Source organism: Diabrotica virgifera, chromosome 1 (assembly GCF_917563875.1).
Source record: "Diabrotica virgifera virgifera chromosome 1, PGI_DIABVI_V3a".
Classification (NCBI taxonomy): Eukaryota; Metazoa; Arthropoda; class Insecta; order Coleoptera; family Chrysomelidae; genus Diabrotica; species Diabrotica virgifera.
The window spans coordinates 98,155,506-99,308,938 of NC_065443.1; the positions used below are offsets into that span (position 1 = coordinate 98,155,506).

Consider the following 1,153,433-nt stretch of genomic DNA (forward strand, 5'->3'; position numbering starts at 1 on the left):
CCTGTCTTCTTTTGGTCTGAATATGTTTCTTTCAAGTAAGACGTTGGTCAAGATGAAGGTCAAGGTATTCAGCGTCTGTTACTGTTGCTATTCGTACATTTTCCATTCTTACAGGTGGGCATGTGTTGTGGCGGTTGGTAAACGTTATTTGAGATGATTTTGTTTTGTTTAGGTTTGTTCGCCATTTTGTGTACCATTCATTGAGTATGTCCAGATAGTGTTGCACGTCTTGTGAGCCTTGTATGGGATTATCATTTACAGCTAGTATTGCTACGTCATCAGCAAAGGAAGCGATCGTAGTATTATGAGACTCTGGTATATCGGCTGTGTAGAGTGAGAAAATCAGCGGCACGAGAAGACTACCTTGCGGAACTCCGGAGTTAATAGGACAGAGTTTGGATTGTTGGTCTTTGATTTTTACAGAGAAATATCTATTTGATAAGTAGGACTTGATTAGGAGGAAATATTTACTAGATAGTGCTAATTTTACTTTGTAAAGCAGACCTCTGTGCCAAACTTTGTCAAACGCTTGTGAGATATCTAGGAATACAGCGTTGCAGTATTTGCTTTCTTCGAGAGTTTTTAATATTTCATTTACTATTCGATGGACTTGATGTGTAGTAGAGTGATTTTCCCGAAAACCAAACTGATGTTCTGGTATTAATGTTAGGAATTCATAATCTGCGTATATTCTTTGTAGCAAATCTTTCAAAAACTTTGCTAACGATTGGGAGTAGGCTGATGGGTCGATAAGATGTTACTTCATTGGGCGCTTTGCCTGGCTTAATGATCATTATGATTTCTGCAAATTTCCTTATTTTTGGAAAGTATGATAAGCTTAGCGTGCGATTAAGCATAATAATGGCCTTACGAGGAAGTTGTTTTAGTACTTGTGCTGAGATTAAGTCATAACCTGGAGCCTGGAAAGTCAGAAATAAACAACAAAACTAAACTCAGAGTATATAACAGCATAGTAAATCCGATAGTGACATATGGGCGGAAACATAGGTTGTGCAAAAGAAACATGAATCAATGATAAACGCGACCGAGATGAAATACATGAGAAGAATAGCTGGAGTTACGAAGTTTGATAGATTCAGAAATGAATATATAAGAAGAGAGCTGGAATAAGAACCGATAATGAGGAAGATCGAAAACAAACAATTAAGCTGGTTTGGACACATACAAATAATGGAGCAAAAGAGACTTACAAAGAACGTACATAAAGCCAAAATGGGAAACAAAAGAAAAAATGGAAGGCCGAGGAAGACATGGATGGACAAGATCCAGGATATAGGTGAAAGAAGACACATGAGTATGAGGGATATGGAGGACCTGACTACCAATAGAAGCGCTTGTAAAAAATGGTTAAAATGCGAAACCCGACATCCGATGCCCTGAAAGGCTCTAAGGATTATGAGAAAGAAGAAGAAGATTACTTCTTCGATTTAAGCAATTTTGACTTTTCTAGTAGGAAGACATATCTGGTGGGGTTAATCTTCTATATCTGTAATAAATTTCCCTTCGTTCTCTGGAACCTCTCTGTTGTGCGATTGGAAAACTGTGTGACTATGTTCAGTGAAGGTATTAGTCTCTTCGTCACTTCGGGACCAGGTGCCATCATTTTTCTAATCGGTGTTTTAGTTAATGGTTGTGTTTTAAGATTTTAGACAATTTCTATAAGGAGTATTTCTTTTCTTCAGAGCTTGGCAGGTTTTCCAGAAAAGAGTGTATTTCTTGCTCTTTATGTTCCTGCAGGACCTTTTTTAATTGGCTGGTTGCTCTGTTGTATTTGGTTTTGTCTTCTAGGGAAAGGGTGGTCTACCATTTTTTTCTAAATTGTAATAATTTTTATATAGAACCGGTATCAACTCTTTGTATAATAGTCCATGTGGTGAGACCGCTCCCGTCTGGAAAAATTTCTGATTCGGTTTCTTTGTGAATTCCTATTCAAAAATGTCCCCTTTAAACAAATCTGAAGGGTGCCGGGCGGAATTTTTGGGCATAAATTGTTTAAACAATTTTTTTAAACAAATACAAAAGATTACGTTTTTTTGCTCTAGAACATAAATTTTTAGATTTTTGGGTCATTTTAAACAAGAAAGGTATCTTGTAATTTTTCTTAAAAATTGATGGTTTTCGAGTTATAGGCGATTTAAAATCTGAAAAATGCGAAAATACGCATTTTCAAGGCTTAAAAACTCATATTCAAATTAGTATTTTTGAGGTTGCCAGATACTTAAATTGAAGACTAAATATTCCGCTTCAAGATTCTGAATAGTGATCGCGTCTAACTTTAATTTATACCGTTGTTTTTTAATTGTTAAATATGCGTGTTTATCCGATTTTTTTGCCGGTGCGGCGCGCTTCGTTTCAAAAATCTCCTATTTTCCTCCAAAAAATATTTTTTCTAGATTCTTTGGGACATTCTAAATAAAACAAGTATCTTGACATTTTTCTCAAAAGTTAACAGTTTTAAAGTTATAAGTGATTTAAAATCCGAAAATGCGTTTTGTGTCATTTTTCGAATTTTAAATCGCTTATAACTTAAAAACTATTAACTTTTGAGAAAAATGGCAAGAAACTTATTTTATTTAGAATATCACAAAGAATATAGAAAAAATATTTTTCGGAGGAAAATAGGAGATTTTTGAAATGGAGCGCGCCGCACCGGCAAAAAAATCGGATAAACACGCAGATTTAACAATTAAAAAACAACGGTATAAATTCAAGTTAGACGCAATCACTCTTCAGAATCTTGAAGCTGAATGTTCAGTCTTCAATCTAAGTATCTGGCAACCTCGAAAATACTAATTTAAATATGAGTTTTTAAGCCTCGAAAATGCGTATTTTCGCATTTTTCAGATTTTAAATCGCCTATAACTCCAAAACTATCAATTTCTGAGAAAAATTACAAGATACATTTCTTGTTTAGATTGACCCAAAAAAGCTAAAAATATATGTTCCAGGGCAATAAAACGTGATCTTTTGTATTTGTTTAAAAAATTGTTTAAACAATTTCTGCCCAAAAATTCCGCCCGGCACCCTTAAGATTTGTTTAAAGGGGACATTTTTGAATAGGAATCCACAAAGAAACCGAATCAGAAATTTTTTTCAGACGGGAGCGGTCTCACCGCATGGACTATAATGATATATTATCAGGTGAGGCTTCTCATGTGGCTTGTTAATTTTTTACAGTTAAATGTTTGACTGCTTCTTCTATATCTTCTATATCTTCTGTATCTCCTATATCTTCTATATCTTCTATATCTTCTATATCTTCTATATCTTCTATATCTTCTATATCTTCTATATCTTCTATATCTTCTATATCTTCTATATCTTCTATATCTTCTATATCTTCTATATCTATCTTCTATATCTTCTATATCTTCTATATCTTCTAGCGAAAAGCATAAAAAGACAGCTTTTCCAGAACTTACTGATGCCATGTAAGGGTTTAATGTGTCTTTGAGACAAGAGCGCGAGGTATACGAGGACCGAACAAAGAGTACATTGGCTGTGTGCATATAGTTTATTCATAGCAAATCTACTGAAGTCCCTAGGACTTCAATAATAATTAATGGAGGACGTAAAATAATCCAGTTAGATGCATAACCATTATATAACAAATAGATTACTGTCTTGAATTGTTCTTGATCTCTGTATCTTCTATACCGGTAATCAGTATCCTACGAAAATATTAATATATTCAACAGTTATTATTTGAGTAGTTAATCAATTTTTTACAGGAAAAACACATCACAGCATTACTTTTACTAGTACAATTATAAAGAATAGTTCAATAACATCTCGTAACGCGACAGTTCGTAACCCGACAAAGGTTAACGGACAATTGGTAACGGCGTTAGTTCGTTACAACAATTACAACATTAATTTTTTTTAGCAAATTTCGAATTTAATTACTGAATTTTTACAAAAAAGCATTTTGCATGCATTCCTGTACTAAAAGTAATGGCACTTTTTTAAAACAACTTGTTTTTAAATGAATTTCACATATATTTTTACATTATATTCTTGCTAATATATGACAATTAAAGGATTTTAAAAAAAAAATTTAATTTTGAATTATCACTTTAAAGTAGTAGAACTAAGTGTGACAAATAATGAAATAAATAAAAACAGTTTAATAATAATGTATTTACTATAATAATTATAGGGGAGTCAATATAGAACGAAAACTTGCATTGTTTCGGAAAAATTTAAACAAGCTTATATTTTTCTTTTTTTGTTAGTTTATATACATGTTAAACTAAAAAGTTCTACTTGCAAATTTAGCCGCTAACTGTTTAAACAATAACATTTTTTTATATAAATAATTTTAAAAATATCGTTAAATTCATCATTTTGCTTTGATCAAAAATGTTTCTATTTTGTTTTTGAAAATGCTGAATCCGAGTCTGCTATTACAATTTAAAATTTACGAGGAAAAAATTTCCTGTAGTTGGCTGTATACCATTTATTACAAAAAAACATGAAATCCTTTATAAAAGGTATATTTGTTAAAATACCTATACAGGGCTACATCATAAAACAAACAGAACTATTTTTCAATCGCTTGACCGATCATCATCAGTGTTTCTTGAATCAAACATGCTAACCACCAAAGTAAAAATATTAGGGTGAAAACCCTTTAAAATTAATCCGTCATGGGAACATATAAAAATGATGTGACTTTACACATGGATGTACAAAATATCCAATGTTTCACGCTCGAGATACCATTGAGCTTAATTTGACTTGTTCACACCATGGCTGTGTGGAAGCAAGTGACATACTTTTCTTTTAATTTTTTATTACTGTATCTCTTATCATTTTCAAGTTACATGGGGAAAAACGAAGATTTTTAAGAAAATTTAAAAATACGCTCTATAATTTGATCTTTTTTTTCAAAAAACATTTATTTTAAACCCGTCCAACTTTTTAAACATAGAAATAACACTATAATAAAAGGTATTGTAGAAGGAAAACCATGCATTTACATTTTGGTGGATGGGGGTTAAAATTACTTCTCATTTTTTCTTAAAATACATTAGTTATCAATTTTGCTTGCAGCATATCTCACTTAGTTTTAATGTAATGGACCTTTAATGTAGCTCGTTTTAAAGGTCTTTTTAAACACTACAAAAGTTACTAGTAGCATTAAACATTGTTTTAATTGGTATTTTTCGGTTTTCATATTACGTTTTTATCTTTCTTAATTCTCTCAAAAAGTTGTTTATTTAATCTTTAAATTAAAATAATTTAGTGCATTATACTCATAAAGTGGTAGTAATTCTGTAAAACTACGAAGTTTTCAAAAATTATATTTTTGTGACGTATCATTCTTGAATTAAATTTTTGAGATTTTTTTTAATAAAATATCGTTTAGTAACATATTTGAAAAGTAAGTTGTGCAAATTTTAGACTTTTATAGGTATTAATTAGTTACACATTTTTAATTAATTTTTAAACAAAATTCATGTAAGTCTCATTTTTTGTCCACACCGTAGTTATGCCCATTTTTTTTATTACAACTAATACAAAAGGTCCTTTTCTCGTTTGATTTTTTTCGTAAGCAAATTTTCCATTGAGTTTTCATTATTAAAACAATTTAGATTACTGGATTATATTTATTTGAAGACATAATTTTAAAAATTTATTTCTCCACGAAATATTATGAAATGTGTAAAAATTGTTTATCCTGATGCTCGTTCGTTAAATTAATAAACGTAATGTCAATTGTAACAACTTTAATAAAAGTTAGTTTTCACGTTAAAAAAATGAACAGAATAATTCAATTTTGACGTTAACAATAAATGTACCTTTACGAATATATGTATAGTTACGAACTGTCGCCGTTACGAATTTTCCGTTACCATTTGAGGGTTTACGAACTATAGCGTTACGAGAAATCTTGTCACAGTAAAGAATACATTGGTTTTAGAAAAATAATAAATAATATTGGCGGATGAAGTAAATCTTTCTTAGAGGCAAAATGTATCTCAAAAAATGTCACTGTTTCCTGCTTCGACTACCAATACTTACTTCCTGGACTTCTTCTGCAATATCTTAATATACAAGTAAACAACTTCTACGTGAGCTGATTGTTCTGTTTTCATTATTATTCATTTCATGCAAAGCATACCCATTCTCAGGCAAACGACATCGCTTTAAGCCAACTATAGACATTTTAATAACGCAACTTATCAAGAAACGAAACCAAAACAAGTAGATTACTGCAGTTTATTTAAAGTTAAAAAGAGAATGGGGTTAGCGAATGTAGCCGAAAGTAGAAAATGTGTAAAATTGACGATAATGCCTCCACCCTAAGAGTCTTGTTTGTACAGGTTCGGATTTATTAGAATTGGTTGGAGAATTCGCCCTATCAATCTTTTAAAACATCCAACTTAGTTAGATGTCATTTGTCTGGCTTTTTTCTTTATTCCGGCTGGCTTGTTAAAATATTGTTCTGTTTTTGTTTTCGGTTCAAACTTTTTTTTTGAATTTTATTCAATTTATTTGTAAATGGAAAAAATGATGGATTATTTGACGAAACTCTATACATACTGGATTATCCTCTTATTATTGATAAGAGATAGCAGTTTGAATTCATCTAAAAATATTTATTTTAGTTTAAAATCTACAATATAGATTAATTACAAACATAACATAAGTAATAATAGGGGAGGAAAGTATGCTAAATTTGCAGTTACTCGATCGTTATGGGGACCTATTGGGTTGGGAAGAGCAGGTCCTAAAACCAAAAAAGTTAACTTATGTTTTCCATAAAGTGGAGGACTTTACATTTTGTAATTTAATTTTCTATTTCGAACAATCGTTTTTTTCGACTATAGCGCCATCTATCCATATTTCGAAAAAATGTCTCGAATAAAAGTTTCTTATTTTTATGCAAAGAATCCAAATCTGCAATAAAACTTGGGGGCTCCTATTTAAGATTTTAAAGTAACCCTCCACCGCACCTGGAGGGTCCTATTTAGTGCTATTCGATAGATTTTTCAAAAATATTGAATACGTGTATTTTGCAGTTTTTCGATCAGATGTTCATTTCACGAAATATCGCGGGGTTCGTATTTAAAATTTTAAATTTACTCTCCACCCCTCTCCCTGGGGGTCCGTGTTTAGTGTCATTCGATAGATTTTTGAAAAATATTGAAACGTATTTTTTAGTTTTACGATCTGCCGTTCATTTTGCGAAATATTCGCATTTTTTGTGAAACTTTGTGACCCGTCTAATTCCTTACGCCCCCTCAAATCGTCAGATTTTTTAAATATATACTGTTTTGCATGTTTGTACTTAATTACCTTATCTTAATCTGACAATGTCGAGTTTTTCTAAGCATAAATTTTTTTCAGACCCCCCTTAACGAACTCCCCTGTATTAAGAGCCAATATATGGTAGATGTACATTTACAGGGTACAAGGTTTCTGCCCATGTGATAATCTGACTCGCTCGAGTAACTGCAAAAATCCCCGCTTGGGCTCCCCTACCATAATAACAAATAATACACTAATCTAAAAGTAAATCAATAATGTTATTGCTTGTAACTATTAGTTAGACAATAATTGTGTCATACAACTTACAAACTAATGTCAATAAAATATCAATTAGACAGTCATGCAACCTAAAACTATCTTTTCTGTAATCAACCGTGATAGTCATGACGTCAAATCAATGTTGGCTGCTCTGAAAAAGTTTCCAAACAGAACAAACATCTGTCAGTGTCAGTTGAATTCACACGTGGTGTCTGCATATATATAATAACCTGTAGATTAGGCTAGCTATGGGCCGCTCTGTGCATCGAGGTGTAACGCCGATATCAAGAACGCCATTGGTCAATATTCATTTTGAGTGGTCTTTGTCCTTCATATGAGCGGTACCGCTAAGTAAAAAGATTGATAGACCACCGATCGACTGCCGCGCGTTACGATTTTTTGCTTAGAATGCCTTGTCTATGGTTAACATGTCTCTGGGTGTCTGTCGCAGAAAGTGTCGCCAAGTTTTATTTTCGTTGATAATGGTAAATGTTAATGTGTTGGGTACCCGATTGTAACTTGTAACCACTGCTCATAGAGAACTTGCAGGTTATTTAAGTTTCCGAAAGACACTGATGTGTAAAAACAATGATTATCGTTTGATGTTTTAAGTACTAAAATATTTAAAAATCTATATTAACGGTATAATGGCACCATATTTTTATGGTGTCTGAAGAACAGAGTAGAACTACTCGTTAATATGTTCGTGCTACATGGTGCTACTTTTATAAAGAAGATAGAGAAAATGTTCCCACCATATTTCCAAATAGGACTGGGGAAGAGTCTAAAGAAATGCAGTACTATGTAGTGTGTATATCCTTGATTTTGTGTAGGGACATTTATAAAATTAAAAGCAATTTGCAATGTTAAGTCACAATGACGACTTTTCGTGGATTTCAGCTGAACTAATATCGAGGGTGTTTTTCTTCTTTATATTTTTATTGGCCTGTTATATTGTGGGTTTTTAATGTCAAATCGTTGTCAAATTATGAAATTTGACACGCGCGCAAAAATATTCATTGTTTATTTTTACAAATTGGTGACTAATTCAGGGTGTTTAATTGGGAAAGTATCATACGTTAAACGTAGAAGGAGGACAGTTGAGCGGTCTCAAAAATACCATACTTAATGGGTCTTACTCCATTAATAATAAAGATACTGGGTGTTTTATCTATTTTGCCATTTTATTAATTGGTTCATAACTTTTTAACCACACTGTATATGTATTTTATATTTGGCACGCAAATATCATTTAAGGTGTACAATAAATTAATTTATTTACAATTGTAAAAAATCCAGGTCCAGATTAAAAAATGTTGGAAAAATATTACAATCCAAAAACAACACCCTGTACATTAAATTTTTTAAAATTCATTTTTCAGTTGAAAAGAGGATGAAAATCTAAATTTAGTGGTATATTTTGAATTTTCGGCAAAATGATTTTTCTGGTCAAATTTTGAATTTGAATTCTGAAATTATGTGAATTGCGAGAGCTCTAAGTAGAAAAAAAATTGAAATACAGCTTACAACTTACAGCCAACCGCACTGTATATTGATTTTATATTAAACACGCGAATATTGTTTTAGGTGTCCAATCAATTAATTTATTTACAATTATAAATAATCTAGGTCCGGATTAAAAAATATTGTATAAATATTCGGACCCCAAAAAACACCCTGTATATTTTTTTTTTAAATGGATTGTGCATTTGAAAAGAGGATGAAAAACTAAATTTAGTAGTATACTTTTAATTTTCGGCAAAATGATTTTTCTGGCAAAATTTTGAATTTGAATTCTGAAATTATGTGCATTGCGAAGCTCAAAGTAAAATAAATTAAAATTTGACTTAATTTTAATTAATACCATTATTTAATCTAAATTGGTAAAATATTAACATTTGCACACATTACAATAATTTTTGATGGTGGTAATTTTGAATAAGTACTTTAGTTTTGAATAGTTATTATGCTGCAAATTTTCGCTGTTTTGTTATAATTTTTAGATACTTTGTTGATTAAAGTGATGTATTCTTTATTGACCCATTATAATTTATTCATTATTTAAAAATGAATATTCGCCATAAACTATTTTTCACACATAATAAAAAACACTAAAATATTAACATTTTACCAATTTAGATTAAATTATGGTATTAATTAATATTAAGTCGCATTTTAATTTTTTCTACTTAGAGCTCTCGCAATTGACATAATTTCAGAATTCAAATTCAAAATTTTACCAAGAATATCATTTTGCCGAAAGTTCAAAGTATACCACTAAATTTAGTTTTTCATCATCTTTTCAAATGCAAAATCCATTTTAAAAAAATTTAATATATAGGGTGTTTTTGGGTCGGAAAATTGTTACAATATTTTTTAATCCGGACCTGTATTTTTTGTAATTGTAAATAAATTAATTGATTGCACACCTAAAAGAATATTCGCGTGTTAAATATAAAATAAATATACAGTGCGGTTAACAAGTTGTAAGTTGTATTTAAATTTTTTTCTACTTAGAGCTCTCGCAATTCACATAATTTCAGAATTGGAATTCAAAATTTTACCAGAAAAATAATTTTGCCGAAAATTCAAAGTACACCACTAAATTTAGTTTTTCATCCTCTTTTCAACTGAAAAATCCATTTTAAAAAAATTTAATGTACAGGGTGTTGTTTTTGGGTCGGAATATTTTTCCTATATTTTATAATCCGGACCTGGATTTTTACAATAATAAATTAATTTATTGCACACCATAAAGGATATTTGTCTGCCAAATATAAAATAAATATACAGTCTGGTTAAACATTTATGACCAAAAAAATGGCAAAATAGATAAAACACCCAGTATCTTTGTTATTAATGGAGTGAGACCCATTAAGTATGGTATTTTTTTAGATTGCCTAAGTGTCCTCTTTCTACAGTTAACGTATGTTACTTTCCCAGTGAAACAGCCTGTATCAAATTTTTTATAATATCGAATCTTCACGTGTCAACAAAGGTTGGCCTCGATATTGTAAAGCATCGATCTTTGCAAGTACCAGAAGATCCTGCAGCACAAGAACATTTTAAAATATATTTTTTTATGTGTCTGCCGAGTAATCAAATATAACATTTGCTTCATGAGGAGTTCTAAACAAATCACTGGTTTGCACACACAAAAATATTATTTCTATCTTGCTAGGGGTGTTCAATGTTATTGCTTTATACAGTAGGTGATTAGCATCAAAAAAATTTTCACTTTCTTCAAGTTTTCGGCTCCCTTCACCGATATTATTAATAAATTGACTAATTGTGATAAGACATGGACTTTGAGAATTCAAATTATTTTGATTAATCGATGGGATTACTGGCTTTTCCAATTTGAAGATTCCATGTTAATAATATAATATAACAATTACTCAACAATAATATTACCATTGCTTTTTACCCAACAATTATTTTAAAACATTTAAATGCAAACAATGAATATTTTTTCGCGCGTTTGAAATTTAAAAATTTGACAGCGATTTGACATTTAAAACCCCCATGCAGGCCAATAAAAAGGAAAGGAAGAAAAACACCCTCAATGTTAGTTTAGCCGAAATCCACGAGAGGTCGCCATTGTGACTTAACATCGCGAATATGATATAACTAACAAGGATTGCGTCTTTATAAAAAATGTGTATCAAATAAAATCAATAATAATCGGGTCATTCCACGAATGTACGACTATTTTGGTTTATCGCGACAACGACTATTTTAGTGTGCAACATAAGAAGTACGAAAGTCAATGGCTCTAATAAAATTATTCCAATAAGCAATAATATAATTTGCAATTTAGTTTCGTGCTTCATATTTTGCACAGTAAAATATTCGTTGTCGAGATAGTCCAAAACAGTCGTATATTCGTGGAATAGGGTATATTAGTCTTTTTTCACAAGTATAAAATGTTATTTTTTTGTTTTAGTGTGCAGACTTACTTATCAAATCAAAAATGTTCCTCCCCAATTTGTAGTTCTCTTTGTTGTATTCAAATAATGGATTGTAGACCATCTACATCTTCAGTACCACCTGAAAGTCAACCAGAATCATCTCACTCAAGTGGTATCATATCAAGTAGTGCACAACAAGACGCAGAAATGTACTTTCTTGAACAAGAGAATAATTTTTTATTGTATTATTTTTTTAACCTTCCTCTGTATGTTAAATGTGTCATGTTCTTGACGTAATTTTTACAGTACTTCACAACTTAACTGGAAGAATTGAAAGAATTGTTCGTTATTTATTTATTTTTATCTAATGTACAGGCTAAACTAGTATTTTTATTTCCTATTTAATACAAATCAGCTCTGATTAATTTTTTTATTATTTATATTATCGGGGAAATTAATCAATATATGGGTGGAGGAAATAGAAAATTTGAAAATGGAGGTAAATGTAAAGAAAACGAAGACCATGATAGTAACCCAAAAGAAAAGGGAAGAAATAAACCAAACGATATTTAGGTGCAAAAACGAAATAATAGAAACAGTCTCGACGTTTGAATACCTTGGAGTAATAATATCAGAGGATGGAAAGATAGATCAAGAAATCTCATACAGAGCGAAAAAAGCAAATAAGATCTACTATGCACTAAATAAAACAATATTTGGAAAGGAAGAAATAGATAAAGAAATAAAACTTAAGGTATACAACGCAATCTCTGTGCCAACTTTAATATATGCAAGTGAGACATGGGTAAACAATGCAAAAATAGACAGTACAATAAACGCAGCGGAGATGAAGCAGCTAAGAAAAATAGCAGGAAAAACGAAATTGGACAGAATAAGAAATGAAGATATTAGACAAAGACTGAAACAGGAATCGATAATAACCAAGATACAAAAAAGAAAATTAAAATGGTATGGACACATTAACAGAATGGACCAGGGAAGACTACCAAAGCAGGTGATGGAATCGAAAGATATGGAAAAAGAAGGAAAGGGAGGCCAAGGAAGAGATGGATCGATCAGATTATAGAAATTGGTCAGGAAAAAGGAAAAACACATCAACAAATGAAAGAGTTAGCAAAGGACCGCAAGAAATGGAAGGGATGGATAGAAGATGAATAAAACCTCCGACGCCCCTGAGGGGCATAAGGAGTTTCGAGAAAGAAGAAGGAGATATTATCGGGGTAGCGAGAAAGTATGGAAACACGGTAATTTCTCGGAAACCGCTAAAACGATTTTTATAGATTTTGGTGGGTAAGGGTCCTTTTTTCGGCCGATATTATAGTGGTAATTACATTGTTGTCAAATCTTCCGTTTTTCTGTACATCTAATAAACTTTCTTATTTTAAATGGAATATCCTGTATAATTTTTACGTTTTAAATTCCTTAAGAAATACTGATTATTTTTCGTGTTATAGGTATTCCCTATATCTAAATGCCGTAATCTCGGAGTTATTGCTATATTTATATAAAAAAAAAACAAATTTAAATAAATTATAAAAATCAAACTGTTTCGCCCGATTAGACATTAATTTTAAATTCTTTGGATCATTGGGAACAAAAAAGGTCTTTTGTAATTTTCTTGTAAAGTTAATTGTTTCCGAGTTATAAACAATTTAAAACATGAACCAAATTGAAAAATTACGATTTTCAAGGTTCAAAAACACAAGAAAAAAAATGATTTTTGAAATTACGACGTACCTAAATTCACGTTCAAACTTGCTTCTATCAGCTCATTATAAGAATCTTTGGCACGTTTTATTCTAAAACATTGTTTTTTTAATTGTTAATAAAGCGGATATGACAGGAGGGTGATCGGGCTGGATTAACAACTAAAAACAATGTTTTAAGATGAAATAAGACCAAATCACTTATCGGTATCTGATACAAAAATATTGTTTATAACTCGGAAATGATTACCTTAAGAAAAAAATGACGAAAGACTTTTTTGTTCCCAATGAAACAAAAAACCTAAAATAATATCTACTTGGGCCGAAAAAAATTAATAATATTTTTATAATTTGTTTAATTTTTTTTAATAAATGTGGTAACAACTCTACGGCAAATAGGTACAGGGAATATAACATGAAAAATAATCAGCATTTCCTAAGGACTTCAAAACGTAAAAAATATACAGGGTGTTCTATTTAAAATAAGAAAGTTCATTAGATTTCCAGAAACACGAAAGATTTGACGACAATGTAATTACCACTATAATATCGGCCGCATTAAAAGACCCTTACCCACCAAAATCTATAAAAATCGTTTTAGCGGTTTCCGAGAAATTATCGTGTTTCCATACTTTATCGCTACCCTGTATAATAAAATGTGTGTTATTTTGATTCTATTTTGAACTATTTTAGCTAACGTTGCCTTTTAAGCTACCGAGGATAAATAATTTAATTTGTATACTCTTGAGGAACTTCGTACATGTTTAACAAGATAATATTTAGTGAAAATTTATCAAGACATGCCAGGTTAATGGCGGTACGGTAATTACCCTAAATATACATATACCTACTATTATGTTAATGCATACTTATAGACCGGAACGGAGCATTAATAAAAAAATTAAAGTATTTAAAAATTTCGAAAAACATCGATTTTTTTCTATTTTCTTTGCTTATGACTTTAAAACGATTTATTTTGGAACAAAGTCGTAGGGAAATAAAATAAAGATAATTGAATTTTGTATGATAAACGACTGTTTAAAATGTCTTAAATTATTACCCTTTCTGCAAAATAGCAATAAATTCAAAATAAGGGGGCAAAATAAGCCTGTTTTTATTCAATGTTTTTCAACCACTTTGGTTGCACTTGGGACTTTCGTAATTCGCTTAGAAAATTCTTACAACATACTTAAATCGTTCACCAAATTTCATTAAAATCTACCTGATAGATTTTGCAGAATAATTTTGCAATCCAATTTTTTTTTAAATTTCAAATTTCTTAAAAACTTTCTGAAGAAAATGTATACCATTTAAGCGGCCTCAGCACTGTTTTGCACTAGTAGAACCTAAAAGAAAACGTTTGAACACTGTGCCGTCACTTTTTAGTGACACATGCGTCGACAGTGGCGCATCAAACTTTTCACTTATGGACGGGATAAATAAATTAAAAGTTACCCTTCCTCACTCACAGAATTAAATTGTTTTCAGTTTTTTAAGTCCTATGTGATTAAAAAATAAGACTCAGCGTCATTTTAACCCACCACCCTCTTTCCCCTTCCCCCACAATCAAAAATTTCATTTCTCTTTTTTATTTTTTTTAGGTGAAATGCAATCAAATTTAAAATTTTAAAAAATTTACTCGCATAGTTGAGGCCTTTAAAAACATGTATTTATTATTTTTTTACAGACCCTAGGTTGAGTATACATAACCTCAAAAAAAATTTTTTATTCGTATTCTGAAAAAAAGCGTGTAACTTTTTGTTTGGTATGGCTGCACGTCTAATTTTTTATTAATCTTATTTGTTTTATCGAACACTATATCTCCAATTTTTTTCAGATTTTTCCGTAAGGTTCGCCACCTTCACAAATAAAAAAACTCTTATTTTGAGGGTTTTTGGGGGTTTTAACGTGTTTCTCCTCCTTTGTGTCATACCTGCAATACTCGTGTCACCGTCAAACACATACTAGTTGAGTGCCAGCTATACACGAACACTCGAAGACAACATAAACTGGATGAAGACCCAACCGCCACTCTTAGTGATAATAGTAACTTTAATAATGTGGTAATGTTTCTCAAAGACTCTCTGTTATACTACGCCATATAAATATTGTTTTTTATCATTTTGCTGATATTGTAATTTCTTAATTTAAATTCTTAATTTTCTTAATTCTTCTAATTTAAACATATTGTAAACCTTACTTTTGTAACCGTGTCAATGGCCTGCGTTACTGAGACACGTTAATTTAAATAAAAAAACGTGTTTCTCCCATTTTAACTATGATAAAGGACTCACTTACTTTAGTTTACATATTTATAGCCTATAAAAAAACATTGATTTGAGCTATTTTTATGTCTATAAAATAGGGAGAATCCCCAAAAAATTCCTAAAAACAGTTTTCCGGATTTTTGAATGAATTTGATTTTTGATGTAGTTGCATATTATTAAAACATAGTTTTGAATTCTAAACAACTTTTCATAATAACAATTTTCGATACTCTGAAATATAGAGGTACCTTACTCTTGGTCGAAATTCATATTTATTGACATACCTCGTATAAAATGTATAAAATTTGACATCTGATGGTTTCATCTTAGTTTTTAGACCATTCAGATCATTTTATCAATAATACCTTTTTTTTTTAAATTGATACCTAATAAAAAAGTTTCCCATGTAGTTTCAAATTACTCAGACATACTGTATAAGAGCTTATTTTTTTTTTATTTTCCCATTGTAACGTCAGATTCGGATTCAGCATAATTAAAAATAAAATAGAAACATTTTTTCAATGTCAAATGATGAATTCACCGACTTTTTTAAAATGATTTACAAAACCAATAATTGTGATTGTTTAAACAATTAATAAACAATCAGCGGCGAAATCTTTGAGTATAACTTTTTACTGTTACATTTTATAAATTAACAAAAAAGTTTTAGAAAAATATAAGCTTGTTTAAATTTTTCTCATAAATAGTCCATTCTTTCACGGTTTTTGCCCTAAATTTTAAAGAACCGCTTGGATTGACATGAAATTTGGCATACTTATAGCTTACATGTCAAAGAAAAAAAGTGATATTGTGCCGATGTGTGCTTTTGCCCTGGGGATGACTTTCACCCCCTCTTGGGGGTGAAAAAATATATGTCCAAAATAAGTCCGGAAATGGGTAAACTGACTAATTTTAATTAACTTTTGTTCTATAGAGCTTTTTCGCTACGTCAACACTTCGAGTTATTTGCGAGTGAATATGTTCATTTTTCAACAAAATAACCACATTTTTAGACGGTTTTTCGCAAATAACTCAAAAAGTAAGTATTTTGTCGAAAAAAATGTTCTTAGCAAAAATATAGCCTATAAAAAATTCATATTCACCAAATTTCAAATAGAATATTTCGACGTGAAATATCCAAAAAATTAAGCACTTTTTGGGAAAAACCCATTATAAATTTTTTAAAGTATTTAAAAAAAGCTTTATTTCTGTTTTTACGAAAAGTTTCTAGCATTAAATTTAAGCAAGTTACGCTCAAAATAAAGTTGGTCCATTTTGTTTTTGCAAAAAAAAATCGGGAAGACCACCTCCTAATTAGCAACTTAAATGAAATTAATCGTTACCGCTCCACAAATTATTTTACTGATGTTGTGTTTATATGATCTGTAAGTTTCATTGATTTAGGGCCAATTTCTCATATCGAGTTCAACTCCAGTTTAACCTGAACTTCTAGTAAACGTCAGTTTAAAGTCAAAATCGTCTTTCTCAATTCCCGTTCAACCGATGGCAGTTTAAACTTGAACGATGCTTGAACGGTGGAATTCGGCCGTTCAAAGATTTCAGAACTCAGTTCAGATGATTTCATGGACTACTCATGCGTTGTATTAACACGAAACGCTGTCATAATATAAATATATCCTATTTTATTATATTAAGCCTAACGATAAACGATAACATTATTTGTGTTTTTATAATATTTATTTATAATTATTAAAATGACTATTGGATTATAAATACTTAAATTTAACTTTATTCAAAAACAGCATAAAAAAGGTAGTTCAAAATGGCGACAGGTTTTTACCTTTTGCCATCTATTGGCATTTCTCGAAAGCTGTAGAACGAGCACTGACATGAACGCGCAATGAGAAATGCATTCCAAACAGAACCGGAGATCACCCGTGAACCCGGTTCAACTGAACCATAGATTAACGCAGGTATGAGAAATCGACCCTTAAAGTGCTTATTTTTAAAAAAATTTGGTTTCAAAGTCAAATTTTTAAAAATTTAAATTTTGAAAAATATACTTTTTTTCAGAATAACTTAAAAATTGTTAGAGATACCAAAAATCTCGAGAAACAAAAAAAGTCAGATTTGCTTTTCTGAATATCATGTATTTTTTTGTTTTTCTGTTAGACAAAACTTTATTGAGATTTGGTGTTTCTAAATTTGTATACATTCGTGATCAGTGACTCGTTCAACCCCTTTTAACTACAGCCCTTTCAATAATAAGGACTGAACCGATGAAACTTACAGATCACATAAACAATATATACACGAGTCAAGAAACTTGTGAAGTCGTAACGATTAAGTTCATTTAAGATACTAATTAGGGGGTGATTTTCTCGATTTTTTTACCAAAACCAAAAGGGAATAACTTTATTTTGAGCGTAACTTGTTTAATTTTAAACACTTTAAATAAGTTATAATGAGTTTTCCCCGAAATGTGCTTCATTTTTTGGTTATTTCACGTTAAAGTATTCCATTTGGAATTTGACGAATATGAACCTATTTTTCATTAGCTATAACTCTGCTTCTACTAGGTGTAGAGACGTGGTATATACACCACTTTTTTAAATTTTTTACAGGCTATATTTTTGCTAAGAACGTTTTTTCGACAAAATACTTACTATTTGAGTTATTTGCGAAAAACCGTCTAAAAGCGTGGTTGTTTTGTTGAAAAAATGAACATATTCACTGCCAAATAACTCGAAAAGTATTGACTTAGTGAAGAAACTCTATAGAAAAAAAGTTACTTAAAATTAGCCAGTTTATCCATTTCCTGACTTTCTTTGGACGAATATTTTTTCACCCCCAAGAGGGGGTGAAAACCACCCCCAGGGCAAAAGCACATTTCGGCACAATATCACTTTTTTCTTTGACTTGTTAGCTATGTGTATGCCAAATTTCATGTCAATCCAAGCGGTTCTTTAAAATTTAGAGGTTTTGCAATATTTTACCGTTAAAGAACGGACTAAAATATTGGCAATATCATTTTAAAGTCTTCTTCTTAATAAAATTATTTTTTCAAGTTAAATTGTGGCTTATTTCCCAATTAGAATAATAAATAATTATTAATGATTATGTTCCAATAAAACGGAGTTTTTTATTTATTTATATGGCCCGTACAATATAAATAACGTTGGACGTCATCCGCGTCATAGCAAGAAGTAACGTCACATGATACCAACACAGAATATTTAAGTCGTAGGTCTGTTCCTTTTTAGAATTGTTTATCCAAGTACACTGGAATTACAGCCACTAGACATATTTTATTACTTATATACACCTAGAAATTATATTTGAAGATTGCTATTATTGTTAACTTAAAAAATATACACCATAACTTGTTTCATTTAATTTGTATGAGTAAATTATAAAGCGTTTTTATAAAGAACATTTTGTCCGGATCGCAATGTAATAATTGTGATCGAACGAAGTTTTGTTTTTGTACAAGTATTTGTTTTATTAGACTCATTGTTTTTATTATTTACTTTAAGAGAATATTAGGTACCTATTTAATTCTTTTTTTTTTCTGTTTTTAATGATTTTTTTTTATCTATAGTGAATATTAATTTATTTTGTTTTTTAATCCACTTGTGCAATAATTATATGATAAAATATTTGATTTAAAATGAATTCAGAAATTTTTTTGCAATTTGGCACCGATGTCAACAGTACTTCACAACTCAACTGGAAGACCTGGAAGCATTATTTCTTATTTATGTGTTTTCATCTAATGGTATAATATAATTATTATCTGACGTGGATAAGGACGTGCAACGGTATTGATATTGTACCAACATATACTTTTCCAATACTTCCAAAATAAGATAAATTAGAAATTTACTCTCCTTTTATACAATGCTCTTTTTATCTTATCGTACAAGAATACAGAGACATTCTCACATCTATTATTGTTCTTACGATACACACCTTTATTTTTTAAATTTTACTTTTAAAATAAACGAGGCAGTAAGTTTTGGCATAATTCCTTTATTTAATAATAAACCTTTCAACTGTAACGTATGTTTACGACTGTCCCCAAATAAAAAAGCAAGCAACTCATAACTTTACTTTTTACGTTAAGAAATTTGGATTCCCTGCGTTCCAGACATAGCCACATTTTCTTTGTGTGTCCTTTTCTAGGACCATAAACTTGTCGACGGTCCAAAATTGGAGCCCTACGCGATAACCTTAAAGTAATATATTCAGCCAGTATCAGGTGGTACAAAATTTACTATATGACTCTCGGTTTTGCTGATTATTTGCGAATGGGAGTTTTATATTTAAAAGTATTTTTGCTTTTATCTCCTTTTCAACAAATAGGCTTGGATCCCGCGTACCAATAATAAGTTAATTAATAGCAAACTGAAAATTTTTAATAGCTTAACGGTGTCTAGTCGGACAAAGTTTGATGTATGGGAATACTGGAACAGGGGAAGTCTTAATTATGAAACGTGTCATCCTGACAAGTTTATGATTGTCAAAACTAGCAGGTTGTTTTTAAGTTTATTCAATAGGAAACCTACGTCCGACACGTAGAACATGTCAAATGACAGGAATTATGTTGGTGGTAAGTAGCAGCTTGATTTTTAAATGAGAGTTTAATGAAAGGCTAACAGATCAATTTTAAGTTCTGTCAAATAATATGCATGGGACGTTTTCGTAGTCTGACATTCGAAACCTACCTGTAACATTTTCCACAATTAAAACTTCCCTGTTCCAGTGTTCCCGTACATCAAAGTTTGTCCGACTAGACACCGTTAAGCTATTAACAGATTTTTCAGCTTGCTATTAAAAAACTTTTTTTTGATACGCAGGATCCTGGCCTAAAACGTTTAAGTCAAAATGATAGAAATAAAGTGAAGCAGAATTTTGGTTTCACAGAATGTACATTTATATAGCCCGATCAAAGAACAATCTGAACCCAAAAAAATAAAGGAAGGATGAAAATTTGGGAATAGGTAGTTGAAATTGTCTATTATTATATAAGAAAAAGTTTACAATTCTACATCCCCTCCATTTTACAAAAATGGAGGGGAATACCCCCTCTCGAAAGTGGAAAATATTTATTCAAAATAAGACCGGAATTGGATAAAATGATTAATTCTTAACAACTTTTGATTTATAAAGTTTTTTCACTAAGTCAATACTTTTATTTTTAAGTTATTTGTGAGTGAATATGTTCATTTTTAACAAAAAAAAACATGTTTTTGGACGATTTTTTGGAGATAACTCAAAAAGTAAGTATTTTATCGAAAAAAATATTCCTAGCAAAAATATAGCTTATAAAAAATTGAAAAAAATGTTTATGCATGAGGTCTGTAGACCCAGTAGAAGCAGAGTTATAGCTAATGAAAAGTAGGTTCTTCTTCGTCAAAATTCCAATTCGAATGTTTCAATGTCAAACAACTCAAAAACGGAGCACTTTTCGGGGAAAATTAATGTCAGCTTTTTTAAAGTGTTTAAAAAAATGTTTGTTTTTGTTTTTTAAAAAACTTCTACATTAAAAGTAAGTGAGTTATGCTCAAAATATTATTGGTCCCTTTTATTTTTTTGGTAAAAAAATCACGAAAATCACCCTCTAATTAGCATCACAAATAAATTTTATCATTATTACTTGACAAGTTACTTTGCTTATGTATTATTTATATGATCGGTGAGTTTCAAAGTGCTTATTTTAGAAAAAGCTGGAGTTACAATGGCTTGAACGAGTAACTAATCACGAGTATAGGCAAATTTTTTACAGCCATAGCATAACCAATTTGTGTCTGACAAGAAAACAAAAAATCAAAAATTTTCGGAAAAACAAAACGTACATTTTATTACGCTTTGAGATTTTTGGTGTTACTAGATAATAATTTTTAAGTTAGTTCCATAAAAAATTCCATTTTGTTCAAATGAGCACTTTGAACCAATGAAACTTATAGATAATAATATAAATAATACATAAGTAAAATAACTTATGAAGCGGTAACGATTAATTTTAGTTGAGAAGCTAATTACAGAGTGATTTTCGAGATTTTTTTACCAAAAAATAAAAAGGACCAACAATATTTTGAGCGTAACTCACTTACTTTTAATGTTTTTAAGTTTTTTTTAAAAACAAAAATAAACCTTTCTTAAACACTTTAAAAAAGTTGTAATTAATTTTCTCCGTAAAGTGCTCCGTTTTTGGGTTATTTTAAATTGAAATATCCGATTTGGAATTTAAAAAAGAGGAACCGACTTTCATTAGTTACAACTCTGCTTCTACTGGGTCTACAGACCTCATGCATAAACCATTTTTTATTTTCAATTTTTATAAGCTATATTTTTGCTAAGAATATTTTTTTTGTTAAAATACTTACATTTTGAGTTACCTGCGAAAAACCGTCCAATAATATAATATAAAAAGGAACGTATTCACTCGCAAATAACTCGAAGGGTATTAACTTGGTGAAAAAACTCTATAGAACAAAAGTTACTTAGAATTAGTCACTTAATCCAATTTCGGACTTATTTTGAACGCATAATTTTTCACCCATGGAAAATATTTTTCATCCCGTATTTTCCAATTTTTGTAAAGTGGAGGGGATTTAGAACTGTAAACTTTTTCTTATATAATAATAGACAATTTCAACTACCTATTCCCAAATTTTCATCCTTCCTTTATTTTTTTGGAGGTTTTCGTAACATTTTGTGTTCCCTGATCGGGCTAATATTATATAGTTTAAGATGAAATTTAATTAACTTAATCAAAAGTTAAAAAAATTTAAATTTTATTTGCAAAATATATAAAATAATTTTTATTTCTGAGAATTTATATAAATAAATTAAATAAAGTCTATTATAATAATGTCTCATTATATCAAAGACATTTATCTTTAATATTTTATGTTCTATGTTATTATATTTCACTATCATTTAGACGACAAGTTTGTAGTCTTTTTTATAATATTTTTATACGCTAAATCGATTGTCACTAGTCGTGATAAACCAAGCTTAAACCATGTTCCGACTTTGTTATTAATAAATTATTGCAAAAATAACGGTTTAAAGTACGTTGACTCACGGTTTTTGCTTTAAGTTTTAAAAAACCACTTGGAATGACATGAAATTTGGCACGCATGTAGCTAACATGTCAAACAAAACAAATGATATTGTGCCGATGTGTGCTTTTCCCCTGGGGGTTTACCTTTAAAATAAGTCCGGAATTGGATAAACTGATTAATTCTAAGCAACTTTTGTTCTATAGAGTTTTTTTTCACTAAATCAATATTTTCGAGTTATTTGCGAGTGAATATTTTCATTAAAAAAAACACCAAATAACTCGAAAATTATTGACTTAGTGAAAAAACTGTATAGAACAAAAGTTGCTTAGAATTAATCAGTTTATCCACTTCCGGACTTATTTTAAAGGTTTCTTTTTTCACCCCCGAAAAGGGGTGAAACTCACCCCCAGGGTAAAAGCAGACATCGGCACAATATCACTTGTTTTGTTTGACATGTTAGCTACGTGTATGCCAAATTTCATGTCAATCCAAGTGGTTTTTCTAAAATTTAGGGCAAAAACCGTTAGTAAACGTACTATAAAGCGTTATTTTTGCAATAATTTATTAATAACAAAGTCGGAACGTGGTTTACGCTATAACGACTAGTAGAAATCGATTTAGCTTATAAAAATACTATGAAAAAGACTACAAACTTGCTGTAGATAGCGCATTTCGAGCTTTTCGGTGAATAAACAATTATTTTGTTATTAAAAAAATAAGAACATATATTTTGAGTAATGGCGACTAGTCGCATTGGTTTCAGAGCCAAAAAATACACCAGAGAAGACCTTAAAACTATCAATTTATTTACAGGGCTTCTAATAATTCCTGAAAAACACCTAATTACACCATAATTTGTTAATAACAATTAAACGCACCAGATTTGGGCTTCCAGACCACTTCCATTGGATTCAGTAACCCAAAAAACCTATAATACCACCATCAAATCGCGGCGACCTGAAAGTGCCCACGCGACCCCCTATGTTGCGACTAGGCTAAAGCTGTACTTACTGCGTCAATAATAAGTATACTTTTCAACATAAACTAATCAGAGGATTTTATCAGATTACTTGTGTAACATTCAGTCGTCGATCTCTTCTACACTTCCTTCAATAAGAATTTGCAGTCTTTCGTCTCTAATGATTATAATTGGTTCTTTAAGACAATTTACAGCAGACGAGCTGTACTCGCTAAGAGCATTTATCAAATTTATGCGAATTACGCGATTTCGTCTTCCAGACGTCGCTTTATAATATATTGAGAACTGTCAAGGGGCGATATTAATTGCTAAAGGAGGAATTGATATTTTATAAGAGTTTCAACCATAATAAAGTTATATAATTTTGAGAGTTTTGCAGTGCGCCTTTGCATTTAAATCTTTTGCGGAAGTTCCCTTTTAATAGTTAGGCAAAGAATATTACTCTTAAAATTAATAACGATTTGTTGATGAAATAAGAACGGGGAAGTTTCTGAAATTTTATTGAACAAATAGGAAAAAAAAGAAGTTTACTTAGAAGAAAAAATATTTTTAACATAGAATAGAACGCATATTCAAATATGCTGAATTTTTTAGGGTAAATTGGATATGGGATATGGTGAATTCACACTTTATTTTGGGTAAATAGTATTTATTAAAGTTCCCTATAGCTTGTAACATAGTATAAAGTTAAGAAAAATAATGGGGCTGTAATTTAGAGGCTGTAATATAGGCTTATCTTTGGTAACCACATTTTAGAGAAAAGAAGCACGCACTATTTTGATGTTAAGTTTATAGGAAGTATAGAATATGTTTACAATATCTTTATTGGTTTTTTTATCTCAATTTGTTACGTTATGAATATCTAAGTCTAAATATAAATAATATGTAAATATAAGAGATGTTTACTTTGCTACCTTCTTAAAACTGTATATATTTTACAACTCTGTATATGTAAATGTGTTAAGTGCCATACGATAAATAAAATAAATAACCTGTGCATGAAATTGCTCTATTCGAGCGTTTTTCTTTGGTCTAAGTTTTGTAACCATTTTTGGCTGTTCGACATCACTACTAGAATTTTGTGCTTTTAGTCGTTTTCGAATATATTTTTGATCTTTAACATTGTAATTATTAGAATCTAACAAACTATCGTCTGAAGAATATGATCAATATTTTGTTTCAAAATAATACCTACTTAATACATTAAATTCTGATGCGTGGGTATCAGTATTGGGCGTGTACTGATTTATACTTGTGCCTGATAATGTACTGGATGGGGTTGATCTTGAAGAAGCAAACTTACATAACTTATCTTCGGCCTCAGAGTCTCTGCCAGTATCTGCAACTTATAAGTTTCACCGCTTCTCATTTTGTTTAAATTATAGTTTTCCATTCCTCAAACAAGAAAAAACATGAAATTTCACATTTCATGTATAAAATTAATCAGGTAAAACTTTGTAAATATTTTCGTTGTCGAAAATAAGTACAACTAGCTAATGTGATAATCAGAGGGTATAACGTCTGAGAAACACTTAATAGGTTTGTTCCAACTTGATACAAATCCGTTATTGAATAGTTATCCGCATGCGCAATAACGAATAATTATGCGCAGGAACACATTTTCCGTTACTGGGTATACTCGTAACTGTTCAAGAACGGTTTTGTATCGGGTTGGAACAAAACATATCAATTTCATGATCATCTATTGTTTTATAATATAGTTACAAAGTCATGTAAAAAGTTGAAATTTTTTTTATTTAACAAAATAGTCACATCAACCTCTGAGGATATTAGCGACATTATATACTGTTGTAGAATGGGTTTTTGGAAAAGTTTAGAGAATAAATTTATATTATGGACCACGAGATCGTAGATTTTCTTCACCCTGTATATGACCAAAAATTGTATGAAGTATAATTTAGTTAATAAACAGTACTTTTTCGGGGAAGGCGAAATCGTTAATGTGGTTTTCGTTAATGGGTTTTTTGAAAGGATTTACAGACACGGGTCCAAAAATATTGGAAAGTGCATGTTATTTCGTTTTGTAAACATCAATAGGATTTTTGTAAATAATTCGTAGAAGGTTTAAACGATAAACAAATTTTATTGAGTTTATAATGTAAGGCCATTTGTTTAGTTTTTTGAAAAAACGATATTAATTTGATGTCTCTTAGAGTTTTAACAAAATGGAAACTTGGATACAAATTAAGTTGATTTTCTTAGAAAAGGAAAGTGTGAATGTTTTGGGTAGAGAGGTTGTTTTTGATTGGTAGAGAAAGATCGATGGAAGGGATAAGAATGTGGAATCGGAATTTCAGAGAGAAAAGATAAGGACTGTGTGATAAACATCGGGAGAGAGCAGTCCAGTTCTTTAAAAAGTGAGAAGTCAATGTAAAGTGGTGAAATCGGCCTTTGCGAGCAGAATCAAGTTGAAACGAAATTGTTGATCGGTTGAGAAGTAAAATTTTCCTATGTCCGAGGAAGATTCTTTTGTTCTGTCTAGAGCGAGAAGCTGATTGGTATCTATTTGCACAAGATATAGAGCAAGGAGAAAATTGAGTGGAGAATTCGAGCGAGTCCTGGTTTTGTTTGTTTTTTGAAGCAGTTTGGACGAGAGGGACCTTTTCGCAACATCAAAAGAGTACGTGTGGGAGAATCAAGGACAACGCAATCTGGAAAAAGAAGGAGTGAAGAATCAAAAAGATTAGTCAAATCATTTGTCGAAACGGAGAGAGCTTGTTTATATCCACACCATATGCTCATTTTTTTGTATTTAACTGTTCTATAACTCAGTTAGTCATTCCAACTTTAAGTAATCAATTCAAAAGGAGAAAAGTAAATTTTATTAAATTTAGTATGAATAAACAATAATTTATTTAAATAAGTTTTTTTGTTAAAACCAGGAGACTTCAGAATTAATGCTTGATTTATTAAGTAAGAAATTTTTGCAACAAATTTAGATTTTAGTATTTTTTTCAAATCTTATTTATACGGCATATTGGATAAATAAATAATAGATTACATTTATATGATATTGAATGTGTTTAATTTCCCTGTTTTTTCCTGGAAGCAGTAAGTAACTAGAGATACTAGAAGCCACAAATCAAAGATATTTCGTCGAATACAAAATTAGCCCTGAGAATAAAGTTTATTAGAAAATTTAATTTGAATTTGGTTTCGTTTTTACATAGGCAGAAATTAAAATAATTTATTAATAAATAAATTAAGAATGTGATAATCAATCTAATAAAAGAGATAAAGTCGAGCATAACAATACATATACATGAGACAGTTTACTTACAAATGTTAAATCTTGTTAAATATATTGATATCTTTAAGGAATTTTACCAAATGTTCAATTTTACAATTTTCTCCTAAGATTTCATTTGTTGATCCGATGATGTCGTTGGTCTGTATCTGCAAATGGTATCTTGGACACTCTAGAAGTACATGCTTAACACTTAGTGGAATATTACAGTTGTTACATAAAGTGGGATTAGTGATAATCATTAAAGTGATAATCAATCTAATAAAAGAGATAAAGTCGAGCATAACAATACATATACATGAGACAGTTTACTTACAAATGTTAAATCTTGTTAAATATATTGATATCTTTAAGGAATTTTACCAAATGTTCAATTTTACAATTTTCTCCTAAGATTTCATTTGTTGATCCGATGATGTCGTTGGTCTGTATCTGCAAATGGTATCTTGGACACTCTAGAAGTACATGCTTAACACTTAGTGGAATATTACAGTTGTTACATAAAGTGGGATTAGTGTGACCAATTATAGGTATGTCCGTGGGTAAGTCGGGTATGTTCTAGATGAAGACAAGTAACAATGACTTGATGAGTTCTGTTGGGAATTTGAGATTTCCACGGTTTTACAAGCGTTTTCATTTCGCGAAGTTTTGAAGTTGAACTGTTCCACTGGTTTTGCCACAGATTTTCGACTTTTACTTTAATAAATGATTTTAAATCATTAACAACTACATCTTTCACTAACCTCGCAGTTTCACTGTTCTTTGCTTAAAAAAATTGAAAAATAATTCATATGTCAGACACATGCACGGTTCTATGAGATTTGTACGCGGGTATGGAAGTTTTCATACTCGTGTGGAAATTTAGATTTGTATCCTTTGTTTATCCTAAATGTTATAACACCTTATCTGTGGTCCAGTATTGTCTGCCTACTAAAAATGTCTTGATGGGCCCCTAGACGAGAAGCAAGAAGTATTTTCCTAATCGTATTTTCTTTTATTAATTATCCGTTAATTTCGTATTAAGGCGGAGACACATATCCGCGCCACGAACTCCGCGCCGTGTGTGCGCCGCGCGTTCGTGGCGCGGTTAATGTTCGTTAAAATTTTTCATTTTGACGATCCAGAGGAAACTTACGAACATTTAGTAATTGTAGATAATCATGTCTCTGTCCTGTACTTCTACTACATTTTATTTTGGTATTGTTCTGAAACTATTTTCTTGTGTCATCTTATGCAATTTACTATTTTATGTGGAATAAGCCACAGTTTGGGAACATTTCGGGAACTACCTTTTTCGCTTCCCGGCAACACAAATATAATGGTAGGGGAGCCCAAGCGGGGATTTTTGCAGTTACTCGAGCGCGTCAGATTATCATATGGGGAGAAACGTGGTACCCTGCAGATGTACCTCCACCATATATTGGCTCTTAACACAGGGGAGTTCGTTCAGGGGGGCCCGAAAAAAAATCTATCCTTAAAAATACTCGAAATTGTCAGATTAAGATAAGGTAAGTTAAGTACATGAAAAAGAGTCTATATTTCAAAAATATGACGATTTGAGCGGGGCGTACGGAAATGGGCGAGTCAAAAAGTTTCACAAAAAAAGCGAATATTTCGCGAAATGAACGTCAGATTGAAAAACTAAAAACTACGTGTTCAATATTTTTCAAAAATCTATCGAAAAATACCAAACTTGACCCCCCACGGAGAGGGGTGGGGGGTAAATTTAAAATTTTAAATACAAATCCCGCGATATTTCGCAAAATAAACATCATATCGAAAAACTGCCAAATACACTTTATCAAAATTTTTGAAAAATCTATCGAATGGTTCCAAACACGACCCCCCACGGCGGAATGGGACGTTTCGGCGTCGCCGTTTCGGCGTGGCCATTTCGGCGTGGCCGTTTGGGCGTAGAGCCGTTTCGGCGTAGGCCGTTTCGGCGTAGGCCGTTTCGGCGTAGGCCGTTTCGGCGTCGGCCATTTCGGCGTCAGAAATTTTATTTTAGTTGACTAAATACCTACATTGAGGTTTATTGGTCAGGCAATTTTTTGGAAAAAAATCTTTTAATATAGTTATTTAAATACATTGGAGTTCATTGGTCACACAATTTTAACATTAATGGTCAAGTAGAAAAATAAACTAAATATATTTCTTTTATAAACATTTTGTTATATTTTATTCTGCAAATACCTATATTGGATTTTTTATTAATGCATATTAATAATAATTGCTGTTCTCTTAATTGTCCCAGAGCTAATTAGATGATAACTGACATTTTTCAACTTTAATTAGACATACATTATATGGTATATAGACGGAGAATTTTAATATTGTTAAAATATCTTTTTTAAGCAAAAATATTTGCAGAATGTATATTTTTATAACCCTACATGGGGATGGCCCGTTTCGGCGCCGGCGATTCGGCGCCAGCGATTCGGCGTCGGCGTTTCGGCGCCTGCCGGTTCGGCGCCCGCCGATTCGGCGCCCGCCGATTCGGCGCCGGCTGATTCGGCGACAGATACTTTGGCAAAGTGAGAGAGAAAAAAAATAGTTGTTAATGTATGATAGTCTGAAATTTTCTTTAACAAAAAATGTAGAGTCAGGAGAACAATTTTCGACATTTTAATTTTAGAAGATGTAAAATAATACCCGAAAGTTAGGTTTGGACCGAAGGGTTAGGTCTTCCTCCTTTGAAAATTGTACTGTATAATATATAATATATATAATATATTAATTTTTTAATTAATTATGTGCAATTAAATAGCTTACATTTACAAAAGTTGGAAAAAATAACATTTAATATATTTTTTTAGTGTGGTATAGATATAAATCAAGAGCCTCTTAAATTTCTAAAAAAGTAACGTAGGTATAATCTAATGTCTTACTAATAGACTCCAATGTAGGTATTTAGTCAACTAAAATAAAATCTCTGACGCCGAAATGGCCGACGCCGAAACGGCCTACGCCGAAACGGCTCTACGCCCAAACGGCCACGCCGAAATGGCCACGCCGAAACGGCGACGCCGAAATGTCCTAGACCCCCCCCACGGAGGTGAGGTGGGGGGTTACTTTAAAATCTTAAATGGTAGCCCCCGTTTCTTATTGCAGATTTGGACTGTTTGTATAAAAATAAACCAACTTTTATTCGAAACATTTTTTTGAATTATGGATAGATGGCGCTATAATCGGAAAAAACATTGTTGGAAATGGAAAATTAAATTAAAAATATGGGAAGTCCCCACTAAAATGGAAAATTTTACTTAACTTTTTTGGTTTTAGGACCTAATAATCACAACCCAATAGGTCCCCAAAGCGCTCGAGTGACAGCACATTTAGCATACTTTGCTCCCCTACCATAATATATCTGCTTGTTCCTACAACCAGAAACAAAATTAGAGAACTATAGGTACTTCCAAGTCATGCGTTACCTTTTTCGTTTTCCGGTAACACAATTGTAATGTATCTGCTTGTTTCAACTGCGTAGGTTCACTAGAAACGAAATTAGAGAACTATAGGTTCTTCCAAGCCTTGTATTAACTTTTTCGCTTTCCGGTGACCCAATTATAATATATCTGCTTGTTCCAACTCAGTTGCTTCACCAGAAGCGAAGTTAGGAAACTATAGGCTCTTCCAAGATGTGCTTTACCTTTTTCGCTTTCCGACGACACAGTTATAACATATCTACTTGTTCCAACTCCGTTGCTTCACCAGAAGCGAAGTTAGAAAACTATTGGGTCTTCCAAGTTGTCCGTTACCTTTTTGGCTTTCCGGTGACCCAATTATAATATATCTGCTTGTTCCAACTCAGTTGCTTCACCAGAAGCGAAGTTAGGAAACTATAGGCTCTTCCAAGATGTGCGTTACCTTTTTCGCTTTCCGAAGACACAATTATAACATATCTACTTGTTCCAACTCCGTTGCTTCACCAGAAGCGAAGTTAGGAAACTATAGGCTCTTCCAAGTTGTGCGTTATCTTTTTCGTTTTCCGGTGACCCAATTATAATATATCTACTTGTTCCAACTCCGTTGCTTCAACAGAAGCGAAGTTAGAAAACTATTGGGTCTTCCAAGTTGTGCGTTACCTTTTTGGCTTTCCGGTGACCCAATTATAATATATCTGCTTGTTCAAACTCAGTTGCTTCACCAGAAGCGAAGTTAGGAAACTGTAGGCTCTTCCAAGATGTGCGTTACCTTTTTCGCTTTCCGGCGACACAATTATAACATATCTACTTGTTCCAACTCCGTTGCTTCACCAGCAGCGAAGTTAGGAAACTATAGGCTCTTCCAAGTTTTGCGTTACCTTTTTGGCTTTCCGGTGACCCAATTATAATATATCTGCTTGTTCCAACTCAGTTGCTTCACCAGAAGCGAAGTTAGGAAACTATAGGCTCTTCCAAGATGTGCGTTACCTTTTTCGCTTTCCGACGACACAATTATAACATATCTACTTGTTCCTTGGTCCAACTCAGTTGCTTCACCAGAAGCGAAGTTAGAAAACTATTGGGTCTTCCAAGTTGTGCCTTACCTTTTTCGCTTTCCGGTGACACAATTATAATATTCCGCTTGTTTCAACTGCGTTGCTTCACCAGATACGAAGTTAGAAAACTATAGGTTCTCCAAGTCGTGCGTTACCTATTTCGCTTTCCGGTGACACATAATATATATCTGCTTATGAATGTTTTTTTGATATTGATAACTATTTCCGGAATGTCAAATAAACGTCAAATTGAAAGGCAGTTTATTTAGAAGTTCTCCTAAAAATTATTAATTTTTAAGATTTTTTCTTAACTTTTTGAGTATTACGAGTAGTATAAAGAAGTACTAAACCAGTGATCTGTAAGAAAGTGTGAAATTTAGCGCCTAGAAGTTAAATTTCAGAAAACAAATAATATGGAAGGTATACCACCCGAACCTCCAGATAAAGGTAAATTTTATGTAGAAATGGAAGGAGATGGGATGATGGAATATGAGGAATTAAATAAAAATAACAATAGAGTAAATAATAAGGTAACAAACAAACAAAACCAAACAAGTAGTACTATTGAGGTAAGTAACAAATTTAGTTGCAATAACGATGAAACTTTGACAAATTTAAATCAAACAGATAAGTCAGGTAAGCAAAATTTAAATAAAGTAATAAATTTAAGATTAAAACATAGATATCAATTTGGAGATAATGCACCTTATATAGTACACACAGAAAATAAAAACGGTAACATTGGTCGATTACACAGGATCGGCACGGCCCGTTTGATTTTAAGTGCAGTACCTGAAATTGAAAATAATATCACACAAATTACAGTAGTTGGTAGAAATAAAATCAAGGTAGAACTAAATAATTTTACTAGTGCTAATAAATTAATTGATTCTCAAATTCTTAAAAGCAAAGAGTATGAGGCATATATTCCAACGTTTTTTACTCAAAAGAAAGGTGTTATAAAATTGGTAGATAAAGAGATAGAAGATAATGATTTAGTATCATTAATTAAACCTAGATTTGGAATTAAATTCGAAGTATTACATGTAAAAAGAATTATGCGGAAAGTGATTCAAGATAATGGTAATACTAATTATGTAAAAACAGGAACCGTAATTGTCACTTTTAAAGGTCAGTCTATACCAAAAAATGTAATAATAGAAAAAATGATATACGAGGTGGAAAATTATACACCCAGAATAATCCAATGTTTAAAGTGTTTGAGATTTGGGCATATAAGTGCCCAATGTAGAGGAAAAGATAGGTGTGAAAGATGTGGCGAAGAACACAACAAATCTAATTGTTCCAATCCGAATAATTTACTTTGTGTATTGTGCAAAGGAAAACACAGCGCTACTGACAAGGGAGCAGATTGTACAGAAAGACAAAAACAGGAATATATTAAAAAAATTATGAATAATGAAAATATAACATATTATGAAGCTAATAATAAATATAAAAAATGTTATTCAACAGTAAGTAAAGACCAAGAAAATACTTCAAATAAATATACAATATCTAAACGAAAAAGATTAAGTAGTATTGATTCTAGTAGTGTAGATAAAGAAACAATGGAAGCACGCAGAAAAATTTTGCAAACACCAAGAATACAAAGTCAGCCTTGTTATAATTTTAATAATCCCATTTATTCTAACACAACACAAACACAAAACGATAATCAAAATAATATAGGAGAAATAATAGTAAACTTTATTTCAGCAACATTAAATCAAATTAATCACAATTTAGATAAAAAAACGTTGGAATTATTAAAAAACAATATTTCACAATTATTATTACCTCGTGATGGCTAACGTTTCATTTCTTCAATGGAATGCGAGATCAATTAAAACAAATAAGGGTTATTTAGAAAAATTCTTGTATGACAATAAAATAGATATAGGATTAATATCAGAAACTTGGTTAAAAAAAAGTAATTTTATTAACTTTACTGGTTATAATGTCTTTAGGAATGATAGAGATGATGGATATGGTGGAGTAGCCATCCTTTTGAAAAAATTAATAAAATTTTACAACAGTCCTACTTTTCATCAAATTAATGACATAATGTGCAATAGCATATCAATTAAAATTCAATCCGGAAAAAAGTTAAACATTTATTCAATATACGTAAAACCAAATCTTAAAATCACTCTAAATGAATGGAAAAAGTTTTTTAATAGTCTAGAGAAGCCTTTTATAATTGGTGGTGATTTTAATAGCCACAATTATGTTTGGGGTTGTAGTACTGTAGATACTATAGGAAAAAATCTGTTAGAAGCTATTGAGGACTGTAATCTTGTAATTTTAAATAATGGTAAAGAAACTTTGATGCGTAGACCGAATAGCAATAATAAATCTGCAATAGATCTTACAATATGCTCAGCAAATATTAGTCATTTTTTCGATTGGGATGTTGTGGACGAGACATTAGGATCAAATCATTTTGCTATTATTATTAAGTCAAATATTAATGTTAATAAAGCGGAATGTGTAAATACAAAATTCCAATGGAACATAAATAAAGCGGATTGGTCTCTTTTCTCTTTTATCACTGATAATTTCATGGAAATAGATAATAATTTAAATTACCAACAATTTTTAAATAAATTAAACGAATATTGTAAGATATGTATACCGGAGAAGAGAACAGGGACTAATCCACGATTTAGAAAAACTTGGTGGAATGACAATTGTAAAAAGGTAATAGAAGAACAAAAACTAGCTTTACGCAAGTTTAAACTACAGTCTAATATACAAAATTATATAAATTATAATAAATGTGTAGCGAAAACCAAAAAAGTTGTATTAGAGAGTAAGCGTAATGCATGGAGAAATTTTTGTAAAACTTTAAACAAAAATACACCAATTAAAGATATGTGGAATCAAGCCAAACGATTACAAAACATTTTTAAACCACAAGTAAATCCAGTGACTGAAGGAGAATGGGTTGAGGAGTTTTTAAGAAAATTATGTCCAGATAATATATTTTCAAAAATTAATGTAATGGAAAGAAAAAACTCTATGCATCCACTTTCAATTCCATTTAGTTTCTGTGAATTAGAAATAAGCCTTGAGAATAAGAAAAATACTTCTCCAGGTATAGATAATGTACATTATATTATGTTGGCCAATTTACATCAAAAAGGGAAAGAAACACTATTAAATTTTTTTAATCAAATATGGTTATCAGAAGATATTCCAGATAACTGGAGAGAGTACCGGGTGATTCCTATTCTCAAAACAAATCGGAATCCTGATTCAGCAGAATCTTATAGAGGTATTTCATTGAGCTCCTGCATAACAAAAACACTGGAAAGAATGATAAAACTTAGGCTCGAAAGTTGGCTAGAAAAAAACAATAAATTATCACAAACACAATTTGGATTTCGAAAAAATCATTCTACTGTGGAAGCTGTGAGTCATTTGGTAACAGATATAAATTTAGCGTTTACGAAAAATTCTTCAGTAATCGCTCTTTTATTAGATGTTGAAGCAGCATACGACAACGTTAATTTAAATATACTATATAACAAAATGATACAAATAGGTCTGCCAGAATGCTTCTGTCAAAAAATAATAAAATTGTATGACTGTAGAAAAATTTATATATCGGTAAATAATAACACATTTGGTCCAAGACTAGCGATGGGTGGTTTACCTCAAGGAGGAATATTAAGCCCTTTGTTATATTTAATTTACACTTCTGATATAGAAAAAAATTTAAACTCAACAAAAATTTTACAATTTGCAGATGATATAGTTATTTATCAAGAAAACATTAAAATAGAAAATGCAGTCAAATCCATTGAAGAAGGAGACAAACATATTAAAATATGGAGTGAATTACATGGACTAAATATATCTGATTCCAAAACCAAATTATGTATTTTTACAAGAAAACGAAAAGAAATACCCAATCACATCTTAATAAACAATATATCCTATCCTGTACAAAGTTATGTAAAATATTTGGGTATTACTCTGGATAGACAGCTTCTCTGGAAAGAACATATAGACCATATAGTTAAAAAAACAGAAAAAGGAATAAACCTTCTTCGATTCGTATCACACTTACGTTGGGGAGCAGATCCAAATATTTCTTTGTTGTTATTTAAAAATAATATAAGAGCTATATTCGACTACGGATCAATATTATACAGTGACGCATCACAGTGTCATTTAAATAAAATAGACAAAATCATTAATAAATCCCTTAGATTGTGTATAGGAGCCCTAAGAAGTACACCGATAAATAATCTACAAGTTGAATGCTGTGAAATGCCGATGGATATAAGGCGAAAATACTTGGCATCAACCTTTTAGTTAGATTGTATGAAAAAAAGGCAAGTTTAATTTCCAAAATACATCAACTGTTTTTAGCAGACTTGACAGAAAAATATTGGATAAAAAAGAAAACTCTAAATATGGTAGATTTATATTCAAAAATGACAATATATGATAAACAACTTTATAAATATGACATAAACCCAAATTATAATATTGACTTTAATAGTATGGAACAAGTTCAGGTATACTTTTTAAGGGACTATAGCAAGTTGCCTATATCTTTAAGAAAATTAGTGTTTATCTCCGACAGTTCACAAATGTTCAAAGATTATTGTATGCTATATACAGATGCATCAAAAAATATTGAAGGTGTGGGATGTGCCTATTGGGATAGCAGTAATAAAATTAGTAAAATGTTTAAACTAAATTCTATTATGAGTATATACACAGCTGAATTAATAGCGATAATGGAAGCACTAAAATATTTATCTAATATAAATCATTCAAAGTTTATAATTTTTAGTGACAGTAAAAGTTCTCTTAGTAAAATTAGTGCTATAAATCCTAAATCAAAAGTGAACTACATTGAATTATATATCATAAATAAAATTAAAGAACTTCAGCAACAAGGAAAGTCTGTTAAGTTGGCATGGGTTAAAAGCCACTGTGGAATAACTGGAAATGAAATGGTAGATGAATTGGCTAAAAACGCGGTGACACAAGGAGTATTAACCCATTATCTTTGTACGCCAAAAGATATTGAATCAAATTTATTCAAAGAGATTAAGAAAGAATGGAAAGAAAGGTATATTGATGAAAACGTAAATACAGGAAACCACTACAGATCAATCAGAAACTATATAACGGATAAACCTTGGTTTTCTAATATGGAGTCGACAAAAGATATGATAAGAACCATATGCAGAATGAGATTTGACCACTGTCTTACTCCATCATATTTATTTAAAATTAATATAGCTGATAGTCCACAATGTATTTGTGGACAGTTGGGCAATCTACAACACAAAATTGTGACCTGTTCTCTTATCTCTAATAAAGTTAATATGTTTTTAAATTCACTGTATTCTTTGACTGATGTCCACCATCCCATTAATTTAAATTATTTATTAACATTAGAAAATAATGAGTTGGTATACCGACTATTGTATAAACATATTTTAGATATTAAGCTTAAATTGTAATTGTAAAATATAGAGTAAGTATTTCTTGTAAATTGTTATATGTTAAAAGAAAAAGAAAAGAAAAGAAAAAAAAAGAAAAGAAATATAAAAAAAAAATAATAAAATAAAAATAAAAAAAAAATAAAAAAATAAAAAAAATAATAAAAAAAAAAGAAAGAAAAAATATAAAAAAGATATATAAAAAAAAAATAGAAAAAAAAATATAATAATTAAAAAATATAAAAAAAATATGTAGATAAAAATGAATGACGAACTTGGACAGTCCATAGTAAAATAGCTTTCGAATGAAGTAGAGGGCTAAAGAAGAATGTTGCAGTTTTTGCTGTGGAACTCTGAGAACATCATTTGGAAAAAAATTAATAAAAATATATATATATATAAAAAAATTATTAAAAAAAAATACAAAAATAATTATTTATTAGTAGAATTGTTTATTATATTAGTATTAGTTTTAGGATAAGATACGAAAAAATGACTAATAAAATAAAAAATAGTAAAATTGGCGAATGGATTTAGTGTCCGCAGTCATATAAACCCAAACAAACAACAAAACTATTTCCGAAGTGAAAGTCGAAAGGTCAAGTAAACTTGATTTCAAACTCCAATTGTGGCTTATGCCCAAATAAAATAGTAAATCTTATTTTTAATACAGACATGTTATTTTTAGTACAACAATGAACTAACATTTTTTAAAAAGGTCCGCATGTACATTTTTTTATTTCAGCTTCTATTTCCGTTCAGATCGGATTTAAGTTGTTTCTTTAAATTAAATGGTTCTTTATTAAGGATCCCACAATAATGATTTTCCACGGTAAACATCAATAAGTTAGATATTTCCTTCCGACAATTCCGACCATTCCATTACTAACAAATATTCAACTCATGCGCGCCAAAACCAACAAACCACTCACAAACCCGTCCAAATACGTATTTAGATCGTGGTGCGCCGTGTGCGTGCCGTTTGTGCGTCACTTGAAAACACGTACTAATCTGACGAATACGCTGCGCGCGAGCGGCTCGCACACCGAGCAGAGCGCATATGTATCTCCGCCTTTAGGGATGGGATTGTGTATTTGTCTCACTGGACAATCTATGACAACTGGCTAAATGACTAATGTCCATGTCATAAAAAATCCAGAAAAAAATTGCTAAACATTTTTCCATTCCTTGATAGGAGAGGACACTCGAAAATGAAGCTATCGTTTTAGCCGACAATTATTTATTCTCAGGAAATGGATCTTCTTTTGGTAATTTTGATGGCATCTTTCTATTTCCAAGTCGTATCTGGGTACTTTGTTTTTATTTTTAATTTATTTCATGTTTTTGATGTTGTTTTGTATTCTATTGGATGTAAGATTTTTAATTGTCATGGACGTCTCGTATTTTAAGTTTTGACAATTGAATTTAAAAATAAATAAATCCATATTGGTAGGGGAGCCCAAACGGGGTTTTTGCTCGTCAGAAAATCACATGGGGAGGAACCTTGTACCCTGTAAATGTACTTCTACAATGTATTGGCCCTTAATACAGGGGAATTGGTTAAGGGGGTCCGAAAAAAAAATATCATTAGAAAAACTTGAAATGGTCAGATTAATAAAAGCTAAGTGAAGTACATGCAGAACAGTGTATATTAAAAAAGCTGACGATTTGCGCAGGTCGTAAGAAAATGAGTGACTCACAAAGTTTCAAACAAAATCGAATATTTCGCGAAATGAGAGTCAGATCAAAAAACTAAAAAATATGTGTCCAATATTTTTCAAAAATCTATCGAATGATACCAACCACGACCCCTCACGGAGAGGGGTCGGGGGTAAATTTTAAATTTTAAATAGGAACCCCGCGATATTTTGCGAAATAAACACCAGATCGAAAAACACTACACGTACTAAATATAGGCCTGGATCCCGCGTACCAAAAAAAGTTGATTAACCTTTAACTACACGCGCTGGCGTACTTTGTACGCCAGATAAAAGAATTCTACTGGAAATATATTTAAAAATTTAATTTTTGACCTTGCTTATTTTTCTAACCTATCACTGGAATGTGCTTTACAATTTGGTTTTAGTTTCGTTATAATCGGCGTTCGGGAAAGATCGTAATTTACATTTTATTATTTGTTGTTTCCGGTGGTGGACAATATACCCCAGGATTATATTACTATAAGTCGTAATATAAGTAAATATTTTAATTGTTTTTTAGTCATTATGGCAAAAAATATATTTTTCTTTGTAAACAATACTTTTTCTCCTGTAAAAAATCACATTTAAAAAAATGTTTTATTAGTAATTTTATTTATCATGGAATCCAGTTATTCCATGATTCCAGTTATAAATCCCAATTGGCTTACTGAAAAGGAACTCCAAGTATTCACTGATGCCGAATAAGGTTTATAACAAACAACTAAGTGTATTTTTTCAAAAAAAATTAAACAAATCCGCTGTTTTGAAGTGTATTTTCTTAATGTTGTTCTGAAGCTATTTTCTTGTGGCATTTTTATAATCAAGTATATTCAAATGGGAAATAAGCCACAATTTTACCTAAAAATGATTTTATTAACGTTTCGACGCCCAAGTCGGGTATTTTGACAACGACACCCGACTTAGGCGTCGAAACGTTAATAAAATCATTTTTAGGTAAAATTGTGGCTTATTTCCCATTTGAATATACTTGTGTATTTTCTTGTGGCGTACAAAGTATGCCACGCGTGTAGTTATGTTATAACTTGATGCGCGGGTAGTTAAAGGTTAATAGCAAGCTGAAATTTTGTTAATAGCTTAATGGTGTCTAATCGGACAAACTTTGATGTATGGAAACACTGGAACAGGGGAAGTTTTAATTGTGAAACAGGTTAAAAATTTGGAACGTCAGACTACGACAACGTTCCATGTATTTTGTCGGAAAGAACTTCCAATTAATTTGCTACCATTTCACTAAACTATCATGCAAAAATCAGACTGATATTTATCACCAACTGGGCATTTTAATAACTCCAACACGAAGAACATGTCAAATGACAGGATATATTATATTGGTGATAAAAGGCAGTCTGATTTTTGCATGAGAGTTTAGAGAAACGGTAACAAATCAGTTAGAAGTTCTGTCCGAAAAAATACATAAGGCGTTTTCGTAATGTGACGTTACACATTTTTAAACTGTTCCACAATTAAAACTTACCCTGTTCCAGTGTTCCCGTACATCAAAGTTTGTCTGACTAGACACCGTTACGGTGTTAACAAATTTTCAGCTTGCTATTAATCAACTTTTTTTTGGTACGCGGGATCCAAGCCTAATATTTTTAAAAAATCTATCGAATGACACTAACCCCCCTCACGGAGGTGGGGAAGGGGTTACTTTAAAATCTTAAATAGGAGGCGCATTTTTTATTGCAGATTTGCTTTCCTTACATAAAAATACGTAACTTTTATTCGCGATATTTTTTGAAATATGGTTAGATTGCGCTATAATCGAAAAACACAAAAATTTAAGATTAAATTTAAGAAATGGAAAGTTCCCACTAAAATGGAAACTTAACTTTTTTTTTTGGTTTTAGGACCTAATCTTCACAACCCAATAGCGCTCGACTAGCTGCAAATTTTAGCATACTTGACTCCCCTACTATATTTTTTTCAAATTTTATTATTTCAATATTAGTAAAACGTTAAAACGTCCGGAGATTTCTGGAAAATGTCTCTTGTAGAAAACTACAATTTCTGCAATTCTCGGATTAGCTTTATACTTCGTTTACTAAAGTTTATACTTATTTCATGGATTTATTTGTTTATCTCTGTAACCAGCTGTATAGTGAATTAGTTCTAGTCCAGTGCGGTATTAATCTCATCAGTCTGTTATCGCGTTCATCCAGGATGATGCTGTCGCCATGGAAACTTCAAGGGATATATATCTTTGCAAGTATGCATTTCAAGGTGTTGGATTACACTCAACTACGAAATATACACGTTCAGGTTAATCGTATTCCATAATATCATTTTGCGAAAACGTGACTTATATATAAATTTTAAACAATAAAGCTGCTAAGCTCAATACTTCCAAAATTATATTTTATAAATTTAAATTTTATTCCCTTATCCAGATCTTATTACAAAAATTTACAATCAACTTCAGATATTGCAAAACAACACTTTAGTGTTGAATTTTTGAGATTTCCCCATGTGCGCCTGTTTAAATATACCTACAAAACTTATTTTAGTCGGTAGTATACCTGATACCTGTAATCAATATTCTTTTTAGGGCACAGTGGCGGATTTTCCAATGAAACACCAACCAAAAAGCATAAAAAATATAAACCCAAAGTTCATAAAACATTGTATATAAGACGTTAGTTCTTAGTTTATTTTTTTTTCTAACTTACACTGGGGTCCAACCCCGTGCTCCATCCTGCTTTATTAGAGTTCCTAAGAAAGAAAATATTCATATTAAAAATAAGTTATAAAGTTGGTAATAAATATGTTTTCTGTAAATATAATATAACGATAACACATGTTAACATCTGTGCTCGCTTTCCTTTTTGTTTCCAACATTTTTTTAGTCTGACACTTCCAAAACTTGCAACTTTCCACTGCAAGAAATCGGCCTTAAAGAGCCGTAAATTAACCCTAATAAAATACAGATTTAGCTCAGAACTGCTCTTTAATATTACATCACCCATAAAGGTCTAATTACCCTCAAAGTGGGTGACGGGCCTTAGATCCTTATTTGATGAATACTTCTTGCGGTTGAAACATTTGCTAAACTCCAGAAGTTACTGCGTTGGAAAATATATGAACTTGGGGCCACTTCTGGCGGAGTTTTGGCTATTTTGAGACAATCTGTTTTATTTATGACACCTCTTGAATGGAGTTTCCGGAAATATAGGAAAACAAACATCTCGTTAGAAGTTCAGAATGGTTAATAATATTCGAAAGTTCAATAATATCGTTAAAATTTATTTTATTTAATGACTACTATAAAGCATATACTTCGACAGTTATAGACAGTAATAAAATCGGCAATATACAGGGTGTACCAAAAATGCAGGTCATAAATTAAATCACATATTCTGAGACCAATAGTTCGTTTGAACCTAACTTACCTTATTAAAAATGTGCACATCAAAAAAGTCACAGCCCTTTGAAATTACAAAATGATAATCGATTTTTTCAATATATCGAAAACTAGTAGAGATTTTTTATTGAAAATGGACATCTGACATTATTCTAGCAGGAACATCTTAAAAAAAATAACAGTGAAATTTGTACACCCCATAAAAATTTTATGGGATTTTCTTCCTCTAACCCCCCCGCCCCGAAACTTTTGTCTACGGTTGAATTGAATTATTTTTGTGGAACCATTAGCTAAACAAAATGTTTTTTAAACTTTTTTGCCTTCTAGTATTTTTTATATAAGCCAGTTTTTATCGAGATGCGCAGTGGTGTCATGGTGTGGGAACGCGTGGGAACGCCGTTCCCGCACTGGTCAAGAAAAGAAAAAAAAATAATAGAGAATTTAGGTTTTGTAAACAAAAATTAGCAGTGCGTTCCGGCACTGCGTTCCGGCACTGCTAATTTTGCCATGACACCACTGGAGATGCGGCTTCTTTTTTAATATGTTTACATAACAATTTTATGGTGTTTTTGTTCCTTTAATCCTTTTCTTGGTAAACCGATATAAAAATTTGAACTGTGTTTTATTTTTATTAATGCCCTTCTAGAATTATTTAAAAATTTATGAAATAAATATTTCACCTTTAATTTATTCCTTAGTACCGAATTTGAATTTGTTACAAATCTGTTACATTACCAAGAATACCATACCCCTTACTACCATTGATGGTCCATGCATTTTTTAAAATTTGAACCGATTTATCAGAAAAAAGTTGAAATTTCTTTTATCTGAGTTCATGGGAGTACTCCCGCGTCACAACACCCCCTTCCCCATATTAAATTTTAGGAAAATATTTTTTTTAAATAAAAAAAAATGTTTGTAATTTTAAAATATACTTATTTATTTATAAAATATAATTATGGTGTTCTAAATAAAATTCTTTTAATTTAGGTAACTTCTTATTTGTGATGATATGCGTAAAAACAGTTTCGTTTGCCATTCAGATAAAGTGACCTACCCCTTCACATTTTGTGCACTGAAAGGAAGTAGTGCCTGACTTACAAAAAATAGAAATAATTTTGTCTACCCTTTTTTTTTAAAGCAAAACAAATAAAAATGCATAGAAATATTGCAGTGATAAAAAAAAATAAAAAATTTACATTGTGAAAAAAATATAACCGTTACTTGGCAACGTAACAAATTTGCTCCAAATGTTTGACGGGCGTTTTTTAATAGTTCAATAAACAAAAAACCAACTAAAACGTACACGCACTATTTATAGGATAATTGAATAATACAAAACAATCACCAAAATAATAAAAAAACACCTTTTTTGTATAAAAAATTAAAAGTTTTTAAAATGAATGGAGAACCTTCTCGAAAATGCAACAGGTGACAGATGGCATCAATTAGAAGTTGTCAGAAATCGGTAATAATAAAGATATAAGTTAGCTATTGCCAACTACGGATAGTTTTATATTATTAGTACAAAATATAAGTAACAAAATGCACCTCAAGTCACGTAGAACTTACCTAGGACCTAAATTTAAAAGTATAAAAAAGGCACTATACCTATCTAACGTACTTAACAGGTTTGAAATTTGACTATCTGAGCGGCACCAGGAATGTTTTAAGAGGATCGGAACGTATTTTCGGCTGCAATGCTATTCAAATGGGGATTCATTTTTTTCAAATCCTGAGAAAACTAATAAGTATTTTGGAAAAATTTAAACGCAGAATGAAAGATTACGTTATTAGCGAGGGCCGAAAGTCCCTGAGAACTTCTACAATGTTTATTTTAATAAGTTACAGGGGTGAAAAAACTAAGAGAAAATTTAGTGTGATTTTTAAATTCAAATATCTCATTCAAAATAAACTTTTTATTTATTCTAAGGGACTTTCGGCCCTCGGTAATAATTTAGTCTTTCATTCTGCGTTTAAATTTTTCAAAAATATTTATTGGTTTTTTCAGGATTTGAAAAAAATGAACACAATGCCGTGGTAATATTTTCCAAATCTGTCTTTGTCTTACAACGCACTCAACCGAATATAATATTGTCAGCATATATTGTCAGTCAGACACTGACAATCAGTGACAATTTTAAATATTTGACATTGCATCGGGAATATTTTGAGAAATTGATTAAATATTATTGATATATAGTGTATTTGATAAATAATTGATTTAAGACGTGAACTTAATAAAAAGTTATTTATTGTGTATTATTTGTGAAAGATCCAAGCAGAGAATACATCAGATATATCCTGTGATTAAAGTATTTTGTTGTTAGAGATGTTCAAAATTGTAAGCGTTCCAAAATAACAACATATTATTAAAAAATCACTTTAACACTTTTCCTCTTTTCTCGATTGATTATTAGTTTTTGTTGTACAAATAAATTATTACAATCACTGAAAACATAGTTAGTGAAAAAATTATCACATTTATTAACTGAATTAATAATTTGCAATTATAAAAATAACAGTTATCCAAGAACATTCAAAAGCCATCTCTTTAAATTAATTATGACATTTTCAAGTAGAATGACATTCTAGTAATGTTTACATATCCACACCAGTGTGAATTTTACTACACGTAATTTGCCGTGTAAAGACAGAAAAAGTAGGGATACACGTAAAATATTTGCGAATTATGTACCCATAGCCTTAAAGTTATAAACAATTTTTTGCTAATAAACAAATAGAATATTTTATAAACAATACGATGGTAATATTCGAACCCACCGGTCAAATAAACGTCAAATTGAAAGGCAGTTTATTTAGAAGTTCTAAAAATTATTAATTTTTAAGGTTTTTTCTTAACTTTTTGAGTATTACGAGTAGTATAAAGAAGGACTAAACCAGTGATCTGTAAGAAAGTGTGAAATTTAGCGCCTAGAAGTTAAACTTCAGAAAACAAATAATATGGAAGGTATACCACCCGAACCTCCAGATAAAGGTAAATTTTATGTAGAAATGGAAGGAGATGGGATGATGGAATATGAGGAATTAAATAAAAATAACAATAGAGTAAATAATAAGGTAACAAACAAACAAAACCAAACAAGTAGTACTATTGAGGTAAGTAACAAATTTAGTTGCAATAACGATGAAAATTTGACAAATTTAAATCAAACAGATGTCAGGTAAGCAAAATTTAAATAAAGTAATAAATTTAAGATTAAAACATAGATATCAATTTGGAGATAATGCACCTTATATAGTACACATAGAAAATAAAAACGGTAACATTGGTCGATTACACAGGATCGGCACGGCCCGTTTGATTTTAAGTGCAGTACCTGAAATTGAAAATAATATCACACAAATTACAGTAGTTGGTAGAAATAAAATCAAGGTAGAACTAAATAATTTTGCTAGTGCTAATAAATTAATTGATTCTCAAATTCTTAAAAGCAAAGAGTATGAGGCATATATTCCAACGTTTTTTACTCAAAAGAAAGGTGTTATAAAATTGGTAGATGAAGAGATAGAAGATAATGATTTATTATCATTAATTAAACCTAGATTTGGAATTAAATTCGAAGTATTACATGTAAAAAGAATTATGCGGAAAGTGATTCAAGATAATGGTAATACTAATTATGTAAAAACAGGAACCGTAATTGTCACTTTTAAAGGTCAGTCTATACCAAAAAATGTAATAATAGAAAAAATGATATACGAGGTGGAAAATTATACACCCAGAATAATCCAATGTTTAAAGTGTTTGAGATTTGGGCATATAAGTGCCCAATGTAGAGGAAAAGATAGGTGTGAAAGATGTGGCGAAGAACACAACAAATCTAATTGTTCCAATCCGAATAATTTACTTTGTGTATTGTGCAAAGGAAAACACAGCGCTACTGACAAGGGAGCAGATTGTACAGAAAGACAAAAACAGGAATATATTAAAAAAATTATGAATAATGAAAATATAACATATTATGAAGCTAATAATAAATATAAAAAATGTTATTCAACAGTAAGTAAAGACCAAGAAAATACTTCAAATAAATATACAATATCTAAACGAAAAAGATCAAGTAGTATTGATTCTAGTAGTGTAGATAAAGAAACAATGGAAGCACGCAGAAAAATTTTGCAAACACCAAGAATACAAAGTCAGCCTTGTTATAATTTTAATAATCCCATTTATTCTAACACAACACAAACACAAAACGATAATCAAAATAATATAGGAGAAATAATAGTAAACTTTATTTCAGCAACATTAAATCAAATTAATCACAATTTAGATAAAAAAACGTTGGAATTATTAAAAAACAATATTTCACAATTATTATTACCTCGTGATGGCTAACGTTTCATTTCTTCAATGGAATGCGAGATCAATTAAAACAAATAAGGGTTATTTAGAAAAATTCTTGTATGACAATAAAATAGATATAGGATTAATATCAGAAACTTGGTTAAAAAAAAGTAATTTTATTAACTTTACTGGTTATAATGTCTTTAGGAATGATAGAGATGATGGATATGGTGGAGTAGCCATCCTTTTGAAAAAATTAATAAAATTTTACAACAGTCCTACTTTTCACCAAATTAATGACATAATGTGCAATAGCATATCAATTAAAATTCAATCCGGAAAAAAGTTAAACATTTATTCAATATACGTAAAACCAAATCTTAAAATCACTCTAAATGAATGGAAAAAGTTTTTTAATAGTCTAGAGAAGCCTTTTATAATTGGTGGTGATTTTAATAGCCACAATTATGTTTGGGGTTGTAGTACTGTAGATACTATAGGAAAAAATATGTTAGAAGCTATTGAGGACTGTAATCTTGTAATTTTAAATAATGGTAAAGAAACTTTGATGCGTAGACCGAATAGCAATAATAAATCTGCAATAGATCTTACAATATGCTCAGCAAATATTAGTCATTTTTTCGATTGGGATGTTGTGGACGAGACATTAGGATCAAATCATTTTGCTATTATTATTAAGTCAAATATTAATGTTAATAAAGCGGAATGTGTAAATACAAAATTCCAATGGAACATAAATAAAGCGGATTGGTCTCTTTTCTCTTCTATCACTGATAATTTCATGGAAATAGATAATAATTTAAATTACCAACAATTTTTAAATAAATTAAACGAATATTGTAAGATATGTATACCGGAGAAGAGAACAGGGACTAATCCACGATTTAGAAAAACTTGGTGGAATGACAATTGTAAAAAGGTAATAGAAGAACAAAAACTAGCTTTACGCAAGTTTAAACTACAGTCTAATATACAAAATTATATAAATTATAATAAATGTGTAGCGAAAACCAAAAAAGTTGTATTAGAGAGTAAGCGTAATGCATGGAGAAATTTTTGTAAAACTTTAAACAAAAATACACCAATTAAAGATATGTGGAATCAAGCCAAACGATTACAAAACATTTTTAAACCACAAGTAAATCCAGTGACTGAAGGAGAATGGGTTGAGGAGTTTTTAAGAAAATTATGTCCAGATAATATATTTTCAAAAATTAATGTAATGGAAAGAAAAAACTCTATGCATCCACTTTCAATTCCATTTAGTTTCTGTGAATTAGAAATAAGCCTTAAGAATAAGAAAAATACTTCTCCAGGTATAGATAATGTACATTATATTATGTTGGCCAATTTACATCAAAAAGGGAAAGAAACACTATTAAAATTTTTTAATCAAATGTGGTTATCAGAAGATATTCCAGATAACTGGAGAGAGTACCGGGTGATTCCTATTCTCAAAACAAATCGGAATCCTGATTCAGCAGAATCTTATAGAGGTATTTCATTGAGCTCCTGCATAACAAAAACACTGGAAAGAATGATAAAACTTAGGCTCGAAAGTTGGCTAGAAAAAAACAATAAATTATCACAAACACAATTTGGATTTCGAAAAAATCATTCTACTGTGGAAGCTGTGAGTCATTTGGTAACAGATATAAATTTAGCGTTTACGAAAAATTCTTCAGTAATCGCTCTTTTATTAGATGTTGAAGCAGCATACGACAACGTTAATTTAAATATACTATATAACAAAATGATACAAATAGGTCTGCCAGAATGCTTCTGTCAAAAAATAATAAAATTGTATGACTGTAGAAAAATTTATATATCGGTAAATAATAACACATTTGGTCCAAGAGTAGCGATGGGTGGTTTACCTCAAGGAGGAATATTAAGCCCTTTGTTATATTTAATTTACACTTCTGATATAGAAAAAAATTTAAACTCAACAAAAATTTTACAATTTGCAGATGATATAGTTATTTATCAAGAAAACATTAAAATAGAAAATGCAGTCAAATCCATTGAAGAAGGAGACAAACATATTAAAATATGGAGTAAATTACATGGACTAAATATATCTGATTCCAAAACCAAATTATGTATTTTTACAAGAAAACGAAAAGAAATACCCAATCACATCTTAATAAACAATATATCCTATCCTGTACAAAGTTGTGTTAAATATTTGGGTATTACTCTGGATAGACAGCTTCTCTGGAAAGAACATATAGACAATATAGTTAAAAAAACAGAAAAAGGAATAAACCTTCTTCGATTCGTATCACACTTACGTTGGGGAGCAGATCCAAATATTTCTTTGTTGTTATTTAAAAATAATATAAGAGCTATATTCGACTACGGATCAATATTATACAGTGACGCATCACAGTGTCATTTAAATAAAATAGACAAAATCATTAATAAATCCCTTAGATTGTGTATAGGAGCCCTAAGAAGTACACCGATAAATAATCTACAAGTTGAATGCTGTGAAATGCCGATGGATATAAGACGAAAAAAACTTGGCATCAATCTTTTAGTTAGATTGTATGAAAAAAAGGCAAGTTTAATTTCCAAAATACATCAACTGTTTTTAGCAGACTTGACAGAAAAATATTGGATAAAAAAGAAAACCCTAAATATGGTAGATTTATATTCAAAAATGACAATATATGATAAACAACTTTATAAATATGACATAAACCCAAATTATAATATTGACTTTAATAGTATGGAACAAGTTCAGGTATACTTTTTAAGGGACTATAGCAAGTTGCCTATATCTTTAAGAAAATTAGTGTTTATCTCCGACAGTTCACAAATGTTCAAAGATTATTGTATGCTATATACAGATGCATCAAAAAATATTGAAGGTGTGGGATGTGCCTATTGGGATAGCAGTAATAAAATTAGTAAAATGTTTAAACTAAATTCTATTATGAGTATATACACAGCTGAATTAATAGCGATAATGGAAGCACTAAAATATTTATCTAATATAAATCATTCAAAGTTTATAATTTTTAGTGACAGTAAAAGTTCTCTTAGTAAAATTAGTGCTATAAATCCTAAATCAAAAGTGAACTACATTGAATTATATATCATAAATAAAATTAAAGAACTTCAGCAACAAGGAAAGTCTGTTAAGTTGGCATGGGTTAAAAGCCACTGTGGAATAACTGGAAATGAAATGGTAGATGAATTGGCTAAAAACGCGGTGACACAAGGAGTATTAACCCATTATCTTTGTACGCCAAAAGATATTGAATCAAATTTATTCAAAGAGATTAAGAAAGAATGGAAAGAAAGGTATATTGATGAAAACGTAAATACAGGAAACCACTACAGATCAATCAGAAACTATATAACGGATAAACCTTGGTTTTCTAAAATGGAGTCGACAAAAGATATGATAAGAACCATATGCAGAATGAGATTTGACCACTGTCTTACTCCATCATATTTATTTAAAATTAATATAGCTGATAGTCCACAATGTATTTGTGGACAGTTGGGCAATCTACAACACAAAATTTTGACCTGTTCTCTTATCTCTAATAAAGTTAATATGTTTTTAAATTCACTGTATTCTTTGACTGATGTCCACCATCCCATTAATTTATATTATTTATTAACATTAGAAAATAATGAGTTGGTATACCGACTATTGTATAAACATATTTTAGATATTAATCTTAAATTGTAATTGTAAAATATAGAGTAAGTATTTCTTGTAAATTGTTATATGTTAAAAGAAAAAGAAAAGAAAAGAAAAGAAAAAAAAAAAAGAAAAGAAATATAAAAAAAAATAATAAAATAAAAATAAAAAAAAATAAAAAAATAAAAAAAAAATAATAAAAAAAAAGAAAGAAAAAATATAAAAAAGATATATAAAAAAAATAGAAAAAAAAATATAATAATTAAAAAAAATATAAAAAAAATATGTAGATAAAAATGAATGACGAACTTGGACAGTCCATAGTAAAATAGCTTTCGAATGAAGTAGAGGGCTAAAGAAGAATGTTGCAGTTTTTGCTGTGGAACTCTGAGAACATCATTTGGAAAAAAATTAATAAAAATATATATATATATATATAAAAAATTATTAAAAAAAAATACAAAAATAATTATTTATTAGTAGAATTGTTTGTTATATTAGTATTAGTTTTAGGATAAGATACGAAAAAATGACTAATAAAATAAAAAATAGTAAAACTGGCGAATGGATTTAGTGTCCGCAGTCATATAAACCCAAACAAACAACAACAATATTCGAACCATTACCTCAAAAATTATTACCTATCAAACAGTAAGTAATTTTCTTCATTTTTTTTAATCCGAAGTAACTCGAGTAGCGCCACCTAACTAACGCATTATTAAATGCAAAAAATGCTTAGTTTTGTTATAATAAATTAATTAATTTATAACAAAATAGAACTGCATATTTTTTCCTGTGATTCAATTTATAATTTATAATTTATTTATAATCCAATTTGAAATTTTTATTGGTATTGCTTGCATTTAATACGCTATGTCTAAGAAAAATAAAACTCCGAAACCACTATCAAAATACTTTCTCTGAAGTTTATAACAACATCAATAGTTTATTACGTTTTTACCTACGTCTAAAGAAAATTTTATTAGTACATATACAAGGAATGAGATGCAGTATTAACAAAACAACTCACACCACGTTATCATAAAAGTTGAAAAAGAAAATGATATATAGTTTCCTACTCCGTACTTTTACTAGTTTTACTTGAACAAGTTATAACGAGTTATATTTTTACTCGTTCCGTTCCCGAATCCAACTTTATATCCTCTAAAATTTTTGATGCCATACATGCACACTGGTCATAAACTTTGTTTTAAAAAGTTGTAAAAGAGGGAGTTATCAGAACAAGAGGTTTACGGCCCTATTTATGGCTGTCTTTTAAGGGGTAGCGTTTTAAAAAAATATATCTGGTAAAGCTTGTTTTACGATTCTACTCTATTACATAGTTGCATAATGATGTAAGTTAATATAAAATAAATTTTTAACTTGAAATCGTCCATCTGACGATACTTGTTTTATTAAAACGTTTTTATGTGAAATAGTCCAAGCTGTGGGTGAAAAATAAGTCGATTTCAGGATATAATTCAGGAATTTTTGAAACCTACTAGGTGTTGTAAATGACGATGGCAGGAATAACTTCTACTAAAATGTAACCAAAGATGTGCGGTTTTTTATTTATGACGTTTTTGATTTGTTAAATTTGCAATTTTTAATGATTTTTAATGTTGCAGCTTAGGATATTCATTTTACAGAAAAACTTTTAAATAGAAAATTGTAGCAAATTAAAAACCTACAATTTGAGCTATGGCAAGTTTAATTTTGTTAATAAGTTATTGCAAAACAGCCGGCGAGAAGTCCAAAATTGCCGTTTTTGCAATTGCATTATTTATTGTAAAAATAACTTTAATGTATTTTTTAATGCTTTAAAATGAAGATCTTCTAATACCAAACAAAAAAAAATTGTAGAGCCCGATTGGTGAACTTGTTGCTTAGATATTATAACTTGTTTATCCCAAGGGGTCAAATGTCCAAGGCTATAACTTTTTCAAAAAAAATCGTAGAGAGTTAATCCAAGGTCCATTCTCCTTGGAAAGACTTATATTTTTAAAAATGAATAACCATTTTCAATTTCGTTGCAAAACGAAAATACAGCCGAACCATATTCCAGTCCAATCAGAGAGTGCTGCAAGCACCTCTACCGGTTTCGAAACTTATTAGTCTCTCATCAGGAGGCACATATGCTGCTCTCCCTGATCCAACCAAAACAAACCCCAGCGTGCAGTCCCGAATTGCAACGAACGAAATGGCATAGATGCCCTAGCGGCAACTGCTAGCAAAAGATTAAGTTTTCACTCTAATGGCATATAACATATCCCACCAGAATGAAAACAATGGGAACCTTCTCTGGTTACACCTCCGAGGCTTCTACAATTTGCAAGCCATACGGATGCTGAGACTAAGGAAGATGAGGGAATTCTACAATTTACAATTCACGTCACATCTGCTCAGCGCGGTAAAGTTCCAACGAGACTGGTTCCCTTCATACTCCACACAGAGTAAATGTAAATCAAAAATGAATAACCATTTTCAATTTCGTTGCAAAACGAAAATACAGCCTAACCATATTCTAGTCCAATCAGAGAGTGCTGCAAGCACCTCTACCGGTTTCGAAACTTATTAGTCTCTCATCAGGAGGCACATATGCTGCTCTCCCTGATCCAACCAAAACAAACCCCAGCGTGCAGTCCCGAATTGCAACGAACGAAATGGCATAGATGCCCTAGCGGCAACTGCTAGCAAAAGACTAAGTTTTCACTCTAATGGCATATAACATATCCCACGATGAGAGACTAATAAGTTTCGAAACCGGTAGAGGTGCTTGCAGCACTCTCTGATTGGATTGGAATATGGTTCGGCTGTATTTTCGTTTTGCAACGAAATTGAAAATGGTTATTCATTTTTGATTTACATTTACTCTGTGTGGAGTATGAAGGGAACCAGTCTCGTTGGAACTTTACCGCGCTGAGCAGATGTGACGTGAATTGTAAATTGTAGAATTCCCTCATCTTCCTTAGTCTCAGCATCCGTATGGCTTGCAAATTGTAGAAGCCTCGGAGGTGTAACCAGAGAAGGTTCCCATTGTTTTCATTCTGGTGGGATATGTTATATGCCATTAGAGTGAAAACTTAGTCTTTTGCTAGCAGTTGCCGCTAGGGCATCTATGCCATTTCGTTCGTTGCAATTCGGGACTGCACGCTGGGGTTTGTTTTGGTTGGATCAGGGAGAGCAGCATATGTGCCTCCTGATGAGAGACTAATAAGTTTCGAAACCGGTAGAGGTGCTTGCAGCACTCTCTGATTGGACTGGAATATGGTTCGGCTGTATTTTCGTTTTGCAACGAAATTGAAAATGGTTTTTCATTTTTGATTTACATTTACTCTGTGTGGAGTATGAAGGGAACCAGTCTCGTTGGAACTTTACCGCGCTGAGCAGATGTGACGTGAATTGTAAATTGTAGAATTCCCTCATCTTCCTTAGTTTCAGCATCCGTATGGCTTGCAAATTGTAGAAGCCTCGGAGGTGTAACCAGAGAAGGTTCCCATTGTTTTCATTCTGGTGGGATATGTTATATGCCATTAGAGTGAAAACTTAGTCTTTTACTTATATTTTTATATTCTCATGTAAATAAATGCGTATAACATTTTTCAACCTTTTATTTCGGGTAGGAAATAAGGGGGTAAATTTCGTTATAAACATTTAGAACTGAAGCCGCCCCTGTACATCCTATTAGTTTCTGTACATCCTCTGAGTACCCTGTACATCCTCTGAGTTTTTTAACTTACAGGTTATTGTTGCTGAAGACAAAATAAAAATTCAAAACAAAATAAAATTTTCTACGACAAACTGAAATCAAGATACTTGTTTTTGTTTTTTTTTTTAAATCGTAGTGACTTTATTTATAACAATTAAGAAATTATTTCACAGTCATTGACTAAAGAAAGACTTATAGTATCTTAAAATAAAATTATTTTAGCCGAAAATTACATTTAATTATTAAAAATGGTTTCTAAAATGTAGTGGAGATTTATTTTTCGTTACGATTGTGATTTATTGTGTAGGTTGGCCCTTAGCAACGGGTAGCAACTTATAATACATTGAATCACTGTTTTTGCTTTAAATTTTACAGTACCGCTTGGATTGACATGAAATTGGGCAAACACATAGATAACATGTCAGAAAATAAAAATGATATTGGGCCTCTGTGTGCTTTTCTCCGGGGGGTGAGTTTCACCCCTTATAAAGGGTGAAAAAATATATGTTCAAAATAAGTTCGAAAATGGATAAAACATCTAATTCTAAGCACCTCTTGTTCTGTAGCATTTTTTCACCAAGTTAATACTTTTCGAGTTATTTTTGAGTAAATAACTTCATCTTTCAACAAAAAAAAAACACGTTTTTAAACGGTTTTTGACAAATAACTCAAAAAGTAAGTATTTTATTGAAAAAAACATTTTCATCGAAAATATAGCAAATTAAAAATTGAACAAAACAATGTATGCACGAACTCTTTACACCCAACAGAAACAAAGTTTTAGCTAATGAAAAATAGGTTCATATCCGTCAAATTTCAAAGTGAAGTATTTCAACTTGAAATGTCCAAAAGATCATGCACTACTTGGAGAAAAATCATTACAACTTTTTTAAAATGTTTAAAAAACATGTATATCTGTTTTTAAAAATGTTTATAACATCAAAAATAAGCAAGTTACGCTGAAAATTAAGCTCTTTTTTTGGTAAAAAAACTCGGGAAGGTTACCCCTTAATTACCATCTTAAATCAAATTAATCATTACCGCTTCACAAGTTACTGTGCTCATGTATTATTTATATGATCTGTAAATATCATCAGTTCAAAGGGCTTATTTAAAAAAAAATTGGTTTTAACATAAATCTGTTTTAATTTTTAATTTTGAAAAAAATATTTTTTTTCAAAATAACTTAAAATTTATTAGTGTGACGAAAAATCACAAAGAGTAAAAAAACGTAGTTTTGCTTTTCTGAATATTTTGGATTTTTTGCTTTTTTGGAAGGCAAAAGTTGGTTAAGACATGGCTGTTCTAAATTTGCATACACTCGTGATTATTGACCAGTTCAAGTCCTTTTAACTACAGCCCCTTCAAAAATAAGCACTTTGAACCGATGAAACTTACAGACATAAACGACACATACACGAGTAAAACAACATCATTCTCTTTGCCTTATCCCTACACTGAACCAAAAAAGTGCGTAAATATAATGAAAAAAACATTGATTCAAAATAGGGAAGCATTAATTTTCGTCCAAAGATTAGTATCATTGGTCCAATGTAAGTAGATACATTAACTAATGCTCAAAAACATTAATTTTTATAAATTAATACGTTCATTCAATGTACTTTCTAGTTAAGAATCAATGTATCGGTACATTGAATCTATGTACCGATCGTGGATTAACTCTCTACGATTTTTTTTGAAAAATTATAGCCTTCGACATTTGACCCCTTGGGATAAATAAATTATAATATCTAAGCAACAAGTTCACCAATCGGGTCCTACAAGTCGGACCTTTATTTTATGTTTGGTTTTGAAAGATCTTTATTTTAAAGCCTTAAAAAAATACATAAAAGTTATTTTAACAATAATTAATGCAATTTCAAAAAACGGCCATTTTGAACCTTTCGCAGGCTGTTCTGCAATAGCGTATTAACGAAATTAAACTTGCCATAGCTCAAATTGTAGGTTTTTTAATTTACTACAATTTTCTATTTAAAAGTTTTTCTCTAAAATGGATATCTTAAGCTGCAAAATTAAAAATCTTTAGTAACTGCAAATTTAACAAGTGAAAAACGTCATAAATAAAAAACAGCACAAAATTTTTGGTTATATTTTAGTCGAAGTTATTCCAGCCATCGTCCTTTACAACATCTGGTAGGTTTCAAAAATTCCTGAATTATATCACGTTTTTTCACCCACAGCCTGGGGTAAAACCAAAATTGCCATTAATGGATAGTAATAATTATAATTAAATTTCAAGTTCATTTGAGAAACTATTGTGCACAACAAAATAGAGCACATTCTAAATATTCCTAAAATTATAGAAAAACAAAAAGAAATAGAGATATATTTGTGTTTTCTTAAAAACACCAAGCCCTCCGACAACCTAAAATGGTATAAAATGTAGCATATTTTATTATACTTAGTAGGCCAGGCTAATAGGGCAAAAATATGCCCTGTTCGTGACACTTCAAGAGCCAGGGTACTGAAGCATTTTTCCGACAGGTAATATCTATAAGAACAAATTGTAACTATTTACTGCGTTAGATCTGGCAGTCATTTTTATTTATAAACAATTTAGTGTCAAAAACGGCCTTTTTTCTTGTTTTTTTTTTTTTTTAATCAATGGAAAACATTGAAACTTATGGTTTCTTTAATACAAACATCTTCGAGAGCCTTGAAAAAGCTTTAAAATGACGTATCATAAATAGTCCAGAAAGCCACTGCGCATCCGCTAAGAAAAATATTCCGATTCGGATTTTTTGCACAATCTTACTCAAAAAGGATCCCTTTTAACAAATTTGCATGTTGCCAGGACCAAAAGTGGGTCAACAATTTTTTAAACGTTTTTTTTTTGTTTTTTTCCTAAAATTATTTTCTTGCATGGAACAAAGTTTTTTTAGGTTTTTTGGATCATTCCAAACAGAAAAGGTTTTTAGTGACTTTTCTCTAAAGTCGATAGTTTTTGACATATAAGCGATTAAAAATTGAAAAATTGCGAAATCGGCCATTTTTAACCCTCAAAAATTATGTAAAAAACTAAAAATTTGAATATTGCCAAGGTAGGTAGATATTTTATAAACATCGATTGATGAAATCTCGAAGAGTTTTTTGCAATACAGTATTCAAAACTTCTTTGTTTTTTAATTGCTAATCAAGCGTGCGCGACACTATTTTCCACCCACCGTTGCATGCTTATACAGTATGGTGCAAATGAAAAGAATAAATTCGTTATTTCGTAAACCGGTGACTTTAAGGAAAAATCCCAAAACTGGTCGATTTTTATTTTTAAGCTATGATATTGTGGCATATATGGTATACTAGTGACGTCATCCACCTGGGCGTGATGACGTAATCGATATTTTTTTAAATGACAATAGTGGTCGTGTGCTAGCTCATTTGAAAGGTTCTTTAATTCTGTATTCAGTAATATAAACATTTACATAATAATTTATACAGGGTGTCCAAAAAAAGTTTTTAATGAAATTATTTGGAAAAAAAAAGAAAAATATATGTAATTTATTTAATTCAAAATACATTTTTCTGTTGCCAGAAAACTAAAAAAATGTTTATTTCACAAATAAACATTGCTTTTCGATTAAATTCAATGTTCAAGCCAGCTCCCGCCAGCCACCTGCCTCTTGGAAGTTTGAACATTTATTTAATTTAATTTTTTAATGTGTACTTAATAACTGTAAAATTATATTAAGTAGTATAACTCACGCCATTTACTTGGTCTCTGTTTCTGTTTTTGTTTTGTTTGTAGTTTTTTACTATTTTTTGTTTTTTATTGTATTTTTTATTTTGTATAAGCTTTGTCCACAAATTGTTAAAATTTTTTGACAATAAAGCATACCTTACTTACTTACTTACTATTTTAAGCGAAAAGCAATGGTTTTTTTGTGAAATAAACTTTGTGTTCTGATTTGTGAAAGCAGTGAAATGTATTTTGAATTAAATGAATTACATATATTCTTCTTTTTTGTCAAATAATTTAATTTAATAAAATTCTTTTGGACACCCTGTATAAATAATTATGTAAATGTTTATATTACTAAATAGAAAATTGACGAACCTTTCAAATGAGCTAGCAAACGACCCCTATTCTCATTTAAAAAAATTATCGATTACGTCATCACGCCCAGACAAATGACGTCACTAGTATACCATATTATGCGACAATATCATAACTTAAAAATAAAAATCGACCTGTTTTGGTATTTTTCCTTAAAATAGCCGATTTACGAAATAACGAATTTATTCCTTTCATTTGCACCTTACTGTATACACATGCAAGTTGATTAGCAATTAAAAAACAAAGGAGTTTTGAATATTGTATTGCAAAATCTCTTCGAGATTTCATCAATCGATATTTAAAGAATATTCAAATATTCAATCTACCTTGGCAATATTCAAATTTTCAGTTTTTCACATAGTTTTTAATGGTTTAAAATGGCCGATTTCGCAATTTTTCAATTATTAATCGTGTATATGCCAAAAACTATCAACTTCAGAGAAAAGTCACTAGGAAAAAACCAAAAAAAGTTCAAAAAATTTTTGACTCACTTTTGGTCGGGGCAACATGCAAATTTGTTAAAAGGACTCCTTTTTGAGTAAGATTTTGCAAAAAATCCGAATCGGAATATTTTTCCTAGCGGATGCGCAGTGGCTTTCTGGACTTTCTACTCATTAATTGTTAATATAATTTCAAAAAAAAGGTCTAAATTCCAAAAAAAATTAATTTCGCAATAACAATTTGTAAAAATGAATGTAGAGCTTTGAAATTGTTGTCAAATGAGGACTCTTTGGTGCTTAATATGTGATAAAAATTTCAAACCGATTAATTTAATTGTTTAAATGTTATTCAAATTGTTTATCCCAGAGAGCTTTGTTTGGCAATAACATAAGTAAAAAAAAAAATGATTTTAAAACCATTCTACAGGTGTCAGATGAAAGACCATGAGCTAAACTTTCAAATTGGTTTAAAAAAGTGAATAAAAAATGGATTTATTAGTAATAAAATAAATAATTATACAAAAGTGTCTTCAATTTTTGCTTATATACTTTTTGAATAACTTTTTTTTTAAATCTATTTCTTTAACCTGTTTTAGGTGTACAACTACCAAGTAATGTTATGTGCAATAATTGATAAAAATTGTAATAAATATGTATAATTTATTATATAAAAAAATAAAGTTTATAAGGAAAATTTGAGGATACTTTTGCATAATTATTTATTACTAATAAATGCATTTTTAATCACTTTTTTTAAACCAATTTGACAATTGAGCTCATGCTGTTTCATTTGACATCTGCAGAATAGTTCTAACGTCATTTTTTCTGACTTATGTTATTGCAAAAAAAGCTCTCTGGGATAAACAATTTAAATAAAATTTAAACAATTGAATGAATCACTTTGAAATTTTTGTCACATATTAAGCACCAAAAAACCCTCATTTCAGAACACAAAAATTTCCAAGCTGTACACTAATTTTTACAATAGTTATTGCGAAATTAATTTTTTCGCAATTGTATTACCAATAAATGAGTATATCAAACTTTTTAATATGCTATTTTAAAGTTTTATCCACGCTCTCGAAGATGCTTGTTTTAAAATACCATGAGTTTCACTATTTTCCATGGATTTGAAAAAAAAAAAAGAAAAAAAGGCTGGTTTTTGACACTAAATTGTTTATAAATAAAAATGGCCGCCAGATTCTCGCAGGAAATAGTTACAATTTGTTCTTATAGGTATTACCTGTCAAAAAACTCTTCAATACCCTGGCTGTTGAAATGTCAAGGAAAAAACATTATAACCCTGGACTATGAGGAAATGGTTACACCAAAACATCTAATTTATTTATAACAATAAATGTATGTTAATAATACCGCTAATGTAAGAGTTAACGTGGTCTTGAAAAACTTCAAAATGAAATATGAAGTTCTTCATGATATACATATATAAAATCCCCCATTCTATGCAATAATATGTGTATAGCAAACACTTTATGCGTCAAGTTTTTTAAGAATGGTAAGGTGGGGCATCTATAGGAGGTACAAGAATCAAAATCCTACTCGATTATAATGCTGTCTGCAGCAGAAGAACTGGAACAAATTATGAATAATCTGGGCACGGTGAGTACGGCATATAGTTTGAAAATTAATATTTTCTTCTCCATTACCTTCTCCACGGACCTCTATTTTCCTGGAATATGCTCCTGTGATAATTTGACTTTGATATAATGTTTCATAGAAACTTTCCACTATATGTCTGTAATTGTCTGGTGTATCTGAGATATTGTGCAACTTTATGATATATTATATAGTTACTTAAAATGATATATTACGTTATATATAATATTCATATATTATACTAGAAGCACTAACTATGGGAATAAAAGTAAGTGGTCGGCCAATCAATAATATCGGTTCGCAGACTACACCGTTCTAATAGCGGAATATCTTGAGGATTTGTAACAAAGGGTTGACAGGGTGGTAGAAGTCAGTGAAGAAAATGAATTATCCCTAAACACAAAAAACACAATTTTTGGTGATTGCTCCTAATACAAAACAACATCCCAATAGGACCAAAAAGCCATAACAATACATGGGAGATAATTAAAAAAAGAGTGTGTGTGTACTTGGTATGCACGTAAGAGGTTATACTTCCATTATATAATTTCAAAGAAATAAATATGCTTAACAGGTTATTTGTATTTTATTTAAATATTAAACTTTCTTACCTACCACTTTTAAAAAATTTTTATTAAAACGATAGCAAAAATAAAAAAAAAAGAATATGAATCGTCCGGGATTTGAACCCGGGACCTCTCGATCTCCGGTCACACGCTCTTCCACTGAGCTATATTCCCTTCACTTTGACAGGTTACAAGATTTTTCTTACATACTGACAAATTTAATAGACCAAGTGAAGTATACAAAAATAAAAGACTAAGTTTTTCGACCTAATGAAAATATTTGTAAATTAAATATTTTTAAAAGATTTTTAATTGAAAAACTTATTGGCCCATCTTCCTGGTGACACCTCCAAGGCTTCTACAATATGCAAGCCAAATGGATGCTGCAGTGAAGACAAAAGGAAGGAAGTTTACACTATGAAATTCACAACCCCCGTCTGCAGCTTGGAAAAGTTCCAACGGAAAATGGACCTAGTTACTCTATAGGAGTAATACTAACATAAAAATAAAAATATATACCATTTTTATTCAGTTGCAATGCGAAGCCAAAACTGTCTTAATTTTCACCTAGATCAGAGAGTGCAGCCAGCACTCTTATCGACGATTTCACCTCTTGTTAGAGACAAAAATACTTTAAATATACTTACTATTATTATAAAATATCTTATTCCCGAGGAAGACAAATCCAAAGATTCAAAAATTATAATAAATAATACATTTACTAAAAACACTAATATATCCTTTTAATGACTTATTTGCGCTGACAGCGCTGATACATACATATCTTGAAAGATTAGCAACGAACTACATACTGTCTGTGTGCGCATGCGCCCGGTATTATAAAATTTAACTCTCGATCGTAAAGAAGTTTAACTTCAAAAAGTTTAAAACTGTAAATACCTGAAAACAATAATTAATGAAAATAATAAATACATAGAAGGGACTTAAACAAAATGGACAAGAAATGTTTTCATCATACTAAAAAAGTATTCTGTAGCCCCGACATTACAACTCCTTTAAAAATAAGACTAATGGATATATATGTACTAAGTATTCTCCGTATTACTTTTGGATTGGATGCTTGGACATTAAAAAAGGGGTTTTGGTAAGTGTGAAAGCTTTAAAATTATTATGGGCCTATAGAAGAATATTACGAATAAGTTGCATGGATAGAGTTATGAATGTCGAGGTATGATATATCAGATCTGTTTTATTAATGTTAGCTTCATGTCTAACCTTTTCTAATATTATGATAAACATGACTTCTTTGACCTTAAAGATTTATGTTATACTACTGTTTATCTTGACTTTATTGACTCGAATCGTCTTTGACTCGATCGAAAGTCTCTTTAAAATTATTGAAATAAAGCATCGTGTCGTTATTGTATTCGTAACTCTCAGCCTGTATTTCTCGTAGTGTGAACACCTGATATACAGTACAGTCTTTTCTAAGTTCACACTGGTATCCTCCTGTGCTTCTATCAACCTTCGTTGTTAATCTGTTCTTAATATGCATACCCAATATTTTATTCGCTATGTTGAGCAGCGCTGTGCCTTGATAATTCTGACAGTTCTTGATATTTCCTCTTTTTTAATAGACCATGGTATTGCTTTTTTACATTTCTCAGGTAGTAATTCTTGTTTCCGTATACCTTTAATCAGTTTCTGGATTTTATCTGCTAATTGATGTCCTCCAAATTTAATCATTTCAGCCATTATGCAGTCGCTTCCCAAGTTTCGTTTATTTTAAAATTCTCTGTGTTCTATTCTAAATGTTTTATTTGCTAAATTCATTGCTTCCTCGTTGTTGTCATCTGTCTGTTCAGTTCATCAAAATATTTCCAGAGCTCTAGTACCTCCGGTTCTTCCATAATCACTCATCCATAATGTACAGTTTTCGGAAGCTCTCGTTACTCATTATTTTATCCCTTGGTACAGGTCCTAATTTGAATATTTTTATAGCTTTCCTCTATATTTTTTTATTTTTAGCTTCATAATGTTTACTTTTTTTCTCGTGGTATTTTTTGGTTTTATTTCTTTGCTCGATGTTATTTTCCTGGACTTCTTTTGTCCTATTGTTTATCATTTTTAATCTTAGTCTGACCCGTTCTTCCAATTTTTGTTCACATTCCTGATCAAACCATGATTTTTGTTTTTTTTTCTTGATGTTGTCATTGGTGCTGGACATATTTGTTGCTTCTTTAATTACGTCTTTTAATGTTCCTCATATGCATTCTACATCCCTTTTATCCACTATGATCTTTAATTTTTAGTAATTTGTCCATACAACGTTTGCTCACTGTCTGTCTGTAAATACCGAATTAATGTTATAAATAATCAAAATGTATTCATGTATTTAAAAACAACAGAATAAGGACAAAATTCATTTCAACCTAAAATTTGGACCAAACTTTGTTTTAACAAAATTAAGTTAAAACTTTAAAAAGGGTAAACCCTGTAGTTGGCTGTATACCTTCGATAAAACAACATGGAATTAAGTAAACACTTCTGTTGTATACCTATTATAGGTATATGAATTTATTAAAATTAGTAAAATTTATCCACGAGGGAGTGGAAAATATACAAAACGTTTTCAGTCAAACTGACCATCATCAGTGTAAACGTACAGTGTACAAGTAATTGTAACTAGCCACTTCAGTAGGGGTCTTCTTCTTCTTGTGCCACTCCTATCGGAGATTGGAAATCATCAAGGCTACCCTGACTTTGTTTACAGCTGACCTAAAAAGTTCATTAGTGGTGCAGCCAAACCACTCTCTCAAATTCCGCATCCACGACATTCTTCTACGGCCTGGATTCCGTTTTCCTTCTATTTTTCCTTGCATTATATTTTGAAGTAATGCTTATTTATGACCTCTCATCAGGTGACCCAAATACTCGAGTTTTCTTCGTTTTATCGTTAACAAAATTTCTGGGTTTTTTCCTATCCTTCGTATTACTTCAAGATTTGTGATTCTTTCAACCCAACTTATCTTCAGCATTCGACGGTAGCACCACATCTCGAAACTTTCAATATTTTTTATGTTGTTCTGTTTGAGAGTCCAGGCCTCTACACCGTATAATAGCGTGTTAAATACGTAGCCTCCTAGCATTCTTAATCGTAGAGGGATGCTTATATCTCTGTTGCAGAAGAATTTTCTCATCTTTATGAAGGTGGCCCTGGCAATTTCGATACGTCTTTTTATTTCATTATTTTGGTCTCCAGTTTCGTTTATTAAAGTTCCCAAGTATTTATAACTTGATACTTTTTCAATTTGAATGCCGTTTATACTCATATGTGCTGGTTGTGTCATGATTTTACTGAAGACCATATACTTGTTTTTTTTTATATTAATGTTTATGCCATAATTGTTGCAAGCAATATTTATGTTTGTAAGTAATCGTTGTAATTCTTCTACTGTTCTTGCAACTAGTACAGTGTCGTCTGCGTATCGAATATTATTTACAACCTCTCCATTGATTACGATTCCTTCATTTGCTTGCAAAAGGGCTTCCTGACAGATGCTTTCACTATATACATTAAATAGCAGTGGTGACAAAATGCATCCCTGTCTTACTCCTCTACGTATTTCTATTGCTTTTGATATCTAGTTTTCTATTTTGATGTTAGCTTTCTGATTCCAATATAAGTTGAGAATTATTCGCAGATCTTTATTATCTATGTCTTTTCTTTCAAGAATGTCTCTTAGTCTATCGTGGCGTACTCTGTCAAACGCTTTTTCAAAATCGATAAAACATGCATGTACTTCTTGATTAACGTCTAGGCATCTTTGTGTAAGAACATTCAAACCGAAGAGAGCTTCTCGAGTACCTAGTCCTTTTCTGAACCCCATTTGTGTATTACTAATATCTGACTCCAACTTTTGATAAACTCGGTTGTGGATGATTTTTAGAAATGTCTTTAGTAGATGGCTCATTAAAGATATTGCTCGATGTTCTGAACATTCTTTTGCATTGGATTTCTTTGGCAGTGTAACGAATGTAGACAGCAGCCACTCTTGAGGTATAATACCAGTATTGTATACTGTGTTAAATAAGTGCAATATTATACCTATTGATTCATCATTCAAGAGCTTTAGTAATTCAGTAGGAACCTCATCGGGTCCATTTGCCTTTCCAGTTTTGGAATTTCTAAGTGCCATTTCTACTTCACATTTTAGGATTTCAGGTCCCGTTTCACCATTTACCTTGTCAATGTTATTTCTGTTGTCCTCAAACAATTCTCTTATGTATTCACTCCATCTATTAATTTTTTCTGTTAAGTCTATAATAATATTTCCGTCTTTGTCCTTAAGCAAACTTATTCGATGTCTTCTTTGGGTTCCTGTAAGTTCTTTTACTTTTTCATGTATATTGAATGTGTCATACTTTCTTTCATAGTCTTCCATTTCTACACATTGTTCTTTAATCCATGATTCTTTGGCCTTCTTTATTTTGCTTTATGTTCTTAACAACCTCTCTGTATTTTTCTGAATTATTCTTCAATTTGCGTCTTTCATCCATTAGTTCTAGTATGTCTGGTGTCATCCACACCTTATGTTTCTTTGGAGATTTGGTTAGGTGTTTCTTTCAGTAGGGGTAAAAACCTCTAAATAACATTATTGTTACACTATATAATAAAAAGTATTCGACATTAAGTCGACGTCTTAAGATTTTAAAGATCACATGTGGATGTACTACATGCTTGCTCGAAAATTGTACAAGGTCTTGTGTTCAAGTAAGAGGTTAAAGACCAACAGTTGTAAAAATAAGTTACTTTTTGCACAAGTAACAAAGTTTTCATGAAATGACCTACAAAACTCTCTTCCTTTGATATAATTTCCAATTGCAATGTATACATAGACAATAAAAGTCTCATTAAGTTTGCAACCATGTTAATAGCAGTAAGAATATATTCTCCTGTATATAATAATATCTAATGTGTAAGCACTACGAGTCTATTTTAGGCCCATGGCATGTTCTTTTATGGTAGATCGGACTCTTCTATTAATTTTTGCTTTATTAGTATGGTATAACTAGACCCAAACCCAGACATCCAAAGTGAAAGTTATCCTCCAACACCAAATTGTTCTATATGGTCCACATAATGTTCAGAAGAAAGTCACACCATTTTGAGCGTCGGGTTTGGGGGGGGGGGGAGAGGGAGGAGAAATCGGTAAATTCGTAGTTTATTACGTTTTTCGTAAATATTTCTAAAAATATACGATCTAGCATAAACAACCTTTTATACCAAAATGGTCTTCATTAAATTTGAAATAAAAAATGCCCTATGCATAATCCTTCTAAAATGAACGGTTTCAAAGTTATGGAGGTTGTATAGTATAATTGGTCCAGAAAAAGGCCTAACCAAAACATCCAAAGTAAAAGTTTTCCTCCAACACCAAATTGTTCTATATGGTCCACATATTGTTCAGTAAAAAGTTACACCATTTTGAGCGTCCGATTTGGGGGGAGATGTGGGAGAAGTCGGTAAATTATTAGTTTTTTTAAGTTTTTCGTCAATATTTCTAAAACTATGCTTTAGCGTAAACAGTTTTCTATAGAAAAATGTTCTACATTAAATTTAAAACGAAAAAGGTCCTTCACATAATTGTTATAAAATCAACGGTTCCAGAGTTACGGAGGGTGAAAAGTGGAGGTTTTCGATACTTATTATATTTTTTGGGCAATTTCCTACTGATTTTCTGTAACAATATTTTGATTTATAAATCAAATTTGCTATTTGAGTGGCCGATGGTATGTTAGTGATAATCCCTTGAAGAAACGTCAACCTCACCACCCAAAATCATCATCAATTGCCCAAAAAATATAAAAAGTATCGAAAACCTTTACTTTTCACCCTCCGTAACTCTGGAACCGTTGATTTTATAACAAGTATGTATCGAACCTTTTTTGTTTTAAATTTTATGTAGAATATTTCTGTATTGAATATTGTTTACGCTAATGCATAGTTTTAGAAATATTGACGAAAAACCTGAAAAAACTACTAATTTACCGACTTCTCCCCCACCTCCCCCAAACCGACGCTCAAAATGCTGTAACTTTTTACTGAACCATATGTGTACCATATAGAACAATTTAGTGTTGGAACAAAACTTTTATTTTTGATGTCTGGGTTAGGCCTTTTTTGGACCAATTATACTATACTACCTCTGTAACTTTGGAACCGTTCATTCTAGAAGGATTATGCATTGGACCTTTTTTATTTCAAATTTAATGTGGAACATTTTTGTATAAAAGGTTGTTCATGCTAAACCGCATAGTTTTAGAAATATTGACGAAAAACCCAAAAAACTACGAATTTACCGAATTCTCCCCCCTCTTCCCCCCAAACCCGATGCTCAAAATGGTGTGACTTTCTTCTGAACATTATGTGGACCATATAGAACAATTTGGTGTTGGAGGAGAACTTTCACTTTGGATGTCTGGGTTATGCCATCTTTTGGATCAATCTTATCATACTATATGCATAACCTTTTCTATTATTATACTAAACATGATAAATGATAATGGATTACCCTGCCGCACTTTTTCTTTGACCTCAAAGCTTTCTGTTTTATTACTGTTTATGTTGAATTTATTTACCATCTCTATAAGCTTTGAACCAACATCCATATCTTGCAATGCTGTGAATAGTTCCCTTCTTTACACTCAATAGAAAGCCTCTTGAAAATCAATGAGATGAACCATTGTGTCGGTATTGTATTCGTATCTTTTGACCTGTATTTCTCGTAGTGTGAACACCTGGTCTGCAGTACTTCTGCCTTTTTTGAGTTCACACTGATTTTCTCCTAACTATGCTTCTGCCAACCTTCGTTGTTAATCAATTTTTAATATGTATACACAATATCAATTTTACTCGCTATGTTGAGCAACGCTATGCTTGGATAATTCTGACATTCTGCCATATTTTCTGTTTTGTGAATAGGGCATAGTATTGCTTAAGTCCATTCCTCAGGTAGTAATTGTTGTTCCCATATACCTCTAATTAGTTTCTAGAGTTCATCTGCTAACTGATGTTCTTTAAATTTAATCATTTTAGCGGTTATGCAGTCGCTTTCTGGGCTTTCGTTCATTTTAAAAGTCTCTGTTTTATTCTAAATGATTTATTTGCTAGATCCATTGTTTCCTCGTTATTATCGTCTGTCTACTCAGTTCCATTTAGAAGCTTATCAAACTGCTGCTTCAAGCGTTCTAATATCTCCGATTCTTCCATAATCATTTATCCATTACTTTCCTTACAATGTTCAGTTTGCGGCTGGTCTCGTTTTTTATTAATTTTTTATCCATTGGCAAAGGTTCCTAATTTGATTATTTTTATAGGTTTCCTCTATATTATTCAGCCTAGATCCATAACGTTTACTTTTTTTTTCTCTTAGAATTTTTGATTTTATTTATTTGCTCGATGTAATTTTCCTGCGCTTCTCTTGTTCTTCTGGTTATCATTTTTAATCTTAGCCTAGCCCGCTCTTCCAATTATTCTTGTTCACGGTGTTCATCATACCATTCTTTTTGGTTTTTATTTATGTTGTCATTATTGCTAGAAATATTTGCTGTTTCTCTAATTACATCTGTTAATGTTCCATACATGCATTTTACACTCCTTTCATCCAGTATGCTTTTTAATATGGTTGTTAATGATTTGTCCATACAACGATTACTTACTTTTTGTCTAAAAATAACTAATGGTATAATTTACTTAAAATGTATTCATGTATTTCGAAACAGAACAGAACAGAATAAAGATAAAATTCATTAAAACCTGAAATTTAGACCAAACTCTGTTTTAACAAAATTAAGTTAGTTTTTGCACGAGCAACAAACTTTTCATCAAATGACCTACAAAACGCTGTTCCTTTGATAGAATTTCCTATTGCAATGTATACATAGACAATAAAAGTTTCATTAAGTTTGAAACCAAGTTAATAGCAGTAACAATATATTCCCCTGGATATATGACCCAGAATTAATCTCATACACCAATTTGAAAGTTTTGAAACCCAGATGAAATCCTGAGTTAATTTAAAATTAAACTTCTACAGCAATATTTCCGGAAGGAGGGTAGATATATTATCTATGTATGTTCTATTTGTTGGATGGATCTGAAACATTTTGTAATTAACCATCTGATTAAAATTTATTATTCGCATTATCTGACACGACACGTTAGAGTTAGAAAGCATATTATCTTGATTTTGGATCATATAAAATGATTAAGGTCTACTGTCTTTTTTGTTTTTTTAAAATAGTCGACAAGAAGTTTGCTAAGAGCATTGAAAAACATTGATAACAATTAGTAAAAAATTGCAAATTTTTTTCAACAATATACCGGGTGTCCACTTATATTTTCCCCCATTTTAACTGCCTATAACTTCTAAACGGCTCAAGATAGAAATATGCGGTTTTCGCTGATATGTTTTATTTTAGTAAAAGTTTTGTCTAAATGGACTGAATTTTTTACATCGCTTTCAAATACGAAAAGAAAAATGGCGGATTTTTGAAAAAAACGTTGTTGACTTTTTTTAATAGAACACCCAGTATATTTTCTTGTAAATTGAGAGATAGGTCATTCACCTATCCAGCGATATAAAGTTTTTCAAAATCGGTTGTCAAATCACTGAGTAATTAATTTTTAAAATGAGAGGTGCAACGTGGATATCACATACCTAAATAACATAATTAAGCAAATTGATATTATGTTATGTGATTTCCACATTGCATCTCTCAATTTAAAAATTAATTGCTCAGTCATTTGACCACCGATTTAAAAAAAAAAGAACGTGTGTGTACTTTGTACGCACGTAAGAAAATATTCTTCTATTATATAATAGGTAATTTACACGAAGTAAATATACTTAAAAGGTTATTTGTACTTATTTTATTTAAAAATCAAACTAACTTTCTTATCTACCACTTTCAAAAAAGAAGAATATCTTCAAAAATTATATAATAATATACTTGCAATCATAAAATCTATAAAAAAAATAAAAAAATAATAACTTGCTTGGGGCTTGAACCCACTTCACGTCTACCGCGCCGTACGAAAGTTGACGCCATTTCAAACTGCACCAAACTCTCGTATACGCCATGTGGGAATATACACAAACTAAACGTTTACACCATAAATTTATATGAATTTAATAAAATTATTAGTTTGATTTTTGTCGAAATAAAATACAACAAAATATAGAGTAAGAAAGCGATATATGAGATGAAGATTTGTAGAAAGTTTGTTCGTAATCAGATTATGTAAATTAAAACATTGCCTACTAATAGGTAACTACATTATTTTGTTTACATTTTCCAAATAGATAGGTATTGAAACTATTAGGTATTTCCAACTGAAACATTTAGAATTACGTACCTGCGGCTTTTCAAAACTATTTAAAAAGTCACTATAATTATAAATTTGATTTTATTTCTGTCCACACATCAATAAAAACTAATATTATACAATATTTTTGTTTACCGATAACGTCCATATTGAACAATTATTGACAGATCATTTCAAAATTTCAACACCCAATCAGAGCCCGTATAACAACTAATACCATACTGTCGGTGTGCGCATGCGCACGGATCAATCAAATTTTACCTTCAATCGATTCGCCGCTAAAGAAGAATATTTTCCAAAAATTATATCGTTGGATAGGGAAATGACCGTTTTTTCGAGTTTTTAGGAAAATGACCATATTTTATATCGCTTTTAAATAAAAAATGGCGGATTTTTGGAAAAAAAACGTTCTTGACTTTTTTTATTGAAACACCCAGTATATTTTTTTGTAGCTTGAAAAAACGGTCATTTACCTATTCAGCGATATTAAATTCTTTGAAATCGGTTGTCAAATGACTGAGCAAATAATTTTTAAAATGAAAGATGCAATGTGGAAATCACATAACATAATATCATTTTGCTTATAGTCTGGGCTGATTATCGGAGAATAGGCCATTTTTGGGAAAAGTTATTTACCAGCAATTTTATTGCTGGAATCGAATCTTATAATTGTATATATTATTAATATAGATATGCAAAGTCCGCAGATCGTGTGCTACTTTTTTTATAAACAAAATGGCGCCCGAAAATCGTGTTTTTTTCAATTTTTGCTCTATAACTCCAAAGATTTTAACTTTAGACCAAAAACACCCAAATAAAAATTCACCGTAATTAAATTCTTCATAGAGCCGTGTTTTTTCCGGTTTACTTCGACGAAAACTTTCCCCGGAAAAAGCGGGTTTTTCCAACAAAATCTTTAATTTTCAACTAAACTTTTAGATAAGTAGTTGTTAATCAATAATTAAATACCTTAGTAAGGTAAAAGCCCTTTCTGTATATATTATAATTCCAGAAGCAGATGGAAATTGAATGAACAGTTTAGCAACAATTAAAATGTAAATTAAAAATTCACGGTCGCTATAATAACGACAATAATTATGATGCATAAGAATAGCTATGATTTTTTCATAAAAAGACACTATACCTATCTAACGTGCTTTACAGAATTAAAATTGGACTATTTAAGCGGCCTCAGGAATATTTTAAAATTATAAACAATTTTTTGGCTTATAAACAAATACAATATCTCGGGAAATATTAAACTAAATTAAATTGTGAAAACGGTATTCCAAAGGCAGCGGCAGTACGCTTCTTTTAAAAGAAAAAACGTTTAATTATGACGAGCAGTTCCTGAGATACAACCGGTCAAATTTGAGCGAAATTTACGGCAAAGATATAAACAATAGGATCATAATTTTCAAACCATCACCTTTTTATTTTTGTCTTCTTTCTCCACACCAATTTTCATATCTTTAAAGTCCTCATAACATATATTATTATAATAAAAACTCTCGATAATACGTGTGAAAATTGCCAAAAATAGCAAAATTCCAATCAAAAATTAGGTTGGAGAAAATGTAACCCTCAAAGTTCAAAATCAGTATACGTTAAAAAAATGCATTTTCTCGGCTTCCCATGGAGCAATTTCCTTCATTCTTTTTTTGTTCCCAATTAACTCGAGTAGAGCCATCGAACTAATGCATTATTAAATGCCAAACTTGCTTTTCTTTTGTTATAATAAATTAATTTATTTATTATAACACAATATTTTAATTTGTTGAAATAAAAATTGTTTAAATAATTATACAGCTTTCAAATGAGAATATTTATGTTTTTAAATTTAAAAGGTACACTTGTAATAAGTTTATCTAAAAAAAAAGCCTACAACTGGAAAAAGTATGTAATTTTCTGTTCTTATAAATAAATTAATCTATTATAACAAAACAAAAGCAAGTTTGACATTTAATAATGCGTTATTTCGATGGCTCTACTCGAGTTATTAGGGAAAAAAAAATAATGAAGGAAATTGCTCCATGGGAAGCCGACAAAATGCATTTTGTTAACGTATACCGATTTTGAACTTTGAGGGTTACATTTTCTTCAACCTAATTTTTGATTGGAATTTTGCTATTTTTGGCAATTTTCACACGTAATATCGATAGTTTTTATTATAATAATATATGTTATGAGGATATTAAAGATATGAAAATTGGTGTGGAGAAAGAAGACAAAAATAAAAAGGTAACGGTTTGAAAATTATGATCCTATTGTTTATATCTTTGCCGTAAATTCCGGTCAACTTTGACTGGTTGTATCCCAGGAACCACTCATCATAATTAAACGTTTTTTCTTTTAAAAGAAGCGTTCTGCCGCTGTCTTTTGAATACCATTTTCACAATTTAATTTAGTTTAATATTTCCCGAGATATTATATCTGTTTATAAGCCAAAAAATTGTTTATAATTTTAAAATATTCCTGAGGCCGCTTAAATAGTCCAATTTCAATTCTGTGAAGTACATTAGATAGGCATAGTGTCTTTTTATAAAAAAATCATAGTTATTCTTATGCATCATAATTATTGCCGTTATTATAGCGACCGTAAATTTTTAGTTTACATTTTAATTGTTGCCAAACTGTTAAACATTCAATTTCCATAGACTTCTGGAATTATAATATATATGGAAAGGGCTTTTACGTTACTTAGTTATTTAATTAATGATTAACAACTACTTATCTAAAGTTTAGTTGAAAATTAAAGATTTTGTTGGAAAAACCCGCTTTTTCCGGGGAAAGTTTTCGTCCAAAGTAAATCGGAAAAACACGTCTCTATGCAGAATTTAATTGCGGTGAATTTTTATTTGGGTGTTTTTGGTCTAAAGTTAAAATCTTTGGAGTTATAAAGCAAAAATTGAAAAAACACGATTTTCGGGCGCCATTTTCTTTATAAAAAAAGTAGCACACTATCTGCTGACTTTGCATATCTATATTATTAATACATACAATAATAAGATTCGATTCCAGCAATAAAATTGCTGGTAAATAACTTTTTCTTGTATTTTGCTAATTAGCCCAGAGTATTAGTTATGTCATTTAGGTATGTGATATCCACGTTGCACCGCTCATTTTAAAAATTATTTACTCAGTGATTTGACAACCGATTTTGAAAAACTTTATATCGCTGCATAGATGAATGACCTTTCTTTCAATTTACAAAAAAATATACTGGGTGTTCCATTAAAAAAAAGTCAACAACGTTTTTTTCAAAAATCCGCCATTTTTCTTTTCGTATTTGAAAGCGATATAAAAAAATTCAATCCATTCAGACAAAACTTTTACTAAAATAAAACATTTCATCGAAAACCGCATATTTCTATCTTAAGCCGTTTAGAAGTTATAGGCAGTTAAAATGGGGGAAAATATAAGTGGACACCCGGTATTAGTCGTGTAAGTTTTTATTCCGGGTTTAAGTTATTTTTTGTTTGTTTCTTTTTGTTGCTTTAAAATTTTATTTACGTTTGTGGGTTGATTCATTTATCGAATAAAACGAATAAAATTCTGATTACATATACTTTATTGGTTCTTCTTCTTCTTCTTCTCGGATCATCCATAGCTATCATAATTCACTGCCCCTCTCTAGAGGGAAGACGAATCCTGATTAAACCACTCACGTGGGTTAGGAATCCATGATATTATTCTTTAACCAGCATGCCTCTTTTGACATATTTGACCCTGAATAATAAGATGGAGGACTACATAACGTTCTGGGTGTCGCATAACGCGTAAACTACTTACGTTTTCGTATTTTTACGAATTTCACTACTCAGGTTAGTTTTTTTTTAAACTTTGTAATACCTCTTCGGAAAAAGAAGTGTGGGCCGCCGTACAACTTCTTGGCTTAAAAACCTACGCCAATGGTTTGGGAAAACTAGCACTGAACTATTTCGTGCGGCTGTAAATAAGACAATGATTGTTAATATGCTGGGCAACATGAGAGCCAACGATCGACAAGCGGTCTCGGCACCTTAAGAAGAAGAAGAATACCTCTTCATTTTTCGCTCTGCCAACCCAACTTATGCGTAGCAGCTTTCTCTACACCCACTTTTTGAAAGCTTGAAGTTTATTTAACCCGTAACTACTGACGTGAATATTTGAGGACGTAGATTCTGACATGCGGTATGTCATACTGTTGCTTATTTTCATCTGTTTTCAATATAAATTTGTCTTATATCACTGTATTATAGAAGGAGAGGCAGCGCTGAAAAATCTCTTTGAATTTACTAAAGCTAGATTTTTCACAGTTGATTATTGTGAGTGTGTAGAGAAACATACTGCGGTCGGTCAAGCGAAACATAGAACAGGGGCTACTGAGAGTGTATCAAAGTTGCTTGCCTACGAAGGTAATTAAATCCATTTACTAAGGCTGAAAATCAGTACACACATTCTAAATTAAATATAAATAAAAGTTATTATAGTCGGTCAGCTGTATGACGGGACAGAGCCGGTTGGTCGGCCCCAATAGTCGATTGAGGAAATGAAGCATTTTGGCTCGCAATTTTTTCTTCCAGCATGGATTTACTTGAAATTTTTACAGAAGGTAGGGAATAATGCAAGGATCATTTTCTATATCATGCTGCTGTCATACGCTAAAACCTTGGGGGTGTTTGCAACCCCATCTCGTTGGTGGGAATTTTTAATTACATTTTAACCATGTAATTAGATGGAAAAAGTGATTCTAAGAAAAAAATATTTTTTATATTTTCTTCGTAAAACTAATATTTTTCGAGTTATTCGCGCTTGAAAATAACAGTTTTTCGACGAAAAAATCGACTTTTTTAGAGTGTTTTTTGAGAATACCTCGAAAAATATGCATTTAATAAAAAAAAAACTGTTGATATCGAAATTGTAACTTTTAGTAAGACAAACCAAATTCTTTTCGAATAATATCTTTAAGACCAATACAAACCGAGATACGGCATATTAAAAGTTAGCTTTTTTCGTCAAATGCATAATTTGACATATTCAAAGCCAAATAATGGGAAAAAATTGCATTTTTCGAGAAAAACTCAAATAATCTCTTTTCAAGTATACAATTAGACCTTTCAAAAAAAAGATAATAAAAAGTTTCTAGCATGAGAATTAAGCTACTTATAATAAAAAAAATGTCGGTACCTGCTTTTCTCTACGAAACAATCAATGAAAACAACCCCCTAACTACCTTCCTAATTCAAAATTGCTCTTCACCTTTCTGTAGTTCCTTTTATATTTATATTATCAATACACTCAAGGAGTTCGACATATTTAAAATGCCTAATTTTGGAAAAATTGGAGTTTAAAATAAATTGATTTTTTGCAATTTGGTACTTTTTACCTTTTACTTCAAAATATCTCCTAAAATACTGAAGATACGAAAAAAATTATAAACTAATAAATTGTAGCTTTTTTAATGACTAAAATTACTCTGTGCATATATTTTTATTAAAGTGAATAGTTAGCCAGATATAGTTGTTTAAAACCTCTATTTACCATCAAACACCCCTTATTCGAGCCCTTTAAACCCGCCCCAATTAAAAACTAAGGGATCCTACAGAATGTAATTTACACAGTCTTATAGCTCTTTAAAAATCCTACAAAAGTGTTTTTGAATAAACTTTTATCGCCAAAAATATATAGAATATTTTTCGAGGAATTCTCAAAAAACCCTCTAAAAAAGTCGATTTTTTCGTCGAAAAACTGTTATTTTCAAGTGCGAATAACTCGAAATCTATTAGTTTTACGAAGAAAATGTAAAAAACATTTTTTTCTTAGAATCACTTTTTCCATCGAATTACATAGTTAAAATGTAATAAAAAAATTCCCACCAAGGTTTTAGCGTATGATAGCGGCATGATATAGAAAATGATCATTGGACTATTCCCTACTTCTGTGAAAATTTCAAGTAAATCCATGCTGGACGAAAAAATTGAGAGTCAAAATGCTCCATTTCCTCAATCGATTATTGGGGCCGACCGATCGGCTCTGTCCCGTCATAGTCCAGGGCGCATCTGTTTTGAGATGGACGTTGAGAGGTGACTCAAATTTTTTTGCAGGAATTGCTTGAAAATGACTCAAATAATAATATTTGAGTTATCCTCCCACTCAAAAAGGTCCGAAACATTGTTTAAATAATCAAAATGTCAAAATATGAAGGAAAAATTCGATTTTTTTCTTGGTTTTTTGATTATAACTTTAAAGGTATTCATTTCTGAGAAAAGTTGTACTAACATGAAAGTTGCGTAATTAAATTTACTACAACATAGAGTTAGCTAAAAATTTTAAAAATAGTCACCATTGTTGCAAAATAGCACTAATTGCAAAAAAATCATACAAAAACAAGTATTCGCATTTTACGTTTTTAAACCATTTATGCTACACGTAGGACCTTCGTATTTTACCCATAAAAACTTTATGATATAGTAAAACAACATTATAAATTTCATTAAGATCGGTTTAACAGATTTTGCAAAATAAATTTTGCAATCCAGCTTTTGCAAAAAAAATCATTTTTTCAAAATGTTTCAGAACTGAAAATAAAGCAGTGAAATTTTTTGTGCATATAGAAGTATACTGTACCTTTCATTTCTTCTTCTTCTACGGCACTACAGCCCAAATTGAGCCTTGGCCTCCTTTATTTTTTGCCTCCACCCTTGCCTGTCTGTGGCTGCTCTTCTCCATACACGGACTCCTAAAAGGGCTTGTGCGTCGCTGTTTACTGTGTCTTCCCAGCGCTTTCGTGGCTTCCCAACCGGTCTCTTTCCTTGCATTCTAGCATTCAGTGCTCGTTTTGGTAGCCTATCCTCTCCCATTCTTATCACATGTCCGGCCCATTGCAATCTTTGTAATCTAATGAAGTCTGACAGGGGCGTTTCCTTATAAAGTTGATAAAGCTCGTTGTTGTATCGACTTCTGAAGATTCCGTTTTCCCTCACAGGTCATAGTATTCTCCTAAGTACTTTCCTTTCGAATGTGTCGAGTTTGTTTTTGGATGTTTCTTTCAGCACCCAGACTTCACTGCCATAGCATGTTATTGGTCGAATTAAGGTTTTATAGATTCTCATCTTTGTATTTCGGTGGACACTTTTTGACCGAAATATATGGGAGAGGGCAAAATAAGCTCTGTTTGCCTGCGTTATTCTCTTCCTTATTTCTCCATCTTCTGATCCGTCGGCATATATTTCTACTCCCAGGTATGTAAACTTTTCAACCGTTTCAATGTCATCTTCATGTATAATGTTTTCTGGGACTATATTTCTTCTCGTCTGAGTCATTACTTTTGTTTTTTCTGTGTTAATTTCCAGACCTAGCATTTTTGTTTGTGTTTTTAACTCTGCATATGTTTCCTGTGCTCCTGTCGATGTTCTACTCATAATATTAATATCGTCAGCATAAGCGGCCAGTTGAACCGTTCGGTTGGTCAGTAGATTTCCTCGTCCAGTTTGCATTTGCCTAACCGCATACTCCAGTGCCAGGTTAAACAATGTTGGGGCCAGCCCATCTCCCTGTTTTAGTCCCTGCGAAATGTTAAAAAAGTCTGTCCGGTGGTTTTGTATTCGTACACATGCCTGAGTTTCATGCATTGTGGCTTTAATGAGTCTTATTAACTTGTGTGGTATTGCCAATTCAGCCAATATATAGTATAGTTTGTTTCTTTTGACTGAGTCGTATGCCTGTTTGAAGTCTACAAACACGTTGTGAACATCAATATCGTGTTCCCATGCTTTGCTCAAGATCTGTTTTACTGTGAATATTTGATCCAATGTCGATCTTCCCCGTCGGAAGCCCGTCTGATACTCTCCAATAATATTTTCTGCTAGTGGTTGGAGCCGCTGGTTTATAATATACGTGAGGACTTTATATGCTGTACATAGTAGAGAGATTCCACGGTAGTTTTTACACTGGAGTTTGTCTCCTTTTTTATAGATCGGGCATACTATACTTTTCTTCCAGTCGTCGGGTATTTTCTCTTCTTGCCATACGTCTCTGATGAGCGCGTGGATGTGACTTGCTAGGTGGTCGCCACCTACCTTATATAGTTCTGCTGGTATTTCATCAACTCCCGGAGCTTTATTGTTTTTCTGGGCCTTAATGGCTTCGAAAACTTCCTCTATGGTTGGAGCTTCTACTCCATTCTCTTCTACGTAGATCATACCCATTTCATCTTCCATGTCTACTTGAGTTCCAAGTAGTGTCTGAAAATAATGCTTCCAGGTTTCTGTGACTTTCTGTTGGTCACTGATTATTTGCCCACTTTCATCTTTACATAGACTTGTTTGAGGTTTATACCCACTTTTTATCTTTTTTAGGTATTCGTAAGCCCCTCTAATTTCGTTGTTTTTGAAATGTTCTTCCATTTTTTCTATTTGTCCATTTTCATAGGCTCTCTTTTTATTTCTACATGTCTTGTCTGCTTTCCGTCTTGAGACTTCAAATAATGTTCGTCTTTCCCGTGTTCTTCTTGTTATGTACATTTTGTGTGCTTCATTTCTTTCCTCGATTGCTTGTCTGCACTCGTCATCAAACCATGCTGCTCTTCTCTCCTTTTTCTTGTTTCCCAGGGTGGACGCTGCTGCTTTCAGTAGTGCTGTTTTGATATTAGTCCATTTGCTCTCTATGGAGTGCAGTTCTAGCGTCCTTAACTCATTTGCGACTTCTTGTTCGAACTTCTCTTTACATTCCTGAATCTTCAGTTTTTCCATGTCCAGTTTGTTTGTTCTTTGTTGTCTTTCGTTTCTTTTGCTGTTAACTCTGCATCTAAATTTGATTTGTACCTTTCATTTGCAATTTGCAAAATTAAAATCGATTAACTACCACGGCGTCAGAAATTTTAATTTAAATAAACGTAAATTTTTGGTGCTACGCGCAGGACAGCGGTGTTCGATTCACACAAGTTGATTTCCATCATAATTTCTTCCAATCTTTATCTAATATATTATTTTTTTACTATATATTTTGTTGTATTTTAATATTTTAATTCTGTCCTGGGCGTAGCACCAATAATTAATGTTTATTTAAAAAAATTCCTGACGCCGTGGTATTTAATTGATTTTAATTTTGCAAATTGCAAAAGGTACAGTACACTTCTATACGCAAAAAAAATTTCAACTTGCTATCTGCTTTATTTTCAGTCCTGCAACATTTTGAAAAAATGATTTTTTTTGCGAAAGCTGGATTGCAAAATTTATTTTGCAAAATCTATTGAACCGATCTTAATGAAATTTACAATGTTGTTTTACCATATCATAAAGTTTTTTTGGGCAAAATATGAAGGTCCTAGATGTAGCATAAATGGTTGAAAAACGTAAAATGCGAATACTTGTTTTTTATTGTTTTTTTCGCAATTATTGCTATTTTGCAACAAGGGTGACTATTGTTAAAATTTTTAACCTACTCTGTATTGTAGTAAATTTAATTATGCAACTTTTATGTCAGTACAACTTTTCTCAAAAATGAATACTTTCAAAGTTATAATCAAAAAATTAAGAAAAAAATCGAATTTTTCCTTAATTTTTTGACATTTTGATTATTTAAACAATGTTCCGGACCTTTTTGAGAGGGAGGATAACTCAAATATTATTATTTGAGTTATTTTCAAGCAATTCCTGCAAAAAAATTTGAGTCACCTCTCAATGTCCAAATGTACTAATATTTTTACAGATGCGCCCTGGTCTATCATACAGGTGACCGACTATAATAACTTTTAGTTTTATTTAATTTAGAATGTGTGTACTGATTTCCAGCCTTAGTAAATGGATTTAATTACCTTCGTAGGAAAGCAACTTTGATACCCTCTCAGTGATACGCTTGACCGACCGAAGTATGTTTCTCTACACCCTCACAGTAATCAACTGTGAAAAATCTAGCTTTAGTAAATTCAAAGAGATTTTTCAGTGCTGCCTCTTGGTCTATTAGTTTTTTACATCAACTATTTCATGATTCTTCACACTGCTATAGAATAGAATACTGCTCCAAATAAAATACACTTTATTTTTTCAAGAACATTATGAACGCATGCATAATATATAGTGTGACCAACTAGCCCGAAAAATTCGGGACATGGCCCGAATTACGAAATCGTGTCCCGGCGTCCCGGACAAGGCTTCCGGGCCATCCGAATTTTCAACGTTTTGGTAAAATTCTGTTTTGAAATTTTGAATACATTATTCTTCTAAGAATTCACATCAAATTGAATTGGTTGGACGAAAAAAAGTTGACAATTTCTAGAGTCTAATACACGGTAATACTAATACCACATTCAAAACGCATGCATTTTATATCGTGTTACTATAGTTCTACGAAAACTCAAACTCTGGACTTTTTCCCGTTTCTGTATTTTAATTATCGTCTTCTGAAAAGAAGATTCAAAAACATGAATATCAAATAATGATAATTATATTTTTATATTAACCTAAGGTTCTATTTACATGGAAATTCAACATCAGCTGATTTTCTAATTTGTCCTTTTTGAGAATAATTTCCGTGTTGGGGTCGAAACGTCAAAAATTAACAAAAATGTTATTATCATTACAACCCATCCTGTCACCCTGTTAAAAATTTTTTAATGTTGTTTAAAAATAATAATTATAAAAATGTTAAATAGTCAATAAAATTATGATATCAATATGTACTATACTTATGTAAAAGAAATGGCCCAATTTTCAATGAAAAGTCCCGGATTTTAAGTATTTTTTCAGCATTTTCCCGAATTCGACTGAATTGGAGTTGGTCACACTAATAATATATGGAAAAATGGTGGATGTTCTTAGAAAATCCTTTATAAACTGAATTACAAAAAAAAACTTGAGTGTTGGTAACTTAGAAATAATAAAAAAAATGAATAACCATTTTCAATTTCGTTGCAATACGAAACTACAGCCGCATTATATTCTAGATCAATCAGAGATTTCAGCTAGCACCCCTACCGGTTTAGAAACTTATTAGTCTCTCATCAGGAGGCACATGTGCTGCTCTGGGGACAAACCCTGACGTGCAGTTACGGATTGCAACGAACTAAATGGCAGGGATGCCCTAGCGGCAACTGCTAGCGAAAGAATATGTTTTCAATATAATAGCACATAAAATAATATTAAAAATATTACCCTACATCGCACCAGATTGAAAACAATGGAAACCTACTTTGGTTACACCTCCGAGGCTTCTAAAATTTGCAAGCCATAACAGATACTGAGACTAAAGAAGATGGGGGAATTTAAAAAAATAATAGAATACTCTTGAGAGCAGTTGAAAGTAGAACAACCGGATGAAATTTCTTCCACCCTAATAGCGAAACAATAAACTGGATTGCTTTTAAATCTGGAAAGTAAACACTCACATGGGGTACGTGATACCTCATGAAAACTTTATGTCAACGTAGCTCAAAGACTAAACCATATTAAACTGCAGCAGTTCAGACCAGGTACGATTACACACCACTTGAAGTTACACAGATGGTGTTGTAGGAATCTTTTATAAAGCAGGTTTTACAATAAAATATATTTTTTGGGCGCGGTACGAAGGTGTACCGCATATCAGTGGTTAAAGGTTAATAGCGATTTTGTGTGCGCCCAGCTTTTAATTTCAAACAATATTGTAATTACCACTTTATGTTTAGAAGAGCTGCATCATACCGATGATTCAGAAAAAAATTTCCTGTTTGAAGGCATCTTTAGAGAAAAATGTACAAAATATTACATAAATGTAGGGAATACCTTCTTCTTCTTCTTCCTTCTTGTATGTACGCTTTAAAGTATATTTCTTCTTCAATATTAGCCTCCTAAATTGCTTAAGTTATCGCATTATCTTTTTCTTGGTCTGCTAATACTTTTTCGTCCATTTGGTGACTTATCTCGTGCTATTTGTCCTCTGCCATTCTACTAATGTGTTCGTTCCACTCCTGTTTTCGTTTTGTCACCCATCCATTTATGTCTTCTACATTGCATGATCTTTTTATGTTTTCGCTTCTCTCCCTATCCAACAGATTTTTCCCTGATATTCGTCGGAGTATTTTCATCTCTGTTGTTTCTAGTAGTCGTCTTTATAGATTCTTGCTTTTGTGTCTTGTCTTTGGTGTTTGTTCTTCCAGATTGTGTCATTAAGAAATTCCGCCGCTTTACTTGCTTTTAAGCTTTGTTGTCGTATTTTCTCTTCAACATCTCCGTAACTGGTTATATCTACTCCCAGATATCTAGGTTTCTTATTTTCCCATTAATTTCGATTTTACATCGTAGTGGGTATTTAAATGTTGTCATACATTTGGTATTTTCTGCTGATATTATCATATTGTATTTCTTGGCTGTTGTATTGAAGATGTGTTAATCTTTGGAGATCGTCTTCTGTCTCGGCGATTATTGCGGCGTCGTCTGCATAACATAATATTTGGATTTCTTTGTTCCCCATTCTGTAACCATGACCTTTACGTACTGTTTCTATTATTTCGTCCATTATTATATTAAAAAGCAGTGGGCTTAATGAGTCACCTTGTCTGACTCCGCTTTGTACTGGTATAAACTGCGTTAGTTTTCCGTTTATCTTTGCCTGTATTCGATTATGAAAGTAGATGTTTTAGATGGTTTGTATAATATGGATTGGAATGTTTCTTCTATACAGTAAATGTAATACGCCTTCGACTTAAATGCGATCGAAAGCCCTTTTCAGGTCTATAAACATATATTTGCTGGTGATTCTCAATTGCCTTTTCTGTGATTTGTCTCAGTACAAATACGGCATCTACGAAGGATCTTCCTAGAATATGCTACCTGAGACCTAGGGAATACCTGACACTACCAAAAAAGGACAGTTTTTCTTTTTTGTTTGTTCCTACTCTATCCGAGATTTGATATCATCAAGGTTATTTGGAACTTTTTTTACAGCTGTTCTTTTTTGCTGTATTTTTTTCAGTATGTATTTTTTTCAGTATGCATGTACAGCTGTATTTTTTTCAATAGATAGTTCGTTTGTGGTGCAACCAAACCATTCTCTTAGATTTCTTATCCAGAACATTCTTTTGCATGATGTCGGATTCCTTCGCCCTTCAATAATTCCCTGAACTATATTTTGTATTTTTTCCCCGCATTAAATGGCCCTAGTATTATTCCAATTTTCTATTTTTTATGGTCAGTCGGTATTACTTCAGCCGTTTTTTCATAATATATAAACGCCGTAATACTTGGTCGTTTGTGCCTCGGTCAATCAAATTAATTTTAATATTCAGCAATAGTACCACATTTCGAAACTCTCAAAGTTTTTTATTTATTATGTTTAATAGCCGATTCTTCCACTCCGTACAACAAGATACTAAATACATATTATGTTCTCAACATTCTCATTCGTAGAGAGAGACTGATATTATCATGATTATCACACAGTTTCTTTTCCTTGTATTTGCATTAACCTCTTAAGTCCGTAGGTCCAGCCAGATGGACAATATTTACTAATTTATTACACGGTGACTATTCGGGTTGGGCATCGCTGCGTCCTATATTGCAGCATATTAGACTTCCTATTTATCAGTAAAATTTACTTGTTTGAAAAATTTGACAACAGCGCCTACTTCAGTAGTTTGTTGTTACATGTGGTGGAACTTTTTTAAGTTGTGGTGGTGGTTTCACAAAAATACACTAAGTTGTAGTGTTTTTCTGTACTTTAAAGTATTGACTGTTTTTAATGTATGTTACTTGATGATTGGACGTATTTGTGGTAAATATATATTTGAAAATAATTACAACTGGACACGTTAGCGGTCATCTAATCTTTTTGTCCAGCATTTTTGACATTGGGACTTAGTTAGCAAAATATGTTACCATAATCATGTTTTTTAAGTTTAGTTACAGATAGTAAAAGGATATTGATAGAACGTGCATTGGAGGCTATTTTGACAGATAACGATTTTTTCGTCAGTGAAGATAGCGATAATGATCAAAGGAAATTGATCTACAGAAATTTAAGCTGTATGTTGGAAGGTCACTAGCTCTAGGTGGTAAGCCTGCAAGTGGGAGAAAAGCTAGTGCGTCTATTTCAAGAGAACCGGAGACATCTGAAGATGAAGTGCCCATAATTCCTGTAAAAAGATCTACAGTTGTCCAGTTACCGCCTATAGATGTAAGAAAAACCAGTAATGACCATTTGCCAATATGCTCTGTCAGCAATAGAAATTCTTACCGCGTTGTCTAAACCTCTTGGATGCACTAAGAAGACGAGATTCTTTTTTACAAAATGCAAAATGTATATGTGTATTTCTCCTGAACGAGAATGTTTTTCAGTTTCATACTTAAATTATATGAAAGCAAAGTCTTGATGTCCATTATGCTGGACCTGTCATATTATGTCTGTCAAATAATTTTTTTATAGTTTTTATAGATTTTTCTTTTCTTGGGGCTGAAGAGGTTAAGTTTGTATGAAAATTGACCTAGCAATTTCAATACATCTTTGGATCTCGATATCTTGATCACTTTTCTCTTTTTCGTAGCTCCCAGTGATTTGTAATTATTCACCATTTAAATGTAGTGTTATTTATAGTAATGGCTGTATGATGAATTATTGTATGTGTTCCGATATTCTTTTTAACAGCGCAGTATCCGAAAAACATAGAAGAACACTAAAATCCCACTACAGCAGAACCGCCCACCTATACGGAGCCCCAAAATTATACAAAGAAAAAGTACCAATTTGCAGCAGCATAGTTTTAGTGCAGTCACTGAAGATGGATATGAGCTATTACCTCCGATTTGGTTGAATCTCCATCGATTTGGATGAAAATTGGTGAGTGGTTAGAGAATATCTCAAGGAACAAAGGTGTCATGGTGCCAACTTGCTCTTTTATCCTGGGGGTGGATGCCACCCCTTCTCGGGGGTGAAAATTATTTTATTAAAAATAACCGCATAATTCACTAGAGGGACTAATTCTAAGCAAAATTGGTTATATAAAGTTTATTAAAGATTTTATTTTTTTCTGAGAAAAATGCATGTTTTTAACCGATTTTTTATAAATAATTCAAAACCTATAAGTTTTTACAAAAAAGTTACTACAAAAAAGTTATTATTACCAAAATTGAAGATAATAAAAAATGAAATAAATTCCTTACTAGAAAAACCTTTTAGTGTTAACTAAAAGTGAGTTATAGGTAATTGAATGTATATTTCTTTCGGCGACTACCCAAATCTAAGTATTCAAGCTTAAATAACAGGGAAATGATGCATTTTATAAATAAACTTATTAAACATTTGTCAAAATATTTAAAATATCTATCAGATGAGCCCACGAACAAGTTAATAGCATTAAAATTTATGCTTCAAAAATTTTTCAAAAGTTATCTTGTAAAAACTTTTTCAAAAAATGTTATTGTTTTTTTTAATACCTCCGTTAATTTTGAGATAATGAGATTCGCCTAAAAACTATTTGAAAGCTAAAACTAAGGGCTTTTAAACCACGTTGAATTTAATATTTTGGGCCCCTTACTTTTTTTTAAATAAAAGGTTAAATTGCCCTGGTTACTTAAACGTTACTATCTCGGTTATTTTGAACCCTGCAGAAATAGTAAAAAAGGTAAAATATTTGATACAGTATAAACTCAAATTTGGTTATATATCATTTTTTTCGTATATTGAGTATTTTTTGAGTTGTTATTAAAATAAAATAAAAATTACGATAATCTGAAACATTCTGATTTTTTAAAACTATATCTTTTTTTCAAAAATGTGCGTTCTAAACTGGTCAAAATTTTTAAAATCATTACTTATGGTAATATAAAGAAACTTTTGTAAGGATTTCTATAAATTTTAATTTTTATTATTATTTTATTATTTTTATTATTATTATTTTTCACTTTTTCCAAAAGAATTCCAAAGGGTGCTCTTATTTTTATCATAACTTGCTTAATTTTGATGCTATTAACTTCACGTGGAGCTCATTTGATAGGTATTACGAATTACTTTGACAAGTGTTTTATAGGTATATTTTATAAAATGCATCGTTTTCCCGTTATTTAAGCCTGAGTACTTAGATTTGCGTACTCGCTGAAAAAAATATACCTTAAATTACTCATAATTAACTTTGAATTAACATAAGTGTAGTGCTTTAAACGAGAAATGTATTCATTTTTTATTATCTTTAATTTTGGAAGTAATTGCTTTTTTGTAAAATCTTATAGTTTTTGAGTTATACGTGCAAAACAGCTTTAAAACATGCATTTTTTACGAAAAAATTAAATTTTTGATCTTTAGTAACTCAAAAAGTATTGACTTATATTAATAACTTTATATAACAAATTTTAGTTAGAATTTGTCTCTCTATCGATTTATGGTATTATTTTTAATGAAATAATTTTCACCCTCGAGAAGGGGTGGCATCCACCCCCAGGGTAAAAGCGCAAGTTGGCATCATGTCACTTTTGTTGAAGTATCCTCTAACTACTCACCAATTTTCATAAAAATCGATGGAGGTTCAACGAAATTGGAGGTGAAAACCTTCAGTGACTGCACTATTTCCCTTGCAGCAAGCCGTTAAAGTTTTCCCTAGATATATTATGTAATACAGCCATTAGCACGTAACACAACATTTATAAATTATTCTGAGCCAATTTGGACAATATGCTAGTTCTCAGTTTGTGAATCTGTTCTTGTTCTCCAACTTTAAACATCTTAAAGGAGACTCTCTTGTAGGTTTTGGTCTTTTTATACATGTTTATTTTATTTTATAAACTCCACTCGATTATTCACATTATTATTCCATTTCATCTTCTATTAATTTATAATCAAAATATCCAATTATGTGGCTCAACTGGGGACATACGATTTTGTGTTTAGTGTATTCGCTCATACAGAACGCATTATATACATTAATGCGTTGTAGTTAGTAAATGTCTACAACGATTTCAGGGAGCACCTCTAATTATTAATTTAACTTGTCATTAATTACGACCTGAGCTTAACGTGCACAAGCTGCACGTGTTGCAGCTTGTCAGTACAAAGATGCGGTTTTGTAATATGAAGTTAAAGGTCGCTTTTAGTTTGCATAACAATTGTATTTGTTTTCGGTAATTATTTAGGAATGCTGAATAGGAATTAACCGCCATGCTAAAACAGGAGTTTGTTCTGCCATGCTAGATGCATGTTTAACTGTAGTGACGAATAACTGATTGTTATATATAAGTATAATATAATATCCTTATGCATTGGTGTTTAACATTCATTTTTACAGGATATCCCAATATTTTTTTGAGATTGTAAAATAAAATACTTTATTCTGTACTTACACTAAACACGTAATAACAAAATGATGATGTGGTGATTTATTAACTTCTAAAAGGCATTTGATCAGGCTAGTCACTTTACATTGATCGAATTTTAAGAGACATTGTCTTGCATAGCAAAAATGTTTGCATTATTGCAAAATTGTGTTGTAATCAAACATCAGTTTTAACAGACGGTTCGAAATCACAGGATCTTAATATTAAACGAAGATTAAGACAGGGATGCCTTTTGTCGACCCTGCTTTTAACATTTACTCTGAAAGAATTTTCAGAAATGTACTTTCGGAAAAAACAGTAACTAGTAAAAATAAATTGTTTAAATACTTACATAAGAAAACACCCATTAGCAAATTGTTCACTTGACTCACTACGCTATAACGCGCCAGTTATAATTCTTCTCAGGGGCTTTTTTCAGTGTGACTCAAGTGACAGAAAAAAAGGCACGTCCGTGATACATACACATGTATAACAGTTATTCCAGTTGTTGATAGATGGCGCTATAATCGAAAAAAAAAAGATTTGGGTTTACTGATTTACTGATTATTTACCTATTACATATCTATACGACTGGAAAATCTGGAAAGATCGCTCCTTGTCGAAGAACACCAAAATAAGATTAGTACGTGCCTTAATTTTTCCCATATTTAATTACGGATCCGAAACATGGACAATGAAATCGGACGACAGAAAAAGTATTGACGCCTTTGAAATGTGGTGCTGGAGAAGAATGCTTCGGATCTCATGAACGGAACACAGAACAAATCACTCAATCCTCCAAGAGCTTAATATTCAGACTCGACTTTCCTCTATTTGCCTCTCCACCGTCTTAAAATTTTTCGGCCATATTGCAAGAAGAAGTGATGATAATCTTGAGAGACATAATTTCGGGAAACGTTGAAGGGCGCAGAAGTAGAGGTCGCTCACCTACTCGATGGACGGATCAAGTACAGAAAGCCAGTGGAAAAACATTCTCTGAATCCATGAGGGAAGCTCAGGGCAGAAGCCGATGGAAAGAGATAGTTACTCGTATTATAGGGAATCACGACACTCAGCAATGAGGAAACGACTGAGGAGGAGGATCTATACGACCATAATTTAAAACTTTTCTCAGTCTTTCAGTGTGTCATTAAAGATGTAATTTATGGATTTAAGAATGTAGAGAATCATATTACCATAGCATGACATTTTAATTAAAACTGACAGTTGTCAGAATCGTAATCCAAATTTGGTATAAAAACAAATCAATTGTGTTTATTTTATTTATAAAAAGGTATGTTCTTTGATTTGTATAGTTTTATAAATTGTACAGATTATAGTCGTATAGATAATACACAAATAGTTTTTTGTTCGATTATAGCGCCATCTATCAACAACTAGAATAAATGTTATAAATGTTTTTAATCACGGACTTACCTTTTTTATGTCACTTCCAACTGAAAGAAGTCGAAAAACTGTGACGCACTGAAAGATGCCTAATAGCAGAATGCTAAAACACGATACACAAACTACAAATACTTAGGAACATGGATAACATCAAATGTAGACCAAACCAAAGAAATTAAGACACGTATTGAAATAGCACGTGCATCATTCATTAAACTTAAAAAGTTTCTTTGTTGTCGGGATATAAGGTTAGAACTACGCCTAAGGATGCTTCGATGTTACGTGTTCTCTACTCTTCTTTATGGCTTGGAAGCGTGGACGTTGAAACAAGTCAATTTAAAGAAGTTGGCCGCCTTTGAATTTTGGTGTTACAGAAGAATCCTACGAATATTATGGATTCAAAGAATATCGAACGTGGAAGTAACTAGAAGGATAGGAAATCAACCGGAAATAATACTAACTATCAAAAGACGAAAACTTGAGTACTTGGGACATGTAATGAGATGGCAAAAATACTCATTATTACAGCTTATTATGCAAGGCAAAATCCGAGGAAAGCGAAATGTGGGAAGACGAAGAACATCCTGGCTTAAGAACTTACGGGAATGGTTCGAATGCAGTAGTGCAGAGATATTTAAAGCGGCAGTCAACAGGGTCTGCATTGCCATGATGGTTTCCAACCTTCGATAGAAGATGGAACTTAAAGAAGAAGAAGAAAACACGATATATTTCAACAACGGATAACGGCAGACTACTGACCGGGGTAGTATAGCCCGGTTACAGATAAATGAGAAATTTAAAGAGATAGACCAATTGGTGTATAAGTGGTATTACCATTTGTACACCAATTGATTTATCTCTTTAAATTTTTCATTTATCTATAACCGGGCTATACCTTTCTATCGGAACGGCCACATCGAGCGTCATGGACGGGAGATGGTTCTTGATAACTGGTCCCCATAAGACATCCAACTCTAATTTATGGCTCCTCGTGCCACATCCCGGGCAACTGCATTGGCCTGCAGGCTAAACTAAGTGAGGGTAACCAGATATGGTGAAATCTACCGAATGATTGCCGGTATAAGCAATCCCACCACTTACTGGCTAACGGCTTCGGGCGGATGAGCTAGTATGTGGAAGGGCACTCTTTTGTCCTGAGAGCGAGAAGTCGGTCTCGAAGGCGGATGAACCAAGGATGGTCAACGGTGGAAGGATGCAGAAGGCAACGGGGAACCACTGCATTAAAGACTCATAGAGTACCCCTAGTTAAGTCATTACGGTGTACACCAAAAATAGTGGAAACTCTACTGATCATGGGAATCGGATACCAAGATTCGGCAGAGAGAGAAAAGCAGAAGACTACAAGGCTCACTCGGTCGTAAATCTGCAAAATCCTTGTACAAAAATTCAGAAACCAACAACTTTAAGAGTTGCAACGTGGAATGTGAGAAGTTTGTTCTCTGCAGGAAAACTGGATAATGTTGAACAAGAAATGAGTAGACTAAACATCGATGTTTTAGGAATCAGCGATACACAATGGCCAGGATCTGGGAAATGTTCAACACGAAATGATGGCGTATTTTATTACTTCGGAATCGACAACAACACCCATCGGTACGGAGTTGGAATAATCATTTCAAAGAAATGGAAAAATTCTCTGATTACGTGTACTCCTTACTCAGAACGCTTAATATTAATACAAATTAAAAAAAGACATAAATTAATAAATCTTATTCAAGTCTATGCACCAACAGCAGATAAAGATGACGATGAAATAGAACAATTCTACAACGACTTAGAAGAAATGCTGAAAGAAATAAAAAAACAACATATTAACATAAAAATGTGCGATCTTATTGCCAAGGTCGGTCAAGGTAAAGTAGGAGAACATGTAGGAAACTATGGACTTGGAAACAGAAACGACAGAGGAGATCGATGGATTCAATTTTGCCAGAGCGAAGACTTCGTAATAACAAATACCCTTTTCAAATTACCTCCTCGGCGATTATATACATGGACATCTTCACAACATACCAAAGAAAAAATAGTGAGAAATCAAATAGAATATATTCTGATAGCAAGGAGGTATCGTAACGCTGTTAAATGTACTAAAACGTACCCAGGAGCTGATATAAGCTCAGATCATAACCCGGTAGTTACTGTGATAGAGACGAGACCAAAAAAGATTAGGAGACCACACAGAAAGACACTAGATTTAGATAAACTTAGAGACAAAAATATACGACAAGAAACAGGAGAAGAAATAAATGAAAACCTCAGTTCAGTGCAACAACAAATTAACGATACAGATTATAACGTTAACCAAAAATTAAAGTACATAAATAAAGCTATACAAACGGCAGGAAAGAAACATCTGACAAAAACGACAACAAAGAACAAGGGGTGGATGACATAGGACATACTAGACTTGATGGAACAAAGAAGAAAGATGAAGAATTGCCTAGACAAATACAAAGAAATAAACAAACACATAAAAAAGAGAATAAAAGAAGCCAAAGAGGCGTGGATTAAAGAACAGTGTGAAGAAATGGAAACCTATGAGAAAAAGTACGATGCGTTCAATATGCACAAAAAAGTAAAGGAGATAACAGGAAGCATAAAGAAATGCCAAACAGGTAAACTTAAAGACAAAGATGGGAATCCTATTGTAGATCTAGCGAATAAAATAAAAAGATGGACAGAATACCTGAATGAATTATTTGAAGACGATAGAAACAACTTAACTCAGATAATCAATTCAACTGGGCCAGACACATTGAAAGAAGAAGTAGAATACGCAATAAGAAACGCTAAAAATGGAAAAGCAAACGGACCTGATAAAATCCCTACAGAACTGCTGAAGCTTTTGAATGATAAATCCGTAACCATAATATTGCATATATTCAATACAATATACAGTACTGGTATAATACCGCAAGACTGGTTGCTGTCTACGTTTGTCACCATACCGAAGAAACCTAAGGCAATGCAATGTTCAGATCATCGAACAATCTCCTTGATGAGTCACCTGCTTAAAATATTTCTTAGAGTCATCCACAACCGAATCTATCAAAAACTAGAAATCGATAGTAACGATACACAGATGGGATTCAGAAAAGGATTAGGTAAAAGGGATGCTCTCTTTGCCTTGAACGTTCTAACACAGAGATGCCTAGATGTTAACCAAGAGGTACACGCCTGCTTTATAGACTTTGAAGAGGCCTTTGACAAAGTACGCCACAGTAAACTCAAAGAAATCCTGGAGAGTAAGAACATTGACACCAGAGACATACAAATAATATTAAATCTGTACTGGAATCAGCGAGCTAATATAAAAATGGAAGACCAAACATCGCACGAAATAGAAATACGTAGAGGTGTACGACGGGTTGTATATTGTCACCGCTCTTGTTTAATATCTACAGCGAACAAATATGCCAAGAAGCTCTCTCATATGCAAACGAAGGGTAATAGTCAATGGAGAAGTTATCAATAACATTCGATATGCTGACGATACTGTGATAATGGCAAGAACAGCGGAAGATCTACAACATCTAGTTGAAAGTATGAATGAGATATGTAATAACTACGGCATAAGGATGAACGTCAAAAAAACCAAATATATGACCTTCAGTAAGAATCCAATAAATGACACTAGTATCACAATAAACGGTACCCAACTTGAAAAAGTAAACGAATACAAATACTTGGGAACCCTTATTAATGAAACAGGTGACCAAAATCACGAGATAAAAAGACGTATTGAAATTGCCAGGTCTACTTTTATAAAAATGAAAAAATTATTTTGTAATCGTGATATTAGTATTCATCTACGAACTAGAATGTTAAAATGCTATGTATTCAGTACTTTGCTCTACGGTGTTGAGTCATGGACTCTTAAACAGAGGAATATTAAAAATCTTGAAAGCTTTGAGATGTGGTGCTACCGCCGTATACTAAGAATAAGTTGGGTGGATAAAATACAAATGAAAAAGTAATACGCAGAACAAATAACGAGCCAGAAGTTCTACTGAATATAAAAAAGAGAAAACTTGAATACTTAGGCACCTGATGAGGGGACAAAAGTACACATTCATACAAAATATAATGCAAGGAAAAATCCAAGGACGAAGAAATCCAGGCCGTAGAAGAATGGCCTGGATGAGAAATTTGAGAGAGTGGTTTGGCTGTACCACTAACGAATTGTTCAAAACAGCAGTAAATAAGATTAGAATCGCCCTAATGATATCCAATCTCCGATAGGAGAGGCACTCAAAGAAGAAGACTGACTACTTTGACCTACGAAAATACTTAGCATCGTGACTCTTCTTTTATACAAAATATAGAAAAATTGTTTTAAGTGAAATTTATTTTCTGAAACAGCGGTAAATTACCGCGCATGCGTGAAATGACATGTTTAACCTATTAAATGTTGATTTAATCTAATATGAAGTCAATATATAAAATGAAGAAAGTCCCCAAAACCCCCTAAAAACTGGTTATTCGGATTTTTGAAGGTATCGCACGTTACGAAAATATCCGAAAAACCAAGATCAAACAAAAACCATCCCACAAAAAAAAAGTAATACGCTTTTTTCAAAAAAAAAAAGGATATGTAAATTCAGCCTACGAGTCTATAAAAAATATAAATATATGTTTTGTAAAAACTATGCATGTGATTTTTTTAAATTTTTAGATTGATTGCATCCCATCTAAAAAAAAACGAAAATAAAATGACAACGTAAAAACATGAAAAAAAGTTGAATTCTGGGAGTGAGGGCAGTTTGACTATCTTAACAGAGGCTAACCTTTATTTGGTTTATAGAATCATACTTATTTTGGGCATCTAAACTTTTTTTGTTAATGATGAATGTCTTTAACTTGCGTTATTTAATAATATCCTTTGTTTCAGGTTATGTTCATCCCAAATCACACACTCGCCATCCACACACATCGAGTGCCCACAGAAGGTCCATCCGAGCTGACATCCGAACAAACCTAAGCCATGACGATGTCGAATATTCCGATGTATATTCAAAACAAGGCGACCAGCTCGTCCTGGAATGTGCCGTAAACATCAATTTTAGCACCAGCATTTGGTTAAAAGACGGACAAATAGTGCAAACGATTCTCAAAGACAATACAAATAACAAAAGAGTGATCGGACATAGATTTTTAGTGGACGTTAGTGGAAATTTATTAATAGACAATGTGAGGTTAGAGGACGATGGGAAGTGGCAATGTGAAGCGGAGGATGCGTTTGGCTTTGTTGTTCAGGGCAAGCCAATACAGTTAACGATTCTAGGTGAGTTTTTACATATTTTCAAAAATCTTTTTAACCTACCACAAAATGAATCTTCTTGAGGTTATAAATTTATAAAAGTTTATTAAGGGGATGGGTACGTATTTTCGACTGCAATGCTATTCAAATGGAGATTCATTTTTTTCGAATCCTGAGAAAACTGATAAGTATTTTTGAAAAATTTAAACGCAGAATGAAAGATTTCCTTCTTACCGAGGGCTGAAAGTCCCTGAAAACTTCTATGATGTTTATTTTAATAAATTACAGGGGTGAAAATCTAATGTTCTAATTTCAAATATATCATTAAAAATTTTTTTTTATTTATTCTAAGGGACTTTCGGCCCTCTATAATAATTTAGTCTTTCATTCTGCTTTTAAATTTTTTAAACATATTTATTAGTTTTTTCAGGATTCGAAAAAAATGGACACCATGTCCGTGGTGATATTTTCCAAATCGAATATTCGCCAAGGCAGTGTTTATCTAGATATTTTGAATATTTTTAGAATCCACCACATATTTGTATACAGTTAAGTACGATTATTATCGTCGTGTTAATAAACTGAAAATTTATTTATAATTTATATTTTTAAGTATATTTTGAAATATATTCATAAAGAAGCCACATCTCGATAAAAGGTGTCTTATTGAAAAAATACCAAGAGGCAAAAAAGCTTTAAAAACACTGTGTTTAACTAATCGTACCACCATAATAGTTTAGTTGGAAGGTACACAAACATTTGGGGGGTTTAAAGGAACAAAATCTCCATAAAATTTTTATGTAAACATGTTAAAAAAGAAGCCGCATCTCGATAAAAACTTGTTTGTCAAAAAAATTCTAAGAGGCAAAAAAGTTTTAAAAACAAAACCTTGTGTTTAGCTAATGGTACCACAACAATAATTTATTTGAAACGTAAACAAAAGTTTGGAGTGGTTGAAGGGCACAAAACCACATAAAATTTTTATGGGGTGCACAAATTTCACTACAATTTTTTGAAGTTATACTTCTTTACGGGCGATATGAGGGTGAATTTTTATATGTTAAAACCTATGATCCGGGCGCATGCGCATTATAACTTTGTTCTGATTGGATGTTCAAATGACATATCAAAAATTATCCAATATGGCAGCTGTAGCACAGCTGTGGTGTGGACGGTTGACGGTTTGGTTATGTAATGTATGGTTGTTGCGTGTTAAAATTTGTGGTAAGAGAAAAAACAAAGGTTAGTTAATAGTTATACTGCCTATTTGAAGTTATACTTCTTTAGGCGCGATTTCATTGAGAATGAAATTTTAGTAATCTGCGCACACAGGCAGTATGGAGTTCGTTACTAAATGTTTTAATGTATGTATTTATCAGTCCAGAAAAGGTGTGGAAAGAATATATTAGTGTTTTTAAATATATTTTTCTACAAACGTGTTAAAAATGCAATTTATAGCACTCCATAGGAGCGTTAAAAATGCTACTTTAAAGCACCCGTGCTTTAAAAATTTTAAGGCACTGCAGTTAAAAGTGAATTGTCAAATTGTGAAACGTCAAAATATTTATATGTCATTTAGTAACATTAATAGATATTAATAATACCTATTTACGAATGTTTCTTCTAAAATTTAGGAATATATTAATTTTATAATACATTTAAATATGTAGTAGTTTTCTTTACAATTTTTACTTACCAATTTGTTTTGTTTATATCTAATATCGCCGTTGTCTAGCAAGTGTCTGCGTAGATTAGCGGTATGCGGTATGTGTATTTAGCTACGGACCCGTTAGTACTTGGTTCAATTCCCACATAAGGAATTTTTTTTTGTTTATTATTAATGGGTATTGACACCTTAGACTATTATTATATAGACTTATAAATGATTAAAAATAATTAAAAATAATTAAAATAATTAATCGGGATGTTGCCCAACTATTTACCGGGTTGCAAATTTATAATAATTGCCTATTTCAAAATGCACTTTTGAAATGAATTTTTCTTATGCACAAATGCAATTTCAGATTTCTTATTCATTACAATAGTTCACAAAATCTCCTGACATTCTCACAAATCCAACGCACCAAACTGCATTAAAATCCGTCTTACTGCGCCAAAAATCGAGAGTAAGGCCTTTTTTTGTGCTTCAATGCCTCGATTAATTCGGCCAGAGATCGAGAGGTCGTGAGTTCGAATCCAGTGCAATCTTATACTTTTTTTTATTTTTTTGAAAGCGGTAAGCACAAAATTAGTTTGGTGTTTAAAACAAATTAAAACAAACTGTTTAAAGTATATTTATTTTTAAGAAATCATATAATAGAAGTATAACTTCTTACGTGCGTACAAAGTACACACACATTCTTTTTTTTAATATGTTCCTGCCATAATAATTCCTTATGTGCATTTTCAATAAAAAATCTCTAATAGTTTTCGACATATTGAAAAAAATCTATTTTCATTTTGTAACTTCAAAGGGCTGTAACTTTTTTAACGTGCACATTTGTACTAAGGTAAGTTAGGTTCAATCGAACTATTTTTGGTCCTGGAATATGTGATTTAATTTATGACCTACATTTTTGTTACATCATGTATACCTCATTTATCATTGTATCTTTTCTATTTAGTTGCATAGCAACTCCTTAGAATAGCTCAAGACAGAGACAGTTTTGCCATGTTAATCGCCAACGTCAAGGGGACTTGATAGGGCACGTTAAGAAGAAGAAAATCTGTTTTAATATCAGAGAATTTAGATTTGCTCACAGACGGACATACAGACAGTCATGAAACCGGAGGTATATATTATTTCTCGTCGTATTCTCGTCTTGCTAAGGCGCGTCGATTAATATATCTCTTGTACTATTTCCGTGACTTTAAGAGAGCACTTTCGCTTGCAACTCTAAAATCAGAAGTCCTAGGTAAAATTTTTCATCTTTGTTACTATCCTAGGGTTATGTTATAAGTAGAGAGCGGAATATATGCAACACAACATTACCAAAATATGCGCATATATATGCATTACTTTTACTACAAATATGCAGGTATTTTTTCTAAATTTGTCTAAATATGCAAATGCATATTAAAAATACTCAAAAATAAAACAATATATTAAGTCGTAAGATCTTCAGGAAAGTTGCCTTCAAAAATACGTACCACTTTCCTCAAACAATCGAAGCCCTCATTTTTTTCTAAAACATTTTTTAATTTATTTCTAATTGTAATCCCTGTATTTCCGGGAATTTTTTGACAATGAGCAGAAAAAGTGTTAACAAGATTAACCGAATCACTTAATTGTAAATTCCTTTGTTCTAATGACTGTATTAGATCTGGTAAAAAACTAAAATTAACTTTTATGAACATAAGTTCTTTAGCAATTTGTACGTTACTTAAAGAACAAAGTACGTTACTTAAGCTGAAGAACAAAAGCGGAATTGTCTACAATTTGATGGATTTTTGTATTTTGATGCTTCTCTCTATGTCCGTCTTTATAGAAGTAAAAGCGAATTTGTCGAATAAAAACACTCTTTCCAGAAAAATTTTTTTGTGGGACATGATGCTTTTCTTTGTCAGTTCCTCATTTAAAAAATGGAATGTGAAAATGAATGTAACTTACGATTTTGGAACAGGCCTTGCAAAATACTTTGTCTCCACTTAGCTTTAACTCGGGAAAACACTTTATCCAAGCACTTTTTTGAATGGTAAACATATTTAAATTTAATATATACCAATCACTTCAAAAACACTAAATACGATACAACATTTACTTTAAACAAATGTTGGCCGGAAACTGACAAAATAATTATTAGACCCTTAAAAGCAGGTAGGTACCTACGACTTGCTACGCTAATAAAATAATATTTTTCTGGGAACACCCATAATTGTTAAATTCAGGTAGTAATGGGAAAGTCCAGATGAGCGATAGATAGATAAATAATGAGCTCGTTCATATCGAAGTTATAAAATTCCAACTAAGAGGGGAAAATTTTAAACTTTTATATAATTTATTTTTAAAATATGCCAAATACATCGTGTTTAGCTTAAATATGCAATGTTGTGTTTGTTGTCTGAAAATATGCAACATATGCATCTATATGCACTTTGCATATATTCCGCTCTCTAGTTATAAGCTTTCATTCGACACCTCATTTACCATTCTATCTAGTCTAATGACGAAAAAGTTAGGCTTACAAACGGACAGACAAACATGGATAATTCAACGTTTCCACATTTTTTCAAAATAGGTGAAGATTATGTCGACTCAGACAAAGGATGTCTACTTGAAAATATTAAGGTGGTATGACACAATGTTAAAATTTATTTAATTTTTAGGTACATTTACCGTGACTATTTCAAAACCAATTTTCAACTTATGGGTATGTACTTACGTAAACTGTAAACTTTCTAGTTTAATAGTATCTAGTTAAAATATCCAAAGAAAGTAGTAATTTTTTTATAACTATACTTAAAGGAACCCATGTCATCACTTACTTGGTATATTGTCCTAAAAATTGGATTTATGTAATAATTTTTGAACTTCGGTACAAAATAACTACCATAAATGATTAGCAATGCAATAAGCTTTATTTTAAGCAAAGTTCAATATTCACACTGCCATAATTTTTAAAATAACTGTACCTAAAAGTAAAAATTATAGTTAAAAACTGCAATCTATGGATTTTGTTGATATAACCGTAACAAGTTGGCATTATTCTAGTGATGAATTAGTTCGGCTATCACTTAATAGATGAGAAACTGAGTTCACGTGTCATTTAGTAGATGGCAGCAGTGATGTATTAAATGGCGACAGATGCGCGTTTGCCGGATGTTAAAAAAATCTACAAAATATTGAAAATGAGTTTTGTAACCATGAAAACACGAATCACGTGGTTTTGTTTGGAAATGTGGCCCCTTCCCCTCCAGTAAACATTTTGGACTTTGTTTGAGTTTCAATCATGGTTGTAACCCCTCTGTGGCTCAGTGGTAAGAACGCCTACCTTTGGACCTAAAGGTCGTGAGTTTGAATGGAATCACCTTAGTGGAGAATTTTTCATTTATTAAAAATTAACAAATGAAAATAGTTTTTCTCCTTGTGGGATCGGTACTCACCGGAGGGACCGCAGACGTTCGGATACAATTAGCGTCTCTTTGCAAAAACAATGACGTCGACTTTGCTAAGTACCAAGACATTTACTCAACACACACTACACATTACACTTGGAACTACATTACCTTTGAACAGTCGTCAACTTGAAATGGGATCAAAAAACCAAAATACGATCTAGAATTGAAAAGGCCAGAGCAACATTTAACAACATGAGAAATATATTCACCAAATTTGACATTATATCCCACTAAAAATACGGCTGCTAAAATGATATATTTCCAATCTTGCTGCATGGAGCCGAGGCCTGGACAATAACGGAAACATTAATGAAAAAGCTAGAGGAATTCGAAATTTGGGTGTACCGACCTATCCTCAAAATATCCTGGACGACTCACACTAGCAACGTAGAGGTACGGCGCCGAGGGGAAAACAAAAATAAAAAATGTCTTTTACAATTAAGAAACGGAAACCTGAATAGCTCGATCATATTATGAGACATGATAAATATCGTATATTGCAACCGACAATACAAAGTAAAATAGAGAGCAAACTCGGACCCAGAAGAAGAAGACACTCATGGCTTCAAAACTTACGCCAATGGTTTGGACTAACGTGCCAATGCCCGCAACGGACGAGGCACATGAAGAAAAAGAAGAATAATTTAAAATGAGATATTCTTCCTCTTTTCACGGTGCCTATCCGTTCCGGATGTTGGCGATCAGCATGACTATCCTAACTTTGCTTGCTGCTATTCGGAATAGTCTGTTTGTCGATGTATTGAACCAGTTTCTTAGATTTTGAAGCCAAGATACTCTTCTTCTCCCTGGCCCTCTCTTCCCAAATACCTTGCCCTGAAGAATGAGTAACAGCAATCTCTGTTCACTCGTCATAACATGGCCAAGGTATTCTAGTTTTCGCTCTTTGATAATAATGCGTGCTAATAATCTCGCATTCCTTGCCCATTGCCTATTCTACGTAAGACCTCAACATTAGTCACACGATCCATCCACGAAATTCTTAAAATGCGACTGTAATACCACATCTCGAATGCCTTGAGTTTTCTTAAAGAAGCTTCAGAAAGAGTCCAGGCTTCTACGGTTCTGATAATAGAAATTTTGCTACCACTACCAAGTGGTAAATCGTGACTTCTGAAACGAGACTTCATCATTATGAACGCTAATCTCGCTTTTCCTATGCGTTGGTTTATTTCAATAGAGTGGTCCCATTGGCTGTTTATGTTGGTACCAAGGTATGTGTAGCTGTCCACTCTGTCAATTGGTTGTTGGTTAACCGAAATAATATATTTCGCTCTTACTGACTACCATTACTTTCTTTTTTTGTATTGAAATCAAGTTCATGTTCACTACTTATATCTTATATGCGCATTGCAAATCATCTAGGCTCTCTGCAAAAACTACTGCGTCGTCGGCATATCTAATGTTGTTTATATCTACCATCTAATCCCGTTTCCTCCAATATGTTTATTAGTATGAGCTTATCATGTTGCACTCTATCAAATGCCTTTTTGTAGTCGATAAAACAAATATATAGGTACGGCACAGTTGACATATCTGCACCTCTACGTAAACACTTGGGCAGTCAATAGAGCCTCTCGGGTGCCTAATGGCAAGGCATTGCGGAATCCAATCTTTGTCCATGATACTTGTTCTTCGAATTTTTTGTATATTCTGCTGTGTATCACTTTTAAAAATGTTTTAAATAAGTGGCTCATTAGGCTAATTATTATTCTGTCTTCGCATGTTGAATTGAGAAATGAAATTAAAATGTGAAATTTTCCGAGGAAAAAACTTCCCCTGTTAACATTCAATATGAAAAAAAAAATATATTGCAGTGACGCTGTTTTTCAGTTGACTTACGTATTTTACATTTATTAAAAATAATATTTTTATAAATAATAACTCGATCTTCATTCTAAGAATTAGCATAATCCTTTTTTGGTCATTTAGATAGGTACTTACTTGTATTTCATATAAATGCAAATTTCTTTATAAGTTTTAAATAAATATTTTTGAGCAGTTAAAGAATTATAGTAATACCGAGTTATCCGCAACCGTGAGGAGAAGAGACGACAGACGTTCGTTTATGCGTTGCAAGTGACCTTGAGGGTTTTTGTTAACTCTGTTATACTGTACGAATTGTCGTCTTTAAATACAATATTAAATTATAAACTATTTCCAAATGAATGAACGTTTAGTATATATTAATGAGAATTTATCCTTGGCAGGTAAAGAAAGGATTAAGAACTGTGGCCTGTAAATACAAAGTACGATTGAGAGCGAACTGAGCCGAGCGTAAGTTGCAATACGTGGCATCAATGCTGTGTCGTTCAGAGAACTAAATTTAATAATAAGATATATGTACATGCTGCCATCTATTCAAAGACTTGTTAAACGTTAGTTTACATAATCACCACCTATTTTGACTGCAGTGTGAACATACCCCCTTAAGCTTTAAAAATAGTTGATTTTCTGTTGAATATCCAACAAAAACAATTCCTTTTTAATCAGAATATGACTTTTTTACTTAAATCTGTTAAAAATATAAAACGGAAATTCATTAATTAACTAAACTTTTGTTAGCAAAATCCCAAAGCTTATCTTCATTAACACACACGAGTTCAAGATGGCGAGCCCATCGTAACAGGAATTGCAGGGCGATAACGAATTAAAGGAACAGAACAACAGGATAGAATGGCATACGGAGAGTGTGGATTATCTACGACTCAGTAGATTATAATTAAAATATGTATTTGTGCATATAAATGTGACTGGAACGAATGGTCGTGAGAGGATGGAGGTTGGGGATGCTGGGGGCATCGCCTCTATTATGCATGCGTATACGAATACGACGATACTATCTTACTATCTTGCACAGGACAGATATTTAATTTATTTGACGAGCGGGGTAGCGTAAAATTTATACTGACATTTGAAGCAATTGGCAATAGGAAGGGAAAGTTTATGGAAATTGCTTAACCTTTAACTACCCGCGCATAAAGTTATAACATAACTACACGCGTGGCGTACTTTATGCGCCACAAGAAAATACACTTAAAAACAGCGGATTAGTTTATTTTTTTTTAAGGCTATGGGTACATAATTCGCAAATATTTTACGTGTATCCCTACTTTATCTGTCTTTACACGGCAAATTACGTGTAGTTAAATTCACACTGGTATGGATATGTAAACATTACTAGAATGTCATTCTACTTGAAAATGTCATCATTAATTTAAAGAGATGGCTTTTGAATGTTCTTGGATAACTGTTATTTTTATAATTGCAAATTATTAATTCAGTTAATAAATGTGATAATTTTTTCACTAACTATGTTTTCAGTGATTGTAATAATTTATTTGTACAACAAAAACTAATACTCAATCGAGAAAAGAGGAAAAGTGTTAAAGTGATTTTTTAATAATATATTGTTATGGAACGCTTACAATTTTGAACATCTTTAACAACAAAATACTTGGATCACACAATATATTATCCTGGTATTCTCTGCTTGGATCTTCCACAAATAATACACAATAAATAACTTTTTATTAAGTTCACGTCTTAAATCACTTATTTATCAAATACACTATATGTATATCAATAATATTTAATCAATATTTCAAAATATTCCCGATGCAATGTCAAATATTTAAAATTGTCACTGATTGTCAGTGTCTGACTGACAATATAATGCTGACAATATTATATTCGGCTGAGTGCGTTGTAAGACAAAGATAGATTTGGAAAATATTACCACGGCATTGTGTTGATTTTTTTCAAATCCTGAAAAAACCAATAAATATTTTTGAAAAATTTAAACGCAGGATGAAAGACTAAATTATTACCGAGAGCCGAAAGTCCCTTAAAATAAATAAAAATTTGATTTGAATGAGATATTTGAAATTAAAAATCACACTAAATTTTCTCTTAGTTTTTCACCCCTGTAACTTATCAAAATAAACATTATAGAAGTTCTCAGGGACTTTCGGCCCTCGCTAATAACGTAATCTTTCATTCTGCGTTTAAATTTTTTAAAAATACTTGTTAGTTTTCTCAGGATTCGAAAAAAATGAATCCCCATTTGAATAGCATTGCAGCCGAAAATACGTACCGATCCTCTTAAATACACTTAGTTGTTTGTTATAAACCTTATTCGGCATCAGTGAATACTTGGAGTTCCTTCTCAGTAAGCCAATTGGGATTTATAACTGGAGTCATAGAATAACTGGATTCCATGATAAATAAAATGACTAATAAAAAATTTTTTGGAATGTGATTTCTTACAGGATAAAAAGTATTGTTTATAAAGAAAAATATATTTTGTGCCATAATAACTAAAAAACAATTGAAATATGTACTTATATTGCTATTTATATTAATATAATCGTGGCATATATTGTTCACCACCGGACACAGCAAATAATAAACTGTAAATTACGATCTTCCCAGAACGCCGATTATACCGAAACTAAAACCAAATTGTAAAGCACATTCCAGTGATAGGTTAGAGAGATAAACAAGGTCAAAAATTAAATTTTTAAATATATTTGCATTAGAGTTCTTATATCTGGCGTACAAATTACGCCAGCGCGTGTAGTTAAAGGTTAATTGCACAAAATGTACTGGACTTTTTTCATTTAGAAAAAAGGAATAAGTGTGTTTTATTCATACCTATTTTTGAAGTTATATTCCTGTAGGCGCGATTGAGAGTACAGTTTCATAATACTGCGCGCATGCGCACACAGACAGTATGGCGTTTAGTTGCTAAATCTTGCAAGTTATGTATAAATATATCAGTGCAAGAAAAGTTGTGAAAGAATATATTAGTGTTTTTAGTAAATTTATTTATTATTATTTTTGTGCCTTTGGATTTGTCTTCCTCAGGAGTAAGGTGAGTATTATTAAAACATTTTATTGTACATTTATTATACTTCACCTTGTCTGTTTGTTACCATGAATTGTCATTAGGTACGTCCGAACCGATACTATGTCCGAACCGATACAGACACAGTCCTCGTAGCGTATTTGGTATAGCATTCGGCCAGAGATCGAGAGGTCTTGAGTTCGAATCCGGAGCAATCCTATACTTTTTTTTGTTTTTTTGAAAGCGGTAAGCACAAAATTAATTTGGTGTTTAAAAAAAAAATAAAACAAACTGTTTAAAGTATATTTATTTTTAAGAATTCATATAATAGAAGTATAACTTCTTACGTGCGTACAAAGTACACACACATTCTTTTTTAATTATTTAGGATATTTAATATTAAAAATGGTATACAGCAAACTATCAAACCGTAAGTTTCCATGGGAACATCAATGCAAGAACAACTTAACGACAATGACCAAAGACTGATGATTGCCATTTGCAAATTTGCGGTTTCTTTAAACACAAAGACATTTACAAATATACGGGGACCTAACCAACTCGAAATGTAAGTGAATATCGTGAGTTCTTTGAGTATCGTGCCCAAATTTTATGCGTGCGTATCTTCCATGACAATTCGCCGATATTGTTCCCGATCTTGCGCGGCATGTAAAAATAATAATTCATCTACTGATAAGTAAGCCCGTCCATTAACGAAGGTTTCGGAGCCATGGATATTTTGCCCTACCAATTCCCCTTTTCACCTCGATCTTTCAATCTATAAGGAATTACAGACCTTCGCGCTGTGTCATCTGCATATCAAATCTGATGTTGATAATAGTTTCTCCCCAATTCAAACTCCACATTGCCCTTCCAGGGCCTTATTAAATATTGTTTCTGAGTAAACGTTAAACAAAGTTGGGGATAATACACAACCTTGTCTGACACCTCTTTGAATGCAAACTTTGTCTGTTTCTTTGTCTCTTACCAACATAGAAGCTTCTTGATTCCAATATAGATGTAGTAAAAGTATTAGATCTTTATTATGTATTCAAATCATTTCTAAATAGTGAAACTGCCTATCATATTGGACCCTACTTCTTTTCAAAATCCATAAAGCAGACATAAATTGGTTTCTGTAATTCCTAAGATTTTTGAAGGAATGTTAACATTGAGAGCAAAGCTTCCCTGGTTCCCAATACTTCTCTGAGATCATTGTTTCTTCACATTTCTGCTTAATTCTTTTAAGAATTATCTTCAGAAGTAGTCTGGGAAAATAACTCATGAAACTAACCAGTCTAAAATCTGTACATGACGATGAATTAGAATACTAAATATAATTAGAAGATGAATATTGGTGGCATTATTTCAGTTTCACATAATGTAGTTATAAATGTTTGTTAGTTCTGAGACATTAAAGTCATCTAGAAGTTTGAGCCAGTCTGATGATATTCGGTCAGAGCCCTGGAGATTTCCCATTTTTGCTTTGGCTTAATAATAGGACCAGTATTCGTATATTTTGCGGTGTTAAGTGGTGGACTCGTATCCAAGAAGAGCTCCTTTATGTAATTAGTCCATTCTTCCTTTGTTGTTTTCGTTTAAGTCGGGAATTATTTTACCTTTTAAGTTCCTCATAAAGTGAGTTCTTTTTCTCTGAGCGCAGAATTTCTTTTTGAGAAGTTTTGAAAAGTTTTTTTGAGAAGCTTTTGTGTATATTAAACTTGTCATGTTTTCTTTGTAGTTCCTCCATTTCAAGACACCTTTGTTCCATCCAGGCCTCTTTTGCTGGGTTAAGTTCATATTTTATTTATCGATACATTTGTCTATGTCGAATATTATCTTTATTTTTCCATTTTCTTCTATGTGTGTGGAATAAGGTCTAGTATTTTATCGCTTATCCTTTTTCTTTATTGGGTCTTTTTCTGGTTTCAAAACTAACTTCGTTTGCGATTGTAACCATGGCGAGATTCATTATAATCTAGATTTTAACCGATATTTTTTTGTTTAGAACTTTACAGCTGTTTTTTAATCTCACAAGTTATCTTATTTCCGAACTCATCTGCTATTTTCTGTCTTCCTGAGCAGTCAAGTATTAGGTTTGATTGAAAAATGGTAAAAGCAAAATCATTCGTCGTGTATTTTGATCTGAGATCCGTTTAAGGTGTCTACTATCTGGTATTTCCGAAAGTACTTACTCAGCTGAATGGTGTTGAATTTGCCTTTTGCCATTATTTTTATCTTATCTTCAATAATTTAAAGACCAACTTTAATAATTCTTCTCTCCTAATTCTCTTACAAGTCAACTCTTCGTAAAAGATCCAGCATTTACATAATATGTAACATATTATGCTCATATGAACATATTATGTTCATTTGCTGCTATAAGTGTAGTGTCATTAGCATATTTGCTAATATATATATTATATTGCAGATTTTTCTACTAGCCACCCTAATGCCATAGACCCATCCTTCTAAAGCTATCGTGATAATATTTCACCATAAATATTAAACATGTCAGGTGACAATAGGTATCCTTGTGTACCCCCTCTTTCTGCTCCTAATTGGCTTGTCACGAGGTGTATCGGTGCACCCATCTCTATTAGAAAAAATCAAATATTTATCCAGCTTACACAATGAATGCCTTCTTGTAGTCAACAAAGCAAATTATCATAGGTAATTGAAATAATGGTCAATCGTTGGCCTGTCAATTTCCACCACCCACATTACCTACTTTTTAAAAGTTTTACAAAAACAAACTTTTTAAAAATTTAGTAAAAATTTGTTTTGTTACAAAATAAATTATTAACCCTTAACTACTCACGACAGCACCAAAAATATATTTTGTTGTAAAACGTGTTTTATAAAAAATTCCTAGAACACCATCTGTGTACCTGCAACTGGTGTGTAATTGTACCTGCTCTCAAATGCTGCAGTTTTAGTATGGTTTAGTCTTTGAGCTACGGTGACGTAAAGTTTCCTTGCGGTATCACGTACCGCATGTCAATGTTTACGTTTATATTGTTAAACGAAGTCCATGGTATCATCTCGCTGTTAGTATGGCAGCAAGTTCATCCAGTTGTTCTATCTAACTGCTGTCGACATTATTTTACTATTTTTTAGTTACCAATACTCAAGTTTTTTTGTAATTAGGTTTATAAAGGATTTTGTAAGAACCTTCATGATTCATGAAAATGCGTTCATAATTTTCATGAAAAAATAAAATTGGTTTTATTTGGAGCAGTATTTTATTATATAGCAGTGTGAAGAATCATTCTGTATTAATGTAAAAAAACAAATACAGTGATATAAGACAAATTCATTTGGAAAACAACGGAGAAATGTCCTGAAACATCCACGTCAGTAGTTAAGGGTTAATCAAAAATTTTTAAAAACCATTTCCGGAGTGGAATACGAAACGTCAAAAGCAAATTTCCATTACAACCAATTGATCCGATATAAACAGTATTTAATGAAAAATTGGAAAGGAAAAATTTCTCTAAAATACATAAATAGCTGAACGCCCAGGAGCGGATCTTAAAAATTCATAATAGGGGGGACAGACTTACCTCAAATACAGTGATGCCACAGCTGCCGATTTTCGGAAGATCTACCGAGTACCTGTCAAATCTACCGATCTACCTAATTCACCTTTTTTCTACCGAAATATCATCAAAATTCTTAATTTTCAAATTAATCTGGCAATTTTTTTCCACCCAAAAATCAAAATTATTAGAACATTTTTTTGGGGATAGATTTGGCAGAAGAGTTTAGTCAATTTTCAATAATTCTTGAATTGCTTTTACTAGCTTGTGACACAATGTGCGAACCAGCAGATACGGATTTACCGATATCAATTTTATGACCAATCTTTTGTCCTTTTATATTATGATTTTGGGAGTAAAATGTATCTACCAGAATCTGAATATTGAATACTGAAGGATTGTGGCTTATTTTGATATAGAAGATAATTCCAAACTAAAAATAGTATTTATATTAAAATTTTAAAACAGGAGAAATTTATTTTGCACCTTTTTAACTTACAGAATTTCGACATAACTAAAGAATATTAAAATTTTTTCTCGTTCGCAATTGCTTCAATATCCGACATTGTTTTGTTTTTAAACGATTATAAAGTGTAAAAAATCATGTTTTTACCTATAAAATATACTTTTTTTTTTATTTACAATTTGCTTCAACCACAAGGGTTATTAGCAATGAACTGTATTTACATCAAATTACCAAATTTAGGTATATTAAATTTGGTTAATGAGTCCTATAGTACGTAAAAAATTAAGAGTCTTACATGAATTACTTTCACTTAAACAATCTTTAATTGTAGTTGGTAACTGTTGATGTTGCCGTTCTATAACGTAGAGGGGACAGTCTATTATTATATGTTGCACTGTTAGTTCACTATCACACACATAACACATCGGAGGGGCTTCCTTCTTTAATAAAAAGTCGTGGGTGATCTTCGTATGACCAAGTCGCAATCTGGACATGAGCACTTGGTCTCTTCTCTTTGTAGGATGTTTCGACGGTGATATACTTTGTTTGATTGTTCTTAATGTAGAGTTTGATTCGTTCCAATTTGTTTGCCATTTTGTCATGATCTTTTTTTTAAAATATTGCTTTAGATCAGTATGAACGCAAGTAGTTATGATGTCTGTTAAGGGATTCTCACTCGCATTTTTTGCTAATGTGTCAGCTTTATCATTTCCACTTATCTCGCAATGTGATGGTACCCAGAGGAACTGAACTAATCTTTGATTTTGTTGGCATATCAAGAGTTCCGCCTTAATTAAGAGGAGGATAGGATGTTTGGGGTATACCCGCCTCAAGGCCGTTAATGCACTTAGGGAATCGCTAATGTTTATTGAGAATTTGATGTCATGTGTGTTAACAAACTTTAATGACTGGAGGATAGCAAAGAGTTCAGCTGAGAATATGGAGGTTTGGGGAGGGAGCTGGTAGGAACTGTTATAGTTATCTGTTGTGAAAGCCGCTCCTACTCCATTTGCAGATCTGGATGCATCGGTATAAATATGGATGTGATCATTAAAACCATTTAATATCTCTAATAATCTCTGATTGAAGATTTTTGCTGGTGTGTCACCTTTCTTGAATGCAGATAGGTTTGTATTACAAGCAGGGAGAGCAATTGTCCATGGTAATATGTGTTGGCTGACTTTAAAAGTATTGTAAGTGTGTGGAATTATTGTGTCTAAGCTCTGTAACGTTGCTCTCACTCGATGATAAAACGGAGGATCCAATCTTTTCCCACAATTAAATGTCGATGGAAATCTATCTGTAAATGTGTTTTTATAAACAGGTACATGTGGGTTAGTTGATACTCTTAAGGCATACATGAGGCTAAGGTATTCTCTCCTGAGTTGAAGGGATGGTTCGCCTGATTCAACATACATACACTCAACTGAGCTTGTGTAGTGTGCTCCCAGTGCAATTCTAATTGCTGAATTATGAACTGTGTCTAGCACTTTCAATAGTGAACCTTTGGCTGAGTTGTAGGCAACAGCAGCATAATCTAGTTTTGAACGAATTAGGGTTTTGTATACAGTCATAAGAGTTTGGAAATCGGCACCCCATTGTTTATGAGAGATACTTTTCATTAAGTTAAGGCCGTTTTGAACTGACAGACGGAGAGAGTGGATGTGGTCTTGCCAAGATAGTCGGCTATCCAGTTTTACTCCCAAGAAGTTGATCGATTCTGAATACTTTATTGGTAAATTTTTTAGGAAGAGTTTCGGTGGATTTACTTGTTTCTTTGGAGTTTTACTGAAGATCATTGCTTTCGTTTTAGTGGGTGAAAATTCTAGGCCAGTAGTATTCGATCAATTCTCTAGTTTGTAAATGGCTTGCTGTATATGGGTCGTCATTGTTGATATATTTTTACCACGACAGAATATAACAAGATCATCAGCAAATAGACGGGCTTTGACTAATGGGCTAAGTGACTTAGCGATGTCATTGATGGCAATAAGGAAAAGTGCAACACTAAGAGTAGACCCTTGAGGAATACCGTTTAATTGGATTTTAGAGTCTGAAAGAAAGTTGTCTATTCGAACTTTGAAGTTTCGCCTATATAAAAAATTATTAATAAACTTGATAATATTTCCTTTAATCGACCAACTTGACAGGATTCTTATGATATCTGATCTCCAGATTGTATCATATGCACGCGTTATATCAAAAAATACAGCCAGACATTCTTGACCACATCCAAATGACTCATGAATTACAGATTCAATATCCACTATGTTGTCTAATGTAGATCTGGACTTTCTAAATCCACTTTGTATAGGGCTAAGTAGCTGTCGATCTTCTAGGTACCACATTAGTCGGTTGCTTGCCATTTTTTCAAGTACTTTGCACATATTAGATGTTAGGGAGATTGGTCGGTAAGACTCTGGGTCCGATTTATTCTTGCCCTGTTTAAGAACTGGTACAATAATGGAATCGTACCAATCAATGGGGAAAACATTATTTGTCCAAATGAAATTATAAAGATCCAAAAGATATTGTTTTCCTTCCGTTGGCATAGCTTTTAAAAATGTCGTAGGGATGTTGTCAGGCCCTGGGCTAGTGTCTTTAACTTTGTTTAAAGTTTCTAACAGTTCATCCATCGTAAATATGGCATTTAGAGGTAAATTATTGTGGTCATCAAGATTTATACATGCATTATTAAATTTATTTTTATGGGCTAGGAAACTTGTAGATAGATTTTCGTCACTGCTATGTTGTTGGTATACGTTTGCTAGTACGGAGGCTATTTCTTGCTTAGTTGAATAAATATGGTTATGATGTTCTAGGTAATGAATGGTGTTAAATGATTTTTTCCCGTACATTCTGCTTATCATTTGCCAAACCTCAGAAGTCGGGGTAGATGAATTTAAAGATGATACATAATTTTTCCAGGCTTCTCTCTTACTCTTCTTTAAGGTGTATCTACAATACGCCCTTAATCTTTTGAATTCTAGCTGGTTATTTAAAGTTGGGTGCCTTCTTAATTTATAAAACGCCTTTTTTGACTCTTTAATTGCTGCTTCGCAGTGGGAATTCCACCACGGGACTGGAGCACGTTTTTTTGGAAATTTTGAATAACCTATGGACTCGTGAGCTATTGACGTTAAAAACTGTACGAGATGGAGTACTTTGGAGTTAATATCAATGTCTGTATCAAAGGGCTGAACCAACTGAGAAATTTTTTGTGAAATTAAAGAGGAATATAGAGACCAATCTGCATTTTTCAGACACCATTTATTGGATGGAATTGATGAGGAGATATGGTTATTGTTCGTAATTAGGATAGGAAAATGATCGCTTCCATGCAAATGGGATGTCACATCCCACGACAGAGTTGGTTGTAAGACAGGGTCACAGAGGGATAAATCTATTGGGGATCCATTGCCGGTGGAAATATTGAACCTTGTGATTCTTCCATCGTTAAGGATATTCATATTAGAATCTGTAACAATTTGTTCGATTTTACGTCCCAAGGAATCTGTTTTTTTACCTCCCCAAAGTATATTGTGGGCATTAAAATCGCCTAATATAATACGCGGTTCTGGAATTTGATTGAAGAGTTCAGTTATTTCTTTTATGGACGGGTCTAAGTTCGGAGGAAAATAAATATTACATATATTGACTTTGTGGGGGCCTTTTATAGATACTGCTGTTGCCTCCAACTCAGTTCTTAAACGTATTACTTCGGTATTAAATGAGTTATGGACATATATTACTACTCCCCCACTAGCATGGCTAGCAGTTATTCTGTTCTTATAATACGGAGTATAGTTTCTTAAATTATGACAGTTATCTTCTTTGAAGTGGGTTTCTTGTAGGCATATTACAGATGGTTTAAACTTAGCTATAATTAATTTAAGTTCTTCTAAATGGGTGTAATACCCATTTAGGTTCCATTGCAGTATACAGTTGAATGTTGTATTAAATTTCAGCAGAGGCGTCGCTGCTGTATTCACTGTGATCAGTAGAGAAAGCGGATAATAATAGCTGTTTATTAATCTTAGTTTTTAATCTTGTACAGCGACTTTTCAGATACTTGGGAGTTAATGCTGGATGGATTTTAGTTAAAAAATTGAGTAGTCCTTCGATATCTTCTGTATACGTTTTTGCAATGCTGAGAGGATCTGCAGAGCCGTATGCATTTTCAAAGAAATCAATTAGTTCTTCCTGGGTTAAATATCCGTTGTCAGAATTATCTTGGAAAAAAGAACTAGTGCATTTAATAAGATCTTCTGCTAAAGTCTTATTATCTTCAGGAATAGTTTTTGCTTTCTTAGATTTACGCAGAGGTTCTTTAAATGGGTTCTGGTCTACTGATGTTGAAGGAGACGTTATTTCTGACACCGCTCGTTTAGACGATTGAGTGTCAGAGGGTATAGGAGGTTGATTTTGGCTGTGATTATTCATTTCATCATTATCTGGCTGGATAGGTGTTTGAATGGGATTTGAATCAAATAGAGAAGTATTGGTTGTTTCTTTTGATTGTGGACTGGTGGATTGTTGCGAAGATTGTGAAGGATGGATAGTTGGCTGGGCATCTGTTATGATAGGGTGGCAATTTTGGATATAATTTGGTTGAGCAGTAGGTGATGAATTTTCGATAGATGTTTGAGTGTTTGTATTTTTTTTGCACTGAGAGGCTAGATGACCTTGTTCTTTACAAATGTAACAAGACTGTTTTTCAAGTGAAAAATAAATTCGATAATTGATTTGTTCATAGTTAATTAATATAGACTCAGGAATATTTTCCAGATTTTTAGGAGAAATGTAAGTATAACGTCGGAAACTCAAGATATGCTTAAATAAAGAGTTAGTTGTACCTATTCTTAGAAAATCCAATGGAGTTATTTGATGAATTGCAAAATTTTGTAGTTGAGTCTCTATAATACTGTGAGGTATTGATGGGGGGACATTAGAAATTATCAGTTTTTCGCTTGGTGTGACTAACTTCCTGGCTTGGATACGTTCCTGATTGATTACTATTGTTCCATTATCTGTTCTTAAAAATTCGGTGACTGTTTCTTCAGTAGTAAAATATACGCAAATACGATCATTTACAATCCTGGAAATGGCGAGAATTTTATTGGGATCGACTTTAGTTGCTATGGCATTTAAATAATCTTCAATTTTTGTATTTGGAAGTGAATTGAATAAAATGGCTTGGTTTTTGCTTGCGAATTTTTTGTTAGGTTGAGTCAGAGCGGTTGAATATAATTTTGATTGATTGGATGGATTAATGACATCTTGAGAATTTTGAAGTTCAGAAGATCTCTCCTCTGAAATTTCCTGCATATTGGGCCTATGTTGCCTGATTACGGCCCTTGTGCTTGGACAGGTTCATTAGTAATTAAGCTACTTAATTACCTCGTTACTGGTATTTATAACCGTTGTTTACTGTTTGTTGATTAAAAAATAGTAATAAAGATGATCTAACTTACAGTTTGATCCCAAAATCGGATTAAGCACTATATAATACACTATTATACCAACTTTGATAATTTTCTAACAAGTAAAACCACCTTAATTTTGATAAAAACTAAGAGCTAATCGGAAACACTGTTTACTAGTTAAGAAACCAGTTTCGAATCCATATAAAATATACTTGTATCAACAATTATACAGCTTTCAAATAAGAATATTTGTATTTTGAATGTTAATAGGTACACGTGTGGTAAGTTTTTTAAAAAGTATGCGACAGGAAAAAATATGCAGTTTTATTTTATTATAAATTAATTAATTCCTTATAACAAAACTAAATCATCCTTGATATTTAGTATTTTGCTTTAATTAGACGGCTCTCGAGTTACTTTGGATTAAAAAAAATGAAAGAAAATTGCTCTATAATACCTAGAAAGCCGAGAAAATACATTATTTCAGGTATACCGATTTTGAACTTTGAATGATTTTTATGATGAATGGTGATTATTGATCATTATATTATGATGATGAATGTAGTTTATTTTTGAATACTCGTACTAGTCCATTCATTAACAGTAAAATATTGCAAAACCTTTAAATTTTAAAGAACCACTTGAATTGACTTGAAATTTGGCATACACACAGCTAACATGTCAAAGAAAAAAAGTGATATTGTGCCGATATGTGCTTTTGCCCTGGGGGTGGTTTTCACCCCCTCTTGGGGGTTAAAAAATATTCGTCCAAACAAAGTCAGGAAATGGGTAAACTGGCTAATTTAAAGTAACTTTTGTTCTATAGAGTTTTTTCACTAAGTCAATACTTTTCGAGTTATTTGGCAGTGAATATGTTCATTTTTTCAACAAAATAACCACGCTTTTAGACGGTTCTTCGCAAATAACTCAAATTGTAAGTATTTTGTCGAAAAAGCATTCCTAGCAAAAATATAGCCTATAAAAAATTTAATAAAATAGTGAATATATCACGTTTTTTTATTTAGTAGAAGCAGAGTTATAGCTAACGAAATATAGGTTCATATTCGTCAAATTCCAAGTGGAATACTTTAACGTGAAATAACCAAAAATGAAGCACATTTCGGGGAAAACTCATTTAAACTTATTTAAAGTGTTTAAAAAAAGCTTCATTTCTGTTTTATAAAAAAAAATTCTAGCATCAAAATTAAACAAGTTACGCTCAAAATAAAGTTAGTCCCTTTTGGTTTTGGTAAAAAAATCGAGAAAATCACCCCCTAATTAGTATCTTAAATGAACTTAATCGTAACGACTTCACAGGTTTCTTGACTCGTGTATATTATATTGTTATGATCTGTAAGTTTCATCGGTTCAAAGTCCTTATTATTGAAACGGCTGTAGTTAAAAGGGGTTGAACGAGTCACTGATCACGAATGTATGCAAAATTAGAAACACCAAATCTTGATAAATTTTTGTCTAACAGAAAAACAAAAAAATACATAATATTCAGAAAAGCAAATCTGACTTTTTTTGTATTTCGAGACTTTTGGTATCTCTAACAATTTTTAAGTTATTTTGAAAAAAAGCATATTTTTCAAAATTTAAATTTTTCAAAATCTTACTTTGAAACCAAATTTTTTCAAAAATAAACACTTTGAATCGATGAAACTTACAGATCATATAAACACAATATAAGTAAAATAATTTATGGAGCGGCAACGATTAATTTCATTTAAGTTGCTAATTAGGGGGTGGTCTTCCTGATTTTTTTTGCAAAAACAAAAGGGACCAACTTTATTTTGAGCGTAACTTGCTTAAATTTAATGCTAGAAACTTTTCGTAAAAACAGAAATAAATCTTTTTTTAAACACTTTAAAAAAGTAAAAATGGGTTTTCCCCAAAAAGTGCTTAATTTTTTGGATATTTCACGTCGAAATATTCTATTTGAAATTTGGTGAATATGAATCTATATTTCATTGGCTATAACTCTGGTTCTACGAGATCCAGAGACCTAACGCGTACACCATTTTTTCTACTTTTTTATAGGCTATATTTTTGCTAAGAAAAAGTGTGGTTAGTTTATTGAAAAATGAACATATTCACTCGCAAATAACTCGAAAAGTGTTGACTTGGCGAAAAAGCTCTATAGAACAAAAGTTACTTAAAATTAGTCAGTTTACCCATATCCGGAGTTGTTTTGGACATATATTTTTTCACCCCCAAGAGGGGGTGAAAGTCACCCCCAGGGCAAAAGCACACGTCGGCACAATATCACTTTTTTTCTTTGAAATGTAATCTATGCGTATGCCAAATTTCATGTCAATCCAAGCGGTTCTTTAAAATTTACAGCAAAAACCGTGAAAGAATGGACTATACCTAAAGTATCATTTTATATACATATTATACGGTATCAAAAGGATTGATAGACGATTCACGACTATTAATCTCACTGCTCGTTCTTTACCATAAAGATTAACCTTTCTACCATCAATGGGTAGGTACGCATGGATTATCTAGTAAAATACAAATTTTTATATCTTTATTGTATCGCAAATTTGAAACGTGACTTTTCATGAGATAAGGTTTATACCCAGTGTAATGTATTTGCATTTTAAAACCGGTACCCAAACAAATGCGCTTGCAGATTATTTTTTAGAGAAGGGTATTTTATTAAATTTTGTGACTTCTTTCAATTCTTTGGAAGCGGTTGTCGTGTAAGTTGTGTAATAATGTTGGCGGTGTAATAATGTTGTACTGATGGCTTAAAGTTTAGAGTTAACAAAAAATAATAATAAATAATAAAAAAACACTTATAGACTAAATACAATAGGGGGGTCCATGAACCCGTTGACACCCCTGTATCCGCGTCTGTGAACGCCTATTAATTATAGTATAGTGAGTTACAATAAATGGCAAATATATGACTAGTCTATCACATATTTTAAACTAACCCAGTGTATTACATATGAAACTAAAAATATGCGAAACTTGGAAGTTATACTTTGTTCGGCTTAATAAAAACTTCCTTCCGTAAAGTTTAGCCTTTTAATATAGTAACTTTCTCATTTATTACATCATTATTCACAGGATTCATCCACTGCATAACTAATTCGAAGTCACGTCGTTACAAATCTTCTTCTTATAATTCACTATCTTATGGAAACCGTGTCCAAACTTGGAAGTATTCCTCAAGGCGGCATATTAATCTTTCACATTTGGTACGTGCGACGTCAACAGCGACGGGTGTCAAGATATGCCCGACGCCAACACGACGTGCATAGCGTTGTCTAACAGTAAATACAAATAGCACTTACTAATCTAAACTAAAAATATAAAGTTTCTACCATTGGAAAAATTTAAATTGAATTAAAGGGTATCAAAATAATTATCGCAATTTAATAATAAAAGATGATATATGCAGACTGGACTATGAAAGCTGGATAATATTTGTTCTGTGAAAACCTCGGATACTAAATTACAGCCGGAGACACGATTTGTTTTTGTTGAGGCATTAATTTTTATCTATACATACAAAAAAAGGATACTTACTTCGTTATATAAGTATAATTATGTTCTACAAATTTATTTATTTTGCTCAACAGGCCATGTAGGCCCTGGGCGTGAATTACACAATTACATTTTTTTACTATATACAATATACAATAATAATTTGTCCATTAAAAAGTACATTGTATAAATATATACATACAGGGCAGGTGAGTCATGAGAAACTGTACATACTCCTACGTCGTATAGAGGCCCCTATGGGGAATAACAAATGACCATTAAAAAGTGTCTGCTCTCATTTTTTACTAATATACAGGGCGGGTTTCGCATTTTGACAGAAATTTATATTTGTCATAATTTTTGAACGGTCAGATCGATGTGTCTCTTATTTTGGTAAATCGTTACACTATTACCAACTAATCAACTGATTTATTCAAACTAGAAATAACTCAGGTCCGGCTTTAAAAAATTATTTCGTTTGGGTATTAGAAAAAATTTCACCCTGTATACGCTTTTTGAAAACTCTAATATTAATTTTACAAATTAGACAAATAGGCAATTAAAATGACATATTTATTTTTTCCCCATACGATTACTTAATTTTTTATAAAAAAATCAAAATTTGACTATGAATTAAAAATTTGGTAAAGTGAACCATAGATTTAAAAAAATTAACTTTTATTACAAAAATTAATTTTTTTAAACATATATTTGATTTATGTTGCCACCCAATCAACTGATTTATTCAAACTAGAAAAAATCAGGTCCGGCTTTAAAACATTATTTCGTTTGGGTCTTAGCAAGAATTTCACCCTGTATACGCTTTTTGAAAACTCTAATATGAATTTTACAAATTAGACACATAGGCAATTAAAATGGCGTATTTATTTTTTCCCCACACGATTACTTAATTTTTTATTAAAAAATCAAATTTGTCAAAATCGCAATTTTATCATAAAAATAAAAAAAATTAAACAACGTTTTTCTTAAAATTAAAAGTTTCACCATTTTTTTTTTCTATAATACCTCTAGATCTAAAACTCCCCATAACACTTCTCTTTGGACTCTATAGTTTAACATAGACGTGATCAAATAGATAAATTTTAAATTTTTTCACTTAATTTTTGCGATTTAACTTTGCAATTCACGAAGCTGCACCTTTTATTTTTAAAAATTCATACCTTTTACGAGAAGAAAACTGAAAGTCTACAACAATTTTCATAGTCTTCACAATGGTAAAAGATCTGTGCTGTAAAAATTTCAGAAAAAAAAAATTCAAATGGAACGTTGTAGCGAGTTAAACCGTTATTTCATCTTTTTTTTTTCATTTTTAGGTTAAAATTCCGATTTTGACAAATTTGATTTTTTAATAAAAAATTAAGTAATCGTGTGGAGAAAAAAGCCATTTTAACTGAATATTCCGGGCCTGATTTTTTTCTAGTTTCAATAAATCAGTTGATTGGGTGGTAACAAATTAAATATTTGTTCAAAGAAAATTAATTTTTCCCCTATGGGGAATAACAAATGACCATTAAAAAGTGTCTGCTCTCATTTTTTACTAATATACAGGGCGGGTTTCGCATTTTGACAGAAATTTATATTTGTCATAATTTTTGAACGGTCAGATCGATGTGTCTCTTATTTTGGTCAATCGTTACACTATTACCAACTAATCAACTGATTTATTCAAACTAGAAATAACTCAGGTCCGGCTTTAAAAAATTATTTCGTTTGGGTATTAGAAAAAATTTCACCCTGTATACGCTTTTTGAAAACTCTAATATTAATTTTACAAATTAGACAAATAGGCAATTAAAATGACATATTTATTTTTTCCCCATACGATTACTTAATTTTTTATAAAAAAATCAAAATTTGACTATGAATTAAAAATTTGGTAAAGTGAACCATAGATTTAAAAAAATTAACTTTTATTACAAAAATTAATTTTTTTAAACATATATTTGATTTATGTTGCCACCCAATCAACTGATTTATTCAAACTAGAAAAAATCAGGTCCGGCTTTAAAACATTATTTCGTTTGGGTCTTAGCAAGAATTTCACCCTGTATACGCTTTTTGAAAACTCTAATATGAATTTTACAAATTAGACACATAGGCAATTAAAATGGCGTATTTATTTTTTCCCCACACGATTACTTAATTTTTTATTAAAAAATCAAATTTGTCAAAATCGCAATTTTATCATAAAAATAAAAAAAATTAAACAACGTTTTTCTTAAAATTAAAAGTTTCACCATTTTTTTTTTCTATAATACCTCTAGATCTAAAACTCCCCATAACACTTCTCTTTGGACTCTATAGTTTAACATAGACGTGATCAAATAGATAAATTTTAAATTTTTTCACTTAATTTTTGCGATTTAACTTTGCAATTCACGAAGCTGCACCTTTTATTTTTAAAAATTCATACCTTTTACGAGAAGAAAACTGAAAGTCTACAACAATTTTCATAGTCTTCACAATGGTAAAAGATCTGTGCTGTAAAAATTTCAGAAAAAAAAAATTCAAATGGAACGTTGTAGCGAGTTAAACCGTTATTTCATCTTTTTTTTTTCATTTTTAGGTTAAAATTCCGATTTTGACAAATTTGATTTTTTAATAAAAAATTAAGTAATCGTGTGGAGAAAAAAGCCATTTTAACTGAATATTCCGGGCCTGATTTTTTTCTAGTTTCAATAAATCAGTTGATTGGGTGGTAACAAATTAAATATTTGTTCAAAGAAAATTAATTTTTGTAATAAAAGTAAATTTTTTTAAATCTATAATTCACTTTACCAAACTATTAATTATTATTCATAGTCAAATTTGATTTTTTTTTTAAGTTAATTAATCATGTGGGGAAAAAATAAATATGCCATTTTAATTGCCTATTTGTCTAATTTGTAAAATTCATATTAGAGTTTTCAAAAAGCGTATACAGGGTGAAATTTTTTCTAAGACCCAAACGAACTAATGTTTTAAAGCTGGACCTGATTTTTTCTAGTTTGAATAAATCAGTTGATTGGGTGGTAACATAAATCAAGTATTTGTTAAAAAAATTAATTTTTGTAACAAAAATTAATTTTTTTAAATCTATGGTTTACTTTACCAAACTTTTAATTCATAGTCAAATTTGATTTTTTTATAAAAAATTAAATAATCGTGTGTAGCCCAATAAATGACCGTTTTGGAGTGTAATTTCCAGGGGCAACTCCGAATTGCATGAAAATTTGGATTTAGGTTCTACTTACCCTCCACTTCAAAGTTGAATTTGTGGCGTTGGTTGCTTTTACTTGTGGGGTGACATTTACCCCTTCTCGGGGGGTGAAAAACGCGTGTTTAAAATAAGGCCGGAAATGGATAAATTGACTTATTTTAAGCATCTTTTGTTCTATAAAGTTTTTTACGTAAGTCAATACTTTTCGAGTTATTCGTGATTTAAAATGTTGATTTTTCGATAAAAAAAACTACGTTTGCGTATACGTGTTTCTCCAAAATAACTCAAAAAGTAAATATTTTATCGAAAAAAATATTTTTAGCAAAAGTGTAGCCTATAAAAAAAACGAAAAAATGGTGTACCAGTAAAGTCTACAAATTGAGTAGAAGCAAAGTTGTAGCTCATGAAAAATACGTTCTTATTCGTCAAACTCCAAATCGAAAAATTCAACGCCAAATCACCGAAGAAAGAAGCGTTTTTTGGAAAAATCTTATTTGCGTTTTTAAAGTATCGAAAAACAGCTTATTATTTGTTTTCTACAAAAGTTTACAGCATCAAAAATAAACGAGTTACAATGAAAAAAACGTTGGCCCCTTTTTTTGGTAAAAAAATCGTGAAAACCTCCCTCTATTTAGCACTCTAAATGAAATTAGTCGTTTGGCTTTACCATCTATTTTAATTGTATGTGTATTGTTTATATGATCTGTAAGTTTGATTGGTTTGAAGTGCTTATTTTTAAAAACATTTGGTTTTATAATAAAAAAAAAATGTAAAAAGTTTTGAAAAATTTAATTTTTTCAAAATAACTTAAAAAGTATTAGTGATAAGAAAAATCTGAAAGAGTAAAAAAATGTAGGTTTTGCTATTATAAATATGCTAGCTTCATTTTGTTTCTCCGTAAGACAAAAATTGGTTAAGATATGGCTGTTCAAAATTTGCATACACTCGTGATTAGTGACCCATTCAAGCTTTCTAAATTATAACCCTTTCAAAAATAAACACTTTAAACCGGTGAGACTGACAGATCATATAAAAAATAGATAGGTAAGTAAATTTTTTGTAAAGCGGTAGCGATTAATTTCATTTGGGGAGCTAAACACGGCGAGATTTTCATGATTTTTTACAAAAAAAAAAGAGGGCCAACTTTATTTTGAGCGCAACTCGCTTATTTTTAATGCTAAAACTTTTGTCAACAATTAAAACAAAGCTTTTTATAAACACTTTAAAAAAGTTTAAATGGGTTTTTCCCGAAAAGTGCTTAATGTGTCGGTGATTTCACCTTGAAATATTCGAATTGGAATTAGACTAATAAGAACGTATTTTCATGAGCTACAACTTTGTTTTTATTTGATTGATAGACTTTACTCATACACCATTTTTTTTTGTTTTTTATAAGCTAAGTATACTTTTGCTAAAGATATTTTTTTCGATAAAATATTTACTTTTTGAGTTATTTGCGAAAAACCGTCTGAAAACGTAGTTTTTTTTTTTGTCGAAAAATCTACATTTTTAATGGCAAATAACTCGAAAAGTTATGTAAAAAACTCTATAGAAAAAAAGTTGCTCTTAGTCAGTCAATTTATCCATTTCCGGTCTTATCTTGAACGTATGTTTTTTCACCCCCGAGAAGGGGTGACTGTAACCCCCCAAGTAAAAGCAACCAACGGCACAATTTCAACTTTGAAGTGGAGGGTAAGTAGAACCTAAATCCACATTTTCATGCAATTCGGAGTTGCCCCTGAAAATTACACGGTATCGCCGAATTTTCCGTTCATTTACTGGGCTAGTGGGGAAAAAATAAATATGCCATTTTAATTGCCTATTTGTCTAATTTGTAAAATTCATATTAGAGTTTTCAAAAAGCGTATACAGGGTGAATTTTTTTCTAAGACCCAAACGAACTAATTTTTTAAAGCCGGACCTGATTTTTTTCTAGTTTGATTAAATCAGTTGATTAGGTGGTAATAGTGTAACGATTGACAAAAATAAGAGGCATATCGATCTGACCGTTCAAAAATTATGACGAATATAAATTTCTATCAAAAGGCGAAACTCGCCCTGTATATTATTAAACAAGGGGAGCAGACACTTTTTAATGGTCATTTGTTATTCCCCATAGGAGCCTCTATACGAGGTAGGAGTATGTACAGTTCCTCATGACTCACCCTGTATATAGCTCTCATTTTAAAGTTCATGGCATATTCTTCTGTTACAATTTCTCTTGCGCTCTTCTTGCCACTTCTCTCCATTCTCTTCTATCTAATACCTTGTTTCTCCAGTTATCTATTTTTAATTCACGTAAATCTGCTTGGACGCTGTCAAACCATCTTTTACGGGGTCTTCCTTTCCTTTTCTTCCCGACTGGTTTCCTGTTCAATATCATCCTTGTCATTCTGTGATTTTCCAATATTTGCACATGTCCCAGCCATCTTATTCTATGCGCCTTTATTATTACGGTGATTTTTGGTTCCATATACAGCTCTTCCAACTCTTTATTTGTCCTTCTTCGCCATCCCATTTGTGTATTTATGCCTCCGTAAATTGATCGGAGAATTTTCCTCTCCCATCTTTCTTATCGTTCTTCATCTGCCTTTCTCAAAACCCATAATTCATCTCCATATACAACCGTAGCTCTAATCACTGTCTTGTAAATTCTTTCTTTTGTTTTTCTTGAAACAAACTTAGACTTCATTAGGGATCTCAGCATTTGGTATTTCTGGTTGCCTTTTGTAATTTTGGATTCTATTTCTTTATCTTCATGTCCATTTTCCTTTACTTTCACACCAAGGTAGGTAAACTCTTCCACTCTGTCAAAACTGTATATGTAATCTTTCTCCCCTTGTATTTTTATAGACTCTTCATTGTCTTGCTGTGTATCCCCTATTATCATGTGCTTAGTTTTCTTTTCATTTAATTTTAGGCCAAACCTACTCGCTTCTTTTTCTATCTTTTTCACAATTCTTTTTAATTCTTTCTTTAATTTTGCTAATATTGTTAGATCATCCGCGAAAGATATCTATTGCTGTTCATTTTTAAATATGGTTTCTTCCATTTTTATGCTGCAATTCTTCATTATTACTTCAAGAACAAGATTAAATAACGTGGTTGACATCGGGCCACCTTGCCTGAGGCCTTGTTTGATTTAGAAGTCCTCTGGGACGTCTTTTCACACTACTTCACTTGTCGTTTTTGTCAACGTCATTTCAATCAAGCTAATCAATTTTTTGGGAATTTTTAATTCTTTCAGAGCACAGTACATATCTTTTTTTATTTATACGATCATATGCCTGCTTGAAATCTATGAACAGCGTATACAGGGTAGTTTTGTACTCATAGCAATTTGCTTGTAATTCTTTTAGCGTGAAAATCTGATCTATTACCGAACGATTAGATCAAAAGCCTGCCTGGTACTCCCCCACAGTATCCTTCATGAATTCGTTCAGTCTTCCACGTATGCATTGTGGTAATTATCTTATACCCTGTCTCTAGGAGTGCTATTCCCTGCTATATATTGTAGGGTCCGAAAACTATAGCACATAAGTCAAAAACTATAGATTTTCAGAAATCGAATAAAACTGTATAAAAAAATAATTCAATATTTCTTAAAAACATTTATTGCATTTTATGAGAGTGTGTGTAACATCCTTACTTGTAGCTAAGTATGACTCTATAAAAAAGTATGGAAAATTGTTTTTCCTGACTTATGTTAAAAAAAACACAAGTATATATGACTTATGTCTAACAGCACAACTAGGAATTTTAGTTTGTTACAACACAATATTTTCTTCCATCAATCCATACTAGCTACATTTTCCTTACTAGGTAAATCTGTATAAAATTTATGGAAAACATTAATTTGGTATTATTGTTAGTAGAGAAACTAGTCATCTTTTTGTCTTTTGATATAGTTAAAGGCAATAGTGATATAATTGGAATGTTATTAGGTATAAAGGATGGGTGCGGCCCAAAAGATTAACTGTCATCAACACGCTTAACTTCAGGCGCAACTTTGATATATCCAAAAAGCATAGGCCCCAAATTGGATACGACCTATCATATTCACAGCAACTTGGATACATAATATTAACAAAAATAAATATTTAGAATATTATAGAAATTGAATCAATGATGTATCAAAGTTACGCGTGAAGTTAGGCGTGTTGATGATAGTTGAGATTTTGGGGGCGACCCATAAAGGATGCCCTCCGTCTTAAATGTATCTTGTGAAAATTTGATTCCATTTGTAAGGTGTCTTTGTAAGATACCATTCCAAATTCCGTATCATAGCGGAGCCACCTTTTGTCCAACCATTTAAACTGCTTTCCATCTACATCTTTATTCCTTAATACCAAAGTAAAAGTCTAAAACTCCAAAAAGTCACTATTTCCACAACTTAAAATTTGTTACTGCTGGCCTAATAAGTTGACTCCAGTCATGAGGAAGATATATTTGGATTTCTGTTTTCTTTTTTCTTTCTATTATTCCATGAACTGTTTAAATTCTAAATGGCTATGTTCGGGAACCATAAATTGATGGTTGATTCTCTCTACTGTAAGTTATGTACAGCCCACGTAAACATAGAACCCACGTGAGAATTTCTATTCTGACCTCCACAGGTATCAGAGTAAAATATTACACTTCTTGTGTTATTAGGTAGGTTTGTTTGAAGATGTTTAAAGACACAAGATGCAATCTGATTCGCTCCTCGAGCAGTAGTAGATTCATACCACACATATCTTAAAGCTCTTCTAGTCTTATTGGTATGTACGGTCAAATTGAACGTCCACAATTGACGTTTATAAAAAGCTACATAAGAAGTCAATGATAGAGTCTGTAAACACTGTTGTAGATCACATGTATTGTATTCTTTTTCTCATGATCATCTTTCAGTGCGTCACAGTTTTTAGATTTCTTTCTAAAGCATTAAATTGTATGTGACAGAAAAAAAGGCACGTCGGTGATTACTTCTAGTTCTGTGATTATTCTAGTTGTCGATAGATGGCGCCATAATTAAAAAAAATATTTTTTTTTAATTAGATAATAATATTACAAATATAATCTGTATAATTTATAAGACTATACAAATCAAAGAAAATACCATTTTATAAATGCAAGAAACACATTTGATTTGTTTTTATTCTAAATTGAAAATAAAATGTGACAACTGTCAGATTTAACTAAAATGTCATGTTAGAATAAATGTCATAAATGTGTATTATCACGGACTTACCCTTTTTCCTATCATTTGTGACGCACTGAAAAATGATCATGAAAAGGACAATATGCACTTGTACGGTACTATCATTTTGATACATGTGTGTGTCGTTTTTTTTAGATTCGTAAGCTTGATCTGGCTTGATCTGGTCTGAAGGAGGTTTGATAGACAAATAGTTGATATATTTTGGTGATTGTTAGGAAGGAAGGCAAATACTTCTTTGATGTACTCTTTTGGTGTAGTGACTTTCTTACGACGGAAGAGACAAGATATGGTTTTTTATTTCCTTCCTTTTGTCCTCGGATATTTTATTTTTAGGTACAGTTGTTCCACGTATATCATTAATTTTTGTACCATCTACTGAAGACCGTTTCTTCATTGCTACCCCCTACAAATAGCTTAACGCACTACATCTATTACAACAAAATATTTATACGTCTTCATACGAAATTTCTGTTTTCAGGGTCTATTTCGCGTTGTCTTTGAGAAGCTTTTTCTTCAATTTCTTTTAATGATGCCATGTAAGCAGACCTTTTTTTGTATGTATATACCCATTACCCAATATCATTCCAATATTCATTGAATATCGCTTCTCTCTTAGCCATGTTTTAAGTAGGTACCTAAAGTTAAATATCTGTATATTCTTAAACAAGGAAGACGATAACGTCAAGTACTTGATGTACCTAACAACTTAACTTAGCTTATAAATCAGCAAAACTGAATATATCAGTTGTACTTTTTCACATAAGTCAACTTATGTTTTTTATAACGTCTAAAGATTTATAGTAATTGAAAGGTTGAAAAAGTACGCTACTTAAAATCAATGTGAAATAAACGTGTATGACGTATGTGCTTGAGTCAGTCGGTGGAGAAAAAATATATGGAGATGTGCATGTACAAAAAGAAAAATTGGTTTTTTTGACTTATGTGCTTTAGTCTGCCGGCACTAGAATATATAGCAGGGAGTGCTCTAGGAGTGCTATAGTGTTCTACATATAGGTATTTCTTAAACCTTAGAAGGTTATTGCAACGTATTCGATATATGAATGAAAAACCGACGACCAATGGAATTAATTAGAAGTCGCATTTATTTCTCAACGCGAAATAAATGTAGAAAGGAAGTATCCGACTCAATTCGCCAGAGAGCGGGATAATGATAACTACGCTCAACACACATAGTCGTTGGCTAGGATAGGGATTTATCGACTTCGCACAACTCATCAAATCGACGGGAAAAAAGAACGTCAAAAATTGATGCCCTTGATACGGAAAATTGTAGAAAAATGCTGCACATATCTTTACAGCTCATATCCGACAAACGTTTCTTTTTTTTTAGCCAACTTGACATTAAAAACAGGCTATCGACGACATATCTGTGGCAAATTCTACAGTTCGTTGGTCAGGTAATTTGCAGAGTGACGATCATTTTTTATGAGATTCAGAATTCAGCAAGCCACACATTCTACGAAACTCTTAGAGTAGCTGAAGATAGAGACCAATGCAGAAAATTTGTTGGTAGTATTGTAGAAAATCACGATTCACACTAATGGGGAAACGGCAAGAGGAAGAGAGGGGGTATTAATGTATGTATTGTGCTTTGTGTATGTAGTAGACGGAGAGCTAGAGGCGAGAAATCATCGTCATAAGTAATATGGAGTTTGGCATGTGAAATGTGTCTATTGTATATTGATAACTATGACCCCTTTCAGGCTGACACCTCAGTGGATACAGGAAGTAGCAATAAGGGATGAAAGGGGAAAGTTGGTGCATTCATTAAATGTTTTCACTTTCTATTTTGTTAAACATCCATCGATTTGCATGAAAATTGGTGAGTAGTTAGAGCATAACTCAAGAAACAAAACTGATATGGTGCCAACGTGCGCTTTTACCCTGGGGGTGGATGCCACCCCTTCTCGGGGGTGAAAACTATTTTATTAAAAATAACCCCATTAATCGATAGAGGGACAAATTTTAAGCAAAATTTGTTACTTCTAATTATTAAAATAAATCAACACTTTTTGAGTTATTAAAGATCAAAGATTTGAATTTTTCGTGACATAAATGCATGATGTAAAGCGGTTTTTCGTGAATAATTCAAAAACTGTAAGTTTTATCAAAATAGTTATAATTACCAAAATTGAAGATAATAAAAAATAAACGAGATTTATTATTCGAAAAACCTTTGAGAATTAATAAAAAGTGAGTTATAGGTGATGGAATGTATATTTTTTTGGGCTAGTACCCAAATCTATGTATTCAAGCTCAAATAACGGGAAAACGGTGCATTTTATAAAATATATTTACTGAACACTTGTCAAAGTACTCAAGAATACCTATCAAGTGAGCTCCAGATGAAGTTTATAACATCAAAGCTAAGCAAGTGATGATGGAAATAAGAGAACCCTTTCGAGTTTTTAGGAAAAAGTGAAAATTAAAACACGCTATTTATATATTTATTTTGAAATTTGTTAACAGGATAATTTTTAAAGGAATTTCGGGAATGAAGTTATTATTATAATTTATTATCAAGTTCGTTTTATTACAATTTAAATATAACAAGTTAAAAATGCGAGCATTATTATAACGAAAACTTTGTTTTTTATGTATTTAAATTCCTAATATGGAAAATTGCTATTATGAAAAGTTGTTTAGAATTAAAAATTATGTTTAATGTGCAATTATATCCTACTATTTAAATATTGTGAGCTATAAAGGCACTTTACTGAGCGAATTTCTTGAGCGAAATTGACATTTTTTACACATCGACTAAAATCGGTACAATTTTATATAATCTTATGTTTATGATTGCATCTTGGATTTTAGACCGTGCAGATCTTTTTATGAAGAATAATTTTTGTTCGTAAAATTAATAATAAAAGAGTTATAAATGAAAATGATGATTGGTAGGTATCTCTAATTTGAGAAAAAAGTTAAATATTTTCTTTTTATTAGAAGAATGTAGATAATAGTTACATTATTATAATAATTATTAATTATTTAATTATAATAATAACAACTATTGCATATATTAGAACACAGTTTTTACTTCCAAACAATTTTTCGTAGTAACAATAATTTACAACAGTGTGAAAAAAAAGGTACTTTAATCTTGAGCGAAATTCATATTTTTTAAAATACTTCCTATAATATAGATAAAATTTGCTATCTGATGATTGAATCGTAGGTTTTAGACGATGCAGAACTTTTTATGAATTATAACTTTATTTCGTAAAATTAAAAATAAAAAAGTGTCCCGTAATATATGTGTCCAACTTAAGTAGACACACTGTATATTATACAATATAATATACATCATACATAAATCATTGGGTAGACAGCACCAAAAATTTGTAACCTGCCATTTAACATTACTTACATTAAAATTAATAAGTAATATTTATTTATTTGATATTTCAATTCTTTTACAGTTTATATGAAGTAATATATTTTTGAAATAATATGTATGTTACTAAAATATTATTTTTATATTATTTCGATATTTAATTGAATTTTTTCTATCGGTATAAACTTAGTGGCGGTTCTAGCCAGGGGCAGGGGGGCAGCTGCCCCCCCTACAGTTTTTACAGTACTTTTGTACTATAATTTTCGTTAAAAAGGCACGTTATCTTGTTTATTCACCGGTTGTGTTCCCTTGCCCCCCACTTTTTTTGGTCTAGAACCGCCCCTGTATAAACTGAATATGTACAGAAACTGAGGGTGTCCAATAATGGGCACATTTGACATAATATTCAAACACATTCTTGCTATATTTTATATAAATGTCTTAAAACAATTTTAAAAACTTATATAAATAATATAATAATTAAGCTCCAAATTTTTGGAGCCTAAACTTTGAAAAATGTTTGTAGCATAATGTTTAATGGTATCAACTTTTCCGGGAGCTCATTTGATACATATTTCTAAGTACTTTGACAAGTGTTCAGTAAATATATTTTATAAAATGCACCGTTTTCCCGTTATTTAAGCTTGAATACATAGATGTGGGTACTAGCCGAAAAAAAAATATACATTCCATCACCTATAACTCACTTTTTATTAATTCTCAAAGGTTTTTCGAATAAGAAATCTCTTTTATTTTTTATTATCTTCAATTTTGGTAATCATAACTATTTTGATAAAACTTACAGTTTTTGAATTATTTACGAAAACCGCTTTACATCATGCATTTATTTCACGAAAAATTCAAATCTTTGATGTTTAATAACTCAAAAAGTATTGATTTATTTTAATAATTAGGGGTAATAAATTTTGCTTAAAATTTGTCCCTCTATCGATTAGTGGGGTTATTTTTAATAAAATAGTTTTCACCTCTAAGAAGGAGTGGCATCCACCCCCAGGGTAAAAGCGCACGTTGGCACCATATCAGTTTTGTTTTGAGGTATGCTCTAACTACTCACCAATTTTCATGTAAATCGATGGAGGTTTAACAAAATAGGAGGTGAAAACCTTTAATGACTCCGTTAACTTTCCCCTTTCATCCCTTATTGCTACTCCCTGTATCCACTGAGGTGTCAGCCTGAAAGGGGTCATAATTATTAACATACAATAGACACATTTCACATGCCAAACTCCATATTACTTATGACGATGATTTCTCGCCTCTAGCTCTTAGACTATAGATATGGATGATGTTTCTCTTACCTTCTATCAATCCAATAATACTGGTATATTTTTTTTGCTGACTTCTTCATTTAGTATTTACATCTAAAGCGTGCTTCCTTTTTCTGATGGGTTTGCTACACATTTCTCTATATTAAGTAAAATGAAGCTGTATCTATAATTTTTTCTTTTTCGTGTCTGTTTCTGTAATTACTATTGACGAAACTTTACATTGTACTCTGTGGCCATGGTTCAAGGCACCTTAGCAAATCTGTGGTCTGTCTCTTTTTTTGTATATTTCTTGCTCGTTTATTCTGATACTTAGTGGTATTGCAGATTCTCCCACGTAAAAATTGTTGCATTTACAGGGTATTTTATAGATTTAGTTTTTTCTCTCTATCGTGTGTTGTTCGGTTTGGTTTTGATCAGAATAGATCACAATGTATTGATTATTTTGAATTTTGTTTTGATGTTGTATTTATTTCAAATCCTTTTTAATTTTTTTGCTAAGCTCTTTACTTTAAAAAATTAAAAAGGATTTGAAATAAATACAACATCAAAACAAAATTCAAAATAATCAATACATTGAGATCTATTCTGATCAAAACCATACCGAACAACACACGATAGAGAGAAAAAACTAAATCTATAAAATACCCTGTAAAAGCAACAATTTTTACGTGGGAGAATATTATGGTATTGTTGTCATCATTAAATTCCTTCTTGTGGGTGCTTTTCAATTGCTTATGGTATTCAGATGTCTAGTTTATTTAACTTTGCTAAACTTTCTGTTTATAAAAGACACAAATGACAATGTGTAATCATCATTTGTTAGTATGTATATATATTTATATGTTTGTTTCTGCCTAACATGTATTTTCGTTGAAGCAGGTATTTTGTGATCTTATCATTTATAATGAGTTATTAACTCCCTTTTTGATGTTCATGTTGTGATTTGAGTGGTAATTTAAATGCCGGTTTATGTGGTCTGGTATTTGCTTTTGCACTTTGTAACTTTGCACTTTTTGCAAGTTTGCTAGGATATCAAGACATCTACCCCGCCATTCAAACCCCTATCTTAGGAACCAAATCATTTCCTCAGACGTTGTCTTTTTTTCTTCTAGTGCAGACTCCACTATGAAGGTTGGCTATAACCATTGCGTCTCTATCTTATGCTTGTCTGAAACGCGTCTGAGTGTTTAACCCGGTTTAGTCGAAAATGTTTTTCAGCCAGGATATTTGTCGTCTACCAGGAACCCTTTTTCCTTCGATTTTAGCCCTCATAATCAGCTGTAATAACTCGTATTTATTATTTCTAAGTACGTGCCCCAAACATGCTGTTTTTCTCTTTTTAAAGGTGGTCAAATGTTCTCTGTCTCTTCCAATTCTGTGCAACACCATTTCGTTGACAGTCCACCAACATTGACAGTCCAAGCTTCTAAACGTTTTCTAGAATAGAGTATTAAAAATGTTTAGTAGGGATGGCGGATTTTGACAAAACACCGGTTTTCGGTTATACCGTTTTTTTTTGCTTACGGTTTAAACTGGCGGTTATAATCTGCCAAAAAAAACCGGTTTTTGGAAAAACCGGTTTTTGGTTTTTCTAATCCAATAGGTTACAAAGTTACATTTACAATACAATTTAGTTTGCGATACTCCATTCGACTCAATATCAATATGATCAAAATTAGTACTATCGAAAGAACATGTATTACTTTTAACACGTTTGTGTATTTGTAGAATAGGTACATTTTAACTCACTTAATACTTCCTGTATGAGTGTATCGTTTTGAAAACGTAGCGAAATTCTTGGAGATTTGTATTCGTAATCAGTAATTCGATATTCATAGTCAGAGCATTATTTTTGGTAATCAGAAAAAGTCATTCCCCACTTTCAATGCCAAAAGTGTGAAAAATAGATGATGTTTGCGTCTAATTCAACCAGATCACTTCTTATGTAAATATTATGATTACAAATACCTTTTCAAGGAAATATTATAATAAAACTTAATAATTGTTTCTGGCTGATGTGAGATTGCACTTTCAGTTTGCTTCTGTATTTTATAAAATAAAATAAAATTTGAATTATGGTTTTGTTTGGAATAATTACTTGAGAATAATAATTATGATTGGGATCCAAAATAATAGCTAACCTAATCCTAATCACCGTAAAAACCTAATAACCGGTTTTTACTTTAAAAAGAAAAAACCGGTTATAACCGGGACAAAAAACAACCGCTAAAACCGGTTATTGCGAAGTAAAAAACCGGTTTTAGGTTTAAACCGGTAGGTTTTTCCCATCCCTAATGTTTAGTTCTGTGGTTGTTCCACCACATCACACAAATGCAACAAGAAGACAGCTTATTAATTATTAATTTATAGGAATAAAAGGCAGATATCGAGCATATGTGCAGTTTAATTAAATCTTGCCCAAGTATACTTTCACTACTCAACATTATCAGGGGCATCTGAAATAAGCCAAAAACGCCATTGTAGCAAACGAAATAGGTGGAAAAAACTTTGACAAAAACAGGAAGATATCCCAGCAAAATGCAACATTTGTTTGGCAAGAAATTCTTTAAAATTGACAACTAATATGTACATTAGGGTGAATCGAAAAAATAAAAGTTGGAAATGTTATATCTAATAGCATGAAAAATTTGCTAGTGTTATTGTTTAGCACATTAGTATATTTAATTTTTTTTTCTAAGCGCATTTTCTGCCCCCCCCCCACGACCTTGAATTTTATTAAATATCTGATTTTTATGAAAATTTCAATTTATATTATTTGGAATAAAATATGTGCTAACTCGATCTAAGATCAATTAAAGGAAACTGAAAATGTTGTCAATTACAAATTTAAACGATATTTAAAGTTTTATTTATTTTTTCAGTCTCCCCAACCCCTTTGAAATGTCCCGCTTCGTGAGCCCGTGCGTGTAACTTTCACTTATGTTTGGTGCAATGCCTTACTTTGTTATTATTGTTGTTTGTAAATTAAACATTTTTAAAATAGATAAACCAGAGATAAACCAGGACCATGGGAAACAAACTCAAGATGTGCTGTGGACTGCCCCATTTTTGGGCAACCATCAAATATACCTGAAAATGTTTTACCGAAATACAAACAAGCGATGAAGTTTTGAGGTTGCAAGAGGATAAAAAAACTCAGCAAGAAATAGCCAGAATTTTCTGGTATTGCCGAACAGGTTGCAATTAAATTGGAGGAAATATGGAAACGGGCTTTAAATCCAATAATTTAACATACAAGAATTATTCAGCTTTTAAAAGCCTATCATGACAAATATATGAAACTTATGAAACCATTTAAGACAGGCAAAACAGTCAATTTTACAAAAATAAAATTCAATGCTTTAAGAACAAAAGTAAAACTACACGTTTCGATCTTGCAGCATGCAAATGTGTCACTCTGATTAATTGTCTTTGTAGCAAATCTCAAAAAGTGCCTCTGGATGCGCGAATTTCTATTAAATCAAAGAGGTCCCAGATAAATGGTGATAAGCTCGATTGATAGGGAAAACAGGAACAAATATAATCAGAGAGAACAACGGTAAAAGAAAAAAGTTACCGACGCAAAGAAAAAACTTTAGCTCAAGTAAAAAACAGTACCAAGTTTTATGGTCAATCGATCGTGGAAGAACACATAACATTTGTGCATGAGCCAGGGTGCAGATATTTCGGATATGGGTATCCGCTATCTGGTATATCAGCAAATATCAAATCCAGCTATTGAATATGACGAAACAGTCGTAAATACTGGCGTTAAGGGTGATGTAATACGTCTGTTAGAAGAACATCTTAAAAAACCGCTTCAGTGGTTGGTATGTCTGCGACATTCAAAAGATCTACCCCTTCGTTTGACAAAAAAAAAAGTTTGCCAGTGACAAAATTAAAAAACGTGAGGGCCTTCAAACTTTCTCCCATAAAAATTTTTATTCAAACGACTACTTTGAGTTAATTAACTAACAAGAATATCACCTTACAGAACCACCTATATTCTCTAGATTTTCGAGTGACAATCTGCGAGATTTTACTAAGAATCCTAACTTAGACCCTTTTAACATTGAGATTGAGAAATATCACTGCCACAAACAATGTGTAGAACGATGTGTCAAGCTTGTGACACAAGCTTCTCTAGTAGTTTGTCGAGCGCATTCGAGGGATGGATTTATAAAAACTCGAATTGATTCCAGAAAAACTATGCCTCACTTTAATGCTAAATCGAAAGACATCTTCGAATAGAATGCTTTTACCATATTTTTTTTGTAATATTTATATACCTAATTTTGTACTTGCTTTATATTTATTTTAGTATTAAAAAACTTTGGTGACATCAGGGAGACGGATAAGTTAGGCTATTTTGTTATAAAAAGAATGTTTTAGTATTCTTTTCTTATAAGTAAAATTTATATTCTATTAAGTAAAATTTTTAATTTCTTTACGAAACCAGAAAATATTTTCCAATTTAAACCGAATTGATTTATTCAAGTTCTATAAGATATTACATTTCCCTTACAAAAGAAAATCGTATATTAATGTATTTTTTCTAAATTTTAGTTGCCGTGGGGGGCAGAAAATATTTTTTTATTTCAACGTAATTTTACTAAAATACTAAATAGTGTGTTAGGCAACTTTTGTGAGCTATTACATTTTCATTTCGAAATAAAAATCTTTTTCCTCTGCTAACATTTTTTCAAAATTTTTAATTGTCTTGGGGGGGGGGCAGAAGATATTTTCCAATTTCGAAAAAATTTTACCAAAATACTTAACAGTTGATTGGGCAACTTTTATAAGGTATTACATTTCCATCGCAAAAAAAAATTTGTTTTCGCCTTATAACATAAAGCACACACTGGACGAAGGACAAACAGATCAAAAATTAATTAAATTATGCTGGGTACTACATCTTGGCAAGTTGAAAAATGAAAGAACAATGGATGACAGTAAGTTCCTTGTTTTGACGGGGCACGCCAGGTGTCCCCAACACGACTCTACCTTATCGGCAGAAAGATAAGGTAGAAATATGTATGTCTTTGTACCCACTTTAAAACGCTCAAAAAACGATATATGACTAAAGCAAGATTCAATAAGATGTACAGACTATATCTAAAACTATATCAGTTCAGTTATAGTACAAATTTTTATACAGTCGAACCCGCTTATTAGAATACCTCTTAAAGGTTTAAGGAATAGAAATTTGAGGTCCCGAAACATTTATAGTAGCAACCTATGATCGGTTATTAGAATATCCCGGTTATAAGAATACTTTTACGTGGCACAAAGGCTATTCCAATAAGCGGGTTTGACTGTATTTAAAATCCGCTTATTTATGACATAATTCTAACGTGCCATGTTAACGTGCTACGTTAAACACTATGTACATATACTCTTAGAATTTCGTATTTTAACATTATTTTATGAAACAAACGAACTTTAGTCTTAAGCACTTTATAAAAGGTGTACTTTATTAATATAATAGTACTCAGTTTGCGATGTAAACAAACTTCTCTTTGATGTTATAAGGGAATTCTCTTAATAAGGTGAACTCTAAAGACGGCTGCAAAATTTTAAGCATTGTGTAACTTGCCGTTACATTCTCGTACTCGGAACAATACCTTTTCATCGGTTTCCACGTAATAATTTTAGTCAACGCAAGGCTCCAAACTAGAATAGAGTAATTAGATGGTTTCGTAGTTTACTACGAATGCCTTGAAACTAGTAAAGATGAAATCAAGATGTTTGGTGTGACTGAATTTAATAATGGTTACCATAGTTGCAACTGTTCTATCAATATGCATTCAAATCTATTGTGTATTTTAAACAAGAATAAAATACCGCTAAACGCCGTAAAAATGAGTGACGCATACAATATTCCAGCTACAAAAGATCTGATATAAATATTACGTTGCGTGAAAATGTATTTTCATTTTGATGCAAAACAAAATTCTAGTTTTATTTTGAAAGATTTTTTCATAATATTTCCTAAATTTGAAATAAAACGCGCCACAAAAGAATATCTTTGATACACTTTGCATTTTGAGGCTCTTTTGTGGCGCGTTTTGTTTAAAATTTAGCAAATATTATAGAAAAAATCTTTCAAAATAAAACTAGAATTTTATTTTCCATCAAAATGAAAATACATTTTCGCGCTACGTAATTTTATATCAGTTGTTTTGTAGCTGGAATATTGTATGCGCCACTCATTTTTACGGTGTTTAGCGGTTTTTTATTCTTGTATTCAAAGTTTTTATCAAAATGTATGAAGTTGAATGTAATGTTTCTCGATTAGACGTTAAGCGTTATAAATGGTCGCATTTGTCGCATTCTCTCCCAAATTAATGATCTATTGGTTACGACACCAGACTTGTGATAAGACAATCCGAGTTCATATCCCAGCCATCCTAATACTTATGGCCGGCAAATGAACTCGAATTGCTCGATATAACTTAGCGTCGTAACCGCTACAAGCGCTCTATAACTTCTGAACTGCTTAACCGATTTTGATCATTAAAAATTAGTTTGAAACGTATTGATAAGTAGTATCTGATGCACTCAAGGTCAAGTATAATAACTATATAATGTATTATAGGAATTATTAAGCTTGAAAAACCGTTTTTCCCATAAAAAAATAGATTTGATCATAATTATGAAGCTTATAACTTAAAAATTCGAATTTTCCCAGATATGAGGTATACACTGTTAGACGCGTCTAGAGTCCTCCTACAAACTCTCAGTTATTGCCGCAATTCGTAAGTTGAAATTTTGAGTAATTGTCGAAAAACCAAAATTTTTAATTTGTTGAATTTTTCATTTTTTCGGCTATACTGAGCCGTGTGTAGATATGATCTTGACAGCTTAGACACCATATAAAAGCTTAACTCAACGCTATTGATTTGATGTATTTTCGGTTTTCCTGCCTCTCATTGAACCTATGATATATACGCCCAAAAAATATGCCATTTTGTATCTACCTAACCCTACAGCTGGCTTATGGGTGGTCAAATGTCACAAACTACACCTGTTCTGAATCGGCCTGACACCCTCTTGAAACACAAAAAAAAATTCAGATCGGTGTAACTTTTCCACATACATACATACATACATACATACATACATACATACGTATCCACAAATATTTTCCTCGTTTTAAATAAAAATTGAGTCATATTTCTGAGCTCGCTAACTTTTGAATGGTATAACCGATTTTCAAAATTTGATATGCGTTGGAAAGGTAATGATCAGTAATATCAGAAGCCGCAAAGGTCGGACTAGAATTTTCAAAATTCGGACGAGAACGAAAAACAGACCCTAAATGGGAATGGCCGTAAAATTCACACCCTTGGCCCAAAATGGAGAGTTGACATATGGATGGGAGAGTCTTTTCCTAAACTTTAAGATGGAATTTGGCCCAATTTTCAATTCAGTCAGATTTAGGAAATCGAAAATTTCGTGTATATATTATAGTGTCGCATGTAGGGGTATTGTGCGCCACTGACGAGAACTTCCGTTCTCTGGTAATTCTAGAAATCTTAACATACAATATTTAAGAGAATTGTTTCTCATTAGGTAAGAGTTGTTATAATATAGAAAACATCGCTAATTTATTTATTAAGCATAAAACAGGCCTTGTAGGTCTAGGGCTAATATGTATACAATTCTGATTACAATTTATTTTAGTCTTATAAATTTTATTTAATTTCACTTCAGTCTTTTACACCCTTCCACCACCACCCATTATCTCCTGTCCAATGCTATTTCTTTCCATATTTCAATGTTACTTTTCCTCAGGTCTTCGTACACACTGTCCTTCCGTCTTTTTGAAGTTACACTTCTTTACGCGCGATATGAGGGTGAATTTTTATATGTTAAAACCTACGATCCCGGCGCATGCGCATTATAACTTTGTTCTGATTGGATGTTCAAATGACATGTCAAAAATTATTCAGTATATCGGCTGTGGCAAAGCTGTGGTTTGATTATATATGGTTGTTGCGTTTTGAAATTTGTGTGAAAAGAAACAACAAACAAAGTTAGTTAATAGTTATACTGCCTTTTTAAATAGGTTTCATATATATTTTTGGACTTTTGGACTATTTTGGACAAGGACTCATTCTAATTTCGTAAGTAGTTTTTATTATAGTCATATTGTAATTATACATTTGGATTAGGTTGGAATAAATTTATTTTCTCAAGAATGGGGATTTTAGAGAGAAATCCGAGATTAGGTCCGATTTTTATTTTTAAATTATGATTTTTTGGCGTAGATTTATTTATCTAGTAGTTATGTAATGCTTTGATTTACATGCTTAATTTGATTACCAACAAAAGTTCTACCAATCTTCATCTAGTACATTGTTTTCTTACTGTTTTGTTATATTTTAATATTTTCTTCCACAAAAATCAAACTACATAATTTGATTTAAATTCAGAATAACTGTCAAACAGTAAAACGTTCAGTTGACCTATTTTTCCACATGACAAATAATGAGTAATTGGATGAGTGAGTCTAGGCTTCGATTACGAATCAAAGCGTCCCCAAATTCGCGGGTTCGAATCCCGATGCAAGTTTTTATTTTTTTATTTTTTTATGCATTTTATGATTGTAAGTATATTTATTATATAATTTTTTTTCTTCAGAAAATGCGTATTTTAAATTTTTGCCAACAATTATTATCGTTCAGAAATCATTTTTTCTTTGTGGCATTTTTCAATGTGTTTGTGTGCGTTTTATTCTTTTATTTTTTTAAATTTTTGGTATTGTCTTAATAAAAATTTTTGGAAAGTAGTAAGTATTAAAATTAGTTTAATATTTAAATAAAATATCAATAAACTGTTTAAAGGACATTATATCAATTTCGTTAAAATCACATAATATGTAATAGAAGTATAACTTCTTACGTGCGTACAAAGTACACACACATTCTTTTTTTTTGACCTGCCATTCCTTCTCTTTTGTATTGGTCTTCGTAAGAGTATCATTTTTGGCATTCTTTCATTTCCCATTCTTTTGATGTGCCCCAAATATTGTATTCTCGTTAAAATTATTATTAATTAGAATAGTCATATTTTTGTAACTTTTCTCCTAAACGAATTTCGACAAAGAAACATTTCAGACAAAGACAATGTTGGAGTTGCATGCGTAATCATCCTCTTTTTCTTTATATTATAAACTCAATGACATTAGAAGTGTTACACCCAGAAGAAATATTTTTTGAACCTAATTTTTTGGCAACATGGCAAAACATCAAGAATGAAATGATAACGTTTGCAAGAATGTTCATTAACACTTAATAAAAGAAAATAATATTGTTGGGCGTCCCGTAGCTGAAAACACTTCTGTACACGTCTAGGCATTAACAAAATGGGATGATCGATGTCTGCTTCTGGCAGGTCGTTCCAAGCAACTTGAACTTCATGTATTAACTGTGCCAGATTCTGCGAAGGATAATGCAATGTGGACAGTCTTCTTTCCATCTTATCCCATTCATGTTTGATAGGATTTAAATCCGGTGCACGGAGCGGCCACGGTAAAACATTTACAGCAGCTTCTTAGAGAATATCCATAGTTTAACGAGCAATATGGGGACGCACGTTCTCTTTGACGTTTGAGAATAAATAGACCTGGTGGTGGTAACACGAAGTTCAGGAAAAAATAAAATAGAAAAGAATATTAAATAAAAAATGACAAAAAATATACCCGACACAGGTCGCCAAAAGAGAAGCGAAAGTAACAGTAGCAAAAGCTAAAGCAGATGCGTATACCAATTAATATATTATTCAACTTGACGGGAAGGCAAGGGAACAGGGAAAGATAAAGATAGATAGCCACAGTTAACCACACATAAGTTAACCACAAGAAAAATAGCCAAAATCAAATACCTCGGTCATATCATGAGGAAGAGGAGGAGATATGGACTGCTGCAAGTAATCTTAAGGCCCCCATTCGCGTTGAGATCGGTATCTATCTATTAGGGGTCGCGGTCGCCAAGTTCATGAAAATTTCAAGATCTTTTCTGATGGCCAGAAGATCTCTTCTGGCCATTTTTGATAATGACTGGTAGTATTTTTGTGTCTTCAACTTTAATATATTATTTATATAATCTTAGAATCTCCTGACCTACGCTTATTTATGCTTCATTAGGTTTTCAATTTCATGCTTCCTAGATTGTTGAAGTTATCATTATCAGATTTTTAAATAGGCAAGTAGGCTTTTTTTTAGGGCTAAGTGTTATTGGATTCTGTCGATCATTCTTGGATTTATTAAAGTAGTTAGCTTTAAATATTTCTTCAATTTTTTTTACTGCATCTTATTGTAAGAGCCTTCCCCAAGATGAAGAGGAAAATGCCTCTACTTTATGCCGAGGATCCAAAATAAGAACTGTATAATATAGTACCTAAGTATATCCAATTAGTTGTGTTATAGTGTTTCAGTATTGTATATGTCTCGCAGCTTGAATGCAGAAAATTAATTGATCTTCGGTAGCGTCCCTATCAATTTTATTATCAAGTTAATGAGCCCATATTTCCAGTTTGTCTAAAAGTAAATTTATTGGAATTACTACCAATGGGAGTGTGCAATATTTTTTCCCTTCGAGTATTAAAGAAAGTGTTTTAAAGCTTCTCAGATACTGATAACATTTGCTGATCAAAACCTATTCTTTATCTAATATCTTGCAATGATTTAGTTAGATTTTCGATGTTATCGCAAAATATAGTTAAAGTATTTTTTACACTTAAACCCCATGTTAGCATCTCGAAAGTTAAATGCCATTTTGTAGGCACCTCTAATTTTGGCATAGTCATAGTATAATTTAAGGCCTGACAAGCACTGTTTAAGTTGCATTTGTACTGAGTTCTTGATTTTTTTTTAGATATTTATTTAATTTTACTCACAGGAGAGTTGAAATCTAAAGCAGTATAATTTATATCATTTTCTACTTCGATCTTATCCTACAAATTATCAAAATTCTTTTTGATGTCTTAACTATTTCGAACTGTTCAATAACTTTTATCGAATCCTGGACAGCTATGTTTAGAATATGTGCGAAACATACAAGATGCTTATTTTATTAGCATGCTACGTAATAAAAAGTTCGCCGTGGAATCACCGGACCGGGTAATCAAGAAATTTCAAGATCTTGAAATTTCTTGGGTCAAGACAAATATAAGATGTCGAGAAAACGTCAAGACAAGATTTTTTAGAATTTCTTGATTTTTTCTTAAGACAAAAAGTTGTTATCAAGACAAGATTTCTTGTGTTGTCCACCCTAGTATCGATACAAATGTCGGAAGTATCGTATAAGATTTCCTGGCTGACAAATCTACGTACGTGGTTTAACACAACAACCACCAATATTTTCAGAGCAGCAGTGTACCAACTACAGATTGCCACGATGGTAGCCAACATCTGAAACGGATTGCCACTACCAGAAGAAGAAGGTTATCTGATATGAAAATAATCAAATATCTACGGTCATAAATTATAACTTCGTAAAAATTTTCAGTTACTTTTAGACGGATTTCAGTTGCTTCTTTATATTTTATGACCGTTTCTTTATCAATCCATAAACTTTATCCTACTATAATTTTTTCCATTTTCTTTTCAAGAGTACCTACCTACAAAATTCAAAATAAAAAAGTGTTCAGACAAAATAAATCATGTTAACAATGAAGAACAACGAAGCGATAATATATATTAACCGTGTAACATTAAACTCACGATCTCTGATTTAATTTAGATTAACGCCTTTTTTAGTCGTTTCCCGAGAAGTTGCGTGTGGCTTTCTAACCTTAAAATAATATAATTTGTAATCCGATCCCCAAACTCAACACGCATTCCACTGCTGGTTTACAAATAACTTTACACCTACTTAATCGGAAATAGATATGCGTGACTGAAAACATTGCTGCCACTGTTTTCTGTTAAGAGCGGTCATTGTCTACGGAAATCCATCCCAGGAATTATGGGTTGTTCAATCGATTTGTATAACTTAACAGCAAAGGATCGATTATTACTCAAGTACTTTGGGCTAATTAGCAAAATACAAGGAAAAGTTATTTACCAGCAATTTTATTGCTGGAATCGAATCTTATGATTGTATTTATTAATTATATAGGTATGCAAAGTCCGCAGATAGTGTGCTACTTTTTTTATAAACAAAATGGCGCCCAAAAATCGTGTTTTTTTTTTAATTTTTGCTCTATAACTCCAAAGATTTTAACTTTACACCAAAAACACCCAAATAAAAATTCACCGTAATTAAATTCTGCAAAGAAATTTTTCCCGGAAAATGCGGGTTTTTCCAACAAAATCTTTAATTTTCAACTAAAGTTTTAGATAAGTAAATGTTTATCAATAATTAAATAACTTGGTAATATAAAAGCTCTTTTCATATAGACACTAATTCTAAAAGCTCATGGAAATTGAATAAACAGTTTAGTAACAATTGAATTGTTAATTAAAAATTGACGGTTGCTATAATAACCACAAGCATCATGATACAAAAGAATTACTATGATTTTTGTATAAAAAGACACAGTACCTATCTAATGCACTTTAGAGAATTAAAATTGGACTATTTAAGCGGCCTCGGGAATATTTTAAAATTATAAACAATTTTTTGGCTTAAAAACAATTAGAATATCTCGGGAAATATTCAATTAAATTAAATGATGAAAACGGTATTGGAAAAAAAATGCGTTAAGACGCTTCTGTCAAAAGAAAAAACGTTTAATTGTGATAAGTGGTTCCTGAGATACAACCGGTCAAAGTTGACCGGCATTTACGGCAAAGATATAAACAATAGGATCATAACTTTTAAACCATCACCTTTTAATTTTTGTCTCCTTTCTTCACACCAATTTTCATATCTATAAAATGCTCATAACATATAATTATTATAATAAAAACTATCGACATTACGAGTGAAAATTGCCAAAAATAGCAAAATTTCAATCAAAAATTAGGTTGGAGAAAATGTAGTCTCAAAGTTCAAAATCGGTATACATTAAAAAAATGCATTTTCTCGGCTTCCCATGGAGCAATTTTCCTCATTCTTTTTTTGTTTCCAAGTAACTCGAGTGCCCAAGGCCTACATGGCCTGTTGAGTAAAATAAATAATAAGTAACTCGAGTAGAGCCATCTAACTAACGCATTATTAAATGTCAAACTTGCTTTTGTTTTGTTACAATAGATTAATTTATTTATAAGGAAAGAAAACCACATATTTTTTCTAGTTGTAGACTTTTTATGTAAACTTACTATAAGTGTACCTTTTACCGTTAAAAGCACAAATATTCTCATTTGAAAGCTGTATAATTATTTAAACAATCTTTATTTAAGCAAATTAAAAATTTTTGTTATAATCAATAAATTAATTTATTATAACAAAACAAAAGCAAGTTTGACATTTAAAATAGTGTTAGTTATATGGCTCTACTCGAGTTACTTGGGAACAAAAAAAGAATGAAGAAAATTGCTCAATGGGAAGCCGAGAAAATGCATTTTTTTTAACGTATACAGATTTTGAACTTTGAGATTACATTCTCTCCAACCTAATTTTTGATTGGAATTTTGCTATTTTTGGCAATTTTCACAAGTAATATCGATAGTTTTTATTATAATAATATATGTTATGAGTATTTTAAAGATATGAAAATTGATGCGGAGAAAGAGGACAAAAATAAAAAGGTGATGGTCTGAAAAGTATGATCCTACAAACTGTTTATATCTTTGCCGTAAATGCTGGTCAACTTTGACCGATTGTATCTCAGGAACCACTCATCACAATTAAACGTTTTTTCTTTTAGAAGAAGCGACCTGTCGCTTCTTTTCCAATACCGTTTTCATGATTTAATTTAATTTAATATTTCCCGAGATATTCTAATTGTTTATAAGCCAAAAAATTGTTTATAATTTTAAAATATTCCTGAGGCCGCTTAAATAGTTCTCTTTCAATTCTGTAAAGTACATTCGATAGGTACGGTACAGTTTTGTACAAAATTCATAGTTATTCTTATGTATCATAATTATTGTGGGTATTATAGCGACCCTAAACGACATCGCACACATCTTATGGAAAATATGTCACTCAAATTCAATAAAATTTATACGAATAGATTCGTTTTAAATTAACGGTCAAATCTTATCATTGCGCCAACTCTATATTTTCAATAATAAGAGCAGAAATTTATATAAATAAATCTGAAATCAAATGGGTACGTACTGTTATATTTCTATTTGATATGAAAATTAAATTTTAATAATTATAAACAAAATTCAATTTATTATAAAATATTTTCAATTTTCTCAACCACGGGCATATAAATTTAGAACAACCTGTATACAACAAATTGTTATATTTAATTTTAAGAAGTGATTAAAAGAAACTCGGGACAATGCGCTTAGAACAAACAAAGTGAATGGCGCGTACCATTATCGTTGTTCGCGGAAGGTTCGATCATTAGTCTATGCTAAATAAAACTCAAGTGAAATCGATAATAGGTCATTATCGTAGTTCGCGGAAGGTTCGATCATTAGCTTATGCTAAATAAGACTCAGTTGAAGTAGATAATAGATCATTCAATTTTGTAATTAGTAAAAAGTAATTTTAGAATGGGAATTAACTATTTTTCTTTTGAAATCCATTAAGCATATTTAGAAAGATTAAAAATTGGTTTTGAGGAATACTGCGAATGAGAGTTGGTGGTGGAAGTTTGATTTGTGAATCTGGAAGGGATATTTAGAAAGTAGGGGAATGAATGACAAATAGAGATCAGAATGTTTTGAGCTGTCGAGAAGTGAAGTCCAGTAGTAGACGGTAGTGTACGGAGAGTGAGAAAGCCGGTGTAGTTCCGTGAGTGTGGAGTATCTATCGTGGAACGAGAGGTAGGCCAGGTTGAGAGTAAAAGAACCTCCTTGAGCCAAGAGTTCCCGGTAGCTGATTGCAGTTTCGAAAAAGGTAGAACACAGCATCACGACAGAAGCAGGAAACGAGAGCTATACGAGCTAGTTTCAGAGGAGAACATTACTGGAAGCCAGGACGAGGTTTTGATTGCAGCCAAGGATAGCAGGAAACGGGTCTTGTGTGAAGACATTCTCAGTTCACCAGAAAAAGGTCAGTCTCATTTGTTTGGACATGAATGTATGGGTTTCTTCGTATTAAATACCACATTTAAAATTGAAGAAACATAATCAATAATATCAGAAAAGCGTCATCAAACTTAAATAGAATTGTTGCTAATAAATCATAATAGTTAAATGTTAATAAAAACTTTCAATTGGAAACCAAAAGGAAATAAGATTCCCATGTGTAAATGTTATGTTTAAGAATAATAAGATATAGCAAATATTAAGCAGTGATTGCCATTTAAATAAAATAAACAATATTTTGATTACAATTGTAACCCATATGTGTTATTATTTTACTCTTTTCTTTCCTATCCCGATTAGGAACCTTTGAGAAATACTTAGAAGCCACGTATGTAAGTAATTAATTTTATAAAAAGCCCTGAGATTGAAAACATATTGATATGTGATCTGGTAAATTAATTAGATTATTATTAATGCATTGATTAAATTAAATGACATATAAAAATATTATCTCATATCAATAATCAAGATCACATCAACTGTCGTCCAACGTGGAAAGCATTGTAAAGTATTTCTAGTGGCAAATTTGAAGGATAGAAAGAGTAAAGCCGGTATTTGAAAATTTATATGCCTGTGGTAAAAAGTGAGATACTTACATTTGATAACATAAAATTTTAGATCTATTTAGGTACAAATTTTACATAACTGATTTAATATTTTATTTTTACGATATTTACATTTGATATATTTATTGACAATTTATAATATTTGGGTGAGAAAAAGTCGTCTTGGTAACATACTAGTAAAATTTCATATTTGGCGGGGATAGTACTTCTTGAAAACAAATGTCTGTGACAAGAAGCCAAAGCAAAGACAACAAAAAACAAAAAGAACATTCAGACCAAGAAGATATTTTAGACACGACAATCACGGCATCAGAACAGCAAGAATTATCAGGAATAGATAAACTATTACAACTGATGCAACTCCAGTCACAAAAAATGGATGAAGCAAAAAGGACAATGGATAAAAATCAGGAAGAAACATCAAAGAAAATGGATGAAACACAGCAAAAAATGGATGACAATCAAAAGGAAACAAAACAAGCAATAGAAGAGAACAATAAGAAAATAGAGGAACGCATAGAAAAGTATGAAAAGGAAATAAAAGGATGTTTGACAACAATGAAAAGCGAGATAGAACAGCAAGAAATGAAAATTAAAGATCACATGCAAGAACAAGAAATTAGAATGAAGGACCACATGAAAGAACAAGAAATGATAATTCAAAACAAAATGGAGGTGTTAATGAATGGCCAGAAAAAGGAACTAGAAAATTTGGAAAATAAGTTAGAAAATGCTATTCAAGTAGACAGAGAAGAACTGGAAAAAAGAATCACAGAAATAGAAAAACAAGTCACCGAAAACAGGACGCAACAGAATGTCGGAGAAAGAAGAGAAATGGTTATACATAGCACAGATGACGTGAAGATAAGGTTTGGCGGGGATGTAAGAAGATTACACCCAGTGCCGTTCATAAATAGCCTGAAAAAGAAAATACAGCACATCGGAAATTTCGAAACAGCAAAAGAAACTATCAGAAACCATCTCAAATATGAAGCAAGCCTATGGTTCGATAGCAAAGAAGAAGAATTCGGCAATTGGCAACAATTTGAACAAAAATTTTTGAATTATTTCTGGGGAAAAGTCGAACAATTGGAAATTAACAAGGAATTGCAAAATGGGAAATACAATGATAGGATGGGTGTATCAGAAAGGACATATGCTTTGCAAATTTACAATAATGCAAAACATTTACAATATAATTACTCATCGGAACAATTAGTCGAACTGATTGCAAGACATTTCGAGGAAACGCTGGAAGACCATATCACATTGCAAAACTACAAAGACATAGATAGTTTATGCCAATTTCTACAAATAAGAGAATCACGTCTAAGAGAAAGAAAATCAAGAAAGTCGCGAGAAGATTACAGGCCCCGAGAAACACAAGATTACAGAGATAGAAATCAAAATAGGAGGGACTATACAAGACGAGATTTTAATCCCAGAAGGGAAAACGAAAATAGAGACAACGGAAGAGGAAATTATGAACAAAGAAATAGGCAATGGAATGAGGACAGAAATCGAGAATACCAGAGTAGAAACATCACACGCTCAAATCAAGAAAACAGAAATAATGGTAGACAAAATGAACAGGGATATCGAGAAAACCGAAACAGATCCGACAGACCAAGAGAAAATAGAAGAGAGGTAAATAATACCCAGACAGAAGAATATGACGGAGAGAGAAATTATGACGAAAATATAAACAACAATGAGCAACCGGCGTCTTTTCACGACGGCGCTCACTAAAAACAAAAAAACAAACAGGAATCTTTTGTCACCCCAAGGAGTTTATTAAATTGGCAGGAAACAACGAAAAGAAAAATGAAATTAATTTAAAATTTGTGGATGGATTTATCAACGAGACACCAATTAAAATTATGATAGATACTGGATCGGAAATAACATTGATCAACAGAAAACTAATAGAAGAAGTTAACTTAACAAATTTAATTTACAAAATACCTAGGGTAAATTTAGTGGGCGCAAACAAACGGACATTGGCAACTATAAATGAAGGCATACGAGTAATGGTACGACTGGGTAAGAATATGTATGCACTACAATGTGTAATAATGCCAAATATGTCACATGACATGATAGTAGGAGTTGACGAATTGGCAGAAAAACATGTAGTGATAGATTTTAAAAATAATACGATGAAACTAACAGAAGAAAAAGAAAAGGAACAGGACAACGAACAGGAGAAACAAAATACGGACGAATCAGGTAAAGAACAAACAGTGGAAATGAATTTGGCAACGAAGCAAGGACAAAGAAGAAAAGGGAGAAAAAGTCAGAAAAGGATAAAAGAAAATGAAACCTGTGGCTCCTCAAAAGAAGAGTTGAGCCCAGAAGAAGAAAATTTGAGAGTATCAGAAACAAAGGAAACCTGGGATTCCTCAAAAGAAGAGACGAGCTCAGGAGAAGAAGAAATAAAGCTAAAAAATGAAAGTGAAAAGAATATGATTGAAACAGTGGTATTTGAAGAGGAGGTATATGCAAACGAGGATGCAGAATGCATGGTAAACATGTGTGAAGAATCTGAAAAAAAAGACAGAAAATTGATATGTGGAGAAGGGAAAGAAAAAGAATTGCGGTTGATGTTAAGAAACTACGAAAATTTGATCAATGAGGAAAACAGAGTTGCTAAAAAGTACGAACATTCATTTGAGGTGAAAAACTTGGGAAATTTTCGATCAAAGACTTACCCGATTCCATACAAGTATCGACAAGAGGTGAAAGAAGAAACAAATAAAATGTTGGAAGATCAAATCATCGAAATATGTGATTCACCGTATGTTAACCCGATTGTGATAGTAAAGAAAAGCAATGGAGAATTGAGATTATGTTTAGATGCCAGGAATATCAACCAGCACACTGTATCACAATATGAATCACCTCTAAACATCGAGGCCATTTTTGGAAGAATCACCGGGTCACACATATTTTCGAAAATTGACTTAAAACACAGTTTTTGGTCGATACCGTTAGCTGAAAAGTGTAGAAACTACACCGCTTTTTCTATTGATGGTATTGTCTACCGGTTTAAGGTAGTGCCATTTGGATTGCAGAGTGCTTGTGCTGCACTCGTCCGAGCTCTACATACCATTTTGAATGGCCATGAAGATTTCATAGTTCATTATATCGATGATTTATTAATTTTTTCACAAGATACTCAGAGTCATCTGGAACTCATAGAAATAATTCTGAAAGAATTGGACACAGCGGGATTGAAATTAAACATTGAAAAATGTCAACTTTTTCAAAAAGAAGTCATGTATTTGGGTTTTCAATTGGACACCAAAACAGTAAGATTAGCCGAAGACAGAGTCAAGCTCATAGATGAATACCCAAGACCAACGAATTTGAAAACATTGAGAGGTTTTCTTGGCACGATAAATTATTTTAAAAAGCTGATTCCCGATTTGAGCCAAAAGGAAATCCCTCTGATAAAATTGCTTAAAAAAGGAATAAAATGGAATTGGAAAGAAGAACAGGAGGAAGCTTTCGAAACATTAAAACGAGAATTCGCAAAAGGAACGAAAATATACCACCCTATTTACAATTTACCTTTTATACTCCGAACTGATGCGTCCATACAAAAATTTGCAGGAGTTCTGTCTCAAATACAAAACGACCAAGAAGTGCCGATATGTTTTATATCTCGAATGACTAAAACACATGAGAGAAAATATAGTGTTACAGAATTGGAGTTTGCCAGTGTACTATATTGCGTAAACAAATTGAGGTTTTACTTATTGGGAGCAAAATTCACAATCGAAACAGACCATGCAGCTTTAGTACATATCATGAAGAATAGATTAGTAAATAATAGAATACATAGAGGCATTCTATTATTACAGGAGTATGATTTTGAGTTCCGATATATAAAAGGAAAAGACAACATAATAGCCGACGCTCTAACACGGGATGAGGACACCGGAAAAAAGGAAACAATTACTCTACAGGTGGGACTAAATAGATTAATACAAGAAGAAGGGATATATTCATTAAATGAGATAAGGACAAACCAGGAAGACCTAGAGGAAAGAGAGAAAAGAAGAGCGGAAGTAGAAAATAACATATATTTTAAGAGAATAGACGGAAAGGAACTATATTTAGTGACACAGACATTGGCCGAAAAGATAATAAAGAAATTACATGAGGACAATGGGCATATCGGTAGCAGAAAAGTTTGGCTCGTTTTTAGGGAAAATTACATCAGCCGACAGGATTACCGCATTGCAAAGGAAATTACCCAGAAGTGCGATGTATGTCAAAAATATAAGAGTCGGAATTTCAAAAACGAAAATGTTGCCAAAAATATTGAAGCCCGAAACAAACTAGACATTGTAGCAATAGATATGTTAAGCGATCTAATTATGACCACTAAAAGGAACAAACATATTCTGGTAATGGTGGATGTGTTTTCAAAATACGTAAAATTATATAGTTGCCGCACCACAAAGGGGGAAGAAATATTAAGAAAAATCGACAATTTTATAGCCATAGTAGGAACACCAAAAAAGATTCTACTGGACAATGCAACGTATTTCCGAAATGATCGTTTCAAGGGACAACTTCGAGAACGAGGAATAGAGACAAATTTTGTCAGCATCAGGCATCCACAGAGTAATCCGTCGGAACGATTCATACAGGAAGTGACGAAATTTCTTCGCATTGCAACAGATGGTCAACATCGCCACTGGGACAGGAAAATGGCGGAAATAGAAAGGTATCTAAATACAATTCCGAGCACAGTAACAAAAGAGACCCCAGAATACATCATGAAGGGTGTACTGCCGATAAGGCCATGGGAAGACCAAGAGCCAAAAGAATATCAACAGGTGATTGAAACCGTACAGAGAAGGTTACGGCGAAGCAACGAAAAATATATCCAAAGACAGGAACAAAATAGAAAAAGAAGACCAGTGACTTTCCAAAAGGGTGAAAAAGTACTCGTGAGGGCATTACGAGTATCAAATCTTCCTGGGGGCATTTGCGCAAAGTTGATGCCTGTTTTCGAAGGCCCGTACATCGTAAATAATGAAAATGGGATAAATAGTTATGAGTTGAGGCACAGGAACTCGGAAAAGATCTGAGGAATTTATAATATTCACGATTGTATACAAATATCACGAATAAAAGACAGAATTACATGAAGTAGATAGTAAGTTAGGATATAAGACGTAGATTAAAGTAAGGAAATATACAGGGAGTTGGTTTTGCCTCGAGAAAATTTATTTAAAAATGCAGATAAATTTTATCGAATACAAGGCGGGGATTTGTTATATTTCTATTTGATATGAAAATTAAATTTTAATAATTATAAACAAAATTCAATTTAATATAAAATATTTTCAATTTTCTCAACCACGGGCATATAAATTTAGAACAACCTGTATACAACAAATTGTTATATTTAATTTTAAGAAGTGATTAAAAGAAACTCGGGAAAATGCGCTTAGAACAAAGAAAGTGAATGGCGCGTACCATTATCGTTGTTCGCGGAAGGTTCGATCATTAGCCTATGCTAAATAAAACTAAAGTGAAATCGATAATAGGTCATTATCGTAGTTCGCGGAAGGTTCGATCATTAGCTTATGCTAAATAAGACTCAGTTGAAGTAGATAATAGATCATTAAATTTTGTAATTAGTAGAAAGTAATTTTAGAATGGGAATTAACTATTTTTCTTTTGAAATCCATTAAGCATATTTAGAAAGATTAAAAATTGGTTTTGAGGAATACTGCGAATGAGAGTTGGTGGTGGAAGTTTGATTTGTGAATCTGGAAGGGATATTTAGAAAGTAGGGGAATGAATGACAAATAGAGATCAGAATGTTTTGAGCTGTCGAGAAGTGAAGTCCAGTAGTAGACGGTAGTGTACGGAGAGTGAGAAAGCCGGTGTAGTTCCGTGAGTGTGGAGTATCTATCGTGGAACGAGAGGTAGGCCAGGTTGAGAGTAAAAGAACCTCCTTGAGCCAAGAGTTCCCGGTAGCTGATTGCAGTTTCGAAAAAGGTAGAATACAGCATCACGACAGAAGCAGGTACGAGAGCTATACGAGCTAGTTTTCAAAGGAGAACATTACTGAAAGCCAGGACGAGGTTTTGATCGCAGCCAAGGATAGCAGGAAACGGGTCTTGTGTGAAGACATTCTCAGTTCACCAGAAAAAGGTCAGTCTCATTTGTTTGGACATGAATGTATGGGTTTTTTCGTATTAAATACCACATTTAAAATTGAAGAAACATAATCAATAATATCAGAAAAGCTTCATCAAACTTAAATAGAATTGTTGCTAATAAATCATAATAGTTAAATGTTAATAAAAACTTTCAATTGGAAACCAAAAGGAAATAAGATTCCCATGTGTAAATGTTATGTTTAAGAATAATAAGATATAGCAAATATTAAGCAGTGATTGCCATTTAAATAAAATAAACAATATTTTGATTACAATTGTAACCCATATGTGTTATTATTTTACTCTTTTCTTTCCTATCCCGATTAGGAACCTTTGAGAAATACTTAGAAGCCACGTATGTAAGTAATTAATTTTATAAAAAGCCCTGAGATTGAAAACATATTGATATGTGATCTGGTAAATTAATTAGATTATTATTAATGCATTGATTAAATTAAATGACATATAAAAATATTATCTCATATCAATAATCAAGATCACATCAGTACATAAGTTAGAGAGAGAAACAATATTTTAAAATACCCAAATTGTCGGTACTCCATAAATCAGCGGATTAGTTTCACTAATCCGCTTAGGCCCAGCGGGGTTTAAGCTCTTTTGAATAGCACCCAGAGCAATAGTGATTGTAACTGACACTTTTACTGACTCCAAAAATGTGATTTCGATAAACTTTAATTGCAATTTGCGCCGTAATCAATCATAATTAATTAAGATGTGTGCGATGTCCTTTTTAATTAACAATTAATGCTAAACTGTTCATCCAATTTCCATCGGCTTCTGGAATTATAATCTATACGAAAAGAGCTTTACATATGATATAAAGATGATAAACAATTAATTATCTAAAATTTTAGTTGAAAATTAAAGATATTGTTGGAAAAGCCCGCATTTTCCGGGTAAAATGCTCGTCGAAGTAAATCGGGAAAAACACGCCTCTATGCAGAATTTAATTACGGTGAATTTTTATTTGAGTGTTTTTGGTGTAAAATTAAAATCTTTGGAGTTATAGAGCAAAAATTGAAAAAACACGATTTTCGGGCGCCATTTTGTTTATAAAAAAAGTAGCACACTATCTGCGGACTTTGCATACCTATATTATTAAAATATACAATCATAAGATTCGATTCCAGCAATAAAGTTGCTCGTTAATAACTTTTCCCAAAAATGGCCTATTCTCCGATAATCTGCCCAGACTAAAAGAATATAAGCAAAAAAGACCCTGTTCGGAACTTCGAATAATCCATGTATCTGACAACTTTTTCTGTTATTCTAAACCTAAAGGAAGAAAAAATATTTGTTTCCTGCGAAGAGTTCGGAACCGTCATTAACTATTAACAATTTAGTGCAAAAAACGCATTTTTTTCGATTTTTTGCACACTATTAGAAAGCTAAAATTGACATAAAATTACAAAATTTGATTATTTAGAACAGTATTTTTCAATCTGTGGGTCGCACCCCCTGTGGGTCGTTCACAAACGATTCTGAATAGCCGGGTTTGCAAAGCTTACCTTTGGTAGAATTTACAATTTTTATTACCTCATTATTTATATCAGAAGGTACTACCTGTCGATGAAGAAAACAGGTGTCCAGGATATGTTTGGCATTATCGATTTTATTTTGCAATGAGTTGTTTTGCCATTCATAAATTTAACGCCACCGAAACTGTTTATGTTCGGTGTACCGTTGATTTTGATTAATCATACAGGGTGATTGATTAGTGTGAGGAAGCTCAGTAGATCTGTTATAGTAAAAATTACAAAAAAAAGTTGTTGACAAAAATTGTAGGCATCTTTAAACTCCACATTTTAAAATTAGTTACAATCTTACAGGGTGTTCCATAAGATGGTGGCAGACCAAACTTATGTTTTTTTAAATGGAATACCCTGTATTTTATTTTAAATTTGAAATCTGCTTCACTTCCACATCACAACAACGTAAATTTTATTATGTTATACCGAGTACTTAAAAAGTTATAGCCAATATTATCTGAAAATCGTATCAAGTTTAACTCCCTGTATAATTAAAAAGGAGTATAAGAACATTGATCTATTGCAACCATAGTTTTTTAATAATTGTTAAAAATTATAAGACATATTCGTTTTCATAATATTCGTTAAATCAAATACAGGGTAAGTCAAAATGCAAGTACATTATTTTCTTGGTAATTTTAAATAGAACACCCTGTATTTTATATCACTATCAAAAAGTACTAATATCGTACTTCAAATTTTATGAAGTACTCCCTATACCCAAAGTTATCAGTTTTCTAGATATTTTTATTTTTCCATCAAAGTATTAATTTGGTACTTAGATATTTTAACGTTTATCAATAATTATTGTGAGTTGGCCATGATTGATTTGTCAGAAACTGACAGTTTGACATTATTGTTTATTAATTCAGTAACGAAATAACGACACAGAAAAGAAAACAATTTATTGATTATTGTAAATAAAATTTATAAAAAATAACCGACGGAAAATTAAAAGAAAAATAACAACACAAAAAAATAAAAAACAACAGTAATTTTAACTTATCTTCTAACATGCAAAACATCTATGCATACTTGAAAGCGGTCATTGAAAGAGTTGCTTACATTACTAAGCATTTGTAAAGAAATATTTTGAAATACAATTTGGATTCTATTTTTCATATCATCTCTTGTTGTGGAGGTATTTTATATACTTAGTTCTTAACGTAACCCCAAAAAAATGAGTCCATTTTATTGAACTCTGGTGACCTTGGGGGCCACCTTACCGGTCCATCCCTTCCGATCCATCTTTCACCAAACTGATCATTAAGTTCACCACGTACTAATTCGTTGTGGTGCGCAGGAGCACCGTCATGTAGAAACCACATTTGTTCACGTATATTAAGTGGAACCTCTTCTAATAATATCGGTAACTGATTTACGATAAAATCTAAATAAATCTCACCATTTAAATTATCTTCAAAAAAATATGGTCCTACTACATTATTACCGACGATACCTCCCCACACATTTAGAGACCATCTTGTTTGACTATGTGTTACTATCTCGTATAGATTACTTGTTGAATAGTAGTGAAAGTTATGCCTATTAACAGAACCGTTTCGATGGAATGTAGCTTCATCACCAAATAGGACATAATCAAAAAAATTTTCTGAAAATCATCATTATTTAGTTCTTTGTGCTTTTGAATAGGATAAGGGTGCATCTTGTTTTTAGATAGAATGTTTTGAACAGAGTAGTAACTAAGTTCTTGTTCATTGGAAATACTCCTTATACTTGTGTGTGGGTTTTCTGTAACTGCCATCAACACACTCATTTCGTTTTACTCTGTCACACTAGTTTTTGTTCATTCATGTTTTTCATAATTCACTGAACCAGTGCGGTTAAATCGATCTTTCAATTTTTCAAATGTATCTTGTCTAGGTTGCCGCCTATCTGGAAGCCGTCCTTGATAAATTCTAGCTGATAGTAATGAATTTTTATTGCATTCCCCCAAAATCCAGATCATATCTACCATTTCATCAGTAGTAAAATTCATTATTGCTAATTTAAATTGAATTAATTACTGAATTACTAAATAATAATTGTTGCTAATTTACGGTGTACCCCAATACTGAATTAATAAACAATAATGTCAAACTGTCAGTTTCTGACAAATCAATCATGGCCAACTTACAATAATTATTGGTAAACGTTAAAATATCTACCAAATTAATACTTTGATGGAAAAATAAAAATATCTAGAAAACTGATAACTTTAGGTATAGGGAGTACTTTATAAAATTTGAAGTACGATATTAGTACTTTTCGATAGTGATATAAAATACAGGGTGTTCTATTTAAAATTACCAAGAAAATAATGTACTCGCATTTTGACTTACCCTGTATTTGATTTAACGAATATTATGAAAACGAATATGTTTTATAATTTTTAACAATTATTAAAAAACTATGGTTGCAATAGATCAATGTTCCTATGCTCTTTTTTAATTATACAGAGAGTTAAACTTGATACGATTTTCAGGTAATATTGGTTATAACTTTTTAAATACCCGGTATAACATAATAAAACTTTACATTGTTGTGATGTGAAAGTGAAACAGATTTCAAATTTAAAATAAAATACAGGGTGTTCCATTTAAAAAAACATAAGTTTGGTCTGCCACCATCTTATGGAACACCCTGTAAGATTGTAGCTAATTTTAAAATGTGGAGTTTAAAGCTGCCTACAATTTTTGTCAATACCTTTTTTTTGTAATTTTTACTATAACAGATATACTGAGCTTCATCACACTAATCAATCACCCTGTATATTGACTCTAGTGTCATCTAACGACAAATACTGGAACTATAAACGTAACACTTTTTGAGATAATATTTTGCAGTTTAATTAAACTCTTGGTGCCATAAAACCGTTTTCATTTTTTTTTTTGAGTTGTGACACTATTGAACGGAGGTGCGATATTTATATATTGACTAAAGTCCGGGACAAACTGAACGACGTGTCGCATTAGGATTTTATAAAATTAGATTTTGTATAACAGAATAATTAAATCACCAGACAGAATTTACATATCGCTGAGAAAATTTAAAATCTATATATATATTGTTGTGATCTTGATTATTGATATGAGATAATATTCTTATATGTCATTTAATTTAATCAATGCATTAATCATAATCTAATTAATTTACCAGATCACATATCAATATGTTTTCAATCTCAGGGCGAATTATAAAATTAATTACTTACTCTCGTGGCTTCTAAGTATTTCTCAATGGTTCCTAATCGGGATAGGAAAGAAAAGAGTAAAATAATACACACATATGTGTTACAATTATAATCAAAATATTGTTTATTTTATTTAAATGGCAATCACTGCTTAATATTTGCTAGATCTTATTTTTCTTAAACATAACATTTACAAATGGGAATCTTGTTTCCTTTTGGTTTCCAATTGAAAGTTTTTATTAACATTTATCTATTAGGATTTATTAGCAACAATTCTATTTAAGTTTGATGAAGCTTTTCTGATATTATTTATTATGTTCTTCAATTTATAATGTGGTATTTAATACGAAAAACCCATACATTCATGTCCAAACAAATGAGACTGACCTTTTTCTGGTGAACTGAGAATGTCTTCACACAAGACTTGTTTCCTGCTATCCTTGGCTGCGATCAAAACCTCGTCCTGGCTTTCAGTAATGTTCTCCTTTGAAAACTAGCTCGTATAGCTCTCGTACCTGCTTCTGTCGTGATGCTGTATTCTACCTTTTTCGAAACTGCAATCAGCTACCGGGACACTCTTGGCTCAAGGAGGTTCTTTTACTCTCAACCTGGCCTACCTCTCGTTCCACGATAGATACTCAACACTCACGGAACTACACCGGCTTTCTCACTCTCCGTACACTACCGTCTACTACTGGACTTCCCTTCTCGACAGCTCAAAACATTCTGATCTCTCCTTTCAGTCATTCACCTACTTTCTAAATATCCCTTCCAGATTCACAAATCAACCTTCCACCACCAACTCTCATTCGCAGTATTCCTCAAAACCCATTTTTAATCTTTCTAAATATGCTTAATGGATTTCCAAAAAAAATAGTTAATTCCCATTCTAAAATTACTTTCTACTATTTACAAAATTTAATGACCTATTATCTACTTCAACTGAGTCTTATTTAGCATAGGCTAATGATCGAACCTTCCGCGAACAACGATAATGGTACGCGCCATTCACTTTGTTTATTCTGAGCGCATTTTCCCGAGTTTCGTTTAATCACTTCTTAAAATTAAATATAACAATTTGTTGTATACAGGTTGTTCTACATTTATATGCCCGTGGTTGAGAAAATTGAAAATATTTTATATTAAATTGAATCCTTTTTATAATTATCAAAATTTAATTTTCATATCAAATAGAAATATAACAAATCCCCGCCTTGTATTCGATAAAATTTATCTGCATTTTTAAATAAATTTTCTCGAGGCAAAACCAACTCCCTGTATATTTCCTTACTTTAATCTACGTCTTATACCCTAACTTCTTGTATTACTCTAATTAGTCCCACCTGTAGAGTAATTGTTTCCTTATTTTCAGTGTCCTCATCCTGTGTTAGAGTGTCGGCTATTATGTTGTCTTTCCCTTTTTCCCATATCATTCTTCTGTCTTTTTCCTCAGATTTTTCACATACTTTTACCGTGCATTCTGCATCCTCGTTTTCATATGCCTCCTCTTCAAATGCCACTGTTTCGATTATATCTTTTTCGCTTTCATTTGTTAGCTTTATTTCTTCTTCTCCTGAGCTCATCTCTTCTTTTGAGGAATCCCAGTTTTCTTTTGTTTTTGATACTCTCAATTTTTCTTCTTCTGGGCTCAACTCTTCTTTTGAGGAGCCACAGGTTTCATTTTCTTTTGTCTTTTTCTGACTTTTTCTCCCTTTTCTTCTTTGTCCTTGCTTCGTTGCCAAATTCATTTCCACTGTTTGTTCTTTACCTGATTTGTCCGTATTTTGTTTCTCCTGTTCCTTGTCCTGTTCTTCTTCTTTTTCTTCTGTTAGATTCATCGTATTATTTTTCAAATCTATCACTATATGTTTTTCTGCCAATTCGTCAACTCCTACTATCATGTCATGTGACATGTTTGGCATTATTACACATTGTAGTGCATACATCTTCTTACCCAGTCGTACCATTACTCGTATGCCTTCATTTATAGTTGCTAATGTCCGTTTGTTTGCGCCCACTAAATTTACCCTAGGTATTTTGTAAATTAAATTTGTTAAGTTAACTTCTTCTATTAGTTTTCTGTTGACCAATGTTATTTCAGATCCAGTGTCTATCATAATTTTAATTGGTTTCTCGTTGATAAATCCATCCACAAATTTTAAATTAACTCCATTTTTCTTTTCGTTGTTTCCTGCCAATTTAATAAACTCCTTGGGGTTACAAAAGATTCCTGTTTGATTTTTGGTTTTTAGTGAGCGCCGTCGTGAAAAGACGCCGGTTGTTCATCGTTGTTTATATTTTCGTCATAATGTCTCTCTCCGTCATATTCATCTGTCTGGGTATTATTTACTTCTCTTCTATTTTCTCTTGGTCTGTCGGATCTGTTTCGGTTTTCTCGATATCCCTGTTCGTTTTGTCTACCATTATTTCTGTTTTCTTGATTTGAGCGTGTGGTGTTTCTATTCTGGTATTCTCGATTTCTGTCCTCATTCCATTGCCTATTTCTTTATTCATAATTTCCTCTTCCGTTGTCTCTATTTTCGTTTTCCCTTCTGGAATTAAAATCTCGTCTTGTATAGTCCCTCCTATCTTGATTTCTATCTCTGTAATCTTGTGTTTCTCGGGGCCTGTAATCTTCTCGCGACCTTCTTGATTTTCTTTCTCTTAGACGTGATTCTCTTATTTGTAGGAATTGGCATAAACTATCTATGTCTTTGTAGTTTTGCAATGTGATATGGTCTTCCAGCGTTTCTTCGAAATGTCTTGCAATCAGTTCGACTAATTGTTCCGATGAGTAATTGTATTGTAAATGTTTTGCGTTATAGTAAATTTGTAATGCATATGTCCTTTCTGATATACCCATCCTATCATTGTATTTCCCATTTTGCAATTCCTTGTTAATTTCCAAGTGTTGGACTTTTCCCCAGAAATAATTCAAAATTTTTGTTCAAATTGTTGCCAACTGTCAAATTATTCTTCTTTGCAATCGAACCATAGGCTTGCTTCATATTTGAGATGGTTTCTGATAGTTTCTTTTGCTGTTTCGAAATTTCCGATGTGCTGTATTTTCTTTTTCAGGCTATTTATGAACGGCACTGGGTGTAATCTTCTTACATCCCCGCCAAACCTTATCTTCACGTCATCTGTGCTGTGTATAACCATTTCTCTTCTTTCTCCTACATTTTGTTGCGTCCGGTTTTCGGTGACTTGTTTTTCTATTTCTGTGATTCTTTTTTCCATTTCCTCTCTGTCCACTTGAATAGCATTTTCCAACTTATTTTCCAAATTTTCTATTTCCTTTTTCTGGCAATTCGTTATTTCCTTTATTTTGCTTTTGATTTCTTTAATCTCTGTCTCTTGTTGTCCCATATCGTTCTTGATCATTGTCAAACATCCTTTTACTTCCTTTTCATACTTTCCTATGCGTTCCTCCATTTTCTTGTTGTTCTCTTCTATTGCTTGTTTCATTTTTTGTTGTGTTTCATCCATTTTTTGATCCAATTTTTGTTGTGTTTCATCCATTTTTTGTTGTGTTTCATCCATTCTTTGATCCACTTTATCCATTTTCTTTGATGCTTCATCCATTGCTAGTTTTGTTTCCTCCTGATTTTTATCCATTGCTTGTTTTGTTTCCTCCTGATTTTTATCCATTGTCCTTTTTGCTTCATCCAGTTTTTGTGACTGGAGTTGCATCAGTTGTAATAGTTTATCTATTCCTGATAATTCTTGCTGTTCTGATGCCATGATTGTCGTGTCTAAAATATCTTCTTGGTCTGAATGTTCTTTTTGTTTTTTGTTGTCTTTGCTTTGGCTTCTTGTCACAGACATTTGTTTTCAAGAAGTACTATCCCCGCCAAATATGAAATTTTACTAGTATGTTACCAAGACGACTTTTTCTCACCCAAATATTATAAATTGTCAATAAATATATCAAATGTAAATATCGTAAAAGTAAATTATTAAATCAGTTATGTAAAATTTGTACCTAAAGAGATCTAAAATTTTATGTTATCAAATGTAAGTATCTCACTTTTTACCACAGGCATATAAATCTTCAAATACCGGCTTTACTCTTTCTATCCTTCAAATTTGCCACTAGAAATACTTTTCAATGCCCTCCACGTTGGACGACAGTTGTTGTGATCTTGATTATTGATATGAGATAATATTCTTATATGTCATTTAATTTAATCAATGCATTAATCATAATCTAATTAATTTACCAGATCACATATCAATATGTTTTCAATCTCAGGGCGAATTATAAAATTAATTACTTACTCTCGTGGCTTCTAAGTATTTCTCAATGGTTCCTAATCGGGATAGGAAAGAAAAGAGTAAAATAATACACACATATGTGCTACAATTATAATCAAAATATTGTTTATTTTATTTAAATGGCAATCACTGCTTAATATTTGCTAGATCTTATTTTTCTTAAACATAACATTTACAAATGGGAATCTTATTTCCTTTTGGTTTCCAATTGAAAGTTTTTATTAACACTTATCTATTAGGATTTATTAGCAACAATTCTATTTAAGTTTGATGAAGCTTTTCTGATATTATTTATTATGTTCTTCAATTTATAATGTGGTATTTAATACGAAAAACCCATACATTCATGTCCAAACAAATGAGACTGACCTTTTTCTGGTGAACTGAGAATGTCTTCACACAAGACCCGTTTCCTGCTATCCTTGGCTGCGATCAAAACCTCGTCCTGGCTTTCAGTAATGTTCTCCTTTGAAAACTAGCTCGTATAGCTCTCGTACCTGCTTCTGTCGTGATGCTGTATTCTACCTTTTTCGAAACTGCAATCAGCTACCGGGACACTCTTGGCTCAAGGAGGTTCTTTTACTCTCAACCTGGCCTACCTCTCGTTCCACGATAGATACTCAACACTCACGGAACTACACCGGCTTTCTCACTCTCCGTACACTACCATCTACTACTGGACTTCCCTTCTCGACAGCTCAAAACATTCTGATCTCTCCTTTCAGTCATTCACCTACTTTCTAAATATCCCTTCCAGATTCACAAATCAACCTTCCACCACCAACTCTCATTCGCAGTATTCCTCAAAACCCATTTTTAATCTTTCTAAATATGCTTAATGGATTTCCAAAAAAAAAAATAGTTAATTCCCATTCTAAAATTAGTTTCTACTATTTACAAAATTTAATGACCTATTATCTACTTCAACTGAGTCTTATTTAGCATAGGCTAATGATCGAACCTTCCGCGAACAACGATAATGACCTATTATCTATTTCAACTGAGTCTTATTTAGCATAGGCTAATGATCGAACCTTCCGCGAACAACGATAATGGTACGCGCCATTCACTTTGTTTATTCTAAGCGCATTTTCCCGAGTTTCGTTTAATCACTTCTTAAAATTAAATATAACAATTTGTTGTATACAGGTTGTTCTACATTTATATGCCCGTGGTTGAGAAAATTGAAAATATTTTATATTAAATTGAATCCTTTTTATAATTATCAAAATTTAATTTTCATATCAAATAGAAATATAACAATATATATAATATATTTTTTCGGATAACCCACTACGTGTAGCATTAAAATGCAAATTCAATCAAACTTTTTAACACTTTGGCGGAAAATTTGAAATTTCAATAAAGCGAAGGAGCAAAAAACACCTCAAGTTTAGCTGATTACACGCCTTTCAATTTTTTTGGTCTATTTTTTTTTCAGCAGATAAAATTTGGCGCATAAGAGATAGCTGCTTTTAAACCCCTCCCAAAAATAAAATGTTTAATACGCCAAAAAAGTAGTTCAAACATCCCAAATCCCCTTTATACATTCGTAGAAAAATTCACTGAATCTAATGATATATATAAAGTCTATTTTAGAAAAAGTGGAGTATTATACATTTTACCTTTCAAGCGTCGATATATTGACTCTAGTGTCATCTAACAACAAATACTTGACCTATAAACATAACACTTTTTGAGATAAGATTTTGTAGTTTAATTAAACTCTTGGTGCAGTAAAACCGTTTTTGTTTTTTGTATTGAGTTGTGACACTATTTGAACGGAGGTGCGATTTTTATATATCGACTAATGTCCCAGATAAACTGCACGACGTGTCGCATTAGGATTTTATAAGATTAGATTTTGTATAACAGAATAATTAAATCACCAGACAGAATTTACATAACGCTGAGAAAATTTAAAATCTATATATATTTTTTCGGATAACCCACTACGTGTAGCATTAAAATGCAAATTCAATCAAACTTTTTAACACTTTGGCGGAAAATTTGAAATTTCAATAAAGCGAACGAGCAAAAAACACCTCAAGTTTAGCTGATTACACGCCTTTCAATTTTTTTGGTCTATTTTTTTCAACAGATAAAAGTTGGCGATAAGTCTGGTTAACTAAAAGTTTGAACAGGACGGTGATCTGTGCCGACACCGTAAAATATTTCCCTTGTAAAAGAAATCCTCAGAATTGATTTCGATTGAATCGGTCTTCGAAGTTTTTACGAAAGCCAATAAAGTTGGATGCCTGAAAGAGACAGCTAAATATTGTTATGTCGTAAAGAAAATATACAACTTTTTGCAATGAAACATTGTCTTTGTCGTTATCAAGGTTTTTGCTGCAAAACAATATTTCATATTGGTCATAGAGTTTAATATCTTGTAATGATGGGAGGTAAGTTTATTTTATATAACCAACATATTTTATCAGACGATCAGCCACCAGACAGCTCCACGGACTATTGTGGAATAATAAAGTAACAAAAGAAATTAAAAGAAGAATTTATAAATATAAAACAATAATAGAAATTACTGGGTTGTTGTACGGCGCCGACCGCGACCTCTGGGAAATAAACTAAAGAAACAAATCAAAAATGAAGGCCATGGAAATGAACTATTCGAAACAATGTTGCCGGCTCACTAAGCTTTGTTTTTAGACCAAGAGGAGTAAACTAAAAACACAGATTCACACCCAAGAAAGTCACTAGAAATATGACCAAATACATCTTCTTTTTGGTTGATCATATCGGCCTTTGACGGTAATCCATAAATATTATAATATGTCGCTAAAGAGCTCTAAAAACAACTGTATTTTATATAAAAACAGACTAAATATCTAAAAATTAAATTAATAACGCAGAAAATACAAAAAATCGCCTATACAACTTAATTAACCCATGAAATGCCAAAAGTATCAAAATTTCATAAATGTCATTAGTGCCTAAATTTAATAACAGTGGAGTAAACTTGCCTGAGGTTGGTAGAATTGGAAACAAGCTTTACGGCGCGGGAAATTTGAATTACTCCTCTTGGTTTAAAAACAAACTATAGACTTAATACAGTGAGAAAAGAAGATATTATGAGACAAATGGAAATTGATCAAAGCCAAAAACTTACTGGTAGGGACACCTTCATAGAATGCCTGAAAATAGATGGCCAAAAAAAATTTGAAAATGGACTGCGCCGACTAGAAGAAAACGAGGTGAACCAAGACATTTCTGGAGAGAAGATGTCAAAAATGCAATGACCGCCAGAGATATAAAACTGAAGATTGCCGCGACAGAAAGCGCTGAAAAGCGAGAAGCGGCTCCGGCTCTAGAAGACTCGGTTCTTATATAGGTATATGTACAGGTTTAACAAAACAAAATTTTATATCAGGTGGCAGGTGGTAAATAGGTAGAAGTGTACTTTTGAAGTGTGTAAATTAAATAATTCCTAGCTGAGCACTTTCGGCTTATAAAGCCATCTTTATAGCTATGCTACAATAAAAAGGTCTCTAATGAATAATTGATTTTAGAATTCAAAAGTTTAACTTACGTCAAAAGGTTCAAAATACCACAATGAAGAGAGATGGATCCCATGTACGATATAAAAAACTTCTATTTCTTATGCAGTTTTTTTAATTGATGGAAAAAAAACTTGTCTGACTGTTGAAAAATGCTCAACTTTGCTGTTGTTTTTGAGGTCGGAAAAGTTAAAAACATCTATTACAAGCACAAGGGACTTTCACACGAAAAATTACATTACATATAACGAATATTTGATCATGGTAAGGTCAAGCAACCTTACCGTCTGAAGTCTACGGTGTCAGCATGCAGAATGACGTCATGTGGCATGGAGGCTTTTAATGACAGCCGACACAGACCAGGGTGTGCTCGTTAAGGTGCTTTCACTTTTTCTCATATCAAGTGACAGTTGTTGACATAATATGACATTTTAGCAATGGAATTGAACAACTTTTCAACAAAGTCTGTAGTTACATAAATCTAGTTTTTAAAAAATATAATGAAATAAATACATATTCAGAAAAGACTTAAGGTTCAAGATAAATCAGTTGACAAGTTATCCTTCAAAAACTCAACCCAAATCTTTTTTAAAATAGTACAGGATGTAAAGCAGCTTGATGGTGAATTTTTTTAGGTGTACTATGGGTTTCTCGAAGATGGAAAATAAATTATATAAAAAAATTTTTATATAACAAAAACTAAAATCTTCTTAATAAATGATGGTCATCTGAGACTCTTCAATTTGTTAAAATCTCCTTGTTCTTGATGTACTTATCGATGACGAATGCTGACATCATGGAAATATTTATCTTATCTGTAGCAACACGGAAAAGCTCCACAGATTTTGCGTTGAACCAGGTTTTGAGATTCTTTAACCAGGATGTTCTTCTTTTTGTAGCAAATGGAGAACTTACTCTGAAGTGGTTGAGAACTATGGAAACGAGTAAATAGAACGAGGGTCTATAGTAGAGGAAAAATGTACCCCATTGCTGTGGTTGCTTGACGGCTACTCGCGTTTTGGTTGGGGAGCTGAGTACGTAGGTTCGTTTAATGGGTTAGAGGATGAGGAGTGCTAAATACTGATAATGATAAAGATACTTACAAAGCAAGTTCCTAATAATATTTATTTGCCGCCTTTTTCAGGAACTTCCGAAAAACCCACTTATTATTCTTCTTACCTTTTAGTCCAGTGTGAACAAAAACTTTTTTTATGGTTAATACCTTTCAATGGGATATCCTATCTAAAGAATAAGTAAAACCAACACTTGTTATTCAATGTGTTTATTCATATTCAATTACATTAAATCGTTACCCTTTTAAAACATTTAAAAAAGTGGGTATGACACTTGATAAAGACCTGAAGTCAAAATAAAGACTTTTTAATTTTAAAACAAAATAAAATAAATTTACCTCTTAAGATACATCTAAAGAACAGAAAACACAAACTGTTCCTTTACTTTTTACTTTTCATACAGGAGACAGATTTTAATAATTCAAAATAAAATCATTCAATAATGTTTACAAGTGTAAACATTTGACATTTGTGATATATCTAAAAAATGGCGGGGATACAGGGATGCATAACCATAATTACTGGTGGAATTTTCTACTATTACGCAGTATTGCTTCCATGCCAATAATAAATTGCAACACGAAGTTTCAACTGTTTAAACCGACTGGACACCGGATTATTTCTTGTGGCCGCTACAAACCATCATCCACTTCAGAAAATACTATATCCCAATTAGTTTGGTCAATTTCTGTGAATGGAGAAAGCTTTTGCGATTTCAAATCACTTCCTTCGTTTACATGATCTTTCCGAGTTGACGGCTCTTCTTCAACTAACTTCCTTTGTCCTTCTTTTGGCTACCGGCATTTCCACTTTCTCATCTACCAATAGAAACTCGGAATTTTATTCCTGACCTTATTTGATTATGTAAACAATAAGTTCTATAGGATGAAATTTAAAAGTTATTGCCTAATGGGTATATGCAATTCTTCATACAGACAGATTTCTTCATACAATACCAGTTTTAGCTATTTAAGAGAACAACAGATGGCTCAAGGTCAAGGGTACAGGTACAGGTCCGTCTTTAAGGATTGGCTCTTGTAAAATTGAAAAATTGGAATTCTAATAAAAAAATGTAATGGGGATTTGACATAAAGTATTTAATATCTAATGAAGGGAAAAAATAATTAAAAAAATATGTAATCAGTAGGAAGCGGATTTTATGCTAAATGCATATTGCATGAATATTTCGCATATTTGAGAACTTTACTAAATTTTGCATATTTTTAAAAAAACGTGCATATTTTGTGCCTATTTAAAAATATTTAAGTCCCAAAAATAATTAAAATTTTTTAATTCGACACAAAATATTTCCCCGCACAGGATGTCGTATCTATTAATTCGAGAGCTACCTGAAGAGAGACGGTTCATTCACTGCCTTTTCATTTTTTCTTAGAAAATACCGGATCTTTCCACAAAGTACTTATAGTGCTTATAGTACGCCTTTATAAAATGATTGTAGGATGTTAAAAGGCAGAAAGATGTTAAAATTATGCAGTATGGTTTACCGGGAAATCCGAATTTTAATTTACTTTTATTATATTTAGTACAATTTGTATCCCAATTTAGCAGGTACCTATAATTCTGGTGATTCTTTTAAATCCCCTATTGGTAAGAGAATTTACACCTTTAACCATAGTTTTACGATTTTCTAAAAGGAATTGAAATATTTGTGCTTTAGATCAGATCCCGTCTTTAACCTTCCGATGACCAAGCGGGGGAAATTGTGACCCCAGCGTATGTTTTTCTTTAATAAATTCAAAAGTATTTTCAATTTTTAACTCATTATTTCTTTAATTGACTTTAATATCATTCTAGATATCCTCATATTTTGAAATAAAAAAAATTCCCTATATTTTACGAATAAAAAATATATCCTGAAGTTGATGTTAAGTAAAATAGCGTCTATTATGTGTATGATGTCGACTTTGCAAAGTAAGAAGACACTTACTCAACATACACACTACACATTATGACACTAATACTCATGTTGTGACTGGCTGAATGGCATAAAGTCCATGCCATAAAAAAACTTAATTTTTTTGTTAATTGTCATTTTTGACATTTTTGACTTGGGGTCATTTTCCCCCCCTTGGTCATCCGTGTAACAAAAAAAGGTTGGTCATCGGAAGGTTAAACGGCTTTAAAACTTTGGAGGACATATTCGAAATTTTTAATGGAAATTATTAATGGAAATTTAAAATTATTAATCGAAATTTTTAATGGAAATTTTGAAATTGATTTTGGTGCAGAATTTTCGGCTTTAACAAGTTATTTTAAATACGCCCCAATTACTTCTGTTGATGTTGAAAGCAGTTTTTCAAGTTATAAAAATATTTTATCTGATCAAAGAAAATTTTTTCTCGTAAAATATAGATTTTTATTGATGTTTTATTTTAAATAGGTAACTATTGGCATCAGTTTTTGTAAAAAATGTGAATAAATTGCATATACTTACAAAAAATAATGATTTTATTTGAAAAATAATCAGACTACCCCCTATAAAAGAACCCCCTAAAATAGAATAGAACACAAAATTTGTGGTTTCTCGAAATGTGTATTTTTTGAATTTTTGTGCATATTTTGCGCATATTTCGTAATCTTTGACTGCATGTATATGAGCATATTTCATCAAAATTGATTGCATATAAATTTGCTCCCTAATAATCAGAAATTATTTCTGCGACTTTCTTACTGTACCTCGTTTTCCAAAAATTATTCCTTGCAGTATATGGCTTATAGGAGGGCATATATGGATTCATTTAGCATAGTGTGTCCATTTAGTATTGTGCTTTCGAGATTTGATGGTGGTGAGTATCTCTCGATTCTTAGTCGTCGAAGGTGGATATATCTTTTCCGATGCGTGCTCTTATCTCTTGGTTGTTGGTCCATTCTTCTTTTATTATGACACCGAGGCAGTTTTAGTGCGTCAGTCTTTCTACAGGGGTTTGGTTGACGAAAAGTTGACCTTCTTTTATCTTTTTCTTGATAATATTCATAAGATTTGTCTTCTTTGCGTTGATCTGTGCCGACACCGTAAAATATTTCCCTTGTACAAGAAAACCTCAGAATTTATTTCGATTGAATCAGTCTTCGAAGTTTTTGCGAAAGCCAATAAAGTTGGATGCCTGAAAGAGACAGCTAAATATTGTTATGTCGTAAAGAAAATATACAACTTTTTGCAATGAAACATTCAGCCCTGTGATGGATGACCGAAGTTATCGTTAACGTAAAGTTATCCTGTAGTTATGTTATAACCATCGAATTGGTGTGATGTATCATACCTAACTTAACTATTTGCGTTATTTCTTGACAGTTCTTGAGTTATCATCTGGTCACTTTATAACGCGACGTTAAACCTCAAGTTATGAGATAACTCTGTAGTTATGCAAGGTTAGGTTCATCTTTTGACTTGTTTTTAGACAGAAATCAAGTGAATTTAGAAGCTAGTAATTTAATAATTAAGAATAGAAGGGTAATACAATTTTAAAAATTATACAAAAATCAAATCGAGCGATATAAGTTGAAAGTTTATTTTAAGTACCTACTGAGCTTTCTATCCAGAGTTGCCAGATGATATTTTATAAATCCCCCACTTAGAAACTGAAATTCCCTGAAATTGAAGCTCAAATACCCCAAACTCCCCAAATTTAAATTGTTGCCGCATTTTAATTAATTATTAGTCAAATGAAGAGAACAGTAAAGCAAAATTCATACTACAATATCAACGAGGGCCATGGAAATAATTCATAGTTCCTATCGTCTTCGATTATATGGGAGTATAATATACAGTTCTATGTATATACATTCGCAAATTTAATTTACCATGACCCCTTAAAATCATCCATAATTTTCCGCCCCCAAAAAATCCCACTACAATTTCTGCTTAGAAAAATTTCAATAGACGCTTTCAAATTAACCCAAAATTTTGGGAAAATACACCAATATGGCAACCCTGTTTCTATCTCCCATTTGAAAGCAACTTAGAAACACCAAGGAACCCAAACAGCTGTTTGCTGTTCGGTCATCGGCGGTAGCCGACGACGGGTATGTTCGGAACAATCTCTCGCGCTCACTCCAATCTGTAATCTGTACTATTTGTATATAAAGTTCTCTTTGTTGCTTCAAAATTTGTTCCTCAAAACTTCTTTCTAATATAACGTTGATGATATAACTATCTCATAACTGCGAGCGATACATCACATCAAATTTTACCTATATAATTATGGGCACGTTATTCCTGAGAGTTATCTTAACTTTAACTCAAACGTTAAACTTAACTTCGGTCATCCATCACACGACTGATTATCTAAGCTTTTTACTGCAAAACAATATTTCATAGATATGAGTCATAGAATTTAATAACTGGTAATAATCTGCCCTGTGATGGATGACCGAAGTTATCGTTAACGTAAAGTTATCCTGTAGTTATGTTATAACCATCGAATTGGTGTGATGTATCATACTTAACTTAAATATTTGCGTTATTTCTTGACAGTTCTTGAGTTATCTGGTCACTTTATAACGCGACGTTAAACCTCAAGTTATGAGATAACTCTGTAGTTATGCAAGGTTAGGTTCATCTTTTGACTTGTTTTTAGACAGAAATCAAGTGAATTTAGAAGCTAGTAATTTAATAATTAAGAATAGAAGGGTAATACAATTTTAAAAATTATACAAAATCAAATCGAGCGATATAAGTTGAAATTTTATTTTAAGTACCTACTGAGCTTTCTATCCAGAGTTGCCAGATGATATTTTATAAATCCCCCACTTAGAAACTGAAATTCCCTGAAATTGAAGCTCAAATACCCCAAAGTCCCCAAATTTAAATTGTTGCCGCATTTTAATAAATTATTAGTCAAATGAAGAGAACAGTAAAGCAAAATTCATACTACAATGTCAACGAGGGCCATGGAAATAATTCATAGTTCCTATCGTCTTCGATTATATGGGAGTATAATATACAGTTCTATGTACATTCGCAAATTTAATTTACCATGACCCCTTAAAATCATCCATAATTTTCCGCCCCCAAAAAATCCCACTACAATTTCTGCTTAGAAAAATTTCAATAGACGCTTTCAAATTAACCCAAAATTATGGGAAAATACACCAATCTGGCAACCCTGTTTCTATCTACCGTTTGAAAGCAACATAGAAACACCAAGGAACCCAAACAGCTGTTTGCTGTTCGGTCATCGGCAGTAGCCGACGACGGGTATGTTCGGAACAATCTCTCGCGCTCACTCCAATCTGTACTATTTGTACATAAAGTTCTCTTTGTTGCTTCAAAATTTGTTCCTCAAAACTTCTTTCTAATATAACGTTGATGATATACCTATCTCATAACTGCGAGCGATACATCACATCAAATTTTACCTATATAGTTATGGGCACGTTATTCCTGAGAGTTATCTTAACTTTAACTCAAACGTTAAACTTAACTTCGGTCATCCATCACACGACTGATTATCTAAGCTTTTTACTGCAAAACAATATTTCATAGATATGAGTCATAGAATTTAATAACTGGTAATAATCTGCCCTGTGATGGATGACCGAAGTTATCGTTAACGTAAAGTTATCCTGTAGTTATGTTATAACCATCGAATTGGTGTGATGTATCATACTTAACTTAACTATTTGCGTTATTTCTTGACAGTTCTTGAGTTATCTGGTCACTTTATAACGCGACGTTAAACCTCAAGTTATGAGATAACTCTGTAGTTATGCAAGGTTAGGTTCATCTTTTGACTTGTTTTTAGACAGAAATCAAGTGAATTTAGAAGCTAGTAATTTAATAATTAAGAATAGAAGGGTAATACAATTTTAAAAATTATACAAAATCAAATCGAGCGATATAAGTTGAAATTTTATTTTAAGTACCTACTGAGCTTTCTATCCAGAGTTGCCAGATGATATTTTATAAATCCCCCACTTAGAAACTGAAATTCCCTGAAATTGAAGCTCAAATACCCCAAAGTCCCCAAATTTAAATTGTTGCCGCATTTTAATAAATTATTAGTCAAATGAAGAGAACAGTAAAGCAAAATTCATACTACAATATCAACGAGGGCCATGGAAATAATTCATAGTTCCTATCGTCTTCGATTATATGCACCGAGAGAACAATTTCTTTTCTCCTAAAACACCGATTTCTTTGAGCAATATTTCTTAAATGTTAACATATCCTATTAACTTAAACATACCGGTTTACATATAAAGAAACTAGGTTTTTAAACACAACTCAATAATTTCTTACAGATAATTTCTTCAATACTAAGAAATGCATTATTGGTTACATTTAATTTTCTTATCCTAAAGTTTTTATTTCTTAAATTGAAAACTACAAATATTTTGCAGTATAAGAAATATAATGTTAAGTTTATCCATATTTATATTTGTGAACAAGAAATTTTCTTGCAATCAAATAAATATTTTAAACCACAAGAAATAATTCTACAGAAATACCCTCTGTAGTAACTGTGGTTATAAAATAAAAACTTTGTCATTAATGCCAAAATGTTACTTGCAAAGAGATTTTCTTCCACAAAGGAATTGCGCAGATTAACTATTTATGATTTAGTCGTCAGTGTTTGTCAAGATGGCGTGATATGTTCATGTTCATATAGATGGATGTTGGATTTATTGGTGTACTTTAAAAATTAACGGATATTTTGAAGGTACGTACATAGGTATTAAATAAAAGTAAATTGAGTAATTTAAGATGTATTAATAATATTGTTGCGTATCCGAATGGTTAAAAAATAAACATAATAGTATCTTTATATGCTTTTTAGGTATAATGATGGACGACTCTGAAATTAAGGAGCTTATTATTCTAACTGGGAAATATGCCACAATTTAAAGCTGGGACAGAATGATATAATATATACATAGCTTCATACAATAGCTTCAGAACAATATTAAGAAAGGAGTTACTAACCAACTGCGGGGCCTTCCAGAAATGGTAGAACTTCATACATGTAAGTACCTTTTTAAAAATGTGTATACTTATGTTTCAACTATAATAGGTTTCTTGAATGTATCGTCTTCTATAAAAATATACAATACAACGCTATATCAAACATGGCGGGTGCAACGCTGAGGATTTTTTCTGTTAATTTATTTGAGATAAAGAAATCAGTTAGTCTAAAAGAAATATAGGTTTATGGTTAAGAAATGTTATTGCCGAAAACCGTGAATTAGTTAATATGTATTAAATGACTTAGATGTAAACTAATAATACTTTCCCGTAATAAAATTTCTTAATAATTAGGTATGCTGTCTCTTTTAGATTATAAAATTTAAGAAAATTACATATTATTATGTCTGCTTCAATGTTTTACATTGGTTGTATTTTCCCTCTTGTTTTAGCTAAACAATGTTTATTGTGTGACTTAATATTATACAGATAAATAATTAATATTTCATTAACAAAAAGAAAAAAGTAAACAAAGATGTGTAGGTTAAATAATGCCATGTTTGAACTAAATATGATGGATTATTATTAGTATTAGTAGTTCTTATGTGGGGCCGTGTATTTGTTTTTTTTTTGGATTTCCTAAATTTGTCAAAATAAATATCTATATCTTTATAAAAAAAATATTATTAAAGTAAGTTTACTCTTTCTACATAACGATTTTGTTTTAGTGAATTGCTGATATACAAAGTGCTATTAACAAAAGAAAGAAAATTTGAGGAAGTTGGATTTGCCTCTCCATCCTTTTATTGTTGTGTAGAAGCCAGTGGTTTAAGAGTGGAGAAAATATTTGTATGTAATAATAACGTTTTATATCTTGTTTTATTAATAAATAATGATTTTACCTTAACACAATGATTTATTTCGCCGTATGTAATATCACTTTATTTTCAAGAAATATTAACTTAATTCTAAATATACGTTTATCTCTGCGAAATATATTTCTTAACATTAAATAAATTAATTATTAATAGTAAAATAATAATATTCCTTACTAAGAAATATTATTGCTCAGAAAGAATAGTTTTCTAGTGTGTAGAAAATATATTTTTATGACTAATAAAATTAATTAACATCAAGTGTAATTTCTTTCTGATAAATGGGTTTGAAGTTTGCCAGAAAGCGATAGTTCAATCATGTTTAAGATATATTTCGTTGGCTATAGTAGAATTTGTTTGAAATATTTTAGAAAATTATATCTTACATACACAGATATATTTCTTAGGCAATATGCCAAGTCGATCTTTCTTAAATATTAATAAAGTTTCTTTATGTCAAAATTTTTTTTCTCTCGGTGTGGGAGTATAATATACAGTTCTATGTACATTCGCAAATTTAATTTACCCCTTAAAATCCCATGACCCCTTAAAATCATCCATAATTTTCCGCCCCCAAAAAATCCCACTACAATTTCGGCTTAGAAAAATTTCAATAGACGCTTTCAAATTAACCCAAAATTATGGGAAAATACACCAATCTGGCAACCCTGTTTCTATCTACCGTTTGAAAGCAACTTAGAAACACCAAGGAACCCAAACAGCTGTTTGCTGTTCGGTCATCGGCAGTAGCCGACGACGGGTATGTTCGGAACAATCTCTCGCGCTCACTTCAACTTGTACTATTTGTACATAAGGTTCTCTTTGTTACTTCAAAATTTGTTCCTCAAAACTTCTTTCTAATATAACGTTGATGATATAACTATTTCATAACTGGGAGAGATACATCACACCAAATTTTACCTATACAGTTATGAGCACGTTATTCCTGAGAGTTATCTTAACTTTAACTCAAACGTTAAACTTAACTTCGGTCATCCATCACACGACTCAATGGAAGGTGCAATATTTTTTTTCTACGACCGTTTAAATGCTCATTATTCAGTATTTTGAATAGATAATGAAGACCTAACACAAATGAAGACCTTGGGACCAGAAGGGGACAAGCCACAATTTCGTCAAAAATGAGTTAAAGTAGAAATCGCACACTTTAAGGCCATATTAATGTCCCAACAGAAGGAAAGAAGCCACAATAGTAATCAACATGGCGGCGGAATAATCCGGTGCATGTAAATGGAAAATAGACGTTTCTGAATTTGATTCTGAACACAGTGACCAAGATCCGTTTTTAAATGAAAGCGAAGATGCAGATGTCAAAGACTATACAGTATGCGTAAGTAGCAGCGATTCCTAAAAGATAAACTTAGGAACGGTATGTTTATTAAATGTGTGGCTTGTCCCCTTATGTTATAATTTTCGAACCTAAAAATATTAGGATTGTTCTAAAGGTTTTTTGTGGCTTATCCCTTTTTAGTAAAATACTTACTTTATTGCAGGAAAATCAATAGGTTTATACCCCATAGATTTCTCCAGGTGTCTTGCCAACTCCAGAAAAGAAGGCGCCTTCTAGATGGAGACACAAGGATAGCCAACGACATAAAGAAGTAAGCGCAAGATCAAAAGAAATATAGGTTACAAATATATAAACACAAAAGGGAAGAAAATAGAACCAAAAAAATTAGGTGCACCTTGCGGTTGCACAAAACAGTGTAGACAGAAATTGGTGCTTGCCAACAGGTTCTACCAGATACTGAAAATAATGAAACACTGGAAGACACTGAAGATTTGGACCCCTTTTCAGCTATTGAAAATATTGACAACTGAATTATTTTATTACTGAATTTTATGTTCATTTTTAGAATATAAATTTTTATACAAAAGGGGATAAGCCTCATATTTTTTTCAAAAAATGTTCAAAAACTCAAAAACCTTTAAATAAACATTTGTGTTACTTTTACTGTGTATTTAATAGCATATTTCCAAACGATTATGGGACTTACTTCCGAGAAAAATGTAAAAATTTGATTTCAGGATTTAAAAATAAGATTAAAATGATGTTTTCTGCAAAGTATTGTTTGGTGGCATGTCCCCTTCTGTACCCAAGGTCTTCATACAATTTTTTTACTAATAAAAACAAGGTCACAGAAAAAGTATAGAATTCTACATACAACCCGAATAACATACTAATAGCCCAGTCGGGATAGCATTTGACCTTGCATTAAGAGCTGCCCCAAATTTTATTTTTATAATCTTTAGGGAGGGTCAGTAATAGTATAAATTTAAAATCTCGACTGAATTCCGCCGTTGCGTTAGCCGCCATCTTCATTTTAAACGAGAACCGTTTTTGCTCAATATCTCCGCCATTTTCAATTTTTTGACAAAAAGTGTAGAAACTGAAATTGTTGAAAATGCGATTTTCTATAGTTTCATTTATTATAATTTTTTTCGTGCGGTCGATATTTTCCGAGTTATGAGGGGAAAATAGTGACAGTTGTAGCATAATTATTATTTTTTTTTTTTTTATTAGAAAAAGAAGTCGCATCCACCAAAAGGTTATTAGCGACGGAACAAAATATAAATAACAAAAGTAAACAACTACAGGTTGTACAGAATGTTTATGGATTTTAGATAATTAACTATATTGTCGCAGGAATAGTTTTGACCTAGAGCCTGTGGTAGAGCGTTTGGGATCTTGTAGCGCTGTCTTTCTTGGTCATATTTACTACAAACTATTAAAAAGTGTTCGACTGTTAATCGGACATTACACTGATCGCATATAGGTGGATTACTCTTTGTGAAAAGGTAAGAGTGCGTTAACCTGGTATGTCCTAGACGTAAACGCGCAACCGCAATTTGTTCTCGTCTATTGCGCGACGATGGAAACCACTGAGACACATTATTTTTTATTTTATTTAACTTAGAATTAGATTGAGACCACTCATTTCGCCACAAACACAACACTTTATTTTTAAAATAAGCTTTTAAGTCACTGGAAACACACTTGTCTATCGGCTCCGAAAAATCACTTAAAATTGCCTCTCGTGCAGTCCTGTCAGCTTCTTCATTTCCTGTTATTCCGACGTGTGAGGGAACCCATACAAATTGAACGCTTCTTCCATGTTCATGAGCTTGGGAAAGCTGGTATTTTAGCAACTTTTCAAAAGGATGTTTCGGAAAAATGTGTTTTAATGAGTTTAGAGAGCTAAGGGAATCTGTTATGATCAGGGCTTTGGTGAGTGTAAGCTCGTTAAGAAGTTTCACAGCACGGTATATGGCGTAGAGTTCAGCTGAAAATGTGCTACATGCTGGGGGTAAACGAAAAAGAAGATTGTTTTCTGAAGAAACGATTGATGCCCCCACACCGTCTTCGAACTTAGACGCATCTGTGTAGATTTTATGGTAGTCGGGGTACTTATTTATGAGGTCCTCGAACTTGGAACGAATCAGAGAATGGTGTGTATTAGATTTATCGAAATACTCCAGAGATGCATCACAGGTTGGTAAATCGATCAGCCAAGGCTCGGGGTATTTAATATCCGAGGAGAAAACCTCCGGAAAATTAATGTTGAGGTTTTGAAGTATGGATTTAATTCTTTCGTAATATGGTTTTTTAGTATAGCGAATATCTTGGAATATGTTTACATATTTGTTTGTAAAAGTGTTTTGATATATTGGCTTTGAAATATTGCAAGCAACTGAGGCTGCATGTGATAGAGCGAGGTACATGCGGCGGTGATGTAGCGATGGTTCTCCTAAAAGAGCATAAATGCTGGATACAGGCGTAGTTGGGAAAGCCCCTAGGATTAATCTAAGACTTTTATTATGAATAATATCTAATGATTTCAGTAGAGATTGATTAGCAGTGGAATAGGCAATTGCTCCATAATCTAGCTTAGAACGTATTAAAGATTTATACAGGAGGAGTAGAGTGGATTGGTCTGAGCCCCAGTTTTTATTACAGAGAGATCTTAATACATTTAATCTTTTATTACAGGAAAGGATGAGTTGTGAGATGTGATTTTTCCATGTTAACTTTGAATCGAAGATTAAACCCAAGAATTTGTGGTGATCTCTAAACTCCAGCTGTTTCTCATACATTCTTAGGTTAGGAGGTTGTGGCAAGGGGGTTGAAGAGAATACAACTCCTATTGATTTTTCTATTGAAAATTGAAAACCTGTAAAGTTGGACCAATTTTCGAGAGTATCTAAAAAGTTTTGAAGAATTGACGACATTGAGGAAATATTTTTACCTTTAATAGATACCACTAGGTCATCAGCGTATAAACGAGCCTGTAAGGGTGCTTGAATGTTTTTGATGATGTCATTTATTGCTACCAGAAATAGTGTTGGACTGAGTATGGATCCTTGGGGTGTACCATTTTCCAAACTATAAATATTTGAAAAGATATTATTTATTTTTACTTGAAAAGATCTGTTATTTAAAAAGTTTTGGATGAAAGCAAGGCAGTGACCTTGAATATTCCATTTATGAAGTTGTCTCAAAATGTTGTACTTCCAAGCTTTATTAAATGCACGTTCTAAATAAAAAAATATAGCAACACATTTTTGGTTTGTAGCAAGAGCTTCATGTATTTCACTTTCCAAGTCTAAAATGTTGTCTGTGGTTGACCGATCTTTTCTAAAGCCATTTTGTTCGGAGATTAAGAAATTAGAATTTTCTAAAACCCATGAGAGCCTGGAGTTAACAATATTTTCTAGTAATTTGCAGATTGTTGATGTCAGAGATATGGGTCGATATGATTCTGGGTCATATTTAGGTTTATTAGTTTTTAGGAGAGGAATGACTATTGCATTTGACCAAATAGCTGGCCATTGGTGGTGAAGCCAAATTCTGTTGAATATGTTTAAGACATACGTTATGGCTGAAGCAGGGAGATGTTTCAGAAATGCTGAAGGAATATCATCAGGCCCAGGACTAGAGTCCTTCAAGTTAAGAATAGATGAGTTTATCTCTTGAAGAGAGATGGGATGGTTTAATGAATTATTTTGTGCTTCAAACGGATAAATGGGATTTTGTTCGGCGAATTCTTTGGCTTTGAGAAAATTGGCGGTATACTGTTGATTCAATGAGTGGCCTTGATAGATTCTTCCAAAAATGTTTGCAATATCGCTGCTCGATGTTATGAAATTATTATTTTCTTTTAGCCCCGTGAAGTTATATGAAGTGTGTAAACCAGATATTTTCCTAACTTTGTTCCAGACATCAGAGAGGGGGGTATTGCTATTAATTTCCGATGTGTATTTGTTCCATGAAGATCGTTTAGCAGTTTTGACAGTTAGCTGTGCCCTTGCTTTTAGCATTTTGAATTTTAATTTATTTTCGGGTGTTTTATGTTTTTTGTATCGGTTTAGGGCTGATTTACTTTCACGGATTGCTGTAGCACAACTGTCATTCCACCATGGTACAGGACATCGGCCTTTAACAGATTTAGATTTACCAATAAATTTGTGGGCGGCGCTTAAGATAAGTTGATTAAACTGCTCTACATTCGAGTTCACATCGTCTGTTATATCCAAACTGGAAATATTATTATCGATATATTCGGAGAATTTTTGCCAATTTGCATTTTTTATTCTCCACTTAGATATGAATATGGGACCTGATGAGGGATAATTATGGTTTCTAATTAGGATTGGAAAGTGGTCACTACCATATGTATAGGTTTGAGCATCCCAACTGAAACAATGAGCTAAATTTGGGTCGCAAAGAGTTAAATCGATGCATGAGGAATACCCTGTTGAAATATTGAACCTTGTAGGGCTACCATCATTAAGAAAATTTATATTAAGTTGATCTAAGATATCGGCAATACTTGAACCTCTGGCAGATGTGTGATCTGAACCCCAAATTATGTTGTGAGCATTAAAGTCGCCTAGAATTATACGAGGACGTGGCAGTTGCTCTAATAACCTGCAAAGGCTATCAGAACTTACTTGTATGTCGCAAGAAAGGTAAACATTGCAAATAGATACTAAACTGGTAGATGTGATTCTGATAGCAACGGCCTCCAAATCACTGACTATTGGAATTTGTACCGCCTCGATGGATTTGTTTACTAGTATCGCTACACCACCGCTTGCACGACCTGCATCTGTACGGTCTTTGCGGAAACAAGTGAAATGTTTTGAATTGTACAACTGATTGGCCTTTAAGTTTGTCTCCTGTAGACAAATAATATCTGGAGAATATTCAGATAAAAGAAGCTGTAGCATAGGGAGACGATGGAAAAATCCATCAATGTTCCATTGAAGTATCGAGTTGAATGTTGTTAACAGATTCGGAGTTAGATGATACTGAGCAATTATCTACAGAAGAGTCACTGTCTAAGTCAGAAATCTCTTTCCCTAAATGTTTATGAAGTTTCTTTTGAAGTTTTGTAAACTTAGTTTTTGTAGATCTATCATTTGCATATTGATAGCTGCTTTGTAAAAGATAGAGTAAACCAGGCATATCAGTTGTAAATTCTTTAACGACGCTAATAGTGTCGGGGGAGCCTTGGACATTATCAATCAGTAAGGACAATTGGTGGTAATTTAAAACGAATGGTGGGGTATGATTATCAATAAAATGTTCAAGAGTTTCCCGTGTAGATGGGACTTTAGATGAGCGCGGTTTTTTTGGTTTAGAAGATTTGGGTTTTGCAAACAGATTTTGTGATGAAATTGCTGAGTCTGAAGGAGGAGTATCGATCTCACCAATACTGCGTTTTATGGAAGAACTTGCATTTTCGCAAGTGCTATTAGAGTTTTCACTTGGATGTTGTGGCTTTATTACCTTTGGAAGTACTGGAGCAGACTCATTGGTAATGACAGAAGTCGAGCTTGAAGTTTTGATTGTAAGATTGGTTGAAATGGTTGTTTCGGAAAATTGTGGTGATGTATCAGTTTTATTGGAGTTTTCTGCAGTTGTATCTAATGGAAGAGGTGCTGATAGATTGGAGGATATTGCTTTAGGAGTTTGTGAAAACGGTATTGCCGCTGAATGTGGATGACTGAAAGTGTTGCTATGAGTAGGAGTATTAGTAATTTCTTGGTCATGGAGATTTGTAGGTGTAGGTGATATGCTCGGATTTGATAATGCATAACTTGATGACTGCTGAGTGTTTGGTAACTTGTGTAATATACTTGTTGGGTCTGTTTGATTTGGTACTTCATGGTTTGAATCAATATGAGTTGATTCCGTTACTGAACTGTTATTGCATTGGGATGATATGTGTCCTGTATTTTTGCAAATAAAGCAGGTGAGTGTACCTTGTGACAAAAATATGCGGTAAGGTGTTTGGTCGAAATTTATTAGAATAGAATCTGGAATTGGTGATGTTATAGGGCTTACATAAACTTGCCTCCGAAAGCTCAATATGTGACTATATTCGGGAAGAGTTGAGCTAATTTTCAGAAATGTTACTGGGGAAATAAGCTTTAAACCAATATTCTGTAATTCTTCAACTAATACTTGATGAGGAATTGACGGGCAGACACCAGACAAGACTAGTCTTTCTGCTGGAGAGACAAGTCTCCGTGCTGTTACAATTTCGCCGAGTACTTCTATAGAGCCATGTTGTTGCATGAAATTATCTACTACGGTTTTGTTTGCCAAATACATGCAGATTCTATTATGAGATAATCTAGATGAAAAAATAATATTTTTTGGGTTGATTATTGTGCCCAACGGAATTAAATAATCCTGCAGTTTAGCATTATCGATACAACTAAATACAATTGCTTGGGTCTTACTCGGAAAAGAGTTTGAAGCGGCTGATGCATAACTGTTTGTGATATTCGAACGTTGATTTACTGGACTGGTTAGATCGGAAGGTGTGTTTACATTGTGTGAAGTCATTTTAGCTGCGGTGGCGAAAGCTTCAGTCCGGCTCTGGTAAGTGACAAACCAACCGCATGCTAGCTAACCTCACAAAATGATTGAACGTTGGTGTATATTTATTATTTGACGTTTTCTTTTCACAATAATAAAGTAATAATTACGTATAGATAACTTACGTAGTAGTATCTAGTAGATAAACACTTTAATTTTAAAAAACTATTTAATAATACCACTTGTTTTTAGTAAAAACTAGGAGTACAATATCAGTACAACTTCACCATACCTTGCCAGGGCCGGTCTCCGTAGCATAATTATTGAATTATTGAATTATCTCGTGTATTATTAGTTTTACAACAAATATATACCTATACAAAAATGAAGAGAATTAAATTTTGCATAATTTTAATGCCGTACATTTTTTTTTGTTAAAATCAATATTTAAGGTAGTACGTATGTGGTAAAGGTGGGAGCGTAAGGCCTGATTGATTTTGTAGCAATTGTTTTTGTTCAACATCTCCGCCATTTTCAACTTCTCGACAAAAAGTGTAAGAACTGAAATTGTTGCAATTACGATTTACTACAATTTTTCGAGAGAACCAGTGGCGGGTCTACAAGGGGGGGAAATGGGAAAATTTCCCCAACAGGGTCCAAAATTTAAAAAAAAATTGTTGAAACATCACAATATATTAGCTGACATAAAACTTAAAACATCGTCAGACAAAATCAACCAATCAAACCCGCTAGTTAATAAAATTAAGTGAACTTAATGCATATAATGTCTTTTTATGTCTTTTATATACTTAGTTTGGCTGATGTTTCATTGGAAGTTTCAAAAATTGTATAAAATATAATTCTCTTTATTTTTGTTTATGTACAATTATGTCGTAAAGTTAATAATAAATGAGACAATTCAATAATTATGCTTCCCCTCCGCTTCCATTATTTTCCCCCTTAACTCGGAGAATATTGATGGTATAAAAAAAATTGTGCCAAAGAAATTGTAGGAAATTGCATTTCCAACAATTTTCTTTCCTACCATTTAGGTTGAAAAGTTGAAAATGGCGGAGATATTAAGCAACAACAGTTCTCATTTAAAATCAATATGGCGGCTAATGCAACCGCGGAATTCAGTCGAGATTTTAAATTTACACTACTATTGATCTCTGCTAAAGGATAGAATTATAAAATTTGGGGCAACTCGGAAACAAAATTCAATTCAATAATTATGCTTCCCCCACCACTTTTTACTATTTTCCCATGTAACTCGGTATATATCATCCGCATGAAAAAAATTGTTAAAAAGAAATTGTAGGAAATTTTATTTTGAACAATTTTAGTTGAAAATGGCGTAGATATTGAACAAAAACAATTGCTATAAAATCAATCCGGTCTTACGCTCGCGCCATTACCGCATACGTACTACCTTAAATATTAATTTTAGCAAAAAAATGAAAGAGATCAAAATTGTGTAAAATTTAATTCTCTTAATTTTTGTATAGGTACATATTTGTGGTAAAACTAATAATAAACGAGATAATTCAATAATTCAATAATTATACTCCAACTCTCACTATTTTCCCCTCATAACTCGGAAAATATCGACCGCACAAAAAGAAATTATAATTAATGAAATTATAGAAAATCTCATTTTCAACAATTTCAGTTTTTACACTTTTTGTCAAAAAATTGAAAATGGCGGAGATATTGAGCAAAAACGGTTCTCGTTTAAAATCAAGATGGCGGCTAACGCAACGGTAGAATTCAGTCGAGATTTTAAATTTATACTAATATTGACCCTCCCTAAAGATCAGAAAAATAAAATTTAGGGCAGCTCCTAATGCAAGGTTAGGCCTGTTATTCGTCTAACCCGACTGGACTATAATATTAAATATTGAGATAAACTAGATAGGCAAAGGATGCAGCCGTTACTTGATGTACGTTTATTTTATATAACAAAACAAAATTGTATCTGTATAATAAAACACTAAAATACTTCTTCTTGATGTGCTTATCCGTGACGAATGCTGGTGATCAGCATGGCAATCTTTATCTTATTTGAGTACCGCGAAAAACCTGCAATGTTGTGTTGAACCAGGTTCTGAGGTTATTTCACCAAGATGTTCTTCTTGTTCTCGGGCCTCGCCTTCCAAATATTTACCCGGCAGGTTGGCTTGTAGTAAGGAATATCTGGATCTATTTCGCATAATATGTCCATTTCGAGTTTTGATGGTGGCCAGTACCTCTCGGTTCTTTTTCATTGAAGGTAGATCTAGTTTTGCTGATGCGCGCTCTTATCTCTTGGTTGTTGTTCCATTCTTCATTTATTATGATGTCGATGTAGTGGTAGTACGTCAGTCTTACTACAGGGGTTTGAATGATGTAGAGTTTGCCATATTTTCTCTTTTCCATAATAATAACGATAAGCATTGTCTTCTTTGCGTTGATCTGTGCTTAAGGGAAGTATTTAAGGTTTTGAGTGTTATTTAACAAGGATATTCTTCTTTTTACTGGACCTCGCTTTCCAAGTATGATTGTTTGTAGGATGGCTTACAGAAGGTCATATCTAGATCAATTTCACATAATGTGTCCGAAGTATTGTGCTTTCGAGATTTGATAGTGGTTGAAGGTGGATCTGGCTTTTCCGATGCGCGCACTTATCTCTTAGTTTTTTGTCCACTATTCTTTTATTTTGGTGGTTTTTTTCCTTAAACTTTAATAAGTTCTGTGGCCTTAACGAAAGTCAACAATTTTCTTATTGGTAGTTTCAGGATCTCTTCTGACTCAAATTTCAAGTCCAGTGTCGTCCACTGGAGGAAGCAGACGTGCGAGCGGAGTCGAAGAGCAGCCAAGAGAAAGCTGACGGAGTGGGAGTGGCTTGATTGTTAAACTTCTCAGTTCAGCCGCGAATGTAAACGCGGCAACAGTCGAGCGCTTCTTACTCTCTTAGGCGAGAAGCAGAGGCAAAAGCGGTTCACAACAGCAGCCTAAGAGAAGCAGCCAAAGTCCCGAGGTACGTCACAGAAATATTCCTGTTCAGAGAGCTACAACAGGTGAGAGTCACAGAAATGATGACAGACAAGGCAAGGGTCAAATTCGCGGAGCTCGAGCACCACCCAAGCCCCATACTGCGAGAAATGCTAGGGTATGACGCTTTTTACCGACGGAAGCACAAACGTCCTAAACAGCAAATAGTGGAATAAAGTAAAGGAAATAAATAAAGAGAGACACAAAGAATATAGTGAAAGTAAAGTGATAAATAAGTAAAAATAAAAAATAGTAGATAGTTCGTAGCTCGAAACCAACACCACGATCAGGTAAAGTCAGCCCATAAAAAATAGAAGAAAAAGGCGCAAGCCACCAAAAAAATATAAAAAACAAAAAATAAGGCGCAAGCCACCAAAAAAATATAAAAAACGTAAAAACAAAAAAATACTTGAGCACCAAGCCATTGGACTGAGCTCAGTGGGGCAAGTAAGCAATTTTTAGTTGCGCGGATAAGTAATTAGAATATAAAGGCATAGAGCGCTTCACGCTGGCCTAGTTTTAAATTCGATTAGGGCACCACATTGAAATCTTATTACCCAGGATTCCATTATGAAGAGCATTTGGCTACAATAGTTGTGCCGTCAGCGTGCTATGGGGGGGGGGGGGGGGGAAGGGATGGCCTGGGGCATTGGAGCGAGGTGGGGTGATCCCTGTTTTTACTCGAGTCAAAACACCTCGCCCCAATGAATTGTTACACCCGAATGTACTTTTTCGATAGGGTGGACATCTCCCACAGGTCGGGTTAAATCAAATTGCTTGCTTGCTTGCTTGCTTGACTCAAATTTCAATTGATCAGTGAATTTCTACCTTACATCTTTTAGCAAATTGCAATGCCACAGTATGGCAATCTCTTCTTCCATTTCACATTGTCTGCACTACGGTCCATTCACCTTAGCTAGTTTGTATAGTTAGTTTTTGAAACGGCAATGTCCAGACACTATTTTAGTGACCATTTTAATCTCTCATTTATTGAGGTTCAAATTTTTCGAGATTTTTTTTATCAATATTTTAATTATTTTTTTACTCTGGATTTTCCCTTGAGTGGCCCTCCATTTCTTTTGATGATTTCATATACTACATTCGCTCTCGCGAGATTTTTTTTGACACATTCGGAATAGGAAACATACAACACAAAAATTCCTTCCTCACATTATTAACTGCTAAAATCAACTCAAATCAACTTAATCTTTCATTAAAAAAAGAAGAATTAATAGAAATAGTGGGAGTGTCTACTAATCTCATAAAATTTTGTGAAATTTATTTCTACAAAATATTTTTATTTTGTACAATAAATAATTTTCTCATTTGTTATCAATACATTATAATGGTGCAAATAAATAATTATTGATTGGCGTAAGGTTTATGTTATTTTTATGTCTGTTTACTATTATGTAATAATATTGGATATGACCAGGTCTGTTGGTTTTGTAGTAATTTTCAGTCACTTATTCTGACAACTGAACTTTTCAAAAAAGAAATTACTAACGTCAGTGTCAAAGTGAATCTCGATAGAGTGAATTGTATATCTAGTCTGTGTTGATTATCGGAGAATAGGCCATTTTTGGGAAAAGTTATTTACCAGCAATTTTATTGCTGGAATCGAATTATAAGATCCTATATATTATCTAATAATATAGGTATGCAAAGTCCTCAGATAGTGTGCTACTTTTTTTATAAACAAAATGGCACACGAAAATCGTGTTTTTTTAAATTATTGCTCTATAACTCCGAAGATTTTAACTTTGCAACAAAAACACTCAAAATAAAAATTCATTGTGATTAAATTCTGCATAGAGACGTGTTTTTCCCGATCTGCTCCAACCAAAATTTTTCTCGGAAAATGCGGAAAATGTTTTCCAACAAAATCTTTAATTTTCAAATAAAGTTTTAGATAAGTAATTATCTACCAATAATTAAATAATTTGGTGAATTAAAAGCCTTCTTGGTTTAGATTATAGTTCCAGAAGCTAGTGAAAATTAAACGAATATTTTAGCCACAATTCAATTGTTAATTAATAATTTATGGTCGCAATAATAACCAAAATAATTATGATGCACTGATTAAACTTTGAAATCTTATAAAGATGAGATGCCTATTTAACATTGTGTCGACTTAATATAAATTTTTTATTTTTTTGCATAATCTTTAAATGTTTAAAAAAAATAGTTATAAACAAATTAACGTTTCTCAGAAAGTTTTTATTATATTATAATTTTAAAAAATAGCTAAAATGCGCATTTTATATATCTTGAAAATGGATGCTTTAAAACTTTTTTGCAGTCATTTACAAAAAAGTTATGAAACAGCAAATTAAAGATACGATTACTACGGTGTTTATAATTTTTTTAATTCTTTCAAAGTGTAGAAGTGAGTTTAAAGTACAAGCTAATTATTTACCGAAAAATATCGGTTATCAGTTTAATGGTTATATTTTAATTAAAGATTATAAATATATTTTTTTGTAATTTACACGCGCGAAAGTAGAATAATACAGTACTGTAGCTAAAATTTTCACTCGGAGCGACGACCGGCGGCCGCGCGACGTACACTTTTAATAAATAATGTATGCTGCGTGTCAGTCGCTTCGAGTGAACATTTTAGCTCCGACTCTGTATCAGGCCTACTTTTGCGCTAAAAATTACAAAAAAAGTATTTTTAACCTTTGATTAAAATATAACCATTGAACTAATTTTTGACATCCTTTGTGAGTAATTAGATTGTACCATAGACTCACTTTTAAGCTTTGAAACAATTAAAACAAATTATAAACAACGGAGGAATCATATATTTATTTTGCTGTTACATAACTTTTTTGCAAATGGTTGGAAAAATTTTTTAAAGCATTCATTTTCAAGACCTATGAAATACGCATTTTAAGTATTTTTAAAATTAAAATATAAACAATTTCTGAGAAATGTTAATTTGTTTATAACAATTTTTTTTAAACATTTAAATATTATGCAAAAAAATGAAAAATTTATATTTTGTCGACAAAATATTAAATAGGCATCACACTTTTATAATCTTTCTAAGTTTGATCAATGTCTCATGATTATTTTGGTTGTTATTGCGACTGTAAATTGTTAATTAACAATTGAATTGTTGCTAAAGTATTCGTTTCATTTTCACCGGCTTCTGAATTTATAATCTATACCAAAAAAGCTTTTATTTCACCAAGCTATATAATTATTGATAAATAATTACTGGCCCAAAAAAATTATTTGAAAATTCGAGATTTTGTTGGGAAAACCCACATTTTCCGAGGAAAATATTCGTCGGAGCAAATCGGGAAAAACACGCCTCTATGTAGAATTAATTGAAGTGAATTTTTGTTTGAGTGTTTTTGGTGTAAAGTTAAAATCTTCGGAGTTATAGAGCAATAATTGAAAAAAATACGATTTTTCGCCGCCATTTTGTTTATAAAAAAGGAGCACACTATCTGCGGACTTTGCATACCTATATTAATAATATATAGGATCTTATAATTCGATTCCAGCAATAAAATTGCTGGTAAATAACCTTTCTTTGCACTTTACTAATTAGACCAGCGTATTATAACTATTTTTTTTTTCAAAATTTAAAGATTATGCAAAAAAAGAAAAATTTATATTTTGTCGATAAAATATTAAATAAGCATCTCATCTTTATAATCTTTATAAATTTGATCAATGTATCATGATTATTTTGGTTATTATTGCGATCATAAATTGTTAATTAACAATTGAATTGTTGCTAAAATATTCGTTTAATTTTCACCGGCTTCTGGAATTACAATCTATACCAACAAAGCTTTGATGTCACTAAGTTATTTAATTATTGATTAATAATTACTTACTTAAAACTTTATTTGAAAATTAGAGTTTTTGTTAGGAAAACCCGCATTTTCCGAGGAAAATTTTCGTCGGAGCAAATCGTGAAAAACATATCCCTATGCAGAATTTAATTGCGGTGAATTTTTATTTGAGTGTTTTTGTTGTAAAGATAAAATCTTCGGAGTTATAGAGCAATAATTGAAAAAAATACGATTTGTCGGCGCCATTTTGTTTATAAAAAAGTAGCACACTATCTGCGGACTTTGCATACCTATATTATTAATATATAGGATCTCATAATTCGATTTCAGCAATAAAATTGCTGGTAACTAACTTTTCCATGAATTTTGCTAATTAGCCCAGAGTAATCAGCCATTTCTGGACCTTGTATTCAGATATATCTAATCTTGAAATAATATCCGACCTGTTCTTGGCTGATTTGATTTTTGACTAATGCTACTTCCCAGGTTTTTGTCATTGTTTGTTTCCCATAGATCTAGTTATATTAATATTTTAAACATTTTATTTGACTGTTATGGCTCTTTAACTATACCTTCTCTCTAACTAACATTGTTAAGCATATACTAACTGTAACATTACATCACATTTCTCAAAGCCGACCATATTAATTAAATTTACGAATGTAGCAACTGTAATTATACGAGTACAAATTAGCCTTGTTCTGCATCTAACTTTACAGAAAAGCATTTATGCACCAAATAGGTGTGTATATTTAAGTAGTTTGGGCTACATTACAGTTAGAAGTTGCAAATAGCAGCAAAATATGAAATATTATGACACGGTTATCTTATAAATACAAAAATGCAAAAGTTATCTTTACAAAGGTAGGTACAATTTTACTATTTTATTTGGGAACAAGCGACAATGAGTGTGGAAAAGAAGGTGATCTACTACATATTCTCCTCGAATGTTTCCATCAATCAGTAAATATAAACAAATTTTATGATAATCTAAATATATTAAAAATTCCATTTCCCGTCTACCTGAACAATTTGAGTTTTTCTGAAGATATTTAATTACACTAAAATCAATCAACATATCAAAAATTGTAAATATAAATTGTAGCAATAAAATTAACCCAGCATTTAAGTAGTTTTTTTAAAGCCTGTAGATTAAGTAATTATTTTATGTTATACTTGAAAAAAAAATGAAATAGGGAAAAAAAGGGAAAAAAGCAAAAAAAATGAAAAACAAAGCAAAAAAAAGAGACACAAAAATAAGAAGATGTAAACCTCCGAGATGTTGAATCGGGTTTATGTCTCAGCGTAGTAAAAAAAAAACTATAAAAAAACTAATAAAAAAATGAAAATAAAAAAAAACAGATTAAAAATATAATTAAAAAAATACAAATATAAATACAAAAAAATATATATGTATTGTTATGATCTGCTTTCTATTACTTTTATATTAATTATTATTTACTTGATCAATTATTTAATTAACGCAAATCATACGCAAAAATTAAGAAAGGATCTCAGGGTGCCTTTTTATAATATAAAAAAATGTCTAAATTATCTTATGTTATACTTATCTTCCCTCTTGGTTTCAGTATCTCTTAGTTGATCCTTATCGGGATAAAATAGGAAAAGGAAATAAATAGAAAAATCATAAATAAAAACATACAATTACCTTTATTATCAAAAGCAATGTTCTGTAAATTTATCAATTAACTTCTGTGGGCATAACTGTCAAAAAGAAACTTTTACCATATAAATTAATCTAATTCAAACAAATATTTATCGCTTTGTTCTTGATACCATTAATAAAATAAGCTAAACAAACAAATTTGCTATTCGCAAATTACTTATACTTCCTATTAAATTTTTGAAATGTTGGAATCTTAAAATGCATATGCTTTTACGTAAAAAATTCAACTGCTGATTAAAAAAAATATCATATAGGTTATTGACTGACCTTTTTGATTCACACACAATGATGTCTCCTCTTGACCCAAACAGCTCCTCCTTGTTGATTATGTTAGGCTACCAATCAAAGCCCTCTCCGTTCTCAGCAAACAATCCAGCAGGATACCAGCAACTATTTCTTCAAAAACACAAGTCAGGCCTCTTTTTTGCCAGTACTCGTTCAGTAAACTCCAAAACTCTCTCCTTTCTTTCTCTTAACAATAATCTCCTGAGAACCAAGTATCTTTTTTATTTGGTGTCACAAATAATTTTTATAATGACAATTCTTGTAACTTACTCTCTTGGACTGTACATAATCAAAGAGGTATTTCTTCTCGATTTGATTTGTCTCTCGTACCACTTTTCGGCTACTCCCACTATCAAAACAAAACACTGGTACTTGCGGCTGAACTACTCACGAAAACTTTTGACTGCCCCTTTCGGATACCGGTAACACAATTAATTCCTCTTTCCAAAACTATCTCAACATTCAAACAAAACTTTCCCCATTCCAAATTTCCAAGCCAATCAGAAACATTTCTCTCTCCACCTCCCTGTTTCAATCGAAAAACCCAGTTATTCTTTCAAACAATACTTCTACTCAAAACTAATGACTTTTCAAATTATCTAAATATTCCTGTCATTAAACAAACATATTTAAAATTCCAATTCTCTTTACCTCTATTTTTCTAAAAACTAATAATTACATCTACCTGTGGTTTTACCTGTTCCGTAATAAACAATCGGTTTAAAATTATAATCCGAAATAACTTTCACTTCACTTTTTATTTACAAAAATGTTTTTAATTCTTCTTGGAAAAATTCATTAAGGAGAAACCATTTTGCGTTGAAAGTTAACTTCTAATAAATATTTACAAATCAATATACAGGGTGTATCAAATGTATGTGCCCGCGTTATATAAAAAAAATTAAAATTTTTATTCTATCTTTGATTGATAAATTAAAACACAATAACATCCCCGCCTTGTTTTGAGATAAAATCGTTTTTAATAAGTGCAACAAAAAAAAAATGATTTTCTCTCGACAACAACAGTTTTCTTTTATGTCAAAATATTTATTCCCGCCTGAAAAACAATTGCTTCCTTTGTCCCAGTGTCTGTACTTATATGGGATTGGGTACGTTTTCGATCGAAAATTTCCTACATCTTTAACCTCAAATGAATGTTCATACTTTTTGGCTACTCTGTTTTCTTCATTTATTAGATTTTCATACTCCCTCAATATTACACGCCGTTCCTTCTCCTTTTCTTCTCCACATGTCAATTTTCTTTCGTTTTCTTCCTATTCTTTATACATGTATATTGCGTATTCTGCCTCCTCCATTTTGCATACTTCTTCTTCAAATAACAGTTTCAATGGTATCTCTCTCCCCTTCTTTTTATATTCTGATCTCTTCTTCTTCTGGGCTCATCTCTTCTTTTGGGGAATCCCAAGCTTCATTTTCTTGTATCAATCTTTTTTCTTCTTTTTCGTCTTCTGGGCTCATCTCTTTTTTCGAGGAATCCCAGGCTTCATTTTCTTTACTTATCTTCTGCATCTTTCTCCTCTTTCTTTTCTGTCCTTGCTTCATTGCCAAATTCATTTCCACCATTTGTTTTTTGTCTAAATGATCCTTTTTCCGTTTCTCATGTTCCTTGTCCATTTCCAGAATGTCCTGTTCTTTTTCTTTTGCTTGTTTTGTTTCCTGTTGATTGTCATCCATTTTTTGTTGTGTTTCCTTCATGGTTCGTTTTGTTTCTTCCTGATTTTCTTGCATTTTATCCATTTTCTTTGATGTTTCTTCCATGGCTTGTTTCGTTTCACGTTGATTTTCATCCATTTTTTGATCCATTTTTTGTTGTGATTCATCCATTTTCTTTGATGTTTCATCCTGATTTTTATCCATTTTATTTAATATTTCATCCATTTTTTGTAGTGTTTCCCTTTGATTTTCTTCCATTTTCTTTGATGTTTCTTCCTGATTTTTATCCATTTTTTGTAACTGGAGTTGCATCAGTTGTAATAATTTATCTATTCCTGATAATTCCTGTTGTTCTGATGCCATGATTGCTGTTTCGAAAATTTCTTCTTGTTTTTTGTTTTCTTTGCTTTTGCTTCTGGTGGTCGACATATCCTTAAAAGTTATCCACGCCTGATACGAAATTCGAAAATACCTTATATGCTGTCGAGACGAAAATTTTTCTCTCCCCAAATATAATCAATTTATCACACAAATTTTTAAATATCTCAAAATTCAAATCAATCAAAAATAAAATAAATATGTAAAATTGTACCTAGATAAAAAAATAACTCAAACAAATGTTTTATAAATTGTAAATATATCAACTTTTTCCGACGGACAAATAAATTTTCCTTCACCTGTTTTTCCGTTTCCTATCCTTTCAAATTCACAACCAGAGATACTTTAATGCCTTACGTTGGTTCTCCATTTTGTTATGATCTGATTTCTATTACTTTTATATTAATTATTATTTACTTGATCAATTATTTAATTAACGCAAATCATACATAAAAATTAAGAAAGAATCTCAGGGTGCCTTTTTATAATATAAAAAAATGTCTAAATTATCTTATGTTATACTTATCTTCTCTCGTGGTTTCAGTATCTCTTAGGTGATCCTTATCGGGATAAAATAGGAAAAGGAAATAAATAGAAAAATCATAAATAAAAACATACAATTACCAATTACCTTTATTATCAAAAGCAATGTTCTGTAAATTTATCAATTAACTTCTGTGGGCATAACTGTCCAAAAGAAACTTTTACCATATAAATTAATCTAATTCAAACAAATATTTATCGCTTTGTTCTTGATACCATTAATAAAACAAGCTAAATAAACAAATTTGGTATTCGCAAACTACTTATACTTCCTATTAAATTTTTGAAATGTTGGAATCTTAAAATGCATATGCTTTTACGTAAAAAATTCAACTTCTGATTAAAAAAAATATCAAATAGGTTATTGACTGACCTTTTTGATTCACACACAATGATGTCTCCTCGTGACCCAAACAGCTCCTCCTTGTTGATTATGTTAGGCTACCAATCAAAGCCCTCTCCGTTCTCAGCACACAATCCAGCAGGATACCAGCAACTATTTCTCCAAAACACAAGCCAGGTCTCTTTTTGGCCAGTACTCGTTCAATAAACTCCAAAACTCTCTTCTTTCTTTCTCTCAACAATAATCTCCTGAGACCCAAGTATCTTTTTTACTTGGTGTCACAAATAATTTTTATAATGATAATTCTTGTAACTTACTCTCTTGGACTGTACATAATCAAAGAGGTATTTCTTCTCGATTTGATTTGTCTCTCGTATCACTTTTCGGCTACTCCCACTATCAAAACCAAACACTAGTACTTGCTGCTGAACTACTCACGAAAACTTTTGACTGCCCCTTTCGGATACCGGTAACACAATGAATTCCTCTTTCCAAAACTATCTCAACATTCAAACAAAACTTTCCCCATTCCAAATTTCCAAGCCAATCAGAAACATTTCTCTCTCCACCTCCCTGTTTCAATCGAAAAACCCAGTCATTATTTCAAACAACACTTCTACTCAAAACTAATGACTTTTCGGAAATTATCTAAATATTCCTGTCATTAAACAAACATATTTAAAATTCCAATTCTCTTTACCTCTATTTTTCTAAAAACTAATAATTACATCTGCCTGTGGTTTTACCTTTTCGGTAATAAACAATCGGTTTAAAATTATAATCCTAAATAACTTTCACTTCACTTTTTATTTACAAAAATGTTTTTAATTCTTCTTGGAAAAATTCATTAAAGAGAAACCATTTTGCGTTGAAAGCTAACTTCTAATAAATATTTACAAATCAATATACAGGGTGTATCAAATTTATGTGCCCGCGTTATATTAAAAAAATTAAAATTTTTATTCTATCTTTGACTGATAAATTGAAACACAATAGTATATACAACCAAAACTGTATTATTTAGATAATAATTGTAAAATGTTAGTTTTGTAGTATTTAGAGTTAGAAATACAGAAAAAATTCCTCTGATTGAATAAAAATTGTTTGTTTTTAAAATAACAAAATATTTGGCTAATTTGCTCGGCCAAGGCCATCAAATTCACACAAAAAAGCGACAATTTAAGTTTGGCGTTTAATTTATTTGACGTTTCGACTTCGGAAATCGTTATCAAAATACAAAACATTATTTTTAACACTTTAACTGCCATGTGTACCATATATAGACACATGTAATTTTAGTTCGCTGCCATGTGTACATATATTGGACACAGGTTTTATCAGCGTTTCAGCCATGTGTCCGTGGTTGGTACACATTTACCGTATATTTAAATGGGAATATCATTGAGTCTGACGTAGAACTATAACGTTTAAAAATATCCTGGAATTTTTTTAATTTTTAAAAGTATAAGAGATAATAAAATAAAAATAATTATACATTAACTTTTTTGTTTTTATGACAGTAGAGCATATAATCAAAAGTAACATATAATGTAGTATTTTTTAACTACAAAATTAGGTACTGAGAGTCAATTTTATTGTACATGTTTTAGTTATTTTTTTTGTGAAAACATGGTTGGCAAACAAACATTCTAAGCACATAAAAGGGCTGTCTTCACATCCGTTGCATACCCGTGTTATTCATTTTGTATTTTTTATAGCATAATTTCGACCATGGAGTTCAGAGTTTTTTTTGTAACAAATCGTGCATCTGCCTCTTTTGTTCAAAGCATTTTGAGTAAGTTCATGTTTGGCTTGAACTTGTACGGGAAGAAGTACTACTATGTACTTTGTAAAAGTCAAAGTAAAAGTACTACTTTGAAGAAGTTGCATGCACATATTTTCTTTTAATTTTGTAACTGACATTTTGCTTTGGTTGATGTTATTGAAAATAATTAGAGTATTCACCAGTGAAGTACCAGTAATAATCTCAAATGCCACTTTTCTGTACCATTTGACAGACTTTCGTAAGCAGATTGAGTAAGCTGTCTTTTGATTTGACATGTTCACAAATGCTTTTGCGTTATTGTAAAAACTTAATAATACAAACAAGCAACAAAACTAAACAAATAGTGAAGGAAACAATACAACTACTAGCGGAAAACAAACGCCATACTCAGGAATACTAGAGCAAGCAAGCAAGCAATTTAATTCAACCCGACCTGTGGGAGATGTCCACCCTATCGAAAAAGTACAAGATCTTGGCTGCTTTTCTTAAGCTGCTGTTGTGGACCGCTTGTATCTTCTTTTTGTGGGTGTTGCATACTTGTCCCCATGCGAGAGATGCGTATGTTAATACCGGTAATATTATGCAATTTATTAGTCTTAACCTCGTTTTTAGTCTTAGTTTACTTTTTCTTCCTGTGAGTCCTCTTAAAGCTGCTCTCGCCATGTTGGCCTTCTGGACTGTGGCTTCTACGTGTTTTTGAAAGGTTAATCCTTTGTCCATGATGAGTCCGAGGTATTTAGCTTCATTTTTCCACTGGATGGGGTTGTTCAGCACCGCCAGCTGTTCTTCTGGCTGTTGTCTTCCTTTCTTATATAGTACCGCTTGCATCTTTTCGGAGTTTATGACTATCTTCCATTTTATACACCATTTCTCGATGTCTTCTAACGCTGTTTACAGGTTGGTCACTGCGATGTCTACGTTTCTGTGTTTGCCCGCTATCGCTGTATCGTCGGCGTAGAGGCTCATTAGGGTACCTGGTGTTCTAGGTACGTCAGCGGTGTATATTGTGTAGAGCAGAGGTGACAGGACCTCTTCCTGTGGCACTCCAGCCTCCTGGTTTCCGAGCTCGGACAGGACTTGTCCTATCCGAACCCTGAAACTTCGGCCGCCTAAGTACGAGGAAATCAGCCTCGTCATCGCTCCGCTGTACCCATAACCTCGCATTTTGTATATGAGCCACTTGTGCCATACTCTGTCGAAAGCTTTGCTTACGTCCAGGAATGCTGCTCCAGTGTACTGCTTGTCATTGAATCCAGCTGCTATGTACTCAGTTAATCTGAGTACTTGTAGCTCGTTGGAGTGCTCTGGTCTGAATCCGAATTAAGCTTCTGGGATAACTTCTAATCTGATTGTTTCCGCTTGCAGTCTGCTACGGATAATTCTTTCCACTATCTTGCTGATCGCTGGGAGTAAGCTGATTGGCCTGTAGTTCTGCGGGAATGTGTGGTTCTTGCCAGATTTTGGGATCATGATGACATGGGCCTCTTTCCATCTGTTCGGAAATATATTTTGTATCTTAATATCGCGTTCACTATGTTTGTAAAGTACACTATAGCTCTTATAGGCAAATACTTTAAGGCTCTATTTGTTATTTCGTCTAGACCAGACGCTTTTCTCGGTGAACTAGTTCTTATATGTTCGTTGATTTCTTCCGGTGATGTTGGGGGAATGATGTCTTCTGGGTCCTCTGGTCTTTCTTCTAGCTCTTCGACTTCTTCCATGAAGTATACGTCCTCGTCTTGGTGGAAGTTTAACCTGCATTCTCTTTCAAGTGTAGACTTCATCACCTCTGCTTTCTCTTCTATGGTAGACACCATGCCGTTTTCTCCATGTAATGGGGGATGGGTTTTCTATCGCTTCCCATCGTTTTCTGGAGCTTCCAAACATTTTTCATGTTTGAGTCTAGTTCTTCCATCTCTTGTACAAAGTTGTCCCATTTTTCGCTGCGGTGTAGTTGTAAAGCCGTTTTGACCTATCTGTTTAGTGTATTTTCCCAGGTTTTGTCTACTTGGTTTCTTGTTCTTCTGGCTATTTGCTTCGCTCTATTTTTTTCCCTTATCAAGTCTTGTACTTCTTGTCTTGAACCTTCCCGTGTGGATCTCGACTTCTTCCTCTGTTGTGCTGTTTCTAATTGCTTTTTGGATGATGTTTTCTAGCTATAGGACTTTTTCTTCTATTTGCTGAGGGTTATTTATAACTGGCACTATGTTTATTCCTTCACTCACTAGTCTTTTGTAATTCGTCCACTTTATTTTCTTTTTTATTTTTTCGGCGGATTTGTTTCTTCCCATGTTCCTATTTCTAGTAGAATGGGGTTGTGATCTGTTGTTCCTTCATTCAACGTGATTAGTTCAGCTTGTAGTCCTAGGTTTTTGACTACAACGATGTCGATATGGGTGGGAAATCCATTTCCTGGGAAGTGTGTTGGTTCTTCTGGGCCCATTGCCACTGTATCTTCGTTATTTTCTGTTCGCAGCTATATCGTTCCAGTTGGGAGATCTTTCATTTAGGTCTCCTATTATTATGGATGTTTCAGCGATGTTTAGGAACGCATCTAGGTCATCGTCCATTAGTGGGTCTTGCGGTCTTACGTAGGCTGATGTTATGCTGATTGCGCTTTGCCTCATTTTCACTTCTATTGTTGTTGCCTCCATGTTTACCAGTGCTGGGGTCGTGAATCGGGTGTATTAAATTCCCTTCTTGACTAGGATGGCCGTTCCTCCTGATCTTTTTGTGAGGTCGTTCCTATATACATCGTACCCAGGAAACTTTAGATTAAAGTTGTTTGTAAGCTTGGTTTCCTGTATTGGTACGATGTGCATCTCGTATCTGTTGGCGAGTTCATCCATGATGTTTTGATTTGTTGATATGCCGTCCGGATTCCAGGAGCCTATCCTCAAGTATCCCCTGTCTGCCTGCATTACTTCTATGTCTGCCTGGTGCCTAGGATCACTTCTTGGACTACCTTAGTCACAATGTCAGGAATACTAGACGAAGCAACGAAGCACTAAATAGCCCAAAAATTTTGTGCAGTAAGATGAATCGTCATGCAACTTTTTTCATTCGATTCGAAAGAGTGTCAGACAATTTTGTGAACTAAATTGATGTTTGGCAAAAATTTTTGTTCATGAGAAAATGAAAAATTTAGAACTTAGAAAATGTTGACGAAAATAAGTGTAATCTTTATACTTGGGGGTTTCGGAGGTAACTGAACACGAATTTCATGAAGGCGATGGTCTCCGAGGTACCAGGTGCCCAGGGTGGAACTCATCTCTTGAGACGATCGAATAATCCGCTAAATGAAGATCGGATCGAAAAACTGAAAAATACGTGTTTATTATTTTTCAAAAATATTCATATACCACATTCCACGAATATACGTCTGTTTTGGATTATCGCGACAACAAATATTTTACTGTGCAAAATATGAAGAACAAAAGTAAATTGCAAATTATATTGTTGTTTATTGGAGTAATTATTAGAGCAAAATACTTTCGTACTTCTTATGTTGTACACTAAAATATTCGTTGTCGCGATAATCCTAAACAGACGTATATTCGTGGAATACACCATATATAGAAAAGTACCTAATGTCTCAAGAGCACGGTTTTATGCTGAACAAGTCAGTAATACAAATTTATTTATTTTTGCAGACCATGTTGCTGACACATTAAGCACTAAATTGCAACTTGATACGGTATATACGGATTTTAGAAAAAATTTTGACCGCGTTAATCATGATGTGTTACTAAAAAAGTTATGTACATATGGCTTGTTTAATAATTTTATTGAACTCATCAAAAGTTATCTGAAAAACAGACGTTTTGTAGTTCGACACAAAGGTAATGTATCAGTAATATTTTACGCCAATTCCGGAGTTCCTCAGGGTTCAAATTTAGGACCTCTTCTCTTTATTATATTCATTAACGACCTTCCTTCTATTTGTAAATATACTGAGTGTCTTTTATTTGCAGATGATTTAAAAATATACAAAATTATTCAGCCAGTACGTGATTGTATTAAGTTATAGAGATACATTAATAGTATTTACGAATGGAGTATAGTTAATAAGTTAGAGTTTAATATTAATAAATGTAAAGTTATGACGATAACTCGGTTACAGGAACCAGTTATTTTTGATTATGAGTAGTTATGGGAGGTGAGAGGTTGGCTAGGGCTACTGAAGTAAAAGACTTGGGAGTAACATACAATCAAGGTTTTTCGTTTGGAAAACATATAAATCAGTCGATCTCAGCGGCAAACAAATTGTTTGGATTTATTAGAAGACAGACAATGGCATTTACAAACAATAATACAATAAAATTTCTCTATTTTACTTTAGTGCGACCTAAATTGGAATTTGCAAGCGTAATATGGTTTTGTGAGTATATGTCAATGTCAACACTTAAATAATTAGAAAAGGTACAAAATAAAGTTCTTCGGTATTTGTATTTTAAAAAACACAAAAAATGGCCTGATTATAATTCTGTTAGGTCAGCCCACTTAAGAAACGAGTTTAAAATATTGTCTCTAGGACAAAGAAGGAACTTAATGGTAATTACGTTTATAAACAATATAATTAACACCCGTGTTGAGCTGGCCCCCCCCCACTTGCAAAAATTAAAAAACAAATAGCCCTGATTTATGAGCTATTTATGAGCTCTCATATTCCGCAAACTAAAAATTTTGAGCTCGTTCCACTGAGCAGGAATTTAATACCCTAGTGGGGGGGGGGGCTGAGTCAGCCCCCCCCCACTACTTAAAAATAGGAATATTGAATCGGTTTTTGCGGCAGAATTACGAGCTATTTATGAGCTCTTGAAATTATATAGTTTCGATTTTTGAGCTCATCCCCTTCACCCCCAAACAACCCTTTAATTGATTTAACTTAAGAGAAAGATGCTGAGAAAACTTAAAATATATCGTATTGCGACTATAATTCCTATAGCTTATATACTCTAAGAAAAAACTATTAAATCAAGAGCATTTCGATTATTGAGCTACAACCCCTTCGCCAGAAAACCACCCTATCTTCCCGGCTTAAGAGAAAGTTGTATTTAAAATGCGTTAAACTAATTATTTGGCGACTACATATCATTTAATAATTTATAAGCTTCCAAATTACGCGCATTTAGATCAGTAAATTGCAATTTATTTTGTATAGTGCAGTCACTGAAGGTAAAAATCAACTAGTACCTTCGATTTCGGTAAATCTCCATTCATTTTCACGAAAATTGGTGAGCGGATTTTGATACTATCAACTTTTTCTGCATCTTATTTTTCATAGGTATTTCTAACTACTTTGGCAAGTATTTAGTACCTAAGTGTTATAAAATGCATCTCTTTCCCGTTATTTAAGCTTGAACCCTTAGATTTTAACAGTCGCGGAAAAAAATATACATTTAATTACCAGTAACTTACTTTAAATTAACATTAAAGGGTTTTTCAAGTAAGCAATTTATTATATTTTTCATTAGCTTCAATTTTAGTGATGAAAACTTTTTTGTAAAAACTTACAGTTTTTGAGTCATTTATGAAAAATCGCTCTAAAGCATGCATTTTCTTTCCAAAAATTAAAATATTTTATCTTTAATAACTCAAAAAGTATTGATTTATTTTAATCACATTATATAACAAATTTTGCTTACAATTTGTCCCTCTCTCGATTTGTGGGGTTATTTTTAATAAAGTAATTTTCACTCCCGAGAAGGGGTGACATATACCCCAGGCTAAAACCCCAAGTTGTTATTGTCAATTCGTGAAAATAAATATAGATTTACCGAAATCGAAGGTACTAGTTGATTTTTACCTTCAGTGACTGCACTATAGAAAGAAGATGGCAATTCAATAATTGAGATGCGTATATTTTGCAAGCTCATAAATTATTAAACGATATGTAGTCGCCAACTTATTAATTTAAATTATTTTAAGAACAACTTTCTCTTAAGCCGGGAATATGGGGTCGTTTTCTTGCGAAGGGGTTGTAGCTCTATAATCGAAAGACGCGTGATTTAAGAGTTTATTCTTAGAATATAAGCTATACGAATTAAACTACTATTAACTTTTTTGTAAAAACTTAAAGTTTTTCAGTGATTTACAAAAAACCTTTTCAAAACATGCATTTTTTTCACAAATAATTAAAATCTTTGATCTTTAATAACTTAAAAAGTATTGACTTATTTTATTAACTTTATATAATAAATTTTGCTTTTAATTTGTTCTTTTATTGATTGGTGCATTTATTTTTTATAAAATAATTTTCACCCCCGAGAAGGGGCGGTATCCACCCTCAGGGTAAAAGCGCAAGGTGGTACCATGTCACCTTTGTTTCTTGACGTATCCTCTAACTACTGACCAATTTTCGTGAAAATCGATGAAGGTTCACCGAAATTGAAGGTAATCGTTGATTGTTACCTTCAGTGACTGCACTATACAAAATAATTTGCAATCTACTGATCTAAATGCGCGTAATTTGGAAGCTTATAAATTATTAAATGATATGTAGTCGCCAAATAATTAGTTTAATGCATTTTAAGTACAACTTTCTCTTAAGCCGGGAAGATAGGGTGGTTTTCTTGCGAAGGGGTTGTAGCTCAATAATCGAAATGCTCTTGATTTAATAGTTTATTCTTAGAGTATATAAGCTATATGAATTATATCCGCAATACGATATATTTTAAGTTTTCTCAGCATCTTTCTCTTAAGTTAAATCAATTAAAGGGTTGTTTGGGGGTGAAGGGGATGAGCTCAAAAATCGAAACTATATAATTTCAAGAGCTCATAAATAGCTCGTAATTCTGCCGCAAAAACCGATTCAATATTCCTATTTTTAAGTAGTGGGGGGGGCTGACTCAGGGTATTAAATTCCTGCTCAGTGGAACGAGATCAAAATTTTTAGTTTGCGGAATATGAGAGCTCATAAATAGCTCATAAATCAGGGCTATTTGTTTTTTAATTTTTGCAAGTGGGGGGGGGGCCAGCTCAACACGGGTATAATTAACAATAAGATTAACAGCCCATATATACTTTCACTCATTCCATTCAATATTGCTCCTCGTCGGACACGATCTTCATTAATGTCCAATATACCTCACAATCTTGTTGCAACAAGTTCTCCCCTTACTAATGCACTTAAGTTGTTAAACAATTTAAACAGTTTAATCGATGTAGATTGGTCCTTGTATCGGACAAAGTTTTATAAATTGATACTAACTCAAATTTTAAACACCTCTGTGTAAAAAAATATTCACGCCTCTACAATGCTGAAAATAATAATGAGATAATTTGTATAATTTTTATATAACTCAGAAAGTCATCTATTTAACAATATAGAATTGTAAATGTATATTTTTTTAGTTATGTAATTAGACAGTTAGTCTGTATGGTTAATAAATAAATAAATAAATAAATAAATAAATAAATAAATAAATAAATAAATAAATAAATAAATAAATAAATAAATAACCCTCCACTCCACCTTTTGGAGGTGGGGTGAGGCATACAAAAGATAGAACGAGAACAATAGAGCAAGCCACTGAAAACTACACAGGCTTAAAATGTTTAAGGCCAGCTGCACTCGGCGTTCATAAAATGATCAAAATTAAAGAGAGAGATAATAAGGAAGAGAAGGACACATATTAAATATCAGAAGTAGTCGAATACTTCTACAAAACCTTGTACTTGCACAATGCCAGAATAACGAACCAACAAAAAAAATGTCAAAAAACAAGGGATCAGAGGAACTGCCAAATATAGAGAAGTGTTTGAAGTAGTCTAAAAGAGCTAAAACTATAAAGCTTTAGGACATTAAGGGAATGGAAACTGATCCTAGAGTAGACCAAGACTAACTATTGGTTGTAGAGCTAATTATGATGAAATTTTTCTGTTATTATTTTTTAAGTCAACTACATGTCTTATTTTATTAAAAAAACATTGATTATCTAAAGTTTATTGCTCTCAAAATTTTCAGGCGAATCATGAAAATTTGATGAACTGAGAACATCATGGATGAGGAAATATAAACGCAGGTCTCAGACAAACGAGTGATATAATGCACATAACAGAACAAAATTGAAGATGACCTGGTCAGGCTCTTAGGAAACCAGATAGTAATATTAAAAAACAGATTTGAGCTGAAATTCCATAAGAAGCGTGAGGGCCAGATAGACCCCAACATATCTAGAGAAAAAATATTGACGAAGCATTGGGAAGCCTTGGTTGCGAGCTGATAAACCTGGTTGGGAATAAAGGCAAATAGTGGAATTTCTTGGATACCCCATGATCTTAGGAAGTAAGAGGAAATAAGTCAAGTCAAGTATGGTGCACTAAATGGTTTGTGGTAAAGGTTTAAGTAATAATTACACTTAATAAAAAATTTTTGGTACTTTTTGTGCTAAAACTAATAATCGTATGTCTCTCAATCTTCTTCTTCTTCTGCAAGTACCACCTTGACGACGTAGGTCGGCAATCAACCTAGCCATTCATATTGTAGAGGCAGTTGCTCTGAAAAGTTCATTCTACGTGTATCTACGCTACATTTTGTCAATTGAAGGACTTGAAAATTAACTTGCTTGAGAAATTGCTTTTATGAAAAAATAGCGCCAGGCTGACACTTTTAATCATTGCTTCATTGAATGTTATCAGTATCGATTGAAAGGTATATTATTTTAGTTATTTAAAAAAGAATTAATTTAACTCAGAAAATAGGCTGGTGCAATATTTTTGACAAGCACTGTAAAACTAAATAATAATAATATGTCACAGTACTGCAAATATACGATGACTGCAAAGTTTAATTGTAACATTCATTACAGTACATTATCACCATATCCTCGCTTTTTTAGTCACATTTCGATTGAAACACATATGACTAAAATAATCGTGTCCACATTTATAAATCTATGAAATGGAAAATGGTCAAATGCAATATGTGCTATATACCGAGTTAAATTTGCCAGTGACCTTATTATTGAAACCGAATCAGAAATTAACATAACTGCGTGTAATTATAATTATATGTACTTCAACAGCGCGACTATACCATCGACAATATTACACTTCGCTGTAATAACACAATTTAAATCAACATATATTAGTATTTTATAGCAGGAAGATCATATAGTAGTTGGCCTAAAACAACAATTATTTAGTAATGCGAAATAACATACAATCAGCTTCGATATTGTACTGAAATTTGTGACTTTAATTAGTTTAAAATATTATACAGCAACCGCCAATCTACTTAAGACACGGGTACATTGAGGTAATTTAGTCCTGACCCTTCACTTGTTGCACTGTTTACTTTTATGTCTAGTGACGTCTAGAATGTCAAAAATTGAGTAAAAACCATTATAGACATAAAAAGTTGACAGAATATAGATCAGCTGTATTAGAAGTTCAAAGCTGTCATTGTATTAAAGTAGTAACAGTTATAAAATATTGTAATATTTTTGTTGTTTAAATACATTTTTTTTAAAGCGTAAGTTTTTTTTAAGTAAGAGTAGTAATAATTAACGTACTTATATTTTGTATGTAAAAACAATAGGGAACTTGCACATTTTTTTATTACAGAATATTGTTCAGTTTTGTTACAAAATGAGATTTCCAAAATTTCACCCTTTAAAAGCTCATAATAACTTAGAAGTACAAGTTTAAAGTCTTCTGTATTTTAAAATAGTTCAAACGACCCGTGACGTCACATAGTTTAACTTTACGGTTATATTTATATTTATAGTTATATTTAGGTGTATTCTTTTTTCTTCTTGGCCTCCACCAACTTGGGAAACATATTCCCAAAAGGGAAAAATATTTATATTCTAATGACATTTATCGTATGTCATTGTAATAATATATACCACTTTGTTGAGATTGGAGTTTGATACAGTTTTTGAAGGAATGGAAAGAAGGTTTACTATGGAAAATAAAAGAAAACACCATAAGAGTTGTTTAGTGCTTTTTCTAAAAGTACAAGTTTTCTATGGATTTATAATAGTTCAATTGATCAAACGTATTTTCTACTGACGTTTATAACGTCTAATTTAAAATTATATACAATTTTGTTTACTTTGTTGGTGCAAAATGTAAACATATGACGTCACCATGCATTTTGGGCTACCTGCAATAATTTGAATTTAGAATCGTCTTTAGGGGCCAAACGGAACACAAAAACAACTTTTGTATCTTTGACACATGTTTTCAATTATGTTACGTTGTGATTTATAACATTTTTTTCGAATTTAAAACTGTTCCACAATTAAAACTTCCCCTGTTTCAGTGTTCCCGTACATCAAAGTTTGTCCGATTAGACACCGTTAATCTATTAACAAATTTTCAGCTTGCTATTAATCAAATGTTTTTTGGTACGCGGGTTCCAGGCCTAGTAGGGTAAACTGGAAGGAGGAAGGTGTAGCCATACAACCGGAAGACCTGGTATGTTTAAGACTCAAAAACATCTAAGGGTACAAGAGCCGGTATTATAATGACATCAAAGCAAGAGATACAATTCCCGGTAGAAAAAAAAGTTCTTTAAAATATGGAGAAAAATCCGTGATTCAATGTACTATATAATAGTCTAGGCGCCAAATAGAGGTCACCGTGTCATTTTCAATTCTGATGGACAAACTCAACGGTTTCTTATGGATTTTTGGCTGCTGATTACGAATTTCGAGGGGGGATTTCGATTCGTGTGGTCAAAAATTGTTATAAACAATTTAATTGTTTATAAATTGTTTATAATGCTCTGGCTCATAAACTAAAAGAAATTGAAAAAAATGTTTCAAATAAAATTTGTTCCTTAATAAAAAACGAAGAAAAAACCGTTTACTAAACTTAAATCCGACTATCAAAACTCAAGTTATTGTAAAATTAGTGCACAATGCAAATTTCAAATTGCAAAATAAGTATTTTTCGAAGCTTTATCGATCGTAACTCGGCTTCTACGTATGCAAATGAGTCCTGTAAGGTGCCCTTTTAAAGCTTAATTAAGAGGCTTCCAAACAAAGTTGTTAAATTATTTTATCTTCATTTGTTTTAGAGTTATACCCGTTTGAAGTTATAATTTTCTCAAACAAATTGTAAATTAATTTGTTTATAAAGGTTTCAAGCAAACTTGAGCTATAAACATTTATACTTTAATTAACAATAATGATAAAACAACACAAAAGAAACAATTTGAGCTTACGAAAATATTCGTAAGTCTATTTTTGGCTAAGATGTCGATATTTTAATGGCGCGCTATGAGGCGCAAGATTGGCTCACAGTCAAGTAAGTGTGTATTCTTCGACGCTTTATCGATCGTAACTCGGCTTCTACGCAAGCAAATGGGCCAATATGTAATATCCATATAAAAATGGATCGAGTTCTTTTGCAGCATCATCATTGCATATAAAACGAGCATTTATGATGTGGCGGCATACACACAATTGACGGGCCTTGATGATGCTGCAAAAGAACTAGGTCCACTTTATATGGATATCATATAGATAATTAGACTCTGAAGCCTCAAAAAGTTTTAGTTTTACTGCCTACAAGAACAGACTTGTACCACTAAGTAACTGTTACAATTTCGCTACGAACTTATGCAGATGAAAAAAAGCTGATATTCCCTCTATATCTCTATGCAGATTTGCAGATGCATGAAAAAAATGTTTGTAAAAATAGTACTAATAAATAATATCAACTTACTTTTTAGTTATACTACTGAAATATTAGTTTTTAATGTTTTTTTCTCATTTAGTGCAAAAATAGAAGACAAAGTAAATAGAATGAAAGGTGATACGAGGTACAGTATGATGATTTAATTATAAGAATTATATGATAAAATTTTATTAGGATCTTCAAAAATGAAAAATGAAGATAACGTATGTATACATAGAAATTATAATTTGCATCGAGAAGTTAGCGCGTCCGCCTTTACGCGGTGAGATGATCTTGCGCCTCATAGCGCCCGCCATTAAAATATCGACATCTTGGCCAAAAATAAACTTATGAACATTTTCACAACCTCAAATTGTTCCTTTTGAGTTTTTCTATCATTATTGTTCATTAAAGTATAAATGTTTATAGCTCAAATTTGCTTGAAACCCTTATAAACAAATGAATGTACAAAATTTTTAAGAAAATTTTAATTTCAAACGGGTATAACATTAAAATAAATGAAGATCAAGTAATTTAACAAACTTTGTTTGGAAGCCTGTTAATTAAGCTTTAAAGCGACAACTTCTAAGACTCATTTGCACGCGCAGAAGCAGAGTTACGATCGATAAAGCTTCGAAAAATACTTATTTTGAAATTTACAATTTGCATTGTGCACTAATTTTACAATATCTTGAGTTCTAATTGTTAGATTTAAGTTTAATAAACGGCTTTTTCCTTGGTTGTTATTAAGGAACAAATTTTATTTGAAACATTTTTTTTTCTCTCTTTTAGTTTATGAGCCAGAGCCTTATAAACAATTTATAAACAATTAAATTGTTTATAACAATTTTTTGACCACTCGGATCGAAATCCCCCCTCGAAATTCGTAATCAGCAGCCGAAAATCCATAAGAAACCGTTGAGTTTGTCCATCAGAATTGAATATGACACGGTGACCCCTCCGGCGCCTAGACTAATAAACAATGCAATTTACTTGGACTCAATATACATAAAAATATTTCGAAAATTAAAATTTTTAAAACCAAACATTTGGTTTGATTTTATTAATGGGTTTTGTGTTATCTCTTTTTGTATTTACTTTGATAAAAAAGCATTTTCGGATTAAAATGTTATTAAATTTTGATCAGTAACGATAGTATGCAACAGATTATAATTAAAATGTAATATTTAAATGTAATTATTAAAATCACACAAAATTTTACGCCGTAATTATTAAAAAAAGTTTGAATATCCCTATTTATGTACAAATTAATAGCCAAATACAAGGCAATAGAAATATCAGTAATTCGGCTGATTGAACACAGATATGATTAACATTATATTAATTAAATATGCAGCAATATTCATAATTAATTCATGTTTACTCGTTTATTGTCAATACACTACATTCAGACAATAGAGACTGTGTTGTCAAAGCACAAATAAATTTTGAGTAATTCAAGCCAATTTTCCATTAAAGTTTGTCTAAGTTTGTAAGTATGTACATGTAAATAATATGCGAACAGGAATATTTACACCTCGTCTACCTGCAATTCTGTGATATGTGTTTCATTATTATTAGCTCATCAGACAGAACTTTCTGGTTAAGACGAAGTAAAAATAATATTTTTTGTATATCGGTCGTTTGAGGGGATGTTGGCAACATAAAACACCACGTTTGCCGAACGGGTTACAACAAATCAGGCAACAAATTGGGGGTTACATAATTGGAAACGATCAGCCAAAAACCGTAAAGTGTGGAAACAATTGGGAGAGACCTATGCCCAGCAGTGGATGTAAATTGGTTGAATGATGATATCGGTGGTTAGTACAAAACCATGCAGTCCTTTACTGATTAGTGCAATCTGGATTCGATAGAAGCAACCTACAATTTGATACTACTACTACTATCGGTTTACAGCGTTCTCCGACGCCTTCCGACTCCTAACCGCCATTCTTCTCTGTTTAACCATAGACCTGGAGGTATTTCTCTTTCCTCGAGTTCTTTTTCAATTCCCTCCCTCCAGCTTCTTCTTGGCCTTCCTCTTTTTCTTCTCCCTTGTGGTGTCCATGCCGAAATCTGTTTAGGGATCCTGTCATCTGGCATTCTCTGTACATGGCCGTAGCATACCAGTTGTTTTGTTTTTATGTCATCAATTATTGTATGTATTACTCCCATCATTTCTCGTATTCTCTCGTTCGGTATCCGATCTCTTCTTGGTTTGCTTGGTGCTCTTCTCCACAAGTCCATTTCTGTTACTAGTAACATTTTCTGCGCTCTTTGTTTCAGTGGACAAACTTCACTGCCATATGTGATTATATTTTTAAGTATAGTTGTAATCACGCGTTATCAAAACGAGCGTTAAGCGCCTGACATGAAAACGGGGCCTTAGCTCATTCCCCATATCTTCCACGATTTTTGAAAAAACTCACACTCTTTCGTCATGTAAAATTTGAAGTTTTCAGCATGGAATTGGAATTCGAAATTTTTTAAAATTTCGGTAAAACTTTTAGATAACTATTCGGCAGCAAATATTTCTTGGGGAATTTTTGTCCGGGATTTTTTGTGGGGATATTTTGTCCAAAAAAATGTGTGGGGATTATTTGTCCGGGATTTTTTGTGGGGATTTTTGTCCGGGGATTATTTGTCCGGGGATTTTTTGTCCGGACCCCTTTTAAATAGATTAGAAGTCTTTCTGTTTTTCAATTGTTAAGGACATCTGTAAGTATCCCTTTCATTATAGTAGTTAGATATCCCCATCATCCCTAAACGTCCTACGACCCAGCTTCTCCAAACTAGAACTAAGACCTGAGCGCCGTACGATTTAGTGCTTGCTCTTCTCACAAGCCCCTTATATGGACCCCCTTTTCTAAAATCAAAATTTCGTTCGTTTCCTTGTTTTAATTAGCTCCCAACCCTCTTCACAGTGAGCATTACAATTTGTTACAACGTGTATAATTACTTAAGTTATTAATTCATTTAACTAATATGATTACCTTGTCACTAACTATGTATCCAGTGACTATATTAATTTATAAATATACTATAGAATAGAAACTAATAGTCGAGTAAAGAGAAAAAGTGATTTTAATAAAATCGTTACTTTGGAAGCCTTGTCAACTATTTAATAGTCTTGTTTGTCACTGTTTTGTCACCACATTCTGTTCGATTGAGTGCATTGTATGGCAAAGATTTTAAAATATGGAAGATATTTGGAAAATATCACCTCGGACTTTGTGTTCATTTTTTCTCGAGCCCTGAAACAATTAATAAATATTTTTAAAAATTTTAAGCGCAGAAGGAAAGATTACATAGTTCCTCAGAATAAACAAAAAATTATTTTGAAGGAGATATTTGAAATTATAGGTCACAATAAATTTCCTCTTCTTTCTTTTTTACCCCTATTACTTATTAAAATAAACATTATTAAAGTTTTCAGGGACTTTCTACCCTTGGTAATGATGTAATCTTTCATTCTGCGTTTAAATTTTTTAAAAATATTTATTAGCTTGCTCCGGATTTAAAAAAAATTCTTAACCCGGCATTGGTCGCTAGGTAGATTGTTACGCGAGTAGTCGCGCGTGAGATTTTCTCTCACATATCCAAATTTTGCCTTTTTTTACAAAATAAAATTTTTAAAACAGCTTTTAAACTTTTTTATTAACTAATAATAAGAAAAAAATAATATAACATAATATACAGGGTGATTGATTAGCGTGAGGAAGCTCAATAGATCTGTTATAGTAAAAATTACAAAAAAAAGATACTGACAAAAATTGTAGGCAGCTTTAAACTCCACATTTTAAAATTAGTTACAATCTTACAGGGTGTTCCATAAGATGGTGGCAGACCAAACTTATGTTTTTTTAAATGTAACACCCTGAATTTTATTTTAAATTTGAAATCTGCTTCACTTCCACATTACAACAATGTAAAGTTTTATTATGTTATACCGGGTACTTAAAAAGTTATAGCCAATATTACCTGAAAATCGTATCAAGTTTAACTCCCTGTATAATTAAAAATTAGTATAAGAACATTGATCTATTGCAACCATAGTTTTTTAATAATTGTTAAAAATTATAAAAAATATTCGTTTTCATAATATTCGTTAAATCAAATACAGGGTAAGTCAAAATGCAAGTACATTATTTTCTTGGTAATTTTAAATATAACACCCTGTATTTTATATCACTATCGAAAAGTACTAATATCGTACTTCAAATTTTATGAAGTACTCCCTATACCTAAAGTTATAAGTTTTCTAGATATTTTTATTTTTCCATCAAAGTATTAATTTGGTAGATATTTTAAAGTTTACCAATAATTATTGTGAGTTGGCCATGATTGATTTGTCAGAAACTGACAGTTTGACATTATTATTTATTAATTCAGTATTGCGGTACACCGTAAATTAGCAACAATCATTATTTAGTAATTCAGTAATTAATTCAATTTAAATTAGCAATAATGAATTTTACTACTGATGAAATGGTATATGATCTGGATCTACAGAGTAGTAACTAAGTTCTTGTTCATTGGAATAACTCCTTATACTTGTGTGTGGGTTTTCTGTAACTGCCATCAACACACTCATTTCGTTTTCCTCTGTCACACTAGTTTTTGTTCGTTCATGATTTTCATAATCCACTAAACCAGTGCGGTTAAATCGATCTTTCAATTTTTCAAATGTATCTTGTCTAGGTTGCCGCCTATCTGAAAACCGTTCTTGATAAATTCTAGCTGATAGTAATGAATTTTTATTGCATTCCCCCAAAATCCAGATCATATCTACCATTTCATCAGTAGTAAAATTCATTATTGCTAATTTAAATTGAATTAATTACTGAATTACTAAATAATGATTGTTGCTAATTTACGGTGTACCGCAATACTGAATTAATAAACAATAATGTCAAACTGTCAGTTTCTGACAAATCAATCATGGCCAACTCACAATAATTATGGGTTAACGTTAAAATATCTACCAAATTAATACTTTGATGGAAAAATAAAAATATCTAGAAAACTGATAACTTTAGGTATAGGGAGTACTTCATAAAATTTGAAGTAAGATATTAGTACTTTTCGATAGTGATATAAAATACAGGGTGTTATATTTAAAATTACCAAGAAAATAATGTACTTGCATTTTGACTTACCCTGTATTTGATTTAACGAATATTATGAAAACGAATATGTTTTATAATTTTTAACAATTATTAAAAAACTATGGTTGCAATAGATCAATGTTCCTATGCTCTTTTTTAATTATACAGGGAGTTAAACTTGATACGATTTTCAGGTAATATTGGTTATAACTTTTTAAATACCCGGTATAACATAATAAAACTTTACATTTTTGTGATGTGGAAGTGAAGCAGATTTCAAATTTAAAATAAAATACAGGGTGTTCCATTTAAAAAAACATAAGTTTGGTCTGCCACCATCTTATGGAACACCCTGTAAGATTGTAGCTAATTTTAAAATGTGGAGTTTAAAGCTGCCTACAATTTTTGTCAATAACTTTTTTTTGTAATTTTTACTATAACAGATATACTGAGCTTCCTCACACTAATCAATCACCCTGTAGATAATAATATAATAAAATAAAAAGAAGTAATCGGAATTAAACAAATATTAATCAATCTCCTTATCTTGATAATTTACGGCACAGCACACAAATATAACAAGAATGCTCTGGAAAAATTGATTGATGACAATAATTACAATTTTTTTTACACTATTTCAGGTTTTAAATGCCAAAATAAAATTAATTTTTATGTACAGTTCGTAACGCGGGTGGTCGCTTGATGAGAGAATGTCTCACTTGAAGTGCGCTGACTCAACAATTGGGTGATATTAGGTCAACTGAGTCACTATCTAAGCGGACGAGTCTATTAGATTGTCGAGGGAGGATAGTTAGGAGACTAGAAGGAACTACAGAGCGTATAATTTCCCAGAAAAAAAATTCTGTGCAATTTTCTGAAACCGTGAGAGAAAATCTCATATAGCGACCACTGGCGGGTTAAAGGACTTAAAAAGCATTGGAACGAAATTTTGCGCCTACAATCTTAAAAACTGTTGATAAGTATGGAAATAAATTGTTATAATACCTTAAAATGCAAACACATAGTAAAATAAATCACTTGAGAAAGGCACTCTGCCTAAAGAGCTGTAGTCACATATAGTCGAGGAAATGAAGCATTTTGGCTCGCAATTTTTTCGTCCAGCATGGATTTACTTGAAATTTTAACAAAAGGTAGGAAATAGCCCAAGAATCATTTTCTATATCATGCCGCTGTACGCTAAAACCTTGGGGGTGGTTGCCACCCCATCTCGGGGTGGCAATTTTTTATTACACTTTAACCATGTAAATCTATGTAAAGACTAATTCTAAGAAAAAAATGTTTTTTACATTTTCTTCGTAAAACTAATATTTTTCGAGTTATTCGCGCTTGAAAGTAGCAGTTTTTCGTCGAAAAAATCGACTTTTTTGAAGGTTTTTTGAGAATACTTCGAAAAATATGCATTTAGTCAAAAAAATGGCAGATACCAAAATTGTACCTCTTAATGACACAAACTAAATTATTTTTCTATAATATCTTTAAGACCAATACAAACCGAGATACGGTATGTTAAAGTTAGCTTTTTTCGTCAAATGCATAATTTGAAATATTCAAAGCCAAATAACGGAAAAAATTTGCATTTTTCGAAGAAAACTTAAATTATCTTTTTTCAAGTAAACAATTAAAAATTTCAAAAAATAATAATAAAAAATTTTTAGCATGAAAATAGAGCGACTTATGATCAAAAGAATGTCGGTACCTGCTTTCCTCTACGAAAAAATCAATGAAAATAACCCACTAACTACCCTACTAATTAAAAACTGGTCTTTACCTTTCTATAATTCCTTGTATATTTGTATCGTCAATACACCAAAGAAGATTGACCTGTTTAAAAGGCCTAATTTTAGAAAAATTGAAGTTTAAAAAAAATTGATTTTTTGCAATTTCGTATTTTTCACCATTTACTTCAAAATATCTCCGAAAATACTGGAGATACGAAAAAAATGATAGATTACTAAATTGTAGATTTTTTAATAACTAAAATTATATTGTCCTGTCCACACATTTTCATTATAGGGAACAGTTAGCGAGATATAGCTATTTAAAACCTCTATTTACGAGCAAACACCCCCTTATTCGAAACCTTTAAACCCACCCCAATGAAAAAGTAAGGGATCTAACGCAATTTAATTTACACACTTATAGTTAATTAAAAATACTACAAAATCATTTACGAAGAAACTTTTTATCGTTAAAAATGAAGGAGCTATGTATATAAAACAAATTTTTTTTTTCGAAATATTCGAATAGTCCGCTTATGGAACATTTTCAATGCATGTATAATACCACATAACTAGTTCGTACACTGGAAGATGACTTAAAAACTATTTGTATTTGTACTTCTACATATTTGTAAATTCGTATTTTTGTGTAAATAAATGTTTTTGTAATTCATTAATTCTACTTTTTTTCTGTATAGGTCTATTAAATTATCTACTTATAAAAATTGTAATGTTCTTAAGGGTGGTTTTTAAGGGACGAAATATTATGATATTACATCCTAAAGCGTAAAACAATCATTATTTTTAGCCAATCAAAACCAAATTTTACCCATATTAAAATTTACAACGTTTTTATATAATTTTTGACAATAAGGGGTAGTTTACACCCCTAAAAATAATCGACTCCCTTGAGCATGTTATAGAATATGAAGTATAGGGTGAGATGATCCTAATCACAATTTTTTATGTAAATCGATGCAAGCCGAAATTATTCTTTTAGGATAAGTGATTTTTTATATATAGCTCCAAGAAGGGTGGATTTAAGGGCTAAAATATTATGATAGTATATCTTAAAGCATAAAACACTCATTATGTAACTAACTAAAAACAAATGTTGACAATATTAAAGTTTAAAATATTATTTTATAATTTTTTACAATTAGGGGTAGTTTTAACCCTTAAAAAACCACAAGCGTACAACGGCTCAATATAGAAAATGAACTAAAGGGTGAAATGAGCCTAATCTCAAATTTTTGTACAAATCGATGCTGGATGAAAAAATTGCGAGGTTTTGCCATTTTTTCAGCTTCATTTCCTCGACTAATATATTAATTGTTTAATAATAAATTTTGTGGAAGTGTCGAAAGCAAAAGTTTTCTCTCACCGGCACAAAATTCCGCCACTCAAAATTTTTGATTAAGTTTGACAATTTATAACTTTATTATTTGTGCTCCCATTTTCAGGATTCTTACTCCAGTTTGTAGGTGCATGTATTGATATCGTTTGGTATTATTCCGGTAACAAAAAGTTTTGCTTGAATGGCATTATACAGGTGTGAGTGAAAGCCTTGTATTTTCTCCTAACTTTAAAAAATTCTGTGGAAAAATGAAATAGCTGAATTTGTTTCATGGTCCTGTCATATTATCCCGGTGCCATCACTGAAATTTTGTGTTTTAAATTATCCGAATATCTCTATTATTGTAAGAGCTGTACCATTTTTTGTAAATAAAAACACTGATTGACTCATAAAATAGAGGTTGGATTGATAAGATTAAAATGGCCCGCATGCAGCCCAGATCTCAATCCTATTGAGCATTTATAAGATGAACTGATTTGACGTCATCCTAGCCCTCCAGAAAATTTGGTACAGTTATGGCCCTGATAGAGGAATATCGGGCTATTCCCCAAGCAAAAATAACACATTTTATTCGATGCTAAACAGATTGCGAGCAGTCGTTGCTGTAAGAGGTGGACATACCCGCTATTGAATTGTTTTGTTTTGTTGTTTATTTAATATTGTTTTGTTAGTTTTAGTGCGTTTGATATTTTTAATTATGGTAGGGGACCCCAAGCGGGGATTTTTGCAGTCACTCGAGCGCGTCAGATTAGCATATGGTGAGAAACCTGGTACCCTGCAGATGTACCTCTACTATATATTGGCTCTTAACACAGGGGAGTTCGTTAAGGGGGGTACGAAAAAAAAATCTACCCTTAAAAAAACTCGAAATTGTCAGATTAAGATAAGGTAGGTTAAGTACATGCAAACGAGTGTATATTTCAAAAATCTGACGATTTGAGCCGGGCGTAAGGAAATGGGTGAGCCCCAAATTTTCACAAGAAAAAACCGAATATTTCGCGAAATGAATGACAGATCGAAAAACTAAAAAATATATGCTCAATATTTTTTAAAAATCTATCGAATGATACTAAACACGACTTCTCACGGAGAGGGGTGGGGGGTAAATTTAATATTTTAAATACGAATCCCGTGATATTTCGCGAAATGAACATCAGATCGAAAAACTGTAAAATACATTTATTCAATATTTTTGAGAAATCTGTCGAAAGGCACCAAACACGACCCCCCATGGATGTGGGGTGGGGGGTTACTTTAAAATCTTAAATAGGAACCCTCACTTTTTATTGCAGATTTGGATTCCTTACGTAAAAATAAGTAACTTTTATTCGAAACATTTTTTCGAATTATGGATAGATGTCGCTATAATCGGAAAAAACGATTGTTGGAAATGGAAAATTAAATTAAAAAATGGCAAGCGCCCACTAAAATGGAAAACTTTACTTAACTTTTTTTGGTTTTAGGACCTACTGTTTACAACCCAATAGGTCCCCAAAGCGCTCGAGTGACTGCACATTTAGCATACTTTGCTCCCCTACCATTAAATAAATTTTCAAAGCAGTGTTTTTACTTACAGCTTTTACAAAAAAAAGAGATATTCGGATCATTCAAAGAACAAAACCTTAGTGATGCATTCAGGCTAATACAAAAAGAGTATGAAACAAAATCAGCCCTCTAATTTTTCCACATAATTTTTTAAAGTTAGGAGAAAAAACACCGCTTTCATTCACACCCATATAATGCCATCTAAGCAAAAAAAAATTTATTACCGGAATAATAACAAACGACAGCAATTCATGTAGCTACAAACTGATGCAAGAATCTTGAAAATCGGTAATCGGTGTACAAATAACAAAAATTATAGATTGTCAAATTTAATCAAAAATTTTTGGTGGCAGAATTTTGTGCCGGTGAGTGTAGTTGGAGTATATACTCCAACAAGTATATGCTCCAACAACAACACATGATGAGGAAGAAATTGATAACTTTTATGATGACATCACCACAGCAATGGAAAACAAAAATATAAAAACAACAATCGTTATGGGAGATTTTAACGCAAAAATCGGAAAGAAAATGGAAGACTCAGAAAACAAAATAGGAAACTACGGACTTGGATCAAGGAATATTAGGGGCGAAAGACTACTAGAATATTTGGAACAACAAAACCTTCATGCAATAAATACATACTTTAATAAGAAGCCAAACCGAAAATGGACATGGGTCTCCCCAAATGGGGTGACAAAAAATGAAATAGACTACTTCCTCTGCCAAAATAAACAAATCTTCGAAGACGTAACTGCACTTAATAAATTCTCAACTGGCAGCGACCACCGCATACTACGAGCCAAAATAGAAATAAGCAAACCAGCGACGCAGAAATCTAGAAGAAAACCAACGGCTATTGACCATAGCAGAATAAGACAAAACGCAGAAGGATATAGACAGACTTTAAGGGAAAACTATAATCAACAAGTAGCAAAGGAAGAGTCAGAAATTAATAAGATCAATGAAGAAATGAAAGAAAAACTCTTGGAAGCGGGAATGAAAACTGCCAAAAAACTAACAACAAAAGAAAATAGATTAAGTAGCGGGACAGTTAAATTAATGGAAAGTAGACGAAAACTAATAAGCGAAAACAAAAGAAACACAGTAGAATACGTAGAACTAAACAAACTTATTAGAAGAAAAGCCAGAGAGGATCTAAGAAAACACACTGAAAATGAAATCGAGAAAGTAATTGAGAGAAATAAGGGCCTAAAATGCTTACGACCAAATTTAGGGAAACCACTACTCATTTCAATAAAGGATGAAACAGGACGGGAAGAGAGGAGAAAAGATAAGATATCAGAAGAAGTAGAAAGGTTTTATAAAGAACTATACACCTCAAAGAAAGACGCAAACTTCAACACTCAGGAATATATCAAGAAAACAATCACGAATGTAAACTCAGAAACACTACCAAAAATAGAAAATTATGAAATAGAAGCAGCACTGTCACAATTAAAGAACAACAAAGCACCAGGACCAGATGGAATCCTTGCTGAAATGTTGAAAGAAGGGAAAGAAGAAATCTTACAAACATTAAGAAATCTGTTTAATCAGTGTCTACATAAAGGAGAAATACCCGACGAATGGAACGAAAATCTTACAATCCTGCTATTTAAGAAAGGCGACAGAAAGGACATAAAAAATTACAGACCCATCTCACTGCTGTCGCAAACGTATAAACTATTCATGAGGATTATCAACAACAGACTAACACACAAATTGGACTTGTATCAACCCGTAGAGCAGGCAGGATTCCGAAAGGTTTATAGCACCACTGACCATCTTCTAACAATTAGGACACTAATAGAAAAAGCTAACGAATACCATATAGATCTGCACTTAGCGTTCGTTGACTACGAAAAAGCATTTGACAGCGTGGAAATGTGGGCAATAGAAAAAGCTATAAACAACTGTCGAATAGATTCCAGATACAGAATGCTAATACATAATATATATAAGAAAGCAACAATGACAGTACAATTGGAAGAAACCACAAAACCCATACCAATTAACAGAGGAGTGCGACAGGGAGATGTTATTTCTCCTAAACTATTTACATTAGCACTGGAAGATGTTTTCAAAACAATGGAATGGACAAACATGGGAATAAACATAAATGGAAAGAAACTAAACCACCTAAGATATGCAGACGATGTAGTAGTCATAGCATCAAGTTTTGAAGAACTACAAACCATGCTAACCGAACTAGCAAATGAATTCGAACAAATAGGTCCAAAAATGAATTTTGCCAAAACAAAAACAATGACAAACACACAAGACAATAGAAACGTAATACTAAACGACACCACAATAGAAGCGGTTAATGAGTATATATATTTGGGACAGATTATAAAAATAAATAAGGAAAACCAAACAGCGGAGGTAAAAAGAAGGGTCAGATTAGCCTGGGCAGGATTTGGAAAATTAAAATGGGTCCTAAAGAATAAAAAATACAACAATACTTAAAAACAAGAGTGTTTGACCAGTGCATACTCCCAATTCTCGCATACGCATGCCAAACATGGACCTTGACCAAGGCAAACATGGATAAAATAATAAAGACACAAAGAGCCATGGAGAGAGCAATGTTAGGAGTAATAATAATAATATCGTATGGCATTTTTGCCGGGGAGATCCTTTCGGATAGTTCCAGCGCCAATTACATCTTTAACCCTGTTTCAAGTAACTAGTGTCGATGTACACTAGCCCAGGGGGACCGACGGCTTAACGTACTCTCCGAGGCACGGTGAGACGGCTCGTGTCATTATTGGAAATGAAAATGGCTTGTCTTTGGCAGGGATCCAACCCACGTCTACTGGCGTATGAGGCCAGCGTTTATGCCGTTACCCACGGCCGCTCCATGTTAGGAGTAAAATTGACAGACAAAAAGCAAAACAACTGGGTCAGAAATAGAACAAAAGTCAAAGACGCAGGTCAACATATAACCAGGCTAAAATGGAGCTTCGCAGGTCATAACGCTAGACAAACGGACAATAGGTGGAATAGCACGATAAAACAATGGAGACCATGGACAGGAAAGAGAGCAAGAGGACGACCCCCAGATGAGATGGGGAGACGACATTAAAAAGATAGGAGGAACGCACTGGAAACAGAAAGCACTAAACAGAAGCGAATGGAGGAAACTGGGGGAAGCCTATGTTCAGAATTGGATGAATTAAAGGGCAAAAGAAGAGTGTAGTTAGATAAAATGAACTTCCATCAAGTAACAGTCGAATCCATCAATTACCTTACTGCACACTTTAGAAATATAGAACCACTAGAATAAATATATTTTGCTGCTATTTAGACCCTATTTTATTTTCCTCGAGCAGGTGGAAATGTTATCTGAAGACATAAATTTCTCTTCTAAAATTCTCAAACCTCATTACCAGCAGTTTGTTTGAAATATACCTACTTTATCGTGTTTCAAATGTCTCGGAACATAAAACTGTAAAAATTTAAGTACCCAGATATGGACTTGTTATTTATATTTCATTGGTTAGCCCATAAAGAGTTAACACGCAGATAAATGGCGTGGAAAATGTATTGACAGAGTTTTTCATGGGAACGTAACCCGTAACAGTAATATACTTTTTCATTGTTATGGATATTTTTAAATTATATTGTGGCTAGTTACATTTACTAGAACTCTATAGGGTGTAACAAAAGGCAGGATCGTTAATACCCGGGATCGGTCACGCTGTTCGCAAAATTATTTATCGCGGATAAAAACATTTAATCTTTTTCCGTGATAACTTAATGAAAAATTTGGTAACATAGCTTTCTACTCGTAAGTGCCTCGAGGAAGAGTGTAGTAATGCGTATGTTGTCCAAGGGTACCGGACAGAACTAAATTTAATAGGAGTATAATAATTATTGAAGTTATACTTCTTATATCAGAAGATGAAGTTATACAGATCTGGAAAAGTGTCTCTAAGAACAGCAGAGTTGATTATTAAAATATGTACCTGGAATGTGAAGACAATGTATCAGGCTGGAAAAATTCATAATACCATTCAAGAAATGACCAGACTCGGAATCGGTATAATGGGCATAAGCGAAATGAGGTGGCCAAATAGTGATGCTTGTATTGTTGACAACCATATGGTATACCACTCAGGAAATGACGAGGTCAACATATATATGGGGTTGGAATAATCGTGTCTCCCCAATTACGTCAATATGTTACAAATGTTATACCTATTTCTGAAAGATTAATAATAATCCAACTGAATACTAGCCCCGTCAAATTAAATATATTACAAGTGTATGCCCCCACGAGCGATAAACCAGAAGAAGATCTGGAGCAATTCTATGAGTTGTTGATAAAGTCACTTAAACGACTTAAAAAAGAAGATATAACTATTATTATGGGTGACTTCAATGCGAAAATTGGTGAAGGGAGAAGCGGTGAATTCATAGGTGATTTTGGTCTAGGACAGAGAAATGAAAGGGGAGACAGATTAAAACTATTTGTAGAAGAAGAAGAATTTGCAATACTAAACACATTCTTCAAACTACCACCAAGACGCTTGTACACCTGGGTCTCCCCGCAAGATCAACCAGGAAACGTAATACGGAATCAAATTGACTACATAATGGTGAACAAGAGATTCCGTAATGGATGCCTATCGGTTAAGGGTTACCCCGGTGCTGACGTATCATCAGATCATGTTCCTGTTGTTGGTAAATTTAGGTTTAGATTCAAGAAGGTTGCAAAAAGAACAGCAATAAAAAGTGCGATATGAGAATACTAAAAGATAAGAAAACAAAAGAGACAGTCGCACAGATTCTTGCAGAAAAACTAACTAATATGGAGCAAACATATAATGCCGAAGAATCACTCCAAAATATATGTGAAACCTTTAACAGCATCAGAGAAGAACATCTAATAGAAAAGAAAGAGATGAGAAAACGTTGGATGAACAACAATATACTACAACTTATGGAAGAAAAAAGAAAATCAAAAAACAACAAAATAATGTACAACACGATTCAGAGACAAATAAGAACTGAAATAAGAAAGGCCAAAGAAAATTGGTTAAAATCACAATGTGAAGAGATAGAGTCGTTAGAGCAAAAACATGATACGTTTAACATGCATAAAAAGGTGAAACAAGCAACTGGTCTTCAGAAATCCAACACAGCTAGCAAATTGCGAGACCAAAAGGGGAATATCATCACAGACAGAAATCAAGAAATCTGCATATGGACAAAATACATACAGGAACTCTTTGATGATACTAGATCCGAACAACCTCCATCCTACATATGTGATGACCACTTACCAATCACATCAGATGAAGTGGAAAGAGCAATATCACAACTAAAAGATGGCAACGCTCCTGGACCTGACAATGCATATGCTGAACTCATAAAACTATTTAACACCGACGGTACTCAACGCCTAACCAAAATATTTAACGACATATATTTAAGCGGGGTAATACCAAAAACATTGTTGAAGTCGACGTTTGTTGCTTTACCAAAGAAAACAAAGTCCGTATCCTGCAGTGATTTCCGAACCATCAGCTTAATGAGCCATATTTTAAAACTATTTCTAAAAATTATACACCAAAGGATATAGACTGTGCGAAGAAAAAATCAGCCGAACACAGTTTGGTTTTCGAAATGCAGTGGGTACAAGAGAGGCTCTATTTAGTATACAAGTGCTATTTCAACGATGTAGAGACGTAAATTGCGATATTTATGCATGTTTCATTGATTACCATAAAGCGTTCGATACAGTAAAGCACGACAAGCTGATGGAGATATTAACCAATATTGGAATTAACACCTGTGATTTAAGGATTATCAGCAATCTGTACTGGAATCAAACATCCTCTATCCGGACAGAGGCAGGAGAATCCGACGATATCAAAATCAAACGTGGGGTCTGTCAGGGATGTATACTATCCCCCCTGCTGTTTAACATCTACTCTGAGGAAATCTTTCAAGAAGCAGTGGATGATGTTGAAGCCGGAATTCGAATTAACGGAGAATGTATCAATAACATAAGATACGCAGACGACACTGTGGTATTCGCTGACAGTTCTGAAGCCCTAGAGGAGTTAATGAACAGAATCGTGGAGGTCAGTCAGAGATACGGACTTTCACTAAACACTAAGAAAACAAAATGTATGATTATCTCTAAGAACAAACAGCAATTTGGACGAATCAGTGTAAATGGTCAACAAATAGAAATAGTAAATACATATACCTACATTGGTACGAACGTCAATGAAAATTGGGACCATTCTATAGAAATCAAATGTAGGATAGAGAAAGCAAGATCTGCATTTCAAAAAATGGCAAAGTTGTTCAAATGTCATGATTTGTCGATACCCATAAAAGTCAGATTACTACGATGTTATATCTTCCCTATACTGTTGTACGGAGTTAAGTCGTGGACTCTCACAGACGCCAGCTGCAAGAAAATTGAGGCTTTTGAGATGTGGCTTTATCGTCGAATCCTGAAGATATCTTATACCGACCACATTACTAATGAGGGTGTTTTGCTGAGAATCCAAAAAGAAAAAGAGCTGTTAATCAAAATAAAAACAGCCAAAATCGAATACCTCGGTCACATCATGAGGAACAGTGAAAGATATGGACTTCTACAACTGGTCTTACAGGGAAAAGTAGAGGGAAAGCGAGGACCAGGAAGGCGGAGGATTTCGTGGCTGAAAAATCTACGTACGTGGTTCAACACAACCACTACAAATCTTTTCAGAGCAGCAGTGGGCAAAGTACAGATTGCCATGATGGTCGCCAACATCCGAAACGGATAGGCACTACAAGAAGAAGAAGATACTTCTTTACGCGCATATGAGGGTGAATTTTAATAGGATTAAAACCTTTGATCCCGGCGCAGTCGCATTACAACTTTGTTCTGATTGAATGTTCAAATGACATGACAAAAATTATCCAATATGGCAGCTGTATCACAGCTGTGGTACTGTGGTTTGGTTATGTATGGTGTATGGTTGTTGCGTTTTAAAATTTGTAGGAAGAGAAACAACAAACCAAATGTTAGTTAATGGTTATACTGCCTTTTTAAATAGTTTTCATATTATATTTTTGGACTTATTAACATAGACGAGATGATTGTTGCATGTCAATGTGAAAGCCCATCAAACTGTGACCAGTATGAGTGCCGCAAAATTACTGATAAAAAACCTATTACCTCGAAGGCGTAGAGAACTGTGGATAACAACAATCAACCGGGACGATATACGATCTCGCTTATTCAAAGCTAAAGAATCTTACACTGGTAAGTGTTTTAAAAATAGTAGATAAAATTTTGTTATGATATTGTCAAATTGCGAAACGTCAAAATATTGACATTTAATTTATTAACATTAATATTAATAATACAACTTTCGCAATTTGAAAAATGTGGTGTAAAAGGTTTTCTATTATAATTTTGTGTCTTTGGATTTGTCTTCCTTGGGCGTAAAATAATAAAACATCTATTTTTATATTTCACTTGTCACCGTGATGTGTAAATATGTATATCTGACACGTTAATAGTATGTGCCTTGACGGTCTTGTTGGTAGAGCATTGGACCAGAGATTGAGAATTCGCGAGGTTGCGGCTTCAATTCCCGGACGATTAATACTTTTTTCGTTTTTTTTTTAATATTTGGCATTGTTAAGTTTTGGTTAAATTTTGGTAATTATTGTTAATTTTTTGTATTGTAACTGGTGTAGGTATATTTATTTCGTTGAAATTATATTATAATAGAAGTATAACTTCTTACGTGCGTACAAAGTACACACACATTCTTTTTTTTTGACTTCTTTTAGATAAAATCTAACGACGCAAGTGAAAACGTACTCAAAATTTTTTAAGTGTAATTTTCCAGTTTAATCTTCTAGTGTTGTGTCAAGAGTCTTTTGGTACTTAACCCTCGCAAGACCAACCTTTCAGTAGAAACAGCGAGGACCAAGGAGGGTCAATAAATGTCCACACATAAATTAATCAAAAACGTGCTTCTTTATTTAAACTAATTTAAAAATAACACTTTTATATTATTCCTAGACGTTAATGGAACAGTTAAAAGATACGAATTTCTAATTTACCCGGAGTCTTCGGCTTCAGTGGAATTGGCATCATCGTAGGATACAGAAACATTTTTGACTTCTTGCTGTGCTTACCGCATACATACTAGTATTTTGAACAAACTATGGTTGTTTTTGCTCACTTATTGGCCGTTTTTCTTTTGGATTTTGCTAATTTGACACATGAATGATATCGTCCCTTTCCATTTTGGGAGGTTGTTGAAGGTAATCAAGGGGTTTATTTATAGTGCACTGTCAAGTTTTTATAGAAGTATGAGGAAATTAATTAAATTACAGAAATGCTAATTATGCCATCTAATAGGGCAGTAGTACGCCCACAACTACTAAATATTTGAGATTTTTAGGAACAAATTTATTTAGAAAATCAGATGTAATGCAATGTTGTGGATACTTTTTAACCCTCCTTGGTCCTTCTAGGGTTAAATACCTATACATATCTAAGCGATCCCTATTTTAACCATAAATTAACAGTTGTAGGCACTTTTCGCAAAAATTAGCCAGAATTATTTTAGCATTTGTTCCGTTTTCGTGTATTAGCCGATCAGGGAACGCAAAATTTTACGAAAACCTCCAAAAAAATAAAGGAAGGATGAAAATTTGGGAGCAGGTAGTTGAAATTGTCTATTATTATACAGTATGTCCCTGTAAGTTGTATCCATATGGAAAACTTTTTTATTATTAATTTTACGAAAAAAAGTTATTCTTCATAAAAAGCTCTGCTTGGTCCAAAACCTACAATTTAACCATCAAATATCAAATTTTTTGAATATTATACGAGGTATGTCAAAAAGTTTGAATTTCACTCAAGAGTAAAGTAGCTTTATTTTTCACAATATTGAAAATTGCTATTATGAAAAGGTGTTTGGAATTAAAAACTATATTCTAATATGCAATTACATACTTCTAATTGAAAAAATTTTTTTGAAAATTTTTGGATAACTAGGTAACATTATTTTCAGTTATTTCAATTCAGATAACACTTTTATTATTAATTTTACAAAAAAAAGTGATTCGTAATAAAAAGTTCTGCCTGGTCTAAAACCTAAAATACAACCATCTTATGTCAAATTTTATCAATTTTATACGAGGTATGTCAAAAAATATGAATTTCGCTCAAGAGTAAAATACGTTTATTTTTCACAATATCGAAAATTGTTATTATGAAAAGTTATTTTGAATTAAAAATTATGTTTCAGTATGTAATTACATCCTTATAATTGAAATATTCTGAACTATAAAGGTACTTTACTTTTGATCTAAATTTATTTTTTTGACATACCTCGTATAAAATTGATAAAATTTGATATAAGATAATTGTATTTTAGGTTTTAGACCATCCAGAACTTTTTATTAAGAATCACTTTTTTTCGTAAAATTAATAATAAAAGAGTTATCAGAATTGAAATAACTGAAAATAATGTTAGTTATCCATAATTTTTCAAAATTTTTTTTTCAATTAGAACGATGTAATTGCATATTAGAATATAGTTTTTAATTCAAAACAACTTTTCATAATAGCAATTTTCAATATTGTGAAAAATAAAGCTACTTTACTCTTGACTGAAATTCAAACTTTTTGACATACCTCGTATAATATTCAAAAAAATTGATATTTGATGGTTAAATCTTAGGTTTTGGACCATGCAGAGCTTTTTATGAAGAATAACTTTTTTCCGTAAAATTAATAATAAAAAAGTTTACCATATGGATACAACTTACAGGGACATACTGTATAAGAAAAAGTTTACAATTCTACATCACCTCCATTTTACAAAAATTGGAAAATACGGGGTGAAAACTTTTTTCTCATGGGTGAAAAAATATACGTTCAAAATAACTCCGGAATTGGATAAAATAACTAATTCTAAGTAACTTTTGTTCTATAGAGTTTTTTTACTGTGAATACTTTTCGAGTTATTTGCGAGCGAATGTGTTCATTTTTAACCACAAGAAAATGTTTTTGGACGGCTTTTCGGAGATAACTCCAAAAGTAAGTATTTTAGCGAAAAAAAATATTCTTAGTAAAAATATATAGCTTATAAAAAATTGAAAAAAATGGTGTATGCGTGACGTCTGCAGACCCAGTAGAAGCAGAGTTGCAGCTAATGAAATGTAGGTTCTTCTTCGTCAAATTCCAAATCGAATTTTTCAATGTGAAATAACCAAAAACGGAGTAATTTTTGGGGAAAATTAATTACAATTTTTTAAATTGTTTAAAAAAACATTTACTTTTGTTTTTTAAAAAAACTTCTAACATTAAAAGTAAGTGAGTTACGCTCAAAATATTGTTGGTCCCTTTTATTTTTGGTTAAAAAAATGGCGAAAATCACCCCTTAATTATCTTCTCAAATAAAATTAATCGTTACAGCTTTACAAGTTACTTTACTTATGTATTGTTTATATTATCTATCAAAGTTCCATTGCTTCAAAGTGCTCAGTTTTTTTTAATTTTTTTTATTAAATTAACTTTGATTAAATTTGACAAATAGGAAAAATTTTTTTGTGTACACCCTGTATAAATAATTATGTTAATCAAAAATGAATCACCATTTTCAATTTCAATTATGTTAATGTTTATATTACTGAATAGAGAATTAAATAACCTTTCAAATGAGCTATCACACAACCCCTATTCTTATTTAAAAAAATCATCGACTACGTCAGCACGCCCAGATGGATGACGTCACTACTATTATATATATGCCAAAAAGTCCTAATTCAAAAATAAAAATCGACCTGTCTGAGGATTTCTCTTGAAATTTGGCCATTCTCGAGATAATGAATTTATGCAAACTCAAACGTCCTCACTTATACTACAGTGTCGCGCCCGCTTGATTAGCAATTAAAAAAACAAAGGGGTTTTCGATATTTTATTGCAAAAAACTCTTCGGGATTTCATCAATCAATGTTTAAAGAATATCTACGTACCTTGGCAAGATTGAAATTTTTAGATAAATGTCCCATTTAGGGTTAAAAATGGCCAATTTCGCAATTTTCAAAATTTTCAATCGCTTATACAGGGTGTCCAGAAACTCTACCGACAAACGAAGACAGGAGATTCCTCAGATAATTTTAAGACAATTTAACCCAATTCATCTACTCCGAAAATGCTTCCTAAAGGAGCTAGAGCTATTTGAAGATGGCGTCTGTTAATTAGTTTTTCTTAAATATCTCCAGAACGCTTCTATTTAGAAGAACGAAAATTGGTACAGATATTTATCTTTCAGGGATGAATCTATTCCATTAATTAAAAATTTCTAGTACTGGTCATAGACGTCCGTTTTGGGTAGGGCAACAGTTATATTATCGTATAACTTTTTTGTTTTCAGTTTTTAAGCATTTTTGAGTCTGGATTATTAAAACGTAAGGTATTATAGTACTAAAAGATACTCTTACTTTAAGTCGATAGGATACACCGTTTTCTAGAAAAATTGATTTAAAAACTTTTCGTTGTTTGAATATCAAAAAAAAATTAAAAAAAAAATTATTTAGAAAAACGGAAATTCGTACATTTATTTATATTCCAGAGATGAATCGATTTTATTAATTGTGAGTTTCTAGTATCAGTCATATGCGTCCGTTTTGGGTAGGTCAACGGTTATTATGGCATACCTTTTTTGTCTTTAATTTTTAAGAATTTTTGACGCTAGATTATTAAATTATGAGGTATTCTAGTACTAAAAGTTACTCTTGCTTGAAGTTGGTAAAATACACCGTCTTTTTTTAAAAAAAATTTTCAATTTTTTTTTTAAATTCAGGAAACGAAAAATTTTAAATTGATTTTTCTAGAAAACGGTGTGTCCTACCGACTTAAAGCAAGAGTATCTTTTAGTACTAGAATACCTCACAATTTAATAATACAGTATCAAAAGTGCTTAAAAGTTAAAGACAAAAAAGTTATGGGATACAATAACCGTTGACCCACCCAAAACGAACGCCTATGACTGGTACTAGAAGTTCACCATAAATAGAATCGATTTATCTCTGGAAGATAAATATGTGTACCAATTTTTGTTTTTCTAACTAAAAGCGTTCTGGAGGTATTTAAGAAAAACTAATTACAAGACGCCATCTTCAAAGAGCTCTAGCTCCATTAGGAAGCATTTTCGGACTAGGTGAATTTAGTTAAATTGTCTTAAAATTATCTGAGGGATCTCCTGTCTTCGTTTGTCGGTAGAGTTTCTGGACACCCTGTATAACAAAAACTATTAACTTAAGAGAAAATTCACTAAAAAACTTTTCTGTTTGGAATGATTCAAAAAACCTAAAAAAAATTTTTTCGATGCAAAAAGAATAATTTTAGGAAAAACTCCAATCTTTCCCCTCGCCTGGCAAGGTCTTATGCTCTTCAGAATCGCCTGTCATTGTACACATTTCTTCTAAATGACTTAGTCAAACACATACTTAAATTTAAACCTTACAGGAGAAAGTTTATTTTACCCCCTTTTGCACTTTTCGATTCACCTGGTAGATACACGTGCACCGCTGATGCCTGCCAGGTCATGATTTTTAGCCTTGGTGTGCTATGAATTATCACTAGACAAATTTCTAGCCTTACAGGACGACCGTTAGTCGGAGGGTTCACTAGCTCTTAGACTATAATATTCTCCAAATCTATCTTGTCTTACAACGCATCGAATAGAATATTGTCAGCATATTGTCAGTCAGACAGTGACAATCAGTGACATATTTAAATATTTGACGTGGCTTCGGGAATATTTTGAGTTGTTGATTAAATAATGTCGATAAATAGTGTATTTGATAAATAATTGATTTAAGACGTGAACTTAATAAAAAGTTATTTATTGTGTATTATTCGTGGAAGATCCAAACAGAGAATACATCAGGATAATATATTCTGTGATCCAAGTATTTTGTTGCTAAAGATGTTCAAAATTTTAAGCGTTTTAATAATATATTGTAACAATATATTATTAAAAAATCACTTTAACACTTTTCCTCTTTTCTCGATTGAGTATTAGTTTTTGTTGTACAAATAAATTATTACAATCACTGAATACATAGTTAGTGAAAAAGTTATCACATTTATTAACTGAATTAATAATTTGAAATTATACAAATAACAGTTATCCAAGAACATTCAAAAGCCATCTGTTTAAAGTTAATCATGACATTGTCAAATACAATGACGTTCTAGTAATGTTTACATATATATACCAGTGTGAATTTTGCTACACGTAATTTGCCGTGTAAAGACAGAAAAAGTAGGGATAGCTGTAAAATATTTTCGAATTATGTACCGATGGCTTTAACGTCAACGTGGGAGTGATAGAGAGGGATGCACTATCAAGCATGCTGTTTATGCTAGTTGTTGAGGAAGCCTCAATGCATAATATTCTACTATTTATAAAAAATTAAAGGCTAGTACATGTCCAGATACACAAGATATAAAAGCAACAAAGAACAGTAACTGAAAGAAAAAGAACAGTCAGAACATAATTTTTTGGATGACAAGGAAAACGATCTGATAACTATTAAAAAAAGGTAACGGAAATTTAGGGCAGAAGAGAGGGCTGAATTAAACCCTTATCCGGGCAAGGTGGGTCCAACGGGCCCGAGACGCCAATTATTTTATCATAAACTGATAAAAAAAATTTATTGAATTTTATGCATAACTGAATTTGTTTAGAAGTATGTTTCCTTCAACGTAGTCATGAGATATTCAAAATATTCATTATCATTTTTGAAATTATTGCGTCGCAAGAATTTTGTCACGTAAAGGGCCAACACGGGCCCGTCGGGCCCTATTTGTATTTATACCTTAAGTCTAAATATTTGTTACAGAAGTTAATCTGGCAGTCAGGTAATGTTTTGTGGATTATCTAAACGACTTTAATGGTTCCGGAAAGCCAATCTTCTTCTTCTTTGGTGCCTCTCCTATCGGAGATTGGATATCGTTAGGGCGATTCTAATTTTATTTACTGCTGTTTTGAACAATTCGTTAGTGGTACAGCCAAACCACTCTCTCAAATTTCTCATCCAGGACATTTTTCTACGGCCTGGATTTCTTCGTCCTTGGATTTTTCCTTGCATTATATTTTGTAGGAATGTGTACTTTTGTCCCCTCATCAGGTGGCCTAAGTATTCAAGTTTTTTCTAAGCGTGTAACAAACAATGTAAACATCTCTTTGATGTGAACATCAAATGGATGCTTACAATAGGTGTTTTATCCATTCTAAATGAATATTATAAACTGAGAATCATTGTTGGAACGCAATAATATTGTTAGCTAGGTACCTATACATATTTTGAAATGAATAATGCATCTGCTATCAGTCTGTTGATATCGATGTTAGTGTCGACAACTAAGCCCCTAAAAATAAATAAATTACTAATCTATTGTTATTATTGTTTGTTTTAACCTAATACTTAATAATAATTTAATTTGTCATATCAATTTGCCATTCTAGTTGGGAATAAGCTAATCTTGTGGCTTAGTCCCAACTAAAATAGTATCTAAATTTATATAACAAAGTATTAATTTGTAAAAGTAAAATAGTAATATTCTTCTGACTTATGCGTTTTATTTATTTTGTAAAGATTGTTTTTGTCGGTACTTTGTGCATGAGCTGCTAATTACCATAATCTTTTCTCAGAAGCGTTTTCACAAAATAATGAAAGGCAACAACACCGTAATATTTTTCCAGGATGTGCGTAAACATCGACCCCTCTTTTTAAATAAAATGACCTGGTACATTTACAAAAGTTTTTATTTATTTAGTAATTAAGCCTTTATTTGGCTCCAAATGTATATTACTTGTGAATAAATATTTTTTCTACAAAAGTTTTCTTGCATTTCATTATTTTGTGCAAATCCTTCAGGTAGGTCGCACCCTCGAGGCAGACCGCATACTATAGTAGCACCTTTTTTTTAATCTAGACAATTTAAATTTAACTTTAATAAAACATCAAAACAGAATATTAGAAATATATGGGTAAATATGAATAGTACATTCAAGAACAGTGGTGGGCCCAACGGACCCGAGTTGCCCGGTTACGTAAGTAAAATGTGTTGCCCGGATAAGGGTTAAACGATATAATCAGATAGATAACGACCCATCCAGGGTTAGGATGCCAAAAGCAGAAGACGGAGATGAATAGATTGAATCTTTTAAATTATACTTATTTAGGCCCGACTGGGAAAAATGTTGAGAGTGAACTTTTACGATGCTCACGCACATGGAGAGAAAAAAGTAACAGTCTAAAGTTAGTTGCTAAAACTTTCATAAGTTACATATCAGTGCAAATAAACAGTGTGAAAAAATAAAAAAAATATATTGGTATTTCTGTTAATTCAATTATTATATATACGCCGGTGATAGATATTTACTGATAAATTATTAGTAACAATATTTATGTTGAATATTAGTGGTACACGTGCTTTTAACACAGTAGTCGGGGAGGCAAGTTGTTTTTTGAAACGTTTATTCAGCAATCTGTTAGTTATAAAAATTCTAACAATAAGCGTCTTTGGGGTTTAAAGTAAAAAAAATTACGTTAGAGAGGTCAGTCCAATGATTGGATCTCTAGTATGGAACAAACATTACATTCCGATAATATGAAACATACAAACATACATTTCACATTTACAAACAATACATATATCTAAAATATAAACACAATTACGATGAGTTATAAAACTGATTTATAAATAAGGTCCAGTGGATTTTTACGTTTTAGTCTGTGTTTGTTGACTATTATCAAGCAAGTTTATTGCCAGGGCACTTGGATGGCTTTCTAGGCGTTTTAAGTACCGAACACTGCACTGAACTATCACTTCACTGATCGTAGGTACTTCTAAATCACAATAAATGTCTTTGTTTGACACGAACCATGGGGCGTCTGTTATAGAGCGTAACACTTTGGATTGTAATCTTTCCATTATGGATATGTTGGATTTTGCTGCTGTACTCCATAGCTGGATCCCATAGGTCCAGACCGGTTTGAGTATTGTATTGTATACCAACAGTTTGTTACGTATAGACAACTTCGATATTCTGCCCAGTATGCAATAATGTTTACGAAATTTTAAATTTAACTCTTATGGCTTTTTCCATATATGTGTTCTCCATGTCAAAGTTTTGTCCAGGTGCATACCAAGATATTTAACGCTTTCGACTTGTGGATTTGCTGTGTTATTTATTTATATATTAGGCGACATTTTGTAAATATGATATGTTGTGATTTTGTTTCATTGATCTTTATTCGTCATTTCTTTGTTCACTTTTCAATGTTCGTAATATGCCTTTGAAGAGATTCGGTAGCTGTTGCGGGATTTTCATCTGTGACTAACATAGCTGTGTCGTCTGCGATTGTTGTAGTCGTTACATTTTCGTTTGTTGGTATCTCGTGTGTTAATATCAAATATAATATGGGACCCAGAACACTACCTTGAGGGACTCCAGATCGTATAGGGTAGATTTTTGATGTATCTGCTTCATTCTTGACACGGTAGTATCTTTCTTCTAAATATGATTTTAGTATAGAAAACATTGAATCAGGAACGTTCATTTTTATTTTGAAGAGCAACCCTTTATGCCAGACATTATCAAAAGTCTGACTGACGTCAAGAAAAAGTGCAGAACAGTATTTTATTTCTTCAAAAGTTTTATTAACTATATCAACAACTCTATGAACTTGTTCTATTGTTGAATGCTTCTCTCTGAAACCAAACTGGTGATCCGGAAAAAGATTATTATCAGTTACTGATAATAACTGTATTATCTTCATTAGCCTGGTCGCTATTAGCTTCTCAAATAGTTTAGCTAGTACCGGTAAGAGACTAATAGGACGATAAGAGGTATGTTCGTGAGCTGGTTTGCCATGTTTATGGATCATTATTATATCAACAATTTTTCATTGTGTTGGTACAATTTTGAGACTTAGTGCGACGTTGAATAGTTGCGTTTACACCTTTATCTGGTAACTCTTTTAAGATAGTTCCTGTGTAGTAAGGTCATAGTGAGGAGCTTTTTTGGTTTGTAATCTATATTGAATAGTATTTTTTACATCTTTTTGATACTGGTTTAATTTGCTCACTTGGCTGTTGGATTGTTGCTAGAGTTTCATAGATATCCTCATCTTCTGTAGCACTGACAGAGGGTAGAGTTTAAAAAATTTCTTCAAGATATTTTCCAAATGCCCCTGCTTTTTCTTGATCTGTTCTCGACCATGAGCCATCTGGATTTCTTAATGCTGGTATGTGTTTACTGGGTTGTTTTAATTTCCTGGTGGCCTTCCAAAGTGAATAATTGGTATCTGCTGTTGGTGTTAAATTTTGAAGCTAATTTTCGATGTAGGAGTTTTTGTGGCAGCTGTCTTGCGGCTCTATTGTAGTTTATTTTGTCTTGATGCTGCCTTGTGTTTTGTCATATCTTTCTTAGTCTCCTCTTCTCTTTAATTTGGTTTCTTATATTAATAGGATTGTTTATTTTATTGTGTATCTTTACATTCTGGAGTGGCATTCTAGGCAGCTTCTTGGAGAAGTGTAGTTAATTCGTATACTGCCAATTCAAGTTCATCTTTTGTCTTTAGAGGAAATTAAGGTTTATTGTTTGATATATTTCTTCCCTGAACTCATTCTAGTCGGTTTTATGATTGTGAAGTTTTGCTGGACGTTCCTTCTCAACAAATCTTGAATTTAGCGTCGCTATTACAGGGGTATGGTCTAAAGCAACTTCATAATTTGGTACAATATTTAGATAGCCTTCTCCAAAACCTTTGCTTACAAAGAAGTCAAGACAGTCCGGAAGTCTACTAGGGTCAGTGGGCCAGTAAGTAGGTGTGCAACTAGATAAGTGTTTGAGAACAGTAGTTCCTGCATCACTTAAAAGAGGATTCTACCTCTACCTGGTGGAGAAAGTCGCCAGCCCCAACTCACATGTCTTGCATTATAGTCCGGCAAGAAATATATTACCTAGTGAATTAAAATAATTAGCAAATGATTTTTATTTGGTGGATAGTTTGGTGAAAGATATGGTGCAGATATTGCTATTTGTCCAAGCCAATCTTCAATGATAATACTATGATATGAAAATTTGCAGTTACTGGAGAGTTATGGGGACCTATTGGGATGTAAAGATTAAATGCTAAAACCAGAAAAAGTTAAGTTTTCCATTTTAGTGGAGATTTTCATTTTTTAATATAATTTTTCATTTCCACCAATCATTTTTTTATTATAGCGCAATTTAGGTATCCATAATTCGAAAAAAATTCTCGAAATTACTTATTTTTACTAGGGATGGGAAAACCTACCGGTTTTAATCTAAAACCGGTTTTTTATTTCGCAATAACCGGTTCTACCGTTTGTTTTTTGTCCCGGTTATAACCGGTTTTTTCTTTTTAAAGTAAAAAATAAATACGGAAGCAAACTAAAAGTGCAAACTCACATCAGCCAGAAACAATTAAGATTTATTATAATATTTCGTTAAAAAGGTATTTGTAATCATAATATTTACATAAGAAGTGATCTGGTTGAAGTAGACGCAAACATCAGCTATTTTTCACACTTGACTCCTGACATTGAAAGTGGGTGAATGACTTTTTCTGATTACCAAACATAATATTCTGAATATCGAATTACCGATTACGAATACAATTCTCATACAGAAAGTATTAAATGAGTTAAAATGTAACTATTATACAAAAATATAATGTGTTAAAAGAAATACATGATAATTTTTTTTTGATGGTAGTAAAAATAAAAGATAATTGCATTATCCAATTTATTTTTAAGTAAAATATTTATGTTGATATTATTTTTTTTTTAATTCCATTTGAAAGAGTCTGGGAAATTTTTTATAAGTTGAAATGGTTGGGTTAAATTGTATATTATTGCAATAAGTATATATTAATCTTACGCTATATTATATTTAATAATAATCAGTAAATATATAATAATAATAAAATAATAAATAAATATAATAATTAATAGAATAAAATGGTTTTATTAAAAATTGGGTTTTGTTTATATTGATATTGATGTTCTGTCGATAATACTAATTTTGATCATATTGATATGGAGTATCGAGTCGAGTGGAGTATCGAAAACTAAAGTGCATTGTAAATGTAACATTGTAACCTATTGGATTAAAAAAACCAAAAATCGGTTTTTTTTCGCCGGTTATAACCGCCAAGTTAAACCGTAAGCAGAAAAACCGGTATAACCGAAAACCGGTGTTTTGTCAAAAACTAATTTTTACATAAGGAATCCAAATCTGCAATAAAAAATGAGAGCTCCTATTTAAGATTAAAGTAACCCCCACCCCATCTCCGTGGGTTGTCGTGTTTGATATTATTCGATAGATTTAAAAAAATATTAAACACGTATTTTTCAGATTTTCGTTCTGATGTTTATTTCGCGAAATATTCGCTTTTTTTCGGGAAACTTTGTGACTCACCCATTTCCATACGTCCCGCTTAAATCGTCAGATATTTTAAATATAACTGTTCTACATGTACTTAACTTACCTTATCTTAATCTGACAATATTTCTGAGGATAGATCTTTTTTTCGGACCCTGCTGAACGAACTCCCTTGTATTAAGAGTCCATAATATAATAGAGGTACATTTACAGGGTACAAGATTTCTCCCCAAGTGACTTTCTGACGCGCTAGAGTAACTGCAAAAATCACAAAAATCCTCGCTTGGGCTCCTCTACCACAGTATTTTAGGGCATTTATAGATTTGAGCTTATTTTTCGTCTCATGTAGAATTTGCATTCAAATAATTGTTAATTGTATACTTTGTTTAATATTGTTATTTTGAATAAGTATTTTACTGGAATAATATTTATACTTATTATAAATCCTTAAAGGAAGTATAAATATAAGTGAAACTCTGAAATACTTATTTACTAGCCTGAGAAGTTAGCATTAATTTCAGATAAAAAGTAAACATTGCTCACTCTCTAGTAATATCATTCATAGTTTATTCTGCATCAAGATGTAACTTCGCCCTGACAAAGCAAGGAACTTTTAAAATAAATATAAATAGAAGCTGTTCCACTGCAAAGAATTCTTATCTGAAATTAACCAGTGGAAGACTAGTCTCTCGAGTCGAATAAATATTACTTTTTTGTTTCCTTCTGGTGAAAATTAACTTTTTGATGGAGAGCAGGGCAGTTGAATTAAAAAGTATCTGTTTTAGATCAAACTCTTATATAATAGAAATGTTGATTTTATTATTTCTGTAAACAAATTCATTTCTTAAATAATTTGTTATGCAAAAATCCAAAATATTTTTCAATTCTAATATTAGTCTGGGCTGATTTTCGGAGAATAGGCCATTTTTGGGAAAAGTTATTTACCAGCAATTTTATTGCTGGGATCGAATTATAAGATCCTATATATTAATAATATAGGTATGCAAAGTCCTCAGATAGTGTGCTACTTTTTTTATAAACAAAATGGCGCCCGAAAATCGTGTTTTTTTTTAATTATTGCTTTATAACTCCGAAGATTTTAACTTTACAACAAAAACACCCAAATAAAAATTCACCGTGATTATATTCTGCATAGAGACGTGTCTTTCCCGATCTGATCCGACGAAAAGTTTCCTCGAAAAATGCGGGTTTTCCCAACAAAATCTTTAATTTTCAAATAAAGTTTTAGATAAGTAATTATCTACCAATAATTAAATAATTTGGTGACTTAAAACCCACTTTGGTTTAGATTATAGTTCCGGAAGCTGGTGAAAATTAAACGAATATTTTAGCAACAATTCAATTGTTAATTAATAATTTACGGTCGCAATAATAACCAAAATAATTATGATACACTGATCAAACTTTGAAATCTTATAAAGATGAGATGCCTATTTAATATTTTGTCGACAAAATATATATTTTTTATTTTTTTGCATAATCTTTAAATGTTTAAAAAAATAGTTATAAACAAATTAACGTTTCTCAGAAAGTTTTTATTTTATTATAATTTTAAAAAATAGCTAAAATGCGCATTTGAAATATCTTGAAAATTAATGCTTTAAAACTTTTTGCAACAATTTGCAAAACAGTTATGAAACAGCAAATAAACATACGATTACTACGGTGTTTATTATTATTTTTAATTCTTTCAAAGCGTAGAAGTGAGTTTAAAGTTCAAGCTAATTATTTACAAAAAAATAACGATTATCAGTTTAATGGTTATATTTTAATTAAAGATTATAAATATATTTTTTTTGTAATTTACACGCGCGAAAGTAGAGTAATACAGTACTGTAGCTAAAATTTTCACTCGGAGCGACAATCGGCCGCGCGACGTACACTTTTAATAAATAATATATGCTGCGTGTCAGTCGCTTCGATTGAACATTTTAGCTCCGACTCTGTATCAGGCCTACTTTTGCGCTAAAAACTGCAAAAAAAGTAATTTTAATCTTTGATTAAAATATACCCATTGCACTAATTTTTGACATTCTTTGTGAGTAATTAGATTGTACCATAGACTCACTTTTAAGCTTTGAAACAATCAAAACAAATTATAAACAACGGAGAAAACGTATATTTACTTAGCTGTTTCATAACTTTTTTGCAAATGGTTGAAAAAATTTTTAAAGCATTCATTTTTAAGACCTATGAAATACGCATTTTAAGTATTTTTTAAAATTAGAATATAATAAATAATTTCTGAGAAATGTTAAATTGTTTATAACAATTTTTTTTAAACATTTAAAGATTATGCAAAAAGAAAAAATTATATTTTGTCGACAAAATATTAAATAGGCATCACACTTTTATAATCTTTCTAACTTTGATCAATGTCTCATGATTATTTTGGTTGTTATTGCGACTGTAAATTGTTAATTAACAATTGAATTGTTGCTAAAATATTGGTTTCATTTTCACCGGCTTCTGAATTTATAATCTATATCAAGAAAGCTTTTATTTTACCAAGCTATATAATTATTGATAAATAATTACTGGCCCAAAAAAATTATTTGAGAATTCGAGATTTTGTTGGGAAAACCCACATTTTCCGAGGAAAATTTTCGTCGGAGCAAATCGAGAAAAACATGCCTCTATGTAGAATTAAATTGGGGTGAATTTTTATTTGAGTGTTTTTGGTGTAAAGTTAAAATCTTCGAAGTTACAGAGCAATAATTGAAAAACGTACGATTTGTCGGCGCCATTTTGTTTATAAAAAAAGTAGCACACTATCTGCGGACTTTGCATACCTATATTAATAATAAATAGGATCTTATAATTTGATTCCAGCAATGAAATTGCTGGTAAATAACCTTTCTTTGTACTTTACTAATTAGACCAGCGTATTATAACTATTTTTTTTTCAAAATTTAAAGATTATGCAAAAAAAAGAAAAATTTATATTTTGTCGATAAAATATTAAATAAGCATCTCAACTTTATAATCTTTAAAAGTTTGATCAATATATCATGATTATTTTGGTTATTATTGCGATCGTAAATTGTTAATTAACAATTGAATTGTTGCTAAAATATTCGTTTAATTTTCACCGGCTTCTGGAATTACAATCTATACCAAGAAAGATTTGATGTCACTAAGTTATTTAATTATTGATTAATAATTACTTACCCAAAACTTTATTTGAAAATTAGAGTTTTTGTTAGGAAAACCCGCGTTTTCCGAGGAAAATCTTCGTCGGAGCAAATCGTGAAAACATATCTCTATGCAGAATTTAATTGCGGTGAATTTTTATTTGGGTGTTTTTGTTGTAAAGTTAAAATCTTCGAAGTTATAGAGCAATAATTGAAAAAAAATACGATTTGTCGACGCCATTTTGTTTATAAAAAAAGTAGCACACTATCTGCGGACTTTTCATACCTATATTATTAATATATAGGATCTTATAATTCGATTCCAGCAATAAAATTGCTGGTAAATAACTTTTCCATGAATTTTGCTAATTAGCCCAGAGTATATGTAAAAACATGAACAATAACACATATTATTATTTAATAATGATAAGTGATATTATTCCTTGTTTTGTTAACTTTTTAGCTTACTGTTTTTACGAATCCTAATGAACTATCTTAAATGGGAAATAAGCCACAATTTTACCAAAAAATGAATTTATTAACGTTTCGACGCCCAAGTCGGGTGTCGTTGTGAAAATACCAAATGTTGTATTTGTTCGTTGTTGCTTAGTAAAAAATTCTTCTAATAATTTATTTAATATGACTCATTTATATCGGTAATTCAGGCATGTATTATACATTTTAAAGTAGAAGACTTTAAAATGATATTGCCAATATTGATGAGTTGCGTTCCTGGGATGACTTTACTAAAAGATAGTTCATTCGATTACATGAAATTAACCCCAACTCATCAATATTGGCAATATCATTTTAAAGTCTTCTACTTTAAAATGTATAATACATTCCTGAATTGCCGATATAAATGAGTCAGATTAAATAAATTATTAGAAGAATTTTTTACTAAGCAACAACATTTTTGTTTATTTAGTATTATTTTGTATTTTGACAACGACATCCGACTTGGGCGTCGAAACGTTAATAAATTCATTTTTTTTTTGGTAAAATTGTGGCTTATTTCCCATTTAAAATAGTTCATTATAAAAATGCCACAAGGAAATAGCTTCAGAACAACATTTACGAATCCTCTTTAGGTATGAACTGACACGTATCAAAGTTACCAAGTCGTTTTCAAATCACCAGTAAAATACTTCTGAACGTTTATAATAACTTAAGGGCCTGAAATAACGAAGACAATAATTATTATCCTACAATAGAAATATATGTACGAAGTACCTAATTTTCGCAGATAATATATTATATATGGCGTGGTCTATCGTGTAAAATATTGTTGTAGGACCTCTAAAGCCTCGGTTTCCTCGAAAGCGGCACCGACAAACTGAGAACGTAACACTGCGATGAATGACGTCATAAAAAACTGTACCATGCAAAATAATAGCGGTGGTTTCCAAGGATGCGTTGGAAGCTACCGCTTGCTGAGTTTACACATTCCATTGGCGCAGTGAAGAACCTTGAATTTTTCACTAGTAATACCACTAGAGGTCAAATTATTTCCGTAAATTTTTTTGAGATCATGAATATTTTGAAAATTTCCCGAGTCGCAGACGAGGGAAATTTTCTAAAAATATTCATGATCAAAAAAATTTCCGGATATTAATTTGACTTCGCGTGGTATTCGGTAAGAAAATTCCACACCAAATTTGCATTTGAAAATCCAAAGCTGCATGAACAGATTAATAGCGCGCCATAGCTTTGTCAGCAATTATTTAGGCTTTCAAATTCGTAATTTCTACTCATTGTAGTTGCATGGGAATACCATTTCAAGATAGAAAATAGTATATTCTTCAATTTTACATAAGTTTTGAGTAATACAAGTGATAGAAAATGAATCAAAACTAAATTATGTAAACAAATAAAAACCAGTCTGTCAAAAATGTTCTGTTATTGTAAACGTCAAAAAATGTCCACTATAATTCGCTGTTGGGTACCCCACGAGCAAAAAATTTCCGATAAAATACCTCCGTTGCCATGGTGATCTGTCAAAATAACGTATTTTGATTGGTTCAAAATTACAGGTGTGGAATTTTCACCGTAATCTGACGTTATTCATCGCAGTGTTACTGTCACAGTTTGTCGGTGCCGCTGTCGAGGAAACCCAGCCTTAAATGATTTCAAATGTTTAAAATTTAGCTGTTACTCTTACTTCAGCAGTTTTATCTATCTTGAATGCATTCCTTGACTATGGATATAATTCTACCTTCAGTTATGGTTCAGTTTCAGTTCAATTAGCAAATACAAGAACATTGTTTTGTCCATCATTTATTAGCATGCTTAGTTGTAATGTCTGCTTAATTCGAGATGATATTAGGGGAACTCAATTTGGGCATCATCCTTAAACTGTTTTTTTAAACAACCAATACTTTGTACAATACAAACGTAGTTCCTTGAAACCTTCCAACTAATTATATGTCTGAATACATTGTGTTGCTTTCTGAACATACGATGACCTCTATAAACATATGAGGCCATCAGAAAAGGAGTATAGATATATAGGTTCAATCTAAAACCCGCTGTTTTTCTCCCCTTCGCATTGAGTATATTATATAGTATATATAAGATAAGAAGCAAGAAGACTGTATTAAGATCTCTTTACACACGTAAAATAAAACAGAGAATAGCATAATAAGTACATTTATAAAAAATAAATCATAAATCAGGAAAAGCCGACATAATAGTTATTAAGGGAGCAAGGGTATTATAAGGATAATAACGCTTGAGGTCAATGGTGCATATACCGAGGGCCTTTGGCCTGAGGGATATACGTTGACCGAAAGCGTTATTATCTATAATACAGTGGTGCCTTCAACGTTTAATGTCCGACTAAATTATTCTTTATATGCAAAAATTTGAATGAATTTTGAATTATTTAGTTTTCAAATAAGTACATTTACCAGCAATAGTCGTAACGTAATTGTGGTAACCATAGTTTTACTTAAATTGTTATTTGTCAACTTGACAGTATTTAACTAGTTATTTAAATTTAATATCCTATGGTGTTATTTTTCAAAATAACGTCCTGAGGCATTATATCATACTTAACTGACTTCGAAATCGAAAATAATATACCAGTCGGACATTAATGCATAAAATGGTACAAAAACAATTAAGTAACCTTGAATAAACTAATAATAATAATGAATAAAAAACAAAGGCATACAAAATGCAAGCAATAAAATGCAATACAATAAAATCAGTAAAAATATAAAATTATACAATATAGTAAAAAACAAATGTGTTTAAAATAAATGCGCAAAATGTCTTAACAAATTAGCAGAATGTTCTTATCGGTAAAACTGTAAGAATCACGACATAATGCGAAGTAGTTCGGCACAACAAATAATGTATATACCAATATTAATAAAAGTAATGGTTTTTGATACACCACAGTAACATAAGTTTATATACCTTGAATCCGCTCGTGCGATGGAGGGTAGTGGTTGCTACTAAGCAGCGAAGACACCACTGTCTTGCAGAAGATCAGGAAAACAAGTGAGTTTTGATGGTTCGAACTATTACGAGCTATTTATGAGTTCTTGAAATGCTATAGTTTCGATTCTTGAGCTCATCCCCTTCACCCACAAACAACCCTTTAATTGATTTACCTTAAGAGAAACATGCCGAAAAATTAAAATTGATCATATCGCGGATATAATTCCTATAGCTTATATATTCTACAAGAATGGCTTATACTTATACTTATACTTATACAAGAATAACCTATAGCTTATATACAAGAATAAATTCTTAAATCACGCGCATTTCGATTATTGAGCAACAACCCATTCGCAAGAAAACCACCCCATCTTCCCGGCTTAAGAGAGAGTTGTACTTAAAATGAATCAAATTAATTATTTGGCGACTACATATATTATCGTTTAATAATTTATGCCAAAATACGTGCATTTAGATCATTAAATTGCAATTTATTTTGCATAGTGCAGTGCAGTCACTGAAGTTAAAAATTATTACCTTCAATTTCGGTGAAACTTCATCGAAACACAGGTGACATAATACCACCTTGCGTCTTTACCCTGAGGGTGGATACCGCCCCTACTAGTGGGTGAAAATTATTTTATTAAAAATAACTCCACAAATCGATAGAGGGACAAATTATAAGCAGAATTTGTTATATAAAGTTATTAAAATAAATCAATACTTTTTGAGTTATTAAATATCAACCCCCCCCCACTAAAATATTAAATTCCTGCTCAGTGTAACGAGCAGGACTTTAATTGCGGAACCATTTTTTAATTTGCGGAATATGAAATCTCATAAATAGCGTATTAATCAGCGCTATTTGTTTTTAAATTTTTGCACGTGGGGGGAAGGGGGGCAGCTCAACACGAGTACATAAGTATACATTCATTGACGCAGATCTTTTGTAAATCGTTAGAATTTTTATAGACTATGGGACACATTTTTAATACTTTATTAACTTGTGGTATAATATGATTTGCCGTATAAAAAGTATTTTAATAATTTAGTAATATTCTTAAAAAATTCGTAGGTAAGAAAACAACAATATTTCATTGAATTTACTTTTTGCCATTCTTCATAAATGTTGTTTACATTCATGGAACCGCAAGCCCAATCTACTATTATACCTTATTTCGTTTTCTGGGTCAAGTTCACCCTTACCTTTCAGACTTCTCTATTAAGAGAGAGAGTGAGTTAGAAGCCAGATCATTTACCTCAAAGGTAAAACGGACCTTTCCTGGCACGAAAGGAAATGTTGAAAATGTGGTATTACGTAAAGTTACGTATCTCTTTAGCTTTGTCGGTATAGTCCAGGAATTAAAAATGTGTATAACATTATACAAAATTTACAGTCGAGTAAAAAATGCAGAGAATTTTAATAGATACAAATAAATAATTTAATATACAAAACCTGGACCAAAATTCATACAGTAAACTACAACAAGAATAAAAAACCGCTAAACGCTGTAAAAATGAGTGGCGCATACAATATTCCAGCTACAATATATCTGATATGAATATTACGTGGCGCGAAAATGTATTTTCATTTTGATGGAAAATAAAATAATAGTTTTATTTTGAAAGATGTTTTCCATAATATTTTTAATTTGAAGTAAAACGCGCCACAAAAGAGTAACTTTAATACAGTTTGCATTTTGAGGCTCTTTTGTGACACGTTTTACTTAAAATTTAGTAAATATTATGAAAAAATCTTTCAAAATAAAACTAGAATTTTATTTTCCACCAAAATGAATATACATTTTCGCGCCACGTACCTAATATTCATATCAGCTCCTTTGTAGATGGAATATTGTATGCGCCATTCATTTTTACGGCGTTTAGCGGTTTTTTTATTCTTGTATCAGAAGTTTTTCAAAGTTTTTTATAAATTAAATGTATGAAGTTGAATGTAATTTTCTCGATTACACGTTAAGCGTTGTAAATGGTCGCCTTTGTTGCATTCTCTCCCAAATAATCTAGTAGTTACGACACCAGACTAGTGATAAGACAATCCGAGTTCATATCCCAGCCATCCTATGTAATAATTATAGCAGGCCAATTAACTCGGATTGCACTATCAATCTTAGCGTCGTAACCACTACAACTACATAAACCATTTCGGCGATAATGGTTAAATGGTTTATACTTTTGGAGCTCGACTTCTGAACGGCTTAACCGATTTTGATCATTAAACATGAGATTGAAACGTATTGACAAGTAGTATCTGATGCATCCAAGGTCAAGTATGATAATACTTATTTGATCATACTTAGGAAGCCTATAACTTAAAAATTAGAATTTTTCATATATGAGGTATACACCGTTAGACGCGTCTAGAGTCCTCCTACAAACGCTCAGTTATTGGCGTAATTCGTAGGTGGAAATTTTCAGTAATTGTCAAAAAACCAAAATTTTTAAAGTTTACTTTTTCAGTTTATTGGTTATACTGAGCCGTGTGTATGTCTGATCCTAACCGCTTAGACACCATTTGAAAGCTTAACTCAACGTTATTTTTTGGTATATTTGCGGTTTGCCTGTCTCTTCTTGAATCTAAGATATATACGCCCAAAAAATATGCAATTTTGTATCTACCAAGCAATATAGCTGGCTTATGGATGGTCAAAAGTCACAAACTACAGTATAGCCGGTTCTGAACCTTCCTTGACCCCCTCTTGAAACACAGGAAAAAAATGTAACCAGATGTAACCAGAAAGCAGTTTCTTTCGACGAAAAGTCTTGGATTTAGAATATTGTTTATTGTTTTATTTCAATTATTTTCATTTTAATTCTTTTATTACAGTAAACTTTGCATCTCGGTCTTTTCGTCGTATTCCTAGTTTTACTCGAGATGTCGCTGTTTTGCGTCTCAAAGTTGGAATTACTGCATCTCGGTGATTTTCCTTAAAAGGTATGCTTGTTGATTTTTGTTTCAGAGTTGGGACTGCATAGCTACACTTGAAGCATTAGATGCAGAAACAGCTATCTGTAGATGGTGGTCCAACTCTGAATCAAATTAAAACAAAACTGCCTTTCCCCCTTGTTCTTCTTTACGCAGATTTTTGAGTACTCTAGACTGTCTTTCGGCACTTTTTCCTAGACGAAAAAGGAGTAGATACGTGACCGTTGTCCTTTCTACTTTTTTCTATATTCGTCGCCTCCGTGCTTATAAAGCCGGAGATTCAGGATGTAACCAGAAAGCAGTTTCTTTCGACGAAAAGTCTTGGATTTAAAATATTGTTTTATTTCAATTATTTTAATTTTAATTGTATTATTACAGTAAACTTCACATTTGGGCCTTTTCGTCGTCTTCCTAGTTTTACTAAAGATGTCGCTGTTTTGCGTCTCAAAGGTGGAATTACCGCATCGCGTCGATTTCCCTTAAACGGCAGGCTTGTTGATTTTTGTTTCAGAGTTGGGACTGCATAGCTACACTGATGAAACATAAGATGCAGAAATAGCTATCTGTAGATGGTAGTCCAACTATGAATCAAATTAAAGCAAAACGGCCTTCCCCCCCCCCCCAGAAAAATAAATTCAGATCGGTGTAACTTTTCCGCATACATACATATCCACAATATTTCCTCTTTTTAAATATAAATTGAGTCATAGTTCTGAGCTCGGTAACTTTTGAATGGTTTGACCGATTTTCAAAATAATGATCAGTACTATCAGAAGCCGCAAATTCCGGACTTAAATTATTGAAATTTTTGGGAGTTTTGGGGACAAGAACGAAAAACAGACCCTAAATGGGAAGGGCCGTAAAATCCACACCCTTGGACCAAAATGGAGATTTGACATAAGGATGGGCGAGTCTTTTCCTAAGCTTTTAGATGGGATTTGGTCCGATTTTCAATTCAGTCAGATTTATAAAATCGAAAATTTCGTGTATATAATACAGTGTTGCATGAAGGGGTATTGTGCGCCACTGACGAGAACTGCCGTTCCTTGGAGAAGGAAATGTGAAGAGATAGGAATTCCAATCAGGGACAACTTCTTGTACACATTAAGTTTTGCAAATGACCAAGTGGTAATAGCTCAAGATGAAGAAGATATGTCCTATATGCTCCGAAAGCTAGAAGATGAATACACAAAAAATGAACTGGAAATAAATCTAGAAAAGACTGAATACTTAACAACAGAATAAGAACCTGTCAGAAACTTGGAAATGGACGATGATAGGGAAGTTAACGGCACTGAAAATTCAAATAATTACGATTAGCGCAGAAGAAATAACCAGCAGATTAGCACAGACAAGAACATGTATTAAACAAACAAACGGGGTATTGTGGGATAGACAGATTACCAGAAATACAAAGAAGAGAATATGTAACAGGTTGGTACGTAGTATAATGACCTATGGAGCAGAAAATTTGGTAAGAGATAAACAAAGGAAACAGGTCGAAAATTACAGCAACTGAAACGGAGTTCTTTAGAAGAAGCTGCAGAGTAACAGGAATATATCGAATTAGAAATAAGGAGATAAAACAAAGAATGTCACTAGAACAAAACATCCTCAGCTACATCGAAGAAAAACTTTTAATTTGGTGTATACATGTGAGAAGAGCAGATCGTACAAGGTAAATGTCAAAGATTTCAGATTGGAGCCCAATGGGAAAGAGAAAAACAGGTAGACCCCGAAGATCATCGAGGAATGAAGTGGATAAGGCCATGGAAAGACGAGACCTTAGAGACGGAGAATGGCAGAAAAGAAAGGGCTGGAGACGTTAGCTGAAAAAAGGAAAGCAGAGACAGCTGTAAAAATCCTTACATAGATAGATATTATAATGAATAACGGTTATAATAAAGTACACTTCAATAAAACCAGGTCTAAAGAGATAATTTAAAAATTGGTAATGAAAATCATGAATATGTAGACCTATTAGGAAAAATAAATTTATCCAGGTCTTGGTAAGAAAAAACATATAGACTGCAGCCGGTATCAAGTTGATAGCTGCCGCCAGATAAAAATCTTAGTGCAACTAAAACCTAAAGTACAATATAAACCTACTGGAATATGTATTTTGGCTGTACTTAGTTTGTTTCCGTTAAGTGCTGAACTTCTTGAGTTAGTTGGGATAAATTCGAATACCATATCGACCACACTTCGTACTAAATGTTTCGAAAGGCGAACATTTTAATAAACTTTTTGTCGCTTAAATCAAAAGCATTTATTCTAGGATAAAACTGACGTCGAGGTTGATCAGAGGTAATTTCTGCTTCTTCTACCACTTCCATCGCCGCTAGCATAGCTAATTCATCAAAGTTGTCCATATTTATTACAAAATCCTTCAAAATGCAAAAAACAAACGAACAATTTGTTAATTATTATTGTTTATGTTTGATGACATGAAGAACGCGCATATGTCGATGTCGAGTGGGTCACCACCGCTCGATGCTTATCATTCGACATATTATGTCGAACACGAAATTTCGAGAATAACAATCTCGATTGCAAGGGCAGAAAATCGAGATATCGCCGCTTCGCAAGAACGTAGGCTTAAGTCAAAATTTGACGAAATTGACTTCTTTATGCAGATCTATTAAAAATAAAAGTATCTATCGCGTGAATAAATGACCTATGACGTTAATAATACCAGTCGCTAAGATATTGCACCAAGTGTCTATCTACTTAACATTTTCGTACGAATACAAGGACGACCGATCTTATTCTTACGATTAGTTTTTGTGAAAATTCTCTCTAAAATAAGGACACATTTTCGTACGAATACAAGGACGACCGATCTTATTCTTACGATTAGTTTTTGTGAAAATTCTCTCTAAAATAAGGACCCTTTTTTAGTTAGGTCAGAGTTTTAACAAAGTTGAAGTAAATGTTTCAGAGGAAAAAAGACTCAAATGTAATAGGGTTTATAAAAACACTTTAAAAATTTATCTAGTTATCAGAGATTGTATTTAGATATAGTTCTAATAAAATTGTATAGGTAATTTCTTTAAAGTAACAACTTATTCGGAGTTATGCTCATAATCATATCCATAAAATTTTAAAATGCCTGTCCTCTAAAATCGTCTTTTTTGAGTTAAGCCTACGTTCTTGCGAAGCGGCAATATGTCGACTGCAAGCTATGTCGAATGAGCTGGAGAATAGAGCCCCAGGTTGGTGGTTCCTAACAGATTTCGAATCTTGAAAAGGTCACAAAAGCGAAAAACCAGGCGTCCGGACTTAACCATCTTTTCTTCGAACTGCTTAAATTAGGTAATGAACACCGAGAGATATATAAGCATAGAAGAACACTCTATTTAGAAGAACACAACATCTAAACAAGCTATGTACACACAGCCTCTTCAGAAGAACGTTAAGAGTACTTTGTAATAAAGTTACTAACTTACACATTTCTTTTCAAACCAAACATAATATCAAGTCTATCTTTATTCAAACCAAACAAAACTGACAAATAAAAAATAAAAAATAATGTGTGTGTACTTTGTACTCACGTAAGAAGTTATACTTCTATTACATGATTTGAATGAAATCAATATATTTTCAACAGGTTATTTGTATTTTATTTAAAGATTAAACTAATGTTTACTTACTACTTTCCAAAAATGTTTATTAAAACAACACCAAAAATAAAAAAAAAATTAGAAAACACACGGACTCGAACCGGGGACCTCTCGATCTCCAGTAGAATGCTCTATCACTGAGCTATACTCCCATTGTTTTTACGGATTACAAGATTTCCAGACATAGTGACCAATAGATCAAGTGAAGTATAAAAATACTTTAAATATTATTTACTAACTTGTTCCCGAGGAATACAAATCCAAAGAGACAAAATTATAATAAATATATAATACCAGAGAACGGCAGTTCTCGCCAGTGGCGCACACCTACACCCCCTACACGCGACACTATAATATATACACGAAATTTTCGATTTTCTAAATCTGACTGAATTGAAAAATGGGCCAACTCCCATCTTAAAGTTCAGGAAAAGACTCACCCATTCATATGTCAACCATCGATTTTGGTTCAAGGGTTTGGATTTTACGGCCCTTCCTATTTAGGGTCTGTTTTTCGTTCTCATCCCCAAAACTCCCAAAAACTTCGAAAATTTAACTCCGACCTTTGCGGCTTCTAATAGTACTGATCATTACCTTTCCAACGCATGTTTAATTTTGAAAATCGGTTATACCGTTCAAGAGTTACCGAGCTCAGAAATATAAGTCAATTTTTATTTAAAAAAGGGAAAATGTTTGTGGATATGTATGTATGTGTGTGGAAAAGTTAAACCGATCTGAATTATTTTTTCTGTGTTTGAAGAGGGGGTGAGGGCCAATTCAGAACCGGTGTAGTTTGTAAGTTTTGACTACTCATAAGCCAGGTATAGGACTTGGTAGGTACAAAACGGCATATTTTTTGGCGGTATATATCTTCGGTTCAAGAAGAGACAGAAGAACAGTGAATACACCAAATCAATAGTGTTGAGTTAAGCTTTCAAATGATGTTTAAGTTGTCAGGATCAGAGATACATAGAGCTCAGTATAGCCGAAAAACTGAAAAACTAAACTTTGAAAATTTTGGTTTTTCGACAATTACTCAAAACTTCAACCTACGAATAACGCCAATAACTGAGCATTTGTAGAAGGACTCTAGACGAATCTAATGGTGTATACCTTATATCCGGAAAAATTCTAATTTTTAAGTTATAGGCTTCATAAGTATGATCAAATCTATTTCTGATGGAAAAAACGGTTTTTCAAGCTCAATAATTCCTGTAATAGCTTCAGTTATCATACTTGACCTTAGATGCATAAGATACTACTTGTCAATACGTTTCAAACTCATGTTTAGTGAACAAAATCGGTTAAGCCGTTTAGAAGTTATTAAACTACAAAAGCATAATCCAATTAACGATTATTCCCTAAATGGTTTATGTAGTTGTAGTGGTTACGACGCTAAATTTGATCTGGCAACGGGCAATCCAAGTTCATTCACCGGCCATCCCAATATTTTTTTCAATGTGTTTTGAATATAAAAAAAATCTAGTGTACATTCGATGGACACTACATCATTTGGGAGATAATGCGACAAAGGCGACCATTTATAAAGCTTAACGTGTACTCGAGAAACATTGCATTCAACTTTATACATTTAATTTATAAATAACTTTGAAAAACTCCTGATACAAGAATAAAAAACCGCTAAACGCCGTAAAAAGGAGTGGAGGATTCAATATTGCAGCTACAAAAGATCTGATATGAATATTGCGTGGCGCGAAAATGTATTTTCATTTTTATGCAAAACAAAATTCTAGTTTTATTTTAAAAGATTTTTTTATAATATTTGCTAAATTTGAAGTAAACGCGCCACAAAAGAGTTTCAAAATTCAAACTGTATCAAAGTTACTCTTTTGTGGCGCGTTTTACTTTAAATTGGGCAAATATTATGAAAAAATCTTTTAAAATAAAACTAGAATTTTGTTTTGAATCAAAATAAAAATACATTTTCGCGCCACGTAATATTCATTTCAGATCTTTTGTAGCTGAAATATTGAATGCGCCACTCATTTTTACGGCGTTTAGCGGTTTTTTATTCTTGTTTCATAAAAACACTAATATATTCTTTCCACACCCTTTTTGGACTGATACATACATAACTAACTTAAAATATTTAGCAACGAACTCCATACTGTCTGTGTGCGCAAGCGCTCAGAATATAAAAAATTCACTCCTAATCGCGCCTAAAGAAGTATAACTTCAAAAACTTTAAATCTTTAAAGGGCATTTAGGAACCCATAGATATATTAACCTGTAGATTAGGCTAGAGATGGGTCGCTCTGTACATCGAGGTGTAACGCCGATGTCAAGGACGCCATTGGTCAATATTCATTTTGGGTGGTGTAGCCATCTTTGTCCGTCATATGAGCGGTATCGCTTAGTAAAAAGACACGAGAGCCCGCAGGGCTCGAGTGGCTATTGTCGCATGGCAACAAGTTTGGGAAACGAACCGGAAAATTATTTTCTTATTTATTCTTACTATTGCGTGATATTCGAAAGAGTTTTTTTAATATTCACATACAAAATTCAAGTCTTTGTAAATAAACCTTCAGTAACATTTATCACAATTATTAATGTTTTACAACTTGTCAAAGTATTCTTATTGTAGCTCTAAAGATGGCTTTATGAGCCGAAAGCAATCAGCCAGTAATTATATTGGTACACACTTCGTAAATACTTTTGTTTTCTTCTTTTTCTTCAGATGCAAATCCACTTATAGAGTTAGCGATCACATTTTCCATTAACTCTCTGTTTCTTGCTATACTTATTAGAGATTGAACATGGTTAATCCCTGTCCATTGCCTTATGTTTCGGCGTCAGGACATTTTCTTGCTTCTCATGCAAGAAAATGTCTCTTAGAAATTCCTCTCTTGCCTTCAATTTTATCCTCGATTATAAGTTGAAGGAACTGGTATTTTTCATGTGACCTAGATACGCCGTTTTCTTTTTCTTGATGGTTTCGAAAAGTTGGCGTTCTTGGTTGATTCTTTTAAGGGCTTCTACATTTGTGACTTTCGCCGTCCATGCTATCTTTAGGATTCGACGATAAAGCTACATTTTGAAAGTTTCTAATCTGCTTATATCCCTTGGTTTGAGTGTCCAGCCCTCTTTGCCATATATCAGCACTGACCATGTACGTAGCACTTATTATACCTTAATCTCAGTTGAAGATCAAACTCTTAACAGGTCACTAACTTCCTGAATTTTACGAAAGTTTGTCGAGCTTGCTCAATGCGACATTTTACTTCACTGTCCGATACCCCGTCTTCAAAAAACCACGTTCCTAGGTATTTAAATTTGCTCATTCTTTCAATGGACTTGGTATTCAGTGTTATGGTAGGGTTTTCAAGTGCATCCAAATTTCTGGAGATGACCATGAATTGGGTCTTTTTGGTATTAATCTCTAAACCCATTCGCTTACTGTGTTCTCCGATTATAGTGACAAGTCGTTGAAGATCGACTAGTTGTCACAAATTAAGACATCATCATCAGCATATCGTATCCTGTTGATCCATACTCCATTCACATTGATTCCCATCTCTGCATCTTCCAAAGACTCTTGCTTCAGAATAAATGTTAAATAAAAGAGGGGAAAGCACACATCCCTATCGAACACCTCTTCTTATATGTCTGGTTTTGGATATAGCATTGTTTATTTTTAATTGTGCCGTTTGATACAGTACAAGTTTTCAATGCATATTCTTATGTCTTTTTGGTCAATACTTTTCTTTTCACATTCATTCAATTGTCTGAGTATCTGAATTAGGCCAGGAACCAAAGCTTTTCAGCTCGCAATTTTTACAGAATGGATCGACTTGCTTGAAAATTTGAGAATAAGTAGTGGATAGTCCAAGGATTAAAATCTATATGATTCCGAAAGGCGCTTTTACCATGTGGGCGGTTGCCACCCCATCTCGTGGGCGGAAATTTTTTATTATATTTTGACTGCAAAAGTTAATAAAAACATTCACTCTAAGCAAAAAAAGTTCCATACATTTTTTTTTGATAAAATTAATAGTTTTTGATTTATTCGCTATCGAAAGTGTTAGTTTTGTCTAGACAAATCAATTTTTTTCGATTTACTCATTTACGATTCACTCAATTTTTGCCGTAGAAAAAATTTTTTCAAACCAAGTTCTTGGGAATTAAATAACCTACAATTTTGTATTGAACATTTTTTCGTATCTCTGATGCTAATTTTTCTATTCTGAAGAAAATGGCATTTTGTACCAAACTACAAAAATTCTTTATTCGCTTTTAACTTCATTTCAACTTAACTTATTTTTTTTAAACTAATCATTCTAAGCCAGTTAAACTTTTAAAATCTATTAATAATACACAAATAAATAAGAATGAATAAGGTCAATGACTAAAAACACCGCTAACTTAATGCTTCTAATTTAATTTCTCCTTTTTTTTTCAAAAAAATATATTGATTTTTTAACCGTAACTTTTTTATTTTTTATCTTAGAAAGTTTGGTAAAAAATAATTTTGTAGGTTTTTACAAGATCTATAAGCTTATTAATAGTAAATATTTTTAAAATCCTCAGTCGCAAAAAGAGGTGACTTTGAAAAGATTGGTAAAGGTGGTTTTAGCATGTTATTACAAGTTTTAATTGTCAATAGCTCACTGAATTCCTGCCGTATAAAAAATTTTTGCAAACCATGTTCTTGAGAATTAAATATGCTACAATTTAATATTCACACATTTTTTCGCATATCTGATGATATTCTTGCTATTCTGAAGAAAATGCCATTTTTTCCAAACTACAAAAATTCGTTATTCGTTTTAACTCCATTTTATCATTCTAAGCCAGCCAAACTTCTACAACCTATTAATAATACATAAATAAAAAGAACAAATAAGGTCAATGACTAATTTTAATTAGGGTGGTGATTAGGGGGTTGTTTGCAATCACTTTTTCGCTGAAAAAAAAAATAGGGACTGACATTCTTTTCATTGTAAGTCACTTAATTTTTGAGCTAGAGACTTCTTTTTATTTCTAGAGATAAATATTTTTAAGTACTTTAAATTAGTGTAAACAAGTTGTTCTCGAAACATGCATAGTTTTCCCGTATTTTGACTTTGAAACTACAATATATAGCATTTGACGAAGAAGAGCCAAGATATAATAAAGTATAGCTCGATTACTATTGGTCTTAAATAAAATTAAAAAAAAACGGTTTTGTTTATTTTTTCAAAAGGTACATTTTTGTTAAGTAAAGTTGTTTTGATAAAACGAAAACTTTTGGACTTATTAGCAGAAAACTTATTAAAAACATTGATTTTTTCGATATAAAACTAACACTTTCGATAAATCGAAAACTATCAATTGTATCAAAAAAATGTATAGAACGTTGTTTGCTTAGAATGAACGTTTTTACCAACTTTTGCGACTAAAATATAATGAAAATTTTCCATATGCGAGATGGGGTGGCAACCACCCCCATGGTAAAAGCGCCTTTCGGCATGATATAGATTTTGATCCTTGGACTCTCCACTACTTATTCTCAAATTTTCAAGCAAATCGATCCATTCTGTAAAAATTGCGAGATTTTGTTCTATTTTAAGCTTCATTACTTATACTAAATTAAAAATAATATAATAATATAACATGATTAGATTGTATTTCTTACAGCTAAGTTTTGTAATTAGTTTAGCGAGTGTAACAATTTTTTTCCTAGTAAATACCGCGGGATCCTATTTTAAAATATTTGTAGTAAAATCACAAATTTTGGTTTTTCTCCGACCTCCCATGGTCTCGAATGCACGCTACACAGTTGCATTTTGCATTCTGAATAGTCCTTCGATCTGACTTTCTTTGCCTCTGAATACGTTACCCAATCGTAAAACGTGATGAGCTGGGGTTAAATAAAAACGAACTTTGCTTTTGTTACGTTCGAATAAGCTTTCTGATTACAAAGGAAATTTCGTCCTTTGCCGTACTAGAGCGGGAATAGAATGGATTTTTAACTATGTCCTTTTATTTTTGATGGAACGTGGATACTAAACACAAATAAAATAGCCACAAAGTAGTTTCTCATGTATATTACCAGAGTATTTCTAAAAAAAGGTGTTAAAGTTTTTTATGACTGTTTGCTAAATATTTATTTACTCCACGTTCTCAGTAGAGAAGCACTTCTTTATTTCTTCAGAAGATAAGCTGGTGATAGTGTTATAACGTTATTTCAGCATCCCTGCTTCGTCAGACAGTCGAGCTAATACAAATTTATACGCTGAACGGCCAATGAATGTCTCCAGCTTATTTCCCACTTCAGGTGGTCAGCGTGCAAAGGGTTCATCTACTTTTGTGATCATAAACATAATATCGTTTTCTGTCCTTTCCACTGTACGACATTTGCAAACGTCTTTTGCTATCGCTGTGATTAATAGAAAAGCCAAATATTTGGCGCAGGAGCACTATTCGCCATTTCGTAGAATAAGATGGGCTTGCAGTTTTCATGCTGGAATATTATTGTGAACAAAATAATATGCAGTAGTCATAAAGCAGATTACCGAAAACCTATAAGAGTATAGCAGACTATGATTTCTACATCTGATTGATTGGAAAGAAGCATTCTATAGAGTGTTGTTACAGTCTCACTGTATTGAGATATAATCCATCATTGAGGATCATATCATTCGTAAAATGAGGTTCTCTATGCCGTCGAGAAAGAGTGCGACGTACTGGGAGAAAACTGGCAATATTGTCTTACACATAAATTCTCCCTCTCTCTCGTCCCACTGCAACGCTTCATTGCTCAGTGTCGGCCTAGCATCCTTCGAAGGTGGAGGTCACGGTCGCTGTTATCGCCCATCTGTAATACGTTCTTTAAATTCAAAATGGATTTCACATATTGACATTCATTGTCAGTTAATCCGTCAGTATGTTTATGGGTAAAAGTGCATATCTGTTCAACAGGTTCGAGACACAAGAAGGCGTCAAAAAAGAAGAATAAAGACATAAAATGGAGACCAGATATAAAAAAATTAATTAACATTAGTCTACAAACAATATATCGAATATCGAGATATCGCTCAAATATTGAGTTAGAACCTACCGTGAAGCTATAAATGCGTTAATTAACAAGTAAATTTATAGAGAGAAAGAAGAGAAATCTCTTAAAGAGGTAAAGAAGAAGAACAACAATAGATTTTCAACAATAGATCCTCTTCTATTTTATTCTTTCGAAATTTTTCCTAAAAGTATTTTTCAATCCTCTCTATTTCTAGCTCTATGTTTGGCTTCTTTCCATCTCAGGCCAATTAATTCATGATCTCTTGGTACAGTTCTTCTTCAGCTATTATCGGGCCTTCCTCTTCTTCTTCTTCCATCTGGTTGGTATTCGAGTACGTACCTGTCTGGTTATATTATTTTGGTCTTTCCTTAGAGTATGTCCAATCCATTTTCATTTTCTTCTTTTAATCATGACTGCTATTTCATCTTGTTTAATTCTTGAAGAGAACTCTTCTGTTCTGCGGACTCCAAGTTCCTCAAAGGGTTATTCAAGTTCCACCTAGTACCTTTTTTACCACTTATTTTCTTCATGATATTGCACCCGCACTAATATAGAGGCACAATTCAAAAAAGAAGATTGTTGGGAAATCGCCTTTAAAGATTCTGGTTTCCAATATTACAGTTATTTTTTCAAATAACATGCTTATTATTTAAGTTGTAAATGTGAAATTTGGCAGATTTGTTACTTCATAATTACACAATAAATAGCCATGATAAAAAATAATAATGTAAATAAATTACATTAATTACATATAATGGAAAAAAATAGTTTCAAATTAGTCCCATATATTAAAAAAGAACATAACAGAAATAAGGAACTCTTTAAGTTTGATCCCTTATATCAATGATTCCCAAAGTGGCCCATGTGGACCCCCAGGGGTCCACGAAGGACTCAACGGGGGTCTACGTTGGCGTGAAATAAAAATGGGGGTTCACAAGTTATAAGTGGGGGTCCACGAAAATTTTATAGTGATTTGGTATTTATTTAAACAAATTTCCATTTTTTTCTTAATACATCAATGGAAATCAATGGAAAAACATTGTTTCAATAGTAGGGACACAAAAATGTCATTATAACGCATTATAATAAGTTATTTTGATTAAAAATTTTATTTTTGTGTAGAAAACGTCAAAATACCGTTTTTTATATTTTGCTCCATTCCCAAAAAACATGTCCTTCGATTTGACTAAAAATTTGCCCACACAGCTTTTTGCCAAAACACAGGACTTCAAGTGGTTAACATTTTTTTTATAGTTTTACAATATAAAAAAACGCGTGGAATAATATCAGTGTCAAAAATATAGGCGTCTACTTTAAGTACAATTAACTTGGAAAATATCGACCGTACGAAAAAAATGGTTAAAAAAAATTGTAATAATTATTGTATACACGATTTATTTGGAACAATTTGAGTTCCTAAAATTTTTGTCGAAAAGTTGAAAATGACGGAGATATTGAACAAAAACCACTGCTATCAAACCAATCAGGTCTTATGCTCGCGCCTTTACTGCGCCTGGATTTTAGCAAAAAAAATGAAAGAGATTAAAATTGTATAAAATTTAATTCTGTTCATTTTTGTATAGGTATATTTTTGTTATAAAACTAATAATAAACGAGATAATTCAATAATTATGCTCTGTCACTATTTCCCACCATAACTCGGAAAATATCGAAGGCACAAAAAATTTATAATAAAGGAAATTACTTATAGGAAATCATATTTTCAACAATTTCAGTCCTTACACTTTTTGTCGGAAAGTTAAAAATGGCGGAAATATGCAAGATCAAATGCTAACCCGACTGGACTATAAAATTTTGACTCTGATATTAGTGCATGAAACTTTTCTTGTATTGTAAAACTGTACAAGTTCTTTTAACAACTTAAAGTCCTGTGTTTTGACTATCTCTGGGCAAATTTTCAGCCAAATAGAAGAACACGTATTTTGGGAATGGAGGTAAATGTAAAAAACAGTATTCTACAGGTTTTCTACCCTAAAATTTGATCAAAAACATGTTTTAAATAAAGAAACTTGTTATAATGCCTAATAATCACATTTTTGAGTCCATTCTATTAAAACATTATTTTTTCCATTGATACTTTACGATAAAAAATGCAAAGTTTAAATAAATTCCAAATCACTGTAAAATCGCTTGGAATGATATTTTGAGAAAAAAAAACAAAAAGACTGTTCGACCTTCATTAATGTCTTATTTTTTTCCACCCAAGTTCCCCCCACCACCAGGCAATTTTCTAGACCCGCCACTGATGTGCACAGCTACGAAATACCATTTCTGCTGGGGGTCCACCGAAACCAGTAAATTTTTTAAAGTGGTCTACGAGAAAAAGTAGTTTGGAAACCTCTGCCTTATATTATGAATGCTCTGTCACTGTTTATGAAAAATAGCGATCTATTAAGAATTATACCCAATTACATGTATTTATTATATTTTCTATAATATAGCGGCTCAACTAAAAACTGTTCTATATAATGCAAAATGTTAAAACACAAACTCACGAGGATATTCGTCATAGAAAGACTTGTTACCGATTGCTACCTTGTAGCAGTAAAAACAAGAGGTGGGCGGGAGAGTAAGAGCTCTCTGTCAGCGCTAACCGGTAGAGAATTTCATTTTGTGTCCATATCATTTAAAATCACAGTTTACACAAATTTTGAGTTAGACCCTTATATTACCGAGGGTGCGATATGATCTGTTATTATTAGGAATAATGTTGGGGAGAGTAGGCATTCTTGTTTAACACCGCTTAGCTATATCTTTTACCATTTCTCCCGCATGTTCCAATCTGGTTCTTTATCCCTTTTAGAATAGTATCATCAGGTTGATGTATGTATTTCATCAGTAGTCCATATAGTTCTAGAATCATCACATTTATTCTCTGATATACTATCGAAGGCCTTTTCGAAGGCAAACATTAGGTATATTTATATTTTTTGCCATTCACTAACTTGTTCCAAGATAATTCTTGGAGTGCAAATGTGGTCGATGGTGGAGCGCTTAGTGCGAAAGCCTGCTTGATTGCTTCTTAGTTTCTTGTTTAGCTCTGACTTCAGTATATTCAATATGATGTTAGACATTATTTTAGATGTGGCAGTTAGCTACGTGTTAACCTTCCGATAACCGTCCTTTTTTGTTACACGGATGAATAACGGGGGTAAAAAATGAGCCCAAGTCAAAAATGATAATTGACAAAAAAATACAGTTGTTTTAAGAAATGTAATAATGTATTCGTAATTTTAATGTTACTATTCTATCAATAAATTATAAATAAACATTAGTAAAACATATTTTTAATTACAACTGAACAAAAACAGGAATCATTATTCTGAACTTAGAACTAAAGAAATTTTCAAATATGCACTAATTACGTCGCCACAGTTTTAGCAAACAATTTTTTTTTCAATATTGAAATGTTTCTTACCTTCAATTCCACAATAATAGACGGTATTAATTAATATAAAATTGGAATATAGGAGGCCAAGGGAGTTCGTCTTTGACCCCAAATTCAGAAAATATTTTTCGTAAAATATAGCGAATTTTTGTTATTACAAAATATGAGGGTATCTAAAATGATATTAAGTCAAATAAAAAAAATAATGAGTTTAAAATTGAAAATATTTATGAATTTATTAAATAAAAACATGCATTGGGGTCCAAATTTACCCTCCTTGGTCATCCGAGGGTTAAGTAGCAAGAAGATATGTAGAGAGAGAAAGAAGAGAAATCTCTTATAGAGAGAAAGATGAAGAACAAGAACATATTTTATTTCGAAAGGTAATAAAATAAATTTCTAATTTTACCTTCTGTTAAAATTCCGAACTGCCATTCTTCTGTGTTTAACCATGTAGTCTAGTCGCAACATAGGTGGTCCCGTGGGCAATTCTAGCTCGCCGTGATTTGATGGTGGTATTATAGGTTTTTTGGGGCGCTGAATCCAATGGAAGTGGTCTGGAAGCCGAAAAATGGTGCGTTTAATTGTTATTAACAAATTATGGTACAACTAGGTATTTTTCAGGAATTATTAGGAGCCCTGTAAATAAATTGATGGTGTTAAGGTCTTCTCTGGTGTATTTTTGGTCGCTGTTCGATGTTCGATGTTCTTATTTTGTTAATAACAAAATAATTGTTTATTCACCGAAAAACTCGAAATAATGCGCTATCTACAGCCTTTTTGTGGTCTTTTTATAGTATTTTTATACGCTAAATCGATTGCCACTACTCGTGATAGCTTAAACCACGTTCTGACTTTGTTATTAATAAATCATTGGAAAAATACCGGTTTATAGTACGTTTACTCACGGTTTTTGCTCTAAATTTAAAAAAAAAACTACTTGCATTGACATGAGATTTGGTATAGGTTAGGTTAGGTTTACACGTAGTTAACATGTCAAACAAAACAAGTGATATTTTACTGATGTGTGCTTTTGCCATGGGGGTGAGTTTCGCCCCTATTCGGGAGTGAAAAAAGAAACCTTTAAAATAAGTCCAGAAATAGATAAACTGGTTAATTCTAAGCAATTTTTGTTCTATATAGTTTTCTCAATACTTTTCGAGTTCTTTGCGAGTAAATATGTTCACTTTTCAACAAAAAAAACACGTTTTTAGTGGTTTTATCAGCACCTTCGAACTAATGAGTAACTAATAAGTAAAGCAACTTCTGAAGCGGTAACGATTAATTTCATTTTGGACGCTAATTTGGGGGTGATTTTCCTGTTTTTTTTACCAAAATAAAAGGGACCAACTTTGTTTTGAGCGTAACTTGCTTATTTTTGATACTAAATACTTTTTCAAAAAACAAGAATAAAGTTTTTTTACAAGCTGTAAAAAAGTTTTAATGAGTGTTCCTCAAAAACGTGCTTCATTTGTTGGTTATTTATGTTGAAATATTCGATTCGGAGTTTGACAAATATGAACCTGTTGTTCATTAGCTACAACTTCGCTTCTGCTGGGTCTACGGATCTCACATTTAAAACATTTTTTTCACTTTTTTATAGTTTATATTTTTGATAAGAAATTTTTTTTAAAACATACTTACTTTTTGGGTTATTTGCGAAAAACTGTCTAAAAACGTGTGTTTGTTGTTGAAAAATAAACATGTTCACTCGCAAATAACTTGAAAAGTATTGACTTAGTGAAAAAACTGTATAGAACAAAAGTAGCTTAAAATTAATCAGTTTATCCACTTCCTACTTATTTAAAATGTTTTTTTTCACCCCCGAAAAGGGGTGAAAGTCACCTCCATGGTAAAAGCACAGATCAGTACAATATCACTTGTTTTGTTTCACATGTTAATTACGTGTCTGCCAAACTTCATGTCAATCCAAGTGGTTTTTTAAAATTTAGAGCAAAAACCGTAAATAAACGTACTATAAACCGTTCTTTTTGCAATAATTTATTAATAACAAAGTCAGAACATGGTTTAAGCTATCACGAGTAGTGGCAATAGATTAAGCGTATAAAAATACTATGAAAAAGACTACAAACTTGCTGTAGATAGCGCATTATTTAGAGCTTTTCGGCGAATAAATAATTATTTTGTTATTAACAAAATAAGAACATATTTTGAGTAATCGTGACTAGTCTTATTCGATTCAGCGACCAAAAATACACCAGAGAAGACCTTAACACCATCAATTTATTTACAGGGCTTCTAATAATTCCTGAAAAATACATAATTTTACCATAATTTGTTAATAACCATTAAACTCACCATTTTATAGCTTCCAGACCACTTCCATTGGATTTAGCGAACCAAAAAACCTATAATACCACCATCAAATCATGGCGAGCTAGAATTGCCCACGGAAACCCCATGTTGCGACTAGATTAATAGAACTAGAGGGATTTATCTTTCCTCTAGTTATTTTTCAATTCCCTCACACCTGCTTCTCCTCGGCCTTCCCCTTTTCCTTCTTCCTTGTGGTGTCGCCGCCAAAATCCACAAATTTCTAATTTTAACAAAAGAGCCAAATATTCCGTGGCGTAATAAGTTCCGACTTCACCACTTGCATCCCTTTGAAAACCGAACAGTATTTATGAACGAGATGTGCAGATAAATCTAATAACCCTATTTTTATGTGGAAGTAACTGTTACTTTTTCAAAGTAAATGTGACACACGGAACATTAGAGGTTATATAGACGGACGAAGCTGCAAATGGTAATATCTCCCTTATTGAAACGAATGACCGGACCGTCACGCGAACTCTATAAATTACTTTTATTGCTCTGATGTTATAAAAAAAGCTTTAGTGAGCAGAAAATGCAGCGAGCTCTTATCCGGATATTCAAATGGGAGCACTTTGAAAATCTACCGTATTATTATAGAATTACAACATCGGTGGAAAAAAACGGGTACGTGGTAAAATCTTTTATTTTCTTTAATCGTAAAACGTACTATTATTCTTTATAGGCCAGGAACTGACCATTCTGGAGTGTAATTTGCCTCGTCACGATGGATTTGCTTGAGTAAATTAGGATTAATTTTCCTCTTGCCCTCTACTTATTATTGGACTTGAGCAACCAAGGTTGCTTTTACTTAGGGGGTATGGTAGTAGGGGTAGTTACCCCCTATGATGGGATGGATTAACTCGAACACTATTACCAGATATATATTTACTTATTGATCACTAAATATACCAGTAACGAGTTGGTGGACAAAGTCTATATTCTAACTACTTGATGTCTGAATAATCAATAAAGAAGAATGATCCCCAATACTTTTTCCTTATCTATAAATAAACTCGTGATTGCTTTATTATGACTGCTGACACCGAATTCCCATGAAATATTAATAATACCAAAATAGCTGACTAGGTCTTTTCTCGAAACGATTGCTCCACATTGTGACATCAATGTCACCTAATTATTCTACTATAAACAATAATGTTTGGATACGACTTTTAAAAATTAAACCGATGTGAATTGTTCTTAACATTTTTGGATGCTAATATAAATCCTGTACATCCCTATCCTTACAAGAAAAATTTTCTGAGAGATGTACATTATTTTCTCTGCCCTTCCGACAAAGAAGAAAATTTTTCTAGACAACTTCTAGCTGATTACTGTGTTTTAAAGAATTATACAAATTTATACAAATACAAAATACAAATACAATATAACAATACACAATACGAATACAAAATATACAAATATAAAACTTATTACACAAATACATTTGAACTTACTTTTAATTATACTTCTTTCACTTTTAAAACAGTTATTTTGATTTTCTGGCCTTTTACATATTCTTCTATTAAAATTTTCCCTTTTTTCTTCCTCTTCTTCTTGTCCGGTACTTTACTAATACATATTTTTATCTTCTTTATACTTAGTACTTTCCTCATAGTGTACTATTAAACATATTTCTTCTTCTTCTTCTTATTTCTTCATTATCATTTACTTTATATTTCATATATCTTCCTTCATATATTCATATTCATATAATTTATCATAATTCTTCATTAAACTCATATTTACTTTATATTTTTCTTCTCTAACCCATACCTACTCGGTGGGTAGTTTTTCGCAACTTTAAATCCTTACATTTGCTTCCGGTCCTTTTGCACGTCCTTAGTCGTGAGAAGGTTTGTTCAAAAAAAAAAACAAAATGGATAGTTGTGTGCTTAAAAAAATCTTCTTCATCTTGCATCCCTAAATTCCTGTCTGATCCGAACTGCTCAGTCTTGATGAGAGTCGGTTAGTTTCAAAACACGAAATGAGCATGCTAAAATCTTCTGATGTTCATTTTGTACCTTTTTTCTTGACAAGAGTTGGTTTTTTATTGTTTATATTGTCTTTAGTTAACTTTGCTTCTAATATATTTAAAATCATTTGTCTCCTTAATTCATCATAAAACGTTAAAAAAATCATATTTACATTAAAATTCAGCCGCTATTAAAAAAATTTAAATCAAAAACCTTATCGGTATCTAAAAAACTCAACATTCAATAATCAAAAAAAAAGTCCAAAGAAAGTGCTGATAAAAATAGACTATATTCTGTTAAAGAAAAAAAATATGAAAATCTCCTAAACCTACAGAAAAATTTAAATCCAAATACTAAATCTGTTTCTGGACCAAAAATTTAAATCTTACTACTAAATCTGTCGCTGGGCCAAAAATTGAAATCCTAGTACTAAATCTGTGTCTAGGCCAAAAATTTAAATCCTACATAATACTAAATCTGTTTCTGGGACCAAAATTGAAATCCTAAGGCAAGCCGCACACCAAAGAAACATGAAACGAAAAACATGAAACATGACACGTAAAACATGTTTCATGAAAATAAAACACTGCTAAACAAATCTCAAATTCCGCCTACCAATGAAACGAGTGTGATTGATGCTCATGAAACATTTTTATTTTCGGAGAGTTTCATAAATGGCCCGAATTATATTTGTTTAGCAGTGTTTTATTTCCATGAAACGTAATTTACGTTTCATGTTTCTTTAATGTGCGGCCTGCCTAATACTAAATCTGTTTCTGGGACAAAATATATTAGCATTTATATAATAATTTTTCTATAAGTAAGTTTATAGTTATTATAACTAATCTACTATAAACAATAATGTTTGAGTAAGACTTGACTTCTAAAAATTAAATCGATATGAATTGTTCTTAATATTTTTGGATGCTAATATAAATCCTGTACAGGGGTAAAGGTGCCCCCTCTTAGTTGTGGAAACACTAGTTAGTTTAACATACGTTAAAAATAAATTCGATAATGGATCTGGTATTATAAGCAATTATTGTTTCATAGATATTTTTCTCGAAGTAAACACACTTTAAGTTATTTGCCAGTGAAAATGTTTATTGTTTCAAAACAAAAAAAATACTTTTTTATGAAGTTTTTCACAAATAACTTAAAAAGTAAGTAATTTACCGAAAAAAAAACATACTTGGCAGAAATGTAGCCTATAAAAAGGGACAAAAGTGGTATATGCATAAAGTCTGCAGATCCAGTAGAAGAAGAGTTTTAGCTCATAAAAGTAGGTTCTTATTCGTCAAATTCCAAATGGAATATTTCAACGTGAAATAACCTCATCAAAACTTTTTTATCAAGTCTTAAAAAGCTTTATTTTTGATTTTATAAAAGATTTTTGTACCAAAACTAAGTAAGTTACGCTTAAAAATAAAGTAGGTCCTTTTTCTTAACCTTCGGATAACCAAGCGGGGGAAATTGTGACCCCAGCGTATGTTTTTCTTTAATAAATTCAAAAGTATTTTCAATTTTTAACTCATTATTTTTTTATTTGACTTTAATATCATTCTAGATATCCTCATATTTTGAAATAAAAAAAAATTCCCTATATTTTACGAATAGAAAGTATATTCTGAAGTTGATGTTTAGTAAAATACCGTGTATTATGTGTAATTCCAAGTAGTTTTACGCTAATGACGCCGACTTTGCAAAGTAACAAGACACTTACTCAACATACACACTACACATGACACTAATACTCATGTTGTGACTGGCTGAATGATATAAAGTACATGCCATAAAAAAACTTAATTTTTTTGTTAATTGTCATTTTTGACATTTTTGACCTGGGGTCATTTTTCCCCCCTTGGTCATCCGTGTAACAAAAAAAGGTTGGTCATCGGAAGGTTAACAAAAATATGTGAAAATCACTCTCTAATTAGAATCCTAAATGAAATCAATCGTTAACGCTTTACAATTTATTTAAGTTATGCATTGTTTTTATGATCTTTATGTTCACCAATTCAAAGTGCTTATTTTGTAAAAAAAAATAGTTTAAAGTAAAATTTATTTTTGAAAGTTTGACAAAAATGCTTTTTTTAACTTAAAAGTACTTATTAGTAATACAAAAAATCTCTAAGAGTAATAATATATAAGTTTTGCCTTTATGAATACTTTGGATATTTTAGTACGTTCTTTGAAGGTAAAATATTGCAAAACCTCTCCTGGATTGACATGAAATTTGGCATACACATAGCTAAAGCGTGTGATACACACGCGAGCAAGTACGCGAACTTATGGCTCGGCGACCTTTTTCGCGTATGTATCACAGCAAGTACGCGTACTTTAAGTCCACCGAGTAAGTACGCCGTCGATCCAACAAGTTTGAAATCTTACTCGTAACCCGTGCGTGTATAGTATTTTTACTACAAAAAAATACTATATCACTGCCACGAGCCGCGAGCCTCGAGCCATCATGTTATTGCGTTGTAAAGTTACACTTCTTATATTTTCACTAATCAAGCAAATTGCCTAGAAATAATTCAAACGTTTATTGTTGAAATGAGACAAGTTACATTTTATAAGTTTTGAGAAAACCGTAAAACACTATTTTAAGCTTTTTTGATTATTTGTTTTTGAGTAAACCTAATTATTTATAGGCTGTTTTATCCTCCTGATGAAAATATTTCCCTCTTATCTATGATATTTTGTTTGTTACCCACACTTCTAGATTTTGTCTTTTTTTTATTAGTATTAAAAATATACAATACGATAGGATACGATACGAAGTATATAATACGATAAAATTCCTAAATAGCACAAAGCATCTTCTCTCGACGACATCGCAATGAGTTATGAGTAAGTCTGCCGTGTATCACCGACGGCGGCGAGCCGAGTAAGTCCGCGATCTTTAAACCCGCGTACTTAAAGTTTGCGTGTGTGCTTTTGCCCTAGGAGCAAGTTTCACCCTCCTTTTTGGGGTGAAAAATATATGTTCGAAATAAGTCAGGAAATGGATAAAATGACTAATTCTAAGCAACTTTTTTTCTATAAAGTTTTTTCACCAAGTTAATAATTTTTGAGTTATTTGCGAGTGAATATGTTAATTTTTCTACAAAATAACCACGTTTTCAGACGGTTTTTCGCAAATAACTCAAAAAGTAAGTATTTGGTCGAAAAAAAAATTGTTATCATAAATATAGCACGTAAAAAAGTGAAAAACATGGTGTATATATTAGGTCACTATACCTAGTAGAAGCAGAGTTATAGCTAATGAAAAATAGGTTCATATTCGTCAAATTCCAAATCGAATATTTTAACGTGCCATAACCAAAAAACGAAGCACTCTTTTGGAGAAAACTCATGTTATTTTTTTAAAGTGTTTAAAAAATGCTTATTTTTGTTTTTTAATAAAATTTTTTAGCATCAAAAGTAAACAAGTTACGCTCAAAATAAAATTGGTCCCTTTTTTTTGGTAAGAAATCGAAAAAATCACCCCCTAATTAGCATTTCAAATGAACTTAATTGTTACCACTTCACAAGTTTTTTACCCGCGTATGTATTGATCATATATGATCTGTAAGTTTCATCGGTTCAAAGTCCTTATTTTTGAAAGAGCTGTAGTTAAAAGGGCTTGAACGAGTCACTTATCACGAGTGTATGCAAATTTAGAAACACCGAATCTTAACCAATTTTTGTTTTACAGGAAAACAAAACAATACCAAATATTCAGAAAAGTAAAGACGACTTTTTTGTTGTTTAAGATTTTTGGTATTTCTAACAATTTTTAAGTTATTTAACCCGGCACCTGCCACGTGGGGTGCTACCAGCACCCCATAACACATTTTTATCAAATACTTGGTATTTTAAGATTGGTAACCGAGCTCTGCGTCATAGTAGCTTTCTATAATATTATATAGCATATATGTGTTAGTGTTTGAAGTGGTTATTTAGTGTCATTCTGAACTTATAGCTCTAAAGTCGAATTGGGGTGTCATCATTCGGCACTTTAAGTTTTAAATTTTTTTGGATTTTTGATAAACAAGTCAAATTTACATTTTTTATTGAAATAACTGATTTAAATTATTAATATAGACTCTATACTCACTAAATCTTAATTTTTTTAGATATTTTACTTGACTTCATTTATTATGGGTTGGTACTTGCTAATTTGCTTATAACACCTTTTTTATTTTATTTTTTAACTTTTATAACATATTAGTGGCTAATAAGTTAATAAAACATGTTTATTTATATTCTTGTGTTACTGAACACATTATTTTGTTTTTTTAAACAAGTAGATCACAGAAAATTTTTAAGGGGTGCTGTGAGCACCCCACGTGGCCGTTGGCGCCTTGCAAAGCCACGTGGCAAGTGCCGGTTTAAAAAAAATTTCAAAATTTAAATTTTTAAATATTTTACTTTAAAACCAATTTTTTTTAAAAATAAGCACTTTGAATCGATGAAACTTACTAATCATATAAACACAACATAAGTAAAGTTACTTGTGAAGCGGTAACGATTAATTTGATTTAAGTTGCTAATTGGGGGGTGATCTTTGTGATATTTTTTTGCCAAAACAAAAGGGACCAACTTTATTTTGAGCGTAACTTACTTACATTTGATGCTAGAAATTTTTTTTATAAAAACAGAAATAAAGCATTTTTTAAACACTTTAAAAAAGTTTAATGTGTTTTCCCCAAGAATGATTCATTATTTTGATATTTCGCATTTAATTATTCTATTTGGAATTTTTCGAATATGAACCTATTTTTCATTAGCTATAACTCTGATCTTTTGATAGGTGTAGAGACCTAATTTATACACCGTTTTTTCACTTTTTATATGCTATGGTTTTGTTCAGAATATTTTTTTCGAAAAAATGCTTACGTTTTGAGTTATTTGCGATAAACCGTATAAAAACGTGGTTATTTTGTTGAAAAATGAACATATTCACTTGCAAATAACTCAAAAATTATTGATTCGGTGAAAAAACTCTATGGAACAAAAGTTGCTTAAAATTAGTCAGTTTATCCATTTCAGGACTTATCTTGGTTTACCCCCGAGATGGGTGAAACTCATCCCCAGGGCAAAAGCACACATCGGCACCCTATAACTTTTTTTTCTTTGACATGTTGGCTATGCGTAAGCCAAATTTCATGTCAATCTATGCCGTTTTTTAAACTTTACGGCAAAAACCGGGAAAGAATGTACTATTTTTGGTTTTCTGTAAGACAAAAATTGTTTAAGACGTGGCTGTTCAAAATTTGCATGCACTAGTAGTTATTATTGAGTCGTTTAAGTTTTTTTAACTAAGTACAACTGTTTAAAAAATAAGCACTTTGAACCGTTAAAACTTTGCAGACCATAAACAATATATGGATTAATAAGGTAAATTGTAAAGCAATAACGATTAATTTTACTTGGAATGCATTAAGAGGTGGAATTCATGATTTTTTTTTTCGATTAAAAAAAGGGACCAGGTACAAATTTTATTTTAGCGTAACTTACCTAATTTTTATGCAAGAAACTTTTATAAAAATAAGAATAAAGCTTTTTTAAATACTTTAAAATGTTGAGTTTTCAAATGATTAGTCAAAATAATTAAATAAAGATTTTACATGCATATACCTACTTATTTAAAAGTGGGAACCATGTGACTTGGAGGTTATGTATTAAAACGAAGTCAAAAATAATATTCATAAGATATAAAAAAAAAATATCAACTGCAAATATGAAAGAAAATTTGTAGTAACCTTAGAGAGGATTTAAATAATATAAATGAGTTTAGAGATTGAAACATCAGCTTAAGTAGGCAATAGATATTAAAAATCAAGTTCCCGTTTTTATTATTTTGAACTAATACTGACAAACGGAAGAGTTGCCAACTGACAAAATATTTTATATCAACTTTTGAGTTTATAACTAGGGGTCGACAAGACAAGAATTCTTGTCTTAACAACAACTTCTTGTCTTGTCTTGAGAAAAAATCAAGAAATTTTTTTAAAAAATCTTGTCTTGACGTTTTCTTGGCATTTTATATCTTGTCTTGACTCCCGGGGGGAGTCCAGATCGAAAATCTAAATAAATGCAACATATTAGAAAACCAATGGGTTCCGATCAGTAAATTTTGTCAGTATCCGAGAAGATTTAAAACACTTTCTTTATAGGCCAGGGTAATAAGACAAAAATATACCCTGTTCGTGACACTTCAGCAGCCAGGGTACTGAAGCGTTTTTTCGACAGGTAATACCTATAGGAACAAATTAGAACTGTTTCCTGCGTAGGATCTGGCGGCCATTTGTATTTATAAACAATTAACTGTCAAAAAATGGCATTTTCCCCTTTTCTTTCAAACCAACGGAAAACAGTGAAACTTATGATTTTTTTAGTACAAATATCTTCGAGAGTATAGAAAAAGCTTTAAAATGACGTATTACAAAGTTTGATATACTCATTTATTGTTAATATAATTGCGAAAAAAGGTCGGAATTGCAAAAAAAAATATTTTCTCAATAACTGTTGTAAAAATTAGTGTACAGCTTTGAAATTTTTGTCAAATGAGTGTTCTTTGGTGCTTAATATGTGATAAAAATTTCAAAGCGATTTATTCAATTTTTTAAATTTTATTCAAATTGTTTATCCCAGAGAGCATTTTTTTGCAATAACATAAGTCAGAAAAAAATGACCTTAGAACCATTCCAAAGGTGTCAAATGAAAGAGCTTGAGCTACATTTTCAACATGGTTTAAAAAATTGAATAAAAAATGCATTTATTAGTAATAAATAATTATGCAAAAGTGTCGTCCATTTTTCTTTATTAACTTTTTGAATAAATTTTTCCAAAAAAATTAACTTTTTTACCCTGTTTTAAGTGCACAACTACCAAGTAATGTTATCTATATCATAATTGATAAAAAATTGTAATAAATATGTATAATTTCTTATATAACAAAATAAAAAGTTTATAAGGAAAGATTTACGATACTTTTGCATAATTATTTATTAATAATAAATGCATTTTTTATTCACTTTTTTTAAACCAAGTTGAAAATATAGCTCATGCTCTTTCATTTGACATCTGTGAAATGGTTCGAACGTCATTTTCTTCTGACTTATGTTATTGCAAAAAAAATGCTCTCTGGGATAAATAATTTGAATAAAATTTAAACAATTGAATGAATCGCTTTGAAATTTTTACCACATATTAAGCACCAAAGAACCCTTATTTGACAAAAATTTTAAAGCTGTACACTAATTTTTACAACAGTTTTTTCGAAAATAATTTTTTTTGCAATTCCGACCTTTTTTCGCAATTACATTAACAATAAATTAGTGTATCAAACTTTGTAATACGTCATTTTAAAGCTTTTTCCATAATATCGAAGAAATTTGTACTAAAAAAACCATAAGTTTCCCTGTTTTCCATTGATTTGAAAAAAAAGTAAAAAATGCCATTTTTTGACACTTAATTGATTATAAATAAAAGTGGCCACCAGATCCTACGCAGGAAATAGTTACAATTTGCTCTTATAGGTATTACCTGTCGAAAAAACGCTTCAGTACCCTGGCTGTTCGAGTGTCATGGAAAAAACCTTATTACCCTGGACTATTAATACTCGAAGGCGCGAAGGGGAAAAATATTGCCCACTTCCATTTGTGGTAATTAGGGTAAACTTACTTTTGGACAAACTGGAAATATTGGGCTCATTAACTTGATAATTAAATAATTGATAGAGACAATACCGACGAGTAATTAATTTACTTCATTCAAACTGCGAGAGATAAAATATTGAAACACTATAACAAAACTAATTGGATATACTGTATAGTTCTTATTTTGGATCCTCCGCATAAAGTAGAGGCATTTTTCTCTTAATCTTGGAGAAAGCTTCTACAATCAGAGGCAGTACAAAAATTTGAAAAAAAATTTAAAGCTTACTATTTTAATAAATCCCAGAATGATTTACAGAATCCAATACCAGAGCACCTAGACTGAAAAAAGAAGATAACGAATTTGATTTAGATATTGCTTACCTATTTAAGAACGCTGACAATGATAACTTACAATCTTGGAAATATGAAATTAAAAAATACATACATGAGCCTAGGTCAGAATATACTGGTCTGAGAATTTACTTGATTGGTGGAGAAGACACGAAAATATCTACCCGTCATTATCGAAAATGGCCAAGGATGTTCCCGGAACGCCAGCAACATCTGTATCTGCGGAAATGCTATTTTCAAGAGCAGCTTTAACAATAACAAAGCCAAGAAATCTGCTAGGCGTTGACTCCATGAGAAGTGTTATCTGCATTAATTCATGGCTTATCAATTCCGATTTAAAAATGTGCTAAATTTGTTATTTCAAATAAAATCTAGTTTGCAATTTTATTTTCAACAAGATTAGGTACATATGTAAGTATCATTAATTATTATTTTTAATTTACATTTTTGTAAATCGTTTTAGCAAAAAAGTGTTCAATGAATTAAAATATGTTTTGTTAGGTTAAAATAATGTTGTCTTTTTCACAAATAAATACGTTTTAAAGTTTTCATTATTAGTCAAGATATTTCATGATTTCTTGTTTTCTTGACAAGAAATCTTGGAATTGATATAAAATTTCTTGTCTTTTCTTGAAATCTCAAATTACTTCTTGTCTTGATCTTGTCTTGAATCAAGACAAGATCAAGACAAGATCTTAAAATTTTCAAGAAGTTGGCGAGCCCTATTTATAACGTTACATTTTCTCTAGACCTAGAAGAGACTGTATTGTATACCATAGAAATAGTCACCGCAGCGTAGACCTTTTTTTGGCTTTAAATGCAGAAAATTTAGTAATTAGGTATTTTTCAGTTTAATGAGTCATTAATTTTAAATTTTGTGTTGTATAACGTTGTATTAAATTTTATAACATATACAGCATTATTCAGCATTATCCGGTCAGCTATTGTAAACAATTTAATGGCAAAACAAACTTTTCGTATGACCTAGTTCAAAAATTTTAAATTCAATAGACGATTCGATCAAAAATTAATATTCCCCGTGTTTCAGCACGACACAGCACGTGATATGGATATTTTTCAAGCAAAAACTGAACCAATAAATGATAGTGCAGTCAATGAGGGTATTTGACTCCGAATTCCAACCTACTGCATCAAGTTAGTTGATAGTTTCACTGTAAGTAGGGAACATCTCAAGAAACAAAGTCTACCCTATATCCTTTGGAGGTTTTTCCTTGGGGTGGTTCTCTCCCTTTCCCGAGGGTGGAAAATTTTTTGATCAAAATAACCACGGAAGGGGCTAGAGAACCTAATTCTAAGCAAAAATTGTTCCATAATTTTTTTTGAAAACTCGACATTTTTGAGTTAGTCGTGGTTTAAAATTTGCCATTTTCATTGAAAAATTACACCTTTTAAAAAAACATTTTTGTAGCTTATAAAAAAGGTCCAAGAAACTCATTTCAGAACAAACATGCTCAAATCTTTGTATTCAACCTGAAATAACAGAGAAATGGTCGATTTTAGGGGTATATTGCTACGAACTTTTGTAGTGATTGAAAAAAAAAATTAAAATATGCACTGCTAAATGTCGATCACATTCAAATTAAGAGAGATAAGAAGAAAAAATGATAAGTAACCCCTCATCCACCAGAATTTAAATACATCGTTTTCCTTCTACAATACCTTTGACTGTAGTGTTATTTCTATGTTCAAAAAATTGGATGGGTTTAAAATGATTGGTTTTTGAAAAAAAAATATCAAATTATTGAGCGCATTTTTAAATTTTCTTAAAAATATTCCTTTTTCTTCAACTAACTCGAAAATGATACGAGATACGACAAACAGATACAGTAAAAAAAGTTTTTTCAGTTAACAATTTTGTTTTGTCTTTCATTACTGTATCTCTTTATCATTTTTGAGTTACGTCGAGAAAGAGATTTGTAGGAAAATTTAAAAATTCGCTCTATAATTTGATCTTATTTTATTCAAAGACCATGCATTTTAAACCCATTCAACTTTTTGGACATAGAAATAACACTATAATAAAAGGTATTGTAGAAGTAAAACAATGCATTTAAATCTGATGGATAAGGGCTTAAATATACTTTGCATTTTATCTTAAAATAAATTAGTCATCAATTTTTTTTGCACCATATCTCGCTTAGTTTGAATGTAATAGACATTTAACCCTACGTTAGGCGCGTCGCTATTACTGACAAGCTAAGGCGCGTGGTCTACAATTGTAGACCAATAGTTTTTTGTCGTATAATACCGGATTTTGACAAAATTAACAAATTAGTGGTTAATAACATGTTTATTTATGTTCGCAATTTGATATTAGATATGTTTTGTTCCTTGGCTTTTCTCATTTTGACAGTGGTAAAATTAAAAACGAGGTCTTTATTCGCAAGTAAATGAAAATGGTCACAAAAATAAGCTCAATTTAGTAAAAAACACAAATATTTTTTATCTTTGAACTTATAGAATGACCAATAGGGATAAATAATAAAGAATAGAACTAAAAAGTAAAAAAAGAACAAAACTATTAAATGGTCAAAATGGCACAATTTTGGTCCGTCAAACATTCAGTGCAAATATCCCCAAAATGATCCTTGAATGCAAATGTGTCACATCTTTGGCATGCCCTTCTTGTTGACATATTGCAAATTCATGCACAAATACAACATCGTCCCACGTAATTTGTTGGAATATTAGGGGAAGGGGGTACGACTTCTTAGTTTTCTTAGCAGGGAAGGCATAGTTGATCCATATTCAATTTGCTGTTTGATTAGTTACCATGCTAAGTTTTCAATGAAGTCGCTTCTTGAAACGTTTTCATTTATGTTATTAGCTTTATATACACAGCAGGCTACATATTAGCTTTATACAGAGAGAGTCTGTAAAGTGGAATAAATTCAATATCTCAAATACTAATTGTTTTTTTGGAAAATGCTCAGACCCGTCGATTAGTATTTCAAATTGTCCTTTTTGACATTCAATAAAAATGTATACAGGGTGTCCCAATTTAGAGATATGACGTCATCGTCGATTTTCTTAAATGGCAACACTGTCATTTTGATAGCTAATTTGATAGGGTTTGTAAAGTTATACATAACTGCAAAATATCAAATTTTTATTCTCTACCATTTACAAGATAATAGAAAATAACAAAGTTATATCTATAATTTGGAATATATTCAATAATTAAAATACTAACTGTTTTTTTGAAAAATGCTCAGACCCGTCGATTAGTATATCAAATTGTCATTTTTGACATATAATAATAATGTATACAGGGTGTCCCAATTTAGAGATATGACGTCATCGTTGATTTTCTTAATTGGCAACACTATCATTTTGATAGCGTGTGTAAAGTTATACACATCTGAAAAATTTCAAAATTTTATTCCCTACCATTTACAAGATAATAAAAAATAACAAAGTTATGAAGAACAAGAAGTAATCAAATAATAATTGAATTTATTTATTTCAATTAAGCAAATGCTCATAACGTTGCCCATTGACAATTTGACAATAATTGAGGGCAACATTATGAGTTTTTGCTTAATTTATTGAAATAATTAAATTCAATTATTAGTTGATTACTTCTTTTTCATAACTTTGTTATTTTTTATTATCATCTAAATGGTAGAGAATACAAATTTGAAATTTTTCAGTTGTGTATAACTTTACACACCCTATCAAAATAGCTATCAAAATGACAGTGTTGCCATTTAAGAAAATCAAAGATGACGTCATATCTCTAAATTGGGACACCCTGTAGATATTATTATTATATGTCAAAAAGGACAATTTGATATACTAATCGACGGGTCTGAGCATTTTTCAAAAAAACAGTTAGTATTTTAATTATTGAATATATTCCAAATTACAGATATAACTTTGTTATTTTCTATTATCTTGTAAATGGTAGAGAATAAAAATTTGATATTTTGCAGTTATGTATAACTTTACAAACCCTATCAAATTAGCTATCAAAATGACAGTGTTGCCATTTAAGAAAATCGACGAAGCCGTCATATCTCTACATTGGGACACCCTGTGTACATTATTATTGAATGTCAAAAAGGACAATTTGAAATACTAATCGACGGGTCTGAGCATTTTCCAAAAAAACAATTAGTATTTGAGATATTGAATTTATTCCACTTTACAGACTCTCTCTGTATATACAACTAAAAACTGGAATGCGCTTAGTCGCGTGGTCTACGGTTATAGACCAGTGCTCTTTGAATAATGGTAAAAAAATCATGCAAACAGATCGGCGGCGTTTAGCAAACTGAAGAGTAAGTTGGAAGTATTAGTGACAGCTACTAAGCGGGATGGGGGCGTATGTGCAGTTTTATGCAATTGGCGACCACTTAAAGGAGAGTGGTCTACAATTGTAGACCACGCGCCTAACGGAGGGTTAACAGTGCTCGTTTTAAAGGTTTTTTTAAGGACTATAAAAGATATTTGTTGCATTATACCCTTAAAATCGACCATTTCTCTGTTATTTTCAGTTTAACACACCAATTATCAATAAGCATGGACCAAAAAAAAAAATCTTTTTCCACCTACCATATCTCTTTTTGTATTACAACTAGAAAATTTATGAAAAAGCGAATCTCTTCGATTTTTCAGAAATAACAAAAATATTAGGTCTGGATCCCGCGTATGAAAAAAAAAGTTGATTAATAGCAAGCTGAAAATTTGTTAATAGCTTAAGGGTGTCTAGTCGAATAAACTTTGATATATGGGAACACTGAAACAGGGGTAGTTTTAATTGTGGAACAGGTTAAAAATTTGGAACGGTCACAGCACGAAAACGGCACATTTATTTTGTCCGACAGAACAGACTTAAACTCTCCGAACAGAGATTAAACTGTCATGAAAAAATCAGACTGCTATTTATTACCTGTCATAATTCCTGTCATTTGACATATTCTACATGTTCCACTCATTAAAACGCCCATTTGGTGATAAATAGCAGTCTGATTTTGGCATGAGAGTTTAATCTCTGTTCGAAGAGTTTAAGTCTGTTCTGTCGGACAAAATAAATGTGCCGTTTTCGTGCTGTGACCGTTCCAAATTTTTAACCTGTTCCACAATTAAAACTACCCCTGTTCCAGTGTTCACACATATCAAAGTTTATTCGACTAGACACCCTTAAGCTATTAACAAATTTTCAGCTTGCTATTAATCAACTTTTTTTTCATACGCGGGATCCAGACCTATATGTTATATAGTTTTTGTCGTTAGATGCATAATTTTTTAGGTATTCGCAAAAAAACCGTACTAAAAGATGACATTTTTTAATGAAAATGGCAAATTTTCAACCACGAATAACTCAAAAAGTATTGAGTTTTCAAAAAAAAAAGTTATAGAGCAGTTTTTGCTTAGAATTAGGTTCTCTAGGTACTTTCGTGGTTATTTTGCCCAAAAAAATTTCCCCCCTGAGAAGTGGTGGATAGAAAAAGTTTCTACCCTCAAAATAAAAGCGCACATCGGCATAAGATAGACTGTGAATAAGGAGATGAGTAGAGGCTATTCCCAAAATTTCATTAAAATACATGCTGTTTTTGCTCTCGTTGACTGGCGTATAAATAAATATGTGCGAGGGCAAATTCACAGAAAAACTAATATTAGCTTGCTGTATTACTGAAATATGCGAGATATTAAACAATTATTAAACAAACATTAAATACAAAACAAATACAATAACTAGTTAAAAAAATATAGTGTATTTGAAAAATATTTTTCACTTTAAAACGTACCGGGTGTCCCAATAAGAATGGCTCTTGGCCATATCTCAGGAACCGTTTATAGTACAGCAAATTTATAACAAAAGTTGCCTCGGAAAAAGCCTTGAAATTATTTTCATAATTTTAAGTCCACCGCTAGAGGGCGAAATATCAAAAATTAAAAAATCAAATTTTTTTAATATTACTGTTACTGTCACCGGTAAACGACGTTAAGGAAATCAAAGTGGAAATATATAGAAACAAGTAGTGCAATATGGAAAAACAACGAAACATTTTAGAAACATTAGACTTAAATTTGTGAAATCAAATATGCCCAGAATTTTATGAAGAATTCGATGATTGGCATTCCAGTGCCCTTTCATTAGGCAAATTTTGTAAAATTTTAATTTTTTTATTTTTGATATTCAATTGCGCCATCCAGCGGTGGACCTACAATTAGGAAAATAATTTCCAGGCTTAATTATTTATATGGGAAATAAGCCACAATTAAAATGAAAAAAATAATTTTATTAACGTTTCGACGCCCAAATCGGGTGCCGTTGTCAAAATACAAAATATAATTAAAATAAACTAAAGTGTTGTTGCTAAGCAAAAAAATTCTTCTAATAATTTATTTAATCTCACTCATTTATATTGGCAATTCAGACATATATTATACATTTTAAAGTAGAAGACTTTAAAATGATATTGCCAATATTTATGAGTTGCGTTCCTGGGACGACTTACTGAAAGATAGTTCATTCGATTACATGAAATTAACCCCAACTCAAGAATATCCGTCATAAAAAATTATAGCATGTGATATGTCTCTAAAAAGACAACCAAATGCAACGACAGTAAAATTCTCGCGTTAGAGACTTCATAGTAAATCACAAGGGAAAACCAGGAAAAACCCTGTGATACTATCCCGACATCGTAAGTATTTGGTCTTACATTAATTTACTCTCAAAAAATAATACCAAATTCTGACTTGTAACATGTTTAAATTATAAATAATATTAATAATACTAGATATATAAGTAATACTAAAATATAAAATATGTACTAGCTCGATATTATTGACTTACTAATCTTGGTATTTTCTTTCTATTGACTTCCTCTTTCAGTATGGGTAACCACATCCTACTGCATTCTACCGAGGAATTTGCGACACAATTGGTTTCATTTAGCATAATTTTTTTCATTTTAATTGTGGCTTATTTCCCATATAAATAATTAATCATAAAAATGCCACAAGGAAATAGCTTCAGAACAACATTAATTTCCAGGCTTTTCCCGAAGCAACTTTTGTTATAATTTTTTTTTTTCACAAAGCTGTAATATAAAAGGTTTTTTAGATATGGCCGAGAACCATTCTTATTGGGACACCCGGTACAATCAGGTGCACAAAAAGGGTCGATTTAAAGGGTTAATTAATTTTAATTTTAAATAACTTTTTCATAAATAATAGATTTCCAAATTCATACACATTATACGAGGAAATAGAACTTAGCAGGTCACGTGGCTCGAATGACAGATAATATTTGGACAATCAATGGAGATCTATGTCCAGCAGTAGATAAACGAGGATTGAATGATACGAGGAAAAGCAAAATTGCTTTTATATCATCTAGGTTCGGCATACGCCGTGCTAAAGTAGGCTTTTGGTGACCATCTTCGAATAGATGAATCAAGCTGCAGATGGATTGACTGCACGTTGAGAAGCCGTATGGTATACGCAATGTTGCTGTCATGTTCTTCTTTTTTACGTGCCATCTCTGCGACGAAGGTAGGCAATCATCATTGCTATTCTAACTTTTGACACTACAGTCCGAAAGAGTTCAGTTGAGCTGCATCTAATTCATTCTCTGAGATTTCTCAGCCAGGACATTTTTTTTTACTTATGCTGCGCCTCCCTTGAATCTTTCCCGGCAAGTTTATTTCTGTCACCGCGTGTTATATGACCCAAGTTTTTCAGTTTTCTTATTTTGATGGAATCCAGTATCTTCCTGCTCTGTTCTCTATTATTCGTGGTACTTCTTCGTTAGTTACTGTCTTTCTCCAGAAGATTCTCAGCATTCTTCGATATGTCCACATTTAAAATGCTTCCAATCTACTGAGACATTGTTCATTAGGAGTCCATGTCTCCGCATCATACAAAAGAACAGAAAATATGTAACACCTTAGTACTCGTTTTCTAAGATTTAAGCTGAAATCTCTACTACATAATATTTTTTTTATTTAGCTAATGCCTTGACAAGTAATGGCCATTGGCATGGTAGGTACGGTAAATTTTTCAGTTAGGTACCTAGTGTCATATGTAATGTGTGTGTTGAGTGTCTTGTTACTTTGCAAAGTCGACGTCATTGTCTTTGCAAAGAGACGCTAATTGTATCCGAACGTCTGCGGTCCCTCCGGTGAGTACCGACCCCACAAGAACAGAAACTATTTTCATTTATTAATTACATAATATTTGTTTCATATTATTGAAGGCATTTGTAGCCTTTTCTATTCTAACTCTGATTTCCTTGGTATAACCGTTTGTTTCGTTAGTGTTTGTCCCTAAATAGTTATAATTCTGAACTTGTTTTATCGTCTTACTATTTTCGTATAGATTGATGTTTCTAATATTTTTCATTGATATAACCATGAATTTTGTTCCATTGGAACAGACATGTCCTCCGGGGCTGGGGTTGATACGACCATGTGTATGTGTGGTATAATCGTTTGTTTCATTAATCCTAAATAGTTATAATTATGAACTCGTTTTATCGTCTTATTATTTTCGTGTAGATTGATGTTGTAGTATCATCGCAGGTACGCAAAGACTGTCCAGTGTCCACCGTCAACAGTGGGGAATATTTTATCGCCTTTCTCATTACTCTCAAAACCCTCAAAATCATTAACGGAAAAATTGAGGAGGACACAACGTAAAATGGAGAGATGAATGTTTGGATTAAGGTTAAGAAATAGAATAAGAAATAAGGTAGTTCCTAGACCAACCGGAGTAAAAGTTATTATCGAACAAGGCAAATATGGGCGGGACATGTTGCAAGAATAAAAGATGGCAGGTGGACAAAAAAATTGCTTTATTGGAAACCACGGGAAAACAAGCGAAGCCGGGAAAATCCCTAAATAGATGGACCGGCCTCTTAAAAAATTTTGACCAATTGGATAGGGGAGAAGCAAAACAGAAGACGATGGAATTATCTGGAGATCTATGTTAAACAATAAATAAATCACAGCTGATTGATAATGATGATAGTTCAGAATTTTGCGATAATTTTGTCCCACTTAGTTGTACTCATTAAATTGACTTATACAGTGTGTCAATTTGAAAAGTTGCCACCCCCTAGAATTTGGTCCCTACAGAAAATCTAAAAATATGCAAAAATACGTCAAATTTATTTGTGAGGGGGACATTTTGTAGACCACTTTTCAACTAAATTACATCAACCCTATAGCGGGGGCGGACACAACCCCCAAAATTAATGGAAAAGGGGGTTGAGTGATACCTCATTTTGAGGGTCATTAAATTACCTTTTCAAAAATACTACATGCCTTATATTTTTTTTCAGTACTTTTGGAAAAATCTTGGACTCAATACTCTAAAAACTGTTGGAGTTCTGAACTCGATACTTAATATCTTTATGGTTTTACTTGATCTTGCCAAAAATACTTCATAAAAATACTCTAAACACTTTAACACCCCAAAAAAATTCAATTTGGAGTTCAATACTCCAAAAAATTTTTGGAATTCTGAACTCAATATTTAATATCTGTACGGTTTCATTTGATTTTTCCAAAATTACTGAAAAGAAATATAATGTATGTGGTATTTTTGAAAACATAATCGAACGATCTTTAAAATGAGATATCACTCAACCCCCCTTCCCATTAAAGACTTTGAGGGTGGTGTCCGCCCCCGCTAGAGTGTTAGTGTAATTTAGTTGAAAACTGATCTATAAAATGTCCCCTCACAAATAAATTTGACGTGTTTTTGTATATTAGTAGATTATCTATAAGGACCAAATTAAAGGGGGTGGCAACTTTTCAAATTGACACCCTATATGTTATTCAGTGTTAAGCAGTAAGTACTGCTGGACTGCTCAAAACCGTATACATGTTTTTTAGGTTTACTTCTAAGCTCTATACTATAGTTTATATTGGTTAGTAGTCTTCTGTGCCAATTATTATTAAAAGTAAAATCGATTCACTTATCTGAGACATAACTGTCTAGTGACGTTGGTAACTGATTTTTTGGGAAGTTAGGTTGCTATACGTGACTGTAAATTACTACACAACCGAACATACTTGCTCATCGTCAATATTATTAACAGTAAACAGACATAAATAACGTAAACTTTACGCCAAACAATAATTATATATTTACACCATTATAATGTATTGATAACAAATGAGAAAATTATTTATTGTACAAAATAAAAATATTTTCCACAAAATCTTATGACTTTAGTATACACTCACACTATTTCCAATATTTCTTCTGTTTTTTAATAAAAGATTAACTTGATTTGAGCAGTTAATAGTGTGACGTAGACATTTTTGTGTAGTATGTTTCCTATTCCGAATGTGTCAAAATGAATTTCGGCTGAACGAATTCAGTATACCTACCTATCTGCTCATTCCTGAAGCACATTAGTACTTAGTTCATAATAACTTGACTTTAAATAACATTTTATAGGGCATAGGCGCAATATGTCGCCTGTCAAAATGTTTAATGTGATTTAAATATATTATTTTTTCGAATCCTGAAAAAAATAATAAGTATTTTTGAAAAATTTAAACGCAGAATGAAACATTACGTTATTACCGAGGGCCGAAAGTCCCTGAAAACTTATACAATATTTATTTTAATAAGTTACAGGGGTGAAAAAAAAAAAGAAAAAATTTAGTGTCACTTTTAGTTTCAAATATCTCATTCAAAGGAACCATTTTGGTTATTCTAAGAGACTTTCGGCCCTCAGTAATGCAAAATTTTTATTCTGCGTTTAAATTTTTCAAAAATAATTATTAGTTTTCTCAGGATTCGAAAAAAAATGAATACATTTAAATTACATTGAACATTTTGACAGGCGACATTTTGCACCTATACCCTCAACTTGGTAAATTATGGAACAACTCGGTTTTTATTGTAACCTAAAAAATCCGTTTAACTTCTTTATATTTTACCTGCATCCTACATTGCTTTTATTAGGTTGGTCATAAATTAATTTATTAAAGTTCAATACCTACTCGCAATAGACTCTAACTTGTTCACAGGTATCACGTAACGGAATGGTTATACTTTATGGATAATTCTCAAAGTAAATCTCAATAAAGAATATCGCAGAGAAAATTTCAAATGCAGGTATATTGTCGCAGTAAAAGATATAAAAGGTATTACACAGTTATTGTTATGTGCCTTGCAGAATTGTAAAAATGGCTTGGAAATACGAAACTTTTTTGATTATTGCAATAGCCGGCGTTATTGGATTTTCTGTAAAATGCTTAAGAGCCTATAAACCTTTTATATTTGGTAATACTTCGATAATTGTCGCAATATCATTTATAAAATATAGAAAGAAAACCGTCATTTTTTTATGTAAAAGTGGTTTCAGTTAAGTTGGTTGAAATTTTGCAGAGAGGTTGCCTTGGTCGCACCGATTAAAAAATCTCAGTGCTCGAAAAATCAGTCTGAATCCATCATCATTGTTGCTATACAAAAATGTTTAATATTAGTTTAATTTGAGTCACGCGGTATATTAGTTTTAAGATATAGACTTAGATATAGATATAGATAAAATTTTTTCCTAAAATTCAATTATCTGTACGGATGCCGATACCTGCTTGCAAACTAACTTTCTAAATATAATCCTAATGCGTTCTTAAGAATTATATCAATAACAGTACATATTTAGAAATTCTTATCTCTTAGTTTTTGTTTTCCAAAATTCCCAAACAACCCAATTCACGAGAAAGATGGCTGACGTAAGCTTTAACCAAAAAAGGAAAATCTGAAGGTCAAGCAAGACGGTTGCGATGAAAGGGGGTTGGGGGTGTTCCTGTGTTCGGAAGAGTACAATTGGAAGAGCCAGACGGGACAGTCGAACAGTTGGAGCTCAACGCTCTCGGTTCCACGCAAACCGGACTCTTGAATACGTGTTGAGTAACTAGTGCCAATTCTTTTTATGTTTTCGTGCTCATAGTGCGTTTATTGAGCTATCGCAAGCAAGCTATCAGCGTCCAAAATTTCGTTCTTGTAATTGTTTTTAGTAAATAGACTTAGTGAAAACGTTCTTTTCGCATATTTCATTTATCCCAAAGCTTTGGGTGGTCCTTCGCATAAGTATAGAAAAAGTAAAACTATTTCCCTAAGGAAAGAAAATTCAGTTTACTCACAATCGGTTAGTAATTTATGGATTTCTAACCTTTGAAGTAATCAGGAAGCGACTTATTACTTACTTTACTCTCCCAGCTAGCCGGGAAAGTACTTTCCCGGCTAGCATCTGTCACTTTTCTACCTGCAAATGTCAATGTCATTTTTGATTAAAAGATTGTTTAGAAAGAATAGAATCCACTCAACATTTATTTAATTAAGAAACAACAACAACAATAACAAAAAGAAAACTATTTGGAATTATAAATATTAATAGTTACATTCGAATTATGATTACTATTAAAGTAAGACCGTGTTGCTCAAAATTATGAGTTTCAGAAATAGATTTGTCAGATTCAACAAACTTGTTTTGTTACCTAGCAACGATCTCACAGGTTACTTAAAATAATTCATCTTATCACATAATGAAAATGGATACAGATATTTGAAACGAAATTATTATTGGTAGATTGTGAGTATTAGAAATCCATAAACTACTAACCGATTGTGAGTAAAATAGTATACAAACCTCGCGGGAACTCATTCTAGCCTCGCGTCTAACCTTTCCGCTCGGCTGAAATAGAGTACTTTCCCGCTAGGTATGTGATATACTATTACCAAGGGGAAAAACCATGTTTTTTATGATATTTTTTAATTGTAAGAAGTACACACATCAATCGGACATCCTTAGAAAAAATTTAAGAAGTTTAAACGTTTACAGTCCCTACAATGTATCTGTTGGCACTGAGTGACAAATATATTTTTGATTCTCTTTTCTTTTTCCTATATCACTATAAAATTTAGTTGTAGAATGACTAGGCTTGTAACCTTAAATGCCTTTCCTTTTAATTGCCTACCTTACCGTGTGGGGTGGGTATATAGGTAATCAATAATTATTAAAAAATGCTAAGAATAACCCTTGGATGAGAAAAGTGTGACCTTATCCCAAAATGTTTAAGATTAATTTAAAAAAATCACTTTGAAAAAAAAATGTTTATTATATTCTTAACAAACAGGTCGGTCAGGCTTAGATAACCTTAGCTGTAGATAACTTAGATAATACATATTATGTATGTACTCTTACTTTGTTTCTGGCCGCATGGTCTAATCCTAAAGTAAATAAAAAAATATTTGGGTGTTAGTATCTTCGTTAAGATTTTCATATGTGTCAAGAGGCTGATGGGTCTATAATTTTCTAATTTAGTAAAATCATCTTTTTTCTAGAGTAGCACGTAGTGTAAAATATAATTTATATTTATGTAATTTTAATAACTTAATTAGATTTATACTTACTATTAAATACTAGGTATTTAATGATTAACACCTTTTTAATTTTAACGTTTTGTATAACACTCAGATTAATAAAAAAAATATTTTCAGATGCTCCCAAGAAGGCCTATTTGATGATCGACAACCGCATCCTAGATCCAGGCAATCCATTTATTCCGGTTAAAGAAAACTCCGACCTTACCGTCGCATGCGTAGTAGACGAAGGTAACCCCAAACCTCAACTATACTGGGAAATCACCCTAGGATCCTCGGCCTTACTGGATATCCCAGAATTACCCCTTGAAGTGCTCAATTTAACAGAGACGATACGAGACCAAAAAGTGGGTGCCAGAACTGATGCCAGACTTGGAAGGGTCCTACGAGGACACCACAATGCCACTTTAACTTGTTACGTACGACATATTGCATTGGACAAACCACTTAATGCTTCGGTCCTCTTAAATGTTCAATGTAAGTATTTTTGTTTGTATTATTTATATAAGTAATCTATTTTTTGAAGTCAATAATTCTAATTGATCCGTATGATGTTCTTGCACTGTCCCGAAATAAAATATATCGTGACGTGAAATATCGCGACGCGTGCAGTAACCTTGCGATGTACAGTAAGATACATTATAATATATACATACACATATATCCAAAAGTTTGGAATATTGGAATATTTCACATTTTTATTGGTTTTTATATATAAACTCTTCTGAATAGTTAAACATCATTTTGCTTCAATTCTCATCAATACTAAATAAATCTCAAAACCAGATAAACGATACGCAAAAAATGATTTATTCTCTTGGAGTAAAAACTTTACAATGTACCACTTATATTTAAAAATAAATTAGTAGAGAAAAAAATAATTTTTAATATAACTAATTTTCAGTATTTCCTCCATTCGCCTGTATGCATGTCTGTAGATGATTTGGCATGTTGCCAATTAACTGGTCGAGCTGGGCTTGGGAAATTCTCTTTCATTCTTCCTGAGCAGCATCTTTTAGTTCTCAAAAACTAATAGGGATACGGTTTCGCTTCTTGATGCGTGTTTTGAGAATGTCTCAAGCATGTTCAACGATGTTCATATCGGAGAAATTCGAGGGCCACTGTAATATGGATATTTCTTCTTGTTCCAGAAAATTTTGTACTGCTGCTTTTCGATGAGGAGGTGCGTTATCATGCATAAACACAAATTCATCACCTACTGCCCCTCGGAATAGACGCATGACAGGATTTAAAACTTCCTCGATGTACGCGGCCCCAGTGACTCTTCTCTCCAGAACCAGCAGTGCTGTCCGTGTACCACTCATAATACCACCCCAAACCGTAATTCTGCCACCTTCAAATGGAGCACGCGGTTGGGCTGTTTTTAGTCGGGCTTGTCGTCCTGGGGCCCTCCAAACCAGTGTTCTTCGCGAATTAAAAACCAAGCCAATTTTTGAGTCATCAGAGGACAGCACGTTATTTCAGTTAGAACTATGATGCATTTCTCTAGCCCATTGCAACCTTAACATTTTGTGTTGGTAGGTTTGTTTGGGAACACGTAAGGCTCTTCTTTGATACAAATTTAGCGCATTTAGTCTGCGTGTTATTGCTAGCCGCGAAATATTCAGTCCTTGAAGCCTAGCAATTTCTCTGGATATACTACTTCTAGATTCTAGAAGATTTCTTCGAGCTGTCAATTTTATCTGCCGGTCTTGTGCTGCTGTTGTACATCGACTTCTGCCACTTCTGGGGAGATCCTTCACGACATTTGTATCTTGGATTTTTTTTTAAATTTTTGATACAGCACTCTGAGTAACATCAACAATATTCGCGATATCACTTTGAATAAAGCCCTGTTGTAACAAAGTAATTACCTACTCTAGATCTGTCAAAGTGAGATATCACGTTTCTAGGAATTTTGTGAAATGATGTGTAAATACGCTAATCAGTTGAATGTGGCCAAAATGATACAGAAACGATTCCAATTTTTTATCATTTTCATTTAAAAACGCTCTAGAAGAATATTAACAGCAGTTTTGAAACCACCATAGGCGTAAATATATTATTTGTATGTATTCCAAACTTTGGACATGTGTGTACATACTAGGCTGTTCAATAAGCTTTGTGGTTCGAAAAGAGAGCATTGTTACTAGCTTAATTTTATTTTGTTATATAATATACTCTTCATAAGAATGTGTGTTAAGTTTCAGTTCAATCCGTCAATGCATTTTTTATTTAAAAGCCGTTTAGTATCCATGTGTCATATTATTTTTTTACAAGCGTAACAATGAAGTATCGTGCAGTGAGTGAATTTTTGTTTTTGGATAAAAAGCACAGAAAATTTATGAACGAATGTTGAGAGTATATTATGAGGACTCTTCCCCTTCAACTAGCACAGTATAAAGAAGGGTTGCTGAATTTACAAGTGGTCGTACAAGACTTGAAGACGATCAACATCATGGACGTCCAAAAGCAGTAATAATATCAGAAATTGTAAAAAAAAAATACAGGATAAAATTTACACGATACAGGAAAAAATTTAGTTGTTGCCCTAGGGATCTCATTGGGCAGTGTAACCAGTGTTTTGAGTGAAACATTCAGTATTAGAAAGCTGTGTTCATAATGGGTGCCACATTCGCTAACAACGAAAAAAGAAAACACATTGGAGTGTGACTTTCTCAGCAACTTTTAAAGCGTTTTCGAAAGGATAAAGTAAATTTGGTGCGTCAATTCATCACTGTGAATGAGACTTTGGTCTATCATCATGATCCTAAATCAAAACACGAGGCTAACGTGTGGTTTAAACCTAGTTCCTCGGCTATGTTGAAGGTGTTAGCATCATTTTTTGTGATTAGAGAGGAATTTTGTTTGTGCAAATTACTTGCAAACTGATAAAACAATAAATTCTGGATATTAGTTTAACCGTTTAGACCTTCTGAAGGAAATAATAGCCTGTTTTCATAAGAAAAATTTCCTTTTGCATCAGAACAATGCACGGTATCATATTAGCATTTTAAAAATGGCTAAAATCCATGAATGAAAGTTCGAGTTGTTGGAGCATTTACCGTATTCATCATATTTGGCCCGTAGCGACTTCCATCTGTGTAAATACCTAAAAAATTCATGCGTGGAAAGCGTTTTTCATCAAATAACGAGGTCATAACAGCTGTGGATGCGTATTTTGCAGTTCTTCCTCAATCTCAGCTCAGGGATGGAATTTATAAATTGGAATCTCATTTGAACAAGTGTATTGATGTTTAGGGAGATTATACTCAATAATAAAGTGTATTTAAAGCCATGGGCGTCCATATAAAAATTTTTAGAAGGGGGGCAGACGTGAACATTTTGCGCATTACTAAGATCTAAGATTTAAGATTCAACCATCATATATCAAATTTTATGAATTTCGATCAATTAAGTAAATATCTTTATAGTTCACAACATTTAAATTAGAATGATGTAATTGCACATTAAAACATAGTTTTTCTAAACAACTTTTCCTAATAGCAATTTTCAATTTATTATGAATTCAAATACGTAAATAAACAAAGTTTTCGGTATGATGATATAGTTATTTTCCTAACAAGTCCAGAAAGTCATACTTTTCCGCACGCGACTGCAGTTTGCCAACGACGCGAAGCGGGAGTTCGGCAAGCAGTCGAGTGCGGAAAAGAGACATTCTGCAAGAGTTAGGAACAATGTTTTTTCTATGAGTCTTTAAAAAATGACCAAATCTTACTCAATTAATTTAATTAATATGAAAATACATACACAAATTAATTCTTTGACAAGGCTGTCAAAACCAAACTTTCAATATAATTAGTTAGCATGACGACGATCTTGGTTTCCATGATGATGATTCAAAATAACTGTTATTGTCTACCGATTTGACTTTCGAATATTATGTCAAAATAATTTTATTTCATCGAATTGTCGCGTTAATTTCATTAAAACAGGAACACAATAAGATACATTTGAAATAAAATAGTAAATAAAATCTAAATATTAATTTTTTGTATGTATTATAATTATTTAAGGCCATATTAAAATATCTACACGCGTACGGAAAAGTAAAACGCGTGCGGAAAAGTGAAACGCGTGCGGAAAAGTAAAACTTTCTAAACTAAAACGCGTGCGCGAAAGTAGACATTTTTGCACGCTCGTAGAAAATAGTTATTTTCCTAACAAGTGCAGAAAGTCATTCTTTTCCGCACGCGACTGCAGTTTGCCGAACGACGCGAAGCGGGATTTCGGCAAGCAGTCGAGTGCAGAAAAGAGACTTTCTGCAAGAGTTAGGAACAATATTTTTTCTAAGGGTCTTTATAGTCCTGTCGCCAGGGGGGGTACAACGGCCTCGTTAATTCAGATGGACTTACCCAAATTTTTTTTATGTATTTTGACCCGTAGAACACGAATTTTTTGGGTAACAGTTGATCCGGATGTCGATAAGATTGTTATAGACCAAGAACTTGAGGAATCAAATAACAGCGATTTTTGGCAAAAAAAAACAATATTTTGTATTTTTTGGGTCATTTTAAGCAAAAAATATTTCTACAAGTTTTTTAGTAGGATGCACAGTTTTCGAGATAAACGCGGTTGAACTTTCAAAAAATCGAAAAACTGCAATTTTTAAACCCGAATAACTTTTGATTAAAAAATAAAATAGCAATTCTGCTTAGCGCCTTTGAAAGTTCAAGTCAAATTATGTCGGTTTTGATTATTTGCATTGCTAAAAATTTATTGTGTTATTGCTAAACAAAGCTACAAACAACTAGTGCGTGAGTGATGTTTCTATGATTTTTCATTTAAAATCGAACGAGTAGGTAGAATAGGTACTAGTGCAATCAAGACTATTTCTACGTTACATGCGTTAAAACGCATGTAAAAGCACGGGAAACCCTACGTGTTTATAGCTTTGTTAAACAATAAAAAAATAAATTTTTACCAATGCAAATAATCAAAACCGATATAATTTGACTTAAACTTTCAAATGCGGTAAGCAGACTTGCTATTTTATTTTTTAATCAAAAGTTATTCGGGTTCAAAAATTGCAATTTTTCGATTTTTTTAAAGTTCAACCGCGTTTATCTCGAAAACTGTGCATCCTACGAAAAAACTTGTAGAAATATTTTTTACTTAAAATGGCCCAAAAAATACAAAATATTGTTTTGTTTTGCCAAAAATCGCTGTTATTTGATTCCTCAAGTTCTTGGTCTATAACAATCTTATCGACATCCGGATCAACTGTTACCCAAAAAATTCGTGTTCTACGGGTCAAAATACATAAAAAAAACTTGAGTAAGTCCATCTGAATTAACGAGGCCGTTGTACCCCCCCTGGCGACAGGACTATTAAAAAATTACCAAATCTTAATCAATTAATTTAATTAATATGAAAATACATACACAAATTAATTCTTTGAAAAGGTTGTCAAAACCCACGGTTATTAGACTTTATTACGGTTGTCTTGTCCGACGGTGGTGGGGAGACTTATATTTTTGACTTTACGTCACAAGAGTTTACATTCCCATATTTTTAATTGATTTTCGATCATTGAATGTGTGTAATTGTGTATATATGTGTATTATTTGTGTTATTATGAAATATTTAGACAAATAGTACACATTTTATCTTATACCGGGTGGTGAATCGTAAAAAGGGCCATAGGAAACTCAATGTAAAATTCGGAATTGTTGAATTCCTGCTTCCCTAATTATTTTACATCAAAAGTCATGAGAGAATGCTTGTAGAGAATTAAAATCTGTATTAAAATCAAAAGTTAAAATTGTTCTACGATTTAAATGCATTCCAAAATTTTGAAAAATATGATACATTTGCCACAATAAGTATGCGTGTAAAAGTAAGGCCACACGTTACTATTTAACTGACAGTGCTCACACCATTGACTGAATAAAAAAATCTTTATTATTAATCCTTTCTCCGCAACTGAGGGTATCTTATCAACTGTATTGTTTTTAAACAATAGAGATGATAAAATAAAAATATTGACAGTTCAAAAATGTGAACATTATTGCATTGTGTGTGGCCTAAGTTTGGGCTGAAAACTAAAATGTATTACATTTTTACAAAATTTTGGAATATGTTTAATTACGTAGACCAATTTTAACAGTTATTTCCAATACATATTTCAATCCTCTACAAATAGTTTCTAATGCCTTTTGATGTAAAATAATTATTAGGGAAGCTGGAATTCAACAGTTCAGAATTTTACATTGAGTTAATGCAAAATTTTGACGCATGTCAAAATTTTCAATGTGTTTTAATTGTATTCATTTTTTTCGAATCGTGAGAAAACTAATAAATATTTTTGAAAAATTTAAACTCAGAATGAAAGACTACATTATTACCGAGGGCTGAAAGTCCCTGAAAACTTCTATAATGTTTATTTTAATAAGTTACAGGGCTGAAAATAAAAGAGAAGTGTGATATTTAATTTCAAATATTTCATTCAATAGAATCTGCTTGTTTATTCTAAGGGGCTTTCCGCCCTCGGCAATAATGTAATCTTGCATCCTGCGTTTAAATTTTTCTAAAATACTTGGTTTTCTGAGGATTCGAAAAAAATCATATTACGATTCAAATGACAGTAAACTCTCGTGACGTAGTCTCACCCTTAATGTTCATTGGTTAGTCGATTTAGGCAACCGTAGTAATGTCTAAGAACCGTGGTCAAAACCAAACTTTCAACATAATTAGTTAGCATGACGACGATCTTGGTTTCCATGACGATGATTCAAAACGACTGTTATTGCCTACCGATTTGACGTTCGAATATTACGTCAAAATAATTTTATTTCATCGAAATCTCGCGTTAATTTCATTAAAACAGGAACAAAATAGGATATATTTAAAATAAATTAGTAAACAATATCTAAATATTAGTTTATTGCATGTATTATAATTACTTTAAGGCCATAATAACATATCTAAATTAACACGCGTGCGGAAAAATAAAAACTGCGCGAGGAAAAGTAACACGCGTGCGGAAAATGAAACTTTCTAAACTAAAATGCGTGCGCGAAAGTAGACATTTTTGCAGTCTTGTAAAAAAATAATATTTACAGCTTGTTACCAATAAAGTTACCAATATAAAAGTTGTATGCTTGTCATAAAGCAATAATTTTAAGGTTTCTTATTTACTACTAATTTGATATGAAATAACTATTTTTAATAGCGATAAATAAAATAAACTGCTCGTCAAAACTTAGGGATATAGAACATTTTGCTCATTTTCATATTTAATTGTACGCGAATAAATTAACGGATTCAGTTAATTCTTTTATTATTTTTGATTTTTTTAGTATTTTCACAGTTGTGCAAAGGTTTACTCAAACTTCTTTTTTGTACTTATACCGGGTGGAAGAAAAGAAATATTTTTCTTGTATGAAGTTTATGACACCCTCTAGGTAGGACAAGGTACAAATGCTAGTATACATCGGAATCGTATTGTAGCCTTGTGTTTTGTGAACATTTTGTTTTTTTAATGTCCCTGATATCTTTAGAAATAAAGAAAATAGGTGGTTTTACTCTTTAACATGTGTTTTAATTGAAACAAAACTAATTTAACAATAAAAAAAACAGTTGACAATACTTAAAAAAAAGCACATAACGTATGTAAATTCTTTTTAAAGTAAATTCTTTTCTTTTCGTAAGTTCTTTTCAACACCTATAAGAGTTATTTGCCGACAATGTAAGCGATATGCACAGCACAACATAAGAGAGGCGAGATTGTTTAATGGAGGCTCTGTGATGTTCTGGGATGGAATTTCCTTAAAAATAAATAGGGATTTGGTATCTACGTGGAGGCTCTTTAAATAGCGAGAGGTACATTACACAGACTTTTTTCTTTAAACACTCTGTTCCTGTCGCACTATTTGTAGGAAATAATTTCATCTTAGTGGTATGATAAGACATGGCCTCCTCACGTATCGCATATCGTCAGTTAAAACAATATTAAAGAATAAGACCGTCTAGTTTCTTTGTTATTAAGAGCATAGGCGCAAAATGTCGTCTGTCAAAATGTTCAATGTGTTTTAAGTGTATTCTTTTTTTTTCGAATCCCGAGAAAACTAATAAATATTTTGAAAAATTTAAACGCAGAATGAAAGAGATTACAGTATTACTGAGGGCCGAAAGTCCCTGAAAATTCTTTAATGTTTCTAAATTTGGTGCAATATTTAATTGCAAATATTTCATTCCAACGAAACTTTTCATTTTATTCTAAGAGTTTTTCGGCCCCCAGTCTTTCATTCTGCGCTTAAATTTCAAAAAAATAGTTATTAGTTTTCTCAGGATTCGAAAAGAATGAATATATTTAAAACATTAAAAATTTTGACTGGCGATATCTTGCGCCTTTCCCCTTAAAGATATCAGAGAAATTAAAAAAATAAAATGTTCGCAAAATATAAGACTATATTGTTCCGATGTATACCCACCATTGTACCTTTTTCTCCTTGCAGCTTGTCTCAAACGTTTGTTTCAGTTAAAGCACATGTTAAAGAATAAAACCGTCTATTTTCTTTATTTCTTAAGATATCAGGGACATTCGAAGAACAAAGTATTCACAAAACGTAAGACTAAAATAAGATTCTGATGTATGCTCACATATTTGTACCTCGTCCTCCCTTCAGGGTGTCTCAAATACATTTTTTTTCTTCCACCCGGTATAAGTATGAAAAGAATTTTTAGTATACCTTTGCACAACTGTGTAAATACTAAAGAAAAATCTAAAAGAATAAAAAAAATTAGCGGAATCCCTGAATCTCTTCAAGAAAAAATCAACTATGAAAATTAGCATAATTTTCTATATCCCTAATTTTTGACGAGCAGTTTATTATGGTTTCAATTTATTGACATTTGTCAAATCAAGAACAAAACTTTTTTTTTATTTTATAATGGCTTTGGCTTAGACAATTAGCCAGACTATTTGTTTTTGTATGGTATTACAATAACAATTAATTTAATCATCTAAGCCTACTTATACGCTGTGAGCTCGTACGTAGAGGGGATATTTATAAATTCGCTAGCGCCAGTAGTGGCAAGTCTGTAAACGATTACCGGAAATTTGACATAAATGTCAAAGTGATTAATTTAAAATTAAAATTAAAAACATTAATTATAAAAAATATTAGTTGGTCAAAGCTGTGGTATATATTTTTACCTTAAATATACTTACGTTTAAATTATGAATTTACGTTTTTTTAATGTTCCGTAATATGTAATTATAAATTAATCTATATTATTCTTAGCGCCATCTACACGATAATTGTGAAAGTATCCGAAGTAGGAAATTAAAATTTCATCAATAGAACGTCAAAATGATTAGCAAAATCTTAAAAAAATCTATTACAATTTAATCACTTTTTAGCGTTGTAAATATTAAGCGATAACAATTAAATAATAAATTTAAAAATTACCGGTGAAAGTTGAATTAGTAACCGCTAGGAGCGACACCAGCGAAGCTCAGAGCGTATAATCTAAATTTACAGTGTGTTATATTATTCATGGATACATTTTTCAATTTTGTGTGATATGTTTAAAATTATTTAATTTAAATTTACAGGACGTTACGTATTTGTAAAGACATTTTAACGTCTGCTTATTATTTGAAAAAATAATTTCATTTAAATTAATAGGTAGAGGGCAATTTAGATCAACTCACTCTTCATACATTATTTTAATATTTTGTCTGTACTGTCCATACTCCAATATAAGGTGCTGTAGATCTCCAATTCCACCACAGGCGCAATATGGGTTATCACTAGAACAAAACTATATTGCAGTTTTATTAATGGTAGGGGAGCCCAAGCGAGAATTTCTGCAGATACTCGAGCGCGTCAGATTATTACATGGGGAGAAACCTTATACCCTGAAAATATACCTATACCATATATTGGCTAGAAAACCTCGAAATCGTCAGATTAGGATAAGGTAAGTAAATGTATAACAGTGTATATTTTAAAAGTCTGATGATTTGAGCTGGGCGTAAGGAAATGGGTGAGTCCCAAAATTTCACAAGAAAAAGCTAATATGTCGCGAAATTAATGACAGATCGAAAAACTAAAAAATACGTACTCAACATTTTTCAAAAATCTATCGAATAATACCAAACACGAGTTCCCACGAAGAGGGGTGGGGGGTACATTTAATATTTTAAATACGAATCCCGCGATATTTCGCGAAATAAACATCAGATCGAAAAACTGAAAAATACACGTATTCAATATTTTTGAAAAATCTATCGAATGACACCAAACACGGAGGTGGGGTGGGGGGTTACTTTGAAATCTTAATGGGAGCCCCATGTTTTATTGCAGATTTGGATTCTTTTCGTAAAAATAAATAACTTTAATTCGAGACATTTTTTAGAATTACGGATACATAGCGCTTTAATTTAAAGAAACGATTGTTGGAAATGGAAAATTAAATTAAAAATGGACTAGTCCCCACTAAAATGGAAAACTTAAGTTAACTTTTTTTTGTTTTAGGACCTACTCTTCAAAACCCAATAGGTCCCCATAACGCTCGAGTGACTGCACATTTAGCATACTTTGCTCTCCTACCATAATATTTAATATAAGACTGGTTTTATTTCAAAAGTGTAAACAAAATTTTTATCATAATCCCGATAATATCTTAAATATATAAAGCGTTTCTTAGTTCTAAATGTTATTTGTGTAGGTCGGTTTACTGATACTAAGTATATTGGAGGATTAGTATTGGTTCATTTAAAGGTTATCCTACATCAGCTAAGGGATGTTTACTTCGAAGGGGTTTGTGATTAAATGGCAACGTCCACAACTTCCCGTTGACACAATAGACAAATATTTGCTACTTAGCTCGTCGATTGAACACATTATCTTCAGTTACATGGAGATATCCACTAGTTTCGGTATATTAGACCAGTCTATCTGTTCAAAAATCATTGATTTCACGTAATAAATCTTATACAGATATTTAAATTTTCTAAAACTTATATGAGGGACTGATCGGCGAAGTCGTACAGCTGAAAAGGAAACCTGCCTAAAATTTTTAATACGAAAAAAATAATAACGTGTGATCCAAAATTATTGTCACCATAGGTGGCTCTGAACGACAGAGAGAGCTATACAGTGCATGTCTATTATTAATTCAGATATACTTTCCAGTTTACGTCAACTTTGACAGATACTTTGACAGGTACCTACGTCAACTTGAAAAACACTATAATTGAACATAAAAAGTAGCAGAGGAAGCAAACTTTTAACTTTATACGAATTAAAAGGTCTTCAGATAGGGTATCTTTTCAAAGTGTTTTCAATCTTTATTCTTTGTTTGGAAAAGTGATCATAACAATACTGAATATAGCCGCGGTTGGCCATGATGTCACACTCCGGCAGTCTTTCAGATTAAAACAAGACTTACGTAATTTTTTGCACAAATAGCTTTGATCCCAATAATTGTGAATCGCTCGTTATAAATCACAATAGGACATAATTTAAAATATGTATCAAAGCAGAAAAAGTTGTTTTTGTCTTTCGTTTGGCCCCTAAAGACGATTAAAATCGAGAGAAAATTCAAATTATAGCAGGCAGCCCAAAACGTGATGGAAAACTCAATGATCATGATGTTATATCATTATAATGTTTGAAGTTCGCTCCATAATTATTCATTACTTTTGGTATTCGTTTATTTGCTGTAATCATTTTATGGTGTAAAACATTTTATCTCATTTACAAATCTTTAGATAGTTGCTGTGAACTATATATTTCATTATATTTGAGTGTTTTTGTTAAGACATTTTTTTAAATGACCGGTTTTTCTAAAGGGTAGTATGATAACTTACCCATTATGAACATAAATCTTTACTATTTTGATTAGTTTATCTTAATGTTATAGTAACGTACAGAAAAATATCGTATAGGTAAATGTCATTCAATATGTAATGTAGGTACATCTACCAAAATACACCAAGTTATATTTTCTTTTTGTTTAAAATACACTTGATTTATTAAAAAATACTATTAAGCAGACAACAGACATTAAATACTTACATCAACATGTTCTTCACATAAATGAAGACTTTGATCTGAAATGACTTTAATGTCCTTTCAGAATGTATGTAACCACTTTTTCTAATCGACTGGAAATTTTACTAAACATCTTATTGTGAGTTTTAATGGTGTACTTTAACACAAAATGGTTCTAAACAACACTTATAGTATTTACTTTCATTTTTCATAGTAAACACACACAATTCAATACTTTCACTTCAAAAACTGTATTCAACTCCAAACTCCAATGTACACAACGTGGTATATAATTTTATATTAATTTGATATGAGAAATGTCATTATAAAATATTATGTTATGACCTCACAAGATTTCGTGCGCAAGATATTCTTTTCGGTCGTGAGGTTTTGTGTCGTGAAATTTTGGAAATCTTATTTTTAAACGAAACTGAACCTTATTATGTAGTAAAACAACAAGTTTCCTATTTGCCTGGTTTTTTTACCAATCTTAAAAAATAAAAAAATATGTATTATTTATATTACATTTTAGAGAAAACGGTTCAAATAAAAGTTGTAGAATATGAATATAAGTGACCGATATAATTGCAAAAAACTATTATTTTTTTAGTAATTTATAAAAGTCAATAACTTTGGTTTTTGCATAATGACTTGTAACATAACTACTTGAAATTGTGGCAGTTAATGTGTTGGCAAATTGTTCAACCAGATCGACCAAAGTGTTGATTATCTTTGAGACTGAGTACCATACCCTTTCATGGCTACAGCCCATTAATTATTGTTTTTATTCATTGATTGTGACTTTAGCACCCCAAGAGAGCAGCATCCTGGTCTAAACCGTAAGTTAATGAACTTAGGTTATATATTATGTACTTTTGAATCCATTTCCACTATTTTGTCCAGAATCATTTCTTTTATGTATCTTAGGTGATCCGTTAAAAAAGTGTCTGGAGTATTTCTACTTATGGCTGATATTTTGATTTTCGGTTCAACCCCTATTGACTTTTATGGCTTAGCAGTGGGCTTTAGTGCTTGCTGTCGAGTCTCATTTCATTTAAGTTCTATCCTTACAACCAGAAGGTACTTAAAGATTTTCATCTCTGTTACTTTAAGCTTGCTTGACCTCTTTCGGTGCTTCTTGAGCTTTGTTGGTATGTTTCTCTTTGTCTACAATCAAACCATACAATCCAATATTGACTGATGGAGCGAACCATAGTATCAAAGATCAACTTAGCGATACGGGGCATCCAGAAAAAAGCGTGACAGTGAGCTACGTTGAACGACTCCTAATCTTAATCTAGCCCCAGTCTCTGTTTTGGTTATCCATATTCTACTCACTCGTGCTGACCTCGCAGATACAGCGATTAAAACCTTGACTGGACCAAATGATAAAAAGAAGAATTTTATTAGCTGGCAGCTGAAAAGCACGTGGCCATCGAAACAGAAAAAAAGAAGAACACTTGACATAAATCAACTGTCAGTCAAAATTTGGTAAAATTGTTAAAAGTAGTTATTTTCGATAAATGATTATATTTTTGTGAAATTCATCACCATATTGTTCCCCTTTCTACAATGGACACAACTGGACCTACAGAATTAAATTTATGTCAAAATAATATTACAAAATTTTCAAAAAGTAGAAAAAGGTTTCAATATTTAAATGAAGGCATTACAAACGAAAATTGTAGTTACGATGTTAATACAAATCCGTTATCGTTAGAAGATGATATTAAACAGCAAAGTAAGATAGTTAACATAAACAACGGGTACAGTTTCTACAATTATAAGGATCACAATGAAGACACTTATGCAGATTCTCCAGATAATATGAGCAAAATAAAAAGAAACCTACACAACGACATAAATGGAGTTAAAAAATTTCACACTGAGTTTATGAAAAACAGAATACTGTATAAACCTGTAGAAAAATTAATTGAAGATGTTGTTGGACAGCAATCACACTTAAATACTTCGGTGCCTAATAGGAATACCAGTTCTTTTCCATCCAAATCACGTAGTGGTGTACAGTGTAATAGTAGTTTTAAATGTATTCCAACCATCAGTCCTTCAAACAATACTGATTTTGACTATCCTCAAAAAACTAATTCTTTTAAAGATTTGGTGTTTCCAGATGACCTTATGACCAAGCATTGTGAGAAACCTTCATCCAAAACATTTTTTAATGATCCATGTGTACAGGAAAAGCTTTTTCAAGAAAACCTTCGAGCTAAGATTTTATTAAATAAATACTTTAGCAAAGATGAAGAAGACTTGTGTCCTCAACCTCTTTTAAATAACGAGATAGAAAATGAAGCTTTGACCTTGATAAGAAATGTGTCTGAGATGCTTAATGAGTATAAAAATTTTAGTAGCTCCACTGAAATCTTTATTGGTAAACCTAAAATTGGTGTAAAAGATAACAAAAAATTTCGTTCTTTCCATAAACCTTTTGGTTACAAAAATACTTACAACATAAATAACACTTCTTCAAAGGATAAAACGAAAACCCGAGACGCTTTGCCAACAGTTAGTTTGCACAGTTCTTGTGATGGATGTCACTTTATTGATACCAGATCTTTGTATAACGAGGATCTATTTCTGTATAAGAACGATAGCACGAAGCTTGAGAAGGATATATCGGCTGAAGAGTTTTCACCTTCAATGCAAGAACGACTGATGAAGAAAAGATGCAGTTGTGCATGTGTAGAAAGCAATTCTGATACTTTTCGGCATTCTAATATCACACAGGGTAGTGGTGATCAACCAGATATGAATTTCGATGACTATGAATATAAAAAATGGTTAAAATATAACAACTGGATTCACTACACGGATATGACTATTACAGAATCGAAAGCCTCATCTTCGAATGGAATTGTTGATATTTCCCCTTCTCAACGATTTCGAGATGACTCTCTGTATTTACATACAAATCGAATATGGCGACAGAAAAGTAAAACTCGATCTTCCTATAACTTATATTCATCTCAGTTTAATCAAGTCATTCTTTACGAGCACGTCGTCATATTTACGTTTTTTCACTACATTCTAGATTTATACTATATTAGAAGGCATCGAAGGTTAAGTCTGTATGATAGATTCTTGCAATTTCTTTTTTTCATAATGTGTTTTTATGTTGTAGTTCTTATAGATCACACCGGTATTGGGAATTCAATTTCTAATATTAAATTTTTTAACAAAGTTAATAAATAAAACAAATTTGTTGGACAATTTTAATTTTTTATTTCATATTCGTTTTATTGTACATCATTCCCTTATATAACAAATTTTCGTAGATTTTCAGCAAGCATATCATTCGATAAAGATAAGCAGAATATGGACAGCAATGTCAGAAATAGCCAGACCAAGAAAATGAGTGGATCTAACTTAAAAATGTGCTGATATAATCATATGTACAGGTAAAGATAGGAAACATAACATCGATGTCCATTAGTATAACCTCAGGACTTAGACAAGGATACCACTTACCACCGTTGCTATTCAATTTGGCCTTAGAATATATGCAATCAGTAAAATATCGCCTGAGCTGTCAGGGAGATTTGCGAATCGAGGATCAAAACTATTGTTGGCCTTTGCTGATGATCTAGATCAGCAGTTCTCAATCTGTGGTACATGTACCACTGGTGGTACATTTCATTATTTGAAGTGGTACACAAAACACAAAACAGACAAAATAATCACCACTATTATAGTTAATTAGATCACCTAGCTAAACAGGTATTTCAGTTAGGTGGTACCAAAAATAATAAAAAGTATTTGGTGGTTTATGACTCAAAAATATTGAGAACCGCTGATCTAGATGTAGTCACTTACAAGAGACGTGAGAGAGGTGTTTTCTTAACTAGAAGAAACAACAGGTAGGTAGGTACTCTGGGTTTCGAATATTTGAAGAGAAGGCGAAAAACGTGCTAGGAACCAAAAATCCAACACCAAGAGTTATGTATTATACAACCTAACTATTAATGACCACAATTTCGAAGTAGTAAAAGAGCTTAAATATCTAGGGACGGTAATCACAGATGACAACCACATAGAAAAAGAATAGTTGTGGGGAATAAAACAATATATTTCCTATCATCATTATTAAGATCTAAGCTGCTAAAAAGACAATCTAAATTAAGACTGTACATGTCAAAGGTTCGCTCAGTCGTTACATATTATGGAAGTGTAACATGACTTTACATTAATGGGAAATAAGTTGCTGCTGTTTGAAAAGAAGGCTTTCAGAGCGATATTTGGCCCTCATTACTTGGCAGGAGAGAGGAGAAGGCGTCGCAATACTGAATTGGTGCCTGTATAGTATCGAAAACATCGTCAGACATATAAAAGCTAACCGGCAGGTTATGTGGTAAGATCAGAGGAAGACAGACTGTTAAAGATAATGTTTTTGGAGAAGTGGGACGGTAAAAGATGAGTTTATCGTTCCAGAAAAAAATGGAAGGATAATGTTGACATCGATTTATCCAGGATTGTGGTACAACGGGAAATTGAAGCGCAAGATCATAGAAGATGGACGGCGATAGTGGATGCGGTGAAGACCCACCCTTAGTTGTTGAAGAATCATTCTATTCATTATTCATTTGGTAGTGGGTAGGAATTTCTTTCTTCTAGATAGTCCTATCAGGGAAAGTGAATCAATCCTTGCTAGTACTAGGAAACTAGAACCTACATTTGTGTTCCTTTTAATTTTATTTTAAGACAACATAACCACAGTATATAGAGGGACAGTACAACCACTTCTCTGTCGGCGCTTTGATCCCAAGAAGTAATACCGGCAGTACGCAATTGGTATTTCACCAGTGGTGAATGCACGTTTTCCCTGTTATCCGTACGTTTCTATGCGACTAGCAATGCGAGACTGGGGCAAAAGCGACTGCGAACATTGCGCAGTCGCCATGCGCGACCAAAGATTTTACTTGCAATTTTTCGGAGAGTGGTTCTACTGTCCCTCTTTATACTGTGACATAAGCAACTTCGACGGGGATGATTTTGTCATCAATTGTTATCCGATTATAGTACCTGTTTATCAATAAAGGACCCCGCAGAAACCTTACGGGAAATGGCTCTCTGTCAAATGCTCTGAAACTTTGGGTTTTGGTAGTCCTTGATGTGTAGAACAGAAGACTCAATGGGCGCGTAGCTCCAAAAAATCATGTTTTTAAGTTATAAGCCTCTGAAGTTATAGGTACAGTGAGGACGTTTGAGTTGGAATAAAATCATTTTCTCAAGAATTGACAACTTTGGAGATAAATTACAAATCAGGTCGATTTTTATTTTTAAATTATAATTTTTTGACATATATATCATACTAGTGACGTCATCCATCTGGGCGTAATGACGCAATCGATGATTTTTTTTAACCCTCGTAAGGCGGTGCTTAGATTCTTACGTAAACAACGGTGCGGGGTACCCATCTGTATATCCATTTTTTTTATATGTGAACGTAGGGGAAATTAATTTGAAAGATAATTAGGACTTATTTATTATAGTACGAAACATAATTCTACAAAAAAAGTATTCATTTCTTCTTAAAAAAAATTATTATCATCGTAAGACAAACACATGAAATTTTTCACAGAATGAGCAACACAAAGTTTTTACACACAATACAGTTTTGTCTGGGCTTTCGGTCTTTTTTCTCTGACATAAGTAACACCGACCTTGTCCCGTAGCTCTGTTAGCTCCAGGTGGAACATCAGAAACGTCCAATTCAGGATACGAAATTTTCATCATTTGCAGCCAAAAGTCATTTTTTTTAAAAGCACGTAAACGCAAAGAGTTTTAAATGCTCTAATGGGTGGAATACGTTTAGAATTGAATTTAATACGAATAAAAAATGGACAAAAATCAAAAAAATTTATTAAAAAAGATAGGTGAGAAAAACGAGGTGTGGGGTACACCTGCACCCCGCACCACCTTACCAGGGTTAATAAGGATAGGGGTCGTGTGATAAGCTCGTTTAAAAGGTTATTAAATTCTCTATTCAACAATATAAATATTAACAATATTGTTTATACTGGGTGCCCAAAAATTTTTTTTTAATTAAATTAATTGAGACAAGAAGAAGAATGTATATAATTTATTTAAAGCGAAATGCATTTTACTGTTATCCGAAACCAGAAAAAAATGTTTATTTGATAAATAAATATTGTTTTTCGCTTAAATTTAATATTAACGCTGCCATCCACATGCCTCTTAGCAGATTGAACATTTAATTTAAGCGAATGGGGTCGTGTGATTGCTCATTTGAAAGGTTATTTAATTCTCTATTCACTAATATAGACAGTTACATAATTATTTATACAGGGTGTCCAAAATTTTTTTGAACTAAATTAATTGAGACAACAAGAAGAATGTATATAATTTATTTAATTCGAAATACATTTTACTGCCGTCAGAAAACAGAAAAAATGTTAATTTGAAAAATAAACATTGCTTTTCGCTTAAACTAAATGTTCAAACTACTAAGAGGTAGGTGAGTGGCAGCTTTAATATTGAATTTAAGCAAAAAACAATATTTATTTATCAATAAACATATTTTCCTGTTTTCGGACAACAATAAAATGTATTTCGAATTATATATAATCTTTAGACCTTCTACCCTCTCGGGTGTAGGTATTAACGTGTGCTCTGTTAACAGTGCACAAATCTCTTCCATTGTTTCCTGTCCTGTGCCATCGCCTTTGCTTCGTTCCATGCTATTCCTTTTTTGTCCAGAATCCTTGCCATCACTTCGTTCCATGTCTCTCTCGGTCTTCCTCTACTTCTTTTTCCCTGCACCTTCGTTTCCCATATCTTTTTAACTGGTACTTCTTTCTGTAGTCGTTGTAGATGCCCCCACCAACTTAATTGTCTTTTTTCAACATACTCCATCATTGTCTCGATTTTCAGTTCTTCTCTTATGTAGTTATTTCTTACCCTATCCCTTCTAGTGACTCCTTGAACTCTGCGTAGATACCTCATTTCTGCTGCCTGTATCTTACTTTTCTGTTGTCTATTTAGTACCCAGGATTCACATCCGTATGTAAGTACTGGTCTGTATATAGCCTTAAATACCTTGATTTTCGTATGTTTCGATACTTCTTTCTTGTTAATAATTGTTTTTCCTATTGCGTGGTACAGTCTATTCACTTTATCAATTCTTTTGTTGATCTCAGCTCCCTGTCTACCTGTTTCTTCAATGGTTACTCCCAAGTACTCGAATGATTGTACCTGTCTAATCTCTGTATCATCTACCTGGATATGCACATCCTCTCTTTCTTTAGCTATTACCATTACCTTCGATTTCTCTTTGTTCATAGTCATACCATACTTTTTTAAAACTGTGCTCCATGTTTTTACGCTTCTTTGTAGCTCGTCTTCAGTCGCTGCTAAAATTACTACATCGTCGGCAAATGTACAATCTGCTATCTCCGTGCTTTTCAGATTTCTATACCCTATGTGTAATGGTCTGACTTTTCTCGGGCTTAACTTCCCCCTTGTCTTACACCTTCAGTTGTTCTGAACTGGTCAGATATCATATTTTTACTTATCACACGGTTTCTAGTGTCTCTGTATATTGATTTAGTTACCCGTATATGTTTCTCTGGTATGTTTCTGTTCTTCAGACTTTCCCATACTTTTGATCTAGGTACTTTGTCGAATGCTTTCTCCATATCGAGGAAACTGAGATACGTTTTTTTCTTCCTAGATAATCTTTTATTTATTATATCGTTTAACGTAAAAATGTGATCTTGTGTACATCTACCAGGTCTAAAACCACTTTGCGATTCTTCTAAAGTTGGTTCTATTATTTTTCTCAGTCTACCCTCTACTATTAGCTCATAAACTTTCATCACTGTACTTAGCAGAGTTATTCCTCTATAGTTGTTGCAATTCTTGTTGTCTCCCTTTTTATGTATAGGTACAATCAGACCAATCTCCCAGTCTATAGGTATTTGTTCGTCTCTCCAAATCATTTGAAATAGTTCTAATAACTTTTGTAGTCCAATATCACCCATGTTTTTGATCATTTCTGCCGTAATTTGGTCATGACCTGGTGCCTTTCCATTTTTTATCTTCCTAATCGCGTCAGTTAATTCATCCATTGTAATGTTTGGTATAGATTCAACTTCTTGTTCGCCAGTTCTTTCTTCATCTTCTTCATTTGTGTTGTGAGGTTCGTGTTGTAGTAGTTTCTGAAAATATTCTTTCCATCTTTCCATAATGCTAACTTCATCAGTCAGTAGATCTCCATTCTGATCTTTTATTGATGTTACTTCTTTATGTTTATTACCTCTTATTCCTTTTATGACCTTATAAAATAATTTCTGATTGCTTTTACTATCGCGTTCTAATTTGTCTCCAAAATCTTTCCAGGACTTTTGTTTTGCTGCTACTACTATATTTTTAACTCTTTTCCGCTGCTCTCTATACTGTTTATAATTTTCTTCTGTTCGGTTACCTAGATATTTTCTCCACATCTCCTTTTTCTTGCGCGTGCGTCTTCTGATTTCCTCTGTCCACCATGCTGTTAATTTCTGTTTACTGTTGCTTTTGTGTATTCCACAAACTCTCTCTGCTGTTTTAATAATTGTGTCTTTGAATGTTTGCCACATTTGTTCCACTTGTAAGTTTGCCCAATTGTTCCTTCCTAATTCTTCGTTCAAAACATTTACATATTTGTTCGCTAAAGTTTTGTGTCTTAATCTGTATGACTTGATTGTTTTAAATTCTTTTGTTATTGCTCTTTTGTTGTGATCCTCTGTTACTTCGTCTTTTATTGTTGCCACGAGTAAATAATGATCACTACCTATCTCTGGACCGCGTCTTACTCTTACATCAGTGATTTTCCTTCTGTTTTCTTTTTCTATGAGCACATAGTCTATTATGGATTTTTCACCTCTGCTAAGTTCTTCCCTTGTATACTTATGAATATCTTTGTGTTCATAGAAGGTATTTGTGACGATTAAATTGTGTATTTGACAGTAGTCGAGTAGTCTCTTGCCATTATTATTTCTCTTTTTTTCCCCATGTATTCCAATTACTGCTTTGTACTCATGATCTCTCTGTCCTACTCTCCCATTAAAATCTCCCGCTACTAATATGGATCCTTCACTTCCTTCGGTCGTTATTGATAGTTCTTCCCAGAAAACATCTTTTCGTTCTGCTCTTTCGTCTTCATTCGGCCCATACGCCACTATTATACTTTTGTTTTGTTCATTGCATTTAAATTCAATTACCATTATTCTGTCGGATATGGCCTCCCACTTTTTTACGAACTTTCTGTTTCTGGAGTGTATTATACATCCTACTCCTGATGCAGCTCTTTCAATTGTGTCGACCCCACTGTATAATAACAAATGTCCATTTTCTAGCTCTATTTCTCCTTTACCTTTCTTCTTAGTTTCTGTCAATGCAAGAAAATCTAAATTTGCCTTTTCAAATTCCATTTCTAGTTCCTTCTCTTTGTTATACAAAGTTTTGATGTTCCAGGTTCCTAGTTTAATAGCTTTTGTCACTCTTGTCTTGTTCTTCTCTCTATAATTTTCCTTGTTATTGGTTGACCTCTTTATTTGTTCCTTCGTAGTATTGGATGTTCCATGTCCTTGCTTGGTCGTCATCAACGTCTCTCAGTCCGATTTGCCAGTTAGTTTTTTGTATGGATTGTTCTTGGGTATTTGTTGCGTATCTCAGGAGACATTTCCGTTTTTCCCATCTCAGGAGACCTTTCGCTGTATGTTCTTCCTGCTTTTGATCTTGCATTATACTCCTTATCGCCATCTGTCACGACTTGTTGCTCCTCTTGCTCACAACCTAAGCTCTCTGTTGTATAAATTTCATCATTTATGTACAATTTGTTGTATACTATATTTGCCTTATAACCTTTTTCTCTCGCTTCTTTCATCTGCTTTCGTAATATTCCTCTCTGAATCTGAATTTCTTTGGGGTAGTCTTCATCTATGAATATGTTAGTTCCCTTTAATTTATGAGTTGCCTTGATTATCTCCCTTTTTTTATTCCAATCTGTTAGCTCTATTAGCATCGGTCTTGTTTTATTTGCCGTTTTCTCTCCAATTCTTCTAATTTCACTTATATCCTTTTTTTCATCAAATTCGATATCCAGTTTTTCAATAACTTTCTGGCTTTCATTTTTCATAATGGATGTATCCTCATTTTCTGTTTCCCCAATCCCGAAGATTACTATTTCCTTTTTTCTTATTTCTCTTTCTAGGTCATTTATCCTGCTTTCTTGCATTTTCAGTTCTTTCTTTAGTTCTCTATTTTCTTCTTTGATTACCCGGTATTCTTTCTTAATATTTTCTACTTCCGACTGTAGGCTATCTATTTTCTTTTCCATCCTGATGTCTCTGTCTTCCATGCTTTCCAGTTTTTTCATTATTTCCTCCATAATTTTCTCCATTTTCCTTGTTATTTCACGAACTAGTTTTTTTCTTAAAAAAAAAAAAACTTTGAGGTAAAACCCACACAGCCAGTTACAAATTTTGTAGAAAAAGGGCAAGGATTGACACAAGGATTACACTCTTCTCGCCCAGGGGCCGATCAGGGCATTTTATAATAAACGATCAAAGGTAGGCCTCGGATAGATAAGGTATATTATACATTAAGGAAAGACATAAGGTAGCGGCAAAATGGTATTATTAAATTTTTATTTTTGTTATTTTGACGAAATATAACAGACGATAAATAAATTAAAGAATACAATAACAATACAATAACAATAAGTAAATTTATTTTCTGAACTTATTTTAAACCAGCGAATAGAGTGTTCATCCGAATTCGCGTAATGCGATAATAATTTTCGTCCAGTTCAACCCTTCAGAGGCCCAGTTCTTCTCAGTACCAATTATTATCTACGTAATTTGCGGCAGAATTGCCGAATACAATATAACACCAAGAGTTATTTTGGAACGCTTCGAGGATAGGTTTGTCCACCTCTATATTGTCTACTAAATTTAAATAATATAATGTTACACCGAAAGTTATTTGGAACTTTTTGAGGACAGGTTCCTCCACCTCTATATTAACTAGTTAATGACTTACTGTTTACTATTTTTTTTTCTTTGGTATCCGAAAAGTTTGTACGGATTATTAAATATTATTATATATTTTGTACTTACAGTTTTCAAAAACTATATTTATTCTTCTCACCAGTTTCTATACCTTTAAGCACATTCACCATTAATTTATTAACGTTTAAAACACTCGTATTACCCAAGGATTGAGTTGAAACTACGGAGCGATTTAAACACACCTTGTCACTTCTACTAGAGATGGACGAGTCGTATTTCGAATTAAATAAATTATATACATTTTTTTTTGTCTCAATTAATTTAATTAAAAAAAATTTGGGACCCTGTATAAATAATGATGTTAATGTTTATATTAATGATGAGAGAAGTGAATAACCTTTGAAATGAGCTTTTACACGCCCCTTATTCTTATTTAAAAAAATCATCGATTGTACCATCACGCCCAGATGGATGACGTGACTAGTATGATATATATGCCAAAAAAATTATAATTTAAAAATAAAAATCGACCTGATTTGTAATTTATCTCCAGAGTCCCCCATTCTCGAGAAAATTAATTTATTCCAACTCAAACGTCCTCATTGTACTTATAATTTCAGAGGCTTATATCTTGAAAACATGATTTTTTGGAGCTATGCGCCCATTGAGTCTTTTGTTCTACACATCAAGGACTACCAGAACCCAAAGTTTCAGAATTTCAGAGCATTTGACAGATAGCCATTTCCCATAAGGTTTCTCCGGGGTCTTTTGCGGGCGATACTGTTGCCTACAATTTTGCTGAGATATACAGTCTGTTCCAACGAAAATTTGACCCCCCTCCCCCAGAAACTCAGAAACCAAGAGCTTCTTCAAAATTAAAAAAACACTTTAATTTTTAATGGTAGGGGGAAGAATTTTCATGAAAAATTCATGCCCTCAAATGTAACTCCATACTGGTCCGCATCGACCCCCACTTTTTTTAAATAGCAAGTGTGGTCGAGTGGCATCATTTGAAAGGTAATTTGTTTCCCTTAACGACGCTCTATTTTTTTATTTGCGTAATAAGTTTAAAGATAATTTTGGACTTAACAAATTTATTCTAAATTAGTTAAATCCAAAATTATCTTTAAAGTTCAAATTCCGCAAATAAAAAAAATAGAGGGTCCTATAGAGAAAAAAAAATACCTTTCAAATGATGTGCCCCTTGACTACACTTGCTATTTAAAAAAAAAAGAATGTGTGTGTACTTTGTACGCACATAAGAAAATATTCTTCTATTATATAATAGGTAATTTAAACGAAGTAAATATACTTAAAAGGATATTTGTACTTATTTTATTTAAAAATCAAACTAACTTTCTTCTCTACCACTTTTAAAAAAGAAGAATATCTTCAAAAATTATATAATAATATACTTACAATCATAAAATCTATAAAAAAAAATAAAAAAATAATAACTTGCTTGGGGCTCGAACCCACTTCACGTCTACCGCGCCGGACGAAAGCTGACGGCATTTCAAACTAGACCACATTTGCGTGTACGTCATGTGCGAATATACACAAACTAAACGTTTACACCATAAATTTATATGAATTTAATAAAATTATTAGTTTGATTTTTGTCGAAATAAAATACAACAAAATATATAGTAAGAAAACAATATATGAGATGAAGATTTGTAGAGAGTTTGTTCGTAATCAGATTACGTAATTTAAAGCATTGCCTACTAATAGGAACTACATTATTTTGTTTATATTTTCCAAATAGATAGGTATTGAAACTATTAGGTATTTTTAACTGAAACATTTAGAATTACGTACCTGCGGTTTTTCAAAACTATTTAAAAAGTCACTATAATTATAAATTTGATTTTATTTCTGTCCACACATCAATAAAAACTAATATTATACAATATTTTTGTTTACCGATAATCTCCATATTGAACAATTATTGACAGATCATTTCAAAATTTCAACACCCAATCAGAGCCCGTATAACCACTAATACCATACTGTCGGTGTTCGCATGCGCGGGAATCAATCAAATTTTACCCTCAATCGATTCGCCGCTAAAGAAGAATATCTTCAAAAAACTGGGGTTGATGCGGGGTAGGGAAAGGGGGACGACTTTTGCATGAAAATTCGTCCCTCTTTCGATACAAATTGACATGTTTTGTTTTAATTCTGAAGAAACTCTTGGTTTCTGAGTTTCTGGGGGAGGGGTCAAATTTTCGTTGTAACACTCTGTATATTGCCAGGCCACACTGTTGCCAACAAAATGGCTGGGCTGTTATTGTCAGTATTGGAGCCGTGAACATATTGATCAATTAGAGGTATGTACTTTAATACGTCAAATCTATAGGCATTGTTTATATAGATTTAATAAATAAACATATATAAACAATGCCATAGGTATAAGGAGTGGGCCAAATAAAAGTGTCCACCTCGATATTTGGCAATATTTATTATATTTTAAGAAAATGACGAAACATGTCGATTTTTGATCTAAGGGGGCACATTTTTACTGTACATACATCTGTCATTTGTCAACCCCCTCCCTTCCATATTCCCCACCCCTTATTTTTAAATAGCGAATAGGGGTTGTGTGCTAGCACTTTTGAAAGGATATTCAATTCTCTATTCAGTAATATAAACTTTAACATAATTTTTTTACAGGTTATCCAAGAATTTTTTTTTAATTAAATTAATTGATACAAAAATAAAAAGAAGAATGTATGTACAGTAGACTCCCGTAAGTTTGGCCTCGGTTATTTCGGTCTCCGCTTAGTCCGGCCGGCTCTCTGCCTGTAGCAGCCACCAATATTTTTCTGAAAGATTTTTAAAAATCATCGGTGACCTAAACTTAAGCCCAGAGCAAATAGACATCGTCGACGAACCTGGGTTGAATTTTAAGCTTCTGCTCAGAAAAACCTTTGCACCCTGAAAGAAACATCTACTGCGGGGTTTAAAGTTCGTTTACGAATTTGTTCCCAAAGTGAAAAAATATTTGACAAAATTAAAACTGCCTATCAAAGCACTTCTACTTCCTGACAACGCGCTTACTCACCAGGAAGATATTCAGTGTGAGGATGAAAAATAAGTTAAACTGCTATTCCCAATCTTCCTAAGCCGATAGATCAAGGGGCCATTGAGTGCTTCCAGAGGAAGTATCGCCGAAAACTGCTTTCTGAAGTTCTTTCTAAACTGGAGGCTGATGACAACTTAGACCTAGAAGTGCTGAAGTCAGTTAATATGAAGGATGTTGTATATATGTCGGCCAAGGCATACGACGAAATACCACCGTCGACTTTTGTAAAGTCTTGAAAAAAACTTTGGCCAAATATAGAAGATAAGATTGACCAAGCAAACACAACAGCAGATGAGCCAAACAACATTCTTGTTAACGAACCTGATGACAATGCAGCTCTATTGCACGACCTACAGCAACTACCGAACTGTGGTCCCATTGTTGAAGAAAATGTTTTAGAGTGGATCAACTTTGAAAAGGAGCTACACAACGAGGTTTTGAACGACGACGAAATCGCCGAGTGTGCCATTCGCCAGGAAAATGAGAAAGATAACGACGCAGATGCTGCTTAGATAGAAGAGGAAGATGAAGAAAATAAAATAACATCAGCAAATAACATCCTAAAATAAGAGAAAAAAGAAGCAACTGCCATCGATGTAATATTTATTAAAAAGTGGCGTGGCTTTGCACATAAAAAATCATGGGAAAAGAAAAAAATGTAGATTTTTTTAAGTGTTTACGAAGCCAAAGCACCAATGTACAGTAATATTTTTAAATTTTATTAGGCCTACTTACAGTTCTGTAGGTATTGTTTTTTAGTGTTTTGTAACCTTCTGTCTTTTCATGTGCGTTAAATATATGTCAGAGTATCCCTCTGTGTTGTATTCTACAGAACGTGCTAGTGTTTTGTGTTTGCTAGATCCGTACAAACAATAAATGGGCATTTTTTAGATAGACATCGGTTAGTTCGGCCACTTTTAAGTTCGGCCTAGGGTCCAGTCCCGAGGTGGCCGAACTTACGGGATTCTACTGTAATTTATTTAATTCAAAATACATTCTACTGCTATCACAAAACAGAAAAAAATGTTTTTTGATAAATAAACATTACTTTTTGCTTAATTTCAATGTTCAAACTGCCACCCATCTGCCTCTTGGTAGGTTGAATATTGAATTTAAGCAAAAAACAATATTTATTTATCAAATAAACATTTTTTTCTGTTTTCTGTCAGCAGTAGAATGTATTTTGAGTTAACTAAATTACATACATTCTTCTATTTGTGTCAATTAATTTAATTTAAAATTATTTTTCTTGGACACCCTGTATAAATAATTATGCCAATGTTAATATTACTGAATAGAGAATTGAATAACCTTTCAAATGCGCTAGCACAAGACCCCTATTCCCTATTTAAAAATAAGGGGTGGGGGATGTGGAAGGGAGGAGGTTGACAAATGATACATGTATGTACTGTAAAAAGTAGATCCCCTTAGATCAAAAATCGGCCTGTTTCGTCATTTTCTTAAAATCTAATAAATACTGCCAAATATCGAGGTGGACACTTTTATTTGGCCCACTCTGTACTATATTATTTTAATTAAAACAACAGTCATACATTATATATTTTATTTATTAGCAATTTTAAAAACAAAAAGTAAAATAAACAATCAATAACAAATAAATTACATGAACAAGAATAACCAAATGTTTTAAAAAATCAGTGTAAGTTATTTTAAGATATTTATTATTGATTAAATAGATATCTCTTCTTAAATTTGCATGATAGACTTGCACCAATCGACATGGACTTATGTCATTGGTTTTTTGTAACGAATCGAAATTGGATATGTCTAGTATACTATTGATTTTTTTGTTAGCATCATTATTATTAAGGATAGCCAATTTGAGCATTTTATTACTTTTACATCGGTTATGGTAGCTGTTTGAACATATTTTTATGAGTACACTAACTTTATATTTGTTACACTGATAGAAAAGCAGCAAGTGTCTGGTATATATCTTTAACCATTTAAAGATGTCTTCTTTTGTATCATATACACACTTATCGGTAGAAACAAAATGGAATAATTGGAGTTCACGCTCTGAATATATAAGCAATTTTCCTAAAAATAAATTTCTTATAAATAACTTTTTTGAGCAATTTTAAATTTTTAAATTGTTCTATGAGGTTTTTTGAGGTAACGGTAACTTACATTAGTCCAGACCCCTTTTAACAAATTTGTATGTTTATGGGTCAAAAAATTTTTAAACTTTTTTTTTTGTTTTTTTTTCCTAAAATTATTTTTTTGCATGGAACAAAATTTGTTTAGGTTTTTTGGATCATTACAAACAGAAAAGGTCTTGAGTAACTTTTCTCTAAAGTTAATAGTTTTTAAAAATTGACAAGGAAAAAGTTTTCCTGTAGTTGGCTGTATACCATGTAATACAAAAAACAGTAAAATCCTGTATAAAAGGTATATTTAACTCATATTTAACTCATTCACTTGCCGTCATACTTTCAATATGTGAACAAGTCAGATCCACAGCTCAGATGTTACCTGGGGCAGATTAACAAAATATTTTAAACATCCACGCTTAATGTAGCATTTTAAACCAATGTTTCCTTGACGGACTACTTTTACTGGGCTTTGACCCACATATTGTTGTTAAATAATATCTTGGTGGTTGGCATGTACATTGCACGTAAGCACTGATAATGACTGGTAAACCAGTCGAAACTAGTTATGTGATTTTGATGTGGCCCTTTTGAGGGATTTTAAATATACCTTTTATACAGGATTTTACTTTTTTTAATAGTTTTTGACATATAAGCGACTAGAAATTGAAAAATTGCGAAATCGGCCATTTTTAACCTTCAAGAACTATGTGAAAAACTGAAAATTTGAATATTGCTAAGGTAGGTAGATATTCTTTAAACATTGATTGATGAAATCCCGAAGAGTTTTTTGCAATACAGTATTCAAAATTCCTTTGTTTTTAATTGCTAATCAAGCATGCACGACACTATTTTATACCGACAGTATGGTGCAAATGAAAGGAATAAATTCGTTATTTCGTAAACCGGCGACTTTAAATGAAAAATCCCGAAACAGGTCGATTTTTATTATTAAGTTATGATCTTGTGGCATATATGGTATACTAGTGACTTCATCCGTCTGGGCGTGATGACGTAATATATTATTTTTTTAAATGAGAATAGGGGTCGTGTGCTAGCTCATTTTAAAGGTTCTTCAATTCTATATTCAGTAATATAAACATTTACATAATTATTTATACGGGGTGTCCAAAAAAATTTTATTAAATTAAATTATTTGACACAAAAAAAGTAGAAGGACACCCTGTATAAATAATTATGTAAATGTTTATATTATTGAATAGAGAATTGAAAAACCTTTCAAATGAGCTAGCACACGACCCCTATTCTCATTTAAAAAAATCATCGATTACGTCATCACCCCCAGATGGATGACGTCACTAGTATACCACAACATCATAACTTACAAATAAAAATCGACCTATTTCGGGATTTTTCCTTTAGAGTAGCCGGTTTACGAAATAACGAATTTATTCCTTTCATTTGCACCATACTGTCGGTATAAAATAGGGTCGCGCACGATTGATTAGCAATTAAAAAACACAGGAGTTTTGAATATTGTATAGCAAAAACTTCTTCGGAAGTTCATCTATCGATGTTTAAAGAATATCTACCTACCTTGGTAACATTCAAATTTTCAGTTTTTCACATAGTTTTTAAGCGTCAAAAATGGCCGATTTCGTAATTTTTCAATTTTTAATCGCTTATAATATGTCAACTAAACTATCAACTTTAGACAAATACCACTAAAGACCTTTTCTGTTTGGAACGATCCAAAAAACCTAAAAAAAAACTTTGTTCCATGCAAGAAAAAATAATTTTAGGAAAAAAACAAAAAAAAACGTTTAAAATTTTTTACCCACTTTTAATCCTGGCAACATGCGTTAAAAGGGGTTCTTTTTAAGTAAGATTGTGCAAAAAACACGAATCGGAATATTTTTCCTAGCGGATGCGCAGTGGCTTTCTGGATTACATAGAGGAAGTCTTAATTGAATAGGAATCTTTCAGTTATTTGCCTAATACAGATAGGAAGACAGAGAACCTGAGCAATATATCTTATTTAACAATATTCAAAATCAGCTAAGATCGCTATAATCTAGTAATTTAAGCATTTAGGAGTTTTTAATGAGTTTCTTTAATATGAAAATTTCCATCCGTTGTAACCCCTGATCTAACATAACTGGGGATCTATTTACTCTGTTCCGCTTCTTTAAGTGCTGTCTATAAATCGGAGGCTGGATATCATCATCACTATCTTTACTCTATCTACTTCTGCTCTAAAGATTTCCATGGAACTTCATTTAAACCAGTCCCTAAATTATTTAGCCAAGACACTCTTCATCTTCCTGTACCCCTTCCTCCTCGTATCTTTCCTTGTATTATCAGTCTTAGCAGTTCATATCGCTGTTCCCTCATTACGTGTCCAAGATATTATAACTTTCTTATTTTTATTGTGTTTATTATTTCGTATTCTTTGCCCATTTCTCGCAATATTTCCGTGTTAGTTGTCTTCTGTGTCCATGCTATTCTAAGCATCCTCTTGTAACACCACGTTTTAAAGGACTGTAGCTTATTTATGTGTTATTGCCTTAATGTCCAGCTTTTAAGTCCCTATTGCAGTATCGAAAAAACGTAGCATTTAAGAGCTCTTACCCTCAGTTGTAATGTAGGTCTTCTCTAGAGAGAATTATTTTCATTTTTACAAACGCATTTCTTGGCAGAGGATAGGATAGTACGAATAGCACGAGACAAGTCACCAAATGGACGAAGAAGTATTGGCAGACCCAGAAAAAGATGGTGCGATAATCTAAACAATTTAGGAGGCTAATATTGAAGAAGAAACAGGCCTTAAAACCTATATACAAAAAGGAATAAGAAGAAGAAGATGAAGAAGAAGAAGAAGAAGAAGAAGAAAAAGAAGAAGCATTTCTTGCTATTTCTATCCTGGCTCAACTTCTGTTATTTGGTCTGGATCTACTGATTTACCATTTTTGCTGTTTTTAATGCCAGTTTAATTTCGTCTTTTAATACCGTTAAAACCATATCCTCTTCTTCTTCTCTTTCCATCTGGTCTGGTTATTGTCTTTGAATAGTTCATTGATATATTATTCTGTCCATCTCTTTAATTTGTTGTTAGTATTCAACACAAGTTTCCCATTTGTATCTTTCAGTATTCCCGGTTTGCTTGTTCTATTGATAAATCTTTAATTATTTTATGTGTGATAAAACTATCATATATTCTGTGGTACCTATTCTTCTATTTCTGCGTATTCTGCATCATGATATGCGCCAGTCGTAAACTTCTAATTGTCTGCTTCTGTTGTTTCTTCTTAAGTTTCTGTCCTCCTCAGAATCGATGGGACTGCCTGAATTTTCTACTATGTAGTTGTAATACTTTGTATCTTAAGTATATGATGTTCTCTGGACAGACTGAAATATGTATAAGACGGCTTTGGTTTTGTTTTGCAACTAAATGAACATATTTATAAATTTTTATTCGATATAAAAGCTATTTTTTTGTATAAAGTAGGTCAAAACAATTGATATGGTAGTAATAAAAAATCAACCAATATTGATATAAGGTGTTATTTGTCTTCTCAAGAAGATGGGTTTTATACCTCTAGGTTTCTATTTATGTTTTTGGCACTTCATTGTTTCAAGCCGAATGTGATATCTTTAGATCATTCTTACCTTTAACCGGTACTCCTCGCAGTATATATATTAATCGGGAGTCAACGTGCTTTATCGAACTGGATTCAGAATTTCTGTCACGTCTGGTAAGTACCTTATCATTATTCATTTGCTTCGTACTCTTACTTTGCTCATACTCTGCCAGAAACTTTTTATATGCAGATTTATGCGGGGTAAGAATACTTTTGTCAGGTTTGTTAGTTTGGCTGCTAGATGCTGCTTGATTTGTTGTTCTGTCTACAGCGTTTGTAGTAGAATGACTTGTATTAGGTTGGTCATTTTCACTGGTGAATGCTTGATTATTTTCTACTTGAATTTCATTTAGAAGTGAATTTACTCGATTACTTTGACCTATGGAAACTTGGTCTTTTTGAAGCTCCTCTGGTTTTTTATCGTTTGTTGCTTTGGAGTGGTCATTTTGTAGGATTAGCACTTTATTAGTTTCTTTTTGATTGCTTGTAAATAAGTTTGAAGGTTTTATACGTTGAATATTCTGACCAGGAGAAAACATTTGTTTCTCCGTTTCCTTTTTATGCTCTAATGGCTTCTCAATAATATAAGTAAACGAACTTCTTTTTATTTTCCTTGGTTTCTTGGATTCTTGGTTTGAATTTCCTTGGCTTGTGGATATTTTATGATTTGCATCTTCTGTGTTATTGACCTGAACTGGATTTTTGCCTTTAGATCCCGTTCCATTATTTACTACAGGTTGATTTCTTTGGTCTACGATTAGCTTATGATTTTCTACTGCACTGTTGTTAAGCTCGGCTTTGGTTAGATCTTCAACTTTTTTTACGGGATTGTTTGCTTCAGCTTTTTCAATTGCATTTTTTTCATCTTTTTGTATCTTTTCCTGTGTGTCTTTTGTAAGTACTGATACTCGCTTTTCCTTTACAGGCATGGATGTTTTAACAATTACAGTGCTATTTTTTGCATTCTTTTTCTTTCCGAATTTAAAAAACTGTAGAAAACTAAATTTTTCTCTTCTTTGTGGTTGGATATCGACAATTGACACTGGTTCAGACCTTACCCACATACATTTTTGTTGCTTTTGCTCTTTAGTATAAGCCGGGCAGGGTTCGATTTTTATATTATCTTTAACTTTGTTATTATTTTTTTGTTTCGATTTTTGTTTTTGTTTTTTTCTTTTTAAACTGACTTCAATATTAACGTTAATATTTTTCACATCTGTACGACTTTTTACGGAGATTGCAAGCGGAATTTTTTTGCAGGGCTCTTTAATGTTTACACAGTGTGTTTTAGAATTGGATTGGACAATATTTCGACAAGTTTCATTTGAGTAATTTTCTAATACTTTTTTGGTTTCGTGAAAGGAATTTTCGTCTTTTGAAAAATTTGCATTAGGATTGTTATTTTTAAAACAGTTCATGCTGCCGTGTCGTCGGCACTCAACTTTAACAAAATATTCTGTTTGACAAGTTTTCTTACAATCTTCGTTTTCTTTAGTTTGACTTTTATTTAAACAGTTTTCTAAGTTTATTTGCGTACCACATGTAAAAGTAGTTGAGCTAGAATTAACCATTTTGTTTGGAGAGGTATTCCCATTTTTGAACCCAGGAGCATTTACATGTTTATTTGATGGTGAATCCAGTTTTTGACATTTTATAGAGTTTAAATATTCTTTTTCTTCTGCTAAGAAACTAGACGTATTATGTGAAACAGTAGTTGAGTTGGAACTGCCCTCTTTATTTGGAGAGGTATTTTCATTTTCGAACCCATGAGCATTTAAATGTTGATTTGATGGTGAATCCATTTTTTGACGTTTTATCGAGTTTAAACTTTCTTTTTCTTCTTTGGCTAATAGATTAGACGATGATATCCCAACATCCTTAAATTCTGTAAATCTAGCAGTATCATGATACTTTTTGGTACATCTTATTTTATAATTTTGATAATATTGACACGGTCTTTTCTTCTCTGCTTTGTAATGTTGTTCGTGATAAGATTTCATTGGTCTTTGTATATTTGGAGAAACACAGTGCACACCTCCTCCATACCAAGTTTGTTTACTATAGGACCTGCGTAAACAATGCTTACATTTAAAAATATTTCCATATTCAGCTGGTACGTGGAAAGCATTTCCATATTTTTGATAATTTTCTTTCTGTTCATATTCTTCTTGGTTATTCATCGTCGTCTAGAAAGTATATGCAGGTTCGGCAAATGGAAAACAACCTACGAACTGGTTGGTGAGGTAGTGTCCGATGAAGATTAAGAGAGTGCCAAAAATGAAAAATTTAATGCAACATGAATTTGGCAGAAATTTGGAAATGAAACCTTGACCACTACTACAGTGACAGCACTGACACGTTAAACTGGAATCATACATCGTTTCATTTTACTTCAGAATTAAAATAGGTGTATATAAATGTAGTTTTGTTAATTTACTGCAAATTTTGACAAATATTCGGTAGTTTGACAAAAATATTCAACCTTGTCCATATATTATGTCAAATGTGCTATATCAGAAACACACAAGATGGAGCTAGATCGTTATATTCTTCTTCTTTTAGTTTCTTGGCCTCCACCTCTTAGGTACTTCGCCAGTACTCGTATGTAGACTGTAATTGGAAGGGAATCCTCTTTACAAAGGATCTGCTTTTTTCCATACTTCCTTGGTTAAATTCATTGTATTATGACTGCCAAAAACTATTTTATATATTAATTTAAAAATTTGTTAAAAATTTATTGATCCTTCTTAAGGTTTGGTCATTAATATTATGTAGAAGATTTTGTATTGAAATGGGATTGGACTTCCTATAACAAGTTCGTTATACAGTTCAAATTGATTTGTTTGTTAATTGGGCATTCAAGTTACATATGAGTTACACTTTCTATTTGTCCACATTCACAAAAAGGAGTATCACTACAATTGATTTTAAACAAATGGTCTGATTTGAGGCAATGACCCATTCGCATCCTAATAATTGATGTCAAGTGCCTTTGATCCACAAATGTGAATTTGTGGAACCAATGTTCCATATGGCGAACAATAACTAAACTCTGTTCGTTTAACTAAGACGCATTTTGACAGATTCAGAATAGGACACATACATCACAAATATTTCTACCTCTCGCTATTAACATCTCAAATAAACTTACTTTTTTGGGACTATATACTAAACACATGGCCGATCACCTGGTCCAGGAAACATCTTTCTTGAACTTCTGTAGGCAGGAAGCCCCTGTCTGATAAACAGAATTAAACAGATTATGCTGCTATTAATTGCTGCTGCAACCAAATACAGACACCATCTGATTGGAAGAAGGCTCACTGTTTCTATTTTTAAAAAGTGTAATAGAAAAGACCCAAACTGTTATTGAGGCTTAAGAGTATATAGTACTATGTGCCGCCTGTTTAGCAAAATATTAAACAATAAAATTAGACAGAACATAAGTCATGAAATAGGAGAAGATCAGAGTGGATTCACACCAGACAAATCTTGTACAGATAACCTTTTTGTTTTGCAACAACTGGCAGAAAAGTTTGTATCCGTAGAAAAAGAATTACACTTAGCCTTTGTTGACTTAGAAAAGGAATATGACACGGTTTCTAGAACAAATCTGTGGAAAGCCTTGAAAGACATGCATATTGACAACCACTTTTTGAAGATTATCGTAGAAATGTACAGAAATAATACAGTACAGGTTTGAAAGGGAGAGATTTTGTCGCACTCCATTAATGTAATAAAAGTCCTTATAGTCCATGTGGTGACACCGCTCCCGTCTGAAAAACATTTCTAATTCGGTTTCTCTGCGGATTCATATTCAAAAATGTCCCCTTTAAACAAATCTGAAGGGTGCCGGACGGAATTTTTGGGAAGAAATTGTTTAAACAATTTTTTTAAACAAATACATAAGATCACCTTTTATTGCTCCAAAAGGGTCGTTCATATTTTTGGGTCATTCTAAACAAGAAAGGTATGTTGTGATTTTTCTCAAAAATTTACAGTTTTCGAGTTATAGGCGATTTAAAATCTATAAAATGCAAAAATACGCATTTTCGAGGCTTAAAAACTCATATTTAAATTAGTGTTTTTAAGGGTGCCAATAACTTGGATTAGAGTTTAAACATTCCTTTTCAAGATTTTGAAGAGTGATCGGATCTATGTAACTACAATTTAGACCGTAGTTTTTTAATTGTTAATTATGCGTGTCAATCCGGTTTTTTTGCCGGTGCGGTGCGCACTATTATCAAAAATCTCCCATTTTCATTCGAAAAATATTTTTTTCTAGATTATTTGGAACACTCTAAATAAAATAAGTTTCTTGACATTTTTCTCAATAGTTAATAGTTTTAAAGTTATAAGCGATTTAAAATCAGAAAAATGATAAAAAAACACATTTTTGCATTTTAAATCGCTTATAACTTTAAAACTAGTAACTTTTGAGAAAAAAGTCAGGAAACTTATTTTATTTAGAATATCCCAAAAAATCGAGAAAAAATGTTTTTCGGAGGAGAATAGGAGATTTTTGAAAATAGTGCGCGATGCACCGGCAATAAAACCGGATGGACACGCATAATTAACAATTAAAAAACTACGGTCTAAATTGAAGTTAGACCCGATCACTCTTCGGCATCTCGAAAAGGAATGTTTAAACTTTAATCCAAGTTATTGGCACCATTAAAAATACTAATTTAAATATGAGTTTTTAAGCCTCGAAAATGCGTATATTTTCGCATTTTTTAGATTCTAAATCGCCTATAACTCGAAAACTGTCAATTTTTGAAAAAATCACAAGATTCCTTTCTTGTTTAGAATGACCCAAAAAACCTAAAAATATATTTTTTGGAGCAATAAAAGGTGATCTTATGTATTTGTTTAAAAAATTGTTTAAACAATTTTTGTCCAAAAATTCCGTCCGGCACCCTTCAGATTTGTTTAAAGGGGACATTTTTGAATATGAATCCGCAGGGAAACCGAATTAGAAATGTTTTTCAGACGGAAGCGGTCTCACCACATTGACTATTAGACATGATTGTATTATGTCTCCTCTTTTGTTTAATTTGTATGCTGAGGCAGCCTTTATAATCTGGAAGAAGAGATGTGGCGGAATGGGTATTCCAGTTAATGACAACACCCTTTTCTCTCTTAGTTTTGCAGATGATCAGGTCGTGATAGCTCAGGATGCTTTCGATCTAGAATTTATGATAAAAATATTGTATCGTGAGTATAAAAAATGGAGACTCCAAGTGAGTCTAACAAAAACAAAGTATTTGGTATTAAACAGCGAGGCTCGGTTTCAAGTCCTTGCCAATGATGTCGTTAACATTAATCAGGTGAAAACATTTAAATATCTGGGTGAATTGTTTGACAAGACCGGATTGGGGGGAGCAGAGATAAAGCAGACAATTCGGAAAGGCAGGCAAATAGTGGGAACCTTGAATTCATTTTGGTGGGATAACAATATTTCTAATTAAAACAAGAAAAGTGTGGGCAGAGCAATAGTGTAGTGGGTATTGTGTTATGGCTCGGAGGTATGGACTCTCAACTTAGATCTGAAAAGAAGGCTACTAGCCGTAGAAATGGACTATATAATAAGTGCAAGAATTCGAAATAGCGAAGAAGTAAGAACAAGAATGAACGCTGAAGAAACGGTAGCAGATAGAATAGAAAGAAGGTCATTGAAATGGTTTGGACACCTAATAATAATGCCGGAAGAACGATGGCCTAAACAAATATTTCAGTGGCGACCACCAGGAAGACCGTGAAGGAATCGGGGTAGACCGCGAAGGTCATGAAATGAGAGCGTCAGGAGATCGATGTATGAGCGCAATTTACAAGAAGACAATGCCTTGGACAGAGAAGTTTGGCAAAGGATGACGGGAGTACGGCAAGATGCTGTTAACAATTGAATAATTATTGTACAATTGTACCCGTACATAGATATATAGTATACTAAACACATACAAGTTTGTGGAATTTATTTCCTCACAATATTTCTATTTTTATTATAAAATCGCCGCTTCAAATGTTGATTCTGAGAGAATGGTTCATTCTGCACACAAAGTGCTAATAATTTTTTTTTAATTATCTTAGCTACATTTCTTACGCCTTACATATTCTTGGTAAATCGATGTTCCGTTTTCAACTTACAAGAGGGTAGGAAGAAGCTCGGGGGTAGACTGCCGTGCTAAGCCCAAAGGCGGGAACTGATTTTTTATCGAAAACGAGATTTTTGTATTTTTATGTAAAATAGGGTATTTAGTATATATTTATAAAGTTTTTGGAGTTGTAGAAGCATTACATTTTAAATAAAATTGCAATTTTGTTAGCGGTATCTACACTTTTCAGTTAAAATACTAAGCCATTTGGCGGCAAATGTTAAATACTATGGCGTTTTGACGGTATCTGCTACAGTTGCCGTCCATATACCTTAGCATATTGCACTTACCGCTAATCTACTTTCAAGAATGCTACGCCTACATTTAGAAACCGCCAAATCGCCTTATTATTACAAAGTAAATTCGGCCTAACTTTACAATAAATTATTGTGTTAGTTAAAAGAGTTGTGTGTGTGTTCACAAAGAGGGGATGGCATTAGATAGTTAGTAAAAGAAATAATTAGCGAGGATGGTAAGAAATTTTCGAGTTTATTATATCTATTGAAATGTATTTTCATTTTTGTTTATAATATTTCAAGAATTAACCAAATTATACTGTCCTAAACAATATGAATCTGCCCCAAGTGGATGATTTTTTATATCTTGCATTAGGCAGTAAGAGATTTTCATATTTAAAAATATGTCTTTTTTTTAATTAGGTTTTAAAAACGTAATAATATATCCACACGCTGTCCACAAACATTTTTAGAAAACGAGACTTAAAATAGGTATTATGTTTTTTTAGAAAATCAAGTAGAGTCGAGTAAGAGTTGTGAACCACGAGGTGATACCACTGAAGACAATATTGTAGAAAGAGAAAAATTTATTGTAAAGCAATTACAAGAGGTGAAAAAAAACTATGTTCAGCCTATACAGGCGCAAGGTTTGTTTCATACTTTGTTTCAAGGTTTGTTTCAGTTATCTGTATGTTTCAACCCTTTGTTGGTCGTACATGGAATTAGAATTAGCAGTCCCATTGATTGCATTTTTTTTGTTTAAATACAAGCTAATATCATTGTTTAACTAGATAATATCTAGTAGTCTAGTTATACAATGCTATTATAGATGCGGGATTGTAGATTTGGGATATCTTTATTTAATCTTTTGAGAATTCTTTACGTAAGTTTTTTACAAAAATGCTGGTTTTATTCCTTTATAAATTTTCTAAGAATGCGTCAGGTACCTGGATAATAATCCAAAAATTTGTTTGCATATTTTAAAAATCTTATATATCCCATAATTAGGTATTTTTCGGTCTAAAACACAATGGTCATCATATTTTAATCATAACATATAACTAGTTTGTACAATACAACTAATAAAATGTTAAAATTTGCCCTAATTACTGTAAATTATGGTATTTTCCCAAATATAATATTGTGAAATACCCAATAATATAACAATACATAATAATATTAGAGGAGGTGTCGGCGATCATAAAAATCTTGAAGCTCTATAATAACTCAGCTGTGGGAGCACGCCAAATAGAATTCTATTTTAGTGACGTCACGTTGCCTAGCAACCGTCGATTCTCCCATTATGAAATTCTATTTTGTGACGTCAGCAAAATAGAATTCTATTTGGCGTGCTCTGGGCCCAGGCCTGTCGTAAAATAGCAAACCTTTGTCGCTAAGAAATAAAATAAAAATAGCTGAGAAAGTCAAAAGTATGGTTTACAATCACACTCACAGTTGAAGAATTCTTTAAAACGCTTCAGCAGATGTTTAAACATCTATAACAATCTGAACGAATTCTGTTTAGTATAAGTACAGTTCTGCCCAAATTATTAGACGCACTATAAAAGATTTTATAAAAAATGTTAATTATGAGGTAATACCATTGTATTGTAATACTAAATAGGTTTTGTATATGTACCAGACACAAATTATGTTGTTTGGTGGTCTATTAAATTGTCTATATTGAATCACAAATAGAACATTAATATTAATGAACCAATATGTATTTACTGACTCTTGACAGAAACAGATATAACTACAACTAAACATTGTCAAATTGTTGTTGTCATATTGTAGCTCAACAAAATAATAACATTTAATAGTACTTTAATTCTTTCAATTTAATAAACTGTAATACACAGAAAAGCTTTTTATTTCATATCAATCACAACTGTAAACCACATACCGCTAATAGGCTTAGTTTTATAGTAAGTTTTGATAAAACGTTTTAGCGGTATCTACCTCTTTTTATATAAAACTTTGTTTTAAAATATAATTAATGGTTCCCTTAATAAATTGGGGCATATATCCATGCATAAAAACTATTAGCTAGTCCATAAATCCCTTACGGGCCAAAATTTTAGCACTTAATTTTGAAATCGATTTTGCCACCATTTTTTGAAATGTTAGTTACCGCCTTTGGGCCTAGCACGGCAGTAGAAGTGGCTATTTTTTTTGGGACAGTTTGTATATTATTGGACCCTAATATTTATGTGTAGATTTTGGCAATGGATCCGAGCATCACATGTAACACTGTTGCCATATCCTCTATTTTTTCATACGATCACATTATATAAAGTTGCATTTAAAAAATACCTAGTATATACCTAGTATATAGTTTGCATTTAAAAAAACACCAATTAAGTAAAAAATTTTATGTTGTTGTTTTCACCAATTTTCAAAAAACTGAAACCTTGAATTATCCACGTCCGTCCGTCTTGTCTGTTTGTTTGTAAACTCAATTCCTCCGTCACTATACCATATAGAATGACAAATGAGGTGTCAAATGAAAGCTTATAATCCAAGGATGGAATGTGAGAAATTTGACATAGGCTGTCTGTCTGTCTGTAAGTCCGACGGCGAATATAATTCGTTCGTCACTATACCAGGTAGAATAACAAATCAGGTGTCAAATGAAAGCTTATAATCCAAGGATGGTACTAAAGGTGAGAAATTTGACATAGGCTGTGTGTCCGCCTATCCGTCCGACCGCGAATATAACTCCTCCGTCATATACTTCGTCCTAACCTCAATAGTATTCGTCCTAACCTCAACGGTATTATTTACAGAAGTTACAATCGCGGTTGGAGGGGCAGATATACAGACAGCCTAGGTCAAATTTCTCATCTTTATTACCATCTTTGGATTATAAGCATTCATTTGACACCTCATTTGTCATTCTACCTGGTATAATGACGGAGGAGTTAAATTCGCGGTTGGACGGACATACGGACAGACAGCCTAGGTCAAATTTATCACCTTTAGTACCATCCTTGGATTATAAGCATTCATTTGATACTTTATTTGTGATTCTACCTGGTATAATGACTGAGGAGTTATATTCGCGGTTGGACGGACAGATATACGTTCAAATTTATCACCTTTAGTACCATCCTTGGATTATAAGCTTTCATTTGACACCTCATTTGTCATTCTACCTGGTATAATGACGGAGGAGTTGAGTTTACAAACAGACAGACAGGCGGATGGACGGAAAGACGGATGTGGATAATTCAAAGCTTTCACATTTTTTCAAAATTGGGTTCAATTTAAACGTTCTTATAAAATTATTATATTATTGTTGTAGGTACATTTAACATTGATTGAAATTATGATGAAAATAAAAAAAAAAGTATGGCAACACTGTGACGCACAAACATAAGATTCAGCTGTAGGTTACATATACCTCGTCCAATTTACTTACCGTTGCACGTCATCCGCGCCATAGCCTGTGACACGATACCAACACGAAATATCTAGGCGGTAGGTGTGTTCCTCTTTAGAATCATTTTGATTCTAAAAAAGAACACACCCACCGCCTAAATATTTCGTGTTGGTATCGTGTCACAGGCTATGGCGCGGATGACGTGCAACGGTAAGTAAATTGGACGAGGTATAGGGTGCACTAACATACAAGCTGTCCTTTTTTTGCATGTTTTTTGGGGTCCCAAAATTGGCATTTTCACCAAAATTCAATTTGTTCTTGTAATGTTTAGATATTAAATCTCTGACGACTGGACCTATTAATTAAAAAAAAATGTATGCAAAATCGTATTTATAACACGAATTACTCTTAAGTACCAATCAAATCTACCAACGTAATAACTTGACAAATTGCCAATAACACTCCGACTATATTTAATCCATGTACTTTCTTAAAACACTAAATCTCTGGTGCTATTCACAGATTTACGACTTTCCCCTTGTCTTTAGGCCGTGTGTTTTATCTCCAAAACTAACTCAAGATAATTAAACCGCTCGTACTTAGGGTTGCCATTTATTTTGTGCTCGACATAAAAGATGCAAATGATTCCAATTTTACATCTACTAAAGCACAACACTTACCTGAAAAATAACATTATTATCAGTTTAACTAAAATCCCTCTTTGTCTTTAGTATGTGTTTACTCGTCAATATTATATTGGATGTTCCTATATTTGACCGACAAGACTCTACTTTATAGATCAAATAGACATTTCTTTATTAACTTTCAAAAATAGATACCGCAGAAAAACGCAGTGCAGTATTCACAGATTTAAACAAAATATTCAAAAGAGAAGTATGCATCCTAAGAATAGGCTCTATTTACAATTTCAATTTACTTACAATAAAATAAACGTAACAAAAAGTCTTAAAAGCATAAATATGCTTGTTGATTTAATTTGTCTAATATTGACAGGTTTATGTTTATTGTTTTCTTTTACAAATCATTATTTTATTTTATTTTTACAGTTTCTATTCTAATTTCTATGTTTTTTTTTCTAGTATAATTTAAATTTAATTAATTGTTACACAACTTTTTTTTTTGTTTTACCCAAGCAGTATAGTCGATACGCTAAACTCAGACACAACTGGCTGGTGATTTTAGTAAGTAGTTTTGCCAATTTCGTAAAATTGACAAAAAAATATTTACTAAATAGTTAATAATTACTAAATAGTTAGTAATTTGACCAATTTTGGCAAAATTCTCTTAAAACAAAAAAATTACCTACTAAAATCACTAGCCAGTTGTGTCTGAGTTTAGCGAACCGACTATAACTAATTTTTTATACAAAAAAAATTTTTTGATATTTTTAAAATTTATGGGCAATTGATTGTATATTCTTGGAGTAAAATATGTAATTGACCGTTGCGTGATTGTTTTTAAAGTGTGAAGACATTAGACATTCAACTTTCTTCTTGTTTCATAATTTGAGACTTTTACTTTAAGAGGAATTTTAGTTTTATGAATATTTTTAAGTAGCTCTAAGCAGTACAATTGCCGAACATCAAGAACCTGAGTTTTATGAAAAAGTTGGTCTGAGGGATATGTTTTTCGTTTTCCATATATTAGTTTAAGAAACCATTCTGAGTATTTTGAAGGGTCACCAGATGGCAATGAGCTACTCCACCCCATCCTAAAATCCCATATACAAGATGAGATTGTACTAGAGACAGGTAAAGCATTTTAAGCTGTTCAATATCCAAAAACTCTTTTAAATGGCGGAATTTTAGTAGCAGTCCTCGTATTTTTCTTATAATATTTTTTATTTGTAAGTCCCATCTAAGGTGCCTGTCAATTATAACCCCTAAATATTTTATGAACTCTGCTTTAAATATTTGTTGTTTTTTATTTATTTCTAATGAACTAAAAGTAGGCAGAGAATATTTATATATTGCAAAAGGTATATATTTGGTTTTTTCATAATTTAATGTGAGTTTGTTTATTTGCAACCATGTTTTTATAATTTTGAAGTCTTGTTCTGCTATAATTTTAAGATCTTCCCAATTTTCGGCCTTACAAAAAATTGCAGTGTCATCAGCAAAACTAATTATGTCTTCAACAGTTTTTAGTTTGAGCATGTCATTAACATAGAGTGTAAAAAGTAGGGGACCTAATAAGGTCCCTTGCGGTATGCCATAATTAATTACTTCAGGATCACTTTTGACACCATCAATTTCTACAAATTGTTTTCTGTCAGTTAAGTAACTTTTTAGTAATGTCAAAACCCGTCCTCTCAGACCATACTTCTCAAGTTTTTTCAACAAGATCTCGTGAGATATTGTGTCAAACGCCTTAGAGAGATCGACGAATATGCATAAACTACGTTTACTGGACTGAAAAGCTTCTAATATTTGTGATGTTAGTTTACAAATAGCATCTTGTGTCGATTTTCTTTCTTTAAAACCGTATTGGCAATCCGATACTACACTAAACCTATCCAAAAAACTAACTAATCTATTTTTTTTTAATTTTTCAAATATTTTAGAAAAAACAGACAACAAAGAGACTGGTCTGTAGTTAATCACGTCTTCTTTACTTCCTCTTTTAAACAGAGGTGTGATTTTGCCTATTTTCAGACATTTTGAAAAGCAACCATCCTGAAAACATGCATTAAGGTGAAACAGTAGCGATCAACAGGTAGCGAAAACGCGTTCCAAGATTGCGGCTGTAGTTTTGAATATTTTTTCGAGATATTTGGCACACGTATTCGTAATATAATAAATAATGGCGGTACAGAGCCCAATTTGAAAAATATATTAATATGTGGAAATTACTCTGTAATTAAAGAATTAAATACAATATTAAAAAAACGAGCTTGTACCGCCATTAAGAAGAACAAAAAAATACACTTTCTTTAAATAAACTTTTTTATCCGATGCCTAGATTTTGTGTCATTTTGGAACTACTAATGAAATAAAAAATTTTAGTAGTTCCAAAATGACACAAAATCTAGGCATCGGATAAAAAAGTTTATTTGAAGAAGGTGTATTTTTTTGTTCCTCTCAATGGCGGTACAGGCTCGTTTTTTTAATATTGTATTTAATTACAGAGTAATTTCCACATATTAATATATTTTTCAAATTGGGCTCTGTACCGCCATTCTTTATTATATTACGAATACGTGTGCCAAATATCTCGAAAAAATATTCAAAATTACAGCCGCAATCTTGGAACGCGTTTTTGCTACCTGTTGATCGCTACTGTTTCCTCTTAATGAGAAAAGTTAAAGGAGTAATTAATAATTTCTTCCTTAATTTGTTTGATAGTTTCTGTCTTGATCCCATCCCAGCCAGGAGATTTTTTGTTTTTTAAAGATTATATTGCATTTATCACTTCTCTTTAGTCAACGAGATACAAGTACATGCCATGTATTAAACGAACTCTTCTTCTTCTTCCTGCTTCCTTAATAGGCTCGCGCCTGTTCCATCTTCGGATGCCTCCTCATCATATATCCAGGTTGTCACTCCATCTTTTCCTTGGCCTTCCTATACTCCTTTGGCCGTTTGGTGATCTATCTCGTGCTATCTTTACCAGTCTCGCTTCTCCCATTCTGTTTGTATGGTTATACCATTCTTTTTTTTTTCTTTTCAATGTCTAGTCAATTATGTTCTCACTATTAAAGCTTTACCTGAGGTCTATGCTACGTTGTCTGTCCAATAATGATTTTCCTGTGATATCTCGGACTATTTTCATTTCACACGTTTCCATCAGTATTTTTGTCCTTGTGATGTCAGGTCTTGTTTCCGCAGCGTAAGTCATAATTGGCCTAACTACTGTCCTATAAATCTTGACCTTTGTTAAACAAACTCCAATAAAAACTCCATGGTGGCGTCAGCTTCACTAGCTGCAATAGCCGCAGATAACCTCACAAATTTAACGTGCCAGGCAGATACTTTAGAGATCTATAAAAAACTTAGATCTTCATTAAAAGAAAATATCAAAAACAGACTGAAAACTAAGTTAGAGTTTTATTACTCTACAGAACAAGATGGATTTAGATCGAGATATAGCACTAACGACCACTTATTAGTGATAAAGAACCTGATAAAGAAGTCTCCAGAATACAAAAAACCATTGCCATTGATATTCGTGAAATAAGAGAACGCATTCGATACCATAAGCCAGCAGAAAATGTTAAAAGCCTTTGAATATCTGAACAAGAAACAAATAATATAAACAGCGAGGAATACTTGATTCCATACTTGTAAGAAGGCAGATCCGCGATATGGTGCGCCGGTTATTAAGTGTCTCTATGAGAAATCGAATCCATTTTTAGTATGTCTTATAAATATTTTTACTACTAAAACTACTACTTTTACTTTCACTACTGAAAAAACCCGCGTTTTTTGGGTGATCTAAGCAAAAAATGTTGTTACAAGTTTTTTCGTAGGATGCATAGTTTTCGAGATAAACGCGGTTGTCACATGCAATGGTGATCGTAAAATTCTCGCGCTAGAGATTCCATAGTAAATCACGAGTGAAAACCAGGAAAAAACCTCGTGATACTATCCCCATATCGTAAGTATTAAGTCTCACTTTAGTTTACTCTCAAAACTAATACCAAATTCTGACCTTAATATGTACAATATGGTATTTTAAATTATAAATAATATTAATAATAAATAGATATATAAACAATACTAAAATATAAAATATGTACTCGATATGCCATTGACTTACTAATCCTGGTATTTTGTTTTTTCCTCTTTTAGTATGGGTAACCACATCCTACCGCATTTAGCATAATTGAAGCAGCTTATTTGATTTTTCTCTTTTTTCTAACTGTTTCTATCAAGACTATACTTGAATCTCTCCACTGAACTCTATGTTCATTATCCCATGCGTGTTAACATAGTTGAGATCTATCAAATTCTTTATTTTTAACACAAGACTGATGTTCACTTATTCTAACCTTTAAATGGTCTTGATGTTTCACCTAAATAAAATTGTTCGCATTCACAAGGTATTTTCTAAATACAATTCTTTGTTCTTTCTGGTTCACTGTTAGATTTAGTTTTAGATAGAATAGATCTCAACGTGTTTGTTGTTATGAATGTTGTTGAAAATTATTTCCTATTGTTTTAAATTTCTCGGATAGTCCTTTTATATATGGTATTGATGTTTTTCTCGTATTATTATATAGTATCACGAGGTGTTTTTTCCTGGTTTCCCTCATGATTTACTATGGAATCTCTAGCGCGAGAATTTTACGGTCACCATTACATGTGGTTGTCTTTTTAAAGACAGATCACATGTTATGATTTTTTGTGACGGATATTCTTGAGTTGGGGTTGATTTCATCTAATCGAATGAACTACCTTTTAGTAAAGTCGTACCAGGAACGCAACTCATAAATATTGGCAAGATCATTTTAAAGTCTTCTACTTTAAAATTGTACAATATATGCCTGAATTTCCGATATAAATGAGTCAGATTAAATAAATTATTAGAAGATTTTTTTTACTAAGCAACAACATTTTTGTTTAATTCATTAATATTTTTTGTATTTTGACAACGACACCCGATTTGGGCGTCGAAACGTTAATAAAATCATTTTTTAAGTAAAATTTCATTTCTCATCAAAACTAGTTAATGGCAAAAATGCCACAAGAAAATAACTTCAGAACCACATTCATGTACACTCTTCGGATGGTTATTTGTATATTCGCTTTTTATTTAGTTAGTTCAATGTCAGATGTGCCTTGGGTAAGAATCTCGCACTGCCTCGACAAGATTGATGATCAAACTGCCTCTTATTTGCCAATATACATACTATTTTTAAATCAATTATTTTTACACGCAGAAAAATATAAATTAAAAATATCTTTTAAATTTAATAATTAATTAATCTAATTGAAATAATGCCACACCCTGCATTGTAATGTATTCTTATTGGGTGACCTTGATTTTGATCTTTGCTGATTATAAATTTGTTACAATAGTTTTATACTTATGGAAATATTTACTGGGTTAAAAGCATGTCCTACACATAACTAGCAAGCAAGCAAGCATAGTGATTTAACCCAGCCTGAGAGACTTGCTCACCCCTAGAGAATGACATTCGGGTGATACAATTCATTGGGGCGAGGAGGATTAACTCCCGTAAGCAGGAATCACTCCACCCCGCTTCAATGCTCCAGACCATCCACTTACCCCCCGATAGCACTCTGATGCGCTATAGGGGCTCTCAATCAGCAAAGTGCTTATCATATGGGAGTCTTGGGTACACGGACTCCCATATGAAATCCTACCCCGATCAATGCAGGCCAGCGTGAGGCGCTCTATTCCCGCTATCTCTAGTGACTTATCTTCGATCTGTTTTGCTTGCTCGGGCGCCGAGTCCCCGCTCTGGGCTATGTCCAGTTCGGCGACTCGGCGCCGAATAACTACACATAACTGTGTATACTCTAATATAAAAATTTCTTATATAAATCTAGATAGGTAGTAGATGAATTCGTCCGTCGTCTAGCCCCTTTCTATTTAACGTAAGTATGTTGGTTATTGATTATCCTGACCTTTATAATATAACACGAAACATTATATATTATCATCAATATATTACAGCTCTGGAAATGTATCATGATCTAATTAGAACAAATCGATGACCCACCCAAGTTTCAGATACTGCACATTCAGTAGTATTAAACATTTCGAGTAAAAGAGCAATGTTGAGTATGTCTTCCCACTTTTAGTCAACTTTTAATTCTTGTAATGCCAGAATTGTTTCTTGGATTAAATTAAATATGGAGAAAGTCTCCAAAAATTACCGAATCACATAATTGTAGTCAGCAAGAAGTAGGAGCTAGAGTTTTATGTAGATTATTTTTTTCACCTGTCAAATTCTGACATTTTTGCTTTTTCAGCCAATCACCACGCTTCGTTCTAGCCAATCATTGAGTGTAATACTGATAAAACAGCCTCTTCCCTGATAAAACAGTCTCTTCCCTGATAAAACTTAAGGTACCCTAAATTTCACATAATACGTACATACCTGTGTTTACTAACTTAATTTATGAACAGCCCTGGTACATAGATATTTTAAAAACACTAACCACGATATACTCAGATTTTCTACAGTTTTTATTTTCAAAATAAATATTTCTAAACTTTTCATAAACGTCAAACAGAACCGATGTATACCGTACACAGAAGACAGAACTAATTCTTCTATTTTGTTGCCGATTTCAACAAACCAGTGTTATCACATAAAAGGATTCGAATATTTACAACGTAATATTTTGGAACAATAGTTACTTTTAAAATACACATTATATTAGTAGAGTTAGTAAAATAGTTCTAAAATTACATTCTCCTATTTTATTATTACAAAAACACGGGTGAATAATAATTAAATAAAATGCATTCACCTGGGGGTTAGGCAAAACCAATTACACCACTGCACTGTGGTGAACTCACCCAGCGTAGCTGGGTAAGACCACGAAGCAAGTAGGCCGCGCAATTTTGACCGATTTAAATTTTCGCGATTTAACATCGTCATAATTTAATTTAAACAAAATGGACGTTAGCGTTAGATTTGGTGACAATAATCATGAACAAATTAAACATTTGTTAAAAAACAATACGCCTCAAAATACAATTAAGACAAAAAGGTCTGTTTGGACAAAATTTGAGCAATTTTTCACAGTAAGGAACTATCAGTTGAATGATAATACAAGTATTCAAGAAATTGCAAAAGTTCTTGAAGATTGGGGAATGAATATGAAGAAAATGAATGGTGAAGATTACAAGGAATACTCTGTTAAAACTTTTTGGAATGTAACAGCCAAAATGATTCAAGAAAAATATTTTTCAGAGTTTAATATAAGTTTTAACCCGTTTATCGACATTGAAGTTAAGAAGGCAAGAGACGTGAGAAATTCAAAAAGGAAAGAGTTACAAAGTCGTCCCGAAAAAAGAAAAAGTGCTATAGCGCTGGATGAAAAAGAGTATTTGAGTATTATAGACTCGTGCGTTGAAAATAATCCGCTAGGATTAGAGATGAAATTTTTTCACGTTGTCTCTTACGAATTAGCATGGCGCGGTGGTGAGGGTGTTCATTGTAGAATTGATTATTTCAAATATGAAATAAATAATGCCGGCAAAGAAACAGGAAGGATTGAATATAATCCAATTTTTACCAAAACAGGCCAAGGTGGTCAAAAAAGTGTTCGGATTCAAAATGGCTGACACCAAACATTAAAGATCCAGAAAGGTGCCCAATAAGACTATATAAAAAAATCATGGAGAAGCGTGGTAAAAATATTACCAGCGATAGATTTTTCCTTACCCCAAATCCATACTGGCAAACAGGTAATGGAATATGGTATAAAAATACTCCCGTTGGACCAAATGAAATGGCTAAATGGTTGAATCTTCTTCTTCTTGTGCCACTCCTATCGGAGATTGGAAATCATCAAGGCTACCCTGACTTTGTTTACAGCTGACCTAAAAAGTTCATTAGTGGTGCAGCCAAACCACTCTCTCAAATTCCGCATCCACGACATTCTTCAAATGGTTGAATAACTCTGCAAAAAAATGCGGATTGGACACACAAAACCGAAAAATAACAAATCATTCAAGCCGATCCAGTGTAGTATCTCATCTTGTTAAGGCAGGAAGTCAAGAACAGGAGGCAATAAAAATAACTGGACATGCCACAGCTTCTTCGTTAAAACCTTATTTACAAGTTAATGAAGAACATCATAAAAAAATTATTAATAAACTTAGAACAACTACTATAACTGAGTGCATTGCCAGTACATCAACTGCGACTGTAATTAATGATACTGAAAGTGACGACAGATTAGACGTTACGAACGACATTGGAAAATCTCCTATTAGTTAAAAAAATCGTGTTTTTAATAATTGTTCATTTTCGATTTAAACAGTTTTTTATGTATTAACAATATAATAAATAAATTGGTTTATTTTTAAATCATAAAATAATTTATCTATAACCTACTTAAGACACTTATCCTAGTTGTCTTAAAAATATTTCACAGATGCCCGTATTTACTAATAATACATATTGGTTCACAAAACAATCTTTTCAAATACCACTCGTCCTCTAAATTTTGCTTGATAAATTTTTTCGTTTTCATACTTAAACTTCTTTATTTAGGGTAAAATCACTCAAACAAACCGAAATGGATAAAATCACTCGTCCTTCGGACACGTGATTTTATCTTTCGGTTTGTTTTCGTAATTTCACCAAATAAAGAAGTTTTCGTGAAAACAAAAAAAATTATCGATAAAATTTAGAGGACTCGTGGTATTACCTTTGAAAATACCAAATTTATTCCAATTAGTAAATATTCAATTTTAAACATCCCTTTACTCTCTCTACCGCTATCCCTTTTGTCTATGTTTTTTGTCTTTAGAATTTGGACTATTTTTCTTGTCTTGCTCCTTAAATGCTTTTTCAAAATCAACGTTAACATACACATCCACATTTACACCCCTTTACCTTTAAGTTATCATAGTAAAAGCAAATAACGCCTACAAATTTTTAACATTACTCCAGGTATTTATTTATTTTATTACTAGAGATTCCATTGTAGACGAGACGCTCCATATAAATAAAAGATGTAAATAAAACGTCCTCATGACCTATAAAGTCTCTCCCACAGAATCACCTAAATTTAGATGGACGTATGCTATTCCCAGGAAAATAAGGAAAATATAGCTCTTAGTATTCTACTTTGTAAAGTATTTTGATGTTTCGTTTTATAAGTTTGAATTGGTTATTTTTATTTTTATATAAAAGGACTACGAAAAAAATTGGCTCTAAACCACATTTTTTTTCATCAATCTATTTTTCTATCCCATTCCTAATTTATCCTTGTTCAATGTCATAACTATAGCAACTTTTTAAGGATTCATTTAAAACGTGTTTTTTCAAACATAACTCTACACCCCAGACAAGTAATACTTGAGATATGTTATTACTTGTTTAATAGCTTACCCAAAAAATGGCACAAATCTCACCGTCATTAAAATCTTTTATCAAGAAATTCTAACAAATATGACATATTATTATTTCGAAAGTTTCTTATTGACTCTTCAAAAATCGAGAACGGCTGTCGCAGCATTTATACAGGGTGTTTGGTAAAGAATGGGCCATAGCTTAACCTTAGATTCCTGAGGTTAAAATAGGTAGATTTAAGCTACCTTACCTTAGTACAAAAGTTGATAATAACCGAAATACAGGGTGTCAAAGTTAAACTTTTATTTTATTTATTGTTGAATATTTCCTGACAGGCATTTGACAACAACACGAAATTTGGTAAGTAGCGCTGGTACTGTCCACCCTATTAAATTATGTTAAACAAACGTTTCTGGCTACTACCAGAGGCGTACGACGGGGGAACGTGAATGGTTGACCCTTCCCAAATTCTACGCCACTGGCGGAATTTTTTGATTCTCCAATACTTTCTATGTCAATAACTTGCTCTTCATGCGTAACGATAAAGCCATTAGTTTTCGAGATATTTGAAACTAAAAAAAAGGAGCCATAATACATTAATCAAAATAAGTGTGCCTTTTCATTTTTAACTTCAAATATCTCGAAAATTAATGCCTTTATCGTTACGAATGAAGAGTATATTATTTGCATAGAAAGTATTGGAGAATCTTAAAATTATGTTAAAATAGCAGTTTCATCAGTGGCGTAGAATTTGGGAAGGGTGAACCATTCACTTTCCCCTGTCGTACGCCTCTTGTAGTAGCCAGAAACGATTATTTAACATAATTTAGTAGGGTCTATAGTACCTATACTTTCTACCAAGTATGACATGGACATGTCAAATTATTTTAAAGTATTCTTTTTTTTTAATTTATTATTTATTTAAAACTTTAAGAAATATCTGTGCCCGGTACTATAAAACTATTTAACATATCCTTATGATACTTAACAGAAAGTTCAGGTGCTGTACATCCTACTAAATTATGTTGAATAATCGTTTCTGGCTACTACCAGAGGCGTACGATAGGAGAAAGTGAATGGTTGACCCTTATAAAATTCTACGCCACTGATGAAACTGCTATTTTAGCATAATTTTTAGATTCACTAATACTTTCTGTGCAAATAATATACTCTTCGTTCGTAACGATAAAGTCATTATTTTTCGAGATATTTGAAGTTAAAAATGACAAGCACACTTATTTTGATTAATGTATTATGCTCCTTCGTTTTTAGCTTCAAATATCTCGAAACCTAATGGTTTTATAATTACGAATGAAGAGTATGTTAATTACATATACAATATTGAAGAATAAAAAAATTGCACTAAAATAGCAATTCTGCCAGTGGCGTAGAATTTGGGAAGGGTAAACCATCCACGTTCCCCCATCGTACGCCTCTGGTACTAGCCAGAAACGTTTGTTTAACATAATTTAGTAGGGTGGACAGTACCAGCACCACTTACCAAATTTCGTGTTGTTGTCCCATGCCTGTCAGGAAATATTCAACAATAAATAAAATACAAGTTTAACTTTGACACCCTGTATTTCGGTTATTATAAACTTTTGTACAAAGGTAAGTTAGCTTAAATCAACCTATTTTAACCTCAGAAATCTAAGGTTAAGCTATGACCCATTCTTTATCAAACACCCTGTATAGTCGGTTCGCTAAACTCAGACACAACTGGCTAGTTATTTTAGTTAGTAATTTTGCCAATTTGATGAAATTGGCAAAAAAAAATAATTACTAAATAGTTAATAATTACTAAATACTTAGTAATTTTGCCAATTTTGACAAAATTGGCCAAAAACAAAAAAATTACCTACTAAAATCACTAGCCAGTTGTGTCTGAGTTTAGCGAACGGACTATAACAGAAAATAATGGAATACGCTATACAAATACCTATTTTATTGCAGTGTATTTATTAAAGAAGCTATTGCAATAACACAGTATCGCAGAATAATCACAGATTCGCTATCAGTATTTCAAAGTTTAAAACAGGTCTATGCAGCTCATACTGTACAAAAAATAAAATTTATGCTACATTGTATGCAAAACAGAAATATAAACATTCACTTCATTTGGGTACTATCACACATAGGTATTTCAGGTAATGAGGAGATAATTATGTCCTAGCACTTAAAGCAGCTAATAACCATGCTAATGACTAATGACGAAAACATTGATATAGTCCATCTCAGGGGCACTTTTCAGTACGTCACAAGTGACCGAAAAAAAAAGGTAAGTCCGTGATAATACACATTTATAACATTTATTCTAACATGACATTTAAGTTAAATGTGACAGTTGTCAGAATCGTAATCAGCCAAATATAAAAAAGGTATTGCAGTATAACCCTTTTATTTGCAATTTGGTACAAAAAAAATAAATTGTGTCTATTGCATTAAAATGGTATTTTCTTTGATTTGTATATTCTTGTAAATTCTACAGATTATAGTCGTATATATAATTCGTAAATAGTTTTTTATTCGATTATAGCGCCATCTATCAACAACTAGTATAAATGTTATAAATGCCTGTGATCACGGACGTACCTTTTTTCTATCACTTCCAACTTAATGCGTTATAAATAAATCGAAAAACTGCGACGCACTGAAAGATGCCTCTGAGAAAGAGTATATTATCAAAAGAATTCCAGTCACAGATATTTATTTAAATATATATCAACCAATATTGTATACAAGTTAGGCAGCGTTGTTGGGATTCTAATAGTTCAAAGCATAACAAGATCAAACCTTATATCACTTTTCGGTTTCAGTTCCCAGAAAAAAGAAGGGACCAAGTGGTCATAAGTCGACTAATAATTGGGTATACAACATTATCCCACAAGCACCTAATAACCAAGAGCTACCATCAGACCGCTCATACTGTAGATATCTGATAACAGACCAGCACATACTTACAGAATGTCCCGCATACACGTATAAAATAAGCATCAATAATATTTCAGAAGAACCAAGTCAGCTTGAAAATATATTAAATTCTAACTTATCCAATACAATTTTATTTCATAAAATGTAATAATCTTATAGTTTATAAATTTGAATAAATATTTGTGTAATAACTTATATTATACTGTATTCGTGCAACATCCGGTATTAAGGTTAAAACGGCTTTATGTAAATTAAAAAAAAGTTTTTTTTCATACAAATAGTATTTTGGTGACCTAAACCTATTTTATTGAACATTAGGATAATGTCAAAAATTCTATATTTTTTTCCATGAGTATATAATAGATACCTCATAGAATGGGAATATTATATTCTTCAATTTTCTCTGAATCCTAAATTCGCGTGTACTACTCTGTGGTGTCCCATTATTTGCTGTGATGTTTTGTGATCAATGCAGATCTCCTCTTTATCAAATATGTTTATTTGTTTTTGCAGTTACGTTTATCTTTTTCTACATATTTAATGTAATTTCCGACCATGCCTGGGCGTTTAGCTATGGGCTGAGCTAAAACGAAGATTAAAGGATTCCAAATAAAACATCGATCTCACGACTCGTTACCGTAAGAGACAATATGCAGCTGGTAGATCCATGTCGAAATTGTCCAATTGTGTGCATGTTGTTGTTTGAAAAATAGGAGTTCTCCATTTAAACGGTTACCTTCAGGATGGATTTTAACGAACTTTTTGTTATCATAAAGCCAATTAAATCATCTGTTACACTTTACAAATATTTTTTTAAATATTTATTTGTGGATTATAATATTCTTATTGACCGCCCTAAATGACCTAACGAAAGGTGTGTTTATTTCTAGTCTCAACAAAATTGCAAATTTTGTGCAGAAAGAGTAATGGTTTATTTATAAATAGTTCAGTGACAAGTTTATTAGATACCAGTAACTGCATCCATCGTATTATTTTTGTTTAACATAACGTGGTAAAGCAGTTTTGGCTAATTCTTATTAGATAACATCAATAAAGTATGATATAAGCTACAATTTATTCCAGTTTTGTTACTAGTTTAATTACATGCTTAATTACTGGTCAGGCCCGTATTAGTTTTGAACACATGTCTCGTGTTAAATTTAAAAATGGAACCTAACATTCAAAGTCTCTCTTACTCGCAACATGTACAAAAACTGCAGACAAATACCAATAAAACCTATTCATCAGCAACTTCTACACCTTTTCCGTCGAAACTGCAAGCGATTGTCTTCAGCGCCTTAGAGAATACGAAGCTGCAAGATTACTTAATTCCGTTGGGCAATCTAATTCAACCAAAAAATATTATATTTTCGTCTCGATTATCGAACAATCGGATATGTATGTACCTTTCAAGCAAACAACTGGTGGACGAATTTATGCAAAAGCATGGACAAATAAAAATCGAGGATAATATTGTACAAGCTAGAAGACTGATTTCTCCAGCCGAACGTATCGTTTTATCAGGCGTATGTTCCAGTATACCACACAGTTTGTTAACTGATTATTTACAAAAAATATGACTTAATCTTCTCTCCCTAGTCACCTTCCTAAAAATCAGTTCTAATCTTCCTGAATAAAGTCATATTTTGTGCTTCAGAAAACAAATATACCTACGTTAGTCCTCACAATATCTCCTTACCCGACTCATTACTTTTAGACTTCGATAATACAACATATCGAATTTTCTTAGAAACTATGACCTGTTATACCTGCAAGAAGTCTGGACACAACGCCTCAAACTGTCCCGATAAAATGGAACCAATAGCAAATTCAAATAACAGTCAACCGATCTCTTTTTTCTCACCCGAAACTATGCCTCAACCTACAGCTACAATTCTATCTCACGAACAAATAATATAGAAGAAAGTCATGAAGTTAGCACCATGGACATCTCCATAGACATTAATGTCGACCTTCAGTCGAAACGTAGTATCAGCGAGGTTCTCACTTCTCCAGAAACAAGTCATACAGAAAAACACTTTACTGTACCTACATCTAAACCTAAAGCCAAGAAGATTAAAAGCGACGAGGAGCATGTAGCATCGAAATTGTCATAATCATATGACCTTGAACCTGTCAAAAATTTTATCGAAAATCATTCGACCCCTGAACCTTCTTATTGGCAATATTACTGGCGCGAAAAATCCTATTGATATCATTATTCAAGATTTTACTCCCGACCTAATGGGATTACACCATATGTTAACTGAAATTTAAACACAATTGAAAAACAGACCATCCAAACGTTTTATCAACACTCTCAGAAAGAAAATCCTACGACATTTGGGTAACGAAGTCTCTGAATCCGAGGGCGAGTCATCTCAGGTTAGCCAGTAAACTTACATTTTCATATAATAAAATTCACAAAGCTACTGGAGTAGAATACATTTTTCCATCGACTACTAACCTTTCAGTTTTTACCTTTTATTTCTGAATTTTCTATTGCGATTTTATCTGCTAAGCTCTACGCAGTGCTCAAAGCTATCATGAATATGAATTCTAATGACATTTCTAATTCAGTTAACTTAAGTGACTGACTAAGCGCTCTTCAAACCCTTAAACAGATCTATCCCAAATGTGCTATTGAGAAACACATAAAATTTGAACTGATGCAGGCTCAAGGAAACGCTAGACGAATCAGATTTTTATAGATACCATCCCACATTGGCATTGCAGGCAACGAAAAAGCCAACCAGTGCGCGAGTGAAATTGCCGTATGTGCTGATATAGAAAAGATGAGTGCCGAAATACCGCGAGTGATATAAAAGCTTACATTAAGAATCGTGTTTTGTGCAAGTGGACATACCTAATGTATAAGTAATTTATTGGGCACTAATTATTCAATGGAAATTATTTCTAAAATCCATAGGAATATTTTATAGAATTAAGCTTTGTATTCTGTAGCCGCCGCTAATCACCATTAAGGTGGATGCGGCTATACTTTCTAATTAAAAAAAAAATATTCTTATTATGTGATAACATTATAAACAAATTTGCAACGCCATTTTCGTCAAAAAATTAATAATGAGTGGCTCATTGATTTTCTAGAGACTTAGCGACTCTATACGGGATTGATCGAATTAGTATTGCGAGAAACAAATCCAGATCCTTCTTTTGGCATGCAACAGACCTTTTACCATACAACACACATTTTCGATGGATTACAAATTAGCCGACCTTGATGACCACTCTAAATCATGAATTCCGTGGTTTTACGGGCAATATGAGGTTGTCTGCTTCTAAATGATGAATGTAGGTTTTGTTTGAGTGGCTCTGATGGGCGCATACGGGTAATGCATTTTCGAGGTGAGAGGCGAAATATAGACTTGGGTGGCGAATGTCATACATCAAAAAAACTAAGCATTACCCGTGTTGAGCTGCCCCCCTTACTTGTAAAAATAAAAAAAATAAATGCAATTTATGAGCTCTCATATTCCGCAAATTAAAAATTTTGAGCTCTTTCCACTGAGCAGGAATAGTCAGCCCCCCCCCCCCCCACTACTTAAAAATAGGGATATTGAATAGATTTTTTCGGCAGAATTACGAGCTATCTATGAGCTCTCGAAGTGATATAGTTTAGATTTTTGAGCTCATCCCCTTCACCCCCAAACAACCCTTTAATTGATTTAACTTAAGAGAAACATGCTGAGAAAACTTAAAATATATCGTATCGCGGATATAATTCGTATAGCTGATATATTCTAAGAATAAACTCTTAAATCACGCCCATTTCGATTATTTAGCTACAACACCTTCGCAAGAAAACCACCCCATCTTCCCAGCTTAAGAGAGAGTTGTACCTAAAATGAATTCAATTTATTTTTTGGCTACATATCGTTTACTAATTTATGAGCTTCCAAAATACACGCATTTGGATCATTAAATTGCAACTTCTTTTGTATCGTGCAGTCAATGAATGTAAAATAAACTATTAATTTAATTTCGGTGAACCTTCATGGATTGTTACAAAAATTGGTGAGTGGTTAGAGACTACCTCAAGAAATAAAGATGACATAGTGCCACCTTGCGCTTTAACCTGAGGGTGGATACCACCCCTTCTCGGGGCGAAAAGTATTTTATTAAAAATAAATTCAAAAATCGATAGAAGGACAAATTATAAGCAAAATTTGTTATATAAAGTTATTAAAGGAAATCAATACTTTTTGAGTTTTTAAAGATCAAAAATTTAAAATTTTCGTCGAAAAAATGCACGCTTTAAAGCAGTTTTATAAGTTATCATTACCATAATTGAAGCTTTGAAAAACCTTTTATTATTAATTAAAAGTGAGTTATAGGTAATTGAATGTATTTTTTTTTCGGCGAGCACCTATTGGCGGGAAAACGATGCATTTTATAAAATATAAATATTTAATATACGCTTGTCAAAGTACTCAGCAATATTTAACAAGTGAGCTACTGACGAAGTTGATATCATAAAATTTAAGCAAGTTACAATAAAAAGAAGACGACTCTTTAGAATTTTTTTGGATATAGCGAAAAATAAAACATACGCCATTTCCAAAAAAATTAAAATTTTTTAGTAATCCCTATAAGATTTTCCTTACTTTAGCCTAAGTAATGACCTTAAACATTTTGACCCATTTAGAATGCATATTTCTAAAAAATATGCATTTATTTACCGAATTAAAAAAAATCAAGATTTTTCAAATTTTCGTAAATTACTTTCTTTTGCTAATAACTCCAACAATACTAGATATACGTAAAAAATGATAGAGAACGAAATTTGAGTTTTTCATTAGCAAAGATTTTACTTGTCTCTTTATTTCTGTATGAATCAAAATAATCAAGATTTAGGAAACGTTTAAGATCCGGTTTCACCAACAACAAATAAAGCAATGAATAGTTATTTCTCAGCTAAAATTTAGTAGACGTTTATGTTTTTAAAAATCCACAAGGAAAAAAGTTTTCCTGTAGTTGGCTGTATACCATGTGATACAAAAACAATAAATGCTGTATAAAAGGTATATTTAAAAAACCCTCAAAAGGGCCACATCAATTCGCATAACTAGTTTTCGACTGGTTTACCAGTCATCATCAGTGCTTACGTGCAATGTACATGTTAGCCACCAAAATGCTATTTTACAAAAATATGTGGGTCAAAGCCCATTTCAAGTAGTCCGTTAAGGAAACATAAGTATAAAAAGCTACCTTAAGCCTTGATGTTTAAAATATAATTTAATTTGCCGGCAAGTGACGGCAAGTCACTTGCCGTCAAACTTCCAACATGTGAACAAGTCACACCCAAATTTCAGATGTTACCTAGGGCAAATTAAATTATATTTTAAACATCAAGGCTTAAGGTAGCTTTTTATACTTATGTTTCCTTAACGGACTACTTGAAATGGGCTTTGACCCACATATTTTTGTAAAATAGCATTTTGGTGGCTAACATGTACATTGCACGTAAGCACTGATGATGACTGGTAAACCAGTCGAAAACTAGTTACGGGAATTGATGTGGCCCTTTTGAGGGTTTTTTAAATATACCTTTTATACAGCATTTATTGTTTATGTTTTTATTTTGTTTCAATATCATTTCAATAATTTAAGGTTAAAGTGACGACATTACTTTCTTATAAATATTTACAGCGAGATTAACTTGCCAATTTATTCGAAAAGTATATATTTATTTATTAAATAAAATAGGCCCTATTTGAAGTTACTAAAATAAAGAAATGTCATTTTGTTGGTTGAATAATTTTAATAATAGAATAAACTACTATCGTTTTTTGTCGTTGGTAAAACCAGCCATCAGCCTAAATTTTACTGCGAGAACAATGTAACCGGAGCCCTTTAACCTAATATCCTAAAAAAATAAAGTATTTGAAAGATTAAATGTAACTCAGTTTTATAGTTCCTCAAAGTACCTTTTAGTTATCTATCGTAAAAATTACCGGAGTTATTCCAAAAAAAAATAACATTTTTTTGGAAAAATCAACTTCTTCTGGAGCTCATTTGATAGGTATTTCTAAGTATGTACTTTGACAAATATTTAGTTAGTATATATTATAAGGGCCGGCGTAGCACAGGTGGTAGTGTGCTTGCCTCGCATGCCGGTGGTCCGGAGTTCAAATCCTACCGCCGCCGGCAAGAACAACTAGACATTTTTAAAATGTCTATAAGCCCCAGGTCGACTCAGCCTGAATAAAATGAGTACCTTAGGTAAAACCAGGGGTAATAATAGGCGGTTGAAGAGTAGCACTGGCCCTGTTACCTTCCTTGTATACCGTAGGCCCTAGATATAGCAGACTACCCTGCTATACTCCCAAAGCCGCGTGCGGTATAAAACGGGAGACTATTATTATATATATTATAAAATGCAATCGTTTTCCCGTTATTTAGGCTTGGGCCCTTAGATTTAAGTATTCGCAGAAAAAAAGTATACATTCACTTACCTATAACTTACTTTAAATTAATATTAAAAGGTTTTTTAAGTAAGTAATTTGTTATACTTTTTATTAGCTTCAATTTTATTTTATTATCTTGGTAATAAAAACATTTTGTAAAAACTTACAGTTTTTGAGTTATTTATGAAAAATTGCTTTAAAGCATGCATTTTTTGACGAAAAATTAAACTCAAAAAATATTGATTTATTTTAAAAACTTTATATAACAAATTTTGCTTATAATTTATCCTTCTATCGATTTTTCAAGTTAATTTTCATAAAATAATTTTTACCCCCGAGAAGAGGTGGTATCCATCCTTAGGGTAAAAGCGCAAGGTAACACCATGTCACGTTTATTTCTTGAGGTATCCTCTAACCACTCACCAGTTTTCGTAAAAATCGATGAAGATTCACCGAAATTGAAGGTAATAATTTATTTTTACCTTCAGTGACTGCAATATACAAAAGAAATTGCAATTTAATGATCTAAATGCATGTATTTTGGGAGCTCATAAATTATTAAACGATATAAAGTCGCCAGAAAATAATTTGAATTCATTTTAAGTATAACTCTTTCTTAAGCCGGGAGGATGGGGTGGTTTCCTTGCGAAGGGGTTGTAGCTCAATAATCGAAATGCGCGTAATTTAAGAGCTTATTATTAGCATAAATAAGCTGTACGAATTTTATTCGCGATACGATAAATTTTAATTTTTCTCAGCATGTTTCTCTTAAGTTAAATCAATTAAAGGGTTGTTTGGGGGTGAAGGGGATGAGCTCAAAAATCTAAACTGTATCACTTAGAGAGCTCATAAATAGCTCGTAATTCTGCCGTAAAGATCGATTTAATATCCCTATTTTTAAGTAGTGGGGGGGGGGCTGAGTCAGCCCTCCCCAGTAAATATTAAAATTTTCAAAAATATTAAATTCCTGCTGAGTGGAACGAGCTCAAAAGTTTTAATTTGCGGAATATGAGAGAAATAGCTCATAAATCAGCGCTATTTGTTTTTTAACTTTTGCAAGTGTAGGGGCCAGCTCAACACAGTGGGGGAGTCTAAGCATTATGGTATATTATACTATTTTGTTTGGAAAGCAGATCAACTCTAGTGCTTAATACCGGCATTTTGACAGCTCAACGATATATTGGTGAAATACTGCAACAGGTTTTTACATCCCTCTCTTCAAACTATTCCAAATCCAATCTTTCAACAGAATAACGCAAGACCTCATATTGCCCATGAAACTATGGAGTTCACACAAGAATCTGATATAGACACTTTGCAGTGGTCATCAAAATCAGCTTATTTGTCACCCATCGAACATGTGTGGGATATGGTAGTTCGAAATAGGGATGGCGGTTTTTGACAAAACACCGGTTTTCGTGTATACCGTTTTTTTTTTGCTTACGGTTTAACCTGGCGGTTATAACCGACCAAAAAAACCGGCTTTTCAAAAACTGATTTTCGGTTTTTTTAATCCAATAGGTTACAATGTTACATTTACAATGAGTATTATCGAAACAACATCGATGTCAATATAAAAAAAACACAATTTTTAATAAATTATTATATTTATTTATTATTTTATTATTATTATACATTTATTGATTATTATTAAATATAATATAGCGTAAGATTAATATATACATATTGCAATAATATACAATTTAACCCAACCATTTTAATTTATAAAAAATTTCCCACTCTTTCAAATGGGATTAAAAAAAAATAATATCAACATAAATATTTTACTTAAAAATAAATTGGATAATGCAATTTATCTTGTATTTTTAATACCATCAAAAAAATTATCATGTATTTCTTTTAACACGTTTGTATATTTGTACATTAGGTATATTTTAACTCATTTAATACTTCCTGTATGGGTGTATCGTTTTGAAAACGTAGGGAAATTCTTGGAGATTCGTATTCGTAATCGGTAATTAGATATTCATAGTAAGAACATTATTTTTGGTAATCAGAAAAAGTCATTCACCCACTTTCAATGATAAGAGTCAAGTGTGAAAAATAGATGATGTTTGCGTTTACTTCAGCCAGATCACTTCTTATGTAAATATTATGATTACAAATACCTTTTCAACGAAATATTATAATAAAACAATTGTTTCTGGCTGATGTGAGTTTGTACTTTCAGTTTGCTTCTGTATTTATAAAATAAAATTTAAATTATGGTTTTGTTTGGAATAATTACTTGAGAATAAGAATTATGATTGGGATCCAAAATAATACCTAACCTAATTCTAATCACTGTAAAAACCTAATAACCGGTTTTTACTTTAAAAGGAAAAACCGGTTATAACCGGGACAAAAAGCAACCTGTAAAACCGGTTATTTCGAAGTAAAAAAAAAACGGTTTTAGGTTAAAACCGGTAGGTTTTTCCCATCCCTAGTTCGAAAGCTAAATCGATTGCCACGTCTTCCAGTAAACTTAAAAGATATGTTGAATGCCACAAGAAGAATCTGGACGAGTATTTCGATTATTAATTTTTTGACGCCAATGACGTTGCAAATTTATTTATCATGATAAGTGGTTTAACAATCCGTTGTGAATCTTGGCCTGCTCGCAACTGTCGATTCCTGGTAACTTCTCTCCATCTTCTGACCCTTAGAATCCCTAGGTCTTCTCCCACATCATCGATCCATTTTCTTCATGGTCATCCTCTACTTATTGTGCCCCCTGGTGTCTTGAAAATGTTAAATTTGTTTATAATGTTATCAAATAATAAGAATATTATAATGTACGTCCTTCTAGGTGTTGCATTTTTTATCAGACTAATATTTTTATTTAAAGAGACCAAGAAAATTTTCTATAGGTCGTCTTCCTTATTTCTACTTAATCTAAAATAGCCCCAAAAATAACAATACCATTCAAAATTCTGAGAGGCCATTTCCACAATTTTTCAAGAAATAAAAGAAATAAAAAACGTTCACAAACATCATAAATTTGCAGGTCTGAAACTCTTTCGATAAACAATCAGAAAATGCGCAACGGCTATGTTTACAAGTGCATATAATAAAGCCTGCTTTACATTCTAGTGACCACGTTTGTTAGTTTATTCCTTTGTGAATAAGGACAATAAGCAAGAATTCACTGAAGGTCCCAACGGACAAGATACAGTAAATTTTTAAATAAAATTCTCCTGGGAATTTTGTAAGCTCTCCCTATTTTGACGTAATGCAGTGTTTTGCATATACAACGTGTAATCAGTTTGAATCAATTTCCTGTTTTTTTTTTAATTTACATAAGAAAATAATGTTCTTAAACATTTGCAAAGATATGTGTATCATAATTTTTAAATTCATGGGTAAAGAATATGAAAATGTGTTCTTTATAGTCAGTCAGTTCACTCATAAATATTGACAATATCATTTTAAACTCTTCTACTTTAAAATGTATAATAAATGTCTGAATTGCCGATATAAATGAGTCAGATTAAATTAAATTATTAGAAGAATTTTTTTCTTGGCAACAACATTTTTGTTTAATTTATTAATATTTTGTATTTTGACAACGACGTCCGATGTGGAAGTCGAAACGTTAATAAAATTAATTTTTCAAGTTAAACTGTGGCTTATTTCCAAATTAGAATAGTTAATTACAAAAATGCCACAAAGAAATAGCTTCAGAACAATACTGGTGCCTTTTGGCCTGTTCTAAAGTCAGCTTCCATTCCTTCCTATCTTTTGCCTTGGTTTTCCAATTTCGTACTCTTATTAAATTAAGTCAAAACATAAAGTGAAACGTACACTGATGTGTGTAGTATATAGTATACACTATACAAAATGTATACAGGGTGTTTCATTAATAATTGTCCATATAATAACTGGAGAAACCTTAGCACAAAATACGAACATTTAACCTAAAACTCTTAAATAAAATGTGGTTCCTTACTAAGTTACAGGGTGTTTTATCTAAAAATTTAAAAATTATTTTTGCTCAGCATTTTAAAACTATTCAACGTATCCTTTTCATACTTGTCAGGAAATATAGGTACTATACAAACTACTAAATTATGTTAAACAGACGTTTCTGTCTATTACCAGAGGCGTACGACGGGGGAAAGTGAATGCTTGACCCTTTCTAAATTCTACGGCACTGGCGGTATTGCTATTTTAGTTAAATTTTTGGATTCTCCAATACTTTCTATAAAAATAACATTCTCTTCATTCGTAACGATAAATCATTAGTTTTCGAGATCTTTGAAGTTAAAAATGAAACGACACGGTTATTTTGATTAATGTATTGTGTCGCTTCATTTTTAATTTCAAATATCTCGAAAACTAATCATTTTATCGTTACGAATGAAGAGTATATTATTTACGTAAAGAGTATTGAAAAATCAAAAAATTACACTAAAATAGCAATGTCGTCAGTGGCGTAGAATTTGGGAGGGTCAACCAGCCTCTATCCCCTGTCGTACGCCTCTGGTAGTAGCTAGAAACGTTTATTTATCTTAATTTAGTAGGGTGTACAGTACCTACACTTTCTGCTAAGTATGATAAGGATACGCCAAATAGTTTTAAAGTACTGGGTACAAATAATTTTTTAAATTTCAATCATATGTCGTATCATACCATAAATTAATCAAAATAACTGTGCCGTTTCATATTTAATTTCAAATATCTCGAAAACTAATGACTTTATCGTTACCAATGAAGAATATATTATTTACGTAGAAAGTATTGGAGAATCTAAAAATTGAACTAAAATAGTAATTCCTTCAGTGGCGTAGAATTTGAGAAGGGTCAACCATTTACTATCCACTGCCGTACGCCTCTGGTAGTAGCTGGAAACGTTTGTTTATCATAATTTAGTAGGGTGTATAGTAGTCGCACTTTCTGCGACTGTATGAAAAGTATGAAAAGGATACGTCGAATAGTTTTAATATGCTGGGCAAAAATATTTTTTAAATTTTTAGATAAAACACCCTGTAACTTAGTAAGGAACAACATTTTATCTAAGTGTTTTAGGTTAAATCTTCGTATTTTGTGCTAAGGTTTCTCTAGTTACTATATGAACAATTATTAATGAAACACCCTGTATACACGTCGACGTTCGTTTCACTTTATGTTTCGAGTTAATTTGTTTGAAAATGAATCATGACGCATGGGAAAAGTTATAGCGGACGAACAATAACACATATTATTATATATAATAACATTATTATTTCCTTGTTTGTATTTATGAATATGTTACCCATATTATGATAAATAAAGACGTTTTATTTGTTTTTAATAACTACTTATATTTCTGCAACTACTTTCAGAAACATCTTAGTATCTCATTTTAAACACTTATTGACTTACACCGATTGGCTTCTGCCTTCTGCCATTACGTCTATTAATTTCTGCAGTCATTGTGTTACTTTGGTTTATTTGGAAGCCTAGATATACAGTGCGCTGGAATAAGTGTTACCCCTCCCTATTAACTATTAACTTATTTATTTTTAGCACATAAGCAAAACGCTTGGGCAGGTCGATTTTTAAAACAGTCATAGTATATTCTGGCATCAATGTTTCGAACTTTACGTGATCCCTATTCAGGTCACAGGCATAACTTTTATTTTTTTTTAATGGAAAAGTACATCACGTGATACCTTATTTAAAAGATTTCGAGATGCTGATTACAAAAATGTATAATACTTAAATCCTTTTTGAGAGCGTAGGCGCAAAATTTCAGGTCGAATTATTTTTAAATGCTTTTATTTTTTGCGGATCTTGAGATAACTAATAAGTATTTGTAAAAATTTAAACGTAAAATGAAAGATTACGGTATAATTGAGGGTCTTAAGTCCCTAATAACTTCTTTAATGATTATTTTAATAAGTTACAGGGGTGAAAAAAATAGGCAATTGAGAGTGATTTTTCACTTAAAATAAATAATTCAAAAGAAACTTTTTGTTTATTCTAAGGGACTTTCTGCCCTCGGCAATAATCTTTCATTCTGCGTTTAAATTTTTCAAAAATACTTATTAGTTTTCTCAGGATCCGCAAAAAATGAATGCATTTAAAAATAATTCGACCGAAATTTTGCGCTTACGCTCTCAAGAAAGATTTAAATATTATATATTTTTGAAATAAAGCTTTTATTGTTATTATAATAACTTTTTAATAAAGTTATTGTCAAAATAACTGTCAAACTGCCAGTACGTGTTTTTCAGTTCTTTCGCATTTTAAAGTATAATTTCAAGTTTTGTCTGATCTTTTTAATAGAGTAGACACATTTTGCAGCTGTATAGTGGTGACAACATATTATATTTGGTGATATGTCGGTTAGAAAGGAGATTGATGACCCGGGTGGAACAATAATTGAGGATATCTCTGGTGAGTCTGTTCCAATTAAAAATAATTATAAAGACGATATTTCTAGTGCCGAGAAACTACATTATGACAAAAATATTCGTTACCGCTTAAGTGATTCAGGACCATTTATTATTTATATTGAGTCTACCGACAACAACATTGGAAAATTACATGCTATCAGAGTTGGACATTATTTACATTTAAATAATTTCAAAAGTAGCATTGCTGAAATCAAATCTATTGGTAGGAATAAAATTAAAGTAGTTTTGAATAATGCTTCATCTGCCAACAATATTGTAAGTAGCGACTTTTTAGAAGGCAACAATTTAATTGCTTATATCCCACAGTTCTTTGTGGAACGTCGTGGTTTAATACGCTCAGTTGATACAGAATTTACAGAAATATATCTATTAGAAAAACTTAAAGCTGAGAATCCAGATAGTAATATTAAACAAATAAAACGACTAAAGCGTAGAATCACAACAGAAACAAATGATATTAAACTAGTAGCTAGGCAACTTGTATGTATAACATTTATTGGATCTTCTTTACCAAAAGAAGTTATAATCAATAGTTGTATTTTTCTGGTGGAACCGTACATATATCCCGTTATACAATGTGAAAGATGCTTAAGATACGGACATATGACACAACAATGTAAAGGGAAGGAGCGCTGTAAAAACTGTGGTGAAAACCATAGTAATACGGATTGTTCTATGGTAACCAAATGTTTACATTGTAATCAGCAACATTCAGCATTGTCAAGAGAGTGTCCAGAATATAGTAAACAACGAAAAATTAAGGAAATTATGGCAACAAAAAATATATCATTTCAGGAAGCTGAAAAAGTTCACAGTAATCCAAATTATTATTCAAACGTGTTGACTAGTAATAAATTCTCGTTGTTGGCTAATGATCCTAGCAGTTTTCCTCCACTACCTTCTAGAAATGTCAATTTACCGTCAGTATGCAGTATCTCTAAACCGAGAGTTGTGAGAAGAAATTCCATATCTAGTAACACCTCCGAATCGTTAAAAAAAGAAGACTGAATGAGAGCGAAAATATTGATAATGAAAAAGTTGAAAAGAATATGGCCAGTTCGTCAATCTTACCAAACCCTTATAGGGATGAGTTTATGATGCATAAAGAAAAAATAGTTGAAGGCATTTCTAATATAATATTCAGCTTTCTTTCCGATGTGTCGAATTGGAAGGACAGTTTTCATAATGATCCAAATTTAATTAAAAAGCAAATTTCAAAGTTATTAGAAAATGTATCCACATCTAATAGCACATAATAGTTTAGAGAATTTAAATTTAATACAATGGAATAGTCGTTCTACTGTATCTAATGCACAAGCTTTTAAACAATTTTTGTATTCTAATGATATTGACATTGCAATTTTATCTGAAACATGTTATAAGACAAATCACAACATTATTTATAGAGGATACCAAGTTATTAGAAAAGATCGCCAAGGTCGCAGATTTGGAGGTGTAGCTATATTTTTAGGCCTACGGATACATACTTATAAAATATTGGATGTTATAAATGTTGGTACGTTAGAAATTTGTGGTGTAAAAACTGATTTTAATGGCAGATTAATTAATATAATTTCGTTGTATAAATCTGATAAAAATCTAAGCATCCGGGAATGGGAACGTCTTTTTAATTGGTGTTGCTCACTTGAAGGAGAGACGATACTGGGAGGCGACTTCAATGCCCATCATGCGGTATGGGGTTCTCCAAAAAATGACATTGATGGCAATAGAATAATTGAAGCACTAGCTGATATGAATTTAATAATTCTAAATGATGGTACAGCAACCCGAATTACTCCACCAAGCTCCACAAAATCAGCTGTAGACTTAACGGTAGTAACTCCTGGATTAGCTGCAATAGCTCATTGGCAAACGTTGGATAGAACTCTTGGATCTGATCATTACATTATTTCCATCAAATTAAATATTGATGTACTTTCTACCATTGTCTATCCATCAAGGAAATGGAGATTAAAGAAAGCCAACTGGGAATTATTTCAGAGTACTCTTGAAATTGAATTAAAGAATGTTGTATACTCTGATAACTGTCAAGAAATGGCAGTTACTCTGAATAGAGCAATCAATACAAGCGCCGAAGCTTCTATCCCTGACAACGTACCATTCATTCCTAAACATAGACAAAAATCCAAGACAATTTTAAATGAGGTGTCACATGATGTACTCTCCCATTTAAAAAAATCAAAGTTATGCCTGTCACCTGAAAAGGGTTCACGTAAAGTGCGAAACATTGATGCCAAAATATACTATGATTATTTCAAAAATAGACCTGCCCGAGCGTTTTGCTTATGTGCTAAAAATAAATAAGTTAACAGGGAGGGGTAACGCTTATTCCAGTGCACTGTATGAACTCTTTTACTCCCTTGAAAATATAAGTTATATTTTCAAGTTTTGCCTACTATATGTCACCTTCCTATTTTCCGATGCTTTGTTTTACTTGTATTAACGTGTAGCCCCATTCCTGTTCGTACTGTTTCCAATAACGTGACCGACTAGACCAGGTCCGTCTTTTTTCTTGCTATGATATCGATTTTAACTATTTATAATGGGAAATAAGCCACAATATTATTAAAAAATTGTTTTTATTAACGTTTCGACGCCCAAAACGGGTGCCGTTGTCAAAATACAAAATACTACTAACATAAACAAAAATGTTTTTGCTTAGTAAAAAAATTCTTCTAATAATTTATTTAATTTGACTCATTTATACCGGCAATTCAGATACATATGATACATTTTAAAGTAGAAGACTTTAAAATGATATTGCCAATGTTTATGAGTTGCGATCCTGGGACGACTTTACTGAAAGATAGTTCATTCGATTACATGAAATCAATCACAACTCAAGAATATCCGTCACAAAAAAAAATCATAGCATGTGATCTGTCTTTAAAAAGACAACCACATGCAACGGTGACATTAAAATTCTCGCGTTAGAGATCTCATAGTAAATCACGAGGGAAAACCAGGAAAAACCTCGTGATACTATCCCGACATCGTAAGTATTTGGTCTTACATTTAATTTACTCTCAAAATTAATATCAAATTCTGATTTTACTATAATTTTGTTTAAATTATAGATAATATCCATAATACATGGATATATAAGTAATACTAAAATATAAAATATGTACTAACTCGACTATTTACTTACTAATTGTGGTATTTTCTTTCTATTAACTTCCTCTTTAAGTATGGGTATCCACATCCTACTGCATTCCACCGAGGAATTTGCGACACAATTGGTTTCGTTTAGCATAATTAGAGCCGCTTCTTTGATTTTTCTCTTTTTACTATCTGTTTCTTTCAGGACTATACTATTGAGTTGGGATTGATTTCATGTAATCGAATGAACTATCTTTCAGTAAAGTCGTCCCAGGAATGCAACTCATAAACATTGGCAATATCATTTTAAAGTCTTCTACTTTAAAATGTATCATATGTATCTGAATTGCCGATATAAATGAGTCAAATTAAATAAATTATTAGAAAAATTTTTTTACTAAGCAACAACATTTTTGTTTATGTTAGTAGTATTTTGTAGTTTGACAACGGCACCCGATTTGGGCGTCGAAACGTTAATAAAAATCATTTTTTAATAATATTGTGGCTTATTTCCCATTATAAATAGTTAAAATTGTAAAAACGCCACAAGAAAATAGCTTCAGAACAACATTATGATATCGATGTCCATGATAGGGTATCTCCCTGTTGAAATTCTATTTTTTCTGAAAAGATCTTGATACTCCGTTCTGCACTCTAATCTGGCACTACTAGATTGTCGAAAGGCTTTCTTTCACTAATTTCACTAAGTGTATTTGGATATTGAATTCTACCATGGCTTTGTATTTACCATGTTTCTACCATGGTGTTTCTGTCTACACTATCATAGGCACTTCTAAAATCCACAAACAAATGGTGATTATCAATTCCATACTCATATGTTTTTTGGTAATTCCTCTGTAGTTATCACAAATTGTTTGGTCTCTGGACAATTCGATGTAATATAAGTTTCGAATTGTTTCTAATGCCCTTTGTCTGTTTCTTCTCGATCGACGATTATAAATAAATGTTGAAGTCTTGGAGTAGAAAATGGTTTTATTGACAGCTACTGAATTATTACACTACAGTTGTTGGTTAGGTAAAAGTTTATAATAGACTGCTATAAATTAACAGCTACTGATAATTACAATCTGTCGACGTAACTTCAAACAATGATTACGCACTATAGTTGTTAATGAGGTACCTATTTCAAATAGAGTGCGACCCAAAATAGTCCGGACTGCTAATTTATAATCTCACAAAAATTCTAGGATTCATCAATAAGTGTTTTGACTTTTGCATAGTAACAAAAACTTTGAAGTTTTAAATCTTACAAATATTATTTAAACGAGGAAGCCATTGCAACACTAGGACATACAATTAGACATAACACTATTTGGCGATTTATTTAGTTTGCAGGAAATTGAACAAACTCTAATTAAGCTTTTAGTCGATATGTTTCACAATTATACACGGTGAAATTATAAAAAATAAGGAAGTTAAGATTAATGGGAGATTACAAATTAATGGACTAAATTCTGATTAAACAGTCTCCTTTCTTATGAATATGTAAAATTATACGTTCCAGTTTTTTGGTAGTTTTACTTAATTCCAAATCAGTTCCATTAACCTACTTATACAATAGGTAAGATTATTTCCGCCTGTTTTAAAAGCTCATAAGGAATGCCATATGTTCCATGAGTTTTGTATTCTTTCATTTTGTTTTATTGCTTTGTTGACTTCTTCCTCTTTTGGCAATATTATTAAAGACAAATCACATGCTATAATAAATTGCCTTTTGGAAATTCTTGAGTGTATTAAGTAATATTTAGTACAGGGATGGCCAACCCGCGGCACGCGTGCCACTCTGTGGCACGATTGAGTCCTATCAGTGGCACGCGTAGCGTTTTGGATTAAAAAACTTTCAAAAAAATTAAAACTTGAAAAACAAAAAATAATAAGAAGAAACTTGGTAGGTTTACGGAAGTTACGATAGATGCGGCATCATTGCATCCTCTAGCGAGCGATATTGCTGCGATTGCTGCACGTGATCCTAGCTGTCGTAATGTGCAATAGGACTGCGTTACCCTTGCTTAGTTTATTTTAAACTGCCCCGTTGTATGTGCACATTTTCTCATCGCGCATTGTTTCTTTAAAATTTTAAAAGTATTTGTTCGATATGTCCACGAGTAAGCCTTCGACTTCAAAACGAAAATACGAAGATGATATTGCAATTCGCGATTTTCAACCTGCTTGGGAAGAACAATTTTTATTTACTAATCGTAATACTTCAAAGCCTGTTTGTTTGATATGTGGATTGTCTGTAGCAGTTCCGAAAAAAGTTAACCTGGAACGACATTATAAACAACTGCATAAGGACTTCAGCAACAAATATCCTATTGGTTCACATTTGCGAGCCGACTTTATTGAAAAAAAAAAGAAAACCCTAGCCAGCCAACAGTCACTGTTTCAGAAGAGAAGTGATGAAATGGAAACTATGGTTAAAACATCATATGAACTTTCTCTGCTGTTAGCCCGGAAGAAAAAAGCCTACTCTGATGGAGAGGAGATAATTAAAAATAGTCTGGCAATATTTGCTAAAAATGTGGGAGATGTAAAGATTAAAAATATGGTCGATAATATTGCATTATCCCGAAATACCGTCATGCGCCGTATAGATGATATGGGCCAGGATGTTGTTTCCCAAATTATAAGTGGATTACAATCCTGCAAATTCTTTTCTTTAGCGTTGGATGAAAGTTGTGACAACACAGAAAATGCGCAGTTAAGCATTTTTGTCCGTTATACCAATGATAATTTTGAAAATGCCAAAGAGCTTCTGGATTTGCGCCAACTAGTCACAACAACAGGAGAGGACATTTTTCAACAGCTTAAAAACGTAATCGAAGTCAACAAAGTTGAATGGTCAAAATTAGATAGTGTTTGTACAGATGGAGCTCCTTGCATGGTTGGTAGACTAAAGGGGTTTGTTACATTACTGGAAAACTATTTGGGAAGAAAAGTTTTTAAGTACCATTGTATTATTCACCAGGAAGCTCTTTGTGCCAAGGACCTAAACATGTCATCTGTTGTTGACGCTGTAACACGCTGCATTAACAAAATACGAGCTCGGGCATTGAATCGACGACAATTTCGAGAACTGTTCGCGGAAGAAACGGAGCAAGATGGAGAGTTACTTCTCCATTGCAGTGTGCGCTGGCTCTCCAAAGGAAATGCACTCGAAAGGTTTTGGAACTTGAAGGAGTGCGTCTTAAAATATTTGCAAGAAAACAATGATCTACCCAGTGAGTGCTCGTTACTTAATGATAAAGATTGGCTTTGGGATTTAGCTTTTCTCACTGATATTATGAGACATTTAAATCTATTAAATTTAAGATTACAGGGAAAAAATTGTATTTTTCCTACTCTAGTTGGTCATATATCTTCTTTTGTGAATAAACTTATGCTTTTTTGTAACGATTTTGGAGAACAGAGATTGACACATTTCACATTAATGCAGGAATTAGCCAACAAGGTCAGTAGAACTCCAAATTATGACAGATTTAAAAACCTTATATCTATTTTGCTAGGTTCATTCAATACCCGGTTTGAAGATTTTCAAAAAGACAAAATGAATGTTGACCTTTTCATAAATCCTTTTTCTATTTCTCTGCAAGATATCAATTGTTACTCAGCTGAAATACAGATCGAAATTATTGATTTACAGAACCACACTATACTAAAAACCAAATATAGGGAAATTATTTCAACTGTTACTGATCCCAATTATATTGAATTTTGGAAATTTGTACCAGCAAACAATTTTCCTAATTTACACGAGTTAGCTCTGAGATATTGTTGTAGATTTGGTTCAACGTACGTTTGTGAGCAAATGTTCTCTATTATGAACATAATAAAATCAAAATATCGGTCCCGATTAACTGACATGCATTTAAAAAATCTAATTCTGTTGGCTAGTTCCGAAATTAATCCCAATATAGATGAATTAATTAAAAAAATACAAGTTCAAATACCACATTAAATAAGTAACTGTTTAATAATTTGAATTTTAGATAATAAGAAAATATTTAAGTTTTTTTGTTTAACGTTTTTATTTTATTTTTATTAACAATAAAGTAAGTTTGTTGTTATGTTTTACTTATTACGTTATTTTTTAAACCTCCACTATCTTGACTAAACGGAAAAATGTGGAATTTACATAAGAAATACATATTGTACCGTATATTATTAATATATAGTATCCATATTAGTATGTCGAAAAATTTTAGTGGCACGCCAAATTTTTTTTGTTCTCATATTGGCACTCGACTTAAAAAGGTTGGCCACCCCTGATTTAGTATCAACAATATTAAACACAAGTGTCCTCTCTTAGTGTTAAAGTATTTTTAGTGGAAATATATTTGTCTTTTATTTATTTTATGGCAGTAGACTACAAATTGTTTATTTGGCTGTTGCAAATTTATGCGAGTATCCACCTCTATCATTTCCTTTATCAACATTCCATACAAATTCAAACATACCTCTATTAGTCCCTCTCAATATTCACGAATTCTGTGATAAATGACAAACTCCGAAGCAGCGCTCTCTTACGTCCATGTTCAGTTTTGCCTATGTATCATTAGGTAATCACACAGAAGGATGATCAATAACTTTCGTCGTGTAAACCTCGGTAATGTAGTCCAGTAAACGCTTAATCTTCTAGTATGTATTGGCTCCTGCGGGCATCTCATTTAGAGTGTATCTCCCAGCTTGTGATCATGTTATTCCTATTATAGAATCGGATGCGGTCGTAATCTACATACAGAGTGGCAGTACATGATTATACCTGAGCTAAATTAATGGATTAGTTTTGCAATTTATTTATGTTTAAATTAGGCTTTCATTAACAAGCTACGAACTACATTTAAATATTGGTTTAATTCTAAAATCAGCTAGTTAATCGCTTAATACGTCAAAATTTAAAATTATTAAATAAAAACGATTCAAATGGAAAGTTATAATAATATAACATCTTATGCTAAAGAAATAATACCACCGTCATCGTATTTCCCTCACTATAACAACGTGATACTTACTTACTTTCCGTGTCCGAAACACCAACAACTTTAAATTCTGTATTTCCAGTAGTTAACCACATAGATGGCCCTGTCATTTGCTATAATTAAGTCTTCTTCTGTACAGGTCTCTCTCATCTCTGTGCATGATAGTAGATGCTGGGTGGTCTGAACAGCGCCACAGTCGCAGGTATCGTCCTCCTGTTATCCCCATTTTTTCAGGTTACTAGTACAACGTGAAACGCCGGTTCTTAGTCTGTTTAGCGCTTTCCAAGTCGGATACGATAAATTGTGTCCAGCAGCCATTTCCTCTGAGGGAGGAAAATGTGTCGCGGTAGCTGACGCTTGCCATAGGTGTATTCAGCGCGTCTCTGGCGCTTCGGGGATGGATCTTGATATTTTCAGGAAGCTTTTCCGAGATCTTAGTCTGCTTGGCTGAGTTTGGTGGTCATGTAAGAGGTCTTCGGTCCGTCTCCTACTTTTTTCGTTCTGCCTCTGACGTGATCTTCCTCCTGATAGGTGGTGGAGCAATCCCAGCTATGAGGTATACTTCTTCGATTGGTGTCGGTTTCAGGCAACCCGATATTATATGAACCGTTTCATTTAGGGCCACGTCGACGTTCTTTGTGTGAGCAGAGTTTGCTCATACTGGTTCTCCAAACTCCGCGGCCGAAAAACATAGTGCTAAGGAAGAAGTGCAGAGAGTTTGTGGTTGTGCTCCCCATTTTGTATTAGTTAGCTCGCGGATGATATTATTTCTGGCACTTACTTTCTTCTTGATATCTTGACAGTGGTATCGGTAAGACAGAGTTATATCCAGACGGACGCCAAGGTATTTTGACGTCTCGTTGTGTTCCAGCATCTGACCACGCCATTCCACCTCCAGCTGCCTTCGGGCATACTTGTTTCTAAGGTGGAAAGCACATACCTGGGTTTTTGTGGGATTGGGTTTCAGATAGTTTTTATAGTAGTATAGAGCTAAGTCTCCTAGGGATCTGTCAGTTTCACTTCGACTTCATTGAAGGTTCTTCCCTGAGCTGCCACAGCTGTATCATCAGCGGACATAAATTGCCTTGTTTGGTGGTGTATGAGTTGGTCGTTGGTGTATATGTTGTATAGAATCGGCGCGAGGACAGTTCCCTGTGGTAGCCCATTTTTTTGGTCCCTCCACCGACTGTTCTTTGACTGGAGCGTTACGTAGAAGCGTCTATTCTGGAGGAGACAATTCACTAACCTTGTTAGTCGTAAATCTTTTGTAGTTTAGTAGAGTTTTGCGGGTAGCCGCTGATGGTTAACTGTGTCTTAGGTCTGTTAGGTCTATGAACGCTGCTCCTGTTATTCCTTTCCGTTCAAAACCATCTTCAATATGTTGGGTGAGATTAAGAATTTGACTGCAACAGTACTTTCCGGGTCTGAATCCTGCTTGTTCTGGAATAATTTTAGTCTCCGCATATTCATCACTCAAAAACGTGATGCATTCTATGCATTTAACACCGGTCACTAAAAGCGAAATTGGGGGAATTATTAAAACATTTAAGAAGAAAAAATCACCCGGTATTAACAAAATTAGAGCAGAGACAATAAGAATTATAAATAAAGAAAATAAAGAAATCACCAAACCGTTGATGGATCTAATACATTTGGTGAATAAAAATAATAAAGCTGGTGAATGTCCAGACAAATTTAAATAAACAGTAGTAATTCCTATACACAATAAGGGAGATAAACTAAGTTTGTCAAACGACAGACCAATTTCATTAATTACGACTTTAACAAAAATCTTTGAAAAATATCTTAAATACATCTTTTCTCGATACACACAACATATTATCGTCTTCTCAGTTTAGATTCCGTGGAGGTTTTTCGACAAATTACGCAATTATGGAACTCACCAATGAAATAAACAATCTAATTGACAATAGCCAACTTACTGCTGGTGTGTTTCTAGATCTGGCAAAAGCTTTCGATACTGTAAACCATCCAAAACCACTAGAAGTACTAGAAAATAGTGGAATACGAGACACTGCTCATAATTAACTGAAATCTTACTTGCACAATAGACAACAAATTGTTAGGATAAATAACAATACCAATAGTAACAAACTTCACTTAAGAGGTGGTGCGCCCCAAGGTACAGTATTAGGACCACCATTATATCTACGTCAACCATTTATCAATACTGAGGGGAAGATAGTCAGTTTTTCCGATGACATTGCAGTTTTATATAGCGCAGACAATTGAGAGCATTTAAGGAATAACATTAGAGTAGGTATGGTCTAAGAGCTAGTGAACCCTCCGACTAACAGTCTTCCTGTAAGGCTAGAAATTTGTATAGTGATAATTCATAGCACACCAAGGCCAAAAACCATGACCTGGCAGGCATCAGCCCTGCACTTGTATCTACCAAGTGAATCAAAAAGTACATGGTTTAGGGGTAAAATAAACTTTCTCCTGTAAGGTTTAAATTTAAGTATGTGTTTGAGTAAGTCATTTAGAAGAAATGTGTAATTTTTAGTTAAATGTCCGAATTAGGGTTAAAAATGGCCGATTTCGCAATTTTCAAAATTTTTAATCGCTTATATAACGAAAAATATTAACCTAAGAGAAAAGCCACTAAAGACTTTTTCTGTTTGGAATGATTCAAACAACCTAAAAAAATTTTGTTCGATGCAAAAAAAATAATTTTAGGAAAAACCCCTAATCTTTCCCCTCGCCTGGCAAGGTCTTATGCTCTTCAGAATCGCCTGTCATTGTACACATTTCTTCTAAATGACTTACTCAAACACATACTTAAATTTAAACTTTACAGGAGAATGTTTATTTTTCCCCTAAACTATGCACTTTTCGATTCACCTGGTAGATACACGTGCACGGCTGATGTCTGCCAGGTCATGGTTTTTAGCCTTGGTGTGCTATGAATTATCACTATTCAAATTTCTAGCCTTACTGGAAGACCGTTAGTCAGAAGGTTCACTAGCTCTTTGACTATTATTAAGAGTATGTTATAGTAGTTGCTATTGAAACAAAAAGCTTTTTCGGTTTAAACGATTGTGGTCCGAAGCCTTTGATTTATCAATTTTTATGAGGTTTAAGCAGTAATTCATTTTTAATAATCATTTATTTCAATTTTTTAAGGACCGCAATCTAGTTAGCTATAAGGTTGAATATTCAGCTATAAGGCTATGATGTTAGTATGTGTCCTACTAACCAGGATAATAACAGAGTATCAAAATCAGCATTGAACTTTCTTAAATTTTAAGTAGAAACCTTGTATTAAAGTTGAAAATAAAAATAAATTCGGTCATTACACAAATGCAATTCTATTGAAAAACCAAAATGGGATAAACCGCAAACCGAAGCCTCTATTTAAGAAGCATGAAATAACGGAATTGTTTAAGTGCCTGTTTACTCACGTTTTTCTTTGTTTATTTTTCCATCTGGATATAAATTTTCCTTGTTATTTAAATACGTCCTGAGCGACCGTTATTAACCTTTCATGGAACGTAAACAGTACAAAGTCCGGAAAAATGCCGAGAGATTTTCTTTTACAATTTTTATGCTGGCTATTTTCTTCCCGAGAAAAAGCTTTTCTAATTCAGACCGGAAGGTAAACTCTAACGTGGCTTTCAATCTACCCTGAATGGCTTCTCAATATTTGATTATCTTTGAAGGAACTGGAAAAAGGGGTTGAAACAAACATTTTCATGCGGAGAGAGAAAGTGGGAGCTTTATTGTTTTAAAAATATGTATAAAACATAACTCCAACTAAAATTTTTACAAAAAAATTAGTGTGTGTACTTCGTACGCACGTAAGAAGTTATACTTCTAGTAGGTATATGATTTCAACGAAATAAATATATTTTAAACGGGTTATTTGTATTTTCGTTAAATATTAAACTTAATTTTAATACTTACTACTTTCCAAAAAATATAATACCAAAGATTAAAAAAGTAGGGTCACAACATGAAGTTTTCTCAAGCGGTCACCCATCTAAAACTTAACCCATCGAAAATTAATTATTTTGAGAGAATGTACAAATAATATTAATATTGGTTTTTATTATTCTTTTCATCATATTTTAACATGTTCGCTGCGTATTATATTTTTTAAGTACTTCTTCCAGAACCTCAAGTAATTTGTGTAATGGAATGTAAGAGAGCACATGTCGCTTATCGGCGACATTAGCTCTGAAGAGAGAAACCGAATGTTGCCAATGAGCGACATATGCATTGAAAGTGTTATTATCCTGTTTCCTACGAAAACAAATTCAAAGACACAAAATTATATCTACTAAAATATATTTTTTGCACGATTGATAATTTTTGACTGTTTACCGTGACAGATTTTACGTCAGTAGGTGACATTTACTAGCAACTCGACGGTAAGTACTCCAACTCGACGGTAAGTAATTCACTTACCGTCGAGTTAAAAAATCTCTTAATTTTAATTTATTTTTTGAAAGAATAAAGAAAACTAACGAATTATTTATTAATATTGAAGCTTATGGTACAATTTGTTAAATTATTTAATGAAATCCCACTTGTTTGGGTTGTGGTTTCACTTCTAACAGAAACTCCTGCAGAATCGCATACATTAGCAGTATTACTAGTATTGCACGATATTTTTTCGGCAAAATCTATTTTATTTTGAAGAGAATCTTCTACATAGCTTTCTGCCACTGTCGATGAACGCCAACCTCCATGACGCTTTAATCCGAGGACATCAACACCTTTATTAGCCAAAAGCGTTGCTGATGTCCTCCTGAACGAATGGCCAGTATAGTTCTCGGGATTAGGCAAATTTAAGAATTTGGCAATTTGAGAAGGCCAGCCCCCGATTGTCCCTTTCCCTATTACTTGAGCACAACATTTTCCTTTGGCGTATCTTAAGAACAAATGATTTGATTTTACTTGTAATGGACGAAGTTTTAGATACTTTTGCAGAATTTCTAAATATGGAATTTTATCGTCTGGTTTATTAACGACTGTAAAAGTACGCTGGATGTTCGTTTTTGTATTGGGTACTTTTACAATCATTAAACCATCGGTTTGTTGGATGTCATCCATAGTAATATTATATAATTCTTCTCTTCTACAGGTACCAGATATTCCCAATATCATTGCGACCTACAAATTATGAAAAAATCTTCATTAGAGTATTTCTTTTACCTAAACTAGCTTATATTACCTTGTGAACTAGAAATTCTTCATCCGGTGCTTCCATCATAAATTTTTCAAATTGCTTCCGTGTAAAAATGCTCGCTTTCTTAGGCCTATAGCCAATATTTTTTCTCTTCAAATACGCAATCAAAGTTGAAAACTTGGAAATATCAATGCCATCATAAAGAAAAACGGTGGATTTAATCATTGAATATACTGCCCAGAGGCTTCCAGGAGCTTTCAACTGCATATGTCTTTGAACGAAATATATCAATAGAGTCTTTTCTTCGATTCTTAAATTCTTGCCTTCGCACCATTTTTTAAAACTTTGGTAGGTATTTTGATAACGGATTTTGTATTTTTCGGGAATAATTGCGGAACACCCTTCTTCCCAAGCCCGTTCAATTTCTTCAAATTCACTTTCGCTCATATTTTAATTTATAATAATAAAAATTGTACTTAAAATTATTGACAACTAAATAAAAACTCAATTATCCATTGTTGTTATGCACCCTAGTTACTACCTAACAACCAAAGTATCTATCTTGATAAAATGAATGAAACTAGTCAATATGACGAAAATGTTTAATTTTATAATTTATAATGGTATCAATCGTGCAAAAAACGTTATAAGCATGTCGAACGTTAAGGGTAACCGATCTCAGACAATAGTTGGAGTCGTCGCTCCGCTCTTCCTCCAAACAATTGTCTTCGATCGGTATAAAACCCTTACCGTTCTCCATACTTAATATACTATACTAAAAATACCAATATATTTTTTTCGTACCTTATTTGCACTTACACATACGTAACTTGAAAGATTTAGCAAGTAACTTCAGACTACCTGGTGCGCGTACCTCATACTGTCGTTTTTATAAAAATATTCACGTTCAACAATGTTCCTAATTGCGCCGTAAGAAGTATAACTTCAGAAAGTTATCATTACCAAAATTGAAGCTAATAAAAAATCGAATTAATTCCTGATTTGAAAAACCTTAATATTGATTTAAAGTGAGTTATAGGTACATAATTGAATGTATATTTTTTTGGTGAGTAGGTACTTACATCCAAGTATTCAATCTTTAATAATAGGCCAGGGTAATAAGACAAAAATATACCCTGTTCGTGACACTTCAGCAGCCAGGGTACTGAAGCGTTTTTTCGACAGGTAATACCTATAGGAACAAATTATAACTATTTGCTGCGTAGGATCTGGCGGCCATTTTTATTTATAAACAATTAACTGTCAAAAAATGGCATTTTCCGCTTTTTTTCAAATCAACGGAAAACAGTGAAACTTATGATTTTTTTAGTACAAATATCTTCTAAATTATAGAAAAAGCTTTAAAATAACGTATTACAAAGTTTGATATACTCATTTATTGTTAATATAATTGCGAAAAAAGGTCGGAATTGCAAAAAAAAATATTTTCTCAATAACTGTTGTAAAAATTAGTGTACAGCTTTGAAATTTTTCTCAAATGAGGGTTCTTTGGTGCTTAATATGTTATAAAAATTTCAAAGCGATTCATTTAAATATTTAAATTTTATTCAAATTGTTTATCCCAGAGAGCATTTTTTTGCAATAAGATAAGTCAGAAAAAAATGACCTTTTAGAACCATTCCACAGGTGTCAGATGAAAGAGCATGAGCTACATTTTCAACATGGTTTAAAAAAGTGAATAAAAAATGCATTTATTAGTAATAAATAATTATGCAAAATATCGTCAATTTTTCTTTATAAACTTTTTGAATAAGTTTTCCAAAAAGATTAACTTTTTTACCCTGTTTTAAGTGCACAACTACCAAGTAATGGTGTCTATATCATAATTGATAAAAAATTGTCATAAATATGTATAATTTCTTATATAAAAAAAAAAAAATTTATAAGGAAAGATTTACGATACTTTTGCATAATTATTTATTACTAATAAATGCATTTTTTATTCACTTTTTTTTAAACTAAGTTGAAGATATAGCTCATGCTCTTTCATTTGACACCTGTGGAATGGTTCTAGCCTCATTTCCTTCTGACTTATGTTATTGCAAAAAAAATGCTCTCTGGGATAAACAATTTGCATAAAATTTAAACAATTGAATGAATCGCTCTGAAATTTGTATCACATATTAAGCACCAAATAACCCTTATTTGACAAAAATTTCAAAGCTGTACACTAATTTTTACAACAGTTATTGAGAAAATATTTTTTTTTGCAATTCCGACCTTTTTTCGCAATTATATTAACAATAAATGAGTATATCAAACTTTGTAATACGTCATTTTAAAGCATTTTCCATAGTCTCGAAGATATTTGTACTAAAAAAACCATAAGCTTTCCTGTTTTCCATTGATTTGAAAAAAAAGTGAAAAATGCCATTTTTTGACACTTAATTGTTTATAAATAAAAATGGCCGCCAGATCCTACGCAGGAAATAGTTAAAATTTTGCTCTTATAGGTATTACCTGTCGAAAAAACGCTTCAGTAGCCTGGCTGTTCAAGTGTCATGGAAAAAAACCTTATTAATCTGGACTATAACGCGAAAGAGATGCATTCTTTTTATAACTAATACTTACTAAACAATTGTTAAAGTACTATAAAATACATATTATAAACTGAGCTTCAGAAAAAGTTAACACAAAAATATCATTTTTACTGGAGTAACTCCGTTAATTTTTTTGATATAAGGTTCGCCCCAAAAACCATTAGAAGGTAATTTCAAGGGCTATAAAATTGTATTAAATTTAAGCTTTTAAATCCCCTATTTTTTAAAGGTAAACGAGTAAATAACTCCGTTTACATGATTCTCACAGTAAGATTTAGGCTTTAAACGTTTCTATCTGGATTAGTTTTATCCTAAAAAAACTTAAATTTCACTGTTTTTATCATTTTCTACGTATATCGAGTAGTTTTACAGTTATTATCAAAAAAACATGAAACTTATAAAAAAAATGAAATTTTTTATAAAAATTTTAAAAATTCATATTTTGTTAAATCATTTGTGTTAAAGCATTTGTTAACAGGTTTTTTCGGTATGGGCTGGCTTTCTGTAAACTTTGGTTGCATATCATTTATCTTATTTGGTGATTAGCACATCCAAAAAAGGAAATGAATTGTTTTTTATTTTTCCATGGTGAATTTGATTGATTCTCCTTTATTGTTGATGTCAGTCAGGAATTTATCCAATGCATCTGGTTCGTGAGGCTAAATGACACGTTGTCATTACAATCAAATGTGGCTAAACCCATATTAACATAAAATTTAACTTAGACATGCCATAAGAAAACAGATTAAGAAATAAGAACCTTATTACCATATTAATGTTATGCTAACTGCTAGAATTTTATGGTCGTTACACACTGAAAGATACCATCCTGTATACAATAATTTGTACATATGGTTAATTCAATCGTTATGTATGTACTATATCAGAAACCATGTACATTTACTGGACAGATCTTACCTGCACAGGGCCCCCGTAAGAACTACTGGCGCCTGTGTGCAAAAAATGATTTTGGCGCCCCTTAAGGCATTTTGACCATTTTTTTTATTTTTTTTTAAGATAGGTAGGTAGGTGCAAATAAAGCAAACTAGAAACAAATAACACCATAGCAAATCTTAATTAAATAAAGTTTAAGGGGCTTTATTGAATCAATTCTGCTGGACCATCTTGTCACACATATAGGGTTTAGACTTAACCCGAGAACATTTTTGCTCACCTCACAACATCCCACCTTTTTGTGGATGGCGAACCCAGAGTAACGCGATTTTCAAATTTTGTCCATTAAGGTACGTTTCTACTGCAGCGGCTGGCTCGTTAATCGCTGAAAGTTCGTCGCTGAATCTGAGCATTGATTGCGGTATACTGCTTGTGTGATTTGTTGGCGGTGCGTGTTTCGGAGTTTTGTATTTGAGAAATTTTTGTGAAGTGAAGCTTGTTTTTATAAATAATGTATCATTTCATAATTTCCTAAAAATGGTTGTTTATCACAATTTTGAAGTATCCTTCTTCTTGTCTTCTTTTAAATATTGCATGTTTTTCTAATCTTGTAGCATTGGAAATTCTTTCTTCATCCTCTATTTCCTCTGCTCGCATGTATTTTAACAATAATTGTTTTCCACTAGTAATTCCACTAGGTAGAATGACAGATGAGATGTCGAACGAAAGGTTATGATTCAAGGATGGTACTGAAGGTGAGAAATTTGACCTAGGACTTCCGGTTTTAGAAAGGCCACCGGGAGTACTGTTTTAAATGTATACTTCCGGTTTTCTGACTATCTGTCCGTCTGTGAAAATAACTCCTTCGCCATGGCACTAGGTATAATGGCAAATGAGATGTCAAATGAAAGCTTATAACCCAACGATGGTAATAAAAGTGAGAAATTTCACCTAGGACTTCCGGTTTTAGCAATTCGACCAAAAGTACTGTTTTAAAGTCGTCGGAATAGTACAAGTGATATATTATTCGACGCGGCTCAGCAATACGAGAACAAATATATATTTCCGGTTTCATGACTGTCTGTTTGTCTGGCCGTCAACGAAATACGCCACTATAACCGCCCAGTGTCTACAATTTTGTCTGCTCTCATACTCTCAGAACAGTCACTAAAAATCGACACTTGCTGCCCCTGGGTTCAAAGGTTATAGACGCTTCAGTCAAAACGGCTCCTACAATCTACACAACCACACGCACAATCAGATACACCGCATTCACTGTTCAGCTACAGAGTTGCCAGATGTGATTTTATAAATCTCCCACTTAGAAACTGAAATTCCCTCAAATTGAAGCTCAAATCTCCCAAACTTAAATTTTTGGCACATTTTAATGAAGTAGTAGTCATATGTAAAGAAGAGTAAACCAAAATTATACTACTTATTAACAGAGGCCCTGGAAATAATTCATAGGTCCTATCGTCTTCGATTATATGAGAGTATAATATACAGTTCTATGTACATTCGCAAATTTAATTCCCCTAGACGGTTTCAAATTACCAAAAAATTGTGGGAAAATACCCCAATCTGGCAACCCTGTTCAGCGACGATCTTTCAGCGATTAAACGAGCCAAAAACGTACCTTTAGACGGGACTTACCATAATACTTATAACAAATCCACAGGGAACCAGGCGGTGCCGTGGTCGAAAAATTGTTTAAACAATTTTTTTAGACAAATTCAGAAAAGAAAATTTTTCATTTTGAACAATTTTTTAGATAACTATCGTCATTCTGAGTAAAAATGGTTCCTTGTCATTTTTCTCTAAGATTGACTGTTGTCGAGTTATACGCGATTTAAGATTTGAAAAATGCGAAAATATGGCCATATACCTAACTCGACAACAATCAATTTTAGAGAAAATTCACTAGAGACCTTTTTTGCTCAGAATAACCCAAATTATCTAAAAAAATTGTTCGAAGTGAAAAAATTATTTTTGTGAATTTGTTTAAAAAAGTTGTTTAAACAATTTTTCGACCAAGGTACCGCCTGAAACCCTGTGGATTTGTTATAAAGACCTCTTTTTGAGTAGGTTTTTGCAAGAAAAACCATCGAAATAATTTCGTTAACGGGGGCAACGATACAGCTTGGGCTATAGCGCTAATTAATTGTTAATAATTAAAAACATCAGCTTTGTAATAAAATAATGACAAAAATTTCTTCAGGATCTTGAAGGAGGGGTTTTAAACTTTGACTTCGTCACTTTTTGACTCTCATATTAATAATTTTTAATCGAGTTATTAAGCCTTAAAAATAGCCATTTTCGCATTTTTAAAGTTTAAATCGCGTATAACTCGACAACAATCAATTTTACTGAAAAATGACAAGAGACATTTTTTACTCAGAATGACCCAAGCGATCCAAAAAAATTTGTTCGAATGAAAAAAATTATTTTTGTGAATTTTTAATAAGTTTTCGACCAAGGCACCGCCTGGCTCTCTGGATTTGTTATAAGGACCTCATTTTGAGTAATGTGCAAAAAAATCAAATCGAAATAATTTCGCTAACGGGGACGACGATACAGGCCGGTCTAATTAGTTCTTTGATGGGTATGCGATTATCAAATATTGTCGATTCATCATTTGAGTGTCACACAATCGTTGGGTTATCGATGAGATAGAATTACCGCCCACACACTACTACTTACATGTTTAGAATTTTTCCACGAAATCAGGGCTTAGTTAGGTATTTCTTATCTACAGTTTTGTCTACGGAATGGGTGTTTGTTATTTTTATAGTAGGATTTTTTATTTTATATCTATAGAAAGACTAATAATGTCATCCAAGCAAAGTAAAACTGATCTATTTAATTTCTCAACTTTTATTTTAAAATTAATTTTTGCTTTTTGATTTTTTTTGTAAATATTTTTGCAATTTTTGATCCTCAATTTTTGCGCCCCTAAAGGATGGCGCCCGTGTGCATTTCACACTTTGCACTTATGGTAGCGGGGGCCCTGTGCAGTAAGAATATATTATACTCGAAATAACGAGTTAGCGAATTACTCAACATGTCATGAGTCATGAGTTGATACACAGTGTGGGCCAAAGAAAACAGTCCACCTCGATATTTGGCAGTATTTATTAGATTTTTTCAGGAAATGAAGAAACAGGTCGATTTTTGATCTAACGGGGACACATTTTTACGGTACATACATCTGTCATTTATCAACCCCCTCCAGTCCACATGCCCATCCCTTATTTTTAAATAGGGAATAGTCGTCGTGTGCTAGCTCATTTGAAATGTTATTCAATTCTCTATTCAGTAATATTAACATTGCCATAATTATTTATACACGCTGTCCAAGAAAAATTATTTTGAATTAAATTAATTGACACAAAAAGAAGAATGTATGTAATGTATTTAACTCAAAATACATTCTACTGTTGACAGAAAACAGAAAAAACGTTTATTTGATAAATAAACATTGTTTGTTGCTTAAATTCAATACAGTCGAACCCGCTTATTGGAATAGCCTTCGTGCCAAGCAAAAACATTCCTATAACCGAAATATTCTAATACCCGATCATTTATGGCTGGTAGAAATAAGTGTACCTACTGAATAGACCTACATAATAATAGTACACAATATGTATGTACCTACATTTACATTATATTTATATGGTTTTAGGTCCTTTTATGTCAATGATAGAGCAGTGTAACTTATGTTATTAAAAAACCAAATTACATTTTCTGTGCATAAATCCATTAATAAGCATGAAATGTGTGCAATATGTAAACATGTTAATATTATCTTATTTAAAATGCATACGCCAAAATTACTTCTCATTTTTTTTGAAAAATCTTTAAGTTATACAAATTAGAAAAAATTACATTGAATTGACCCTCCAGAAATCTTATAATATTACAAACGATTAGGACTTGCCAAATTGGATGGAATATCCACAAAATCGAAAAAATCTTCATCTTTTGCCTCATCTTTCGCTTTAATATTGAGTTGGGTGGTTTCATTGTTTTGTTCCAAATCTTCAGTAGGTATCTTCGAAAACCGATAAATTATCGTCAAAAGAAACAACTCTTAAAAATATTCGTCCTTTATTTTGTCGAATTCTGTGTTTTCATGAATTGGCAGGCAAAAAACGGATTGTTAAAATATTCAAACTCATGTCGGGTTTATTAAAAGAGAACATTTCTATTCTTGTCTGCCACTGCATTGTCGAAGTCAATAAACCATTAAACAATAAAATTTATAACTGCAAGGAGGTGAGTTCCAATAGAAATTTTTACAAGTTTTGTGAGACAAGTAAAAGTAGGTACCTATTTTATGGCCTGTTGTATTTCGTAAAAGGGTCCAACTGGTGCGTAATAAAGTATTTTATTATCTGAAAAATATAATAAACCAGACATAATTTTAGTTTTTTTGGAAAATATGAATAAAAAGTTGTTCGTCCACTTGAATAATATTCGATTAAGCGATATTAATTCATTAAAACGTACTCCTATAAGCGGATACATTTATCAAGGAGTAAATAGAAACGTTTCGGGACCTCAAATTTCTATTCCTTAAACCGGGATATTCCTATAACCGGTACTCTAATAAGCGGGTTCGACTGTATTTAACCTACCAAGAGGCAGATGGGTTTATTTATCAAAAAAAACATTTGTTTTCTGTTTTATGACAGCAGTAGAATGTATTTTGAATTAAATAAATTACATACATTCTTCTTTTTGTGTCAATTAATTTAATTAAAAAAAAGGATGTGTGTGTACTTTGTACGCACGTAAGAAGTTCTACTTCTATTATATGATTTCAACGAAATCAATATACTTTAAACAGTTTCTCTACTACTTTCCAAAAAATTTTATTAAAACAATACCAAAAATTAAAAAATAAAAGAATAAAACACACACAAACACATTGAAAACTGCCACAAATTATTTCTGAACAATAATTGTTGCCAAAAATTTTAATTAAATACGTATTTTCTGAAAAAATTATATAATAATATACTTACAATCATAAAATCTATAAACAAAATAAAAAAAATGATATAACTTACATTGGGCTTGAACCTACTTCCAGTGTATCCCGCCGTACGAGAGTCGAAGCGATTTCAAACTGCACCACCTTCGCATATACGTCATGTGGGAATATACACAAACTGAACAACTTTTTGACATTTTGTTTATATGAATTTTTATTAGTTTGATTTTTGTCGAATTAAAATACAACAATATATAGAGTAAGAAAACGATACATTAGATGAAAATTTGTAGAAAGTTTGTTCGTAATCAGATTATGTAAATTAAAGCATTGCCTACTAGGGGTATAGCATAGCAAGTACTAGGTAAATACATTATTTTTTTTACATTTTCCAAATAGGTATGAAGATAATTTTTTATTGAAATACAACTGAAACATTTAGAATTACGTACCTGTGGCTTTTCAAAACTATTTAAAAAATCACTATAATTATAAATTTGATTTTATTTCTGTCCTCACAACAATAAAAACTAATATATTATACAACATTTTTGTTTACCGATAACCTCGATATTGAACAATTATTGACAGATCATTTCAACACCCAATCAGATCCCGTATAAAGACTAATACCAAACTGTCGGTGTGCGCATGCGCGCAGATCAATATAAATTCACCCTCAATCTCAATCGCGCCTAAAGGGTATAAATTCAAAAAATTTTCTTGGACACCCTGTATAAATAATTATGTTAAAGTTTATATTACTGAATAGAGAATTGAGTAAACTTTTAAATGAGCTAGCACACAAACCCATTCCCTATTTAAAAATAAGGAGGGGGAAGTGGAAGGGGGGTGGAAGGGGGGCTTAGATCAAAAATCGACCTGTTTCGTCATTTCCTTAAAATCTAATCAATACTGCGAAATATCGAGGTGGACTGTTTTGTTTGGCCCACTCTGTATACTAAATCGAGACCAAAACACTTTTTGACAAAAAAAAATGAATAAAATACGCTACATCGGAATAAACAAGAATTCTAATAATATAGTATTGATTTAGTATATGTGGATTATAGAGTTCCCTTAAAATGACTCATTCTTTCGCAGTTCCTACCTAAATTTTCCCCTCTTACACTGTAATTTAACGAAATTCGGGAATATTGAGAGAAACTAGTAGAGGCGGGTCCGGATTTGTACAGAATAGTAATGAAGTCTCGTGAAAGGGAAGATATAACCGGTGAGTCTGGTCTCTTAATTTAAAGGCAGATTATACCTTTTTTTTTGTGATCGATTTATCCGTCTGCAGTCAGCTGTACTGAAAATAGTTACATATTTGAAAAGTCTGTCTACAAATCCAACAATATTGATTTCAGGAAAACAAAAAATTGACAATTTTCTTTACATTTAGATTAAAATATAAATGCTGATTTTAACTAAAACTTTAGATTAAAATTCAAGTCACAGAAAGTTATAACTTAATAAAATATAATATAAAAAGAGGAATACAATGCAAGAAGACGACAATTTAAAGAACAAATAGGATTTTAAAAGAGGAAACAAAATAAAGGAAACATTGAACGTCTAAAAGAACATTAACAAAAAATGAAGGAAATAAATCTTAAAAAAAAATTGTTTCCAACTAAGAACAAAATTAAGCAAAGATAAAAATGGTGAGCTAATCGCAGACGAAAAAGCAAACGGTAGAGAGAATATTTCAAAGAACTGTTGAATAAACCAAATCAACGTTAAGAAATAGAAGGGCTCAGATTATTCGGAGAGGCTGAAGCAGGCCAATATGCACCAACAGAAGAAGAAATAAAAGATGTAACAAAAAAATGAAAAATAACAAGACCTCAGGATGTGATACAATAATCGTAGAAATGTTAAAATATGGAGGATATGAACAAATAGGATTTTAAAAGAGGAAACAAAATAAAGGAAACATTGAACGTCTAGAAGAACATTAACAAAAAAAATAAGGAAATAAATCTTAAAAAAAAATAGGGTTTCCAACCAAGAACAAAATTAAGCAAAGATAAAAATGTTGAGCTAATCGCAGACGAAAAAGCAGACGGTAGAGAGAATATTTCGAAGAACTGTTGAATAAACCAAATCAACGTTAAGACATAGAAGTATAGAAGGGCTTAGATTATTCGGAGAGGCTGAAGCAGGCCAATATGCACCAACAATATTAATGTTATTCCAATATAGACGAGCAGCTGCAACCCCGAAAATGATGTTATACCGACCACAAAAATAACTTTCAAGTAAATGACTAATTTTAATCATTCTTTATGTTTTCGAAGTCGCTGAATCCGAATAAAAAGCTTATTTTTATCCAAAATTGGTGGAACATGTCCAAAAATCAAATTATATGCAAAAATTCGAAAAATCAAGTAAGGTTATTTTTCAACTTTAGCTCACTGTATCTTTGGTTGCTGTAAATATTTCCTTTCGAATATTTTACTGTATTATCTTTAAGTATTTAGATAACATTGAGATTTGTTCGAGATATTTAAACAAATTAAAAGAGGAGTTGTTAATTTTAAAACATTTTGTCGTCATATTTGGTTATGAGTTTCATGTTTACTTAAAAAAGGTGGGTGACAAACTTTTTAGTTTATAATTTTAACCAACACAGCATTAAAATATAAATCATGAAGAAGTTTTCTGGAAAATTTCAAGTCAAAATATGCAATAGGAAAAAAGTTATGTGACTTTATAGGCGAGTGGCACTCCCCCAAAATAACGCTTATTTTTCGAGATACTGACCACGGTGTGGTGAATGGCTAGTTTTAGTCATACTTCATATTTTTGATGGTGCTGAAAACGAAAATGAGGTTTATTTCGAATTTTAAGTGGGGGAACATAGTCAAAATCGCAAATTTACCCTAAAATAAAAAAAATGAAATCATGTTTTCCTTAAAATTAAAAGTTACACCATTTTTTTCTATTAAACATTTTGTTCTTTGTACTCTATATTTTAACATCTCTCTTCTCTTTTAGACCTTCACTTCTAGTGGAGTATTGGGCGCATCTGCGTTTCTTGGCCGATAGTGTAAGACAGCTGGTGGCCAGCTCTGCGCGTCTTCTTGTGTTTATCCTCTGGTTAACCTGCGTACCAGTTCCTTCCATTCTCCTCTGTTTCTTGCTTTGTTTTTCACTTCCCCTTAACTTAAACCGATTCTGTTGTGTTCTCTGGTTACTGTTTTCTTCCAGGTATTATCTGGTCGTCCCCTCTTCCTTGTCCCCTGAGGTTAATCTTCGAGTGCTTGTCTTGTGATGTTACTAGGATCTTTTCTTAACGTATGGCCGATCCATTTCCATTTCATCTGTCTGACTGTTGTTATTATACTGGTTTGTTTCGTTCGTTTCCAGAGTTCTTCATTCGTTATTTTATTAGGCCAGTAAATTTTTAGCATCTTTCTTAAGGACCTATTTACAAAAGTCTGTAGCCTCTTTGTTGTGCTTTCTTCGTGCTTCCAAGTTTGTGCTCCGGAGAGTAATATGCTTTTTACACAAGTATTGAATATATTGATTTTTGTTGACTCTGTTATTTTACTTGTTTTCTAGATTTTATTTAATGCATTAAAGGCGAATTGTGCCTTCGTTATTCTTGCTTGTATGTCTTTCATGTATCTTCCTTTTCTTTCCATGATTGATCCCAAATAAGTGACTTTCTCTACTTCTTCAATTTCTTTGTCCTTTATTTTTATTTTATTAATTTGCGGGTTATCATTTTTTAAGATTTTTGTCTTCTCTGTATTTATACGGAGACCAATCATGTCAGAGTACTGTGTTAGCTTTCGACTTTTGTTTGCATGTGAGTTCTGTGTTCTGTTAACAGGCAGACTTCGTCAGCAAATTCAAGATCTTCAAGCTGATTAAATAGGTTCCATCTAATGCCTGTCCGATCATCTGTTACTTTCCTCATAATCCAGTCTACCAAGATAAGGAACAAAGTAGGAGATAAGATAAAACCTTGTTTAACACCGCTTTCAATAGCTATTTCTTCTGTGATCACTCCCTCGTGTTCTAGTCTAGCTTTATATCCATCATAAAACAGCTTGATCAGGTTAATAATTTTTGTTAGTACTGTCTTAAAATTTTCCACATTTGTTCCCTATTGACTCGGTCGAAAGGTTTTTCAGAGTCGATATAACTTACATTTATATCTTTGTGCCATTCATTAGCTTGTTCTAGGATGATTCTTAAGGTGCATATGTGATCTATAGTGGACCGTTTAGCACGAAAACCTGCTTGGTTACTTCTCAGTTTCTTGTCCAATTCTTCTTTCATTCTTTCGGGCAGAATTTTTGTTAGCACCTTGGATGATGCGCTTAATAGAGTTATTGCACGCCAATTTTTACAGTTACTCAGATCTCCCTTCTTTGGTATTTTTATTATCTGTCCCTATTTCCATTCTTGTGGCAGTTCTTCGTTGGTCCATATTCTATTTAGAAGTTTATGTAGCATATATATGGCTTGTTCGGTGTCTGATTTTATCAGGTCGATAGGTACATTATCTGTTCCTGTGGATTTGCCATTCTTTAATAGTTTAAATGCGTTGGCCATTTCTTCCCGATAGATCTATATTTTATGTAAAGGGTTTTTACCCAAATATTTTTCTTTTGTGGCTCAGCTAGCATCCAGTTTATCGAACACTGATGATGATTTTTTAAAAAAATCGAAAACGTTTTGTTGTGATGTAGCCCGTTTAAGGGATTTTTAATAAAAAATTTTTTATACCTTTTACAAAGGATTTCTTTCCAATTTTGTGATTGATGGTATACAGCCAACTACAGGAAAACCTTTTTCTTTTCCTTGTGGATTTCTTATAATCGTGTATTGTGTTCGTAGATCATTATCTTGTGCTGCTTTCTCTGCTCATTTTAGCATTTCGTTTGTATTATTCCTTTTATCTTTTCTATATGCCTTTTTCACTCCTGTGTTTTTTGCTTTGTATTTTCTTTCGAAGATCTCTTCTTCTCTTGTTCCTTCTTTTTGCAATATGTCTTTCTTGATTGTCTTTCTTTTTTCTATAAGCTGTAACGTGTCTTTAGTTATCCATTTTTTATTTTCACTTTTTTCAGCCCGACTGTTTCGTCTGCTGTCTTCATCATGACCTCTTTGAAGTTTTTCCATTTTTTTCCACTGAATCTCCATTACAGTGGTGTATATTTTGGTTTACTGTAAGTCTGTCAGTGAATATTTTCCTTGTTTCTTCTTGTTTATTTTAACATATTTTAACATAAACTTGATTAAAAAACTAAACTTTAAATTTTGTCACTCAAGTTTTGCAATTAAACTTGGCAATTTAGGAACCTTCACCTTTTACTTTAAAAAATCCAAAACTTTTATAATAATAAGACTGAAAGATTAAACAGGCCCCATTGTCTTCAGAAAGCTGAGAAGTATACACTGTAACAATTTCAGAAAAAATATTAAAATCGAACAGAGTTGTAGTGAGTTAAACGCAAAAAACGTGATTTCAACTTTTTTTTAAATTTAAGGTAAAATTGCGATTTTGACAATGTTTTTCCACATAAAATTCAAAATAAATTATATTTTGGTTTTCAGTACCATCAAAAACATAAGTATGATTAAAATTAGCCATTCACCACACCGTGATCAGTATCTCGAGAAATAAGCGTTTTTTTTTGAGAGTGCCACTCGTCTCTAAAGTCACATAACTTTTTTTCTATTCCATATTTTGTCTTCAAGTTTTTTAGAAAAATTCTTCATGACTTATGTTTTAACGCTATGTTAGTTAAAATTATAAACTAAAAAGTTTGTCACTCAACTTTTTTAAGTAAACATGAAACTAACGAGATCTGACAACAAAATGTTTAAAAATTAAGAACTCCTCTTTTAATTTTTTTTTATTTAGGACGAATTTTATTGTTATCTAAACACTTCAAAGATGATACAGTAAAATTTTTGAAATGGAAATATTTACAGCGACCAAAGATACAGCGAGTTGAATTTGAAAAATGATCCGAATTGATTTTTCGAATTATTGCATAAAATTTGATTTTTGAACATGTTCCACCACTTCTAGATAAAAATAAACTTCATATTCGGATTCAGCGACCTCGAAAACATAAATAATGACCAAAATTTGCCATTCACCTATCATGGTCGCTTTTTCGATTTCTAAGCCTCAAATTAGGGGTGTGCCGCTCGCCTGATGGGGTATATAAAATAAAAAACATCAATTTATAATTTTCGAATAAATCACAAATTTTTAAATTTTATTTACTGCTTTTTCTGTAACACCAATATTGTTTAGTGTAAACTCATATCACATTCATGGATTTTTGTTAACATTAGCTTAAACCATTTGTGATTACATATACATATAACTTTCAATAGTAGTCCCAGCAAATGTAGAATCCCGGGATTGGAATTTTCATCAGATTCAACAACGTGTTTACTTCTACAGTCTCTAGAAACTTCCTGAGAGTGGTTTGTAAATCGTTATGGTGACGTTTGTTCCTACCATCGGGTAAGCTCTGCTAAAATAGAGATAAAATGGAGAAATAGCAAAACTTCTCGACACTGCTATTTTACATGCTTTTTTATTTAATTAGTTCTGTAGAAAATAGAATTTTATTTCAAGTATTTTAGTTATGTATTAATAAATATAGAATAAATATAAATATATAAAAATACATCTACATATCTGTACATGTATTTTTCATGCCGCCTGGGTACATTCATAGAAGGCATGAATAATACATGAAGCATATTATTGCATTGTCAGGACTTACCACCGGCCTGGCATCCCTCCGGATTCCTGCAATCCCATCAGCAGCCCACTACTACCATCGATGCGCACTGGAGGGGATATGAAACACCAGCGTGGATACCGACAGGGAATCGAGTTCGAACTACAGTACTGGCCTGATAAGACTTAAGATTAAGATCGATTAGTGAATCATCGGCTAACTCTAGCTTAGACTAAGTATTGATTAGTATTATCCAGTTTTTGGGTATTGACCAAAATATCGTCCTTTGTCTCACCAATCTAAGTATCGCCAATATTTATTTATCATCAGTATAACGGCGAACCGCAGTTCCGTTGATTTTATTTACTAGGAGTCGTATTTTTATTTTATTGTACATATTATACAGGGTGTCCCCGAAAATAGTGCGTTCCTTTAAGGTATGGATATAATACACAATTTAGAACAAAAAGTCCTATAAAATTTGTTTCTAAAGTTAACCGTTTCCAAGAAAAAATTACATTGTTCTCCATATAAGTGATTTTTTATTTGAATGACATGGCAACGTAGCCTAGAAGAACTTGCTGTGACTGTGGAAATTTAACCTAATAACCCCTTGTCTATTTACTTTGAGGTGTGATTTTTCGGGTTGTTGACATCGTAGGTAACCTACCTGCAAAATAGTGGATATGGTTTTGGTTGATATTTACATTATTTTACCTACCAGATGCAACTGATCTACAAACCTACTTTTTTAATCTTTAGATTTTTGAGTTGCGCGTTGTTGTCAGACTTCAATTTGCGTATCCAAATGTATTTTCGTTTTTTGGTCAAACGGATCAATTTAGAAAAAAAATGGTATAATACTTTTTTGCTCTACATTGTGCTTTCTACCTATACCTTTAAGGAACGCACTATTTTCGGGGACACCCTGTATATACTAAATTTACATTCAAGGTGCAGTAGAAATAAACAAGCCAATACACGTTAAATGCTATTAAGAGCACTCCCGAATCATAATTTACAATGCACAAACTTTGGAAATCATGATTTGGGATTTACAATGCATATACATTGTAAATTATGATTCGGGAGTGCTCCTAGTAGCATTTAACGTGTCTTGGTTTGTTTATTTCTACTGCATCTTGAATATAAATTTAGTATAAAAGTTAATTTTATTTTTGTAATTTTTGTATTTGAATATTTATTTAGAATAAACTTGCGTTTTAATGAGTCTAGTGTCTAGTAGAGCAACTTGGTACACCATTTATTATTTACTCAGTTTTTTCCTTTATCTTATTTAAATAATATTTAGTCAATGGAACTGTAGAAAGACTAAAGACTTAATCACCTTTCTAAAAATTGTCGTGCTGCTAGTAAGCTCTTAAACCCAGGATAATTATCGGATAAGATATCGATAGTATAATAAAAGTCATAACAATGCACATTAAATTTACATCAATGGCATTATTGAAAATGACAGAAGTTTCAAAAACATTATCTTAACAGAAAATTATTTAGTACATACTTCTCTTAATCGCCAAAAAGCTACAAAAATACAACATTCAATTAAATAATCTTAAACGTCGTCTATAAACGCCTTTGGTCAGGACCCTAGATGAGTTGTCCCGAGATGCAAGTTTGTGATGTCACAGTCTTCGAATGTGACGTCGTCAAAACTACATATGAATCCATCGGTAGGTCGGCTCCAAGTATGACAGGGGCCGGCAACGCACGAACGAACGAACAGACTTTACCAATAAACGAAAACAAGATTTTCTTTAACCCGTGGAGTAACTGATGATTGATCTGCTTGCCTATAAAAGAATTTTATAAACGTTGAAAACTATTTAGGAACGAATTATATAATTAAAATTAAAGCATATATACGTGGTAAATAATTTAAGCTAATTGCATGTATACGCCATTATAGAACAAAACTAATGCTACACTATGTTATATATTTGTAATCAGGAAATTCAGGGCTATTCAAAACTACAAAAAAATATCAGGGTGTCCCATCTGAAATATTGAAGATGCATTTTATCTGGCACTTCCTGTATACAAAATTTAGTCTGTTGCTACACTGTTGGTCGGTACAGATAAAATAATACAACTTTTATTTGAAACTTTTTTTTGTATTCCTGAAATTAAGGAAAATAAGTGGGGGTCAAAATATAATGAGAAACCATGTACAGGCGCACATGACTGATGACATGAAATAGAAATCACCAAATTTTAGTCCATTATTAATAAAACAATTACCTGAACGTAAATATTTTAAAAGCAATGATCAGATCAGATACACAATATTTTATTGAAAAAGCAACAAAGAAAAACGCAAAAAAATGATCTAGTTTAACTATAAACATACAGTATACATAGCAAATGAACAGAAAAATTTGTTATTTCATAAGCCGGTGACTGGGAAAATCGTGAAACAGGTCGATTGTTATTTTTAAATTATGATTTTTTGTCATATATATCATACTAGTGACGTCATCCATTTGGACGTGATGAGGTAATCGATGAATTGTTTAAATGAGAATAAGGGTCATGTTTTTGCTCATTTGAAAGGTTATTCAATTCTCTATATATTAATATAAAAATAAACTTGTTTATTCATACAGGGTGGCCAAAAAATTTTTAATTATATTAAATCATACAAAAAGAAGAATGTGGGTATGTAATTTATTTAATTCAAAATATATTTTACTGTTGTCAGAAAAACAGCAAAAAAGTTTTATTTCATAAATAAACATTGCTTTTTGCTTAAATTAAGTGTTCAAACTACCAAGGGGCAAATGTTTTTATGTTTTCTGATATCAGTAGAATGTACTTTTAAATAAATTACATACGTTCTTCTTTTTATGTCAATTAATTTAATTAAAAAAATATTTTGACACACTGTATAAATAATTATATTGACCCCCATTTCTCATTTAATAAAATCTTCAAGCTCAGGTGGATGACGTCACTAGTATGATCAATATCAATATATCAATCGACCTGTTTCGAATTTTTTTTGAAGTCGCCAGCTTACGAAATAACGAATTTATTCCTTTCATTTGCACCATACTGTAATTAGTTCAGTTGTGATGAAAAAAATTTATGAATCGGTTTTTTTGCGGAGTCCTGTTCAAAGATGTCCCGTTTAAACAAATCAGAAGGGTGCTGGGCAAAATTGTTAAACAATTTTTTTAAACAAATTCAAAAAATCATCTTTTTTACATCGCAAAAATCGGTCCACATTCATTACTTTTCTAATTTGTTTTATTACTGTTTGGTTTTGTTCGTAATGTCGTTTCTCCATATAATCGAGTGTAATTATTGTCGTGCTACTCCCTTTCCGTTTTTTATTTTGTTTATTATATCGACTTCATCTGAGACTGTATTTGGTGAAGTTGACCCAACTATTTATATTTATTTGTTTATTTTATTGAGTTGTTATTTATTTCCAGGTCTTTTGCGGTGTTACTAATGGTTTGCGTTTTATCATTGCGTTTGCGAATGTATTACGTTTTGTCATAGGAAATTTCGAAACTCCAGATTCTTTCAGCCTTTTGATCAAGAAGACGATGTTATTTTTATCTTCTGCTAAAATTATTTGACCCTAGAAAAACAAAAGGCTATGAATATAATTATTGTCGTCAAATTTTACTCTCAGATGTCCAGATGTCTTGTTCGAGTTTTTTAGTTTTTCATCTATATAAAGTTTAAAAAAGTTTGGCGCTTTACAACATCCGTGTCGAAGTCCTTGGGCGATCAACTTTAAACGGTTCGGAGTAGTTTTAAACGATATTTTTTATTCAACATTTTGATATTTTCTATAATCAAAAAAATAACGTACTTTTAAAAGCTTTAAAAAGCTTTTAAACGGTTTACTGTTTAAAAGCTTTTATGATATAAGTCGTAACCATCCGAACCAGCACGAACCTTTCTTAAATTCTGATGCAGTATGTTCTCAGCATGCAGAGCAAAGCACGAAATGAACTGCAAACACATTAAAGCAGCACAAACATGGCGGAAAAGAAAATTGTCGAGTCAGAAGTCTGACAAATCTCCATAGACCACATATAATACGGAACGAGCTCGATTATGACGCAGAAAGATGAATGATACCGACGCCAACGGCTTAAAGATAACCCTTTGAACTTCTTTGAGAGATGGCTTTTAAAATTGGACAGCTATAGCGGTTTGTTTTAAGTTTAGTAAAAATCTGGAGCGGCATAACATATTTCAGGTAGTATTACCAACGCTTAATGTTTCTAGATATTTTAATTCTTCAGCAGGATTACTCATATTTTATCTCAGAAAAGAATCCAAATAAATCCTGCATATTTATACAGTGAGAACGTAAAGATTGGAATAAATCCATTTTTTCATGAATGAAAGATTTTGGAAATAAATTTTCAAAAGAGGTTGATTCTTATTTTTAAGTTATGATTTTTTATCATATACATCATACTAGTGACGTTATCCATCTGAGCGTGATGATGTAATCGATGATTTTTTTAGTGAGAATTGGGATCGTGTGTTAGCTCATTTAAAAGGTTATTACATTCTCTATTGAGTAATGTAAACATTAACATAATTTCTTATAGGATGTCCAAAATTTTTTTTTGAATTAAATTAACTCACAAAAACACGTCAAAAAGAATACGACAAAAAGAATGTATGAATGAATGTATAATTTATTTAATTCAAAATACATTGTACTGCTGTCAGAAAACAGAAAAAATGTTTATTTGGTAAATAAACATTGCTTTTCGCTTAAATTCAATGTTCAAGCTTCCACCCATCAGCCTCTTTGCAGTTTGAACATTTAATTACAGCGTGAAGCAATGTCTATTTTTGTTAAATAAATATTTTTATCTACTCTATGTCATATTATGTGTAAGTTTTTAGTTTGTAAAAACTGATATTATACACTGCGGTGCAAAAAAATCGATCCACTAAAAATTTGGTAATTTTTGATGTTTTGAATTTCCTAAACCTGTTGTCCGATTTAAGTGATTTCTTACCATGTTATAGCCTTATCCATTGACAATATAGATGTAATAATATTGTTGCTAGACAGTTAAACTGTCATTGTTTACCGGGTGTACGAATCAAACTGTGTTTTTTTCTCAAAGTTCGCATCACCCTGTGGACTATTTTAGCATTTATAAAATACTGAAATTAAAACCCAACTATAGCCTCAGGTTTTCTTAACATTTTGTATTTCGATTCATTCGCTTATGTTGAATAATAAAAAAGTTTAGTACTTTAATAACTGGCCATGTCCGTCATCAGTACAGGGTGTTTCTAAATCAGTGCGACAAACTTTAAGGGGTAATTTTACATGAGAAAATAATGACAATTTGTTCTATAATCATATGTCCGCAAACGCTTCGTTTCCAAACTGACGATTTATTTATTGCTTTAAAACAAATAAGAATTTTATATTCACCATTGGCGTGCGTACGGGTAATAATATTGGTCATAATAGTGGTTTGCGCGCCACTGGTGAATATTAAATTCTTAATTGTATGTCAAAAAATGTGCAATAACTACGTCTTAAAATCCACCAAATTTGATTTGCCCATCTCAACTGGTTTTAAATAGCTAAAAAGTAAATCATCAGTTTGTAAAAAAAAATTGAACATCCCGTATCTCGGAAACGAAGCGTTTGCGGACATATGATTGACTATAAAGCAAATTGTCATTATTTCCTCATGTACAATAACCCCTTAAAGTTTTGTGCAAATATTTTAGAAACACCCTGTACTGATGACGAACATGGCCAGTTGCAATTTATATAAGTACCTAACTTTTTTATTATCCAACATAAGCGAATGAATCGAAAGACAAAATGTTAAGAAAGGCTGAGGCTATAGTTGGGTTTTAATTTCAGTATTTTATAAATGCCAGAATAGTCCACAGGGTGATGCGAACTCTGAGAAAAAAAACACAGTTTGATTCGTACACCCGGTATACAATGATAGTTTGACTGTCTAGCAACAATATTACTACAGAGATATTGTCAATGAATAAGGCTATAACGTGGTAAAAAATCACTTAAATCGGACAACAGGTTTAGGAAATTCGAAACATCAAGGATGACCAAATTTTTAATAGATCGATTTTGTTGCACCGCAGTGTAGATAGCAGTGCGTGAAGTGTTTAAAGTGTGCGTGAAGTAACAATGTATTTTAAATTGGACTTACTTTTCGCACTGTTTTTAACACACTTTCATATAATCAAATATCCTTAACTTTCGCGTTGTCATGGTGATGACATAATGAGCAATAAATTACGACAAAAGTTTTGACAGTTTTGTGGTTTGAGAGAATTTAGAATTTTTAAATGTCAAAGTTCTAAAAATTGTAGAATACAAATGAATTCCAGTGATGAAGAGTTACAATTTTTTTATTTGTTTATGGTAGAGTAGATAAAATATTGTATGAAACTGTGCGTGAAGTACTTTTATCTACTCTATGTCATATTATATATAAGTTTTTAGTTTGTGAAAACTGTCATTATAGATAGCAGTGCGTGAAGGATTTAAAGTGTGCGTGAAGTAACAATGTATTTTAAATGGGATTTACTTTTTCGCACTGTTTGTAACTTTGGAGTTGTCATGGTGACAATCCTTAAGTTTCGCGTTGTCATGGTGATGAAAATATGAGCAATGAATTACAACAAAAGTTTTGACAGTTTTGTGGTTTGAAAGTAGTTAGAATTTTTAAATGTCAAAGTTCTAAAAATTGTACAATAGAAATGAATTCCAGTGACAAAGAGTTACAGCTTTTTTTATTTGTTTATCGTAGATAAAATATTATATGAAACTGTGCGTGAAGTACTTTTTGCGAACTTACACGATTTATAGCACTCGCTCCGCTGTCGCTTATGCTCTAAATATCGCGTGCGTTCGCAAAAAGCATTCTTCACGAACTGTTTCATAAATAACTATTTTCTACAACCGTGTTAAAAATGCAATTTTTAGCACTTTATAGGAGCGTTAATAATGCTACTTTAAAGCATTAGTGCTTTAAAAATTTTAAGGCACTGCAGTTAAAAGTAAATTGTCAAATTGTGAAACGTCAAAATATTTATATTTCATTTATTAACATTAATATTAATAGTACAACTTGCGCAATTTGAAAAAGGTGGTTTAAAAGGTTTTCTAAAATTTAATTTAAACTCTATTATTGCATTTTTAACACGTTTGTAGAAAAAAAACTATCAAAATTTGTTAGAATATACAACAATAAAAGTAAGATGATATTTTGTAGTTGTTAGGATTTACGTATTGACAGTATAGGCAGTTTTGATGTAATGCCAAGAAAAATATAAAATGTAATGTCAGTAAAAGTTTTTGTAGATATTGTCTTGTAATTGAGAATGAAAAAATTATAATTGTTGATACATAAGACGTTTGTAGAAAAAATATTGTATGATATACGTGCTAAAAACTACATTTTAAGGCACTCATGTGAATTGCAGAATGAGAGAAGCGAACTTTCACATGCGTACCTTAAAATTGTACTTTAAACACTTATATCATAAATTACTATTAAGTATCTGCTTTCTGGCAGCAGTAAAATGTATTTTGACTTAAATACATTACATACACTTATCTTTCTTTTTCAATTCATTTAATTAAGAAAAAATTTTTTGAAAACACTGAAAATATTACCAGTAAATTGTAAGTATTTTTATCAAACAAACTTGAAAAAAAATCATCATTTACTACTCCATAGTGCGCCTCCATAGGTCGGGCGAACGCATCGTTAGTGTCATATAAGTCACAAGAATAATAAAATTTATACACTCACAGCTGATTTTTGCAGGATTGTTTGAAAAAAATACTTAAAATTTACTGGTAATATTGTTCAGGGCACTCCAGGGCACCAAAGTTTAGAAACCTCCATATTTACGAAACGTCTCCTCGAGATTTACGAATATTTTCCGAAATAGAAATGTTGCCCGACTCGATATACTAACTAAATAGAAAAATCCGCATGACAGATGTAATGAGTTTTTTTATATTCGCCATTTTACTTATTATACGCCTTAGCCTGTAAATTCAACTTTCAAACACGTGCGTGTTAAACATCTACCATGGCAACATCAACAGTTTTAAATATGACCCGACAGGAGTACATACCTTGTAACGTCAAATAAATAAAATATTACTACAATATATATTACTAACAAATGTTTCAAAAGCTTTATTCAAATATTTGAAAATCTTAATCTTTTAAATGAATGTAAAAAGTACATTTTTGTGAAATATTTAGGTACACTTCCGTTTTTTAAATCAAATGAAATGCTGTTCAAATTAATTCAACCGACATTTTCGGAAGCCAATGAGGTTGTACTTCCATTAATGGCACTCCCAATAACGCTTGAAACATTCTTCATATAGGTAACACTCTCTTCAACGTAACCAGTCGCCACAGCTGGCGATTTCCATCCTATTTAAGTAGTCAATGTTAACTGAACTCATTTTTAAGCAGTATACAACCAGTAATAACAATTAATTTTTTGTGACAGATTGCAAATTAATTTTTGTTTTTCTTATTTCCATAACAACGAAAGGTAGGGTAACGGGTACAGTTGTTGGCCGGTCACTAGTAATTGGCCACTTTCACAAAAATCCGAAATATTAAGATTTTTAGAAAGTGTAAGGAAATAAATGTATTTGCATTGCAATTCGGCAACATTGCTATATATTTGGTCTAGCCATTATCTCTCTCAGTTAATATTGTCTAGTTGTGACAGCGTGTGTTTTTCGAAGCTTAACAGGTGCATCCAGTTTTAAGAGTTTTTTAAAGAATTTGTTAAGGAAGGCCATTCATGAGGTGAGTTATCTTGGCTAATAATATTGTGTATCTGCTTATAATAATGTTTTGTGATGATTTAGTGGGGTACATCTTACGTTATCGGTGGTTTTAATAGTAAGGTTATAATTTTTTGGCGGTAAATTTTAGTTGCCAAGCACTGTATCTTAAATATGTCCGCATTATAATGATTGGCCTACCGGCCAATTACTGTACCTATTTTAAATTAAAATATTTATTCTAATTTAGGCTCTTTTAGCTTAGTTTGGCCCAACACAACATATTTCAAGCATTTTTTCTTATTTTTTATAGCAATAACTAGTGGTTGGCCGACTACCAATCACTAAACTACAGGGTGGCCAATAACTGTAATGTGTAATGAGAATATATTTTTTGTCCGGATTCGTTTTTATAAAATTACAATTATTTTAGTTGTTATAAAATTAATGCCAATGCGGGCAATCTGAATCAAATTTGAAACGTCCGTATTGTAGATAACATTATTAGATACTATTAAATGATTTTTATTTTTAGAATAAAAAATGCCAAATATCCGGAAAGATAAAACGTATCACAAAAAATATACAGAACAAGATCTTCAGTCTGCTTTTCAGGCCATAGAAAATGGCATGAGCCAACGGAAAGCCGCTGAACAATTTAATGTGCCAAGAGCAACACTGCAGTTTAGAGCAAGCGAAAAATTTAATGAAAAAATTAGCCTTGGTCCCAATCCTATTCTTTCTTTGGAGGAAGAGAATAATTTAAAGAATTGGATCGTAACATGCCAAGACAAAGGTTTTCCAGTAAGAGTGGAAAATATACAAGACTCGGTTAAAGATTTTCTTGATGCAAATCCACGTGCTAATCCTTTTACTGACAATCGGCCCGGAAGAGGTTGGTATAGATCCTTTTTAAAGAGACATCCAGATTTAAGCGAGCGAACTCCAGAAGCGGTAACAGCAGTAAGTTCAGTTGTGTCTGAAAAAGATATAAGAAAATGGTTCACCGGTGTTCAAGAATATTTACACCGTAAACGTTACATTGATATTCTTCAAGACCCTTCACGTGTTTTTAATGGGGATGAAACCTGCTTCCTTTTGTGTCCCAAAAATAAACGAGTGTTGGCTGTAAAGGGAAGCAAAAATGTATATCAAATAGAACATCACTCCAAAGTTAATTTGACGGTTATATTTAGGTTTGCAGCATCTGAAGAAATAACAGCACCGATGATTATTTACCCATACAAAAGACTTCCTATCAATGTTATAAATTCAGTGCCTCGAGAATGGGGCATAGGCTGTAGCGATACGGGATGGACAAAGAATGAAAACTTCTATGAATACATAGGAAACGTCTTATATAAGTACCTAGTTGCAAAAAACACTAAATTTCCAGTCATTTTGTTCGTTGATGTACATAAAACTCATTTAACCATTCAAACCAGTGAATTATGCTCAAAGTTACAAATTAGTTTAGTGGCATTATATCCCAATGAGACCAGAATTATACAGCCTGCAGATGTTATAGCATTTAAACCATTAAAGGCAAATTGTAACCGGGTAGTATTAAAGTTTAGACGAGAAAACCCAAACAAAAGATACTATTGTCACAGAAGATACAATGACTTTAGATATTCAATCGACATCCGATAATCTGCCTTTAGTAAATCAAGACAACTCATTATATAAAGAAATTGACACCTCAATTGACAAATTCCTTTTTGGCCAAAAACCCCAGAAAGAAAGGGTAAAAAGCAAACAGAACGGTTGCCTTTCGTGCTCACTTCTTCATTAAAGACGAAATTAAAGAGAAAGACGAATAAGAAAAAATAAAATTAGAACGAAAACAAAAGCGAATTGACGCAAAAGCAAAGAATAAAGGTAAACAAAATAAAGAAACCAAGAAGAAAGTAATAAAAAAATTGCCACAAGAGCCAATTCCGAGAGCAAAAAATGTCAAAATGTTGTGAAGAATAAAGAAAATGTTACACTAAATACAGGTGACATTGTAGATACAAATACTTTTAAATCAGACACACTTCTTGATCATACAATTAAAAGCACTACTTTGAGAAGTATAGTTAGAGTACATATACCAGAAGTGATTAACGCCAAAGAAAACCACGAAATGCCACGGAACCAATTTCCTGATTCTGTAGAGGAAAACGCTATTTTGCCCTCAATTGATAACGTATCTTTTGATGTCTCCAACAATAAGAATTCATCAAATTTGAGGAATACTTCCCAAAGCAAATGTACAAATTTGGAAACCAGCAAATAAAAATTGCTGATGGGTCGACTAAAAGAAAGTTGTTTTTCGAAACACAGGGATATCCAGAACATGAAAAAATACAAATTCTCTCAGATATATTGGTGAAACAATCAGACAACACCAACATATCTGTAAATAATAATCTTTTGTATACAGGATTGTGCTATTCTTGTTCCTAAAATATTTCTAAATCAAAACTTGGAATAAAATGTTTATTTTGTGTCAGAGGCTCCCATATTGGTAGTTGTGTTAAAAAACAACAAGACATTGAAAATCTAAATAGTTTTGTGTGCCCTAACTGCACAAACAAAAAAAGAAAATTAGGAATTTTATGAGTGGCCAATAACTGTAATTCTATATGCCAATAACTATGTTTGCATGGCCAATAACTGTGTAATTTTGTATGTTTTTAAATTTGTGTTAATTTTTTATGTACATTATTATTTTTACTAAAATAACCCGAGTTTTTATAAAATTTGATGTTTCATTGTTATTTAAAAACCCTTACAAAATATTTCACATTAAAATATACCAATTTACAATTTTAATTCAATTTGAAATCCCTTAAGTGGCCAATCACTGTACCCGTTACCCTATACTGATTTACATCACAAATTCAACCATGTTACATTATTGTCTCTTATTTCAATTCTTGTAGTAAGAAGACATGATTTAAATGTATACCAATAAAAAAATACCGTAAACTATCACTCGTTTTTAAAAGAACTCAATATCCACTACTATTTTAATACACTAAGCATCAAAATTAACGCACCACCTTAAAAATGGAACATTTTTAATGGCTCGTATTTCCTAAACCTCTTATCCGATTTTAGTGATTTTTTAGTGAATTATAGCTTTATTGTTCAAAAATATCGATGTAATATTATTATGGCTAAACAGGTAAGTGTCACTGTATTCAGTGTGTAACAATGATAGTGTGCTTTTACCTCAAAGTTTGGAACACCCTGTGGAATATTGTAGCGTATATAAAATACAAGAATAAAAAACCGCTAAACGCCGTAAAAATGAGTGGCGCATAAAATATTCCAGCTACAAAAGATCTGATATGAATATTACGTGGCGCGAAAATGGATTTTCATTTGATGCAAAACAAAATTCTAGTTTTATTTTAAAAGATTTTTCCATAATATTTGCTAAATTTGAAGTAAACGCGCCACAAAAGAGTAACTTTGATACAGTTTGAATTTTGAAACTCTTTTGTGGCGCGTTTACTTCAAATTTAGCAAATATTATGGAAAAATCTTTTAAAATAAAACTAGAATTTTGTTTTGCATCAAATGAAAATCCATTTTCGCGCCACGTAATATTCATATCAGATCTTTTGCAGCTGGAATATTTTATGCGCCACTCATTTTTACGGCGTTTAGCGGTTTTTTATTCTTGTATCAGGAGTTTTTCAAAGTTATTTATAAATTAAATGTATGAAGTTGAATGCAATGTTCCTCTATTACACGTCAAGCTTTATAAATGGTCACCTTTGTTGCATTATCTCCCAAATGATCTAGTGTCCATCGAATGTACACTAGATTTTTTTTTTATTCGAAATAGATTGAAAAAAAATTGAGATGGCCGGTAAATGAAGTCAGATTGCCCGTTGCCAGATCAAATTTAGCGTCGTAACCACTACAACTACATAAACCATTTCGGGAATAATCGTAAATTGGATTATACTTTTGTAGCTTAAAAACTTCTAAACGGCTTAACCGATTTTGATCAGTAAACATGAGTTTGAAACGTATTGACCAGTAGTATCTGATGGATCTAAGGTCAAGTATGAAAATTGAAGCTACTACAGGAATTATTGAGCTTGAGAAACCGTTTTTCCCACAGGAAATAGATTTTATCATACTTATGAAGCCTATAACCTAAAAAATTCAAATTTTCCGGGATATGAGGTATACACCGTTAAATTCGTCTGGTGTACTTCTATAAACGCTAAGTTATTGGCGCAATTTGTAGGCTGAAATGTTGAGTAATTGTCGAAAAACCAAAATTTTCAAAGTTTAGTTTTTCAGTTTTTCGGCTATACTGAGCCGTGTGTATGTCTGATTCTGACGGCTTATACACCATTTGAAAGCTTAAGTCAACACTATTAATTTGATGTATTTGCGGTTCTCCTGGCTCTTCTTGATCCGAATATATATACCCCCAAAACATATGCCGTTTTGTACCTACCAAGTCCTATAGCTGGCTTATGGGTGGTCAAAAGTCACAAACTACACCGGTTCTAAATCGGTCCTGACCCCCTCTTCAAACACAGAGGAAAAATATCAAATCGGTTTAACTTTCAAACACACATACATATATATCCAAAAACATTTTCCCTTTTTTAAATAAAAATTAAGTCACATTTCTAAGCTCTATAACTTTTGAATGGTATAACCGATTTTCAAAATTAGACATGCGTTGGAAAGGTAATGATCAGTACTGTTAGAAGCCGTAAAGGTCGGACTTAAATTTTTGAAGTTTTTGGGAGTTTTGGGGGCCAGAACGAAAAACAGACCTAAATAGGAAGGGCCGTAAAATCGACACCCTTGGACCAAAATGGATGGTTGTCATATGAATGGGTGAGTCTTTTTCTGAACTTGAAGATGGGAGTTGGCACAATTTTCAATTCAGTCAGATTTAGAAAATTGAAAATTTCGTGTATATAATAGTGTCGCGTGTAGGGGGGCGTATTTCTGCGCCACTGGCGAGAACTGCCGTTCTCTGGTAATTTTTTCGATATAAAACTAACAGCTTCGATAACCAATAAATCGAAAACTATTAATTTTATCAAAAAAATGTATAATGAACATTTCTTGCTTATAATTAATATTTTTACCAGCATTTGCGGTCAAAATATAATAAAAAATTTCCACCCTCGAGATGAGGTGGCAACAACCCCATGGTAAAAGCGTCTTTCGGCATCATATAGTTTTTGATCCTTGGACTATCCACTATTTATTGTCAAATTTTCAAGCAAATCTATCCATTCTGTAAAAATTGCGAAGTGAAAAATTTCAGTTCCTGGACTAATTATACTTTTGGAGCTCTATAACTTCTGAACGGTTTACCTGATGTTGATCACTAAACATGAATTTGAAACGTATTGACAAGTAGTATCTGACCAGCATCCAAGATCGAGTATGATAACTGAACGTATTACAGGAATTATTGAGCTTGAAAAACCGTTTTTCCCGTAAGAAATAGATTTGATTATACTTATGAAGCCTATAACTTAAAAATTCGAATTTTCCCAGATATGAGATATACACCGTTAGACGCGTCCTGAGTCCTTCTACAAACGCTCAGTTATTGGTGCAATTCGTAGGTTGAAATTTTGAGTAATTGTCGAAAAACCAAAATTTTCAAAGTTTAATTTTTCAGTTTTTTGGCTATGGCGAGCAGTGTGTATGTCTCAGCTTGATCGCTTAGGCGCCACTTGAAAGCTTAACTCAACCCTATTGATTTGGTGTATTTGCGGTTTTCCTGTCTTTCCTTGAACCTAAGATATATACGCCCAAAAAATATGCTATTTTGTATCTACCTAGTCCTCTAGCTGGCTTACGGGTAGTCAGAAGTCAAAAATTAGACCGGTTCTGAATCGGCCCTCACACCTTCTTGAAACACAGAAAAAAAAATTCAGATCGGTGTAACTTTTCCACACACATACATACATACATACATACATACATACATATCCACAAACATTTTCCATTTTTTAAATAAAAATTGAGTCATATTTCTGAGCTCGATAACTTTTGAATGGTATAACCGATTTTCAAAATTAAACATGCGTTGGAAAGGTAATGATCTGTGCTATCAGAAGCCGCAAAGGTCGGGCTTAAATTTTTGAAATTTTTGGGAGTTTTGGGGACGAGAACGAAAAACAGGCTTTAAATGGGAAGGGCCGTAAAATCCACACCCTTGGACCAAAATGGAGAGGTAACATATGGATGGACGAGTCTTTTCCTAAACTTTAAGATGGGATTTGGCCCAATTTTCAATTCAGTCAGGTTTAGAAAATCGAAAATTTCGTGTATATATAGTGTCGCTTGTAGGGGTGTTGTGCGCCACTGGTGAGAACTGTCGTTCTCTGTGGATTAAAATTAAAATCTCAACTACAGCGTTAGGCTTTCTTAACATTTTGCTTTTTGATTCATTCGCTTATGTGGGATAATAAAAAAGTTAGGTACTTTAAAAACTAGCCATGTTATTCAGCAATACAGGGTGTTTCTAAATAAGTGCGACAAATTTTAAGGGGTAATTCTGCATGAACAAATAATGACCATTTGCTTTATAATCATATGTCCGCAAATGCTTTGTTTCCGAGATACGGGATGTTGAATTTTTTTACAACTTATTTATTGCTCTAAAACTGGTTGAGATAAGCAAATGAAATTTGGAAGGTTTTAAGAGGTAGTAGTGTAGGAAACAGAGGTTGAACCTTGCAAAATGGACACAACTCCGGTTTTATTTTTTTTCTGGCATATCAAGGGGTGCTTATTATAAGACTAACTTTTTCTGAAAATATTTCGCCCCGGAACCCCCCTTTTCACCCCTTTAAAGGGGGTAATTTATGGTTTTTGCAGAACGTAGCCCTTCCTGTACCTTTTACAAAAAATTTCTTTTATAGAAATATGAAGAGGACTATATTTTCTACGATCTACTTCCGACAGCATCTCTCTATCATCCACCGTTTAGCAAGGGTGGCGCCCCAAAGTTGACAAGTTTTTAAAAAAGATGTTTTTAAAAAAATATATATTTTTCCCTAACTGTACGGAAATTAAAAAGAAATGCTGCGGAGATTATTCAAAAATAGATGATTTTTTTTTGGTATAGGCTTTACTTAAGGGTAATTGCCCTTTTTTTAATTACAGGGTGTTACATTTTAAAAAACCCCTTTTTATACCATCTGAACCGTTTATGCTAGAGTAAAAAGACTTTCAGCGATTACCCATGTACTGGTGTTATTTACAAATTTGTATAATGCACCCTCATTTTTCCCCGGAGCGACCAAAAAAAAAGAAGAATTAATAAATAAAGTGATTTTCTTGGAATCCTTCACACACAATGCCCTTCATTAATATGCTTCATATATAATTTTGTGCAAGTTATTATTACCCATGCATGGACACTAAAAGCGATTTCCTAGTGCAACCCCTGTAGCCAAAAACAATAAATAAAATGGGGGGTTGAAAATTTTTTTTTTGTTTTTTGCTTTTTGATCCATATGGGCAAATCAATAGTGCTTTTCGAAAATATATATGGTTATTGCAACATCCCTGCGCAAACCACCCCTATCCTTGAAAATATAATGCAGAAACTACCCCTATACCTTATCCAGCATGTTTTTACGATTTTCTCATTACCTATTCATTTTTTTTAAACAAAACTTATACAAGGTTAAAGACCACTATTTACTCTAAAAATTAGGTCCTATTCATTTTTTTCGTTTAAGCAACCGTTACGGCACAGTGGCGCCGTAAACCTCATAATATGTTTTGACGGGCTCCAGTTTTTGTTTATTTTTTCGTCATCTGTTTGTTTTATTGATAAAGTACTTATGTAAAATAAAACAACACAGTGTAACCTACAAATCGTGACCTATGCACATTTTACATTCTTTGCTCCCCAAAGCTACAGTGGTGGCCCAAAATAAATTTTTTCATATTTTCGCCACCTACACGCATTTTATTGCGTTAATGCTACCTTAATAGCACAATATTCACCCCTAAGTGGTCACTAAGCAGTGGCGGATCCAGGGAGGGGTGATGGGGGCGATCACCCCCACCCCTCTCAAACGAAGTGATATATTTGAAGATTATAAAAATATTCATTTATTTTTATAGAAATACTTATATTATATTAATATTATTTTTATAAGAATGACTTTTTATGCTTTAGCGACAGTGGCGGATCCAGCATCGTTAAGAGGGGGGTGCCAATTGGTTAAATTTCTATAAAATAAATGAATATTTTTATAATCCTTGAATATAATATCACTTGGTTTGAGAGGGGGGGGAGGTGATCACCCCCATCACCCCTCCCTGGATCCGCCACTGCGTAGCGACCACCTAAGGGTAAATATTGTGCTGTTAAGGTAGCATTAATGCAATAAAATGCATGTAGGTGGCGAAAATATGCAAAAATTTATTTTGGGCCACCACTGTGGCTTTGGGGAGCAAAGAATGTAAAATGTGCATAAGTCATAATTTGTAGGTTACACTGTGTTGTTTTATTTTGCATAAGTACTTTATCAATAAAACGAACAGATGACGAAAAAAAAACAAAAACTGGAGTCCGCCAAAGCATATATGAGGTTTACGGCGCCACTGTGCCGTAACGGTTGCTTATACGAAAAAATGAATAGGACATAATTTTTAGAGTAAATAGTGGTCTTTAACCTTGTATAAGTTTTGTTTAAAAAGAATACATAGGTAATGAGAAAATCGTAAAAACATGCTCGCCAAGGGATAGGGGTAGTTTCTGCAGTATATTTTCAAGGATAGGGGTGGTTTCCGCAGAGATGTTGCAATAACCATATATATTTTTGAAAAGCACTATTGATGAAGCATATGCTCATATGGATCAAAAGGCAAAAAACAAAAAAAAATTTTCAACCCCCCATTTTATTTATATTTTTTTGCTTCAGGGGTTGCACTAGGAAATTGCTTTTGATGTCCATGCATGGGTAATAATAACGTCCACAAAATGATGTATGAAGCATATTAATAAAGGGCATTGTGTGTGAAGGATTCCAAGAAAATCAATTTATTTATTAATTCTTCTTTTTTTTTGGGGTGGTTCCGGGGAAAAAATTGGGGTGCATTATACAAATTTGTAAATAGCACCAGTACATGGGTAATTGCTGAAAGTCTTTTTACTCTAGCATAAACGGTTCAGATGGTATAAAAAGAGGTTTTTTAAAATGTAACACCCTGTAATTAAAAAAAGGGCAATTACTCTTAAGTAAAACCTATACCAAAAAATCATTCAATTATTTGTGAATAATTTCTGCAGGATTTCTTCTTAATTTCCGTTACAGTTAGGGAAAAATATATTTTTATTAAAACATCTTTTTTAAAAACTTGTCAACTTTAGGGCGCCACCCCTGCTAAACGGTGGATGATAGAGAGATGGTGTTGGAAATAAATCGTAGAAAATATAGTCCTCTTCATATTTCTATAAAAGAAATTTTTTGTAAAAGTTACAGGAAGGGCTACGTTCCGCAAAAACCACAAATTACCCCCTTTAAAGGGGTGAAAAGGGAGGTTCCGGGGCGAAATTTTTTCAGAAAAAGTTAGTCTTATAATAAGCACCCCTTGATATACCAGAAAAAAAATAAAACCGGACTTGTGTCCATTTTGCAAGGTTCAACCTTTGTTTCCTACACTATAGTTATTGCGCAATTTTTGACATACAATCAAGAGTTTTATATTCACCATTGGCGTGCATGCGGGATGTACCTAAAATGTTTATACCCGTATGTACGCCAATGGTGAACATAAAATTCTTAATTGAACGTCAAAAAATGCGCCACAACTACCCCTTAAAAACTACAAAATTCTATTTTCATATCTCAACCAGTTTTAGAGAAATAAATAAATCGTAAGTTTGTAAGAAGAAATTCAACATCTCGGAAACAAAGCATTTGCGGACATATGTTTATAAAGAAGCAGACGGTCATTATTTTTTCATGCAGAATTACCCCTTAAAGCTTGTTGCACTTATTTAGAAACACCCTGTATTGATGAATACCTTTCTTAGTTGTTAAAGTACCTAACTTTTATTATTATCCAACATAATGGAAAGAATCAAAAAGCAAAATGTTACGAAAGGCTAAAGCTACAGTTAAGTTGTAATTTAAATATTTTATATACGCTACAATATTCCACAGTGTGTTCCAAACTTTGCGGAAAAAACACACTATTATTATTACACCCGGTATACAATGACACTTATCTCTTTAGCAATAATATTATTACATCGTTATTCTTGAAGAATAAAACTATAACATATTAAAAAAATCACTAAAATCGGACAACAGGTTTAGGAAATACCAAACGTCAAAAATGTCCCATTTTTAAGGTGGTGCGTTAAGTTTGATGCTTAGTGTATATTATTTTTAAATGGTGGGACCAAGGACCATTTTTCATATTCTTTACTTACATCTAACAAATATAACATTTTTTTAGTAAAATAATAATTTCTTTTTTCAGATACTCCCTCCTTTGCGATATCCCGTGAACCTGGATTCGGCTTTCCAATTCGAGAAGGAATGCCAGTGTCCTTAAAATGCGACGTTGACGCAAATCCAAAAGCATTACCGATATGGCAAAAGGACGATGGAGCTCCACCAGTCCAACAAACTTCTGACGGAATGTTAAACTTTACTGAAATTAGAAGGGAGCACAGCGGCTGGTATAAGTGTATTGCCAAACATCGTTTAGGCAGATTCTCCAGCATCGGGTACTTCCTAAATGTTCGATGTAAGTATATTATAAATTAAGATTTTTTTTTAATTAAATTGAATGAAAATAAAAAAAAATCAGTGATTGAATGATATTAGAATTAAAATTAGAAATATGATTTATTGTCATTGAAAATTGTACAATTTTATCGACAAAGCTTACAAAAAAAATGTCAGAAAATAAAAATTACGATTACAATTTACTGAAATTACATAAGTTGTCAAGATAATTAACTAAAATATAAAACAATTCATTCTTCATCATTATTATCTTTGCCATTAACCCTATGCAGGGTCGGAAATTCTCTAATTGCATTTCTCTATGAGTCTCTATCTTAGGTCATATTAACATAAATCCCCTTTACCGACATATCCGGCCGAAGCGTCTCCCCAGGTCTTCTTTGGTCTTCCTCTCCTGCTTCTTCCAGGAACTCGCAGTTCAACAATTCTTCGTATTGGGTGATTAACGTCTCGACGTTTAACATGACCAAACCATCTTAACCTATGCTTCCTCATTTTGGCATCAATTATTGTTGCCACTCCTAGACTTCTCCTAATTTACTAATTTCGAATGTTATCCTTTTTTGTTACTTCACTCATCCATCTAAGCATTCTCATTTCAACACATACATTCATTGTTTTTTTTTCTTTTTAACTGGCCAACATTCAGTTCCATACATCATATCCGGTCTTATGACTGTCCTATAGAATATTCCCTTCAGCTTCGTTGGAATTTTTCGGACGTTGGGAGGTGACTCATATTTTTTTGCAGAAATTGTTTGGAATTAATTCATATAATAATCATTAAGTTATCCTTCCACTCAAAAAGGTCCGGAACATTGTTTAAATAATCAAAATGTCAAAAAATGAAGGTAAAATTCCATTTTTTTTCTTGGTTTTTTGATTATAACGTTAAAAGTATTTATTTCCGAGAAAAGTTGCATTGACATAAAAGTTGCGCAATTAAATTTCCTAGAGTGCAAGATTGGTTAAAAATTTTAAAAACTGTCACCCTTGTTGCATAATAGCAATAATTGCGAAAAAACCATAAAAAAACAAGTATTCACATTTTAAGTTTTTCAACCATTTAGACTACCCTTAGGACCGTCATGTTTCACTCAGATAAACTTTATGAAATTATAAAACAATACTGTAAATTTAGTTAAGACCGGTTCAACAGATTTTTCAAAATAAATTTTTCAATCCAGCTTTCGCAAAAAATGCTTCTTTTCAAAATGTTGCAGGACTGAAAATAAAGCATAAAGCAAGTTACAATTTTTTTTGCATATAGAATAACACTGTACCTTTCATTTTCAATTTGCAAAATTAAAATCGGTTAACTATCACGGCGTCAGGAATTTCTTTAAATAAACACTAATTTTGGGCGCTACGCTCAGGACAGCCGATACGTTTGCTCTGATTGGGCATTCCAATGACCTGTCAAAAATTATCGAATATTGCGATTACCAATCTTTATCTAATATACAGTGAGCACGTAAAGGTTGGAATAAATTCATTTTCTCGAGATCGGACGATTTTGGAAAAAAATCCTGACATAGATCAATTTTTATTTTTAGATTACGACTTTTTGGCATATATATTATACTAGTGACGTCACCCATCTGGATGTGATGACGTCATCGATGATTTTTTTAAATGAAAATAGGGATCGTGTGATAGCTCATTTGAAAGGTAATTCAATTCTCTATTCAGTAATATAAACATTACCATAATTATTTATACAGGGTGCCCAAAAAATATTTTTTTAATTAAATTTATTGACACAAAAAGAAGAATGTGTGTAATTTATTTAATTCAAAATGCATTTTACTGCTATCAGAAAACAGGAAAAAATGTTTATTTGGCAATTAAATATTGTTTTTTGCTTAAATTCAATATTAAAGCAGCCACCCACCAGCCTCGTGACAGTTTGAACATTTAATCTAAGCGAAAAGCCATGATTATTTTTCAAATAAACATTTTTTTGTTTTCTGAGAACAGTAAAATGTATTTTCAAATAAATAAATTACATACAGTCTTCTTTTTATGTCAATAAATTTAAAAAAAATTTTTTTTGGACACCCTGTATAAATAGATATGTTAATGTTTATATTACTGAATAGAGAATTGAATTACCTTTCAAATGAGCTACCACACGACCCCTATTCTCATTTAAAAAAATCATCGATGACGTCATCACGCCCAGATGGGTGACGGCACTAGTATGATATATATGCTAAAAAGTCGTAATTTAAAAATACAAATTGACCTGTTTCAGGATTTTTTTCCAAAGGCGCCCAATCTCGAGAAAATGAATTTATTCCAACCTTTACGTGCTCACTGTATGTGTTTATCTTTATATAAATAATGCTTTTTAAAAAAAAAATTCCTGACGCCGTGTTAGTTAACCGATCTTAATTTTGCAAATTGGAAATGAAAGGTAAATATACGTAGAAATAAATTTAAAATCCACGAGGAAAATAAACTTCCTGTACCTTTTCCTGTAGGAAAATAAATTTAACTTGCTGTCTACTTTATTTTCAGTCCCGCAACATGGATTGCCAAATTTATTTTGCAAAATTTATTGAACCGATCTTAATTAAATTTACAGTATTGTTTTAATGTATCATATAGATTTTCTGAGTGAAATATCAAGGTCCTAAGTGTAGCATAAATGGTTGAAAAACTTAAAATGCGAATACTTGTTTTTTATGGTTTTTTCGTAGTTATTGCTATTTGGCAACAAGGGTGACAATTTTAAAAAATTTTAACCAATCCCATATTGTAGTAAATGTAATTTCGCAACTTTTATGTTAGTGCAACTTTTCTCGGAAATGAATACTTTTAAAGTTAAAATCCAAAAACAAAGAACAAATCGAAGGTTTCCTTCATTTTTTGACATTTTAATTATTTAAACAATGTTCCAGACCTTTTTGTGTGGGAGGATAACTCAAATATTATTATATGAATCATTATCAAGCAATATCTGCAAAAAATATGAGTCACCTCTCAACGTCCAAACGGACTAATATTTTTACAGATGCGCCCTGATCTAACACATCACTCGCTTCCTCCTTTTTCATCCATCCAATTTTAATTATATTCATGTCCATCTATTTCCCCATTACTCTGTAATACCTATCCTAGGTATTTGAAGCTTTCTTCCTCTTCTTCTAGTGCCGATTCCACTAAGGAAGGTTGGCTATAATCATTGTAAATTCGTCTCTGTCTTTTGCTTTCCTGAAAATCGTCTGTGTGTTTAATCTGGTCCAGTCGCGAGTGTTTTCAGGCAGGACATTTGTCGTCTGCCAGGTCTTGAAACTCTCACCTTTTATAATCATTTCACCATCCAAAGATATCATTTTATTTGTAGTAACTCCATCTTTATACGAGTATTTCAAATACTATGTCTTTGTCCTACTAAGTTTTAAACCTCTTTCGCCAAGAGCTTGTCTCCACAGGCTGTTGACAGGGCCGTAACTACCATTGGAGCAACCGGGGCAGTGCCCCCGGCCAATGGAGGCTCCGCAGGTGCATCTTTTTTGACCGTGCATAGAGTTTAACGAGGAAAATAAAAATATGTATTTTAAAAGCCGATCACAACGAAATATTTTCACATGACACAATTTTTAAAATACCTTACAGGGGCACCCTAGAACTGAACATAAAGTTTTAATTTTTCACTGGAGAAATTAGTATTTTCGACTTAAATGCACTTGGAACAGAACCCTTAGAAGGGGCCCCTGAGGCCTGAGCTGAGCTGTGGCTCCCGAGACCTTAACATACAAATTTAAATTATTACTTAAGAAATTAGTTATTTCGGCGTAATAAAACCTAAAATGCCATTGGAAGAGGGGCCCGGGCTAAGCTGCGGCCCCCGAGGCCTGAGACCTTTCGTAAAGATATAAATTTTTACTGAGAAAATTAGTTATTTTGGTGAAATAAAAACTAAAATGCAACCGGAATAGCGGCCCCCGCTCCCAGCTACTTTGTCTTAACCAATTTACCCAGACCACATCTTGGTACGTGAACGGGTCACATGGTACCAAATATTGAAAGAAAGGTAAGGGTAAGATCGAATTAACACATTGGAATCAGCCCTACCAGTACCACAGTATAATAAATCTAACAGCAATGAGAGTATTCGCCTTCGAGAGTATCACTGCTACCGAAGGACTAAGGTACCGAATATCGTTTTCTAATATCCTCGTCAAATAGGATTCTGCTCTCATTAGAGCTGTACACAATTACTTTCCGACGGTCTCCTCCTTTTTGACATTTTCCTATCTCTGTCAATTTTTCTTCCACTTTTTCCATATCGAATTTTACCGCATTCTTGAATTTTTCTTCCACCTTTTCAATTTTATGTATCTCCTCAGCAATCTGATTTACCTCTTCCTGCATTTTCTCTCAAAAACCTTCATATCTTCATATTTTTCCATTCGGTTTTGAAGTTTCAAGAAATTTTCTTTTTATGGTTTCATTATATTATCTCATTTTGATTTACTATCTGTTCATTTTGTTGTTTTTCTTTTAAACTTGTTACAGCGAATAAAAAATAAGGTGATTTCAAAATTATTTGTGTTGGTCAACTAAAATAGCAATATATAGGTTCAAGAAACTTCAGTCATAGAATCCATTAACCCATTCATGCCCAGCGTTGCGTTTTCGCAACAGTTGACATAGCCCACTATGGCGCCATTTTTTGGAAAATGACATGACTTATTCGGGCAGTCAAGTTTCAGATTTATTTCACAACAGTTTCCTATGAATGTTTTAGTGGGAATTGGTCGCAAAATTTAGGTTTCTATTAACAGATGGCGTATTGAAAGTGGTAGGTTAATTTTGACTTCTGTAAACACGTGTTTTTAGTTAGTAGTAAGTCGTTTGTGTATAAATTAACTGGATAAAAATTTGGTTTTTGATAGCAACGTATTGTTAAATCATTGAAGAAGATATATCCATCAAGTAAGTGCTATTATTTTATCTGTGCTAGTTGGTACAACTGCCTAATTATCAGTGTTGCGTTTTCGCAACACTGGGCACAAGGCATATTATTAGTACAAAAAATCATTTTTTTTCTAGAAGGTGGAAATAAGATGTCAAATCAACTTGGCTCGACCAGTTTCGGTCATACTAGTAATAATAGTCGCCCTAAAAAATTTTTTTACGAATCAAGAGCACAAAAAATTATGTCCATGCTGGAAGAATCGAATCTTATGGCTTCTATCTAAGCTTCCAGTGCAAATGTTTTCCTAGCACCTCCTGACCCCACTAAATTGACTGATGAAGATAGTGGAGATGAAGACTGTGGGGGAACATTCAATAACCTAAACAAAAATATGTTGGATGCGGAATCAGAAGCTGTAATTCATCAAGAAGAAGAAAGAAGGATCGACGAAGAAAACATAAATCTATATGAAAAAGAGGCCGATCTTCAAAGTGTGACACAAGTTCAGGAAGAAGAAGATACGGAAGAAATTGAGATGGAAACAGAAATAGAGACGCAAAATGAAGAAAATCAAGATATTCATGGAAAATCATCTACAGAGATTCGTGCAAAAAGTGTAACTCTCCTACCACGGAAATGGATTCAGGGTTAACCGATCGGTTACATCGTAACCGATTTAAAACCATTATAAGATTCCTCCATTTTAACGATAACCTAAACCTAGATCGTTCAGACAAAACATACAAAATGTCTCCGTACCTTGAAAGTCTCCGCAAATCATTTACTGAATACACGGTATGGGAAACCGAATCTAGCGTGGACGAGGCCATGATACCATACTATGGGCGTCATGGTATGAAACAACACATAAAAGGCAAGCCCATACGCTTTGGGTATAAATCGCGGTGTTGGAATTAGAAATCTGGTTACCTCATAGCTTTCAATATTTATCAAGGAGCCAAGGGAAAACCCAATGAATACAAAAAAGAATTTGGCCTTAGTAGTGGAATAATAATGCAGTTTGCTCAACTTATTCCTAAAATACAATGCGATAGGGTTATGCCTCATTCCTTATATGCTGATAATTATTTCACCTCTATGAAACTAATTGATTTTTTAACATCGAAGGGAATAGGTTACGTAGGAACCATACGATCAAATAGAACAGAAAAGTGTCCATCCATAGTTACTTTGGCATCGAATTACCATAAAACGAAGCCAGTTTATCAAACGAACAGATACTCCTTTGCCCAAAGCAAAAAAATCAAAGTAACACAACCACATCTTATTTGGGCTCATAACGAAAATATGGGAGGAACTGATCGGATGGATTAAAATGTTGCCTATTACAGAACAAATATAAGATCCAAGAAATGGTATTGGCTTTTATTTATCTGGGGTCTTCATGTCTCCATACAAAATGCTTGGTTAATTTACCGTAGAATGAGACAAATTATCCCTGAACAAACCGAAATGGATTTGCTGCAGTTTCGTCGAAATATAGCCAAAGCCTTGTTGGCGATGTTCGGAACTCCTCCAAGAAGATCTGGTCCATCTCAATCTTCCATAAACAACATTACACAAGATATTCGATTCGACAACATTGGCCATCTTATTTCTACCCAAGAAAAACAAACCCGATGCGTCCTTTGTCACTCAACAACTAATAAAAATGTATTAAATTTCATTAAAAATATTTTATTAAATTTCATAGCAATACGCAATAATTTTTTATATTATTTTCATGTCAGTTTATTTAAAACTCTTTTATATGATTTAATAAAATATTCCAAACAACGTATATTAAAAAAAATTTTTACATCCTAACTGCCCAGTGTTGCGTTTTCGCAACAGCCAATTGTCAAAAGAGAAGAAGTTTTTCATTTTTTAAACATATATTTTTGTTAATTTTGTGACTTTTATAACATAAATTTTTCAGAAATTAAAAAAAAATAAGCATAAATAGTTCTGGGCATTAATGGGTTAAAATGCGTTTTCAAGGGGTTAAAATATCAAACATTTTTCCGGACCCCGCCTTTCGCTGGGGAGTAAACCCCCGCATTCTTGAATTTTTCTTTCACCATTTCAATTTTATGTATCTCCTCAGCAATCTAATTTACATCTTCCTGCATTTTCTCTCAATAAACCTTCATATCTTCATATTTTTCCATTCGGTTTTGAAGTTTCAAAAAATTTTCTTTTTATTGTTTCATTATATTATCTCATTTTGATTTACTATCTGTTCATTTTGTTGTTTTTCTTTTAAACTTTTTAAAGCGAATAAAAAATAAGGTGATTTCAAAATTTGTTTGTGTGGGTCAACTAAAATAGCAATATGTAGGTTCAAGAAACTTCAGTCATAGAATCCATTAAATGCGTTTTCAAGGGGTTAAATATCAAACATTTTTCCGGAGCCCGCCTTCCGCTGGGGGGTAAACCCCCAGAGCCCCCAGATCACCTTTGCCCTGGGGCCCCTAACATCGTAGTTACGGCCCTGGTTGTTGAAGGCTCCGCCTTCACTATTTCCCACCAACAGCACATCATCAGCATACATTAAACACCATGGAATGTTACCCTGTAGTTTCGCTGTTATCCGATCTCAACCTAATGACAATAAATAAGGAATTGGTGCAATCCTACTTTCATATGAAATTTATGTCTCTTATCATAGGCTTACTCAAGATCAATAAATGCCATAATCATATTAATATGAACGTTTGTTTCTTTATTCCTATATTTTTCTACCAATTGCCTTATAATGAAAAATAGCATTTGTGGCTGATCCGCCCTGCATAAAGTCAAATTGATTATCGGATATTTCGGTTTCTTCACTTATCCTTCTATCAATTATTATTCTTTCTCACATTTTCATTGTGTGACTAAGTATTATATAGTTTTTGTATTGAATGAGTTATATTGTACATAACTCATTCAATTATTTAAATTTACATAACATTTTTACTTTTATCCTTTGATTTAGTAAAACAACCAATTATGTTATTTCCATTTCATTCATTCTCTCTAAGTGGACTAGCCACCCCAGCTTGTTTATTTTGATAGACTTACCAATACTAAGCTCTCTATAAAGGCGGTAAAGCTCAAAATTATATTGTGTACGACATAATCCGGTCTCCTGCACGCCTTTATTAATATGTCTGAGGATTTTTCGCTAAAAACAGCCTAAGCGTTCTTCATCATTTTTTGTTATCATCCTCGTTCCTGACCTGCAAGTGAGGACGGACTTGATTAGCCAAGGTGAATAATTTCGAAGAACAGTATCCTTGTATTACTCCTCTCTGAATGTATATTTTATTAGTTTTTGTGTTTTCATCACCAATACCTAACTAATAACGAACAATACCGTTATTTCAGCAATATTTATCTTTGTTACTAAAACGTATGTAACTCATTCCATAATTGAAATTTACATAACAATTTTACTTTTATCCCTTGATTTAGTAAAACAACCAATCCTATTATTTTAGTCGCGCTTTTTAAAAAGCGCCCTCAAACAGAACTAGCCTCATTGTCTATTTGTTAACGAGTAAACACTATGTGTAATCAAAATCTGTTGGTAACAATTCGATGCATACTGTTTGACTCGCTAATTTACTGCTTGATGAAACAATCTACATAGCTCGTGACATTTAACAAAGTTTCAACACTGTTTTGATTCATTTACTTCGTAATTTTAGAGTAATTTGCAAAAATGGTTGCGGTTAAAGACTGCGGAATAGGACATGTTGCAATAGGAAATCAAAATGCTTCTGTTTAGCTGATTGCTTTTATATGCATTGTGCGTGTAGGTTTGAGGTGTTTTTAAACGTTACAGAAATTTCGTTAATCTATTATTCTAACAGAAAAATCTTATATCTAAAACAGAAAAAGTTTAAAAAAATAAGAAATTACCAGTAATAAACAGGGTGAGTCATGAGAACTATACATACTCCATACCCAAGTAGCACAATAAAAACATTTTAGTTTTATTTAAGGTTTATAAAAGTTTAATTATGGTAAATAAGAAGATAATGGTTTTAAAGTTACCTTGTAGATATACTGCCAGAACTTTAAAACTCTTAAGCATTTGTCACTAGTTTTAAAGTATCTAATAAGAGTACCAAATAATACTAATTAATCTTAATAGATAATTTGTCTTATTGTAGTTTTAAAATGGTTAATTCTCAGTTCACCATAAAACTAATCAATTTTATGAAGAACTTTCGGAGTGTTTGGTTTTATTAGATTCTCGTTTGTGCCGTTTTAGTTTTATTGCAGTTTTAAAGATTCTCCAAATATGACTAATAAAACCTATTATTGTAACTACTGGATCTCAAGACTATTATGTCGGTAAAACATATGCCTTAAAACTATTTTTTTAGTTTTCTTTAAAGTTGCTTTCTTAAAAGCTATTAGTAGGCTATATTAAAAACAAACGCTGTTAACTGAATCAATTTGGTTATCGTAAAGACTAAACTATGCTTCTTGTTAGGAAAAATAAAACTAAACTCATCCCCTCTTCTTTCATGTCCAAAATGGTCGGCCATTTGTTTTAGAGCGAAACAGTGGTGTAGTGTGTTGTAAAACGTGGAAGTACAGTTAGTATGGAAGAAATAAGTAGCAAGTACTTACTTAAAAAATAAACGAACTGGTCATTTTAAAAGAAAAATACAACACACACAGCACCGCGACGGACGTCTGGATTTTAGGTTAGATTCACATTAAAACCGAGTGGCATTATTGACAGTAGCATTAAAACTAAACGGTTTTAATTCCAAGGCAACCTTACTTTTATGTAGGATATATGCTCTTGGAAAGGTATAAAATAAAACCATTTGATCTTAACAATTTTCTGTCGATAGACCAAATAGTTTTATTTGGATTTCGGCCATATTGCTTTCTCAGTCGTACTTCAACAGCGTAGGTGAGAACATCGTTAAAGTATAGAACAATTATTAATAGTGTAGTAGTAATATTAATTATTATTTAATAAATATATTTAGAGTTATAAGGATATTGTGAGTTCCTAGTGCATTTATATGGAGGTGGATACTGAGGGGAAACCCCCTCCTCAACCAGATCCTGGAGAAAATATAGATCCTGTAAATCAGATAAGTGGTTCAAATAATTTAAATTTAGTTATAGATTCTCCTTTAATAAATAAACATGCAAATGAACAAAACAACAAAAATCAGTTTGTATCGAAAGAAAAGTTTGTAGATTCTAGTTTAAATCCAACACCGAGTTTATCGGTTTCTAATGACAACGATAAAAAAGATAAAACAACATTCTTTTATCAGTCTACGGACACGGCTCCTTTTCAAATTTATATTGAAAACAATACGGATAATTATACAGGGCAGTTAAATGCAATAAAAATTGGAGAAATAATATTAACATCATATCCGCAATTAGATAATAAAATAAAACAAATACAGTCTATAGGGAAAAATCGTATTCGGGTATTGTTGAAAGATTATTTAAGTGCTAATATATTAATAAAATCACACATTTTAAAAAATAAAAATTTGTCTGCATACATTCCTAAATTTTTAATATTTCGTTTGGGAATTATTAGACACATTGATAAAGATTTACCAGTTGATTATTTGAAAAATAAAATTAGGGCCTATGATTTTCATCGTAAATTTGAAGTTGAATTTGTTAAAAGAATGAATCGAAAAATAAAAAATTCAAATAACGAAATAGAATTAATACCCACAAGTACCATTTTGGTTTCTTTCAAAAGTCAAACTCTACCTAAGTATGTAGAAATAAATAAGTTTCTTTACGAAGTAGAAGTTTATAAACAAAGGGTTGTAATGTGTAATAATTGTTATCGTTACGGACATATTGGTAAGCAATGTCGTTCTAAAATAAGATGCTTGAAATGCTCTCAGAATCATGACACAGTAACCTGCTCATCAGAAGAAGTTACAGTAAAGTGTTTTTCTTGCAATGGAAACCATTTTACAAACGATTTTAGTAGATGCCCAGAATACAATAGACAAGAAAAAATTAAACAAATTATGTCACAGTCAAATTGTTCCTTCAAGGATGCAAATAGTAGTGTTCCTAAAAAAAGTTACGCTGATATAGTATCTAATCATTTAACTACAACCACAATTGATAATAAAATAGTTAATTCTAATCTAGAACAAAATTCATTATTAAATTCAGTTAATGTTCATGTACCGTCTACATCGTCCAAGTCATTTCCACCAATATCGTACCAGTCCAATACGCGACCCATTTCTCAACGATCAAATCCACATTCATATTCTCAAGCACAATTAAATAGCTTTCCAAAAAAAAGTAAAAGATCGTATCCTTTATCTCCCGATCCTACATTGTCAGAGCACCAGTCCATTGTTAATTCAGTTAACCTTCCGTTTAAAAAAGGAGGAATTTTGAGCACAGAACAATATCTTTCCAATATCCAAAAAGAAAATAATTCAGAAAACGAAGGTAATGAAATTTCAAACTTAATTTTTCAGATAGTTTTATCAACCATAAATATAATAAAGAGCAAAAATAAATTCGATATACAAGAAAACGAAATTACAAATATTATTAAAGCTAGTTTAAATAACCTTTTTGAACATGGATCAGATAACTCTTTGTCAATGGAATCTTAAATCGGCAAATTCAAATAAAGAAAACTTACAATATTTGTTAAATGAGAAAAACATTGATATAGCTTGCTTGTCAGAAACTAGATTTACATCCAATAAATATTTTAATCTTCCAGGCTACAATATTGTGAGGGATGACCGTTTAGACCGCAGTGGTGGTGGAACGGCCATCCTTATTAAGTCGAAACTTTTGTATACGGAACTACCGATCTCTGTTCTCCTTCCTAATTGTAATCAAACATCCATTATTGTAAAATGTAATGATAAAAAAATATTACTATTGTATCGCTATACGTTCCACCAAAAACTAAAATTTCTTTGCATATTTGGGATAAATTCTTCAGTTCTTTTAAGCCACCTGTAATCTTTACAGGAGATTTTAATTCGCATAATATTGCTTGGGGTGGGCCAAACACAGACTGCCACGGCATAATACTTATGAAAGCCCTAGATCGAAATAATCTTGTCTATCTAAACGATGGAACAGCTACATTTATAGGAAATTATTTACAAACTCAGTCAGCTATCGATTTGACAATTTGTTCTCCTTGTATAAAACATTTACTACATTGGCAAACATTGAAGGATCTTTACGGGTCTGATCATATTCCATGCATTACACAAATATATATGTCTCCCAAAATTAATAAATCATTATCTTGTAGAAAATGGAATATTAAAAAGGCTAACTGGGATCTATATTATAGTCCCATGAACAGTTTAGTAAAACAGAAGTTGGTGATTACAATTCTTTTATACAAATTGTAGAAACCACAGCAAACCTTTCTATACCTAAATTTAAATCCAATCAATGTTCAAATAAAAATAAACAATGGTGGAATGAAAAATGCCAGTATTTAGTACAGAAACGAAAAAACAGTTTTCATAAATATATGAATAATCCCACATTAGATAATTTGTTAGAATATAAAAGAACTGATGCTATAGCAAAAAAAACTTTTAAGCAAACTAAAAAAGATAGCTGGATAAATTATTGTAAATCTCTCAATAGATCAGTACCCCTTAAGACTATATGGAAAAAGGTAAATAACTTTAAAAATCGCAAAATCTCTAATCAAACTCAATCAGATCAAGAAGAATGGCGAGCGGAATTTCATAACATTTTAACTCCTCCATATGTATCACCTGATCCAATCTTTCTTGACTGTCCAGGGGTGACAGAACATCATAGTAGTGTCAATTATCTCACCAATCAGTTTTCAAAACAAGAATTAGATACGGCATTTAAAAAGTCTGCCAATACAGCCCCAGGTTTTGATAATATGCATTATTCTATGTTGTTTAATCTTTCGAAACCAGGAAAAATTTTGCTTCTAAATCTACTAAACGATATTTGGTTAAATAAAATCGACATACCTTCACAATGGAAAAACTATATTTTAGTTCCCATACTTAAGCCAGGAAAACCAAAAAATCAAGCATCGTCATATAGGGCCATTTATTTATCATCATGTGTTTTAAAAACATATGAAAGAATGATAAAATCACGACTAGAATTTTTTTTAGAATCTAATAACCTTATTCATAGTTCTCAATTTGGGTTTCGAAAAAAAAAATCGGCATATGAAAACCTGGCCAATATTGTTACAGATATTCAACTATCACTTTCCAATGACCAGTCAACATCAGCTTTATTTTTAGACATAAAAGGGGCATATGACAACGTAAAATTAGATATATTATATTTAAAAATGTGTCAAATGGGAATTCCTCAAAGTCTAGCTAAACACGTATATATTCTATACAACAGAAATCTATTTTTCAGAGAAAATAACTCATTCTCTGAATGCAGACAAACATCTATGGGGCTGCCACAAGGTGGTATATTAAGTCCTATATTATATTTAATTTACTCAAGTGATTTAATTGTTGACATCCCACAAAATGTATCTATTTTGCAATATGCCGATGATATTGTTATTTACACTCGTCACAAATCCATTGAGATAGGCCATAAGCAACTTAATTATGCAGTAAAAAATTTAGACAATTGGACTTTCAATAATGGCTTATCAATTTCCGAAGAAAAATCAGTATTAGTTACTTTTACAAGAAAAAGATTTCGTTGTCCTTCTCAAATAAAGTTATCAAAATATGTATTTCCTTACAAATCTTCTATTAAATTTTTAGGAGTAATTTTAGATTGTAAATTAAATTGGAAAGAACACATAAATTATGTAATCAAAAGACCAGAAAATAGTGTAAATTTATTAAAAACTTTCAGTCATTCCTCCTGGGAAGGAGATCCAAAAATAATGTTACTGTTTTATAAAACACTTGTCAGATCTATTTTAGATTATGGTTCTTTATTTTACCATTCAGCAGCGGAATCAAATCTTAAAAAAATAGATCAAATAAAAAACAAATGTCTTCGACTCAGTATTGGATACTTGGGAAGCACGCCTATAGACGTCATGGAAGCTGAAACATGCGAACCACCACTGAACCTGCGTAGAAGATTTTTGTCTGACAAATTCGTATTAAAGTTAAGTTCTCAGAAATCTAAGGTGTTGGCTAAAATATCCAGTTTAGCCAGTATGGTTTTGACATCTAAATATTGGGAGAAGAAAAAAACACCGTTATTAGTTGAAAGTTTTATTACCAATGTACACAGATATGAACAACTTTATCAATCCAATGGTATCCCTTTATGGAATTATCCCTATGAAATGTTTCTATATCCAGTAAAGACTCATATTAATGTTAGATACTTGTGTCAAAACAGTGATATTATACAAAAAGAACATTATCGGGAATGTACAGTTAAGTGGAAGGAGTATGGAAAAATTTATACTGATGGATCGAAATCGGAACATGGAGTTGGTTGTGCCGTTTATTACCCTTCTAAAACTATTAAGTTAATATACAAACTACCAGAAATGTTGTCAATTTTCAGTGCAGACCTTATTGCCATAAAACTAGCAATTAGTATGTGTTTAGAACAAGAAGATGATAAATTTGTTATATTCACAGACTCTAAAAGTTCTGTAGAAAAACTTAAAAACCTTTGTTTAAATCCTAATTTAAATTATATACTTCTTGATATTGTGGAATTGTATCACAATGTATTACGTATGGGAAAACAAATTTATATTTCATGGATCAAAGACCATTCAGGTATAGAAGAAAATGAAGAAGTGGATTCTTTAGCAAAAAATGGTGCGAAAAATGGAAGAATACTCGGATCAAAAATACCAGAGTCTGACTTTATTCCAATTTTTCGAAAGGAACTAAAGGAAAATTGGCAGCTAAAATATGAATTAGGAGAGAAGGGACAGTTTTTTAAGAATATACAACCAAAAATAAGGGACAAACCATGGTTTGAGAATATATGTAATCGTTCAATTATTCGGATTATAAGTCGAATGCGCTGTAATCATGCCGTATTTCCCGTGTATAAATGTAAAATAGGTTTGTTAGATAATAATAAATGTCTTTGTGATGAAATTGCCGATTTACAACATATTATTTTAGAATGTCCTTTAAAAAAATTAGAAATTGACAAGCTTTATCAAAATTTAATATCTTACAATATGAAATTTCCAATAAATGTTTCAAATCTATTGACATTAGAGGATAATATTATTTATAATATTATATATCAGTATGTAAAATCTACTAACATTACATTGTAAGCAGTATTGCGACAGACAAAAAAAAATTTTTCATTGTAAGCCTAAACCGAAAAAATAATTAAAAAAATAAATAAAGAAGACAAACAACAAAATAAAATATGTACTAAAAAATAAAAAAATAATAATAATATAAAAAAACAAAACAATAAAAAAATACATAAATCCTAATAAAACGAAGAGAAATAAAAAAATTAAAAAAAAAAACAAAAAAAAACAAAAACAAAAAAAATACATAAAAAAAAATAATAAAAATATGCAAACAAAATCATTAGGCATTTACTAACATACCAATATTGTATTGTATACAAATTATTGTTACTCAATGTACCACGTATATAAATGTAAGTATAAGTAAGCAATGGTTGATAAAACTATAAGAAAACATGACTGGCCTTTTGGCTACGCCAGTGCCATTAACTTAGTTAAAAAAAAAAAAATATTGCTTTCTGGAGATGCTGAAAGCCATGATAGATTACAATATAAGGCTTACATAAAAATTATAAATAAGCGCCTTAAAGACATAAATTCGATTTATTTTAATATTAAAACATTAAAATTTTAGATAAAATTATTTTTCTTTTAAATTGATATTTTTCGGATTTAAATTTTTTTATTATTTTTATTTTTTAATCGCCAAAAGTCAGAAATTTTAGGGCGCGTGAGTTATTTAGACTTATGTTTGTTAACATTATCAATAAAGTTGGGTGCGCAAGTGTTTTCCTACCTTGACAGTCCGAAATAACCAAGTACTTTTTATTATTTTATGGTTACAAATACGTATCTACCTATCATAAACACATGGAAAAATTTGTTGGCCTGTATGGAGTATATGGGTTTAAAGAATTATTTAATATGGTAAATTGTCTTTAAAAATCTCCATTTAAGAAACCTTTTAAAGTTTGCTATAAAACTGCCTGCACTTAAAGTGTCTTTTAACATGGTTTTAAAAGCACCTTCACAGCAGCTTTAAAACCTGTGTAAACAAAAGTTCCGCTTAAGAAAACAAAATTTTAAGAAGGTTTTTATTTTTGGTTTTATTGACCTCTTTTAGAGTGTGCCCTTTTATGCTGAAAGCGGTTTTATTGCAACCTTAAGGTTTACTTAAAAACCAAATGGTTTTAATTTTGGTTTTATTGTACAGTTTTAAAGCATTCTTAAAATACTTAATTAACCCGTTCGGTGCTACTTGGGTACATATCTCGTATGATGGCCCCTACGGGGAATAACACTACTACTACTAAATGTTGGTTCATGCCGTTCTATGCTATTTTTCGACTTCCAATCGCTACTTCGTCCAGTTGTTCCATAGGTCCTCTTCTATTTTCTTTCTCTCAACTCTTTAGCTATTCCTTCGCTCCAACTTTTTCTCAGTTTACCTCGTTTTCTCTTTCCTTCTAGTTGCTATTTGGAGAAAAAACTTTATGTCTTCGAGATGTGGCTCTACAGGCCAATCCTAAGGATATCATCGACGAACAAAATAACCAACGAGACCGCACTACGAAGAATGGGGAAAGAAAGAGAAGTGATGTATACGATATAAAAAATAAAAGGAGAAATTTAGAATATCTCGGACACATAATGAGAAACAGCACTAAATACAGATTACTGAAAATAATCATCCTTCAAGGCAAAGTATTCGGAAAGCGAGGAACTGGGAGAAGAAGAATACCATGGTTAAAGATCCTGAGGAAATGGTTCTCCACATCAACAACTAATCTACTTAAAGCATCAGTTAATAAAATAATTATATCCAGAATTATCGCCAATATTCGAAACAAATATTCACCAAAAGAAGAAAAATCGTTTTGTCTAATATTCCATCGTGCGAAATACTGATACCTAGATATTTGTATTCGAAGCAGTGATTTACCGTTGTCATTTCGTCTAATTTGAGATTTTTTGTTCCCTTCCAATTCACAAGTATTTGTTTTCTTTTATTCGCTTCTAGACCTCATACATTATACTCTTAATTAATTTTCGGGCAAAATAGTTTAAATCGACATAATATTAAGCCATTATTACTTGATCGTCTGCAAAGTTGAGCTTATCATAGTGTTGGTGAGTGATATCTCCATGTACTAAATTTTTGTTTTCATTTTTTATGGCACTTTTGACGTATATTTTAAATTAAGTGGGGGGCAGGCAACATCCTTGCTTTACTTGCATTTTGATGTTGGAAATCCTGGTGTTATTTGTGTCCCTGTTTTTATTTTTGTTATAGATTGATTATATAGTACTTTGTCGTCTTATTAATTCTATATTAATATTCGTACTTTCCATTAATTGCCATAGCTTGTTCAGTGGATCGCTATCTTAGGCTTTCAGTAGGTCGTGCCATCTTTTTTTTATTACTTGGGGTAAGAAGAAAATAAAAAAGATCAATAGTGGATCGACATGTACGATAACAAAAGCCGAAATAATGAAATATTAGGGTTAACAAATAATAACCCTTAAAAAGTGTCTGAGGTCGGTCTTGACGGTCCAGTTAGCTGAGGCGCAGTCGATCGACAAGTTTAGTGGATTTGCGATTTGCGATCGCTGGTTCGACCCTCAGCTAGGTCATGAAATTAATAAAAGGCCAACGCCTTAGTATAAAACTCAATAGAGTCTACGACTTGGTCTGGAATAAACTGGCGTCTGATCGGTCTATGGAAGAGCGGTACGGCAAGGGATAAGGGCTTGCGGTGATACTCCTCCATAGATCCCTACCAAAGGGCGTTGACGCCTAAGAATGGTGTAATATATATAAAAAGTGTCTGATCCCATTGTTTATCCTCCTCTCCTCCTATTCTTGCATTCAAGTCACCTAACACAATCGTAGTATCATTTCTGGGACAAATTCTGTAGGGTATTCAAGTCTTTAAAGAACCGTTCTTTTATTATGTTCTTCTGGTTTGTCATCAGTCGAGGCATGTGCGTTGATCAAACTGTAATTGAAGAATGCTGGGTTAAACATTTACTGTGTTCGTTATGTTCAATCATTATGTCATCTATGTGCTCGTTATGTTTAACAAGGGATTGGAATTTGTAAGTCCTATGAATTTTCGCCTACGTAAATGAATGTTCTATATTTCAGTCGAAGCAACGAATTTATAAATAAAGCTGGTTCAAAAGATTTAATCAGTAAGCTCAGTTAAGTCCAAACTAAAACGATTTAGCCTTACTGTCATTTGACACCTTATTTTTTCTTTATCTTCTATAATAACGCAGGAGATGTTATTATGGACGGACGGACAGACGGACGTGGATAATTCAACGTTTTCACCATTATTGAATGATGTAAAATGGGCGAAAATAAAAAAATATCCTGAAGTCTGTCGAGCTTACCAAACTAATGTATATTTTACTTAAAAAAAGCTGTCGTATTATATTTTTAGTTTATTGTAAATATTATGGTTTATTTTAGCTAATATTATATATTTTTATCATTGCTGGCGATCTCAACATTCACTAAGGTTTTTTATCGTATTGTCTTCACTATGTCGTAAATTTTGTTCTTCTTGTCCTATAATAAATTTTCACTTTAATTGGATTTTCCAAGTGTCTTTCTAGGGACTTCATAAATTTAATTTCAGAAAAAGGCGCGTCAAGAATAAGACTGCGGGCTTATTGGCTGCTGTAAATTATAAGACCTAATTTATCAAAAAAAGTGCAACGATCATATGGGAATTTTATATCCATACAAAAAAATATGTGTGATAAGTGGAATAACCGTAAATCTTGAGCAACACGTCATATTTATAGGATACAAGATACCGCCAAAATCATAAAAATTGTACATATAAAGGGAAATAAACTTGGGAAGCTATAATTTAAAGATTAATTAAAGTCAATATGTGCCTTAGGACTGTAATTGCACAATTTCGGGCCAATGTTTTTAAATGCATTCCTTTTTCTCGAATCCTGAGAAATCTAATATTTATTTTTGAAAAATTTAAACATAGAATGAAAGAGAAAATTAAGGGTAAAAATTCAGTTTCAAATATTTCATTGAAAAGAAACTTTTTGTTTATTCTAAAGGACTTTCGGTGCTCGGTTAAGGCTGACTCTCACTATCATACAAGGCAAGTGCTCGGCATGGGCAAGGCATCGGCTCGGCAAGATACATTTTACATAAAATTTTATTAACTTCACGGGATTTAATTCACACTATGCGTGCCAGGCACCGGCAAGCGACGGGCTTTGCATGCGACGTTCTTTACGAAACAATCTTTGCCTAGCATGTGCCGTGAAGGTCACGACAGTGTGAATACCTTACCGGCAAGCAATCTGCATTATTGGTTGTTTAAAAGCAGTTTTATAAAGATGATAGAGAAAAGAAGTATTTTGTTTTTGAAGAGGTCCCTCAGTATGCGCCAATTTTTCTACTTCTTTTGGCTGCATAACTCTGGATGGGTCTTTGCCTTCTGGCTATGTCCTTCCATTCGGATTTCTCTTGTGTACTTTGTCTCCATTCTCTTATGTTCATGGTTTTCATGTCGTCTTCTACGTCATCCATCACTTTTGTTCTGACTCTTTCTTTTTTTTTTCGCCTTCCAATCGGCTTCCGTTGTAATATTTTCTTTTTTTTTTTTTATTGTCTTTTCTCTACACATGTCCTAGCCATGACAGCCTTTGACTTTTCACAAATTGTACAATATCGTAACCTTCATTCAATTCATTAACCTCGTTGTTTCTACTGATTCTCCATGTACCATCTTCCTCTTGAACCGGGCCATATACTTTTCTCAGTATTTTTCTCTAAAATGTACTGAGTTGGGCTTCATTCCTTTTCGTCATTACTTAGGTTTCACAACCATAGGGGTCTAATTAATGTTCTGCAGATAGTATGTACGATTCCCCTCTGGAAATATGTGCATTAATTTCGATCCTTACGGAATTCTTCTGATTTCTGTGCCCAGATATGTGAAGACATTCACACGTTCAAGAGTATAGTTGTCTATTGTGATATAATTTTCATTTTCAGGTGTTCTTTTGACGGTTATGTAAATTGTTTTTGCTTCTTTTATTTAAAGCTCCATTTTTAGTGCTTTAGGATTAATGTTTTTGAACGCTTCAGTTAGTCGTGTTAAAGTGTAGGACTACATCGTCTGCATATGCAGTAATTTGTACTGTATTGGTGTTTCATTGGTTTTTCTGATGAGTGACTCAAGAACTAGGTTGAATATTAGGGTTCAATATGAAGCAATAAGTTGTAAAATTCATCCACTGTCATTCGGTTATATTTAAAAAATTTTGTCTGATCGTCTAAAAGTTCGGAGTGTAAGGTTGCAAATTCTCCTTCTTTTGTGCGTTTCTTTAGAATTTTAAGAAGCCAACAACGTCTTTTTCTGTTTCTGCAATAGTTGTTTCCATTTTCTGTTTCTTCGTCTAATATTAGAGCAATTTTATTAACGTTCAATTTCAACATTGTTCGCGACACAAAGCAACCAACCCTACGCAAGCCTTTCGCAGTGTGAATTGGCTCCGAAAACTTTGTCCGTGCCTTGTCGTTGCCGATCCGGTTCCTTGCACGTCTAATGAGAATCAGGCTTTGTAGGTAATTATTTATTCTGCGTTTAAATTTTTTTAAATATTTATTAGTTTTTTCAAAATTCGAAAAAAATTAATGCATCTAAAAAGAATAATTGGCCCAATTTTTTGCGCCAAGGCTCTTAGCGAATATAAAATAACAGTTATTGACGTAAACACAATAAAAATAACGATGCACTGCCTCGTTATTTTGACTTAAGAAACTCATATTTTGAACATCTTCGGGAATAAATTTCAAAAATATATCAATTGCCGGAAAAATATTAATGGGGAAAATTATTTTATTTATTTATTTAAAACTTTACAAACACTATAAACTAATACTAGTTTCATGTAAAGTGAAGAACTAAGAATATAAACCTAAAACTAATAAGCTAAGTAAATGAAAAAGGAAGGGAGTATTTGTGTTTTATGAAATCCCTTAAACCTAGCGCTGATGTGCAAGCAATGTCCTAAGGTCCCTGATTTTTACATTAAATATGTCTATATTAGTTAGTCCATTGAATACTTCATTACATATTTTTAACATATTATTCACTGGTGACATATTTCTATAAGAACTTATATAAAATAGATCTGGGTTGGTTATCCTTAACCTACTCTTAGGTACTCTTAGGCAAACAAACTCAATTAGATCACAGTCTGTGTACTTAATACTATTAAAAATTAGGTATATAAACATAATGGCTTGACTGTTTCTCCTAGTGGCAAGTGACTGCAACTGAAACGAATCCAACATTACCCTGTAAGAGACCTAACTGTAGAACCTAACCTAACCTGTAAGAGACCATATATGGATATTCCTTGTTTTTCCTTATTTATAAAAATCTTAGAAATCGTTTTTGAACTTTTTCGATCCTTTCTGAGTTTGAAAATGCAATTGGAGACCAGATGTTTGAAGCATATTCCATATGTGGTCTCACCAGGGCATTATAGAGTTTTATAATTATGTTTATTCTGAAGTTATTGCTATTTCTAATAACAAAACCCAAGGCACGATAGGTTCTGTTAGTTATTTCACAAAGTGAAAGTGTATTGAAGTGAAGTGTATTGAACTTCATGTTTGTTTGAAATGAAACTCCAAGATCCTTCATAACACTCACTCTCCCCACTCGATCACCATTAATACAATAATCTTCAATAATACTATTAAGTTTTCGAGTATATGAGACTACTGCGCACTTTTTAACGTTAAGAGTCATTTTCGAATTGTTGAACCATTGAGTAACTGACCTTAAATCATCCTGTAATTTAACTACATCTTTCTTATTAGAGATGGTTTTAAAAAGTTTAAAATCATCTGCATACATTAAGCTGTTACAAGATTTAATACAGTCTGGCAAGTCATTAATAAATAAAATGAAGAGCAATGGTTCAAGTTTGCTCCCCTGTGGAACTCCCGAGGATGACACAAATTGGTGGGAAAAGCAATTACCTACTTTAACTGTGTTCTTCCTATCTGACAAATAAGATTTTAATAAATTAAAAGCTTTTCTTGAGAATCCAAATTCTACCAGTTTATTTAAAAGAATACAGTGATTGACCTTATCAAATGCTGTTTCACAATCAGTATAGAGAACGTCCAACTGCTCCCCTGCCTCAATAGCCTTAGTAATATATTCAGAAAAAACACAGAGATTTGTTACTGTTGATTTGTCACTTACAAAACCATGCTGGAATTTGCTAATTTTACTCTTAACGTGAGTGTATATATTATCCTCATAAAGAATTCCTTCAAAAATCTTAGCAATACTATTTAACAGGCTGATAGGCCTATAGTTTTGGATGTAATTTTTTATCTTTTTATGTATTGGAGAAATTGTTGCCATTTTTAAGATATCTGGGAAATATTCCTGTTCAAACGACATATTAAACAAGAACGCCAGAGGTTTAGCTAAGGGTTCTGCCAATCCCTTATAGATATAGGGTGGTATTTTATCAGGGCCTGTAGATTTTTTGGGTTTAAGTTTTTTGATACTATTTATAACATCCAATTCTGTAATATGTTTAAAGGTAAATGAACCCCACTCAGTACTGTGAGAGTGACAATGTGTACAGACGGATGTGTCATATATTGATGCAAAATATTATCTAACAGTAAGGTAGGAAAAAAAGTATAGTCTGTCAAAGAAATTTAAGTAGAGAATAGAGTTGAATTTCAAGAACACGAAATCCAAAACCAAGATAGAATTTCAATAGTAGGCTCACCAATAAGATTAGCAACAGAAGAAATAAAAATTGTATGTAAAAAGCTGAGGGGAAACAATGTGCCTGATCCAGGAAACATACCCGGAGAATTGTTTAGATACGGAACGAACAAATTGTACGAACATCTTGGGAAACTATTTAAAGAATGCATTATCACAAGCGAAATCCCGATGGAATGGAAAACATTATATCTCAGTACTATACAAAAACGGGATAAAACAATAATTGTGAAAATTACCGAGGAATAGTTGTAACCGGATTTATGAGTATAATGGATTTCTGGTAGATCCACTATTGACCATATTTTCGCCTTAACCCAGATAATAGAATTCATCTGTTGTTTGTCGATCGCAAGATCGGCTCACAGTCAGGTATTTTTTCAGTCAGTATTTTCTCGACACTTTATAAAGCGCCTCATAGCGCGCCATTAAAATATCTATATCTTCGCCAAAAATAAACTTCCGAATACTTTCATAAGCTCAAGTTGTTACTTTTGAGTTCTTCTATCATTATTGTTAATTAAAGTAAAATTATTTATAACTGAAATTTGCTTGAAACCCTTATAAACAAATTAATGTACCATTTTTTTTTAATTATAGATTCAAATGGGCATAACTTTAAAACAAATGAAGATAAAATAATTTAACACACTTTATTTGGACGCAAATTAGCTTTAAAATGAGACCTTCTAAGGCTCATTTTCATCCGTAGAAGCCAAGTTAAGCTCGATAAAGCTTCGAAAAATACTTATTTTGCAATTTGCATTATGCACTAATTTTACAATATCTTGAGTTCTAATTGCTGGATTTAAGTTTAGTAACAGTTGTTTATGAAACAGTTCGTGAAGTATGCTTTTTGCGAACGCACGTGATATTTAGAGCACGAGCGACAGCGGAGCGAGTGCTATACTTCGCGTAAGTTCGCAAAAAGTACTTCACGCACAGTTTCATACAATATTTTATCTACTCTACCATAAACAAATAAAAAACTGTGACTCTTCGTCACTGGAATTCATTTCTATTCTACAATTTTTAGAACTTTGACATTTAAAAATTCTAACTTCTTTCAAACCACAAAACTGTCAAAACTTTTGTCGTAATTTATTGCTCATTATGTCATCACCATGACAACGCGAAATTTAAGGATATTTGATTATATGAAAGTGTGCTAAAAACAGTGCGAAAAAGTAAGTGCCATTTAAATTACATTGTTACTTCACGCACACTTTAAACACTTCACGCACTGCTATCTATAATGAGAGTTTTCACAAACTAAAAATTTAAACATAATATGACATAGAGTAGATAAACGTTTTTTCCTTCGTTTTTTATTAAGGAATAAATTTTATTTGAAACATTTTTTTTATCTCTTTTAGTTTATGAGTCAGGGTCTTATAAACAATTAAATTGTTTATAACAATTGTCTGACCACTCGGATCGAAATCCACCCTCGAAATTCGTATTCAGCAGCCAAAAATCCATAAGAAACCGCTGCGTTTGTCCATCATAGAATTGAAAAGGACATGGTGGCCTCTATTTGGCACCTAGACTAGTAGTAAAGAAAATACATTAAAACTTTACTAAATATACTGGTTACAAAAGCATTTACTTACTACAAGTTAAATTGAGTTCATTCAAATAATTGCCATCTTCAGAGCTATGCTACAATTGGATAACTTAATATAATTATCTAATTTAAGTATTGCAAGGTTTATCAGTGGAGATGCAAACACCCAACCACCTGGATTGAGTTTAGGCAGAGACAGAATTAGTACATAGAGTCGGTAATGAGTATAATGCTGGCTTTTTAAATGCTTGTTCAAAAAATGATGATTTTCGTGCATAGTGCATCTTCTTCTTGATATGCCTCATCCTTTTAAACGATATTTGCGATTATCATGGCTTATTTTGCTCTGTCTTCAGCGGTTCTGAAAAGTTATATTGATATTTTTTCACTACATAGCTTTCAATTTTTCAACCAGGATGCACGTCGTCTCCCTGGTCCTGTTTTTTCTTCCACTTTTTCTTGTATAACTACAACTCATGTTTTTGAAGTTATACTTCTTTACCGGCGATATGAGGGTGAATTTTTATATGTTAAAACCTATGATCCCGGCGCATGCGCATTATAGCTTTGTTCTGATTGGATGTTCAAATGACATGTCAAAAAATATTCAATATGGCGGCTGTGGCACAGCTGTAGTTAGATTATTTATGGTTGTTGCGTTTTAAAATTTGTGTGAAAAGAAACAACAAACAAAAGTTAGTTAATAGTTATACTGCCTTTTTAAATAGTTTTCATATACCTATATTTTTGGACTTTTGGACTATTTTGGACAAGGAAAACTCATTCTAATTTGGTAATTAGTTTTTATTATAATCATATTGTAATTATACATTTGGATTGGGTTGAAATAGAGTAGAGCGTCGATTATCCGAACTAATTGGGGGACATAGGTGTTCTGAAAACCGATTTGTTCGGATAATCGAACTACAATATATGGATACATATTTATAGTCATACATATTTATCCACAAGTGAATAAAAGCCATATTTATATACCTACATATTTATTTATATCTTGATAATGACAACTAGCAACTAAACAAAAAAGTGCAGTCTTTGCAACAACATAATTATTTTTGGATACAATATTGAAGAAAATTGAAGATATTTTAAGCGTCAACTACTAACGCTTGCTCGGTATTCGAGTGCGGGACGCGGGAGTAAATAGTTCGAATAAGCGGTCGTTCGGTTGATCGACGTTCGGATAATCGACGCTCTACTGTACATTTATTTTCTCAAGAATGGGGATTTTAGAAAGGAATCCCAAATTAGGTCCGATTTTTATTTTTAAATTATGATTTTTTGGCGTAGATTTATTTATCTAGTAGGTATTTAATGCTTTGATTTACATACTTAATTTGATTACCAACAAAAGTTCTACCAATCTTCATCTAATATATTGTTTTCTTACTGTTTTGTTATATTTTAATATTTTCTTCCACAAAATTTAAACTACATAATTTAATTATATTCAAAACAACTGTCAAACAGTAAAACGTTCAGTTACCCTATTTTTCCACATGACAAATAATGTGGAATTGGACGAGTGAGTCTAGGCTTCGATTACGAATCAAAGCGCCCCGAAATTCACGGGTTCGATTCCCGATGCAAGTTTTTATTTTTTATTTTTTTATGCGTTTTATGATTGTAAGTATATTTGTTATATAATTTTTTTTTCAGAAAATGCGTATTTAAAATGTTTGCCAACAATTATTATCGTTCAGAAATCATTTTTTCTTTGTGGCATTTTTCAATGTGTTTGTGTGCGTTTTATTCTTTTATTTTTTAAATTTTTGGTATTGTCTTAAAAATCACATAATATGTAGTAGAAGTATAACTTCTTACGTGCGTACAAAGTACACACACATTCTTTTTTATCTCTTAATCTCTTAGTATGTGACCAAAGCATGTAGTTCATTTTTCTTTCCTTCATAGTGTTGAGTATGTCATGCATAGTAAAAATTAAAATTCAGATAAAATGGAACAAAGATAAAACAAACTTTTAGAACAATACCTTTCTTTTGGTCAAACGGCAACTTCCATTTAATATGAATACCTGACAAATGAGATATATTATAATAAATGTGGCCAAAGATATAAAACAAAACAACGGAGAGTTGTGTTTGTTTTACTACTTTCGCATTGCAGTAAAACCGCAGACCTTATAAATAATGTTTTGATTGTCTTATCTTTTATTAAATCATTGTTTACGACCAGATTTTTCAGTTATAGCTTATTCAAAACCGAATTGACCTCAAAACATTGGCCGATAATAAAGTTGTCAAACATCCTAAATAAACGCCATTAGTAAATGGAATTTTTTTAAGCATTTAATTTAAGAATCCCATCACATTTTATGGGGTACGCTATAAAAAAACAGTAAACTTTAATAAGTCTTCTATCTGACAATTTCATCTGCCTCATCATAACTTTATATACCATACCCGTAAAAAGTGTTACACGCTGCAAAACAAGATAAAAATAATATAAAAACACGGAAATTTTAGGTTATATAGTGGATCATTAATTTCGGTATTAAAACCGGATATTGTTGATGAATATTGAATTTTTTTGTAATTAAGGTTTTATGTGAATTGAATCAATAGTACATTATAAATTTTATAAGAATCAATAGTATAGTTACATCATAAATTGTTGCCGTGATATATCTATGGACCACTCCTCAGAGAAGAAAGTGAAACTGAACTTCTAAAAATTAGTCTAACAATCTGAATTTTACTTAGATTGCCAATTAAACATCCCCTCGTAGAAGGGAAATACGGAAAACATCGATTTGCCAAGAATCCGTACGCCGTAAAAAATATTGCAAACAAGAAATGTAGTTGAGATAATTATGAACAAAAATGATTATTAGCAATTTTTATGTATAACGAACTATTCGCTCAGAACCAACGCTTGAAGCAACCGGCGATTTTAAATGTCAGTTACGCACGATCAATTTTTTTGCGTAAAAGACGTCGCACAATATAAACCTAGACTAAATCAATTAACACTAGATCAAACACGCTCTTATAGTCTAAGAGCTAGTGGACCCTCCGATTAATGGTCGTCCTGTAAGGCTAGAAATATGTGTAGTGATAATTCATAGCACACCAAGGCTAAAAACCATGACCTGGCAGGCATAAGCCGTGCACGTGTATCTACCAAGTTAATCGAAAAGTGCAAATTTAGGGGATAAAATAAACTTTCTCCTGTAAAGTTTAAATTTAAGTATGTGTTTGAGTAAGTCATTTAGAATAAATGTGTACAATGACAGGCGATTCTGAAGAGCATAAGACCTTGCCAGGCGAGGGGAAATATTAGGGGTTTTTTCCTAAAATTATCTTTTTTGCATCGAGCAAAGTTTTTTTAGGTTTTTTGAATCATTCCAAACAGAAAAGGTCTTTAGTGACTTTTCTCTTAGGTTAAAAGTTTTTGTTATATAAGCGATTAAAAATTTTAAAAATTACGAAATCGGCCATTTTTAACCCTAAATCGGACATTTAACTAAAAATTATAATATTGCCAAGGTAGGTAGATATTCTTTATACATTGATTGATGAAATCCCGAAGAGTTTTTTGCAATACAATATCGAAAACCTTTGTTTTTTAATTGCTAATCAAGCGGGCGCGACACTGTAGTATAAATGAGGACGTTTGAGTTTGCATAAATTCATTATCTCGAGAATGGGCAAATTTGAAGAGAAATCTTCAGACAGGTCGATTTTTATTTTTAAATTAGAACTTTTTGGCATATATAATACTCGTGACGTCATCCATCTGGGCGTGATGACGTAATCAATGATTTTTTAAAATAAGAGTAATGGTTGTGTGATTGCTCATTTGAAAGGTTATTTATTTCTCTATTCAGTAATATAACCCTTAACATAATTATTTGTATAGGGTGTACAAACAATTTTTTCTCCTTTTTGTTTAAATTAATTTAAAAAAAATTGTGTACACCCTCTATAAATAATTATGTTAATGTCTATATTACTGAATAGAAAATTAAATAAACTTTCAAACGAGCTATCAAACAACCCCTACTCTCATTTAAAAAAATCATAGATTACGTCATCGCGCCCAGACGGATGAGGTCACTAGTATTATATATATGGCAAAAAGTCCTAATTTAAGAATAAAAATCGACCTGTCTAAGGATTTCTCTTTAAATTTGCCCTTTCTCAAGATAATGAATTTATGCAAGCTCAAACGTCCTCACTTATACTACAGTGTCGCGCCCGCTTGATTAGCAATTAAAAAACAAAGGGGTTTTCGATATTGTATTGCAAAAAACTCTTCGAGATTTTATCAATCAATGTTTAAAGAATATCTACCTATCTTGGCAACATTGAAATGTTTAGTTAAATGTCCTATTTAGGTTAAAAATGGCCGATTTCGCAATTTTCAAAATTTTTAATCGCTTATTAATAACAAAAACTACTAACTTAAGAAAAAATCACCAAAGATCTTTTCTGTTTGGAATGATTCAAAAACATTTTGTTCGATGCAAAAAAAAATAATTTTAGGAAAAACACATAATCTTTCCCCTCGCCTGGCAAGGTCTTATGCTCTTCAGAATCGCCTGTCATTGTACACATTTCTTCTAAATGACTTACTCAAACACATACTTAAATTTAAACTTTACAGGAGAAAGTTTATTTTACCCCATAAATTTGCCCTTTTCGATTCACCTGGTAGATACACGTGCACGGCTGATGCCTGCCAGGTCATGGTTTTTAGCCTTGGTGTGCTATGAATTATCACTAGACAAATTTCTACCCTTACAGGACGACCGTTAGTCGGAGGGTTCACTAGCTCTTAGACTATTATTATAACTTCAATAAGTGTATAGCCACATACAGGTAAAATAATTTTAGTTGTTAATAAAGTATAATAAAAGTTATATTAACTGCGTATTTTGTATTGCGGGATCCCAATCTAGATCACCTTCACCCATTTGTTTACCGATTGAACATTTTTTTTATCAAATTTCATACATAGACAAATACGTCTTGCTTGTATGTATTGCCTGCCAAAATATATGTCATGTGTATGTTCATAGTAAGCTATTCGTAATAATTAATGACCATTTTGGTGAATGTTTAGTAACATGTTAATTTCCCCAAAAAGACCAAATGCTTGGTTATAACAGCAAATCTAATAAAGTGTAAATTAGAGCTGGAGGGTTAGATAATAGAAAAAGTCATGTAGTTTAAATATCTAGGCATCACACTATCTAGCTACGGAAAGCTTGAAACATAAGTGGAAGATCAGGTGAATAAAGCAAACAGAGCCGCAGGCCGCCTGAATGACACAATATGGAGAAATAAAAATATCGGAAAAAGTGGAAAGCAGAATTTACAAAACAGTCATCAGAACAATAATGACATACGCGGCAGAAACACGACCTGATACAGAAAGGACAAAAATAATGATAAACAGCACAGATGAAAACACTCCGAAAAATCGATGGTAAGACACTATGGGATAGAGCTAGAAGTGCAGATATACGAGAGAGATGCAAGGCTAACAACACTAACAACTGGGTAAAAACAGTAGAGTAGAATGGAACGATCGCATAAGTCAAGTGACAACAAATAGAGTAGTAAGGACGGCGAGAGACGGTTCCCCAATAGGAAGACGATCAGTGGGAAGACCACGAAAGCGATGGAATGACAACTTACTGGAGACACATTGAAAACCAGACAGTCATGTTTACACAAAAAGAAGAATAAGAAGAAGAAGAAGAAGAAAAAGAAGAAGAAAAGAAGACCATTTTGGAGTGTAATTTTGAAGTATACTAGACCTATACTGAAGTTCACATTCATATGACAGCGTTACAGAGATACGCCTGAGCCCAGAGCACGCAAAAGAAATTTTATTTTGCTGACGTCACAAAATAGAATTTCATAATGGGATAATCGACGGTTTCTAGGCAACGTGACGTCACTAAAATAGAATTCTATTTTGCGTGCTTCCACTACTGTGCTTTCTATATGGCAGAGATAACTACAATGTTGTCAAACTTGTTAATCGTACGTTATGGGCCGGCTCCCATAAAAGAATTATAATTTGGGAATGAATGTAAAGTGGAAAAACACTACACTTTTGTGAATTTTTTTTTGAGTTTAGCCCTGCTTATTTTAAAAAAAGAATGTGTGTGTACTTTGTACGCACGTAAGAAGTTATACTTCTATTGCCTATATGATTTCAACGAAATTAATATACTTTAAATAGTTTATTTATATTTTATTTAAATATTAAACTAATTTTAATACTTACTACTTCTCAAAAAAATTATTAAAACAGTGCAAAAAATTAAAATAATAAAAGAATAAAACACACACAAACAAACACATTGAAAAATGCCACAAATGATTTCTGAACAATGTAGGAAAAAAATTTAACTAAATACGTATTTTCTGAAAAAAAAATATATAATAAATTACAATCATACAATGTATAAAAAAAATAAAAAAAAATAAAAGTTTCCATTGGGGTTCGAACCCGCTTATCAGCGCAGTTAATATTGAAATTCATTCACCTTAAACTTTTACCCACGGAGACCATGTGTCATCATGTGCAAAGATCAACTAACTAAATGGATTCAACTTTTGACGATTCTGAATTTAAGAAAATTATGTTGATAGAAATTTTGATGGTAATCAAATTATGTAAATCAAAGCATTACATACTATTTTAGTAGGTTTTTTTAAATTTTCCATATATGTAGATCCTACCTATGAAATTTTTTATTAGGATACTGAAACATTTACAATTATTACGTACCTGTCGCTTTTAAAAACTATTTAAAAAGTCACTACAATATTATAAACTTGCATTTTTCTCTGCCATCACAACAATAAAAACTAATATACACAACATTAATTTGTTTATCCAAAAGCTCCATATTGAACAATTATTGACAGATGATTTTAACACCCAATCAGGGCCTCGATTTTTGACCCTTTGCTTCGTTATCGAACGTATGCGCTACGTATACTAAACAGATACGAAGCGAATACGTTCGATAGCGAAGCAATGGGTCAAAAATTGAGGCCCAGATCCCGTATAACGATTATACCATACTGTCTGTGTGCGCATGAGTGCAGAATTATGAAACTTTACTCTCAATCGCGCCTAAAGAAGTATACCTTCAAAAAGTAGCAAACTTTACAATGACAGTAGAATTGACAACACTGTTATCCTATATCCGTACACTGCCATCTGAATGTGACTTCCACTATAGTCACGACGGATTTGCTTGAAAATTTCGATTTAAGTTCCTGTTACCCTCTAGTTCCTTATTGGACTGAAGCCCAGGGTTGCTTTTACTTGGCAGGTCAAATCTACTCTTTCCTCTGGGTTGAATAATCATACGTTCAGGATAAGTCCGAAAAGGTTTAAATTTACTAATTGTAAGCAATTTTGTTCTATTCAGTTTTTTCACTAAGTCAATACTTCTCGAGTTATTTGCGAGAAACCCTCGTAGACATCATTAGCAAAGTGACGACACCCGCTCGTGCTAGAACAGAAAAGTAATAAAATTCTCGACAGCCTCTAATTAACCGATGTCTGGTGCTGACGCTCTAACTCATGTTACCGAAAACTTTACCAACCGATCCATTACCACTTCTTCTTTTTCTTCTTAGCCTCCTATCGTCCACGTTTGGACATAGGCCTCTCGCAACTCCTTCCATCGGTCTCTATCCTGAGCAACATACTTCCAATTTGTTCCGGCAATTTTTTTAATATAATTAGCCCACCTCATATGTGGTCTTCCTCTCGGTCGTTTACTTTCGTAAAGTCTCCAGTGTTGTATTGTTGCATTCCAACGTTGGTCTTTTTACCACAGGCAATCTTATTTCCAGCAAATTTACGGATAACGATGGAGTTAGACAAGGAAAGATATTGAGCCTACTACTGTTTATCTGAGTAATTGACGGAGTTATTAAAAAGTGTTGGTCAAAAAAATATACCATAGGATACAAAAACCAACAACAAATAAAAATCGAAGCCTGTGTGTTTGCAGACGATATTGTTATTGGCACAAGGACTGAAAAATCTCTGGAAGGAAATATAAAAATTTGGGAGACAGAATTAAAAAATTACAACCTGATAATAAATATGGAAAAAGCAAAACTGATGGCAATATCCAACGAAGAAGTTAACGTAAATATTGAAATCCAAGGTAACAAAATAGAACATGTAGAATATTTAAATACGTTGGAATAATTTTTAAAAAAGAAGGGGACTCAAGAAGATGAAATTTGAAGTAGAATAAAAGCAGCCGCAAGAACATAGGAATCATTTTCTGTAAAAAAACTTCTTAAATAAAAATGAAATAAATAGGAAAACCAAAATGGTAATATTTAAAACAATTTACGTATACCCATCACATCAAGTTACGGAGCAGAGAATATTGAATGACAAACAAGAAGAAAAAAAATTGTGGGCCGCGGAAATAAGATATTTAACCCTTAAGTACTAACACCCCGTCTGGGTCTCTCAGACGGCATCACTTGTCAAAAGTGGGATATTTCCCTTCCTAGAAAATTTTGAAGGGCACCCGTTTATGACTTTTCAAGTTGGGTTGCTCTTTAGTAATATTAAATTCGGCAATTTTTGGCACGTTGTTATTCGAAAGATATTTAGGCTCAAAGTGTGATTTCCGTCTAATAGACTCGGTGTTAGTGTTTGTGCCCAGTTCGTCATTACACATAATGTGCCCCAGTTAACGATACTGGATTCCCCAAGGGAATAAAGATCCTGAGGAAACTCTTTTGAAACGGTTTGATGATGTAGAAGACGACATAAGCGAAGTGGAATCAATTTGTGATGAAAATGTTGCCACTGACTACCATTGCTACACTTTACTTACTATAGTACCTGTCAGTTTTTTTTGTTTTAACATCATCATCATCATTATCTTTGCCTTATCCCTATGCGAAGTCGGCTTCCCTAATAGCATTTCTCCACACTATTCTATCTTGGGTCATATCAATGTTAATCCCATTTACCAACATGGCCTGCCTTATCGTCTCCCCCAGGTCTTCTTTGGTCTTCCTCTCCTACTCCTTCCAGGACTCTGCACTTTAGCTATTCTTCGTATAGGGTGATTAAAGTCTCGACATTGAACATGACCAAACCATCTTAACCTATGCTCTCTCATTTTGGCATCAATTGGTGCCACACCTAGATTTCCCCTAATATACTAATTTCTAATTTTATCCTTCTTTGTCAATCCACTCATCCATCTAAGCATTCTCATTTTCACCACATGCATTCGTTGTTCCTCTTTCTTTTTCACTGCCCAACATTCAGTTCCTTACATCATAGCCGGTCTTATGGCTGTTTTATAGAATTTTCCCTTCAGCTTCATTGGAATTTTTCTGTCACACAACACACCACTCGCTTCTTTCCTCATCCATCCAGCCCTAATTCTACTGCATGCATTTCCATCTATTTCTCCATTACTCTGTAATACCGATCCTAGATACTTAAAACTATTGATTTTCACAATCATTTCACCATCCAAAGATACCATTTAATTTGTAGTAACTCCATCTTTAAGTAAACATTCCAAATACTCTGTTTTTGTCCTACTAAGTTTTAAACCTTTTTCCTCCAGAGCTTGTCTATACTGTTCAAGTTTTTGTTCTAAGTCTCTTTCACTATTTCCTATTAACACTACATCATCAGCATACATTAAGCACCATTGAATGCTACCCTGTAGTTTCGCTGTTATCTGGTCCAAAACTAATTAGTATGGTATAGTTAGACCCAAACCCAGACATCCAAAGTGAAAGTTATCCTCCAACACCAAACTGTTCTATATGGTCCACATAATGTTCAGAAAAAAGTCACACCATTTTGAGCGTCGTGTTTGGGGGGAGGGGGGAGAAATCTGCAAATTCGTAGTTTTTTACGTTTTTCGTCAATATTTCTAAAACTAAGCGGTTTAGCATGAACAATAGGTCTGGATCCCGCGTATGAAAAAAAAGTTGATTAATAGCAAGCTGAAAATTTGTTAATAGCTTAAGGGTGTCTAGTCGGATAAACTTTGATATATGGGAACACTGGAACAGGGGCAATTTTAATTGTGGAACAGGTTAAAAATTTGGAACGGTCATACCACGAAAACGGCACATTTATTTTGTCCGATAGAACAGACTTAAACTCTCCGAACAGAGATTAAACTCTCATGCAAAAATCAGACTGCTATTTATCACCTGTCATAATTCCTGTCATTTGACATATTCTACATGTTCCACTCATTAAAACGCCCATTTGGTGATAATTAGCAGTCTGATTTTTGCATGAGAGTTTAATCTCTGTTCGGAGAGTTTAAGTCTGTTCTGTCGGACAAAATAAATGTGCCGTTTTCGTGGTCTGACCATTCCAAATTTTTAACCTGTTCCAAAATTAAAACTGCCCCTGGTCCAGTGTTCCCATATATCAAAGTTTATCCGACTAGACACCCTTAAGCTATTAACAAATTTTCAGCTTGCTATTAATCAACTTTTTTTCATACGCGGGATCCAGACCTAAAGCCTCTACACAAAATTGTTCTACATTAAATTTGAAATAAAAAAGGCCCTATGCATAACCCTTTTAAAATGAACGGTTCCAAAGTTACGGAGGTAGTATAGTATAATTGATCCAAAAGAAGGCCTAACGCAGACATCCAAAGTAAAAGTTTTCCTTCAACACCAAATTGTTCTATATGGTCCACATATTGTTCAGTAAAAGTTTCACCATTTTGAGCGTCCGGTTTGGGGGGGAGATGGGGGAGAAGACGGTAAATTAGTAGTTTTTTTACGTTTTTCGTGTCAATATTTCTAAAACTATGCTTTAGCGTAAGGAATGTTCTATAGAAAATGTTCTACATAAAATTTAAAACAAAAAAGGCTCGATACATAATTGTTATCAAATCAACGGTTCCAGAGTTACGGAGGGTGAAAAGTGGAGGTTTTCGATACTTTTTATATTTACCGATTTCTCCCCCCTCTCCCCCCCCCCCCCAAACCCGACGCTCAAAATGGTGTGACTTTTTTTTGAACATTATGTGGACCATAGAGAACAATTTGGTGTTGGAGGATAACTTTCACTTTGGATGTCTGGATTTTTGGTATAGTTATATCTTAAATATTGCCCAAAAAATATAAAAAGTATCGAAAACCTCAACTTTTCTACCTCCGTATCTCTGGAACCGTTGATTTTATAACAATTATATATAGAACATTTTTTGTTTTAAATTTCATGTGGAACAATTTTGTATATAACATTGTTTACGCTAAAGCATAGTTTTAGAAATGTTGACGAAAAACGTAAAAAAACTACTAATTTACCGGCTTCTCTCCCATCTCCCTCCCAAACCGGACGCTCAAAATGGTGTAACTTTTTACTGAACAATATGGGGATCATATAGAACATTTTGGTGTTGGAGGAAAACTTTTACTTTGGATGTTTGAGTTAGGCCTTTTTTTGGACCAGTTATACTATACTACCTCCGTACATTATGCATAGGGCCATTTTTATTTCAAATTTAATGTAGAACAATTTTGTATAGAAGGTTGTTCATGCTAAACCGCATAGTTTTAGAAATATTGGCGAAAAACTTAAAAAACAACGAATTTACCGATTTCTCCCCCCTCTCCCCCCCAAACCCGACGCTCAAAATGGTGTGACTTTTTTCTGGACATTGTGTGGACCATATAGAACAATTTGGTGTTGAAGGATAACTTTCACTTTGGATGTCTGGGTTATGCCATCTTTTGGATCAGCTATACTATACTAAATGAGAATAAAAAATAAGGACTAAGCACCGAGCCTTGGTGCAATCCTACTTTCACCTGAAATTTATCAGTGTCTCCCACATCTGTCCTAACACTAGTCGTTACTCCCTCATACATATCTCTCACAATCTTTACATATTCGCCAGGGACTCCTTTCTCATTGAGTGCCCACTCGAGTGCCCACTTGAGTACCCATTGAGAGTTTTTTTTTTTTTTGTTTTAACATTTTTTTAAAAACCTTTTTATTTTTATTTTTCTTACTCTTTGTTTAACTGGATTATAAATTTTTATTAAGATGCTTTAATTTGTTTAATTTTTGTCACTTTTTTTCAGGAGTAAAAAGGTATACAAACAATCCTTATATCCTAATACAGAGTGAGTTTTATGTATGGAAACACTAAATTATCTCGAAAACTGCTTGCACGATATTTATGGGTTTTGGCAGGTAGGGGTTTCCTAATGCGGCCGATGTTATAGTGCTAATTACATTGTTGTTAGATCTTCCGCTTTTCTGGAAATCTAATGAAATTTCTTATTTCAAATAGAATACCCTGTATATTTTTTGCGTTTTGAAGTCCTTTAGAAATACTGGTTATTTTTCATGTTATATTTTCCATACCTAAATTTGGATAATTTCGAAGTTATTGCTACATTTATTAAAAAAAATTTAAACAAATTATAAAAATCAATTTTTTCGGCTCGGGTAGACAATATTTACGTTTTTTGAATCATTGGAAACAAAAAAGGTTTTCGGTAATTTTTCTAGTTATTCGTTTTTGAGTAATAAACAATTTAAAACTAAAAAAAAAATCGAATAATGACGATTTTCAAGGTTCAAAAGCACACGTAAAAAATAAAAATTTTGAAATTACGAAGTACCTAAATTCAAGCTCATTTATTCTTCTAATAGCTTGCCATAAGAATGTTTGGCTCGTTTTATTCTAAAACATTGCTTTTTAATTGTTAAGGAAGTGCATATGACAGGACGGTCGATCCGGCTGCATTAACATAACAACTAAAAAACAATGTTTTAAAATAAAACAACCTCAAACTACTTATCGGTAGCTAATAAAATAAGGCTTGAATTTGAATTTGAGTGCTTCGCAGTTTCAAAAATATTATTTTTTTATTTGTGTTTTTGAACCTTGAAAATCGTCATTATTCGTTTTTTTTTTTTAGTTTTAAATTGTGTATAATTTGGAAACGATTAATTTTAGAGCAAAATTAGAGAAAATAATCCAAACAACCTAAAATAATGTTTAACAGTGCCGAAAAAATTGATTTTTATAATTTGTTTAATTTTTTTTTAAATAAATGTCACAATAGCTCCGAAATTATGGCATTTAAGTATAGGGAATGTAACATGAAAAATAATCAGTATTTCTAAATGACTTCAAAAAGCAAAAAACATACAGGGTGTTCCATTTGAAATAAGAAAGATCATAAGATGTCCAGAAAACGGAAAATCTGACAACAACGTAATTAGCACCATAATATCGGCCGCATTAGAAAACCCTTACCCGCCAAAACCTATCAAAATCGTCAAGCCCTTTCCGAGATAAATGAGTGTTTCCATACATAACACTTATTCTGTATATACAGAAAAACTAGATTAATTACTGTGTTTTTTAGATAATCAATACTGTTAGTAAGTCATCGAGATATTTTTTTGTATTAAAATATTTAAAAATCAAAAATTACCACTAAAATGTTAAACCCGTCTGCCAGGCCGTTGGTTAGTGTTTACGTCATTTATTTAAGTTGTCAGTACTTAAGGGTTAAGAAAAACTCGTGGGAGCTATGAAAACTGATCAAAACGTAGCGAAGATATTAGAAGAGAATCAAAAGTAAAAACATTACAGCAAAAAATTAATGAAAAGAAATTTAATTGGACTGGACACTTAGTTAGAATGAATGACAACAGACAAGTTAAAATGACATAGGAAGCGAGGCCGACAGGGAAAAACAAGAGAGGCCGACCAAGGAAAACCTGGAATAAAAGTGTGATAGAAATACTGAAGAATATATCGTGGCAGGAAGCCAAAGAATTAGAAAAGTGGCGTAATTTCGCAGAGAATAACGAGTAAAGAAGACACCTCGACACCTTCGGGTATAAGAGAAACATCGATTATGTGTGTAAAAAGTAAACGCTTTGTATTAACTGCGTACTCCCTCGTAAGTAAAATGATAACCCTCGTAGACATCATTAGCAAAATGCCGACACCCGCTCGTGCTAGAAGAGAAAAGTAATAAAATTCTCGCCAGCCAGTAATTAACCGATGTCTGGTGCTGACGCTCTAACTCATTTTACCGAAAACTTTACCAACTAATCCACTAAATCCACTCGCCGCAACTATTTATGGTGGTCGATGAGAAATTATTTGGAAATTCCAAGGAGAACCAGACACTTTATTTAATTTTTGAGTCAGTTAAAGTTAACAGTGCCATCTATTCCAGATATAATGATAGATAAAAGCAGCGTCTTCTTAATTGCATTAAAAAACTAACAAAAGTAGACAAACTGACAAATAATCAACTTTTAAACGTAGCTATTTATATCAATAAAGCTCGCAGTTCTTAATTATGATCTAAATTTAGGTTTTATTTGATGAATAGGATCTGTTAAACCATTCTCTCAGGGTTTTAAGCTATGACGTTCTTCTTCAACCTGGCCCACTTCTACCGTCTACCTTGCCTTGTAGTATTAATTGAAGTATATTATATATCTTTGGGTGTCGCAAAACATGGCCGAAATATTCAAGTTCTGACGACTTCCGTGACTTTTCCTTCCGATGCAAAACAACTGCGTTTCGAACTCTATCCACCCAACTTATTCGTAGGATTCTCCGATACACCCAGATTTCAAGGGATTCCAGTTTCATGAGAAGTGTATCCGTTAAAATCCCACCTTCGACACCGTACAAAAGAGTAGAGAAGACATAACATTTCACTAATCTAATTTTCAGATTTAAAGTATTCTTTTCACATAAGAGCTTCTTTATATTAAAGAAGCAGCTCTGGCTTTCTCTATGCGTATTCTAATTTCTTTGCTCATGTCCCAGTTCTCATCTAGATTACAGCCAAGGTAAAATTACAGCCCAGATGTTCACCATAAGCTGTTACTACTTCCGGTTGTATTTTGGTGTCTTACTGACAATCATCACCTTGATCTTTGCAGTATTTAGCTTCAGTCCATATTCGTCACACGTTGTGGTAATCCTATTAATCAGATGTTGAAGATTTTGTAATTGCTTTCAATTAACACTGTGTCATCCGCGTATCTCAAATTACTAATATTGACGCCATTTATATTTATACCACATTGAACATTATGTATCTACTGCTTTATTCAAAACAAACTCAGAATAGATGTTGAATATTAGTGGGAACAAAATGCAGCCCTGTCTTACTCATCTTCGTATTTGAATTTATTCAGAAGTGTCCCGGCCAATCCTGATGTTTGCACGTTGGTGCCAGTAAAAATTTGTAATAATGCGTAGGTATTTATCATCAATACACACCTGCTGAAGAATGGCTATCATTTCAGTATATGTTACTCGATCAAAAGCCTTCTCAAAGTCAATAAAACACATCTAAACCGGATGTCCGACATCTCTATACCATATACCATAACCTAAACCATACGGCCGTATACCATAACCTGAATACTAAATAGTGCTTCTCTGGTTTCAAGGTTATTGCGGAATCCAAACTGTGTATCACCAAGTTGTTTTTCTATTTTTTGGTACATCCTAGAGGACAAAATTCGTAGAAGTATGTTAAAAATATGACTCATCAAGCTGATGGTTCGGTAGTCACTACGTCTTTTCGCATTTGCTTTTTTAGGTATCGTCACAAAAGTCTACAGCAGCCATGTCGTGTGCTTGACCGGGCAAACTTTCCCAGTAAGGGTTATGCTATATTATGATCCAAGCTGTTTTACTCTTGTGAACATTGCTCTATAGTATTTTAAGAAAGGCTCTGTATTGAATTATTTTGTTAGTAATCCTCTTCTGGTAAAGTCATGAGTTCTTTCATTGGTGTATCAGAATAAACTGATTCCCAGTCCACCGAGTTTTTCTTGGAAACCAGTTAGTATAAATTGAACTCCTGAAAACTATCATAGTCGCTCGACTATAATTATTTGCCGTCTTGTATTGCTCACAAAAATCTATAGGATGAGCAACTGTGTAAATTAAATTGAATTCAAATCATCACATAAATTTATTTTTATTAATTTTATAATATTAGTCCTGTCGCCAGGGGGGGTACAACGGCCTCCTGTATTCAGATGGACTTACCCAAGTTTTTTTTATGTATTTTGACCTGTAGAACACGAATTTTTTGGGTAACAGTTGATCCGGATGTCGATAAGATTGTTATAAACCAAGAAGTTGAGGAATCACATAACAGCTATTTCTCGCAAAACAAAACATTTTTTTGTATTTTTTGGGCCATTCTAACCAAAAAATGTTCCTACAAATTTTTTCGTAAGATGCATAGTTTTCGAGATAAACGCGGTGAAACTTTCAAAAAATCGAAAAATTGCAATTTTTGAACCCGAATAACTTTTGATTAGAAAATAAAATAGCAATTCTTTATACCGCATTTGAAAGTTCAAGTCAAATTATACCGGTTTTAATTATTTGTATTGCTAAGAAATTATTATTTTATTGTCCAACAAAGCTATAAACACCTAGTGCTTGATTGATGTTTTCAATGATTTCTCATTTAAAATCGAACGAGTAGGTAGAGAAGGTAAAGGTGCAAGCGGGGCTATTTCTACGTAGCATTCATTAAAACGCATGTATTAAGCACGGGAAACACTATGTGTTTATAGCTTTTTTTAACAATCAAAAAATAAATTTTTAGCAATGCAAATATTCAAAACAGATATAATTTGACTCAAACTTTTAAAGGCGGTAAGCAGAATTGCTATTTTATTTTTTATTCAAAGGTTATTTGGGTTCAAAAATTGCAATTTTTTGATTTTTTGAAAGTTCAACCGCGTTTATCTCGAAAACTATGCATCTTACGAAAAAATTTGTAGGAACATTTTTTGGTTAGAATGGCCCAAAAAATACAAAAAAATGTTTTGTTTTGCGAGAAATAGCTGTTATGTAATTCCTCAAGTTCTTTGTTTATAACAATCTTATCGACATCCGGATCAACTGTTACCCAAAAAATTCGTGTTCTACGGGCCAAAATACATAAAAAAAACTTGGGTAAGTCCATCTGAATTAAGAACCCCGTTGTACCCCCCTGGCGACAGGACTATAGAATAAAAATATTCCGATAGACTTTTCCGAAGAATAAAAAACCGCTAAATGCCGTAAAAATGAGTGGCGCATACAATATTCGATCTACAAAAGATCTGATATGAATATTACGTGACGCGAAAATATACTTTGATGCAAAACAAAATTCTATTTTTATTTTAAAAGATTTTTCCATAATATTTGCTAAATTTTCAGTAAAACGCCACAAAAGAGTAACTTTGATACAGTTTGAATTTTGAAAATCTTTTGTGGCGCGTTTACTTCAAATTTAGCAAATACTATGACAAAATCTTTTAAAATAAAAGTAGAATTTTGTTTTGCATTAAAATGAAATAGTTATTTTCCTAAAAAGTGCAGAAAGTCATTCTTTTCCGCACGCGACTGCAGTTTGCCGAACGACGCGAAGCGGGAGTTCGGCAAGCAGTCGAGTGCGGAAAAGAGACTTTCTGCAAGGGTTAGGAACAATATTTTTTCTAAGAGTCTTTAAAAAATTACCAAATCTTAATCAATTAATTTAATTAATATGAAAATACATACACAAATTAATTCTTTGACAAGGTTGTCAAAACCAATCTTTCAATATAATTAGTTAGCATGACGACGATCTTGGTTTCCATGACGATGATTCAAAACGACTGTTATTGTCTACCGATTTGACTTTCAAATATTATGTCAAAATAATTTTATTTCATCGAATTGTCGCGTTAATTTCATTAAAACAGGAACACAATAAGATATATTTGAAATAAATTAGTAAATAATATCTAAATATTAGTTTATTGCATGTATTATAATAACATATCTAAATTAACACGCGTGCGGAAAAGTAAAAACCGCGTGCGCGGAAAAGTAACACGCGTGCGGAAAAGTAACACGCGTGCGGAAAAGTAACACGCGTGCGGAAAAGTGAAACTTTCTAAACTAAAATGCGTGCGCGAGAGTAGACATATTTGCACGCTCGTAGAAAAATACATTTTCGCGCCACGTTATATTTATATTATCAGATCTTTTGAAGCTGGAATATTGTATGGGTCACTCATTTTTACGGCGTTTAGCGGTTTTTTATTTTTGTATCAGGAATTTTTCAAAATTATTTATAAACTAAATGTATGAAGTTGAATGCAATGTTTCTCGATTACACGTTAAGCTTTATAAATGGTCGCCTTTGTCGCATTATCTCCCAAATGATCTAGTGTCCATTGAATGTACACTAGATTTTTTTCTATTCGAAATAGATTGAAAATAAATATTGGGATGGTAATTGACGGTAATTGAACTCGGATTGCCCGTTGCCAGATCAAATTTAGCGTCGTAACCACTATAACTATATAAGCCATTTCGGGAATAATCGTTAATTGGATTATAATTTTGTAGCTTAATGACTTCTAAACGGCTTAACCGATTTTGACCACTAAACATGAGTTTGAAACGTATTGACAAGTAGTATCTCATGCATCTAAGGTCAAGTATGATAACTGAAGCTATTACAGAAATTGTTGAGTTTGAAAAACCGTTTTTCCCATAGGAAATAGATTTGATCATACTCATGAAGCCTATAACTAAAAAATTCGAATTTTTCCGGATATGACGTATACATTGTTAGATTCGTCTAGAGTCCTTCTACAAACGCTTAGTTATTAGAGCAATTCGTAGGTTGAAATTGTGATTAATTGTCGAAAAACCAAAATTTTCAAAGTTTAGTTTTTCAGGTTTTTCAGCTATACTTAGCAGCCGTGTGGATGTTTGATCTTGATGGCTTAAACACCATTTGAAAGCTTGACTCAACGCTATGGATTTGATGTATTTGCGGTGCTCGTGTCTCTTCTTGAACCGAAGATATATACCCCCAAAAAATATGCCGTTTTGTACCTACCAAGTCCTATAGCTGGCTTATGGGTCGTCAAAAGTCACAAATTACACCGGTTCTGAATCGGACATGACCCCCTCTTCAAACACAGAAAAAAAAATTCAGATCGGTTTAAGTTTTCCACATACATACTGATGTGATCTTGATTATTGATATGAGATAATATTCTTATATGTCATTTAATTTAATCAATGCATTAATAATAATCTAATTAATTTACCAGATCACATATCAATATGTTTTCAATCTCAGGGCTTTTTATAAAATTAATTACTTACTTACGTTGCTTCTAAGTATTTCTCAATGGTTCCTAATCGGGATAGGAAAGAAAAGAGTAAAATGATACACACATATGGGTTACAATTATAATCAAAATATTGTTTATTTTATTTAAATGGCAATCACTACTTAATATTTGCTATATCTTATTATTCTTAAACATAACATTTACACATGGGAATCTTATTTCCTTTTGGTTTCCAATTGAAAGTTTTTATTAACATTTAACTATTATGATTTATTAGCAACAATTCTATTTAAGTTTGATGAAGCTTTTCTGATATTATTGATTATGTTCTTCAATTTTAAATGTGGTATTTAATACGAAAAACCCATACATTCATGTCCAAACAAATGAGACTGACCTTTTTCTGGTGAACTGAGAATGTCTTCACACAAGACCCGTTTCCTGCTATCCTTGGCTGCGATCAAAACCTCGTCCTGGCTTTCAGTAATGTTCTCCTTTGAAAACTAGCTCGTATAGCTCTCGTACCTGCTTCTGTCGTGATGCTGTATTCTACCTTTTTCGAAACTGCAATCAGCTACCGGGACACTCTTGGCTCAAGGAGGTTCTTTTACTCTCAACCTGGCCTACCTCTCGTTCCACGATAGATACTCCACACTCACGGAACTACACCGGCTTTCTCACTCTCCGTACACTACCGTCTACTACTGGACTTCACTTCTCGACAGCTCAAAACATTCTGATCTCTATTTGTCATTCATTCCCCTACTTTCTAAATATCCCTTCCAGATTCACAAATCAACCTTCCACCACCAACTCTCATTCGCAGTATTCCTCAAAACCAATTTTTAATCTTTCTAAATATGCTTAATGGATTTCAAAAGAAAAATAGTTAATTCCCATTCTAAAATTACTTTCTACTATTTACAAAATTTAATGACCTATTATCTACTTCAACTGAGTCTTATTTAGCATAGGCTAATGATCGAACCTTCCGCGAACAACGATAATGACCTATTATCTCTTTCAACTGAGTCTTATTTAGCATAGGCTAATGATCGAACCTTCCGCGAACAACGATAATGGTACGCGCCATTCACTTTGTTTATTCTCGGCGCATTGTCCCGAGTTCCGTAAGCTTTTTCTAATCACTTCTTAAAATTAAATATAACAATTTGTTGTATACAGGTTGTTCTAAATTTATATGCCCGTGGTTGAGAAAATTGAAAATATTTTATATTAAATTGAATTCTGTTTATAATTATCAAAATTTAATTTTCATATCAAATAGAAATATAACAAATCCCCGCCTTGTATTCGATAAAATTTATCTGCATTTTTAAATAAATTTTCTCGAGGCAAAACCAACTCCCTGTATATTTCCTTACTTTAATCTACGTCTTATACCCCTTCTTCTTGTATTACTCTAATTAGTCCCACCTGTAGAGTAATTGTTTCCTTATTTTCAGTGTCCTCATCCTGTGTTAGAGTGTCGGCTATTATGTTGTCTTTCCCTTTTTCCCATATCAATCTTCTGTCTTTTTCCTCAGATTTTTCACATACTTTTACCGTGTATTCTGCATCCTCGTTTTCATATGCCTCCTCTTCAAATGCCACTGTTTCGATCATATCTTTTTCGCTTTCATTTGTTAGCTTTATTTCTTCTTCTCCTGAGCTCATCTCTTCTTTTGAGGAATCCCAGTTTTCTTTTGCTTTTGATACTCTCAATTTTTCTTCTTCTGGGCTCAACTCTTCTTTTGAGGAGCCACAGGTTTCATTTTCTTTTGTCTTTTTCTGACTTTTTCTCCCTTTTCTTCTTTGTCCTTGCTTCGTTGCCAAATTCATTTCCACTGTTTGTTCTTTACCTGATTCGTCCGTATTTTGTTTCTCCTGTTAGTTGTCCTGTTCTTCTTCTTTTTCTTCTGTTAGATTCATCGTATTATTTTTAAAATCTATCACTACATGTTTTTCTGCCAATTCGTCAACTCCTACTATCATGTCATGTGACATGTTTGGCATTATTACACATTGTAGTGCATACATCTTCTTACCCAGTCGTACCATTACTCGTATGCCTTCATTTATAGTTGCCAATGTCCGTTTGTTTGCGCCCACTAAATTTACCCTAGGTATTTTGTAAATTAAATTTGTTAAGTTAACTTCTTCTATTAGTTTTCTGTTGACCAATGTTATTTCAGATCCAGTGTCTATCATAATTTTAATTGGTTTCTCGTTGATAAATCCATCCACAAATTTTAAATTAACTCCATTTTTCTTTTCGTTGTTTCTTGCCAATTTAATAAACTCCTTGGGGTTACAAAAGATTCCTGTTTGATTTTTGGTTTTTAGTGAGCGCCGTCGTGAAAAGACGCCGGTTGCTCATCGTTGTTTATATTTTCGTCATAATGTCTCTCTCCGTCATATTCATCTGTCTGGGTATTATTTACTTCTCTTCTATTTTCTCTTGGTCTGTCGGATCTGTTTCGGTTTTCTCGATAGCCTTGTTCATTTTGTCTACCATTATTTCTGTTTTCTTGATTTGCGAGTGTGGTGTTTCTATTCTGGTATTCTCGATTTCTGTCCTCATTCCATTGCCTATTTCTTTGTTCATAATTTCCTCTTCCGTTGTCTCTATTTTCGTTTTTCCTTCTGGGATTAAAATCTCGTCTTGTATAGTCCCTCCTATTTTGATTTCTATCTCTGTAATCCTGTGTTTCTCGGGGCCTGTAATCTTCTCGCGACCTTCTTGATTTTCTTTCTCTTAAACGTGATTCTCTTATTTGTAGGAATTGGCATAAACTATCTATGTCTTTGTAGTTTTGCAATGTGATATGGTCTTCCAGCGTTTCTTCGAAATGTCTTGCAATCAGTTCGACTAATTGTTCCGATGAGTAATTATATTGTAAATGTTTTGCGTTATAGTAAATCTGTAATGCATATGTCCTTTCTGATATACCCATCCTATCATTGTATTTCCCATTTTGCAATTCCTTGTTAATTTCCAATTGTTGGACTTTTCCCCAGAAATAATTCAAAAATTTTTGTTCAAATTGTTGCCAACTGTCAAATTCTTCTTCTTTGCAATCGAACCATAGGCTTGCTTCATATTTGAGATGGTTTCTGATAGTTTCTTTTGCTGTTTCGAAATTTCCGATGTGCTGTATTTTCTTTTTCAGGCTATTTATGAACGGCACTGGGTGTAATCTTCTTACGTCCCCGCCAAACCTTATCTTCACGTCATCTGTGCTATGTATAACCATTTCTCTTCTTTCTCCGACATTTTGTTGAGTATTGATTTCCGCAATCTTTCTTTCCATTTCTTCTCTGATTGCTTGAATAGCGTTTTCAAACTTATTTTCCAAATTTTCTATTTCCTTTTTCTGGCAATTCGTTATTTCCTTTATTTTGCTTTTGATTTCTTTAATCTCTGTCTCTTGTTGTCCCATATCGTTCTTGATCATTGTCAAACATCCTTTTACTTCCTTTTCATACTTTCCTATGCGTTCCTCCATTTTCTTGTTGTTCTCTTCTATTGCTTGTTTCATTTTTTGTTGTGTTTCATCCATTTTTTGATCCAATTTTTGTTGTGTTTCAACCATTTTTTGTTGTGTTTCATCCATTTTTTGATCCACTTTATCCATTTTCTTTGATGTTTCTTCTTGATTTTTATCCATTGTTAGTTTTGTTTCCTCCTGATTTTTATCCATCGTCCTTTTTGCTTCATCCATTGCTTGTTTTGTTTCTCTTTGATTGTCATCCAGTTTTTGTTCCATTCTTTGTGACTGGAGTTGCATCATTTGTAATAATTTATCTATTCCTGATAATTCTTGCTGTTCTGATGCCATGATTGTCGTGTCTAAAATATCTTCTTGGTCTGAATGTTCTTTTTGTTTTTTGTTGTCCTTGCTTTGGCTTCTTGTCACAGACATTTGTTTTCAAGAAGTACTATCCCCGCCAAATATGAAATTTTACTAGTATGTTACCAATACGACTTTTTCTCACCCAAATATTATAAATTGTCAATAAATATATCAAATGTAAATATCGTAAAAGTAAATTATTAAATCAGTTATGTAAAATTTGTACCTAAAGAGATCTAAAATTTTATGTTATCAAATGTAAGTATCTCACTTTTTACCACAGGCATATAAATCTTCAAATACCGGCTTTACTCTTTCTATCCTTCAAATTTGCCACTAGAAATACTTTTCAATGCCCTCCACGTTGGACGACAGATGATGTGATCTTGATTATTGATATGAGATAATATTCTTATATGTCATTTAATTTAATCAATGCATTAATAATAATCTAATTAATTTACCAGATCACATATCAATATGTTTTCAATCTCAGGGCTTTTTATAAAATTAATTACTTACTTACGTGGCTTCTAAGTATTTCTCAATGGTTCCTAATCGGGATAGGAAAGAAAAGAGTAAAATGATACACACATATGGGTTACAATTATAATCAAAATATTGTTTATTTTATTTAAATGGCAATCACTACTTAATATTTGCTATATCTTATTATTCTTAAACATAACATTTACACATGGGAATCTTATTTCCTTTTGGTTTCCAATTGAAAGTTTTTATTAACATTTAACTATTATGATTTATTAGCAACAATTCTATTTAAGTTTGATGAAGCTTTTCTGATATTATTGATTATGTTCTTCAATTTTAAATGTGGTATTTAATACGAAAAACCCATACATTCATGTCCAAACAAATGAGACTGACCTTTTTCTGGTGAACTGAGAATGTCTTCACACAAGACCCGTTTCCTGCTATCCTTGGCTGCGATTAAAACCTCGTCCTGGCTTTCAGTAATGTTCTCCTTTGAAAACTAGCTCGTATAGCTCTCGTACCTGCTTCTGTCGTGATGCTGTATTCTACCTTTTTCGAAACTGCAATCAGCTACCGGGACACTCTTGGCTCAAGGAGGTTCTTTTACTCTCAACCTGGCCTACCTCTCGTTCCACGATAGATACTCCACACTCACGGAACTACACCGGCTTTCTCACTCTCCGTACACTACCGTCTACTACTGGACTTCACTTCTCGACAGCTCAAAACATTCTGATCTCTATTTGTCATTCATTCCCCTACTTTCTAAATATCCCTTCCAGATTCACAAATCAACCTTCCACCACCAACTCTCATTCGCAGTATTCCTCAAAACCAATTTTTAATCTTTCTAAATATGCTTAATGGATTTCAAAAGAAAAATAGTTAATTCCCATTCTAAAATTACTTTCTACTATTTACAAAATTTAATGACCTATTATCTACTTCAACTGAGTCTTATTTAGCATAGGCTAATGATCGAACCTTCCGCGAACAACGATAATGACCTATTATCTCTTTCAACTGAGTCTTATTTAGCATAGGCTAATGATCGAACCTTCCGCGAACAACGATAATGGTACGCGCCATTCACTTTGTTTATTCTCGGCGCATTGTCCCGAGTTCCGTAAGCTTTTTCTAATCACTTCTTAAAATTAAATATAACAATTTGTTGTATACAGGTTGTTCTAAATTTATATGCCCGTGGTTGAGAAAATTGAAAATATTTTATATTAAATTGAATTCTGTTTATAATTATCAAAATTTAATTTTCATATCAAATAGAAATATAACAAATCCCCGCCTTGTATTCGATAAAATTTATCTGCATTTTTAAATAAATTTTCTCGAGGCAAAACCAACTCCCTGTATATTTCCTTACTTTAATCTACGTCTTATACCCCTTCTTCTTGTATTACTCTAATTAGTCCCACCTGTAGAGTAATTGTTTCCTTATTTTCAGTGTCCTCATCCTGTGTTAGAGTGTCGGCTATTATGTTGTCTTTCCCTTTTTCCCATATCAATCTTCTGTCTTTTTCCTCAGATTTTTCACATACTTTTACCGTGTATTCTGCATCCTCGTTTTCATATGCCTCCTCTTCAAATGCCACTGTTTCGATCATATCTTTTTCGCTTTCATTTGTTAGCTTTATTTCTTCTTCTCCTGAGCTCATCTCTTCTTTTGAGGAATCCCAGTTTTCTTTTGCTTTTGATACTCTCAATTTTTCTTCTTCTGGGCTCAACTCTTCTTTTGAGGAGCCACAGGTTTCATTTTCTTTTGTCTTTTTCTGACTTTTTCTCCCTTTTCTTCTTTGTCCTTGCTTCGTTGCCAAATTCATTTCCACTGTTTGTTCTTTACCTGATTCGTCCGTATTTTGTTTCTCCTGTTAGTTGTCCTGTTCTTCTTCTTTTTCTTCTGTTAGATTCATCGTATTATTTTTAAAATCTATCACTACATGTTTTTCTGCCAATTCGTCAACTCCTACTATCATGTCATGTGATATGTTTGGCATTATTACACATTGTAGTGCATACATCTTCTTACCCAGTCGTACCATTACTCGTATGCCTTCATTTATAGTTGCCAATGTCCGTTTGTTTGCGCCCACTAAATTTACCCTAGGTATTTTGTAAATTAAATTTGTTAAGTTAACTTCTTCTATTAGTTTTCTGTTGACCAATGTTATTTCAGATCCAGTGTCTATCATAATTTTAATTGGTTTCTCGTTGATAAATCCATCCACAAATTTTAAATTAACTCCATTTTTCTTTTCGTTGTTTCTTGCCAATTTAATAAACTCCTTGGGGTTACAAAAGATTCCTGTTTGATTTTTGGTTTTTAGTGAGCGCCGTCGTGAAAAGACGCCGGTTGCTCATCGTTGTTTATATTTTCGTCATAATGTCTCTCTCCGTCATATTCATCTGTCTGGGTATTATTTACTTCTCTTCTATTTTCTCTTGGTCTGTCGGATCTGTTTCGGTTTTCTCGATAGCCTTGTTCATTTTGTCTACCATTATTTCTGTTTTCTTGATTTGCGAGTGTGGTGTTTCTATTCTGGTATTCTCGATTTCTGTCCTCATTCCATTGCCTATTTCTTTGTTCATAATTTCCTCTTCCGTTGTCTCTATTTTCGTTTTTCCTTCTGGGATTAAAATCTCGTCTTGTATAGTCCCTCCTATTTTGATTTCTATCTCTGTAATCCTGTGTTTCTCGGGGCCTGTAATCTTCTCGCGACCTTCTTGATTTTCTTTCTCTTAAACGTGATTCTCTTATTTGTAGGAATTGGCATAAACTATCTATGTCTTTGTAGTTTTGCAATGTGATATGGTCTTCCAGCGTTTCTTCGAAATGTCTTGCAATCAGTTCGACTAATTGTTCCGATGAGTAATTATATTGTAAATGTTTTGCGTTATAGTAAATCTGTAATGCATATGTCCTTTCTGATATACCCATCCTATCATTGTATTTCCCATTTTGCAATTCCTTGTTAATTTCCAATTGTTGGACTTTTCCCCAGAAATAATTCAAAAATTTTTGTTCAAATTGTTGCCAACTGTCAAATTCTTCTTCTTTGCAATCGAACCATAGGCTTGCTTCATATTTGAGATGGTTTCTGATAGTTTCTTTTGCTGTTTCGAAATTTCCGATGTGCTGTATTTTCTTTTTCAGGCTATTTATGAACGGCACTGGGTGTAATCTTCTTACGTCCCCGCCAAACCTTATCTTCACGTCATCTGTGCTATGTATAACCATTTCTCTTCTTTCTCCGACATTTTGTTGAGTATTGATTTCCGCAATCTTTCTTTCCATTTCTTCTCTGATTGCTTGAATAGCGTTTTCAAACTTATTTTCCAAATTTTCTATTTCCTTTTTCTGGCAATTCGTTATTTCCTTTATTTTGCTTTTGATTTCTTTAATCTCTGTCTCTTGTTGTCCCATATCGTTCTTGATCATTGTCAAACATCCTTTTACTTCCTTTTCATACTTTCCTATGCGTTCCTCCATTTTCTTGTTGTTCTCTTCTATTGCTTGTTTCATTTTTTGTTGTGTTTCATCCATTTTTTGATCCAATTTTTGTTGTGTTTCAACCATTTTTTGTTGTGTTTCATCCATTTTTTGATCCACTTTATCCATTTTCTTTGATGTTTCTTCTTGATTTTTATCCATTGTTAGTTTTGTTTCCTCCTGATTTTTATCCATCGTCCTTTTTGCTTCATCCATTGCTTGTTTTGTTTCTCTTTGATTGTCATCCAGTTTTTGTTCCATTCTTTGTGACTGGAGTTGCATCATTTGTAATAATTTATCTATTCCTGATAATTCTTGCTGTTCTGATGCCATGATTGTCGTGTCTAAAATATCTTCTTGGTCTGAATGTTCTTTTTGTTTTTTGTTGTCCTTGCTTTGGCTTCTTGTCACAGACATTTGTTTTCAAGAAGTACTATCCCCGCCAAATATGAAATTTTACTAGTATGTTACCAATACGACTTTTTCTCACCCAAATATTATAAATTGTCAATAAATATATCAAATGTAAATATCGTAAAAGTAAATTATTAAATCAGTTATGTAAAATTTGTACCTAAAGAGATCTAAAATTTTATGTTATCAAATGTAAGTATCTCACTTTTTACCACAGGCATATAAATCTTCAAATACCGGCTTTACTCTTTCTATCCTTCAAATTTGCCACTAGAAATACTTTTCAATGCCCTCCACGTTGGACGACAGATGATGTGATCTTGATTATTGATATGAGATAATATTCTTATATGTCATTTAATTTAATCAATGCATTAATAATAATCTAATTAATTTACCAGATCACATATCAATATGTTTTCAATCTCAGGGCTTTTTATAAAATTAATTACTTACTTACGTGGCTTCTAAGTATTTCTCAATGGTTCCTAATCGGGATAGGAAAGAAAAGAGTAAAATGATACACACATATGGGTTACAATTATAATCAAAATATTGTTTATTTTATTTAAATGGCAATCACTACTTAATATTTGCTATATCTTATTATTCTTAAACATAACATTTACACATGGGAATCTTATTTCCTTTTGGTTTCCAATTGAAAGTTTTTATTAACATTTAACTATTATGATTTATTAGCAACAATTCTATTTAAGTTTGATGAAGCTTTTCTGATATTATTGATTATGTTCTTCAATTTTAAATGTGGTATTTAATACGAAAAACCCATACATTCATGTCCAAACAAATGAGACTGACCTTTTTCTGGTGAACTGAGAATGTCTTCACACAAGACCCGTTTCCTGCTATCCTTGGCTGCGATTAAAACCTCGTCCTGGCTTTCAGTAATGTTCTCCTTTGAAAACTAGCTCGTATAGCTCTCGTACCTGCTTCTGTCGTGATGCTGTATTCTACCTTTTTCGAAACTGCAATCAGCTACCGGGACACTCTTGGCTCAAGGAGGTTCTTTTACTCTCAACCTGGCCTACCTCTCGTTCCACGATAGATACTCCACACTCACGGAACTACACCGGCTTTCTCACTCTCCGTACACTACCGTCTACTACTGGACTTCACTTCTCGACAGCTCAAAACATTCTGATCTCTATTTGTCATTCATTCCCCTACTTTCTAAATATCCCTTCCAGATTCACAAATCAACCTTCCACCACCAACTCTCATTCGCAGTATTCCTCAAAACCAATTTTTAATCTTTCTAAATATGCTTAATGGATTTCAAAAGAAAAATAGTTAATTCCCATTCTAAAATTACTTTCTACTATTTACAAAATTTAATGACCTATTATCTACTTCAACTGAGTCTTATTTAGCATAGGCTAATGATCGAACCTTCCGCGAACAACGATAATGACCTATTATCTCTTTCAACTGAGTCTTATTTAGCATAGGCTAATGATCGAACCTTCCGCGAACAACGATAATGGTACGCGCCATTCACTTTGTTTATTCTCGGCGCATTGTCCCGAGTTCCGTAAGCTTTTTCTAATCACTTCTTAAAATTAAATATAACAATTTGTTGTATACAGGTTGTTCTAAATTTATATGCCCGTGGTTGAGAAAATTGAAAATATTTTATATTAAATTGAATTCTGTTTATAATTATCAAAATTTAATTTTCATATCAAATAGAAATATAACAAATCCCCGCCTTGTATTCGATAAAATTTATCTGCATTTTTAAATAAATTTTCTCGAGGCAAAACCAACTCCCTGTATATTTCCTTACTTTAATCTACGTCTTATACCCCTTCTTCTTGTATTACTCTAATTAGTCCCACCTGTAGAGTAATTGTTTCCTTATTTTCAGTGTCCTCATCCTGTGTTAGAGTGTCGGCTATTATGTTGTCTTTCCCTTTTTCCCATATCAATCTTCTGTCTTTTTCCTCAGATTTTTCACATACTTTTACCGTGTATTCTGCATCCTCGTTTTCATATGCCTCCTCTTCAAATGCCACTGTTTCGATCATATCTTTTTCGCTTTCATTTGTTAGCTTTATTTCTTCTTCTCCTGAGCTCATCTCTTCTTTTGAGGAATCCCAGTTTTCTTTTGCTTTTGATACTCTCAATTTTTCTTCTTCTGGGCTCAACTCTCCTTTTGAGGAGCCACAGGTTTCATTTTCTTTTGTCTTTTTCTGACTTTTTCTCCCTTTTCTTCTTTGTCCTTGCTTCGTTGCCAAATTCATTTCCACTGTTTGTTCTTTACCTGATTCGTCCGTATTTTGTTTCTCCTGTTAGTTGTCCTGTTCTTCTTCTTTTTCTTCTGTTAGATTCATCGTATTATTTTTAAAATCTATCACTACATGTTTTTCTGCCAATTCGTCAACTCCTACTATCATGTCATGTGATATGTTTGGCATTATTACACATTGTAGTGCATACATCTTCTTACCCAGTCGTACCATTACTCGTATGCCTTCATTTATAGTTGCCAATGTCCGTTTGTTTGCGCCCACTAAATTTACCCTAGGTATTTTGTAAATTAAATTTGTTAAGTTAACTTCTTCTATTAGTTTTCTGTTGACCAATGTTATTTCAGATCCAGTGTCTATCATAATTTTAATTGGTTTCTCGTTGATAAATCCATCCACAAATTTTAAATTAACTCCATTTTTCTTTTCGTTGTTTCTTGCCAATTTAATAAACTCCTTGGGGTTACAAAAGATTCCTGTTTGATTTTTGGTTTTTAGTGAGCGCCGTCGTGAAAAGACGCCGGTTGCTCATCGTTGTTTATATTTTCGTCATAATGTCTCTCTCCGTCATATTCATCTGTCTGGGTATTATTTACTTCTCTTCTATTTTCTCTTGGTCTGTCGGATCTGTTTCGGTTTTCTCGATAGCCTTGTTCATTTTGTCTACCATTATTTCTGTTTTCTTGATTTGCGAGTGTGGTGTTTCTATTCTGGTATTCTCGATTTCTGTCCTCATTCCATTGCCTATTTCTTTGTTCATAATTTCCTCTTCCGTTGTCTCTATTTTCGTTTTTCCTTCTGGGATTAAAATCTCGTCTTGTATAGTCCCTCCTATTTTGATTTCTATCTCTGTAATCCTGTGTTTCTCGGGGCCTGTAATCTTCTCGCGACCTTCTTGATTTTCTTTCTCTTAAACGTGATTCTCTTATTTGTAGGAATTGGCATAAACTATCTATGTCTTTGTAGTTTTGCAATGTGATATGGTCTTCCAGCGTTTCTTCGAAATGTCTTGCAATCAGTTCGACTAATTGTTCCGATGAGTAATTATATTGTAAATGTTTTGCGTTATAGTAAATCTGTAATGCATATGTCCTTTCTGATATACCCATCCTATCATTGTATTTCCCATTTTGCAATTCCTTGTTAATTTCCAATTGTTGGACTTTTCCCCAGAAATAATTCAAAAATTTTTGTTCAAATTGTTGCCAACTGTCAAATTCTTCTTCTTTGCAATCGAACCATAGGCTTGCTTCATATTTGAGATGGTTTCTGATAGTTTCTTTTGCTGTTTCGAAATTTCCGATGTGCTGTATTTTCTTTTTCAGGCTATTTATGAACGGCACTGGGTGTAATCTTCTTACGTCCCCGCCAAACCTTATCTTCACGTCATCTGTGCTATGTATAACCATTTCTCTTCTTTCTCCGACATTTTGTTGAGTATTGATTTCCGCAATCTTTCTTTCCATTTCTTCTCTGATTGCTTGAATAGCGTTTTCAAACTTATTTTCCAAATTTTCTATTTCCTTTTTCTGGCAATTCGTTATTTCCTTTATTTTGCTTTTGATTTCTTTAATCTCTGTCTCTTGTTGTCCCATATCGTTCTTGATCATTGTCAAACATCCTTTTACTTCCTTTTCATACTTTCCTATGCGTTCCTCCATTTTCTTGTTGTTCTCTTCTATTGCTTGTTTCATTTTTTGTTGTGTTTCATCCATTTTTTGATCCAATTTTTGTTGTGTTTCAACCATTTTTTGTTGTGTTTCATCCATTTTTTGATCCACTTTATCCATTTTCTTTGATGTTTCTTCTTGATTTTTATCCATTGTTAGTTTTGTTTCCTCCTGATTTTTATCCATCGTCCTTTTTGCTTCATCCATTGCTTGTTTTGTTTCTCTTTGATTGTCATCCAGTTTTTGTTCCATTCTTTGTGACTGGAGTTGCATCATTTGTAATAATTTATCTATTCCTGATAATTCTTGCTGTTCTGATGCCATGATTGTCGTGTCTAAAATATCTTCTTGGTCTGAATGTTCTTTTTGTTTTTTGTTGTCCTTGCTTTGGCTTCTTGTCACAGACATTTGTTTTCAAGAAGTACTATCCCCGCCAAATATGAAATTTTACTAGTATGTTACCAATACGACTTTTTCTCACCCAAATATTATAAATTGTCAATAAATATATCAAATGTAAATATCGTAAAAGTAAATTATTAAATCAGTTATGTAAAATTTGTACCTAAAGAGATCTAAAATTTTATGTTATCAAATGTAAGTATCTCACTTTTTACCACAGGCATATAAATCTTCAAATACCGGCTTTACTCTTTCTATCCTTCAAATTTGCCACTAGAAATACTTTTCAATGCCCTCCACGTTGGACGACAGATGATGTGATCTTGATTATTGATATGAGATAATATTCTTATATGTCATTTAATTTAATCAATGCATTAATAATAATCTAATTAATTTACCAGATCACATATCAATATGTTTTCAATCTCAGGGCTTTTTATAAAATTAATTACTTACTTACGTGGCTTCTAAGTATTTCTCAATGGTTCCTAATCGGGATAGGAAAGAAAAGAGTAAAATGATACACACATATGGGTTACAATTATAATCAAAATATTGTTTATTTTATTTAAATGGCAATCACTACTTAATATTTGCTATATCTTATTATTCTTAAACATAACATTTACACATGGGAATCTTATTTCCTTTTGGTTTCCAATTGAAAGTTTTTATTAACATTTAACTATTATGATTTATTAGCAACAATTCTATTTAAGTTTGATGAAGCTTTTCTGATATTATTGATTATGTTCTTCAATTTTAAATGTGGTATTTAATACGAAAAACCCATACATTCATGTCCAAACAAATGAGACTGACCTTTTTCTGGTGAACTGAGAATGTCTTCACACAAGACCCGTTTCCTGCTATCCTTGGCTGCGATTAAAACCTCGTCCTGGCTTTCAGTAATGTTCTCCTTTGAAAACTAGCTCGTATAGCTCTCGTACCTGCTTCTGTCGTGATGCTGTATTCTACCTTTTTCGAAACTGCAATCAGCTACCGGGACACTCTTGGCTCAAGGAGGTTCTTTTACTCTCAACCTGGCCTACCTCTCGTTCCACGATAGATACTCCACACTCACGGAACTACACCGGCTTTCTCACTCTCCGTACACTACCGTCTACTACTGGACTTCACTTCTCGACAGCTCAAAACATTCTGATCTCTATTTGTCATTCATTCCCCTACTTTCTAAATATCCCTTCCAGATTCACAAATCAACCTTCCACCACCAACTCTCATTCGCAGTATTCCTCAAAACCAATTTTTAATCTTTCTAAATATGCTTAATGGATTTCAAAAGAAAAATAGTTAATTCCCATTCTAAAATTACTTTCTACTATTTACAAAATTTAATGACCTATTATCTACTTCAACTGAGTCTTATTTAGCATAGGCTAATGATCGAACCTTCCGCGAACAACGATAATGACCTATTATCTCTTTCAACTGAGTCTTATTTAGCATAGGCTAATGATCGAACCTTCCGCGAACAACGATAATGGTACGCGCCATTCACTTTGTTTATTCTCGGCGCATTGTCCCGAGTTCCGTAAGCTTTTTCTAATCACTTCTTAAAATTAAATATAACAATTTGTTGTATACAGGTTGTTCTAAATTTATATGCCCGTGGTTGAGAAAATTGAAAATATTTTATATTAAATTGAATTCTGTTTATAATTATCAAAATTTAATTTTCATATCAAATAGAAATATAACAAATCCCCGCCTTGTATTCGATAAAATTTATCTGCATTTTTAAATAAATTTTCTCGAGGCAAAACCAACTCCCTGTATATTTCCTTACTTTAATCTACGTCTTATACCCCTTCTTCTTGTATTACTCTAATTAGTCCCACCTGTAGAGTAATTGTTTCCTTATTTTCAGTGTCCTCATCCTGTGTTAGAGTGTCGGCTATTATGTTGTCTTTCCCTTTTTCCCATATCAATCTTCTGTCTTTTTCCTCAGATTTTTCACATACTTTTACCGTGTATTCTGCATCCTCGTTTTCATATGCCTCCTCTTCAAATGCCACTGTTTCGATCATATCTTTTTCGCTTTCATTTGTTAGCTTTATTTCTTCTTCTCCTGAGCTCATCTCTTCTTTTGAGGAATCCCAGTTTTCTTTTGCTTTTGATACTCTCAATTTTTCTTCTTCTGGGCTCAACTCTTCTTTTGAGGAGCCACAGGTTTCATTTTCTTTTGTCTTTTTCTGACTTTTTCTCCCTTTTCTTCTTTGTCCTTGCTTCGTTGCCAAATTCATTTCCACTGTTTGTTCTTTACCTGATTCGTCCGTATTTTGTTTCTCCTGTTAGTTGTCCTGTTCTTCTTCTTTTTCTTCTGTTAGATTCATCGTATTATTTTTAAAATCTATCACTACATGTTTTTCTGCCAATTCGTCAACTCCTACTATCATGTCATGTGATATGTTTGGCATTATTACACATTGTAGTGCATACATCTTCTTACCCAGTCGTACCATTACTCGTATGCCTTCATTTATAGTTGCCAATGTCCGTTTGTTTGCGCCCACTAAATTTACCCTAGGTATTTTGTAAATTAAATTTGTTAAGTTAACTTCTTCTATTAGTTTTCTGTTGACCAATGTTATTTCAGATCCAGTGTCTATCATAATTTTAATTGGTTTATCGTTGATAAATCCATCCACAAATTTTAAATTAACTCCATTTTTCTTTTCGTTGTTTCTTGCCAATTTAATAAACTCCTTGGGGTTACAAAAGATTCCTGTTTGATTTTTGGTTTTTAGTGAGCGCCGTCGTGAAAAGACGCCGGTTGCTCATCGTTGTTTATATTTTCGTCATAATGTCTCTCTCCGTCATATTCATCTGTCTGGGTATTATTTACTTCTCTTCTATTTTCTCTTGGTCTGTCGGATCTGTTTCGGTTTTCTCGATAGCCTTGTTCATTTTGTCTACCATTATTTCTGTTTTCTTGATTTGCGAGTGTGGTGTTTCTATTCTGGTATTCTCGATTTCTGTCCTCATTCCATTGCCTATTTCTTTGTTCATAATTTCCTCTTCCGTTGTCTCTATTTTCGTTTTTCCTTCTGGGATTAAAATCTCGTCTTGTATAGTCCCTCCTATTTTGATTTCTATCTCTGTAATCCTGTGTTTCTCGGGGCCTGTAATCTTCTCGCGACCTTCTTGATTTTCTTTCTCTTAAACGTGATTCTCTTATTTGTAGGAATTGGCATAAACTATCTATGTCTTTGTAGTTTTGCAATGTGATATGGTCTTCCAGCGTTTCTTCGAAATGTCTTGCAATCAGTTCTACTAATTGTTCCGATGAGTAATTATATTGTAAATGTTTTGCGTTATAGTAAATCTGTAATGCATATGTCCTTTCTGATATACCCATCCTATCATTGTATTTCCCATTTTGCAATTCCTTGTTAATTTCCAATTGTTGGACTTTTCCCCAGAAATAATTCAAAAATTTTTGTTCAAATTGTTGCCAACTGTCAAATTCTTCTTCTTTGCAATCGAACCATAGGCTTGCTTCATATTTGAGATGGTTTCTGATAGTTTCTTTTGCTGTTTCGAAATTTCCGATGTGCTGTATTTTCTTTTTCAGGCTATTTATGAACGGCACTGGGTGTAATCTTCTTACGTCCCCGCCAAACCTTATCTTCACGTCATCTGTGCTATGTATAACCATTTCTCTTCTTTCTCCGACATTTTGTTGAGTATTGATTTCCGCAATCTTTCTTTCCATTTCTTCTCTGATTGCTTGAATAGCGTTTTCAAACTTATTTTCCAAATTTTCTATTTCCTTTTTCTGGCAATTCGTTATTTCCTTTATTTTGCTTTTGATTTCTTTAATCTCTGTCTCTTGTTGTCCCATATCGTTCTTGATCATTGTCAAACATCCTTTTACTTCCTTTTCATACTTTCCTATGCGTTCCTCCATTTTCTTGTTGTTCTCTTCTATTGCTTGTTTCATTTTTTGTTGTGTTTCATCCATTTTTTGATCCAATTTTTGTTGTGTTTCAACCATTTTTTGTTGTGTTTCATCCATTTTTTGATCCACTTTATCCATTTTCTTTGATGTTTCTTCTTGATTTTTATCCATTGTTAGTTTTGTTTCCTCCTGATTTTTATCCATCGTCCTTTTTGCTTCATCCATTGCTTGTTTTGTTTCTCTTTGATTGTCATCCAGTTTTTGTTCCATTCTTTGTGACTGGAGTTGCATCATTTGTAATAATTTATCTATTCCTGATAATTCTTGCTGTTCTGATGCCATGATTGTCGTGTCTAAAATATCTTCTTGGTCTGAATGTTCTTTTTGTTTTTTGTTGTCCTTGCTTTGGCTTCTTGTCACAGACATTTGTTTTCAAGAAGTACTATCCCCGCCAAATATGAAATTTTACTAGTATGTTACCAATACGACTTTTTCTCACCCAAATATTATAAATTGTCAATAAATATATCAAATGTAAATATCGTAAAAGTAAATTATTAAATCAGTTATGTAAAATTTGTACCTAAAGAGATCTAAAATTTTATGTTATCAAATGTAAGTATCTCACTTTTTACCACAGGCATATAAATCTTCAAATACCGGCTTTACTCTTTCTATCCTTCAAATTTGCCACTAGAAATACTTTTCAATGCCCTCCACGTTGGACGACAGATGATGTGATCTTGATTATTGATATGAGATAATATTCTTATATGTCATTTAATTTAATCAATGCATTAATAATAATCTAATTAATTTACCAGATCACATATCAATATGTTTTCAATCTCAGGGCTTTTTATAAAATTAATTACTTACTTACGTGGCTTCTAAGTATTTCTCAATGGTTCCTAATCGGGATAGGAAAGAAAAGAGTAAAATGATACACACATATGGGTTACAATTATAATCAAAATATTGTTTATTTTATTTAAATGGCAATCACTACTTAATATTTGCTATATCTTATTATTCTTAAACATAACATTTACACATGGGAATCTTATTTCCTTTTGGTTTCCAATTGAAAGTTTTTATTAACATTTAACTATTATGATTTATTAGCAACAATTCTATTTAAGTTTGATGAAGCTTTTCTGATATTATTGATTATGTTCTTCAATTTTAAATGTGGTATTTAATACGAAAAACCCATACATTCATGTCCAAACAAATGAGACTGACCTTTTTCTGGTGAACTGAGAATGTCTTCACACAAGACCCGTTTCCTGCTATCCTTGGCTGCGATTAAAACCTCGTCCTGGCTTTCAGTAATGTTCTCCTTTGAAAACTAGCTCGTATAGCTCTCGTACCTGCTTCTGTCGTGATGCTGTATTCTACCTTTTTCGAAACTGCAATCAGCTACCGGGACACTCTTGGCTCAAGGAGGTTCTTTTACTCTCAACCTGGCCTACCTCTCGTTCCACGATAGATACTCCACACTCACGGAACTACACCGGCTTTCTCACTCTCCGTACACTACCGTCTACTACTGGACTTCACTTCTCGACAGCTCAAAACATTCTGATCTCTATTTGTCATTCATTCCCCTACTTTCTAAATATCCCTTCCAGATTCACAAATCAACCTTCCACCACCAACTCTCATTCGCAGTATTCCTCAAAACCAATTTTTAATCTTTCTAAATATGCTTAATGGATTTCAAAAGAAAAATAGTTAATTCCCATTCTAAAATTACTTTCTACTATTTACAAAATTTAATGACCTATTATCTACTTCAACTGAGTCTTATTTAGCATAGGCTAATGATCGAACCTTCCGCGAACAACGATAATGACCTATTATCTCTTTCAACTGAGTCTTATTTAGCATAGGCTAATGATCGAACCTTCCGCGAACAACGATAATGGTACGCGCCATTCACTTTGTTTATTCTCGGCGCATTGTCCCGAGTTCCGTAAGCTTTTTCTAATCACTTCTTAAAATTAAATATAACAATTTGTTGTATACAGGTTGTTCTAAATTTATATGCCCGTGGTTGAGAAAATTGAAAATATTTTATATTAAATTGAATTCTGTTTATAATTATCAAAATTTAATTTTCATATCAAATAGAAATATAACAATACATACATAATATCCACAAACATGTTCCCTTTTTTAAATAGAAATTGAGTCATATTTCTGAGCTCGGTAACTTTTGAATGGTATAACCGATTTTCAAAATTAGACATGCGTTGGAAAGGTAATGATCAGTACTATTATAAGCCGTAAAGGTGGGACTTAAATTTTCGGAGTTTTGGAAGTTTCGGGGACGAGAACGGAAAACAAGCGCTAAATAGGAAGGGCCGTAAAATCCACACGCTTGGACCAAAATGGATGGTTGATAGTGAGAATGTTATATCTTCCTTAAATAATACCAGCTCAGTAGGTATTGACCAAATCCCTACTAAAATAATAAAATAAATTTCTTCATATATATCTCCAGTTATGTCTCACATCATCAACCTATCTGTCAAGAGTGGCAAGCTTCCAAGTGACCTTAAAACGGGAGTAGTTAGTCCAATTTTCAAAAAGGGAGATCCATGTTTGGTTGATAATTACAGGCCAATCACTGTAACAAGTGTACTCTGTAAGATTATCGAAAAATGTATTTACAATAAAATGTTAAATTTTTTGAACAAATATACCTTAAATAAATGTCAGCATGGGTTTCTTCCTAATAAGTCTACAGAGAGTGCTTCTATTTCATTATTTAATTATATCCACGCTACTTTGGATCGAAAAGGTATGTGGGTGCACTCTTTTTTTACTTAACTAAGGCTTTTGACTCTATTGACATTGAAATTATACTGCATAAATTAGAAGCGCTTGATTTTCGGGGTCATTTCTTAAAATGCTTAAGGTCATACTTACAACATCGTAAATTCCTAGTAAAAATCGATAATAAGAAGTCATCTGTTTTTAATCTTGATCAAGGTGTACCGCGGGGCTCCGTATTGGGACCCTTAATATTTCTATTATATATCAATGACTTGATAAATTTTTTAACTGCAGATCATACAGTTCTCTATGCAGATGATTCAACAGTTTTAGTTGACGCGTCAACTGAAGTTGAACTCATATCCAAAATGAACTGGTAGCACAGGAATTTACAACCTTGTGTAAAAGAAACTCTTTAATGGTAAATGCAAAGAAAACTGTATGTATGCAGTTTTACTCGCGCAGTAAGCCATCCCATAATTATAGGATCACAGTTAATTCTGAGGAAATACCTTTTAGTGATAAAACATTATTTCTTGGTAGCATTCTAGAAAGTAATATGATATGGGATGAGAATGTTACTAAAGTCTGCAAAAATAAGAATAAGGGTTACTATGCGATCCTCCAGTTGAAAATTCTGTTTAATACCAATCAATTGATAAGTGTGTACTATGCATTGGTTTACTCATATATGGCCTATAATGTTGTCTTGTGGGGAATCTCTAGGAACTCTTCTAGAGTTTTTATAATTCAAAAGAGAATTCTTATACTGATATTGAATATTGATAATAGACAATCATGTCGTAAATATTTTATTGAACACAGACTGCTGACTTTCCATGCTTTATATATCTATAAGTGTATTATTCATGTTAAGTCTAAATTTCAAAATTTTACCCTCAACTCTGATTATCATAGTTACCCGACAAGGCACGGGAGGTTGATAAGCATGTGTAAACATTCCACAACTCTTTTTGAAACTAGCCCTGATTTTGCAGGATCTAAGTTTTACAACTGTTTGCCACTTGATGAGAAATGAAAATAATATTCAAAGGTTCAAAAATAAATTAAAATCATGTTTGATCCAATTATGCGTTTACAACTTAAATGATTTCTTTGACTTAATAAAAGACTACAGGGAATGAGGAACGACGGGGTTAGGAAACGCTCTATATTGCATAATTATTTTTTTTTATTAAATTGTATTTTGTTGATTGTATTTTATGTAATTGTCCTATATGACTTGTATGTTGATTATGTTTTTTGATTATGTTTTATGTACTTACATGACTTGTCCTATATCTCATTGTGATCGAATTGGATGAATAAAGATATTATATTCTATTCTATTCTATTCTATTCTATTCTATTCTATTCTATTCTATTCTATTCTATTCTATTCTATTCTATTCTATTCTATTCTATTCTATTCTATTCTATTCTATTCTATTCTATTCTATTCTATTATATTTCTATATATGAATGGGTGAGTCTTTTTCTGAGCTTTAAGATGGGAGTTGGCACAATTTTCAATTCTAGGCTATTGATTACGTTCAAAATAAGAGAGCTAAAAGGAACTACAACGTTAACGGGATCTTATTGCCTCATATGGTCAATGGACCTCTAAATTTGAAAAAACCGCGAAGTGCTACCATTTAAATTGGTGCGTTTTTGAGAAAGGGGTGAATTAGTCCCTAGGCAGAGTGAGTTAGGGTGAGTTTTAGAACTTTTGGTACAAACATGTCTACAGGAAAATTGTTCCTGGTTAAATTTACTATCGAAATGTCACATTTTAAAGTCAAAATTTTCTTTTACAAAAATATATTCAAAAGAAAGGCGAGAAAAAAATCGAAACGAAAGAAATCAATTTTGTTTCTTGCTGCATAACTTTTTTCTACAGAGATATAGGTATAGGCATTGCTTCAGCGAAAAATAACTTCCATCCTTCCTCTTTAAAACGAAGTTTCATAAAAGTCTCTAGAATTTACAATTTCCGAAATAGAATTTTTCAAAATTCGCCACTCACAGCATTTTTGAGCCATTTTCCCCATTATTTCGCAAACATTGTTCTGTGACTTTTTTCTACGCATTTCTAGGTATACGCAATAGTACACTTTGTAGAAAGAAGTCAGTTATCTTTAAAATGGTCTATCGTATACGGTTATATGGCTCTTTTTAAGCAAGTTGTGCTTTTTCAAGGGTTTATACTTTTACTGATTTTTGATATTTTTAATGATTATTTTTTAAATTTCTCATTATGATTTTTTTTACATTTAGATATATATATATATATATATATATATATATATATATATATATTGTGGAATAGACAAAAGCTTGTTTTCTTTACTTAAAAATGGTGGACTGAAAAAAATTCTAGGACTATTTTTAAACAAGTTATCCGTAGGATATCCAAGGGTATCCGTAATTTGAGATTTTTTTTTAATTTTTCAATTAGAAGAATATAATTGCATATTATAGCATAGTTTTGAATTCCAAATAAATTTTCTCATTAACACTTTTCGATATTGTGAAATATAAAGGTACTTGAGCGAAATTCATATTTTTTAACTTAACTCGTACACTATTAATAAAATTTTATATCTGATGATTGCATCTTAGGTTATAAACTGTGCAGAACATTTTATAAAGAAGTTTTTTTTTATAAAGTTAATAATAAAAAAGTTTTCCATATGGTTCCAACTTCGTGGGACCTATTGCATATGTAAATATATGTCACATTTTGAAAAAGCATATCTTGTCTAAAAATAGTCCTAGAATTTTTTCCGATACACCATTTTAAAGTAAAGAAAATAATCTTTCTTTTTTATTGTACAATGTGTATACCTAAATATACAATAAAGAAAGTTATAATGATAAATTTAAAAATAATCGTAAAATATATCAAAAATTATTAAAAGTATAAAATTTTGAACAACCGTATCTTGCTTAAAAATAGTCATACAGCCTTTTACAATAGACCATTTTAAATATTATTAACTTTTCTTCCTACTAAATGCGACATTACATATAGCTAAAGCTACGTAGAAAAAAGTTACAGAACAATGTTTGAGAAGTAACAAGAAAAATGGGCCAAAATCTCTGTGAGTGGAGAAATTTAAAAAATTATATTTTGGAAACTATAAATCACAGAGACTTCTGCTAAAGGAAGTTTTATAGAGGAAGAATGAAGGTTTATTTTCTGTGAAGCAATACCTTCATCTACATCCCTGTGGAAAAAAGTTATGGGGCAAAAAACAAAATAGCTATCTTTCGTGTTTTTTTCTTGCTTTTCTTTTGAATATATTTTTGTAAAAAAAAATATTTTTGACTTTAAAATGTCATGTTTCGATAACAAATTTAACCTGGAACAATTTTTCTGTAGACGTATTTGTACCAAAAGTGCATAGAACTCACTCTAATTCGCCCTGTGCCTAGGGACTAATTCACCTCTTTCTCAAAAACGCACCCCTTTAAATGGTAGCACTCCGCGGGTTTTTCATATTTAGAGATCCAGTGACTATGTAAAACAATAAAACCCCATTAACATTGTAGTTCCTTTCTAAAATACATAATCAATAGCCTATTCCGTCAGATTTAGAAAATCGAAAATTTCGTGTATATAGTATCGCTTGTAGGGGGGTGTGGGTGTGCGCCACTGGCGAGAACTGCCGTTCTCTGGTAATATATAAATAAAACATTTTAATATTCATTTCGTTACTCTTTATTTTGCCGCTAATCGTCTCTACCTAATTAAAAGTAAACAATCCTCGGATTTTTTCATTCGTTAGATTAAAATACTTTTTCTTTTAGTCGGCTGTCTTGTTTTTTGTAGCAACAGTGTACCTACTGCAAAACACAATCACGCGTCCGAATTCTTCTCAGAAAAAATCCAATAACTGCTCGTTTACAGGCTGACGTTGCCTTTAATTGTTTTTGTTTTGTGTTTTCAGACGACACGGATGTTACCCAAGAGCCGGACTTCGACGTCGGGGAGCTAAGTTCCACCGGGAAGCAATTAGAAGTTTCTCTAGGAGGGGCGGTCCACCTAGAATGTCCTCCAGGTAACTGTAGAACTTTACTTATTTAGGGTTAATAGGTATCTCAAACAAACAAGTAACCGAGGATCGGTCTTGGAGTTTCTTTGATCTTTGTACCTTCGATTAGATTTGGCAGGTTCAGAAAAATTTAAATATCTTTAGCAGAGATAAAATTTTATACTACAGTCCACTTCTGAAAATGGCGAAATGCACACCAATTAATTTGGAAACACATGAAAGAAAAAATGGAAATGAATATAAACAAGATTAAAGAAAAATAGGATACAAGCAGAATTAATCAAGACTGTATATGCCGGATAACCACAAAACAAAATTAAAGTAATGGCAACTATATATTTCAAAATCTTCTTCTTCTTCTTCTTCTTCTTCTTTTTGTATAGACATAACTCGTCTGTTTTTTCAATGAGCCTCTAGTAAGTTGCCATCGTTTTAGATGTCTTCCCACTGATATTCTTCCTATTGGAGAACCGTCTCTGGTTGTGTAACATTTTTTTATATAATAGGATTAGCTAATAATTAATATACCTGTTGGGTTAAATTTTAAGCCCACTAGCACTCATTACGGGTACGCCTATGGCCGTTTCCGTAAATAGCTACCCTTGGCTAATTGTATTAACTTAACGGTAGAATTAGCGGTACTGGCTCATTTCGTTGTCGGTACGACAAACGCAAAGAAGTTATAGAGACCCTAACAAAATAGTATTGTTAGAAATTTTCGGCATAAAGGCAATTTTAAACTACGAGTATTCGCATCATAAAACTAGTCCCGTTTTTATAACGTTTGGAAATAAAGTAATAAAAGTTCTATACCGATATCTTGTTTTTAAAAACCTGTTACCAGCCTACTATTATCCCGTTAGGTTCTTTGCCTTTCTCTTGCGGTCTGTTTGAAGCGCGACCCTATTTCAAAGGATCTATTTTTTTTAACACTTTACAACTCAAATACCGTTACTTTACTTAAAAACGCAAATAGGTCGGGTCTTTTTAAGAAATACAATTTTTTTTAGAGGGACATACCCTCACTTTTTTAAGGAACAAGCATCGCAAATATTGCGAAGAGGACTTGGCGGCTGAATGGCTGGAAGTACAGACGTATGTCTCTAGAGTACCGTATATCTTATCTACCATCTACCTTATCTACAATATATCTTATCTGCGTGATATTCACTCTCTTATCGTATCTGTAATTGGATCTAACATCCGATTAGATTCAAATTACCAAATAACTTCAGTGCTTGCTTACTAGTTAAAGTAAATTCAGTGCAAATTAAGAGGCAGAGTAACTGTAAGTGTCTTAATTATACTACCTACAACTATTTCCAAAAATAGAGCAATCTATGGGCTATCTACCTCAAACATATCTTCATCTGTGGTTAAGGCTAACCTCCGATGAATCTCATCAGCGATTTCATCAACAGAATCTTTTATTCATTAATAAAACTTTTCATTATCAAAACTAAGTACAAACATTCACTAATTCATTAATAGCTGTGCGATTGGCTTTTTTTTATAAAACCAAGTGCGGGGTGGTTTTTGATTTTTGAACAGTAAACGTTTGTTAACTTTGTATGCTTTGCATTTAATTTTATTATATCTTTGTACTTTATATTTTCTATCAATCATTAAGTTTACCGTATCAGTTATCTCGAGATAAGCCCTAAACCAGTAAAGAGAGATATCTCATTATAGATGCTTGATTTGTTTTTTTTAATTCATAACCAGACTCTCTTTACTGTGTTTTTAATTGTGCATGTTTTTGTTATAATATAAGACTTTTATTTATTCTATCATAATTATTGTTTATTTCTAACTGTACACCACAACACATTAATTGTTGGTGCAGTTTTGATTGGTGTATATTGTTTTCTCTTTATTTCTTGTGTTTTTTTTGACTCACCCTTCTGGTGAGCCATGTGTTTAATATATTGTTTTTTTATTTATTTCACTAGTTTTATTTAGCTACTCATAATAAATTCCCTGATAAGAAATTACCGCTAAATATTAACTAATTAACTGTCTATATCTTTTCTTGTATTTGGTCTCAGAACCTCATTATCTTTCCTTACTTACCTGTTTTCGTTTCTAAGGTTTCTTAATTTTCCCCTTGCAACCCCAAAATTTAAGTGGCGCCCTGTATCTCTTCTCTTATCTTATGTAACTTTACCTATCGATCTTTTTATCTGTTTCTCTCTCTCGTCTCTAAGCTACCTTCTCTTGTCTTATCTTTACCTATTTCTTCTATTGGCTCCCTTCCACGTTCCAAAAGCTAGTTTCGAACCCACGACTCGCTTTCCACCTACCATCTGGCTGCCGTCGCAGTGTCTCCATTGGTGACCTTTCTAGCACCATCCAAAAAAAGGTTTCCGAGGTTACAGTTGTCCTGACTACCCAATTTGTTTTCATTCGGCTTATGTGGTCATTCCATTCTATTGTTCTGTTTCTTACCTAGTTATTAATGTTATCCACCTTGCATCGTCTTCGTATATCTGTACTTCTAGCTCTGCCCCATAGTCTTACCATCGATTTTTCGAAGGGTTTTGATCTCCGCTGTTTAGAGCAATCTTTTGTCCTCTCTGTGTCGGGTCGTGTTTCTGCCACGTATGTCATTATTGGTCTGATGACTGTTTTGTAAATTCTGCCTTTTATTTCTTTTCCGATATTTTTATTTCCCCATATTGTGTCATTCAGGCAACCTGCGGCTCTGTTTGCTCTATTCACTTGAACTTCCACTTCTGTTTCGAGCCTTCCGTTGCTAGATAGCATGATGCTTAGGTATTTAAACTCTATTCTATCTATTTAAAGGTTGGAGAAAATGGAATCTTAAAATTTAAAATCGGTATACGTTAAAAAAATGCATTTTCTCGGCTTCCCATGGAGCAATTTTCTCCATTTTGTTCATTTTTGTTCCCAAGTTACTCGATTAGAGCCATATAACTAATGCATTATTAAATGTCAAAGCTGCTTTTGTTTTGTTAGAATAAATTAATTTATTTCTAAGAAAATAAAACTATATATTTTTCCAGTTGTAGACTTTTTTTAGATAAACTTATCTCAAGTGTACCTTTTAACCTTTAAAATACAAATTTTCTCATTTGAAAGCTGTATAATTATTTACACAATATTGGTTTAAACAAATTAAAAATTTTTGTTATAATAAATAAATTAATTTATTATAACAAAATAAAAGCAACTTTGACATTTAATATTGCTTTAGTTAGATAGCTCTATTCGAGTTACTTAAGAACAAATAAATGAAGAAAATTACTCCATGGGAAGCCGAGTAAATGCACTTTTTAACGTATATCGATTTTGAACTTTGAGATTTCGTTTTCTCCAACCTGATTTTTGATTGAAATTTTGGTATTTTTGGTATTTTTCTCTGGTGATACCGATAGTTTTTATTATTATAATATAAATATGTTATGAATCTTTTAAAGATATGAAAATTTGTGTAGAGAAAGAGAAGGTACCGAAATAAAAAGGTGATTTTTCGAAAATTGCCATCCTATTGTTTATGTTTTCGCCGTACATGCCGGTCAATTTTGACCGATTGTATCTCAGGAACCACTTACCGCATTTAAACGTTTTTTCTTTTAAAAGAAGCGTCCTTTAGCGTTCTTTCCAATACCGTTTTCGTAATTTAATTTAATTCGATATTTGCCGATATTTGTTTATAAGCCAAAAAATTGTTTATAATTTTTAAATATTTATTAGGCCGCGGCCGCTTAAATAGTCCAATTTCAATCTGTAAAGTATATAGAGATATTACCATAACCACGTTACTGAACCCTTTATCAAGAGGACTTGGACCACGGTCATTAAGATAATGTAAACTTATAAAAAGACATTTTAGTTAGTAAACAGGCATTCATGTTTTAGTCATCATTTACTTTTCATTGTATCAAAGTTAATATTTTGTTGTAAAAGTTTTATTTTGTATTAATAAATAAAAGTAATTTTTTAAAAAGTGCTTTGTGATCAAGAAAACATCATTGGCGCTGCGAACAGGATAGTCTGTACAGAATCTTCCGCAATTCCTGGTCAATCTCAATTGTTTAGCAGAGTATCCACCTGTTAGAGAAGAACAACAGATGTTATCAACTGCGATCATCATACTGTAAGTCTTTCCTTTTTTACATTTTCCTTATCACTTATGAGCACATATTTTGATACGGTCGAAGAAATTAACGCAATTCTCTCTCAGCCACCTTCAAATAATTTTCGCGACAGAAGTCCTATTAGTAGATCTGAAAGAACAATGCCCATTACCAATGCCGACATTTCTAGCCTCTGTGCTACGCTTCCAGAATTTACTGCTGGACAAAATCTTTCTACTTTTATTAAATCCGTAGATAATCTATTAATATTTTTGCAACAACAGAATACTACTGCACCGCAAGAATTTATTATTAACGCTCACATTTTATCACGTATTAAAGGTGAACCACGAGATTATCTAAATTACTCCAATAAAACTAACTGGACAGATGTACGTCCAGCTTTACTTACGAAATACGGCGACAGGAGATCTGAAGAGATCCTTGTTACCCAATTAACAACAACGGTACAAAAAGCTTCTGAAAGTTATGACGACTATCACCATCGAATCATAGATAATTTAAACGATTTATTACAGCATATATCGCTACATAATACTCCAGAAAATTTAAATTTTAAAACCCCTTACTTTAGAAAATTAGCACTAAAAACCTTTTGTACTGGTCTTAACAATCCTTACTGCGAACACCTGTCGCACTTTCAGTTAGATTCGTTAGACGAGGCCCTACAAAAATGTATAGCTTTAGACAATCATAAAAATCAAGTATCTTATATGAATTTCTTAAAATCCCAACAAAAAACGGAAAAACCAAAAACAAATAATTCTTTTCCAACCGCGTTCAAATCAAATTTTAACGCTAGAGCCCCAAATAATTTTAGTAATAATCAATTTAGACCTTATGCACAAAATATTTCTAATTTTAGTAACCAAAGAAATCAATTTATTCCACAAAATCCAAATTTTCATAATGTAAGACCTGTCTTTAATCAAAACAATTCAAGACCCGTCTTCACTCAGAATAATTCAAGACCTGCTTTTACTTCGCATAATTCTAATAATTATAGGAATAATTTCGCTAATAATAGAACCCCTTATAGAAGCCCTATGCTAAGACACCAACAAATTAATACCCCTACGCCTATGAGTGGTGTGCAATCTATAAATACGGAAACGAGACCTATGACAATTTCAACACAAAATTTTAATGTAGAAACAGATTATTATAACGAGCCGCATACACAACATAATAATGTAGACGAAGAATTTACAGACAATTCAGTGTCTGATGAACCTTCAGAATACGTCGAGCAAAATTTTCACGACCTCGCATTAGACGAACACCCCCCTCCTCTGTAGTATTAAATAATCTACGAAGTTATCCAAAACTTCCATTTTTCATCCTACCAAAAAGTCGACTTAAGGTATTAATCGACACTGGAGGATCGGATACAATTATTACGCCCAATGCCGCAAAATATTTTAATCCACAACATGTTTATAAAAAAGATTTCACTTTAACTTCCATGAAACAGACAACTAAACACTTGTTAAACATAAAAACAAATTTACTTAAGGAAATTAAAATTAATGACTTCATCGATGCACGTATTGCAGATTGGAGCCATGATTTTGACATATTATTAGGAAATCACGATTTAGAAAAATTTCAAGCGATATTAAATTATAAATCAAAAAATTTAACATTTAATTTATTTAGAATAAGTATACCATTTCAAACTCTATTTAATAAGATCCCAGTAAGTATTTTAAACGGAGAAATATTACTACCTGAAACGAAATTAAATAATTTAGTAATACCTGAGTCAATTCATTCGGTAACAAACGGATTTTTAAATAACGTTTCGTTAGATGAACCGATTCAAATTGATCCTATACAAGTAGAACCCATCAATGATTACGATTTGCATTCTAACCTACCGTCGAACTTTGACCCAAATAAAATTCGCACCCAACATTTAAACGAAGAAGAAAAGCAAAAAATTCTAAATCTTTGTCATAAATATAAAGATATTTTTTATGATGAAAAAACAAACTTAAGTTTCACTTCAGCTATAAAACACGAAATACGAACAAAAGACGAAAACCCTATTTATGCACGTAGTTTTAGACATCCTAAAAGTATGCAAGAAGAGATAACTAGACAAATAAATAAATTATTAGAAAATAAAATTATTCGCCCCAGTAAATCCCCATTTTCTGCGCCAGTGTGGGTAGTCCCCAAAAAAGCAGACGCTTAAGCGTCTTCCAAAAAAGCGCGCTTCCGGAAAGCGAAAATTTAGAATGGTTATAGATTATAGAAAACTCAACGAAAACACAATAGAAGATAAATACCCACTTCCGAGAATAGACGAGATTCTCGACAATCTAGGTAAAGCTACTTATTTCACGACACTCGATCTTGCCCAAGGATTTCATCAAATTGAAATGCACCCCTCTTCAATTGAAAAAACTGCCTTTACTGTCCCCCATGGACATTTTGAATTCCTTAGATTACCATTTGGTCTGAAAAACAGCCCATCAACCTTTTCTAAATTAATGGACAATATTTTACGACCTTTTCTATACAAATATTGTTTCGTATACATGGATGACGTCATAATATTTTCCAAATCCCTTCAAGAACATCTAATACATATTAAAACTATCTTCCAAACCTTTCAAGAAAATAATCTTAAAGTCCAACTCGACAAATCAGAATTTCTAACAAAAGAAGTCGCTTTCTTAGGCCACATCGTGACTCCCCAAGGTATCATGCCAAATCCAGCAAAACTCGAAGCAATTCAACATTACCCAATTCCCAAAACTTTAAAAGAAATTAAGTCATTTCTAGGCTTAATTGGATATTACCGCAGATTCATTCCAAACTTTGCAAAAATTACTTCACCCCTTACGAGATGCACACGAAAAAATTCCATCATCGATCACACTAACGCCATATACGTAGAAGCCTTCGAAAAATGCAAAGAGCTACTTTCTAATACCCCTGTACTTCAATACCCCGACTTTTCTAAACGTTTCACGCTAACTACAGATGCCTCAAACATTGCAATAGGATCTGTATTAACACAAGACAATCACCCTATAGCTTACTACTCACGTACTTTAAATACAGCAGAACAAAACTATTCAACCATAGAAAAAGAACTTTTAGCTATAATCGACTCATGTAAACACTTTCGCCCATACCTATACGGACAAATATTTTTAATTGAAACTGATCACAATCCTTTAGTTTGGATATACAAGATCAAAGATCCGACATCTAGATTAGCTAGATGGCGCCTAAAATTAGAAGATTACAACTTCGAGGTTAAGTATAAACGAGCCAAAGAAAATCAGGTAGCAGACGCCCTTTCGCGTGTGCAAATTAATGCACTCACTCGAGCCTCAGTTTGCGCCGAACCTCCTGACAGTACAGATTTTGACCCCAACGATTTTCTAAATACATTTGACGAAATACAACATGATAACTCAGACGATACACAAACTCAACATACTTCGAGAGAAAATCCAATAAACGGAATCCCAACCTCAGAAGAACCTTTAAATCTATCTACAAATCAGATAATAATGTTACCAAATTGCGACAAGTACGACGTTAATTATACAAAAATATTCAATAAACACAGATACACAATTAACCTGACCGCCAACTGGGAAGATTGCATCCTAGACGCTCTTAGAAAAATATTAAGACCAAAACAAAAATTCGGTATAAAAGTCCCGCACGAATACAGACCGTTTATTTGTAATTATTTTAGAGACAATATTAATAGTACAGTAAAAGCAAACTTCTGCAATACAATTCTACAAGACATAAAAGACGAAAATAAACAAATAGAATGCGTAAAAATATACCATACATCAAATCACAACGGTATAACCGAGACATATAAACACCTTAGACATAAATTTTACTGGCCGTCAATGCAGACAACAATAGCAGACTACATCAATAAATGCGAAATTTGCCTGCAAAATAAATATGAAAGACACCCATATCAATTACCCCAGTTAGGACCGCTACTAGGTCAAAAACCTTTCGATATCCTACATCTAGACATTTTTCAATGTGACAAAAAATATTATCTTACAATAATTGACTCATTTTCAAAATATGCACAATGTTATAAATTACCCGATAAATCATCAACTTCAGTCCTAAATAAAATCAGACATTTCTTTAGTCACCATAATTATCCGAAAAAAGTAATCTTTGACAGCGGAAAAGAATTCAACGCTAGTCTCATAAAAGAATTCATGAAAATGCATAAAATCGAGGTACATTTTACCACAGTCAACAATTCCTCATCAAATTCACCTATAGAACGTTTTCATTCCACACTATTAGAAAAACTTCGCACTCTTAAAGCGCAAAACCCAAATTACTCACTCGATGATACTTTCACTCATGCCATTTTAATTTACAATCAATCCATCCATTCAGCAACAAATTATTCACCTTTTTCTATACTTTATGGCCCCTATGCAGAAGAAATTAATTTTGATTTCGACCTTCCAATATACGATACTTATAATCAAAGACACAAAGACGAATTACTTCCCTTCATAAACGATTTATACGAAAGACAAAAGAAAAAACGAAACGACGCCCTAACAAAAATAAATAAATCAGCAGAAACAATCCCAGATATTAACGAAAATATTTACGTAAGAAAAACTAAAAATAAAGCAAAGTTAAAAGCCCCTTATCAAATTATTAAGCCAACGAAACAAATTAAAACTAAAGTTATCGGTCTAACAGATAAGAATAACACAACTACCGCTCATCTTAAAAACGCTAAACGATTACGAAAAACTTATAAAAAATTCCCTTTGCAGGTCAATGCTTCGACATCTTCAGGCAACGACCCTAATACAAGAAATTCCAAATAATGGTTATTACGAAGAATTAATTGGACCTTCTAAGACAATATCCCATTATCACAAACACATTATTCAAATTAATCTATCAAACATAGAACAGATATTAACAAATAGCTCGTTAACCTTTTCAAATTTATTGCCTAAAGTCACAGGCATTAACTTACTAAGTAATCAATACAAACATCTTTTAACGGAAAGAGAAGACAATTTAAATAAGACAACCCGTAAACCAAGATTAAAAAGAGGTTTACTTAACATTTTAGGGACAACAATTAAATTTATCACTGGTAATCCAGACAATAATGATATGGAATTATTAAATTTACATATCAACGCAATTGAAGCAAAACAAGACGAATTAATCTCAAAATATAATAAACAAATATCTTTTGGAGATACTTTTAATACTAGAATAGATAACCTTTTAAGAAAAATAAACGACAATAATAAAATTCTTTCGAATGCATTAGATCACCTATCTCAACAATTAGCCGTTATCAATGAAATATTTGAAATCCAATCAATAAACGGATACATTCAAAAATTAATTAGAACAATCACTCTTTCTCAACTAAATATACCAAATGTAGAATTATTTGCTCTTGAAGAATTAAAAACTTTACAAAATATGCTAATTCCTCTTTATTCTCACGATGCATTACTTATTGACGAAGAACATCCTTACGAATTATTAGAATCTTCACATGCCTTTGTATGTATTACTCAAAATAATATGCTCATAATATTAAAAATACCTATCCTATATCCTTCATACTACCCTACTTTTAAAATTTATCCAATACCTAATGACGAACATCAGATGATTATTCCACCTGCGAGATACTACTCTAACAATACCTGGTACGAAGATTGTATGCAGAAATCCAGCCATATTGTATGCCAAAACGAAGTAAAATCCAAATGCCAGATACCAAATGTCGAAACATGCACGATAGTCGACGTCTCCGAAAACTTTATCCAAGAAACAAAAGATGCCACCCTATTGGGAATAGTTCAACCATTAACAATAAATCAACGAAGAATTTCCCGCTCCAGCATTGTCATAACCAATGAAACATTATACATACTTGGTCAGAAAATACAACCGAAAACAACCCAAGAGATTCAAATACCCAGTATAGTACCAATCAAACTAAAGCCACAACATTCCATATTGTTGGAAAAATTAGAAGTCCCAAAAACGCACGGACAAATACAACCAATCGAGAGACTTAACCTTCAACCATTAGTATCGCTAGGACTTAGTTCATTTTCTACATTCTTAATAGTCCTTGCCATAGCGATTATTATGTACATAATAGCAAGAAAAAGACGACGACTCTACAAATTGCTGTTCAGCCCGAAAATTCCAGCCCAGCAAGCTCTAGCTCTACAAGAACTTCTTGAATCCTCACAAACTAAGGATTCGCTTATGGAGGAAGGAGAGATATTACCATAACCACGCTACTGAACCCTTTATCAAGAGGACTTGGACCACGGTCATTAAGATAATGTAAACTTATAAAAAGACATTTTAGTTAGTAAACAGGCATTCATGTTTTAGTCATCATTTACTTTTCATTGTATCAAAGTTAATATTTTGTTGTAAAAGTTTTATTTTGTATTAATAAATAAAAGTAATTTTTTAAAAAGTGCTTTGTGATCAAGAAAACATCATTATATTAAATAGGTATGTAAAGAGCCTTTTTATACAAAAATCATAATTATTATTCTTATGTATCGTAATTATTGTGATTATTATAGTAACCGTAAATTTTTATTAACAATTTAATTGTTGCTAACTTCTTTATTCAATTTTCATCGGTTTCTGGAAGTATAATCTTACCAAAAGGGCTTTTATGCCAGCAAGTTATTTAACTATTAATAAATAATTACTCGCCTAAACTTTTAGTTGAAAATTAACGATTTTGTTGGAAAAACCCGCATTTTCCGAGGAAAATTTTAGTCGATGTTAATCGGGAAAAACATGTCTCTATGCAGAATTTAATTACGGTGAATTTTTATTAGAGTGTTTTTGGTGAAAGGTTAAAATCTTTGGAGTTATAGAGCAATAATTGAAAAAAACACGATTTGGGTGGCGTCATTTTGTTTTTAAATAAAAAATAGCACACTATCTGCAGACTTTGCATACCTATGTTATTAATATATTATTAGAACCATAAGGTTTGATTCAAGCAATAAAATTGCTGGTAATTAACTTTTCCTTGTATTTTGCTAATTAGCCCCGAGTATACACTATCTAGAAAAGAGCTTAAAACTGGAAGTAGTACATGTTCAAAATTTTTGAATTTTGTATGTATTTTTTAACCAATTAAACTAAAATTAGATTAACCAAAGATTGTGTAGTTTAATTAAATTACCTATTTCATTAGCGATTACAGAGGCTTACAGAGGGTCTTAACTAATATGACCTTTTATATCTCCAGCATCGTAATGTGTGATTTAAGTTTGATGATACGTAAATCTCTTATGACATTCCGGAATTCTATTAATAATTTATTAATTTTAATGAATATTCTGGACGTTGTTCAGGTCGAAACATTAATTTAACTTCCTTCAAGTTATACACTTTAATGTGTAAAGTTTCCAGGTTAAGTTTCTGGTCTTGATTGATTATCTCTTGGATGGACGATGACAAAGAGTCCTTATGCTCTGTGTGATCTCGTTTTCTATTAAACTTACCTAGGAAGCTTTCAAAACATTTTCAATTAATTTCAAAGTTCTGCTCGGACAACAAATTTAACTTATAGTTATCTTAGGTTTGCTAAAATAATAACTACCAACAAATTTAAAGAATACAAACGTCCGTTAAGTCCAGTAAAAATCGATAGTACTCAGCATGAAGCTGTTTTTGAAATGAAAAAAAAATATCAGAATATGGTGTAACGATATCACTGCCACAGACACTTGAAGTGCTATTGTAATATAATACTTCAATTAACTGTGGAAGCCTACTCTCTATGTTTCGCATAGCTCATTCTCTCCCGTGTAAGTTCTTGTCTTAATCAAAAATATGAATAATGAAAATTTAGTTTGGGACAAATACTGCAAAAAAATAACTAAGCATATTTATCTATCATAAAAAATATAGTAGAGTGATGTTATTGAATATGTACAAGCAAGCCCTGCCTACTAGTCCTGTCGCCAAGGGGGGTACAAAGACCTCCTTTATTCAGATGTTCTTACCTAAGTTTTTGAAGTTATACTTCTTTACCGGCGATAGAGGGTGATTTTTTTATATGTTAAAACCTATCAGCCCGGCGCATGCGCATTATAACTTTGTTCTGATTGGATGTTCAAATGACATGTCAAAAATTATCCGATATGGCAGCTGTGGTTTGGAGGTAAAGGTAAAGGCAAACAAATGTATAATATATTAGTTTTATTGTTGTGAGGACAGAAACAAAAAAGTTTATAACATTGTAGTGACTTTTAAATAGTTTTTAAAAGCAACAGGTACGTAATCATTGTTAATGTATCATGGGTATAAACCTACCTATTTGATCTGCCAAAATACATAGTATGTAATACTTTTATTTATATAATTTGATTACCATCAAAATTTCTATCAATATTCACCTAATATATTGTTTTTTTACTCTATGTTTTGTTGTATTTTTTCAATTCTAAGTCATTTCAATTCAAAATTAAAATAATTTGATCAATTTTCAAAATATCAAAATATCACAAGTTTAATCCGTTTAGTTAGTCGATCTTCGTAAATAATGACACATAGTGTCCGTGGCTAAGCGGAGAAGGCGAATTAATTCCAATACCAACCGCTCTTATCAGCGCTGGTTCGAGTCCCAATAGAAACTTTCTTTTTTGTTTTTTTTAATACATTTTATGATTGTAAGTATATTTATTATATAATTGTATTTTCAGATAATACGTATTTAGTTAAAAAATTTTTCGACAATTAATGTTCAGACATCATTTGTGGCTTGTTTAATGTGTTTGTGTGTGTTGTATTCTTTTATTATTTTAATGTTTGGCACTGTTCTAATAAAAATGTTTGAGAAGTAGTAAATATAAACTAGTTTAATATTTAAACAAAATATAAATAAAAAGTATATTAATTTCGTTTAAATCATATAATAGAAGTATAACTTCTTACGTGCGTACAAAGTACACACACATTCTTTTTTTTATGTATTTTGACCTGTAGAACACGAATTTTTTGAGTAACGGTTGATCCGGATGTCGATAAGATTGATAAAAACAATGAACTTCAGGAATTACATAACAGCGATTTCTCGCAAAACAAATCATTTTTTGTTGTTCTGAAGCTATTTTCTTGTGGCATTTTTGCAATTAATTAGTTTTAAAGCGAAATAAGCTACAATTTAGGTCATTCTAAGCAAAAAATGTTCCTACAATTTTTTTTCGTAGGATGCATAGTTTTCGAGATAAACGCGGTTGAACTTTCAAAAAATCGAAAAATTGTAATTTTTTAACCCGAATAACTTTTGATTAAAAAATAAAATAACAATTCTGCTAACCGCATTTGAAAGACCAAGTCAAGTTATATCGGTTTTGATTATTTGCATTGTTATTTTTTTATTGTTAAACAAAACTATAAACACATAGTGTTCCTCGTGCACAATACATGCGTTTTAATGCATGTTACGTAAAAATTGTCTCGCTTGCACTTGTACCTACCCTGCCTACTCGTTCGATTTTAAATGAGAGATCATTGAAAATATTACTCTAGCACTAAGTGTTTTTAGCTTTGTTTAACAATAAAAAAATAAATTTTTAGCAATGAAAATAATCAAAACCGATATAATTTAACCTAAACTTTCAAATGCGGTAAGCAGAATTGCTATTTTATTTTTTAATCAAAAGTTATTCTGGTTCAAAAATTACAATTTTTTGATTTTTTGAAAGTTCAACCGCGTTTATCTCGAAAACTATGCATCCCACGAAAAAACTTGTAAGGACATTTTTTGCTTAGAATGATCCATAAAGTACAAAAGAATGTTTTGTTTTGCGAGAAATCGCTGTTATGTAATTCCTCAAGTTCTTTGTTTATAACTATCTTATCGACATCCGGATCAACTGTTACCCAAAAAATTCGTATTCTACGGGTCAAAATACACAAAAAACTTGGGAAAGTCCATTTGAAAATGGGAGATACAGCATTACAAAATACAGTGTGTCAATTTTAAAACTTACAATGGGCTATATCTCACGAACAAAAGCTGATATCGAAAAATGCTGGAAACCGTTTGTAGGACAGTAAGGGGGAACTAAAATGACATTAAAGAGAACCCCCATCAACCCTCTAGACCCCACCCACCACAACCAAAAACGTTTAAATTGCAAACCCCTACTTGTGATACATCATTGAAAAGACTATAAAAAATTCTATCCAATGGTATAAATAATAATTATACAGGGTGAAACAATAATTGTAAAACTTTGGCTTAAATGCAGAATTTAATGAGGTTTTTGTTGAACTACAAATTTGTTAAAAATGTCAATTAAGTAAATGTTTAAAGTGGGTTCCGTTATTTTGTAAACAATAATACAGCCTATTTTCAAATTATACACGAATTTTGGCAAATGTTGTTCTAGGAATAGCGCGACATGCTTGCGTAATTATTCTTTCTCGGAATTCCCCAAGTGGCGCAGGTTAAGTTTTATAAAAAACTGACTTGAGATAATCCCATAGAAATAAGTCAGGTGGCGGTAAGTCTGGTAACCTCGGTGGCCACTCAATAGGACCTCTCCTTCCAATCCCTTTGTTGGGATAATTAGTATCCAACCAGTGCCTAACGGAAGCTGGATAATGAGGAGGTGCTCCATCTTGTTGGAAGTGCAGCAAATGTTCGTATAGAGCTAGGTTGCCTTGGTCATCCCTTTGGTTCTCTAATTCATACACAATTAAAGGTTCAATGGTGTTTTGCAGCATATCGAGATAAATGTCGGCTACTTAAATTACCTGGTATCAACAAGGGACCAATTATAGCATCGCCTAACATTCCTGCCCAAACATTAAGTTTTTGAGGATATTGAGTGTGACCTCTGAATCAATGCGGGTTCGCATCACTCTAGTAGCGACAGTTTTGTTTATTTACATTACCAGTCAGCATAAAAGTACATTCATCAGTGAATCAAATATTTTTTAACATTCTCGGTTCAACGCTAATTCTTTCACTCATGTGTTCACAAAACTCAATTCGTCGGTCTGGATCATCATCGCCTAGTTCTTGAAGAATTTGTGTTTTGTAAGGGTGAAACTTATGTAATTTCAACACCTTTCTAACCGACTCATGTGAAAGTCCTGTCATTGCAGACACTTAACGTGTTGATGCAGTAGGCTCTATTGCAAAATTTCCAAGGACCTCAATTTGAGATGCTTCATTCAGTAATCTTGGGGCATCCCTTTTTTTATTTTGCACTGATCCCGTTTCTCGTTTCTCTAAATCGCGGACGTACACGTGACTTACATTTTTGTCCGAATGCCTTTCATTAAATATTTGAGCTGTTCGTAAATAACACTGGTTCGGGTATACTGTAACTGTAAACTACCGTGACAACTACAGTTGAATGACATTAGTACCTACCGATCGTACAAATGATGAAAACTAATGACATTCAAAAGTCTCAAATAAACCGAAAAAATTACAGAACCCTAAAAACAGATGTTTTAACTTGTTTTGCAAGAACCGTAAATTGTTTTTATTTAACAAAAAAAAGTACCGACGGACACTTACTTATCATTCAAAATAATAGTCCGGAAGACAGCATTACAAATAAAAAAGTCATAGTAAGACGGCTGATATTAGCACCCTGTATAATTATTATTTATACCATTCGATAGCATTTTTTACAGTCTTTTCAATGATGTATCACAAGTAGCGGTTTGCAATTTAAAATTGTTTGGTTGTGGTGGGTGGGGCCTAGGGGGTTGATGGGGGTGAATTCTCTTTCATGTCATCTTAGTTCCCCCTTACTATCCTAGAAACGGTTTCAAGCATTTTTCGATATCAGCTTTTGTTCGTCAGATATAGCCCATTGTAAGTTTTGAAATTGACACACTGTATATATGATTTAAATATAAATTAAATGAAAAAAACGTAGATGGTGTAGTTGTTGGCTTCAGACGATGGCTTAGATATAGCTGAATCTGAATGATTGGATGTTCTTCAGGTAGCCTTTATGTTTTCTAAAAAGCAGTTAGTTTTATTTCATGTCGACGATTTATGAAAGTCCTTGTGTGCTCAGGAAGTTCTACCCCTATGGATAGGGTATGTCCCATCAAAAGGTGGAAAAAGGATAAAAAACTAAAATCAGAAACCTTGTATTAGCAACATCAAGAGGTATTTAAAACTTGCCATTTCTTCAAAAATAACAATTAAATATGCAAATATCAGATGGGCAAGGATAGAAGTGAATAGAATAATAATTATTAATATTGTAGATTTTATAGATATTAATTTCTGTAAAAAAAAAAACAAACTGTACCACAACCCTAGAATAACTGATTGACAGAAATGGAAGGGGACTTGTCACTGAAATGAACTGTAGCACATAATATTAGGAATTTATATACTATAGCTTGAATTGACTATAAGTTCTACCGAAGTTGTAATGGTAGGGGAGCCCAAGCGGGGATTTTTTCAGTTACTCGAGCGCGTCAGATTATCATATGGGTAGAAATCTGGTACCTTGCAGATGTACCTCTACCATATATTGGCTCTTAACACAGAAAAGTTCGTTAAGGGGGGCCCGAAAAAAAAATCTATCCTTTAAAATACTCAAAATTGTCAGATTAAGATAAGGTAAGTTAAGTACACGCAAAAGAGTGTAATATTTCAAAAATCTGACGATTTGAGCGGGGCGTAAGGAAATGGGCGAGTCAAAAAGTGTCACAAAAAAAAAGCGAATATTTCGTGAAATGAACGTCATATCGAAAAACTAAAAAATACGTCTTCAATATTTTTGAAAAATCTATCGAATGGTACTAAATATGACCACCCACGGAGAGGGTGGTCATAAAATCTGGGTGGTTACTTTAAAATCTTAAATAGAACCCCCAAATTTTTATTGCAAATTTGGATTATTTACGTAAAAATAAACAACTTTTATTCGAGACATTTTTTCGAATTATGGATAGATGTGGAAAACATTTTTTCCTAAAATGGAAAATTTTACTTTATTTTTTTGATTTTAGGACCTAATAATGACAACCTAATAGGTCCCCACAACGCTCGAGTGACTGCAAATTTAGTATACTTTGCTCCCCCACCATAATGGTTGGAGGAGGAATAGAGTGCGTGCCCGAATGTGCTTGCAAAGCAAGCGCCTGAGGTACACTTTCAATCATAATTTCATGAGCAAACTTGCAATCAGTAGTAACACGTTGCACTTAGGGAGCACATGGTTTATGAAAAATTGTTATTTTTTATTAAGTTTAATTTATTGCTTATTTCGCAAGTAACATTTTGGTATTTATAACTTTTTTGAAAAAAGTGCTTGGCGTATATATACCGGGTGTCCCAATAAGAAAGGTCCTCGGCCATATCTCAGGAACCGTTTATAGTACAGCTTTGATAAAAAAATATTTATAACAATAGTTGCCTCGGGAAAAGCCTGGAAATTATTTTCATAATTCTAGGTCAACTTCTAGTGGGCGTTATTGAATATCAAAAATTAAAAAATCAAAATTTCACAAAATTTACTTAATGAAAGGGCACTAGAAATCACATCATCGTAATCTTCATAAAATTCTGCGCATATTTGATTTCACAAGTTTAAGTCTACCTTTGCAAATAAGAGGTCTTCTTTTGCATACTTGGTCTTGTTGAACACAGCTCTTTTTTGTCAATGTAAATGTCTTATTTTCGAAATAGCCTAATAGGTAATTTGCTAGCTAGGAGGCGTTTTTTAATTATTTTCAGAGATCTAGTTTTTTTGGAAAATATTAAATACAAGTATGCATTTTTAGTCCTGTATTACAAAATAAGACCAAATTACCCACAGAATACCGAAAACCGCATGTCGATGCGTTTTTTCTATCTCGAGATAATCTTAAGAAATGTGTAAATTTTAAACATAACTGTTACTGTCACCGGTAAACGAAGTTAAGGAAAAGTAGTGTGCTACGAAAAAAAATAAACATTTTCCAGATGTAAACGTATATAATTAATTGAAACAACAATTAGACAAAGAAGACTATAAAATATAACAAAGAAATAAAAGCAACTACTTACTTAGTGACGGCCTAAATGTTCAAATTGTTGCCCATCATTTTCGATGCAAGCATTTACTCTTTCAAGAGTAGCTTGAACAGCAACAGATTTAACCGTTAGACTTTTATTTATGGGGACCGATTAAAGACCTTGTTTTTGCCGCTAGGCCCACTACTCGAGAAAACATGATCTAGAGCAGCGTTTCCCAACCGGTGGGTCGCGGCGTGGCTCTTACAGTGGCTGAGTGGCGTACAGAGTACAGAATAGCGTATCATCATGGGTGAAAGATGGGTCGCGAATATGAAAAAATATCAAGGTGGGTCGCCAGACATAAAAGGTTGGAAACCACTGATCTAGACAATACGAAACGCCATTCAAAACATTGCGAGAGCAGAAATTGAGACTGCTGTTCAATGTACTCTTGAAAACGTAATTCTTGCATCGAAACTGATAGGCAACATTTTGAACATTTAGGTCGTCACTAAGTAAGTAGTTGCTTTTATTTCTTTTTTATATTTAATAGTGTTGTTTGTCTTATTATTGTTTTGTTTAATAATATACGTTTACATCTGGAAAATGTTTCTTTATTTTTCCATAGCACACTACTTTTCCTTAACTTCGTTTACCGGTGACATTAAGAGTTATTTAAAATTTACACGTTTCTTAAGATATCTCGAGATAGAAAAAAGGTATCGACATGCGGTTTTCGATATTATGTTGCTAATATGGTCTAATTTTGTAATACAGGATTAAAAATGCATACTTGTATTTAATGTTCTCCAAAGAAAACTAGATTTCCAAAAATAATAAAATAACGTCTACTTGCTGGTATATTACTTATTAGGCTATTTCAAAAATACGACTCTTACATTGACGAGAAAGAGCTGTTTTTAATAACACCAAGTATGCAAAATTCAATTTAGCAAAACCGAACTTACAGCCATTTTTTCATAGAAAGGTTCCCACTCACCCCCACCTCTTATTTGAAAAGGTAGACTTAAACTTGTGAAATCAAATATGCGCAGAATTTTAAGGTGAATACGATGATCGGATTTCCAGTACTCTTTCATTAGGTAAATTTTGTATAATTTTGATTTTTAAATTTTTGATATTCAATTACGCCCTCTAGCGGTGGACCTACAATTATAAAAATAATTTCCAGGCTTTTCCCGAGGCAACTTTTGTTATAAATATTTTTTTCTCAAAGCTGTACTATAAACGGTTCCTGAGATATGACCGAGAGCCATTCTTATTGGGACATTTATTTATTTATTTATTATTTATACATATGACCTGGCCTCTAGTGACTAATCCAGGTCGTTTTTTCCTGATGGGATTACAGATATTTTTTTTTTTATATTTTTACATTTTTTACTCAACTATTAAATCTATTTTTACAATAACAATTTGCCATAATCTCTTAATTACGTATAACAAACAAATTTAAATAAACAATTTAAAATATTTTTGGTACTATCAACTCCCTTCTAAGTTATAAAGACAGTCCCTCTATTTTCAGAAGAGAGTTGGTAGTTTTTTTTTTTTTATTTTTTTTTTTTTTTATGAATTATGTATTGAATTATTATTTTTATTTATTTATTTTATATTGAATTATTATTATTATAATTGTAAATATCTATTTTTGAATTTATATTTTATTTTATTTATTTTAACTTTATCTTACTCAACTTCATCAGGGTTGGATTATTGGTTGTCTTCTTCTATTATTATAGATTTCTTGTTGTTTTTTAGATATTATTTGTGTGAGATTGTTTAATATTTCAAAATATTCTTCATTTTGTAATATATCTTTTATTTCAATTCTTTCTAATCTTCTTCTCATTTCTCTGTGTTCTTCATTTTCTATAGTATTTTCACAATGTAACACTATATGTTCTGGTGTACCTAGTTCTCCACATTCACAATATGCATCATCTTTTAAGTTAAATCTTTCCAAATATGTTGGGTACGGTCCATGTCCTGTTAAAAAGTGTATTAAACCTTGTTTTGGATTAAAATAATTTGGAATGTTTTCTAATATTGGTATAAAATTGTATAAACGTCTAGATTTTGTTGAATTTTCCCATTCATTTTGTCTTTTTCTATTTATTATTTCTTTTAATTCTCTTTTATTTCTTATATCTAATCCTATTATTTGTATTATTTTTTCATATTTTTCTTTTTTTAGCCAATAATTACATGCTCTTTTTTGTGTTTCTAAATGCATTGGCATTACTCCAGTTAAAACTGTGAGTGCCTGTGTTGCAGTTGTTCCAAATGCTCCCGTCATTCTTACAAGAAATCCTCTCTGAGCTCTATTTAATTTTTCTGCGTTTTTTTTATTTATTAATCTATGTGCCCATACACTTGAACCGTACCCTACAATTGATGCAAGTATTGTACTTAGGTATATTCTCATCTGTCGGAACGAAATTCTATATTCCTTCTGTGCTAGACTAGCAATGCTATGCATGATCTTTGTTGCCTTTTCACAGACACAATTCATGTGTTTTGTAAATAATTTTTGTTCGTCTATTATAATACCTAAATATCTTGTTTCCATTTTTCTTTTTATTGTTTTCCCTCTAATTTTTATAATTGGATCTCTTTCTAAATTTCCTTTTATTAAACTATATGTTGTTTTTGAATCTGATATTGTTAATTTTACTTTATTCATCCAATCATTTACTCTTATTAATACTTCATTTGATTTATTTTCTAATTCTCTTCTTGAGTTTGCATCTATGATCAACAACAAATCATCTGCATATGCTATGCTTCCAAGCACTTCAGGATCTATAGTCAATTGTTCCAACAGTTCCTCTAGCATTACATCCCAGAACATAGGTCCACAAACTGATCCTTGTGGACATCCTTTTGTGATATGTTTTGTCTTTTTTCCTGTTGGACAGCTTATGCTTGCATATCGGTCTTGACAGTAGTTTCTGAGACTTCCGTACAGATTCTTTGGACATCTCATTCTTCGAAGTCTTTCAAAGAATGACGGCCACCAAAGATTGTCAAAAGCCCCAGACACGTCTATAAAGATCATTAAAACATACTTTTTTATGCTTTCGTTTACTATTTCAAATACTTTATTTATTGCATCTTCTGTTGATCTATGTATACACCGTTCTTAGGCGTCAACGCCCTTCGGTAGGGATCTATGGAGGAGTATCACCAAGCCGGAAGCCCTTATCCCTTCCCGTACCGCTCCTCCATAGGCCGATCAGACGCCAGTATATTCCAGACCAAGCCGTAGACTCTATTGAGTTTTATACTACGGCGTTGGCCTTTTATTAATTTCATGACCTAGCTGAGGCTCGAACCAGCGACCGCAAATCGCAAATCCACTAAACTTGTCGATCGACTGAGCCCCAGCTAACTGGGGTAATCTTCTGTTGATCTACCTTTCCTAAAACCATACTGACCAGGATGTAATCCAATTTCTGTTCTTATTTGATTTAATTTTTTACATAGTAATTTTTCTTGTAATTTTCCCATTGTATTCAATAAACATACCGGTCTATATGATTTCGGTAAGGCAGGATCTTTATCTTCCCCTTTATGTATTATTATAACTTCTGCTTGTTTAAAATTATTGGGAAACCTTCTTTGTCTAAGACATTCATTATATAATGATGTTAGTACTGGAATTATTTGTTCCGACAATGCTTGAAGTATTTCAACATGAATATTATCCGGTCCAGGTGCCTTCTTTCTTTTCATTTCTCCCATACTTTCATATACTTCTTCTTCTGTGAATTCCTCTATTTCTCTTTCTTCTTCTATTTGGTATTCTTGTATCATTTCTTCTCTTATATTTCTTTGTTCTACTGTTTCTCCTTCTAATTTATCTGGAGGTAATAATACATTAAGTAATGTTTCGGCCGATTCTTCCCAACTTTCTGTAAATGTTCCATCTTCTTTTTTTAAAGTAGAAAGCATTGTCGGACATCTAATTTTTTTAGAAACTATTTTATATGGTATTCCCCACATATCTAATTCTAAGTGTCTTGATACGAAGGTTTCCCAACTTTTAGCTTTTGTTATTTTTATTTCTTGTTTATATTCTTGTTTTAGTCTTCTATACTCACCTAGAAGGATTTGCCTCTCAAGATAGATACCACATCGTTGATATCGCTTTCGCGCATATCTAACTCTGCTTCTCATTCTTGTGAGGTTTTCCTTCCAGGCTGAGTTTTTTACTTTACTATTTTCTTTTATTTTTGGTATTGCTATATCCATTGCTTTTTTAATTTGTTTGGTTAATTCTTTTGTTGCAATATTTATATTAGATCCCCTTTGTACCAGACAAGGTGGTCGAAACTCAGACTTTAATAGTTCATAATTTGCTTTACCTATATTGTATCTTACCGAAGATATTTCCGTATTACGTGGATTTAGGTTATTAAGATTGAAAGTTATAAGGTTGTGATCACTTATTGTTGCATGCTCCATCACTTTCCAATCCTTAACTAGGTGTGCTACTGCAACATTTGATATTGTTATATCTATATTGCTAGCCGCACCAGCTCTGTTTTGAAAAGTTGGTGGGTTTCCTGGTTTATTGTGTACTATCAACTCTAGTTCATTAATCATATCTTCTACTAATAATCCTTTTTGATCTGTTTGAGTTGAATTCCACAATATTGATTTTGCATTTACGTCTGCTACAACTATAACTTTTTCCTCTCTATACGTTATAAATATAGCTCTTATCTTTTCCACGTATTCATCAATATCTTCACAGAACTGACAATATAGGTTAGCTATGATAAATTTACCTGCTTTTGTTAGCAATTCTACACAGATACAGTGTCGATCACTAAATTGTTTTAGAATTAGAAGTCTCATATTTTTATTGAATAATACGGTTACCGCCATTGGATTTTCTCCTATGCTTGCACATTGTGCATTAATTGGCATGTGTTGAATTTTTCCTAGTCTTGTGTATGGTTCTTGAATACAAACCATATCAAGACTATTTTCTTCTGCTGTTTTTCTTATTTCATGTAGTACTGTGATACTTCTCATACCATTTATTTGTCCTATTTTTATATTGAATGTTTTGTTTGTCATTAATTAATTTGGTTTGTTTTTTTTTTATTAATTTCATTTTGGTTTCCGTGTTTATTAGAATCGAATAAATTTTCATTTTTAGTATTTTATCACCATATCTGTGTATTTTATTATTTTTAATTATTTTATCTGAGTTTATTCCCTCTTCTCTGATACAATAATTTTTATTATTTTTAAAGTATTTTTGTTTTATATTATGATTTATATTTTTTGTATTTTTAGCATTTAAAGTATGATTTTTTGTTCTCATGACTCTGTTTTTAACCATTGCATCACATTGGTTTTTATGTTTTTGAAATTTTTTATTTTTTATTATATTAATTTTTAATGTTATAAAATTTAATTTTAATTTAATTTTAATTTCAAATTTAATTTTAATTTTCATTTTAATTTTAATTTTAATTAAATTTTAAATAATATTTATGTACCATAGTCTGTTTTTTGAATTAGACGATTTAAAAGTAGAGCATAAGTTGTACAATTTTTATTTTCTTTATTACATTGTTTTCCTCTGTGTTTGCAAGGTATGCATACCTTTGGCTGTCCTGTTTTATTACAATTTTTTCTTTCGTGATTTTCACCACAATGGTTACATGTTGTTTCTTTATTACAGTGTTTGCTTACGTGTCCTAGATCATTACATTTATTACATTTTGCTACCACTATGTAATCTTTTGTGTTTACACTTGTAAAACCAACATATGTTTTATTTATTATTAATTGTTTTCTTATATCAGGTGACACTTCTAATACATAATGGACCGTAGATTTCTCTCTTGGTCCTGTCTTAAATTTTAATTTACAATTGTTTGTAAAGTCTTCTTTTGTTATATTTTCAAAATTTTGAGTATATATTTTATTTAATATAATTTCTTCTTTTTCGTTGCTTGGTAAATCATACATTATTACTAGTGGTTTTCTTTTTTTTGGAAGTTCACATTTAAATTTTTCTTTTATTTTTTCATTATTTTTTATTTTTTCAATGTCTTCTAGTGTTGGAGTTTCAATTATTAATACTCTTCCTGATGTTCTCATTTTGTTTATTTTTAATTTATTTTTTTCTGGATCTAGAACTTTCGTAAGTTCTTCTTGTACTTTTCTTCCAGTTTGTGCTGTTTCACTTGTTATAAAAAGAGTGTTTATTTGTTTTTGTGTCTCTATTAGTTTTTGATTTTCAGTTTTATTATTTATTGGTTTTGATGTTATTGCAGCATATGTTTGTTTCGTTTCTTGTGTTTGTGTTATTGTTCTTAATTTTTCATATTCTATTCTTTGTCTATTATTTTCTTCTTTTAATATTTTTATTTGTCCTTCCATATTTCCATATTCCATTGCTAATAACATTATTCTATTTTTTAAATCATCTTTTCCTATTTTACTTAATCTTTTACCTATTTCCATTTCACCTTCAATGAAGTCAAGTAAGTCTTTAATTTTTGTTTTAGTATTATCAATATTTTCATTCAAATTTATATTTAATTCAGTATTATTTATATTATTATCTACAATACTATTATCTAATATTTCATTATTATTATTTTGAGATAAGGTATTAATACTAATTCTAAAACTATTTTCAATTATGTCATCTATTTGAGATGAATTACCTCCAAAAGAAGTAATTTTCTTTTTATCTCCCATTTTTTCCACTTTTTTACCTACAATTTCTTCAGTGTGCTCTTAGCCCTACCACTGAGCTTATTGTGGGAGGACCCCGACTTATGGCAGTGGAGTGGTTGCCCGCCCCCTAACCACGTGGAGGTGGCAGGAGTACTAACTACTAACACTAAAGAAATACAGGATACATACACAGATGTTCTTACTAAAATAAATAGAAATGTTCTAACCTATTTGAATTTGGATGCCTGTTATAAAATCCTCCTCCATGGGGTTAACGTTTATATATATTACAACTAGTTGATGGGATCATCAAGGAGAGTTCGTTTCACACTTTCGTATGATTTGAGACCGTTAACGGGATTCTCTTAACGGGATATCAACAGATTTTATTAAAGTTTTGACGTCTATTTGTGTCACTTCTTCAGTAAGAGCTTCACTGATTTCTTGAACACTAACAATTTTTACCTTTATCTGGATATAAATGTAATCCTTTATATTATGGTCAATTAAATCACTAAAAAAGGATACTAAACGAGACCAAATAAAGATTTTGATATCTATGTTTATCACCATGTACTAATACAGTTTTCTTTCAGTGAGGAATTCACTATTTCTTTGTGTAATAATAATTACTATATATATTTTGATATAAATATATTCTCTTGTACCTTTACAGCTTCCAAAGTAACTAAAAAATCAATTTTTTTCTAAAAAACTTTGATAAGTACTTCGACGTCAATTTGACAGCGAACTATCAAAAAAAAATATTATTGGGACACCCGGTACTAGCTGTACAAAAGTATATTATTTACACGTCATGGTAACAACATCGCTAAAGAAGTTTTCACTTCTCTCGGTACTCTCCCGAGTGCCAGTTTTTTAGTTATATTAAGTTTAAAGACCATCATTTAAAAACCATATTGTGCACCCAAATATTTTTGTATTAAACATTGATAGTAGTGAATATAATAGGAGTTAGCTACTTACAAAAATAGGGGTATTAGGAAACCAAAAATTACATTTTTTTATACAAGTATACCGTAAGTTACCTCATACAAAAATGTGAGGCTGGAATAATGCTCATTTGCAAATTAAAACATCGTTTTGTCGTTGCTTTGTTAATGTGAAATGACTGTTAGTATTGTATATTATTAAATGGAATAAATACCTTCGATGTTTCCTGTCACGACATAATTGAATGTCACTTTACATACAATTTACACAATCGGGAAATAGAGTACGTGAGTCAATCAATCAGAATAAGAAGCAATTATGCACTGTAGGTATTCAATCAACAACTACTAAATGTATTAAACATAGTATTGAATAGAGTTAGGCAGACATCATTGTGTCGTATTTTAAGGTACAATACTAGTTTCAACCAAATAAATTTAACAGTATAATTAACCAATATTGTTGAAAGTGATCTAAATTGAGCTTTTTCATGTTTTAGTTCAGTATGTTCATTTTCTAGTTGAAATCGATTTCTTTTCTTTTTTATCTCTTTTCTCCTTCTTCTTCTTCAGTCTGTTTGCATCCACTCCTGGATAAAGGCCTTCCCTTAAGTTCTCCGTTCTTCTCTGCTTTGTGCTATTTGGTGCCAGTTTCTCCTCATTTTTGCTTGGTTGTCGTCTAGCCATCATTCTTGTGGTATTCCTCTACTACTATTGTGCTCGCGTCGTCTCCAATGTGCAATGCTTCTCGTCCACCTTTCGATGTTTTGTCGTGCCGCGTGTCTACCAGTAGCTGGTTTTATATCAACTTGCACGAGATATCGAGCTGAGAGAAGAAATCTTGGAATTATAAAGATTGATATTGTTTGAAGGAGAAGGACAGTCGCAGCATAAGAGGTGCACGTTGTGGGAGAACCAAGGACAACACAATCCGTAAGAAGAAGTAAAGAAGATAGAAAAGATTAGTCAGATTATTTGTGAAAAGAGAGAGTTGTTTTATATTACATACCATATTTGTTTTTTGTCAACTTAACAGTTTAATAGCTTAATTTATTCACTCATAAATTCATAGAAGATATACAGTTGAGTCCGCGAGTCTTTACCCGTGCGTCATTAATACCTAGCGAGATAAAACATATACTTTTTATTTAGCATCATTCTCTTCCACTCATGAAATTAATGACAAACCAGCTGCCGCCTGTTATTAAGTAAAGACACATGTTATTTTTATGAACGATTTAGACTCAGTGCATTGAAAAGAGATAGGTACACTTCGCGTCATATAAAACTGGTACACTTTTTTTCCCAATGTAAACCTGTGTTCAGACTGACAATTATTGTTCGTGAATCACTTTGTTGTTGCCATCACAGACAACGGAATTGAGCTAAATCTAAATACAAAAAAATAACGTTTAAAATGTAATTTCGAATTGTAATACATAATATATTTACATTCCACATTTGTTCACTGTAATAGTTATTCATTTTGTATTAATTTCAAATTAAATTTTTAATTTTTCCAGTGTGTTTTATTTATTCTACACAACTTAATGCAGTTTTGTCCTATTCGCGGTGTGCAAGTACTTGGAAAGGGAAACGAGAAACGACCCTGCGCGAGTCGCGGAGAAATATTGCAACTATCTTAAATAATTCATATTGTCAATTGAAACTGTCAAATTGACGTATATTTCATACCTTCTGTCAATGAAGCAGAAAAATTATATATTGCTCCACAATATTGCTCTGATATGCAATTATTATATAAAGGTAAATTTAATTAATTGTATTTTGTTTGCAGTACTGCATTTTAATAACTAATTTTATTTACTACATACAATTGTTGATGTTTTCATAACATAACCTGAATTTTATTTTTTCTTCTTATTATTTTTTTTGGACTATGGCCTTGACAATTATCCAGTAACCAGGACTAATATAATTGGCCAATATAATTAAAAGTGCGAATAATAGTACAGAGCGTAGAAATAGGGGTCGCTTTGCCGAACTTGGACGGTCCCAATAATTTACGAGAAACCAATCACACCTCTCGATTTGACATTAAACATAATAATTTAAAGTCATGTCAAGATTTATTATCTATCGTTATTTTTGGATTGAAATATTTTCATAAATTATAATAAAATACGAATCAATGTATGGATACTTAATTGAGATGACGGAAAATTACAATTGTTTTAGTTTTTAGTATATTAAAAAATGCGGTCTGTCGCACAGCCCCGTTTTTACCTAGTTTGATATAATATTTTCGTTCAACAGGGCTTTTCATTCACAGTCATTTGTTTCGAGCTTCTGTCATCTGTCACATAATATTAATATATCTACGTCATACGTTATTGGTATATACAAATGATACAAACCCAAGACGTAGGGCGTAGATATATTAATATTATGTGACACATGACAGAAGCTCGAAACAAATGACAATCGATGAAAAGCCCTACTGGCAACGTTATCCTAGAAATTAGAATGACACTTGTGACAAGATCAACTTACACAACTTGAAACACGATTTTCGGTTATAAGAGTCATGCCCCGCTCACTCTAATAAAAAACATGTAATCGTATTTATTTTCCTTCCATTTAGTCAGAGGCGCTGATGTCGGCCTTGTGATTGGTGGAACATGACTTTGACAAATCCTGCGCTATCTGTGAATCTGTAATCTGTGTTCGTGTTCGTTCGTTCGTTGTCGTTCACTTATTTTATATGGTCCATGCCCCGCGCACTCTAATAAAAAACATGTAATCGTATTTATTTTCCTTCCATTTTGTCAAAGGCGCTGATGTCGGCATTGTGATTGGTGGAACATGACTTTTGACAAATCCTGCGCTATCTGTGAATCTGTGTTCAGTGTTCGTGTTCGTTCGTTCGTTGTCGTTCAGATATTTTTTTATATGGTCATGGTCGGTTATGTGATGGTTTGTGTCACCATAAAAAGCTGATATTCAGTCGTGTTTTTTGATATTTTTGTTATTTTGTAATCGAGTACCTTTTTAAAGGTAAGTTTTTCTGATTGTAAGGTAGAGATTTTCTGATTGTAGGTACTGTTTATCCAACAGTTTTAAAATCCACATTTTATTTCGCGTTTTGTTGTTAGGTCTAATGGCTCCCATCAGGTGTTGTGTGCAGACGGTGGAAAAATTCAACGAGTAAACCTATATTTAATCCAAATTAAATACTCATATTTCTATGTAAAATGTCACATTATTGAATAAATAAATAATTAAGAAACAAAAGTTGTTTGTGTTGTACCTTTATTGTCCATTTGAATAAAATATTAAATATTGGAAGTACCGTATGGAGGCTATGATGTACCTAGCATGGAGGCTAGATTACGCCACTCTTCCTATCCAATCAACAACAAGAACGTTTAAAATTTCACACCTATCATGTCGAAGCTACAGACCACTTATGTGGAGGCCAGATTTGTAGTACCCTTCCATTTAACCAGGTGCTGAGATGGCGCTGAAATACGTGACATATTTTTTAAAGAGTAAGATCGCATTCTACCAAATCACACAACACTTTTTTCTATGATATGGTCGGTTATGTGATGTGTTTGTGTCACCATAAAAATTAAGCTGATATTCAGTCGTGTTTTTTGATATTTTTGTTATTTCATAATCGAGTACCTTTTTAAAGGTAAGTTTTTCTGATTGTAGGTACTGTTTATCCAACAGTTTTAAAATACACATTTTATTTCACGTTTTGTTGTTAGGTCTAATGGCTCCGTTCAGCTGTTGTGTGCAGACGGTGGAAAAAATTCGACAAGTAAACATTTATTTAATCCAAATTACTCATATTTCTATGTAAAATGTCACATTATTGTTTAAATAAATAAGTAAGAAACAAATGTTGTTTGTGTTTTACCTTTATTGTCCACTTGAATAAATAAAATATTGGAAGTACCGTATGGAGGCTATGATGTACCTAGCATGGAGGCTAGATTATGCCACTCTTCCTATCCAATCAACAGCAAGAATGTTTAAAATTTCACACCTATCATGTAGAAGCTACAGACCACTTATGTGGAGGCCAGATTTGTAGTATCCTTCCAATTAAACAGGTGCTGAAATACGTGACATATTTTTTGAAGGGTAAGATCGCATTCTACCAAATCACACAACACTTTTTTCTATGATAAGAGTTGTACCCGTTTTTTTGACGCGAAGTGTACAAATAAAGACGATTGAGGATGTCTTCACATATTTTAAGTACAATTTCTGACGTTTTGGTTTGTTTACTTTTGTGGCTGTCAGTTTGTTGAATTTTTTGCTGTTATTTTGTCAAATTTTCGCATTTTGAAGTTTTTTATAGTATACAAAGAGTTGTTTTCACAACTAATTTTATATTGGAGTTAGAAATTTTGGAATAAGTTTATGTTATTTTACGATAAATTTTGACATCATACAAAGCTAACCTCATTGTTGACACAGTTCAATGCTTGTGTTTAAGGTTCCGCCAAAGTGAATAAAATAACAAAAAGAAAATATGTTATTGAATTCTTTTACAAATTGTTTATTTATTTATTAATCAATGATAATAAAATAATTTATTAAGCTACTTCAAATGTAGCCGTAATCTGCACCACAATTTTAAAGCAAAACTTAAATTTGACATTCTATTTATTTGATAACGTCAAATTTTATACTATAACCCGTGATCGGAATAATATCCACTTGCCGTTGCGTTTAGTATATTTCCGACTTATTTCGTATGCTTTAAATGATGACGCACGGGTAAAGACTCGCGGACTCAACTGTAAGTAATTTTACGTAAGTTTTATGTAAGTTTTTTTTATATAATAATAAGAACAGTCAACCGAATCATTTGAATGAATTTTGGTTAAAAAAGGGATATAGTAGAATTAAAGTTTTATAAATAAATAATAGTTATACAATTTATATGATTTTGAGTATATTTATCTTCCCTGTTTTGTCCTGGATAAAGTAAACAACGAGAAATATTAGAAGCCACAAACTAAAAGTAAAACCTTAACCCGGCATTGGTCGCTAGGTAGGTTGTTACGCGAGTGGTCGCGCGTGAGATTTTCTCTCACATATCAAACTTTTGCCTCTACAAAATTTTACAAAAAAGATGAGGTTTCATAAACGATAAAGCCATTTGCTTTAAAAAGACACGACGTTTTTCTGTTTTATTATTATTATCTTTATATAAAATGTGACTATTGATGCCGCCAATATTTAATATTGAAAAATATATGGTAAGTGACCATCTACAACTAACCCGTGAAACAGAATATAGGGGTTTCATATCATCGACCACATCCACGGCGCTTTTTATTACATCATAAAACGATATTATTTTAGGTTTTAAGGAGAAAAATAAAATTAATTTTTATACACAGTTGGTGACGCCGGTGGTCGCTTGATGAGAGAATCTCTCACATGAAGCGCACTGACTCAACAATATGGTGACACTAAGAAAACTGAGTCACTATCTGAGCGAACGAGTCTATTAGATTGTCGAGGGAGGATAGTTAGGAGACTAGAAGGAACTACAGCGCGTATAATTTCCCAGAAAAAAAGTTGTGCGCAATTTTCTGAAACCGTGAGAGAAAATCTCATATAGCGACCACTGGCGGGTTAAAATCAATTAGCCCTGAGAATATTTTCTATTGGAAAGTTTAATTAAAATTGTTGTTATTTTCATGAGTAGCAATTAAAATAATTAATTAATTAATAGAATTAATGAGATGCTGATCAATCTCATAACAGTGATAAAATACAGAACTTAATAAATATACACTTTTCGCCACTTTCGATGTCACTTCCATCTAAGTTGATTGTGATATCTTGGTTTCTCATCTCTTTTGTTTTATTTAAGTTCACTTTTAAAACCAACTTTTTCAGATCCTTGTTTAAGCTCCTTTAGCTTTTATATTAGTTCTTCTGTATTGTTGCTTATGAGTACTGTATAATCCGCAAATCTTAGATGGCTTAAAAATATGCCATCGACTTTAATTCCACGTTGTTCTCAATTTAATTTCTTGAACATATATACTAATGCAAGACTAAATAATTTTGGAGAGATACTGTCTCCCTTCTAACTCCTCTCTCCGTTCTTATTGTGCTTGTTGTTATACTTTCTGATACATTTATTTGCATAGTTCCATTGTCGTATATGTAGTTGAGAAGTATTCTATATCTAGAATTCATCCTGAGTTCTTATCCTCCCTCAGTGTTTATCTCTCAGTTCCATTTATTACTTTTAATTAGTAGTAAACACATCATATCAGAGATAGGATTAAAAACTATCATTTTGTCCTAAATTGACCGTCGTTCCAAAAAAATAGGTATTTTCCTCCACTTTTGAAGAGCACCATCACCATATCCTCTATTTCAGTTATGTCCGACCCTAACTGACCTAGATATTCAAGTTCTGTGACCAAGATATTCAAGTTTTCTTTGTTTAATAATTGTGCTCACGATTTAATTTTCGAAAAATTTATTAGTTAATGGAAATGTATTAGTCCTGTCCCCAGGGGGGGGGGGTTACAACGGCCTTCTTAATTCAGATGGACTTACCCAAATTTTTTTATGTATTTTGACCCGTAGAACACGCATTTTTTGGGTAACAGTTGATCCGGATGTCGATAAGATTGTTATAATCAAAGAACTTGAGGAATTACATAACAGCGATTTTTCGCAAAACAAAACATTTTTTTGTATTTTTGGGTGATTCTCAGCAAAAAATGATCCTACAAGTTTTTTCGTAGGATGCATAATTTTCGAGATAAACGCGGTTGAACTTTCAAAAAATCGAAAAAGTCCCATTTTCTAATCCGAATAACTTTTGATTAAAAAATAAAATAGCAATTCTGCTTACTGCATTTGAAAGTTCAAGTCAAATTCTACCGGTTTTGATTATTTGCATTGCTAAATATTAAGTTTTTATTTGTTAAACAAAGACATAAACACATAGTGTTTTCCGTGCCCGATGCATGCGTTTTAATGTACATAATCTACAAAGAAATTGTTGTACGCGCGCCTACTCGTTCGATTTCAAATGAGAAATGCATTGAAAACATCATTCAATCACTATGTGTTTATAGCTTTGTTTAACAATAAAAATATTAATGTTTAGCAATGAAAGTAATCAAAACCGATAGAATTTGACTTGAACTTTCAAATGCGGTAAGTTGAATTGCTATTTTATTTTTCAATCAAAAGTTATTCGGGGTCAAAAATTTCAATTTTTCGATTTTTTGAAAGTTCAACCGCGTTTATGTCAAAAACTATGCATCCTACGAAAAAACTTGTAAAAACATTTTTTGTTTAAAATGACCCAAAAATACAAAAAAATGTTTTGTTTTGCGAAAAGTAGCTGTTATATGATTCCTCAAGTTCTTTGTTTATAACAATCTTATCGACATCCGGATCGACTGTTACCCAAAAAATTCGTGTTCTACGGGTAAAAATACATAAAAAAACTTAGGTAAGTCCATCTGAATTAAGGAGGCCGTTGTACCCCCACTGGCGACAGGACTATATGAATTGATACATGATAAGTACAAATCGAGTTATCTGAAAAAGATGGTTTACAAGGCAAGGTTTGGTACAAAGATCACAGGACTATGTACAGTCGAAGGTAGCGCTTTGCCTGACCTGAAGAATAGCTATTTGTGTAACAAGGGTGGAAAGTGCTACTTTTCCTCCCGTGAATGAAGTTTACTGTAGTAGGGTAGTAATCTCTCGAGGGAGGAAAAGGCATTTTACTCCCATGATATACATATGATTTTTCCACCTTCCTCAAATATCAAGTAATTTTTTCATTTTTAAATTATTTATTTATGTAACTAACTGACAAAATCTATTAGAGCACTAAAACTAACAAGTAGGTACAGTATAACTGTCAACTATCAAATATAAGTCAAAATATTAATGTAAACATTGTTAAATCAAAATAACAATTTACTGTTTTTATCATTCTGCAAAATAACAGCGTACAGCACATTATACCTATTATTAAAATTGACTTTAAAATGTTTATTTTCATACGAAGTAATAATAAGTTGTGTCGTCTCTGTGCTTATTTTTACGGATTATTTATTGGATTATACTTTGCCCGGTTCTTTATATTTCAAAGTACATAATACAAAGGTTAAGCGTTATCACCATAAATCAATTTTGCATAACAACTTTTCGCCCGACCCCATAACGGTTTTCTGATCAGAAAAATTACTCTTTTTTGTTTGATTTGTAAATGCTAATATTTATGTCATTTGGAAAGCATATTTATTTCTGTCCTGTTTAGGTTCTTTAAAAATTACATTTTTGTTTATACTACCGTACCTATACAGAGTTGTAACAACAGACCTCTTTTGGGGTTTGTTTTTGTTTTTGGGATCATCAATTTATAACAAATTTTTTTGGTCGAAATAAGGTAAAATATGGTGAATAGAGCATGGCGGTAACAAAACTTAGCATTATTTGTAATTTTGAACAACTGTAAAATAAAATCTACCGTAGATGTAAAAATCTGTCAATTTACTATTTTTGTTGGGAATAGGCAACAATTTAACTTTAAAATTAAGTTTATTTGACGTTTCGATTTCCACTCCGGAAATCATTCTCGAAATACAACAATTTAATTAAAAACACTAGTACATGAATAATCGCTGCAAGTTTTTTTTACTCTAGCATAGGCGGTTCAGATGGTATAAAAAGGGGTTTTTTAAAATATAACACCCTGTAATTAAAAAATTTGCAATTGCCCTTAAATGAAACCTATACCAAATAATCAGCCACTTATTTGTGAATAATTGCCGCGGGGTTTATTCTTAATTTTTATTACAGTTAAGGAATAGCTATTTGTATAACAAGGGAGGAAAGTGCTACTTTTCCTCCCGAGAATGAAGCTTACTGCCCGACGCGTAGCGGAGGGCAGTAATCATTCAAGGGAAGAAAAGGCACTTGACTCCCATGTTATACATATTATGGTTTTTCCACCTTCCTCAAATTAATAACAAGTCATTTTTCATTTTTAATTATTTTATTTATGTAACTAACCAACAAAATTTATTAAAACTAAAACTAACAAGTAGGTACAATATAACTGTCAACTGTCAAATATAATTCAAATTATTAATGTAAACATCATAGAGGTATATATTAACATAGAGCAAGCCTACCTTCCGCGCTTCCTGACGACAAGATCTCATGGACTGGTTTGCTGCATCTCTTTCTAACACATTGTATCGAAAATCTATGATGACATTCAGTGTGAATATAGGCACGGAAGATGAGGACAACTGTAGCAGCTTTACTATGCGTAAGAATGAAACAGCACTAATCCAAATAAAGAAGATGGTGTCGTCACTTCGCTCTGAATGACACTCTCTCTATGCTAATATATAACTCTATGGTAAACATTGTTAAATCAAAATAACAATTTACTGTTTTTTACCATTTTGCAAAATACAGGGTAATGTATAAATAAACGTTAAAATGTATAGATACTTACGTAATGGAAAATACTTACAATCAGGTCCGGAAAAGTATTCTTTGGGTAGAGGTAGGTGTAAAAAATAATTTTTTAAAAACATTTTTTTTTAATTTGTCAACTTTGGGGAGCCACCCCTGCTAAACGGTGAGTGATAGACATATCCTATCTATCGGGAAATAAATATTAGGAAATAGAGTCCTCTTCATTTTACTATTAAGTAAATTTTTTGCAAAACTTACAGGAAGCGCTACGTTTCGCAAAAACCACAAATTAACCCCTTTAATGGGATGAAAAGGGGGGTTCCGGGGCCAAATTTTTTAAGAAAAAGTTAGTCTCATAATAAGTACTCCTTGATATATGTACCAGAAAAAAATAAAACCGCACTTGTGTCCACTTTGCGAGATTCAACCTCTGTTTCCTACTGTCGTCTGCAAATATACACATCTCAGAGTTTATCATTTGCATTCTGTTTCAACAGATGCAGTATTTTTTGAAAGTCTTCTTACATTCTTTCACTATCGCATCTGTTACATTTATGAATAGCACTGGGTTGAGACCCTCTTGTCCAACGCTTTGAGTTGTTTCAAATGGTTCTGAATATCTATTTCTTTTGGAAAAACTTGTTATTGTTGCGAAAAATAAAGGTTTTTATCGAAAATAAACAAATCTATAAGACAATCCGATAGTACAGCTGGGTACGTATGGGTTATTTGATTGAGTTCCAAATTGAACGAAAACAAATAAATTAACTTTTGCGCCCAACAATGAAAATATGCCTCATGTGGGTTTATGAAACTTACAACGGGAAAATTATTGGTCTTGTGGAGCAAGTAATGTTCTCGGAGGGACATAACTGCGGAGCTAGGCGTAACACATGCTGTTTGTTCTATCCAAAACCTATGTAACAGGAACTAGGAAAACTCAAAAATAAAGCCAGGGAAAGCCGCCAAAAAGTAATAATGGCTCGCCACGATCGTTTAATTGTCCAATCAGCTGGAAGACATCCAACCATTTCTCACCTGCAGCTCCAAAAGCAACTTTTGGAAACTATAGGTGTAACTGTTTCAGTTGAAACGATAAGAAAAAGAGTTCGTGCTAAGAAGTATACAGTAGGAGACAGTTATGGGTTCCCGAGTTATTCACGCAGCACAAGATTGATCGAGTAAATTGGTGACTTCACCACCAAAACTGGAACATTGGAAATTGACAAAATGTGCTCTTTTCAGAAAAGTCAGGATTTGTGTAAAATCAGATTACCCTCGAAATCGTGTACTTAGAGGTCGAGGAAGACAACCAAGAACGAAAACTGTCAGATCTGTTCACAAATATAAAAGGGAAATGTAATGTTCTGGAGAGGAACTGTAATCTGTAAAAAAGTCCTTTAATTTTCCTCCAAGCAACTTCAACTGCTCACAGGTATGTTGATAACCTGTAGTTATGCTCTGGAGAGGTGAAACAGGAGAAAATTTAATAGTGGACCTCCACATACCATTAGAGTGATTAGAGACATCATTGAACCAGAAGGTATCCCTTGTTTGGAGTGGCCTGCTTGCTCACTCGAGCTTAACCCTGCAGAGTATTTGTGCCATATGCTTAGAAGAAAAATTAGAGCTCGTCGGGATACTCCACAAAACACCGCACGGCTGGTACAAGCTGCTCTTGAAGAATGGACCACAACAAAATGTTGATAATTTGATTAGGAGCGTGCCCGCGCAAACTAAAGCTTGCATAAGGACTAGAGGTGATAAAACTGACTTAAAAAAAAAAATAAATAAAAACAATTTAAACAATATTCGTTTTACGTTGAAATTTTTTATTCTATTGACTTTAAAACAACCAGTTTCAATTTTTTTTAAATACTATATTGTTTTATTTGTATTGTTATGTATAAGTTATTAAATTGCTTTAAAATAAATATTGTTTGACTTCGTGTGTTCGTTTTTTAAAATTCGCCCGAAATAATAAGAAATATCACATGATTCCATATAAGTTTGGTTGTGTGTATATGGTCTTATGTGTTATGTCCTTTCCTGAATCCACTTTGTACGTCCTCTAATTTGTGTTCTATTTCATTTCTGAGTTTCCTTTCTATTATCGTTTCGTATACTTTTGCTGCTACACATAATAGTGATACACCTCTATAGTTCTTACAGTCTCATGTATTTCTTTTCTTGTGTATAGGTATAATTACTGCATTTGTCCACTCTCTGGGTATTATTTTCTTTTTCGTATTAGGTTATATATTATGTATAATAATTTTTCTTTTGCTTTTACTTCTATACATTTCATCATTTATGGTGCTATTTCATCGCTTCCTGGTGCTTTTCCAATCGTTATCTTTCTTATTGCTTCTTCCAGTTCTTCTTTTTTATGGTTTCTTGATTTTCCGTGTTTCTGATGGATCCTCTATTGATGCGGCTTTCTTTCTCCATTATATTTCCTTCCTTTCCATTCAGTATCAGCTCAAAATATTTCCTCCATCTTTCCATTATTTTCTTATCATCGTTTATTATTGTTCCTTCCTTGTTCATTATTTATTTCAGTTTTGTTTCTTTGTTGCTTCTTAGGTTTTTCAGTGTTCTATAAAATAATTTTTTGTTTTCTGTGCTGTTTTGTTCCATTTTTTCTCCGATTTTTTCCCATCTTTACTTTTTTCTTTCTTAATTAAGAGAAAGAGGAAAGTCAAAATTCTGAGAAAAAATTTAACTTTTGTTCTGTGTCACTTATATTTTTTTTTGTTTTAATCTTCACATTTTTGTTGTGTTTTGTCTTGTATGTATTCTTTCCATAATTTCTTCATCATCATCATCAATGGAGCTACAACTCTTCGTGAGTCTTTGCCGCGTTTACTATTGCCTTCCATGTTTGTCGGTCCTGTGCCACTAATTCCCATTGTGGCACTCCCATTTTCTCTAGCCATAATTTCTTCTTTTCTTTTATTTCTCTTTTCGCTTCATCGTTCCACCAAGATGTCCGTTTCCTCCTGCTGTTTCTTGTAGTCCCACATATTTATTTAGATGTTTTTATCATCGCGTTTTTAAAATTTTCCCATTCTTCTTTGTTACCATTGTTTCATGTTCATTGTCCGTGTCTTTCTCTAGCTCCTCTCTGTATCTTATTTTCGTTGATTGTTCTTTTAGTTTAAAAATTTTTATTATTTCTTTGTGCTTGCTGTCTATATTCTCTTTTCTTTTTATTTCTTTTCTTTTGCTTTTGAATGTGGTTTCTGGTAGATAGTGGTCACTTCTAATTTCATAACTCCTTTTCACCCTTACGTCTCTTATCCAGTTTTTCTCTGTTTTTTTGCACTATAGTATAGTCTATAACTGATTGTTCTTCTCGTGATTTGACTTCTCTTGTGATCTTGTGTATCCTTTTATGTTGAAATGTGTGTTCATAATCACCGGGTTATTGTATAGACAGAATTGGAGCAGTAATTTTCAATTTTTGTTTATTTTTTCATCCCCATAATGTGCAATGACATTGTTTCATTTTTCTGCTTCTTTCCTCACTCTACTCTTTATGTCTCCTGTGATCACAATTTTCTCTGTACAATCATTTATCGCTTCTTGTAATTTATCCCAGAACTTATTCTTTTCGTTTTTTGTTGAGTATTCATCTGGTCCATAGCATATGATTAGGTTTGTATTGGTTTCCGCTGTATCCATATCTATGTCTACTCTTAGTATACGTTCGTTGTAATATATCCAATTTTTTACTTTGTTGATACTGTTTTTCTAAAGTAATTTAAAAATTTTCATAATACAATTACTATTAGATATAAAATAAACGCAACGAATATAGTGGACTGTATAATCCAAACAAACCGTGCTTTATGTTGAGGTAATATCATCGTTACAGGCATGTACCTTCATATTAAAAGCCAGCACCCATTCTAATAGGTTAAAGTAATTTCCGTGCCCTCGTCAAACTCAATTAGCTATTTCTGAACTTCGACTTGCAAATTTGCCTCCTGAACCAATCCAGATCACTTCCGAGTTAACATTATTAACGGACTTTAGTTCAGGATGAGTTATTGTGGTATCAATATTTAATCAATCAATCCATTTCGGTGATTATCACCGGAGAGTACCCGGAAACTATTTAATTGACTCTCTATCTGTATTGCATTACCGTCAAGGAGGTGAATTTTCAATTTACCTGCAGAATTTAAACAATCTCATTATTCGATTAAACGAGTTTATTTGGAGACTGATTACATTATGTTGTTTTTAACACATCAAAATACATGTGACATGTAAAATTCAAATATTGTACAAATGTGCTGTTTGGATCAATACGATCAAATCATAATTTACGCAATTTTTCTTTAAAATTATGTAAAAGTATGTGACATTAACAAGGAACAAGGTGGACAAATAAAAGAAGGCAAAGCCCTAAAGTTGGGTGCCATAAATATGTGTGGCAATAAAATGGAAAGAAGAAGAAGTTGTCAACACATAAGGGATGAACGAAGGCTCCGTTGCTCAGAATCGGGTAGATATGTGGGTGTGGTTCTTTACATTTTCTTATTAGCTGGGAAATAGAGACAAAAAATAGACAAACACAAAAAAAAAAGGGCAAATAGCTACTAGAGCTAAACTAGGACACAATGGACAAAAAAATTTAATAAAAAAATTAATCAATATAAAGCCGAAAGGGCGCCACTTTGATCTTTTAGTTTTGAAAGGGAAGACAAAGAAAAACTCTTTAAATAAACCAAACAAATTAAAAGGTAACTAAATAAAAATAATCATTTCAAGATAAATATAAATTCATATAAAGATATGTAATAAAGATAAAAAAGATAAATAAAACCTACCTTATTATTTCCCACTCAGTTGACCAGAGAGAAGGGAGATGGATAATTAGTAACAAGCCAACATGATTAAAAATTAATGCTATTTATTAAACAAACAAAATTATTAAAAAAGAAATTAAGGTTGACCTCTTTCTGGTTTTACATTTTTAAAAGGTATTGTCCACAAATACAAATAAATACAATATTAAGTAGGTACCTTTGTGTCTCTGCTTTAATGTTCTGCAGCTTCCAACGCAAAGTCCAGATATACGGTCGTAGCACTTTTCACTTTACTACTACAAAAATACAATACTGATGTGGTACAATCTCGAATTTACAGGAGTATTTAGTTTGAAAAGTTCAGCAATGCTTTACTTGTTTTTGTAACTTATATAACTTGTTGTGACGTAAAAGCACGACTTCATTTCATCATGATTACTAATAAGAACTGCTTGACCAACATGAAATGTGTTCCAAAAGGAACAGGGGCGTCCTCCAGACCGAAATAAAGGTCGTTGACTACCGACCATCAAACTTTGTAGCTAAATCGACGATCTCCATAATTGCACCTAAGTGCAAACTCCCCCAGTGTTTTACGAAGACATCACTGGACACTGCACAATCAGAAGTTCGACCTCTCTACATCGTTGGCTGATCGATAATGATCATCCTAGCTACCTCCTCAACGCTCCTACCCCAGAAAACATACCACCTTTCCTCCAGCTCACACTCATGATCCGATCAACCAATCAAGAAAATATTGTCCTTTTCATGACAAAATAATTGACGAATCCAAAACCAATTACAGAAACAAGAACAGCCCTGAAAAGCACCATCTCTCCCAAGTATCACAAAACGTTAGTCCAGCCAATCAAAAATGAGATACCGTGATTTCAGATGACAAATATTAACCAATGCTAAGCCCTGTGGTTTTGCATGACACAATGTTTAGCAAATCAGAACAGAATACGATGATTTATATTTTTGCGTCGTCATTCTTTTGGTTAAATCCTGAGTATGCGACTTATTAGTTTGGAAAATAAATAAGTTTTAAAATATTTACATTTGCAAGATGTTTCCATTAGATCACGCCAAAAGATTGATCATAATTCATTCCCAATCAAGCTGACTTAAGTAATAAGAACAACAAACAAGGCTATTAGATAACTACGATCAATTTCTCAATGTTTACTTTGGATGCGAGTTGACACGGAAAACGAATTAACTCTAAAGAGAATCTTAAAGTCGATCAGATTTATGGTGAACACTAATGACCCACTCAAGGTTCAGTCGTATTTTTTGTTTACCGCAAGGGAACAGACACTTGTGTAAACACCCAAATTCTCGAATAGTCCATATCGCATAAACATTCTTGAGACTGTAAGAAAAATGACACATAAATCAATCTACGCTAAAGCGCAGGAACATTACGATTCTTACTTGGGAATTTTTGACGGCGTAATTTTTTAACGAATATTACGTGTATGATATACAGGGTAAAATGAAAGATAATGTTTTCTGCAACAGCTGAAAGCTAATAAAAAATTGAAGTTTTTTCGTATCGTTACAAGTATCACGAGGGCAAAAGAAATCGATAATTTTTAAGAGCTCGAGAGTAATTAGGTAAGATTAGTTCATGAATAAAACTGTCTTTTTAAATCATTTTAACTAATATTTTATTGATATCTTCGCCTGAATATTTGCTAACCTATTTCTTGGTATTCTCTGTGAGAAGTTGTAAAACATTAATTGTCATTAATCTCACTGAATGTATTTTTGCATAGCAACGAAGGGCATAGGAAGTAATATTTGACGACGAAAAATTATCGAAAAAAATTATTTCTGTAATTTTTATTTTTGAGGCTGTCTATTGTTCAAAATCTCTATAAATGAATAATCAATATTAATATCACAAGAGAGTGCGAATAAATTGACAATAATGCGACAATTTTTCGAAAACTTGCTTCCTGGCAATAGACACGAGAAGCCGGAAGGCTCGAGTGGCTATTGCCCAATGACAACAAGTTTGAGAAAAAGTGAAGCATTATTTTCTTATATATTCTTATACTGTCGCATGATATTCGTAAAGTTATTTTTTAATACTTACATATAAAATTCAAGTCTTTGTATAAAAACATTCAGTGACATTGATCCTAATTAATGTGACAGACATTTTTCAACTTGTCAAAGTGAACAGCACAGTTTAACAAATATTTGGACGAAGATATTAATAAAATATTGGTTAAAATTATTTATAAATACAGTTTTGTTATTGCAATATTCTTACCGAAGTAAACTCGAGCAGTTAAATTTGCCGATTTGTGTTCTGCAGGGCCCAGAGCACACCAAATAGAATTCTGTTTTGTTTACGTCACAAAATAGAATTTCATAATGGGAGAATCGACGGTTGCTAGGCAACGTGACGTCACTAAAATAGACTTATATTTGGCGTGCTCCCACACCTGGTATCAATTTGACATTAAATGTAGAACTAAAAGTTTATTATGGATATTTTCTTAAATGTGACAGTTGTCAAAACTAGGAAACTGGTTGCAATTAAACAGAAACAATCTACTTTAAACTATTTCCACTGTAATAGTTTACAGTAGAAAGTTACCGCTGTAATAATAATCTGATTGAACATAATTAAACACCTGTCTTTTTAAATCATGTAACTAATATTTTACTGATATATTCGCCTGAATATTTGTTAAACCTGTTTCTTGTTGTTCTCTGTGACAAGTTGTAAAACATTAATTGTCATTAATGTCACTGAATGTATTTTTGCGTAGCAACGGAGGGCATCTGACGTAAAATAATTGACAACGGGAAATTATCAAAAATTATCGGCATTAATATCACAAGAGAGTGAGAATAAATTGACAATAATGCGACAATTAATATCATTATTTTTTTTTTATTTAGCTGATGCCTCGACAACTAATGGCTACTGCCATGGTAGTTACGGTGCATTTTTGCAGTTAAGTACCTAGTGTCAGGTGTAGTGTGTGTATTGAGTAAGTGTCTTGTTACTTTGCAAAGTCGACGTCATTGTCTTTGCAAAAAGACGCTAATTGTATCCGAACGTCTGCGGTCCCTCTGGACAATTATTATTATTTAGCATTAACAAGCATTATTTTCTAACTTTGCATCTGGGGCTTTTCGTTGTTTTCCTCGTAATACGAGAGTTGTCGCTGAATTGCGTCTCAGAGGTGGGTTCATTGCATTGCGATGGTTTGCCTTAAATTGGCAGAATTGTTTGTATTTCCTTCAGAGTTGAGACTTCTGAGCTTCACCGATGAGGCATAAGGATGCTGAAATAGCTATATGGAGATGGTGGTCCAACTCTGAATCAAATATAAACAAAACCTGCCTTGATCTGTTTTATCTTTTTTATTTTTACTCAGTTTGAGTATTTAGAAACTGTCTTTCGGTCCTTTTCCTTGACGAAGGGAAGGTAAATGCGTGGCCTAAGCGTCCTCTATTTGCTTTCTCCTACTTTCGTCGTCTCTTGTGATTATATATTGTAAAATCCGGAGATATGGGATGCAGCCAGAAAGCAGTTTATTAGCGAAAAGTCTTGGATTTAAAATATTGTTTATTATATTTTTATTTTTATTTCAATTATTCTAATTGTTTAAAAGGTAGTAAACTTTGCATCTGAGGCTTTTCGTTGTTTTCCTCGTAATACGAGAGATGTCGCTGAATTGCGTCTGAGAGGTGGGTTCATTGCATTGCGATGGTTTGCCTTAAATTGGCAGAATTGTTTGTATTTCCTTCAGAGTTGAGACTTCTGAGCTTCACCGATGAGGCATAAGGATGCTGAAATAGCTATATGGAGATGGTGGTCCAACTCTGAATCAAATATAAACAAAACCTGCCTTGATCTTTTTTATCTTTTTCATTATTTTCTAATTTATTATTACTGTCGTGTGATATTCGTAAGGTTATTTTTTAACACTTATATATAAAATTTAAGTCTTTGTATAAAAACATTCAGTGACATTGATCCCAATTAACGTGACACATATTTTTCAATTTGTCAAAGTGAACAGTTTGGCAAATATTTAGACGAAGATATTAATAAAATATTAGTTAAAATTATTTGAAAATACAGTTTTATTATTGAAATATTCTTACCGAAGTAAACTCGAGCACTTAAATTTGCCGATTTGTGTTCTCCTGGTATCAATTTGACATTAGATGCAGAACTAAAAGTTTATTATGGATATTTTCTTAAATTTGACATTTGTCAAAACTAGGAAACTGGTTGCAATTAAACAGAAACAATGTACTTTAAACTATTTCCACTGTAATAATGTACAGTAGAAAGTTAATGCTGTAATAATAATCTGATTGAACATAATTAAACACCTCTCTTTTTAAATCATTTTAACTAAAATTTTACTGATATATTCGGCTGAATATTTGTTAAACCTGTTTCTTGTTGTTATCAGTGACAAAGTTGTAAAACATTAATTGTCATTAATGTCACTGAATGTATTTTTGCATAGCAACGAAGGGCATCTGACGTAAAATAATTGACGACGGGAAATTGTCAAAAATTTTCAGTAGTAATTGCACAAGAGCTCTGAAATTATTGAATTTTTCCCGAGTGACACTTTGACAGTTTTAATTTTACGAGTTTAAAAAAGGGGTGCATCACTGGATGCCTCCCTACATGTCATTCCTAATTATTGTCAGTCCTATTACTTATTGTCTGTTACCTACCTAAACATTTAGGTTTAGATTGTATAGATAGATTGTAATAAATGTGGGGTTATAAAAAAAAATCACGAGCCGAAGGCGAGTGAAATTTTGTCAAAGTGTCACGAGAGCAAAAATTCTATATTAATTTCAGAGGCATGCAATTTCTTGCGATTATTTCATGAATAAAACTGTTCAAAACCAAAATTTTATTGTAATTTATTTATTTAAGTACCATTAAACACGCAGTTTTTATAAATATTTGACGATTGAAAGTCATCACTTTTATAATTTTGAAAACATTAATTGTCATTAATGTCACTGAATGTATTTTTTCGTAGCAACGAAGGGCATCTGACGTAATATACTTAACGACGGGAGATTATCAAAAATTATCGATTTAATTCAGATTTCTGTAGCTTTCTATTGGTCAGAATCTCCTACGAATGAAATAATCGGCATTCATATCACAAGAGAGTGAGAATAAATTGACAATAATGCGACAATTAGTATCATTATTTATTTTATTTAGCTGATGCCTCGACAACTAATGGCTATTGGCATGGTAGGTACGGTGATTTTTTGCAGTTAGGTACCTAGTGTCATGTGTAGTGTGTGTATTGAGTAAGTGTCTTGCTACTTTGCAAAGTCGACGTCATTGTCTTTGCAAAGAGACGCTAATTGTATCCGAACGTCTGCGGACAATTATTATTATTTAGCATTAACAAGCATTATTTTTTTATTTATTCTTACTGTCGTGTGATATTCGTAAGGTTATTTTTTAACACTTATATATATAATTTAAGTCTTTGTATAAAAACATTTAATGACATTAATCCCAATTAACATGACACACATTTTTCAACTTGTCAAAGTGAACAGCACAGTGTAGCAAATATTTAGACGAAGATATTAATAAAAAATTAGTTAAAATTATTTAAAAATACAGTTTTATTAATTAAAATATTCTTACCGAAGTAAACTCGAGCACTTAAATTTGCGGATTTGTGTTCTCCTGACAGAACTAAACACGTGCTGAAAAATCTTACTACACGATTGGAAGCTAAAATCATTAAAAAATAATCGCTGTATTTGTTATTCTTGTAGCTTTCTATTGGTCAGAATCTCTATGAATGAAATAATAGCTGTAATTTTTATTTGTGTAGCTTTCTATTGGCCACAATCTCTATAAATAAGATCATCTGAGAAATTTCCGGTCTTCGTTTGTCAATGTATTTATTTTCTGGATGTCCTGTTATCAGTTAAAATATATATCATTTTGAGGTTATACGTTGCCACTAAAATTACAAAATAAAGCAAATAAATTCTGTTAAAACGTGAGAAATATTAATAATCCAAACATTCCGTACTCTAATACAAACTGGTATACCTTATATTTAACCAAACTGAAGTCGTCTTACTTCGTTGTATGTCGCTCCCTGACTTTAACTCTCCCTATCTATTCCCATTCTCTCCCCTAACGGCCTTTAATCAGTATGCAAAACCTCCTAGGGAGATTCGTAGGAGTTCGGTAGCATCATTGTAACTATCCCGCAGGCCCAAGACAACAATAACACTTAAAACTAAAGCATTTTCAAGCACCTCTGGAAACTATAAATGTTCGATTGCATTCCTGGAAATAGAAAACAGGCTACTGGGAATTGTTCAAGAAGAATCTCAGGAAAGAGGTTTCAGGACGAAATTCAAAAATATTTTAAATATTAGAATATTTATTCAGTTAAGTATTTATAAGTATTACAAGTAATCTCAATATTTTCCATATTTTTTTTTTTGCGAAAATTAATACCACCTTGTAAAATTTATTATAGTCCGTTTCACACTTTTTTGAGCGATTTGATGTTAATAAGATGAAATTGTCAATAGCCCAGTAAATGAACGGGAAATACGGCGATACCGTGTAATTTTAAGGGTCCGAATTGCATGAAAATTTGGTTTGTGTTCTACTTACCCTCCACTTCAAAGTTGAACAAGTGCCGTTGGTTGCATTAAATTTACTTACGGGGTAACAGTCACCACTCTGCCGTCCTTAGGAAAAACGCCGTATCTGCAGAGAGATCGCATTTGAGTAAAATCGGTTTTTGCTTAAATGTCTAGCCGTTGAAAACTATTTAGAATTTTTTTTTGTTTTCTACTTTATATACATAATAAATATCATAGAATTCATACTTATACATAAGATTGACAAAATATATTTTATTTACTCTAAAAACTCATGTTACTGCGTTCTTTCTAAGTATACTACATAAAAATTAACTTCTTCCTCCTTAGGAAGAATGTAGTACTGCGTTTGCACTAAGCATTTTCTTATTTTATAATACAGTAGGCTCTCTCTATAACGAACACGGTTATTACGAGGTTTCGCTTATAACGAGGTACACTACATGTCCCATAAAATTCCTATTGAACTGAACATTTCTATAACGAGGAAAAATGAAATCGTAAAATATGTATCTTTATTATTCTTTATGTATTTTTAGCGCTGTAATGGCTACAAGTAAATAGCCCAACTACCTACCTGTATACATAAATTCCCAACATCTATGCTCCGTGGCGTTACAACCCTTCGTGGGTTTTAGCCGACTCGACAACATGCCTCCACTGTTTTCTGTTGAGGCCGACTCCACTGAAGATATCGAGGGTAGTGCTTTAATAAAAATCCACGCCTACCTATAATAAAGTTCTTCCTGTTCTGTTTATTTATTGGCCGATACTGAATATTGTAAAAAAATTTATAATTTATGATGGCGAAGCCTTATTGTGGAAGAAACAATATTTAGCAACTTATATTGCTCCGAATGGCATCACTATATAATAGAAAGTTAATATTTTAGACAACGATATAGGTATGTATGCACAATATAATTGTTGTCTGATATAACGAGATCCGCGTATAACGAGGTAATTAGTCTGCCATTTCAGTTCTCGTTATAGAGGGAGTCTACTGTATAATAAATACAATATAACGATGAAAAAGGAGAATAAGAAACATTTTTTATAAAAGTGTGTCATGAAAATGGATAAAAAAAGTGTTGGAAATAATTTTGGAATTAATAAGTTTGCGTTTTAATAAGGGGCGTTTCTTGAATTTTAAAATTAAAAACATTCCAGAAACGATTAACATTTACGATCAAGTTTATTTTTAATTATTAATTATTATACATTGATTTAACTATGTACTTTTATAACACATTTTTTATTTGGAAATTCTACGACGTACGGCGATCAAAATACTTCGTACCAAAATTCCTATTTCGAACAAACTTTATAAAATTTGCACTGTTTAAAATGCCTGATGTAACGTTATAATACAATGTCGCATCAACAACAATATTCATACACATAGGAAACTCCGCTATACCTCACATTATTTCTTGATCACCAACAACTCAAACATATGTGTTTAGATTTTCTATTGATAAAGAAAGAATAGCGTTCTGCAGTATTAACTTTGTTCTATTTTCTATTTGACATATTTAAAAAATTATATCAAACAACCGTTCACGTTGAAAAATGGCAACAAACTAACCTTATTAAAAATTTTACACATGCTGTAAAAATCTGTCAAATGCTTAGGCAGAACGCCGCATCTAGTGCCTGCTTAGGATAAACGCGGCAATTGACCTTTAAATACGGCGTTTTTTCTAAGTATTTTTCAGATGACGCATTTATTCTAAGTATCCATGAATATTTTTGCAGATACGGCATAAAATGCGTTGTGTTTAATGTATTTTGGCTTAACTTACGTCATTTTTAGTAAGCAAATAAGATAGATATGCACATTTGGGTTAGAAAAATGTATAAATCTAATTTTTTCAGATTTTTGCAGATACGGCGTTCTCGCTAAGCACGGCAGCACTTCTCGGGGGTGAAAAAACGCGCTTTTAAAGTAAGTCCAGAAATGCATAAATTGACTAATTCTAAGCAACTTTCCTTCTATAGAGTTTTTAGTCAATATTTTTTGAGTTATTTGCGATTGAAAATGTTTATTTTTCGACAAAAAATCACGTTTATCTACTCTATCTCATATTATGTATAAGTTTTTAGTTTGTGAAAACTGTCATTATAAATAGCAGTATGTGAAGGGTATAAAGTGATCGTGAAGTAACAATGTATTTTAAATGGGATTTACTTTTTCGCACTGTTTTTGGCACGCTTTCATATAATAAAATATCCTTAACTTTGTCGTTGTCATGGTGATGCCATGTGAGCAAAAAATTACAATAAATGTTTTGACAGTTTTTTGGTTTGAAAGAAGTTTGAATTTTTAAATGTCAAAGTTCTAAAAATTGTAGAATAGAAATGTATTCCAGTGACGAAGAGTTGCAGTTTTTTTATTTGTTTATCGTAGATAAAATATTGTATGAAACTCGCAGCGCTCGTGCTCTAAACATCGCGTGCATGCGCAAAAAGCATATTTCACGAACTGTTTCATAAATAACTATTTCAGGCGGTTTTTCGCCAATAACTCAAAAAGTAATTATTTTGTTGAAAAAATATTCTTAGCAAAAATGTAGCGAAAAAATGATGTATAAATAAAGTCTATAAACCCAATAAAAGCAAAGTTAAAGACTCATGAAAAGTATGTTCTTATTCGTCAAATTCCAAATCTAATATTTAAACGTGAAACAACCAAAAAGTTAAGCAATTTTCGGGAAAAACCTTATTAAAATTTTTAAGTGTTTAAAAAAAGCTTTATTTTTATTTTTATAAATGTTGCTATTAGCATCAAAACTAAACGAGCTCTGCTCAAAATAAAAGTAAACGTTAGCACTTTACCATTTACACTATATGTATCGGTTCGAGTGCATATTTTTGAAGAAAATTTCGTCTTATACTAATTTTTTTTTTATTTTGGAAAAATGCTCTTTTTTTAAAATAACTTAAAAAGTATTAGTGAAAAATCTCAAAGAGTAAAAAAATGTAGGTGTTACTTTTATAAATGTGCTGGTTTTATTTTATTTTTCTGTAAAACAAAATTTGGTTGAGATATTATAGCTGTTCAAAGCATACACTCGTGACTAGTGACTCGTTCAAGCCGTTTTAACTATAACCCTTTCAAATATGTATTAGCAATTTAAACCGGTTAAACTTACAAATCAGATAAAAAATACATAAGTAATTTTTTTTTAAAGCGGTAACAATTAATTTCCTTTAGGGGGCTAAATAGGGGAAGATTTTCAGGATTTTTTTACCAAAAAATAAAGTGACCAACGTTGTTTTAAGCGTAACTCGGTTAGTTTTGATGCTAAAAACTTTTATAAAGAATGAAAATAAAGCCTTTTTTAAGCAGTTTAAAAAATTCTTATTAGAATAAATTTTTTTCCGAAAAGTGCTTAATTTTTTGGTTATTTCACGTTGAAATGTTCAAATTGGAATTTACGAATAAGAACTTTTTTTTAATAAGCTACAACTTTGCTTTTGCTGGGTCTATAGACTTCACGAATTCACATCTCTTTTTATTATTTTTTAGCTACATTTTTGCTCACAATATTTTGTTCGATAACCTACTTAGTTTTTTATACATTTGCGAAAAACTGCCTGAAAAGGTGGCTTTTTGTCTAAAAATAAACATTTTCAATCGCAAATAACTCGAAAAGTATTGACTTACGTAAACAGCCCTATACGATAAAAGTTGCTCAGAGTTAGTTAATTTATCCATTTCCGGACTTACTTTACACGTATGTTTTTTCACCCCCGAGAAGGGGTAAATTTTACCCCCCCAAGTAAAAGCAACCAACGGCACAAATTCAACTTCGAAGTGGAGGATAAGTAGAACCTTAATTCAAATTTTCATGCAATTCGGAGTTGATCCACATATTGGAGTTAAATGGCCAACTCTAGTGCAGTTTCTCTCATCACCTTTCTCTGGAATACCTGGTCACTTTCTCACGTTTCCTTTATAGTCTAGTAAAATAAAATTACACTACATGTAAATCAAAATGTAAATTCGTACAGGTTGAAACAAATTTTATATCAAAGTTTAGGTGGGTACAAAAGATATTTTCAAAAAAGTATCCAAATCATACAGGGGGATCATTGTTTAAATACTTAAAAAGGGGTCATTTTTGCAAAAAAAAATACTTTTTTAACTACTGAGGTCATTCAATTACTAATGAAGGTCTATAGGATTATTTTCTACAAAGTTGAAGGGTAAATCTTTCATATAAGACTTACTAAATTAAATTCGACCCCCTATTTATTTAAAGAATTGTACATAAAACTTTAAAAACAAATTTGCAAATTATTATTTTTAGCGTTTTAAATAAGCACTATAGAATATCTTATTTTACAGAAGAAGTTGCGCTGTGTTACCAGTATTAATAAAAAAAATTGGTTAAAAAATATTTAATATTTTTTGAGATATTGAATTTGTATATTAAATGTTACTATATTTTCAATTACAAAAACGCGGTTGTTGCCAAAGACCTATTTACCTGTATTAAATCTCATTATTTTTATTTTTATGTATATTTTCGATAAATGTATTGATAAATTCAAATTTCAATTAAACTTCCCCTAAAATGGCATTTGAAAATTATTCAAATTTGTTTATAATTTGTTTTTTTAATAACGTCGCGGGGATTAAATATTTTGAAATGCCGTTTCGATAATTGAGTTCCTGAGAATTTTTCACTAATTAACAAATTTTTTTGTCTTTTTTCTCTTCTTTTTTTTTTTCTTGGAGTTATATTACTACGGGCTCTTTTAGGGTTAAGTTTCATTAAGCATGTCGACTCTCTAAGTTGTAGATTATAGACCTAAAAATATTAAGATTTACCAAAAATCTCTTTAATAAAATGTGTCTACTTACTGAGTTACAGGGTGTTTCATTTAAAAATTTAAAAATTATTGTTACCAAGTACTTTAAAACTATTTGACATATCCTTATCATACTTGGCAGAAAGTGTGGGCACTATACAGTCTACTAAATTGTGATAAATAAAAGTTTCTAGCTACTACCAGAGGTTTACGACAGGGGATAGTGAATTATTGACCCTTCCCAAATTCTACGCCACTGAGGGAATTACTATTTTAGCAAAATTTTTCGATTCTCTAATACTTTCTATGTAAATAATATACTCTTTACTGGTAACGATTAAGTCATTAGTTTTCGAGATATTGGACGTTAAAAATTAAATGGCATAGTTATTTTGATTTAGTCATTCATTCATTTTAAACTTCCAATATCTCTCAAACTGATGACTTTATCGATACCAATAAAGTTATTTACATACAAGGTATTGGAGAATCTAAAAATTTCGCTAAAATAGTAATTCACTCAGTGGCGTAGAATTTGGGAAGGGTCAATCATTCACTATCCCCTGTTGTACGCCTCTGGCACTAGCTAGAAACGTTTATTAATCACAATTTAGTAGGGTGTATAATAGCCACACTTTCTGCCCAGTATGATAAGGATACGTCAAATAGTTTTAAAGTACTTGGTAACAATAATTTTTAAATTTTTAAATAAAACACCCTGTAACTCAGTAAGTAGCCACATTTTATTTAAGAGATTTTAGTTAAAGCTTAATATTTTTAGGTCTAGAATCTACAACTCAGAGATTCGACATTTTTAATAAAATTTAACCCTAAAAGAGCCCGAAGTAATATAACTCAAAGAAAAAAGAAGAAGAAAAAAACGACAAAAAAATTTTGTTAATTAGTAAAAAATTCCCAGGAAGGCAATTATCGAAACGGCATTTCAAAATACTTAATCCCCGAGACGTTATTAAAAAAACAAATTATAAACAAATTTGAATAATTTTCAAATGCCATTTTAGGGGGGAGTTTAATTAAAATTTGAATTTATCAATACATTTATCGAAAATATACATAAAAGTAAAAAATAATGAGATCTTAAGCAGATGAATATTTCTTTGGCAACAACCGCATTTTTGCAATTGAAAATATAGTAACATTTAATAAACAATTTCAATATTTTCAGTTTTTTTTTACTTAATACTGGTAACATAGCGCAACTTCGTCTGTAAAATAAGATATTTTATAGTGCTTATTTAAAACTCTAAAAATAATGTTTTGCAAATTTGTTTTTAAAGTTTTATATACAATTATTTAAATAAATAGGGGGTCAAATTTAATTCAGTAAATCTTATGTGAAGGATTTATCCTTTAACTTTGCAGGAAAAAATCCCATAGATCTTCATTAATAAGTGAATTACCTCAGCAGTTTAAAAAGTATTTTTTTTTGCAAAAATGACCCCTTTTTAATTATTTAAACAATGATCCCCTTGTATGATTTGGATACTTTCTTGACAATATCTTTTGTACCCACCTAAACTTTGATATAAAATTTGTTTTAACCTGTACGAATTTACATTTTGACTTTTTTTTATTTTATTAGGCTATTAAGAGGCAAGTTGATTAGCACAGTCCATAGTATAGGGTGGCCGGAAAGTCCCTTTACACGAAAAATAATAATAGGTTTGTTCTAGCATCCGTTTCAAACGGTTTGAAACCATCAGCGAATAGTGGACCAGCGCGAGTAGAGGGGATAGCGTATTATGTTCTCTCACTGACCAACTGTTTGCTGACGGTTTCAAAACAGTCAAACTAGTTTGACTGTTTGCAAAAACACACTTAATGTTTCAACACCGCGCCAACGTTTGTTGGTGTTCCTGCGCATGCCCATCATCAAGAGCACCCGTCTGGTCACGCATACAGACAACAATAGTTGCGATTGAAACGTAATGGCGGACACAAGTGAGTATAGAATTGAAGAGCGTTTGGTCGCTGCAGTGTGTATACACGAACGTCGTCATAACAATAAACAATGGCCGATATTTTGGTTTTCAAAAACCGTCACCATCCAGACCAACTTTGCTTCGTGGGAGAAGAAGGCTTTTTATCTGGAACCATTCTCGACGCACTAAGAAGTGGAAGACCAACCACTCGAAAACATGTGCTGGTATTGAGGATTCCATTGAACGTTCATCAATAAAGTCGACGCGGGAACGTTCTGCAGAGTTTGGTATTGCACGATCAACAACGCAAGATAACATGCGAAAGGATTAACAAGTGAAGACCTTCTTTATTTTCACAAGATGGCGCCTCACCCCATTTTGCTCTCGCTGTTCGCAATCGCCTGAATGAAATTATATCGGACCGATGGACTGGGCGAGGTTCTTCAATTCCTTGGCCTCCAAAAAGTCCAGATTTGACAACGCCGAACAATGTACTGTGGGGTTTCATTAAAGAGGAGATTAGAAAGCGCAGATATGTTTCAAATAAGGACTTGCAAAACGGAGTTCGCCAAGATTTTACGTCAGTAACTGCGGACATGTTGGGACGGATGAGCATACGAACCTGGCGCCGTATCAAGTTGAGTTGCGACAATGGAGGTATGCACACCGAGATTTTAGATAAATAAATAAGTAGTAAATGACTTGCGTACAAAATTGTGATATTATTTTTTCTCTCTGTAGTACAACAGCAATTCATTAATGTAAAAGGGACTTTCCGGCCACCCTATACAGTGGCGTGCTGGCCATATAAATGAATCGGTGCAATCACCGAGAGGCCGCGGCTTATTGAGGCCGGTCAAATAAGTTTTTTCACAAAAAATTTTGGATGTAACAATTTTTTTTTTAATTTCCAATGGAATGATATTAACAAAACAATTCAAAAATATTTTATTTCCATACATAGTGTTCGAGCCATTTGAATAATATTGCATTAATTCCAGTTGTATTTCAAAACAGTTAAAATTAAGACCTTCAATTGAGCCATGAATAGGTATTATTCGGCTGATAATATAAACCCAGACTTTTACACAAAATACGACTCAGCAATTGTATAAATTTTTTTAGATATGTGTTTCTAGGAAATGTTCATTAAGAATTTTTGGAGGTTTTCGGTTTTGCTGAGTGGACAGAATCAGGCGATGTATCGCGGTTATCTTGAAATTAGCGAGGATAGATCCATTAGAAATATATTTATGTTTAATATAGATTTTATAATATTTTCTATTAATGAAAAAACAACTTAAAACAATCTGCTATGCAGACGATGCAATACTAATGTCTCAAAGTGAAGATGATTTACAACGTATCTCTCTCTCTCTTGTTGTTTCTCCATTACTGAGGATCGTGGTTTCTTCCAATATTCCTAACAATTTTATTCCATTGGTCTCTATCTTCAGCTGCTCTTAGGTGCTTTGCAAAATGACTTTCCAGCTGAATTCTTAATTTGGTCGGACCATCTAGTTGGTGATCATCCTCTTGATCTTCTCCCCGGAACGTTTCCAGAAACAATTAATATCTCCAAACTATCGTCACCTCTGTGAACCACGTGACTGAATAATTGCAGAATTCGTTACAAACATATTGTGGACAGAACTTTTTTTAATTTCGATTTGGTTTATAATGGAAACGTTTGTCCTATGAGCTGTCCAAGGTATGGGCAGCATTCTTCTCCAGCACCATATCTCAAAGGCATCAGCTCTCAAAAGCACCACACTTGGACTCCAAGAGTTCAAGTATCTGCCCCGTATAGAAATATTGAGAATACAAGGGCATTCACCAGTCTCAGCTTGATATTTTGAGAGATAGATCTGTCTTTCCAAACTTTAGTTAGGCGACTCATCGCATTTTTTGCAATACCAATACGTCTCCTAACTTTTGCTTCACAGTTACCATCGTCAGTTTTACTAGACCTGAGATAGACAAAGATGTTTCTATTTGGTATTCCTGTACCTAACATGTTCGCCAGTTGAATAGTGTCTAATCTATCGACCACCATTATTTTTGTCTAAGCTTTATTGATTTTCAGACCAACTTTATTGTTTTCGTACTGAACTCTCAAAGAGATAAAACATTTCTTACAACGTACGCTGCACCAATTTAACATAACCGGCAGAGAATTTAACATGTTAATTTCCCCAAAAAAAACAAAATGCATGGTTATAACAGCAAATTCAATAAGATGTAAATTGGAGCTGGAGGGCTAATAGAACAAGTGATGGAGTTTTAATAACTAGACATCACACTATATAGCTACGAAAGGCTCTAAACAGAAGTGGAAGATCAAGTGAATAGAATAAACAAAGCAGCAGGTTGTCTGAATGACACAATATGGAGAAATAAAAATATCGGAAAAGAAATGAAAGGTATAATTTACAAAAGAGTCATAAGACCAATAATGACATACGCGGCAGAAACACAACCCGACACAGAGAGGACAAAAAACCGCTCTAAAAATCGATGGTAAGACTCTATGGGACACAGAGCTAGAAGTACAGATATACAGCGGAAATTCAAGGTGGACAATATTAATAACTGGATAAGAAACAGAAGAATAGAATGGAATGACCACATACGCCGAATGACAATAAATAGAGTAGTAAGGATAGCGAGAGACGGTTCCCCAGTAGGCAGACGATCAGTGGGAAGACCACGAAAACGATGGAACGACAGCTTACTAGAGGCACATTGAAAAAACAGACAGAGTCATGTTTATGCAAATAGAAGAAGAAGAAGAAGTATTTTTGTCTTATAAATAAAAAATAAAAATTCTGATAATAGAAGATAAAATAAGGATGGGAGGCCGCTTTTCTATAAAATCACCGGGCCGCTTGAGAAGTTCCTGCACGCCACTGACCCTATATATGCTTACCTTGAACGGTTGTTGCTTCTACGGATGCTAGGTTTTTTTTTCTATTTCAACCCTAGCTTTAAGCATATTCAGTACTTATTTTCATAAGTTTATACATATTTCTTCAATACGTCAAATTCACTCAGTGTTCTGCAGTGCCGGTTTATCCACTGGGCGCATGGGGCGGACGCCCAGGGGCCCGGGCCCTAGAGGGGCCCGACAGGGCCTGTTCCTTTTAATTATAAAAAAATAAAGTCACTAAATAATCTACATATTTTCCGAAAATAATATCATACGCAGATACGCCAATACACTGCAAACGCCTATGTTCTATTGTTACATCTCTTTACGCCTATACACAGTGGCGTAGCCTAGCCCCACAGGGGCCCGTGTAAATATTTGTGGCGGGGACCTTTTCCAAAAACTACAGAAAGTTGTCAGAAACATGTCTCGAATTGTAGTGAATTTTGCATGTGAGTCCAGCTTGGAAGCAACTAGTTATTTCAGAACTGTTTAAAGTATCTATACGTTTTTTTCGGCTTCTCCTCAAAGGTGGAATTTACTGAAAGAAAGCGGCAAATGTGTAAAAAGATTAATTCAAACTAGATGGTCCGCCCGATTTGACGCTGTAAATGCATTATTTAAAAACTACGGATCCATCAAACATATTTTTTCCAGTTAAGCAATAATAGAGGTGAAAAATCAGCAGATAGAAGTGAAGCCAAGGCACTGTACAATAAAATGGATACCTTTGAGACAGCTCTATTGACACTGATTTGGGCAAGAATTTTGGAACGAGTATGAATGCAACAATCAAAACGTTAGAAACTGTGGACTTAAACGTAGAACGTGTCAATTGGTGCAGAATTAATGGCATCTCTTTTGAGGCGTAAGAAATAAGTTTAGTGAAATTGAACAAGAAGCGAAAAATTTCTTTTGCGAAGGTTAGGATATCTCATGGGCAGCATTCGGTAAATTGAACTATATACTCAGAAATAAAGAAATTCAACTACATCTTAGATCTAAAGTTTTTGATGCATGCATTATTCCGATATTAACATATGGGGCACAAACATGGACAATCACAAAAAAGAATATGAACATACTCAGAGTCACTCAACACGCGATGGAAAGAGCAATGCTTGGCATATCATTTAAGGACAGGAAAACAAACACATGGATAAGACAGAAAACCAAAGTCACCGATGTGGTACAAAAATCACTAAAATAGAAATGGGAATACGCTGGACATGTAGCTAGGAGCGATCTTAACAAATGGCACAGAACAATTCTAACCTGGAGACCATACGAACACAAAAGACCCAGAGGTAGACCTCCTATGAGATGGGCAGATGATCTGAAACGAACTGCCGGGAAAAATTGACTACAAGTAGCGTACAACAAAAAAAATGGAAAGGAAGACTTGAAGAGGCTTATGTTAAGATATGGACGTGAATGGCTAGACGAAGAAGGATATCTCAAACATCTACTATACAACTGACCTTCAAAGAATAAAGAAAATAACAACATTTTTCGAAGAAGCAGGTGAAAGTCAAATTATTTTAAAGGGGCAAGAGATATTCAGAATTGAAGTATGACAATATTACTCAAGATCTTTTAAAGAGAATTGACTACAAGGATGTAACATCAGCTTTTAGATGTTCTTAATGTTGTTCTGAAGCTATTTTCTTGTGGCATTTTTACCATTTTAACTATTTATAATGGGAAATAAGCCACAATATTATTAAAAAATGATTTTTATTAACGTTTCGACGCCCAAATCGGGTGCCGTTGTCAAAATACAAAATACTTAAAGACAGATGACATGCTATGATTTTTTTGTGACGGATATTCTTGAGTTGGGGTTGATTTCATGTAATCGAATGAACTATCTTTCAGTAAAGTCGTCCCAGGAACGCAACTCATAAATATTGGCAATATCATTTTAAAGCCTTCTACTTTAAAATGTATCATATGTATCTGAATTGTCGATATAAATGAGTCAAATTAAATAAATTATTAGAAGAATTTTTTTTACTAAGCAACATTTTTGTTTATGTTAGTAGTATTTTGTATTTTGACAACGGCACCCGATTTGGGCGTCGAAACGTTAATAAAAATCATTTTTTAATAATATTGTGGCTTATTTAGATGTTCTTTTACGCTAGATAAAGAAGAAGTCAAGACGTCAATTAATACTTTATGTGATAAATATAAAAAAGATGTTGATGAAACCAAAGAGAACTTGCATAATGAAATTACCCATTTTGTAACGTTATGCCAAAATTTTGGAATTTTTTAGAATATATTTTTTGTTTGTCATGTGTTGTTTTGTGAAACTTTCTGTTTTTGATTTATGTTTTTAAATGTATTTTTTTGATTATTTTTTATAATAATAGTCTCCCGTTTTATACCGCTGACGCGGCTTTGGGATTATAGCAGGGTAGTCTGTTCTATCTAGGGCCTACGGTATACAAGGAGGGTAACAGGAGCAGTGCTACGCTTCAACCGCCTATTATTACTCCGGGTTTTACCCAAGGTACTCATTTTATTCAGGCTGAGTCGACCTGGGGCCTATAGACATTTTAAAAATGTCTAGGTGTTCTTGCCGACACTGGGATTTGAACCCCGGCCTACCAGCACGCGAGTCAAGCATACTACCGCCTGAGCTACTCCGCGCCGGCCCGGGATTATTTTTTACGTTTGCTATTCTTCTGGCTTGTTTAAAAAAATTATTTTATGGATTTTACAATAAATCTTTATAGTTAATGCTTGTGTTTTCTTGTTAAAAAAACTGACAACGAATAGCAATGAATGGGGCCCCTAAACCTCCAGCGCCCAGGGCCCGAAGTTAGGTTAAACCGGCACTGGTGTTCTGTACAGGTAATCTTTATTTACACAACTTTGATGATTTTTTGAGTCCAATATTAAGCTGGTTTGGTACACAACTATATTATGCTCACATCACTTTTCGAGTCCAATGCCCGTATTTATAGTCGAGTCTCAAGACCTCGTCAAGTCTCAAGACCGACCTTGAATAAAATTTGCGTGTAAACTAAACCCAAATTTTATTCAAGGTCGGTCTCGAGACCCGACGAGGTCTTGAGACTCGACTATAAATACGGGCATTAGTGTGATTATTTAGTCAACGTTAGAGGATTAGTTCGAAAGCCATTAATAATATTGTCCCTAGTTAGTTCCTCTGATAGAGGTGTTAACCGCTTGCTAAGTATAGTAATACCGAGTTATCTGCAACCGTGAGGAGAAGAGTCGACGGACGTTCGATTATGCGTTGCAAGTGACCTTGAGGGTTTTTTAACTCTGTTATACTGTACTCTTATAAAATCTTTTTAGTATTTTATAGTACAAAAGTTTGTTCATTTCAACTTATTTCTCTCATTATAGATTTTATGGATATAAACGACAATCCCCTCACTCCAACCTCTAACATGGTCTCAGCTAGATACCTTTACCTTTTTAATCAGATTATGCACCTCCTAGGGATTATGAACTAGGACTTCCCCTCTTTGTTTTAACAACGCGGCTGATATGCCATCTTCTTCTACTTTGTGTGTTGTCAGAGGTTTGATAACCTTAAAAATCTTTTTCCTAGAAAGGACCCTTACTTTTATTTCTGGAAGATCGACTATGAACATTTCCTCTTTGTGGTGTATTCGTGTAACCTCTGTGTCTCTCATATTGTTCTGGAGCTCACTGAAATGTTCTGCTTATCTTTTGGGTATATCTGCTTTATCCCAATGAGGTTCTTTTGTCTAACAGCAGAAAATTACATTTATTTGATTGGAAACCTTTCCTGTGGTTCTTTACCTGTTTTTTAACACTAAAGAGAAGAAACAACCTGTGATAAAACTCGGTAAAAATGACAATAAAAAAAATATTTTACTACGGTTTCCCTTTCAGGTTTTCATTCCTTATATCCGTATTTTTATATTTTATATCCCTTTTAAACTTTTTCCTGCACTCCAATACTTATGTTAGGAAGTATTGAAAAAATTTTATTTTAGATTTTCGTTCGATAACACCTTCACCGAAACTCCAAACTTGCATCCGTAAATCATCTTAGATATAGAATTGTTCGTTCTATCTAATCCCATATATCTTGCCATTTTCAAGTCGCGATCGAACCAGAAAATTGTAAATCAGTCGCCGTCATCTTCAGCTTGTCCTCTTGCAAAACGGAATATAATAATACATTTTTATTTTTCTGTAGAGTACTGGGATTCTGATTCCCATGCAATTCAGCGAAAGTTTGTCGGAATTCCATGACAAATAGAATTTATTCTGTATTGGAAATAAAGTTAGGGATAGTATTCAGATTTCCGCAGTTGATGAAAAAGAAATTCAACATTGAAGTTTTTTATTAGTCTGGAAAATCTCAAATTGGAAATAATTGAGGTAGGTACGATTAATTTTTATTAAATCAATGATTTACTTCAAATTTTATTACTACCATTATGTATACAAAATATTAAATTTACTATAGAGGAACAGTATCTTATGACCTGCACACCTCAAAAAAAAACGTTTTTTTTTTCTTCGAGATACTGACCTCGGTGTAGTGAATCGCTAATTTTGGTCATGGTTTATGGTTTTGATGGTGCTGAAAACGAAATGAAGTTTATTTTAAATGTTCTGTGGGAAAACATTTTCAAAATCGCAATTTTAGCCTAAAAATAAAAAAAAAATCATGTTTTTTGCGTTTAACTCGCTACTCAGCAATTTTAATATTTTTCTCTGAAATTTACAGTATAACTTTTCTGAAGACAATGGAACTGAACAATAAAAAGCGAATAACGCATCTTTGTAGTGTGGTAAAATGCACTTTTCTTCAGAATAGAAAGATTAGCATTGAAGATACGAAAAAATATTTACATATGAAATTGTAGCTTATTATTCACAAGAACCTGGTTAGCGAAAATTTTTTCTACGGTAAAAATTGAGTGAGCTATTGACAAGTAAAACTTGTACTAACATGCAACAACCACCTTTACCAACCTTTTCAAAGTAATTTTTTTGCGACTGAGGATTTTAAAAGGATTTAATATTAATGGCCTTATAGATCTTATAAAAACCTACAAAAAACTTTTTTACCTAACTTTCTAAAATTAAAAATAAAAAAGTTACGGTTAAAAAAACCAATAAATTGTTTTGAAAAAAAAAATTGAGAAAGCATATGATAGAGTTCCTCGAGAGATTCGAAAAAATGTTTAAATATGAAATTGTAGGTTATTTAATTCCCAAGAAGATGGTTTGCAACATTTTTTTCTGCAGCAGAAATTGAGTGAGCTATTGACAATTAAAACTTGTACACTAACAAAAAACTACCTTTACCAACCCTCTCAATGTCGCCTTTATTGGGACTGAGAACTTTAAAAGGATTTTATATTAATAGCCTTATATATCTTGATAAAAGCTACAAAATTCTTTTTTGACGAACTTTCTAAGATATAAAATAAAAAAGTTACGATTTAAAAACCAATATATTTTTTAGAAAAAAAAAAGGAGAAATCCAGTTTGAAGCATAATAATATAAGTTAGCGGTGTTTTTTGTATGGTGTACGTTAGAAACTTATACATATACAGTGATGAGCGTACTAGTAACCGGAAAAATAGCTCAAAAGATGGAAAACATAATACATTGCGAAACAAAAAGAGATGAAACTAGTGGAGGTGGAAATTATCGTTATAAACGTATTAATTAACATTACATTACATAGTTTCCCACCTAGATCCACATAGACGTATCAGAGGAGTATAACAACTGTCACTGTGACAGTAGAATTTTATAAAATACTCCTGTCACAGACGTCTAAAGGTGGGAAACTATGTATTGTAATGTTAATTAATACCTTTATAACGATAACTTCCACCTCCACTAGTTTCATCTCTTTTTGTTTCGCAAGGTATTATGTTTTCCATCTTTTGAGCTATTTTGCCGGATATTAGTGCGCTCATCACATACGCATACATTGAGTCATAGTCGACTCATGGAGACATGGAATGTCTCCGATTATTGTTGTCTCCAACTCTCACCTTACATCGTAACCGTCCATACACATCCGTTATCGATTATGTCACAAACCATACATACTCATAGACGTTTCACGACCATGTTAATCTTTCGGATCGAATTAACGCCATATCTTGATTGGAATGGGAACTAAATTGACAAATTTTAGTTATGTTGGAATTTCAAATTATAAATTTTGCGGGATTTTTGATGAAATTTCGCAGGAAATTAAAACAACAGAAAGACAATTCAATGTTTTATTCAATGTTTTACTGAAAACTTCAAATGTTCCAATTTATTTTCAAAATGCTATAAACACTACTGCCACAAACCATACATACTCATAGACGTTTCACGTAAATTGTCAAGGTCAAGACAGCAAATTAGTTACCATTCCAATCAATAGATGTCGCTTTCAGTCAATTCTCTTGTCATATTTAACAACTGACAGTTGACAATTAAATTAATTTGGTATTTACTTTTAATTTTACAGTTTGTGACTTAATTATTTTATTAGAGTGGTGTTACGTTTTTAATTAGATTTAATCACAATTTTAATCAATAATCAATTGTATTAACCTCCTCTCCGTTTTAATGAGTAGAATTTTTAGTTTACATTGATCATCCCGTGTTGTGTTTCTCCACATTTAAAAAAACAATATAATAGATCCTGAAACAGTTTATTTTAATAGACAAGTGTGTCATCAACATTTCGGGCCTATATATTTTTGGAAGTTTGTAAAAGATTATAAGGTAATATTTATCTAAACAATCATCCTACAATAGTCTTTCAAAAATTTTCATTCAACTCAATATTACACATCAGTGCTTTCTCGTGACACATGGCAGTAATGTTTAGCATTTTGAAAACAAATTGGAATATTTGAAGTTTTCAGGAAAATATTGAATAAAACATTGAATTGTCTTTCTGTTGTTTTAATTTCCTGCGAAATTTCATCAAAAATCCCCCAAGATTTATAATTTGAAATTCCCACGTAACTAAAATTAGTCAATTTAGTTCCCATTCCAATCAGGAGATGGCGTTAATTCGATCCGAAAGATTAACATAGTCGTGAAACGTCTATGAGTATGTATGGTTTGTGACTACTGCCATGTGTCACGTGAAAGCACTGATGTGTAATATTGAATTGAATGAAAATTTTTGAAAGAATCTTGTAGGATGATTGTTTAGATAAATACCTTATAATCTTTTACAAACTTCCAAAAATATATAGGCCCGAAATGTTGATGACACACTTGTCTATTGGAATAAACTGTTTCAGGATCTATTATATTGTTTTTTAAATGTGAAGAAACACAACACGGGATGATCAATGTAAACTAAAAATTCTACTCACAAAAACGGAGAGGAGGTTAATGCAATTTATTAAACTTGTGAATAAATCTAATTAAAAACGTAACACCACTATAATAAAATATTTAAGCCACAAACTGTAAAATAAAAAGTAAATAACAAATTAATTTAATTGTCAACTGTCAGTTGTTAAATATTACAAGAGAATTGACTGACAGCGACATCTGTAGATTGGAATGGTAACTAATTTGCTGTCTTGACCTTGACAATCTACGTGAAACGTCTATGAGTATGTATGGTTTGTGGATTATGTCATTATTGGTCTTACACTGGCTTTATAAATTCTTGACTTTATCTCAGTGTTAATATGTCGGTTTCTTCATATAGTGTTATTAAGTCATCCTGCCAGTCTATTGGATTAATTTTATTGGAATAAAAATTAATATCAAGCTCACTTGGCTTCCTGTCTAGTTTGAGTATACCAAGCTTTTGACTTCCTCTCTTAAGTCTCCACCAGGTCTTTCGGGGCCTCAAGCTCCTGATCTTCCAGAGGACTTAACTTGTACACTGTTCCCTAATGTACATTAGTGCAGTTAAAAACAGTTAAAAAATTAATTCAAGTCATTTTGAAACATATAGGCTATTGATTATGTACTATAGAAAGGAACTACAACGTTAACGGGGTTTTATTATTTCGTATGGTCAATGAATCTCTATATATGAAAAAACCGCGAAGTGCTACCATTTAAAGGGGTGCGTTTTTGAGAAATGGGTGAATTAGTCCCTGGGCACAGGTTGCATTAGGGTGAGTTCTATGCACTTTTGGTACAAACACGTCTACATAAAAATTGTTCCTGGATAAATTTCCTATCTAAATATAACTTTTTAAGTCAAAGATACTTTTTTTTTACCAAAATATATTCAAAAGAAAAAGCACAAAGAAACCCAAAAGAAAGAAATTTTGTTTTTATCCCATAACTTTTGTCCACGGGGATATAGGTATAGACATTGGTACACAGAAAAAAAATTATATATTTTATCTTTAAAATGATGTTCAGTAGAGGTCATTGTGATTTACTGTTTTCGAAATATGATTTTTCAAAGTTCGCCACTCACAGCAATTTTGGGCAATTTTCTTTGTTATTTCGCAAATATTGTTCTGTAACTTTTTTCTACGTAACTTTAGGTATATGTAATGGTATATGTAAGAGGAATAGAAAACAATTACCTTTAAAATGGTCTACTGTATAATATTGTACGACTTCTTTTAAATAGGTTATCTTTTTCAAGACTTTATACTTTAAACGAGTTTTTATATTTTTTACGATTATTTTTTTAAATTTCCCATTATATTTTTTTTCTATATGGTATATATTATATAATAAAAAAGAAAGCTTATTTTGTTTACTTTAAAATGGTGTATTATAAAATTTCTTATGTGATTGTGTGTTATGATTGAATCTTATTCTTTATAGATAATACTTTGGATCCACTTGACTCGGCCGGACAAACTTCAAAATATGGATTAATTCCAATATTTACTGTCAAAGCTCCTGCACCACAATTTTTGCTTGAAAAAATACCATGTAAATGTACCAAAGGATGTACAAAAAACTGCGGTTGTAGGAAGATAGGAATTAGTTGTTCAATATTCTGCAAAGGGTGCATGTGCATGGGTACTAATTGTGGGAGCTCTAAAATAACTGAGGTGTCAGAGGAAGATATTGAAGCTAATGCTAACGAAGAGATGGATTTTGATTTTGAAAATTTTTTAAATGTCAACGTTTAAATAATTTTAACTAAAGTAATGCTTTTTAAGACTAATGTTTATGTAATTTTTGTAAAAGAAATAATTTTAAATAATACAGGTAAAAAATATCAAAAAATCACTCGGTTTTCATTATGTACTTAAATATAGATGATACACCATTTTAAAGAACAGAAATTAAGCCCTCTTTGTTGCGCAATATATTGTTATATTCCTAATTGATATAAGAAATAAAAGTTTATAATTATAAATTAAAGTCAAATTAAAATAAAGGTTTTCATTTTTCTCGACCACGGGCATGTAAATTTGGAACACCCTGTATAAAACAAATTATGTATAGATAGCTTTTAAGAGAGTGATTCGGAGAAGTGTTTACGAACCGCGGGAACAATACGACTCAAGTAAACAATTAGAGTGATGTGTACAAAGAAAGTGTTCGCGGAAGGATTTGTCATTAACCACCGCTAACTAATACTCTAGTGAATAAGATAATAGGTCATTAAGTTTGTAAATGTTGTATTAATGTAGAAAGTAAAATTGAAATGTGGAATATTATTGTTTCTTGAAATCCATTAAGATATTTAGAAAAAGGAAAGTTGTGTTGATAAATACGGATAATTGAAAGTTGCTTGGGATTGGTTGATTTTTGAATGCTGGAAAGGGTAATTTTGAAGTAGGAGAATGGATGAGAGATGTGAGGCACAATGTTTTTGGCGATCGAAAGGCGAAGGCCGGTTTTGGAGAAGAGTGTACAAAAAAAGTGAAACGCCGGTATAGTGAGTTTGTTTTTTTGAAAATTAAAAAAGTAAGATATCGTGGAACGAGTGTTAGGCCGAGTCGAGATAGTATATAACTCCTTGAGTCTAGAGTATCCCGGTTTTGTTGAAGTGTTTGAAAAAGGTAGAACACGGAATCAGGAGACGGCAGGAACGAGGGCTGTACGAGGCATAGTTTTCAGAAAGGAGCAGAGGCTTTGCTGGGAAGCTGGTACGAGTCGTTTGATCGCATCCCAAGATAGGAGGAAACGTGTTTTGTGTGAAGACATTGTCAAATCGTCAGTAAAGGTCAGTCTATTTTGTTATGACATGAATGTATGGTTTATGTATTAAATACCACATTGGAAATTGAGGCACACAATCATTATTAAAAATTTTTCATCAAACCTAAATCAATTTATCACTGATAAATCATAATAGTTCATTTTAAATAAAATAACTTTGGAGACAAGAAGAAATAAGATTCCCATGTTTGTAAGTTTGTATTAAATAAAGATAGAAAGATAAGATATAAGAAATATTAAGCATTGAGTGCCATTTAGATAAAATAAACGATTTTATAATTTCTAATTGAAATTCATATGTGTGTATTATTTTACTCTCTTTTATCTATCCCGATTAGGAATCCACTGAGAAATATTTTGAAGCCACGAAAGTAAGTAATTGATATTATAATTTAGCCCTGAGATTGACACTATATTGGTATTTGATTTGTTTGATTAATGAGATAATTATTAATTAATTAATTAAAATAAATTACATCTGAGAACAGCATCAGATTTCAAAAAAAAAGATCACAACAACATGTCGCCCAAAGTGGAAAGCATTGAAAAGTATTTCTAGTGGCAAATTTGAAGGAATAGAAAGAGAAAACCGGTGGTTGGAAATTTATATGCCCGTGGTAAAAAGTGAGATATTTACATTTGATGACATAAAATTTTAGATATCTTTAGGTACAAATTTGACATAATTGATTTAATTTATCGATATTTACATTTGATATATTTATTGACAATTTATTAAATTTGGGTGAGAAAAATTCGTCTTGGTAACATACTATTCAAATTTCATATTTGGCGGGGATAGTACTTCTTGAAAACAAATGTCTGTGACAAGAAGCAAAAGCAAAGACAACAAAAAACAAGAAGAACATTCAGATCAAGAGGAACATTTAGACCAAGAAGATATTTTAGACACAACAATCATGGAAACAGGAAAAAAGAATTATCAGAATTAGAAAAGATATTACAACTTATGCAACTCCAGTCACAAAAAATGGATGACAATCGAAGAGAAACAAAACAAGCAATGGATGAAACAAAACGAACAATGGACAAGAATCAGGAAGAAACAAAACGAAAAATGGATGAATCACAACAAAAAATTGATAAAAAAATGGATGAAACACAACAAAAAATGGATCAAAAAATGGATGAATCACAACAAAAAATGGATCAAAAAATGGATGAAACACAAAAAAAAATGAAACAAGCAATAGAAGAGAATAATATAAAAATGGGAAAGCGTCTAGACAAATATGAAAATGAAGTAAAAGCTTGTTTAGAAAATGGCAGGAAAATGGCGGAAATATAAATGTATCTAAATACTATTCCGAGCACAGTAACAAAAGAGACCCCGGAATACATCATGAAGGGGGTAATGCCGATAAGGCCATGGGAAGACCCAGAGCCAAAGGAATATCAACAGGTGATTGAAACAGTACAGAGAAGATTGCGGCGAAGCAATGAAAAGTATATCCAAAGACAGGAACATAATAGAAAACGAAGACCAGTGACTTTCCAAAAGGGTGAAAAAGTACTTGTGAGGGCATTACGAGTATCAAATCTTCCTGGGGGTATTTGCGCAAAGTTAATGCCTGTTTTCGAAGGCCCGTACATCGTGAATAATGAAGATGGGATAAATAGCTATGAGTTGAGGCATAGGAACTCGGAAAAGATCCGAGGAATTTATAATATTCAGGATGTATACAAATATCACGAATAAAAGACAGAACTGCATAAAGTAGATAGTAAGTTAGGGTATAAGACATATATTAAAGCAAGGTAATATAAGGGGAGTTGGTTTTGCCTCGAGAAAATTTATTTAAAGATGCAGATAAATTTTATCGAATACAAATGAGGGGATTTGTTATATTCCTAATTGATATAAGAAATAAAAGTTTATAATTATAAATTAAAGTCAAATTAAAATAAAGGTTTTCATTTTTCTCGACCACGGGCATGTAAATTTGGAACACCCTGTATAAAACAAATTATGTATAGATAGCTTTTAAGAGATTGATTCGGAGAAGTGTTTACGAACCGCGGAAACAATACGACTCAAGTAAACAATTAGAGTGATGTGTACAAAGAAAGTGTTCGCGGAAGGATTTGTCATTAACCACCGCTAACTAACACTCTAGTGAATAAGATAATAGGTCATTAAATTTGTAAATGTTGTATTAATGTAGAAAGTAAAATTGAAATGGGGAATATTATTTTTTCTTGAAATCCATTAAGATATTTAGAAAAAGGAAAGTTGTGTTGATAAATACGGATAATTGAAAGTTGCTTGGGATTGGTTGATTTTTGAATGCTGGAAAGGGTAATTTTGAAGTAGGAGAATGGATGAGAGATGTGAGGCACAATGTTTTTGGCGATCGAAAGGCGAAGGCCGGTTTTCGAGAAGAGTGTACAAAAAAAGTGAAACGCCGGTATAGTGAGTTTGTTTTTTTGAAAATTAAAAAAGTAAGATATCGTGGAACGAGTGTTAGGCCGAGTCGAGATAGTATATAACTCCTTGAGTCTAGAGTATCCCGGTTTTGTTGAAGTGTTTGAAAAAGGTAGAACACGGAATCAGGAGACGGCAGGAACGAGGGCTGTACGAGGCATAGTTTTCAGAAAGGAGCAGAGGCTTTGCTGGGAAGCTGGTACGAGTCGTTTGATCGCAACCCAAGATAGGAGGAAACGTGTTTTGTGTGAAGACATTGTCAAATCATCAGTAAAGGTCAGTCTATTTTGTTATGACATGAATGTATGGTTTATGTATTAAATACCACATTTAAAATTGAGGTACACAATCATTATTAAAATTTTTTCATCAAACCTAAATCAATTTATCACTGATAAATCATAATGGTTCATTTTAAATAAAATAACTTTGGAGACAAAACGAAATAAGATTCCCATGTTTGTAAGTTTGTATTAAATAAAGATAGAAAGATAACATATAAGAAATATTAAGCATTGAGTGCCATTTAGATAAAATAAACGATTTTATAATTTCTAATTGAAATTCATATGTGTGTATTATTTTACTCTCTTTTATCTATCCCGATTAGGAATCCACTGAGAAATATTTTGAAGCCACGGAAGTAAGTAATTGATATTATAATTTAGCCCTGAGATTGACACTATATTGGTATTTGATTTGTTTGATTAATGAGATAATTATTAATTAATTAATTAAAATAAATTACATCTGAGAACAGCATCAGATTTCAAAAAGAAAGATCACAACAATATAGATAGTATATTCATGTACAAGAAAAAAAAAGTTATAATGAGAAATTTCAAAAATGATCGTAAAAAATGTAAACAATAATATTTTTTTTATATTAGGTATTATATAATTTATAATATATTATATAATAATTTTATTTTATTTTTATATTATATTGTAAAAAAATCGTTAAAAGTATAAAACCTTGAAAAACCATAATCTATTTAAAAAAGTCGTACAACGTTATACAGTAAACCATTTTAAAGGTAATTGATTTATATTCCTATTACGTGTTCCATTGCATATACCTAAAGTTACGTAGAAAAAATTACAGAACAATATTTGCGAAATAACAAGGAAACATGCCCAAAATTGCTATGAGTGGCGAACTTTGAAAAATCATATTTCGAAAACTGTAAATCCTAATGACCTCTACCAAACATCACTTTAAAGAGAAAATATGTAAGTTTTTTTTCTGTGAAGCAATGTCTATACCTATATCCCCGTGGACAAAAGTTATGGGACAAAAAACAAAATTTCTTTCTTTTGGGTTTCTTTGTGCTTTTTCTTTTGAATATATTTTTGTAAAAAAAAGTACCTTTGACTTTAAAAAGTTATATTTAGATAGGAAATTTAACCAGAAACAATTTTTATGAAGACATATTTGTACCAAAAGTGCATAGAACTCACCCTAATGTAACCTGTGCCCAGGGACTAATTCACCCATTTCTCAAAAACGCACCCCTTTAAATGGTAGCACTCCGCGGTTTTTTTATATATAGATGTCCGTTGACCATATCAAATAATAAAACCCCGTTAACGTTGTAGTTCCTTTTAGCTATCTTATTTTGAATATAATCAATAGCCTAATATTCTTCTTCTTTAAGTCCGTCTTCTATCGGAGGTTGGAAATCATCACAGCTATTCTTATTTTACTGGCGGCTGCCCTAAATAGGTCGATGGAACTGCAGCCGAACCATTCCCTCAGATTTCTTAACCAAGATATTCTGCGCCTACCGATACTTCTCTTACCCCTGATTTTACCCTGAATGATCAGTCTCAGCAGCGAGTATTTGTCACCTCTCATAACATGGCCAAAGTATTCAAGCTTTCTTCTTTTCACAGTAAGTACAACTTCACATCCTTTTCCGATCCGACGTAAAATTTCGGCATTCGTCACGTGGTCCACCCAAGATACACGTAGCATTCTACGGTAACACCACATCTCAAAAGCTTCAATGTTTTTAATGCTGCCCATCTTGATGGTCCATGACTCAACTCCGTATAATAAAGTGGAGAAGATATAACACCGCAGCATACGCACTCTCAGATCAAGATTTATGTCACGACTACAGAGAAATATTTTCATCTTGTTAAATGCTGATCTAGCTATTTCTATTCTTGCTCTTATTTCTTTTGTTTGATCGCCTGTATGATCCAGGCAAGCTCCAAGGTATTTATAGGAGGATACCCTTTCTATAACCGTGTTATTGACAACCAAATCATTCCTGGCGTGTGGATCTTTTGTTATTACCATCCATTTAGTTTTTCTGAGATTTAATGTAAGTCCGTAGCTGTTGCAGTAGTGGTTAGTGCGTTCCATCAGTCGTTGCAGATCTGTAAGATTGTCTGCTAATATCACTGTGTCGTCAGCATATCTCAAATTGTTGATTGTATTTCCGTTGATCACTACACCACAACTAACGTCCGACAGAGCTTCTTTAAATATGACTTCGCTATAAAAATTAAACAAAAGAGGAGACAGAATACACCCCTGTCTTACTCCTCTACATATTTTGATCTCCTCGGTCATTTCATCATCTACCTTGACTTGTGCTGTTTGATTCCAATACAAATTAGTTATTATTCTAATATCTTTTCCATCAATGTTCTTTTCGATAAGAAGTTGTCTCAGTCGGTCGTGTCGGACTCTATCGAAGGCCTTCTCAAAGTCTATAAAGCAGGCGTATACATCCTGATTGATATCCAAACACCGTTGAAATAGTACGCCCACACCAAAGAGCGCTTCCCTCGTACCAAGGCCGTTCCTGAAGCCCATTTGTGTTTCACTTATATCTTCTTCAAGCCTAATATTAATCAATTATAAATTTCATATCTTTCTTTTTTTAAAGGTACTACAGGTTGTTGGACAAGAGTGGAACCAGCTACTGGTATGCTAGAACCATTGGGAGCGTCCCAAGAATTAAGACTGGATAATGTAATTTATCAAGAAGGCGGTGAATACCGCTGCGTTGGGCCTACAAAAGAAGCAACGAGAAGATTGGATTTTCTGAGAAACGCCATGTCTGTTCAAGTACTTGTAACAGGTAAGTACATAATGCTCAGTAATACATAAAAGTTATGAATAATATAAACTTATAGTCATGGCCAACTTAAATCATTTTTAAATAAGCACTTGGACTTCGAAAGTTCTAGGTTTTCACTCAATTTTATGACCCAAAAACATTGACATAATTAATACATTAATATGAGAAAAAATAATTACTTTATCGTTGCGAATGAAGAGTATATTATTTACATGGAAAGTATCGGAGAATCTAAAAATCGTGATAAATTAGTAGTTCCGCCAGTAGCGTATAATTTGGAAAGGGTGAACCATTCACTTTCCCCTGTCGTACGTCTCTGCTAGTAGCCAGAAACGTTTATTTAATATAATTTAGTAGGTAGTGTCATCATTCTCTTTGCCTTATCCCTATGCGGGGTCGGCTTCCCTAATTACATTTCTTCACACAATTCTATCTTGGGTCATATCAATGTTTATCCCCTTTACCAACATGTCCTGCCTTATCTTCTCCCCCAAGTCTTCTTTAGTCTTCCTCTCCTACTCCTTCCAGGAATCTGCAATTCAGCTATTCTTTGTATTGGGTGAATAACGTCTCGACGTTGAACATGACCAAACCATCTTAACTTATGCTCTCTCATTTTGACATCAATTAGTGCCACACATAGACTTCCCCTAATATACTCATTTCTAATTTTATCCTTCTTTGTCACTCCACTCATCCATCTAAGCATTCTCCTTTCCGCCACATGCATTCGTTGTTCCTCTTTCTTTTTCACTGCCCAACATTAAGTTCCGTAAATCATTGCCGATCTTATAGCTATTTTATAGAATTTTTATTTCAGCTTCATTGGAATTTTTCTGTCACACAACATACCACTCGCTTCTTTCCACTTCATCCATCCAGACCTAATTTACTGCATGCATCTCCATCTATTTCTCCATTTCTGTAGTACCGATCTTAGGTACTTAAAACTATTGATTTTCACAATCATTTCAATATCCAAAGATACCATTTTACTTGTAGTAACTCCATCTTTAAATGAACATTCCAAATACTCCGTTTTTGTCCTACTAAGTTTTAAACCTTTCTTCTCCAGAGCTTGTATCCACTGTTCCATTTTATGTTCTAAGTCTCTTTCACTATTTCCTATTAACACTACATCATCAGCATACATTAGGCTACCTTGTAGTTTCCTATGATACCCTGTAGTTTCGCTGTTATCTGGTGCAAAACTAATGAGAATAAATAAGGACTAAGCACCGAGCTTTGGTGCAATCCTACTTTCACCTGAAATGTATCAGTCTCTCCCACACCTGTCCTGTTTATTTTTTAACCAGGAGGAGTAAACTAAAAAGACAGATTCACACCCAAGAAAGTCACTAGAATAATAACCAAATACATCTTCTTTTTTGGTTGATCTAGTCGGCCCTCAACCGTAATCCATAAATATTATATTAAATTAATATGTCGGTAAAGAGTTCCAAATACAACTGCTTTTTATATAAAAGCAGACGAAAAATCTAAAAATTAAAGGAATAACACAGAAAACACAAAAATCGCCGATATAACTTAATTAGCCTATGAAATGTCACTACTGTCAAAATTTGATAAATGTCATTAGTGTCAAAATTTTATAACAGTGGAGTAAACTTGCTTGCGGTTGGACCAATTACAAACAAGCAATACAGCGCGGTAAATTTGAGTCACTCCTCTTGGTTAAAAAACAAACCATAGTCGTTACTCCCTTATACACATCTCTCACAATCTTTACATATTCGCCAGGGACTCATTTCTTATTGAGTGCCCACCACAGAATCTCTCGAGGAACTCTATCATAATGCTGGTACCCCGTCAAAATAGCCCCATCGAAAAAGCTCCGACAAAATAGCCCCGACATAATATCCCGCACACAAAATAGCTCCGACAAAAATAGCCTGCAGACAAAATAGCCGCGGAATAATACCCCGCCGACAAGATAGCCCCGACAAAATAGCCCCGACAAAAAAGCTCCCTTCAAAATTCATCATGAAATAATCCCTTAAAAATACATTTTTTCGGAAATGGTAATTATCCTCTATTCAGATGTTTATCTTAACCACATTAAATAAAAATGGTCTTTTCAGAGAACTCGAGTCCTGTCTTCTCTGCCTTTTGGAAGTCTGAACATTTAATTTAAGCGAAAATCAATGTTTATTTGTGATACAAACATTTTTTTCTGTTTTTGGGCAACAGTAAAATGCATTTTAAATTAAATAAATTACATACATTATTCTTTTTTTGTCAAATAATTTGAACTAAAAAAACGTTTTTGGACACCTTGTATAAATAATTGTGTAATTGGTTATATTACTAAATAGAGAATTAAATAGCCTTTCAAATGAGCTAGCACACGACCCGTATTCTCATTTAAAAAATCATCGATTACGTCATTACGCCCAGATGGATGACGTCACTAGTATGACATATATAACAGAATATCATAATTTTAAAATAAAAATCGATCTATTTCAGGATTTTTTCTTAAAGTCGCGGGTTTACGAAATAACGAATTTATTCCTTGCATTTGCACCATACTGTACGTCTGAATTGCCGATATGAATGAGTCAGATTAAATTAAATTATTAGAAGAATTTTTTTTACTGAGCAACAACATTTTTGTTTAATTTATTAATATTTTGTATTATGACAACGACGTCCGAAGTGGAAGTCGAAACGTTAATAAAATAATTTTTTTAAGAAAATTGTGGCTTATTTCCCAATTAGAATAATAATTTAAAATAAATGGTACCCCGTTAAAAGGTAAAACTTTTTATTGGAGGTGTTTTCTAAGAGGCTCTTTTAGCCGGGGCTGTTTTGACCGGGGCTATTTTGTGTGCGATCTATTTTGTCGGGGCTATTTTGTTTGCGGGTTATTTTGTCGAGGCTCTTTTGTGTCCGGGCTATTTTGACGGGGCTTTTTTGACGGGGCTGTTTTAACCGGGCTATTTTTACGGGTCACGCATAACGCTTTCTCAAGATCAATGAATACCATATGAGCGTTGGTCTCTTTATTCCTGCATTTTTCCATCAGTTGCCTTACAATGAAAATTGCATCTGTTGTTGATCTGCCCTGCATAAAACCAAATTGATTATCGAATATTTCGGTTTCTTCACGTATCCGTTTATCAATTACTCTCTTCCATATTTTCATGGTGTGGCTAAGTAGTTTTATAGCCCTGTAGTTTGTACATTGTTGTATGTCTCCCTTGTTTTTGTAGACAGGTACTAATATACTGCTTCTCCATTCGTCTCGCATTTGTCCAACTTCCATAATTCTATTAAATAGACCTGCTAGCCAACTTTTTCCTGTCTCTCTGCGTTTCCTTTCTTTATTTTTTGAAGCGCTTGAGCAACTTCCTCGTTTGTTATTCTGGTAACCATTGCTGTTACTGTCTCCATTAGCTCCACAGGCAAAATACTTTCTCCATCTCTTTTTGACATCCTTTTCGTGAATTAGTATTTTATTATTTTCATCTCGGATACATCTAATCCGATTAAAATCTTTTGCTTTCTTTGCTCTCTGTTTGGCTATTTTATATTTCTTTGCTTCGCCTTCCCTGGTATCAAGTTGATCGTATAGGTTTGAATACGCTTCTGCTTTAGCTTTTGCTACTGCTACTTTCGCTTCCTTTTTGGCGACCACATAGTTTTGAAGATCTACCTCCGATCTGGTTTCTTGCCACTTTTTATATAATTTTACCTTCTCTTTTATTTTTCCTTGTAGTATTAGTAGGTAGTGTGTACAGTAATATATTTTGTAAATAGATTAAGAGCACAATTTGATGACAACAAGTGTTATTTTTATTAAGTTACTGACCTATGACAACGATTCTGTTTAGAAATTAGTTACTTGGAGTAGCCACAAATATCTCAATCTAACCTAAAAACAAAGCTTAAGATTAAGCTTAATTTTCGTGTGAAAGTCCTTTGTGCTCGTTCTTGATGTTTAACTTTTCTGGATACAAAAAAATAACCAACAGCAAATTGAACAATTTTTTAAACAGACAGACAAGGTTCAATAAAAAACTACATAAGAAACAGAAGTATTTCATATCATAAATGGAACACATCTCTCTTCATAGTGGTATTTTGACCTTTTTGACGTAAGTTAAACTTTGAATTCTATGATCAATTATTCATTAGAGATCTTTTATTGTAGCATAGCTCCGAAGATGGCTTTATAAGCCGAAAGCGCTCAGCTAAGAATTATTAATTTTACACACTTCAAAAGTACACTTCTCCCCATTTTACCTGTTGTCATAAGTGTGTACAAAACTATTTCAGTCTTTACATAAGCTTAAGATGAATTGTATTTCTCGATATGCCCGTGATGTGACCCAAAAACACCAATATAAATAATACATTAATCAAAATAACTGTGTCACTTCATTTTGAACTTCAAATATCACGAAAAATAATGACAATCGTTAAAAATGAAGACTATATTATTTGCATAGAAAGTACTGGGGAATCTAAAAATTGCGCTAAAATCGTCATTCCGCCAGTGGCCAGTGGCGTAGAATTTGGAAAGGGTCAACCATTCACTTTCCCCTGTGGTACGCCTTTGGTAGCATCCAGAAACGTTTATCTAACATAATTTAGTAGTGTGTAGAGTAACATATTTTGTAAATAGATCAAGAATGCAATCTGATGACAGCGACTGTTATTTTTAGTAAGTTACTGACCTATGACAACGATTCTATTTAGAAATCAGTTACTTCTGTATCTTGAAGTAGCCACAAATATCTCAATCTAACCTAACCACAAAGCTTAAGATGAATTGTAGTTCTCGATATGCCCGTGATGTGACCCAAAAACACCAATATAAATAATACATTAATCAAAATAACTGTGTCACTTCATTTTGAACTTCAAATATCACGAAAAATAATGACTTAATCGTTACGAATGAAAAGTATATTATTTGCATAGAAAATACTGGGGAATCGAAAAATTGCGCTAAAATCGTAATTCTGCCAGTGGTGTATAATTTGGAAAGTGTCAACCATTCACTTTCCCCTGTGGTACGCCTTTGGTAGCATCCAGAAACGTTTATCTAACATAATTTAGTAGTGTGTAGAGTAACATATTTTGTAAATAGGTCAAGAATGCAATCTGATGACAGCGAGTGTTATTTTTAGTAAGTTACTGACCTATGACAACGATTCTATTTAGAAATCAGTTACTTCTGTATCTTGAAGTAGCCACAAATATCTCAATCTAACCTAACCACAAAGCTTAAGATGAATTGTAGTTCTCGATATGCCCGTGATGTGACCCAAAAACACCAATATAAATAATACATCAATCAAAATAACTGTGTCACTTCATTTTGAACTTCAAATATCACGAAAAATAATGACTTAATCGTTACGAATGAAAAGTATATTATTTGCACAGAAAATACTGGGGAATCGAAAAATTGCGCTAAAATCGTAATTCCACCAGTGGCGTAGAATTTGGAAAGGGTCAACCATTCATTTTCCCCTGTGGTACGCCTTTGGTAGCATCCAGAAACGTTTATCTATCATAAGTTAGTAGTGTGTAGAGTAACATATTTTGTAAATAGATCAAGAATGCAATCTGATGACAGCGAGTGTTATTTTTAGTAAGTTACTGACCTATGACAACGATTCTATTTAGAAATCAATTACTTCTGTATCTTGAAGTAGCCACAAATATCTCAATCTAACCTAACCAGAAAGCTTAACATGAATTGTAGTTCTCGATATGCCCGTGATGTGACCCAAAAACACCAATATAAATAATACATCAATCAAAATAATTGTGTCACTTCATTTAACTTCAAATATCACGAAAAATAATGACTTAATCGTTACGAATGTAAAGTATATTATTTGCATAGAAAATACTGGGGAATCGAAAAATTGCGCTAAAATCGTAATTCCGCCAGTGGCGTATAATTTGGAAAATGTCAACCATTCACTTTCCCCTGTGGTACGCCTTTGGTAACATCCAGAAACATTTATCTAACATAATTTAGTACTGTGTAGAGTAATATATTTTGTAAATAGATTAAGAGCGCAATTTGACGACAAGTGGTATTTCTAGTAAGCTACTGACCTATGACAACTATTCTATTTAGAAATTAGTCACTTCCGTATCTTGGAGTAGCCACGAATATCTCAATCTAACCTAACCACAAAGCTTAAGATGAATTGTATTTCTCGATATGCCCGTGATGACTTAATGAAATGTGCGAATAGCAGAACGTAGATTTATGGTGGCAGCTAACTAGATTTCGTAATAATGTATCTGAGTTACAACTCAGTAAATAAATGGGAGAGGAATTTATTGTGCTCAGGACGACAGTGGATTTCTATTGTCTAACTTACAAAAGGAGAGACAGGGCTCGTAAACGAAGTAGGCCAGTCTTTTAGGCTGATGAATTGTCTCAGCGAGAAAGAAGTTTCTCTTTTATCTTGAAAGATTTTTTCTTTAGTGAAATGTTATTTGATACGCGTTAGTGGAGAAAAGGTCAAAAGGTAAATAAGAAGAATTGCTTCATTCGAGGATATCTTTAATACATATCTTTTTATTTTTGTAGTTCCAATCTGGTGCAGTTTTTTCGTAAAAAAGATGGAAAATCAAATTCTTTAATCTCTTTAAGAAATTATACAATAATAAAAAGGAGAAAAATGAAAACATGAGATAAAAATAGTAAATGTCTACAGAACAATGATTTTAAAATTTATTAGAAAATTAATGGAAGGGGAGCCCAAGCGGGGATTTTTGCAGTTACTCGAGCGCGTCAGATTATTACAAGGGGAGAAACCTTGTACCCTGAAAATGTACCTTTACCATATATTGGCTCTTAATGCAGGGGAGTTCGTTAAAAGGGGGCCAAAAAAAAGTCTATCCTTAGAAAAACTCGAAATCGTAAGATTAAGGGCCGGTTGTTCGAACGCTAATCAACAATGACCATTATCAAATATTTAATTACTGTCACCAACTGTCAATGTCAACTTTTATTGGGTTGCTGAAATCATAATTATTGATTACAATTATGAAATTACTTAATCAATTATGTTAATAATTGTTATGTTAATTGAATAACTAATCTCATAATTATAATCAATTATGTTTTCAGCAACCCAATAAAAGTTGACATTGACAGTTGGTGACAGTAATTAAATATTTGATAGTGATCATTGTTGATTAGCGTTCGAACAACCGGCCCTAAGATAAGGTAAGTTAAGTACATGCAAAACAGTGTATATTTCAAAAATCGGACGAGTAAGGAAATGGGTGAGTCAAAAAGTTTCACAAGAAAAAATCGAATATTTGGCGAAATGAATGACATGTCCAAAAACTAAAAAATACGTGTTCAATATTTTTCAAAAATCTATCGAATGACACCAAACACGACTTCCCAAGTAGAGGGGTGGGGGGTAAATTTAAAATTTTAAATACGATTCCCGCGATATTTCGCGAAATGAACATCAGATCAAAAAACTAAAAAATACACTTATTCAATATTTTTAAAAAATCTATCGAATGGCACCAAACACGACCCCCACGGAGGTGTGGTAGGGGTTACTTTAAAATCTTAAATGGAAGTCCCCATTTTAACTGCAGATGGGGATTCCTTACGTAAAAATAAGTAACTTTTATTTGACACATTTTTTCGAATTACGGATAGATGGCGCTATAATCTAAAAAAACGATTGTTGGTAATGAAAAATTAAATTAAAATGGCAAGTCCCCACTAAAATGGAAAACTTTACCTAACTTTTTTTGCTTTTAGGACCTACTCTTCACAACCCAATAGGTCTCCTTAACGCTTGAGTGACTGCACATTAAGCATAGTTTGCTCCCCTACCATAAGTACAATTCATATTTGATATCAATAGAATTAAAAACAAACAAGATTTTAGAATTTTTTAATTAAAATAACAGGATAATTTTGATTATAGACGCCAAATTATTAATTAGATATTTTTTATATCTCAGAGTTCTTATTTGGGTTCAGAAATATATTTTTTCTACAACCACTATTCAAAGTGCACTTTTCTGCACGGTTTTATGTTAGCAAACTTGATATTTTCTCACAGTATAAGATATTTGACATTAGTGTGCAGAAAAGTGACGTTTCTGTGCCGCAAAGTGACGTTTCTGTGCCGCAAAGTTCTTTTCTGCACAGTTGACTACCTCATTCTGAGTAACGTTATATTCTGTTTACATCCGTGGATTACCGCATTCTGAGTAACGTTATATTCTGTTTACATCCGTGGTTAAACTTTAGACAAATATATAACCTATAAGACAATTATTATATTTAACTATAGCATAGAAACTAAATTATGGATGTTACAACTGTTTTATTTTACAATTTTATTCTTATTAAACATTTTATAATTATCAAATAACCAATAAGGATTTAGCAACCTGTGCAAGAGACGTCGAATGGAGTAGGTTTTGTGTAAATCCGTGACTGTATAAATATAATGTCAATAATGTGTAATAATTGTTTAAATTTAAACAAATTAAGGCAGTGCATTAATTTTTTAACTGATTTCTGTGCAATTTATTTAGGTATAAGGAATTTAAATTGATTAGTAGGTATTAATTAAATACAGTTTAAAATTTATCACATAGGTACCTATTATAATTAATCGTCGTTTGGAAATTGTGATTTTTATTTTTAGGAAAAACTGTGCTTGTAGAAAAAGTATAGTGTGAAACACGTGCAGAAAGGTAATTTCTCACTCGTTTGAATTGCGGCACTCGCTTGCGCTCGTACCGCAACTTTTCAAACTCGTGAGAAATTAGTACCTTTCTGCACTTGTTGCACAATATACTATTTCCACATACCTCTACCGAAAGTATACTTTTCCGGACCTGATTGTAGGGAGCAAAGTCGTACTTTTCCTCCCTAGGGAGGAAAAGTAAAAGTGACGTCATGGTATTTCATTCATGAAATATAACTTATTGACGCCCTGTACAATATCTATTTTCTATTAGATAAGTATCTATACATTTTAACGTTTATTTAAAAACACCCTGTATTTTGCAAAATTGTAAAAAACAGTAAATTGTGATTGTGATTTAACAATGTTTACATTAATAATTTGACTTATATTTGACAGTTGACAGTTATATTGTACCTACTTGTTAGTTTTAGTTCTAATAAATTTTGTTGGTTAGTTACATAAATAAATTAAGTAAAAATTAAAAAATTACTTGTTATTTGAGGAAGGTGGAAAAACCGTATGTATAACATGGGAGTAAAGTGCCTTTTCCTCCATTGAATGATTACTGCCCTCCGCTACGCGTCGGGCAGTAAACTTCATTCTCGGGAGGAAAAGTAGCACTTTCCTCCCTTGTTATACAAATAGCTATACCTTTATCAACAGTCCGATAACAACTAGCATGAGTAGAAAGAAATAAATAAAATTCCAATTTTGATCAATACAATACAATATAATGATCAAATACCTTGGAAAATTATTATACGTATAAAGAAATCAATTAAACATACCAGTGGCGCACCCAGGGGTAGGGTTTGGGGGTTAAAACCCCTCCCAGGACATATAAACAATATAAAGAATTGTAGGAAAATGTAACTTGTCTTTCAGAAACAATACAAAAAAATTTTGGTGCCCAAGCGAAGCTAGGACAAATAATCCCCAGACAAATAATCTCGGACAAAAAATTTCCAGAAAATCCCCGGACAAATCCCCACAAATTTTTTGAACAAAATATCCCCACAAAAAAATCCCCAAGAAATATTTGCTGCCGAATAGTTCTCTAAAATTTTTCCCGTGAATGCAATCGACTCCAATGTTTTTCAGCCTCAGTGCGTGAGATATATACTGCCGTGTTAACTCAAAAGGGCGTAACTGCAATTTTTATTAAAAACGAGTTTCATATCCCACGCGTTATTTAGTAATCTTTTCTATAAGTCTACCTGAGTTTCATAGCCACATCTGCAATAAAACCGGATATATACTGCTTAAATTAATAGTCGTATCTGAATTTTCTACTAAAATGTTAGCTTTAAAAGCCACAACTGTAAATGTTAACACAAAAAGCCGTAACTAAAAAGTTTTCGGCAGATACGGCCTATTCACTTAACATTTCAAGATATTATTATTATGTTGGCGCGAAAAGTAGTAAACTGTCAATTTACTTTATAAAGTTATTAACTGTAAAACTAATGTATGAATCATTTAAAGCAAAGTACAGTATTCAATGTTCGTATTATTTATATCGTCAAATCGTTAGTGAGCTTAATATTTAATTTGCAAAGCTTGGAAACGAAGAGTGTTTTACTTGTGAAAAATACGAAATTCATAAAAAAGAAAGCTCACACGTGTTAGATGACGGTCTAGTTTGTACTGAATGCGAAACATATCACAAAATCATCGAGAAAAATTTATAAAGGCCCGAGAGATGTACAACGCTGATTCCAGATCGTCGGGCGATTCTAGAGTTTATACAGCTGATCTGCAGAAGGTATGAATTTTATTTCGAATAATATCTGTTATATTTGACCTTACATAATCTTTGGTAATTATGCTCCCAAGATGCGATACTTTCAAAGAAATTATATTTACTCCTAGACTAATAGCCTTTAATGAGAGCTTTGTTCCAGTTGGTACTTCTAAAACTTTTACAGTTGCTGTTCTATGGCATGAAGCTATTTCTGGACGAAAAAAGGCTGATATTGTTAGCACATTTTATGCATTTTTAAACAAAATTAGGGATTCCGAAGAAGTTGTTATTTGGCTGGGTAATTGTACCGGTCAGAACAAAAATTGGTGCTTGTACACATTTTTTGTGTATGCTGTAAACTCATTAGAATTGAACATTAGGAAAATAACTCTAAGATATTTTGAGTCAGGTCATACATTTATGGCAGCTGACTTATTTCACCATAGAGTCGAGCAATCACTAAATCGACAAGGTAAAGTTTATGACTTCTTTGATTTTGTAAATGCGGTTAAAACGTCAACACGTAATGTCGAAGATATCGATATGGCTTTTAATGATCTTTGCAACTGGAAAAACGAATCATCTCAATATAAAATAACAAGGTTGGTGCCTCGTCCGTACCTTTAACAAATGGTGGAAGTTCAGTTCATGAGAGGTTTCCATACATTAGGTTATAAAACTAGTTTTGAAGGAGAAATCATAAGTGCCAATTTTTTAAAGGCTAATATCAAAAAAATGGCATTGCAAAACCACTCTCTATCTCTCAACCACGAGGTATTACCACGGAAAGAAAACAGAATATAATCACTAAAATTGATCAAATAATACCCCCAAATCGCATTACATTTTGGAAAAATATTTTTGTCAGCGAAAATGTGGACACAGTTGATGATTAATATAATATAATAACTAGTTCGAAGTATAAAATTTAGTATTAATTATTTATATTTGTTTGACTGAGTATGATATTTTAGTTAGTCTGTATTGTTGTTTACTTTTTTAACTTTTCCTAATTATTAAGAATAACTTACGAAATTAATACAACATTAATATTGTAACGTTCATTTGTTTAATGCAATAAATATTTTCAAAAAATCATGTAGTTACGTTCTTAATTATATACCTCATGTTAAGTGAAAAAGGCGTATCTGTCAAAAGTGTTATCTTCCCAAATTGATACTCTACCAAAATCTGTCACATGATAGTATAAACCTATTTGTTAACTTCTATATGGTACAAGTCACAACTTTTTAAAAAATCACGAAAAAACCACTAAAACTGATTTTACTCGCAAACTAGTTTAAAGCAGATACGCCCTTTTGAGTTAACACGGCAGTATAGCAGTCGCCATGAAACCGTTTTTCGGCACGAAAATAATGATTAGCGATTAAGATTAAGCATGAATTCTAATTTTGATTACCAAATTTCGAATTTCAATTCCATGCCTAAAACTTCAAATTTTACATGACAAACGAGTGAGTTTTTTTAAAAATCGTGGAGGATGGAGAATGCGCTAAGGCTGTGGGAACCATGTTGTAATTATTCGCATAAATCTTTTACTCACTTTGCTTTGAAAAACTATGTTCAAAACATTGCCTATTCGTTATGATAACTGCTGGTCCTGAAATCGATAATCTTGATTGTAATGCAAAAAAAACGCCATTTAACGTCAAAAGTATTTAGTCATTATTATCGTCTGCATCTTTCCACCTTTTTCTAGGCCGTCCTACAGACTTTCTCCCATCTGGTCTTTCCCCGAGCAGCTACGTCTGGTTTGATTTTTGGATAAATTTTTCGCATGGCATACTCTAAGACCAGGTTAAACAACAATGGGGACAACGGATCTCCATATCTCAGTCCAGAAATTACGCAGTCCCCACCTCTTCTAACTTGTGCAAAGAAGTTACTTCACACATTTGCGTTACCGCAGTTAGTTTCTTGAGTACGCCCAGCTCGACCATTGTATTCCATAGTGTAGGATGATTAATTGAATCATAAGCCTGTTTGAAATCTATATAGATCTGATGCTCGTCTTGATTATACATATACCCAATCCTTTCAAGCATTTGTCTAATAGTAAATATTTGATCAACAATCGATCTTCCGGGCCTAAAATCACACTGGTAGTCACCAACTATTTCTTTGGCGTATGGTAGTAATCTTTTTAGTAATACATAACAAAACATATTTATACTAATATAAAAAAAATATCAGTTTCAATTCACTGCAAGCAACATTTCAGAAACCTGCTTCAAAAGCTTTCAAAAGCTATGTCAAAAACTTGTGTTCTGCTTTTTCATAACAAAATTTAACATTCTTAATAGCGCAAAAATTTTTCATGGATGCACATAACAGGCAATGTTTTGAACATAGTTATTCAAAGCAGAGTGACTAAAAGATTTAAGCGAATAATTACAACACAGTTTCCACAACCTTAGTTCATTCCCCATTTCTTCCACGATTTTTGAAAAAAAAACTCACACTCGTTTGTCATGTAAAATTTGAAGTTTTCGGCATGTAATTGGAATTCGAAATTTGGTCATCGAAATTACAATAATTCATGCTTAATCTTAATTACTAATCATTATTGTCGTGCCGGAAAGCGGTTTCATAGCCATTGCTATAACTCTTATGAACTGAGGCTGAAAAACATTTGAGCCGATTGCGTTCACGGGAAAACTTTGAGAGAACTATTCGGTAGCAAATATTTCATGGGGATTTTTTGTGGAGATATTTTGTCGTAGAAAATTTGTGGGATTATTTGTCCGGGATTGTTGTCTGGGGATTTTTTGTCCAGGGATAATTTGTGGGGATTTTTTGTCAGGGATTATTTTGTCGAACCCCGCCCAAGCCAACCCCCCTAGAGGAAAATTCTGAGTGCGCCACTAGGTGAGAAATTTGAACTAGGACTTCCGGTTTTAGATCTGCAACCGAAAGTGCTGTGCTTAAGTCGCCTAAGTAGTACAAGCGATATATTATTCGACGGGCCTTAGCAAGATGAAAATAAATATATACGTCCGGATTTTGTATTACTTCTAGTAAAAATGATGTAATCGGAAGTGCCACAGAGTAGTCCACGAAACTAAAATATGCCGGTTTGTTGCATCCGTTGTATTCTTATGATCCTCTATGGAATCTATTATGTATAAAAATAAAAACTGCATACAGTGGAACCCCGATAAGTTGGCCCCGATAACCCGGAAGTCCGGCTAACCCGGACCGATTTTTATCAGACAAACATTTCAACAATAAAAATGTATGTAATTTGAGAGATAATGAGTATTTGTGTAATTTTAACTACATATACGATACCTAGCAAAAATGACTCATGGCACACGACGTTCATTGTCGTGTTATCTGAAACAACAGGCACCTGTAGTATCCTTTAGTTATTTTAAACTGTCTTAGCATTGTTTAAAAAAGACTAAAAGGCTATTAAAAAATTATTTCTTAAACAATGGTCTTAGTCTTCACTGTTATTAAATAACATAACATTGTTGCGATTTGACCGTATTGTGTGTAGTATAGTCGTATTGTTCGCTTCCGTTCTGTAACGTTCGTAAATCTATTCAGATTTTGTGTTTGCTTGTTTTTTTTTTCTACGTAATGACAACAAAACGTAAAAATGTTGTAGTGACAATGGAAAAGAAACTAGAAGCATTAGGTAGAATTGATAAAGGCGAATTTTTAAAAACAATTGCAGCATCATATGGTATCGGTACATCTACAGTATCGGATTGGAAGAAAAATAGAACTAAAATCCAAGAATTTTGTTTCAAAATGATAACAAAAGTCAGTTTGGACAATCGGTGCAAAGCTAATAAAGCTAAAAATGAGACACTCGACGACGCTTTGTATGTGCGGTTTTGTGTGGAACACAAACGTGGTTTACCAGTCTCTGGACCAATTATTCAAGAATCAGCACTCAAGCTGAATAAGAAAAATGAACAAAACTCTATACAATTATACGTACAATTGAGTCCGCGAATCTTTACCCGTGCGTCATCATATAAAACATACGAAATAAGTCGATGATAAGTCGGAAATTGAAATTTACTAAACGCAAAAGCAAGTGACAGTAAGTGACTTGCTGTTGCGTTTAGTAAATTTAAATTTTCGACTTATCATCGACTTATTTCGTATGCTTTAAATGATGACGCACGGGTAAAGATTCGCGGACTCAACTGTAATTTAGATGTGTACTGTGCATATATATTTTTATGTTATTTCAATTATAACGGAGTTTATCTGTAAGTATACCGTATTTTATTAATTTTTAATATTTTCTCCGGCTAACCCGGATTTTCGATAACCCGGATCGGCCGCGGTCCCGATTAATCCGAGTTAACGAGGTTCCACTGTATTTTAATTTAAACAAATAGGAACTAAGTAGTATAAAATATAAGAACTCGTTTCACGAATGATATTGTACCATTATGTAGAATTAAATTTTCCAAAGCACTTTTCCTTTTAATATATGCACTGTAGATAATATACAATCACAATTTGCCTCGTTTATGTGTAAAATATACATAATTGTGTTAAATGGATCGAAAAATACCCTTACATCCCTAATGAACTTTCTGCTTCTAATTGGTTGATCTTTTGGAAAATCGACATAATTAGTATCGATTTAGTTTCGTAGAGCAATAAAGTTTGTTTAAGTTGGCATAAATGCGAATGATATTAGTCGAGTGAATAATTTTTGTAGGTTTTTGCGGCTACTTATACAGTGAGTTTAAATCAGCATGTTGTGGAATTTTAAGAGGGATGTTTTTGATAGCCGCTATTCATACGCTAAAACAATTGATAGAGAAAACATGTGAGTGACGAAAACATGTGAGAAGAAGACACAAATGACAGAACTAACAATAGATGCACACAGAATTCGAAGAGGTTCAAACGTTCAAATATTTGGGAGTATTAGTCAACGTCACCATAGTCACGGTATCTATGAGATATCTTGTTCCAGTTGTCAACAAACAACAAATATAAATATATAGGACAGAAAAACCGACGAATCCAAAACTGCATTCACGAACATTCCATATCTGCTTTCAGCAGATTCTAGTAGTAGATAGTATTCTAGACTACTTCAGCTCTAGCCCAACATCATATTTATACAGGTCACTAAATAGATTTCTTCTTCTTCTTCTTCTTCTTCTTCTTCTTATAATAGGCCTCCTGGCCTGTTCCTTACCAATTTTGAGCTTGTATTCGTAGCTGTGATGTTGACTGCCAGCTATCTCGCCACCTTTTAAAGGGCCTTCCTATTGGTCTCTTACCTGTTGGCTTCGAATCCCTGGCTATACGGGCTATTCTCTCGCTGTCCATTCTCCTCACATGCTGATTCCACTCTCGTCGTCTCTGTCTTCCCCACCGTACTATATCTTGTATGTTACAGAGATCTCTTATTCTGTCATTCGGTATTCTGTCTCTCAGTGTTTTCCCTGTTATTGACCTCAACGTTCTCATTTCTGCTGTGTCACATCTTGTTTCTATCGCGTACGTCATGATCGGTCTTACACATGATTTGTATATGCTTACTTTCCCTTCCAGCCTCATATCTTTGTTTCTCCAGATGACATCCCTCAGACATCCTGACACGTAATTGGCTTTATTTGCTTGCTTTAGGACGCTCTCTTTAACATCTCCATAGCTAAATATTTCGATTCCCAGATATTGGAATCTCGAGACTTGTTCAATTAGTTCGTTGTTAATTACTAATTTGCATTTTATGGGTTCCCTTGACACTACCAGGGATTTTGTCTTGGCTGTTGATATTTTCATGTTGTAGTTCTTCGCCACTGTATTGAAAGTTTGTGCCATTCGCTGTAGGTTATCCTCGTTATCGGAGATTAAGATTGCGTCGTCAGCATAACAGAGGATTTTTATTTGTTTTTCCGCCATCTTATATCATTTTCCAGTACCTTTAATGTTTTTTATGATTTTGTCCATGACTAAATTAAAAAGCAATGGGCTCAAGCTATCCCCGAGTTGATTTCTACTTCAGATATTAGTTCATTCTCGATTCTCGACTTTTAATCTGGTTTGGTTCTTCGTATTAATGTCTTTAATTATCATTATCATCTTCTTGGGCTGATTTTTCTTCTTTAGCAATCTTAGCACATCTTCCAATCGTACACAATCGAAGGCCTTAGTCAGATCTATAAAGCACATAAATAGATTTCAAAAAAGCAAAATTCATCGCTCCTGTCCACTCCTTAAAATCGAGAAATATCCGTGAAGCCATCATAATTAAAAAACGCCCCGGCAATTTAAACACACGCGATGACGCTAAAAGACTTTTGGCAACATGGCGACCGCTGCGTCAGCAACCCCCCGCGTCAACCGATTCCACTCAAATTGCGCCCGCGCGTACTAAGGGTATAAAATAAGCTACACATGCGAATAACGTTATTACTTTCTGGAGAATTAGTTAAACACGCCGTCAGTGAAGGTACTAAAGCTGTTCCTAAATCTCCAAACGCTGATCGAAGAACCGTTTTCGAGTATACTGGTAACTTCTGGTCGCTTCGCTGGTAAGGGGTTGATTCGCTACAGTTCTACTTACACTCCTTCAGGTTCTGTGCTGCAATCATCCACCTTCTAAACCCCCGCTCCATTAGCAGTTTTGCTTCTCCACCTCCATTAATCTTTAATGTCACCCTCACACTCCCAAAAGGGAGATTCCGTATCCTGAAGAGGCCTATAAAAGGGAATTAAACAATGTGTCTTCATTCATTCATTACATTATGTAAGACAGATCGTCACTCGACACTGGGGAGTAGGCGGTAGGGATTGCAATCCAGCAGCATTTTCAATCCAGCTGGATTTTTGCAAGATTGGCCTGAATCCAGCTGGATCCATCGCGGATACAGCAAAATATGGAATCAAAATAAAAACACGATTTTAATGTGTTTTTTTGTCTGTATACTAAATTTCTAAACAACAGAAACATGAATTATTTAGTTTTTTAAAAGTGATACCTTTAAAACATAGGCCTTACCTACTTCGCACAGAACGGCACGTATTATAGCTGGTTGCGGAGAAAGCCCTTCCGGTCTCTGTGCTGGTCGGTTTTAAGGTCATCAAATAGTCGTAGACCATTGATAGACGATCGCCTTTTACTTCTTCGGTCTCATAAACCGCCATTTTCTTTTCCAAAATCTTTTCGTAATCTTTTTGAGAACCAGTTTTTTTTTTACTATAAATGTTTTCTCTTTCTCGTTTCAATTTAATCTTAAGTCTTGTTTCAAAGTAAAATTCACGGGCTTCCGATTAGTTGGTTATCGGGATCTTCTTCCATTATCTCTTGCACTGTTTCCACAGGTTCCACAGGAGGAAATGGTTCTCCACAACAACAACTAATCTATTTAAAGCATCAGTTAATAAAATAATTATAGCCAGAATGATCGCCAATATTCGAAACGAATAGGCACTAAAAGAAGAACAAGACTGTTTCCACAGTTACTTGTTTATTTATACGAATCAACAAATTTTTCATCTCTTGTCGCATTGCATTCTTTTTCGGCATGGGGAAGTAACCAGGATTGTTTAGTCCTTCGTCATACTTTTTTTTATTTTGTAAATTCACTAATGTACCTGCAATCTCATAGAGTCGCCGTTCCGTGATTCTGTTGAGTAGTGCTTCCGATAGATCGGCATTAAGGCTAGAGTCATGGATATTTAGTTTGTCTAAGGCAAACATGGTTTTTTCGGCCGTTATCAAAGTGGACTCTATTCTGCAAAGAGCTTCTACAGCTGGTTAAAAGTGGCGATTAACTCATTGATTATTGACCACTCCTCAGTAGAAAATTTTATCGCAGAATCAATGTATATCAACGCTTTATCGATGTAAACTTTTAAGCTATAGAAACTTTCCAGCTTACTGAGCTACTGCCGCCAGCGCGCTAGAATGGCAAGTTGCCGACTCACGGCTTTGAATAAAGAGGCTAATGAAGACATTAAGTAACTAATTTCGAATTTGACACGTTTGCTGATCCGCGCTGCTGGATTCAGCACGGTTTTCTTGATCCAGCATGTAAAAAAGCACTGGATTGCTGACCGCGGAAATCTGGCCTAACATTTCATTATATATTTCATACTTTTATACGTGTTGTGACTATCAATTTGGTTTTAATGTAATTTTAGTAAAAATGTACACAGAAATGCATTTATTCAAATATTCACAAAACATTTTAACTTTTTTAAATTAATACTGCCTGCACTGAAAACCTGTTTGGAGTAAGTAATTCGATAAACAGAAAATGTTTGTGATACGATGTTAAATTCATGAAAACCTTTAGAATCAAATTTCTACGAAATGTATATCCATTCCATAAATGCTCTGCTAACCAAATTTACGTTTCGATTAAATCAAACTAGAAATTTGGTTAGATTTTTTAATGTTGTGTAATAGATTGAATTACGCTGTGCATTGCCCGCTAAACCAGAGTACATAGCTCGCATAAACCTCAAATTATAAAACAACTATCTGTCTGCAACTAAATTTACTTATATTATGTGCAATAATTATATACGGGATGTTAATTTAATAGGGTTTGCTTTGAGATACTCGGCCTTTGCTGTTTGATGTTACTTATAAAGTGGTCATGGTGAGTAAAATACGAGTAGGTATGTCAACTACATGCGGATGTAGTCTGGGCTGATTATCGGAGAATAGGCCATTTTCGGGGAAAACTTATTTACCAGCAATTTTATTGCTGAAATCGAATCTTATGATTGTATATATTAATAATATAGGTATGCAAAGTCCGCAGATAGTGTGCTACTCTTTTTATAAACAAAATGGCGCCCGAAAATCGTGTTTTTTTCAATGTTTGCTCTATAACTCCAAAGATTTTAACTTTACACCAAAAACATTCAAATAAAAATTCACCGCAATTAAATTCTGCATAGAGATGTGTTTTTTTCCGATTTACTTCGACGAAAACTTTCTCCGGAAAAAGCGGGTTTTTCCAACAAAATCTTTAATTTTCAACTAAACTTTTCGATAAGTAATTGTTAATCAATAATTAAATAACTTGGTAATGTAAAAGCCCTTTTCGTATAGATTATAATTCCAGAAGCGGATGGAAATTGAATGAACAGTTCAGCAACAATTGAATTGTTAATTAAAAATTTGCGGTCGCTATAATAACGACAATAATTACGATGCATAAGAACAACTATGATTTTTCATAAAAAGACACTATACCTATCTAATGTACTTTACAGAATTGATATTGGACTATTTAAGCGGCCTCAGGAATATTTTAAAATTATAAATAATTTTTTGGCTAATAAACAAATAGAATATCTCGGAAAATATTAAACTAAATTAAATTAAAAAAAAACGGTGTTCGAAAAACAGCGGCAGGACGCTGCTTTTAAAAGAAAAAAACGTTTAATAATGATGAGTAGTTCCTGAGATACAACCGGTCAAAGTTCACCGGAATTTACGGCAAAGATATAAATAATAGGATCATAATTTTCAAACCATCACCTTTTTATTTTTGTCCTCTTTCTCTACACCAATTTTCACATCCTTAAAATGCTCATAACATATATTATTATAATAAAAACTATCGATAATACGTGTGAAAATTGCCAAAAATAGCAAAATTCCAATCAAAAATTAGATTGGAGAAAATGTAACCCTCAAAGTTCAAAATCGGTATACGTTAAAAAAATGCATTTTCTCGGCTTCCCATGGAGCAATTTCCTTCATTCTTTTTTGTTCCGAAGTAACTCGAGTAGAGCCATCGAACTAATGCATTAATAAATGTCAAACTTGCTCTTGTTTTGTTATAATAAATTTATTTATTTATTATAACACAAAATTTTAATTTGTTTAAATAAAAATTGTTTAAATAATTATACAGCTTTCAAATGAGAGTATTTATGTTTTTAACTTTAAAAGGTACACTTGTAGTAAGTTTATCTAAAAAAAGCCTACAACTGGAAAAAATATGTAGTTTTCTGTTCTCATAAATAAATTAATCTATTATAACAAAACAAAAGCAAGTTTGACATTTAATAATGCGTTAGTTAGATGGCTCTACTCGAGTTACTTGGGAAAAAAAAAGAATGAAGGAAATTTCTCCATGGGAAGCCGAGAAAATGCATTTTTTTAACGTGTACCGATTTTGAACTTTGAGGGTTACATTTTCTCCAACCTAATTTTTTATTGGAATTTTGCTGTTTTTGGCAATTTTCACACGTATTATCGATAGTTTTTATTATAATAATATATGTTATGAGTATCTTAAAGATATGAAAATTGGTCTGGAGAAAGAGGACAAACACAAAAAGGTGATGGTTTGAAAATTATGATCCTATTGTTTATATCTTTGCCGTAAATTCCGGTCAACTTTGACCGGTTGTATCTCAGGAACCACTCATCATAATTAAACGTTTTTTCTTCTAAAAGAAGTGTCCTGCCGCTATTTTTCGAATGCCGCTTTCACAATTTAATTTAGTTTAATATTTCCCAAGATATTCTATTTGTTTTTGGGTCAAAAAATTGTTTATAATTTTAAAATATTCCTGAGGCCGTTTAAATATACCAAATTCAATTCTGTAAAGTACATTAGATAGGTATAGTATCTTTTTATGAAAAAGTCATAGCTATTCTTATGTGCAATAATTATTGTCGTTATTATAGCGACCGTAAATTTTTAATTAACAATTCAATTGTTGCTAAACTATTCATTCAACTTCCACCGGCTTCTGGAATTATAATCTATACGAAAAGGGCTTTTACATTACTAAGTTATTTAATTATTGATTAACAATTACTTATCTAAAATTTTAGTTGAAAATTAAAGATTTTGTTGGAAAAACCCGCTTTTTCCTGGGAAAGTTTTCGTCGAAGTGAATCGCGATAAACACGTCTCTATGCATAATTTAATTGCGGTGAATTTTTATTTTAGTCTTTTTGGTGTAAAGTTAAAATCTTTGGAGTTATAGAGCAAAAATTGAAAAAAACGCGAGTTTCGGGCGCCATTTTGTTTATAAAAAAAGTAGCACACTATCTGCGGACTTTGCATACCTATATTATTAATACATACAATAATAAGATTCGATTCCAGCAATATAATTGCTGGTAAATAACTTTTCCTTGTATTTTGCTAATTAGCCCAGAGTAATGTGGGTTAACGTCCGGATGACCAAGGCGGGTAAATCTTAACCCAATGTATGTTTTTATTTAATAAATTCCGAAATGTTTTCATTTTTAAACTCATTATTTTTTTGAAGTTATACTTCTTATAGTATAGTATAGTTGATCCAAAAGATAGCATAACCCAGACATCCAAAGTGAAAGTTATCCTTCAACACCAAATTGTTCTATATGGTCCACACAATGTCCAGAAAAAAGTCACACCATTTCGAGCGTCGGGTTTGGGGGGGATAGGGGGAGAAATCGGTAAATTCGTAGTTTTTTAAGTTTTACGCCAATATTTCTAAAACTATGCGTTTTAGCATAAACAACCTTCTATACAAAATTGTTCTACATTAAATTTGAAATAAAAAAGGCCCTATACATAATCTTTCTAAAATGAATGGTTCCAAAGTTACGGAGGTAGTATAGTATAACTGGTCCAAAAAAAGGCCTAATCCAAACATCAAAAGTAAAGGTTTTCCTCCAACACCAAAACGTTCTATATGGTCCACATACTGTTCAGTAAAAAGTTACACCATTTTGAGCGTCCGGTTTGGGAGGGAGCTGGGAGAGAAGCCGGTAAATTAGTAGTTTTTTTTACGTTTTTCGTCAATATTTCTAAAACTATGCTTTAGCGTAAACAATGTTATATACAAAAATATTCTACATGAAATTTGAAACAAAAAATGTTCTATACATAATTGTTATAAAATCAACGGTTCCAGAGTTTCGGAGGGTGAAAATTCGAGGTTTTCGATACTTTTTATATTTTTTGGGCAATATTTATGATATAACTACCCCAAAAACCCAGACATCCAAAATGAAAGTTATCCTCCAACACCAAATTGTTCCATATGGTCCACATAATGTTCAGAAAAAAGTTACACCATTTTGAGCATCGGGTTTGGGATGGAGAGGGGGGAGAAATCGGTAAATATAAAAAGTATCGAAATCCTCCACTTTTCACCCTCCGTAACTCTGGAACCGTTGATTTTATAACAAATATGTGTAGAACCTTTTTTGTTTTAAATTTTATGTAGAACATTTTTCTATAGAACATTCCTTACTCTAAGGCATAGGTTTAGAAATATTGACGAAAAACCTAAAAAAACTACTAATTTACCGACTTCTCCCCCCCCCCCAAACCGAACGCTCAAAATGGTGTAACTTTTTACTGAACAATATTTGGACCATATAGAACAATTTGGTGTTGAAGAAAAACTTTTACTTTGGATGTCTGGGTTAGGCCTTTTTTTGGACCAATTATACTATACTACCTCCGTAACTTTGGAACCGTTCATTTTAGAAGGGTTATGCATAGGGCCTTTTTTATTTTTTCAAATTTAATGTAGAACAATTTTGTGTAGAGGGTTGTTCATGCTAAACCGCTTAGTTTTAGAAATATTGACGAAAAACGTAAAAAACTACGAATTTGCAGATTTCTCCCCCCTTCTCCCCCCCAAACCCGACGATCAAAATGGTGTGATTTTTTTCTAAACATTATGTGGACCATATAGAACAATTTGGTGTTGGAGGATAACTTTCACTTTGGATGTCTGGGTTTGGGTCTAGCTATACCATACTATTACGATCGAGAGTGAAATTTTATAATACCGGGCGCATGCGCACACAGACAGTATGTAGTTCGTTGCTAATCTTTCAAGATATGTATGTATCAGCGCTGTCAGCGCAAATAAGTCATGTCAGGATATATTAGTGTTTTTAGTATATGTATTATTTATTATAATTTTTGTGTCTTTGGATTTGTCTTCCTCGGGAATAAGATATTTTATAATAATAGTAAGTATATTTAAAGTATTTTTGTATACTTCACTTGGTCTATTAAATTTGTCGGTATGTATGAGAAATCTTGTAACCTGTCAAAGCGAAGGGAATATAGCTCAGTGGGAGAGCGTGTGACCGGAGATCGAGAGGTCCCGGGTTCAAATACCGGACGATTCATATTCTTTTTTTTATTTTTGCTATCGTTATAATAAAAAAAATTTAAAAGTGGTAGGTAAGAAAGTTAGTTAAATATTTAAATAAAATACAAATAACCTGTTAAGAATATTTATTTCTTTGAAATGATATAATAGAAATATAACTTCTTACGTGCGTACAAAGTACACACACATTCTTTTTTATTTGACTTTATAATCATTCCGGATACCCTCATATTTTGTAATAAAAAAAATTCCCTATATTTTACGAAAAATTTTTTTTCTGAATTTGGGATCAAAGACGAACTCCCTTGTCCTTCCATCTTTCAATTTTATATTAAGTAAATACCGTGTACTATGTGGAATTGTTTGTAATAAACCAATATTCCAATAGACCAATTCCAATATTGAAAAAAAAAATTTGTTAAACCTGTGGCTACGGAAATTAGTGTGTATTTTAAAAGTTCCTTAGTTCTATGATGGTTCCTGTTTTTGTTCAGTTGTAATTAAAATATGTTTTACTAATGTTTATTTATCATTTATTGATACAATACTAACATTAAATTTACGAATACATTATTTTAGTTCTTAAAACAACTTAATTTTTTGTCAATTGTCATTTTTGAATGGGGGTCATTTTTGACCCCCGTTGGTCATCCGTGTAACAGAAAAAACGTTGGTCATCGAAAGGTTAATGTACTAGTGACCGGTTTCACGAACGACAAATAGTAGTTTGTGCGATGAAAAAAGTTATTCAACCAATAAACTGACATATTTACGTCTCACCAATATCCAATAAGAGTTATTTTATTTATTTATCTACCAATAAAACTGACACATCTACGTCTCACTAACGTTAAATAAGAGCTTCTTATTCTTCTTCTTCTTTTTGTATAGACATGACTCTGTCTGTTTTTTCAGTGTGCCTCCAGTAAGTTATCGTTCCATCGTTTTCGTGGTCTTCCCACTGATCGTCTTGATATTGGTGAACCGTCTCTCGCTGTCCTGACTACCCTACTTGTTATCATTCTGCTTATGTGGTCATTTCATTCTATTCTTTTGTTTCTTACCCAGTTATTAATGTTATCAACATTGCATCTCCGTCGTACATCTGTACTTCTAGCTCTGTCCCTGTCCCATAGAGTCTTACCATCGATTTTTCGAAGGGTTTTCATCTCCGCTGTTTCGAGCCATCTTTTTGTCCTCTCTGTGTCGGGTCGTGTTTCTGTCGCGTACGTCATTATTGGTCGGATGACTGTTTTGTAAATTCTGCCTTTCATTTCTTTTCCGATATTTTTATTTCTCCATATTGTGTCATTCAGGCAACCTGTGGCTCTATTCCAATTCTGTTTCGAGCCTTCCGTAGCTAGATAGTGTGATGCCTAGGTTTTTAAACTCCATCACTTGTTCTATTATCTGACCTTCCAGCTCCAATTTACATCTTATTGGATCTGCTGTTATAACCATGCATTTAGTAAAAGATAAATAAGACCTATTTTATTTATTTATAAAAGAAATATTCACTCTTCGAATAAATTGACAAGTTAATCTCTCTTTAAATATATATAATAAAGAAAATTTGTCAGTTTAACTTTAAGTTATCATATTCCAGACATTGTTCCAACGGGTTGTTCAAAGGCGTATGGAAAGATCCATGCTGGGCGTAACCCTACGGGATAAAATAAGAAATGAAGATCTCAGACAAAGAACCGGTATCGCAGATGTTATAGAACATATCACCAGGCTCAAATGGAACTGGGCAGGACACATCGCGTCGCCAGGCTTAAAGATTCAAGATGGACACGAAATCTGATGGAATGGAGACCAACAGAAGATAAACGCAGTAGAGGAAGGCCGCCTACACGATGGACAGATGATATCAGGCGGATTAGTAAAAACTGGCAACAATCAGCACAAAACCGTGAAGTGTGGAAACAATTGGGAGAGACCTATGTCCAGCAGTGGACGTGAATTGGTTGGATGATGATGATGATCCCAGACATTGAAAGCAGATTCAGCGATTGTGGAGGCCAATGTAAATGGTTGATGTGATGTTTATCCATGAAGGCTAATGCCCGGATTACACTAGGCTAGTTTTGCAAGCTGGGACAGCAAGCTAGCGCTTTTAAACTAGTTAGCTTGTATTAATTGCTTCATGTATACAGAACTAGCTTCTCGTGAACGCTAGTAAGCTAGTAAGAAAGACAATAAGCCAGTGTCGTAAGCTATACGGACTTCTGGTAATATGCGGTTTGGCATTTTCTTGCTGAAAAATCGGGTTTTTGTTGGTGTTTGTGTAAAGTTAATATATTATACAGGGTGTCCCGAAAAGATTGGTCATAAATTATACCACAGATTCTGGGGTCAAAAATAGGTTGATTGAACCTCACTTACCTATATACCATAGTGCACACAAAAAAAGTTACAGCCCTTTGAAGTTACAAACTGAAAATCGATTTTTTTTCATATATCGAATACTCTCAGAGATTTTTTATTGAAAATGTACATGTGGTACTTTTATGGCAGAAACATCTTAAAGAAACATTAAAGTGCAATTTGTGCACCCCATAAAAATTTTATGGGGGTTTTGTTCCCTTAAACCCCCCAAACTTTTGTGTACGTTTCAATTAAATTATCATTATGGCACCATTAGTTAAACACAATGTTTTTTAAACTTTTTTGCCTCAGTACTTTTTCGATAAGCCAGTGTTTATCGAGATATCTTGAATATTTGGCGAATCCACCACATATTGGCATATGGTTAAGTACAATTATAGAGACCTGTTAATAGTCTGAAAATTTATTTATAATTTACATTTTTAGGTATATTTTGAAAAAGAAGCCGTATCTCGATAAAAACTGGCTTACCGAAAAAATATTAGGAGGCAAAAAAGGTTTAAAAACGTTGTGTTTAACTGATGGTACCACAATAATGAACTAATTGGAACGTACACAAAAGTTTGGGGGGCTTTAAGGGAACAAAATCCCCATAAATTTTTTATGGGGTTGACAAATTTCACTATAATTTTGTTTTAAGATGTTCCTGCCATAAGAATGATACATGTCCATTTTCAATAAAAAATTTCTAATACTTTTTGATATATTGAAAAAAATCGATTTTCATTTTGTAACTTTAAATGGGTTGTAACTTTTTTTATGGGCACTTTTGTACTAAGGTAAAGGTTCAATCGAACTATTTTTGACCCAAGAATGTGTGGTGTAATTTATGACCAATCTTTTCGGGACACCCTGTATAATACCAGATCAATATAATCACTTCTGGTTAAAAAAAGAAGTGGTTTTCCTTTGTCTTCCTCGTGTTGTCAATTGGTGGTTACGTCTAGAAGTAGAAAGATCAAATTGACCTACAAAAAAAATATGCAAAAAATATTTAAGATTGTAAAGCATTTTCTGCAGATAATTGAACCATTATTAAACAAAAATTGGATAAAGCTACTTAGACTTTTTTACGCGGACTGAAAGAACTCTCTTAATAAAAGAAAATTATAAACTATTGAAATATTTTCCTAAAAATATTCTGTAATTTTTTCTAGGGCAAGTAAAAATGTAATTCTAGACTCCACCTTATCTTGTTATGAAAACAAATTTATTTCCGATCAATTATCATCTATCTATTTAAGCCTTGAGTTAAACTCGGAGCACTACCAACGATCTATCTACTTTTTTTAACTATAATTACACTGCAATTTACGGTCTTTTCTCTATCAACTCCACTTCCCATTAAAATCAAATCCTCGTTAAACAAACATCCCTCTCAGATCTAGAATGATTGATCGCCTTAAAATTAATTCCAGAGAAATTAAAAACACTTCAATCGATCCATGTACTCGACTCGAATTGCATTTCATGCCGTTCTTTTTAAATTGCTATAGGTATGTTTACAGTGTATATTATTTAAAATAAAATTTGTGATAAACATTCTGCATGTGTTTTAGGCGTCTTCTTCTTCTTTGTCTGCCGTGCTTGTTTTCAACCGTTGGCTATCTTCGTATTAACAATCTGATGAAATGTTTCTCCAGTTCGACCTGTCCATTAGGATGGAACGAAAAATTCGAAGTCATTATTTTTTATGGGGCTAGTGCGAAAAAGTTTTGTTTTGATGTATAATAAAACTGTAAGAAATCTTTTTTGTATTGGACCCTATCTTAAGGTTCCACATTAAATTTAAATTTTTGGGAACAACAAAAAAAATTAAATTTTAAAAATTTATTTTTTTATCACTTCTTTGAATCTAAATAATTGTTTTATGATACAATATACATTTTAAGATTGGTAGTCTGATTTTTTGTTAAAAAACGGCATATTTCTAGACTGCAACCTTGAAAAAATAAAACCATCCCTTGATTCTGGCCTACAAACAGCAGCTGATGCTTCAGTTACTAACTCAACAGTTCTTTTCCACGGATTTTGTATGACAAGAGCAGTTTAAGACCTCTATGTTGTTGTAATTCCCAGAATCAATCATATCCCTTAAATCTTCATTGGAAATATGTTTTAGCAAAGGAGGAGCTTTGAATCTAGAAACAGAAATTAAGTCATTATAATCTGCAGCACTAAAATTTAATGTTGGTATTTTGAATCTCCGCATCTTTTTTTCTTTTTGACTTTCTGTAACTTTCGGCACTGTGTAGTCTTAGCTCACGTATATGTTTTCGTTCATATTTTATCATACAGAGTAATACATTTTCGAGGTGGGCAAAATAAGCATTCTTTAGGATAACGGCATCGACAATTTTTCTTTGGTCAACTGGTAGAAATCGTGAATAATGGATCATTCGCCATAAATGTTTTGAACCATCAGAACAGCTAGGATACAGTTTTATATAAAACCAAACTGGTGCATACAATTTTTCGATGAAACTTACTAGCATAGTTAATTGGAGGCTGGATCATTCAGTTCAAACATACATTCGAAGCAACCGATTATCAACTATCAACCACCCTGCGTGTGATATTTTCCCAGGTTTTTTACGGCTCAAATCATTAGGACATTTTCCCGCAGCAACTGCTTGACTGATTTAGTACAAGTACTTTTGATCGGTACTAAGGTCTGTTGTTTCTAATAATATTGCTAGATTGTTTTCTATTGCGACAAAATCGACAACAGCCTTCTTTTCACAGCGTTCCAGAAGTTTCCCTATTGGCCCTGAAAAACCAAGTGGTCCACTGCTGCGTCCATCTAACTGTTGAATTAAATGACGTAGAGGTAGCTCATTGCAATGAAATAAGCATACTAGCCATTGAAGTAAAGTGCCGCTGGTCAGTATTTGTGACGAAGATGGTTGGACTGTAACTGTTGAAAAAGGAGAAATGAATTCTTCTTCATGATCATCTACATCAGAAGAATTTGAGTCGGACAAGCTGCTACTTATGGAAGGATTGGAGGAATCTACGGTACATGCTTTAAGAACAACCTCGTCAGTATTATATTTTTGAGAACTTGCCTTTACCTTCATGGTTCTTTCCATTTTCTTTCTTATTGCTGCAGATGCTGCAATATCCACTGGTCCAATCGCCATTTTTCGACAGGATCGTTGATTTTGAAGAAAAATTCGCTCATTTTGTGGTACTTTCTTGATTTTATCACAAGTACACAAACAGTTCCAGTCATGTTGCACTTGCAAGCCGCGATATTCAATAACTTTTTACATTCCTTTCGAAACTGGCAAATCTTTTCTATGTATGAATTAGATGCTTGCTGAGTTGTTGTGTACCTATCGCTTAAGATTTGATAATCTGTATAAATATTTTTAATCATATCTTGAATGCACTTATGCGATAATGTTGGAATAGAAGCTTTTATTTATATTTGTTCTACTTTCGTTGCAACGGCATTCAAGACGTCGGCGATAGATGGATCTTTATTATTATTTGTCAACTTAAGTTCATTACGAATAAAGAGAAAGCACTTTAGAATGTCACACCTAGTTGGTAAAACACGATCATTGAAATTTGATCAGAGCCATATTGATTTTTTCGACAAAAATAATTTTTTTGTTTTTTCATTTTTCAAATCCAATATGGAACCTCAAGATATTTTTTTATTTCAAAATGCTCTCGCACCAATTGTTTCCATAACCTGACACAACTTTTAAACGATAACCACAATAATTTTTCTTTTCTTTTATTTTTTTTTTACCTTTTTCATTCCACCCTACTGTCCATTCTCTAAAGGTACGTATCCATTCATACGTGGGTGCTCCGTGCTCGGTGTAGCAGCTCCACATAGTGGATACGTTGGTGCTCGCCGCTCGAAGCTCACCCTCTTCGATTCAACCGGTTTGCGGTTTATATGTAACGGAGTTCATGCCGTATCCATTTGAGCAGCTACACCAAACACGGAGCACCCACGTATGGATATGTACCCTAATGTTCCGCAGCCAGGACAGTTGTTTTCTTCCGAAATGGTATTTTCCGTAGATTTTATCGGAGTAAGCGATATTTAGGTTCTCTCATTATATGACCGAAGTACTGAACATTTTTATGATGTTGATCAATTCTCGCTCTTTGTTCATGGTCTGTAACACACGTACGTTGATATGTGTGATGTCTTTAACAGGCGCATTTACATTTACGTAATCCGTTAAAATTTTATTTTTACTGAAATATTAAATTTTATTTAAAATATATATACCAATTACAACAGTCTTTACTTCGACACTTTAAAGCTTTTTAGTAATAAATAAATTAATTTATTCAAAATATTAATCAATTAGTTAATTCTTTGTATTTTGAGAATGATTTCTAAAGTAAAAATCCAAAATTAAAACAAACTTTAAAGGAAAAATTGTAAAAATAACAAACGTTAAACAATTTTAAAGGAAAATTGTGGCTTATTCTCAATAAAGATAGGTACCTAGTGGATGTAAATATAAAAGAAGTTCTGGAACTTCTTTGACGTTTGACTTTGATGTTTCAATTTCCTGCCCTACAATAATAAAAAAAAATAATTTTAAAATGGAAAAAAGGTTAGTACACCTGTTTTTGTATATAGTTGGCTCTTTCTAACCAAATTTGGCAGGCGACTCACCCGGCTTCGACCTTGCAGGCATGTAGCATTTTAAGTATAAAATTCTGAGTTTAGTGTTATACCTTTGACATCAAATTCGGATTTGTTGTGTTTATGTGTTGTGTGTGAGTTGTGTCTTTATTATGTATTATGTCTGTAGAGTAGATGATGTATCTCTGAACTCTTGTTAATCCATTATCGTTGCTGACCTATCTTTCTTTCTGTTTTGGCCGCTGGAGTCTGCTACTTACTTACTTACTCTGTGGCTTTACAACCCTCCGTGGGTTTTAGCCGACTCAACCACATTCCTTCACAGGAAACCTTTTTCTTGTGAATTCCTTCACTGTTCTATGTCTTTACCCAATTCTCCACGCCGATAGTGGTCAAGTCTCTTGCTATTTTATCTCGTTGCCGGAGTCGAGGACGTCCGCGTAGCCTTCTTCCAGTTGGGACTTCCTCCCACACCAGTCTTACCGTTCTTTGGTCAAAATGTCTTCTGAGGTATCCTGCCCATTGGAGTTTTCTGGTCTTTATTCCTTTTATGATGTTGGCGTCTGGCACAAAGATGTTATAGAGACAATTTCCACCCCCTCAATACATTGGTTGACGATTCTATCACGCTGAGGACGCGCGTTGTCGTCCATAAAAATAAAATTAGGTACAACGAAAGAAGCAAGAGGTACCACATGTTGATCTATTTATTATTTGTTATGTATTTTGCAGCTGTCATAGAACCTCTATTCACAATAACTAAATCAGTATGGGCTTCTGAACTTATACCAGCCCAAAACATAATGGGTCCCTCCATCCCCGATAACTTATTCTTTCCGCGAAATCGCATTAAAAATATCGCTCCCTTTGTCTTTTCCAAGTCATTTCTCGGCCGTCTGGTGACCTCAGACAACATCTGTACTCATCTAAGAACAATACATTGCTCCAATCTACATCGCTCCAGTTTTCATGTTTTCTTGCAAAGGAAAGGCGAGGTCTGCGATGTTCTGTGGATAGTAGTGTAGATAGGGCTGGCCGTCTGGATAATAAATTACCCTCTACCTGCAAGTCCTTGACGAACTGTCCATTTGTTTACATCCACATTTCTTACTTCGCTTAGACGATTGATTTCCCAGTTCAACTGAAGTTAGATGCCGATTTCTCAAACATGATCAGACCCGCAATCGATCATATCGTTGGGATGTTGCCCTTCAATGACATGATCCTGGTCATCTTGTGAAGTTATTGGGATCATTAAAACGCCGAGCTGCTCTTTGAGTCGCAGATCGACTAACACCTAACATTTCAGATGCATATTATTGGCTACGATCATCTTGAACCAAAGCCACCGCTCTTGCAGCATCTGCCGGAGTTAGATACATTTTGGAAAGATAAATAAAAAAATGTAACACGTTTTGAAAAGAATAGCACTACACTAGTATGGTTGTTGAACTAAAAACACCACTCAATAAATATCTACTTGCTTATCACAGAAAATTTTTGAAAAAAAAACCTGAAATACCAATTTGTTTTCAGAAATATAAAAGCAATATTAAATTTTACTTCTCGTATACGTGGATACATCTAAATTTACATATTTAACATCTAAATTTACATATTTACATATTTATTGTCTCTAAAATTATACTCTAAAAACTACAAATAAATAAGAAATAAGGAATGGATCGATTTTTTTGCACCTGAGTGTATATTAGAGTGCACAATATAGTCCAAGTAATGAAGCTTAAAATAGGACAAAACCTCGCAATTTTTACATAATGGATCGATTTGCTTGAAAATTTGAGAATAATTAGTGGAGAGTCCAAGGATCAAAATCTATATGATGCCGAAAGGCGCTTTTGCCATGGGGGTGGTTGCCACCCCATCTGGGGGTGGAAATTTTTTATTATATTTTGACCAAAAAGGGTAAAAACATTTATTCTAAGCAAAAAACGTTCTATATATTTTTGTGATAAAATTAATAGTTTTCGATTTGTTCGCTATCGAAAGTGTTAGTTTTATATCGAAAAAATCAATGTTTTTAATAAGCTTTCTGCTAATAACTCAAAAAGCTTTCGTTTTATCAAAACAACTTTACCCAACAAAAATGTACCTTTTAAAATATTAAACAAAACCGTAATCTTAAATTTTCTTTAAGACCAATAGTAATTGAGCTATACTTTATTATATAAAATCTTCGTCAAATGCTAAATATTGTAGTTTCAAAGTCAAAAGACGGGAAAACTATGCATTTTTCGAGGATAACTTGTAAAAACTAATTTAAAGTATTTAAAAATATCTATCTCGAGAAATAAAAAAAAATCCTCTAGCTCAAAAATTATGTGACTTAAAATGAGAAGAATGTCAGTCCCTATTTTTTCAGCGAAAAAGTGACCGGAAGCAACCGACCTAATCACCATCCTAATTAATATTTGTCATTGACCTTATTTGGTCTTCTTTATTTATGTATTATTAATAGGTTCTAGAAGTTTGACCGGATTATAATTACTTTTTTTTTAAAAATGGAGTTAAAAGCGAATAACGAATTTTTGTAGTTTGGAAAAAATGGCTTTTTCTTCAGAATAGAAAGATTAGCATCAGAGATACGAAAAAATGTTTAATAATGAAATTGTAGAATATTTAATTCTCAAGAGCCTAGTTTGCAAAAAAATTTTTCTACGGCAAAAATTCAGTGACCTACTGACAATTAAAACTTGTATTAACATGCAAAAGCCATCTTTACCAACCCTTTCGAAGTCACTTCTTTTTGCAACTAAGGATTTTTAAAAGATTTTATAATAATATTCTTATAGATCTTATAAAAACCTACAAATTACTTTTTTACCGAACTTTCTAAGATAAAAAATAAAAAAGTTACGGTTAAAAAAATCAATATATTTTTTTTAACAAAAAAGGAGAAATCCAACTGGAAGCATAATAATGTACGTTAGCGGTGTTTTTAGTCATTGGCCTTATTCATTCTTCTTTATTTATGTATTACTAATAGATTCTAGAAGCTTGAGTTGCTTAAAATCATTAGTTCTTAAAAAACTAGAGTTAAAAGCGATTAACGAATTTTTGTAGTTTGGTAAAAAATGCCATTTTATTCAGAATAGAAAGATTAGCGTCAGAGATACGAAAAAAAGTTTAAATATGAAATTGTAGGTAATATAATTCCCAAGAACTTGGTCTGAAATAATTTTTTCTACGGCCAAAATTGAGTGAATCCTAAATGAGTACAATTGATAAAACATTGATTTTTTCGATATAAAACTAACACTTTCGATAGCGAATAAATCGAAAACTATTAATTTTATCAAAAGAATATATAGAACATTTTTGCTTAGAATGAAAGTTTTTATCAACTTTTGCGGCCTAAATATAATAAAAAATTTCCACCCCCGAGATGGGGTGGCAACCACCCCCATGGTAAAAGAGCCTTTCGGCATCATATAGATTTTGATCCTTGGACTATCCACTACTTATTCTAAAATTTTCAAGCAAATCGATTGATTCTGAAAAAATTGCGAGGTGAAAAGTTTCGGTTCCTGTACTAATAAGCCGTCCTCTATAAATTTAGACAAATTACAGGAATTTGTTTCTGGAAGATACAAATATCGTAAATTAGAACTGCATTCCAAATTTAAATACTCAGTCTTACCCAACAATCGAATAACTTATTAGCTTAAAAGTTCCCAGCCAAAATTATTTGAAATGTCTCATAGTCAAATAATTCTCGACATATTTTGATCGAATTAATTCAACTTGAGAAGTTTGATAACAGCTCAAGGATATTTCCACCGTAAGTCCAAACCCAAAACAACTGTTTAGGTTAAATGAATTTTCTGATGACAGTATAATTTGATTTTGTTGTTTTATGTTAATTATTGCGGTAAATGTAGGCAAAAGCGAAATTATTAATGGTTGATGAAGGAGAAGAGACTTCCAAACAATCCGCCGTCTAAATCTTTCAAATAATTTACAAAGTTCTTGTTTAGGTATATACAGAAGTTTTATGGAAAATTAAATATGGATTAAGGTTTTTATTCCATGATTAAGGTTTTAATATTAAATTAGGAAAGCTTTATATTTTGCGCCGTTTACAGCAAATGAAAAAGAGTATATTTTTATTGGAAATATTTCTCTATCAACTATACTTTAGTTACGTATATTGGGAGAGTGATATCATCGTTTAAAGGTAGGGTAGCGCGGAAACAAGTATGAATAGTCCTGTCGCCAGGAGGGGCCGGGTAGCATCTAAACATTCCGTATATGTATTTGGAACCTAGGAGTTTTCTATTGGTTCGTTGCAGCACGCGGTAATATTTTAACCAATAGGCGGCGAGGTTCCAAATGCATATACGGAATGTTATTCGGTCCCAAATTCATATACGGAATGTTAAATATTCGTACACCGAAAAAAATAAGTTTTTATTAGAGTCTGTTAAAAGGAGATTGATTTTAAAATACTTGTTACTGTAGTATTAAATAAAAATAAAACAATTATAGTATTTGGAATGTTATTTGGTGTAAATTCATATGCGGAATGTTAAATATTCGTAGACCAAAAAATGGGACTTTTTATTAATCAGTTAAAGGAGACTGATTTTAGAATATCTATTTTGTTAATGTATTATTAAAGAAAAATAAAACAATGATTAGCTATGTGGAATGTTATTTGGTGCGAAATTCGTAAATGGGATGGTATAGATTTGAGATTGGTATAGATTGATTTGATAGATTTTGATATATTTCTTTATTTGACTAAGGTTTCGCTTTCTCAGAATTTTTAGTGACTTGCACGTGTTGTTAAGTATGTTTAGATCTGTTTCAGCTATTCAATTCAATTTGTTGAAGTTGAAGTTTAGGGCTGTGTGCTATCAGACGAAAATAAATGTTAACTTGGTTATAACGTTTGCGGTTGTGTTTTAAATATTATTTATTCTATAAAATATTGTATATTTACATAATGGATTTGCCAAAAAGTTTTAAATACATTGTAATCAATGAAAATAAGTACCGAGTCGACATTGGAAATGAAGAAGACATGAATAAATGGCTAAATGAATACAAAAGTGTATTTGCTTCATAATGACCATCATTAAATGCTCGTTGCATAATATACTATTAAAAACCGGTCTCATTTTAACTGGCTTTAATAAAAATCGTCTTTTTGTTCTACGAATATTTAACATACCGTATATGAATTTCGCACCAAATAACATTCGAAATACTATAATTGTTTTATTTTTATTTAATAATACAGTAACAAGTATTTTAAAATCAATCTCCTTTTAAAAGACTATGAAAAAACTTATCTTTTTCGGTGTACGAATATTTAACATTCCGTATATGAATTTGGGACCGAATAACATTCCGTATATGCATTTGGAACCTCGCCGCCTATTGGTTAAAATATTACCGCGTGCTGCAACGAACCAATAGAAAACTCCTAGGTTCCAAATACATATACGGAATGTTTAGGTGCGGCCGGCAATAACGGCCTCCTTTATTCAGTTGGACTTACCCAAGTTTTTTTATGTAGCTTGACCCGTAGAACGCAAATTTTTTGGGAAACAGTTGATCCGGATGTCGATTACATTGTTATAAACAAAGAACTTGAGGAATTACATAACAGCGATTTCTCGCAAATCAAAACATTTTTTTGTATTTTTTGGATCATTCTAAGCAAAAAATTTTCTTACAAGTTTTTTCGTAGGATGCATAGTTTTCGAAATAAACGCGGATGAACTTTCAAAAAATCGAAAAGTTGCAATTTTTTACGCCAATAACTTTTGATTAAAAAATAAAATAGCAATTCTGCTTAAGACGAAACAGTAGCGATCAACAGGTAGCAACAAACGCGTTCCAAGATTGCGGCTCTAATTTTGAATATTTTGTAGGGATATTTGGCACACATATCCGTAATATAATAAAGAATGGCGGTACAGAGCCCAATTTTAGAAATATGTTAGTATGTGGAAATTACCCTACAACTAAATAAAATATTGAAAAAAGGAGCCTATACCGCCATTAAGACAGACAAAAAATACACTTTCTTCAAATAAACTTTTTTATCCCATGCCTAGATTTTGTGTAATCTTGGAACTACTAAAAATCGACTTTTTTATAACAAGAAATCGAACGTCACTGACTTGGCAACATTTCGCTCCTATGTGCATAAAAATTATTGTTTTTGATAGTATAAACGTCACTGTCAGTGTCGAATTACCTACGCACTGTTGCCTCACTTTTGAAAGTTCGCAGAACTTTCGCAATATTGGACCGCGTTTGTTGCCACCTGTTGATCGCTACTGTATCACCTTAACGCATTTGAAAGTTCAAATCAAATTTTATGGGTCTTGATTATTTGCATTGCTAAAAATTTATTTTTTTATTGTTAAACAAAGCTATAAACACATAGTGTTTCCCGTGCCCAATACATGCGTTTTAATGCATTCTACGTAGAAATAGCTTAGCTTGCACTTGTTACCTACTCTACATACTTACTCGTTCGATTTTAAATGGGAGATCATTGAAAACATCACTTAAGCACTATGTTTATAGCTTTTTTCAACAATAAAAAAAATACATTTTTAGCAATGCAAATAATCAAAACCAATATAATTTGATTTGAACTTTCAAATGCGGTAAGCAGAATTGCTATTTTATTTTTTTACCAAAAGTTATTCGGGTTCAAAAATTGCAATTTTTCGATTTTTTGAAAGTTCAACCGCGTTTATCGCGAAAACTATGCATCCTACGAAAAAATTTTTTGCTTATAATGACCCAAAAAATAAAAAAAAAGGTTTTGTTTTGCGAGAAATTTCTGTTATGTAATTCCTCAAGTTCTTTGTTTACAACAATCTTATCGACATCCGGATCAACTGTTACCCAAAAAATTCGTGTTCTACGGGTCAAAATACATAAAAAAGCTTGGGTAAGTCCATCTGAATAAAGGAGGCCGTTGTACCGCCCCGGCGACAGGACTAGAAGATTCAGTGGCGTACACTCACTTTTATGTCAACGTTAATTATATTATATTTTTTAAATATTATTTGTTAGAAATTGGTCACAATATATTTTTAAGTAATATTTAATAAAAAATTTTGGCTGGTTAAAAGGTATATTAGTTTAAAAAGCCCCTATAGGGGTAGAAATATAGAAACAAAACGTTTTCGCTCTGTAACAAGAGCCCCATCAGTGTTACAAGAACATGGTGAGCCAACCAAAAAATACAAAGGTCAAAGCCTTTCAAAAACAGACTAAAAATCTTATAAAGATGCCAACATGGCAAAATCCAAACGATGGATAAAATTCCTATGGCTACGGCCCTAGGGCAACTGTCTACCTCTTGTAACATAATGACCTAATTTTACCTATTAACCCACTTACCACGTTTGGGAGTCATATGTTGCCCTAGGGCCGTAGCCATAGGAATTTTATCCATCCTTTGGATTTTGCTATGTTGTCATCTTTATAAGACTTTTAGTCTGTTTTTGAAAGGCTTTGACTTTTGTATTTTTTTGTTGGCTAACCATGTTCTTGTAATACTGATCAGGTTCTTGTTACAGAGCGAAAACGTTTTGTTTCTATGTTTGTAGCCCTATAGGGGCTTTTTAAACTAATATACCTTTTACCAAGCCAAAATTTTTTATTAAATTTTACTTGTAATTAATGGTATAAAGCCAGCTACAGGAAATTTTTCCTTGTGGATTAATATATTTTTATTTACAGGTTTTTACTGTCGTTTCGATCTCTTTATCCAAGGACCGTTTTCAAAGATATAAAAATGATATCTAACAATAAAACACTGAAAACTTTTGTTTTCGTTTCTTCCACAAAACTTATTTTTAAACTATGTGACTACAGCAGTTTCGGCAGAGTGCCTTTCTTAAGTGATTTATTTTACAATGTGTTTGCATTTTAAAGTCTCTAACTGAATAGGTTGAGGAGTAGGGAGCTATTTTTCTCAAGTTGGTCATTCCGAATTATATCTGTATTTTTTTAATTATTTTATTTTATTAATTTCCATAGATTCTAATATACCTAGATAGCTTAAGGCCTTTATTTTAATTATGAAGAATTTGAAACTGTTCATTAAAAGGATGATTAAGTTCTAGAAGGTGAAGTGCGTATGTAGAAGTGTCTGTTTTCTATTGTTGAAAGCCCTTTTGTGTTCTGCTATCCGTTTGTCAAAGGTTCTGCCAGTTTGACCGATGTAAGTTTTCGGACAGTCACCACATGCCAGTTTGTCAACACCACTCTGTAATTGCTTTCTTTTTCTGCTCTTATTGTTCTTAATATATTTGCCTAAGTTGTTGTTAGTTCTGAAAGCTGGTGTTATTCCTTTATTTTTTATGTATCTGGATATTTTTGTTGATATCTTGCCTTTATATGTGATAGAACAGAATGTACTGAGTTTTTTCTGTGATGGTGGATAGACTAATTTCATTATATAAATAATAAATATATTTATTATATTTGATTACTATATATTTATATGATCTTTTATTATTTTCTATTTTTTTTTTCTAACTTTGAAAGCAGTCACTAAATATGGGATTTCTCAAAAACAAAGAAATGTCAAGGAAAATTAAGAAGACGATATCTCAAACAATATATAGGCCAACCTTGACATATGGAACAGAAAACTATGTCGTAAACAGAAAACACCAGAGTATAATACAAGCAGCAGAGATGATAGAACTCAGAAGAGCGATAGGGGCAGGAAGGATAGACATAGACAGACTCAATGAAGAAATAAGAAACATACTTAAAGTTAAACCGTTACGCATTATACGGTGATATAACACAAATGGGTAGTAATAGGCAAGTGAAAAGAGTGTGGGAAGCTAAACTAATACGGAAAGCAGAAGAGGCAGACCAATAAAAGAGTTGAACAGCGGCATATTAGAGGTATTACAAAATAAGGCCATATCTTGGCAAGAAGCAACACAATTGGCAAAGAACAGAAAATATTGTAGAAAATTCATTAAAAGCTAGAAGCACCTCCATCGACACGTAACGGTAGAAGAGAAACGATTACGTATGTGTATATATTTTTATTATCAAGTGACATAACGGTGATACCAAAAAATATTTTTAGACTAAATATACACCGTAAGTATAATGAAAGTTTAAAATTAAGTAAAGAATTTACTTCATTATGCATTTCAAAGCATCCCTACTCAAACACTTCGCAATTAATCATTAAACTTCTTCAAGTTGTTAAATTGAGTTCTTTATATTTTCGAGCTCCTTGTAATTTATCTCCCTTTGTATATTAATTTAAAAACTTGCCTATCTCTTTTGAATCTCTGTATCGTTATACAGTGTAGCACTGAGTTCAAAAATATTTCGGTGCTGATACTATAGCTTTATGAATAGCAGATCATTAGGTTAAAATAGTTACATAAAAGCATCATGTTAAAAGCCTCGGATAAAAAATTCACTATTAAAAAAATTATAATAATAAATAATTATTTAAATCTGAAAACATTTTTTGTTAGAATTTCTTTCTGGTACATCCTTAATCTCTGCCTTTTACAATTTATAAGAACAAGAGAAGACGAATAAAGAAAGCGAAAAAGACTCTACAATATTCAGTCACATTCCGCTTTCATTTATCTAGGAAAAGTTCCGAAAAAAAGTCTGCAGAGACTTTAAGATTTCTTTATTCATCTTTCTCAGAACCTTTTTGTTTGTTACGTGTTCTGTTCATGATATTTTCAGAATTCTTCTATAAACCCACAACTCAAATGATTCCAGTTTTTCCATTGATACAGTATTCAAGATCCAAGCTTCCATTTCGTAAAACAAAATCGGCAAAACGTAGCACCTAGCCAATCTTACTCTTTAGTCCTGTCGCCAGGGGGGCTACAACGGCCTCCTGTATTCAGATGGACTTACCCAAGATTTTTTTATGTATTTTGACCTGTAGAACACGAATTTTTTGGGTAACAGTTGATCCGGATGTCGATAAGATTGTTATAAACCAAGAAGTTGAGGAATCACATAACAGCGATTTCTCGCAAAACAAAACATTTTTTTGTATTTTTTGGGCCATTCTAACCAAAAAATGTTCCTACAAATTTTTTCGTAGGATGCACAGTTTTCAAGATAAACGAGGTTGAACTTTCAAAAAATCGAAAAATTGCAATTTTTGAACCCGAATAACTTTTGATTAAAAAATAAAATAGCAATTCTGCTTACCGCATTTGAAAGTTCAAAACAAATTTTATCGGTTTTAATTATTTGTATTGCTAAATATTTATTATTTTATTGTCAAACAAAGCTATAAACAGCTAGTGCTTGAGTGATGTTTTCAATGATTTCTCATTTAAAATCTAACGAGTAGGTAGCAGAGGTAGAAGTGCAAGCGGGGCTATTTCTATGTAGGATGCATTAAAACGCATGTATTAGGCACGGGAAACACTATGTGTTTATAGCTTTTTTTACCAATCAAAAAATAAATTTTTATCAATGCAAATATTCAAAACAGATATAATTTGACTCAATTTTTTAAAGGCGGTAAGCAGAATTGCTATTTTATTTTTTATTCAAAGGTTATTCCGGTTCAAAAATTGCAATTTTTCGATTTTTTGAAAGTTCAACCGCGTTTATCTCGAAAACTATGCATCCTACGAAAAAACTTGAAGGATCATTTTTTGGTTAGAATGGCCCAAAAAATACAAAAAAATGTTGTGTTTTTCGAGAAATCGCTGTTATGTAATTCCTCAAGTTCTTTGTTTATAACAACCTTATCGACATCCGGATCAACTGTTACCCAAAAAATTCGTGTTCTACGGACCAAAATACATAAAAAAAACTTGGGTAAGTCCATCTGAATTAAGAAGGCCGTTGTACCCCCCCTGGCGACAGGACTACTTAGTTCTAACTTCAGATCTCTCGTGCAGAGCACTTTCCTCATTTTGTTAAAATTCGCTCTGCCCTTTTCTATTCCAATTTTAACCTCCTAAAAGTAAGCATTTGTGGAGTTGATCATTGTTTCACTATATGCATATTGGTCTACTCGTTCGATATTGATTCCGTTTATGAGGAGGTTCTCGTTATTTCTTTGCGTTTTAGATATGCTCATAAATTTTATCTGCTCGATGAGATCATTGAGTAATGTAAAAAAAAGAATGTGTGTGTACTTTATACGCACGTAAGAAGTTATACTTCTATTATATGATTTCAATGAAATAAATATACTTTAAACAGTTTATTTTTATTCTATTTAAATAATAAGCTAATTTTAATGCTTACTACTTTCCAAAAATAAAAAGAAGAACAGGAACGGTCCGGATTTGAACCAAAGACCTCTCGATCCCTAGCCTAATGCTATACCAATAAGGCTACGGGCCCTCTGTGTAGTCTCGGACATAATGACAATTCATGGTAACAAACAGACAAAGTGAAGTATAATAAATATAAATGTTGTAATAATAATTCTTATTTTACTCCCGAGGAAGACAAATCCAAAGACACAAAAATTATAGGTCAAAACGGCAAACTATGTTTTCAAAAAACTTTTGATAGTGTGTAAAAAATATATTTTATATCAGCTAAGTACTTTCAACACATAACGTGCCATCATCAGAGCTTCCTAAAAGGACATATTTAAGATAAGATTTTTTTCCATATAAAAAAATGAGTGAAAAACTTACGTCCTCTTAAAATACCTTCATAGAAGAGCAATTGCTTAACAACACAACAAAAAACATGAATACTGGGCAAAAGCCACAGATATAGGGTAATAACCCTTTACAGTGAATAGAATCACATCTAAATTCTTTTATTAATTTGTAAAGACAACATGGCTAAGTCAGACCATTTTGAGCCCACGTGAACAGCAGATCAGCTGAGGAAGACTGTCAACTGTCAATTATTAAAATGGTAAAGAAGGAACTACAATCTTATGCGACCTCTATATTCATAAATATTAATTAAAAAATTGAAAACGGCTAAAAAGCCATGTATAGGTTAAATGAATTTAAAGTTAAGATACTAAATTTTAAAGTTAAATTTTCAAGAGATTACTATTATTACTATTGAAGTGAAATGTTAACGTGTATATTATAAGTTATCAAAATTCTCCCAAAAACAAAACTGTTATAGTTCGACCAAATGTAGAAGAAGTTAGATGAAATTAAACCTAGGAGAAATATCATTTGACAAGCTCAGAGTTCGAAAGCTGTTATTTAACCTTCGGAGTACGGAGATTATTTGACTTACTTAGATTACGATGATGGGTCAAGCGTGACCCATTCTCATTTTATTTATAAGGATGTTTTAAATAGTCAATATTATTAAACAGTATCTTTAATTCAACAAAAAACAAACAAAATCTTAAATTATTGTATTTAAATTTTTTAAGATGGTTACCCATGGGCATATACTAGTTCGCTCCGGCGGCCAGATTTTAATACCTTACAGAAAACGGGCATGGGTAAATTTGCTCCGGCCATATATTTGAATACAGTGGAACCTCCATAAGTCGGATTAATCGAGACTGCGGCCGATCCGAGTTATCGAAAATCCGAGTTAGCCGGAGAATATGGTAAAAATTAATAAACCACGGTATACTTACAGATAAACTCCATTATAATTGCAAAAACATGAAATACATAAAATATGCACAATACATCTAAATTACGTACAGTTGTATACAGTATTGTTTATTTCTTGGTAAAAAACTTGGTCAAAGTAAAAAAAATGTTTGTTTTGTCTGATGAAAATCGGTTCGGGTTAGCCGGACTTCCGGGTTATCGGAGGCCGACTTATCGGGGTTCCACTGTACGTAAACAGAGACGGCTGCGATTTACGTGTACCTACAAACATATTGAAAATATTCTTCGAAATCCGAAAACCGGGTCAGGACTGACCCGGCATCATATATGTTACGTAGAGGAAAAACTGTAATTTGCATGTTCATGAATTATATACGAAAAAATAGATTGAAACAAATAAGAAGAACTTACGATCAATCGGATTTGTAAAAAAATTATTTCATAAAATATTAAGAAATAACTGAATTTCGGGTCACGCTTGACCCAGTCTTCGTACTCCGAAGGTTAAAAAAAAATTTAAAAAACCGTATTGATTAATTCAGACAAATAACAAATATTTATTTGTTTAAAAATATGTAAAAATGAACGAAAACTCAAGAATACCTAAAAGTAATGTTCAAAAAACTTTCATAAATTGTTGGGTATACTGTATACTAAACCAAAATTATTAAAGAAATTTCTTAAAAATAGGATCAAATTTACAATTTAATTGAATCTGGGTGTTAACACAGTTTTGAGGGTTTCTTTTCATTTCTCTACTTATTTCTAGATCTTCTAGTAGATTCATTTTGGTATAGTTATTATTAGGTATGCTGTGTAAGATCCTACTATCTCTTTGTGGACTAAAGCTATGTTTCGATGCAAGTAAATGATGACCAAAGCTAGATTTATCGATCTTTGACAGATGCTCTTTGATACGAGTATCCAAAGGTCGCATCGTTCTACCCACGTAAGTCACAGGGCATTCACCACATGACAATTTATAAATGCCACTTTTTGAAGTTTTTTTAATTTTGTCTTTAGTATGAGAGAAAATTGACTTGAAGTTATCTTTGCATTTAAATGAAAGTTTAAGTTAGGAATGTTATTTAAGATTTTTGCTATATTGTCTGAAGGATAACCTATGTATGATATAGATCTATACATAACTGCTGAGTTGGAGTTGTCTGGGGTCGCAATATAAGCTAGAGATCTGTTTCTTTTATTCCTTAATTTGTTGAGAATGTTATCAACCAAAGTAGGGGAGTAACCGTTACTATGTGCAAGTTGTTTAATAATATCCAATTCAGAAGTAAAATTTGTATCTGATAATGGTAAGGTAAGTAAACGATGGATATAGCAATAAAAGGAAGACATCTTCTGTTGAAAAGGATGATTCGAAGATCTAGGGATAGTATGGTCAGTCTGAGTTGGTTTTCTAAAGACTGAAAAACTTAATTTGTTCTCTATTCTAGTCAATGTTAAGTCTAGAAAATTAATAGAATTGTTAGACTCTATTTCTAAAGTGAAACTTATGGCTGGATGTAAATTATTGAGTGAAACTAGAATATTTTCTGCATCTGAGGAATTTCCTTCTATAATAGCCAACACATCATCCACATACATAAACCAATACAAGATTTTTGTAAAGGATTGTGATTTGAAGAATTATTATCAAAGATATTAATCTCAAGGTTGTTAAGGAACAGATCTGCTAGAAAAGGTGATGATGGATTTCCCATTGCAAGGTCTTGTGCCTGTCTATAAATAATGTTGTTAAAAGAAAAGAAATCTTGTGATAAACAAATTTTAAGTAAAGCCAATAAGTGGGAAATTGTATCTTTGTTAATGTTATTGTTAATAAGTAAATTCTCCACTATAGGAATGGTTTCATCTCTTGGTACGTTCGTAAACAAATTACTAACATTAAACGAAACTAGAAAGAAATCTCTGGGTAAATTTAAAACTGACAACTTATTAACTAGATCAGTAGAATTTTTAACAGAATAATTAGGTTGCAAAGATATTGAAGATTGTAAAATGGTATTAATGAATTTAGACAGTGTCACAACTGGAGTGTTATAAAAACTAACCACTGGTCTCATAGGAACATTTGGTTTATGAATCTTTGGTAAACCATATAGTCTTGGTATTTGAGGATTTGACAAAATGAAGGTTTTTTCTTTCATCTTATGTAAAAGAAGGAAATCTTTATGTTTACATAAGGTAGCTTTTAAGTTGGTAACTAATTTATTTAAAGGGCTTCTATCTAAAATATCAAAGTTGTTATTTCTTAAAAATTCTTCAGTTTTTTGAATATAAATACTATGATGCATAATAATGAGGCAGTTACCTTTATCAGCTTTAGTAACAATAAGGTTATTCCTATTCAATTTGGTAGATATTTGTCGAATCAAATGTAGTTGTTTAAAACATTTGATTTTAATATTATTAACATTATTGTTAAATTTAATAAGATCTTTTTGTAAAGAAAGGAAACAGTTACTTTTCAAGTTAGTTTTAGAAATGTTGTCTAAAGGTAAACTTTCTATAACTGAGTCAATGTCAACTGAAAATTCTTCAACCGTTTTATTGTTGAATGGTACTAAAGTAGAGAATTTTAATCCGTTGGACAAAAAATCAAGTTCTTTATTAGAAAAGGAGCAATTTGATAAGTTAACTATACGTTTGTGAAATCTAAACTTGAAAGAACCCATCAATCTATTAGTGTCTTGACTATTACTATTATGATTATTTTTCTTTTTTAAAAAATTGTGTAATTTATTGTATAATCTATTGAATTTAGAATGTTTTATGTACTCTAGATTATCTAAATGATTGACCATGGAATCTCTGAAATTATCAAATGACACCTCTCGTACAATATTATCATATAGTATTTTAAGTTGAACATTAATCTTATCCAATTGAGCATGATGTTTACATAGTTCTTTTTGAAGAAATTTCCTTTCTGTTTGTGATTTAAAATTTAAAGTAGCAGTGAAAGGTACCTTACATTTTGCAAAAGTTGGTGTTACTTTGAATTTTCCAATACAAAAATTATAATAAAAATATTTACTAAAAACACTAATAAATTTTTTTCACGCCTTTTTTTGCACTGATATATTTATACAGAACTTGAGAGATTTAGCAACTCCATACTGTCTGTGTGCGCATGCGCGCAGAATAATAAAAATTCACTCCCAATCGCGCCTAAAGAAGTATAACTTCAATAACAAATTTTATATTATTTGTTATTTCATTATTGCGAATGCTTTCTCTCTACTACACCGACTATTGGGATCGTGCAAGTTCGGCAAAGCGACACCTGGTTTCTACGCTCAGCAACATTATTCGCACTTTTAATTATATTGGCCAATTATATTAGTCCTGGTTACTGGATAATTGTCAAGGCCATATTCCAAAAAAATAATAAGAAGAAAAAGTCAGATTCAGGTTATGTTATTTAAACGTAAACAATTTTATGTAGTAAATAAAATTAGCTATTAAAATGCAGTACTGCAAGCAAAATAGAATTAATTAAATTTATCTTTATATAATAATTGCATATCATATCAATATTGTGGAGCAATATATCATTTTTTTTTCTTCAATGACAGTAGGTATGAAATATACGTCAATTTGACAATTTTAATTGACAATATGAATTATTTAAGAAAGTTGCAATATTTCTCCGCTATTTGCGCACGATCGTTTCTCGTATCCCTCCAAGTACTTGCACACCTCGAATAATACTGCGCATAGACGCCATCCTCCACCGGCACCTTTAGAATCTGTGCACTGTAAGTTCTGTGGAAACACGAACCTTCCACTGACATCATTTTGGTAGATGAGACAGCTGTGGAAAATGTAGAGCAGTAATTTACAAATTACAATATATGTATATGTACTTGCATTTTGTATCCCAATCTGGCTTCTGAAAGGTCAAAAACATGTGAGAAGAGGAAGATTTGATTTTTATACCGGAAAGTTGGAGAATGATGTTTATTATTTATTACTATTTTATTTTTAAAAAATCTACTATTTATTAAACTTTCGTACAATTTTGACCTTCTTCTTGGATATCGTTGCCTCTGAAACCCCAAAAATTAATATAATCTGAAGGATATTAACGTATGCCCCTAAAGTTTTCGAAAAATATAAATATGAATTTTCTAGTTGTAAGTTAAGTTTATTTTATTAACTAAATACAGGAAATTAAGTCTCCATATTTAAGGTTAATAATATATATTTATAAAACAGAAAGAGGTCCGTGATCTTTGATGGCACGTAAATTTGATCTTGCATGTGCAATAAGCCTTTGAACTGTTTCTAAATCGATATCGCGAAATTTTTGCAAAATTCTTTGCCTTAGCTGATCTTCATTTTGGGCTTCCCAGCCATTATTATACACCATTCGACTCAAAACATCGCGAGGGTTGTCGCGCTTGCGAACAAAATTTATATTTTGAGTAGTTAATCTATCGTTCTCCTGGCGTAATGGCATGACGCTAGGTCGGGCTGAAATATGATTTCATCATTGGGGTGATGAGTATTTATAAATTGAATAAGCTATGTAAGACACCTGTCAACGTAAATGTCAGCATTGAGAGCTTCACCGCGAACACGCCCAACAAACGGCTGTGAAACACCAGTTTCTGAGATGGCACACCATACCAAAATTTTATCGGCAAATTTCACTTTTCTTAAACCTAACTTCGTCCGGTGCATCTTGTACATTTGGGTGTATAAAATCCGTCGTTGCCCTTCATTTCGGAATTGGATAAAGTAAAATACTTTTCATCATCCATAATGAGAATTTTACCAGGAAAATGAATACGTCTCAATGCACGGCAACATCTAGGATTTTTTTCTAACTGCGCTGGTGTGTAGTGTGTACTTATGTAGAAGCTTTCCTTCTTTTATATCGTTTTAAATTAATTCTAGATATTGTTCTACAGTCGGGTTCCGAGGCTTTATATCGGTTCTTTGAGCCTTGATTTCTTTTACAATGGGTAGGATGCTAACCTGGCCCATCAACCCTCCTCTGTTATCCGGGCTTGGGACCGGCTGTGAGCATGAACGCGGCTTCTGAGCTACTCAATCCACTCAGTATTCGCGCTCATAACTTCCAGGCAGAAAATACTCCGACGAATATCAGGGAAAAGTCTGTTGGATAGGGAGAGAAGCGAAAACATTAAAAGATCATGCAATGTAGAAGACAAAAATGGATGGGTGAAAAAACGGAAACCGGAGTGGAACGAACAGATTAGTAGAATGGCAGAGGATAGGCTAGTACGAATAGTACGAGATAAGTCACCAAATGGACGAAGAAGTATTGGCAGACCAAGAAAAAGATGGTGCGATAACTTAAACAATTTAGGAGGCTAATATTGAAGAAGAAACAGGCTTTAAAGCCTACATACAAGAAGGAAGAAGAAGAAGAAGAAGAAGAAGAAGAAAAAGAAGAAGGAGAAGAAGTTCTACAGTAATTCGTGAAACATTATATCTTTGGTAAACATTTCGCAGAATTTCCTAATTGGTCCTCCGTACTCTGAATTAATCTCTGTTCCCGAGCAGAAGTTAAAACTCTTGGTCTTCCACTTTTGGGCAAACTAAGGCATGGCACACCATTTTCGCACTCTTTAATTGTCTGGTAAATCGTTGACACAAATATTTTGAGCACTAAAAATTCTTACAATATCCCGTTTTGGTAGATGTCCAATTGAACAATAAATACTTTGACGAATATTAAGTTTGTACGACATCTTAAAGAAGCCTATTTGTCAAAACTGTCATTGTTTATATCGGTTGTTTACTAACTTTTGTTTCCAATGGCAACTTGATCCAATGCTTCCTACCAATAATACTTTTAAATCTAAGATTTTGTGAAAACTTTAGGGGCATACGTTAAAAGCATATCAGATTTTGTATCAATCAGAATAATGTGTAATAACCATATAAAAAGAAAAATTTCATCCGAAGATTTGTCAATAAATATTCTAATTTATTTTGGAGTCAGCGTGGAAAACTATTTTTCCAGATCAACGTCATGGTGTATTCTCAAAATAGATTAAGTCGTTGAGTGGAATGGCCATAATGAAATGGTTTTTATTTTGCACTATACTCAGTGAAATAGGTCAGCAGAACATTTTTGTAAAATGAGCTTGCGTTGTTTCGAAGACTATTCGTTGAAGGTTGCTCTTTCTTATAAATGGAATTTGATGTTTCCATTATTAAGGAAAGGATTAGATTACATTCCTGCATTTTTTCTAGTGATGTAAAAGTAAAAAAAATTAATATACTATATATACAGGGTGTTTCATGATTAAGAATGTCAAATCTCTGAATTGTAGATTCTAGACCTCAAAATATTAAAATATAAACAAAATCACTTATCACGTTCGGTGCCTATCTTAAACAAGAGCAACTTAGCTGGTACCACGTACTTAAATCGTTTATTTAGTAACACGTCATAGGTACCTTTAATAAAACGTTTGTGACGCTACTCGTGACGCTACTCGCTTCGTAAGCACCGATCGTGTTAAACAAAATATGGCTCTTTACTGAGTCACAGGGTGTTTTATTTAAAACATTAAATTTATTTTTGCTCAGTATTTTAAAATTATTTGACTACGTATCCTTTTCATACTTTGCAGAAAGTGTAGGTATTATACACCCTATGAAATTATGTTAAATAAACGTTTCTGGTTGTTACCAGAGGCATACTACAGGGGACAATAAATGGGTTACCCTACCCAAATTCTACGCCACAGCCGGAATTGCCATTTTAGCGCAAGTTTTCGTTTCTCCAATAATTTCTCTATTAATAACATGCTCTTCCTCGTGACAATAAAGTCATTAGTTTTCGAGATATTTGAAGTTAAACATGTAACGATACAGTTATTTAGATAATGTATTGTGCCACTTAATTTTTAATTTCAAATATCTCGAAAACTAATGATGTTATCGTTAACAATGAATACTAATCAATTTACGGCTTACTCTGAAATAAGCTGGTGTCTGATGGGCCTATGAAGGAACAGTACGGCAAGCAATAAGGGCTTGAGGCTCAGTTATACTCCTCCATAGATCCCTGCCCGAAGGGCGTTGACACCTAATAAGAGGGTATATAATATATTGATAAATTTAATAACACTAGGATCTTAAAATATGGTTTTATGATTAAAGCATTAAAAATATTTGTTCCAAAATTTATTTTGCTACGTCTTAAAGTACTGTCCTGCGTTAATCATCAACTAGTCAACATTCACAATTAAGACAAAAAATAATAAGGAAAAAATAAATGAGGAAAGCCCTTGTACGTAATTAACAACGGAACGAAAAGAGTTCTAATTCAAAATCTTAAGATTGCAGATAATTTTGTTAGAAACTTTGACTAATTAGTTTTTTCGTTCGGTATATTTTTCGCAATAAGGTTAAAAAAAGTTATTGCGCTCAAGGCGTATCCTACGAATCATCTTATATATCTTTTCTTTTTTAACGAGGGGTCCTTAATTTGCGCTTGCTACAAACAGGAACCTCAAATAATTAAAAACGATGTTATATTGTGTAGTAAGGAGGCACCCTAGATCTTTATCAATTACTAAATTCTGTTAGGTCCTTACAAATTTTCTCTGCTCGCTTTTTATTATCTGAAAAAATATTGACTATAATAAATATTTAACGTAGTAAAATATTTTTTTTGTTTCCATGTATCAATGTTCCAAACTCATTTTTCCGTTTGAATTTAAGATAAGAAGAACTTGATGGTTGCAACGACGACACTAGGTACTCTTACTTTGAGTTTCCCCGAATAAAACTAATTTAAACTTTTCCATTGATTTATTTAAAAAATGATATGTACAAGTAAATTACGGTACTAATTGAGATAGGTCACGAACGCAGGTGACCGCGTGGTAACTAGAACCTCTGACTGAGAGTGAGAGTGAGAGTTGTATCAGGTAGGTATACGACCTTTCCATTTTTATATCCATTATAGTTAAAAACTGCAAGTATATATGTTACGGTCAATGATGTAAATTGGACATTGACGTTAATGGCCGGGCATTGTCGTGAATGTCCATTTTCCTTGGTTATTAACGGCAATGCCCGGCCATTAACGACAATAACCTTAGCTATTGGCCAATGTTGTAAAAACTTAACGTAAAATTAGATTTTTCATCAATAACCGGTCAATAACGACAGTGGCCAGAGGCAAATGGCCAATGTTGATAAATCGATACCTCAGAAGATAATCGGTGTGAGTCAATAAGTGTTTATAATGAGATATAGTATTTTTACTACAAAAACGTTATTACGTAGGTCAAAATTTTTGACGTAAGAGAACTGTCAAAACATTAGAATGTGACTTTTCATTATTGCCGTGTTTATAATAAACATAGCAATAATGAAAAGTCACATTCTAATGTTTTGACAGTTCTCTTACGTCAAAAATTTTGACCTACGTAATAACGTTTTTGTAGTAAAAATACTATACTAAGATGTTTCTGAACGTAGTTGCAGAAATATAAGTAGTTATTAAAAACAAATAAAACGTCTTTATTTATGATAATATGGGTAACATATTCATAAATACAAACAAGGAAATAATAATATTTTTATAATATACAGTTGTAGCATAATATAATACTTTAGACTGGGTGTTTTCGTCAACTGGCATAATCAGTCGCTCTTTACCACTTATTGTAATTACATCATATTTACAAACCATTCTATAGTGCTTTGTTGTTTTTTTAGCACCCGGTGTTCTCAAAATATTTTTCGCTTCTTTAATTTCACTTATTCGGCTATTGTATTCGTCACAGTTTAAAAATGATTTATTGTCATCACGTTTTGACTTGACTATTGCGTTTATATAATTATTAAAACGAGTGCGCATATCGTTGATATCCATGATAAAAGTTATTAAATAAATTTGCGAGTAATTTCGGCACGAAAACAATACACAATATACACACATGAAGCAACATGAAGTAAACAATAGTAAACCTACACATAACCTATCTTTTAGTCAAAATCTCAACATTGACCTATTAACAACGGGCATTGTCGACATCGGCCGGGCAATGATAGAAATGTTATCAAGAATTTAAAATTATCATCAATGTCCAGTTTCTATGGACAATAACGTTAATATCCGGCCATTGTTGACAATGACCAATTCAACCAGCCATTGTCGTTATTGGCCGGCCAATAACGTTATTGGCCGGATTTGCGTCATTGTCCGTAACATATATATTACCATGATATGGTAATGAACTACAAATAAAGTATAGTAAGAATGACGTTTGCTTTCATTGCATTCTTTCAATATATTGTTAAGCTCTGTATTTTCTCTCTGTTATGAGATTGATCAGAATATTCTTATTTTGATTAATTAATTAATTATTTTAATTACTACTTATGGAAAACAAAACCAAAATTAAATTAAACTTTCTAATAAAATTTATTCTCAGGGCTATTTTATTTTAATGCATTACCTTCTTTGGTTTGTAACTTCTATTATCTCTAGTTGATTACCTCATCCAGGACAAAGCAGGGAAAATTAAACACACTCAATGTCATATAAATTATATAAATATTATTTATTTATCCAATATACTATGAATCTAAGATTTAAATGTATGCTAAAACTCAATTTTGTTGCAACTATTTCTTATTTGATAAATTAAGCTTTAATTCTGCTATCTCCTTTTTTTAACAAAATTTTCATTTAAATAATTCGTTATACTGTTCTTACTATTATAAAAAAAAAACAAAATTTACTGTTCTCCTTTTGACTTGACTACTTATTTCTTCTTTTAATATTGGAATGACTAACTTATGCTATAGAACTGTTCAATACAAAAATAAACAAATATGGTATGTGATATAAAACAACTCTCTCCGTTTCACAAATAATCTAACTAACCTTTTTTTTTCTTCTTTACTTCTTCTCATGGATTGTGTAGTCCTCGAAGCTCCTACACGTGCTCCTAGGATGTTGCGAAAGGACCTTCTCGTCCAAACTGCTTCACAAACAAACAACAGGACTCGCTCGAAATCTCTCCTCAGTTTTCTCTCTGCTCGATATCTTGTGCATATTGATACTAACCGGCTACTCGTTCTCGACAGAAACAGGAATCTCTTCGGACACAAGGAGATTTAACTTCTCATCTCGATCAACTATTTCGTTTCAACACGATTCTGCTTACACGGACGCCAACTTCATCACTTTACACCGACTTCTCACTTTTCAAAAACTGGACTGGTCTCTCCAGATATTCATTACACAGTGAAACTTTTTTTTTCCTCAAACTCAAACTCAACACTCTCATCCCCACCATCCGTCTTTCTCGCCAATCACTAAACATCCTCTCTACACATTACATTCATACTTTCATTTCTTAAGAACAATGATTTTTGTATATAACTTTTCCGTTTTGTCAAAATTCTAGGAGACACCAAAATTACTCTTGTTTTTCTACATGCTAAACAAAAAACCTTATATTCTAAAACTCAATAATTTTGTTTACTGTCTCTCCTTCTAAGAATCATTTATAAACGTCCTATTGTCCATTCCAAAGCGAAATAAATGTACTTTCTAATCCTACCGAATAATTGTTTAAGTCCGTTCAGAGAACTATTAACAAACCCCTAACGATTGTCACTTTCCGCGAAAACACTGTTTACTAACTAAATTATAATATTTACAATTTTTGGTCATATACAGGGCGATGAAAATCTATGATCTCGTGGTCTCTGACATAAATTATTTTTCTAAATTTTTCCCATAAAAATTATATAACAATATGTATATTCAATACTTTGAACTTTGCTACTGACGTAATAAGTTATACAATTTCAATTATAATATTAAGACATTATTTCTATAACAAAGGAATTGTGCCAATTCCTTAAGGGTTCTCGTGTACCATCACCACATCTATGTGACCGAGCTAAACAAAGCCTTAAAACATCATTAAACGCGCTATGTTTGTTACCCAAGTACATGCCCTGGAGCAATTTGCCTCCTTATATTAAAACGGCATTGAATTTAACCAAATATTAAAATGTGTAAACTCAATTTCAAAAGTCTTTTATTATTCCGAAATAGAATTGATATTGTTACCTCGATCTTACACATCAAAAAAGAACATATATACCAAATTTGGTTGAAATCTGAAGTCTCGTTCAAAAGTTATTAGTCATATATGTATAGTCGCCATTTTGAATCCCCGCCATTTTTGTAAAAGGCAAAATCTGAGATGGCCTCATATCTAAATTTGAACCTTTATATGTGCAGTATATGTGGTCCAATTTATATACTTCTATCATTAAATGCACAATTGTTTCACATATCTGCTGCACTATATGGACATACAATAAATGTGAAGTAACACATGGACATACAATATATTATTTCCATACTGCAATTGTGAAAATATCATAAAATCAGGTTTAAAATAGTACAAGTAGTACAAATGAATTTTTTTAAAGGCGTAAAGGCAAAAGTTCGGACCAACCCTTTTTTATTTTTGAAAAAATTAAACGCAGAATGAAAGATTACAATTATTACCGAGGGCCGAAATTCATAGTGTGGACAAATATTGTATCTTTGAACATACAATAAAAGAGTCGTTTGGTTTGAATTTTGTGAACGCAAAAGTATTGTATTATTGGATATACAACATTTGTGCTCTATGGACATACAATATTTTTGTCCTCTTAGCCATCGGTATTTTGACAACAGGTAACGACAGACTATTTCGACATACGAGCGTACTGTGTAGGACTGTGGGTAGGAATAGTCAGCACCGCAATTTTACTCTTTATTTATACAAACCATATAATAATTATTTTATAATAATTTCTGTAAGTGGTGTAATGACGTGTTGAACAGTTGATCCCATGGTTAGTTGGAGTTTGAGCCTTCAAATTTTTCTGGTAGTTGTATTGTAACCCTGGTTTTACACACAAAGACTTTGAACGTGCGATGGTTGGAACGCACGATGATATTCCAATAGTGGCTCGAGCAATCCTATGGTACCTTTTTCATTACACGCCGACTTCACCGAACGTTTCAACCATCGTATAATGAGAAAGGTACCATAGGATTGCTCGAGCCACTATTGGAACGTCATTGTGCGTTCCAACCATCACACGTTTAAATTCTTAGCGTGTGAAACGAGGGTTACACATTGGTGCGCACCGTTTATGATAAGTCGTTCGAATGTTATAACTTCAATAACCCCCAAATTGTTTAACATCACGCTGTGATAGCTTGTTACTGATCCAATTTATTGGAGGGAACAGTAAGAATCATAGAAAGAAAAGGATTGATACAACAATTTAACTGGTAATATCTGAAAAGCAAAAATGTATAAAAAAAATGGTATACATTTTTATTTTTCAAAAATGTAATTTTTAGAAAATATTTCGGACATGAAGCAATCAATTTACATTTTTACCAGCAATACAAGACAATACAAACAAAACCAAGCTCTCATTTGAATCTCAAACAGTCTAGATATGATAGTTAAAATTGCTCCGAAGGCCATTACAGATTACGACGTCTTAGAAACAACGAAAATGCCAAAAACAAAATTCTCGTAGTAAAGAACGTAATGGCCCAGTTTATAGGGGAAACTCTGTATTAATATGTATCGAGTGGGGGTTTTATTCTTATGCTTTCACGTTCTGTGCGTTTTGTGAATTTTTATGACCGTCTCTCTCTTAACGATAATGCCATTCTCGGTCGTTTACCGCGAGGTTAAAAGTTTCGAAGATGATAAATAAAAGTATGCAAAGAAGAATTTTGCATAAGGCGCGTCTAATGAGCCAGGTTAAGTTATTCTATTATATGCTTAAAACAGTGAGCACTATTTTATAAAATTGTTTTTTAAATTTACATACAAATTACAAATTTAAGTCATTTCTATCGAGGTTCAAGGTCATTTAATGACTTTCTCTCTTGTACTTATAATACCTACTAAGGATTTCCACAGTTTTCAATGTATTTCTCTCCAGTTCTTTCTGCTCTGCCAGTCACCTTCCTGCCGATTTTTTCTTTCCATTGCTTCGTTCACTTCATCTCTGAGATATCTTCGGGATCTGCCTGTCTTTCTTGTATGTCTATTAAGCTAGAATAGCCATTTCATAAGGGAGCCATGAGACTTACCCCATATCTTTTTGCTATTTTATTGCAAATTTATTACAAAAATGAAACATTTATCGCTTCATCCCCTTCAGAGAAACAGGTGGCTATTCCAGCTTAATATTAAGCTAGAAGAGCCAACATTCATATATCCGGGACGAAAGCAGATAGAGAGTCGCTTCCAGCGGCCTATTTTATTGCTAATTAATTGCTAATTTATTATGCAAAATAAAAATGTATTGCTTTAACCCTTTCAGAGAAACAGGTGGCTATTCCAGCTTAATATTAAGCTAGAATAGCCAACATTCAAATTTCCGGAACTAAAGTAGATAGAGGGTAGCTTCTGGCGGCATATTTTATTGCTAATTAATTGCTGAAAGATTGGGTATACAAGAATTTAAAAACTTACCCCCACCAACCCCTACCGTAATCATCGTTCCCTGGATTTCACAAAGAGAGACAGTAACCAGTTTAAAGACTTAAAACCAAGTGGGTAATTTTTGCTAATTAATTGCTGCAGGTCTACGTCAAAAATGAATTTTTTGCTTCATCCACTAACGAGCAACAATGGCTACTACGTTTTAATACTTAAGCTACAAACAATACCCAACACTCCTATTTCAGGAAGGAAAGCAGATAGAGGGTCGCTTCCGGCGGCATATTTTATTTCTAACTAATTGCTGAAAGATGGGATCTACCGGAATTTACAAACTCGCCCCCTCCAACTCCTACCGTTATCATCGTATTCCGGATTTCACAAAGGGTGAAAAGTTTAAAGACTTAAAACCAAGTTGGTATTTTTTGCGAATTAATTGCTGCAGGTCTACGCCAAAAACAAATTTTTTGCTTCATCCCCTAACGAGATACAATGGATACTGCAGTTTAATACTTAAGCTACAATACCCAACACTCCTATTTCAGAAACGAGAGCAGATAGAGGGTCGCTTCCAGCGGCGTATTTTATTGCTAGTTAATTGCTGAAAGATAGGGTATACAACAATTTACAAACTCACCCTTTCCAACCCTACCGTTATCATCATTCGTCGGATTTCACAGCAAGTGAAAATAACCAGTTAAAAAACCTAAGACCAAGTGGGTATTTTTTCCTAAGTAACTGCTACAGGTCTACGCCAAAAATAATTTTTTTGCTTCATCCCCTAACGAGCAACAATGGCTACTGCGCTTAAACACTTAAGCTACAATACTCAACACTCCTATTTCAGGAACGAAAGCAGATAGAGGGTCGCTTCCAGCGGCATATTTTACTCCTAATAAATGGCTGACAAATGGGTATATAACAATTTAAAAACTCACCCCCTCCAACCCCTACCGTTATCATCATTCCCCGGATTTCACAAAAAGTGAAAATAACCAGTTAAAAACCTAACAGCAAGTGGGTATTTTCTTGCTAAGTAATTGCTGCAGGTCTACGCCAAAAATGATTATTTTGCTTTATTACCCTTTTTAGGTCTTTAAATTGGTTATTTTTATTTTTTATGAAATGCAGGGAATGATGATAACGGTAAGGTTAGGAAGGGGTGAGTTTGTAAATTCTTGTATACCCCATATTTCAGAAATTAATTACCAATAAAACATACCTCAAGACGCGACCTTTTATCTATTTTCCTTCCTGAAATATGATTGTTGGGTATTGTAGCTTTAGCATTAAAACGTAGTAGCCATTGTTGCTCGTTAGCGGATGAAGCAAAAAATTTAGTTTTTGGCGTAGACCTGCAGCAATTAATTAGCAAACAATACCCACTTGGTATTAGGTCTTTAAACTGGTTATTTTCACTTTTTGTGAAAAGCAGGGGACAAAAATAACGGTAGGGGTTGGGGGAGGTGAGTTTGTAAATTCTGATATACCTCATCTTTCAGCAATTAATAAGCAATAAAATATGCCGCCGGAAGTGACCCTCTATCTGCTTTCCTTCCTGAAATAGGAGTGTTTGGTATTGTAATTTAAGTATAAAAACGTATTAGCCATTGTTGCTCGTTAGGGGATGAAGCAAAAAATTCATTTTTGGCGTAGACCTGCAGCAATTAAGTAGCAAAAAATACCCACTTGGTTTTAAGTCTTTAAACTGGTTATTGTCACTCTTTGTGAAATCCGGGGAACGATGACAACGGTAGGGGTTGGTGGGGGTAAGTTTTTAAATTTTTTTATACCCCATCTTTCAGCAATTAATTAGCAATAAAATATGCCGCCGGAAGCGACCCTTTATCTGCTTTCATTCCTGAAATAGGAGTGTTGGGTATTGTAACTTAAGTATTCAACCGCAGTAGCCATTGTTGCTCGTTAGGGGATGAAGCAAAAAATTCATTTTTGGCGTAGACCTATAGTAATTAATTAGCAAAAAAATACCCACTTGGTGTTAGGTGTTTAAACTGGTTATTTTCACTTTTTGTGGTTTCCGGTTAATTATGATAACGGTAGGGGTTGAAGGGGGTGAGTTTGTAAATTCTTGTGTACTCAATCTTTCAGAAATTAATTAGCAGTAAAATATGCCGCCGGAAGCGACTCTCTATCTAATTTCGTTCCGAAAATATGAATGTTGGCTATTCTAGCTTAATATTAAGCTGGAATAGCCACCTGTTTCTCTGAATGGGTTGAAGCAATAAATTTTTAATTTACTTAATAAATTAGCGATTAATTAGCAATAAAATATGCCACCGGAAGTGACCCTCTATCTACTTTCGTTCCGAATATATGAATGTTGGCTATTCTAGCTTAATATTAAGCTGGAATAGCCACCTGTTTCTCTGAAGGGGTTGAAAAATATGGGGTAAGTCTCATTGCTCCCTTATGAAATGGCTATTCTACATCTTTCTTCTTCCTGTCGGGCTCCACGGTGTTATGCTGTGTATCCAAGGTTTTTGGTATGCTCTTCTACATATCCGTACCAGGTTAATCTCTTCTGTGCTATGTAGTCAGTTACATCTGAGTTCATTCCCTTTCTTTTCTTATTCTTTATGATCTCTTTGTTATTTACTCTATCCCTTTTGATACTTTTATTTTGTGTTTGGTTTTCTTCTTTACTATCTAATTTTCACATCCATGAGTCAGGATACTTCTTGTCGTGGGGTTATATAAATATTCTTCTTTTTCAGTTTATACTAATATTCTTATCCCGCAATACCGGGTTTAATTTTCGTATGCAGTCTCTTGTTTGGCCTACTATATTCTTTATATCTTCTTCAGTTCTTCCGTTGTATGATGTTATGAAACCTAAATACTTGTAGTTCGAGCAAAACTTGTAGAAGAGCAAATAAGAGTTCGAAATGAAAGGACATAGCCAGCCAGGCAAAGACCCGTCCAGAGTTATAACGCTAAAAGAAAAAGAAATACTTGTACTTGTCTGTCCCTTTTTTTACCCTTGCCTATTTCCAACTGTTTTATTTCTGTATTATCCGTAGTTAGGTATTTAGTTATCTTTAGGTTTATTTCCATTTCATTCTTTGTACATTCCTCTTTCAGTTTTCTCACCATAAAGCTGAGGTCATCTTCTTGTGCGGTCACTTTTTGGTCGTCAGCAAAACTTAGGGTATATAGGTATTCGTTTTTTAATGATATGCTCATTCAATCGCACTGGCTTTTCCCTGGTTTCAGCGTTTTTTTTTTCAGGAATATGTTGAATAGGACAAGGGATGGGGAGCAGCCCTGTAGCAGACCCTTTGTCGTTTTAAATAGACTGCATATTTTATTCCCCGTTTAGATTTTTCCCATCTCTCTTGCAATATCTCTAATGGATAACTGAACAAATTTGCGCGTATGTTAGCTAATAATAAAATGTGGCTAATCGGCTAGATCAGAACGTCCTCTTTGTGTCGTTCCATTTAAATTTTTCGAAAGGAACTAAAGTAAAATTGTCAGCTAAAATATGAATTAGAAGAAAAAGGACAGTTTTTTTAAGAATATATAACCAAAAATAAGGGACAAACCATGGTTTGAGAATTGAGAATATATGAATTGTCGAATGCGCTGTAACCATGCTTTATTTCCAGTGTATAAATATAAAATAGGTTTGTTAGGTAATAATAAATGTCTATGTGATGAAATGCCGATTTAGACCAGTAAGGATTTGTGAAAAAACGTCTATTGTTGGATGTTGTTCAGTAATAATAATTGACTTATGCTCCTTCTCAAATATGCCCGGAACATTAATAAAAAAATTAAAATATTTAAAAATTTCGAAAAACGTCGATTTTTTCTGCTTTCTTTGCTTATAATTTTAAAACGATTCGTTTTGGAACAAAGTCGTACAGAAATAAAATAAAGATAATTGAATTTTGTATGATATACGGCTGGTCAAAAATGTCTTAACGTATTACCTTTTCTGCAATATAGCAATAAATACAAAATAAGGGGGCAAAATACGCCTGTTGTTTTTCAATGTTTTTAACCACTTTGGTGGCACTTAGAACCTTAGTAATTCGCTTAGAAAATTCTTTGTAACATACTTAAACGGTGTACCAAATTTCATTAAAATCGACCTAATAGATTTTGCATTATAAATTTGCAATCTAAATGTTTTTAAAAAAGTTCAAATTTTTTAAAATCTTTCTGAACAAAAAGTAGAACATTTAGAAGTTGGCTATTTTTTTACATATATAGAGGTGCTCTACCTATCTAATACACTTTACAGAATTAAAATCGGATTATTTAAGGGGCCTCAGCAATGTTTTAAACTTATAAACAATTTTTTGGCTTATAAACAAATAGCTTTGTTTAATAATAAAAAAATTAATTTTTAGCAATGTAAATAATTAAAACCGGTATAATTTGACTTAAACTTTCAAATGCTGTCAGCAGAATTGCTATTTTATTTTTTAATCAAAAGTTATTCGCGTTCAAAAATTGCAATTTTTCGATTTTTTGAAAGTTCCACTGCGTTTATCTCGAAAACTATGCATCCTACGAAAAAACTTGTAAGAACATTTTTTGCTTAGAATTACCCAAGAAATACAAAAATAGTATATTATTCAACGAGCATGTAATGATGGCTATTACTCACGATGATGAAGTTTGCGACACGAGCCGTAGACGAGTGTCGTAATTCATCAGAGTGAGTAATAGCCATTACATGCGAGTAGAATACTATACTTTTTCTACGACTTTTTTTATTTTACTGTAAAAAATTTAATTATCAACTACTCGAGATTTAAATTATTATAATTTACAAAAATACCTAAATGCTATTTACCCCTAGTACGTGGCTGAATAATTGGTTGCCTACTATTACTAAATTCCCATTTATTGTAAAAATACAACTAGAAATAGTCAATATAAGTTCTATTCGTTTCTGAAAAATATAAGCTTAAATTTGTACTTACTGTCAGTGAATCTAATAAATAGGAAATGGTTGTTGTCGGTGGACGTATTTCATAATATATAGTTATAATGTATATTTACATTTAACTATATATAATATAATAATATATAACTATACATGATATGTTATAACAAATTTAACACAATATAACTTGAAAAACAAACACAATATTAGTTATAAATTCCAATTAACATAAACAAAATTCGCTAATGTCACTGTCACTAAATTAAATGATAAACGTCAAAATTTTTAGTAAACAAGATATAAACGTACAAAATATATTGACATTGTTACAGTTAAAATTCCTTTAAAAAATTTGCGAAGTTAATTATTGGTATAAATTACAATAATTATTGTATTAAATAAACAAGTTTATGTAATTTTATTTGCAGTTTATATACGATTAATATTAAAAGAGGCATGCGCCACTTGAATCTAACTTCAGCCCGTGAGTAATGACCCGTGAGTAACTTCAGCCCGTGAGTAATGAATTATTACTCACGGGTACAGTAATAGGTGCTATTATCTATGAAAAAATAGCGAATAATGAGCTTGTTATTAAACAATCGTAGAAAAAATATATTATTTTGCGAAAAATCGATGTTATGTAATTCCTCAAGTTCTTTGTTTATAACAATCTTATCGACATCCGGATCAACTGTTATCCAAAAAAATTGTGTTCTAAATTTCCAATAAATGTTCTAACTCTATTGACATTAGAGGATAATAGTATTTATTAGTATATTATTCAACGAGCATGTAATGATGGCTATTACTCACGATGATGAAGTTTGCGACACGAGCCGTAGGCGAGTGTCGTAATTCATCAGAGTGAGTAATAGCCATTACATGCGAGTAGAATACTATACTTTTTCTACGACCTTTTTTTATATTTTAATTAGTAAAAAATTTAGTTATCAACTACTCGAGATTTAAATTATAATAATTTACAAGAATACCTTAATGCTATTTACCCCTAGTACGTGGCTGAATAATTGGTTGCCTACTATTACAAAATTATTATTTATTGTAAAAATACAACTAGAAATAATCAATATAATTTTTATTCGTTTCCGAAAAATTATAAGCTTAAATTTGTACCTACTCTCAATTAATCTAATAAATAGGAAATGGCTGTTGTCGGTGGACGTATTTCAATAGTTATAATGTATATTTCATTTAACTATATATAGTATAATAATATAACTATATACATAATATGTTATAACATATTTAACATAATATAACTTGAAAAATAAACACAATATTAGTTAAAAATTCAATTAACATAAACAAAATGAGCTAATGTCACTGTCACTAAAATAAATGATAAACGTCAAAATTTTTAGTAAACAAGATATAAACGTAAAAAATATACTACCATTGTTACAGTTAAAATTCCTTTAAACATTTTTCGAGGTTAATTATTGATATAAATTACAATAATTATTGTATTAAATAAACAACTTTAGGTAATTTTATTTGCAGTTTATATACGATTAATATTAAAAGTGGCATGCGTAACTTGAATCTAACTTCAGCCCGTGAGTAATGACCCGTAAGTAACTTCAGCCCGTGAGTAATGAATTATTACTCACGGGTACAGTTATGGGTGCTATTATCTATGAAGAAATAGCGAATAATGAGCATGTTATTAAACGGTCGTAGAAAAAATATATTATATATCAGTATGTAAAATCTACTAACATTACTTTATAAGCAGCATTGCGACAGATTAAAAAATTTCATTGTAAGATTAAAAAAAAATAATTAAAAAAATAAATAAAAATAGGAGGCAAACAACAACAACAAAAAATGTACTAAAAAATAAAAAATAATAATAAAAAAACAGAACAATCAACAAACAAAAATAATAAAAAAAATATACATAAATCATAATAAAACGAAGAGAAATAAAAAAAATATACATAGAAATATAAAAAAATATTAATAAAAATACTTAACCAAAATCCTTAAGGCATTTACTAACACACTATTATTGTATTGTATACAAATTATTGTAACTCAATGTACCACGTATATAAATGTAAGTAAGCAATGGTTGATAAAACTACATGACTGGCCCTTTGGCTATGCCAGTGCCATCAACTTAGTTAAAAAAATTAAATTTTCTCTAAAAGTCCTCTCCAGTGGAGAAGAGTCTATTTCTTAATATTTGCCAATCCAATTATATTAGGTTCTAATATATTTGTTTTTTCCAGCAATTATCTGATGTTACTCTTCTTGTTTTTCCTTCAGGTTGGTACTTTGTACTTTAGTACCTGCATTATCTATGTTAATGGCAGAGAGTACCAAAATGGATGACCAGACACGCTTCTGTTAGGTTTGCCATTCTTAAGTCTGTGTCAGTCTAAAAATAGCATCCTAATATATAAAATGCTTGATTGTATTCTGCCTTTCACGTCCGTTTTTCTTTAAAAGATCAAATTACTATATAGTTCGACAGCTGTTTATTTATTAGACCTTTTTTCGTAGTTTCTACAAATTATAATAAAAACAAAAATGGAAAAGATAATAATTTATTTCATTAGAAACGTACATACAGTTCTTCCCTACTTAATTGAGTATTTTCCACATTTAAAAGCTTATATAAAAGAATTGCATAAAGTAAAAAGTTTAGTGCTTTTCTGAGGAGGTTTAGTAGCGTTCCGGATTTAAGTGAAAATCTTTAAAACAATAAAGATGTACGTAGATAAAACCCTTTCCTTGTGAAAGCATGTTTTTCTTTTAAAAGCTACTTTACCGCTATTGAACGTGTTTCTTGGCTAAGGTGATAGAATATTGTTGTAGCTATGGCAGTTACAAAACCTTGAGTTAAAAAGTACAGAGGTTAAAAAAGTTTTTCAAAAACTAGCTTTATATTAACACATTAGAAATAAAGATGGACCGAAAATTTAAATTAATCATACTAGTAGATAATTTTATATCTTTTAAAACTTTACTAAGTGACAGAAAAATCTAAAGCAGAACTAAAATTAAAATATACAAAACGTTAATGAGGGTATCTCCTCACATATTAGGCAGAAACATGAGCTCTAGCGCAAATTATGAAAGACTTTTGGGAATATTCGAGTGTAGAATACTCCATAAAATTATTTGGAGCTAAAAAGCTAAGGAATACAGGATAAAAAACCACAGAGACACCTTTAGAAAGAAGAAGGTGGTTATATGGAGTTGAGACTAACTTAGGGATATTAAAAATGAGAATATGGCAACAGGTCGCTAGAATTTAAACAAAATGGAGAAGAATCTTGGAGCAGGCAAGGATCCACAAAAAATTTTCGAGCCAAAGATAATGATGATGATGGTTCATTCCATTGTTAAGATACTTTAGTGGTCGGTCACTCTGTTTTGTAGTCGAATGTTTTATGTGGTCGAATGTTTGAAATAATTTGTATCTTTCTGTTTTTTATGTGGCCTGGAGCCGCAGACGGCCTGCGTATAATATAATGTCGTCTGATATTTTACTTATACATGAAACTAACTTCATACCTAATTTTACTAGATGCCTAAAAGAGATAATAAAGATTTTTCAGAATAAATCGAGTATAACAAAAACTAATTTAAGAAATAATATATCAAGCAAAGGATGCCGTTGACTAAATTAGGATGTTGTACAATTTATTTTCTAAAGATTAAAGATAATGAGGCAATGGTTCAAATCATACTCAGAAACTTAGCAGCTTGTTACAAGAAATGAACCAACGATAAAACCGTTTAGCTTAGCTTTCTGATTATACTCATTCATTGATAATTGAGAAAGCACTAGACAATGGCATCGGCAAACCGCCTTCCTAAAATCCACACTCCTTTTCCCAAATCCCTCGAAATGCGATCCCCTCTTTGAAAAACGCGGCAGTGTAGAAAGAGAACAGATAACGAAAAACGGGAATTGAGGCGATATCGACATGGCGAGAAGCAAGTCGCTTATTCAGTACTTTAATAAATTAGTTTTAAAGCCATAATTCGCAAAACTTTATTTGAGATAAAATTGAGTAATTAAAAGATTCATAGAATGCATCCAAATTATAGTTAAAGGCATAGTCAAATCCAGTAGATCGAAAATTTTTCGTCTAATAATAGTCAAATTTTCGTCAAATTTTTTTAATTTCGTCAAATTTTCACTTTTATATAAATGTCAAGTTTGATAAACAGTATTTTTGTAAATAATAGAACTCTATCCATATCTACTGTAGAACTTTCAATATACAATGTACCCGGTTGTGAAAAAGTGGCAGAAAGGTAGAGCTATATAATAGTACATAAAATTTCCTCTTTCTCAAATTCCTAATGATGATGTAGCACAACATTAAATAATTAACTAAATTATTTGCAATAATTAAAAAACAATACCAATGGCCATTATTTGTCGAGGCATTAACCTAAATAAAAAAAATATAAAACAAACATGCCCATCGATAATAAATAGTAAATTATGGTAGGTTGTGGATTTTTCAGTCATATTCTCTCTCTTTCTCTCTCTCTCTCTCTCTCTCTCTCTCTCTCTCTCTCTCTCTCTCTCTCTCTCTCTCTCTCTCTCTCTCTCTCTCTCTCTCTCTCTCTCTCTCTCTCTCTCTCTCTCTCTCTCTCTCTCTCTCTCTCTTTGATTTCTCTACTTTGATTTCTTACGTAATCGTTTTAATCATTACGAGGTCTTAGGAATGTTGTTAAGAAGGAACGAAAATTGTGTTGAGAAGGGGATTATCAAAAAAAATTGCAATTAGGAGAAAAGAATTCGGAGACAAATTTAAGCGAAAAAGAAAAAATGCGAACACAATGTTATCTTTTTATAATAGACAATCTTCAGTAGGAGATTATTTGCCGATATGATAGTTATAAATCTTATTCAAGAGCATTTGAATTTTTGTTTCAACTAAAAACTACGGAAGATTACGATATTTTCAGATCGGCAACCGAATTATAGCAAAAATACAAGGAGGATTTGGACTAGTATTTTCCCCAAGAATGTGTTCATTTAAAGCATTTGTTAACATCCCTTCCCCAATTAAAAATAGACACTCCTTTAGAATTGGTACAGGATTTATACGAAAATAAGTTAATATCTTTATTTCCAAACGTTAATATTTGCCTGCGTGTTTTTTCTCCATAATGGTCGCAAATGCAAGTGGCGAACGCTCTCTTTCGACACTAAAAAGGGTAAAGACCTACTTAATAAATGCAATTTCCCAAGAAAATTTGAACTGCATAGCAGTTTTATCCATTAAGGAGGACCTGCTAAATGCTAAATGAATTAAATATAAATGATATCATCAAATTCTTCGCTTTCGAGTAAAATCAAGAAAACAAGCTTTTCAATAGTAAAGGTATTTGATTGCCTACCTTATGTTACCTGTTTGAATGTTATTATAGGTACATTTTTTTTATTTTACTTTTTGAAGTTCGCCCTTAATTTTTTTCTTGTATTTTGTTAGTATTCAAAATATGTTTTGTTGAATTGAAATAAAGTTAAGAAATATTTTTCAGCCTGGGCGCGGCATCCGTATCAGCACCGGGCGGCAGACTATGTTAAACCGGCACTGCTGCCAGGTCATGGTTTTTAGCCTTGGTGTGCTATGAATTATCACTAGACAAATTTCTAGCCTTACAGGACGACCGTTAGTCGGAGGGTTCACTAGCTCTTAGACTATTAAGAGATATTTAGAGGGCAAATTTTCCAGTTTCCGCATTTATTTTTATTCAAAGTGAGAATATTTTTTGTTGTATATAAAAATAATATGCTTGAACTTTCTACTTCCGGTCAAATTCAAGGCCTGGCATACATTTTAACCACAGTTATTTCAGGAAAAGCGATTCGCATCCCATTTGTAAATATCTAAGTTTAATTAAAGTCCAAAATCGTTTTCTCGAAAGGAATTGGACTTTTTTGTGTATTAGGTAGGAAGCAACCGTATTCATTCCGACAGTTTACAGTGTCAGTTTACTTAGCATTCCGTTCTACATTCGCCTCTTACAAACAAACCTTTCAAATATTCCGAGAACGTTTAATAAACATTCTCAGTTAATTAATGCCCGTTGAATAATTACCAAAATACGCACACTAATGAATTTAAAGGTGGAAGAAATCTTGAAATATAACAGTAATTAGAACAAATATTGGTTTTAGACCCTATCCCACAGTTAGCGCAGTGAAACTGATTCAGAAATTGTTTCAGTACTTTACGGTCATGTATTTTGCTCTAAAAAACAATAATATTATAACAGAAGGAAAATAATAATTTTTATCAACTAAAAAAGGTAGTTCCCAAGGTTAGCTATATGTATACCATATAGTTAAAAAACTCAAACATGAAGTAAAAACCATTTCTATGTAATTGGTATATTTATTAAAAATTTTAAAAATCCCAATAGATTGAAAAAATGTGTCCAATTCAGAACGTTTTGGGGCCTATCGGTCCATCGTCAGTGAATCTAAAATAGAATAAGTAATTCCACTAATAAAATTGAAAGATGGTTGAAAATTGAAAAGTTAAAAAACGTGGTTATGATTACTTACTCGAATACTTGCTAAATAGCCCCAGAACCAAACAATGGTTGAAATTATAATTCAATCTACATTATGTTGTAGTGATATTAAACAGGCTAAATGCCGATATTAAAAGATAACTATAACCTCCGGGAACATGGTGAAACTCTACCAGGAAACTTGTTCAACCATCTTAGGCCAACGTTGACTACCAAGTGTCAAAAGATTGTAAGGAAGTGTATGGAGTGACATTGACAGTAGAGACAACTCCATTGAAAATGCATGGGGTGTACTCACCAGAGCTGTTCTTGCCCGAAGGAATACTACTAAAATTCATCATGAACTAACAATTATTGTCTGTAGAGAAAATGGGAAAATCTGTCACAAAAAATTACTGATCGAGTTAAAAGCATTATTTGAGCTCGAATCCAGGCTTGCATCGATGCCCATGGTGGAAATACACGAGATATTAAACTTGTTAAATATAATTTGATTAATTTTTTTTTAGTTTTTAATTTTTCATTTATTAAAAAGACAATATCTTTTAAAATAAAAAATATATATATCAACCTTTTGATATTCTTTTTATAAATTACCTAAAACAGTAGTTCCTGAAAATACTTAATAATTGCGAAAATTTTAGGTGATGCAGAATTTTTGAAACTATGCGTATACAGTGCTGAGCACGCTAATAACCGGATAATAACGCAAAAGATGTAAAACATAATACGTTGTGCAATAAAAAGAGATGATGAAACTAGTAAAGGTGGGAAAATGTCAGTAGAAACCTATGATTTAATTTAAATTAGACTATCACCAAGAGTTTTCACCTTTAGACTTTAGCTTAACCTTCGGAGTACGGAGATTATTTGACTTACTTAGATTACGAAGATGGGTCAAGCGTGACCCATTCTCATTTTATTTATAAGGATGTTTTAAATAGTCAGTATTATTAAACAGTATCTTTAATTCAATAAAAAACAAAGGAACATAAAAATTATAATCATAAATTTTTGTAGGTATTTAAATTTTTTAAGATGGTTCACCATCCTGGTCTTTTTGGCAGTAGTTGCATTTAATTTTGACAATATGGACTTCTTCGCGTTTTGAATGGGTATTACAAACAAATCTTTTACACATGTCACATCTTTTTGAATATTTATTGTCACTATCCCTACAAGAATAACAACGACCTCGTTTTGTTGCAGATTGCGGCACTTCGATTTGCTTTTTTACACTAACACTGGTGGTGTCTATTGCAGCGATTGCATATTTAGGGTATACGGTGGGTTCTTCTTGTATTGCTTCCGCTCTTCGGTTTATATTGGGCGAGGTTAATTGTTTTCCAAGCTCCTCCAGAAATAGTTTTCTACGATGTTTTATATTTACTTGGCTGTTCCATTCGGGATTTTTCGTATTCCAGAGAACGAAAGCATTGTAGCACGCAATATCCAAAAAGTTGAAAAATATACGTAAGAGCCATCTTCTTGTTGCTCTTTTACATGTGTACTCTCTGATCAATTTATCTAAAATATCGACTCCACTTTTTGTTTTGTTGTAATCCAAAATAATTTTTGGTTTAAACTTTTGGTTTTCATCAGAAATTTCATGTTCATTGTGTAAGGTCGATAATAATGCAACAAACTTGTTAGGCTTGGTTACATATGAAACTAAGGTAATGTTTTTAGTGAACAAAAATTTTGAAGAATATAGTGAGCGATCTGTCATTTCAAGCAATGATTTGGGTAAACTCTTCCTGTTTTTTCTGATAGTACCCAAAAGAGTTAAATTTTTGGATAATAGTTCTTCAGATAAAGCAATGTCGGTAAAAAAATTATCAGTTGTAATATTTCGACCAGACCTATACCAATGTTCTGCAAGTGTTTTGACAACTCTTGGGCCTTGGTTACGTTCAGATTGATCACCAATCTTTCCAGTATATATCTCAAAGTTAAAACAATAAAAATTTTCAGCGTCACATAGGGTCCAAGCCTTTATACCGTATTTCTTTGGTTTACTTGGTATATAAATCAGAAATGGACAACGTCCCCTAAAATCTATAAGCTGCTCGTCGATAGTACCAAAAGCAGATGGTTCGTATGATTGCCTACAATTTTGGGCAAATAGATCAGCGATTTCTCGAATAGGAGCTAATTTATCTCGTTCTCTTCTTTCTGCTCTTGTATCCAAATTATCAAAGCGAATATGCTTCAAAATACTTATAAATCTATCCCGGTTTAGAGATGCTTTATATATAGGACGCGTAAATGATTGATTTGTATTGGACCATCAATTATGCACCTTCTCATGGGACTCTCTGAATCTTCCACATAATATAAGTATACCAAAAAAGCACGCAGTTCGACTAGATCAACTTCAATCCAATCTTTCATTTTTGTCTCCTTCTTACTGTTATACGCAGCTGTGAACTCAATAGCTCTCTTATTGGTATACTCGAGAATCATTGACATCATACTATTAGAAAAAAATAAATTGAAGGCATCCATGCATGTCTCAATATTTTAACTTTTCTTAGTTAGACCTGAGTTTTTCTGTAATAAATTACATGCCAATGTCTTACCCTTTTTTGGAGCTAAATAACGCCATGTTCGTCCTTTGCACAAAACATCAGATACGTTAGACCTTTCACTATCTATATTTTCAGAAGTTGACGCTAAAACTTCCTCATTCTCGAGTTCAGTAATTGATAAATTACCTTCATGTGCTTCTGGCTCACAATCGTCATTATCACTCGCTTCACTATTGCTTTCATCCAGCTCTGCAACGTCATCTTCTTCACTATCTGATAGGAGTAAGGCATACAACTCAGCTTCACTCAAAGGTTTATTCTTTTTCCACATTTTGATATAATACTGGACACTTCAAGATCGATGTTTGAATTAAATTTATCAACAAACGTGAAATACCGCTTTACATCAAAGTTAGACCTCTCGTCTCGGACATTCCCATAGAATATGCCTATTAGACACTACATTTGCTCCCAAGGTTAACTATCCACTAATATTTCTACAAACATAATCATTTGCCCTTGAATACATTTACTGGTAAACAGAGACGACTGCGTTTTACGTGTATCTACACACATTGAAAAATTCGTCGAAATCCGAAGACCGGGTCAGGAGTGACCCGTCATCATAGATTTTACGTAGAGGAAAAACTGCAACTTGCATGTTTACGAATGATACACGAAAAAATAGATTGAAACAAATAAGGAGAACTTACGATCAATCAGATTTGTAAAAAAATTATTTCATAAAATATTAAGAAATAAGTGAATTTCGGGTCACGCTTGACCCAGTCTTCGTACTCCGAAGGTTAAGAGCTACTTGACTTCAGTCATAATTGTACGTATGACGTTCTTCCTAACCTAGTTTTATTATTTTGCTCCTGGATCATACGATTTACGATTTGATGTAAATTGGAAAATACTATTTGTAGAATCGAACGACAATAAATGTGTTACTGTAGCATATAATTATGATCGTATGGAATGTCTCCCACAAGCTAGTAAATGGAATCACAAGCTCAAAAGAAAACGTTTATTTCTTAACCACAAATATATAATATATTCATAGGAGGTATGGATCAACACTACTAGTTTGTTGGAAAAATATGCCACTAAAATCAAAGCTAAGAATTGATATTGGGCAATATTCACACGACTGATTGATATGGAATTAGTAAATTCATGGCGTCTCTAAAGACGAGTTAATAGGTCAAATAATACTTTATTAGATTTTCGTCGATGTGTCGCAGGTTTCTACCTTATAAGAAGTATAGTAGTAAGGTTAAGAATATAAACATTTAAAGTATTTACAAACATAAAATTCGATGGGAAAGAACACTTTATGGAGACGGGTTAGATCAGATACGATTTGCAAAAGGAAATTGTAAAGTCAAGCCACTAACATATTATGGAAAATGTACATTGTTTTATACAATCTTATAAAAAACAAAATTATTTTTATTAGCAACTGTGCTACACAATTTCATGAATCGTTCCATATTGAGAACAATATTGCTGATCATTATGTATAATAGTGTAGGAAACAGAGGTTGAACCTCGCAAAATGGACACAAGTCAGGTTTTATCTTTTTTTTCTGTTATATCAAGGGGTGCTTATTATAAGACTAACTTTTTCTGAAAAAATTTCGCCCCGGATCCCCCCTTTTCACCCCTTTAAACGGGGTGATTTGTGGTTTTTGCGGAACGTAGCCCTACCTGTACCTTTTACAAAATTTTTCTTTATAGAAATATGAAGAGGACTATATTTTCTACGATTTATTTTCCGACAGCATATGTCTATCATCCACCGTTTAGCGGGGGTGGCGCCCCCAAGTTGACAAGTTTTTAAAAAAGATGTTTTAAAAAAAATATATTTTTCTTTAACTGTAACGGAAATTAAGAAAAAATCCTGCAGCGATTATTCACAAATAAGTGACTGATTTTTTGGTATAGGTTTCACTTAAGGCTAGTTGCCCTATTTTTAATTGCAGGATGTTACATTTTAAAAAACCTCTTTTTATACCATCTGAACCGTTTATGCTAGAGTAAAAAGACTTTCAGCGATTACCCATGTACTTGTGCTATTTATAAATTTGTATATTGCACCCCCATTTTTCCCCGGAACCACCCCCAAAAAAGAAGAATTAATAAATAAAGTGATTTTCTTGGAATCGTTCACACACAATGCCCTTTATTAATATGCTTCATATATCATTTTGTGCACGTTATTATTACCCATACATGGACACCAAAAGCGATTTCCTAGTGCAACCCCTGTAGCCAAAAAAAAAAAATAAATAAAATAAGGGGTTGAAATTTTTTTATGTTTTTTGCTTTTTGATCCATACGGGCATATGCTTCATCAATAGTGCTTTTCAAAAATATATATGGTTATTGCAACATCCCTACGGAAACCACCCCTATCCTTGAAAATATATTGGAGAAACTACCTCTATCCCTTTTTAGCGAGCATGTTTTTACGATTTTCTCATTACTTATGCATTCTTTTTAAACAAAACTTATACAAGGTTAAAGATCACTATTTACTCTAAAAATTAGGTTCTATTCATTTTTTTCGTATAAGCAACCGTTACGGCACAGTGGCGCCGTAAACCTCATATATGCTTTGGCGTTCTCCAGTTTTTGTTTTTTTTTTCGTCATCTGTTGGTTTTATTGATAAAGTACTTATGTAAAATAAAACAACACAGTGTAACCTACAAATTATGACCTATGCACATTTTACAATCTTTGCGCCCCAAACCACAGTGGTGGCCAAAAATCAATTTTTGGATATTTTCGCCACCTACACGCATTTTATTGCATTAATGCTACCTTAATAGCACAATATTTACCCTTAAGTAGTCGCTAAGCAGTGGCTGATCCAGGGAGGGGTGATGGGGGTGATCACCTCCCCCCTCTCAAACCAAGTGATATTATATTCAAAGATTATAAAAATATTCATTTATTTTTTTAGAAATACTTATATTATATTATTATTTTTATAAGAATGGCGTACTTTTTATGCTTTACCGACAGTGGAGGATCCAGCATCGTTAAGAGGGGGGTGCCAATTGGCTAAATTTCTATAAAAATAAAAGAATATTTTTATAACCTTTGAATATAATATCACTTGGTTTGAGAGGGGGGGAGGTGATCACCCTATCACCCCTCCGTGGATCCGCCACTGCTTAGCGACCACCTAAGGGTAAATATTGTGCTATTAAGATAGGATTAGTGCAATAAAATGCGTGTAGGTGACGAAAATATGCAAAAATTGAATTTGGGCCACCACTGTGACTTTGGGGCGCAAAGATTGTAAAATGTGCATAAGTCATAATTTGTAGGTTACACTGTGTTGTTTTATTTTACATAAGTACTTTATCAATAAAACGAACAGATGACGAAAAAAAAAACAAAAACTGGAGAACGCCAAAGCATATATGAGGTTTACGGCGCCACTGTGCCGTAACCGTAACGGTTGCTAATACGAAAAAAATGAATAGGACCTAATTTTTAGAGTAAATAGTGGTCTTTAACCTTGTATAAGTTTTGTTTAAAAAAAAATGCATAGGTAATGAGAAAATCTTAAAAACATGCTCGCCAAATGATAGGGGTAGTTTCTGCAGTATATTTTCAAGGATAGGGGTGATTTCCGCAGGGATGTTGTAATAACCATATATATTTTTGAAAAGCACTATTGATGAAGCATATGCCCATATGGATCAAAAGCAAAAAACAAAAAAAAAATTTCAACCCCCCATTTAATTTATTATTTTTTGGCTACAGGTGTTGCACTAGGAAATCGCTTTTGGTGTCCATGCATGGATAATAATAACGTGCATTATATGATATATGGAGCATATTAATAAAGGGCATTGTGTGTGAAGGATTCCAAGAAAATCACTTTATTTATTAATTTTTCTTTTTTTTGGGGGGGGGGGTTCCCGGGAAAAAATGGGGGTGCATTATACAAATTTGTAAATAGCACCAGTACATGGGTAATTGCTAAAAGTCTTTTTACTCTAGCATAAACGGTTCAGATGGTATAAAAAGGGTTTTTTTAAAATGTAACACCCTGTAATTAAAAAAAGGGCAATTACCCTTAAGTGAGCCCTATACCAAAAAAACATCTTTTTTTAAACATCTTTTTTAAAAACTTGTCAACTTTGGGGCGCCACCCCCTAAACGGTGGATGATAGACATATGCTGTTGGAAATAAATCGTAGAAAATATAGTCCTCTTCATATTCCTATAAATAAAATTTTTTGTAAAAGGTACAGGAAGTGCTACGTTCCACAAAAACCACAAATTACCCCCTTGAAAGGGGTGAAAAGGGAAGTTCCGTGGCGAAATTTTTTCAGAAAAAGTTAGTCTTATAATAAGCACCCCTTGATATACCAGAAAAAAAAATAAAACCGGACTTGTGTCCATTTTGCAAGGGTCAACCTTTGTTTCCTACACTATAAGCAAAAATTTTAAAATTTGAAAAAAAAATGGTCTTAATAGATTAAAGGAAAATTGTGGCTTATTCACAATAGGTCTGGATCCCGCGTATGAAAAAAGTTGATTAATAGCAAGCTGAAAATTTGTTAATAGCTTAAGGGTGTCTAGTCGGACAAACTTTGATATATAGGAACACTGGAACAGGGGAAGTTTTAATTGTGGAACAGGTTAAAAATTTGGAACGGTCAGACCACGAAAACGTCACATGTATTTTGTCCGACAGAACTTCCAATTGATTTGTTAGCCTTTCATTAAACTCTCATGCAAAAATCAGGCTGCTATTTATCACCAAATGGAAATTATAATGAGTGGAACACGTAGAATATGTCAAATGACAGGAATTATGACAGGTGATAAATAGCAGTTTGATTCTTGCATGAGAGTTTAATGAAAGGGTAACAAATCAATTGGAAGTTCTGTCGGACAAAATACATGTGGCGTTTTCGTGGTCTGACCATTCCAAATTTTTAACCTGTTCCACAATTAAAACTTCCCCTGTTCCAGTGTTACCATATATCAAAGTTTGTCCGACTAGACACCCTTAAGCTATTAACAAATTTTCAGCTTGCTATTAATCAACTTTTGTTTTCATACGCGGGATCCAGACCTACAATAAAACACTGAACCAAAAAAGTACGTAAATATAATGAAAAAAACATTGATTCATAAACGGGGAGCATTAATTTTCGTCCAAAGATCAGTATCGTTGGTCCAATGTAAGTAGATACATTAACTAATTCTCAAAAACTTTAACTTCTATGAATTAGTACGTTCATTCAATGTACTTTCTAATTAAGAATTAATGTACCGATACATTGGTTCAATGTACCGATCCATTGATTCAATGTACCGATACATTGATTCAATGTACCGATACATTGATTCTTAACTAGAAAGTACATTGAATGAACGTATTAATTCATAAAAATTAATGTTTTTAAACATTATTTAATGTATCTACTTACATTGGACCAATGATACTGATCTTTGGACGAAAATTAATGCTCCTCGTTTTTGAATCAATGTTTTTTTCATTATATTTACGTACTTTTTTGGTTCAGTGTGTACTAAAGTATTCTCCCAATTTCAATTTTGTGAATATTTGTTAGAGTTGCACAATTTTGACTTGAATGTTTGAACTTGACTTGAGTTTGACTTAATTTCAAGTCAAACTCAAGTCAATCCTTCCGACACATAATTCAAGTCAAGTCAAACTGGTCAATCGTACAGGTTTGAAAATTCAAATTGTTTGTCAAACTAGTTTGAAAAAGTTTGAAAAATAATTTATTTTGTAGAGATATACTTTTTTGTTGAGATAGATATGTTAGTTGCCAATTAAGGTAAGAAATTTAATAATACAATGAGTTTCATATAAAAGTAACTTGATATTGGAAGCGGTTATATTCAAAACAGGGTAATAAATTTCTTAAAAATGATTGCTGTATACTTAGAATTGCTTGCAAGTTTCGTTTTATCGATATCACTGTTTTATATTTTTATTTAAGTGTTATTACTAGATTAAAACAAAGAATTCATTGAATGGTTTTTATCATAACAGGTGTAATTTAGTCTACTTTAACAAAAATTTATGAAGGAACAACAAAATATAATATTTTTAATAGAGTTTTAATAGGTTTAATGCATTCTTTGCGACTTTTCAATTTCGTTGTAAAGAATTAGTTCACTATTTGTCATTTTATAACGGTGTTCTTTATTTCTACATATTATGCACTTTGCAATTTTCATTGTTTTGAAATCACCTGCCGCAACATCAAATAACTCATTATATTTATTTTTCTTAATTATTAATACTGCTACGACTACAGATTATTTCTCTTAATTTTTGCAGTGGGAATACCTTCAAAATCAGACTAAATTTGTTCTGGTACTTATTCTGAGTCGAAAAATATCCAGGTTCAGATATTATCTCACAAGACAAACATACATAGACGTCTAAATATGAACTACAATCTAATTTGCGGAATAGGCGGATATTTACAGGGGAGGATAGGGAAATCCCCCCCCCCCCCAAGAAGGTCCAAAATTTTTTGGACCCCGTAATTATTTATTACGTCCAAAATTACGTATTTATTGTCCAAAATTTTTTGGACAATAAACCCGCTATTTAGGATAATTAAGAAAACTTAATGCATCTACATTAATTTATTTAAAATTTAAACCCAAACATAACATTATTTTTGTAGTCTGTATCCAAAAAAATATAAACCCAATAACCCTATGGTCAGTTTTGAATTTTAAATACTTTTGTATTGTCTATTGTCGTGTTTTCCAGGGAACTGCAGGTTGGTACCAGATGTTGTTTTCGATGAGATAAATGCCTCTGTTAATAAAAGAAAGTCATAAAAACTCCAAATGATTATTTTGAATTGTCCATTGATCAACCAAATAGTATTTTTTTTGCAACCATTAAGCATGAAAGATTACATTATTTCTGAGGGCCGAAAATCCCTGAAAACTTCTATAATGTTTATTTTAATAAGTTACAGAGTGAAAATAAAAGGGAAAATTTATAAGTAGTAAATTAAAAACTAAATAAATGATTTAAAAAATTTTGTTTGTGAAATGAAAGATTTTGTAGTGCTTGATATTAGTTACTATAATCGTATTTTTATTATATGCAAAGCCAAGTTGTAATTCCACCGAACTATAAAGAAGTTGGTGTTGCACGCTTCAATACGCAGCACACGTTCTTTGTTAAAAGACTAAAAGATCCCTTTTGATATGTAAATGGCTAGTAATTGCAAATCGGTTGATAAGATGGGAAGCTGTGTAGGGGAGGTTTTCTTCGAACTCCCTTTCAAGGTTAATTTCGGGAGAGAAATTAAGTTTTAAATAGAATGCGCAAAGCGATGAGATTTCTTAGATGCCTACAAATCAAAATCTTTAATTTTTTGTAAGTATCCTAAGCTTGATATACAGTATGGTGGAAATGACAGGAATAAATTATTTATTTCGTAAGCCAGCGACTTTAAAGAAAAATTCGGAAATAGGTCCATTTTTATTTTTAAATTATGATTTTTTGGCATTTATATCATACTAGTGACGTCATGACACGTAATCAATTATTTTTTTTAAATGACATTAGGGGTCATATGCTACCTCATTTGAAAGATTATTCAATTCTCTATTCAGTAATATAAACATTAATATAAGTATGTATACAGAGTGTTCAAAAAAAAATTTAATCAAATTTATTGACACGAAAAGAAGGATGTATGACAGCAGTAAAATGAAGGACATTTTACTGCTGTCAGAAGACAGAAAAAATATTTATTTGACAAATAACATTTCCTTTCTTTTAAATGCAATGTTCAAGCTGCCACCCATCTGCTTCTTGGCAATTTGAACATTTAATTTAAGCAAAAATAAATGTGTATTTGTCAAATAAACATTTTTTTCTGTTTTTTGACAGCAGTAAAATGTATTTTTGATTTAAATAAATGATATGTATTCTACTACTTTTTGTGTCGATTAATTCAATTTAAAAAAATTTTGGACACCCTTTATAAATAAATATGTTAATATAATAATCCCGAAGAACTGAAGACTTTAGATGAAGGTAAAGGACCAGAAATACTAAAATCAGAAATACTACATGCTATAAAATTGGCAAAAAACAAGAAAGCCTTTGGTCCTGACAACATACCTGCAGAAATGTTAAAGCTCCTAAATGAGGAAAACATTGGAGTACTAGTCAAACTGGTCAATAATTATGTTTATTCGACTGGTGATATCCCTGAAAATTGGTTAAAGTCCGAATTCATAACCCTACCAAAAAAACAACGTCCGAAAAACTGTAGCGATTATAGAATGATAAGCCTTATGAGCCACACTTTGAAAATCTTTCTAAGTATCATCCACAGTAGAGTCAGAGATACATGTGAAAAAGACCAGGATGAAACACAATTTGGCTTCAGAAATGGACTGGGAACCCGGCACGCACACTTCGCACTAAATGTATTATTGCAGAAATGCCGAAATCAAAGAAAAGACGTATTTGCTGTATTTATTGACTATGAGAAGGCCTTTGATCGAGTACAACATCACAAATTAATTAAAATATTAAAGGATAAAGGAGTTGATAGTCAAGAAGTACGAATCATAGAAAAATTATACTGGCGTCAAACATCGAGAGCTTGCATAAATGTAAAATCAACAGAAATATGTAAAATAAAAAGAGGTGTCAGACAGGGTTGTATACTGTCCCCACTGTTATTCAATTTATATTCAGATAGAATATTTAAGGAAGCGCTGCATAATTTGGAATGGGGTGTGAAAGATAATGGAATTCTGATAAATACAATCAGATACGCAGATGATACAGTTATTTTAAGTGATGATATGAATAAATTACAACACCTCTTAAATGCCATTGACACAGTGGAAAGAGAGTTTGGCCCAAACATAAGCTGTTCAAAAACAAAATATATGGTAAAATAAAAATGTATACCATTTTTATTCAGTTGCAATGCGAAGGCAAAACAATCTTACTTTTCAATTAGAATACGGAGCGCAGTCCAGTCCCCTGAATCGCGATTTTTGGCTCTTATTGGAGCCTCATTGGAGAGAACGTATGCACTGTTCTCCATACCCCAATTGACCAGCACCGAGAGCTTTTCCCACCCATTGCAACTGAAGTGAAGGTACTAGGTGATTAGCGTCATCTGGCAGTTGAAAGATGAAGTTTGTTTTCAATCCTAATAGTAAAATTAATAATATTGAAAATATTAAAAATATTACTAAAAGATTTTTAAATTGAAAACTTATTGGTACACTTTCCTGGTGACAACCTCCAAGGCTTCTACAATTTGCAAGCACATGGATGCTGCAGTGAAGACAAAGGGAAGGAATTCTACACTATGCAATTCACATCCCCCGTCTGCAGCCGGGAAAAAATACATGGTATTTAGCCGTTTGGCCCATTAAGATTCACGGTTATATGTTGATGACATATAATTCAAAGAGTACCCAGTTTTAAATACTGCCATATTACTGAACAACTATATCCAGATAAAGAGATAAAATGTAGAATCGAGATAGCCCGCACGACATTTTTAAAAATGAGGTCATTCTTCTGTAATGATAACTTGCAACTTCAACTTCGAAAGCGCATGATTAAATGTTACATTTGATGAGTCCTCTTGTATGGTGTCGAAGCATAGACATTAAAAATATCCACTATTAATCGTTTGGAGGCCTTTGAAATGTGGCTGCACAGGCGTATACTGAAAATACCATGGACGGCTATGCTGACAAATGTGGCAGTCCTTAAGAGAGCAAATGCTGCCCGCGAGTTGCTTGATAACATCAAATATTGAAAGATGGCCTATTTTGGACACGTAGTAATGGGAGACAATTATAGTATTCTTCAACTTATTATAATGGGTAAAATCGAAGGACGCAGAGGACTTGGTAGAAAGCAGGCCTCTTGGTTGAAGAATATCCGGGAGTGGAAGGAAATAAAGAAAGCAGAACACCTATTTAGAATAGCTCGAGACAGAGACCATTTCGCTGTGTTAATCGCCAACGTCCAGGGGACTTAATAGGGCACGTTAAGAAGAAGATATAATAATCATGTACGGAAAAATGTTTTATGAAAAATTGTGTATGTGAACCTAATGGCCTTCACAAGACGGCTCCTCCAGAAGAACACGTTTTCAACACATCTTCCCTCACCAACTACAATTTCTGAAAGGCAAAAATGTAAATCGTTATCAAAATTTTAATATGTTTGGGTACTTAAATGTGTCTGATCGAGCCTAATGGTCTCTTTCTCTTTCCTCTGGGTCAGTTATTGGTTTCCTGTAATTGCTGATGATGGCTCGTGTTGGGCCGGGAGGCGTCCAACATGTTAACCTTTAATATTTTAATAAAATTAATAATGTTGTAATATCTTCTATGAGTTAAGAATTTCGTTAAGATTTTTTATGTATGTGGTTTGAAGTTATGTTTAAGAATTGTCATAAAACAAAGAAACTTATAGTTTTGTGTAAATGCCCTAACAGCAAATATCTCCCTTCCGAGTGCAGAAGAAAGCAGATAAGGGAAAAGACGACTCATTCGAAAATGGAAGCGACACAGCGGGAAACAAGGCGAACATTTTATATCTCGACATGTGTAAATCTTTCTTAGATAATTCTAAATTAGCGCCTACGACACAGACTTGTTTTAACTTATTATTGGGTGCATGTTATAAATATATCGGAAAACACTTAGGGCACGTTCACATGACAAGCGCTTAACACTCATTTTGATAACGTTTAATTACGACTACATACATTTTGTATCGATCCAGAACATTTACAACGACAGCACGACGACCGGAATTTACATAAAAAGCTTAAGGAGACTGCTGGAATATACAGAAAACGAAGACCAACTACCATAGTTAATCAGGATAACCAGATAGTCCTAGGTGAAAAAGAGAAAATTCATATATGGGAAAACTATATCCAGGAGCTCTTTCATGACGAAAGACCCATGAGTGAAGGTTTTACAGACGACCAGCTGACTGGCCCTTCAATCACTAAAGAGGAAATAGAAAAGGAAATATTATATTCAAAAAAAAAACAATAAGGCACCTGGATCAGATGAAATCCCTTCAGAAATACTCAAACTACTGGATGAAAAGGAAATTTCAGCACTACATAAAATATTTAATTTTATTTATGAAACTGGTTGCTATCCTCAACAGTGGTTAGTCTCTACATTTATTCCCTTACCCAAAAAAGTAAATGCAGGAAGATGTGAGGATCACAGACTCATTAGCCTGATGAGCCACACTTTAAAAATATTCTTAAAAATACTAGATCAAATATTATACAAAAAATGTGAATGGGACATCAGTGATTCTCAGTTTGGGTTTAGGCAAGGTTTAGGAACAAGAGAAGCAATAGTAGCAACACAGGTGTTGGTCCAAAATTGTTACAATCAGAGGAAAGACATATTCCTGTGCTTTTTAGATTACGAGAAAGCGTTTGATCGTGTCCAACATCACAAGTTAATGCAGATCCTCAAGAAGCTTGATATAGACCAAAAAGACATAAGATGCATTGAAAACTTGTACTGGTATCAGGCAGCACAATTAAAAATAGACAATTCTATATCCAAACCCATACATATAAGAAGGGGTGTACGACAAGGATGTGTGCTTTCCCCTCTTTTCATCCCAACCATATTTCAAGAGTCTTCGGAAGATGCAGAGATGGGAATCAAAGTGAATGGAGTATTGATCAACAACATACGATATGCTGATGATGCTGTCTTAATTTGTGACAATATAGCAGATCTTCAATAACTTGTCACTATAATCGGAGAATACAGTAAGCGAATAGGATTAGAGATTAATACCAAAAAGACCAAATTCATGATCATCTCCAGAAACTTGGATGCATTTGAAAACTCGTGTGAAAACACTTTGAATACTCGTTTAAATTTATATTCTTTTCCATCGAACTCTGTTAACTTTAGCATATCTTCAGGTTCTCTTTCTGTGTTGCCTAGCACCATATACTTCGTATTTTCTTCACTTATAGTTAGGCCGAATTTTTTTGCCTCTCTGACTAATCTTCTCATGATTTTCTTTAATTCGGTATTAGGTTTTGCTAGCAGTGTAAGGTCGTCGGCGTAGGCCATGCATTGATGCTCGTTACGGTAGATCGTTTCTTGTGTTTCTATTCTGCTGTTCCTAACAATTGTTTCCAAAACTAGATTAAATAACACAGTTGATAGAGGGTCACCTTGTCTAAGTCCTTTTTTGACTACAAACTCTTCCGATTTGTGACTGTTCCACACTATTTCGTTATATGTCATATTTAAGGTAATTCTTATTAGCTGGATTAGTTTTTCTGGAATTTTTATTTGCCGTAGGGTTTCATACATTTTTTTCTATTAATTTTGTCATAGGCCTGTTTAAAATCTATAAATAGTGCATATTAAACCATTCTATGTTCGTAGCAGGTTGTTTGGATTTCTTTTATGTTAAATATTTGCTCTGTCTGTATATTTATAGGGAATATCGATCAAAATATTATGATTTTAAAAGACTCATTTGTTTAAGAAATGTCATAAAACAAAGAAACTTTATAGTTTTGTGTAAATACCCTAATAGCAAACATCTCCCTTCCGAAATACGCGCTAGTGCAGAAGAAAGCAGATAAGGGAAAGACGACTCATTCGAAAATGGAAGCGACACAGCGGGAAACAAGGCGAACGTTTTATATCTCGACGTGTGTAAATCTTTCGTCGTTTTGCCGATCTAAAAAGATATTATGAGGATAGAAAAGACTAGAGTCCTTACGAAATTGAAAAGAAAAATCCTTTAGAAACGGCCGAATCAATAGAAGGGAGAAAGTTGTTTCCAATTGGGAAAATAATTTTTCCCGAGGTGGCGAGAGGAATTTACTTTTCTGGTTAAAAAATCCTTTCGAGGAACAATATTGGTTCAGTGGCATTTTTATAGGTAGCGATTTAGCAGATCGGTAAACTTAAGGAAGTGTTATAGCTCATCTGATCGTCGCATGATTAAAACAATCAGTATCGGCTTTCTTATTTTTTTGCTTATAGATTCTATAAAAATAAATTTTATAAACAAACTTGAGTTAAAGGAAAGTCACATAAATACTTACTAGAAGAATTATATTATTTAGAATTTTGACTAATAATGATTTTCTCTCTTTCTTGATGTCGAATGGTACTGCTGCTGGTTTTGCAACGGGCTCTGGGGTTATAGGTGTTGTATTCCACCAGGCCTACGGATGTTGGTCGTTGCAGTCTTGGTGATGTGGTTGGAGTCTAGATGATTTTACTCTCGTTGTTGTATCGCCGGCGATTTGAGGATTCTTGAAGCTCCCAGAGGGAGGACGGTGATCTTTATCCCAAAAACTAGAAGAATAATGCGTGTATAAGTTTTTACATCAAGAAGAAAAGGTACCCTTTGCCAAAAAGTATTCAAAGAGTAGCAGATGGCAAGGGGTAAATTAAATGGAATTAAGATGAGGAGAATAGTTAAAACTTGATTACTAAACGTGCATATATGTAAATTAAAAAGATATATTTAAAACTAAAATATCAGAACACATGCTTTTAGATGGGAGGTTCAATGATATAAAAAATATTAGAAAAAGCTGTTAGATGTTGAACTGTGATTACAAGAAAAAAAATAATAATGAATATTCTTACCCCAAGAGAAGATGTAATTTGGAAATAGATAACTATTATCAGCTCTGTAATTGCCTTTTATAATATTACCACCATCATTTTGAGAATTGAAATGACAGGGTGAACTGTAGAAAGTTAGGCATGTTCCATATTAATACAGATACTTACAGAGTAAGAATATACGGGGTACGTTCAGTATGATGATTTAGATTTTAGATGAAAAGATATATTAAAGAGAAGATAATAAAAGAGGATAATAAAAGAGGGCACCAACAAGTTTTTAACGAAGAAAACTGGTAAAACAAATAGAAGAAAATAATTACTAATGAAATATTAAAGAAAATAAACTAAAATAATTATTTAAAAATAAAATATCAAAGATGTGACGCTTGTAACGTTACACACTCCTCTTACCCATCAGAAAAATTTTGAACACAAGTGAGAAATTTTTCTCAAAGAAAACAGGAACGTTACAATATCTTTAGATCAGTTCAATATTGCATCGATTCTTATTACGACTATCAACCTCTTCCTTGATCTTCTTACTGGCCGACGTCCAAACATACAGTATGCGGCAAAATAAACAGTACTGAAATGAATATTTGAAAATTAATATTTTTATGATGATTTATATATTTATCTAGTATACATAATATAGCCTTGCAAACTTTATTCACGACGACGCACGTTTCCGATAAAACATATGTCAAAGATGCCCTCTGGCTAGTTGCGGATCTACGGGGAGGGAAAATGAGGAAATTTGCCCCCCTAACAAGGTCTAAAATTAAAGAAAAAAAATTGTTCAAACATAAAAATATATTAGCTAACCATGAAACTGAAACCACAGAAAGGCAAATTCAACCCAATAAATACGCTGGTTAGGAAAATAAAGGGAACTTAATGCACATAAGTCTTTATTTATGTCTTTTGTGTAATCTGAGTTTGTATTTTTATGTCTTTTGGTTGGTTTTTCATTGAAAGTTTCCCAGTAAGGCAAATTTGCTCTCCCAAGGCAAATTTCTAGATCCGCCACTGCCTCTCTGACACGAAAAATACTTTAATTTTAGTCCAAAATTCAAAAATGGCAGACGATGGATCTTTTCGACTCCTTTAGCATTCCTCCTATGCACGCATCTGGTGGCGTTAGTTCTGGTGAGTGGCAGCTCCCAAAATGATCGCGCAGTATTTGAAGAGACTCCCTGACAATGTGACAGGTTGTCCCGTCCTGCTGGAACCATTGTTGATTTTAAGCTTTGACCGTTTACGTAATCTTTTCCGTATGACCGAAAACAGTACTTCACCTTCTTCTTCTTCAGGTACCATCTCCGCTAAGGAGGTTGGCAATCATCATAGCTATTTTAATTTTTGAGGCAGTAGCTCTAATAGTTGTTTTGAGCTGCATCCAAACCATTCTCTCAGGTTCTTCAGCCATGAAATTCGTCTTCTTCCGATGCTTCTTCTTCCATCTATTTTTCCTTGCATTATGAGTCGCAGGATGCCATACTTCTCGCCCCGCATCACATGTCCGAGATACTGTAGTTTTCTTTCTTTAATTGTAAGTTCAACTTCCTTCTCTTTACCTATTCTTCTCAGTACTTCGTTGTTCGTAACTCTATCTACCTCTATCTACCCAGGAAACCATAACCATAGTACTTCACCATAGAAAATTTTTCTGCAAAAAACTGAGAACAATTCTGAAGCACCTAACATTATCACGACATTCACATACGTTATAACGACGTTCGGAAACCACTCAGTACCTACGTTTCGGTGTCTGACACATACAAATTTGAGGCATACGAAATTCAGTATTATTTATTTTGCCACATACCGTAATTTCAATAGCCGTTCTTCTTGGCGTTCTGTTATTGTCCATGTTTATAATGTAACATGTCCAGCGATATCTTTGTGTTTTTTCATAATTTGTTAAAGGGTTCTGTAAAGTATTCAGTACATGCTTCCAGTACAGAACAATTTCCTTAATAAGCCACATACTTAAGTTATTCCTTAAAATAATACATTATAGAAGACTATACAAAAAATTGAAGAAGATATAGATGACACCCAGTTTGGATGCAGAGGAGGACTAGGAACGAAAGAGGCTCTGTTGACTTTTAACGTTCTCACGCAAAGACGACTAGATATGAACCAGGATCTCTTTGTCTGCTTTATAGATTATTAAAAGGATAGAGTACGATTTTAGAAACTCATAGAACTTAAAAAAAAAAACAGAATGTGGCCAGTCGAGATATACGAGCTATTGTCAATCTGTACTGGAATCAAAAATCAAAGGTTAAAATCGAAAATGAGGTAACAAAAATCATAGAAATTAAAGGAGGTGTTAGACAGGGTTGCCTGTTATCTCCATTGCTATTCAATCTGTACAGCGAAGCTATTTTTAAGGAGACAATATCAGAGGAAAAACAGGGCAAATAAACGTAAAAATATTAAACAACATAAGATTCGCAGACGACACCGCTATTTTTGCAGACAGTCTAGAACCGCTGCAACGATTAGTAAATAGATTACATGCAGTCAGTATAAAATATGGACTACAAATAAACGTTAAGAAAACCAAGTTCATGATTATTTCTAAGCAACATATAAGAGGAAGGCTAGATATCGACGGAAAACAAGTAGAAGGAATGTATAACTACAAATATCTGGGAACCTGCGCAAATCAAAACAATTATCAAGGTAGAGAAATCAGGACACGCATTGAAATTGCAAGACAAGCATTTATAAAAATGAAAAAAATGTTTGTTAATCGAGACCTTCCTCTGGAGCTGAGGATAAGAGCTTTAAGATGCTACGTGTTCTTGACTTTGTTGTGTGGAATGGAAAGCTGGATACTAAAATTAGACAAAATAAAGAAGTTGGAAACATTTAAGATGTGGTGCTATAGAAGGATTTTAAAAATACCATGGATCCAACGAGTTACAAATGCAGAAGTGTTAAGAAAGCTACAAAAGGATTGCGAGGTGATAAAGAACATTAAAGCAAGAAAGCTCGAATATTTACACACATTACCAGAGGTGCGAAATATAAGATATTAATACTCATAACGAAAGGTAAAATTAAGGGTAAAAGATCCATAGGTAAAAGAAGAATTTCCTGGCTGAGAAACCTAAAAGAGTTTCATAGTTGCAGCTCAGTAGATCTTTTCAGAGCAGCCGCCAATAAGGTACGGATAGCTGTGATTATATGAAATTAATAAGGAAGGCATACCTTCACAAGAAATAAGCAATAGGATACAAACCGGCAACAGATGTCTTTCTGCCCTTTTTTTTATTTAGCCCAGTCGGGATACCATTTGACCTTGCATTAGGAGTTGCCCCAAATTTTATTTTTCTAATCTTTAGGGGGGGGGGTAAATAGTAGTATAAATTTAAAATCTCGACTGAATTTGACCGTTGCGTTAGCCGCCATCTTGATTTTAAACGAGAACGGTTTTTGCTCAATATCTCCGCCATTTTCAATTTTTCGACAAAAAACATATAAACTGAAATTGTTGAAAATGCGATTTTCTATAATTTCGTTTATTATAATTTTTTCGTGCGGTCCATATTTTCCGAGTTATGGGGAAAACAGTGACAGTTAAAGCATAATTATTGGTTTATTGAATTATCTCGTTTATTATTACTTTTACAACAAATTTTAACCTATACAAAAATGAAGAGAATTAAATTTTGTACAATTTTGATCTCTTTCATTTTTTTGATAAAATAATATGTAAGGTAGTACGTATGCGGTAAAGGCGCGAGCGTAAGACCCGATTGATTTTAAAGCAATTGTTTTTGTTCAATATCTTCCCCTTTTTCAACTTTTCGACAAAAAGTGTAAAGACTAAAATTGTTGTAATTACGATTTACTACAATTTTTCGAGAGATCCAGTGGCGGGTCTAAGAGGGGGGAATGGGAAAATTCCCCCCAACGGTGTCCAAAATTAAAAAAAATTGTTGAAATAAATATTAAAATATGTTAGCTGACATGAAACTTAATTATCGACAGACAAATTCAACCGATAAAACCCGCTAGTTAATAAAATTAAGTGAACTTAATGCATATAAGTTATTATTTATGTCTTTTATGTACTTAGTTTGGTTGGTGTTTCATTGTAAGCTTCAAAAATTGTATAAAATATCATTCTCTTTATTTTTGTTTATGTACAATTATGTCGTAAAGTTAATAATAATTGAGACAATTCAATAATTATGCTTCCCCTCCGCTTCCACTATTTTCCTCCTTAACTCGGAGAATATTGATCGCATAAAAACATTGTGGAAAAGAAATTGTAGGAGATTGCGTTTCCAACAATTTTAGTTCCTACCGTTTTTGTCGAAAAGTTGAAAATGGCGGAGATATTAAACAACAACGGTTCTCCTTTAAAATCAATATGGCGGCTAATGCAACCGCGGAATTCAGTCGAGATTTTAAATTTACACTACTATTGATCTCTCCTAAAGGGTACAATTATAAAATTTGGGGCAGCTCGGAAAAAAGATTCAATTCAGTAATTATGCTCCCCCCACCACTTTTTACTATTTTCCCACTTAACTCGGAAAATATCAACTGCATGAAAAAAATTGTTAAAAAGAAATTGTAGGAAACCATATTTGGAACAATTTAAGTTGAAAATGGCGTAGATATTGAACAAAAACAATTGCTACAAAATCAATCAGGTCTTACGCTCGCGCCATTATCGCATACATACTACCTTAAATATTAACTTTAGCAAAAAAATGAAAGAAACTAAAATTATGTAGAAATCAATTTTCTCTATTTTTGTATAGGAACATTTTTGTCGTAAAACTAACAATAAATGAGGTAATTCAATAATTATGCTCTATTTATATATAACTGTCATTATTTTCCGCTATAACTCGGAAAATATCGATGGCACGAAAAAATTGTGAAAATAGAAATGATGAAAAATTACATTTTTAACAGTTTTGGTTGTTATACTTTTTGTCAAAAAGTTGAAAATGGCGGAGATATTGAGCAAAAACGGTTCTCGTTTAAAATCAAGATGGCGGCTAACGCAATGGCGTAATTCAGTCGAGATTTTAAATTTACACTAATATTGACCCTCCTAATGATTAAAAAAATAAAATTTGGGGCAGCTCCTAATGCAAGGTTAGGCCTGTTATTCGTCTAACCCGACTGGACTAATTTAGAAATAACCGCATTAATCACGAAGGTCATCAGCGGGGTAACGAGAATACCATTAAATAAGTTTACAAAAGTATGAAATTGTGTACAATTAAATCTTACTTGCTAGGTTACATTTATTAAGGAATTGGAAAAGAGGTTTATAGTTGGTTTGCAGGTTAAGAATGTCTTTCATATTGTTTGAATAACTAGATATAGATCGTTTGTAAGTAAGCAGCAAATTCATCACATCACATTCTGTTAACACATGTTTTATTGATAATGGTATATTACACCTTCTGCATTTTGGAACTTCGGTATGGGTGATGAGATGCTCATGAGTAAGTTTACAGTGTCATGTAAATGTCATAAGTGTGGATTCCATGGACCAGTATATTCTTTAACGTCTCTTAACTTGCTCGTAGATGTTTTCCATTTTTCATTCCATAAATTGAGAGTCATCGATTTTAGTATGTAGTTGTTTTATATCTGCAGCTGGAATTGATTGTTCTGCCAATGAAGGTAATTGCGCAGCTGTGTAAGCCCAATGATCAGCGTTTTCATTTCCCTCGATTCCAGAATGAGAGGGAACCCATAGAAAAACTATTTTTGAGTCAGTTTGATGCAGACTGTGCAATATTTCTTTGATTAATATGGCTATAGGATTTTTCGTGAAGGTTTGTTGTATGAGTGCCAGTGAATTGAGTGAGTCATATATTATTAAAGATTGTTTGGTTTGTGCATTGGAAATGTGCTTTAACGCTTGTAATATGGCATAAAGTTCTCCATTTAAGATACTGTAGGAACTGGGAAGCTTAAATAAATGGTTGGTTTCATTGTTTATGTATACTGCTCCTTTCTGCCCTTCAAAACCTTATAAAATCGAAACAACTAACAAAACATACAAAGATACAACTATATAAAACAATCATACGATCCGTTGTGATGAAAGCGAAGCGTGGACGATAACAAAGACAAACGAAGAGAGACTAATTTTTTGGCAAAGAAAAATCCTAAGGAAGATCTTTGGGCCTGTGCTTAAGGTAGTAGCAGGACAATATAGGATAATAACTAACAAAGAGCTCGAAGAACTTTACCCAAATGCCAACATAATAAAAGAAATAAAGTCCAGAAGGCTCCATTGGGCAGGAGACCTCAGAATATTCTGACCAACGAACAGTAAGGCTTGTTGGTATGAGAGAAAGTCCTAACTGGAAGACGATCACGTGGACGCCCTTAATTCCGGTGGCGAGATATTAGGTATAGCAGGAGACCTGAAAGCTATGGGTGTGGAGAATTGGATAGAGGTTGCTCAAGACAGAGAAGAGTGGAGACATGTTGTCGAGTCGGCTAAAATCCTCGAAGGGTTGTAACGCCAGTGGCGGCCCGTGAGGTAATGCCATAGAGCCATGGCACTACCTTGCTAACTATGCAGAAACATATTTTTTATCTTCAAAACTTTTTAATTCCTGTTAATTTTTTTGTGTGTATTTCTTTTGATCTTCATAAATTATATAAAATATGGCAACTACGGGCGTAATACAATCCCTGCCGAGAGCGGAGATTATTCGACAGGAGAATCTCTCTTTCGTGCCAAAGTCAGTACTGGCACGACTAAAGAGAGAAAGATTTTACGAGCATTCTATATAAGTGACAGAGAAAGAGCTATATTGGACTATTAGTATACCTTAAAATGAGAATCTCTGTGGCGGGCACGAGGTTGAGTTTCTTTACGTGCTGGTTTGTCACTTTTATTATGTATATTTTCTGTTAAAAAGTTTTTGTATTTATAATTAAACTTTTAGTGCATCATGATCGTGGGTGTGTAGTATAAATAATACTTTGATTATTTCTTAAGTTTCATTTATTAATTGACAATGAAGATTAGTATCTTAAAATATTTTTTAAGAAATTTAAATTTTTAAGAATATTTTTTTTAATATTTTTAAAAAACTACGAATGTTATAAGGTTTTGTGGAGCTTTCGAGTTAGCTTTAAGAGGTCACGACGAAAAAGAAAATTCAGAAAATAGAGGCATATTTAACGAGCTGGTCAATTTTAGCGCCTAATTAGACAACGACTTAAAGGTTCATATATTATTCAAAGTACCAAATCGTTCAAAGGTCTACCTTCTCCGGACATTTAGTTGCTTCTAATTTATTTATGTCGGAGAAGTTTTCTGCTTATAAACATCAGTTCTCCGAATCATTTCTTAATGAAACATGGAGACAATTTTAATTTTTAAGCAAAACTCGAATTAAAACTGAATTAGATGTAGGTACTGTATTAGCGAGACGAATTAAGTACTAACTCTGGGACTGTTTCGCTATCGGTTTTATTGTAGAGGGAAGACTTAAAAAGCACATTTGAAGAAACTATTAAACTTTTAAGTATTTTAGTTACCATTCCTATATCAACATCTGAAGCAGAACGCTGTTTTTTTATGTTAAAACATAGTGCTTTAGATATGCTATCAGCAGAAAAGCATTTTGTAAATTGTATTGATAATTTTAATAATAAAGTCATTGAAAACTTTGCAACCAAAAAATAGAAGAATGAACTTCATATATCGTAAACTTTAAAAGTGGCATTACAAAAATTGTTCTACAACCGTGTTAAAAATGCAATTTTTAGCACTCCATACGAGCGTTAAAAATGCTACTTTAGGGCACTAGTGCTTTAGAATATTTTTAAGGCACTGCAGTTCGTATTGACCGTATAGACAATTTTGATGTAATGTCAAAAAAATATAAAAATGGAATGTCAGTCACGTTCAAGTAAAAGTTTTTGTAGATATTGTCCTATAATTACGTTTGTAGAAAAAATATTGTGTGATATACGTGTTAAAAAGTACATTTTTAAGGCACTCATGTGAATAGCAGAACTCGCTATTGCTCATTCTGCAAACTTTCACATGCGTGCCTTAAACGTGTACTTTTAACACTTATATCATAAATAACTATTGTGCATGTGTGTGAATAATGAAATAGTATTATTTTTATAAATTGGTAAATAGAGACCGTAATAACAAACTTCAAGCACTATCAGCAGTAAATGCTGGTGGTGGGTTAAGAGGTTTTTATTATTAATTAATTTACGGAACTGTTTTGATCAATGTTGGACAATTGCTTGGCACCTCAGATCAATAAACATAAGATACATAAGATAAAAGTATCCGCGCATATATTTTTTTTTAGTTTTTGTTGTAAGTATACCTTTTTTGACAATATCGTCATCCGTCACTAAAAATTTTGGCGGCTGTCCGAGTTCTGGCACTACCTTCTTAAAGTGGTACGAGCCGTCACTGTGTAACGCCACGGAGTGAGTATTTGGCCAAAAATTTTAAGTTTCTGAAATTAAGTGCTTGAAAGTTTAATAATAGCAATTTTTCTTAAAATTGTGTACCTAGCTATCAAGAAGTTATATTATGTATAATAAAAATTTCACTGATCTCAAATTTACTTTAGATTTTTAAATAAAAAGATTTTAAGGATATTTTAAGGGATTTTATTATACTATGATAATTTTATCTACGTCTATACGTACCTATCGTATGCCCTGAAGGAAACAGGAAAAGATTATCGTCTTTTTCTCGTTGTCGCCAAGCTTTCGAGGAACATGCATATCTCGACTTGATTTATACCTTCATTACCTGACGGAAAGAAAACTGCAGAGAATAATTGGTGTTCTCTTTTCCAGATTGGTGGCTTTAAAATAAGAGCATTTTGCAGAACAGTGGAAGCCAGTTAGGGTCGTATTAGCAAGTTAACGGGAGGTGTCATTTATTTTAAAGAATATAAAGTAGAATGTCTTTCTCCGGTAGTCTGAAATAACGAATTTAATATATCTCTTATTTTTTAGAACAATGTTTTACAGCATTATTATATTATATTAGATATATTTCTTTATACAAAACAAGGAGATATTTTCGCGAGTAAATAGTAAATTAATAATAGAATATAATAGAATGTAATAGAATTTATTTAGTCAATAAACAAAATTTCTTTTGTTTTTGACAAATCAAAAGAATACATACATTCTAAAATTTTAGTAAAATTTAAGAATTTAAATATTATAAATTATAATAAACAGATATTATACAAACAGGTAATAAACTGAAAGTCAGGCAATTAGGAATGCACGTCCTAGATTTAATGACATCATAACCCACCAGTACAAACTTGACGACAAAGAAATTCAACAAATTTTTCTTTAACGAACGAAATGGCATAGATATCCTAGCGATATCTGTTAGAAAAAAGTTTCAGCTCTTGTACTTCTAAGTTATTATCAGTTTTTAAGGCGTGAAATTTTGTAAATCTCATTTTTAAACAAAACTGAACATTATTATGTAATTAAAAAATGTGTAAGTTCCCTAAAGAATAAAATTAACTACAATACCAACGGTAATCGGTGTAGATATCACCAACCTAAAAAAACACTCATATCAGTACTAAAGGACATTCGATGAAAGATTGCATGACTAAATCGGCAGGTCTTAATTAACAAACCTTCCTTGATGAAGCTAAATAAATCGGAGATATATGTCTGATAAAACCATGATTAAACCAGAAAAACGCTAAAACAAATAAAGAAAATAAAAGTAAGTAGCAACATACAGAGAATACAATAAAGAGGACAATATAAGTATGTGACAAGACAATAAGACAACTAAGACAATAATGAGAAATATTAAGGTCATAAGAAAATACAATGAAAGACTGGTTAAAAACGCTGTAAGAAAACAAGGAGAATATTCATCATTGGGAGGAAGCAAATCGTTGCTCTAATTAACGAAAACACCAGGATTATTCAAAAACACCAATTCGGGAGCGAACTATACAGGCCCTTGAATAACTTGAAGACGCAATCAGTAACCAAAAAGACCAAAAGTTCTTCAGCAATACCTAAGCAGATAGAAATGAAGACTTAAGACGAAGAACAGGATGAGTTACCGATGTAATTTCTGGAATTGCCACCCTGAAATGGAACTGGGCCGGCCACGTCGCCCGAATCAGTGATGGGAGATGGACGAGGAGATTACTTGAGTGGAGGCCGAGATTAGACAAAAGAATTAGAGGAAGACCACCTACTCGTTGGATTGACGATCTCAAGAAAATGTCTAGAAATTGGATGCAAAGTGCTCGAAATAGAGCACAATGGACAAAAATGAGGGAGGCCTATGTCTAGCAGTGGGCACAAAGGGCTGGATGATGATGATGATGACCTAAGCAGAATCGATAATCACAAAAATGAAAAGTGGTAAAGCAGCCTGGATAGCTGGAGCCTTCAAAATCTTAGCAGTTACATTTATGAACTCGAGGGCTGAGAACAATAAGGTTCCAAGCGCCATTTCAGAAATTTTTCAGGAGACAAATTTCTAATTTTAAACTATCTTAACTTCGTTATTTGAAGGACTGTAAATATTAAAATTATTTTATACTACAGTGTGGTAAATTGTGATAACGCCACACATTAGATAATGTCATAAGTAAGTTTCTAATGTGCAATTTTGTAACATATTTACTGACGATTTATTGCACTATCAGCCTTGTACTTGGAACCTTGTGGAATTATAAGATAAACATTTCACAAAAAAAATTTAAATTTTCCAAAAATTGTTAGCGTAATTGGTGAAATTGTTATAATTGGCAAAAGGTATAATTTTCAAAATAAAACGAATATTTATTTTTAAATAAAAAATCATAACAAAAAATATATTTTTCCTAAATTGCAATCCATTTAAACATAGCGATGGTGGCTCAATAGTAGAGCATTTGACTAGAGATAGAGAGGTCTTCGGTTCAAATCCCGGGTGCCCACTTTCCTTTATTATTTTTTTAATTGTTGTTATTGTTTTAATAAAATTTTTTGTAAAGTAGTAAGTATAAAAATTAGTTTAATATTTAAACAAAATACAAATAAACTGTAAAAAGTATATTTATTTCGTTAAAATCATATAATAGAAGTATAACTTCTTAGGTGCGTACAAAGTACAGACACATTCTTAATTTTTCTTTTAATAAAATTTTTTAGAAAGAAGTAAGTATTAAAATTAGTTTGATATTCAAATAGAATACAAATAAACTGTTACAGTGGCGCACCTAGTAAAATTTTCCTTTGTGAGGGGTTGGCTTGGGCACCGAAATTTTTTGTATTGTTTGTGAAATACAAGTTACATTTTCCTACTAACTACTCTTTAAATATTTTTTATAAGCGCTGAGGTGGGGACAAATCCCCCAGGGTACGCCACTGAAAGTACATTTGTTTTGTTGAAATCATAATACAATAGAAGTATAACTTCTTGCGTGGGTACACAGTACACACACTCTTAATTTTTCTAAAGTACTTGTCGCTTGGAACCTTATTGCATAAACTTGAAGGTATTTCACGTACTTGAAACCTTATTTAATCATTGATTACACCGCCATCTAGAAACAATTCAACGTTTTTCAACTATCATTCGATGCAGAATTCTTTATTAAATAGAATTCTTTAAATAAATGATTTTGTACAAAATGTCGCTTGGAATCCTATTGTTCTCAACCCTCGAGCTGTCGAAGAAACTACGGCCCACGGGCAATCTCTAGTCCGCGATATGTTAAAATCCGGCCCTTGATGACATGATCTTAAATAAAAATTTAAAATCATGAAGAAGATTGATCACACCTAAATAAATTAAATACGAAGCTTCAAGGCAAGAATAAATTCTTAGGTGAGCTTTAGGGACATAAAAGCCTTCACACTGCAGCTTAAATTATTTTCCAGATGTATAGAGAAAGATGAACTCACCCATTTTCCCAAACTGGGCAATATGACACCTGTCTCAGAAAAGAACTTACAAAGGTTCGCTCAACAACTGAAGAAACTGCATGGGGAATTTGAGAGGAGATTTTTAGATTTTTAGGAAATTGAACCGTCGCTTAACATTTTTTCCATCTGTTTTAATGTCAACGTCGATGAAACGCCCGACAACCTTTGGCACACGAAAGAAAAAGTTTCCACATCCCTGGTCTAAGATCAAAATACATATGAAACCACTGGAATACGGCAAACTTAATAGTCATTCATGAAGAAGGGGCAAAGAGAATATAAAAAATCATAAAATCAATGGGAGAATCCCAATAGTTGGCTGTATACCATAGTTTAAAAAACTCATACAGAAGTAAAAACTTTAGTTTGTATACCGGTATAAAATTTTTTATTAAAAAACTTCATAAAATGTCTTGCAAAACGTTTTCGTTCTAATTCAGAACATCTTCAGTACGTAGAATGAAGTATTTCCACGTTAGATTAAGGCAAAAGGTTAAAATTGTGACTGTTAATAAGAAAAACATGTGGATAATACTTACATTCTGCTAAGAAATTGTAACTAGCACACTATTTAAAGTGGTAACTTCATAATACAGGTTTTACGTTTTAAATTTTATAAAAATATGGTGACTACCAGTCGATGTTACAAGATTAAATTAAGTACATGCTTAAAGGGCACCATCCTTCCCTGCTCGAAAAAAACTAGGTACTTGCCAGTTCAATGGGCACAGTCAACTGATAAAATAGAAAATGGACTTTTAATATAACAAAGAGTTACATGACAAGACAAGATAAAGTCGATTTTGGGTTAAGAACTTCAAAAAGTGTAATTTTAATTTTGGATTTAATTAAAATGTAATGGATGTTAATAACTGTTTGAAAATGTAATTAAAAAAATTTTAAAATTTTTTTAAACAATTTTACATACATTTTCAAACAGTTATTAACAACCATTACATTTTAATTAAATCCAAAATTAAAATTACACTTTTTGAAGTTCTTATCTAAAAATTGACTTTATCTTGCTTGTCATGTCACTCTTTGTCATATTAAAAGTCCATTTCCTATTTTATTAGTTGGTCTGTGCCCATTGAACTGGCAAGTACCTAGTTTTTTCGATCAGGGAATCATGGTGCCATTTAAGCATGTACTTAATTTAATCTTGCATATTTTTATAATATTTAAAATGTAAGCCATGTATTATGAAGTTACTTACCGCTTTAAATAGTGTACTAGCTACAATTACTTAGCAGAATGTAAGTTTTCTTTACCTGTTTTTCTTATTAACAGTCACAATTTTAACCTTTTGCCTTAATGTAACGTGGAAATACTTCATTCTAGGCACTTAAGATGTTCTGAATTAGAACGAAAACGTTTTGCACGACATTTTATGAAGTTTTTTAATAAACAATTTTATACCAGTATACAACTTGAAGTTTTTACTTCTGTATGAGTTTTTTATAAAAATTGATGATATATACTGATCAAATATTTTTACGTAAGTATGTAGAAGTTTTAATTATTTCATTATTTTATTTACACCCAGACTAAGTATTTTAGTTGTTTCACTTGGACTTATATTTTATTGTTATTAGAGCATCTATAAATTCAGTGACAAATAGGAAGATACCTTTCTGCTATTTATGTATGCTATTAAAACAAAATACTTGATTTGTATCCGACTGCGTCGGATGTATTGCGACATTTCAAATCAAGTTAGTAAATTATTGTAATTACGCTTTGCTGGTAATTGGGCGTTTTATTCATGGCACGTATACAAGATTTATTGACACTAAATATTATATACGACCAAATCAAAACTGCAGTATTAAAGTGGTAATCGATTTTCGTCGCAATATCTACGGTACAAGAATTATATTATTTGCTTGTTTATAGTATGTATGTAGTCTACATTGTTTGGTTAAGCGATTTATTAATTAAACATTTATTTTAGATTCTTCTTCTTCTTAGGGTGCATGTCCGTTTCGAACGTTGGCGATCATTCTGGCTATGATGACTTTGTTGGCTGCTATACGGAATAGTTGTGTTGAGGTCTTTCCATACCATGCTCTCAGATTAGCAGACCAGGATATTTTTCTTCGTCCTGGGGCCATCTTTCCTTCAATTTTACCTTGTAAAATGCATTAAACTAGCTCGTATCTGCCTTGATTTCTCATTATATGTCCCAAGAACTTACGGCCCTTTGTCTGTCCATGGTATCTGGAGGATTGATTCTTATGTACAACCATAGCTCAAAAGCCTGACGTTTCGATAGAGTTTGTGCCAATACCCACGTTTCTACTCCGTATAGAAGTACTGAGTACACGTAACATTTAAGGAGCCTTATTTTTGTTTTTAGGGTGAGGTCATGCTCTTAAACACTAATCTCTTAGAAATCTAATTTCGTGAGTATTGTCCCACGACTCATTGATTATAGATCCCAAGTAGTTGTATTTTGAGACACGTTCAATTCTCATTTGGTTCACATATTTGCTCCAGATATGTTTTGCGTCCAGTTATGATAATTAGCTTGGTTCTGCTGGTATTTTATCTAGTTAATATGTTCTATTTGTTTCCGTTATTTTGTTCATTATATTTTGCAGCCCTTCTATGGTATTGGAAAACACTATTGTATCATCTGCATCCCTCAGGTTACTGAACTTGACTCCATTTATTGAGATACCTTTTTATCAATATCTTTTCGAGCCTCTTCAAAAATGTGGCCTGAGTACAGATTGAATGCCATCGGTGAAATTATGCATTCCTGGCTCACGTCCCTTAAGATTTTGACCTGATCTGTATATTCTCCATCTATTCGGAGCACTGCTGATTGATTCCAATACTGGTGAGCTATTATTTTCAGGTCTCTTCCATCAATCCCTGTCCTCTTCAACACTTCCATCATTTGGTCATGCCTGACTCTATCTAAAGCCTCCTTGTAGTCAATCAGGCATGCAAAAACATCACAGTGGACATCTCTATTCTGAAACAACACCTGCACGCTAAATAAAGCCTCCCTCGTACCAACGGCCTTCACAAATCAAAACTGATCGGGCGTAACTTGTTCTTCCCATTTTCAACAAATAAATTGGAAGTTCTGTCCGACAAAATTCATGGGGCGTTTTCGTAATCTGACGTTCCAAATTTTTAACCTGTTCCACAATTAAAACTTCTTCTGTTCCAGTATTCCCGCACATCAAAATTTGTCCGACTAGACACCGTTAAGCTATTAACAAAATTTTCAGCTTGCTATTAATCATCTTTTTTTTTTGGTACGCGGGATCCAGGACTATTACAATGTTATTCATATCAGGTGTCGCAATATATTACCTAGTTCACTATTACTTTAGCACTAAACTGTCTTAAACATTTGACGTTATACTATTTAGTATAACGTTATAGTTCTAATTGCTTTGTTACCATTACTAATAGTGAAATGTTCAAAAGAGCAACTAATTAATATGGTTTTTGTGCTACGACCGTATAACAAAAATGCAAAATGCTAAAACACCGGATATGCAAGAAAAAATTTATCTCAGAAACGGGTAGGTAATAATTCCAAGAAAACCATTGTAGAGCATCTTAACATACTACAAACGCCGAGAACGTTATGGCTTAACGGGAATGTTATGTCCTGGAACGAGGCCATAAAAAAACATGAGTACTTCTCATCACCTTAATATTTTATATCAGTGAGGTGAAAGGAAAGTTAGAACGTAGTTTAAACTCATGTCAATAAAAAGGGTGCGTTCTGGGAAAATTAAAAGCAAAGATAAATAAAGTTTTAATAGTTATGGCCAAACTATTTGTAGGTGTTGTTACTATTTTGTTTCTTAGATCGTTTTCAGGAGTAGTTCATTTTTAACTGCTAGTTTCTGAATATTATAGTTCTAGAAAAGTTTAAATAATTTAAGACAATATTGTTCTGGGCCAATTCTCTTGTGGCATCTTAACCCTTAAACGCCCAAGGGTGGGTAAAAAATGTCCACCTAATGCGTATTCCCTTGTAACATATTTATTACGTGTTTAAAATTTTTTCAAAAATTATTTATTGTTAAAAAGACAGCCCTTTATCGAATGTTAATTTGGTTTTAACGATATTTTTGAAAATAAAAGTAATATCTTGAGTTAAATATGGGTGGGCACAAAAAATACACCCTTGGTAAAACTTGTTACTAAAGGTTTCTATATAATTTCTCGTTGGTAGAAACATAATCCATATAATTATCTACGTATAATTACATAATCGACGTAATTATCCGCCAATGAGGAGGCTGAAAGGAAGAATGTGAGAAAATCGACAAATCTGAATTACTGGCTTTGACTGGTATGTTAATTTTGATGTACATTGTAATTTTGTTGTAAGGTTTGTAAATTGTTTATATTAATATTTTAGAAGATGGTGTGTTTATTAAGCATAAGATTCTCAAATTTAATCCGTTCAACTCTCAATAAATATATTACCTATTTTCGAGGTGGACATTTTTTACCCACCCTTGGGCATACATGGAACCTAAAAAAGGTTGGGCGTTTAAGACCCGGTTGTACAATCGAAGTTCAACTCCGGCTCAGCGCCATTACCGAGTTCAGGATAAGAAGTGCGTTGTACATAGAAAGTTTAATTCTTGAACTCGGTTTAAGCCCGGGTTCAGCTGAGCGGTCGATGTTCGACGGTTCAACGCTGGTTCAAGGATTTTTAACCTCACATTTTTGTCATTGTCAAGGGAAATCATAATATTTACACCTTAAAAATGAACCTCATTGAAAATTTAACTAATAATAAGATATTCTGGAAATGATAAATATTATAGAAGAAAGGAGAACACAGAAACAGTGTAGGGCTAGAGAAAATCATTTTGAAAAATGGAATGATAATGATTCTGTGCAAATATTTTGGAATGCTGGAAATGCTTAATGCTTGGCAAAGAAAATGCTGTTCAGTTCACTATTTGCATGAAACTATTGTTCATAGAATAAAAAAATCGAACAGATAGAAGAACGAAAACAAGTGGCAAATGCAAATTTGTTATTGACATTTCAAGAACTGTATCTTCTAAGAACATGGTATTTATTGCCTTAAATTAAGGTTTTGTGCAGTGAAGTGTACCCATATCACTGGTTTTAAGCAAAAGGCTCCTTTTTGCAACTTGTGGATGATTTTGAAGCAAATGTAGAAAAAGATTTTGTTAATTTATTAAATTAAATGTACATAATTCATTAATAAATCTAAAATTAATTATATTTGTACCATGCTGTAGGTAAAGTCCGTTCGCTAAACTCAGACACAACTGGCTAGTGATTTTAGCAAATAATTTTGCCAATTTGATAAAATTTTGCAAAAAAAAAAACAAAAAAATTACCTACTAAAATTATTAGCCAGTTTGTGTCTAGAGTTTAGCGAACCGACTAATGATTAAAAACTAATTTACATTCTAAAATTATTTAAATACCTTACCTACTTCCCTAGAATAAGGCAAATATTAACATTTTTGAGTGAATTTGAAATCATAGCTGTAAACAGTTAAATATTTATGAGAAGGAGTGTGAAGATTGAATTAGTATCTTCGTTGGTGATAGTGGTTACGAAGTCAAGAAAAACCTAATAACACCCTTACGCAATCCTTCATCACAAGCTGAAATTTTATTTAATGAGGCACAATGAGAATGCAGAATGTATAGACACAATTGAATGGGTCTACCGAATAACAATTGTTAAGTGCCATGTGATTCGTTTTTAAAAAATCGAACAACTGTTAAAATTGGAATAACGGTAAATTTATACATTTAAGGGTTAGTTATTAATACAGTTTGTAACTAATTGTACTGTATTACTAATCCTTTTTTTTTAATGGCATGGACTGCATGTCAATCAGCCAGTCAAAACATGACTAATTAAGAAGAATATACATTTAAAGACCGTAAAGTTCATATAATATCAATAACAAAGAAAAGTTAGTTCAGTTGAGATGTAATTTAAACAGATGGTACTAAGCCGAAGTAATTAATTACTAATCCTTAAAATGTATAAATTCAGGTACCCTTATTATAATTTTAACAGTTTTTGTTCGATTTCTTAAAAATGAATCACATGGCACTTGTTGTTCGGCAGACCCATTGAATTGTAATTGGAACATCAATGTTACACAATATTACAATGCTTTTTAACAACTCTTTGCCCATACTACATGAAGAAGAGGAAGTAGCAATGGCATTAGCCAAAAATTTAGAAAGTTTAACAGTCTAGAGAATCATTTGAAGTACAATTTGTCAAACGTAGGAAGATGTTGAAAATCTTGTGCATGAATGCTTTGTTAATTTAAAATTTAGAAAATCAAACTAACACATACAACAACTATTAGATATTTATAAAAATATCTTACTATCTGCTACAATCAATGGCTTTGATAAACTTCTTTAAAATTTTGGATTTGTTTTATTATATTTTGTACAATTTTGCTGTATTGTTTGGCCAAAGATACCAATATTCCTTCTTGAGAAGTGAAATTGGAAGGTATTTTTGCGTCCATTGTAGAAAGAAATACTAACGAACAATTTTTTACCAAAAGAAAATAAACACATTGCAATAATATCCTAATAATACTTATAATACCTATTCAAATGGTCTGTTCACAAATTTAATGTAGGAACTTGATTAAACTAAATGATAAGAAATACCGATTAAACTAATAACAGTAATAAAATACTTATATTGACAAAAACCAAATAATAATACATAAATGGCGGGAAAATTTATGTCGAGAATTGAGGGGAATTGCTTTGAATACGCATGCCTTACGTTGCCAACCTTACCAAAATTTGTATGAACCTCGGCTGAATTTGGCATTGAACAACCCGAATGAAGTTAAACCGACGCTCAAAATTGAACCCGGTTCAACTAAGCGATCGCTTAAACCACCAATGTACAATCGGGCCTAAGGGTTAATGCAAGTTACTATTTTTGTTGGGAACAAGCCACAATTTTAATTTAGAATTAAGTTTATTTTGCGTTTCGATTTCCGAAGTGCAAATCGAAACGTCAAATAAACCTAGTTTTAAAGTAAAATTGTGGCTTATTCACAACAAAAATAGTAAATTAATTTAAGATAGTGTTGATACTAATAATAATTATTAGTTTGATATTTAAGTATTAAAATCAACAACTAACAAAAACTAGGTTATTACCTTGTATTATACATATTAAACGAAGGGATGTTACTCTTGCGTGGGGTTGGTTATAAGGAATACACTCAAATACCCATATCGTGTTTATTCATTGATTAAATACAATAAAAATTGTACTCAGCTGATGAATGATGTCTGACACGCTTGATTAAACTTAATAATTATTAATGTATAAACATTTTCAATTTCTTTGCAACCTGAAAATGCAGCAGCATTATACTCTAGTTAAATCGGAGAGTGCAGGAAGAGTCTATACTGGTTTCGGGGCTTTTTGCCCCTCATCAGTAGTCCCATATCGTCTTCTCTCCAATTTAATCAGGTACCTCGATCTGTGCCTTCCCAGATTGCAAAGAAAGAAATGCCACAGATATCGTAGCGACATCTGCTAAGAGACAAACTAAGTTCTCAATCCAGTAGTATAGAAAACGACAATAAATATCGTTCTCGTACCACTAGATTGACAACAGATGAAAAATCTCTAAAGGATATCCGTGACATTTCTTTCTTTGCAATCTGGGAAGGCAAAGATCTAGGTACCTGGTTGAATTATAGAGAAGAGGATATGGGACTACTGATGAGGGGCAAAAAACCCCGAAACCAGTATAGACTCTTCCTGCACTCTCCGATTTAACTAGAGTTTAATGCTGCTGCCTTTTCAGGTTGTAAATAAATTGAAAATGTTTAAATTTTTAATTCATTTACTGTTTTGTGCAGTATTTTAGAAACCTTCTCGTTGGAAGTTTACCACGCTGAGCAGATGGGACGTGAATTATTTAAAATTCGCTCATCTTAGTACTCGTCTCGGCACCCGTATGGCTTATAATTTTTGAAAGTCGCCGAGGTAGTAACCAGAGAGTTTCCATCTGTTGTCAATCTAGTAGTATGAGAACGATATTTATTGTCGTTTTGAGAACTTAGTTTGTTAATAATTATTAATTAATCATCCCGTTTTATTGTGTATATATTTAATGCATGTATGTTTGTTTATATATATATATACTTCCACTTTAAATATCATAGTTTGTAAATACATTATCAACATATGCGTTGAGCTGAAATCTCAGGATTTCACTGTGTCACCTACAATGCATGACCCAGATCTTTCTTACCTTGCGGGTGTGTTGTAATTATTTAATCAAAACAATATCGTACTTAACTTATGGTAGGGGAGCCCAAGCGGGGATTTTTGCGGTTACTCGAGCGCGTCAGATTATCATATGGGGAGAAACGTGGTACCCTGCAAATGTACCTCTGCCATATATTGGCTCTTAACACAGGGGAGTTCGTTTAGGGGGGCCCGAAAAAAAAATCTATCCTTAAAAATACTCGAAATTGTCAGATTAAGATAAGGTAAGTTAAGTACATGCAAAACATTGTATATTTAAAAAATCTGACGATTTGAGCGGGGCGTAAGGGAATTGGTGAGTCACAAAGTTTCAGAAGAAAAAGGCGAATATTTCGCGAAATGAAAGTCAGATCGAAAAACTAAAAACTACACGTTCAATATTTTTCAAAAATCTATCGATATATACCAAACACGACCCCTCGCAGAGAGGGGTGGGGGGTAAATTTTAAATTTTAAATACAAATCCCGCGATATTTAGTAAAATAAACATCAGATCGAAAAACTGCAAAATACAATTATTTAATATTTTTGAAAAATATATCGAATGGTACCAAGCGAAGGGTGAGGGGTTACTTTAAAATCTTAAATGGGAGCCCCCATTTTTTATTGCAGATTTGAATTTTCTGCATAAAAATAAGCAACTTTTATTCGAAACATTTTTTCGAATTATGGATAGATGGCGCTATATTCGGAAAAAACGATTAATGGAAATGGAAAATTAAATTAAAAAATGGCAAGCGCCCGCTAAAATGGAAAATTTTACTTAACTTTTTTTGGTTTTAGGACCTAATAATCACAACCCAATAGGTCCCAAAAGCGCTCGAGTGACTGCACATTTAGCATACTTTGCTCCCCTACCATTATTAAACACAACATTAAAATTAGCAACCAAAGTGATAACAAACAAATTGAATAAAATTATAATATTAGCAGAAGAACAACAAGGTTTTAGGTCGGGAAGGTCATGCACTGACGCTATATTTATAATGAGGCAAGTTCAAGACAAATCGTTGGAATACAACAAACCGGCATATTTATGTTTCGTGGACCTTAAGAAAGCATTTGACAGGGTCACATTAAAGGACGTTATCCATTTGTTATACTCGAGAAAGGTACCTCTAAGAATAATTAAAACGATTGAAAACATCTACCAGAACAACACAATAAAAGTAAAAGTGGACGATGAATTAACTGACCCAATTGAAACTGGCAATGGGGTAAGACAGGGGGATTCCTTGAGTCCTTTATTGTTCAACCTGATCATGGACGAAATAATAAAAAATTAAGAACTAAAAAATGATACCAAATGGGAGAAAAACAACTTCTATGCGGACGATGCAATACTAATATCTCAAAGTGGAGACGATTTACAACGAATGCTGTACCAATTCAACATAATCGCCAGAAAATGTAACATGTTAATTTCCTTACAAAAGACAAAATGCATGGTTATAACAGCAGATCTAATAAGATGTAAATTGGAGCTGAAAGGTCAGATAATAGAACAAGTGATGGAGTTTAAATATCTAGGCATCACACTATCTATCTACAGAAGGCTCGAAACAGAACTTGATCTATCTACAGAAGATCAAGTGAGTAGAGCAAACAGTGCCGCAGGTTGCCTGAATGACACAATATGGAGAAATAAAAATATCGGAAAAGAAATGAAAGGCAGAATTTACAAAACGGTCATCAGACCTATAATGGCTTACGCGACAGAAACACGACCCGACACAGAGAGGACAAAAAGATTGCTCGAAACAGCGGAGATGAAAACCCTTCGAAAAATCGATGGTAAGATTCTATGGGACAGAGCTAGAAGTACAGATATACGACGGAGATGCAAGGTGTATAATATTAATAACTGGGTAAGAAACAGAAGAATAGAATGGAATGACCACATACGCCGAATGACAACAAATAGGATAGTCAGAGACGGTTCCCCAATAGGAAGACGATCAGTGGGAAGACCACGAAAACTATGGAACAACAACTTACTAGAGGCACATTGAAAAAACAGCCAGAGTCATGTCTATATAAAAAGAAGAAGTAGAAGAATATCGTATTAAATATAGAACTCTTAATCTTTTTACACTTGTTACACTTGATTTTCTTTTTTTTTTGCTAAAATATTATCTAACTACTATCAATATCTAACTAATATGAAATTATTAAGATAAGTTTATTGATGAAGTGTCTGAGACTGTTTATCTACTTGTATTTTCTAACCTCTAAAATGCATTTAGTTCATACACCATTTCCATTTCTACGTATACTAAACTTTTGTTTAATACTATACATCCATTACCACTCAAAAATATACAATTTCATTTTTCTTTAGAACAATTAAATCGTTAAAAATGTTTTAATTTATATTTTTTTTTTGTTGCAGGTAATGGGATTTTCATACTGATAAGACTTTAAATACAGTAAGTAGATATAATATTCTCAATCACTGGTTAAATGTAAATAGTATCTTGATACTAAAATCTAATTATTGATGATATGATGATACTTTGGCTTTTGTTATCATAATCCCCCACCCCTCATCATAAGTATCTTTAATCTTTTTTTTTTTCGTTGAACATATTGAAATTTTAAATATAGTCGAACCCGCTTATTGGAATAGCCTTCGTGCAAAGGACAAGTATTCCTATAACCGGGATATTCTAATAACCGATCACTAGTAGAAACGTTTCGGGACCTCAAATTTCTATTCCTTAAACCGGGATATTCCTATAACCGGTATTCTAATAAGCGGGTTCGACTGTATACCTAAAAGTAGCTCTGTACAGAAACATGCTTAAAATAATATTATTGCTAACAATAATGATAATAAGGAAAAGAGTATTTAACATTTTATTCATTTATACAGTAAATACGAAATTTGACAATCATTTTAGGAACCGTAAGAGTCTATAACTTAAATAGTAGAACCTTAAAGAAAACGTAAGAGCACCATGCCGTCACTTTTCAGTGGCACATGGTTTGACTGTGGAAAATCAAATTTTCCATTTATGGACGGGATATATACATAAATTAAAGGGTACCCCTGTTAGGATAGGCAAAATACCCTCGCTCTCAGAATTTATTTTTTTACGTTATAACATGTGCTTAAGAAACAAGACCCAGCAAATTTAACCCCCCACCCCACTATCCCTTCCCCCTTCATCACAAACGTCATCTTGATTTTATTGTTTTGGTAGATGGCATGCAATTAATTTTATAATTTCAAAATAATGCACACGCATAGTTGAGGCTTCTACAATATGGTAGGGGAGCAAAGTATGCTAAATGTGCAGTCACTCGAGCGTTATGGGGACCTATTGGGTTGTGAAGAGTAGGTTCTAAAACCAGAAAAACTTAAATAAAGTTTTTCATTTTAGTGGGGACTTTCCATTTTTAATTTAATTTTCCATTTCCAACAATCGTTTTTAGATTATAGCGCCATCTATCCATAATTCGAAAAAATGTCTAAAATAAAAGTTACTTATTTTTACGTAAGGAATCCAAATCTGCAATAAAAGTAGGGGCTCCCATTTATGATTTTAAAGTAACCCCACCCCACCTCCGTGGGGAGTCGTGTTTGGTGCCGTTCGATAGATTTTTCAAAAATATTGAATAAGTGTATTTTTCAGTTTTTCAGTCTGATGTTCATTTCGCGAAATATCGCGGGATTCGTATTTAAAATTTTAAATTTACCCCTCACCCCTTTCCATGGTAAGTCGTGTTTATTATCATTCGATAGATTTTTGAAAAATATTGAGCACGTATTTTTTAGTTTTTCGATTTCCCATTCATTTCACGAAATATTGTTTTTTCTTGTGAAATTTTGGGACTCGCCCATTTCCTTAGGCCCCGCACAAATCGTCCGATTTTTTAAATATACACTGTTTTGTATGTACTTAACTTACCTTATCTTAATCTGACGATTTCGAGTTTTCTAAGGATAGATTTTTTTCAGTCACCCCTTAATGAACTCCCCTGCAATAAGAGCCAATATATGGTAGAGGTACATTTTCAGGGTACAAGGTTTCTCCCCTTGTAATAATCTGACGCGCTCAAGTAACTGCAAAAATCCCCGCTTGGGCTCCCCTACCAATACATTTTTATTATTTTTATAGACCCGTAGGTTGAGTGTGCATAACCTCAAAATGAATTTTTTTGAGAAAAGCGTATTTTTTTTTGGAGATGGAGGTCTATTTTTTTATTTCGTGTATTTTATCAAACACTATATTTGTAAATTTTTTTTCAGAATTTTCCATAAAAAAACCGGAAAAGACTGTTTTTTATGGGGATAAAAATTTTAAAAGTTGTCACCCTTATTGCAAAATAGCAATAATTTCGAAAATACCATAAAAACAAGTATTGGCATTTTACGGTTTTCAACCATTTATGCTACACTTAGGACCTTCATATTTTACCCAAAAAACTTTATGATATAATAAAACAATATTTTGAAAAATAAATTTTGAAATCCAAGTTTCGCAAAAAAAATCATTTTTTCAAAATGTTGCAGGACTGAAAATAAAGCAGATAGCAAGTTGAATTTTTTTACATATATAAGAATACTGTACCTTTCATTTTCAATTTGTAAAATTAAAATCGGTTAACTACCACGTCGTCAGGAATTTTTTTAAATAAACAATAATTTTTGGTGCTACGCGCAGGACAGCGGTGTTCGATTCACATAAGTTGATTTCAATCAAAATTTCTTTAAATTTTTATACATATAATATATTATTTTCTAACTCTATATTTTGTTGTACTTTAATATTTTAATTCCACAAAAATTAAACTAATTTGATTATTGTTTGTGAAATATTGTTTAAACAATTGCATATGTTTAAAAATAATAAACTTTTATTCTCTAAGATAAAATATATTAACAAAAGAAAGTTTTTGCTAAAAAAGTGTAATTTAAAAGGACAAAGAATGTGTTTTTATTTTGCAATAAACAAATTCATTTATTTATATCAAAATGTACTCAAAATTACAATTTATCAATCATTATCAAAGGCCATTGGAATGCCCAATCAGAGCAAACGTATCCGCTGTCCTGCGCGTAGCACCAAAAATTTATGTTTATTTAAAAAAATCCTGACGCTGTAGTACTTAACTGATGTTAATTTTGAAAAATGCAAATAAAAGATACAGTATTATTCTATATGTAAAAAAAATTGAACTTGCTGTCTACTTTATTTTCAGTCGTGCAACATTTTGAAAAAATGAATTTTTTTTGCGAAAGCTGGTTTGCAAAATTTATTTTGCAAAATCTGTTAAACCAATCTTAATGAAATTTACAGTGTTGTTTTATTGTATTATAACGTTTTTCTGGGTAAAATATGAAGGTGTTAAGTCTAGCACAAATGGTCGAAAAACGTAAAATGCCAATATTTGTTTTTTATGGATTTTTCGCAATTATTGCCATTTTGCAACAAGGGTGACAATTTTTAAAATTTTTATCTAATCCTATATTGTAGTAAATTTATTTACACAACATTTATGTCAGTGCAACTTTTATGTCAGTGCAACTTTTCTAGGAAATGAATACTTTTAAAATTATAATCAAAAAACCAAGAAAAAAATCGAATTTTTCCTTCATTTTTTGATATTTTGATTATTTAAACAATGTTCCGGACCTTTTTGAGTGGGAGTATAACTCAAATATTATTATATGAGTTATTTTCAAGCATTTTCTGCAAAAAAATATGAGTCACCTCTCAACATCCAAATGAACTAATATTTTTACAGGTGCGCCCTGGTCTATAAACTTGAATTTGATTATTTCAAATCAAGAAGTATTTGCCAATACTTCAACACCTCCTGTGCTGTCTAAAATCCCATCCTGACCTCTATTCCTGGTTTACAGTTATCACACGTGCGCCACTCTGAGGGTTAAACAAATACCATTGTTTTGGGTGTTCGTGTGTATCGTTTACATAGGCCGTGGTCGACACTTGTTTTGCAAAACAATACCAAGCAATTTTGAGAACTACTTAGACAATAAGTGATATAACCTGGTTTGAATTTGGTGCTCTAATTGTGATTTAAGTTTTATAGATTTTTAAAATTGTATACGTAAAGATAAATTACCTTTGGCATATTAGTTTATAATTGTGTGTTTATGATCCAGTTTCCATTTAGACAATAGAGTATTATAAGTGCAACTTATACAGTTTGCATAGCCATAATTAGATATAAAAAATCATTTTTTGATGTTTACAATAACTAAATAGGAAAGTATAAGAATCACAGAAAGTTCAAACAGGCACTTATATACGCAAAATATTTCGGAAGAATAGGCAAATGACTTTCAAAGAAATAGTTAATATAATTATAGATGTTAAAAAGTAATGTCAATCCGAAAAAACAAAACTGTACCTCAATATTGCCCAATTAACGGGCACATTTTAGGAATCTGGGATGGTGGACCGATATCAGCATGTCAGCCTAAATCTTGATATCTAGAAATAATATCGAGAATAGAACAGGCCAGAAAATCTTTTGAAAAAATCAAAAGACTGTTATGTTCTCAAATAAAACTCGAAATTCGACTACATTTTTTTAAAACGTCTTGTCGACTCTTCTCTATGCAGTTGGGACTTAACAACCCTTAAAACATTAACCGTAAATAAATTGAAGGCCTTCGAAATGTGGATCTACCGTATATCCTCAAGATTTCATGGACATCGCATACCACCAACAAAGAGGTGCTCATAGAATATAGAATAGTCAAGGAACCAGGGCTTTTCAACACAGTAAAAGTAAGAAAAACATCATAACTAGTGTTACGGAATAAAAAATTTACTACTCAAAACTGAAAAATTTAAAAGCTCCGGCTATAAAACTAAAAGTTTACAGAGCACTCTTACATCTCCAAGGGGAGTATATTCTTAGGGAAATTGCTTCTTCCTCAATAGGTCCAAAATAATCCATAAACCAATAAATATTCTTCAAGGGCACCAGGTATTCAATTATTAAAAAGATTGTACCCCGAGAATACCATCAAGGTACTTAAAATTGACTAAATCTCTACTCTAAACCAAAACTCAAAAAGAATATTTATGGTTCCTGGATCGCTATTGAACAAATACGTCCAGGGCTAGAAAAAAAATTAAACAAATACCTTCATAGGCAACGAACAATATTTATTGACAAATAGAAATATTCTCTTAATGATAATTTCCTGAATGAAAAATCTAAAGTTACACAATCATGTCCAATTATTTAATTAAAAATTACAAATCTTTTATATTATATTAACAAAGTTAATTATAAGGTTGAGCGTTTCAAATATACATTGAACTTTTGAATCAATTGCTAATGACCAAACCAAAAAATTATCAGATAATTTCTTGCCTGGTCACCCGATCAAGGGCACCCAAAGTCCCATTTAACGACAATGTTAACATTATGTCATATAGCTCTGTAACCAAAGCACTTAGAGACCTAATTTTTGTTTTATTTTGAAACTACATGTATTCTTTAGTCCCGCGTAGATTTTTGTAAAGTAGAGTGAAAGAAACATTTATTTTAAAAATTTTTAAAATACTCTTACAAAAAAACCCAAAAAAGTTTAGATTTTATTTTTTATTTTACTTGTTTTTGTACATTTTTCAATAAAAATTTACGCGGGACTAGATATTATCTATCTACAATTACTGTAAAAATTTGGACCTTTTATCATCTCAGGAAACAAAGATATCTGACATCAAAAGTTAAAAACCTAGTATTCGGGAAATCGCAAAAACATAAAACACTCTAATTAGTGGAGTCACTGAAGGTTTTCACCTCCGATTTCGTTGAACCTTCATCGATTTTGATTAAAATTGGTGAGTAGTTATAAGATACTTCATGGAACAAAGGTGACATGATGCCAACTTACGCTTTCACCCTGGGGGTGGATGCCACCCCTTCTCGTGGGGGAAATTTTTTTTAATAAAAATAATACCAGAAATCGATAGAGGGGCAACTTGTAAGCAAAATTTGTTACATAAAGTTATTAACATAAGTCAATACTTTTTGAGTTATTAAATATCAAAGATTTTATTTTTTCTTAAAAAAATGCATGTTTTAAAGCTGTTTTTCACGTATTAATCAAAAACTATAAGCTTTTGTAAAAAAATCTAGTATTATAAAAATTAAAGATAATAAAAAAATTAATACACTCCCCACTTAAAGAACTAAACTAATGTTATTTCAAAGTGAGTTATGTGTAATTTAATGTATATTTTTTTGGACGAGTACTTAAATCTAAGTATTCAAGCTTACATAACGGGAAAACGATGCATTTATAGAATATACTTGTAAAACACTGTCAAAGTACTTCGGAATACCTATCAAATGAGCTCCAGTAGAAGTTAATAACATCAAAATTAAGCAAGTTATGATGAAAATAAGAGAACCCTTTCGATTTTTTTAGGAAAAAGTGAAAAATAAAACATACACCATTTCCACAAAAATTAAAATTTGTAGTAATCCTCACAAGAATTTCTTTAGGTTAACATAGCTAATGATTTCAACAATTTTGACCGGATTAGAATGCATATTTTTGAAAAAGAAGATACAATTTAAAATAATCAGATTTTTAAAATTATCATTCTTCTCATTTTCTTTTGATAATAACTCCAAAATTACTCAATATACTTAAAAAATGATATATAACTAAATTTTATATTTTTAAGTTCCAAATACTCTACCCATTTTACTATTTCAGTAGAATAAAAAATAACCGAGGTCGAAACGTTTAAAATTTCAATTTTTCTGCGAGAACCATGTAACCGGGGCTATTTAACCTTTTATTTTTGAAAAAGTAAGAGGTTTAAAAGACTAACTTCAACGTTTTTTAATAGCTCTTAGAATCAAATGTTAATTAGTTTTTAGGTGATTCTGATATCTTAAAAATTAACGGAGTTATTTACAAAAAAAAAACAATAACATTTTTTGGAAAAATTTTTAAAAGATACATTTTGAAACATTTTTAGTGCATACATTTTAATGCTATCAACTTTTTCGAGGGCTTATTTGATAGATATTTCTATGAGCTTTGACAAATGTTTAATAAGTTTATGTTATAAAATGCATCATTTTCCTGGTATTTAAGCTTGAATACTTAGATTTGGGTACTCGACGAAATAAATACACATTCAGTTACCTATAACTCACTTTTAATTATTATTGAAAGGTTTTTCTAGTAAGGAGTTTCTTTGATATTTTATTAGCCTCAATTTTGATAATAATAACTTTTTTGTAAAAACTTATAGTTTTTGAGTTATTTATGAAAAATCGGTTAAAAACATGCATTTTTCTAACGAAAAATTAAAATTTTTGATCTTCAATATTTCATAAAGTTTTAATTTATTTTAATAACTTTTTGTCCCTCTATCGAATTGTGGGGTTATTTTTAATAAAATAATTTTCACCCACGAGGAGGGGTGGTATCCACCCCCCAGGGTAAAAGCGCAAGTTGGCACCATGTCACCTTTGTTCCTTGAAATATCCTCTAACCACTCACCAATTTTCATGGAAATCGATGGAGGTTCAGCGAAATCGGAGGTAATAGCTCATATCCACCTTCAGTGACTGCACTAAATAGGCTATAAAGCTACCGGTACACGGTAAGTTGAGTGCAGACGTTCAGAAAACAAATAGTTTTATAACCATGGATATTTTGTACTATAATGTGTTATATATCGTTGGAAAGAGAAGATTTCAGAGAATAATTTTCAATCATAACCCAAAAAAGTTAAAAAGTTAAATTTTCGGACTTTGGGTGCCCTTACTTAATAAAAAAATGTACCAATATGCTTAGTGCATTTATGGCCCAGAACAGATATAAACGTCTAGGAATAATATAAAAGTGTTATTTTTAAATTAGTTTAAATAAAGAAGCACGTTTTTGATTAATTTATGTGTGGACATTTATTAACGCTCCTTGGTCCTCGCTGTTTCTGCTAAAAGGTTGGTCCCGCAAGGGTTAAAGTCTCAATAACAACCGAAATTCGTAAGCATATGTAGCAATATCGTAAAATTACTTGCTGCGTAAAATTCCCCCGCCCGCCCCTACATACTGTTTATTTAAACTTTATTTAAGTTTGACTTGTTACATGTATTGGTAATTTATGATTATTCGATTGGAATATGCTAGCCATTACTGTTTGCACATCTCATTTATAGGTGAAATAAAGTACAAGCTCGAAATGCTGTTGATATGATATTCACTGATTACAGCAACATATTTCACCACAAATACCGAAAATAGGTATTTGCTGAATTTTACACAAACGTATGGAAAGCAAAGTGAACATAATATTATTCATGAGAATTCCAAGTATTAACCATGTACTTTATTAAAAGCAGACACGTAGCATGTGTAAATTAATAGAGTACCTTTAAAACCAAATTAGAGTATACGTAAATTGTTACATTCATAGTATAAAACTTATGAAAATTTACTACTACATATACACAAGATTTAGAGAAATGTACAAGATTTTGCTTATTACATATATTTTAGAGAGGACTCCTTAGCTGTGGAGAAAGCAACCTCTCTAAGAGAAGGAACTCTGAAATCAAACCCTGGTCCTCCAAGTTGGGGGTTAAGGCATCGGGCTAACTCCTCGATACTTGTAAAAACAAGCAAATGTTAAACGACCCAATAATCAGACTCGGATGAATGGACGGATCACTCGGCAACGAAAAAAGCGACGAAAAAGGACTATGAATTTTGGAACATGGAACGTTCAAAGCCTCTCAAATAAAATGGATGAAGTTATATTAGAGCTAAAATACATGAAAATGGACATCGCAGTGGTGACAGAAACTAAGAGGAAAGGCCAAGGATCACAGAAATTGGGCTACTATGATCATTTTTATAGTGGAGTTCCAAAACATATAAGAGCTCAACAAGGAATATCGATCTTCATACGCAGAACATTAAGAAAGCACATAACATCGTGGGAAGGAATAAATGAAAGAATGATAAAGGTCAACATGAACATATATGGCTATAGAATAACTATTTTGGGAGTATATGGTGTAAACGAGGACGCACTGGTAGCTAACAAAGATGAGTTCTATGAACAGCTCAACGATGAAATCGTCAAAATAGGAAATGCCAGAGAAATTATATTATTAGGAGACCTAAATGGCAGAACAGGCAATAAAAAACAGGATGACGTAGTAGGCAGATACGGCGAGGAAGTACTCAACAATAATGGAACAAGAATAATTAACATCTGTAAACAGAACAATTTAAGAATTATGAACGGCTTCTTCCAGCATAGATGCATTCATAAATATACTCGGACCCAACCTACTATGAACCAGAAAAGTATAATTGATTATCTTTTGATAAAACAACGGAGTCGAATGAAAATTAACGATGTAAGGGTTTATAGAGGAGCAACATGCGGCAGTGACCATCATCTTCTAAAAGCAGAAGTACTGTTCCCCGGAATGAAATCTCAAAAAAATCTAAATCCACGAGAACAAGGAGGAAACAAATTGGCACCAAAAAAGAAATACAACCTAGAAAGCTTACAACAAACAAGCATAAGACCGTTATACGAAAAGCGACTGGATGAGAAACTGAAAGGACAATATACATTTATAAATACGGAACATCTTCATACACATATAACACAATGTATACACGAAGCTGCATATGAGGCATTGGGGGAGTACAAAGACAACATAAGAAATAAACCATACTGGTGGGACTTAGAAATAGCCACCGAAATAGACGATAAGAGAGAAAAGTACCGGAAGCACAAGCAAAGAAGCACAAGCAAGAGTGCGGAAAAAAATCACACAGAAGAAAAACGAAACGTGGACAAACAAATGCAATCAATTTAACGCCTATATAGGGGTGACAAGAAACACAGAGAGCTGGAAATTCCTTAAAACGTTGAGAACAGATACCAAAAGGGGTATAATAACACCGATTACTCTGGAAAAGTGGGATGGCTATTTCAAGCAGTTACTATTAGAAAATAGAGAAGATTTTATTAAAAACGAAGATCACGAAAGTTTCAATGTAATTGTCAGTGGCTCTTGTCAGTGGCTCACCGATTCGGTTAAGACTGGAAGAAGTACGAAATGCATGCAAATCCCTAAAAAATAGAAAAGCGTCAGGGCCTGGCGACATAGCACCAGAACTGCTCAAATACGGTAGCAACACCCTGTATGAATACCTAAGAGATCTATTTAATAGATGTATGAATGGCGAAGTCATAGCAAAAGAATGGCAATTGTCTGTAATTTCTACAATACACAAGAAAGGCAGTAAAAATATATGCGATAATTACCGGGGAATATCTGTCACAAGCACCATCAGCAGAGTTTACGGAAAAATTATTAAAAATAAAATAGAAGAAGAATACAAGGACTTAGAGGCCGAAGAGCAAGCCGGTTTCCGCGCTGGCAAATCCACCACTGACCACCTATATTGTGTAACACAGTTAATAGACAAACAAATAGCCTACAATCAAGAACTGCATTTAGTGTACATAGACTTAAAAAAAGCATACGATACTGTACCACAAAGTAAACTTTGGGAAGCCCTCGAAAAAACTAACATCAGTCTGAACCTCATTAAAGCTGTAAAAAATCTATACCAACATAATATAGCAAAAGTTAAGCTAGGCAAGGAAATCTCGTCAGGATTTGAAGTGAATAAGGGTCTTAAACAGGGCTGCTGTCTATCGCCGACACTATTTAAAATATATTTAGAGCAAGTTTTGAAATCCTGGAAAAGGAAAAGTAAGAATATGGGTATACCGCTAAATGATGATAACATGCTATACACTCTATGTTTTGCGGATGATCAGATTCTTATGGCCCAGGATTATCACGATATTGAATATATGACCCGAAAAATCATAGAAGAGTACCGGAACTGGGGTTTAGAAGTGAATACCAAAAAAACGGAATATATGTGCGTTGGAGGTATACAGCAGGATCTAGCGTTGGAAAATGAAATAACTATTAATCACTGTCAGGAATATAAATACTTGGGTCTTACAATTACACAAGATGGAACGTTGGACAAGAATATCCAAGAAAGGTGCACACAAGGAAGGAAAGCTATCGCATTATTGAACAAAATCCTATGGGACCAAAGTATCTCCAAAGAAAATAAACGTAACATCTATAACAGCATTGTTAAGAGCATTATAACATACAGCAGCGAAGTTTGGCCACTTAAAGAAAAATCCGAAAATATGCTCAGAACAACTGAAATGGACTTCTGGAGAAGATCTGCTGGTATATCAAGAATACAAAAAATCAGAAATACAAGAATATTGAAGATAATGGATGTAAAGCATACAATAATGGACGATATAAAAACAAAGCAACTAAGATGGTTTGGCCACGTACAACGTATGGAAGAAGACAGATTACCCAAGCAAGTGCTACGATGGGCACCAAAAGGACGGCGGAAGAGAGGAAGACCTAGGAAAAGCTGGATAGAAGGAATCCATAGGGAAATCGGGGAAAGAGGCTTGAACGAAGACATGTGCTACGATCGAGAGCAATGGCGATTGGGAATCGGAAGACGTCGTAGAACGTTATGAACCGATTATATATATATATATATATATATATATATATATATATATATATATTTTATTTCATCAACCATTTAATTAGTCTTACGTTAATAGGTTGCGATTAAACGATATTAATAATTTAGAACTACATATTTACAAAAAAAATTATACCTATGTAACCTAATTATTTACAAAACGATACAGCCTAATTATTATTTAGGCTAAACGTTATTTTGAAGTTATACCCTCTTTATGTCTTTTGGTGTATGGTACTTCTACCCTTTTCATCAAAATGAATCCAACCAAGATTATAGTAGTTGCTCTCAATAATTGTCTTTAGTCATGACGTCATTCGACACCCTGAATTCTTCTGGTACTATATCCAACGCTTCAAAAACCTGATTGTTAAAAAAAATACAAAAAACTGAAAGCAAGTAAAAAAGAAATTTGAAAAAAAGTTTGAAAGGTATTTGAAAAAACTCCAAAACATATGAAAATTACCTGAATTTGAATGAAGATATGAATTCGATATTATGGACATATACCCAGAAGAATAAAAGCCATGAAAAGAATGATAGTTGTAGACAACGTAAAAGGCAAATGATCTAGAAGAAGATCTCCAAGCACGATGGTCGGACCAAATTATTAAAGGATATGACTGGTTACTTCCGTCATAACGTCCGAAGAAAACAACACACACAGGAGAGAGATAAGTAATTGTACAGAAATATTCAAACAAATTTCATAACGCCTATACATCCTTACGAAAGGGAAAAGATAGAGGAGGAGGAGGATAAATTTAAAATGTGGAAAATTGCATATCGTCGGTCTAATAAGCAAATTGCCTAAGTCCATTTTTTGCGAAAATTGTTTTTTGGTATCATCTAGGAGTAGACGGTAAAAGATACCGCCTGACATCTCCCGAAAGCGCCATTATTATTTTATTTCGCGCCAATTTCGCTAAACTAATTTTGCTGAAGTCCAAACGTTCTTTTCCATTCATACGAATATTGCCTATGTCAGTGTTTCTGAAGTTGTTTTTATTGAAAACGTTAGAAAATGTAAGTAAATAAACATATTTTGATTATTGTTATTACTATAGATATAGTGTAATAAGTAGAAAGTTTGTATAAATATTTTGTTTAATTAATTTTGGTCACTTATGTATTGCAGGGAGTTAGGCAATTTTCTTATTTTTACTTTTGTTTCAAAGTTTTTTTCTCTCTCCTGAAAAATTTTTAATTTGTGACTTAGGCAATTTGCTTATTAGACTGGCGATATTTATCTTGAAATGAAGACAGAGAGGACACTTAACCAGGAGAGACTAAGAAAGCTGGATCAAAGAGGTAACTACTGAAGAAGGATACAAAAAGGGGAAGATCAAGATCAAGACAGAGAGATGATGTAACCAAAGCCAGTGAAATACATTTTACAAAATATTGCCACTTTTTTTATATTGAATACGTCACGAAACGAATACGTATAAAAACAAACGGATACCTTACTTTAGGAAATACACACAGCCAAACTTATATGGAATCACCATGTATTTCAAAGTAATATTTATTTCTTTTGAAAAAACTTGTTATTGTTGAGAAGAATAAAGGTTTTTGTTGAAAAAAAAAAACAAATATATAACACAATCGGATAGTAAAGCTCGGTACGGTATAGGTTATTTGCTTGAGTTGCAAATTGAACGAAAATAAATAAACTAAATTTTGAGTCCAAAAACGAAAATATGCCTGATGTGGGGATATAGAACTTACAACGAGGAAATATTATTGGTCTTGTGGGGACAGTAATGTTCTAAGAACGACATGTCTGAAGAGCTAGGCGTAATACAGGGCGTTCTGTACAAAACCTATGCTAGGTAACAGAAACTAGGAAAGCTTAAAAATAAAGTAAGGGAAAGTCGCCAAAAGTAATAACGGCTCTCCAAGATCGTTTAATTGTCCAATCAGCTGGAAGACACCCAACCATTTCTCACCTGCCACGCCAAAGGCAGCTTTTGGAAGCTACAGGTGTGTAACTGTTTCAGTTGAAACGATAAAAAGAAGAGTTCGTACCAAGAAGTATACAGCAGGAGACAGTTATGGGTTCCCGAGTTATCAAGGCAGCACAAGATTGATCGCCTAAATTGGTGTCTTCACCACCAAAACTGGAACATTTGTGAACCACCAAAACAGGATTTGTGTAAAATCAGATGACTCATGAAATCGTGTACTTAGAGGTCGATGAAGACAAGCAAGAACGAAAACTGTCAGATCCGTTCACAAATATGCAGGGGGAAGTGTAATGTTCTGGAGAGGAATTGTGATCCGTAAAAAAACTCCTTTAATTTTCATCCAATCAACATTAACTGCCCACAGGTATGTTGTTAACCTGTAGTCAGGTTCGGGAGAGGTGGAACAGGAGAAAATTTACTTTTATTGTATGATAATGGACCTCTACATACCATTAGAGTGACTACAGACATCATTGAAGCAGAAGGTATCCCTTGTTTGGAGTGGCCTGCTTGCTCGCCCGAGCTTAATCCTATAGAGTATTTGTGGGATATGCTTAAAAGAAAAATTAGAGCTCGCCGGGATAATCCACAAAACACCGCACGGCTAGTACAAGCTGCTCTTAAAGGATGGAGCAAGCTACTACAACAAAATGTTGATAATTTGATTAGGAGCGTGCCCAGGCAAACTGCAGCTTGCATAAGGACTAGAGATGATAACTGACTACCACAAAATAGAAAAAAAAATAAATAAAAACAATTTAAACATTAGGGTGGGTCGAAAAACAATAATGTTTCATTTTTTATCGCTATACCGCGGAAAACTTGCCTTTGGGGTATATAAGTAAAATGCAAAATAAAATAAAGTTATATATTGAACCACCAGCTAGCGCATCACACTTAAAATTTAGTTTTTTTCAGAAATCAAGACATTTTTCAATAATTTTTACAATTTTTAGCCAATAATATTTGAACGTGCTATAGTGAAAACTGTTTAGTTAATAGTTTAAAAAATAGTTAAATGTTTGGGTAGTTTGGGCTAAAATCACTGCTGGTGAAACACCCCAGGATTGGAACTTTGGAAAATTTCCATGTCATACTCAAGCTGAAACGCTGCGTCAAGTTAGTGACTGACGCATCTAAAAAGTCGTCGGTGCTAAGTAATGAGATGGTTTCATAAGATCTGCCGTAGCATCCAGAGCTTCAATGCCAAAGTTTGACAGCAAGCGCAGCTTCAACGTACACACTCAGAAATAGTGAGTAAAATACTATTTCTAAAGTCAAAATTTCATTTAATTTGTGGACATTGTTTGGCTACAATTTGGTTTCTTTTTTGTTTCAATTAAACATGTTATTATTAAGTTGTTTTATTTATATCCTTTATAACTTTAAACACACTATAATAATTATATTTTAATTAAATGGGGTGTAAAATAAAAGAACAAAAAATGGATTGTGCTATTAACACCCAACACAACATAGTAGACCACACCTTCTTTTAAGGTGCTAATATGTGAATTTTAACAATTTTTTAGTATTTTGCGCTACCGCAAATTAAAAGATGTTGTCTGTTTCAAATTTATTTTCTATTTTTTAAACTATCAACTAAATAGTTTTCATTATAGCACGTTTAAATATTATTGGCTAAAGATTGTAAAAATAATTGAAAAATGTCTTGATTTCTGAAAAAAACTAAATTTTAAGTATGATGCGCTAGCTGGGGGTTCAATATTTAACTTTATTTTACTTTGCATTTTACTTATATACCCCAAAGGCAAATTTTCCGCGGTATAGCGATTACAAAATGAAACATTATTGTTTTTCGACCCACCCTATTAAACATTATTCGTTTTACATTGAAATTTTGTATGCTGTTGACTTTACTACTTTCAATTTGTTTGTTAAATACTTTATTGTTTTATTTAATTGTTATGTATTTGTTATTAAATAGCGTTAAAATAAATATTGTTTGACTTCGTGTGTTTGTTTTTTTTTTAATTCGCACGAAATAGTAAGAAATATCAAATGATTCCATATAAGTTTGGGTGTGTGTACGTTTAAAAGGATGGGCGAGATTTCACACGGGTACTGTATTTATTGAAAGAAAAACAGTTGTTTACTGCCCTAAAAATAGATCCATGGTTGTTACAAATATATATTATAGAAGACAGACATAATTTTAATATCAAGGTGTATATTTACTCTTGATGCAAGACATAATATGTTCAATTTAAAATAATAATAAAACGATGTAACAACTGTAATTTAAAAAGAATCGTTTACGAAGAATTATTTGTATCTATCTAACAAGATGTAATTACTGCCTCGTTTCTTGTTACAACTGTACTAGTCGAGGCGCCAAATAGAGATCACCGTGGCATTTTTAATTCTGATGGGCAAACTCAACGGTTTCTTATGTATTTTTGGCTGCTGATTACGAATTTCGAGAGTGAATTTCGATTCGAGTGGTCAAACAATAATTGTTATAATAAATTTAATTATTTATAAATTGTTTATAGGGCTCTAGGTCATAAACTAGAAGAGATAAAAATTTTCAAATTAAATTTGTTTTTATTAAAAAACAAAGAAAATGGCGTTTACTAAACTTAATTCCAACAATTAAAACTCAAGATATTGTAAAATTAGTGCATAAAGCGAATTGCAAAATAAGTATTCTTCGAAGTTTTTCGATCATGACTCGGCTTCTACGAATGAAAATGAGCTTTACAAAGTGATATTTTAATGCTTAATTCTATGTATTAACCTTCGGATGACCAAGGGGGTAAATTTTGACCCCAATGTATGTTTTTATTTAATAAATTAGAAAAGATTTTCAACTTTAAACTCATTATTTTTTTATTTGACTTTAATACCATTCTAGATACCCTCATATTTTGTAATAAAAAAATTCCGTATATTTTACGAAAAATAGTTATTTATGTACAAAGTCAGTAAAGTTACTCTTTATCGAACGAGTCTGATATTTTGAGTCAGAGAATAACAGACGAGTTCGATAAAGAATCTTTACTGACGTAATGCGTACAAAATTTTATCGCATTTGATATTGGTTTTAACACTTACTTACAATTTACAATTTAAGAACTTTTTAAATTTTAAACGTCATAAAAATTTCATGACAGTGATAACAGATAACTTTTGCAAGATGGCTGCTTTAGATTTTTAATCGATAGTTATCAATGTTGAATAATTACCAAATCGGTAAAGTTTTAATTTATTTTATATGAATATAATTGCAAAATACTACATAATTTCACTTTTTGACATCGCACACATCTTATGGAAAATACAATGTCACTCAAATTCAATAAAATTTATACGATTAGATTCGTTTTAAATTAACGATCAATTCTTATCATTGCGCCAACTCTTAATTATGATTAATTACGGCGCAAATTGCAATTAAAGTTTATCGAAATCACATTTTTGGAGTCCATAAAATGTTAGTTACAATCATTAATGCTTTGAGTGCTATTCATAACAGCTTAAATCCCGCTGGGCCTAAGCGGATTAGTGAAACTAATCCGCTGATTTATGGAGTACCGAAAATCTGGGTATTTTAAAATATTTTTCCCTCTCTAACTTATGTACCTACCCATTTGATTTCAGATTTATTTATATCAATGTCTGCTCTTATTTTTGAAAATAGAGAGTTGGCGCAATGATAAGATTTGATCGTTAATTTAAAACGAATCTATTGGTATAAATTTTATTGAATTTGAGTGACATTATATTTTCCATAAGATGTGTGCGATGTCCTTTAATTGATAATATCGCAAATTGTGTACAATATTTTTAAATAACTAAAGTAAATAAATTGTAAGTTACTCAAATAAATAATCGATTACTGCCATCGGCCGATTCAATCTCGATCAATCGCGGCAGGTAAAGTAAAATTCTTCTTTCAGTACAATAAAGTGTTACTTTACTGCCGCAAATGAGGGTAAATGAGTACAATAACGAATGAGTTTAGTGACGGTTGGCGATAAAAAATATTTGCTGAATTTGGGGTCAGAGACGAACTCCCTTGGGCTTCCATGTTCCAATTTTATATTAAGTAAATACCGTCTATTATGTGGAATTGTTTGTAAGAAACATTCCAAGATTGAAAAAAAATTGTTTGTCAAACCTGTGGCGACGTAAATTAGTGTATATTTTAAAATTTCTTTTGTTCTGTGTTCAGAATGATGATTCCTGTTTTGTTTCGTGGTAATTAAAATATGTTTTACCAATGTTTATTTATCATTTATTGATACAATACAAACATTAAAATTACGAATACATTATTTTATTTTATTTCTTAAAACAACTTAATTTTTTTGTCATTCGTCATTTTTGATTGGGGGTCATTTTTGACCCCCGTTGATTATCCGTGTAACAAAAAAAGGTTGGTCATCAGAAGGTTAATGTAAAAAAAAGCTTAATGTATTACTAATATTTTTTATAATTTAAAATAACATACATGTGAAGTCAGAATGTGGTGTTAGTTTTGAGAGTAAACTGAATTTAAGACCAAATACTTAGACTGTCTGAATAGTATCATGAGGTTTTCCTGGTTTTTTCTCGTGATTTACTATGGAATCACTAACACGAAAATTTTACTGTCACCATTGCACATGGTTGTCTTTTTAAAGGCAGATCGCATGCTATGATTTTTTTGTGACAGATATTCTTGAGTTAAAGCTGATTTCATGTAATCGAATTAACTATCTTTCAGTAAAGTCGTCCCAGGAATGCAACTCATATAATATATTGGCACTATCATTTTAAAGTATTCTACAAGTCTAATTCTAAAGTATAATATATTATATGTCTGAATGGCCGATATAAATAAGTCAGATTAAATTAAATTATTAGAAGAATTTTTTACTAAGCAACAACATTTATGTTTAATTTATTAACATTTTGTATTTTGATAACGATGTCCGAGGTGAAAGTCAAAACGTCAATAAAATAATTTTTTCTTCAAGTTAAATTGTGGCTTATTTCCCAATTATAATAGTTAATTACATAAATGCCACAAAGAAATAGCTTCAGAACAATATTAACTTAAAATAACAGAAATTTTCATTCTTATCTCCACAATATTTATTTTTCATGCAGAATCGGTCCTCAAGTGACCAACGAGCCCGAGTATCAAACTTTAAATTCTCGTAACAAAAAAGTGGGCCCAAAACGACTCTTGGAGTGCGCGATGCATCGCGTTCCCTAACGACATAACCATTGGTTAGGGAACTAGCCCCTGGGGGACTAATATTTATATAATCCCCTTTGCAATTGCGTTCGCTGGCTTGCATGAGGGCTGCATATGTCACGTTCCGTAAAGTCGCTCTGAGATTAAAATATAATATTTAGTGTACAACGTAACTTTTAAACGCAAATTTTAACCGTTTTTAAAAATTTTTCGTTGTTCACAATACACTGTAATATTATAATCAATGAAATTGCCATAATTTCTAATATTACTGTTACGCCTATAGTTTACTGTTATACCCCACAAGAACTTTTTACCTATTTTTGGAGTGTGTTTTGCCAAAATTTGTGGAATTAAAAAGATTTTCTAGATCGATAAAGTAGATATGACAAGTTTTTACAAAATTTGTCAAAATTAATATCATGTATGTAGGAATTGGGGTGCATCAACAACTCACGTGGTGTGTGGGGAGTCATGCGATGCCGAAAGACCATATCTACGACAAGTTCATTCATCGTTGGAAATTATAATTAGTAATGCAAATTTAACACATTTTCATAACATTTAAATGGTTTATACTCAAGTATTTTTGGTGTCTCATCATGTGATTACACTGTACTAGCACTGATGATGATATTTTTTGTTGTAAACGTTCTGTAATTTGATGTAGCGCTTGAAGAGATTTTATTAAAATGCAGATGCATTTTAGATAAAAATCATATGCAGGCGCGTTTTGATTACAGCTTGTATAGAAGTGAAAAAGATATGATTTTGCTAATCCAGTCATAAGCAACATACAGCTTCTAAATAAAAGTAACTTTAACAGTTGCCAAAATCTTTTACCGCTAACGTCAAAATTATTCCGAATTTGTAATACTCAATACCTCCCCAAGACCAAGAAACGATGCAAAATAGATTACGACTGAAGGAAACTTAATAGTCCATTCTTTCACGTTTTTTGCTCTAAATTTTAAAGAACCGCTTGGATTGACATGAAATTTGGCATACGTATAGCTTACATGTCAAAGAAAAAAAGTGATATTGTGCCGATGTGTGCTTTTGCCCTGGGGTGACTTTCACCCCCTTTTGGGGGTGAAAAAATATATATCCAAAATAGGTCCGGAAATGGGTAAACTGACTAATTTTAAGTAACTTTTGTTCTATAGAGCTTTTTCGCCAAGTCAACACATTTCGAGTTATTTGCGAGTGAATATGTTCATTTTTCAACAAAGTAACCACATTTTTATACGGTTTTTTGCAAATAACTCAAAAAGTAAGTATTTTGTCGAAAAAAACGTTCCTAGCAAAAATATAGCCTATAAAAAAGTAAAAGAAATGGTGTACACGTTAGGTCTCTGGATCTCGTAGAACCAGAGTTATAGCCAATGAAAAATAGATTCATATTCACCAAATTTCAAATAGAATATTTCGACGTGAAATATCCTAAAAATTAAGCACTTTTTGGGGAAAACCAATTATAACTTTATTAAATTGTTTAAAAAAAGCTTTATTTCTGTTTTTACAAAAAGTTTCTAGCATTAAATTTAAGCAAGTTACGCTCAAAATAAAGTTGGCCCTTTTTGTTTTTGCAAAAAAAAAATCGGGAAGATCACCCCTAATCAGCAACTTAAATGAATTTAATCGTTACCTCTCCACAAATGATTTTACTTATGTTGTGTTTATATGATCTGTAAGTTTCATCGATTCAAAGTGCTTATTTTTGAAAAAATTTGGTTTCAAAATAAAAATTTTGAAAATTTAAATTTTGAAAAATACGCTTTTTTTCAAAATAACTTTAAAATTGTTAGAGATACCAAAAATCTCGAAAAACAAAAAAAATCAGATTTGCTTTTCTGAATCTCACGTATTTTTTTGTTCTTCTGTTAGACAAAAATTGATTAAGATTTGGTGTTTCTAAATTTGCATACATTCGTGATCAGTGACTCGTTCAAACCCTTTTAACTACAACCCTTTCAATAATAAGGACTTTGAACCGATGAAACTTACAGATCGTATAAACAATATATACACGAGTCAAGAAACTTGTTAAGTGGTAACGATTAAGTTCATTTAAGATACTAATTAGGGGGTGATTTTCTCGATTTTTTCACCAAAACCAAAAGGGACTAACTTTATTTTGAGCGTAACTTGTTTAATTTTGATGCTTGAAATTTTTTTTATAAAACAAAAATGAAGCTTTTTTTAAACACTTTAAATAAGTTGTAATGAGTTTTCCCCGAAATGTGCTTCATTTTTGGTTATTTCAGGTTAAAGTATTCCATTTGGAATTTGACGAATATGAACCTTTTTTCATTAGCTATAACTCTGCTTCTACTAGGTGTAGAGACGTGCTATATACACCATTTTTTAAAAATTTTTACAGTCTATATTTTTCCTAAAAATTTTGTTTCGACAAAATTCTTACTATATGAGTTATTTGCGAAAAACCGTCAAAAGCGTGGTTATTTTGTTGAAAAAATGAACATATTCAGTGCCAAATAACTCGAAAAGTATTGACTTGGTGAAAAAACTCTATAGAACAAAAGTTACTTAAAATTAGCCAGTTTATCCATTTTCTGACTTTCTTTGGACGAATATTTGTTCACCCCCAGAAGGGGGTGAAAACCACCCCCAGGGCAAAAGTACATATCGGCACAATATCATTTTTTTTCTTTGACTTGTTAGCTATGTGTATGCCAAATTTCATGTCAATACAAGCGGTTCTTTAAAATTTAGAGGTTTTGCAATATTTTACCGTTAAAGAACGGACTATAAACATTACCAGGATATTCGAATAGAATTCGAAAATCTGGATGTATTATATTTTAAAGTAGGTCAAATAAAACATTTTGACGGTAATCCTCTATTTACTAATTTTAGTGTAATTATATTGTCTGTGTTAACTTGACTTCATTCCAATGATAGTTGTGAAAGACAATTTTTAAAATTAAATTTAATCAAGAAGAAGTTCAGGAATTGCTTAACCTCTCAATATATTATGACATTATGCATTCATCTCAATCATTATATCTTCAAAAGGGTCAATTTTACACCTAGGAAAATTGAATTTAAACAATAAACAAGCTGATGGTGAACTGCAAGAAGTTGAGTTCACATTAACTGAATAGTCATTTTTTACTTAAGTTTGTTTATTTGTCTTCGTTTGTTTCTTTCAAAAACATTAAATATACATATTATACATTCACGGACAAAAATACTGCATATTTTGAAATTGACTTGTGAAATAAAAATTTGTGTGCTGCCCCAGTGTCACAGAAATAGAATTTATTTTCATAATACGATGTTTCATTGTATCATATCTTCTTCTTCTTTTTGTATAGACATGACTCTGTCCGTTTTTTCAATGTGCCTCTAGTAAGTTGTCGTTCCATCGTTTTCGTGGTCTTCCCACTGATCGTCTTCTTATTGGGGAACCGTCTCTCGCTGTCCTGACTACCCTATTTGTTGTCATTCGGCTTATGTGGTCATTCCATTCTATTCTTCTGTTTCTTACCCAGTTATTAATGTTATCCACCTTGCATCTCCTTCGTATATCTGTACTTCTAGCTCTGTCCCATAGAGTCTTATGTATCATATAAATATTATAATCGGATGGGCTATATGGTGGTCAATCTTCTTCTTCTTCTTCTTAGGCTTCTATCGTCCACGTTTGGACATAGGTCTCTCCCAACTCCTTCCATCGGTCTCTATCCTGAGCAACATATTTCCAATTCGTTCCGGCTACTCTTTTAATATCATCAACCCATCTCATCTGTGGTCTTCCTCTCGGTCGTTTACTTTGGTAAGGTCTCCAATGTTGTATCGTGGCATTCCAACGTTGGTCTTTTTGTCTAACAGTGTGGCCTGCAAAGCTCCATTTAAGTTTGGCAACTTTTGTTGTTATGTCCTCGACTTTTGTTTTTGGTCTTACCCAGTCGCTCCTCTTTTTATCTGACAGTCGTATACCTAACATTGCTCTTTCCATAGCTCTTTCTGTTGTAGCTAGTTTATTCATATTTGCCTTGGTTAGGGTCCAGGTTTGACACCCATATGTCATGATAGGAAGGATGCACTGGTTGAACACTTTGGTCCTCAAATATTGAGGTATTTTGCGGTTCTTAAGTATCCAACCAAGTTTTCCAAATCCTGCCCATGCTAGTCTTGCTCTCCTATTAATTTCCGCACTTTGGTTTTCTTTGTCAAGTTTCAGGATTTGGCCTAGGTAGATATATTCCTGGACTTTTTCTATCTCACTGCCTTTTATAGTTATGCGTCTGGGGTCATCTGTGTTTGTCATTATTTTTGTTTTCTTCATGTTCATTTTTAGACCGACGTATTGGGAGCTGCCTGCGAGCTCCTCTATCATAATTTGCAGTTCCTCGAATGAGCTCGCTATAATCACAATGTCGTCAGCGAATCTGAGGTGATTTAGCTTCTTGCCATTAACGTTAATGCCATAGGTTGACCAATTTGTCGTTTTGAAGACGTCTTCTAGTGCTAGGTTGAAAAGCTTTGGCGATATTACGTCTCCTTGTCTCATGCCTCTCTTAATATGGATGGGATTTGTATTTTCGTCTAGTTGTACTATCATAGTTGCATTTTCATATATATTATGTATTAGTCGTCTATATCTCGAATCTATTCTACAATTATTAATAGCTTGTTCTATGGCCCACATCTCGATACTATCAAACGCCTTTTCATAGTCTACGAAGGCAAGAAATACGGGTAGTTGGTATTCATTTGCCTTCTCTATCAATGTTGGTCAATATAATTTTTAAATTGAATCTCGCCAAGGTAAGTATTCACTAGTCTACCAACATGAAGACCTGTGTCATGGTGCATTAACACGAATTTGTTATCCAATATCGCTGGCAAATGGCAAAACATGATCTTCTAAAATGTTTTTAATGTACATATCAGCTGCCGTTCACCCAATCACCTCCACAAGTTCGGTCTCTTCTTTCCAAGAAATGCTACTTCATAGCACTATGCCGCCACCACCATAATTAACACCCTGTAAGAGGTCTTACACAAATGGATGTAAGATTTACAAAACTTCGTCTACAGAGTAGTTGACGAACAGTATGTCAGTTGTAACCTCATACAGAGCGTTAGTTTTGGTGGTGGCGGCATAGTGCTACAAAGCGGTATTGCTTTGAAAGGACATACCAAACACGTGGAGGTGATTAGGAGAATGCCAACTGAAAGCATTTGAGAGTACATTGAAAACATTTTACAATATCATGTTTTGCCATTTGAAAGCCCTATTGGATACGACATATTATTTCTGAGTATATTATTTTTTCTACTTTGTAATTTCTTGTTCAATAGAAATAAGTAGGATAATTCGTACTATAAAATGCAATTATTTTTATTATTTTTATTATGACTGGCAACACCGCAGTCATACAGAGAGATACCTACGAAACAAATTGGTTTGGTGGATGGGTCTTCTTATATACTTACCTATATGGTTTTAAATATGTGTCTCTCTGTTCCTATCATCGAAAGCGCTATAAGTGTATAGCGTAGGTGTGCTAAATACACTAAATTCTTTTCATACTGTATATATACATATACGATATTTCTTACACGGTATTTCTACACTTTTATTACTAATTGTAATCGTTTATAGTGCAACCGATATGTGAAACAATTGTGCATTTAATGATAGAAATATATAATTTCGACCACATATACTACACATATAAAGGTTCAAATTTGGATATGAGACCATTTCAGATTTTGCCTTTTACAAAAATGGCGGGCATTCAAAATGGCGACTATACATAATGTGACTAATAGCACGATAACTTTTAAACGAGACGTCAGATTTCAACCAAATTTGGTATATAGGTTCTTTTTTTATTTTTAAGATCAAGGTCTTGAACCGGAAGAATCGGTTTACCAGAAGTTGTGTTTTTCCTGGTTGTTATGTAAAAATATGTCGTTTATTTTTCAATTCTTTCACCCTGTATGTATCAGTTTTTCAAAAAGCTAATACGGCCATTGAAAAGAGCGTACAAATATTTTTTAGGAAATATTTTGAACTTTTTGGTTATGTTAATTACCATTTAATAGATGCATAACGTATCTTTACATGTACACTTCGCGTCATATAAAACTGGTACACTTTTTTTACCAATGTAAACCTGTGTTCAGACTGACAATTTTGTTCGTGAATCACTTCGTTGTTGCCATCACAGATAACGGAATTGCACTAAATCTAAATACAAAAAAATAACGTTTAAAATGTATATTTCGAATTGTAATACATATATGTATTCCATACTTGTCCACTGTAAAAATTATTCATTTTGTATTAATTTCAAATTTGTTTTTTATTTTTCCAGTCTGTTTTATTTATTCTACACAACGTAATGCAGTTTTGTCCTACAATTTACGAGAAACCAATCACACCTCTCGATTTGACATTAAACATAATAATTTAAAGTCATGTCAAGATTTATATCTATCATTATTTTTGAATTGAAATATTTTCGTAGTTTATAAGAAAACACGAATCAATGTATGGATACTTAATTGAGATGACGAAAAATTACCATTGTTTTAGTTTTTAGTATATTAAAAAATGCGGTCTGTCGCTCAGCCCCGTTTTTACCTAGTTTGATATAATATTTTCGTTGAACTGGCAACGTTGCCCTGGAAATTAGAATGACACTTGTGACAAGATGAACTTACACAACTTGAAAAACACGATTTTCGGCTATAAGAGTTGTACCATTTTATTTTGACGCGAAGTGTACCTATGTGCGGCAAATTTGTGCAAATATTATAAGATTTATTGTGTATTTAACGCTAGAAGCATATATTTTGGATCACATAATACTACACTAATAAAGGTTAAAATTAAGATACAAGGCCATCTCAGTTTTTGTTCCTCTTACAAAATTGGCGGGCAGCCAAAATGGCGACTATTCATATGTGACTAATAGCACGATAACTTTTGAACGAGACGTCAGATTTTAACCAAATTTGGTATATAGGTTCTTTTTTTGATAAGAAAGATTGAGGTCTTGAACCGGAAGAATCGGTTTACCAGAAGTTGTGTTTTTACTGTTTTTTATGCAAAAATATGTTGTTTCTTTTTTAATTCTTTCACCCAGTATATATAAATTTTTCAAAAAGATAATACCGCCATTGATAGGAGTGTAAAAATATTTCCTTAGGAAATATTTTGAACTTTTTAGTTGTGTTAATTACCATTTAATAAATGCATAACGTGTGTTCACATGTACCTATGGGCGGCAGATTCATTTTGAATGCCCGCCATTTTTGTAAAAAACAAAATCTGAGATGGCCTCATATCTAAATTTGAATCTTTGTATGTGCAGTATGTGTGGTCCAAATTATATGCTTCTACCATTAAATGCACAATAATTCTTATATTATTATTTGCACGAATCTGCCGCACATAGGTACCTACATGTGAAGATACGATATGTATATTAAATGGTAATTAGTATAATGAAAGGGTTCAAAATGTTTCCTAAAAAATATTTTTACACGCATTTCACAGCCGGTATTACCTTTTTGAAAAATTAATATATACAGGGTGAAAAAATTGAAAAAATAAACAACATATTTTTACAAAAAAATCAAGAAAAGCACAACTTCTGGTAAACCGATTCTTCCTGTTCATAAACTCGATGTTATACATGAAACACATAACCTATATACCAAATTTGGTTGAAATCGGACTTTTCGTTCAAAAGTTATCGATCGTGCTATTAATAACATATGTATAGTCGTCATTTTGAATTCCCGCCTTTTTTGTAAAAGGCAAAATCTGAGATGGCGTCATATCTTAATTTGAACCTTTGTATGTGTAGTAGGTATATGTGGTCCAAAATATGCTTCTACCATTAAATGCACAATAATTCTTATAATATTTGCACAAATCTGCCGCACATAGGTACATGTGAAGATAAGTTATGCATTTATTACATGATAATTAACATAACTAAAAAGTTCAAAATATTTACTAAAAAATATTTTACGCTCTTTTCAATGCTGGTATTACGCTTTGATAAATAAGTATATACACGGTGAAAGAATTGAAAAAAAACAACATATTTTTACATAAAAATCAGGAAAAACGCAACTTCTGGTAAACCGATTCTTCCGGTTCAGGAACTCCATCTTATACATCAAAAAAACAACCCATATTCCAAATTTGGTTGAAGTCGGATTTTTAGTTTAAAAGTTATCGTGCTATTAGTCACATATGTATCGTCGCCATTTTGAATGCCCGCCATTTTTGTAAAAGGTAAAATCTGAGATGGCCTCATATCTAAATTTGAACTTTTATATGTGGCCCAAATTATATGCTTCTATCATTAAATGCACAATTCTTATAATATTTGCACGAATCTGCCGCACTATTATGTATGTAAACAGTACAACAGTATTATAACCTATAAAATTTCCTTTGGGCAAGATGGCCCGAATTACGAAGTCGTGTCCCGGCGTCCCGGACAAGGCTTCCGGGCCATCCGAATTTTCAACGTTTTGGTAAAAGTCCATATTGAATACGTTATTTGTCTAAGAATTTACATCAAATTGAAATGGTGGGACAAAAAAAAAAGTCGAAAATTTCTAGAGTGTAATACAAATACCACATCCAAAATGGATGCCTTTTATATCGTGGTATTATAGTTCTACGAAAACTCAAACTGTGGACGCTTTTTCGTTTCTGTATTACAAGTATCGTCTTTGATTTATTGTATTGCATCTATCGTAGTGATTTTTAAAGGTTTTCTTCTCATTTTTAAGCAAATTCAATTGTTCGACAAATAATTAACAATAATATAAATAAATGTTCTGAATCAACATAAAAATGTTCTGAATCTGTTTTCTTGTGGCATGTTTGACAATTATATTTTTGATGGGATTTGATGGGCCACAATTGGTTATAATGATAATTACAGTTTTAAATTAACCTAACATAAGGTTATATTTACTTATTTACATGGAAATCCAACATCAGTTGATTTCTAATTTTTTCCTTTCTGAGAACGTTTTCCAGATTGGAAGTCGAAACGTCAAAAGCTAACAAAAATGTAATTATCATTACAACCAATTGGGGCTTATTAATTCCATCAAAAATAGAATATATTTGTCGACATATTATGTCAACATAAAAATATTAAATACATATTAAAGTTATATATTACAATAAAATGGCCCGATTTTCATTGAAAAGTCCCGGATTTCAGGTATTTTTTTCAGTCTTGTCCCAAATTCGACTAAATTGGAGTTGGTCACACTAAATATGAACCTAAAAATATAATAGAATAAATATTTAACTTAGCATGTCTCTTCGATTGATTGATCTACTCATACTTAATATTCTTTCGCATAGGGAAACGTTCGCTTAGAAAGCGCGTCGAATTTTGTTAATAGTTGGAACTGTTATTTTTTTTTTTTTTTTTTTTTTATTTACACACATAAACCCGCATCAACCACTAAGGGTTATTAGCGGGGGGACATACACAAACAGTAAGATACATATTATTATATAAACATGCTTTACAATCTGGTGTATTGTTTAGTCATTTTGAGATAATTTAATAAGGAGTTTAGGTTTGAAGTCAGTACACTTTTAATATTGTCACTAAGAGCACACGCGATCCTTTCTTTCTGGTACACTGGACACTCGATAATTATATGTTTCACTGTCAGTTGCGTGTTGCAATTGGTACACATCGGAGCGGCCTCCTTGTTGAAGATATGCTTGTGTGTTAGTAACGTATGTCCTATTCGGAGTCGGTTGATGATGACTTGGTCTTTTCTATTTCTTGGTAACATGAGTTTAGTTCCTACTTGACTTAGGCATTCTTTTAGTTTGTTGTTAGTCTGATCCCAAGTAGTTTGCCACGTTCTGTGGACATGACCTTTGATATTTACTTTGTGATCAGTCCAAGGTATTTGATCTGTGATAGAAATACTTTGGTCGGTAGTTGCATTGCTTGCTAGAGAGTCCACTTCCTCGTTGCCAATTATTCCCATATGGGAAGGTACCCAGATGAAGAGAATATCTTTCTGTTGATTCTGTAGATAAGATAATTCTTCTTTGATTTTGAGAAGAATAGCGTGAGTTGTATATAGCTGTTTTATCCCAAGTAATGCGCTCATTGAATCGGTGATAATCACAAATTTGCTTTCATGGATAGAACCACATTTTTTCATTGCCTGGTGAATTGCTGTAAGTTCTCCGGTATATATACAACAATTTGTTGGGATTCGTACGGTAGACTTGATGTTTCCGCAGATATAAGCTGCAGCATGTCCTTCATCACATTTGGAAGCATCAGTGAAGATTCGATGAGTTGTTGGGTATTTGGAAATTAAATTTTTAAAAGCTTGCTGGATAAGGAAGGGATGTGTGGAATGTTTAGGGAGATCTTTTAGAGACATATCTATTTTTGGAGGATTGATCATCCAGGGAGGAAAATTTACATGAATGGGTATAGTGAGACTGAACTGTTCTAAATTAAAACCAATACGTTTTGTTCGCTCAGGAAATGGTAGCATATTTCTTGCAATGTTTTCGTAATGATCAGAAGATATATTTGTTCTGTAGAATATTGTTGAGTAGGTTACGTTGCTTTTGTTTGCTGAAATTCTGGCAACGTAATTCAGTGATAGAAGTTGCCTTCGTTGGCTTAAAGGGAGTTCATTAGCCAGAACTTGTAAACTACTTACTGGACTAGTTCGTGTGGCACCTAAAACCAATCTCAAGCACGTATTTTGAATGTAGTCAAGTTTTTTTAAAGATGTTTTGTTAGCAGTATCGTAGCATAAACAGCCGTAATCTAATTTACTTCTTATTAATGATCTATATAGATTAAGTAAAGTTGTTGTATCAGCCCCCCAAGAGGTATTTGACAGCATTTTTAGTAGGTTAATTCTGGATTGGCAAGAACGTTGCAGATTCGTTACGTGGTTTTTCCATTTTAAGTCACGTTCAAAAGAAAGTCCTAAGAAATTTATTTCTTCTGACTGCTTCAGCATAACTCCGTTAAGTGTTAATTGAATATTAGGATAGTCTTTCCTTTTGCTAAAAATTAAATAACGTGTCTTTTCGCCAGAAAATATAAAACCCGTGTTTTGCGACCAGTTTTCAATTGTATGTAAGGCCGTTTGCAATATATGTGATCCCAGAGTTACATTATTTGTTTTTAGATAAATGACTAAGTCGTCTGCATATAGGCTAGTAAATACAGGCAGCTTTATTTGATGTATAATACTATTTATTGCAATCAGAAAGAGTGTAGGACTTAGAGTAGATCCTTGTGGAGTGCCATTTTGCAGTACTCGTCTGGAAGATGTGAATCCATTGGCTCTAACTCGAAAAGTTCGTGTTTCTAGAAAATTTTTAATAAACGACAACATATGCCCTTGGACATTCCATTCTTGAAGTGTTTTTAGTATAAGATGTCTCCATGTTGTGTCAAAAGCTTTTCTTATGTCAAAAAATACGGCAATAAGTTTTTGATTGTGCAGAAAAGATTCATGTACAGCTGATTCAAGGGTTATTAGATTGTCTGTTGTGGATCTACCCGTACGAAATCCACTTTGTCTGATACTTATTAGGTTATTGTTTTCGAGATACCATTTAAGACGATAATTAAGGATTTTTTCTAAAAGTTTGCAGGTACAGCAAGTAAGTGAGATTGGACGATAGGAATTTGGATCGTCTTTTGGTTTATTATATTTAAGGATTGGAATTATAGTTGCTTGCGACCATAGATCAGGAAAGTCGTGCTGAATGAAAATATTATTAAAAATATCAACTAATATTAGTTTTGCATTTAGAGGAAGATTTCGTAAGAAAAGAGGGTGGATATCATCAGGTCCTGGCGTCGAATTTTTTGCGCTTAAACAAAATTCTAATTCTTGAAGACTTATGGGTTTGTTTATTGGATTGTCGCTCTCGGTGATTTGTATATTTGACGATTCCATTAGATTTTTATATTCTAAAAAAGATATGCTATAGTTGGAATCACTAGAATTAAGTTCATATATATCTGCTAGTATTTCTGGAATAGCTACCTTGTTTGAATGCATTTGGTTATTGTATGATAGCGTATCTATGCCTCGGAAGTATTTTGTTCCTTTTATTCTGCGTACTTTGTTCCATATGTCGCCTATGGGAGTGGAAGGATTTATTGAAGCCACATACTTTTTCCAACTGTCTCGTTTTCCTTTCTTGATCAATTGTCTGCTTTTTGCTCTGAGATTTTTAAAAATTATAAGGTTATCGATAGTTTTATGTTTCTTATAAACGTTGAAAGCGTGTTTAGACAAAGTAAGTGCTTGCGCAATTTCGTTATTCCACCAAGGAACTGGCTGCCTTTTACTTGATTTTGTTTTCCCCACTGCGATTGTTGCTGCAGAAATAATAATATTATTAAATAGTTCCAGATTTTCGTTTGCGGTATTGGTTAAATTAAAGTTGTTTGTTTGTCCTTCTATAAGTGTTCGATACAAATCCCAGTCAGCTGACTTTATTTTCCATGTTTGGTGAATTGGAAAAGTCAATATATCATTAGTATCTATGTTTATTGTGATAGGGAAATGATCACTATCATATAAATACCCCAATGTGTCCCAGTATAATAAAGTAGCTAGCGACGGACTGCATAAAGAGAGATCTATAGCTGAAAATGTACCATTGTATGAATTGAACCTAGTAGATTTGCCAGTGTTCAGTAACACTAAATTTAAATTGTCGATGAGATTGTTTAAGAGATTACCACATTTGTCGGTTTTGTTACTTCCCCAGGTACTGTTGTGACAGTTAAAATCGCCTAATATTATTTTTGGGTGTGGAATTTGGTTTAAAACATTGCTTAGTTCAGTTATATCTAAATCAGTAGGATGAGGTAAGTATACGTTGCAAATATTGATTTTCATTTTGTGGGTGACTGACACTGCAACTATTTCCAGGTTTGTTTGCAGTTGTATTTCGGTTGACTCTATGTCATCCCTTACGAAAATTGCTGTTCCGCCGCTTGAATGATCTGTAACTCGGTTTCTTAGAAAAGGAACATAATTTTTTAATGTTACATTTTGATGTTTGAAATGGGTTTCTTCTATGCATATGACTAAAGGAAGATAATCGTTTATAAGAAGCTTGATGGATTCTATATGGGTAAAATAACCATTGAGGTTCCACTGTAATATGAATGTATTATTGGCCATTTTAACTATTTACTTGAGAACTTGATTCGTAGTCAGTTTCGTCAGTAGAAGAAAGACTGCTTAGAAGTAGTTTCTTCTTCAATCTGGTAATATTGTTTTTTAAACTTTTATTTTGTGTTTGAGAATATATAAAGTTTAGAAGTTCTTTGATTTCATCGCTTTCATTTGAATAATTTTTAGCAATAAGTTCAGGATGTTTTGAGTGAAGGGAATTTGACAGAAAATCACATATTTCATGAAAAGAAAGTGTGAAGGAAGGGATTCTATTTTCAATTTTTTCTTTAATTTCATTGAGAATATCTGGAATAGAATCTTGAGTTTTAGGCTTTTTATTTTTTTGTTTTTCAGTAGTGGGAGGAGGTAGGTCATTTTCAAGGATTTCGGGAGAAGTGGAAATTTGTCTTTTAGTAACATGAATAGCTTCAGAGATTTTTCTATCGCTTTCAATTACTGAATCTTGGGATATTTGTGGTTGTGACGAAATCTGTAGTTCTTTGTTTGTTTGTATGGAAGTGGTTTGGTCGTTTGTGGCTGATGTTAATTCGTGATTTTTTGTAATGTTAAGTTTCGGTTCCTTTAATGTCTGGGTACCTTCTTCGTGTTCTTTCCGTGGTTGTTCTTCTGGCTGGCTATATTCTTTATTGGCAGAGTTGAGTACGTTCACTTGATGGTCAGTTTCCGTTTGATTAATTGGACTACTTAATGATGATAAAGAAGGACAGTCAGAATCTTGATGTCCGACCGTCTTGCATCTGGAGCAGTTTAAACCGTCTATGGAAATGTATATTCTATATGATGTATTGTCGAATGAAATTAGGAATGAGTCAGGAATCGATGCATTTTCTAAAGGACTTATAAAGATTTGCCTTCTAAAGCTAAGCACGTGGCTATATTCCGGGTCTTGCATGCCTACTCGTAGAAACGTCATGTTGGAGACGGATTTTATACCCATAGTTTTTAGATGGTCTTCAATTATGCTATTAGGTATAGTAGGACATACACTTGATATGATTAATCTCTGGGCAGGAGTTATTAATCTTCTTACTTCAATTTGGTTGCCGTCAATAATTACATGTTTGTGGGAGCTAAGAAATTGGTCAACTATATATTTAGACGAGAGGTAGATGCAGATGCGGTTGTTTGCGATTCTGGATGCCCAAATAACGTTTTTGGGCTGTACTATCGATCCAACAGCTTTTACATATTCGAAAACTTGTATTCCTTGTATGGTTGAAAGTATGATACCTTGGTCTTTTGAAGGATGTTTAAAACTGTTTAATGCATGAGAGTAAGAGATATGTGACGTAGTCGGTGTATTTCGTGAAGTAGTAGCTAATTCCGGTTCAGCCATCGTCCCGTTGAAAATTTACATGCATTGGAACAGCGGATCTGAAGCCGGACCTGGCCTCTTAACAAAATTAGACGGCAGCCTAATTACTTGAATCAGCAAAAAGTTGTTGTCGATAATCGATAATTTGGATTGAAATCGATAAAATATTGCCTTTTAACTTCTGATTTTATGGTTAGATATAAATAATGCAATTTTGTACTCACAGAATCGTTGGTTTTTTAACACACTGTCACATTTAAACTTTATCTTGCAAACAATGTAAAAATTAAATTATATTTCAACTTTTAACTACTTGAATGTATAAATTTGTCAGGAGTGATATAAAGCTGTAAGATTTGCTTGCTATCAGGACCGGACTCACTGTTATTTTTGTCTGTGTGAAACCTCTTCAATCATCACGTAAGTTATTTCCAAAACATATTTTAAGCGTTAGGAACACACTTTATTGACATTTCTATCAATCAACGAGATTAAGTTGTTTGGCATGAAAGCCTTTCCTTCGGGATTCGAATTAGGTAGAGTATTAATCATAAATAAATATTATCAAAAAAAAAGAGGTGTATTAGTGGGTGATTTAGGTAAAATATGTCGTTTTTTGTACTATCTAATACCATTTCCAGTTGAATTTTTTCAAATATAATATGTACTAATAGCTTCTTATATTTTATAAATGTAGCGCAAGATAACAAAAATAGATTCCTATTATTCTTCTTTTTGTATAAACATGACTCTGTCTGTTTTTCCAATATGCCTCCAATAAGTTGTCGTTCCATCGTTTTTGTGGTCTTCCCACTTATCGTCCTCCTATAGGGGAACAGTTTCTCGCCGTTCCTTATTACTCTATTTGTTGTCATTCGGATTAAGTGGTCGTTCCATGCTATTCTTCTCTTTCTTACTAAGTTATTAGTGTTCTCCAAGTTACATCTCGGTCGTATATCTCTACTCCTTGTTCTATCTCATAGAGTCTTACTATTAATTTTTCGAAAGGTTTTCATCTCTGCAGTTTCTAGCATAGTTTTTGTTCACTCTGTGCCAGCTCGTATTTCCGGTACGTATGTCATTATTGGTCTTGTCACGGTCCCAGGCCGGCCCTGTCAACACCAGAAGCTTCTGGCGACGAACTGTCTGAAACCCCTTTTTGTTTACTGAATTTGATTTATGTGTTTAAAAGGGGGGCCTTTTTAACAGGTACACACCTCGATGTTTCTTTTTGTTCTAGAAAATGTAGTTTGTGTAAATAATCCTTCGATTGTTATTCTAAAATAGGATGTTTGTATTGTAAGAATTTGTCCGAAACAATCTTCCTTATTCTGGAACATTGTAACAAGATATAAAAAGGTGCATTTAAGTTAGGGAGAGTACAGTTTTTTTTGTATCGTAAATAAATAAATTACTTTTATTAGATAAGTTATTATAAATTACGCGTGAGAATTCTTAGTCATGTTTTTTATTAGTGTTGTAGTTAAATTAAGTGTTGATTGTACGTTTTATAAATAAAACAATATCAAGTAAGTAAGTCTTTGGTTTATTTAATAATAAATTCAGTGTTTTACTTCTTGTTTAGATGTAAGTTATTTTAAATAAATAAAGTCATTTAAGATTAAACATTAGTGCCTCAAAGAACATAAACTAAATAATGAAATAGTAAAGTCAACCGCGTAAAGTCAGTTTTGTAACGGTGTGATGACTGTTTTTACTCAATATCTCCACCACTTTCAACTTTTTAACCTAGGACTGAAATTGTTGGAAATGCCAATATTTACAAATTTTTTTACAATTTTTTTTGTGGCGTCAATATTTTCCGAGTTAAGAGAGAAAATGGTGGAAGGGGAGGGGAAAAATAATTATTGAATTATCTCGTTTACCACTAACTTTACTACATAATTGTAACTAAACAAAACTGGAGAGAATTTATTTTATACAATTTTTATCTCTTTCATTTTATTTGCTAAAATCAATATTTGAGGTCGTGTGAAGATCTTGCGGAAAATGGTTATGTAGGAATTAGTTTTGTTTAATCGCGGTTCAATCTTGGCCATTTTAAACCCTTCGACAAATTTATACCTAAGGACATAAATTAGTTTTACATAAGAATTAAAATTAGTTTAATATAATTAAATAAAAATACAATTAAACTGTTAAAAATATAGTTATTTCGTTGAAATCATAATAATAGAAGTAGAACTCATTCATCATCATAGTCATTAACATCTTAGTAGATGTGTTGTGGTTCATAATTGGGCTTCAGCAGCTCGGACAGTTTGATTGATAATATTTCTCCACTGGTCGCGGTCATCAGTTACATGTATTGCCTCAGTATACTGTTTGTTGAGAAGCTTTTTAGTAATGTCCGCCCATTGCTGTGGAGATCTTCCGCTTTGGCGTTGAGTCTGAGGCCTTCCTTGGACCACCAACCTCTCCATTTTGTGATCACTTCGATGGATATTACCAAAGAACTTTAAAATTCTAGAGTAAACGATACTGGAGAGACGCTGATCCGGTTTAATTTCATCCAGAACCGAGATATTTGTACGGCGAGCCGTCCATGGAATTCTAAGCAGGCGTCTCCATGTCCACATTTCAAAGGCGTCTATACGTCGTCTATCTGATTCTTTGACTGTCCATGTCTCGCATGCATAGTAAAATATGGAAAAGACCAGAGTTGAAACGAGTCTCTTTTTGTTTGTCATAGTAATGTAACGATCACGCCAGACCCCGTTTAGTTCACTCATTGCTGCTCTTCCTAGTTGAATGCGTCTTCTAATTTCGGGTTCACAACTGCCTGTGTTGTTAACTAGAGCTCCAAGGTATATCATAGATGAGACTACCTCGCATCCCGCAATAGTTTGGGTTTCAGGAAACTGTTGTTGGCGATCAATAACCATGATTTTGGTTTTGTTGTAGTTAACCATGAGTCCAAATTTAGCACTTTCTACCTCGAATTTTTTTTAATAATTCAGTAATTTCTTCTGGAGTAGAGGCTAGAAGTGTAGTGTCGTCTGCGAAACGCAAGTTAGATATCTTAACACGACCTAGGTTTACTCCTCCCTCCCAACCATCCAAGACTCTGCGCATTATGAACTCTGAATAGATGTTAAATAATAAGGGAGATAAAACGCATCCTTGGCGTACTCCCTTCTCCAAAGTGCATTTGTCAGACAGGTATCCGTCCATTCGAATATATGCCAGGTTATCTTGGTACAGTTTGCTAATAAGGTGGGTCAAGTGTTTAGGTACACCCATTGTCGTCAATATGTTCCATAGTTTGTCCCATCTAACATTATCAAAGGCCTTTGTATAATCGACGAAACATATAAATATCGGGATCTGGTATTCTCTGGCTTTTTCTATGATGTTTCTTACATTAAGGATTTGTTCTCTAGCTCTAGTACCTCTGCCCTTTACAAATCCAGCCTACTCAGGTGCTATTTGCCAACTTATGAAGTTTTCTAGACGCCGTTGCAGTATGTAGAGGATCACCTTACTGGCGTGTGATATTAGAGCTAATAGCCTGTAGTTGTTACAATTATTTGTTGAACCTTTCTTATGAAGAGGTATGATTATGGTCTTTCTCCAATCCTCAGGCCAGACGCCTGTGTGCCATATTTCATTAAACAATCGATGTAATATTTTCACTCCGCATTCCGGAAGATGCTTCAAGACGTCTGCAGTAATGAGATCATATCCTACTGCTTTGTTTAACTTAAGTCTTTTTAAAGCGAATTCCACCTCGGAAAAAAGTATGTCAGGTTCAGATTCAAAACTAGTGTGGTGTGTCTCTGTTGAAGGAGACTGGAATGTGGAGGTCTGGCAGTCAGGTACAAACGGGGTGTCCGCTGGCATCTGGTCCGTATTGGCGTATAAAGACTTACAATACGCCCTCCAAACATCAATAACCTCGTCCAAATCCGTCTGAACATTACCTTCATCATCTTTTATAGACCAAGATTTCTGCTTGAATTTACGTGTGAGTAGTCTGACTTTATCAAAGAGTTCTTTGGTGTTATTTATGTCGGCATGTAGTTGAATTTCTCTGCAGATTTTCTCTATATGTTTGTTTTTGAACTCATTACAGGCGTACAAAGTAAACACACTTTTTTTTTCGTGCAGTCGATATTTTCCGAGTTAAATGGAAAATAGTGACTAAGTATATAATTATATTTATTATTAACTTTTTAACATAAATAGATAAATGTACAGAAATAAAAATAAAGACAATTAAATTTTATACCGTTTTGATATCTTTGCTTTTTGTGCTACAATCAGCATTTAAGGACCTACGTACCTATGTGACAAGCATAACGAGACACATCAGCTGCAAACCATAAGTAAAAACTTACCTAAAACCTTAAATATTGATTTTAGCAAAAAATGTTAAACAAATCAAAATTATATAAAATATAAGTCTCTCCATTTTTGTTTATGTACAATAATCATGTCGTTAAGTTGATAATAAACGAGATAATTCTAAAATTGTGCTTCCCTCCCCTTCTACCCACCCCCTTAACTCGGAAAATATTTACCACACAAAAAATTGTAAAAAATAAGTGATATAAATTACATTTGAAACTACAGTTGAGTCCCTGAATCTTTACCCGTGCGTCGTCATTTAAAGCACACGAAATAACTGGATAATAAGTCGGAAATTGAAATTTACTAAACGCAACAGCAAGTGACTTAAAGATAAGTTGAACATGGCGGAGATATAGAGCAACAACGGTATTCCTTTAAAATCAAGATGGCGGCTAACACAACGGCGGAATTTAACCGCGATTTTAAATTTACACTACTATTGACTCCCCCCTAAAGATTAGACAAATAAAATTTTGGTCAGCTTGCCATGCAAGGCCACATGCTATGGAATATATAAATAAATATTGTAACAAATAAAGTTCTTTTTAAAAAATTAAATAATAGTGCAGTCACTAAAGGTGGATATGAGCTATTACCTCCGATTTCGTTGAACCTTCATCGATTTGCATGAAAATTGGTGAGTGGTTAGAGGATATCTTAAGGAACAAAGGTGACATGGTGCCAACTTGAGCTTTTACCCTGGGAGTGGATGTCACCCCTCTCGGGGGTGAAAACTATTTTATTAAAAGTAACTCCACAATTCGATAGAGGTACAAATTCTAAGCAAAATTTGTTATATAAAGTTATTGATTTAAATGAATACTTTTTGAGTTATTAAAGATCAAAATATTTTATGCATTTACATGCATTTTTCGTGAGAAAAACGCATGTTTTAACCGATTTTTCATAAATAACTCAAAAATTATAAGTTTTTACAAAAAAGTTATTATTGCCAGAATTGAAGGTAATAAAAATGAAATAAACTCCTTACTAGAAACACCTTTTAGTGTTAACTTTAAATGAGTTAAACGTAATTGAATGTATATATTTTTCGGCCAGTACCCAAATCTAAGTATTCAAGCTTAAATAATGGGAAAATGATGCATTTTAGAACATAAACTTATGAAACATTTCTTAAAGTGTTTATAAATATCTATCAAATGAGCCCCCGAAGAAGTTGATAGCATTAAAATTAATGCTTCAATTTTTTTTTTCAAAATTCACCTTTTAAAAATTTTTCCAAAAAAATGTTACTGTTTTCTCTTAAATAACTCCGTTAACTTTTACGATCTCAGGTTTACGTAAAAACCATTTAAAAGTTAATTCGAAGGGCTATTAAACTACGTTAAACCTAATCTTTTAAACCCCCCACTTTTCTAAAACTAAAATGTTAAATGACCCCGTTTACATGATTCTCGCAGCAAAATTTTAGCTTTAAACCACTTTATCTCGGTTATTCTTTTTCCTACAGAAATAGTAAAACAGGTAAAATATTTGATACAGAAAAAATTAAAATTTGGTTAAATATCATTTTTTAGGTATGTTAAGTATTTTGGAGTTATTTTCAAAAGAAAATATTGGAAACTACGATAATTTTAAAAATTCTGATTTTTTAATTATATCTTTTTTTGAAAAATGTGCTTTCTAAACTGGTCAAAATTATTGAAATTATTACTTATGCTAATATAAACCCTTATTGTAAGAATTACAATAGATTTTAATTTTTGAGAAAATAGCGTATGCTTTATTTTTCACTTTTTCCTAAAAAAATCGAAAGGGTTCTCTTATTTTCATCATAACTTACTTAATATTGATGCTATTAACATCTTCTGGAGCTTATTTGATCGGTACTCCGAAGTACTTTGACAAAATATATTTTATAAAATGCATTGTTTTCTCGTTATTGAGGAATATTTAGATTTGAGTACTCGTCGAAAAAAATATACATTCAATTACCCATAACTCACTTTGAATTAACAATAGTTTAGTTCTTTAAGTGAGCAGTGTATTCAGTTTTTTATTATCTTCAATTTTGTAACAACAATAATAACAAGTTTTTTGTAAAATCTAATTAGTGTAGGAAACAGAGGATGAACCTTGCAAAATGGACACAAGTCCGGTTTTATTTTTTTTCTGGCATATCAAGGGGTGCTTATTATAAGACTAACTTTTTCTGAAAAAATTTCGCCCCGGAACCCCCCTTTTCACCCCTTCAAAGGGGATAATTTGTGGTTTTTGCGGAACGTAGCCCTTCCTGTACCTTTTACACAAAATTTTTTTTATAGAAATATGAAGAGGACTATATTTTCTACGATTTATTTCTGACAGCATCTCTCTATCATCCACCGTTTAGCAAGGGTGGTGCCCCAAAGTTGACAAGTTTTTAAAAAAGATGTATTAAAAAAATATATTTTTCCCTTACTGTAACGGAAATTAAAAAGAAATTCTGCGGAGATTATTCACAAATAGATGATTGATTTTTTGGTATAGGTTTCACTTAAGGGTAATTGCCCTTTTTTTAATTACAGGGTGTTACATTTTAAAAAACCCCTTTTTATACCATCTGAACCGTTTATGCTAGAGTAAAAAGACTTTCAGCAATTGCCCATGTACTGGTGTTATTTACAAATTTGTATAATGCACCGCCATTTTTTCCCCGAAACCACCCAAAAAAAAAAGAATTAATAAATAAAGTGATTTTCTTGGAATCCTTCACACACAATGCCCTTCATTAATATGCTTCATATATCATTTTGTGCACGTTATTATTACCCATGCATGGACACTAAAAGCGATTTCCTAGTGCAACCCCTGTAGCCAAAAAAAAATAAATAAATTGGGGGTTGAAATTTTTTTTTGTTTTTTTGCTTTTTGATCCATATGGGCATATGCTTCATCAATAGTGCTTTTCAAAAATATATATGGTTATTGCAACATCCCTGCGGAAACCACCCCTATCCTTGAAAATATACTGCAGAAACTACCCCTATACCTTGGCGAGCATGTTTTTACGATTTTCTCATTACCTATTCATTTTCTTAAACAAAACTTATACAAGGTTAAAGACCACTATTTACTCTAAAAATTAGGTCCTATTCATTTTTTTTTCGTTTAAGCAACCGTTACGGCACAGTGGCGCCGTAAACCTCATATATGCTTTGGCGGGCTCCAGTTTTTGTTTTTTTTTTCGTCATCTGTTCGTTTTATTGATAAAGTACTTATGTAAAATAAAACAACACAGTGTAACCTACAAATCATGACCTATGCACATTTTACATTCTTTGCTCCCCAAAGCCACAGTGGTGGCCCAAAATAAATTTTTTCATATTTTCGCCACCTACACGCATTTTATTGCGTTAATGCTACCTTAATAGCACAATATTCACCCCTAAGTGGTCGCTAAGCAGTGGCGGATCCAGGGAGGGGTGATGGGGGCGATCACCCCACCCCTCTTAAACCAAGTGATATTATATTTGAAGATTATAAAAATATTCATTTATTTTTATAGAAATACTTATATTATATTAATATTATTTTTATAAGAATGACTTTTTATGCTCTAGCGACAGTGGCGGATCCAGCATCGTTAAGAGGGGGTGCCAATTGGTTAAATTTCTATAAAAATAAATGAATATTTTTATAATCTTTGAATATAATATCACTTGGTTTGAGAGGGGGGAGGTGATCACCCCCATCACCCCTCCCTGGATCCGCCACTGCTTAGCGACCACCTAAGGGTAAATATTGTGCTATTAAGGTAGCATTAATGCAATAAATTGCGTGTAGGTGGCGAAAATATGCAAAAATTTATTTTGGGCCACCACTGTGGCTTTGGGGAGCAAAGAATGTAAAATGTGCATAAGTCATAATTTGTAGGTTACACTGTGTTGTTTTATTTTACATAAGTACTTTATCAATAAAACGAACAGATGACGAAAAAAAAAACAAAAACTGGATCCCGCCAAAGCATATATGAGGTTTACGGCGCCACTGTGCCGTAACGGTTGCTTAAACGAAAAAAATGAATAGGACCTAATTTTTAGAGTAAATAGTGGTCTTTAACCTTGTATAAGTTTTGTTTAAGAAAATGAATAGGTAATGAGAAAATCGTAAAAACATGCTCGCCAAGGTATAGGGGTAGTTTCTGCAGTATATTTTCAAGTATAGGGGTGGTTTCCACAGGGATGTTGCAATAACCATATATATTTTTGAAAAGCACTATTGGTGAAGCATATGCCCATATGGATCAAAAAGCAAAAAACAAAAAAAAATTTTCAACCCCCCATTTTATTTATTTTTTTTTGGCTACAGGGGTTGCACTAGGAAATCGCTTTTAGTGTCCATACATGGATAATAATAACGTGCACAAAATGATATATGAAGCATATTAATGAAGGGCATTGTGTGTGAAGGATTCCAAGAAAATCACTCTATTTATTAATTCTTCTTTTTTTTTGGGGTGGTTTCGGGGAAAAAATGGGGGTGAATTATACAAATTTGTAAATAACATCAGTACATGGGTAATCGCTGAAAGTCTTTTTACTCTAGCATAAACGGTTCAGATGGTATAAAAAGGGGTTTTTTAAAATGTAACACCCTGTAATTAAAAAAAGAGCAGTTATCCTTAAGTGAAACCTATACCAAAAAATCAGTCAATTATTTTTGAATAACTGCCGCAGGATTCCTTCTTAATTTCCGTTACAGTTAGGGAAAAATATATTTTTTTTAAAAACATCTTTTTTAAAAACTTGTCACCTTTAGGGCGCCATCCCCGCTAAACGGTGGATGATAGAGAGATGCTGTTGGAAATAAATCGTAGAAAATATAGTCCACTTCATATTTCTATAAAAGTAATTTTTTGTAAAAGGTACAGGAAGGGCTACGTTCCGCAAAAACCACAAATTACCCCCTTTAAAGGGGTGAAAAGGGAGCTTCCGGGGCGAAATTTTTTCAGAAAAAGTTAGTCTTATAATAAGCACCCCTTGATATACCAGAAAAAAAATTAAACCGAACTTGTGTCCATTTTGCAAGGTTCAACCTTTGTTTCCTGCACTAAATAGTTTTTGAGTTATATGTGAAAAACAGCTTTAAAACATGCATTTTTTACGAAAAAATATATTTTTGATCTTTAATAACTCACAAAATATCGATTTAAATTAATAACTTTAATATAACAAATTTTGCTTATCATTTGTCCCTGTATCGATTTATGTTATTATTTTTAATAAAATAATTTTCACCCCCGAGGAGGGGTGGCAACCAGGGTACCACCCCCAGGGTAAAAGCGCAAGTTGGCATCATGCCACCTTTGTTCCTTGACGTATTTTCTAACTACTCACCAATTTCCATGAAAATCGATGGAGGTTCAACGAAATCGGAGGTGAAAACCTTCAGTTACTGCACTAAAAGTAATTAGGGATATAACATAATATTATGTACAGCAAAAACAGCCACTAGTCAAGTATTACCCATTACTTTTCCTCATACCTCTCTCAAAACTGTATGTTAATTTTTTACGTTATGAACACCAAATATATCACTTCTTTTATACCACACATGTCACATGTCAGTTTCACTGCAAAACTGAAAGAGAACGGCCGCCAGCTGTTGATGTTACTTTTAAAATAAAATTTTTAATTAAAAATTAGAGTGCATGCTACTGACTCGGTGCTTAGTTGTAAAATAAACTGGTAAAATGCGGTAATGGGACAACTGGTAGTGAAGAAGTAGGAACATACGTTTCTGTCGCGTTTATTTTTATATTACTATTTAGGAAGGTTGAGGGAAATAATAGTTTAATTCAGAAACGTAGAACTAAGTTGCAGAAATCGTGAAATAGTTTGTCTAGACATAATACGCCATAACCTTTAAGTATAATTAGGAAAATTAAGAAAAGAAATCTGAAGAAAGAGAGTAGGTTTTATGCAGAAGTATAAATAAATAAAAGTTAAAGTACTCTGTGGTAGTCGTGAGGTTTTCGGTATATAATATTTATTGTTTGTTATGCATTAAAATATTCGATAGCAGAATATACCATATTAATAGCGCATAGTCTGCAAGATTTACAATTATCCTTCATCGACCAAGTCGTAACAATGAGTGAAGAATACGGACTGAAATTGAACATTACGAAGACGTATATATATATATATATATATATATATATATATATATATATATATATATATATATATATATATATATATATATATATATATATATATATATATATATATATATATATATATATATATATATATATATATATATATATTGTCATAGATAAAGAAAAGCAGAGAGGAAAAAGAAGAAAATCTAATTATCTAATTGTATGATAATTTCTATTACGTTAAAATAGTTTTTTTTTAATATTTAATTTTTTCATTCACCCTGTAAAATAGATACCGATTTCAATTACCCAGTATTGTGTTGTAAGATATAAGTTTTTTTTTTTATAATGTTAAAATAATTCTATGAATTTTGGACAAATGCGTCAGTGCGGTTACATTCAATAGACAGTATTTCTAAGAACAATTAGCGGCAAAAGCGTTTGGAGGCATTGATATATGACGTAGTAAGGATATTTGTTTGGACGAATGGAACTGAAGGGAGGATATAGTTTGAAGGATGTCAGATTTTTTTTTGGTTGACAAGAAAAGAACGAGAGTGAGGGTGTGTTTTAGAGAGCTGAAATAGAAGGTACTGTTGAAGAATTAGTAACAAGTGTCGGTCTTCGTAAATTAAAAAGCCTTATAGGTGCCCGTATATAAAAAGCACAAAGTAAAAATGTTATTTTTGGAAGTCAAAAGAAAATTCAATGTCAAGTGAAAGCAGCTGTACTAAGGTATCCAAAATACATTTTTCTCTCCGTCAATAGTCTCTGTTTGCCACACTTTTGGTTTTCTTTGGTTGCATCGACCTCTATGTGGAGACTCAAGTGAAATGGGACATAAACTTTTTCGTGATTTTTAAATTGACATAAACTTTTACAGAAACCTTTTCGTGATTTTTAAATTGACTTTTGTTTACTAGTTATAATTTAATTTGTATTCATACTGGGTAATTTTGATTTCAAAATAATTTGCGGTATTTTTCAGAATTGTTTTCATTATTTTGCACAAGCATTTCTAGATTCATAGATTGTTTGTTTTCACAGTTTATTCTATTATTAAACATTTGTGTTTGAATTATTTGGTATAATTAATTTTTCTTTAATATACGTTTATATTTTATTTTTTTTTATTTTTATTTTTCCATGAGTTTTTTCTGAGTATTGGTTTTGCATTTCTGCGATTGGATGATGTAAAACCCTGAGATAAATTTATTAAATTGAGCTAGTCCAATCAAAGTAGATATCAATAAGTAGAATCGAAACAATATTGTCGCCCAAGCGTGTGAGGCAAAAGCAGAAACACCAATACCCAGACAAAGTGTACTGGAAAATATATAAATTCTTACAGGATTTTTCTAATTTTTTTTCTCTCTGCCAAATTTAGACAAAGTATTTTTGATTTTTATTATTCAAACCTTTTTCGCTTTGAATAATCTTGGAACAATTTTTTTACATAACTAGATATTTTTATTTGATCAACATTCTTGTAGAATAGGCAAAGTTAATAGTTCGGTTGGTTTGTACGTTCACATTGTTAAGTCCAGAAAAAGGAAAGAAAATGGAGACAAGACTCAACAAAAAACAAAAGGAAACAGAAGAACGTTATAGTGAGGAAGGAATAGAAAATGTAGACGAAGAAATTAGTATTACAGAAACAACAATCAAGGAGAGTACCACAGAAATGTCAACAATGGATAGGATATTACAAATGCTACAAAGACAGGAAGAAAACAGTAAAAAACAAGCAGAAAGAATAGAAAAACTTATAGACGAAAACAGTAAACGACAAGATCTAGGTTTTAAACAAATGGAGCAGAGACTAGAACAGCATAAAGAGGAGGTACAAATGTATTTACAGCAGATTAAACATGAAGTAGAGCAGAAAACAAAGGAAATTAGCCAAAATTTAGAAAAACTTACCAAGAAACTACATAATTTGGAGAAACATGTAGAAGGTAGAGAAGAGGAAATAGAGGATAGATTTAAAAAAATGGATAAGAAACTATTGGAAGTAAAAACACAACATAATACTGGAGAAAGAAGGCAACTAATTATACACAATGGAGCAGAAAATAAGGTCCAATTTGGCGGGGATATAAAGAAACAGCACCCAGTCCCGTTTATTAGGATGCTTAAAAATAAAAAACAAGGATATGAAGAGTTTGAAGAGGTTAAGGATATGATAAGGAATCATTTTAAGGATGGAGCAGCATTATGGTTCGAGAGTAAGCAAAATGAGTTACAAGATTGGGAAGAATTTGAAAGAAAATTTTTGAGATATTATTGGGGAAAAGAGAAACAGATGGTCGTGAATAGTGAACTACAAAATGGGAAATATGATGAAAAACTAGGAATGTCCGAAGAGAAATATGCATTACAAGTATACGCTAGTGGGCAATATTTAAATTATAAATATTCGGAAGAACAGCTAGTTGAATTGATAGCAAGACATTTTGACAATACAATGGAAGACTATGTCACCTTGCAAGGATATAGGGACATGGACAGTTTATGCCAGTTCTTAGTTGTAAGAGAGGCTCGAAGAAAAGAAAGGACACGTAGGCAAACGGAAAACAATGGGAACAACCAAACAAACCGAACACAAAACTACAGACCGTCTCGTAATGAAAATACATACCGATACAATGGATATAGGGATAACGAAGGACAAAGATATACAAACAATTTTCATCAAAATAGATATGAGCAGAATAGAAATGGATATCAGCAAAATAGATTTCAAAACAATGGGAGAAATTATAACAGTCAACCATGTCAGCCAAATACAGGAAGGGAAAATTTTAACAGAGGAAACCAATATAACAACCACAATGGACAAGGAAGAGAACAAAACAGAGAAATAAACAATCTAAGTTTAATCAGAGAAGGAGAAGATGAACAAGGACACCAAGAAATAGACAATCTGAAAGTAGAAAGCAATAGAGCAGGGCCGTCTTTTCGGGAGAGCACTCACTAAAAACAGGAATAAAATCAAATTCAGGAATATATACTCACCCTAGGGAATTTATCACTTTAGCAAAAAAAAAGGTTGAATACGGGCGCAATAATTTGGTTATGGTACAGGGGTATATTAAAAATAAAAAGTTGGATATCCTTTTGGAAAATGGTTCAGAGGTATCATTAGTTAATAAACAATTGATAAAGGATTTAGGACTAAATTCTCAAAAGTATAATATTTCTCGAATAAGGTTAGTGAGTGCTAATTCAAAAAAGATTTCGACTACGAATGAGGCTATTGGTTTGACATTGAGATTTAAAAATAGAGAATATTTGATAAATTGTTTTATAATTGAGGACATGGAATGTCCTTATATTGTCATTGGAATGGATGAATTGGATAAGTATGGAACGGAAATTAATTTTGAAAACAACTATATAAAATTTGGAGAGGACATACTGGAAGAAGGTTTAAAGGAAACAGAAGATGAACATGAAGTTAGTACAGCGCCGAATAAGGTGTGTACATCAATGACTAACAAGCAAGATGAAAATAAAGAGGAGAAGGAAGAAGAAGACACAGGAAATGAAGTAAATGTTTTAACAACAAATTTTAAATCTAATAAAATGAGAAGTGTGGCATCGCAAACGATGTACACCGATGAAAGAAAAGAGGGGAAGAAGAGGAGGAGAAGAAATAGGAAGAAAAGAAGTGTAACACCGATACAGGTGGACACAATTGTAGGACCTGAAGAGAAAGAAGAGGAAGAAGAAAATTTAAATGTCAGTACTGCGCCGAAAATGGTGTGTACAAACATGACAAAAAAAGAAGTTGAAATATTGGATGAGGAAGAAACTGTAGTTTTTGGAGAAGAAGAATCGGAGGAGAATGAGAACAAAGTTGAGTTCAATATGTGTATAAAATCAAGGAATTTCGAAAAGGAAGAAGAGACATCAATAATAGTCTGTGGAGAAGAAATGGCGCATGACTTAAAAAAATTATTGGCAGAACATGCGGGAGAAATCAAAACTGAAAATAGAGTAGCGACAAAATACGAACACACAATCAAAAGGAAAAACTTATCTAATTTCTGCTCGAAGACATATTCTAATCCGTGTAAATATAGAAAATATGTAGGTCATGAAATAGATAACAGGTTGAGGGATAAAATAATTGAAAGATGCCATTCACAACACATAAATCTAGTAGTCATTATGAAACAAAGTAATGGGGGCATAAGTATTTATCTAGGAGTCCGTAATTGGAATTTATGTACAGTTTACTTGAGTAATTTGGGTCTGAAAAAAATTCTTTTCTTTTCAATCTCGATTTTTATTCATACCCAAGGTCGGGGAAGTTGTCATAGATAAAGAAAAGCAGAGAGGAAAAAGAAGAAAATCTAATTATCTAATTGTATGATAATTTCTATTACGTTAAAATAGTTTTTTTTTAATATTTAATTTTTTCATTCACCCTGTAAAATAGATACCGATTTCAATTACCCAGTATTGTGTTGTAAGATATAAGTTTTTTTTTTATAATGTTAAAATAATTCTATGAATTTTGGACAAATGCGTCAGTGCGGTTACATTCAATAGACAGTATTTCTAAGAACAATTAGCGGCAAAAGCGTTTGGAGGCATTGATATATGACGTAGTAAGGATATTTGTTTGGACGAATGGAACTGAAGGGAGGATATAGTTTGAAGGATGTCAGATTTTTTTTTGGTTGACAAGAAAAGAACGAGAGTGAGGGTGTGTTTTAGAGAGCTGAAATAGAAGGTACTGTTGAAGAATTAGTAACAAGTGTCGGTCTTCGTAAATTAAAAAGCCTTATAGGTGCCCGTATATAAAAAGCACAAAGTAAAAATGTTATTTTTGGAAGTCAAAAGAAAATTCAATGTCAAGTGAAAGCAGCTGTACTAAGGTATCCAAAATACATTTTTCTCTCCGTCAATAGTCTCTGTTTGCCACACTTTTGGTTTTCTTTGGTTGCATCGACCTCTATGTGGAGACTCAAGTGAAATGGGACATAAACTTTTTCGTGATTTTTAAATTGACATAAACTTTTACAGAAACCTTTTCGTGATTTTTAAATTGACTTTTGTTTACTAGTTATAATTTAATTTGTATTCATACTGGGTAATTTTGATTTCAAAATAATTTGCGGTATTTTTCAGAATTGTTTTCATTATTTTGCACAAGCATTTCTAGATTCATAGATTGTTTGTTTTCACAGTTTATTCTATTATTAAACATTTGTGTTTGAATTATTTGGTATAATTAATTTTTCTTTAATATACGTTTATATTTTATTTTTTTTTATTTTTATTTTTCCATGAGTTTTTTCTGAGTATTGGTTTTGCATTTCTGCGATTGGATGATGTAAAACCCTGAGATAAATTTATTAAATTGAGCTAGTCCAATCAAAGTAGATATCAATAAGTAGAATCGAAACAATATATATATATATATATATATATATATATATATATATATATATTGTTTGAGTTATAACATATATATATATATATATATATACAGGGTGGTGAATCGTCAAACGGGCCATAGGAAACTCAATGGGAAATTCTAAACTGTTGAATTCCTGCTTCCCTAAATATTTTACATCAAAAGTCATGGGAAACTATTTGTAGAGGACTGAAATCTGTATCGAACACAAATGTTAAAATTGTCCTACGAATTAAACGTACTCCAAAATTTTGCAAAAATATAATACATTTTTCAGGCTACCCCTAAAAGTCAGGCCACACGTATTGCAAGAATATATTATGACATAATGTTGCGTTTGGGCATATTGACGTTTCTGATATTTGACAATTATTTGAATTGCCAAAATATTATTTATTTTGTGATTTATTGTTTAAAAAATAAAGTTGATTCAAAAATGTACTCAGTTGAGGAGAAATTAGAAATAATAAAACTGCTATATTTAGGCAATAGTGCGCGAACTGTCAGATCTTTATTTAGTGTAAAATATCCCGATAGACCAATTCCAAGTCATTCAACAATTCAAAGGATTTTACAAAATTTTGAAAATAATGGAACCCTGATTTCTAAGTGTACCTGTATAAACAATTTTGCTGAGGTACCAAGAAATTTAGAAAATCAAAATGAAATAAATGTATTAACAGCGGTAGTAGAAAATCCTAAAATAAGTTCTCGGACTATTGCAGACCAGTTTAATATTCATAATTCCACGGCATTAAAAATTTTGAAAAAGAATAAATTCCGTTCTTATAAATTTCAACGTCATCAAGAACTAAGACAAGGAGATGCTGAGAGACGAGGGGAATTTTGTTTTGAACTTTTAGAGAAGGCTAATGCAGACAGACAATTTTTAAAAAACATTTTGTTTAGTGATGAATGTACATTTACATTGAATAATGAACCAAATGTTCAAAATTATAGGGTTTGGTCGACAAGAAAGCCTGAAAACATTATTGAAAGCCATACCCAATACCGTCGAAAAATAAATGTCTGGTTGGGAATATTTAGACACAATATTATTGGGCCATTTTTCTACGAGGAAAATTTAAATTCAGAAAAGTTCTTAGACTTGCTACAAGAAAAGATTTTACCGAGACTTGCAGAAGTAGCTCCAGATGAAGAAGAAATTTGGTTTCAAATGGATGGATGCCCTGCGCACAATAACCGTGAGGTTAAAGAATTCCTTAAAAACAGCTTTAATAATTGTTTGATTGGACCTAATTGTAACATTAAGTGGCCTCCGAGATCGGGAGATCTAGCTCCAAACGATTATTTTATCTGGGGCTATCTAAAATCAAAAATTTATTCTGATCAAAAATTTACCGATATTGAAGCATTAAAAATTAGAATTATTGAAGAGTGTGCAAAAATAACGCCACGCGTTCTAGCTAATGTTAGACGAGAATTTTACGATAGATTGGGATACTGTTTAGTACAAAATGGCGGATTGTTTGAACATTTATTATAGTTTTATGTTTAGAAATTATCATAATTTATTTTTATTCGTTCCTTAAATAATAAAAATGTATAGTTACAATTTAGGAATTTAATTATAAAGAACTACGTATGAGCAATATCTAGATGGATTGTAAATAGGTGATTTGTCCTAGCCCATAGAAGCGGAAGTTCTGTTCTTGTGTGGAGGACCTTCTCGGGTATTGTTGCCTTGTAAGTGGTCCACAAGGTAAAGGACTTAATTAACTCATGATATGACACTTAGTTCTATAAAATACGGTAGGTTGTTTTGAGAGATTGTATATTTTATATATGGTTTCTTAAACAAACTTGACATAATGGGCGACAGCAATACAAAGAAATCTTCCACTAGTAGTATAACTACTAGTGGAGGCTTTGACACGTTTCTTTCGTCACAAGTAGAGGAGGGGTCAAATTATAATATAAGAAATAGCGTAGAATTAAGTGGAGGAATGGATTTAAGTGTAGGTCTAACTGAAAAGGTTCTAACAACAGAAAATAAAATAAAAGACTTATTTAACTTCATTGAAGGGGAAATGGACCTCGGTAAGAGAATAAACAAAACAGGAAAAGATACACTCAAAACAAAACTTATGTCCTTAACTATAGAATTAGCCAATATGGAAGGTCAAATTAAAATTTTAAAGGAAGAAAATACTAGACAAAGAATTGAAAATGAAGACTTAAGACATAAAATAACAAAAATGCAGGGAGAAAAGCTATCGTATGCAAATATAACTGCAAAACCTATAAATTACAAAGCTGATAATAAACAATTAATTGAAACAAACAAAAAGATAAATACTCTGTTCGTCACCAGTGAGACTGCACAGACTGGAAGGAAGGTGCAGGAAGAATTCACAAAACTCTTAGATCCAAGAAAAACAAAAATAAAAATTAATAAAATGAGAACCACTGGAAAAATTTTAATAATAGAAACTCCAACAAAAGAAGATTTAGAATCTATAAAAAATAATGATAAAATAAAACAAAATTTTAAATGCGAATTACAAAGAAAAAGAAAACCCTTAATAATTATGTATGATATATCTAGTAATGAAAAAGAAGAAACCATCAAAAAATGCATATATGCACAAAATTTTGATGATATTCCAAGAGAGGAATTTGATCAGAATTTTAATATAAAATTTAAAACTGGACAAAGAAATAAACCTACTGTTCATTATGTAATAGAGGTTTCACCTCAAATCAGACAAAGATTGATCTCAAATAAAATTTATGTAGGATTTACAAGTATAAACTCAAAAGACTACTTAGTAGTACCAAAATGTTTAAGATGTAATGATCTGGGACATGTGAGTAAACACTGCACCAAACAGACAGTGTGTGGTCACTGTGGTGATGAACATGAAAATAGAAATTGCAACAAAACTAACCAACCCAAAATTTGCGTACCTTGTAAAAATAGAGGTAAGTTATGTAACAAAGATAAAAAAGAATGTCCAACATATAAACTGCTTCTAGAACGTTTAGTTCAGAAAACAGATTTTGGCACACAATAATTATGAAAATATATAAAAATCAAATAAATATTATATCAAAATCTAAAATAATGCAAAATCTAAATATCATAATGTATATATATTTTGACATTCAAATATATGTGTATAATAATTTATACCTTAATAACCTAATATATAAAAGTCTCTGTAATACATTGGTCAAAAACAAAATCGAAGAGATAGCAAAGCATACTTTAACTGCTCTTTATATAATACATTGTATCGGATGTGGAGTACGGAGTCTGGATTATAAATATCTTTTAATCACTAAAATATATATAAAAATCAAAATAAGATTAATGAATATTAAATTAATAAAAAAAATAAATAAGGTATAAATGGCTAATCATTCATTCAAAATAAATATTGGACAAATAAATGGAATGCGCAGTGCAACCGTAATACATGAAATAAGGAAATTAGCAGAAGAAAAAAATCTTGATATTATTTGCATTCAGGAACCATACACAAAATTGAATAAAGTCCCACACATGCCTATAACTGCACAATGTGCGAGCGTAGGAGATAATCCTATGGCTGTAACCATAATTTTTAACAAAGATATGAAAATTCTATTACTAAGGCAATATAGCAATCGACATTGTGTATGTTTAGAACTTCTAACTAAGGCAGGGAAAATAATTATCGCGAACTTGTATTGTCAGTTCAGTGAAGACATAGACGATTACGTGGAACAGATGAGAGCTATATTCATAGCATACCGAAACGAACGAGTTGTGATTGTGGCGGATGCTAATGCTAAATCAGTATTATGGAATTCAAATCAAACAGATCAGAAAGGTACATTAGTTGAAGAGATGATAAATGAACTTCAACTAATAGTTCATAATAAACCAGGAAATCCACCGACTTTCCAGAATAGAGCAGGTGCATCTAGTAACATAGATATAACTCTATCGAATGTCACAGCAGCAAACCTAGTTCTAGACTGGAAAGTAGTTGAACATGCAACAACAAGTGATCACAATCTCATAACGTTCAATTTGAGTAACCTACAGCCACGTAATACGGAAATGTCTTCGTTGAGATACAATATAAGAAAAGCGAATTTTGAACTACTTAGGTCTGAATTCCGTGCACCACGTCTAATACAAAGAGGGGATAATATAAATACTGCTACAAAAGAATTAACTAAAGCAATTAGAAAAGCAATGGATACAGCAATTCCAAAAATATCCAATAATAAAAAAGTAAAAGACTTTGCCTGGAAGGAAAACCTCACGAGAATGAGAAGCAGAGTAAGATATGCGCGAAAGCGATATCAACGATGTAGTATCTTTCTCGAGAGGCAAATACTTCTAGGAGAGTATAGAAGATTAAAAAACGAATATAAAGAAGAAATACATATAACTAAAGCGAAAAGTTGGGAGGCTTTTGTTTCTAGACATTTAGAATTAAATATGTGGGGTGTCCCATACAAAATTGTATCTAAAAAACTTAAATGTCCAACAATGCTTTCTACTTTACAAAAAGCAGATGGTTCATATACAAAAAGTTGGGAGGATTCAGCTGATACACTACTAGATGTATTACTACCTCCTGACGACTTAGAAAATGAAACAATAGAACAAAAAAATATTAGAACACTGATGATACAAGAGTATGAGATACCAGAAGAAAGACAGTTAGAAGAATTTACTGAAGAAGAAATATATGAATGTTTGAAAAACATGAAAAGAAAAAAGGCTCCTGGGCCAGATAACATTCATGTAGAAATTCTTCAGGCACTTTCAGAGTACTTAATACCAATACTCACTTCTTTATATAATGAATGTCTAAGACAACAAAAGTTTCCCAACAACTTTAAACAAGCTGAAGTTATAATTATAAGTAAAGGAGAAGATAAAGATCCAACTTTACCTAAATCTTATAGACCAATATGCTTACTAAACACAATGGGGAAATTACATGAAAAATTACTTTGTAAAAGACTAAATCAAATAAGACACGAAACTGGACTTCATCCAAATCAATATGGCTTTAGGGAAGGAAAATCAACAGAAGATGCTATTAATAAAGTTTTTAATATCATTGGGGGGAGCACAAAGAAGTATGTTTTGATTATCTTTATAGATGTTTCTGGAGCTTTTGACAATTTATGGTGGCCGGCATTATTCGAAAGACTTCGACAGATGCATTGCCCCAGAAACTTGTACGGGAGTTTCAGAAACTATTGTCAAGACCGATATGCCAGCTTAAGTTGTCCAATGGATAAAAAGACGAGACATATAACTAAAGGTTGTCCACAAGGTTCAGTGTGTGGACCTATTTTTTGGGACATACTTTTAGAAGAACTGCTGGAACGGTTAGCTGTGGATCCTGAAGTTCTAGGGAGCATAGCGTATGCGGATGATTTGCTGCTTATCATAGATTCTAATTCAAGAAGAGAACTAGAAATAAAATCAAATGGGGTACTTGAAAACATAAATGAATGGATGAAAAAAGTTAAACTAACTATATCAGAAACAAAAACAACATATAGCCTTATAAAAGGAAGACTTGAAAGAAATCCAAGTATACAAATAAGGGGAAAGGCAATAAAAAGAACAAAAATAACTAGATATCTTGGTATCATAATCGATGAACCAAGACTCTTTACAAACCATATAAATAGCGTCTGTGAGAAGGCAGCGAAAGTCATGCATTGCATTGCAAGCCTATAGTGTAGGAAACAAAGGTTGAACCTTGCAAAATGGACACAAGTCCGGTTTTATTTTTTTTCTGGTATATCAAGGGGTGCTTATTATAAGACTAACTTTTTCTGAAAAAATTTCGCTCCGGAACCTCCCTTTTCACCCCTTTAAAGGGGGTAATTTGTGGTTTTTGCGGAACGTAGCCGTTCCTGTAACTTTTACAAAAAATTTCTTTTATAAAAATATGAAGAGGACTATATTTTCTACGATTTATTTCCCACAGCATCTCTCTATCATCCACCGTTTAGCGGCGGTGGTGCCCTAAAGTTGACAAGTTTTTAAAAAAGATGTTTTTAAAAAAAATATATTTTTCCCTAACTGTGATGGAAATTAAGAAGAAATCCTGCGGCAATTATTCACAAATAATTGACTGATTTTTTGGTATAGGTTTCACTTAAGGGTAATTGCCCTTTTTTTAAATACAGGGTGTTACATTTTAAAAAACCCCTTTTTATACCATCTGAACCGTTTATGCTAGAGTAAAAAGACTTTCAGCGATTACCCATGTACTGGTGCTATTTACAAATTTGTGTAATGCACCCCCATTTTTTCCCCGGAACCACCCCAAAAAAAAGAAGAATTAATAAATAAATTGATTTTCTTGGAATTCTTCACACACAATGACCTTTATTAATATGCTTCATATATCATTTTATGCACGTTATTATTACCCATGCATGGACACCAAAAGCCATTTTCTAGTGCAACCCCTGTAGCAAAAAAAAATAAATAAAATGGGGGGTTGAAAATTTTTTTTTGTTTTTTGCTTTTTGATCCATATAAGCATATGCTTCATCAATAGTGCTTTTCAAAAATATATATGGTTATTGCAACATCTCTGCGAAAACCACCCCTATCCTTGAAAATATACTGCAGAAATTACCTCTATACCTTGGCGAGCATGTTTTTACGATTTTCTCATTACCTATGTATTCTTTTTAAACAAAACTCATACAAGGTTAAAGACCACTATTTACTCTAAAAATTATGTCCTATTCATTTTTTTCGTATAAGCAACCGTTACGGCACAGTGGCGCCGTAAACCCCGTATATGCTTTGGCGGGCTCCAGTTTTTGTTTTTTTTTTTCGTCATCTGTTCGTTTTATTGATAAAGTACTTATGTAAAATAAAACAACACAGTGTAACCTACAAATTATGACTTATGCACATTTTACATTCTTTGCTCCCCAAAGCCACAGTGGTGGCCCAAAATAAATTTTTGCATATTTTCGCCACCTACATGCATTTTATTGCATTAATGCTACCTTAATAGCACAATATTTACCCTTAGGTGGTCGCTAAGCAGTGGCGGATCCAGGGAGGGGTGATGGGGGTGATCACCTCCCCCCCTCTCAAACCAAGTGATATTATATTCAAAGATTATAAAAAATATTCATTTATTTTTATAGAAATTTAACCAATTGGCACCCCCTCTTAACGATGCTGGGTCCGCTAAAGCATAAAAAGTCATTCTTATAAAAATAATATTAATATAAGTATTTCTATAAAAATAAATGAATATTTTTATAATCTTCAAATATAATATCACTTGGTTTGAGAGGGTGGGGGTGATCGCCCCCATCACCCCTCCCTGGATCCGCCACTGCTTAGCGACCACTTAGGGGTGAATATTGTGCTATTAAGGTAGCATTAACGCAATAAAATGCGTGTAGGTGGCGAAAATATGAAAAAATTTATTTTGGGCCACCACTGTGGCTTTGGGGAGCAAAGAATGTAAAATGTGCATAGGTCATGATTTGTAGGTTACACTGTGTTGTTTTATTTTACATAAGTACTTTATCAATCAAACGAACAGATGACGAAAAAAAAAACAAAAACTGGAGCCCGCCAAAGCATATATGAGGTTTACGGCGCCACTGTGCCGTAACGGTTGCTTAAACGAAAAAAATGAATAGGACCTAATTTTTAGAGTAAATAGTGGACTTTAACCTTGTATGAGTTTTGTTTAAAAAAATTAATAGGTAATGAGAAAATCGTAAAAATATGCTCGATAAGGTATAGGGGTAGTTTCTGCAGTATATTTTCAAGGATAGGGGTGGTTTCCGCAGGGATGTTGCAATAACCATATATATTTTTGAAAAGCACTATTGATGAAGCGTATGCCCATATGGATCAAAAAGCAAAAAACAAAAAAAAATTTTCAACCCCCATTTTATTTATTTTTTTTGGCTACAGGGGTTGCACTAGGAAATCGCTTTTAGTGTCCATGCATGGGTAATAATAACGTGCACAAAATGATATATGAAGCATATTAATGAAGGGCATTGTGTGTGAAGGATTCCAAGAAAATCACTTTATTTATTAATTCTTCTTTTTTTTTTGGGTGGTTCCGGGGAAAAATGGGGGTGCATTATACAAATTGGTAAATAACACCAGTACATGGGTAATCGTTGAAAGTCTTTTTACTCTAGCATAAACGGTTCAGATGGTATAAAAAGGGGTTTTTTAAAATGTAACACCCTGTAATTAAAAAAAGGGCAATTACCCTTAAGTGAAACATATACCAAAAAATCAATCATCTATTTGTGAATAATTTCCGCAGAATTTCTTTTTAATTTCCGTTACAGTTAGGAAAAAAAAAATATTTTTTAAAAACATCTTTTTTAAAAACTTGTCAACTTTGGGGCGCCACCCTTGCTAAACGGTGGATGATAGAGAGATGCTGTCGGAAATATATCGTAGAAAATATAGTCCTCTTCATATTTCTATAAAAGAAATTTTTTGTAAAAGGTACAGGAAGGGCTACGTTCTGCAAAAACCACAAATTACCCCCTTTAAAGGGGTGAAAAGGGAGGTTCCGGGGCGAAATTTTTTCAGAAAAAGTTAGTCTTAAAATATGCACCCCTTGATATGCCAGAAAAAAAATAAAACCGGACTTGTGTCCATTTTGCAAGGTTCAACCTCTGTTTCCTACACTACTAGCACAAAGGGAATATAGAATTCCGTTCCAGCATATGCGCGTATACCTGAGTACGATACTTGCCTCAATTGTAGGGTACGGTGCAAGTGTATGGGCACACAGACTAACAAATAATACAAATATTGAAAAACTGAATAAAGCACAAAGAGGTTTCCTTGTTAGAATGACAGGAGCCTTCAGTACTACAGCAACATCAGCTTTAACAGTCTTGACTGGTGTAATGCCCATGCACTTGGAAGCACAAAAACGTGCATGTAGATATTGGCAAAGAAAAGAAAATTATGAAAAAATAATGCAATTAATGGGAATAGAAATCAGAACAAAAAGAAAATTAGAAGAAATATTAAATAGAAAATGGCAAAACGAATGGAATAATTCACCTAAAGCAAGACGTCTCTATAATTTCATTCCAAATTTAAATAATATACCAAATTATTTTAACCCAAAAAAAGGATTAATACATTTTCTTACAGGGCACGGTCCGTACCCTACATACCTACATAGATTTAACTTAAAAGACAATGAATATTGTGAATGTGGAGAAATAGGCACACCAGAACACATAGTATTTATTTGCGAAAGACAAACAAATACACAAGAACTACAAAGAATGAGAAGAGACCTTCTTGGCATAAATATAGAAAATATAATACAAAAATGAAGAATTATTTAATACATTAAACAATTTAGCGGACATAATATCAAAGAAACAATTAGAATTATATAATATTAGACGAAGAAGAAATCAAGTAAATAATATCCAACCTCTTTGAATTTAAATAAGAAATTATACAAAAAAAAAAAATTAAAATTACCTATAAAAATATAAAATAAAATATTGGAATAATTAAATAAATATTTATATAATAAAAAATTAAAAATTAATATCAAATATAAAATAAAATAAATCAAAAATAAAAAAAATTATTAATCAAACAAAAAAAAATAAACTAAAAGTCTGAAATTTTAAAACTCAATGGTCTGAGGCTCACCGAAATACCATTAAGAATATCATAAAGTCGATTAGACCTGCACTTAAAATTATTCGTGACTATTTTTAGATGAAGAATGCTGGCATTTCTCATCTGAGAATGAGAAATGGGAGCACTTTTATAAAAATTATATGTTCAAAAAAAAAAAATTAATAATTTATATTTTGTTTATTGGTTTTTGTTTATTTGTTATTATTTGTTCATTAGAATTATTTATTAGAATTGTTTACAATTTGTAGTTTTCATAATTAGTAGTAGATTAGGGCTATTGTTAATTAGTTAAATATAGAAAATTCTTAAAATAATAATAATGTAAAGATAAACTACTGTAATCCCATCAGGAAACGACCTGGATTAGTCACAAGAGGCCAGGTCATTTGTATAGTACTATAAATAAATAAATAAATAAATAAATAAATAAGTTACAATTTAGGAATAAGGATCACAGTAAAATTATATTGAAATTCTTTGAATTGTTGTTTAACCTGGAATTGAATTGGAGTGTATCATTATGTTAAATAAAATCTGGCAGTGCTCGCACTATTGCCTGAATTAAACATTGCGATTTTTCGTCAACTGAGTAGGTACATTTCATTAACTTTACTTTATAAACAATAGAATTTATTATCTAAAAAATGTAATTATCTAAACAATACAATTTACTGTTTACAAAGTAATATTTATTGTTTACTAGTGTAGTAGTAGTATTTTTAATAAAATTTATTGTTTATAAATATTTAATCATAAAATAAAAATATTGACAATTCAAATTGTCACACATCGTACATCAATATCATCAAACGCAACACATCATAAACATTCATGCACTACGTGTGGCCTGACTTTTAGGGGTGGCCTGAAAAATGTATTATATTTTTGCAAAATTTTGGAGTACATTTAGTTCCTAGAACAATTTTAACACGTGTTTTCGATACAGATTTCAGTTCCCTACAAATAGTTTCCCATGACTTTTGATGTAAAATACTTAGGGAAGCAGGAATTCAACAGTTTAGAATTTTACATTAAGTTTCCTATGGCCCGTTTTCCGATTCACCACCCGGTATATATATATATATATATATATATATATATATATATATATATATATATATATATATATATGACATAGAAATTAGTATATTATTCAACGAGCATGTAATGATGGCTATTACTCACGATGATGAAGTTTGCGACACGAGCCGTAGGCGAGTGTCGTAATTCATCAGAGTGAGTAATAGCCATTACATGCGAGTAGAATACTATACTTTTTCTACGACTTTTTTTATTTTACTTAGTAAAAAATTTAATTATCAACTACTCGAGATTTAAATTATTATAATTTACAAAAATACCTAAATGCTATTTACCCCTAGTACGTGGCTGAATAATTGGTTGCTTACTATTACTAAATTCCCATTTATTGTAAAAATACAACTAGAAATAGTCAATATAAGTTCTATTCGTTTCCGAAAAATATAAGCTTAAATTTGTACTTACTGTCAGTGAATCTAATAAATAGGAAATAATTGTTGTCGGTGGACGTATTTCATAATATATAGTTATAATGTATATTTACATTTAACTATGTATAATATAATAATATATAACTATACATGATATGTTATAACAAATTTAACACAATATAACTTGAAAAACAAACACAATATTAGTTATAAATTCCAATTAATATAAACAAAATGCGCTAATGTCACTGTCACTAAATTAAATGATAAACGTCAAAATTTTTAGTAAGCAAGATATAAACGTACAAAATATATTGACATTGTTACAGTTAAAATTCCTTTAAAAAATTTGCGAAGTTAATTATTGGTATAAATTACAATAATTATTGTATTAAATAAACAAATTTATGTAATTTTATTTGTAGTTTATATACGATTAATATTAAAAGAGGCATGCGCCACTTGAATCTAACTTCAGCCAGTGAGTAATGACCCGTGAGTAACTTCAGCCCGTGAGTAATGAATTATTACTCACGGGTACCGTAATAGGTGCTATTATCTATGAAAAAATAGCGAATAATGAGCTTGTTATTAAACGGTCGTAGAAAAAATATATTATGGTCATAAGTAAGCCGAAAACTAACGCACAATACTGTTGGCAAATAATCACGTACCAAAACAAGTGTCAAAGTTCACATATCTGAGATATACATTGAACAAATAATGGGATCACTATCAGAAAATAAAATGCCAAATCGAACAAGCTAGTTTATAAAAATTAAGAATTTACTATGTACCAAAGATCTGAACTTAAACGACGGCAACGCCTAGTTCCCTATTTATTTAATCTTTTCTATTTATTCGGGGTCGAGACGTGGACCATTTCGAAACCTGTGGAGAAAATAATACAAGCATTCCAGATGTGGATGAATTCTCAAGATTCCATGGACCGCAAGAGTTACCAAATAAGAAATGCAGTAGATGTTCCTCTCGAGAAAAAGAAAAAAAACTTGTAGTCATAATTATTCTCAACTTGATTTTGTTATGTTATATTTACCTTAGAATTTTAATTCTTAATTTTAACTTGTATATTACGTAAAAGAAGAAAAAAATTACTCACACAATATATTATGTTCACGTGCCTTTTTTATTCACTTGTCATTCATTCATTTTTCATTCATGTGTTCATCATTCGTCCTTTCAGATACGAATCTAACGATGATTTGGCGAATCTCTGGGCGGGTGTAGGTACTCTAGGATTTAGCATCGAAATGTTTCCTATATCTCCGATAAATCAGCGTTCATCCGTTATCAAGTGAAAACGCATCCAGTCTTTTGATGAATGGGTACTTTACCCTATTTTTCCCATTTCTATTTCCAGTTTTTATTTTACACACTTCTTGGGTTCCGAAAACAAAAGCCATGCATCTGCAAATAAACAACACTTATTTTTATAACAAGGAAATTGTTTAAAATTCCGTGTTCCCGATACAAGAAAGATAAGTGCATATTTTACAATTTAAGGAATTAAAAGGGTTTAATTCCAGGGCAATTATAGGGTTGAAACCACTTATGAAATAAATTTATTTCTGTCCTTGTTTTAAGAAATTCAAAAAATCGCTTAGACCCGTCTATTTTATATAAATATGCGCTTTTTAAACATTAGATTAAAAATGTACATATAGACAAGGCGAAAACGGCGGGTTCGTTCGAAAAAATATTCCCATAAGATTTTTTTGTATAATCACATTCGTGAGACACCCCAGAATAAAGTTCAAGAAGTCGCCCACGCGAAAAGTGGTCCAAATTTTTTGAAACAATGTTTTTAAACAAATTGCAAAAATCAATGTTTTTGGCCGGGAAAATTTTTTTTTGATTTTTTGGACCATTCTGGACAGAAAAGGTCTCTTATATTTTTTTAATTTTTCTCTAAAGTTGATCGTTTTCGAGTTATAAGCAATTTAAAATTGAAATAACAGAAAAATGGCGATTTTCAAGGCTTATTAACTCGGTTAAAAGTTATTATTATGAAAGTTAGAAAGTGACTAAATAAAAGCTTAAAGCCCTTTCTACAAGATTTTGAAGAAATTTTTGTCATTATTTTATTACTAAGTTGTTATTTTTAACTAATAACAATGAGCGGTAAGATCGTAGTGACGCGGCTGTAAATCTGAGTGTGAGTAAAGGTCGCGGCAGATTATCATGCTCGAATCATGTCCAGCACGTAGCTTAGTCTCCGAAAAACCTGATTTTACAAAGAGGTTTTTGATACAATTCATTCCGGACAGTGTGAATTGGTTATATTTAAAACCATTGAAATCAATATTTTTCGGAAATTAACGCTATGTGCAGTAAACGATTCGTGCATGATAATCTGCCGCGACCTTTAGATTTACCATTGGACTGCTGGAATGGCATCTCTTTCGCACTTACCATTGACGGCCACCTAATACGTGCATGGCGTTCATTATTATTACTTAAAAATAACAAGCTTAGTAATAAAATAGTGACAAAAATTTCTTCAGTGTCTTATAGGTGGGGGGGGGGGGCTTTAAACTTTGATTTAGTCACTTCCTGACTTTCATATTAATAACTTTTAATGGAGTTATTAAGCGTTGAAAATCGCAATTTTTCGTTTTTTCAATTTTAAATTGCTTATAACTCAAAAACGATCAACTTTAGAGAAAAATTATAAGAGACCTTTTTTGTTCAGAATGGTCCAAGAAATGTAAAAAAAAATTGTCCGGGACGATAAAATTGATTTTTGCAATTTGATTAAAAAATTTTTTAAAAAACATTTGGACCACTTTTCGCGTGGGCGACTTCTTGAACCTTATTCTGAGATGTCTCACGAATGTGATTATGCAAAAAAATCTCATGGGAATATTTTTTCCAAAGAAAGCGGGTTTGGCTTGTGTAATAATACATATTTTTTAGAAACACCTTATATATGTTTATATTTTTAAAATATATTTGACAACCTTATCACAGGATCCTGTGGGGTCTCTTGGGAATAATATACGGTGAACATTTTGAAATTATAAAGTGTGGAAACCAATTATGGAATAAAATTGTGTTGGTCCTTTTTTTAGAAAATTATAAAAAACGCTGGGACACATCAAATAAAATGAAATGTGCGCATTTTAGAAATTAATTTAAATGTACATGGTGATTTACGAAAGTCTAGTATAGTCCATCATCTTTATTTTTAAGCCAGCGTTTTTTTTTAGAATTTTTTAAAACAAGAACTCAAACAATTTTATTCCCTAAGTGGCTGCCATACTTTAAAATTTCAAAATTTCACCCTGTATTATTCATACAGAGCTAACACGATAGAGTTTCTTAGAAATGAAATTGTTAGGCAGCTTTTAAAACTACAAAAATTTATAAGGTGTTCCATTATAAATAAAGCTAATGGACTATGCTAGGCTTACCTGAATCACCCTGTACATTTAAATTTATTAAAAGTCTCACAATTACCTATATTAAAAATCAACGAGGCCCAGCGGTTTTTAAAATATTTGACACAAGGACAGAAATAATTTTATTCCATAAGTAGTTTCTACCCTATAAAGTAAATTAAAAAAAGAACAAAAAGCAATATTTCTATATTTTTATTATTAATTGGAATCTCAAGTTACTTAATTTTTTTTTATAATAAACAAATCATCCCAATAATTGTTGCGGACTTTAAGTCATTGTAGTTGTTAAAACGATTAATATCTTCATTAGCAGAGTATTTTATCCGGGGAACAACGCAACGCAGTAATAAATCCAATGTTGAGTTCAATCACAAATTTGCATCAGTTGCCCCTAGAAAGGAGTTGATTAACGGCATCGGAACCAGATGAAAGGGTCGATAGTGGCAGCGCGGAAGGGGTATGAATATTAACGAGACCATTGAAAGAAAAATTACTCTTGTATTTTTATTTTGCCTCATGCTTGTAATTTGAAGTGCCCGTCATGTATTCTCTGCAGCCATTGGTTTATTATTAATGAGCACAATCTTTGGAGAGTTGATTAAAATTGAGACCATTTGTTTGATTGGCATCCTATAATAAGAAGCGGTAATTACCACAGCTGATCTAAATATGTATTCGCCTAGTTATTCGTTTGAAAAATAGAGCTTGAAAGAGAAAATACAGGATAATTTAAAAGGCAAACATCACGACTTTTTATAGTACGAGAGGTAATATAGTCAAATTAATGACAGAGAGATAGGGAGACAGAAGGATACATAAAATTATTTTATCTACTCTGTCATATTATGTATAAGTTTTTAGTTTGTGAAAACTGTCATTATAGATAGCAGTGCGTGAAGGGTTTAAAGTGTGCGTGAAGTAACAATGTATTTTAAATGGGATTTACTTTTTCGCACACTTTCAATGGGTTTTATAGCACACTTTCATATAATCAAATATCCTTAACTTTCACGTTGTCATGGTGATGACAATTTGAGCAATGACTTACAACAAAATTTTTGACAGTTTTGTGGTTTGAAAGTAGTTAGGATTTTTAAATGTCGAAGTTCTAAAAATTGTAGAATAGAAATGAATTCCAGTGACGAACAGTTACAGTTTTTTTATTTGTTTATCGTAGATAAAATATTGTATGAAACTGTGCGTGAAGTACTTTTTGCGAACTTACGCGACTTATAGCACTCGCTCCGTTGTCGCTCGTGCTCTAAAAATCGCGTGCGTTCGCAAAAAGCATACTTCACGAACTGTTTCATAAATAACATGTTTCATAAAATAAAACTTTCGGTTCGATTTATTAAATCGAAAGTACCATTTTACACAACTCGTACCGAAAGTAACTAATTTCGGGACTAATTTTTTCACTTTCGGGACGCTTTTTTTACTTTCGGGACGAGTTGGGGTAGCTAAGTAACGGCTTTGATAATAACATAAACTTTGTATTTTATTATGACAACGCTTGTCATTGATTCGTGTGTTAACCAAATTAATATCTCAAAAAATAATAAAAGTACTGACACGTCTAACACTAATTTCAATACTGCCACTTCTGTTAATATTCCTAACAATATCAATGTAAATAGTTGTTATAGTTGTGTTATTAATGTTCATAAGTAGATTTTTCTAACGTTGAATTCACGAGAGTAACTTTAAAGTGTTTAATAAAAGTTTATAAGTAAAGTTTATCCGTATATTCTTTTTAACATACAAAACGGCTGCAGAAAAAATATTGTACGTAACACGATCCGAAAGTGATTTTACGAGACTCGCAGGATTCCAGGCTACCGAAAGTATACTTTTCCTGACCTGATTGTAGGGAGAAAAGTCGTACTTTTCCTCCCTATGGAGTAATAGTATATTGTACAACAAGAGAGAAAAATACATATTTCTCACGAGCGCAGAAGTTTGTTGCGCAAATCAAGGGAGAGAGAAATATGTCATTTTCTATCGTGTTGTACACTGTACTTTTTCTATGGATGCGTTTTTGTCTAGAGTTCAAACTTCAAAATTAAATAATTTAGGTGCTTTTAGGTATATTATATGCCTAAATTGAAATAAAATAAATATATAGACATAGGTATTTAATATTCTTAATATTTATATACTTTATTTATTTAAAATTATAATTCAGTTGAACAGTCTTAGAAGGTAATTTTTGATAAGTTTTGACAATTTGGAACACATTTTGTTTGACAACAATAATTGTGTTTGTATTGTGCATGTTACCATGGAAATGGCGATCATATGTATATAAACCGGCGGTGAAACCGTGAGAAAAAATATTTCTCACTGCAATGGCCGACTTTTCTCACTGTGTGAAGAATTGTTCGTTTTGAATGTATGTAAGTAGTGACAGAAGTTGCACATTGTATAGGATCCATAGAAAAAAGTACTTTTACTCCCTAGGGAGTAAAAGTAAAAGTGACGTCATGGTATGTCATTGATGAAATAAATTATTGACGCCCTATACAATATTCTACTATCTATTAGGTAAGTATCTATACATTTTAACGTTTATTTATAAAACAGCCTGTATTTTGCAGAAAGGTAAAAGCATTAAAAATTTTATTTTGATTTAACAATGTTTACATTAATAATTTGACTTATATTTGACAGTTGACTGTTATAATGTACCTATTTGTTAGTTTTAGTTTTCTAATAAATTTTGTTAGTTATATAAATAAACTATTTGAAACTGAAAAAATTACTTGTTATTTGAGGAAGGTGGAAAAATCATATGTATAACATGGGAGTAAAGTGCCTTTTCCTCCCTTGAATAATTACTTCATTAAACTTCATTCTCGGGAGGAAAAGTAGCACTTTCCTCCCTTGTTATACAAATAGCTATTGTTGACATCAATTTTATGTCGATCTATTTTAAATCAAACAATAAACAATACATGTAAGGCCGTCCGCACATGGGTAGATCGAAGACACGTCTCGAAGTTCGCGCGTCTTGCTCGTTTTGTACGAACCCTGCGGCACAAGCGTTTGTTCTCCGCACACTAGTCGCTAGTCGTTTCAGTTTGCTCACATCTTCCAACTAGGAAGAACGCATTTTTTATATAAAATCAACCAAAACGACTATTTCGATCTATGAAAAGTACGGTATTGTTACATTTTTAGTATAATTTGAATACAATGAGCATTATACTAAGGACATTTTTCTATTTCCCCAACGAATTTTATATTAAACACCTAGAAACAGAAGTTCAATGTTTTCAGAATTTTATATTACAAAAATATTTCCACAAAGTTACTAAGTAATACTACAATCAACGAACATACCATGCACCGATCTTTAAATAAAAGTAAAATTTCATTCAGCGCAAAAAACAACAAGAAACGAAGGAAACAAATAAAATAAACTACCTATATGACTGGAAACGTGCGTCTCACTCAAACTTTCTCGTGCACTACGGATCGCAAGCGACGAGAGTCGTACAAGACGAGGAGATTTGCAATCCTAAACGCTCCGTGTACGGAGCTCAATGCCACAACGAAGGAACTTGACTGGCCGGGTGAGACCTACGCGACTGGAATCGAGTCGAGTAGTTCGAGCGTCGCCTCATGTGCGGACGGCCTTAGTGTTAAGAAAGTGATACAGTCACTATTCACTCAATGGTAAATACCTAAAAGAGTACAATAATAATTAAATTAATTTAGTTATTAATAATTAATTGAATTAATTTGAAGAATACAATAATAATATTAAAATAATTAATTAGTTTCTAGTGTTGAGGTCAAGAGTGTCTGCTCTTGTTAGTCTTCTGTTCTGTTGGGGTGTCATCAGGAGCTTGGTAATCAATATGTTTCAATGAACCTGTAGTCTGTTGTGGTACTTGGAGCACAGAAAAATAATTTCTTCTTTGACGGTTTGGATTTGGAGATCCCTACGTATAGTATTGTTGGAAATGTACGAGGGAGCTTTGCAGAGTTGCCTTGGAACTTTTGATTGTGAGGCGCTGAATCTTGTGTAGGTTTGTTTCAGTGGCAGTTCCCCAGGTTTGGATGCCGTATATCCAAATTAGTTTTAGTATACATTTGTAGATAAGCTGTTTATTGCATAGACTTAGGCGTGATTTTTGATTCATGAACCAGTAAATCTTTCTATACACGAGTCCTAGTTGCAGTCGTTTGTTCCAAATATTCTTATGCTATGTTAGGCGACTGTCTAGGTAAATCCCCAAGTATTTGACGTCACTTTTTATTGGCAGTGGAGTGTTGTTAAAGCTTACAGCTGGATTGATCCCCTTCCTTAATGTATATAACATATAAATAACATAGTGGTAAAAAAAATTAACCGATTAAAGGATTTTTAACCAAAACATTTTGGTGGCTCAGGCATGCACGCTATTGTAAATATGACCTCTTGCAATTTTTTAAACTCAGTCAACATTTTAAATAACTTGTCCTAATTATTTAACAATAAAACACTGAAAACGTTTGTTTTCTATAACTTCCACAAAATTTATTACAACTATGTGACTACACCTGTCTCGGCAGAGTGCCTTTCTCAAGTGATTTAGATTACCATGGGTTTGCCCTTTTAAAGTCTTTAACTGAAGAGGTTGAGGAGTGGCGAGCTGTTTGTCTCGAGTTGGTCATTCAGAATTATATTTGTATTTTTCAATTTATTAATTTTCATAGATTCTAATAAAGATAGCTTAAGGCCTTTATTTTGAATATGCAGAATTTGAAACTGTTCATTAAAAGAATTATTATGATCTAGAAGGTGAAGTGAGTATGTAGAAGTGTCTGTTTTTCTATTGTTGAAAGCCCTTTTGTGTTTCTGCTATCCGTTTGTCAAAGGTTCTGCCAGTTTGACCGATGTAAGTTTTAGGACAGTCACCACAAGTTAGTTTGTAAACACCACTCTGTAGTTGTTTTCTCTTTCGGCTCTTACTGTTCTTAATATATCTGCTTAAGTTGTTGTTAGTTCTGAAAGCTGGTGTTATTCCTTTCTTTTTTATGTATCTGGCTATTTTTGTTGTTATCTTGCCAGTATATGTAATAGAGCAGAAGGTACTGGGTTGTGTCTGTGGTGGTGGATAGAATAATTTCAGGGCTTTCTTATGGAGTCTATCCACCACCACAGAAAGGACCCAGTATCTTCTGCTCTATCACATATACTGACAAGATAACAACAAAAATAGCCGGATACATAAAAAAGAAAGGAATAATACCAGCTTTCAGAACTAACAACAACTTAAGCAGATATATTAAGCACAGTAAGAGCCGAAAGAGAAAACAACTACAGAGTGGTGTTTACAAACTAACTTGTGGTGACTGTCCGAAAACTTACATCGGTCAAACTGGCAAAACCTTTGACAAACAGATAGCGGAACACAAAAGAGCTTTCAAAAATAGAAAAACAGACACTTCTACATACGCACTTCACCTTCTAGATCATAATCATTCTTTTAATGAAGAGTTTCAAATTCTGCATATTCAAAATAAAGGCCTTAAGCTATCTTTATTAGAATCTATGAAAATTAATAAATTGAAAAATACAAATATAATTCTGTATGACCAACTCGAGACAAACAGCTCCCCACTCCTCAACCTCTTCAGCTAAAGACTTTAAAAAGGCAAACCTATAGTAATCTAAATCACTTGAGAATTGCATTCTACCGAAACAGCTGTAGTCACATAGTTGTAATAAATTTTGTGGAAGTATAGAAAACAAATGTTTTCAGTGTTTTATTGTTAGATAAAATGAACTTCCATCAGGTAACGGTCGAATCCATCAATTATTTTCCTAATTAAATAGGTTAAATTTATTTTAAGGTTTTAACACTTATGATGGCTTTATTAATCCGAAAACGTTCTGGTATGTGATGTAACCTCCTATTTAGGGATTTTAGAATATATTTTTTACAAAGTATCTAGTATTTTTTATATTTTTGGGGTTTTCATATTATAATCATATTAAGAAATATGATTATTTTTCATGTCATGAACGATGACAGCAATCACTTATTTTGTATTTGCTGTCTTTTGGAGGGGATACGAGAAACGATCGTGCGCGAATAGCGGAGAAATTTTCCAAATTTCTTAAATAATTCTTTGTCAATTGAAATTGTCAAATTGACGTATATTTCATATCTACTGTCAATGAAGAAGAAAAAATATATGTTGCTTCACAATATTGATATGATATGCAATTATTATGTAAAAGTAAATTTAATTAATTATTGTATTTTGCTTGTAGTAGTGCATTTTAATAATTAATTTTATTTACTACATACAATTGTTTACCTTTTAATAACATAAACTTAATATTACTTTTTCTTCTTATAATTTTTTTGGGCTATGGCCCTGACAATTTTCCAGTAACCAGGACCAATATGATTGGCCAATATAACTAAAAGTGCGAAAATTGTTGCCGAGCTATGAAACCAGGTGTCGCTTTTCCGAACTTGCACGGTCCCAATAGAAAAAGACAGCAAATACAAAATAAGTGGTTGATGTGATTGTTCATGGGTAATCTTTTATTTTTCCGACTGTACCTAAATGCCATAGTTATTGCTACATTTATTTAAATACCTTTTTGTAAAGAAATTATAAAAAACATTTTTTTACCCGAGCGTAACTGGTGCATAACCGGTCATTTTTTTAAACAGACTATACAACTCAATTTTTGTTGCAGACATACATATATTTTATTATTTTAGGTTTCTTAAAATATTCAGAACAAAAAAGGTCTTTTGTAATATGAAGTTGATCGTTTTCGAGTTATAAATAGTTTAAAACTGTGCAAAAAAACGAAAAATTACGATTTTCAAGGCTTAAAAACACAAATAAAAAATATTATTTTGAAATGCCTAAATTCAAGTTTAAACCTTCTATCAGTTCGCAGTAAGACTGTTTGGCATGTTTTCTTCCAAAATATTTTTTTAGTTGTTACTGAAGCGCTTATGAAAGGACCGACGCCGGCGATATCTTCTAAGATGAAATAAGTTGAAAATACTTTTCTGATAGAATGAGGTTTTAACTTGAATTTAGGCACTTCGTCATTTTAAAGTCAATACTTTTTACACTTGTACCTATTTTTGAGCCTTGAAAATCGTCATTTTTCGTTTTTTGTTTAGTTTTAAATTGTTTCTAACTCGAAAACGAGCAACTTTAGAGAGAAATTAAGAAATACCTTTTTTGTTCCGAATGATCCAAGAAACCTAAAATAATATTTGCCTGGGCAAATACTTACTTACTTACTTACTTACTTACTTACTTACTTACTTACTTACTTACTTAAGCCGTCCTCTTGTACCTTACGGTGTCGAGGTAACTTTGCGCAGTGGCGATATCGTAACCAATGAGGTGTATCCGAGGTGCGATTATTGCTATGTAGTTGGGCAAATAATATTGATCTTTATAATTAAAAAAATTGTCTAAATAAATGTAGAAATAATTTCAAAATTATTGCATTTAGTTATAGGGAACATTATGTACATGAAAAATAATCACTATTTCTTAAGGACTTTAAAACAATAACAAAAAATTGTTAAAAAATCGTGCAAGCCATTTCGAGATCATTGAGACGTTCCATATATACGTATAAAACTCACTTTGTATAGCGCAACCCTCGTATACTGAAAATGGATCCGTATACTGGGAACGAAATATAAACAGTCCTAATAGTAGATATATTTTACATAAAAAACAAACAATTTGATTCGTAAATATTTTTTTTAAAGACATCTAAAGCAAACGTTTGCAGCTCCATTGTCTCCCATTTCCTTCGGATGCATTCGGCCGATTGCTCTCTCTATTTGAAACATTCCCCTTAGCCATAAATAATCCTTAATAAATATCCAAGTTAGGGGATAGCGATTCCAATCTCAGTTTTTGTCGGTCTCTCGGCTCCTCTTTCCGATGTTGGAAGAAGAATTATCACCGCGGGAAGTATTGACATTTAATTTGTCGACAGTTTGGTGACTATCATCCAGGTTGTCAATATTTAAATGTATTTTACTATTTATTTCAAAATTACAGTTTATCCGAAACTCTTTTTTCAGCGCGTCATTAATTTTGACGTCATATAGGATTTTAAGAATGTCGCGAATCGCTGCATGACATTTTACATAGTTAAATCTGACAGTTGCTATATTATTGTTTCTGAATTATTGTTGTAGGTATATTATATCTGAGTTGTTAGTTATATCTGAATATTTATAATTTATGTTTATCTATACAGGGTGTCCAAAAATTCTCCTGTCAAAAGAAGACCGCAGATTCCTCAGATAATTTTAAGACAATTTAACCCAATTCACCTAGTCCGAAAATGCTTCCTAAGGGAGATAAAGCTCTTTGAAGATGGCGTCTTGGAATTAGTTTTTCTTAAATATCTCCAGAACGCTTCTATTTAGAAAAACCAAAACTGGTACACTTATTTATCTTTCAGAGATAAATCAATTACATCTATTACGAATTTCTAGTACCGGTATAGGTGCCCGTTCTGGGTAGGGCAACGATTGCACTAAAATGTACTCTTGTTTTAAGTCGGTATGATGCACCGTTTTCTAGAAAAATCGATTTAAAAATTTTTCGTTTGTTGAATTTAAAAAAAAAATTTTAAAAAAACTATTTAAAACAATGAAAACTGGTACGTTTATTTATCTTCCAGAGATAAATCGATTTCCCTAGATGCGAAATTCTAGTACCAGTCATATGCGTCCATTTTGGGTAGGTAACCGGTTATTTTATCGCATAACTTTTTTGTTTTTAATTTTTAAGCATTTTGACACTTAATGATTAAATTATGAGGTATTCTAGTACTAAAAGTTACTCTTGCTTTAAGGCGGTAAAATACACCACCTTTAAAAAAAATCAATTTTTTTTTCAAATTCAATAAACGAAAAATTTTCAAATCGATTTTCTAGAAAACAGTGCATCCTACCGCCTTAAAGTAAGAGTACTTTTTGGTACTAGAATATCTCACAATTTAGTAATCCAGTGTCAAAAATGCTTAGAAGGTAAATACAAAAAAGTTATGCTATAAAATACCAGTTACCCTACCCGAAACGCGCGCCTATGACTGGTACTAGAAATTCGTAATTGATGGAATCGATTTATCTCTGGAAGATAAATAAGTGTAGTAGTTTTCGTTTTTCTAAATAGCAGTGTTCTGGGGATATTTAAGAAAAACTAATTCCAAGACGCCATCTTCAAAGAGCTCTATCTCCCTCAGGAAGCATTTTCGGACTAGGTGAATTGGGTTAAATTGTCTTAAAATTAACTGATTAATAACTGATATAGATTAATATTTATATAATTGGAAAAAGACTAAGTTTTCAATCCAATGGCATATAAAACAACATAATGATTCTACATCCCATCAGACTGAAAACAATGGGAACCTTCTCTGGTTACACCTCCGAGGCTTCTACAATTTGCAAGCCATAACGGATACTAAGACTAAGGAAGATGAAGGAATTTTACAATTTATAATTCACGTCCCATCTGCTCAGCGCGGTAAAATGCCAAGCGAAAAATGCCCCTTCGTACTCCAATCAGAGTAAACACGTAAATCAAAAATGAATAACCATTTTTAATTTCGTTGCAAAACGAAAATAGAGCCGCATCATATTCTAGTCCAATCAGAGAGTGCAGCAAGTCCCTCTACCGGTTTCGAAACTTATTAGTCTCTCATCAGGAGGCACATATGCTGCTATCTCTGATCCAACCAAAAACAAACCCCGACGTGCAGTCACGGATTGCAACGAACGAAATGGCATAGATACTCTAGCGGCAACTGCTAGCAAAAGACTAAGTTTTCAATCCAATGGCATATAAAACAACATAATGTTATTCTACATCCCAATAATTATTTGCCAGAATATTAATAAGTATTTAAAATATTTTAAGCAAAAAATAAATAAATATAGAACACAATTTTACTATACAATGTCCGAATATACCAACGACATAAACTATTTATATTTCGTTGACAAATTTCCAACCTAGAATTACAAATCATTTTATCCATTAATATTGTGAAAGTACTATCAGGATGGATTACTTTTGTTTCAAATATCGTGGATCTTTATTCTCATCATGGATTAGTTATCTGTTTAGAATATTGTAATTATTGTCAACCAATTATTTAGCTATAGCAGTGTAATCACAATCAAACATCGACACACAGCTACCCATCCGCCAGCTCCTGGTCGGAGGTGGCAGCTACCGTTCACTGCGGTTACAGTTCCGGCAAAATATCTTCTCAGTCCAAAGTACCTTTCCCATGGTAGGGTGTTAACTCATTCCATTGCACAACTGCCGTTTGAGTTACTTCCTAGTTCAGTACACCGACTGGAAAGTATTTTCATGATTATCCTTTCTCTTCTTACGTACACTCTCAGAAGCTAGTTATAAATATGTGTGATGTTAATGCCTTCTGGTCCCAATTAATGAAAACTCAGTTTATTCGATAACATTATATTTAAATCGAACTCTCGGTGATTCAATCATAAGTTATTTATAATAAAGCCGCGACCTATCATAACCGTGGCTACTTGCTAAATACAACAATAATCATAATCCGAGTTAATGTTTATATACACCTTTAAATAATAACAAACATGACAATCCAATGTTACTCGCGGTTATTGAATCCAAGAACAGATACTACATCGAGTAATGACTTTGATTGAGTTTTAAACATATGTTATACAGAATGTCCTATTTTATAATACACATTACTCTTTTGTTCCATCGGGAAGGTGGCACGTAGTGGAGTTGCACCGGTATCGAAACGCCTACGGTTTTTTCTCTTCGTTTGACTATTATATTTCAGTATGAATTACCTACTTTGTTTTTTTTTCGACTGCACCTTCTTTTCTTTTCTTGAACTATACAGCTGAGATTTTTTCCATTAGTCTTCCAGTTATTTGAGTGCATTCTATATTATTCGTGTTGCGAGATCTGCACAAGTGTTTCCGTTGTACTTGGAGTTTTAGGAGTCCAAAACTATCCCATATACTGATCAATATCCATAGAAAATATACATAAAATATAAAATTAATAAAAAAATACGGTTGGTTCTAATAATTCACATGTTGGTTTCAGCAACAATCTAGGAACTAGGAAAGTATAATTTGTCACCATTGTTCTATCTGAGTCATATCGACTCGTAGATATACAGTGCTAGTCAAAAGTCCGTACCCCCCCTCGTATCTTTTGAACGGTTATACTTATAATAGTGAAATTTGGAGGGAGGAAATAAACGGATTTAGGCGTCTTAACTAGTTATGACAGGTGACGTAATAATGACAGATGACGTTGCAGCGCCACCATGACAGATAATTTTAAATGGGACCTTATGGCAAGTGATACCTCGTTTGAAAGGTATTGAAAATACCTATTCAGTCATACTAATTTTGTTTGAGTTTAAGCTAAGTTTGATGAATAAATTAAATAATAGGAAATTGTAGTTTCGCATTTAATTAATAAAAATTCAAACCTCCGCCTATGATTACTTGTCAAAAGGGTTGACGTTGACGTAAAAACTATTAGAGAACTGAAAAACTGAACTTTCTTGACAAAAAAAACATAGGCGGACATTTAAATTTTTATTAATTAAATGCGAAACTACAATTTTATATTTATTTCATTTATTCACCAAAATCAAAATCAATTTATATCCAAAAAAATTAGTATGACTGAATAGGTATTTTCAATACCTTTCAAACGAGGTATCACTTGCCATAAGGTCTCATTTAAAATTATCTGTCATGGTGGCGCTGCAACGTCATCTGTCACTATTACGTCACCTGTCATGACTAGTTAAGACGCCTACATCCGTTTATTTCCTCCCTCCAAATTTCACTATTATAAGTATAACCGTTCAAAAGATACGAGGGGGGGTACGGTCTTTTGACTAGCACTGTATACTAGAACAATAATATGCCCTTTTAATATGACTGTGTGAACTCTAGAAGGCCTCTTACAATGTTTAGCAAAAAAAACATTATACGTATTCTTAAGGGGATGGGTACGAACTTTCGGCTTCAATGCTATTTAAATGGGATAAATTTTTTTTCGAATCCTGAGATAACTAATAAATATTTTTGAAAAATTTAAACGCAGGATAAAATATTACGTTATTACCGAGGGCCGAAAGTCCCTGAAAACTTTTATAACGTTTATTTTAATAAGTTAAGGTGCCCAGAGCACGCAAAATAGAATTCTATTTTGCTGACGTCACAAAATAGTATTTTATAATGGGAGAATCGACGGTTGCTAGGCAACATGACGTCACTAAAATATAATTCTATTTTACGTGCTCCCACTGCAGGGGTGAAAAACTAAGAGAAAATTTAGTGTGATTTTTAATTTCAAATATCTCATTCAAAAGAAACTTTTTATTCATTCTAAGGGACCTTCGGCCCTCGGTAATAAAGTAATCTTTCATTCTGCGTTTATATTTTTCAAAAATACTTATTAGCTTTCTCAGGATTCAAAAAAAATGATTACATTTAAAATACATTGAAAATTTTGACAGGCGTCAAAAGGTTCCTTGCCTCTTAAGAGAAATAATATACACAGTGGAGATCTAGAAAATATATCAAATACTTAGCAAATCAGATAGCCACTATTAGTTAAATGTAGTAATTTTTAACGAAAACTTTTCGTTTATAAATTCGCAAAGTTTTTGTGTTATTGCGTTGCCGTTCCTGCAATACTTAGAGCAGACTTATCGATGGATTCTTATGTAGTTTTATCTTCTGAATCCAAATCTGAAAACGGCATTTCGATATACCTAACCGTCTTCGAGATAATCGACCTCAAAATCTAAAATGTCACAATCCTTTTATTTTCTGCCGACACACTAAACGTCAGCTGAAATCGTTGCTAGTAAGTAGGCTACTTTTTTAATCTAAATTTATTAAGCAAAGCATAGGTTATTTACATTATTTGAGTTTGCCACTTCGTCAATGTCAAACTAAATTTTAAATAAAGTATTAATAAAATATCAATGACATTTGATAGTGAATTTAATTATTATATAAAATAAATACGATGTTCAAAAATACAATTTGAGCATATTTTGAAAACAATACTTTATTAAAAATTTTAAAAAGGTTTATACGAGTAGGTATACGGCCTCCCCTTTAATGGGAGTACCTAATGATAAATGGACTGTTACATTTGTTATGAAATGAAAATTGTTATTATAGTCGGTTCGCTAAACTCAAACACAACTGGCCAGTGATTTTAGTAGCTATTTTTTTTTATTTTTTGCCAATTTTGCCAAAATTGGCAAGATTACTAATTATGTAGTAATTATTAACTGTTTAGTAATTATTTTTGTGCCAAATTGGTAAAATCACTGACTAAAATCACTAGCCAGTTGTGTCTGAGTTTAGCGAACCGACTATATGAAATTTTGTTTGGAAAAAAAATTATGGTCTGATATGTGTAATTACATCCTTCTTATGGAAAAAAATATTTGAAGACTTTTCTCAAAACATGGATACCAACAACATTTTCATTTATAACTTTTTTATTTTTAATTTGACGAAGAAAAGTTATTCTTCATAAAAAGCTCTTCACGGCTAAGATTTATGATGCAACCATTATATATCAAATTTAATTAATTTTATACGAGGTATATAAAAAATATGAACTTTGATCAAGAGTAAAGTACCTTTATAGTTCACAACATTTAAATTAGAATGATATACTTGCACATTAAAACATAATTTTTCATTCTAAACAACTTTTCATAATAACAATTTTCCATATTATGAAAGTATTATGAAAGTTTTCGTTATGATAATGCTCGCATTTTCAGCTTGTTTTAATTTAATATTTTTATATATATTTTTTTTCATTTTACATTGATTTAATTAAAAATTCTCATGTCAAAATATCAACTTTTTTGGAAAAGTCGGTATAGTTTCTGAAATATCTGCTTTCCGATTGTGTTAAAAAATATACATTACATTACTATGGTGATTTTTCTCAGACAGTGTCAAAAACGACAAAACTCGAATTCGCTTTTTTAATCAGTATTTAAAATTTTGAGCTATGTATTTATTGAAATTTTCATTATAATTACTCAAAAAAAGTAATATTCCATATTATATTTATACACTATTTCCAATCATTATAAACATTTGAACAAACTGCAACATCATGAAAAATAGAGATTGCAAAAATCAAATAGTTGATATAAATATTTTAAATTAAAATTGGGTTATGAAAAGGAAACTTTTAACCAAATTTTCTTGAAAATAAAAACAAGGTTGTTTGAATTTTTGGAATAAATTTTAGGAATATGTAAAAAAATGTAAATACACAAGTTGTAGATATTTTTCCCACAATTTGGTTATTTTTTCCAATAAGATTTGTAATTTTTCCAAAAATTAAACTCACTTATTAAACCTTTTTACCCTTAAAAACTCACCCTTTTCTACTTCTCGACCTCAAATCACTCGTAAATTATTTTTCCATTAATTTTTGTTATATTTTTTCTGTTCATAATGGGTTCTATCCTATTACTATGTTTTTCACTTTTTACCGCTTTCAAATGCTTCGCACTGGTCTATAACTTGAAGAAAAAAACCTAAAGAATATGTATAACATTTTATTTACCCGGCTATTTTTAAAACTCGCTTTTTCAATTTATTCTAATTTGAAAAACGTTTTTAAATATCAAGAAAGGAGTCTGAAAAAGTGGAAATTACAAAAATAAGAAGTTTTGTAAATGATTTTCCCTTGATCCGCACAATTTTTATAACTGCCTCCCTTTTTTCTTCGAGTGATTTAATTTCTGGCAAATATTCGGTCTTTTGAATGGATTTTAAAAGAGACATTCAGTCAGTTTCAAAAAAAGTCTCTTGGCAATTTGATTAGGAAACGAGACGGGAAAAGATCTTTAAAAGAAATAATTTTCAGAAATCATTTCGGTCCTATAGAACAGAAATTCGTTGGGAATGGAAAGTGTATGAAAGGAGTATTTGTTTCCTTTTAAGATTAAAATAAATAATGTTCGTGACATTTTTGGTATTTAAAAATCATATTTGTTATTAGCTGTTAATTTCCGTCTTCCATTTTAGAGAATTCCAATTATAAAATTGTAAAATTTTTTAAAAAATTTTAAAAATTTAAATTAAACAAAAATTTACATATCTAGGTTTACTATGTAGTTACCGCAGATAACAATGTCAGTGAAGAAGTTAAGAGAAGAATACATATTGCTACTAAAACATATAATGGACTAATTAAACATCTAAGATCTAACAACATTACGAGAAAAACCAAAGGCAAAATATACAAAACCCTGATAAAACCGGTCCTTATATATGGATCAGAGACATGGACATTGTCGAAAAGCGATGAGAACTTATTAGGTACGTTTGAACGAAAAATTCTTCAGACACATGTATAACGGGGTGAAAGAAAATGACGTATGGCGCAGAAGATATAATTTTGAACTACACGCAGCATACAACGAACCCGACGTCATAACATCCATAAAAATCGGACGTCTGCGCTGGATGGGCCATGTTGAACGGATGTTGGAGACCGAAACACCAAAACATATAATGAGGCAAGCACCAGTAGGGAGAAGGTCAAAGGGAAGACCCAAACTTAGATACGTGGAACAAGTGGAACAAGATCTGAAAACACTTGAGATTACCCACTGGAAGAACAAAGCAAGGAACAGAACAGAATGGCGGAAAATCGTAGAACAAGCCAGGACCCAAAAAGAGTTGTCGAGCTACTGATGATGATGAATTATAAAATTGTAAGTTGCCGATGAACACTATTTAAGGCCACTATATAAAGCCATTTTCAACAAGGTGGAAGGAGGAACAAGCGAAGTAGGGCTGAGGATTAATGAAGAGAAGACGAAATATATGCGTATAAATAGAACGACACGAAGAGACAGGATAGGACAAAATGTGACGGTCAACACCTTCAATTTCGAAAGAGTACAACGTTTTAAGTATCTGGAGGCCGTAATCACAGCTGACAACGATGTTACTGAAGAAATAAAAGACAGAATCCAATCAGGAAATCGCTATCTATTCGCACTGGATAAGCTTATAAAATCAAAAAATCTTACAAAAAGTTTCAAGATCAAAATCTATAAATCCATCGTCAGACCTGTACTAACATATGGTTGCGAAACGTGGACCATGACCAAATCAAACAAAGAAAAGCTCATACGTTTTGAACGAAAAATACTTCAAAAATTTTCGGACCTCACCACGACACTAACACAAACCAGTATAGGATTACAACCAACTTCGAATTAAAAGAAATCTACAATGACACCGATATTGTCCAAGAAATTAAATCACAGCGACTAAGATGGGCAGCAACAACTACCTCGGAACCATAATAAATGAAGAATGGACCAACAACCAAGAAATAAGAGCGCGCAACGGAAAAGCTAGATCAATCGTCAACCATATGGGGGCGTTTTTCAAGAGCCACAACCTTTCTCTTGGTATAAAAGTAAGATTGCTGAGCTGTTACGTCTTCGCTGTCCTTTTTTATGGTGTTGAATCATGGACCTTGAACAAGGATATGTGCTGAAAATTGGAAGGATTTGAGATGTGGCTATATCGTAGAATTCTTAAAAGCCCATGGACTGATCGGGTCACAAATGAGGAGGTTCTTAGAAGAATGGGGAAGAATCGAGAAGTACTAACCACCATCAAATCTCGAAAGTTGGAACTTTGGACACATTATGCGAAATGAATCCAATATGCCCTCCTACAAGCCATCCTGCAAGGAAAAATATTTGGAAAGCGAGGTCCAGGAAGAAGAAGAACATCCTGGTTAAAGAACCTCAGAACCTGGTTCAATGCAACTGCAATATGTGCAGCTTTTCCGCATTGCTGCAGATAAAGTGAAGATTGCCATGATGATCGCCAACATTCGTCACGGATAGGCACATCAAGAAGAAGAAGAAGATGGGCAGGCCACGTGCACAGACTTCATAACGAGAGACTTGTAATGCTGGTATGGGAGGAGATTCCTACAGGCAAAAGACCACTCAGACGTCCCAGAATGCGATAGAGAGATAACATTCAAGCAGATCTCCGGAAAATGAACACTACCTTATTGGCCTAGGTTGACCCTAGGTTGATGGAAGATCGAACAAATTGGAAAAAAGTTGTACAGTCAGCCAGGACCCACCCAGGGTTGTAGCGCTACGTGATGATGATGATGCAGACTATTCTACGATTTCATTAGAAAATAGGTCTACTACAGGGTAATAATAAGCGACCCTGCCCACGTGAGCCATGCTTCGCTCTCAATATTCCTTAAACCTTGATTACACGTAACGAGTATTTTAGCGAGACAGTGTTTTCGGTCGAGTGCTCGTTTGGTATAAACATACTAACGAGTACTTGGCCGAGCACTCGACCCAGTCATATGGCGAGACAGTCACTCGGATCGGGTTCTATTTACTAGGCCGAGTCTTCGACCTCCCACCCTTCAATCGTATACTCGCCAATCCACTCGGTATGTGTAAACAACACTTGCTGTGTAACTGTGCAAATTACCACTTCATCAGAGGAGACGACTTGTGTTAATCCATGTGATTTGTGGTTCTCAAAAATAGCTAACAAATGGAACTCAGGTAGAACAATACAGTTTAGTTCAGTTGTATAAGTCACACGCGTGCTTATGAAATTTCAAATCTTTGGAGTATAAAAATAAATAAAAACGTGATGCAGCATAATATGTATCGATTGTAGAAGAAATAAATATTGTTGGTTGTAAAACTCAAGAAGTCAAATAAAATAAAAAATTTAAATTCGACATATAGACAAGAAATGAAAAAATCAATAAATCGGAGAAATCGGGAGCATCGAAATTTGGTCTTCTTAAAATCCATTGTTTATAGTCCAAAGACGCTTATCTCCTTCTCATAATACATCCGTCAATTCTTGTATAAGCAGTGGTATAAACTGTTTGATATATTTTTAATGTTAGCTTTACGATCCATAAGTAGACTATTCCTTGTTTTTGTGAATCAAAACTGAACTGACTCGCCTCCAAATTCAAAAATTGCCAAATACGTATAAACCGTCACTCGCCTTCACCACTTTATCGGCCTAGTAACAGTTTGCTGTCTCGCCACTGTACTCGTTACGTGTAATCAAGCCATTAGTGACAAAACTAGTCACATTTTTTATTGTTTCAAAATATAGTAACCTATTTCCTATAATATTATTATCTCTCTGGTGAAGTACAGAAGCAATTATCAATACCAACTCAAGGCGAGAGTAAAGAGAGAATTCCTCAAGAGGAAATGATCCTGGATCGACTTCAAACTGAACTACCATAAGCGTGACTGGGGAAGTTTGAATGGTCGTGGTAATGCGATGAGAATGAGATGAGATACGGCATATGGAAACCTCGTTAAGTTATGCCTAGTAATAAGTAATACCCATTACGGCTAAAAATACAAAAAAACTAGTTTCCGTTAGATTTTAAAGGGTCTGAAGTGATGAAGAATTCCTGGGAGTAAAATTAAGATTTCAACCTGGGACGTAAGAAGCATGAAATCAGACAGGAAAAATACATAATATCATCAAAAAAATAAAGAGATTTATCCTTAACCGCTGACATGCCGCATGTCATACCTTGCCCAAAATATATTTTGTTGTAAAACGTGCTTTATGAAAGATTCCTAGAAAACCATCCGTGTACCCTCAAGTGCAAGTGGTGTCTAATTGTACCTGCTCCCAACTGCTACAGTTTTAGTATGGTTTAGTCTTTGAGCTACGTTGACGTAAAGTTTTCTTTTGCTATCACGTACCGAATGTGAGTGTTTATATTTCTATAGTTAAAAGCAGTCCAGTGTATCTTTTAGTACGGCAGCAAGTTCATCCAGTTGTTTTACCTTAAAGTAGAAAGCACTATTTTACTATTTTTGAGTTACCAATACTTAAATTTTTTCGTAATTCGGTTTTAAAAGGATTTTATGAGTACCTACCTCTACAATGATATGTATGAATATGATGCTGGCCGAGGGCTGAACTTAAATCGGAATTGCAAACAGATTTGGAATGTCCATAAATTATATTATGGATTCTACAGTTGGTTTGGCCTATGTAAGATTGGGGGAAGTTTGGCCAAGGAATTTCATAAACTCCATGTTTTTCATTTTAAATGGTGTCTTTGAATTATAGGACAAAACATGAATGTTTTTGTTGGGGGTAAATTATATTCTCTTTATTCCTCGTGGTTTGAGAGTTTCGTCGATCGATTTTGTGAGTAACACCTTTAATGTAAAAGAGAAAAGCTTTCGTATGGCCAGGGTCTGACTCTTTGGGTTGGAATTAACCAGGAGATTGAAGTTTGTGGATGCTTTTATCGATTTTCGTGGTAACCGTTCTGAATGAGGGCTTGCTTTATAGAAGAGAGTTCAGTAGATCTACTTGCATTACCGGACAGGCGTATTAATGACTAAATTAGTTTGTGAAGGTGGGTGATAAGAGTTGGCATGCAAGTAGTGGTTGATATGGGTGGGTTTCCGATAAATACAGCGGTAAAAACCTTGGGATTGGTTTTCTTTATGAGAACGTCGAGAAACGGTAAGGAAGAATCAGTCTCCATGTCCATCGAGAACTGGATACTGGGATGTATACCATTCAGATGGGTTCAAAAAGACACTAGAGCATCCGTGCCGTGGGGACAAATGACGAATGTATTGTCAACATATCGTATCCAACATGTGGATTTGAGCACAGATGTGGATAGTGCTCGGATCTCAAAATGTTCCATAAAGATATTAGTAATAGAGAGAGTGGTGAGCCAGCCCATTGGGGCACCGTTTATTTGTCTGTAGAATTGATTTTGGAAAATCAAATAAGTTTTGGATAATTATAATAAAACAAAAATCAGAATGGAAAATCCAATACACAAGAGTATATAGAGGTGTAGAATGCGGATCTGACCATTACCTACTAATATCTCGAATCCAAATCCTCTTCAAATATGCAATAAATGAAACATCGAAAGAAGAAAAAGAAACCAAAAAGAAGAAAAATAATCAAAGAATCTAAATACAAACTAACTGGGCTATATGACAACAGCACCAGGTTCCTATACCAGAACAGACTGGAGCAAAAACTTGATCAAATGACCTGACATGTAGCACCAATTTAAAATACGAGAAAATAACACTTGCAATTAAGGAAGCATCCAGTAAAGCATTAGGCATGGAGGAGATAACAAATATCAGGAAAAATAACAACATAGTCTGGAGCAATGAACTTGAACAACAGAAACAAATAAAACAACAAAAATATCATAATTGGTTAAAATCACAAAATTCATATCATAAAACCCAATACCGCCAAGAATTAATCACATATAAAAAAATGTTAACAAAAAATGAGAACAATACCTGGGAACGGAGATGTGGGGAAGTGGAATGCCATCTAGGTGGAAGCAGATCCTCAGAAGCTTGGAGGTTCATTCGAAATCTAAGAAATGAAAACAGAAATAATACAAACCTTCAAATGATTGATTTAAAGAAATAGAAAACCCACTACAAAGAAGAATTTCAAGAAAATAGATAGGAATACATAAATACATCACCAAAACACTACAATTTAAGTGGTCAAGTCGTAGAATTAAATGACGAATTCGTTGAGAGAATGACTAAATCACTAAAAAATAAAAAAGCATGTGGTCCAGAAGGAATCCCAGCGGAACTTATAAAAAATGGAACTGCAAAATTGATCAAACTAATAACCATAATTTTCAACAACTACACAAATGGAGAAAACACACCAGAAAATTGGAAAACAGGATCGATAACCCCAATACACAAAAAGGGTAACAAGAAAGACTGCCAGAACTATCGCTGTATTACTGTAACCAGCACCTTTAGCAGATTATATGGGAAAACTCTTAAAAGTCTAATATAAAATGAATATGCACCTTTAAAGATCAAACAATAAGCAGGATTCCGAGCAGGAAGATCCTTTATCGACCACATCTTCACGATCAACCAACTCAACGAAAAAAAAGTAGCCAGAGACAGAGAAATACATCTACTATTCGTCGATCCAACTAAGGCATATGATACCGTACCACTTTGTAAATTATGGCAAGTCCTGGAAAAATCCCCAATATAACTTTTATAAAAGCAGTGCAACAATTCTATAACAATATCCAAGCAAACATAAAAATCAATAGCAGATTATCCAATAGATTCATGGTGAATAAGGGACTACGACAGGAATGCAGCTTATCGCCAATACTGTTTAAAATCTATATAAATGAGGTCTTGAATAAGTGGCGGAAATCGTGTTCTGGAATGGGGATACAGCTAAACGACGACTCAACACTATACACACTGCATTTTGCTGACGATCAGGTGGTGATTGCCCAGGATAAAGATGATCTACTATTTATGACAAACCTGCTGTTTCGAGAATACAAAAAATGGGGCCTATACGTTAATATAAAGAAAACCAAATATATGTGTATAGGAGGACAGAAAAGTGAGTTACAAGTAGAGGATGATATGGTTATCGAGCCAAACTCTGATTATGTATACCTTGGAACGAGAATCCAACAAAGTGTAAGGACAGAATTCGAAATAGGGGAAAGAATTATGAAAGTAAAGAAGGTAATAGGAGCTCTGAACTCACTACTTTGGTCAAAAACCATATCAAAAGAAAAGAAAACACAGCTTTATAATAGCATCTTTAAAAGCGTGGTACTGTATGGATATGAAACCTGGCAACTGAATAAGCGAACAGAACAGAAATTGCTCGCACTGGAAATGGACTTCTGGCGAAGATCGGCCTGCATCTCCAGACTCTCACAGATAACGAATGAACGGGTGCGTGATATTATGAATAGAAAAACAAACATAATTGAAGAATTCCAACAAAAACAACTTTGTTGGTATGGTCATGTACAAAGAATGGAGGAACATCGACTCCCAAAGCTAATAATGGAATGGTAACCCCCGGAAAGAAGGAAAAGGGGCAGACCGAAAACAACCTGGATAATTGGAATCCAGAAAGCCATGTCTGAGAGAGATCTCCGACCAGGAGATTGGACAGATCGACGTGGCTGGAGAATAGGAACCGGAAGGCGCAGGACGCTATAAACCAGTGTTATATATATAAATAAGTTTTGGATATACAATGTTTAATAAAAGATAAGTTGTCTTGTTGGATACTGCATTTAGTTTCCAGAATATTTAGGGTTTCATCTATAGGAATGTTGGTAAAAAGTGAAACGATGTCGAAACTTACTAGAATGTCTGAAGGTGAGATAGGATATTGTTTAAAAAGTTCGATGAAATGAAAATGATTTTTGACGAATGATGAAGCATGTTCGCTGAAATATAACGCAAAATATGGAAAACCTATTGTTTCATATTAAGTTTTGGGAACAGTTTTTACTTTATGCGAAATTTAAAAAAAAATCATGTTCGACGTCACTTGTATTTATAACTGAAGTCAACTAGCTCTTAAGCTACCATCTTAAGTTGGAAACTATCGATAGTGCCAATGTAATGAAAGTAAATTTATAGGTTTCTGTCGATAATTTCCTCCCTCTACTAATGTCATCACTTTTTATTTCACAACTTACTATGCTTTCCGTCTTTTGCTTTATTTTCCGGTTCTTAGCGCACTCATCACCGTATATCCTCTTCGTGGAAAGATTTTATTCCGTAAACCTGCTCGAGGTAGAATACAATCGGGATTTAAGATTTCTACTTATTGCCTGCAAAAACTTTTATTCCACCAAGTTATCTCCTTATAACAACATAATATTGCACGGCCCACAATATCTCCGCCATAACCTATAAAATTCGAGTACCCAATAAAACTCAAACGGATCGTTACGGCAAGGCCTATTCTCTAGGACGGAGGTCGATTCGGCCAAAAAAACTAGGCCAGTCGTTAAAATGAACGTATAGATAACCACCAGTTACTTATTGAAAATTTTCCTGTTACTAATCCTGCCATCCTCGTAAATATATTAGTCTAAGATCCAAATAGGAGGTCAAAATGTACCCATCTGCTTGCCGGATGAAACATTTTTTTTATTAAATTTCATACATAGACAAATATTTCTAGCATGAGTTGCCTATCAAAATCGTGTCAAAGCTATCCTTAAAGGGGGGTCGAAGGGGTTGAAATCCATATTCCAAACACATTTTTCTTAAAGTATGGTAGAATTATTTTATTTTTAAATTAAATAGGCATATTCAGTACAATTTATAGATTACTCAAGAAAAAATTCAACGAAAAATACTGAAAAATAAGCCAACGATGGCAAATTTTTAAAAGACACCTCAAAATATAATGAATTTTGCAGTGGACATCAGAACTCATCATTGAATCGTGGTAAGCAAAACATTCAAAAAGATTTTATTAGCATATGACTTTCTCGAGGTAACGCTGTCAAGTTTATTTAGCTTTATCTAATATTGACTTTTTGATCCCACTCAGAAATCAAAACGACGAATTTTTTGTAAAAAAGGGTGAAAATTAACATATTTATTATTGTTAAACCAAAAATAAGCATACAACAAAAAATATCTCTATGGTTTTACCTCAAGGAATGTCTAAAGAAAATATATACAAAATGTGGGTCAGTCAAGTAGTTTTTGAGTTACAATGTCTACAGCCTTTGAAAAAAGTAGTTTTGAGGAAATCGCGTTTAAAGTATTGTCAACTTTTATTTTCAATTTCTTTTTTGTCTTTCAAATCGTAAAATGATGCACGCCGGAATATATTTTTGAATCGCGGAGTAATTTACAAAAGAAAATAAAAACAGCTGTTGACCGTTGTTCACTACGTTCAAGCGTGCTTGAACTCGAGTCGAGTCGAAGCTAGGGCTATTTAACACTACCTCCCTACCTCCCAACCTTCGACCTGATTATTCAAGAAAAATTTAAGGAAAAATATTGAAAAATAAACCAACATTGGAAAATTTTTAAAAACCTCAAAAAACAATTAATTTTGCGTTGGACATCTGAACTTATTATTAAATAACGGCAAACGAAAGATTCAAAAAATTTTATTATCTAATAGAGTTTTTCGAGGTAACGCTGTCGAGTTTTTTTTAAGTTTTATCGACTTTTGACTTTTTGATATCACTCAGAAATTAAAACAACGATTTTTTTGCGAAAAAGGTTGAAAATCAACGTATTTATTATTGTTAAACCAAAAATAAGCATAAAACAAACAATTGCTCGACATAGCCTACCTCAAGGAATGTCTAATAAAATATATACAAAATTCCAGGTGGGTCGGTCAAGTAGTTTTTGAGTTAGAATGTTTACAGCCTTTGAAAAAAGCAGTTTTGAGAAAAACGCATTTAAAGTGTTGTCAACTTTTACTTTCAATTTTTTTGTCTATCAAATCGTAAAGTGATGCACACTGGAATATGTTTTTGAATCGCGGAGTAATTTACAATAGAAAATAAAAACAGCTATTGATCACTACGTTCAAGCGTGCTGGCGCGAACCTGCTGCAAGTCGAGTCGAAGCTAGGGCTATTTAACACTATCTCCCTACCTCCCTACCTTCGACTCGTTTTATAGCAAGTTCATGCCAACTCGCTTGAGCGTAGTGAGAAACGGTCAACAGCTGTTCTTATTTTCTTTTGTAAATTACTCCGCGATTTAAAAACATATTTCGGTGTGCATCACTTTACCATTTGACAGACAAAAAAACTGAAAATAAAAGTTGACAATACTTTAAACGCGTTTTTCTTAAAACTGCTTTTTTCAGGCTGTAGACATTGTAACTCAAAAACTACTTGACCAACTCACCTGGAATTTTGTATATATTTTCTTTAGATATTCCTTGAGGTAATGCTGTCAAGATATTTTTCTTTTATGCTTATTTTTTGTTTAACAATAACAAATATGTTGATTTTCACCCTCTTTCCAAAAAAATACTCTTTGTTTAGATTTCTGAGTGATATCAAAAAGCAAAAATTAGATAAAACTAAAACAACTTGAGAGCGTTACCTCGAGAAACTCATAAGCTAATAAAATCTTTTTGAATTTTTTGTTTTTTCTTTTATTTTTCCTTTAATTTTTTCTTAAATAATCTATGAAATGTACTGAATATGCCTATTTAATTTAAAAATAAAATATTTCTACCATACTTTAAAAAAAATGTGTTTGGAATATTGATTTCAACCCCTTCGGTCCCCCCCTTAAGGATAGCTATGGCACGATTTTGATAAGCAACCCCCCATGCTAGAAATATTTGTCTATTTATGAATTTAATAAAAAGAATGTTTCATCCGGCAAGCAGATAGGTACATTTTGACCTCCTATTCGGATCTCGTACTATATGCACAATATTCTTTTTACATAGACACATCAAAATAATCTAGGAATTTCAAATAATTTGTTTCAAATATTTCTAAAAACAAAAGTTATAAACAAGTGTCCCAAATATAAAATAAACATTTTTCTCTTAGAATTATCGCAATAACTCTTAAGAAAATTAAAAGAGAACTCAATAAGTAAAAAAATGCTAACAACAAAAAATAAAAAACTAATTTGTTACCCCTCCTCCTAACAAAGTAGTCTTTAGGTTAAATTAATATATTGTATGACCTCTACAGGTTGTTGCTAACTGTCCTATATACATATATATTATTCACTCATTATTATTAACTCATTTCTGCCGATGTTTTCCGAGGTGCACATTTTTCATTTTCTATGCACTTTGAAGATGTTTTTTCCTTTTGCATAAAATGCAATGTTCATTGTATCATCATGAATTTGATTCACAAACTTTCCTGACACTTTCCCAAATCTAATGCAAAAAGTTGCATAGTGTTCTTACTGCGGAATATTGGTGGGTTTGGTGCTTTGTAGTGCTTCATTTTTTCGCTTACATATATGTATTTATTGATATATTACTAGGCTTATTCCATTGAAATGTATCTTTGATTGATCCAGAAAAAAAGTATCAGTGAACATATTAGTCCTGTCGCCAGTGGGGGTACAACGGCCTCCTTAATTTAGATGGACTTACCTTCAAGTTCTTTTTATGCATTTTGACCCGTAGAACACGAATTTTTTGGGTAACAGTTGATCCGGATGTCAATAAGATTGTTATAAACAAAGAACTTGAGGAATCACATAACAGCGATTTTTCGCAAAACTAAACATTTTTGTATTTTTTGGGTCATTCTAAGCAAAAAATGTTTTTACATTTTTTTTCGTATGATGCATAGTTCTCGACATAAACGCGGTTCAACTTTCAAAAAATAGAAAAATTGCAATTTTTGAACCGAAATAACATTTGATTGAAAAATAAAATAGCAATTCTGCTTGCCGCATTTGAAAGCTCAAGTCAAATTCTATTGGTTTTGATCATTTCCATTGCTAAAAATTAATTTTTTATTGTTAAATAAACAAGTAGTGCTTGAATTATGTTTTCAATGCATTTCTCATTTGAAATCGAACGAGTAGGCGCGCATACAGACAATTTCTACGTAGACTACGTACATTAAAACGCATGCATTGGGCACGAGAAGCACTATGTGTTTATAGCTTTGTTTACCAATAAAAAATTAATTTTTAGCAATGCAAATGATCAAAACCTATAGAATTTGACTTGATCTTTCAAATGCAGTGAGCAGAATTGCTATTGTATTTTTTAGTCAAAAGTTATTCGGGTTAAAAAATTGCACTTTTTCGATTTTTTGAAAGTTCAACCGCGTTTATTTCGAAAACTATGCATCTTACGATAAAACTTGTAAGAACATTTTTTGCTCATAATCGCCCAAAAAATACAAAAAAATGTTTTTTTTGAGAAAAATCTATGTTATGTAATTCCTTAAGTTTTTTGTTTACAACCATCTTATCGACATCCGAATCAACGGTTACCCAAAAAATTCGTGTTCTACGGATCAAAATATATAAAAAAAACTTGGATAAGTCCATTTGAATTAAGGAGGCCGTTGTTACCCCCCTGGCAACAGGACTATATCTACAAATAATTACGTCTATATTGAAGGCACATATTCCCTTTTTCCACCAATACATCCGATGAATCCCCTGTTTAAAGAATTTTTGTGGCAGTATGTCGAAGAATACTTTAACGGCATTTTGTATTTCTTCGTCCATCTGAAAAGAATTACCTTTTTGGGCCATTTTCAGTGGCCGAAAGATGTGAAAATCGTAGAACGATAAATCTTGGATTGGTTGTAGATTTTTTCACTTCTTTGGTGACATAAAGCAGAGCATTGTCGTGCAGAAGAATGACAAGCTTTTCTGGACGTTTTGGTAATATTGCTTAATAAACTTTGTTTAAAGTTTCCCTATAAAAGTTTTCGTTAATATGCACTCTAGATTCTGAAAACTACATGAGCAAGGGTCTTTCGTGGTTGAAAAAACATGTTAACATGACCGTGCCCGCAGAAGGTTGAAATTGTTATGGCCGCATGCTGATTATATTTGGACGGATTGTTAACAACAAACGCCATTTTGAAGTCACTATACTTAAAATAGTAGTCAAATACAGATGATAGGAATTGAGTGTGACATGTACAAACATAACTAACATTTCAAAACGTCATATGAGTGATTACAATTATTGTTTCCAAGGCTAACCTGACCAAAAATATGTTTCAATTGAACAAGCTTATATTTAACTCTTACAATATGGAGCTTGTGGTACAAATTTTATTTCCAAATATATTTGACCTGAAATAATTTCATAAGGATTCTACTACGGATCGGTCTAAAACATCTGCCGAAACATTTTGCAACAGCCTATTTTCAGCGGTCGTCGCTTTGGTCAAAAAGACTTTCAGAATTCTAAACGAAATGATAGGACGCGGTTTTGGCACAAGCACTTTCCAACTTTACAGCGCCGACTGCCCAGGAAACTTGTGCGGAAAAACAACTGCAGCTGACCGTCAGGAAATTGCGGAACGTGACGATCTCAACGGAAATTTTCACATTTCGTAATTGTTATGACGGTTTGCGGCGAAATTCCGAACGGAATTAGAAAAGTTGGGAAATTAACGTCGAAGTTAAAAAATTAATGTTATTTAAAAAGTTTTCAAAGCGAATCAACACTCTACATTTGTATGAGCATTGTTAGAAGAGACAAAACAATAACCGATTCCTGAAAATAAAGCGGGTGGAATTACAGCAATAACGAGACAAAATGTTTTTCTGAAGAGGGTTTTTCTAAAGGGCAGTATGTTAACTTACCCATTACCTATGGACATAAATCTTTATTATTATGATAAGTTTATTTTAATGTTATAGTAAAAACAGTTTGAGAAAAATACTGTATATGCAAATAGCATTCAATCTCTAACGTACATCCTTCAAAATATACCAAGTGTTATATTTTCCTTTTGTTAAAAATACACTCGATTTATTAAAAAAGATAACTATTAAGCATGCAACAGATATTAAATATTTACATTAAAATTATTTTCACATACATGAAGACCTTGAGAACAAAATAAAATCTCTCGAATGTCCTTTCAACATGCATGTAATCACTTTAAAACTCCGTGTCTTATTGACTGGTAATCTAATAAATATTTTATTGGGGGTCTTAATGGTTTTACTTTAAACATAATGGGACTAGTATTTACTTTTATTTTCCATAGTAAACACACACGCCAGAGTAAACAAAATGGTATATAATTTTATGAGACAGGAGCAATGTCATTTTTCGCACGCCTTTTTAAATTTGTAATTATAAGGTATTATGAGATTTTGATGCGTGAAATTTTGGATATCCTATTTTTAAATGGAACTGAATATTAGTAGACACCCACACGGACCACCAAAAACTTTCAACTCCCTGACTAAGCGAGGCAGCCGTCTCTCTCTCTCTCTCTCTCTCTCTCTCTCTCTCTCTCTCTCTCTCTCTCTCTCTTTCTTTCTTTCTCTCTCTCTCTCTCTCTCTTTCTCTCTCTCTCTTTCTCTCTCACTCTCGCTCTGTATTTCTTTCTCATGCACTCCTATTGCGTCCTGCGACAGTCCTTATCCCATCTAGATGCCACTATTCCGTCTTAGAACTCAGTTGCGAGTTCTCTCCCCTCTCGTTCTTTTAAAGAGAGCACTTTTCGGACAAAGTTGAGGATCTGAGTCCACCACCACTCATCTGTCATCATTTTCTCCACCATTTCTCATTCTCTTAACACATGTAAGGGAACTTAGCCGATGGACACCCATAGAGTTAGTTGACACATTTCTGTAGGCACATCCTACCCGCAGCAGAGTAGTTTTGTCCACGCGTACCACGAGCGTCTTGTAAGTTGGTATTTCTACCGCCCACTGCAGACTGGGGCCGCGTACAAGACGATATAGCGGTTGGAATTACACCAATAACAAGACAGCGTGTTGCATATAAATTCCTGAAACAGCTCAGATATGGATATAAACCACGCACTAATCTTTTTAGAAATAGTGAAGAACAAATTATCAATGATGACGCAGCAGTAAAAGTGGGATGGAAATATCATTATTTCGAACCTCTGATAACAGAGCAAGTACACACCAATACAGCCCGTGCACTCGCTGATATCGAGATAACAGAAGATCAGAACCAGAATAATGAATTAACATACCCACCTACAAGATAAGAGATAATGGATAACATTAAAGCACTGGAAACTCTCAAACAAAATTGGAGGATACTGATAGATTCCATAAACTAATAACAGACGTGTGGAATACAGAAGAAATTCCAGGAGTCTGGAAAAAACGAATATTTGCCAAATCCACAAATAGGTGGACAAACACAGCTACAAAGACTATAACTGATTACTGAAAATATAGCTGTAGTCCAGAGAAATAAAATTTTCCTCGTGACACATCCCCCTCCAGGCCGAAACCAAATTTTTTGAGTAGTATGGACATCTATATTTATAACCTATGTGTTTCCTGCAGCCTATTTTGATGATTTACATAGTTATAAATAAATGACGATCAAAAAACGGTAAATTTTCGCGTTTTTCGTCTATTACTAAAAAGTGAAGCATTCAAAACAAATTTGAGAATAAGAAACTTGTAAATCATATAAAAAAACTTCAATATGGCGTCCGCTGAATATGTCTATCCTTATTTGTTGCTTAAAAAATTACAAAATAAATCATAAATTTTGAGATTTTATAAATGTTCATAACTTATGTAAAAATTAAGTTAGAACCTTCTTGTTACACGAAATGCTTAGACATCTTGTGCTTAAATTACATTTTAAATTTCAAAACAATTGGTCAACCAGTTATTTAATTTGTTTTTGTCAAATTCATTTTTTTGCAACACTAAGTCAGAAAATTATGAAGTTACAGTAGTACTTCGGACAGTTTATGAAAGAAGTGACGTTTATACTAGTAACTTATTTAAAAAAAAATTACAAAAATTTATTATTTCTAATAAAAATGCAATTTTTATCACTCCATACGAGCGTTAATAATGCTACTTTAAGGCACTAGTGCTTTAAAATCTTTTTAAGGCACTGCAGTTCGTATTGACCGTATAGGCAATTTTGATGTAATGTCAAAAAAATATAAAAATGGAATGTCAGTCAAGTTCAAGTAAAAGTTTTTGTAGATATTGTCCTGTAATTACGTTTGTAGAAAAAATATTGTATGATATGCGTGTTAAAAAGTATATTTTTAAGGCGCTCATGTGAATTGCAAATTGCAAACTTTCACATGCGTGCCTTAAACGTGTACTTTTAACACTTATATCATAAATAACTATTAAACAGTGTAAAATTATTTTGCAAAAACGTCGATATTTTGCTTAATTATAAACATTTAGAATAACTTTTTAACTGTTATCCGTAGAAAAAATATATCATATTTAGAAAGACTGAATTTTTATACACATTTAGAAAGAAAAACAATTGTCCTAGGACAATTAGGGACGAAGTTAGCCCTCCCCCTTTTTTTAATTCACATGTTCCTGAAAAATAATTTTGCAATATTTAGAATTATTTTTTGTCATTTTTTTTTAATTAAATTAATAGTGTAAGGGCCGGTATTTCCAACCTCACTTAAGCCAAAGCTTACTTTAAGCCTTTGCTTAAGCTTAGTTGCCTGTATTTCCACTTCAATTTGAGGCTTAAACCTAGGCTTAAACCAAATAATTATAAGCTCGCGCGGGAGTTGGTTTAAGCCTTTGCTTAAAATTTGTTTTCTGTTTTTTGAGGTTATTTCTATAGATTATTAATTAGAAAGTTATTTTGAAAACCAACTTTTGAGTAATGTAATAACGTTATTATTAGATTATTAAATAATAATATATTAATCTATTAATTTATTATTCGTAATAACGATTAGGTATTAAAATTCTTACTACTTTTGGAAGGTGTAGGCACATGAAAATTATTTATTTCTACAATGCTTGGTAGGTATATTTATTTTACAAAAATAAACTTACATTCGAATTTGACATTTTAAGGAATATATCCAATAAACAAAATTACAAAGACGGATCTATTGCTCATGCAAAATAACAATAAAAATATAACCAGAGAAAATATAGACAATAAACTAACAACACATGTACCATGTACACAAAATTAAGTGAAGTAATTGACATTGATACAGATGACAATATAAAATTAAACGTCAACAGTAGTGGTTTTTACCTCAGAACAGTTAGTTCTGGCATTTTGACGTATTCAGAGGTACCAAACCAATTAATTTTACAGTTGAGCATCAGTTTAGGTAAGGAAATGATTGAAATACGTCACCCGGCTTAAGCTTCTCCTTAACTTTTGACACAGGCTTAGCTAAGCAAAAGCTTAAGTAGCTATTGAAATACTGGCCCTAAATCTTTTTCTTTCATAAACTATCCAAAGTATTACTGTAACTTCATCATTTTCTGACTTTTAGTGTTGCAAAAAAAATTAATTTGGGATAAACAAATTAAATAATTTTAAACTTTTTGACCAATTGCTTTGAAATTTAGGGTATGATTTAATTACCAGAAGTCTCAGCATTCCGTTGACAAGAAGGTTCTAAGGTAATTTTTACATAAGTTATGAATATTTATAAAAACTCAAAATTTATGATTTATTTTGCAATTTTCTAAGAAACCGATAAGGATAGACATATTCAGCGAACGCCATATTGAAGTTTTTTATACGATTTATGTGTTTCTTACTCTCAAATTTGTTAATATAACATTAACTTTTTAGTAATAAGGTCAAACCGGCAAACAGGTGTATGTTCTCAAAGAAATTGAAAGTGTGTAAAAAAAAATAAATTTTTTTTACACACTTTTAATTTCTTTGAGAACATACACCTGTTTGCCGGTTTGACCTTTTTAGAAGTGTGTACAAGTCATACAGTCTGTTTCAATTTTTTAGTAATAGACGGAAAAAAGAGAAAATTTACCGTTTTTTTATCTTTACTTGTTTATAACTATGTATATCATCAAAATCGGCTGAGGAAAACATATAGGTTATTATTATAGATGTCCATACTACTCAAAAAATTTGGTTTCGGCCTGGAGGGGGTTGTGTCACCAATAGGATAATTTTTTTCCTTATTTCTCTGAACTACTGGGGGAATTACGGCAATAATAATTTCTTTTATTATGATCCCGATTTTTGCTTCGATTATAAGTGTGATTGGATCATTTCCCTGATTTCACTGCTACCGCTTATTCTTCTTCATGTGTCTCATCCTTTAAGGAAATTGGTGATCATCACGGCCCATTTCACTATGTCTGCAGTGATTCTGAAGGATTATATTGTCGTTTTCCACTCCACTGCTTGGAATATTTAAACCACGACTTGAGTCGTCTACCCGGTCATTGTTTTCCTTCCACTTTCCCTTATGCTATCAATCGTATCAACTCACATTTTTCAATTTCTTATTATGTGACCAGAGTAGCTCATATTTCTTTCATTCATAGGGTTGAGTATTTCTTTTTCATTTTTATCTTTCTAAATGTTTCCGTGCTTGTTATGTGTTGTGTCTCTGATAATTTTCACATTTTTTAATAATACCACATCTCAAAGATTTTTTCAGTTGCGTCCGTATTTGTCCAGTCTTCAACTCCATATGAAAGGACGGAAAATCGTAGAACATAGAAAATCTCAGTTATCCATTGCATAATACTGCTTTAATCTTCTTGAAACGCTTCTGGCCATCTTAATGCATCGTGTTTTTTTCAAGGCTGCGGTCACATTGTTTATTTAATATACATCCCAAATAATTTTAGGTATCTGGGTACTTTCTCTAATGTTTTTCCTTTGACGTAGATTGTTTGGTCTTTAATCTTGTTCTTACTGACAATCATTATTTTTGTATTCAGAACCATTTGATATTTCTCGCAGTACTGTCTAGTGTGATCAACCAAAATTTGCGGCCCTTATCTGCTGTCTGCAAGGAGTATTGTATCGTCTGCATATCCAAGATTATTCATCAGTGTTCCGTTAATTGATATGCCTTCATTAATGGCTTCTAGAGCCTCTTTAAACATCTCTTCTGAGAACGACGTATTAAAAAGTAGAGGGGATAGGTCACATACTTATCGTACTTCTTTACTTATAGGTATCTTTAGATTTTTGTTGGTCTACTCATAATATGGCATTCTGATATCGGTATAAATTCATATATTTCTGTGTTTTCAAACTGTAATATGTTTCCAAACTCTTGTGTGTTGTCGAAAGCTGTCTCGGAAATAAATACAAATATGAATACCTACGTCATATTTGATATCTTGAAACCTTTTTTTGAGTGTTTCTATAGTAAATAATGAGTAAAGATTTAATGCCCACGCAATATTCCTCGACATTCGACTTTCTCTCACCTGATTGACAAACAAATAATTATTTTAAGACATGAGATAGAAATAGATTCGTAAACTAAGAAACGCGCATGTGGCAGTATAAATAAACAATAATGTTATGTTTATACCTGTTAAAAATCTTAAACGTATTTCCAAAGTCTTAAATAAAAATCCCTTGAATTTTTTTATGAAATAGATAGGGGATAAAAATGGCACAGTTTAAATTAAAGGCAGAATTTTTTACCTCAAATAAAACATTTCTAGAAAACCATGGGTGTCCAATGTTCACTGACAAGCTCGTGTACTAAACATTTTACAAAATGTTGCACTTCCTAACTGATTACGCAAATAGCTGTTTCGAATGTATTCCAGTAATTGTTTTTATGCTACAGTTCCTGCTTTAGCAACAAAGCAAAATATACCCAATCGAAATCGGAAAATTTATAATTGCACGTCAATAAACAATATCCGGAAAGTACACATTTGTGTGAAGAGTACGTTTGCAAAAAATACTAAGCTGCTGTTTACAAAACAAGGAATATTTATTGAAGGCAAACTATTTTAAACGCTTTTCTTTACCTCACAATAAAACACTGAAAACTTTTGTTTTCTATACTTCCACAAAGTTTATTATTTACAACTATTTGACCACAGCTGTTTCGGCAGAGTGCCTTTCTCAAGTGATGACAAGCTTTCTCAAGTGATGAGCTTTTCTTTACTTCAATAGTTTGCATCAAATCTTTAGACGTTAATTTGACTGACTTTTCTTCAATGCAAATGAATGAAAATTTGCATACATATGCATTCGCAGGAACAATACACGAATAGTCAATAAAAAAAAATTTCTGTTTAATAATTTTTAAATAAAAAAAACGATTTTAATAGAAAATGCTTAAATTCTCTTGTTTTTGACAATGTAAAAACTTGAAACTTTTACGGATTGTAGCTAATGATATAAACTATACAAAATTTCACTTTTTACGTTAATTGTTTACGTTATGCTTCATAAATAAACAATAAAGTTTCAAATTTTCAACGCTTATATATTTGTTTATATATAAATCGGCGTTTATTCGTGTCAAATTTCAATACGATACGAAACAAAACTTCAACCAAAACACGAAGTCAAAAAATTCGTCTTTTTATCGTAGTCTTAGAGAAACCACCGGTAGAGACGTTTTGTGCTACAGTTAACATTAGAATTCGTTTTGTCGTATTAATTAATTAAACGCTTTTCTTTAGTTCAATCGTTTGGGTCAAATCTTTGGACGTTAATTTGACTGCCTATTCTTCAATGCAAATGACTAAAAATTTGTAGACATGCGCATTCGCGGGAACAATACACGAATAGTCAATAAAAAAATTTTTGTTTATTAATTGTTTAAATAAAAAAAACGATTTTAACGGAAAATGCTTAAATTCTCTTGTTTTTTACAATGAAGAAACTTTTACAGATTGCGGCTAATTATATGAGCTATACATAATTTCACTTTTTACGTTAAATGTTTACAATAAAGTTTCTAGTTTTTTGCCGATTCCGACTACTTTTCATGTTTGTACATATGTTTTATACATATTTTAATAAACATGATGATATATTTTAATGTTTGAAAAGTGTAAGACTAAAAAGTAAAAAATAAAAAAATATTAAAAAAAATATTTTTAAGAAACGCTTTTCTTTAGTTACGAGGGACTAAAATTAAACATATTATAAAGAATCAACTAAAAAGCAAAAAATAAAAAAAAATTGAAAAAATCTAACACATTCGTTAAAGAAAAGCGTGGTGCGAAAACCGTTTATTCGATGAAGATGCGCCACGCTTTTCTTTGACGAATGTGTTAGATTTTTTAATTTTTTTTATTTTTTTCTTTTTAGTTGATTTTTTATAATATGTTTAATTTTAGTCACTCGTAACTAAAGAAAAGCGTTTCTTAAAAACATTTTTTTCATATTTTTTTATTTAGTTTAATAACTAAGATCCGCAGATCGTACATACAGGGTGTTTCGTCAATAATTGTAAATATTTTAACTGTAGATTCCTAAGCTCAAAACATTAGGATTAACCCAAAACATCTAGTCCGAACATGCTTCGTAATGGAGCTATGGTCCATTCCACGAACATACGCCTCTTTTGGATTACTTCGACAACGAATATTTTACTGTGCAACATAAGAAGTATGAAAGTAAATGGCGCTTATAATTATTCCAATAAACAACAATGTAATTTGCAATTTACTTTCGTTGTTCTTATTTTGCACAGTAAAATATTCGTTGTCGAAGTAATCCAAAACAGGCGTATGTTCGTGGAGTAGGGTATAGATCTCGATTCCATCAATTAGAAATTGCTAGTACCAATCATAGACGTCCAATTTGAGTAGGGTGCTGTCTCAGTACAGTAGAGCGTCGATAATCCGAACCCTGGTAATCCGAACGTTCGCTAATCCGAACGCAAAAAAAATTATAAAATTAAAAAATATGATCGCGGACCGAATTTTTGGATTTAATTTGACAATATGGGCAAAATATGACCGCGGATTTTTGTTTTGTTTATGCAGAAATACATACAATACCTATATTTGTTTATTATGCAGGTGTTTTATTCCTAACTAAAACGTATGTACCGGGTGTCACTAAAACGTATGTACCGGGTGTCCCAATAACAATGGCTCTCGGCCATATCTCAGGAACCGTTTATAGTAGAGCTTTGAAATAAAAAATTTTATAACAAAAGTTGCCTCAGGAAAAGCCTGGAAATTATTTTCATAATTGTGGGACCACCGCTAGAGGGCGTAATTGAATATAAAAAATTAAAAAATCTAAATTTTACAAAATTTTCCTAATGAAGGGGCACTGGAAATCCGATCGTCGTATTCTTCATAAAATTCTACGCATATTTGATTTGACAAGTTTAGGTCTACCTTTGGAAATAAGAGGTGGGGGTGAGTGGGAACCTTGTTATGAAAAACTGGCTGAGTCCGGTTCTGCTTATTCAAATTTTGCAAACTTGGTCTTGTTGAAGACAGATCTTTTTCATCAATGTAAAAGTTATGATTTCGAACCAACTTACTGAGTAATATGCCAGCTAGAAGGCGATATTGAATTTTTTTCAGAAATCTAGTTTTCCTTGGAAAATATTAAATACAAACCTGCATTTTTAATACCATATTACAAAATTAGCAACAGAATAGCGAAAACCGCATGTTAATACCTTTTTTCTATCTCGAGATATCTTACAAAACGTGTAAATTTAAAAACATAACTGTTACTGTCACCGGTAAACGAAGTTCAGGAAAAGTAGTGTGCTATAGAAACAACAAAGAAACATTTTCCAGCTGTCAACGTATATTAGGTCTTTTCAACGCTTCTCATTTGTTTCGAGCCTCGTTCATATCTCGTATATTAATAATATACACGGATTATACGGCATATGACAGAGGCTCGAAACAAATGAGAAGCGTTGAAAAGCCCTATTACAAAGAAATAAAAACAACTATTTAGTGATGACATAAACGTTCAAATTTTTGCCCATCATTTTCGTTGCAAACATTTACTCTTTCAAGAGTAGATTGAACAGCAGTCTGAATTTCTGCTCTCGATATGCTTTGAATGGCGTTTAGTATTCTCTGGATAATGTATTCTAGAGTAGTGTATGATGGGCAACAATTTGAATATTTAGGTCGTCACTAAGTAGTTCTTTTTGTTTTGTTATATTTAATTTTAATAGTATTGTTTCTCTTTATATTGTTGTTTTAATTAATTATATTTTTATACGTTGACATCTGGAAAATGTTATTTTGTTTTTTCCACAGCACACTACTTTTCATTAACTTAGTTTACCGGTGATAGTAACAGTTATGTATAAAATTTACACGTTTCTCGAGATATCTTGAGATAGAAAAAAGGTATCGACATGCGGTTTTCCCTATGCTATTGCTAATTTAATCTAATTTTATAAAGTATGATTAAAAATGCATACTTGTATTTAATATTTTCCAAAGAAAACTAGATTTCTGAAAAAAATTAAATAACGCCTCCGAGCTGGCTTATTACTTATTAGGATGGTTCAAAATTATCACGCTTACATTGAAGAAAAACATCTGTCTTCAACAAGACACAGTTTTCAAAATTTGATTTAGCAGAACCGGACTTACAGCCATTTTTTCATAACAAGGTTCCCACTCACCCCCACCTCTTATTTGCAAAGGTAGAGTTAAACTTGTTAAATCAAATATGCGCAGAATTTTATGAAGAATACAATAATCGGATTTTCAGTGCCCCTTCATTAGGAAAATTTTGTAAAATTTAAATTTTTTTATTTTTGATACTCAATTACGCCCTCTAGCGGTGGACCCACAATTATGAAAATAATTTCCTGGCTTTTCCTGAGGCAACTTTTGTTATAAAATTTTTTATTTCAAAGCTCTACTATAAACGGTTCCTGAGATATGGCCAAGAGCCATTCTTATTGGGACACCCGGTACATAATATGTACAGTTACGATCATTGAATACTTTACAGGCTTACGTATCTAGGAGCCAATTTTTTTAAATTTCACCTCGTTTAAACGCACCTTTTACGTCAAAGTGACGTTACCAGTGGTGTACCTAGAATAGGTTGATTAAAATTAAAAAATCAAAATAATATAAAACTATTTTACAAAATTTAACAAAAATGCCATTAGTTGTCGAGGCATTAAGCTAAATAAAAAAAGAATGTGTGTGTACTTTGTACGCACGTAAGAAGTTATACTTCTATTATATGATTTCTTATAAATAATAGTTATTTATGATATAAGTGTTAAAAATACAATTTTAAGGCACACATGTGAAGGTATGCAGGTAATGTATACATGAGTATATGAGGTTTTAATATTTCTCCCAAATGGCGGAATTTTCCTTATTAGTTATTGTTTTTCCTCAAGAACACGCTGGATGGATTTAGCAAACCCATGGGACACAATTTCTACTTCTAATGGAACTGTATTTCCCACTAAATAACTTTTTAAAAAATGAGACCTTCCGCTATTATGGAATCAGAGGTCCGCCGACCTACTTCCAGCGCACTTCAGGGTCAAGTAAAGTCAAGCACGGCCGCCTTGTCAAATTTTCAGAACACGAAAGAATATTTCTCGCTAGGTGGCGTATATAGTATGTTCCCTCAGTGATACCAAAACATAATTAGGTATGGCATCGTTGCAAGAAATTTTAAATATAAAGATAATAATTAGAAATAATTAATTACGCGAAAATTAGAGAAACTAATTAAGAGATCAAGAGAAAATAATTATAAAAATAATTTTAAAGAGTTCAAAAATGATTTCGTAACGTGTCAAACCGTTACACATGGTTAAGTGCATGGTTAAACTTCTGTGTATCAATCTCCAAAGACAAACAAGATCATTAAATTGTAAAAACAACGTATAAAAATTGTTTTTTTAACAGTAATGTCTTTTACATAATATTTATAATACTTTGCCTCTGCTGACACAAACATATTCAGTAAAGTTTTATTTATGATTTATAAAACATTGTTTAGCAGAAGGTAATGCGACAAACTTCATATTAAACTACGATTTATCATTGTTTTATAAACTCAGGGAAAACAACATACCACAAAATGATAAAAAATGTTTATTTTTCCCTGCTTTTTAATTGCCGCTTTCTTACTTAAAGGTTGACAATAACTAATGGTTTTTGTGTTACCAGTCTCATTATATTTTTCATTATTAAGCGTGTTGATTTTTGTATACCAGAGGTAATGTGCAGTAAGGTAAATACATTTTGAAAATATTTATTTTCTGTAGCGCCTGCCGAAACATTTTTGTTAATTTTTATTAGTCCCGTGGAAAATATTCTTTTATTTGACAAAGAAGATATAGATTTGTCAGCAATCAATTTTTGTAAAATTTTTGTATGTAAAATAAAATTAATATCTCTCTGCAATCCTGCCCCCGCCCCTCCAAAGATCTCTGTCTGTAATTTGATCGATCTTAAGGAACTTCGTCCTTCCACTTTTCCTTGTATAATGAGTCTTTCTTAGTTTTATGTGTTTCAATGTGTTCAATATTTTTTCAAAAGTCTATTAGTACGTTCTTTAACGGTAAAATATTGCAAAACCTCTAAATTTTAAAGAACCGCTTGCATTGACATGAAATTTGGCATACACATAGCTTAGACGTCAAAGAAAAAAAGTGATATTGTGCCGATGTGTGCTTTTACCCTGGGGTTAAGTTTCACCCCTTCTCGGGGGTGAAAAAATATATTTCCAAAATAAGTTCGGCATTCGATAAACTGACTAATTCTAAGAAACTTTTGTTCTATAGAGTTTTTTCACCAAGTTAATACTTTTCGAGTTATTTGCGAGTGAATTTGTTCATTTTTAAACAAAAGATCCACGTTTTTAGACGGTTTTTCGCAAATAACTCAAAAAGTATTTTGTCAAAAATAATATTCCTAATAAAAATATAGTTTATAAAAAAATGAAAAAATGGTACATAAACTAAGTCTCTAGACGCAGTACAAGCAAAGTTGTGGCTAATGAAAAGTAGGTTCTTATTCGTCAAATTCCAAATCGAATATTTCATCGAGAAATAACCAAAAAACGGAACACTTTTCGGGGAACACTCATTTCAACTTTAAGTGTTCAAAAAAAGGTTTATTTTTGTTTTTAAAAAAATTTCTAACCTTAAAAGTAAGTGAGTTATGCTCAAAATATTGTTGGTATCTTTTATTTTTTGGTAAAAAGAATCCCGAAAAGCACCCCCTAATTAGCATATCAAATAAAATTAAGCGTAACCGCTTCACAGGTTACTTTGCTAATTTATTCTTTATACGATCTGTAAGTCTCAGCGGTTCAAAGTGCTTATTTTTGAAAAGGCTGTAGTTAAAATGGCTTTAGCGAGTCAATAGTTCCGAGTATGCAAATTTTGAACAGCCATAGCATAACCGATTTTTGTCTAACAGAAAAACAAAAAGTCCAAAATATTCTTAAAAAAAACTCCAATAAATAATTCTTCAGATAAACATTTTGATTTTCAGTACATATTTTGTATTTTGACAATGACACCCGTTCTGGGTGTCGAAATGTTAATAAAATTATTTTTTCAATTTAATTGTGGCTTATTTCCCATCAAAATAGTTAATTATCAGATAAATATTTCAACAATAAAAATGTATGTATGTAATATAATATTTGAGAGATAATGTGTATTTGTGTAATTTGAACTATACGATAGTAAAAATGTAGTGTAGTATTCCTTTATTTTTTATTTCAAACTGTGTTAGCATTGTTTAAGAAAGACTATTTAAAAAATTCTTTTATAATCAATGGTCTTAGTTTACACTGTTCTTAATACATAATAACAAAACATCGTTCCGATTGTAACTGTATGAATACAGTATGGTATTGTTCGCTTCCCTTTGCTTAGGTTTGTGTTTGCGTGTTTTTAGTAATTTAGATGTGTAGATACTGTGCATATTTATATAAATTTCATGTTATTTCAATTCTAACGGAGTTTATCTGTAAGTATACCGTATTTTATTAATTTTTACCATATTCTCCGGCTAACCCGGATTTTCGATAACCCGGATCGGCCGCGGTCCCGATTAATCAGAGTTATCGAGGTTCCACTGTACTTCTTGAGATTTTTGGTATTACTAATAATTTTTAAGTTATTTTGAAAAAGCATTTTTTTCAAAATTAAAAAATTTTAAAATTTTATTTTAAAACCATTTTTTTAAATAAGCACGTTGAATCGATGAAACTTACAGACCATATAGACACAACATAAATAAAGCAACATGTGAAGCGGTAAGGATTAATTCTATTTAAGTTTTTAAATAGGGGGTGATTTTCCCGACTTTTTTATGCCAAATCAAAATTAAACTTATTAGTTTCTTTCTTTGTGTTTTATTATATGTTGTATGTTCAATTTTGCAATTTATATTAATTTTGCAATATATTGGTTTTATTTTTTGCTTCACTTTTTTCACTTGTATTTGTTATTGATATATATATTTTTTTTATGACTCTATGTTAAGCTTTGTCCATAAAATTGTATAATTTTCAGTGACAATAAAGCATATTTCTATTCTATTCTATAAACGGACCAACTGTAATTTGAGCGTAACTTGCTAACATTTGATAATAGAATATTTTTTATAAAAATAGACATAAAAAACTCTTTAAAAAAGTTGTAATGAGTTTTTTCCAAAAAGTGCTTAATTTTTTGGTTATTTCACGTTAAAATATATTTATTTGAAGCTTGGCGAATATGAACCTATTTTTCTTTACCTATAACTCTGCTTCTACTAGGTCTAGAGACTTCATGTATACACCATTTTTTTCAATTTTTTACAAGCTATACTTTTGCTAACTATAGGTTTTTCGATAAAATACTTACTTTTTGAATTATTTGATTTGCGAAAAATTGTCTAAAAACGTGTTTGTTTTGATGAAAAATGAACATATTTACTCGCAAATAAATCGAATAGTATTGACTTAATGAAAAAACTGTAGAATAAAAGTTGCTTAGAATTAGGCATTTTATCGAATTTCGGACTTATTTTGAACGTATGTTTTTCACCCCCGAGAATGAGTGAAACTCAGCCCCAGGGCAAAAACATACATCGGCACAATATCATTTTTTTTTCTTTGACATTTTGGCTATGCGTATGCCAAATTTTATGTCAATCCAAACGGTTCTTTAAAATTTACAGCAAAAACCGTCAAAAAATGTACAATGATATTAAACTCAACCTCCCACGGAGAGGGGTGGGGGGTAAATTTAAAATTTTAAATAGGAAAACCGCGATGTTCCGCGAAATGAATATCAGATCAAAAAACTGATAAATACACTTACTCAATATTTTTAAAAAACCTATCGAATGGCACCAAACGCAGGTAGAGTTACTTTAAAATATTAAATATGAGCTCCAATTTCTTATTATTAAAGCTCGGATTTATAGGCAACAAAAATTGAAGAAAAAGGCGCCTATACATATAGGCAAAGATTTTTATTAAAAAAGGCAGGAATATTAACACTTAGGCAAAATATAGGCAATAAAGGAATATAACTTATTATTTATAACCGCTTAAAATTTTAGCATTAATAGAAACAACTAAATGTTTTTCAATATTTTCGGTCTTAAAACTATGTCTTCGATCACTTAAAATTAATTTGTACATTGAAAACGAACGTTCGACATCGACAGATGTAATTGGAACATATTTCAAAGCGGATAATAAATCTGGCATAATTTGTAATTCCTCGGAAAATGTCCCATTCAAAACTTTAGCAACATTAGATAAAAACGAAAAACCTTCATTCTTGTCGAAAACATATTTCATTTTTTTTTTTTATTAATTGACCGTTACTTCCAGGTGCCGATTTAATTTTCGTCTTTAAATTATCTTTTAATTTTACTGACTCACATAAATTTATCTCTTGTTTTTCTAATAAGGTAATTGTGGTAACTATTAATTAATAATTGTCATTGATATAAGTGAGTTCCTGTTTCAATTTGGGATTTTTTAATTTTTTTTTTGCTTCTCGAATGGCTTCGGAAATATCATCATCAAATTCTGACATAACTAATTATATTTCATTGCAGTGTTCAAAGTAAAAAAAACTGCTTCGAGCCAAGTTCCCCACCTTTTAATTACTGGTTTAGGTGGCAAAGGGACACCGGGAAGTCTTTCTTTATATATTTGCACCCATAACGGAGCCTACAAAAACTTTTTTCATAGAATTTATAAAATTATTTACCAACGGAAACAGATTTCTTATTTCTTCAGCAATTCTATTTACCCCGTGGGCTACACAAGTGCAATGAATTAAATTAGGATAAAAAATCTTTAAATTAACAGCAGCTTTCAACATATATGCCGCAGCATCTGAAAGCATTAAAACTATTTTATTCACTGGTATAGGGTTGGGTAAAAAGAGGTTTGTTAAACTATCTTGTATAAATCGACTTATTGTTATTAAATTGTTTCTTTTTTCCAATTCTTTAACGGCAACTAAATAAGGTTTTCTCGCAAAGTTTTCGTTCAAAATTCCAATCATTAAATTAGCTATATACCTGCCGCATACATCTGTCGTTTCATCCACGATAATATACAAAAAATTGCCCTCTAACTCCCGCTTCATTTTTGAAATACATTCCACATAACATTTTTCCACAGTATGTTTTCTCAATGTACTCTCGTCCGGTAAGGATTTATTAAAATATTTTTCGAAAAAGCATTTAAAACTAGGGTTATTAACTTTATATAGAGGAATGTTGGATGCGATCATCATCTGGCATAAATCAAATTTAAATGCGTCTTCCTCCTTTTTTTGAACTGCTTAAACTATCCCGCAGAGGTATTTGGGCTAACTTAGAGGAATTTAATTTTTCCAAATTACTTTTATGAAGTGGGGTTCCACAATGCTGGTCAATAAAGTACTTTTTTCTACTTGAAATCTGAGAATTAAAAAAATAATTAGAATTCTAAAACCGCTTTAGAATTTAGTTATGTTGTGGGACGAGAAAAAAAGAGAAAAAATAAAACTTACCGATTTGCCGCATGGTATAAAAATTGCTCCATCTCCTTCTAGAGAAAGTTCCGAATAAGGTGCGATCCATAGCCTTAATTTAGATGTTATCTTTTCACACAAATGTCTAAAACGTTTTAAAACGTGTTCTTTGCTTTTCGGTATACGCAACAAAACTAAACTAGGATATAGCAATTTGTGACTAAACTCTGATACAGTAACCGACTGTACAACTGATAATAAACTAATAAAGCTTAGGGATTTCCAAATAGTTAACCCTCAAGTCTCGATCAGGTACATTTTCCTAGAAATCGGTTATATAAACAAACCATTGATATTTTATTATTGACCCAAAAGTTTATTATAGAATGGTTTAGTAATAGAATAATATCATGGGTAGTACCATGAAATTTTAAAAAAGGCACATATAGGCGGAATTTACGAAAAAAGGCAAAAAGTGCAAAAACAATTATAATAGGCAAAATAGGCAAAAAAAGGCATTTTGCCTATAATCCGAGCTTTACTTATTGTAGATGTGGATTCATCTCGTAAAAATAAATACGTCTTATTCGAGACATTTTTTAGATTTATGGATAGATGGCGCTATAATCGGAAAAAACGATTATTAGAAATGGAAAGTAAATTAAAGAATGGAAAATCCCCACTAAAATGGAAAACATATCTTAACTGTTTTTGGTTTTAGGACCTAATCTTCGTAATCCAATTGCAAGTGTTTCTCTTTAGAATATTTGTAAGACGCAAATTTAAACTCTTATATTACAAACGGGAAGCTTAATTATTACTATCAGATACCTATATATCTTTTGTTTAAATTTGCCATCAAAGTCTCCCTCTTTTTCGTTTAACTGGCTAAAAGTTACTTCTCATTTCTAAAGTAGCTTTGATCATATTCGCCAAATACGCTAAACTCGAGGAACGAATGACGAGGCTATTGGTTTGTCTGTTTACTTTCACTTTGAAAGACAAATATATTGACCGGGTCTGGTATTGATGCCCTGTGAAGGATAAACATAGACATGATTTAGAGCTTCTGGTTGTACGCATAAGGGTGATTTATTAGTTGATAAAGAGCATCTGTTAACGTTTTCGTTCATTTTTGGAATTGATGGGCAAAGGGTATGTAACAGTATTTCAAAATATAAAGAACATGGATTATTACGACACTAGATTTTGCCTTTAGAACTGAATACTGCCATTTTTGTTCGTAATACGCAAAAAATAAAAGACATTTACATTATTTGTTTAACATTTTCTTTACTACCTACTTCCACCTTCAAACAGTCCTATTAGAATAAGCAAAAAAGAATTGAACAGAATTAAATTACATATCGTAACTTTTAAACATGTTTTGAATTATATTTTTATATAAATATTTTTGGATAATACAGTGAGGGGTAAAATTATGGAATAAATAAATTTTTTCAAGAATAGGTATTTTTCGTGACAAATCCCAAACTAGGTCGATTTTTATTTTTAAAATATGATTGATATGCGACATGATATTGATATGTGCGTGATAACTCCATAAGTTCCTATTTTGGGTCATATCAATATTAATCCCTTTACCGACATGTCCTGCCTAAGCGCCTCTCCCAGATCTTCTTTGTTTTTCCTCTTGGAATTCTTTCAGGAAGCTGCAGTTTATAAATTCTTCGTTTTGAGTGATTAACGTCTCGACGTTTAATATGACCAAACAATCCTAATCAATGCTCTCTCATTTTGGCATTACTTCTCTTTTTTTTTAGCTGTCCAACGTTCAGTTCCGTACATCATAGCCGGCTTATGGCTCTTTTATAGAAATTTCCCTTCAGTTTCATTGCAATTTTTCTGTCACACAGCATTCCAGTCGCTTTCTTTTACTTCATCCATCTAACCCTAATTCTACTGCATACCTCTGCATCTATTTCCTTATTACTCTGTAACACCGATCATTGGTACTTAAAGCTATTACTTTTCACAATCGTTTGACCATCCAAAAATATTCTTTTATTTGTAGTAACTTCACATTTGAATGAATATTCCAAATACTCTGTTTTTGTCCTAATAAGTTTTAAGCCTTTTTCATCAAAAGCTTCTCTCCACTGTTCTAGTATTTGTTCTCCATAAGTTTCATAGGTACTTAAAGCTATAACTTTTCACAATCATTTTACCATCCAAATATATTCTTTTATTTGTAGTAACTTACTTCACCTTTGAATGAATATTCAAAATACTTTGTTTTTGTCCTAATAAGTTTTAAACCTTTTTTATCAAAAGCTTGTCTCCACTCTTCCAGTGTTTGTTCTCCTTAAGTTACCTTCACTATTTCCTACTAACTCGACATCATCAACATACATTAAGCAACATGGAATGTTGCCTTGTAGCTTTGCTATTATCTGATCCAAAACTGATAAGAAATAATAAGGACAATGTACAGAGCAATTGTGGATTCCTACTCTCACATGAAATTTATCAGTCTCTCCCACGCCTATCCTAACACTTGTTGTTGCTCCCTCATACATATCTCTTATAATCTATACATATTTACCGGGACACATTTTTATTGAGTGCCCACCACAGAATCTCTCGAGGAATCCTATTATATGTCGAGATAAATGAATACCTATGAGGGATTTCTTTATTCCTGCATTTCTTCAATCAACTATAGGATAAATTAATTATAGAATATTTTAGTTTCTTTACGTATTCATCTATCAATAGGGAACTTGCATATGTTTTTAAATATTAAAATAATATATTAAAAAATATAAGGTACCATGATCTTAAAACGCATGCACGCAAAAAAAACAAATATTTTTAATTCATACGCTTATTACGAAGCTTTGAAAATGCTATAAAATTCAAATTTCTTCAGAGGCGCGTAAACGGGGTCTGACGTCACGACCCACTGTCTACCTGCCATCGACAACAAAAGCGCTAGGATATTTCGAAAGTATTATTTACAAATTCATTCACATTCACTTCAAACTCTTATGTAGAAGTTGATTATATGTATAAATAAAAGTTCAAAAGGAAACAGGTTGTTTTGGGCATTGTATTAATTCCATTTTAATCGTCTTTAATTGGAAATTCCATGGTATTAGTTTTGTGTTCTTGTATACTACATAATCAGTTTATGTAGTTTCAAACTGAAATTGATCAGGTGTTAAGACGAATAAGTAAGTATTATTAATAAGCATGTTTAAATTTTTTATAATAATAGGTTTTAGTTACTCTTACTTTTATTACTAAAAGTTTTGTTTATTTTGAAGGTTTTTTTTATTTCTCCTTTGTTATGAATCTAAAATATTTATAAATGATAGGTTTTAATTTTGTTTATTACAAAATATTACGAGCAGAAGTATATTGGGAACATTTAATTATTATAAGGGACTAACGTTTTGGATTTAAAAAGTTGTGTTGTTAGAAAACCGAGACAGAGAGCTAAAATGTGTTGTCCATAATCAAGTAAAAACTTTGAAAATAATTCAAAATTTACTTATATTTGGATAGAATATGACGCACGTCTTATTAACAGTTTCATTAATAGAACAAAACTTTTAGAGTGTAAATATTCTCCCCCATCTATTTGGCTGTGCTATTTATTAAAAATAAATGGAATAAAACTTTGATAAAATCAAGTTTTATCCATAAAATATTTTTTATTTCTTTATGTGAGAATGAAATTCAAATTTTAAATTAAATATTTAATTATATATTTTAATAAAACATCCTTTGTTTTTATAAGTAATTTTTTAGTAGTATCTATGTACACACTTATATATTTTTAAGAAATGTGATATAAGTATTTAATTTTGTTTAAACTTTATAATATAATTTGGCATTTGAGATAGGTTGTAGAATAAAAATATATTTACGTAAACTAAAAACAATATTATAAATAAATGAAAATCTTTAAAATTGCAAAATGTTGTCTGCACAGTGCACCTCTCGCACTAGCCAAACGAGAACAGTGGTAAAAATTATGGTTGGTGACGTCAGAGCCTAGTGCGCGCTTTTGAAGTTGTTTGAAACGGTCAATTTTCGTGCGCAACTATTAGCAGTTGTTGTGCGTACATTATTAATTGTTAAGCCGTAATATTTTGAATATCATATTTTTAAACCTAAATTCACAATTTTATTCAAAAATATTTTTATGTTTATCCCTATTATACTCTCTTTCATATTTTCATGGTGTGAAGTAATTTTATGCCCCTGTCGTTTGTATACTGTTATATATCTCCCTTCTTTATGTAAACAGGTACTAATATACTGCTTCCACATTCGTCTGGCACTTGTCCAACGGCCATAATAATTCTCTTATATTGTAACGATATGTCCTCATCCTGGCTTTCAGCAGATCAACAGCAGAGAACTGTACGCGCGTCAGTACCAGCGCAAACCCACTCATTTCCACTTCTACTCCGTGGCATTCAAAGATGGTAGCCAAGAGTGTATTTAAGAAGAGAACCGAGGAAGAACAATCAGTCTTGCCACGTTAATCTCTAGCCCACCTGGCTAACCATTGTATTGAACAGATGGATGGGGCAATGGATCAGTATGTAGTGAAGAGACGGACCAATATGGATGGAGAAACTCTGTAGTGAAGAGACGCTCCGCTCGTAATTAAACAGAATCCGTGTCAGAGTCTAGTGAACGGTTACTGCCACTTCCGGTCCGGAGTTGTATGAGTGTCTGTATATTTACTAATATTTTGATTGTGGGAATATTTGTATTTACACTGGATTGAAGTGTAATGAGGTGCGGGTCTACACGTGATTGCTTCTTGTATATATTTAATGGATTTTCTTTTGATAGTAATAAATACAATTTAATTTTTTTTTTGCTGACGCCCGCCAAGGGAGCTTTCTGCGGAACGTGGCGAAGATAGAATATTATTTTATTTTATTATTTTAAGTTTATACTATACAGGGTGTCCTCGAAAATAGTGCGCTGCTTAAAGGTATAGGTAGAAGGTACCATGTAGAACAAAAAAGTCCTATAACATACCATAACAAAATATATTTTGGTATCAAAACAAAACAGTCCCATACCCAAAATACATTTTGGTGTGCAAATTGAAATCTGACAACTATGTATACAAAAATCTAAACATAGACAATCACAATTCAAAAATAGTTGCAGCATTAGCCTTTAATATTTACATTAAACCCTGTCTTCACCCTAAACAAACAAACAAATTCTTGTTTTTGTTATTTTTAAACATGGGGTGGTATAATTATTTTGCAGGTGTACCTGTCTGACCTACATTTTTCTGGTGTCAATAACCTAAATCACTAACAGTTCTTGTACAGTGATGCCAAATTTTTAAATTTTATGAAAATAAAAGTTCGCTTATATGGAGGACAATGTAATTTTTTTTGGAAACGGTTAACTTTAGAAAAAAATTTTATAGGACTTTTTTGTTCTACATTGTGTAATATATCCATACCTTAAAGGAACTCACTCTTTTCGGGGACACCCTGTATATAAATATCCTCAATGTATTTATTTTAACCTGTATTTTACTGACTCTGTTGTCCTGAAAGAACTACCTGTAACAATGTATCAGTATCAGCCCATTAAAGCCATCAGTATAAGCCCATTAAATAAAAATAAATAAGTACATATTTAATCATTCCGCACATGCTATCTTTTTAGTAAAAATTTTCATCAGGCGCTTTAACTTTTAATCCTATTACATTCGTTACTTCTCATTACAAAGAGGAGCCGATCCATTTCCTGTTTGGGATTCTTCCGGAAATTGATTTTTGTGGTCATGGCTCGATTTTGAATTTAACTGTTTCAAGTTAATTACGTTGAAGCAAAAAACTAAATGAAGTAAAAATACATTATATGGGTATTTATTTTTTAATTATTTAAAATCATCAGAATTTCCGACAATTATTTTTGTTGATAACTCTTTCCCAGTGATTAATTGCAAGAATAGTTTTTTGCCTTATATCTGTTTTACCAAAAGTGTATAGCTGATAGTTTTAATATATTATTGTCCATCTTCTCCTTCCCGTAGTGCCTATCTGTTTTGGATGTTGGCGACCATGATGGCAATCTGTACTTTGCACACTACTTCACACTACTGCTCTGAATAGATTTGTGATTGTTGTGTTGCCCCACGTACGTAGATTTTTTATGAAGGAAATCCTTTATCTTCCTTGTCCTCGTTTTCGTTATACTTTTTCCTGTAATATTAGTTGCAGCAGTCCATATCTCTCGTTCTTCCTCATGATGTGACCGAGGTACTCGATTGTGGCTCTTTTTACTGTGGTTAAGAGCACGTTTTCTTTGTTTATTCTCAATAAAACATTCCTGATTAGTAACGTAGTCGGTATAAGATATCTTCTTCGATGACAATTAAAGTCGCATTTCGAAAGCCTCAATTTTCTTGCAGGTGGCGCCTGTGGGTGTCCACAACTTAATTCCGTACAACGGTATGGAAAAAATATAATAGCGTAGTAACCTGATTTTTATAGGTGTTGATAAATCATGAGATTTAAATAGCTTAATATTTTTTGAAATGAAGGTCTTGAGTTCTCTATCCTAAATTTGATATCTAGGGAATGGTCTCAATTTTGATTAACGTTCGTATAAAGGTAGGTGTATGTTTCTACTCTTTCTGTTTATTGACTGTTTACGCTGATTCGTCCAAATTGCTGTTTCTTCTTAGACATCATCATACATTTTTTTTTAATGTTTAGTGAAAGTACATTTTTGTCCATGGTTGGTATTAACTGTCGTTTGTCTTCAGTTATTTTTTTTATTTCAGGTATTGAGCTACTTGGTTGTTTAAAATTTTCGGAATGCTATCTCTTCTTTTTTTTGCTTAATTTTATTGGTCACAGTTCCATTGTTTATAAAAATTTAGCAAATTGGCACCCCCTCTTAACGATGCTGGATCCGCCACTTTCGCTAAAGCATAAAAAGTATGCCATTCTTATAAAAACAATAATATAATATAAGTAGTTCTATAAAAATAAATGAATATTTTTATAATCTTGAAATATAATATCACTTGGTTTGAGAGGGGGCGGGGTGATCGCCCTCATCAGCCCTCCCTGGATCCGCCACTGCTTAGAGGCCATTTAAGGGTGAATATTGTGCTATTAAGGTAGCATTAATGAAATAAAATGCATTTAGGTGGCGAAAATGTGAAAAAATTGATTTTGGGCCACCACTCTGGCTTTGTGGCGCAAAGAATGTAAAATGTGCATAGGTCATAATTTGTAGGTTACACTGTGTTGTTTTATTTTACATAAGTACTTTATTAAAAAAACGAACAGGTGACTAAAAAAAATAAAAACTGGAGCCCGCCAAAGCATTTTTATAACGGTTGCTTATACGAAAAAAATGAATGGGACCTAATTTTTAGAGTAAATAGTGGTCTTTAACGTTGTATAAGTTTTGTTTAAAAAGAATGCATAGGTAATGAGAAAATCGTAAAAACATGCTCGCCAAGGGATAGGGGTAGTTTCTGCTGTATATATATCAAGGATAGGGGTGGTTTCCACAGGGATGTTGCAATAACAATATATATTTTTGAAAAACACTATTGACGAAGCATATGCCCTTATGGATCAAAAAGCAAAAAAAAATGTTTGACAACCCTCCATTTTATTATATTTTTTGACTACAGGGGTTGCACTAGGAAATCGCCTTTGGTGTGCATGCATGTGTAATAATAACGTGCACAAAGTGATATATACAGTATATTAATAAAGGGCATTGTGTGTGAAGGATTCCAAGAAAATCACTTTCTTTATTAATTCTTCTTTTTTGGGGTGGTTCCAGGGAAAAATGGGGGTGCATTATACAAATTTGTAAATAGCACCAGTACATGGGTAATCGCTGAAAGTCTTTTTACTCTAGCATAAACGGTTAAGATGGTATAAAAAGGGGTTTTTTCAAATGTAACACCCTGTAATTAAAAAAAATTACCTTAAGTAAAACCTATACCAAAAAATCAGTCACTTATTTGTAAATAATTTCCGCAGAATTTCTTCTTAATTTCCATTATAGTTAGGGAAAAATAATTTTTTTTAAAAAATCTTTTTTAAAAACTTGTCAACTTTGGGGCCCCACCCCCACTAAACGCTGGGTGATGGACATATGCTGTTGGGAAATAAATCGTAGAAAATATAGTCATCTTCATATCTCTATAAAAAAAAATTTGCAAAAGGTACAGGAAGGGCTACGTTCCGCAAAAACCACAAATTACCCCCTTTAAAGGGGTGAAAAGGGGGGTTCCGGGGCGAAATTAAAAAAAAAAGTTTAGTCTTATAATATGCACCCGTTAATATACCAGCAAAAAATAAAACCGGACTTGTGTCCATTTTGCAAGGTTCAACCTCTGTTTCCTACACTAATATATTTTCAGAATATTTTATTTGTTTGCATTTATTCCAGATTTTTATTTTCGACTATTTTTCTGTTTCTGTGTGGCTCGGCAATGCAGAAAACCAAATTCGTTATGCCACTGATCACTAGACGAATGAATATATCCTTTGGGAGTTTTTGTTCCGCTTTTTCGAGCTAGTAAAACGTTTTAAAGCTTAAATTTATTGTTAGTAATATCGTCCAGATTGTGGCCGTTATTGAATGCAAAAATATCGTTTGTTTCTGGAACAGCAAATTTAATTTGAATTTTATAGTGTAATACAATATGCAGTTTTTGTGGGCAACGCAATTTATATAACCTGATAGTATTAGTTTAAAAATTGAGGTATATTGTTTTAATAAATAATTCAAATTATGCGTATATTCTCTTTATAGTACAGAGAAATCGGCTTATTATAATACCGATTATAGGCATCCCTCCTTCTAAATGCCTTCTCTATTCAGGTTGGCGATCAATATAGCAAATTTCTCTCTGTTCTGGTCTTGATGAATTAAATCAGTTCCTGTTGTGTGAATGCAATCTCTGATGTTTCGTAGCCATGATTTTTTCTTTTTTCCTATACCCCTTCTACCTTTGATCTTGCCTTCTAATATTACCTGGAGCTGCTCAAACTCCCTGTGGCGCATTTATGTGTCCTACATATGACGTCTTTCTAATTTTGGTAGTTATTGACCAGATGAGCACGTGTGTTCATTATTTTCAGTACTTCTTCATTCGTAGTTCTGCTGGACCAGCTTTTTTTAACATTTGGCGATACATCCACATTTCGAATGAATTCAATTTGTTGACCTCATACTGTCTTAATGTCCAGGTCTCGCAGCCATATAATAATAGAGACCACACATAACACTCTACTGTTCTCAATTTTATTGCCCACTGCTTTTTAATATAACAATGGACGAAATATTATAAGCAGTACGTAAAGGTCAAGGTTACAGAATGGGGAACAAAGAAATCCAAATACTATGTTATTCAGACGACGCCGTATTAATCGCCAAAACAGAAGACGATCTCCAAAGATTAACACACATCTTCAATACAACAAGAAATAAAATATTATAATATCAGCAGAAAAAACCAAATGTATGATAACATCTAAAGCAGGAAGCAAGGTTCAGACATCTGGGACTAGATATAACCAGTTACGGAGATGTTGAAGAGGAAGTACGACAACAAAGCTTAAAAGCAAGTAAAGCGGCGGAATCTCTTAATGACACAATCTGTAAGAACAAACACCTAAGACAAGACACAAAAGCAAGAATCTATAAAGCAGCAATTAGACCTATATTGACATACACGGCGGAGACAAGACCTGACACATCTAAAACGAGACGACTACTAGAAACAACAGAGATGAAAATACTCTGACGAATATCAGGGAAATGTCTGTTGGATAGGGAGAGAAGCGAAAACATAAGATCATGCAATGTAGAAGACCTAAATGGATGGGTGACAAAACGGAAACAGAAGTGGAACGAACACATTAGAAGAATGGCAGAGGATAAATCACCAAATGGGAGAAGAAGTATTGGCAGACCAAGAAAAAGATGGTGCGATAACTTAAATAATTTAGGAGGCTAATATTGAAGAATAAACAGACTTGAAAGCCTACATACAAGAAGAAAGAAGAAGAAATTTTATTGTGACTGATAAGTTGGAGTTACATAGCATTTTACGCATGTTTCTGAATGCGTCTTGCTATTTCAATACGTTAAGGTGACTATTTAGTTCTCTGCTCAGGTATATGAAGTTTTGAGAACTCGGAAGGGTGATACCAGTTGTATATTGGTTGTAATTTGTTCATGGGGGAATACCATAAATTTGGTTTTGGAAAAGTTAATGTCTCCGCACAGCCTATAACTTTCTTCGGGTATGTTCATCAATATTTTTAGTTGGTCTTCGGTTTTCGCTAATACTACGGTGTCATCGGCATATCTTACATTGTTAATAATGATTCCATTGACTCTGATCCTTCAGGGCGATCTTCAAGAGAAGCTCTGATTATATGTTCGGCATATACATTAAATAATAGGAGGGACAAAATTCACCATTGACGCACTCCTCGTTCTGTGTTTATATAATTGGTGTTCTCGTTCTCTGTTTCAACGCATCCTGTGTAGTTCCAGTATGTATTACTTATGATAGCAATGTCGTGTCCGTCAACCCTACCATTTTAGCACCTCTATCAATTTTCCCTGTTTGATACTTTCGAAGGCCTTTCTATACAGTGAAGAAAGCCACTGCGCATCCGCTAGGAAAAATATTCTGATTCGGATTGATTTTTTGCACAATCTTACTCAAAAAGGCCCCCTTTTAACAAATTTGCATGTTGCCAGGACCAAAAGTAGGTCAAAAATTTTTTAAACGTTTTTTTTTTCCTAAAATTATTTTTTTGCATGGAACTAAGTTTTTTAGGATTTTTGGATCATTCCAAACAAAAAAGGCCTTTAGTGACATTTCTCTAAAGTTGATAGTTTTTGACATATAAGCGATTAATAGTTGAAAAATTGCGACACCGGCCATTTTTAACCCTCAAAAACTATGTGAAAAACTAAAAATTTGAATGTTGCCAAGGTAGGTAGATATTCTTTAAACATCGATTGATGAAATCCCGAAGAGTTTTTTGCAATACAATATTCAAAACTCCTCTGTTTTTTAATTGCTAATCAAGCGTACGCGACACTATTTTATACCGACAGTATGATGCAAATGAAAGGAATAAATTCGTTATTTCCTAAACCGGCGATTTTAAGGAAAAATCCCGAAACAGGTCGATTTTTATTTTTAAGTTATGATATTGTGGCATATATGGTATACTAGTGACGTCATCCATCTGGGCGTGATGACGTAATCGATGATTTTTTTAAATAAGAATAGAGGTCGTGTGCCAGTTTATTTGAAAAGTCCTTCAATTCTCTATTCATTAATATAAACATTTACATAATTATTTATACAGGGTGTCCTACTTCTTTTTTGTCAAATAATTTAATTTAATAAAATTTTTTTGGACACCCTGTATAAATAATTATATAAATGTTCATATTACTGAATAGAGAATTGAAGAACCTTTTAAATGAGCTAGCACACGACCCCTATTCTTATTTAAAAAAAATGATGGATGACGTCACTAGTATACCATATATGCCACAATATCATAACTTAAAAATAAAAATCGACCTGTTTCGGGATTTTTCCTTAAAATCGCCGGTTTACGAAATAACGAGTTTATTTCTTTCATTTGCACCATACTGTCGGTATAAAATAGTGACGCGCACGCTTGATTAGCAATTAAAAAACAAAGGAGTTTTGAATATTGTTTTGCAAAAAACTCTTCAGGATTTCATCAATCGATATTTAGAGAATATCTACCTACCTTGGCAACATTAAAATTTTCATTATTTCACATAGTTTTTGAGGGTTAAAAATGGCCAATTTTGCAATTTTTCAATTTTTAATCGCTTATAATATGTCAAAAACTATCAACTTTAGAGAAATGTCACTACAAACCTTTTCTGTTTGGAATGATCCAAAAATCCTAAAAAAACTTTGTTCCATGCAGAAAAAATAATTTTAGGAAAAAAACAAAAAAAACGTTTAAAAACCTTTGACCGACTTTTGGTCCTGGCAACATGCGAATTTGTTAAAAGGGGTCCTTTTTGAGTAAGATTGTGAAAAAAATCCGAATCAGAATATTTTTCCTAGCAGATGCGCAGTGGCTTTCTGGACTAATAATCGAAAAAGCACACATACAGCCGTTTTTGAACTTCAAAATACCTGTCTACCATTAGTGTCAATCGCATAATTGCTTCTCTGTTGCCTGTAACTTTTCTTCCCTTTTCTGTTATAGGTGTATTTCGGGTTAATAAATAGAAATTTGAGGTCGCGAAATATTTCCAGTTGCTCCATAATAAATTTATGCGGTTATAGGAATACGTTTTAATAAAATAATAGGCCTTAATAGAATATCTTACAGGTAAACGAATAACTTTTTATGTACAATTTCTGAAAAATTTTAATATCTGAATTATTACTGTCTGTCAGGTAATAAATACTTTATTGCTTTATTACGAGCTCTAATTTGATCCTTCCCGAAACACCCACAGGTCATAAAGTACTTTTTACTTTGTCTAAAAATGTTTATTGTCCACCCACGTCGTTGTCTGTTAATAAATGTATAAAAACATTTAATTTTGAATTCATCCAAATAGTTCTGTGTTTGCAAGTGATACATGGCATTGCTAAATTCAAAGATAATAGATCTAACTTTAAAGGAAACAGCTATTACCATTGAATACGCGAAACAATATAATATAAGACAGTTTTAACAACGATTGCGCAGCAAATGTCATGCAATGATGCTCATTTTTCATGATTGTCTCTTGCACCTTCATGCTGCATTTTCTGATTACAGTTTTTAACACTAAGTTGAATAATGTAGTGGATAAGGTATCTCCCTGTCTCAAGCCTTTTGCAAACGTAAATTGATCTGAAATGTGACCGTGCCAAGCAATTTCACAGATACAGTTATTTACTTTAATTTTTTACTAGCCTTTTGACTCTGTCGACCCTATCATATTTTTATTAAAAAACCACAAACAAACATGCAGAAGAACTTTACCTATATAACAAGTTGTCTGTATCACTTTGAAAGAGAAGTTTTGGTCTATAGTAGATCTGCCATTCTTTCTAAAGCCGACCTGATACTCTTGTAGAATTTTTCCGCGTAGAAATTTAGTATGTTTCTTAATTTTCTTACCAACATTTTGCATACAGTATCCAGTAAGATGAATTACCTAGCGATCTGATAAAGTTGGTCAACGAGAAAAACCTGGACATAATAGTAGAACTGTTCAACGCTATCTATACTACGGGAATCATCCCTAGAGAAATGTTGACATCAGCATTTGTATGTTTGCCAAAGAAAGTGAATGCCAAAGGATGCAGTGATTATCAAACCATAAGTTTAATGTCGCATACCTTGAAAATTTTGCTGAAAATTTTCCACGCCAGAATACACTCTAAACTGGAGCTGGATATTAGTGACACTCAATATAGATTCCGCAATGGTATGGGTACAAGAGAGGCATTATTCTCCTTTAACGTGCTGACAGAGATCTTTGGATGTTAACCGTCCTCTTTACGTCTGTTTTATAGACTACAATAAAGCGTTTGATAAAGTAAAACATGATCGACTCAAGGAAATTCTGAAAACTATAAACCTTGATGAAAGAGATTTAAGATTAATAACACACCTCTATTACAATCAGCGAGCAATAGTAAGAATTGAAAAAGAAACATCTGAAGAAATGGAAATAAAGATATTAGTCCGGTAAGGCTGCATACTATCACTTCTATTATTTAACACTTATTCTGAAGAGGTAATGCGAGAAACTCTGGAAGATGAAACAGTCGGCATAAGAGTAAATGGAGTCTAAGTTAACAACATCAGATATGCAGATGATACAGTAATAATAGCCGATAGTTTACAAGACCTGCAAAGACTCATGAGTAATAAAATAGTAAGGTGTACGGAGTCTCTCAATATCAAAAAGCCGAAGTTTATGAAAATTAGTAAAAACAACCGTAATACTAATGAAATCTTAATAGTAGAGGGCCAGCAGATCCAAAGAGTAAAAAAATACACTTACCTAGGAACACTTATAACAGAAAATAATGACTACACTGCAGAAATCAAAGTCAGAATCGAAAAAGCACGTTCTAATTTTATGAAAATGAAAAAGGTCCTATGCAGCAAAGATTTAACATTAGCTCTTAAAGTACGCCTAACAAAATGTTACGTGTGCAGTGTACTATACTATGGAGTGGAATTATGGACGATAAATGTAGAGACAATGAGACGACTTAACGCCTTTGAAATGTGGACCCATAGAAAAATTATGAGGGTTTCCTGGATAGACAGAGTTACGAACAACGCAGTACTAAGAAGAATAGGTAAAGAGAAGGAATTTGAACTTACAATTAAAGAAAGAAAACTACAGTATCTCGGACATGTGATACGGGGCGAGAAGTATGGCATCCTGCGACTCATAATGCAAGGAAAGATAGATGGCAAAAGAAGCATCGGAAGAAGATGAATTTCATGGCTGAAGAACCTGCGAGAATGGTTTGGATGCAGCTCAAAGCATTTGCAGCCGTCATACCAATCAGGTGGCAGTATTTCATTTTCCTATCATGAAGCTTGATTAGTTCTATGCATAATATGTCATGTTTCCCAGGACTTCTGTTATTTTTCAGTTTTTGTAGTGCTGTCACTACCTCCCCCTCTGTAGGCAGCCCTTTAACTATCTTATCATCTTCAGCTGGCCAGTTGTCTACTGTTGGTTACTGTTGATTACTGTTGGCTAACCCGGGATTGGTCGAGTACCTCCTCGTGTTCGTGTTCCACCTCACCATTTAATATAACTCTTTGAAATATTTTTCCACTTCTTCATAATTTCTACCAGATTGCTATATAAGGTTCCATCTTTACCTTTCATAATTATAACTACAGTGACTTTGGTAACCTTTTACCATCTTCTTAACTTCTTGACAGAACGACCTCACCTCTTTGTTTTAGTATTCCAGTGTGAGGTTGTTCTGTCAAGAAGTTAAGAAGATGGTAGAAGGTTACCAAAGTCACTGTAGTTATAATTATGAAAGGTAAAGATGGAACCTTATATACCAATCTGGTAGAAATTATGAAGAAGTGGAAAAATATTTCGAAGAGTTATATTAAATGGTGAGGTAGAACACGAATACGAGGTGGTGCTGGACCAATCCCGGGTTAAAGATAGAGAATCTTTTGTGCACGGATAATTAAAAAACACTACAAGTAGACCACAGTCAATTTTAAAATCCGTTCTGTTTAATCATTTATTATACAATAAATTCAAATATGTACTTTTCAAACTCATTTGTAATATACCCTTCTAGTTACTGGTGTATTGATTACCCTCTGTATGCATCGTTTATCAATTAAAACGTTCAAACAATTTACGTGCCACGACTGATATATTAATATTGATATCCATTAACTAGAAACACGCGGCCAGCATTTGTTTTAAAACCGACAGTTTAATAAACTGCGCTATACAAAATAATTTAGCAATACAATTCAAATACCGGATGAGACATTTACAGTAGCCTGAACAGCTATAAATAAAAATTTAATTGTTATAGACTAGATTCTCAGTGCGATATATCGCGGAAATGTAAAAGAAATATGCATCAATGTCATAACAAGGGAAAGGCAAATATGCAGGCTGAGAAGAAATATATACGTGTATACAGTTTAGGAAAGAATTTACCGTAGATATACTCCATCTACTTTACTTACCGTTGCACGTCATCCGCGTCATAGCCAGTGACGTCACATGATACCAACACGAAATATTTAGGCGGTAGGTGTGTTCTTTTTTAGAATCGCTTTGCCGAGTACACTGGCTTACAGCCACTACACATATTTTATTATATACGCGTAGAAATAATATTTAAAGATTTCTATTAATCGTAACTTAAAGAAATACACAATAATATGTTTCATTTAATTTGTATAAATGGATTATAAAGCGTTTTTATGAAGCACATTTGTTCGGAATACACTGTAACTATAATCGAACGAAAGTGATATTTTGGCATAAATTGGTAACATTTATTTGATAGTTGCGGTAATGACACTTAATATTTGTTTATATTCTTTACTATAAGTATTTGTTTCATTAAATTTACTGTTTATATTATGTACTTTAACTTAAGATTATAACTTAATTCTTGTTTTCTATTTCTGAAGTTTTTATTTATTTACATTGAATATTAATTTGTTTTGCTGTATAATCCACTTCCGCAAAAATTGTGTGATGTATTTGATTTAAAATTAATTCAAGATTTTTTTATAATTTGGCAACAATGTCAACTTAGATCTCTAACGTAGATAATGACGTGCAACGGTAAGTAAATTAGACGGACTGTAGGTAGACTAGATTCGCAGTGAACGGTATATCGCAGAAATGTAAAATACATATCAAATATACATCAAAATTCCAATGTCATAATTAGAGTCAGGCAAATATACAGGCTAATAAGTAAAATATACAGAATTTAATGAAAGAATTTAAGGAAAGAATTTAATGTAGGTATAATGTAGGAAAAGCAAACGAGAAGATAGTGTGACTTCAAGTGCAAACAAAAATAGGTTTGACGAAGAGTGTCAGGCGATATCAAAGGAAAAGAAGGAGATCAGACAACAATAAATAACAGATAATAGACAGAGTAAATGTCCTTCCATAATGCATCTCCATATATTTTCCTATTACTCTGTAATACCAATCGTAGGTACTTAAAACTATTACTTTTATATTTTTATTATTAATCAACTGAATCTGGATATGCAATGTTGTCCCTAAATTCTTTATTTTTGCTGACATTGCTCTCATTTTTGGTTCTCATAGTCAAATTTCAGAATTTGGCATAGGTGGATATATTTCTTGACATATTCGATTTCATTGCAATTTATAGTTGTCTGAGACCGACGCACGCGTACTGGGAGCTGTGTGCGATTTGGATGGCGGTTGTTGAACAAAAAACCGGTTTTCGGTTATACCGGTTTTTTTTACTTACGTTTAAAAATTACATAATAGAGATTCCTAATCGTATTTCGGTATTCACATTTCATACAAGAGTCTCAAGTACTCAAGTATAAACAATTTTTTAGATGATGGTTGGAATATCGATTTCAAGCAGATCACTTACTTTTTTATGTAAATATTATCATATAAATCTAAATAACTATTCCCAAAATTGTTTCATAAAAGCTGATGTTACACTTTCGTCCAGTTCTCTATTAGTAAATAAAAGTTGAATTATGGTTGTTTGGGTTAATTACTTCGCATATTATTTATAATACATATGATTGAGATCGAAAATAGAAATGTCTTCATTTTTCTCTAAATTAATTTTTTTTCCACAGTTAGCTTCGGCTTTTCACCGGTTATTACTTAAAAAAAAACCGGTTATAACCGGGACAAAAAAACAACCGGTAAAACCAGTTGTTTCGAATTAAAAAAATCGGTTTTAGGTTATAACCGGTAGGTTTTCCCATCCCTAGTCTGCGAGTTCCTCCACCATAGTTTGTAGTTCCTCCACCATAGTTTGTAGTTCTCTGAATGTGCTCGCTATAATCACGATGTTGTCAGTGAGCCTGAGGTGGTTTAATTTGCTGTAATTAATTCGATGCCATATGTGGACCTATTTCTAGTTTTGAAGACGTCTTCTATGGCTAGATTAAACAGGTTTGGCAATATTAAGTCGCCTTCTGAAACTCTTCTCTTAATGGGGATGGGATTTGTATTTTCGTCTAGTAGTAACTAGTTAAATTCCTTAGTCTTATCTATTTTAAGAAGTATTAACATGTGTGCAATAATTTACTTATTAGCCAAATAAAAGTTTAACATGAGAATTAAATTTTGTCTATTTTCATCAATAAATTTTATCAGTAACTGAAAAATTTAACTTTTTGAGCAAAAAACTGTTCAGTCGTGGTTGTAGAATACATTTCGCGTTTGAAGCTGCGTTTAATTATTTTTAAGTTAACGAAATGATGGTTTTTTGTTAAAATGAAAATTTGATGATGAAAAAAAGATAAAAGCAAGAAAAATCCTAATAATTGAAGATCTCTGAAGTAACTTCTCCAAGGTGTAGTTCTTCTGAGACTAAACAGACATCTTATTATTCTTTTTTTCAATTTAAAAATAGCATCAGAGTGAGCAGGTGTACTAGAACCGCAAAAAGAAAAACTATAACGAAGCTGAGACTCGAACAACGAAAAATATGTTATTTTAGAAGATGCTAAATTGATTTCCCATGATACAGATCTTATTGCATAGCAAGCTGAGGCGAATTTCTTATTTAACAAATCGACCATTTGATGTTGCTGTCTAAAAAAATACCAAGAAATTTTACAGAATCAACAGAACTAATCTGGCTGTTATTTAGAAGCAAGGGTTGAGGCTCTCCTTTATAGGATAATGCTAATGTCTTCTCTACGTTAAAAGAGAGTAAATTAGAGTCAGATCAGGTTTTTATCGAAAGTAGTTACGAAGTTATAGTTGCATGAAGAGTTGTAATAGTTGAGTACAACCATTTCAAAAATAAACACTTTGAACCAGTGAAACTTACAGATCATATAAACAATATATAAGTAAAGTAAATTGTAAAGTGGTAATGATTAAAAATGTATAAACATTTTCAATTTCTTTGCAACACGAAAATGCAGCAGCTGCATAATACTATGGTCAAATCTGAGAGTGCAGGAAGAGTCTATACCGGTTTCGGGGGTTGTTTCCCCCTCATCAGTAGTCCCATATTCTCCTCTCTCAAATTCTTCCACGTACCACACTTTGGGCCTTTCCGAATTGCAAAGAAAGAAATGTCACGGATGAACTAGGGCCATCTACCGAAAAACAAAGTAAGTTATCAATCGAAGCAGCATAGAAAACGACAATAAATATCGTCTCCATACCACCAGATTGACAACAGGTGGAATGGAGACGATATTTATTAGTTGAGCTGAGCAGATGAGTTGTGAATTATTGAAAATTCTCTCATCTTAATTTCCTCGGCATCCTGTATGATTTATAAATTTTGAAAATCTCAGGAGGTGCAACCAAAGAAAGTATTCCACCTTTTGTCAATTTGGTGGTATGGAGACGATATTTATTGTCGTTTTCTGTGCTACTTCGATTGATAACTTACTTTGTCTTTCGGTAGATGGCAAAAGTTTATCCGTGACCTTTCTTTCTTTGCAATTCGGAAAGGCCCAAAGTGTGGTACGTGGAAGAATTTAAGAGAGGAGGATATGGGACTACTGATGAGGGGGAAACAACCCCCGAAACCGGTATAGACTCTTCCTGCACTCTCAGATTTGACCATAGTATTATGCAGCTGCTGCATTTTCGTGTTGCAAAGAAATTGAGAATGTTTATACATTTTTAATTCATTTACTGTTTTGTTTGTGTATTAAGGAATCTTTCTTGTTGGAGCTTTTACCACGCTGAGCAGATGAGTTGTGAATTATTTAAAATTCTCTCATCTTAATTTCCTCGGCATCCTGTATGATTTATAAATTTTGAAAATTTTATGAGGTGTAACCAAAGAGGTAACCAAGAGGTGTAACCAAGGTGTAACCTGTTGTCAATCTGGTGGTATGGAGACGATATTTATTGTCGTTTTCTGTGTTACTTCGATTGATAACTTACTTTGGTAATGATTAGTTTCATTTGGAATGCTAATTAGAGAGTGATTTTTACGTTTCTTTTAACAAATAAAAATGGACCAACTTTATTTTGAGCGTAACTTACTTAGTTTTGATGCTATAAACTTTTATAAATAACAAAAATAAAGGTTTTTATAAACGCTTTAAATAGGTTTTAATGAGTTTTCCTCACAAAATACTTAACTTTTTGGTTATTTCACGTTGAAATATTTGATTTTGAATTCGACGAATCAGATCCTACTTTTATAAGTTACAACTTTCCTTCTACTGGGTCTACAGACTTCATACTTACACCTTTTTTTTTTTCGTTATTCAATAAAGTATTTACTTTTTGAGTCATTTGACTTCCAAAAGGCATTTGACCGTGTTAAGCACTCTATGTTGATCGAAGCTCTAAAATACATAGGCTTGGATGGCAGAGATATTCGAATAATTGCAAATTTATATTGGAATCAAACAACACCAATTTTAGTAGACGGTGTGGAATCACAGGCACTTAATAATAAAAGAGGAGTACGACAGGGATGCCTCTTGTCACCACTGCCTTTTAACGTTTACTCCAAAAGAATTTTCAGAAAAGCTCTTTCTGAAAGACAAGAAGGAATACTTGTGAACGGTGAAGTCATTAATAATTTGCGATATGCGGACGATACAGTACTCCTAGCTTCTAGTCAAGAAGATCAGCAAACACTACTTGATAGTGTCGTTGAGAGTTGTAGGGAGGAAGATCTGGATCTAAACATAAGGAAACCCAAAATACTCGTAATAAGTAAACAGCAGCATATAAAACCGTATATATATGTAAATAATACCAAACTTGAGCAAGTTGATAAAATCGTTTACCTCGGCAGCAACTAAATTGTAACGCAGAAAGTCACGGCAAATTAGATCTAGGATAGAGCAGGCTAGAGCCGCTTTTAGAAGGATGTTTAAGGTGTTATGTAACAGAGAGCTAAAATTGGCATTGAGGATCTGCTTACTTCGCTGTTAGGTGTTCTCGGTCTTACTTTATGGTGTCGAGTCCTGGACTGTGAATAAAATCGATCTAAATCGCCTTGAGGCTTTTGAAATGTGGTGTAATAGAAGAATTTTAAAAGTGTCCTGGGTGGAGAAGATTCGAAAGTACAATACTAGAACGTCTCAGCAAGACTACCGAAATCATAAAAAGCATCAAGCAGAGAAAGCTGGAGTACTTCGGACATGTAATGAGAGGTCCCAAATATAGGTTGCTACAAAATATCATGCAAGGAAAAATAGCAGGCAAACGCGGTCCAGGACGAAGAAGAACCTCATGGTTGAAGAACTTGCGAGATTGGTATGGTGTTGATACAAGCATGCTATTTAGGGTTGCAGTGAATAAAATTAGGATAGGTATGATAGTAACCAACGTTCTGAAAGACATGGTACATGAAGAAGAGTTCATTTGAGAAGAGTTCCTTTTATAAGAGGAACCAAAATCCAAGTTGCCATGCTGACACGGAAAATTACGCGGTAACGCCGTATTTCAAATTTATTTTGTGGCCTACTTTATAAATATCACGAAATGATACGTTAACTCGAATGAAAAAAAAACGCAATAATTTATATTTATATTAAAAAACAATTTTTTATCTCAGCACTGGGCCAGTGGTTTAATTTAAATCCGAATTTCACACTTCGTGATTTCGACAAGCGATGCAGAATTGGCGGGAACGTAGAATCAGCATTTTTATTTTTTAATTTTACTAGATTTTTCATAGTTTCCACGTGAAAAACGCTACTATTTAAAAATCTGTTGGCGGGCTTTCATATATATCCTGAATTTTAATAAATTGACAATACTTTTAGTTGTTACAGGGAAGAAAATAAATAGAAAAAAGAAAAAAAATCAAAAAAATTTTACTTCAGGGTTTGTTATGCAACCATTTAATTTTAAAAATATCACAAGGAAAAATTCCTGTACTGGCTGTATACCATAAATCACAAAAAATAAAAACCTTATTTTGTAAAAGGTATATGTATTTAAAATCCCTAAAAAGGGGGCTGTATCACAAATCGTTTTCGGAATCAATATTCCATCATTAGTGTTATCACAGGTTTACATGCTTTAAGCCACCAAAATGTACGGGTAATGTCATGTGATGCCAGGGGTTAATCCGGAAATATTTTTAATATCCTTCAAAATCAGATAACATAATATAACGCCAACTGTTTAAAATCAATTTAAGGGTTTTTACCCGTACATTTTGGTGGCTTAAAGCATGTAAACCTGTGATAACACTGATGATGGAATATTGATTCCGAAAACGTTTTGTCATACAGCCCCTTTTTAGGTATTTTAAATACATATACTTTTTACAAAATAAGGTTTTTATTTTTTCATTTAATTTTAAACTCTAGTCACACCACTCCTAATAGTCCATGTGGTGAGATCGCTCCCATCTGAAAAAATTTCTGATTCGGTTTCTTTGTGGATTCCTATTCAAAAATGTCCCCTTTAAACAAATCTGCAGGGGGAGAGGGGGAATTTTTGGGCAGAAATTGTATTTGTAACAATTTTGCTAAACAAATACAAAAGATCACCTTTTTTTACCAAAAAATTATTTTTTAGCTTCTTTGGGCTATTCCAAACAAGTCAGGTATCTTGTTATTTTTCTCAAAAATTGATAGTTTTCGAGATATATAATAAGTTAATAATTCGCATTTTTAAGGCTTAAAAACTCATATTTAAATTAATATTTTTGAGGTTGCCAAGTACATAAATTATAGTTACATTCATTTTCAAGATTCTGCAGACTGATCTGGTCTAACTTTAATTCACACCGTTGCTATTTAATTGTTAATTATGAGTGTCCACCCGATTTATTTGCGGGTGCGGCGCACACTATTTCCAAAAGTGTCCTATTTTTCTCCAAATAATATATTTTTTTAGATTCTTTGGGACATTCTAAATAAAGTAGGTTTCTTGTCATTTTTCTTAAAAGTTTATAGTTTTAAAGTTATAAGCCATTTAAAATCCCAAAATGCGTATTTTCGCATTTTTCGAATTTTAAATCGCTTATAACTTTAAAACTATTAGTTTTTTAGAAAAAATATCAAAAATCATATTTTATTTAGAATGTCTCAAAAAATCTAAAAAAATACATATACTTTTAGGAGGAAAATAGGAGTTTTTGAATTAGAGCGCGAGGCACCGGCAAAAAAATCTGATGGACACTCATAAATAACAATTAAAAACGGCGGCCTAAATTAAGGCTAGACCCAATAACTCTTCACAACCTTAATTATGAATGTTTAAACTACAATTTAAGTACTTGGTAACCTCAAAAGTACTAATTTAAATATGAGTTTTTAAGCCTTGAAAATGCGCATTTTTGCATTTTTCAGATTTTAAATCACCTACAACTCGAAAACTATCAATTTCTGAGAAAAATCACAAGATACCTTTCTTGTTTAGATTGGCCCAAAAAAGCTAAAAAAATAATTTTTTGGTAAAAAAAGGTGATATTTTGTATTTGTTTAAAAAAATTGTTTAAACAATTTCTGCCCAAAAATTCCGCCCGGCACCCTTCAGATTTGTTTAAAGGGGACATTTTTGCATAGGAATCCACAAAGAAACCGAATCACAATTTTTTTCAGACGGGAGCGGTCTCACCACATGGACTATAAGTGGTAGCCAGATAACCTGAAAAAATCAAATAAGAAATTAATTATTGCTATATCTCCATTACTATATTTTTTTACCGAAAATATAATTAAAAAGGTGTTTATACTTTTTTATAAAAAATTAACATATTTATATAAAAGCTTCTATTCTGCCTTTTAATTTTTTTAAATTTTCCAATTGATTGTATTTGAAATTAAAAAATAAAAACAAAAAATGACGATTTTGACACGGGGGGAGCGCTCAAATCGTACCGAATGTTAATATTGTAATCACATAGAACATAAAAGTTGAATTCTGAGGATGAGGATATTTTGCTTAGCTTAAAGGGGGTATCTTTTACTTATATGTATTTTAAATTTTTTGTGAAATTAGTGTTTCTTTTGTATTATTATTGTCTATATTCTGTTCAACAGACAACTATAACGGAATCCGCAAGTTTAAAATTCCTCTTATTTTTATTTGGCTATCGTTCTTTAAATTAAAAAAATATAATAAAGAATAAAAGTTCACTATAACTTACATCTCAGCTTAACCAAAAATGTTTCAAGATAAATGGGATAATGAGAATCTTTATAAAATAAACTAAGTTCCTTCGGACAAGTGGACTACTTAGGAGTCGGGATCACAGAAGATCTAAATCCGAAATCAGAAATTAGATCAAGAGAAGCCTTTTTGAAAATGGGGGCATTTCTAAGTAACTTAAGACTCAATCTGCAAATCCGATATCACATGGTAAAATGTTATATCCCCACTGTATTCTTCGTTATGGTATCGAAGCTTGTACTATTAATGTTGACCTGATGAGAAAGCTGAAAGCTTTTGAAATGTGGCCTTTTAGGAGAATTTTGAAAATACCGTCGACCGATCATATTCCGAATGAAATGGTGTTGCACAGAATGGGAAGAGACAGACAACTTTTGACCACCATTAAAAAGAGAAAAACAGCATATTTGGGGCACATACTTAGAAATGATAAATATGTACGACTATGTACAGCTGATTGTGAAGGATAAAATCGAAGAAAAAAGGGGTCCTGGTAGACGACAAATATTCTGGCTGAAAAACATTTGCAACTGGACCGAGTTAAACACACGGACGCTTTTCAGAAAAGCAGAAGCTAGAAACGAATTGGCAATTAGGCATTCCAAATCACGTGATATAATATGGCCGCTGGATGGCGAAACTGTCATCCATAGGCGTATCTAATGTTTAAACCACTTCATATTTAATTTGCTATCACAATTTCACAAATTTCGCTACACAATTAACAAAAAAACAAAACCAAACAGGATATTCTTTACAAATTTGTCAATATTCAAGGTAAACATTAGATACGCCATGACCACCCCCCTTAACTATGTCTATGGCCATGTCAGTTTAGCCATCCACCGGCCACCACTGACAGTTCATTGGTATCCCTAATTAGTGGAGTTGGCACTAGAAGAAGAAGAAAGTTCCTTTACTGTAGGGAATTCTATCAAAACAATAAGCTTTTTTGAAGTTATACTGCTTTAGGCGCGATTGAGAGTAAAATTTTTCATAAATTTGCGCGCGTGCGCACACAGACAGTATGAAGTTTAGTTGCTAATCTTTCAAATTATGTATCAGCGCAAATAAGCCATTAAAATAATATATTAGTGTTTTTTAGTAAATGTATTATTTATTATAATTTTTGTGTCTTTGAATTTATCTTCCTTGGGCGTAAAATAATAAAATATTTTTATGTGTAATTATGTATAGCCGAAACGTCAATAACACGTGCCTTGATAGCCTGGTTGGTAGAGCATTGGACCAGATATCGAGAGATCGCGAGATAGCGGGTTCAAATCTACGGATTCATTTTTTTTTTATTTTTGGCATTGTTAAGTTTTGGTTAATTTTTGGTAATTATTGTTAATTTTTTGTATTGTAACTGTTAAGTATATTTATTTCGTTGAAATTATATAATAGAAGTATAACTTCTTACGTGCGTACAAAGTACACCAGTGCCGGATTTATATTGTTTACGAGTGTAGGCCACTTTATTTGCGCCGCCCCATGTACAGCTGGTTCCTAAAAAAACTGATACGACTCTTAGTAAGATTTGATCATTTTGAGCAGTGTATTAATACCGACCAATCAAATTTTGACTGGTCTGACATTCTATTATATTTATTATGACAGACAAATAATAAAATAAACAAACAAACAACAAACAGCTGGTTACATGTTAATAATTCATAAATTGTAATAAGTATTAAGGTCTAAATTTTGATATTATTTTGAATTCCTGCATTTTATAAAGAGTATATAAATGATAGTTTTTACATAAAATAGGGTTGTTGTTATTATTTTTAATATTATTAAGGAATAAAACAAACAACTTAACTCAACAATATATTAAAGTAAGAATTGTTTTAAAACTGTTGTTCTGCTTACGTTAAAACGGTTCGCTATGGCAGATAGTGACCAAACATCTTCTAATTTCGTTACAATTCTTGCTTTTAGTTCTTTTGCTAGCATGTGGAACCGTTTTTTGAGGTTGAATAGAATAAGTTATCTGACAAATTTTAAGATTTGACAGTGTCAGTGACAGTATGTAAATAAAAAATTTTATCCTTCAAAATACACTGCTCAATTTTCTACAAAATACGCTTTAAGAGTCGTATCAGTTTTTTTAGGAACCAGCTGTACCTTACTAAAATAATAATTTTCCATATGTAGTAAGAAACGAACTAAGGTTGATCAAAATAATGAATTAGTCATTAGGAAGGGCTTAAGGAAACAATAATTACAATTTTTTACGGGACTTTTTAATAGCAAAATCATTTATAATATCATCATAGTTTATAGTGTTCATTATCTCTGCTTCTATGTAGAGAAGAGCCAAAGAATTCATTTTTTCTTGAGACAATGAAGACCTTTGATAATTTTTTACTCGTTTTAAACAGGAAAAACTTCTTTCCCCAGAGCAATTCGTAGCCGGAGTCGAAAGTGCGATGCGGAGAACTATATCTAAGTTAGGGTAAACATTAGACAGCGAGTGATTCCTCAAAAACGTTGAGAGACTGAGCAATGAGTTTGATCTAGGCTTCACTGCACATTCTGCAACATTACTAGAGGAAATGTAACTGTGAAAATGCACACATTCTTGAACCAAATCTTCCTCTAAATCATTGGTATAATATTTCACCAGCGACTGGGCTTTTTCGGTAACTATTTGTGTTGAAAATTCAGTAATTTTTGTTAAAAATAAAAACTTTTCTTTGAAGTTTAAGTAAGCATTATGCCTTCTCTCTATTTCAGCCCTCAGTCTATCAAGGATGACCAAAAAGGTGTCCACTCTGAAAAAATCTCTGGAGCCGTAGGGTGTTTCAGGTTCTTCATTCGATGTTTCATCCGTCATTTTTTTTCTTTTAGGTTGCCTCTTTATTTCACCTTGATATTGCTTAAGAGCGCTCATCTCAATTGCTTTTTCTTCAAAATAGTCAAAGTTGTCTCGTTCTGCTATTGTAAACTCTACTAGAGATCCATAGAGATCAGATACCGTCAAAACATCTACAGATGAGCTCTGAATCTGAATACTCACTTTATTTAATCTCTCCAAAATAGCATTCCAAAATACGACCATGAAAGCAGTTTCAAGTTTTTCTAATTTAATGCGAATTCCTTTTGCCTCATTTCGCGGGACGGGTTTCTCTGTAGTGTCATTTTCAATAATTTTTAAAACTGTTACTACTTCATCCCAAGAATCTCTTAGACTTTTACAGGCATCTGCTCTAGCCGACCAACGAGTTAGATTCACTCTCTTGAGCCTCTTTCCTCTTGCTATCTCATTTATCAGTTTTTTCCAACGTTCGGTTGACTTCACGAAGAAAGTATATACCTCCTCCAGCAACATGAAAAAGCGGCAGGCTTCTGGACAAGACTCAGCGGCCGAGGTTCCGACCAAATTCAGTGAATGAGCTGCACAAGGAACAAACATGGCAAATGGTGCTTGTTCTTGAATTTTAGCTTGTAAACCATTGTAAATCCCTGACATGTTAGAGGCATTATCATAAGATTGACCACGGCAATCTTTGAGATTAATGTTTAACTGTTCTAGCTCTATAGTAATGGCATCAAACATTTCTTGAGCTTTGTGTCCTACAGAAGGTAAGAATTTGATAAATCTTTCACATGGTTCTCCGTTATCTAAAACATATCGAATGACAAGCGTTAGCTGATCTATATGTGCTGCATCCGGTGTTGAGTCCACAATCAAAGAAAAGTACTTTGCTTTTTTTATCTCATTACTAATGTATATTAATACTTTTTCAGCCATTAAAGAAATAAATTCGTCACAAACAGTTTTCGATAGGTAACTAGTTGTTCCTGATCCTTGGTTTGCATATCTTTCAATGTGTTTAGCTAGTAATGGGACAAATTCTGCTATTAATTCCAGAAGCATAATGTAATTTCCACTATGCTGGTCACCATACTTTTCATTACTTCCTCTAAAAGCGAGACCTCTAGAAGCTAATCCTTTTATAACAGCAACAACCCTCTTTAAAATGTTCTTCCAGTAAGAAATTTCTTCGTTAAGTTGGATAGTTAAGGAAGATTGGATATTGCCGTGAATCACACTTCTAGCTCTTAAAGCGAGAATGCATGATTTATGACTTGGAGAGTTTTCGTGTTGAGCTACTCGAACTTCTGCATTCTTCCAATCATTGAAGCCTTGCTCGTCAAACTGTGTCTTGTTCTCAAAAGATCCAAAGGCCATACAGGGTCCACAAAATACCGAGCTTTTGCTTTCCGAATAGACGAGCCAATTCCTTTCTTTAACTTCATTATTCTTCATTTTTCTGTAAAATATATTTTTTGGTAAATAACGGCGATGATCGGAATACATTCTTCCACTTTTTGTGAAATCACAGGACTTGTTTTGTTCAAAACCATTTCTGGCAATAATATCTCTCGTTAAATCGTTTATTTCCCATAAGGCTGGATCTGTGTTTAGTTTTGTTATTGAATGAATTTCAGTTGATGTCGTAACTATAGCCACTTCTTCGTTATCTGACTTTGAATAACACTTACTTGTTGAAGGTATTTCGGTGTCAGAATCAGGAGGATGAACAAGTTTTACTGGACACGACTGATTTGACTGTTTTTGATGGTACAGGCTCTTCACCTCAACCGGAACAGAACCTTGTTCATGTTGATTTTCCTTATTATTACTAATCCCCGAGTTCTCTTGTGCATTACGTAAACCCTCGTTGCTGTTTTCACTCTTAAAAAAAGCTTCTATTTTCCTGGTCTTCTGAAGTGCGTGTTCTTGTTTATCTTTTTTTATTTTGGCATTTTTTCTGTACTCAGCACCGCTAAGTCTTTTCCTTCCATCACTCATTTTCCGTCAGTTTGAGGACGCTATCAATCTGTAAAAAGAAAAAAGACGTGAATAACTGCGCCAGTGTGTGCGCCAACTAGAAAACGTCATGACATGTCTCAAATTTTAATATATTCTACCACAATATTGTCTTTCTATCTTCTATATTTTCGTTAGAGAACGGGTAGGGGAAAGGGACATAATTCAATGTTTAAAGTGTAAACTTTGGGCACATGCTGAATGTACCGAATTAAAAGAATCTAAGTTTAAGATGAGGTCTTGTTGTCACTGTACCATTTAGTTGCATTTTTGTTATTAAACTATTTTTCTTTCATAATATTACATTTAGTTTTTATGTAGAGGGTAGAGGTACCTCGTGATCTTACCCACATTAGTTTGTCAACTTAACTCCATGTGTGGGTATGATAACGAACTGAACACGTTTTATATTTATTTTTCCAAATTTTTAAAAAATATATGTATTTAATAAAAAAATACATAAATCAGTTACAAAACGTATAAGCTTAATAAGTTTGCAAAAAAATATTTTTATTTTTCTTAAAGAACGTCAAAATTTAATTTTAAGTCTTATATTCGTCAACTTACCCTCCTTTCCCCTACTTAGTAAGAAGGTAGGCAGGTATCTTTCATTTTAATGAGGCAAAATTTTCATTTAATGAGTGTAAATGATAAAAATATATTAGAGTATTGCTACCATTGTGTAGAACTTACCTATTTCAACAGAAACTTTCACCAACAAGGTATAAATGATTAAATAAATATAAATAAATAAATAATTATTGAGAATCACTGATTTTTTCTTCAGAAGTAAGTAGTCGTTATGTGTTTTGTATAGATAATAGCGAGGCGACTCGAGCATAGCGTATGCAATCGATGCTTGCAAAACACTGCCGCTTTGAACTGTGCGGGCGGTTTGTCAAATGTCGAGCGCGGGTAGGAAATGGAGGTGGTTCGGCTCATGTTCGGCTGCATTGAGTCACTGCTCCCGCCGCGTCGTCGCCCCGCTGCTGTTATCCATCAGTCAGATACAGTCACACAATAATAGTATAGTAGATATTATTAGTATATTATTATGTAGATAAAAACGGTAAAAATACCTAGGATTGATAATTTTCGATATGTGAGTTTCTATGAGAATTTAACGTATTAGTATAAAAAACCATGAGACAACCTGTGAACTTGTTTGACCTTTATTCTCTATAATTAAGTGAGCTTCCTGTAAAATCTGCCGCCCCTAAGACGCTGCCGCCCATAGGCCGCGGCCTATATGGCCTATTGACAAATCCAGGACTGAAGTACACACACATTCTTTCTTTAAGTCAACAATTCAAGTTTTTTTTTCGGCCCTTGGGAGCTATGCCCATTTAGCCAAAACAATTCATTTTGTGTAATATAAAATATACGATTGTTGAAATATAGTATAAATCATCATCATCAATGGTGCTACAGCCCTATGAAAGAGCCTCGACCTTCCCAAGTCCATTACGCCAGTCAGTGTTATCCATTGCCAACCGTTGCCAGTTTGCTGCGCCTATTTTTCTCCCATCCATCTTCACCATCCTTCCATCTAAGTTTTGGCCTACCCCTATTTCTACTTCCCACAGGTTGTGGCATAAGGATTCTTCTAGGAGGGCTGTTATGCTGTGATCTTGCTAGATGTCCTGCCCATCTTAGTCTTCCTATTCTTAAAAAAGATACTACGTCTTTACCACCAAGTATATGTTTATATCTGTGGTATACCTCGTAGTTGTACCTCCTCCTCCAAATACCATTTTCACAGATGCCACCGAATATTCCTCTCAGGATCCTTCGTTCAAATATAAGCAGAAGGTTCCATCTGCCTTGGAGATGGTCCATGTCTCCGATCCATATGTCAACACTGGTTGTATAAGGGTTTTGTATATGGTTATTTTTGTTTTTTAGCTTAAGTTTCTGCTTCTCATATGTCTACTCAGTCGAAAATAGCATTTGTTCGCTAGGATTATCCTTCGCCTGATTTCTTCCGTCATGACGTTCTCCTTGGTGATCAGGGAGCCTAAGTATGTAAATTTCTCCACCACTTCAAAGGTAGAGTTATCAACAGTGAATTGGTGACCGATGTTTCTGGCTCTATTGTTGGGTGTTGATGCCAACATCTTAGTTTTCTCCTCGTTTACTTTCAGGCCCATATTTTTTTAGGCATTTGAGAAGGTGGTATACATTTCTTCTAGTTTGCGTGTTGTGCGGGCAACTCGGTCCACGTCATCTGCATATGCCAAAATTTGGGATGATTTATTAAAAATATTTCCTCTGTTGTCAATTCGTGCATCTCTGACCGCCTTTTCTAGAGCTATGTTGAAGAAGAGACACGCCAGCGCATCTCCCTGTCGCAGCCCAACATTTGTTTCAAACGCCTGTGATCGTTCGCCCTGTATTTCGACTTTGCAAACGACTTTAGGCAATGTAAATTATAGTATAAACATAATATAATTATTAAGGTACCAAGGGTATTATAAGGATAATAACGCTTAAATTCAATGGTGTATATACCGCGAGGGCCTTTAGCCCTAGGCATATACGTTGACAATACTATAATATCACACCTCATTAAAGTAAACAATTCTGATATCAAATCACAAATTATTCACTACCTTCTAATTTTACACATATTGCTTGTTTTCCAGTACACCTTCACACATCCATCCAGTTTTAAACCTTTTCAATTCAACTCGATAACTTGGTATAAAAATAAAAAAAAATAAAAAAAAATAAGAAAAAAAAGTCCCTATTTCACAAACATGTTTAGTCCTAGATGCCTATGTTACATAAAAGGACCTCATACTTTTGCCAGGTTATTAGTTCAATTGATATTCTTCTCATCCAATATCAACACTCAGGTACCTTAACCAATTAATTCACATATCATTATATCATATCAGTTTCCTCCTGTGACTCATACAACTTATCTTAGTTTCAACACTACTTTAATATCAGACTTCCATTTACTACAGACTCTCTAATTTACTCTGCCATTAGTACAATTAAACCAAACACTCCTTTTAATTCATAGTAAATTAAATTTTCTACAGCACAGTTGGACTTACTTCAATTTGAATAGGAACCGCATTCATCAACCTTTGAATTATGTATAGGTAGCTGCATAGATTCTGGCTAATTCTCATTATAAAAATCATTTCATACTCCACGTTCATCTTACATATTCTAGGTACTTACTTAAATGTAATTATAGCCACAACCTTGTTGATGTTTGTTATTACTATGTAAATTTTCATTAAATATTTTACTAACAATTAGTTGGCTGTCGTAATACAGGGTAAATTCCACGTCACGTTGTCCATCTGTCTTTTGAGACCTTTCAGAAACATCATTCATTTTGCATTCAGTTGCCATTAAGTCATTGAAATGTGATCAACTCAATTTGGATCCCACGTGTTGGGAAACCTGTATACTTTACCTTAGGGCATTATACTGTTTGCCATGTGACCATCACAGGCCTTTTTATTGAAGTATGCACTTTTAAGGCATCTATATTTTATGTAAAGGGTTTTTACCCAGATATTTTTCTTTTGTGGCTCAGCTAGCATCCAGTTTGTAAGTATAACCAACTTGCTCTAACCTTTGCCAAATTTAAATACTAACTTTATATTCATTTAATCGGTTATACTTATTTTTAGATCGAACACTGATGATGATTTTTTATAAAAATCGAAAACGTTTTGTTGTGATGTAGCCCTTTTAAGGGATTTTTAATAAAAAATGTTATACCTTTTACAAAGGATTTCTTTCCAATACTATAATATATCAATTATGATGTCACTACCTGTATCTTAATGAACTTCATTACGATACAGATTTTTAACCAGTAGAATCGCGATATAGTATCCGCGATAAATGTGGAACACCCGCAGTGACCAATATGTAAACAAACTGTCAAACTGACAAACTACTTAATTTGTTTGCGTTACAAAATTAATAGATTTGAATATATTTTTTGTTGTAAACGATCATAGAAAAAATCGTGTATACAACTTGCATTTAATTATCATTATGAAGCTCGTACTCTATACGAAGCTCGCCGCTGGGCGGCTCGTTTCGTATCCCTCATACTCGCTTTATAATGACCAATATTAAATGCTCGTGGCATAATATACTATTAATAGGTATCTGAAGGTGTTTAAAAAACTAATTTCAAATATTTTTGTTTCAGGTAAGAAAAATAATTGCTGTTTTAACCGTATGTATTCTTTAAGCCCGTATATTTATTAAGTATTTTGTAGTGTAGTAATATATATTTCAGTTTTATAGAGGGATGGTTGAAAAGTTTAAAAATGAAAAACAAATTTATGGTTTAAAAATTTCTTCTTTGTTGCTTTTAAAAATATATTCATTCCATAAAAATGAATCCATAAAATGCTACGCTACTGGTAGCAAACAATTTGGATTCCCAAGAATCAAAAGATATGGTTTTACCTACTCACTTTTCGAAGTTGTTTCGAAGAGAGAACAAATTTCGAAGTTGTTCCTCGCTTACCCCTTGGGATTGGCTAGGCATTGCAATTATAATTTTAAATAGTCAGTATCAATAATTTATTAATCGACTAGTCGGGTCGTCGTATCGTAACTCGCGTATTTATAGTGAAAAGTGTCTTGTTAATATTCGACCAGAGTCTGGTCGAATATTATTCGACCATAGTTTTCAACTCTCGCTTATTTTGTATTTTTATTGTGTGTTTAGCTTCCTCTGCGGCACTACAGCCCCAGTCGGCCTCCTTTATTGTTTGCCTCCACCCATGCTTGACTGTGGCTGCTCTTCTCCATACACGGACTCCTAAAAGGGCTTGTGCGTCGCTGTTTACTGTGTCTTCCCAGCGCTTTCTTGGCTTTCCAACCGGTTCCTTTCCCTGTATTCTAGCATTCAGTGCCCATTCTTATCACATGTCCGACCCATTACAATCTTTGTATTCTAATGAAGTCTGACAGGAGTGGTTCCTTATAAAGTTGATAAAGCTCGTTGTTGTATCGACTTCTGAAAATTTCTTTTTCCCTCACAGGCCTAGTATTCTCCTCAGTACTTTCCTGTCGAATGTATCGAGTTTGTTTTTGGATGTTCCTTTCAGGAACCATGCTATTGGTCGAATTAAGGTTTTATAGATTCTCGTCTTTGTATTTCGGTGGTCATTTTGTTCATTTTTCTGCATTTTTGTTGAACAAATCTTCCATTTATTTCTACGATTTTTGATGGTCGTCTTCGAACCGGATTTTGGACCATTTTTTCTACAGATATCTTATGGTAAACTTAGTCTTCTGCACTTTGTTCTTATAAACCTTTTTAATCTTTGTCTTCCTCTCCTATCAAAGATTGGATATCAGTTGGATTACACTAATTTTGTTAAACCAGGGTAAATATTAGGCGGTTGAAGTGTAGCACTGGCCCTGTTATCTTCGTTCTCCATTGTAGGCCCAAAACAACGCTGCTGGTTATAATCCCATTAGACTATCATTATAAATAAGGGACGGGAGAGTTGTTGTTTCAAGATCAGGGCAGATCTTTGTACCTAAAAATTAACGCTTTGTTCTACTTATTGTTCTTATTTTAATATGTCAATTACCTATTATTTAAACATTCAACAATATTGTCACAAATAAAGCAAAAAATTCTGGATTAAAAAAACCGAAATCTTTATAAAAAATATCAGGCATGATTTACTGCACCAAAAATTAAACGAACATCCAATAAACTGGTCCATATCTCTGCTAAAATCTCCCAGCCCTTTTTCCAAATATAACAAGATCGTGGTCAGCGAAGGATCCCTTCCTTAGATATTACACTGTCTTCAATCTTTTGACCTGCCCCCAGAGACGCTCCCGAGAGAATAGTCGCCTTCTCTGTAGATGTTGTGAGGCCGAGGGATCGTAAAAGACGAGAGGTCGATACGGCAAAACATGAAGGAGCTGAATCTTGATAGAAAAATTAAACTGCTGTCCCATTAAACGAGAGATAGTGGAATTTTCGTCTAATACAATATTAAGCAATTTTACTTTTTGTCTTTATTATTAGAATAGGATAGAAATTACTTTATTGTCACTGAAAATTTTACAATTTTATGGACAAAGCTTACAAAGAATCAGAAAATAATGTGGAGATATTATTACTCTTTGTATAATTAATATGTTTCACACTTGCTTCTGAATAAATACCTTACATCTAACTAAATAATCAAAGTAAATATAAACTTGACTGACCGTGACCGAACTAGTGCGTGATTTACCAAGAGTTTTATGTGTATATAAACCGAACCCTGGTGATAAAGATGAAGACATAATGTTGGAATAGGTCGCGGTAGTATTGTTGTTATTTATACGTGTGAACACACACCGTTGTATATAAAATGTAATGTAGTTTAAATATAAGACTTTTATTCTGGATTTAATCAAATAAGGACCAAATGTACGTAATCCCAACCACTTACCTATTTTCCCTTACAATAACAATAACAAATACAATTTATTGAAGTACATAAATCGTGAATATTGCTAAATTCAAATAAATTGTTAATTGCATAACACAATCTTAGGAACTAATAAGTTTAAGCTACTGCTGCATATGACACCCAAATATTACTCTGGGCTAATTAGCAAAATTCATGGAAAAGTTATTTACCAGCAATTTTATTGCTGGAATCGAATTATAGGATCCTATATATTGATAATATAGGTATGCAAAGTCCGCAGATAGTGTGCTACTTTTTTTATAAACAAAATGGCGCCGACAAATCGTATTTTTTCAATTATTGCTCTATAACTCCGAAGCTTTTAACTTTACAACAAAAACACCTAAATAAAAAAATGCACCGCAATTAAATTCTGCATAGAGATATGTTTTTCACGATTTGCTCCGACGAAAATTTTCCTCGGAAAATGCGGGTTTTCCTAACAAAAACTCTAATTTTCAAATAAAGTTTTAGGTAAGTAATTATTAATCAATAATTAAATAACTTAGTGACATCAAAGCTTTCTTGGTATAGATTGTAATTTCAGAAGCCGGTGAAAATTAAACGAATATTTTAGCAACAATTTAATTGTTAATTAACAATTTACGATCGCAATAATAACCAAAATAATCATGATACATTGATCAAACTTATAAAGATTATAAAGATGAGATGCTTATTTAATATTTTATCGACAAAATATAAATTTTTCTTTTTTTTGCATAATCTTTAAATTTTGAAAAAAAAATAGTTATAATACGCTGGTCTAATTAGTAAAGTACAAAGAAAGGTTATTTACCAGCAATTTTATTGCTGGATATAAGATCCTATGTATTATTAATATAGGTATGCAAAGTCCGCAGATAGTGTGCTACTTTTTTTATAAACAAAATGGCGCCGACAAATCGTATTTTTTTCAATTATTGCTCTATAACTCCGAAGATTTTAACTTTACACCAAAAACACTCAAATAAAAATTAACTCCAATTTAATTCTACATAGAGGTATGTTTTTCCCGATTTGCTCCGACGAAAATTTTCCTCAGAAAATATGGGTTTTCCCAACAAAATCTCGAAGTTTCAAATAATTTTTTTGGGCCAGTAATTATTTATCAATAATTATATAGCTTGGTGAAATAAAAGCTTTCTTGGTATAGATTATAAATTCAGAAGCTGGTGAAAATGAAACGAATACTTTAGCAACAATTCAATTGTTAATTAACAATTTACAGTCGCAATAACAACCAAAATAATCATGAGACATTGATCAAACTTAGAAAGATTATAAAGGTGTGATGCCTATTTAATACTTTGTCGACAAAATATAAATTTTTCAATTTTTGCGTAATCTTTAAATGTTTAAAAAAAATTGTTATAAACAAATTAACATTTCTCAGAAATTGTTTATTATATTCTAATTTTAAAAATACTTAAAATGCGTATTTCGTAGGTCTTGAGAAAATGAATGCTTTAAAAAATGTTTCCAACCATTTGCAAAAAAGTTATGAAACAGCAAAATAAATATACGATTTCCTCGTTGTTTATAATTTGTTTTAATTGTTTCAAAGCTTAAAAGTGAGTCTATGGTACAATCTAATAACTCACAAAGAATGTCAAAAATTAGTGCAATGGTTATATTTTAATCAAAGATTAAAAATATTTTTTTGTAATTTTTAGCGCAAAAGTAGGCCTGATACAGAGTCGGAGCTAAAATGTTTACTCGAAGCGACTGACACGCAGCATACATTATTTATTAAAAGTGTACGTCGCGCGGCCGCCGGTCGTCGCTCCGAGTGAAAATTTTAGCTACAGTACTGTATTATTCTACTTTCGCGCGTGTAAATTACAAAAAAATATATTTATAATCTTTAATTAAAATATAACCATTAAACTTATAATCGATATTTTTTTGTAAGTAATTAGCTTGTACTTTAAACTCACTTCTACGCTTTGAAAGAATTTAAAAAAATTATAAATACCGTAGTAATCGTATGTTTATTTTGCTGTTTCATAACTTTTTTGCAAATGGTTGCAAAAAAGTTTTAAAGCATTAATTTTCAAGATATTTGAAATGCGCATTTTAGCTATTTTTTTAAATTATAATATATTAAAAACTTTCTGAGAAACGTTAATTTGTTTATAACTATTTTTTTTTAACATTTAAAGATTATGCAAAAAAATAAAAAATTTATGTTTTGTCGACAAAATGTTAAATAGGCATCTCATCTTTAAAAGATTTCAAAGTTTAATCAATGTATCATAATTATTTTGGTTATTATTGTGACCATAAATTATTAATTAACAATTGAATTGTTGCTAAAATATTCATTCAATTTTCACCAACTTCTGGAACTATAATCTAAACCAATAAGGCTTTAAGTCACCAAATTATTTAATTATTGGTAGATAATTACTTATCTAAAACTTTATTTGAAAATTAAAGATTTTGTTGGGAAAACCCGCATTTTCCGAGGAAAATTTTCGTCGGAGCAGATCGGGAACACGTCTCTATGCATAATTTATTCACGATGAATTTTTATTTGAGTGTTTTTGTTTTAAAGTTAAAATCTTCGGAGTTATAGAGCAATAATTTAAAAAAACACGAGTTTTGTGCGCCATTTTGTTTATAAAAAAAGTAGCACACTATCTGAGGACTTTGCATACCTATATTATTAATATATAGGATCTTATAATTCGATTCCAGCAATAAAATTGCTGGTAAATAACTTTTCCCAAAAATGGCCTATTCTCCGATAAACAGCCCAGACTATATAGATAAAAATAATTTAGTTACCTATACATAATAGGCCTGGATTCCGCGTACCAAAAAAAGTTTATTAATAGCAAGCTGAAAATTTGTTAATAGCTTAAAGGTGTCTAGTCGGACAAACTTTGATGTACGGGAACACTGGAGCAGGGGAAGTTTTAATTGCGGAACAGGTTACAGGTTTCGAACGTCAGGCTACGAAAACGCCCCATGTATTTTATCGGACAGAAGTTTCAATTGAGCTCTTACCAATTCATTAAACTCTCATGCAAAAATCAGACTGCTATTTACCTCCAATACATTTTTTTACAAACGTTTTTTCATATATTATATAAAGTTTGCTATTGAATAAACTTTAAAAAAACCTGCTAATTTTCACAATCATAAACTTGTCAGGATGACACGTTCTATAATTAAAACTTCCCCTGTTCCAGTTTTCCCATACATCAAAGTTTGTGCGACTAGACATCGTTAGGCTATTAACAAATTTTCAGCTTGCTATTAATAAACTTTTTTTGGTACGTAGGATCCAGGCCTATGTATTATCAGTATTAGCATTTCATATCGCTTTACCCTCATTATGTGTCCCAGCTATTGAAACTTTGTTCTAAATTTAATTAAATGTTGATGATCTTTAGCAATAATGCAATAAAAAAGACGGGCGGGCAGTAAATTCTCTCCTGTCGTTCCCTGAAACGTATCAGCAAGCTATGTAATAATGCAGGAGCAGGAGATAAACTTCTGGTCGTAATTAAAAACACCACTTCCAAATATATATTTTATTTGATCACTAGACCCGGGTTGTAAAAGGCGAATCGTGTATGCAGTTGTTACTCTCGGCAGCTAACTAATAATTTTGGCACTGTCCTTTATTCTGATAGTACGTGGTCTTATAAAACTGGCTTCTAGGTCAACCCTTACATGATTCAGCTAATTACAAAAACATTGATCAGTGCGCTAATAACCGACAAAATAACGCTAAAGATGGAAAACATATTACCTACTTGTGAAATAAAAGAGATAAAACTAATAGAGGTGGGAAATTATCAATAAAAACCTATACATTTCCATTGTACAGTGATAAGCGCTCTAAGAACTAGCACAATAACGCAAAAGAAGGAAAACATAATACGTTGTGAAATATAAAGTGATGAAACTAGTAGAGGTGTAAAATTATCGACAGGAACGTATAAATTTACATTACATTACACAGTTTCTTACTTTTAGACGTATTGTAGGAGTATTACGACTGACACTTTGACAGCAGAACTATGGAAACTATGTAATGTAATCTAAATTTAAAGGTTCCTCTCGATAATTTTACACGTCTAATAGTTTCATCTCTTTTTACTTCACAATTTATTATATTTTAAATCTTTTGCGTTATTTTGCCGGTTATTAGCGCTCTCATCACTGTATTGATAGTTTCACACCTTTAGACGTATCGAAATCAAACTGTCACAGGAGAATTTTATAAAATTCTCCGGTCACAATGGCCGTTGCCAAACTCCTCCGATGCGTCTAAAGGTGGATAACCATCAACATAATGTAAACTTATAGGTTTCTATTTCTTACCTCTACTAGCTTCATCTCTTTTTATTTCACTACGAATTATGTTTTCCGTCTCTTGCGTAATTTTGCCGGTTCTTAGTGCATTCATCACTGTATAAAAGAAAAAAGGATTGCTTTTATTTAACATCAACAACCCTATACAATAATTAAATAAATTATTGTAGGCCACATGACGGCGTACAATACGCGTACACTGCTGGACATAGGTCTCCCTCAGCTCTTTCCATCCTTTTCTGTTTTGTGCGGCTTGCATCCAGTTGCGGACAATACGCTTCAGATCGTCAGCCCATTTGGTTGGTGGTCGTCCTCTGCTCAGTAGTGCTTCTTCTCGTGGCCTCCACTCGACAATACGTTTTGTCCATCGGTTGTCTGACAATCTGGCGACGTGTCCTGCCCAATTCCACTTGAGCGACGCGATTCTTTAGACGGCGTCCGCTGTTTTTGTTCTACGACGTATTTCTTCGTTTGGGATTCGGTCCCTCAGGGAGACACCCAACATCTGGCGCTCCATAGCCCTCTGAGTTATGCGAATCTTGTTCACTACCTTTTTTGTGAGTGTTAATGTTTCCGCTCCATAAGTGAGTACAGGCAATACACACTGGTCAAAGATTTTCCATTTCAGGCATATGGGTAAGTCCGATTTAAATACATAGCTCAGTTTACCAAACGCTGCCCAGGCTAATCCTATGCGACGTGGGAGCTCGCAAGTCTGGTTATCTCTTCCCAGCCGAATTTCATGTCCCAGGTACTTATAAGATGCAGTCTGCTCAATATCCATTCCATCAACAGCAATATTACGATTTAGCACCAGATTAGTCATTATTTGCGTCTTGATGATGTTAATCTTTAGTCCGACCTCTAAGGAAGCGTGATATAACTTGTTCAACATTATTATTGCATCATCCATACGATCGGCTATAAGGACGACGTCATCTGCGAATCTCAAATGACTGAGCTTCTCTCCATTTATGTTGATACCATATTCGTTCAGATCTGCCGTCTTAAAACTGTGTTCTAAAAGGGTTGTGAACAGCTTTGGTGAGATGGTGTCTCCTTGCCGTACTCCACGCTGTATACAGAATTTATTTGTTTGTTGATCAGATAGTCTTAAGCTAGCCTTTGCTTTGTAGTAGATATATTTTTTCATGTTAGTGTAGCGATGGTCTGTTCTGCATTCTGTCAATGCTTTTAACATTTTCTGCTGGTTTATGGTATCGAACGCTTTCTCGTAGTCCACGAATATCAGTGCCAATGGTTTGTTGTATTGCGCAGACTTCTCGATCAAGTTTTTTATTACCAGTAAGTAGTCGTTAGTGCTATATCCGAATCTGAAGCCAGCTTGTTCTCTAGGCTGATAGAAGTCTAACTTAGCCTCCAGTCTTTTTTTTTGATAAATTTTGTGAAAAGTTTATATATGTGTGATATCAGACTGATAGGACGGTAGTTTTTTAGATCTGTTATGTCACCTTTCTTGTGCAATAAAACAATGACTGCATCGTTCCATTGAGAAGGCGTTTTTCCTTGGTAAATGCATTCGGTGAAAAGTTTGGCCAAAACCTGGATAATTTTATTTCCACCTTGTTTGATTGCCTCAATCACTACTCCGTCATCGCCAGTGGATTTATTATTTTTCATTTCTGAAATTGTCTTTTTAACTTCGTATGGTGTTATTCTGGCATTAATTCTGACCCCTGGCTTGTGATTTTGGGCAGGAGCTGATCTTGCCTTGCGTTGGTGCTCTCATACATTTCGCGATAAAACGATTCGACAACCTTAAGGATTTCGGCTCTATCCGTAGCAATGCTGTTGTCTTTGTTTCTTATTCTGTACATATTTTTGTTGCCAATGTTATTCGTATTTCGCCGCAAAACTTTTAAACTTTTGTTTTCTTGAATTATTTGAGTATTGTTCTATTTGAGCTCTTGTATTGTTTTCTCTTATGTCTTTTCGGATTGACCGGTGGATATCTTTATTTAATTTCTTCAGTGTTGTGTAGTTGGAGTCGTATGTTTCCGTCAGTTGTCTTCTTTTGTAATAATAATATCTAATATTTCCTTAATACATTATATAGGGCGATAAATCTATTGTTTAATATTTAAATATGAAATTTGAATATTGTTCTATTAGACCAGTAAGGATTTGCGAAAAAACGTCTATTTTTGGATGTGAGAGGTGGCATTCGGATTTTTGCAGATAAAGTTAGGTGACACCTTCAGTAATAATAATTGACTTATGCTCCTTCTCAAATATGCCCGGAACCTTAATAAAACAATTAAAATATTTAAAAATTTCGAAAAACATCGATTTGTTTCTGCTTTCTTTGCTTATAACTTTAAAACGATTCGTTTTGGAACAAAGTCGTAGAGAAATAAAATAAAGATAATTGAATTTTGTATGATATACGACTGGTAAAAAATGTCTTAAGGTATTACCTTTTATGCAATATAGCAATAAATACAAAATAAGGGGGCAAAATAAGTCTGTTGTTATTCAATATTTTTTAACCACTTTGATGGCACTTAGAACCTTAGTAATTCACTTAGGAAATTATTTGTAACATACTTAAATCGTGTATCAAATTTCATTAAAATCCACATAATAAATTTTGCATAATAAATTGGCAATCTAAATGTTTTTAAAAAAGTTCAAATTTTTTAAAATCTTTCTGAACAAAAAGTAGACCATTTAGAAGCTGGCTAATTTTTTTTACATATAAAGAGGTGCTCTACCTATCTAATACACTTTACAGAATTAAAATCTGATTATTTAAGGGGCCCCAGCAATGTTTTAAATTTATAAACAATTTTTTGGCTTATAAACAAATAGCTTTGTTTAATAATAAAAAAAATTAATTTTTAGCAATGCAAATAATAAAAACCGGTATAATTTGACCTAAACTTTCAAATGCTGTCAGCAGAATTGCTATTTTATTTTTTAATCAAACGTTATTCGCGTTCAAAAATTGCAATTTCTCGATTTTTTGAAAGTTTCACCGCGTTTATCTCGAAAACTATGCATCCTACAAAAAACTTGTAAGAACATTTTTTGCTTAGAAGTACCCAAGAAATACAAAAAAATGTTTTATTTTGCGAAAAATCGATTTTATGTAATTCCTCAAGTTCTTTGTTTATAACAATCTTATCGACATCCGGATCAACTGTTACCCAAAAAATTCGTGTTCTACGGATCAAAATACATAAAAAAACCTAAGTAAGTCCATCTAAATAAAGGAGTCCATAGCAGCCCCCCCTCCTGGCCACAGCACTAATTTGTTTATAAGCCAAAATATTGTTTAAAACTGTAAAACATTGCTGAGGCTGCTTAAGTAATCCGATTTCAATTCTGTAAAGTGCATTAGATAGGTGGAGTACTTCTTTATATGTAAAAATATCTGAATCTGAAAAATCTAAAAGATCAAAATAATAAAATATGACAAATCTTTGTATGTTCTAGTTTTTGTTGTGCAAGATTTTAAAAAATTTTAATTTTTTAAAAAAAGTTTAGATTGCAAAATTATTATGCAAAATCTAGTAAGTCAATTTTAATGAAATTTGGGGTACGGTTTTAGCACATTACAAAAATTTTCTAAGCGAATTAGGAAGGTTCCAAGTGTAACCTAAGCGATGGAAAATCATTGAATAAGGACAGTCTTATTTCACCCCCTTATTTTATATTTATTGCTATTTTGAAGCAAGGGTGATAAATTAAGACATTTTTAACTAATCGCATCTGATAGAAAATTTAATTATCTTTGTTTTATTCCTATAGGATTTTGTTCTAAAATGAATAGTTTTTAAGTTATAAGCAAAAAAAGTAGAAAAAAAACGAATTTTTTTGAAATTTTTAAATATTTTATTTTTTTTATTAATGTTCCGGGCATATTTAAGAAGGAGCATATATCAATTATTATTAATGAAGTTATCACCCAACTTTATCCGCAAAAATCTGAATGCCACCTCTCACATCCACCTAAAAACAGATCCTTACTGGTCTATATATTTGAAAATAAACATTCACTTTGCCGCTCTGTTGAATTTTCTAGTTTCAAGGTGTTGCCTTAGAATTTCAATTTCTCTTAAAAACGGTAAAATATTCGATACCAAGTAAAAGAGGAAACTGCAATTAGAAGATACAGTAAACGAGATAGAGGGAAAATTATATGACATGGAGAGGAGCTAAGACATTGGAAAAAAAGATAAAATTTGTATGCTGTACAAGAAAGAATTTAACATGATTATGCACTTTTAACGGTAGGAAATGAGAGAAACATATTTAGAATGACACTAGTTGCCCAAACGATATTAGTTGTAGAAACAATATTAGTTGTCCAAAAAAAAACCTCCTCGGAAATTAAAAGCTTTTTATTTTTATTAGACTGATGTATAATGTGCTAAAATAATAAAATTTTACTAAAAAAATAAGTTTATTAACGTTTCGACGCCCAAATCGTTTGTCGTTGCCAAATTAAAAAAATATTAATGAATTAAACAAAAATGTTGTTGCTTAGTAAAAAAATTCTTCTAATAATCTATTTAATCTGACTCATTTATATCGGCAATTCACACATATATTATACATTTTAAAGTAGAAGACTTTAAAATGATATCGCCAATATTTACGAGTTGCGCTATTAAATACTATTAAATAAATTATTAGAAGAATTTTTTTATTAAGCAACAATAATTTTGTTTAATTCATTAATATTTGTTGTATTTTGACAACGACACCCGATTTGGGTGTCGAAGCGTTAATAAAATCATTTTTTTAGTAAAATCGTGGCTTATTTCCCATCAAAACTAGTTAATTGCAAAAATGCCACAAGAAAATAGCTTCAGAACAACAATAATAAAATTTGGGCGAATTTGAATAACAACGTCGCATTTTGTTTGATAGGCGGGGCCAACAAACGAATTTGATTTTTAGGCACAGTTGCCAACCCTACTATTTTAAGAGTAGATTAACTGTTTTCGCCATTACATCATTGTTTTCTGTTTTAGCTCACCTGAGCTACTTCCAAAGCTGAGATTTTTTATATAACATATATTATCTCGCTCGGTTTTATCTTACACTTTTTAGCTACCATTTATATTGTACCAAATCTCATAATTTTCTGACATCTTTATCAAAAACGAAAATTTTTATTTTAAGTACTTAGTTTTACACTCTCATTTATTTCTGCTTCAAGCTGTCTTAATCCCAGCTATAATGTGGGGAAACTCTTGTGAGAAGAAATAAAACCTCGATATTAAAAAGTGTTTTAAACGTAACTGACGGTCGGAAATAATTCTTTAATGGCGGATAATTACGTTTTCCCCCCTAAATCCTTGCATCTGCAAAAACCGCACATTCCAACTTTATTTATTTGGTCATTACTTCTCTGCTCACACTCAGATTTTACTTTAGTACGGAGAATTTTTCTGATGTTCTCCAGGGAGTCCACATTTTTCGTAAAGCGAATAGGCCTGTGTCACAGAAGTAGTAAACTGTTTTAGTAGTAGGTCAAATTTATATTAACTATCGAAGAGTAAAATACTGATACTGCTATTAACTTTGATGAAATTGGTTTAGAATTACAATGATGAATAGGTATTTGGGGATTTATTTTTAACTTCAAGATGAAGATTTTCTATAGAACATAAATAATGGTCTGGCAGGTAGTGTAATATTTATACGGGGATTTTGGCGCTGATTATATGAATTTATTTTGGTGGTTAGTGCTTGTTTGATAACGAGAATATCTATTAGCTGGTGCGAGTCCGGGGTTTTTAGGCAAGAAAAAATAATAAAAGTACATGCAAAAAACCCTAGAACTTATAAGTAAAATATTTATCTCTCTGTATCACATCTATATTATAGTCTAGTGGCTAGGATATAGCCCGGTTAAAGATAAATGAGAAATTTAAAGAGATAGACCAATTGGTGTACAAGTGGTAATACCATTTGTACACCAATTGGTCTATCTCTTTATATTTCTCATTTATCTATATAGTTCAGAGAAATAAGGAAAAAAAATATCGTGTTGGTGACACATCCCCCTCCAGGCTGAAACCAAATTTTTCGAGTAATATGGTCATCTATAATAATAACCTATATGTTTCCTGCAGCCGATTTTGATGATATATACATAGTTATAAACAAATGAAGATCAAAAAACGGTAAATTTTCGATTTTTTCGTCTCTTACTAAAAAATTGGGCATTTTAAACAAATTTGAGAGTAACAAACTCATAAACCGTATAAAAAACTTCAATATGGCGTTTGCTGAATATGTCTATCCTTATTGGTTACTTAGAAAATTGCCAAATATATCATAAATTTTGAGTTTTTATAAATATTCATAACTTATGTAAAAATTAACTTAGAACCTTCTTATTACATGGAATGCTGAGACTTATGGTGCTTAAATTAAACCCTAAATTCCAAAGCAATTGGTCAAATAGTTTAAAAGTTATTTAATTTGTTTATCGAAAATTAATTTTTTTTGCAACACTGTAAGTCAGAAAATGATGAAGTTACAGTAATACTTTGGATAGTTTATGAAAGAAGAAAATTTACAGTATTAATTTAATTTAAAAAAAATGACAAAAAATAATTATAGATATTGAAAAATAATTTTGCAAAAACATGTGAATTAAAAAAATGGGGGGGCTAACTTTGTCCCTAAATGTCCTAGAACAGTTGTTTTTCTTTCTAAATGTGTATAAAAATTCAGTCTTTCTAAATATGAAAAAAAAATTTTTCTACGGGTAACGGTTAAAAAGTTATTCTAATTGTTTATAAGTAAGCAAAAAATGGACATGTTTTTGCAAAATAATTTTACACTGTTTAAAATTATTTTTGGTCATTTATTTTTAATTAAGGTAATAGTATAAATGTTCTTCTTTCATAAACTGTCCGAAGTATTATTGTAACCTCATAATTTTCTGACTTATAGTGTTGCAAAAAAAAATGAATTTGGGAAAAATAAATTAAATAACTTTTAAACTATTTGACCAATTGCTTTGAAATTTAAAATATAATTTAAGTACAAGAAGTCTCGGCATTCCGCGTAATAAGAAGATTCTAAGTTAATTTTTACCTAAGTTACGAATATTTAAAAAAACTCAATATTTATGATTTATTTTGCAATTTTCTAAGCAACCAATAAGGTTGGACATATTCAGCGAATGCCATATTGAAGTTTTTTATACGATTTATGAGTTTCTTACTCTCAAATTTGTTTAAAGTTCTTAACTTTTTGGTAATAGACGAAAAAAGCGATAATTTACCGTTTTTCGATCTTCATTTGTTTATAACTATGTATATCATCAAAATCGGCTGCAGGAAACATATAGGTTAATAATATAGATGTCCATACTACTCAAAAAATTTGGTTTCGGCCTGGAGGGGGATGTGTCACGAGAAAACCCTTATTTCTCTGGACTAATAACCGGGCTATACCTGACTTTCACCCAGGATGATCGGGTTCCATTCCCGGCATCGGAAATCCGTGTTGTTTTTAAAATTGACTGATTTGAAAATTCTTGATTTAAAAAATAATTGTTTTTACAATACTTTTTTATATTGTGTCCTATAAATAATAAAAACGTGGTACCTATTGTAAAAAGTTCTTTATTATAAAAGTTTAATTAGTTTTATTATTAGTTTTTCTGGTCTTTTTTCATTTTATGTCCCGGTTTTGGTCCAGCTGACACGGGATTTGTTAATAAGCTTTGGAAAAACTGACTATACCAAACAGCCATGCCCAAATGCTCCGGTCAAATGTGACGTTTCCTCCCAGACTATAATAATTTTGTAACAATTATATATAATTTAATAACATTAAATTAAGTTCATTTTTATTAATGTATTTAAATAATTAGTACACACTTTTCAAATGAGAATATTTCTAGTAAGTCAAATTAACTGTTAAATTGGAAGCCGAGAAAATACGTTTGTTTTACATATATTGATTCTGAACGTTGAAATTCAATTTTCTTCAACCTAGTTTTTTTGTTAAGCAGAAAATATTATTGGTGATTATCACACGGGTTTCAGATGGAGAAGATCGACAGTGGATCAAATATTTACAGTAAAGCAGGCAGGGCCGTGCCGTGCTATGATGCGGTGAGGCAGCCGCATCAGGCGGCATCACAAGGGGGGCGGCATATTCAGTAAAATCTAATATATGTAATAATAGATAATTCAACATTATTGGAGAGAAGTTTAGGAGAGTTTAACGAGAGTCTGATAAGTGGTTTGTTACCTATTTAAGCATCAGTAGACAAGATGAATTGATAAGTTTAATGGGTAATATTATCTTAAACAGAGTTGTCAAAATAACCAAAATCGCTAAATATTTTTCGATAATCGCCGATTGTACCCCAGACGTAAGTCATATTGAACAGCTCGCATTGACGATAAGAGTTGTCGCTTTTAATTCTTGTCAGAACAAATACCTATACTATCGAAGGATTTTTTATTGGTTTTTTTGAAGCTAGTGATTCAACCAGTGAAGGTTTAACGGAACTTATTTTGACAAATTGGGAAAAGTTAGGTCTTGAATCTTGAGTTAGAATGGCTTAGAGGACAAGGCTATGTTAACGGGACCGATATGAAAGGAATAAGAAAGGGTGTGCAAAATAGAATACCTACTTGAAAAATATCCGAGGCGCTTTAGGTGCCCTGCGCATGTGCGCATGCCTCTTTTTAAAATTAGGTAGTCATAATTGACGCAGCGTCTTCTTCTATAGAAACATCAACCTTTTTTTATCATACAAGAACTGTAGGTGCACTTTTTGTCTGGTTCTACAAAGCGTTGGAAAGTTCTGAAAAAAATAGTTTCAAACTAACTCTAAAACCGTTGAGTGTTACTAGATGGTCAAGTCAAATATAAGCATTGAAATCTTTAAGATTTAAATTTTGTTAAATATATGATGTCTTATTCGAAACAATAGAAGATATCAACAAAGATCCAGAAACTAAAAGCACGAAAGTCAAAGCACGAGGATTAGCAAAAACTACTTATTAAAAATTATAAATTTATATGCGGTGTTGTTCTTTGGCATTTGGATATATCATATAAATTCAGTCTCGAAGATGTTGTAACATGTAACTATAAATTTGTCAGATTGTTTAAAAATGTTGTCAGAACTACAGAAAAAATGAAAAGTTACAGACAATTTAGCTAAAAACAAATGCAAATTATTGTTAATGGAATTCCAGAAAATCTTGATATAAGTTCCGAATTTCCAGCTGAAAATGAACTTCGAGCCAGGAGAAAAAAACGCAAATTTGATTACAAAAAATCTATGGATGAGTTCCTAGCGGAGGAAGATAAATTTAAAATAAATAATGTTTCATCTATATTTTAAACATTGCCATTAATTCTTTGAATGGCCGATTTTCGCTTCTAGAAACTCATAATAAAATTTTTATTTATATATTTTTAATGGAGGGAAATATGTAAATGATAAAACACTAGAAAAATGTATGAATCTTCATTCGATACTTTCAATAGAAAAAAGAATAAGAATCATATATAGAGTCAAATGATATTCTAGAAAAATTGCGTGATATATCTCTAATGATACCATACTCCATGAAAACTTTTTTTAAGGTTTGGAGATTTTGAACCGTTTGTGCCAAAATAACCTAATTTCTTTATACCCAAATATTATAGTTGTACCACTAAGAATTTTATTAACACTCCCTGTCTCGGTAGCTAGTGGGTAAAGTTTTTCAAAATTAAAAATTATTAAAAACTATTTACTAAAGTCCATAAGACAAACAAACCTAAAAAAAATATAGCACTCATTCCAACAGAGTCCTCACTAGCTGCTTCTTTAACCAATGTGATTGACGAGTTTGCCAAAATTAAAGTCAGTAAAGAAGGGCAAAATTGTAATTTTTGTAAATGTTATTTAATGTTAATACATTATTTCATTTAATTTAAAGTAGGTTTTGTCTTTAAAATAAAAATTGTCCTTCATTTTGTGTAGGTTCATTTAATAAAAATAAAAGTTAAGAAGTTTCAATCATACTTACAGTTGAGTCCGCGAGTCTTTACCCGTGCGTCATTAATACCTGGCGAGATAAAACACATACTTTTTATCTAGCATCATTCTCTTCCATGCATGAAACTCATGACAAACCAGCTGCCGTTTGTTATTAAGTAACAACAGATGTTATTTTTATGAACCATCTAGACTCAGTGCATTGAAAAGAGATAGGTACAAAAAAAGACGATTCGGTATGTTTTCATATTTAAAGCACAATTTGTTTGACGTTTCTGATTTGTTTAATTTTGTGGCTGTCAGTCAGTTGAACTTTTTGCGGTTTTTGTCGAATTTTTGCGTTTTGAAGTTTCTTTATATTACACAAACAGTTGTTTTCACAACTAATTTTATATTGGGCTTTGAAATTTTAAGGTAAATAATTATATTTAGGCAATTAATATTTAAAACATACAAAGCTAACGTCATTCACACAGTAAAGAAATGACTGTGTTTAGATTTCCGTCAAAGTGAATAAAATAACAAAAATAAAATATGTTATTGGATTTTTTTTAAATTGTTTATTTATTTATTAATCAATAATAATAAAATAATTTATTAAGCTACTTCAAATGTAGCTGTAATTCTGCGCAAAAATTTTGAAGCAAAACTTACATTTGACATTCTATATATTTGATAACGTCAAATTTTATAATAAAACCCGTAATCGGAACAGTAGCCACTTTCTGTCAGTTGTTGTTGCGTGAAATAGATTTCCGACTTATTTCGTATGCTTTAAGTGATGACGCACGGGTAAAGACTCGCGGACTCAACTGTAAGGGGCGGCATTTCGAGGACTTGCATCATATTGAAATGATGTACCGCACGGCGCTGAAAGCAGGTCTTGAGCAAATCATGGGAACACGACATTGATGTTCACAACGTGTTTGTTGAATTCAAACAGGCATACGACTCAGGTAAAAGGAACAGACTATTTATATTGGCTGAATTGGCAATAAAACACAAGCTAATTAGACTCATTAAAGCCACAATGGATAAAACTCAGGTATGTGCACGAATACAAACCACTGAACAGACTTTTTCAGAATCTCGCAAGGTCTGAAGCAAGGGAGATGGGCTGGCCTCGTCATTGTTTCACCTGGTACTGGAGTGTGCGGTAAGGCAAATGCAAACTGAACGAGAAAACCTACTGATCAGCAGAACGGTTCAACTGGCCTTATGCCGATGATATTAAGATTATGAGTAGAACGTCAAGAGGAGCACAGGAAACATGCGCAGAGTTAAAAACACAAACTAAAAGGCTAGGTCTGAAAACTGGAAGTAGAAATATATGCCGACGGATCAGAAGATGGAGAAATACGGAAGAGGATAACGCAGCCGAAGCTAATTTTGCCCTCTCCCCTATTTCGGTCTAAAAGTGTCCACCGAAATGCATAGATGAGAATCTATAAAACCTTAATTCGACTAATAGGCTATGCCAGTGAAGCGTGGGTCCTGAAAGAAACATAAAAAGTTGTCACAATAGAAAGGAAAGTACTGAGGATAATACTAGGACCTGTGAGAGAAAACAGAATCTTCAGAATTCGATACTACAACGAACTTTATCAACTTTATAAGAAAACATGCCTGTCAGAGTTGCAATGGAAGAGGATCTTCTTCTTCTTCTTTAAGTACCGTACCCAAATTTTTAGGCGTGGGTAGCTTCCATAACAATTTGCCGATATCGTTCTCGATCTTGTGCGGCTTGTAACAATTGATCTGCTGATAAGCCAGTCCATTGACGAAGGTTTCGGAGCCATGAATATTTCTTTCGACCAATTCCTCTTTTTCCGTCGATCTTTCCATTGAGTATTAACTGCGGCATCCTGTATCTGCTACCTCTCATTATATGCCCCAGATATTCAAGTTTTCTCTTTTTTATCATCTTCATTAAGTCACCTTCGCCTTGACTTACTCTGTTTAAGACTTCTCTGTTAGAAATGCGTTGAACCCAAGATATTCTGAGCATTCTACGATATGACCACATCTCAAAGGCTTCTAATTTGTTCATCATGTTAACCTTCATGATCCAGGTTTCACATCCATATAGTAATACAGGATACACATAACATTTTAGGAACTTGATTCTTAGTTGTAAGTTCAGCTGAGAGTTGCTCAGAATAGATCTAAGTTTCATAAATGCTCCTCTTGCAATTTCTATACGAGTTTTAATTTCTTCATCCGGATTTAGTGTCTCGTTTATCCAACATCCTAGGTATTTAAAATGGTTAACTTTTGTTATTGATTCATCACTGACAATTAGTTGCATAGGGCCGACGTCTTGTTTACTAACCACAAGTAACTTTGTCTTTGTTGCATTTATGTTAAGTCCGTTATTGGAGCATTCTCTAGTGACTCGATCTATAAGGAATTGAAGATCTTCGATGTTTTCAGCCATGATCACGGTGTCGTCTGCATATCTGATGTTGTTAATAGTTTCACCCCCGATTCGAACTCCACATTGTCCTTCCAATGCTTCATTAAAAATTATTTCTGAGTATACGTTAAACAAAGTTGGGGACAACACACAACCTTGTGTGACACCTCTTTGAATGCAAATTTTTTCTGTTTCTTTGCCGTCTACCAGAATAGAAGCTTCTTGATTCCAATATAGATGTTGTAAAAGTCTCAGATCTTTATCATCTATTCCAATCATTTCTAGAAATTGAAACAACCTATCATGTTGAACTCTATCAAACGCCTTCTCAAAATCTATAAAGCAAATTATTAGGAAGAGGATAGGCTATCAAAAAGAGCACTGAACGCTGAATGCAGGGAAAGAGACCGTTTGGAAAGCCAAGAAAGCGCTGGGAAGACACAGTAAGCAGCGATGTACAAGCACTTTTAGAAGCCGTCCATGTATGGAGAAGAGCTACCACAAACAAACAAGGGTGGAGGTAAAAAATAAAGGAGAAGTCTCAATTTGGGCTGTAGTGCCGTAAAGAAGAAGTTCCTTTTGGTATTTTTCTCACACAATGCCGATCATTTTTAGTTATAATATGATTAGTAATATGTTTATATGGGATTGAGCCACAATTATTGGTGTAAGTAATGAAAGTTACATTTTTAATTAACTAATGTTTGACGTTTTGATTTTCACTCCAGAAATTGTTCTCAAAATTAAGAAAATATTCTTAAAAAATTCAGAGCAGCTTTTAAAACATGATTTTTTAAGTTGTGTGTTTATTTTTTTTAACCTTTCATTATAATATATGTTATGAATATCTTGAAAATATGAAAATTTTTATCGAGAAAAAGCTCTGAAGGAGTAAAGTAATGTTTTGAAGATTATCGTCTTATTGTTAATGACTTTGTAACAAATACCGTTTAATTTTAACCGGATTTCATCGCAGGGACCACTGCTCGTACTTCAACTTTCTTTCTTTTGAAAGAAGAGTCCAAGTTTTTTTCCAACCCCGTTTACTGTAAGTAATTTATACTAATAGTTATTTTTTTATAAGTCACAAAATTGTTTACAATTTTAAAAATTCCTAAGACAATCACAAAGTAGTCCATTAATTTGTAATCTCACATTAATCAACTTCCTAAATTTTGAGAGTTACACCGTGTATAATTGTGAAACATATCGATTGATAGCTTAATTAGAGTTTATTCAACTTTCTGCAAAGTGAATAAATCACCAAATAGTGTTTTTTCTAGTTGTACTTTCTAGTATTGCAATCGTTTCCTCGTTTAAATTGTAGTTGTAAGCTTTCAAAGTATTCAAAGTTCAAAGTTTTGTTATGCAAAAAGCAATAAAACTTTGTTACTATGCAAAAGGCAATTGATTATTCGTATATATTTTGGTGAGATTATAAATTAGCTTTACATACTATTTTGTTTCACAGTCTATTTAGAATAATTACCTCACTAAGAACTCTAGTACGTAAGTCATTATTTAAAATCACGTCGACAAAGTGTAATTATCAGTAAATAAAACCATGTTTTATTGACCATTTTATTAACCAATTTTTTAGTACATATGGGCAAGAAGCAATCATTCAGTATATGATTGCACGCGATTCATCAATTCTGAATCAAGTTATACACACACATACATCGACAAGCCCCCAAGCTGCTTAGTACGCGATTACCAACGTTGCGAGCGATTCATTAATTCTAAATCGCTCCGCGGCTGGCCCCAACTCAATTCGTCTCAGCCCAACTGGTTTCCACTAGCTCAGTACGCTAGCTTAATCCGGTGAGTGGTGAGTCTAAGCCTCAGTCCTGTCGAGTCAAGTGTAGTCAAAACAATTCAGTTATTAACTTTCACACTGAATGCGCCTTGTGAAATCATAAATATAGAGACACATGTGGTTAAAAATTGTTGTCGTTGTTCAAACAGTAATATTATGTCGTCTTCGAAGAAGGAGAATGAGGCAACAGGAAAGCTATTTTGGGCTCATCCCATAAACACTAGAAGATTTGTTTTTGGTTCATTCGGTCATATTATGTTTACTGATTTGCTATATGATCTTAAAATGTTTTACAACTACTTATTTATTTCTGAATGAGCATAGATTTGTATTGTTAATTAAAAAATGTTATATTTTAAATATCCATTTTTAAATGAGAAAACCGTGCAGTGACTGACCAGGACTAATGTAAAATCTTAACCTGTCGAATCATAAAGTGTTTTGACTCGACGCAACTCGACTCGACTCGACTGGATGTGATGGGGTCAGTGTGAAACCAAACAGACGCATTTGTTTTACTTTCATATTATTAACGCAGCTGGACGAATCTTCGAGCGTCTGACTGGATTGGACGTGACTGGACTGGACTCGCTTGGTGCAAAATGAGCCTTAGACTTCGGATGGCTCCAACTCAACTCGTTGGATCGCAGTTGGCCACCGGCTGGTGACCAGTGAGTTCCTACCAGCTCAATTCGCCAGCTGGAACTAACTTTCTATTGCTCCGATCTCCGATCTCCTGGCATCCATCGATAGTGATGGGAACTTTGGTGGGGCTGCGTGGGTATCAATGCGTGTTCGGTATCTGCTGGCGAGCTGAATGCCAAGCTAAAAGCCCAATCGTTACATGTTCAATTCCTTTCAAATGAGGTATCACTTGCCATTAAAAGGTCCCATTAAAAATTATGGATCACAGTGGCTCTGTAGCGTATCTATCACTATTACGTCATCTGTTATGACTAGCTAAGAAGCCTACGGCCGTTTATTTCCTCCGTCCAAATTTCACTGTTTTAAGCATACAACCGTTCAAAAGATACGAGGGGGAGAAGAATTTTGCCTATCACTTTATACCTCTTTTTTATTTTAATAGGTATTTAATCTCCTAAAGCAATAAGCAATCTTGATAGTATTTTGTTTTATATACCCCCTCAAGTGACACTCGTCTACTCTTTTAAACCGTCGGAACTGGCCTAGTCGCTACTCTCGTAATTGATCGATAAAAAGCAATCTTGTTACTCCATTAATCTAAAATGTGCCGTCAGGTCATTGGAGCAATTTGTAAAAAAGGAACAAAGGAAATCCTGTTACAGGTATAGATTATAGAGTTCTTTTTCGAGCAGGACTGCGATAAATTCAGAGGACAAGTTAAACAATGTGAAGCTATCTATTTATAAATTTGTCTGATATACTTTTATGTATATGTATACATATACAGCGTGTCCAATTAAGTCGGCATCATATGGGAAACTTTTTTATTCTTAGTTTTATGAAAAAAAGTTAATCTTTATAAAACTTGTGCATGGTCTAAAACTTAAAATACAAACATCAGTTATCAATTTTTTTAAGCCGTATACGAGGTATATCAAAAAATATGAATTTTACTCAAGAGTAAAGTAGCTTTATTTTTCACAATATTGAAAATTGTTTTAATGAAGAGTTGTTTGGAATTAAAAACTATATTTTAATATGCAATTTCATCCTTCCAAATGGAAAAAAAAATTGAATTTTTTTATGGATAACCAACATTATTTTCAGTTATTTCAATTATGATAACTCTTTTATTATTAATTTTACGAAAAAAATTTATACTTTGTAAAAAGTTCTGCATGGTCAAAAGCCTTAAATACAACCATCTAATATCAAATTTGATCAATCTTATACGAGGTACTTATGTCAAAAAAGATGAATTTCGATCAAGAATAAAGTACCTTTATAGTTCAGAATATTTCAATAAGAAGGATGTATTTACATATTTAAACATGCTTTTTAGTTCTATACAACTTTACATAATCACAATTTTCAATATTGTGAAAAATACCGGTATGTATTTTATTTAAGTACTCTTAAGCGAATTCATATTTTTTATATACCTCGTATAAAATTGACAAAATTTGATATAAGATGGTTGTATTTTAGGTATTAGACCATGCAGAACATTTTATACAGAATAACTATTTTTCGTAAAATTAATAATAAAAGAGTTATCATAACTGAAATAACTGACAATAATATTGGTTAAGTATCCATAATTAAAAAAAATTCAATTTTTTTTTTTTCAATTAGAAGGATGAAATTGCATATTAAAATATAGTTTTTAATTCCAAACAACTTTTCATTATAACAATTTTCAATATTGTGAAAAATAAAGCTACTTTACTCTTGAGTAAAATTCATATTTTTTGACATACCCCGTATACGGCTTAAAAAAACGGATAACTGATGGTTGTATTTTAAGTTTTAGACCATGCACAACTTTTTATAAAGAATAACTTTTTTCATAAAACTAAGAATAAAAAAGTTTCCCATATGATGCCGACTTAATTGGACACGCGTATATTTATTTATGTGTGTATACATATTTATATATATTCTTTTTCTTCACGTGCCATATCAAAATTATCCGACGTTGTCGATCACCATTACGAAGACTTCTCGATCTTCTGCAATGTGGAATAATTATTGTCCTGCATTTGGTATCTGAGTCCACTCATGAATGTATTTTCATACATATTATATAATAGTCCAGAGAAATAAGCATTTTCTCGGGACACTTAAAGATCCAGTAATTAAAAAAAGCTGACTACTTTTTTAGTTATTGTAGACCCATAGGAAGGAAACCTACCTGTTTCCTGCTTAGAGTTCGCGTCCGTTTTTAATTATTAACAATGTAGTGCAAAAATCAAGATTCTTTCGATTTTTGAACCCCATTCAAAAGTTAAATAGTTGACATAAAATTACAAAATTTAATTTTTTAGAACATTGAAAAATCTTAAAAATGCCGATTTTTGAAAGTTAAGAAGTTAATTTGTTTCTACGCAAACTGCAAAGTTAGTGAAAATTGTTATTTTTAATAACTTTTACCAAAAATACCTTAGAACTTTAGTGTTTCACCCAAGGTTTGGTATTGGTGTACTTAACAAACCCTCAAAATTTGAGACCGATCCATTAATTAGTTTAAAAGTTATTCTATTTCTTTATCCCAGAGACCTTTATTTTGCAATAACATAAGACAAAAAATAATGAAGACAGGGCAATTCTGAGTATGCCAAATGAAAGTAGAAGAGTGATAGTATCAAAATGTATTAAAAAAAGAAAAAAAATAATTAATATAGTCAAAAATCCTAATGCCAAATTTTTAAAATTTTGTAGTTTATAAACATTTAGAATAACTTTAAAAATATTGTCCGTAGAAACAATATTTTTATATATTCGAAAAGCTAGTATTTAAATAAGAATTTTCTAATAAAAAAATTTAGCCTGGGTTCATTTGGGACAACGTTAGCCATGTGTTTTTTTATTTCACAGCTAATTTGTTTATAATAATGAAGGAATCTCATTATTGCCATTTTAAAGAATGGGATTTGCATTTTCCTTAAAAAATTTGCACAAACGTTGTACCTTCACAGCACCCTCCACGATTTTTCAAAAATGTAGTTCAAATGATTACTAGGGGAAACCTACAAATCCACCGAGTTAAAATACCGAAAAAGCAATAATTTCAAACTAATACAATTTTCTGTATCTCTGTATAAATTCAATGGATTTTGATCTTTCTTTTTTTAATTTGAATATATTTTCTACGTACATTACAAATATGCAATTTGTTTATAAATTTTTTAATTAATAAGCAGTCTAATTTGTTGAAACAATTCTTGAAAAATATTTATTTACAAAAATCTATTTTTTTAATCATGGTATTATTAATGATCATAGAAAAAGTCAAAGTACATTTTAATAAATAAATTCTTTTTATAAAATAATTATTTATTCAAGATAATTTATTTATTAAAGTATACCTTAACTTGTTTTATGATTAATAATGATAGTATGATTAAAATCAAGGATTTTGGGAAAAAATTAATTTTTCAAAAATTGTTTAAACAAATTAGACTGTTTATTAATTAATAAATGTCTAGACAAATTGCATATTTGTCACGTACAGAAAAATTACATACAGATTAAAACAAAACGATCAAAATATATATATTCAATAGATTCCGAGATATAGAAAATGACAGTAGTTTTAAATTGCCCTTTTTAGTTTTAAACTCGTGTATTTATCGACTCCCAGCTCGCCCTTCACTTGCCACTACTGGTCACCAATTGAACTAAATTTTAAAAATTCGTGTAAAATACCAGCTTTCCTAATAAAAGGATTTTTTCTACGGACAATATTTTTAAAGTTATTCTAAACGTTTATAAACTACAAAATTTCAAAAATTTGGCATTAGGATTTTTGACTATTTTAGATAATTTTTTATCTTTTTTTAGTACATTTTGATAGCATCAGTTTTCTATATTCATTTGGCATACGCAGAATTGCCCTATCTTCATTATTGTCTGTGTTATGTTATTGCAAAATAAAGGTCTCTGGGATAAACAAATAGATTAACTCTTAAACTAACTAATGGATCGGTCTCAAATTGTGAAGGTTTGTTAAGTACCCCAATACCCAACTTGTAAACACTGGTGAAACACTAAATTTCTAAGGTAGTTTAAGTAAAAGTTATTAACAAATAAAGATTTTCACTTATTTTGCAGTTTGCGTAGCAACAAATTAACTTTTTAACTTTTAACAATCGAAGGCATATTGAAGGTTTTTCAATGTACTAAAAAATTTAATTTTGTAATCTTATGTCAACAATGTAGCTTTTGAATGGGGTGCAAAAAATCTAAAAATCGCGATTTTTGCACTAAATTGTTAATAATTAAAAAACGTATGCGAATTCTAGGCAGGAAACTGGTAGGTTTTCTTCCTATAGGTCTACATTAACTAAAAAAGTAGTCAGCTACCTGGATCTTTGAGTGTCCCGAACATGGTCTATTTCTATCTTATTTCCCTGGAGTATAAATATATCGTGGGCTTAATATAACAAATGCAGTAAGTCCAAAATATTAGATTTTAGGCTTTTGAGGTCATCTGTTAGAATTATTCAAAAGTTATGTACGGCTCTTTTTTCTTCTAATATATAGTTAATAGACTTTCGTGAAAATTAAAGAAATAAAGTCTGTTAATTTTGACAATCTTATGAAATCTGCATAAGTCCCACAAGTTTTGTTAGTGTCCAAACCATGCAAATGTATCGGTGATTTTTTGTTATTTATACAATAAAAATTATAATCACTACAAGCGGGTGAGTAGTGTGAGTACGTATAAGGTACAAGTTAAAATAACACAACATATTGTTTAATAATTAAACAAATTGATTACTAAAAACGTGCATTTAATTTTTTCTTTTAGGGGAGTTATGCAATTTTACGTTCACGTTATATTTTGTTGTATACAAATGAAGTTATGCACAGTGAGTTTTTTGTCTCTCCTGTAAAATCAGGTATTTTGGACTTAAGCATTTTTATGTAATGTTATTTGGAATGACAAATAATATAAGAGATACAAAAAGCTGCAGCACCAAACAAAATATATTGATAAATAATAGGGGAGTGCATATAGATTTTCACTTCGGAAAAAATCAAACAAGATATAGTGCGGCAGATTCGTGCAAATATTATAAGAATTGCAACATTTAATGATACAAGTATATAATTTGGTCCACATATACTGCACATATAAAGGTACAAATTTAGATATGAGGCCTTCTCAGATTTTTCCTTTTACAAAAATGGCGGTAATTGAAAATGGGCGACTATACATATGTGACTAATAACACGATATCTTTTGAATGAAAAGTCCGATCTCAACCAAATTTGCTACATAGGTTCTTCTTGTGATTTACAAGATCGATATGGTGAACTGGAAGAATCGGTTTACCAGAAGTTATGTTTTATCTGGTTTCTTATGTAAAACTATTTTATATTATGTAAATAATTTATTTTCAATTTTTTCACCCTGTGTATATTAATTTTTCAAAATGGTAATACCACCATTGAAAAGAGCGTAAGAATATGTTTTAGGAAATATTTTGAACTTTTTAGTTGTGTTAATTAGCATTTAATAAATGCATAACGTATCTTCTAATGTACCTATGTGTGGTAGATTCGTGCAAATACTTATTATAAGAATTATTATGCATTTAATGGTAGAAACATATAATTTGGACCACATATACTACACATACAAAAGTTTAAATTTAGATATGAGGCCATCTCAGATTTTGTCTTTTAGAAAAATGCCGAGCATTCAAAATGGCAACTGTAGATATGTGACTAATAGCACGATAACTTTTGAACGGAAAGTCCGATTTCAGCCAAATTTGGCACCAAGGTTCTTTTTTGATGAGTAAGATCTAGGTTTTGAACCGGAAGAATCGGTTTACCAGAAGTTGTGTTTTTACTGTTTTTTATGTAAAAATATATTGTTTCTTTTTTGATTCTTCCACCCTGTATATATTAATTCTTCAAAAGGTAATAACGCCATTGAAAAGAGTGTAAAAATATTTTTAGGAAAGACTTTGAACTTTTTAGTTATGTTAATTACCTTTTAATAAATGTGTACCCCAACACCCCAACTGGGGTGTTGGGGTATTTTATAGAGGTAGTACCTTTTATGAGAACGGCCACATCGAGCGTAATATACGGGAGATGGTTCGAAGTAACTGGTCCTCATAAGACATCCAACTGCCACTTATGGCTCCACGTGCCACACCCTTGGCAACTGCATTGGTCTGTAGGCTAAACTAAGTGAGGGTACCCACCGAGCGATTGCCGGTATAAGCAATCTCCACTTACTAGCCAACAGCTTCGGGTGGATGAGCTAGTAAGTGTTAGGGCACTCTTTTGTCCTGAGACTGAGAAATCGGTCTCGAAGGCGGATGAACCCTACAGAATGGTCAACGGCATAAGGATGCAGAAGGCAACGGGGAACCACTGCATTAAGGACTCATAGAGTACCCCTAGTAGTAATCATCATGGTGGACATGCAAAGGAGAAGTACTGATCATGGACATCGGATACCAAGATCCGGCAGAGGAAGACAAATAGATAAGTACAAGGCTTCCTCGGTCGTAAACCTGCGAAACCCTTGTAATAAGAAAAAGACAACCATAAAAATTGCTACGTGGAATGTGAGAAGCTTATTCTCTTCGGGAAAATTAGATAACGCCGTGTTGGAAATGGATCGTTTGGGTATAGACATATTAGGCATAAGCGATACACAATGGCCAGGAAATGGCAAATGCCCCACAACTAATCATGGTATGTTTTATTATGCCGGAAGTGACACCACAACCCATCGATACGGAGTTGGAGTCATCATCTCAAAAAAATGGAAAGATGCTGTAGCAAATTTTACTCCATTCTCAGAGCGCGTGATGTTAATACAACTGAAAGATAAGAAGAACATAATAAACATCATACAAGTGTACGCTCCTACAGCAGACAAAGACGAAGAGGAAATAGAACAATTCTATAATAACTTAGAAGAGGTGATGAGAACAACAAAGAGACAACACATTAACATAGTAATGGGCGATCTGAACGCCAAGGTAGGTCAGGGTAAAGTTGGAGAAAATGTCGGTGAATACGGCTTAGGTAATAGAAATGAAAGGGGTGATCGTTTAGTTCAGTTTTGTCAAAGCGAAGATTTAATAATAACTAATACATTCTTTAAATTACCCCCAAGGAGACTGTATACGTGGACGTCACCTCAACGCACACAAGAAAAAGTAATCAGAAACCAAATAGATTACATAATGGTGACAAAAAGATACCGTAATGCCGTGAAATCTACTAAAACTTACCCTGGAACTGATATCGGTTCGGATCATAATCCAGTAGTATCTGTGTTAGAAGCTAGACCAAAGAAAATGAGAAAAACCATCATCCCAACGTTAGACTTAAGTCAGCTTAAAAGTGAACACCGACGACAAACACTGCGCGAAGAAATCAACACCGACCTCAGTGTAGCAGAAAATCAAATCCGCAGAACAGACAACATAGATGAAAAACTGAAGTATATAAACACTATAATAAGAAATACGGAAAAGAAACACCTAACCAAATCTCCAAAGAAACATAAGGTGTGGATGACACCAGACATACTAGAACTAATGGATGAAATACGCAAATTGAAGAATAATTCAGAAAAATACAGAGAGGTTGATAAGAACATAAAGCAAATAATAAAGAAGGCCAAAGAATCATGGATTAAAGAACAATGTGTAGAAATGGAAGACTATGAAAGAAAGTATGACACATTCAATATACATAAAAAAGTAAAAGAACTTACAGGAACCCAAAGAAGACATCAAATAAGTTTGCTTAAGGACAAAGACGGAAATATTATTGTAGACTTAACAGAAAAAATTAATAGATGGAGTGAATACATAAGAGAATTGTTTGAGGACAACAGAAATAACATTGACAAGGTAAATGGTGAAACGGGACCTGAAATCCTAAAATGTGAAGTAGAAATGGCACTTAGAAATTCCAAAACTGGAAAGGCAAATGGACCCGATGAGGTTCCTACTGAATTACTAAAGCTCTTGAATGATGAATCAATAGGTATAATATTGCACTTATTTAACACAGTATACAATACTGGTATTATACCTCAAGAGTGGCTGCTGCCTACATTCGTTACACTGCCAAAGAAATCCAATGCAAAAGAATGTTCAGAACATCGAACAATATCTTTAATGAGCCATCTACTAAAGATATTTCTAAAAATCATCCACAACCGAGTTTATCAAAAGTTGGAGTCAGATATTAGTAATACACAGATGGGGTTCAGAAAAGGACTAGGTACTCGAGAAGCTCTCTTCGGCTTGAATGTTCTTACACAAAGATGCCTAGACGTTAATCAAGAAGTACATGCATGTTTTATCGATTTTGAAAAAGCGTTTGACAGAGTACGCCACGATAGGCTAAGAGACATTTTTGAAAGAAAAGACATAGATAATAAAGATCTGCGAATAATTCTCAACTTATATTGGAATCAGAAAGCTAACATCAAAATAGAAAACGAGATATCAAAAGCAATAGAAATACGTAGAGGAGTAAGACAGGGATGCATTTTGTCACCACTGCTATTTAATGTATATAGTGAAAGCATCTGTCAGGAAGCCCTTTTGCAAGCAAATGAAGGAATCGTAATCAATGGAGAGGTTGTAAATAATATTCGATACGCAGACGACACTGTACTAGTTGCAACAACAGTAGAAGAATTACAACGATTACTTACAAACATAAATATTGCTTGCAACAATTATGGCATAAACATTAATATCAAAAAAACCAAGTGATATGGTCTTCAGTAAAATCATGACACAACCAGCACATATTAGTATAAACGGCATTCAAATTGAAAAAGTATCAAGTTATAAATACTTGGGAACTTTAATAAACGAAACTGGAGACCAAAACAATGAAATAAAAAGACGTATCGAAATTGCCAGGGCCACCTTCATAAAGATGAGAAAATTCTTCTGCAACAGAGATATAAGCATCCCTCTACGATTAAGAATGCTAAGTGGCTACGTATTTAACACGCTATTATACGGTGTAGAGGCCTGGACTCTCAAACAGAACAACATAAAAAATATTGAAAGTTTCGAGATGTGGTGCTACCGTCGAATGCTGAAGATAAGTTGGGTTGAAAGAATCACAAATCTTAAAGTAATACGAAGGATAGGAAGAGACCCAGAAATTTTATTAACGATAAAACGAAGAAAACTCGAGTATTTGGGTCACCTGATGAGAGGTCATAAATACGCATTACTTCAAAATATAATGCAAGGAAAAATAGAAGGAAAACGGAATCCAGGCCGTAGAAGAATGTCGTGGATGCGGAATTTGAGAGAGTGGTTTGGCTGCACCACTAATGAACTTTTTAGGTCAGCTGTAAACAAAGTCAGGGTAGCCTTGATGATTTCCAATCTCCGATAGGAGTGGCACAAGAAGAAGAAGAAGAAATGTATAACGTATCTTCACATGTAGCTATGTGCGGCAGATTCATTTTGAATGCCTGCCATTTTTGTAAAAGACAAAATCTGAGATGGCCTCATATCTAAATTTGAATCTTTGCATGTGTAGTGTATGTGGTCCAAATTATGTGGCCTTTGACATTAAGTGCACAATAATTCTTATATTATTTGCACGAATCTGCCGCACATAGGTTCATAGGTACATGTGAAGATACGTTATGCATTTAATAATTGATATTATAATTAACATAACTAAAGTGTTCAAAATATTTGCTAAAAAATATTTTTACGCTCTTTTCAACGCCGATATTAACTTTTTGAAAAATTATAAAATACGGGGTGAAATAATTGCTAAAAAAACAACATGTTTTTACATAAAAATTAGGAAAAACACTTCTTCTTCTTCTTGAAGTGCCATCTTCGTTCCGAAGGTTGGCGATCATCAGGGCTATACGTATTTTCGAAACTGCTGACCGAAACAATTCGTTGTTGCTACAGCTATACCATTCCCGTGGATTCTTTAGTCAGGAATTTCGTCTTCTTCCTATGGATCTTTTTCCTGCTATCTTCCCCTGTATAATTATTCGAAGCAGTTCATATCTTTCGCCTCTTGTAATGTGTCCCAAGTATTGCAGTTTTCGTTTTTGATCGTAAAAACACAACAATTGATAGGAAAAACACAACTTCTGGTAAATCAAATAGCATAGTCAGCAAATAATAGACTGTAAATGATTAGTACCAAAATTATATGCATCAAAGCCAACAACGTTAGGTTAAAGCTTCTTTGTCACATGAAACGGTGTTGATAATTAATTTTCTGTCCTGGTTGATATAGTGGAATGAATCTAAGTCATTAACTGCACCGATTAAGATCTGATTACAGCTCGTTCATTAATTATAAAGCTAGGACTAAATTTTTGTAAAGTATATGATAATAAATTATTGCTCTGCATGATAAACGTGTATATTTTACATGCAGTGATGTAAAAATGCCCGTTTTTGTAACATATATGAGAATCACAAAAATAGGTTTGAACTTAGGAGTACATAATACTTTACTGAAAGCTATCGCACAAAAAAGACTATATGGTAGATTTTAATAATAATAGAATAAATACAAACCTTGTCCTGCAGGATTAATGGACCTAGTGCAAAAGACAGAAAACAATATTATTAAATTGTTTTCGTTCATAGCCATCAAAGGCTAACCACTTGAGTGGGAAACAAGAGACATTCGTCAGACTTCCGTGTTTGATTTTGTATTCAGCACCAGTGCCTGATGAGGGTATGGAAACCTGAAACGACGTTATAACGCCTGTGTTAATTACCAGTTCAAACAAGAGAGTATGATTAAAATCCTACATGAAATAAGCCAAATTTTAAGTTTGAAATTAAATTTATTTGACGTTTCAACTTGCACTTCGGAAATCGTTATCAAATGGTAATAAATTAATAATTAATAATTAAATTAATCTACCAAAGCGATAGCAACCTTTGGTTAGAAGATATAAACTGTTACGTACATTATACAGGTGTTTATTTGTGAAAGTAGCATATGGTAACTGAAAAAAAAAATGGAGCACTAAGGGGATCAAAAAATGCCCACACTTGGCGAATTGCCGATATAATGAGTCAGATTTAATAAATTATTAGAATTTTTTACTAAGCAACAACATTTTTGTTTAATTTAGTAATATTTTATATTTTGACAACGACATCCGATTTGGGCGTCGAAACGTTAATAAAATCTTTTTTTAGTTAAAGTTAAAATCCAGATGTTTATTCGCGGATTAAGCAAAATTCACGAAAGATGGAGTATACAATCTCAGTAACTCACACATTTGGGTAGAGCAAAATCTGTTTAAGTATGGGATTTTTGTGAACACCTGTTCCTATTTTACAGTCAACTTTCCAAAAGAAGCACCCTGTATATATAAAAGTAATATAGTCATTATTAATTGCTGTGCTAGATAACATTTTTTACTTCATTTTCCCATGTTAAAAATAAAAGCCAAACCAAACATTACGTTGACACGTCAAACCAAAAATTCATGTGATTCAGCATGGTGAATACAGTCCGTCTAATATACTTTACTGTTGCACGTGATTATCTACGTCAGAGATCTAAGTTGACATTGTTGCCCAATTACAATAAATGCTTGAATTCATTTTAAATCAAATATATATCACACAATTACAGTAGAACCCCGAAAATCCGAACTAATTGGGGGGACAGACTGTTCGGATTCCGAAAAGTTCGGATTATCCGAAAGTTATATAGCCTAAATAGTAATTGAAAGCTTTCATTGTCGTTGATTTTGAGTCGCAAAACGTTCTTGCAAGAGTGTGTACAATATTTTTGGACTCAAGTTGACTACGAGAGAACCGAAGTAAGTTTATGTTTATCCTTTATAAGCACTACATATTAAAGTATGTATTTATTTTTAAGAAATTTTAAATGTCAAAGTCCTATTAATCCTACATTGTTCAATTTTCTGGTTTTGAGCTGTATAATAAACATGTTTTTATGTTTTTGTCTTGAATTTTTTAATTTTTTCCACTTTTCGTTGGTTCGGATTTGCCGAACGTTAGGATTAGCGGGGTTCGGATTTGCGGGATTCTACTGTATTGCGAACTGGAGTATACAACAAAACAAATTAATATTCAATGTAAATAAATAAAAACTTTAGAGATAGAAAACAAGAATTAAGTTATAATCTTACGTTAAAGTAAATAATAAAAACAGTAAATCTAATAAAACAAATACTTATAGTAAAGAATAAAAACAAATATGAAGTGTCATCACTGGAACTGTCAAATAAATGTTACCAATCTATGCCAAAATATCACCTTCGTTCGATTACAGTTACAGTGTTTTCCGAACAAATATGCTTCATAAAAACGCTTTATAATCCATGTATACAAATTATTGTGTATTTCTTAAAGTTAACATTAATAGAAATCTTCAAATATTATTTCTACGCGTTTATAATTAAATATGTCTAGTAGCTGTAATTACAGTGTATGCTCGGCAAAATGATTCTAAAAAAACACACCTACCGCCTAAATATTTCGTGTTGGTATCATGTAACATCACACGGGCTGTGACGCGGATGACGTGCAACAGTAAGTATATTAGACGGAGTATATACTACTACGGAGACGTAGAAATAAACAAAAGTACGTTTTGTTTTTCGATGGCTTATTATGTACTCCGTGCGTGACCATGGTGGGGATATACAAAACTATGTCAGCGCCCATAGCGTTGAAATATGAAAACTTTGGTGAATAATATTTTTTTGCAATTTATATTTTGCTTACCTTATTATTGCAGTTTTGATTTTTATTATATATTTTTATATTTTCATACCGACTTTCTTTCCTTCCCCGATTTGGTGGTATATTCCTATCGTCATTTATTTCCATTTTGTGTATTTATTTATTTAGCGTATGGCAATTTGATACACAACATTATCACACATATGTTATAGTCTAACATCTAATGTATTAATATATATTCAATCGACGCTGGTGTTGCAGAGGCGAAGTCCAGAGGATCTCCATCATACTTTCTCCGAGGGCATTCGGCAATCATATGCTGGATGGTCTGTTTCTCGGCGCCGCAGTCTCACTCAGCAGAGGTTCTCATTTTCCATTTATAAAGGGAATCTGCGCAGACTCCATGACCCGTTCTTATCCTGTTAAGAGTTGACCATGATTTTCGGGGGAGGTCAAAACCTGGTGGAGTTTCTGTGATGCATGGTGTGTTTCTCATTATTAGGTTCGGTCTGTCGCTCTGCATGTTCTTCCACTGGGAGTTCATTTGGAAATTGTTGGAACTCAAGTTTATTGCATCGCTAGCATTTTGTGTAAAACAAATCGAACAAAAGTAATAGTTCGAAAGACCCAGCTAATGTTAAAATCTGGTAATAATATGCTTGGGTTTCCTCAAAAGCGGCACCGACAAACTGCGACCGTAACACTACGATGAATGACGTCATAAAAAACTGTTCCACGCAAAATAATAGCAGTGGTTTTCAAGGATGCGTTTGAAGCCACCGCTTGCTGAGTTAAAAAATTTAGTTGCCGCAATGAAGAACCTTGAAATTTTCACCGTAATCTGAGGTCATTCATCGCAGTGTTACGGTCGCAGTTTGTCGGTGCCGCTTTCGAGGAAACCAAGGCTTAATTGCTTTCGATGTACACTTAATTAATGTTAACACCAACAACTAAACTATAACGAAAAAGTGAAGAAAAACACTTAAAATTCAAATTTTCTTCAGAGAACTATTTTTTAATCTGACGTTTATTTGACACTAGAATTTTGTATAATGAATTTTATCAAAAATGGTAAATAAAAATATTACATTGAATACGCTAGGTGTCGCGTCAGTCATGCACGGAGTGAATTAACAAATTGTATAATACACACGAATAATTTCGTATTATTGTAGTAGTTATATTACTTAACCATCTAAAACGTGGTCTCCCTGTAGAGACAACGCTAGTTCTGCTCCTTGTATCGACAACATGTCAAAGAATATCAGTTGGGAAAATATATTCCCCCAAGTATTTCCCATCCACTATCTCTCCATAGTCAAACGCCATCACATATTTTACGCAGACAGCAGATTTCTATCTGGATAGGGATGTATCCGTGTGTCGATTTACCACCACATAATTTTTAGTGTGCTTATTGACAGAATGTCGTTTGTCACGCCTTCACATGATCATATTTATTCGCCAAATTCCATTGCTTTTTTATTGTTTGTTTGAGTTAAGTAGTTTCATTGTTAAGAGTTCAAAATTTTACTAATAAATAACTCAAACTTTAGAATGAATACAGAGGAGTGTAACGGGTAGTTATTTTGGGCAGGACTCAGTAAAACACAGGTTTAACATGAATAAGTAATATATTATTCTTTTGCCTTCGCATTGCAACTGAATGAAAATGGTACATATACCTATATTTTTATTTTCTATTAGTATTATTCCTATCTAGTAACTAGGTCCATTTTCCGTTGGAATTTACCAAGCTGTGCAGACAGGGTTGTGAATTGAAAATTTTAGAATTCCCTCTTGTCTTCATTGCAGCATCCATCTGGCTTGCAATTTTTAGAAGCCATGGAGGTGTTACCAAGAAAATGGTCCAATAAGTTTTTTAATTAAATATCTTTTAAAAATATTTTTAATAGGATGAAAAACCTTGACTTTTATGTAGCAGATATCGCTAGGCACCTACTACCATCACGTCAATTGCAATGTGAGGACTGGGTAGCGGAAGATTTTCACTTAGGACAGGGATAAGCAAACTTATACCTCCCTGATGATGCCTTTAATAATAGGCGAAAATCGTCGATTTAGAGTGCTGGTTTGCGCTCTCTGTTCGAAGTGAAAATTAAGACAGTTTTGCCTTCGCATTGCAACTGAATAAAAATGGTATACATTTTTATTTTAAATATATTCTTGTTCTTTATTAGCCCGTTCTTTAACGGCAAAATATTGCAAAACCTCTAAATTTTAAAGAACCGCTTGGATTGACATGAAATTTGGCAAACACATAGCTAATAAGTCAAAGAAAAAAAGTGATATTGTGCCGATATGTGCTTTTGCCCTCGGGGTGCTTTTCACCCCCTCTTGGGGGTGAAAAAGTATTCGTCCAAAGTAAGTCCGGAAATTGATAAACTAACTAATTTTAAGTAACTTTTGTTCTACAGAGTTTTTTCACTAAATCAATACTTTTCGAGTTATTTGCCAGTGAATATGTTAATTTTTTCAACAAAATAACCACACTTTTAGACGGTTTTTTGCAAATAACTGAAATAGTACGTATTTTGTCGAAAAAACATTCATAGAAAAAATATAGACTGTAAAAAATTTTAAAAAATGGTGTATATATCACGTTTCTATACCTAGTAAAAGCAGAGTTACAGCTAATTAAAATTAGGTTCATATTCGTCAAATTACAAATGGAATACTTTAACGTGAAATAACCAAAAATGAAGCAAATTTCGGGGAAAACTCATTACAACTTACTAAAGTGTTTAAAAAAAGCTTCATTTTTGTTTTATAAAGAAAAATTCTAGCATCAAAAATAAACAAGCTACGCTCAAAATAAAGTTAGTTCCTTTTTTTGTTAAAAAAATCGGGAAAATCACCCCCTAATTAGTATCTCAAATGAACTTAATCGTTACGACTTCACAAGTTTCTTGACCCGTGTATGTATTGTTTATATGATCTGTAAGTTTCATCGGTTCAAAGTCCTTATTTTTGAAAGGGCTGTAGTTAAAAGGGGTTGAACGAGTCACTCATCACGAATGTATGCAAATTTAGAAACACCAAATCTCAATCAATTTTTGTCTAACAAAAAAACAAAAAAAAATGATATTCAGAAAAGCAATGCTGACTTTTTTTGTTTTTCGAGATTTTTGGTATCTCTAACAATTTTTAAGTTATTTTGAAAAAAAGCATATTTTTCAAAATTAAATTTTTTAGAAATTTTATTTTAAAACCAAATTTTTTCCAAAATAAGCACTTTGAATCGATGAAACTTATAGATCATATAAACACAACATAAGTAAAATAATTTGTTGAGCGGTAACGATTAATTTCATTGAAGTTGCTAATTAGAGGGTGGTCTTCCCGATTTTTTTTGCCAAAACAAAAGCGACCAACTTTATTTTGAGCGTAACTTGCTTAAATTGAATGCTAGAAACTTTTTATAAAAATAGAAATAAAGCTTGTATTAAACACTTTAAAAAAGTTATAATGCGTTTTCCACAAAAAGTGCTTAATTTTTTGGATATTTCACTTCGAAATATTCTATTTGAAATTTGGTGAATATGAATATATTTTTCATTGGCTATAACTCTGGTTTTACGAGGTCCAGAGACCTAACGCGTACACCGTTTTTTTTTACTTTTTTACAGGCTATATTTTTGCTAAGATCGTTTTTTTCGACGAAATACTTACTTTTTGAGTTATTTGCGAAAAACCGTCTAAAAATGTAGTTATTTTGTTGAAAAATGAAAATATTCACTCGCAAATAACTCGAAAAGTGTTGACTTCGCGAAAAAGCTCTATAGAACAAAAGTTACTTAAAATTAGTCAGTTTATCCATTTCCGGACTTATTTTAGACTTATATTTTTTCACCCTCAAGAGGGGGTGAAAGTCACCCCCAGGGCAAAAGCACACATCGGCACAATATCACTTTTTTTCTTTGACATGTAAGCTATGCGTATGCCAAATTTCATGTCAATCCAAGCGGTTCTTTAAAATTTAAAGCAAAAACCGTGAAAGAATGGACTATATATACAAAGTAAAGTCAAAATAATAAAATAAGCGCCCTTGGCGGACGTCTGTAAAAGAAAAACAAAATTGTATATACTACTATCAAAAAATGCAATAACAATGTTAGTATAATACAAGAAACAATCAAGCTCTTCCTTATTAGGGAATCAACGTATTAATAATTTCGCACACACTCGCAACCACGTTATACCTCAATACGGCATAACCCTACATAGTCTCGCAATCTAGGAATCAAAATATCAACAACCACACACACAGATACCCATACAACGACTCCAAACCTGAGATTGAAGCAAACGCTCACTACGAGGTTACACAGATTTAATTACAAGCGATGCGCCTCTTTAATACAGAATTGCTCTGTCCTGGCAGGCTCCGACTCAATCAGTCGCAGCCCAGTTGGCTTACTAACTTAGTACATTTAATACTAAGTTTCAATCTAATAGCACATAAAACAACATCAAAAAATGTTACTCCACATCCTACCAGACTGAAAACAATGGGAACCTTCTCTGGTTACACATCCGAGGCTTCTACAAGTTGCAAGCCATACGAATGCTGAGACTAAAGAAGATGAGGGAATTTTACAATTTATAAATCACGTCCTATCTGCTCAGCGCGGTAAAGTTCCAACGAGAATGGTTCCCTTCATACTCCAATCAGAGTAAACATGTAAATCAAAAATGAATAACCATTTTCAATTTCGTTGCAACACGAAACTACAACCGCATCATCATTCCAGTTCAATCAGAGAGTGCAGCAAGCACCTCTACCGGTTTCGAAATTTATTAGTCTCTCATCAGGAGGCACATATGCTGCTCTCTCTGACCCATCTAGGACAAACCCCGGCGTGTAGTCACGGATTGCAACGAACATAAAAAAGCACATAAAGCAACATCAAAAGGTGTTACTCCACATCCTACCAGACTGAAAACAATGGGAACCCTATCTGGTTCTCATTGTTTTCAGTCTGATAAGATGTGGAGTAACATTTTTTAATGTTGTTTTATGTGCTATTAGATTGAAAACTTAGTAAGAAAAATACATGTTCAAAGTTTTTCAAAAATCTATCTAATGACACTAAACACGACCACTGGACGGAGTGCAGGTGAGGTAGGGGTAACTTTAAAATCTTAAATAGAAACCCCATTTGTTATTGCAGATTTGGATTGCTTACGTAAAAGTAAGCAACTCTTATTCGAGACATTTTTTTGAATTGTGGATAGATGGCGCTATAATCGGGAAACACGATTTTTTCGTGATACCATAGGTAAATTATAGAAACGGTCTATTATCTCGAGAATACACTTCCAAATAAAAAACAAAAAATACGTCTTTAATCAAATAAGCAATCCAAATACAAATGGGCGTTTCCGTTTAAGATTTTAAAGTTATCCCCACCTCACCTCCAGGAGATGGAGTGGGGGGTCGTCTTTAGTGTAATAGATTTTTGAAAAATATTAAACGCGTATTTTTCAATTTTTTGATCCAATCTTGATTTCGCGAATTATTCGGTCGTTTCAGGCGACGAGTTCCACCCTGGGCACCAGGTACCTCAGAGACCATCGCCGTCATGAAATTTGTGTTCACTTACATCCAAAACCCCCAAGTATAAAAATTGAACTCATTTCCGTCAATATTTTCTGAGTTCTAAATTTTGTATTTTCCATCTCTTCGAGATGCACTTTGAAAATGCATTTTATCATCCACAAAATTTTTTGCCGGAGATCAATTTAGTTCACAAAATTGCATGACGATTCATCTTACTGCACAAAATTCTTAGGTTTTGAGCTTTTTAGTGCTTCGTTGCTTTGTCTATTTTGACGGTAATTTAGTTCGATTAGAGTATAAAACAAGTTATAATGAAGTTCTAATTACCACATAGATCGCTAAGTTTCCCTAGATCAACAGAAAGAATGTAGAGTAATGGAAATAACAAATGCTGCAAATCGTGGTAAAATCGTTTAGTTCATACGTGTTTAATATTTGCCTTGGCAACCCAGAGCTTATACAAACCACAACTCCGGCGTAATTCATTTTTGTTTTAATAATCACCTAAATGACCATTTGCATTCGGAATTTAATGTTATTAATCCTTCTGCTTGCAGCCGCATGCCCCTTACAACTGACGTTATTAAATAGTTAAAACCATAACTCACCGTAATCTGTTTAATACCTTCCACTAATGCCGAGAACAGCGTTCAATGGAGAAAAGCCTTTTGTCCGCTCGTGCATAGATATTATGAAGCGTGATATTTTAATGGAAAAAATAATCACAGCGTTATCGGATCCAAACGGATCACTCGGTTTCATAACAAACGTTTAGTTGTGTAATGAACACATATATTTTGATGCATTAGTACGTATGGAATAAATCTGATTTTGGAATTATGCTTAATACAATATGTTTAGTAGAATTTTACATTCACTTTTTAATTTAGCGTCTGGATTTTCTGAAATTGAATTAGAAAATAGTGGATAATAGTAATCATAAATGGCGTTACAGCTCTTTATGAGCCAAAGCCTTCTTCAGAACAATCCTCCATTCGCCCTTGACTCTGGCAACTCTTCTCCATGCTCTAATTCCAATAGAGTTCAAATCATTTTCTAGGTTGTCTTGGTGCCTAAGTCTCGGTCTTCCTCTTGTTCGTTGACGTATCGGCCCTCTTCGGTCAAAAACTTTTCTGACTATGGCATCTTTCTCTCGTCTGATTACATGACCTATCCATCTAAGACGTGCTACCTTAATAAATTTTACAACGTCAGGTTCTCCAAAACTTCTATACAACTCAAAGTTGTAACGGCTGCGCCACAAACCTTGTTCTTTTATGCCTCTATATATTCGTCTTAGTATTTTTCGCTCAAAACGTTTGAGCAGTTCTTGGTCATTTTGGTGTAAGTGATCAAATTTCTGAACCATATGTTAGCAATGGTCTTATTAGTGTTTTGTATACAGTCAGTTGGATAATAGTAGTATCATCCAATATTATCCTTCCTCGTAATATTATCCAAAGAAGAATAAGTTACATGGCAGAAGATGTTCAAAGTGATATGGCAAAAGAGAAACTTTTGCAAATGGAGAAAATGAATTAAATATAATCTGTGTCACTGAGAATTTGGATATTAGTACGATAGTTCTCATAATCTACGTGTCTAGTCCGTTGAAACTGTTCTAGTAAACTTTAACCACAAAGGTGAAAAAATTCACCTTTGTGGTTATCTTATTGCTAGTAGCAGTTATTTTTGTTACACTCTCCTAGCACAAAAACCTTATTAATCAGTTTTTCATTAGAAAAATACATGTTAGTAATAGTAACAAAGCAACTGAAACTATAAAAATAGTATAATATCAAATTTTAAGCAAGTTTAGTGTCAGTCATAGCCAACTAGGTAGAATATTGTGTTTGTGTGGTTTCATTAATAGTTAAAACAGCAACAATCTTAACTACATAGTTAGGTATTTTGATAACTCATCCAATATTAGTAAACTAAAGATCAGTCTAGATCATTATGTATGTTTTTTGAAAAATTATTTTGATTGGATATTTTCACGGCCAACCTAATAAAATTTTACGTAATTGTTTTGCAATTAATGTTTGGCTTAAAGGATCACGTCTAAATCACAAATCAAAACACTTAGGTGTAAGGAATGCTTAACAAATAAATAGATACCATAAAATAGAATTTCATTACAATACTAAGATACAGAGTGTTCCATTTAAGAAAACTCAGAAAATACCGATTCCGAGTTTCGACCAACCCTGTATACTGTATACCTATATTAAACATTTCGATGTATTAATTTTTAACAATAGTAGACTATATCAAAACATATCACAAGCAAAAATTCCCGTACTGGCTGTATACCATAAATCACTAAAAATAAAAACCTTATTTTGTAAAAGGTATACGTATTTAAAATCCCTAAAAAGGGCTGCATCACAACAAAACGTTTTCGGAATCAATATTCCATCATCATTCATTTTACCCGTACATTTTGGTGGCTTAAACCATGTAAACCTGTGATAACACTGATGATGGAATATTGATTCCGAAAACGTTTTGTTGTGATACAGCCCTTTTTAGGGATTTTAAATACATATACCTCTTACAAAATATGGTTTTTATTTTTTATATCAAAACATATTTTTTTATGTAAAAGCACTACAATTATAGAAGGTGTAAATGTTGCTACAAAATTTAAAAAAAAAACGTATTTTTTTAAAGACCTCGTACAATATTACAAAACCTTGTATTTAAAAAAAGAAAACATCGAGAATAATCCAAAAAAAAGTATAAAAATATACAGGGTATTTCATTACAAAAAAAAATTTGTTTCACCCCGCCAATACGGGTGGCCCTGTATATTTAAAAATAATTTAAATTATGGTCCTATCTATTCCCCTTACTTTTACCTAAATAATTTTTTTTCGTATCTTTTACGACAAACGAGTAATTGGACTTTCTCACACTAATGCCTCACCCTGTATAGCAACACACCCAGCACTTAAGTTTATGCAAATTTTTAAGTAAAAGACTCACTTTTGAACGCCACTGCATTTAATCTCCTTCGCCAATATCTACTCGTTTAACCATTTTGGACACTCAGCTAATTTCAAGCTCAGCAGATTATTCAGCCATGAACATTTCACTCGAGAAGTTTCTTTGTCCAATAGCGCGCGTTTCATATTTCCACGGATATCGAATACTTCTTTAATCTCATCTTCGACAAACTTCTAAGTACTTTCCTGTTCGCTGCTTTTGTTTACAGTTTCGGATTTAAGTGGGGTTTATTACGGGACGTATCTAATCAACTTCCGATATCGTATTTTTGGGTTAAGGGTAAAGGACTAAAATTTTATGATTGTTTGATGGATAACTACATGATATAAGGAAACTGTATAAATAGAAAACAAGATCATTCATTTTTTGATGTTTATCCAGTAAACAAAAAAGAGAGAATCTATTTTTAATGTAAGGCTCATGATCAAGACTAGTATGCTAGCAAGTATGAAAAAAAATAATCAAATTTTATTAATACTGGGTATTGGACATCGCAGCTGAAGAACTATTTCGCGCTGCAACTGATAGAGCAATATTCCCAGAAGAAAACAAATTTCGGTCAATTATAATAATAAAATACAAAAACGGTGTCATAGCTATCCTTAAGGGGGGGCCGTAGGAGTTGAAATCAATATCCCAAGCACAGTTTTTCGAAAGTATGGTAGAATTATTTTATTTTTAAATTAAATAGCAATATTAAGCACAATTTATATATTATTCAAGAAAAAATTCAAGAAAAAATATTAAAAAATAAGCCAACGGTGACAAATTTTTTAAGACACCTCAAAATTTATTGGATTTTGCGGTGGACATCAGAACTCATCATTAGATCATGGTAAACAAAAAATTCAAAAAGATTTTATTAGCTTATGAGTTTTTCAAGGTAACGCTGTTGACTTTTTGATATCACTTCGAAGTCAAAACAACGATTTTTTTGCAAAGAAGGTGAAAATCAACATATTTATTATTGCTAAACAAAAAATTACTGGGACTACCGAGGCAACCTTCCAGAAATAAATTGCATGACAGGGCCGTCAATACTAGAAGGCGAGGTGAAAGCGTATGGTGGCTCCTAGCTTCTGAGCCACCTCAGATAATTAAGGGGTGGTTACCCCCCAACCATAAGGGTTGATGAAGTAAATAATACTCACAGTGAATTCATTTATTTGTACGTTGGAGTATTAACGGTAAGTAGCTGGTGGTATAATATTTAATCGGTGCGACGTTACCCGCTGGGATCTCAACTACCAATTGACTAAACTTTTCTCCGTGAAAGTATATCTAAAAGTGGATTGCCGTGTTTATTGTTTTTATATAAACAAAAGTGAGAGTGATACTAAAACTGCTGAATAGACTAGATTATAAATAACATATACTAATTATTATTTCAAACTGACCTTGTATCAAAACCGCATGCATTGATGTGGTAATGTAGGTCAATCGTATTTATTAAAAACAAACGTATTTGTTTTTACCAAGGGCATTTAATTATTAAAGAATTTGTCTTAATAAGATGATTACTGAGATGCAGTGTATCCCAATACATCTTCCTTTCCTTCCGAAAATTTTCTGACTACGGAAAAGGAAGAAAATTTTCTAATAATACCACCAATTGCTTACTGCGTTCTAATAAATACAATATGTACATTTTTTCTATAAATAATAATTAAGTACAAAAAATTAAAAATGTTCGTTATCAACATTGTTCCCGTTCCACTTGTCACTCACTGTGTTCTCGGATTGTAAGCATATAATCTATTCTTATGTATTTCCCTGATTTTATTGTTTTCCAATCTGATCTTACAATTAACATTATTTACCTCTGTTATTGTGAAGGGGCCTACATAAAGACTATCAAACTTATCATTATCTTCCCTTTTTACCAGGACTAGGTCTCCTATTTCAAAGTGTTGTGGTGTTGCTTTGAGCTTGTTATTTTCTTGTCGCTCTTTTTTGTGTTTTAGTAAGAAGGTTCTAGCTCTCTCGTTTGCGCTTTGTAGTTTGTAGCGTAGCTCATTGTAGTAAGCATCTTCGTCAGGAGGGGTGCCAAATCCGTTATGTGCATTTTTTGCAATTTTTTTTTATTTGGCAGTTCGATTCCATTTTTGCCGCTTTATCGATTGGTATTATCAGTTTTGTGAAATTCGACCTAGGACTTGCACTTGCTTATCCTTTATGTGTTACAGTCGTTATAGGAAGATCCGTTATGTGTTTGAAATAACACATAACGGATATGACAGTTCTTCATACCTACGTGCACGACGCAAGAAATGTGTTCTCGTAGTGAAAAACTGTGTTAAAATAATTGAAAGCTTGTCAAAACTACGTATTTTTCACATTAAAATCAGTGTTATAATAAATATAATGGTAAGTACTATTTATTGTTTTCCTAATAAAACTCAGTAAGCGCCTACTTAAAAACGACATCGCAAAACTAATCTCAAATCTATCCTTTTTTGTGTGCATTGGCAGTTGGGTACTAAATCTAAACGTTCGATGTTCTTCCTAAGGTACTATAAAACTGCAATGAGGCTTTTATGCGTTACCGGCACATTGTTAAACATTAACAGCTGCTAATATAATTCATTCTTTCTATTAACATTTTTGTCGCAACCTATTAGATTAGGGTAAGATTGGTAGGACGGATAGTAGCGATAAATTAATGAGGTAAGTGAAAGAACACTATATTAAAATGTGTAGATATTTACACACTTTCATAAACTCTTCTTTCACTTCCCTGATTCATTCAAGTCTGTACAGAATTTACCAGTCTTTCAACGATAAATTAATAGCCTACCACACTCAAGAATCTACTGAATATTATATAACACCTTTTTATCACTGCTGTGCTTGGCAATAAAGAATTTCATTTCATATGTATTTTGTTTTTTACAGGAACTATGGGTTCTGCTTTACAGCGATCCAGACTATTGCTAGACCTAGCAGTAGGTAGAAGAAATATAGATTCCAACATCCCTTCAACGTCAAAAACATCAATTTTATCTGATGTTTCCATATCCAAAGCTTATGATACAACAAGCAAGAAACATACTTTGCACGGTACAGAAAATTGCCAATCTGCTGAATTGTATCTAGTTACTATGAAAACGTATGCTCCTTTTGGAGAGACAACAAATGAGGTTCATTGTGGTGATCAGATTGATGTACTTACTTGTAAAGAATCGGAAGTTTTGGAGTTCACTTCAAACCCCCCACCAAGCACTTGTTGTAATTCAAACCATATATTGGAAACCAGGTGCAATAGTGACGTATGACCACAGAAAGCTACAGGTGAATTCATTCTAGATGCAGAGACTGGCATTCTCAAACTCGTAGATGTTAGAGAAATTGTCGACTCGAACAATTGTTACTTGGATGAAGTCAGTGGTCTATTTTTACCGAACGAACCATCTGAGGTACCTGAAAACTTCGATATTGACGATAGTAGCGGCTCCGAGACTTCCGAAACTGAGAATGTTTCCAGAAATCGAAATAAAAATAAGATATAACGGGTTCTAGGTGAAAAATACAACATTCGTAAAAGGAAATGCATTGCTGACGACAACAGTAAATCCAACTCTTACTATGACCTGCATACAGGAAGGTCTATAAAAAAAACAATGCTTACATTCTGCAACCGCTAAGTCTGACAGGAGCTTTCTCTGCAGTTTGATATCAGAAGACAGACGGCAATCTCTTTTCAAGTATTTCTGGCCTCTTGGTACCTGGGAAGCAAAGAAAGCATACCTCAAAAATCTAATCCGCATGCGCCCCGTGATCAGACGACGTAAAGAGTGTGTCCCTGATAATCAGCATAAAAATTTAGCATTCGACTATTTTCTTCCAGACGACGAAATATGTCTGTATTTACAGAAATATTACATGTACGAAATATGTATAAGAGTCTGCAAAAACTTTATAATGAACACGTTAGACTTGCAGGCTGAAACCGTCACGGAATGGATCAAGACACTTCAGGCGGAACAACCTGCAACTGGGACAAACCAAGACCTAAGAACTAGAAATCAAAAGCGAACGACCAAGACAATAACGACTGTAACTAATAATGCAGAAAAGCAGCAATCTGTTAAAGAGTGGTTAAATTTATTACCAAAAGTAAGCAGTCACTACTGTCGGGCATACACTAACAGGATGTACGTTGAAGATACCTTCGAGAGTAAGGCTCACATGCACCGGATCTATCTGATTTGGTGCCAAGACAACACGAAACCAAAAGCTAGCAAAAGGGTCTTCTATATGGTATTGGAATCAGAAAAGGTTTCCATCTTCAAACCTCGGAAATACCAGTGCGATGTATGTGTTTCCTACAAAGAAGGACATACATCCGAAGAAGATTACAAACTTCACATTCTGAAAAAGAATAAAGCTATGAGTGCTAAATCAGACGCTCTAAGCTTGACGGTCTTTTCAGACGTATTGGTTATTACTATGGATGTACAAAGTGGCATACTGTGTCCAAAAATATTAGTTTCTGTTCAATACTACAAGCAGAAATTGCAACTGCACAATTTTTCTATATACTTAAACAACACACAAGATGTACACCTATACGTATGACATGAGGCGAATGGTGGAGTGACGTCCAATGAATTCACAAGTTGCATCGTAGATTTCTTAAAAAAGCAAACGGCATATAAAAAGTTCATATTAATTTCAGACGGATGTTCCTACCAAAACAGGAACAAAGTCTTGGCGTCTGCTTTGGCAAACCTCTCGAAGACCCAAAATGTCGAAATAGAGCAAATAATACTTGAAAAAGGACACACAATGATGGAGGTCGACAGTGTACATTCTACGCTAGAGAAGAAATTCAGGCCACCAATTTATGCTCCTGTCGACTATGTAACTAAAATGACCGAGGCCAGACCAAGACAACCATATAATGTGCATTATTTGGACTACACGTTTTTCAAAGACTATGAGAAGGTTTGCAATTATGATTCTATCAGGCCGGGAAAAAGAGCTGGAGACCCACCGTGAATGACATTAGAGTTTTGCATTACAAAGATGGTGAAATATATTATAAACTACGTCAGCCAGATGACTGGCAGAAACTTCCTCAGCGTGTGCGAGTAAACAGTAATAGCTTGAAATCCCTATATACTGAAGCTCGGAAAATCGAAAGCACAAAATTCGAGAATCTCCAATCATTGAAGCAATACCTGCACTCTGACTCTCATGGTTTCTACGACAGTCTAACTCACCTTTAATCCTTATACCAAACTGATGATGTCTGCTGTGTGATTTTATATTATAAAGGTTTTGATCTCGGAATTGTTCTCGTAATTGTACTTAACTAAGCAAAATACTTATTTTCTAAGCGAAAGTGTTTAGTATTATTTTTATTGTTTTGTATGTACAAAAGAATGTTTTACAAGACTTCTCAATATTTAGACTTTTAAAAATGGTAGGTACATTTGTTCCTATATTATTAATCCTAGTGCTATGTTACTTTATTATTGTTCTAACTAAAGACGAAAGAGTTTATTTTGAATCTTGTTTATTTTTCATATATTATGTATTTACCTCACTCCTTGAGGAAGGATGAGATAAAGTGAACGCGATGTACGTTGATTTTGTAATACTTTTTTTTGTTACATTAACTATCATAGTTTATAAAATGGGGATCACACCATAGCGTGAATATTATTTGAAGTAAGGAGCTTTACAGTGAATGCTTCTGGATAGTGCTTTGATATCAAGACTAATCAGTTGGCCCCTACATTAATATAAGAACTGTTGATTATTTTTTTTATTCAAATATTAAGAGTGGTTCTGATTATATTTTTGCTATAAAAACATTGTGTAGTTTTTTTTTATAATTAATCTAAGGCAATTTTCTTGTAGATTTTAACACACAGTGGTCAAGTTTAGCGGTAAATTTAGCTACGTGCAAATCCTTCATGTGCGTCCAATCACATGCAGGAGACTTGTGATACAGAAAAATCCGTTATGAGCAGATTTTGAGAAAAAAATTCTGGTGCCCTAGTCTTTTGTTTATATGTAAAAAATTTACATTGGATATATGCAAAAATATATAATTTAATTTTCGGCATTCAAATTTTTTTCATAGGAGTAGTAGAATAAAAATAAAACAGTATTTTTGCTCTCCTGAAAAGTTACCATTTTTCACATAAAGGATTTGGCACCCCACATGACGCTATATTGTAACATGGTTGAATCTCCTGTGTAAGGTCTTCTGGTAGGTTAACCTTCCTGCCATATAACAGTTCAAACGGTGTGTAACCATGATACGCGTTAGGGGTTGTATTGTAGCAGTATGTGAACATCCTGCAACACACATCCCAATTTTCTCTGTCTTCGTCTATGAATGCTCTTACGTACTCGTTTAATGTTCTGTCCAGTTTTTCGCAACTTCCAATGGACTGTGGATGGTATGCCGTTGAGAAGTTGTGCTCTATTTTAAGTAGCTTTGTTAGTTCCTGCATTACTTCATTTTTATATTCTGTGCCTTGGTCTGTTCTTATTTGCTTCATGAGTTTGTATGTTGGTATAAAATGATCAAAAATTCCTCGGGCTATTGTCTCTGCTTCTTTATTGCACACCGGTATACTGACCGCGTATTTCGTAAGATCACATAACATTGTTATACAGTATCTATTACCTTCGTTACTTTTAGTGAATGGACCTTTCGTATCTATGTATACTATGTCCCATGGTTTGGAAGAAATGTCCGATATCACGAATTTTTCGACATGTGTTCTTTTCGGTTTGTTAATTTGACATTTATGACAATGTCTAACGTATTTTCTTACGTCTTTTTCCAAATTTTTCCATCTAAATCTTGCTTTTAGCTTCTTTATTAGTCTATTATTTCCTACGTGTCCTCCAAACATCGGGTGGTTATGGTATTCTTCTATTAATCTGTGTTTTTCTTTGTCATCTTCTATTGTTTCTGGTACTTCACATATGTATATTTCTACATTCTTCAATATTTCGTTTCCTTGTTTAATAAATTCCTCAATTGTGCACACTTTAAAAATAATATCGTTTACGTATATTTTTACTTTACGTACTGCATTCTCTACCGCCAGCTTATCAAGCTGTGCCAACATTTGGTTTAAATCAAAATGATTGCATCCCGTGGCTATGCTCTTGCTGCACTTTATTTTGTTTTTGACCCTAATGCTCAGTCTTGGTGAGATTAGTTCTGCTCCAAAAGTCAAAATTGGTAGTCTATGCGCCTCTAAATTATTTAGTACCTTTCTTACTGTCTGTTTGGGGGCTTCTGGCTGTAGTGTAAGTTCACTTTCTGCCTTCGTTTGCCTTGCTTTTTTCTTCTTTTCTCTTGCTTTAGCTCGTGTTATAGCTAATATATGCATTGCAAATAAATGTGTTAGTGGTTTATGATCCATTTTTACTAAAAATGTTGGTGCTCCATATAAATAACATTTGAAATGATTAATTCCCCAATGAATCGCTAGTAATTCCTTAACGATTATAGGTTTATTACATTCTCCTTTATTGAAACTTCTTGATGCGTATGCTATTGGTAGGTCTATTCCGTTATAATCTTGACTTAAAATTGCTGAAAAACTCTCGTTGGATGCGTCTGTTGTTAGGATGAATTGTTTATTGAAATCTGGATATTTTAGGATCGGTGGCTTCATCAGAGATGATTTAAGCTTATTGAATGCTTTTTCACATTCTTCTGACCAAAAAAATTCTACTCCTTTTCTTGATAATCTGTTGAGTGGTCTGCATATTTCAGCAAAATTTTGAATAAAACGTCTATAATAGTTACAAAATGCTACGAATCTTTTTGTTTCTTCCGCTGTCTTAGGTGTCGGGTATTGTTCGATCGTTGCATATTTCGCTTTGTCTGGTGATACTCCTCCCTGAGAAAGATCATGTCCTAAATATGTTACTTCTCTTCTAAAAAATTGACATTTTCCTGGGTTAAGTTTCAAATTGAATTTTCGACATGTCTCGAATGTCTTTTTCAGGTTGTCTAGGTGATGTTTTTCGGATATTCCTATTACTACTATATCGTCCACGTAAAGAAATGCTTTGTCTGGTGTTAATCCTGAAAATGCTATTGACATCATCCTTAAAAAGCTATTTGGGCTTACATTTAATCCAAAAGGTAATCTGATAAATTGAAATGCTCCATTTTCTGTGCTAAACGATGTGTATTTTCTCGATGATTTTTCTAATGGTATCTGGTGAAAACCTGACATTAAGTCTATAACTGAAAACCATTTTGCTCTTCCTAGTTGATCTAGTATCGAGTCTATCCTTGGTAAAGGAAATTTGTCAGTGACTATTTTCTTGTTCAGTTGTCTAAAATCTATGCATATTCTCCATGCTTTATTTCCATCTATCGCTTTTTTCGGTACCAGCACTACTAGTCGGTTTAATTCCTCTGTTTGTGCATGAGGTGTCCTATAGTTTTTAATATATACCGGAGTTTGGTCTTTAACTCTCAGTTTCTGCTCGTCGAAGTTGTTACATGTTAGCATGTCATGCCGTAGGGCGAATATATCTGAATAATCTTCACATAAAGATACTAACTTATCGCGTATGTATTCTGGAATGTCTAACTTCAATGATTCCCGTAATTCCTTTTTCCTGTCCTTGCTGTCGTTGATCAGTATATATATGTTGAATAATTTAATGTCTAATGTTTTGATTTCGTTTGTCTCTACTTTTACTGTTTCGTAGGTTGTGTTCAAAATTTTGATGTACGGATTATTATTTGAAATAATTGCTCTCGCTATGAATATTCCTGGTTGTATTTCCTGTTGTTCCACTATCCTGTCATTCTTCAGCGTTTGAAAAATTTTTACGACTCTGTAAATTTCACATCTGGGCGGTATTATTATCGTGTCATTGTCTATATTATCCAGTATGTTCGTACTAATGTAACAATCATTGTCCTCTTTAATGTGCATTTTAAGGTTAGCGTAGTCTAGTATGCATTGAAAGTTTGAAATAAAGTCTCTCCCAATGATTCCGTCGGTTGGAATAGGAAAGCTAGGTTCAACTAATTGAAAGATATGCTCAAATTGAGATCCTTTTACTTCTAGCATTGTTTCAACTTCTCCCATTATTTGTAATTCTCCTTTAGTTACTCCTTTTATTTTCGCCTTTGTGTTTGGTTTCACATGTTCTTTCATAAAATCTTGTGTACATTTCAGTATTGAAATATCAGCTCCTGTGTCTATGATAAAGGTATTTGTGTTTTCTAGGATTCCTGTTTTCATTCGTACAAAATTCGTTAGGTTTAAGTCGAAGTTGTAAATATTATATTCCACTTCTGACTGTGTACTTTCCTTGTTTCGTTCATTCAAAACCCCAACTGCTGGTTTTCTGGTTCATCTTGGCTGTCTTCTAACTCAAGTAACCTTACGTTTCTGTTACTTCTTCCTCTCTGGTTCCCTCTGTACGTTTGGTTGTTAAATTGTCTATATCCTCTGTTCGAATAATTCCGTTGGTTTTCTGTTGCTTCCCCTTCATTCCGTTGTCCGAAGTTATTTCTTCTTCCTCTATAGTATTTGTTATGGTATCCTCTTCTGTATTGCTGCTGTCCTCTCCTATTTTCATAATTAGTCCTATAATTGAATACTCTTCCGTGTGTTCTCCTCTGTCGTATCAATCGATAGAAATTTGGATACTACTTCCTGCGGTGTTGTGAAATTACCTGCCTCCAGTATTAACTTAGCTCTATCCGTGTTAATATTTCGTTTCATTGTTGCTACAACTGTTTCCGTTGTGTATTTTTTCGCTAGCTCCAATGGCATTCCTTCCGCTATGTATGCTACCTTCAACTGTTCCGCTAATTCCTCTACTTCGGATGCGTACACTGCTGCATCTTTGTTTCCTTGCCTTTTCTTTGCTAACTTGTCTATTATCGTTTTCGGATTGTCGCCTCTTAATTCTTTCTTCAGTGCCGCTGCTATAAGTGGGATCGTATCCTCTGTGGTTATCAGGTTTCTAGCCTTATTAGTCAATCTTGTTTTTATTAATGTTATCGCTGTTTCTTCATGTCCTTCTGCTATTTTTCCAAGTAACTCTGATGCGTCTAAAAATGGTTGTAGTTTACCTGCGCTTCCATCAAACTCATTGGGCAATACCTTGCTTGCAATATTCAAAAATTCGTTAATTGTCAGAACCATGTTTAAAATTTTTATATTTTGTTTTATGTCGCTTTTTCCCTCTTCTATTTCCTCGTCAATTTTTTCCTCTATCTCCTCGTCAATTTTTTCCTCTATCTCCTCGTCACTTTTTTCCTCTTCTACTTCTTCGTCGCTTTGTTCTTCCTCTATTTCCTTGTCGATTGGTTGGTGTATTGAACTTGGAACTACTGTTCTTAAGTTTACAGCTTGAAATGAGCGTATAACCTTGTCTCTGATTCTTCCAAAATATTTGTTGCAAGCTTCTCTTTGTTTGTCCGATAGCGCTTCCCAATTTCTCTTCGTTAAGTGTGTGAATTTGTTATACAATTTAATTAACTGTGTCGTTACTTCTTCTTGTATATCCTTAGATTTAGGTACTTTCTTCTTCAAGACCCTTCTACTATGTCTTACTACTTCTTGCGTAATCTCCTCAACTATTTTGACGAAGTCTTCCCAAGTAACTTTGTTGCTACTCATTTATTCATAATTTTCCTTATTCCTGTACCCGTAACGAACGCATAAATTTGACAGTCTTACGAGGTATAGTAAATATATATATGTATATAAAATATTATGTCAAAAATAGTTAAAATATAGTAAATTGCAATAAAAAATCATTATATCAATCAATATAAATCACCATAAAAATCAGTAGATAAATCAAATTAATGGATAAAAAGTCGGCACGATAAAAATATATGCTAGTAAATATATAAAAATCATATAAAAATGTATCATTACGTCCTACAAATAACCATAATATTTGTAAAAAAAAATCCTTATAATACCAATAAGGTAATTAAAATAGAATAGGTAGATAAAAATCGGTAAAACTTAGATTATGTGTATCTTAAATTACGATTATATTACTTTATTATATGGTTATACGAATCAGGAGTAATATCGTGGCAATACCATAAGAATAGCTAATATGGACTTACCACTTTTACACGTCAATGTTCGCTGTTGATCTTGCCAGTACTCGATGAATGTCCCTCTTGAGGTTCCTCCGGTGTGCTTTCCATAGTGACCATGCCATTTTCAGGATCAGAACTGCCGTGATAATATAGAGCAGTACCTTCAGCTCAGTGTCCAGTTTGACGTCCTTGTTTTTAACGATGAAATTACTGTTCACCACTCCATTCTCCTGGACCTCATCCTTGGATGACTTTCCTCCCATCCTCGTTCCATACGTTCTCGCCTGGTTTTAGATCGCCATATAGTGGCTCCTAGCTTCTGAGCCACCTCAGATAATTAAGGGGTGGTTACCCCCGACCATAAGGGTTGATGAAGTAAATAATACTCACAGTGAATACATTTATTTGTACGTTGGAGTATTAACGGTAAGTAGCTTGTGGTATAATATTTAATCGATGCGATGTTACCCGCTAGGATCTCAACTACCAATTGACTAAACTTTTCTCCGTGAAAGTATATCTAAAAGTGGATTGCCGTGTTTATTGTTTTTATATAAACAAAAGTGAGAGTGATACTAAAACTGCTGAATAGACTAGATTATAAATAACATATACTAATTATTATTTCAAACTGACCTTGTATCAAAACCGCATGCATTGATGTGGTAATGTAGGTCAATCGTATTTATTAAAAACAAACGTATTTGATTTTACCTTTTTCTTCTTCAGGTGCCGTCCTCGTTCCGAAGTTTGGCTATCATCAAGGCTATGCGTATTTTTGATACCGTAGATCTAAATAATTGGCAGCTGCTGCACTTGTACCAATCTCTTAAATTCTTCAACCATGAATGTTTTCTTCTGCCAATGGATCTTTTACCTATTATTTTTCCCTGAATAATTAATTGTAGTAGCTGGTACTTTTGTCCCCTCATTATATGTCCCAAGTATTGCAGTTTGTGCTTTTTAATAGTAAGCGCAAGTTCTTTTCCTTTCTGCATCCTTCGCAACACTTCCATGTTTGTCACTCTATCTGTCCACGATATTCTCAGTATCCTACGGTACATCCACATCTCGAATGCTTCTATTTTCCTTGTATCGATCTTTTTCAGTGTCCAAGCTTCCATTCCATAGAAAAGAACTGACAGCACGTAACATCTCATCAGGCGAATTTTAAGATTTAAACTTAGCTCTCTTCCGCATAAAACTGTTTTCATTTTGGTAAAAGTAGCTCTAGCTTTTTCTATTCTGATCTTGATTTCTTCAGAGTTGTCGTTGTTTTCATTAATCACAGTTCCCAGGTAATTATATTTTCTAACACGCTCAATTCTTTGATCATGTACGGTTATGTCAGAAAAATTTTGTGGAGATTTCGACACCATCATTATTTTTGTTTTTTTGATGTTAAGTGATAAACCGAACTTTTCGCTGCACTCTACTATTCTGTTTATCAGTGTTTGGAGATCTTCCGGGGTTTCTGCTATTAATACTGTGTCATCAGCGTATCTCAAATTGTTTATTAAAGTGCCATTTATTTTAACTCCTATATCTTGGTCAGCAAGGGCTCTGTTTATAATATCTTCTGAATATAAGTTAAACAAGGTTGGTGAAAGTATGCATCCCTGCCTTACGCCTTTTTTGATCTCGAGTTCCTCGGTTGTTTCCCGTTCTACTCTAATATTCGCCTTCTGGTTATAGTAAATATTGAAAATAATTCTGAGGTCCCTTTTATCCAAGTTTTTCTCTACCAACAGTCTCATCAGGTGTTGGTGGCGAACTTTATCGAACGCCCTGTTGTAGTCAATAAAGCACATATATATATCCTGGTTAACGTCCAGGCATCTTTGGCACATGATATTAAGTGCAAATAGTGCTTCCCTTGTTCCAAGCCCGTTTCGAAACCCGAACTGAGTATCACTGATGTCAGCGTCTAGTTTTTTGTGAATTCTTGTATGTATCACTTTAAGAAATACTTTTAGTGTGTGTCCCATTAAGCTTATTGTGCGATGGTCGGTTCACAGTTTTGCGTTTGTTTTCTTTGGAATAGTCACAAAAGTTGACAGAAGCCATTCCTTAGGTATTTCTCCCGTTTTATAAATGCAGTTAAAGAGGTCAACCAAAACATTTACTGTTTCATCTGCCACAAGCTTAAGAAGTTCCGATGGAAGTCCATCTGGACCCGGTGATTTGCCATTTTTCATTGTTTTTATAGCATATAGTATTTCTTCTTTAGAGATTTTTGGTCCTTCCTCACCTTGTATGTTACCAATATCATGATCCTCTCTTTCATCGGCAAAGAGTTCTTCTATATAATTCTTCCAGGTCGTAAGCTTTTCTTGTAGGTCAGTTATTATTTGTCCATTTGCGTTGTATAGCACATTGGGCTGCTTCCTTTTTTGTATACCTGCCAATTCATTTACCTTTTTATGTAGGTTAAACGTATCATGTTTTAATTGCAGTTCTTCAATTTCTTCACATTTTCTTTTGTAAAAGTTTTCTTTCGCTGACCTTATTTCATTTCTAATTTGCTTGTGTATCTCGTTGTATTTTTGTTTGCATTTTCCCTTAAACTTTCTTCGTTCCTCCATGAGACTTAAAATTTTCTCTGTCATCCATTCTTGTCTTTTTGTCGTATTTCCTCTGCTAAGGATATTCTGAGCGGGTTTTATTAGGGCTTCTTTTAAGTCTTGCCACTTGTTTTCCACGTGCGTGTTTGGTTCCTTTGTAGACAACATTCTTAGGTTACCATTTATCTGTTGCTTTAATTCTTCTTTGATTTTTGAGTTCTGTAAGCGGCTGGTATCTATGTAATCTGGTTTTACCCTTTGTGAAGGTTTCTTAAGTTTAATGCTTACACGCGCTATCAAGGGATTGTGGTCCGAGGAAACATCTGCGCCTGGGTACGCCTTAACCGATTTTATGCCGTTTTTGTATCTTTCATTTATCAACACAAAGTCTATTTGATTCCTAACTATTTTCTGTGCGTTATGTTGAGGTGATGTCCACGTATACAGCCTTCTTTTGGGGAGTTTAAAAAATGTGTTTGAAATAATCATATCGTTTTCTTGGCAGAACTGTAACATTCGGTCTCCTCTCTCGTTTTTTAACCCGAGACCATAATTTCCTACATATTTGCCGCTTTTTCCTTCCCCAATTTTGGAATTAAAATCACCAAGGATAATTGTGACGTCTCTTGGCTTTATAGATTTTAGAACATGGTTAATTTGTTCATAGAATTCCTCAACCTCTTCATCTGATTTTTCTGCAGTAGGAGCATAGACCTGTATGATATTAAGATTTACAGTTTTTTTTTTTGTATGAAGTTGAAGGAATATTACTCTATCAGACACTGGTGTAAAGTTAATAACAGACTGCATAATTTTTTTTGATACAACAATTGCTACTCCATATCTGTGGTGTGGGTCATTATTTCCTGAAAAATATATCATTCCGTTGTTTGTCGCGAAGCTGCCTAAACTCGACCACCTTGTATCGCTGATACCTAAAATATCGATATTTAACCTTTGCATCTCTTGTATAATATTGTTCATTTTTCCAGGTTCATACATACTTCTGACGTTCCAGGTACCAATATTTATTGCATCTTTAAAACAGGGATTTCGCCGGGTTACGACCTGAGAGGCCCTGTTGTCATGAGAATTACCTCTCCTGCCGGATCTTGTTTTCCGATGTCCATGATCAGTACCAGAATTTATTGTACGTTGTACAGCCATGATGATTGTACTAGAGATATCCAATTAGATCTTTAATACAGTGGTTTCTCCTTGCCTTCTGTATCCTTATGCCGTTGATCATTTACTTGATTCATTCGCCTTTGGTGCCAATTTCTTAGCGCCAGGACAAAAGAGTGCCCTTCCACTTACCAACTCATCCGCCCGAAGCCGTTGGTCAGTAAGTGTGGGATTGCTTATACCGGCAATCGCTCGGTGGAGTTTTCGCCATATCTGACTACCCTCACTTAGTTTAGCCTGCAGACCAATGCAGTTGCCCTGGGTACCAAGAATTTGTCTTAATAAGATGATTACTGAGATGCAGTGTATCCCAATACAAGCGGTTTTAAAACAGTCTAAGAATGGTAAAGCCTTAGATCCGGACGAAATACCCGTCGAACTTATTAAGGTGATGAGTGAAGTAAGCACAAAGGAGTTAAGTGAACTGTTCAACGCCATATACGATTCAGGTATTATCCCAGAGGAATGGCTATTGTCAACCTTTGTAACAATACCAAAAAAACGATCTGCGAAACCGTGCGAAGATTTCCGCACTATCAGCCTTATGAGTCATGCACTTAAGATTTTTCTTAAAATCATACATGCCAGAATTTACAAGAAATGCGAGGAAAATGTCGGTGAAATGCAATTTGGATTCCGCGATTCCATGGGTACACATGAGGCACTTTTCACCTTACAAGTTCTGCTTCAGAGATGCCGCGATGTTAGTTGTGATGTCTATGCTTGTTTTATTGACTACGCCAAGGCATTTGACCGTTGCCAGCACCAGAAGATGGTCACCGCCCTACAAAGAGTAGGATTAGATGAGAAGGACATTCGGATCATCATGAATTTATACTGGAACCAGCGTGCTCAAGTCAAGGTCGAAGACCAGTTGACCGACCAAGTGAAGATCATGCGAGGAGTAAGGCAGGGCTGTGTGCTCTCGCCGACTCTTTTCAAAATATACTCTGAGGAAATTTTTACTGAAGCCCTCACAATCCTAGAGATGGGAATCCGAGTGAACGGTGAATACATCAATAATATCCGCTACGCCGATGACACTGTATTACTAGCAACCAGCCTAAATGATCTACAGGCCCTACTAGACCGTGTGAGAACTATGAGCGTAACATACGGACTGAACCTTAATATTAAGAAAACTAAATTCATGGTTGTCAACCGTGTAAATTTAGATCCCGGGGCACTAATGGCAGATAGCGAAGAGATCCACAGAGTCGACAGATTAACTTACCTCGGAACTACCCTCAACTCACAATGGGACTACGCTCAAGAGATTAGATCCAGAATTGAAATGGCACGGTCTACATTTATTAAGCTGAGATCCTTGCTGTGCTGCAGTGATCTCAGTTTGGGAACAAAGATGCGGATAGTGAGGTGTTACGTTCTTCCGGTGCTACTGTATGGAGTTGAAGCCTGGACACTGACTCAAGCCACTGAAAAGCGGATTGAAGCCTTCGAGATGTGGATCTACAGGAGGATACTAAAAATATCTTATGTGGACCATGTCACCAACATTGAGGTCCTACAGCGCATGACAAAAGAAAAAGAAGTGCTTAATTTAGTAAAACAACGTAAGCTTGAGTACCTTGGCCACGTGATGCGGAACGAAGAAAAATATCGAGTTTTTCAACACGTCATGCAGGGCAAAGTATTTGGCAGGAGAGGACCGGACGCCGTCGTATCTCGTGGTTGAAAACCCTCCGACAATGGTTTGGGATAACCTCCGCGGTGCTGTTTCGCAGAGCAGTCAACAAAACAATGATAGCCTTGATGATCGCCAACATCCGGACCGGATAAGGCACTGAAGAAGAGAAGAGAAACAAAAAATTAGCATAAAAAAAATTTCTCGACAGCGTTACCTCAATGAATGTCTAAAGAAAATATATACAAAATTCCAGGTGGGTCGGTCAATTAGTTGGGATACATGAAAGGAATAAAAGGCAACATACAAAAGAAAGAGAGAAAGACCTAGAGAATATTGGGATAGAGCATTCGCGAAAATCATTCAAAGGAAGGATAAAACAATAGCAAAAAGAAACAATGGTAAAGATTTTAAATAAACATTAGTATTGTCTACAGCAGATCGATAACATCCATCTCCCTGTGTTTCTTATTTTCGTAACTAGAATTTAAAACAAGTAAAACTAATCATATACCATTTAGTGTAACTTGAACTTTTGCAAACTTCTTTTTGAACTCTAATCAAAAAGCAAAAAAATTGAAAAACTCCATATTTATAATTCAGCATGAGCCCAGTTAGAAAGTTTAGTCTTTGCTAACGACGAAAAGAAGGAGTGCTAACTTCAGAAGTTGCGAAGTTGTAATTCTGGCGGCGCGTCCTATGCCAAAACTTCGAGAGATCTCGCACTTTTGCCGTAACCTCCGCAAAAGTTGTCCCTGGGGAATTGTCTCGGTTTACGTGTTTAGATGTTTATTATCAGAAAGTAAAGAAGAATATTGCGGATTTAGGGTTGGGCGGAACTACTTTTACACGTGTTCTGGGAGTTTCTGCATTATTAAGGACTTCCTTTTACTTTAAAGTATGTCTGGAAGCGGGCAGGTTAAATAACTACAATAAGGGCGTTTTTATTAAGACAAACCTAAGCTAAAAATGTTCCTAACAGGATTTATTACGTTAACAAAAGATTTAAATGGCCTCAAGGTTTTTAATTTGTTTAAATAAAAAAATATTGATAAAAATCAAATATCCGTAACGTTTGCCTCAAAAATCCAAAAAAAAACTGTACTAGGGATTTTTGGAGGTTTGAACCTGTTTGTCCCATTTTTAAATATTCTAAAGGATTCAGCTACTTCAATTGATATAATAACCTATGAAAAAATCTTGATTTGATCTATTTCTAACTCTATAAAAGAGGGAAAATTCCCAAAAACTCCTTAAAAAAGTTTTTCGGATTTTGAAAGGTGGCGATGTGGCCAACTTTTCTAAAAAATCTGCAAAAACATTAGACATATAGTGTTGGATAAAATACATAAAATAAAAAAAAATTGCGCTTTTTTAAAAAAAATAAAAATGCATTTTGAGGTTATGTACCGGGTGTCCCAATAAGAATGGCTCTCGGCCATATCTCGGGAACCGTTTATAGTACAGCTTTGAGAAAAAAATATTTATAACGAAAGTTATCTCGGGAAAAGCCTGGAAATTATTTTCATAATTGTAGGTCCACCGCTAGAGGGCGTAATTGAATATTAAAAATTATAAAATCAAAATGTTACAAAATTTACCTAATGAAAGGGCACTGTAAATCAAATCATCGCATTCTTCATCCAATTCTGCGTATATTTTGTTTCACAAATTTAAGCCTACTTTTGCAAATAACAGGAGGGGTGAGTAGGAACCTTCTTATGAAAAAATGGCTGTAAGTCCGGTTCTGCTAAATCTAATCTTGCATACTTGGCCTTGTTGAAATCAGCTCTTTTTCGTCAATGTAAGTGTCTTATTTTCGAAATAGCCTAATAAGTAATATGCAAGCTAGGAGTCGTTATTTAATTATTTTCAGATATCTAGTTTTCTTTGAAAAATATTAAATACGAGTATGCCTTTTTAATCCCGTATTACAAAAGTAGACCAAATTAGCAACATAATACCGAAAACGGCATGTCGATACCTTTTTTCTATCTCGAGATATCTTAAGAAATGTATAAATTCTAAACATAACTGCTACTGTCACCGCTAAAGTAGTGTGCTATGGAAAAAACAAATAAACATTTTCCAGATGTAAACGTATATAATTAATTAAAATAATAATAAGACAAACAACACTATAAAATATAACAAAGAAATAAAAGCAACTACTTACTTAGTCTTAGTGACTGCCTAAATGTTCAAATTGTTGCCCATCATTTTCGATGTAAGCTTTCAAGAGTAGATTGAATAGCAACAGATTTAACTGTTTTAGACTTTTATTTATGGGGACGGATTAAATACCTTGTTTTTACCGTTAGGCCCACTACTCGAGAAAACATTATCTAGAATCTAGAAAATATGAAACGCAATTCAAAGCATTGCGAAAGCAGAAATTGAGACTGCTGTTCAATCTACTCTTGAAAGAGTAAATGCTTGCATCGAAAATGATGGGCAACAATTTGAACATTTAGATCGTCACTAAGTAAGTAGTTGCTTTTATTTCTGTGTTATATTTTATAGTGTTATTTGTCTTATTGTTGTTTTAATTAATTATATACGTTTGCATCTGGAAAATGTTACTTTGTTTTTTCCATAGCACACTACTTTTCCTTAACTTCGTTTACCGGTGACATTAACAGTTGTTTAAAATTTACAAGTTTCTTAAGATATCTCGAGATATAAAAAAGGAATCGTCATGCGGTTTTCGGTAATATATTGCTAATTTGGTATAATTTTGTAATACAGGATTAAAAATGCATACTTGTATTTAATATTTTCCAAAGAAAACTAGATTTCTGAAAATAATTAAATAAGGCCTTCTAGCTTGCATATTACTTATTAGGCTATTTCGAAAAAAAGACACTTACATTGACGAAAAAGAGCTGTTTTCAACAAGACCAAGTTTGCAAAATTCGATTTAGCAGAACCGCACTTACAGCCATTTTTTCATAAGAAGGTTCCCACTCACACCCACCTCTTATTTGCAAAGGTAGACTTAAACTTGTGAAATCAAATATACGCAGAATTTTATGAAGGTAAGTTAATATTAGGTAAATTTTGTAAAATTTTGATTTTTTAATTTTTCATATTAAATTACGCCCTCTAGCGGTGGACCTACAATTATGAAAATAATTTCCCGACTTTTCTCGAGGCAAATTTTGTTATGAATATTGTTTTCAAAGCTATACTATAAACGGTTCCTGAGATATGGCCGAGACCCATGTACACTCAACCTACGGGTTTCTTAAAAGTAGACTTTTTTTATAAAAGACTTAATTAAGTGTGTGAATTTTTTGAAATTTTAAAATTAATTGTCTTACCTACCACCTAAAAAATATAAAAAAAAATTACGTTTTTGATGGCGGCGAAAGGGGGAAAAGGGGTGGTGGGTTAAAACTGCTCTGATTCTCATTTTTTAATCACATAGAACGTAAAAAAAAAGAATTCTGGGAGTGAGGGAATTTTAGCTATCTTAACGGAGGTACCTTTTAATTTATTTTCCGGTCCATAAGTGAGAAAGTTTGATTTTCCTCCGTCGACCCATGTGCCACTGAAAATTTTGATCATAGTGCTCATACGTTTTCTTTTAGGTTCTACTATTTAAGTTCTAAATATTTACATTGCCTAAAATGATTAGCTAATTTTACCTATCCCACTATTTTTCTGCGCTCTATTTTAATATTTTAACTCACAATATAAAATATAAAGTTTATTCGCATAAGCTAAGCAGGAGATTTAAACATTTGTTTTTCAGCAATGACGTCATCAGCAACGTAGAGACGGTTATTTGTTCAGTTTTTGAATATTTTTGGATAGCAGTTACTTGTAGAATCGAGTAGATTATTAATTAATTTAATTAATAGGATTATTTTTTTACTATCTACGTACTCATTGATTACAACAATTTATATACTATACAATAATAATTAATAATCCAGCGAAAAAGAAAGTGATAAAGTGATTTTAATAATATACTGTTACTATGGAAACGAGTAGATAAATAGTTTTGAACATCTTTAGCAACTAAAATCGTTGTTTACATGCAGTACATCTCTTATTGAAATTTAGTATAGCTATCACCGTTTACCAGTAAATATAATTTTGCTAGTTTTATTGAAACCGTATATTTAATTACTATATATTTATAATGAATCCAAACCATCATTAGTTTTCTGTACTCGTTAAAATTTTAGTTTTGTAAAGTTGTTGTCTTGCATTTAAGATGCGAAACTCCAAGAGTAAAAAGTATATTAAACTCTGAAATTAATAAACAAGTTATGTGCAAGGAACTGCACTCACAACTTTCATAGCCCGTAATGATCTAGAAGTGGCATGAGATCTCATCTAAGCGTTCTAAAATTTTAAAATAAAATTAGATATTAATATAAGGTAAAGTGTTCGGAGTTAAGCTTTATTAAAATTGTAATATGATGAGAAAATGTTTTGAAGACACTTTATTGCTGTAGGAGAAGTTATAAAAGTGGATCAGTTTGGAGTGCTGTGTTCTACATCGCAATATATTTGTTGAAAATATCTTTCAGAAGTCAATTTATCTGGAAAATGAATAAAAATAAAATATTCCGAATTAGTCATATAGCGACTATAGCGACATTATCGCTATAGACCGTCTGACATTATGTTGGTTACGATAATAAGTATACAATATGATGCAAAAGTATGGAATACATTCATTATTTCAGAATTACACAACCTGAGGAAATGGTTCTCCTCAACAACAACTAATCTATTTGAAGCATCAGTTAATAAAATAATTATAGCCAAAATGATCGCCAATATTCGTAACGAATAGGCACTAAAAGCGGAAATAGTTAGTAATTTTGCTAATTTCGGCAAAATTGGCCAAGAACAAAAAAATTACCTACTAAAATCACTAGCCAGTTGTGTCTGAGTTTAGCGAACGGACTATATTAGTCCTGTCACCAGTGGGGTACAACGGTCTCCTTTATTCAGATGGACTTACCCAAGTTTTTTATGTATTTTGACCAGTAGAACAAGAATTTTTTGGGTAACAGTTGATTCGGTTGTACATTTTTTTGTATTTTTTGAACTTTCAAAAAATAGAAAAATTGCAATTTTTTAACCCGAATAACTTTTGATTAAAAAATAAAATAGCAATTCTGCTTACCGCATTTGAAAGTTAAAGTCAAATTATACCGGTTTTGATTAGTTGCATTGCTAAAAACTAATTTTTTTATTGTTTAACAAAGCTATAAACACATAGTGCTTGAGTGATGTTTTCAATGCATCTCCCATATAAAATCGAACGAGTAGGCGTGGCTACAAACAGACAATTTGTACGTAGCATGCATCAAAACGCATTAAAACACTATTTATTTATAGCTTTGTTTGACAATAAAAAAATTAATGTTTAGCAATGCAAGTAACCAAAACCGATATAACTTGACTTGAGCTTTCAAATGAGATAAGCAGAATTGCTTTTTTATTTTTTAGTCAAAAGTTATTCGGGTTCAAAAATTGCAATTTTTCGATTTTTTGTAAGTTCAACCGCGTTTATCTCGAATACAATGCATCCTACGAAAAAACCTGTAAGAGCATTTTTTGCTTAGAATGACGTTACATGGTACGAAAGTCCGGATCTGGCAGAATATAAACCAACACCTGCATCTGACATCGCAGTTTCTACCAAGTGTTATTAGATTGTTGAATTATAATTGTATTATAAAAATCATTATTGTTTTTGGTCTCGTTCACTAAAAACGTATTTAAAATTGTAATTTAGTTAATAAAATATTTTTTTCTGCAAACGTGTTAAAATGCAATTTTTAGCACTCCATAGGAGCCTTAAAAATGTCACTTTAAAGCACTGGGTGCTTTAAAAAATTTAAGGCACTGCAGTTAAAAGTGAAATGTCAAATTTTAAAAGAAAACGTCAAAATAATTATATTTCATTTATTAACATAAATATGAATAGTACAATTTGCGAAATTTGAAAAATAAATTTCTTGCACTGCAGTTTTACCATTTTCCATGGTTAAGGAGGGAATGAATAGAAATAACTGAGTTTCCAGTCGAAGTTGAGGCCACAATATTTTCGGATGTTGTTGGTAATGTTCGCTGCACCGGCAGCAGTTTTCGGGCAATCAAATTCTTATTTTCCAAAGAATCCTCGATGTACCCCTCAGCAACGGTAGAAGATCTCCACCCCCATGACACTTAATTGTCGTCAAATTTGCGCCAGCATCGGCAGGTAAGGTCGCTGAAGAGCGACGAAAACAATGCCCCGTATAAAGGATGGGATTTGGAAGTTCCAGAAATCTTGCTATAGCAGCAGGAATTTTTCCAAACGAATTAATTCCAATCGGATTTCTGGTACATTTAACTTTCACGTATTTCAGAAAAAATCGGCGATGTCCGACATTTGCTGGTCGAAGAGCCGCATATTTTCGATAAATACCCAAATAGATTTTTTTCAATAATAGTGAAACTTCGTGAAACATTGGTTTTAGTATTTTAATCAGTAATGAAGTACCCATATCTTTCACATCGTCAATGGTCAACTGACAAAGCTCCTCCCTGCTTCAGGCACCAAATATTCCCACAATCACCGCTACTTTCATTAAAAGACACTCATCATCTAATGCACACTTCAAAAACTGGTCTATTTGGTCTCTAGTCAAGATTTTTGATTTTTTTTTGCCGATAACCTTCTGCTTGACGCTTTAAATACGCGATAAGCTTAAAATATTTGCTGATATCTACGTCGCTATTTATACGTAGCACAGATTTGATCACCGAATAATTCGACCACAAAGATGATGCCTTCCACACCTTTGCTTTCTCCTCAAATTACGCCAGAAATACATTTTCAGTATTTTTACCAGAAACGCCTTTCGCTTCACACCATTTCTCAAACTTATTATAAGCGGTATCATATTGCATTCTGGATTTCCTCGGCAACAAATCCAGGATAGCTCGACTGCACATATTTTCTTGCATTTTAACGAAAAATCCACAACTGCGTTTTAAAAAACTAACAGACGTCTGACAGATGCTTCAAAACTTCCGTAAACAATTAAGTCAACAATGGTTGCTAAGGTCCGTACTATACGATGCAATTTAAAACTATTTCCTTTCAATGTATTAAAGGTTTTTTTCCGTCGACCGTCCATTTATGATCAATTTTAACACTCTCAAAATCATTGAATAATGACCCTTATTAAGGCTATGGGTACATAATTCGCAAATATTTTACGTGTATCCCTAATTTTTCTGTCTTTACACGGCAAATTAGGTGTAGTAAAATTCACACTGGTATGGATATGCAAACATTACTAGAATGTAATTCTACTTGAAAATGTCATCATTAATTTAAAGAGATTGGTTTTGAATGTTCTTGGATAACTGTTATTTTTATAATTGCAAATTATTAATTCAGGTAATAAATGTGATAATTTTTTCACTAACTATGTATTCAGTGATTGTAATAATTTATTTGTACAACAAAGACTAATACTCAATCGAGAAAAGAGGAAAAGTGTTAAACTGATTTTTTAATAATATATTGTTATGGAACGCTTACAATTTTGAACATCTTTAACAACAAAATACTTAAATCACAGAATATATTATCCTGATGTATTTATTCTCTGCTTGGATCTTCCACAAATAATACACAATAAATAACTTTTTATTAAGTTCACGTCTTAAATCAATTATTTATCAAATACACTATACATCAATAATATTTAATCAATAACTCAACATTATTCCCGATGCAATGTCAAATATTTAAAATTGTCACTGATTTTCAGTGTCTGACTGACAATATATGCTGACAATATTATATTCGGCTGAGTGCGTTGTAAGACAAAGATAGATTTGGAAAATATTACCACGGCATCGTGTACATTTTTTTCGAATCCTGAAAAAAACAATAAATATTTTTGAAAAATTTAAACGCAGAATGAAAGACTAAATTATTACCGAGGGCCGAAAGTCCCTTAGAATAAATAAAAAGTTTATTTTGAATGATATATTTGAAATTAAAAATCACACTAAATTTTCTCTTAGTTTTTCACCCCTGTAACTTATTAAAATAAACATTATAGAAGTTCTCAGGAACTCTCGGCCCTCGCTAATAACGTAATCTTTCATTCTGCGTTTAAATTTTTCAAAAATACTTATTAGTTTTCTCAGGATTCGAAAAAAATGAATCCCCATTTGAATAGCATTGCAGCCGAAAATACGTACCGATCCTCTTAATGAATGATTTTCTATTAATGAACGATTTCATTATAGGCAACACAACATACATTGCTTGCATAAATTAATTAAACGCTCTGTGATTGGCAGTGACCTGTGGTGTAGGCAACCAAACATATACACACCTGTGGTATAGGCACACACACCACATAAACGAGTTTTCATTTTTTATAAAAATAACAAATGTTCCACTCAGCCAGTTGGCATAAATACGTTTTCCAAAATTCCTTCCGTTATTGCTAAATTCTTGAAATTAGAGCACCCGCATCTCTACACTACACTGGGCATTGTTTTAGACGTTCCTCTGCCTGAATACTGTGTGACAGTGGTGCAGACTTTTCAGCTATCAAAAGATTAGGTGGCTGGAAATCGACTGCTGTAGCAGAAGGTTTTATAGAAAATTCCACACCTGTAATTTTGAACCAATCAAAATACGTTATTTTGACAGATCACCATGGCAACGGAGGTATTTTATCGGAAATTTTTTGCTCGTGGGGTACCCAACAGCGAATTATAGTGGAAATTTTTTGACGTTTACAATAACAGAACATTTTTGACAGACTGGTTTTTATTTGTTTACATAATTTAGTTTTGATTCATTTTCTATCACTTGTAGTTACTCAAAACTTATGTAAAATTGAAGAATATACTATTTTCTATCTTGAAATGGTATTCCCATGCAACTACAATGAGTAGAAATTACGAATTTGAAAGCCTAAATAATTGCTGACAAAGCTATGGCGCGCTATTAATCTGTTCATGCAGCTTTGGATTTTCAAATGCAAATTTGGTGTGGAATTTTCTTACCGAATACCACGCGAAGTAAAATTAATATCCGGAAATTTTTTTTTGATCATAAATATTTTTAGAAAATTTCCCTCGTCTGCGACTCGGGAAATTTTCAAAATATTCATGATCTCAAAAAAATTTCCGGAAATAATTTGACCTCTAGTGGTATTACTAGTGATAATTCTATGCAGAATAAACTTGAGACAGCTAAAAAACGCTTTGGACAAAATACCATTACACCTTGTCAAAGTACTTCTTTCGGCACCACCGCTTCTTCTTCTATCACAGAATTTACAGAGGTCCAAGAAGACTTAAATATAAATTTGTCAAAATGCTATACAGCAGATAATCAATCAATACATCAATAACATAATCAATACATACAGGTAATCAATACCTTCCTTTAATTTCAGTAATTGTACTATTTCAAATATTAATGTTTACAATAATAAAACTACCACTAAAGAAATTAAACTTTGAATAAAGTTAATTAAAGCTGAAAAAATTGTTGTTTATCGTTAAGTAAATGAAAATTTAAACTAAGATATCTTTATTTCTGAAAAGTACGGTCGACGGAAAAGTTTTGTAAAGAACTCGTGAATTAAAATGGCGATTAACAATCTCGAACATTAACGCGCCCGCGCCGCTCACGCGTTAAAATATCTCAATTGTTAATCGCCCTTATTATTACACTTGTTGGTTAAATAACTATTAAGAGGATCGGTACGTATTTTCGGCTGCAATGCTATTCAAATGGGGATTCATTTTTTTCGAATCCTGAGAAAACTAATAAGTATTTTTGAAAAATTTAAACGCAGAATGAAAGATTACGTTATTAGCGAGGGCCAAAAGTCCCTGAGAACTCCTATAATGTTTATTTTAATAAGTTACAGGGGTGAAAAACTAAGAGAAAATTTAGTGTGATCTTTAATTTCAAATATATCATTCAAAATAAACTTTTTATTTATTCTAAGGGACTTTCGGCCCTCGGTAATAATTTAGTCTTTCATTCTGCGTTTAAATTTTTCAAAAATATTTATTGGTTTTTTCAGGATTCGAAAAAAATTAAAACAATGCCGTGGTAATATTTTCCAAATCTACCTTGGTCTTACAACGCACTCAGCCGAATATAATATTGTCAGCATATATTGTCAGTCCGACACTGACAATCAGTGACAATTCTAAATATTTGACATTGCATCGGGAATATGTTGAGTTATTGAATAAATATTATTGATATATAGTGTATTTGATAAATAATTGATTTAAGACGTGAACTTAATAAAAAGTTATTTATTGTGTATTATTTGTGGAATATCCAAGCAGAGAATACATCAGGATAATATATTCTGCGATCCAAGTATTTTGTTGTTAAATATGTTCAAAATTGTAAGCGTTCCATAACAATATATTATTAAAAAATCACTTTAACACTTTTCCTCTTTTCTCGACTGAGTATTAGTCTTTGTTGTACAAATAAATTATTACAATCACTGAATACATAGTTAGTGAAAAAATTATCACATTTATTAACTGAATGAATAATTTGCAATTATACAAATAACAGCTATCCAAGAACATTCAAAACCCATCTCTTTAAATTAATGATGACATTTTCAAGTAGAATGACATTCTAGTAATGTTTACATATCCATACCAGTGTGAATTTTACTACACGTAATTTGCCGTGTAAAGACAGAAAAAGTAGGGATACACGTAAAATATTTGCCAATTATGTACCCATAGCCTTAAAAGGTTTTTTAAAATTTAATTTAAACTGTATTATTGCATTTTTAACACGTTTGTAGGAAAATATTGTAAAATCCATAGAGAAATTCTAATAGTTGGCTGTATACCATAGTTTAAAAAAACTCATACAGAAGTAAAAACTTCAAGTTGTATACTGGTATACAATCGTTTATTAAAAAACTTCATAAAATGTCGTGCAAACCGTTTTCGTTCTAATTCAGAACATCTTCAGTGCATTCTGCTAAGTAGTTGAAACTAGCACACTAATTAAAGTGGTGACATCATAATATATGGTTTACATGTTAGATTTAATAAAAATATGGTGAATACAATGTAAACCATATATTATGATATCACCACTTCAATTAGTGTGCTAGTTTCAACTACTTAGCAGAATGCACTGAAGATGTTCTGAATTAGAACGAAAACGTTTTGCACTACATTTTATGAAATTTCTTAATAAACGATTTTATACCAGTATACAACTTGAAGTTTTTACTTCTGTATGAGTTTTTTTTAATATTGTATGATGTACGTGTTAGTATATTTTTAAGGCACTCATTTTTTAAGGCAAACCTTCGCATGCGTGCATTAAAATTGTACTTTTAACACTTATACCTCTATCATAAATAACTATTTCTACAATCACTTGATAAAGAAGACTTTTTCGCTTGTCAATGGCAACGAAAAGTTGACGTTTACTGAGTACCGTCACTTTATCGCTCTAGCACGTAAAGTTTGATTTTACGCTCGTCGTCCGTAGCAACCGTACAACCATACAATACAACACATTGAACATTCAAACTGACAGATATAAAAGTTAATGTTATGACATTATAATGACAGATATAAAATAGCTACAATAAAGTTAATGATTTAAAAATAGTTTCATTTTATAAAGTGGTTGTAGAAAAAAAGTTTGTATGTATTACAAGCGCAAAGTGACATTATTGCTTTCGAGTAATTCTTAACTCTTACTCTCAAGCAATAATGTATTACTTTTCGCTCTTAATACAAAAATAACTATTAAAAACAAAATTTCATTTCCGACATTTATTATGTTTGTTTTTTTATTTAAAACACTTTTAAAACTCAGATTATTCACGCAAATTGCAGTGCCCATCGATTTTAATCTCAGACGCTGGGTTTTTTTTTATAATCTCAGACGGCCTAAGGATAATCTCGATTAAAAGATCAGGCCCCTACAGAGAAAACTCGGTAACCCAAATGTCCCAAATCTCATTAACTCGAAAATTTAATTTGACCTTTTATTCATTGTGTAAAGGTAGCGAAAGATTGGTAAATTCTAAATGGCGACAGTCAGAATATTTTATCCAACGTTGCCACCATTAATCGATCTAAACTAGCTATATATAAAATAAGCTATATTCGATAAAGTTCAGGAATGTTTATTTGTAAAATAAAAAAAGAATGTGTGTACTTTGTACGCACGTGAGAAGTTATACTTCTATTATATAATTTCAACGAAATAAATATAAAAAATGAATAACCATTTTCAATTTCGTTGCAAAACGAAAATACAGCCGAACCGTATTCCAGTCCAATCAGAGAGTGTTGCAAGCACCTCTACCGGTTTCGAAACTTATTAGTCTCTCATCAGAAGGCACATATGCTGCTCTCCCTGATCCAACCAAAACAAACCCCAACGTGCAGTCCCGGATTGCAACGAAAGAAATGGCATAGATGCCCTAGCGGCAACTGCTAGCAAAAAGGCTAAGTTTTCACTCTAATGGCATATAAAACAACATAATGCTATTCCACATCCCACCAGAATGAAAACAATGGGAACCTTCTCTGGTTACACCTCCGAGGCTTCTACAATTTGCAAGCCATACGGATGCTGAGACTAAGGAAGATGAGGGAATTCTACAATTTACAATTCACGTTCTATCTGCTCAGCGCGGTAAAGTTCCAACGAGAATGGTTCCCTTCATACTCCACACAGAGTAAATGTAAATCAAAAATGAATAACCATTTTCAATTTCGTTGCAAAACGAAAATACAGCCGAACCATATTCCAGTCCAATCAGAGAGTGTTGCAAGCACCTCTACCGGTTTCGAAACTTATTAGTCTCTCATCAGGAGGCACATATGCTGCTCTCCCTGATCCAACCAAAACAACTAATATATATAAAATATACTTAACAGTTTATTTGTATTTTAATTAAATATTAAACTAACTTTCTTACCCACCACTTTCAAAAATTTTTATTAAAACAATACCAAAAATTAAAAAAAAATATGAATCGTCCGGGATTTGAACCCGGGACCTCTCGATCTCTGGTCCAATGCTCTACCAACCAAGCTATCAAGCCCCGTCTACGTGACGTCTCGGATATAATTACACATCACGGTGACAAATAGATCAAGTGAAGTATAAAAAGCCGATCGGATAGCTCAGTGCGACTAGCGGCTGACCCACACTTCACTTCGATGTGAGGTATGTGAGTTCAAGCCCAGTCAGGCCATCGGAAAAACAAAAAAGGCTAACGCGTCAGTATAAAATTCTAAATATGAATCTGGCGCTTAGACTGGAATATGCGGGCATCTGATCGGCCTATGAGGGAGCACGGTGATACCCCCTCCCCCATAGATCCCTATCGAAAGGGCGTTGACGCCTAAAATACCGGTGTATGTATATATAAGTATAAAAATGTTATAATAGATATTTTATTATCTTACTCCCGAAGAAGACACATCCAAAGACACAAAAATTACAATAAATAATACATTTACAAAAAACACTAATATATTCTTTTAATGACTTATTTGCGCTGATACATACATAACTTGAAAGATTAGCAACGAAATACATACTGTCTGTGTGCGCATGTGCCCAGAATTATAAAATTTCACTCTCAATCGTAAAGAAGTATAACTTCAAAATTTATAATAAAATAAAAGTTTTAAAAATCATAAAATTAAAACAGTTTTAAGCTTTATGGTACATTCGTCAGAGATTAGACCTTTAAAAATCGTACAAACAAGATGAATTTTGCTGAAGATGTCAATTTTGGGACGCCAAAAAAGGTTCAAAAAAACTTGCCACACCTACCTCTGGGCTTGCCTCTAAAACCCCCACGTAGTTGCCTTAAAACAAAAATCATCGATTTACCAAGAATCTGTACGCGCAAAATGTTTCAAACAAGAAATGTAGCAGATTATTTCATTCGGAGAGATTCTGACCAATAGACCTACAAAAATAAAAATTACAGCGATTATTTTGTTCAAAGAGATTCTGACTAATAGAAAGCTGCAATAAAAAAAATACAGCGGTAATTTTTTTCGAGAATTTTCCGTCGTCAAGTATTACATTAGATGCCCTTTGTTGCTATGTAAAAATGAACATTCAGTGACATTAATGACAATTAATGTTTACAACTTGTCAAATAGAACAACACGAATAGGTTTAGCAAATATTCAGGCGAAGATATCAATAAAATATTAGTTACAATTATTTAAAAAAAAAACAGTTTTATTCAAGAAATAATCTTTCCGAATTACATTCGAGCTCTTAAAAATTACCGATTTGTTTTGCCCTAGTGACACTTTGACATAATTTCAATAGGGCTTTTCATTCACAGTCATTTGTTTCGAGTTTCTGTCATGTGTCACATAATATTAAATACATGTATTAAATACATGTATATCTACGTCATACTTTATTGGTATCTACAATAATACAAACCAAAGACATATGATGTAGATATATTAATATTATGTGACACATGACAGAAACTCGAAACAATTGACAGCCGATGAAAAGCCCTATAACCTGGGTCGTGAAATTAAAACTGTCAAAGTGTCACTCGTGATACAAATCGATAATTTTAGAGCTCTCGTGTAACTACTACTAATTATTTCATTCACAGAGATTCTGACCAATAGAAAGCTACAGAAATAAAAATTACAGCGATTATTTTTTAACGATTTTAACTTCCAATTGTGTAGTAAGATTTTTCATCACGTGTTTAATTATGTCCAATCAGATTATTATTACAGCGGTTATTTTCTACTGTACCGGGTGTTCCAATAAGAATGGCTCTCGGTCATATCTCAGGAACCGTTTATAGTGCAGCTTTGGGAAAAAAATTTTTAACAGAAGTTGCCTCGGGAAAAGCCTGGAAATTATTTTCATAATTGTGGGTCCACCGCTAGAGGGCGTAATTGAATATCAAAAATTAAAAAATCTTAATTTTACAAAACTTTCTTAATAAAGGGGCACTCGAAATCCGATCGTCGTATTCTTCATAAAATTCTGCGCATATTTGATTTTACAAGTTTAAGTCTACCTTTGCAAATAAGAGGTGGGGGTGAGTGGGAACCTTGTTATGAAAAAATAGCTGTAAGTCCGGTTCTGCTAAATCGAATTTTGCAATCTTGGTCTTGTTGAAAACAGATCTTTTTCATCAATGTAAAAGTTATAGTCTAATAAGTAGTGTGCCAGCTAGGAGGCGTTATTAATTTTTTTTCAGAAATCTAGTTTTTTGTTGGAACATATTAAATTATGTATGCATTTTTATGCATTAAGTATCCATTTTTAATCCTGTATTTTAAAATTAGATTAAATTAGCAAGAAAATAGCGAACACCGCATGTCGAGACCTTTTTTCTATCTCGAGGTATCTTCAAAAACGTGTAAATACCGAGCAAAATTAGCTGCTTTACTGGTAAATGGCGAAGGAGCAATCACATGAAGGACTCCACCATTTTTGAAGGCTATACAGATGGCAATAATGAAATGACAAAAATTAGTTGGCCATTAAATCTTCCGATGTCTGTCTGTCCGTGGACACAACTCCTTTGTCATTAGAAAAGATAGAATGATAAATGAGGTGTTGAACGAGAGCTTATAACCAAAAGATGGTTTTAAGGGTGAGACATTTGACCTCGTACTTCTAATTCTAGAGTTGAAACCAGAAGTAGTACTGTTTTAAATTCACCGAAATACACTTGCGAGCAAAAAAATCGGGTCACTTGATGAATTACACACGTTAGATGTCTTGAGTTTCCTAAATCTATTGTCCGATTTGAGTGATTTTTTAGTATGTAATAGCCTTATTAAATAAGAAAATCGATGTAATAGTATTGTTGCTGGACAGGTAATTTCATTTTATACCGGGTGTAACAATCATATTGTGTTTTTTCTCAAAGTTCACCCCACCCTGTGGAATATTTTAGCAATATCAAATATTGAAATTCAACCTCAATTGTAGCCTTAGGCTTTATTAACATTTTGTTATTTGATTCCTTTGCTTGTGTTGGATAATAAAAAAGTTAAGTAGGACAAGCCATGTTTTTCATAAATCAATAAATCCTCATTTTCTGCTTAGTTTAATAAACAATCCTAAAGTAGGCTATGAGAAATTACCAATTTAATGGATGTCAAATTGTTAAAAGTTAAAAAGTATCTGGTTTGTTGTGAAAATTAATAGATTTATTATTTAAAGTTTCAATTAATTCCGTATTTTTGTTGTTGTTTGATGGAAATAGAACGCGCTACAAGGAATTTGACCCACGATGAGTGTATTCAAGCAGTGATCTTACATAGCGAAGGACTTAGCAATCATGCTATCGGCCAAAAAATTGGTAACAATTTTTTTCTAATGCACGATTATGCAAGACCTCACGTTTACGAATTGTAACCGAATATTTACAACAGGTAAATCTTCGGATTTTGAATTGGCCATCGTACAGACCAGATCTTAATCGGATGGAACATTTGTGGGACATAATTGGCAGAAGACTACGACAGCGTTTGCCACCTCCTAGAACCTTACAAGAGGTAGATAGATAGATAGATAGATAGATACATTTATTTCCTTTTAAAATTTTACAATTTTATGGAAAGGGTGAGAACAAATATTTCGTTCCTTTTTTTCATCCCAAGAAACACACAATATGTTTATTTTAGGGATAAACAAAAGAAAGAAATAAATAAAAAAAAAAAAAAAAAACAACGAGTTATATAAGAATTAATTAAAGATACAAAGTATAATTTACGTATTTAACTATTCATTTATGATGAAAGACCTAAGTTTTAGAACATTCCAGATATAGCCAGCTATTATTTTAGCTGAATATACTGTAATGTTATTTAAGGTATGAGTTACAGTATCAATATCGGCTATATAATTAATGGATGATTGTTTCATACAAGAATATATTGGACAATCAAAAAGTATATGTTCAATTGTTTCTAACTCCTTATTGTTACAAATAGTACAGATTTCATTAGGATTAATTTTATATGTAGAATCCTTATAAGTGAACGTTAAGCAGAATGAATTACATAATCGAAGCTGTGCAATAGTTCTTGTAATCTGGATGGGCATTTTTAGGCATAAGTATTTTTGACTTAATTCGGAAAGAGCTAGGTGTTTATATAAGGGGAGAAAATTGGATTGCTGACAAAGAGAAATATCTAATTCTGAGAGCTTATTTTTAAATTTGATTAACAAGGCTTTTCTATTCAGTTGTAGGGAATGAAGGGAGAGATTATTCCAAATAGGTTCAGCATCAATAAAAGTAAAAAGTGATTTTACCTGCGCTGCCCAGTTATACCTGCTATCGGTCTCCATCAGTTGTAGTTGACGAAAAAAGCACATTTTGGGGTAACGGGAATCGTCCATCATATAAATTTTCTTTAACCAGTTTAGTGTCCACTTGAATATATTATACAAGAGTTTGACTCTGCCGCATTCTACTCTGACTATGTAACCGGGTGTGGATATGGGAAGCATAAGAATTCGTTTTAGGAATTGTACTTGAACTTGTTCGAGAACATCTACATAACGGAGTGCCCATACAGAAATACAATTGGAGATTGTACTTGTTACTAATGCATCAAAAAGTTGTAGCCTCGTTTGCATGCAGTCAATTTTAAGTTTAGCTAGAACAGGTATAAGTGCTCCAGTTGCTTGTTTAGCTTTCGCATTACTCACATCTGCCATTTCACGGAATAGAGACGAAGAGGCAAAAGTCACTCCAAGGTAATTATAGGTGTTAGTTAATAGAATGGGATATTGATTGAAAGTGAATTTAATATTATTTTTTAAGTTATAAGGACCCCTAGAGAAACACATAATTTTAGTTTTAGCAGTATTGACAGTAAGTTTGTTTTGTTTGCAGTAATCCTGAAACAGTAGCTTTGGTAGAAACAGTAGCTCTCGAGATTTGGAATGATATTTAGTGTTGCCCAAATGCAAGACCAAGACGAGACTTAGACAGTCTTGGTCTTGGTCTTGCGCTAATACACCTGGTCTTGGTCTTGGTCTTGGTATTGCACTCTCGGTCTTGGTCTTGGTCTTGGTCTTGCAGCAAGAGTCTTGTAAGTCTCGCAGTTACCCATTAGCCTATTGCTATTTATTTATTAAGCGTTACTTTAGATCTTAGAACAACGTACAGTTCACAGATTCTAAAAGTGCCGGTGGGAGATGGGAGATGGCGTCTATTCGCAGTATTATAGTCGGTGTAAGAGAGAGAAAGTATTCGAAATCATGAAATAACAAATTTTATATTATTTGTTATTTCGAATACCTACATTCTCTCTTTACACCGACTATAACACTACGCATAGACGCCGTCCCCTACCGGCCCCTTTAGAATCTGTACACTGTAAAAGAGTAGAAACATTTTAATGTTGAAGTAACACAGCCATAGTAATGACCAATAAAATTAATAAATGTCTAAACTGACATTGGGTAAGGTGTGAACCCACGATCTAAGCGATCCGTGTCTATACTATAATTAACTGAGCTGAGTCAGTTTGTTTCTTAATAAACCTTTGCAGTTAATAAGCTTACATGGGCTCAAAAATGGTTAAAATACAAAAAACCAAATTAATGGCATAAAGTTGGCTGTATGTATTTCAAAGAACATTATCTGTCTAAAAAGGGATTGATCGACCCTCACCTTATATGAAATGGAATAAAAGAGTTATACAATTTGGCATTTATTTAAATAAAAAATAAAATATCAATACAAATTACATTACAGACTGCTGCGCGATTAAAAATAATGAGGAGTGCAAATTTTTTTATCAAAGATAAACATACCGAAAAGGCACCGAACAGGTAACCTAATTTGTTTTGCGATTAACAACGGACACGTGTCGGTGTCATAAACGCCAGAAAGAATAGCATATCAAAGAAACAAACTTATTGTTCATTATGTTAAAATATAATAGAAATATAGACTGTTGTTGTAGTAGTTAGTCGAAAATAGCCGCGCATTCTCAGCAAATTTTGGTTTGTTTAACTGATACCGCACACTCAGCACAAACGAAGTTTAGTCTATTTATAATTGAAACTGATATCATTTGTGGTATTACATTTTTTATCGCCAACCGTCACTAAAATCATTCATTATTGTATTACTCATTAATACATACTCATTTGACGCCATTTGCGGCTGTAAAGTAACACTTTATTGTACTGAAAGAAGAATTTTACTTTACCTGCCGCGATTAATCGGAATTGAATGTAAGTGGTCGATGGCAGTAATCGATTATTTATTTGAGTTAACTTACAATTTATTTACTTTAATTAAAAATATTGTACAAAATTTTCGACATTGTTAATTAAATTGATGTCGAAAAGTGAAATTCTGTAGTATTTTGTAATTATATTCATATAAAATAAATCAACACTTTACCGATTTAGAATTATTCAATATTGATAACTAAGCGGCCGTCATGCAGAAGTCACCTGTCATCACAGTCATGAAATTTATATTACGTTTAAAATTAAAAAAAATCTTAAATTGTAAATTGTAAGTAAGTATTAAAACCAATATCAAATTGCTGGCGATAAAATTTTGTATGCACCACGTCACTAAAGATTCTTTATCGAACTCGTTCGATAAAGAGTAACTTTACTGACTTGGTACATAAATAACTATTATCAGCTAAGCTAAGATGACATAATTTTTAAAATGTTGTGGCGGCTATTATCACAATCTGGACAATTAATTTCGTAATGCGCATATGTCCAATTTTACAAATTTTTGTTACATATTTTTTTGCGTCTCTTTAGAGTCTCTATGGATCTAAGCATATACCCGAAATACTATATACTCCCTAAAATGACACTCGGTTCTAACTGCAAGACGCAAGAGTCGCAGGGTTAGTCTTGTTCTTGCTCAAATCTTGCAGGGTCAGTCTTGGTTTTGGTCTTGCTAAAATTAGGCGGTCTTGGTCTTGGTCTTGGTCTTGCGAAAATGCAAGAACAAGACCAATACTGCAAGACCAAGACCGATTTTGGGCAACGCTAATGATATTGATCAAGACCAAACAGCATACCTCATTTGTGATATAAAAGTACATACAGTCGGAAAAATGAAAGAATACCCATGAACGAACATATAAAACACGCTGTATTTTCCTGTCCCCGTGTCACAAAGAAAATTGACCATCGCAAGTTCATGTAATAATAATTATTACATGTATTTGCGCTGGTCAATTTTTTGTGTGACACGGTGACAGGAAAATACAGCGTGTTTTATATGTTCGTTCATGGGTGTTCTTTAATTTTTCCTACTGTATCTCTTTTATTATCGAACATAAACAAATGAATCAAAAAACAAAATGTTAAGAAAGCCTAAGACTAGAATAGAGTTTTAATTTAAATATTTTATATATGCTAGAATATTCTACAAGGTGTTACGACCTTTAAGGAAAAGACACAGTATAATTGTTACACCAGGTATACAATGACATTTACATGTCTAGCAACAATATTATTACATCGATTTTCTTAAATAATAAAGCTATAAGGGACTAAAAAATCACTCAAATCGGACAACAGGTTTAGGAAATTCGAGACATCTAACCTGTATAATTCATCGAGTGACCCGAGTTTTTTGCTCGCAAGTGTAGTATAAGCGACATATTACTCGACGCGTCTTTTAGCAAGATGAGAACAAATGTATAATTTTGTTTTTATATCATCTCCGATTAAAAAGTTGTGTCCGGGAGTGTCATATTATAGTCGCAGAAATAGTACGTGTAACATATCAATCGAATCGTATTAAAAAGTCGAGTTTGAATCTTTAGTTTCGGTTTTGACATCATTTCCGTTTAAACAGTTATGACCGAAAGTTTGGCAAAAATTACTCAAGTTTAGTGAAATCGTATATTAACCGCAAAGTTACACGAAGGGTTTAAATGTCGACTTCCGGTCGCGTTGGGTGAAAACCTAGGACTTACGAAACGAAATACAATTACTTGTAATTTAATTGTTTTTCTTTTCTTTCATTTTTCAAATAATACGTACCTAACAACTATAAAAATATAGCTGTTGGCAACACTGTATATCCATTTCTGGGTGTCGACGTTTAGATTAAACCGAAAGATCGCTTAATATTCCTGGACGGTGATTGTTGGAATTAGATTTGATTTGGTCGCCTGACTACTTCTGTGATTGGAATATAAATGGTGAACAAGACACTCTGACAAGCTGCTGACTTTGCATACCGTTGAGAATCATACCAATACAAATATAATTTAAATATTAATAAATGTTTGAATACAATAACTTTTATCTAACAATAAAACACTGAAAACATTTCAGAATAATTCCAAGCTCAGTAAATCCAATATAATATAACATTATATACAGTAGATAAGTATGTCAAACTTTAAGGGGTAATTCTACATGAAAAAATAATGACAGTTTGCTCTATACGAACATTTGTCCGCAAATGTTTCGTTTCCTAGATTCGGGGTGTTGACATTTTTATTTCAAACTGCCAATTTATTTATTGCTCTAAGACCGGTTGAGCTAGAAAATGAAATTTGGTTTGTTTTAAGAGGTAGTTATTGCACATTTTTTACATACATTTAAGAATTTTGTATTCACCATAGGCGCGCCTACGGGCAACGTTCTGAATTTTTTAAAGAAAAAAATAGTGCGACACTGAGACATTTCAAATTGAAAATAAATTTATTTTTGAATTCTACGTTTAATTTATGATAAAAAAACCCTCTTTGCCTTTTTTTCATATGGTGCACCATTTTTATGCAAAAAATATAACATCTTGACGCGTATTTTTCACTTTTTAATACATTATTAAGAACTATTTAATATAATAATACTAAACAAAAAATTATACTAATAAGTTTTTAATTAGGTGCAAAGTTACCACAAATGTTCAAAATGACCTGCTTTAGAGGTGACAGAAGAATTTTATATTCATCATTTGCCGCGTACAGGTAAATGGTCTGAATTTTATAAAGAAAAAAATAGTACGTCACTGAGGTATGTCAATTTAAAAATTATTTTTAAATTTCTCGTTCAATTTGCAACAAAAAATCTTTCTTGCCATTTTTTTTTCATAAGAGGCGCCGTTTTTATGCAAAAAAATTGAACATTTTAACGTTTACATAGTATCTGAAATAAGTTTCTATGCATATGGAAACTACCTCGAATACTTTGTAAGCATTAAGATATTTTATTTATTTGTATGACAACGGCACCTCATACGAAAAAAGTTAAGATATCTTTTTGTCACAGATTATACGAGGAATTCAAAAATGATTTTTAATTTGATATATCTCAGTGGCGTACTATTTTTTTCTTTAAAAAAATTCAGACCATTACCCGTACGCGCGCTAATGATGAATATAAAATTCTTCCATCACCTTTAAAGGAGGTCGTTTTGAACATTTCTTGTAGCTTTGCACCTAGTTAAAATCTTATTAGTAATATTTTCTGTTATTGTTCTAGTATTATCATTATATTAAATAGTTCTTGATAATGTACAATATGAAAACAGGCAAGAAAGGTTTTTATCATAAATTAAACGTGAAATTTAAAAATATTTTTTAATTTAAAATATCTTAGTGGCGTACTATTCTTTCTTTTAAAAAAATCAGACCATTACCCCTAGGAGCGCCAATGATGAATACAAGATTCTTAATTGTGTCAAAAAATGCGAAATGACTACCTTTTAAAACCCACCAAATTTAATTTTCATAGCTCAACCGGTCTTAGAACAATAAATAAATGAGCAATTTGAAATAATAATTTCAACACCTGTATCTCGGAAACGAAGCATTTGCGGACATATGTTTATGGAGCAAATTTTCATTATTTTGTCATGTACTTTACCCCTTATTAAAGTTTGTCATACTTATTTAATAACACCCTGTATAGAGTTAAAAATAAAACAAAACCCTATCCAAACACTCACACAGTATATAATTTTATTGTTTTTCTAGCCCTTATAAATTAATTTGTCGTAAAAAATTATATCTGATCATCTTGGTCCATAATCAGTTGTCTTTTGCATTTATCACATCGAGTAGGCTAAAGTAGTGACACCAATTGTTTCATCAAGATTAATCTGTCATTAGCAGATAACAAATGACAAATAGGTGAGGTACAACGCTGTCTGGGGAGGATTTATCATTTGTTATTGTTACTATATCCATTGTAGACCCCACTTCAGTAAAATGACAGATTCTCCGTTTGATACCAACAATGTGGATTCTACTGAGTTAAAAAGATGTCTGTTTCGAGCATTGATGGTAATTATTTTCAAAGTTGCTTTATGTATAATGAAGTGATGCTCGCAGACGGTTAACTACAGAAAAGTGTGATGTTTAGTTTGGTACAAAAAGATTTTAAATATGAACAAGAAATAGTTTGGTTAAAAAGAATTATTTTAATAGCTATATAAATAGACAAGGGCATTTAGAACAAAAAACACCGGAATAAATCGGTTTTTAAATAGATACTGTTGCAACTTTTTGCATTGTGTTCGGGATGGCATCAGGAGAAAAGTCTACCCAAGTCGCAATTTGTCGACGCGACAACGTTGTCTATCGCGTGGCAACGTTTTGTCACAACGTTGTTATTGCCTAGAAGACGACCCTATTCTGCACTAATTTGGTGGACGATTTTTGAGTTGTCTTGACGTTGCCTAGACAACTTATGTTTAAGCAACAACGTTTCGCAAGCGTTGCATAATACAACTGAAGCGACTATAAAAAGCGCCTGCGTGTAGTGGTTGCTCAAAGAGTAGGACTATGGTCGGACTGGTTATGTTTTTTACCTATATTTTTAACGCCTGTATGGTGAATGAGAAATCCAAAAAGTAAACTATTTTGACATCATATTAGGTATTTAAATTTATATAAATACATAAGGACTTAAAAACAAAATTACCTGACGTAAAATTTATAAACGCATCTCAGATTACCGTCAAATATGGATATTTCACCTTTAAAAAACACACGCGCTCCTTTTTTTATGACCTTTTGACAAAAAATATGCAAATTTAAAAAAATCTAATTTTAAAATAAAACCCAAAATTTATGTTAAAGATGTTCTGTATAAATTTAATGCATTGATGGTGCTTTTAAAGGTATCAGAAAATGCCTGCATATTTTATATTTTGTGTTTTTATTTTCTTTACATCCCAAAAAATTTCAACTAAAAACCAAAATGGCGCATTAAACAAGATTACCAATATTACTAAAAAATACTGTATTACCAACACAAGACGGATGAGACAACTCAGAAGTCCAATCGACAACCAAATACGGCTGGGCGGACTATCCCAACCATTTTAGGACTCACTCTTTTATTGGCAGAAGACAGAGAGATCATGTGACCAGAATCAAGTGAAGTGTACTGTCACTGTCAAATGAGACGGGAAATTGCGGGAAATCGGCATTTTTTTAATAACATCTAACATCATTTTTAATAAAAAAACATCTAACATCGATTCTAATGGCTCAGTCTCAGTATTTTAAAGTGGTGCATGTGCTGGAAACGGGGGAGATAAAACCGATCCCCTATCAACGGGAAGTTAATGGGACTCTCTACTGGCCGCAAAATGCGCACCTAGTTAGAAAGTTTCAATCCAAGGTAGATAGTGTGCCAGACAAAAGAACCTGGAGAACTTATAGCTGCAATGTAAAAGAAACGAATATCCTTTTATTCATATATGCTTCTGCAAGCTGCCAGAAATTTATAGATGCCGGTACCACAGCCACCGAGGATGAAGACGATGAAGCCCCTCCGCCCAAAATAAAAAAAAATTAAGACATCACAATACATATCCCCCAGTAAGACATTGCCTCATCAAACTCCGGCCAGCCAGTCCACGTCCAGCTATGATTTCGGTAGTGCTTTTGTGGCCAACACACCTTTAAAATCTACCAAAGCTACAAAGCTGAAGATTATCAAACCTACTGCTGAAAAAACAATGGAGAAACCTAAAAAAAACCAATAAACAGGTTATTTATGCCCGGTTGCACCAACAGATCTTAAGCTTAAGTCGAGAATATCATAAGAATTAATATAATATAGTTATAATAATTACAATAAGAATACCATAATTTAATAAGAGATATAATTGATAATAAGGTAAGAATCTAAAATTATGGTGCAACTCAAGTGATACTCAAGGAGGCCCTATTTATAAGTAGAGCTTAGCTAATCTGCAACTTAAGATCTGTTGGTGCAACCAGGCATAAGGTGCCTACAAATATTGAAACAAACCAAATCTCTGAAGAAATTCTGAAGCCCCCCAAGGAGATCCAAGAACAGAAAATAGTTGATCTACTTACTGCAGTGAAAAAAGGTAAATATTTAAAAATAAGATTAATTTTTCTTCCATTTGTTGTTTTTGATTATGTCATGAACAAAAATAAATTTGAAATCACAAAAAAACAGTATTTACGTAATAGTCTATTCACCAGTTGTCACGCAAATGTCAATCTTTCCTTCTTTATTATAACTAAAGTTGTTGATTTGCTTGATATCCTTCAAATATTAATTTGGTCATGTATTTTAAATGACACAAAAAGATTTGATAAATAGGTACTTAATTAGAAGCTAGCTGATTAAAGCGATAAGGTAGGGCTCATTTAAGAGTGAAAAACAAACTTAGCTTAAGCGGCCCTCAGATGGCTACTATTATTGTCAATATGTTTTTCATACTGACAACAATATTGACCATTTAAGGAGAAATATTCATCAAAATTGGCGTCAAAATATTAATGATACATTGTCAATAAAAATGTTGTTAGTAATATTGATCGTCTGGGGGCCACTTTATGCCAACATCATTTTGAATGTCTTGTAACGATTGTTTTTTTCTTTTTTAGGTCAAGACGACATCCTTGCTGCTATTACAGATTTGGGTTTAAGATTGGATAGGGTTGAACAAATAATCCAAAAAGATGTCTCTGATGTGGTTTCATTGGGAGAAGATTTCCAGTTGTTTCCCATCAGAGAGACTAAATATGTATTCAAATTAGAAAAAGACTTAAACAATGAGGATTTCAAGAAAAAAATATTTTCACACTTCAGCAGAATTTTTGGAACATCAACTCCATGGAAAACGGCATGTTACAAATTATGTAACATAATATTTACGAAATAAGTGCTAACATGCTTTTCTTGGACAGGCATGAGCCGAAACAATAATAAAGAGGCCTTTAAAAATTTTAAAAATACTCTCGATATTTTTTATAGAGCAGTGTATAAAGCTGACAATACATTTTCATACTCTCAAAGGGATGCTTTCTTCCGAGACGGAATTTTAAAACACAGTAATACTCGCTTGAAACAAAGCCAAAAACTAAAGCAAAGGAATGGCAAAGGAGTAGAAGAAGAAAGGGAAGAGGGAGGAAAAACAGGAGAAGAGGAAGAAGAGAATGAAAATGAAGAAATGCAGGATTACAGAGAAGATAAATCCCATTAAAGGACTAATAAAAATTGTATAGTTACCCATTACAAAATTTGAACTTTTTTTGTTCCTTTTCGTTTTTCACTTTTTATTTTTAGAAATCCTCATAAATAAAAAGTGAAAAACATATCTATTATATTATAATAGTATATTATATACCAAGGGACTAATATGACACTTTTCATCCCAAGACATATTTGTCGAGGGATAAGGAGGCACATCAGTTTATTTCTTTTTTGCACTTTTGTTTTTTTTGCATAAAAAATTGTGTTCTTTTTTAGCACCTGATGAAATAGAAGAGGAATTGAAATTAGAGAATGGTGAAGAAGAAAAACAAATGATGGAGCAGGAAAGAGAAGAAATGATGGAGCAGGAAAGAGAAATAATATTTGAATATGAGGAGAAGTAGAAGATTCAGATAAAGAGGAGGATATCAAAATTTTGATGCAAAATTGCCATTCAGTAGACAATTATTGGTAATTGCGTAAGCATGCAGGGCCTCGATTTTTGACCCTTTGCTTCGTTATCGAACGTATTCGTTTCGTATACTAAACAGATACGAAGCGAATACGTTCGATAATGAAGCGAAGGGTCAAAAATCGAAACCTTTCTGTTTTATTTCTTGCCAATATAAAATTAGTTTTAATTTCTTAGTCTTAGTCTTTATTAATACTTTTGTATTGTTCGTCCGCTATAACTTTTCCCATGCGTCACGATTCATTTTCAAACAAATTAAGTCAAAACATAAAGTGAAACGAACGTCGATGTGTATATACATTTTGTATACTATATACTACATATATTGGCATACGTTTCACTTTGTTTTGCCTTAATTTGTTTGAAAATAAATCGTGACGCATGGGAAAAGTTATAGCGGACGAACAATATTTACTTCTATTTTAAATGTTTGTTGTTTTTTTAGATTTTAAGGGTAGAAATGTAATGTAAATAAAACAATAAAAGACTGAATTTCATAAAGTTTGTTTTAATTTTGCAGTAAATTAAGTAACACATTTTCATTTTACAACATAACAAAATTTTTTTCACAGCACTTTTTTTTAATCAACAACTAAAATTAACAAACAAAAAATTAATGAGTACTTATAAACAAATCAAATGTGTGAATAAGAGGAAGAAATACAATCTCATTATGAAATTCTATACCGACAATCTTACATTTTATGTCTAATTCCTTAATGCATTCAGCTTGCTCACAAAACTGCAATTTAGCCTTATAAATGTAAATATTAGAGGAAGAGAAAGGGTAATAAAAAAAATCACATATTTTTTACATTATATTACCAAATATTTTTACATTACCGTTGTCTAAATAAATGCTGATTATTTTAATAATTTTGTTATTTTTTGTCAATATCCAGGAATCTTTATCCTCTGATGAGAATTCAGTTCCATTTTTTAAAATAACTTTTTTAAAACACTCATTAATACCTGGAGGTTTTTCAGATTTGTTCAAAACATCATCTTTTACAATAATGCTGCTTTCATCCTTGAAACTGTGCTTTATGTTATTTTCAATCTCAATAAGCCTTTTTACTACTTGGTGTAAAGGTTTATTGCCACTTCTTAAAAGATTCTTTATAGTACCCAATTTGTTTTCAAATTTGTATGAACTAATATTTTGTAAGGGTCCAAATCTCTTAACATCTTCAACAACATGACATAAATTGTGTATGTTGCTTGTTATAGAGTGTTCCCCATAAATTGACACAAACTCTTCCATATAGTCGACAAAAATTGTATGGGCAAGATCTAGTTGGTCTTTAAAAATAGAGGTTGAACAAAGAAAGACAGCCACAAAATACAACAAAAAGTGTCTGTAAATTTCACTTGATAAATGATCCTTTAAGATTACTGGTCCAAGGTAGAAAAGAAACGTATGGAACTCTGTGGCTTTCCAATAAGAAATAAAATTGAGCGGTCTGACAGAACGATTTATTTCCTTTGGCATATATTTGTTACTGTTAACAAGCCAATTTGAAATTACATTTATTTGATGATTAAAAAATTTTATCTTTACATATTTACTTCCTTGAACCCACAGTTGTAATGATTTTTTTGTTACCCCAAAATCTATTAAATGTAAAGAATCTGCAATAATGATATCTTTAATCATGTCAATTGGTAAACTTTCCAATGGCGTGGTAAGGCAATCTCCATCATTATTTTTTTGGTGGTGAGCGGGATCAGTTTTCATTCGAAAATCTTGATCTGTTCGCAACTGGCAATGTGTTTGTGGGTAGCTCATTCTTTTTTGGATTTGATGATATTCTCCCCTTATTATGCACTTAAGGCATCCATGATAAGCATTGAACTGCACCACACCTATAAAAAAGGGTTTATAGTAAAAAATGCTTAGACTTTACTTTTTTTTTTAAATAAAACAACCATAGTATATTATTCAGCGAGCATGTAATGAATTATTATTTTATTACTCACAATGATGAAGTTTGCGACACACGCCCTAGGCAAGTGTCGTAATTCATCAGAGTGAGTAATAGCCATTACATGCGAGTAGAATACTATACTTTTTCTACGTTTTTTATTTTAATTAATAAAACATAATTATCAAGTACTCGAGACTTAAATTATATTAATTTACAAAATTACCTAAATGTTGTTTACCCCTAGTACGTAGCTGAATAATTGGTTGAGACGCGATGGAAAGAGCGATGCTTGGCATATCACTTAAGGACAGGAAAACAAGCACATAAATAAGATAGTAAACCAAAGTCACTGATGTGGTACAAAAATCATTAAAATTGAAATGGGATATTAAATAAATACTCTGGACATGTAGCTAGGAGCAATCTAAACAAATGGCACAGAACAATTCTAACCTGGAGACGTTATTAACCAATGTTATTAAATATAACAGCGTACATATAACAGGTCGTAGAAAAAAATACTTACTTAAAATATAACAGCGTGCAGGAGTATCACAAATCAGTGCATTTATTTCCACATTAATTCTAATGTTGTCAACTTCTATTCCAGTTTGAATCAAGTCCGTTAGTTTAGCACAAAACTGTTCCAAATATTCTTCAATCGAAGGTGGTTTTGCTTTGCCGTAATGAATAGCTACTATTTGGCAAGGGTATTTAGGAACATTGACTATTTTTACTAATATTGGCCAAAACTGATGGGACGAGCTGTTGAATAGTGGCAAACCATCTTTTCCAAAGTCTAGCTTTAATGCATTGATGTTTTAAAGATATTTTTCTATATTACTTAAGCAGTTCTTAAGCCCATTATACCAAAAATGGCCCACACCCATTTTCTGAACTGCTACGGATTTTGGAGTTTTAAGTAATGTTCGGGAATCTTTTGGTAAATTGGGAATTCCACACTCAGTAAGGCCAGACAGTAGAGTATTTAATGCTGGATTTTGACATATTTAATTTTTTGTGGCCCAACCAGGCAGAAATTGTCTTATTTTAAGTCCTATAGCTTCTAAAGATGTCCGATTTGTTATCTCTCTTTTGATTTCTTCTTCCATCAGATTGGCAGTAGTACTATTATTGTCTGAATCAGAGGAATATTCATTTGAGCTATGAGAATCAAAGGCAGTTCTCCCATGGGAATTCTAAAAAGAACAAATATTTTACACCTATTTTTTTACACAAGGGTGAGTGGTCACTTCTCCTCACGGACGACCAAGAATAAGGGATGCTTACCTGCTGGTTATCCTCTTGGGTTAAAAGTTGACCCCTTTCTTCAATTTCATTTCGAGACCGAACCACAGCATTCTCCTTAATTTCCAACCCTATCTTCTTCAGATGCCGATAAAAGGTGATAGAGTATTTGTAGGCCTTATTCCGCTTCATAGTAAAAGAAGATCGAAAATTTCCAGCAAAAAGCAAAATAAAATAATAAGAAAAAGTGAGGTTATAGTTATAAAGTAAAAAGTAAATTCTTTTATTTAAGTTGCCGCTCACGTGTCAGACGTCTAGAACTATACCTAGGATCGTGACAGACAACTACCGAGACGGCCCGACAACCCATGAGCGTAATTTAGTTTAGCATAATAACGTTTTTAAGTCGTTGCGATTGTTGAAAAAACTGAACTGTGATATGTAGTTGTCACAATGGTAATAACTTAGTTGCCCATATAACTAAAGGTATTACTTAACGTTGTAACATCGTAATGTCAGTCGGGGTAGGGGTCGTTGGCCGAAACAACTGAAAATCTTCTCGGGCAACGTTATATACAGTGCATTTGTTTGTACTGACAACCAATGCGTTGAAAAATTGCTACTTGGGTATAATCGAAAAATGGGTAGAAATGCATAATTGCATAAATGCAATTGTATAAAATGCATCCAAAAGTGCATTAACATGTCAAAATCAGTATATTAATTGCCATATTTTGTTTGTCGGTGGTTTTTGGGGTCGCTTAACATGAATACGCTATCAGAACGGACCTCCAGAGCATCTGGTGTTCATGGTCACTGCTAAGTTACGTCATCTTCTGGAGTTTCGAGAATTTTATGCACTAAATTGATGCAAACAGATTAACTAAAAAGTTTTTGGGGTTGTTGAACAGGAATACGGCATCAGAACTAACCTCCGGATTATCTGGTGCCCAGAGGCACTGCTAAAATACGTTACCTTCTGGAGTTTTGAAAGTTTTCGGCAGTAAATTGATGCAAAACAGATTACTCGCTTGCTGAGAAACACAAGGTCTCTGCTGTTGACTTTAATGCCTATTAGTGCAGTCACTGAAGGTTTTCACCACCGATTTCGTTGAACCTCCATCGATTGTCATGAAAATTGGTGAGTAACTAGAGGATACCTCAAGGAACAAAGGTGATATGATGCCAACTTGCGCTTTTACCCTGGGGGTGGATGCCACCCCTTCTCGGGGATGAAAATTATTTTATTAAAAATAATACCATAAGTCGATAGAGGGATAAATTATAAGCAAAATTTGTTATATAAAGTTATTAAAATAAATCAACACTTTTTGAGTTATTAAAGACCAAAGATTTTATTTTTTCTTAAAAAAAATGCATGTTTTAAATCGGTTTTTCACGTATAAATCAAAAACTATAAGCTTTTACAAAAAAGTTATTATTACTGAAATTGAAGATAATCAAAAATTGAATACATTCCTCACATAAAGAACTAAACTAATGTTAGTTCAAAGTGAGTTATTGGCAATTGAATGTGTATTTTTTTCGACGAGTACTCAAATCTAAGTATTCAAGCTTAAATAACGGGAAAACGATGCAATGTATAAAATATTCCTGCTAAACATTTGCCAAAGTACTTCAGTATACCTATGAGCTTCAGAACAAGGTAATAGCGTCAAAATTAAGCAAGTTATAATGAAAATAAAAGAATCATTTCGAATTTTTTAGGAAAAAGTGAAAAATAAAACATACGCCATTTCCATAAAAATTAAAATTTATAGTAATTCCTACAAGAACTTCTTTATATTAGCATAAGTAATATTTTCGATAATTTTAACTGGTTTAGAATGCATATTTTTGAAAAAAAGGTATAATTTAAAAAAATCATAATTCTTAAAATTATTGTAATTCTCATATTCTTTTGAAAATAACTCCAAAAATACTCAATATACGTAAAAAATTATATATAACCAAATTTTAGTTTTTTCTGTGCCAAATATTTTACCTGTTAAACTATTTCTATAGGGTAAAAAATAACCGAGATAGAAACGTTTAAATCTTAAGTTTTGCTGTGCAAGCCATGCAACCGGGGTCATTTAACCTTTTATTATTAAAAAAGTAAGGGGTTTAAAAAATTAGGTTCAACGTGCTTAAATAACACTTGGAATTTACTTTCAAACAGTTTTTAGATGAACCTGATATCGTAAACATGAACGGAGTTATTAAAAAAAACAATAACATTTTTTGGAAAAATTTTTAAAAGATAAATTTTGAAAAAACTTGGAGCATAAATTTTAACGCTATCAACATGATCGGGGCCTCACTTATTAGATATTTTTAAGTACTTTGACAAATGTTTAATAAGTTTATGTTATAAAATGCACCAATTTCCCGTTATTTCAGCTTGAATACTTAGAGTTTTTTACTCGCCGAAAAAAATTTACATTCAATTACCTATAACTCATTTTGAGTTAACATTAAAAGGTTTTTGTAGAAAGGAGTTTATTTAATTTTTTATTAGCTTTAATTTTGATAACAATAACTTTTTTGTAAAAACTTACACTTTTTGAGTTATTGATGAAAAATTGGTTAAAAACATGCATTTTTCTCAAGAAAAATTAAAATCTTTGATCTTTAATAACTCAAAAAGTTTTGATTTATTTTAATAACTTTATATAACAAATTTTGCTTGAAATTTGTCCCTCTATCGAACTATGGGATTATTTTTAATAAAATAATTTTCACCCCCGAGAAGGGGTGGCATCAACCCCTAGGGTAAAAGCGCAAGTTGGCACCATGTCACCTTTGTTCCTTGAGATATGCTCTAACCACTCATCAATTTTCATGCAAATCGATGTAGGTTCAACGAAATCGGAGGTAATAGCTCATATCTACCTTCAGTGACTCCACTATATGGATTTGCATGCCTAGAAGTTTCCAGAGAAGGTTATTTCTCGTAGAAAGCTTTTGTCGTGTACTATAATAGTGGTATTTATAGGATAGTGAGCCTGTATGACTATGCAGGATATGTGGGTCTGTCAGTGAGTTCCATCCAAGTGTTGTTCGTCTCAGGATATGTTCAGTTTTAAATGCGCCAAATGAGATGGAATGGAATGGAAAATTGTCGGTGTAAACAAAGCCCTAAGCTTGGAGGTACTTTGGCTGGTCGTTTGTAAAGATCATAAATGTCTATTATATAGCAGTGACCTAATGGTCTTTATCAAATTGTAAACAGGTAAAGTGTTGTAGATCTTAGATAGCAAGGTTATGTGTTTACTATGAGGCCTACCAATACTTAAATCCCTCCTCTATATACTCTGTTAGATTCAGTACTTGTGCATACATAATTTATATACCTGGATCCCGCGTACCAAAAAAGTTGATTAATAGCAAGCTGAAAATTTGTTAATAGCTTAACGGTGTCTAGTCGGACAAACTTTGAAGTATGGGAACACTGGAACAGGGGAAGTTTTAATTGTGGAACAGGTTAACAATTTGGAACGTCAGATTACGAAAACGTCCCATGTATTTTGTCGGACAGAACTTCCAGTTGATTTGTTACCATTTCATTAACCTCATGAAAAAATCAGACTGGTGTTTATCTCCAACTGGGCATTTTAATGAGTGGAACACGAAGAACATGTCAAATGACAGGAATCATGTTGGTTAGTAATTGCAGTCTGATTTTTGCATGGGAGTTTAATGAAAGTGTAACAAATCAATTGGATGTTCTGTCCGACAAAATACATGGGACGTTTTCGTAATCTGACGTTCCAAATTTTTAAACTGTTCTACAATTAAAACTTCCCCTGTTCCAGTGTTCCCGTATATCAAAGTTTGTCCGACTAGACACCGTTCAGCTCTTAACAAATTTTCAGCTTGCTATTAATCAACTTGTTTTTGGTACGCGGGATCCAGGTCTATTAGACAGGTGACACAGGATAGATATCATATGGTAGCTACTCGGTAGTTCGAGTTTTTCCCGGGTTTCAGAAAAGCTATCACTTTTGATTTGCACTACAATTTGTTTGTATGTAGACCGATAGTTCTACAGTAAATAGGTTACAAAATAAGCACTTGTTGTCTCGCTTTTCCCTTCGTCGGTTGTTTGTATTCCCTTCACTATCTAGTAAAGATGAGATTTAATCTGGTTTTTTTAGATGAAAATTTTGAGAAGGGAGAAGACATTATCTCTTCAGGGGTATTTGTATGCAGAGGTCACGGTATAAGCTCCTACTTTGATGGACAAAATTTCAATATCGTTTTTGTATGTTTTTTTTAGCTGATGTCAGCAATAATTATTCTCCTCACTATAGAGCTTCCATGTTTACCACTTGGATATTCTATGGTAAGCTGCATTCCGTCAACGCTAGGTCTATATTCTGATATTTCAAGGTGAGTCTTTTGTATGCACAATCTATGATATTTGTGGATTTTATTCAGTTCTGAAGAAACTCACTGCTTTTTGCAATCGATATCTTCGATGTATATGGAGATCATTGTTAAAATAGGATCTAAGAATTACCGTTGATTCCATATCTGGTTAGATATTTCTTTGGATCTAGTCCTGGAATAATTGACTTTCTGGAGGACGTATGATGCTTGAGATGATATACCTATTGGAATAAGCAGTAACACTAAAGTGGGAAAATTATTTTCAAATTGACTGTTTCATGACACGGACGTGAATGTAAGGATTGTAGGCCAATCGGATTACTAATAACATAGATAGGTTGCTGGTGCTCTATATTGTAGTAAGAAGGGAAACAAAAACAAAAATTTCTTAAGTGTGGGAGAGACTGATTCGTGTAAATATAGAATTGCATTAGTGATATGTGCTTAGTCCGTATATTGTCCTTTTCATGATCATTTTTCAGTGCGTAACAAATGATAGGAAAAAGGGTAAGTCCGTGATAATACACATTTATGACATTTATTCTAACATGACATTTTAGTTAAATCTGACAGTTGTCACATTTTATTTTCAATTTGGAATAAAAACAAATCAAATGTGTTTCTTGCATTTATAAAATGGTATTTTCTTTGATTTGTATAGTCTTATAAATTATACAGATTGTATTTGTAATATTATTATCTAATTAAAAAAACCTTATTTTTTTATTATGGCGGCATCTATAGACAACTAGAATAACTAGAATAAATGTTATAAAAATGTCACCGACGAAATGTAATCACCGACGTGCCTTTTTTTCTGTCACATACAATTTAATGCGTTAGAAAGAAATCGAAAAAATGTGACGCACTGAAAGATGATCATGAGAAATACTGTATACACATTTTCATTCATGTTGGATAACAGGGAAACCAAGAAGTAAAACTGGTCACTGGTTTTTACTGCATGATGATAGAATAGTACAGTGTATGTAGAAAATCCTAAAGATGTTTTAGAGCAAAAACGAGAATACTGAAAACGAAGTGTTAAAGAAATATGTATAAAATTTAGTGAAACAAAAATAGAGTACCTAAAAAATTCATGTATTTAAAGATAGAACAACTGCTACAAATAATATGATAACTTTGGATGGTGAAATTATTGTGAAAAATAATATTTTTAGGTATCTATAATCTGGATTTTAGAATGATGGACAAATTGATGTAGTAGCATGCAGTAGAGTTAGTGCGGGATGAAAGACATGGCAAGGGGCTTTTGGTGTATTGTGTCACATAGATATTTCACTTAAACTGAAAGGACGATTAATTCTATAATCCCAGTACATGATCAGCTATGATGCAGTGAAGTGAATGTTACACAGTTTATAGAAAAGGGGAACGACGAATGCGTTTACCGTAAATAAAAATATGCAATATTTTGTAAGCAATTCTCTCCATAAGCTGACAGAAAAAAAATGTTTATTTGATAAATAAACATTGTTTGTTGCTTAAGTTCAATATATAACCTACCAAGAGGCAGATGGGGGCAGCTTGAACATTAAAATTAAGCGAAAAGCAATGTTTATTTATCAAAAACATTTTTTTTCTGTTTTCTGACAGCAGTAGAATGTATTTTGAATTAAATAAATTACATACATTCTTCATTTTGTGTCAATTAATTTAATTAAATTTTTTTCTTGGACACCCTGTGTAAATAATTATGTTAACTTTTATATTACTGAATAGAGAATTGCATAACCTTTTAAATGAGCTAGCACACGACCCCTATTCCCTATTTAAAAATATGGGGTGGGGAAGTGGAAGGGAGGGGGTTGACAAATGACAGATGTATGTACTCTAAAAATGTGTCCCCTTAGATTAAAAATCGACCTGTTTCGGCATTTCCTTAAAATCTAATAAATACTGCCAAATATCGAGGTGGACTGTTTTCTTTGGCCCACTCTGTTGTATAGATAAATGTAAGAAAATAAGCATAGTTTCCGTATACAGAATAATTATGAGACGTAAAATAAAACATAAGTTCCTGTTGAAAAATATGTTTATGTTTCACATACAATAAGAAAAAAATAAAATAAACAAAAACATTTATGTTGATACAATAGGGCTTTTCATTTACAGTCATTTGTTTCAAGCTTCCCTCACACGTCGTATAATCCGTGTATATTAATATTGTACACAAATTATACAGGACATCTTGGATATTAGTGCACCCTAATATGTCTGTGTAGATTTTGGCATTGGATCCGACCATCACTTGTAACACCGTTGCCGTATCCTCTATTTTTTCATACTATCACGTTACAATTGTTTGTTATATTATACACGAGCGGGACACCCTCAAAAGAGCGCTTAGTTTTCGAGATACTGACCACGGAAGGGTGAATGGCTAATTTTATTCATACTTTATATTTTAGAGTGTGCTGAAAATGAAAATGAGGTTTATTTTGAATTTTATGTGGGGGAACATTGTCAAAATCGCAATTTTAACCTAAAAATAAAAAAAATGTAATCACGTTTTTTGCGTTTACCTCGCTACAACTCTGTTCCATTTTAATATTTTTTTCTGAAATTTTTACAGTATATAGCTCTAACATTTCTGAAGACAAAGGTACCTGCTTCAAGTTATTATTCTTATCATGATAAAGGTTATGAATTTTTCAAAGAAAAAGGTGCGGATTTGTGCATTGCAAAGTTTAGTCGCAAAAGTTGTGTGACGAAGTTTAAAATTTAGCTTCTTAATCAAGTTTATTTGAAAGTAGAGAGTGCAAAGAAGTTTTCTGGTAAGTTTTAGATCAGAATGTTTTATAGAAAAAAAATAGTGCAACTTTTAATGTCGACATTAGATATCTCCAATATAACGCTTATTTTTTACGCTTACTTTCCTTGGATTATAAGCTTTCATTTGACACCTCATTTGTCATTCTACCTAGTATAATGACGGAGAAGTAAAGGTTCTTATTCTATTATTCTTGTAGGTACATTTAACATTGATTGAAATTATGAAAGGAATGGCATGGCAACACTGTGACGCACAAACATAAGATTCAGCCGTGCGTTACATAGGGTGCACTAATACCCAAGATGTCCGATTATACAACATATGACAGAAGCTCGGAACAAATGACAATCGATGAAAAGCCCTATATACGCGATATACTAGCCCGGTTGATCGAAATACCATTCGAAAATAATACTCCAATCAACTAAGATAGCTATCGTTCACCCTAGCTTAGCTCAGTCTCTCAAGATGTGTGTTCGTCTTGTCCTAATCTTAGATATGAACTATGACAATTCAGAATGGAAGAAAACAAAACAATATTTTAACCAATCATGTGTATTGTTCAATAATAATAAAAATGTGACTTATTAAATGCATTAACAAATATATTCAAATTCTTGCCAAAAAGTAACAACTCTTGGATTATACTTATGCATGGCCTGTGGTGTTGGTTCGATGGTAACTTCTTGATGTCGGATGGTACAGCTGGTGTCTTATCAACCTGGGCTAGATGGTCGGCCTCAGGTCACTGCAGTTCTAGTTGATTGGTTGGTTGCTGTTGATTGTTGGATGCATCCTGTTCTTATTTGTCTGGAAGTAGCATCACCGGTGATGTATGAGCCTGGAGGCTCCCGAAGGGACAAAGGTTGATTTGTTTCCAAAAACTAGAAGATAATAAAACACATATATCAAACATTAAGAAGTAGAAACCAAAATGTGCCAAGTCTGCCATTCTTTAAGACATAATCAGAAAGAGTAGCAGATGGCAAGAATAAATTAAATGGAATTAATTACTAATAGTTAAACTATTTGATTACTAAAAGCATATCAATAGATGAAATGAAATATTCAAAATTAAGATATCAAGACACGTGGAGAGTCGAGGTTAGGTATAGAAACAAAAAGAGGTTATGAATGGTACAGTATATCACAAACTATTCACCCCAAGAGAATATTAAAGTCTGGAAATAAATGAAAATGTTATGGGCTCATCTCTTTAAATAAATTAATTTTACCCTCTCCATTATTGTCACTCTCATTGACATGACAGCGCAAAGTATGAGGAGATGGACAACCATGTTCCGTATTAAAAGACATATCAAGAGAGAATACCTATAGAATATCTAGAAAGAATATATGAAGTACGTTCAGTATGACTTACTCGTAGATGAAAAGAGAGTTGCCCATAGAACGGGCGCCAAACAGGTTTTTAACGGAAAAACAAGTTAAAACGAATACAGAAGATAATTATTAATGAAATATTAAATAAAATAAAGTAAAATAATTATTTAAAAATAAAATAGCAAAAATGTGACGTTTTTAACGTTACAATGTATAATACAATTGATTTAATTTAATTTAAAATAAATATTAAAGGACCAGTAGTTACTTTGCCAAACAAACACTTTGTGTTGCAAATATGCATAGCACGGTATATGCAATCACATTTTGTTACCTATGTATACTCGTGTACTAAATAATTATAATACATATTGAATGCAAAATATTTGTATAACAAATTGTATAGTAGAATACATAACGATATAATGGAATATATGTTTGAATTTGATATCTATTTGATATCATCAAATGAAAATTTGTTTCTGTAGTATAAAGGCTGGAATATGTGGAATATGTGCCTTTGTGTCACACTGATATATCACACTACCACTCATTACACACTATTAATACCAGCCTCATATAGAAGAGATTTTTAAAATTTATGTGAGAATATTGTTTATATATACAAATGTTATAACATCACGTCGATAAAGATTAGAATAAATAATATGGTATACTACATACGGTTTTAAATGTAAAAAAATATAAGCCTTAAAGAAAATAGATCTGATACAGATCTTCGAAATTTTTGGTTGTTACAAAGGAAAGCTACATCAGAAACATATAAAAAAAAAAAAAAAAATATATATATATATATATATATATATATATATATATATATATATATATATATATATATGTTACAGTTCAAGTTGATTATCCAGTTGGAGTTGACTCCAACTAGTTGGAGTCAACTCTAACGGCTGGTTTCAGTAAAAGTTGATTATAAATATAAAATGAAGATTTATATTCAACATTTACTAGTAAAGTAGACTCCAACTAGGAAAAGTATACTCTTCCCAATGCCATTTAGTAAAAGTAGATTCTGATTCACACAAACAGCCGATTATAGAAATTAAATGTTACTGAATATGTTCAAATTAGTCTAGGCTGTATCGTCGCACCCGTTAGGTAAATTACTCCGATTCGAATTTTTTGCACAAACTTACTCAAAAAGAGGTCCTTATAACAAATCTACTGGGTGCCAGGCAGTACCTTGATCGATAAATTGTTTAAACAATTCTTTTTAGACAAATTCACAAAATAATTTTTTCACTTCGAACATTTTTTTTTTTTTTTGATCATTTGGGTTATTCTGAGCAAAAAAAGGTATTTTGTGATTTTTCTCTAAAATTGATTGTTGTCGAGTTATACGCGATTTAAAATTTAAAAAATGCGAAAATATCCATTTTCAAGGTTAAAATAACTCGGTTAAAATTAATTATTATAAAAGTCATAAAGTGAGCAAATCTAACTTTATAGCCCCCTCTACAAGATCCAGCAGAAATTTTTGTCACTATTTTATTACTAAGCTTTATCTTTAATTATTAACAATGAGCGCTAAGTGCGTATTAGGCGGCCGTCAATGGTGAGTGCTAAAGAGATGCACCATTCCAGCCGTCCAATGGCGAATCTCACTCGCACACATTGACGGCCGCCCTCAATACAAGGTTAGCGCTCATTGTTGATAATTAAAAATAATATCTTATTAATGAAATAATGACAAAAAATTTTTCAGGATCTTATAGAGGTAGCTTTAATCTTTGATTTTTTTTAGTTTCTCACTTTCATAATATATAATATCGTATGGCATTTTTGCCTTTCGGACAGTTCCGGCGCCAATTACATCTTTAACCCTGTTTCAAGTAACTAGTGTCGATGTACACTAGCCCAGGGGGACCGACGGCTTAACGTGCTCTCCGAGGCACGGTGAGACGGCTCGTGTCATTATTGGAAATGAAAATGGTTTGTCTTTAGCAGGACTCGAACCCACGTGCACTGGCGTATGAGGCCAGCGATTATGCCGTTACTCCACGGCCGCTCGCTCGACTTTCACAATAATTATCTTTAACCGAGTTATTTAACCTCGAAAATGGTTATTTTGGCGTTTTTCGAATTTTAAGTAGCTAATAACTCGACAACAGTCAATTTTAGAGAAAAAAGGCCCAACGGATCTAAAAAAAAATTGTACGAAGTGAAAAAATTACACACACCGGCAAAATTAGCCGAACACCTTAAAAATGGGACATGTTTGATGTCTCGAATTTCCTAAACCTGTTGTCCGATTTAAGTGATTCTTTTAGTAAGTTATAGCCTTAATAATTAAGAATATCGGTGTAATAATATTGTTGCTAGACAGGTACATGTCATTTTATACCGGGTGTTGCAATCATACTGTCTTTTTTTCTTAAAGTTCGGTACACCCTGTGGAATATATAGTACCCTAGTATATATAATATTTTAAAATTAAAACTCGATTGTAGGCTTTCTTAACATTTTCTTTTTTGATTCATTTGCTTACGTTGGAAAATAAAAAAGTTATGTGCTTTAACAACTAGCCATGTTTTTATCAATAAATCCTCATAGTAGGGGAGGAAAGTATGCTAAATTTTCAGTTTGTACAGATGTCTCATATTTAAGATTTTAAAGTAACCCCCCAGGTGCCATTCTGTAGATTTTTGAAAAATATTGAATGGGTGTATTTTGCAGTTTTACGATCTGCTGTTCATTTCGCGAAATATCGCAGGGTTCGTATTTAAAATTTTTAATTTACCCCCTCCCCTCTCCGTGGTTTGTCACGAACACCCACGGAGGTGGGGTGGGGGATTTAATTTAAAATTCCAAATAGGAGCCCCCAATTTTTATTGCAGATTTGGATTCTTCACGTAAAAATAAGCAACTTTTATTCGACACATGTTTTCTAATTATGGATAGATAGAGCTATAATCGGAGAAAAATGATTGTTTCAAATGGAAAATTAAATTAAAAAATGAAAAGTCCCCCACTTTATGGAAAATTTAGCTTAACCTTTTTCTGATTTTAGCACATACTCTTCACAATCCAATAGGTTCCCATAAAGCTCGAGTAACTGCAAATTTAGTATACTTTCCTCCCCTACTATGAGGATTTATTGATGAAAAACATGGATAGTTGTTAACGCACATAACTTTTTTATTATCACACATATGTAAATGAATCAAAAAGAAAAATGTTAAGAAAGCCTGAATCTACAATCGAGTGTTAATTTTAATATTTTACATGTGCTAGAATATTCCACAGGGTGTTCCAAACTTGAAGAAAAAACACAGCATGATTTGTACACCCGGTATAAAATGATATTTACCTGACTAGCAACAATATTATTACAACGATATTCTTAAATAATAAGGCTATAACATACTAAAAGAATCATCCAAATCGGATCAGTGGTTTAGGAAACTCGAGACATCAAACATGTCCCATTTTTAAGGTGTTCGGCTAATTTTGCCGGTGTGTGTATTTTTGCGAATTTGTTTAAAATCTTTGTTTATCGCCAAACGTCACTAAAATCATTCATTATTGTACTCATTTGCCCTCATTTTCGACAGTAAAATAACACTTTGTTGTATTGAAAGAAGAATGTTACTTTACCTGCCGCGATAATTAATCAAATTAATCGAGATTGAATGTAAGTGGCCAATGGCAGCAATCGATTCTTTATTTGAGTGAAATTAAAATTTATTTACTTTAATTATTAAAAATATTTACAAAATTTACCTTATTATTGATAAAATTTATGTCAAAAGTAAAATTCTGTAGTGTTTCGCAATTATATTCATACAAAATAAATCAAAACTTTACAGATTTAGTAATTAGGTAGGTACAGTCGGAAAAATGAAAGAATACCCATGAACGAACATATAAAACACGCTGTATTTTCCTGTCACCGTGTCACAAAGAAAATTGTTCAGTGCAAGTACATGTAACAATAATTATTACATATACTTGCGCTGGCCAATTTTTTGTGTGACACGGTGACAGGAAAATACAGCGTGTTTTATATGTTCGTTCATGGGTATTCTTTAATTTTTCCTACTGTATACAATATTGATAAAACTATCGATTAAACATCAAAACCGGCCATCATGCAAAAGGCATCTGTGATTACTGCCATTACTGTCATACGAATTTTTTATTTCGTCTAAAATTAAAAAAATTTCCGCAAAGTTGTAAGTAAGTGTTAATGTTTTTTATGATTGACGATACAATTTTGTACGCACCACCTCAATACTCTTTATCGAACGCGTCTGTTCCTCTGCTCGTAATATCAGACTCGTTCGATAAAGTGTCACTTTACTGACTGACTTTACTGAAATTGGTTAAACAATTTTTCGACCGCGGTACCGCGTGACACCCTGTGTATTTGTTATAAGGATTGTTATACGGATGTATTTCTTTGAGTAAGTTTGTGCAAAAAATCGAATCAGAATAATTTACCTAACGGGGGCGACGTTACAGACTATACTAATAAGTAGTTGAAACGGTCAAAACAAAGAAACCTACACTCACTAAAAATGCACTTAAGATTCTCGTATAATCAACATTTACTGAATCGATCCAGGAAGAGTCAACTCCAACTAGTAAAAGTTGATTTAAATTTTTAAAATCAACTCCAACTGAGAACCAACTTGAACTGTAACATATACAATAACAAAATGTGCAAAAAGATCTGTTTGTATATTTCGATAGCGCAGAGGACAGGAAACGATTTTATTAAATCGTGTCCGTTACGGCCATCAAAAGAGATGGCGCCTCTGTAAGCTGCCACTGAAGTGGCGAAGATTTTGAAGACATTACTTGGCTTTCCGAGTTTTAATTTGTATCAGCCCGAGTTGACTGACGAAGCAGGGATGCTGAAATATCGATATATCACTATATTGATACCTATTCCAACGTTGGAAGGTTTGACTAATTTTTGCTTCAATGCCATATATAATGGCTTTTAATTCATTCATTTGTACCTTAGTACAAATGTGCACATAAAAAAAAGTTACAGCCCTTAGAAGTTACAAAATGAAAGTTGAATTTTTTTCAATATATCGAAAACTATTAGAGATGTTGTATTGAAAACGGACATGCGGCATTCTTATGGCAGGAACATCTTAAAAAAACAGTGAAATTTGTACACCCCACAAAAATTTTATGGGATATTAAACCCACCCCACCCCGCCCCAAACTTTTGCGTACGTTCCAATTAAGTTATTATTGTGGTACCATTAGTTAAACCAGTGGCGTAGCGTAGTAGGGGCGACAGGGGCTGTCCGCTCCGGGCGGTACTTTTTAGGGGGCGGCAAAATTTAACAATAAATAATAAAAATATTTTGTAAATATTTGAACCATTTTATATTTTTATCGCATCTACAAATTTGGACCTATTGAAAGAAGCACGAAATTTTTCATTACTTATTTTGTGACGAATTCGGGGAATTCCTTTTCTTTGAATGATATTTTGTAGCGACTGGCAACAACGTCTATACTGTCTTGTGGAAATTCCCCGTTTATGACTAACAGTCAGCACAGCTTTTTTCGGCACTTTAGAACGTTGCTATTCTTTTTTTTTCCTTATCGACACATCGTTGGAAGTTCTGATAGCAGCTGCAGGCAAAAGGGGGATTCAAGACACACGGTGGAGTGCAAGAGGCGATGCCATAAATGTGACATGGCATCATTACAAAGACATTCTCGTCACTTTGGAAAAACTGACAGAGGCAGGTGAAAGCTTAAACACTAAGACAGATGCAGGTGCTTTACTAGTTTCGATGCAGTCATTTTCCTTTCTTTGTTTTTTGGGCCTGTGGTAACCTGTGCTACATGAAGTGAATGATGCACAAAACAAGGGGACAAAATGATCACAAAATGATCACAAAATGATACAAACAAGGGGACTTGACATAAGATTGTAGGCTCAAAAAGTAAATGCTTTGCAGATGATATTGACAGAGAAAACAGAGGAATGGGCAAATGGCGCTGTAGGTTATGCAAAAATATTTGTGAAGAACTTGGAATTTCCATAAAACCTCGGAGGCGCATAACAAGAAAACATATTTTTAATGACGGAACTAGAGGTGCTAACTTATCTTGTGAAAATGAGTTAAGACGAAAGCTGTTTTCTTCGTTAGATAGAGTTATTGTAGAAATTTGTGAGTGTTCTCAACAGCTACATAATTCAACGGATAAGTTTGTTTATCTAACGCCGGCTATATTATTAGACAACACTGAATGTAATCTAGACCTAGACTATGCATCTGACGAAATTGACGAGCAGGGTTTCAAGCTGAAAAAACTTCGACTGCTGACTTTCGTTGCTGCTACAGGTAACGAAATTGATTGATGCAGACTCACTTGAATTATTTTAATTTATTGTTAAATCGAAACTGGAAGATACTCTGCCCAATATTTTAATTTTATTTATTTAACATGCTCTACAGACCTTGGAGGCCTAGGGCTTTACAACTTAACAATAACAATTTTACATAATACAAATAACAATATATACTAATGTCTTATATTTATTACATAATTTGATTTAATGACTATGTAAAAATTGCTGCAGTATGTTTCTCCACTGTATCCTGTTTTTCGCTTTCTCTTTCCAGTCTGTAATTTCCATCGATCCTATATCTTCTTGAAACTTTTCGTGCCATCTTTTTCTTGGTCTACCTCGTCTCCTTGTCCCAACTGGTTTTCTTAATAGTATCTTCTTTGGCATTCTTGACCTATCCATCCTCTCGACATGACCTGCCCACCTGATTCTTTGTGCCTTTGTGTATCTTGTTATAGTTGGTTCCTTGTAAAGCATCCTTAATTCTTCATTAGTTCTTCTTTGCCAACCATCTGCCGTATTTTTTCCCCCGAAAATAGTCCTCAGTACCTTGCGTTCCCATCTCTCTATCATTTCTTCTTCTGTTTTGTTTAGTACCCATGTTTCACATCCGTAGGTGACTGTTGCTCTTATTACAGTTTGGTATATTCTAATTTTCGTCTTTCTTGATACGTAATTTGACTTTAATAATTTTTTTAAACTGCCGACCTTTCGGTTACCTTTAGCTATCCTGTGCTTTAGTTCGTTTTGCTCGTGTCCTTTTTCATCTATAATGGCACCTAGATATGTAAAGTGATTTACTCGTTTAAATTTATATTCTTTTCCATCGAACGCTGTTAACTTTAGCATATCTACAGGTTCTCTTTCTGTGTTGCCTAGCACCATATACTTCGTCTTTTCTTCATTTATTTCTAGGCCGAATTTTTTTGCCTCTCTGACTAATCTTCTCATGATTTTCTTTAATTCGGTATTAGTTTTTGCTAGCAGTGTAAGGTCGTCGGCGTAGGCCATGCATTGATGTTCGTTACGGTAGATCGTTTCTTGTGTTTCTATTCTGCTGTTCCTTACAATTGTTTCCAAAACTAGGTTAAATAACACAGTTGATAGAGGGTCACCTTGTCTAAGTCCTTTTTTGACTATAAACTCTTCCGATTTGTGACTGTTCCACACTATTTCGTTAGATGTCATATTTAAGGTAATTCTTATTAACTTGATTAGCTTTTCTGGTATTTCCATTTGCCGTAGGGCTTCATACATTTTTTTCCTATTAATTTTGTCATAGGCCTGCTTAAAATCTATGAATAGTGCATATAAAACCATTTTATGTTCGTAGCAGCTTGTTTGGATTTCTTTTATGTTAAATATTTGCTCTGTCGTCGATCTATTGTTTCTAAAGCCTGCTTGGTATTCTCCTATTAGTTTCTCTGCGTATACCTCTAATCTTTCTCTTACAATCCTAGCAAATATCTTATAGCACACGTCCAGCAAAGCAATACCCCTGTAATTCTGCAACATCGTTGCATCCCCTTTTTTTTGTAATGGGATTATCCAGGCTTTGGCCCACTCTTCAGGCATCTTTTCTTCTTTCCATGTAAGTTCTATCAGTTCATACACCTTTTCCAGTAGTTTTCTTCCCCCTGCTTTCAGCATTTCTGCACTTATTTCGTTTGGCCCTGGACTTTTATTGTTTTTCAATTTGCTTACAACTCTTTGCACTTCGTCTTTGGATGGTTCGGCTATTCTTATATCTGCACCCTCTGTTCTGTCTTCGTCCTCTCCCTGATCTTCATCATCACTGTTTAGTAACGTTTCGAAATACATTTTCCATTCTTTCATAACTTTTCCCGGCTCACTTACTAGCTCTCCTTCTCTGGTCTTTATGTAGCTTGTTTTGCTTTGGTAACCTTTTTCTACTTTTTTTACCTCTTGATAAAATGATCTTATTTCATTGTTTTTAAATTTTTCTTCTATCTCCTGCAACTTTTTTTCATTGGATTCTCTCTTTTTCTTCCTGCAACTTTTCTTTAACTGTTTTCGTACGTGGTTATACTCTTCTCTGTTTTTGTCGTTAGGGTTGGTCAACATACGTATTCTTAACTTTTTCTTCTCTTCTGACAGCTCTGCACACTCCCTATCAAACCACTCCTTAGTTCTTGTCTGTTTTTTAATTCTGGGTATCAATTTTCTGCTTACTTCTTTTGTAATGTGTTTTATTTGTTCCCATCTTTCTTCTACATCTGTGGCTTCATTCTTTGTTTCCAAAAACATTTTTTCTATTTCTTCTTGATACTTTTGCCTGGTTGTTTCTTTTTTCAGTTCAGCTACTTCGTATGATTTTGTTCTTTTTGCATCCTTTTTTACAACTATTTTTTCTTCTACTTTACTTTTACATTCAATTTTTACTAAAAAATGGTCTGAACTGCAGTCTGCTCCTCTCATACTTCTGACATTTGTAATAAATTCCGCGTGTCGTTTTTCTATCATTACATGATCAATTTGGTTAACGGTTTTTCCGTCCGGAGATGTCCACGTACCCTTATGTATCTCTTTCCGCTGTAGCTGTGTACTTCTTACCACCATATTTTTTTCCATTGCAAAACTTATCAGTCTATGTCCGTTGTCATTTGACTCGTCGTGTTTGCTATGCTTTCCTACTGTATTTCTGTAGATTGCCTCTTTCCCCACTTTTGCATTTACATCTCCCATTATAATTTTGACGTCATGTTTCGGTATCTTTTCATATTCCATCTCCATTTTTTCATAATATATGTCTTTTATCTCTTCATCTTTTTCTTCGGTAGGGGCGTGTACATTTAAAATGCTTATATTTCTTTTTTCCCCTTTTATTCGTATATAACACATCCTCTCCGATATGGGATTAAAACTCATAATCTTTTCTTTTAGACCTTTTCTTATAATAAAACCTGTTCCCAACATCCTATTTGCTCCTCCACTTTTGAAAAAAACCACATTTTCTAATTCCGATATTTCTGACCTCAATTGTTTTGTTTCTTGTACCGCTACAATATCCAATTTATATCTCCCTACTTCTTTTACTAATTCCTTCATGGCTCCTTCCTCATAGGTGCCGCGTACATTCCATGTTGCCATTCTTATTTTCTCTTTTTTCCCTTTTTCCACTCTTCTTTTTTCTTCACCCATTTCTTTACCTTTTTCATCATTCTCTACGTAGTCAGACTTTTGATCTCTTGGCTTTTCTGACTTATGGTTTTGTTTTGCCTCGTTATCTTGTTTATACTTCGTATTATCATTTTCCAATCTCATGTACTTGTCCGTTGCTTGAGTCGTTATACTTTTTGTAGTCGTTTCTGCATTCCTTTTTAGTTTTTTGGGAGTCCTCTCTGGCTGTTCTGTGTGCTCTCTGTCAGTTTACCATTATCCTTATCCCATTTCATATCTTTTCCATTAATATTTAGCTTCATATACCCTATTTTTGTTGTATTACCCTTATCTTTTTCCTCCTTCGCTATTTTCCTAATTATAGCCTGTATCTCTCTTTCCATTTTTGTCATGTCAGACTCTATATATACTCCTTGTCCTGTTATGTTTCTAAGTTTACTTTTGTTCCTTAATACCGAGATTTTATCCGTCATATTTTCCATTTCTGCCAGAAATGATTTATCACCAATTTTATTTCCTTCCCTCAGTTTAACCTTTATTTGCAGATTTGCTTCAATAAACTGTTCTAGTTTTTGTTTAGTAGACCTGTTATCATTGCTATCGAGAGTTAATCCTTTAATTATTATGTTCTTTTTTCTTTTATCCTTCTCAATTCGTTCTATTCTGTCATTTGCTTCATTGAGTCGTTTTTCTAACTCCTTATTCTTCTTCTCCAGCTGTCTGACGCAATCCAAGGTTTCTTGTTGCTCTCTGCGCAAGTTTTTTAGTTCAATCATCATATCTTCATTTCTTGACATAATTGTCTGCATCATTTGTATCATCTGTTCATTTTGGTTATCACTCTTAGTCGGAGTTCTCCTCGTTACCTTGCTTTTTCTGAATAAATCTTCCGCATCGTACCCATCCCTACTTCTCTTATTCCCGTTCTCTTCGCTGCTGCTTTCATACTCCACTCTTGCCGGTTGCATCTTGTAGATGCATTGATCGCATCTACAAATTTGGACCTATTGAAAGAAGCACGAAATTTTTCATTACTTATTTTGTGACGAATTCGGGGAATTCCTTTTCTTTGAATGATATTTTGTAGCGACTGGCAACAACGTCTATACTGTCTTGTGGAAATTCCCCGTTTATGACTAACAGTCAGCACAGCTTTTTTCGGCACTTTAGAACGTTGCTATTCTTTTTTTTTCCTTATCGACACATCGTTGGAAGTTCTGATAGCAGCTGCAGGCAAAAGGGGGATTCAAGACACACGGTGGAGTGCAAGAGGCGATGCCATAAATGTGACATGGCATCATTACAAAGACATTCTCGTCACTTTGGAAAAACTGACAGAGGCAGGTGAAAGCTTAAACACTAAGACAGATGCAGGTGCTTTACTAGTTTCGATGCAGTCATTTTCCTTTCTTTGTTTTTTGGGCCTGTGGTAACCTGTGCTACATGAAGTGAATGATGCACAAAACAAGGGGACAAAATGATCACAAAATGATCACAAAATGATACAAACAAGGGGACTTGACATAAGATTGTAGGCTCAAAAAGTAAATGCTTTGCAGATGATATTGACAGAGAAAACAGAGGAATGGGCAAATGGCGCTGTAGGTTATGCAAAAATATTTGTGAAGAACTTGGAATTTCCATAAAACCTCGGAGGCGCATAACAAGAAAACATATTTTTAATGACGGAACTAGAGGTGCTAACTTATCTTGTGAAAATGAGTTAAGACGAAAGCTGTTTTCTTCGTTAGATAGAGTTATTGTAGAAATTTGTGAGTGTTCTCAACAGCTACATAATTCAACGGATAAGTTTGTTTATCTAACGCCGGCTATATTATTAGACAACACTGAATGTAATCTAGACCTAGACTATGCATCTGACGAAATTGACGAGCAGGGTTTCAAGCTGAAAAAACTTCGACTGCTGACTTTCGTTGCTGCTACAGGTAACGAAATTGATTGATGCAGACTCACTTGAATTATTTTAATTTATTGTTAAATCGAAACTGGAAGATACTCTGCCCAATATTTTAATAATGTTCCGAATATTTTTCACAGTTGCTATAAGCAATGCCAGCTGTGAGATGAGTTTTTCAAAATTGAAATTGATTAAAAATTATTTAATGAGACAATGAGTACTCTAAGACTAACTAATTTTGCTAATTTGTCTATTGAACAAGAAGTGTGTGATCCGATAGACATTGACGGTGCAATATTGACGATAGACTTTGCTCTTAAAAAATTCTAACGTTTTGTTTTTAATTCTAACAAATACTCATATTACTTTCAATAAAAATAAAAATATAACACTATTGTATCGTTCTAATTCTAATTAAAAATTGATTTTATTTAATTTTGTCGATCGCCAAGGTGTAGTAATAGGTACCTAAGTTATATCAGTGTATCTAATTGGTTAAAGTAAAATAATTTTTGTATTAATAAACGTGATTGTAAAACTCTTTTATTTAATTCAACATGTATAACGCAAAATAATGATGACTGTTCTCGCCGAAAAGTTCTCTATAATTAATGTATGTAATGTATAGTATACAATAAATTAAAATACCTAAATAAGAGGGCGGCAAAACTGTCTTCCGCCCCGGGCGGCCGACACCCACGCTACGCCACTGAGTTAAACACAATGTTTCCAAAACTTATTTGCCTCTTAGTATTTTTCGATAAGCAAGTTTTATCGAGATGCAGCTTTCGTTTTAATATATTATATTTTTAAAAATCAATTGCTGTTCGTTAGTCTCGCTAAAACTCGAGAATGGCTGGACCGATTTGGCTAATTTTGATGTTGAATTATTTGTGGAAGTTCATGGAAGGTTTATACGGTTTTATATAGTCATTTTAGTAGCCACCAAAATTTTTACATTTATATGTATTAAATGCTCTTTTCACAGTGTTTGTTGCCATACTCCTCCGAAACGACTTGACCGATTTTTATGAAATTTGGCAGGTTTATTCGACCGGATTGAAAATAGGTTGTTATCTATTTTTCATACCCGTATATCACAAGGGGGGTTGCTGATGACGGCATAACTCTCATAATAATGGCGTGAAAATACGAAATTAAGTAGGTAGACTCCTTGCTTTTTTCTCTACCGCAATCGGTGTCTAAAATACAATATCTCATGCTGTAGAAATATTCTGAGGACAGAAGAAGAACGAGCGAGAAATTTCATAGAAGAGAAGTGGAACAATTAAACTTTGGGACTCAACTTTGGGACTCAAATTGGGCAAAATATGAATTTTTTAATTTTGCGAAAATTTCAAAAAATATCTCTAAACGGAACTTTTCTGACGAACCGTAAACAGGAGAAAAATTCTGAGCACACGAAAAGAACAAGCAGCAAATTTTAAAATTGTATTTAATTTTAGTTAATTTTATTTAATTTTATTTGATTTTATTTAATTTTATTTAATTTTATTTAGTTTTATTTAATTTTATTTAATTTAAGTATTTTATTTATTTTCGTTTATTTTATTATATTTCATTTTTTAATTCCATTTATTTATTTTTTATTTTATTTCATTTTATTAAATTTTATTTATTTTTATCTAATTTCATTAATTTTATTTAATTTTATTCAGTTTTATTTATTTTAGTTACTTTTATTCAATTTCATTTAATTTTAATTTACTTCATTTACTTTTTTATTTAATTTTGTTTAGTTTTATTTAATTGTATTTACTGTTATTTAATTTTAGTTTAATTTTATTTTATTTAATCAACACCTATAGAGTTGAAACCACCCCGAACCCAATCATAAATAAAGGGTTGTTTTGAATGTAGATAAAATAAAGCTGTTATATTGATTATAAGATAAACAAATTTAATATTGTAACTGTTGCACTACAAACTTTATTTTGTTACTTCTAACTAAACTTTATTACTTTAAACATCATGTGTAATTAATTATAAATAATAATAAAACCTCATTCACATCCAGCATTTTTTGTTTATTAATTACGAATTCCTTTTGTTTATTTTAAGTTTATTGTGTCGGGTCAGCTAGTGTTTACATAAAAATATTATGGGGGTTTTGTTCCTTTAAACTCTCCAAATGTTTGTGTACGTGCCAATTAAACTAATATTGTGGTACCATTAGTTAAATACAGTGTTTGTAAAACTTTTTTATTTCTTAGTATTTTTTCGCTAAGCCACCTTTTATCGGGATGCGGCTTCTTTTTAGTATGTTTCAAAATATACCTAAAAATTTAAATTATAAATAAATTTTCATATTATTATTAACAGGTCTCTATAATCGTACTTAATAATTATATACAAATATGTGGTGGATTCGACAAAGATTCAAAATATTTCGATAAACACTGGCTTATCGAAAAAGTGCTAAGAGGAGGAAAAAATTTTAAAAATATTGTGTTTAACTAATGATACCACAATAATAATTTAATTGGAACGTACACAAAAGTTTAGGGAGAGGGGTTTAAGGGAACAAAACCCCCATACAATTTTTATGGAGTGCACAAATTTCACTATACAGGGTGTCTCGAAAAGATTGGTCATAAATTATACCACACATTCTGTGGTCAAAAATAGTTCGATTGAACCTAACTTACCTTAGTACAAATGTGCCCACAAAAAAAGTTACAGCCCTTTGAAGTTACAAAATGAAAATAAATTTTTTTCAATATATCAAAAACTATTAGAGATTTTTTATTGAAAATGAACATGTATCATTCTTATGGCAGGAGCATCTTAGAAGAAAATTATAGTGAAATTTGTCCACCACATAAAAATTTTATGGGGGTTTTGTTCCCTTAAACTCACCCAAACTTTTGTGTACGTTTTAATTAATTCATTATTGTGGTACCAATAGTTAAACACAATGTTTCTAAAACTTTCTTGCCTCAGTATTTTTTCGATAAGCCAGTTTTTATCGAGATGCGGCTTCTTTTTTAATATATTTACATAAAAATTTTATGGGGATTTTGTTCCTTTAAACCCACCAAATGTTTGTGTACGTTCCAATTAAACTATTATTGTAGTACCATTAGTTACACACAGTGTTTTTGAAACTGTTTTGCCTCTTAGCCTTTTTTTGATAACTCACCTTTTATCGAGATGCGGCTTCTTTTTCAAAATATAACTAAAAATGTAAATTATAAATAAATTTTCACATTAATAACAGGTCTTAATCGTACTTAACCATATACAAATATGTGGTGGATTCGAAAATTATTCAAAATATCTCGATAAACACTGACTTATCGAAAAAGTACTAAGAGGCCAAAAAGTTTTAAAAACATTGTGTTTAACTAATGGTGCCACAATAATAATTTAGTTGGAACGTACACAAAAGTTTGGGGGGGTTGAAGGGAACAAAACCCCCATAAAATTTTTATGGGGTACACAAATTTCACTTTAATTTTTTTAAGATGTTGCTACCATAAAAATTCCACTTGTCCATTTTCAATAAAAAATCTCAAATATTTTTCGATATATGAAAAAAATCGATTTTCATTTTGTAACTTCAAAGGGCTATAACTTTTTTTGTGTGCACTATTGTATATAGGTAAGTGAGGTTCAATCAATATATTGTTGACCCCAGAATCTGTGTTATAATTTATGACCAATCTTTTCGGAACACCCTGTATACATATATTTTTTATGATGTTTCTGCCATAAGAATGCCAAGTGTCCATTTTCAATAAAAAATCTGTAATCGTTTTCGATATACATATTGGAAAAAATCAATTTTCATTTTGTAACTTCAAGGGGCTGTAACTTTTTTTATGTGCACATTTGTACTATGGTAAGTTATGTTTAATCGAACTATTTTTGGTCCCAGATTATGTGATATAATTTATGAGGGGTCTAGATGCAAAACTGGACATTTCCACTTTTTGGTCAAAATTAGTTGAATACATCTCTGTAATCTGTGATTAAAGGTCCATATATTAACAATTTGATAAAGAGCAAAATTGGATAGTTCCTAGTAGTAATTCAGCGTGAAAGAATTGGTTCAGATGCAAAAGTGGACTTTTCCTCCAATTTGAGGTAGGGAAAAGTAAAGTTGTGAATTGTTGTTTTTTTTAGTTTACTCAGAATGACATAAAGTGGAAATGTCCGGTTTTGAATCTAGACCCCTCTTATGACCAACATAATTTGTTACACCCTGTATATTCTTAATAGGACAAGCGTTATCCATTAAAACCCTTTTCTGTGCGGGTGATTCTGAAGTGGAGAAGAACAAAACTAACTTTTATCTGATATAGGAGTAATTGGGGGTTAACAAAGAGACAATACAACTCTCACGAATGTTATATCCCAAAGTTTTATCTTCAATATTTCAGCACTCCCGTTGGGACAACACTAGTGGATGGTTACACACTCTCAAAACACCAACAACAATTGCGGTTATGCTTTATTAGTGAAAGCAACGAATTGGTGGAGGCGCCCAACATACATTGTATTCCTAACAACAGGGCCACTGTGTGCACAGTCAAATTTACTGGTTCGTTATCAAAGTAACGCTATCGACGTTAATTTACATCATAAACAGGGTGTTGGTAAGGTTATTGGGTTACAGGTTACAGGGTATTGCTTTCCAGAAGGTAACTTTTCAAACTAATGATATTGTAACATGATTTTATTTTTAATTTATTATAGTTATTTTCCTAACTAGTGCTGAAAGTTACACTTTCCCGCACGAGACTGCCGCTGAACCGAACGACGCGATAGCGGAGTTCGGGCAGCAGTCGAGTGCGGGAAAGACACTTTCCGAGTTAGGAACAATAGTTTTTCTACGGCCGTACGTTTGGAAAAAAGCCACAACAAATAGAGCTACATCAATTTTTATTTACGAGTAAATATAGCATACAACAATACCTACGTAATACAAAAATGTATGCAAATTTAATCATTTGGAAAAACAATTTGATATTTATTGCTCGGTAATATTAAATGTAAACGAGCAATTCGTAGCATTTTGCAAATGCATCACTGATGCAAGTTGATCCTTGAATTGTTCAATAAGTTCTCTGACAAGGTTGTCAAAACCAAATTTTCAATACAATATATTTTTTTTCATGACGAAAATTCAAAACCATTGTTATTAAACCATTATCTACCAATTTGACTTTTGAATATTATGTCAAAATAATCCTATTTCAATGAATTATCAGTAGTAATTTGACAGTTTTAATTTCACGACCCGAAGGGGACTGAAATTATGTCAAAGTGTCACGAGGGCAAAACAAATCTATAATTCGAGCTCAAGAGTAATTCGGTAAGATTGTTTCTTGAATAAAACTGTCATTCTAAATCATTTTTAACTAATATTTTATTAATATCTTCGCCTGAATATTTGCTAAACATGTTTCTTGTTGTTCTCTGTGACAAGTTGTAAAACATTAATTGTCATTAATATCACTGAATGTATTTTTTTGGTAGCAACGAAGGGCATCTGACGTAAAATACTTGACGACGGGGAATTATCAAAAATTATCGCTGTAATTTTTATTCATGTAGGTGTCTACAATGTAGACGATGTATTAATTTGAAATTTTTAGAAACCACAGTATTGCGGTGTTACTTATAAAGTTCTTGTAATTAATAGATTAGATGTTCTGGCGTACCCATTTCTCTAAGTATGTGCCACATTTTATCCCATTTTACATTATCGAAGGCCTTGTAGTTGTCAACAAAGCACATATATGTTTCTATGTTTCAAGATTTTTCGATAATTTGACGGATATTAAGAATGTGTTCGGGTCCCGGTGAATTCGTAACTATTTTAATCCCCCATCATATTTAAAGGCCAACTTGCAACTCTGGCCCTCAAGTAATTTTTCGATAACCCAACTACAGGTGAATTTGTAACTTTCATTTTCTAAGTATGTAGTTCTTAACGATGTTGATATTGGTATTTGATTACTAAAAAGAAGGCAGTTAGAGATGCGCAAACATATATTGAAAATCAGATTACAAAACTTTCTACGAATGAAATTACCAAATATGAATTTGTAAAAAGAGCATCATTTCATTACCATCATATAAAGTAATTTTATTTTGTTATATATTTAACCCATTTCAAAAGTTTATATTAATTGTACGATGTAGTTATTAATCATTGTAAATATAGTAATTCTATTTTAATGTATATTATATAACATTTATTGTAATATAGCTATTTTTTGCAAAAACAATGATTTTTTTATATCTGTATATTTTAACCATCATTTTGAAATATAAAAGTCAGAAAATAAAGATATACGTTTTTAGACTTGAAATAAACACATAAAAAATCTCAAATTTGCTTTTAAATTATCAAATGAATTTAAATCATTTATATTTTTACCTTTCATATTAGTAATATTTCTTACCTTTAACCTAACTACCTGAGGTATTAGATTTAATCAATGGTTTCGAATTCACCTGTAGAAAGTTTCGAGTTGGCAGGTAAGGTAGTAGAAAAGTTACGAATTGGCCGGTGTACATTTTGATTTGAAAATGTTTGTCATTAAAATTGCGAGTTGACGCTTGTTCATGTGTTCTCTTGTTCGTCTACCTGGGACGAATCCGCATTGTTCTTGGGGAATTTGTGGTAAGGTTTTAGTCTTTCATTGATGACGATTAGAACTACTTTACTCGCTTGAGACATCAATGCTACTGTACGGTAATTACTGCAATCTGTCGGTGAACCTTTTTTATAGATGGGAGTTTAGCCCAGCAATTTGGCCACTTTCTGGTATTCCAGATCTCATCGCAATTCTAAGCGTTAGTTGCGTATTAGTATTAATCACATGTTGAGAAATTACTAAGAAGAAATAATATTTAAATTATTCTGTCCAGTGGGATCATTTGTGAGTAGAAGCAGCGCTTAAACTCTATAAATTCGTCCTACAATGTATCCTATTATTTTTACCTTCTAACTACGACCCAATTGCATTATCCTCCATTCCTTAGAGAGAAAAATTGTCGAGGGATTTTCCCCTTAGCTTGTACCCCAATTACTTTTACAAATGATGAAATCCATTTGTTTCCGGGAACTGCATAGCTTAGATCGAAAGAATGTCGGAATCAAATTACTTGGGGCGGTGATAAATATCCCAGGAATTTAATATTAACAGTATCAGCTTGTTTCGTTGTATTAAAAAATTCGGAATATGATGAATGTGCGACTAGATTTAGTCGATATACACCAAATTATGTTCAACGAGCTATGAAGTTTATTTCGCACGAGTGTAAACGAACCAGACTGAACAGATTGCTGTAATTTAGACGAATTGGAAACTGTTAGTGCGTGTTGAACACGTCAAAGGATTTAAAAAGTAGAACTTTTTTCTTTGTGCACTTATTGGATAATTTAAATTAGAATATAAGGGTTGACAGATCGCCAACTTATATACGGCGATGGAAAAAAACGAGTAATGAGAGTTTTACGGTGAAATCCTTTATTTAACCCGGCATTGGTCGCTAGGTAGGTTTATATGCGAGTGGTCGCGCATGAGATTTACTCTCACATATCCAACTTTTGCCTTTACAAAATAAAATTTTTAAAACAGATTTTAAACTTTTTTTATTAATTAATTAATAATAAGAACATAATAATATAACATAATATACATAATAACATGATAAGATACAAAAAAATGATCGGAATTAAACCAATATTAATCAATCTCCATATCTTCATAATTTACGGGACTGCACTTTACACAAGTATAACGATAATGCTCTGGACAAATTGGTTGATGACAAGAATTACAATATTTTTTACTTTTCTATTTTTGTTGCGAAGCAGGCAAAATGAACCAAACTGAATATCCGATGGTTCAGGTTGTGATGAGTTCGGTAATGTTATTTTGGCAATTCTTGCAATAGAATTCCGAAGGCTTAAAGTTAATTTTGGAATTGTCGAACGATTTATAAGACAAGGTTTCATCAACGATAATGCCAATTCCTTTAAAAAGAGACCCGTTCTTCTGTTTTATTATTATTATCTTTATATACAATGTGACTGTTGATGCCGCCAATATTTAACATTGAAAAATAATGGTAGGAGGACATCTACAACTAACCCGTGAAACGAATATAGTGTTCTCATTTCAGCAACCACATCCACGGAGCCTTTTATTACATTAGAAAAGGATATTATTTCAGGTTTTAAGTGTAAAAATAAAATTAATTTTTATACACAGTTGGTGGCGCCGGTGGTCGCACGATGAGAGAATATCTCACATAAAGCGCACTGACTCAACAATCTGGTGATACTAAGTCAACTAAGTCACTATCTGAGCGGACGAGTCTATTAGATTGTCTAGAAAGGATAATTAGGAGACTAGAACGAACTACAGCGCGTATAATTTCCCAGAAAAAAAAATGTGCGTAATTTTCTGAAACCGTGAGAGAAAATCTCATATAGCGACCACTGCCATGTTAAAAGGCTTTTTTGTAGTGTCATTGCCACCAACTTTCACTGGATGACCTTATGTTTACGACTTGGCATTGCCAATGAAAAGTTTGTAGTCACAGCTTGAAAATATGGGAGAGAGTAGGTAACTGATAAACGGATACGTGAGAAACCAAAATATCCGATAATCAATTTCGCTTTATGCAAGGCAGATCAACAAGAGATGCAATTTTCATTATAAGGCAGTTGATGGAAAAATACGGGAATAAAGAAACAAACGCTCATATAGTATTAATTGTTCTTGAGAATGCATACAGCGTGTTTTATTAATAATTGTCCATATAGTGACTGGAGAAACCTTAGCACAAAATACGAAGATTTAATCTAAAACACTTAAATAAAATGTGGTTCCTTACTGACTTAAAGGGTGTTTTATCTAAAAATATAAAAATTATTTTTGCTGAGCATTTTGAAACTATTCGACGTATCCTTTTCATACTTGACAGAAAGTATAGGTACTGTACAAACTACTAAATTATGTTAAATAAACGTTTCTGGCTATTACCAGAGGCGTACGACGGGGGAAAGTGAATGGTTGACCCTTTCCAAATTCTACGCCACTGGCGGAATTGCTATTTTAGTTCAATTTTTGGATTCTCCAATACTTTCTATAAAAATAATATACTCTTCATTCGAAACGATAAAGTCATTAGTTTTCGAGATCTTTAAAGTTAAAAATGAAACGACACGGTTATTTTGATTAATGTATTGTGTCGCTCCATTTTTAATTTCAAATACCTATCTCGAAAACTAATCATTTTATCGTTACGAATGAGGAGTATATTATTTACATAAAAAGTATTGGAAAATCAAAAAATTACACTAAAATAGCAATTTCGTCAGTGGCGTAGAATTTGGGAAGTGTCAATCAGACACTTTCCCCTGTCGTACGCCTCTGGTAGTAGCTAGAAACGTTAATTTATCTTAATTTAGTAGGGTGTACAGTACTTACACTTTCTGCCAAGTATGATAAGGATACGCCAAATAGTTTTAAAGTACTCTGTACAAATAATTATTAAATTTTAATCATATGAATCATATCATAAATGAATCAAAATAACTGTACCGTTTCATATTTAACTTCAAATATCTCGAAAACTAATGACTTTATCGTTACCAATAAAGAGTACTTATATTATTTACGGAGAAAGTATTGGAGAATCTAAAAATGGCACTAAAATAGTAATTATTCTAGTGGCGTAGAATTTGAGAAGGGTCAACCATTCACTATCCCCTATCGCACCCCTCTGGTAGTAGCTAGAAACGTTTGTTAATCAAAATTTAGTAGGGTGTATAGTAGTCGCACTTTTTGCCAATTATGAAAAGGATACGTCGAATAGTTTTAAAATGCTTAGCAAAAATAGTTTTTAAATTTTTAGATAAAACACCCTGTAACTCAGTAAGGAACCACATTTTATTTTATAAGTGTTTTAGGTTACATCTTCGTATTTTTTGCTAAGGTTTCTCCAGTTACTATATGGACAATTATGAATGAAACACCCTGTATAATAGAGTTGATAAGTGGCGCAAAATAGAAAATGCTGGATTGAATTGGGGGAGGCCTATGTCCAAAGTTGGATTACTTAAGGTTGAAGAAGAAGAATAAGAAGTCATTGTTTTATTCAGAATTTGTTTATATATTTGTGTTATGGAATAAAAACATTTGTTTAAACTCAATTGAAACAGTAAAATTTTAACGGCACGCGTCGAAGTATCCTGGTTAAATCAGAGAGAAGAGGATATGTGTCTACTCATGATGTGGCAAAAAGCCCCGAAACCGGTCTAGACTCTTCCTGCACTCTCTACTAGAGAACTAGAACACAGGGTGTCCAGAAACTCTACCGACAAACGAAGACAGTAGATTCCTTAGATAATTTTAAGATAATTTAACCCAATTCACCTAGTCTGAAAATGCTTCTTAAGGGAGCTGGAGCTCTTTGAAGATGACGCCATGAAATTAGTTTTTCTTAAATACCTCCAGAACGCTTCTATTTAGAAAAACGAAAATTGGTATGCATATTTACTTTTCAGAGATGAATCGATTCCATCCATTGCAAATTTCTAGTACCGGTCATAGGCGTCCGTTTTGGGTAGAGCAACGGGTATTTTATCGCATAACTTTTTTGTCCTTAACTTTTATCCATTTTTGACACCGGATTATTAAATTATGAGGTATTCTAGTACTAAAAGGTACTCTTGCTTTAAGTCGGTAGGACACACCGTTTTCTATAAAAATCGATTTGAAAGTTTTTTGTTTCTGGAATTTGAAAAAAAATTGAAAGAACTTTTCAACAAAAAACGAAGTATTTTACCAACATAAAGTAAGAGTAACTTTTAGTACTCGAATACCTCATAATTTAATAATCTAATGTCAAAAATGCTCAAAAATTCAAGACAAAAAGTATTCTATAAAATAACTGTTGACCTACCCAAAACGGACGCCTATGACCAGTACTAGAAATTCGCAATTAATGAAATCGATTTATCTCTGAAATACAAATAAATGTACCAGTTTTCGTCTTTCTAAACAGTTTTTTTTTTTTATTTTTTTTTTTTTATTTAAAAAGCGAAAAATTTTCAAATTCATTTTTCTAGAAAACGGTGTGTCCTACCGATTTAAAACAAGAGTACCTTTTAGTACTAGAATACTTCACAATTTCATAATCCAGTGTCACAAATTCATGAAAGTTAGAGATAAAAAAGTTATGCGATAAAATATCCGTTGCCCTACCCAAAAGGACGCCTATGATCGGTACTAGAAATTTGCAATGGATGGATTAGATTTATATCTTGTAGGTAAATACGCGTACCAATTTTTGTTTTTCTAAATAGAAGCGTTCTGGAGGTATTTAAGAAAAACTAATTACAAGACGCCATCTTCAAAGAGCTCTAGCTCCCTTAGGAAGCATTTTCGGACTAAGTGAATTGGGTTAAATTATCTTAAAATTATCTGAAGAATCTCCTGTCTTCGTTTGTCGGTAGAGTTTCTGGACACCCTGTATAATGCTGCTGCATTTTCGATTTGCAACGAAATTGAAAATGTTTATACATTTTTAATATTTAATTTATTTACTCTTTTGGAATACTTAGGAAACCTTCTCGTTGGAGCTTTACCACGCCGAAAAGATGAAGCGTGAATTAAAAATTTTAAAATTCCCTCATCTTCTGATCGTCTTGGCACACGCATGGCTTATAATTTTTAAAAGCCTCGGAGGTTGTTACCAGAGAGGTTTCCACCTGTTGTCAATCTGGTGGTATGTAGAACGATATTTATTGTCGGTATATGTATAACTAGATTGAGAACTTAGTTTGTTTCTTAGCAGATGTCGCTACGACACCCCAGCCATTTCGTTCGTTGCAATCCGGGACGCGAATTTACAAAACCTATACTATTTCAGTCATGGGGGCGACTGAATTCGAGTAGGTTTTGTATGCAGAATATTAGTTACATATCCTATGCTATTTCGGTCCAGAAATTAACTGTATCGGTGTAGGATTTGTAAGCGAAATTTTTTATTATTATTGAGCAAATGTCTATACTGTGTCAGTCATGTAAATAAAACTAAACAAATATTTACTACGCGGATTTATTGTTATATCATAAAATTTAGATATGTTTTGAAAATCTAAATGAATAATATATATTTGGATAATATTAAAAATTAAAAGAAATGAATAATTACTAATATACGAATATATACAGTATGTCCCTGTAAGTTGGAACCATATGGAGAACTTTTTATTATTGATTTTACGAAAAAAAGATACATATTCTTCATAAAAAGCTTTGCATGGTCTAAAATCGAAGATGCACTCATCTGATATTAAGTTTTATTAATAGTATATAAAATATGTCAAAAAATATGAATTTTGGCAAGAGTAAAGTATCTTTATATATTTCACAAGATTGAAAATTATAAAAATTTATTTGGACTTAAAAATAATGTTCTACTATGCAACTACATTCTTCTAATTGAAAAAAAAATTGAAAATTTCTCAAATTATCTCAAATTAATTTTCTCGATATTATTAGTTTTACGAAAAAAAGTTATTCTTTATAAAAATTTTGCATGGTATATAAACTAAGATACAACCATCATTTATCAAATTTTATCAATTGTATACAAGGTTTGTCAAAAAATATAAATTTTGTTCAAGAGTAAAATACCTTTATAGTTCACAATATTTCAATTAAAAAGATGTAATTGTATACTCATACATGTTTTTGAATTCTGAACAACTTTTTATAATAAAATTTTTCAATATTGTGCAAAATACAGGTATTTTACTCTTTAGAGAAATTCATATTATTTTTTGACATACCCCGTATAAAATTGATAAAATGTGAAATATTATTATTGAATCTTATTTTGTAAAACGTGCTAGACTTTATATAAAGAACTTTTTTTTGGTAAAATTAATAATTTCGGAGTTAAAAATAAAAATGATGTTAGGTATCTTCAATTTTTTTTTTCAATTAGAACATAATTGTGCATTAGAACATAATTTTTAATTCCAAACAACTTTCGATAATAACAATTTTCAATATTGTGGAATATAAAGGTGCTTTACTCTTGAGAGAAAATCATATTTTTTGACATACCCCGTATACTTTTAATAAAATTTGATATCTGATGATTGTATCTTAGGTTTTCGACCATGCAAAACTTTTATAAAGATCAACTTTTTTTCGTAAAACTAATAATAAAAAAGTTTTCCATAAGGTTTAAACTTAGTGGGGCATATTGTATAAGAATTAAAAAATATCTAACAACGGTATTTACTAATATTAGATACTTACTAAATGATTGAACAGAGTTAAGTCAGTGTTTTTTTGCACTAGACTCATTTTTTTCTATGCTTAAACTAATGTTGTGAGATTTCTTCTTTTTCTTTTTTTCCAGAGTGGTTGGTCTTCAAGACTGTATGCGATTCTGACCTTTTAGTCCCCTAACCTTTCTTCGAGCTATAGCGGTAGGTTGTACTCGAATTTTTCAGTTCCTGGCAAATCGAGTTGTGTGAGAAAACATAGATACTATTTGTGACGGAGTTTTCATTTTTTCCAATGTTGTCACAAATTTTTTCAGCACTGTGGTATTCGAGGGACATTGATCTTTTTTTAATATATCTGAAAGTCTTATAAATTCGGCGTGCATTCTATCATTTTTTTTTTTCAAGTAGAAGAATGTAGTTGCATATTAGAAAATTATTTTTAAGTCCAAACAAATTTTTGTAATAACAATTTTCAATCTTGTGAAATATATAAAGGTACCTTACTCTTGAGACAAATTCATATTTTTTGACATCCCTCGTATACTATTGATAAAACTCGATATCAGATGATTGCATCTTCGGTTTTAGACCATGCAGAACTTTTTATGAAGAATATCTTTTTTTTCGTAAAATCAATAATAAAAAAGTTTTCCATATGGTTCCAACTTACAGGGACATACTGTGTATATTCGTATATTAGTAAGTATTCATTTGTTTTTAATTTTTAATATTATCCAAATATATATTTTTCATTTTAATTTTTTAAACATATCTAAATTTTATGATATAATAATGAATCCACTTAGTAAATATTTGATTAGTTTTATTTACATGACTGAAACAGTATAGACATTTGCTCAATAATAATAAAAAATTTCGCTTACAAATCCTACACCGATACAGTTAATTTCTGGACCGAAATAGCATAGGATATGTAGCTAATATTCTGCATACAAAACCTACTCGAATTCAGTCCCCCCCCCCCCTATGACTGAAATAGTATATGTTTTGTAAATTCGCATCCGGGACGGCACGCGTCGAAGTATCCTGGTTCAATCAGAGAGAGGAGGATATGTGTCTAATGATGATGGAGCAAAAATCCCCGAACCCGTTTTAGACTCTTCCTGTACTCTCTGATTGAACTAGAAGATAATGCTGCTGCATTTTCGGGTTGCAACGCAATTGAAAATGTTTATACATTTTTAAGAAAAAATTTTTTTTCAATCTAAATTATTTGAAGCGATTTTAACAATGCCTGGTGACATAGCGTTTCTGCAAATTCAACACGCTTGCATATATTTTATGCCTTTTTGCATTTTTATGCGTATATTTTATATTTTGAAAATTAAAAAATATTACTCAAGACTTTATTTTTAATGTGTAATATCTTAAATTTGTAATATGTTTTAGGTCAGCCTACGGTAGCACCAACGAATAAAAGCATCACGGCCTTGTACGGACAACCCCTTACAATGACCATGGAATTCTGTGCCAATCCTCCATACACCAAAGCCTTATGGATAGCCAAAGACGTCAAAGTTTATAAACCCGGTGATGGAGATAGTACCATTATGGCTTATGGTATAACGGTAAGTACAATAACTATATTGATAAAAATATCTTGGTAAACTTTTAAAAAGGGTAAACCCTGTACTTGGCTGTATACCTTCGATTTGACAACATATAATGAAGTAAACACTTTTGTTGTATGTAGGTATATTTGAATTTATTAAAAATTCGTTAAAATTTATGCACAAGGTAGTGGAAAATTGCAATACACAAAACGTTTTCGGTCAAAATAGACCATCATCAGTGTGAATGTCCAGTGTACAAGTATTTAAGACTAGCCACTTCATTAGGTGTAAAAACCTCTAAATTACATTATAGATAGATTTAACATTGTAAAGTATTATAAGTCGATGTTTTAAAATTTATTTGAATACCATGTGGATGTACTTCATTCTTGCTCGAAAATTGCACGTAGTGCTCAAGTGAGAGGTTAACGATCAACTCAATGAGTTTGTCGTTAACCTCTCAATTGAGCACTACGTGCAATTTTCGATCAGGTTTATCGTTAACCTCTCACTTGAGCACTACATGTAATTTTCGAGCAAGGACATCTACATGGTATTCAAATAATCTTAATACATCGACTTAATGTCGCCATATTACAATGTTAAATCTATCAATAATGTAATTTAGAGGCTTTTACACATAATGAAGTGGCTAGTTGCAAATATTTGTACACTGGACGTTCACACTGATGATGGTCTGTTTTGACCGAAAGCGTTTTGTGTATTGTAATTGTCCACTACCTTGTAGAAGAATTTTTAATAAATTCATATATACCTACATACAACAGAAGTGTTTACTTCATTCTACGTTGTGTTACCTTGGTATTTTCAATATTAGTTAGAATATTGAACGAAATGGAACGAAAATGGACTACGAATGGACCACAAACTAAGAGACAACAAATCAATAACAATAATCACCAAGATACTCAACAACATACCATACATACCATACAGAGACGCATACCATACGCAGACCATACGCATGTCTGGTTGATAACGAGAAAGTGTTTGATCGAGTACAGCACGTCTTCTTCTTCACGTGCCATCTCCGCGACTGAGGTTGGCAATCATCATGGCTATTCTGATCTTAGATGCTGCTGCTCTGAATAGTTCGGTTGATGTGCATCCGTACCATTTCCTCAAGTTACGCAACCACGAGATTCGTCTCCTTCCTACACTTCTCTTGCCCTGGATTTTCCCCTGTATAATCAACTGAAGTATGTTGTATCTCTCATTACGCATAACATGCCCCAGGTACTGCAGCTTTCGTGTCTTGATGGTTTCCAATATTTCCAGTCTTTTGTTGACTCTTCTCATGACTTCGTTGTTTGTTATATGCTCGGTCCATGATATCTTCAGGATCCTTTTATACACCCACAGTTCAAATGCTTCCAACTTTTTAGTAGTCGATGCGTTAAGTGTCCATGCTTCTATCCCGTAAAGCAGAGTCGAGAAAATATAGCACCTTGCCAGCCTAACTCTCAAGTCTAATTTCAGTTCTCTTGCACAAAGTACCTTTCTCATTTTATTGAAGTTTGTTCTTGCTTTCTCTACTCGAACTTTGATTTCTTTGGAATAATCGTTTGTGTGATTAACTATTGTGCCAAGATAGTTGTAGTTTTCTACTTGTTCTAAAGTTTTACCTTTAATTGTCAGGCTTTCATCATTATTTTGGGTTTTTGATATCCACATAAATTTAGTTTTCTTGATGTTTATTGATAATCCATATTCTTCTCCATACTCAACTATCTTGTTCATTAGCTTTTGGAGGTCTTTAAGGTTATCTGCTATTATGATAGTATCGTCCGCATATCTAATGTTGTTAATTGGCGTTCCATTTACCTATATTCCTGCTGTTTCTTCCTCAAGTGCTCTTTTCATAATGTCTTCAGAGTATGCATTGAATAGTAGTGGTGATAATACACACCCGTGTCGCACTCCTCTTTTAATTTCGAACTCTTCTGATGTGTTCGTTAATCCGTATGTGTGCCTGCTGTTTATAATATAGATTTGTTATATTTCGAAGGTCACTGTATTGTAACTGTTTTGCTTTGAGGACGTCCATTAGCTGTTTGTGGCGGACTTTATCGAAAGCCTTGTTGTAATCTATGAAACAGACGTACATATCCTGGTTCACGTCCAAGCATCTCTGGATTAGTACGTTGAATGCAAAGAGAGCTTCACGGGTACCTACGCCTCTACGGAATCCAAATTGGGTTTCTTTAATATCCATATCAAGTGTTTGGTAAATGCGTTTATGAATGATCTTTAAAAACATTTTAAGTGTGTGAGACATCAGGCTTATGGTGCGGTGGTCGGTGCATTCTCTAGCATTTTTCTTTTTTGGGAGACAATTAAATGTTGAGCTAAGACAGCACGCAAAGATGATGTAAATACTAAAAGAAGCAAAATATAACAATCAAGATATGAAAATAATTAGTAACTTTGGTGGAATCATTTATACTTATATCCTTAACTGCATGTTAGATGATAACATGCGTTATTTTTATTTTTTGAATACATCAACATGGAAGGCCTCTGCTGATAGACGCTGGTAAAACAGATGACGGAAGACATAAAAATAGAGTATGAATCCTGTGTAGTAAAGTCAGGATTTGAGCCAAATTAATATAGGTAATGCTAATTCAATACTATGCACCAAACGAACAAACAACTGAACAAGAAAAAGAGTCTTTCTAAGAATGTCTTATGCCTGGTTGCACCAACAGATCTTAAGCTTAAGACATGCATTAAGCTCAGCTTACGAAACACACGCGTTACACCATTGAGTCTTAGATCAATTTTCAGCTTGACACAATGGATTGCCACTTGGGGAGTGCTTAGATAAGAATCGAAAATTATGGCGCAACATAAGTAAGACTTACAGCGGCCCTATCTATAAGCTGAGCTGGGCTAAGCTGGAGCTTAAGATTTGTTAGTGCAAGAAATTAATATCTGATATGAAATTAGTTATGGAAGACTTCAACGCCAAGGCAAGGGCGGATCCATAGAGGGGGCTATGGGGGCCGTGGCCCCCTCCGAGAATTTAAAAAATATATAAATTTAAATATTTACTATTTGCAGTTCAAATGTTTGTACTTTCAAATGCATATTCCGTTTGCCACGTTCACAATGAATCAGGTTCAAAGTGCAAATTATTACTCTGTCATATTTGACGAAAGGACTGACACATCCCACGTGTGTGTGTGTTCACAAAGAGGGGATTGCATTAGATAAACTTTTTGAAAGTTGAAAATTGAAAATGTCATATTAAATTTTTATTTTAGAATCTTTAAGAAATTGTATGATAATATTATTAATAGTTTTGTTGTTGAAGCTTAGTAGGTGTGAAATATTCAGCGGTAAACTTACATTCTGCTCCTGAAGTCTAATTAGCAATTAGTGCTTTCGTATGGAACATCCCACGTGGAACAGCTTTCCCTAAATTTGAGATACATAGATACACAATAACAACATTAGTGAAGACTTTGTCAAGTTCATTGACGCTTATGAGAATATAAAAATAATTAGTGAAAGTCAAGAAAGAGTGAAAGAACAAGGCCTGACAGGAGAAGAATTGGGAAAAAAAAAGCATTAAACTTGTTGAAAGAACTGCACTTGGATCCGAAGAAATATGTAGAAATTTGTACTGACAGTTGTAGAGTAATGAGCTCTGAAACGGTCGGTGCAATAACAGAAATAAAAAAGGTCGCAATAAAGATGCAGTGGCGGATCTACGGGGAGGGAAAACGAGGAAATTCCCCCCCCCCCCAACAAGGTCCAAAATTATAGAAAAAAAATTGTTGCACATAAAAATATATTAGCTGACATACAACTCAAACCACAGACAGACCCATTCGATTCAATAAATACGCTAGTTAGTAAAATTAAGGGACTTAATACATATAAGTTACTGTTTGTGTCTTTTATGTAGTTTGGGTTTATCTTTTTTATGTTTTTTGGTTGATGTTTTATTGGAATTTCCCATCTAAGACAAATTTCCCCTCCCAACGCAAATGTCTAGATCCGCCACTGGTTAGATGTCCTTGCCTGAATCATATTTTAAACAATTCCCTTCCAACTCCTTTTAATGTATCGTCCATCAGAAACACGGTGGAAACAATGAAGTCAGTAATTTTTTAACATGTCAACCAAGTGAACTGAAGTCTTAAAACTTAAACTCTGACAAAATTTAACAAGTTTATGCGTACAAGATGGGTTGAGCGCCATGAAAGCGAAATCCAGTTCAGATCTGGCATTTTACATATAACTGAAGCACTAACATGTATCTCAACATGAACATGGAAGGATCCAAGACTGCTACACTTGCATTAACGTTGCTTAATTTTTCCAAAATCAATATTACTACTAAGCCGACTTCTATAAACAAAATCTCTTGATGCTAACATGGCGACTAAGTCTGTTTACAATACCATGTTGACTTTGAACAGAAGATCTAACTACGAAGAAAGTGTTAGTAAGATCTTTACCGGAGTTAAAGAATTGGTAGAGGAATTGGACGTTAAAGTGAAGTTACCTAGATTTGTAGGTAGACAGACTAAGAGCCAATCATCCATGTGACCCAGAAAAATATTACAGACGTACAATTTACATATCTCTTCTAGACAATGTTGTACCGATTTAACGTCAAGACTACATGTCACCTCACTGAGTTGTTTGTGGCTACGGGGCATTATTTCCACACTCCTAGCTGATTCCTAAGGAGAAAAAGAAATGGAACTATTAAAACCTTTGAAGAAAGCAGTTGAAGAGGTTTCACCTATCATGAACATTGGTGATACACAGACAAACATTCTTATATTGCCAGATTAAGTAACAAAGGTACTTGACGTCTGTGATGCAAATATTTTTAAGGCACTCAAAAGTATGTAAAAAGTGCCTTAAAACTCACTATTTTAACCCTGATTTTTAAAAAATTTCCCCCATACTCCCGGGTATCCCCCACCAAAAAAAGTTTAGGGCCCCTCCCGAAAATCAGTCTTGGATCCGCCCTTGCGCCAAGGTTGGCACTGACAATCTAGGACAAGTTATGAAATAGCATGGCACTGGTCAGAGAAATAACAACTTAATCTTGTCTTGATTTCAAGACAAGATCAAGACAAGAAGTAATTTTAGATTTCAAGACAAGACAAGAAATTGTATATTAATACCAAGCTTTCTTGTCAAGTAAACAACAAATTTTGAAATATCTTGACTAATAATAATAATCGAGCAATTTGTATTTAGAGCAGTTGATTTCGAGCAATTGATTTCGAGCAATTGCATTCGAGCAATTCACCAGTTACCGATTTTTTCAATGACTGTATAAAACATAAAACAAAACATAGATTTTAATTTTCTCGGAATATAGGTATTAGTCAACTTGATTGTTTTGCTGAAATATTAACTTCTTAAAACAATGATAATTTTTAACAGATAATACTTTTTACGATAAAAAATTGTTTTATGATTAATCAGAAGTATGAGTCATATAGATTTTACTGTACTGTATATTATATAACTATAAAAACTCTAGTTTATGACATTAAGCGGATATGGTTTGATATCAACAGTCCAAGCACATTTTTGTGATTTTTTTTAAACAATGGTAAAATTATTTTATTTTTACATTAAATAAATATTCAGTATCATATTATATAAATAGTATCAGTCAAAAAAAATATTAAAAAATAATCCAACTGTGGCAAAATTTTTAGACATCTCCAAAAAATAATATATTTTGCAGTGGATATCAGAAATCTTTATTGGATCAAATGAAACAAAAATTCAAAAATATTTTATTAGATTATGAGTTTCTCAAGGTAACGCTGTCGAATTTTTTTAGTTTTAACCATTTTCGACTTTATGATATCACTCAGAAGTCAAAATAACGATTTTTTGTAAAGAAAGGTGAAAATTAACATATTTATTATTAGGCTATTGATTATATTCAAAATAAGATAGCTAAAAGGAACTACAACGTTAACGGGGTTTTATTATTTCATATGGTCAGTGGATATCTATATATGAAAAAACCGCGGAGTGCTACCATTTAGAGGGGTGCGTTTTTGAGAAATGGGTGAATTAGTCCCTAGGCACAGGTTACATTAGGGTGAGTTCTATGCACTTTTGGTACAAACATTTCTACATAAAAATTGTTTCTGGTTAAATTTCCTATCTAAATATCACTTTTTAAAGTCAATGATACTTTTTTTACAAAAATATATTCAAAAGAAAAAGCACAAAGAAACCCAAACGAAAGAAATTTTGTTTGTTGTCCCATAACTTTTGTCCACGAGGATATAGGTATAGACATTGCTTCACAGAAAAAAAAACTACATATTTCTTCTTTAAAATGTTGTTTAGTAGAAGTTATTATGATTTATAGTTTTAAAAATATGATTTTTGAAATTTCGCCACTCGCAGCAATTTTGGGCAATTTTCCTTGTTATTTCGTAAATATTGTTCTGTAACTTTTTTCTACGTAACTTTAGGTATATGCAATGGTACACGTAATAGGAATAGAAATCAATTACCTTTAAAATGGTTTACTGTATAACGTTGTACGACTTTTTTTAAAGAGATTATGTTTTTTCAAGGTTTTATAATTTTAACGATTTTTTATAATATAATATAAAAATAAAATAATATTATTATATATTATATTATATATAGTATATATAATATAATATATTATATATTATGTTATATAATACCTAATATAAAAAAACATAATTTTTACATTTTTTACGATTATTTTTGAAATTTTTCATTATAACTTTTTTTTCTTGTAAGTACATGAATCTATTATATATTGCTCAATAAAGAGGGCTTACTTCCTGTTCTTTAAAATGGTGTATCATCTACATTTAAATATGTAATGGAAACCGAGTAATTCTTTGATATTTTTTTACCTGCATTATTTAAAATTATTTCTTTTACAAAAATTACATAAACATTAGTCTTAGAAAACATCACTTTAGTTAAAATTATTTAAACGCTGTCATTTAAAAAATTTTCAAAATCAAAGTCCACATCTTCATTTGCATTAGCTTCAATATCTTCCTCTGACACCTCAGTTATCTTAGAGTTCCCACAATTAGTACCCATGCACATTCACCCTTTGCAGAATATTGAACAACTAATTCCTATCTTCCTACAACCGCATTTTTTTGTACATCCCTTGGTACATTTACATGATATTTTTTCAAGCAAAGCTTGTGGTGCAGGAGCTTTGACAGTAAATATTGGAATTAATTCATATTTTGAAATTTGCCGGCCGAGTCAAATGGATCCAAAGTATTACCTATAAAAAATAAGATTCAATCATAACACAATTACATAAAAAAGTTATAATGAGGAATTTAAAAAATAATCCTAAAATCAAAAATCGTTGCAAGTACTTATTACATTTTGAAAAAGCATACCTTATTCAAAAATAATCCTAGAATTTTTTATAATACACCATTTTAAATTAAACAGAATAAGCTTCCTTTTTTTTATATAATATATACCTAAATGTAAAAAAAAATAATGGGAAATTTAAAAAATAATCGAAAAAAATATAAAAACTATTTGAAAGTATAAAGTCTTGAAAAAGATAACCTCTTTAAAAGAAGTCGTACAACATTATACAGTAGAACATTTTAAAGGTAATTGATTTCTATTCCTCTTACATGTACCATTGCATATGCCTAAAGTTACGTAGAAAAAAGTTACAGATCAATATTTGCGAAATAACAAGGAAAATTGCCCAAAATTGCTGTGAGTGGCGAAATTTGAAAAATCATATTTCGAAAACTGTAAATCCTAATGACCTCTACCAAAAATAATTTTAAAGACAAAATATGTAAGTTTTTTTTCTGTGAAGCAATATCTATACCTATATCCCCGTGGATAAAAGTTATGGGACAAAAAACAAAATTTCTTTCGTTTGGGTTTCTTTGTGCTTTTTCTTTTGAATATATTTTTGTAAAAAAAAGTATCTTTGACTTTAAAAAGTTATATTTAGATAGGAAATTTAACCAGGAACAATTTTTATGTAGACGTGTTTGTACCAAAAGTGCATAGAACTCACCCTAATGTAACCTGTGCCCAGGGACTAATTCATCCATTTCTCAAAAACGCACCCCTTTAAATGGTAGCACTCCGCGGTTTTTTCATATATAGAGATTCATTGACCATATTAAATAATAAAACCCCTTTAACGTTGTAGTTCCTTTCTATAGTTCATAATCCATAGCCTATATGGTCAGACAAAAAATAAAAAAAAAATATCTCGACAGCATTATCTCACGAAATATCTAAAGAAAATATATGCAAAATGTCAGGTTGATCAATCAAGCAGTTTTGAATTACAATCTCCACTGCCTTTGAAAAAGCAGTTTTGAGAAAAACGCGTTTAAAATTTTGAAAAATTTTATATTAAGTTTTTTCAAGTTAAATCGTAAAGTGATGCACACCGAAATATTTATTGAACCGCGGAGTAGTTTACAAAAGAGAATGAGGAACATCTGTTGAACGTTTCTCACTACGATAAAGCGCGCTGGCACGACACTGCTGCAAAGTGAGTCGAAGGTAGGGATATTTAACATGCTCTATTTCCAATAATTTTAATTCGATCAATCTGAAATTTTGAGAGAGTATTCATGGAGTTATGTGCTTTCATTTATAATATTAACAAAATCGAAAATTGCAAAATTTTCAAACCATACTCCCTCCTCTCTTAAGAAATTAATAATATAACCTGTTTTGTTTATTTTTAGAATTTATCTCAACCAAACTGCCATCAAGCCGTATTATTCTTGACGAAGGTCACTAGCGTAGATATTGGAGAATACAATTTTATAGTAAAATCGCCAAGCGGTATAGCGGATGGCAGTTTTCACGTCAACATGACGTACGCCAGTGGTTACAACGTCCAATTAGAAGAAGATGTGAAAGTAGAGGATAGCACTGACGAGGCCACTCGAATTTCGACATCGTTCTACATAAATGTGATTGTTTTATTAATAATGCATATAATTGTTGTTAACGACTGAATTTATTATGTTAGTTGGTGAACACATGCTTTACTTTTATAAATTTAGCGATCTTCAGAGAAAGAACAAGAATGCGTTACAGAATAGCATTTTCAAAAACGGTTTATTCTAAAGATGGGTGATAAATGAATTAACTAACAATTCGAAGTTTTATTTCCGGAGAAATTTCTTGCAAACCAGACGAATGCCGAATTAAAGAAGACAAGGGCAAGTCTATAATTTGCACCTCACTTCCTGTCTATTCAGCGTGGCAAAATTCCAACGAAAAATTGGTCTCGATACTGAGTTAGGAGTAAAACTAATACAGAAGAATTCGCCGTAAAACGAAATCAAGAGACGTATTATATTTCAGTTCATTCAAAGAGCGCCATAAACACCCTTATAGACGGAGAGCTAGAGCCGAAAAATCATCGTCATAAGTAATATGGAGTTGTTCCTGTGAAATGTGTCCATTGTATATTGACAATTATGACCCCTTTCAGGCTGACAACTCAGTGGATACAAGAAGTAGCAATAAAGGATGAAAGAGGAAAGTTAGTGCAGTCATTAAAGGTTTTCACCTCCTATTTTGTTAAACTCTCATCGATTTGTATGAAATTTGGTGACTAGTTAGAATATACCTCAAGAAATAAAACTGATTCGGTGTCAACTTGTACTTTTACCCTGTGGTGAATACCACCCCTTCCCGCGGGTGAAAACATGTTTATTAAAAATAACCCCACAAATCGATAGAGGGACATGTTATATCATGTTTTTAAAATAAATCAGTACTTTTTAAGTTATTAAAGATCAAAAATTGGTCTATTTAAGAGCATATGCGTGAAGTTACGGATGATAAAAAGAACATTATAAATAATTGTATGTTAGTAAAATATTATTTTTATATTATTATTTCGATATTTAATTGAATTTTTTCTATCAATATAAACTGAATTATGTCCAGAAACTGGGGGTGTCCAATAATGGGTACATTTGACATATTCGAATACACTTTTGCTAAATTTATAATATCGAAATAATATAAAAATAATATTTTAGTAACCTACAATTAATTAATATATTCTTTTTATCATCCGTAGCTTCACGCATGTGCTCTTAAACAGACAAATCTTTGATCTTTAATAACTCAAAAAGTATTGATTTATTTTAATAACATGATATAACAAATTTTACTTATAATTTGTCCCTCTATCGATTTGTGGGGTTATTTTTAATAAAATAACTTTCACCCCCGAGAAGGTTTGGTATCCACCCCCAGGGTAAAAGTGCAAGTTGGCAGCAAATCATTTTTATTAATTGGGGTATGCTCTAATTAGTCACCAATTTTCATGCAACTCGATGGAGGTTTAACAAAATAGGAGGTGAAAACCTTTAAAGACTACACTAACTTTCCCCTTTCATCCCTTATTGCTACTTCCTGTATCCACTGAGGTGTCAGCCTGAAAGGGGTCATAATTATCAATATACAATAGACACATTTCACATGCCAAACTCCATATTACTTATGACGATGATTTTTCGGCTCCAGCTCTTAGACTATTACTAGTGTCACTCTGATTAGAAATGATCAGTGTGTATATAAATAAGGTCCATTTTCCGTTGGAATTTACCAAGCTGTAGACAGGGTTGTGAATTGCAACTTTTAGAATTCCCTCTTGTCTTTGTTGCAGCACCCATCTGGCTTGCAATTTTTAGAAGCCATGAAGGTGTCACCAGGGAAATGGTCCAATAAGTTTTTCAATTAAATATATTTTAAAAATATTTTTTAAATATTTTTATTAAGTTGAAAAACTTTGACTTTTACTTAAAATTTTATAACCTTTAATTAAAACTGATTTTGTTGCAACACAACGAAAAACCGGCACGTAACTCTTTGTTATAATTTATGCCCAAAAAATCATCCACGCAACTTTTTAAAAAATTTTAGAAATACATTCTACTAAAAATTTTAACTTTGTTAAGACTTTTTTTAGTTAAACTTTTTAGAACATTATCGAAATTATTTCACTGAATAATTTTCCTGTTCACAAAAGTATTCAATGAAACTTGTTACCAAATTTTGAAATTTTCTATTTCGCCTAAACTCTTTATCGATAATTTTTTAATAACAACTAAAATAATTTTTGAATTATTTTTGAAATGTTTAACAGTGACTTATCATGAATACTTTGTGTGAAAGTTTTCACGCTGTGTGGGTACTTATGTTTTTTTTTAAATAACAAATAAGAAATACGAGTAATAACAGTAATTATTACCTACCATATTATATTCTTCATTGCAGCTATACTGTTTTCATTTTTCAAGAAGCAAAAATTTGGAAAAGGAAATAAATTTACGTAAAAGGTAATTTAAAGAAATGGATTGGATAAACAAAAGTTACGAGATAGAGACAGTTTCACCATGTTAATCGCACGTTAAGAAGAAGGATTGGATAAAAAAATCAAATTAAATTAATAAGAGATTAGGCATCAATAACTTATGTATTATTTATAACAATATTTTTCATATTAATTATTTAAATTTAAGAGAAGTGTTCTTTTGGTTTGTTTTCTGGCCTTGGTTTGGAACCTTTAGTTTTAATTACAGTGGAACCCCGTTAACTCGGATTAATTGGGACCGCGGCCGATCCGGGTTATCGAAAATCCGGGTTAGCCGGAGAAAATGGTAAAAATTAATAAAATATGGTATGCTTACAGATAAACTCCGTTATAATTGTCACACAGACACTGGTAAACCACGTTCGCATTCCACACAAAACCACACATAAAAAGCGTCGTCAAAAGTCTCATTCTTAGCTTTATTAGCTTTGCTCCGATTGTCCAAACTGTCTTTTGTTATCATTTTGAAAAAAAAATTCTTCGATTTTAGTTCTATTTTTCTTCCAATCCGATACTGTAGATGTACCGACACCATAATATAATGCTGCAAGATTCACCTTTATCAATTCTACTTAATGCTTCTAGTTTCTTTTCTATTGTCACTACAACATTTTTACGTTTTGTTGCCCTTATAGACAAAAGACACGCAAACACAAAATCTGAATAAATTTACGAACGATTACAAAACACGACTTTACTACACACAATACCGTCTCTGATGTTATGTTATTTAATAACAGTGATGACTAAGACCATTGTTAAAAAAAGAATTTTAATAGTCTTTTCTAAACAATGCAAGCAATTTCAAATAAATAAAGGATAATACAGGTGCCTGTTGTTTTCGACAATGAATGTGGTGTGCCATGAGTCATTTTTACTATGGTATATGTAGTTCAATCCGGTTCCATTATCTCTCAAATATTATATTACATAGAGTTGGTACAAAACCTCGTGAACCTTGAAAATGCGTATGTATAACCGAAATAAAATGAAGCCAAAAACATACGACTATTTTATTTGCTGCGAATTGCGCGACAGGGTCCCATCTGCACCCTGATATTTTCAGTAATGTCGGATTCATCAATCGTTTCGTTCGTATATTGACGTCACCAAATGAATGAATTAGGTTCACGAGATTTTGTAACAGCAATACATTTTTATTGTTGAAATGTTTGTCTGATAAAAATCGGTCCGGGTTAGCCGGAGTTCCCGGTTATCGGGGGCCGACTTATCGGGGTTCCACTGTATATTATTATTTGTAGATTTGTACACATTTAAATTGAAAATTTGATCCACAATATTGTTTATGTAGTTCAGTTCTAAAAAAATCAGTTATTAAAAGTAAAAACAATATTTTATTTTTTACAAAAAAATTAGTTGCATCAGTAGTGTTTAATCTCTAATTTTAGAAAAAGCAAAAATTTAAGGGATTTAAGGCAAGTATTGTACGCACACGACCACATGGCATCTCGGTAAGAAAACAAGTATCAAGTATCTAAAGAAACTAAAACAAAAAGACAAGATGGTTTAGATTTGATTACAGTACAGAGCCTCTACTATGTGCTTATACATACGTATTTCGGAATAACCGTTTCGTCATCGGAGCACCTGAGTAGAGACACTGAACTGCAATCAAATCCTTTCAACCTTTCAGTGTAATTATCAAAATAATTACCAAAGATGCTACTATTTAGCACCATCTATGAATCGAAAGTTAAATAAGTCAGGAAATAAAATTCGAATATTCGAAATTATTTACCCTCTGAGATTTTTAAGTTGGAAAAATAAAGCATAACAGAGTGGCGAAATACTCGACAAGGGAAATCTAAATTGCATTTCACGTCGTGTCATTTACCGTGATAATAATTTTAGCGAATTATTTCCTTTAATATCCACAAAAGTGAATATAGTATAAACTAAAACAAAAAAAAGATGGTTTAGATTTGATTACAGTACAGAGCCTCTACTATGTGCTTATACGTATTTCGGAATAACCGTTTTCTCATCGGAGCACCTGGGTAGAGGCACTGAACTGCAATCAAATCCTTTCATCCTTTCGGGGTAATTATCAAAATAATTACCAAAGATGCTAGTAGCACCATCTATGAATCGAAAATCAAATAAGTCAGGAAATAAAATTCGAAATTATTTCTCCTCTGGGCTTTTTAAGTTGGAAAAATAAAGCATAACAGAGGGGCATCTAAAGAAAGTTGCCCCACTTTTCCATATTTTAGAAGCAGGCTTGTTGACAAGGGATGTTGCGGCCGCGGTGATGACGAGATCGGGCAAACTCCGTAGTCGTGTTCAGGTCTATGCACCTTTATGGTACCTACTCAGTTGGAATGCAAAGTCCTATGCTAAAACGTCACAGTACCTATCTAGGAAAGTACAAATTCGTTGCTAAATGGCTTGTAAACAAAGAATGAATTGTCAGATTGAAATGAAACCACACATGTTCATATTACGAAGAGTGTACCAACATAATAAAATAAAATTAGGCTAGCAGCAACGCCTTATGTTATCGAACCGCAAAAGTGTTGAACAACCTAATATATTTTATAATTAGTTTTAATATCTCTTAATCATTTTTACGTGTCATTTTCACTCTAAACAGATTAAACCAAAAATAAATATCACCGTAACTTCAGTTTGTTTTATTATATAAATCAAACATAATAGGTATAGAAAACGTTTGTCCTGAAAATCGCTAAATTGCATAAAATGAGTATTTTGTTCAATAGAGTGGTACACTGAAGACGTAATATTAACAAAACATAGTGAGCAAATTGTGTATTACCTTATACAAAATCCATTATATTTTTAATACATAAGTCAAAACGAAATTGCCATTTAAAATTCGTGTATCGTATAAAGCTGCATGTACTTACAAGAGCATTAAATTCTAAGATCAATGTTTTAAACCCTTACATTAAATACTCCCTTTATATTATTAGTCATCCCTATATCCATAGTATATTAGTTAGTTATATTTATATTCAAGGATATTATAGCTTACACTTCCTTGTCTCCCTCAACTTATTTCATTTATTCCTGCCATTCCATTCTTGGTCTCGCTTTTTAATATACATACGCTTGTTGTTTCGAAGCATAACCCTGCCTCTATGAGCAAAGTATTTATAGTCCATCAGTAGTGTGCAAAACTTATCTACTGAAGAGTCCCACCTCCTTTATCCGAACTTGTAACCCGCAGCAGTAAAAAAAAGTGGTGTCAAAAAATTTATTTTTTTTCCTTCTATTTTTATGTCAAACCGCCATATTATATTATAGTCGAAGAAGAATCCGTTAGATGGCGTTGGGCGGGTATGCATTTACGTGGAAATGGCCACTTTGTTTATCAGAAGACAGATCTAGTGCACAAAACCAGAGAACAAGGACCACACAATACATACGGCAATACGCATGTATTGTGGCAATACGCCAGTGGATTCAAAACCTTTATGGAGTAAAGACGTCCATCATGTAAGTAAAACTGAATTATCTGACAAATACACTGAATTTAAAGTCATACTGGCATATTTGCAAATTTCTTTTAATTTAATAAATTTCCGATTTATTTGCAACTACTAAGTACTTCAATAAGCAGTAGGTAATTGTATAAATGTTATTCATGCATAAGGTGGCGTTGAGGTGAACCAAACTGTCGTTAAGAGTAAACAGTAGCGATCAACAGGTAGCAACAAAATATAACTTCGGGAGATAGTATCATAAACTTTGGCAACAGTGGTAATCTTTGACATTATCTGAGATTAATATTTTGACAATATCATAGTCGCGCTAAATGGAAGTAATAGAAAACGATTTTATTATTAATAAATAGATATTTATAAAAATAAACCAAAGTGGGTGAAAATTTTATGTTAAGATAGATATTTAGAAAGGCATTTGCATGAAATATCTAATAATAAAACAATAATAAATAATCATTTTTTATTGTGAAGCGAAACAAATTTTGATTTTCCCATAATTTTGGCACGGTTTTTAATGGACTTTTTCTTGGAAGGTTTCACTTTATTTGTCGTTTGATTTACTTTTTCCATTTTGTTAAACTATTAATAATATTTTTAGAATAAAAAATCCTCCTAAAACTTTATATACTCGCATTAGAATTCGAAATATTTTTACGTAAAATATACTTACCTACCTACATATAACTAAAACTCACAATTAAAAACAATCTATTCTTTCAAAGAGGCCAACAACTTATACAACAACAACAAATATATAATAAATTAACTATCAATAAACACTACTTTCCTATGAAACAACAAAAGCGAATTCTTAAATTAACACACTACTGCACTGAACAGATATCGATAAAGATGACGTAACAGATTAGAGAAAATCTGACGCAGGTTTGTCAAAATGACAGTGATAATTTCTCTATGTTGCCTAATTAATTATTTAGTTATATGTTCGATTTCTTGTTAGAAATAAAAAATTTTAGTAGTTCCAAGATTACACAAAATCTAGACATGGGATAAAAAAGTTTATTTGAAGAAAGTTTTTTTTTCTTCTTAATGGCGGTACAGGCTCCTTTTTTCAATATTTTATTTAGTGATAGAGTAATTTCCACGTACTAACATATTTCTGAAATTGGGCTCTGTACCGCCATTCTTTATTATATTACGAATATGTGTGCCAAATATCTCGACAAAATATTCAAAATTAGAGCCGCAATCTTGGAACGCGTTTGTTGCTACCTGTTGATCGCTACAGTAGCCTCTTAAATGGACAATATTGCATGAGAAACTGAGGTACTAAGGAGAATACAGAACAGCAGGGAGATACTGGATTCCATCAAAATATGAAAACTTCAATACTTGGGTCATATAACACGTAGTGACAGATATGAACTCTTAAAATTAATTATGCAGGGAAAGATTTAAGGAAGGCGCAGCATAGGTAGGAGAAAAATGTCCTGGCTGAGAAATCTCAGAGAATGGTTTGGATGCAGCTCAACTGAACTCTTTCGGGCTGTAGTGTCAAAAGTGAGAATAGCAATGATGATTGCCAACTTTCGTCGCGGAGATGTCACGCAAAGAAGAAACATAAGAAAATTTTAAAGTGCTCTGGTGAAAATATACATTTTGCAGATATGCCGGTTTAATTTCACAGCGACGAAAGTATTTTGACTATTTTAACTGAAAATAACTAGAACAATAGTAATCAGTAAAGAACCAGTAAGGTGTAAACTGAAAGTCGATGGAGTTAGCGTTGAATAAGTAATGGAAATAATGTACCTAAGTGTTACATTGTCCAGCTCTGGAGACGTTGAAAAGAAGTAAAAGATTAAGAACGAAGAGTTAATAATAGATTAGCAGGATACCTTAATGGCAGCACTACATTGCGTTACCAACACAATAACTGTGAGATAAAATCACCAATATATTAGGCCAGTCATCATCAGCCTCTCTCAATCCACTGCTGGATATAGGCCTCCCCTGTTTGTCTCCAAAGTGTTCTATCTTGTGCTTTCTGTATCCAGTTTTTTGCTGTCTTTCGTAAGTCATCTTGCCATTGTGTTGGTGGTCTTCATCTGCTACGTTTATCGGCTCTTGGTCTCCATTCAACTAGTTTGCGAGTCCATCTTCCGTCCTTCATTCTGGCAACGTGTCCATTAAACCAATATAAGACCAATAATGACGTGGGTACGCATCAGAAACAAGACATACCCAAAACACAGAGAATGCTGGAAACCGTAGAAATTAGAATACATAAAAGAATTACAGAGAAAATGGCGGAACAGAAGAGTCGTTAAAATAACAAGGGACAAACCACCAAGGGGTAGAAAAAGAAATATCGGTCGACCACACAATAGATGGAGTAACAATCCTTCATAGAGGCAACAACTCGCCATTGAACAAGCAAAATTGCTTATATAAAGGAAGAAGAAGAATGTACTTCTTGCTTCACTTCGGTATTTTTTATCCATTCGATGTCACTAGCGCTTTTTATGCCACTTCTTATACAATCGTATTTTTTTTAACAATGTCATCTTTGGCTTTTACAACTCTTCGTGAGTCTTTGCCGCGTGTACTCTTGTCTTTCATTGTAGTGATGTTGATTTTAGTTACTTTCGAGTATTCGTTACAAATCGTTACTACTGTATAAAGTAATCATTTACAGTATTCGTTACTTTGATTACTATGATTACTTTTGTTACTTTTGTATTTGTGTACCGGTAATCATATCGAAAATCGTATTTATCAGTAGGTAGGTATTTTGTATAGGTATTCCGATATAACATTATCACAGATATAACAACTGTAGAAACGTTATCATTTCCACATTGTTCCGGTCAGTCTAGAAACTAGAAAGTAATCAAGTGTACTGGTTGTAGATACAATAGTCGTTACTCGCTCTGATACGATTGGTACGAAGTAACGAAGTAATCAGAGTAACCAAAGTAACGATTTGCCTCTGTGTATAGATAGTAATCGTTACTTTCGGTATTCGTACGTAACTAGTACTTTGTAACGAATAGTTACTTTTTCAACATCACTATTCCATCGGTTCCCATCCTGTGCTACTATTTCCCACGGTCTCACTTCCATCTTCTCCAGGTCTTCTCTGACTGCATCTTTCCACCTTTTTCTAGGCCGTCCTTCCGGTCTTCTACCGTCTGATCTTTCTAAAAACACAGTGCTAATCAGTCTGTCCTCATCACTTCTTACCACGTGACCTGCCCATCTTAGTCTATTGGCTTTTATGTATCTCACGATATTTCCCTGCCCGAAGAGAGTCTCTAATTCATTGTTGTATCTGCTCCTTCATTCATTTCTCACACTGTCCCTGCAAGGACCATATTAACTCGCAGAATTTTGCGTTTCCATACTAATAATGTTTGTTCCAACACAACGAAAACCGTCATGTAACGATCACGTTACTATAAAATAATGCGTTCCATGGTAACGAAATAATACGTTCCATGTTACTGCGCAGGACGGTGATCGTTACATGGACGGTTTCTTGTTGTGTTGGAGCAAACCTGTAGTTGATTGATTTCTTTCTTTCTTAATATCGATGTTTCACTTTTTTGTTGGTCTAATTTTATCCATTCTTGATATTTAACCACATCTACAAAGCTATTTAATTGGTATTGCGATTATATGCTGCTTTTTCTGTTGTCTATTATCGTGTTTTGTTTTCATGTTCAGGTGTCTATCCCACCAGATGGTGTTCATTTGGACTAAAGAGTTTGAGTAAAAAGATGATATTTGTTTAAAAAAAATTGTAAACGATTTCTGTCAAAAACTTTCGCCCGACATACTTCAGAATTCTGTGATGAATTTTAAAGATAAACAGGAATCCGGAAAGAAACCGAGCATTTTCCTACGGGAATCCAATTTCCTACGGGAGCGGCCCCACAACCTGGCCTATATTTATTTTTTATATTTAAGAATCAGCGCGCCCTAAAAAAATTATCACCAGACGGCACTGGTTATTAGATGTTTTGTTTTAGTAAATACTCCATAATAGACGGAGAGGCAGCGCTGAAAAATCTCTTTGAATTTACTAAAGCTAGATTTTTCACAGCTGATTACTGTGAGTGTGTAGAGAAACATACTGCGGTCGGTCAAGCGAAACGTAGAACAGGGGTTACTGAGAGGGTATCAAAGTTGCTTTCCTACGAAGTTAATTAAATCCATTTACTAAGTCTGAAAATCAGTGCACACATTCTAAATTAAATATAAATAAAAGTTATTATAGTCGGTCAGCTGTATGACGGGACAGAGCCGGTCGGTCGGCCCCAATAGTCGACTAAGCAAATGAAGCATTTTGGCTCGCTATTTTTTCGTCCAGCATGAATTTACTTGAAATTTTCACAGAATGTAGGTAATAGTCCAAGGATCATTTTCTATATCATGCCGCTATCATACGCTAAAACCTTGGGAGTGATTGCCACCCCATCTCTGGGGGTGGGAATTTTTTTATTACATTTTAACCATGTAATTCGATGGAAAAAGTGATTCTAAAAAAAATGTTTTTTACATTTCCTTCGTAAAACTAATATTTTTTGAGTTATTCGCGCTTGAAAATAACAGTTTTTCAACGAAGAAATCGACTTTTTTAGACGGTTTTTTGAGAATACCTCGAAAAATATGCATTTAATAAAAAAAACTGTAGATATCAAAATTGTATCTTTTAGCAACACAAACGAAATTATTTTTCAATAATATCTTTAAGACCAATACAAACCGAGATACGGCATGTTAAAGGTTAGCTTTTTTCGTCAAATGCATAATTTGAAATATTCAAAGCCAAATAATGGGAAAAAATTGCATTCTTCGAGGAAAACTTAAACAATATTTTTTCAGGTATACAATTAGACCTTAAAAAAAATAATAAAAAGTTTCTAGCATGAAAATTAAGCGACTTATAATCAAAAAAATGTCGGTATGTACCTGCTTTTCTCTACGAAAAAATCAGTGAAAACCACCCCCTAACTACCTTCCTAATTTAAAATTGGTCTTCACCTTTCTGTAGTTCCTTTTATATTTATATTATCAATACACTCAAGGAGTTGACCTATTTACAATGCCCAATTTTGGAAAAAATTTGAGTTTAAAGAAAAATTTATTTTTTGCAATTTGGTATTTTTCACCATTTACTTCAAAATATCTCCGAAAATACTGAAGATACGAAAAAAATTATAAACTACTAAATTGTAGCCTTTTTAATTAATAAAATTATTCTGTGTATATATTTTCATTACAGTGAATAGTTAGTCAGATATATCTGTTTAAAACCTCTATTTACCAGCAAACAGCCGCTTATTCGAGCCCTTTAAACCCACCCCAATTAAAAAACTAAGGGATCTTACGGAATTTATTTTACACAGTCTTATAGCTCTTTAAAAATTCTACAAAATCATTTTTGAAGAAACCTTTTATCGCCAAAAATAAAGGAGCTTATGTCCGCTTATGGAGCATTTTCAATATATGTATAATAATATCATAATAATATATATTTCATTTTTGGCGATAAAAAGTTTCTTTGCAAATAATTTTGTAGCATTTTTGAAGAGCTATACGACTGTGTAAATTAAATTCCGTAAGATCCTTTAGATTTTAATTGGGGCGGGTTTAAATGGCTCGAATAAGGGGATGTTTGCTGGTAAATAGAGGTTTTAAACAGCTATATCTGGCTAACTATTTACTGTAATGAAAATCTATACAGAGGGTAATTTTAGTTATTAAAAAGCTACAATTTGGTAGTTTATAATTTTTTTCATATCTTCAGTATTTTCGGAGATATTTTGAAGTAAAAGGTGAAAAATACCAAATTGCAAAAAATCAATTATTCTTTAAACTTCAATTTTTCCAAAATTAGGCATTTTAAATAGGTCAAACTCCTTGAGTGTATTGATAATATAGATTTAAAAGGAACTACAGAAGAGTGAAGACCAATTTTGAATTAGGAAGATAGTTAGGGGGTTGTTTTCACTGATTTTTTCGTAGAGAAAAGCAGGTACCGACATTTTTTTTGATTCGCTTAATTTTCATGCTAGAAACTTTTTATTATTTTTTTTTGAAAGATCTAATTTTATACTTGAAAAATGATTATTAGAAAATGCAAATTTTTTCCATTATTTGGTTTTGAATATTTCAAATAATGCATTTGACGAAAAAAGCTAACTTTTAACATGCCATATCTCGGTTTGCATTGGTCTTAAAGGTATTATACAAAAAGAATTTGGTTTATGTTACTAAAAGATTCAATTTTGATATTTACAGTTTTTTTGATTAAATGCATATTTTCGAGGTATTCTCAAAAAAAAGTCGTTTTTTTCGTCGAAAAACTGTTATTTTCAAGCGCGAATAACTCGAAAAATATTAGTTTTACGAAGAGAATGTAACAAACATTTTTTCTTAGAATCACTATTTCCATCGAATTACATGGTTAAAATGTAATAAAAAATTTCCACCCCCGAGATGGGGTGGCAACCACCCCCAAGGTTTTAGCATATGATAGCGGCATGATATAGAAAATGATCCTTGTACTATTCCCTACCTTCTGTAAAAATTTCAAGTAAATCCATGCTGGACGAAAAAATTGCGAGCCAAAATGCTTCATTTCCTCAATCGATTATTGGGGCCGACCGACCGGCTCTGTCCCGTCATACAGCTGAACGACTATAATAGCTTTTATTTATATTGAATTTAGAATGTATGTACTGATTTTCAGCCTTAGTAAATGGATTTAATTACCTTTGTAGGAAAGCAACTTTGATACTCTCCCAACAACCCCTGTTCTACGTTTCGCTTGACCGACCGCAGTATGTTTCTCTACACACACTCACAGTAATCAACTGTGAAAAATCTAGCTTTAGTAAATTCAAAGAGATTTTTCAGCGCTGCCTCTTGGTCTATAAGGTCAAAAACAGACGAACCACTTTGCAGCGCTACTCTGTGGATCCACAAAGTAGCTTCCGATGATTAGCTGTAAATTCTTATGTAAATTAAGCTTGCCATTCCAGACGAGCGACAGTGGCCAGCCACTGTCGCCAATCCTCGCCACTATAGCGTGCTATAGCGTTGATTACAAAATCATTGGAGCTACAAATATTGCCTGTTTCAGCCACGTTGTGGATCAACAGGGTAGCGCTGCAGAGTGGTTCGTATGTTTTAACCGTGAACCTTTTTATTCATCCGAATACATATCCTTTGGATATAAGTACTAAGTTTGTTATTTTATGAGAAGGTGGCCTAAGATTTTCAACTATCAAAATATATTTATATAATAGGTATAGTCAAAATATTTTTCTAGAACTATTTTCGACTTACGTATACAGTGTGTCAATTTGAAAAGTACCACCCTCTATAATTTGGTTCCTATAGAAAATCTGAAAATATTCAAAAACACGTCAAATTTATTTGTGAGGGGGACATTTTGTAGACTAGTTTTCAACTAAATTACATCAACCCCCTAACGGGGGCGGACACAACTCCCAAAATCTTTAATGGAAAAGGGGGCTGAGTGATACCTCATTTTAAAGGTCGTTCAACTATCTTTTCAAAAATACCCCATACATTATATTTATTTCCAGTACTTTTGGAAAAATCTAGTAAAACCGTAAAGATATTAAGTACCGATTTCAGACCTTCAAAGTTTTTTTGGACTATTGAACTCTTTTGAAGTATTTGAATATTTTGTGTATGAGTACCGATTTCAGACCTCTAAAGTTTTTTTTGACTAAGTATTCTTTTGAAGTATTTGAATATATTTGAGTATTCTAGGAAAAATCAAGTAAAAGCCTGAAGATATTAAGTACCGAGTTCAGATCTCCAAAAATTTTTTTTTGACTATTGAACTCCAAATTTAATTTGTTTGGAGTACCTATTTGAATATTTTAAGTATTTTTTGGTGTCTCGAGTTTAGAATTAGGAATTCAGAAGAATTCAGAATTAAGTATTGAGTCCAAGATTTTTCCAAAAGAAATAAAATTTATGTGGTATTTTTGACAAGGTAGTTGAACGATAAAATGAGGTCAACCCCTTTTTTCCGCTAAAGATTTTCTGGGTTGTATACGCCCCCGCTATAAGGTTGATTTGTATTTGAATGAATGTACAGTCGGAAAAATGAAAGAATACCCATGAACGATCACATCAATCACTTAGTTTTTATTTGCTGTCTTTTTCTATAACAAACGTTTACAGTCGGAAAAATGAAAGAATACCCATGAACGAACATATAAAACACGCTGTATTTTCCTGTCACCGTGTTACACAAAAAATTGGCCAGTGCAAGTACCTACATGTAATAATTATTGTTACATGTACTTGCACTGGACAATTTTCTTTGTGACACGGTGACAGGAAAATACAGCGTGTTTTATATGTTCGTTCATGGGTATTCTTTCATTTTTCCGACTGTATTTATAGAAAAAGATAACAAATACAAAATAAGTGATTGATGTGATTGTTCATGGGTATTCTTTCAGTTTTCCGACTGTATGTATTGTAATGTAATGTATTTTCAAATGAAAACTGGGCTACAAAGTGTCCCCCTCACAAATAAATATGGGGTGTTTTTGCATATTTTTATATTTTGTATAGGGACCAAATTATAGAGGGTAGTATCTTTTCAAATTTACACACTCTATACATTATTATAATTGGCCTAATAGCACCGTTGTTAATAAAAATTAATAAGAAGAGAGAGGATCAACACCAATATCAAAAAGATTTGTATTAATATAAAGCACAAACTAGCCCAACATTGATCTTAGATTTTATAAGCAAAATTCTTGTACCAATTGTTCTAGACAGTTGTTTACATTTTACTACCTAATTGATTATAAACATGTCACAAATACATTGGAAAATAAAAAAAAATTAAGGGATACTGGAATGACTGGAAGAGCAATATCCTTTAAATGAGTATTAGTGTTAAAATAAATATACAAAAAAGTTATCAATGTACTAAAAATATATCTTCATTAACAAATTTTTGGAAATATACAATAATATTGTTCATTGAATACTATACTTTATATAGTATTTGTGGAATACTATGTTATTATATTTCTTTTACTTTTCATGTGTGTTCTTTTTAGTCCTGTCGCCAGTGAGGGTACAACGGCCTCCTTAATTCAGATGGACTTACCCAAGTTTTTTTATGTATTTTGACCCGTAGAACACGAATTTTTTGGGTAACAGTCGATCCGGATGTCGATAAGGTTGTTATAAACAAAGAACTTGAGGAATCACATAACAGCAATTTTTAGCAAAACAAAACATTTTTTTGTATTTATTGGGTCATTCTAAGCAAAAAATGTTTTTACAAGTTTTTTCGTAGGATGCATAGTTTTCGACATAAACGCGGTTGAACTTTCAAAAAATCGAAAAATTGCAATTTTTGAACCCGAATAACTTTTGATTGAAAAATAAAATAGCAATTCTGCTTACCGCATTTGAAAGTTCAAGTCAAATTCTAACGGTTTTGATTACTTTCATTGCTAAAAATTAATGTTTTTATTGTTAAACAAAGCTATAAACACATAGTGATTGAATGATGTTTTCAATGCATTTCTCATTTGAAATCCAACGAGTAGGCGCGCATACAGCAATTTCTACGTAGATTACGTACATTAAAACGCATGCATTGGGCACGGGAAACACTATGTGTTTATGGCTTTGTTTAATAAATAAAAACTTAATTTTTAGCAATGCAAATAATCAAAACCGATAGAATTTGACTTGAACTTTCAAATGCAGTAAGCAGAATTGCTATGTTATTTTTTAATCAAAAGTTATTCGGGTTCAAAAATTGCACTTTTTCGATTTTTTGAAAGTTCAACCGCGTTTATCTCAAAAACTATGCATCCTACGAAATAACTTATACAACCATTTTTTGCCGAGAATCACCCAAAAAATACAAAAAAATGTTTTATTTTGCGAAAAATCGCTGTAATGTAATTCCTCAAGTTCTTTGTTTATAACAATCTTATCGACATCCGGATCAACTGTTACCCAAAAAATTCGTGTTGTATGTGTGAGAGAGAGAGATCCTGGCATCTATAAAATTCGTGTTCTACGAGTCAAAATACATAAAAAAACTTGGGTAAGTCCATCTAAATTAAGGAGGCCGTTGTACTTCAACAGAGAATATGTAGATATTTAATAATATGTTGTTAAACTCCAACATTGCTAATTATATTTCTTTAAAAATTTTACCATAGATATATCACTGACTAAGCTTTTTATAATCGTCTAAAGCTTATTCTTAAAAATTATTCGTTAGAACCTTATGTGCCATAAGGTGTTGGTTCAAAGGTGCATGGATATAAATTAACCACTGTACATCTGTGTCACCTCATACAATTACTCCAACGAAAGAATTTAGATACGAAGGGCATGAGAATTACTTCTTTTTCTTCTTAAAGTGCCCTCTCTTCAATGGAGGTTGGCTACTACAATTGCAAATTATTGTCTGTCTTCAGCCGTTCGTATTATCTGTTCAAAATTTTGCCCTGTCCATTGTCCGATGTCTCTGATCCACGATAGTCTTTTCCTTCCTAGTACTCTTTTTCCCTCGATTTTTCCTTTCACTATTAGTTAAGCATATTGGTACTTACTGTTTATCAGTTTGTGGCCTATTTAGGTATAATATTTTTCTAACTTTCGCTGTGTTGGAAAGTTCTCGTTCTTTACCTATTCTCTGCAGCACTTCTTCGTTTGAAGTAAGCGATGTCCAAAGAGAAACATAATAATAATAATAATTGAGTTTATTTGTAGCAACTAATAACATAATAAATAAACCCAATTTCTCACTGAAGTTGTTTGTCACATAGACTACAACTTGTGCGTGAGGGTTAAATTTTGATTATATTAAATAACATTAATTTATCTTAAAGTTTACAAAAAGGAATCAAATATAGTCTTTTTTGATCATCTGTCTTCAAATTTGGGCAATTCTTCTTACTAATTCAGTTACTGTTAAATTTTGTTTATGGACCTAAGAAAATCTCTCATAAAATTCAAGAAATTATTTTCGACACATTTCCAGTGGGATTCTTCTGGCAGATTTCGTTTTCTATGAAAATTATCATGACTTTTTGAAGGTGTTTTATTCATTTTTACAATAATTTTCACAATTTAAACATTTATTCTTAGAAATATTACCGAACTTTATTATAATCAAACAGCTGTATTGGAGGAGGGGAAAGAGTATCGAGCAGTGGCGGCTAGTCAGAGGAGGCAAGGGAGGCTTAGCCTCCCCATAAATTTTTTACACATGTTACACTGTTTTGTTTACTTTGCTATTTTGCTTCGCGTTAGGGATATCGGAAAAAGTTATTTGAACAAGATGTTCCAAATATTATTCTAACTCCACATACCAAATTTCAGCACAAAATTCGCACTTTTAGTTTTTTCATTATTAATTTGTAGTCAGGATCCTAAAAATGGAGCGGAGGCTGCTGGCCGGGAAGTCTCACTTGCTAATGCTCCGTTCAGCCCAGCAGCGTTTAAGGAGACCCAGTCTCCTTAGCGCTGCATTATTGCTTAAAGCACACGCTGCCTGGAGATTAAGCAAGGGCGGCTGACCGGCCAGCAGCCTCCGCTCCAATTTTAGGTTCCTGACTACAAATAATGAAAAAACTAAAAGTGCGAATTTTGTGATGAAATTTGGTATGTAGTGTTAGAATAATATTTGGAACAACTTGTTCAAATAACTTTTTTCGATATCTCTAACGCGAAGAAAAATATCGGAAATTTACCTTGTTTGTTGATTCGCAGTAGGCCGCGTTTAAAATTTAAATTTCAGTTGAGTATCTTAAAAAATGTTAACCTTCAACCTGTATGACAGTGCAAAACTTCAAATTCTGTATTTATTTTGATAGCCGAAATATAGGGCTGTCTTCATTTTAATTGCGACACACTGTATATGTATATACAGTACGTAAATCGTTCAGCTGGACATAGGGAATATACATTGAGAGAATTGTGGCAACTGCGCTAACCTGTGTTAGTTGAAGCTTCTGTTCGAGTACGAGTTTTTGGTGCAATAGAGCTATTAGACTGAATAGGGTGAGTCAGTTTTGAAGCAAGGCTGTCCATAAATAAATCAAAAACAAAGTTTATGATTAATGATGAGTTAATAATTTTACTTTAATTTTTAAAATATTTTTTATTTAAAAACTAATTTCAGAACTAAACAGTTTTCCCATTCCCTTAGACCAAAAATATTTAGCTACTACATGGTCATATTTTGACGTTTATTTGTGTCAGACGAAATGAGTTGTCAATTTTGAGGTTAATCCCTCTAAATCCTAACAACCGTATTGTCATCTAGAGAACTCGGTTGCCACAATTATCTCAATATAATACCTACAATGTATCTAAATATATACAATGTATGTTCCCTATGTCCAGCTGAACGGTTTACGTACTGTATATATAAATTTATTATTAAATTTATTAAAATTCTATTTATCTGTATTGTATTGTATTAAAACAATTTTATTCTTTTTTGTCACTTAATATTTCGCCAACTGGTTGCCCACTTCATCAGATGTGCACTACAATTTTATCAAAACAAAAGTATGAGCAAAATAAGAATAAAATTACATGCATATCTACTAACAAAGATTGAATTGTTAACAAATAAACAACACAAACATAGGTATTATACTTTTACAATTAGACTATTTTTAAAATTATATGATATTATGAAATTATGAATTATGATGATAGTTATTATGAAATGTCAAAAAAAATGGTCAAAAACAAATAAGGCCTTAAATTACATTTCTTTGGCGCATTTTTTTGCTAGTAGCTTTATAGTTATAGCCTCCCCTATTGTAAAAATCACGAGCCGCCACTGGCATCGAGGACAACTTTACTGGACTTCTCCAACTTTAACAGCCTCCACTACTATAGCATGTTCTCCTGGTGCTTACCTATTTCATTGATTAATAACTACCTACACAGTTGGGTAGTTTTTAATCAATGCCTATTTTTCATTTTTTTTTTTTGGGCGTACGTTTAATTTCATCCTTGGTAATTTCTGGTAGGTATATATTTTGAACTCTGGTAAACCACTCTCTTTCTTTTTTCTGTATTTGACTGTTGTAAGGAGGTCATTTCTATTAGATATTGTTTCACTTTGTATTTTTTTATCTGGACACTTTTCTAAGAATCGATGAATATCGGCTTTATCAATACTATTTGAGCATTTGTTTGCCTTCTATAGTGGTAGAAAACCACAGAGGTCTTGTCTAAGCGTTTCCCATCAGATCTTCTTCAGTATGTCAATCCACACTAAATGTAATGATTACATAGTATATTATTGTTGCTTTTATGACTTTTAATTACATCTTTTTATTAATTATCACTGCATGCTACCTACGTATGTACACAATATGTTTGAAGATGTAAAAAACTGTCTGGACCTTAAAATGATTGTATACCCCATAATGCCCAAGAAAATAATTGCTAACACGTTGTTATTTTCTCTGTGGATTTTAAAGAAATGTAATATCTAATTAAATGTATAGTTTTTCATTGTTTTGCAAAAGAAAAAATGTGTATAAAATTTGTTAATAGACGGCGCTTAAATGTAAAAAATAAATGTAAGGAATTAAAAAGACAAATATACGTCCAAATGTTTAAATTTTTGTGTGTTTTTAATATTTACTCTATTCCCTCCCATGAAATTTGATGTGACTGTTTTACAAATTATCGTTTCATCTGTAAATTTTCTCTTTAATGGAACGAAGGAAATATATGGATTAAAGGTAAAAAATAAAGAACAAGATATTATTAAAATGGCAACTAAAACACACTTCCAACAAAATAAAAATATAGAAAATCGAATGTCTTGGTAGCGACCAAAAACAAGCTATCGAGAAAAAGTTAGAGGTAGAGAAAAATTCTTCAAATGGAAAAGAAAGACATCAAAAAATAAGAACGAAATAAAAATAAGAAACGCAAAACAAGTCTATCAAGAAATAAATTGAAAATAAACCCAAAGAACACGTCGATCGGATAACTCAGTGGGACTAGCGGCTGACCGCACTTCACTTATGGGTGATGAATGCGAGTTCAAGCCCCAGCCAGGTCAACGGAAAACAAAAAAGGCTAACGCGTCTGTATAAAATTCTAATATGAATCTTACACTTAGACTGAAATATGCGGGCGTCTGATCGGCCTATAAGGGAGCAAGCAGTATGACAAGGGATAAGGGCTTGCGGCTCGGTGACACTCCCCATACCGGAAGGGTGTTGACTCCTAAATACCGGTGTAAATATATATAGAACATGTTTGGGGTGTATAATAAATAATCAAATTGTTCCATACATAAAGCTCAATCTGTATGTATTGTGTATCATTAACATAGGACACGAGGTATATCTTGAACCCGAACGTCTAAGTATACAGAAGCTGTAGTGCCCACTTTCGGCAATACTTGATTTTGTAGTAGAAATCAGGCCCACATGATTCGGCCCCAAAAGTAGATTCAGGTCCCCTTTAGAGCACCTCCGTCCATGTAAGTATAGGGAGAAATAATAATACTGGCCAAAAAGGTTAGATGTTTAGAAGTGATGCTGGACAGTAAGCAGGCATTTGGCGGACACATCAAATATGCTAAAAACAAGGCCGAACAGAGAGGCAATAGCATTGTGTCAAATATAGGAGGTCCAAATACAGGAAAAAGAAGGATTCTGGTGAAAATGTTACAGTCCACAATTCTATATGCGGCACTGGTGTAGCATCAATAAACAGAAATACAAAAAAATTTTAGATAAGGCCCAAAGAAAAGCCTTATTAGGGGTTGTAGGCGCCTACAGAATGACCTCGACCATAAACCTACAAGTTATAGCTGGAATACCACCAATACATCTACAGGTAAAAGCCAAAACATTCGGCAAGAGTAATCAAAATAAGATAGAAGAAAGGAGAGAAACCATCACAAAGTGGCAGGAAGAGTGATTAAGAGAGCGGAGGACTGCATGGACAAGGACTTTGATCTCTGATCCCTGTCGTGGAGGAGTGAGTTAAGTACAAAATATAAAAGCACTAACTACTTCTTTACGCAATTCCTTACGGGACACGGGTCAGTTACAGAATACCATGAGAGAATAGGCAATAGATGATAGCTATGTGGATTGTGAAGTAAGCAACACAGCAGAACACTTTCTTCGAATGCAGAAAGTTCAACGACGATAGAGCGGAGCTATATGCAGGAGTAAGCTTTTTAGGAGCACACAATTTTATGACCATAGTGACAAGAGAAAAATGTGTTTAAAGATGTGCTAGAGGATGTGACAAAAATCTTTAAAAAAAGAGATTTTAGAAAGGTGAGCAACATAAGCAACAGAGAGAAAAGGGTAAGAGTAGAAAAAGAGTCGTAGTGCGAGCGAGAGAACGGTCTGGAAAGTCGAGAGTGGTTTTAGTTGGTAGCAGTGCTGCGCTAGCACGTGGTAGCGCCTGTGTGCAAAACATTTGATCGCGTCCAAAAAATACGCAATTTTTTAAAAAATAACTAAAAATTCTCTAAAATGACTCTAGTGGCGCCCCTTAATTGCTGGTGCCTGTGTGCGCCGCACGGATGCATCCGGAGGCAAGACTCCCCAAAGTGGACTCTCACGCGCAAAAAAAAAAGATTAACAGAACAAAAAGTCTTTGAGAAAACTTAGAATTATTGAATTAGACATTTTATAAAAACGAGACGATGGGATCCATGGCAAGAGTAAACAACTTGCTAATTTTCTTTATAAAAAATCAAGTTAACGAACAATTTTCAGAAAGTTATAAGTTGTGTACCTATGTGTCTGCAACTATTCCAATGACCAATGAAGAAAATTAAAGGAGTTTTGCTCAAGCATTGGCAATGTTGTTATGTTGTTCGTTGTTCATTATAAAGAAAACGCTATTAAAACAAGTTCGTAATGCCAACGATACCTAAGTTCTATCTCATATTTAGGTACGAAGGAAATAAGAGCCAATTTTATCTATAAAATAATCGTAAGATTACATATTATTTATTATTACCTTTTTTACTATTTTTGGACACCGCGTGTCACGTCACTGCTGTGCCCATCCAAGTAAAATACCCACGGACCGCTACTGGTTTAGCTAGGTACCTACTATTATTTTATTAGGAACTAATTTCTGGATTGTTCTGTAATGATTCAATATAAAGAGTTTATGAATAATTATAACAAATAGTTTTACCTAATTATCATACTAAATAATTTTAAGTTTTAAATCATTAATTCTGTTGAATTCTGAAATAGAAAAATAAATTTAAATTCAAATCGAGAGATGGCATCGTAGTAGAATGTAACATTGCCAAATGTAGCAGCTTACTATGAATAATCCGTCTTTTTACAGTGATAATCGAAGTTTTCGAAGTTTATTCTTTTATCTGTAACACAGAAACGAATAGTTTGTATAGATTTAGTCTGTCAGTAAAATGTATAAATACTGACATATTAAGAAAGTTATTATTATTTTAAATAAGCTAAAATAATTATCAACGAGTCCACCTATAAAAATTTAAGAAAAATTATCTATAAATGTGGCAATTGACGTTATTAATCACTTCTTACTGATTGACGTTTCAAAGCCGGCTGTTGTTTTTGTTTGGTTTCATGTTTCATATTCATATTGTTTTTGTTGTTACGAGTGATTAATAGAATTGTGACAGTTTAAATTGTTGCTTCAGAATAGAGGTAAATACAAAGAGATTTATCATTTTTTTTTTTAAATTAGTACTTTCATTTCAGATTTATCACTTTATACATTATTATATTAATATAAGGAATAATGTAGCTGGATTATTCCATAGATAAATAATGCTATTTTTGGGTTTACCTATATTATAAAACAGTCAGAAAGACAGTCTAAATTGGTTCCTTATTTGATTGTTAACAAAGAAATCAAACTACATCATTAGTTTAATATCTCTGATTGCCTATCTTCTTCCAGTTGTTTTGTGTGTTACTTTTTTATTTTCTTTATATCACTGTATTAGTTGTTTCTTTTTACTTTCATTGTTAATCAACATTTTTTATAATCTATGTTAAAGGTCAGCAGTTTATCTTAGTTTTTGCTTAAATATCATCACTCTTTGATGGGGTGATGTTTAGTTCAAAAACAGGATATATGAGGCAACCAAGTTTTAACTTATGTAGAGTAAACCTAAAGTTGATTTTAAAATGCATGATTACAACTATTTTTATGGCAGAAGATTTCAACAGTCTCTAACACTTGTTAGAGCAGAAAAATTAAAAATAATACATCCTTGCCTTAGTGTTGTACAAGAATGTATAGAAACAATAGGTATTGCCATCCTGACAAGCTTCAAATGCAATGTAAAATGCAAATTAGCAAGCCTTAACAAATTGCGTGCCATGCTTTAATCGGGATACGAGTCTCTGGGGCCACTAATATCCACAGCAATGAAAGTAAGTCATATGTGTATATCAAAAATGAGCAACGTGGCCCCTGGCAAAATATCTGTGTACAGTTGTGTGTACATACAGAAAGTACTGTATGTGTGTGAACGTACAGAAAGAACAGTATCGCAGCAAATTGCACTCAATCTCTAAAATTATTATCGAATTTTTGCCCTCGTGACACTTTGACATAATTTCACTCCCCTTTCGGGTCGTGAAATTAAAACTGTCAAAGTGTCACTCGGGAAAAATTCGATAATTTTAGAGCTCTTGTGCAATTACTACTGATAGGTCTGGATCCCGCATATGAAAAAAAAGTTGATTAATAGCAAGCTGAAAATTTGTTAATAGCTTAAGGGTGTCTAGTCAGATAAACTTTGATATATGGGAACACTGGAACAGGGGCAGTTTTAATTGTGGAACAGGTTAAAAATTTGGAACGGTCAGACCACGAAAACGGCACATTTATTTTGTCCGACAGAATAGACTTAAACTCTCCGAACATAGATTAAACTCTCATGCAAAAATCAGACTGCTATTTATCACCAAATGGGCGTTTTAATGAGTGGAACATGTAGAATATGTCAAATGACAGAAATTATGACAGGTGATAAATAGCGGTCTTATTTTTGCATGAGAGTTTAATCTCTGTTCGGAGAGTTTAAGTCTATTCTGTCGGACAAAATAAATGTGCCGTTTTCGTGGTCTGACCGTTCCAAATTTTTAACCTGTTCCACAATTAAAACTGCCCCTGTTCCAGTGTTCCCATATATCAAAGTTTATCCGACTAGACACCCTTAAGCTATTAACAAATTTTCAGCTTGCTATTAATCAACTTTTTTTTCATATGCGGGATCCAGACCTATGATAATTAATGTGCCATGAAAAGTAATAATTTGGTGTATTGTCAATTTAATACTGTCATGTATTCAAATATTTTAATAAAATAAATACATAGCTATCCACAAGGAAGAATTTCCTGTAGCTGGCTGTATACCATTAATTACAAGTAAATTTAATGAAAAATTTGTCCTGGTAAAAGGTATATTTATTTAAAAAGCCCATAAAAGGGCTACAAATATTAAAACGAAACGTTTTCGCTTTGTAACAAGAGCATCATCAGTGTTACAAGAACATGCTAAGCCACCCAAAAATACTAAGGTTAAAACCTTTTAAAAATATACTAAATGTCTTATACAGTGTGTTTTCTGTTTATCGTGCAAGTGCAGTCGTGCATTAATGAAGTTCCTAGTTCCTATAATAAAGTGTATACTATAATGAAGTTATAGTAAAGAGAAATAAAAAAGGTCTTTTGTGTAATATTTTTAAGTATAAGTTTAGTATTATAAGGAACTATTTCCTATAAAGGCTTTTTGCTATGTATTCACAAAATTATGGATACCAGATTGCTTTCTGAAAAGTGCCCTACAAATGTCCATAAGACGTACATTGAATGTACATAAGGTATACACTGAAAGCTCCAATACAACGTACAATGTACGATTGTAGCGGACGTTCTATGGACGTTCAATTTTGTGAACTCTGGACATTCGTTGGACGTCCATCGGATGTCCATTGTACCTTAGCGGGATGTCCATTGGACGTTCCAATGTACACAGATGTACGTCCATTGGATGTCCATAAAACGTACTTTTGCTATCTGGGAAGGATGGATATAATTCCTATGGATATGGCCTTTGGGCAACATATGATTCGCACATGTATTACGTGGGTTGCTAGGTATTAATTAATTAGGTCATTACGTTGAAAGAGGCGAAAGACAACTACTCAATACATATCATTTACAAATCAATAATTATTTTATTCTTATAGGAACACTTTTTGTTAAATGATCAGAAAAATAAACACTACTTAAATATTTACCAAACTGTGTTTGTTCACAGTGGCGGTTTCTCCATAAGTGCACATGTGCACGTGAACCCCCAAAATTATTTTCAGAGAAACATTCATATTATGTAAAATCTATCATTCTATAAAAAACATTTTAATCTAACTATACAGTAATTTAAATCACAAACCACAGATCCAAGGAGTTTATAAGTAATAAGTAATATTTAATTATTTTTATTCTATTTCGACGAGGAAACTTCACGAATGCAAGGCTTTAGACAGAACGTCTCGATCACCGCTCTCACGGGGCCTGCTATCCCTATGACTTTATCATAAGCAAAATACAACTCACCACACACCCCGCTTCCCGCTATAGCCCACAAGTTTAGATGGCCACGAGAGCACAAATCGACTGTGATCTTATGGAATTTTTAACGTACACAGCGCATATAATGAACATTTAAATTTTGCTCTTGTGAAGTTCGAATTTCGGAACAATATTAAGCATGAAGGGATTTGTGGATGTGAATATTAGCGTGGAATATTTAACATCAATTAAATTTTCTTCTTTATATTTAGAAGAAAAATTACCAAATTTCTTAATTACGAATATACCTACCAAAGTGCAAAGGTAGGGATTATAAATGATCATTTTTTAACATGCAGATTTATGAAAAAACTTACTGATTGTGTAGGTGCTACTATCAATACTTTTTACCGCTTTCCATGTTTCCTACATATTTGGAGAAGAGGAATCATAAAGAACAAAATAGAAGATCCGATTTTAACTATCCGGGGAGAGTCCACTTAAGTGAATTTTTGATTGAAAATAATTTACAAGATGATTTTTCTGAAATAATTTGAATTCTTCAATTACTTGTTACGATGTCAGTCAACTACAGACAACTGCAGAAACAGAACGATGTTTCTCTGCATTGAAACTTATCAAAACCAAAACTTTCCTTAGAATGGCTATGGGCTAGGATCGACTAACAGCACTCGCAATGTTTTAAAAAAATTATTCAGGAAATTTCAAATTTTACTGAATTGGTTATTGCAGAATTTATATAAAAAAAAATAACAGGCGACTTGACTTTCGTTACAAAACTTGCTTGTAACTTTTAAACACTAAATTGTAATTTTAAGTAAATAAAATACATTATTTATTGTAATTTTTTAAAATTGTCCTTTGATTTTTACAGTTTGACGACCCTCTAAAAATTTTACCTAGGGAAATAGGGCTTCAAGGGCTTTTTATCTCTTAATATTATGTGTGCACCCCCAACACTTTACACCAGGCGCCGCCACTGTTTGTTCACAAGAATAAAATAATTATTATTCCTTTGTAAATATTATTTATCCTGTTGGACTATTTGAAAACATATTGTTCTGAAACTATTTTCTTGTGGCATCTTAATGCAATTTGCTATTTTTATTCTGAATAAGCCACGATTTTACTAACAGTAAGTTTATTTGACTTTTTAATCTCCACTACAGAAATCATTCCCGAAGTACTTTGTATTTGATTATTAATTTTGGTCTTTTTGATGTATATTCCCCAGTGGCATGGCAGCCAAACCAATGTGATACTGTTATGTTCCGCCAACCTATCGAGTTCATGAGGTTCTCACACTAGCCTAGAGTATCCCTTAGGACTCCTAAGAGCCTCCATAGCCAGTTTTCAAATACCCTCATGTTAATTTCTCTTGCACAATGTAAGACTTTAGAAATGTCTGTCTGTAATAGAGAGGTATATTTTACAACTGGGATAGAAATGATTCCGCCGCTTCTGTGGATTCCTACACAGCATCCCAAACCCTTTTTTCAGTGCGTCACAGATTATCGAATTCTCTCTAATGCAATACAGTTGGAAGTGACAGAAAAAAACGTACCTCTTGATTATTGTACATTGAACTTGAAAATTATGTACCTATTCCTTGACGGGTATTTGCATATTAAAACGACTTATACTTATAGATGTATAATTATACCCCCTCTGTGGCTCAGTGGTAAGAGCGCCTAACCTTTGGATCGAAAGTTCTGAATGGTAGTGAGTTCGAATCTCACCAGGGTCAGAGATTTTTTCATTTATTATAAATTAATAAATGAAAATAGTTTCTGTCCTTGTGGGATCGGTACTCACCGGAGGGACCGCAGACGTTCGGATACAATTAGCGTCTCTTTGCAAAGACAATGACGTCGACTTTGCAAAGTAACAAGACACTTACTCAACAGACACACACACTACACATTACACCTGAGTTAGTGATAAGTTATACAATTACATGGCTAAAGGTTCTAGTTCTAAACCAAAGCCAGAATCAGAGAAAAAAAATTGGTTGGTGATTATATGATTCATGATATATGAAGACATGGATTATATGATTCAAAAATTAATACGAAAATTGGTGACCCACAATCAACATAAATAAAACAGAATACCTTAGAATTTAGAATAAAGAATGAAGAAAGAGTCCTACAACTTTCGAATAGAGATATAAAAAATTTGAAGAATTTAAATATCTAAGGACAGTGATAGGTGACAGCGAAGGAAGGAACATCGAAACGTGACATCCAGTAGAAAATACAACAAGGTCAAAATGTGATACAAACACTAAACTTATTACTTTGGTCTCCTAATATTAGTTTACGAACAAAATTGACAGTCTACAAGTCAGTTCTAGAACCAATTTTGATGTATGGATTTGAATGTTGGCAAATGACGATAAAGGAAAGAAAAAACTGGAAGTGGTAGAAAAGGAATATCCAAAAAAAATAAATAAGAAGAAGAACAGGAAGGATTTACAATACCATAGATACAAGAGAATATAAACAACTTTTATGGTACGGTCATGTACTGCGAATGTAAGATGAACGATGGCTAAAAGAGGCCTTAAACTATGTTCAATGGAATAGAAGGAGAAAAAGGCCAGGATTTGATTGATGATTTGAATAATGAGAGATAGAGTCATAAATGAGGAGGAAAGGGCCGACCGAAAAAGGTGGAGATAATGCGGGATGCGGCAGGGGCTGTAGGACCCCGTAGATTTTGTTTTAGTTGTACTGCCTTTTTTAGACAGATTCTTTTATATCTTTATACTTTTGTTCAATATATTTTCCATTGTTATTTGTTAGTTTTAAAATTTGATGTCAAAATACGCCATTAAAGATACGTTTGTAAATATTATTGAATGTATATTTTGCGATCGTGAATTCTATAAATATCGGAAATCTAAACCACAATGTTGAGTGATGTAAGAAAGGTTAATAGATAAGCTTATCAGAATTTATTGTTTTGTCTTAGTTTATAGCTAGTAAACAATTAAATTGAAAATGTATTTTATACTGCTTTATTAACTTCTGATAGAATGTTATATCCTTTACTGGTTAACATGGACCGAAAATATATTTATGTTGCTGCCAAATAATACTGAAGAAATTTATCAAAGATTAATACATATTGGTTATACCTACACTCCTGGCCAAAAAAAATGGGACACCTTAAAAATGGGTCATTTTTGATGTCTCGAATCTCCTAAACCTGTTGTCCGATTTTAGTGATTTCTTTAACATGTTATAGCCTTATTCTCTAGGAATATGGATGTAGTAATAGTGTTGCTGAACATGTAAATGTCATTGTATACCGGGTGTAACAATAATACTGTGTTTTTTCCTAAAAGTTCGTAACACCCTGTGGAATATTCTAGCATTTAAAAAATATTGAAATTAAAACTCAATTGTAGCCTTATCTTTTCTTAACATTCTGCTTTTTGACTCATTCACTTATGTTGGATAATAAAAAAGTTAGGTACTTTGACAACTAGCCATGTTATTCATCAATACAGGGTGTTTCTAAATAAAATAATGACAGTTTGCTTTATAAACATATGTCCGCAAATGCTTCGTTTCCGAGATACGGGATGTTGAATTTTTTCTTACAAACTGATGATTTATTTATTGCTCTAAAACCGGTTGAGATATGCAAATGCAATTTGGTAGGTTTTAAGAGGTACTTATTTCACATTTTTTGACATACAACTAAAAATTTTATATTCGCCATTGGCGTGCATACAGGTAATATGACCCGGTAATATGGCCCGTATGCACGCCGCACGTCAATGGTAAATATAAAATACATAATTGTACGTCAAAAAATGCTCAATGACTGCGTCTTAAAACTCACCAAATTTCATTTGCATATTTCAACCGGTTTTAGAGCAAAAAATAAATCGTCAGTGTGTAAGAAAAAGTTGAACACCCGGTATCTCGAAAACGAAGCATTTGCAGACATATGTTTATAAATCAAACGGTCATTATTTTTTCATGCAGAATTACCCCTTAAAGTTTGTCGCACTTATTTAGAAACACCCTATATTGAGGAAGAACATGGCTACTTGTTAAAGTACCTAACTTTTTCATTATACAACATAAGTGAATGAGTCAAAAAGCAGAATGTTAAGAGAGGCTAGGGCTACAACTGAGTTTTAATTTCAATATTTTTTTAAATGCTAAAATATTCCACGGGGTGTTACGAACTTTCAGGAAAAAACACAGTGTTATTGTTACACCCGGTATACAATGACATTTGCCTGTTCAGTAACACTATTACTACATACATATTGTTAAAGAATAAGTCTATAACATATTAAAAAAATCACTAAAATCGGACAACAGGTTTAGGAGATTTGATACATCAAAAATTACCCATTTTAAAGGTGTCCCATTTTTTTTTGGCCAGAGTGTATATTCCATTTCCAGTATTGACGGGCACCGGTGACCGCATACTTAGAATATGGGTTTTTGTCTAAAAAAACTGGAAAGATTGAAAAATCAATTGAAATTTACATTTCGGAATATAATGAACCTAGGATTAAAAAAAAATTTAATCATTTTCGATAAAAAGTCGACGGCGATCAATGTGTTAGAATGTATGTAATGTATGTAATTTAAAATAGCATTTTATTCAAACAAATAAGTTTTCATTTTCGGTTTTTTGTTTTTGAAAAAAATTTAGGTTAACCTCCAAAAAAATCTTGATAAAGAACACCAGATTGTGACCTCTTTGCATTAGCGACTGATCTACGAGGAGGGAAAAAGGGGAAATTTTCCCCTAACAAGGTTCAAAATTAAAGAAAAAAATGTTTGAAGGATACAATAATATATTACCTGACTGAAACTTAAACTACAGACAGACAAAGTCAACCCAATAAACACGCTAGATAGAAAACTTGAGGAAACTTAATACATATAAAATATTATTTACGTCTTTTATGTAGTTTGAGTTTATCTTTCTTATGGCTTTTGGTTGGTGTTTCATTGGAAGTTCCCCCCTAAAGCAAATTTCCCCTCCAAAGGCAAATGTATGAACTACAAACTAATTTGCGGAGTAGCAGAGTACAGATGCAGACCTACCCAAATAAGTCAAAACAAAAGTCGGTACGCCCTTAATTAGAATTGGAAGTAAACACGTTGCGCAATATGATATTCAAACTTCAAACTGTTTGAAGAAGTTTGATTTCAAGTCAAACCATATGATATCAAATTCAAACAAAAAAAGTTTGGTTTTCAAGTCAAGTTTGTTGAATAAAATCAAACTAGTTTGACTTGATACATCTCTAATTGCCAGCGATCCCATGATATCCAGGCACCCATATGAGTCTTACCTCGTTATATTCCGCCAGGTTGTCAAGTTCTTCGCGGCTTTCCCATACAAGCCTGGAGGTTATCCTTGGGTTCTTTAAAGCCCTCAAGGCCGCTTGGCTGTCTGAACAGATATTAATTCTCTTATTATTTATTATAAGTCATCAATTTGTTTATCCTTACACAGTACAGGATTGCATATACCTCTGCCTGATATACAGAGATGTAAAATTCCACAAGAGCAAACTGGATTTACCAAAGGTAGAGGTACTCGAGAACACCTGTTGAATATACGACAGATAATCGAAAAATCTAGGGAATTCAATATTCCACTGTACATATGCTTTATAGATTATCGTAAAGCGTTCGACAGGGTCAAGTGGAGACACTTATGGCGAATACTAAAAGAAGTAGGCGTACCCCAACACCTTATTTCGCTTATAACTGAACTATACGAACACACTACTGGATCAGTTAAAGTGCTTGACACACTTTCAAAAGAATTTCATCCAGAACGGGGTGTCAGACAGGGATGTATACTATCTCAACAATTATTCGATATATATGGAGAGCATATTATGAGAAGAGCACTTGAAGGATGGGAAAAAGGCATCTCAATAAATGGTCATAAAATAAATAACCTACGTTTCGCAGATGACACAGCCCTTCTTTAGTCTGGGCTGATTATCGGAGAATAGGCCATTTTTGGGAAAAGTTATTTACCAGCAATTTTATTGCTGGAATAGAATTATAAGATCCTATATATTAATAATATAGGTATGCAAAGTCCTCAGATAGTGTGCTACTTTTTTTATAAACAAAATGGCGCCCGAAAATCGTGTTTTTTTCAATTATTGCTCTAGAACTCCGAAGATTTCAACTTTACAACAAAAACACTCAAATAAAAATTCACCGTGATTAAATTCTGCATAGAGACGTGTTTTTCCCGATCTGCTCCGACGAAAATTTTCCTCGGAAAATGCGGGCTTTCCCAACAAAATCTTTAATTTTCAAATAAAGTTTTAGATAAGTAATTATTTACCAATAATTAAATAATTTGGTGTCTTAAAAGCCTTCTTGGTTTAGATTATAGTTCCAGAAGCTGGTGAAAATTAATTGAATATTTTAGCAACAATTCAATTGTTAATTAATAATTTACGGTCGCAATAATAACCAAAATAATTATGATACACTGATCAAACTTTGAAATATTATAAAGATGAGATGCCTATTTAACATTTCGTCGACAAAATATAAATTTTTTATTTTTTTGCATAATCTTTAAATGTTTAAAAAAATAGATGTAAACAAATTAACGTTTCTCAGAAAGTTTTTATTATATTATAATTTTAAAAAATAGCTAAAATGCGCATTTCAAATATCTTGAAAATGAATGCTTTAAAATTTTTTTGCAACCATTTGCAAAAAAGTTATGAAACAGCAAAGTAAACATACGATTACTACGGTGTTAATAATTTTTTTTAATTCTTTCAAAGCGTAGAAGTGAGTTTAAAGTACAAGCTAATTATTTATAAAACAATATCGATTATCAGCTTAATGGTTATATTTTATTTAAAGATTATAAATATATTTTTTTGTAATTTACACGCGCGAAAGTAGAATAATACAGTACCGTAGCTACCTGCCCACATACACAACTCGCGCGAGTTTAAGCGTGTCAGTCGCTTCGAGTGAACATTTTATCTCCGGCTCTGTATCAAGCCTACTTTCGCGCTAAAAATTACAAAAAAAAGTATTTTTAATCTTTGATTAAAATATAATCATTGCACTAATTTTTGACATTCTTTGTGAGTAATTAGATTGTACCATAGACTCACTTTTAAGCTTTGAAACAATTAAAACAAATTATAAACAATGGAGATATCGTATATTTATTTTGCTGTTTCCTAACTTCTTTGCAAATGGTTGGAAAATTTTTTTAAAGCATTCATTTTCAAGACCTATGAAATACGCATTTTAAGTATTTTTTAAAATTAGAATATAATAAACAATTTCTAAGAAATGTTAATTTGTTTAAAAACATTTTTTTTTAAACATTTAAAGATTATGCAAAAAAATGAAAAATTTATATTTTGTCGACAAAATATTTAAATAGGCATCACACCTTTATAATCTTTCTAAGTTTGATCAATGTCTCATGATTATTTTGGTTGTTATTGCGACTGTAAATTTTTAATTAACAATTGAATTGTTGCTAAAATATTCGTTTCATTTTCACCGGCTTCTGAATTTATAATCTATACCAAGAAAGCTTTTATTTCACCAAGCTATATAATGATTGATAAATAATTACTGGCCCAAAAAAATTATTTGAAAATTCCAGATTTTGTTGGGAAAACCCACATTTTCCGAGGAAAATTTTCGTCGGAGCAAATCGGGAAAAACGTGCCTCTATGTAGAATTAAATTGGGGTGAATTTTTATTTGAGTATTTTTGGTGTAAAGTTAAAATCTTCGGAGTTATAGAGCAATAATTGAAAAAAATACGATTTGTCGGCGCCATTTTGTTTATAAAAAAAGTAGCACACTATCTGTGGACTTTGCATACCTATATTAATAATATATAGGATCTTATAATTCGATTAAAGCAATAAAATTGCTGGTAAATAACCTTTCTTTGTACTGTACTAATTAGACCAACGTATTATAACTATTTTTTTTTCAAAATTTATAGATTATGCAAAAAAAAAGAAAAATTTATATTTTGTCGATAAAATATTGAACAAGCATCTCATCTTTATAATCTTTATAAGTTTGATCAATGTATCATGATTATTTTGGTTATTATTGCGATCGTAAATTGTTAATTAACAATTGAATTGTTGCTAAAATATTCGTTTAATTTTCACCGGCTTCTGGAATTACAATCTATACCAAGAAATCTTTGGATGTCACTAAGTTATTTAATTATTAATTAATAATTACTTACCTAAAACTTTATTTGAAAATTATAGTTTTTGTTAGGAAAACCCGCATTTTCCGAGGAAAATTTTCGTCGGAGCAAATCGTGAAAAACATATCTCTATGCAGAATTTAATTGCGGTGAATTTTTATTTGGTTGTTTTTGTTGTAAAGTTAAAACCTTCGGAGTTATAGAGCAATAATTGAAAAAAATACGATTTGTCGGCGCCATTTTATTTATAAAAAAAGTAGCACACTATCTGAGGACTTTGCATACCTATATTATTAATATATAGGATCTTATAATTCGATTCCAGCAATAAAATTGCTGGTAAATAACTTTTCCATGAATTTTGCTAATTAGCCCAGAGTACTTGCAAATAGTCAAGCAGAGCTGATTGATCTTATACGACTGGTTGAAAACGAAAGTCAAATATTTGGTCTGCAATTAAACATATCAAAGACAAAGATCATGATAGTGGATAGACTACATAACAATCATCCACACATAACCACAATTGATCGGTTTGAGGTTGTGAGCTCATACTTATATCTGGGATCATTAATCACAGAGTCACTACAGGAAGAAATAAAACGTAGATGTGATCTAGCAAAAGTCGCTACAGCAAAAATGACCGCAATATGGAAGGACTGTCAAATTTCAAGAGCGTTAAAGATGAGGTTGACCAACTGCTTAATATTCCTAATACTGACCTACGGATGTGAATCTTGGACCCTGAGAAATTCGGAAAGAAGAAAGATAGACGCCACTGAAATGTTTTGTTGGAGACGAATGCTACGAATTCCTTGGACCGACCATAGAACAAATAATTCAATTTTAAGAGAGCTAAAAGTTAGCCAACGACTCTCCAGTGAAGTCCATCTCCAACAATTAAAATACTTTGGACATGTTATGAGAGCAAACACAGAAAACATGGAAAGGCTCATTATACAAGGAAAGATGGAAGGCCGAAGATCACGAGGAAGATCCCCAACAAGATGGATCGATCAAATTACATGAATATGCAAAAGACCTATGCATGAGTTAAAAGAAATGACCAGAGACAGAGATCTTTGGAGACGGACAATACACGACATCACGTCGACCACTACACTCCCTCCGGGGGGTCAGGATTGAAGAGAGAGAAATGGAATCTACATATCATATCTTAAAAATGTGTTGTAGGTATATACTGCCAGCTTAATTTTCTAAGTTATAATTTTATATTTTTAGAGAAAAATGATTCCGCTGTTACTTCTGTTGATACCGTATTGTTCTGGTCTAAGAATGGATATAGTTACACATTCATCTGATGAAGTCACTAACTCTAAAGAGCTTCATCCACTATCTGATGAATTCATTAACTCCATCAATGCAGCAAAATCCACATGGACTGCAGGAAGAAATTTTGCTCAGGACAAATCAATGGACTATATCATTAAATTGATGGGGGTATTACCTGACCATAAGAACTATATGCCTCCTGTATTGACACATAAACTAGAAGGTAAGAGTATTCTGAGTAAGAGTAAGAGTATCTGTTTCTCTTTTTGATTTGCTCTAAAGTAGTATCTGTAGTATCCCTAAAGTAGTAGTTTCTGGGCGTAGGCGCAAAATTTCAGGCCAATGTTTTTTAAATGCATTCATTTTTTTCGAATCCTTAGAAAACTAATAAGTATTTTTGAAAAATTTTAACGCAGAATGAAAGATTACATTATTACCTAGGGCCGAAAGTCCCTGAAAACTTCTATAATGTTTATTTTAATAAGTTGTAGTAGTGAAAAAGAAGAGAAAATTGTAATTTTTAATTTCAAATATCTCATTCAAAAGAAACTTGTTTATTCTAAGGGACTTAGAAGTAGTAATACGGAGTGGGCCAAAGAAAACAGTACACCTCGATATTTGGCAGTATTTATTAGATATAAGAAAATGAGGAAACAGGTCGATTTTTGATCTATGGGTTCATTTTAATCATTTTTACGGTACATACATCTGTCATTTGTCAACCCCCTACATACCACTTCCTTGCCCTTATCTTTAAATAGGGAATAGGGGTTGTGTGCTAGCACATTTGAAAGGTTATTCAATTCTCTATTCAATAATATAAACATTAACATAATTATTTATACAGGGTGTCCAAGAAAGAAATTTTTTAATTAAATTAATTGACGCAAAAAGAAGAATGTATGCTTTTTAATTCAAAATACATTCTACTGCTGTCACAAAACAGAAAAAAATGTTTTTGATAAATAAACATTGCTTTTTGCTTAATTTCAATGTTCAAGCTGCCACTCATCTGCCTCTGGGTAGGTTGAATATTGAATTTAAGCAACAAACAATGTTTATTTATCAAATAAACATTTTTTTCTGTTTTCTGTCAGCAGTAGAATTTGTATTTTGAGTTAAATGAATTACATACATTCTTCTTTTTGTGTCAATTAATTTAATTCAAAATAAATTTTCTTGGACACCTTGTATAATGTCAATGTTAATATTACTGAATAGACAATTGAATAACCTTTCCAATGAGCTAGCACACGACCCCTATTCCCTATTTAAAAATAAGGAGTAGGGGATGTGGAAGGAGGGGGTTGACAAATGACAGATGTATGTACCGTAAAAATGTGTCCCCCTTAGATCAAAAATCGACCTGTTTCGTCATTTCCTTAAAATCTAATAAATACTGCCAAATATCTTGTTTAAATCTTTTATTAATTAAATGCGAAACTACAAGTTTAGTATTTACATATTTAATTTATTAATCAAAATCAACTTAAACCCCAACAAAATTAGTATAATTGAATAGGTATTTTCAATACCTTTCAAACGAGGTATCACTTGCCATAAGGTCCCATTTAAAATTATCGGTCAATGTGGCTCTGTAACGTCATCTGTCACTATTACGTCTATTTGACTATTATCAAATACTATTGACTGTAATACATCCACTTGACACGTTGCCACTAGCGCTACTGTCGGCTTGCGGTGAACTACGTTGTGACAACGTAAAATTTGACTTAAACATTCAAATTTGATTTTATAAATTTTTGAATATCTAGCTAATTTTGCTAAATTAAATTAAAATAAAAATAGTTCACACTTATACAAAAACAATAATAAAGCAGTTTTATCAATGTAAGGTTAGATTGCCTGGTTATCACCGTAGACCGCCTAGATGGCGCTATTTTTTTGCTTCCTCAAATGTAATGGAAAATGTCAAGAGTTGTATGTATAATAGCCACTTTACACGATGCAACTAACTGCGAAATTAATTGCACAATTTCTTGCAGCAATAGATATTGCATCGTGTCATACGCGAATTGCACAGAAAAGCTGCAACTTCTTGCTGCAAGAAGTTGCAGTTGCAATTTGGTTATCTTTTTAGTAACTTTTAAGGCTACACTGTTTGTTTTCACTACATTGACATTTTGTCATCCAAAATTTCAAACTAAACAATTTTTTAACAAAAGTAGAGGAACTTTTTACCAATTTCACGCTTCACAGATAACATTATTCTGGTGGATAACTTTAATTATGCAACATAGGGATTAAAGAAACTATTTTCTATTTGTATTTCTACAACTTGTTTCCTTTTGTAAATGAATAATGTATTATAATATAGGTATACTTGCATTAGGTATTAAAATTGATTTTGTTATAATACATAATATTATAATTTTCTCAAATTATAATCTAACATAAATAGTCTAATATTTGATAACTCTACTAAAAAAATAACATTTAATTTAGAAAAACAACATAACCTAAAATTGATGCTATTTTATCAAAGTTTCTTTCTATTTCAAGTCAGTTTATTGCACCGTGTAGTCACTTTATTGCAGAAAGTTAATTGCAACTTATTGCACAAGTTCTTGCGCAAGAAATTGTGCAATTAATTGCGCAATTACTTGCATCGTGTAAAGTGGCTATTACAGTCCATAGTATTTGCTATTATGTTTTGTTATGACTATTTGATAGTCTTCATTCGTTTATTTCCACACTCCGAATTTCACTGTTATAAGTATAACCGTTCAAAAGATATGAAGGAACAGGGGACTTTTGGCTAGCACTGTATATACTATTAATAATTTTTGTTATTCTTATCTATATATTTATTTTTAGCTCTAGAAATTCCAGCCGATTTCGATGCTCGTCAGCAATGGCCACATTGCCCAACAATTCGGGAGATAAGAGATCAGGGATCATGCGGGTCATGTTGGGTAAGCATATTTTGATATATATTTGTATTTTATAAATAACGCCAAATATTGCGACTTTTGCGCAGTTACACAAATAATGTATAATTCATGAAAACGTTTGTTCTACTTTTTGAACTTCTTAAAATAAAATTTCATAGAAAAATTAATTTATTTGTGAAGCCCACACACATTTGTGAGCACGTGTCGTAGTTCGTTTTGAGGCTACTAGGTATATTGTCTACATAACATTATTCGAATGTTATATTTGGTCGCAACTACTATATGGGATTGAAGCCAAACTGAAAGAATGTTTGTTTTGTCTGATGAAAATCGGCCCGGGTTATCGGAGGCCGACTTATCGGGGTTCCACTGTAGTTTGCTAAAATAACAATTCCGCCAATGGCGTAGAATTTGAGAAGGGCAAACCATTCACTGTCCCCTGGTAGTAGCCAGAAACGTTTGTCATAATTTAGTAGGGTGTATGGTAACTACATTTTCTGCAAAGTATGACAAGGATATGTCAAATAGTTTTAAAGTACTGGGTAAAAATAGTTTTATATATATATATATATATATATATATATATATATATATATATATATATATATATATATATATATATAATAAGCGAGTCTTCTACAGCTGTCGCCGCTTCTCGCATCCTAATCTCCAGCGATTTCTGTCGAAGCAATCTTCAGTTTTTAAGTCTCTGGCGGTCATTGCATCTTCGACATCTTCTCTCCAGGATCGTCTTGGTCTACCTCGTTTTCTTCTTGTGGGTGGAGTCCATTTTTCTATTTTTTTCGGCCATCTATTTTCAGGCATTCTCTGAAGGTGTCCATACCAGTTAAGTCTTTTGGCTTCGATTGTGTCTATTATATCTAGATCGATTTCCATTTGTCTCCTAATATCTTCGTTTCTCACCCTATCAAGTCTAGTGAGTCGGCAACATCGTCTCCAATAGTTCATTTCCATCGCCTTGATTTTTGACTTGTTTCTTTGGTTGATTTCCCAGAGTTCAGCGCCGTACAACCCAATACTTTCTATTATTATTTTATACATTCTTCTTTTATTTTCTTTTGTTATTTTATTACTCCACAATAGTCCGTGTAGCTGTCTGGTGGCTGATCTTGCTTGGCCAATCCTGGAATGTATTTCGTCGTTACTCCCTGCTTTTGAAGATATTTGGACTCCTAAGTATTTGAAGACTTCTGTTGGATTTATAGTTCCCATTTCAATTTGTAGGCGTTCTGGTGTTTCTCCTACAACTAAGTACTCGGTTTTTTGTATATTAATTGTAAGGCCCCACTTAGTGTACTCCTCTTCCAGTTTTCTGAGCATATAGTCTATATCACTCTCGTCTTCAGCTAGAATGGCTTGGTCGTCAGCGAAGTGTATTGTGTACAATCTATCGTCATCGATTGGGATGCCCATATTGCAGCACTTTCTTCTCGACAGTGAGAGTGCTTCATTTAAATATATTTTAAAGAGTGTAGGTGCTATGCAGCAGCCTTGCTTTAGGCCCTTACTAATAGGAATTTCTCTCGTTAATTTGTTTCCAGTTTTAATGTTTACCGTCATATTTTTGTAAAGCTGTTGTACTGCTTGTATATTTTTTTTGCTTATTCCTTGTTTTTCCATTGCTATCCAGAGCATTGAAAGTGGTACACTATCGTATGCCTTTGTCAGATCAATAAAAACTATATGGGTGGAAAGGTTGTGGGCTAATCTTTTCTCAATAACTTGCTTTAGAGAAAATATGCTGTCCATACAGGATCTGCCTGCACGAAAGCCATTTTGTTCTTCTACATCTGTCATCTCTTTTTCAATTTTATTTTTTATTATTTTTCCATAGAGTCTTGAGAGTGAGTTTATGACACTAAGCCCCCTGTAGTTTGAAAAATTTTTTCTATCTCCTTTTTTGTATATATTGTTAATATGTGCTTTTGTCCACTCATGTGGTAAATCATGACCTTTATAGAATAAGGTGAAAACATACGCAAGTAATTCTCGTAATACTTGTGGGCTGTATTTTAGTAATTCGTTCGGTATTTCTTGTGGTCCGCATGACTTTCGATTTTTTAGAGTTCGTATTGCATTCTCGACTTCCTGTACTGTTATTTCATCGTCTTCATCGTATTCTACTTCATATGTTGTTGTACTGATGTTCGTGAATTGCGGTCTTGTTTCAGTCAAAAGCTGCGAGTAATGTTCGATCCAAGATCTTTCTTCTATTAAATCTATTCGCGGTGTGCAAGTACTTGGAAAGGGAAACGAGAAACGACCGTGCGCGAGTCGCGGAGAAATATTGCAACCATCTTAAATAATTCATATTGTCAATTGAAATTGTCAAATTGACGTATATTTCATACCTTCTGTCATTGACTCAGAAAAATTATATATTGCTCCACAATATTGATATGATATGCAATTATTATATAAAGGTAAATTTAATTAATTGTATTTTGCTTGCAGTACTGCATTTTAATAACTGATTTTATTTACTACATACAATTGTTTACGTTTGCTAAACATAACCTGCATCTTATTTTTTCTTCTTATTATTTTTTTGGACTATGGTCTTGACAATTATCCAGCAACCAGGACTAATATAATTGGCCAATATAATTAAAAGTGCGAATTAAAGTACAGAGCGTAGAAATAGAGGTCGCTTTGCCGAACTTGCACGGTCCCAATTCTACTAGTCTCTTTTCTGTTTGTTCTCAGATTTTTTATCGTTTTCCATGCTTCTCTTGATCTTGTTGACCCTATATATTTGTTGAGCTCTTCGCATTTACTTTCCCAGGAATTATTTTTTGCTTTCGTTACTAGATTTTTTACTTCTCTGTTTGATCTTGCATACGTTCGTCTATAATCTGGGTCATTTGTTTGCAGCCATTTTTGATACGCTTGTTTCTTGTTATTTACTGCATTAGCAATGTCATCTGTCCACCACAATGGAGTATTCTTTTTGTTCCTTTCCACTGTGCCGAGCGCTTCATAAGCTGCTTCATTGATTTTATTTAATATCTCGTTATAGGTATTCTGGGCTGAGGAGTAGGTCAGGTTCGACAATTTTTGGCTAAGCCGCAGCTTATATAAAAATGATGTTGAGTCGTTTTGCAGTGCATCAATATTGTATTTACGTAGATCCGTCTCGAGTGATTTTGATTGAGCTGGTTGGTTGTCATTTTGATGTAGTAGTCGCGGTCGATACTGTAGAAAACATTTTGATCTTACCATATAGTGGTCAGTTCCACACTCCGGTCCCCTTAATACTCTTACGTCTTCAACTTGTATATGTGTTTCTTGTTTGGTGATAACATAATCTATAATTGACTTGGTATTTCTGGTTGGTTGGACCCAGGTATACTTATGTATGTTTTTATGTTGGTAGAATCCGTTTAGAATTTTCAGAGAGTGCTGTTCGCAGAATTCGATTAAATGTTCCCCATTTTCATTTGTTTTAGCATCACCGTATTTTCCCACAAATAGTTATTAAATTTTTAAATAAAACACCCTGTAACTCAGTAACGAGGCACATTTTATTTAAGCAATTTTGGGTTAAATCTTAATATTTTGAGGTCTAGAATCTACAGCTCAGAGATTGGACATTATTACCCAATGGACATTGAATCACCCTCTACAGTGATGAGCGCACTAATAACCGGCAAAATAGTGCAAGAGATGGAAAACATAATACATTGCGAAACAAAAAGAGATGAAACTAGTGGCGGTGGAAATGATCGTTATAAACGTATAAATTAACATTACATTACATAGTTTCCCACCTTTAGACGTCTGTGACAGGAGTATTTTATAAAATTCTACTGTCACAGTGACAGTTGTCATACTCCTCTGATACGTCTAAAGGTGGGAAACTATGTAATGTAATGTTAATTTATACGTTTATAACGATCATTTCCATCTCCACTAGTTTCATCTCTTTTTGTTTCGCAAGGTGTTATGTTTTCCATCTTTTGCGTTATTTTGCCGGTTATTAGCGCGCTCATCTTTGTATACAGTCACTGTATACTTTTGTTACTGTATACGTCACTGTGTACAGTGATGGGCGCGCTAATAACCGGCAAAATAACACAAAAGATGGAAAACATAATGCATTGCGAAACAAAAAGAGATGAAACTAGTGGAGGTGGAAATTATCGTTATAAACGTATAAATTAACATTACATTACATAGTTTCCCACCTTTAGACGTATCAGAAGAGTATGACAACTGTCACTGTGACAGTAGAGTTTTATAAAATACTCCTGTCACAGACGTCTAAAGGTGGAAAACTATGTAATGTAATGTTAATTCTTTATACGTTTATGACGAATAATTTCCACCTCCACTAATTTTATCTCAACTTTTGTTTCGCAATGTATTATGTTTTCCATCTTTTGCGTTATTTTGCCGGTTATTAGCGCGCGCGCATCACTGTATAAACGTCTATTATTACTTCAATCTTTTTGTCCAGTATTGCCCAGTTAGGTTTCCGTTATATGCTTCTGGTAATTTCTGTTACATCTATATTATTTATGTTATATCATAGTTTTTATTGCCGTATTGTAAATAATAAAAATAATAACCGTTGTGACATCCGCTATTTTGCGGCCTAACAATTCACACATTGTAATTGCTTAAAAAAATTTGTAGTTAAATTAAATAGATTTTGTCAATCTAGAAATCCAGTATTCGAGGTATACACAATATCAGAAGTTTAACAATGTGAATCATAACTATTTTATGTTATCTGAAATATAATTACTAATTGGAATTTCACATTAAAATTAATAGTAACTATGGTTTCCATTGTTAAACATAATGTTTATTTCATTTCAACGAAACTATTAATTGTGTAATTTGGTACAGCATAAGCAACATGTACGGGAGTTTGATATTGACGTAATTACAATGATTTACTATTTTATACTAATTTAGGGCACTTTAACAAATACCGTCACTTTTACTGTATAAACCCTTTCAGGGCTATTTGTTTTTATTACTCTGAATCTTCTGGACGGCCATTTTTGTAGTGTCGTAATTACGGACGGCTGTCCAATATTCTCGACACATAAGCAAAGTACAAAAAAATATAAAGTTAAAAGAAGGTCGTTAAATAAAATAAAATTTACATGAAATGAAGACCAAAAACGTTCATAACTGCGTTATTCTAAAACCATGAAAATCATCCGATAGTCTCAAGAGCTGCAGACCAATGGATCTTCTGTCTGCAACCTACAAGCTACTTAAACTGCTAGTTAATAATAGAATCACCACGCGACTCTTCGAGGTGATTCGTGTTGAACAAGCTGGGTTTAGACTCAAAAGGAGCTGTGCAGTCCAAGTTCACCCACATGGAGGAAAGATTTCAAAGGAAACTCAAAACTTCAGCTGCATTTATTGATTTTTGAGCAGCCTATGATACAGTTTGGATAGAGGACATGATATACAAGTTTCTTCGTACAATACACGTGCAAGCTTATAGCAAACGATAGACGATATGCTTAATGATAGAATGTTACAAGTCGTTGATAGAAAATTTGGTTATGCAGACGACTGGGTGTATGCAATAATTTTATCACTCCATCGAAGAGCCAGAGGAAATCTTAACAGAAGTCTTGGAAAAAACGGGAGTATTTTCGTAAATGAAGATCTCAGCCAAATGCAAATAAAACAAGCCTCTTACGTTCACCTAAATAATAAAGTTGCGAAACGAGAGCTCAACACACAATTTGAAATCACCAGACTCACCCAAAATCTTCTTCTTACAGTTGTCTTCAATGGAGGTTGGCTACTTCAATTGCAAACTCTTCTCTGTATTCAGCTGTTCTTATTAACTGTTTTAGCCCTGTATATTGTCGCATATTTCTTAGCCACGATAGTTTTTTCCTCCCTAGTATTTTTCTTTCATATGAAAGAGATCTCTCTTTTCTTATGAAATCTTGAAGATTCTCCGGTAGATCCACATTTCAAAGTTCTCCAATATATTTACAGTTGATGTTTTAATGACCCGCGTTTCAACTTCATAGAGTCGACCAGAAATATCTTTTAATAAACGCAATCGAATTTCGAGTATTATTCGAAAATCACATAAATCTTTTGATTTTTTCGAAAAAAATTCTGGCCTCTTTTATCCTCGATTTTATTTCTAGATCAGGATTTAGGCTGCTGTCGATTCAACATCCCAGGTACTTGATCTTGTTGACCTGCGCTTATTTTGAAAGGTTGAGGTACATTTTGGTTTTTTCATATTGACATCACTTGGGTATTCTTAATATTTATTTTCGTACCAAATTTCTCACAGACCGAGTTGGTCCTGTCGATTAGTCCTTGTAGACCGAAGTAACACTAACGCCCAGTGGTCTATTTTTAGGGCGGGTCAAAATTCAAAAATGAAAATATGAAAACAATGTCATGACTATTTCCCTATTAAGAACAATATTACTGTTCAGTAAGAGCCTAGGCGCAAATATTGTACAGAGCCAATCGACACTTACTGGTAATTCTCACTGGTATGGAAGCTTTAAAATTGTCACTGTCAGTATCTACTACACACACTACTGTGAGTGTCAAATATTTAGTGGCCATGTCACCAGATTCTTTCGACTGAGTGCGTTATATGACAAAGGTAGCAGGTAGCGAATGTTCGATGTGGAAAATATCACCACGGACATAGTGTTCAAATCCTAGAAAACATACATACATACATACATAATCGAAAACCTGTTATACCCGTAGGTGTCGAGGAATATCCTAGAAAAACTGATACATATTGTTGGAAAATTTAAACGCACACTGAAAGATTACATCATTACTAAAGTCCGGATTATAAGTATTTTGCTTTTTTTTGCTTATTATTAGGATGTTTAGTAAAATTGCTTATTTTAAAGATATGTTGCTTATCTTTATTTATTTTACTTCTTATGATAAACTATAGTTAAATTTCAAGTATTACTTCATGTCTTAAGCAAAATTCTATAAGTATATAGAGCTATAAAGCTCTAATAATTCAATAAACCATAAGAATTTAATGCCTGGTTGCACCAACAAATCTTAAGCCCCAGCTTAGCTAAGCTCAGTTTATAAATAGGGCCGCTTTGAGTGTCACTTACGTTGCAGCATAATTTTCGATTCTTATCTAAGCAATTTACGTGGCAATCTCAAATGGCAGACTCAAATGGTGCAACACGTATTTTTCGTAAGTAGAGTTTAAAGCAGGTCTTAAGCTTAAGATCTGTTGGTGCAACCAGGCATTAATCCCTTAGGCTTAGGAGATAAACGGGAAAACCCATCGTTATACATGTCCATGTAATAAACTAATATTTGTCTGCAAAAAGCCCAAATTTATTATATTGCTGTAAAATACTTTTCGGTAGTATCGGTACATTTGTATTTAAATACCAATCACATCTACAGATGTTGAAAGAACTTTTTCTACGTATAAATAATATGTCTACAGATAAAAGACAGGCTTTTTACAAGAAAATTTTGAAAAACATATTGTTAACTGTTTTTATGCTAATGGCCCTGAATAAAAAATATATTAATATGTTAATTATTTTTCTATTTTTTTATTATATTATAGTTTAAAACAAACTAAGTTATCAATCGAAGTAGCACAGACAACGACAATAAATATCGCCTCCGTACCACCAGATTGACAACAGGTGGAATACTTTCTTTGGTTACACCTCCTGAGATTTTCAAAATTTATAAATCATACAGGGTGCCGAGGAAATTAAGATGAGAGAATTTTAAATAATTCACAACTCATCTACTCAGCGTGGTAAAGCTCCAACAAGAAAGATTCCTTAATACTCAAACAAAAGAGTAAATGAATTAAAAATGTATAAACATTCTCAATTTCTTTGCAAAACGAAAATGCAGCAGCTGCATAATACTCTGGTTAAATCGGAGAGTGCAGGAAGAGTCTATACCGGTTTCGGAGATCTTTTTCCCCTCATCAGTAAACCCATATCCTCTTCTCTCCGATTTAACCATTTACCATAGCTCGGGCCTTCCCGAATTGCAAAGAAAGAAATGTCACGGATGAACTAGGGCCATCTACCGAAAAACAAACTAAGTTATCAATCGAAGTAGCACAGACAACGACAATAAATATCGCCTCCGTACCACCAGATTGACAACAGGTGGAATACTTTCTTTGGTTACACCTGAGATTTTCAAAATTTATAAATCATACAGGGTGCCGAGGAAATTAAGATGAGATAATTTTAAATAATTCACAACTAGTGATGTGAGTTGTAAAATTACATAACTTACGTTACATAAATTACACGTAACTTACGGTAATATTACATGATACCCGTAACTTAATGTAATTTATGTAATTTTTGGAATTTACGTAATTTATGAAATTTAACGTAACTTATGATAAATTTACATAAATTACCGTAATTTATGTAATTACTGGTAAAATTACATATATTATGGCAACTTATGCGCGCGCAATTGTCGTAAGTGCGGTGCGCCGGTGCCGGCGCGCGCGAACCAGTGGGTGCTATTACGCTCGTCGCTCGTTAGTCGTTCCTTAGTCTGAGTCAGGCAGGTTATGTTTACATTTCTGTTATTGTATGTGTAATGTGTATGTATAAGTTAGTTTTCGACTGTTCTTTCTCTATTCATTCACGCAGCGTTGGTTACTTTACATTTATTTATAAGGAAGCACAGAAACTATAAGGTAAGAAATATATTATTTCTACAAACAGCAAAACACGTGCCGGTGATGTCCATAGCAACCTTAGATTGGGAAACACAGGGGCGGGCCTATCGCATATCGACTGTACGTTAAATCTAACGCGCGTCATTTTATATGTGGCTACAGTACTTAATTCTGAATTCGGTTTACCAAGTTTTATTCGATTTTTTAGATTAGTTTACTGTACAATAACTATAAGAATGATAGGAGCAACGGGGTACTTGTGCATTGTGCATGTAGCATGTGTAATTGAATTACACTGACATAACTTACTAAATAAAAAATTTTGATAACGTTGAGGGCAAAATAATGTAGTTGTCCGATCCAGTATTCTGCTTATTCGAATTTCATTAAATTGTTACACAGATTCAATTTTAATCTTTCTTCTATTTAAGGATGCCTAACAATTTTTTATGCCCTCGTGCCCATCAAATACTTTGAAAAATAATGTTTTTTCCCTTCTTAATGTTTAAGTCTACCTGAATATTTTTTTTAGGTCATAAAACATGGTGAAACGTAAGACAGATATCTGGCTTTATTTTGAAGTGTTACCTGCGGGTTCTTCTAATCAAAAGACCATAAATGTGAGGTGTAAATTTTGCAAGAGTGTACATGCAAAAAATGCTACAAGAATGAAATCTCATCTTCAACAATGCACTTATGTGCCGCATATGATAAAACTTAAATTCAATATTTTAACTCCAAAGTCAAAGGGGAATCACTCTAAATTTCCATTTGAAACATCCATGAAAAAGATCACATCGGCAAAATTGGATAACGATAACACTGATGCTGCTTGTACATCATCAACGGTTTCCACAGCATCAACATCTGCTTCTGATAACATTCATGTGGAAACACCTGTTTGCACAAAAATCAACAGAATACAATCATTTTGTGATCGAATGACACACGAACAAAATAACGAATTGAATATTTTGCTTGCTAGAGCTATTTACACCAGTTCAGCACCACATTCAATTACCGAGAATGAAGATTGGAAATTGTTTTTTAAAAAAATTAGACCTTCATACACCTTACCATCGAGATATATGTTATCAAATCGTCTCCTGACCGAAGAGTACGAGCGAGTTGAAGTTCAAGTTAATGATAAAATTAAGCAAGCTGACAATTTATCATTGCAATGCGATGGTTGGTCCAACTTGCGAAATGAAAGTGTAATTAATTTCATTGTTACAACACCCGAACCGTTATTTGTCAAATCAGTACTAACAAAAGCAGAGAAGCATACCGCAGAATATATAACAAAATTAATGGTTGAAGTTCTGGAGGAGTATGGACCTAAAAAATTTTTCGCTATTGTGACTGATAACGCAAAGAATATGAGGAAGGCTGTGAGACAATGTGAAGAGATGTATCCCCATCTTGTATCATACGGCTGTTTAGCGCACACATTACATTTATTGTGCAGCGATATTTTGAAATTATCTTCAATAGAGACACATTTGTCACATATTATACATATCGTTAAAACTATTAACCAGTGTCAAGTACTGAGAGCTCAATTCACAGAAATAAGAAATGAGATGAAGTGTGGAGTGTCTCTTAGCCTACCTGTAAAAACAAGATGGGGTTCACATGTAAAATGTCTTCAAGATCTGACTAAATGCAAGTCCGTCCTACAACGTCTAGCAATATCTCCAGATAAAACAATTCAAGATAGAATACGCAGCGCAAAAGCAAATTTACTTGATGAAGGATTCTGGATAAATTCTAGCGCTCTTGTTGAATTGCTTAAGCCAATTACTGAAGCAATAACACGTCTTGAAGGAGATTCTTCGTCAATTCATTTGGTTTGTGAAACTTTCGCGAAAATCGGTAGTAACATATCTACTCATTTAGAATGCGTGAAACTAACGGATTGCGAAAAAACAGAAGCGATGGATAAATTTATATCAAGGAAGGAATACGCCCTTCAACCGATCCATTTTGCCGCAGACTTACTAAACCCTCGGTCTGTTGGTGCAAATTTATCATCAGCCGAAAGGATTGAAGCGATGAAATACATTACTACTATGTCAACCACGACCACGATAGAGATTGGTGATGAAGGAGTGTCAAAGATTACTGAGGATTTAGGAAACTATTTAGCTAAAACAGACTTTTTTGGCGAAACATTTTTATGGAACATACTCGATAATGTCTCTTTGGTTACATGGTGGAAAGGATTTTGTGGACATTCATGCCTCTCCAAAGTTGCAGTCAGGATATTGACAATGCCGTGCACTTCTGCGGCAACAGAGAGAAGCTTTAGCTCCCAGAGCAGCATTCATACGAAGAGAAGAAATCGCCTAACAACTCAAAGGGCAGCAAATTTAAATTATATACAATATAATTCAAAATTGCTGAAACGTTCACGACAACATCACATACAAAGTCAATATCCTATAGAAGAGACTGTACAGAACAACGTTTCGATAGAAGGTAGAAACTTACAGAAGGAGATAGAAGTAATTGAAAACCATATTTCCGAAGAGGAAGAATTAGACGAGGTAATTTTAAATTTAGGCATTTTTTAGATATGTGATATGTGCATGTGATATATGCAGTTTGCTTCTTTTCCGATTTTCCAATGCATTCCACCGTTTTCGAATAAAAAATTATAAATCTTATGTTTTCAGACAATATCATCATGGCATTCAAATACAACAGGAAATGGAAATTCCGACGATGATTTTAATTTTGCTGACTTTGCAATGACCGATGATGAAATTGATCAAAGAATGGAAACTAGGGAACAGAGACCAGCACGCATTTTGAGACAAAGCAAAGTGAACATTTTAGAAAACGTCTTAATGAAATCGGTAAATTAGTGTAAACACATACATATTTATTGTTTATATTCCAAAATTATCAATTTCAGGGTAAAGGCACAGAACAACCCCAAAAAAAAACGGAAGTCGAGAAGGATACTTCAGATGCCGAAAACAAGGTAGTTAGATCTGTATATATTATATTATAAACCCATTATTTTTACTCTCTATGTTTACACTTTCCTATTTAATTTCAGGATGCAGTTCTGGATTTGCCGGAGATAAAAAAAATTACACAAGGCTCATTGGAAGAGCAAACAATTGAAACTTCGACGTTTTATAACAAGAAGGTCTCCAGTTGTCTGCGAAAAAGGAAGTTGTGATTTATAAAAGCCGCTTAAAACAAAACTAAAGAACCTATGTTTTCATTTCTTTATTATTTGTATGTATTTCTTATCCACTTTTCTTTATTTCATAAGTATGTAGTTACTTTGTGTTTATTATATTCAATATGAATGCAAACAATTGATTTTTTAATACAATGAACATAAATTACATAAGTTACATAAATTACATCTGGTTTGTAATTTTTGGGTAATTTTACACGTGTAACTTACAATTTCTGAAATTACACGTAATTTCACATCGCTATTCACAACTCATCTACTCAGCGTGGTAAAGCTCCAACAAGAAAGATTCCTTAATACTCAAACAAAAGAGAAAATGAATTAAAAATGTATAAAAATTCTCAATTTCTTTGTAAAACGAAAATGCAGCAGCTGCATAATACTCTGGTTAAATCGGAGAGTGCAGGAAGAGTCTATACCGGTTTCGGAGATCTTTTTCCCCTCATCAGTAAACCCATATCCTCTTCTCTCCGATTTAACCATTTACCATAGCTCGGGCCTTCCCGAATCGCAAAGAAAGAAATGTCACGGATGAACTAGGGCCATCTACCGAAAAAAAAAACGTTATCAATCGAAGTAGCACAGACAACGACAATAAATATCGCCTCCGTACCACCAGATTGACAGTAGGTGGAATACTTTCTTTGGTTACACCTCCTGAGATTTAACCTCCTTTGGTTACACCTCCTGTATGATTTATAAATTTTGAAAATCTCAGGAGGTGTAACCAAAGAAAGTATTCCACCTGTTGTCAATCTGGTGGTACGGAGGCGATATTTATTGTCGTTGTCTGTGCTACTTCGATTGATAACTTAGTTTGTTTTTCGGTAGATGGCCCTAGTTCATCCGTGACATTTCTTTCTTTGCAATTCGGGAAGGCCCAAGCTATGGTAAATGGTTAAATCGGAGAGAAGAGGATATGGGTTTACTGATGAGGGGAAAAGGATCTCCGAAACCGGTATAGACTCTCCCTGCACTCTCCGATTTAACCAGAGTATTATGCAGCTGCTGCATTTTCGTTTTGCAAAGAAATTGAGAATGTTTATAAATTTTTAATTCATTTATTCTTTTGTTTGAGTATTAAGGAATCTTTCTTGTTGGAGCTTTACCACGCTGAGTAGATGAGTTGTGAATTATTTAAAATTATCTCATCTTAATTTCCTCGGCACCCTGTATGATTTATAAATTTTGAAAATCTCAGGTGTAACCAAAGAAAGTATTCCACCTGTTGTCAATCTGGTGGTACGGAAGCGATATTTATTGTCGTTGTCTGTGCTACTTCGATTGATAACTTAGTTTGTTTTTCGGTAGATGGCCCTAGTTCATCCGTGACATTTCTTTCTTTGCAATTCGGGAAGGCCCAAGCTATGGTAAATGGTTAAATCGGAGAGAAGAGTATATGGGTTTACTGATGAGGGGAAAAAGATCTCCGAAACCGGTATAGACTCTTCCTGCACTCTCCGATTTAACCAGAGTATTATGCAGCTGCTGCATTTTCGTTTTGCCTAGAAATTGAGAATGTTTATACATTTATAGTTTCAAACTTTTGTAATTTTTTATTTATTGTTAATAATACGGTAATTAAAAATAAATGAAATTTAATGTTAATGTCCTTTAATCATATTTTGTATATCGTTATATCCATGTTTACTTACAGGTCTTTTTTCTTGAGCCTTGCTTATTTCATAAAAACTTTGCTTATTTTTGCCACATTTTTTGCTTATTTTTACCTTTCTGTCATGCTTATCCGGGCTTTAACCATTACCGAGGGTAGAAAGTCACTTAGAATAAACAAAAGGTTTCTTTTGAATGAAATACTTGAAATTAAAAATCACACTTAATTTTCTTTTCCTTTTCACCCCTGTAACTTATTAGAATAAACATTATAGAAGTTTTCAGGGACTTTTCTACCCACGGTAGTGATGTAATCTTTCATTCTGCGTTTAAATTGTTTAATAATACTTATTAGTTTTCTCAGGATTCGAAAAAGATTAATGCATTTAAATAGCATTGGAGCCGAAAGTTTGCGCCTTTCCCCTTAATTCAGAAAAATAGATATTTTAGATACTTAAAACTAACATTGGCATTCCCGATATTCCCCGCCCAGAAATAAATTATGAAATATTGTTAATAATATTTTTTACCACTTTTTTTTATGCTTTTTGTTTTTTAGGCTTTTGGAGCAGTGGAAGCTATGTCAGACAGAGTGTGCATTCATTCTAACGGTGAATCTAACTTCCATTTCTCATCAGATGATTTGGTTTCTTGCTGTTGGACATGTGGAATGGGATGTAATGGTGGATATCCTGGTGCAGCTTGGCATTATTGGGTCAGAAAAGGTCTTGTCTCTGGTGGTCAATATGGTACAAAACAGGTAAGGTTCATCAATGATTTTAATGACAATAGTAATTGACAAATATTTGTTTTGTTCTTATTTCACAAATATCTTCCTAACTGAATAGAATAAAAACATCTCAGATATAATATAAAGATATTATATCAGATAATTGAAAAGCATGAATAATCCGAACATTTATTTCTTACATATTATTAGTGTTGAAAAATTCTCAAGAATGAAAAATCGGAGAATATTCTCGAGAATATTCTCGATATGGAGAATTTTCTGAGAATGAACCCCATGACGCACTTAAGAATATTGTTGAAGATGAAAAATAGGGTTTTAAAAATGATGATTTTATATACAAAATTATGAGACGAAACAACAGTGTTCTTTGCATATAAAAAATACAAAAACAACAGAAAACACAAAATTTCTTTGATAAAAAAATGAAATTTTCTTCTTAACAGCAAATAATCGATGTGGTATGATAAAAGATGAGACCTCAGATTCAGAATCTATTTCTATCATTAGCTCATCCTAGTCATCTAAAATCTGCATTTCAATGTACTGATGAGTTGTGGAATTTTGTTTTTCACGAGTGGCCAGCTCAGTCATGGATTGGTCTACGTCTAACAATTTTAAATTGTGAGCAATAAAAGTTACCTTACGAGCCCGTTCAGCAGTGAGCCGGTTTCTTTTAGAGGAGTGGATAAAAAAACCATAAGTACTGAAACTTCTTTCAGTCGCTGCACTGGATGAAGGCATGCTTAATATATCAACTGTTATTTTAGTTAATTTTGTTCCGAAACATGTACCTCTTCACCATATGATTAAGTCTAGTTTTTCAATTGATTTTACAACGTAGGGTTTTCCAAAAAATCCCTCCTTAGACCGATAAAGTGCCAAATCTGCCATTATTTCAGCCGACTCATCACCATATTTTAAAGTTGCTAAATTATCTACAAACTCAGTTTCCTTATCTTGTTCTTCTCTGCTTAAATGAACACCATTCTAAATATTTGAACGTTAATATTGCACCAAAACAATAAATATTGACACTGTAAACACCCTTACTAGTGGTTCATGGGATTGGCAAAAACAATATAACTACATATTTTTTAAATTATAATAATTTGACCCGTATCTAGTTTTTATTTTTGTTTCGGTTTTTGAAAATATAGAAAATTTTTGCCGAGAATATTCTCGAGAGAATTTTCTGGCCGAGAATATTCTCGTTCTCGAGAATATTCTCTTGAGAGTATTCTCTTCTAACATCACTACATATTATGATACATATAAGCATGCTAATAACCGGCAAAATAACGTAAAAGGTGGAAAACAATACATTGTGTAAGGGCCGGTTTTTCAGTGCTGGGTTAACCCAGATTTTTCGGTCACCGAAATTTTTATGGTTAATCAGTTTTTCAGTACTAGGTTATCGCTTAAACCCGTTTAAGTTGACCAAGATTTTAACCGATACTCGCTATCATAGGTGGTTTAACTCCGAATTTTCCGACAGACGTTTATATTTGCTGACAGAAGAGGTTAGTTAAATTATGACATTTTGTGTTTATCGCGGGAAATATTGTATTATGTATTATTATATTCTATAATTACTTTCATCGCGACAATAATCCATTTTACCTCGTTATTTTTTATTATTAAATTTAGAAATTATTATCATTATCTAGGAAGGAATTATAACTAACAGGTATGTTTACATTATTATATTTTAGATTGGGTCTATTGAATATAAATAAGTATAATAAAAATGTGTATGTATAGCTTATGTACTTTTAGTAATTATGTACTTGAAAATAACAGAGACTTGGTTTAATTGTCCTATATTGGTGTAAGTTCATTTTTTAATTAAGTGTACTTTAGTCAGTATGAATGGACAAACAAATAATATGCGGTCCTTCACAAAAACTTCACTGAATGTGAAGTCACCCTATTGGTGGACTTGGTGAACCAGCACAAGAAGATATTGGAATGCAAAGAGACGGGCATTGTTAGTAATAAGCAGAAGTCTTATGAATGGGTAGAGCTTGCCGTTAAGTTTAATGCTAAGTCTACTGCTGGAATACCCCGCTCAGCAAAAATCTTAAAGGAGAAGTGGACAAATTTTTAAAAACCGCTGTAAAAAATCACGGCAAAGATAAGAGACACTGTAGAGCTACAGGTGGGGGTCCATCGAAGCCAGCTGAGGAAACACCAGTTGACTGTGTTATCAACGACATATTGGGTGAGCGAAAGACAGGAATGCTAGCAGAGTGTGATTCTGATATTATTCAAACAGGCAAGTATTGTATGACATTTAAAATTTAGCCATTTTAATTATGAGTTTTTTAGAACTTACGGCAGCGGACTTGTTTGTGAATGAGAATAATGAGGATGGTGTAGTGGAAATACTTTAAATAGAAATAGAAGCGGAAGAAATATCAGAGGCAGAAAATAAGCCAAATATAAATGAATCACCTTTAGATTTATTAAATCCTGATGGAGGTGAATATTTTAATGCATTACTTGTCAAATATAGGAGAGTTTGAAAATCTTACAGTCGCCATGCGGTGTTATGGCGACTGTGAGATTCTCAAACTCTGTGAGATTTGACAAGTAATACCTAAATATTAAAATGTGTTTCATATATTTTCATTTTGTAGATTGGTCTGATTATACACCATCAAAACTGAAACAACCAGTGGCAAAGGAACTAAAGGAAAAAAAAGGTAAGTTTTTTGACAAAAATAATATTATGAATTTAATGGATTCAATTGTAGGAAAGGTAACTGGGAGTACCAGAAATGCAAAATGGTGCAAGGTGGCTGAAGCCAAATTAGAATTATACCGGTTGAAAAAGCAAGCACTGATAGCCGATCACAATAGAAAGAAGGACTTGCATGACCTCCAAGTCAAATATCTAAAAGAAGAACACGATTTAAAAATGAGTTTATTACGAGGAAAGCAGCAGCCACAAACCAAAAAAATGTAATAAATAAATAAAATCTTTCTTTTGTATGTATTTTACCATATCTGGTTCAATTTCATCATCTCCACCTCCCGCCTGTCCTATTTTTGTTTGATAATCCTTCTATCAAATACTTCTTGTGTACATATTAACTGTAGCTCTGTATTTTCTTCACCTTCATTTGTTACATTGTCTTTTTTTAAAAATAAATACTCAGAAAGTGTATCTAGTGTTATTTTTTACAAATAAATCAAATTAATTTTGTTTCAATCTAGTACTGAGAAAATAAGCCAAGAAAATTAAACATACAAAACATTCATACTTTTTTTGCTAAACTATTGATGAGTTAGATGGGCTAGAAGAAGCCAAGGTTGGTTTCCGAAAAGGACGAGGAGTGCAAGGTCACATATTCACAGTGAAGCAAATAACAGAAAAAACACTACTGACTAAAACTAAAGCGTACATCACCTTCATCGACCTAGAAAAAGCATTCGACAGAGCTAAACGACAAACAATATGGAACAGTCTTATTAGAAGCGGAGTAGATAGAAAACGAATAGAAGTCATCAACAGTTTATAATATAGAAGGAACATGAATTATATAATGCATGAAAATATGGAATCGCAACAATTTGAAACATCTGAAGGCTAAGACAAGGAGGGTCCATTAGTGCTACACTCTTCAACATATTCATGGACGAAATAATGAAAGAATACATACCACAATTTAAGAAACTACATGTAGGCTACCGAAACCTAGAAAGAGTTGGAATATCAGAATGTGCATTTGCTGATGATGTAGTTGTTATGGCAGATAAAGAGGAATATTTGATAAATAATTTACAAACATGGAATGAGGTATTAAATAGGCATGGGATGAACATAAACACACGCAAAACAAAGATTATGGTAATACCACAAGATCAACCCGTATTAAACATACAAATCAATGGAGAAACAATAGAACAGGTAAACCACTTCCAATAACTGGGAGTAACAGTGGAAAATAACACAAAGATATAGAAGAAAGGATTAAAAAAACGAAAGATATTCCACGCAATTAATAACTGTCTTCAACACGACATATAGACCAGTACTTACATACGGGTATTAACAAGAAGAATGAAAAGTAATATTCAGGCACTAGAAATGAAATACCTAAGATGAGTAAAAGCAGTAACAAAAAGAGACAAAATTTGAAATATCGATATACAAGATGAGCTCAAAACTAAACCACTTCTAGAATACATCGAAGAAAAACAACTGAGCTGGTGGGACCACATGAAAAGAATGAGAAAAAACATACCAGTAAGAAAAGTACGGAAGCAAAAATACAGAAAAAAAAGAAATAGAAGAAGACGAACAGAAAACTTGGATAAAAAAGTCACAAAAGTATATTTTTAAAATTGTCATTTAAAGGTAGATTTAAAAAAAATGCAAAAAATCAAATCTCTTAAGAGAATATTTATTATACGTGAATAAATTAAAAAATAAAACTACAAATTATTGAAATATGCAATAATTTCATTCCTAGTTGCAATATTTAAATTCCTATTATTATAAATAGGTGCAGGCATATTATTAACAAAGTTAAAAGCAGCCTGATCATCTACATTTAATACAGGAGGCTCCAAGTCATTGCTATCTATAGCTAAATTATGCAATATAGCTGTAGCCACTATCACCCATTGAACTTTGTTAATCTTCAAATTAATGCCATTACTCAAAATTGGAAACCTCCTTTTCCACACCCCATATGAGCGTTCCACACAATTCCGAGTCCGTATTAGGGACTCGTTGTATAAATTTTCTGTACGATTTCTTGTTTGTGCCAAGGGTGTCAGTAAATAATTTTTTACACCATACCCTGCATCTCCTACAAGCAGTGCAGTTCCAAATTCTCCATTTTCAAACTGCCCATTTATCTGTGATTGATTAAAAATGGTCGAATCATGGACAGACCCTGGCCATCGTGCCACAATATTTCTGATTTTTAAATTGGCATCACAAATTGTTTGAACATTAATGGAAAAGAAATTTTTTCTATTTCTAAAAATTTCTGCTCGGTCTCCTCCTACAAATATACATTTTAATTATATTTATAACAAATATAAGTATTTAACCAAACCTGGAGAAATTATTTTAACATGGGTGCAGTCTAAAGCACCTATAACCCTCGGGAATTTGGCTATTTTATAAAAGCCCACTTGTATATTGGTTACTTCATCTGCAGTTTGTGGAAACTGCAAGTATCTGTTCCGTAAACTAGCTCTTGTTACCTGTAATTTATATAGTAAGAAAACTGAGACAACATATTTTAAAAGTGTTACCTACCTTAAATATTACTTTGCTTGTTGTACTTTTATGAATACCACCAAAGTCTCCCATTACTACTAGAAAACTACCAGTAGCAAAATACCGCAAAGTGATTAATAGCATTTCCATAGGATTTAATGCATGATTCCTAAAAATAAAAATATAATTAGATTATATTTGTCTATACAGCAAAATAAGTATTTACCAAACAGTTGGACTTCTTATTTCCCCGTCGATCTGTTCTAACAGCGATAACACCGTTGGCTTCAACAAACGAAATCGGCGAAAAAAGTCTACATCGTCCCAGTAATTATACTGGTATCTTCTATTGTGAAACCGAGGTACCCTACGTGGTCGCACTAAGTGCACAATAAAGTTAATTATATCTTCATCATTAGATGAAGAATCGGAACTTGATAATGCATTAATCATTTTTGTAATGTTATGTTATTTATAAAATAGGTTATGAAATTCTACTTTGTTTATTTTTCTGTCAAAAATCTATAGAATTGCACATCTTGGTTTAAAGCACTGAAAAACGATATAAGGGTTAAAATATTGGTTAAAATTTAAACTAGGTTAGCTAACCAAAATTTTAACCCGTCACTGAAAAACCGGGCCTAAAAGAGATGACACTAGTAGAGGTGGAAATTATCGACATAAATGTGTAAATTAACATTACATGTGTTTCCTACCTTTATACGTATCGGAGGAGTATGAAAATTGTCACTGTGACAGGAGAATTTTATAAAATGCTCCTGTCACAGACGTCTAAAGGCGGGAAACTATGTAATGTAATGTAAATGTAAAGGTTGTTATCGATAATTTTACACCTCTACTAGTTTCATCTCTTTTTATATTTCACAACGTATTATGTTTTTCATCTTTTGCGTTATTTTGCCGGTTATTAGCACGCTCATCACTGTATACACACATACATAATATGTACATATTACAATAAGAACAGAAAAAATAAATCTCATAGGTTTAAACTAACTCATAATTCAATCTTCTGACATATTCTGGATAAGTTCAAAATATCAATGAGGTCCGAAGGTTTTCGGTGCTCAACTTCACCTGATCATTAGTTAACCTTTTGATTGATACTACGACATCATACTATGTCTTGACTCATTTTTCGATAAATCAGGTTGAAAGGTTCTTTTATTTTTTATTTTTAAATGTTCGTGAAAATCTCCAGTTGCTAAGCAAGCTTTGGCCCAGATATTGTTATAATGCCCTCTGATCTTTTCTGAATTGGAAAGTGCTTCATAGAGTTATTGAAAAGTCGATCCTTTCAATGATTTTCATGTAAATGTATTTTTAAAAGAGTCAGATTAAATTTTGTATTGTTTGCTTGCTAACGTCATAGATTGGTGATAAAGTTGCAACACCTTTCCACTTCTGTTTAAAATCTCCAATGTTTACCAATGGTTTATGCCATTTTAAAAACAAAGACACGTGTTAAGAACACAGCAGTGTAGGGACTCTTCTCTAGTGGATAACTAAATCTCACATATTCAGCATAATACCCAGCTGCACCTGACAAGTGAATGATTTCCAGGCATTCTTTGAGCACTGTTGCTATCAATATTGTGTTTCCCTCAATTTGAGTAATAGAAAATCATAGCACAGATAATCTGTCTGCAGCCCGTATAATCTTTGCACAGATAATCAGGATTCTACTGTATATTTTTCAATTTTTTCACCTTCTTTTATATAATTTTTTTTTTAATTTGAGACAATATTTAAGTAGAGCATTGTAAAACTGGGTTATAACAGATAAACAGATAGATTTTGAAACAAAGAGCTGATAGCTATCCTTTTAATCTTAAAAACATATAACTAAATAAATACTAGGCATAAATATTAAGTATATACAAATAAAAATCTTAATCTCATAATAATAGGACAAATAGTTTCACTTCTCCTCCTTTTTTGGTTTTGCAGACTCTTCCATCAATTCATATAACTGACATATTTGATCATCTCGTAATTGATCTATTTCTTCTGTAGATAAGGTAGCGCCTAATTTATCAGTGCCGGTTTTTGGGCCTCTTAGACCAAGCTGGTGAGCCAGAGTTATTGCATAATTCTAAAAAATATAGTTGATTTATGTTCGAAACTCTCACAAAATATTCATAAAATTCAAAGAAGTACGTTCCTTATTTATGTTATCGTTCATATGCGGCATCTCCCATCTCTGGTAACGTCAAAGTGACAATCACAGAACAGAAATATATCTCCCGCAAAAGAAGGTCAAAAATTATCTCGTTGAAGAAAAAATTAGAACAGTAGCTCCAGAAGAGACAAGTATGTGTCTCACTCCTCGTATAATATAGTGATAGTGGATACATAGTTATATCAGAAGACTCAAATACTCTCTCTCTCGTTAAGTATCACTACGAAAAACGACGTTAAAATTTTAGTCAACTTGGTTCCTCGTACAATTGGAGTGAAAGATTGCTGCATATCGAGGCAGAGGCAAGAGATATCCAGCTGGTGAGGTAAGGACATATTTATGAGCTCATAAGATAAAGGCCTAACGGACTATTTTCGTGCGCGGAACCATTTAAGAAACAATATCGTAGTTTTCTTTCATTCGTTCATTTTCATTAGTTTTAGTTTTTAATATATATGTATTACCGTTTTTTACTGTTCATAATTATTTATATTTAGGTACACATTATTTTATTTGCGTATATATCTTCTTCTTCTTCTTCATCTTTTTTATATAGAGGGAGAATTAGTTATATATGTATATATTTTTCACTTTACTTTAATATTAATTGTTTAATTTAGAATAAATGTGTTAAATTCTCGTCTCGTCAAATTCATTTCTCTAAATTTATCACTTTAAGAAGCAGTCTCGCTGGTACTTTTAGTGGTATCAGCTAATTACCTTTCTCAGCGAACCAGCACCTATAGAACCTGAGATTGGAACAATTTCATTAAAGTGGGGTCTATTTACCAGCCTCATAACATGGTCCTTCGAGCCGGATCTGAGTAGATATTGGTGATTTGCTTATTTTGCTATTAATTTAACTCATTAAAGATCATATTAATTTTTCTCTCTCATTTTATTAAGTTTCTTTGTTTCTCTTATTATAAATTAACACATTTATTCTAAAGAAGGTACTTCTCTGAACTTTAAGAATGGATATTAAAACGGCTAAGGAAAATTGCAAATCCGCGAAAGCGTCTATGACCAGAATTCAGAAATGGGTTAATAGTAAATTAAACTCGGAAACTAATTTATTCATTGTAGAAAATAAAATGTCACTGTTAAAAGATGCCTTTGATAAATTTTCGGTAAATCAAGATATAATAGATTTAGCTACACCTGACACACAAGAACCTGTGGACAGGTCCCTTCAGGAGGATTTGTTTTCTGAGTTATCAGCTCGTCTAGCTGAGAAGATGAATCCTCAGAAGCACAGAGCCGTAATAGATTCAACTCAAGTACTAGTCAATAATAAGACAAGTACGGCACCTAGTGTAAAGTTACCCAATATTTCTATTCAATATTTCTCTGGTGACCCTAGTCAATGGTCAAATTTTTTCGATTTATTTTCTGCTCTTATTATAAATAATAATGAAATTACCGATGTACAACGTTTTATTTATTTAAAGTCATATCTTAAAGGTGAAGCTCTCAAAATGATTAATAATATAACAGTTTCGAATGATAACTTTCATATAGCTTTAAAAACTTTGAAAGATAGATATTCAAATAAATATAATATTATAAAAGCATTATTAAACGAATTACTCGATATTAAGTCTCTTAATAGTAATGCAAGCCATATTCAAGTACGCGAATTTTATATTCAGATAAAAAATACGTTGCAAGCTATAAATAATTTAACTCTCTCTGACTCTGAATTATTGCAATTGATTTTGATTAATTTTATTGATAGACATTTAGACTTTGGTACACGTAGGTTTATAGAATTTGAAAGAAAAGGCGAAAAAATAGACTCTCTTGATGAATACCTTAACTTTATAGATGAAAGATGTTCTCACCTAGAGAATCTAAACGTTAAAGAAAGGAATAAATCTCATTATAGAAAGGAGGAAACACAGGCCTCGTTTCATACAACGGTGGTAAATCGTAAAGCTAGTCCATCTTCGGGATATGTCAATAAATGCTCATTTTGCAATAATACGGGTCACAAAATTTACGCTTGTCACGCATATCAAGCACTCTCAATTCAAGATAGGTTGTCTTTTGTGAAACGATCGAAGCTTTGTATAAATTGTCTAGGACATTCTCATCTAATTGCTAATTGTACTTCGTCTCAGTTATGTGCTTTATGTCATAAAAAACATCATTCGTCCCTGCACCATTCGTCCAACAGTGAAGGCAACAGGAATATGGGAAGTAGAAGAGGCTTCGCTGATGCATCCAGAGGACAATCTCCTACAATTTCAGCTGACAGTCAGGTACAACGGAGTGCTACTATTTTAAATGACAATAGAGAAAATGATATTTCTCGAGCAGCGCTAGCTGTTAGCAGACCTCTAGTACAAAAGGGCTCTATTCTATTGGCCACATGTAAAGTAAAAATAGCAGATGCATTTGGCAATTATATCTCGTGTAAAATGCTGATCGATACGGCTAGTCAGCTATCCTTGATAAAAAGTAGCTTAGTAGAAAGACTAGGTTTTCAAACGTACGCAAACACAACTAGTGTTCTAGGAGTAGGGTCTCGGGTAGCTAAATCAACAGAAATGGTTGATCTCGTAGTTTATTCAAGTAATACAAAGAATAGTTTAAATATTAATTGTGCAGTATTAGAAAATATCACTTGTGAGTTACCTCAGGTAGAGATTGATATATCCAAGCTCAATATTCCTCTCGAGTATAGATTAGCTGATGATGAGTTTCACGTTAGGTCAGAAATTTCTATTCTCCTCGGCGCAGATTTCTGTTATAAACTTTTCTCGGATGGCATATTTCACCTAGGTAAAGGACTCCCGACTCTTCAAAATACCTTGTTCGGTTGGATTGTTGGTGGTTCTGTTGATAGAAAATATCATCGTCACAAGGATTCTACTAATCCTTCTCGAAATTTGGGTCTAGTGAGTTATGCATCTTGTGAAGAACAGGACCGACATGTATCGTTGCTGGTGTCGGAGGAAAATGATGAAAGCCTTAACACTCTCGTGGAAAGATTTTGGAAGGTTGAAGAGATACCGATAATCCATACACCCGGGTCTGAAGCTGAAATGGCTGAGCGTATATTTAAAGAAACAACCAAGATATTGCCGGATGGCAGGTATCAAATCTCTATACCCTTTAGTTCTCAAAATGCGACGTCTAAACTAGGCGACTCTTATAGAATTGCGCAGAAAAGGTTTTTAAATGTTGAAAAAAGGCTGATTGCTAATCCCGAAGTATTTGCCCAATACCATTCTATTATAAATGATCATTTGAAGGTAGGAATTTCACAGATAGTCAAAGATCCTCATCCCGTGGTAGGTAAAGATCAACACTTCATTCCTCATTTTAATGTTTCGAAACAGAAAGCGGACGGTAGTATAGGTATTCGTGTGGTTTACGATGGTTCTTGTCCTACTTCTAACGGCATTGCTTTAAATGAAGTAATGTTAAATGGTGGCAATTTGCAGCCGTCATTGTTTTCAATTATATGTCGTTTCAGGATGTTTAAGTACGTTCTTACTGCCGATTTAAGTAACATGTATATGAATATTGCCATTGATCCCACACAACATGCATTATTGCGCATAATATGGCGCAATGATACCTCGGACCCATTGCAGATAATTGAGTATAAAAGGTTGTTATATGGGTTAAAATGCAGTTCATACATTAGTCAAAGAGTTTTAAAAGATATAGCGGACAATGCCCATGAAATGCCCTTGGCCACCAATGCGATTCAAAATCAGACATACATAGACGATATTTTAGCCGGTACCCAAACGTTAAATGACATGCAAGTGTTGTATGAACAATTGTCTACTGTTCTGAATGCAGCTTGTTTTTCTCTTCATAAGTTTAACTCAAATTCATCACAGTTCTTGATGTCTAACAATCTGGTAGCTCGCGATAATGTAGAAATTCACACTAACGAATCTCAAAATAGTAAAGTGTTAGGACTGCATTGGAATCCGCAAGAAGATGGTTTTTATTTTTCTAGTCCTCGTCATCTAATTGAAGGTAAGCTTACTAAACGTCGCATATTGTCAATAGTAAGTCAGTGTTTTGATCCAATAGGCATCATTAACCCATTTGTTTTAAAGGGAAAGCTGTTAATGCAAAAATTGTGGAAACTGAAAATTGGATGGGATGACGTCATCACGGACGATTCCATCATTAAGGAGTGGTTAAGGTTGGTCAATGGCTTTGAATCATTGAATATGTGTAAAATTGCGAGATGGTATTTTCATAACAAGTTAATACGAGAACAGGAGCTTCATATTTTCTCAGACGCCAGCAAGGATGCTTACAGTACATGTGCTTATATAAGGTCCCTTTATCTAGATGGATCAGTCTCGTCAAGTTTGGTCGCAGCAAAATCTCGGGTAGCTCCTTTAAAGGAAATTACAATTCCTCGATTGGAATTAGCAGGACTAGTGTTAGCTGCTAGGTTATTTGCAACTCTAAAACAGGTTTTTGAGAATGGTTTATCCTTTAGCCCATATCACATATATTCAGACAGCATGATAGTATTAAGTTGGTTAGCCAGTGATTCGTCTAAATGGAAACAGTATGTTGCGAATAGGGTAGCATTAATTAAGGAATTGACTCCAGAGGTACATTTTCATCATGTACCAGGCTCAGGCAATCCTGCGGATATAAATTCTCGAGGTTCCTTTCCTCAGGAACTCTCAAATAATTCTCTGTGGTTTTATGGTCCTTCTTTCTTACAAGAAAGAATTATTGACTATTCAAATTTAAAGTTAATCCTACTAGACTCGTTACCGGAAGAAAAAACGGAACATTCTCGTTCACATCACGTCGCAATAGACGATGTGCTAGACTGGGTTGAATTTTTCTCGCGATTTTCTGAATATGAAAGACTAGTTAAGGCCGTTAGCTATGTATTTCGGTTCGTTCATAATGCTCGTTTCAAGGGAAGTAATAGTCGCTTGCAGTCAGGCAAGGTAGTAACCGCGGATGAACGACTAAATGCAGAAAATTTTATCGTTAAAAGTCTCCAAAGAAAATATTTCAAAGCTGAATACAAGGTTCTTTTAGACAATAGCACAAGAAGCTCGTCACGTATTTGGTCTCTATCTCCCTTCATCGATAATTCACGTGGACTTATATTGGTAGGTGGTCGGTTAAGCTCGTCTGAGCTGTCCTTTAACCATAAACATCCAGTTTTGTTGCCAAAGGACGACCACACAGTCTCGCTTTTAATAAAGTCTGTGCATATATCACTCGGACACGCTGGAGTTCAAGCTACTCTAGCTAATATTCGGCAACGGTTTTGGGTAATAAACGGTTTAAATGAGGTCAAGAAGGTTATTCACCGATGTATTCTTTGTCATAGATTTCGAGCAAAATTTGCTACTCAAATGATGGCCGGTATGCACAAGGACCGAGTTCAAATTTGTAGACCATTTTCTAAAGTTAGTGTCGACTATGCCGGTTACTTTTTGTTAAAAACCTCTAAGTTACGAAAGGCCGCTACTGAAAAGTGCTATATCGCCGTATTTGTTTGTATGGTGACAAAGGCTACACATCTCGAGGTTGTTACCAGCTTGTCAACCGATGCCTATCTAATGGCATTGAAAAGGTTTATAGCACGTAGGGGCAATCCTGCCCTTATATGGAGTGATAATGGTACAAATTTTTCTGGTGCAAGTAACAGATTCGTTGAATTGCACCACTTTTTTGCAAATAATGCAAACTCTAATTGCATCTTGGATTTCTGTGCAACAAATAGAATAGAATTTAAATTTATAGTACCTAAGGCACCACATTGGGCAGGTCTTCAAGAAGCCGCCGTAAAAAGCACGAAACGGCATTTATACCGAATAATGAAAAATCTCACAGTTACATATGAAGTTTTCTCTACAATCGTGACCCAAATAGAAGGAATTTTAAATTCGCGTCCTCTCTCCCCACTTTCTGAGGACCCAAATGATTATGGCTGCCTTACCCCTGGGCATTTTCTTATCGGAACTGCATTAACTGCTCATCCGGAAAAAGATCTCTCGCAACATAATTCGAATAGGTTGAATATATATCAGAAAATTTGTCAAGCTCGACAACTCTTTTGGAAAAGGTGGAAGTTAGAGTATCTTCATCAACTGCAACATCGACCTAAATGGTGTAAACCTGTTAAAAATATACAGATTAATGATCTAGTTATCTTACGCGACGACGAATCGCCTCCCCTTTGTTGGCCACTTGGACGTGTGATTGAGACATATCCCGGTAAGGATGGATTAGTCCGATCTATTAAAGTTAAAACTTCATCCGGGGAGTATGTTAGGCCCATTACACGTGTTTCACTTCTCCCGATTGATGATTCCAAACTCATGGAAGTTGGAATGTCATAGCCCAGGACATGATAGTCCAGTCATATTTGTAGTAGAGGTATTATGATTCAATTTTAGTTTTTAGCATTGTTACACAGTAGTATAAGATTTAGTTTACGGTTACATTCTGATCCATCTGGGATCTGGTCCTTCGAGATTTTTTTTTAGTTTATTAATTTATTTAGACATTTTGACAAGACATCGCCTTGTCAAGGCCGGCCAATATGTTCGAAACTCTCACAAAATATTCATAAAATTCAAAGAAGTACGTTCCTTATTTATGTTATCGTTCATATGCGGCATCTCCCATCTCTGGTAACGTCAAAGTGACAATCACAGAACAGAAATATATCTCCCGCAAAAGAAGGTCAAAAATTATCTCGTTGAAGAAAAAATTAGAACAGTAGCTCCAGAAGAGACAAGTATGTGTCTCACTCCTCGTATAATATAGTGATAGTGGATACATAGTTATATCAGAAGACTCAAATACTCTCTCTCTCGTTAAGTATCACTACGAAAAACGACGTTAAAATTTTAGTCAACTTGGTTCCTCGTACAATTGGAGTGAAAGATTGCTGCATATCGAGGCAGAGGCAAGAGATATCCAGCTGGTGAGGTAAGGACATATTTATGAGCTCATAAGATAAAGGCCTAACGGACTATTTTCGTGCGCGGAACCATTTAAGAAACAATATCGTAGTTTTCTTTCATTCGTTCATTTTCATTAGTTTTAGTTTTTAATATATATGTATTACCGTTTTTTACTGTTCATAATTATTTATATTTAGGTACACATTATTTTATTTGCGTATATATCTTCTTCTTCTTCTTCATCTTTTTTATATAGAGGGAGAATTAGTTATATATGTATATATTTTTCACTTTACTTTAATATTAATTGTTTAATTTAGAATAAATGTGTTAAATTCTCGTCTCGTCAAATTCATTTCTCTAAATTTATCACTTTAAGAAGCAGTCTCGCTGGTACTTTTAGTGGTATCAGCTAATTACCTTTCTCAGCGAACCAGCACCTATAGAACCTGAGATTGGAACAATTTCATTAAAGTGGGGTCTATTTACCAGCCTCATAACAGTTGATTAATTGATAAGTTTATAAATATTCAATTTTAAAAAATCCTAAGAAAACTTTTACTCAAAGCTATCTATATCAAAGCAATTAAAACATTCACAATATTCAAATGTGAACCCTTTGAAGTTGAACACGACGACAGTGTTGTACAAGTCGTTGGCATGTACTACATGCCTACTGAGCGTGTCACTGTTTGACAAATTAAAAAAAGCACTGAGGTCGTCATGGCTGTTTAGTCAATCCAATATTTCTGACATTATGTAAAAGCTCTATATTTTTTTTCTATTTATTCTAAAGATTTCGTATTTGGTATAACTGAAGAAAGACAAGCTACAGTTGAATTTAAATTGGAATGATGTGTTAATTAAACTCTCATTTGGTTCGAATAAAATTCATGTTTTTATACTACAGCTTATTGTTAAATTTTATAACTCTACCTGAGTTGAATACTTTCTTTTACTCATGTTAAAAAACTTCTCTTTAATTGAACTAAAAGCCTATGTAGCACTTGCAAGGTCAAACATAATTGCATTTAAACTTATTGCCTGGGTTCTCGTAAACCCAAAATGTGTGATTCTCAACTGAAATCTATTGAACAATTCAAATATCCCATTAAAATTTTTATCTATTGAATGGTTAACAAGTTATAAGACTAAATTTACGGCATGCTATAGATGTTAACTACTTTTTTTTATTTATTTATTTATTAACGGGATAAACCCAATACATACAAAATACAATAAAGCAGAGCTTTTGTCATAATAATGAAAATATAAAACTTAGATACATGTAAAACTACAACTATAAAACACAAACATAAAAAATAAAAAAGAATATAAATTATTTGTAAATGATGAAAACAACTGAATTAACTATAACAGTTAAATCTATTTAATTTTTTAAATTCAGAATTCAAGACGCCCGAGTTCTTGTTTAATAGAGGAAACTGAAGAACCAAACAGATCTATTACATGACTAAACTTGTTTCCATACAGGGCCAATCTACTAATTGGTGCATATTGACCATAATTTGTAGCATGTCGTTGTTCCCTGAATATTTGTGGATTTCGTGTCAATCTAGCAGGTATATTAAAGTATACAAGACTTATCAATTCTTCGGAGTTAATAACACCAGAGATAATTTTGCGAAGACAACAAATATCCAACATGACTCTTCTGCGTTCAAGAGTTTGTAAATTTAATCTCTTTAATATATTATCATAAGTATAATTTCTAACTGTTAAACCCATCTTAAAAGCTGCGAAACGTAAAAATTTGTTTTGAACCTTTTCAATATTTAGGATTTGATATGCATAACTAGGTGACCAGATAATAGAACCATATTCAATAATTGATCTCACGATACTGCAATATAAGATTTTTATTGTGTGAATTGACAAATCTTTTGATGAACGCAATACAAAACCCAACATCTTAAATGCTTTCGAAACAGTATGGTCAATGTGAGAGTAAAATGTTAATTTGCAATCAAATATTATACCCAAATCCCGAATTTCGTTCACACGTGTGACAGGAGTATTATTAATAAAATATTGATGGTGAATAGGCGAATGGGATCTAGCAAAAGTTATTAAAAAGCATTTATTAATATTAAGTTCCATATCATTTCTACCACACCACTCATAAAAATCATTTACTTGTGACTGAAGCTGAAAAATGTTATCCTCATTATTGACAGTCTTATATATTTTAACATCATCAGCAAACATTAAAAAGTTAACTTCCTTAAAAATAGAGTGAACATCATTCAAGAACAGATTAAATAGAAGGGGGCCACAGTGGGAACCTTGCGGTACTCCAGATGTAGCTGTAAAAGCATTAGAAAGAAAACATCCTATTTTTACACTTAAACTTCGATTAGTCAGGTAACTTTGCATCCAATCAAAGAGACTTCCAGAAACACCGTATGCTGTAAGTTTTGCAAGTAAGATTTTATGATTGACCTTATCGAATGCTTTAGAAAAATCAGTATAGATGGAATCTACTTGTAATTTGTTCTCCAAAGCAATAACAATGTCATTCTGATAAAGAAGTAAATTAGTTACTGTAGATTTACCCTGTACAAAACCGTGTTGTTCATTCACCAGAATACTGCCAAATTCACAAGTAAGCTGCTTAGTAACTAAATAATCTAATAATTTTGGAATTGCTGATATAGTACAAACTGCTCTGTAGTTTTCCACATTTGACTTTGAACCAGATTTAAATATAGGTTTTACGTAACTTCGTTTCCAGCAATCAGGGAAAACCCCTTCTTGCAAAGATTTATTAAAGAGTATACACAATGGCTTAGATATAGTACAAACACATTGTTTTAATAGATAGTTAGGAATGCCATCAGGGCCAAAATTTAGTTTAGGAGCCAAATTGTGAATACTCTCAAAAATAGTATTTATGTTAAAAGAGCATGAACTCATGTTACCAGCATTTTCAAATTGATATTGTGGGGGGGGTAGTATTATGGTCAGTGAACAATGTAGAAAAAAATTTGGCAAATAAATTCACAGCTTCCTCCCCAGAACTACTTTGATCATCTCCTAAATATAAATGGCAAGGTACATCATAATTTTTTTTGCGACTGTTTATATATTTCCAAAAAGTGCCTGGGTCATTATTAATTCTAAATTCAGAATCTCTAACATATAAATTATAACAATCTTTACTCAGTGTACTACATTCAGATCGTAAGTTATGAAAAATAATAAAATCATCATAATTGTTGAACATCGTATACTTTTTATGATATTTTTTCTTTTCTATTATTAGTCGTTTTAACTCCGGGCTAAACCAAATTGGAAATGTACTTGTCTTACATACTTTTTTAGGAACATAAGAATTTATTGCATGATTGACAATATCGTAAAATTTAGACACAGCGTCTTCAATATTCAAAGCCTTTAGTGAATCCCAATTTATTTCCGACAAGAAAAAGTTCATACCAATATAATCACCGTTTTTAAAATCATAATATGACTCTGCGTACTTTAAAGGATCACTGTTATTTATTATATTAACATCAAATGTTACACCATTGTGGTTAAGGGAGTTAGGAAAAATTAAATCAGCAGCATTTACAACACTCAACTCGTTACAATTAGAAAAGATTAAGTCTAAAATTACATTTCTACTATTGGACACAAAATTATTTTGAAAAAGGTTGTAAAAACTATAGCAATTGACCATATGTAAAGCTGGTGAATTTGGTGGATAGTTCAATAAACTAACTCCTAAATTATCGTTTGTCCACGTAACATTCGGAAGATTAAAGTCACCAGAAATAAAAACCTTAGAGTAGTTATTGTTCATTAATATAAAATCAAGGACATTACAATGATCTTCGTATATTTCATGATCAGACCGTGGCGGTATGTACACAGAGCCAAAAATAACTTTCTCTGTTCCAATATTAACTAGTACAAAAATTTGTTCAACTTTAGTATGAGGTATAGATAGAGCAAAACTGTTAAACTTTTTCTTAACGGCTATAAGGACACCGCCACCCCTTCCCTTATCTTTAAAATGATCAAAATTATCACGATCTGCTCGAAAGATATTATAATCAGAATCCAAGCCCAATTCTGAATCAGAATAGCTATTTGTCAACCATGTTTCAACAAGTATAATAACATCATAACTCGAACATAATACACTTAGACTAAAATCTATCAACTTCGTACGCATGCCTCCCACATTATGAAAATAAACAGATAGCTTTGAATGATTTAAATTAGATTTATCCCTACAGATTAGTTTTTTTCTTTAATAGGTAAAATTTTAGGAATTCCATGTACATACTTGATAGTCAGATTTGTTTCACCAGCACTTTTTTTTATTTCCAGTTCCTTCCTAAGTTCATTTAAATAATTTCGCTGACTGATAGTAAGATCGGAGCTAACTCTAATATTTGAAGGTAATTGACTTCGGTTTTTTAGTACACGAATAACACTAGCAGAACTGTCCAGAATTGCTTTAATTGGTCGAGGCCTATTTCCTTGCTTTCCAACACGAAACAACTTTTTTATGGATACTTCAGTAAAACCTGAAAGTAATTCTTCAACTGTTTTTAAATCTTCGGCAGATTCGTGAACATTGAACAACATAAGGTTATTTTCACGTTTACGACGTTCACTATATTCACTTATAAACGATTCATAATGATTACCAGTGTCAGTTGATTTCACATGATCAGAATTTGAAACAATTAATTTGGAACTTTGAGTTACTTTTATCAGCTTCGTAAATCTCCATTCGTAGTATCCTTTGCTCTAAAGTTGTGATTTTGCAATTAAGGCTTGATGAGAAATTTTGGAGTTCTAATTCCAGATCATTAACTTTTTTTATAAGGGCAGGTATGTTTAAAGCATCCCTACATGAAGGGCAAAAGAAAGGCATTATTCTATTAGACATAACTACAACTCTTACTTCAGAAGCTGATAAGCCAGAGCAAGATTTACAAATTACTCTTTTGCATAAATCACATGGGCATCCAAACATCTCATTTTTGACTTCTTTATAATTACATGAAGTCTGACACTTATAACATATTCCAGCCATTTTTAAGTTTTAACAATTAGATCCTTTGTTGAATTCAAAGAACACTCCACCACTGGTCACCAAAACACATTAACTTTTTAAGTGGAAAAAAGTCTCTTTTTATCAACAACTAATTACATTTTGGTGTTAAATGCAATTTTACAACTAAACCATTAAATTTATTATTGTAACTTTATAATTTTCAATTAGATAAATCCTTAAGGATTATTTTGATGCAAAACTTCGGTATTTTTTCTAATTTAAAACCACTTAAAAATTGATAAATTCTAAGAGCACATTTACTGTGTATCTATACTGGTATAACGTTTTTTACTGTGACTACACAACTACTAAATCTGTGTTTTACAATTGTCATCTCTGACATACCAGGCGACCTGTGGGTCAAAGAGTAGTAATCAGAGGTGTAACCAGGATGACCCTAAGGGGGGGTTACAACTACTTGATGGTCTCTGGGGAGTATGAAATAGTAATTGTGTTCAGTGACGGTTTCTCCATAAGTGCACATGTGCACGTGAACCCCCAAAATTATTTTCACACCAACATTCATATATGTAATAATAAATTTATCATTCTATAAATAACATTTTAATCTAACTATACAGTAATTGAAATTCGAAATAACAGATCCAAGGAGTTTATAAGTACCTATCTAATAGGTAACATTTAATTATTTTTATTCTATTTCAAAGGAGAAAGTTCACGGATGCGAGGCCTTAGACAGAACCCCGCGTTCACCGCTCTCACAGTGGTTCATATCCCAATGACTTTTCATACGACTCACCACCCACCCCGCTACCCGCTATAGCCCACAAGTTTAGATGGCCACAGGATCACAAGTTGGATGTGATCTTATGGCATGATCTTTGGTGTTTTCAACGTGCACGGCACACGTATGTTTAAATTTTTCTTTCGTGAAGTTCAAATTTGGGAACTATATTAAGAATGGAAGGATTTGTGGACATAAATGTTAGCGTGGAATATTTAAAATCAATTAAATTTTCTTCATTATATTTAGAAGAAAAATTAAAAATGCCGAAACCAAATTTGTTAATTAAGAATGTACCAAAGTGAAAACGTCGGGATTATAAATGATTATTTAAAATGGAGATTTGTGTAAAAACTTACAAATTGTGTAGGTGTGAAGCACATATTTGGAGAAGAGGAAGCATAATGAATAAAATAGAAGATACGATTTTAACTATCCAGTTGGAATTCCAGATTGGAATTCTCCAATTATGTACTTGTTACGATGCCAGTGACAACTGCAGAAACAGAACGATGTCTCTGCATTGAAACGTATCGAAACTTTCCTTAGAATAGCTATAGGCCAGGATCGATTAACTGCACTCGCAATGTTTTCAATAAAAAAAAAATGATTCAAGAAATTCCAAATTTTACTGAATTTGTTTGTGAATAATTTATCTAAAAAATAACAGGCAACTGACTTTTGTTACAAAACTTGCTTGTAACATTTAAACACTAAATTATAATTTTAAGTCAATAAAATACATTATTTATTGTAATTTTTAATAAGGTCCTTTGATATTTACAATTTGAAGACACTCAAAAACCTTTACCTACGGAAATAGGGTATTTTTATATGTTAACATTATGTGTGCACCCCCAATATTTTACACCAGGCGCCGCCACTCATTGTGTTAAGCGTATAGAGCTCAAAGTACATCCAAATGGGGGGTTATAACACCCAAAACAGCCCCCTGGTTACGCCTATGGTAGTAATGGTGTCATATACATCATGCTAATGACAGCAAAGGGGTAATAACAGTAACAGATTAACACCTTTACAATGCATCTATGTCCCATAGTGAACTTTTGCCACCATGCGTTACAACACAGTCAACACAGCCAACTGTTGTACGAGGTCTATTTGTCCCGTAAAACAGCTAAGGTTTTAAAATTTTGGTAATTGCATGGGTATCAAGTAAGCAGAAACAAAAGCCAGGAACCACTCTTCACTCACACTATTAGTCAAATACAAGATCATTTACCTAAAATAAGGGAATAGGGTTTCAAAAGGGATAAAAGGTCTTTAATCATGCAAAAAATATAGTCTAGTACTAAACAAATATTGATAAAAAGAATCTTACTGTCCACTCATTTATAAAAACTTGCGCTTCTGCTGTGTTACACTTTTTATGCCTCTTGAATTCATCCCTAGTATAGCTGGTTCCTATCAGTTGCAATTCTCCCGGTAAGCCTCTGTGTAATTTAAGAATAGTTTTGTATAAAATTCTGACTCGTTGAAGATGTGTGTAAGTCATTTCATCTGAGGCAAGCTGAGTTTAATTTATTAATTCTTTATTTAATTTTAAAACCACTGAAATATATAATATAACCTTAAAATTTATAATAAATACAAACCATATGATTGACTTTGACGTTTAAAAACTGATAGATGTTATGGCCTTTAACTGTTACAGTCTGTCATCCATGGACTATATTTGGATTTTATTTTTTATACAGGGTGCTCCAGTGCTCAATATGCGTATATTATTTGCATTTTGCTTGACATTGAAGAATAATATTGCTGAATAAAATATTGGAACAAAAATTTGGATTGTCTTCAATTTTCTTGTTGATATTCGTCTTTTTTAACACGTTTTGAACCGTTCTTAATTAAATGATGCATGCCTTCTATGATTTTGTACTATGACAAATAGTTGATTTATTTTAATTATAGCCTACACTGCAATATCCCATATCAAACGTTCCTTGGATACGCTCCGTTCACGAATTCTTATAATTTTGTTCTTCTTTTTCCTTCTTTATAAATAGGCTCAATTCCTGTTTTACTTCGGTTTTTAGCCTCAATTGACATTGTCTGACCATCTTTTCCTCGGTCATCCCAGTGATCTTCTTCCATTTGGCGATTTGTCTCTTGCTATTCGGACTATTCAATTTTTTTTTCATTCTTTCTATGTGTTGAGTTCATTCACTTCTTACTCTGTCTCTTAGAGTTTGGTTTGTTATTTGTCGTAAGACTTTCATTTCTGCTGTTTCCAGCAGTCTTTTTGTTTGAAATAAGAGCCGTATCTGCTCTTGTTTCTGCTGTGTAGGTCATTACGGTCCTACGTCATTATCGGTCTTACTGTTGATTTATATATCCTGCTTTTCGTTTTCGTTGTGAGGTATGTGTTTCTCCAGATTGCGTTGTTGAGACATCCTGCTGCTCTGTTCGCCATGTTCACTTGTTTTTGTATTTCTTCTTCCACTTTTCCGTAGCTTGACAGTTTTATTCCCAAGTATTCCGTTTCCATCACTTGTTCTATTTTGTTATTTACGACCAGTTTACATCTCTTCTTCTTTTGTTATTTGTTTAAACAATATATTTTTTTCACAGTGGGAATGTGTTGATTTTTTTCTTGTAATATGGTAATATCACTGGTGACTGGTGATATTTTTTTCACTAAAAATTCACACTGGGATGTGTTGATTTTCAAAAGAAAATGCAAAGTGATTAAATAACCCATAAATTGACAAACTGGAACGATAATATTTGACGATGAATAATATTTAACAGATAATACCATTTTTAATCGAGAATGAGTTTTGTTGTTCTGTACACATAAATTCAGCGAAATGAACTGAATTCGGCGAGATTTGTCCCAGGCTTTCTGTCTCCCTAAAGAGATGAGTTGAGCTAGCGATATACAATATGCCCTGTATATAGGGTAACGGGTACAGTGATTGGCCACTTAAGGGATTTCAAATTGAACTAAAATTGTAAATTGGTATATTTTAATGTGAAATATTTTGTAAGGGTTTTTTAATAACAATGAAACATCAAATTTTATAAAAACTCAGGTTATTTTAGTAAAAATAATAATGTACATAAAAAATTAACACAAATTTAAAAACATACAAAATTACACAGTTATTGGCCATTCAAACATAGTTATTGGCATATAGATTTACAGTTATTGGCCACTCATAAAATTCCTAATTTTCTTTTTTTGTTTGTGCAGTTAGGGCACACAAAACTATTTAGATTTTCAATTTCTTGTTGTTTTTTAACACAACTACCAATATGGGAGCCTCTGACACAAAAAAAAACATTTTATTCCAACTTTTGATTTAGAAATATTTTAGGAACAAGAATAGCACAATCCTGTATACAAAAGATTATTATTTACAGATATGTTGGTGTTGTCTGATTGTTTCACCAATATATCTGAGAGAATTTTGTATTTTTTCATGTTTTGGATATCCCTCTGTTTCGAAAAACAACTTTCTTTTAGCCGACTTACCAACACGTTTTTCTTTGCTGGTTTCCAAATTTGTACATTTGCTTTGGGAAGTATTCCTCAAATTTGATGAATTCTTATTGTTGGAGACATCAAAAGATACGTTATCAATTGAGGGCAGAATAGCGTTCTCCTCTACAGAATCAGGAAATTGGTTCCGTGACAGTCCGTGGTTTTCTTTGGCGTTAATCACTTCTGGTATATGTACTCTAACTCCACTTCTCAAAGTAGTGCTTTTAATTGTATGATCAAGAAGTGCGTCTGATTTAAAAGTATTTGTATCTACAATATCACCTGTATTTAGTGTAACATTATCTTTATTCTTCACAACATTTTGACATTTTTTGCTCTCGGAATTGGCTCTTGTGGCAATTTTTTTTATTACTTTCTTCTTGGTTTCTTTATTTTGTTTACCTTTATTGTCTGCTTTTGTGTCAATTCGCTTTTGTTTTCGTTCCAATTTTATTTTTTCTTGTTCGTCTTTCTCTTCAATTTTACGCCTCTCTGCATTTTGACGATCTGAAAAAGTGAGCACGAAAGGCAACCGTTCTGTTTGCTTTTTACCCTTTCTTTCTGGGGTTTTTGGCCAAAAAAGGATTTGTCTATTGAGGTGTCAATTTCTTTATATAATGAGTTGTCTTGATTTACTAAAGGCAGATTATCGGATGTCGATTAAATATCTAAAGTCATTGTATCTTCTGTGACAATAGTATCTTTTTGTTTGGGTTTTCTCGTCTAAACTTTAATACTGCTCGGTTCCAATTTGCCTTTAATGGTTTAAATGCAGCAACATCTGCAGGCTGTATAATTCTGGTCGCATTGGGATATAATGCCACTAAAATAATTTGTAACTTTGAGCATAATTCACTGGTTTGAATGGTTAAGTGAGTTTTATGTCCATCAACGAACAAAATGACTGGAAATTTAGTGTTTTTTGCAACTAGGTACTTATATAAGACGTTTCCTATGTATTCATAGAAGTTTTCATTCTTCATCCATCCCGTATCGCTACAGCCTATGCCCCATTCTCGAGGAACTGAATTTATAACATTGCTAGGAAGTCGTTTGTATGGGTAAAAAATCATCGGTGCTGTTATTTCTTCAGATGCTGCAAACCTAAACATAACCGTCAAATTAACTTTGGAGTGATGTTCTGTTTGATATACATTTTTGCTTCCCTTTACAGCCAACACTCGTTTATTTTTGGGACACAAGAGGAAGCAGGTTTCATCCCCATTAAAAACACGTGAAGGGTCTTAAAGAATATCAATGCAACGTTTACGGTGTAAATATTCTTGAACACCGGTGAACCATTTTCTTATATCTTTTTCAGACACAACTGAACTTGCTGCTGTTACCGCTTCTGGAGTTCGCTCGCTTAAATCTGGATGTCTCTTTAAAAAGGATCTATGCCAACCTCTTCCGGGCCGATTGTCAGTAAAAGGGTTAGCACGTGGATTTGCATCAAGAAAACCTTTAACCGAGTCTTGTATATTTTCCACTCTTACTGGAAAACCTTTGTCTTGGCATGTTACGATCCAATTCTTTAAACGATTCTCTTCCTCCAAAGAAAGAATAGGATTGGGACCAAGGTTAGTTTTTTCATTAAATTTTTCGCTTGCTCTAAACTGCAGTGTTGCTCTTGGCACATTAAATTGTTCAGCGGCTTTCCGTTGGCTCATGCCATTTTCTATGGCCTGAAAAGCAGACTGAAGATCTTGTTCTGTATATTTTTTTGATACGTTTTATCTTTCCGGATATTTGGCATTTTTTATTCTACAAATAAAAATCATTTAATAGTATCTAATAATGTTATCTACAATACGGACGTTTCAAATTTGATTCAGATTGCCCGCATTGGCATTAATTTTATAACAACTAAAATAATTGTAATTTTATAAAAACGAATCCGGACAAAAAATATATTCTTATTACACATTACAGTTATTGGCCACCCTGTGGTTTAGTGATTGGCAGTCGGCCAACCACTAGTTATTGCCATAAAAAATAAGAAAAAATGCTTGAAATATGTTGTGTTGGGCCAAACTAAGCTAAAAGAGCCTAAATTATAATAAATATTTTAATTTAAAGTAGGTACAGTAATTGGCCGGTAGGCCCATCATTATAATGCGGACATATTTAAGATACAGTACTTGGCAACTAAAATTTACCACCAAAAAATTATAACCTTACTATTAAAACCACCGATAACGTAAGATGTACCCCACTAAATCATCACAAAACATTAATATAAGCAGATACACAATATTATTAGCCAAGATAACTCACCTCATGAATGGCCTTCCTTAACAAATTCTTTAAAAAACTCTTAAAACTGAATGCACCTGTTAAGCTTCGAACTACACACGCTGTCACAACTAGACAATATTAATTGAGAGAGATAATGCCTAGACCAAATATATAGCAATGTTGCCGAATTGCAATGCAAATATATTTATTTCCTTATACTTTCTAAAAATCTTAATATTTCGGATTTTTGTGAAAGTGGCCAATCACTAGTGACCGGCCAACAACTGTACCCGTTACCCTATTCCATTTAAAGCACAGTTTTCAATCCAGAATTATTCCTACATTTCGTCTTTACTACCTTATTTTTTGTTGTCTTTCGGCTTATGTGATCGTTGCATTCTACTCTTCTCTTTCTTAACCAGTGCTTAATGTTTTCCGCCTTGCATCTCCGTCGTATATCTCTACTTCTAGCTCTGCCCCATAGTGTCTTACGTTTTCATCTCTGCTGTTTCTAGCTTTCTTTTTGTCTTTTCTGTGTCAGGTCTTGGTTCAGCCACGTATGCCATTATTGGTCTCATGACTGTTTTGTAAATTCTGCCTTTCATTTCTTTCCCGATATTTTTGTTTCTCCACGTTGTTTTATTCTGGTAACCTGTGGTTCTTTTTGCTCTATTCTCTTGATATTTCACTTCTGTTTCAAGTTTTCTCTAGCTAGATAGTATTTTGCCTATATATTTAATTTTCATCACTTCTATTATCTCGGTATAAACATCGGTCTAAAAATAAATGAAGACAAAACAAAATACATGGTCGTCTCAAAACAAGAACGACGGCGAATAAGGCAAAACATTACTATAAACGATCACAACTTCGAAGTGGTTAAAGAATTTAAATATCTAGGAGCAACAATCGCAAATGACAACAAATTAGAGCAAGAAGTTGAAACGAGAATAGTGGCAGGAAACAGATCTTTCTTTGCAATGCAACATCTAATGAAGTCAAAACGTCTTTCACGATATGCAAAAATCCAGATATATAAGACCATAATACGACAAGCAGTCGCGTATGGAAGCGAAACATGGACGCTAACAAAAAGAGAAGTAAATAAATTGCTGGTGTGGGAACGTAAAATCCTTTAAATGATATATGGCCCTTGCAGAGACAGCGTGGCAAACGAATGGAGGCGCAGATACAATAACGAGCTAGAATCTCTATTCGGAAAAGAAAATCTAGTCAGATATATAAAGGCCAATAGACTCAGATGGGCAGGGCATGTGATACGCAGTAACGACAATCGCCTTATAAACAATGTGTTCTGAGAAAGACTAGATGGAAGAAGGTCTGTAGGGCGGCCCAGAAAAATATGGAAAGATGCAGTCAACGAAGATCTAGAGCAGCGGTTCTCAATCTGTGGTACATGTACCACTGGTGGTACATATCATTATTCGCGGTGGTACACAAGACATAAAAAACTTAAAATAGTAGTGCTTAGTAAGTCTTGATAATACAATCTAAAAATATAGGTGGTACCAAAAATAATAAAAAGAACTGTAGGTGGTACATGACTCAAAAAGTTTGAGAGGCCCTGACTAGAGTCTAGAGAAAATGGGAGTGCGACAATGGGAATTAGTGGCACAGAACCGACAAACATGGAAGGCAATAGTAAACGCGGCAAAGACTCACGAAGAGTTGTAGCGCCGTTGATGATGATGATGATGACTTCTATTATCTGAACCTCCAGTTCCAATTTACATCTTAGTAAATTTTCTGTTATAACAATGTATTTTCTCTTTTTTTTTGAGAAATTAACATCTTAAATTTTGGTTACAGTAAAGTGGTGCAACATACGTTGTAAACCATCTTCATTTTGAGAGTCGTTTGCATAGCAGATTATTAAGTTATTTTTCTCCCATTTGGTATCGTTTTTTAGTTCTTCCTTTTTTATTATTTCATACATGATCAGGTTGAACAATAGATGACTCAGTGAATCCTGCTGTCTTTTCCCATTGCCAGACTCTATTGGGTCAGTTATTTTTTCTTCTACTTCTACTGTTACTTTTATTATGTTGTTCTGGTAGATATTTTCGATCGTTTTAATTATTCCTAGAGGCATCTCTCTTGTGTAACAATAAATAGATAACGTTCTTTAATTTGATCCTGTCAAATGCCTTCTTATCGTCCACGAAACATAAATATGCCGGTTTGTTGAATTCTAATGATTTCTCTCGAACCAGTTCTCGATGCCAGTTGCTAATTTTAATATACTGTTTAATAAATTAATTCCTCTTTATAGGCTATTGATTATGTTCAAAATAAGAGAGCTAAAAGGAACTACAACGTTAACGGGATTTTATTGTCTCATATAGTCATATAATATATATTTGAAAAAACCGCGGAGTGCTACCATTTAAATGGGTGTGTTTTTGAGAAATGGGTAAATAAGTCCCTAGGCACAGGGTGAATAAGGGTGAGTGCTATGCACTTTTGGTACAAAGACGTCTACAGGAAAATTGTTCCAGGTTAAATTTACTATCGAAATATTACATTCTAAAGTCAGAAATATTTTTATTTACAAAAATATATTCAAAAGAAAAGCAAAAAAACAACACGAAAGAAAGCAATTTTGTTTTTTGTCCCATAACTTTTTTCCACGGAGATATAGGTATAGACATTGCTTCAGCAGAAATTAAGTTACATTCTTTATCTTTGAAATGACTTTAGTAGAAGTCTCTAGAATTTATATTTTCCGAAATAGGATTTTTCAAAATGCGCGGCTCACAGCATTTTTAGACCATTTTCCCCATTATTTCGCAAACATTGTTCTGTAACTTCTTTTTACGCATTTATAGGTATATGCAATGGTACATTTATTAGAAAGAGGAGCCAATTCCCTTTAAAATGGTCTATTGTATAAGGTTGCTTGACTATTTTGAAGCAAGTTCTGCTTTTTCAAAGTTTCATACTTTTAATGATTTTTGATATTTTTTATGATTATTTTTTAAATTTCTTTTTTTCCTGTACATTTAGGAATATATTTTGTATAATAGAAAACAGCATATTTTCTTTACTTTAAAATGGTGTATTCCAAAAAAAATCTAGGACTATTTTTAAACACGATATCCGTAGGATATGCAAGAGTATCCGCAATTTGAAAAAAAAAAAAATTTTTTTATTTTTTTTTTTTTTTCAACTAGAAGAATATAATTGCATATTGCATATACTTTTCTCCTGAGCAACTTCATATTTTTTAACATACCTCGTACACTATTAATAAAATTTTATATCTGATACTCGCATTTTAGGTTTCAGACTAGGCAGAGCATTTTATAAAGAATAACTTTTTTTCATAAAATTAATACTTAAAAAGTTTTCCATATGGTTCCAACTATTGCATGTGTATATGTCACACTTTGAAAAAGCATAATATATTGTTTAAAAATAGTCCTAGAATTTTTTACAGTACACCATTTTAAAGTAAAGAAAATGAACTTTCCTTTTTATTACACAATAATACATATACCCAAATATACAATAAAAAAAGTTAGAATGAGAAATTTAAAAATAATCGTAAAATATATCAAAAATCATTAAAAGTATAAAATTTTGAAAAACCATATCTTGCTTAAATATAGCCATACGGCGTTCTACGATAGAACATTTTAAAGGTAATTGACTTCTATTTCTACTTAATGTACAGCTGGTTCCTAAAAAAAATGATACGACTCTTAGTAAGATTAGATTATTTTGAGCAGTGTATGATTGATCTGACATTATATTATATTTATTATGACAGACACATAATAAAATAACAAACAAACAGCCATTTTTTGACGTTGAACATAATAAATTTTAAGATTTGGCAGTGACAGTGAAAGTATGTAAATAATAAGTATTTTTCCTTCAAAATACACTGCTCAATTTTCTACAAAATACGCTTTAAGAGTCGTATCAGTTTTTTTGGAACCAGCTGTACCATTGCGTATACCTAGAAATGAGTAGAAAAAAGTTACAGAACAATGTTTGCGAAGTAACAAGGAAAATATCCTAAAATCGCTTTGAGTGCGAAATTTGAAAAATCATATTTTGGAAATTGTAAATCACAGGAACTTCTACCAAACTCCATTTTAAAGAGGAAGGATGGAAGTTTTTTTTCTGCGAAGCAATGCCTATACCTATATCCCCGTGGAAAAAGTTATGGGGCAAAAAACAAAATTGCTATCTTTCATGTTTTTTTCTTGCTTTTCTTTTGGATATATTTTTGTAAAAAAAACATGTTTTTGACTTTAAAATGTGATGTTTCGATAGTAAATTTAACCTGGAATAATTTTCCTATAGATGTGTTTGCACTAAATGTGCATAGAACTCACCCTAATTCGCCCTGTGCCTAGGGACTAATTCACCCCTTTCTCAAAAACGCACCAATTTAAATGGTAGGACTCCGCGGTTTTTTCAAATATAGAGGTCCATTGACTATATGAAACGATAAAACCCTGTTAACGTTGTAGTTCCTTTCTAAAATACATAATCAATAGCCTATTAATTCTCCAGTTACCTCCATGCTTTTGGTATTCTATTTTGTTCTTATTTTTTGGATTAATTTTAGTAGTTGTTTGGTCAGATCTTGTCCCTCCATATTTAAGGATAAGTCTTAGTCCCTCCATTCGATATTCTGTCCTCTCCTGGCGATTTTCTGTTTTCCCAAAATGACTAATTTGGGTAAATAATGGATACTTTTTCTTTACAGGGTTGCCGGCCATACGAAATTCCTCCTTGTGAACACCACACAAACGGATCACGTCCAGCCTGCGATGCTTCAGAAGGTAACACGCCAAAGTGTGCAAAATCATGCGAAAGTAACTACAAGATCAATTACAGTAATGACTTGCACTTTGGCTCTAAAGCATACTCCATTAGTAGTGACGTCAAACAAATACAGGCTGAAATATTACAAAATGGACCCGTAGAAGGAGCATTTAGCGTTTATGCTGATTTCGTGAACTATAAAACTGGTTGGTATTATTTCTTTGTAATAAATCTGTCTTCTTCTTTACAGTTGTTCCAACTGATATTTGCACATGCATGAAATTATTCACGAATTACTCTTTATACTACTAGGCCTCTTTTTTACTCACAGAAACTAGTACATATCGCAAAATTAAACCGCTTGTCCATAGAAACAAACAATAAGTTCAACAAGGATAAGTGATACATTATTTACATACATTTGTTCTGTTTACAAATGGTTTTTCACATTATTTAAAGTTTCAGTCTTTGTTAGTACATTTCATTGTAATTTTTATTTTTAAACATAATTGTTAGAACGGCTAACTATTGCTCTCTTATTTGATTACTTCCGGTAATTATTTATTTTCAAGCTAATGTGACTATACTAAATTTACAATCAAGAAGCAGGGCCTATTTTAATACTAGGCCCATGAGGCCCCTGCCTCTGGCCCGCATTTTAATGGGGCCCGAAAACATCACCAAAAGAAAATTTGTATTGAAAAAATAAAATAAATTTTCAAAATAATTTCATTTTACGACCAGGAAATGATAAATGATAACATAATATCTTAATAACTAATATCACATTTACAGCCGCGTCAATACGATCTTACCATTCATTATTAATAATTAAGAATAACAGCTTAGTAATAAATTAATGACACAAATTTTTTTCAGGATCATGAAGGAGGGGCTTTAAATTTGATTTAGTCACTTTCTGACTTTCATAATAATCATTTTTAACCGAGTTATTAAATCTTAAAAATGGCCATTTTCGCGTTTTTCAAATTTTAAATCGCTTATAACTCAAACACGATCAACTTTAGAGAAAAATTATAAGAGACCTTTTCTGTCGGGAATGGTCCGAAAAATCTAAAAAAAATTATCCTTGCCGAAAATATTTATTTTTGCAATTTGATTAAAAAATTGGTAAAAAAATTGACTCTTTTCGCGTGGGCGACTTCTTGAACCTTATTCTGGGGTGTATCACGAATGTGATTATGCAAAAACAGCTCATGGGAATATTTTTTTCAACAAACCCGCCGTTTTCGCCTTGTCTATTTATAACCAATTATTTTTGGTGGCTCAGCCTGTGATTAACCTGTATACTAGCACTGATGTCATTTTTATATTGAAAACGTTTTGTGATTTGATGTAGCCCTTGAAGGGATTTTAATAAAATTATATACCTTTTATAAAGGATTTTCCATAAATTTTTTGTGATTAATGGTATTAGCCAGCCCTATAAGAAAAAGACAACCATAAAAATTGCTACGTGGAATGTGAGGAGCTTATTCTCTTCGGGAAAATTAGATAACGCCGTGTTGGAAATGGATCGTTTGGGTATAGACATATTAGGCATAAGCGATACACAATGGCCAGGAAATGGCAAATGCCCCACAACTAATCATGGTATGTTTTATTCTGCCGGAAGTGACACCACAACCCATCGATACTGAGTTGGAGTCATCATCTCAAAAAAATGGAAAGATGCTGTAGCAAATTTTACTCCATTCTCAGAGCGCGTGATGTTAATACAACTGAAAGAAGAACATAATAAACATCATACAAGTGTACGCTCCTACAGCAGACAAAAACGAAGAGGAAATAGAACAATTCTATAATAACTTAGAAGAGGTGATGAGAACAACAAAGAGACAACACATTAACATAGTAATGGGCGATCTGAACGCCAAGGTAGGTCAGGGTAAAGTTGGAGAAAATGTCGGTGAATACGGCTTAGGTAATAGAAATGAAAGGGGTGATCGTTTAGTTTAGTTTTGTCAAAGCGAAGATTTAATAATAACTAATACATTCTTTAAATTACCCCCAAGGAGACTGTATACGTGGACGTCACCTCAACACACACAAGAAAAAGTAATCAGAAACCAAATAGATTACATAATGGTGACAAAAAGATACCGTAATGCCGTGAAATCTACTAAAACTTACCCTGGAACTGATATCGGTTCGGATCATAATCCAGTAGTATCTGTGTTAGAAGCTAGACCGAAGAAAATGAGAAAAACCATCATCCCGGCGTTAGACTTAAGTCAACTTAAAAGTGAACACCAACGACAAACAGTGCGCGAAGAAATCAACACCGGCCTCAGTGTAGCAGAAAACCAAATCCGCAGAACAGACAACATACACTCCGGGCCAAAAAAAATGGGACACCTTAAAAATGGGTCATTTTTGATGTCTCGAATCTCCTAAACCTGTTGTCCGATTTTAGTGATTTTTTTAATATGTTATAGCCTTATTCTCTAAGAATATGTATGTAGTAATAGTGTTGCTGAACATGTAAATGTCATTTTATACCGGGTGTAACAATAATGCTGTGTTTTTTCCTGAAAGTTCGTAACACCCTGTGGAATATTCTGGCATTTAAAAAATATTGAAATTAAAACTCAATTGTAGCCTTAGCCTTTCTTAACATTCTGCTTTTTGACTCATTCACTTATGTTGGATAATAAAAAAAGTTAGGTACTTTGACAACTAGCCATGTTCTTCATCAATGCAGGGTGTTTCTAAATAAGTGCGACAAACTTTAAGGGTTAATTCTACATGAAAAAATAATGACAGTTTGTTTTATAAACATATGTCCGCAAATGATTCGTTTCCGAGATACGGGATGTTGAATTTTTTCTTACAAACTGATAATTTATTTATTGCTCTAAAACCGGTTGCGATATGCAAATGAAATTTGGTAGGTTTTAAGAGGTAGTTATTTGACATTTTTTGACATACAACTAAAAATGTTATATCCTCCATTGGCGTGCATACAGGTAATATGACCGGGTAGTATGACCCGTATGCACGTCAATGGTGAATATAAAATACATAATTGTACGTCAAAAAATGCGCAATGACTGCCTCTTAAAACCCACCAAATTTCATTTGCATATCTCAACCGGTTTTAGAGCAATAAATAAATCGTCAGTGTGTAAGAAAAAATTGAACACCCGGTATCTCGAAAACGAAGCATTTGCAGACATATGTTTATAAATCAACCGGTCGTTATTTTTTCATGCAGAATTACCCCTTAAAGTTTGTCACACTTATTTAGAAACACCCTATATTGATGAAGAACATGGCTACTTGTCAAAGTACCTAACTTTTTCATTATCCAACATAAGTGAATGAGTCAAAAAGCAGAATGTTAAGAGAGGCTAGGGCTACAGCTGAGTTTTAATTTCAATATTTTTTAAAAGCTAGAATATTCCACAGGGTGTTACGAACTTTCAGGAAAAAACACAGTATTATTGTTACACCCGGTATACAATGACATTTACCTGTTCAGCAACACTATTACTACATCCATATTCTTAGAGAATAAGGCTATAACATATTAAAAAAATCACTAAAATCGGACAACAGGTTTAGGAGATTCGAGACATCAAAAATGACCCATTTTTAAGGTGTCCCGGTTTTTTTGGCCAGGAGTGTAGATGAAAAACTGAAGTATATAAACACTATAATAAGAACTACGGGAAAGAAACACCTAACCAAATCTCCAAAGAAACATAAGGTGTGGATGACACCAGACATACTAGAACTAATGGATGAAAGACGCAAATTGAAGAATAATTCAGAAAAATTCAGAGAGGTTGATAAGAACATAAAGCAAATAATAAAGAAGGCCAAAGAATCATGGATTAAAGAATAATGAAACTTTAATAAACGAAACTGGAGACCAAAACAATGAAATAAAAAGACGTATCGAAATTGCCAGGGCCACCTTCATAAAGATGATAAAATTCTTCTGCAACAGAGATATAAGCATCCCTCTACGATTAAGAATGCTAAGAGGCTACGTATTTAACACGCTATTATACGGTGTAGAGGCCTGGACTCTCAAACAGAACAACATAAAAAATATTGAAAGTTTCGAGATGTGGTGCTACCGTCGAATGCTGAAGATAAGTTGGGTTGAAAGAATCACAAATCTTGAAGTAATACGAAGGATAGGAAGAGACCCAGAAATTTTGTTAACGATAAAACGCAGAAAACTCGAGTATTTGGGTCACCTGATGAGAGGTCATAAATACGCATTACTTCAAAATATAATGCAAGGAAAAATAGAAGGAAAACGGAATCCAGGCCGTAGAAGAATGTCGTGGATGCGGAATTTGAGAGAGTGGTTTGGCTGCACCACTAATGAACTTTTTAGGTCAGCTGTAAACAAAGTCAGGGTAGCCTTGATGATTTCCAATCTCCGCTAGGAGTGGCACAAGAAGAAGAAGAAGGTATTAGCCAGCTACAGGAAAATTCTTTCTTTGTGGATTTTATAAAACACGTCCACTGGGATAATAGCGATTTCCTAATAATTACATTGATAATACATGCCGACGTCCGTTTCACTTAATGTTTTGATTTAAGGCCATCGGTACATAATTCGCAAATATTTTACGGCTATCCCTACTTTTACTGTCTTTACACGGCAAATTACGTGTAGTAAAATTCACACTGGTAAACATTATGTAAACATGTAAACATTACTAGAATGTCATTCTACTTGAAAATGTCATCATTAACTTAAAGAGATGGCTTTTGAATGTTCTTGGATAACTGTTATTTGTATAATTGCAAATTATTAATTCAGTTAATAAATGTGATAATTTTTGTACTAACTATGTATTCAGTGATTGTAATAATTTATATGTACAACAAAAACTAATACTCAATCGAGAAAAGAGGAAAAGTGTTAAAGTGATTTCTTAATAATATATTGTTAAATACTATGAAACGCTTACAATTTTGAACATCTTTAACGACAAAATACTTAGATCACAGAATATATTATCCTGATGTATTCTCTGCGTGGATCTTCCACAAATAGTACACAATAAATAACTTTTTATTAAGTCCACGTCTTAAATCAATTATTTATCAAATACACTATAATATATCAATATTATTTAATCAACAACTCAAAATATTCCCGATGCCATGTCAAATATTTAAAATTGTCACTGATTGTCAATGTCTGACTGACAATATTCTATTCGACTGAGTGCAATGTAAGACGAAGATAGATTTGGAAAATATTACCACGGACATTGTGTTCATTTTTTTCGAATCCTGAAAAAACCAATAAATATTTTTGAAAAATTTAAACGCAGAATGAAAGACTAAATTATTACCGAGAGCCGAAAGTCCCTTAGAATAAATAAAACGTTTATTTTGAATGAGATATTTGAAATTAAAAATCACACTAAATTTTCTCTTAGTTTTTCACCCCTGTAACTTATTAAAATAAACATTATAGAAGTTCTCAGGGACTTTCGGCCCTCGCTAATAACGTAATCTTTCATTCTGCGTTTAAATTTTTCAAAAATATTTATTAGTTTTCTCAGGATTCGAAAAAAATGAATCCCCATTTGAATAGCATTGCAGCCGAAAATACGTACCCATCCTCTTAACTTTCTTGCAAATCAATAATTACGTTTGTGCAAAGATCCGTTGAAACAACTGTATGTAACCTCATTACTAATCGTTTTTTATTTTAATTTTTTAGGGGTTTACCAACACATAAAAGGACAATTCTTGGGAGGTCATGCTATCCGTATTTTCGGTTGGGGTGTAGAAAACAATACCCCATATTGGCTGATTGCTAATTCCTGGAACACCGACTGGGGTGACTCTGGTACCTTCAAAATCCTTAGAGGCAGCGACCATTGCGGCATTGAAAGCGGAATAGTAGCTGGATTGCCCAAATAGAATAGGACTAGACGAATATCAATAATTAACATATTTCTTTAGTTTGTTGTTTTGCTGTTTTTCTTACATAATTAATAATTAACGTTTTTTACGTTTATTTAGATAAAGATACCAAATATTTGTGATTGTTAAGAGTTACTCAGTTAGTTTGTATTGTGACTTGAATAAATAAATTAGTTTGAGTTTCGTCTTCTTTCAGCTTTGTTGATTGGCTTATGTCTGTTGGGATTTAGGGATAACTGATATTGTCTGACCAGAACCACCTTTTCTCAGGTGTCCTATTGCTATCAAAAAAGCAAAGCAAAAACTTAGTAAACGAATGCAAGATGTTTTAAATCTAAAATAATAAGAATGTTCAAAAAACGCGACACAATATGAAAAATAGTTAAGCAACAAAGAATTGTAAACTTGCAATGAATAATAGGGAACTTGCACATTTTTTTTATTACATAATAATGTTCAGTTTTGTATAAAAATGAGATTTCCAAAATTTCACGCTTCAAAAACTCATAATAACTTAGAAGTACAACTTTTAAGTCTTCTGTATTGTAAAATAGTTCAAACGACCCGTGACGCCACATAGTTTAACTATGGTTTAACTATATTGTTCCGTTTATGGTTGTATTTAGGTATATTCTTCTGCTTCTTCTTTAGTTTATTGGCCTCCACCTACTTGGATATTTGGCCAGCTCGTCGTCGCGGAATAAAGGAAAAATATTTATATTCTAATGGCATTTATCGTATGTCATTGTAATAATATATACCAGTTTGTTGAGATTGAAGTTTGATATAGTTATTGAAGGAAAGGAAAGAAGGTTTACTATGGAAAATAAAACCATTTTGTAAAGTACAAATTTTCTATGAATAGTTCAAACGATCAAAAATACTTGTAACGTCACATAACTTCATTTTCTACTGACGTTTATAATGTTTAATTTAAAATTATATACAATTTTGCTTACTTTGTTGGTTCAGAATGTAAACATATAGCCCGATGACGTCACGACGCGTTTAGGGCTGGCTGGTATAATTTGAATTTTTAATCGTCTTTAGAGGCCAAACGAAAAACAAACAAAACTTTTTTTTATCTTTGATACATGTTTTAAATTATGTTCTGTTGTGATGTATAACATTTTTTTTTAATTTAAAATTGTATGCAAGTTCCCTATTGTATATATGTAACAAGTTTCTTACAAGCTCACTTCGCGAGGTGTTCTAGTGGATGTGTCTTCGATTCCTGGCCCGGTGAACAGAAAAATAAAAAAGGCTGACGCATCAGTTTAAAATTCATATGAATCTGAGGCTTAGACTGGAATATGCTGGTGTCTAATCGTTCTATAGGGGATCAGGACGGCCAGGAATAAGGGCTTGCGGCTCAGGACACTCCGCCTAGATCCGTACCGGAAGGGAGTTGACGCCTAATGCACCGGTGTGTACATACATGTAACAAGTTTACACAAGTAAACCTATTTGATTTGTGTGTTAGCAACAATATAATGTATTTATATTGGGGGAAGCTTTTGACCACAAGAACAATATTGCGACACCTGATATGAATAACATTGTACTCCACTAACACATTGTATCAGCAACTTTTCAAATTGACACCCTATATACTTAAAACATTTTTGTAGCGTATAAAAAAACAAAAAGATTCGTTCCTTCGTAAATCTTGTAGTTGTAATACAAAATGAGATATGGTAGATGAAAAGAGTTTGCTTTTTTTTGTGCATGCTCAAATCGGTGTATTCAATTTGAAATAACACAGAAACAGTCGATTTTAGGTGTATAACGTTGTCAATATCTTTTGTAGTCCTTGAAAAGGCCTTTATAATAAGCAATATTAAATGTCGATTACATTTAAACTAAGCGAGATATGCTGCAAAAGAAATTGATGACTAATGTATTTTAAGAAAACATGAGAAGTATATTTAACCCCTCGTCCACAAGAATTAAAATGCATCGTTTTTCTTCTAAAATACCTTTTATTATAGAGTTATTTGTATGCTCAAACAGTTGGACGGGTTTAAAATGAATGGTTTTTGAAAAAAAATAAGATCAAATTTTACAAATGTTTGCATTATGTCCTAAAAAGAGAAGATTTACTACAACTCCTTAGATGTAGGTAACACAAAAAAATCTGAACTTACCAAACATCTTTGGAAGCTTAATCTCACTAAAGTCGCTTTTCCGATTCATTGTTCAGCTTTTAAATGCAAATAGTTCGATTAAAATTATATTGCAATATAGTTTGGCCACGTATATCACACGTAAATACACATTTAAAAATTTAATTTCAATCCAATTAAGACACAAAAAGTTATATAGGTAGGTCATCTATCTTTTTCATCACCTGGATCAATGCAACAGCAGATGAATATCTGAAAATAAAACGAATTATGAGGTATTTGTATAAAACTAAAAACATACAGTAAAAAAATGGTAATACTGATTGGTTAAAGTTGTCTTTGATAATATAATCAGATATATAGAATAAGAAATAATCTCGCATTGCTTGTAAAGTAAAGGCAGGTGGATTTGTCGAAAAAGGTTGATTATATGAGGAATATTGTATTGTAATTTCACTGTTAATGGGGTTATCCCGTGTTTTAAATAAATAAATAAAATAAAATAAAAGACGCAGAAGCCATATCTACCATAATTAATTTTACCTATATAAAGAAACTTTATCACAAATTGGTTAGAAGTATTTAGTGTTGGTCATAAACATTTTTCTGAAACTGTTTCCCTTGATATCCCTAAAATAACCATTAAATGTTCAAATTATACGAACTCAAGAGATTATTTTTTATTTACCTTCTTATTTCACCTTCTGTGACTGGCTGTCGTTTTCTGTGCGCCTTAAGTGGTGGCAGACTATGAGTTGATTTTTGTTCACATCAAAAGTATGATACAGGTGACATTTTATTTATGAAAAAGTACTGCCCCAAAAGAAGTAATCCCATAGGAGCTATGATTTCATTTAGGTCGGATTCTTTTGTATTTATTTCAGGGGTGGAATTATTCTTTATATTTGGGATGTGAATATTAGTAAACTCTACAATTACGCTGAGCATTTCATTATAGAAAAAGTTTCTCCATATATATCGAATGGTATCCCCAAATTTTTAACGACCTCTTTATCATCCGGCATACGAGTTATCAAGATTACTGCCCTTGTTCATGATGTGGGAGAGCGGTGTTTTACCCACTTACTTCTTCTAACCAAGTAAAGGTACTTGTGAGGGACTATATAACTTCTACATCCTTATCTTCAATTTCATTCTCAGAATCAGAATATATTTCTTATGTCTCTATACTATATCCTCTTCGCGGTGTCTTCGTCTTTGTCGTCTTTGTTTGGACGCGGGCGACTGAAGTGTATGAAGACCGGCCTCACATGTGGGATAAAAAAAAAACAAACAATATTTCAAACGAGATATGAGACAACAAACTTTTGAAATGAGGTTGAAATATTTCGCGAATTGGAAAAGGACATAAAGCCACATTTAAAAAAAAATTTAAAACATGCTTACGTTCTACGCCCGGAAGTTAAAGAAGGTAAGTACTTATGTAACCTGAACAGTAAAATAAAAAAAACATCCAGGGATGTGTGTAGTAAGCTTCCTAGATTGCCCCGTCAGCCGTGCGCCCTAGGTTGTCCTCTGCGGCAGGCGTGTGAGTAGCCCGCTTTAACTTAATAAACTGCCATGTTGCTCACATTGAAAACTATAACAATAAATAGTGCACCATTTAACCAAGCAATATAGGCACATATATATTTATATTTGTTGATTTAACAGAAAAATATTTGTGCACAGCATGTACGTTGTTATGCAAAATATTCCGACCACCTCATATTTTCCAAAATGCAATTATTATAAAATAAATTCACCTACTTAGTTTGCAGTTTTTATTTAATTAAAAATTGGTATGTGTTAGTGTAAAATACGAGTAAATTGTAGTGTACCTATTAACTAAATTAAAAAACAAAATTAGAAATTGTAAGCAGATAGATTAATAATTTTTGAAACGCTGTGTAATTATCGGGGACCAGTTTTTTTTGCTGGACTATATATATCGAGCGGGATAAAAAGTAATGGCGACTTTAGTTTAATAAATTTTTTCTTTATAAAGAAATTGAACAAATATACCTATCGATAGCCTAATATGAAAGCATTGTAAGAGTTCCTTACATTAAATTATGATTATCGCAGATGCAAATGTTTGAAGTATTGATAGTTTCTATGAAATAGTTAATAAAAAAAAAGGTAAAAACAAATCAGTAGTTAGCCTCAAATTTTAATGAATGCATACAGACGAAACATAATTTGAGTCTTCCAACCCATAAGATGTAAGTGATAAAACTGCTTACTTTGGCAAAAAACCAGTGTAAATAATTTTGTCCGTCGACCGTCCATTTATGATCAATTTTAACACCCTCAAAATCATTGATTAATCATGACCCCTATTATTGAATGATTTTCTATTAATGAACGATTTCATTATAGGCAACAAAACGTACACATTGCTTGCATAAATTAATTAAACGCTCTGTGATTGGCAGCGACCTGTGGTGTAGGCAACCAAACATATACCTATAATGTTGTTCTGAAGCTATTTTCTTGTGGCATTTTTACAATTTTAACTATTTAGAATATGTATCATATGTATCTGAATTGCCGATATAAATGAGTCAAATTAAATAAATTATTAGAAGAATTTTTTTACTAAGCAACAACATTTTTGTTTATATTGATAGTATTTTGTATTTTGACAACGGCACCCGATTTGGGCGTCGAAACGTTAATAAAAATCATTTTTTGATAATATTGTGGCTTATTTCCCATTCTAAATAGTTAAAATATACCTATAATATTTTTACTACAAAAGCGATATTACGTAGGTCAAAATTATTGACGTAAGAGAACTGTCAAAACATTAGAATGTGACTTTTCGTTATTGCCATGCTTATTATAAACATGGCAATAATGAAAAGTCACATTCTAATGTTTTGACAGTTCTCTTACGTCAAAAATTTTGACCTACCTAATATCGCTTTTGTAGTAAAAATACTATATTTATATTCCCACTAAGGGGCTGTCCATTAATCACGTGAGGCTCGAAAGGTGGGGAGGGGTCCATAAAAAATCACGAAATATCACAAGGGGGAGGGGGGTGTAGTCATACATCACGTGTATTTATTTTTTCGTCACAAGTGTTCAAAAATCGAAGGCGGCATTGGTGTGACTGATAAAAAAAAAACTATTTTTTCATTCAAATTCTATAATAGTTTTATTAATATTGGATGTTAATGTTAAAAGCGACATGGGAGATACCTACTCTTCATGGTAAATTATCTTAAATTCTTAAGATAAGAAGGGACACCTGCGAAGTATTTTGTTTCGTACCATGTGTTTCCACTAGAAACACTGCACTGTCGCCGTATCCTATTTTATTTATCAGGTTTTAGTCTGTACATGATGTATTATACCTATTATCTGATGAATTGGTAGTCTTGTCAGTTATTCTGTTGTTTTGGCACTGAATACATGGGTAAACAGGGTTGCTAGGTCAGTTTTAATTCTTCAGTAGTTTTAATTTTGTATACTAAAATTAGAGAATACTTACAGATAAGTGTATTTTACAAATACCTACAAATAGAAGGTGATATAGGGGGGGGGGGGGTGTTAGCCTTAAACCTCACTATGTATCACCAAGGGAGGGGGCTTAAAAATGCCAAAAAAACATCACCTGATTAATGGACGGCCCCTAAAAAATTTAAAATCTGTCATTGTATCTCATTATTTACTTTATTGTTTAAAATTCTGTGTATTTGAAAAATCAAAAGATGGATATATCTGTATTAAATATGTATTATATAAAAGTTTTGTAATGAACTCGTGAATTAAAATGGCGATTAACAATCTCGAACATTAACGCGCTCGCCCCGCTCACGCGTTAAAATATCACATTCCTTTAGTTATCGTCCATATTTGAGATTTTGAGCGCCCACTGTCGGAATTGAATTTTACGAATAAAAAGAATATTTTTTAGTTTCATACTATAATCTTTAAAATGTTTCAAAATAAACTAAATATTAACATTTCATTTATTGCCTTTTATATAAAAAAAAAAGAAATACCTACTAATCACCCATTGTTATTTCCATTTATTAAACTTTGCTGACTGAATGGACTCAAGGCTCAATACATGGAAAAGAAGACATAGAAAGTATCTTTTGACAGATGATTGACAGATGAAACCGTTTATGTTTTTTGAATTAATTTTATAATGACAATATTCAAACGTATGTGTAATATTTGTGATTCAAACTATAGTTTTATCGTATTTTTACATTGCTGAATTTTATGTTTTATATATTAAAGTATTGTATTTTTATATTATAATCTATATTTGCATATACAATAATACCGATTTTTAAATTTAAAGAACATGAGTAGAAAAAGTGACTTCAGGGGATTTAAGCTCCCAACGAAGATGTTTGGTAAGTACACTTTTCCTCAAAAACGAGCTGCATATGATGTATTTGTAAATTAGAAACAATATTTTATTACTGTAAATGATATGCAGGGCAGATCAACAACAGATGTAACAGGGTTGGCAGGTTTAAACCAACATGCTTAAAACCTTGGTTTAAACTTTAAAACCTGGTTTTTAGTTTTTTTTTATTAAGCCTCCAAACTGCTGTTTTTATTTAAAGTTTTTAAGACACCTGCCGCAGATGAAGAAAATTAAGATATGTAAATAATTTCCATTTTTTTTACTTTCAAACTTAATTTTGAATATTATTATGTGTGAAGATGTTCTTTGTTATACATATTAATTTTTTGTGTGTGTAACTAAAAATAAAAGTTGTCTTAATCATTTTTTTCATTGTTAATTATTTATAACTATTATTTCATGAAATAATTTAGGTATTCGGTTTTAAAGTATTTAGACTTATTATACTTTGTCTCAAACAAACCTGGTTTAAACCAAAAAACCTGGTTTTTGTGGTTTTTAGTTGATGGAAAAATACAGAAATGAAGAAACAAATGCTCATTTGGTCATTCATCTTGAGAAAGCATGACAGACTTCCTCGAGAGATTCTGTGGTGGGCACTCAATCAGAAAGGAGTCCCTGCTGAATACGTGAAGATTGTGAGAGATATGTATGAAGGAGTAACCACTAGTGTTAGGACAGGTGTGGGAGGGATTGATAAATTTTATGTGAAAGCATTGATTATAAACTACCCATCATTAGCTCACCTCGTGGTAACCGAAAGACGTCAACAACTAGATGGCGCTACTCGAAAACTGTATCGCGATTTCTCATTCTCTCTCTGACTTGCGAGGAGGTAGGAGTAGGGTCAAAGCCGAACTTACCCTATAGGTGTATTATCTGTGACAAGTTATAGCGGAATTTTATAAAAAAAAAGGACTCACATTGTAGATAAAATGGCCTTTGTAACGCATAAGTGTGTTTACGTGGGATGTTTTGAAAGAAACGATGGAAATAATAATAGTATCTCTTTCTCGATAAAATGTATTCTTGATAAAAACTTGCATGTCCTAAAACTCAAAATGAAAGAATCAGATGTCAAATGTCAAATATTATGAGTCATATACCAAGTTTGTTAAAAAATATTAATTCTTCTCAAGAGTAATATACCTTCATTTTTAAAGCAGTTTCATATAAATATGAAGGTGATTTTTAATTGTTGTCGACTTTTCATAATAAAATGTTTCCATATTGTCAACAATGAAAGTACTTCTTGAGAAAGAAAATATCTTTTTTCCTAACAATTTAATTTTACAATCTTAGTTTGAAAAGAATTAACATTCAAATATACTTATTTACTTTGTTTTCAATCATATTATGATCTAATTAGTGATTTTTTAAACTTTCTAATCCTGTCTGTTTAATTCAGCTTTTACCGATTGTTCCTAGGCAGATGGCCCTCAACTAATTATATGTTGGAAATTCCCTGTCATTTAATCAAGATATGTACTTACATTATTCATTTTTAACCTTGGGAATTTGTGGTATTTTGTCAAAGAAAAATAATAATCGATTGTATTTGGTACTCACCACTACTTGCTTTTAAAACTTCGATGACGTAATTCCAGAAAGTCCTCAGAAAATTTTTAATTGTAAAAAGTATGTGATCGAACAGTAGATCATATTGATTTTAGTTCACCTCTATAGAATTTCTTATTTTGCACAGAATATAATTGACTTCTATATTGCCATTTCTAGATAAATTGTAAATTTTTTGTAGTACAATGTTACTATCAGAAAAAAAGCTATATCCTCTTCTTGTTGTCAAAGTTCCTTCTCCAATCGAAGGTTGGCCATCATCACAGCTATCCGTACCTTATTGGTGGCTGCTCTGAAAAGAAGTACTGAGCTGCAACTATAAAACTCTTTTAGGTTTCTCAGCCAGGAAATTCTTCTTCTACCTATGGATCTTTTACCCTTAATTTTACCTTGCATTATGAGCCTTAGTGATGTAAGAAGAGAATATTCTCAGGAACGTTCTTCTTGAGAACGAGAATATTCTCAGCGAGAGCTATCTTCAAGTTCAAGGTTATTGAAACAAGAAGAAAAAGCAATAAAAATGTTTGTCTGTAAAAGGACACAAATGGTTACATGATTATCAATCAATGTAACACTGTAGCAAATAAAGAAATAAAAATAATTTATTAGTAATACATTTTAGAAACAAAAACACAACCACTACATGTAACATTTTTGAAACAATTAAAAACTATCTTTTTATGTAAATGCAACAAATAAACAAAGAAAATTAGTAATAAATTTTACAAAAAAAAAACACACAAACACAAAATACAATATTTTGTGAAGACAATTAAACACTACTTTTGTAGGTAAATGTAACAATGTAACAAATAAAGAACGAAACATAATTTATCAGCAATACATTTTGCAAAAAAACATGTTTGAAAAAATTAGAAGCTACTTTTTATCAAAAATTTTTAATATTTAATTACATAAGGTATTCAAAATTATCTCCTAACACATTTATGTACGCCTAAAAACGATCATTGAATGAGCTACTTACTCTACGGAGCATTTGTAAATTAACACATCGAAATACACTTTGTGTTGTTCTGAAGCTATTTCCTTGTGGCATTTTTATGATTAATTATTTATATGGGAAATAAGCCACAATTAAAATGAAAAAAATAAAATTATTTTTTTATTTTTTATAAAATTATTAATGAAACGTTAATAAAATTATTTTTTTCATTTTAATTGTGGCTTATTTCCCATATAAATAATTAATCAGAAATACACTTTGTATTCTATTTTTCATCTCAACCCTTGTTGTTGGAGGTATTTTATAAACTTCATTATTAACGTAACCCCAAAAAAATCAGTCCAGTTTATTAAATTCTGGTGATTTGGCTGGTCACGCTACTGGTCCATTGAAAAATGAAAATATCTCGAAAACTAATAAATGTAGACATAGGGAATGTTGTCTAAAATTAAAGTACGGTAACGGTACTTTTCAATAGTGATATAAAATACAGGGTGTTCCATTTAAAATTACTGAGAAAATAATGTACTTGCGTTTTGACTCACTCTGTATTTGATATAAAGAAAATTAGCAATATCGACCATTCTTGAAAATTTTGACAATACGTTAATAAATATGGCAATAATAAACCATTGTTGTTTTGCTTATTTTTATTTATACAGGAGTTGAACTTGTTACGATTTTCATATAAAATTGGTTATAACTAAATACCCTGTATAACATAACAAACCTTTATATTTTTGTGATGGAGAAGTTAACAGGATTTCGAATTTAAAATAAAATATAGGATGTTCCATTTAAAAAAACATAAGTTTGGTCTGCCACTGTGTTATTGAACACCCTGTAACATTCTAACTAATTTTGTAATGTGAAGCTCAAAGGTGGCTAAAATTTTTGTTATTAACTTTTATTGCTATCTATTACTATAGCGGAGCTATTGAGCTTTACCCTACTAATCAATCACCCTGTATATAACATTGGCTATAGAATAAACTTAAAAACTGCCTGCTATTTTTCACAATCATAAACTTGTCAGGATGACACGTTTATTACATTACACAATTAAAGATTCCCTTGTTTCAGTGTTCCCATACATCAAAGTTTGTCAGACTCGACACAGTTAATCTGTGGACAAATTTTCAGCTTGCTATTAATGATCTTTTATTTGGTACGTGGGATCCAGGACTATTAGTGATTTTCTCTTGTAAAGTTTTGTTTTTCCTCAGTTGTGTTCATGGATTTCAAGATAAGTTCATTAAACCACTGAGTATCTTACATACAAGGGAATATTTTGGTAAAATGATAACTGTTATGGACAAACTTCTGATAGAATGGACTGTAATATATTATATTAAAAACTTCTTGTATTCAGCTAAAAAATTAATTACAAATTGTTAAAAAATGTGATTTTATATTATGACAATCAATCTAATAATTTTAATGACAATCTGACAAATATATGTTGTGTATTTTTGATGCTTGTTTTTTTTTCCGTCATTGAGCAAGGGCGGAACTGTCTATCCAATAATAAATAATACTTTTCGTCCATACTCCCCGCCTTGAACAGCTCCAAGACCGTTCAAACACAAATCACCTAAGTTAATGAGGAACACTAGAAACAAGTCTCAGCTAATGGTAATGGACAAATTTTAGTTATTCCTCGTTTATAAAGTCCATGAGCGGTTTGAACAGTTACCACTCGAATTTCACCATCATCACCAGGGTGAACAGACACTATTCTTCCTAACTGCCACTGACAAGTGGGCAAATTGTCAGATTTTAATAGCACTAAAGATCCGACTTGAATGGTGGAAGTACTACTTCTCCATTTATGACGTTGTTGGAGATCATTCAGGTAAATCTTTGACCATTGCTTCCAAAAGTCTTGCAACAATTTCTGAATCAGTTGGAATCTGGACAATTGGTTTATTTTTATCTCTCCTTGAAACGTATGATCAGGGACAGCGGTCATCGGTCTTCCGATTAAAAAATGTGAGGGAGTTAAAGGAGTGTAATCGTTAGGATCAGATGATAGAGCATATAAAGGACGTGAATTCAAAGTGCCTTCAATCTGAATTAAAAATGTACAGAATTCTTCATAAGTTAGAAGGGTTTGACCAATAATACGAGATAAATGATATTTTACCCCTTTTATATTACTTTCCCATAATCCCCCGAAATTTGGAGTACTAGGAGGAATGAAATGCCATATAATATTCTGAGCTGCGCAAGAGGTGACAATTTCATCCTCTGATTTTCTAATGAAATCATACAAAATTTTTAGTTCATTTTTGGCACCTACAAAACTTGTACCGTTATCTGAATACAGATGCCCGGGTTTACCGCGTCTAAAAACAAATCTTCTAAGGCCTGCCATGAAAGCTTCAGATGTCAAAGAACTAATTAATTCTAAATGTACTGCTTTCGTGGCGAAGCAAATAAATAAACATATGTACGCTTTATACGTTTTACATCCGCGACCTTTTCTATCCTTTAATGTAACTGGCCCTGCGTAATCTAATCCAGTTATGAAAAAAGGTTGTGATATATTAACACGATGTTCTGGCAAATCAGCCATAATCGTAGAACCAGGTTTGGGTTTAAACCGATAGCATCTAATGCAATTCCTTACAACTGTTTTAGCTAGGGACATTCCCGCAATTATCCAAAATTTTTGACGAACTGTCGCTAACAAGAGTTGTGGACCTGCATGTTGAAGTTGCACATGCTCATGTCTCAATATTAGTTTGCTTAAAACATGAATCTTATCTAATAGTAAGGGATGTTTCCCATCATAATTCCTAGAAGATTTTCTAAGACGTCCTCCTACTCTCAATAATCCAGTTTCATCTAGAAAAGGCGTTAAAGGTAATAATCTACTCTTTGACGAAAGGTCTTTACCGTTATTTAATAATGAAATTTCTTCAACAAAACTTTCTGTCTGAGCTAATCTAACAAGAAAAACCTCTGAATCAGTAAATTCGATTGCTGAAATCGGGCCATATCTTCTACTATTAGACTTTGACTTTGAATTATTAACAAATCTTCTACAATAAGCCATAATTCTAATTAATTTGTTCAGATTCGAGTATTTATAAAAAAGTGAATTAAAATCATTTTTTATAGAAACTAATGCCTTAGATTTCTTTCTCATTTCAGGAAGGTTTGATATATCAAGTAAATCATAGAACTTAGTTTTATCAAAATCTGTTGATAAAAATTGAGGGCCATTAAACCAGAGCTTACAGTGAGCTAATTGGTCTGGCAAAATTCCTCTACTACCAATATCTGCAGGATTCTCAGACGAGCTAACATAATTCCAATTTTCAATTGTAGTACATCTTTGAATTTCTGCAACACGGTTTCTAACAAAAACTTGAAGGTTTGCTGGGTCATTATTGAGCCAATGCAAAACAATTTGTGAATCACACCAATAATATGGAGTGTACTGAAAAGTAACAGAATCTGAAACAGATTTCATAAGTTGGACCAATAATAAGCTACCACACAATTCTAATCGAGGAATAGTCAATATTTTGACTGGGGCGACCTTAGTCTTAGCACATAACAAATGAACATTTATAGAACCTTGTGAATCAATGCATCGAGTATAAATTGTTGCACAATATGCGTATTGTGAAGCATCACTAAATCCATGTAATTCTATTATTTTAGGTTTATTACTCAGAACGCACCGTGGAATTCTTAAATCATTTAAGTGACATAACTTAGACTGGAACTTTTTCCATTTATCACACAAATCAGAGGGGACTTCGGAATCCCAATCAAGTTTTAACGACCAAAGAGATTGAATCATAATTTTTACTAGGATTATACAACAACTGGCTAAACCTAAGGGATCATAAATTTTTGCGATTGCAGAAAGCATTGTGCGCTTCGTTATTTTTGATAAAAGATCAGGGTTTTCAACATGAAAACTGAAAATATCTAACTTACTAGACCATTGAATACCAAGAGTTTTAATACACTCGTGATCTCCTAAATTAAGTACTTTTAAAGGATCGGAATAATCTTTAAAGTGATCTAATACCAATTGGCTATTTGAAGACCATTTCCTTAAATTAAAACAAGCTGACTTCAATATTTTGACCACTTCATCACATCTTTTAATAGCTTCAGCCTCACTTGAAAATCCAGTAATGAAATCGTCAACATAAAAATCTCTCAGAATAATTTCACTTGCTTCAGGAAACTTGATTTTATTATTTATCAAATGACAATTGCTGGATACACCTAATGGCTAGATATGGCGCACTGGCCGTGCCATATGTTACGGTTTTTAAATTATAAATTGAAATTGGCTGAGAAGGACTATTCCTCCAGACAATTGTTTGTATTCTTCTGTCATCGGGATGAACAAGTATCATCCTATACATTTTGCTGATGTCGGAAACAACAACAACTGCATGTTGTCTAAATCTAATCAAAATACTCAAAATATTATTTTGAATTGCTGGTCCTGAATATTGGATATCATTCAATGACTTCCCATTAGTCGATGGGGCAGAACCATTAAAAACAACACGGAGTTTGGTTGTCAGGCTTTCATTTTTGATAACACCATGATGTGGTAAAAAATAATTAGGTTCTGTGGTGCCTTCCGCATCTAAATTATAATCAATTGACATGCGATCTAAATCTAAATATTCTTTCATGAAATTTAAATAACCATTTTTAAGTTCGGGACATTTCTTAAATCTATCCTCTAAATACAATAATCTTTTAACAGCTAATTGTTTAGAATCGCCTAGGACAGAAGGATGTTCCTTCCAGGGAATTTTAACAATAAATTGACCAGTTTCTGATCGAGAAAATGAATTTTTAAAATGATTTTCAACATAAACATCATCCTTTGAATAAGAAATATGAGACTTTGGCTCTTCAACAGACCAAAATTTCTCTAATTGTAAATCATCACTACTAAATATTTGTGAAAAATGACATCTAATATGATTTTTTGTTGGATATGGAACTTTACCAACCACAATATAACCAAAAACAGTATTTTGGAGGGAGGGTAAATTCTTTCCAAGATCTATGCGACCATCTAACATTATATCCCAAAACAAACTAGCATCAAGTAACATATCTACCTTACTGCTTACATTAAATGAATCATCTGCCAAAGTTATATTAGGGGGTATTGAGAAATTTGAGACATTAAAAGTATAAGTTGGCAAATTCTCAGTAATCTGTTGCACCACTATGCAATGTAAATTTGACTTAAAATTGTTTAATATAGAACTAATTTTTAATTGACATTTTTTATTTAAAGATGAAACGGAATTATTAATTCCTGAAACACAAATATTTGCTCTATTTGTGTCTAAATCGAGTTTACTTAGAAAATCCTCTGTAATAAAACATGATTGGCTCCCTGAATCTAGGATTACTCGTGCGATATGAGTATTTCCGTATCTATCATATACTCTAACTTTAGCAGTACTCAACAGTACATAATCATTATTTGAACAATTATTTTTTAAAACAATCTCATTTCTATTAACATTATTTTCTGAAGTATTAGTTGACAACTTAACTTTATTTGGTTCATTCTCGGAATCATTGTTCGGGTTGAAATTATTTGAACTGTTGTCTTTAACATGAATATCAGATGGTTTATTTTCATGTAAAAGAGAACTGTGTTTGGCTTTACATATTTTACAACCGAACGATTTACATTGTTTGTAGGAATGTCCGGTACATAAACAATTTCGGCATAAATTTAATTGTTTTACTTTATCCCATCTTTGGGTTACTGAAAGTTTAAGAAATTCTTCACATAGGTAAATCAAATGATTTTGTTTACAAAAATTACAACTTCTGCTTTTACTAGTTAGCAGAGATCTAGAGCGTTTATCTTGGTAATTAGATTTATAATCCGGTTTTGTCACATTGCTTAACTCTATAGTTTCCAAAAAATCAGCACGATTCTTCAAGAATTCAAGAAATTCGTTTAAACTTGGCAAAGAATTATCTATTTTTCTTTTTTCCCATTCCCTAGAACTAAATTTATCCAATTTACCACTTACCAAATACACCATAATAGCATCCCAATGTTCAGTCGGTAGTTGAAGTGATTTTAAAGCGAATAAATGCTTTTTAACTGAATCTATCATGCTTCTAAGACCTAATGCAGATTCTTTATTTAAATTTTCAATCTCAAAAAGAGCTTTTAAATGATTGTTTACTAACATCCGAGAGTTGTCAAATCTGTTGCATAGAGTCTGCCATGCAGAATTGTAATTTTGTGCAGAAAAATCTAAACTTTGTATAATTTTCAATGCATCACCTTTTAAACTCGCACGTAAATAATGATATTTTTGAATATCTGCCAATACTTTATTATTATGAATTAACCCTTCAAAAGTATCTTTAAACTCAATCCACTTCAAATAGTCCCCATGAAAGACAGGTAACTGAATAGGAGGTAATTTGACACCTTCTAATCCACTATATTCATGGCTTATGTCTAACCTTTTCGACTGTGAACTGGATAAATCGGAACATTTTCTTTTTAACATCGTTCTTGCTCTAGACAAAGTTTTTGAAAATATAGTATCTAATCGTTGTCTTTTCGCATACTCTTGTTGAATATCTTGATCCTGACAATTTAATTCAATTGACATTTGGATTTCATCAAATTCAGTAAACAAACTTTCAGTTCTTTCTGTATTCAATTCTATCTGCGAAAAATGGTCTTCGCCTAAATCATTAATCGCGATATTTGTCATCGACTCTATAAATTTAATAAAATTGTTTAATCTTTGTTCAATTATATCTCTTTTGCGATATAATTGACGAAAATCAGAAGCTTTCATAGGCATTTTTAGCTTTATATTAATCAAAATACGTAGCAAATAATATTATTTAATTGTACGAACTCAAAAATCAACGTTAAGCAATCAAGTAATAAAAGTCAAATCTAAATCTGTCTTTTATCTAATAATCAAACTTAGCCGAATATTGGCTATGGTCCTATAATCATTTATATTTAAATAAATCCAATAATAATAGCAATATCTACTAATAATAATCAGAAATCGTATAGCATTCCACAAACTAATACTCCAAATCAACTCAAATACATATTTGCATACACACAAAGGTGTACAAATCAATCTAATAAGTAATTATTTTTTAGCTAAATAAAATTATAGGTTATAAATCAACTATTCAATGCGCAAAATCAAAATTTTTAATTGAACCCCAAAATCCTCAAAAATCTAATAATTTATTGGCACTTTGTTGAAAGGAAATAAATATGAAGGATAAACAAAGAACAATCAAGATAATAAATGGAAAAACCTCACATTTAATTCAATCGGCAGAGCGGATCCAATCTGGCTGAATCATAAATTCTTCAAAAACCAATAATCTTCATACCCATCTGGATCTATTAGACCATTGTCTCAATCATCGGGTTCGATCGGACACAATTTTATGCTTCTCGGGCTCGAAGGTACCAAATGTTATGGACAAACTTCTGATAGAATGGACTGTAATATATTATATTAAAAACTTCTTGTATTCAGCTAAAAAATTAATTACAAATTGTTAAAAAATGTGATTTTATATTATGACAATCAATCTAATAATTTTAATGACAATCTGACAAATATATGTTGTGTATTTTTGATGCTTGTTTTTTTTTCCGTCATTGAGCAAGGGCGGAACTGTCTATCCAATAATAAATAATACTTTTCGTCCAATAACCATTGCACAAATAATCCAGAATGTTGAAAAATATATGACAAAAGGATAGAAAGAGATAACTACATGGGTCAAAATTGGGTCTTGACAAGTTTTGTGCAGATGGCATACATGTCAGCCGCATGATGCCTTCACCAATGGACAGACGGCGTGCATGTATGCAATTGATTATACACATTTTTAATATGTGTGGATTTTTTTGTCCGTTCAGAGTATAAAAGTCACAATCAGACCTCCGCATGCAATGTGTTAAATTGAAAGTTATTTTGAGATCATATTTTTTAACATATTAAAGCTTCAGTTTTTTATGCACCTTATGTATGTCAATGTATAATTGTATGTACAAATGTTTTTAAAATCTATGTAAATGTTTTTTAGACATTGATCCAGAGACTGGAAAAAAAATTCTACTTCCCCTGCAATTTGAAAATAGCGACACCAAACAAGGTATGTATGTATGTATAATTGGGATATCTATTAGTTCGTGAAATATCAAAAACTGTAAAATTTTGAACATAACACACCATTAAACAATAATTTAAAGAATTAATGAATTTTTAATACAAGAAAACTTTTACATAATGAAACCGTTAAAGTTTACTTATCGTCAACTCAATTGCAATTCTTCTTCTTTAACACGTTCGGTGCAGATGGCAGGCATGTGTGCCACATGATGTCTTTTCCAATAAGCGAATTAGACCAGTAAGGATCTGCGAAAAAACGTCTATTTTTGGATGTGAGAGGTGGCATTCGGATTTTTGCAGATAAAGTTAGGTGACACCTTCAGTAATAATAATTGACTTATGCTCCTTCTCAAATATGCCCGGAACATTAATAAAAAAATTAAAATATTTAAAAATTTCGAAAAACATCATTTTTTTCTGCTTTATTTGCTTATAACTTTAAAACGATTCGTTTTGGAACAAAGTCGTAGAGAAATAAAATAAAGATAATTGAATTTTGTATGATATACGACTGGTAGAAAATGTCTTAAGGTATTACCTTTTCTGCAATATAGCAATAAATACAAAATAAGGGGGCAAAATAAGTCTGTTGTTATTCAATATTTTTTAACCACTTTGGTGGCACTTAGAACCTCAGTAATTCGCTTAGGAAGTTCTTTATAACATACTTAAATCGTGTACCAAATTTCATTAAAATCGACCTAATAAATTTTGCGTAATAAATTTGCAATCTAAAGGTTTTTAAAAAAGTTCAAATTTTTTAAAATCTTTCTGAACAAAAAGTAGACCATTTAGAAGTTGGCTATTTTTTTACATATAAAGAGGTGCTCTACCTATCTAATACACTTTACAGAATTAAAATCGGATTATTTAAGGGGCCTCAGCAATGTTTTAAATTTATAAACAATTTTTTGGCTTATAAACAAATAGCTTTGTTTAATAATAAAAAATTAATTTTTAGCAATGCAAATAATTAAAACCGGTATAATTTGACTTAAACTTTCAAATGCTGTCAGCAGAATTGCTATTTTATTTTTTAATCAAACGTTATTCGCGTTCAAAAATTGTAATTTCTCGATTTTTTGAAAGTTCCACCTCGTTTATCTCGAAAACTATGCATCCTACGAAAAAACTTGTAAGAACATTTTTTGCTTAGAATTGCCCAAGAAATACAAAAAATGTTTTATTTTGCGAAAAATCGATGTTATGTAATTCATGTTGGAATTTAAATTCTTTGTTTATAACAATCTTATCGACATCCGGATCAACTGTTATCCAAAAAATTCGTGTTCTACGGGTCAAAATACATAAAAAAAATTTGGGTAAGTCCATCTAACTAAATAAAGGAGCCCGTAGCACCCCCTCCTGGCCACAGCACTAATTTGTTATAAGCCAAAAAATTGTTTATAACTTTAAAACATTGCTGAGGCTGCTTAAATAATCCGATTTCAATTCTGTAAAATGCATTAGATAGGTGGAGTACTTCTTTATATGTAAAAAAATTGACAAATCTTTGTATGTTTTAGTTTTTGTTGTGCAAGATTTTAAAAAATTTTAATTTTTTAAAAAAAGTTTAGATTGCAGAATTATTATGCAAAATCTAGTAAGTCAATTTTAATGAAATTTGGTGTACGGTTTTAGCACATTACAAAAATTTTCTAAGCGAATTAGGAAGGTTCCAAGTGTAACCTAAGTGATGGAAAATCATTGAATAAGGACAGGCTTGTTTTGTCCCCTTATTTTATATTTATTGGTATTTTGAAGCAAGGGTGATAAATTAAGACATTTTTAACCAATCGCATCTGATAGAAAATTTAATTATCTTTGTTTTATTCCTATACGACTTTGTTCTAAAATGAATAGTTTTTAAGTTATAAGCAAAAAAAGTAGAAAAAAAACGAAATTTTTTAAAATTTTTAAATATATTATTTTTTTTTATTAATGTTCCGGGAATATTTGAGAAGAAGCATAATTCAATTATTATTAACGAAGTTATCACCTAACTTTATCCGCAAAAATCTGAATGCCACCTCTCACATCCACCTAAAAACAGATCCTTACTGGTCTAAATGGCGTGTATGTATGTCATTGATAATACACATTTTTAATATGTGTTTATTTTGTCTGTTGAGTATATAAGTCTTAGGATCAGACATTGGCATGAAATGTGGATCAGACATTAAGGATCAGACATTAAGTGCCATTTGCACTTAATTGCATTTAAACTAGTCTCTTAACTTATTCTCTGCCAGAGTGTTTTGTATGGTTTTTTACGTTCAGGCTGGGTGCTATATTCCAGATGGAAAAAAATGGATGGACCAAACTGCGCAGAGGTAAATTTTCACAGATAATGAAGTCTTATGACAGAAATTTTAAAATTTAAAATGAAAAAAAAATTCTCGGTCTATTGACTATGCTGGCTTATGTGAAAGCTACTTTTCTTCTGTCATGACACTCTCCTTCTTCATATACTTCTTCCTCCTCTTATCTTTTCCTATATTATTAGGCCAGGGTAATAAGACAAAAATATACCCTGTTCGTGACACTTCAGCAGCCAGGGTACTGAAGCGTTTTTTCGACAGGTAATACCTATAAGAGCAAATTGTAAATGTCAAAAAATGTGCAATAACTACATCTTAAAACCCACCAAATTTCATTTGCATATCTCAACCGGTTTTAAAGCAATAAATAAATCGTCAGTTTGTAACATCCCTTATCTCGGTAACGAAGCTTTTGCGGACATACGATTATAAAGCAAACTGTTATTATTTTTTAATGCAGAATTACCCCTTAAATTTGGTCGCACTTATTTAGAAACACCCTGTACTGCTGAAGAACATGGCTAGTTGTTAAAGTACCTAACTTTTGTATTATCCAACATAAGCGAATGAATAAAAAAACAGAATGTTAAGAAAACCTGAGGCTATAGTTGGGTTTTAAGTTCAGTATTTTATAAATGCTAGAATATTTTACAGGGTGTTGCGAACTTTGAGAAAAAAACACAGTTTGATTCGTACACCCGGTATACAATGAAAATTTACCTATTTACGAACAATATTATTACAGAGATATTGTTAAAGAATAAGGCCATAAGATATTAAAAAAAATTTCTTAAATCGGACAGCAGGTTTAGGAGAGGTGAGACATTTAAACTGACCCATTTTTTGGGGTACCCGTTTTTCGTGCCGGTCAGTGTAGTTTGATAATATAGAGTGGTGAGTACATGACATTTGCTGGAATTCTGGAATTAAGGTTTATACCGTTAAGTGAACACCATACAGAGAGGTTAGTCAGTTCTAATTGCAATATGGCAGCATCATAATGATTTTTTATAACTTTAAAGCACTTTAGGTCATAATCAAATAGTAGGGCGTTACAATCTGAAAACAGTTGGTGATATCATTAATAAATATATTAAAGAGTAATGCACCCAAATGGGACCCCTGTGGTACACCTGACTTAACCGAAAAAGTTTGTGAGTAAAAGTGGTTCACTCGGACCTGTTGAAATCTTTCAATTAAATAACTCTGTAACCACTACAACAAAGATTCACTTATGCCATAGGAGCTAAGCTTGCGAATCAGGAGTTCGATTTACTCTGTCAAAGGCCTTGGAAAAGTCAGTATAAATTGAATCAACTTGAAGTCCCTCTTCCAAGGCTTCAGACAGAAAATCGACATAGGTCAACAAGCTCAGTTCTGCAGATTTACCTGTAGTACTTAAAACCGAATTGCTGAGAGTTTAGGATCTCGGAACTATCAAACGTGAGGAAATCAGTAGATAATAATACTTTCAAAAACTTTTGGTATAGCACTAAGAACAGATATAGGACGGTAATTACTAATATTATATTTATTACCAGATTTATATATTGGTGTGACCTAAGAAAGTTTCCAAAAGTCTGGAAATTGACCTACATCCAAAGATCTTTTAAATATATGAAACAAAGGTCGCGATAGTATAAAACTGAATTCCCTAAGAAAAGTAGGTGGTATACCATCAGGCCCAGGACCCTTATTGACACTAAATGATGAAATCTTTTCGTAAATTTTGGAAATCTGGATACGATATGATGAGATACTGAGTTTAGACTAAATATATGATCAACATTGCAATTTAAAGTAATATCAGTATAAACTGATGAAAAGTGATCTGCGAATAAGTTGGCAATGCCATTGCCGCTGGAAGCTACAGATTCATTCAGGATCATTGAGTCAGGTACACAATTGTTTTCACGTTTGCTACCTACAAATTTCCAAAAATGCTTTTTTATTTTTTCATTTAACAATTGCTTAAGCTCGGAAGAATACCAACAAGGAAATTTCCTTAATACTACAATATTTAACTGGAGTGAAATGTTGGATAAAAGAGTAAATAATGTCATAAAACATAGCAATCATGTCGGAAAGATCTCTACCATGAAACAGGTTATCCCATTCTATATATTCTAGACTCTAGACATTTGTGAATTGCTGCAAGGTTTGCGTTACGGAAATCATAATAATATTCATTACCAGAAATTGACCTATCAAAAACATTAAGCTGCAATGATGTTAACAGAGGAGGATGATGAGAGTCAGGTGAAATCAGAGCATCGTCAGCTTCAGAAATAACAAGCCCTTCTGGGGCCAGGATAAGATCCAGAATAACACCCCTGCTATTAAATATAAAATTACATTGAAAAAGATTATGATAAGCACACAAATTTGAAACAACGTCAATATCATCAACTTCAGCTAGCGGTGATGAAGTTTGTGTTGTGAGGTAGCAAAAGAGCAATAATCTTCAACTCTCCACCTAGCTGAGGGGAGATTATAGTCACCAAATAAGTAAAATTTCAGAGATGAAAATTGTTCACTTAGAAGCATTAGTTGGTCAGCAAGAACTTGATAAGTGTAGGCTGGAGATTGGGATGGAATATATAGAGCTCCCAGTATAAATTTGTCATGAAACCGTACAAACAGCTGTTCAATAGATGGATCAGATTGGATTCGTCATGATGAATATTTCTTTACAATAGCAATCAATACTATATATAAGAGATGGACTAGAGGCAGGTGTACGATCCTGTCCATAGATATTGGTAATTGACAAGACCAATTTCAGCATCGGCAATGTCACCATTGAGCCAAGTTTATGTTAAAATGATAATATCATAGGTACAATTAAAAACATTGAGGCTTAATTCAGTAAGTTTTGTTCGGAGACCCAGGGCATTCTGGTAATAGACTGTAAACTTCCCAAGTCAGTAGAGTTTAAAGGTTTTTTGGGGTTTGATCTCAAAGAAAATAAAATTATGTTGGATTGTATCTCTGACTTTACCATTAAATTGTCAGATGACCAGATAATCGGCATAGCGCAGGACATGATGTCTGTCGGTGCTGAATATAGCTATCAGCCCATATATAACCAGATTTTACAAGAGATGATTTCAATCCTATTGGGCAGCAGCCCGTGGAATAAATAAATAAATACATGAGATAAAACAGACAGCAGCAGACACCCTCTGGCTACCTGTGCTGACACTGTATCTCCCAGTAACGTTGTGTATGTTACATGACTCCTCACCAGGCAATATATCAGCTGCCGCTTGTTTCGTCTCTTCTTTTTAGATTAATTACCCTTTTGATTGCTTCGTAGGAGGTGTTTTGAAAGCTCCCTCTATATCGAGAAGTGCACCCAGCATCACCTCTTGATTCCAGAACATTTCTTCTGTTTCTGTAGAGACTCCAATAAACATTTACTAGTTAAAATAAACAATGATTTATTTGCTTGTGTCATCGTCACTATATCGGATATCAAAATCGGGTGATTTCAAATTAATTTTTTTTTCAAAACATAATATCTTACCTTATTACATTAAAATACATAATTATTTGTGATTTTAGGAATTCCAGTTACAAAGAGCAGTCCAGCAAAGCTTGTACCTATAGACTTCAACAAACTCAGAGAGGAAATTGAAGGTAAATATAGTAGGAATACATTCAATGAAGGATGAAACTGTAAATATTAGTACGTTAAGTTTATGCTATTTTTTTTACAAATAAATACTTAACAAATTATCTTCAAAGTTTTGTTGATAATAAATTATCCAGATGATCTGATGGATTCTGTGTCTCACTCTACGACTCCCTTTTTCGTTGGTACACATACAGGGGTCGGCATAAGTCGGGCAACAAATTTGCACTAAGAGAAAAAAATGCAGTGTCAAAATGACTTTTTTATTATTAGAAATAACCCGCATCAACCATAAAAGGTTATTAGCGGTGGTACAATATACAGGGTGTCCCGAAAAGATTGTTCATAAATTATACCACACATTCTGGAGTCAAAAATAGTTCGATTGAACCTAACTTACCTTAGTACAAATGTGCTCATAAAAAAAGTTACAGCCCTTTGAAGTTACAAAATGAAAATCGATTTTTTTTAATATATCGAAAACTATTAAAGATTTTTTATTGAAAATGGACATGGATCATTTTTATGGCAGGAACATCTTAAAACAAAATTATAGTGAAATTTGTCCACCCCATAAAAAATTTATGGGGATTTTGTTCCCTTAAACCCCCCCAAACTTTTGTGTACGTTCCAATTAATTCATTATTGGTGTACCATTAGTTAAACACATCGTTTTTAAAACTTTTTTGCCTCTTATTATTTTTTCGTTATAAAAGTTTTTATTGAGATGCGGCTTCTTTTTCAATATATTTACGTAAAAATTTTATGGGGGTTTTGTTCCTTGAAACCCCCCAAATGTTTGTGTACGTTCCAATTAAACTATTAATGTGGTACCATTAGTTAAACAGTGTTTTTAAAACTTTTGCCTCTTAGTCTTTTTTTTTTCATAAGTCACCTTTTATCGAGATGTAGCTTCTTTTTCAAAATATACCTAAAAATGTAACTTATAAATAAATTCTCAGATTATTAACAGGTCTCTATAATCGTACTTAACCATATACAAATATGTGGTGGATTCGACAAATATTAAAAATATGTCGATAAACACTGGCTTATCGAAAAAATACTGAGAGGCAAAAAAGTTTTAAAAATAATGTGTTTAACTAATGGTGCCACAATAATAATTTAATTGGAACGTACACAAAAGTTTGGGGGGGGGGGTTTAAGGGAACAAAACCCCCATAAAATTTTTATGGGGTGTAAAAATTTTTCTTAAATTTTTTTTAACAGGTTCACTGTCCAGGTTTTAGAGTGGAAATTGCTCATAAGTCCAGTTATGTTTTTGTAAAAATTGATATCTTCTGGCTTTAAATAAACAAATATTGTTGTAAAATATATAAATATATAATTAAAAAATATTTGTTTTACAGCATACCACATATGGACTGTGGACTCTATAGAACAAAAATGACCAAAAGTTGTCTCGTGAGTCCACAGACCATATGTGGTATGTGCGTACTTTCCTCATTTTATCCATTTTTTCCCTGTATCAAATAAGAAATGGCATAGACAACTTATCAATTACGATAAACTTAGGTCGTCTTTATGTTCTAAGACAACAAAATACGTGAAATTAGCTACCAATTCGCAAGACCTTGACCTGGTACAAAAAAGTTGCTGTCGATGTTCTGTTTGGAGTGGGTATCATAAATACAGTTTATTTGTTCAATAAATTGAACCAGAAAAATAAATGTACAATATTGCAGGCCCAAATGAGTATTGTGAAAAATCTTTTGGGTATAAACGTTGTTCAGACACCTGCAATACCTCGTCACAAGTACAGCATTTTCTTAAACCGCTGGATAGAAAAGATGGAAAAATTACTAGACGTAGGTGTGCTGCATGCTATAATGAATTTCGTCAAAAAGGAGAAACATCAGCAGCTGCCACTAATAAAACCAAAAAAGTTTCACAAATATGCAACATCTGTACCAAACCGTATTGTCTACAATGTTTCCAAAAAGTACATTGAACATATAACTTTTTTTCAATACTTTATTTTTCAATAAATATTTACTTTTCATTATATTGTATATTATTATTTTATCTTACATATCCATTTTTTAGTTCGCTAAAAGTGAAAACGCAATAAAATATGGGTGTTTAGCTTCGATATTACATTTATCGCAATTACGATAAAATTACACATTTTTTCTCTTTGTCCCAACACTATTTATAATATATGGGATATGTTCTGACAAGTTCACGTCTAATAAAGGCCATTCTCCTCACGTCCACTTTTATAAACAACCTGAAAATTGTATCTACGAACAGACCACATATGGTCTGTGAACTGGTAGTGCTTTTAGTCCACAGACCATATGTGGTCTGTGGACAGTGAACCTGTTAAGATGTTGCTGCCATAAAAATGCCACATGTCCATTTTCAATACAAAATCTCTGAGAGTTTTCGATATATGCAAAAAAATCGATTTTCATTTTGTAACTTCAAAGGGCTGTAACTTTTTTTGTGTGCACTATTGTATATAGGTAAGTGAGGTTCAATCAACCTATTTTTGACCCCAGAATCTGTGGTATAATTTATGACCAATCTTTTCGGGGCACGCTGTATAATACATATTTAGTTAATATAATATACAAACTATAGAGTTTTACAACGTTGATTTTAATTTATAATTCTTCTTAAAGTAGCACTCATATTTGGTTATGTAATTTAGTTTATTTTAAAAACCGAATGATTTTGCCACAATCAATCACAGTCTAATACACACTTAATATCACTTGGTAGTCCAGTAGCTTGTCTTTCCAGTTGATATAGTTTAATTGGGGTTTCCTTGAGAAACATCTTCGGAGTTGTCATCATTTTCAATATGTTCTAGATTTAGTTGACGACGTATTTTCTTCTCTATTCGTGTAATTCTAGATTTAATGCGTCTGTCTTTGAGTTTGGGGTAAATTTCTGTTAGTATTGTTAATAGTCCTCTTATGTTTTCCGTGTATTCTAGTGCTATATTAAATGGATTGGGGGAACCATGTGCATCATTCAGAAAGCTGACTATATCTGCATAGTTTAAGTCAAACTGGGTTGCAGCTTCATCAATAAATTCCTTTGCTGGTTGGATAAGTGATTCTGTAGAAACTGTTTCTCCTGTTTTTGTATCAGATTTAGTGGCTCTTGGCTTTTTTGTTGATATTGCTTTTGGTTTCGTAAAATCTACTTCTGTTTTCTACCGGGTGGTGTACTAAGTGGAGTCGATATTTCAGAATGAGAACATTGCGGTCTATTAATTTCTGTATTAAGTTCTTGGGAATCCATTACTTCACAAGTTTTTTCCATTTGATTCTGACTAGAGTGATTTTTGTTTTCTGCTATTGCACTAAAGGAAGGAATAGAGTCTTGGTCAGTTTGGGATGTAGGTAAGGACGGGTTTGGCTGGATGGCCGTATTGGTACACGTTGAGGCTATATGACCAGATTGATGACAGAGATAGCAGGTGAGTCCATCAGAAAGAAAGATTCGGTAAGATGTATTATCGAAGTCAATGAGAATTGATTCAGGAATAACAAGATTGTCAACAGGTGTATAGTACATCTGTCTACGGAAGCTTAATACGTGACTATATTGAGGGTCTTGAATTCCTGCTCTTAAGAAAGTCATCGGTGAAAGAAGATGAAAGCCATTTTCAGCAAGATATTTTTCAACGATGTGATGAATAGACGGACAGACACTAGATAACAGTAACCTTTTAGCAGGAGTGATTAATCTTCTCGCTCTAATAACATTATCTCCTATTTTTATACCTCCGTGGTCTGTTAAAAAAGTGTCAACAACTTCTTTGCTGGAGAAGTAGATGCAGATTCTGCCGTTAGAAATTATTGACGAAAAAAGTACATGTAGTGATCCTACTGCTGTAACGTAGTCTTCTAATTTTAGTGTGTCTACTGCTGGGATAATAATGGCTTGTTCTTTCAAGGGGAATGTAGCTGCTTTCTGTTGACTAATTGTAGAGTAAGATGGTGTTTGTGTATTGGGTAACATTGGAGGACCCCTGTAGTCAGAAGTACCAGCCATCGGATAAAATTGTTAAATACTTTTTATTTTAATTTTCTTATTTTGTTCCATTATATTGTAATTGGGTCAGTACGACTCTGTTATTTACAAAGTATTTAACTTATCGAAGATAAGCCAAAAAACATGTTTTTGTTAATCGCTTTCGAATTTACAAAACTGTACGACTGGATTGAAATTCGTAATTCTGTAAGATTTTGATGAAACCGTAAATATATTGATAAAAGTACTTACGGCAATCAAATCACCACTAATAACTAAACTACTGGTTATGTTTCTTGTAATTAATTTAAAGATTTACTATAGAAAAGCGATGAAAATCTTGGAGACTAAATTTAGGTGTACTTAATCAACAAGTTCAGGACCGCACTCCTCAAAATGACTTTATTCAAACACATTACAAAAGGGATTCGAAAAAAGGTTACTGTCAGTTTTCAAATTGATGCTCATCTTGATCAATGTATAATCTTGATCACCATGTATAATGTATAATCCCTCTGGGGCTCAGTGGAGAACGTTGTTCAGATGGAAACACCAATAGCGATAAAGGAATTTATTTATAGAACCGACACTAGGGTATTTTTACCCCGGGAGAACTTTTGAACACTGACTGGTTACTGGTACGCGTTTAGTTGAAGACTGATGAAGACTCTATTTGAACTCTATTGCAACGTTTCGCAACGGAGAGTCAGGTCCGGCGAAGCACGTCAAGCTGTCCGCGAAGATTTTCAAATTGTTCTTCAATTGCGGGGACGTCGCGGAGGGGTGCGTAGTCCTCTAGCAAAAACTCGATTCTTGAGAAAGCACCACAAAAAGAAATCACAGGGTGTCAGGTCACATGACCGTGCTGGCCACTCAACGATTCTGCCTATCCATTCTCCAAAATGAACATTAAGGTATTCCCGCTAGAGATGGCATGATGGAACTGGAGCAAGTACCTCGGAATAGGTATTCCATGAGGTTCCAATTGGAACCACAGGTTCCAATCGTCTATTCCACGCACCAGTGACAAGAAGTCGACGGCATCGGTTTCGATTCCAACGGCGCTGCATCGACCGCAATCCGCAATTTTTACAATAAACTCGAACTGGATTCTCGCTCGGAATAGGTTTTAGCACAGTCATTTAGACATCGAAAGAACCACCACCGCAGGGTTAGTAGGGAACGCATCGGTGACGTTCGTTTCGTTGGGGATGGCATGATGGAACTGGAGCGGGTACGTCGAAATTGTTTCAATCGACTATGCCACATATTACAAGTGACAAAACTTTGACGGCATCGGTTTCGATTACGGTTTACGGCCGTAGTTGAGTACACTTTCCGGAACGACCGGGCAAGGGATTTGAAATGACACTTGAACTGATCTCTCGGAATAGGTACCATAGAGAAACGCATCGGTGGCGTGTGTTTCGATTCCAACATCTCACATCTGTTTAAGGTGATGGGTTCAAAAGAATTTCAGGTCGATACGATAGATTTCTAATTTATGGCGGGTATAGTTGTCATTTAATACTGTTAAAATTTTGACTCTTTCGCATTATGTTTTTATTTATATGACTATAATCTAATCGATCCTATCTTCTGTAATAACTTAGTGTCTTCATTTTCTATTTGCATAAACGAATTCTGAATAAACCTCGACTTTAGGTAATTTAAAAACCCATAATTACATGTAAAAAAAAATTGTTTTAATAGTTGTTACATAGATTTACGAATTGTAGGAAAAACATGGTAAGAAATATAAATATATTTAAAAATCAAATTAAATACATCCTCTAGATCAGAGGTCGGCAACGCGCGGGCGCCGCTGCGCCGTTTTTTAGTGAGCCCTTAAACTATTGTTAATTTAGACAAGAAATTCAAAATTTACACATATATTTTATACGTTTATCTTTATATATTTGTTAGGTCAAAAAATAGTTGGCGCCCGCCATAAATTTTTAATTTAGTATTTAACTCTTTACATTAAAAACATTGCCGACCTCTGCTCTAGATTAAAAATACAAAATTATAGCTACCCACTAGTTTGATCGTTTGAATTTGATGCAGCGCAAGACAATAGTGGCACAACTAGGAACAAGTTAGGGCGATCGATATATCAGAAACTCGCATTAGGTTTCCGGAATAGGTATTTGTTTGGAATAGGTTCAGTTCCAACCTATTACCGAAAAATGCTATTCTGTACCATCTCTAATTCCCGCACACTTGCAACGTAGGTCGACACCCACGTGCTATCATGACACTGACACAACTGTCTGATGCACGAACAAAAGAAGATCATGCAGTGTAGAAGACATAAATGGATGGGTGACAAAACGGAAACAGGAGTGGAACGAACACATTAGTAGAATGGCAGAGGATATGATAGTACGAATAGCACGAGATAAGTCACCAGATGGACGAAGAAGTATTGGCAGACCAAGAAAAAGATGGTGCGATAACTTAAATAATTTATAAGGCTAATATTGCAGAAGAAACAGGCTTTAAAGCCTACATACAAGAAGGAAGAAGAAGAAGGATCTTTTTCGACAATTTTGCCGGACTTATGAACGTTGCCGGACTTACGTCGATATTTTGAGAGCGTTGCCTGACTTATGCCGACCCCCGTATTAGTAGAAGGTGTGTGAATTTGAAAGGAAAATGGAAACAATTTAGTAATTCAGTTAAATTGGTGCAATTACACAACTCTTCGTAAAATATTTAACACACATAGAAATCAACTCGCGGCTTTTAAATGTGCAAGGACACTATTTTCCTTCAATTTCCGTTTTTTTTTCGAGTATTTGCGATCTATAGTCTGTTTTTAAACCAAGAGGAGTAATTCAAATTTCCCGCGCCGTAAAGCTTGTTTGTAATTGGTCCAACCTCAGGCAAGTTTACTCCACTGTTATCAAATTCTGACACTAATGACATTTATAAAATTTTGACACTATTGGCATTTCATAGGTTAATTAAGTTATACCAGCGATTTTTTGTATTTTCTGCGTTATTCCTTTAATTTTTAGATTTTTAGTCTGTTTTTATATAAAAAACAGTTGTTTTTAGAAGTTTTTAGCGACGTATTAGTATAATATAATATTTATGGATTACCGTCAAAAGCCGATATGATCAACCAAAAAAGATGTATTTGGTGATATTTCTAGTGACTTGCTTGGGTGTAAATCTGTCTTTTTAGTTTACTCCTCTTGATTTAAAAACAAAGAGAAAGAGCGAGAGAGAGAGAGAGAGAGAGAGAGAGAGAGAGAGAGAGAGATTCTCTTTCGTTTCCTAAGATTTTTTTATCAGTATGACTAAGTTTATAATTATCCTTTTTAGCAGAGGAACGGCAAAGTAAAAAACGAAAAATAGACGCTCCACATAGTGCCAAAAGGCTTTTTACTTCGACGTTTCAGCCGAGAGAGACGCTAGCGAATAAGAGAAAATCCAAACAGTTGGTAATACCAAGAAAGGTGTGTATGTACATAATTGTTGGCCTCTTGTTTCTTAAGTAAAATGCAGATGACACTAAATACTTAATATATTTCTTGATTTAAATATAACATAAACTTTACATAATCATAAACCTGTTCTTCCCATAAGCATGCTCATAACCTAATAATTCAGAATATTCTCTTTTCTAACCTCTAACACTCTAACCTAATCATAATAGGCCATTCCAACATGCTGTCAAAGTTAAGTCAATCTGACAGTGGGGAGGCAAACATATCAGTAATTCTTAATGTGTTTTAGATCATTTTAGTTGCGTTTCTTAGTAATTTTGTTTTGTACAAGGAGTAATTTAACATTCTCACTAGAAGAATTAATCGAAGAAGATAATATACATACCTCATTTCTGTTGTGTTTTTAAGTGTGGAATGCGAAATATTCACGATATCTTTGGAAGAAATACGCCTTGCAACCTGAAATTTCTGGTATATTATAGGTAAAGGGTTTTAAAGGGTTTCACAGTTCAAACATAACAAAAAAACACATTGTTTGCTAAATTTTGTAGACTTACTATAGTTTTCGTCGAAGCAATTAAGGAAAAAACATACTTACTCTATACTCAGTAACAGTAAATGACGTTATCTTTGGAAGAAATACGTCTTACAAATTTAAATTTCTGTTATATTATATGTATAAAGGGTTTTAAGGGATTTCACAGATCAAACATAACAAAAAATAGGTGTTTTGCTAAATTCTGTAGACTTACTATAGTTTTCGTCGAAACAGTTAACGAAAAAATACTTATTCTAGACTAGACTTACTAATAACAGATTTATTGAAGCAAAGCAGTACTATTTAAAAAATTAGAATAAAACACATTTCTATAGTTAATCGGAATAACTAAAATTAGAGTCTTACTAGAGAAAACTATAGTAAGTCAAACAGTTTGAATCAAACTAGCAAAACCTTCCTCTGTTTCTTGCAACGAAGACTGCAGTAACTCAACTTATTATGGTTTTCGCCTGCAGGAGTTTGGGTCAGTAAACTTACTATATACATTCAAATGCTTTACTGGTTGCCTTAAAATTCATTCCTGATTTACCATACTTTTCTACCAAATAAAGCTTAAAAATAAGAATAATACCATAACAGTAAGTCAAATGTAACGTTTTTTGAGTTACTGTAGTCTTCGTTGCATGGGGCGAATTGATATATCATAGTATAAGAATAGAAAAATATATTTTAATGGATTTTGATCTAAATAGGTTCACTGTGTACATATCTGTTTAGTATTAACCACAAGCTTCGATCCATAATACTTGTTCCGTTTTTTTAACTGGACAATAATGCAATTGTACTCCATCAGCAGATTTTTTTTATAAGTTTCTATACAACATCGACGCCAACCTTTATTGAAACGTGAATATTTCATGTTAATAATTTTATATTGACCACCAATATGTAAACAATGATATTTTTTCGCGCGTTTGAAATTTCAAAATTTGACAACGATTTGACATTAAAAACCCCAGCAGGCGAATGAAAAGAAAAAGAAGAAAAAACAATTTTTCCCTCAATTTTAGTTCCGCCGAAATCCACGAGAGGTCGTCATTGTGACTTAACACCTCCAATACTTTTTCTTTTACGTCAAGATACTTTTTCTATGTAGAATCAATCTTACGGAAGTATCGTAACGCTATCTTTTTTTGTGTGATTATTAATAAATAAACAATACTGGGTTTGCTTTTAGTCTACGGCTTTAGAGTTCCGTTAAAAAATTTAGTTTTTTGCAAAAAAGTTTGAGAACCATTTCTTTAAATAAACTTACTTATGATATTTTTCTGATAGATGTGATTTGTATTAAATATCTAATAGAGCTATCTGTCTTTTTTCAGAGCAAAGTGTTTCAAAATCAAAATCCATCATCTCCGTTATTAAATATGGAAGAAGTCGAGGAAGAAATTTTAACCAATAAAAAATCTTTAAACAAAGTTCCTTTTAAACCTGTATTAAAGCAAATCACAGAAGAATTCCATGCAACACGTGGTGGACACAAAATAAAAAAACCGGAAATACGAATCCCTGAATTCAAAATAGATAAATCTGAAAATATACCTGAACATATAAACCCGTCAGACGAATGTGAAAGAGGCCTAATGGAAGATGAACTTAAATCACCCGATTCCTCAAGAGAATTTAATAAATTAGAACTAATGTGCGTAGATTCCCCAATAACTAACATGTGCAACTTAATGCAAGATACGGTAATAAACAGTATTAAAAAGACAAAACTTAATAATAATTCGCCAAACAAGTCAAATTTAGTGACATGCATTAATAATATACAAGATATGATGCGGAAGGAAGAAATAAGGCACCAAGAGACCATGACTCAATTAAATAATGTATTACTAACTCTAAAGTCTCTAGTACCAGATGAAAACTTTAAAGAGAATCAAAACTCAACAGCTAACCGACGTTCTGAAAGGTTATTAAAAAAGAGCCCGCCCAAAAATAAGAAGCTCTTGACATCTCCTGCGATATTAAGAAGTGACGATCTGAGAAAGAGTACCTTAAAAAAGAATATGGCTGCTAAAAATCCCGATTGCGAAAAAAGTCCCCGAAGTCAAAAAGCGTTGGCACTCTACAACACAATCCGATCTAATAGTTTCGTTTTAGAAACTCCTAGGTCTGACAGAAAAGGTTCCAATTTGAGTCACAAGATTCAGACTCAGTGTCTTCTGTTGCAAGATACTCCAGTGCATCATAAATAAATTTGACTGATTAGTACAATCTCTTAAGAAGCATCTATGGTTGTTTTCTGACATAAACCAAATAAACTAACATTTGTAGCGATTGCTTGAATTTGTGAAGTATAATTATTTGTTACAGAGAGTTTCCTTCATCATCATCAGTGGTGCTACATCTCTTTATGAGCCAAAGCCTTCTTCAGAACAATTCTCCATTCGTCCCTGTCTCTGGCAACTCTTCTGTATGCTCTAATTCCAATAGATTTTAAATAATTTTCTAATTTGTCTTGGTACCTAAGTCTCGGTCTTCCTCTTGCTCATTGTCTACCTGCCCTTTTCGATCAAAAACTTTTTTCACTATGGCATCTTCCTCTTGTCTGACTACATGACCTATCCATCTAACTAAGACGTGCTACCTTAATGAATTTTACAGCATCAGGTTCTCCAAAACTTCTCTATAACTCAAAGTTGTAACACCTGCGCCACAAACATTGTTCTTTTATCCCTCCATATACAGGGTGTAACGAAAATACAGGTCATAAATTTAATCACATATTCTGGGACCAAAAATAGTTTGATTGAACCTAACTTACCTTAGTACAAATGTGCATATAAAAAATGTTACAACCCTTTGAAGTTACAAAATGAAAATCGATTTTTTCCAATATATCGAAAACTATTAAAGATTTACATTTAAAAACATTTTGTTTAACTAATGGTATCGCAGTAATAGTTTAATTGGAGCGTACACAAACATTTGGGGGGTTTAAAGGAACAAAACCCCCATAAAATTTGTATGTAAACATATTAAAAAAGAAGCCGCAACTCGATAAAAACTGCCTTATCGAAAAAATACTAAGAGCCAAAAAAGTTTTAAAAATATTGAATTTAACTAATGGTACCACAATAATAATTTAATTTGAACGTACAGAAAAGTTTGGGGGGCTTTAAGGGAAGAAAACCCCCATAAAATTTTTATGGGGAGCACAAATTTTACTATAATTTTTCTTTAAGATGCTCCTGCCGTAAGAATGCCACATATCTATTTTCAATAAAAAATCTCTAATAGTTTTCGATATATTCGAAAAAATCGATTTTCATTTTGTAACTTCACAGGGCTATAACTTTTTTTATGTGCATATTTGTACTAAGGTAAGTTAGGTTCATTCGAACTATTTTTGGTCCCAGAATATGTGATTTAATTTATGACCTGTATTTTTGTTACACCCTGTATATATTCTTCATAGAATTTTTCGCTCAAAACGTTTGAGCAGTTCTGGTTCATTCTAAGTGCCTAAGTTTGAGCCTAAGTATATGAAAGTGTCGACACATTCCAGTTCTAGGTCCTCAATTATTATTCTTGTAGGTGTCGGGTTGCTTGACCTAGTGCAACACATATATTTGGTCCCATTCTCTGTGCAGATGCTCTTAATAATTAAATTAATATTTATTGACGGAAAACTCCATTTTACAATTAAAATTAAAAGTCAAAATTAAACATTGAACACAAGTTAACTTACAATACTTACAATTAAACTAACGACATCAAAAAATTAAAATCAAACTAAAATAATTCACGTGAAATAGTCCTTTTAAAAGCATTTAGTGTGACTCCCATAAAGTCTATATTTGGAAACTCATTTACACTAGAAACAATTCTATTTAAAGGCATATTTCTGCATGACGTGTATTGCACGATCTAGCGGATAGCAAGGGACATCTTCTCAAATTCCTAGCTGGAACATAAAAACCTATTCGACCCAGAATGCTAGGTGCAACAATAATACCATTTAACACCTTAAATACGAAATTAAGGTCAAAGTATCGCCTGCGATCCTCTAGACGGTGCAAATGAAACATCTGCATGACCTGACTGGAATTCAATTGCATTCCTCTAGTACCTAATCTATACCGCAGATATCTAACGAATTTATTTTGAATCGATTCAATTCGATATTTGTGATTCTCATGACTTGGACTCCAAATCACTGAACAATACTCTAGTAATGAACGAACATAACTCAAAAACAATCTCACAATTACAAACAAATTATTAAAATCATATGACATTCTCATGACTAACCCTAATGTCCGATTAGCACGCGCAATAATGGCATCATAATGGTCCACGAAACTTAGCTTACTATCCAGTAACACACCTAAATCCTTAATTACCTGAACCCTAGATAAATCCACATCTCCTATCTTGTATTTAAAATCACTGGTGGTCTTATTACGTGAAAAAATAATATACATATGAGCATTTTGAAGCATTCAATCTAAGATTATTTTCCTGGCACCAATGTACTAAAGAATCCAAGTCTCTCTGCAAACCCTCACAATCAGATTCTGACCTAATGCATTTAAATATCTTTAAGTCGTCTGCAAATATCAGATATTCAGATTTAAAGTTCCTACCAATATCATTTACCAACAACAGAAAAAGCTTAGGACCCAAATGGAAACCCTGCGGAACCCCTGACACGGCTTCAAATCCATTAGAAACACATCCTGCTGATCTTACTTGCAATTTTCTTTCTTGCAAATACGAAGTAAACCAAGCTAATAAAGAACCAGTGATACCAAAGTTTCTCAGCTTTATAATTAAGACATTATGATCTAGTAGGTCAAAGGCCTTACTGAAATCGGTATATATAGAGTGCACCTCATAACCCTCATCCATTGCTGTACCTATACTATCGATATACAAAAAGAGGTTAGTGAGAGTAGAACGTCCTCCTACAAATCCATGTTGGTTGTCCGTAATAATGTTCCTAAAACAATTATCCAAACTTTGCAAAACCATTTTTTCAAATACTTTAGATAAGGCTGACTGAAAACAAACTGGCCGATAATTTTTGATATCACTATGATCTCCTGCCTTGAAAATAGGACACACAAAGGAATGTTTCCATCTGTTCGGGAAAATTCCCGTCTGGAGAGATTTATTAAGAACATATACTAATGGTTCACACAAGGACACTGCACTTTCTCTTAGGAACAAATTCGGTATCAAATCAGGGCCAGCCCCTTTATTGACATTTAATGACAACAACACATTCAGTAAATTGTCAAAAGTGACTTCGAGGTTACTAATTTTCACCTCCAGCTGTTGTGAGAAAATTTCATTACTCTCCAGGTTATCCAGAGATTTACCATTAAAAGTGCTGTATACAGTACCAAAATGTTTCGCAAACAACTCTGTTATTTTTTGTTTGTCATTCTCACTTTCCTCACCTAGAAACATAGAGCCAGGGAGAGCACCATGTCCGTTGGTTTTATTTTTGATGAACTTCCAAAATTCACCAGCGTTCTCATTTATTCTCACTTCCATCTTTGAAACGTAAGCATTGTAAGACTGCTCAGTAGTCTGCTTTGTAGTTTTATCTTTTTGGCAATGACTTTACTCTTAAGTTCAGATGAGAACCAGACAGGAAAATTTCATCTTTTTACAGATATCTTTGGTACAAAAAGTTCAATTGCGTTCCAAATAATGGAATAAAAAGCATCTAAAATGTCATTTACATCCTCTAAACAGTACAACTCAATCCAATTGATCTGAAGCAAATAATTATTCAAGGCACCATAATCCGCCTTGTGAAAGTTATAATAAATATTAGTTTCCAAATTGATATATTGATTATCAAATAATATTAATGCTTCAAGTGAGGGATGATACCTGTCACACGTCATTAAAGCTTCCGCTTTTTTAAATTTAAATAAGTATCAGAGAAACACAGATCAAGAATTGAGTCATACTGGTTTTTAAAATAATTATATTGACCTAATCCTAAAAAATATAACTCGTCACAAAACAAAATTTCATTATCATTACTTATATTTTTAGCAGTCGTCTCACCGTCCCATATCAGATTTGGTAGATTATAATCCCCAAATAATACTAGTTTAGAATCTTTATACTTATTCATAATTAGTTTTACAGTATCAATGTGATTGGAATAAACATCCAATCTAGATCTGGGCGGAATGTAGACACAGCCAAAAACATATTTAATGCAATTAATAGTAATTCCAGCAAAAACCTTTTCTACATTTGAACTGGCAATTTCCACTAGACAAGAACTGATATCACTTCTAACTGCAATTAACACTTCACCTCCTCTTGATTTCTCGCTGGAAATATGATCACGGTCCCGACGGTATACGGTATATAAATCACAGAAAACTTCATTACTTTTAATTTCAGGACCAAGCCAACTCTCTGTTAGGAAAATAACGTCATATGTAGCTGAATAATAATAATAATAGCTAATAATAATAATATGTAAGCACTACGAGCCTAGTAGGCTCATGGCTTGATGTACTACTATTCTTTTCCACTCCCTTTTGTCAGTCGCTTTTCTTTCCGAGTTCTTTACGTTAAGTCTTCTCATATCTTCTCTAACTCCATTACTCCATCGTGACCTCGGTCTTCCTCTTCGCCTTTTCCCTGCCAATGCACTAGATAGTACCATTTTGGGAATTCTAGATGGAATCATCCTCTGTACATGGCCCAACCATCTAAGTCTTTGCGCCTTAATTACTGCTAATATGTTAGGATCTTGGTAGAGCTCAGTTAGTTCCTTATTTGTTCTTCTTACCCATTGTCCATTTAAGTTTTTCCCACCGAAGATTTTGCGCAGTATTTTCCTCTCCCAAACTAATAACAACTCTTGGTGTTTTTTTGTTGTGACCCATGTTTCAGAAGCATACGTTACTATCGGCCTTATTACGGTCTTGTAAGTTCTTAGTTTTGCATTTCGTGATATATTTTTACTGCTTAACAACCCATTAAGAGCAAATATAGCGCGGTTGCCAGACGTAATTCTTTTTTGTATTCCTTCTTCACAGTTAGGATCTCTTGTGAAGACAGTTCCTAAGTACTCAAATCTTTCAACTTCTTCGAATTTATACTGTGTTCCCTTGGCTGTTGTCATTGTTATGTATTATCCCCGAACGATTTGCTTATTTGTCTATTCCATATACTTTGTTTTTGCTTCATTTATATACAATCCTTTGGTTGCTGTCCTCTCCTCGAGTTTCACGACTGTTTCTGTAAGTTCTAATTTGCTCCTAGCCAAGATTACCAAATCGTCCGCGAATGCCAAGCACTGATGTTTTTTGTGGTAGATCAGACCTGTTCTTTTAATGTTTGCTTCCTGTATAGCCTTTTCTAGTAATATGCTAAACATTATAGACGATACTGGATCACCCTGCCGCACTCCTTGTTTGACCTCAAAGCTTTCTGTTATAGTATTGTTTATCTTGATTTTATTCATTGTTCTTTAGTGAGTTAATTTTATAATTCTAATAAGCTTTGGACAAAAGTCCATGTCTTACAATGCTGTGAATAATTCGCTTCTTTTGACTCGATCGAAAGCCTGTGTAAAGTCAATGAAAAGAACCATGGTGTTTTTATTATATTCCTAACTTTCAGCCTGTATTTCTCGCAGTGTGAAGACCTGATCCACAGTACTTCTGCCTGTTCTGAACCCACATTGATATTCTCTTATGCTTCAGTCAGAGATTCTGTGTACTATTCTGATAGTACTATTCTTATTAATCTGGAACTCTCGAACTATTTTTTCTAATGCCGTGTTAAATAAGAGGCACGATAGTCACCTTAGTCAGAGAGGTTTCTTAAGGTATTTATATTGTAAAAAAAGGGAATTGAAAAGTTAAATACACTGCCGAGCATATACTTGGGGTCACTCCGTAATTTGAGTTAATTTTAGAAATTATTATTCTCTTTTAAACGTTTTCGGTTGTAACACAGTTTGTTAAGGACATGGGCGCAAAATGTCGCCTGTCAAAATGTTCAATGTGTTTTAAATGTATTAATTTTTTTTGAATCCTGAAAAAACTATGTAAAAATATGTTTAAAAAATTTAAACGCATAGTCAAATATTACATTATTACTGAGGACCGAAAGTCCGTGATAACTTCTATAATGTTTATTTTAGTAAGTTACAGGGGTGAAAATATTAGAGAAAATTTAGTGTGATTTTTAATTGCAAATATCTCATTCAAAAGAAACTTTTTATTTATTCTAAGGGACTTTCGGCCCTGGGTAATAAAATAATCTTCCATTCTGCGTTTAAATGTTTTAAAAATACTTATTAGTTTTCTTAGGATTCGAAAAAAATGAATACATTTAAAATACATTGAAAATTTTGACAGGCGTCAAAATTTTGCATTTTGCGCCTTTCCCCTTAACGAATTGCTTACCTAAAGAAAACAATGTTTTATCATTCAAAGTTAATAGAAAGTAATGAAAATGAACAATTTTCCTTTGATTATACAAAAACTTGAAAAGAGGCAATACTTGTTGAAACCAAAGAAATTTTAAGAACATCATTAGCTAGTATTACCTCCTCTGGCAGTGGTAACAGCTTGCAAATGACGCGAGACATGTTTTGAATCAGATTACATTCTGCGAAAGATTGTTCCATTTCTGCAACAATATGTCGCAAAGCTTTTTTGAATTACTGGAGGTTTGCATATGACTCTGTAGGTTCTAGGTCAATTGCTCGAAAAGGAATTGCTCGACATGAAAATTGCTCGAAATACAAATTGGTCGAATAAAGTAGAAAATTATATATTTATCCAAGTATTTATTCACAACAATGCAAAATATATACCTAAATATACAAAGGAAAGATACTTTTAATATGACAAATTATGTAATATTCCATGTAGGCAGGTTCATAATCACATAAATATAATTTTTTGTTCATAATTGTTTATTAAACGCAATAGCCTATCAGCACTTATTTGCATTTTGGAATCCGCGATACCAATTTTCGATCAAATTAAGGCAATCATTTTAATCCTTCTTTAATACCTGGAAATTAACATACTCCCTATATCATAATTAGACTAAATCAAAATGGTTATTTTTCCTTTTATTTCCAAAGTTCAAAGATATTTTAGATGTGTTATAAATATTTTTTCAAATTACTATTCGATTATGTACATTATACGTAGAATATGACATAATTTGTCCTATTTAAAATATCTTTCTTATGTCTATATTTTGTATTATTATGAATAACTATTTAGATATATAATTCTCTTTTTTATTCGAGCAATTTGTATTTCGAGCCATTTTCATATCGAGAAATTCATTTTCGAGCAATTGATCGGTTACCGACTCTATAAACGTCTCTTCATCTCATCCCAAACATGTTCTATATTCTATATCTATGGGATTGATATCTGGTCTGCGAGCGGGCTTGCAGGCCAGTACGGCCACAGCACAGTATAAAGAGGCACAGTAGAACCACTCTCCGAAAAAATGGGAAGTAAAATCTGTAGTCGCGCATGGCGACCGCGCAATGTTGGCAGTCGCTTTTGCCCCACTCTCGCATTGCTATTCGCATAGAAACGTACGGCTTTTAACAGGAAAAACCCGCATCCACCACTGGTGAATTACCAATTGCGTACTGCCGGTATTACTTCCTGAGATCAAAGCGCCGACAGAAGAGTGATTTTACTGTGGAACCTCTATATACTGTAGCCACAGTATAACGCTAACGAACCAGTAGGGTCACTTCGTGAAAATCCTTTGTTCTCTATGTTCGATTTTGGCAACGGCGCATAAAAATTTTTATTCTTTCGCGCATAGGACTGACAGCTAACGGCATCCTACGTTTGCCGTGATTGGTCGTTATCGTGCACGGCTTTGAGAGCACAAGTACATCTAAAATAAATATTTGGATACTACAAAAAATTTATTGCAATTTATTTGACCACCTTACGGAATAAAGCTTTGAGTTTTAAATATTTGTAGAATCCTTAACCATTTAATGACAACTTAGATTACTTTTGTTTTACCTACGAGGATATTTGCTGTAATAAATAATGATATTTTATACTTTCATTATAAAATGTTTAAGACCTGACAAAGTCTACTTGTATATATGTTTTTATCTATATGTATTTCTATTTATGTTTGATATAATATATTATAAATTATTGTTCTGGTTTTTATTCAAGTTTTTAGATTTAGCTTTAGATTATAGAGTTTGGTAGATTATGTAAAGTACTAATCATTATTTAACCTTCTAATGGATAAATTTTTGTTAATGCTGAGAAATTTAAGAGTTGGTTTTGCATTTATGAGCACAAATTATCTGCAAGGAATAATATAAGCAAGAAATTTGACAATGGGTGACGATCATCTTTAATATCTTTAACTCCATCTTTAAAAGTACAGGGTGCCCAGAAACTCTACCGACAAACGAAGACGGGAGATTCCTCAGATAATTTTAAGACAATTTAACCCAATTCACCTAGTCCGAAAATGCTTTCTAAGGGAGCTAGAGCTATTTGAAGATGGCGTCTGGTAATTAGTTTTTCTTAAATACCTCCGGAACGCTTCTATATAGAAAAACAAAAATTGGTATGCTTATTTATGGTACATTCCATGTCAAATCACTCAGGCAAAAAATTTTGGATCTCCGATTTGTCTGAAAATTGGTATATAGCTTCTGTGGGACGTAAAAATGAGATATTTAAGGTCAAAAAATCTTCTTCTTTTTTTCTCAAAATGTTATTTTATGCGATTTTACAGTGATTTGGTGTTTATTTAAACAAATTTGCATTTCCTGTCGTAAAGTATCAATGAAAAACATAATATTTTACTAGAAAGGACTCAAAAATGTCATTATATGGCATTATAACAAGTTATTTTGAATCATAACAAGTTTTTGATCAAATTTTATAGTGTAAAAAAACGTTAAAATACCGTTTTTTACATTTTCCTCCATTCCCAAAATACATCTTCATCGGTTTTTCTGAAAATTTGCCCACAGATAGCCAAAAGATTTAAGTGGTTAGAAGGATTTGAATTATATTACAATACCGAAAAAGTTACATGCAGTAATATCAGACTGAAAAGTATAAATTAGTCCAGTCGGGATAGCATTTGACCTTGAATGCCGAGCTACCCAAAATTTTATTTTTCTGATCTTTAGGGGAGTCAATAGTAGCCTAAATTTAAAATCACGAATGAATTCCTCCGTTACGTTAGCCGCCATCTTGATTTTAAAGGAGAACTTGTTTTGCTCAATATCTCCGCCATTTTTAACTTTTCGACAAAAATGGTAGGAACTGAAATTATTCCAAATAAATCGTATTTACAATTATTACAATTTCTTTTTAACAATTTTTGTCGTGAGGTCGATATTTTCGAGTTAATTGTACTTACAGTAGACGCCTATATTTTTGACTATAATCTTGCATGTAACTTTTTTGGTATTGTAATATAATTCAAATTCTTCTCTCCACTTAAAGTCCTATGTTTTGTCTATCTGTTGGAAAATTTTCAGCCAAATCGATTATGATGTATTATGGGAATGGAGAAAAATGTAAAAAACGGTATTTTAACGTTTTCTACAATATAAAATTTGATCAAAAGCTTGTTTTGAATCAAAGTAACTTGTTATAATGCCATATAATGACATTTTTAGTCCCTTCTATTAAAATATTATGTTTTCCATTGATACTTTACGATAGAAAATGCAAATTTGTATAAATAAACACCAAATCACTGTAAAATCGCATAAAATAACATTTTGAGAAAAAAAGAAGAAGAAGATTTTTTGACCTTAAATATCTTATTTTTACGTCCCGCAGAAGCTATATACCAATTTTCAGACAAATCGGAGGTCCAAAATTGAGTGATTTGAAATGGAATGACCCTTATATTTAAGAGATAAATCGATTCCATCCATTGCGAATTTCTAGTACCGGTCATAGGCGTCCGTTTTGGGTAGGGCAACGGTTACTTTATCGCATAACTTTTTTGTGTTGAATTTTTGAGCACTTTTGACTCTGGATTATCAAATTGTGAGGTATTCTAGTACTAAAAGGCACTCTTGCTTTAAGCGGATAGGATACACCGTTTTTTAGAAAAATTGATTTGAAAATTTTTCGTTTTTTTAATAAAAAAAAATCTATTCAGGAAAACGAGAAACGTTTAGTTATTTTCCAAAGATAAATCGATTTAATTAATTGCAAATTTCTAGTACCGGTCATATGCGTCGGTTTTGGGTAGGTCAACGGTTATTTTATCGCATAACTTTTTGTCTTTAATTTTTGACACTAGATTATTAAATTATGAGGAATTCTAGTACTAAAAGTTGCTCTTGCTTTAAGTTGATAAAATATACCGTTCTTTTTTTGAAAAGTTTTTTTTTTTCAAATTCAAGAGACGAAAAAATTTTTTTTTGTGAATTTGATGGCCTTTGCTGAGCCAATTAGCCAGACATTTTATTTTAAAAACAAACATTTTTTTTTCAATCAGAGGAATTTTTCTGTATTTTTAACTCTAAATATAACGTACATAACAAACTAACATACTACTATCTAAAAAATACAGTGTTTTGGATGTAAGTATTTTTTTTGTATGTATTTATTTTTTTGTATATTTTTTTATTTTAGAGTACCTTTTAGTACTAGTATACCTCAGAATTTAATAATCCAGGGTAAGAAATGCTTAAAATTTAAAGACAAAAAAGTTATGCGATAAAATAACTGTTGCCCTACCCAAAACGGACGCTTATGACCAGTACTAGAAATTCGCAATAGATGAAATCGGTTTATCTCTAGAAGATAAATACGCGTACTAATTTTCGTTTTTCTAACTAGAAGCGTTCTGGAGATATCTTCAAAGAGCTCTAGCTCCCTTAGGAAGCATTTTCGGACTAGGTGAATTTGGTTAAATTCTCTTAAAATTATCTGAGGAATCTCCTGTCTTCGTTTGTCGGTAGAGTTTCTGGACACCCTGTATGGATGCGAAACATGGCAACTTACTAAATCCCTGGAACGACGCCTACTTGCATTGGAAATGGACTTCTGGAGAAGATCGACTAGAAAATCAAGGCTTGAAAGAATACAAAATGACTAAATCAGAAATATAATTGGAGTCAAGTCAACCATCATAGACGAAATTCAAAGGAAACAACTGATCTGGTATGGCCATGTAGAAAGAATGGACGACGACAGACTGCCAAAACAAGTTCTAAAATTGACGCCAAGGGAAAGAAGGAAGAGAGGAAGGCCGAAACAATCATGGCTAGGTTGCATTCAGAAGGCAATGTCGGAAAGGAATCTTCACCCTGGCGAATGGAACGACCGACGACGCTGGAAACTGGGAACTGGAAGGCGAAGAACGCTATAAATAACCAATAGCAGCATATGAGATGGTGTAGAAACATCGATCATGACAGAAAATACAATAACCCTTATCAATACTTTTGAACGAATATTGAGAAGAATATTAAGAATATGGAACCCATCTGTAACAACGGTACGTGGAGAATAAGGTTCATCCACGAGTTGTATCTATCTATATCTGCCCTAAACATCCATCCTTGGATATAGGCCTCCTCTTCCTTCTTTCATGCCTCCAGGGCCGCGCCGTCCATGTGTGCAATGTGTGCGGCGCACACAGGCGCCAGCAATTAGGGGCGCCGCTAGAGTTGTTACAAAATTTTTACGCAGGTCAAAACAACACTTACCCATGTAACGACCTTGCATATTTCAACTTCGAAGGTAGGTAAATTACGTATTAATTTATACAATCTGCATAAACAAGGAAAATCCTGTAAAGACATGCAGCCACCGGTCCAGCAGAATTTATGCTTAAAGCAATTGCAAAAAAAATTGATAGAAATGTATGCTGTTTTATGTGATAATTCACATTCGGATAAATTTGATCTTAATTCAAAATATCAAGCTAGATATTTAGGAGACATAATATCAACATTTACATTCATATGCTCAGTCCACATATAGCAGCTATGGTATGAAGTTCTGATGAAAGTTAACTTCGTTAGCAAAATTTTACAATCAAAAACAATGAATAATATATGCAGCCTACCTTAAATGATCTACAAGAGTTAAGTACGTAGACGCAAAATTTCGCACCAATGTGTTTTAAATTCATTTTTTTTTTCAAATTCTGAGAAAACTAATAGGTCTTTTTGAAAAATTTAAACCTAGAATGAAAGATTGCATTATTACCGAGGCCGAAAGTCCCTGAAAACTTCTATAATATTTATTTTATTAGATTACAGGGGTAAAAAAATAGTGTGATTTTTAATTTCAAATATCTCAAACTTTTTGGTTATTCTAAGGGACTTTCTACACTCGGTAATTATGTAATCTTTCATTCTGCGTTCAAATATTTTAAAAATTCTCATTGGTTTTCTCAGAATTCGAAAAAAATTAATTCATTTAAAACACAGTAGAGAGAAATTTTGCGCCTACGCCCTTAAAACAATTCTTGCTCTAGTTTCGGATAGATCGCAAATTTAATGATGTTATTACTACAGCAAACGAAACTGCAGAGAAACTGGATGTAGAGCCCAGTTTTCAACAAGACACACAGTTCGGCGTCGGAATAAAAGCAAACAGTTCGATTACGCCATAAAGACGAACCGATTTTGTATCCTAAAATGTCATAAAAAGTTCATTTCTTTTATTGTGTTCTCAACCAAGCATTAAGTTCTTTCAATTCTTTCAAATTTTTATATAATTTAAACGACAGTACAGAACACTCACAATTAAAACTTTTGTGTAGAAATTTGTACATAATGAGATTTAATGATCATCTAGAATCTAGATATAAGGGGAGACGATTTAATTGAAGAAATTATACAGCTTCAGCCTTTGTTATAAGAATTAAATAATGTTTGTAAAATTTTAAATTTATATTTTTAAACGAATTTACTGCAGTTTAGCCAAATTTAGCAATATCTCTTCGCATTCTGCTCACTCTGCCCATATCTGACGCCACTGCTGAGTGATATTTTTATAAACTGAAACTTAAAAAATTATTTAAGATCGACCATCAGTCAAGGTTGGTTTTATAAATTTATCTACCATCTCTATAGAGTCGTCAGTATTAAATCAAATTGATATTTACCATATTATAAACAGATTTTTCGAATTGAAGACGCGAAACGTTAATTTTTTATAAAATACATAGGTAAGTAGGTATGTATTTCATGTTTTCCTACAATTTGTATTTAGTTTTTATGCTGTTACGCCAAAGATTTATTTTTACTTAATTATTTTAATTTACTTTATTTTCCTGTTGCATATGTAAGAATTTTTATTTATTTTTTGGTTACAATAAATAAATAATTGTTCATTTTGGGCGCCATTAAACTTTTTGCACACAGGCGCTACAACGTGCTGGCGCGGCACTGCATGCCTCTATATCTTGGGCCATTTGCATCCATTTTGACCCAGTGTGTTTCTTTAGGTCATCTGACCATGGCATCTGTGGCCTTCCCCTTTTTCGTTTGTGGTTCCACGGTCTCCAATTTATAAACCATCTTAGTCCATCTTTCATCGTTCTGCCGTAGGGTGTGTACGGCGAACTTCCATTTAAGCTTTGCTACTTGGGTAACCCAAGTTGGGTTGAGACATCTTTCACTTTTGTTTTGTTGCGGATCCATTCGTTTCTTTTCGTGTCTGATAGTTTAATGTTCAGCATTTGTCTTTCCATTGATCTTTCTGTCTTTGCTATTTTTTCCATATTTTCTCTTGTAAACGTCCATGTCTGAGAGCTATATATATGAGGACAGGGAGTATACATTGATTGAAGAATCTTGTTTTTAGGTATTGCGGGTATTTTCTGTTCTTTAGAATATAAAACAGTTTTCCGAATGATGCCAAGACCAATCTTATTCTCTGTATTTCCTCGGTCTGATTTTCTTTATTTAATCTAGTGATTTGTCCTAGATATATACACTCTTTTACTTATTCTAATCTTGTTTGTGTCACTGTAACTATTAGTTCTTCTTGTTGATTGGTCATAGTTTTTGTTTTACTGTAATTTATCTTCAGTCCTATCTTTGTCGATTCTCTATCTAGAACCAGGTAGAACTAGACGAGTTGTATCAATATTACAAAAAACCCTGTATAGCAAATTATGCAAAGATACAAAGATTGCGCTGAACAGGTTACCTTATAAGAATAGATAATGACAGAACATCTAGTAGAACGCTTAGTGAAACTATGGTGGGATGTCGGCCATTTGGAGGACAAAGGAAGACGTGGATAGACGAAGTGATAACCGATGCTAAAGAGAGATTGAGGGCAGGGCCGTAACTACAATGTTGGGGGCCACGGGGCAAACGTGATCTGGGGCCCCTACCGTGGGGTCTGGGGTTTATCCCCCAGCGGAATGGTGGGATCCGGTAAAATGCTTGATATTTAACCCCTTGAAAGCTCATTTTAATGCATTTCATGACTGATGTTTCTTGTACCTACATATTGGTATTTTAGTTGACCAACACAAAAAAATTTGAAATCACATTATTTTAAGTTAAATAGCTTTGCAAGTATAGTCGGTTCGCTGATCTTCGACACAACTGGCTAGTGATTTTGGTGGATAATTTTTTTGTTTTTGGTCAATTTTGCCAAAATTAGCAAAATGACTAACTATTTAGTAATTATTAACTATTTAGTAATTATTTTTTTTTTGCCAATTTTACCAAATTGGCCAAATTACTTACTAAAATCACTAGCCAGTTGTGTCTGAGTTTAGCGAACCGACTATACCTACCATCTTATTTGTTTTGTGCAAGTACATTGTTCGGCTACAATGTGGTTCCTTTTACGTACCAATATATGTGGCCTGGGGTAAATTGGTTTAGACAATATAGCTGGTACCGAGGTCCATATTCCGGTTGCATTTTAGTTTTTATTTGGCCAAAATGACTAATTTTCACAGTAACAATTTATATCTTTACGAAAGGTCTCGGGGGCCCAGCTTAGCCCGGGCCTCCACTTCCAATGGCATTTTAGGTTTTATTACGCCAAAATAACTAATTTCCTAGGTAATAATTTAAATTTTTATGTTATGGTCTCGGGGGCCCCAGCTTAGCCCCCTCAACTTTATGTTGAGGTCTAGGGTGCATCTGTAAGGTCTTTTTAAAATTGTGTCATTTGAAACTATTTCGTTGGGATCGGTTTTTAAAATACATATTTTTATTTTCCTCGTTAAAATCTATGCACGGCCAACCAAACAAGGGCCCCTGCGGGGCCCTTGGCACTGCCCCGGTTGCCCCAATGGTAGTTACGGCTCTGATTTAGGGTGGATAACTGGAGGAGAGCAGCTAGGGACAGAGTTACTTGGAGGCGGATGCTGGAGGAAGCTAGGTCCCGACTTTGGCTGTAGCGCCATAGAAGAGATAAGTACTGTTAATATCAACTACTTATAATGTCATTATGTTTATGGCGTGCAACAATAATAATCATATCGCATCTTTCCGGAAACACTGACAGAAGTGCAACTTTTTCACAAATTGAGTTATTAACAGTAGGATATTCCTAATACTGGTATTTGTTTGGGGAACCAAAGGCATGATTTTAACTCTTCCCTATTGCGCTAGATGACGTGTATGTCCTTATTGAATTTCCGTTTTTTACCTGCTCTCTTGGTGGAACAACGAACAAAGTCATTGTCATTTGTGAGTGATACAACATTAGTATGTAATGATAAAATTATGAAATTTTTGGAGAAACAATGACATATTTGCTAATTTTCTCCCTTTCAGGAGGTTTTAAGAGAGGATGTTTAAGAAAAATCCAAAAAAAAACTTTTTATATTATAGTATACGGTAATAAGTAAAACCTTGGACAATAAATTTCTACTTTCTCTTGTAATTTGCATTTCATTTTTGGCATTAACCAACTTTCAAAACTTTAAATGCGTTTTCTCAACATTTAACACATTTGCACTTACGTCAGTATTTCCCCAAAAGTGCGATATTTTGCTATCGTTGTCAATAATACTGCTTGATGAAATGAATCTCTGTTTTAAACTTGTGACGCCTTTTCATATAAATATAAAATTTTATATTGAAATGACATTTGTTATCGCTGACATATAAATTCTGATCAATCTTTCTATTGGCAAACATATGTAAAAATCATATGTTACAATCATAATACTTACTTCAAAGTCGAATTGACATTTTTTTATGTTGGTTTTTCTAATATTTTAAGTGATGATTATAATTTATTACAATGGCACAAGCCTTTGTAACAACTACAAAAAATAGTTTTAGATGGAACGTACAAGAAAAAGTAAAGCCGTAAGTAGAAAACAACAATGTAATGAATCATTTATATTCTATCTCTTCATATACCTAACTACTTCATCTACAATAATTTGCTCTGCAGAATATTGTTTTTAGTCTTGTGAAGGATTCTCCCAATTAAATTATTTTTTATTTGGGAGAAATGGGAAGTCCCAGATTTAAAAAATACTTTCTGGGAACATCTTTAATCTCTGTCTTTTACAATTTTATTTATAAGGCAAGGAGACGAAAGGTACACTACAATATGCAGTCATATTCCGACTATTCGTCTAGGAAAATGACCAACGAAAGTTGATTCCGTGTACTCAAAATTTGTGTAAAATGAAAAATTAAAGACTGCTTATGTTTAATTTCGGTTTTCCAATGAGAGATGGTTTAAACAAGAATCAAATAGGCTATTTATAAAAACAATAAACAGAATGAGGTCAAATCACGCACTAACCCCAGCATACAAACACAGCATAGGTATCAGTGATAACCCATATTGCGCCTGTGGTGGAATGGGAGATCTACAGCACCTCTTATTGGAGTGTGGACAGTACACACAAAATATTAAAGTGATGTATGAAAAGTTAATTGATCTAAATTGTCCTTTACCTGTCAATTTAAACGAAATTCTTTTTCCGAAAAATAAGCAGACGTTACAATGTCTTTACGAATATGTAACGTCCTGTAAATTTAAATTTTAAATAGGCTTAGATAATAAAATTAAAAATTGTAAAAATATCACACAAAATTGAAAAATGTATCCATTAATATATTATAACACCCTGTAAATTTAGATAATAAGTAGGCTTAGATATTAACTTAAAATTGTTTTTGTAATACCATACAAAAAAAAACAAATAGTCTGGCTAATTGTCTATGTCAAAACCATTAATAAAAAAAAATAAAAAAAAAAAAATTCGATTCAGAGATGATCCATCATTCCCATACTTCCGTTTCGTTCTCTCCAGACCTCTTTAGTGGGACTACCTGATATGTAATATATAATGCCTTCAGTCAACATAATATAATATACATATAATAACAATAATTGTCCATATCGTAACGGAAGAAACCTTAGCATAAAATACGAAGATTTGACCTAAAACACTTAATAAAATATTCCTCCTTACCGAGATACAGAGTGTTTTATTACAAATATTCTAAAATTATTTTAGCCCATTGTTCAAGCACCTTTTGATATTTTTTGTTCAAACTTGACACACAGTTTACACATGTTAGGGAACTTTAACTAGGTAGTCTTAAAAGATAGTTTTCATCTGTTACCAGAGGCGTAGTGCTGTAGGGATATGTACTTTATTTTCGCCCCTTTTTTCCCCCTCACAATCTACGCCACTGTCGTAATAATCATTTTAGCTTTAGTTTGTTTGATTCCTTGTTACTTTTTACATAAATATCGTCCTTTTGTCTCATTACGATAAAGTAAGTAGTTTTCAAGTTATTTGCATTTAAAAATAATGGATTCCATAAGACTATGTACTTTAATAGACTAAGAGCCGCTATAGGTGAAATTTCTTATTCATTTTAGGCACGACGGGACCCTATAACTTAAATAGTAGAACCTAAAACAAAACGTTCGAGCACTGTGCCGTCACTTTTCAGTGGCACATGCGTCTACAGTGGCGCATCAAACTTTCCACTTATGGACGGGATACATAAATTAAAAAATACCCTCCTTCATTACCAGAATTTAATTTTTTTTCATTTTTTTAAGTTCTATGTGATTAAGACATAAGATTCATCGTAATTTTAACCCACCACCCCCTTCTCCCTGCCCCCACCATCAAAAACTTCATTTTTCGATTTTATTTTTTTTTTTGGTGGGATGCAATCAATTTTAAGATTTCAAAAAATTCACACGCATAGTTAAGGCTTTTATAAAACACGTCTATTTTTTATAGACCTGTAGGTTGAGTGTACATAACCTCAAAAAAATGTAAAATTTTTTTTTTTTGGAAAAAAATATATAACTTTTTTTTTGGTGAAAGCTGCAGATCAAATTTTTTCTTAGTTTTGTGTATTTTATCAAACACTATATTTCTAATTTTTTTCAGATTTTTCTGTAACGCTGGTCACCTTCAAAAATCCAAAAAACTGTTTTTAAGGGGGTTTTGGGGGGTTTGAACGTGTTTTTCTGATTTTTAAATATTCTGAAGGACTCAGTTACTTCAAGTTACATATAACCTATAAAAACAAAATTGATTTGATATATTATGAAGTCTATAAAATAAGGAAAATCCCCCAAAACCCCTCAAAAAACAGTTTTTCGGATTTTTGAAAGTGGGGAGCCTTACGGAAAAAACTGAAAAAAATTAAAAATATAGTGTTCGATAAAACACGCAAGATTAAGAAAAAATTAGACCTGCAGCTATTCTTCAAAAAAAGTTATACGCTTTTTTGAAAAAAAATTTTTTTTTAATTTTTTGAGGTTATGTACACTCTACCTATGGGTCTATAAAAAATAGGCATGTTTTATAAAAGCCTCAGCTATGCGTGTGAATTTTTTGAAATGTTAAAATTGATTGCATCCCACCAAAAAAAATAAAAACGAAAAATGAAATTTTTGATGGTGGGGGCAGGGGGAAGGGGGTGGTGGGTTAAAATTACGCTGAGTCCTATGTGTTAATCACATAGAACTTAAAAAAATAAAAAAAAATTTAATTCTGTTAGTAAGGGGGTTTTAATTTATTTATCCCGTCCATAAGTTGAAAGTTTGATGCGCCACTGTCGACGCATGTGCCACTGAAAAGTGACGGCACAATGTTCAAACGTTTTCTTTTAGGTTCTACTATTTAAGTTATAGGGTCCCATCGTGCCTAAAATGATTAAGAAATTTCACCTATAGCGGCTCAGTCTATAAACTACATTCAATAAGATTATGTGTTTAAAAACATAATCTTATTGAATCCATTACATTAAAACGCAAATAACTTGAAAACTACTTACTCTATCGCATTGAGACACCGGATGATATTTACGTAAAAAGTAACGAAGAATAAAAAAAAATGCTGAAATGATTATTACGACAGTGGCGTAGATTATAAGGGGGAAAAGGTGCGAAAAGGAAGTATATATCCCTACAGCACGCCTCTGGTAACAGCGGAAACTATCTTTTAAGACTAGTTAAAGTACCCTAGCATTTGTAAACAGTGTGTCAAGTTTGAACAAAAAATATTAAAACGTGCTTTAATCATGGGCTAAAATCATTTTAGACTATTTGTAATAAAACACTCTGTATCTCGGTAAGGAGGAATATTTTATTTAAGTGTTTTGGGTTAAATCTTCGTATTTTGTGCTAAGGTTTCTCCAGTTACCACATGGACAATTGTTAATGAAACACCCTGTATATTATGTTGATTTATTTCTATTTTTAGTATACGGCATGAACACAAATTTGATGAATGTTATGGGAAAAATATTGAGTGGCTAACCGAACAGGATTTAAATGAAAAGATGGTAAGTTTATACAAATATTATAAACATTAATCAGCCTTATAGTAAAAGATAACTCTACTACAAACCAGTACATTTGTTTTAGGAAAAATTTGAAAAAATAAAAGCTTCTGTTGCTCAACTTAAACGAGATAGAATGTCTAGAACAACATACAGGATAGATTATTGTAAACACGAAAAGAAAGGTGAAGTAATATACTATCATAGGCAATTATTTATTCACATTTATCTTAATCCAATGAGATTTAGGTGAACTCAGCTATTTTGAAGCAGAGCTTTGGCGTTGTATTGTATTTTTCTGGTATTAATACAATTATACTTTGACATGGAATTATTTATTAGCCTCTATCATACCTGTGCTAAAATGATCATAATCATCAACCCGTAAGCGTCCACTGATGGACATAGGTAGCCTTCAGATCTTTCCATCTGTCTCTCTTTTGTGCGGCTTGCATCCAGTTACCGATAACATGCTTCAGATCGTCGGCCCATCTGGCTGGTGGGCGTCCTCTGCTCCGTAGTGCTTCTTCTCGTGGCCTCCACTCGACATTACGTTTTGTCCATCGGTAGTCTGAGAATCTAGCGACGTGTCCTGCACACTTCCACTTTAGCGACGCGATTTTTTGTGCTAACACTAGTGGTTATTCCCTTGTACCTAACACATATTCACCGGTAACGTCTTTCTTATCGAGCTCCCACCACAGAACGTTTTAGTTTTGTTCTTAATGTATTGCTTTATCATCATCATTCCACATTTACAATTCTGTGTTGGTTCTAGCCTCCGTAAGAATTTCTCTCCTTCTTCTTCTTTAGGTGCCGTGTCTGTACCTATTTAGACGTTGGCCGTTATCATGTATCATGTTTAAAAGTTCCTCAAACCTTGTCTATCGGCTGCTGCGCGCAGGGCCCCCGCTACCATATGTGCAAAGTGTGCAGTGCACACGGGCGCCATCCTTTAGGGGCGCCAAAACCCAGCGTCAAAAAATGCCAAAAAATTTGAAAACAAAAATTAATTTTAAAATAAAATAAAATAGAAAAGCGAAAATTCTCTTTTAGCTCAGAATGCAGAATCCTTAGTAACAATCTATTGATCGATAAATAATGAACGTAGGAGAATCTATAATTGGCATTCATAATCTGTCCGCTTATCTAGATAAAAATACAAGAGAATTCTGTTTCTTTAATACTCAAATATGAGTAAAATAAAATAAGGAAAGATAGCTATAGATTTAATTCGATTCAGAACCCCAACAGTCTTGTATTGTTTATGTATTGTACTTATGAAATTGTGCTAAAAAAATCTAAAATATTCAGAAAAGTAAAACCTATAATAGGTTTTTGCTCTTAATTTTTTGTATCACTAATAATGATTCAGTTATTTTGAAAAAAGGGATTTTTTTAATAAAGAACAAAAATGTTTACTTTAAAACCAATTTTTTTCAAAAAGAAGCACTTTGAATTAGGGGATGATTTGCACGATTTTCTTTTTAGCAAAAAAGGACCAACTTTATTTTGAGCGTAACTGGCTTACTTTTAATGCTAGAAACTTTTTTAAAAAACAAAAACCTTTTTTTGGGCTTTAAGAAAGTTTTCCCCGAAAAGTGCTTTATTTTTGGGATATTTTACGTTCAAATATTCGATATGGAATTAGACGAATAAGAACCCACTGTTCATTAGCTACAACTCTGCTTCTGCTTCTGATGGGCCTAAAGACTTTCAGGCTTTCTCAGACACAACTGTCTAGTGATAATTTTTTTTGCGAAGTTAGTTATATCTTGACAGACTAGACACGTGGCTAGAAATTACTATACAACCAAGCACATGAGCTCATAGCTAATATTAAGAGTAAGCAAACCTAAATAACAGAAACCTTAAGCCAATAAATAATTATTTAATTACACCATAATATATTGTAGGTAGGTATTGTTAACAAATGAGAGAATTTTTTATTGTACAAAACAAAAATATTTTGACGAAATAAATCCCACCAAATTGTATGAGTTTAGTATACACTCCCAATATTTCCAATAATTTTTCTTTTTTTAATGAAAGAGTAAGTTTATTATTTTGAGCTCTTAATAGTGTGAGGTAGGAATTTTTGTGTTGTATGTTTCCTACTCTGAATCTGTCAAAATGAATCTCAGTTGAGCGAATTTACTTTATTCCATTGTTTTAACGTTTTTATAAGCTAAATTTTTGGTAAAAATATTTTTCGATAAAATAGTTTTTGAGTTACTTGCAAAAAAGTGTCTAAAAACGTGTTTTTTTTTGTTTAAAAATGAACATATTCACTCGCAAATAACTCGAAAAGTATTGACTCATTGAAAACACTCTATAGAACACAAGTTCCTTAGAATTAGTCAGTTTATCCACTTCTGACTTATTCGAAAAGTATCCGCCGAGTAGCCCCCGGCGATTAATTAGCACACATTGGCACAATATCACCTTTTTTCTTTGATATTATGTTAGCTATATGCTTATGCCAAATTTCGTGTCTATCCAAGGGGTTCTTTAAAATTCCGAGCAAAAACCGTGAGTAAATGGACTAATAATTTTAGGCTACAAACAAATATTACTTCTAAAGTTCAGTTTTTTGCTTTACTTCAAGCACCTACCTATGCACAAGCTCCAACCTTCTAAAAAAAAACATGATATACAATGCCCTAGGGGGCGCCAAATTTCTTTTTTGCACACAGGCGCCAGTAGCTCTTACGGGGGCCCTGGCTGCGCGAAATAATTCTTCTACTGTGGAACCACACCATTGTCTGATATTACGCAACCATGGAAGTTTCTTTCGACCAATGCATCTCTTTCCCTCCACTTTTCCTTGTATTATAAGGAGAAGTACCTAGATTGTTTTAGGTCCTACAATTATATGGCCGAAGTATTCTGTTTTTCTCCTCTTTATGATATTTATGAGCAGACCTTCTAAATTCATCACTTAAAGAACTCATTGGAAGTGTGTGAAACCTACGATATCTTTGACATTCGTCGATAATAGCAGCACACTAATTTGTGGTTTTTAACGTCCATGTCTCACAACCCTACAATAAGATATACCACACACAAATATACCACACACAAGAACTTCTTGCAAATATTTATCGACAGGTTTTTGTTACATAAAGCTGGTTTCCAAGTCATAAAAGCCTTACGTGATATTTCGATCCCGGTTATAAGCTCTTTATCAGAGTCACAATTTATATATTTTTAACCAGCTGCCAATGTATTTAAAATGATTTACCTGTTCCTCTCCATTAAGAGAAAGCAGACCTTGATCTATATTATACACTGTGTCCGTAAAGTATGGAACAAATTCTTTTTTAGCTAAACAGAGCATTTTAAGAAATAATCCTGAAACACGTCGATTTTTGATTTTAATTTACCGTATTTTAAAATAATATTCTAATATACAGGGTAAATTACTTTCGAGTAATGACGTCACCGTCATTTTTTTTAAATGGAACACCCCCATTTTGTTTCAATTTTCGGATTACTCTAGCTGAGCTGATTCCAAAAATGTATCACATGTTGATTCAAATTGGTACAGGGTGGACAAAAATACAATAGTTTTGTGTATTCATAAAGTAACGCGTTATAGGTCTGGATCCCGTGTATGAAAAGAAAGTTGATTAATAGCAAGCTGAAAATTTGTTAATAGCTTAAGGGTGTCTAGACGAATAAACTTTGATATGTGTGAACACTGGAACAGGGGTAGTTTTAATTGTGGAACAGGTTAAAAATTTGGAACGGTCACAGCACGAAAACGGCACATTTATTTTGTCCGACAGAACAGACTTAAACTCTTCGAACAGAGATTAAACTCTCATGCAAAAATCAGACTGTTATTTATCACCAAATGGGCGGTTTAATGAGTGGAACATGTAGAATATGTCAAATGACAGGAATTATGACAGGTAATAAATAGCAGTCTGATTTTTTCATGAGAGTTTAATCTCTGTTCGGAGAGTTTAAGTCTGTTCTGTCGGACAAAATAAATGTGCCGTTTTCGTGCTGTGACCGTTCCAAATTTTTAACCTGTTCCACAATTAAAACTACCCCTGTTTCAGTGTTCCCATATATCAAAGTTTATTCGAGTAGACACCCTTAAGCTATTAACAAATTTTCATCTTGCTATTAATCAACTTTTTTTTCATACGCGGGATCCAGACCTATTAGTTAAATTAACAATATTATCAAAAATACTTTTTGTCTAGCGGAGAGAATATGATGAAATACATGACTTTATAAATGTTCGAACTGCAGCCCTTGGTGTATTTGACAGTAACCCAAACGTTGTACAAATTCTTGTTGAACCTTTTTTATTGTGTCTTGAGAAATATTGTTTATTGCTGTCCGAATTCTCTGTTTTAATTCTTGAATACTTGCTGGTTTCGTTTGATACACAACATTCTTCAGATGGTCCCACATAAAATAATCCAAAGGATTGAAATTTGGTGACCTGATATTGTTAATTTAACTAATGCGTTACTTTATGAGCACACACAAAACAATTGTATTTTTGTCCACCCTGTGTACCAATTTGAATCAATATGTGATACATTTTTGGAATCAGCTCAGCTAGTGTAATCCGAAAATAGAGACAAAATGGGGGTGTTCCATTTAAAAAAATGACGGTGACGTCATTACTCGAAAGAAATTCACCCTGTATATTAAAATATTATTTTAAAATACGGTAAATTAAAGTCAAAAATCGACGTGTTTTAGGATTATTTCTTAAAATGGTCTGTTTAGCTAAAAAAGAATTTGTTCCATACTTTACGGACACAGTGTATATGTATATTAATCTTTCCAACTGCCATCCACTTTGTCTTTGAAATATTAATTTTAAGGCCTCTCCGATAACCTGCTTCACTCCACCAGCGAAACAAGGCTCGAGAGAAACTTTTGAAGGCCCAGAACCTTTTTGTGGCATCACTAAAGATGCTATGAAAAACGAGGTTCAGAAATGGCTGATAAAGAATCATCAAAATAAATGGAGAACCACTCAAGGGCAAATCCAGACTAAAAAAATAATCAAGAATATTGATAAAAAACTCTCGAACAGTTTGATGAACCTCAATAAACGAGAGATTAAAACGGTCACTGAAATGGTGACTGGACATTGTCGTTTAAGAAATCACCTATACAAACTAGGTAAGGTGAATGAACCATGGTGCAGAAAGTGCGAAATGGAAGAAGAAACTGCCATACACATACTATGCTATTGCAGTGTGCTAGGTGATGTAAGGCAGAACTTCACTGGTCAAATGAGGTTTGAACCAGAAGAGATCTTGAAACTACCAATAAGAAAACTGTTGGCCTTCGTTAAGGCCACAGGACTTATTAAAGTTTAAGGAGAAGAACAGGGTTTGGTACAAAGGTCTTATGACCAAGTGCCAGAGACTAACGAGTCTCGCCTGAGTTAAGAAGAAGAAGAACCTGCTTCACTGACTAGATTTACTAATGTATGGAGATCTTGTAAATATTCTGCAAGAATGGCCGTATGGTTGGCGTATCTGATATTGTTGATTACTTCTCCGCCTAGTCTTACTCCCTCTTGTCTGTCATCCAAAGCTTCTCTACTAAAAATTTCTTCAGAGTACAGATTAGAAAGACTGTAATATAAGTATTTTAGTAGTCTTATATCGTAGTGGTCAAGTCCTGCTGCCCGCAGGTAATCGAGTCTGTCCTGTTGTACTCGGTCGAATGCCTTCTCGAAGGCGATGAAACAAACATAAACGTTCTTTCGGAATTCACAACTTTTTTTGTAAGAGAACAAGGATACAAAACAGTTCGTCTCTAGTTCCTAAACTACCATCTCCAAATCCAAATTGCTTATTACCTATTGTACTTTCGCACAGAAGGAATACTAAGTGCGTGACTCATCAAACTGATTAGTCTGTTAATGTTATAAACAGTGACTCCAACCGATCATCTGGTATTTTTCTTTCGTTGCAAATTTGTTAAAGAAAGTGGTTAAGTAGGTACCTAATGGTTTTCCCTCCAAAAGCTTAAGTAGCTCAGCAATTTCTTTCTAGTCGTCCCTATCCACCTATCCACCTTTCTTCCTTAAGCACGTTCGTATTCACATATTTCTCATGTATTCATCTATGTTATCAAGGAATCTTGTTCTGGGCTTCCCTTTCTTCTCTAAAGAATTCGTCTATCAAGGAGCGTTTTTCTAGCTGAATCAGTTTGTTCCATTCGCATTACATGCCCTAACCACATCAGATCATAGATTAAAAATGAATTACGTACTATAATTAAAGCGTTTCAAGTTAAGAAACGTCAGTATAAAATAAGGACTATTAATGAAGGTTAAGAAAATCAAGTTCATGATTATTTCTAAGCAACACACAGTAGGGAGGCTACATATCGAGGAAAAACAAGTAGAAAGAGTGAATAACTACAAATATTTGGGAACCTGGGTAACATAAAACAACGACCAAAGTTAATCGAGACCTTCCTCTGGAGCTGAGAATAAGAGCCTTAAGATGCTACGTGTTCTCGTCTTTGTTGTTATGGAATGGAAAGCTGGACGCTGAAAGTAGACAACATGAAGTTGGAAGCATTTGAGATGTGATGCTGTAGAAAGAGTTTGAAAATACCATGGATCCAACGAGTTACGAATGCAGAAGTGTTAAGAAGGCTATACAAAGAACATCAAAACAAGAAAGCTTGCATATTTGGGCCACATTACTAGAGATGCGAAATATGAGATGAAGGGTACACGGGAAAAACCGGCTAAGTCCATTTTTGTAGAAATTGCATTTTTTACGTCATCTTGTAGTGAATTCCAGTTTGCATCTTCTGAAGCCTTTAAACAAGGTAATAACAAGACAAGTCACGAGAAAAAGTCCATAAATATATGCCCATACACGAGAAAAAATAAGATAAGTCCACGCGGTACAGGATAATAACAAGCTAAGTCCAAAATATCGAGACGCGAGGGCTTCCTTATATTAGTATCAATCAGACGGTTAGTCACAACAACGCCACATAAACAGAATGTTATTTTATTTTCTTAATCAGGAGAATTAACAAATTACTATAAAGCAATTGTTTTTTTTTTATTGAACAGGGAAAAAAGCGGCTAAGTCACTACCCTTTAAGATACAATGCTGGATTCCCAGGGCTGAAATTATTATAGCCAAAATAAACTATTCGCAGAATGTGAAAAATATACCTTCTTTTATAGTTTTTTTTAGAAATCTAAGACTCAAGCTAGCGACAAACATACAACGGACTAAAAGTTAAAAAATCCATTAACTCAAAATTGTTAATCTGTGACTTAGCCGGTTTTTTCCTTATACCCTTCAGATATTAAGGCTCATAATGCAGGGCAAAATTATGGGGCAAAGATCCATAGGTAAAAGAAGAATTTCCTGGCTGAGAAACTTAAGGGAGTGGTATAGTTGCAGCTCAGTAGATCTTTCCAGAGCCCCTGCCAATAACGTACGGATAGCTGTGATGATAGCCAACCTCTGATAAGAGAAGGAACTACAAGAATAAGACGTTAAGAACGGAACGTTGCGTAGTTAGGGCTACGTATTTCTTATGGACGATAGAAGCGCGCCGATGCCACACCGTCTGATTAGAATGAACCGTATATCGGCAGTCTAGTAGCAACAAGTACCTGAGAGTTTTGGCAATACCGTTCTTAACATGAAATAAAGAATAAAAATTTAATTTTACTTACAAATTTAATCTAAAAACAATTTTAAGTTGCGGTATTTGTAACACACGAACAACAATAAAGAACATTAAGATTGTTACTTAAATCACATTCAGTAGCTCTTAAACCACAATTATTGCTATTTATTTTTTTCTGGATCAACAATTTTCGTCATTCTCAACTAAAAATATTTATTTATTTTGTGTCTTATTACTTTTTTTTAGCTGCGAGAACTGTGGGTAGTGAAGACAGTTTTGAAAACCAGTTACAAGAAAGATATTATAAAAAAATATATCAAAAAAAGAAGGGCAAAATTTTACCCACCGTAGAGACACAAAGAAGTAAGTAAACATTTTTATGCTTAGCAAATTGTTTAGAGCACTTGAGTTAATATTATAAGTGCGACAGAGATGCACCGTATAGAGCGAGGCACCGCGGCGGCTTCGAAATAGAATGGACGCACACATAGGCGCCCATATCCAGGGGCAGGGGGGCCGCGCCCCCCCTAGCTTTTTGGGTGTTTTAAACTTTATCCATAGTGTACAAAATGTAATGTGCAAAATATTCACATCTACCCCCCCTCCTGAAAATTGTATATGGGCTCCCATGGACGCACACAATTAACAATTAAAAAACAACTGTCTAAATTGAAATTAGCCCCAATTACTTTTTAGAATACTGAAATTTAATGCTCACACTTCAATTTAGGCACATGGCAACCTGAAAAATAATAGTTTTTCAGGCTGCAATACCTGTTCAGGTAGCTCCACTGAAGAGATCTGGAGAGATCGGAACGGACGTATGGGGGTGGTAGGGAGTATCTATAAACCGAAATTAAACATAAGCTATGTTTAACTTTTCATTTTGTGTCTCATATTTTGAGTATTGGGACCGTTCAAGTTCGGAAGAGCGACACCAGGCGTGTGATTTTACGAACACTCGATACGAATCGTATCCGCCATGTTTTCCTGTAGCGCCTTATGGTAAAACATGGCGGATACTATTCGTATCGAGTGTTCGTAATCCCTATGCTGGTTTCATGGCTCGGCAACATTTTTAGCACTTTTAATTATATTGACCAATTAGGTATATTAGTCCTGGTTACTGGATAATTGTCAAGGCCATAGCCCAAAAAGGAATAAGAAGAAAAAGATTAAGGTTATGTTATTAAAAGGTAAACATGGTACTACAAGCAAAATACCATTAATTAAATTCACTTTAATAATTGCATATCATATCAATATTGTGGAGCAACATATAATTTTTACAATTTATGACACATCATTTGCGAAATCCCATTTTCTTCAATGACAGTAGGTATGAAATATACGTCAATTTGGCAATTTCAATTAACAATATGAATTATTTAAGAGGAAAGGAACATTTTGACGCCTGTCAAAATTTTCAATGTATTTTAAATGTAATCATTTTTTTCGAATCCTGAGAAAACTAATAAGTATTTTTGAAAAATTTAAACGCAGAATGAAAGATTACTTTATTACCGAGGGCCGAAAGTCCCTTAGAATGAATAAAAATTTTCTTTTTAATGAGATACGTATTTGAAATTAAAAACACACTAAATTTTCTCTTAGTTTTTCACCCCTGTAACTTATTAAAATAAACATTATAGAAGTTTTCAGGGACTTTCGGCTCTCGGTAATAACGTAATCTTTCATTCTGCGTTTAAATTTTTCAAAAATACTTAAGTATTAGTTTCCTCAGGATTCGAAAAAAATGAATCCCATTTAAATAGCACTGAAGCCGAAAGTTCGTACCCATCTCCTTAAGAAATATATGTTAAGAAAGTTGCAATATCTCTACGTTGCTCTAAATCTCTAAAAGTTGCTCTATACGCGCACGATTGTTTCTCGTTTCCCCTCCAAGTAGTTGCACACAGCGAATACGGAATCAACTTTCGTTGGATTTTTTCCTAGACGAATAGACGGAATGTGACTGCATATTTTCCCTTTCGTTTCCTTTATTCGTTGTCTCCTTACCTTATAAATTGTAAAAGGCAGAGATTAAGGATGTTACCAGAAACTGGTTGCACGAGAATTTTCAGATTTATTATTTCCATCTGGGACTTCTCATTTCTTTAATAGATGTCGCTACAGCGGCCGGATCACGAATTATTTTTATAATTCTGCTTAAATAGGCAGCATGGTTTTGTTTCGATTCAGAGGTGTTTATGTAGCCCCACTGAAGAGATCTGGAGAAACCAAAACGGACGTATGGGGATGGTGGATCATCTCTGAACCGAAATAAAATACGCTGTCTTTAATTCTTCATTTTATTTTTTTGTTTTAAGTTTAAGTTTTTAAGTTTTTTTATTTATATTTTATTTAATTAAGGGATATATTTTATAATGGTATGTAAGGACAAATCAGGACAATGTTTTAGAGTTAATAAAGTTGGATTGCAATAATTCAGCTGCATGGAGAAAAGAAAAGAATATAACCCAGACCTATGTTTTGTCTCAAAAGATACCAATGACAGACCACTAACAACTGCGAGAAGTGTCCTTGCAGACTTCCCACATACTCAACATCGTCCGGTGCTTATCACCATCGGAATATCAATTCCAATAATTAGATCATATCCTCGACCCAGGTGGAATCTTAGAAAAGCAAACTGGAAGAAGTTCTCTGAACAACTAGACCGGACCTTGAGCTGGGTCCCTCCAACCAGCAAACATTATGAGAGGTTTGTGGGCGCAGTAATAAGCACTGCCAAGAAAACCATCCCTAGGGGGTATCGCAAAGAATATGTGCCTGGATGGACTGAAACATGTGAAGACTTATACACGAAGTTTCTCGAAAGTGCCGAAAGTGCTCGAAAGACTGTCGAAAACCTTGACTTCAAAAAATCAAGCCGGCAGGCATGGTCCTTGTTGCGGAAAATTGGAGGAGCTAACCAGCTGGAATCCAGAGAGTCTAAAATGTCTCCTAACAAGGTTGCCTCCCATATAGTATCTCTATCCAGAGCTCCACGAGATCGAACACATACTACCAACGTGAAAAGAGACTTAAGGGCATTAAAACAAATGAACAGAACGAACTCCGAATATTCAGCAAGAATACTTGTTTCTGAAATCACACATGCGCTGAAAGAAATGAAATCAGGTAAAGCACCTGGCTTTGATGGTATCCATCCAGAGTTCTTGATACACAGTAGTGCATACACGAAACAGTGGCTTGCAATGTTCTTTAATGATATACTTCAGTCAGGTAACATTCCTTTCTCACTTAAGCGAACAAAGATAATTGCAATTCCGAAACCGGGCAAATCAAACGATAAGCCAGAAAACTACCGCCCCATAGCTCTACTCAGCATGATATATAAACTATTAGAAAAGCTTCTCCTCAACAGAATTAGTCACAGGATACTAGAAAATGTCCCCATTGAACAAGCTGGCTTCCGCCCTCATCGAAGCTGTACGGACCAAGTGCTGTCATTAACAACTTTTATAGAAGCTAGTTTTCAAAAGAAACAAAAGACAGCAACAGTATTTATAGATCTAACAGCAGCATATGATACTGTTTGGAGACAGGGATTAATATATAAACTGTCCCGCATTATCCCCTGCAGAAAGATAATTAACCTCATTGACAACAGCTGACCAACAGAGCCTTCCAGGTTATAATGGGAAAGGAGACGAGTAGACAGATGAAACTTAACAATGGTCTTCTACAGGGTTCTGTCCTTGCCCCTTTACTTTTCAGCCTCTATATTGCTGACATGCCTGAAACCGAATCTCGGAAGTTTGGATATGCTGACGACTGGACCCTTGCAACAAGCCACCAATCTTTAGAAACTACAGAAATCACTCTCACGAATGACTTATCCATCCTCAGCGAGTACCTTAAGAAATGGAGACTTCAGCCAAGTACTACAAAAACTGAAGTATCAGCTTTTCATCTAAACAACAAGTTGGCAAACAGAGAATTGCGAGTGTATTTTAATAACAAGCTGTTAAAACACAATAAATACCCGAAATACCTTGGGGTTACTCTAGACAGAACGCTCACATTCAGAGAACACCTGACGAAAACAGCAGCAAAATTGAAAACACGCAACAATATAATACAGAAACTCTGCGGCACTACATGGGGGTCCACAGCATCAACATTAAGATCCTCTGCTCTTGGCCTGATATATCCGGTGGCAGAATACTGTGCTCCAGTGTGGCTAAATAGCAGGCATACCCACCTGGTCGACACCCAACTAAACCGTACTATGCGTATGATAACAGGCACAATTAAGCCCACCCCTACAATGTGGCTACCTACCCTTAGTAATATAGCACCACCCAACCTACGCCGCGAACATGCATTGATTAAAGAATATAACAAAATAATGGACAGTCGCCAGCTTCTAGTCCACAACGACATCCCCGATATTCTTGGAAACCGTCTCCGATCCAGGTTACCCCCTCTACAATCTGCTCAAGCGCTGCAGCAATCCAACTTTGACTTAAATACCCGATGGAGAGAAGATTGGGAAAGTAGGACAGATCCGCATTACCATAGTCTACCGGACATCATAGGGAAACCTGGCGAATTTGAACGTCCCCGTAAGATTTGGGCAGCCCTTAATCGAATTCGAACAAACTGTGGAAGATGCGCCGACTCCCTCCACAGATGGGGTAAACTCCCCTCGCCTTCTTGTGACTGCGGCGCTGCAAGACAGACGATCAGTCACATTGTTCAGGACTGCCCACGCAGAGCATACACATGCGACCCTATAGACTTTGTAATGGCAACCGAAGGGTCAATCGAATATATAAAAAAATTGGACATCTGTTTGTGATGCATTGTATAATGCATAAATCTAAATATATTCTGTGATATACTTAAGCCATACGCTAAATAAAAATAAATGCAATAATTTATAGATACGTATGCTTCATTCTATTTTTTTTATTAGGTAAGTTTAATGTTTGTGGATTCTTTGTTACAAGCTTGTCAAGTAAACGGTGATGCTTGGCGATTTTGTCCACTTGCGTAGAAAAATAAGTGGGAACGCATTCGGTGAATTGTATTTCTGTTGACGGCGCATCGTAGGCGGCCAAGTATCACCTTATATTTGACAAACTTGTATTCACATTGACCCTGTACTGTTTTTGTTAACGACACGTATTTTAAACGTTTTAAAATATATTATTTATCTACTCTATCTCATACTATGTATAAGTTTTTAGTTTGTGAAATCTGTCATTATAGATAGCAGTGCGTGAAGGATTTAAAGTGTGCATGAAGTAACAATGTATTTTAAATGGAAATTACTTTTTCGCACTGTTTTTTGGCACACTTTCATATAATCAAATATCCTTAACTTTCGCGTTGTCAGGGTGATGATATGTGAGCAATAAATTACAACAAACGTTTTGACAGTTTTGTGGTTTGAAAGAAGTTAGAATTCTTAATAAATGTCAAAGTTCTAAAAATTGTAAAATAGAAATAGACCGGGCAGTATCGTCGCCCCCGCTAGCGAAATTATTTCGATTCGATTTTTTTGCACAAACTTAGTCAAAAAGAGGTCCTTATAACACATCCAAAGGGTGCCGGGCGGTGCCGTGGTCGAAACATTGTTTAAACAATTTTTTTTTAAACAAATGCACAAAAATAATTTTTTCATTTCGAACAATTTTTTTTAGATAATTTGGGTTATTCTGATCAAAAAAGGTTTCTTAAAATTTTTTTCCAAAGTTGATTGTTGTTCGAGTTATATGCGATTAAAAATTTGAAAAATGCGAAAATGGCCATTTTCAATGCTTAATAACTCGATTAAAAATTATTATTATGAAATTCAAAAAGTGACGAAATCAAGTTTCAAACCTCTTCTTCAAGGTCCTGAAGAGATTTTTGTCATTATTTTGTTACAAAGCTGTTATTTTTAATTACAGTCGGAAAAATTTATGAAAAAAAAACAGCAAACACAAAATATGTGATTGATGTGATCGTTCATGGGTATTCTTTCATTTTTCCGACTGTATTAACAATAGGGCTTTTCATTCACAGTCATTTGTTTCGAGCTTCTGTCATGTGTCACATAATATTAATATATCTACGTCATACGTTATTGGTATTGCCAATGATACAAACCAAAGACGTATGACGCAGATATATTAATATTATGTGGCACATGACAGAAGCTCGAAACAAATGACAATCGATGAAAAGCCCTATTAGCGCTATAGTCCAGGATGTATCGTCGGCGCCGCGCCTGTTAGTGAAATTATTGCGATTAGATTTTTTTGCACAAACTTACTCAAAAAGAGGTCCTTATAACATATCCACAGGGTGCCGGGCGGTGCCGTGGTCGAAAAATTATTTAAACAATTTTTTTTTTAAATAAATTCACAAAAATAATTTTTTCATTGCGAACGATTTTTTTAGATAATTTGGGTTATTCTAAGCAAAAAAGGCCTCTTGTGATTTTTTTCTAACATTGATTGTTGTCGAGTTATATGGCCATTTTCGCATTTTTCAAATTTTTAATCGCATATAACTCGACAACAATCAATTTTAGAAAAAAATATCAAGAGACCTTTTTTGATCAGAATGGCCCAAATTATCTAAAAAAAATTATTAGAAGTGAAAAAATTATTTTTGTGAATTTGTTTAAAAAAAAATTGTTTAAACAATTATTCGACCACGGCACCTCCCGGCACCCTGTGGATATATTATAAGGTCCTCGTTTTCAGGAAGTTTGTGCAAAAAAAAATCTAATTGGAAATTATTACAAAAATCTCTTCAGGACCTTGAAGAAGGGGTTTGAAACTTGATTTGGTCACTTTTTGAATTTCTTAATAATAATTTTTAATCGAATTATTAATCCTTGAAAATCACCATTTTTGCATTTTTCAAATTTTTAATCGCATATAACTCGACAACAATCAATTTTAGAAAAAAATGACAAGAGACCTTTTTTGCTCAGAATGGCCCAAATCATCTAAAAAAAATTGTTCGAAATGAAAAAATTATTTTTATGAATTTGTTTAAAAAAAATTGTATAAACAATGTTTTGACCACGGCACCGCCCGACACCCTGTAGATATGTTATAAGGACCTCTTTTTGAGTAAGTTTGTGCAAAACAATCGTATCGGAATAATTTTGCTAGCGGGGGCGACGATACTGCCCGGTCTAAAATTAATTCCAATGACGAAGAGTTACAGTTGTTTTATTGGTTTATCGTAGATAGAATTGTATGAAACTGTGCGTGAAGTACTTTTTGCGAACTTACGCGATGTATAGCACTCGTCCGTTATCGCTCGTGCTCTAAACATCGCGTGCGTTCGCAAAAAGCATACTTCACTGTTTCATAAATAACTATTTTAATTGTTTTAGTATTCGGCTTTCTTGCACCTTCAAGGATGTATACGCAAAAATCAAACTACCAGCATGATTATGGACAGGTAGGGTTTGACCGCTTATTTAATGGCAATATTCCGTAAAATGAGGTCGACTTATAGATTATAATTCTTAATATTTTATATAAATTAATATGTAAAGACTCAAATTAAATATACTGTAATGATCCAAACTACTTTTGTTTTTTTTTCTTCTTCTCCAGGTGCCGTCTCCGCTTCGAAGATTGGATCATTAGAGCGATTTTTACTTTTGAGACCGTGGCTCTAAATAATTCGTTGTTACTACATGCAAACCATTCCCTAAGGTTAAAAATGAATACACATTTTCAAATTCTTCAGCCACGAGCTACGTCACCTTCCTGTGGATCTTTTTCCATGGATTTTTCCTTGCATAATGAAAGGAAGTATTAGGTATTTATCTCCTCTCATCACATGTCACATATATATCTCAGTTTTCTTCTCTTATAGGTCTGGATCCCGCGTATGGTTAAAAAATATTTATTTTTTATTTTTTGGTCAAATTGTGGTAAATTGTCACATTAGAAACCTCACTTTTTCAAATGCAGTACGTTTTTTTTTGTTTCAAATATCCCAATCCTGAAATTAACTGTCGGCCATCATTTTTCGAGGCTTCGAATTTTGCGCCCTCTACAATATTAGTGTACGCGCATAAATGAAAAAAGATATATTTTTTGTACTCTCTAAGAGTTAGATATTAATATGTAAAAAATTTTATGTTCATTTCTAATAAAGGTTCTAAGAAAAAAATTCTTGAAAAAAATGATTATTTTTGGTCTTCTAAAGTGTACTACATAGTACATTAACCCATTAGTGCGTAGAGAGAAGAAAAGTGAAAAATAAGTTTAAATTGCGAAAAAAATCCATAAGCACATCATTATAAATTAAACAAAAATATTATATACCTAGGCTATTTTTTTCTGAGTTTTGAAAAAAAGTCAAATCCGTTTACTGTCCGAGCAAATTTTTATTCATCCCATAACTGCTCAATATGATTGAGATCTGGGCTGCATGCGGGCCATTCTAATCTTATCAATCCAACCTCAATTGTATGAGTCAATCAGGGTTTTTATTTACAAAAAATGGTACAGCTCTTACTAGAAAAAAGATATTCGGATAATTCAAAAAATAAAATGTTGGTGATGCCTCCGGGAAAATATGACAGGACTATGAAACAAAATCAGCTATTCCATTTTTCTACAGAATTTTTTAAAATTAGGAGAAAATACAACGCTTCCTTTCACCCCTGTACAATGACATGCAAGCAAAATTTTTTGTTACCGGAATAATACTAAACAATACCAGTGCCGGATTTATATTGTTTACGAGTGTAGGCCACTTTATTTGCGCCGCCCCATGTACCTTACTAAAATAATAATTTTCCATATGTAGTAAGAAACGAACTAAGGTTGATCAAAATAATGAATTAGTCATTAGGAAGGGCTTAAGGAAACAATAATTACAATTTTTTACGGGACTTTTTAATAGCAAAATCATTTATAATATCATCATAGTTTATAGTGTTCATTATCTCTGCTTCTATGTAGAGAAGAGCCAAAGAATTCATTTTTTCTTGAGACAATAAAGACCTTTGATAATTTTTTACTCGTTTTAAACAGGAAAAACTTCTTTCCCCAGAGCAATTCGTAGCCGGAGTCGAAAGTGCGATGCGGAGAACTATATCTAAGTTAGGGTAAACATTAGACAGCGAGTGATTCCTCAAAAACGTTGAGAGACTGAGCAATGAGTTTGATCTAGGCTTCACTGCACATTCTGAAACATTACTAGAGGAAATGTAATTGTGAAAATGCACACATTCTTGAACCAAATCTTCCTCTAAATCATTGGTAACTTTCACCAACAAAGTATAAATGATTAAATAAATATAAATAAATAAATAATTATTGAGAATCACTGATTTTTTCTTCAGAAGTAAGTAGTCGTTATGTGTTTTGTATAGATAATAGCGAGGCGACTCGAGCATAGCGTATGCAATCGATGCTTGCAAAACACTGCCGCTTTGAACTGTGCGGGCGGTTTGTCGAATGTCGAGCGCGGGTAGGAAATGGAGGTGGTTCGGCTCATGTTCGGCTGCATTGAGTCACTGCTCCCGCCGCGTCGTCGCCCCGCTGCTGTTATCCATCAGTCAGATACAGTCACACAATAATAGTATAGTAGATATTATTAGTATATTATTATGTAGATAAAAACGGTAAAAATACCTAGGATTGATAATTTTCGATATGTGAGTTTCTATGAGAATTTAACGTATTAGTATAAAAAACCATGAGACAACCTGTGAACTTGTTTGACCTTTATTCTCTATAATTAAGTGAGCTTCCTGTAAAATCTGCCGCCCCTAAGACGCTGCCGCCCATAGGCCGCGGCCTATATGGCCTATTGACAAATCCAGGACTGAACAATACGAATACACGTACCTACAAACTGGTGTAAGAATCTTGAAAATCGGAGCACAAATAATAAAGTTATAAATTGTCAAACTTAATAAAAAATTTTGGGTGGCGGATTTTTTTGCCGGTGAGTGTAGCTTCAATAATATCATTTTGTATATCACTTGAAACTCTCGAAAAAACGGTTGTTTTTAGATGTTGACAAAATTTTTGATCTTTTTTGGCAATTAATGTTAACAATTTCCTGTAAGTGCCTGGATTGTCAGAGTCGTCGCACCCAAAACGACCACGAAACGCTAGTTCTTGTTTGGCCCAAAAACATACAGTATCTATTATAAGTGTGCTAAGGATATACCTTTCTGTTTTTTTAACAAACTCATTATGTTTAGCAATATTTGCTTTAAAAGCTTGGTTAAGAGAACTTTTGATTTTTGTTTTGCCAAACTGAATCAAATTGGGTATACATCTTACATGTAGGTAATGGAGAAATTTCATGTCTCCTTTTTAAAAATCTAACACAATTTAAATCGTGAACCTGGTCCACCCATTTTTCTGTAGAAACCAGAAGACATGGCCAACAATACAGTATATTTTTCTTGCAACCATAATATAACCAAGGATTTTCACTGTACCAACTAAATTTAAAATATCGAACTACTTTTGTTCATACCTTTTTTAAATTGTTTAAAATAGGTGTTTCATTTTTAATCTCATTTTTTTCTTCAAAATTATACAAAAGGAGAATAACTTTTCAAGTAGTTGATCGATTAAGAAGCGACACTCATCCATGGTTAACTGCACGCACACTTTTTATAGGTACTGTCACCAATTTTAAATGTGGTAACAGCGCTACTGATACACAGCGCGCTTATGCCGTCGCTTCTTCAAAATTTTCAGTCACAAGCCGATCCCGAGCGCCAGCGTGGTTATATAACCATTGTAACCAGAAATGAATCTGGTAATAGAGTATAATAAAGTGCAACTGAGTCACATAAACTCGCCAATATTTTCGTGTCTAGGAGTAGTTGGCTATTTACTGAGTTAGGTACTATTACCACATAATATAATAATATATTTCTATTGGTAAAAATATTGGTAAATAGAATTATTCATCGTCATAAAATATTTATATGCAAGATTTTTAACTGTTACCAATGGTAACAGTGGTTACATGGACGCTTCGCCAGTGTAGGAATATCATCAGAAGAATTACAAAACAAAACATACGTTTATTGGGATATTTTGCATATCCGCTAAGTAACAGAGCACCAAATATAAGATAAAGCTAGAAAAATTTAGATTTTGGTGTTTTTACGAGCCATAAATATTTGTTTGGGAAACTATATTATCCAAGATGGTTTGTTAACAAGATAAGCAGGAAAAAATCTACTGGAGACTCAGCATTCTGAGTTTCATAGGAAGGTGGTATGGTGTTTGGAAATCAACATGTATATTATTATTCAAATTTGAGTTTATCCAGTGCTTTTTTACGCTTAGCTTTGGATGGTGCATATTCCTCAGATTCGACCAAATTTACCCTAGAAGTCTGAATATAAATATCTGCACCATCTTTATCAGTATCGTCTACTTCTATCAACTCCAACAACTGATATAATGATAATCTGAAAATAATGCGATCGTTCACTTCTGTGAAAACGACGATCTGCTGAAACTACGGAAGTCAGAGAAAAACAAGAAAAGCACGCTGAATCAACTGGAACTGCAGCACAAATAACCACTACTCCAGATGAAGCAGTCGAATCTTCAGACCAAACCCAAGATCAACTACCCGAACCCAGAAAAGAGATTCAAAATCCCACAGTTGAACCACAGCCAGGATGTTCTTGGATGGAAGATCAACCGACTGGCTTACCTAAAAAAAAAATAGTGCGTTTACAGCGGTGTCCCCTGAAGTATTATAGAACTAGTATTACCAGTTCCAAAGAGTCAATGTACCAAAAGATCAAATCGAAAAAAAGGTAAAACAGCAATAATAACAGAGTCCCCCTGCAAAGCTGAACTATAAGCTGAGAAGGAAAAGAAATATGCTAAAAAGAAAGCAAAAGAAGAAAGAAAAGAGCTACGAATCAAGAAGACATTTTTTAGGGAACTGGAAATGAAAAAAAAGACAAACAAGAAACAAAAACAGAAGAGAAGTGAGTGATGAAGAAACAGGCAGCCGAAATGGCAAGAAAAAATTAAAGATGAACAACGAACCCGATTCAAGTGATGATGACACTGAGGAAGACGCTGAGTGTTTGTACTGCGGATATTTTTACTCTAAATCTGATGAAGGTTGGATTAGCTGTGTACACTGCAAAAAATGGGCTCATTATTCATGTGCAGGAGTGGACAGTAAAGACGACGAAAGCATTCTTATATGTGAATTCTGCCATTAGAAATGATTGTAATGTCCAACCCCATTCCGCCCCATAGGTGGGGCGAGACGGGGCAATGTGCATTTTTTTTATAATTAGATATTTTTGTTCGTTGCATTTTTTAAATTTAATACATAACAAACATGTAATTTGTTGTTTAAGGATTTGATTAAAACGTTTTGAAATAAAATGATTTTTATTGCCCTTTTTTGCTTTAATATATTATACAATTATATGTTAACTACCCCATTCTGCCCCGCCTACCCCTATAGGGCTTTTCATTCACAGTCATTTGTTTCGAGCTTCTGCAATATGTCGTATAATCCGTCTATATCAGGGGTGAGCAAAAGCCGGCCCGCGGGCCGGATACGGCCCTTTTCCTTACTTTATCCGGCCCGTTGAGAAATCCCGCAAGCCATTTTTTTAAGAGCGTACGCGCAAAATTTCGGTCAAATGCTTTCTAAATGCATTTATTTTTTCGAATCTTGAGAAAACTAATAAGTATTTATGAAAAATTTAAACGCAGAATGAAATATTACATTATTGCAGAGGGCCGAAAAGTCCCTGAAAACTTCTATAATGTTCATTTTAATGAGTCACAGGGGTGAAAAAAAAAGACAATTTAGTGCGATTTTTAATTTGACATATCTCATTCAAAAGAAACTGTTTATCTAAGGGACTTTCGGCACTCGGTAATAATGTAATCTTTTATTCTGCGTTTAAATTTTTAAAAAATATTTTATATTTTTCTCAAGATTAAAAAAATGAATGCATTTAAAAAGCATTAGTCCGAAATTTTGCGCCTACGCTCGTAATCTCTTTTATGCGATTTTGTTGAAATCAACAGTAGGTATTAGTGTTCGTAGTGTTCATATAAATAATGAATCTGTATCTTCTGCTTTTCTTAAAATTGTCTGTGTTTAAACCGGTCCAGGCGCGAATATTTTTCGGCCACGGCATTTGTCGTCTACCAGGCCCCCTTTTCCTTCGATTTTACCCTTCATAATCAGCTGCTGCAACAACAACGTACTTATCATTTCTAAGTATGTTCTCCTTCTTCTTGCTGTCTTTATCCTTTTATTGAAGGTCAAAAGTTCTCTAGTCCTTCCCCATTCTGTGTAACACCATTTCGTTCGTAATATAATCGGTCCATGGTATTTTCAAAATTCTCTTTAAAAGCCACATCTCAAAAAATTCCAGATTTAAGTCATGATTAACAATCCAATGTTTTGCTGAAGATGGGGAAGGAATGCGAAGTCATAAAAACCATACAAACGAGAAAAGTGGAATATCTAGGCCATATAATGAGAGGGGAAAATTACTCCCCGCTAAAGCTCATAATCCAAAGAAAAATCTTGGGAAAGAGAAACGTGGGACTTAGGAGGAGTTCCTGGTTGCGAAATTTAAGGGAGTGGTACGGGTGCAGTTCAATACAATTGTTCAGAGTAGAGTTGCACAAGTTTGACTTGAATGTTTGAACTTGATTTGAGTTTGACTTAATTTCAAGTCAAACTCAAGTCAATCCTTCTGATAAATAATTCAAGTCAAGTCAAACTGGTCAATCGTACAGGTTTGAAAATTCAAACTGTTTGTCAAACTAGTTTGAAACGGTTTGAAAAATAATTTATTTAGTAGATATACTTTTTTGTCGAGATTGACATGTTAGTTGACAATTAAGATAAGAAAATTAATAATACAATGAGTGCCACATAAAAGTATCTTGATAAAGGAAGCGATTATAATCAAAATAGGGTAAATTTTTTGAAAATGATTCCTGTACGCTTAGAATTGCTTGCTGGTAAGTTTCGTTTTATCGATATAACTTTTTTATATTAGTCTCACTAGAATAAAACAAAGAATTCGTTGGATAGTTTTTTTATCATACGAAATGTAATTTAATCTACTTTGGAAGATTTAAAGTATTACGTAACGCAAGTTGGGGGAGGGTAACGCAAGTTAGTAAATGGACTAATTAAACATCTAAGATCTAACAACATCACGAGAAAAACCAAATGCAAAATATACAAAACCCTGATAAAACCGGTCCTTATATATGGATCAGAGACATGGACACTGTCGAAAAGCGATTAGAATTTATTAGGTACGTTTGAACGAAAAATCCTCAGAAACAATCCTCATAAGGGGGTGAAAGAAAATGACGTATGTTGGAGGAGGGGGTCATGTAAAACGTTACGGGGGGAGGGGGTTTCGAACAGCGCGTTACACAACATTGTTTTATAACTTAAATAAAAAAACTACGGAGTCACAATCTCCCAACTTTCGTTTATATTTTACATATAACCCCTGGATTGTATTATATTGCCCCCTCACGCTCCGCTCATGTTACAATAGGACAATAGTATTCAAGTGAAAAAATCTTAAAATTTGTCTTAAGATCAAGCACAGTAATACATGTTTGCAATAAATAGCTGGACCTTTCTTCACAACAAAAGATGAAAAGGTACAGATGGGATAAAGAGGTTGTAAAATTGTGTTACGATACTTGAACGGCTGCTTTAACAAAAATTTATGAAGGAACAACAAAATATTATATTTTTGATAGAGTAGGTTTAATGAATTTTTTGCGACTTTGCAATGTCGTCTTAAATAATTAGTTCACTAATTGTCATTTTATGGCACTGTACTTTAATTTTACATATTACAAGTATGCACTTTTTAATTTTCATTGTTTTAAAATCACCTGCCGCAATATCAAATAAATCAGTACATATATTTATTTTTCTTAATTAATTCCACTTCAACTACAGATTAATTTTTTTCTCTTAATTTTTGCAGTAAGAGAGAAGAGATACCTTCAAAATTAGACTCAATTTGATCTGGTACTTGTTCTGAGCCGAAAAATATTCAGGTTCAGATATTATTTCACAAAGCACACACTTCAAAACGAACGTAATAAACAAGCCAAGCACATACCTCTTAATATGAACTACAAACTAATTTGCGGAGTAGCAGAGTACAGATTAAGACCTATCCAAATTAGTCAAACAAAACTCGGTACGCTCTCAATTAGAATTGGAAATAAACACGTTGCGCAATATGATATTCAAACTTCAAACTGTTTGAAGAAGTTTGATTTCAAGTCAAACCTAAAGATATCGAAATCAAGTCAAGTCAAACTTTTTTACAGAAAAAGTTTGGTTTTCAAGTCAAGTTTGTTGAATAAAATCAAACTAGTTTGACTTGATGCATCTCTAGTTCAGAGCTGCAGCCGACAAAGTTAAGATTGCTGTGATGGTAGCCAACCTCCGATAGAAGATGGTACTGCAAGAAGAAGAAAAACAATCCAATAAAGAAGAATAGAGTGAACATAACATTTTCATTATTATCCCGGTTTTTCATGGCGTTCTCCGCCTTCCGGTTTCCAGCTTCGTCGGTTGTTGCATTCGCCAGGGTGAAGGTTCCTATCCGACATTTCTCGACATAGTCAGGATTGTTTCGGCCTTCCTCTCTTCCTTCTTTCCCTTGGCGTCCATTTTAAAATTTGTTTTGGCAGCCTGTCATGGTCCATTTTTTCTACATGACCATACAAGACCAGTTGTCTCCTTTAAATTTCGTCTATGATGGTTGACTTGACATAACATTTTACCATCCGATATCAGATTTGCAAATTGAATCTTTGGTTACTCAGAAATTTCTTCATCTTCACAAAGGCTGATCTTGATTACTCTATTCTTGATCGAATTTCTAAATTTAACTTTTTATCTGGATCCTGGTTATGGCTTAATATAATGGACCGTATTAATAATTTTGTAATTTTACTGGGCATAAATTGTTCGCATGTACACCCAAGTAAGACAATTTATTATAACTATTATTTATTATTAACAGTCAAATGTACCTACTTGTCCATTTGTTTTAAAATGATATTTATAGTATTTTTGTCAAAAAAATTTCTTGGGCAGAAAAAAACTACCAAAAACATTAGCGTGTGCGTAGCGTACATACCTACTGGGTATAGGTCTCCGGCCCGGGAGACATTTTGAAAATTTCATTTTGGCCCACGCTTAAAAGTATTTGCCCACCCCTGGTCTATATTAATATTATATTCTCCTTTTCATGAACATTTTTCAGTGCGTCACAAATTATAGAAAAAAAAGTAAGTCCGTGATAATACACATTTATGACATTTATTCTAACGTGACATTTTTGTTAAATCTGACAGTTGTCAAATTTTATTTTCAATTTGGAATAAAACCAAATCAATTGTGTCTATTGCATTTATCAAATGGTATTTTCTTTCATTTGTATAGTCTTATAAATTGTACAGATTATATTGATAATATTATTATTTTATTTAATAAATAATTCTTTTTTGATTATGGCGCCATCTATCGACAACTAGAATAATCACCGAACTAGAATAATTACCAAAGTATTCAAAGACGTGCCTTTTTTTCTGTCACATACAATTTAATGCGTTAGAGAGAAATCGAAAAACTGTGACGAACTGAAAGATGATCATGAGAAAAAGAATACACATATTATACAGCATATTATGACAGAAGCTCGAAACAAATGACAATCGATGAAAAGCCCTATTAATGACGCACTGGTAAAGAATCGTGGACTCAAGTATAGTTGTAATATTGTGTGCGCTACTCATTTTTAACATTTTTAGCGGTTTCTTATTCTTTCTAACACATAAAAACATTTAACTAATGTGTTGTTTCTTACTTAGATTGTTCATTCTTAGAAACAAGTGTATCACATAAAAAATCTTGTATTTATATCATTAAATGCACCTCACGCGAGGACGTCACGGTAACCGCCAAAGGGCAAGGGGTCACTCGGAGAGCGGTACAGAAGAAAGAAAGAAACGATGATATCTCCATCTGAAGGTGCTCCTGCAACGCGTAGGCTACGTCCAAGAACTCGTTCTCATTGTCCTTTACGATAGTAGTCACACCAAGAAACGCAAACAGTACTTGTAATTTCATATTATTATGCTGGCCGACTCATAAATGTGCCTCTTTCCTCCTTTGTACACGTTAGTGAGATGCGCGACTGATATTCTTGTACTGAACACAAAGTTTATCTGGATTAGAATGTTTTAAGGTTGGTCCATGGAAGATAAAACAAGTGTCTTTGTGTAACAAGTGTATTTTTGTTTTATGAATATATATTACTGACAATGCGTAGGAGATTTATAGATCAAGAGATCGAAAATTTTACAGGCAAATCAGCTGTTTACTTGAAATATCCATTCATTAGTAACTAACGTGTGATCCAAAATTATTGTCACCATAGGTGGCTCTGAACGACAGAGATAGCTATACAGTGCATGTCTATTATTAATTCAGATATGAGTCCGCTAGATGCAAAACACTGTATTTGCAAAAATTGTAAAAATTGAGTTTCAGCTGACAGTTATTTGTTACATGTTATATCTATCTGCTGATGTAGAAATTCACCTGCAAAGTAAGGTATTTTCTAAGAAATGGGCATTAGAAATTTTGAGTCAAATGCAAAACTGTGTATTTTGAGCCTATGCCAGTTGCATAACTGTGCAATTGCAATTGGCCAATCGCTTACATTTTTTGAGTCACATGACACGTCACATGTGCCCATGTCAATTACTCCATTATACGCCATTCTGACGTAGGGTTCAGCAAGACTATAATACGAAAAGGGAAAAAGATTTCTTTATTGAAACCTAAGTTACAATAGATTGGATGTTAATTGAAAGGAGATAAATCGTCCATAGCTCTCCTTAGAAAAAATTTTGGTGAACATTGGAGAGACCAGCCGGATCTCACATTTTATAAAATAATAGATACTGACGTACAGACTCATAATGATGAGAGTGCTGAAAATGATCATATTGACGATGCTTCCACATAATTTCTTCCTTATTCGTAACACATTAGGTTTGGAAAACCTAAGACTAGTATCCTAAGACTGATAATCCAAGAAGAACTAATATCGTTAATGGTTGACTATTATCATGTATTTGCAAATATGTTAGTTGCATAAATCTGTATTTACATAGTTCACTTGCAAAAAAGTATTTTCAATTTTTTTCTTCCTTTCCTAGCAAACACAATAGCTTTCTAAGAAAAAAATCATTATATTTTACCTAATAAATCTATCACAAAAAAGTACCATTTATTAAATCTAAGGTTTTTTGCAAAAGTTATCAGTTTTTGGCAAATAACTCAGTTTGACTTATACAGTAAATACAAAGTTTTGCATCTAGCAGACTCATATACTTTACAGTTTACGTCAACTTTGACAGATACTTGTCAGTGTACGTACGTCAACTTAAAAAACACTATATGTAATAGGACTTTTCATTCACAGTCATTTGTTTCGAGCTTCTGTCATGTGTCACACAATATTAATATATCTACGTCATACGTTATTGGTATATATACCAATGATACAAACCAAAGACGTATGGCGTAGATATATTAATATTATGTGACACATGACAGAAGCTCGAAACAAATGACAGTCGATGAAAAGCCCTATTGAACATAAAACGTAGCAGAGGAAGCAAAATTTTAACTTTATACGAATTAAAAGGTCTTGAGATTGGGTGTCTTTTTTCAACATGTTTTCTTTGTTTGGAATGGTGATCATAACAACACTGAATATAGCCGATTAAAACAAGACATACCTACGTAATTTTTTGCACGGATAGCTTTGATTCCAATAATTGTGGATCGCTCGTTATATTAGTTTGTTGTATTGTATAATAATAATATAAACAATATTATACACCCAGAAGATCAAAGCAATCTTTTTGTCATGTGGCATTCAGCAATTAATAACTCAACCTACTAGTCTAGGCGCCAAATAGAGGTCACCGTGTCCTTTTCAATTCTGATGGACAAACTCAACGGTTTCTTATAGATGTTTGGCTGCTGATTACTAATTTCGAGGGTGGATTTCGATCCGAGTGGTCAAACAATTGTTATAAACAATTTAATTGTTTATAAGGCTCTCGCTCATAAACTAAAAGAGATAAAAAAATAAAATGTGTTCCTTAATAAAAAACGACGAAAAAAACGTTTACTAAACTTAAATCCAACAATTAGAACTCAAGGTATTGTAAAATTAGTGCACAATACAAATTGCAAGTTGCAAAATAAGTATTTTTCGAAGCCTTATCGATCGTAACTCGGCTTCTACTAATGCAAATGAGCCTTAGAAGATCTCATTTTAAGGCTTAAATAATAGGCTTCTAAACAAAGTTTGTTAAATTACATTATCTTTATTTGTTTTAAAGTTACCCCGTTTGAAGTTATAATTTTCTTAAAAAAATTATACATTAATTTGTTTATAAAGGTTTCAAACAAATTTGAGCTATAAACAATTATATGTACTTTAATTAACAATAATGATAGAAGAACTCAAAAGGAACAATTTGAGCTTATGAAAATGTTCGTAAGTTTGTTTTTGGCCAAGATATCGATATTTTGGCTAGGAATTTCGTCACTTACTTGACTGTGAGCCAATCTTGAGCCTCATAGCGCGCCATTAAAATATCGATATCTTGCCCAAAAATACACTAACGAACATTTTCAAAGCTCAAATCGTTCCTTTTGACTTCTTCTATTATTATTGTTAATTAAAGTATAATTGTTTATAACTCAAATTTGTTTGAACCCTTATAAACAAATTAATGTACAATTTTTTTAAGAAAATTATAACTTCAAACGGGTATAACTTTAAAACATATGAAGATAGAGTAATTTAACAAACTTTTTTTGGAAGCCTATTCATTAAGCTTTAAAATTAGATCTTTAAGGCTCATTTGAATTCGTAGAAGCCAAGTTACGATCGATAAAGCTTCGAAAAATACTTATTTTGCAATTTGTATTGTGCACTAATTTTACACTATCTTGAGTTCCAATTGTTGGATTTAAGTTAAGTAAACGTTTTTTTCTTCGTTTTTTATTAGGGAACACATTTTATTTGAAACATTTTTTTATCTCTTAGATCTTTAAGGCTCATTTGAATTCGTAGAAGCCAAGTTACGATCGATAAAGCTTCGAAAAATACTTATTTTGCAATTTGTATTGTGCACTAATTTTACAATATCTTGAGTATAATTGTTGGATTTAAGTTAAGTAAACGTTTTTTTCTTCGTTTTTTATTAGGGAACACATTTTATTTGAAACATTTTTTTATCTCTTTTAGTTTATGAGCCAGAGCCTTATAAACAATTTAATTGTTTATAACAATTTTTTGACCACTCGGATCGAAATCCACCCTCAAAATTCGTAATCAGCAGCCAAAATTCCGTAAGATTGAGTTATTCCATAACGTTGAGTTTGTCTATCACAATTGAAAAGGACACGGTGACCCCCTCTGGCGCCTAGACTATACTAGATGAGGCTACTAATGAAACCTTAATGGATTATGTTTTTGTCAATAATGATCTGATACGAAACGAGGGAAGCACTTTTCAATCTGCAAGTTCTAATACAGACAGTCAAAGATAGCAACTGCGATGTGTAGATATGTATAATTGATTTCGATAATGCATCTGGCAAAATACCACATGGGAAATTAATCGATGTCATTGAGTCCTAAAAACATCAGGACTCGATGGTGAGAAGACTGGCTTCAAACTTATATCTCCAACAAACAGCAAAAGTGCGATTTGAAAATTAACTGTCCGAGATCTTCACAGTTGGAAAAGGAGTTAGACAGGGTTTCATACTGTCACCAGCATTATTTAACATATATACTCTGAAAACATCTTTAGAGAAGCCATGAACCAGTCAGCAGATGGTATTGCAGTAAATGGCCAACTTATAAACAATACTAGATAAGCAGACAATACAGTATTGCTGTCAGAAAGTGTGCAGAGGCTCCAAAGAATGATGAATAATTTTGTAGAAACATGAATCAAATACGGCCTAAAACTAAATTGTATAAGAAGACAAAAATAATGGTCATTAGTAAGAACACCAACATAAACGCCCAAATTACAATAAGCGATACACTGTAAAGCCGCGTCCTCAATGGTAAAAATTTGCTACGAACTAGCTGTTCGCCTCAAATATTTGCGTGCTCGAGGGTAATAGTGCTAATGTGGACGTGATCGTCGCATAAATAGGACGCAAGAATTTTCGACGCACACAACGCACACTTACCATCAGTTGTCGGTTTTTGAGAGAAGATTTGCGTCGCATACGGTGTGCAATGTGGAAACTGCGTTCTTTACTCCACACAACCTGAGCAGACGCAAACAACGAACGATAAACAAATTTTCTGCGACGCAAATTCTTGCGACGAACCATTAGTTCAATACGCACTTAAAATTTACCAGTGAGGACGCGGCTTTAGAAAGAGTAGAGAAAATTATAATATGCTATTTGTACTGGAATATTAAGGATGCATTTGGGTTGTAATTCAACATGTCCATTTTAAACAAGCATTATACAGTGATGAGCGCGCTAATAACCTGCAAAATAACGCAAAAGATGGAAAACATATTAAGTTGTGAGATAAAAAGAAATGAAACTAGTAGAGTTGGGAAATTTAGGGATAAAAACGTATAAATTTACATTATATTTATTGTTTCCCACCTTTAAGGTACGATTCCGACATCGACGGCAGGCGGCAGACGGCAACTGCAAATGGCAGTTGCAGTTGTCGCCGTGACAGGCGTCCCTACTTTGCACTATTAATTTGTATGAGACAACGTCAGCTAATAAATGCTAATAACTATACAATATAATAGAGTACAGAGCAAAGTAAATACGTATGTCATGGTAACAACTGTAACTGCCGTTTGCTGTTGCCGTCTGCCGCCTGCTGCCGATGTCGGAATCGTACCATTAGGCCTATTTCATACTTTACGACTTCGGTCGTCACGACAAACGGTCGTAACGACAGTTTGTCGTACATTTCATTAGTCCAATACAGGAATACAGCAATGTACGGAGCCTTTCACACAGGACGACCACGACTAACTGTCGTGCCGTTGCTCTTCGGCTGTCGTCCAATGTCACTGCAATGGACGACGATTGTGTCGTGCCGTGCTATTAGTGAACCACGGGCATAAATCAGTGCTTCCATACTTACCGTTGTAAAACCAGTGAATCCAGTGGCACGTACCTACATAATGGCAGACAATATAGATGGGGAATTTTTACCTACATAGATACAATATATAGGTAAGCATCTCATTGGTATTATCTTATTGTGAGGACAAAAATGTCAGCATGAACAATTTTTATGACTTTTTCAAAGTGCCGAGGAATGGACCCTACTATAAAATGCATTATTATCAATGTACCCTATTATAAAAATTAAATCATAAATGTTTCATAGGGAAAATCTAAAATTTCTTGTTAATATTTTAAAGATTCTTTTATAGCACAGTTTAGTGTCCAGTGACATAAACGTAGATATAAATTCGTGTTTTATTAATGATTATTTAAATATGTAGATTTAATATAATCGGTATATTAAATAATCTAAAATCAGTTTTTTAAACGGATCTTTTGAATATTGAAAGATGAAAATTGAGCCCTATAACAATAATTATTGTTCACTAATTGAATTGTATTTATTAACAAAATAGGTACATATTTTTTTATACAACATATTGCTACTGAACTGGGACAACAAAAATGGGACAACAATCCTTAAAGCAAGCATTTAACTTAATAATATCTAAGCTGGGATTACCAAAGATGATCAGGGCGAATAAAAACAAAATTTATGTAATTTAATGTTTTGTATTTTGATAACTTGTATGAAGAAAAATTTGGAAGTGCACCGCAAGAAAGGCTGAGGGAAATAAATGATATGGGGGAACACCTAAGAGAGATTTCAAGAGAAGAACTGGTAAAAGCGATACGAAAATTAAAGGTAGGTAAAGCTCCAGGGGAGGATGAAATTGCACCAGAAATGATCAAGTACTTAAGAGAGAAAGGGAAAGACTGGCTATGTACAATATGCAAAGGACAAATATGTATCGAAGGAGAAAAGGATCCCAAAGGATTGGGAAAGCAATTAATTATTACCAATATATAAGAAGGGCGAGGAAACTCTTTGACACTGACGGATATAATTAAAAAAATTATTTTGGTCATTTCTTAAATCTCCAAAAAGTGTATGATATAAACCTACTTTTTCCCTCTCTTCTTCCATTGATTGGATGCACCCAATGTTGGCGATTACGTCTCTGTCTTTTTTACGGCGATAAATTAACCATAAAGCCAAAATTTTTGCCCGATTCATTCTACGCCTTGTACTCTCTACGACAATAAGATGAATACTGTCGTAAAGTGTGAAAGTCCGATGAGCACGACAAACGGTCGTACGACCGTTTGTCGTGCCGACCAAAATCGTAAAGTATGAAAGAGGCGTTAGACGTATGAGAAGAGTAAGTCAACTAAAACACAGTCGCAGTTGCCAAATTTGTCTGATACGCTCAAAGGTGGGAAACAATAAATATAATGTAAATTTATAGGTTTTTACCGTTAAACTTCCCAGTTCTACTAGTTTCATTTCTTTTTATCTCACAACTTAATATGTTTTCCATCTTTTGCGTTATTTTGACGGATATTATCGCGCTCATCACTGCATTATTTGTATATTTTTTATTACTTTTGTATCTCGACACTATTCACCTTAATCGGAGTCATTTCAATAATCTATATGTTTATCAACCAGATAATGTTTATTAGTTTATTAACTTAATTAAACCAGTGGTCACATATGGATGTGATACATGGACCCTCTCAACCACTAATGAAAATCAACTGAGAATATTTGAGTCCAAAATACTAAGGAAGATATTTGTACCAACCCAATGCAGCGATGGTTCGTGGAGAAGTAAAATGAACCACGAGCGGGATGAACTAATGCAGAGCCAGATATTGTTAGATTTGTAAAGTCACAAAGACTAAACTGGCTTGGTCACCTAGAAGGAATGCCAGATAATTGAGCTGTAAAAGTAATCCAGAGATGGAAGCCCCAAGGAAACAGAACAAGAGGAAGGTCCCGTAAAAGATGGATAGACGACGTAGAGAGGGATCTTAAAACCATGAACATCAGGCAGTGGCGAAGGAAAGTATCCGACAGGGCAGAATGGAAGAACATTGTTAAGCAGGCCAAGACTCACAAAGAGTTGTAGCGCCATTAGAAGAAGAAGATTTGTTTATCAACCGAATCTTGTGAATAAAAATATTTCTTTTCTATTCTATTCTAATTTTGATAAAAAATTTTTAATAATAATTTCGCACACGTTGTAATCATATTTTTAATAATAAATTAAGAATTACCAATTCTCTTAAATATAACTTATTTCATACTTCATAGTAATTTCTTGGAATATAGTCCCATTGTCCCACTGTGCATCATTGTTTTATATGCCTTCAAAACTAGTTTTTGTCACTCGCCAAAAACCGAGTATGAAACAAAAAACAATTACTCAAGTCGGCTATGCTCATTTTACGGAATTTTATATTAACTGATTTTCTGTGCCTTACTGCAACGCCAAAAGGAGACATTTTTAATAACAATTTCGTAAATGTTGATAAATATTATTTAGTGTGTGATTTCGGGTGATTTATAGTTTATAGTAGTATATTATAGATCGTATTGTCATTTTGTTTTTGATTTCGGTATTTGTGAGTGAATTAATGGTAATATCTACGATACGATGTAGATCTGCAAATTGCGGTAGGTCATTAGATGTTATTATAATCCTTTTAGATTTTTCGTATACTTTGTATAATTGTCTGTTAAATAAACAGAGTATGCTAAAATAAGGATAATGTTAAAATAATAATTATTGTTTATTGGAAATCATTTTGAAGTGAAGAAGGACAGCAAACAGTGAACGCAGTGAACGATTATATGATTTAATTTATTCATTTTACATAATATATTACTGTATTCCATATTTTATATGATAATGTCTGTCCTTGGATCGCATGCTTCGTCACTGTTTTCTCCTTATGTTCTTGAACGATGCTATATTTTATAAAGGCTTCTTTTGTTTCTTCCATATTTCTTGTGTTAAGGCCTTAGTTTTTCTACTTTATTTAGTTCATTGTGATTTACTTACGTTCTTGTATACTATTATGTTATTTAAAAAGCAATGAAATATTGATTCTTTTTTTGTAATACGATAGTCTGTTTCCTAATTGGAAAAAATTCTAAAGTTTGGGAGCATCGGTAATGTAGATATCTACAAAATCTACATTACCTTTATCACGACAGGATGGTTTGTGTTTGTAGTTTTGGGAATGGCCGTTCAGTGTTGAATTTTTGAATGAATTGCAGTGTTTTAATAGTTTTAAATGTGTAATAATTCTGCAAATTATTTTAGGTCAATTAAGTATGGTAGATCATAATATATGTCTCAAATAAAAAGATATTGTTGAAACATGGAATTGTGCATTTATCTTGCTTAATTCTTCGTCAGAAGTAAACTGCTCGTCAAAAGTTAGGGATATAGAAAATTATGCTCATTTTCATAGTTGATCTTTTCGTGAACGGATTCCGCTAATTTCTTTATTATTTTAGATTTTTCTCTAGTATTTACATAGTTGTGCGAAGGTTTACTCAAACTTCTTTTTTATACTTATACCTACCGGGTGGAAGAAAAAAATGTGTTTCTTATGTTAAGTTTGTGACACCCTGTAGGGAAGACGAGGTACAAATGTTAGTATACATCGGAATCGTATTGTAGTTTTATGTTTTGTGAACATTTTGTTTTTTGAATGTCCCTGATATCTTTAGAAACAAAGAAAATAGACGGTTTTGTAGTTTAACATGTGTTTTCACCGAAACAAAAGTTTGAGACACCATGTCGGGAAAAAAAGGTACTAACGTGGGCATACATCGATATTATGTTGTAGTCTCATATTTTGTGAACATTTTATGTTTTTTTTTAATTTCTCTGATATCTTTAATAACAAAGAAACTAGACGGTAATATTTGTTTTAACTGACGACATGCGATACATGAGGAGGCCATGTCGTATCATACCACCAAGACGAAATTATTTCCTATATATATTGCGAAAGGAAAAGAGTATTCAAAGAAAAGAATTTGTGTAATGTAGATATCTCATGCTATTTAAAGAGCTTCCACGTAGACACCAAATCTGTACTTACTCTCAAGGAAATTCCTCCCCAAAACATCACAGAGCCTCCATTAAACAATCTCGTCTCTTCTATGTTGCGTTGTTCATACCGCTTACCTGGTCGACAAATAACTCTTACAGGTGTCGATAAGAACTGTTTACGTTATGTGCCTTTCTATTTTTAAAGTTTGGATAACTGTTATTTTTTATTGTTAATTTAGTTTTGTTTCAAATAAAACACATATTAACGAGTAAAATTACCTACTTTCTTTGTTTCTGAAGATATCAGGGACATTCAAAAAACAAAATGTTATATTACAGGATGTCTCAAACTTAACATAAGAAAATACTCTTTTTCTTCCACCCGGTATAAGTACAAAAAAGAAGTGTAAGTAAACCTTTGCACAACTGTGTAAATACCAAAGAAAAATCTAAAATAATAAAAAAATTAGCGAAATCCGTTAATGTGTTCACGAAAAAATCAACCCACTTTCTATATCCCTAACTTATTAGGCTATTGATTATGTACTATAGAAAGGAACTACAACGTTAACGGAGTTTTATTATTTCATATGGTCAATGAATCTCTCTATATGAAAAAACCGCGGAGTGCTACCATTTAAAGGGGTGCGTTTTTGAGAAATGGGTGAACTAGTCCCTGGGCACAGGTTACATTAGGGTGAGTTCTATGCACTTTTGGTACAAACACGTCTACATAAAAATTGTTCCTGGTTAAATTTCCTATCTAAATATAACTTTTTAAAGTCAAGGATACTTTTTTTTACAAACATATATTCAAAAGAAAAAGCACACAGAAACCCAAAAGAAAGAAATTTTGTTTTTTGTCCCATAACTTTTGTCCACGGGGATATAGGTATAGACATTGCTTCACAGAAAAAAAAACTTACATATTTTCTCTTTAAAATGATGTTTACTAGAGGTCATTAGGATTTACAGTTTTCGAAATATGATTTTTCAAAGTTCGCCACTCACAGCAATTTTGAGCAGTTTTCCTTGTTATTTCGCAAATATTGTTCTGTAACTTTTTTCTACGTAACTTTAGGTATATGCAATGGTACATGTAAGAGGAATAGAAATTAATTACCTTTAAAATGGTCTACTGTATAATGTTGTACGACTTCTTTTAAAGAGGTTATCTTTTTCAAGACTTTTAACGAGTTTTTATATTTTTACGATTATTTTTTAAATTTCCCATTATAACTTTTTGTTCTATATGGTATATATTATATAATAAAAAAGAAAGCTTATTCTGTTTACTTTAAAATGGTGTATTATAAAAAATTCTAGGGTTATTTTTGAATAAGATTGTAATTGTAAAATTGTAAAACAAATTGTAATAAGTACTTGCAATGATTTTTGATTTTAGGATTATTTTTTAAATTCCCCATTATAACTTTTTTATGTGATTGTGTGTTATGATTGAATCTTATTTTTTATAGGTAATACTTTGATCTACTTGACTCGGCTGGGCAAACTTGAAAATATGTATTAATTCCAATATTTACTGTCAAAGCTCCTGCACCACAAGCTTTGCTTGAAAAAATAGCATGTAAATGTACCAAAGGATGTACAAAAAACTGCGGTTGTAGGAAGATAGGAATTAGTTGTTCAATATTCTGCAAAGGGTGCATGTGCATGGGTACTAATTGTGGGAACTCTAAGATAACTGAGGTGTCGGAGGAAGATATTGAAGCAATGCTAACGAAGAGATGGACTTTGATTTTGAAATTTTTTTCAATGTCAACGTTTAAATAATTTTAACTAAAGTGATGTTTTTTAAGACTAATGTTTTTGTAATTTTTGTAAAAGAAATATTTTAAATAATACAGGTAAAAAAATATCAAAGAATCACTCGGTTTCCATTATGTATTTAAATATAGATGATACACCATTTTAAAGAACAGAAAGTAAGCCCTCTTTGTTGCGCAATATATAGATAGTATGTATATTCATGTACAAGAAAAAAAGTTATAATGAGAAATTTCAAAAATAATCGTAAAAAATGTAAAAAATAATATTTTTTTATATTAGGTATTATATAATATATAATATAATATATAATAATTTTGTTTTATTTTTATATTATATTATAAAAAAATCGTTAAAAGTATAAAACCTTGAAAAACCACAATCTCTTTAAAAAAAAGTCGTACAACGTTATACAGTAGACCATTTTAAAGGTAATTGATTTCTATTCCTATTACGTGTACCATTGCATATACCTAAAGTTACGTAGAAAAAAGTTACAGAACAATATTTGCGAAATAACAAGGAAAATTGCCCAAAATTGCTGTGAGTGGCGAACTTTGAAAAATCATATTTCGAAAACTGTAAATCCTAATGACCTCTACCAAACATCATTTTAAAGAGAAAATATGTAAGTTTTTTTTCTGTGAAGCAATGTCTATACCTATATCCCCGTGGACAAAAGTTATGGGACAAAAAACAAAATTTCTTTCTTTTGGGTTTCTTTGTGCTTTTTCTTTTGAATATGTTTTTGTAAAAAAAAGTATCTTTGACTTTAAAAAGTTATATTTAGATAGGAAATTTAACCAGGAACAATTTTTATATAGACGTATTTGTATCAAAAATGCATAGAACTCACCCTAATGTAACCTGTGCCCAGGGACTAATTCACCCATTTCTCAAAAACGCATCCCTTTAAATGGTAGCACTCCGCGGTTTTTTCATATATAGATTGTCCATTGACCATATCAAATAATAAAACCCCGTTAACGTTGTAGTTCCTTTTAGCTATCTTATTTTGAATATAATCAATAGCCTATATGCCTCGCAGTTTACTTCTATAACTGCTCTAATATTTTAATTTATTTAAAAAATAGGTAAAGTAAATAGGTTTACTTTGGATGCTGCGATTTTCTGCATCCATCATTCTCACCATAAATGGTTTATGGTTAGACGTTTCCGAAAATCGGATGGTTCCTTCTATCGTACGTGAATTTATGGGTCACGTACCATTGAATTTCGTATCTACCACGGTTTGGTGATCGCTGATGTGAGTATCAGTCAACTAAAGTCTTCATTGGAGACTTTATCCAGGATTTTCTATCGCTGCTGGTCAAAGAGCGGTAAAAAAATATATATTTGATAATATTCCTGTATGTTATTGTTGGGTGTATTTAACTTTATATGAACAGTACAAACACCAAAATTTATAGGTTATTCTATTTTTAAATTATCAAATCTTACTAGGATTTTTTTTTATTTTTAATTATTTACTAACTACATGTATCACATTGTAACCTTTTATATTTACCATTGTATATTTTCTTTTGTAAATTGTATTACATTTATGAAAATTGTAATAGATAATTTAGTAAAATTCGTTTTTCTTATTACATATCTCTTTCCAGTTTCACTATAGACTATAGGGTAGTTGGTTTAGGAGGAAACAACATTAATTTTGAATTAGGAAAGTTTAGTTAATCTACAAATTTGTTAATTTGCTAAAGAGTAAGACTGGCGCCCTCGTTGTAGTTTGTTCAGGATCTCTGTCTGGTTTTATTTATCTAATTTCCTGTTTTATTCTTCCAGCTCTCATTCTTTCACGCCCAAATTATTTCAGAAAGAAATCTGTTTTAATTTCATGCCTTTTTCTGGCTATCGAATCCCACCTTGTTTTTAGTTCCTTGTTTCTCGAGCTTACTTAGCCGGTGATCTATTCTATTCTTCTTCCTTCATTCTTCTCTATTCTACACTTTCTTTACTTGATTTCAAATTGCATACTAATCTCGACTATCTTTCCTTTCCAAAGCCGAGTTTAGTGTAGCACGAGGTGGTACTTTTCTTTTATCATTATGTGTCCTAGGTAGCTAACTTTTCTAAACTTGATGATCTTTATATTATATTTATTAGCAGATCTCTATCTGTACCTATTCTCCTCAGGACATTTTCGTTGGTACATTTGGTGGTCTGGGTTGTCCAAGTTATTTTTAAGATGCTTCTAAAAAACCAGAGTTCAAAGGCTTCTAACTTGTTCATCAGCGTTATGTTGAGCTTCTTGATCCCCGTTCCATTAATAGTATTGGCCATAATATAGCAATGCAGAGAGCGACATTTAATTTTCTATTACAATACCAAATTATTTAAGTTTTATCTAAGTTGTGGGTTACTTTTAGTCCAAAAGTTTATATATTCAGACTTTTTGATACATACAATAAATAACTCTTTGATGCTTTTAAATGTTCATCGACTTGAAACATTATGGGCACCCAATAAACATCTTTATACATTCTTAAAAATTCATTTTGTTAAACCTATGACATTTATCGTCTTAAGACCATTAACAACACTTTTTATTACTCATAATATCTGACGTATTTCATGTATATGAAAATATTTTGAACAATGCTAAAGAGCACCGCGTTCGCGAATAAACACTTAATTGGTGTGGTCCATAATTAACCACCCGCAAGCACCTGCGAGACCTATTCCAATATGAGAAAAAAATTAACCAGTTTCTGAGAATACTCGTACACGAATGCCGACCATCGCCAAAACAAAGTCAATAAATTATCTCTTCTAATAAGCCGAGATCTTCGAAGTTTCTCTGATTCAGTTGCGCACAATAGGGGTTAATCGAGGATACTAGTGTAATTTTTATTTAACTTCTTCTTCTTCATGTGATGTGCCTCATCCTTTAAGGACAGTGGCGAACATAATGGCCCATTTTACTCTGTCTGCAGCGGTCTTAAAGAGTTCTATTGTTGTTTGTCCACTCCACTGCTTTAAATTTTTCAACCAGGATGTGGGTCGTCCCCCGGTCCTCTTTTCCTTCCATTTTTCCTTGTAGAACCAATCGCATCAACTCATATTTCTCATAAGGAAAAATTTCCTGTAGCTGGCTGTATACCATTAATTACAAAAATTGAGGAAAAAAATCTTCTGTGTAAAAGGTATATTTATTTAAAACCCCAATAAAGGTCTACATTAAAAAACAGAACATTTTCGCTCTAAAGAGAGCATCGTCAGTGTTCTAAGCAAGCTCTACATGCTAAGCCACCAAAAATACATGGGTTAAAACCCTTAAAATGCCGACCAAAAGTCTTACATTGGCGTGTTATATATTAAACCCTGGCGATGAGTGAAATTTAAACAAGATATACCTCAACGCATCATAATATGACTATACCACGAGCATGTGGGTGGTTGAGTTGATTTCTCTGTCTTCACAAAGAGAAAGGTGAACGCCAACTGAGCAACATCAAGCAACAACAGTGAAAGCAACATCATTTTTCATATTTTTCATTCCTTAGTATCTGACCAAAATAGCTCTTTCCTTCATAATGTTGAGTATTTATTTTTCTAATATAGGCGTTTTTGTTACGTGTTGTGTCCATTGTCCATGGTTTTTCACATTCTTCGATATCACCACATCTCAAAGCTGGCTAGTCTTTTTTTCTATTCTCATGCTTTAATATATCAATTATGATTTCACTACCTGTATCATAATGAGCTCTATTATGATACAGATTTTCATTACGATACATATTTTTCGAATAGAATCACGATATTTAACCAATAGAAGAAGAGAAGAAGAAGAAGAAATAAGCATGTGGACCAAAAGAAGAAAAATATAATGGAATCAACACATAGAAAGAATTACGGAAAATATAATAGTACGAATAGGAAGAGACAAATCGCCAAATGGAAGAAGATCATTGGGACGACCGAGGAAAAGATGGTCTTCTTCTTCTTTAAGTGCCATCTCCGCGGCGAAGGTCGGCAATCATCATAGCTATTCGTATTTTAGAGACGGCTGCTCTGAAAAGTTCATTTGATGTACATCCGTACCACTCTCTCATGTTGCGCAGCCACGATATTCTGCGTTTCCCTATGCTTCTTTTTCCTTGAATCTTTTCCTGCATAATCAATTGGAGCAAGCTGTATCTCTCTCCACGTGTAATATGTCCGAGATATTCAAATTTTCTTGTTTTGATGGTATTTAGGATTTCCATTTCTTTATTCATCTTTCTCAGAACCTCTTTGTTTATGACGTGTTCTGTCCACGATATTTTCAGAATTCTTCTGTACACCCACAGCTCGAATGATTCTAGTTTTTTCATTGATGCAGCATTCAAGGTCCAAGCTTCCATTCCATAAAACAAAATCGAGAAAACGTAGCACCTAGCCAACCTAACTCTTAGCTCCAACTTCAAATCTCTTGTGCAGAGCACTTTTCTCATTTTGTTAAAATTTGCTCCAGCCTTTTCTATTCTGATTTTGATTTCCTGTAAGTAATCTTTTGTGGAGTTGATCATTGTTCCAAGGTATGCATATTGGTCGACTCGTTCGATATTGGATCCGTTTGTGAAGAGATTTTCGTTATTTCTTTGAGTTTTCGATATTCTCATAAACTTTGTCTTCTTGACATTCATTGTTAGTCCGTATTCTTGTCCAAACTCTGCTATTCTGGTCACCAGCCTCTGTAGATCCCCAATATTTTCAGCTAAGATGACAGTATCATCGGCATATCTAATGTTGTTAATGGAAACTCCATTTACCTTTATTCCAGCTGTTTCACCGTCAAGAGCTTTTTTCAAGGTCTCTTCTGAGTAGGCATTAAAAAGAATTGGCGACAACACGCATCCCTGTCTCACTCCACGTCTGATTTCAATTTCCTCTGACAGCTGGTCGTTAACACGTACTTTTGCTCGTTGCTTATAGTATAAATTAGAGATAATTCTGAGGTTATTGTAGTCCAGCTTCTTTGATTCCAGTACATGTATTAATTGTTCATGTCGTACTTTGTCGACTGCTTTATTATAGTCAATAAAACACGCATATATTATATCTTGATTGACGTCCAGGCACTTTTGTATATTTATGTTAAGTGAAAAAAGAGCTTCACGAGTTCCCAGGCCTTTGCGAAACCCAAATTGCGTATCGTTAATGTCTATGTCCAGTTTATGATATTATATTCGGTTATGGATGACTTTCAGTAGCAACTTTGGCACATGGGACATCAAACTAATGGTGCGGTAGCCGCTGCATTCTCTTGCGTTTTTCTTTTTAGGCAGGCAAATAAAGATCGACGTCAACCATTCTTTGGGCAATGTGCCTGAGCTATAAATTTTGTTCAATAGTACCACTAAAACATCAATATGCTGCTCATCTATAATTTTTAAAAGGTCGATAGGAAGCACGTCAGGTCCTGGGCTTTTCCTGTTCTTCATTGTTTTTAATGCATGTATTATTTCTTCCTTTGTAATATCTTGACCTAAAGATGGTCAGACAATGTCAATTGGGGCTAAAAACCGAAGTAAAACAGGCATTGAGCATATTTATAAAGTAGGAAGAAAAACCACGATATGGCATTCGCGATGAAGGTGGCATTCGCGATGAATGTGGCACGCGCGCAGTGACCAATGTCGAGTCAAATACATACGCTTTGACAGTTCTCAATATGTAAACAAACTGACTAATTTAAAAATTAAATCTTTTTAAGAAAATGTCTGAAGACGATAGGGACGATAGGGATATTAAAAATTTATCCGCAAATTCATTTTAATAATTGTAATATTGAACATATAATTGTTGTGAATGATCATAGAAATAATCTTGTATACAACTTGCATTTAATTATCATTATGAAGCTCGTATTCTATATGTATCGGTCATACTCGCTTCATAATGATCATTATTAAATGCTCGTTGCATAAACATAATATACTATTTCAGTTGCGTACGTAATGGTTCAAGCTTCAACTCCATAATATGAAAGGACAGAGAATTCGTAGCATTTCAATACTATATTCCTAATGTATATTCTCAGTTTTGGATTTCATCTTATTGAAAGCGCTTCTGGCCATCTCAATGCGTCGTTTTATTTCGAGGCTGCGGTCCCATTGTTCAATTAGCTCACATCCCAAATAATAGTATCTGGGTACTTTCTCTAAAGCTTTTCCTTTAACGTAGATTGTTTCATCTTTAATCGTGTTCTTACTGACATACATATTGTGACATAATTATGTCACTCGACTGATTTCAGCTACTGGCCTATGTATTATAATTTAACAGACCCCTTTTTGTTTACCGAATTTGTTTGTGAATCTTTTAAAAGGGAGACCTTTTTAACAGGTACACACATCGATATTTCTTTTTCATTCTAGAAAATGCTTATTTGATATTTGTGTAAATAAACCTTCGATTGTTATTCTATGAATTCAGATGAATTATTGTTCACTGTTCCCTGTTATTCTAGATGAATTCTTCCGTAATAATCTTTCTTATTCTGGAACATTGTAATAATGTATAAATAGGGGTTTCTGGAATAGTAAGGGAGTTGTGAATTTGAATACGTCGGTGTACTTTGATATGTATCGGGCGCGGTACATTTTTGGATTTATAATTATGTAGATACAGTATTAGATTTAGTGTAATAAATAAATTAGATATCGTAGTTTGTAAAATAAAAGATATAAATTCAGTGTTTTTCATTTGTTTAGAAGTAAGTTATTAAAAATAAGTAAAGTCAACTAAAACTAAACATTAGTGCCTAAAAGATCATTGAAAAGACAGTTTTGTAACAAAATTTTTGTTTTTTTTTGTATTCAGAGTTCAGAGCCATTTTATACCTCTCGCAGTACTGCGTAGTGCGATCAACCAAAATTTGCTATCCGCAAAAAGGATTGTATCGTCTGCATATCTGAGATTATTCACTAGTGTTCCGTTGCTTGATATGCCTTCATTGAAGTCTTCTAGTGCCTCTTTATACATTTCTTCTGAGCACATATTCAAAAGTAGAGTAGAGTAGTTCGGTATATCTTATCGTCCGCATGCCTTTCGATTTTTTAGAGTTCGTATTGCATTTTCGACTTCCTGTACTGTTATTTCATCATCTTCATCGTATTCCACTTCATATGTTGTACTTGATATTCGTGAATTGCAGTCTTGTTTTAGTCAGAAGTTGTGAGTAATGTTCGATCCAAAATCTTTCTTCTATTAAATCTATCCTACTCGCTCATTTTCCGTGTATTCTCAGACTTTTTACTGATTTTTATGTTTTTCTTGTTGACCCTATATGAGCTTGTTGAGTTCTTCGCATTTAAGTTCCCAGGAAATATTTTTTGCTTTAGTTACTGGATTTTTTTACTTCTCTGTTTGATCTTGCATACTATGTTCTTCTATCATCTGGGTCATTCGTTTGCAGCCACTTTTGATACGCTTGTTTCTTGTTCGTGTACTGCATTAGCGATGTTATTTGTCCACCACGATGGAGTCTCTTTGTTCCTTTGGATCGTGGTGAGCGCTTCAAAAGCTGCTCATTGATTTTATTTATTATCTCTTGGTAGGTATTCTGGGCTGGGGAGTAGATCAGGTTTGTTTATTTTTTGGTTAAGCCGTAATTTATACATATAAAAATGATGTTTAGTCGTTTTTCAGTGCATCAAAATTGTTTAGGTGGATTCGTTTTCAATGGTTTTGAGAGAGCTAGTTGGTTGTCAGCTATATACTGCGAGGCATAAGTTAGGGATATAGAAAATTATGATCATTTTCATAGTTGATTTTTTCGTGAACAGATTAACGGATTCTGCTAATTTTTTTATTATTTTATATTTTCTTTAGTATTTACACATTTGTGCAAAGGTTTATTCAAACTTATTTTTTGTACTTATACCAGGTTGAAGAAAAGGAATGTTTTTTTTATGTTAAGTTTGAGACACCTTGTAGGGAGGACGAGGCTCAAGTGTGAGTATATATCGGAATCGTATTATTCTAGTCTTATGTTTTGTGAACATTTTGTTATTGAATGTCCCTGATATCTTTAGAAACAAAGAAAGTAGACGGTCTTATTCTTGAACATGTGTTTCAATTGAGACTTAAGTTTGAGACACCCTCTAGGGCGTGGGGGGGGGGGGGGGTAATGTACAAAGATGGATATACATCCATATTATGTTTTAGTTTGATATGTTGTGAACATTCTACATTCTATTATCTTATTTTCTTTGTTTCTAAATATATCAGAGACATTCACAAAACAAAATGTTCACAAAACATAATACTACCATATAATTCCGATGTATACTCACATTTGTACCTCGTCCTCCCTACAGGGTGTCTCAAAATTAACATAAGAAAAACATATCTTTTCTTCCACCCGGTGTAAGTACAAAAAAGAAGTTTGAGTAAACCTTTGTACAACTGTGTAAATACTAAAGAAAAATCTAAAATAATAACAAAAAATTAGCGGAATCCGTTAATCTGTTCACGAAAAAATCAACTATGAAAATGAGCATAATTTTTTATATCCCTAACTTATACTTCGCAGTGTATGTACTTATTTTTACACTGGTAGAATCCGCTTAGAATGTCCAGTGTCCAGAAAGTGCTGTTCACAGAATTCGATTAAATGTTACCCATTTTAAATACAGTCGAACCCGCTTATTAGAATCCCTGTTATAGGAATATCCCGGTTTATGGAATATAAATTCAAGTTCCCGAATCATTTCCATTTACTCCTTAATAAATTTATCTGTTTATTGGAATAGGATCTAACTAGATAATACCGCTTATTTGCATATTTTGCAGGTCAAAGAATATTTTTTTTTACAATTTACTAAAAATTTAAATTATGTTTGGTATTATGGTTTGTCGTCAACGGCCTATAGTGCTGGATTAGATATTATTAGGGTAATAAATATTTATTACTTTGTTAGGAATACCAATTCGATCTTTAGCATGGCCGACAAATGCATGGGTCATAAAATAATTTTTATTTGTCTACACAAAGGCACTGTTGCCTGTTATAAAATTGTTAGAAGCAGTTTATTTAGAATTCACTCAGAGAGTATTACCTACTTGTTTGCAAGATGCGAATTATGGCTTTGTTAAATTCGAAAAGAAGGGAAAAGAACAAGAATGTAACAATCCATTTCTTGACGCCAATAAAACTTCTATTCAACCAATGGATTAAGGATTAAGGATGACCACATGGATTAACAACGAAAAAGCTATAATTACCAATAATTTCTCAAGAAAAAAAAAGTAATTTTGTTATATACATTTTAATAAGAAAATATTTACATATCTACATATTGCATACATTTCATATTAATTACCTATTAATGTATTCATTCACATACATGTAATGTAATTTGGTATTTAACACATACATAGATAAGTACTAGTTACACTACTGTATTATTGACGTAAAAAGACCTAAAACAATTTACATATACTGATTATGTAGGTACATATATGATATACATATTGGCATAGTATGTAATAAAACTACATATTGGCCTAGTATGTAAAACTACACATTGGCATAGTATGTAAATAATATTATTACGTATATTCGGTAACACTTATTTCGGCTAGCCACCAATGATCGGTTATTAGAATATCCCGGTTATAAGAATATTTTTGCCTTGCACAAAGGCTATTCCAATAAGCGGGTTCGACTGTATTAGGTATATAATATAACATAAATATTATAGATACATAATTAAGAAATCAAATACCTCCTTGCCGAAAAAAGAAATAAGGATAACGCCACTGTCCATCATGCGGTCGGATGAAGCCATTATAAACATTTATGTGTTTATGTTAACTTCTTTTTAGCATATTTTGTGTGCAAGGAAACACTATTAATAATTACCTGGCGGTACCTAACCAACTGACCATCGGCAAAACGAAGTGAAAAAAATCTACGGAGTAGGTCTCAACGACTATGCGACTGTGGCTTAAGACATGAGTCAGACTAAAAATGTATGAGTAGATATTTATAGTTGCTTAATTTGAGTTTTTAGTGTGAATAACAGTAGTAATAAAATTCACATGTTGATTTATAGTGCAACCACTGAAGGTTTTCTCTGATTTCGTTGAACCTTCACAGGTTTTCATCTCTGATTTCGTTGAACCTCCATAGATTTTCATGAAAATTGTTAAGTAGTTAGGGGATACCTCAAGAAACAAAAGTGACGTGGTAAAAGACAACTCGCGCTTTTATTATAAAGGTGGATGCCACCCCTTCTCGGGGGTGAAAATTATTTTATTAAAAGTACTAGATATCGATAGAGGGACCAATTCTAAGCAAAATTTGTTACATCACGTTAAAAAAATAAATAACTAGTTTTTGATTTATTAAAGATCAAATATTTTAAATTTTCATGAAAAAAATGCATGTTTTAAATTGGTTTTTCATAAAAACTGTAAGTTTTACAAAAAAGTTGTAATAATTATCAAAATTGAAGCTAATAAAAAATCAAATAAATTCGTTACCCGAAAAACCTTTTAATATAAATTAAAAATGAGTTATAGGCAATTGAATGTAGGTATATTTTTTTGGCGATTATTCAAATCTAAATATTCAAGCTTAAATATCGGGAATACTATGCATTTTATAAAATATACTTATTCACTTGTTAAAGTATTCATGAATACCTATCAAATAAACTCCAGAAGTTGATAGCACCAAAATTAAGCAACTTATGATGAATATATGAGGACCCTTTCGATTTGTTTTTTTGGAAAAAGTGGAAAATAAAATATACGCAATTTCCACAAAAATTATAATTTATAGAAATCCCTATAAGACTTTCTTTATCTTAAGCATAACTATTGACATCAAACATTTTAACTGGTTTAAAATGCATATTTTTGAAAAAATATTTAAAAAAAAATCAGATTTTTTCAAATTTTCGTAAATTTCGTATTCTTAGGATAATAATTCCAAAAATATTCGATATACATAAAGATACGTATATATACTCGGTATACGTTATATAGGATGAAATTTGAGTTTTTTTAGCAAATATTTTACTTACTTTTTTTTATTTTCATATGATAAAAATTAACCGAGATAGAAATGTTTAAAGCCTAAACTTTACTGCAATAACCATGTAACGGGGGCCATTGAATCTTTGATCTTTAAAAAAATAAATGATTTAGGAGATTAAGTTTAATACCCTTGGAATTTTATAGCCCTTGGAATTACCTTTCAAATGCTTTTTAAACGAACGTGCTTTCATAAAAATTAACGGAGTTATTTTAAAAAGAAAACAATACCATTTTTTAGTAAAAATTTTCGAAGCATAAATTTTGAAAAAATTTTGGAGCATAAATTTGACGTTATCAACTACTTCTGGATAGTGATGTTGATTATAGTTACTTCCGAGTATTCGTTACAAATCGTTACTTTTTTATAAAGTAATCATAAGTATTCGTTACTTTGATTACTTTTGTTACTTTTGTAGGTATTTGAGTACCGGTAATCATGTCGAGAATCGCATTTCTCAGTATTTCGTATAAGTATAAGATGCGATATAACGACCTTCACCGATCTATTAAATGGATAGAAATTAAATGATATGTAATTGTTCTGTCATTGCTGCTTCACAATATCAGTAATCTCGAGTAATCTGTTTGCATCAATTAAGTGCCAAAAACAAACCCTCGAAACCCTAGATCACGTAACCTTCACAGTAACCCTGGGCACCCAGGTGCTTCGGAGGTCGGTTCTGATTGCAAATTAGTGTTCAGTGACCCCAAATACCCCGAAATAAGAAAATCTGGCCAGTAATATACTGATTTTAACATGTTTATGCATTTTTCGATGCGTTTTATACACTTTAAATTTATATACACTTTTTTTATTCATTTCCACCTATTTTTTAATTGTAGACTTTTTTTCAGACGTCGACGTCATCCTAATCCTAAATACAATGCAAAAAATTGCAAGTCCCTATGTACCTACTATATTTAAAAATAGATTTATTCCTGTGTTTTTAGTGTTAAATTCCCTGGTCTAATAAAAAAAATGCCATACCTACATGTAAAATTAAAGTTGATGATCATAGTCTAGAAATATTATCATTTCTACATATTTTCTGGTCAATCTAAGCTATTTTTTCTAGGCCTGATAAGAATAGTGTGTATTTATTATTAAAATCTAATGTGTTGCATTTTTATTTTCAAAAGAACTAACATCTGTGAAATTCTGTGAATTATCTACCTCGAAAAATATAGACATCTGTTTCTGGGTGCATGCTTTGTTAAATGATATACCTCCCTCTGTTTCAGCTACTTCCCAGCGCCCTGTAATTTTGTAAAACTCTTCATAGCCTTCGCCCTTCATAGATAAAATTTTAGTTAACTGTACTGATACCGGACACTCGTGGAATACCGGTCCGACTCCGATATCAACCGAGTAGATACAATACTGAAAATCAAAATAGGTACTCGCTCTGATACGATTGGTACGAAGTAACGAAGTAATCAGAGTAATCAAAGTAACGATTTACCTCTCTGTATAGTAATCGTTACTTTCGGTTTTCGTAAGTAACGAGTACTTTGTAACGAATAGTTACTTTTTCAACATCACTACTTCTGGAGCACATTTGATAGATGGTTTTATGTACTTTGACAAGTGTTTTGTAAGTGAAGTAAAAGAAGGACGTACTCACAATCATTTAATTTCACTAAGACGACCGGTTTCGATCTCTAAAATATACAGATCATCTTCAGGTCAGCGTTACAAGTGATTAAATGATACCTTGTTAAGATGATAAATTGATTATATTGATTTAATCACTTGTAACGCCGACCTGAAGATGGTCTGTATATTGTAGAGATCGAAACCGGTCGTCTTAGTGAAGTTAAATGATTGTAAGTACGTATTTAATTTATTTCATTTAAAATGAACTCACATGTGCGACCCATTCAACATTTGTTTTGTAAGTATATGTTATAAAATGTCTCGCTTTCCTGTTATTTAAGTCTAAATAGATTTGAGTACCTAAGTAGGGACTCCCCGAAAAAAAAAAAGTATACATTCAATTTCCTATAATTCACTTTAAATTTATACTATAAAGGTGTTTCGGGTAAAATATATTTGATTTTTTTATTAGCTTTAATTTTGGTAATAATAAGTTTTTTGTAAAAGCTTAGAGTTTTTGAGTTATTTTTGAAAACCCGCTTTAAAACGTGCATTTTTTTCACTAAAAATTAAATCTTTGATTTTTAATAACTCAAAAAGGATTGATTCATTAACTTGTTATAGCAAATTTTGCTTTGAATTTGTCCCTCTATCGATTTATGGATATGGAGATATTTTTAATAAAATAATTTTCATCCACCCCCAGGGTGAAAGCTCAAGTTGGCACCATATAACTTTTATTTCTTCTTATCTTTCTAACTACTCACCAATTTTCATGCAAATCAATGGAGGTTCAACAAAATCGGAGGTAATAGCCCATATCCATTTTCAGTGGCTAAAAATGTATGAGTAGATATAGTAGGGGAGGAAAGTATGCTAAATGTGCAGTCACTCGACCGCTTTGGGGACCTATTGGGCAGTGAAAAGTAGGTTCTAAAACCAAAAAAAGTTAAGTAAAGTTTTCCATTTTAGTGAGGACTTTCCATTTTTAATTTAATTTTCCATTTCCAACAATCGTTTTTTTCGATTATAGCGCCATTTATGCATAATTCGAAAAAATGTTTCAAATAAAAGTGGCTTATTTTTACGTAAGAAATTAGTAACCTCCCACCCCACCTCCGTGGGCAGTCGTGTTTGGTGCCATTCGATAGATTTTTCTAACATATTGAATAAGTGTATTTTTCAGTTTTTCGATCTGATGTTCATTTCGCGGAATATCGCGGGATTCGTATTTAAAATTTACCCCCCACCCCTCTCCGTGGGGAGTCGTGTTTGGTATCATTCGATAGATTTTTGACAAATATTGAGCACGTATTTTTTAGTTTTTAGATCTATCGAGCATTTCGCGAAATATTCGCTTTTTTCTTCACTCAAAAAAATGTTGTTCGTAATATTGATTAACAGTGATTACTGAATAGTATTTTGTTGTCACAACAATTTAATTTGTTGTTTCAACGAACTTTTAGACATTGACGAATGTATTTGGTTATTGTCACAATGATCGAATAATAATTGTGAGAATAACTAGAGTACATTAATCAATAACACTCAACTTATTCAGCCAATAACTTAGTTTCGTATATTTAATACATACTGTTAATTCTGGCAGCAACTCACGTTCTTGATTTCGTAGATGACAAGCAATTACCTTGGTTTATCGTGACAACGTACAGATTTCATTAAAACAATGTACAAATGTTGTTAATATAGAGTAATATATGATTATTGAATAGATGCAAATTGATTGTTGTGACAACGAATGCATTAATCAATCTACTACTGCATTTAATACCCACAATCAATACGTTGATTGTGACAATAATCGTAGTTGTTGAGACAATAAATGTTTTGCTTGACCATTTGAGAGTTAACGGCTTTTCCTTATCGTGATACCCCTAGCTTCTCTGTGTTACCGAAGTGCCGAATAATAATTGCATTTCATTTTCAAGTGTAGTCCGTAGTAGAAGGAAGTTTTTGTGTGTCTATTATCGTGAAATTTCGGTCGAATTCTTTTTAAATGTATTCATTTTTTTCGAATCCTGAGAAAACTAATTATTATTTTTGAAAATTTAAATGCAAAATAAAATATTACAGTATTATCGAGGGTCTGAAGTCCCTGAGAACCTCTATAATGATTATTTTAATAAGTCACAGGGGTGAAAAAGAGAAAATTTAGTATGATTTTTAAGGCATACCATTCAACAGAAACTTTTTGTTTATTCTAAGGGACTTTCTGCCCTCGGTAATAATGTAATATTTTATTCTGCGTTTGAATTTTTCAAAAATACTTATTAGTTTTCTCAGAATTCCAAAAAAAAATGAATGCGTTTAAAAAGAATTCGATCGAAATTTTGCACCTGCGCTCTCAAAAAGGATTAAAGTGTTATACATTTTTGGAATCACTATTTCAAACGCTTTTAAATAAGCTGTCACATGACGTACTTTCCCATTAAAAAAATCAAAGTTACGCCCCTCCTGTCACCTGAAGAGGGATCGTGTAAAGTTCGAAACATTGATGTTATAATATACTTTGATTATTTTAAAAATCGACCTGTCCGAGCGTTTTGCTTATGTGCTAAAAATAAATAAGTTAATAAGGGGGTGGGGGGAGTGTAACACTTATTCCAGCACACTGTATAAGTGAAATCATATGAAAAATCACACAGTGTAAAGTCCTTTAGGTTAAGGACAATAAAGGGGGATTTAAAAAATTATTATTAATCAACTAATATCATACATTGGGCTATTGCATTCAGTAATTATTAATATAAAATACGTTCATAGTAGGAATGATCGAAACTGATTGTAAGAATGAATAGAATTGCTTGTAAGAAAAACCGTATTTATTGTGGGAATGAACGGAATTAATTGTAACAATAAACGGAAATAATTGTAGAAATAAACGAAATACGTTAGGAGACACTGTTATTGACACAACGAATAGTCTTCGTCGGTCAATTAACGACGTTGTTGTTTTAATAAATAGTGTTCGTTGACTCAGTGAACAGAGTTCGTAATATCAATAAATAGTGTTCGTTGACTCAGTGAACAGAGTTCGTAATACCAATAAAGTGATATTATGGTATACATAATGAATGTTCATCCATTCAATAAACGTAATACATTGGCTCAACGAACGAAAATAATGAATTGATGAACATCGTTTTGTTGTCCCAATAAAACCAAGAATTGGACAAATTTTAAGTATTACGTTTGTTGTCTGAATTAACATTTTTATTGATATTACGTACCTTTTTCGTTGAGTGTTGTGAAACTTTGTGACTCACCCATTTCGTTACGCCCCGCACAAATCGTCAGATTTTTGAAATGTAGGTACACTGTTTTGCATGTACTTAACTTACCTCATCTTAATCTGACGATTTCGAGTTTTTCTAAGGATACATTTTCTTTTTCGGCCCCCCCTTAATGAACTCCCCTGCCTACTGCAAAAATCCCCGCTTTGGCTCCCCTACCAATATTTATAGTTGCTTAATTAGAGTTTTTAGTGTGAATAACAGTAGTAATAAAATTCACATATTTTGATTTACGCTTACTTGCACATGTGGAGTTTATAGACAGATAACAAACAGTAGCTAAATAGTAAGAGCCATTTATTTAAAATAACTAGGAAATTTTTAACATTATTTTGAATAAGAAGAAGAGTAAGGAATGTTAGTTTTTAAATACAATTATGTAGTTATTACTTTATTTTATTATAGAATATGCAGTAGAAACAATGATAATTAATAATACTTATTATAGCCGAGGGAGGACAAGTAGACAAGTTAAGAATAACTTAAAACTCATTGTCTGATTTTTAACTTTAGTTTTTAGTGCATTAGTGCATAGTTTAGAAAGAAGCTACAGCTAGTCTTAGAGAAAGAGGTACGATAATAAAACGTACGTGAATAATGTTAAGGTTCGTTGCACCTTGGTGAAGGCCATTTAAAGGGCTGAGATAAACTACTTTTACGTTTGACGTTGTAAAATTCGATAAATGTATGATTCGATAAAAATAAGTAGACTTTTTTATCAATGCTAGAAATGGGAATATGCACCAAAAAAAATTAGTGGAGCTAATTCAAACGTGCCAGATAATTAGAGTAGCCAAATATCCAGACAAGCGGCACGATTCTTAACAGAAGACAACAGTGTGTAGGTTTTGCAGATAACCTGGTGTTTCTGACACGTTCAAGACTAGAACTTCAAAAAATTTTCAAGCAATTGGAAAAAGAAGCAAAAAAATATGGCCTGACTATAAACCAAGGAAAAACCAAGTATATGGAAATGAGAGGAGAAAATGCTGAAGAAAATAAGTGGATTACTCTAAGGGCAAATGACAAAGATTATACATTTGAGAAGGTAACTGAATTTGAGTACCTTGGAGTAACAGTTACAAATAGAGGAGACGAAGAGAGAGAGATAGATAAACGGTTGTTGAAAGGTTGCAAAGCAGTAGGTTCATTAAACGCACTGTTGAAGGCAAAAAACGTGTCCAGGGCAGCCAAGATCCGAGCGTATGAAAAAATAGTGAGACCAACGGTGTTGTATGCATGTGAAACTTGGACAATGAACCAGAAAGAAGAAAAAAAGCTAGAGATTTGGGAGAGAAAAATATTGAGAACAATTTGTTTTAATATAAAGGAGGCTAACGGGGAATGGCGCAAAAGAACAAACCAAGAGCTAATGGAGATGTATAAGATACCTAAAATAACTCAGGAAATCAAGGCACACAGGGTTAGATGGTTGGGTCATGTTTTACGAATGCCACAAGAAAGAAACGTCCTAAGAGTTTTATCAGCAGGAGAACAAGGGAAGAAAAGAAGAGGGAGACCACGAAGGAAGTGGTTTGATGCCGTCCGGACTGACCTAGAAGAAATGGGTACAAGAGTCTGGAGAGGACAAGTACAGGACCGCAAAAAGTGAAAGAAATTAGTCAAGACTATCGAAGCCAAGGGCTTCTAAGGCCTGTAGTGCTGTTATTATATATAATTCAAATGTGCGTGACAGACTCATATGCACAGGTAAAGTTAGGAAATAATAGAACATTGATGGTATTTAATATAACATCAGGACCTGGACAAGGAGACCCCTTATCACTGTTGCTATTCAATTTGGCCTTAGAATATGCAATAAGTAAACTACCATCTGAGCTGACAGAGAATTTTCGAATCGAGGATCAAAGCTATTGTTGGCTAATGATCTTGATGAAGTCGCTCATTCTGGGACGTGAGAGAGGTGTTTTCACAATTCGAGGAGGAAACAGGTAGTCTAAGTTTTAGAATAAACAAAGAGAAGACGAAACACATGCTGGTAACCAAGGGAGCGTTCAAGTATTACGTAACGCGATTTTTGAAGATTTTTGACCCCCCTCCCACCCTACGTAACGCACTGTAATGGGCGTTTAACTATTACGTAACGCAATTTTTGACTCCCCCCAACCTGCGTTACGTAATACTGGAACGCTCCCCAAAAATCCAAGACCAAGAGTTAGGCAGGACATAACTCTTAATGCCCACAACTTCGAAGTAGTAAAATAGTTTAAATATCTGTGATTATAATAGATCATTATACTTCCTGTCATCATTATTAAGATCTAAGCTGCTAAAAAGACAATCTAATTAAGACTGTGTATGTCAATTATTCGCTCAGTTGTTACACATATGGAAGTGAAAGTAAGTGAACCACGGAATCAAGTCAGCGGGAAATAATAAAGTTACTGGTATTTGAAAGAAACGTTCTCAGACTAATATTTGGTCCTCAAAGAGATAAATTCACAGGAGAGTGGAGAAGGTTTTTGAAAATATAGTCAAACATATAAAAAAACATAGTGGAGTCACTGAAGATTTTCACCTCGAATTTCGTTGAACCTCAATCGATTTTCATGAAAATTGGTGAGTAGTGGGAGGATACCTCAAGCAATAAAAAGGTGACATGATGGAAACTTGCGCTTTTACCTTGGGGCGGAAGCCACCCCTTCTCGTGGGTGAAAATTATTTTATCAAAAATAATACCATAAATCGATATAAGGACAAATTCTAAGCAATATTTGTTATATAAAATTATTAACATAAATCAATGCTTTTTGAGCTATTGAAGATCAAAGATTTTATTTTTTCGTAAAAAATGCGTGCTTTAAAGCCGTTTTTCACGTATAACTCAAAAACTATAAGATTTTACAAAAAAGTTATAATTACCAAAATTGAAGATAAAAAAAATTAAATAAACTTCTCACAAAGAACTAAACTAATGTTAAGTCAAAGTGAGTTATGGGTAATTGAATGTAAATTTTTTTAGACGAGTACTCAAATCTAAGTATTCAAGCTTAAATAACGGGAAATGATGCATTTTATAAAATATACCTGTTAAGCACTTGTCAAAGCACTTTGGATTGCCTATCAATTGAGCTTCACAAGAAGTCAATAGTATTAAAATTAAGCAAGTTATGCTGAAAATAAGTGAAACCTTTCGAATTTTTTAGGAAAAAGTGAAAAATAAAACATTGCGCCATCTCCACAACAATTAAAATTCATAGTAATCCTTACAAGAATTTCTTTATATTAGCATAAGTAATGATTTCAACAATTTTGACCGGTTTAGATTGAACATTTTTGAAAAAAAAGGTATGATAAAAAAAATAAGAATTTTTAAAATGATCGTAATTTTCATTTTCTTTTGATAATAACTCCAAAAATACTTAATATACGTAAAAAATGATATATAACCAAATTTTAGTTTTTTCTCTGTCAAATATTTTACCTTTTCTTATTATTTCTGTAGGGTAAAAGATAACCGAGATAGAAACGTTTAAAGCTTAAATTTTGCTGCGAGAACCATGTAACCGGGTCCATTTAACCTTTTATTTTTAAAAAAGTAAGGGGTTTAAAAGATTAAATTCAACGTCCTTTAATTAATCTTGGAATTAACTTTCAAACGGTTTTTAAGTGAATCTGATATCCTAAAAATTAACGGAGTTATTTAAAAAAGAACAGTAACATTTTTTGGAAAAAATTTTAAAAGATAAATTTTGAAACATTTTTGGAGCATAAATTTTAATGCTATCAACTTGTTCGAGGACTCATTTGATAAATATTTTTAGGTACTTTGCCAAATATTATAAGTTTATGTTATAAAATGCATCGTTTCCCGGTATTTACTTTGTTACTTTCAGTTAACATTAAAAGGTTTTATTAGTACGAGGTTTATTACATTTTTATTAGCTTCAATTTTGGTAATAATAACTTTTTTATAAAAACTTATAGTTTTTGAGTTATTTACGAAAAATCGGTTAAAAACATGGATTTTTTTTACGAAAAATTAAAATCTTTGATATTTAATAACTCAAAAAGTTTTGATTTATTTTAATAATTTTATATAACAAATTTTGCTTAGAATTTGTCTCTCTATCGAATTATGGGAATATTTTTTATAAAATAATTTTCACCCTCGAGAAGGGGTGGCACCCACCCCCAGGGTAAAAGCGCAAGTTGGCATTATATCACCTTTGTTCCTTGAGATATCCTCTAACCACTCACCAATTTTCCAGCAAATCGATGAAGGTTCAACGAAATCGGAGGTAATAGCTCATATCCACCTTCAGTGACTGCACTAACAGATAAGATGGGCAGGTCATGTGGTAAGATCAGAGGAAGACAGAGTGTTAAAGACAGTATATTTTGAGTGACTCAAGTAAACAGTATTCGTCTACTTGCGGCAGGTATTGGGTTTTTCCAGCCGTCTCTTCTAGCACATCCTAAAGATAAACAGACCAGACTTTTCTAGAAGACCCGGGAGTAGTATATACCTGATTATTTTGGAACCATTCTGATTGTAGATAGGGCGTATTATATTGTCGGGAAACTTTGTATTACATAAATTATTAATTAAGTGTAAATTGTACACTAAAATTAAATATAAATAAATTAAAATATATAAATTAGAAGTAATAAAGTCATCACAATATCTTTAAATTATTGTTTCATTAATATTTTTTTTGCTTTTTAAATTATGGCGGAGTACCTGTTTGTCGAATTCACCATCTATTCTACTATCAAAATAATGTATAAAAAAGTTTCTTTCAGATGATATTATTGTCCTATATATTTTAATTAGAGTAGGTCATATACCTCTTCTTCTTCAGTGCATTATCCAGTTCGGATAGTCGCGATAATTAAGGCTATCGTAGTTTTGTTGACCGCTCGTCGAAGTCATTTCAACCATTGTCGGAGGTGTTTCAGCTATGAGATGCAACGGTGTGGTTAACGTTAAATTATACTACAGTAAAATTTTTACGTTATAATTTTACTCTCTGATTAGCAGTAAGTACCACATTGAAAAAGTTGATTTATCCTATGTTAAATAAAGATATTTAGTGCTTGTTCAGTTGCTGCTCTTATTTGTGGAAGTGACCAGTAAGGGAACAGTTAGAGAACAATTTTTTGGAGCTTTACGTCACCTTATCACTAAGCCTCAAAACCATTTGATGATTACTTACCCATCTTCTATGAGTTTATTTTATCAATCCCTAAAAACCCCCTAAAAAACAGTTTTTCGGAAAAATTGGAAATAAAAAAATTGATGAAATAAACAAATTAAAAAAATAGACCTGCAGCCATCTCAAAAAAGTTTACGTTTTTTCCAAAAAAAAAATAATTTTTTTTTGATGTTATATACAGTCGGAAAAATGAAAGAATACCCATAAACGATCATATTAAGCACATATTTTGGATTTGCTGCCTTTTTCTATAAATAACAAACGAGAGAGATAGATTATTAAGTGTTGTCTACTAAGCAAAAACGTTATCCAAAACATACGCAGTTACATATTTATAATTGACAGAGTGAGACGGCGATACAATTGTTCAACGTATGTAGTAGAAAATAGGGCTTTTCATCGATTGTCATTTGTTTCGAGCTTGTGTCATGTGTCACATAATATTAATATATCTACGTCATACGTCTTTGGTTTGTATCATTGGTATATATAATAACGTATGACGTAGATATATTAATATTATGTGACATATGACAGAAGCTCGAAACAAATGACTGTGAATGAAAAGCCCTATTATGTATGTTAATATGATGTTAATTTAGTAGAAAATTTAAACTCACATTCGACTATTTCTGTACTTCTAATGTCATTCTTAGAAAAACATTCAACACCAGTAGAGATAATGATTGTATAAACTACTATTCGAGTAATCGTGCTGGTCAACTATAATCTGACAGATTCAATTTCTGTCACTTTAACAGTGAAACTGTGTTAGGTTCGGTAGAGTTTATAAATTTTAATAATCAGTCGTATTTACTTGAATAAACTCAGTTCTTTTAAAACCTATTTTGATATTATAGGTCTGGATCCCGCGTATGAAAAAAAAGTTGATTAATAGCAAGCTGAAAATTTGTTAATAGCTTAAGGGTGTCTAGTCGGACAAACTTTGATATATGAGAACACTGGAACAGGGGAAGTTTTAATTGTGGAACAGATTAAAAATTTGGAACGGTCAGACCACGAAAACGGCACAAGTATTTTGTCCGACAGAACAGACTTAAACTCTCCAAACAGAGATTAAACTCTCATGCAAAAATCAGGCTGCTATTTATCACCAAATGGGCGTTTTATTGAGTGGAACATGTAGAATATGTCAAATGACAGGAATTATGACAGGTGATAAATAGCAGTCTGATTTTTACATGAGAGTTTAATATCTGTTCGGAGAGTTTAAGTCTGTTCTGTCGGACAAAATAAATGTGCCGTTTTCGTGGTCTGAACGTTCCAAATTTTTAACCTGTTCCCCAATTCAAACTGCCCCTGTTCCAGTGTTCCCATATATCAAAGTTTATCCGACTAGACACCCTTAAGCTATTAACAAATTTTCAGCTTGATATTAATCAACTTTTTTTTCATACGCGGGATCCAGACCTATTATATTGTATTTTTGGTTTGGTAAGTATTTATTTAATTAAAATAAGTCAATAAAATTTGTAAGTAATCATCTGTCAATATGATTAACTTCTGTCTATGAGTTTGCCAAACGTATCTATACATATTACTCTGACTTTTCAATCATAGTGTATAAAATTATAAAATTAGTATATTTTTACGAATGTACATTTATTTGCAGATAATGTCTGGAAAATAATCTGGATACCAAAATGATCTGAATTCATTAAGTTTACTTTTATTTAAGTCACTTAATGCAGCCGACATAAACGACATTTTTTAAATTCCTGTTACTATTTACGCCCGGCAACTTTAACATGGAGAAATTCATAAAACTATATTTGCTTACTCATTATTTTTGTATTATTAATCTATATCAAATAATTAATTACGGTAGTAAAAGTAACATTTATTACCAATAAATATATAGATATTATCAGAAAAAGAAAGAACATCACAACAATTTTTTGACACATTTACGTAGCGAAAAATCGTACGGTGGGGTAGTAGTCACATCCGTTTTTTTACATTAACTTAGTTTAGACGTTGTTTTGACTAGACATTTTTTATTTGATTCGTATGCATATCAACGATGACGCATGGGTATTCTTTCATTTTTCCTACTGTACCTACACTCAACCTACGGGCCTAAAAACATAGACGTGTTTTGTAAAAGCCTCAAATATGCGTGTGAATTTTTTGAAATTTTAAAATTGATTACATCCCCCTAAAAAAATATAAAAACGAAAAATGGCGTTTTTAATGTTGGGGAAGTGAAAGGGAAGTAGTGGGTTAAAATTGCGCTAAGTAGGTATTATGTTTTAATCACAGACTGTAAAAAATTGGTGGGAGTACTGGGAGTAAGCGCATTTATTACTGGGAGTAAGGGCATTTTGCCTATCTTAACAGGCGGTAACCTTTAATTTGGTTATTCGGTCTACAAGTGGAAAGTTTGATTTTCCACCGTCAACCCATGTGCAACTGAAAATTGACGGCATAATGTTCATACCTACGTTTTCTTTTTGATTCTACTAGATATTAAGTTATGGGCTCTTTCGGTGGCTAAAATGATCAGCAAATTTTATTGTCCAAACCATAGAATTTCTAATTCATGCCTACCTTAATCGATTTTTTTTCCGATAACTCCATGTTTCTTTTTTAGTTTTATATTATAAACTAGGAAGCTCTTGTGCCTGAATTTTATGTCTCCTCGCGAATGATTCTAGTATTCACTAAAATGTTTGTATAATAATAATTGGTTCCAGTGGTGTCATGGTGCCGAAAGGCGCCGGAACGGCGTTCCGGCACTGGTTAAGAAAAGAAAAAAAATAGAGAATTTAGGTTTTGTAAATAAAATATTTTGAATTAAGCAAATGCATATACATTTTACAATATGTAAACGTAACTTGTATTAATAAAACAATTTAAAGCACTCATGGGAGTGCCGACAGAAGTGAAAACTTCTTATAGTATATAAATTACAAGCTCACTGCTTTTTCCCCATCCAAAAAGAAGTGCTATAACTATATTATATACGCGTTGCGTACGTTCTATGCTACTTATGTATACATACACATAATATATATACGTACGAAATTTAGTTCGGCAAAGTGATGACGGTCGCAAACTCAATACTTTTTCCCTATCTAAAAAGCGCACAACGTCCCTAAAGAAGATTTCAAAAATTTATTTCCCCGAAGCGATGACGGTCGCTAATCCCACATTTTTCCCCATCTAAAAAGTGTATAACGTTCCTAAAAAGTTTTCGCTTCAAAAATTTATTTCGTCAAAGCAATGACGATCGCGATGACGGTCGCTAATTCAATACTTTTTCTCCATCTTAAAAGGGCACAACCAGTGGCGGTTTCTCCATAAGTGCACATGTGCACGTGAACCCCCAAAATTACTTTCACACCAACATTCATATATGTAATATTTATCATTCTATAAATAACATTTTAATCTAACTATACAGTAATTGAAATTCGAAATAACAGATCCAAGGAGTTTATAAATATCTAATAGGTAACATTTAATTATTTTTATTCTATTTCAAAGTAGAAACTTCACGGATGCGAGGCCTTAGACAGAAACCCGCGTTCACCGCTCTCACAGTGGTTCCTATACCAATGACTTTTCATACGACGAAATACAACTCACCACCCACCCCGCTACCCGCTATAGCCCAGAAGTTTAGATGGCCATAGGATCACAAGTTGGATGTGATCTTATGGCATGATCTTTGTTGTTTTCAACGTGCACGGCACACGTATGTTTAAATTTTGCTTTCATGAAGTTCGAATTTCGGAACTATATTAAGAATGGAACGATTTGTGAACGTAAATGTTAGCGTGGAATATTTAAAATCAATTAAATTTTCTTCATTATATTTAGAAGAAAAATTAAAAATGCCGAAACCAAATTTGTTAATTAAGAATGTACCAAAGTGCAAACGTCGGGATTATAAATGATTATTTAAAATGGAGATTTGTGTAAAAACTTACAAATTGTGTAGGTGTGAACAGGCCCGGACTGGGCCGCCGGCCCACCGGCCAGCGGGCCGGTGCGCCTTTTGCCTTCGTTAGTATATATCCATTAAAAAAATTAAACGCTGAAAATTTTTTTTAACCTTTACACAAAGACTAGGTGGCAACCATTCCCTTAAAAACTGTTTTTACTGAATGAAGAAGCTGCTATAGAAACCTATATAATGAAGCCAGTTGGTACAATAAAAGTCAGATTACTACGATGTTATATATTTCCTTTACTGTTGTACGGAGTTGAGTCGTGGACTCTCACAGACGCCACCTGCAAGAAAATTGAGGCTTTTGAGATGTGGCTTTATCGTCGAATCCTGAAGATATCTTATACCGACCACATTACTAATGAGGGTGTTTTGCTGAGAATGAAAAAAGAAAAAGAGCTGTTAATCAAAATAAAAACAGCCAAAATCGAATACCTCGGTCACATCATGAGGAACAGTGAGAGATATGGACTGCTGCAACTGGTCTTGCAGGGAAAAGTAGAGGGAAAGCGAGGACCAGGAAGGCGAAGGATTTCCTGGCTGAAAAATCTACGAACGTGGTTCAACACAACCACTACAAATCTTTTCAGAGCAGCAGTGTGCAAAGTGCAGATTGCCATGATGGTCGCCAACATCCGAAACGGATAGGCACTACAAGAAGAAGAAGAAGAAGTTGGTACAACAAAGTATAACTTTTACCAGGTATCAGATAATCAAATAGCACAGATACGCGCGGCGCCCTCCAAGACCATTTTTACGATTCGGACGCCTTTCGTAGGTATCAATATCCGGTGTTTCTATTACAATATATAGGTAGCTTAGATTCGACGAGCGGCGCCCTCGAAGACAATTTTTACGATTCGGGCGCCTTTCGTAGGTATCAATAATTTTCGCTGTTTCTGTTATAATAAATAACTTAGATACGACTCGCGGCGCCCTTGATTGTGAAGCACACATTTGGAGAAGAGGAAGCATAATGAATAAAATAGAAGATACGATTTTAACTATCCAGTTGGAATTCCAGATTGGAATTCTCCAATTATGTACCTACTTGTTACGATGCCAGTGACAACTGCAGAAACAGAATCTCTCTGCATTGAAACGTATCAAAACTTTCCTTAGAATAGCTATGGGCCAGGATCGATTAACTGCACTCGCAATGTTTTCAATAAAAAAAAATGATTCAAGAAATTCCAAATTTTACTGAATTTGTTTGTGAATAATTTATCTAAAAAATAACAGGCGACTGACTTTCGTTACAAAACTTGCTTGTAACATTTAAACACTAAATTATAATTTTAAGTCAATAAAATACATTATTTATTGTAATTTTTAATAAGGTCCTTTGATTTTTACAATTTGAAGACACTCAAAAACCTTTACCTACGGAAATAGGGTCTCAAGGGCTTTTTATATGTTAACATTATGTGTGCACCCCCAATATTTTACACCAGGCGCCGCCACTGGGCACAACGTCCCTAAAGAAGCTTTTACTTCAAAAATATATTTCGTTGAAGCAATGACGGTCGCTAATTTAATACTTTTTCCCCATCGAAAAAGTACAAAACGTCCCTAAAGAAGTTTTCACTTCAAAAATTTATTTTGCCGAAGCGATGACGGTCGCTAATTCAACATTTCCCCATCTAAAAAGTGTATACCGTCCCTAAAAAAGTTTTCGCTTTAAACATTTAGTTTGTGGAAGCAATGACGGTCGCGATGACGGTCGCTAATTCAATACTTTTTCTTCATCTAAAAAGAGCACAACGTACCTAAAGAAGTTTTCACTTCAAAAATGTATTTCGTTGAAGCAATGACGGTCGCTAATTTAATACTTTTTCCCCATTCAAAAAGTGCAAAACGTCCCTAAAAAAGTTTTCACTTCAAAAATTTATTTTTCCGAAGCGATGACGGTCTCTAATTTAATATTTTTCCTCATCTAAAAACCGCACAACGTCCCTAAAGAAGTTTTCACTTCAAAACAAACATTATTTCGTCAAAGCAATGGCGGTCGCGATGACGGTCGCTAATTCAATACTTTTTCCCCATCTAAAAATGGCAAAACATCCCTAAAGAAGTTTTCACTTCAAAACATTATTTCGTCGAAGCAATGACGGTCGCTAATTTAATACTTTTTCCCCATCCCAAAAATGCACAACATCCCTAAAGAAGTTTTCACTTCAAAACTTTATTTTGTCGAAGCAATGGCGATCTAAAAAGGGCACAACGTTTCTACAGAAGTTTTCACTTCAAAAATTTATTTTGCCAAAGCGATATATATATATATATATATATATATATATATATATATATATATATATATATATATATATATATATATATCGGTTTTAAAACGTTCTCCTACGTCTTCCGATGCCTAGTCGCCATTCACTTCGGTCCATCCAAAGGTCTTCATCCAATTCTCTTTCTCTCATTTCTCGATTTATGCCTTCTCTCCAACTCAGGCGGGGTCTTCCTCTTTTTCGTCTACCATGAGGGGTCCACGTTAGGATTTGTTTCGGGAGTCGTTCTTCGGACATTCTTTGTACGTGTCCATACCATCTAAGCTGTTTGGTACTAATGTCATCTACTATTGTGTGTTTCACATTCATTATTTCCCTAATTCTGTTGTTGGTTACCCTTTCTAACCTTGATTTTCCTGCTGAGCGCCTCCAGAAATCCATTTCTGTTGCTTCAAGTTTTCTCTTGTATCTTTCTTTTATTTGCCATACTTCACTGCTGTAAGTGATTATACTCTTAACAATTGTATTGTATATTCTATGTTTGTTGTTGTTTGATATTGACTGGTCCCAGAGGATGCTATTGAGAAGGGTAATTGCTTTTCTTCCCTGGTTGTTTCTTACTTCTATCGTCCGGTCTACGCTTCCTTCTTGTGTGATGGTCATACCAAGGTATTTATATGCGTCGCAATGTTTAATAATTTCGCCATTCCCCAGTGTAAGGTCCTGCTGTGTCCCACCGATACACATATATTCGGTCTTCTTTATGTTTATTTCCAAACCACCTTTTTTGTACTCCTCTATTAATTTCCTTGTCATATATTCTATATCATCGTAGTCTTGCGCTAGTACAAGTTGGTCGTCTGCAAATGACAAAGTGTATATTGTATTGTTGCTGATCGGTAATCCCATGTTTTTGCATTTGCGTTTCCAAAGTTTTAGAGTTTGTTCGAGGTAGATCTTAAATAATGTCGGTGAAAGGCAGCACCCTTGTTTTAGGCCTTTGCTAATTTGGAATCCTCTCGATAGCCTGCTTCCAACTTTCACCCTTGATGCAGTTTTGGTATACAATCGAAGAGCTTATTGCAACATAATGGTAAGCCACAAAATAATAAAACCGAGATATCAATGTTTAAAGTTTTAAAAAAATCTAAAAAATATTGGTTTAAATGTAAAAACCTGGACGCTTGTTAGTTAGTTATATTAGTTATTAAAATACATGTACATTTATTATTTCACAAAAAAAAACACATATTTATATTGTAGAAAGGATGTCTTCAATTTCTTAAGAAATAAAATAATACACCATCATGATTCACAACTTTATTCTCACCTCCTGTCTTACAGTCTTCTTGTATCATCTGTCAGCTGTCATTACCCCTTGACAACCTGACAGAACATCAAATTTAAATTTAAAAAAAGGCGGTAACGATAAGAAGCCTACAACTCGGCCAACCGACAACAAGAGCGCCCTCGCTCTTCCATATACAAAAATACAACTATTTGAAAGTACATAAACATGACAAAAATCATAACATTCATAAATATTTGTCATAACATGCCATCTGTCATAAACTGTTATCGATAGTACATAAACATGACAAAAATCATAACATTCCTAAATATTTGTCATAACATGTCATCTGTCATGAACCAAAAATATAACTACACTGAAAGTGAAAGTACATAAACATGACAAAAATCATAACATTCATATATATTTGTCAAACATTATTTCTAATAAACATAAATTATCATAAGCACCTTTCAGGAATTATTCCTCATAAATGTAATTCATCATAAGTTCTTAAACGTCCTATACATAATGGGTAATTATAGATATTAATTGTTTTGCACAAATATAAGTTGTAGTTGCTAAACATAAAGTAAGTAATTTAGTGTGAATAAAATAAGAATCATAATATAAAAGGTTAAAATACTTAAATAAAATCTAAGACAAGGCAAATGGATAAAACCCTTATAGAACTATTAAGTCATACAGGAAGACTTAGTTTAGTGTGATGATTTCATCCATAATCTGAGATGATCAGCATCAAATACACCTTCGAATGGTTTCTGAGTCACCTGAAAACCCTCAACATCAGAAATTAGATATCTGTCATTAGGTAATATTTTCTTAATAATATAAGGTCCCTTAAATTTAGGTAATAGTTTCTTATTTACACCAGGTGTAACATCAACATTAGGTGTCATGACATAATCACCAATATTATAAATTGAAGCTTGTTTATGTCTTGAATCGTAGTACAGCTTATTGACTTCTTGGGATTTCTCTATCTTGTCACATGCATTATGTCGTAGTTCGTTAATATCAGATTTGTCTTTGTTAATGGATGACAGAAAATACTTTAAATGATCTTTGACATTACCTACTTGGTTCATTCCAAACAATAGTTTAGAAGGTGTTTGGCCTGTACTTCGATTAACAGTATTGTTGACGGCAAATTCAACTTCATTAAGTACTTGATCCCAACATTCTGGGCCCTTGGTTAGTTTCGCTATCATTGGTATAATGAACCGGTTGAACCTTTCAATCTGTCCATTGGCTCTTGGTACGCCGGTAGCTACAAGAACATGCTGTATTCCATTATCGGTTAAAAATTCAGTGAATTGTTTGGACGTAAATGCTGAGCCCCGATCGGTGACTATTTTTAAAGGTTTACTGTAAGTAAAGAAGTATGAGTTTAAATACTTAATAACCTCATTACAATTAGTTGACTTGCAAGCATACAATTTCAAGAATTTAGTAAAGCCATCTACAATTGCAAAAATATGTTTATAACCAGTTCCTTTAGATTTTTCAAGAGGTCCACAATGATCCAAATGTAAAATATTAAATGGTTTGTCTCCCTTTGGTATGCTGTGTAAAAATCCTTCCCTTTTACCACTGTTAGGAGCAAATACAATGCACTTCAAACAATTTGTAATATAAGTTCTTACCTTTTGTCTCATATTAGGAAACCAGTACGATTCTTTTATGGCTTCACAACATTTACCTAAGCCCACATGTCCTAATTCATCATGGCAACTCCGAATCACATTGTTTTCCATTGATTCAGGTACATAAAATAGTAGTAAATTATTACTTTTTCTATAAAGTATGTCATTATTTAATTCAAACAACTTATGCTCACTGGATTGTAATGTCTCCTTTAATTTACATATAATATCATCTTGCCCTTGTTTAATAGCTAAATTATGTTCAAAAGTGTTTTCCTCAATTATTAAAATACTTCCAAAGCACCTACTTAAAGCATCAACATGCTTCATGCTTGTTCCACTTCTGTGTTCTATAGTATAATCAAAATTATCAAGAACGAGACTCCATCTCATAATTTTAGGGCTAACATCCTTCTTCTGTAAAGCTGTTGTTACACTATTACAGTCTGTCAGTATCTTAAATTTAATTCCATATAAGTATACTCTAAATCGGTTAAGTGTGTTGATAACGGCTTTTAGTTCCAAAATAAAACTATGCTGTTTAGATTCTGCTTGAGTAGTTCTCTGACTGTAAAAGAACACTGGATGAAATTTTTGGTCTGCTTGTTTTTGGAGTAATATCCCACCATAACCACTAGAGCTGGCATCACAATGGATTTGGGTTTCAGCTGTAGGAGAATAGAGAGCTAAAACAGGTTTGGATACTAAAATTTGTTTTAAACTATGAAAACTTTTCATTTGTTCTCTTCCAAATTCAAATGAAACATTCTTTTTTAATAAATCATAAAGTGGTCCAGCAATTATTGAAAAGTTGGGAACAAATTTTCTAAAATATGAAGTAAGGCCTATGAAACTGTGTAACTGTTTAACATTTCGTGGTACTGGGTACTCTTTAATTGCACTAATATGTCGATCACTTGGTCTTATCTCATCACCATTAATTATGTAGCCTAAATGATTTATTTTAGTCATTAAAAAGGAGCATTTGTCAAGACGGAGATTCAATTTGTTTTGAACCAATAAGCAAAATATCTCTTTTAGAATGTCTAAGTTCTCTTCAACAGTTTTTGTTGCTATTAATAAATCATCAATATAAATTAGTAATTTGTTATGTTCCATCAAGTCCTTGAATATAGTATGAATGTATCGCATAAAAACAGATGGTGAATTGCGCAAACCAAATGGCATTTTCAAAAATTCATATTGAGCACTGGGAGTTACAAATGATGTGTATTTAATTGAAGATTCCTCTACATTAACATGATAAAAAGCACTTTTGAGATCCAAAGTTGAAAAATAATGTTTATCTTTAAGTTGACAAAGTTGATCTTCAATTAGTGGGATTGGAAAATTATCCCGTAAAGTGATTTTGTTTAATGAACGATAGTCTACACATAGTCTGAAGTCATTAGTTTTCTTTTTAATTAAAACTATTGGTGAACTATACTCTGAATTACTCTTACGAACAATATCCTTATCTAACAAGTCATTAATTAATTCTTGTACAGCATTTTTTTCAGCATATGATAACCTACGAGGTTTATAATAAAAAGGAACATGATTTGGATCTACAACAATTTTCATTTCACATTTAGTCATAGGTTCATTAGGTCTTTCTGGATTTACATAATCAGTCATAAAAATATCAACTAACTTTTGTCGATCTAAATTATTTAAATTAGGATTGATATCAATATTAATTTCATTTTTATCTACATAGTCAATATGTAAAATATCATTGTCAATATTTGTATTTTCAATATCTTTAGAAGAAATCTCTACTTTATTACCTGAAAAAGATATGGTAAGTTTGTCGTTCTGCATAAAATCTCTACCTAACAGACATTTATATGGTATGGTTTCATTTGGTACAACATAAATGAGTAAATCAATAAGTATGTCATTAACTTTCATTTTAAACAACACAGAACCCAAAATTTCTAGTTTACTTTGGTTAATACCCTGGAAAGTTTTCTCAGGAATATCAGAAAATTCAAAATTGAAAGATTTTACAGTATCTAAAGTTATTAAGGATATAGCACTACCTGAATCTACAATAGAATCAATATAAATAGAAATTTTGTCCTTCAAAAGACAAATTGGTAACATATACCCACTTGCATTATGCTGTTCCACAAATAGTGCAGTGTTACTTTCTACTTTGACCTTGGGTGGATTCATCCTGAACTCATTCTTGGGGCAATTATTTCTTTGGTGATCCATTGCTCCACACGTATAACACGAACCCTTTTGTCTAGCTGGTTGAGTACATTGAACTGCGGAATGTCCAATCACATTACAGTTGAAACATCTAATAGCTTTGCTTCTAGTAGCTGGATTATTTTTAAAAGTAGTTATTCTTGGCAAGTCGTATTTTGAATGTTCACGTTTTGTATTATAGTTTTCCTTTGCATTAGGTTTCTCTCTTCTATCGCTTATTCTACATTTTCGAGCACTAACAATTCTTTCATAACTCACAATGTCTTGATACAGGGTGTCTTCATCACAATGCTCTTTTGACATAATAAAATTACTTAATTCCTTACTCCACAAACCAATGGCAATTTGTTCTTTTGTTTCTTCAAATGGCAGTTCGAGTGATTTGCATAGAGAAACTTTCATATGGAAATAAATGGAAACATTCTCATTTTGATTTTGAGTACACTCTTGCATCTTTCTCCATAAATCTGTTTTATTTTGTGAAAACAGAAACGTTTTCCGGAAAGCTGTTTTGAATGTGGACCAATCTGTGATTTCTTCATTTCGGCCTATAAACCAGAACTTTGCAGCACCTTCGAGATTGCTTTTGGCTGTTTGGTATATAAATGCATCTGGCCAATTGTGTAGTACCGCTGTAGACTCAATTTGCTTTAACCATACTGCTGCTTGGCTGGAATCACCTTCACCATTAAATTTCTCAATAGTTTTAGATAAATCTGGCATTATATTAAAATTTGGTACAGGATTACTTATTGTTGACATGCTGTTTTGTAGTTGCAACATCTGAAGCATCTGTGCATTCTGTTGGAGTAATGAATTAACAAGGTTTACCATATTATCATTCGGATTCGGATTCACATTATTATTATTTGAGCCGGGGCTATTCGCTTGGGGTGATAACACAGGTGGTGGTGTAGGCGGTGTACCTGGTAAGTTATTTTCGAGGTTATCCATAACGAAACATAAAAAATATAATTTCCTTCTGTCCTAACAACACAGGGGGAACATAAGTATAACCCCACACCTGATTCTGTAGAAAGGATGTCTTCAATTTCTTAAGAAATAAAATAATACACCATCATGATTCACAACTTTATTCTCACCTCCTGTCTTACAGTCTTCTTGTATCATCTGTCAGCTGTCATTACCCCTTGACAACCTGACAGAACATCAAATTTAAATTTAAAAAAAGGCGGTAACGATAAGAAGCCTACAATATTAAAAAAATAAGTTTATTAAAAAAATATGTGGCTTAACATGTTCTTAAATTTAAAAAATCGCAATACAAAAAAATCAACTAAGTTATGTTTCTACAATTTCTACTTCTTCATTAACTTCAGAAGCTGCGTTTAACTGATTATAAAAAGTGTGGTAGACTGGCGGGATATAAGGTAACAAACTTTTTATATTGTCCAGTTTATTTTTCGCAATTTTCAGAGGTTCGTTATATTTCTTGGGAATGTTTGACAACTCTATTATTGCAGGTCTGCCTTTCCGTAAAACGGAATTTTCTTCGCCAATTTCACGTGAACTAATAATCGTCTTGGTTTTCTTAGAAGTATACTGCTGTCCCGAATTACGATTACGGCTTCTTTTTCTTTCATTTCGATCATAGTTTTCCTCATTTCGTTGTCTCCATCTTGTTGGTTTTTTCTTCTCTGGATTAACCTCCTTATCTTTAAAAAGTCTGGGTATTGGTTCCTGCAATTCATCCTAAAACAACAAAAAGAGACTGTATTACACTCTAGAATTTGCGAATATTTCAAAAATTTTATATCAATAACTCGATAAGCCACATGGCATACCATATTGTTCCATGTAATATATATGAATATTTTTGTGCAAAAACATGGTAAGCCAAAAAATCAGAAAATAAAGCTTACCTCACTAGATTAAGACGGAAAATCATCGCCACTGGGCTTATAGTCTTTGTCTGCTACACTGTCATCCCTATCATCAATAAAATTGACATTTAAACTGCTATTTTCGCTTAAAACCGCTCTTAATTCAGCACGTGCACGTGATGTCGACGCCATTTTAATGTGGCCTACCACGTTTTACGCGAAAAAGTGAACAGAAATGGGCGATTGTATAAACACGATACAGCAATAACTCCGCCATCTATTGCAGTCATCACCAAATAATTTTTATATGGCTTAACATAGGTTTCTTTAAATACATAATGCAATAAAAGAGAATTCTGTAGAATTGTGGCTTACCATTATGTTGCAATAAGCTCTTCAATTGTTTCGTCGCTGTTATTAAATTTGCGCTTATATTGGTTTTCTCTAATGCTTCCCATAATTTGTTTTGTGGGATGCTATCATACGCTTTTCTTAAGTCCACATATAACAGATGCACCTCCTGGTTGACGGCCAGTTTCTTCTCAATAATCTGTGTAATACAAAACAGATGGTCAACCGTTGATCTCCCTGCCCTGAATCCTGCCTGTTCTTCAGCTTCTATATCTTTATATTCGTTTTCGATTTTATTTTTAATCAGTTTTCCGTATATTCGGCTGATCGAGTTCGTTACAGCGATGCCTCTGTAGTTGTCACATTGATCCCGTCTGCCTTTTTTATGTATGGTGGATATCCATGATGTCTTCCATTCTTCTGGGATTTCCGCTCCGTTGATGCATCTTTGAAAGAGTTTAGCCAGGTTTTCATATAATTTTGTTGTGCCATATTTTATTAGTTCAGCTGGTATGTTCCCTGGTCCTGGTGCTTTGTTATTTTTTAAAAACTTACATACTTCTTCTACTTCTTTTGTTGTTACCCGTAATGGTGAGGCTAAGATATTTACATTGCTGGTATCACTGTTATTTAAAAATTCCGCTCTGTCCTCATTTAGGAGTTTTTCAAAATATTCGTCCCATTGATCCGGTGTGATTGCTGATATTATATCTCTTTTCTTTTCCTGTCGTAGCGATTTTAATACTTTCCAACTTTCTGTACTTCTCCGTCCTCCTAAATGTGTGTTAATCATGTTACACTTTTGCTCCCAAGCCTCATTCTTCTTTTGGCATATCATTTTTCGCACTTTAGCTTGGACCCTCTTGTATTCTACCTTATCGGCGTCGGTCCTTGTGTTCAGAAATTTTTTATACTTCTCTCTTTTATTTTTAATCTCTTGTTCTATTTCTTCGTCCCACCAATTCGGAGTTTTTCTGTGGTTTTTTATTTGGAGTCCGAGGGCCTCTGTTGCTGCTTCCTGAAGACATGTTTTTATATAATGATAATGCTCTTCATTGCTGGTAAATTGCATGGTTTCTAACTTTTTATCTAATCTACTCCTGTATAAATCCCTCACGCTTTCTTGTTCTAAGCTGTTTAGGTTGTATTTCTTTTCTGTTAATTTTTCTATTTCCGCTGCAGCTTCTTTTAAATCTCTTGCTCTATCTATTCCTATTGTGAGCTTTGTTTTTAATAGATGGTGGTCACTGCCGCAAGTGGCTCCTCTATATACCCGCACATCCTGTACAATCAATTTAGTCTTTTGTCTTATGATTGTATAGTCTATGATTGATTTCAGCCCTCGGGTATTTTGTGTCCATGTATATTTATGGATATCTCGGTGTTGGAAGAATCCGTTTGTGATTTTCCCAAAGCGATAACAGTCGCTAATTTAACACTTTTTCCCCATCTAAAAAGTGCACAACGTCCCTGAAGAAGTATTCACTTTAAAAATTTATTTTGTCGAAGCAATGGCGGTCGCTAATTTAATACTTTTTCCTCATCTAAAAAGTGCACAACGTCCCTAAAGAAGTATTCACTTCAAAAATTTATTTTGTCGAAGCAATGATGGTGGCTAATTTAACACTTTTTTCCCATCTAAAAAGTGCACAACGTCCCTAAAGAAGTATTCACTTCAAAAATTTATTTTGACGAAGCGATAACAGTCGCTAATTCAATACTTTTTCCCCATCTACAAAGTGCACAATGTCCCTAAAGAAGTTTCCACTTCAATAATATTACTATTATTATACGTACATTATAATAATATACGTACAAAACTTATTTCGTCGAAGCGATGACGGTCGCGAAATCAATTCTTTTTCCCCATCCCAAAATAGATTTTACATTTATTTTAAATTTAAATACTTCTACACAATTTATATATACATAGGTACACATAATAAATATACGTACAAAATTCAGTTCGCCGAAGAGATGACGGTCGCGAAATAAATCCTTTTTCCCCATCCAACAACAGGTTTTACATTTATTTTAAATTGAAATACTTCTGTACAATTTATGTCTACATACACATACTATAGATACGCGCAAAATTTATTTCGCCGAGGTGACGGTCGCGAAATAAATCCTTTTTTCCCATCCTACAATAGGTTTTACATTTATTTTAAATTTAAATTCTTCTATAAAATTTATATATACAATACATCCACATAATATACCTAGATCTGTACAAAATTTATTTCGCCGAAGCGATGACGGTCGCGAAATCAATCCTTTTTCCCCATCCTAAAATAGATTTTACATTTATTTTAAATTTAAATACCTCTACACAATTTATATATACATACACATAATATATAGCATAAGCGATGACGGTCGCGATGAGGGTCGCGAATTCAATGATTTTTCCCCTATCCAAAAATCGCACAACGTCCCTAAAGAAGTTTTCACTTCAAAAAAAGAGTAATATTTTACTTGTAAAAAAGTTAAGGAAAGTGCGTCCGACACTGCTAATTTTGCCATGATACCACTGATTGGTTCCGATATTATGTTAGGGGAGCCCAAGCAAGGATTTTTGCAGTTACTCGAGCGCATCAGAAAATCGCATGAGGAGAAACCTTGTACCTGTAAATGTACCCCTGCCATATACGGACTCTTAACAGAAGGGGGGTCCGAAAAAATCTATCCTTAGAAAAACTCGAAATCGTCAGATTAAGATAAGGTAAGTTAAGAACGTAGGTACATGAAAAACGGTGTAGGTATATTTCAAAAATCCAGGGCCCCCGTAAGGGTTACGGGCGCATGTGTGCAAGAAAGGATTTTGGCGCCCCTTAAGGCATTTTGGGTCATGTTTTTTATTGATTTTTTGAAGGTAGGTAGGTGCTTGAAATAAAGCAAGAAACTGAAATTTAGAAGTCATATTTATAGTCCGTTCACTCACGGTAAAATATTACAAAACCTTCGAATTTTATAGAACCGCTTGGATCGACATGAAATTTGGCATATACATCATAGCTAACATGTCAAAGAAAAAAAGTGATATTGTGCCGTATTGTGCTTAGTGTGAGATTTTTGTTGAAAAATGAACATAATATCTCTTCTTTTTTACGTGCCAACTCCGCGACTAAGGATGGCAATCATCATTGCTATTTTAACTTTTGACACTACAGCCCGAAAGAGTTCAGTAGAGCTGCATCCATACCATTCTCTGAGATTTCTCAGCCAGGACATTTTTCTTCTACCTACGCTGCGCCTTCCTTAAATCTTTCCCTGCATTATTAATTTTTAGGAGTTCATATCTGTGACCACGTGTTATATGACCCAAGTATTGCAGTTTTATTATTTTGATGGAATCAAGTATCTTCCTGCTGTTATCTATTCTTCTTAGTACTTCTTCATTGGTTATTCTGTCTGTCCAGGAGATTCTCAGCATTCTTCGATATGTCCACATTTCAAATGCTTCCAACCTATTTCAAATGCTTCACATTCCAGGTTGGTTGGAATGAACATATATTCACTCGTAAATAACTCGAAAAGTATTGACTTGGTGAAAAACTCTATAGAAACAAAGTTGCTTAGAATGAGTCATTTTACCCAATTCCGGATTTATTTTGAACATATGTTTTTTACTCCAGGGGAAAAGCACACATCGACACAATATCTTTTTTTTCATTGACATGTTAGGTATGTGTATGCCAAATTTCATGTCAATATAATATAAGCGGTTCTTTAAAATTGACAGCAAAAACCGTTATTAAATGGATTATTCTTTGTAGATTAAAATATCAAAGTAAAACAAACAGAACAAAATCATAAATCATAACAAAATAAATTAAAATGCTTGACTTCTGACATATTCTAGCACATAATAATCAGCAGTAACTGGATGATATTATACTAATAAAATTTCGTGTGTATTTATATCTTCTTCTTTCACAAGTTCCTGAAACCTTTCTCTATTGGGTGCTGCGCGAAATAATTCTTCTACTGTCACTGTGGTTCCACACCATTGTCTAATATTACGCCACCATGAAAGATTCTTTCGGCAACTCCATCTCTTTCATTTCACTTTTCCTTGTATTATGAGACGAAGTAGATGGTATTTAGGTCCTCTAATTACATCCGAAGTAATCTGTTTTTCTCCTTTTTTTCTCCCATTTATACCTATATTTCTCAACTTTTATTTTAAAATTATTTTTTGGTTTTTTTTGTTTGTTTTTTTTTGCAATTTTTGACCTCGGGTTTTGCATTGCCACAGGATGGCGCCCGTGTGCATTGCACACTTTGCACATATGGTAGCGGGGGCCCTGCAAAAATCTGACGATTTGACCGCGGCGAGAGGGACAAAGAAGGTCAGGTAAGGTAAAAAAATGGGCGAGTCACAAAGTTTCACAAAAAAGCGAATGTTTAGCAAAATGAACGTCAGATCGAAAAACTGAAAAACACATATTCAATATTTTTCAAAAATCTATCGAATGATACCAGACACGACCCCCCCCCCACGGAGAGGGGTGGGGATTAACTTTAAAATTTTAAATACGAACCCCGCGATATTTCACGAAATGAACATCAGATCAAAAAACCGAAAAATACGTGTTCAATATTTTTTTAAAATCTATCGAATACTATCAGACACGACCACCCACGGAGGTGGAGTGGGGGTTACTTTAATATCTTAAATAGGATCCCCCATTTTTTGCAGATTTGGATTCCTTACGTAAAAATAAGTAACTTTTCGTCGAGACTTTTTTTTTTAATTATGGATAGATGGCGGGATAATCGGAAAAAACGATTGTTGGAAATGGAAAGTCCCCACCAAAATAGAACACTTAACTTTTTTTGATTTTAGGGCCTATCTTCACAACCCAATAGGTCCCTATAACGCTCGGGTAACTGCAAATTTGGCATACTTCCTCCCCTATTATTATAATTTAAAGTTTGTGTTCCCACCATTCTAAAAAAATTAGAACACGATTAAATTTTTGCTATCACCTCTTAACATTGTTAACTGTAATAATTTCTCTTCTTCTTATGATTCTTCTCACGTTTTAAACACGCTGATGCCTACTTAATTAGATAAAACAAAGTCTCTTCTTCCCCATCAAAATATTTACACTGCGTGATTGAAACAAGCAAGTTCTGTCTCAGTGAAGGCGTAACCTCACACGCTCCCCCACCACCCAATTGGCCGTTCAGATAAGCAGGTGCGCGTGATGCCCCGCCCCACCCCTCTGGCTGATTTGTAACCTGTCGCCCTGCATAATCCACACGCATTGAAATTACTGGCAGTATTGCAGTTTTTCTTCTCTTTACCAAAAAGGAAGAATTAATTGGGGTGTATATTGTTTAACGATATCTTCGTTTATAGGTTGTTAATATCTACATAATTTTACAAAATATGTTTGGTGGTATATAATATGTATGTTTACAGTTCAATTTGATTATCCAGTTTGAGTTGACTATTCCTAGTTCAAGTCAACTCAAACGGCTGGTTTCAGTAAAAGTTGATTTTAAATATAAAATGAAGATTTTTATTTACTAGTAAAAGTAGACTTCAACTCAAACTAGTTAAAGTATACTCTTCCTAATGCCATTTAGTAAAAGTTGATTCACACAAACAACCGATTCTAGAAATTAAATGTTACTGGATATTAGGCCAGAAGATGAAGCATTTTGGCTCGCATTTTTTTCGTCCAGCATCAGTGGCGTAGCTAGCCCCACGGGGGCCCCATATCAAAGTTTGTCGCGGGGCCCTTTTCCCCCGCGACAAAAGAAGCAAAAACGCTTGTATAGAATCTAATAGAAATATGCTTTATTGTCACAGAAAATTTTACAATTTTATGGACAAAGCTTACAAAAAGTCGGATAAAAAAACAAAAACAAATACAGTTTACCGAAATTACATAAATCGTCAATATTAGTACAAAATAAAAGATAATGAAATAAAAGAAAACACACAAAACACCGAAATATAGATAATAAAAATAAACCTAATAAATTTTAATTAACCAAAGTCGAAAAATAGATTTGAATTGTCGAGACTCATTGTTTGAAAACAGATTCAGCTTTTTCTATCCAAGGATGAATGGGCATTGCAAATGAGCTTAAACAAAGAAGCTCTGTTGTTATGGTATAACGGCGAGCGACAGGCAAATATACTTCTCCAAGAAATTAACGTATGTACCTCCTAAAAACTGGTCATTTTTGATGTCTCCAATTTCCTGAACCTGTTGTATGATTTAAGTGATTTTTTAATGTGATATAGCCTTATTCTTTAACAATGTCATTGTAATAATATTGTTGCTAGACAGATAATTTGTCATTATATACCGGGTGTGCCAATCAAACTGATTTTTTCTCTCAAAGTTCGCGTTACCCTGTGGAATATTTAAGCATTTGTAAAATGCTGAAACTAAAACCCGACTAAATAATTATAGTCTAGTACTTGTAAAATAAAATTACACTACATGTAAATCAAAATGTAAATTCGTACAGGTTGGATCAAATTTTTTATCAAAGTTTAGGTGAGTACAATAGATATTTTCAAGAAAGTATCCAAATCATATAAGGGAATCATTGTTTAAATAATTAAAAAGGGGTCATTTTTGCACCTTATTTACTTTTTTAACTGCTGAGGTAATTCACGTTTTAATGAAGGTGTTTAGAATATTTTTCTGCAAAGCTGAAGGGTAAGTCTTTCACCTAAGACTTACTAAATTCAATTTGACTCCCTATTTATTTAAAGAATTGTATATAAAACTTTAAAAACAAATTTGCAAAAAATAGTATTTGCGATTTAAATAAACACTATAAAATATTTTGTTTTATAGGAGAAGTTGCGCTATTTTCCAGTATTAAGCAAAAAAAATTGGTCAAAAATATTTAATAATTTATGAGATATTGAATTTGTTTATTAACTGTCACTATATTTTCAATTGCAAAAACGCGGTTGTTGCCAAAAGAATTTAAACATGCAAAAGATCTCATTATTTTTATTTTTATGTATATTTTCAATAAATGTATCGATAAATTTAAATTTTAATTAAACTCCTCTCTAAAATGGCATTTAAAAATTGTTCTAATTTGTTTATTACTTCTTTTTTAAATAACGTCGCTGGGTTAAAAAATTCAATATCTCATAAATTGTTAAAATATTTTTCGACCAATTTTTTTTTGCTTTATACTGGTAACATGACTTCTCGTATAAAACAAAATTTTTTATGGTGCATATTTATTTGTGTTTTAAGTTTTGAATATAGTTATTTAAATAAATAGGGGTCAAATTTAATTTAGTAAATCTTAAGTGAAAGCTTTATTTTTCAACTTTGTAGAAAAAAAAAAACGGTATAGACCTTCATAAAAACGTGAATTACTGCAGAGAAGTGAAAAAAGTAAATATTGTGCAAAAATGACCCCTTTCTAATTATTTAAATAGTGATCCTCTTGAAGAATACAAAAGATATTTTCAAGAAAGTATCCAAATCATATTATGATTTGGATACTTTCTTGAAAATATCTTTTGCATTCACCTAAACTTTGATAAAAGGCTGTCCACAAGATGTCTGCAACGAATTCTGCAATTCTTTGGTCACGTGGTTCTCAGAGGACGACAGTTTGGAGAAATTAATTGTTTCTGGAAACGTTCCGGGAGAAGATCAAGAGGACGATCACCAACAAGACGGTCCGACCAAATAAAGAATTCAGCTGGAAACTCATTCTGCGAAGCTCTTAGAGCGGCTGAAGATAGAGACCAATGGAGAAACATTGTTAGGAATATTGGAAGAAATCACGATCCCTCAGTAATGGGGAAACGACAAGAGAGAGAGAAACTTTGATAAAAATTTAGTTCCAACCTGTATTTAGTACACAAATACATTTTAATTTTTTTATTTTATTAGGCTATTATAGCCAACATTCTGTTGTTTTATTCATTCGCTTTTGGTTCATTAATTCTTAGGTTGGATAATAAAAAAGTTAGGTACTTTAACAACTAGCCTTGTTTTTCGTCAATACAGAGTGTTTTTAAATAAGTATGGCAAACTCTAAGTGGTAATTCTGCATGAAAAAATAATGACAGTTTGCGTTTGCTTTATAAACCTGCTAGTGTGCAAATGCTTCGTCTCCGAGATGGGTTATTAAAATTTTTCTTACAATCTGACGATTTATTTATTGTCCTAAAACCGGTTAAAATATGCAAGTAAAATTTGGTGTGTTTTAAGAGGTAGTTATTGTGCGTTTTTGATATACATACAATTAGGAATTTAATATTCATCATTGGCGCGCATAAGGTTAATATGACCTATGTGTGCGCCAATCGTAAACATGAAATTTTGTTAAAACCCACCAAATTTCATTTGCATATATTAACCGGTTTTAGAGTAATAAATTAATAATAAATTAATTTTAGAGTATAATAAATTAATCGTCAATTTGTAAGAAAAATGTCAACACCCCCTATCTCGGACATACATTTATAAAGCAAACTGTCATTATTTTTTCATGCAGAATTAGCCCTTAAAGTTTGCCATACTTATTTAAAAACACCCTGTATCGATGAAAAATAAGGCTAGTTGTTAAATTATTACCTAACTTTTTTACTATCCAACATAAGCGAATGAATCGAAAAACAGAATGTTAAGAACACATGAGGCTATAGTTGGGTTTTAATTTCAGTATTTTATAAATGCAAGAATATTCCACAGGGTGTGGTGAACTTTGAGAAAAAATTACTGTCTGATTGGTACACCCGGTATACAATGACAATTTACCTATCTAGCAACAATATTATTAGTACAACGATATTGTTCAAAAATACGACTTATCCATTAAAAAAAATCACTTAAATCGGAAAACAGGTTTAGGAAATATGAGACATAAAAAATGACCAATTTTTAAGGTGGTACGTTAATTTCTTGGAGAAATGTAGATATACTTACATAAATACAATTACAGATAAAGAACAGATTATACGAACTTACATAATATACCCGAACAATACATACTGTTTCAAATATTCAAAGATAAAGCGATTACAAAAATTGCAATTCGGCATTCTTCAATATACATTATACAATAACTCACACACAGCCAACGGAATTGACAATGAGAGGTACCTTGAAAACAATAAAGCTCTGTTCTTATGGGGCAGAGAATAGATAATAGATAGATATGATTTATATAGGTATATATAAAGAATCCACTACACCAAAATGTTGATATCCAAACAACATACACTGTTTCAAAGCGTTTTAATAGTGAAATAATTGTAGAATATTTAGTTCAATCTTTGTAAATGGAATTTTGTTTCGACATGCCGCGATGGGGCCCTTGGATGTCGGGGGCCCCGTATAATTGATACGGCTGATACGGCGGTAGCTACGCCCCTGTCCAGCATGGACTTACTTAAAATTTTCACAGAAGGTAGGGAATAGCCCAAGGATCATTTTCTATATCATGCCGCTGTACGCTAAAACCTTAGGGGTGGTTGATACCCCATCTCGGGGAGGGAATTTTTAATTACATTTTAACCATGGAAATCGATGGAAGGTAATTCTAAGAAAAAAATGTTATTTACGTTTTCTTCGTAAAACTAATATTTTTCGAGTTATTCGCGGTCGAAGTAACAGTTTATCAACGAAAAAACAGTGGCGTAACTAACGCCAATGCGGTGCATTGGGGCGCAGGCCGTAGGGGGGCGCAAAAAACTGATATTCTGGAAAAATTTTAGCAAAAAAATATGTTGAAGCAAATATAATGTTTAGCTTCCCGAAAATAAAAAATGTAAAAAAATATTCGTGGTATGTTATTCCGTTCACTCACTTCCGTTCAGACACAACAGAATGTTGGTGACTCTTTTGTTTACTATTATAGTTATCGTGTTTATGGCTTTCTCATCACAACTGCTTTTGTTTATTTATCGTTGTTAGCTACAAAGATATTCAGGTAAAATATTTTACGTGTCCCTGTCATGTGTTAGTCCTTGTTGTAAGATCGTACGGTTCAGTAGCTTTATTTGTTACATAAAAATACAAAACAAATTTTGTCGGTGTATTTGTTATACAATTGAAATAAGTGGACCGTTTATTTGTGCGTTTTAGTGGATTTAGTGTGAACAAAATGAACGGAAATAAAAGAAAAAGACCTAGTGGTGCTGAGTTCCGAAAAAGGAAAAAACAAGAAGATGACAAAGTAAAAAAACTACCAAAGATTGACATGTTTTAAAAAACAGGATTTTGCTGATACTTCTAAAAGTCAATCAGGTGACGATATGGTGTTGGTGAGAGTGAATGTGAGCGTGGGGACAAAATATCCACGATAGAAGAGATCGTCGCATTGCATTTTCTTGCCGATAACCAAAATTCAGAAGTCCACCAAAACGTGAGTAAGTCTGCTGATTTAAATATTACGTATTATACAGCTCCTTCTACATCAGCAACTGGCATAAGTAGTACAGTACAAGAAAATACTGATGACATAGGTATAATCTGCAATGTAGAGAATACAGACATAGCTTTTTTCTCAGAAGATATGAATAAAGATGAACTGAAATCTCGTATTTTGAACTCCGAACCATGTAGACCTCAAGGCCATTCCCTAAAGACATTCAAACAAATAGATCTTTTTCAAAAGACTATTATTTATTCGAAAAAAAGACTGGTAAAAAAATTGAGCGTTTTTGGCTTTGCTACTCTCCGTCTTTAAATGGAGTGTATTGTGAACCATGTTGGTTGTTCGCTAACAGACTTGATAAAAACTTTAACAATGCATGGACTACGGGGAAGATCAATGATCGGAGAAATCTTTCAACAAACATTAAAGACCACGAATTTAGTAAGTGCCATATTAATGCATGTATCGCTTATGGAATGAGAAAAAAATAACAGAGATATCAAAATGCTTTTTTATGACAAAGAAGAAAAACTGGTTAAAGTAATAAAGCGAATTTTTGATGTTATCATAACAATATCAAGCTGTAATCTAGCTTTCAGAGGGCATCGGTCTGAAAGCATAAAAAATGTTCAAAGTGAGTCAGGATTGTTAGTCAAAGTCAAATGTGGGAGTCAAATTACTGTTATATTTCTTTGTATAATCTCTCTCTGAAAAGAAATGTCGTTGTTAGTTTCGTTGGCGGTTGGGAGGGGGGGGGGGGGGGTGGAGAATAAGTCTGGGAATAGGGGCGCACGAGGAATACTTGCATTGGGGCGCAGGTCAGACTAGTTACGCCACTGCGAAAAAATCGAATTTTTTAGAGGGATTTTTAATCAAAAAACTATAGCTTTAAAAAATGTATCTTTTAGAAACAGAAACACAATCCATTTTTTATTATTTTTCTACAACCAATACAAATTGAGATATGATATGGCATGTTAATAAAGGTTAGCTCTTTTCGTCAAATGCATAATTTGAAATATTCAAAGCCAAAAAACGGAAAAACTTTGCATTTTTCGAGGAAAACTTACAGAATATTTTTTTAAGTATACAATTAGACCTTTCAAACCAAAAATTCGAATAGTCCCCTTGGGAGGGTAATAGAGCATTCTCAATGTATATAATACCACAGAACCGTTTTTTTTTTGGCAGTAATACGTTATAATATATTCCACTTTCTCCATTCAAATCGAAAGACAGAAACGAAGAAACAGATCCCACTTTTTCTGGGTGCTCGGGGGATTATTGCAACAATAGCCCACCAGTTATAGAAAAAGACGAAGATGACAACGATCTCGATGAAGATGACTAAAAAACTATTTGTATTTGTAAATTCGTATTTTTGTGTAAATAAATGTTTTTGTACGTAATTATAATTTTTTTCTGTATAGATCTATTAATACTTATAAAAATTGCAATGCTATTAAGTGTGACTTTTAAGGGTTGAAATATTATGATATTATATCGTAAAGCATAAAACAATCATTATTTAATGAATCAAAACAAAATTTTACCCATATTTACGTTTACAATGTTTTTATTATATCTAATTTTTGACAATAAGGGGTAGTTTACAAGCCTAAAAATAATCAACGCCCTTGAGCATGATATAGAATATGAAATACAGGGTGAGATGATCCTAATCCCAAATTTTTATACAAATCTATGCAAGTCGAAAATATTCTTTTAGGATAAATAAATTTTTTATATCTCCAACCTATACCTCCAACGAGGTTGGTTTTAGGAGTTGAAATATTATGATATTATATCCTAAATCATAAAACAATCATTATTTAACTAATTAAAATCAAATGTTGACCATATTTAAGTTTAAAATGTTATTTTATCATTTTTTACAATTAGGGTTAGTTATCACCCTTAAAAAACCAAAAGCGTACAACGGCTTAATATAGAAAATGAACTAGAGGGTAAAATGAGCATATCCCAAATTGTTTGTACAAATCGATGCTGGACGAAAAAATTGCGAGGTTTTGCCATTTTTCAGCTTTATTTCCTGGCCTATATGTTCAAATCATGATAAGCAGTTAAAACGGTCAAATCTCTTTGTTTTGTTTACTTTTCGACAGTGATATAAAATACAGGGTAATCTATTTAAAATTACTGAGAAAATAATGTACCTAACTTGCGTTTTGACTCATCCTGTATTCAATATAAAGAAAATTAGCAATATCAATCATTTATAAACATTTTGACAATAAATAAAAAAATATGGCATTACATACTTTTGCAATGGAGAAGTTAAGAAGATTTCGAATATAAAATAAAATACAGGGTGTTCCATTTAAAAAAACATAAGTCTGGTCTGCCACTACGTTATCGAACACCCTGTAATATTCTAACTAATTTTGTAATATGAAGCTCAAAGTTGGCTACAATTTTTGTTATTAACTTTTATCGCTATCTATTACTATAACGGATCTAGGGAGCTTTACCTCACTAATCAATCACCCTGTAATTTTTTTTATAGTCTTTTTTTGTTTTTCCTTGGAACTGTGCTCATTTTGGCTGTCCTACTTTTATATATAAAGGGATAATTTTTCCAATTTTTTCTTTTCCTCCTTTTTTTTATATCTAAGTTCTAAATTTCTATGCCTTTTCAATAGTAGACGTGGAGGAGCCATTTTTCTTAATCTGGTTTAATTTTGTGTATTTTCTCTTTCTTAGGGTCCTCATCTGTCAGTGTTTTAGAGCGTGCGATTAGGGTTTTGATTACCAAATTTCAGTGGCGGCTAGTCAGGGTCGGCAGGGTCGGCAGTGCCGACCCACACATTTATGGACACATTATAGATTTTTTTAAATATATAAGTTAATCAGAGTTGATGATATTCGTTTCTGTGAAATAAAACAAATATCTGTGAGATAATACAGACTAAATTTTATTCATTGTTTTTAAAAGAATTCGAACGATCTGATACGTTAAGTGATCCCTGTGCGCTGTGCGTAAGAGACTTTTCAAATTAAGGATCCTAGCCAGCCATACACCCGACTGCGATTGTATGAATTCATGGCCCGCTTCAGCTAGCCGTACCCAGTTGACCATTTGCTTGTAATAAGACGCTATGGAATATTAGCCGATAGGCAACCAATTATACATTCCCCGTATTTATTTGAATGACAAGTACGGCAGAAAAACAATCTGCCGAGCACAGCGGTGATCTGCAAACGTCAACAAAACACGTACTTGGACGTTGAGATTTAATTTGGACGTTGCGTTGAGAGGTGACTCATATTTGTTTGCAGAAATTGCTTGAAAATAACTCATATAATAATATTTGAGTTATCCTCCCACTCAAAATGGTCAGGAACATTGTTTAAATAATCAAAATGTCAAAAAATAAAGGAAAAATTCGATTTTTTTCTTCATTTTTTGATTATAACTTTAAAAGTATTCATTTTCGAGAAAAGTTGCACTGACATAAAAGTTGCGTAATTAAATTTTCTACAATAAAGGATTAGCTAAAAATTTTAAAAATTGTCACCCTTGTTGCAAAATAGCAATAAATGCGAAAAAATCATAAAAAACAAGTATTCGCCTTTACGTTTTTCAACCGTTTATGCTACACTTAAGACCTTCATAATTTTACCCAGAAAAACTATATCATATAATAAAAAAATACTGTGAATTTCATTAAGATCGGTTTAATAGATTTTGCAAGATAAATTTTGCAATCCAGCTTTCGCAAAAAAATTAATTTTTTCAAAATGTTGCAGAACTGAAAATAAAGCAGACAGCAAGTTGAATTTATTTTTACTTATAGAAGAATACTGTATCTTTCTTCTATATGTAAAAAAATTCAACTTGCTATCTGCTTTATTGTCAGTACTGCAACATTTTAAAAAAATTAATTTTTTTTGCAAAAGCTAGATTGCAAAATTTATTTTGCAAAATGTTTTGAATCGATCTTAATAAAATTTACAGTATTGTTTTATTATATCATAAAGGTTTTCTGGTTAAACTATGAAGGTCGTAAGTGTTAGCATAAATGGTTGAAAAACGTAAAATGCGAATACTTATTTTTTATGTTTTTTTCGCAATTATTGCTGTATTGCAACAAGGATGACACTTTTTAAAATTTTTAACCAATCCTATATTGTAGGAAATTAATTTAGTTACCCAACTTTTATGTCAGCGTAACTTTTCTCAGAAGTGAATACTTTGAAAGTTAAAATCAAAAAACGAAGAGAAAAATCGAAGTTTTTCTTAATTTTTTGACATTTTGATTATTTAAACAATGTTCCGGACCTTTTTGAGCGGAAGGATAACTCAAATATTATTTACAAGGAATTTTCAAAATATCTATTAGACAAGTTCATTAAAAATTATTCATCATTCTTTATTCAAATAAAATAAGAAGATGGATTAACAGTTTTATATGCTGATCTAAATATTTTCGGAAGGTGGGATAAGTTACAAAATATGTTTAATTTTATATACTGCAATTCATTAGGTACAACAAACTGTTCCCGAATTTAATAAATTATTGTGCTCAAATGTGGGTAAATTCTGCCTCAAATGAACGGGATTTCTCTTGTCTCAAAAAAGTCAAAATAGACAAGGCGGAAACGGCGGGTTCGTTGGGAAAAATATTCCCATGAGATATTTTTTCATAATCACATTCGTGAGACGTCCCAGAATAAGGTTCAAGAAGTCGCCCACGTGAAAAGTGGGCCAATTTTTTTTTAACAATTTTTTTTTAATCAAATTGCAAAAATCAATATTTTTGGCCGGGACTAATTTTTTTTTAGGTTTTTTGGGCCATTCTGGACAAAAAAGGTTTCTTATAATTTTTATCTAAAGTTGATCTTTTTCGAGTTATAAGCAATTTAAAATTTGAAAAACGCGAAAATGGCCATTTTTAATACTTAATAACTTGGTTAAAAATTATTATTATGAAAGTCAGAAAGTGACTAAATCAAAGTTTAAGGTCTCCGCTACATGATCCTGAAGAAATCTGTGTCATTAATTTCCTACTAAACTGTTATTTTTAATTAAAAACAATGAGCGGTTAGATCGTATTGACGCGGTTGTAAATGTGAGTGCGAGTAAGATGCACAATTGGACTGCTGGAATGGCTTCTCTCTCGCACTCAGCATTTAAAGTAGCGCACACGTGCATGGAGGTTATTATTATTACTTAAAAATAACAGCTTAGTAATAAAATAATGACAAAAATTTCTTCAGGATCTTGTAGGGGGGGCTTTAAACTTTGATTTAGTCATATATTGACTTTCATAATAATAACTTTTACCCGAGTTATTAAGCCTTGAAAATCGTCATTTTTCGTTTTTTTCAATTTTAAATTGCCTATAAGTCGAAAACGATCAACTTTAGAGAAAAATTATAAGAGATCTTTTTTGTCCAGAATGGTCCAAAAAATTAAAGAAAAAATTGTTCGGGCCAAAAATATTGATTCCTGCAATTTGATTAAGAAAAAAATTGTTAAAAAAAATTGGCCCACTTTTCACGTGGGCGACTTCTTGAACCTTATTCTGGGATGTCTCACGAATGTGATTATGCAAAAAAATCTCATGGGAATATTTTTCCCTTCGAACCCGCCGTTTTCGCCTTGTCTAAAACGTATTGTCGAAACACCATGAAAAAAAGAGAGAATGTCAAACTTGTCTCAAATGTCAATAGAAAAAAACTTTTAAAACCTCTCCAAAACAATAATAAATTTTACAATGACGTTATAACCCATTTTGCTACTTCGAAACAACATAGACTAGAGTTAATTTATAAACAGTTTTACAAAAAAAAAACAAAAAAAAAATAAAAAAAAATAAAAAAAAAAACAATAACCAAAAATCTTCTATGAAATTGAAGCCTTTTAATTAGATGGCATACCTATCTGAGGAGACAAAACCTGGCCGACCCTGTCCCTAAAGCCACGAGCCGCCACTGCCAAATTTAACTATAGGATGATAGCGTAAATCTGCGTGTAAATATCTGTCAGTATGGTTTTCGGTATACTGCTATCGTTCTGTCTTCCTTTTTTATAACTAACACATTTAAGAATGTAAGTTGTTTGGGTATCCTCACATTCCATGGTAAACTTATGTTATCAAAAATTACGTAAATCTCATTCCACATGTAACACTGTTTGTTAGATTGTGTTTGTGTAGTTGTGCCCAAACCTGGTAGTATAATGACCACTTTTCCACTTCTTGGCCTTAGACAGTTTTTTTTATAAATTGTCTTAGAGTTTTTTAAAATACTAAAACCAGAATTACCTTTTAGAATCCGTCCGCATACCTGTAAAGTTTCAAAAAACGTAAAAGTAAACTTTATCGTGATTATAAATAACGTTGGTAAAGAAATCTCCAATTAGAGTTCACATCTTAGAAGAAAAGAAATGGTTCGGATCTGTTATGGCATTATTAGAAGATAACCTAAACGGTGGGAAATGAGCTAGATCCAAATATAGACAAAGACAAACACTAATCCACAGAGATTTAATCGGTAACTTCGAACACATTGATAGTTGAAAAGAAAATTGTCAATTCGACAACTCTTTTGATATTATCAGGTGATATCGATATACGTAAATTAATACATAAAAATATATTATTTTATCTGGGACTGAGCTAAAATAATTATTGGTGTAATGAAAAGTACATTTTTAATTAACTAATGTTTCGATATTTTTATTCAGTTGCAATGCAAAAGCAAAACCGTCCTATTTTTCACCTAGAACAGGGAGCGCAAACCAGCACTCTAAATCGACGATTTTCGACTCTACTTGGAGTCATCATCAGAGAGGCGTAGGTTTGCTGCTCTCTGCCCGAAGTGACAAAACTACGAAAGCTTATCCCCGCATTGCAAGTGACGTTTATGTAGTAGGTGACTAGCGTCATCTGGCAAATGAAAGAAAAAATTTTCAACCTAATAGAAACATTAATAATATTGAAAAATAACTAAAATATTACTAAAAGATTTTTAATTGAAAACTTATTGGAATTTACCAGTTGAACAGACGGGGTCATGAATTGTAAGTTTTTGAATTCCCTCTCGTCTTCTTCGCTTCAGCATCCATCTGGCTTGCAATTTTTAGAAGCCATGGAGGTGTTACCAAAGAAATGGACCAATAAGTTTTCAATTAAAAATCTCTTAGTAATATTTTTATTATTTTTCAATATTATTAATGTTTCTATTAGGTTGAAAACTTTGCCTTTAATGTTTCGATGTCCACTCCGAAAATCGTTCTCAAAAAATATTATTCTAATAATGTGGGAATAGGCCTGGATCCAGCGTACCAAAAAAAGTTGATTAATAGCAAGCTGAAAATTTGTTAATAGTTTAACGGTGTCTAGTCGGACAAACTTTGATGTACGGGAACACTGGAACAGGGAAAGTTTTCTTTGTGGAACAGTTTAAACATTTGGAACGTCAGATTACGAAAATGTCCCATGTATTTTGTCGGACAGAACATTTGACATGTTCTTCGTGTTCCACTCATTAAAATGACCAGTTGGTGATAAACACCCGTCTGATTTTTGCATGAGAGCTTAATGAAATGGTAGGGGAGACTGTTGTACCTTTAGGCCGTTGTACCTTGGGTCACTTCAAATTTAAAACCAGTGTCTCCAAGTACTAACACCAGAACAAACTAAATCATTTGCTTATGGTTGCCGCTACGTCAAAATTTTAGTCTGGTGTAAATCCGCGGCAAACTGAGGTTTTGCGCAACAAAAGTTAGTTTTGAGACTTAAAAGTAAATATTTTTGAAAAATTTGAGTGCCAGTATTGTAATACAAGATTGTGTTTTTAATAATTTGAGTGTATAGTTATATCAACAGTTTACTGGTAAGTATTTATTTATTGTTGTTGTTTGTTTTAAACATAACCTCTAAGTTAGAAATTTGTTTTTCTAAAAAAGTGTACCCTCTTGTACCTTGGGCCAGAAACACATCCTGTACCTTGGGCCATGGCCCAAGGTACACGACCCATGGCCGAAGGTACACGAGCCTTTGGTTTTCGTATAGATAATTAAATAGTTTGGTGAAACTTGCGTTTTTAACTCACGTCAAATCATGTCATTATTTATTAAATAATACACCAGTCGGACATTAATGTTTTTTAAAATTTAAATTATAGCTAGGTATTTATTTCGTTTTTTTTTTACTTGCAGGATATAACCTCTTATTATGCCACGTAGCAAGACTGGAAAAAAGCGAGAAGCGATTAATCCTGAATTGTTAAAGGGGGCTTTGGAGTCTATATTCCATGAGGATCCAACAAAACGTATTAGCTGTAGACAGGCTTCCAAAGTTTTTAAGATTAGCCGTGCTACACTTGCTAGAGAGGCCAGAAAATTTCAAGAACCAGAAGGAGGAGAATATCACTATTCTGTAAATTATGCTGTACGCCAAGTGTTTACTGACAGAGGAAACTTGCTTAGTTGAATATATAAAAAAGATTGCTTTAATGCAGTACGGTTTATCTAAGAAAGGCGTAAGACAGCTAGCTTACAAATACGCTGTCGCCAATAATAAGAAATTTCCAGATTCTTGGCACACAAAAAAATTGCCGGTCAAGAGTGGATGAGAGGCTTTTTGAAAAGGCATAAGGACGTATTGTCAATTCGAAAACCCGAAGCAACAAGTCTCAGTAGGTCAACCATTTTCAACAGGGTCAATGTCAAAAAAATTTTTGACAACATCAAAACCGTCCACAGTCGATCTAGAGTAATTCCTCCTAACAGAATTTGGAACTTAGATAAGACCGGTGTAAGCACTGTTCAATCGCAGTCAAAAATAGTTGCTTTCAAAGGAATTAAACAACTTGGTAGTGCTACATCGGCCGAGAGTAGCAGCGATAAGTGCTACAGGAAAATACATCCCACCTATGTTGATTTTTCCTAGGGTGTTTTTGAAAGATAGAATAATTTTTGGGGCTCCTCCAGGAACCGTCGGAGTTGCAACGGCCTCAGGGTGGTCAAATGATCAACTGTTTCTGAAATTTCTGGACCACTTCATCCAGCATGTCAAGTGTTCAAAGGACGAACGAGTGATATTATTTTTAGATAATCACGAATCTCACCTGTCTATCGAAGCAGTAGAAAAAGCATCCAATGCGGGAACTTTAATGATTACCTTTCCTCCTTACACTTCGAACAAACTTCAACCACTTGATTTGACAGTATATGGGCCCCTCAAAACCTTTTATAGCCAAGGAGGTGATTCTTGGTTGTTTAGTAATGGTAGAAAAACCTTTGATATCTACTCAGTGGCCGAAGTCATTGGAAAAGCTTATCCTGGAGCATTCACCCCCAGCGATATTATTAGCGGCTTTAGAGCTTCTGGAATATATCCCTTAGACAGCGAAAAATTTTCAGATCAAGATTTTTTGGGCTCCTATATGTAACCGATCGTGAAATGGAAAATATGGGGCCAACTCAAACCGTTACAACTTTCAGTTTTGTTCTCTTTTTTTACTGGCGGCCCAAGGTACAGGAGGCTTGTCTCAAGGTACATGACCTCGTGCACCTTGGGCCGCCATGTAAGCCTGTCATTTTTGTTTAAATATGCACTTTATTTTTTTGTATTTTTTTATCTAATCTCTTCCTATATTGGACAAATATGTATAGAATTTATCAAATACGTAAAATCCCTGAAAAAAATATCCACTTTTTTTCTAGACGAAAATTTAAAAAAAGTGGCTCTAGGTACAACAGTCTCCCCTAACAAATCAATTGAAAGTTCTGTCCGACAAAATACATGAAACGTCTTCGTAGTCTGACGTTCCAAATTTTTAACCTGTTCCACAATTAAATCTTCTCCTGTTCCAGTGTTCCCGTACATCAAAGTTTGTCCGACTAGACACCGTTAAGCTATTAACAAATTTTCAGCTTGCTATTATTCAACTTTTTTTTGGTACGCGGGATCCAGATCTAGAAGATTGTATAAACGATATTTATTACGTTATGTATGTATTTCCAAAAAAAAATACATATACTTGGCCTAGATCTTATAGGCTACAGCAAGTGTGTGGTTGAAAAATTTTTTTGAGGGCTGATGTTATTCTAGGGCCACGGATATCAAATTCTGACGGTTTTTTGTATTAATTTGTGTTAATTTGTTTGAGCAATTTGAAATACGAGGAAGCCACAAGCAATAGAATTAGACGGGAAACACCTGGAGCAAGCGAAATATTTTGAATACCTAGGAGTAATAATTGAATCAAATGGTAAACAAGACATGGAAATAAATGAGAGAATGGGACGAACAGAAAGCTTATTTAACACTATGAAAACAACATTTTTGGGGAAGAAAGAGATACCGGAGAAAGTAAAAACGGCAGCCGTTAGATCAGTAGTTAGACCAACAATCATGTATAGCAGCGAGACATGGACATTAACGGGGAGACAAAAATCCAGAGTCGATGCTATGGAAATGAGGTTTCTGAGGAATATAATAAACAGAAAGAGGACATATACAAAACAAAACAATCAGATAAAACTTAAAACTATAACCAATCAATGAAAAAATTGTAGTTGACT

The 1,153,433-nt window shown here is 32.6% G+C and overlaps 8 protein-coding genes, 1 long non-coding RNA gene and 1 other non-coding gene across 11 annotated transcripts; 7 read left to right on the forward strand and 3 right to left on the reverse strand.

The window, feature by feature from the left end:
• Window positions 1-93,107: 93,107 nt before the first annotated feature.
• On the forward strand, window positions 93,108-920,642 carry LOC114340452 (CD166 antigen homolog). The gene is made up of 7 exons (XM_050657653.1): window positions 93,108-93,496; window positions 284,455-284,814; window positions 399,545-399,814; window positions 466,816-466,926; window positions 538,917-539,111; window positions 910,944-911,122; window positions 919,876-920,642. The coding sequence occupies exons 2-7, from the start codon at window positions 284,478-284,480 to the stop codon at window positions 920,149-920,151; spliced, it is 1,368 nt and encodes a 455-aa protein (XP_050513610.1). The 5' UTR covers window positions 93,108-93,496; window positions 284,455-284,477; the 3' UTR covers window positions 920,152-920,642.
• On the reverse strand, window positions 312,038-318,692 carry LOC126889385 (putative uncharacterized protein DDB_G0282133). The gene is made up of 2 exons (XM_050657646.1): window positions 316,232-318,692; window positions 312,038-312,548 (listed from the first exon to the last, which is right to left on the reverse strand). The coding sequence occupies exons 1-2, from the start codon at window positions 318,381-318,383 to the stop codon at window positions 312,067-312,069; spliced, it is 2,634 nt and encodes an 877-aa protein (XP_050513603.1). The 5' UTR covers window positions 318,384-318,692; the 3' UTR covers window positions 312,038-312,066.
• On the forward strand, window positions 495,667-496,022 carry LOC126889400 (uncharacterized). The gene is made up of 2 exons (XR_007700019.1): window positions 495,667-495,785; window positions 495,884-496,022. It is a non-coding gene; the product is annotated as an uncharacterized LOC126889400 (long non-coding RNA).
• On the forward strand, window positions 716,910-717,044 carry LOC114333397 (U4 spliceosomal RNA). Its single transcript, XR_003652947.1, has one exon. It is a non-coding gene; the product is annotated as a U4 spliceosomal RNA (small nuclear RNA).
• A 21,786-nt stretch (window positions 920,643-942,428) lies between the features above and the next one.
• LOC114333388 (cathepsin B) lies at window positions 942,429-1,009,208 on the forward strand. The gene is made up of 6 exons (XM_028283256.2): window positions 942,429-942,732; window positions 955,105-955,378; window positions 957,994-958,091; window positions 972,150-972,350; window positions 1,003,043-1,003,307; window positions 1,008,824-1,009,208. The coding sequence occupies exons 2-6, from the start codon at window positions 955,111-955,113 to the stop codon at window positions 1,009,024-1,009,026; spliced, it is 1,035 nt and encodes a 344-aa protein (XP_028139057.1). The 5' UTR covers window positions 942,429-942,732; window positions 955,105-955,110; the 3' UTR covers window positions 1,009,027-1,009,208.
• On the forward strand, window positions 972,357-975,510 carry LOC114333391 (uncharacterized). Of its 2 annotated transcripts, XR_007700021.1 has the most exons (3): window positions 972,357-974,822; window positions 974,981-975,046; window positions 975,098-975,510. XR_007700021.1 is itself a non-coding variant. In XM_050657673.1 (2 exons), exons 1-2 carry the CDS (start codon window positions 974,953-974,955, stop codon window positions 975,307-975,309), a joined length of 306 nt encoding a protein of 101 aa, XP_050513630.1. In that variant the 5' UTR covers window positions 974,841-974,952; the 3' UTR covers window positions 975,310-975,510. The 2 variants fall into 2 exon arrangements, 1 of the variants encoding a protein (XP_050513630.1); XM_050657673.1 differs by lacking the exon at window positions 972,357-974,822 and having other exon boundaries at window positions 974,841-975,046.
• LOC114333390 (succinate dehydrogenase assembly factor 3, mitochondrial) lies at window positions 979,413-994,172 on the reverse strand. Its single transcript, XM_028283258.2, has 2 exons — window positions 993,892-994,172; window positions 979,413-979,696 (listed from the first exon to the last, which is right to left on the reverse strand). The coding sequence occupies exons 1-2, from the start codon at window positions 994,063-994,065 to the stop codon at window positions 979,523-979,525; spliced, it is 348 nt and encodes a 115-aa protein (XP_028139059.1). The 5' UTR covers window positions 994,066-994,172; the 3' UTR covers window positions 979,413-979,522.
• A 6,100-nt stretch (window positions 1,009,209-1,015,308) lies between the features above and the next one.
• On the forward strand, window positions 1,015,309-1,050,433 carry LOC114333387 (uncharacterized). The gene is made up of 5 exons (XM_028283255.2): window positions 1,015,309-1,015,534; window positions 1,026,206-1,026,274; window positions 1,032,180-1,032,254; window positions 1,039,594-1,039,727; window positions 1,041,600-1,050,433. The coding sequence occupies exons 1-5, from the start codon at window positions 1,015,483-1,015,485 to the stop codon at window positions 1,042,476-1,042,478; spliced, it is 1,209 nt and encodes a 402-aa protein (XP_028139056.1). The 5' UTR covers window positions 1,015,309-1,015,482; the 3' UTR covers window positions 1,042,479-1,050,433.
• Window positions 1,050,434-1,058,342: 7,909 nt separating this feature from the next.
• On the forward strand, window positions 1,058,343-1,077,264 carry LOC114333394 (uncharacterized). The gene is made up of 5 exons (XM_050657697.1): window positions 1,058,343-1,058,572; window positions 1,061,959-1,062,040; window positions 1,062,123-1,062,222; window positions 1,069,940-1,070,056; window positions 1,077,066-1,077,264. The coding sequence occupies exons 1-5, from the start codon at window positions 1,058,505-1,058,507 to the stop codon at window positions 1,077,170-1,077,172; spliced, it is 474 nt and encodes a 157-aa protein (XP_050513654.1). The 5' UTR covers window positions 1,058,343-1,058,504; the 3' UTR covers window positions 1,077,173-1,077,264.
• A 3,709-nt stretch (window positions 1,077,265-1,080,973) lies between these two features.
• LOC126891333 (uncharacterized) lies at window positions 1,080,974-1,131,242 on the reverse strand. The gene is made up of 2 exons (XM_050660513.1): window positions 1,129,575-1,131,242; window positions 1,080,974-1,081,189 (listed from the first exon to the last, which is right to left on the reverse strand). The coding sequence occupies exons 1-2, from the start codon at window positions 1,131,240-1,131,242 to the stop codon at window positions 1,080,974-1,080,976; spliced, it is 1,884 nt and encodes a 627-aa protein (XP_050516470.1).
• Between the last annotated feature and the right edge of the window lie 22,191 nt (window positions 1,131,243-1,153,433).

What these genes read in the sequence shown, in the direction of transcription:
- LOC114340452 (XM_050657653.1), top strand. Translation starts at nt 284,478, where the DNA reads ATGATCGACAACCGCATCCTAGATCCAGGCAATCCATTTATTCCGGTT. An exon ending in GGTCCTCTTAAATGTTCAAT is followed by an intron (nt 284,815 to 399,544) that starts GTAAGTATTTTT and finishes TTCTTTTTTCAG; the next exon opens with ATACTCCCTCCTTTGCGATA. An exon ending in CCACCTAGAATGTCCTCCAG is followed by an intron (nt 466,927 to 538,916) that starts GTAACTGTAGAA and finishes CTTTTTTTAAAG; the next exon opens with GTACTACAGGTTGTTGGACA.
- LOC126889385 (XM_050657646.1), bottom strand. Translation starts at nt 318,383, where the DNA reads ATGAATAACCAAGAAGAATATGAACAGAAAGAAAATTATCAAAAATAT. An exon ending in GCGAGGAGTACCGGTTAAAG is followed by an intron (nt 312,549 to 316,231) that starts GTAAGAATGATC and finishes ATTTATTTTTAG; the next exon opens with GAAAATTGCTTATATATTCA.
- LOC114333388 (XM_028283256.2), top strand. Translation starts at nt 955,111, where the DNA reads ATGATTCCGCTGTTACTTCTGTTGATACCGTATTGTTCTGGTCTAAGA. An exon ending in GATCATGCGGGTCATGTTGG is followed by an intron (nt 958,092 to 972,149) that starts GTAAGCATATTT and finishes TTTGTTTTTTAG; the next exon opens with GCTTTTGGAGCAGTGGAAGC. An exon ending in GTCAATATGGTACAAAACAG is followed by an intron (nt 972,351 to 1,003,042) that starts GTAAGGTTCATC and finishes TTTTCTTTACAG; the next exon opens with GGTTGCCGGCCATACGAAAT.
- LOC114333391 (XM_050657673.1), top strand. Translation starts at nt 974,953, where the DNA reads ATGTGTTTCATATATTTTCATTTTGTAGATTGGTCTGATTATACACCA. An exon ending in GGAACTAAAGGAAAAAAAAG is followed by an intron (nt 975,047 to 975,097) that starts GTAAGTTTTTTG and finishes ATTCAATTGTAG; the next exon opens with GAAAGGTAACTGGGAGTACC.
- LOC114333390 (XM_028283258.2), bottom strand. Translation starts at nt 994,065, where the DNA reads ATGACTTACACACATCTTCAACGAGTCAGAATTTTATACAAAACTATT. An exon ending in TTTTTATAAATGAGTGGACA is followed by an intron (nt 979,697 to 993,891) that starts GTAAGATTCTTT and finishes TATATTTTTTAG; the next exon opens with AATTATGCAATAACTCTGGC.
- LOC114333387 (XM_028283255.2), top strand. Translation starts at nt 1,015,483, where the DNA reads ATGAGTAGAAAAAGTGACTTCAGGGGATTTAAGCTCCCAACGAAGATG. An exon ending in GCTCCCAACGAAGATGTTTG is followed by an intron (nt 1,015,535 to 1,026,205) that starts GTAAGTACACTT and finishes AATGTTTTTTAG; the next exon opens with ACATTGATCCAGAGACTGGA. An exon ending in ACTCAGAGAGGAAATTGAAG is followed by an intron (nt 1,032,255 to 1,039,593) that starts GTAAATATAGTA and finishes TATCCTTTTTAG; the next exon opens with CAGAGGAACGGCAAAGTAAA.
- LOC114333394 (XM_050657697.1), top strand. Translation starts at nt 1,058,505, where the DNA reads ATGGCACAAGCCTTTGTAACAACTACAAAAAATAGTTTTAGATGGAAC. An exon ending in AGGATTTAAATGAAAAGATG is followed by an intron (nt 1,062,041 to 1,062,122) that starts GTAAGTTTATAC and finishes CATTTGTTTTAG; the next exon opens with GAAAAATTTGAAAAAATAAA. An exon ending in TTGTAAACACGAAAAGAAAG is followed by an intron (nt 1,062,223 to 1,069,939) that starts GTGAAGTAATAT and finishes ACTTTTTTTTAG; the next exon opens with CTGCGAGAACTGTGGGTAGT.
- LOC126891333 (XM_050660513.1), bottom strand. Translation starts at nt 1,131,242, where the DNA reads ATGGATAACCTCGAAAATAACTTACCAGGTACACCGCCTACACCACCA. An exon ending in CATATGCTGAAAAAAATGCT is followed by an intron (nt 1,081,190 to 1,129,574) that starts GTACAAGAATTA and finishes TGACTTCCGTAG; the next exon opens with TTTCAGCAGATCGTCGTTTT.